This window comes from Aquarana catesbeiana, linkage group LG05 (assembly GCF_042186555.1).
Source record: "Aquarana catesbeiana isolate 2022-GZ linkage group LG05, ASM4218655v1, whole genome shotgun sequence".
NCBI classification, from domain to species: Eukaryota; Metazoa; Chordata; class Amphibia; order Anura; family Ranidae; genus Aquarana; species Aquarana catesbeiana.
In genome coordinates, this window is record NC_133328.1 from 627,179,428 (window position 1) to 628,135,496 (window position 956,069).

The 956,069-nt window shown below is 44.0% G+C and overlaps 3 protein-coding genes and 1 pseudogene across 7 annotated transcripts in view; 3 read left to right on the forward strand and 1 right to left on the reverse strand.

Annotated features, from left to right (window-relative positions):
- Positions 1-20,755: 20,755 nt before the first annotated feature.
- Positions 20,756-835,850, reverse strand: TRAPPC9 (trafficking protein particle complex subunit 9). Its single transcript, XM_073632292.1, has 23 exons — positions 835,781-835,850; positions 831,868-832,471; positions 829,619-829,764; positions 826,526-826,654; positions 812,831-812,857; positions 810,914-811,035; positions 810,255-810,380; positions 800,629-800,845; positions 791,251-791,394; positions 749,011-749,137; positions 725,659-725,804; positions 705,159-705,244; positions 685,374-685,500; positions 661,421-661,553; positions 659,420-659,580; positions 637,852-638,004; positions 612,896-613,020; positions 518,150-518,292; positions 515,934-516,044; positions 437,474-437,627; positions 360,323-360,413; positions 24,230-24,453; positions 20,756-21,703 (listed from the first exon to the last, which is right to left on the reverse strand). Exons 1-23 carry the CDS (start codon positions 835,848-835,850, stop codon positions 21,524-21,526), a joined length of 3,546 nt encoding a protein of 1,181 aa, XP_073488393.1. The 3' UTR covers positions 20,756-21,523.
- LOC141146401 (U2 spliceosomal RNA) lies at positions 474,242-474,330 on the forward strand (annotated as a pseudogene).
- A 21,586-nt stretch (positions 835,851-857,436) lies between the features above and the next one.
- On the forward strand, positions 857,437-863,295 carry CHRAC1 (chromatin accessibility complex subunit 1). Its single transcript, XM_073632293.1, has 3 exons — positions 857,437-857,677; positions 860,691-860,817; positions 862,901-863,295. The coding sequence occupies exons 1-3, from the start codon at positions 857,471-857,473 to the stop codon at positions 863,137-863,139; spliced, it is 573 nt and encodes a 190-aa protein (XP_073488394.1). The 5' UTR covers positions 857,437-857,470; the 3' UTR covers positions 863,140-863,295.
- Positions 863,296-885,039: 21,744 nt separating this feature from the next.
- The window catches only part of AGO2 (argonaute RISC catalytic component 2), a 93,560-nt gene continuing 22,530 nt past the window's right edge, over positions 885,040-956,069 (forward strand). For 2 of the 5 annotated variants that reach the window (XM_073632294.1, XM_073632298.1), the window contains exons 1-10: positions 885,040-885,266; positions 885,895-886,111; positions 925,262-925,442; positions 939,451-939,571; positions 941,498-941,682; positions 941,810-941,946; positions 946,373-946,507; positions 948,964-949,069; positions 952,299-952,446; positions 953,227-953,346. In XM_073632294.1, coding sequence (XP_073488395.1) covers positions 886,066-886,111; positions 925,262-925,442; positions 939,451-939,571; positions 941,498-941,682; positions 941,810-941,946; positions 946,373-946,507; positions 948,964-949,069; positions 952,299-952,446; positions 953,227-953,346 — 1,179 coding nt within the window. In that variant the 5' untranslated portion in view covers positions 885,040-885,266; positions 885,895-886,065. The remainder of the gene's footprint in view (positions 885,267-885,894; positions 886,112-925,261; positions 925,443-939,450; positions 939,572-941,497; positions 941,683-941,809; positions 941,947-946,372; positions 946,508-948,963; positions 949,070-952,298; positions 952,447-953,226; positions 953,347-956,069) is intronic. The other 3 variants (XM_073632296.1, XM_073632299.1, XM_073632297.1) reach the window with 2 other exon arrangements.

The window sequence follows — 956,069 nt, forward strand, 5'->3', positions numbered from 1 at the left end:
AGCTTTTACAGCTGAATTAACCCCTTGCCACTGGGCTACACTTAGGGTTGTGGGCCTGTGCCCACACACACTCACTGTGTGACTCAGTCCAACCTTGTTCCACCAGAGTAGGACCAGAACCATCCTGGACAGACTCTGGCTTCATCACATGGAGACCCCCTGAGACCTCCATGGACAATCCTATGCCTCTGCCTGTCACGTGAGATCTACTCTCATCATTGGTAGTGAACACATTACCAACCTCACTCTCAGATATGACATTACAAGAAATACATGTTTCAATGTCATTACAATCCACATCACTTTTACCCATAGTAACACTTTTGTCAGCACAATCATTAGCATTTTCATTGCATGTAGATACAACTGCCATTTTTGGGGGTTGTCTATGAGCCACCATAACCTCTGAGCGACTCTTCACAGCGCCCGCTCTCGGTAAAGGGGTACTCTTACCTATTTGGCAGCTCCATAGCTGACCTGGGAAACTCTCTGCTCAGTCACTGCGAGCTCCTTGGAAGTTTCCCTGGGCAACCCTGCAGCACCTGTAACTAGGGAACATGGCACCAGCACTGTTTTGGTCACCCCTAGCTCAATTTTCTCAGCCATCTGCTGGATTATAGCAGGCACATGCAGAGTCCCCCATGTCCTTTCAGTCTCTAGCCCTGCAGCTAGTTGGGCTTTACGCTGCGCCTCCCCACTGCTCTGGGTAGCACACTGCAGCAAGTCCATGTCCATTTGTACTGCGGATCTCCCCACTGGACATACTCCCACTTCACTGGGTTCAGCATCATAAACTGAAACAGTCTTACCAGTTCCTGCAGCTGGTGTCATAGCCTTCACTTGAGTGCGATGTCTTTCATCTGTGGTGTCTCCACAGGCTGACGCCCCCATGTGGTCACGGAGCAATACTGCAGCCTTTCTAGACCCACTGATGCCCCCTGTAGGCAACACAAGATCCCTGTTGCTAGGGGTAACAGCAGACTTGCACTCCAAAACCGGTTGGCTATACCTCATGCAGGATGTAGACTGTTGCACCCTCCTTTCTGAGCTCACCACTTTCCCTAAGCGGCCATGACACAAAACTTTGCGTTTCTCTGCATTTCCAAATCTTGGTCTTCCGGTGACACCTCTCCATTCTGGAGCATTGCTGGCGGCCCATGATACGCTGGAACACTCCTCTAAGAAGAATTTCCTCTTTAAACTTGCAGTAGTCATCCTGGTCCCAATCCATCAAATGGTAAACCGACCGGTACTCTATCCGTAACAAGGGTTGCAACAATTTTGGCCACCGATCCCTAGGCCATTTTCTCCTTACAGCAACTTTTTCAAATTTTTTCAGGAAGTCCCCAACCTCCTCTGTAGGTAGCATGGGTTGCACATAGTCAGAGGCCACAATCTCAGCCCCTTGCACTGCGGCCCACTCTTTGCGATTCCGCTTGAACCATTCATTCACTGTATCGCACATCACTTGGCCTTCTGGACTGGCCCTCCTAGGTGGAGACATCTTCTCAGGCCACGCTGAGCTCACTTCCACAGGTAAAACGCCTGTATGCAACACAGTTCATCAATTTAACTTCTGCGCAATGCAGTTTGCCTGGCTGCCACACACCGCTAGCAGCAATTCCTGAAATGACTCACTACTGGCGCAGAGACCCGGACTTCACCGTCTGTTGCCCGCATTCGAACACCACTTGTAATGTTTGGGGTATTTAGCTTAAGCGATAAATGCGTTTTAGTGCAGTGGAGTCCACATCAGAGAGGCATTATAGTTAAGGGCCTGTTGGCCACGTTTATTAAACCGAAAAAAACAAAAGCATAAAGGTCCATTCAGGATTCCCACGCAGGGGTTTAACTTCATTAAGCACTCCAAAAATAAGGAAAACATACCAAGCCACCTGGCTCTCTTGTCAGCAGTTCCTCTGCTTGCTCTCAACAGATTGGCCAATTCTTTACAGCCCCCTGGACTCACTGGCTTCCTCAGTCTCCCCGACTCTCAAGGCTGGCCAGCCTTTCCCAGTCCCTGGGCAAAGAATCCCCTTTACATAGGCTGCAGACTCCCACAGGGCAGACCACTCTCCAGACACAGGTCTGTCTTCACACAGCAGTAGCAACAAGCTGCACACACTCCACCTTCCTCCACACTCTGCTCTCACTAGCCCCTCGTTATATGGGCTGTGTGCACCTGGGCACACAACCTGCTGGCTCTCCATAAGACATGGACACAGGGTTAGAGATCCCATCCCTTTTCCCAGTGAAAGGGACTATTACAATATATACATATATACACACACACAGTATCATATATATATATATATATATATATATATATATATATATATATATATACAGTATCATTATATATATATATATATATATATATATATACACACACACAGTATCATATATTCATATATATATACATATATACAGTATCATATATATATAGATATATATATATTACCAAAAGTATTGGGACACCTGCCTTTACACACACACACACACACATATATATATATATATATATATATAAACTTTAACCACTTCAGCCCTGGGCGATTTGGCTGCTGAATGACCAGGCCTTTTTGCGATTCGGCACTGCGTCGCTTTAACTGACAATTGCGCGGTCGTGCAACGCTGTACCCAAACAAAATTGACATCCTTTTTTTCCCCACAAATAGAGCTTTCTTTTGGTGGTATTTGATCGCCTCTGCGGTTTTTACTTTTTTGCGCTATAAACAAAAAAAGAGCGACAATTTTGAAAAAAAAACACAATGGGGGTTGATTTACTAAAGGCAAATCCACTTTGCACTACAAGTGCAGTTGGAAGTGCAGTCGCTGTAGATCTGAGGGGGGACATGCAAGGAAAATAAAAAACAGCATTTCTGCTTGTACGTGATTGGATGATAAAATCAGCAGAGCTTCCCCTCATTTCAGATCTTCCCCTCAGATCTACAGTGACTTGGATTGCACTTGTAGTGCAAAGTGGATTTGCCTTTATTAAATAACCCCCAATATCTTTTACTTTTTGCTATAATAAATATCCCACATTTAAAAAAAAACAAAAAACGCAATATTTTTTACTAGTTTGCTATAATAAATATACCCCAAAAATATATAAAAAACCCATTTTTTTTCCTCAGTTTAGGCCGATATGTATTCTTCTACATATTTTTGGTAAAAAAAATCGCAATAAGCATATACTGATCGGTTTGCACAAAATAGGGGATAGATTTATGGCATTTTTATTATTATTATTTTTTTTACCAGTAATGGTGGCGATCTGTGATTTTTATCAGGACTGCGATATTACGGTGGACAAATTGGACACTTTTGGGACCAGTGACAATTATACAGAGATCAGTGCTTTAAAAATGCACTGATTACTGTATAAATGTCACTGGCAGGGAAGGGGTTAACACTAGGGGGCGATCAAGGGGTTAACTGTGTTCCCTCTCTGTGTTCTAACTGTAGGGGGGATGGGACTGTCTAGGAGGAGAGAGAGATCGATGTTCATACTTAGTATGAACACACGATCTGTCTCTACTCCTGTGAAAGAACCATGATTTGTGTGTTTACACACACAGATCCCGGTTCTCGCTCTGTCACGAGCGATCGCGGGAGCCCGGCGGTCATCGCGCATCGACTCCAGGCACACGCATGCCCCTAGTGGCCAAAAGGAAAAGCGTCATAAGGTAACGTGGATTTGCCCAGCGGAGCCAACCTGCCACAGTAAAACTGTGTCGGCTGGTCCGGAAGTGGTTAATGACATCCCAGTCTTAGTCCGTAGGGTTCAATATTGAGTTGGCCCCCCCTTTGCAGCTATAACAGCTTCAACTCTTCTGGGAAGGCTGTCCACAAGGTTTAGGAGTGTGTCTATGGGAATGTTTGACCATTCTTCCAGAAGAGCATTTGTGAGGTCAGGCACTGATGTTGGACGAGAAGGCCTGGCTCGCAGTCTCCGCTCAAATTCATCCCAAAGGTGTTCTATCGGGTTGAGGTCAGGACTCTGTGCAGGACAGTCAAGTTCCTCCACCCCAAACTCACTCATCCATGTCTTTATGAACCTTGCTTTGTACACTGGTGCGCAGTCATGTTGGAACAGGAAGGGGCCATCCCCAAACTGTTCCCACAAAGTTGGGAGCATGAAATTGTCCAAAATGTCTTGGTATGCTGACGCCTTAAGAGTTCCCTTCACTGGAACTGAGAGGCCAAACCCAACCCCTGAAAAACAACCCCCCACACCATAATCCCCCCTCTACTAAATGATTTGGACCAGTACACAAAGCAAGGTCCATAAAGACATGGATGAGAGAGTTTGGGGTGAAGAAACTTGACTGGCCTGACCTCAACCTGATAGAACCATATTGATAGAACTCATATTGAACCCTATGGACTAAGACACACATACACACTATTAGATTTTCTGCAGATTTTTGTCTTCAGATTCACCAAAACCATATAATAATATGAGGTCAAACCTTAAGAGTTTCAATGTGTATGCAATCAGGCCGGTCCTTTCACTACATGGTTTTGGTAAATCTGAAGACAAAAATCTGCAGAAAATCTAATAGTGTGTATGGGGTCTTAAGACTGGGATGCCATTAAAGTTCATGTGTGCGTAAAGGCAGGCGTCCCAATACTTTTGGTAATATAGTATATGTATATATAATATATACTGTATAATCCAACCTTTTGCTATTAACACCCCGGTCACACCAATCACAACATTGAAATCGTACTAGTAGCTAAGATGATGTCATCAGTCTTCTGCAAGCAGCAGGAAGCATTTCCTCAGTCTCCTTTTCCTCCAGTGATCAGACTGCAACATTGTAACTTTGTAGCAATTCACAAGGCGAGAGGCTGCTGGAAAGGCTGATCTGTGTCAGACATAGGGATGAGCTGCACAAAATGTGTGCGAATACCGTTAAATTCTATGGGACGCGAATGTGAAAAATCAAAAGTGCTCATTTTAAAGGCTTATATGCACGTTATTGCCATAAAAAGTGTTTGGGGACCCGGGTCCTGCCCCAGGGGACATGTATCAATGCAAAAAAAAGGTTTTACAAACTGCAGTTTTTTCGGGAGCAGTGATTTTAATAATGCTTAAAGTGAAGCAATAAAAATGAAATATTCCTTTAAATATCGTGCCTGGGGGGGGTGTCCTTAGTATACCTGCAAAGTAGCGCATCTTTCCCATCTCAGTACCACAGCAAAATTACATTTCTAAAGGAAAAAAAAAAAGTCATTTAAAACTGATTGCAGCTGTTATGTATTGTTGGCTCCCGGCAATATAAAGATCATTGAAAAAAAACGGCACTGTAAAGAATTGCATGCGGTTTAAACGGGAATGCGGTGCGATTCCTGTCCGAATCGTGGGCAAATTCCCGCACCGCTCTTGTGTGAGCCCAGACTTGTCATACTGATTTCAGCCTAGGTTCACACAGAAGCGGTGGGGAAACTGCATTCCCGTTTAAACTGCATGCGATTCTTTGCAGTGCAAAGGTATCGGTACTCAGTATCGGCAAGTACTTGACTAAAGGAATTGGTATCGTGCTCACCCATTAAAAAAAAAAAAAAAGAAGGTATTGGTGCAACCCTACTTTATTACTAAACCAACACTTTGAGATAAAAACAGCAATGCCAATTTTTCACTGAGGATACATTCGGCTTTCCCTAAAATCTGTAATTTAGTGTTCATATAATTGAACAGCTGCTATTAGGCCATTAAAAATGGACACACCATATATTATATCTCCACAAGATATTCTGTACTGTATTAGATACTGTGTACACCTCCTGAAGTGTATTAGAAAGTATACACCACCGAATTCACAACGTGTATTAGAAACTGTACACACTGTATTAGATACTATATATATATACACACTAGACTACATATATATTTATGTTAATACACCGCCTGAAGTGTATTAGAAACAGTACACCACCGAATGCACTGTAGATATAGGCTACACTGAATGCACAGTATATATATATATATATATATATATTTATAGTAGACAATATATATTTATGTTAATACACCGCCTGAAGTGTATTAGAAACAGTACACCACCGAATGCACTGTAGATATAGGCTACACTGAATGCAGAGTATGTATATATATATATATATATATATATATATTTATAGTAGACTATATATATTTATGTTAATACACCGCCTGAAGTGTATTAGAAACAGTACACCACCGAATGCACTGTAGATATAGGCTACACTGAATGCAGAGTATGTATATATATATATATATATATATATATATATATATATATATATATATATATTTATAGTAGACTATATATATATATATATATTTATGTTAATACACCGCTTGAAATGTATTAGAAACAGTACACCACCGAATGCACTGTAGATATAGGCTACACTGAATGCAGAGTATGTATATATATATATATATATATATATATATATATATATATATATATATATATATATATATATATATATATTTATAGTAGACTATATATATATATTTATGTTAATACACCGCTTGAAGTGTATTAGAAACAGTACACCACCGAATGCACTGTAGATATAGGCTACACTGAATGCAGAGTGTATATATATATATATATATATATATATATATATATATATATATTTATAGTAGACTATATATATATTTATGTTAATACACCGCCTGAAGTGTATTAGAAACAGTACACCACCGAATGCACTGTAGATATAGGCTACAATGAATGCAGAGTATGTGTGTATATATATATATATATATATATATTTACAGTAGACTATATATATATTTATGTTAATACACCGCTTGAAGTGTATTAGAAACAGTACACCACCGAATGCACTGTAGATATAGGCTACACTGAATGCAGAGTATATATATAATTAAATACACTTCCTGCACAGACTGAATATAGAGTAAACACTAAATATATAGTATATGCTAAATGCAGAGTATATATATATATATATATATATATTTATATACTAGACCAGGGATATGCAGTTAGCGGACCTCCAGTTGTTGCAGAACTACAAGTCCCATGAGGCATAGCAAGACTCTGACAGCCACAAGCATGACACCCAGAGGCAGAGGGATGATGGGACTTGTAGTTTTGCAACAGCTGGAGGTCTGCTAACTGCATATCCCTGTACTAGACTGACATATATACATATATAAAATACACATATACATATATATAAAATATACTGCCACTAACTGAATAACCTGCCTGCTTAATCTAACCCAAGCTATCTCTCTGGACTTGGTCCCCCTGAGCCATGATTGGCCAAAGGCACCATGTCTTTGGCCAGTTATGGCTCTCTCAGCAGAGCGCGCTGTGATTGGCTAAACCATGCAGGTCAGGTGCATGCTTTGGCCAATCATCATACAGCAATGCACTGCGATCTCGCAGCGCATTATGGCTCGCAGTGCATTATGTGGCGTTCCGTGGCGCTCAAATTTCCCGCGAACGCCCCATATGTTCGGTTCGTTTTAGAACAAACGAACACCCGACTCGAACTGTGAGCTCATCCCTAGTCAGACATTTGTGAACAGAGCCAAGAACTGCACAGGCACCAAGATTTACATGGCTGTGTCATCTATGAATTGGCCTCTCGGTCCAGAAAGTGGATGGTGACTCTGTACGATGCCTGAACAAGCAGATGAAGCCATTATCAGGGGGGAATGGCTGTACAAATCTCAGGACTGGATGGACAGGAATACACTTTGGCAGGTAAATGCTCCTTTACATGTAATGCATCTGCTTATTTAGCTTTGTAATAGGGTGGTGCCGATACCAAGTATTTTCACGAATACTCATACTTGTAAAAAATGCTCCAATACCTGAAACCGATACCTTTGCGGTATGCTCTGAGCCCATACAAAATGAATGGACTCAAATTGCACTGCAAAGAATCGCATGCGGTTTGAAAGAGAATGCGGTGCGATTCCTGTCCGAATTGCGTGCAGTTTCCCGAACCGCTCTTGGGTGAACCCAGACTGCATGCAATTCTTTGCAGCGCAAAGGTATCGGTACTTGGTATCGGCAAGTACCTGACTGAAAGTATCAGTATCGTGCTCACCCATAAAAAAAAAAAAAAAAAGGTATTGGGGCAACCCTACTTTATACTTAAAACCTGACACTTTGAGATAAAAACAGCAATGCTAATATTTCACTGAGGATACATTCTGCTTTCTCTAAAATCTGTAATTTAGTGCTCATATAATTGAACAGCTGCTATTAGGCCATTAAAAATGGACACACCATATATTATATCTCCACAAGATATTCTGTATCTTTGTTATTAAAAAAAATTCCCCGTTCCATTTCAGACTGCGGCCGGCTATGATTTTCTATAACTGCCAATATATTCATAAATTAAGAAAATACATTGTCCCTCTTCCTTGGCACTATGGGAAGTCTTCATTCTGTAGAAGAGCTTTGTGATCCCTGGGGAGAGGAGGATATAATGTGATCCCTGGGGAGAGGGGGATATAATGTGATCCCTGGGGAGAGGAGGATATAATGTGATCACTGGGGAGAGGAGGATATAATGTGATCCCTGGGGAGAGGGGGATATAATGTGATCCCTGGGGAGAGGAGGATATAATGTGATCCATGGGGAGAGGAGGATATAATGTGATCCCTGGGGATATAATGTGATCCCTGGGGAGAGGAGGATATAATGTGATCTCTGGGGAGAGGAGGATATAATGTGATCCCTGGGGATATAATGTGATCCCTGGGGAGAGGGGGATATAATGTGATCCCTGGGGAGAGGAGGATATAATGTGATCTCTGGGGAGAGGAGGATATAATGTGATCCCTAGGGATATAATGTGATCCCTGGGGAAAGGGGGATATAATGTGATCCCTGGGGAGAGGAGGATATAATGTGATCCCTGGGGAGAGGGGGATATAATGTGATCCCTGGGGAAAGGGGGATATAATGTGATCCCTGGGGAGAGGGGGATATAATGTGATCTCTGGGGAGAGGAGGATATAATGTGATCCCTGGGGAGAGGGGGATATAATGTGATCCCTGGGGAAAGGGGGATATAATGTGATCCCTGGGGAAAGGGGGATATAATGTGATCCCTGGGGAAAGGAGGATATAATGTGATCCCTGGGGAGAGGGGGATACAATGTTATCCCTGGGGAAAGGGGGATATAATGTGATCTCTGGGGAGAGGAGGATATAATGTGATCCCTAGGGAGAGGGGGATATAATGTGATCCCTGGGGAGAGGGGGATATAATGTGATCACTGGGGAGAGGGGGATATAATGTGATAACTGGGGAGAGGGGGATATAATGTGATCTCTGGTGGGAGGGGGATATAAGGTGATCCCTGGGGAAAGGAGGATATAATGTGATCCCTGGGGAGAGGGGGATACAATGTTATCCCTGGGGAAAGGGGGATATAATGTGATCTCTGGGGAGAGGAGGATATAATGTGATCCCTAGGGAGAGGGGGATATAATGTGATCCCTGGGGAGAGGGGGATATAATGTGATCCCTGGGGAGAGGGGGATATAATGTGATAACTGGGGAGAGGGGGATATAATGTGATCTCTGGCGGGAGGGGGATATAAGGTGATCCTTGGGGAGAGGAGGGATATAATGTGATCCCTGGGGAGAGGAGGATATAATGTGATCCCTGGGGAGAGGTGGATATAATGTGATCCTGGGGAGAGGGGGATATAATGTGATCCCTGGGGAGAGGGGGATATAATGTGATCCCTGGGGAGAGGGGGATATAATGTGATCCCTGGGGAGAGGGGGATATAATGTGATCCCTGGGGAAAGGGGGATATAATGTGATCCCTGGGGAGAGGAGGATATAATGTGATCCCTGGGGAGAGGGGGATATAATGTGATCACTGGGGAGAGGGGGATATAATGTGATCCCTGGGGAGAGGGGGATATAATGTGATCCCTGGGGAGAGGGGGATATAATGTGATCCCTGGGAAGAGGAGGATATGTGATCCCTGGGGAGAGGGGGATATGATGTGATCTCTGGGGAGAGGAGGATATGTGATCCCTAGGGAGAGGGGGATATAATGTGATCTCTGGCGGGAGGGGGATATAATGTGATCCCTGGGGAGAGGAGGATATAATGTGATCTCTGGGGAGAGGGGGATATAATGTGATCCCTGGGGAGAGGAGGATATAATGTGATCCCTGGGGAGAGGGGGATATAATGTGATCCCTGGGGAGAGGAGGATATAATGTGATCCCTGGGGAGAGGAGGATATAATGTGATCCCTGGGGAGAGGGGGATATAATGTGATCCCTGGGGAAAGGGGGATATAATGTGATCCCTGGGGAGAGGGGGATATAATGTGATCTCTGGGGAGAGGAGGATATAATGTGATCCCTGGGGAGAGGGGGATATAATGTGATCCCTGGGGAAAGGGAGATATAATGTGATCCCTGGGGAGAGGAGGATATAATGTGATCCCTGGGGAGAGGGGGATATATTGTTATCCCTGGGGAAAGGGGGATATAATGTGATCTCCGGGGAGAGGAGGATATAATGTGATCACTGGGGAGAGGGGGATATAATGTGATCCCTGGGGAGAGGGGGATATAAGGTGATCCTTGGGGAGAGGGGGATATAATGTGATCCCTGGGGAGAGGAGGATATAATGTGATCCCTGGGGAGATGGGGATATAATGTGATCCCTGGGGAGAGGGGGATATAATGTGATCCCTGGGGAGAGGGGGATATAATGTGATCCCTGGGGAGAGGGGGATATAATGTGATCCCTGGGGAAAGGGGGATATAATGTGATCCCTGGGGAGAGGAGGATATAATGTGATCCTTGGGGAGAGGGGGATATAATGTGATCACTGGGGAGAGGGGGATATAATGTGATCCCTGGGGAGAGGGGGATATAATGTGATCCCTGGGGAGAGGGGGATATAATGTGATCCCTGGGGAGAGGAGGATATGTGATCCCTGGGGAGAGGGGGATATGATGTGATCTCTGGCGGGAGGGGGATATAATGTGATCCCTGGGGAGAGGAGGATATGTAATCCCTGGGTAGAGGGGGATATAATGTGATCTCTGGCGGGAGGGGGATATAATGTGATCCCTGGGGAGAGGAGGATAAAATTTGATCTCTGGGGAGAGGGGGATATAATGTGATCCCTGGGGAGAGGGGGATATAATGTGATCCCTGGGGAGAGGAGGATATAATGTGATCCCTGAGGAGAGGGGGATATAATGTGATCCCTGGGGAGAGGAGGATATAATGTGATCCCTGGGGAGAGGGGGGATATAATGTGATCCCTCGGGAGAGGAGGATATAATGTGATCCCTGGGGAGAGGAGGATATAATGTGATCCCTGGGGAGAGGGGGATATAATGTGATCCCTCGGGAGAGGAGGATATAATGTGATCCCTGGGGAGAGGAGGATATAATGTGATCCCTGGGGAGAGGGGGATATAATGTGATCCCTGGGGAGAGGAGGATATAATGTGATCCCTGGGGAGAGGAGGATATAATGTGATCCCTGGGGAGAGGGGGATATAATGTGATCCCTGGGGAAAGGGGGATATAATGTGATCCCTGGGGAGAGGGGGATATAATGTGATCTCTGGGGAGAGGAGGATATAATGTGATCCCTGGGGAGAGGGGGATATAATGTGATCCCTGGGGAAAGGGAGATATAATGTGATCCCTGGGGAGAGGAGGATATAATGTGATCCCTGGGGAGAGGGGGATATATTGTTATCCCTGGGGAAAGGGGGATATAATGTGATCTCCGGGGAGAGGAGGATATAATGTGATCACTGGGGAGAGGGGGATATAATGTGATCCCTGGGGAGAGGGGGATATAATGTGATCACTGGGGAGAGGGGGATATAATGTGATAACTGGGGAGAGAGGGATATAATGTGATCTCTGGCGGGAGGGGGATATAAGGTGATCCTTGGGGAGAGGGGGATATAATGTGATCCCTGGGGAGAGGAGGATATAATGTGATCCCTGGGGAGATGGGGATATAATGTGATCCCTGGGGAGAGGGGGATATAATGTGATCCCTGGGGAGAGGGGGATATAATGTGATCCCTGGGGAGAGGGGGATATAATGTGATCCCTGGGGAAAGGGGGATATAATGTGATCCCTGGGGAGAGGAGGATATAATGTGATCCTTGGGGAGAGGGGGATATAATGTGATCACTGGGGAGAGGGGGATATAATGTGATCCCTGGGGAGAGGGGGATATAATGTGATCCCTGGGGAGAGGGGGATATAATGTGATCCCTGGGGAGAGGAGGATATGTGATCCCTGGGGAGAGGGGGATATGATGTGATCTCTGGCGGGAGGGGGATATAATGTGATCCCTGGGGAGAGGAGGATATGTAATCCCTGGGTAGAGGGGGATATAATGTGATCTCTGGCGGGAGGGGGATATAATGTGATCCCTGGGGAGAGGAGGATAAAATTTGATCTCTGGGGAGAGGGGGATATAATGTGATCCCTGGGGAGAGGGGGATATAATGTGATCCCTGGGGAGAGGAGGATATAATGTGATCCCTGAGGAGAGGGGGATATAATGTGATCCCTGGGGAGAGGAGGATATAATGTGATCCCTGGGGAGAGGGGGATATAATGTGATCCCTCGGGAGAGGAGGATATAATGTGATCCCTGGGGAGAGGAGGATATAATGTGATCCCTGGGGAGAGGGGGAAATAATGTGATCCCTGGGGAGAGGAGGATATCTGATCCCTGGGGAGAGGGAGATATAATGTGATCCCTGGGGAGAGGGGGATATAATGTGATCCCTGGGGAGAGGGGGATATAATGTGATCTCTGGGGAGAGGAGGATATAATATGATCCCTGGGGAGAGGAGGATATAATGTGATCTCTGGGAAAAGGGGGATATAATGTGATCCCTGGGGAGAGGGGGATATAATGTGATCCCTGAGGGGATATAATGTGATCCCTGGGGAGAGGGGGGATATAATGTGATCCCTGGGGAGAGGGGGATATAATGTGATCCCTGGGGAGAAGGGGATATAATGTGATCCCTGGGGAGAGGAGGATATAATGTGATCCCTGGGGAGAAGGGGATATAATGTGATCCCTGGGGAGAGGAGGATATAATGTGATCCCTGGGGAGAAGGGGATATAAAGTGACCCCTGGGGAGAGGGGGATATAATGTGTTCCATGGGGAGAGGAGGATATAATCTAATTCCTGGGGAGAGGGGGATATAAAGTGACCCCTGGGGAGAGGGGGATATAATGTGATCCCTGGGGAGAGGGGGATATAATGTGATCCCTGGGGAGAGGGGGGATATAATGTGATCTCTAGTGAGAGGAGGATATAATGTAATCCCTGGGGAGAGGGGGATATAATGTGATCCCTGGGGAGGGGAGGATATAATGTGATCCCTGGGGAGAGGGGGATATAATGTGATCCCTGGGGAGAGGGGGGATATAATGTGATCCCTGGGGAGAGGGGGGATATAAAGTGATCCATGGGGAGAGGGGGATATAATGTGATCCCTGGGGAGAGGAGGATATAAAGTGATCCCTGGGGAGAGGAGGATAAAATGTGATCCCTGGGGAGAGGGGGGATATAATGTGATCCCTGGGGAAAGGGGGGATATAATGTGATCCCTGGGGAAAGGGGGATATAATGTGATCCCTGGGGAGTGGGGGATATAATGTGATCCCTGGGGAGAGGAGGATATAATGTGATCCCTGGGGAGAGGGGGATATGACCATCCTCATCACTGTATAGGTAGAGGTGTGCTCCAGTATAATTAGGTAGAAGCCCAGTCTATATCACTTGAATACCTTCATGAACGTTGAGCAGTGTATTACATTATATAGACTGGTCACATACATTGGACAGAAGACACAAGGCTGCTTTATTTTGGGGTTCAGGTAGGGGGGGTGGTCACAGTTGAGACATTCATCACAATATCTTCATATAAACCATTGTAGGAAACAAACTACACATCAGATCCTGGCATACTGTCTGTCTCCATTTATTGTCCTCCGCCATTCTTGTGTGTACGGCCCAGTCCATAGAAATATCTCCATTCGCTTGATGCATCTTCTCTGCAGGCAGGACCACGGGGTGCGCCGCCTCCGGTCCGAATGATGAGAATGAGCCGTTAGTGGGTTGAAGGTAAAACGTTCTCACGGCTGGAGGTCAAAGCTTGCCAAAAGGATGACATGCAATGAACATGCTTGGGATAAATAGCGCTGGAACCCTGGGGCTTCTTTATAGGTTAATTTTATATTATTATTATCCAAAAGTATGGCGGTTGATCTAAATATAAATTGGAATATTGGACCCACCAAAGGGTTTCCACAACCACCTTGATTGGGATGGGTAAAATCTATAACTGACGCTCTACACAGTAATATTCCCTATACAGGTTTATTCCAATGACAGGTCTTTTATAAAGCCAACACGTAACACCACCCCCTTCATCAGGGGAAAAACGCATAACACCAAAAGTAGAAAAGAATAAAAAAAAAAAAAAATTTATATACATCATTGTAACACACAAGACTCAGAACGCTAGAGAACAGGATCAATACCAAGAAAGGTGTAATAAAAGTGTGAAGATATTGGGTAATAGTACTAGTAATCTATTTTTAAATAATTTTTTGATCCAGGGAATATCCCATTGTCTTCGGCCAGTGATTGTCAACTTATGAGCTAAAGGGGGCCTCAAATGTAGCCCCTGACATCACCAAATGGCCGCTCAAAGTGTTCAATATACACTATATTACCAAAAGTAAAGTTTACACGCACATGAACTTTAATGGCATCCCAGTCTTAGTCCATAGGTTTCAATATTGAGTTGGCCCACCCTTTGCAGCTATAACAGCTTCTGGGAAGGCCGTCCACAAGGTTTAGGAGTGTCTATGGGAATGTTCGACCATTCTTCCAGAAGTGCATTAGTAAGGTCAGGCACTGATGTTGGAGAAGACCTGGCTCGCAGTCTCCGCTCTAATTCATCCCAAAGGTGTCCTATCTGGATGAGGTGCAGGCCAGTCAAGTTCCTTTACCCCAAACTCGTTCATCCATGTTTTTATGGACCTTGATTTGTGCACTGGTGTACAGTCATGTTGGAACAGGAAGGGGACATCACCAAACTGTTCCCACAAAGTTGGGAGCATGAAATTGTTCAAAATGTCTTGACTCCTTAAGAGTTCCCTTCACTGGAACTAAGGGGCCAAGCCCGACCCCTGAAAAACAACCCCACACCATAATCCACCCTCCACCAAATGATTTGGACCAGTGCACAAAGCAAGGTCCATAAAGACATGGATGAGCGAGTTTGGGGTGGGGGAACTTGACTGGCCTGCACAGAGTCCTGACCTCAACCCGATAGAACACCTTTGGGATGAATTTGAGCGGAGACTGCGAGCCAGGCCTTCTCGTTCAACATCAGTGCCTCACCTCACAAATACGCTTCTGGGAGAATGGTCAAACATTCCCATAGGCACACTCCTAAACCTTGTGGACAGCCTTCCCAGAAGAGTTGAAGCTGTTATCGCTGCAAGGGGTGGGCCAACTCAATATTGAACCCTACGGACTAAGACTGGGAAATATAGTGTATGTAATTCTTCAGAGGACTGTCAGAGACTGCAGACCTAATAGAGAAAATGAGGGTCAGAGAGTGTGGACAGGATAAATTGTTGGGTGGGGATATAATATGAAACTGGGAACATTTTACATGAGACTAGTAGAGATCAATGCTATTACCCTAATCAATGTTCCCACTACAAACTGCTTAAGGTCAGAGGCTGCACACAGTTCCGGGACAAGGTCATCCAGCACCCAGGGAAAAGATGCCAAACTGCACCCCCCTCCCCCATTAATGATGAGCAAGCTTAGAAGATCCTACACCAGTGATGGCAAACCTTGGCACCCAAGATGTTTTGGAACTACATTTCCCATGATCCTCATGCACTCTGCAGAGTAGTTGAGTATCATGGGAAATGTAGTTCCAAAACATCTGGGGTGCCAAGGTTCGTCATCGCTGTCCTACACCCAGCAGTCACTCTGCCAATGTCACTACTACTGTCAGCCTTGTAACAGAAGGAAGGCGCCCCCATCCCTACAGTAAACCATTGCGTCCAGGGCAACTGTCCCTCCCGCTCCACCCCTTGTCCCGGCCCTGCCTGCACATCATATACCATAGGGCCGCAGGTTGGTCACCAGGGGCTTAGTAGGGGATCAGGAAATTTTTTTTCTCCCCTGTTGGAGCAAACTGGACCATAAGGGGCATTTTTTTTTGCCTTCTTCTGGGTCAGGGTTCTGTATCTGGAGGTTTTCTATTATTGGTTGGACTCAATAGACCTGTAACTATGTTCCTATGATGGTGATAAAAATGGGGATCATAGCAGGTTGATAATAATCATACTCAAAATAATATTAATCAAAATAATTTGCCTTGTAATGGGCTTTTTGTGCCTTCCTCTGGATCAGCATTGGGTGTAGGGTTCTGTATCTGGAGGTTTTCCAGTGTTGGTTGAACTCAATGGACCTTTAACAATGTTCCTACGATGGTAATGAAACTGAGGTTCATAGTAGATTGATAATAATCATACCCATAATAATTTTAATCAAACCCATAATAATAATAATAATAGTAATCACAATAAAATGAAACGCGTTGCCTTCATAAACAGTTTGTCATTGAAATCAGCTTGTATTTGGACATGGACATTTCACACCCCAGAAATCCAGGTTCATCATGAATATTGATTGGACCCTGGGCAAACTTATCAGCTATTTGCAGGCAGTGGGGGCTCAAGGGGCAGCTGCTTTGGGCCCCACCACAACGATTGGGCCCAGGGCAGCTGCCCCTTTAGCCCTTGCGTTAAAGACGGCCCTGCAGAAATCAACGGTGTAGAAACGTACACCGCCTCCGCTTACCCAATCTCTCTGTCCTTTTATTTATTTCTATATATAAAAAAAAAAAAAGTCCCAACGCTGAACTTCTCACCAGGGCAGAAGGTAATGAGAAGTCCAACATTTTGTAGTTGTCACTAGAACAGGAATAGAGGGTGTATCATCCAATGGAGACACCTGTTCTGGTGACAACTAAGAACTGAGGCATTAGAAAGGTGAAGGGGCCACACTAGATTTGTACAGCCCGGTTTTATTCAACATAACAAGGCGATGCATTTTGGGGGCTCAAAAACCTCCTTCAATAGGACTAAACATAAAACAAAAAAAAAAGTTTTTTAGCCCTGATGAAGGGGGACTTTTATCCGAAATAACAAAATTTGTGTAAAAAAAAAATTTGAACGAAACAAATTGCACATGTCTAGTTCTCAGTCTTAGAGCCGGTGGGAGATGCAGAGTCCACCTAGGTAAGTATGATTCTTTAAAAAAAAAATGGAAAAAAAAAAACCCCGAAGTTTTCTTTTAAGTCTTGCCATTGCTGCGAATCAGCGCATCTCAGCTAATCAGCTGCTAACCCCTGCCACGCCCCCTTAAAGGAGAATTAACCAAAAAAAGGTTAATTAAATCCACAGGGTTTTTTTTTTTACCACTACTATTCCTTTATATTGGCTTTTAAATTGACAAATGCAGCAATTTAGAAATTGGATGAAAGGTTTAGCTCTGGGGAAACACTTTTTGAAAGATAAAAAGTGCATTTTATATACAGCTATATGGATCAGACCAAAATGAGGGACAAATGAGGAGGAAAGAGGGACAGAGGGACATTGCTCCAAATCAGGGACAGTTGGGAGCTATGCCACCCCCATAAACAAACAGAAGAGAGGGCTGCTCCTCCTCCCCCCACCCCTACCCCTCTGTCTGCCCACCCACACTCCAATCCCCGGTGTTCTGTGCCTCAGGAAAGGGATGTGCACCCCTTACATCAGAGTCCACAGAGCACCCCTTACATCAGAGTCCACAGAGCACCCCTTACATCAGAGTCCACAGAGCACCCCTTACATCAGAGTCCACAGAGCACCCCTTACATCAGAGTCCACAGTGCACCCCTTACATCAGAGTCCACAGAGCACCCCTTACATCAGAGTCCACAGTGCACCCCTTACATCAGAGTCCACAGAGCACCCCTTACATCAGAGTCCACACAGCACCCCTTACATCAGAGTCCACAGAGCACCCCTTACATCAGAGTCCACAGAGCACCCCTTACATCAGAGTCCACAGAGCACCCCTTACATCAGAGTCCACACAGCACCCCTTACATCAGAGTCCACAGAGCACCCTTTACATCAGAGTCCACACAGCACCCCTTACATCAGAGTCCACAGAGCACCCCTTACATCAGAGTCCACACAGCACCCCTTACATCAGAGTCCACAGAGCACCCCTTACATCAGAGTCCACAGAGCACCCCTTACATCAGAGTCCACAGAGCACCCCTTACATCAGAGTCCACAGAGCACCCCTTACATCAGAGTCCACAGAGCACCCCTTACATCAGAGTCCACAGAGCACCCCTTACATCAGAGTCCACACAGCACCCCTTACATCAGAGTCCACAGAGCACCCCTTACATCAGAGTCCACAGAGCACCCCTTACATCAGAGTCCACACAGCACCCCTTACATCAGAGTCCACAGAGCACCCCTTACATCAGAGTCCACAGAGCACCCCTTACATCAGAGTCCACAGAGCACCCCTTACATCAGAGTCCACACAGCACCTCTTACATCAGAGTCCACACAGCACCTCTTACATCAGAGTCCACAGAGCACCCCTTACATCAGAGTCCACACAGCACCCCTTACATCAGAGTCAACAGAGCACCCCTTACATCAGAGTCCACAGAGCACCCCTTACATCAGAGTCCACAGAGCACCCCTTACATCAGAGTCCACAGAGCACCCCTTACATCAGAGTCCACAGAGCACCCCTTACATCAGAGTCCACAGAGCACCCCTTACATCAGAGTCCACAGAGCACCCCTTACATCAGAGTCCACACAGCACCTCTTACATCAGAGTCCACACAGCACCTCTTACATCAGAGTCCACAGAGCACCCCTTACATCAGAGTCCACAGAGCACCCCTTACATCAGAGTCCACACAGCACCCCTTACATCAGAGTCCACAGAGCACCCCTTACATCAGAGTCCACACAGCACCTCTTACATCAGAGTCCACACAGCACCTCTTACATCAGAGTCCACACAGCACCCCTTACATCAGAGTCCACAGAGCACCCCTTACATCAGAGTCCACACAGCACCCCTTACATCAGAGTCCACACAGCACCCCTTACATCAGAGTCCACAGAGCACCCCTTACATCAGAGTCCACAGAGCACCCCTTACATCAGAGTCCACACAGCACCCCTTACATCAGAGTCCACAGAGCACCCCTTACATCAGAGTCCACACAGCACCCCTTACATCAGAGTCCACAGAGCACCCCTTACATCAGAGTCCACAGAGCACCCCTTACATCAGAGTCCACACAGCACCCCTTACATCAGAGTCAACAGAGCACCCCTTACATCAGAGTCCACAGAGCACCCCTTACATCAGAGTCCACAGAGCACCCCTTACATCAGAGTCCACAGAGCACCCCTTACATCAGAGTCCACAGAGCACCCCTTACATCAGAGTCCACAGAGCACCCCTTACATCAGAGTCCACACAGCACCTCTTACATCAGAGTCCACACAGCACCTCTTACATCAGAGTCCACAGAGCACCCCTTACATCAGAGTCCACAGAGCACCCCTTACCCTAGTGCACTCACTCACTCAGAGGCAAGCGAGAGAAGGGAGGAAGGCAGCCTATGCACTTGGCGGTTGTGGTACTTGGTTAGCATACTGTAGGTGTGTGCAACCGAGGTAGCAGAGAAGTCTGCACTACACTGGGTGATTAGGGTGTGCCCTGGCACACCTAATTTGGGGGGCCACAGTTCAGTCTGAATGTGTCCGGGTTTCAGGTAGTCTGAATCCTGGACACATGAATCAAAACCTGGACTGTCTGGGTGAATCCTGGACGGGTGGCAACCCTATTCCTGTTTCTTGTCTGGTTATTAGCCTAGACTTATCACATCATGCACAGCTCTCTCTCTCTCACTCTCGTGAGATTTTGCCAGTAAGGGACGAGGAGGGGATGAGTCATAAGAGGGACAATGAGAGCTGCAGGGCTGGAGGTGTATGGGGTCCTATATAAAAGGTGAGGTTAAAGATAGATTGGGCGTGACCTGAAGGAGGCCAAGCCTCCAAAACATGTAGTCTTGGCAACCGCCCGCCTGTCAGAGGAGACGTTTCACTCACATCATTCCTATTCTCGGCCGCGAGTGACGTCACACAACGCCGGCTAGTCCGTGGGCAGCTTCTTGCACCGCTCAGCGGGACATGGTGGTTAGGCTTGGATCAACTTCCTTCATTGCCCATTGGGTTCTGGGGCCAATCCAGCCACACAGACTGGGAGAGGAGGAAAATCTTTTGATGTACATGCAAAAGTCGTTCCTATGTTTGTGAGTGCAACTTTCTACTTCTGATTTTAAACCATTAAAAACGGTATTACACTCGGGAAGCTGTGCGCTCTCCTTCTCTTTATATATGTTTCAGAGCTGGAGGTGTGCCTCTGTGTATCTGTGTAAATCCAGGAAGTGAACAGGCAGAAGCTTCAGCTGCCCACAGTTAAAATGGCTGCAGCCAGACTCCGTGGAGGGAGATTTCTGCAGCATATTTGGCAAGTACAGAATCGCAGTGTATATAAAATATGCAAAGTGGTCGGAGGGAAGCTTCAGAATGGCAAAGATGTTTTTATTACAAATTATGTGAGCAGACTGCAGTTCCTCTTTAAGTTGTTATGCAAATGTTCCCAGTTAGATGTGGGGGCAAGAGTAGAGAGGGGTGTGTGTGTGTCCATTCTCTCCACTTAGGTCTCAGATTACACTCAGCTCCCTGCTCAATACTGTGCAGCAGGGGCGGCCACTCCATTAGGGGCACAGGGACAGTACCCCCCCTAATCCATGCACCTGGCCCCTAATCTACATGCAGGGCACCGGACGCATGGATTCCAATGGAGTCGTTTTTTTTTTTTAAGCACGTGATTAGAGTCTGAGGCTTTAATTGGCTTAAAAAAGGGTGGGCTCGGGGCGCAGAGCACTGTGCCCCGAGCCCATCCAATTGTGTGACATTAGGGAATTAATATTAGTGAATGTCTTCCTGCTTCGCCTCGTGGCTAATCAGGAAGCGGGTCTTGAGACCCAAATGGCCAGGGAGTCTTAGGACTTCCTGGCCTGTGTGCCCTTAATGGACGGGCCGCCCCTGGACACTTCACTTCAGTCATGTGCTGTAGAGAAATGATGATCCATCGGAGGTCAGAGAGATGGAATATTATCTTATCATGAAAAGTGGATAACATTTATTAGTAGGAGAATGAGCTGCTAAATGACTTCTGACTCTCCAAACTCTGGAATCTCTGAATATATCTGGTCGGGGTGTACATAAAATCTGTGCGGAATAATTTAAACAACGGAGGAGGGGGGAGGGGGGGGTCTGATCAGAGCTGGGCCTCACTGATGGAGTTCACGGCACGTATATGGACACTGGGGAGGCAAAACCAAGACAGCGGCAGTTCCCGGGCGACGTTGTCGTCTTGAAACTTGATATCCAGGAAGAAATCTCCGGTGTAGAGGAAGAGCAGAGAGCCGAAACACACCGAATATTCCGTAGGCTGAACCTGCGAAAAAGAGAGGAAAATTGTCACCGGTGAGGAGGACAAAAAGGAGCCCAGAGATACCCTAAAGGTGAACTCCAGTGATATGTGATAATTACATCCAACCTCTTCTTCAGTTGTACAGGCTCCTCTCCTGGACTGAAATGACTTACTCTGATTTCACCGCACACTGTGAGCTTCTCACCATGTGCATTAGAAGCTGCAGCAAGTCAGAGAGAGCCCACCTCATTTCTGGCTGGAGGACATCCAGCATCATCTAGCCCAGTAGTCTTCCAACTGCAGCCCTCTGCTTACCTTTATGTGGCCCTTGAGGCATTATTACTGCCACTGACACCAACAATGGGGTACTATTCCTTCCACCGACACCAACAATGGGGTACTATTACTGCCACTGACACCAACAATGGGGTACTATTCCTTCCAATGACACCAACAGTAGGGCACTATTCCTCCCACTGACACCAACAATGGGGCACTATTCCTCCCACTGACACCAACAATGGGGCACTATTCCTTCCAATGACACCAACAATAGGGCACTATTCCTCCCACTGACACCAACAATGGGGAACTATTCCTCCCACTGACACCAACAATGGGGCACTATTCCTCCCTGACACCAACAATGGGGCACTATTCCTCCCACTGACACCAACAATGGGGTAGTATTCCTCCAACTGACACCAACAATGGGGCACTATTCCTCCCACTGACACCAACAATGGGGCACTATTCCTCTCACTGACACCAACAATGGGGCACTATTCCTCCCACTGACACCAACAATGGGGCACTATTCCTCCCACTGACACCAACAATGGGGCACTATTCCTCTCACTGACACCAACAATGGGGCACTATTCCTCTCACTGACACCAACAATGGGCACTATTGCTCCCACTGATACACCAATGATGGGGCACTATTCCTTCCACTGAGAAGAAAAATGGGGCACTATTCCTCTCAACGACACTAATTATTTCTTCCCCTAATACCATAGGGCATTGTTTACTCTCACTAGGCACAGTCCGGCCCCCCTGAAGTCTGAAGGACGGTAAACTGGCTTTTTCTTTAGAAAGTTTGGAGACCCCTGCTCTAGCCCTTTCCTCCCCAGCCCACCTGTTCCTGGCCCGCCCCTTTCATTCATTGGATTTCAGTTCGTTCAATCAGCATCACCTAGGGTGGTCTCTATGCAAATGCTGCCTGCCTAGGAACACCCACCCATCAAGGCATTTTGATATTTGCATAACTCCTCCCACCACTTGCATTAGAACTGAGCGCTCTTGAGAGGAGTAGTGAGGCCGGGTGCTGTGATGTTTTCAGGTAGCTATGTACAGCACCCCGTCGGCCCCTCCCACCAGCCACGATCTGCCGGTATTGTATAGAAAAGCACAGAGACCCAGCAATTCAAAAAAAGATTTTTTAATGAAAACGGTCATTAGCATGTTAATGGGCTTGGGGGCCAGTTAAGGCAAAATATAATCAGATTAACTACTTGAAGACCAGGCCATTTCTGGCACTTCAAGTTTAAATCATTATTTTTTGCTATAAAATTACTTTTACTTAACATACATTTTTATTTAGCAGAGACCCTAGGGAATAAAATGGCGATTGTTGCAATATTTTATGTCACACAGTATTAGCGGTTTTTCAAACGCAATTTGTTTGGAAAAAATACATTTTAATGAAATTACTCTTTGATTGCCTATGGGAGCAACCGGCCGCACCCTTGGATCATTTCTTGGGCAAACCGGCGGAAACGGTAAGCCCGCGAAACGCTGATCACAGTGCTGATTTTTTATGATCACGGATCAACCAATTTAATTAAAGCACCATATCCCTAGATTTTATAGATATAGAAGTGAAAATTGGGATTTTTTAGGTGCAAAGTAATTAGCAACAATATCAAATATAATGATAAAAGATTTTTTATTTTGAGAGGCAAAATAAATAAATGTATATATTAAAACATAACAATTTGGCAAATACAAGTTAACACAGTTTTAACAGTACAGCACTGTAAGATGAACTTCCCAACATGTTTCGCCCATATATCTGGCTTCTTCAGGGGATGCTGTCCGATTAAGAATTAGCATCCCCTGAAGAAGCCCGATATATGGGCGAAACATGTTGGGAAGTTCATCTTACAGTGTTGTACCGGTAAAACTGTGTTAAGTTGTATTTGCCAAATTGTTATGTTTTTAATATATACATTTTTTTTATTTTGCCTCTCAAAATAAAAAATCTTTTATCATTATATTTGATGCTGATCACAGTGGTCACATGATCGCTGATCCTTCCCACCCCTCCAAGTGTTCAGAACTTTTTAAAGGGACTCCAGGTCCGGTTAGGAGGGGTTAAAATTTCAAGCAATCATGAAACCGTTACATACAGGAGCCAGCCTGGGTACTACAGGCTTTTGCCCCCCGTATTCATTGACGAGGTGCAGTGTGTGTGTGTGCACACAAGGACGATCAATAAAGTTCTCAGTAATGCAATGAAGTAAATCACAGCGGCTTGTCTACTCACCGAGTTAATATAGAAGGTGTTGGAGCCGACAAAGGTGACAATGTTTTTCAGGTCGTAGTTATGGACGCCATTCTGGTAATCTTGGTACGGGATCACCGTCAGTGCAAACGGACCAACGGTGCTGTTACTGCGATTGGTTATCCTCACCTCCAGGCGTATGGGGTCTCCGACTTTACAGTCCGCGATGATGTCAAAGTCACACGGTTTTCCGTCTACCAGCAAATCTGAAAAACACAATAACGTTCTTGGGTGAATCATTTTGATGGATAATCCAGAAAAGAATCAGCTTATTTATATCACCGACAACTTAATGACATCAAACATTTACTGAACCTTTCAAAAGAAACAAAAAATTGGGAGGGTGGCGGTGGGGCACAATATACAAAAACTGACGATCTCTGCAACAGACCAATATACCCAGTTGAAATTTCTTCATACAATATATTACACTCCACAGGGACTGTGTTGCAATATCCATCCCCCCCCAATTGTAAAAAACATCAGCTTGAAGTTGGCCCCATTTACCATATGGTGGTCTAGTGGTGGCCCCATGTCTTCAACTATTGGGGACAAGTGATAACCAAATTAGCAGCCAATTAGCAGTCTTGTCATTCAAAAACATAGTAAACACTTCCTCTTTTATGCGTCCTGCTATGCTAGAAGGGAGACACTCCTCATATGAAAAGTGACATCTCCCCCTACGTCCTATGGTGGTTGGTGTTCAACTATCCAAAATGTGCTCCCAACGTACTAATCAACATATAGGAGTAGAAGCTGCTATGCTAAATAAGACAACATATGGTCCGCATGGCTACAATCCACCTGATGCCAAAGAATCCCCCCCCCCACCTCTAACTTCATTCCCCCTGCCCCCGTCCTATGTTGATTGGTGCTCAGCTATCCAAAATGTGCTCCCAACGTACCAATTTACATATATGATCAGAGACTACCCTACTACATTAGACAAAATATGATCCACATGGCTATAAGCCACCTGATCCAAACTAAACCTCTGACTGCGACCTTCATTGCCCCCCCGTCCTATGTTGATTGTTGCTCAGCTATCCAAAATGTGCTCCCAACGCAACGATTGACATAAATGAGTAGAGGCTACTCTACTAAATAAGACAAAATATGGTTCTTATGGCTACAAGACACCTGATTCCAAAGAAACCCCCCAACCCGACCTTTATCACCCTTTGTTGACTATTGCTTAGCTATCCAAAATGTGCTTCTAATGTACCAATTATGACGACACGCGTAGGGTAGAGTCAGGTGACACTGTTGCACACAGGAAGAGAGGTGGGAACCTTTGTATCCAGCTGCCCACAGGAGCTGTTTGTTTTATTTTTTTTATTTTAGATTAAAATATTTTTATAACATTTTTAGAAAAAAGACACAAAATTACATAACATGACATTCAAAGATCACTTTATACACGACATTCCTAAAGTATATAAATGACATAATATTCCCAATTCCCCAAAATATACATACAATTCTAGGATCCTCGGGTTCTCCCAGTCTTCTTCCACATTTTTTAGAAAAAGAAGAGATAGACTATTTCCATCCTATGCTGGCTGGAGCTAGGCTATCGAAAATGTGCTCCCAGTGCACCAATTGACATATATGAGTAGAGACTACCCTACTAAATAAGACAAAATATGGTCCACATGGCTACAAGCCATCTGATCGCAAGGAAGAAACCTCCAACCCCAACCTTTATCACCCCCTATTCCTATGTTGACATATATGAGCAGAGGCTGCCCTGCTAAAAAGGACCAAATATGGTCCACGTGGCTACAATCAATCTGATCCCAAAGAACCCCCATCCTGACCTTTAGTAACCCACCCCCCGTCCTATGTTGACTGGTGCTCTGCTATACAAAATGTGCTCCCAACGTACCAAATGACATATATAGGTAGAGGCTATAAGAAAAAGACAAAATATGGTCCTCATGGTTACAACCCATCTGATCCTAAAGAAATCCCCTACCTTTTTCCATTCCTTTCCCCTACCCCCCTCCAAGAACATCCTATTCATCATCTGCAAGACACCTTGAACTTGCATTTACTGGCGATATTCTCTTCCGACCCTTATGACTCCTGTTATTGAAAATTCCTGTTGTAAATCTGTCATCGGCAACAACTACCTCTGTTAATAATTAACCATTAGTGTATTGCACTCTTGAAGGACTCCCTATGCTGATCTCTAAACTACACCATCTAAGCTGTATCTAAGATGCGGTGATGTTTTCTTGTAAAACTTTTTTTTTGGAAACTTTCAATAAAGTTTTACTTTTCAAAAAAAAAAAAAAGAAAGAACAAAGCAATTATTGGAGATTTCCAGTCTCCAAGTACAAGTAATTATAAACACAAATAGCAATGTTCGAAGACAAATTTACTAAGCCATCAGTTAAAGCAGAGCTCAAGGCCCCATTAATTGTATATCTATAGACCAGCAGTTTAAAAAAAATAAAAGTTTTAACTGGATTACCCCTCTCTCCTTTTATTGGTGTCTGTGTCTGGCTTGGGGAGGTTACCCCTTCCATCATGCACTTGAGATAGGTGGACAGGAAGAGAAAGAAAATCTCCCCAATGGGGTCATAGACTGGAGAGAAAACCCAACAAAGGTCTTAACCAGGGATGAGCGGGGTTTGGTGCGAATATGGTCCAAACCCAGTTGGGCAGAACCCATGGGAAGCTGTCACGTAATAGCATCCCCGCCGACCTAATCAGGCTGGGTTTGGTGTGAACTTGGTCTGAACCCAGTTGGGCAAAACCACGTGGGCACATAATGGCATCCCCAGTGGCCCAATCAGCTCCCATCCCTTCAGCTGCACGTACCCAAAGGGGCGGAATGGTCATGACATCATCAACCTAATATGGTCACATGGCCATATTAGGTCAATGGCATTATCCAAATATGGCCATGCAACCCCATTAGATCAATTATATCATTCGTATACCCAACCCTTTGCGTACATGCAACTTAGAGATAGTGAATGCCCCGACCGTAACCCAATAGGCCGGCTAAAATGCGACTACAGGATCTGCCAAAAAGGGTTTGGACTGAACCCAGCTCATCTCCAGTTCTAACAAAAAAGTTTGAGGCTTTTAAGAAGTGGTCACCCCAAGATATGACCTGATCCTCTCCTTCAGCTGCCATATCCATAACAAATATGTAACAGAGTATAAAATTGCACCCAGCCATGTTGCGGAATGGGGCTGTAATAATCTCTAATTGCAGAGATTACATTAATAATAAGGAAACAGAGGCCTTAACAAAGCGTCATTAGTTTTTCTCACTCAATCGTGATGGATCCATCTGCTGATAACTAAAGACAAATTCCTGTTCTTTCACAAATCCAGACATCCTCTCGAAATAATTATTACTTACAGAGATCTTATAACGGCTCTCCAGGGGCAATATGTAAATCATCCGCTCATAATCAGAGAAGCGGCCTCCTGGTTCTATGCACACAGGAGTCACATATCAGCACTTCTCATGTGGACCTCGCTCGGCTGACGCGGCCTGTCCTTCTAGTGGTCTACCATCATCCCGAGATCCACCTTGTGCACCGGCCCAGGTCACCCTATTTGTTAAATATTGCTAAATATATTATAGGTGCTTCAAAAGAAGTGCCAAGTCTTAGGGCTTGAAACCCAATTCTGTGATGTGGTGCGTTCATTTGTTTCAGCGCCGTTCGTTTTGAATGGCACCTAAATGCACCAAAGGCAACGCAGCTCCAAAGTACAATGCAATGCAGAGCACCACAACGCATCGTCTTGCACTCTGGTATGATGTCTCGGGAAAAATGCCGCATGCCCTTTCCTTAGTCTATTCTTACACGTTGGCAGCCCATTCCAACAAAAAAAAAAACGGGCTGCCCTAATGCAACACACCTTAAGGCGTGGCCCAGCATGCACTGACGCACACACAGGAACGTTGAAGTGTAACTAGGTCCTAGGAAACAGCCACCGCCTGAGTATTGTGTTTATATTTAACACGTATTCCACTAGAGCTGGTAAACTGTATATCCATTTTCTAAGGTCCTAGCGGCTTTGTATCAGCTGCTGTGGTCTTTCCTTTTGCACTATTGTTCCATTGGCGCGAGTTTTAGTTTGCATCATTTCAAGTAGAGCTGCACGATTAATCGTTAAAGAATCAAAATTTTACGATTCTACCCCCCCCCCCCCCCCCCACCGATCTTAAAATAGCATTTCCCTGATTCTATGTAAGTTCAGAGTTCTCTGCTCACTTCCGACAGCTGACAAAAAAAAAAATCCAGGCAGCCTGCCAAGTTTATCTAAACATCGGAGATAGCTATAAACAAAGCAACATTTCGTTCTTAGGTCAAAGGAATGAACTTCGGTCTGTAAATGAGGGCAGTATGTTGGCCTGTCCCCTGCCAATATACTGCAAATAAGGACCCTAGTTGTTTTTGCAGAAGCAGTGGTCTATCTGCAGAGGTCTGATACCCCCCCCCCCCACACACACACACTGGTGGGATGAGCTTTGCTGAATGCAGACCTGTAGGGCTGACTCAGCATGTGATGAGTCAGACCTCTACAGAAAGACCACTGCTTCCACACAGACACAACTGTGAAGCATGGTGGCAGGGGACAGGCTTTTGTAAAAAGAGGAGGATTAGGGACTATAGAAAGTCCCAAAAGAGGTCCATACCTCAAAAGAGGAGTGGGAACAGTCAGCGGTATACTTCAAAATGTTTTATTCAAATAAAACATTTTGGAGTATATCGCTGACTGTTCCCACTCCTCTTCTGAGGTATGGACCTCTTTTGGGACCTTCTATTATCCCTAACCCACCTCTTTTTTTTCTGTGATGCCCAGGTCCCGTTGATGAATTCCACCCAAGACTGGGTGAGTCGGTACTCCCTTCCTAGGCCCTGACCCGTGGAATAGTGTCAGTTTGGTCCACATCCATCCATCTCCCCCTTCCCTATTCTAGCGACAGGCTTTTGTAATCTGGAGCTGCCCCTCTAGTACTTCTTTTCTGCCACTAGATGTCACCACTCCTCTAGGCTGAATGACACACAGTTGAATTCAACCCGCTTCCTCTTGTATAGACCCACCCCCCTGGGGGTATGACATCACACAGCCCTAATTCATATGGTTCTAGAAAACAGCCACAGCCTAAGTAGAAAAGCCTGTGCCCTGCCAACATACTGCAGAGAAGGACCCTTGCTGGGTTTTTTTTGGAAGCAGTGGTCTCACTGCAAAAGATCTGATACCACCCTGCTGAGTCAGAGTTAGAGCGCTCCAATTAGCAAGTGGGATGAGCTTTGTTGAATGCAGACCTGTAGGGCTGAGGCAGCATGAGATGTGTCGGACCTCTACAGAGAGACCACTGCTTCCACACAGAGACAGAGAATCCCAACTCTGCAGTGTCGTGGCAGGGGACAGGCTTTTCTAATCTGCAGCTGTCCCCCATAGAACTTCTTTTCTGCCACTAGATGTCACCAGCCCTTTAGGCTGAATGACACACAGTGGAATGTAATCCGTTTCCTAGGTTATAGACCCGCCCCTCTGGGTGTCTGACATCACACAGGCCTAATTCAGACTATTAATGCCACACATCATTGGCTGAGCTTCATTCAGTACAGAAAAAAAAAAAATGGTAACAGGGGAAGGACCAGTGATGGCACATGACCAGCCAGAAGACCCTTGGAAGATAGATAGATAAATAGATAGATCCCCTGAAAATGCCAATAATATGGCTGTCATGCTGATTCTCTGACTTCAGAAGTACAGAGATCAGGAGTTCTGACTTCAGTGACTTAAAATGTAATTGTTGATGCTGGATCAGCAAGAGTGCCAGGCATTTAGCATTTTTCAAAGGAGATTAGCAGCATGCCCTGAAGCCTCCATCCTCTTGTTATGATGTATAAAGCATCCGCGGAAAATTAAACTTTTTTTTCCATTCTGCCAAAAAAAAGAACACTGTGATAAAAATAACTGATATCATGTCAGAGATAAGATGGCGTCTTCATCTTGGCATGTAACGGCATCGGAATCTGCGTCTCCTCTGATATTTTTTCCCGATGAACGTTTGCTGTAAACACTCGTATGAAGTACAATCACGTTTAATTAAGTCGAGATAAACTGTCTGATGCTGAAATCAAAGCAGCTTCCAAAGAGTCCAACGCAGGATTCCATTTTCCAATCCAGTTTTTTTTTTTTTTTTCTTTGTCAAGCGTAAAAAAATTTCTCCATCAAAAGCATCTATGAAATGATAGAGAGCCACGCTAAGGAATCTTATATAACTTCTCTTCCCTGGCCGGACAGAGCAGCGGAGGAATGGAGTATAAGCAGATACGGGGGCCTTCTTTAACTTGAATTTATTTGTTTTGCTGCTTATCACTTTGAGATAAGAAAGATTAAAAACAATTATTGCTTTTGCATGTTGAAACACAATGAAACTTAGACTGTGGTGCACTCCACATAGCACCGAAAAAAAATAAAAAATTAAAAAAAGGAAAAATTACATAAATACATTATATCAATTTTTTTATTATTATAATTATGTTATATACACACACTAAATCTAATCTATCTATATAATTTCATTATATTTTTTTATCATGAATGAATATATATATATATATTTATTTTATATATCTTCTATCTACCTATCTATCTATCTATCTATCTATCTATCTATCTATCTATCTATCTATCTATCTATCTATCTATCTATCTATCTATCTATCCATCTATCATGATACAAAAGAGAGAGGGATATAATAATGCTATGATATTTATCTGTTTATATTATTATTTTTGTATTATTATAATTTTTTTATCATGATTATATATATATATATATATATATATATATATATATATATATATATATATATATATATAAATATTCATGATAAAAAATTATAATGAAATATATATATCTATCTATATCTATATATAGATATATCAATCATAGTACTATGATAGATAGATAGATAGATAGATAGATAGATAGATAGATAGATAGATAGATAGATAGATAGATAGATAGATAGATAGATAGATAGATAGATAGATAGATAGATAGATGGAATATTATATACAGTGGGGAAAACAATTATTTGATCCCCTGCAGGTTGTGTACGTTTGCCCACTTAGAAAGAAATGAAGGGTCTATATTTTTTTTTTTTATCACAGTTGTATTTTAAAAGATAGAAACAGAATATGAACCAAAATTCCAGAAAAAAACAGAAAAAAAAAATTATACAAATGTTATAAATTGAGTTGCAGTTCAGTGAGTAAATCAAGTATTTGACCCCCTACCAACCAACAATAATTCTGGCTCCCACAGACTGGCTACAGTAGGTGCTCATGTGGTACACAGATTAGTCCTGTCAATGTAAGAAGGTTCTCGACAATCCGTTATGTGTATAAAAGACAACTGCCCACTGAATCTCTTTTTTCCATTCAAACCTCAACACCATGGGCAAGAGCAAAGAGCTGTCAAAGGATGTCGGGGACAAGACTGTAGACCTGCACAAGGCTGGAATGGGCTACAAGACCATCAGCAAGAAGCTTGGTGAGGAGGAGACAACTTTTTGCAAATGGAAGAAATACAAAATAACCAACAATCTCCCTCAGTCTGGAACCAAATGCAAGATTTTCCCTCATGGGGTAAGGATGATCATGAGAAAAGTGAGGGATCATCCTAGAACTACACGGGAGGAGCTTGTGAATGATCTCAAGGCAGTTGTGACCACAGTCACCAAACAAACCATTGGTAACACAATACATCGCCATGGACTGAAATTCTGAGGTCCCCGTCCCCAAGAAGGCACATGTACAGGCCCGTCTGAATTTTGCCAATTAATATCTAAATGATTCAGAGAAGGATTGGGAGAAAGTTCTGTGGTCAGATAAGACCAAAATTGAGCTCTTTGGCATTAACTCAACTCGTTGTGTTTGGAGGAAGAAAAATGCTGATTATGACCCTAAGAACACCATCCCTACAGTCAAGCTCGGAGGTGGAAACATTACACTTTGGGGCTGTTTCTCTGCTTAAGGTACAGGTCGACTTTGCCGCATTGAGGAGCTAATGGACGGGGCCATGTATTGTAAAATCTTGGATGAGAACCTTCTTCACTCAGCCAGAACACTGAAGATGGGTCGTGGATGGGTCTTCCAGCATTACAATGACCCAAAACATACCGTCAAGGCAACAAAGGAGTGGCTCAAGAAGAAGCACATTAAGGTCATGGAGAGGCCCAGCCAGTCTCCAGACCTTCCTATAGAAAATTTATGGAGGGAGCTGAAAGTTCGAGTTGCCAAGCGACAGCTAAAAATCCTTAAGGATTTAGAGAAGATCTGTAAAGAAGAGTGGACCAAAATCCCTCCTGAGATGTGTGAAAACCTGATCACCAAATACAATAAACGTCTTACCTCTGTGATTGCCAACAAGGGTTTCCTCCACCAAGTACTAAGTCATGTTTTGCTTGGGGATCAAATACTTATTTTACTCACTGAACTGCAACTCAATTTATAACATTTGTATTGTGTGTTTTCTCTGGATTTGTAGTTGATATTCTGTCTTTATCATTTAAAGTACACCTATGATAAATTATAGACCCTTCATTTCTTTGTAAGTGGGCAAACTTACGAAATCTACAGGGGATCAATTAATTATTTCCCCCCCCCATTGTATATAGAGATATTATGCATAATCAAAATAATACAAACTAAAAAGCACTAACCAATACTGATCAAAACTACAAGGGTAGCCAGTGCCAGGGGTCAAAGTCTTTTGGTGCCAGAGGAGACTATGGAAATTTTTCCTCCTGCCTGTAGCAAACTGATGACATCATCTCAGCCTAAACAGAGTCACCAGACTGTACTCATTCATACTTGTAATGTCCACTTTAAGAATGGACAGCACGTTCTACATTCAAGGAAATTGAAAAATCCCTAAAAATCTATGCTTTGTTTCATAGATTTATATAAAATAAGACTTGAAGGTTATAAAAGTGTCGCGTTGAATAGATGAGCGCAAGAGATGACGTTCAGAACGGGATAGATAGCCTCCAGCCCCGGGTATTCTGTGACGCAGCTAAACGCGGTATCAGACCCTTTCTAGTTTCTCAGCTATTGTTAGACTCTCGCAGCCTTTCAAAGTAATTCACAAATTTCCAGGATTCACACAAATCTCTGTAAGAAAGACAACTTATATTTCTATCTAAAAATCCACCAACAGTTTTGCACAGATCTGTAAATGACGCAAGTACTACGGCTGGCGACGATATTACATCGGATTTGCATTAATTTGAATATTTTACAATATTAGGTCATCGTTACATCTGCTATGGTGAATAAGAGGCTTCCAGGGTTTGAAGAAGAAAGTAAATTTAGCTCAGAGTACGTAGGCTGGTCAGCGGTGTAGAAACGGGGGGGGGATCAAATACTTATCAGGCGCCATCATCCGCTGAACTGATAACTAATATTGATATCAGCTCCGGGAGATCATGGAAAGAAAAACTCTGCTGATAGGACACCTGTACTCACACAGAATATATTATATACGTATACTGTAGGCTTGTGTATATATATATATATATATATATATATATATATATAGACACACACACACACTATATAACCAAGTATTGGTACGCCTGCCTTCACACACACGAACTTTAATGGTATCCCAGTCTTAGTCCGTAGGGTTCAATATTGAGTTGGCCCACCCTTTGCAGCTATAACAGCTTCAACTCTTCTGGGAAGGCTGTCCACAAGGTTTAGGAGTGTGTCTATGGGAACGTTTGACCATTCTTCCAGAAGCGCATTTGTGAGGTCAGGTACTGATGTTAGATGAGAAGGTCTGGCTCGCAGTCTCCACTCTAATTCATCCCAAAGGTCTATCGGGTTAAGGTTAGGACTCTTTGCAGGCCAGTCAAGTTCCTCCACCCTAAGAAGGATTGTCTCGCAGTCTCCGCTCTAATTCATCCCAAAGGTGTTCTATCGAGTTGAGGTCAGAACTCTGAATTCAGTCAAGTTCCTCCACCCCAAACTCGCTCATCCATGTCTTTATGGACCTTGCTTTGTGCACTGGTCCAAATCATTTGGTGGAGGGGGGGGGTTATGGTGTGGGGTTGTTTTTCAGGGGTTGGGCTTGGCCCCTTAGTTCCAGTGAAGGGAAAGCCAGTCAAGTTCCTCCACCCCAAACTCGCTCATCCATGTCTTTATGGACCTTGCTTTGTGCACTGGTCCAAATCATTTGGTGGAGGGGGGGGTTATGGTGTGGGGTTGTTTTTCAGGGGTTGGGCTTGGCCCCTTAGTTCCAGTGAAGGGAAAGCCAGTCAAGTTCCTCCACCCTAAACTCGCTCATCCATGTCTTTATGGAGCTTGCTTTGTGCACTGGTGCGCAGTCATGATGGAACAGGAAGGGGACATCTCCAAACTGTTCCCACAAAGTTGGGAGTATGAAATTGTCCAAAATGTCTTGGTATGCTGATGCCTTAAGAGTTCCCTTCACTGGAACTAAGGGGCCAAGCCCAACCCCTGAAAACCAACCCCACACCATAATCCACACCCCCCCCCTCCACCAAATCATTTGGATTAATGTTTTCATTCAAATTCATTTTTTTCGAATTCGTTATTTATAATTTCTTTCTGACATGTTGAAATTTGTTACGATCGTGATTCGGAAATTCAGAAACATCCCAATCTCTGAATACCAAAAAATGTTAGCTGAATTTCAATTTGGACCGAAATGAATCGCACATGTCTATTCTGAAAATATCGAGCATGTCGGCATAGTTCAAATGTTTGTCGCGGTAAAGAAGCCCAGGGACCACATTTTGGCCCTGAGCCAGCTTCGATTTTACATGCGCTTATTGCTGTGATTCTCCCATGGTTTGTTGTGCAACAAGCGCAGCAAAAAGGCACCCAAATTTTGCACATTTTAACCGCAATATTTTTTTTTCAGCACAAAGCTGAAATCCCTATTATCGGCGGACAAAATTTCGGTGCATTACTACCCTAGGCCCTGTCCGCACTTGGGCAATTGGGAATCGTGGGCAGAATTGTTGCAATTCTGCCCGCGATTCCTAATTGCCCAAGTGCATACAGGGCCTAAGGTAATAATGCACTGAAATGACAGCTACCGAAAATAGGGTTTTCAGCGTTGTGCCGAAAGAAAAATATTGTGAAATTGCGGGCGCCGAAAATAGGGTTTTCAGCATTGTTGCAATTCTGCCTGCAATTGCCAATTGCCCAAGTGGAGACAGGGTCTAAGCCGATGATGCACCAAAATTAGGGCTGCCGAAAATGGGGTTTTATAGCGTTGTGCCGAAAGAAAAATATTGAGAAATTTCAGCCGCCGAAAATAGGGTTTTCAGTGTTGTTTCAATTCTGCCCGCATTTCCTAATTGACCCAAGGGCAGACAGGGCCTAAGGCATGGGTGCTCAACTTGTGGCCCTCCAGCTGTTACCGAACTACAAGTCCTATTAGGCATTGCAACGCAAGCGTTCAGCGTTGTCCCGAAAGAAAAATATTACGAGATTTCGGCCGCCGAAATTCAGGTTTTCAGCGTTGTGCTGAAAGAAAAATATTGCAAAATTTCGACCACCGAAAATCGGGTTTTCAGTGGTGTGCTGAAAGCAAAATATTAAGAAATTTCGGCTGCTGAAAATCGGGTTTTCAGCGTTGTGCCGAAAGAAAAATATTACATTTCAGATGCTGAAAATGGGGTTTTCAGCTGCCAAAAACGCCCATGATTCTGCCACACAAAATGCATCAAAAACCCAACACAGGTGAATTTTTGATGCGTTCTTGCTGTGTTTTCAGTGCATTTCATTGGGGAGGTGCGTTTTTTTTTTTTTAACTGACCAAATATACACCAATAAGGCAGGAAGCACAATTTTTAACACCACTTCAAAAAGTGCCGACAATAGCCGAAATAAATTAGTCTTCATTTAAATTCATGATATTAATTAAAAAGTTGAATATCATACATTTATTTATAAAAATATATATATATATTTTTTAAAACGTAATGTTCGGTTTTAGTTTCAACCAAGTGCATTCTGAATTTTCGTTTTTTGGCACCGTTTTTTTTTTTTTTTTTTCATAAGGAGCTACAGACCTTCTGTTACAAGGCTGTAGGAAGCAAGCAATGGACTACAGGAGCGGTGACATCACTAGCATGCTGCTGTGATCTGTCAGTCCCACCCTGCCCCGGTGGCTGATGGGAATTGTAGTCTTCCCATTGACAGATCCCAATGGATGATATCTCCGTGGTTGATGAACCCAGAAGCGCTCAGCTTTGAGCATTTGGTGGCTGATGAACCCGGAAACGCTCAGCTTTGAGCATTTGGTGGTTGATGAACCCGGAAGTGCTCAGCTTTGAGCATTTGGTGGTTGATGAACCTGGGAGCGCTCAGCTTTGAGCATTTGGCGGTTGATGAACCCGGAAGCGCTCAGCTTTGAGCATTTGGTGGTTGATGAACCCGGAAGCGCTCAGCTTTGAGCATTTGGTGGTTGATGAACCCGGAAGCGCTCAGCTTTGAGCATTTGGTGGTTGATGAACCCGGAAGCGCTCAGCTTTGAGCATTTGGTGGTTGATGAACCCGGAAGCGCTCAGCTTTGAGCATTTGGTGGTTGATGAACCCGGAAGCACACAGCTTTGAGCATTTGGTGGTTGATGAACCCGGAAGCACACAGCTTTGAGCATTTGGTGGTTGATGAACCCGGAAGCGCTCAGCTTTGAGCATTTGGTGGTTGATGAACCCGGAAGCGCTCAGCTTTGAGCATTTGGTGGTTGATGAACCCGGAAGAGCTCAGCTTTGAGCATTTGGTGGTTGATGAACCCGGAAGCACACAGCTTTGAGCATTTGGTGGTTGATGAACCCCGGAAGCGCTCAGCTTTGAGCATTTGGTGGTTGATGAACCCGGAAGCGCTCAGCTTTGAGCGTTTGGTGGTTGGAGAACCCGGAAGCGCACAGCTTTGAGCATTTGGTGGTTGATGAACCCGGAAGCGCTCAGCTTTGAGCGTTTGGTGGTTGGAGAACCCGGAAGCGCACAGCTTTGAGCATTTGGTGGTTGATGAACCCGGAAGCACACAGCTTTGAGCATTTGGTGGTTGATGAACCCCGGAAGCGCTCAGCTTTGAGCATTTGGTGGTTGATGAACCCGGAAGCGCTCAGCTTTGAGCGTTTGGTGGTTGGAGAACCCGGAAGCACACAGCTTTGAGCATTTGGTGGTTGATGAACCCGGACGCTCTCAGCTTTGAGCATTTGGTGGTTGATGAACCCGGAAGCGCTGAGCTTTGAACATTTGGAGGTTCACTGCTGTCAGAATCCGGATAAAAAGGGTGAACAAGTTAAATTCAGAACCGGACAGGAAGTGAGGGCAAATCTCCACAATGGGGCCACCGGTGGCAATAAAAACCTGATTCATGTTAACTAAAAAAGAAGAAAAGTAATTTAATTCCCATAACTGGACACAATAATAACCATTCTGTACAAAGTGTTAATTCTATTTCTTATAAGACCGAACCTCTGTCACCTCGTATAGAAATGACTGATGGAGCCGCTCATTGGCACCTCCAAGAAGTCATTATTATATCGGCCCAAAACTTCAGGGACCACTTCAGCCTATTTAATGTGTCTAAATTGCTCTGCTTTTTAATAGAACTTGTGCCCCTGGAACTCCGTGTAAGAGATAGAACAGATTAGTCAGATTCTGAAATATATTACAGCCGAGAATGTTAAAAATCAGTCTTGCGCAGTTGTACCGGCTCCTCTCCTGGACTGAAATGACTTCCTCTGATTTCACTGCACACTGTGAACTTCTCACCATGTGCATTAGATGCTGCAGCAAGTCAGATAGAGCCCACCTTATATCCTGGCTGGAAGACGCCCAGCATCATCAAACTCTTTGCTTCCCAGACGGACTGTCCCTGGCCTGCCCCTTTCATTCATTGGATTTCAGTTATTTCAATCATGGAGGCTCAGCGTCACCAAGGAGTCTGCCTAGGAACGCCCACTCCTCCAGACTGAGAGCCACCATACAAGGCATTTTGATATTTACATAACTCCTCCCACTGCTTGCATCAGGACTGAGGGATCTTGAGAGGAGTACAGAGGCCGGGTGCTGTGATGTTTTCAGAAAGCCGTGTACAGCACCCTGCCGGCCCCTCCCACCAGCCACGATCTGCTTGCATTGCAGAGAGGAGCACAAAGGCCAAGTGATAACATCACCAGGTAGGAAATAAGGTATACCAGGGATATGCAATTAGCGGACCTCCAGCTGTTGCAAAACTACAAGTGCCATCATGCCTCTGCCTCTGGGTGTCATGCTTGTGGCTGTCAGAGTCTTGCTATGCCTCATGGGAGTTGTAGTTCTGCAACAGCTGGAGGTCCGATAATTGCATTTTCCTGAGGTATGCAATGAAAATTTAGAAATGCATAGCTCCCAACTGTCCCTGATTTCGAGGGACTGTCCCTGATTTGGAGCAATGTCCCTCTGTCCCTCATTCCTCTTCATTTGTCCCTCATTTTGGTCTGATCTATAGAGATGTATATAAAATGCACTTTTTATCTATCAAAAAGTGTTTTCCAGCGCTAAACCTTTCATCTGATTTCTAAATGGCTGCATTTGTAAATTCCAAAAGCCAATATAAAGAAATAGTAGTGGTTAAAAAAAAAAGCACTTGTGGGTTTAACCAATCTTGTTTTTTTTGTGCAATTCTCCTTTAAGGGGGCGTGGCAAGGGGTGTGTCCTATGCCTGCATACTTTTGCTGATAGGTGTCCCTCATTTCCATCTCAAAAAGTTGGGAGGTATGGGAAATGTCATTAGCATGTTGGGGTGGGAAGGAAAAACATAAACTAAAAAGAACTGCTCTTAAGGAAAATCAGGACTTTTTTTTATATAATAAAAGTGGATTAGTCAGTAGCTATAGAGGTCTGCATGAATAGATTCCTAACATCTCACAATATACAGCAACAGTATCATTTATAACAAAATCAGAAACTTTTCCAAATTCCGCCCTTGAGCTCCAGTGCAGTGACTCTGCCTAGGCTGAAATGATGTCATCAGTCTGCTGCAGGCAGGAGGAAGCATTTCCTCAGTCTCCTCTCGCCCAATAATCAGACTGTACATTGCAACTTTGTAGATGGCGGGAGGAAGCATTTCCTCCGTCTCCTCTCCACTCGATGGGAAGAAGAATATACATAATGAATGGGTTTAAATAATATTTTCTGATCCCGAAGTTCACCTTCAAGCTATAGACCGGTGACCCCGCACACCCATCGCTTCCATGCTCCCGGAGATCGCCACCCTTTACAAGCAAGGAGTGCGCCCCTTCCCCTTTAACTGATTAACCCCTTGTGACCCCCCCCCCCCCCGTGATTAGCCCAAACCCAATTAGAATGGAACCAGAGCCTGTAATTGGGAACAGCGCGGTGTCACATAAAAGGGGACAGTTTCCATGCGGCCTCCATTTACGGAGCACTTACCCGGCGAGCGCCACACATGGAAACACAGGAGTCATAATGTCATTATTAGCCATTTTACAGAGACCAGGCGCCTCTATTACCGGAGTGATGTCACCGGCCCTCTGCCGCACAAAGTGCTCCAGGAGCAGCGCGGGCCATCTGGAGGGCCAGGTCCACGCTTGTTTTGTTTCAACAGGCGAACAGGTTCTGGCGACGCACACAGAGGCAGCAAAGCCAAGATTGGACGCCGGACAGGCTGGCGGAGACCCCGAAAAAAGATCTGCGTAGCTGGCAGGACACGATGCGGTGGGGCAGCGATGTGCTGTGACCCCCCTTTACAGTCAGGTCCATAAATATTGGGACATGGACACAATTCTAATCTTTTTAGCTCTATGCACCACCACAATGGATTTGAAATGAAAAGAACAAGATGTGCTTTAACTGCAGACTTTCAGATTTAATTTGAGGGTATTTACATCCAAATCAGGTGAACGGTGTAGGAATTACAACAGTTTGTATATGTGCCTCCCACTTTTTAATGGACCAAAAGTAATGGGACAGATTAACAATCATCCATCAAACTTTCACTTTTTAATACTTGGTTGCAAATCCTTTGCAGTCAATTACAGCCTGAATTCTGGAACACATAGACCTCACCAGACGCTGGGTTTCATCCCTGGTGATGCTCTGCCAGGCCTCTACTGCAACTGTCTTCAGTTCCTGCTTGTTCTTGGGGCATTTTCCCTTCAGTTTTGTCTTCAGCAAGTGAAATGCATGCTCAATCAGATTCAGGTCAGATGACGGACTTGGCCATTGTATAGAATTCAACTTCTTTCCCTTAAAAAACTCTTTGGTTGCTTTCGCAGTATGCTTCGGCTCATTGTCCATCTGCACTGTGAAGCGCCGTCCAATGAGTTCTGAAGCATGTTGCTGAATATGAGCAGATAATATTGCCCGAAACACTTCAGAATTCATCCTGCTGCTTTTGTCAGCAGTCACATCATCAATAAATACAAGAGAACCAGTTCCATTGGCAGCCATACATGCCCACGCCATGACACTACCACCACCATGCTTCACTGATGAGGTGGTATGCTTTGGATCACGAGCAGTTCCTTTCCTTCTCCATACTCTTCTCTTCCCATCACTCTGGTACAAGTTGATCTCGGTCTCATCTGTCCATAGGATGTTGTTCCAGAACTGTGAAGGCGTTTTTATGTTGTTTAGCAAACTCTAATCTGCCCTTCCTGTTTTTGAGGCTCACCAATGGTTTACATCTTGTGGTGAACCCTCTGTATTCACTCTGGTGAAGTCTTCTCTTGATTGTTGACTTTGACACACAAACACCTACCTCCTGGAGAGTGTTCTTGATCTGGCCAACTGTTGTGAAGGGTGTTTTCTTCACCAGGGAAAGAATTCTTCGGTCATCCACCATAGTTGTTTTCCATGGTCTTCCGGCTCTTTTGGTGTTGCTGAGCTTACCAGTGAGTTCTTTCTTTTTAAGGATGTTCCAAACAGTTGATTTGGCCACACCTAATGTTTTTGCTATCTCTCTGATGGGTTTGTTTTGTTTTTTTCAGCCTAATGATGGCTTGCTTCACTGATAGTGACAGCTCTTTGGATCTCATATTGAGAGTTGACAGCAACAGATTCCAAATGCAAATAGCACACTTGAAATGAACGCTGGACCTGTTCTCTGCTCCTTGTAAATGGGATAATGAGGGAATAAAACACACCTGGTCATGGAACAGCTGAGCAATTGTCCCATTACTTTTGGTCCCTTAAAAAGTGGGAGGTACATATACAAACTGTTGTAATTCCTACACCGTTCACCTGATTTGGGTGTAAATACCCTCAAATTAAAGCTGAAAGTCTGCAGTTAAAGCACATCTTGTTAGTTTCATTTCAAATCCATTGTGGTGGTGTATAGAGCCAAAAAGATTAGAATTGTGTCAATGTCCCAATATTTATGGACCTGACTTCCCTATTTTTTTCATGCTGCTATTGCTGAGTAATCTTCAGTGGAAAGTAAATGCCTTTATTACCTATTAACACCCACATGCTGCACGTGAGCGTCCATGGACGGCCGAGGTTTCTGTGCTGGAAGCACGCTCACTGCATGGTGACCGAGCTTGGTGTTGGGCAAGGCTCCTGATCATGTGACTACTGTAACAGCCCTTCACACCCAGCCCCAGTGTCCCTTTAAGCAGGTCCCCTACACCTTGGGGGCAGGACAGACTGCCCAATCATGTAATCACATGACCGGTATCCCGTCCCACTAGCTTCCAACCATTACTATAGACGGCTCAGTCACTGTGCAGGGAGCGCTCTTTCAGCACAGAAACCTCAGCCATTCATGGACTCTTATTTGCGGTGTGTGTGGCGGTTAAAGCGGAGTTCCACCCAAAAATGAAACTTCCTCTTTTCGGAATCCTCCCCCTCTCCCCCGGTGTCACATTTGGCACCTTTCAGGGGGGAGGGGGGGAGAAGATACCTGTCTAATACAGGTATTTTGCTCCCACTTCCGGGCATAGATAGCCGAGCCACCCGCTGCGCCTTCTCCGTCCCCCCCGCTGTCTTCTGGGAGACACACAGGTCCCAGAAGACATCAGGGACCAGTGGGATCGCGCATGCGCAGCAGGGAACCAGGAAGTGAAGCCACAAGGCTTCACTTCCTGATTCCCTTACCGAAGATGGCGGCGCCTCCACCCGAGGGATAGATCGGCTTCGGGTGCCGACATCGCAGGCGCCCTGGACCGGTAAGTGTCCTTATTTTAACAGTCAGCAGCTGCAGTATTTGTAGCTGCTGACTTAAAAAAAAAAAAAAAAATTGGGCAGAACTCCGCTTTAAAGTCCACCCTCTCTGCCGCCTCACATATGTGTTAGGTGAGCAGTAAAAGATTAAAACAAACCTATCAGCCTTTTTCCTTTTTTTTTTAAAAGTCCTGCCCATGAGGAGACACTGAAACCTGTTTGCGGTTATTTTTATTAGTCAGGAAACCCTTCTCTCTCTGTGTGCCTCTCTGAAACTAGTTTCTCTTTGTGACCAATGTTGCCTGTAGTTAAAGAAACATTGTTCTACGGGCATGCAAGATTGTATAAGGCAGGGATATGCAATTAGCGGACCTCCAGCTGTTGCAAAACTACAAGTCCCATCATGCCTCTGCCTCTGGGTGTCATGCTTGTGGCTGTCAGTCTTGCTATGCTTCATGGGACTTGTAGTTCTGCAACAGCTGGAGGTCCGCTAATTGCACATCCCTGGTATAAGGCAACGTGTGTGTGGAGGAAGGGAGGTGGGGGCACAGTGGGCATTGGCTGGCTTGAGGGAAACAATTGGCCAGGAAACGATATCCACGTCCACTGAGGTTCCCCAAAGCAGGCAGGAAATGTCAACTGGGGTCATGGAGGTGACACATACGGTACATACAACCAATGCGCACCCATCTGACTGTGAACGGCAAGTTTGAGACTACATTCAATGTTCATTATTGTAATAATACCTAAAAAATTCTTACTGTGATCAGGATTTTTTAATTTTTATGTATTTTATTTTTATTTACACACTATGATTGCTTATAGCAGTAAAGTTCACTGTTATAAACCAGAATTCTTCCTGAATGAAACAGATTCATTCAGTGTGTATTGTTGAGATTAGCTGTGATTGGCTGCAGCTAATCCCATGGTATAGATTGGGCTGTGATTGGCTCTGTCTGTACCATGTGATCACGGTGACCAATCACAATCATCGCAATAGCACACAATGAATGGCACGAAGGCACTTTCTGGGGAGGACCTCATATAACGTCCGCCCAGAACAACAGAGCTCCCGCTCAGGCATCGTTTTACAATGGCCCGAGCGGGAGGCAGTTAAAGTATTAAAGGGTTACTAAACCCTTGTTTTTTTATTATTTTTTTAAAATAACAAACACGTCATACTTACCTCCTCTGTGCAGTTGATTTTGCACAGAGTGGCCCCGATCCTCCTTGTTTGGGGTCCCTCAGCGGCGCTCCTGGCTCCTCCTCTTCTCGAGTGCCCCGTCAGGGAAGCGCTCTCCTTCGGGACACCCATGCGGGCGCTCTTCCGTGTCCTGCGTCTATTGACACAGACAGCAGGACTTGGCCCCCCCCCCCCCCGTGTCACTGGATTTGATTGACAGCAGCACGAGCAAATGGCTGCACTGCTATCAATCAGGACAGGAGACACCGGCTAGAGCTGGTGTGCTCATCCCTGTTGTGGGAATTACGGGGTTCAAGTGAGTAAAAGGGGGGCTGCTGCATGACAGGAGGTTTTTCACCTTAAATGAGTTGTAAAGGCAGAAGTTTTTTTTTTTTTTAATGCATTCTTTTTTTTTTTCTTTGTTAAATTAGTTTATTGAATTTTAACAATTAGTATACATAAATACATATGGTGGCAGCAAAAGAAAAGATCACATATATGGTAATAATATTGAGCTGTAGTTCCAACATAAACTAAAAATAGTTTAACTAAAACAATTTTAGCATGGATCTAACTACTCAAAAGATTGTGTCATACATTGTATAAGAGAGGATAAAACCAATAAAAAAATAATTTAAAAAAAAAGAAAAAGAAAGGATAAAACCAACTTAGACCAGGTTAATATAAGATGACCTCAGATAAAAAAAAAAAAAAAAAAAAAAAAAGGTCTTAATTATTATCAAGAGTATAGTTTTTAAATAAATATAAAAAAATCTTAATGCATTCTATGCATTAAGATAAAAAACCTAAGTGTAGCAGCCTCCCCCGTAATACTTACCTGAGCCCCTTCCCTCTGCAGTGATGTCCATGAGTGTCTTAGCCGTCCTGGGACACTCCTCCTGATTGGCTGAGACACAGATTCTCCGCCATTGGTTCCTGCGGCTGTCAATCAAAATCAATCAGGGGAGAGAGGGGGCGCGGCCGGAGCTCCATGTCTGCATGGATACACTGAGCTCTGACTCGGCTCAGGTGCCCCCATAAATAGCAGTTGGCTATGGGGGCACTCGATAGGAGGGAGGGGCCAGGAGCAGTGAAGAGGGACCCGAGAAGAGGAGGATCTGGGCTGCTCTGTGCAAATCCAACTGCACAGAGGAGGGAAGTATAACATGATTGTTATTTAAAAAAAAAAACGAGTCTTTACAATCACTTTAATGCATAAAATGCATTAAGGTGAAAAACCTAGAAAGTTTACAACCCCTTTAAAGATCCTTTTAATAAATCATAATGAATTTACTAAAGGCAAAATAGACTGTGCACTCTGCAAGTGCAGTTTCTCCAGAGCTTAGTAAATGCGGAGAAGTGTCACTCTGCAAAGAATACCCAATCACATGCAAGGAAAAATGTAAAAAAACAGAATTTTTGCTTGCACATGATTGGACGATGGAAGTCAGCAGAGCTTCCCCTTATTTACTAAGCTCTGCAGCAACTGCATATGCAAAGTGCTGTCTATTTGCCTTTAGTAAATCCCCCCCCCATGTGTTAAACTGTTCGATATTTTATTTGACAACCAAGTGCTTTGTGTTGCGATCGCTTGTACCTCGATCGACCACGTATCGGTAAGTGCACGGCCACCTCTGGATACACTTTAACTCTGCGATCCCGGGAACGCTATTGTTCATGATCTCTGCCCACCCCCATGCGATTTGTGACACTCCCACGGACTCTAACGGAATCACGCGGCCGCAGCTAACCAGACAAACTGCGGCAATTCCTAGGACTTCGAAAAAAATCTGTCCCATTCTTGCTGTAATAAAATGTCGCCAGGGATCCGGGAGAGACGGAGTTAAAGCGTCAGCGGGCAGATCTGGAAACATATGCTGCGGAGCAGTCAGGCAGAAGTGACTCCATGTCTCCAGGCCGGCAGATGGACGCCGGGTATCTATGGGGCCCCGCTAATGTTTAACACGTTGACAATGTTTTCCGACATTAGTGCGCAGATAAGGGCCGACCGAACCAGAACTCCGCTGGCTTTAAGGAGACGGAAAAAGAAAAGACTGCGGATTATATCTCGTCACACCCTGAACACACAACACGACTAGTAAAATAAAACACGCGACTGTAGACTTCATTTCATCATTTTATGTATTCATTAAATAAATAGTGAATAGATTTTTATTGCAGCTAGTACAGGTACCTCAATCTTTCTTTATATTAGCTTCCTGTAATGCCCTCAACAGAACTGACACTGCAAAAAAAGGAGGAGCAGCTGTCAGAAACTTATAAAAAAAAAAGATTTTATTACATATCTCATTTTTTTACCCAGCGACATCATCACTGGGCTTCTGCGATTCTCTATGAAAATCATGGCTGGAGGGAGGGGCCACCAGGCAGCTCCGGGATAATCTAGAGGTCTTCTAGAGCCCAGGGCAAACATGCCAAACTGCAGCCCCCCGCCCCGAAGATGTATGAGCATTATGTGTCAACCAAAACCCTCCCAAAATTTAACATGTATCTGCATGCTTACCCCCAAGTATAAACTCCCCTCCTCCCAAGATAAATCCATCCCCTGCTGAAATCCTCCCTCCCAGCATAGATTTTTACTCCCCAACCCCACCCCCCCCCCCAAAAAAAAACACCTCTCCTAGCACACATCTTCTACCCCTCAAATTTCCCCTCCGAGTACATATCCGTTCCCCTCCCCCACTCCAAATCCCCCCTCCTAGCACAAATACTCCTCCCCCCAAAAAAATTCCCTTTCTAGCACACTCCTACTCCCCAATCATCCTTACTAGCACTAGGGGGGATGGCAGGGTGCTGTGCATAATTTGGTGGGAGGGGCCAGCAGGGGGCTGTACATACCTTGGTGGGAGGGGTCAGCAGGGGGCTGTACATACCTTGGTGGGAGGGGCCGGCAGGGTGCTGTACATAGCTTGGTGGGAGTGGCCGACAGGGTGCTGTACATAGCTTGGTGGGAGGGGCCAGCGGGGGCTGTACATACCTTGGTGGGAGGGGCCAGCAGGGTGCTGTACATAGCTTGGTGGGAGGGGCCAGCAGGGGGCTGTACATAGCTTGGTGGGAGGGGCCAGCAGGGTGCTGTACATACTTTTGTGGGAGGGGCTAGCAGGGGGCTGTATATAGCTTGGTGGGAAGGGCTGGCAGGGGGCTGTACATAGCTTAGTGGGAGGGGCTGGCAGGGGGCTGTACATAGCTTGGTGGGAGGGGCCAGCGGGGGCTGTACATACTTTGGTGGGAGGGGCAGGCAGGGTGCTGTACATACCTTGGTGGGAGGGAACGGCAGGGGGCTGTACATACCTTGGTGGGAGGGGCGGCAGGGTGCTGTACATACCTTGGTGGGAGGGAACGGCAGGGGGCTGTACATACCTTGGTGGGAGGGGCTGGCAGGGGGCTGTACATACCTTGGTGGGAGGGGCGGCAGGGTGCTGTACATAGCTTGGTGGGAGGGAATGGCAGGGTGCTGTACATACCTTGGTGGGAGGGAATGGCAGGGGGCTGTACATACCTTGGTGGGAGGGAATGGCAGGGTGCTGTACATACCTTGGTGGGAGGGAACGGCAGGGGGCTGTACATACCTTGGTGGGAGGGGCGGCAGGGTGCTGTACATACCTTGGTGGGAGGGAACGGCAGGGGGCTGTACATACCTTGGTGGGAGGGGCTGGCAGGGTGCTGTACATACCTTGGTGGGAGGGAATGGCAGGGGGCTGTACATACCTTGGTGGGAGGGGCGGCAGGGTGCTGTACATAGCTTGGTGGGAGGGGCGGCAGGGTGCTGTACATACCTTGGTGGGAGGGGGCGGCAGGGTGCTGTACATACCTTGGTGGGAGGGAACGGCAGGGGGCTGTACATACCTTGGTGGGAGGGGACGGCGGGGTGCTGTACATAGCTTCCTAAAAACATCACAACGCCCGGCCTCAGTACTCCTCTCAAGGGCCCTCAAAACTATTACAAGCAGTGGGCTGGCTCTTGGAAGGAGTTATGCAAATATCAAAATGCCTTGATGGGTGGGGTCGGTCAGGAGGAGTGGGCGTTCCTAAGCAGGCTCCATTTGCATAGGTTGGGCCAATTCTGAAGCCCTGCAACACCAGCCATGAGCTTGTTTTAACCCCCAGAATACCGGGACATTTATTAACGCTCCTTAGAAAACAAGGAATTAATGAATCAGGTCCAATTTCTGATAAACTGCACAAGATCAATTTTTACAAAGGCTATTCACTGCATAGTAGAAGAACAGCTCATTAGCAATACAAAGTGCGTCATCTTCTGATTTGAAAGTAAAAAAAAAAAAAAAAAGTAATTTTTCTCTTTAATCCTACACATAACTATAGAAAACATATAAACTCTATACCTCCCCTTTAACATGCATTCGCAATACATCATTTCACAGTCAGAGTCACTGAAAGATATTTCCGCGTCCAACTTCATAGATAAGAGAATTCCTGCAATGGACGCCGGGAAAAATATAATCAGCCTGAGCCAAAGTGGTGATCGGATCGTCAGCTAGAGAAGACGGAATAAAGGAGAGCAGGTGCTGCACTGAGCCGTCCGTCAGTCACCGGCCGTAATACAAAGCAGATGATATAACGGGGACATTTGTTCTGCACATTAGATCTATTTCCAAGAAGGCTTTGTGTCTGCCGCCTCCAATTCACCACCTCTGCTAAGCCCATAACATCCCCCTACTAAGTGCCCCTATTAAAGAACATTACCGGGGCTCTTCACTAAGGGAGCCCAAAATGCAGCAAACCCATTGCAACTGCTCCGGTTTAAAGGCAAATTTCACTTGAAAAAAAAACAAACAAATGTGCCTTTATTAAAGGGGACCTTCACCCTTTTTTTTATAATGTTGCTCCCCTAATCCTCCTCCCCGCTCCCTATATCAGAAGTGCAATTTTTATTCTATTTTAAAGTAAATATATTTTTTTCCTAAAATCAACCTGGACGCACCCAGACTCCATGCATGTGTAGCAATGCCAAGGGTCACTCTGGTGTCCATTTCGGCGTTTCTGTATATAAGCAGCAATGTCAAGGGTCACTGTGGGAATACATGTGCAGCAACGCCAAAAGGTAATTTTGGGATCCATCGCGGCGCATCTGCGCATGTGCAGCAACACCAAGGGTCACTATGGGGTCCATTGCAGCGTTTCTGTGCCACACCAAGGTAGGCTCTAGGATCCACTGCGGCGTTTCTGCGCATGTACAGCAACACCACAGGTGACTCTGGGGTCCACTGCTGCATTTCTGCTTAACATCAAGGATCGCGCTGGGATCCATTGCAGCGTTTCCTCGCATGTGCAGCAACACCAAGGGTCACTCTGAGATTCATTGCGGCGTTTCTGTGCAATGCCAAGGGTCACTCTAGGATCCACTGCGGCGTTTCTGCGCATGTGCAGCAACACCAAGGGTCACTCTGAGATCCATTGCGGCGTTTCTGTGCAATGCCAAGGGAGCCTCTAGGATCCACTGCGGCGTTTCTGCGCATGTACAGCAACACCACAGGTGACTCTGGGGTCCACTGCGGCATTTCTGCGTAACACCAAGGGTAGCTCTGGGATCCATTGCGGCGTTTCCTCGCATGTGCAGCAACACCAAGGGTCACTCTAGGATCCACTGCAGCATTTTTGCGCATGTGCAGCAACACCAAGGGTCACTCTGAGATTCATTGCGGCATCTCTGTGCAATGCCAAGGTTGGCTCTAGGATCCACTGCGGCGTTTCTGCGCATGTACAGCAGCACCAAGGGTCACTCTGGGCTCCTTTGTAGCATTTCTGCACAATGTCAAGGATCGCTCTGGGATCCACTGCAGCGTTTTTGCGCATGTGCAGCAACACCAAGGGTCACTCTGAGATCCATTGCGGCGTTTCTGTGCAACGCCAAGGGTCACTCTAGGATCCACTGCGGCGTTTCTGCGCATGTGCAGCAACACCACAGGTCACTCTGGAGTCCACTGCTGCATTTCTGCCTAACACCAAGGGTAGCTCTGGGATCCATTGCGGCGTTTATGCGCATGTGCAACAATGCCAGGTGTCACTCTGGGATCCATTTCTGTGTAACACCAAGGGTCGCTCTGGGATCCGTTGCAGATTTGCTGCGCATGTGCAGTAACGCTAAGGGTCACTCTGGAATCCATTGTGGCGTTTCGGCGCATGTGCAACAATGCCAGGGGTCGCTCTAGGATCCACTGTGGCATTTCTGCACAACGCCAAGGGTCGCTCTGGGATCCGTTGCGGCTTTTCTGTGCATGCGCAGCAATGCTAAGGGTCGCTCTGGAATCCATTGCGGTGTTTCTACGTATTTGCAACAATGGCAGGGGTCACTCTGGGATCTGTTGCGGCGTTTATTCGCATATGCAGCAATGCCAAGGATCACTCTGGGATCCATGGTAGCTAGGGTTGCCACCTTTTCTTCAAGCCAAACCCGAACAATTTGGCCACACACCGCAAAATTTTATTTTTAAGGGGGAACGCTGTGGACTCTGGTGTAAAGGGGAACTCTGACGTAAGGGGGTTTCTGCTCACCAAACTTCCCACTTACATCAGAGTCCACAGGGCACCCCTTACACCCGAGTCCCCCTTACCTTAGTGTACTCACTCGCTTGGAGGCAGGAGAGAGAAGGAGGGAGGAGTAAGACTTCAGGCACAGACATTGGATGGTGAGCTCGCTCACCCGAGGATGGAGGCTCAGGCACCATTCATCAACGATGTATCTGCCGGTTGTCGAGCTTCAAACTTCCAGCCCACACATCCCTTTCTTAAAGCAAAGAATGCCAGGGATTGGAGAGTGTGGGTGGGCAGACAGAGGGGTAGGGGCGAGAGGAGGAGCAGCAGATCAAGCCCTATCTCCTCTCCTGTCCGTGTATGGGGGTGGGGCCCATGGGCACACCTGTGCACTCGAGGACAGTGCGGTTTGCAAGAGGTTAAATACATATTTTAAATACAAGCAGTATGAGTAGCTGAACGTGACCTGGTATCAGCCACCTGCAGCCCATGTAAAGCAAGACTCAGAGTGTAAGAGGAAGAAGCAGCACGAGCAGCCAATCTGCGACAAGAAGCATGCCGATAGGAGGAGAGAGCAGAGCGACAGAGATAAGTTTATCACTGTGCTACTTCTCCTTTTAATGCCAAGGCACAGGCTGGGGGCGGGTCCTAGACAACCTGGACTCAGAAGTAGTGGGCTGAATGATGCTGCCCATCAGATTGAGGACATCTAGTGCATGAAATAAGGTACTGCAGGGAACTCTCTGGATTGAAGGTAGATTTTGCAGCAAAAGCCGGTTTTGTTTTTTTATTCTTGAATGGATGATTCATTTTTAACTTGTAATCTTTGGCTGGAGTTCCGCTTTAAGTTTCATTGGAATAGGTTCTATGGTCCCAACCATGCTGCCAACGCCTTGCGCATTTTTATGAACCTGCAGTACGCCGAAGGGTTAAAGCAAAAAATTCGATAAGCCAGCTGGAGGAGAACACTCGGAGGAATTTGCCTTTTTTTTTTTCTCTCGATAAGTCAAGGTGACCAAAGACCAAAGAAAGGAAATCCTTTTTTATTGCAGCCGAGGACCGTACATTGCTATTTAATTGCCTTTTTATCATTTCTCATCTCTGCTCATGTTCGGAGGTCAAGACGGGGAACACACAATGCAATCCCATCCGAACCCCATGCATAGGATAACGTGGAGGATGGGGGGGGGGCTCTTTGATCGGAGGTTGTGTACGGCGCCCTGGGATCCCGTATCTGCAAAACAGCTAATCTATTGTGAGTGGAGACTGTGCTATATGCGGCTGGTACTGTCTGATCTCACATACACTTTATGCATTGAACAGGAATTGCACAATTTCTCAGGAGTGCTGGAAATTGGATTTAAAGTGGACCTTTCAGTAACTTTGCAAGTCTGCGTGAGTGAATTACTAAAGAAACATATATACAGTATTATTATAAAAGTATTGGGACGCCTGCCTTTACACACATGAACTTTAATGGCATCCCAGTCTTAGTCTGTAGGGTTCAATATTGAGTTGGCCCACCCTTTGCACCTATACCAGCTTCAACTCTTCTGGGAAGGCTGTCCACAAGGTTTAGGAGTGTGTCTATGGGAATGTTTGACCATTCTTCCAGAAGCGCATTTGTGAGGTCAGGCACTGCTGTTGGACAAGGCGGCCCGGCTCGCAGTCTCTGTTTTAATTCATCCCAAAGGTGTCCTATCGGTTTTCGGTTAGGCCAGTCAAGTTCCTCCACCCCAAACTCGCTCATCCATGTCTTTATAGACCTTGCTTTGTGCACTGGTGCGCAGTCATGTTGGAACAGGAAGAGACCATCCCCAAACTGTTCCCAGAAAGTTGGGAGCATGAAATTGTCCAAAATGTCTTGGTATGCTGACGCCATTAGAGTTCCTTCACTGGAACCAAGCCCAACCCTTGAAAAACAACCCCACACCATAATCCCCCCTCCACTGAATGATTTGGACCAGTGCACAAACCTAGGTCCATAAAGACATGGATGCGCAAGTTTGGGGTGGAGGAACTTGACTGTCCTGACCTCAACCCTACGTCTAAGACTGGGATGCTATTAAAGTTCATGTGTGTGTGTGTAAAGGCAGGCGTCCCAATACTTTTGACAATATAGTGTATATATCAACAGCTGCGTATCGACAAAAAGGTTTTCCAGCATGTCCTTTCGTTTGGTAGACTTCTGTCGAACAGGGACTGCCACACACTGCTTGTAGTTTGGCCGGTCCCTGCTGAACTGGATTAATTTCGGACAATACATTGCCAGATTTAAGGTGGTCGCACACTATAAGATTTCTCTTCTTCATCCCCAACAGTGTGGATGGAGGAATCTCTCCCCTCATCTGATTGGACAAATCTGGCAGACAATTTTCTGTCCAGCTCCTTCAATTTTTCAGATTGAAAGGTGTTGAGGGGGAGGGGGCTGACAGAGCCACCCATAGTTTGAATTTTGGTCGGTTCATCAGGAACTAGCTGCAATTTGTTATGCCTATAATCAGCTTTAGTCTCCTAATATTGTACAGCGAGGCATTTCAGGGTATGGGTAGTGGTTAAGCTGATAAGGTGTTCCAAAATAGCAGAAATTAATGTCTCCTGTAATTGTTATGTTTGTAAAACTGTTAAGTGAATGTGTTTAAATGTTTATATTTTGGGAGGTCTTACATGGCAACTTCTCCAAGATTGGAGCTTTAAAGCCTCTGTATCTGCGAAAACGCAAGGTCTTGATACATATAACAATTTTCTATCCAGCTCCTTCAATTTTCAGATCATAGGATGTTGGGCAGAGGAGGGTTCCAACAGAACTACCCATGGCTCGGATTTCGTCCGGTTCATCAGGAACTAGCTGCAATTTGCTCTGTACAGTATATGGCCAGCTTTCGTTTCAGAATATCGTACAGCGAGGCATTTCATAGTATGGGTCACAGTGGAGCTGATGAGGTGCTCCAAAATAGGAGAAATGAATGTCTCTTGTAATTATTATATGTGTAAAACTGTTAAGTGAATGTTCAAATGTTTATATTTTGGGAGGTCTTGCATGGCTACTTCCCAAAATGGGCGCTTAAAAGACACTGGGAAGACACAAGGTCTTGAAACACATGTTTTCCATTCAGCTCCTTCAATTTTCAGATCGATGGATGAGGCAAAAAGGAAATTCTGGACAGCCGCACTCCGGAATATAGCCTTTATTTGTAAAAAAGTCCAACAGATACAAGCCACAGCAAAAAATGGTAAAACGAGCTGACGCGTTTCACACTTAACAGTGCTTAGTCATATTCCGGAGTGCGGCTGTCCAGAACTTCCTTTTTGCCTCATGTTGCTATATGCTTAGCCGCCACCTGGTGTTCCAGTTTCCGAGGAAAGTTCTATATCCACATTTCCACCTGGATCGGTGATCCCCTTTCCTTCCTTCAGATCGATGGATGTTGGAATCAAGGGTTCCCACAGAGCCGCCCATGGCTCGAATTTCAGCAGGTTTATAAGGAACCAGCTGCAATTTGCTCAGTGTATGGCCAGCTTTTCTAATATTGTGTAGCACCATGTAGAAGTGCGCTAGACTTAGTGTAGGTCTATTAAGACAGGCAAAACATAGTTGGCTTGATGCTAAGCCTGAGCTGTGTAATCTGGATCAGGGTTACTTTAGTTCAGGACTGTATGGCCCATCAGGCAGCTCTCTCTGGCACTTCCCTCTAGCCTGGAAGTTGGTAGAGACTTCTAGAGCTGGAGGGTGGGAGTGAGGAGGGGCTTCCTTGAATATTAATGAGGACCTCAGCCAATCCCCAGTAAAAAGGGCTGGCAGGGGGCAGGCCACCTCACAAATAGGCATGAGTCATGCCAGAGGGGCAGTCGGGTGGAAGATGAAGTTCTGAGGAGGCTGCCGGTGGCCCTTCAGGGTGCCCCCTAGTCTAGGGGGGGTGACCTCAGGACAGGGCTTGGGTGCTGGAAGGTCCCTTCTACAACACATAGGAGGAGGCTTTCCTGGAGGCATGGGAGCAAGGATAGAGGACAGCAGGAGCAGGTCAGCACGTCTGGGAGATCTCCTGGGAGTCAGTCAGGTGTGCTGGTGAGTGTCAGTCTGGAGGACTCTGGGGAGAAGATAGCCTGGAGGACTAGTGAAAAAGGGCAGCTGCAGCCAGGTGGGTTGGCAGTGTCTGAAGAGGTGGTGCTGGAAACAGTAGCCAGAGAAGTGATGTAAGGTGGACGCTGAAATTCTACTACACACCTAAGGGGCCTCAGGTTCCTGCCTGTAATGAGCCATTGCTTCATCTGACTGAGCGACTGTCAATTATTCTCAGTATCAAACAAATGGCCCCTGCCCCCACCTATAACTGGCCTTCACAGCAAGGAGCATATGGAAGGGCAAACACATGAAAGACAAAAACAGAACATTCCATAGCTCAACTCACCAACCAGTCTGCCAACTGACCAAATTAACCTGTCCAACAGTCTGCGTTAAAAACAGGGGTTTAGTTAGCACGCATTTGCAAACGCATGTTTATTCTCAGTATCCCAGCTAGTTCTGCAAGCAAGTGTGTGCTGGAGTGAAGAAAAGTTGCTGTATATAGAGAAAAGTTGTCCCTGAAGTTGTTGAAGTCAAATGGGCATCCCATGATCTCCCATCCCTAGCCAAGTACTTATCCCTCAATAAATAACAAAAAACAAATTCATGGACTGTTCTCAGACTCTGGAGTGCCTATGAATATTCAATGTGCCAGGCTGTGCAGGGTGGGGGATCCCAGTTTACTTGTGGCTCTTTGGGGGGTGCTGCACAGGAAGACATTTCAGAGGGTCCTGGTCAAGCTGAGGAGGTGCTCCAAAACAAGAGAAATTAATGTCTCTTGTGATTGTTATACAGTATGTGTAAAACTGTTAACTGAATGTGTTAAAATCTTTATATTTTGGGATGCCCTGTGACAATTGTCCAGAATTGGACTTATCAACCTCTGGTTTTGCAAAGACGCAGGTTCTTGGTACGCTTACTATGGCTGACCTCTCTACTTTGCAATTCTTCTCTTCTAAATAAACTTTCAAAACCGTTCACCATCACCTGAAGATGTTGTTTTCCTAATTCTGCTGGTCGGACATTACAGTCCTGTCTGTTCTTTATTTCTGTTTGTTACAAATTTTGAGGTCTTCTCTGTAGATGGAAGCCTTTCAGCATTGTTCCTCATTACAGTGTTTTTCTGTTGCTCTTAATATTTAAACATCTGTGCAGACCGTCTCTCCCATCAGCCAGTTTAACGTGAACCCACACAAAGCGTGCATGAAGAAAGATCACTTTTGAAAACTTAGTGGAAAGGTAGAAGAGTGGATAATGATAAGCTTTATATAAACCAGCCGCTGGACCTTTCTCTGCTTTGATGGGTGCCGTAAAAAAAAAAAATAACGTTGCTGCTATGCTAAGCAAGAAAATTGTTTAAGTGGGCCTTAAACTTTCTGGCTGTGGCAATGGGTGACATGCAAGGTGTTTATACCTCATTAATTCATCCAGCCTCTGCCAGAAAAAGCATTCCGAAAGCCCTAGATTTTTCAGAACATTTCCCGAACATTTAAAATTGCGTGTCTGCAATGCAGCAACCATTGAAATACTATTGAGAACAAAAGGAGTAAGATACTATAGTCTAAAAATTATATCTAGATCTCACTCCCATAGTTAGTCAATTAGTAAAGAAAAAAGCAAAAACAGACTCCATATGTAGCACTGAGAAACCATAAACAATCTATACAATTTCCAAAATTTTTACCGAAACCACATAAAATTTACCATAGACTAATTTATAAAAATATACAGTGCATCCAGAAAGTATTCACAACGCTTCACTTTTTCCACATTTTGTTATGTTACAGCCTTATTCCAAAATGTATTAAATACATTATTATTTTCTCAAAATTCTACAAACAATACCCCATAATGACAACGTCAAAGAAGTTTGTTTGAAATCTTTGCAAATTTATTAAAAATAAAAAACAAAAAAAATCCCATGTACATAAGTATTCACAACCTTTGCTCAATACTTTGGTGAAGCTCCTTTGTCACCAATTACAGCTTCAAATCTTTTTGAGTATGATGCTACAAGCTTGGCACACCTATTTTTGGCCAGTTTCTCCCATTCTTCTTTGCCGGACCTCTCAAGCTCCATCAGTTTGGATGGGGAGCGTCGGTGCACAGCCATTTTCAGATCTCCCCAGAGATGTTCAATCGTGTTCAAGTCTGGGCTCTGACTGGGCGACTTAAAGTGGAGTTCCACCCACTTTTACAACTCTTCAGCATCCCTCACTAAACTGTGCACTGTAAACAAATTGGATATTTTTAATTTTTTTTTTCTCAGCACCTACTGTATATCTGCTGTATTCATTTTTCACTTCCTCCTCCCTGGCTGCGGCCCATCATATCATTTCCTGTTTGCAATGCCTTCTGGGAAGGGGCGGCAACTTCCTCTGAAACTGCCGTTGCTATGGAAACCTGACCTGAAACCTATTACACTGCTTGTGCTGCACTGAGCATGTGCGAGATCTGCAAGGATGAGATCCAGGAAGAGATACAGTCTGGCTTCAGATGCCCACACTTAAGATGGCCACGGCCTGCTGTAAGTTTATAAAATAACAAACTACTGCTATAAACTAACAAAACAGACCTTAGTTTACAGACTAACTTTACTAGAATACATTAAGCTTGTGTATTATAGGGGTATTTTTATTTAAAAAGTATCATTTCAGCCGGAACACCACTTTAAGGATATTTACAAAGTTGTCCAGAAGCCACTCCTTTGTTACCTTTGCCCCAGTGTGAGGTCCAGAGCGCTCTGGTGAAGGTTTTCATCAAGGATGTCTCTGAACATTGCTGCATTCATCTTTCCCTCGATCCTGACTAGCCTACCAGTTCCTGCCGCTGAAAAATGTCCCCACAGCATGATGCTGCCACCACCATGCTTTACTGTAGGGATGGTATTGGCAAGGTGATGAACGGTGCCTGGTTTCTTCCAGACATGACGCTTGCCACTCATGCCAAAGAGTTCAATCTTTGTTTCATCAGACCAGAGAATTTTGTTTCTCATGGTCTGAGAGTCCTTCAGGTGCCTATTGGTAAACTCCAGGCAGGCTGTCATGCCTTTTACGGAGGAGTGGCTTCCGTCTGGCCACTCTACCATACAGGCCTGATTGGTGGAGTGCTGCAGAGATGGTTGTTCTTCTGGAAGATTCTCCTCTCTCCACAGAGAAACACTGGAGCTCTGTCAGAGTGGCCATCGGGTTCTTGGTGACCTCCCTGACAAAGGCCCTTCTCCCCTGATCACTCAGTTTGGCTGGGCGGCCTGCTCTAGAAAGAGTCCTGGTGGTTCCAAACTTCTTCCATTTATGGATGATGGAGGCCACTGTGCTCATTGGGACCAATGCTGCAGACATTTTTCTGTACCCTTCCCCAGACCTATGTCTCCGAACAATCCTGTCTTGGAGGACAATTCCTTGGACTTCATGGCTTGGTTTGTGCTCTGACATGCACTGTGAACCGTGGGACCTTAAATAGACAGGTGTGTTTCTTTCCAAATCATGTCCAATCAACTGAATTTACCACAGGTGGACTCCAATCAAGTTGTAGAAACGTCTCAAGGATGATCAATGGAAACAGGATGCACCTGAGCTCAATTTTGAGTGTCATGGCAAAGGTTGTTAATACTTATGTGATTTTTTTTGTTGTTTATTTTTAATAAATTTGCAAAGATTTCAAACTAACTTCTTTCACGTTGTCTTAATGGGGTATTGTTTGTAGAATTTTGAGGAAAATAATGAGTTTAATCCATTTTGGAATAAGGCTGTAACATAACAAAATGTGTAAAAAGTGAAGCGCTGTGAATACTTTCCGGATGCACTGTATGCAAAGTCCATAAATATTTTTAACTCCCAACAATTGTGCAAAATGCCACAAAAATATGAAATCTTTAAAGCCAAGTCAATAGCATTTCGCTATGATTTTCACTTCTTCAGGACAGGGTTGGATTATGGCTATAGTTATTCAGATTATAGATAGTTATATGCAAAAAACTTTGCACTTACACATAAATAAACATCTCAGTCGTTATTTCTGCATACACTGATCAGCCATAACTTTATGACCACTCACTATAACCCACTGAGGCATGGACTCCTCTAGACCTCTAAAGGTATGCCAGTGGCGTCGCTATGGGGGTGCAGACTGCACCCGGGTGACACCTGTTGGCAGGGGCACGGCTAACACCGCACCGGAGACACTGATCTGCCAGTCTGGGTTACGATCCCTGTCCCCAGATGTCTCACACAACGGAGCGGAACAAAGCCGCATCCCCCTCCTCTGCTGTTTACATGTGCACATGAGGAGTAACTCTGCTACGCATGTCCCCCACTGACCTGAGGTCTGCACCAAGTTTATTAAGTTGTAGATGGACAGAGGAGGGGGACAGTGACCAGGAAAGGGGGGCAAGTTAAAAAAGATGAAGGAGTGATGGGGAGGTTAAAAGAATATGTGCTGGGGGGGCAATTTGGGGAGGGGAAAGTACCTAGAAGTGGGGGCTGGATTTGAAATCCGACCCCCCACAAGAGCACAAGCTTTTCCCCTCCCCACTTGCCAACTGCCCCCACCCCCCCAGTACATATCCGACACCCCACCTCCCTACTAGCACAAGTGGAGAGGGGGGTCTGTACTGACAGAGGGGGGTCTATACTTAATGGAGAGGGGGGTCTGTACTGAGGGGGGACTACACCATGTTTTACCGCCTTGGATGACACCATGTTTTACCGCCCTGGGTGACACCAACCCTAGTGACGCCACTGAGGTATGCTGTGGTATCTGGCACCAAGCCGTCACTAGCAGATCCTTTAAGTCCTGTAGGTTTTGAGGTGGGGCCTCCATAGATCGGACTTGTTTTTCAAGCACATCCCACAAATGCTCGATTGGATTGAGATCTGGAGAATTTGGATGCCAGGGCAACACCTCACACTTCTTGTTGTGTTATTCAAACCATTCTTGAATTAATCAGACCAGGCCACCTTCTTCTATTGCTCTGTGGTCCAGTTCTGATGCTCACGTGCCCATTGTAGACACTTTTGGATGTGGACACGGGTCAGCATGGGCACCCTGGCCGGTCTGCAGCTACACAACCCCATACACAACAAACTGTGAACCAGCATGAACTTTTTCAGCTCCTTTGAGCTCATGTGAGCTACAGTAGCTCTTCTATTGGATTGGGCTACACTGGCCAGCCTTCACTCCCTACATACATCAATGAGCCTTGGCCACCCTTTTTTCCTTCCTTGGACCACTTTTGGTCGGTCCTGACCACTGCAGACCAGGAACATCCCAAAAAAGCTGCAGTTTTGGAGTTGCTATGAGCCAATCATCTAGCCATTACAATTTGGTCCTTGTCAAAGTCTCTCCAATCCTTACACTTGCCCATTTTTTCTGCTTTTAACACATCAACTTCAGGGACAACATGTTCAAATGCTGCCTAATATATCAGGTGCCACTGTAAGGAGATAATCCTTATTATTCACTTTAACTGCCAGTGGTTGTAATGTTAGAGCTGATCGGTGTGTATAGGATAATTTGTTGAATGTTAATATACTCCCCAGGTTAAAACCAAAAGAAAAAGACCTGTTTACAATCTCTTAGTCGCATGCCACGTGGCAGATCATCTTGCATAGGATTCCTTTCATCCAATGCGCTTCTTGGAACAAAGTCCACTTTTCAAGGATGCATATGCAGTTAAAATAAAAGAGATAATCTTACACAATGGATCATGGATGAGTCATTTGATAATACGTCTATGAACATTGGCAAGGTATCAAAATATTACCACCAACAAAAGACAGACTGGAACAAAGGACCAACATGCTGCATGGGGAGCAAAAGACTCAGAATAGGGTGGGGTCTGCTCAAAGAACTATTCTTCGGTTCAAGCTACCATCTTTCTTGGCATATAGTGGCTTGAACCGAGTAATTAATTCTTTCAGCAGACCCCACACTATCCCCCATCTGCCTTGGCATATGGTGACATGAACAGGGTGGTCAGTCCTTTCAGCATCTGCACCCAATCCATGCAAAGATATGGTTGGAGCCACCTAGTAGGGCCAAGAGCTCATCAAACTAACTAGATAGTCTTGTCCATCACCTGACTAGGTGGCTATACAAATAAAAAAGGACCCGTGCTCCACATGAGGAGGGAAAGCCTCAGGATAGGGTGGAATCCACTAAAATGACCATTCACCATGTTCAAACCACCATCTGCCTTGAAATACAATCAACTGGAGAAACTTAAATGAATAAAGAGCTGGTTGGACTAATTAGACAGCTTTATTTATCACCTGACTAAGGGTGACCATGCAAATATCATGACACCAGTGCCCCACACGAGGAGGGAAAGACTCTTTGTCCAATTAAATTGCTTCAATTGAATCTTTGCATGGATTTTGGTGGGGACAGCTGAAAGGACTTTCTATGGTTTTCAAACCATCATTTGCTACGGCCAATGAGGAAAAGGCTGGGGTCCACTAAAAGGATTATCCACCAGGTTCAAGCCACCATCTGTCTTGGCATACAGTCCTTTCAGCAGTCCCCACCCAATTCTAACAAAGATTCAATTGGAGCAACTTGATTGGATAAAGAGCTGGGTGGACTATTATGATAGCCTTGTTTATCATTCGACTGAGGGTGGCCATACAAATATCAGAACACCGGTGCCCCACATGAGGAGGGAAAGACACTTTGTCCAATTAAACTGCTTTAATTGAATCTTTGCATGGATTGGGTGGGGACAGATGAAAATACTTTCTACCCTATTCAAACCACCATATGGCAAGGCCGATGGGGGATTGGGTGGGGTCCACTGAAAGGACTATCCAGCATATTCAAGCCACCATCTGTCTTGGCAAACACTGGTTTGAACGGGATGGATGATCCTTTCAGTGGACCCCCATGCTATCCTCCATCAGCCTTGGCATATGGTGGTTTGAACAGGGTTGTAGGTCCTTTCAGCTATCCCCACCCAATCCATGCAAAGATTCAATTGAAGCAAATTAAATTGAACAAAGAGCCAATCAGATTAATTCGATAGCTTTGTTTATTGTTCAACTAAAGGGTGGCCATAAATACCACAAAGGACCAGTGCCTCATATGATTACTGAAAGCCTTAGGGTCCCATAAAGGTCTATCCCCCAGCTTCAAGTCACCATCTGCCTTGCATACCATAACTTGAACAGGGTGGATAGACCCTTCAGCGGGAACCTAAGTTATTCCCCATTTTCCTTGGCATACCGTGGTTTGAACAGGTTGGATGGTCCTTTCAGCGAACCCTAACTTATTCCCCATGTTCCTTGGCATACAGTGGCTTGACCCAGGAGAATTGTCCTTCAAGCTGTTCTCACACTCCCTGTGCAAAAAATAGATCAGCGAAAACATAATTGGACAAAAGAGCTAACCAGACTGGATTGGAGAGCCCACAAGTTGAAGGAAAAGTATACATTTCATACCATGTTTCATGTTACACCATCGTTTAGGGTGTATCATGAAACCTGGCTGCATTCCCTAATCCCACCCCCCCAAACCACCACCCCACTCCACCGATACAACTGCATCATCCCTTCACCAGGATCTGTGAACAGGAAGACTATAAGTCCCATCTTCCACCTCGGCAGAGAGTTTTACAGATCGTGCCGGAAGCAGGGCAGTGACATGACTACACTTGTAGTCCATAGACTACTTCCTCCTGAACATGGACCTGGGGTTTGGGGGTAAACAATGCAGGAGCCTGTGTGTTGCACTGATCACAGTTGCAATGCTCTGTAGGCTTGAAGACAAAAAAATGCAATGCCCATTTTTTCTTTTTATTATTGAGGGTGCATCGATTAATCTTTTTGGAAAAGGTGGACTATGCCTTTAATGAACATTTTCTCCCCCCAGGATTAGGCACCTTTAGCTTTGCCTGTCCCGCAGACCGATTGTCTGAGACGTAAATGTTACTTTTTATGGTGCTATAACCGTAGCGCAGTGGATGTATTTAGCCTTTCGTCTCCATCATAAAACTGACGATCCTCGGGATTTAAAATAGGAAGAAGTGAACAAATATACTTACAGAGCCTGCGTCTCTATTATGGTTTCATTGCCCTGGTTTATTGCTGCTCTTTGCTGTTGTGTTACCGTCCTCAGGGGCGACATTTTTAATTTGCTCGCTCTCACCAATGACTAAGACACAAGTCATATCTACTAAAATAAGAATTTTATGTTTACATCGAGCTTTGAAGATACATTTGGCAAAATATTCAGTCTGTTCCTGATTTGTAGTTTATTAAAAGTTTTTTTTTTAACCTGTGCTATGTACATAACGAGGTGTGGGGTGAAATCAAAGTAGCCTGTCATTTTTGCAAACGAAGGGCATTTCAGTTTTTGAAAGAATTCCTGCACTCTGATTGGACAATGTTGGCCAGAGTCAGCTTGTAGCAAGCATGAATAGGCAGTTAAAGTTGTTTTCAGTAAAAAGCCAAAGTGTTTCAAGAGCTCTGCAGGTCCCCTTCATCAGAGGCTGAAATGATCTTAAGGCAGCGGTGGTGAACAAACTTAATTTGGGGGCACCATACTCCCATACTCCCCCCCCCCATAGGGTAACACATAAAAGTAAGTGAATATTCAGTGTCAGAGACAGCAGACACAAAACCGAATATAATCAAAGACTGATGGCATGATACAAGAGATGGTCAGAGACTGCGGACATGATACAAGAGATGGTCAGAGACTGCGGACATGATGCAAGAGATGGTCAGAGTCCGTGGACATGATGCAAGAGATGGTCAAAGACCGTGGACATGATGCAAGAGATGGTCAGAGACCGTAGACATAATGCAAGAGATGGTCAGAGACCGTGGACATGATGCAAGAGATGGTCAAAGACCGTGGACATAATGCAAGAGATGGTCAGAGACTGCAGACATGATACAAGAGATGGTCAGAGACCATGGACATGATGCAAGAGATGGTCAGAGACCGTGGACATGATGCAAGAGATGGTCAAAGACCGTGGACATGATGCAAGAGATGGTCAGAGACCGTAGACATGATGCAAGAGATGGTCAAAGACCGTGGACATGATGCAAGAGATGGTCAAAGACCGTGGACATGATGCAAGAGATGGTCAAAGACCGTAGACATAATGCAAGAGATGGTCAGAGACTGCGGACATGATACAAGAGATGGTCAGAGACCATGGACATGATGCAAGAGATGATCAGAGACCGTGGACATGTTGGCAGGAGATGGTCAGAGACTGTGGACATGATGCAAGAGATGATCAGAGACCGTGGACACGATGCAAGAGATGATCAGAGACTGTGGACATGACACAAGAGATGGTCAGAGACTGCAGCCATGCTGCAGGAAACTTTTAGAGACTGTGCTATGGGAGCTGTTGGAGACTGTGAACATGCTATAGTAATTTTTGGAGACTGATGCATGCTTCAGGAGACAGTCAGACTAGAGATCACTGCTACAACAGGGAAACACAGATTAGTGTCTGCAGGGGCCCTGAGGGCCATACAAAAAGTGTTAAAACACAGCAGGTTGGGTACCAGGGTACTAATGGGTCATTTAGAGTTAACAACTGCCAGTTCCAGTCCCTGGCTCTAGACCCTATAGTACTGGTTTGGCCCTTTCATTCCTGCACATTATGTTGATCTGAGATATGAGACAATCTAGGACCCTTGTCCTCTGGAGAGCCGCTTAAGGGAAATTTCCCCTACATCAGGCCTAATACCGAACCAGGGCACTCACTTAAAGTGTAACTAAAGGCAAAACTTAAGATTTGGATAGAGTGTAGAGGGAATATAATCCCTGTAAGGTTTTTATTGCGGTCTGTTCCCCTATTGGGGTGAATCACCCTCTCTATTTGTCCTGTTTATCATTATCACCGAAAGTGAAAGTAAAAGAAAATCCCAAATTTTTTGTTGTCTCCAGAACAGGAATAGAGGAGAAATTCTCCAGTGGGGACACTAGCTCTTGAGACCACCAAGGATTCCCTCACTTTGGATGGATTTGCATTCATTTCCTGTTTTGGCTCTTGGACAGGAAGTGAAGAGGAATCTCCCTAATGGGACACAGATGGGAAAAATAAACTTTACAACCCTCCCTTACTCTATCCAAAATGAAAAAAAAAGTTTTGTCTTTAGCTTTACTTTAAATGACGTGATCCAGTGCACTGAGCCTTTCCTTTTTTTCCCCTAAATTATGAGAGTGGCTTGTGTATAAAACTTCATGTAGGGCTTTGCAGGAGAAATCAAGAATTTTCATCCACAATGGCAAAATCGTAATATATTGGCGCTCGGCGATACGCTTTGCAGCTTCCTCACTACCCCCGCACAAGAGCCAGGGGGGTATTTTATACACATCACAGGTCATTTGGTCCTCCAGTATATGTATGACTCAGGAGTGTTCAGCACCCGTTACAACATGACGTTTATGGGTATCATAAAGATGTACATTAAGGCTAATAGCAGGAGCAGCCTCTCCGCTCTCTATGAAAGTAATTAGAAGTGTATTAATTCGGAGCAGGGCCAAGAGATAATGTGAAAAGGAATCTCAATGTATAGCAGCTTAAAGGGAAATCACATTCAATCACATTTGCCCTAAAACGAGGGGTCTCCAAGCTTTTCAGTACAACGACCACATCGCATATTTTACAAATACCCGTGGACCGAAAAAAAAAAAAGATCAGAGACCCTATTTACATAAGGTCCACATCAGAATTCCCCATTACATCACGGTCCACCTCAAAGTCCCCTCTTAAATGACGGTCCCCATCAAAGACTGCTCTTACATCAGGGTCCTCATCAAAGTCCCCTCTTTTACATCAGCGTTCCCATCAGAGACCCCTCTTACATCAGGATCCCCATCAGAGCCACCCCTTACATCAGGGCCCTCATCAAGGACCCCTCTTACATCAGGGCCCTCATCAAAGACGCCTCTTACATCAGGGTCCTCATCAAAGACTACTCTTACATCAGGGTCCTCATCAAAGTCCCCTCTTTTACATCAGGGTTCCCATCAGAGACCCCCTTACATCAGGGTTCCCATCAGACACCCCTCTTACATCAGGATCCCCATCAGAGCCACCCCTTACATCAGGGTCCTCATCAAGGACCCCTCTTACATCAGGGCCCTCATCAAAGACCCCTCTTACATCAGGGTCCTCATCAAAGACCGCTCTTACATCAGGGTCCTCATCAAAGACCCTTCTTATATCAGGGTCCTCATCAAGGACCCCTCTTACATCAGGGTCCTCATGAAAAAATGCTCTTACATCAGGGTCCTCATCAAAGACCCCTCCTACATCAGGGTTCTCATCAGAGTCCGCTCTTACATCAGGGCCCCCTTTAGAGTTCCCTCTTACATCAGGGTCCTCATCAAAGACCGCTCTTACATCAGGGTCCTCATCAAAGACCCCACTTACATCAGGATACCCATCAGAGCCATCCCTTACATCAGGGTTCCCATCAGAGACCCCTCTTACATCAGGATCCCCATCAGAGCCACCCCTTAAATCAGGGTCCTCATCAAGGACCCCTCTTACATCAGGGCCCTCATCAAAGTCCCCTCTTTTACATCAGGGTTCCCATCAGAGACCCCCCTTACATCAGGGTTCCCATCAGAGACCCCTCTTACATCAGGATCCCCATCAGAGCCACCCCTTAAATCAGGGTCCTCATCAAGGACCCCTCTTACATCAGGGCCCTCATCAAAGACCTCTCTTACATCAGGGTCCTCATCAAGGACCCCTCTTACATCAGGGTCCTCATCAAAGACCGCTCTTACATCAGGGTCCTCATCAAAGACCCCTCTTACATCAGGGTCCTCATGAGAGTCCCCACTTACATCAGGGTCCTCATCAAGGACCCCTCTTACATCAGGGTCCTCATGAAAAAACGCTCTTACATCAGGGTCCTCGTGAAAAAACGCTCTTACATCAGGGTCCTCATCAAAGACCCCTCTTACATCAGGGTTCTCATCAGAGTCCGCTCTTACATCAGGGTCCCCATCAGAGTCCCCACTTACATCAGGGTCCTCATCAAAGTCCCCTCTTTTACATCAGGGTTCCCATCAGAGACCCCCTTACATCAGGGTTCCCATCAGAGACCCCTCTTACATCAGGATCCCCATCAGAGCCACCCCTTACATCAGGGTCCTCATCAAGGACCCCTCTTACATCAGGGCCCTCATCAAAGACCCCTCTTACATCAGGGTCCTCAAAGACCGCTCTTACATCAGGGTCCTCATCAAAGACCCTTCTTACATCAGGGTCCTCATCAAGGACCCCTCTTACATCAGGGTCCTCTTGAAAAAACGCTCTTATATCAGGGTCCTCATCAAAGACCCCTCCTACATCAGGGTTCTCATCTGAGTCCGCTCTTACATCAGGGTCCCCATCAGAGTCCCCACTTACATCAGGGTCCTCATCAGAGTCCCCTCTTACATCAAGGTCCTCATGAAAGACCGCTCTTACGTCAGGGTCCCCATCAGAGTCCCCTGTTACATCAGGGTCCTCATCAAGGACCCCTCTTACATCAGGATCCTAATGAAAGACCTCTCTTACATCAGGGTCCTCATCAGAGTCCCCTCTTACATCAGGGTCCTCATCAAAAACCGCTCTTACATCAAGGTCCTCATCAAAGACCCCTCTTACATCAGGGTCCCCATCAGAGTCCCCTCTTACATCAGGGTCCTCATCAAAGACCCCACTTACATCAGGATCTCCATCAGAGCCACCCCTTACATCAGGGTCCTCATCAGAATCCCCTCTTACATCAGGGTCCTCATCAAAGACCGCTCTTACATCAGGGTCCTCATCAAAGACCGCTCTTACATCAGGGTCCTCATCAAAGACCGCTCTTACATCAGGGTCCCCATCAGAGTCCCCTCTTACATCAGGGTCTTCATCAAGGACCCCTCTTACATCAGGGTCCTCATCAAAGTCCTCTCTTACATCAGGGTCTTCATCAGAGTCCCCTCTTACATCAGGGTTCTCATCAAGGACCCCTCTTACATCAGGATCCCCATCAGGGTACTCATCAAGGACCCCTCTTACATCAGGGTTCCCATCAGAGACCCCACTTACATCAGGGTCCTCATCAAAGACCCCTCTCTTTCATCAGGGGCCTCATCAAGGACCGCTCTTATATCAAGGTCCTTATCAAAGACCACTCTTTTACATCAGGGTCCCCATCAAAGTCCCCTATTTACATTTGAAGAGGGGGGGAATTTTGGGACTTTGAATGAAGCACACGTTATGTGCCTCCATCTCGGGTTCATGTAATGAAGAAAAAGGGAGTTTGGGACTTTGAATGAGACTAAGGACATTGTGGAGGAGATTAGTAAAAAAACATGTAAAGATGTAAAATTCCTAAAAATGATAAAAATATATGGCAAGTGTATATAACATAAACATCTACATGTACAGATAAATATATGTACATGTAGATTGCTGTCTCATCATTTGGATGTAAACTGACCAGTCTTTTGAACTATATTATTGCAACTTTTAATGCGGGACATATAAATACAAGCCTTGCCTTGGTTGGGCTCCTGATTTTTTGGCTGTCATCCTCTGCACATCCTTCCTCTTCTCAGTGTGGCTGCTCGCCCCTCTCCCTTCTCCCACTATATGGAATAGATATTCCATGATCTCTGTTCCAATCCTGTGCTAGTTAGGAACCCCTGAAGAAGCCGTTGGCGAAACGCATAGTGACCATTGGTGACCACACTATTACCTCGCATGTGGCCCTCATTTATGGATACCCACCATACAGATGCATTCGACTCATGTTTGTACTGTGGGCCATTTTGCTTAGGCTACTCTCTATGAACCACTTATACTATTCCTTATCATATATGGGAGAGCAAATGTTGTGCTAGCACATATTATATGATGTTTACAGTTTCTTATCAATTGTAATGTTTTCTAATAAAATGTGAATGTTTATATTTATATATTGTTGAGCATTTCTTTCAACTTGGGCTACCAGTGGCTACCTTAAAAGTCAATTTTTTTCCTTTTTTTTACTGTTCATCAGTTCTGTATGGAGCTTGGTTCGCTTGCTAGCCAGGTATGACATTCTGACATGTTAGCAGCTCTGGTAAAGATCCAACCATCCAGGGTTGTGTCTTTCATAAAGCCAGTTCCAACAAAGAGCAAAGAGGGTTCAACAGAGGGAAAGTTTTGTGCAATACTGTTTGCCTATTGCTGGCTTACCAAGGCATTGTGGGAAGTAAAATCACCTTTCATGGAGGACGAGTGGCTCTACACACAACACAAACTTTAATTGTGTCTAGGAAAAGGATAACTTGACTTGGAAACCAAGCCAAGTAGGTGTTCTGGTGACCTGGATGTCCCAAAACTTTTCAGAAGGTCTACAGGGGACTTTTGAAGGTCAACAGGGAATTTTTTTTGAAAAATCTTTTTATTGAGGTTTTTGAAAAAGAGTAACATACAAAAACAGAGCCTATTGGGCATACCCAGGCTTGGAACCTTTACACAACATAACCTGACTTAGAACAGTCAAAAACATTAGTGCTCTAACTGGCACTTAGACTAAAATTGCGCTCCCAAATCTACAGTACACCTGCAAAGTGCTTGTATTTAAACCAGTGAGGGTCAATCTTTGGGTTTCGTAACTTTAAAGTAGGGGGTGGAATGTTTAAGGAGAAAGGTCAGTGGAGGGGGCTTCAGTCCAAATGTCCCACACTTTGTGAAACTTTTGTGGGCATCCCCTCGACAGGTAAGTGGCCTTAGTTTAAGGCATCATGGGAAGTATAATCACCTTTCATGGAGGACGAGTGGCTCTACACACAACACAAGCTTTAATTGTGTCTAGGAAAAGGATAACTTGACTTGGAAACCAGGCCAAGTAGGTGTTCTGGTGACCTGGATGTCCCAAAACTTTTCAGAAGGTCAACAGGGAATTTTTTTTTTTTGAAAAATCTTTTTATTGAGGTTTTTGAAAAAGAGTAACATACAAAAACAGAGCCTACTGGGCATACCCAGGCTTGGAACCTTTACACAACATAACATGACTTAGAACAGTCAAAAACATTAGTGCCCTAACTGGCACTTAGACTAAAATTGCGCTCCCAAATCTACAGTACACCTGCAAAGTGCTTGTATTTAAACCAGTCAGGGTCAATCTTTGGGTCTCGTAACTTTAAAGTAGGGGGTGGAATGTTTTAAGGAGAAAGATCAGGGTCTGCGTTAATGGAGGGGGCTTCAGTCCAAATGTCCCACACTTTGTGAAACTTTTGTGGGCATCCCCTCGACAGGTAAGTGGCCTTAGTATAAGGCATCATGGGAAGTATAATCACCTTTCATGGAGGACGAGTGGCTCTACACACAACACAAGCTTTAATTGTGTCTAGAAAAAGGATGAATTGGCTTGGAAACCAAGTGCTGTATATAGTAAGTGTTCTGGTGACCCGGATGTCCCAAAACTTCTCAGAAAGTCAACTTGCTGGATGGCCACGTCAGCGGGGAAAGGGAGCTTTTCCGTAACAATTAGATATAAAAGTAAAATTTGTCTTCCAGATGATTCTGGCTGCGCTCCTATGTATCATCTCCAGAACAGACTGATGATTTGATGCTGTCACTTTCTTGGCAGATGTTCTCCTTCTTCATCCTCAGAGCCTAAGAGATGAGACAGCGCCTGCCACTGACATAAGTGAATCCTGCCGGCTTCAGAGAGCGCTGATAAAATGGAGTCTGAGGGGTTTATAATTAATAGGATGACCGTCAGGGCCTGACACGCCAGGTTCCTCTAACTAAATTAGTGATCTATATTTGTCAGACGGGGCCGTGAAAAGAAACATTCATTCTGGTGTCATTTAGCTGTGATGCCGCTCCAAACCTGTAAAGCGATCGCTTACTCTAGTCAGCAGCCAGCAACATTGAATGTAGATTTATACCTCATCCACCTGAAACACGCAGGTTTATTTAGAGCTGAACCCCATGCAAACCGCTAAATACAGCACATATAAAATACATACACACACCCCAGTCACTTTATTAGGTACACCTTGCTGGTACCGGGTTGGACCCCCTCTATTTCCTCCAGAACTGCCTTCATTCTTCATGGCATAGATTCAACAAGGTGTTGGAAACATTCCTCAGAGATTTTGGTCCATAGTGACATAATGGCATCACCACCACATCCCAAAGGTTCTCTATTGGATGAGATGTGGTGAGTGTGGAGGCCATTGGAGTACAGTGACCTCATTGTCCAGTGGTGAGATGATTGGAGCTTTGTGACATGGTGCATTATCCTGCTGGAAGGAGCCATCAGAAGATGGGGACACTGTAGTCATAAAGGGATGTACATGGTCAGCAACAATACTCAGGTAGGTTGTGGTGTTTAAATGATGCTCAATTGGTACTAAGGGGCCCAAAGTGTGCCAAGAAAATATCCTCCCCATCATTACACCCCCACCACCAGCCTGAACTGTTGATACAAGGCAGGATGGATCCATACTTTCATGTTGTTTGCACCAAATTCTGACCATCTGAATATCGTAGCTGAAATCGAGACTCAGACCAGGCAACATTTCCAAACTTCTATTGTCCAATTTTGATGATCCTGTGTGAATTGTAGCCTCCATTTCCTGTTCTTAGCTGACAAGAGTGGCACTCAGTGTGATCTTCTCCTGCTGTAGTCCATCTGCTTCAAGGTTCTATGTGTTGTGTGTTCAGAGATGGTATTCTGCATACCTTGGATGTAACGAGTGGTTATTTGAGTTACTGTTGCCTTTCTATTATCTCGAATCTGCCCATTCTCCTCTGACATCAACAAGGCATTTTCCTCCACACAACTGCCGCTCACTGGATATTTTCTCTTTTTCGGACCATTCCCTGTAAACCCGAGAGAGATGGTTGTGTGTGAAAATCCCAGTAGATCAGCAGCTTTTGAAATACTCAGACCAGCCCGTCTGGCACAAAGAACCATGTCACATTCAAAGTCACTTAAATCCCCCTTTCTTCCCCATTCTGGTGCTCAGTGTGAACTTTAGCAAGTTGTCTTCACCACGTCTAGATGCCTAAATGCATTAAGTTGCTGCCATGTGATTGGCTGATAAGCAATTTGTATTACAGAGAGATTGAACAGGTGTACCTCATAAAGCGTCCAGTAAGTGTAGCTGTTTGAGCTGCCATAGGGTTTTCACTTCTGCCCATTCAGTCCAAAGATTTAAATAGCTCCGCCCCAAAGCACAGTCCACTTTGTGATCTGACTTTTCTCAGCTACAGTTACGCAACACAGCTGGGTCACCTCTCCACCCCCAGCCTGCGATTGGACAGCAGCAGTAGGCTGATATAATCTCTCTGCTCTCTCCTCCTGTCAGTATGTTCCTTTTTTATTGGTCGTACATACACTAGCTGACTGTCTCAAGAAGACTCCTTAAGCCAAGTTCTCCTTCCCTCTATATAGAAGCGCTTTGTTAAGAGCAGTGGTCTACAAACTATGGCTCAAAGGCCGAATGTGGAACACCGAATGCAGGACTCCTGATTGACCACAAATACTGCCCCTCCCCTTTTCAGTCTAAGGCCAGCCATAGGCGGGGCTATTTTCTTTGCAAAGACCGATTTCCCCCATCAAGTCAGACAGTGTTGATGGGGGAATCGCTCCCACAAAGCCATTGTGTTCTCCCAAGGGGGGCAGGAGAAGTTGTCCCTACCGGGAGAATGCAGTGATTATTGATTGCTGTAGTGGACCATCCAGCAACCCAGCTTGGGTGCCTCCGTCAAGATACAGCTTCCCCTACCTTGTAACCAGTAGCTGAGCATTGCACCCAAGAACTAGACCACACCAGCTTTGTTGCAAACTGAAACTCACTTTGATACATATCACAGAAAATCACATAAGAGCTTCCAGTTCGCTACCAGTTCCCAGTAAGAAGACCCAGGGCTGTCCAAATCTTTAACCACTTACGGACCGCCCGCCATCGTTTTACGTCTCTCTATCCTCTGTATCCTCTTATTTAGCGGGCGGTCCACTTCAAGAAAAAAGTGGTCTCTGCGGCGGATTCGCCGCAAGATCACTTTTATCGGAGACGGGAGAGGCCCCCCTACGGCCGCTCTCCGGTGCCCTCCGCCGCTGACCGGAGCCGTCAGCAGCGGCGGAGGCGATCAGGTCCTCTCCCTGGCTTGGCATGGAGATGAGTGAGGGGAAGATGGCCCCCACCCGTCTCCATACCACTGCAGGGCGGAAGCTGTGTCAAAACGTCATTTCCGCCCATAGCTCTTAAAGGGACATTTTTTTTTTTTTATTGCATTTTAGTGTAAATATGAGATCTGAGGTCTTTTTTGACCCCAGATCTCATATTTAAGAGGACCTGTCATGCTTTTTTTCTATTACAAGGGATGTTTACATCCTTTGTAATAGGAATAAAAGTGACACAATTTTTTTTTTTTTTAAAGAACAGTGTAAAAAAATAAAATAAATGGTAAAATAAATAAGAAAAAAAATAACATTTTTTAAAAGCGCCCCGTCCCGCCGAGCTCGTGTGCAGAAGCGTACGCATACGTGAGCAGTGCCGCATATGAAAACGGTGTTCAAACCACAGGTGAGGCATCGCCGCAATCGGTAGAGCGAGAGCAAAAATTATAGCCCTAGACCTCCTCTGTAACTCAAAACATGCAACCTGTAGAATTTTTTAAACGTCGCATATGGAGATTTTTTAGGGTAAAAGTTTGTCACCATTCCACGAGCGGGCGCAATTTTGAAGCGTGACATGTTGGGTATCAATTTACTCGGCGTAACATTATCTTTCATAATATATAAAAAAAAAAAAATCTGGCTAACTAAACTGTCATCTTATTTTTTAACTCAAAAAAGTGTATTTTTTCCCCAAAAAAAGTGCGCTTGTAAGACCGCTGCGCAAATACGGTGTGACAGAAAGTATTGCAACGACCGCCGTTTTATTCTCTAGGGCGTTAGAAAAAAAATATACAATGTATGGGGGTTCGAAGTAATTTTCTAGCAAAAAAAAAAAAAAGTTTTTAACTTGTAACCACCAAATCTCAGAAAGAGGCTCGGTCCTTAAGTGGTTAAAGGATTAGCAGACAGATAGAAACAATAGGTGACTCAATTAACAACGGGAAGTCACACCTAGAAGGTACACAATGGGGAAATGATACCATGCGAGAAAGATACCTTAGTAAACAGATTATAGCAGGAGACCCCAGCATCAGACCCCCAAAATTATAATGTTTGTGGGTTCTAAGTAATTTCCTAGCAAAAGCTGTTTTTAACTTGTAAACACCAAATCTCAGAAAGAGGCTTGGTCCTTAAGTGGTTAAAGGATTAGCAGACAGATAGAAACAATAGGTGACTCAATTAACAATGGGAAGTCACACCTATAAGCCTCACAATGTGGAGATGATACCATGCGAGAAAGATACCTTAGTTAACAGATTATAGCAAGAGACCCCAGCATCAGACGCCCAAAATTATAATGTTTGGGGGTTCTAAGTAATTTCCTAGCAAAAGCTGTTTTTAACTTGTAAACACCAAATCTCAGAAAGAGGCTCGGTCCTTGAGTGGTTAAAGGTTTAGCAGACAGATAGAAACAATAGGTGACTCAATTAACAATGGGAAGTCACACAATGGGGAAATGATACCATGCGAGAAAGATACCGTAGTAAACAGATTCTAGCAGGAGACCCCAGCATCAGGTTGTTTTTTAACTGATTATATTAACATCTACTCAGAGTCTCACAGTCTAAAGCAGTCATTGCTGGTTTTGGGCACAAAGGCCGCAAATCTGTATCCAGGTCCTAGGTTCCCAGAGTCTGTGTGATTCGGGGAGACATGAACCTGAATCTGAAGCAAGACCACTCTAAGGGTCCCCCAGGCACCCACCTCCCAAGAATGGAGCCCCCTCAAATGCCAGGGCCCATAGTCAGTAGGCAAGAGGCTACCCTGCAAAAGCCCCAGTCCCGGATGGGTCTGTTACGATTGCTAGTGGCTGTAACAGCTTGCTATAATCGCATGAAAAATCCGACAGACTGGTTGTACCCAAGTTAATTGATCGACTTGGATGCATTCAGCCTGCCCATACATGGTTCAAATCTCGTCTTGTTTCTGCTGAGTCAGCTGAGATTCGAACCATCTATGACCGGCTTAAGTACGGTTATCCAGGTAATTATTACAAGAGACTGAAATCAAGGCAAATTCCTTTTATTTTCAGAATAAAATTCCTCATATCGGATTATGGGAGCTTTCTTAGCACTGATACTTTTGATAGAGCCAGCAAGGTGCCTGGTGGGTGTGTCTGTGAACACCTCTCTCACATTAAATACAGGCAGGTAAATGGGGTTCCCAGACAGAAAACTGAATCATGGACTGCAGACAAGCCGAGTTCTGCTTGCAACAGACACAGAGAAGGGGTTACAGAGAAACATAAGAGAAAGGCAAAGATCTTCAATCCTTGGCAGAGACAGAATATTTAATATAAATGCGTCTGCTGCCGCTTTGAATACAAGAAAAAAAAACAAAAACAAAAATTCACGCCTAGAGGACCTGAAGAAACAAAGGCTACAGAGACTTTTTATGTGAACCCTCGAGTACTTCGATCCGCGACATCACCCAACACCCGACCTCCATTCACATCACACAAACCAGAACCACATAACAAAGATCCGCTCTTCGCTTTGTTTGCAAAAGGTACAGGAAGAGGTTCCTTAAAACTATTTTGGAGATGGAAAAGAGGGTCATCTTATAGCACCAACATTTCTACTTAGCAGTTGTATCTCCACAGCTGGCCATTGACAATCGCTGGTTGTACAAACTGTACACTAAATGACTATATCATCCAGTCTCCCGGGACAAGTTCCTCTCCTTCCCCCAGATACAAATGATTGGTTATCAGTAGTGGTCTCCAAACTGAGGCTCGGGAGCCAAATGTGGCCCTTTACTTACCTTTATCAGGCCTTGGGGGCAATGTTCCCACCACTAATATGAGGCACTATTACTCACATTGATACAAGGTACTATTCCTTCTACTGACACCAATGATGGGGCACTATTCCTTCTACTGACACCAATGATGGGGCACTATTCCTTCTACTGACAACAATGATGGGGCACTATTCCTTCTACTGACACCAATGATGGGGCACTATTTTGCCAACTAATACCAATGATTGTGCCTTATGCCTCCCACTGATACCAACTGTAGGGCACTATTCCTCCTATAAATAGCAATGAAGGGGCCCTATTCCCCCCATTATTAGCAATTATGGGGCCCTATTCTTTCTACTAATGATGGGGCACTATTCCTCCTACTAACAGCAATGATATGGCATTATTCCTCCAACTAATAGCAATGGTGGGACACTATTCCTCCCACTGATACCAACAATAAGGCACTATTCCTGTCACACTGACAGCAACGATGGGGCCCTATTCCTCTCAATAATACCAATGATGGGGCACTATTCCTCCAACTAATAGCAATGATGGGGCACTATTCCTCCAACTAATAGCAATGATGGGGCACTATTCCTTCTACTGACACCAATGATGGGGCACTATTCCTTCTACTGACACCAAAGACATGCTGGTAGGTTAATTGGCTTCTGTCCAAAATTTGGCCTAGTATATGGATGCGAGTTGGGGACCTTGGATTGTGGGCTCCTTGAGGGTAGGGACCGATGTGAGTGTACGATGTATGTGTGGAGCGCTGCGTAAATTGACAGCGCTATATGGGTACCTTAAATAAATATTAATATAATAGGTGAGCATCTTAATGAGACACAATGTACAGGGTTAGGGACAATTGTAGACACTCACTCAGGTTGAACTGGATGGACTGGTGTCTTTATTCAACCTTACTATGTAACTATGTAACCAATGATGGGGCACTATTTTGCCAACTAATAGCAATGATGGGACATTATTCCTCCTACTATTAGCAATGATGGGGCACTAATCCTCCAACGAATAGCAATAATGGGGCACTATTTCTCCAACTAATAGCAATGATGGGGGCCCTATTCCTTCTACTAATACTAATGATGGGGCTTTATTCCTCCCACTGATACCAACAATAAGACACTATTCCTCCCACTGACAGCAATGATGGAGCCCTATCCCTCTTAATAATACCAATGATGGAGCACTATTCCTCTTACTAATAGTAATGATAGGGCCACAGACCACAGGTAATTATTTTTACTCCCACTAATCACTAAGTCTGAGACATTGTCTACTCCCACTGATGCTGGGCAAATTTCTACTCTAACTGGACACAGTCCAGCCCAAATTAACTTGGAGGGACAGCAAACTGGCCCTTTGTTTAGCAAGTTTGGGGGCCCCTGGTTTACAGATTCAAGTAGACCTTCACCCCCCCCATCAACTTTCTCTCAACCCAGGCCAACCCACCTCCACTCTCAGAATCTGACTGTTTTTTATCACCTTTTTCGAGGAGCCCTTCCAACACTTTGTGGATTCTCATCTAGGTGAGACAATGGCATGTGTGGTAGCCTGCAGCCTCTTGGGATACCCACAATACTCAGGAGGTCTCAGGGTAGTCTACTGCACATGCACATCATCATAAGGGGACCAGCCGTTTCTATTGTTTCTTGCAGGAAGTCCTTTGGCCGCAATCTTCTTCTCTGGCGTTATCTGGAGCTGGTTGTATCTTCTGGGTCCTTGCAGCCAGCCCACTGGTGACACACATGCACCCTGCTGCAAGAACCCAGAGGATACAGCTGGCTAATAATATCAGGGAAGGCGGCGTGGGACCGGGTGTAAAGCAGTGGAGCGTTAGATCCCTACAGAATAAATGCCACACAATTTCAACACACATCCGAGGAAGCTGCAACATCAACCTTGTAAAATTTGTGAAGGTGTAGAGACAGACCACAAAAGGTGGCAGCCTCACAGACCTGAGATACTGTCTCCTCATCCTGAAAAGCCCCAAGACAAGCTAACTACCCTAGTGGAATGGACCATAAAAAGAAAGAGAGGAGCCTGACACTTTATGGCATAGGCTTGAACAATGGTTTGCTTAATCAATCTCAAAATAGTAGCTGAGGAGGCTCCCAACCCATTGCGTGGGCCCCTGGGAACCACAAAAAGAGAAGAATAAGAAAAAAAGTAATGATCCTGCAACAAAAAAGGACGTCCAGTATGGAATGTAGGTCCTCACTACTAGTAATGAATAAGCACAGTGTCACTGTGTGAAACGCGTCTACCTGTCCCTGCCATTGCCACCATCCTGTGGTGTTACTTTATGTTTTATTGAAACTACAATAAAGGGACTTGCCAGTTACTCCGATGTGCAGCCCTGCATTTCTTCCTCATATCCTCACTACTAGACACTAGGCATAAAAACTGAGCTTCCTTAACAGATGGGGGGGCTTGACCACCAGCAGGGGCTCTCCCTAGGTGGTGTTTTGATTTTTGTGCCTGGTGTCCTCCTCCTGCAGGTGGCACTATAACCTTATGGTCAACAATCAAGTCCTGGGCTTTGGCTGGCTAAGCACTGTAACTTTACACTGCTGTCTACATTGGAAAAAGCTATCAACCTTTCATTGCCACTCCCTGGGATAGTTAACCCCTGTCCCTTAGTCCACCTCAGGCCCGCCCAATGTCCAAGCAAAACCAAGAAGGCTGGGTGGCATTAGCTGCCTGTGTCCTAGCAACCAAGGATGCACCCCCTTCCCATATCCCACCCATTTATAGAGTGACCTGTCCAAACCCCATCTCTAATGCTGATGGGACCACCAACTTGCACCCCCCCCATGACTGTAATGAATGTGTCGACCACGATAAGAACATGGCAGAGATTCTAACACGTTCTCGAACTATCCGAAAATAAAACAAAGCTAAAATTTGGCTTTTAGGGCTGCTTAACCACTTCGGTCCCGGAAGATTTGGCTGCTGAACGACCGGGCGATTTTTTGCGATTCGGCACTGCGTCGCTTTAACTGACAATTGCGCGGTGGTGGTCTCAGCGTGGGGGGGGGCATCGATAGTTTAAAAAAACTATTAGATAAGCACCTGAACAACCGCAACATACAGGGATATACTATATATATATATATATATATATATATATATATATATATATATATATATATATATATATATATATAGGTTGTAGGAGTCGCCAAACAATAAAATATACATTCCACATTTAATCATGAGAAAAGCTTTATAAGAGTGACCCATGGACCCCCCCGGAGTGGACACTCGTCCCTGGCTGCAGCAATACAACAGCCAATCAGTTACAGACCAGAGCATCTGCATCTGGAGTCGTTTTAAGAACTAAAACACAACGGTGCAGAAAGAAAACAAGCAGAACGGGGACCCAGCGGTGATTTATGATAGTGTATTCGCATAAATCCCATCGACTCGTACAAACATATGTCACCGAGGTTTCTGCAATTCTTCTTTATGTCACCAAACCTGCAACCCCTTCTGAAAAATTACTGAAAACATAAAATGAACTTCGGAAAAAAAAAAGAACGGCGAGGTCTGCAGCAAGTCATAAATGGCAACAACCAAGGGACGCCATCACCTAAATAATAAAACCATACAAAATGTGATATACTGCCTAAATAGCACAAAACTTGTACTGCCATGTTTAACATCACATAAGTCTTATCCTATAAGATATAAAAAAAAGGCCTGCTTTCCGTCCTTTTGTTTCCTTGAAGCACGATCTCACCTCAGGGGTGCTGTATATAATAATAAAGTATAAAATAATAAAATACAGTAATAAAGTATAAAAATTGCCCTGTCTACCAAAAGAAGTCTCAATACACATTTTTCGCTCAATGTGTCCCATCTTTCTTGTTTGATAACATGGTCCACAGCGCCCAACCACGCATCTTGCAAGGAGACAAACATTTAATTCACTATGATTGACAGTGTTTGGCTCGAAAACCAGGCACTTCCCAGAGACAATTTCCATCACTAGGTATGCAGGGGAAGGAGGCGTATCGGTTCTCCTGTTTCATCCCTCTGTGATCTTACTGGTTGATAGAACATTGGTGATTCCTGCAGCATGGCCTCCTTTGCTGCTAGGATACAGGCAACATCTGCCACACAGCCTCCTTGGTTGCTAGAATGCAGGCAGCTGCCTGCACCATAAAAACCAATGGCGGCCTGGCCACCTACGTCCAAATCAACCAAGGAGGCTGGATGGCAGAGCTGTCTGCATCATAGCAACCAAGGAGGCTGGATGGCAGAGCTGTCTGCATCATAGCAACCAAGGAGGCTGAATGGCAGAGCTGCCTGCATCATAGCAACCAAGGACACTAGGTGGCAGGAGCTGACTGTATCCAAACAACCAATGTGGCAGGCGCTACCTGTGTCCTAACAACCAAGAACTCTAAGTCGGCACTTAATGAACTATGACTGACAGCACTTCACTTGGTAACCAGGTACTTCCCTGACACAAGTGCCACCACTAGATATGCAGGGGAAGGAGGCCTATCGGTTCTCCTATTTCATCCCTCTGTGATCTTACTGGTTGATAGAACATTGGTGATTCCTGCAGCATGGCCTCCTTCGCTGGTAGGATACAGGCAACATCTGCCACACAGCCTCCTTGGTTGCTAGAATGCAGGCAGCTGCCTGCACCATAAAAACCAATGGCGGCCCGGCCACCAACGTCCAAAGCAACCAAGGAGGCTGGATGGCAGAGCTGCCTGCATCATAGCAACCAAGGACATTGGGTGGCAGGAGCTGACTGTATCCAAACAACCAATGTGGCAGGCGCCACCTGTGTCCTAACAACCAAGAACTCTAAGTCGGCACTTAATGAACTATGACTGACAGCACTTCACTTGGGAACCAGGCACTTCCCTGACACAAGTGCCACCACTAGATATGCAGGGGGTGCGGGAGTCACCATGTAATACGATACAGCAAGGGTGCGGGAGTCACCATGTAATACGATACAGCAGGGGTGCGGGAGTCACCATGTTATACGATACAGCAGGGGTTGGGAGTCACCGTCTAATAAGATACAGCAGGTATGTGGGAGACACCATCTAATACGTTACAGCAGGGGTGCGGGAGTCACCATGTAATACGATACAGCAGGGGTGCGGGAGTCACCATGTAATACGATACAGCAGGGGTGTGGGAGTCACCATGTAATACGATACAGCAGGGGTGTGGGAGTCACCATGTAATACGGTACAGCAGGGGTTGGGAGTCACCATGTAATACGGTACAGCAGGGGTTGGGAGTCACCGTCTAATACGATACAGCAGGTATGTGGGAGACACCATCTAATACGTTACAGCAGGGGTGCGGGAGTCACCATCTAATACAATACAGCAGGGGTGTAGGAGTCACAATCTAATACGATACAGCAGGGGTGCGGGAGTCACCATCTAATGCGATACAGCAGGGGTGCGGGAGTCACCATCAAGTTCTAAGAAGTGTGTGCAAGAAACTCGGACATAAATTTGCTTATATTTTTATTAAACCTCCCTATGAGCCGTGCAGCGCTCGGCGTCTCGCTATCTCCCTGATGTTATTTTACTTTTATGGCGGTTTAATAACTCGCGGTTTGCTCAGTCACACTGAGATTTGAAGGCGTGCAGATAAAAAGGATCTTCCCAGTGGATTTATTACTGCAATATTATATTTTAACTTTAAACATTTTATCAAGCAAAGGAAGCCTCCGCACACACGGCCTTCGCTTATTTAACTAAAACTGGTGGAAGAAATGGATTTGTGTCCAGGATTAGCGCCCCACGCAGCCCTCCACAAAACAGGCGAGGGGGCGATGGCGGATTGCTTATCTGGCTTGGCTCGCCAAGGCTGAGGGCTTAAAGGAAACTGTCACAATGCAAAACGTGAAAGTCACCATCGCTAATGTCTCCTCCTGAAAAAATGAAAGTTGTCTGGCTGCACTGGGAATGGGTGCAAAGCATTCTGGGATTGTGATTGTCTTTAGAGTGTAAGCTATGGGAATTAACGTGAAGTGGCTATTTCAGTCATTTTACGAAGCTCCATCTTTTATCATTAAAAAGAGGTCCTTGAGCTCCGGTCAGGTGACTTTGCTTGGCTGAGATGATGTCATCACTCTGCTGCAGTCAGGAGGGAGAATTTCCTCAGTCTCCTCCCTATTTAATGATCAGACAGCAACATTGTAACTTAATAACAGTTTAGTAACCTCGCATGTGAGCAAGCCCTTAGAGCGGGGTTTCTCAAACTTTTCAACACAGAGGAACCATCTAAATAACTTTCTGGTCTCAGGGAACCTCTGCTAATAATGACTATATCTACAACTCATGATCGATTAGTGTGATGGTCAGTGGGAAGAATGCTCCTCATGCTTGTGGTCATTGGGAAGAACTACCCCCTTACAGATTTGTTAAGAGATCAACGGTGTCACTGGGAACTTATCTGAGAGGCAGAAATTGCTCATTGCTCAAGGAACCTCTAGCCACCCCTGAAGGAACCTCTAGCAACCCCTGAAGGAACCCTGGTTGAGAAACCTTGTCTTGGAGCATTGGCAGGCCGATCATTTCCAATGGGCTGCCTTAATGGAACACATGTTGACGCGCGGCTTAACTGCTATGGTGTGAATGGTCTCTGATAGTATGGACCTACATGAACGTCCAGGACTTTATTTTAAGGTGGATCCCCTTTTGGCTAAGGTGGCTACACAGCTCTGCACGCCCATACACACAAGGCTGCTGTACCTGTGTCAATAATATGTGGTACGGTAACAAGCGTTTTATGTGCACATAAAACTCATTTTAAACACCCCCCCCACCCCCCCAACATCTGTACATGAAGTACACAAACTCACCAAATTTAGTTCACCGAACATCAACCGCTTGAGGACCGCATCACTTAGATGTATGGCGGCAGAACGGCTCTTCTGTGCCAGATCACATACCTAGTACGTGATCTGGCACTTCCGGGTAGGGGGGCCCGCGCCACCGGTGACCCAGGCACTTCTGGGTAGGGGGGCCTTGATCTGGCACTTCCGGGTAGGGGGGCCCGCGCCGCCGGTGACCCAGCTGGGCTGTGATTAGACACAGCACAAGCAAATCAGTGGGTGCCGGCCAATGGATGTCCACTGGCAGCTGTCAATTGACGAGGAGGAAGGCGGCTGCCATACTATCTATCTATTATATATATATATATATATATATATATATATATATATATATATAGTACGTTTGTATGTATTACTTTATCTTATAGTGGAACCTTACTCCTTTTTGAAAGTTATTTATATGCACTCCTCCTACCACCCTTTCTGCAATGAATGACGTCACAGATCCCAGGAGGCTTTGGGGCTATGTAGAGCCCAACCTGTTAGCGACAGCCGGCCTCCTGATGACATCACAAAGAAGATGGCGGCACTGGTCCCGGAGTGTGGTGGCTTTCAGCGGATCACAGTAAGCCGCCACTAGATTCACTGGGCAGGGGAGTATGTTCATCCAGCTCAAGCTGCCATACCAGGTAAAAAAAGGGGGTAAATATTACACAGTATTTCTCAGCTCCAGAAGGCAGGGGGCGGAGATCTGATGTCACACACAGCACAGAGCAGAGCAAAGCAGAGAGCCGAGTGTAATCTGGGATCTGAGTGGAGGGAATGGACACACCCGCTTCTACACAGTGTTACAGGAAAACACGCACAGCTGAGGCTGTCAATCACCTGCTGTGTGCTGGAGGGACAGACCGTCAGAAGTGACTCATGCAGATTTTTTTTTATTATTTATTATTATTATATGTATTATTATTATTGTTTTATTGTCACTCTGATGTACCAATAAACGACACTTCAAGGATTACAGTTTTGCCGGCTCTTCTTATTACTGACTCATGCAGATAGCAGAGGAATGAGAGAGGAGACAGAAATCACATTCAGTGCTTTGGATTGAGACAAGTACACACTATAGTAGGATATGCTTCGTTCATTTTTAATTTCAGAGGTTTACAACCACCTCAATTTCCACCGATTCCTGAGTCCCACTGGTTACCCATCGGGCTCTCTGTGCCATAACACAAATCTTCTCCCGGTAGGATGCCCAGCCAGGGAAAGGCTCCGGCTTTGCAGATAATTTCTATTTCTGATGACAATTGCATTTATGGCTTTCCAGCTGTAATGTCGGGATCCTTGGTATAAAGCACAAATGCTGCAGATTGTTCAATAAAATCAATGTGTGGCCCCAGGGAGACCAATCAGAGCTGTCTATTACGCAAAAACGCTCAGCGTTCCAATATCCATAGCGAGATCATAAGTGAACGCCGCGGTGCGGGGGAGGGGAACGGGCTCATAATCCGCTCACAAGACTTCGGACAAATGATCAAGAGATTTGAAGTCAGTTAATTTCCATTGAAAAATAAGTGACACAGAAGTATGGTAATTGTATACAATGTAATCTCGTATGGATACATCTCTACTGTTGGGAGGTCTTTGCATTCTTTGTATAGAAAGGCCTGGCTCGCAGTCTCCAATCTAATTCATCCCAAAGGTGTTCTATTGGGTTGAGGTCAGGACTCTGTGCAGGCCAGTCAAGTTCCTCCACCCCAAAACTCGCTCATCCATGTCTTTATGGACCTTGCTGTCGCGATCACTGCTGACACACCGAGAACTGGGTTCTGTGTGTGTGAACACACAGGGGTTGATTTACTAAAGGCAAATAGACTGTGCACTTTGCACAGTGCAGTTGCTGCAGAGCTTAGTAAATGAGGTGAGGCTTCACTTTGCAATGAGTAACCAATCACTTGCAAGGAAAATAGAAAAAACAGCATTTTTCCATGCACATGATTGAATGATGGAAGTCAGCAGAGCTTCTGCTCATTTACTAAGTTCTGGAGCAACTGCACATGCAAAGTGCACAGTCTATTTTCCTTTAGTAAATCAACCCCACAGTTTCCGGTTCTCTGAGGGGAGAAGAGACTGATCGTCTGTTCATACTAAGTATGAACAGCGACCTGTCATCTCTCCTACACAGTCCCATCACCCCTTCAGTTAGAACACACTGAGGGAACACAATTAACCCCTTGATCGCCCCCTAGTGTTAACCCCCTTCTCTACCAGTGATATTTTACAGTAATCAGTGCATTTTTATAGCACTGATCGCAGTATAAATGACAATGGTCCCAAAAATGTGTCAAAAGTGTCTGATGTGTCCGCCATAATATCACAGTCCCTCTAAAAATCACAGATCACCGCCATTACTAGCAAAAAAAAAAAAATGAATAATAAAAATCCATAAATCTATCGCCTATTTTGTAGACGCTATAACTTTTGCGCAAACCAATTAAAATACGCTTACTGCGATTTTTTTTTTTTACTAAAAATATGTAGAAGAATACATATCGGCCTAAACTGAGGACATTTTTTTTATATATATATTTTTGGGGGATATTTATTATAGCAAAAAGTAAAAAATAATGCGTTTTTTTTTCAAAACTGTCGCTCTTTATTTGGTTTATAGCGCAAAAAATAAAAACCGCAGAGGTGATCAAATACCACCAAAAGAAATCTCTATTTGTGGGGGAAAAAAAGACGTCAATTTTATTTGCGTGCAACGCCGCACGACCGCGCAATTGTCAGTTAAAGCGATGAAGTGCTGAATCGCAAAAAGTGCTCTGGTCAGGAAGGGGGTAAAATCTTCCGGGGCTGAAGCGGTTAAAGTTCATGTGCGTGTGAAGGCAGGCGTCCCAATACTTTTGGTAATATAGCGTATGTACAGAACAGCGATGATGTCACTGCTACTTTTACAAGGTAAGATCTGGGTTAGAAAAAGCATTTGGTGCCCACAGGGTGGATTTGTATCCTGAGGAATGTACTTTTCATCTCCAGAGTTCAGCTTTAAGGGCGGTGTATGAGGCTACTTTAACACTGGGGCTGCGGCCGCGTTAGCGCTAAAGCGTGGCTCGTTTTAGCGCTGTTTAAGCTGCGCTTTTCGGCCACTAGCGAAGCGCTTTTAAACCCCACTAGCGGCCAAAGAAGGGGTAAAAACCACCCATGTTGCAGCTCTGCAGAAGCACTTTTCAGATGCCTGCCCATTCATTGCAATGGGCAGGGGTGTTTTGGGAGCACTCCCAAACGGCCCCAAAGACGTTGCTTGCGGGATATTTCTAACGTCCCGAAAGAGCACCGCCCCAAATGTGATAGCACTCCGGCTTTCATATTCGGGCGGCATGGGAGGCGTTTTTCAGGCGCTCTACAGGCGCTATTTCTAGCGCTAAAAACGCCTGAAAGCTGCCTTCAGCATGAAAGGGGTCTAAAAGTGAAATACAGAACTGGATTGTCTGGGAAGATAAACAAGTGAGGAGATAGAAATCGATCTCTTGCAGACAACAAAGATGAAATATGGATTTTGACGTTTCATAAAAAAAAAGCCCGCGGGTCATGCTAGCCGTTACCATCTTGGGATTCACTCTGTGCAATTCGCCAATTCCTTGCGATAGCGATAAGAGGAAAAGCGCAAATTAGCCAACAAGTTCCTGGCCCACCGCGGAGCCGGGCACCTATCGGTAGCAGGTACATAGACAACCCTTCAATGTCTGGCATGGCATCTTTCTAATTGGATCGGGTTTCTTGGCTCGGGGATATTACATTTCACAAAAAAATAAAGAAAAAAAATAAATCATCCGGCCGCTTCCAGCCCTAAACTGTCTCAAACCGACGAGGGCCGCGTTTAATGTTTAAAAGGAAGCCTATCTGTCAGGGCTGACTGGTGTCTGTGCGGCCCCAGGCGCTACTCGCGGTCGGAAGAGGAGAATCGAATGTTTGTTCTTTACTACCCCGAAGAACCTCGGCAGCCGGAGCCAGACCTATGAGGGGGATACGATGCGATGCAATGTAAAGACTTGCAGAACACGCAGAGATTCTTCTATTCATACCGACCCGGGGGGGTAATGTGCACCGGAGATGGCACAACCTCACAACCACACGCCCGCCATAGAGATATCATGTGAATATGAAGCTCGGCCTTGCGTTTGTTCTTCCTGAAAGGAATAGTTTTTGCCCCTTTGTTCCTCATGCCGAGAGAATGTTAATTCACGCTGTTCCGTTTTAGAAATAGGAGCATGCACCTGTGTGCGCTTATAGTTCTGAGACCACGTTGTCATTGACAGCCACTGGTCTGCACTAAGGATTGGGAAACAATCAAGAGTAGCTTCCGATCATGCGACCAGTGTGACAGCCAATCATGTCGAGTGGCCCATTTTACTTCAAAATCTTCTTCACGAGCCAATCATGTTGCATCTAAACTGGCGTGCCTCCGATCGCACCCGGATCGCTTTTCAGCGGTGATAGGATGCCTCCTCTCCGTTTTTTTGTTGAACCCGGTAAATACCACACCAGCACCCTTGCAGTGCATCCCCAATCACTTGAAAGGGGCACAATTCAGCGGTGGTAGTGCTTGCCAAATGCAACAGAAGCAATTCTTTTTGCTGCGGGTATGAAGCAAAGCACCTTATCTGCCGCATGTGAACACCCCCCCATCCACTGCAGCTTAGGAAAGGGGATGGGGTGTTGGGTGAGGGGGGGCTAAAAAAGGGATTAACCGCATGTTTTTAACACCCCCACCCAACTGCAAGTCCAAATAAGACCTTACATAGCGTGAACCCTGCTATACTGAGGTGTGTTTACAAACTTCACAGAGCAGGGGTTTGTTTACAAGGCAGAGGTTTGTTTAGAACACTGGGTTTGTCTACAAACCCCACAAAGCAGGGGTTGTTTACAAACCTCACAAAGCAGGGGTTTGTTGACAAGGCAGAGGTTTGTTTATAAACCTAACAATGCATGGGGTTTGTCAACAAATCTCACAAAGCAAGAGTTAGTTTACAAGGCAGGGGTTTGTTTACAGATCTCACAAAACAGGGGTTTGTTTACAAGGCAGGGATTTGTTTACAAACCTCACAAAGCAGGGTCTTGTTTACAAGACAGAGGTTTGTTTACAAACCTCACAAAACAGGGGCTTGTTTAAGACGCAGGGGGTTGTTTTCAAACCTCACAAAGCAGGAGTTTGTTTACAAAGCAGGGGTTTGTTTACAGATCTCACAAAACAGGGGTTTGTTTACCAGGCAGGGATTTGTTTACAAACCTCACAAAGCAGGAGTTTGTTTACAAAGTAGGGATTTGTTTACAAACCTCACAAAGCAGAGTCTTGTTTACAAGACAGAGGTTTGTTTACAAACCTCACAAAACAGGGGCTTGTTTAAGACGCAGGGGGTTGTTTTCAAACCTCACAAAGCAGGAGTTTGTTTACAAGGCAGGGGTTTGTCTACAAACCTCACAAGGCAGGGGTTTGTTTACAAGGCAGGGGTTTGTTTACAAACCTCACAATGCAGGGGCTTGTTTAAGACACAGGGGTTTGTTTACAAACCTCACAAAGCAGGGGTTTGTTTACAAGGCAGGGGTTTGTTTACAAACCTCACAAGGCAGGGGTTTGTTTACAAACCTCACAATGCAGGGGCTTGTTTAAGACACAGGGGTTTGTTTACAAACCTCACAAAGCAGGGGTTTGTTTACAAACCTCACAAGGCAGGGGTTTGTTTACAACCCTCACAATGCAGGGGCTTGTTTAAGACATAGGGGTTTGTCTACAAACCTCACAAGGCAGGGGTTTGTTTACAACCCTCACAATGCAGGGGCTTGTTTAAGACACAGGGGTTTGTTTACAAACCTCATAAAGCAGGGGTTTGTTTACAAGGCAGGGGTTTGTTTACAAACCTCACAAAGCAGGGGTTTGTTTACAAGGCAGGGGTTTGTTGACAAACCTCACAAAGCAGGGGTTTGTTTACAAGGCAGGGGTTTGTTGACAAACCTCACAAAGCAGGGGTTTGTTTACAAGGCAGGGGTTTGTTGACAAACCTCACAAAGCAGGGGCTTGTTTACAAGGCAGGGGTTTGTTTACAAACCTCACAATGCAGGGGCTTGTTTAAGACACAGGGGTTTGTTTACAAACCTCACAAGGCAGGGGTTTGTTTACAAACCTCACAATGCAGGGGCTTGTTTAAGACACAGGGGTTTGTTTACAAACCTCACAAAGCAGGGGTTTGTTTACAAACCTCACAAGGCAGGGGTTTGTTTACAACCCTCACAATGCAGGGGCTTGTTTAAGACATAGGGGTTTGTCTACAAACCTCACAAGGCAGGGGTTTGTTTACAACCCTCACAATGCAGGGGCTTGTTTAAGACACAGGGGTTTGTTTACAAACCTCATAAAGCAGGGGTTTGTTTACAAGGCAGGGGTTTGTTTACAAGGCAGGGGTTTGTTTACAAACCTCACAAAGCAGGGGTTTGTTTACAAGGCAGGGGTTTGTTGACAAACCTCACAAAGCAGGGGTTTGTTTACAAGGCAGGGGTTTGTTGACAAACCTCACAAAGCAGGGGTTTGTTTACAAGGCAGGGGTTTGTTGACAAACCTCACAAAGCAGGGGCTTGTTTACAAGGCAGGGGTTTGTTTACAAACCTCACAATGCAGGGGCTTGTTTAAGACACAGGGGTTTGTTTACAAACCTCACAAAGCAGGGGTTTGTTTACAAACCTCACAAGGCAGGGGTTTGTTTACAACCCTCACAATGCAGGGGTTTGTTTACAACCCTCACAATGCAGGGGCTTGTTTAAGACATAGGGGTTTGTCTACAAACCTCACAAGGCAGGGGTTTGTTTACAACCCTCACAATGCAGGGGCTTGTTTAAGACACAGGGGTTTGTTTACAAACCTCATAAAGCAGGGGTTTGTTTACAAGGCAGGGGTTTGTTTACAAACCTCACAAAGCAGGGGTTTGTTTACAAGGCAGGGTTTTGTTGACAAACCTCACAAAGCAGGGGTTTGTTTACAAGGCAGGGGTTTGTTGACAAACCTCACAAAGCAGGGGTTTGTTTACAAGGCAGGGGTTTGTTTACAAACCTCACAATGCAGCGGTTTGATTACAATACAGACCTCACAAAGAAGGGGTTTGATTACAAGGCTCACAAAGCAGGAGATAGTTTACAAGGCAGGGATTTATTTACAAACCTCACAAAACAGGAGTTGGATTACAAGGCAAGGGGTTGTTTACACACCTCACAAAGCATGGATTTAAAAAAAAAAGGGATGAAGACAGGCGGTGAGGGGGCATCACAGCACCTCCTCACTGCCTGTCAATTGTCTCTGAAAAGTGATCTGAGTGCCAGCTGCTTTTCAGACGAGTGGTGGGTTTACACACACACACCTAAACCTAGTCTTAGGTCTCATTCACACACCTGTGAATTTTTTTTTGAGCGTTTTCATGTGACATGCATCGGGCAGCCCACTCATTTCACTGGACTGCCCTACATGCAACAAACGCGGCACAGTAGATCATGTCGCTTTTTTTTTTTTTTGCTGCGCGTGTTTTTTTTTGCCACGTTTTTGCAACTGGCCTCGCTGTGTTTGAAGCTCCATTAACAATGGAATTGCAGCGCAAACATGACAGACGGTTTTGTAAACGCACGGAAAAAAAATCAAGTTTAGCTGTGCATTTACCAAACACGCAGGCATGAGCGGAACCGCAGAGAATGAAATAAGCCCCGCACAAGGATCAGCGACGCTCGGACGTTATTTCCCCCCCCCCCCGTCTCCTTTATATATCAGCTTTACGGATGTTTCCTGAGCGGCACGCCACCACCACCGCCTCCTCCCTCCTGGGTGTATGTCAGCACAGGTAAAGCAGAAAGAGAATATACAATGTGATGTGTACAGGCTTCCTCTTTATTGCCTCCTACCAGCAGATATCGATATTTTTAGACGGCGAAGCCTCGGAAAGCTGGGTCCTATTTATAATATATATATAATATATACCGGTATATTTATATACAAACAAATCCGGACGACAGCTGCTGCGAATAGATGAGGTCTACGAAATTCTGCATTGCTGCATTCTTCTTTCTTTTTTTTTTTTTTTTAGATAAAGTCACAGCAAGTTCACAAAAAAAAAATAAACAGCAGCACGCAGAAATTACCGCAAATCAGCAAAAGGCCACATAATATGGGCAAAGCTTCTATTTAACGCTAAATTTTAACCTGCTTATATTTTCCCTTACCGGATCTTCAACATACTAATGAAAATTTGAAATAAAGCCTTTTCCGTTTTTATTACATATCTTAGGTTAGATCCAGTGGTTTCATCACTGGGTCTCTGTGCTTTTCTAAGCAATACAGGGACTTTGTGACTGGTGGGAGGAGCTGGCAGGGTGCTGTACATGAGAACATCACAGCACCCCGCCTCTCTACTCCTCTCAATAGCCTTTAGCCCTGATGCAAGCAGTGGGAGGAGTTATGCAAATATCAAAATGCCTTGATGGGTGGAGGTCAGTCTGGAGGAGTGGGCGTTCCTAGGCAGGCAGCATTTGCATGAGGTAACGCCCACAAGTGATGCTGATGAGCCTCCACGATTGAAAGAACTGAAAGCAATGAATGAAAATGGGCAGGGGCGGTCAAGGCTATGAAAGAAAGGGCTAGATGATACTGGGTATCCTGCAGCTAGGAAAAGAGGCGGGCTTAATCTGACTTGCTGCAGCTTCTAATGCACATGGTGAGAAGCTCCCAGTGTGCAGTGACATCAGAGTAAGGCATTTCAGTCCAGGAGAGGAGCCGGTACAACTGTGTAAGACTGAAGGGAAGGCTGGCGGTCAGGTTTAAATAGCAGGGATTTTTTTCTTAGAAAATAGATGCAGGAACTCAACCACAACTGCCTAAACCCCCCACACACACCCACCAGAAGGCATCAAATAGTGGGTGTGGTCAAATGTCACTAACAGTGAGAGGATCCTAAAGTGGCAGAGTGTAGAGTTTGGGGGTGTGCTACACACCGAGTGCAGAGTTCAGGTGTGCACTGCATACAGAGTGCAGGTTTCAGGTGTGCACTGCATACAGAGTGCAGAGTTCAGGTGTGCACTGCATACAGAGTGCAGGTTTCAGGTGTGCACTGCATATAGAGTGCAGGTTTCAGGTGTGCACTGCATACAGAGTGCAGAGTTCAGGTGTGCACTGCATACAGAGTGCAGAGTTCAGGTGTGCACTGCATACAGGGTGCAGAGTTCAGGCATGCATTGCATATGCAGTGCAGAGTTCAGGAGTGCACTGCAGAGTGCAGATTTCAGGTGTGCATTGCATACAGAGTGCAGATTTCAGGAGTGCACTGCATACAGATGGCAGATTTCAAATTTCAGGTGTGCACTGCATACAGAGTGCAAGGTTCAGGTGTGCACTGCATACAGCGTGCAGAGTTCAAGAGTGCACTGCATACAGAGTGCAGATTTCAGGAGTGCATTGCATATAGATTGCAGATTTCAAATTTCAGGTGTGCACTGCATACAGAGTGCAAAGTTCAGGTGTGCACTGCATACAGCATGCAGAGTTCAAGAGTGCACTGCATACAGAGTGCAGAGTTCAGGTGTGCACTGCATACAAGGTGCAGAGTTCAGGCGTGCACTGCATATGCAGTGCAGAGTTCAGGAGTGCACTGCAGAGTGCAGATTTCAGGTGTGCACTGCATACAGAGTGCAGATTTCTGGTGTGCACTGCATACAGAGTTCAGGAGTGCACTCCAGAGTGCAGATTTCAGGTGTGCACAGCATACAGAGTGCAGGTTTCAGGTGTGCACTGCATACAGACTGCAGATTTCTGGTGTGCACTGCATACAGAGTTCAGGTGTGCACTGCAGAGTGCAGGTTTCAGGTGTGCACTGCATACAGAGTGCAGAGTTCAGGGGTGCACTGCATACAGGGTGCAGAGTTCAGGCATGCATTGAGTTCAGTCTTCTTCCACAGCTGCTTACCTCTACATCCCCATCCACATCTCGCTTCCATCCCTTTTAAGGTCTGACCTCTGCATGCATCCCCCTCCACTGCCCCCAATTTACCCCCCCCCACCTTAAAAGCTTCACCATCTTCCACATCTTACTTTTGTTGCTGTATTAATCGGAAGCAGGACTAGCCCAGTGGGCTCTAGTACCTCCCCGCACGCTGTAGGTGGCTCCGCCTCTCTCACTTGCAGGGAGACCATCCAGTGGGGGGGGGGGGGGGGTCAGCATCTACATTGCACCCCGGTCACCTGCACCTCTGTTGTCCCCATCCTGAACTCTGTAGGAGCCGCTCAGCAGATCTGATCTGTGGAAGCTGTTGGGAGATAATCTGTCGCTTGTAAACACAGAAGCCGGACTTCTGTGTTTGCAAGTGATAGTGGTGGGCAGGGAGCAGAGGGCCTGAGCCAGAGGTGGTGGAACTGAGTTCCACCAAGTTCCAGCTGAAAAACAAGCCCTGCCCAAGAGTATTATTCAATATAATAATGAGAATGGGACACTGCTCCTTTATTCATCCTGGCCCCGTTGTTGATGGTCTTAGAACCAGAGTAATCTAGGACCTCACCCTGCACATCCCCTCGGGGGGCCTGGTGCCATCATTTCAGCAAGCCCTAGTCACTCTGAGGTTTGATGATGTCACTTCCAGTCCTCAGCAGTGCATCTCTGTCACATCCACACCTAAAACATGCCTGGACCTCCCGATCCCTTCCCCCAGTGCATGAAACATGATGACTGCACAGATCTTGAACAAATACACAAAGCACACCATGATTCAAGAAGAAGGCACATGATGAATGGATTTAGACAATATTTGCTGATCCCGGAGTTCAGCTTTAAACAGACTAAATATTCAGCTAATGAAACAAAATATTGAATTTCTTTTTAACATCTGCCTGATGTTGTTCAGCGAAAACCCTGCAAAGTATAAACTGGAATGAAATCTGTTGTTAAAGTGACACATTGTTGCCGGAGGTTGCGCTGAATTTTTTTTTTTTTTCTGTGTTCCGATACTTTCTTTCTATGAGGATAAGATTCAACGCGGGATAAAAGAGCTTGGAAAAGATAAATGACGTCAATATTTTATGTTCTCCACATCGGAATGAAGAACGACAGAACAAAAGAGAAAAGTACTGATTATATGTATTCTATACGGCCTCAGAATCTCAATTGCAAATAGAGAAGAATTTAGAAATGGCGAAACTTTGCCTGTCCTGGAACGTCCTTTTCATGTGTCAAAGGGAAACAAAAGAAATTTAAAGTAGAGGTTCAGCAAAAAACCTTAAAAGCTAAACCTATTCTCAGCCACATTCTAAGCCTAACCTATCTAGCCCTGCACAGTCATGTTAGAACAGGAAGGGGCCATCCCCAAACTGTTCCCACAAAGTTGGGAGCAGGAAATTGTCCAAAATGTCTTGGTATGCTGACTCCTTAAGAGTTCCCTTCACTGGAACTAAGGGGCCAAGCTCAACCCCTGAAAACAACCCCACACCATAATCCCCCCTCCACCAAATAATTTGGACCAGTGCACAAAGCAAGGTCCATAAAGACATGGATGAGGGTGTTTGGGGTGGAGGAACTTGACTGGCCTGCTCATAACCTCAACCTGTTAGAACACCTTTGAGATGAATTAGAGCGGAGACTGTGAGCCAGACCATCTTGTCCAACATCAGTGCCTGACCTCACAAATGCGCTTCTGGAAGAATGGTCAAACATTCCCATAGACACACTCCTAAACCTTGTGGACAGCCTTCCCAGAAGAGTTGAAGCTGTTATAGCTGCAAAGGGTGGGCCAACTCAATATTGAACCCTACAGACTAAGACTGGGATGCCATTAAAGTTCATGTGCGTGTAAAGGCAGGCGTCCTAATACCTTCCACAGTTCACCATATCTCCATCTACAGTAAGTTCTGCATCCAACCAAGCATTTCACATGGGTGACAACCCACAGCTCCCTAGAAGAGACAGCCCCTGTTTCCATCCACACAACTGCCATCTACATCAACAGTGCTACCAGTATTTATCAACCTCCACAAATGGTGTGTTGGGACAAGGGGGTGTAAGTGTTCCTTTCCGTTTTTTCCTGGCCATATAATTAATTGGTATTTAATAGCTGGTAGTAGTAAGTCACATTTTACTTGACTTGCTCTATAATGTTGACAATGTTTAATTCCAAGCAGCTTTTAATAAGTATCAGGAATGTACTCCAGTATTGATACCCACATGGGAAAGCCAGTTATCCTAATCCAGTGGTCTCCAAATTGTGGCCCTTTGCTTGCCTTTATCCAGCCCTTGGGGCACTATTCCTCCCACTGATACAACACACTATTCCAACTTTTGACACCAACAATGGTGCATCATTTCTCTCACTGACACCAATAATGGGGCATCATTTCTCTCACTGACACCAATAATGGGGCGTTATTCCTCTCTTTGATACCAACGATGGAGAACTATTCTAACCCCCTAATACCAAATGTGGCAATGTTTACACTTTTTCACTGATGCCAAAAAAAATTTCCACTTCCGCTGGCTACAGTCCAGTCCCCCAAAAGACAAGAAACTGGCCCTTAGTTTAGAAAGTTTGGAGACCCCAATCCAAGCAAAATGCATCAAGGCAGATATCAATTGTCCAAGAACAGGATGGAAAGCTTGTGGAAACCCCCTGTTCTAATAATCCAATCACCATGGAATGTATCATTGCAAATATTGATTGTCCAAGAAGAGAATAGAAGTTGGGAACGTTTTTTGGTAATCTGACCACCAGGGTGCCATAATGTCTGGGATATGTGCTAATCATTTGAGTTACATTGGCTGAATGTGTGAACTGTTGTGAGATCACCTGGGTAGAGATGTTGAAAAGTTATTGTATGAGGGTGATAGATAGTGTCAAAAACTCCTACCCCTGTTTATGGATGGCTGTTCCAGGTTCATGTAGATGGTCTTTTTTTTACTCCTCCTGCAAACCATTTTCAGAAATGTAACCTTATACTTTGAACAATTAAAATCTGTCAGATTGCACGGCACATCATGAGAACTGAAGAAGCTGTTTGGATAACTCGCAAGACGTCCTCGACTTCAGAACAGGTTCATTTGAATGTGACCGATTACTACCCAGTACTATACAATGGCCTGGCTAAAAACTAGGAACCTTTGCAGACTTTTGTATTTAATGAAAATCAGCATTAGCCTAAAGTAGCGGTCACCAACCAGTGGTCAGTGGACCATTGATGGTCCACGAGAAAATTTTTGTGGTCCCTAGGGGTCATGCAGCATAACAGCATTGTGGCGGATGTATCCCGCCCAATGTTGTTTCCAGTATTGTTCTCAATGCGTGCTGACAGTCAATATTGTCAGCGTGCATTAATACCCGATGCCTCCTTTGTAGTTCCAGCTCCTATGAACTCAGAGGGAGGTGCCTGGAGTAGTGCAGAGAGTGGGAGGTGAAGAAGGAGGGGACTTCCAAAGGCAGCGCTGATTACAGATTGTGGGAGGGAGCACGAAGCTCGAGCACATGGCTGAATAAGGAGGTGAGATCCAATTATGATTCTGTGCAAGGCAGCAGTGAGATCCAGGGGGAGGAGGGCAAAGAGCTGAAAAAAAGTGTGTATAAGTCAGCAGTGTGATCCAGGGGGAGAGGGGCAGAGAGCCAGGGCATTGTGTGTATAAGGCAGCAGTGTGATCCAGGGGAATGGGGGGCAGAGAGCCAGGGCATTGTGAGTATAAAGCCTGGTACACACTACAGTTTGTAGTAAGGTTGTAGTAAGGTTGCACTACAATTTGTAGTAAGGTTACATGGAAAAAAAAACTGACAGCTCCTGTCAGGAGCAGCTGTACTAGACGTGCAAGGTTAGTCCAGTGATCTCCCCAGCTGAGCTGTTGTGTTTGGCCATTGGCTGAGAGTGCTGATCGGAAGTCGGTCGGCTGTTAGTTTTCCAGCATGCACGTCCAACAGAAGCCGGTCGAACGACTGGCTTCTGTCGGACATATCGACATTCACACAGGCAGAATGTTGGCTGGTATTTTTTTTACCGGCAAATGTCTCCCCGACATTCTGCCCGTGTGTACGGGGCTTTAGGCAGCAATATGATCCAGGGGGAGGGGGGCAGAGAGCCAGAGAATTGTGTGTATAAAGCAGCAGTGTGATCCAAGGGGAGCGGGGCAGAGAGCCAGAGCATTGTGTGTATAAGGCAGCAGTGTGATCCAGGGGGAGGGGGCAGAGAGCCAGAGCATTGTGTGTATAAGTCAGCAGTGTGATCTAGGGGGAGGGAGCAGAGAGCGGAAGCATTGTGTAAGGCAGCAGTGTGATCCAGGGAGCTGGAGTGTGACAGGAGTCACTGTTGGGTGACCAAGAAAAGAATGAACCCTGAGAATATGATTGGATTACCTAAAAAGGGACAGTAATATTTATCCACAATATCTCCCAGGATATATGTAAAGACTATTCTTGGTTTGTTTAATTGTGAACTCAACATGTTAGTTGAGAGCGCTGATCACATTGGCCTCTAGAACTGGGTAAGAGCCAGACAGTCTACTCATACTATAGTTTGTTGCCCACTAGGCTGAGGAGGGGGGGGGATCACTGTTTGTATTGTTAATTGTAGAGCATTGTGTGTATAAGGCAGCAGTGTGATCCAGGGGGAGGGGGCAGAGAGCTGGAGCATTGTGTGTATGAGGCAGCAGTGTGATCCAGGGGGAGGGGGCAGAGAGCTGGAGCATTGTGTGTAAAGGCAGCAGTGTGATCCAGGGGGAGGGGGCAGAGAGCCGGAGCATTGTGTGTATAAGGCAGCATTGTAATCCAGAGGGAGGGGGCAGAGAGCCGGAGCATTTTGTGTATAAAGCAGCAGTGTGATCCAGGGGGAGGGGGGCAGAGAATCGGAGCACTGCATGTATAAGTGTGTAGAATATGTGAGGGTAGGGGGCGCTGTGATCATCAAATAGTATTTGATCTAAAACAAACAGTGGAGCATGAAGCTTGGTTTAGAACAAATACTATTTGATGATCACAGCGCCCCCTACCCTCACATATTCTACACATTAATAGGAGTATTTACTTCTCTCAGGGGAGCAGCAGTTTTTTTATGCTAATTTTTCATTTTTAATTTATTTAAGGTTGACGCTGAGTTTTTCATATACAGTACATTTACTGCATATATAAGGCATGTAAATATCATGTTAGTGGTCTGTGGGTTGTGAGTTTAGTGGTCTGTGAAGTCCGAAAGGTTGGCGACCACTGGCATAAAGGACACTTTTACCAGCTGGGATGGTGAAATATCAGACAGTTGCTAACCATAAACAGCAGGCTGCCACAAATTCAACAACAAACCGAGAAAACATTCAGTAGGTTTTCAGACTCCTCAGATAAAGAAAGCAGACACATTAACTGAGAACCTTTATTTACTTAAGCAGCCAGGGACATTGGCGAGCCAGCCTGACTTTTTCCAGCACTTTTATCGCTTCAAAAACTCCATTAACCTCTTTAAAAAGTCAGTTAACACTTTCAGTCAGCCTGAAACCAGACAGCGGCATTCAATTCCAACTGCACTGCTGAAGACAGGACCTCTGTCCTGAGCGGTCAGTCATCCATTCACTCAGTGTTCAACTATTCTAGCAAACCACGCGTTCTATTCTTTGTTTCTATTATTTAAGGTGGACTAAGAACAAAACACACATTAACATTTTAAAGAGATTCTCAAAGTAAAATGTATTATTTAAAACTGAACTTCAGACACATTAAAAGTAACATTGCTATGAAGGCCTAATGCCCGCTTAGCAGGAACAGTTAGTCATTTGTTTAGTAAAACTCAGTTGTGAAATAATCAGTCGCATTTTTCTCCAGCAATGGATCAAGACCTAGCAATGTAACGACCCGAATACTGGTGCCTCACTTCAATTTAGGTGAAGCCCGAGATTAGGATCCAGAAAACCCCATTGTAAAAAAGGACTACAAAGGCCGATCAACACTAGTTGGGTTAAATCCCAATTCCAGTATATCAGCCCTATATATCCTTGATCTGGTGAGGTGACATATGAGGTCCTAGTCTTTGCTGGCCATGTGTTGTCCTAAATGCAGTAGAAAATGCCCCTCACAAAATGTCATCAGCATCCTTCTCTGCAGCATTCTGTTGTCAGTCCAGCTACGCTTATTGACGCACCCCCAAGGAATGGGTTTATGACATCCTGGACTTGCAAGTTGTGACAGGTACACTTTAAAGGAATAAAATAATGCTGTTTCAGCTTCTTGAGTTAATTTCAAAACATTTCCCAGCAATGATCCAAGGCCTAGCAAATCAAGGAACTGAAGACTAGCACTTCATCTCAGTTTAGATGAAGCCCCATGATTGGTATCTTAAAAAAACCTTCTAGAATAGGCCTACAATGGCAAATCAACACTAGATTAGAGGAGTTGGGGTAAAGTCTAATTCCAGTGTATCAGCCCTAGATGTCTTTGGTCCAGTGAGAGCCACTTCTTCTCCGGCAGTGTGTGGTCCTGAATGTGGGTGAACATGCTCCTCAGGAAATGAAATGAGCATTGTTCTCTGCAGCATTCATTTGTGAGCCCAGCTTGGTTTAATGACTCACCCCCAGGGAGTAGGTCCATGAGACCCTGGACTCACAAACATTGGATTAAGTGATGCTGGGTATCCGCTTATCCCTGGACTCACGCTTCTTGCATATTCAGCCCTTTAGAAAATTACAGCAACATACAAACACTGGCTAAGTGTTAAAAATTACTTACAGAACCATCACAGTTACACGCTAAAGGATTCAAATAATGTTGTTTTGGCTGCTTGAGTTACAAATCATTTAAAAAAATTCTCCAGCAATGGCCCAAAATATTGCAAATCAAGGAACCGAAGATTGATTTTTTCACCTCAATTTAGGTGAATCCCCAAGATCGGTATCCAGAAGACCCCCATGTAGAATCAAACTACAAGGGCAAGTCAACACTAGATCAGAGGAGTTGGGTAAGTTACAGGTAATTTAAAAAAAATGATGTCTTCCTTAATTTTTGTGTAAGAAGGATGATTCGAGCAGCTGAGGAACATCAATCCATCCTTTAGATGGGACAAAAATCAACCTAGCTGTGCTTAATTCATTAGGCCAATGATCTTGAAGTCAAGTTGTAAAGGAAGCGTGACAACGGCCAACAGAAACAATTTATAAGACAAATTGCCGCCATGTAAATAGTAATGAAGGCCAACAATCACCGCGATAATAAGCAATGGGGTCTCCCACTGAGAAGACATTATGAGATGATGATTACTATCTCAGCTTTGCCTTACTTTGTCTTAAGACAGAAATCTCTTTAATTGTCTATCACTTTTATGGTCAACCTCCATGAAGCTTGGTGGATCTGAGATTGTCCTGGTAGACAGATATTCACAGATCCAGGAAGGATGGCAGTGACAGCACCCGAAAATCAGTATTTTTAAATGGGTAACAAAACGTAATCCCTCCAGTTTCATACCTGCTTCTGTTCCATAGACTGCAAGATGAAACAGCTCAGTGTACTCGCTGAAATCCTTCAAAATGAGCGCAAAGGTTCTGCTTTGACTAGTATGACAATATTGCTCCCACATTACAAAAAGCAGCATTTCATCCCCAACATGATCTTTTGGTATCCAGCGTTGTGAAAGCTAGTGGGAGTGGCAGTTAGCGATCTACAGAGGTAAGCAGGGCTGCTGTTAGAAATCATGCGGCCCTGTACAGCCTTCCTGACTGGGACCCTCAACCCCCCCCGGGGTGCAGCTAAACAGCGACACTGACTTTACCCACCTATACCCCAAAGATGAAAAAAAGTCCCACTTCCTGGGCCCCTCTGTTGAAGTGATGGGGCCCAGGGAATTGTAATTTAAGCCCTGGTAAACAAGTAGGAGCGGGGTTGTGGTCTAGTAAAATCCATTTCTTCATTTAGAAGAAATGAACAATAAAGTTGCCCTGGGCCCCCCTGTTTAGCTGATGAGGTCTAGGCCCAGTACAACAGGACCAGTTGTACTGCCTTATGGAAGTAAGTATATAAGCATTCTGAGAAAACCGGTCTTTAAATTAAATATATAGTCTTGTTTTTGTATATTTTCTTTCCTCATTTATTATGCTTAGGTCTAAAAAAAATATAGCAGTGTACATATACAGTATTTCTCTTTTTCATCAGGTAGAAATATTGCATATAAGTATTTGATATGTACATTTATAGTTAGCAAGTGGAGTTCTAAGTATCATTACACAAGTATACCAGGCTAATCCTCACTGCTTTGTTGAAAAAAAGCTCAATAGCTTAATAAAAAAAAGCTCAATAGCTTACATGCATATTCATATACAACTCTTGCATGAGAGTGCCTGCATAGTTCTACAGAATTACTGACATTACTGGGCAGAAAGAATGGCCTGGGACCAATACAGCCTCTACTCTCATCTCTCAGGTGAGTGACCATTGACACTAATGATCTTTTTATCTATCTGTAAGTGGGCATTCTTAGCACTGAGCACCAGTGTATAGGGACATTCTTCACGTTGACCATCAGTGTCAGGGGAAATTCTTTCTATTGACCACCAATGTTCTCTTGCAGTCTTCCCACTGACCATTAACATAAGAGGCATTCATCTCACTGACTTCCAATGTAAGTGGAATTCTTCCCAATGACCACCAATGGAAAGAGACATTCTTCCGATTGACCACCAGTGTAATGGAGCATTCTTTCCACTGAACCCTAATGTAAAGGGGCACCACATTGATAATCAATCTAAGGAGCACCACATTGACAACCAATATAAGGGGTATTCTTTCCACCAACCATTAATGTAAAATGGCATTCTTCTCATTAACCTCCAATGAAAAAAGGGATATCCTTTCCATTGACCACCAATGTACTTTGGAATTCTTCCCACTGGCCATCAAAATAAAGAGGCATTCTTTTCTTTGGTCATCAATGTAATGGAGTATTCTATCCATTTAGCACCAATGTAAAGGGGCACTACACCGACAATCAATGTAAGAGACATTATTCTCACTGACCATTACCGTAGATGGCATTCTTCTCATTGACCACCAATGTAAAAGGGATACCCTTTCCATTGATCACCAATGTACTTTGGAATTATTTCCAATGATCATCAAAATAAAGGGACATTCTTTTCATTGGCCATCAATGAATGGAGCATTCCATCCATTTAACACCAATGTAAAGGGGCACTACACCAACAATCAATTTAGGAGACATTGTTCCCACTGACCATTAACATAGATGGCATTCTTCTTGTTGACCACCAAAGTAAGGGGCATTCTTCCCACTGCCCAATAATGTAAAGGGTCACTACTCAGACCATCAATGTAAGGGGCATTCTTCCTCCTACTGATTCTTCCCACTGCCCAATAATGTAAAGGGGCTCTACTCAGAACATCAATGTAAGGGGCATTCTTCCCACTGCCCAATAATGTAAAGGGGCACTATGCAGACCATCAATGTAAGGGGCATTCTTCCCCCTACTGACCATTAATATAGAGGGGCACTACGCAGACCATCAATGTAAGGAGCACTCTTCCCACTGACCAGCAAAATATAAAGAACATAATTCCTCATAATGACCATCAATGTATCAGGTCATTCTTCTTCCCACTGACAAAAATAAAATTAAAAAAATGCAAAAACCAAAATTACTTTAATGAATAAAGAATGATAAAAAAAAAAATTGCACTTACAATCAAGTGACTTGATCGGGACATATCATCAAGACAGATCATCCAGAGGAACGCCGGGTCACTCCAACAGATGCTGGAACACTCTTACTAGAGTAAATGATTCTGAAGTAGGGGCATGGCCCTGAAACATGTCAGTTCAATGGAGGAATCTCACCAGCAGGATACAACTTCAGTCCTTCTTTTGTACCAGCTTGGGGCATGGTAGCTTTCTTTTTTTTTGGATTTCCCAGTGTCCACTCCATAGTATCAATTTTGGCTTACATCCTCTCTTTTTTGCTGCCAACCTAGAGTGTTCCAGCATCTGTTTTGCACTAGGAACTGCTGGTAAATGTCGGTAGGGGAGCGACAGCAGGGCAGGATGGCAGGGCGCACTCCCTACATTATGTGTGTTTTGATAATTTTGTTTGGGGTATGTGTATTACAATTTCCACAACGGGTTAATGTCCATAGTGTGGGCACAGGTGCACTTTAAAGCTGGTGGTCAGCTTTCTGGGAGAGACCGTTGCACACGGCAGGGATGAGCGCCAAGCGAAGTGTCCCAGTGCCCATGTGAACAATGCTGAAGTAATAATTCTCTGCTAATAGATGTAAACGCTTATTGCTTTTTTGATGTATGTGGCACAGCAATACATAGCCTGGAGGAATCTGGCTCACTTTCCCTCTCTTAACACTTCTTTAACAGAAAGAAAAAAAGTTTAAGGCTCATTTAACAGCTTCTCTAGATTAACATCTCAAAGCACATATTTCCCAGCACTCGTACAGAGCATTTCTTAGCCACGCAGATATCACCATGCTGAAAGTTGGACAAAGATAGGATGAAACAAAAGATTTCAGTGTATAAAAACTTATTTCAGAAGGAAGCGAAATAGGCCCATTTTCTGTAAGCAAACCAGTATTTCACACAACAAAGGTTTTCTCGATGGTAAAGGTTTCCTTGATGCATCCTCTAATTGCATGACATTTCGTTTTGTATAAAGCCTTGGGTATCAAATTGTTGCCATTTTAAATAAAATACTTGTTTTCCCCTCTATTCATCCATTATAACAGGGATGTCCAACTCAATTTTCATGGGGGGCCACATCAGGAGTATGGTTGCCCTCAAAGGGCTGGTTGTATTTGGAGTGCGTCAGGATTACACTACATACAGAGTGCAGAGATCAGAAGTGTGTTAGGTACAGAGTGCAGGGTTTAGGGGTGCGCTATGTACAGAGTGCAGGGTTTAGGGGTGCGCTATGTACAGAGTGCAGGGTTTAGGGGTGCGCTATGTACAGAGTGCAGGGTTTAGGGGTGCGCTACGTACTGAGTGCAGGGTTTAGGCGTGCGCTACGTACAGAGTGCAGGGTTTAGGGGTGCGCTATGTACAGAGCTCAGTTTCAGCTGTGTCCTATGCACAGAGTGCCGAGTTTAGGGGTGCACTAAGTACAGAGTGCAGGGTTCAGGGGTATGCTGTGTACAGAGTGCAGTTTCAGCTGTGTCCTATGCACAGAGTGCAGAGTCTAGGGGTGCACTATGTACAGAGTGCATGGTTCAGGGGTACACTATGTACAGAGTGCAGTTTCAGTGGTGTCCTATGCACAGAGTGCAGAGTCTAGGGGTGCACTATGTATAGAGTGCATGGTTCAGGGGTACGCTATGTACAGAGGGCAGTTTCAGCGGTGTCCTATGTACAGAGTGCAGAGTTTAGGGGTACACTATGTACAGAGTCCAGGGTTCAGGGGTGCGCTATGTACAGAGTGCAGTTTTAGCAGTGTCCTTTGTACAGAGTGCAGAGTTTTGGGGTGCACTACGTACAGAGTGCAGGGTTCAGAACTGCATTACATACAGAGTGCAGAGTTCAGGGGTGTGCTGTGTACAGAGTGCAGAGTTCAGGGGTGTGCTAAGCACAGTGTGCAACCCCAACTAAACCCCCCCAAAAGCTTCCTTGCATCTCTCTCCTACCTGGCCCATCTCGAATACCTCCCTCTGTAGGCGGCCTTGCCTCGCCTTACAGGGAGATTGTTTTCTCTCTCTAAGATCTGTCCCCACCTTGAGTGCGTGTAGGGATCTGTTCGTTTCAGGAGCTACTGAGAGCATAGCCGTCCCTTGTAAACACAGAAGACTTCTATATTTACAAGTGACAGCAGGGAGCAGGAGTGTGAGAGTCAGAGGTGATGAAATGGAGTTCCGCCATGTTTAGCCTGCAAAACTGGGTACAACGGCCACATAAGGCCTGGCGGGCTGGATTTGCCCCCGGGCCCTGTGTTTGACATATGTGCATTACAACATCTGCAGCCTTCTTGTAAATTCAGTATATATTTGTATTCTATTTTGTATGCTTGTCTATACATTGCACACTGCACTCACTGTGCGCATGTCGCTGACTCGCTAATAATGTTTTCATTACATGATCACATTCTTTCAAGTCCTGATTAGAATTTAGCCTGCCTATGTTACACCCCTTGCTACCATAAAAGTACAATTGTAATATTGATGTGATACCTAGGTAATTGTGTATAAAAAAACTTCAATTGCGTCAAAATTAAGGGAACAATTATTTGGAAAGATGCTGCGTGTATCTTTTGGTGTCTGTTCCCTACTGCAGTAGTTATTATTAATTTGGAACCACTAATTAGAAATGCACCAAAAATTCAGTGGCTGAAGCATATTTTCTGAAAAATTGTGTTATCAGCATTTTGCTAATAAGAAAAAAAAGGCGCCGAAAACTCACACGATTTTGACGTGATTTTACAGTGCTCCTGGTGTGTAATTAATAGGTCATGTGACTCAAAAACCGCATCAAAAACATAACACGTGTGCATTATTGATGCAATCTTGCTGCGTTTTCAATGCATTTTAATTGGGAAGGTGCGATTTTGGTGTGTTTTTTTAATTGACCAAAAATGCAGCAAGGTTTTTAAAGCGTAACTCCACTTTTGTTGAGAAAAAAAACATTCCCCACTGGGTGATCTATTTACATTACAGGGATTTTAACAAACTTTGTTGCAGAATCCTACCTTCTGTTAATCTGAAGAAACCCCTGTGTGTTTGTCTGTATAAATGTGGTAAAGCGAGTCTAATGGGAGTGGTTTCATAATTATCAATCAGCTGCAGCACCTGCAGGGCTCTAATGAGGAAAACTGCTGGGCCTGCATCCCTTTAGAGGTGATTTCCTATTTAAAGTATCTCACCAAAAATGACATTTTTGTTGCAGGGGATGCCTGAAATCTGACTTGTATCTTAATGCAGACTTCTGAGAAAATCATTAAGCCAATCACACAAGCAGGAAATGATGTTTCTGGGGGTGTGGTCAGTACATATTCTATGTACAGAACGCCTCCAGGTGGCCATATTGCATTTAACAGAAAATGACAGCGGCTGCAGATTGAAAAGAAAAGGTAATTTTTAATAACATTCAATTACAATATGACTTGTGTCGCAATTGTATATGCTATATTATTTTTATTTTGCCCCCCCCCACGAACGTGGACCACAATGGAAGCGCAACGGACCAGTGTGAAGACATACATAGAATATAAAGGGATACATGAGCTTTTCTTGCGCTAAATGGTGCTGATAATGACCGACAGTAATATTATATTCATTTAAATTCAAAATATTAATTAAAAAGTTGAAATTCATTTTTTAATTTTCAGTTTCAGTACCGAAATTCCCATTCAGTGCAACTCTACCATTAATCAATATGAGGAATTAAGTTGCCTATCTATAACATTCCCAGAATACTACATACACTCCAGTAACAGCTGCATGAAATTTCTCAGAGCCAGTTTTCTGATGGTGACAACCTTATATCTGTATAAGGTTCGTTGAAACTTGAAAGGGTCCCTTGTAGTCTCAAGCAGATACCCGTGTGATGGGGTTACAACGTAGGGCCACACATAGTGCTGCTGCCTTTTAAATAGTTTCCCTACCCTTGCCAAGTGCAGCCCACCCAGTGACATTCCTATGGGAAAGCAACATTCTGCAGGACTGTTGGCGGCAGGCCTGAGCACAGCCATAGGAATAAATGCGCCATGTGCTGTATGAAGAGGAGTTGGCCATGGGCTTTATTTGTGAAGACTGTACAGCCCTGGGTAGAGTTGCACAGTGAACATCACTGAATCGGGGAGGCAGGTACACTATATTGTCAAGAGTATTGGGACGCCTGCCTTTAGACGCACATGAACTTTAATGGCATCCCGGTCTTAGTCTGTAGGGTTCAGTATTGAGTTGGCCCACCCTTTGCAGCTATAACAGCTTCAACTCTTCTGGGAAGGCCGTCCACAAGGTTTAGGAGTGTGTCTATGGGAATGTTTGACCATTCTTCCAGAAGCGCATTTGTGAGGTCAGGCACTGATGGACGAGAAGGCCTGGCTCGCAGTCTCCGCTCTAATCATCCCAAAGGTGTTCTATCAGGTTGAGGTCAGGACTCTGGGCAGGCCAGTCAAGTTCCTCCACCCCAAACTCGCTCAACCAGGTCTTTATGGACCTTGCTTTGTGTACAGGTCCAAATCATTTGGTTGGGCTTGGCCCTTTAGTTCCAGCGAAGAGCACTCTTAAGGTGTCAGCATACCAAGACATTTTGGACAATTTCATGCTCCCAACTTTGTGGGAACAGCTTGAGGATGGCCCCTTCCTGTTCCAACATGACTGCGCACCAGTGCACAAAGCAAGGTCCATAAAGACATGGATGAGGGAGTTTGGGGTGGAGGAATTTAACTGGCCTGACCTCAACCCTTTGGGATGAATTAGAGCGGAGACAGCAAGCCAGGCCTTCTGATCCACATCAGTGCCTGACCTTACAAATGCGCTTCTGGAAGAATGGTCAAACATTCCCATAGACACACTCCTAAAGATTCAACTCTTCTGGGAAGGCCGTCCACAAGGTTTAGGAGTGTGTCTTTTGGAATTTGTACCATTCTTCCAGAAGCGCATTTGTGAGGTCAGGCACTGATGGACGAGAAGGCCTGGCTCGCAGTCTCCGCTCTAATCATCCCAAAGGTGTTCTATCAGGTTGAGGTCAGAAGAGTTGAAGCTGTTATAGCTGCAAAGGGTGGGCCAACTCAATATTGAACCCTATGGACTAAAGCCTTGGACACACGGTACGATTGTTGGCCAACCGAGCATCTGACTTTTTGTCAAAAGGGAGTTTGCTAGGATCTTGTCTTGCATATTAATGCCGCGTACACACGGTGGGAATTTCCAACAACAAATGTTCGATGGGAGCTTGTTATGTGTAAGCTCTATCGGACATTTTCTATCGGAATTTCCGACAAACAAAATTTGAGATCTGGATCTCAAATTTTCTGACAACAAAATCCGTTGTCGGAAATTCCGATCGTGTGTACACAATTCCGACGCACAAAATTCCACGCATGCTCGGAATCAAGCAGAAGAGCCGCATTGGCTATTGAACTTCATTTTTCTCGGCTCGGCGTACGTTACCGCGTTCTTTACATTCTGAACTTCTGACAACATTTGTGTGACCATGTGTATGCAAGACAAGTTTGAGCCAACATCCTTCGGAAAAAAAAACATGGATTTTGTTATCGGAATGTGCAATCGTGTGTACACGGCATAACGGTACACAATTGTCAAGGCACAAACACGCAATGATGTACTACGAGGAATTTCAGCTCTTGGGCGCCACCCTTCTGCTAATTTTGTGTTTGGTGAGCATTGATTCCGAGCATGCGTGTTTGTACTTTTGACTTTTGTGTGACGGATTTGTGTACTGACCATACGAAAATCTGACATCAAACTGCTGTCCGACGAAAATCTACTAGAAGGTCATCTAACATTTGTTGGCCGAAAGTTGGACAACAATTGTCAAAAAGGAGCGTACTAACGGTAAGATTTTAGGACAACAGTCTGTCAACAATCGAACCGTGTGTACGAGGCTTAAGACTGGGATGCCATTAGAGTCAATAGGCGTGTAAAGGCAGGCGTCCCAATACTTTTGGTAATATAGTGTATGTCCCTGGCTGGGCTGCACTTGGGTGGAGGGGCTTTATTACAGAACAACTTCATCAAAGCACCCAAAAATGACATTCTTCCCACTGACCATCCCACTAATGTATCCTGAGTTGTAGATAAAGTCATTATTAGCAAGGGTTCCCTGAGACCAGAACGTTATTTCAAGGGTTCCCTGAGACCAGAACGTTATTTCAAGGGTTCCCTGAGACCAGAACGTTATTTCAAGGGTTCCCTGAGACCAGAACGTTATTTCAAGGGTTCCCTGAGACAAGAACGTTATTTCAAGGGTTCCCTGAGACAAGAACGTTATTTCAAGGGTTCCCTGAGACAAGAACGTTATTTCAAGGGTTCCCTGAGACAAGAACGTTATTTCAAGGGTTCCCTGAGACAAGAACGTTATTTCAAGGGTTCCCTGAGACCAGAACGTTTTTTCAAGGGTTCCCTGAGACCAGAACGTTATTTCAAGGGTTCCTCTGAGCTAAAAAGTTTGAGAAAGGCTGAATTAGACTGTATTTTGTATACAATCCTCCTATGAAAACCCCCGTCTATTCCTAAAATCACAAATTTGGACTTCTGGGCGTTGCGGCAATATATAGCCAACAACCCACGCTATGAAGGGTAGTAAAACAATGTTACATGGACCAGAATTTCCTATATTCCGGGAGTCTGCTCCAAAATTGCCATTCTTCTGTATAGCTCCGCAGTAGAGGCCCTATGACAAGGATACATTCAGAATGATAATATATTAATCTCTGCAAACGCCATCCACTAACTGAGCTAATCTTCCATACATTTTTAATGGCGTGCGCAATTATCAAAAGAACATTTTTACGGTAGTTTAAATTAATATTACAGTTTCTTCTGAGAGAAGAAAAAAAAAAGCCCTCACATTTTTATAAGGCTTAAAATAATCAATTTAATGAATAAAACTATCTCTAATAACTGTGCTTAATATTTCACTGCTAATAAGAAGGAAGGACTGCCAGTGAGAAGCTTTCCGAATGTGGCCCCGTTACAAAGTCCGCATAAAACTTTTATTCGATGGGTGGATGTTGGTGTTAAAGTGTCAATTGTATTTAAAATAAATTGAAGGGATCAGGTCACCAACTTAATATAATTGTAGATAAAAAGCCCCCTAAAAAAAAAACAAATATAGTGGGTAACGCGGTTAACGAGCATTTCACAATACGAGCGATGTATTTTTAAAAATCGTAACTCGGTTTGCGAGTGTTGTCTCGCAAGACGAGCATGATTCAGGTAAAAGTGCGTGCAGTACCATGCTTGGCCTGAAGTGGGGGGGCGCCGGAGCCAAACGGTGCCAACCGGCACCGTTCAGAAATGCACGGAAAGGCCCAAGGACAGCTCGGCTGACCTCGGCAAACCTCGGGAACGGAGTCTTTCCCAGGTTTGCCGAGGTCAGCCAAGGTGTCCTTGGACCTTTCCGGCTGTTTCCGAGGCTATCCAGCGCCCCCCCACCTCTGGCCACATGCGGTATTGCATGCCAATGAAGTCAATGCGGAACAAATTATTTTCGTTTCTATTGACTTCAATGGGGAAACTTGCTTTGATATGCGAGTACTTTGGATTACGAGCATTCTCCTGGAACGGATTATGCTCGTAATCCGAGGTTCCACTGTATTTAAAATGCTTTCAGGCATGTCCTTAGGAACTTGCTAACTTGATCATTGTAGGAAGAGCCAATTCCCTGGCACAGCTCCCTACTGCCTTGTATGTCATAGCGGGGCTTCACAAATTTGCTTTGAATCTAAGAGCCAGCTAAAAAAAAGTTAGGTGCCAGTTTTTTTTTTAACCACTTGCCAGCTGGGCATTTTTACCCCCCTCCTGCCCAGGCCAATGTTTCAGCTTTCAGCGCTGTCGCACTTTGAAAGACAATTGCATGGTCATGCAACACTGTACCCAAATAAAATTTTTGTAATTTTTCTCACACAAATAGAGCTTTCTTTTGGTGTTATTTAATCACCACTGGGTTTATTTTTTGCTAAATAAACATTAAAAAAGCTAAATATTTTTCTGTTATAAAATTCTGCAAATAAGTAATTTTTCTAATTCGCTGGTGAGGCCACGGATGGACACTGATGAGGCTGCACTGATGCGGCTACTGATGGGCACTGATGAGGCTGCACTGATGAGGCCACTGATGGACACTGATGAGGCTGCACCGATGAAGCCACTGATGAGGCCACTGATGGACACTGATGAGGCTGCATTGATGGGCACTGATGAGGCCACTGATGGACACTGATGAGGCTGCATTGATGGGCACTGATGAGGCCACTGATGGACACTGATGAGGCTGCATTGATGGGCACTGATGAGGCCACTGATGGGCACTGATGAGGCCACTGATGGACACTGATGAGGCTGCATTGATGGGCACTGATGAGGCCACTGATGGACACTGATGAGGCTGCACCGATGAAGCCACTGATGAGGCCACTGATGGACACTGATGAGGCTGCATTGATGGGCACTGATGAGGCCACTGATAGACACTGATGAGGCCACTGATGGACACTAACGAGACAGCGCTAATAAGGCAGCATTGATGGGTATTGATAGGTGGCACAGATGGTCACTGATATGCTGCATTGATCATCAGTGTAAATGTCCCCTGTCATAGAATAGCAGGTTATCAGCTTTCCTTTCCTCGCGCTGTGACAGCTCTAAGGAAAGGTAATGTCGATAACTGACATTTGTTTACATGTGGCCAGCCGTGATTGGACACAACTGATCATGTGGTAAAGGGCTGCTGTGATTGGCCCTTTACCGCAATCTGTGATTAGCTGTGTCCAAACGACACGGCGATCACAGAGCCCCCCGATGCGTGCCTTGGGGGAGCGGGGTTCTGGCTTAACGTCAATGGACGCCCTCTCAAAACTAGACGACCGTGCTATAGCCGTCTATCAGCTATAGCGTGGTCGGCAAGTGGATGTCTACACAAGGGCTTAGGTATAAATAAGTAATTATGGGGACTCGGGGATGGCACAATCTCCAGGAATGGATTGTAAAAATTAAGCACATCCTGGACCAGCGGATGAGCAATAACACGTCATTACCTATTATGTCTAACCCTAAAGGGGGGTAGAGGTCTTCGACCTCACCCAACGCCTGAAGCTCACACAAGTTGCGCACCCTGTTTTGTCGCTCGAATCGGGCAGATTTGGGCGTTTTCGGAGCATATTCACCCAGGAAGCAGATGACAACATAGTAACAAATGATGAAACAGATAATCATTTTTCCTATTGGCTAATAAAAAAAAAAACAGCCAAAGCTCAAAAACGCCGGAAAACGCTGCATGGAAACATGCAAACACGCGCGACAAAACACTCAAAAAATGCTACTCTCAGGTGTGAATGGGGACTAAGTGGTTAAAGTTCCCTCATTTACAGACCGAAGTTCATTCCTTTGATCTAAAGAACAAAACATTACAATGTTTATAGTTAGCTCAGGAATGTTGTGAAACTTAGCAGACTGCCTGTTTGTTTGTTTTTTTGACAGCTGTCGGCTTGAGCAGAGAATTCTGCATAGAATGGGAAAAATGCTTTGTTAAAGCGGAGTTTCGCTAAAAAATTTTTTTTAGATGTCAGCAGCTGCAAATACTGCAGCTGCTGACTTTTAAAATAAAGACACTTACCTGTCCCGGGGTCCAGCGATGTCGGCACCTGAGGCCGAACCGTCCCTCGATCCTCGGGTGCTGCCGCCGCCATTCTCACTGAGGGAATCGGGAAGTGAAGCGTTGCGGCTTCACTGCCCGATTCCCTACTGCGCATGCGCGAGTCGCGCTGCGCGTCTACACTGGTCCCCATTGTGTTGTGGGAACTGTGTATTTCCCACAACACAACGGGGGTGGGCGGGGAGTCTGCGGCTAGCTATACCCGGAAGTGTATAATACAGGTATCTGCACCCCCCTCCCCCCTGAAAGGTGCCAGTTGTGACAACGGAGGGGGGGAGGAATCCGATGAGCGGAAGTTCCACTTTAGGGTGGAACTCCGCTTTAAGATCACGAGGGGGAGAAAAAAAAAAAACGCAATCTCGATTCTTATCGTGCAGCTCTACTTTGTACACTTGAATCTTTAAATCTGGGCTCCTGTTTCAAGGGGCAACGCCATTTTTGTAGAGGGCAGAGCCCACTGTGCCCTACCGCTATCTGATTAATTTGCGGGAAATTTGAATCCAGCGCCTCGTTTCTAGCTGTTCCATATTTTATTACGATGGGCTTCTTTGATCCTACAAGGCCAGCTTTCAGTTCAGTCTCAGATCTGTGGCCTCCTTCTCCCACCAGAATGTAATGCTATGAAGGCTGATTAGACAATATCCTTGTCAATGCTGCATTGTGAGCACAGCAGACCAATGTATTAAAGAGCATATTACAATGCCTGAGGGTGTCACCTGTTCTGCGGCAGGCTGTGATCAGGCTGACAAAAGCATTGCTGCGGGAGGAAAAAAAAAAAATTACAGGTCACAGCCTTTATCCCAGATACATTATATCAATGATTTATAAACGCACGGGATGAATGGACCTCCCACCCAAGCTGCTGATGCAGAGAACGGATCCCCACTAAGCTTCAGAAAGGAGCAGAGAAGGGGAATTAAAGATTCGGCTGACATTAACAAAATCACTAAATCGCTCGGCCTTTTTTCGCGTATGTTTTCAGAATACTTTTTTTTTTTTTTTTTTTTTTTTTTAGGCCCGATCACTCTGCCCTCTTTTTATGGCAGTTATTTTATCAGCTAACAGCAGATCTGATGTTAACATTAAGCTTTGTTAACAAGCCTTGCCGGGATGGATAGAGGAGATATAGAAGGGATGAAACCGGTGGCAATGAAAAGAAAGAGGGGGTTAAGCCCCAAACCCGCGCAAATGGTTAATAGATGGAAGCAAATGCTGGAAATGAGAGCAGCTCGTTAGAAGTGAAAAAAATAATGTGATGAAGGAGTTAATAAATTCATTTAAAGCGCGCTCTCTGTGTAGTGTATCAATTGATATTGATTTCAATATAGTAAACCCTGTAAACACCACTATATCATACAGTAAAGTGCAAGTACATACCGTATTTATCTGCGTTTAACACGCACTTTTTCCCCCTGAAAATAGGGGGGAAATCGCGTGTGCATGTTATACGCCGACAGCGTACCTCGGAAGGGAACGAGTGCCGCCGGAAATCACCGAGCCGTTATCTCCTCTCCGCTCGGCTCGCACGTCACACACACAGTCCCGCCTCCGCCACCGTCATTGGACCAGTGTTCTGTCTATCACAGGATCTGGTCCAATGGCGGAGGCGGGACTGTGTATGTGACTGCCGACTGAGAGCCGAGGAAAACAGATGACGGCTCGGTGATTTCATATGAGAGATGGTGAGCTGCATTAATGGGGGAGATAGGCACAGAACAGGCTGCAGATGGGCACAGAACAGGCTGCACTGAAGCTGCAGATGGGCGCAGATCAGGCTGCAGATGGGCGCAGATCAGGCTGCAGATTGGTGCAGATCAGGCTGCAGATTGGCACAGATCAGGCCGCAGATCAGGCTGCAGATTGGCGCAGATCAGGCCGCAGATGGGCGCAGATCAGGCTGCAGATTGGCGCAGATCAGGCTGCAGATGGGCGCAGATCAGGCTGCAGATTGGCGCAGATCAGGCTGCAGATGGGCACAGAACAGGCTGCACTGAGGCTGCAGAAGGGCAAAGATCAGGCTGCAGATGGGCACAGATTAGGCTGCAGATGGGTGCAGATCAGGCTGCAGATGGGCGCAGATCAGGCTGCACTGAGGCTGCAGATGGGCACAGATCAGGCTGCAGATGGGTGCAGATCAGGCTGCAGATGGGCGCAGATCAGGTTGCAGATGGGCACAGAACAGGCTGCACTGAGGCTGCAGATGGGCACAGATCAGGCTGCACTGATTCTCACTGACCATTATTTTGCTTCAAAGTGGTTTATTTAAAAAATAAACTTCCCTCTTAAATTGGGGGGCGTGTTATACGCCGATAAATACGGTAAAAACATTTAACCAAGTGCATATAAAGTGCCCATAGTAGTGATGGTTAATCAAAAAAAACTGAATTAGAAAATGTCCAAGTAACAATATGGGTATATATATATCTTCTTAATCCTGGAAAACGATTAGGAGTGACTGTGTATCTTCCACCACCAACACCTGCCAAACATGCTACTTACCAGAGCTCCATGACACTCATTATAGGAAGTCAAAGGCGCAGAGGAATCAAACCAATGAAGGGAATATTCCCGATCTCAAACCGTGCCGTCAGACCTCCTCAGTGGGGAAATTAAAGGAAGAGATAGACTCCCATAATGAAGTTTGTCACAATTTATTTAAAATTTAAACTACCAATACATCCATCGCAGCATACAATACAAAATTGTGTTGGGGAATGCCATATGCACTCCAACTGCGTTGCAAGGTGACCCCTGATGACGTCAGAGCGTGCTGACGAAACGCATGGGATGCTTTGAGTGTGCTATGTAACTTCCGCCCCTTGCAACGCAGCTGGAGCACATACAGCGTTCCCCAACACAATTTTGCCACCGATTTGCTCATCAGTGCTGCATATCAGTGCAGCCTACCAGTGCCCATCAGTGCCATCTCATTAGTGCCCATCAGTGTAGCCTATCAGTGCTGTCTCATTAGTGCCCATCAGTGAAGCCTCATCAGTGCACATCAGTGAAGAAGAAAAATTACTTATTTACAAAATTTTCTAACAGAAACTAAGAAAAACTTTTTTTTAAAAAAAAATTTCGGTCTTTTCGATTTTTTAGAAAAAAATTAAAAACCCAGTGTTATTAAATCTTGCCAAAAGAAAGCTCTGTCTGTCTAAAAAAAAAAAATACCATTTTTATTTGGGTACGGCGTTGTATGACCACACAATTGTCAAAGTGTGACAGCGCTGAAAGCTGAAAATTGGCCTGGGCAGGAAGGGGGTGAAAGTGCCTGGTATTGAAGTGGTTAATCATGGCTCAGCCATGATTAAGGCCTGACAGCTGAAACGCGTTGGGAGGTGAAGCCTCCATCAAATCTACATGTAATATCCCGCCCCCCATTGTCTTTACCTGGTTAGTGGGCTTGGAGGAGGAGGAGGGAGGGAGGGAGGGAAGGAGTCGGCTGTGTATACGCCCACATGTGTGACTCTATAGTTACATGGGCTGCTCATGTGTGATAGGGGAGGAAATACTCAGCATAGAAACTCACTGAAAACTGAGCATGTGCAGAGTTGCCACCACAGCTGCAAAATCCCTAGCTGAATTGGGGACATGGACAGAAGGGGGAGATAGAGAGCAGCAGAATCAACCAGGTTTTTTTTTTTTTTTTTTTTGCAGAACAGAGTATGAACAGCATCTAATCCACCATTTATTGATCGTTTTTAGTTTAGTGACACTTTAATACGGCTTTAACTGAAGTTAGGAGCAGTGCATCCTGGGGAGAGACAATCGACTCCATAACTTTCTGCTCTTCTCTACCCTTCATAACTCCCAGTGATATGAAACACTCCACTGGCCTGTATCCATTGTCCAGAATCAATACAGGAAAAAAAAAAAAAAATCGACGTAAATCAAAGTACACACAATTACCTCGTCCTCCGACAGATCGTTAAAGCCTTTTACAAGACCATCCGTCTGTCGGCTAAATGGAACTTCAAATATTTCCCCCTAGAGCGTCAGACAAGTAACTATCAGCGGCGGAGCGAACACGCCCGTCACCGCGGCCATTTGTCGTATGGCAGAAGACGGCTGTAATTTGGAGGTGTATTCGGCGCGCTGCCGCGCTAATCTGCTGATAACAGGCTTCTAAAGGAGGAAGGAGGGGATGATGTAGGAAGCCGGCGCCCGTACAAACATCACAAAGAAATCAGATCGAGAGGGCAAGGTGCAAGAAAGATTGAGAGTTAAAAACAATTTTTTTTTAATACTGTGCAGATACATGGAAAATCGGGCATCCCAAGTCCAATATGGCGATTTTTATATATAGATATATATATATATATATATATCTATATATATAGTATTCATACCCCTTGAAATATTCCACATTTTGTCATGTTACAACCAAAGACATCAATGGATCTTATTGGGATTTTTATGCGATAGACCAGGGATATGCAATTAGCGGACCTCCAGCTGTTGCAGAACTACAAGTCCCATGAGGCATAGACTCTGACAGCCACAATCATGACACCCGGAGGCAGAGGCATGATGGGACTTGTAGTTTTGCAACAGCTGGAGGTCCGCCAATTGCATATCCCTGCGATAGACCAACACAAAGTGGCACATAATTGTGAAGTGGAAGGAAAATGATAAATGGTTTCCAAATTGTTTTACAAATAAATATGTGAAAAGTGTGGAGTACATTTGTATTCAGCCCCCCCCTACTCTGATACCCCTAACTAAAATCTAGTGGAACCAACTGCCTTCAGAAGTCGCCCAATTAGTAAATAGAGTCCACCTGTGTGTCATTTAATCTCAGTATAAATACAGCTGTTCTGTGAAGCCCTCAGAGGTTTGTTAAAGAACCTTAGTGAACAAACAGCATCATGAAGGCCAAGGAACACACCAGACAGGTCAGGGATAAAGTTGTGGAGAAGTCTAAAGCAGGGTTAGGTTATAAAAAAATATCCCAAGCTTTGAACATCTCACGGAGCTCTGTTCAATCCATCATCAGAAAATGGAAAGAGTATGGCACAACTGCAAACCTACCAAGACATGGCCGTCCACCTAAACTGACTGGCCGGGCAAGGAGAACATTCATCAGAGAAGCAGCCAAGAGGTCCATGGTAACTCTGGAGGAACTGCAGAGATCCACAGCTCAGGTGGGAGAATCTGTCCACAGGACAACTATTAGTCGTGTTCTCCACAAATCTGCCCTTTATGGAAGAGTGACAAGAAGGAAGTCAATGTTGAAAGAAAACCATAAGAAGTCACATTTGCAGTTTGTGAGAAGCCATGTGGAGGACACAGCAAACATGTGGAAGAAGGTGCTCTGGTCAGATGAGACCAAAATTTTACTTTTTGGCATAAAATCAAAACGCTATGTGTGGCGGAAAACTAACACTGCACATCACCCTGAACACACCATCCCCACTGTGAAACATGGTGGTGGCAGTATCATGTTGTGGAGATGATTTTCTTCAGCAGGGATAGGGAAGCTGGTCAGAGTTGATGGGAAGATGGATGGAGACAAATACAGGACAATCTTAGAAGAAAACCTGTTAGAGTCTGCAAAAGACCTGAGACTGGGGTGGAGGTTCACCTTCCAGCAGGACAACGACCCTAAACATACAGCCAGAGCTCCAATGGAATGGTTTAGATCAAAGCATATTCATGTGTTAGAATGGCCCAATCAAAGTCCAGACCTAAATCCAATTGAGATTTGTGGGTTATTAATTATTCATTAAACTGTGGGTTTAACAAATAATTTGGTGTTTGTATAATTCTCCTTTAAGGAGGCGTGGCAGGAGGTGTGTCCTATGCCTTGGAGCTGCACGCTAAATCATTAAGAATCGTTATCGCAATTTTTTTCCCGTTGCGATCTTGACAAAAGTATTTCCCGATTCTTTCTTTGCAGAGAATTCTCTCTGCTCTGCTGAAGCCACTGGCCTTCTAAAGAAAGGAAGAAAAAGAAAAGGGCAGTCTGCCAAGAATCACAACATTCTTTAGCAGTGGAACGAAGTCTAAACATTGTAACAATTTGTCAAGGAATAAACTTCGGTGTGTAAATGAGGGAAGTTTAACCACTTAAACACTAAACCTTTTTCTGACATTTGTTGGTTTCAAGTTAAAATCTTTTTTTTTTTTTTTTGCTAGAAAATTAATTGGAACCCCCAAACATTTTATGTATTTTTTTTTTTTTAGTAGACACCCTAGAGAATAAAATGGTGGTTGTTGCAATACTTTTTGTCACACTGTATTTGCATGGCGCTTTTTCAAATGCAATTTTTTTTTGGAAAAAATTACTTTTATGAATTAAAAAAAATAAAAAACTAACCAGTAAAGTTAGCCCAATTTTTTTTGTATAATGTGAAAGATTTTACGCCGTGACAATCGTGATCTTTATTCTATGCAAAAAAATCGTGATTCTCATTTTGGCCAGAATTGTGTGGCTCTACTATGCCTATATACTTTTGTTAATAAGTGTCCCTGATTCCCATCTCAGGAAGTTGGGAGATATGCTTGGTGGGGTGGGGGGGGGGGGGCTCTTGAGGAGGCGGAGGCAGGGTGCTGTGATGTTGTACAGCCCCCTGCTGGCCCCTCCCACACGCCACAATCTGCCTTGCATTGCTTAGAGAAGCACAGAGAACCAATGATGACACTCAAAATAAGATATGTAATAAAAACTGAAAGATTTTATTTAAAAATGTTATTAGCATGTTGATTGGGGAGGAGGAACGAAGGAAGGCAAAATATTAGCAGGTTAAGCGTCAGCTTTAACCAATCACCAGGCAGAATAGGCTTTCACAGGCTAATTGAGGAACTTGAGGCTAAAGGAATAACCCCCCTCCCCTCTCCCTTCTCCCCAAGTCTTACATCAACACCCCCCCCCCCGCATGGCTTTCCCGCTCGCTGTGCCGGGACATGAAATGGCCCCCGGAATTCTGGAGGATTGCAGCCAGATACTCCATTATACATCCCATTGTGTCAAGTCGAGTTTTCTGTGTAATATTTATGTGCCCGCTGGCATGTGAATTTTTACAAGAAAAATGACACTTCTCCAAGCTGCCAAAAGACATTTCAATCACAGGCGGTAAGATAGTGACAGCTATCACAGATTCCATTGTAGGTTCTTGGCTTGGCAATGAAATGGAATTGATAGGGGGGGGCACAATACAATATCCGGAGAACACCGACAGTGAGAGGAGCAGAGATGGAGAGTTTAATACCCCAATTTAAATCGGACCTTCAGTCATTATTTCTTCATCTTTCCATTTATTAAATCTTCTGCCCTTTTTGTTGTTTTAACTTTGGATAGTAAAACATTTTTTTTTCTCCCAGTAAATACTTTATACAGCCCACTTCCTGTCTGGTCATTAGCCTAGGCTTATGACATCACGTACAGCTCTCTGTGAGAGTTTGTCAGGAACGGAGGGGGGATGAGTCATAAGAGGGCCAATCAGAGCTGCAGAGCTGGAGGTGTGCCTCTGTGTATATCCAGGAAGTGAACAGGCAGCAGCTTCAGCTGCCCACAGTTAAAATGGAAGCAGCCAGACTCAGTGGAGGGAGATTTCTGCAGCCTATTTGGCAAGTACAGAATCACAATATATATAAAATAATATGCAAAGTGGTTGGAGGGAAGCTTCAGAATGACAAAGATGTTTTTATTACAAATTATGTGAGCAGACTGCAGTTCATCTTTAACCACCCTTTCCTAACCAGACCAATTTTCAGCTATGGGTGCTCTCACATTTTGAATGACAATTACTCAGTCATGTAACACTGTACCCATTTGAAATGTTTGTCCTTTTTTTCACACAAATAGAGCTTTCTTTTGGTGGTATTTAATCACCGCTGGGTTTTTTATTTTTTTGCGCTATAAATCAGAAAAGACTGAAAATTCGGTCAAAAAAAATTCTTTGTTTCTGTTAAAATTTATTGCAGAGTATTGGCGAGTATTACATAATATTGCAGAGTATTACATAGTATTGCAGAGTATTGCATAGTATTGCATAGTATTGCAGAATATTGCATAGTATTGCATAGTATTGCAGGGTATTACATAGTGTGGCAGAGTATTGCAGAGCATTACATAGTATTGCAGAGCATTGCATAGTATTGCAGAGTATTGCAGGGTATTGCAGAGTATTACATAGTGTGGCAGAGTATTGCATAGTATTACATAGTATTGCAGAGTATTGCAGAGTATTACATAGTATTGCAGAGCATTACATAGTATTGCAGGGTATGGCAGAGTATTACATAGTACTGCAGAGTATTGCACAGTATTGCAGAGTATTACAGAGTATTGCAGAGTATTGCAGATTATTACATAGTATTGCAGAGTATTACATAGTATTGCAGAGTATTGCATAGTATGGCAGAGTATTGCATAGTATTGCAGAGTATTGCATAGTATTGCAGAGTATTGCATAGTATGGCAGAGTATTACATAGTATTGCAGAGTATGGCAGAGTATTGCAGATTATTACATAGTATGGCAGATTATTGCATAGTATTGCAGAGTATTACATAATATTGCAGAGTATTACATAGTATTGCAGAGTATTGCATAGTATGGGCACTGAGCAGCGCTGTGGGCTGGATCTGTAGTGCCCACAGAGCTGCAAACGATCTCTCCCTCTCTCCTCTCACACTGTACCGATCAGTACAGAGAGGGGGGGGGGAGGAACCGGCGTCATGACATTACACCGGTTTGTTTACAAGTGATGCTCCATCACGGATGTTCCCGGGGAGCGCAGGAGCGCGATTCTGTGAGCAAGTCCCACGGACGCCCACCCAGAATAAGCCAACCCCGCTGTAGCCATCTTTTTTGGCTATGGCCTGGTCAGCATGTGGTTAAGGGGGTATTTGTATGTCTACTGATAGGCACTACACAGCGGTCCTGGATTAAAGGGGATCTTCACCCTAGAAAGAAAAAAAATCTACAAATACTGTAGCTACTGACTTTATTTAATAATAGAACACTGAGCCCTGGTTCACATTGATGCTACTTTGTTGTCGTGCTACTTCCCTTGAACTCGCACAATTTCAAAGTAGCATGTCAGTGAGATTTCTGGTGCTACTTTGTTGCATCTCTGAACCTTGATCGTGTCCTGATAAAGCCTAACGGCGAAACGCGTAGACGCACAAGGGCTCATTGTACAAATTGTATCATTTTATATGATTTTTAATCTTTTTGAACACTGTAATTATACCATGTATTTTTCTCAATAAACTTTATTTTTGTTACTTCTCCATTGTTTCTATGCCTTAAAAGTCCGACCTTTGGTTACTTGTTTTGTACCTCCTTTTTCCCCCTTCAATTTGCGGTTGTGGCATTTTGAGTGCTTTCCTTTCTCATTCTCCTTTTCCTCTTATTATCTCATGAGACTGATCTGGCAATATACGGCTGAGATTTTCATGGAATGCACAGCTGACGTAGCCTTCCCAGGCAGCTTTTGTAAGGCCAGGGCTACATCACCAGTGGCTCACTGAATCAGGAAGTGGGATTTGATTTCATGCAAGTCACTAATTATTTGATTTATTTAATTTAGAATACAAATTGGGGATGTTTTGGGAGGTGTGCCAGGGATTTTTAATGTAGGTAAGGATCGGGGGGGGGGGGGTTAAAGGTCAGATTTAATCATTTAGCAGATGTCAGGCCTCTCAGTTCTGCCTCCCAGTTCCGTAGTCATCCTGACACAAAGTATTGCTAAAATAAGGAGGAACATACACTGATCAGCCATAACATTATGTCCACTGACAGGTAAATAGAATAGCATTGATTACATCATTATAATGGCACCTGAAAGTGAGTGGGATATATTAGGCAGCAAGTGAACATGTTGTCCCTGAAGTTGATGTGTTGCAGGCAGAAAAAAAATGGGCATTGCAGTTTGTTGTGTATGGGGCTGCGCAGACCAGTCAAGGTGCCCATGCTGACCCGTGTCCACAGCCAAAAAGAGCCTACAATGGGCATGTGAGCATCAGAACTGGACCACAGAGCAATGGAAGAAGATGGCCTGGTCTGATGAATCATATTTTCTTCATGTGGATGGCTGGGTGTGTGTGTGTGTGCTTCACTTAGGGAAAAGGACGGCACCAGGATGGAGTATGGGAAGAAGGCAAAGCTGGTGAAGGCTGTGTGATGCTTTGGACAATGTTCTGCTGGGAAACCTTGGGTCCTGCCATTCATATGGATGTTTCTTGACATGTACCACCTATCTAAACATTGTTGCTGACCATGTACACCCCCTTCATTGAAACAGAATTTCTAAATGACAGTGGCCTCATTCAGCAGGAAAATGCTGCAAAAATGGTTCAGGAATGGTTTGAGGAACACAAAGAGTCTGAGGTGTTGGCTTGGACTCCAAGTTCTCCAGATCTCAACCTAATCGAGCATCTGTGCGATGTGCTGGAAAAACAAATCCAATCCATGGGGACTTCGCCTCGCAACTTACAGGACTTAAAGGATCTGATACCACAGTATACTGACAGTGGTCTAGTGGAGTCTATGCCGCGGTGGGTCAGGCACGTTTTGGCGGCAAAAGGGGGACCTACCTAATATTAGGTGGGTGGTCAGTATATATCCTTTTATAACAAAGTTTTAGAAATTTACTGTATAATAAAGAATATTAAGATTACCGCCGGTTACTATTAAATGACTTCAGCTCTTCTTGTAGGACCATCACACACCTTCTTGTAGGACCGGATGGGAGACTTTCATGTTACTTAGAGAAACAGACCAACGTAAAACACGGTACACAGACAATTATTATCAGAGGAAGGAATACGCCGGGTAGAAATGGGTCATTGTGTGAGCTGGTAAACATGACACCTAACACCGGTATCCCAAAAAAAAAAGAAATGCAGCTTAGATCTGGTCTGGCAGCACAATGACAGGGCACAATGGAAAAGCAAACAGTACAGAACGGTTTATCTAAAACCAAACACAAAGCAGCCAGCTAATAACCCTCAAAAGAGAATGCGTCTGGATGGGGCCACGCCAGCCGGCAATAACCCTGAGCCATTGTGCTGGAGCGTGGACAAAAAGCACAGTCTGGCCCTGTAGATGAGAAGTGACAAGCCTTATTACCGCTTGGCAATTAATCACTGGGTAAAGGACAATTGGAATATAATCATCTGGGATTGTTTATAGTGTCGGCGACGACGCTCGCTGTTTAAAGGAGACACGAGCCAAGGTGCGAGATCTGAGTAATGTGCCGCGTGAAACATATAAACAGAAGACAAAAAATAAACAGGAAAAAACACCATGTGGTCCACCGAGTTTGAGTCTGCCCCTATTTCATTTTTATCTTGTGTTTTGTTGAGTATAGATCTACGTTTGTCCCAGGCATGTGTCTCGTTGACTGATTCATTGCCTCTGCTGGAAGTCTGTTATAAGCACCGACTACACGATCAGTAAAATAATAGTTTCTAAGATTGGTTTTGATTTAGTTTGAGGTCACGGCCCCATGTTCTTGATCTTAGCTCAATATCGAAAATCAATGGCCTCCTGAAATTTATCTTTCAGCAAGTGGTTATACCAAGATCACAGTTGCAGTTGCAGCCATGATCTTGGCATAGTTTCTTTACAGGCAGAGATCAGTTGTCTAGTAAAAGTGATCCATGTGGCCCTCCAACCGCTCAAACGCTTTTGTAGCACAGAAAAGGGCCACCACCACCCACGGTGGTTCATGGGTTCCCCTGTTCCTCTAGAGGGCCCGGGACCATGGTAAATGGCTGGGATTGCTTCACACAAAAGAGATAGAGGAACATCAGTTCCCCCATCTCCTCTGTGACTAATGGAACTGGAAGCGACAATGATTTAGTCACTTTCGGTTTCAGAGCGGTCATTCCCCGGCTGTCAGTCAAGTTCCTCCACCCCAAACTCGCTCATCCACGTCTTTATGGACCTTGTTTGGTGCACTGGTCCAAATCATTTGGTGGAGGGGGGATTATGGTGTGGGGTTGGGCTTGGCCCATTAGTTCCAGTGAAGAGAACTCTCAAGGCATCAGCATACCAAGACATTTTGGACAATTTCATGCCCCCAGCTTTGTGGGAACAATGTGGGGATGGCTCCTTCCTGTTTCAACATGACTGCGCACCAGTGCACAAAGCAAGGTCCATATAGACATGGATGAGAGAGTTAGGGGTGAAGGAACTTCACTGGCCTTCACAGAGTCCTGACCTCAACCCAATTCGAGTAGAGACTGTGAGCCAAGCCTTCTTGTCCAACATCAGTGCCTGACCTCACAAATGCGCTTCTGAAAGAATGGTCAAACATTCCCATAGACCAGTAGTTCTCAACTCCTGTTCTAAGGACCCACTTACAGGCCAGATTTTAAGGATTACCTTGGGGAGATGCAGACTAGAATACTGCAATCACTGAGCAGCAAATTATATCACCTCTGATGTGTTTCAGTTATCTTGCAAACCTGGCCTGTTAGTGGGTCCTGAGGACGGGAGTTGAGAACCCCTGCCATAGACACACTCCTAAGGCCCCTTTCACACATGCGGACAGTATGTCCGTATTCAATCCATCCATTTTCTGATGAAATACGGACATACATGCATCCCTATGGGATAGCGGGTGTCAGCGGATGTACATCCGCTAACACCCGATGTTGTCCGCCTCCGCTCTCGTCCGATTCTGCGGACGGAAGAAAATCCTATTTTTCTATCCGTCTGCAGAGCGGATCGGAGGAACACGGACAGTCCGTGTTCCTCCGATCCCCCATAGGGGAGAGCGGAGATCTGACAGGGCGGTCCCTGCACAGTGTGCGGGTCCCGCCCTGTCATCTGCCTGCTCAGCTGGGGAAAGCGGAGCGATCCCCGCTGAGCAGCGGATAAACACGGGGCGGATCAACACGGATCCGTCCCGTGTGAAAGGGGCCTTAACCTTGTGGACAGCCTTCCCGGAAGAGTTGAAGCTGTTATAGCTGCAAAGGGTGGGCCAACTCAATATGGAACCCTACGGACTAAGACTGGGATGCCATTAAAGTTAATTTGCATGTAAAAGCAGGTGTCCCAATACTTTTGGTAATATAGTGTATTTAAACCTTTCTGTCCCATAAACTTTGGGCCTGTAGCCAGGTTAATACAACAAAAACATCCTTCTCACCTTTTAATGGGCGGGCTGTTAAAATACAAGAGTGGGGTAACTCTACCTGCAGTCAGGAAAGAATGCTGTCAAAAAAATCATGCAGTCACAAACAATGCACATAGCTTTACCAGTGAAAAAACACGTTCCCCTTCAACAAACTGCTGTTATCACTGCTCACCACCTTTATTTATTCCCCATATAATATCAACATATTATAAAGCTCTCTGCAAAGGAAGCAGAACTGTTCACATCAGTCCCCGCCCCCGAGGAGCTTACAATCAAATGTTCCTGCTATACATGTGAACTCTCCAGGGCCAGTTAGCTCAGATGGGAATTTGTCTTTGCGTTTATGGACTGTGGGAGGAAAATCGCCCAACCACACGACTTATGGTGCCAGTAGGACTTGAACCAGGACTGAGAGCTATGAGACAAAAGTGTTATAAAAGGGAAATTTGCACTTGAACACCACGGGACTTGTATAAATCAATCGCGCACCACAGATATAAAGCAGGTATAGCAGCAGTTGCTATAACTTCTTAGGATAACAATGATGAATAATAGGGCAACCGCACTTAGCTGATTAGACCTTCTTATATAAATCATAAAGTATAAAAATTATAGAATTCCAAAAATATTTCCATAAGGTGCAAACACAATTAAAAAAAAAAAAAATTCAATCATTCAAAATATATGAAACTGCAAGTGCTCGTGCAGGATGACGTCACACATTGCCTCCGCCCTACACGTTTCGACATCTGTCACCGAAGCGGCATTTAGAACTATCGGAGAAAAGAAGATTTTTTTTCAAGTTGCACGTTTATGAACTCTATTCACTGATGAGTTTGGACTAATACACATTTATTCAACTGATGAGTTTGGACTAATACACATTTATTCAAATGTTTGAGCAAATGCACTTTATATTACCAGTTTCATATATTTTAAATGAATTTTTGGGGTTTATTTTTTCGTACCTTATGGAATATTTTTGGACTTCAATAATTATTGTACTTTATGATTTATATAAGAAGGTCTAATCAGTTAAGTCTAAAAATATTTCCATAAGGGTGCTAAAACAAAATCAAAACAAAAAAAACCATAATGAAAAATATTTGAAACTGCTAATATAAAATGCAAGTGCTTGTGCTGGATGAATTCACCCATTGGCTTTTCCCTACGTGTTTCGACATCTGTCATCGGAGCGGCATTTAGAACTATAGGAGAAAAGTAGATTGCACGTTTATGAACTTTTTTCACCGAGGAGTTTGGACTAATATACATATTTATTCAACTGTTTGAGCAAATGCATAATAACAGTTTCATATATTTTAAATACATTTTTAGGAGTTTATTTTATTGTTTTCGCACCTTATGGAAATATTTTTGTACTTAACTGATTAGACCTTCTGATATAAATCATAACGTGTAACAATTAAGTGCAAAAATATTTCCATAAGGTTCGAAAACAATAAAAAAAAATAAAAAAGTAATTAAAAATATATGAAACTGCTAATATAAAAGTGCAAGTGATCGTGCTTGTGCGGGATGACGTCACTCATTGGCTCCGCCCTACATGTTTCAACATCATCAGAACGGCATTTAGAAGTATAGGAGAAAAGATTATTTTTTTCAAGTTGCACATTTATGAACACAATTAAAAATATTTGAAACTGCTAATATAAAATGCAAGTGCTCATGCAGGATGAATTCACTCATTGGCTCTTCTCTACGTGTTTCGACATCTGTCATCAGAGCAGCATTTAAAACTATAGGTGAAAAGAAGATTGCACGTTTATGACATTTTTTCACTGAGAAGTTTGAACTAATACACATATTTATTCAACTGTTTGAGCATTTGCACTTTATATTAGCAGTTTCATATATTTTGAATGAATTCTTTTGCGTTTTCTTTATTGTTTTCGCACCTGTGAATATTTTTGGACTTACAGAATTTTTATACTTTATGATTTATAGAAAAAGGTCGAACCAGATAAGTGCGGTTGCCCTATTGTTCATCATTGTTATCCTAAGACAGGGGTAGCAACCTCGGCCCTCCAGCTGTTTTGAAACCACAAGGGCCCCAAATTCGGTCAACTGTGTCCATCTGCAGTAATGTCATTTAGGGACCCTTTGGGTTCAGAGACCCCAAATTTTGGCTGCAGCTCAGGGGACATCTAGGAACCCTTAACTACAGAGTTTGAAGTTCAGGGGACCTATGGCTGCAAATGGGCACAGTGAGGCTGCAAATGGGCATTGTTGACCCTCTTTTCCACTTACAGTAGCTGTGCATTTCTCACCCTCGTCTTATACTCGGGTCAATAAGTGTTTCCCATTTTTTTTGTGGTAAATTAGGGCCTTGACTTATACTCGGAACGACTTAAACTCGAGTATATACGGTATGTTATTCCGGGTCGTTAACCACCAAGAACCTTGCAGTGAAACTTGGAGCTGCTTTCTCCGGCATAAAATGCCTCGTTGTAAATGGTCAGAAAGAAGGATACATGACCATTTTCTGGAGGACCGCGGTTTTGCTAAATGAGCAAAATTTCCATTGCTTCGAAAAGACACATTATTTTTGATGAAGTATGCGAGTATTTTCATAGAGCGCAGAAGACCATCCATCAGACTGCAGAACTGGCACAAGGGTTATTACCTCTGAATAATATGCAGGGAGAGCACTGGAGAACAAAATCCTGTCTATTTATGCTCATATCAAGGGCCGTGCTTCTGTCACCCCGGGGAAAGCTCAGAGGAAAAATATTGTTTTGTTTAACAGTCGTTCAGAGCGGCCCCCGTGTGACTTAAAAATGATTGCTTGCCGAAATTCAACAACATCTGCTCACTCAGGGCCAAAGTGAACCCGACATGAAAATCACAGGACAATTGTGGCAAGAACAGATGCCTCTTGTCAAAGGAATTGCAAAATGTAAAGGGTTAGTCTATTAAAACTGGCATTATTGTTATTTTTGCGCAGCTACCGGAGAGTTAAAGCCACCTAGCTCCAGTGAATGGGGTGGGGGGAGGAAAAAATGTGCAGGGGCACAAAGTTGTATTGGTAGGCCCTTAAAGTGGTTGTTAAGAGACTCTTACCTGTATACACCCTCAGCACTGCCTCCTATTGTAGTATCCCCCTCTGTGTGTGATTTATAAAAATAAATGCTGCAAATTGAACTTTGTGGCGGAAAACGAACACTGCACGTCGCCCTGAACACACCACCCTTACCGTGAAACATGGTGGTGGCAGCATCATGTTGTGGAGATGCTTTTCTTCAGCAGGGACAGGGAAGCTGGTCAGAGTTGATGGGAAGATGGATGGAGCCAAATACAGGACAATCTTAGAAGAAAACCTGTTAGAGTCTGCAAAAGACTTGAGACTGGGGCGGAGGTTCACCTTCCAGCAGGACAACGACCCTAAACATACAGCCAGAGCTACAATGGAATGGTTTAGATCAAAGCATATTCATATGTTATAATGGCCCAGTCACAGTCCAGACCTAAATCCAAGTGAGAATCTGTGATAAGACTTGAAAATTGCTGTTCACAGACGTTCTCCATCCAATCTGACAGAGCTTGAGATATTTTGCAAAGAAGAATGGGCAAAAATGTCCCTCTCTAGATGTACAAAGCTGGTAGAGACATCCCCAAAAAGACTTGCAGCTGTAATTGCAGTGAAAGGAGGTTCTACAAAGTATTGACTCAGGGGGGTGCCATACAAATGCCCCCCACACTTTTCACATATTTATTTTTTAAAAAATTTGAAAACCATTTATCATTTTCTTTCCACTTCACAATTATGTGTCACTTTGTGTTAATCTATCACATAAAATCCCAATAAAATACATTTATGTTTTTGGTTGTAACATGACAAAATGTGGAAAATTTCAAGGCACCTTTACAATCACTTTAAGTGTAAAACTTGTAGGTATTAAAGTGATTGTAAAGGAAAAAATGTATTAAAATAACAAACATTATACTTACCGCCAGAGTTCTGGGCCCCTCCCTCTTGCCGAGTGCCCCCATATCAAGCCGCTTGCTATGGGGGCCCTCATGCATGCTCGCTCCTGAGCCAGCTCCCTGCGTCCATAAGACATGGCTTGTGCCGGTGTTCTGTCAAGACAGCCAACTCGCCAAAATATCCAACCACATCACTTCCGGTGACTCTCCAGCACCAGTAATTGCAGATTTAGACAACTTGGCTGTTGTCACAGAACACCGGCAGCATATACACTACGGCAGCCCTCAAATTTTCCACTCGCCTACTCGCATTTTGCGAGTGGAAAATGATAGCTGGCAAGTGTGGGGCTGCCCCGGAGAGGGGGGGGGGGTAGGGCAAGCACGGCTGGCAGGTGGGGTTGAATGGGAGCCGTTCTCCCAGCCAGGGGAAGAGAGAGGAGAGGAAGAGGCGAGCCGGCCGGATCATCAGAGAGTGGGGATTTCCGGTGTTCCTGGAGCTCACCGTCACACAGTCCCGCCTCCTGGCCTGGCGCCTTTGAAAAACAGAACACCAGTCCAATGCCGGGACATGAGACGTCATCAAAGGCGCCGGGCCAGGAGGCGGGACTGTGTGACGGTGAGCTCCGGGAACACCGGGCAATTAAAATCAAAGCTGTAACAGCAGGCAGTCCCTGCTCTCTGATGATCCGGCCGGCCCCGCTCTTCCTCTGCACAGATGAGGCTGCATTGATGGGCACTGGTGAGGCTGCATTGATGGGCACAGCTCACGCTGCGTTAATGGGCACAGGTCAGGCTGTGTTGATGGGCACAGGTGAGGCTGCATGGATGGGCACTGGTTATGCTGCATTGATGGGCACTAGTTACGCTGCATTGATGGACACAGGTCAGGCTGCATTGATGGGCACTGGTCAGGCTGCATTGATGGGCACTGCTCAGGCTGTATTGATGGGCACTGGTCAGGCTGCATTGATGGGCACTGGTTACACTGCATTGATAGGCACAGGTCAGGCTGCGTTGATGGGCACTGGTCAGGCTGCATTGATGGGCACTGCTCAGGCTGTATTGATGGGCACTGGTCAGGCGGCATTGATGGGCACTGGTGAGGCTGCATTGATGGGCACTGGTGAGGCTGTGCTGATGGGCACTGGTGAGGTTGCACTATCACACACATATGTTGGACTTGATGGACTTGTGTCTTTTTCAACCTCACCTACTATGTAACTATGTAACTCAGATAAGGATGCACTGATGAGCACAGATAGGCTGCCCTGATGGGCACTGGAGAGACTGCACTGATGAGCATTGATAAAGTTGCTGTTAATATTTATTTTTGTAACTTAAATTCTGCATAAAACATTTAATTGTCATTTCAAGAGATCATTTATGAGGGCATGTTTAGGGGTGGGATTAGGGGCTGGGCATGGTAGGGGTTGGGTAGGGCAACTCGTGGCAAGTAACCCTTAAGGCCTGGCTAGTAGCTCAGGACTTGAAATTTTGAGCCCTGCACTACGGTACACGATATAATGAGTGGACAATGCTAGTAACCAACATGGCTGCCTCCATTTTTTTTTTACGCCTTAGCCGATGTTATGTCAAAACAGCCAACTTGTCGTGTACCGTAGTGTATACGCTGCCGGTGTTCTGTGAAAACAGCCAAGTCATCGAAATCTGTTACTGCTGCTTGGAGAGTCGCCGGAAGTGACGTGGTTGGAGATTTTGACGAGTTGGCTCTTTTGACAGAACACCGGGTCTACGGTCATCTTTATTGGGTGGCAGACCATGACATACCTCCCGAGGTTGTGCACAGGCAAGGTGAGCCGAGAATGCACACAAAGCTGCGTATGTGAAGCTCATTGTACTTTATAAAGAAGACTGCAAACAGGCAGGTATGTTTGTTTTATTGCAGAGGAGACAAAAAGAACCAGACACAAGATACTGCTTCAGGGGATCTTCTGGATCACCAACTGTAGGTGTTACTAAATGGGGTCTATCCTACCCTAGTTTTTATAATACAAAAAGAAAAAGTTGCACATCCACCAAATCTGTTTTTTTTTTTCTCGAAAACATTTTTGTAACATGTCCAACATGTATCAAGTCCAAGCACATTTCCTCCTCCAGACCCTGCTCATTCTTTTGATGCGTTTCACCCCAGCCAGGACTTGTTATAGAGGTATTAGGCAAATCCATAGGTTTTCCAGGTCATGCGACCAAAACCCGACACGATGGGCACCTGACCTAAGGCGGCTCTCTATTAGCACTAACTTCATTCACTTTGACTATAAATACGCTACAAAGAAGACTAAAGGTGTCCTTAAAAAACAATACGTTACTTTTTAATTCGAACTACGTTTCAATTTTTTTTATCAATAAGCTGAAATCTCCCCTGTTGCTTTATACACCAACAAAGCCATTCCCAAAACTGTCAATCGATTGTTTTCCTATACGTTTGCAGTAAAAACTGAAGAGGAATTGTACTAAACAAGTACCTTGGTAATAGCTCACAGAACCCCGCAGATATTTCGCCAGCAGCTCCTTTAGTTTGAAATAGTTGAACAAAACTCCATGCGGCTCCCGTGACAGAACGCGTACAACGCACTCCCAGCACCGATCCTTTGTCGCATTGTGTTTGATGTTAATATTTGTTCCGTACTTCGTTTATTGCAGGTAGTATTTTCACAGCCCACACACTGCTCAAGAAATAAAGTCGTAGAAAGACCCCCAAACGGCTTTTATTCTATGAGGATATCATTAACTGTTATGTATATGTTTTTCAAAGAATTGCACGTATGTGTGGCATGGAATGCAACAGGCTGGAACCCTTTGTTTGCCAAAGTGTGGCACTTAGAAGTGTTTGGGATTTCAGAAAATTGATTGCGGAGTCTTATACAATGTATAACATCCCTAAACTGGAGATTACCAGCTTTTGCTGAGCAGACTTGCAACCTCCACTGGTGGACGAAGGGGATCAGGTGACGGGATCAGAGTGGCCTAAACATAGGTAGTGTGAGAGTGAGAACCCCTGCCCAGGTCAAAATGAGTGTACAATGGACACAGGACTCTCAAAGAGGCAGTTTGAGAAGTTCCAGCAGAAGATCGGTGAGCAGAGAAAGCTATGTTTCAAGTCTTCTCTGGATTTTGTAAGTCTGGATTGGGGCTGGAAACTTGAAGACTTCAAAGAGCATTGGGAGAGACGGAGTCTTCAGTCTTGTGTCCGGGCTTTCCAGAAGTTCTGCAGGTTGCATGTGTGTCCAGGTGCACACACTCATTATAAGGCAGATCTGAGCATAGCTCAGGGCAGTTGGTGTGGGAGCAGTTGCTGCAGCCAGGAGGGAGGTGTGCTATCGTTTAAGAACCCAGGCAATATTCATGAGATGGCACTCCATGTGGGAGAGGTTCCAGGTCAGTGGACTGAGAGAGTTGGGCCAGCTGAGAGAGTCGAGGAGACTATAGCTGAGACAACTGGAAGAGAGTCCTGGGGACCAGAGGGGATTGTGAGTCTTGGAGGAGTGTGAAAGCCTGGAGTGTCAGGAGAGCCCTTCCTAGACGCTAGGAGTGGGCCTGCGCAGCTTGGTACTGCGACCAAGGCTGAGTGAGCCTTGAGAGCCAGGTGGCTTGGTAATTTCGTTTTTTGTTTTTGTTGTAATTTTTGGGGAGAAGAACTCCCGTGTGGGCAACCCGTGCATGTATGAATTTTCATTTTTGTTCAATAAAAGTGGGCTACCATACCCTTAAACTGACATTTCTGTTGGCTGTGAACTCACTGAAAACGCATCTACCACCGAGCTAGACATCCCCCAAATATCACAGTAGGTATACAGATCTTTCTTACACGTTAGTCAGCATAGGTGTTAGGAGAGGGGAGGGGACATTTTTAAGCTTAGTTAGCTTTATCCTGGAATTCCTCTTTAAAGAAACAGCTATTTACTGAAGTTTCAATTACACAAGTGGAGCCTCAAAGCAAGCAGTGCCTGCTTGTGCTCTCACTTTAGAAATTTGAAGTGCTTTGAAAACTATTTGTCGTGTATTTATTGTCATTTGTCAAATAAAGTTTGTTAAAGATATTTAAAAAAAAACAAAAAACGCAGACGTAAAAAAATTCAAATAAACTTGAATATTAAAGCGGAAGTAAACCCATCCATTTACCTGTTTAAAAAAAAAAAGACGGAAATGTAACACTCCCATTGGTTGTGCTCTCAACCAAACTGTCAAACCATCCAATGGCTGGTGTCACAACTGATCACATGTGCATCATCATGGCAGTTGTAGATTAAACATGGCAAAGATGGCAGCTTCCTAGGCTGAAAATGATAGGGGGGTTTACTTACACTTAACTTTTATCTTTGGGTTTTGGTAGGGCTTAGAAACCTGTCAGTAGATTGTCCTTCTCTCTTCATTTGTCCTGGTCAACATTGTTGTCACCAAAACAGGAATAAAGGAGAAATGTCCAATAGCGATGCTTGTTCCAGTGACAACTGTCTAAGAGGAAATTTCCTTTTGCTTCAGAGAGATTTTGTATTACTTTCTGTTGTGTTTACAGGACAGGATGCAAAGGACTCTCTCTTTAATGGGACACTATGGCCCAAGGATCCCATGAGCCCCTTTGGTACCTGTTGAGGAGCCCCCCAATATCTATACTAGGCTCATTTTATTTCCCAATCCCTCACTGTATTCTGCAGCATATCTTTCATCTCCAACCAAACCTGTAACACATCCACAGTCTATGACCAACATTTCCTGGAAGATACACATAGGGTCTATAAAAAACTAGAACAACTAAATGGGACTTTATATGAGAACGCAGGGCAACTATCGCCCAGCGCCTCCATCCCTGGCAATTTGATAAATAAAAAAGAGAGAAGGGTGGGACTTTAAATGAAGTTTGCATCCCTAGAGGTGACACGATGCAAATGAAGGCGGACAGTACTCAGAATATTAAGGCTATGAACATACAAACCATTATAGAATCGGTATTGAGCAATCACTGATTTATTGTACAGAGTTAACGGTAATAATAGTATTCACACAGTAAAATAGTGACAGAATAGATACATAGTTTAAAACATATACAATATATACCAGTGATAATGATAGCATAATATATTGGTATCAAGGTTGGTTCATGCTGTACATATGGTAAAAAGCAATTCACTTTCATTGAAGCGTGTCTCCTTGGTGGGAAAAATAACTGAAGTTATTGATACAGTCCAATTGGTAAAAAGAACAGTTGGTAGTGTTGAAAAGTAGGAATGATAAGGCATCTATTGGCTTTACGCGTTTCGTGGCAACTGCCACTCATCAGGAGCAAAAATGAGAGAAATGTCTAGGTATAGAAACACATAATTAGTTTGTGTAAAGTAAACAACGGATTGAGTTATATAGGGAGAGGAGAAAGAGGGGGGGGGGAGGGGTATTGTCCCCATTTACCACGAACACTTACAATAGTGCCAATGAGACTGGACATGGGTATGGAGGGCCGAAATCCGGCCGGGCAACAAACATCAGTCCCGGGAGCTGAGGTGGATAAACCCAACCAAGGATGGATATCAGGGGGAGACAGAATACCTAAGGGGTGAATAAGCAGAATGTGTGAAAAGTAAAGTGCAGAAATGGTAGATAAATGTAAGAAAATGTTGGGGCAGGGGAGAGAGGTAAAAATAATTATAACATTTATATAATAATAACAATTATATAATACAATAAACTAGTGGGAAAAATAAAATGGTGATGAGGTAAATAAATATTTGGAAAAAAGGTAATAAAAATGAAGTGTGAAGGCTGTGAATGTAATGGAAGGGTATAGGAAAGGTGGGGTCGGGTGAGATACCTAGAGGTAACAAAATGACTTGTTTAATAATAATGGGGTAGTGTAGAAAAATAGGAGGTTAAACAGAGAGCCCCAAGGGTGGGCAAAGGTCATAGCACCAAAGGAAAATGGGAATGGAAAAAGATTATATAGGAACGTGGAAAAATAGTGAGGGAAGTTGGTAGATATACCTGAAAGCTAAATAAAGCTGGTGAGGTGAAATGATTCCTCGTGGTGATGGATTCCAAGCCCTGAGGGAGACTAACTGGCCCCGAGGGAGTATATATACTCCACTTGGATGGTTGGTGTCCACCAACGGCACGCTAAAACAGCCTCAAGGAGAGGGGAAGTTGGCGCCAGAAAGCAACAGGGGCGGGACCCGCCCGACCCCGTCTAGCGCCAATCACCTCATGAGAGGCGTCAGGTGGACAGGTGGCGTCAACACGCCAGCGTCATTGGAAGCGACGCAGCGTGAACGGCGTCACCGGCGTGACGTCGATGCGCAATTGGGCGTCCCCCCGATCCCTGAACAACCCCCTGAGGAGAGAGGGGAAAGGGGCGGGCCCCAGGAGCGCATCGCAGCTCCCGGAACTGGGCACGTCCCGGCTTGGAGACGGCTCAATACACAACCATAGCCCAGCAATCATAAAGCAGCACAAGAGTGAACATAACAATAGTGGTAATTCTAAAATATCTAAACTGCTCTACACCTATAGTAAACATATAACCCAGTGTACATGGTAGACACAAAGGTGTTTGAATAGCCAGACATCTGGTTAAATGTAACAATGGACAGTACCATTATAAGAATGATAGATAAAGATAGGGCGCAAAACTTCCATCCCTATTATGTATACACATAGGGTCTATAAAAAACTAGAACAACTAAATGGGACTTTATATGAGAACGCAGGGCAACTATCGCCTAGCGCCTCCATCCCGTAGATATACCTGAAAGCTAAATAAAGCTGGTGAGGTGAAATGATTCCTCGTGGTGATGGATTCCAAGCCCTGAGGGAGACTAACTGGCCCCGAGGGAGTATATATACTCCACTTGGATGGTTGGTGTCCACCAACGGCACGCTAAAACAGCCTCAAGGAGAGGGGAAGTTGGCGCCAGAAAGCAACAGGGCCGGGACCCGCCCGACCCCGTCTAGCGCCAATCACCTCATGAGAGGCGTCAGGTGGACAGGTGGCGTCAACACGCCAGCGTCATTGGAAGCGACGCAGCGTGAACGGTGTCACCGGCGTGACGTCGATGCGCAATTGGGCGTCCCCCCGATCCCTGAACAACCCCCTGAGGAGAGAGGGGAAAGGGGCGGGCCCCAGGAGCGCATCGCAGCTCCCGGAACTGGGCACGTCCCGGCTTGGAGACGGCTCAATACACAACCATAGCCCAGCAATCATAAAGCAGCACAAGAGTGAACATAACAATAGTGGTAATTCTAAAATATCTAAACTGCTCTACACCTATAGTAAACATATAACCCAGTGTACATGGTAGACACAAAGGTGTTTGAATAGCCAGACATCTGGTTAAATGTAACAATGGACAGTACCATTATAAGAATGATAGATAAAGATAGGGCGCAAAACTTCCATCCCTATTATGTATACACATAGGGTCTATAAAAAACTAGAACAACTAAATGGGACTTTATATGAGAACGCAGGGCAACTATCGCCCAGCGCCTCCATCCCATCATTATCACTGGTATATATTGTATATGTTTTAAACTATGTATCTATTCTGTCACTATTTTACTGTGTGAATACTATTATTACCGTTAACTCTGTACAATAAATCAGTGATTGCTCAATACCGATTCTATAATGGTTTGTATGTTCATAGCCTTAATATTCTGAGTACTGTCCGCCTTCATTTGCATCGTGTCACCTCTAGGGATGCAAACTTCATTTAAAGTCCCACCCTTCTCTCTTTTTTATTTATCAAATTTCCTGGAAGATGTCTGCAGTCTGACAGACCTCCCCAGCTTTATTTAAATTACATAGTCACATCGCTGGTGAGGTCGAATAAAGACACCAGTCCATCTAGTTCAACTTATGTGGTGTGTGTTTGTGTTTATATAAATAATAATTCCCATATCCTTGTGTATTGTGTTCGCTAGGATGCCCATTTAATAGTTTTTTGAAACTTTAGACACTCCCTGCTGACACCATCGATTGTGGAAGGGAGTTCCACATCTTTACTACTATGACAATAAAGAAGCCTCTACGCAGTTTAAGATTAAACCGCTTCTCTTTCAATTTAAATGAGTGGCCGCGTGTCTTCTTATACTCCCTGAAGCTGCTGAGATTTTTCCTCTTTGCTAGAATCACTATTGAGGTACAGTGGAACCTTGGATTACGAGCATAATCCGTTCCAGGAGAATGCTCGCATATCAAAGCGAGTTTCCCCATAGAAGTCAATGGAAGCGAAGATAATTAGTTCCGCATTGACTTCTTTTACATGCAATACCATAGGTGGCCAGAGGTGCGAGAGCGCTGGAGAGCCTCGGAAATACTGAGGGACAGCTGGGCTGAACTCGGAAAGCCTCGGAAAGGCTCAGAAACACTCGGGAATGGAGTATTTCCGAGTCATTCCGAACGGCTCCGAACCATTCCGAGTGTCCCCGGCGCCCCCAAACCTCTGTCCAAATGCGGTACTGCACCGCCCATTAGCTTGAATTCTGCTCATTTTGCGAGACAACACTCGCAAACCGAGTCAGAATGTAAAAAAAAAAAGTTGCTCGTCTTTCAAAAAGCTCGTTAACCATGTTACTCGTAAACCAAGGTTCCACTGTATTTGTATATCGCTATAATTTCCCCACTTATCCATCTCTTCTCCAGGGAGAACATGTTTAATGCTTGTAGTCGTTCCTCGTAACTGAAGTCCTCCACTCCCTTTATTAGCTTTGTCGGCCTTCTCTGGACTCTCACTAGATCCAGCACATCCTTCCTGAGGATTGGTGAACAGAACTGAATGGCATACTCAAGACACGGCCGAACCAGAGTTCTGTAAAGTGGTAGAATTATAGTTTTATCTTTGGAGTAAATCCCTATTTTAATGCATGCTAATATTCTGCTGTTTTTTCTTGCAGCAGCTTAGCATTGCATGCCATTGCTGAGCCTATCTACTAGTACTCCCAGATTTTTTTTCCATCCTGGAATTTCCCCAGAGGTCCTTCCCCTAGCGAGTAACTTGCGTTCATATTTTTAGCCCCCAAATTGCAGATCCAAATCTTAAATTTTTCAACATTAAACCTCATTTGTCACGTAGCTGCCCATTTTATTGAGGCCTTCTTTCTTAGCTTTGTGTCATCAGCAAATGCTGAGATTGAGCTATTTATACCAACCTCTATATCATTTATGAATGAATTGGACAGAATTGGTCCCAGGACAGAGCCTTGGGGTACCCCACCTACCACACCGGACCATTCTGAGTACTCGCTATTTATCACCACCCTTTGAACACGCCCCTGTAACCAGTTTTCTATCCAGGTACATACCCTATGGTCCATGCCAACAGACCTCAAATTTATAAAACAAACGTTTATGGGGAACTGTATTGAATGCTTTTGCAAAATCCAGATACACCACATCTACAGGCCTTCTATCTAGATGTAAGTGACTTCTATCTAGATGACTTCTCACTTCCTCCTAGAATGTTAACATCCTATCACCCCATCCCACAGTTGAGGCCCTCCTATATCTTCTGTATTGAACAACCATCGCCTTACTATCCAAATTGGAAAAAATTGCATCAAGATCTACTCAAAAGAAACAAAAACATTTAAATTGACTCAAAAAACCTTAGTTTCCCTTTAAAAGCAGGTTGACATTTTTTTCTTTGGGAATTCTCATAATAAACCAATTTCTATTACTCACTAACCGTACCTCTTACTAATAATCTATTATATGCAGAGAAGGAGCGAAGGCTTTCAGGACCCACGGGTCTACGGAACGTTTGGATTATATTCAACATATTTCCTGGTTCATCTTGATTTTCGCTAATCAGTCGGTGTTGATCAAACCTTCGTCTCCCGTACAATCAACTCATTCCCCTGCGCTCGTGGCAGATACTCCAAATTACTGACAGGGGGTCAACAATCTCACTGGCCCCTTGACAGACTGCCTGCTTCCAGGCTGCCTGAGAGATTTTGATTGATCATAAGTCCTGATAATAATAAAGATAGATTTTACCCCATATGGCCAAACGCTTGCGGACACCTAACTGTCACACCTGGACTGGTTGGGTATTTCATTCCAAAATTATGGACACTAATATGGAGTTGGCCACCCAGTTGCAGCTATAACAGCTTCCATTCTTCAGTGAGGCCTTTCCGCAAGATTTTGAAGTGTGTCTGTGGGAATTTGCGCCCATGAAGCCAAAAGAGCATTTGTTGGACATTTTTGGAGATTTTGGAGTGTGTCTGTGGGAATTTGCCACCATGAAGCCAAAAGAGCATTTGTTGGACATTTTTGGAGATTTTGGAGTGTGTCTGTGGGAATTTGCCACCATGAAGCCAAAAGAATATTTGTTGGAAATTAAACTGATGGTGGATGAGAAGACCTGGCTCCCGATTGGTGTTCCAATTCCTCCCAAAGCTGCTTAGTAGGGATGAGGTCAAGACCTTCACCTGGTGATCCTACTAGTAATGCACCTCCTGTCCAAGGGCGACAATGCTCACTTACTGTCAATACTGGCACAGGTTTGTGTAGCGCCTTGGGCAAGGATGCGGAACTGCGCCCTCTCCCTCACTCCTAGTGCATGCCGTAGAATGGGTGTACCGCCTTGTGGCCATTCACTACCTCCTTGCACCAGCCGTCCATGGTTGGCATGGAGTGTGCACTGCACATTCGTAGTCATTTTCTTGATCGTCAAAGCAGACATGAAGCTACAGCCTGGCCCTGTTTATGGACCACTGTTCTAGAGCTTGGGTGCAGTAAGTCCCTCCTGCCCTCCCCTTGTCCAGGTCCTGCTCACTCATATTATGAGTGCAGTGTGTCATTCATTACGTTCAATGAAGACCACAGACCACTGTAAAGATTGAGAGAAGTCCCTGCATGCTGCATGAGGGGCCTAAAGACATCTGGAAAAGGAAAGTGTAATAAAAATAAGTCCAGTTGGGCTTTAAATTTGTATTACAGGCAAATACCATAAATGCACCAATGAATGCAGATACAGTATGTATTTATCATAACATACTGCCTTTTTTAATGCATCCAGGGGAAGAAGAGGAATTGTAATTGTTTTCAGCCTCCTATTAGCTTGCAGTAGCATTCAGACTGGAAGAAGAATGGGCAGCACTTGGGACCAATCAGGTGTTCTGCATGCACTAGTGCTAACAAGGAACATGTTGATAGGATCTGAGAAATGACATCAGTTCCTTCCCTGTCCAATCACAGCTTGGGGGCTGGAAGGGGTTAGCTGCAGCAGAGAAAACTTAGTTCTGTGCTGTGTGGCAGAGCTGTGCAAATCTCAGGACTGGATAGAGAGATATGCAAACCTTTTAGTAGGCCAAACAGTTTTCTTGTGTGTATTTCAATTGGGTATACAAAATGTGTGTCACTTATATGAAGTTCAACTCCTGTTAGTCTGGAGCTTAGTCTTAGGCAGAGCATACAAAGCATTTCCCATGTGATCCTCAGGATGAGAGGCAATGGGGTTCTCTGTGAATGAGTCCGCGGATCAGTGGAAGATACCGCTTTATTCAGCTTATGAGCCCAGCCCTTCCCATGGAGTGAGGATTCCCTCACTTTGATTTCAGGCTCTGAGCGGGGAAAGGTGGCACTGCTGGGCTATTTCAGATCTGCAATGTCAAGGAAAACTCGAAGTGAAGCGGCCCTGGAAGTGTGCACACAGATGCTGATAAAAACTTCAGCTGGGAAAAATAGAAGTGAGTCTGCTGGTTTAAAAAATAATGTGATGAGGCGATGAAGAGAGGCCAAAAAATGTTTTTTTTTAAATTTTTCTGTACCTGACAGCAACAAGCATTGCGATAGATAGATAGATAGATAGATAGATAGATAGATAGATAGATAGATAGATAGATAGATAGATAGATAGATAGATAGATAGATAGATAGATAGATAGATAGATAGATAGATAGATAGACAGACAGACAGATAGATAGATAGATAGATAGATAGATAGATAGATAGATAGATAGATAGATAGATAGATAGATAGATAGATAGATAGATAGATAGAGTAAAAGGGTACACCCAGGTAGGGGCAAACCTTTGCCTAAAAACCACTAAAGGGTGAATACCCAGAGATAAATTTAAAAAACATCAGTGCCCTGAAAAGTGGTCTGACAGGTCACTCTTTATATGGCATGGAAAATATGGTCACAATGGTGTTTTAATAAACCGCACCGTAGATGTGGGGTGAAAGGATGTACAGCTCTACCTATTGAGGATAAGTGTGCAATGATACTCCTATGACACCACTATAAACATAATAAAAAAACTGGCATAAATAAAATTAACCAGTGATATTAGTAAATACACCCTCGTTTAAAAAAGAAAAAGATATTATAACAGAAAGTCCAAAGTCTGTATATATCCAGTGACATTAATGTTGTAGATTGTCCAGAGACACCACTACTGGTAGAAAACAAACAGTGCTCCAAGACTGCTATTTTGAGATTGGTGAAAAAAAAAAATTATTGCTGTTTACCAAGAAAATATATATCCCAAAAAATATATCAAAAAAATATATGCATCAAAAGCAAAAAATCGCACCAGTTGAATCAAAAATAAAAATCGCATCAATTTGCAAAAAAACATAAGTGCAACAGTTCCTAATGTGAAAAATTGTTTGTGCTTAAAACAAATAATAGTTGGTGCTTAAAGCAAATAATTGCATGTGACTTTAGTGTTCATGACTCTTGCCAGGTGACTTGCGTGCTCCCCCTCATGGATCCCCACTCACAAGCTCCTATAACCCCTACAGGTGTAGTGCGCATATAAGGAAATAGGAGGTTGGGACTTTGAGTGAGGTGGGCCAATGAGACCAGAGGGACAATCACAATTGCGTAAAACATTTATTAATACATAATAACAATTGGACACAAATAGATTACAAAAAAGATAATAATATCCAATCATGTAACAATCCCATCTTGCCTGTTGAATGGGGAACATAATGGGACTATTATTGCATAATTATGTCATTGTGTTTTTCATATTTATTTTCACCTAATGGTTCATGTTCTTGGATTGTTCCTTTGGCCTCATTTGCCCCCCTCATTCAAAGTCCCTATTTTCCTGTTTGATGCTAGTGTAGGGATGGAGACCTAGAGTCTCATTTAAAGTCCCCACTTCATTTATTTACTCGATATAGCGATGGAGGTCGGGCTTGAGTCCATCTGGAAGTTCTAATACGACGGTACTTACCCTACAAGGCATTTGCCTTGAACCCTTAGGTTTCCCCCCCCCCCCGTATTAGGGGGTTTGCTTAAGATTATTACAATATTTTTGTATTGTTCCCATGTGTGTTTATTTACTTATTCGTTTTTTTTTTTTTTGCAGTTTCTTTATACTTTTTCCACTCTTTCTAGCTTCCTCCCTCCATTTTGGAGCGATCATGTGGTATGTGTCCCCATAGAGCCTGCTTGTGGTTGGCTGCCCTCTGTTCAGTGTCCGGGAGCTGCGTGGCACACCTGGGATCCCTCCCCTTTCCCCCCTCGTCCGCTACGGCGGGTGCGGGTGTCCGGGGCGGGTTTCCCATTGTGCGTCGGCATCACGCCCCCTCGTCATGCGCGTGACCTCTGCGTGAGCGTCCCGGCGCTGACGTTGTGTTTTCCTTCTTGTGCGGACACGTGGTAGGGCGACTTCTCCAGCAGCTGTGAGCGGCGGTGGCCGCTGCGTTGGTAGAAGTTTCCCGCCAGCCTTTGTCTGCACCACGTGATGCTGGGGGGAGTTTCTCTGATTGGGGCGGGGATTGGCTGTATAGATAGGACCCATACATTTGTTTTAGCCTGCTCTTACACGACACGTCCGTCACTGGGTCAGACATGTTTGGCTACTCTACACCACCCTTAGGTAAGGGGGACAGTTCTTAGATTATTATACACCTCTCTGCTATTAGGGGCTCCAGCTTTATATGGGGCTATACTTGACATACATTATTCTTTTTACCCCAGCTATGTATGTGGCCCTCTTCACCTCCCGGCTTCTTTCTCTAAGCTCCTCCCTCAGCTCCCGGACCTGAGTTATTGGGTGGCCAGCTGCTTGTGGACCTCTTGGAGTTCGCATTCCTGTAACATGTGAGTTTCTATGGGGGCTTAGTGGCTGCCAGTCTCCTTTTTATGTTTATTTTGCTCTTAGTGCATTTTCTGCACCTTATCCAGTCTTCTATCATACTGTCCCTCTTTTTCTTCCCCTTTAGATTTTGGTGCTATATTGCCCCTGAAGAGTGTTTGATACACGAAACGCGTCGTCCTACGACAAGCACCATATTAATTATAGACCTTATTAGGTCCATATATCTACAAGCTTTTATGTTTATCGTGCGACCTCATGCTACTGCTATGAATCAATTTTTCTCAGTTGTTTTATCCTGTACCATTTGGGGGCTGCTCATTATGTTCCCCATTCAACAGGCAAGATGGGATTGTTACATGATTGGATATTATTATCTTTTTTGTAATCTATTTGTGTCCAATTGTTATTATGTATTAATAAATGTTTTACGCAATTGTGATTGTCCCTCTGGTCTCATTGGCCCACCTCACTCAAAGTCCCAACCTCCTATTTCCTTATACGCACAGGGATGGAGACTTAGTGTCTCATCCAAAGTCCCAATCTTTATTATTTTTATCTTATTTAGTGCGCATATAGATCCGCAATCTAGGCCGATGTTCCCAGGTTCCAGCGTATGTGCCGTTTGCTTCAGTGAGTGTGCCGTTACCAGCGGCTCCCGCGCGCATGCCAATCACAGCGCCGGAGCCGTGAGACCCGGAAGTAACCCCCGGGAGTGATGTCACCGGCCGGTGCTGTGTACTGGAATAGCAGCGAGGGCTTCAATCTTAGGTGAGTATTACATAATGAGCTAGTATGCATACCATACTAGCTCATTATGCCTTTGTCTTGCAGGTGTTAGTTTTTTTTTTTTTTCAAAGTGGGTTTACAACAACTTTAACTTCTACAAAAGCTGGGATTGTTGAAAGGAGAGGGGAGGAAAGGAGAGGAGAGGGGAGGAAAGGAGAGGAGAAGAAATGAAAGGAAAGGAGAGGAGAGGAGAGAAAGTAAGAAATAAAGAGAATAAAATAAAGAGAGAAGGAAAGGAAAAAAAAAGAGAACAAGAAAAGAAAGAAAGAGAGCAAGAAAAGAAAGAGAGCAAGAAAAGAGAGAGAGCAAGAAAAGAAAGAGAGAAAGAAAAGAAAAGAAAGAGAGAAAGAAAAAAAAGAAATTAAAGGAAAGAGAAAGAAAAGAAATGAAGAGAAAAGAAAGAAAAGAAATGAAAGAAGAGAAGAGAAGAGAAGAGAAGAGAAGAGAAGAGAAAGAGAGGCATAGATAGTTACTAAGAAAGAAAGAAAAAAAAGAAAGAAAGAAAGAAAGAAAGAAAGAAAGAAAGAAAGAAAGAAAGAAAGAAAGAAAGAAAGAAAGAAAGAAAGAAAGAAAGAAAGAAAAGAAAGAGAAAGAAAATGAAAGAGAAAAAAGAGAAGAGAGAAAGAAAATGAAAGAGAAAGAAAGAGAAAAAAAGATGAAATAAATGGTATACATTTTACTGTCATATCTAATTTTGACCAGGATGATTTTTTCACCATTCCATCAAATCATCTAATAATCAGGATGTATGCCATGACTGCAGAGAGTGGAAGAGAGACCAGGCGGATTTCTTAGTCACCCGTGTCTCTGCGGTGTGACTCAGGTTCCTTAGCATTAGCAGTGTGTCCTCATCAGAAGCTGTGCAGAGTGACAGCCCGGGACGGATCCAGCTACAAGAGGAGCGCAGAGGGGGCCGACAAGCTGTGCAACACCCACTCACATCCAGCGAGCGATGCAACTGCCAGCACACTTTGTAGTATAAATATAAGACAGTCATTTTGTACAAACACTGCCATCCTCCCCCAGGGCTTGCATTAATAGAGGCTGTTTAAAATATTGCTTTTATTGAACTTCTGCCTACTGTGCAGAAATGGAGTCCTGTAGCCCAGGGGGGCCTGCGGATTTCAGAGACTGGCACGAGCCATGCAGCCGTGACAGAGCTGTGCCCTCCGGTGTCAGAGCTCTACCCCTGGGATGCCAAATCTTGCAAGATCTGCACTGTATGTCACATTCTATATAGAAATCAAATCTAATCTATTTATATAAGCTGTGTCCAAAGAACAATAAGTAGCCATACATGGGCAAATCTTTTATGAAGGACTGGGGCCACTGACTATTCTAACCTCCCCGTTGAGATTGCCAACCTTGAATTGTTTCACACCAATTTTTATGAACCCATTTAATTGGGAGAGTAGGAAAAATGTCCCATTGGTGGTCAGGGAACAATGGTCTCTTTACAGTCAATATCAGAATGCCACACTTCCAGGTGCCTAGAAAGATCATTGGTGTCATGCCACTGGCTTGGCCAAGTGATGTTGGACCCAGAATGACCCAGGCACCATCACCTGGAAGGTCAATTAGCCACAGCTCAAAGAACCCTTAGTAACCTCTGGAAGAACATTAAGGTTCCAAAGAACCATAGTTAAGAATGACTTTTCTAGATACAGGAAGAGACAATTGTGGCTGTGGGGGGATGCACATAATATTCCAAATATGATCTGGTACAGAGCCTGTGGACAAACTATGTGAGATGGTCAGAGGATAGAGACATGTCACAGAAGGGTTTGAAGATTGGAGACATGCTGCAGGAGATGGTCAGAGACTGTGGATATGTTACAGGAGACCACTTCAAGATCACTACCATTACATGTCCCTAACATATTAGTGGTCTCACTTCTGCTACTGGATGCTGGCCCAATAAGCACCAAAGGGTTATAGGTTGGACACCGAAGATCTAGAGCATCCTTTGACCCCTGAGGAACCCTTGAAATAGTTTTTAGATCTCAGAGAATCCCTGCTAAAATAAATTTATTGTGGGACAGAGGGAAGAACAGTGGTGGCCAGACACCATGCCACCCTTACAGACAACTAGAAAGATCATTGGTGCCATGCTGCTGGTGCTGCACTAAACTTGGAAATATCAAGGGATCATCAGATTACGGAAAACCTAGAAACCCTTGAGATCCACAGAAACACAGCTTGAGAATGGCTGATCTAGAGCAGTGGTCTCCAAACTGCGGCCCGGGGGGCCAGATGCGGCCCTTTGCTTGCTTTTATCAGGCCCTTGGGGCACTATTTCATCCACTGATACCAACAATGGGGCATAAGTCCCTCCCACTGAGACCAGTGAAGGGGCACAACCCCTCCCAATTACACCAACAATGGGGCACAATTCCTACCAATGACATCAATGATAGGGCAAAACTCCTCCCACCTACACCAACGAAGGAGCACAATTCCTCCCAATGACAACAACAATTGGGCTCAATGACATCAATTCCTCCCAATGACACCAATTGGGCCCAATGACACTAATGATGGGACACAATTCCTCCAAATAACACCAATGATAATGCACAATTCCTCCCACAATCCCTCCCACTGATACCAACGATGGGGCACAATTCTTCCCAATGACATCAACAATGGGGCACAATTCCGCCCAATGACACCAACAATTGGCCCCCATGACACCAATGATAGGGCACAATTCCCCACAAAGACACCAACAATCGTGCTTAATGACATCAATGATGGGACACAATTCCTCCCAATGATACCAACGATAAGGCACAATCACTCCCACTGACACCAAAGATGGCGCATTGTTTATTCCCACTGACGTCGGGACCTTTTCTATTCCCAATGGCCACAGTCTGGCCCCCCCCTAAATTCAGAGGGACAGTAAACTGGCCCCCCGTTGAGAAAGTTTGGAGACCCCTGATCTAGAGGATAGAGCTTCATCATTCATACATCAGTTTATAAAAAGGATTATTTTACACCACGTTGTTCACAAAAGAATCACTGCAATGAGCCAAGTCTGAGCAACATTCTACATCTCATAGCATTCACACTGATCCCTCCTAGCGCTAAGCCAACTCACCCCAAAGGTGTTCAGTAGGGTTGAAATCGGGGGTCTGTGCAGGACACTCCAGTCATCCACACTAAACCCACCGAACAATGTCTTTACTGGCTTTGTACACAGGGGCACAGCCAGGCTGTAACAGAAAAGGGTCTTCCCTAACCACAAGGTTGGAATTTCCCAATTATCTTGAATGTCTGTGTATGCCGTAGCATTAACAGTACTCTTCATTGGAAACACCTGAACTCAATCCATCTGCCATATAGTGCATATTCTGCTGGACTGGACTGCAGCAGAGTACAAGAGGCATTAGACGGAGTATTGGTCTGGTGACTGCTCTTCTATAATGCATATGTCTTTATGATTTACAGTAAATATGAACAGCCAGAGAGCAGCATAGATGTCTGAAGCCAATGACAAATAACCTTGTGTCTTAATGATTTTCCTCGCATCTCACTACAGATCTGAGTTGATCCATACAAATACACAATATGGATTGTAAGTTTTGCACATGTTCAATCCTATCTATATTATATTGATGTCTTTTAGACTCTGTATATAAAGGCCAAAGAAAGCAGCGGACTTATAGATCCAATTTTACATTTTCTGCTCATTTTTCATCTGGCCTTTGTTAAAGGACCAACAAAGCTTCATTAAAGCACAACTTAAGGCTCCTGGAGAACAAACTACACAAGTACCAAACCCAGTTACTATGTGATACAGAAGCCTCATAAAGTAACCAAAAAATGTTTTTTAATTTACCCAACTGAGCCAAATGCTCATGAGGAGATCTCCAGCGCGCAAAAACCTCCCCCATGCAACACCCCATGTCCACAGATACAATCATTACTTCCCTCATTCAACCCTGCTACTATTAATGAGGTTGCTAAACTTTTATCTAACACTCATCTAACCACCTGCCCCCTGGATCCTGCTCCCTCGCAAATGCTACGCTCACCCTCTGACTCAATTCTACACTCTCTAACTCACATTTTCAACCTCTCCCTCCCTCTGCCCCCTTGTGGCATCTTCCCAAACTCTCTAAAACATGCGCTAGTCACCCCCATACTTAAAAAGCCCTCACTGGACCCCACCAATCTTAACAACCTACGTCCAATCTCCTTACTCTCCTTCTCCTCCAAACTTCTAGAACGACTGGTCTACAACTGACTGAGAGACCATCTGACCATGAATAAACTTCTTGATCCCCTTCAGTCCGGATTTCGCCCTCAACACTCCACGGAAACTGCTCTCCTTAAACTCTCAAATGACCTACTAATGGCTAAAACCAGCGGACACTATTCTGTACTACTTCTCCTGGATCTCTCTGCTGCCTTTGACACAGTGGACCACCCCCTCCTCCTCAATAAACTCCACTCCTTTGGTCTGCGTGACTGTACTCTTCGCTGGTTCTCATCCTACCTATCACACCGCTCCTTCAGTGTCACAACTCTACTTCCTCCTCTCCTCTTCCTTTCTCCATTGGGGTCCCCCAAGGTTCTGTTCTCGGACCTCTCCTTTTCTCTATCTACACCACCTCCCTGGGTCAGTTGATTGCCTCCCATGGCTTTAAATATCATCTCTACGCTGATGACACCCAAATCTATCTCTCCACCCACCAGCTCTCTCCATCTGTCTCCTCACGCAGAGTTGTCTCTCTCCCCCTCGCAGACAATGCAACTTAGCAGCAGAGGCAGATCGCAGCGGGCGGGACTAGGTGTGACCAGGTGATGACTGATAGGCTAAAGGCTTGTAAATCAGCACTGACAATGACATTTTCCTATCCCACTAATGCGCAAGCAGGCACAGCCAATGTGAGAGTGACAACTCTACTTTGACTTCAGGAGCAATTGTTGCCACACAATCTCAGGAAGCTGCATTAGGTGGGCTAACAGCAATACCTACAGGTATTTGTAGGACTTTGCAGGGGGGGTAACAGAAATATGTAAGTGCAGCTGTACTTATAATTAAGTGCTGCAGCATATCAGCTTTTCAAATTGAAGGCCATGGCTCTACTTTAACCACTTGCCAACTGTATAACGCCGTTATACGCCAGCAAAATTGCTCTCCTGTGCCAGATCACGTACCTAGTATGTGATCCAGCACTTCCAGGTAGGGGGCGCCGGTGTGCTGTGATTAGACACAGAACAAGCCGATCAGCACGTGCCAGCCAATGGATGACTGCCTGCACCCGCTGCTCAGCGAGGAGACAGACAGGGCGGAGCTCTGCTTATCTAAACAATGCAGAGCTCTGTCCTGTGAGCGGGGATGTGCTGGATTTTGTTTCCCTGCAAAGCATGTCAAAACAGCACACAGTACACACACAAAAACACAGGTTAGGTACATTTAGCCCTTTACTCACCCTAGATGTTTAACCCCTTCTCAGCCAGCGTCATTAGTACAGTGACAGTGCATATTTTTAGCACTGATCACTGTATTAGTGTCACTAGTTCCCACAAAGTGTCAGATTCTCCATCGCAATATCACAGTCCCGCTGTAAGTTACTGGTTGCCACCATTACTAGTAAAAGAAAAAAAAAATTCCAGTATATATACCATCGTTTGTAGACGCTACAATGTTCGCATAAACCAATCAATATACAATTATTGGGATTTTCTTTTTACCAAAAAATACACAGCAGAATACATATTGGCCTAAATTTATGAAGAAATTAGATTTCTTTATTGGATATGTTTTATAGCAGAAAGTAAAAAATATTGTTTGCTTTTTTGAAATTTTCGCTCTTTTTTCGTTTATAGCGCAAAAAATACAAAATCCAGAGGTGATCAAAGACCACCAAAAGAAAGATCTATTGGGGGGGGGGGGGGGGCGGCGGGGATTATATCAATTTTGTTTGTGAACAGCATTGCATGACCGCACAATTGTCAGTTGAAGTAATGCAGTGCCAAAAATGCAAAAAAATAACCTGGTCATGGGGGGATAAATCTTCCAGAGGTCAAGTGGTTAAAAAAGAGCAAGCAGGGCTATTTATGGTAATAACAAGTCTAGCTAAAGAGAATCATCTGAAACTGGGCTTAAAGCCGAACTCTAAACAGCTGAATGTACAGATGGAAAACTTATAAAGGAGAATTTGCATTGAATGCACACCCTCTTATATCTGGGGATGTAGCTGTGTTCACAATTAGGCAATCACATTCAAATTCATGTTAAACAGGAGTCAGTACACACTGCCATCATTTAAAGAGCCTCTGATTAACCCCAAATAAAGTTCAGCTGTTCTAGTAGGTCTTTCCTGACATTTTATTAGTCGCATCCTACAGCAAAAGCCATGGTCCGCATGGCTAAAAGGGACCCCCTGACCCCACTATACCTGTGCTCCCTTGTCACTCTTTTCTTTTCCACAGCTGGCACTAAAATGAAAAGTGTCAATGAACCAGAGGAAGTCCCCGGGTCATATGACAAAGCTTGGGCCTCGGAACTGGACGCTAGACACGAGTGCCATCATAGGGGAGCAGGCAACATGCTCTTCTATACGTGTAAGGTATTGTAGATACACCTGCCATGGTGGTATTATGGTGGTTGCAGGGGGGGGGCAAGGGGGTCCTTAACAGAGATTTTCTTATGGAGGGGGCTACCACTCATTGTATCGCCTCCTCACCACCTGCTTTAACCCCTTAAACCCTACACTAGTGTGCTGCAAAGGTGTGCATTGCATCTAATTATGGGGTGCCTTCAGAGGGGCCCCATTCACTTGTTGAGATTTGGGCCAGTGAAAACACAGCTCAACCACAGGGGTTATACAAACCCCCAACTGCTAGTGGGAAGAAGTCCTTACTTTACCCAGAAAGTAAAATATTGAGACTTTTGTATAAGCCTGCTTATGACTGGTTCTCCTTTAAGGGCTCATGTAGACGTGCCTTCTTTTCCTGCACTCGGCCTCTGAGCTGCCATGTGTACTGCTCAATTAAATTCCATAGGGTTTTGATGACCTGGGCATTCCAAACATTTGGAATGCCCAGGTTATCAAAACCCTATGGAATTTAATTGATCAGTACACATGGCAGTGCAGAGGCTGAGTTTGACCTGCTTTGTATTTTTGCATTTCTTTGGACACAGCATGTCCTACTGAGATGCAGGTAAATCAGGTCAAATGCTGCCTTTTCATCTCAAACATGGCGGTTGTCATTTAAAAGCATGCGGTTGAATAGCAAAACGCAGCATTTAATAGAGACGCCCATCGACATGAGCCCTAAGAGACAGATTGAAAGCCGATTGCACCGTGTGTGCCCCCCCCCCCCCCCCGCCTGAGATCACCGCTCTGTTTCATCTCACAAGTGTTCTGAAGAAAAGCAAAGATAAAAGTGGAGCCCTGTTAAGGTGCGTAGAGATAAAGACAGAGAATTGGCCCCCGGTTTTGCAAAAAAAAAAAAAACGGCGCACCGTGATTAGTGATGGCTCCCAGTCCCGCCTTCCCTTTCATTCCATATCAAAGGCTGAGCTTTCAGGACGCATGGTAATTAAAACAAATTAAAGTGCCTCTTGCACATCAACCGAACAATGAAAATGAAAGAAGCATCGGTTTAAACAAACAACATTACCGCTAGACAGCATCATCAAACATTCATAGATGCTAATAATATTTAATCAGAAGGTAAAAGAGGTCATGCATTATTCAGAGTGTTACAAGCACTGCGGAGCGCACACGCTTCAGACGGCCCCTAATCCAAATCCAAAAAAGCCCAGGAATTGTTTGTTCTGGCAGAGTCTTTAAAATTCAGGGAAGGAGAGTGACTTCAGCATTACAAAAAGGGCCCAGACAATGTGTTTTGAAGTTCAGTTCACTAAAGTCAGAGCATGTATGAGATCCAAACGTAAAACGAACCTTACCCCCAAATTTGAAGCGGACCTTCCCCCTGCCAACCCATATTATACTACTCATCTTCCACCCCTCTCCTCTTTTTTTGTCAGACTTCTTCCGGGTTCTTGTCTAGACGAGAATGAGTCCCAGTTGCCCACAGCCTCCTGAGATGAAGATGTCACACATCCCAGTAAGCCCTGGGGTACTCTACAACCCATGTACTCCTGTAAGCCATCAGGGAGTTGGCTGTCTTTTCCTAGTTCTTGCAGTTGGCCTCCTGGGGTTGTGCCTCGGAAGCATGTGTGTCATTAGGGGGCCAGCTGCAAGAGCTGAGAAGAGATAGCCGGCTCCTGAAGACGTAGGTAAAGATGTTGCTGCGGGACCCGGCATGCAATGGTGGATTACAGCAGGACAACACTAGAATCATTGGACGTGTGAGTATGTATTTTGAGAATAACCCAGTGATCAAACGTCACAATCTACATAAAAAAAAACACCTGTACAGAGCAGTTAAAAGCATACCCTGCACCTGGCATTTGCGCAAGAGAGGGTGAGAGATCCTGAGAACGCTGAGAATCCAAAATTTAGCGAGAAGATGCTGCAGCAGATCCATTATTTTTCTACTTCCTGTAACAGGAAAACTGTGGTTACAGGGATTGAGAAACCCCTTCTTAAAGTTTTAAGTGCTTAAACCTTTTTCAAAATAGGAGGTATGAAAGTTTGTGAAAGCACCCTGTTCTGTTAACATAATCCAACCCCCATGATGCCATATAAACCTGCGGTATACTTCTAGTACTCGTTAAAACTGGAGAAGATTCTTGGATGAGTAAGGAGAATTCATTAACATTACAGAACAAGTCCAGTTGAGTGTGATCAACTACTCTTAGCTAGATGGAGAAGAAGTGCAGGTAGACACCATTACTACTAGCTATATCCTGGATAAATGAGAACCTTCACAGGCACATATGTTGTGTTTTTTACTCAAAAAAAATGAATCCATCACCGAGACAGTCAATTGTCTTTTAAGCCTAAGTGGGTTGCTTAACTTATTTCAAGAGACTTTAATATTTGGTTCAAGGATAAAGCTTTCTCACATCCTCCATTAATTCTATTGGCCCATTACTATAATGGGTTGCCTTGCTGGCTAACAGAAATGTGTAGAAGACAGGACTTCCATAGAAAGGACCAATATTGACCTCTCGCACCAAAATTATCCTTAAGGTCCTCACGGGTTCCAGCTCATAGCTTCAGTTTATCATCTGAAGCATTACAGTTGCCTCCAAATGCAGAGTTCTCCATTATGCAAGACCACAGTTGACGCTTGGCCTTACCATTAGTGAAATGGATGGCCTTACCAACCCATTACCATACTAATTTTAAAAAAGCATTTACTGAAAACACAATGAGGGGAATTTATGAAGACTGTAGGAGTTGTGCATGACACTCCAAAGACATGCTGGTAGGTTAATTGGATCCTGTCTAAATTGTCCCTAATATGTATGAATGTGAGTTAGGGACCTTAGATTGTAAGCTCCTTGAGGGTAGGGACCGATGTGAATGTACAATGTAAATTTACAGCGCTATATAGGTACCTGAAATAAATAAATAATAAATAATGACAACAAATCAGCTCAACTGAATAAGCTGAAAATGGAAACTGTTTCCCATGTATAGCTGCTCCAGAGTCTTCTGTGCTAGTTTTGGCAAATTCTTCTCAATATACGGTACTTCCCTTTGTTCGTTTTTTTTTTTTTTTACCCGAATGCAAAACATCAACAAAACTGACATCTCTCTAAAGGTAGATTAGTGCATTCATTCTCAATTGTTCCTGATTCTCCTCTCCTATTGGTAATTGGCTAATTGTTGTTTTGAACAGTATTGTTTTATTTGAACAAGAAAGGGCAAATCCATATAAGCAGGACACACAAAGGACGGCCTGAGGGACAACAGAGTCAAATATTTGTTTCATGCGTAAAAAGCAAACAAAGGGGCATAATAGATATTGTTCTTAAAGAGGAATCCCTGGGAAATTCCTGGGAGATCCTCGAGAAACCCAATCCCGAAGCCATTGTATTGAATGTCATAGGAACAATCTAGTACAGAAAAGATGGAGATTCGAGATACAAGAGAGGTGACGGGTCACACATTATTACAGCTTTTACAATGCTCCATATTCAGCTCCAGCAAGGTTTGCTGGGTAACACAATTTCCATTTGTTTCGGTGGCCTGGGTCTAACCTGATCCAATGCTAATCTCACATAAGCCTGCAAGCATTCGACCTCCAAATACCAGGAGTAATAGCTGCATAGGGGGAAATGATTCAGGGCTGTCCCTTATGTTAACTTCACATCAACAAAAGAATAATAAGATAACGCTCACTCCGCATCTACGGCCAATACCTTTTTATTTTATTATGCCACATATCACACAAGCTGGGAAAATCAATAAAAATAAATTCAATTCTAAGCTGCATTTTAAGGAATTTGCCGTTCTACTATGATCTGTGATAGGCTTATTAATCATTACTAAACGCAGAAAGTCCTCTGCAGGAATTTGCTTATGCCAAGCATGGTCTAGTGCATCTAAGTAACGCAAAATAATTTTTCTTTGGTTAGGCAGGCAAAAGTGTTGTATATTTTGCAATACCATAGAACTAAAAAAAATAAATAAAAATAAGTCAGATACACAAGGGAAAAATCTATATAGCATTGGACAACCGGTCATTTGTAAACCAATACTGGCAATTTGTACATTTTATTGTGTCCTGGTGACATTGTCCTGTCTATAGATGACAACAGAAAAAGGAAAGGGCAAAGGTGAACTATCAATAGACTTTCCCAATCCAAATTAACAGATCACTTAAGTCCCTGGAGGAAGTTCATAGAGAATGGGGGTCACTTATCATTGGATAATTGGAAGCATTTTCATCTGGCTTTTAAAGAAGTCTGGCAGGCCAGCTTAGATTAAGGGGGCTCTCTTACCCCATTTGAAATCTAATGTACTAAGAGGGATGAGCTAAAGAAACCACTCTCCTCTTCTCAGAGATCACTCTCGGAGAAAGAGTGTCAGGCTATCCCTTATTACGGTATATACTCAAGTATAAGCCGACCCGAATATAAGCCGAGGCATCTAATTTTACCACAAAAAACTGTGAAAACTTATTGACTCGAGTATAAGCCTAGGGTGAGAAATACGCAGCTACTGTAAGTGGAAAAGAGGGTCAACAATGCCCATTTGCAGCCTCACTGTGCCCATTTGCAGCCTCACTGTGCCCATTTGCAGCCATAGGTCCCCCGAACTTCAAACTTGGTAGTTAAGGGTTCCTAGATGCCCACAAGCTGCAGCCAAAATTTGGGATCTCTGGACCCAAAGGGTCCCTAAATGACATTGCTGCAGATGGACACAGTTGACCAAATTTGGGGCCCCGTATATCGGGGCCACTTGGTGCTAGGAACCCCAAATGTGGTGTGCAAACCCAGTGGAACTAGCACTACAACATATCCACAGCTGGGGTTCCTAGCACCAAGTGGCCCTGAGATACAGGGCCCCAAAGTCGGTTCAGAAAATGTCAAGCACTTTTCTGCAGCAGAGAATGACATTTTCCGAACCGATTTTGGGGCCCCATATCTCGGGGCCAGTTGGTGCTAGGAACCCCAGCTTTGGATATGTTATAGTGCTAGTTTGGGTTTGCACACCAAATTTGGGGTTCCTAGCACCAAGTGGCCCCGAGATACGGGGCCCCAAAGTCGGTTCGGAAAATGTCATTCTCTACTGCAGAAAAGTGCTTGACATTTTCTGAACTGACTTTGGGGACCAGTATCTCGGGGCCACTTGGTGCTAGGAACCCCAGCTTTGGATATGTTGCAGTGCTAGTTCCACTGGGTTAGCACACCACATTTGGGGTTCCTAAAAATGAAAATGTCATTCTCTGCTGCAGAAAAGTGCTTGACTCGAGTATAAGCCAAGGGGGGCATTTTCAGCACAAAAAAATGTGCTGAAAAACTCGGCTTATACTCGAGTATATACGGTATATTAAAAAATGGGTGAAGGAGCGGGGTCCCAATTTTTTTTTCCAGATCACATTGGCCCATGCCTCTTCTGAAGATGGCAATAGAATAAGGAAAAGGTGAATCTTCAATCGACTTTACCAAACCAAACTTACAGATCACTGGAGTTCCAGGCAGCATTTCATAGATAACGTGTCATTGCATAATTGTAAGCATTCTCATCTCTCCGGCTGTTTAAGGCAATAAAGCAGAATTTTCAAAAAAAAAAAGTTTAGAAGGTCAGCTTGGACCAAGGGGCTTTCATACCCCATTTGAAATCTGGTGTACGCACAGGGACATGCTAATTAAACCATTCCCCTCTTCTCAGAGATCGCTCTTGGAGAAAATGTGGCGGGCTATCCCTTATTATATGGAGAAGGAGCTGGGTGCCAATTTTTTCACGATCACTACACTGGCCCACACCTCTTCTGTAGATGGCACTAGAATAAGGAAAAGACAAAGGTGAACTATTAATAGATTTTCCCTATCTAAATTTACAGACTCCTGAAGTCCCTGGAGGAAGTTCATAGAGAATGAGGTCACTTATCGTTGGATAATTGGAAGCATTCTCATCTCTCTGGGTTTTTAAGATGTCTAGAAGGTCAGCTTGGATCAAGGTGCTCTCTTACCCCATTTTGAAATCCAATGTACTCATGGAGGAAAGCAAAATAAACCATTCTATTCTTCTCATAGATTGCCTTCGGAGTGCCAGGCTATGACTTATTATATTAGAGAATGAGAGAAGGAGCAGATTCTCATTTTTTTTCCAGATCACTACAATGGCCAACACCTCTTCTGTCGAATAAGGAAAGGGCAAAGGTGAATCATCAATCAACTTTCCCAATCCAAACCTATGGATCACTGAAATCCCTGAAGGAATTTCAAAGAGGATGGGTTCAATCGTCATTGGATAATTGGAAGCATGCTCATTCCTTTTTAAGAAGCCAAGAAAGCCAGTTTAGATCAGGGGGTATTCTTACCCCATTTGAAACCCCGAATACTCAGAGGGATGAGCCATTTAAACCACTCCCCTTTTTTCCCATAAAACCCCAGTTCCGAAAAGTTGGGATGCTGTGTAAATAAATACATAAAAACAGGATACAGTGATTTGCAAGTCTCGTAAACCCAAATTTTATTCACAATAGAAAATAGAAAACATCAAATGTTTCAACCGAGAAAATAAACCGTTTTAAGAAAGAAAATAAGAGTACAGTATTTTGAAATTGATGGCAGCAATACGTCTCAAAAAAGCTTTAACAGGGAAACAAAAAGCTGGCAAAATAAATGGCACTAACAAGGAAGAGCTGAAAGAACATTTGACAACAGGTCAGTAACATGATTGGGTAAAAAAATTGCATCTTAGAGGGTCAGAGTGTCTCAGAAGTAAAAATGGTCAGAGGTTCAAAGTTGTGTCTAAAGTTTGTCAAACAATTTCAGAATAATGTTCCTCAACATAAAATTGCAAAGACTTTTAAATATATCAGAATCTACAGTACATAATATCAAAAGAATCTGGAGAAATCTCTGTGTACAAGGGACAAGGTCAAACGCAATATTGGATTCTCGTGAGCTTCGGGTCTTTGGACGGCACTGCATTAAAAACAGACACAATTCTGTGATGGACATCACTGCATGGGCTCAGGAATCACTGTCTGTGAACACAGTTCACCATCCAAAAATGAAATCCTAAGCTCTATCATTCAAAGAAGCCATATCTGAACATGATCCAGAAATGCTGCCGCCTTCTCTGGGCCAAAGTTCATCTAAAATGGTCTGTTGCAAAGTGGAAAACTGTTCTGTAGTCTAAACAATCAAAGTTTGACATTCTTTTTGGCAACCATGGGCACCGCGTCCTCCAGACTAAAGAGGAGAGGGACCTTCCAGCTTGTTCAGCGCTCAGTTCAAAAGCCAGCACCTCTGATGGTATGGGAGGCATTAGTGTGTATGAAATGGGCAGCTTGCACATCTAGAAAGGCACCATCAATGCTAAAAGATATCTCCAGGTTTTAGAGCAGCATTAGCTGCCATCCAGATTATGTCTTTTTCAGGGAAGGCATTGAATATTTAGACAGGACAATGCTAAACCGCATACGGCATCTATGACAACAGCATGGCTTCATAGTAGAAGAGTCCAGGGGCTTAACTGGCCTGCCTACAGTCCAGACCTTTCACCAATTGAAAATATTTGGCACATCTTGAAATGAAAAATATGACAAAGAAGACCCAGGACTGTTGAGCAGTTAGAATCCTAAATCAGGCAAGAATGGGGCAACATTCCTCTCCGAAAACTCCAACAACTGGTCTCCTCAGTTCCCAGACATTTACAGAGTGTTGTTAAAAGAGGAAGGGATGCTACACCGTACTAAACATGGCCCTGTCTCAACTGTTTTGAGACGTGTTGCTGCTTTCAATTTCAAAATGACCTTATTTTTTTCTTAAAATAGCACATTTTCTCAGTTTAAGCATTTCATGTGTTTTCTGTTTTCTATTGTGGATAAAATATGGGTTTATGAGATTTGCAAATCATTGCATTCTAATTTTTTATTTTACACAGAGTCCCTACTTTTTTGAAATTGGGGTTGTAGATGGCTCTTGGAGAAAGAGTGCCAGGATATTTCTTCTTATATTGTGAAATGGTAGAAGGAGCTGGGAGGGTCTATTCCTGGATTCCTAATTCTCAAGATGACTATATTGGCCCACACTTCTTCTATACAGTCACAAATTCAGGAAACATTATAAATTGCTAGTCGATTGGTATTGAGCACCAGCAAAGTTATTTATCCTATACCTAGAGGAATTTGCTGATTATTCGAGAGGATATGGCCAAAAGGGCAATTTTATACACCTATGGTGGCGATGTCCCATCATCAAACCCTTCAGAGTAGAGGTGCAGAAGCTGATAATGTGGATAACAGTTACAGGTCCCACTTGTTGAAAGCTGGAGACGTTTTTGGGTTGCTTGCTGTGGAAGAAGCCTAGGGCACCCACGAAGATGGTATGGGCACTGAGGGGTCAGACAATAAATTGGATTTCAGTTCTTTCAGACAACTTGACAGAAAGAACTGAAATCCAATGAATGAAAGGAGTGGGCCAGGGACAGTCAGGCTGATGATGCTGGACATCCTCCAGCCAGAAAATGAGGCGGGCTCTATCTGACTTGCAGTTTCTGTTGTACATTGTGAGAAGCTTACAGTGTGCATCAAAATCAGACAAAGCCATTTCAATACTTGAGAGGAGCCTGTACAACTGAGCAAGACTGAAGGGAAGGCCAGAGATCAGATCTAAGTCATTAATGTATATTTAGCAGTTTGCCTGTGTTCAGAAAAATCAACATTTCCCTTTAACCTCTTCCCGCCTAGCCTACTGTAAAGTGACAGCCTGGCGGGAGCACTGTTGTTCTGGGAGGACGTCTTATGGGACACGCTCCAGCGCGACCTGTCACCTGCCGTCTCCACCGGACACGGCAGATGAAAAATCACTGTACCGTCCTGCTGCCAGTACCATGTGATCTGCTGTGGCCAATCACAGCGGATCACATGAGAGTCGTACACAATGAAAGGCTTTGTTACATGCCTTTCATTGTGTACTATTGTGATGAGCTCTGTGATTGGTCACAGTCATCACATGGTACAGAGAGGGCAAATCACAGCCCATCTGTACCATGTGATTATCTGTGGCCAATCACAGCTAATCACAATAGTAAACACTTAATAAGTGGTTTTCATAAAAAAAAAAAAATGGTTGCTTATAACTGTAAAATTCACAGTTAATCATAGTGTCACAGCAATCATAGTGTGTAAAAAAAAAAAAATCCTGATTACCTTCCCAGAGTAGTACAGTGTTACTGCGGTAACACTGTAGTGCTATGGTCACTGTATGTAAAAAATGAAAAAAAAAATGAAAAAAATAAAGTGATAAAAATAAAAAAAAGTAAAAGAATTAAAAAAAAAAAAAATATATATATATATATATATATATCTCTTTTTTTCTCAGCGAATAGGTGCTGGAACTCCCACCTACTGAGTCACTTCTTGTCTCTGCCCCCTACCCACCTCCGAGCAACATCTCTTGGTTCCACCCCTTACCCACCTCCCAGCACCGTCTCACTCAGAGAATACAGAGCCAAGTATGATTATGTCATGCTATGCTAAAGTAATTTGTATGGAAATTGGTAATAACAAAAAAAGCAGTACAACAGATCCCAGCAGCAATATACCTCCCCCAGCAACAATAGACCCCCCAGCAACATAGGACCCCTGCAACAAAATATCATCCCAGCAACAATAGACCCCCGGCAGCAAGACCAGATCTCCCAGTGGCCAGCATCAATAGACTCTCCAGCAGCCAGAAACAATAGACCCCTACTTTAACAGTAGATCCCTTCCAGCAGCAGTTGACCCCCCAGCAACATAACCTCCCCCAGCAACAATAGATCCCCCACCAGCAACAATAGACCTCCCCAGCAACAATAGGCCACCACACAAAAACAGATCCCCTCCAGCAACAACAGATCTTCCAGCAGCCAGCATCAGTAGACCCTGCAGCACACCCCAGCACTCCTTGCCATTAGATACATTCAGTGCTGGAGGTGCCGGAACAGCGTTCCCCTGTGTTCCCGCTGAAAAAAAGCCCTGTATATATAAATATATATTTTTTTTTTCATGCTGTCACTAGTGTCCCTGATTACCGCCCCACCAGTTATATGATAACGTCATACTGCACTGGTGACAGTATGTAAAAAATTACGAATGATAAAAAAACCTTTTTTTGGTAATTTCTTAATTTTCCGAAAAATTATGACAAAAAATGACAAGTTCAAAAAACTTGCCATGGCTCTTACTAAATACCTTGGACTGTCTACTTCCAAAAAGGGGTCATTTGGGGGATATATTTTACTGACCTGGCATTTGCGGGCCTCAAGAACTGAAATGGCGTCAGTATATCAGGACTGATTAATTTTCAGATATTGTGTATATACCAGTTTGTGGACTCTTTAACTTTCCTACAGACTAAATAATATACACCGATTTCAGTTGTTTTCACCAAAGAAATGTAGCAGAATACATTTTGGCTTAAATTTATGAAGAGATATCATTCATTTGCAAAATTTTTATAACAGAAACCATAAAAAGTGTTTTTTCAAAATTTTCATATTTTTTCATAAATTTAGCAAAAAATTAAAAACCCAGCGGGGGTTAAATACCACCAAAAGAAAGTTCTAGTTGTGTGAACAAAATGTATTTGGGTACAGTGTTATATAACCGCGTAATTGTCATGCAAAGTGTCACACCGCTGAAAGCTGGAAATTGCCCTGGGCAGGAAGGGGGTAAAAGGTATTGAAGTGGTTAAATTCCCACCAAACAATGGAAGCATCTAAGGGTAACAAATGCTGCTGCTGCCGTCCTCCCAGCCTGGACACATTTGGCTTTCCTCCAAAGCATTAGACCAGAACATGGAACTATTTCTTGAAAATCCGAGGACACGATTATTCTACAGACTCCCAACATCGAGGACTTCTCATTCTGTAGAACCTGAGCGAAGGAAATAGATGAGAAATCACTGGCCCCTCCATCAGCTATGGCGGAAAACCTCAAGTCACCCCTTGCTCGCATTGTAAATGTGACACTAACAAAGTTCCTCGCCGTTCTGCCATTTTTCATGCCGCACACAATGTTCCCAAAACGACCGGACTGACAAACTGCTGACCCTGTAGCAGAGCGATGTGCGGCTTGGGGCGCTGTTAACCAAATCCTGGCTACAGGGGTCCCCTGACCAGTACAAAAGTCTGCATTTCAGGGGAGGTGGCCTTGAAGCTGAAGTTATAATTTGCCTTCCTTGATATTTCCCTCTTCCCCCTCATCAACATGCTATTGAAATTTTTAAATAAAACCTTTCTATCTCCATTACAAACCTTATTTTAGACCCAGTAATGTCATCACTGGGTCTCTGTGATATTTTATGCAAGGCCGGTGTTTCGTCAGATTTGGCGACCCGTCAGATTTTGTAACGGAAGTGACGTTCCGTCGTCGCCATCTTGCTACACCCCGCACTCGTCCATAGTAATTATACCCACTTAAGGACCGAGCCTCTTTCTGAGATTTGATGTTTACAAGTTAAAAACAGGTTTTTTTTGCTAGAAAATTACTTCGAACCCCTAAACAGTATACATTTTTTTTCTAACACCCTAGAGAATAAAATGGCGGTCGTTGCAATACTTTCTGTCACACTGTATTGGCGCAGCGGTCTTACAAGCGCACTTTTTTTGTAGCATGCCCATAGTCTATGACCATCTCTTGCAGCATGCGCATAGTCTATGACCATCTCTGGTACCATGCCCATAGTCTATGACCATCTCTGGTACCATGCCCATAGTCTATGACCATCTCTGGTACCATGCCCATAGTCTATGACCATCTCTGGTACCATGCCCATAGTCTATGACCATCTCTGGTACCATGCCCATAGTCTATGACCATCTCTGGTACCATGCCCATAGTCTATCACCATCTCTTGTACCATGCCTATAATGTCTGACCATCTCTTGCAGCATGCCCATAGTATATGATCATCTCTTGTAGCATGCCCATAGTGTCTGACTATCTCTTGTATCATGCCCATAGTCTATGACCATCTCTTCTAGCATGCCCACAGTGTCTGACCATCTCTTGTAGCATGGCCATAGTCTATGACCAGCTCTTCTAGCATGCCCACAGTCTATGACCATCTCTTGTAGCATGCCTATAGTGTCTGACCATCTCTTGCAGCATGTCCATAGTATATGACCATCTCTTGTAGCATGCCCATAGTGTCTGACCATCTCTTGTAGCATGCCCATAGTATATGACCATCTCTTAAAGCATACCCATAGTATATGACCATCTCTTGTAGCATGCCCATAGTGTCTGACCCTCTCTTGTAGCATGCCCAAAGTGTCTGACCATCTCTTGTAGCATGCCCAAGGTCTATGACCATCTCTTGCAGCATGCCCATAGTATATGACTATCTCTGGTACCATGCCTATAGTCTATGACCATCTCTTCTACCATGCCTATAGTCTATGGCCATCTCTTGTATCATGCCCATAGTCTATCACCATCTCCTGAAGAATGCCTACAGTGTCTGACCATCTCTTGTAGCATGCCCATAGTCTATGACCATCTGGTGTAGCATGCCCATAGCGTCTGACCATCTCTTGTAGCATGTCCATAGCGTCTGACCATCTCTTGTAGCATGTCCATAGCGTCTGATCACTGCCTGTTGCACGTGAGCCTTTCCTGACAGCTTTTTTGTAGCATTACAATCACTGTATGTTATGTTCTTCCCCTTAGTGATATAAGCTGCCACACTTGAGGCCCTTCATATCCAGTAAGTTGACCACAGCTGGTTTAGACACATACTCAAGGCTGATGAGTTCTCCTTTCACGCTCCTTGCCTCTGCAGCCAAGAGGGCTTGTCTATCTCATGATCTTCAAGGCTCGGACTGACTCTCCTGTGAGCTCCCTGTGCGTTTCGTTCCCCGGCTCCCAGCTCACTGTTTTTTAGATCAGTGTCGTACATTTGACTCTCCCCAGTACTATCAAGGATATTCTTCAAGCCGGCAGGCTGATAAAAAAAAAAAGTTTAATGCGTTTACAGCAGCAAGTCATTCGCTCTGACGTCTGCAGGCATTATCTGACAATGCTGAAATTTTCACTGCTCTCGTATTGTTGTCTGCTTGGCTCTTCACAAGACATTAGTGTAAGGACTTTCAGTATAGACCACCTCTTATATTACCTCCTCCAATATTACTTTCTCCAATATTACCTCCTCCTATATTACCTTCTCCAGCAAGGCAATATTGTTCTTGCCCTCTGCATGGTGTTCAACTTTAGGTTGATAAATATACGATTTTTATATTCTTTACTACAATCTGCTGTAATGCATAAAGCATGCTGATAGGAGGCGAAAGCAGAGTGACGGGGAGATCATCTAAGTGATGCTTCTCCTTTCTAGTCAAAAGGTGAGGGTGGGGATCAGAAAGTGAAAGCGAAACTGCAGCTGAGAAAGATCCTCTCCCCTGACAGGTTATGAGTAAACCACCACAGAACTTGATGCACAGAAATGAGTCTTCAGCAGAAATTCAGCTTTAAAGTGGTTCTACAGGCTGAAAGTTAAAAAAAAAAAACCTTCAGTGTGCTGCTCCCTCCACTCCCCCCAATACTTACCTAAGCCCGATCCAGAGATGTGCATGAGAGAGCAAAAGCTCTCCCGGGCCTCTGCCTCCTCATTGGCTGATACACAGTGGCCAATGGCTTCCACTGCTGTCAATCACAACCAGTGAGGAGGAAGCGGGGGGGGGGGGGGGGGGCTGCACTGTGTGTGTCTATGAGACGGCTCAGGAGCGAGCGTGCCTTGCTATTGGGCACGCTGCAGGGGGAAGGGGCCAGCAGCCCTGGCGGGGGGACCCGAGAAGTGAAGGAACGGGGGGCTGCTCTGTGCAAAACTGAATTAAATTGAAGGATTTGCCCCCTTCCTGACCAGAGCGCTTTTTGCGATTCGGTACTGCGCCGCTTTAACTGACAATTGCACGGTCGTGCGAAGTTGCACCCAAACAAAATTGATGTCCTTTTTACCCCACAAATGGAGTTTTCTTTTGGTGGTATTTGATCACCTCTGCGGTTATTATTTTTTGCGCTATAAACAAAAAAAGAGCAACAATTTTGAAAAAAACTCAATATTTTTTACTTTTTGCTATAATAAATATGCCCAAAAAATATATAAAAAAAATTTTTTTTTCCTCAGTTTAGGCCGATACGTATTCTTCTACATACAAAAAAAAAAAATCGCAATAAGCGTATATTGATTGGTTTGCACAAAATTTATAGTGTCTACAAAATAGGGGATAGTTTTATGGCATTTTTATTATTAATTTTTTTTTTTAGTAATTAGTAATGGCGGCGATCTGCGATTTTTATCGTGACTGCGACATTATGGCGGACACATCAGACACTTTTGACACTATTTTGGGACCATTGTCATTTATACAGCGATCAGTGCTATAAAAATGCACTCATTACTGTGTGAATGACACTGGCAGGGAAGGGATTAACCACTAGGGGGGGGGGGGGCGATGAAGGGGTTAAGTGTGTCCTAGGGAGTGATTCTATCTGTGGGGGGGATGGGCTTCAACACACATGACAGTGATCATTGCTCCCGATGACAGGGGGCAGTAGATCCCTGTCATGTCACTAGCAGAACGAAGAAATGCCTTGTTTACATAGGCATCTCCCCGTTCTGCTGCTCTGTGATACGATCGCGGGCACCCGGCGGACATCGAGTCCACAGGACCCGCGGTCACGGAGAATGCGGCGGGCTTAAAGGGGACGTACCTGTACTCCCTTTTGCCCACCCGTGCCATTCTGCCGACGTATATCGTTGTGCAGTGGTCGGGAAGCGGTTAAAGTATAAGTTCACCTTCAGGAAGACTTTGTCCAACAATCTTCCTATGCAAATCTATGTCCTCATTCTAGGACATTTCTGATGCAGCTGTTGAGGGGTCTGCTCTGCCCACCTTTCATGTATTTTTTATGTCTTGTATTGAACTGCTAGAGGTTATCTTTTTTTTTTGTAGTATGTAGTAGTGGCAGTTTTGGGCCACCACAACTTGTTTACTAATGGGATTTTGGTATCTTCCTCCATCCTCTCCTCCTGTTTAGGGCTAGTTTAGTCTTAGCTAGACCTTCCCCGCTTCTTCCATGTTCCCTCAGTCAGTGTTACTTATTCACAGAGATGGGGTGCGGGAAAGTCATTGTCTTCTTACACTTCAAAACTGGAAAAACATCTTCTGTGCTGAAATTAGCTGAACTAAAATTGTGTTGGATTTTACTTCTGTGTATTTTCAAAGAGTTCAAGTGTTACTAAACCCACAGCAGTAAAATCAGTTTGTATATGCAGTAAAGCATGCTTGTATAATCACTGTGGAACCTAAGGGGTTAATCCTCCGCATTGTGTAAAAAGGCCGTTTGATCCTGTCTTCTCTGATCCTCCCCTTCTATTACAGTCCCCAATCCATCTCCTGATAGAACAGAGCCTTGGAGGCACTCTGCACATGCTCAGTTGGGTGTGTATTGCTAGAGAGTTTTTATTTTTTTGGGGGGGGGGGGGTTGGGGTGCATCTGATCAGCACAGGGCCAATCAGCACTGTTCACACAAAGTCAGGTTCCTGCAGCCTCATAGGACAGTCAGAGTAGAATAGAAACTCCTCCTACGAGCTTTAACCAGACACTGATAGAAGTCACAAGACTGCTATTTACTGCTGACGTGAAAAGGAATTTACATTATCTCACAAAAGTGAGTACACCCCTCACATTTTTGTAAATATTTTATTATATATTTTCATGTGACAACACTGAAGACATGACAGTATTGCAGTAGGGCAGTATTCCAACATGATAACGACCCCAAACACGCCTCCAAGATGACCACTGCCTTGCTAAAGAAACTGAAGGTAAAGGTGATGGACTGTAATAATATCGCTACTAAACTGAAAACATCAACATAATGTACCGTCATCCAATCTATTTGAAAATTGAGGCAGAAGGTTTGAGGCAACATGTGGACTCAAAGAGTCCACATGTTGCCTCAAACCTTCTGCCTCAATTTTCAAGGTGATGGACTGGCCAAGCATGTCTCTAGACCTAAACCCTATTGAGCATCTGTGGGACATCCTCAAATGGAAGGTGGAGGAGCGCAAGGTCTCTAACATCCACCAGTCATGGAGGAGGGGAAGAGGACTCCACTGGCAACCTGTGAAGCTCTGGTGAACTCCATGCCCAAGAGGGTTAAGGCAGTGCTGGAAAATAATGGCGGCCTTTGGGCCCAATTTGGACAATTTTCACTTAGGGGTGTACTCACTTTTGTTGCCAGCGGTTTAGACATTAATGGCTGTGTGTTGAGTTATTTTGAGGGGACAGCAAATTTACACTGTTATACAAGCTGTACACTCACTACTTTACATTGTAGCAAAGTGTCATTTCTTCAGTGTTGTCACATGAAAAGATAGAAGAAAATATTTACAAAAATGTGAGGGGTGTACTCACTTTTGTGAGATACTGTAGCCGTTTATATTTACTAAAATAAATGCATTTCCAAGTTCTGTGTACTGTGGTAGACCAGATACAGTGGAACCTTGGTTTACGAGTAACGCGGTTAACGAGCGTTTTGAACTTTTTTAAAATTCTGACTCGGTTTGCGAATGTTGTCTCGCAAAACGAGCAGAATTCAAGCTAAAGGGCGGTGCAGTACTGCATCTGGCCAGAGGTGCAGAGGCACCGGGGACACTCGGAACGGTTCGGAGCCGTTCGGACATACTCGGAAATACTCGGAAATACTCCGTTCCCGAGTGTTTCCGAGCCTTTCCGAGTTCAGCCGAGCTGTCCTCGAGTATTGCCAAGGCTCTCCAGCGTCCTCCCCCCCACCTCTGGCCACATGCGGTATTGCATGTAACAGAAGTCAATGCGGAACAAATTATCTTTGTTTCCATTGACTTCTATGGGGAAACTCGCTTTGATATGCGAGTGCTTTGGATTACAAGCATTCTCCTGGAACAGACTATGCTCGTAATCCAAGGTTCCACTGTATAGTGAATGCAGGGTCCTGGGTTTAGTAACACTTTAGGCTGCCTGGGAACGGTGTCAAGTCAGCAGGTGACCATACTGTCCAGACAGACTGGGTCTAAGGAGGTACATCAATCCCTAAAATGGCATTTGAAACAGAACGGGGCATCTCCACACAAACCGCTGGCCCCTTATGCCGCCGTGTCCTACCATTTACAGGACAAGTCGAACATTACAGTAAAGCATCCCCTAGCGGCCAATCTGAGCTGTTCAAACAGCGGGCATGCGCAACGCATTCTCCCTGCTCCAACTGTGCTTCATTGCATAGAGAAGGATAAAGATCCACTAATGACATCACTGGGTCTAAAATAAAGTAAATAATGAAAGGCTAAGGGTTGGAGAAGCTAGATGATGCTGGACGTCCTCCAAGCCAGGAAATATGACGGGCTCTATCTGACTTTCCGCAACTTCAAATACACATTGTGGGAAGCTCACAGTGTGCAGTGAAATCAGAGTAAGGAATTTTAGTCCAGGAGAAGAGCAGGTACACCTTTGCGAGACTGAAGGGAAGGCCGGAGTTCAGCTTTAACATATATAAATGCCGGTGTCTTCCGGTAAACCTCAGATCCCTCCGGTGCTTCCCACGCCAGGCCCCAGCAAGGGAAAGCCTCAGCTTGGCCGTAGAACAGCTGCAAACAGCAATCATTGTGCAGATCCGCGCAGGCCATCGATCAGCCGTATAATGAGCTGTGATTGCCATTTCATATTGGAAGTGCTGGGAATGATGAAATCTACGCACACCGGCTGATTCATGTCATAAGAGCGTCTCATCTATTCGAATGTCACGAGTCGCACTCGATACAGAATGTATATCCTGAGTTTTATTGGCGGATCAATAACAAAATCAAATCACATTTCCCTGCTGTTATGGGAATATAAAGCAGCCCAGCTGGTCTGTTCTCCGATCATTTTTTTTTAATGTGCAAAAGCGCCATTTAAATGTTTCTTAAGTTAAAGGGTCCGTCCAATATAAAGGAGAAGCCGAGTCAACACCTGGCTTGTAGTTTGTCTAGGACAGCCGTCATAAAATGGCGGACCGAGGTCCGAACCCAGACCGAGCGAAGTTCCTGTCTGGACCGTCAGCCAACCAGCTTAACGTTTTAGATCCCCGCCGCTCAGCTGTCCTTGGTTGCTGGGATCGCTGGCACCCCCGCCTCGCCATCTCTCCCGGTTCCCGGCTCCCACTCCCTGCCTGCCGGCAAGGCATGGTGTGGCATCACATGTGCGCCCGTCCCCTTCAGCAAGGTTCTCGGCGCTGCTCCCGCCCCCATCCTGTAGCTTGCTATTTTTGGCCAGCTCCTTGTCTACCCTCAAGGTATGGTGTAAGTATACTTTTATGGGCACATGTTAAGGGGCACTGTGATGGGCACATTTTATGTTGTGCTTATCAGAGCGTCCCTTAACATAAAATGCGCCCATCAGAGGGACCCTTAGCATAAAACGTGCCCATCAGAGCGTCCCTCTTAACATAAAATGTGCCAATCAGGCAGCGCACCCCTTAACATAAAATGTGCCAAACAGGCAGCAAACCCCTTAACATAAAATGTGCCAAACAGGCAGCAAACCCCTTAACATAAAAACGTGCCAATCAGGCAGCGCAACCCTTAACATAAAATATGCCAAACAGGCAGCAAACTCCTTAACATAAAATGTGCCAAACAGGCAGCAAACCCCTTAACATAAAACGTGCCAATCAGGCAGCGCACCCCTTAACATAAAATGTGCCAATCAGGCAGCGCACCCGTTAACCTTAAATTGTGCAGATCAAAGTGCCCCTTAACGTAAAATGTGCCCATCAGTGTGCACCTTAACATACAATATGGAGAATGTTGAGGGGCACATTTTCTGGTAAGGGGAGCTCTGATTGGCACATATGTTAGGGGCACTCTGATGGGCACACTTGATGTAAAGAAGCACTCTGATGGGGACACCTGATGTGATGGAGATACCTGATATAACGGGGTACTCTGACAGTGGCAACTGATTTATGGGGGCAGTCTGATGGGGAAACCCAATGTAATTAATTACTCTGTTAGGGGCACCTGATGTAAGGGGAACACGAATGGGGACATTTACAGAGTTTACTAGAGTGTGTTTGGAGGAAACAGTAACAAAAGCGTGGCTTGCGCCAAAAAAGGACAGCAGACGCGTACAATCTCTCTGAGTGATAGCCCAGACTTGAGATTCGAACCTCAGCTGGAAGAAAATTTTAGTGACCAGACCTCCCTGAATTTTAATTCAATACCCCTGGTCTAGGAGGATCCAATTCTCTGCCATAATTCCCGATTTTGTTCCCATACTAGTGGCCGCCTTCGTTAATGTCTGACGATATTGCCCCAGGGGAGTAGGTGTGCTACTTCCAGATGCCGGAAATGAAGCACTGGACATTTGAGTGCAGAGCTTTTGCAAATCTAAATTTGACTGTAAGCTCCTGTGCCCCCCCCCCCCCCCCCCAATCTATCTCTATGCCTAACAATTAAAGTGGGATGTACACTTCACTTTTGAACTTGTAGCTACAGGTAAGCCTATAATAATCCTATAATAAGGCTTACCTGTAAGTACACTAAATACCTCCTAAAATTCACAAGGGATGCTGCCAGTAACACCACCGGCTCATGTTCTCTGAAGGAACGACATACCGTGCCGGAGCCGAGGTCTCGCTCAGTCATACAGCTGGAGCCTGCAAACCCAGAAGGAAAGCCGCGTGAAGATGACAGCCATAATTTGTACTTAACCCTGCAGGAGGGCCCACTTTATTTTTATTTTAGCGGCGGTTTACTACCGCTTTAAGGCCCAACTACAGCTAGGAACAAATTGAAAAAAAAAATGAATTGCCATGCAAACGCTTGCTCCTTCTGCAATACTCCCCCTCATGTTGCCCCCTTAGGACTTACCGTTCTTCGATTAAAAGCCGGTCTCTTCTGGGTTGAATGACACTAATGACACCCAGCATTCTTCAGCTTACTTCCTGTGAGCCCAGGGTGTCACGGACACACCCCCTGGCAGGCAGGTCATTAAAGTGGTTGTAAAGCTTCACTTTTTTTTTTTTTAAATAACAAACATGTCATACTTACCTGCACTGTGCAGCTCGTTTTGCACAGAGTGGCCCAGATCCATGTCTTCTGGGGTCCCTCGGCGGCTGTCTGGCTCCTCCCCACATCAGCTAACCCCCTCTGGGAAGCGCTCTCCCGGGGGTTTAGCTTGCAGGCGCGCTCCCGAGTCCTGTATCCGGCGTCCATAAGCCGTCCACTGCAGGACTCGGACTCAGCCGAGAAGACCGGGCCGACATCAAGCGCGTTCTCGACGCGGGACTTTCGAGGGCTCAGGGAAGTAAACAGGGGGGCTTGCAATCGCCGAATGTTTTTTCACCTTAATGCATAGGAGGCATTAAGGTGAAAAAACATGAACCTTTACAACCCCTTTAAGACCAGTCCAGGCTCACAGGAAAATGCTATGGAGAACGGCCTTCACGTTATTATGCGGGAGAAGTTGCCTTCAGCATCTAGGAACCCCCACCACTGGATAAAGAAGACCTGTATTGTCACAGGAGCAGAGACCTTGGCAGAAGTAGTATGCATGAGCAATTAAAGAAAAACTGTGACAGGTTTCAGGGGCTCATCTTGGAGTTGGGCTTTAATCTGTCATGTGCTTACACTGTTTGTATTCATATAAACACACACCGATCAACCATAATATTATGACCACCCACCATAACCCATCAAGCATTGGACTCCAGTAGAACTCTGAAGGTATGCTGTGGTATCAGGCATGAAGCCATCATGAGCAAACCCTTTAAGTCCTGTAAATTGGGAGGTGGGGCCTCCATGGCTGAGACTTCACATCCCACAGATACTCAATTGGATTGACATCTGGGGTATGTGAAGGCCAAGTCTACACCTCAAACTCTTTGTTGTGTTCCTCAATTCATTGTTGAATTCATCAGACCAGGTCACCCTTTCCCATTGCTCTGTGGCCCAGTTGTGATGCTCACGTGCCCATTGTAGGCACTTTTATCTGTGGACATGGGTCAGCATGGGCACCCTGACCGGGTCTAAGGTTACTCAGCCCCATATTCATCAAACTGCAATGCTCTGTATGTTCTGACACCTTTCTATCAGAACCAGCATGAACCTTTTCAGCAATTTGAGCTCCAGGAGCTCTTTTTTGGATCTATATGGGCCAAGCCTTTGCTCCCCACGTGCATCAATCAACCGAGGCTGCCCATGACCCTGTCCTTTGGTTTTCCCTCCCGGGAACACTTTTGGCCGGTCCTGATCACTGCAGACCGGGAACATACCACAAGAGCTGCAGTTTTGCAGTCACTCAGACCCAGTCGCCTGGCCATTACAATTTAGCCCTTATCAAAGTCACTCAGATCCTTACTTGTGCCCATTTTTTCTGCTTTCAACACATCAACTTTAGGAACAACATGTTCACTTGCTGCCTAATATATCCCACACACTTTCAGATGCCATTGTAATGAGATAATCAATGTTATTATTTACTTTACCTGGCAGTGGTCATAATGTTCTGGCTGATCAGTGTACTGTAAATATAGTTATTGATATATTAACCACTTGCCGACCGCTGCACGCCGATATACATCAGCACAATGGCAGTGGTGGGCAAATGGGTGTACCTGTACGTCCCCTTTAATTGGTGGAGCTAGCAGGTGTGCGTGCGCTGTGTACAGCGTGGCCACGGGCCCCGATGTCCGCCGGCCTCCCGGCGATCGTGTCACGGAGCCGCAGAACGGGGAAGTGCCTATGTAAACAAGGCATTTCCCCGTTCTGCCTAGTGTCATGACAGAGATCACTGCTCCCTGTCATCAGGAGCAGTGATCGCTGTCATGTGAGTTTAAGCCCATCCCCCCCACAGTTAGAATCACTCCCTAGGACACACTTAACCCCTTCATCGCCCCCTAGTGGTTAATCCCTTCCCTGCCAGTGTCATTCACACAGTAATGAGTGCATTTTTATAGCAATGATCCCTGTATAAATGACAATGGTCCCAAAATAGTGTCAAAAGTGTCCGATGTGTCCGCCATAATGTTGCAGTCACGATAAAAATCACAGATCGCCGCCATTACTAATAAAAAAAAAAAATTAATGATCAAAATGCCATTAAACTATCCCCTATTTTGTAGACGCTATAACTGTTGCACAAACCAATCAATATACGCTTATTGCGATTTTTTTTTACCAAAAATATGTAGAAGAATACGTATCGGCCTAAACTGAGTTAAAAAAAAAATTTTTTATATATTTTTGGGGGATTTTTATTATAGCAAAATAGTAAAAAATATAGCGTTTTTTTTTTCAAAATTGTCGCTCTTTTTTTTTGTTTATAGCACAAAAAATAAATAATCTTCCAAGGCTGAAATGGTTAATCAATACAGCGCTTCACTTATAGAAAAGGCGAGTGGTTTTCTTCCTTAGTCAAGGTGTGTATTAAATACTGACGCGGCAGATATAAATTTGCTCTCAGTTTAGCATATGGTTTCCCTCTTCAATTAAATCTGGGATCAATAATTACATTATTGGATGCATTAAACTACAGGCTTCAACTGGAAAACTCAACTGCAATGTAACTTCTATTTTATGAATGTCGGTTTTATGAAAGCCGCTAATTCTCTGGCAAATTGGGCTGCCGAATAGAGTTGTCACATTGTATTGAAGTGATGCTGGACATTGGAATGCAGAAGACAATGGGGGGAATGTAATGTACGTAGCGAAGATGAGAGAGTCTGCACTGCTAATAAGAATGTTCTACAGATCACAACGCAGCGGAGGTCAACACTTGACACAACCAAGCTGAGTCTGATTTTCAGCCTTTTCGCACTCAGTTATCAAGCTTTCAGCAAGCTGTTCAACAATCCACCGCATGTGTTCTGAGCTGAAACTGTATCAGAAAGAAGTCTCATTTACAAGCACTGGAGGAAACTAAAGCAACTATGTTGCTCCCAAAAACACCCGGATTCCAGATGATGAGAAGATGAGCAAACACTGTGGCCTGGCATTGATGAAAGCTAACAGAATCGTGGGGTCACCAGCAGAAGGAAGGAGGAGGTCCTGATCCCTCTATAACCAGTGCCTTAAAAAAGTATTCATCCCCCTTGAAATTTTCCACATTTTGTCATGTTACAACCAAAAAATGTAAATGTATTTTATTGGTATTTTATGTGATAGACCAACACAGAGTCAATACTTTGTAGAACTACCTTTCACTGCAATTACAGCTGCAAGTCTTTTTGGGGATGTCTCTACTAGCTTTGCACATCTAGAGAGGGATATTTTTGCCCATTCTTCTTTGCAAAATAGCTCAAGCTCTGTCAGATTGGATGGAGAACGTCTGTGAACAGCAACTTTCATGTCTTGCCACAGATTCTCAATTGGATTTAGGTCTGGACTTTGACTGGGCCATTCTAAGACATGAATATGCTTGGATCTAAACCATTCCATTGTAGCTCTGGCTTTATGTTTAAGGTCGTTGTCCTGCTGAAAGGTGAACCTCCGCCCCAGTCTCAAGTCTTTTGCAGACTCTAATGTCGCGTACACACGACCGGTTTTGCCGTCGGAATAAACTCCGAAGGTTTCTCCGACGGAATTCCATTCAAGCGGTCTTGCCTACACACAGTCAAACCAAAGTCCGACCATCCAGAACGCGGTGACGTATAACATGTACGACGGGACTAGAAAAAGGAAGTTCAATAGCCAGTAGCCAATAGCTTATGTCTCATACTTGCTTCAGAGCATGCGCCGTTTTTTGGTCCGTCAGAACAGCATACAGACGAGCGGTTTTCCCGATAGGAATTGGTTCCGTCAGAAATATTTAGAACATGTTCTATTACTAGGTCCGTCAGAATTAAAAAAAAAAAAGTCAGATGAGGCACACACACGATCGGAATAGACAATGAAAAGCTTCCGTCTGACTTTTTTTGTTGGACATTCCGCTCGTGTGTACGTGGCTTAACAGGTTTTCTTCTAAGATTGCCCTGTATTTGGCTCCATCCATCTTCCCATCAACTCTGACCAACTTCCCTGTCCCTGCTCTAGAAAAGCATCCCCACAACATGATGCTGCCACCACCATGTTTCACGGTGGGGATGGTGTGTTCAGGGTGATGTGCAGTGTTAGTTTTCTGCCACACATAGTGTTTTGCTTTTAGGCCAAAAAGTTAAATTTTGGTCTCATCTGACCAGAGCGCCTTCTTTCACATGTTTGCTGTTTCCCCCACTAGGCTTCTCACAAACTGCAAAAGGGAATTCTTATGGCTTTCTTTCAGCAATGTCTTCCTTCTTGACACTCTTCCATAAAGACCAGATTTGTGGAGAGCACGACTAATAGTTGTCCTGTGGACAGATTCTCCCACCTGAGCTGTGGATCTCTGCAGCTCCTCCAGAGTTACCATGGGCCTCATGGCTGCTTCTCTGATGAATGCTCTTCTTGCCCAGCCTGTCAGTTTAGGTGGACGGCCATGTCTTGGTAGGTTTGCAGTTGTGCCATACTCTTTCCATTTTCTAATGATGGACTTAACAGTGCTCTGTGAGATGTTCAAAGCTTGGGATATTTTTTTTATAACCTAACCCTGCTTTAAACTTCTCCACATCTCCAGACTGACCTGTCTGGTGTGTTCTTTGGCCTCCATGATGCTGTTTGTTCACTAAGGTTCTCTAATAAAACTCTGAGGGCTTCACAGAACAGCCATATTTATACTGAGATTAAATTAAACACAGGTGGACACTATTTACTAAATTAGGTGACTTCTGAAGGCAATTGGTTCCACTAGATTTTAGTTAACATCAGAGTAAACAGGGGCTGAATACAAATGCACGCCACACTTTTCAGATATTTATTTATAAAAAAATGTTGAAAAACATTTATCATTTTCCTTCCACTTCACAATTGTGTGCCACTTTGTGTTGGTCTATCACATAAAATGCATTTATGTTTTTGGTTGTAACATGACAAAATATGGAAAATTTCAAGGGGTATGAAAAAACTTTTTCAAGGCACTGTAGATCTTTATATCACTAGAGGGACCACCAGCAGGAGGAAGGAGGTCCTGATTCCTCTATATAGATCTTTAGTTATCACTAAAGTGAAGTAGGAGGAAGGAAGTCCTGATTCCTCTATATAGATCTTTATATCACTAGAGGGATCACCAGCAGGAGGAAGGAGGTCCTGATTCCTCTATATAGATCTTTAGTTATCACTAGAGTGAAGTAGGAGGAAGGAGGTCCTGATTCCTCTATATAGATCTTTAGTTATCACTAGAGTGAAGTAGGAGGAACGAAGTCCTGATTCCTCTATATAGATCTTTAGTTATCACTAGAGTGAAGTAGGATGAAGGAAGTCCTGATTCCTCTTTATAGATCTTTAGATGTAACAAGAGAGGGATCACTCTTGTTGAAGAGCAGGTGGAAGGAGGTCCAGATTCCTCTTTATACAGTAGATCTTTAGTTATCACTAGATGGATCACCAGCAGGAAGAGGGAGGTCCTGATTCCTCTATATAAATCTTTAATTTGACCACATTTAGAATACGGTGTCCAGTTCTGGAGATCCCAACTACAAAAAGATATTGATAAGAAAGAATGAGTCCAGAGATGGACCACAAAAAATGGTGAAACGTCTGAGGGCTAAAATATATCAGGAGAGACTTCAATAACTTCATATGTACAGTCTGGAGGAAAAAAGGGAAAGGGGAGATATGACTGAAACCTTTAAATCCAAGAAGGGTGTGGATAAGGATCAGGAGGAGCGTATTTCCAATATAAAGCTAAGATCAAGAACACGGGGACATGAACTGAAATTAGCGGGAGGAAAGCTCAAAACTAACCTCAGAAAGTATTGTGTTACTAAAAAAGTAAGTGAATTTAAAAATGCTTGGGACAGACAGATCTATATGCAGACACAAAAGGTCAATAAAAATAAGAAAAGCAAAAAAATAAGTAATAAAAGAAGCAGTCTCAATGGATCTGATCTTTTTCTGCTATCACTTTTCAATGTTTCTATGACAAATGTGACAAACTCGAATTTTTCACATTAGGCACAATGTATACTACTAACCAACTATAGAAGCATGAAAAACATGATAAAAAGCAACCCATGAAACCAACCAGGCAATCTTTGATGTGAGCTGTGCTTAATGCCGCGTACACACGAGCGGACTTTTTCGACCGGACTGGTCCGACGGACTTTTCGACGGACTTTCAACGGACTTTCCGAATGAACGGACTTGCTTACACACAATCACACAAAAGTCCGACGGATTTGTAAGTGATGATGTACGACCGGACTAAAATAAGGAAGTTGATAGCCAGTAGCCAATAGCTGCCCTAGCGTCGGTTTTTGTTCGTCGGACTAGCATACAGACGAGCGGACTTTTCGATAGGAACTGGGTCCGGCGGAGTTCCAACGTAAAGATTTGAAACATGTTCCAAATCTAAAGTCCATCAGACTTTCGACCGAAAAAGTCTGCTGCAGGTCCGATGAAGCCCACACACGGTCGAATTGTCCACCGGATTCGGTCCGTCGGATCAGTCTGGTCGAAAAGCCCGCGCATGTGTACGCGGCATAGATCAGACTGTTCAGTAAACCCTAACTGGGTGAAATCAGTACGGCTGGTCCCCTGCAGCCACTTCCTACCAACATGTACGCCATGATGGCTGCATGGCATTTCTCAGGGAGGGTTTCTTGATGGTGACAATAGTGGACCATACCTGTGTAATGTGTTTTGGCAAGGCCTGCTTGTAGTCCCCATCATAGGCCCATGTGACCATGCAGGAGAACAATTGGGGAACTGGGACAGAGTGTTGACACTCTATAAAAAAAACAAAATCCATGAAAAAGGGACTTCATGGCAGGATAAGAGAAGAGAAATTATGTTTGGTGCTCTACCTACAGGGCTAGGTGGTTCGTTATGGCAGGATCACCAGGTGTGAGTGCCGAGGAGAGGAAGACTGTGCCATCCAGCCTCCCGTCCGCCAATCACTGACAGCCTTGCGTTTAGTGAAATGAATAAAATACTTCATCTGAATGGAGGAGGTGTACAACAATGACCTGTTATGATCAGTATACTGCTGGCAAAACTATATGTCCCACACGTCAGAGGTTTGTGCTCACAGTACTGCAGGAGCCTAATGAAAACAAGGTTCACAAGGTGATAAAAACCCTGAGGTAGAGCCTTGTTTGCACCCCCCCCACTCCAAATCACTCCCCCTTTAGCTGCAAAAGTAGCAGCCAGAGGTGTTCACATAATACCCTCTAATGCTTTCATCAGGCGTAGCGTCTGCCCAGTGCAAGTGAATCATGGGGCCACCCTGCACACGGTTGCGACACGCTAGCGCGTGGTTCAAGACATTAAAGCAGACAGTGAAAAAAAAATATAACACCTCCTCAGGGTCTGTCAAATGCTCCCCGAAGAGAAATCCGAATGTAGATTGTTCTTTAGAGACTAACGCATGGGCGAATGAGCCCTAACAGTTCTACTGAAGAGAACAGCAGCCCACACAAGGGCAACTGGTGATTAGAGGTATTTTACTTTTATACAGCAAATGGACCACGTTTTTTTTTTTTCTTGTTTAGCTTTAAGCTATCGAGAGAGAGAGAGAGAGATAGGTGGGGAAATCCACAGGTAGACCAGAAACCTCCCCAATTAATCAGAGTGACTGCGCAGAACTGGAATAGTTCCGGCTAGAAGCGAGACTCCAGCTCTCCATTCAATCAGACCATTAATATTCCAGATATATTATTAAAGAGCAGAGAAGGGGTCGTGTTCTGCTTCCATCAGCACCATATTAATTGAATCCATACTGTGAAAATCTAAACGCTTATTGATTCCCCAAGCAAGCGTGCACAATTCAGCACACAGTAATTGCATTATTGCTACAGTCTGTTTTATTAATTGCCCAATGCTTTTCAGGGACGGAACTTCGCAGTAAGACGCAGTTCATAAATGAAAAATATACATATATATATATATATATATATATATACACCGTATATAAAAAACAGACTTTCTCAGCCTTTATAACATGGAGGAACCCTTGAAATAACTTTCAGGTCTCATGAAACCCCTGCTAATAATTACTAGATGACTTTATCTTCAGATTACTGTACATTAGCGTGAACGGTGCGCTGACATAAGAACAACTAAAATAATAAGGAATGTGGCATACTTGACAACCACTTCACAGGTCAAAATTATTTCCAGTAGTAACAATGAAATTAAATAGTAATTTGGCCAGAAAAGAAATGCAGGATATTGTTTGTTTCCCTGGTGGTCTATGGAAAAATGCCCCCATATATTAAAAGTCTGTGCAAAAGTACCTACTTATATTGGAGGTTAGTGGAGAAAGGACCCTGCAATTTTGAGGTCAGTGGGTAGAAAGCTCCTTGCATTGGAGGTCAGTGTGAGGAATACTCCTCACATTGGTGGTCAATGGGTAGAATGCCCCTTACACTGATGATCAGTGGGTAGAAAGCTCCTTGCATTGGAGGCCAGTGTGAGAAATACTCCTCACGTTGGTGTAGAATGCCCCTTTCATTAGTGGGCAAAATGCTGCTTACATCGGTAGTCACTGGTTAGAATGTCACTTCCTTACTTTGGTGGTCAGTGAGAAGACTACTCCTCGCAGTTGGAAGTCATTGGGTATAAGGCCCCTTACATTGATGATTAGTGGATAGAATGCTCAGTACATTGGTGGCCAACGAACAGAATGCCCCTTCCATACACTGGTCATCAGTGGAAGGAATACTCCAAGTAATTTGGCCAGAAAAGAAATGCAGCATATTGTATTGTTTCCCTGGTGGTCTGTGGAAAAATGCCCCCTTACATTAAAAGTCTGTGCAAAAGTACCATTTACATTGGTGGTCAGAGGAGAAAGGACCTTGTAATTTGGAGGTCAGTGGGAAGAATGCTCCTTATATTAGTGGTCAGTGGGAAGAATGCTCCTTACATTGGTGGCCAGTGGGAAGAATGTCCCTTACATTGATGATCAGTGGGTAGAATGCTCCTTACATTGGAGGTCAGTGGGTAGAATGCCCCTTACATTGGTGATTAGTGGGTAGAGTGCTCCTTACATTGGTGGTGAGTGAGTAAAATGCCCCTTCCTTACATTGGTGGTTAGAGGGCAGACTGCTCCTTACATTGCAGGTCATTGGGTAGAATACTCCTTACATTGGTGGGCAATAGGTAGATTGCCCCTTCCTTACACCGGTGGTCAGTGGGGGAAACACTCCTCACATTGGCTGTCAGTGGGTAGAATGCTCCCTACATTGGTGGCCAATAGGTTAAATGCTTCTTACATTGGTGACCAATGGGTAGAGTGCCCCTTCCTTACACTGGTGGTCAATTATTATATATGTGCTCCAACTTTGGAAACTCTCAAAATTTACAGCGTTAGGGCTGCAGTACACTGGGGTGCCATGACGTGGCCTCTGCAGCTAACGCATATGTTTGCAAATGTGTGCAAACTAGACCCCTTGTTTTAAGATGACCTGTTAGACAGGGTTAGTTCGGTTTGTTGCAAGCTGACTGTTAAGTGAGCTGGGAATTTTTTGTTTGTTGTTTTTTGACATGCGTCACCCTTCCATGTGTTGCTTGCTGCAAGGGCCAGTTATAGGTTGGGGTGGTTGCCATTTGTTTGTACAGTGGTAGGAATACTCCTCACATTGGTGGGTAGAATGTCCCTTATATTGATGATTGGTGGATAGAATGCTCCTTACATTGGTGGCCAATGGATAGAAGGCCGCTTACATTGGAAGTCAGTGGGTAAAATGCTTCTTACAGTGGTAATCAGTGGGTGCTATGCTACCTACATTGGTGACCAGTGGAAAGAATGTCCCTTACATTGATGTTCAGTAGGTGGAATGCTCTTTACATTGGTGATCAGTAGGTGGAATGCTCTTTACATTGTTGATCAGTGGGTTGTATGCCCTTTACTTACATTGGTGGTCAGTGAGACGAATGTTCTTTACATTATTACTCAGTTGGAATAATGCCACTTACATTGGTGGTCAGTGGGAAGAATGCTCCTTACATTGGTGGTCAGTGGGAAGAATGTTCCTTACATTGGTGGTCAGTGGGAAGAATGTTCCTTACATTGGTGATCAGTGGGAAGAATGTTCCTTACATTGGTGATCAGTGGGAAAAATGTTCCTTACATTGGTGATCAGTGGGAAGAATGTTCCTTACATTGGTGGTCAGTGGGAAGAATGTTCCTTACATTGGTGGTCAGTGGGAAGAATGTTCCTTACATTGGTGATCAGTGAGAAGAATGCTCCTTACATTGGTGATCAGTGGGAAGAATGTTCCTTACATTGGTGATCAGTGGGAAAAATGTTCCTTACATTGGTGATCAGTGGGAAGAATGTTCCTTACATTGGTGATCAGTGGGAAGAATGTTCCTTACATTGGTGGTCAGTGGGAAGAATGTCCCTTACATTGGTGATCAGTGGGAAGAATCCTCCTTACATTGGGGGTCAGTGGGAAGAATGTCCCTTACATCATAAAAGTATAAGGGTTCCACGTATGATGCAATTTTACATAAACATACAAAACCAAAAATCATATTTTGGTAATGGGACCCAAATCGAATCATGACCAAAATGCAAATACACTGACCACCGACCCCTGCAATTTTCCTGGCTGTCATGTTGATCCCATAGTTTCAAAGCAAGTATATAAATCAGGAGTTCTGCCGTCACATGTTACAAACATACCCCAGAGACTTGTAAAGTACTAAAGCCAGAGGAAGCCAGGCAATTTGCATTACTGGCAGAATCACCAGCAAAAAAATAGAAAACGAATGCAGCCATCTATCACGATTAAGGACAGGTGAGATGCATTATGTTATATTTTTGATTTTGCTTTTGGATGGGATTTAAAGTAGATGGCATTGTTCTCCATCCTAAATGGCAAAATAGCACCTCCTAGATTGCTTTTTCAGGGACTGCTGTTATTTGATTAAAAATGCCACAAAAATATATTTTGGGGTATTATGAACACGTTTCTGACCCCTGCACTTTGTGCATTACTTATTCCTGACCCCCTGAACGCTGTGCGTTATATACTCCTGACACCTCCACTTTATGTGTTACTTTCTCCTGATCCCTGTGTACTCTGTGCCTTACTTACCACTGCACTCTGTGTGTTACTTACTCCTGAGCCCCGCATTCTCTGCATTACATACTCCTGACCCCTGCACTCTGTGCATTACGTATCTCTGCATTCTGTGTGTTACTTACTCCTGAGCCCCGCATTCTCTGCATTTCATACTCTTGACCCCTGCACTCTGTGCATTACGTATCTCTGCATTCTGTGTGTTACTTGCTCCTGAGCCCTGCATTCTCTGCATTACACACTCCTGACCCCTGCACTCTGTGCATTACATATATACCTGCATTCTGTGTGTTACTTACTCCTGAGCCCTGCATTCCTGCATTACCTATTTCTGAACCCTGCACTCTCTGCATTACTTACTCCTGAGCCCTGCACTCTCTGCATTACTGACTCCTGAGCCTTGCACTCTCTGCATTTCTTACTCCTGAGCCCTACACTCTCTGCATTACTTACTCCTGAGCCCTACACTCTCTGCATTACTTACTCCTGAGCCCTACACTCTCTGCATTACTTACTCCTGACCCGTGCCTTCTGTGCATTACTTACTGCTGAGCCCTGCACTCTCTGCATTACTTATTCCTGAGCCCTGCACTCTCTGCATTACTTATTCCTGAGCCCTGCACTCTCTGCATTACTTACTCCTGAGCCCTGATCGATAAATAGTTCAACTCACATAAATAAATAGATTTATTAATTCGCTTTGTCACATAAGCTCAGTGCAAACTGTTGGGGCGAGAAACACATTAACCTTTCAATCTATCGTCCGTTCGGTCAAAGTTTTCCAAACTTTTCCTTAGATTTTTCGGCTTAAAATTGTCACAACCGATTTTCAATCTGTGCCCATTAACTAGACGATAAACGAATGAACGATCCAAGCGACAGATTTTCGAATGATATTTCGTCTGGTGTATGGCCAGCATTACTCCTCCACGTGACCACAAAGCCTCCCATTCATCCCTGATCTCTGTGACAACCGGGTGTGGACTATTGGCATACAGTACTTACATTATAGGGCTGTGGGAAGGAGTACAGTTGTAATAGTAGTCAGACTGCTTAGCATTACCTTTCTTTCTTTCAGTGTCCATTACATGTTTTAAACAATTGACACCGCCATTTTTGTTTTTTCCTGGAGAAACACTTTAAATCGTAGAGTAGAGTAGATAAAACCATACTTTTTTTTTTTTTTTTTTTTACATCCAATAAAATTGTTGAACTGTACATGCCACGAGGAAATATAAGAAACACTCGGATTCTCTGAGTATCTCATTCTGGATAGAGACAAAGCACAGAAACTCGGCAAGACCAGTTGATTCGCAACAATGGCGTTTAAATGAGGCTGAAAATCTATTACAGCGAGTACGCAGTAGCTTCAGTTAGTTATGAGGACAAGAAAATACACTGAGCGCTCGGGCTTAATCAAGTTTAGCACGGATGTAAGTAATATGGAGATTATGCTGCTTCTAATGAGACCGCTGTGAGCGGCTCAGAGGCTTGGCAAGCGACAGATAAGATCACGGGCATGGCGTTTTTATGGACGACTCCTGGAGTAACCTTCTGTAATTTGCTCAGCTCTACTAATACTGTAATAGATTCAGTGACTGCGGCTGTGCTCAGGATCAATGCTTTGGTTTCTAGATGCCTTCAAAAACCATCTTAATGTTGCCTATGGAGGTTGAAAGAAACCACAGATTTGCGTAAAAAAAATAAGAGTTCAAAAGGTTTTTTTCAGTCATGGAGGGTTGGGGGTGGATTGGGAGGAATTTGTGCTTGGAGGCACTCTGTGCTTTACTTCATTGCATTACCTACCAGACCCCTGCACACTCTATATTACTTACTCATGATCCATGCATTCTGTTCATTACTTACTCCTGACCCCTGCACTCTATGTGTTACTTTCCCTTGCCCCAGCACTCTGTGCCTTATTTACTTCTGACCCCTCTACACTGTGTATTACTTATTGTGACCCCTACACTCTGCGTGTTACCTATTCCTTACCCTTACACTCAGTTCATTAATTACTCCTACTGTGCATTACACACTCCTGATCCCTGCATTCTGTGCATTTTGCATTCCTGACACTTGTACTCTGTGCATTACACACTCCTAAGCTCTGTATTCTATGCGTTACGTTCCCTAGCCCCAGCACTCTGTGCCTTACTGACTCCTGAATCTTGCACTCTGTATGTCGCTTACTTTAGACCCCTACACTCTTGAGCATTATGCACCCCTGATCCCTGCACTCTGTGCATTATGCACTCTTGACCCCTACACTCTGCATTATGCACTCCTGACCCCTACACTCTGTGCATTATGCACTCTTGACACCTTCACTCTGTGCATTATGTACTCTTGACCCCTACACTCTGTGCCTGACTCCTGAATCATGCACTCTATGTTGCTTTTTTTAGACCCCTACACGCTTGAGCATTAAGCACCCCTGATTTCTGCACTGTGTGCATTATGCACTCTTGACCCCTACACTCTGTGCCTTACTGACTCCTGCACTTTATGTTGCTTACTTTAGACCCCTACACCCTGTGCATTATGCACTCCTGATCCCTACACTCTGTGCATTATGCCCTCTTGACCCCTACACTCTGTGCATTATGTCCTCTACACTCTGTGCATTATGCACTACTGACCCCTGCACACTGTGCATTATGCACTCCTGCTCCCTGCACTCTGTGCATTATGCACTACTGACCCCTATACTCTGTGCATTATGCAATCCTGACCCCTACACTCTATGGAGTAGATTTACTAAAACTGATGCACACTGAATCTGGTACAGCTCTGCATAGTAACCAATCAACTTCTAACTTCAGCTTGTTTAATTAACCTTTGACAACAAAACCTGGAAGCTGATAGGTTACTATGCACAGCTGCACCAGATTCTGTGTGCACCAGTTTTAGTAAATACCCCCCTATGTGTTACTTAACTATGCCCCTTTTTACTTTCAGCACCACTTGCTCTTCTTTACTGGCAACATCTTCAGTTGCACCCTGGCATACAGCAGAAACCATGGACTATAGGATGTGGAAGGAGTGACCTCCAGTACCAGAGCCATGTCAGATGCACAACCCAGTATAATAGGGTGATCCCACACTTAGCCAAGTGTTTACTGTAAAACACACACACACTTGTGGTCATCAATGAGCAGTTGGTTAGATGTTTCTCACCCTGCAGCTTGCATAAAGAGAAAGGCAGGCAGGCTAGAATAATCCGGCCTGCAGCTCATAGGAGAAAAAAAGAGCGCAAGTTCAGAGGGGGTACTAAGATCTCTGTAAGAGGTTTCAAATACATGAAAGTTTGACTCTTACACTAATTGGCATACATGCATTTAAAGCAGACCTTGACTCAAAAGTAAAAGTGCCACTTATTTAACTCTCTACCCCCGTCTCTAACACTTTTGAAATTATTTGGTGGGTACCCTCTCCCACTTTAATTCTCACCTAGGTGAGAACGACAAGCACTTAGGCATGCTCCATACCTACGCACCCCCAGCCTCCTAGGACAAGTCACACATCCCAGGAAAATGCAATACCAGTCCTACAGAGCTGCGCCATCTAGCACATGTGCAGTGGGGAGCCAGCTGTCATTCCTCAGGAAGTCACAGTTGGCTCCTATATCCAAAACGGAGGCACCGGGGACCCGCAGCAGTAAGAAGAACCGGCTGCAGGAAGACAGTGATGAACTCCAGGCACTGGTGAGTAACTTATTTTTTGTGTTGCATACTCCTGACTCCTGCACACTCTGTGCCATACTTACTTCTGAACCCTGCACTTTGTGCAATTATGTACCCCTGCACTGTGTGTTACTTACACCTGACCACAGCACTCTGCCTGTTACCTACTCCAGACCCCTTTTACTTTGTGTTACTTTCTCCTGACCCCTGCACATTCTGTGCCTTACTTACTCCTGACCCTTGCACACCTTGTGCCTTACTTACTTCTGAACCCTGCAGTCTGTACAATTATGTACCCCTGCACTGTGTGTTACTTACTCCCAACCACAGCACTCTGCACGTTACATACTCCTGACCCCTTTTACTTAGGGTTGCCACCTCATTCCTTTAAACCCAAACACATATTAATTACACGGGTTCTGTGGCTGATTAAGGTGGTAATTAAACTCACTTGGTGCCTTATCTGCATTTAATTAGCCTCAGAATCTGTGTAATTCAAAGGTGTTTGGGTTTAAAGGGATGAGGTGGCAACCCTACTTTTACTGTGTGTTACTTTCTCCTGACCCCTGCACACTCTGTGCCTTACTTCTGACCCCTGCACTCTGTGCATTATGTACCCCTACACTCTGTGTGTTACTTACTCTTGACCCCTGCACTCTATGCATTACTTATTCCTGACCCCCCCCCCTCACCCTCTGTGCATTACTTACTCTTCCGCGTTACCATAAAGTCTCCCATTCATCCCTACTGGCACTGGTAAATACTTTATTTAAGCCAGCAACTACAGTATTTGTAGCTGTTGACTTAAATTTTTTGACTGAAGTTCTTCTTTAACAGGAACCAATATCTGATCCTAGTTCCAGTTTAACTCAAAGATGATCTCCCCCCATATTTGTGGGTCTGCGGTGGGGCTTCTTGGTTTGTATCCGCAACTCTAGAATTTGGCCAGAGACTAGTAGGTACTGGGTAAAGCCAGAGAAACATACAGGTTGAGTATGGAGCACAGCAGAAGAGAGACAGCAAAGACAGAGGTCACGGGATCAAACCTTGTCAGATTCCTCACTGAACCGCACTAATGTAAATGAGAAAACGAGAGACAGTCCCCCCCACCTCCCGTTGCTATTCTTCTGCATTACAAAGGCATTCCAAGATCGTTACTTTGTCATACACTTAACTACATCTGACCTGTAAGTCCAGAAGGATAAAAAGAAGTTCAACATAATTATCTCATGTAATCATCCTGTGCAAATAAGTTTTAATTACAATGCCCTAATGATACGTTAAAGCCCAACGCGCAGAAAGAAAAAGTACATTTTTCTTTCCCCCGAGCCCGCCAAAGCCCGCAAACAACCTGCGAGACTGCATCCGTTACACAAAAATCAATATTTTTATTTAAGTAAATTTTCCCGAGATTAGAGACAGCGAGAGAGAAGCTGAGTCATCGCTTTCACCGCCAACAAACCACCGTACAGCCGAGCCTGTTCTGTTCATTTACAGTCCTCGAGATGAGGATAAAAGAAATGGTTAAACTCACTACCGGGATGAATCGGCAATTAGCTCAGTGCTTCGACTCTCTCGGGGAATCTCCAAGAGACTGCGGCAATAGTTTATTATAGAAACTGTCTTTTTTTTTTTTTTTGTTTAAGGGTATCGGAAGAAGTGATTCTATTAATAGGGGAGGAACAATAAATTCCATGGGGCAAGACAATAGTAACATGGATGAAGTTTTATTGGAGTGCGACTAGGGCCAAGTCGAGAAATAGCCAGAAGAGGAGACCACGTAGGGCACTTAGGAAGGAGACAGGCGCAAAGAGGGCAGAACCTGTATCCTATGGAGGGGGACGTATTTTGGCCTTTTTGGAAATGTGCTAAAGGACCTTGTCCCATGACTTGGGTGCTAAAGAATCTTGTCCCATGACTTGGGTGCTAAAGGACCTCGTCCCATGATTTGGGTGTTAAAGAATCTTGTCCCATGACTTGGGTGCTAAAGGACCTCGTCCCATGATTTGGGTGTTAAAGAATCTTGTCCCATGACTTGGGTGCTAAAAGACCTTGTCCCATGACTTGGGTGTTAAAGAATCTTGTCCCATGACTTGGGTGCTAAAAGACCTTGTCCCATGACCTGGGTGTTAAAGAATCTTGTCCCATGACTTGGGTGCTAAAGGACCTTGTCCCATGACTTGGGTGTTAAAGAATCTTGTCCCATGACTTGGGTGCTAAAAGACCTTGTCCCATGACTTGGGTGTTAAAGAATCTTGTTCCATGACTTAGGTGCTAAAGAACCTTGTCCCATGGCTAAGTACAACTAAACTCTATTGCAGTAAACCTTTCGATCATTGCTGACAATCGACAAAGCATGATTGCAACCTTTTAGGCGTGCACCCAAGTTCTTGGTACTGTCAAATCTAGTGTAAACCCCTTAGGGTCTGCAAGTCCCATGATACTTTGCATGCTTGCCTTCCCCTGAAAGGGGCTTGTTGTAGGTGGTCCAAAGGGAGGTGTTTGAGGATCTAACCGGAGAATGATGCTGAATTATCAGCATTTTTTTCGTTGCCACTTTCTGTAGTAGCCTGCTACGGGACTACACATTACAGAAAAAATCCCATGCAAACCAAAAAAATTCCATTGGCCCCATTACATTGCTTGAACGCAATTCAAACCCACTTCGGAGGGTGTGGTACAGCCTGCAAAATACATTGGCTTTGCAATCATTGGAATAGACTTGTATTTTGGCCTACGGTGGTGTTTTTCAATTCTAAACTCAACCCTGCCACAACTCAAGGTGATCACGGAAGCCCTATAGTGTGCAGAAGCTACCAAACTAATATTAAAAATGTTTACAATTTAATTTTTGCTGTACTATGACAATAACAAAGTAGAATCTTCAGGGTTCCATCCTGTTTTATCCACATTCTCCAAGAGAAAAATGGAAGCTGCATGGTTGATGTCCTTATGAAAATGCTAGCCATTTCATTGTCTACAAGGACCTAGCACTCAAGATATTTTAGTACACACCAAAGAAGTAAACACTGAGATACTTACCATTAAGGTCCATGTAACCCGTAGCCCTTAATACAACTCCTAATTCTTATTCTTGATCCATATCTCAAAAAACAAGAAAATTGTCTAGTGCCTGTCTTCCATTGTCTCCTATGCCTTTCTGCTGGCCATCAAACAGAATCTTTGGAAAACAGGAAAGACCAGGAGGAGTCATCAGCTCTGGACGGAGAGGGGTCAATGTTCTAACTCATTCACTTGTGTGTAAAAGGTTCAACTTGAGCTACTGAGCGCCGTAAACAATATTTTTTTCTGCAAAGCAGATAAGTATAACTTGGGTAAAGTAGGACTTGTTTACAACTGGGTTGGTCTTTGAAAAGCAATCTGCAGTGGATCACTTCTCTCAGAGCAATACAGAGGCAGCAGACTGGCATTGAGGGGGTGTTACTGTTGTCTCCTGAATACCTGTTTTTGCCTTTGTTGTAGTAGATGGCCCTGGGCTTCTCTCCCTCGTGTTTTCATTTCCCTTCATTGTCAGGGGCAGCTCTAATAACCAATAGTGTGTTGCAGAAAACAGGAAAGGATGGGAAGGCAGATATCAATGCTTTTGGATGGGTCCCAACCAAAAGCTGTATTGAACCCTAAATATACCCAAGCAGCTTCATCTGCTCTGGTGGCTCTGGAGACACTTTCCTCAGCCATGCAACAAGGTAATCAGCAAAGATTCTGGCACCAGAGATCTGCTAGTGAGAAACCCCTTTAAGGCATTGGATATTGTTTTGCTGGCAAGCATGATATATGATAAACAATAATTCTGTTGGTGCCGCAGTTGCCTAAGTGTCCACGGGAGAAACCTGCTTTACTAATCCTTTAATTGTCTGGCCACTCTCATACTTATCGATTAATAAATGAGATCCACTTCTCATTTAATGAATGAGTGAACGCATCGAGCCGATCTTTATTACGCTTTTGTTGAGCTGTAAGAAAGGCCATATTAATAGGCTGGATGGCCTCCAGGAGCAAATAAATACAAAGGCTGAACACAAAATATGAATCTGCTGAGCCAGGGGAAGCTGGAGAGAGAAAGGATGTTTAACGGGGCTGATAAATAGCAGCTGGAAGGTATGATAGGACACGGATATTGCTCATAACAACCAATCAAATTGCGATAGTCAACGTACACACAAAATGGAAAGGTTATGGCTAAAATTCGACTCTTAAATGTACACCTGTCATAACCCTAGGATTACAGCTGAAGTCTAGGTATGGACTATTTAGCCTAGTTGCATTGGGGTTGATTTACTAAAACTGGAGAGTGCAAAACTTGGTGCAGCCCTGCATGGTAGCCAATCAGCTTCTAACTTAAACTTGTTCAATTAGGCTTTGACCAAAAAAAAATGGAAGCTGGTTTCTATACAGAGCTGCACCAGGTTTTGCACTCTCCAGTTTTAGTAAATCAACCCCAATGTAACTAGGCTAAATAGTAATAGCTGTAATCCTAGGGTTATGACAGGTGTACATTTAAGAGTCGAATTTTAGCCATAACCTTTCCATTTTGTGTGTACGTTGACTATCGCAATTTGATTGGTTGTTATGAGCAATATCCGTGTCCTATCATACCTTCCAGCTGCTATTTAATAAATCAACCCAATTGGTTTAGCTTGGACCAATATAAGAAAATATGTATGGGCCATACCTGTGGGATTCTTGTGGAAGTTGAAATCAGTTTATTAGGCACCGTTACTACAGTGATTGCCCCTAGCTTCCAATTCCCGTGCTAAGTGGCTGCTCTGCGGCTTATTAAACATCAAAAACACACCCAAGCCGCTCAACCATAGAATGGGCTAGCAGTTATATGTAGTAGTAACATGCATCCGATTGACCCAGTCCACTGGAGGACTGGAGATCCAAAACAGAAATGCAAAGGCTATATGCTGTGCACTGGTAAAGTCCAGGTATCCATGGGAAACAAAATTGTAGGATGATAAATAAAACTTGCTTCCATATAAACCATGAAGTAACATTTATTGTGTGGCACACAGTCCAGATAAAAACACAGCCATGTGTGAACGACACAGTCTAATTTAAAAGATAAAAGCCCAAGTCTCACCCAACCTCAAACACTACATGGAGGGCCCAGCACTTGTGATGGAAACAGGCTCAAGGTTCACATACCAACTGGAAGGCCGGATCTCAGCGAGCCTTCCGACTGGTTATTTGATCCGACGACCCTAGCGGCACTAGGGTCGTTGGTTCGAATACCAACCACGAAACTACCTGCTTGGAGTTTACATGTTCTCTCTGGGCCTGTGTGGGTTTCCTCCGGGTACTCTGGTATGTTTGAATGTGAGTTAGGGAGCTTAGATCGTAAGTTCTTTGAGGGCAGGGACATTTATGTAGATGTAATAAAGAAAACAAAAATAAAATCTATATAATTCACTGATCTAGTCTGACTTTAACCCCTCAATGATACAAGCAGGCAAAGCCCACACACATTTAATGGGTCAGTTGGGTTACTTTTAGCACAGTCAGGGAGCTGGGAACAACTGAAAAACTCTTGAGGACAAAGAACCAAATCCTTAAAAAAAAAAATCTAAATCAAAAAAGAAAAAATTCACAAGACTCTAGATCTCTTGGAAAAGTCAAGTTTTCTAAAAATAAGAACAGTGTCACCTCCTATGTAAGGAAAATAGAATACCTGTCACTATCTATACAAGGTAAAGGTTTTCCATTCATTTAAAAACAATAGTGCCTATAATGAAAAGCACCGCCAACAAACTCAGAGCCGACGTACCCGCTAGCAAATTAGCTTTGACCCCGGCGGAAGGTCAACTTCTGTTTCTGCTGACACTGGTCTGGGCAGCAAACATCATGGTGAACATAAATCATTGTACTGGTACGTCTCAGCAAGCAACTGGGTAACCATCATGCACTGTATAGTGTGCATCTTACATTTTATACCAGCAGATGAAAAATTGATTTTTATTTTAATTAAAATCTTGCAAACTGGAGGTCAGCGACCTGTGATCTTCTCACAGCTAGGGACACGGTAGTTGAAAGGAGCTTCTCCAAGCCAATGAAAGACTAATAACAGAAGGCATATTTCAAAGATAATTAAAGAGATTGTGATTAACCAGTAAATATAGCGCTGTGAAGGAGGTTACAAAAGGATCAAGGCTGTGTATCTGGTTCTTCCACAGATGAAGGTACACCGTAAGTGTATTTAGGAAGGGTCATGTTTAAGACCAATTCTACTCTTTTAAGCCTCCCAGGTGTTTGAAACCCAAATGGCCAGACTACATTTTAACGGTGCCAATATGGCTTTCATTTGGCCATATATGACTTATTTGGCCATATTGGGCATATATGGCTTTTATTTGACCATATTGGCCATCTATGGCTTTTATTTGGCCATATTGGTCATTTACTGTAAGGCTTTTATTTGGCCATATACTGCTTTTATTTGGTCATATTGGCCATATATGGCTTTTATTTGGTCATATTGGCCATATATGGCTTTTATTTGGCCATACGGACCATATATGGCTTTTATTTAGCCATAATGGGCACATATGACTTTTATTTGGACATACTAGCCATATATGTTTTTTGTTTGGCCATATTGGGCACATAAGATTTTTATTTGGACATATTGGCCATATATGGCTTTTATTTGGCCATATTGGGCATATATGGCTTTTATTTGACCATATTGGGCATATATGGCTTTTATTTGACCATATTGGCCATCTATGGCTTTTATTTGGCCATATTGGCCATTTATTGCATGGCTTTTATTTGGCCATATACTGCTTTTATTTGGTCATATTGGCCATATATGGCTTTTATTTGGCCATAATGGACCATATATGACTTTTATTTGGCCATATATGGATTTGATTTGGCCATAAAGGGCATATATGGCTTTTATTTGGCCATATACGGCTTTTATTTGGCCATATATGGCTTTTATTTGCAAACACACCCACATAACCAATATGATTGCATGTCTGAGCCTTAAAATGATTGGTAGCCAATCAGAGTGGTTGCCTTTCATCAGTTGAGACCAGGAGATGGTGAAACTTAAATTAAGAGGGTACGGGGGAGAAGTTTAGAGGTTGGACGGTGAGCGGTTCGAAGTGTGCAAAACTTCTCCAACTCCGCACAGCGGTGACAGCGGGAGACCGGAGAGTACGGAGCATCGGAGAGCACTGAGATCGCTCAGGTGTGTCGGTGATAAAGGCAGATCCCCAATTCAAAAGTCGGTGGGGGAAAGGAATCTGAAACGACAGCGCAATTTCTACAAAAAGAAGATACTTCCGTGAAGCTCCCTGGGACCTCTTCTCTTTATTGCCGGTGGGCAATACAAGCTGTTTTGACCCATATGGTGTATGCCGTCCTGGGTTCAAACCCTCCGGTAAGCCTCCAGTCTGTCAGGACCTTGGTAGGAGACCGAGTTGCTGAGAGGGCTCCCCTTGCGGCCGAGTGCAGCACAACCCTGAATATGGTACAGGGATGTGGTGCTCACAGAAGCACGGGTTGCCTGGAAGTAGGAGCCGGTGTTGGTGGCTTGATAGAGAAAGTCCGTAGAGGCAACGTGCTTAGGATCCAAGGATGGGACCAATGGAAGTCCAATAGGAAAATCAGAAGCCAGGCCAGGGGGTCAAACACAGTAAGCAGTCCGAGAATCAAGCAACAAGTCCAGGTACAGGAGACAGAGGAATGCGGAGTCCGTTTAGCCAAGCCGGGGTCAGATGCAGGAAGCAGGCAGGGAGGTTCAGAAGCAAGCCGGTTGAATAAGCCAGGAGGTCCAGAGGAGTCGATAACAAGCCGGGTCGGTGCACAGGAAGTCAGGACAACAGGAAGTCAGGATAACAGGAAACACAATCACAGGAACACAGGAAGAGCTGACGATAATCCAGCAATGTGGCACCATCAGTGGGACGTTTAAATAGACAAGGCGTAGTATCACGTCGTACGCACACCGTTCCGTTCGTAACATCGCGACGTTGCTACGCACGCGCATTCGTCCGAATTTGGTGCCAGGCGTCCGCCTAGTAGAAACATTGCACACCCGTGTGCGTTGATGCGCGTTAGCGCGGCCTTGCCTGTGCTGGTTTGCTAGCCTATTTCCCTGACAGTGCCCCCCCCCAAGGGGCAGCCTCCGGATGCCTAAACGTGCCCATTTTTCAGGGTACCTACTGCGAAATCTCTGAATTAGCCTAGGAGCGTGTACATAACTTGCGGGCTCCCAAGAGTTCTCTTCTGCAGAATACCCCTTCCACTTGACTAGAAATTGAATTGTCCTACCTCTCCGACGACAGTCAAGGATAGATTCAACTTCAAATTCTGCTTCATCTCCAACCTGGACCGGAGGTGGGGGCACTTCTTCTCTCCCTGGAAAAGGACTAGAAACAACATGTTTAAGAAGTGACACATGAAAAACAGGATGGATCTTGAAAGATTCGGGTAAAGTGAGTTCAAAGGCTACAGGGTTGATTTCGCGTTTGATCTCGAAAGGACCCAGGAACTTGGGTCCCAATTTCCGAGATGGGCATGGTAGCTTGAGATTTATAGATGAGAGCCAGACCTTGTCCCCTATCTTAAAGGTAGGGCTCGCTCTTCTCTTCCTATCGTACTGCTTCTTATATTCTTCTTGGGCCTTCTTCATGGTATCCTGGAGTGTCTGATAATTAGTATGGATGAAATCCACTCTGTCCTGAACCGCCGGTACTGAAGATTCTGGAATGACGTTGGGTAGGAATGAGGGGTGGAAGCCGTAATTCGCCCAGAAGGGTGATTGGTTGGTAGAAGTGTGTATTGAGTTATTATAAGCAAATTCTGCACAAGGTAATAGTTGAATCCAGTCGTCTTGAGAAAAGGAACAGAAGCACCGCAGATACTGTTCCAGCGTTTGGTTGGTCCTTTCGGTCTGACCGTTACTCTGTGGGTGGTAAGCTGTGGACAAACACATTTCAATAGAAAGTAATTTGCAGAGGTTTCTCCAAAACCTAGAAGTAAATTGTACCCCTCTATCTGATACGATGTTATTTGGTAATCCGTGTAGTCGAACAATTTCCTTAATAAAGATTTTTGCTGTATCTAAGGCAGAGGGGGTACCTTTCATAGGTAAAAAATGCGCCATTTTGGACAGGCGGTCTACTACCACCAAGATGGTAGTAAATTCTTCTGAGGGGGGTAACTCCACGATAAAGTCCATGGAAATCTTCCTCCATGGTTGTTCTGGGACTGGCAAGGGTCTTAACAAGCCCCAAGACCTGGCGTTGGATCCTTTGTTCCGTTGGCAGATGATGCAGGAGCTGACGTAGGTTTTACAATCAAGTTTCAAAGTGGGCCACCATAGGGACCGCTGAACTAGCTCAGTTGTTTTTCGAACCCCAAAATGACCAGCTAGCTGATGGTCATGAAAGGTCTTCAACACTTGTAATCTGGCTTGCTGGGGAACGAAAATCTTATCTTGGTGCCATAGGAGTCCCTCTTGGCTTCTCAGGGAGGAGACTTCCGCTTCAGTACACTGACTAGAGGCCTGCTCAATAGAGGATCTTAGGTCGGGTTGGATCAGTAGGAAGTTTTGGGGAGACAAAATTGTACTGGGGGCAATTTCTTCAGGCGTGTCCGGAAACATCCGGGATAAGGCGTCCGCCTTTCCATTCTTCGACCCTGGGCGATAGGTTAAGTGAAAATTAAACCGAGAGAAAAATAGTGCCCATCGAGCCTGTCGGGGTCTTAGGCGTTTGGCCGTACGGAGATATTCTAAGTTCTTGTGGTCCGTAAAAATCAGGATGGGATGAGTGGCACCTTCCAGGAGATACCTCCATTCCTCGAGAGCTGTCTTGATTGCCAAAAGTTCCCGATCCCCCACATCGTAATTCCTCTCAGGAGGGCTCATTTTCCGTGAGGAAAAGGCCACGGGATGCAGCAGTGCTTTGGGACCCTGACGCTGAGATAGAATCGCCCCTGTGGCGACTTCTGAGGCATCGACTTCCAGGACGTAGGGTAGAGCAGGGTCAGGGTGTTGCAGAATTGGGGCAGAAGTGAAGAAGGTCTTAAGCTGATCGAAGGCGGACTGTGCCGCTGCTGACCACTTAAACTTGGTATGCTGGCGGGTTGTCTGAGTAATAGGTGCTACAATGGTGGAGAAATTCTTTATAAACCTTCTGTAGAAGTTGGCGAAGCCAATGAATCTCTGTACACCCTTCTTGTCAGAAGGGGCCGGCCAATCAAGGATGGACTTTACTTTTTGAGGATCCATGGCGATTCCACCTGTGGTGATGATAAGACCCAGGAATTGAATTGAAGTTTTTTCGAAATCGCACTTTTCAGATTTGACGAATAACCCATGGGTTCTGAGGATGCTCAGTACCTTCTTCACGTGTATTCTATGGAGTTCCAGAGTGGCAGAAAAAATAAGAATGTCGTCAAGGTAGACAACAACAAAATGATCTAAATGTTCCCGGAAGATGTCATTTATGAAATGCTGAAAGGTCGCCGGGGCATTGCACAACCCAAACGGCATGACTAGGTACTCAAAATGTCCAAATCTTGTTCTGAAAGCCGTTTTCCACTCGTCCCCCTCTCGGATGCGGACGAGATTATAGGCACCACGGAGGTCGAGTTTGGTAAAGATGTGTGCTGTGCGGAACCTTTGAAAAAGCTCAGGGATGAGCGGGAGTGGGTAGCGGTTCTTAAGGGTAATTTTGTTTAACTCCCTGTAGTCCACACATGGTCTCAGTGTCTTGTCCTTCTTCTCAACAAAGAAGATTCCGGCACCTGCAGGGGAAGAAGAAGGACGGATAAAACCTTTTTCAAGATTCTCATCAATATATTGTCTCAAGGTCTCAAGCTCAGTCTCGGAGAGGGGGAATATACGACCAAAAGGAATAGTAGCTCCTGGTAGTAATTCAATGGGGCAGTCGTAAGGACGGTGTGGCGGTAAGGTGTCTGCTTTCTTTTTATCGAAGACATCAAGAAATTCCAGGTAAGCTGCTGGTACATTAGGATCCGGACTCGGTGTGGATTGTACAGTCAGGCAACTGGAAAAGTCCTGGAATTCGGGGGTCAAACAATGTTGTTGGCAATAGGGAGATGTAAGGAGTACCTCCTTCTTGGACCAATCAATCTGAGGATTGTGTGCTTGTAGCCATGGGATTCCCAGGATGACTGGGAACATAGGGGAACTTAAGACATCAAATCTGAGAAACTCCTGATGACCAGAATTGGTAGTGGTAAGAATAGGTATGGTTTCCTGGGTGACATGACCCGAGCTTGGCAAGGAGCCGTCAGCCAGATGAACTGTTAGTCTCTGTTCCTTATAGTTTAACGGAATAGCTAGATCTTTAGCCAAGGCCAAGTCCAAGAAGCAACTACACGCCCCAGAATCCAGTATTGCTTGGAGGTGGATCTCCTTACCTGCCACTAGCAATGTAACAGGAAGTGAGATATGGGCAGAGGAAGACCTGGATACTTGAAGGTGAGTACGGAGGGTCGGTTTTCTTGGTCTTATAGGGCAGTAATCTATGAAATGTCCTGATTCCCCGCAGTAGAAGCAAAGTCTCGCCTGCCGGCGATAAAGTCTCACCCCAGGAGTTAATGCTGGATGGAACATGCCGACTTGATATGCCGCGTACACACGGTCGGACTTTCCGGCATACTTGGTCCGGCGGACCAGAGTGTGCCGGACAATCCGCCCGTGTGTGGGCGGCGGCGGACTTTTCCGGCGGACTTCTTCCCAAAAGCCCGCCGGACCTAGATTTTAAACATGTTTGAAATCTTTCCGTCGGACTCAGTTTCGGGCGGAAAGTCCGCTCGTGTGTGTGCTGGTCCGACGGAAAGCCCGCTCGTGTGTAGGCTGGTCCGACAGACCAAATACGACACGAGGGGATGGTATTGCATCTCGCGCTCGCTGCAATAGGAAAAACAAATCTTCCTATTGCGGCGAGCGCGGGGCATACCAGGCCCTTAGGTCTGGTATGGATTATAAAGGGGAACCCCGCTACGCCGAAAAAACGGCGTGGGGTCCCCCTAAAATCCATACCAGACCCCGATCCGAGCACGCAGCCTGGCCGGTCAGGAAAGGGGGTGGGGACGAGCGAGCGCCCCCCCCCCTCCTGAACCGTACCAGGCCGCATGCCCTCAACATGGGGGGTGGGTGCTTTGGGGGAGGGGGGCGCCCTGCGCCCCCCCCCCCCCCAAAGCACCTTGTCCCCATGTTGATGAGGACAAGGGCCTCTTCCCGACAACCCTGGCCGTTGGTTGTCGGGGTCTGCGGGCGGGGGCTTATCGGAATCTGGGAGCCCCCTTTAATAAGGGGGCCCCCAGATCCCGGCCCCCCACCCTATGTAAATGAGTATGGGGTACATGGTACCCCTACCCATTTACCTAGGAAAAAAGTGTAAGTAATAAAACACACTACACAGGTTTTTAAAATATTTTATTAAACAGCTCCGGGGGGGGGATCTTCCTCCGGCTTCGGGGGTCCCTCCGCTTCATCTTCTCCCGGCGTCCGGTTGGTTCTTCTCCGCTCTCCGGCCTCTTCTCCCGGTGTCGCAGGTCTTCGGCCGGCCCCTCCGCTCTCTTCATGTAGCTCTATTGCGAGCGGAGGTCCGGACTTCTGGGCTTCTTGGCTTCTCTTCTCTTCTCTTCCCCCAGATGTTGACACGACGCTCTCTCCGGCTGGACTGGTCTCTGAGGGCTGCGTTGTGACTTATATAGGCGGAGACCCCGCCCCCATATGATGTCACAGTCCTTGGGCATGCTGGGACTGTGACGTTTTAGGGGGCGTGGTCGACCACGCCCCCTAAAACGTCACAGTCCCAGCATGCCCAAGGACTGTGACATCATATGGGGGCGGGGTCTCCGCCTATATAAGTCACAACGCAGCCCTCAGAGACCAGTCCAGCCGGAGAGAGCGTCGTGTCAACATCTGGGGGAAGAGAAGAGAAGAGAAGCCAAGAAGCCAAGAAGCCCAGAAGTCCGGACCTCCGCTCGCAATAGAGCTACATGAAGAGAGCGGAGGGGCCGGCCGAAGACCTGCGACACCGGGAGAAGAGGCCGGAGAGCGGAGAAGAACCAACCGGACGCCGGGAGAAGATGAAGCGGAGGGACCCCCGAAGCCGGAGGAAGATCCCCCCCCCGGAGCTGTTTAATAAAATATTTTAAAAACCTGTGTAGTGTGTTTTATTACTTACACTTTTTTCCTAGGTAAATGGGTAGGGGTACCATGTACCCCATACTCATTTACATAGGGTGGGGGGCCGGGATCTGGGGGCCCCCTTATTAAAGGGGGCTCCCAGATTCCGATAAGCCCCCGCCCGCAGACCCCGACAACCAACGGCCAGGGTTGTCGGGAAGAGGCCCTTGTCCTCATCAACATGGGGACAAGGTGCTTTGGGGGGGGGGGGGGCGCAGGGCGCCCCCCTCCCCCAAAGCACCCACCCCCCATGTTGAGGGCATGCGGCCTGGTACGGTTCAGGAGGGGGGGGGGCGCTCGCTCGTCCCCACCCCCTTTCCTGACCGGCCAGGCTGCGTGCTCGGATCGGGGTCTGGTATGGATTTTAGGGGGACCCCACGCCGTTTTTTCGGCGTAGCGGGGTTCCCCTTTATAATCCATACCAGACCTAAGGGCCTGGTATGCCCCGCGACGGGGCTAGCAAGGTGTCAATCTCGCCGATAAAAGCGGCAAGATTGACATCCTTCTCTAGTCCCGTCGCACCTGAGTCACGTTCAAAATGAACGGACTTGTCCGTGTGTGGGCAAGTCCGTTCATTCTGAAAGTCCGCCGGAACTCCGGCGAAAGTCCGTCGGAAAGACGGGCGGACTTAGCCCGCCGGAAAGTCCCGGCGTGTGTGGGCAAGTCCGTCCGTTTTAAAGTCCGGCGCACCTGGCGGACAAAGTCCGTCGGAAAGTGTGCCGGACCAAGTAGGATAGAAAGTCCGCTCGTGTGTACGCGGCATAAGGGAGCTGATGCAGACTGAACTTGGGGCAGGTTCCGAGTGGAGCAAGAGGCCTGGTCACGTTCACCCTGACGTTCCCGTAAACGTCTGTCAAGCTGAATAGTTAACTGGATGAGATCTTCAAGTGTGGCCGGACCCTGTAACCTGGCTAACTCATCCTTGAGGGCCTCTGATAACCCCATTCAATATTGGTATTTTAATGCTGCCTCATTCCAACCAGAATCCATGGACCATGTGCGGAACTCCACTGTATAGTCCTCCGCAGGGCGCTGACCCTGACGGAGGGAATGTAGATTTGCTTCGGCAGAGGCTACCCGTAGGGGATCATCATATAACCGAGCCATGACTTCAAAGAACTGATCCATAGTGTTGATGGAGGGACTGCTTCGTTCCAACAGGCCATGGGCCCAGGTCTGTGGTTCACCACGTAATAGGGAGATAGTGAACCCCACCTTGACTGTTTCACTGCAAAAAGTCTGTGGTTGCAAGTCAAAGTATAAGTAGCAGGAGTTTTTAAAAGACCTAAATTTTCTTCGATCGCCACGGAAACATTCTGGCATTGGGACACGTGGTTCTGGAGGGACCATGATCCCAGCAGCTGCCGCTGGAGGTGGACCTTGAACCGAGGAGGAGGATGACTCAGGTAGGTGCTGCAGACGTTCCTCCAACCGGAAGTATTCCTCCTGAAGCTTCTGAATGACTGGGGTAAAGGCCGTGATTTGCTGGAGAATGGCCTTCATCGGGGAGTCACCTCCGTCGGTCTCTGACATGGCTGGATTATACTGTCAGGACCTTGGTAGGAGACCGAGTTGCTGAGAGGGCTCCCCTTGCGGCCGAGTGCAGCACAACCCTGAATATGGTACAGGGATGTGGTGCTCACAGAAGCACGGGTTGCCTGGAAGTAGGAGCCGGTGTTGGTGGCTTGATAGAGAAAGTCCGTAGAGGCAACGTGCTTAGGATCCAAGGATGGGACCAATGGAAGTCCAATAGGAAAATCAGAAGCCAGGCCAGGGGGTCAAACACAGTAAGCAGTCCGAGAATCAAGCAACAAGTCCAGGTACAGGAGACAGAGGAATGCGGAGTCCGTTTAGCCAAGCCGGGGTCAGATGCAGGAAGCAGGCAGGGAGGTTCAGAAGCAAGCCGGTTGAATAAGCCAGGAGGTCCAGAGGAGTCGATAACAAGCCGGGTCGGTGCACAGGAAGTCAGGACAACAGGAAGTCAGGATAACAGGAAACACAATCACAGGAACACAGGAAGAGCTGACGATAATCCAGCAATGTGGCACCATCAGTGGGACGTTTAAATAGACAAGGCGTAGTATCACGTCGTACGCACACCGTTCCGTTCGTGCGTTCGTAACATCGCGACGTTGCTACGCACGCGCATTCGTCCAAATTTGGTGCCAGGCGTCCGCCTAGTAGAAACATTGCACACCCGTGTGCGTTGATGCGCGTTAGCGCGGCCTTGCCTGTGCTGGTTTGCTAGCCTATTTCCCTGACACAGTCACTTTGGTTATGGGATCTTCACATGCTTCATATGCTTTATATAGGACACTTTTGTGAAGGTTTTCCAGACCTCTTCCTTTGCTGGCCTTCAAGACTTCACTTATATGATTGGCGCACTATAAGAGCCAGTTTGATCTATTTGAGCTCATGTTATCTTGGGTCTGAATTTACTGGCAGGCCTCCATTTACTTTGGTGACGGTATTTTCACAATTTTCATTTTTTCACATATGGTGATTATGATGACCCCATTTATATATGGACTGTAAACTATTATCACATTTGATGGACTTTTAATTAGATACCAGAGTATACATTTTTTATTGTTTTTTGTATTCATCACTCATATTTTCATTTTTTGTAGTGCTACACTTTGTTACACTTGTCGTTTTTAGCAAATATTCTATTTGTTGTGTTGGCTGCTTACACCATTGAGTAAGCGCAAATTTATTATTGTTTTTTGAAACTTAAATTAAAACTGGTCACCATCTTGTCAAATAACTTTTGGTTTACTAACTATTTTTTTATATAGTACTGAAACCTCAGGTCATATATTTTTTTTCCTTCAACGTGTATACTTTCCCAGTCCTTTCTACGGAAAAATTAACATTCCATGATGCTGCCCGCTCTCGCTACAGAAGTCCGCAATAGGTAGGGGATGGTACACACAGCACAAGCGACATCACAAAGTCTCTGTGATGTCCATGGCCTCGTCGCCGCAGTGATCAGACAGACTGAGAGCATTTGATACACTTCATGCAACCACTGAAGTCACCTTCTATACATTTACTTGATGTGCCGGAGTAAAGGCTACAAAATAAAAAATAAAAAAATCTCACACCATCAGCGTTCTCACAGACAACAAAAACTTTTCCACTGACTAGAGAAAAGTTTTTCCAGTAAGGACGATGGATATTCGAGACATTCAATACATTCAATACATACTGTGGCTTTAGCAGACATCTTTGGCCTTGCAGCCTAATTTTATATCTTGACCTCCCAAACTTTTTATAGAACCCTCAATGCACCTAAGTAGGTAAGGAGGTGATGTTCCCACTTTCTACTCACAGTTTGTTTCTTTGGCGTTTAACGTTAGCCTGCTTTCTTTGGGCTTCAAAAAACTGTTCTATGAGGTTTATTCAACTTATTGTGGTCTTAAATACTGTACATAACTGAAAAAGTGGTCAGTGGGAAGAATGTTTGTTACATTTCTTCTATCCTATGCTCTCTCACAATCTCACCCTATCTACTGGAACCTTCCCTTCTCCTCTAAAGCATGCACAGATCACTTCCCATACTTAACCCCTTCGTGCCTAAGGGTAACACAAATCTAAATGCCTAAGCACAATTTTGCAACTTTGACGTGTGTTCGTAAAACTGTACACATCACCACAACTACTTTGTGCATACCACATTTTTTTCAGGACAAATTGGGCTTTCATTTGGTGGTAAGTGGTAATGGATAGCTCTTGATTTTTTATTATTATCAAAGAAAAACTGTCCCAAAATACAAAAAAAAAAAATTTTGTTTTTTAATGTAGTTGTATATTTCTTGGTACTACCATAACCTTCCACCAAAGAAGAACCCATATTAAATTCTCCTGCAGCTGACGATCGCAGCGATACCACATGTGTATGTTCGTTGTATGTACCCGTAGTACAGCCTAAAAACAATAGTGCACATTTTGCTTTTTTTACCCATACGTTGGTGGTAAGTAGGAAGAATGACCCTTACCTTGGTGGTCGGTGGGAAGAATACCTCTTACATGGATGATCATTGGGAAGATCAGTGGGATCTGATGGAGCAGCAGGGGAGCTCAGCGAGATTGAGTTTCAGCAAGCAGGGGGTTCTTCTTACAAAATAAACTGTCATTTTGCCCTGGATGGCCCTTTTCTTATTCAAAAGAAGGAGTTCTAACTTAAAAAAAAAAACAGCTGAACTCTGGGGACCAGCATGGTAGCCAGGCAAGTACTACTGTAAAAATTTCTCTTACCACCCTTTACTATGTCTGTCAAAAAATTCTAACCCGGTATCGATCCATAATGAAAAACAATGGTGATAAACTTGCGTAGCGTGGGAGCTTAAATTGGCAGGAAAAAATAATGCAAATAAATAAATAATAAAATAGTAAAATAAAATGAAAAATTCATGACAGATTGCCCATTAAGATTCCTGGTTGAAAAAACCAGCTCGTAGACCTAGTTTACGGTATTATTAGATGAGATGCATAATTCATGCAGGAGGTTAGGATGGAGTTCACTGACTGCATTTGTTTACATAAGATTTGTGTTCTATACGTCCTTCCCCTGTGGGCACCCTGGAGGCTCCTAAAACTGTACAGTAATCACAAAACAACCACAAACATTATTTATCCATCTGTCTGTCATCTATCCACCTCTCTATCAAATATCTATCTGCCTATCATCTATCTACCTACTTATCTATCGATCATATTCTACTTGGCTTCTAACTATTTCACACTGAATGAAAACCGTTTTAGACTAAGTTGGCCTTGAACAATTCTTTAAATATACTACTAGCAAAAGTTTGCCTGTTCACTAACTGTTCTGACTACGGAAGTGTGCATCATTTGTAGTGGCAGCAAGTGCTAGAATGGTGGAAAGTGTTCGAGTTTGCGCCCGGTGCAGTGGCCACAAGGGTAAGAGTGCATATTGGGTGTAGTGGAGACATGTTTAAGAATTCCTGTCTAGTACGATGGGGCTAATGTAACATGTTTGGGGTACATTGGCAGAAAGTATAATAATGGTGGCAAGTGCAGGAATGGGCATTGGGTGCACCAGCAGCAAGTGTAGAAGTGCATGTCTAGTGCAGAGTTGCGAGACATAAGAGTGCACATCTGTTGCTGTGACAGTGAGTGTAAGAGTGCGTGTTAAATACATTGGCAAATGTAATAGCGGTGGCAGGCGCAAGAGTGTGCATAGGTAGCAGTAGTGGCAAGTGTAAGAGTGCACATCAGCTGCAGTGGTGGCAAGTGTAAGAGTGTGCGTCTAGTTCAGTGGCATCAAGTGTGAGTGCACATTGAGTACATTGGTGGCAAGTGTAATGCCCTGTACACACGATCGGACATTGTTCGGACATTCCGACAACAAAATCCATGGATTTTTTCCGACGGATGTTGGCTCAAACCTGTCTTGCATACACACGGTCACACAAAGTTGTCGGAAAATCCGATCGTACTGAACGCGGTGACGTAAAACACGTACGTCAGGACTATAAACGGGGCAGTAGCCAATAGCTTTCGTCTCTTAATTTATTCTGAGCATGCGTGGCACTTTTCGCGTCGGATTTGTGTACACACGATCAGAATTTCCGACAACGGATTTTGTTGTCGGAAAATTTTATAGCAAGCTCTCAAACTTTGTGTGTCGGAAATTCCTATGGAAAATGTGTGATGGAGCCCACACACGGTCAGAATTTCCGACAACAAGGTCCTATCACACATTTTCCATTGGAAAATCCTATTGTGTGTACAGGGCATACGACTGTGAGCTGCTTGCAGTTGCAACAGATATAGGAGTGCAAGTTGGGTGTAGTAGCGGCAAGTGTAAGAGTACATTTTGGCTACGTTGGCAGCAAGTGTAGTAGTGGTGGAAAGAGCAAGTGTGATGGAAAGTTACAGTGGAGGCAAGTGTAAGAGTGTGTGTTGTGTGCAGTAGTGGCTAGTGTAGGGGGTGTGAGTTGGATGCAGTGGCAGCAAGTGTAAAAGTGTATGTTGGTTGCAGTGGCAGCAAGTGTAAAAGTGTATGCTGGGTGCAGTGGCAGCAAGTGTAAGTGTGAGTTGGTAGCAGTCGCATCAAGTATAAGAGTGTGTGTTGGGTGCAGTCGTAGCAAGTGTAAGGGTGTGAGTTGGGTGCAGTGGCAGCAAGTGTAAAAGTGTATGTTGGTTGCAGTTGCATGAAGTGTGAGATGGGAACAGTGGTGGCAAGTGTAAGGGTGTGAGTTGGGTGCAGTGGTGGCAAGTGTAAGGGTGTGAGTTGGGTGCAGTGGTGTCAAGTGTAAGGGTGTGAGTTGGGTGCAGTGGTGTCAAGTGTAAGGGTGTGAGTTGGGTGCAGTGGTGGCAAGTGTAAGGGTGTGAGTTGGGTGCAGTGGTGGAAAGTGTAAGGGTGTGAGTTGGGTGCAGTGGTGGAAAGTGTAAGGGTGTGAGTTGGGTGCAGTGGTGGAAAGTGTAAGGGTGTGAGTTGGGTGCAGTGGTGGAAAGTGTAAGGGTGTGAGTTGGTTGCAGTGGTGGAAAGTGTAAGGGTGTGAGTTGGGTGCAGTGGTGGCAAGTGTAAGGGTGTGAGTTTTGTGCGGTGGTGGAAAGTGTAAGGGTATGAGTTGGGTGTGGTGGTGGAAAGTGTAAGGGTGTGAGTTGGGTGCGGTGGTGGAAAGTTTAAGGGTATGAGTTGGGTGTGGTGGTGGAAAGTGTAAGGGTGTGTGTTGGGTGCGGTGGTGGAAAGTGTAAGGGTATGAGTTGGGTGTGATGGTGGAAAGTGTAAGGGTGTGAGTTGGGTGCAGTGGTGGAAAGTGTAAGGGTGTGAGTTGGGTGCAGTGGTGGCGAGTGTAAGGGTGTGAGTTGGGTGCAGTGGTGTCAAGTGGAAGGGTGTGAGTTGGGTGCAGTGGTGGCAACTGTAAGGGTGTGAGTTGGGAGCAGTGGCAGCAGACGTAAGAGTGCAAGTGGGGTACAGTGGTGGCAATGCACAAGTGGTGGCAAGTGTAGGAGTCCATGTCTGGTGCAGAGAAAGCAAGTATAAGAGTATGTCTTGGCTACATTGGCAGCAAGTATAGGAGTGATGGCAGGTGTGAGTTGGGTGCAGTGGTGGCAGGCAACAGTGGTGGCAAGTGCAAGAGGGCTGCAAGAGGGTACATCTGGTGAAGTGGCAGCAAGTGTAAGAGTGCAATTTGAGGTATAATGGCGACAAGTGTAGGAGTGGTAGCCAATGCAAATGTGACTGTTGGGTGCATGGGTGACAAGTATGCTGTTTTTACTATAGGTACGTGCAAGTGCAATACTTTATATTAAATGCAACCCTTAAGAGGTTTTACACTATCCAGCGTTTATGTTTTATTTAGATCTGACTACACGATCGTCGTTTGGGTGGAGTCCCCTGGAACTGTTCCTGATGTGATTCCTTTGTACATCCCCTGCTGATGATGACCCCCTACCGGGACATATTCATCAAGCCTGCTTGTGCCTTGGTAATAAACGGTCCAGGCTCTCTGGTAAGGGTCCAACCTATTGTGGTGGTGGGCGCGTTCACTTGGTGAAGGGATTGGATAACCTTATCCACAGTTGAATAATGGAGTTTGCCATTTGACCATTATGGTCCATTTGAGAGACTTTTTTTGGAGTTTTTTTTTATCTATCTATATAGATACCGTTTCCCCGAAAATAAGACCTAGCGTGATTGTCGGTGATGGCTGCAATATAAGCCCTACCCTGTTTCCCCTAAAATAAGCCCTACCCTGAAAATAAGACCTACATGGGCTTTAACTAGGGCTTATTTGGGGGGTAGGGCTTATATTGCAGCCATCACCGACAATCACGCTAGGTCTTATTTTCGGGGAAACAGGGTATATATATATATATATATATATATATATATATATATATATATATATATTTTTTTTTTTTTTAATATCAATCATTGTATCATTGTAGCACAAACACACTTTTACTTTGTTTCTTGTTTTTTTTTTTGTGGTAATGGCTCACATATGTGATGCGGATTTTTTTTACACTGACTAATCTTTTCAGATGCACAGTACTATTTTTGTATTTACTTAATTTTTGCTTGTGTGTCATTTATATTGAGTACTGAAAACAGTTTAAAGCAAAAAAATATACAACTGGCATTGTAAGGCAATGCACCGTCATATGGAGTGTAAATAGTGAAATAGCCTATCTGGTGAGCTATAATGTCATCTTCTAAAATGGCTGTAGTGGTACATGGAAATAGTAAACCTATCAGGGTAAGGGGGGGGGGGGGGGAGAAAAAAGGAGGGGAGAAAAAAGGGGGGGAGAAAAAAGAGGGGGAGAAAAAGGGGGGGGGCAATATACTCCTGAAATAAAGAAGCTCACCAGTTGTATGACAATGATGGATGGACATTCACGTTCTGCTCAAGAAAAGATGAAATGCTTGGTGCCATGAAGGAACCTGGCATTCGAGGTGTTAAACCGAAGCAGCCGTGTTCCTGATTACTGGGGCAGCAAATTGCTCTGAGTAAGAAATTAAAAGGAACGCCTTTAATCCCCGATAATGCAAGCCAATCCCCTCTTTGGCACAACTCATTTGCTTAAAAAATTCCATCTGCTGTTTGATTATTAAATAAAAATAATTAATAAATTAGGGGAACAGCGGGAAAAGGTAAGTCGCTCCAGCAGCAGCAAACAAAGAGAGAACGCGGATGAAGATTGCAGTTCCAGCAGCCTAAGACGGCAGCAATCCCGCGGGTGCGTCCAGGTCACGGCATTACATATTAATGCAGCCCGATATTGTTATTATAATTTATAAAGCACAAACATATTCTGCGCACAGACAAAATTGGATTATTAAACAAAATGACAAACCACCACCGGCAGTTTAATTGTTTGAACACAATACTTCTTGGGTTTCACTGAATAAACCCCTCAGAAAAATAAAGTACAAAGCACACAAAAAAAAAAATCATCTACAAATACATTTTACAAAAACATTATAATGTATAGAGCAGTATTTCTCAACCTTTTTACCACAGAGCAGCCCTTGAAATAATTTTCAGGTCTCAAGGTACCACTGCTAAAGTCAGTTCATTGGAGGTCAAGTGGAAGAATGTTCCTTACATTGGTGGTCAGTGGGAAGAATGTCCCTTACATTGGTGGTCAATGGGAAGAATGTTCCTTACATTGGTGGTCAATGGGAAGAATGTTCCTTACACTGGTGGTCAATAGGAAGAATGTCCCTTACATTGGTGATCAGTGGGAAGAATGCTCCTTACATTGGTGGTCAATGGGAAGAATGTTCCTTACATTGGTGGTCAGTGGGAAGAATGTTCCTTACATTGGTGATCAGTGGGAAGAATGTTCCTTACATTGGTGGTCAGTGGGAAGAATGTTCCTTACATTGGTGGTCAGTGGGAAGAATGTTCCTTACATTGGTGGTCAGTGGGAAGAATGTTCCTTACATTGGTGATCAGTGGGAAGGATGTTCCTTACATTGGTGGTCAGTGGGAAGAATGTTCCTTACATTGGTGATCAGTGGGAAGAATGTTCCTTACATTGGTGATCAGTGGGAAGAATGTTCCTTACATTGGTGATCAGTGGGAAGAATGTTCCTTACATTGGTGGTCAGTGGGAAGAATGTTCCTTACATTGGTGGTCAGTGGGAAGAATGTTCCTTACATTGGTGATCAGTGGGAAGGATGTTCCTTACATTGGTGGTCAGTGGGAAGAATGTTCCTTACATTGGTGATCAGTGGGAAGAATGTTCCTTACATTGGTGGTCAGTGGGAAGAATGTTCCTTACATTGGTGATCAGTGGGAAGAATGCTCCTTACATTGGTGATCAGTGGGAAGAATGACCATTACATTGGTGGTCAGTGGAAGAATGCTTCTTACATTGGTGGTCAGTGGGAAGAATGCTCCTTACATTGGTGGTCAGTGGGAAGAATGTCCCTTACATTGGTGGTCAGTGAGAAGAATGTTCCTTACATTGGTGGTCAGTGGGAAGAATGTTCCTTACATTGGTGGTCAGTGGGAAGAATGTTCCTTACATTGGTGGTCAGTGGGAAATATGTTCCTTACATTGGTGGTCAGTGGGAAGAATGCCCGATAAAAAAGTGGCTAGTAGGGAAGAACGCTTCCCTGTGTTTTTTTGCAGATTACAGAAAATAAATCTCATAGTAACTGTGATTGAGTATGAACAGCATGCACCATTTATTGATAGTTTTTACTGATGTGGGTTTAGTGACACTTTAAGCCAAAGAGTCCTCAGCAAATCTACAGAAAGGAGGCTCATTCTGAATATGAGGCATTCGATATCCACAGAACCATCAACACAGTGGTGTAGGGCGACAGGTATGAGTTCTAATTATCACAAGACTGCAAGATCAATTAAAGTAAATGTAAAGGCAGAATGGTTTTTATCTTAATGCATTCTATACATTAAGATAAAAAACCTTTAGTGTACAGCAGCCCCCCCTAATACTTACCTGAGCCCCATCTCAATCCAGCGATGTGCACGAGTGCAAGAACAGGTGTAGTAACAAATGTACTGGGAAGGTTTTGGTGGTTTGGGGGCTTGTAAGGGAGCCCAGACTGGTAACTTTAGACAGCTCAAATGGGGGCCGCCCCATTTCTAAACGTGTGCACAGTGTTAGCAAGAACAGGGATGGTAACCTTAAGTCTAGGAGCTCAGCAGATGGAACCTCCTCAGGCACCAGATCATCCAAAACATATAGGCAGTATTCCTCAAACTTTAGCCGTATGTACAGAAGCAGCTTTGGGCATATAAGAGACAAACAGGAGGAGAAGGTGTAGAAAGATCCCTGCAGCCCCTGCGTTCTGAGTTAGTAATTACACCAGGCATTTTTTGCACAAAATCAAAACACAGTTGTGTAAAATTTCTCCCAGGATAATGCAGAGGAGGGAGACAAACCAGATGAAGCTAGGGAAGACTCCAAGGAACATGTGGACTCAAGCAAGTTAGAATGATCCAGGCTTTAAGTGTCTGGTCCAAAAGAAGTAACACTGGAAGCCACCCTGGAGCTCTTGTTGGATCAAGAGCTGAAAAGGCCTGTATCGGGAGCGAGTAGCGCTCCTGCTCTACCTTAGCTTCTTGTTCCAGCATTTTTGTTTTGGCTATGATGCATTCTCCCTGTCTGTATGTCCACCTGCAAGGTTATTGATGTGGCCAGTCTCCGGGTGGAGACCAAACCCGATTTAAGCCAGCCAAGTCGGCAGCCTCATGCTTGTGATAGTCTGTGTAATACGTGCTCAAGCTCTTTGTCGGTCAGTCCGGCTCTGCTGTTTGGATTCCCGGTTTATGACCTTGGATTGGATATCTAATATTCTCTGAATTCTGCCTGCCTTTTGACTACGGATTGGACCCAGACTATTCTGAACTCTGCCTGCCTTGTGTACCGGGACTGTCATTGAACCACTCTGTCTGTCTGTCTGCCAACCACGTTTGCTTTCTTCTGTTTGTGCCTGCCCCGGCGTTGTGGCCAGGCACTATAGCATTGTGTATAATGCCGCGTACACGAGCGGACTTCTCGTCGGACTGAACTCCGAAGGACTTTTCAACGGAGTTATGACGAAATGGACTTGCCTACACACGATCCCACCAAAGTCCGATCGTTTCTAACGTGATGACGTACGACCGGACTAGAAAAGGAAGTTCAATAGCCAGTAGCGAATAGCTGTCCTTGTGTCGTTTTCGGTCCGTCGGACTAGCATACAGACGAACGTTTTTTCGACAGGAATCGAGTTCGTCGGAAAGATTTGAAACATGTTCTACTTCTAAGGTCTGTCAGATTTTTCGGCAGAAAAGGTCCGATGAAGCCCACACACGATCGGAATATCCGACGGATTCGTTCCGTTGGACCTTTTCCGACGGAAAGTCAGGTCATGGCACGTGGCATAAGTCTTGGGGGCAACCGAGTACCAGTAGGCCTGCTTGGCTTATGGGAAAGGGGGCTGGTATAAATGAATCTCCAATGCAATACTCCCAACGCACACGTTCCTGCACAAACGGCTGTATCTTAAATCTGGTGCTGAAATGACCAACGGCTGGAACCGACTCCAATCATGAGAAGGAAGTGTCACCAGAACACCAGGATCCCCAAAATTGGGTCCAAAATTGTAAGCACATAGTATCAAAAACATAAATAGAAACAACATTTCGGAGCCACGCAGAACCCCTTCATCAGGTCACATGCCTGATGAAGGGGGTCCTGCGTGGCTCCGAAACGTTGCTTCTATTTATTTTTTTGATACTATGTGATTCAAATTTTGGACCCAGTTTTGGAGATCCTGGTGTGCTGGTGACACTTCCTTCTCATGGTATAAGTGAAGAACACAGAAGCCAGCTATAGTGTCTGACCACCTATGTTAGAGGTAAGCGTGACAGCCCGCAGGACAAGTGTTTTTACGTTTATTATCTGTCATGCTATGCCAATAAGGGTACTCCTAAAAAACACAACTGCAGAAGCGAGAGAGGTTAGGTGATCTTCTGTGACCAGCACGCTATTCCCAACGCACGCGTTCCTGTAAAATTGGCTGTGCATATAATATAAGTGGGTGCTGAAGCGACCACCGGCTGGAACCATGTATAGTTAGAGGAAGAGAATGTTACCAGCACACCATGGATCTTCAGTCCAAAGCTTTTTTCAGCGATCACATTGTTACAGCAGGTGGTAACGTTTCGGAGCCTCGCAGGACCCCTTCATCAGGCAGGTGACAAGGTCGCTCAGAATTTCTTCTGACCCCGTGTGCCTTAATAAATAAGAAACACTCTTTTTAAAAAGATATCAGGTTGGCGCACTAAAACGCAGCTGCAAATCCATGTGATGATATGAAGGACAGTAAGTTGGCATCGTGTCACTCGGGGAAAAAAGGAATCAGGTTGCGAATACAAAGTCTTCCGAGTTACACTTGTCAATTTAAGCCGCATCTTCTGTAAGACCACTTAATTCCCAACAGCAGAACACTTCTTGACTTGATGGCGACACCGGCGCGGCAGCAGACAAAAATCTATTTTTACCTCCTTCAATTCTTCAGAGTGGACAGAGGGCATGTGACTGCGACAGAATTCATGTCTGACCCCGGAGAGGCAGGAGAAAGGTGAGCCACCCATTCCGTAATGAGGGAAGATTACCGTCTAGCTATGCCAAGCCTCCCCTTAAAAATGCAACACGACAGATAAAAAAAAAAAAAAAAACCTGACAGTACTTCCTTCGACTATGCATTATCCATAATAGGATTCTATGAATATGAAGTTTGAACATGAATGCAAAAAACAATTGCAAAGTGGACCTAGCGTCAGATATAGCACGATAATTGCATGCATGCTAAGTAATGTGGCAGGGTAACACTTCTAGGTATTTTATTCCCTCTCACAGAGATCACAGTATATCCCCTGACAATTCCTTCATTTGCGTTTCTCCCCAGAAAGACAGAGCCATCTTTGTTCAGGCATCATCTACTTCCTGAACCAAGACACCGGCTTAGAGATGAATATTAATTTAAATCCTCGTGCCTTATCGATCCCTGGCTGTATTCACAAACAGCTGGCACAAATCAACCCCTGCTGCAGCCTCTCACCTTGTTTTGCAATTTTGCAACAATTTTGCAGTCTGATCACTGGAGGAGTGGAGACTAAACAAATGCTTCTTCATATCTGCAGCAGACGGATGGCATCATCTCAGCCTAGGCAAAGTCAATGGACTGAAGCTCAATTGCTAGAAACATAGAAGAGTGACGGCAGATATGTTTTTTTTTTATCATTATTTTTGTGTGTGTGGTTTTTTTATAGATCTATGTTTATCCCAAGCATGTTTCAATCCACTTACTGTTGACTGACATTACCTCTGTAGGAAATCTATTCCAGGCAGCAATTACTTTTTTGGTAAAATATTACTTTCTAAGATTAGTTTTAGATTAGTCCTTGATTTTAGCATCATATTGAAGATACTGCCCTCCTGAACCTTAATTGTCCCCTTAATGTATTTTAAGGTTTGAGTCCTATCTTCCTTCCCCTTCTTTCCTTCAGACTGTACATATTAAGTTGCCGAAGTCTCTCTTGGTAAGTTTTAGCCCTAAAACCTTTCACTACTTTTTGTTGCCTGTTTCCGAATTCATGCGAGGTGAGGTCTCCAGAACTGGACACAGTATTCTAAATTACTGCTACTGGTGACCCCTCTAGTAATATAAAGATCTATATAGAGGAATCAGGACCTTCTTCCTCCTGCTGGTGATCCCTCGAGTGATATAAAGATCTATATAGATGAATCAGGACCTCCTTCCTCCTGCTGGTGATCCCTCTCTAGTGATATAAAGATCTATATGGAGGAATCAGGACATCCTTCCTCCTGCTGGTGATCCATCTAGTGATAACTACAGATCTATATAGAGGAATCAGGTCCTCCTTCCTCCTATTGAAGATCCCTCTAGTGATAACTAAAGATCTATATAGGGGAATCAGGATCTCCTTCCTCCTGCTAGTGATATAAAGATCTATATAGAGGAATCAGGAACTCCTTCCTCCTGCTGGTGACCCCTCTAGTGATAACTAAAGATCTATATAGAGGAATTGGGTCCTCCTTCCTCCTATTGACGATCCTTCTAGTGCTAACTTAAGATCTATATAGAGGAATCAGGACCTCCTTCCTCCTGATGGTGATCCTTGTAGTGATAAAAAGATCTATATAGAGGAATCAGAACCTCCTTCCTCCTGCTGGTGGTCCCTCCAGGGATATAAAGATCTATATAGAGGAATGAGGACCTCCTTCTGCCCGCTGGTGGTGATCCCTCTAGTGATACATGCTGCTTTTTAATGATAAAGGGTGTTTTTTTTCATTTAATTATACTGTTTTTTTATAATATATATTATGAATTTATTCATTCAGACTTGCAAAGTTACTGAAATGTCTATTTTAAAGCGTTACTTTTTTTTCCCCCCTACAATCCTGTATATCAACTTTTTGCCTCATGACTGCTGCTCATTAAAATCCTCAGTGTGATAAATTGTATGTTCAAACAATCCAAGAACATAATTTATGCTTGGACTTGGATGTCACACAAATCACAGACAGGATAGCGAAGACTCTTCTCCTGTGGTTTATGTGTAAAAAAACAAAAAAACAAAAACTGCTAAATAATTTATCGCAGATATAAATACTAAAGGCAAAGTCTGGGAGATGGGGGCCTGTTTATAAATATGATGTCATCCTGCAGTTCAGCACCATGCAGGACCATTGACAGAACACCAAAGTGCTGAATGATACTGCATTCTGTATGGTTACTGTCCATGGTGCTGAAATATAACACAAAACTAAAGGATCAGGGGTCTCCAAATGTTCTAAACAAAAGAGAGAGTTTACTGTTCTGAAGACTTTAGGGGGCTGGACTGTGGCCATGGGGAGTACAAAATGTCCCAGCATTGGTGGGAGCAAACAATGCCTCAGGCTTTGTAGTCAGCGGGAGCGGAAAAAATAAATTACATATCGGCAGTGGTCAGGAGGAGGCAGAATAGTGTGCCATCGTGGCAGGAATAGTGCACCATTATTGGTGTCAGTGGGAGAAATAGTGTCCAATCTTTGGTGTCAGTGTAAGGACTAGTGTTCCATTTTTTATATCAGTGGGAGGAATTATGCCCATTGTTGGTGTCAGTGGAAGGCATAGTGCCCCATAATTCATATCAGTGGGAGCAAAAGTGCCCCACGGTTGATACCAGAGGGAGTAATATTGCCCCATCATTGGTGTCAGTGGGAGGAATAGTGCCTCATCATTGATACCAGTGGAAGGAATAGTGCCCCATCCAGGGGCGGACTGACTATTGAGCCACTCGGGCACTGCCCGAGGGCCCTGGGCCACTAGGGGGCCCCATCAGGGTTGCCAGCCTCAGTAAAACCAGGGACAGTATGTATAAATCTGTGTTTTTTTTACATCTGTCTGTGTATACTGTGTGTACATGTATGTGTATACTGTGTGTGTGTATACTGTGTGGCCCCATAATCTCTGACTGCCTGGAGGCCCCATAAACTCCTATTGCCCGGGGGGCCCCATGAGTTATCAGTCCGCCTCTGGCCCCATCATTGATACCAGTGGAAGGAATAGTGCCCCATAATTGATACCAGTGGAAGAATAGTGCCCCATCGTTGGTGCTTGTGGGAGGAATAGTGCCTCATTGTTGATACCAGAGGGAGTAATAGTGCCCCATGACTAGTGTCAGTAAGAGTAATAGTGCCTCATCATTGGTATCAGTGGAAGGAGTACTGCCCCATCGTTGGTATCAGAGGGAGTAATAATGTACCATCGCTGGTTACATAGTTAATCTGGTTGAAAAAAGACATATGTCCACCCAGTTCATCCAACAGAGTCAGTGGAAGGAATAGTATCCCATCATTGGTGTCAGTGGGAGGAATCATGTTCCATCATTGGTGTCAGTGGGAGGAATAGTGCTTCATCACTGATGTCAGTGGGAGGTATAGTGCCCCGTCTTTGGTGTCAATGGGAGGAATGGTGCCTCATTGTAGGTGTCAGAGGAACAATGTTCAATCTATATCAGTGCGAAGAATAGTGCCCCACTGTTGGTGTCAGTGGAAGGAATAGTGCCTCATAATTGATACCAGTGGAAGAATAGTGCCCCATCGTTGGTGCTTGTGGGAGGAATAGTGCCTCATTGTTGATACCAGAGGGAGTAATAGTGCCCCATGATTAGTGTCAGTAAGAGTAATAGTGCCTCATCATTGGTATCAGTGGAAGGAGTACTGCCCCATCGTTGGTATCAGAGGGAGTAATAATGTACCATCGCTGGTTACATAGTTAATCTGGTTGAAAAAAGACATAAGTCCACCCAGTTCATCCAACAGAGTCAGTGGAAGGAATAGTATCCCATCATTGGTGTCAGTGGGAGGAATAGTGCTTCATCACTGATGTCAGTGGGAGGTATAGTGCCCCGTCTTTGGTGTCAATGGGAGGAATGGTGCCTCATTGTAGGTGTCAGAGGAACAATGTTCAGTCTATATCAGTGCGAAGAATAGTGCCCCACTGTTGGTGTCAGTGGAAGGAATAGTGCCTCATATCCGTAGGAAGAATATTTCTCCAAGGGCCAGATAAAGACAACCAAGGGCCACATCCCTGGAGACCACTGCTAAAGACAAAATACATGTTTGGCTTATGTGGTATAGCTAATCAAAAAGTTGAATTTACTGTGCAGGGTCAACAGATTTTCTAGCATATTTTATGGCCAATTGTTTGTCAGCACCTGACCATCATACCTATATGGGCTTGTTTGACATCCCCTTTCAAGCTCATGGGAAGTAATCAAGTTGCTCTCTCTTTGTGGCCATAACTGCCCACATTCTTCTTGGAAGGCTTTCCACCGGATTTTGAATTGTGTCTTTGGGAATGTGTTTCCATTCTGCAATATATGAGGTCAGGTTGGTCAATTGGTGTTCCAGTTCAACCCAAAGGTGTTCAATAAAGTTAAGGTTCTGACTTTGTGAAAGCCACGCAAGCTCCTCCATGAAACCATCATTTTATAGAGCCAGGGGCACAGTCATGCTGGACCAGAAAAAAGTCCCCAAACTGTTACCACAAGCTCGGAAGTGCACATTTGTATAAAACAAGCTTTCTTAGACCTTTATCTACAATGAAGCTTTCCACAAATGTTCAGGTTTTGAGGGGTGTCAACATACCTTCAGCCTTCTAGTGTATCATTTCTTGAGTTGGTGCAAAGTTTATTGCGTATTTGAAGAAACATTTGAGAATGAAACTCAGCCAACGTGATACTCCACAGGCAGTGCAAGGCAGGGTGCAGTCAATGTATCTAAATCCATGCAGGGGAAAGAATGCTGAAATCAGCAGTAGGCATTCTAATTGTAAAATTCATTGGATGCACATATCACACATCGGGATCAAAGAAGAGAACCACCATGATGTAATCAGGGCTGTAAGCAAGCTCGTAGTCATAATCAATCTAATAAATATTTTGTTACAATAAAAACTTGTTCCAGAACTTATCTCACATTTTGAGTGGAGCAGAAAATCAAAAAAGTAGCAGGGTGGAACATTAAAAGTTGAATTCCAGGTACGGATTGTTTTGGCCATAGTTACATTTGATCCAGCTTGGGCTAATGTAAGTATACACATGCTATCGCTGTGGAAGCAGATAATCACTGTAGTAGTCACTGTTACTACAGTGATCGCTGCTGTCTTCCAGGTGCCATGTTGATCAGCTGCCCTGGTGAATTTTAACCACAGGGGATTTCTCGCTTGGTATGGGCGCCACCATTCACAGAATGTCTTCTAATTTCCTCAATGAAAACATGGCACACTTCTGATTGAACAAGGTGGAGATCGTGTAGTCACAACCCTGCCCATCCACCTCTTCCTGACAGGAAAAACAGCTCCCTTTCATGTGTTTCATTGGTATACTTCAGGGGACTCCAATATTTCTGAACTAAGGGTCACTTTACTGTCCTTCAGACTTTGCAGGGGGCCGGGCTGTGGCCAGTGTGAGTAAAAAGTGCCCATCATCATTGGTGTCATTGAGAGGATAAGTGCCCCATTGTTGGTAAAAGGGGAAGGAACAGTGCTCAATCATTGGTATTAGTGGGAGAAATAGTGCCCCATTATTGGTATAAGAGCAAGGAATAGTGCCCCATCATTGGTGTCAGTGGGAAGAATAGGGCCCTGCAGTTGGTGTCAGGGGAAGGAACAACGCCTTATCGTTGGTGTCAGTGGGAGGAATAGTGCCCCATCACTGGTGTCAGTGGGAAGAATAGGGCCCTGCAGTTGGTGTCAGGGGAAGGAATAATGCCTTATCGTTGGTGTCAGTGGGAGGAATAGTGCCCCATCACTGGTGTCAGTGGGAAGAATAGGGCCCTGCAGTTGGTGTCAGGGGAAGGAATAACACCTTATCGTTGGTGTCAGTGGGAGGAATAGTGCCCCATCACTGGTGTCAGTGGGAAGAATAGGGCCTTGCAGTTGGTGTCAGGGGAAGGAACAACGCCTTATCGTTGGTGTCAGTGGGAGGAATAGTGCTCCATCACTGGTGTCAGTGGGAAGAATAGGGCCCTGCAGTTGGTGTCAGGGGAAGGAACAACGCCTTATCGTTGGTGTCAGTGGGAGGAATACTGCCTCATCATTGCTGTCAGTGGGAAGACAAGTACCATTGTTGGAGTCAGTGCTAAGAATAGTGCCCTATTGTTGGTATCAGTGACAGCAATTATGCCCCATTGTTGGTGCAGAAGTGCCTTTTATCAGTGGGAGGAATAGTGTCCCAAGGGCCTAAAAAAGGCAAGCAAAGGGCCACAGTTTGGAGACCACTGGTGTATTAGAGGTTTGCCTTGAGACTGACTTTAAAAATAAGGGGGCAGAAATATTTCTAAAAAGTCAGAGATCAGTGACTGCCAAACATTACGAGGGATGAAAGAGGGGGCAGTCAGAATGTGACATGAAGGTCCAAGTAAATGGAGTTATTGACACACTGCCTTGAGACAGTCCATGGACTCCAGCACAGGATAGGTTTGGTACCACTTGGCAGCACTTTCAATGTAGACAGGAGATGGGGGTTCCAGAACACTTGGTCACCACCATCTACAGGTAAGCCTTCATGAAAAGTGGAATCCCTAACTTGTCTGTGTTTGTCCTGTGTACTTCCCAAGGCTTTTCACTTCTGACAGGCATGCCCTTTCCGTTTCATGGTGCCCTGGGAACCAAAGAAGACTCAAAAACCAATGGTTTTCTCTAATATCTGGAAAGGCCTAAATTGACAATAGGACCTTATGAGGATGACAGCTGTACCTCTGCCATATGCAGCATCCCTTTACTGTAACATGGAACCAATGTAAGGAAGCGAAAGGGGAAAGGTGAAGCACTACCCCTATGTGTGTTCCTTATCTGCCCTCCTTATATTTTTCCATGCTACAGTATATGCATGCTGCATATGACTTTCCGTCTGTACAAAAATATCTTTATTTACTGTAAATGCTTTAAATTGTTTTCAGCCAATGTATTTAGGATGTCTAAGATAGTATATTTACCACAATAATCATTGGTTTATGTATATGGTTTATGCTTTAGGCATTATAAAAAAAAATGACAAGTGATCAAAATGATGACTTTAAGGCAGCTGGAAATTCATCATCAACTGCAATATGTAGAAATAAGACACCCGCTGTGTCCCCGTCAGGAGATCTCCCCCCTTTCCTGTCTGGGTAACGATTCTCAGATTAAAGAGGAAAAGATGAGAAATCTCCCCTGCAGGGACATAGGCAGCATTTGCAACCCAATGGGATATATCCTCAGTATAATCTCAATCTTATCTACAGGTGGTTATAAGGATTTCATTATATTCAACATCTTATTTTTTTCAGCAATATTGCTTCAACTTATTTCAAAGTGAAATGATATATATATATATATATATATATATATATATATATATATATAGATTTCTCTATTATGGCAATGAAGAGTTATTAATAGACCTTTCTATTTTTGATTATAATTGCTGGCATCCATATGTGTCACACCTGGTCCTATGCTTGATTGCCATGTTTACCCTCGGTATGCAGCCGCCAAAGGGGGCAGTGCCTTAAAGGGCTAGCATCCATATTGCTGAGAGTTCACGCTAGCAGTGAAGCCCCTCTGTGCTTTCTGACTTCTCCAGTGTGTTCCCCACTGACCTTCTGCTCTTCTGTGCTCTGCTCCAGTGTGTCCCCTCTGATCCCCAGGGTCTTCTCCCTCCAGCGAACTGTCCAGCTCCAATGTGCCTCCAGATACACAACCCCCCCAATATCCCGTGTTCCTGAGAACTACAGTCTGTATGCTGCTCCAGTGATCACACACACTCTGGCCTCTATGCTGCTCCAAGATATGTTCCAGACTGTGTTCTTTTGCCTTTGGCAATCCTGCCTGCTATGCACTGTAATATACCACTCCTGTGTTCCCAGCATCACAGTTCTGCAAGAGTCTCAGTTAGTTAGTTAGTCCTGTATACCTCTACTCTGTTTGCTTGGGTGAGTCCAAGGGCCGCAACTTTGGACTTGTCCAGTGTGACCCTGAGCACTCCAGTGTGTACCCTGCTCCAGTGACCATGTACACTCTAGCCTGTATCCTGCTCCAATGACCCTGTGTACTCCAGACTGTGTTATTTTGCCTTTTATAGCCCTGCCTGCTATAGACTGTATTGTACCACTACATAATATAAAGCAATCAGTGCACACACCGCTGACGAAGTCCCGTAGGACATAACGCGTACGGGAGGAGGAGCTATCGCACGGACGTCACCCACAGCTATCTAAAGCCCACTGCTGGCTTTTATATTGCCGTTCGTTTTTTATATTGTCGTTCGTTTGTATCGCTGGTTCAGCGCTTTTATGTCACGGCTGTTCATGCTGTTTATACTGTGGAACTTTAATTAAATGGAACATATGGAGAACACTTATGCTGTGTACACACGGGAGGACTTTTCGACTGGACTGGTCCGACGGAACGAATCCGTCGGACAATCCGACCGTGCGTGGGCTGCATCGGACCTTCAGCGGACCTTTTCTGTCGAAAATCAGACGGACTTTAGATTTGGAACATGTTTCAAATCTTTCCGATGGACTCGAGTCCGATAGAAAAGTCCGTTCGCTTGTATGATAGTCCGACGGACAAAAAACGACGCTAGGGCAGCTAATGTGGCTACTGGCTATGAACTTCCTCATTCTAGTCCAGTTGTACGTCATCATGTTCAAACGACCGGACTTTCGAACGAACTTTAGTCCGATTGTGTGTGTACAAGTCCGGTCGTTCGCAAGTCCGTCGTGACTCCGTCGAAAGTCTGTCGGAAAGACCGCCCGTGTGTACACGGCATTAGAGTGTGTTTGTTTTTCATTTTATATCGAATCCTGGGTCATCTGATATCACCGGTCTCACTCACCAATTGCATCTATCCCATCTGTGTTAGCTCAGAGGTCCATCAGATCTGATAAGAGTTTGGATTGGCTGGTGGAGGATTAGTCACCTTGAACATTGTCAACAGGATTCTTAGTGTATTCCCTCACGAGGTGTTTTCCATTACTGAAGAACTTTAATTACCGTATATACTTGAGTATAAGTCGATCCGAGTATAAGTCGAGGCGCTAATTTACCACAAAAAAATGGGAAAAACTTAGTGACCCGAGTATAAGACGAGGGTGAGAAATGCATAGCTACTGTAAGTGGAAAAGAGGGTCAACAATGCCCATTTGCAACCTCACTGTGCCCATTTGCATGCCTCACTGTGCCCATTTGCAGCCATAGGTCCCCCGAACTTCAAACTTGGTAGTTAAGGGTTCCTAGATGCCCCCTAGCTGCAGCCAAAATTTGGGGTCTCTGAACCCAAAGGGTCCCGAAATGACATTGCTGCAGATGGACATAGTTGACCGAATTTGGGGCCCCGTATCTCGGGGCCACTTAGTGCTAGGAACCCCAAATTTGGTGTGCAAACCCAGTGGAACTAGCACAATAAAATATCCAAGTGGCCCCGAGATACAGGGCCCCAAATATCGGTTCAGAAAATGTCAAGCACTTTTCTGCAGCAGAGAATGACATTTTCCGAACCGGCTTTGGGGCCCCGTATCTCGGGGCCACTTGGTGCTAGGAACCCCAGCTTTGAAAATGTTCCACTGGGTTTGCACACCAAATTTGGGGTTCCTAGCACTAAGTGGCCCTGAGATATGGGGCCCCAAAGTCGGTTCAGAAAATGTCAAGCACTTTTCTGCAGCAGAGAATGACATTTTCCGAACCGATTTTGGGGCCCCGTATCTCGGGGCCACTTGGTGCTAGGAACCCTATGTTGTGGTACCAGTTCCACTGGGTTTGCATACCAAATTTGGGGTTCCTAGCACAAGGTGGCCCTGAGATACGGGGCCCCAAAGTCGGTTCGGAAAATAAAATTTTTTGCTGCAGAAAAGTGCTTGACTCGAGTATAAGTCGAGGGGGGCACTTTCAGCACAAAAAAAGTGCTGAAAAACTCGACTTATACTCGAGTATATATGGTACTTATTATCGCTCCTTCCTTATATGTTTATGGAATTATACAATGCACTGCACTCATTCTTTTTTTCTTTTTTGTACTGTACCACTACCCTGTGCCCAGCACCCCAGTGCTGCAAGAGACTCATTCCTGTATAGCTCTATTCAGTCTTGGTTTAGTCCAAGGGCCACAACCTGGGAGATGTCAGCTGCAAATCCCTTCAGCCCTTGCAGTGTGATCTGGTGAAGATTAAACAGTTCCTTAGACCTTGCACCTCAGCACTGTAAGGGCTTTCACCTTTGCTGAACGAGCGAGCATGCTGCACATTTCCCTTAGTATTAGTGTATTCAGCCTCCGCATTATCCTTTGCCTCTTTGTGGCTCCCTTTGTCCCCTCTGTGGCCTATGCCACTGCCTAACCCGCTGTTGCTATCAAGTCCTGATTAGCCAGTCAGTCCCTAGTGGGAATGGAATCCCCATCTATATCAATACACTGCATCTGGAAAATATTCACAGCGCTTCACTTTTTCCACATTTTTTTGTTACAGCCTTATTCCAGATGGATTAAATTCATTATTTTCCTCAAAATTCTACAAACAATATCCCATATTGGCCTCAGTCATCAGTAAATGGAATTAGTTTGGAACCACCAGGACTCATCACTAAAGCGGGCCGCCCAGCAAAACTGAGCAATCGGGGGAGAAGAGCCTTAGACGTGGAGGTGACCAAGAACCTGATGGTCACTCTGACAGAGCTCCAGCATTTTAGTGTGGAGAGAGGAGAACCTTCCAGAAGAACAACCATCTCTGCAGCACTGCACCAATCAGGCTTGTATGGTAGAGTGGCCAGACGGAAGCCACTCCTTAGTAAAAGGCACATGACAGCCTGCCTGTAGTTTGCCAAATTGCACCTGAAGGACTCTCAGACAATGAGAAACAAATTTCTTTGGTCTGATGAAACAAAGATTGAACTCTTTGGCCTGAGCATCATGTCTGGAGGAAACCAGGCACTGCTCATCACCTGGCCAATACCATCCCTACAGTGAAGCATGGTGGTGGCAGCATCATGCTGGGGGGATAGTTTTCAGCGGCAGGAACTGGGAGACTAGTCAGGATTGAGGGAAAGATGAATGCAGCAATGTGCAGAGATATCTTTGATGAAAACCTGCTCCAGAGCGCTCTGGACCTCAGACTGGGGTGAAGGTTTATCGTTCAACAGGACAACGACCCTAAGCACACAGCCAAAATAACAAAGGAGTGGCTACGGGACAACTCTGTGAACATCCCTTGAGTGGCCCAGCCAGAGCCCAGACTTGAACACAATTGAACATCTCTGGAGAGATCTGAAAATGGTTGTGCACCGACGCTCCCCATCCAACCTGATGGAGCTTGAGAGGTCCTGCAAAGAAGAATGGGAGAAACTGCCCAAAAAGAGGTGTGCCGAGCTTGTAGCATCATACTCAAAAAGACTTGAGGCTGTAATTGGTGCCAAAGGAGCTTCAACAAAGTATTGAGCAAAGGTTGCGAATACTTACTGTATGTACATTTTTTCGTTTTTATATTTTTATATTTTTATATTTTTATATTTTTTTATTATATTTTTTTTATATTTTTAACAAATTTGATTTCAAACAAACTTCTTTCACGTTGTCATAATGGGGTATTGTTTGTAGAATTTTGAGGAAAATAATGAATTTAATCCATAACATAACATCTGTAACATAACAAAATGTGGAAAAAGTGAAGCGCTGTTTATACTTTCTAGATGCACTGTATGTCTTCTTATGAGAACAACTAATAAACTATCACATGTATCCATAAGAGAGTGAAATAAAAAAAAAAGGAAAGGAGGGAAAAAAGGAATGAAGAAAAGAAAGGACGTAACAAAAGAAAGAAAGGAAGAAAAAAAAAAGATGGAAAGAAAGAAAGAAAAGAAAAGAAAGGAAAGGAAAGGAAAGGAAAGAAAAAAAGGAAGAAAAGATAGGATGGAAAAGAAAGAAAGGAAGAGATACGATAGATAGATTGTGTTTTGTTTGTTTTGTATTTTGTTTCTCACTCCTAAGCTGGTATTACAGCTCTCCATCTTTTTATCATTTCCAGGGGCAAAATCAAAATCCACACAGCGCTCAGACGGAAGGCAGCCAACGTCACAAGTAAATGATCATTTCTCTGGGGTGTCGGTGGGATTACATGAGAGTTAATGAGCAATTTAATTGATATCTGAATACGTTTCACATCTACCGGCTACAGGGCGATCGCTTCATTAGGGTGTGATGGGGAATCAATATCCACAGTGAGAGGAAGAAGGGCTGAAGAGATGGAGACTTGTATGCCAGCTGTGATACACCACATAAGGGAGGATTATCTTCTTTGTCAGTAATTTCCTTATAATCAGGCAGCCCAAATGAAAGTGCTTGTTTAATAACCCGGTGCTAATAGCCTGGGATCAACGCTACCCTCAGCAGTTGAGGGGATCTACACTCCCTCATAGTGATCCTTTCTCAGATCTGGTTGGGAATTAAGGCTGGACAACACGATGACTTGTGTTTTCTGAACTTCCTTTTTACTATTTATCACTACTTGGATCCATCAAGCTAAGAAAAAATTTAAAATATTTCATGCTCATACCTGGTGGAAGTGGTCTTGGGCCAGGACCCCAAGAAGCCCAGGCTTACCAACTGAAATCCAAGTGGAGACTGGTAAAAATCGTTATTTAGGTATTATTATCGATATTCAATTACTCATATCGGTAAGAAAAGTTCCAAGAAAAGTCCGTTCAGTTCTTGTGTAAAAACTCAAAAATTGATTTAATAATAAAATAGCAAAATATTACAAGAACAATATCAAAATGTAGAATGTAAAAATAACATCAATAATGAAGTTATATTCTTGAAATGAAGATTGTATATATAAATCAGGTGTCTTTGTATGTGTGTAGCTATGGCAGCTTCCTTGAGTGTCTGAAATCTGCCAAAAGTTCTCTTGTTCCTAGCTTTTACTCCTAAAATTTGACCCCCACTTTATCTTTAAAAGGGCTGGTTTAAAAGTCCTTCTTTGCCTTGCAGTTCAACAGCAACCACCTCCTCCCCTCATGCAAGGGCGGGGGTTGCTCAGTCTCTATGCATTGACATTCCTGAGGAGTGGGCAAGAACAATGTGTGAAAGCATTTAACTTATTTAACATCTAAATCCAATACTACATATACTAATATATATATATATATATATATATATATATATATATATATATATATATATATATATATATATGTATATATGTATATATACACACACACACATTATATTCATTGAAAACCCAATGTTCTTATTAATATCCTAGTCAAGGAATATTGTAGTATAGAGAACTTATACTTTTAACTAACATACTGAAACTTTTACATCTTAAGAAATCTTCCGTCTCCCATACGGGGGAAGGTGAGAGCTAATTAATACCATATGTTTGTTCTCCAAAGAGAAGCACAGATTAGTATTAAAATTTATATTTTCACATAAATATAAAGTTCTATATATTTCACTTTTCCATATCTAGAAGACAAATATATTCAAACTCAATCATTCTATAAACATCAAATCCATTCACTCATTTGTTATCCACTTCAGCCCCGGAAGATTTGGCTGCTCAATGACCAGGCCGTTTTTTGCGATACGGCACTGCGTCGATTTAACTGACAATTGTACCCAAAAAAAAAATTTTTTTCCCGACAAATAGAGCTTTCTTTTGGTGGTATTTGATCGCCTCTGCGGTTTTTATTTTTTGCGCTATAAACAAAGGTAGAGCGAAAATTTTGAAAAAAAATACAATATCTTTTACTTTGTGCTATAATAAATATCCTAATTTTTTTTATCAAAAATAACAAAATTTTTCCTCAGTTTAGGCCGATATGTATTCTTCTACATATTTTTGGAAAAAAAAAAAAAAAATAGCAAAAAGCGTATATTGATTGGTTTGCGCAAAAGTTATAGCCTCTACAAAGGGGATAGATTTATGGCATTTTTATTATTATTTTTTTTTTTACTAGTAATGGTGGCGATCTGCGATTTTTATCGGGACTGCGATATTGCGATGGACAAATTGGATACTTTTGACACATTTTTGTGACCATTATACAGCGTTCAGTGCTATAAAAATGCACTGATTACTGTATAAATGTCACTGGCAGGGAAGGGGTTAACACTAGGGGGTGATCAAGGGGTTAACTGTGTTCCCTATGTGTGTTCTAACTGTAGGGGGGACGGGACTGTCTAGGAGGAGAGAGAGATCGGTGTTCATACATAGTATGAACACACTCCCCTGAAAGAACCGGGATCTGTGTGTTTACACACACAGATACCCGGTTCTCGCTCTGTCACGAGTGATCGCGGGAGCATCGGCCCAGGGCACACGTTGGGGGCGTGCATGCGCCCCATAGTGGCCAAAAGGCGAACCAACGCAAGGTAACGTTGTTTCGCCCAGCTGTGCCATTCTGCCGCAGTAAAACTGTGGCGGCTGGTCCACAAGCGGTTAATATTTGTTAATTGATAAATATTAGATAAAAGAAAACTTCTAACAGAGAGGGACTTGGGGGACATGGTGGATGAGAACTGGGATGAGGTATTGGCGTCCTGTAAACTGGTGTCCCCTAAATGGTCAGATCAACTTACACACCTGTACATTCGCCACAGGTCCTACCTCACACCGATTCGCCTCTCCAAATACAAACCTGGTTACAGCCTGGCCTGATGGCTGCACATCGGGTGGTTCCAAAAGCCTTTTATCGAGTCACCGTGGTGACACCAGGGGACACCAACACACAATCTCATAGACGCGTTTCACATACTACAAATGTGCTTAATCATTTGGTAATAATTAACCACTTCCCGCCCGCCCTATAGCGGATTGACGTCCGGGAAGTGGTTCTGTTATCCTGACTGGACGTCATATGACGGGGGCGCGCATCGCGGCGATCGGTGGAGCGATCGGTGGAGCGGTGTGTCAGTCTGACACACCGCTACACTGATCTTGGTAAAAAGCCGGCGGAGGCTCTTTACCACGTGATCAGCCATGTCCAATCACGGCTGATCACGCTGTCAATAGGAAGAGCCGTTGATCGGCTCTTCCTCACTCACGTCTGACAGACGCAAGTAGAGGAGAGCCGATCGGCGGCTCTCCTGGCAGGGGGGGTCTGCGCTGATTGTTTATCAGCGCAGCCCACCCGCAGATCACCACACTGGACCACCAGGGATCGCCACTAGGACCACCAGGGAAGGGGCAACATGTGGATGGCCAGGTATGTACCCCATGGCCATCCACATGTGCCCAGTGTGCCAAATCTGTGCCAATCAGTGCCCACAAATGGGCACTGATTGGCACAATTATGTTGCAGTGATGCCCAGCAATGCCACCCTTAGGGGCATCACTGCAAACAAGTAATGCCATCAGTGCCACCCATCAGTGTCCATTCATGCCACCTGTCAGTGCCCATCCGTGCCCATCTATCAGTGCCCATCCGTGCCCATCTGTGCCAACTATCAGTGCCACCCATAAGTAACCATTAATGCCACCTACGAGTGCCCATCAATGCCACCTATGAGTGCCCATCAGTGCCGCCTATAAGTGCCCATCCGTGCCACCTATGAGTGCCCATCAGTGCCGCATACCAGTGCCACCTATCAGTGCCCATCAGTGCCACCTATCAGTGCCCATCAGTGCCGCCTATCAGTGCCCATCATCAGTGCCCGTCAGTGCCACCTCATCAGTGCCACCTCATCGGTGCCACCTCATCGGTGCCCATCAGTGCCGCCGTATCAGTGCCCGTCAGTGCAGCCATATCAGTGCCCGTCATTGAAGAAGAAAACGTATTTATTTACAAAAAGTTTTAACAGAAACAAAGAAAAACTTGTTTTTTTTCAAAATTTTCGGTCTTTTTTTATTTGTTGCGCAAAAAATAAAAACCGCAAAGGTGATCAAATACCGCCAAAAGAAAGCTCTATTTGTGTGAACAAAATGATAAAAAATTTGTTTGGGTACAGTGTAGCATGACCGCGCAATTGTCATTCAAATTGCGACAGCGCTGAAAGCTGAAAATTGGGCTGGGCGGGAAGGTGTCTAAGTGCCTGGTATTGAAGTGGTTAATAAACGGCATTTGGAACCACCCGATGTGCAGCCATCTCTTTTTGTTTCGATATTTTCCACGGAGGTGGGCCGGGGCCGGCACTCGTTTGGAGGTTCCATTAGACATACTTACTTCACCTGGAGCAACCAGTTCTTTTTCATTTTGATGGGCAAGGGTGCCATTCAGAGATTGCTTTGCATTTTCTCAATGAATGCAAAGGATTCTCTGATTGCAAGAGATAGAGAGGCTGGGTGGCGACGGTACGCTCTCCACTTAATGCAACCAGAAAATGCTTTGCAATCATTGAGAGAATGCAAAACATTCTCTAAATAGCGCCCATGCCCAGCAGCCGACCTCCTGTGTTCACAATGCACCAAGCACAGGACCCAGGAGCTAGTGGAGAGTACTGGATTAGGGGTGTCTGCTACAGTTATTTCCAGCTTTTAGAGGAATCCTACAGGTAAGGTACAGTATAATATATTGTCAAAAATATTGGGACACCTGCCTTTACATGCATGTGAACTTTAATGGCATCCCAGTCTTAGTCCGTAGGATTCAATATTGAGTTGGCCCACCCTTTGCAGCTTTACCAGCTTCAACTCTTCTGGGAAGGCCGTCCACAAGGTTTAGGAGTGTGTCTATGGGAATGTTTGACCATTCTTCCAGAAGCGCATTTGTGAGGTCAAATCAAGTTCCTCCACCCCAAACTCGCTCATCCATGTCTTTATGGACCTTGCTCTGTGCACTGGTGTGCAGTCATGTTGGAACAGGAAGGGACCACCCCCAAACTGTTCCCACAAAGTTGGGAGCATGAAATGGTCCAAAATGTCTTGGTATGCTGACGCCTTAAGAATTCCCTTCACTGGAACTAAGGGGCCAAGCCGAACCCCTGAAAAACAATCCCACACCAGATTCCCCCCTTCACCAAATGATTTGGAGGGTTGGCCCAATACTTTTGGCACTATAGTGTGGATGAGCAAGTTTGGGGTGGAGAAACTTGACTGGCCTGCACAGAGTCCTGACTCCATAGAACACCTTTGGGATGAATTAGAGCGGAGACTGCGAGCCAGGCCTTCTCGTCCATATATATAGTTACATAGTAGGTGAGGTTGAAAAAAGACACAAGTCCATTAAGTCCAAACTATGTGTGTGATTATATGTCAGTATTACATTGTATATCTCTGTATGTTGCGGTAATTCAGGTGCTTATCTAATAGTTTTTTGAAACTATCCATGCCCTCCGCTGAGACCACCACCTGTGGAAGGGAATTACACATCTTTGCTGCTCTTACAGTAAAGAACCCTCTACGTAGTTTAAGGTTAAACCTCTTTTCTTCCAATTTTAATGAGTGGCCACGTGTCTTGTTAAACTTCCTATTGTTTTATCCCTATTGTGGGGTCACCAGTACGGTCCAACATCAGTATCTGACCTCACAAATGCGCTTCTGGAAGAATAGTCAAACAATCCCATAGACACACTCCTAAACCTTGTGGACGGCCTTCCCAGAAGAGTTGAAGCTGTTATAGCTGCAAAGGGTGGGCCAACTCAATATTGAACCCTACGGACTAAGACTGGGATGCCATTAAAATTCATGTGTGTGTAAAGACAGGTGTCCCAATATGGTATATGTAAAAACATCCATACCTGGAATATCTGTAAGTAAGCCTTCACAGTTATACTGGATGACTACTGAATGAAAAACGTATGCAAAAACTCATCTGGGTCTCTTTAATGAACTTTACAAAGAAAATATCTAAGTTATTTATGATTCTGCTGGATGCCTGCAATGACAGATCCACAAGTGCCAGATCAGCAGCTCTTTTGCGATCGACAAATATTTATCTGTCGTCTCACTCATAGTTTCAGATCCCGCCAAGGCGGAGGCTTTGGAAGAAGGTATAGTCTGAGAACATATCTGGCACTCCAGCAATCCTTGCCACGATCGGCATGTACGACTGTTCATCAACTGCATCCATCTTGGCAATCCATGGGAAGAGGGCGCAGTGACAAACGCAGAGCAAGCTGGCCGCACTGGCCCGTTTTAGAAACTGTGTTATTTTGGGACATGGCATGGAGCTCTGTTGGCGGAACAGATTATGCCTCGGAGAGACAGAGGAAAGATGAAAGAGGCAGGACAGGCTGGCGCAGACGCTCAGGAACCTGCACACTACGGCCGATGGTTGGAAAGGCTCAAGGACTGGGCACAGCTGTATACAAGGAGAAAAAGGGTTAAATTAACACAAAGAGCTGAAATCACTGGCAGATTTCCATCTCTGTGCATGAAAGCAGATCCATTACATGTAAATGTAGATTAGTGTTGTAGACTAGACTGAAACAAGGTAGAAGCACCTTTCCATCCAGGTTGCCTTGCTGAGTAATCAGCAGGATAAAATTTCAGTTTTGACGCATTTTATTCCCGAACCCCGGAATAGAAAGTTGCGTGGAGTTGAGAGCTGTGCTTAAGGCTGCGAATAAACATTCAACATGCGCATGCTTAGAGCACAATTAAAATGGAACTCTGGGCAAAACTAAAATGGCATTAATGATGCAATCTTTCGTCAGTATTAACACAGAAAACATAGGGGGAGATTTACTAAAACTGGTGCAGCTGTGCATAGTAGCAAATCAGCTTCCAGGTTTAAGACTCCAAATACACTCGTGCGACTTCAAAATCGTGCAATTTCCATTACAACTTTACAGTGCAACTTGATGTGACTTTGATGCTATTTTGATGCGACTTTGGATGAGTGACTTTGATGCAACTTTGGCTTTAAACAATGATAACATACATGGTGTGACACAATTCCTTTTCCTGCCGCAGTGATGGCTAGGGTTAGGGCAAGTATTAGGCTAGGGTTAGGGCAACTGTTACGGTAGAATTATGGGTAGGGCAAGTGTTAAGGTTATGGCTTGGGTTATGGCAAGGGTTAGTGTTGGGGTTGGGCCAGGGTTATGGCTAGGGCTAGTGTTGGGGTTATGGCTAGGGTTAGTGTTGGGGTTATGGCTAGGGTTGGTGTTGGGGTTATGGCTAGGGTTGGTGTTGGGGTTATGGCTAGGGTTGGTGTTGGGGTTATGGCTAGGGTTGGTGTTGGGGTTATGGCTAGGGTTAGTGTTGGGTTAGGGCTATGGTTAGTGTTGGGGTCAGGGCTATGGTTAGTGTTGGGGTCATGGCTAGGGTTATTGTTGGGGTCATGGCTAGGGTTAGTGTTGGGGTCATGGCTAGGGTTATTGTTGGGGTCATGGCTAGGGTTAGTGTTGGGGTCATGGCTAGGGTTAGTGTTGGGGTCATGGCTAGGGTTAGTGTTGGGGTTATGGCTAGGGTTAGTGTAGGGGTTGGGTTAGGGTTATGGCTATGGTTAGTGTTGGGGTTATGGCTAGGGTTAGTGCTAGCGTTATGGCTAGGGTTAGTTCTGGGGTTATGGCTAGGGTTAGTGTTGGGGTTGGGTTGGAGTTATGGCTAGGGTTAGTGTTGGGGTTATGGCTAGGGTTAGTGTTGGGTTGGGGTTATGGCTAGGGTTAGTGTAGGGGTTGGGTTAGGGTTATGGCTAGGGTTAGTGTTGTGGTTATGGCTAGGGTTAGTGTTGGGGTTGGGTTAGGGTTATGGTTAGGGTTAGTGTTGTGGTTATGGCTAGGGTTAGTGTAGGGGTTGGGTTAGGGTTATGGCTAGGGTTAGTGTTGTGGTTATGGCTAGGGTTAGTGTTGGGGTTATGGCTAGGGTTAGTGTTGGGTTGGGGTTATGGCTAGGGTTAGTGTAGGGGTTGGGTTAGGGTTATGGCTAGGGTTAGTGTTGGGGTTATGGCTAGGGTTAGTCTAATGTTATGGCTAGGGTTAAGGATAGTGTTATGGCTAGGGTTAGGCTAAGGATAAGGTTTCATTTTAGAGCTCATTTCTCTTACAGAAGGGACACCAAAAACAGAGGGTGGACAATTTGCTCGGAAGGGGCATCTCTGTAGAAGGGATGGGCTGGGATAGGGATCAAAAAGCCGACTATGTGATTGTGCTTTACAAAGTCGCACACAGGTCACATGTATATCATGCAGGTGAGACTTTTATTTTGACTTTTGGGGGTTTAGATTGAAGTCTATGGCCCTCAAGTCGCATGAAAATCAGACCAAAGTAGTGCAGAAACTACTTTAAAGTCACTTTGACTTTAAGTCGCACAGATATGAACAATACTCATTGGGAAACATGGGATGCGACTTGTCGTGCGACTTTGGAGTCGCACAAGTATGAATGGGGCATTATTGTCAAAGCTTAATTGAACAAGCCGAAATTAGAAGCTTATTGGCTACCATGCACTGCTGCACCAGATTTTGTGTGCGCCAGTTTTAGTAACTCTCCCCCATAGTTTTATCACCTGTTCATCCTACCAGTAGGGTTGTTTCTTTTTCTACTTCCTGTAACTGGGTGACAACTGTTCCTGACCTACAGTGAAATCACACAAAAGTGTTGTCACCCTGTGAATGGGGTGGGGTTGTCTCATACGGTCAAATTAAAAGCCCAACTCCACCTCACACTTTTCAAGCAGTTAGGGCCCATTCACACCAGCCTGGTCTACTGAGGTGTAGTAAATGCACAGCCCTAAAGAGATTCTAAAGGCAAACTTTTTCTTTTTTAAATAACAATCATGGGATACTTACCTGCTCTGTGCAATGGTTTTGTTCCTCTTCTTTGGTCCCAGGTGCTCCCGGAGCCCCCCCCCCCCTCCACTGAGTGCCCCCATAGCAAGCCGCTTGCTCTGGGGGTACTCGTGCGTGCTCCCTCCAGAGCTGGCTTTGTGATGAGTCCAAAGGCACACAGAGCATGCTCAGCCCCACCCCCTGCAGAGTATGCAGCATGTTGGTGTGTTGCTGCGCAGTGCACTGTGCTGCAGCCACAGTGTGTTGGGGTGCCATTCAGAAGGAATGCCGACACATCATATCAATGCATGTAAATTGGGTAGCTGCGCATTAATGCAACAGGACGGTGCAATTTGGCCTTTTTAAGCAACATATAGCACCCCACATGTACAGTGTGGTCAGTATACAAGTATTCACAGCCTTTGCCACGACACTCAAAATTGAGCTCAGGTACATCCTGTTTCCACTGATCATCCCCCTGAGATGTTTTTACAACTTGACTGGAATCCACCTGTGGTAAATTCAGTTGATTGGACATGATTTGGAAAGGCACACACCTGTCTATATACACTAAGGTCCCACAGTTAACAGTGCATGTCAGAGCACAAACCAAGCCAGGCAGTCCAAGGAATTGTCTGTAGATCTCCGAGACAGGATTGTATGGAGGCACAGATCTGGAGCATTGAAAGTCTGCAGAAGAAGTTTGGAACCACCAGGACTCTTCCTAGAGAGGGCCGCCCGGCCAAACTGAGCGATCGGGGGAGAAGGGCCTTAGTCAGGGAGGTGACCAAGAACCCAATGGTCACTCTGACAGAGCTTCAGTGTTTCTCTGTGGAGAGAGGAGAACCTTCCAGAAGACCAACCATCTCTGCAGCACTCCACCAATCAGGCCTGTATAGTAGAGTGGCCAGACGGAAGACACTCCTCAGTAAAAGACACATGACGGCCCGCCTGGAGTTTGCCAAAAGACACCTAAAGGACTCTCAGACCATGAGAAACAAAATTCTCTGGTCTGATGAAACAAAGATTGAACTCTTTGGCCTGAATGGCAAGCATCTTGTCTGGAAGAAACCAGGCACCGTTCATCACCTGGCAAAATACCATCCCTAGAGTGAATAATTGTGATGGCAGCATCATGCTGTGGGGATGTTTTTCAGTGGCATGAACTGGGAGACTAGTCAGGATCGAGGGAAAGATGAATGCAGCAATGTACAGAGACCTCCTTGATGAAAACCTTCTCCAGAGCGCTCTGGACCTCAGACGGGGCGAAGGTTCATCGTTCCAACAGGACAACGACCCTAAGCACACAGCCAAGATAACAAAGGAGTGGCTACGGGACAACTCTGTGAATGTCCTTAAGCGGCCCAGCCAGGGCCCAGACTTGAACCCGATATAACATCTCTGGAGAGATCTGAAAATGGCTGTGCAGCGACACTCCCCATCCAACCTGATGGAGCTTGAGAGGTCCGGCAAAGAAGAATGGGAGAAACTGGACAAAAATAGGTGCACCAAGCTTGTAGCATCTTAACCAAAAAGACTTGAGGCTGTAATTGGTGCCAAAGGAGCTTCAACAAAGTATTGAGCAAACGCTGTGAATACTTATTACCCGTATTTATCCGCGTATAACACGCACATTCATTTTAAGAGGGAAGTTTCAGGAAAAAAAACTTACATTTTAAATAAGGAACTTTGAAGCAAAATAAGGGTCAGTGCCCATCTGCAGCCTCACCATTGCCATCAGTGCAGCCTGATCAATGCCCATCTGCAGCCTCACAGGTGCCATCAATGCAGCCTCACCATTGCCATCAATGCAGCAGCCTCACCATTGCCATCAATGCAGCAGCCTCACCATTGCCATCAATGCAGCCTGATCAATGCCCATCTGCAGCCTAAAAGGGACAGGGAGGGGGGCGGGGAGAGTGCCAACAGATTACATACAGTGAGAATCTCCTATGATAGACAGAACAGTGGTCCAATGGTGGCCCAGGAGACGGGACTTCCTATTACAGAGGCCGCCAAGTAAACAGGAGATTCTCACTGTATGTAATCTGACGGCGCTCGTCCCGCCCCCCTCCCTGTCCCCTCAGCGGCAGCTAAAATTGAAGTATCGGCGTATAACACGCACACGCTATTTGCACCCGATTTTCAGGGTGAAAAAGTGCGTGTTATACGCCAATAAATACAGTATTTATTGTTTTTTAAAAAATTTGCAAAGATTTCAAATAAACTTCTTTTACGTTGTCATTATAGGGTGTTGTAGAATTTTGAGGAGAATATTGAATTTAATCCATTTTGGATAAAGGCTGTAACATAACAAAATGTGGAAAAAAGTGAAGTGCTGTGAATACTTTTCGGGTTGCACTGTAAAATGAAGATATGTTACATTTTTCCGTAACATACACCACCACTTATGGCACATGGAGAATAGTTGTGCCTTTGCACGCATTGCAGTGTTCTGCGTAAACATGGAGACATGCTGTATTTTTGCAACATACACCACCGCACATGTACGGTGTGATCGGGGGGCACAAAGAGAACAGTTGTACCCTTGTGCCGATCAATGCACCCTAGTGTGATCAAGCCCTTGCAGTTGGCGTCCATTTGTGCACATGACGCTATCGGTGAGTCAGGGCACCACGCCATTAATCACCATTAACACTGGGAGATTCTGTAAAAAACAAACCGATGCTGCTGCCTGTCTCCCTGAGAAGGAACAATGGTTTTGATGGCCACAGATCGTGATAGTGAGCTCACGTCCCCCATTGTCCCCGGTGTCAGGTGCACAGGCAGTGCAGGGGGGGCATAGCACCCACACCTGGTGCAGACCACCTTGGCATGACTGCGCGGCCCTCTGATGAGCGCACGCAAAGCCCTCGCCCCCCCCCCCCCTCCCGTCACACAGATGCAGAGGATAGAACAGATGAGGGCTCTGCAATCAGATTACTGGCCAGACAAATGTTCCTGTTAGCTGCGTTAACAGAATTAATCAATCGTCGGCGGTAGGATCGCTTGAAGGTGAATTTGGTTACTATTTTGCCCCCTAGCAACCAATTATCTGCAAACAATTGTTTCATCCTGATAATAATTGTTCCAGCAGATCTATATTCCGATGTAACATAAATCTGTGTTAGCGGTCCTGCCGGGATGGACAAATGAAGAGTAATAGGCAACAACAATACCTGTCCAAGGCATCAGGTCATGTGATCTTGTTTAAAGAGACACCGCTCATTTTCCCATGCAGGGATGGTGGCAGCATCTCTGCAAAAAAGCCTGTGCCCCCCCCCCCAACTATGGCAGCCGGTGACATTAACAGGAGCTGCTGGCTATGGGGGAGCATGTGACCCAGGCCCAAGCTTGTGACGTTACCGATTCCCCCAGGTCACTGACACAGCTGATTTTAGCGTTGCAACGGAGGAAGGAATGGCAAGGGAGCGCAGACAAGCAATGTGTGTCAATGGGACCCCTTTGCAGGGCCACGGTCACTTTGCCCCCTGTGTTTTGCTTTAAAAAAGACCCTTAAACCGCCCCATGCAGATATACTGCTGCAGGGCAGCCGCTGTGCGCTGGATCACGTATCCGGTGCATGATCAGGGCATCCAGGTAGGGGGCGCCCTCGCCGCCCCGGCTGTGCTGTGGTTTGTTACAGCACAAGCCGATCAGGAGGTCTCGGCCAATGACTGATCGTCGGGACCCATTGATGAGCTCCATCACTCATGGAAGGGAGCTCTGTGTTGTAAACAACACATAGCTCTGTACGGCCGACAGGTGAACTTGCTGTTTTTTTTGTTTTTGTTTTTATCATTCTTTATTCCAACTCTTTTTTTATTAATTTTTTTTTTAAAAATTGAATAAACAACAAACTACATAACATTAAAAAAAAAACGCAACATATAAAACTACAACCATATACATTAGATATTTACATAACACCTAACACATTTCTGAAGTATAAAAAATTCATACCTTATTAGGTCTATAATTCTTATTCCCCATTCCCAACATCCCACTTTTACAATATTTACAATTTTTAGATTGGAGAGAGAGGAAGAGGCGAGAAGAAAGAAAAAAAAAAGGGACTGATAACACGTCCCAACTATAAATTCCCAATCTTATCATCCCAGTGCTCCTAAAATAGATTTAAAATTAATTAAATATTAAGGGGAGGGTCTCTGGAGGATTGCTGTTTTTTCTTTGATTCCCTGCAAAGCAGGGGGAAAAAACAGCAGAATCTCTTATTAAAAGTAGCAAATTTACACACATTACACATTGTTAGGCACACATTTAACCCCTTGATCAACCTTAAATGTTAACCCCGTTCCCAGCCAGTGTAATTAGTACAGAGACACTGGGGGAGATTTACTAAGACCCCTTTCACACTGAAGCGCTGCTAAAACAGCCGCTAAAGCGCCAGTCGTTTTTGCGGTGCTTTAGCTGTGCTTTTTTTTAAGGTCACGTGACAACGTGACTTTAAAAAACAAACAAAAAAGACCTGTTTTGTGGGGCTTTCGAAGCGCTTTTAAGGCGCTTTGGAAGCGCTGCCCATTCATTTCAATGGGCAGGGGGCGTTTTTGGAGCGCTTTTTTTTTTTTGACAACGCTCCAAACACGCCCCAAAGATGCTGCTTGCAGGACTTTTTTCTACCGCCCCAGTGTGAAAGCACTCATTCAAAATGAATGGGAGGCAGTTTTCAGATGCTATATTTAGCGCTAAAACACCTAAAAACTGCCTTAGTGTGAAAAGGGTCTAAAACAGGTGCACTCCGAATCTGGTGCAGCTGTGCATGGTAGCCGATCAGCTTTCAACTTCAGCTTGTTCAATTGAGCTTTGACAATAAAACCTGGAAGCTGATTGGTTTCTATGCAGAGCTGCACCAAATTTTGCATGCTGAAATCTTAGTAAATCTCCACCACTGAACAGTATTATTATCATTGATCACTGTATTAGCATAGCTCCCAACTGTCCCTGATTTGGAGGGACTGTCCCTGATTTGGAGCAATGTCGCTCTGTCCCTCATTCCTCCTAATTTGTCCCTCATTTTGGTCTGATCTATATAGATATATAGAAATTTTACTTTTTATCTATCAAAAAGTGTTTTCCAGCACTAAACCTTTCATCTGGTTTCTAAATTACTGCATTTGTAAATTCCAAAAGCCAATATAAAGGAATAGTAGTGGTAAAAAAGCACTTGTGGGTTTAACCAATCTTGATTTTTTGTACAATTCTCCTTTAAGGGGGCGTGGCAAGGGGTGTGTCCTATGCCTGCATGCTTTTGCTGATAGGTGTCCCTCATTCCCATCTCAAAAAGTTGGGAGGTATGTATTAGTGTCACTATTAATGTCAGTGTCAGTTAGTATAACCCCCCCCGCCAGCATCAAGTCGCTGATCACTGCCATTGCTAGTATACAGTGGATATAAAAAGTCTACACACCCCTGTTAAAATGTCCGGTTTCTGTGATGTAAAAAAATGAGACAAAGATAAATCATTTCAGAACTTTCTCCACCTTTAATGTGACCTATAAACTGTATAACTCGACTGAAAAACAAACACTTAGATCTTTTGGGGGGGGGGGTAAAAATAAAATAATGTGGTTGCATGTATGTGCACATCCTCTTATAACTGGGGATGTAGCTGTGTTCAGAATTAAGTAATCGCATTCAAACACATGTTAAATAGGAGTCAGTACACATCTGCCATCATTTAAAGTGCCTCTGATTAACCCCAAATGACGTTAAGCTGTTCTAGTAGGTCTTTCCTGACATTTTCTTAGTCGCATATTACAGCGAAAGCCATGGTCTGCAGAGAGCTTCCAAAGCATCAGAGGGATCTCATTGTTAAAAGGTATCAGTCAGGAGAAGGGTACAAAAGAATTTTCAAGGCATTAGATATACCATGGAACACAGTGAAGACAGTCATCATCAAGTGGAGAAAATATGACACAACAGTGACATTACCAAGAACTGGACGTCCCTCCAAAATTGATGAAAAGACGAGAAAAAAACTGGTCAGGGAGGCTGCCAAGAGGCTTACAGCAACATTAAAGGAGCTGCAGGAATATCTGACAAGTACTGGCTGTGTGGTACATGTGACAACAATCTCCCGTATTCCTCATATGTCTGGGATATGGGGTAGAGTGGCAAGATGGAAGCCTTTTCTTACCAAGAAAAACATCCAAGCCTGCATAAATTTTGCAAAAACACATCTGAAGTCTCCCAGAAGCATGTGGGGAAAATGTGCTCTGGTCTGATGAAACCAAGGTTGAACTTTTGGGTCATAATTCCAAAAGATATGTTTGGTGCAAAAACAACACTGCACGTCACCAAAAGAACCCCATACCCACTGTGAAGCATGGAGGTGGCAGCATCATGCTTTGGGGCTGTTTTTCTTCAGCTGGAACAGGGGCCTTTAGTCAAGATAGAGGGAATATGAACCGTTCCAAATACCAGTCAATATTGGCACAAAACCTTCAGGCTTCTGCTAAAAAGCTGAACATGAAGAGGAACTTCATCTTTCAGCATGACAACGACCCAAAGCATACATCCAAATCAACAAAGGAATGGCTTCACCAGAAGAAAATTTTAAGTTTTGGAATGGCCCAGCCAGAGCCCAGACCTGAATCTGATTGAAAACCTGTGGGGTGATCTGAAGAGGGCTGTGCACAGGAGATGTCCTCGCAATCTGATAGATTTGGAGAGTTTTGGAAAGAAGAGTGGGCAAATATTGTCAAGTCAAGATGTGCCATGCTGATAGACTCATACCAAAAAAAGACTGAGTGCTGTAATAAAATCAAAAGGTGCTTCCACAAAGTATTAGTGTAAGGGTGTGCACACTTATGCAACCATATTTTATTTTTTTAATTTTTACTTCCCTCCACCTAAAAGATTTCAGTTTGTTGTTCAACTGAGTTGTACAGTTTATAGGTCACATTAAAGGTGGAAAAAGTTCTGAAATTATTTATCTTTGTATTATTTGTTTACGTCACAGAAACCGGACATTTTAACAGGGGTGTGTAGACTTTTTATATCCTCTGTAAAATAAATAAAAATTCCACTATCTATACCAGACACTATAACTTTCATGCAAATCAAATAATATACATTCATTGGGAATTTTTTTTTTTTTTTTTTACCAAAGACATGTAGCAGAATGCATTTTGGCCAGAATTTATGAAGAAATTAGAATTTTTACATTTTTTATTGGATATGTTTTATAGCAGAAAGCAAAATAACATTTTTTTTATTTTATTTTATTGATTTATATTGCAAAAAAAAAAAAAAAAACAGTGGTGATCAAATATAACCAAAAGAAAGCTCTATTCGTGTGGGAAAAAAATGATAAAAATTTAATTTGGGTACAGTCTTGCATGTCCGCGCAATTACCAGTTAAAGTAGCACAGTGTCGAATAGCAAAAAAAAATGGCCTGGTCATGAAGGGGGTAAAACCTTCCAGAGATCAAGTGGTTAGGAAAGGGGGTTGGGGGTCTCTTTGGCTAATCAATCCTTTCAGCAGAGGTCATTGCACCAAACATCAAAGCTATTGGTCATGTGAGCAGCACTGATAATAATGTGGAGCAGCATTTTCTCCAGGAAAGGCGTTTCAGCCCCGTTACCCCTGGCTGATCGTAATTTGTAATGGCCACCATGGGCTCTCCTCTCCACCTCCACCCTAAAGTCAATATCCTTCATCTGTGGTGCAGCTAATAAGATAAATACATTGGCTGAATGCAGAAATTATTTGATGGCTACTGAAGAAATATGGAAGTGGAAAGAGTGCTGACATCACTTTGACTTGAGCCAAATGCAGATAAACACATTATCTACTTTACCCGATCAGTCCGTAAATCCAACCTTCCTTCCAAATGAGGGCTGTCATCACAGGTCCAAGCAGACCACACTTGTTTACATCATTATGAAGCTGTGACCAGGCGATGGAGATTCAAGTATTAAAGCAAGATCACCCTGACCTGTTCTACCCCTTTCCAAAAGCTCCCCCTCCCAGCAGAGACACAGCAGCTAAGCTTCCCCTCCCAGCAGTGATACAGCAGCTCAGCTCCTCCTGCCACCACTTCCCAGCAGTAACTGGTTAGCTCTCATTGCTTCCCCTCCCAGCAGTGACTCAGCAGTTAAGCTTTCCCTGCTCCTCTTTCCCAGCAGCGACTCAGCTGCTCAGGTCACCCAGCTTACTGCTCCCCCCTCCCAGCAATGGCCCAGCAACACAGCTCCACCTGCTCCCCCTCCCAGCAATGGCCCAGCAGCATGGCACCTTCTTCTCCCCCTCCCAGCAATGGCCCAGCAAAATACAGCTCCTCCTGCTCCCTCTCCCAGCAATAGTCCAGAAACACAGCTCCTCCTGCTCCCCCTCCCAGCAATGGCCCAGCAACACAGCCCCCCCAACTCCCCCTCCCAGCAATGGCCCAGCAACACAGCTCCTCCTGCTCCCCTCCCAGCAATGGCCCAGCAACACAGCTCCTCCTGCTCCCCCTCCCAGCAATGGCCCAGCAACACAGCCCCTCCTACTCCCCCTCCCAGCAATGGCCCAGCAACACAGCCCCTCCAACTCCCCCTCCCAGCAATGGCCCAGCAACACAGCCCCTCCTGCTCCCCCTCCCAGCAAAAAAGGAAAAAAAAAAGGCGCCTCTAAGTGCAGTATGTCAAATTTAATAGAGTGCACAAAGGGTTAAAAGCACTCACAACCTGACGAAGGAGCCGCACATGCTCCGAAACGCGTTACCACCCCCTTCTGTACACTGAAACCATCAGCCTTGTGTGTCCCGCAGTGAATACAGGCTTCCCTGCTGCCTCCTCTTTCCAACACGCATGAGAACGCTCTACAGCTGCTGGACGGCTCTACACTGCTCTCTACCACCGTGCTGAGGATGGACACATGCCACAGATGAGGACTCCTGATTTTATCATGTCTTTTAACACTCAACAATCTTGTAAGTGCTTTTAACCCTTTGTGCACTCTATTAAATTTGACATACTGCACTTAGAGGCGCCTTTCTTTTCCTTTTTTATATCTTCAGAGTTGCTTCTCCTCTAACCAAAGTGCTGCCAGAAGTGCCATCTCATCACTATCATCCCTCTGACCAGCTACCCACCTCCACCAGAGCGCCCTTATCACCTGTTTTTTCCCCCTCCCAGCAACACAGCTCCTCCTGCTCCCCCTCCCAGCAATGGCCAGCAACACAGCCCCTCCTACTCCCCCTCCTAGCAACACAGCTCCTCCCACTCCCCCTTCCAGCAATGGCCCAGCAACACAGCCCCTCCTACTTCCCCTCCCAGCAATGGCCCAGCAACACAGGTCCTCCTGCTCCCCCTCCCAGCAATGGCCCAGCAACACAGCCCCTCCAACTCCCCCTCCCAGCAATGGCCCAGCAACACAGCCCCTCCTACTCCCCCTCCCAGCAACACAGCCCCTCCAACTCCCCTTCCCAGCAACACAGCTCCTCCTACTCCCCCTCCCAGCAATGGCCCAGCAACACAGCTCCTCCTGCTCCCTCTCCCAGCAATAGTCCAGAAACACAGCTCCTCCTGCTCCCCCTCCCAGCAATGGCACAGCAACACAGCCCCCCCAACTGCCCCTCCCAGCAATGGCCCAGCAACACAGCTCCTCCTGCTCCCCTCCCAGCAATGGCCCAGCAACACAGCTCCTCCTGCTCCCCCTCCCAGCAATGGCCCAGCAACACAGCCCCTCCTACTCCCCCTCCCAGCAATGCCCAGCAACACAGCCCCTCCAACTCCCCCTCCCAGCAATGGCCCAGCAACACAGCCCCTCCTGCTCCCCCTCCCAGCAACACAGCCCCTCCAACTCCCCCTCCCAGCAAAAAAGGAAAAGAAAGGCGCCTCTAAGTGCAGTATGTCAAATTTAATAGAGTACAAAGGGTTAAAAGCACTTACAACCTGACGAAGGAGCCGCACATGCTCCGAAACGCGTTACCACCCCCTTTTCTACACTGACACCATCAGCCTTGTGTGTCCCGCAGTGAATACAGGCTTCCCTGCTGCCTCCTCTTTCCAACACGCATGAGAACGCTCTACAGCTGCTGGACGGCTCTACACTGCTCTCTACCACCGCGCTGAGGATGGACACATGCCACAGATGAGGACTCCTGATTTTATCATGTCTTTTAACACTCAACAATCTTGTAAGTGCTTTTAACCCTTTGTGCACTCTATTAAATTTGACATACTGCACTTAGAGGCGCCTTTCTTTTCCTTTTTTATATCTTCAGAGTTGCTTCTCCTCTAACCAAAGTGCTGCCAGAAGTGCCATCTCATCACTATCATCCCTCTGACCAGCTACCCACCTCCACCAGAGCGCCCTTATCACCTGTTTTTTCCCCCTCCCAGCAACACAGCTCCTCCTGCTCCCCCTCCCAGCAATGGCCCAGAAACACAGCCCCTCCTACTCCCCCTCCTAGCAACACAGCCCCTCCTACTCCCCCTCCTAGCAACACAGCCCCTCCAACTCCCCCTCCCAGCAACACAGCTCCTCCCACTCCCACTCCCAGCAATGGCCCAGCAACACAGCCCCTCCTACTTCCCCTCCCAGCAATGGCCCAGCAACACAGGTCCTCCTGCTCCCCCTCCCAGCAATGGCCCTGCAACACAGCTCCTCCTACTCCCCCTCCCAGCAATGGCCCAGCAACACAGCCCCTCCAACTCCCCCTCCCAGCAATGGCCCAGTAACACAGCCCCTCCTACTCCCCCTCCCAGCAACACAGTCCCTCCAACTCCCCTTCCCAGCAACACAGCTCCTCCTACTCCCCCTCCCAGCAATAGCCCAGCAACACAGCCCCTCCTACTTCCCCTCCCAGCAATAGCCCAGCAACACAGCCCCTCCTGCTCCCCCTCCCAGCAATGGCCCAGCAACACAGCTCCTCCTGCTCCCCCTCCCAGCAATGGCCCAGCAACACAGCCCCTACTGCTCCCCCTCCCAGCAATGGCCCAGCAACACAGGTCCTCCTGCTCCCCTCGCAGCAATGGCCCAGCAACACAGCTCCTCCTGCTCCTCCTGCTCCCCCTCCCAGCAATGGCCCAGCAACACAGCTCCTCCTACTCCCCCTCCCAGCAGTGACTTAGCAGGGCTCCTTCTGCTTCCCCTTCCAGCAGCTCAGCTCCCCATTCCCAGCATGACTGAGCAGCCTTCCAGCCTCCCATCTGTATAATGTATACACACAATCAGAGTTCTGGGCGAGGGAAGCGGGACCAGCTGACAGAATGACACGGCCATCTTTAGTGCTTCTGCTGTAATCTTTGGGGACAAATCGCTCCACACTACTTGCAGCTGGAGAGGTCAGTGAAGGTACATTTTAAAGCACCTATACTGCCTATTGAGAGCATACAAATACTCCATTCTCTGCAGCCTTTAGTGCATCCCTAATTCATCCCAAAGGTGTTCTATCGGGTTGAGGTCGGGACTCTGTGCAGGTCAGTCCAAGTTCCTCCACCCCAAACTCGCTCATCCATGTCTTTATGGCCACAAATCCAACCTAAATGCAAGCTGGAGCTGGGGGTGTGTGAGGACCAATACCAATGAAGGTATTTCTGTATTAGGATTCCAATGCTGGCTCCCAGTTGGGTGGGAAAGGTCTCGTTCTGAGGGGGCCAGCCTTTTCCAGCTTCTCTCCTTGCTTTTGTTCTTCTATGGACATGCTTTTCCTGCCACTGCACTAAAGGCACGTGCTGTACAGGAATGATCATTTGTGGGACCTGACATTGAAGATAGAAGGACTTCTGATCACAAATCTACACTTTCCCTTTAACAGAAGAAAGTCACATAGAATAGAAATGAATAGCTCCGGATCATAGATTTCATGTAAGCGGTTGGCGTTGGCCAGCGTTGACTTGAGGGACAGATCACCACCCCGGACCTCTCTGATGTCAGCAGTGCCTGACATGGAACAAGTGTGACAGGGCCGGCTATTTTGGGAAACCTTTTTTTTTTTTGCCCCTCTTTACCCCCCGGCTGGAAAGCGAGAGGCCACTTGTCTTTAAAAATTAATCCAACTGGAAGAGGAGAATGACTTCCTGAAGAGAGAGCCAGCAGGAATTATGTCGTAGCGAGCGGCTACTAATTATAGTTTTTTCCTGTCGTGTCATTAGATCGCGAGATTTGGATACTGCGGACAATGACAATTATTACCCTCCGAAGGGAGCAGAGATGTAAAAATAGATCTTTACAGTCCACTAGCTTCGGAGATCTTCCGGCAATTTCAGAAGAAGGTAGATAAAAAAAATTTCGTTCCAGAAACAAAGACGCGAAATGGCAAAATTAGCCCTTCAATGGGACAGAAATAGCTGCCTGCACACGTCATGAATGGAGATTATATATATGAGGCAATACATGATGCTCTCTGTGATGCCCATAGATTACGAAAATTTTTTTATATATTTATATATATATATATATATATATATATATATATATATATATACACATACTGTATACACACTATGTTACCAGAAGTATTGGGACGCCTGCCTTTACAGGCACATGAACTTTAATGGCATCCCAGTCTTAGTCCGTAGGGTTCAATATTTAGTTGGTCCACCCTTGGCAGCTATAACAGCTTCAACTCTTCTGGGAGGGCCGTCCACAAGGTTTAGGAGTGTGTCTATGGGAATGTTTGATCATTCTTCCAGAAGCATATTTGTGAGGTCAGGCACTGAAGTGGATGAGAAGGCCTGGTTCGCAGTCTCTGATCTAATTCATCCCAAAGGTGTTCTATCAGGTTGAGGTCAGGACTGTGCAGGCCAGTCAAGTTCCTCCACCCCAAACTCGCTCATCCGTGTCTTTATGGACCTTGCTTTGTGCACTGGTGCGCAGTCATGTTGGAACAGCAAAGGACCATCCCCAAACTCTTCCCACAAAGTTGGGAGCATGAAATTGTCCAAAATATCTTGGTATGCTGACGCCTTAGGGTTGAAGTCAGGACTCAAGTTCCTCCAGACTCGCTCATCCATGTCTTTATGGACCTTGCTTTGTGCACTGATCCAAATCATATGGTGGAGGGGGGGATTATTGTTTGGGGTTGTTTTTCAGGGGTTGGGCTTGGCCCCTTAGTTCCAGTGAAGGGAACTCTTAAGGCGTCAGCATACCAGGACATTTTGGACCATTTCATGCTCCCAACTTTGTGGGAACAGTTTGGGGACGGCCCGTTCCTGTTCCAAAATGACTGCACACCAGTGCACAAAGCAAGGTCCATAAGGACATTGATGAGCGAGTTTGGGGTGGAGGAACATGACTGGCCTGACCTCAACCTACAGGTAGCCTCAGGAGAAATATAGGCAGCTCTGGAAAAAGACGATGTAGTTGTTTCAAGGAACGAAATACGACAATACTTGCACAAAAATGAGCTGCATGGTCGAGTTGCCAGAAAGAAGCCTTTACTTCACCAATGTCACAAAAAAGCCCAGTTACAATATGCCTGACAACACCTTGACATGCCTCACGGCTTCTGGCATACTGTAATCCAGAGACAAAAATAGAGCTAGGGTGTCACAGAGAGCCCCGTACTAACGTTTGGGACCCGGAACTCCTGATTTTGGGTCACCTGATCGCTGTGGTAGCCTTTGATTGGCTACCACAGTGATCAGTCACTGTGAAGCCTGCCCCTGTCTTTCTCTCTCTGTGAATGGAGAGGAAAGATGCAATGTATCTTTCTCTTTCCTTGCAGAGAGGAAAAAAAAAAAAAGTGTGTGTAAAAAATGATTACTAATATTATTATTGTACACGATTTATATAGCGCCAACAGTTTGCACAGCGCTTTACAATGTAGAGGGGGGACAGTACAATTACAGTACAGTTCAATACAGAAGGGACAGGAGGGCCCTTCTCGTAGAGCTTACATTCTAAAAGGGAGGGGGAGGGGTGGTAGTAAAAAAGGTAATAGCTGCGGGGGATGGTCTGATGGGGGTGGCTCGGGTACAGTTCTTAGTTGGGTGTGGGATAGGCTTCCCCGAATAAATGGGTTTTCAGGGATCTCCTAAAGGCGGACAGGGTATGGGGCTGATCGGACATACTGGGGCAGGGAGTTCCAGAGGATGGGCGAGGCTCTGGAGAAGTCCTGGAGGTGAGACTGGGAGGAGGTAACAAGGGAGCAAGAGAGCAGGAGGTCCTGGGAGGAGCGGAGGGGACGATTTGGGCGATATCTGCAGATCAAGGTTGGTGATGTAGCTGGGGGCGATGTTGTGGATGGCCTTGTATATTGTGGTTAGTATTTTGAATTTTATACGGTGGCGTAGGGGAAGCCAGTGAAGGGATTGGCGAGAGGAACAGCAGTCACTGATTGGTTAGTAAGGTGTATTAGTCTAAATAAATAATAAAAAAAAGGCTTAATCTAGGTTAGCGCCAGGGTCAAGTAAGGGTCAAAGGTCAGGGTCAGTATATTTTGGGCAGAATTTTGTTTTTTAATTAGCATCAGTGTCAGTGTGTTTTAGGTAGGACAATAAAAAAGCAAAAATGTGCACTATTGCTTCTGGGGTGTACTACAGGTACAAACAACACCTAACATACACATATGTGGTATCGCTGCGATCATCAGGAAAATGTATTTTGGGTTGTTTTTTTGGTAGGTTATGGTAGTAACAAGAAATATACAGCTAAATAAAAAGGATTTTATTTTTTACTATTTAACCACTTGCCAACCAGTGCACGACGATGTACGTCGGCACAATGGCACGGCTGGGCAAATGGGCGCACCTGTACTGTCCCCTTTAAGATGCGGCTCAGTGGGCATGCGCGCCAGCCACATACTCTGAGCCTGCCCACGGACTAGATGTCCGCCGGTGGCCCGCGATCATGACACGAAGCAGTAGAATGGGGAGATGTCTATGTAAACAAGGCATTTCCCCGTTTTGCCTCGTGACATGACAGAGATCACTGCTCCCTGTCATCGGGAGCAGTGATCTCTGTCATGTTGTATAACTTTTGTATAACTTTTGCGCAAACCAATCAATATACGCTTATTGACATTTTTTTACCGAAAATATGTAGAAGAATACATATCGGCCTAAACTGAAAAAGAAATTTTTTTTTATATATTTTTTGGGGATATTTATTATAGCAAAAAGTAAAAAATAAATGACTGGAAAGTCCAGTCATGTGTACGCGGCATTAGGTGTGAAGGGGTTAAGTAATGACAAAGTTATCGCCAATATATAGATCCACAGCAGAAATGTAAAAATGGCTCTGGCCCATAGGGGGGGTATGCAGGCGTGAGAGCTTACCGTATATACTCGCGTATAAGTCGACCCGAATATAAGCCGAGGCACCTCATTTTACCACAAAAAAACTGGGAAAACTTATTGACTCAAGTATAAGCCTCGGGTGGGAAATGCGCAGCTACTGTAAGTGGAAAAGAGGGTCAACAATGCCCATTTGCAGCCATAGGTCCCTCAAACTTCAAACTCAGTAGTTAAGGTTTCCTAGATGCCCCCTAGCTGCAGCCAAAATTTGGGGTCTCTGGACCCAAAGGGTCCTGAAATGACATTGCTGCAGATAGACACAGTTGACTGACTTTGGGGCCCGTATTTTGGGGCCACTTGGTACTAGGAACCCCAAAAACACTACAACATATCCAAGGCTGTGGTTCCTAGAACCAAGTGGCTCTGAGATACAGGACCCCAAAGTCGGTTCAGAAAATGTCAAGCACTTTTCTGCAGGAGAGAATGACATTTTCTGAACCGAATTTGGGGCCCTGTATCTTGGGGCCACTTGGAGCTAGGAACCCCAGCTTTGGATATGTTGTAGTGCTAGTTCTACTGGGTTTGCACACCAGATTTGGGGTTCCTAGCATCAAGTGCCCCTGAGATACGGGGCCCCAAATTCGGATTGGAAAATGTCAAGCACTTTTCTGCAGGAGAGAATGACATTTTCCAAACCAAATTTGGGGCCCCTTGATGCTAGGAACCCCAGCTTTGGATATGTTGTAGTGCTAGTTCCACTGGGTTTGCACACCAAATTTGGGGTTCCTAGCACCAAGTGGCCCTGAGATAAGGGGTCCCAAAGTTGGTTCAGAAAATGTCATTTTCTGCTGCAGAAAAGTGCCGAGGGGGGCACTTTCAGCACAAAAAAATGTGCTGAAAAACTTGGCTTATACTCGAGTATATACGGTAAGTGGTAAAAGCAGTTATTCTTGATTGGCCACCTTTAACGGATCTGGCCAATCAGCAGCTCTGGGGAGCTGGCCCCATGATTTGGCAATAGGAAGGTGCGGTATACCACGTTTACTGGCTTTTATGCCATTTCCTTACATTCCTTAATACAACGCCGGCCAAGTTTTTCATGAACCCGGCTTCTTTTTATTTCTCAATATAGAACGACTTGAAACGCGGCGATACTTTTTTTTTTTTTGTTTCACTTTACACATTCACAAGCCCTCAAATTCACTTCAACCTGGCGCCGCAAATTAGACTCTTTATACGGAAGCGCCCCGTTGCCAGGAACTTGTGAAGAACGACCGCGGACTGGCAGGATTATGTAAAAACACAAGAGGGGGTTTGATATGAAAATCAGAGCCATTTTCTATTTTATCCTTCAAGGCGAGTAGCTTTCAGCAGCACTTCCCAGCCGCCCTCATTGCACTCGGAACTGAGCGTTCTAAGTGCCTGTGAAGTGCAGATAGGCTCACATCAATGTGCGTTCATCAATGAGTGTCACGCTGCGTCTGATCTGGGATCTTTATCGGTCCGCACGTTCGTCCTTTTGTGAGAACAAGAGCGAACGCGCTGAGCTTAAAGAGGGAGCGAACACACAAAGCCTGCCCCCCCCCCCAAAGGCTCTGCTGTGATCAAATAGACTAGAGCAATGCCGCCAAAGTCACCTGGGAGGGTGGAATACATGCAGAGTGCAGCTCGTAGCAACCTCAGGGAGGGGGGCAAGGCATCCAGGAAAGTCTAATGACCTGGCCCATGTCTGCAAAGCAATGCAGTTAAAGGGAAACTCTACACTTTGCTTATCCAGGTATCTGGCAGGCATATCAACCAGAGCATATCTGTGAATTGAACTTCTTGGTCTCCCCCTCTGCAGTGTATTTCCAATGTATTCCTTTTCTAGCATCCACTAGGGGGCCTCGGACAACAGTTTATGCTGCCAGTCAATAGGGTATCTCTGGCAACAGTTTATGCTGCCATCCATTGGGGGGGTGGGGGTGGGGGGCTATTGCCCCGTATACAGGAGCGGGTTTTCCGTCGGAAAAATCTTGGATGGTTTTTCCGACGGAATTCCGCTCAAGCTTGCCTTGCATACACACGGTCACACAAAAGTTCGCTGAACTTACGACCGTCAAGAATGCGGTGACGTACAACACTACGACGAGCCGAGAAAATGAAGTTCAATGCTACCGAGCATGCGTCGAATTGTTGCGTAGGAACTTTTGCGCATCCGAACGTGTACAGACGATCAGAACTTCCGATCGTAACTTTTTCCGACCGAAAAATTGAGAACCTGCTCTCAGTCTTTTGCTGGCTGGAATTCGGCCAGCAAAAGTCCGACGGAGCATACACACGGTCGCATTTTCCGACCAAAAGCTCTCATCGGTCTTTTGCTGGCCGAATTTCCGATCGTGTGTACGGGGCATTAGAGAACAGTTTATGCTGTCATCCATTACGGAGCCACTGACAGCAGTTTTAGCTGCCATCCACTAGGGGGCCTCTGACAACATCCTGGAGGATGGGGTAAAGAGCTCAATCTCTGTATTTGCGGTCGATACTAAGCTAAGCAGGGCAATAACTTCTCCGCAGGATGTGGAAACCTTGCAAAAAGACCTGAACAAATTAATGGGGTGGGCGACGACATGGCAAATGAGGTTCAATGTAGAAAAAATTTAAAATAATACATTTGGGTGGCAAAAATATGAATGCAATCTATACACTGGGGGGAGAACCTCTGGGGGAATCTAGGATGGAAAAAGACCTGGGGGTCCTAGTAGATGATAGGCTCAGCAATGACATGCAATGCCAAGCTGCTGCTAACAAAGCAAACAGAATATTGGCATTAAAAAGGGGATCAACTCCAGAGATAAACAATAATTCTCCCGCTCTACAAGACTCTGGTCCGGCCGCACCTAGAGTATGCTGTCCTGTTTTGGGCACCAGTCCTCAGGAAGGATGTACTGGAAATGGAGCGAGTACAAAGAAGGGCAACAAAGCTAATAAAGGGTCTGGAGGATCTTAGTTATGAGGAAAGGTTGTGAGCACTGAACTTATTCTCTCTGGAGAAGAGACGCTTGAGAGGAGATATGATTTCAATATACAAATACTGTACTGGTGACCCCACAATAGGGATAAAACTTTTTTGCAGTAGGGAGTTTAATAAGACACGTGGCCACTCATTAAGAGGTTTAACCTTAAACTACGTAGAGGGTTCTTTACTGTAAGAGCGGCAAGGATGTGGAATTCCCTTCCACAGGCGGTGGTCTCAGCGGGGAGTATCGATAGTTTCAAAAAAACTATTAGATAATCACCTGAATGACCGCAACATACAGGGATATACAATGTAATACTGACATATAATCACACACATAGGTTGGACTTGATGGACTTTTGTCTTTTTTCAACCTCACCTACTATGTAACAGTTTATGCTGCCATCAACTAGGGGGCCTCTGACAACAGTTTATGCTGCCATCCACTGGGGGGGGGGGGGTCTAGGACAAGAGTATATGCTGCCATATGCTAGGGGGCCTCTGAAAACAGTTTATGCAACTCATCCACTAGGGGGCCTCTGGCAACAGTTCATGCTCAACCCTGTCCTATGATAACCACATGACCCACCACATGGCCGTGAAGGACTGGTTGTCATAGGACAGGGGTTCTTAACCAGTCAATTGTGGCATATGTGTTGCAGCACATTGGGCTCTACTGTGCAATAGGTTGGGGTGTCATTTACCACTAAGAAACAGGGACAAAGCGTTGCCACCCTATAACAGGAAGTACCTGAACAAAGACCTTTCAAGGTAGGACGATCAGGAATTATTTTAATGAAAGCTACAGATATAAAAAAAAAAAAAAATTACTTTTGAATTGACATTAACATATAAAAGCCTAAAGTGATTGGAAAGAATTAAAAAAACAAAAACAAATAAACATGTTATACTTACCTGCTCTGTGTACTGGTTTTGCACAGAGCAGCCCCGATCCTCTTTTTTTTGGGTTCCCCCATCAGCGGTACTGGCTCTACACTCTGCTCAGTGCCACCAATAGCAAACCTTGTGCTATTGAGGCACTCGAGCAGGCTCACTCTTGAGCCGTGCCCCGTGTCTATTCACACACAGAATGGACACGGCCCCGCTCCTGCTCTCACCTCATTGGCTCACTAGCTGTGATTGACAGCAGCAGGAGCCAATGGCTCCTGTTGCTGTGTGAGACAATGAGGGGAGAGAGACCCGGGCGAGCCGCTGCTCTTATGCACATCGCTGGATCGAGGTCAGGCTCAGGTATGTATAAGGGGGGGCTGAGGGGGGGCTGCTGCACTCAGAAGGTTTTTTTACCTTAATGCATAGAATGCATTAAGGTAAAAAAAAACTTTGAGCCTTTAGAACCACTTTAAATGAGATTTTACTGATTGGGTTAAGATATACTTTAAGGGTTGATTTATAAAGAATTTGCACAGTCATTTGCCCAGTGAAAGTGCATGTACATACATTGCAAGCGAATGGGACAAAGAGATTGAATGTAAATAATATATGTCCTGTGCTGTGCAAATGTAAATCATTTTTTTATTACCCGAAAAATTGTGTATTTGGCCACTAGATGGCGATAAGTACGATCAGGAAATTCCTATGATACTTAGCTCCATCTATTGGTCAAGTGCAGTATTTTTAAATCCATGATTTTACATTTGAACAGCAGGAGATACATAGTCCATTTACATTTGTTTGTGCCCCATTCGCACAGAACAAAGGTACATGCTTTTTGGCTGAGCAAGTTGTTGTGCAAAATACTTATAAATCAACCACTAAGTGTTTGCCAGTAGAGAATCCTGAATTCATATCTGGTTAGAGGAGGGGGTCTCAAACTGGTGGCCCTCCAGCTGTTGTGTAACTACAAGTCCCATCATGCCTCCACCTGTGGGAGTCATGCTTGTAACTGTCAGCCTTGCAATGCCTCATGGGACTTGTAGTTCTTCAACAGCAGGAGGGCAGCCAGTTTGAGACCCCTGGGTTAGAGGCAGCAAGACCAGTGGTACATGTGACCAAAGCTAGATGGAAAGTAAAAAAGATAAAACTAACTAAAAACATTTTGGGAAATTATGGGGGATGGTTTAGAGAAAATAGGTTGAAAAGGGTGGCGCACCTTTTGTTGCCCATATGTTTGAAGGCGGAGATCACAGGCAGTAAAATGTCTTCACGGGAAGTGGAAAAAAAAAAAAATTACGAAAGGGAGAGCCGAGTCCCTCCGCCACAGTCAGCTGATGCCACCCGTCACTTCCACTTAGTGGCATCAGCCAATGGGATTAGAGCTTATTTCCTGATAATCGCCCTGAAAAAAAAGTGCTGCGCTGCTTTCTAGCAATGGGCTGGGAAGGTGATGGACGGAGTGGGCCGAAATGAGAACAAATCAGCCCAAACTGTAAAAAAAAAAACAAAATAAAAAACAGAACAAGGAAATTATTCAAGGGCAATGGCAAGGAATTGCTTCCATAATACGATTGGAATCTGGAATAAAAGACTTAAACTTTAGTGATACGCAATGCCACCAACTGGGGTTCTAGAAGGAAGGTTCCACCTAACAGAGCACTAGAAATAAATCTGATACATATTGATACAATCCATTAGGATAGATAAGATTAGATGTATGCAATACAGAAGAATTCCAGGTATGGGAATGTTTCCATAGTTACATTGTTCCAGCTTGGACCAATGAAACTATTTATATACCATACCTGTGGGATCCCTCTAGAAATTCAAAATCAATGTATTAGACACACCGCTACTCCAGTGATCTCCACTAGGTTCCGGGTCCTGTGCCCAGCGGCTATCCTGCTGAATTTTGAACAAAGGAGGTTGGCTGCTGCGCAGTGGTGCCATTTAGAGAATTCTTTGCATCTATTCAATGAATGCAAAGTGTTCTCTGATCGGACAAGGTGGGCTTTTTGATTTTTTTAGGCCCCATTCAAACTTTGCATTTCTTGAATGCATGACAGGAAACATGCATTTTGGAAACACGTGAAAAATGCTCTGCAAACATATGTAATTGCTAGCAAAAGAAGTTTGATCAGCAATATCTGGAGCGTAACTCCAAGGGTGCACTTACTTACCAGAATGTTTAATGGGTGTGTTCAATAAAGACACAAGAAATTAGAATTGTTTGTGCGTTATTAGCTTAAGCACGTTACATTTGATTATTGTTGTGAGGATTAGATCATAATTTAGGGCAAATTACTGCAGAATACCATTTTTTCCCTCCAATGACCACTGGTCACTCCAAGGACATCTCAGATACTTCCCTTTCTCCAGAGACGAGCTTGAGTTTGGTTTGGAATTTGGGTTTCTATCAAGATGGCCAAGAATCCCCGCCCCTGTGAGTACATGTAATTACGGAGCAGGGAATGCCCTGCTTGCAGTTGACTTTGCAGCAGTGGGAGGGAGTGACAGCTTCCTTCCGGATTTGCTCTGTAACCCAAGTTTGGGCCAATCCTGAGCTCACACCTACCCTTCTCCTTTAGTGCCAATGGTGATCCTACCTCCTACATTGTGCTCATGCAACGACATGCGAGTGCCATGTGGTCCAGTAAGCCCAGGCTGCGTGATTTACCAAGGGGTGGGCCCTCGACAGTCTGGACCCTGAGGAAGCGATCTGAATAATATTTCTAACACACGTCATGGGCATACTTAGAATTACATCTCAAAATACATTCTGTTATTCCTCCAGAGTATGGCGATACCACATGTGTCAGGCTTCTTCACAGTCTAGCCACACAAAGGGGGCCCAAAATCCAAGGAGCAACTTCATGCATTCTAGGGGGATAAATTATACATTTAATTGTCTGACTACCTATCACATTTTTGGGGGCCCAGGAGCACCGGGACAGTGGAAGCACCCACAAAATGACCACATTTTGGAAAGCAAACACCCCAAGGTATCTTCATTTGGGGCATGGTGAATCTCTTGAAGACTTCTTTTTTTTATCCTATTGCCTGACTTATAGAGGATGTACTTGAACAGTCAATGCATGGTAAATTTGTGTCATGACATATAGCATATGAGGATCAAATTATCACCTTGGTGGTATACAGTAAGGATGAATCAATATTTGTACCACTATTCAACCCAGAAGACTGAGGACACCGAGAAGAGAAGTACTGTGGCGGACAGCTCTGAATTAGAGGTGAGTATTGCAACAGTTGTGATGACAACAGAGGAGCACAAATGGGAATCAGTGACACAGTATTGCCATCATATAACAGGAAGTGACCTTCATTGCAGAATCACCAGATTTTATGAAAATTAAAAACAATATTTAAAATTCAATAAATATGTTAAAGCATCTATGAGATTTTAGTGAATGGGTTTTCATCTACTTGAGATCCATCGGCCAAAGCAATGATGCACACGCTCCATCCTCTTTAATGTCCGGATTCCCCTGCCCCCCTCCGCTTTTCATGTGTCACTTTCCTCGCTCTGGGGTGACATGGCTTGGGGTGACCAGGACCTCGCCAGCTTTCAAAGGCAAACGTGACGTAAGTAGTTCCAGCGAGTGTATCTGCGGGCCGGTTCACGTGAGGTGGAGATCACTTCACCGACTTTCCACTCTGTTAATATTGTTTCCTCTGCGTGGTGTCATTTACAGAGAGATCCCAGAACACAGAGATGTGGACGGAGGTTTCCATGCAGCTAATCCGCTGCGACAAGCACCCCTGCCGGGGGCCATATCAAACACAGATGCATATCTTTTGAAGAACTTTGGGCAAAACAGCTAGATTCACAGTTTCAGTAGACACGTTTCTCTATTTCCTGTGGAAAGATTTTGTAATTCTGTTCAGCCAGTTCTGTGTTCCTGGTACTCCATCAGAGGGCATAGCCAAGCTGCTCCCGTTACTTTGCATTAATGAAAAAACAAACAACTGGTCCATTGACCTGTAGTAACTAAAGAAGGAGCATCAGCGCACCACCGAGGTCATTTCGTCCTTTCATAAGCCTTGTGCATTGCGTTCAGCCTAAGTTTGTTCATGGTGCTGCCCTGCCCTCTAAGTGCTGCTATACAAGGGATTATGGGAAGATAGTATGAAGACAGATTTGGGCACTTATACTATATAGACTAAGGGCTAGTTTACATTTGCTTCAAAACAAGGATTCCGACAGACTTTGTTAAAGCTCTCTGAATGCCAGTCAAAGCCCCTGTCACTAAATAAAATGGTTAGCTTAGTCTTGCTTACACCTTGCTTTTGCTTGGTGCTTCGATGAGCCTTTGGTGGGGCTTCGATGAGGCTTTGGTGGGGCTTCAAAGAGCCTTTGGTGGGGCTTCAAAGAGCCTTTGGTGGGGCTTCAAAGAGCCTTTGGTGGGGCTTCGATGAGGCTTTGGTGGGGCTTCGATGAGGCTTTGGTGGGGCTTCAAAGAGCCTTTGGTGGGGCTTCGATAAAGCTTCGGTGGGACTTCAAGCGAGCATTGCCATAGACGTCTATGGAGGCTTTGAAGACGCTTTGAAGCACCACTAAATCAACATGGGGTATCATTTTTGAAGCAAAGCCGAAGCAAAGCAAAAGCAAGGTATAGACAGGACTGTAAGCTAACTATTTTATTTAGTGACAGGAGCTTTGACTGGTGTTCAGAGAGCTTTAACAAATCGTGTCTGAAGCCTTGTTTTGAAGCAAGTGTAAACTAGCCCTTAATGTGTGTTAAAGCAAGTGTAAATGAGACCTTAGGATGAATAAGGCCTCATTTACACTTGTGGTTTGAAGGCGGTTGGGGGCAGGTGAAAACATGCAGTGGAGCCATGTTTTTACTCCCCCTCTAACTGCTCCATCTTAAGCCACAAAGGGGGTGGGCACATGTCATGGTCTCGATAGTTTGCTTCATGGCCACAGTAACAATTAAACCCCACACCTTGTTTGGCAGGCTGCACGTGACCTATTCAAGTGAATTGGCTATGCCGCAACCGGTCCGCAACCATATGGGTGGATCCAGACATTGTCAGGAAACTCTCAGAGACTGGACCGGCTCTGTGACATCAGGCGACAGTGGGCTTTAGCCCATTGTCGGCTGAATCTGGGTCATAGGAGTGCAGAACTAAGTGCACTCCTGTGTCCCACAGGAGAAGTATGGCCAATAGAGCTTTGGCCATAATTCTCAGAATAAAGCAAAACAGCTGAACTCTTCTAGGACTTTATAAACTCACAAGTTGGACACCACAAAAATAGGGCTCAGCAGGATAAAGGCTTCACGTGTTTCGCACTGTATCAGCGCTTAGTCATAACCTGCAGGTTATAACTAAGTGCTGATACAGCGTGACATGCATCAAGCTTTTATCCTGCTGTACCCCATTTTTGTGATGTCCGAGAAGAGTGCAGCTTCTTTGCTTCATTCCGGTTTGCCTATGTACGGCTGCGGGAGCTGAGCGTGCACCTTTACAGAGGACTAACAACCAAGCAGCCTTTCTCACGATTACCTGGAGCGGCTTTCACACATGGCCATACTTCTCCTTTAATGGACTAAAAAATTCTCTTTCAGCAGACTAATCTGTATTGAGATAGAAATAAAAAGAATTCAGGGTGGCTGGGTAATGCATGTACCAGTGTCAATGACAATTTGGGCATTTGGGTGCTCCTATTGGTCTATCTACATATGGATACCCAATCTAGTCATCCCCTTTTCCAAGGGCACCCCGGTTTTGTGTCAAGCTGACAAACCAGAGCCACTGGGCCCAAGTGATGACTCTACTAACCTACTGAAAGTTAATTTCCAGCACCTTACATCAACCTTTTCTTACAATAAGGCAGAGAGCAGAGGTGATTGACTTGACCTGTCCTCTCCTGAGTGTGCATAACAGTGTAAGCGTAAGCTGGATGAGTTCATGCAGTTTGCATTTATACAGGGCTCGTTCACACATAAGGTTGGGGAGGGCAGTAAAACTCAGCAGTAGAGTCCCCCCCCCTCACCAAACCATTACCCTCTTTAGTTATTGAGGCAGCAGGCCATGAGTGTACACAGGCTACGGTTGGGAAGCTTTGTTGAAACTAGGCCAGGTTTACGCTGATGCTTATCGGGAACGCACGCAAAACCGCATGCTGCCCTTTAGCGGACATGTGGTCATGCCATTAATTGTTAATGGCACCCCCATGCATCTGCTAACATGTGCCAAAGTGCATGGCGCCATAGCCTCATGTGGTTCAGTGCAGAGTGTTTTTGGAAAAGGGTCAGGGTTCTTTTTGGCATTTTTTTTGCACATAAGGCAGCTCAATAAAACAAGCTGTCCTACATGCAGCGCACATGCCCAGTTGCACCTGTAGGTGTGAACCTAGTCTTATACCCCCTGTTGCGACACATTCAAGTGAGCACACACATGGTTGTGGCATGCTAGTGCTGCCATCAAGGGGCTAATTGCATGTGGTGAGGAGGCAATACGACGCCTCCCCACTGCCTGTGAAACACTCTCTAAATGCAGACCACAGCTCATGTGAATGAGCCCTTAAGCGTCATCCAAGCCAAGTGAAGGTAAATAAAAGTTTTAATCTAAAAATGTTTCAGGTCACTCAGCAAAGTAATTATTTAAGACTGCATGCTGGAACTCTTGAGATGAACTGTGACTGGTTCTCTTTAAAGGCTCAGTACATTCAAATATTAATTATAGATGGAGTATGGTAATCTGGATTCATTTCCCGGCTTCTTATTCCGCAGAAGTCTCACCACTGGAGCCTCTTTGACGTAAACTATCCTGTTAGCGTAGACTGACCCTTTAACCGAATTAGCCGGCCTTTCTCCTCCTGTACCAGCTCGGGAGATCCTGCAGACTTTTCAGTTTTCAGTGGTAAAATGTAATCTCATGACAAAGTTAATGGCGGCTCAGCAGTATTGGCTTTCGTGTAAATATTCATACGGTGAAATGCAGTTATTGTTCTGTGCTGCTGAGAAGGACAAAATGGTGACACAAAGGTCAATATGGATTTCCATTATCCTAGCCTACGTGGCCAGCCTATGGAACGAACACCATGTGTGAACGGAGACTATGGGACAGATTCGCCCTGGTCTACATTGGCCTACAATACTCAGCTTTCACTAATAATCACGTAGAACATTTGGGAATAATACAATTACCTGGTGGCAAATTGACAGCGTGAAGGCCAATGAAAATGTTTAAAGTGAACCTGTGCTTTAATAACAATTACAGGAGAGAGAAGAAATACTGATGAACCATTAAAATTTTGATCCTATTTAACTGATCTTGGCTTAGAGGTACCTGATTTGGACTGGTTCTTGTAGACCACTAGAATACATCAAGGGATACTTAAATTGGTTCTTGGGCTATTTCTTCTGATTCTTCTGCCAGGTTAATCATACCCTGGACAACCAAACTATAACTGTTTTTTAACAAAAGTTTTGTCTTTTCCTTTTTTTTTAATTAAACTATATGTATGTGTAGAATAAAGATTTGTTTACTTTTATAATTCACTAGTTTTGGCATTTATTAGACCTCACAAGGTACATGTAAAGTCCCACCAACTTTGTCGTAATACAGTATGTTTCTATCGGGATGGTACCTTGGTAGGGTCATAATTATCCCACGCTCATCCGCCATATCTCCTTATCTTAAATTGGTTCTAAAGCATTAAACATTTTTTATCATAAAGCGGAGTTTTTAAGTTTATTAAAAGTCAGCAGCTACAAAAAGCATAGACTTTTAATTAACCGACACTTACCTGCCCCACGGTCCAGCAATGTGGCCGCCCGGAGGCTAGCTCCTCTCCCCCTCCTCTCCTCGGCGCCGGCATGGTAACTGTGGGCACCCGGCCGTGACAGCTTACTGCTTCATGGCCCGGCGCGCACTGTGCATGTGCGAGTCGCGCTGGGCTCTCCTATTGGCCAGCCGATCTTCTGGGACCTGAGTTGTGTCCCAGAAGATTGCTGGCAGGGAGGGGCCACCTAGGGCGAGAGGAGGAGTCGCCTAGGTGGCCGAAGATAGGAAGCAGGAAATGGGACAGGAAGTCCCACAAAAAAAAGGGTACACACTCACTCCCCCCCCCCCCCAAAAAAAATGACATGCCAAATGTGGCATGTCAGGGGGCGAGGAGTGCTTAAAGCGGAAGTTCCACTTTTGGGTGGAACTCTGCTTTAATGCATTTCTTGCATTAAGGTAAAAATTGTTTAGGCATTGATTTTGACCCCTAACCTCCCCTTTGACTTACCTGAACCCTCATTCGATCCAGCAGCTCGTCTGCAGCTCTTCTCTCTCCTCACTTCCAGGTCCAACTGGTTTTGCTGGGGCACCAGGAGCCATTGGCTCCCAGAGCCGTCAATCAAAGCCAGTAACAAGGGAGCAGGGGGCAGGATTGTGTCTCGTTGTCTGTGTCAATGGACGCAGCAGCTGGGCTTGGGTCTGAGCATGCAGGAGTGCCCCCACGGGAAGCGGCTTTCCGTAGGGACCTTGGTCAGAGAGGAGGAGCCAAGAGTGGCGGCGGGGGACCCTAGAACAGGAGGTTGGGGGCCTTTCTGTGCAATTCTATTGCACAGAACAGGCAAGTATAGAGATGTTTATTTAATTAAAAAAAATCCTTTACAACCACTTTAATACGACCCAATTAGGGACAAACTACAAGGTCCTGTCTCGTTGGTATCTGGTACTGGCCACAATTGCCAAGATATACTCTTATGATGCTTCTTTTTGATTTAGAGGTTGTGGACCAGAAGGAACAATGCATCATATCTGGTGGGTTTGTCCTAAAGTAAAAAATTTTGGACTAGGGTGCATACTCAGATTCACTCGGTTACTGTATCCAGAAACACTAACACAGCGCTCTTGAATGGGCCGATTGTGGCTATTCCTAGACACACTCAGACTCTCATTATATATATATATATATATATATTGTAAGCTCCTTGAGGGTAGGGGCTGATGTGAATGTACAATGACTATGTAAAGTGCTGCGTAAATTGACAGCGCTATATAAGTACCTGAAATAATAATAATAATATATATATATATATATATATATATATATTTTTTTTTTTTTTTTTTTCTTTTGGCAGCAAAAATGTCTGATGTAAAAGCATGGAAGTCTTCCTCTGTCAACTTATCGGTGACTTAAAATAAAATTTCTTGGATAATGTTCTTCATGAACAGTTGAAAAGCATTCTTCTAGACAGGCAACCCTGATCTGAAAAATCTGGAAACCTTGGGTACGATATATACTATCACCCTCGTAGGGTCGGAGCTGGAGCAGGGTGGCAGCAGGCCCGGTACCAGGCCAAAGGGGGCAACTTTTTTCTTTACCTTTTTCTCTCTCGTGCTCCCTTTTTTCTCTTTACTTGCTTTCTTCTTTAACAAGTTCTTTGTAATAGGGATCGTTGGTTTTATCCCTATGTTCTGGCTCATATATATATATATACGTTGCTCAATGGCCATTGGTTGGTGGTTATTTTGGCCTTTTGGCCTAGGACCTCAAACTCTAGTGGATTGCGATGGGGCTTCCCATCACCATTTTGCTCCAGATGTCTGAGCAGCAGGTGATACCATAAGTCTGGAGCCCTACTACAAGTCCTCTATTGGATTCTCTCTGTACATTCAGTACGTATATTGGTTACGTTTCATGACCCACTGTTCACAGACATTCATTATCTGATCACTTAACCAATGTTTGTACTACTGTCTCTCAAAAAATATTGCAAAAGATTGAGATCCCTAAAAATATTACATCACCGTCCATCACAAAGCAACTCATCACCGATTAAAATGTATCCCCACATTCAAACATCACATGGTGAGGCATAAATCCTAAACTCATCAAGGCCTAAATCACATATAGTGCAGGCTGTAGGAAATTACAATGATAGTCGTCTATCGATAGTGACCTCAAGATAAAACTCTTCCAGATGGCTCCAAATGTTGATATATTGGTATAATTCTAAGTCCAGCATGATGTGTGATGTGAGAAGATGAATAATCCAACAAAATACGGTAGACCCCTCCTGTGGGGTTTATTCTGGGCTTTAGATATATTTTCTTTATAATGATGGGTCAATGCTTCCCTCCAATCGTTGTGTCAGGCCCACTGGAGTAATGATTCATGGAGACTCCGTGATTGCCCACATATACAGCTGTTATGACACCACATGTGGCGTTATTATAGTAAGATAACCTGCACTTTCAAACAGGCTAACACACCCAAATTTGTTGACCCCTTGTCTTATAATCCATGCTAGCGGCACTGCAAAGTTAACATATAAGCACGAATTTGCTTCTAAAGACATACATTTCCAAAAGTCATCAAACCAGTGTACTTATCTAAATGTTTCTAGCATACAACACAATGGTGCCAATGCTAACAGTACAATTTGCCCACCCACATAGATGAAGAAATACAGACCGTTTTGTAGTACTTACTGGAAGAACAGACTAGGGTGACCTCCACAGACCCTCCATAGATACAGAGGAGGAGTGACGTAGCCACCCAGGGCAGGAAGTGAGTTTTATTTTTGCAAATCTTGGAAAAGAAAAGAAGACTAATTCAGCCACCACATCAAGGACTGGTAAGCTGCAATCCATTACATTTTTGGTTTTGGGTTTAGATACACTTTAAAGATGAGGTCCAGCACTTTACACTTTCAATTTTGAAGTGAAATACATATATTGGAAAAGGGGCAGCCTGTCCATTAAGGATGTAAGGGTGCACGGCCCGCCCCCGTCCATCGACACCTCCCCTATCCATGCGTCTGGTCCCTTTCAGGACATCGGCGCATGGATTCCAATGCGGAGGGGCTGTTTTTTTGAAGCATCGATTAGAGCCAGAGGCTTCAATATAGAATGGGCTAGAAACGCAGAGAGTGCGCTCCAATCCCACCCAGGTGTGTGCCAACAGCGAATTAACATTTGCTGTTGTAACACTGATCCTCCTCCCGGCCAACCAGGAAGCGGGTTTTGACACCGATCACCAGATTTGCTGAAAGGACAGGCGATCCTATTGCACGTCGAGGAGGGGAGGAGCTGGAAGTCGCCATGGAGGAGAGGATACAGGAGCCAAGCCGCTGCACCACGCTGCCTGACACCAGTCAGGATGGGGTAAGTGCCGGACTGACCGGCAAACAGCGGGGGGGGGGGGGGGGTTGGATTGTGGGTGCCGCTCAGGGGAGGGGTGTTTGTGTGCCCCCCCCCCAAAAAAAAAAAAAAAAACACCAGCCGCCACTGTATGGGAAATGTATAGCCGGCCAAAAGACTTGCATTTCTGTGCATCCAGTCCCAAGACACATGCAGCTCTGCCACACAGCACTGTCTGCAAGGAGACCTGAATTTTCTTTGCTGCATTTAAACAAGACTTAGAGGTGCTGACCCCTCCCCAGTTTGTGATTGGACAGCGAAAGGAGAAGCAGCTGACTGATCTATCAGTCACTCCCCTCTCTCCCCCTTGCTCCTTGATAGCGTATAAACACTGCAGTACAATAGACTATTTGCTTGTGCTGCTTCTCTCTTAGTCTGAGCTCTGCTGTATAGGGGCTGCAAGAGGCTGACATTCAGGTGCTTACATAAGGAGCTTATATAAAAAAAACAATACATGCAATGTTGAATTCATGAGATTGAGACAATGGGGTAGATTTACTAAAACAGGAAAGTGAAAAATCTGGTGCAGCTGTGTATGGTAGCCAATCAGCTTCTAACTTCAGCTTGTTCAAATAAGCTTTGGCAATAAAACCAGGATGCTGATTGGTTTCTATTCAGAGCTGCACCAACTTTTGCACTCTTCAGTCTTAGTAAATCCCCCCAAATGTGTTAATAAATACAGAGCTGCCTTAAGGCTGGGTTCACAATAGTGCGGGTTGGAAACGTGTACAATCATGTGCTTTGCCAACGCACAGAAATGCCCTACCCTGTAGAAGACAATGCTATTTTTGGAAAGGGCCATGGACTTCTTTTTGTTTTTATTAGGGATAACAACTTGGATGGGGTATAGGGGTTATGGGACACTCAACCTGACTGAAACAGTACAGAGAAAAGATCCTAGACTGTTCTCCTGGACATAATCAGTCTTTAAGGATCAGTGGCAAAAGTCCTTTGCGGACTAGGAGCTCCTAGTCCCCTTTGGAGATCAGCACAAAATGTTGCAAAACTGCATGCAGGAGTATCTCCTCTCCTCTGTAGAACTGCTCCCAGCTCCACTGCCTGCAGGTACTACCAGACCTCCTGGCTGCTTGTCTACCTGCCCTGAAGATCTCCCAGGACAAGAGATAAATGGGTTTAAGCACAGAGCTCTCCTTTGAAAGCTTGCAACATGTTGCAGACTCTTTACTTGTGAATCCCCTGGGTGTGCTGATGTACTCACTCTGTCCTCCTTGCTCCCTGCTGCCCTAATGCGGCGTACACATAATCGGAAATGCCGCCAGCAAAACTCAGATGAGAGGGTTTTGGTTGGAAAACGTGACCGTGTGTATGTTCCTATCCGAAAATGCGACCGTCTGTATGCAATTCGGATGCGCAAAAAATCACGCATGCTCGGAAGCATTGAACATCATTTTCTCGGCTCGTCGTAGTGTTGTACGTCACCACGTTCTTGACGGTCGAAAGTTCAGAGAACTTTTGTATGACCGTGTGTATGCAAGGCAAGCTTGAGCGGAATTCCGTTGGAAAAACCATCCAAGTTTTTTCTGACGGAATTTATGATCGTGTGTATGGGGCATTAGACAAGATACCTTCTCACACCGGACGCTGAAAGGATTCTTCCCAGCCAGCTCGAGCCCAACCTGGAAGCAAAGCCCTCCTAGACCTAGAGGACCACCGACAGCCTCCTCAGCACTCCATCTTCCATCCGACTCCCTAGCTGGCACGGCTCCACCTTATTTAAAGTGGAGATCCACCCAAAAGTGGAACTTCCGCTTTAAGCACTCCTTGCCCCCTTACATGCCACATTTGGCATGTATTTTTTTTTTGGGGGGGGGGGGGGCGGCTACCTAGTTTTGACAGGTAACCAGCTCCCACTTCCGCTCTCGCCGCCTAGGCGACTCCTCCTCTCCCCCTCCCTGCAATCTTCTGGGACACGTCACAGGTCCCAGAAGATTGCCCGGCCACTAAGAAGACGCAGCGCGACTCGCGCATGCGCAGTGCACACCCGGTTGTGAAGCCACAAGCTGTCACACCTGTGTGTCCACACTTGCAATGCCGGTGCCGCAGAGAGGAGAAGGAGAGAAGCGAGGCCTCAGGCGGCTGCATCGCTGGACCGTGGGATCTGTGGGCCCAATTTGAATATTTTCACTTAGGGGTGTACTCACTTTTGTTGCCAGCGGTTTAGACATTAATGGCTGTGTGTTGAGTTATTTGGAGGGGACAGCAAATTTACACTGTTATACAAGCTGTACACTCACTACTTTACATTGTAGCAAAGTGTCATTTCTTCAGTGTTGTCACATGAAAAGATAGAATAAAATATTTACAAAAATGTGAGGGGTGTACTCACTTTTGTGAGATACTGTACATCCACATATATACACATCATTCGTTAAAATCCATAATGGTCATACATTACCTGGTATTGTCTAAAATTCTGAAGATTTAAAGCACCATAGTCCCACAACATAACCAATCATTCTAATGCAGGTAAAAGGCAGCTGTTTAGCTTAAAAGCTATAAGGCTCAGATCCCATTCCAAAAGCCTTATAGTGACTCTGTAAGTCATCCAAATGCTATGTATAGATATCTATCTGCATTTTGATGTTTTACATGCTTAGGGATCATGCATTCCCTTGTAAAGTCTGATTAGTGTAAAAAATTACTATGCATTTCAAACAGGGTCTTTCAAGTATGGGGTTGAAACGCGTAGTCTTTTTTTCCCCAAGGACTTATATTAGTCAGCAGCTGACAAGGGAATACATGATCCCCAGGCATGCGAAACATCAAAATGAGGAGAAGAATCTGTACATATCATTTGGATGACATACAGAGTTACAGAGCATAGGATTTTTGGAACAGGATCTGAGCCTTGTAGCTATTGAACTAAGCAGCTGCCCTTTACCTGCATCGGTATGATTGGTTATGTGGCAAGACTATGGAATTTTGGATGATACAAGCTAATGTCAGACTGTTATGAATTTTAACTAATGATATATTATAAAATATGGACTTATTGTTTGTGAGGTGCTTAATTGGCACTGTAAAGTGTAACTGAAGCCAAAACCTCTTTTTTCTTTCTTTAATTTGGATATCAATTTTAAAGTGTAGAGGGGCTACACCCTCTTGCATTTTTTTTTTTTCCTATTTCTCCCACTGGGAAGATTTATTCCTCTATCTGTCCAGGTGAGCATTGTCACTGCAAAGAAAGAGTCCGAAAAGAGTCGCCAAGAGTGAAAGAAAAGCACAAATTTTGTGTTCTCCCCGTGAATACGAATAGAGGGGAAACCTTCCAATGGGGACATTAGTTCTGGTGACAACTCACTTTGGAGGGATTTCCTCTTACTTCCTGTTGGCCATCGGGACAGGAAGCGAAGAGAAATCTCACAAATGGGACAGAGATGGTAAATCTTAAAGTGATACTAAAGCTCTATTTCTTTTTTTTTAAATAACAAACATGTTATACTTGCCTGCTCTGTGCGGTGGTTTTGCACAGAGCAGCCATGATCCTCTTCTTTTCTGGTCCCCCGCTGGCACTCCTGGCTCCTCCCCCTCGAGCAGTGCCCCCAGAGGAAGCTGCTTGCCCTGGGGGCACGTATGCTCGCTACCAAGCTACTGCTCAATGCGTCCATTGGACACATAGAGCCAGGTCTCGCCCCCCCCCCACTCTCTCATTGGCTGTGATTGACAGCAGCGGGAGCCAATGGGCTCCCGCTGCTGTCTCAGCCAGTGAGGAGGGAGAGTCCCCATACAGCCGAGGCTATCATGAACATCGATGGATCTGAGGGGGCTCAGGTGAGGATTGGAGGCGCTGGGGGAGACGCTGCACACAGAAGGTTTTTTTTTACCTTCATGCATAGAATGCATGAAGGTAAAAAACCTTTAGCCTTGGGAACCACTTAAAGGGGGGCACCCATTTTGGAGGAGGAAATTCCCTCACTTTGTAGAAATTTCCTCTCACTTCTTGTTGGCCTTTGGAATAGGAAGTGAAGGGAAATCTCCCCAATAAGGCAAAAAAAGGGGGGGCTTAACCCTTCCCTACTACTAGGGGTGTTGAAATTAATCGTAGAATCGATGCATCGTGATTCGACCACACATGATGCGGCATCGATGTTACGACTTGCACAATCGATTTTCTGATGACGTCACCCATGCGCTGCTATATGCCCTGCCTCTGAGTCTGAACTGAACCGAAAGCAGCCGAAGGAGCCGTGGGCGTTAGCCGCGCCTCTTTTCCCGCCCCCCGCTGACGCCATCCCCAGCCGCACGGCGTCGCCGTGTTGAGCTGGCTGCTGCGAGCCACGTGGGGTGAGTGTCCCCCAACTCCCGATGAGTCATGACCCGGTCCCCAGAGCCTTCCTCCTTGGCTCACCTCACACTATGCACAGGCTGCCTCCGTCCTCTTTACAACATGCTGCTGTGGGATACGCCAGACCGCAGCGGGCATCATCATAATCAGGTACTTTGGGAACGAACCACCATCTTATTGTAGTATAAAGAATGGGCTGTCTCCTGTGGACAGCACAGCACCATCTTATCTCTTGTGGCTTAAAGAGTGGACTGGGCATGTAAAGGAAAGCACCAAAGTCTTATCATTTGTGACCATGAAAAGTGGGATAAAGGGTTGGCTGTGTGGTGCTGGGAACCTACCTAGCAATGTATAGTATACTACATACATAGTCAGATGAACAGTAGTCTTTGTGCAAGGATCCAAATGTTGTGAGCTGTTATAGATCTCCTACACCACTTTAAGTAAACAGCTGCCAGCAGTGGTAGTCTTTGTGCAAGGATTTGTGAGAGGAACCCATAGGAGGGTAGGTGCAGTGTCTTGCGTAGCTACAAAAGTCTCTGTCCATCTCTTGTATCATGACCGCAGTCTCTGACCCTCTCTTGTATCATGTCCGCAGTCTCTGACCCTCTCTTGTATCATGTCTGCAGTCTCCGACCCTCTCTTGTATCATTTCCGCAGTCTCTGACCCTCTCTTGTATTATGTCCGCAGTCTCTGACCCTCTCTTGTATCATGTCCGCAGTCTCTGACCCTCTCTTGTATCATGTCCGCAGTCTCTGACCCTCTCTTGTATCATGTCTGCAGTCTCCGACCCTCTTTTGTATCATTTCCGCAGTCTCTGACCCTCTCTTGTATCATGTCCGCAGTCTCTGACCCTCTCTTGTATCATGTCCGCAGTCTCTGACCCTCTCTTGTATCATGTCTGCAGTCTCCGACCCTCTCTTGTATCATGTCCGCAGTCTTTGACCCTCTCTTGTATCATGTCCGCAGTCTCTGACCCTCTCTTGTATCATGTCCGCAGTCTCCGACCCTCTCTTGTATCATGTCCGCAGTCTCTGACCCTCCTTTGTATCATGTCCGCAGTCTCTGACCCTCCTTTGTATCATGTCCGCAGTCTCTGACCCTCCTTTGTATCATGTCCGCAGTCCCTGACCCTCTCTTGTAGTATTTTGGGGTCAATCAGTCTGGAGCTTCTCTTTAAGTTGTCTGCTGTGTTTACACTTTGCTACATGGAGGGAGTGTTGTCTTTTTTTTTTTTTTTTAAGAACAGATAAAATAAAAACAACATGGAGTTCTTCTGACTGCTTGAATTTTTTGGATGAAAACTGTGTGCAGTAATCGTGATACATCGCGGAATCGAATCATGGACAGGATAATCGTAATAGAATCGAATCGTGAGGCTAGTGAAGATGCACACCCCTACCTACTACTATGGAAAATTTACAAAAATTCTGGCTATACTCAAACACTTCTCTATATCCTTTCTAATAAAGTATTTAATACAGTTCACTTCCTGACACCAAAATTACAAGAGCAGGGTGATGAGAGCTTTCCAAAATAAATAATATTGCAGTTGTTGCAAAAAAAAAATTGTTAATTTTTGGTGGTTATGGAAAAGCATGGCCATCTACAAACCAAATAAAAAAAAAAACATTTAAACGATAAAAAGCATTCTGTTCCAATCACATAAGTTAGACCAGTAAATAAGGAAATTGGAGGTTTCCTTTTGAAAGTCCTTGACATAGGTTTGTTGACTCTGTTTTGTGCTGAAGAGCCCTTGTCCCAAAAGTGTTTCCAAATTCTAATTTGCAGCACGATGGAAGGAAGCCACAAAGTGAAAGCATTTACACGTGAAAGGGAAATCTGCTCAGTTGACGTTCAGCAACAAAAACGTGCCGCTTTGTGTATTCCGGCCCTTTTCATAAGCGGCATTTTTTACACTCTTTCATCGGCTTTGGAAATCAACAAAGCATTTTATACAATCAGCTCTTTCACGCTTCGTGGCCTCCTCGTGTTAGACCTGACTCGACGTTCACTCGCTAAATAACTGAACATTTATTTTCCCTTTCACTTAACAAGACGGGGGTTTTGTCATTTTAGAGGCACCTGTTTAGACTTAATTACAGTCCGGGGATCGAGCATCAATGGACTTGTGCGGGGGGGGGGGGGAGATCTCTTTTGCTTAAAATTAAAGACTATTCATTTTTTAAATGCATGTTTTAAAGAGGACCTGTACTCAAATGAATACACATCAGTCGTGCAGATGTTTTTTCCCCTATGGCTTTACAGACAATAAAGGAGCGAAGCCCAAGGGTCCTTTTTACATGGGTGCTCCGTTCAACAGAGGATCTGTGAGTTGATCCCCCTGCTGAATTGGAGTTGAATGGAACAGATGCCACTTTTGTGGCATTCGTGCCCGTTCAGTAACTTTTTCCACATTTTGACAGTGGACTGTGGAGGACCCATGTTGGATCTATGGGCCACCATATGTAAACGGATTTGCACTCATTACCATTAGGCTACCTCCAAGCCATCACATTTATGTCCGGAAAAGGTATTTTTTCCCCAAGCCTACATGGACTCAGAAGAAGACTTGAATGGAGCCCATTGACCTGCCCATGGACCTTCAAAGAGCTCTTGACCAGATCCACCTGATAAATAGCCAGGCAAACTTGATCAGAAAGCTCATGTGAAAGGAGCCTTATGGTGTCTACATGCACTTCAATCCTTCTAGCTAGAAGTAGTTTGTCACATTCTACTGGACTTGTTCTATAACGTTGAAGACGTTTCGTAGCTTCCCCAAGCCAACTCTTGAGTTCTAATGAGTGTCAGGAAGATACTCCAACATTTATATCCATACAGGAAGAACGGACATCTTAATTCAATCACAATGAAATGTGTTAAGACTGTGTACAAGACTGTCCAAATGTGTACAAGACTGTCCAAAAACAGGATGCGAAATGTCTCCTTGACATCCTTGGTGGCAAGCCTCCTCACTGCTTGTCGAAAGCAAGTGTCAACAAGCTCTAGGGCGGCCATAAATGGTTTGAATCTCAGCCAGTTCAGCAGGAACCGGTCGAGATTTGAACCGTTAATGGGCAGGCTGAATGTACCAGGTTGATTGATCAATCAACTTGGGTACAAACAACCTGTCGGATTCCCTTGCAATTAGCGTAGGAGGCTGCTATAGCCGCTAGCGATAATCACTGTCTGCTCCCTGCAGGGGCGGCTTACCCCACCCGCCCCCCGCCGGGAGAACACAATGGCTTTGCGGGAGGGATAGCACTGTCTGTGTTGATAGGGAAATTGTGTGAATTTGCAGGAAATGTTGCAGGAAAGAAATTTGCACCGTCAATAGCCCGCCTAAAGCTACATGTCGGATACATTTTTGGCACGACCACGTGAACAATACTGTCAGCGGCAAGGCACATACCTGACACTTAGCATTGAGAGGCATTCCTGAGTCTTCAAAAAAACGTAACGCCTCTTTTCGGCGCTATGTTAGACGTATGATATGTGGATAGGACAGTATAAGACTTCCATAATACAATGAGATTGGAAGGATCATTTCACATGCTGGGTGCCCACCATTATGTTTAGTGTAGCGCCCGGCTGCCTCGTTACCAGTCCATCCATCATACATGGATTTCAGCTCCTTGTATCGCAGCGCTCGGACAACAGTCAGAGTGAATCTATATTAAATGCCGCTGTTGCCACAAGTCACACGCTGTCAGTATGCCGCGCACCGTCCTCGGGGAGAAGCTTGTTCTAGCTACAATAACGGAGCTAAAAATAGCTCACTGCTACAAAACACCGAGATTAACACGGGCCCCACGTCTGCCCCTCCCGCCATGCGGCGAGCAATTAACTTCTAATAATAAAACCTATTCTGTGGCAATGTAATCCTTTTTTTTTCTTTTTATCGACTCGCAGGTTCGCATCTGTACGCGTAGACGATTGTGGATTACTTGTGACAGGTTGTCAAAAGGCATAGCTACGTGGAGGGCCTGGGTCCACTGAGGGTGGGGGGGTGGGGGGCTACATGTTCCAGCAGGCCAATGAGCGGCAAAGCAAGAGTTATAGGTACTCAAGAGATGTCAAACATGAAAAAATGGATCCAAAAAATTTTAATTGGCAGTTAACTCCATCTTATTGACCATGCTTATTGTTACACCCACATTTGGGTGGTACCATGAATCAAAGTCTGCAGCCCCCCCCCCCCCACCCCTTCTAAACCCGCTCTGCCCCCTACACGAGTCAGGGGTTATTCCCTCCATTTTGAAATTGGGGCAGCTGTGTTGGCTCTGGACAGGAAATTGTGAAAAAAAAAAAAAAAAACTACAAGTCCCATCTGCCACTGAAGCAGCAAGATTCATGGTTTTCAATGGAACACAAGCGCAGTGTTCTCACTTCCTGCAGACCTGTAGCTGAAGGTCCTTGGTACGGACTAGAATCTGCAGGAGTCTGTTCATTGTACCCACAATCCACTGATTGCAGACGCAATTCTTTCGAGCCTTCTATTTATAAAAAAAAAAAAAAAAAAAGGAAATTACACTAATTTATTTATTTCTAAAGAATATAGGTGCATTTATTTATTTATTTTTTCCTCCAAAAGACGGACTTAGCCTTTTAATCAGTTTTCATAAACTACTTGGGTACGAGTCAATCCAACCCTCTGTCATATGGAGGCAGACCAATGGAACTCAAATCACTGCACTTTTAAATTAATCCCCCCCCCCCTCCCCCCCAGCCATGGCACTGAGAAAACAAAATATACTGCTAGCGATTAAACAAATCTCCCTAGTATATCCCTAGTAATATTTGTATTGCTTATTATAAAAATATATTACATCCCTTCAGTTATTTTTCATATAATACTGAAGGGATGTAAAATATTAATAATAATATATTACATCCCTTCAGGATTATTAACAATAATAATAATAATGCTAATAATATTTAAAAAAATAATAATAATATATTGCATCCCTTATGGACTGTACAAACTAGTGTGCCGCTCCTATTCTTTCAATTTTTTTTATTAATCTCCTCCGAGGGTCCAGCAGGACATTATGATTATTAATATTATTTTAAATCCCTTCAGTGTTTTTAATTGTAAAAATAATACTAATACAATGAAAAAACTGGTGTGTATTATATTATTATTATTGCTGTTGTTAATATTATTAGTAGTAGTTGTAGTAGTGTTAATAATAACAACTACTACTAATAATAATATTAACAACAGCAATAATAATATAATACACACCTCCAGTTTTTTCGTTGTATTAGTATTATCTTTACAATGAAAAACACAGAAGGGATTTAAAATAATAATATTAATAATCATTCATAATGGTGTCCTGCTGGACCCTCGGAGGAGATTACTAAAAAAAAAAAAAAAATGAAAGAATGGGAGCAGGACACTAGTTTGTACAGTCCTTAAGGAATGCAATATATTATTATTATTTTTTTATTATTATTAGCATTATTATTATTGTTAATAATACTGAAGGGATGTAATATATTATTATTATTATAAATAACACTACTATAACTACTACTAATAATAACATTAACAGTAACAATAATAATATATTACACACCTTCAGTTTTTTCATTGTATTATTATTATTATCTTTACAATGAAAAACACTAAAGAGATTTAGGATGATAATAATAATAATAATAATAATGGTGTCCTGCTGGACCATCGGAGGAGATTTCTAAAAAAAATTTAAAGAATGGGAGCGGCACACTAGTTTGTACAGTCCATGAGGGATGCAATATATTATTATTATTTTTTTATTATTATTATTATTATTGTTATTAATAATACTGAAGGGATGTAATATATTATTATTAATAACAACACTTTAAGGGTGCATAGCAACAAAATATTGAAACAACAATATATAAAAAAAATATATACAAATTTTATTAAATGAACAATGTCATAAAAACAATATAATCATAGCCATAGGTGTCTGCAAAGCATCCTATTAATGACAATGATTTACTGTGGTCACGTTCATATTTTCTACATGTTTCGCCATATGGCTTTTTCAGGAAAGAACGCGTTTTGTTTGGTTTGTTTGTTTAAATATAAGAACCTATATTCCAACAACTATAGTTGTGCAATAAAAACAGAAAAAAATACTAAATACTGTAATATTTCCTCTTACTTTAATTTTAAAGATAATCGCCTATAATAAAAAAAAAAAAAATGGGGTTATGACAGCTAGCTGCTGCCATTACCATGGTATTTAACATCAAGAAAATGATGTATTTATACTATAGGCCGGTTGGCAAGTGGTTATCTCATGAGAACAGTAGTCAGCGGCGCCTTAGATCTTACACTCCACCCTTTGCAGCTATAACAGCTTCAACTCTTCTGGGAAGGCTGTCCACAAGATTTAGGAGTGTGTCTATGGGAATGTTTGATCATTCTTCCAGAAGCACATTTGTGAGGTCAGGCACTCATGTTGGACGAGAAGGCCTGGCTCGCAGTCTTGGCTCTAATTCATCCCAAAAGCATTCTATCGGGTTGAGATCAGGACTCTGTGCAGGCCAGTCAAGTTCCTCCACTCCAAACTCTCTCATCTATGTCTTTATGGAGCTTGCTTTGTGCACTGGTCCAAATCATGTGGTGGAAGGGGGATTATGGTGTGGGGGTTGTTTTTCAGGGGTTGTTCTTGACCCCTTAGTTCCAGTGAAGGGAACTCTTAAGGCGTCAGCATACCAAGACATTTTGAACAATTTCATGCTCTCAACTTTGTGGGAACAGTTTGGGGAAGGTCCCTTTCTGTTCCAACATGACTGCACAACAGTGCACAAAGCAAGGTCCATAAAGACATGGATGAGCGAGTTTGGGATGGAGGAACTTGACTGGCCTGCGCAGAATCCTGACCCCAACCCAAATTTCAATCTTTGGGGTGAATTAGAGCGGAGACTGCAAGCCAGGCCTTCTCGTCCAACATCAGTGCCTGACCTCACAAATGCGCTTCTGAAAGAATGGTCAAACATTCCCATAGACACACTCCTAAACCTTGTGGACGGCCTTCCCAGAAGAGGTGAAGCTGTTATAGCTGCAAAGGGTGGGCCAACTCAATATAGAACCCTACGGACTAAGACTGGGATGCCATTAAAGTTGGTGTGCGTGTAAAGGCAGGTGTCCCAATACTTTTGGTAATATAGTGTATGTAGCTAGGAGGCAGTAGACGCAGGGTTGCCTAGGCACACTCACATACCAGGAAGAGCTCTGCTATTTTCAAGAGGAACTCAAGACAAAAAGGCACATTTTTAGCACAATTAATATTTCCGAGGTTCCCTATAACAGAGCAAGTCTTCTCTTTTTTTGGTGCAGTTTCACTTTAATTTAGGAAGTATGCCAGCCTTTTAGAAGAACTTATGTAAATATCAAAATGCCTAGGCAGGCTGTATGCAGAGCGCCCAACGTAGCAGCCATGGGATGCTGCGTCTTTACGATAAAAAAAAAGGAAATCCAATGAATGAAAGAGACAGGCCAGGGACAGTCAGGCTGAGGAGGACAGGGCTAGATGGGCAATCCGGACTTCCTCCAGCCAGGAAATGAGGTGGGCTCCATTAGACTTGCTGCAGCCTCTAATGCACATGGTGAGAAGCTCACAGTGTGCAGTGAAATCAGAGTTAAGTCATTTCAGTTCAGGAGAAGAGCCGGTACAACTGTACAAGAAAAGATGGGAGTTCAGCTTTAAATTCCAGGCGGTAAATATTAGATAAAATGTCATCTCCCCGAGACGTCGTTGAGAAGATATTTTACTGCTGTACAACCCAAAATGGATTTTTGTTTCAGCTCTCATCATTTAAACTGTAAAAGTGTCGCCTGCGGGGACTGCTGAGTCCGCACCTTGACAGAGTGCTCGGGAAGCAGTCCGCTATCCGCCGCGCGCTTTGATGTCTCCGATCAGACCGCTCGTCCCTTCGATCACCAGTAATGGGGGATGAACTGTGCTGATGTTTATTCACAGTGACCTACGGCCCGGTGTCACTTACCCGGGGAGAAATAGATCCACCAGGAAAGGCTGAGGCTGCAGAACCGCTAAGAATTCTGCTAAGCAACACTTTTACCTAAAAAAAAAAAAAAAAAAAATCGAATATATTTTTTAGTTTTAGAAAAATGAGTGTGGAAGGGTTAGAAGACCAGTCATGTTTTTATTGCTGTTTGCGTCCCATCTGACGCCCGTCACCAGGACAGGAAGTGAGGGGCAATTGCTCTCATGGGAACACTGACATTGGAAACTTTCCTGGCTCTACTAGAAACTCTGTTTTTGATAGTTGTATAAGTTTCATTGCTTGAAAGCAGTCTATGGATTTAAAGTATGTGCAGTACTGTCAGAAGCCTGGAGCAGCATTTTCACCTGGAAAGGTAAGTATCCCAGCAAGACTGTACACATAGGGGTTTACCTTTGACAGGAAGTGAGGAGAATTCTCCGACTCCGGACAGGTGTCCTAATTCTTCCCTACTCTACCCAAAAAACAATTTAAAGTTTTTTAAACTATATATATATATATATATATATATATATATACACACACTATCTCACAAAAGTGAGTACACCCCTCACATTTTTGTAAATATTTTAATATATCTTTTCATGTGACAACACTGAAGAAATGACACTTTGCTACAATGTAAAGTAGTGAGTGTACAGCTTGTATAACAGTGTAAATTTGCTGTCCCCTCAAAATAACTCAACACACAGCCATTAATGTCTAAACTGCTGGCAACAAAAGTGAATACACTCCTAAGTGAAAATGTCCAAATTGGGCCCAAAGTGTCAATATTTAGTGTGGCCATCATTATTTTCCAGCACTGCCTTAACCCTCTTGGGCATAGAGTTCATCAGAGCTTCACAGGTTGTCACTGAAGTCCTCTTCTACTCCTCCATGACGACATTACGGAGCTGGTGGATGTTAGAGACCTTGCGCTCCTCCACCTTCTGTTTGAGGATGCCCCACAGATGCTCAATAGGGTTTAGGTCTGGAGACATGCTTGGCCAGTCCATCACCTTTACCCTCAGCTTCTTTAGCAAGGCAGTGGTTGTCTTGGAGGTGTGTTTGGGGTCGTTATCATGTTGGAATACTGCCCTGCGGCCCAGTCTCTGAAGGAAGGGGATCATGCTCTGCTTCAGTATGTCACAGTACATGTTGGCATTCATGGTTCCCTCAATGATCTGTAGCTCCCCAGTGCCGGCAGCACTCATGTAGCCCCAGACCATGACACTCCCACCACCATGCTTGACTGTAGACAAGACACACTTGTCTTTGTACTCCTCACCTGGTTGCTGCCACACACGCTTGACACCATCTGAACCAAATAAGTTTATCTTGGTCTCATCAGACCACAGGACATGGTTCCAGTAATCCATGTCCTTAATCTGCATGTCTTCAGCAAACTGTTTGCGGGCTTTCTTGTGCATCATCTTTAGAAGAGGCTTCCTTCTAGGACGACAGCCATGCAGACTAATTTGATGCAGTGTGTGGCGTATGGTCTGAGCACTGACAGGCTGACCCCCCACCCCTTCAACCTCTGCAGCAATGCTGGCAGCACTCATATATCTATTTACCAAAGACAACCTCTGGATATGACGCTGAGCACGTGCACTCAACTTCTTTGGTGGACCATGGCGAGGCCTGTTCTGAGTGGAACCTGTCCTGTTATACCGCTGTATGGTCTTGGCCACCGTGCTGCAGCTCAGTTTCAAGGTTTTGGCAATCTTCTTATAGCCTAGGCCATCTTTATGTAGAGCAACAATTCTTTTTTTCAGATCCTTTACACATGACACCAGGGAGGGAAAATGGCAAATTGGGCACAATTTGGACATTTTCACTTAGGGGTGTACTCACTTTTGTTGCCAGTGGTTTAGACATTAATGGCTGTGTGTTGAGTTATTTTGAGGGGACAGCAAATTTACACTGTTATACAAGCTGTACACTCACTACTTTACATTGTAGCAAAGTGTAATTTCTTCAGTGTTGTCACATGAAAAGATAGAAGAAAATATTTACAAAAATGTGAGGGGTGTACTCACTTTTGTGAGATACTGTATATTATATATATATATATATATATATATATATATAGACACATATACACACACACACACACACATATTCTATATATATATATTATTTTTTTTTAACTAAAGTTTTATTTTACTCCCTCCTCTTCTCCCTATAGCTATTGTTTTGCTTCTGGTGCTTTGTTTTTACCATTAATATTTAATCTTACTATATTCATTTTGTTCTATATACTATCTATTTTGTTTTTTTTTTGCCTCATTTAAGAAAATGTACAAAATTGAGAAAAAAGCGCTTTTTATTTTATTTATAGATAACCATCATGCTCTGCAATAAAGATGTATTCTTAGTGTTAAAAATAGGACAAAAAAAATGAATTTTTTTTATATATAGTAAGACAAAATGTTTTATTACCAATACCGGTCAAGCTAGAAAAAAACAAAACAAAAAAAAACAGTTTTTGTTGTTCCATTTTTTTGTCTATATAGCAAATATTTTTTTTTTTGCAAGATAATATTATCATTAGAAAGCTTTGTTTGTATCTAAAAGAAAACATTTTTGCAAGACAATATTATAAGAGTGCTTTGTGCATAGCATAAAATATATACACACACACACTGTATATAAAATCAATAAACCCACAACAACTGGAATGTAAACAATGATCTGGACCATAGGAGGAGAATTAATGTGGTTGCATAAAAAAAAAAAAAAAAAAAACCTGAAAAAAATAAAAAAAAACTATTTCTTTTTTGGAAGGCAATATTAACAATAAAAGCCTTGTGTGTAGCCAAAAAAAAAAAAAAATCTGTGTATATATATATATATACTACTACCCATATAGATAGATACTGTGTGTATGTGTGTATATATATATATATATATATATATATATATATACACGTTTTTTTTTCCATATCTCACGCTGTTCTTTTATTTTTTTTCGAACAAATACATTGAAAAAAGATTTTACTTGTTTGTCATATTAGTCTTCAGTGTTCACTAAAAAATTTTATCCCAGCTTGTCTTTGTCAGATTTTAGAATATAGTATCATTTTAATAATAATTAATGACCACTTATTTAAAAAAAGAAATAATAAAAAAACACTATATATATATATATATATATATATATATATATATGCACACTACACATATAGATAGATATACTACACATATAGATAGACACTGTATGTATATATATATATAGATATATATATATATATATATATATATATATCTATATATATATAGTGTTTTTTTATTATTTCTTTTTTTACATAAGTGGTCATTAATTATTATTAAAATGATACTATATTCTAAAATCTGACAAAAACAAGCTGGGATAAATTTTTTTAGTGAACACTGAAGACTAATATGACAAACAATTAAAATCTTTTTTCAATGTATCTGTTCGAAAAAAATAAAAGAACAGCGTGAGATATGAGAACGGTTTATTAAAAAGGTGATGAAGAGGACGGTTTTAATGACACAGTTTAATTTACATCCGCAGCCAGAGCTGTCTAGCTAAATATAACTCTATTTAATTCTCTGTTACAAGATAATTGATGGAACTTATCCTCAGACAGAGTAACTTGGCACGCACACACCTTAAACTGCATGTTGCTCTATCTGCATATGTTTCTGTATTTTCATTAATTCAAATTTCCCTTTACTTCCAATTTAATCAGCATCAATTCCTCCCTCTCTTTCATTTCTCCCAAATTCTATTACAAGGAACATCTGTTCCTAGCAGAGCTGGTCCTGACCCTCAGGCAAGCCCGCCGGTGCAGAGTTAGGACTGGGGTACGGGGCGATGCTCCTACCCTGCGCCCACCTATTGATCAGCAGATTGCCAGTTTTGTAGAGGCGACGTTCTAGGCGCCGTGTCATTTGGGCGGGGGACAGAGAAATGTCTGCAGCCAATACTTTAGGTGCTAGATAAGTTAAATATGCTGACAAAGGGTTTAAAGCAGCCCCTCTTAACTTTTTTTTTTTACCCCAGAGGAATTATTAAAATAATTTTTTTTAAGTCTCAAGGAATCCCTGCTAAAACCAATTTAGTGGGGGCGAGTGGGAAGAATGTCCCTTACATTAGTGATCAGTGGGAAGAATGTCCCTTACATTGTTGGTCAGTGGGAAGAATGTTCCTTACATTGGTGATCAGTGGGAAGAATGTCCCTTACATTGTTGGTCAGTGGGAAGAATGTTCCTTACATTGGTGATCAGTGGGAAGAATGCTCCTTACATTGGTGATCAGTGAGAAGAATGTTCCTTACATTGGTGATCAGTGGGAAGAATGTTCCTTACATTGGTGATCAGTGGGAAGAATGTTCCTTACATTGGTGATCAGTGGGAAGAATGTTCCTTACATTGGTGATCAGTGGGAAGAATGTTCCTTACATTGGAGATCAGTGGGAAGAATGTTCCTTACATTGGTGATCAGTGGGAAGAATGTTCCTTACATTGGTGATCAGTGGGAAGAATGTTCCTTACATTGGTGGTCAGTGGGAAGAATGTCCATACATTGCTGATCAGTGGGAAGAATGTTCCTTACATTGGTGATCAGTGGGAAGAATGTTCCTTACATTGGTGATCAGTGGGAAGAATGTTCCTTACATTGGTGGTCATTGGGAAGAATGTTCCTTACATTGGTGGTCAGTGGGAAGAATGTCCCTTACATTGGAGGTCAGTGGGAAGAATGTTCCTTACATTGGTGGTCAGTGGGAAGAATGTTCCTTACATTGGTGGTCAGTGGGAAGAATGTTCCTTACATTGGTGGTCATTGGGAAGAATGTTCCTTACATTGGTGGTCAGTGGGAAGAATGTTCCTTACATTGGTGATCAGTGAGAAGAATGTTCCTTACATTGGAGGTCATTGGGAAGAATGCCCCTTACATTGGTGGTCATTGGGAAGAATGCCCCTTACATTGGTGATCAGTGGGAAGAATGTTCCTTACATTGGTGGTCATTGGGAAGAATGTTCCTTACATTGGTGGTCAGTGGGAAGAATGCCCCTAACATTGGTGGTCAGTGGGAAGAATGTCCCTTACATTGGTGGTCAGTGGGAAGAATGTCCTTTGCATTGGTGATCAGTGGGAAGAATGTTCCTTACATTGGTGATCAGTAGGAAGAATGTTCCTTACATTGGTGATCAGTGAGAAGAATGTTCCTTACATTGGTGATCAGTGAGAAGAATGTTCCTTACATTGGTGGTCAGTGGGAAGAATGTTCCTTACATTGGTGGTCAGTGGGAAGAATGTTCCTTACATTGGTGGTCAGTGGGAAGAATGTTCCTTACGTTGGTGGTCAGTGGGAAGACAAGGCAACTGAAAGAGTGCATACAACAGGGTGACAATGCTGCTCATCACTGAGGTGAAGTAGCTTAAGCCGGTCATAGATAGTTGGAATCTCGGACGGTTTAGCGGGGACCAGCCAAGATTTGATCCATGTATGGGCAGGCTGATTGTGCCCAAATTGAACCAGCACGTTGGATCTCTAACATGTGATTATTGCTAGTAGCTACAGCCGCTAGCAATAACCATTGTGTTCTCCCGGCAAGGATGGCTCCTCACGTCCTCCCAACAAGAATAGCTCCGTGGGAGGGAATCAAGCAAATTTCTTTCCTGCATCCTGTGGTTGCAGGAAAGAAAATTGCATCATCTATGGCCTGCCTTGGTGTTGTCAGACTGCAACAGGAAGTACTGTTCCTGGCAGGAACTCCAGATTATCTCCTGCAAGAAATTAACAAAAAATATTTGCGTAAGAAAAGTGATACAGTGCATACAGTGAGGAATGCGGACAAAAATACTGAGAAATAGATTTAGGGTTTACGCTGTAAATCAGAATTATGGATGAGTTTAGAGGTAATAACCCCAAGCTACAATCTTAACCACTTGCCTACCGGGCACTTTAATCGTATTCCTGCCCAGACCAATTTTCAGCCTTCAGCACCGTCGTACTTTGAATGACAATTGCACGGTCATACTACACTGTACCCAAATGAGATCTTTATCATTTTTTTGAGACAGATAGAGCCTTCTATTGGTGGTATTTAATCACCACTGGTTTTTTTTATTTTTGTTAAACTAACGTAAAAAGAACAATAAAAAAAAGTTTCTGTTATAAAATTTAGTAAATAAGTCATTTTTCTCCTTCACTGATGTGCGCTGATAGGCTGCACTGATAGGCAGACATGATGGGCACTGATAGGCTGCACTGATAGGCAGCAATGGTGGGCACTGATGGGCACTATTGGGGCTGAACTGATATTAAAGGGGTTGTAAACCGTTGTGTTTTTTCACCTTAATGCATCCTATGCATTAAGGTGAAAAAACACCTGTCAGGGACCGGCCCCCCAGCCCCCCCGTTTTACTTACCTGAACCCTCGAACTTGACCTGGCGGGGACGCGCAGTCTATCTGCCCTTGATTGCATGGATTTTTAGCAGCGCAGCCATTGGCTCACGCTGCTGTCAATCAAATCCAATGACGCGAGCGCCGGGGGGCGGGGCCAAATCCGCCATTCGGCCTCTATGGACGCCGAATTCTGGACTTGGGAGCACGCCCGCAAGGTAGCCCCCTTAGGGAAGCACTTCTCCGAGGGGGTTATCGGATGTGGGGAGGAGCCGCGAGAGCCGCCGGGGGGTCCCCAGAAGATGAGGTTCGGGGCCACTCTGTACAAAACGAGCTGCACAGTGGAGGTAAGTATGATATGTTTGTTATTTTTTTTTTTTTCTACCTTTACAATCACTTTAAGGAAACTGATGATCAGTGCCCTAATTATCAGTGTAGATGTGGGTTGCCGCTTACCAGCTATCCTTTCCTCACGCTCTGTCAGAGTGAGAAGAGGACTGCCGATAACTGTCAAATCCTGTTTACACTGTGATCAGCTGTGATTGGCTCTTTACCTCCGATCCGTAATCAGTTCCCTGCCAATCAGGGCCGCAGGGGACGCGTGGGAAGTGCGATCAAGGGGGGACGTCAAAAGATGTGGTCCTGAAAATGTTGTGCAACCGCACTGTAGCCACCGGGAAGAGATTAAAGTGTATGCATAGCCATTTTCGTTTTTTCAGTTGTCGGCAGGCCTTCCCTGCTAGCAGAACACAATGAATAGTGCTGCTGGCTATAGCCGGCAGCACTAATCATTCTGGAAAAACCAGACAGACGGGTTGTACAGTCAATCCATAGATCGACTTGTGTACAACCAGGGTGCCCATACATGGACTGAAAATTCAGCCTGTTCCTGCTGAACTGGATGAATTTTGATCTATGTATGGCCGGCTCTAGAAATAGCAGGGAAATGTCAAAACCCAGTTTCCTTTTTCGCTGCTTACAACTCTTTGTGGAGATTTTCCTTCACTTTCTGTTCGGCAGACGCGACACAATGCAAAAAACAGGGAAACTCTACAAAATTAAGGGAGTTTCCTTTTCTTTGAAACTTTTACTGAACAGGTGTCCTCACTGGGGGATTTACTCTCTATTCTTGTTCCAATGACAACTGTAAAAGGCTAGATTTTCCTATCACTTTGTATCTCAATAACAACGGTCAATTCGAGGGAGTGAAATTAGCCAGCAAGGACACAGACAGCAATAAAAATGTGAAAACAGTTCTAAGACTTTTCTACTCTATCCAAAACTATACAAATTAAGTTGTTATAATAGAGTAGCCTTACCTCTCAGGGATAGGTGTGCTTGCTGTTATTCACTTGTATTTTCTCCATTCAGAGCAGACATGTCAGCCCAAAGTCAGGTTGTAAGACCCCCCAAAAAGGCTGGCTTGTCTCCTACCTGAGCTCCGGGATGATGACACACTGTCTAAACCGCTTTTTTTTTATATTCGTGGTGGTGCTGAAAACGAAAAGCTTAAAAACCATAACATACACAAAACAGTGCACTTAAGGGTGTGCTTTGTTCACCCCTGAAGGGATAGGACCTCTCCCTGATCCCTCGGGGTGCAAGGCTCCTGAAAAGGGACATAGGGTACGACTTGGTCCACCTAGCCAAAAGGCCTGGCAGATCCCTCGCCTCGTGGCCAGCTGGATTACTAAGTACTAGGTCGAGGACCTCTCCCGAAGAGAGACCCTCAGGTTCGGGGGAAGAAGGAACCTAAGGGCCACACATCCTCCCCCTGGACTTTGGGCAAGCCCGAGGACTCACACCCTTCATCCAGTGAGAAAAAAAAACACACACTAAAGTGAAAAGGTGACAAAGTGGAGAAAAAAAATAAATAAGTGACCGTGCAATGTGCACTGGCTAGGCCCCGAGGCCTGGACAACAAAAATTGCCCCGGATTTAGCCAAAAGTCCTAGCCTTAAAAGGCACAGTTCAGAAAAAGCTTTTGGTGCTGTGACCATGTGTCTGTTCACACCGTGGGGTCCCACACTCAAGTGTTACTAAGAGCAGCCCTAGGGTGACCACTTCCAGGGGGCAGAGACACCACAGACTCTCTGTCTTCCCAGCCCATGGCCGGACAAGGTAGATCAATTCAAACCAGGAGGAACTAGGCCCATTCAGTTTTCCCAGGGGAATTACCCCCATGCCCCAACTGCATGTGGGCGCCCCAGTTTCTGTTCCAGCTGGTACTAGCCTTCAGAGTCCCCCATCATACCAGCAGGTATACTATACAGCCAGCCAACCCAGCTCCTGGTAGGCCAGAATGAAGGCACAGCACTCCTACTGGACACCGACAAGAACAGATACTACACTTGATCTTAGCCAAAAGGCCATCTAGACTGCTGTAGAAGTGTCTATTAACAAAATCTTCAGTTTAGTACGGTCCTGACCATACCATATGGCAGGTTTCTGAGGATCTCTAACCAGCCGTGAGCTCAGGGAGAGATGTGATGGCCTCTATGCGAACATAAACCCAACACTCAGCTCATCACCTGCTCAGACAGGGAGAGAATACAAGTAAATAATCAATTACTGTATATAGCTCTGTAAGTCAGTTAACAAATTAGTAGGGAATAAATATTCAGCCACTGACTGCAATGACCTATGTGGAATTAAGCTCAGCAAACCAGTGGCCATAGATTAAAGAATAACCAAACCCCAAGAAAATGACCAGGTGACCTAGGTGACTTATGGCTCTGTATATCTCTTTCTACCAGCTCTGCCTATCCACCACATCTATTGCGAACAGGGCCTCACTCTTCATGCGGTGTTCCCTTTAATGTGAACTAAAAGGAATAAGGTAGAATTAAGTTGCGAAGGAAGACAAGTCGTAACGGTCACAGCAGGGTGTCGAAGCACGGATCTTCACAACGGATTCCCCGTAAACTTAGCTCCACCGCGGCTATTTTCTTGCTTGGCAGAAACATAAAAGGAAATATGAGCACAGAAGTGAAATTTTCTATATGCTTTGCTCTTTCCATTCGTGAAATGGGATTTCATAATGAGATGCTTACTAAGCAGTATAAAGTCAATACTCATATTTTCTAAAGCAGAAAATTATTTCCGTTCGATTAAGGACAGCGCTGGAACGTGCTTCAGGAAAGGAACGGACAATGCAGTCGGTGAAGATATACATATTTAAAGCTTTCTTGTCCAGGTGATGTACAGCGCTCATAAATGCAATCATGTCTTTTTTTTTTTTTGCAGTAAAAAGAGTGATAACTTTTACCTCCCTCGCTAATGGATCTTCAGAAAAGCCCCGTACCTCTGGTGAGGAACATTCGTGTTCACTCCCGTCTGTTTCTCACACTTCTCTGCTCTTTGCTGGTGTGGCCACTGCCAGGCAGGAGTAATGCCACATGGAGACAAACCTAGGTCAATGCTGCAAGGGGGGGGGGGGGGGGGGCGGCAATGGCAAATCGGGGTGGTGGCGTGAAAGTAAAAACTGGCTCCTCATGTTGGCTTTTGGCTCTAGTGAGCAGCTTCTAAAAGGAGCAGTCTGGGTTCTGGGCAATCTTCCTGTGTCGTACACTGTACTAAAGGTAGGTAAGTACTGCTCAGTGCACTGTCCAGCCTCTCCATAGAGTACGAAAGCCTTTTGGGCAATGGCACTGTATGGTGCGCATGTACCCGCCACCTATGTCCCAAATGTCAGAGCCTCATGTAATGGGGCTAAACAACCAGTGTGCATGAGGCCATAAAGACACCTTTGAACCTTTAGGCAAGCCATAGATCAGTGGTCTCCAAACTACAGCCCGGGGGGGGGGGGGGGGGGGCAGATGCGGTCCTTTGCTTCCTTTATTCTGGCCCCTGGGGCATTATCCCCCCCTCAGTATCAATAACAGTGGAGCATAATTCCTGCCACTGACACCAATGATGGGGCACCCACTGACACCAATGATGGAGCACTATTTATCCTACTGACACCAATGACGGGGCACTATTCCTCCCACTGATACCAACGATAGGGTACTATTCCTCCCACCTACACCAACGATGGGGCACTATTCCTACCACCGACACCAACGATGGGGCACTATTCCTACCACTGACACCAACGACAGGGTACTATTTCTCCCACCTACACCAACGATGGGGCACTATTCCTACCACTGACACCAACGATGGGGCACTATTCCTCCCACCTACACCAACGATGGCACACTATTCCTACCACTAACACTAACGATGGGGCACTACATCTCCCACCAACACCAATGATGGAGCTGTATTGCTTCCACTGACGCCTATGATGGGGCACTATTCCTCCCACTGACACCAATGATGGGGCTCGATTGATCCCAATTACGCTAATGCTGGGGCATTATTCCTCTCACTGACACTAGTGATGGGGCGCTATTTCTCCCACTGACCCCAATGATGGGACAATATATCTACCACTGATATCGGCAATGGGGCACTATTACTCCTCCTCGTAATACCAACGATGGGACATTTTCTTCTCCCACTGGCCACAGTCCGGCCCCCCGAAAGTTTGAAGGACAGTAAATTGTCCCTTTGTTTATAATGTTTGGAAACCCCTGCAGCAGATGGTTCACGTTTTCTTTCCTTCCATAGGTGGAAGATGCTTTAAAGATTTTGGACTCTCGACCATTTTTTGGTTGGAGAAATCCAAGTCTGACGGGTCACAGAGAGTGCCAACCTAGACCTTGAGACTGTTAAGTTGTGCTAGAACATCTGACCCGTGGTCTGGTGTTTGACGTTTCGTACAGAGAGGGAACTTTTATATCGGTGTGGATGAAATGAGCATCATTCATATAACATCGAAAATTGTTCTGGAGATACATTGGTGCCTTCACATGTCTTGTTTTAGCGGGCTGACATTCCATTATCTCGGATTATCGACCGATATTGTGTTGGAATTCACCAGCAAAGCATTTTGTGGGTGAAGAAGAAGTGTGAAGTGAAGAAAATGCTGAGCGGGGCTGAATATAGAGTGTGTCATTAAGGTCAGGATCTTTATTGCTCCCTCCAATGTCTATACCATAAGGGAACTATTTCTTCTCCCTGCCTCCCTTATTCTATGCAGATACAAGTCATCACCTATTTCCAATGCTTCATTTTTCCTAAAATATGAATGTAATTCGAGCTACTATTTTCTATTTTAATTATTATAGCTTAATATGGTCTTCCTGACCAGGCCATTTTTTGCGATAGGGCACTATCCCTCTTCAAATATCGGCGTGAAAACAAGAACGTTGAATCTTAAAATAAATAAGTGGATCTAATGTACATAAGCCGAGCAGTAGGCTTTAAGACGACGAAGGGATAATGTGTTCACTGATAATTTTGAATAATTTAGAGAACATTTCTTTAATGACACTAAATTTCATTATCCTAAGTGCATTTTAATGTACATGAATAAAAAAACCTTTGGATTTTTAATATGTTCTTATGAAAGTAACGCACCTTTAACGCCCCCACCCCTTTTTTTTTTTTTTTTTTTTATGTGTTAATAGATTTTAATATTTAATTAACACTAGTGACCACAAAAAAAAGGAGGGATAGTTCATGAATGACCAACTGATCAAAAAAAAAAACATCCAGCACAACGATCAAAAAAACAAACAAAAATAAATTGCAAAATACACTAAACTTTATAAAATAGAAAATCAAATAACTAGTATATTCTAACAAATAAAAAAAAAAAAACTACAAACACGGGTCATAAATTTCTTAAAACATTTCCAAATAATAAATAAAAATATAAAAGTATGCAATTTAGAATGTATATGCCCAAGCACCAAAAAAAAGACACAATTCATGGATGACCGATAGACAGCTGATCTAAAAACTATTGCTCACAATGATCATAAACGCCCAAAACAACAAAATATATTAAACTTTATTAAAAGGAAAAATAAATAGAATATTCTAAAGAAAAAAAAAATCTAAAACTATTGCTCACAATGATCATAAAACCCCAAAATATATTAAACTTTATTAAAAGGAAAAATAATTAGAATATTCTAAAGAAAAAAAAAATCTAAAACTATTTATTGCTCACACTGATCATAAAACCCCAAAACAACAAAATATATTAAACTTTATTAAAAGGAAAAATAAATAGAATATGCTAAAGAAAAAAAATCTAAAACTATTGCTCACAATGATCATAAAACCCCAAAATATATTAAACTTTATTAAAAGGAAAAATAATTAGAATATTCTAAAGAAAAAAAAAATCTAAAACTATTTATTGCTCACAATGATCATAAAACCCCAAAACAACAAAATATATCAAACTTTATTAAAAGGAAAAATAAATAGAATATTCTAAAGAAAAAAAAATCTAAAACTATTGCTCACAATGATCATAAAATGCCCAAAACAAAATGTATTAAACTTTATTAAAAGGAAAGATAAAAAGAATATTCCAAAGAAAAAAAAATCTAAAACTATTGCTCACAATGATCATAAAACCCCAAAACAACAAAATATATCAAACTTTAATAAAAGGAAAAATAGTGTATTCTAAAGTAAAAAAATATCTAAAACTATTGCTCACGATGATCATAAACGTCCAAAACAACAAAATATATTAAAATCTAAAACTATTGCTCACAATGATCATAAAACCCCAAAACAATAAAATATATTAAACTCTATTAAAAGGAAAAATAAATAGAATATGCTAAAGAAAAAACATCTAAAATCTACTATAAAAAACAGACATAACATTTTTAAAAGCAATTACAAAAAAATATATATATATATTAAGGAACTTATCATTCTAAATATATGCAAATTTTGGATGTATATGCCCCAGCACCAAAACAAGGATAATTTATGGATGAACAATAATTAATTGATCTAAAAAAATTAAAAAAAACATTCCACACAACAACCAAAAAACCCAAAAATAACAAAATATACAAAATTTTATTAAAGTACAAAATCTAAGCTTATGCTTTACCTTTTACGAATACTATGAGCTAGTTATGTCACCAGAAATAGGGAGCTCAGACATTATAAAGCTGATTTAATAAAGTCAAATAGACTGTTCTAAAGTATTTGCAAGGGAACTGTCCCCTAAAGCAACTATGTACAAAAAATAAAAAATAAAAACATTGAAAAATCTATTTTTTTTTTTTGCACAAATGCATGTTGAAAGTCAGCAGAGCTTCACCTCATTCACACTAAGCTAAGGGAAAATTCACTTGGAAAGTCTTGCCTTATAGTAAACCAATCTCAATTAGCTTCAGTGGAGGGCAGGTAAGATATCAAGGGTTTAATATACCCTCGATGCCTCCATAAAGAGAACTCGCCACAACAAAATTGTAACACATGAGAGGTTTTTGGTCTCCTATGTGGTATAAAGTTTTAGTGAAAAAAAAAAAAAACTGTAAAAAATAAAGTAAGGCGAAAACCCTCTCCCCAAAAATTTGGAGCCTTCCCCACCCTTACACATGTGTGCCAACATATGTGGCAGAGGAGAATCAATAATTCTAGGCCTATTATTCAGTTAACTCTAAATTGATGACCTACATGGGCTTTTAAAATGTCGGGTATTTAGGGTACCAAAATGTGTTGCCGTTTCATAGGGACATGCAATTTTAAGGCTTGACATGTTTGGTATCTATTTACTAGGTGTAAACTCATCCTTTATATAGTCTATACTGAGTAATATATTTCGTTTGTGTGCCCCACAGTTGACTTACAGCGCCTTGCAAAAGTATTCACCCCCCTTGGCATTTTTCGTGTTTTTTTGCCTCACAACCTGGAATTAACATGGATTGTTTGAGGATTTGCATCATTTAATTTACAGAACACGCCCACAACTTTAAAGATGTTTTTTTTTTTATTATTGTGAAGCTAGCAACAAATAGGACAAAATAACAGAAAAAGTCAATGTGCATAACTATTCACCCCCCTAAAGTCAATACTTTGTAGAGCCACCTTTTGCGGCTATCACAGCTACAAGTCGATTTGGATAAATCTCTATGAGCTTGTCCCATCTTACCACTGGGATTTTTGCCCATTCCTCCTTGCAAAACTGCTCCAGCTCCTTCAAGTTGGATGGTTTGCACTTGTGAACAGCAATCTTTAAGTCTGATCACAGATTTTCTATTGGATTGCGGTCTGGGCTTTGACTAGGCCATTCCAACACATTTACATGTTTCCCCTTAAACCAATCAAGTGTTGCTTTAGTAGTGTGTTTGGGGTCATTGTCCTGCTGGAAGGTGAACCTCCGCCCTAGCCTCAAATCACACACAGAGTGGTACAGGTTTTGCACAAGAATATCCATGTATTTAGCACCATCTATCTTTCCCTCAACTCTGACCAGTTTCCCAGTCCCGACTGTTGAAAAACACCCCCACAGCATGAGATGCTGTCACCACCATGTTTCACAGTGGGGATGGTGTTCTTTGGGTGATGTGATGTGTTGGGTTTGCACCAGACATAGCGTTTTCTTTGATGGCCAAAAAGTTAAATTTTAGTCTCATAAGACCAGAGCACCTTCCTCCATACATTTTGGGAGTCTCCCACATGCCTTTTCGCAAACTCAAAACGTGCCATTTTGTTTTTTGCTGAAAGTAATGGCTTTCTTCTGGCCACTCTGCCATAAAGCCCAACTCTATGGAGCGTACGGCTTATTGTCGTCCTATGTACAGATACTCCAGTCTCTGCTGTGGAACTCTGCAGCTCCTCCAGGGTTACCTTAGGTCTCTGTGCTGCCTCTCTGATTAATGCCCTCCTTGCCCGGTCCGTGAGTTTTGGTGTGCGGCCGTCTCTTGGCAGGTTTGCTGTTGTGCCATGTTCTTTCCATTTGGTTATGATAGATTTGATGGTACTCCTAGGAATCATCAAAGATTTGGATATTTTTTTTATAACCTAACCCCTGACTTGTACTTCTCAACAACATTGTCCCTTACTTGTTTGGAGAGTTCCTTGGTCTTCATGGCAGTGTTGGGTTAGTGGTGCCTCTTGCTTAGGTGTTGCAGCCTCTGGGGCCTTTCAAAAAGATGTGTATATGTAATGACAGATCATGTGACACTTAGATTGCACACAGGTGGACATCATTTCACTAATTATGTGACTTCTGAAGGTAACTGGTTGCACCAAAGCTTTTTATAGGCTTCATAACAAAGGGGGTGAATACATACGCACATGCCAATTATCAGTTTTTTATTTCTGAAAAATAGTTTTATGCATATGCTTTTCCAATTTTACTTCACCAACTTAGACTATTGTGTTCTGATCCATCGCATATAATTCAGATTAAAAAACATTGAACTAAAGGCAGTAATGTAACAAAATAGGCAAAAAGCCAAGGAGGGTGAATATTCTGGCAAAGCACTGTAAGTGCGTTTTTTTTTTTACTGAAAATTTGTGCAAATATTGTTTGACAAAAAAAAATGGCACTACCGTTATTTTATTCTCCAGTGTTTTTGACTTCCAGAAAACAGGTTTTTGGTGGTTTTAACTAATCTTTCGGGCCTAAAATGAAAAGGTTAAAGGTTTCAGTCACATCCCCCATTTTCTTTCTTTCCTTGCTTCCTCCGTTTTATCCCTCAGACCTTTCACCACTTTTGTTGCCCGTCTATGGACTTGTTTTACCTTACAGATTTTGTATTGAGGTCTCCAGGACTGGACACTGAACTGATGATTTTTTGGATGAGTTCTGTGGCAAATCCAAATTTCCTGTTTGGACATTTTGCTTCATTTTGGGCAATTTGTCCCTCGTCATTTGCTTCGGAAGAAGCTTCTCCTTGTTTTCGTTATTTTATATAAATTAAAAATGATCTCTCTCCTTGGATGATTAGTCATGACAGAAACAATTACTGGAATCCCCAGCCGGCCAAGACTTTGCATATTTAGTCACTTACACAAGTCGCTCTGTTGATGCATATTGTCATCCCGATTCCGAAATTACCTTTTCATTGTTGCCTCCAATAAATGCCGAGGGTGGAGACAAATTCAGTGTGAATTAAAAATAGGCAAATGTATGTTAAAATGTGAAGATTTGTAAAATTGTTTTTGGACTGTTCATGCATTTGTTTCCTGAAAAGTATTGTTGTTTTATATTTAAATGCATACATTTAGTTGTTGGCTTCACCGTAGTCAATGGAGCAGTGATCTATTGATTTTGTCCGGTCAGGGCTTTCTAAGCTGGGAATTTGATTTCTCCTACCTATTTCTGAGAGAGGCTTCCAAAATATAGAGCGGGGAGAGTCAAATGGCCAGTATGAATACTTATCAGGCTCCATCCAATCCCTGGAAGGTGGTGTCCAGAAGGTGGCTGGGACGGTGATAAAGGTTTGCTCCTGGGTGTTCTGTCCTCTACTAGGAGGGTTCCAGTACTCCTGGGGCAGCTGCCCCTGGGAGGCAGCTAGTTAGAGAAAATTTGCAATCAGGGCCTCAGTAGTTGCTGGGCTGAGGAGCAGTCTGCTCCTGGAACATTCTGAGTAAGATTTGATTTTGGGATTTTTATGTGTGTCTACAACTATAGGGATCTCAAAGACGTTTGTCCTGTTGATTGTAGATATCGTTTTGGAGTATCCTGAACCCCTAGACTCCTACCTGTTAAAAGTTTCTCTGCAATGAAATTCACACAAGAAGACATCCCTAATGCCGCGTACATTACGACGGGAAATGTTGGATGTGAGCTTGTTGGCTGAAAGTCCGACCGTGTGTATTGCTCCATCGAACATTTGTTGTCGGACTTTCCACCAACAAATGTTGGCTAGCGTGTTCTCAAATTTTCCGCCAACAAAACTTTGTTGTCGGACTTTCTGATCGTGTGTACACAAGTCTGTCGCACAAAAGTTCACGCATGCTAGGAATCAAGTACGAGCCAGAAGCGCTTGGTCTTGTAAAACTGGCGCTCGTAATGGAGATATCACATGACTATTGAACTTCCTTTTTATCGGCTCGCCGTACGTCTTGCACGTCCCCACATTCGTAATTGTTGGCCAACATTTGGGTGACCGTGTGTATGCAAGACAAGTTTGAGCCAACAACCTTCGAACAAAATTCCACGGTTTTGTTGTCGGAAAGTCCTATCGTGTGTACGGGGCATTGGATTGTGCCTGAATTTTTTCTCATAAAATACTGCTTTCATCTCTCTTCAGTCTTTTTGTCTATATCTGCGGTTCCCAACCAGGGGTACTTGAAAATATTTCTATAATGGAGGATAAAAGTTGTTGCAGTGGGGAATCGGGTACCTAATTCTGTTTGGTCTGCAGAGTAATAGGCTGTGTCAGGGGGAGGCGGAAAGATCCACAATGAAATCACACAGCCACGATTTCTGATACTTATTCTATAGTTCTGGCTCCCGGAACCTCACTCAGGCCGTGTTGGAGAGAGTTGCCCTTCACCTCTCTTAAGATTGGACATTGCCTTCTGCAATCAGGTGCAAAGAGGACAAATATTGTGAGTGCTGAGACCCAAGTCCCGAGCCTCACCTGAATTGGCCCAACCCATTACTACTCAGGGTTGCACTAGTTGCCCGCCCAGTAAACTGGTTCCATCAGTTTAGACTGGCTCCAATTGGCAGTAGCCTCTCCACTATACTCACCACGGAGCACCGAAAGCACTGCTGTAACGCTTCCTGATCTGCAACACACAGGTGATGCACCAGCCTGGACCCTTGCTCCATCCCCATCTCTCATCAAGGAGGGCTGCCTAGCCCTCCAACCCACTGCGGGCCTAAAACCTTAGTGGAGCCCCAGATCTTGGCATCCGGGTGGCATTTTACCTTCACAATTTAAGCCCATCCCACTCTGCTCAGCAATATGCCCCCACTCCCAAATGGTCCCTATATCACCCTCATTGAGGGGTGCAATTTAATTAGATGGGCTGCCAATGGATACCCAAGTGAAAAAATGATGGAAACCACAGGGCTATATGCACTCCAGTGATAGATGCATGGCAATCTTCAATATAGGCAATCTTATATATATAAATTTGTGTTGCACTATAGGAATAAATGTAAATTGTGACAAAATTAGTCATTAATACAAAGACAAATGTTATAAAAGTCCAAGCAAGTGATCAAAAAGTCTATATAATTGAATTCAGTGAATCCGAGTCAAAGTGCTTTGAAGAGAAGTTAAAACACCAGACCAATGTCACCAACAGCCACCAACACCCAAAGTGTAATGAAGTATCCGTTCACCAGAGAGTCATGACCCTCTTTCTCATGAGAAGTCATGAATCCCATGTAAAAAACACTCCAGAACGGTCACTCTGTGTCCCAAATGCTCTCTGATCACTTATGCCCTGTACACACGATAGGATTTTCCGACAACAAATGTTGGATGCGAGCTTGTTGTCGGAAAGTCCGACCGTGTGTAAGCTCCATAGGACATTTGTTGTCGGAATTTCCACCAACGAATGTTTGAGAGCAGGTTCTCAAATTTTCCGACAAATTCCGAGCGTGTGTACACAATTCCGACGCACAAAAGTCCACGCATGCTGGGAATCAAGCAGAAGAGCCGCACTGGCTATTGAACTTCATTTTTCTCGGCTCATCGTACGTGTTGTACGTCACCGTTCTTGACGTTCGGAATTTCCGACAACATTTGTGTAACCGTGTGTGTGCAAGACAAGTTTGAGCCAACATCCTTCGGAAAAAAGTCCACGGTTTTATTGTTGGAAAATCCTATCGTGTGTACAGGGCATTAGAGTCAACCAATGAATATGCCTGCCGAAACCTTAAAATGAGGGTAATCGTGCAAAAAGGGAAGAGAAGAGCCTCTTTATAGTGTGATGAAAGATTGGTAACATGTTTATTAAACCAATAAAAACACTCACAATGTTAATAAGATAAATGCGCGTATAAGATATAACCAAGCCGGCAGCGTTCCCTTGTTCCTGGGATGCGGGGACATCGGCACAGGCTCCACCCCACGCGTTTCGTCATCAAAAAGACATCTTCCAAGGGCCAAAGGATCTGGAAGGAAGATTGGGAAAAGATGGAATTGCCTGTGATGGGCGTACACCGTAGTGCTAGAAAGGGTCACTTGCCATTTAGTCTGACACAATACTGTACATATTGGCACATTAGGGTAAAAGCTCCTGGGGGCCAATTACATTTTTTTTTGCTGTTCAATTCCAATTTAAGATGCCTGTAAAAACAAAGCGTGTGTTTCTTCTGCAGCTCTGTACAATGAAAAGAAGGGGGGAAAAAAAACACATTAGATGCAGTGATGAGACCGCGATGCGCTTCCTCCATTAAATTACTATGTGCCATCGGAAAGCAGCGATGGGCTCTTGCGTCCCTCTTGGTACAGAAGCCGCACAAATATACGCAAGTACAAGCTCCATGATAAAATTACTGTGCGCCATCGGAAAGCAGCGATGGGCTCTTGTGTCCCTCTTGGTACAGAAGCCGCACAAATATACGCAAGTACAGGCTCCAGGATAACTGCTTCTGTACATCAACACATCAGTACAGGATACTGACAGTGTCCAGGGCCGAGTCTGTTTACCTCTATACGCCGTCTCTCCTGAATTATCATCGTGTGAAAACGTCAGAAACACCAATAGAGATTTTTATTGAGAAGTTTTGAGAAAGTAGAAAACTACAGCAGTTCAATTTCCCACGAGGGGAAGAGAGGAAATAAAAAAAAAAAGAGACAAAAGTATCAGGCAAAGCAGATTATCATCCAACCCTTTCAGCTCTCACCCCTGTTCACCCCCCTATAGAGCAGTGCACTCTGTATATTACTGCTGGGCAAGCGATAACTTAAAACTTCACTCTGTCAATCAACATTGACTATTTTTAATCCATATGCTGCTAGCATTAGTAAATAGATAGGAAGGTATATCATATTTACGGTATATAAACATTTTTTTTTTCATTTTTTTAGCTACTTATTGGTTTCTGGCCTATGCAAATTATGTCATGGATCCCAGGAGTCCTCATGGGTGGAGGGGAGGAGGGGTTTACTCAGCTAAGCACACCCTCCTGCCTGCATGCTTGAGCTAAGGGCATATGGATACCAAGTAAATGCTACATGAATCTTTTGCCCTTACTCAAGATGACCACAGCCAGGAACGCTGGGGGGGGGGGGTTCTAAGTGATTTCTTATCAAAATAAAGCATGGAGACATAGATGGATGGGGGAACATTAAAAACAAATTAAATTGTGGTTTTGGTTTGTGGTGCTCAGATACAGATATAGTGTAGTTCCACTTTAAAATAACGGAGTTATACATGTGCATACAAGGTAGAGATGTACTCTTACATCATAAGCTGCTCAATTGCAAATATGACAGAAAGGCTTTAGCTCTGTCCCCTCCTGAATTACGTTCTCTAACGCGCTTCACCCATGATTGGCTTAATGGTACATCCATCCCCTCCCAAACCAAGCCCTCTAATGTGCTTCACCCATGATGGGCTTAATTGTAGATCCATCCCCTCCTGAACCACACCCTCTGACATGCTTCGCTCATCGTGGGCTTAATGGTAGATCCATCCCCTCCCAAACTAAGCCCTCTAATGTGCTTCACCCACCATGGGCTTAATGGTAGCTCCATCACCTCCTGAACCACACCCCCTACTGTGCTTCACCCATCATGGGCTTAATGGTAGATCTATCCCCTCCTGAACCACACCCTCTAGTGTGCTTCACCCACCATGGGCTTAATGGTAGATCTATCCCCTCCTGAACCACACCCTCTAGTGTGCTTCACCCACCATGGGCTTAATGGTAGCTCCATCCCCTCCTGAACCACACCCCCTATCGTGGTTCACCCACCATGGGCTTAATGGTAGATCTATCCCCTCCTGAACCACACCCTCTAGTGTGCTTCACCCACCATGGGCTTAATGGTAGATCAATCCCCTCCTGAACCACACCCTCTAATGTGCTTCACCCACCATGGGCTTAATGGTAGATCAATCCCCTCCTGAACCACACCCTCTAATGTGCTTCACCCACCATGGGCTTAATGGTAGATCAATCCCCTCCTGAACCACACCCTCTAACTTGCTTTACCCATCATGGGCTTAATGGTAGATTCATCCATTCCCGAACCACGCCCTCTAATGTGCTTCCCCACCATGGGCTTAATGGTAGATCCATCCCCTCCTGTACCACACCCCCTACCGTGCTTCACCCACCATGGGCTTAATGGTAGATCCATCCCCTTCTGAACCACACCCTCTAACTTGCTTCACCCACCATGGGCTTAATGGTAGATCCATGGTGACACTGAACTACCCTGATGACAGGATGTAAAAAAAGTAGTAAAAAACAAAAGTTAAAAAAAAAGTAAAAATGTTTAAAAAAAAGTAATAAATAATTATTATTCATGTTTGTAGGTTTTATTTTACATACTGTCACCTGTGAGTAAGTATCCCTGATCACTGCACTGGAGACAAAAAAAAATTGTGGAAAAAAACCCCAATTATTGAATTTCTTTCTTTCAAAAACTCACCATGCCTCTTACTAAATACTTTACCTTGGACTGTTTGCTTTCCGAAAAAGGGGTCATATGGGGGATCTTTGTACTCTTCTGCCATTTTAGTGTGTCAAGAAATCAGATCAATTTTCAAATTATAAATAGGGATAAAACTTTTTCGCAGAAGGGAGTTTAATAAGACTCGTGGCCACTCATTACAATTAGAAGAAAAGAGGTTTAACCTTAAACTATGTAGAGGGTTCTTTACTGTAAGAGCGGTAAGGATGTGGAATTCCCTTCCACAGGCGGTGGTCTCAGCGGGGAGCATTGATAGCTTCAAGAAACTATTAGATAATCACCTGAATGACCGCAACATACAGGGATATACAATGTAATACTGACACATAATCACACACATAGGTTGGACTTGATGGACGTGTGTCTTTTTTCAACCTCACCTACTATGTAACTATATATATATATATATATTATTTTTTACCAAAAAAAATGTAGCAGAGTACATTTTGGCCTAAATTTATGAACAAATATTTTTTTTTTTGCTAAATTTTATAAGGGAAACTAAGAAAAACATTTTTTTCTCACAATTGGTTTATATTGCAAAAACTAGAAACCCCAGTGGTGATCAAATACCACCAAAAGAAAGCTCTATTTGTATGAAAAAAAAATGATATAAATTGTATTTGGCTACAGTGTTGCATGTCCGCGCAACTACCAGTTAAAGTAGCTGGTCATGAAGGGGGCAAAACAGTTCGGTGGTCAAGCAGTTAAGTTAACTGTTTGTAATAAACATTGTCTTTTTATGCTCTTATATGCCTAGCAGTCATCCTTGAACTCTCGTTTTTTCTTTTCTCTGTTATATATTTTGATAGACATTTGTGAACCCTGGCAAGAACTGCACAGGCACCAGGCATTACCTGTCTGCACAGCAACCTAATGATCGCTTCCACCAGTTATAATCTGCCTGCATTGCCGAGAGAAGCACATAGACCCAGTGATGACACCCTTGGGTCTAAGGCGTGTAATGAAACTAGAAAGGTTTTTTTTTTTTATAAAAAGTTCATTAGCATGTTGCTGAAGGATAAAGGAATAGCCAGGAAATACTAGTTAAGTGTTTTATAGATCTAATACCCCCCCTGAGATGCACAGAAGGCGAAATGATCGGGGCACACTCACATTGTGCACGGCGCAGAGGCCGTAAAGAACATAAATATTATAATCAAACAAATAAATTCAGCGAGTGTTATAGACAGCCCCGATCACATCAAATTAAGGTTAACTGATCATTTTGTCTGCAGATTTCCACAGCAACTGTGCCTCGGCTCACAGGCAGTATGAGCAAATAAATACAGCTTGTCAAGCCGAATAATTTCACGTTCTTTCCTGGTGGAGAATGCACAGAGGACGAAGCAACGTTCGGGGGGGAGAGGAGGAGGCAAAGGAAAAGCACCAAATTCCCTCTTTTCAAATGGCAACAGCTTTTTTCTGGTGCAACAATGTACAATGTTATTACAATAAAATGTTATGTAGCACCCTCTACTTAGGTAGGTGTTAGAGTTAAGATTTTTGTCAGTGCGGGTAAATTTAGGCAGGCCTAGCTGAAAGCTAGGCCTGTTTGTTGTGATCTGTGGCTGGGAGTGGCCCAGAGTAGGCTGGTGACTCACAGCTAGTTTCATCTTTCGGTCACCTCCCTTCTGCTAATAGAGGCTTCTAGAAGGAAGGTGGGGAAGAAAAGTGGAGCTGTCTGGGGTGTTCTGAGGAGCCCTGACCAATCCCCAATCTGGATTGGCGGGGGAAGGCCTCCCTGAATACCCAGGGTCAGCCCAGCTGGGGGGGGGTTGTCTGGGTGGAAGAAATGGAGATGGAGTATTAGGCTATGGGGGGGGGGGTAGACCTTGGGCCAGGGGTTTGGAGCTGTGAAGGAACCCCACACAACTCAAGGGGTGTCCTGAATAGGAGCAGGAGAGGACAGCGGGGAATACTGCCGGGCAGGTCTCCAGGAGGGATCCATCAGGTGTCGGTGAGTGACAGGCACAGTCGGGAGAGCTGGGAGAGGCATGCCGGAGAGGACTGGGAGGCAGTCAGAGATGGATGTAGAGCCAGCGGGAGAGACTGTGATGTTACTGGCAAAGTCGGGCTGCTGCAGCTGGGAGAGCTGTCAGGGTCTGCAAAGGGTCTGCAAAGGGCTGACTGGGATCAGTAGTCCACTAAAAAGGTCAGTCAGCACAAGACATTTCCTATTTTTGTTGCTACACTAGAGGGGTCCCCAGTCCCTGCCTGTAATAAGGAAATTTGCTAAGGCTTGGCTGAAACCAGAGTTAGGCCAAACCATGTCCTAGCTGAGCTTGGAGAATTGTGCTGGAGGGAAAAGGAGAGAAAGTCTGCAGCAAGTGTTGTGCAGAAGGAGAATATCCAAACTGTCCCATATCATGCAAGAATAATTTTCTGGGCATCCCATTAATTTTTTTACCCCATCCAAGTTCTAATTCCTCAATAGAACACAAAAACAAAGCTGATGGACTGTTCATTGTCTGGAGAGTGACTGGAAGTGAATGCCAGGCTGGGCAGGGTAACAGGTGGAACTACTACATTCTGCAGCCCCTACGGGGGTACAGCTACAGTTACAAAAAACTTTTTTTGATCTTTGTAATTATAGAGGCACAAGGAGGCAGCCATATTTGTCCATGACATATGCAGGTTCGGCTTCCTGCTTTGCAGCCTTATGCAGTGATTGCATTTTACTAATTCTTCTCACAATGCCAGTCTGTCTGCTATTCAACCAGTCCTCCTAGGAACCAGGGAATGCAAGATAAAAGATTAAACATCCGTTTCACTACAGGTCTACATTAAAGTGAACCTGTAGTCTGTTTTACAATGTTAATGAATAAGTCCTGCCTAAGAGAAGACACCAGAAGGTTTCTGTTATTGCTAAAATTCGAAAAGCCTCTTTTTGTGTCCCTCTTTGATTGTTTCACCTTACAATCAGGGCATTACTTTATGGGCATACATGCAGAGAGGTTTTGCATACAGATTTTTTGCCAAGACATATGATTATATATAGGATGATTTTATATAGGATCATACGTAAAAGCATGTCTGTACACATGTAACACCTGTGGCTACATTACATGTGTACAGCGCAAATATACCCAATTTGCTAAGGCACCTAAGGCTACTGCCACCTTGCGTCCTCGGTTGCTGGGACTCAGGCAGCTGCTGGTGCCTAGTGTAACAGGTTGCTGGAATGCAGAGGACTTGTGTCACCTAGTGTCCTTGGTTGCTAGGACTTTGAAAGCTCCTGACATCTAGTGTCCTAGGTTGCTAGGACGCAGGTGGCTCCTGCTGTCCAGCATCCTTGGTTGCTAGGTCACAGATGGATCCTGCTGCCTAGTGTCCCAAGTTGGCACGCAGGGTGGCTCTTGCCAGATAGTGTCCATGGTCGCTAGAATTTTAACCATTCCTGCCACCTAGCATCCTTGTTTGTTGGAATGCAGGAAGTTCCTACCACCTAGTGTCCTAGGTTGCTAGAACCCAGATGGCTCTTGATGCCTAGCATACTTGGTTACTAGTACACAGGTGACTCCTGCTGCCTAGCATGCTTGGTAGCTTGGACACAGGAGGCTCTTGCTGCCTAGAATCTTGGTTGCTAGGACACAGGTTGCTCCTGTTGCCTAGCATGCTTGGTTGCTAGGACACAGCTAGAATGCAGGCTGCTCTCCTGTCACCATTAATGGCCAAAAGCTTAGATTTAAGCTTTACATACTGTATTTATTGGCGTATAACACTCACTTTTTTACCATGAAAATCGGGTGCAAATAGCGTGTGTGTATTATACGCCAATACTTCAATTTTAGCTGCCTCGGAGGGGACGGAGGGGGGCGGGACAAGCGCTGTCAGATTACATCCAGTGAGAATCTCCTGTTTACTTGGCGGCCTCTGTAATAGGAAGTCCTCTCTCCTGGGCCGCCATTGGATCACTGTTCTGTCTATCATAGGATATTCTCACTGTATGTAATCTGTCGGCGCTTGTCCCACCCCCTCCCCGTCCCCTCTAGGCTGCAGATGGGCATCGATCAGGCTGCATTGAAGGAACTGGTGAGGCTGCTGCATTGAGGGCAATGGTGAGGCTGCTGCATTGAGGGCAATGGTGAGGCTGCTGCATTGAGGGCAATGGTGAGGCTGCTGCATTGATGGCAATGGTGAGGCTGCTGCATTGAAGGCAATGGTGAGGCTGCTGCAATGATGGCAATGGTGAGGCTGCTTTTATGTGGACTGATGAGGCTGCATTGCTGGCACTTGTGAGGCTGCAGATGGGCATTGATCAGGCTGCATTGATGGCAATGATGAAGCTGCAGATGGGCACTGAACCTTATTTTGCTTCAAAGTCCCTTATTTAAAATGTAAAACTTCCCTCTTAAAATGAATGTGCGTGTTATACGCCGATAAATACGGTCAAAATATAGTCTATACATAGGACTATTAGATGCAGGCCCGAAGCATAAAAGAGCTTTGTTCAGATTTGTAAAAAAAATGTACGCATTACAGATCTGCACGCAGCATATTTTGCGTCTGCGCGCACAGGCCCTAAATACCTATTTAATATCCAGTTCCCTAGTGCATGCTACATACAACTCAGTGGCTGCCGCCACTGCGGGACAATTGTTCTGCTGACTTTACCTAAAACAACTTCGAAGGAGGCAGCTTCTTCGGAAAGTGCCGAGTGGACATATTTTATCTGTTAGATTTATGTAAATCGTAGAAACAAAATAGCGCACTGACCTTTATTAAAATGCAGATTTGCAGATTTTCTCAGTTGCAAAAAAAAAAATGTTATTTGTTGATAGCCGGTGAGAACATAAGTACGATGTTTACAAGTCTAGAATCTGCCAGCACCTTCGTCAGCCCATGTCTAGAATACCGTGCAGAGTTTTGGATCTTAATCAACAACCTGAATATAAGGCGGTCAATGTGGAAGATGGCGTTTTAAATAAATACTTTGTTACGAAGATTATATTTGTCTTTGGGGTCTCTTTTCCCCAATACAGTATAGTCCCCCAATATGGTGACCAATGGGCACCTCTGCATCACCCACAACTTTAGGGCTTTTTCGTCATTAATCAAGTTCATTCCACTATCCTGATTTCCTCCAGGTGGACCCTCCCCCTCCCTCAGCATTGAGAGCATCCATACCACCATCTGCGTGAAGAAATATTCTTCACAACCTATATTTTGAGGTTGTCACCACCATCCCCACATGGTCACTTGCAACCTCACCAATGTAAGTTACTCTTTTCCAATCTTTACTACACCAGCTTGATTTTTAATTTTTTTTCTTAGAGCTGAAGTTTAGGCATGGCAATTTTTACATTGTTTGAGCTTGGACCAATGTAAAGCATAACTGTGGGATCCCCAAGGAAGTCAGAAATCACTGTAGTAGGAATTGCTACTCCTGGGTCTCGTGCCGAGTGTCTGCCCTGCTGCATTCCGAACACAGAAGGTCTATCGTTCAGCATGGGCATGATTCAGGGAACACTTTGCATTCTCTCAGTGATTAGCAAAGCATTCTCAGATTGGATGAGGTGGAAAAGTGGGGCCGTGGCATCAAGATTTTCACCTCCTCCAATCAGAGAGAACTTTGTATTCATTGAGAAAATGCAAAGTGTTCTCTGAATGGCGCTCATGCCGAGTGAGCAACTTCCTATGTCCAGTAAGCAGCAGGACATCTGCTTGGCATGGAACCCGGAAGCTAGTCAAGATCACTGAAGTAATGGTGGTTACTCCAATGATTTCCAGCTTTTAAAGGTATCCCACAGTTATGGCACATACATACTTACCTTGGTCAAAGTTGCCATACCTGTCCTGTTCATGTCAATTGGGACACAGCCGGTGGTCTCAATCTGGCACTCATTCAGGCTTAACGCGGATACTCAAAATACCTGTGCATCCCGTGTGGGCAAACACAACAGATGTATGCTATAGTACGCCTGAACGAAGGCTAATACTACAGCATAAGGGCTCTACTGATTTCCCTACTTTCTACTTTTTGTAGATGTTCTTAAGTGTCCCATTGTATTCTACTGGGAACATCACTGATGAAGATCTAGATGTGCCAAAAACAGTGCCTGAAAGGTTAAAATGAACCTGTACTGGAAAAGCATATAACTATGAAGCACAGTGCTGGTAAGCAGTGCCAATGCTTACCTTTGTTGTTGCATAGCTCACTACCCATGATAAAACACAAACATGTGTGCATGGTGCTTGGTCACTCAGATGCCAAGTGATGCCACGGTGTGTCTGGTGATGGGTCACTCAGATGCCAAATGATGAGTGATTTCAAATTAGGGGGGTCATGTTTGCCTTCCCCATAGGCAAAAGTCAAGGCATTCTAAAAGGTTTCCGTGGCACAATTAAGAAGACTGCTGAAGCAACTGAGGTATGTTTTAGCACCCTACCCATGTCTTAGCTTCAAGGAGCAAAGGTAAAGGAAGAACAAATCCAAAGAATGAAGCAGAAGCAGGGAGATTCTGGCACTGCATGTAGGCAGGTTGCAGTGTATATGTGTAGCAGCCGACCGGTGGGGGTGGGGGGGTGGGGGTAAGGGATTAAACAGTTTAGGCTCAGTTCCTGGGCTTTTGGTTTTGTGAGCCCACCTGCCATATAAAGAGGGCGACAGCCAAGATCAGGGCTTTGGCAGTGGCTAGAGAACGGAGTGAAGACCCCTGTGAGGGCAAAGGTGGCGCTAAAGTTATTGATAGTCAGTAACGGAGTGCTTCCATGGACAATGCCTATATGGACTCACGGAGGTATGCCTAGGCCACTACGCTATTTTTTTTTTTTTGTAAAGTGAATTTATTAGGGGAAACTCCTTGAAAAGTCAGCAAAGAGACCATCATATATTATAAATTCAACACTTATTTAAAATTATATACAAGTAAAAACCAAAGTAACAGTTTACCATCTGAGGCAAGTCATGTGTGATATCATTAAAGGTTGCCAGGAAAGGCAGCGTGCTTGAAATATCTGAGTCCCAGCTAAAGACTGGAATATCCATTGGAGCAGGCTCCTGGGTCAATGCATAAAACTTTGCAGCTTCCCTTTCACGCACAAACAGGGGAACTCCAGCGAGGTAGAGATGGTTCAGTTGGTGCTCTTCTGTGACATCAAAGGTTAAATGAGAGTGCGCATGGGACCCCATTCTGTTACTGGGAGTGAGGTAACAGATGTACGCTGGACTGGTGGCGTGGACACAGGCTCCTAATGCAAACATACAAGTACAGTACAGTAATATGGGACAAGTCATTTTCAAAAGGAACTCTGTACTTGTAGATTCTTCACAAGACCGCAGTTTCCACCTAGTCCCGGGCATTGATGAGCGTGCTCCGCGTGAGTGTTTCCCACTCACGGTCCCAGATGACCCTGACCACATGCAGGTCCCTCAGGTATGGCTTCCTCTCCAGCAAGAACAGTGAGCAGCACAGTGGTGACTTTACTAAATTTTAATCCAAATCTCCTGGGAATAGCAGTCAGACGAAGCAGAACCTTAGGTGGTCCAGCACTGCAGATATGCAGCTATGAGGGTCCAGCACTGCAGATATGCAGCTATGAGGGTCCAGTACTGCAGATATACAGCTATGAGGGTCCAGTACTGCAGATATACAGCTATGAGGGTCCAGCACTGCAGATATACAGCTATGAGGGTCCAGCACTGCAGATATACAGCTATGAGGGTCCAGTACTGCAGATATACAGCTATGAGGGTCCAGTACTGCAGATATACAGCTATGAAGGTCCAGTACTGCAGATATACAGCTATGAGGGTCCAGCACGGCAGATATACAGCTATGAGGGTCCAGCACTGCAGATATACAGCTATGAGGGTCAAGGCACAGGAAGTGCACTGCTAGTTTTCGAGAGGGATTCAAGAAAAATTTTTAATCTTTCAGGGTACTGCTTCGGCACAAATTTACATTTTTTCGATGTTCCCGATAAAGCAGCAGATCTTTAATTTGGAGTTCAGCCCGACATCAAATATATGTTTAAAGCCCATTTTCAGGCATACCCCAATCATAACCCTGAGCATTCCCCCCAGTCATCTAGAGGCAGGCTCGGTTGACTTGCTGCAGCTAAAAGTGCACGCTGTGAGAAGCTCAACAATGAAGATTAACCAGGAACTGAAAAGACTGCACACTTTACAGAAGATAAAAATAATCGCCAATTTGCAGCAAATTCCATATTCTGCAAATCTATTATGAAAACAAATTCTGATGTTCTCCCTTTTAATCACTGTCATTAAAAAGCATCCGCAAGAGTGCAGTGACGGCCATCGCTCCCTCCCACTGCTTCACAGCCATTTTTAATTTCATGTGACAGAGGGTAATCGCTGCCACCTGCACCTACAAACTGGGACGACCAATAGGAAGAGCGTCTTGGCTGATCGCATACTGAGAGGAAATGCAAATGACAGAGGAGTCAAGCAGCTAGAATCACTGAAATAAATATTATCTATTTGCTTTATTAACTGCCTGTGTTAAGAGAGGTTTAAAGCTGAACTCCAGCCTTCCCTTCAGTCTTGCACAGCTTTACTCTTCTGGCTCCTTTCCTGTACTGAAAGTGCTTACTTGCTGCAGCAATGGAGCCCACCTCATTTTCTGGCTGGTGGACATCTAGCATCAGCCTGATTGTCCCTGGTCCGTATCTTTTATTCAATAAATTTCAGATATTTCCATTATGGAGGCTCATCGTCGCATGTGGGCCTTACCTAGGATGGTCTGCATAGAAATAAAGTCTGCCTAGGAGCATGAATTTCGGTCAAACTAAGCACTGAAACAAAGTTCATAAAACACAGAGGGCCCATTTACATTTGTGCATTGTAGCAAAGCACGCTAAAATGCAATATGCATGGCAACACACTGTCAGAAACCATGAAATCAGGCCGAGACAGAAGTACAGTTAAATCACACTTCTTTAATAATAAAAGTAAAAAGAACAAACGTAGTCAAAACATAGCCAGAGTTCAGGAACCGGAACGGATAGTCAGCCAAGCCAGAAGTCAGGGATCAATGTAGTGGAACAGCAAGCAGGATCTGGAGCCAGAAGAGATGTCAGCAATGCAAGTCTTGAACAGAATCGCAGGAGATCGCTTCTGTGATGTTTACCAAGGTGAAGGCAGAGATCCACTGGGCTGAACGGCTTAAGTAGGCAGGACTGACGAGCAGGATATCATCAACAGTTGGAGAGATAGGAGCTGGCAATTAGCCAACAGCTGAGCGGCTAGCTCTGAGAAGGAAGGGCTGAGCCCAGCCCTGACACATCTACTCTATGTGCAGCACATCACAGTGTCATTCATTGTAAATGACCCCCTGATGCATAGTACAGCAGTGCCCAACGTACCATAGCAAACCACAACATATATAGCATGTGTTGTGGTGTGCTGCATTTCCAAAATAGGGCCATGGACATTTTTTCATTCGTGATGGTGTGTTGGTAGCCAATTTATCTGTTGTGGTATGTTGGCAGCCCATTCATTTGATCTGGTATGTTGGCAGCCCATTCATTTGATCTGGTGTGTGGGCAGCCCATTCAACAATTGTGGCGTGTTGACATCCCATTCATAACAAATGGGCTGCCATAACGCAATGCACATTAATGAGTGCCTTAAGGCACATTAACGCATGTGTACTGACCACTTGATATGCACAGGTCATATATACACATCCCAGAAAGCAAGCTCACAGCTCATGCTACCATTTGATTCCATTACTATGAAGTAAAAGTGCTCCAGGCAGCTATAGAGCCACCTGATCACTTTTACAGTACTGTGAAGCACAGCCTCCCAGCCCCCATAACCCCCCTCGGGTTCTACCACTTCTCTAGTAAGTTCAAGACCATTTAAATTGAGTGGAGGGCCAGGGAGAAATCAGGGGTCTAATAGACCCCCCCCCATGCCTCCATATAGGGGATCCGTCATCTGCTAAAATACTATTACATATGGGGACTGTTAGCCTCTTGCAATGAATAAAGCAAAATGAAAAAAAAAATGTTTAAATAACAAAAAAAAAAAAACTTTTTATAAAGCACCCCTATCGCCCTGGCAGCAAGTGCATGCATAGTTTGCACATGAGTGAGAGCAAAAAATCTAGTGCCATCATTTGGTGTTAGACACGGAATGGTTGGCAAGGTGGATAAATCTGGCAGCATCATTGATGATGGACTGAAGGGGGGGTAGCCCATGTAAAGGTATTCCAGTGATGAGGGAGTTGCAGTGGTCCAGACAGGAGACGACCAGAGTGAATTAGAAGCTTTGTGGTGTTATCGGTTAGAAAGGGATTCCTTTTGTAGATGTTACGAAGGGTGAGGCGGCAAGCTTTGGGTATTGTTTGAATGTGGGGCTGAAAGGTGAGTTCAGACTCAAGGACTACATCTAGCACCCTTGCATGCAGGGACGGGTTGATAGTTGTGCCATCGATCATCAGCTCTAAGTTGATAACCTGCGAAGGCTTTTTAAAGCGTGGACAATATCGGGTACTGCATTTTTTTTGCCGTTTCACAGTGGCGTGGAAATTTTAAGGCTTGACCTGTTGGGTATCTATTTGTGGTGGATCGTTTTTCAGACTGCGGTTGACTAGGGTTTTACAGATGTTCAAGAGGCGATGCCGCCGTCTCTTGCACACCAGTTTTTTTTTTTTTATCCTTATGAGGAATTTTTAGTATCGCAATGAGGATTTTACATTGAACTACCAAGTCCAAACCACCATAGATGTGTTTGGCATGTGGTTGTGGTGTACTCCCAATGACAATAAGTAATCTGGACAGGGGGTGCCACATTCAAAGTTAAAATTGCCACGGCAATATATACTCTCATCCAGTAGTGTATTCAGGTTTTGTGCTGCCCTAGGCCTGACTAAACTCGCGCACCCCCTAATTTAAATATGGCCCACCCCTTCCTGCCAAGGCCACACCCCTTGCTGTTTAAGACCCGCCCTGAAATTTTCGAGTGGGGACAGTAGTTCTGAGGGCCTGGGGGGGGGGGGGGCGGGGCAATGGATTCCCTTAATTTGCATAGATTTCCTCTCACTTCCTGTTTGGCTATGGGGCAGGAAGTGAGGGGAAATCTCTGCAATGGGACAGGGATAGTAAAAAAATTAACTGACAGGGGCTATAACTCTCCCTTACTCTTTCAAAAATGAAAAAAATAAACGTATTGGCCATAGTTCTACTTTAAGTACAAATTTCTGATAATTTAATGGCGAGGACTAAGAAGATATAACCAGGCCAATGGTGCAGCAGAAAATATATAGCACAGTGAGGAAGGTTTGTGGTCCAGGATGATAGGACAGTCAAAATTAGAAGTGGCGCCACACACACACACACACACACACACACACACACACACGCGCGCACGCGGTTGCGGATTGACGGCCGCCCGCATACCGAAAGCAGTGCGGGCGCTTTATGGGGGCGCTAGACTAATTTGCCTCTCAGCCCAGCCCGTCCCATAAGACTGGTGCTACACTAACAGCGCAAGCCGGCGGGGACTCTTTCCATGCTGACCCCCCTGCAAAGTGCTGCCCTAGGCCTGGGCCTTGTCGGCCTAGGCCAGGATACAGTGTTGCTCTCATCTCATCCCTGGCCTAGGCCAAAATGAAGGACGAGGGTGGGAAACATGGAAAATAATAAAAAGGTAAGTAAAGAACAAAAATAAAACGGAGGGGCAAGATTGTTGGGAAGAGGGGTGGAGAGGGGGTTGTTGGAGAGGAGAAAAGCGGACGTTCCACTTTAAGTGTACATGGGTCCTTACGCATATTGCTACAACTATTCTTATTATTTTAATTATCATATACATAAAGCTCATCTATGTTCGGTATCTTATTAGATATATATATAAAAAAAATAAATAAAAAAAAAAAACACCAAACATACTTTTCATTCCTCTAGTGGAGCAGCCACCTGCAGAAGACAAGGGCGGGGATAAAATTAAGAGCCACTTAGCAAGCCAGTTAAGTGTGGAGTCATTCCGAGTATGAAATTTTCACGTCTGACTGCATCCAGCTTTTAGCAATGAGCGTAGCAACAGCCTTAGACTTCGTTTAAAAAGAGTTGGTATGAAAGTTGACAGACCAGTGGTGGCCCTACATAATTTATAAAGGCACCACTCTGCAATAAATATCATAGTGAGATTTAAAAATAGAAAAAAAGCACATAAAAAAGCACAAAGTACAATAAAAACACAACAGCTAAGCAAGAGATATGCAATGCGGAATTTTGTATAATAAAAAAAAAAAAAAGTGCAACAATGTATCCAATGCCCCGTGAAAAGCCGCCACCACTGATCGCTCTAATTACAACTTGTTTGTGCTGTGTTCCCACAGATTTAACACTGCTTTTTGTTAATTAAGATCCTTAATTGCTAATTCTTTTTGGCAGCCTAAGGAGTTTCTTTCCAACAAAAGGCCAAGTGTTTCTCCCCGGTTTCTGAATAATGACGAGGCCGCGGGGGCTCTACCGGGGCCATTCACGTAATACAACAGGCGATGTCTGTCCTGCGCGTTCGTTCAATGCACCGCGCAGAGTCACGGCCCCGCTGTGCGACCGCCTCCCCCCCCCCAACATTTACCACCACAATCATCTGCTATGAACCGCTTGCTGCTTCTCCGACCCGGAGCAAAAAGGAAAAAAAAAAAGTACACAATAGAAGGATTTCATAAAACCGGTGGGGGGGTAAGAGGAAGCAGTACAGAGTCTGCGATTGTGCGATTTGTTTTGTACACTGAACAATTAAAAGAAAAAAATAAATTGTATGTATTAAAAAGGAGGCGGAAAAAAAGGTTGAGAAACAAAAAAAAAAAAAAAGGTATGAAAAGGAACAAGTCTTATGCCAGCCCATTAAATGGCATGCTTAGCTCTTAAAAGGCTTTCATCTGCAAAGTGCGCTTTGTATGCTTTTATTTTTAATGGCGTGCTTTAAAAAGAACCCGGCTCGAAGATTAATCAGATAGTCCAAGCAACAAGCTAAACAAGCAAACACTACAAGTGCGGTACATTTAAAAAGTTTACTCTGAATACATTAAAGGCCCATTCACACCTGTTCTTTGTGACAACACACATCAAAATGCACACATTTACACACTGTGTCACAATGCACTTACTCTATACTTCTGGAAGAATGGTCAAACATTCCCATACACACACTCCTAAACCTTGTGGACAGCCTTCCCAGAAGAGTTGAAGCTGTTATAGCTGCAAAAGGTGGGCCAACTCAATATTGAACCCTACGGACTAAGACTGGGATGCCATTAAAGTCCATGAGCGTGTGAAGGCAGGCGTTCCAATACTTTTGACAATATAGTGTATTATGCATGACCATTAACGTACAATAACAGACAACTTTAGTGTGAATCAGCCCATAACCCCTTGCCACCGGCTCTTTAAGGGGTTGTTAATATTAAGATCCAAATGCAGGCTTCCCAATCATGTGTTCACTGTGAATTGCTCTTACAGAGGGTTTGTGATATCCTGGGAGCCTGTCCTGGTCAGGAAACAGTGTGTCAGGACCTGGATCACCTGCTTGTGGCACTGTGGTTCCCAGAGCAGAAGGTCGTAGTTCCAGGGTCCACCAGCAGATGTTTCCCAGCAGATCCCAGTAATCAGTTTCCACCTGATGCTGGCTGCTGGGAGGGTATTTAGTCCCTCCTCTACTATTACCCTTTGCTTCAGTGTTTTGCCCTGCTAGCCAGATACTGCCTGCCACTGATCCTGAGCCTGCTCTGGGTTTGTACCTGTATCCTGTACCATCCTGCTTTGTACCAGCTCCCATTGTTCCTGTTCCCATTCCTGGTTCCCCCATTCTTGCAGCTCTGGTACTACCCTATTTTTTGTGTTCTCCATTTTGTAAACTGTATATAGTTAGGCTGTTACTTAGGTTGCTTCTTAGGTATTTTGTCATTTGGTTATGATTTAGGGGAGAGGAAGGAGTGCTCACAACAGATGGGCAATAAGAGCCTATGGGTGACATCCTCACTCTGCCCTGGCTGGCACAGAACATCAGGTGAGCGGACCGGCGCGGGCTGATAATAGGTAAGAGTGTACATCTTTTTTTTATACAGGTTAGCTAGCATAGGTGTAAGGATGGGGGAGGGGGAGCGTTTTTAAGACTAGCCAAGCTTTAGCTAGAATTCTATTTAACCACCTCAGCCCCGGAAGATTTTACCACCTTCCTGACCAGAGCACTTTTAGTGATACGGCACTGCGTTGCTTTAACTGACAATTGCGCGGTCATGCGACGTTGTACCCAAACAAAATTGACGTCCTTTTTTACCCACAAATAGAGCTTTCTTTTGGTGGTATTTGATCACCTCTGTGATTTTTATTTTTTGCGCTATAAACAAAAAAAGAGCGACAATTTTGAAAAAAACGCATTATTTTTTACTTTTTGCTATAATAACTATCCCCCCAAAATTATATAAATTTTTTTTTCCCTCAGTTTAGGCCGATATGTATTCTTCTACATATGTTTGGTAAAAAAAAACGCAATAAGCGTATATTGATTGGTTTGCGCAAAAGTCATAGCGTCTACAAAATAGGGGATAGTTGTATGGCATTTTTATTTTGAATTTGTTTTTATTAGTAATGGCAGCAATCTGCAATTTTTATCGGGACTGCAACATTATGGCGGACATATCGGACACTTTTGGGACCATTGTCATTTATACAGCGATCAGTGCTATAAAAATGCACTGATTACTGTGTAAATGACACTGGCAGGGAAGAAGTTAACACTAGGGGGCGATCAAGGGGTTAAGTGTGTCCTAGGGAGTGATTCTAACTGGGGGAGGGGATGGGCTTCAAAACTGTTATACAAGCTGTACACTCACTACTTTACATTGTAGCAAAGTGTCATTTCTTCAGTGTTGTCACATGAAAAGATATAATAAAATATTTACAAAAATGTGAGGGGTGTACTTACTTTTGTGAGATACTGTATATTTTTTATATTGGAGGTCCAACAGACTGGATTTTAGATGGAGGTTGGAGTCCCTCATGCTGCTACTAAATGTTTCCATATTAACAAAGAAGCCCCTTTCTTCAAGCACAACGTAGTGGAATAAAACCTTAACAATACATACAACAATACAGGATTACGATGTAAAACAGAATGTAAATTGGGTGATTAGAATAGAATTCCAGTAAAGCGAGAATACATATGTAGCTTTCATATTCCATGAAAGGCAATTTTCTCCCGCAATAAGCATATATTGATTGGTTTGCGAAAAAGTTATAGCGTCCAAAAATAGGGGATAGTTTTTATGGCATTTTTATTTTTTATTAGTAATAGCGTCGATTTGCAATTTTTATCGGGACTGCGACATTATGGCGGACACATCGGACACTTTTGACACGATTTTGGGACCATTGTCATTTATACAGCGATCAGTGCTATAAAAATGCACTGATCACTGTGTAAATGACACTGGCAGTGAAGGGGTTAGCCACTAGGGGGCGATGAAGAGGTTAAGTGTGTCCTAGGGAGTGATTCTAACTGTGGAGGGATGGGCTTCAAGTCACATGACAGCAATCACTGCTCCCGATGACAGGGAGCGGTGATCTCTGTCATGACACTAGGCAGAACGGGGAAATGCCTTGTTTACATAGGCACTTCCCCATTCTGAGGCTCCGTGATAAGATCACCAGGAGACCGACGGACATCGAGTCCGCCAGTCACACGTGCGCCTTTTATCCCCGCCTCTTAAAGGGGACGTACAGGTATGCCCGTTTGCCCACCACTGCCATTGTGCTGACGTATATCGGCGTGCAGCGGTCGGCAAGTGGTTAAGGAGCTGAATCAAGGGTTGGGACTTTGAATGAAGTATGTACAATAAAAAAAAATAATTATTCGTATCAAATTTATTCCATATAAAAAAAATAAACAAGACACACAACACTATGAGTCTTATGATGCATTTCATATAAACATATAAAGTCAATACATCTATATACACACATATACATGCAAGGCACAATATACCATGATGGTTCAATGTAAGTGACTTAAAAAACATGAAATATCAAGATAAAAAGTAGGTATCTAGCCTGGCCATGGATAGGCACAATGTTGCACATATCTGGATGTTACTGTGAATAAAAGATGCATGGATATAGAATTCGTAGCTCGACGCGTTTCGTGGTTGGTAACCACTCATCAGGAGCAATTGTGGCCAAAGCCTAAAAAATAATGAGTAATAACATCCACCCATACTTACAGAACCACCCATGGGACTCGGGTGTGGCAGGATCACCAATGGTGGGCCAGGGTCAAACAGCAGTATTAGATTCTCCACCCTGGGACCAGAATTTGCTTTTGGTTTACACGGCCAATACAAGCACGTCAGTCTCTCACACATTCGGATTTCAGGTAAACCCCCCCGGTAGGTGGCAATGTCTTTTGCCCCCTCCATTTTTTCCTTTTTCTTAATTTTTTTTTCATTGTTTTTCATTTTTAATCTTTTCCTTTTTTTCTCATCATTCATTTTTTATTTTATGCTATTTAGATTTTTGGGACCATCTATCCTTTAACATCCTGGATGGTTTGGTCATGTTCCAACCCCATTGCATCAGCATTCCATCTTTTCTGTTCCCGGATGCCATGCCTTCATATGCCGCCTCAGCTCCCGTGCTGTTTGTTTGACCCTGGCCCACCATTGGTGATCCTGCCACACCCGAGTCCCATGGGTGGTTCTGTAAGTATGGGTGGATGTTCTACTACTTCCCCTCAACTTAACTCATATGCTCATCTGTACACTCAGTCTGACCCAATACTCATTATCTTTTAGGCTTTGGCCACAATTGCTCCTGATGAGTGGTTACCAACCACGAAACGCGTCGAGCTACGGATGCTATATCCATGCATCTTTTATTCACAGTAACAACCAGATATGTGCAACATTGTGCCTATCCATGGCCAGACTAGATACCTACATTTAATCTTGATATTTCATGTTTTTTAAGTCACTTACATTGAACCATCATGGTATATTGTGCCTTTCATGTATATGTGTGTATATATATGTATTGACTTTATATGTTTATATGAAATGCATCATAAGACTCATAGTGTTGTGTGTCTTGTTTATATTTTTATATGGAATAAATTTAATATGAATAATTATTTATTTTATTGTACATGCTTCATTCAAAGTCCCAACCCTTGATTCAGTTTTTTCATTTGAAGCAGGGATGGAGATACCTTGACCCCATGGTCATGGACCTCATTTAAAGTCCCACCGTTTCTTTGGTATAGTGGTTAAGGAGCTTTGCTCTTACTTCCTGTAACAGAGACAAAGAGAAGAGAAACATTGGAATACTAGTCGGTACCAGTGTGCAAAAGTATATTTGCTTTGGAAGAATAAATCACCTCTAATGTTGGGTCTCCTACGTGTGGATGTTGCTGCATTGTGTAAAGCTATTAGAATAGTTTTTTTTATTATAGATTTTAAAATGGGGTGCCTCAAGATTGTCCATAATTTTAAAGGGTCCCTTGACTGAAAAAAGCGATTTATACAGTATATACTATATATATATTTATGCAAAGTTCACATTTAAGCGTGCTTCAAAGTTTTGAGTGGTAAATTAAAACAACAACAACACAACAAGATAAGGACCTGCAGCTACGGCACCATTTTTCTTACTTATGTTTCATTCTGAGCTAAACGAAACAATCGGTTCATTTAGCGGTTGAGCGCTCTCCATCTAGAGATCCGCACAGAAGGAAGATGTACCCTGGCACCTTACGCTCTCTTTACAAGAAGGAGAATTCAATTTGAACGGTCTCTGTAGGACGATAGCCTAGGGGAGACCCCCCCCACGACGGGTCCCTTATATCACAAACTCTACTTACACTTCAGTTATGCGGCCGGGAGGAAAGAGTTTTTAATTGCTTTCTGCGGTGTTATCTTTACTGCGCGCCTTCTAGATGGAATCGGAAAAAATTGGGCCTGGCTTCATCTTGAATGACCCTTTAAAAGCCCACGAGAAACCCAAAGCCGCAATGTGGACATTACAAGGCCTGTAAATCGCACAAACAGGCTAATCAAAGGAAACCTTCTGACCCTAATCAAGTGATGAGACTAAAATGAACAAGATAATTAATTCACTCTACTTGTTAAAACGCTCCAACATTGCCTGGTCCTTAAAGGAAAACTCCATATTTTTATATAATAAACTGATTTGACAAACAATTGCTGCACAGTCGAAGTGGAGGCAGTGCATATGTATTGATAAGGAATAGGCCTAAAGAAGGCGAGAGGAAAGGGATGACCTCTTCAGTCTTCTGCTGCCATTTCACTGTCCATTAACAGGAATGGGAGGACAGCAAACTGTATAGAAAGAAAAGTCAGGTCACCGACTTATGCCGCGTACACACGAGCGGACTTTACGGCAGACTTTGCCCGGCGGATGGGATTTCGTCGGACAATTCGATCGTGTGTGGGCTCCAGCGGACTTTGTTTTCTCAGAAGTTGGACGGACTTGGATTTGAAACATGTTTTAAATCTATCCGACGGACTCGAGTCCAGTCGAAAAGTCCGCTCGTCTGTATGCTAGTTCGACGGACAAAAAGCCACGCTAGGGCAGCTATTGGCTACTGGCTATGAACTTCCTTGTTTTAGTCCGGTCGTACGTCATCACGTACGAATTCGAAGGACTTTGGTTGATCGTGTGTAGGCAAGTCCGTTCATTCAGAAAGTCCGTCGAAAAGTCCACCGGGCAAAAATCTGCCGTGAAGGCCGACCGTGTGTATGCGGCATTAGTTGTGCTGTCTTAGAAGGTCTGGTAAACCTCTTGGCGCCTTTACAAGGTTCTGAAAGATGGTCAGCGGTCACAGCAGTCACATGTTCGGGAGCTGCTCCCCTCAGTGACTCGGAGCCGTTGGTGACAGCTCGGTCACTGTGCTACGAGCACACTCTTAGCACAGAACAGTGGAGCCAGGTGATGATATATGCGTTAAAGTGGTTGTAAACCCACTTCGGACAAAAAAAAACTAACACCTGCAAGACAAAGGCATAAGGAGCTAATATGCATAGCATACTAGCTCGTTATGGAATACTCACCTGAGATCGAAGCCCTCGATGCAGTGCCTGTACACCGCACCGGCCGGCGACATCACTCCCGGGGGTTACTTCCAGGTATCGCGGCTCCGGCCGGCTGTGATTGGCCGGAGCCGCAATCACGTCACTCCCGCGCATGCGCGCGATAGCTGCCGCTAACTGCACACTCGGCACAACTGTACGTGCCGTTTGCTTCAGTGCGCATGTGCCAATGACGTCTGCACATGCAAATACATGGGATATCTCCTAAACTATGCAGGTTCAGGAGATATCCTGGGTAGCTACAGGTAAGCCTTATTTTAGGCTTACCTGTAGCAAAAATGGTCTGTAAGGGTTTACAACAACTTTACGATAACAACCCGCTTTGCTGACGCAATTGTGTATTATATCGGTGGGGAGAGTTTAAACAGAATAGAAACATTTTGGAAGGTAAACAGCTCTCCTGTATCTATTTGCCTTTGATCTGTACAATAGGCATCTGCCTGACGTTGAGTTTAAGCTTTCCAGCTTAAGCTCCTCCATTATAGCAGCCATTCTCAACCAGGGTTCCATGGAACTCTAAAGTTCTTCCAGAGGTTGCCAGGGGTTCCTTGAGCTGTGGCTGATTGATCTCCCATTTGATGGTGCCCACATAGTTCCAACGTCACTTGGCAAACCCTATGGTATGACATCAATCATCTTTTTAGCTGACTGTAGAGGTGACATTCTGGTAACCATTGTTAGGGAGGGAATTCTTCCCACTGATCACCAAGTGAGAGGCATTATCCCAATGCCCCCTGATGGACTAATCTTAGCAGGAATTCCCTGAGATCTGAAAATTATTTCAAGGGTTCCTCTGGGGAAAGGCTGCATTAAACCCTAACCAAACCATGTTCGTTCATTTTTTTTTATTTTTGGATAGAGTGGCAAAGGGATAGGACTTTTTCACATTTGTATTGTTGTCTATGTCCTCATTGGGGAGATTCATCCCTCTTTATTGGGCCTGGAGACAATTTTTACTGATGATGGGAAGTCCAAAATACTACAAATACTGTGTATATACATATATATACATATATATACATATATATATATATATATATATATACACATATATATATATACATATATATATATATATACACATATACACACACACACACACATACACACAAACTATATTACTAAAAGTATTGGGACGCCTGCCTTTACACGCACATGCCCCTGTTGAAGACCCCCTTGGTCGAAACGCGTCGGACGATCTCCCCTTCCTTACGCTGCTTAGATTTTAATTCAATTGTGATCACTTTTATCCATTTTTTGTATGGTATTTTTAGAATTAAAAACCCTGGTTTACCTGCACTATGCAGAAGCTTTTTATTTTTTATTTGCATATTACCCCGATGCAAGAAACTGCCTTCCAGTAGCCCTACTTCCATCACGGGGTCTGGATCAAATCTGTCCCCGGCTTCTCCTTGGAACACATCCTTGAGGTCTATTGGCTGATATCCAGTTGGCGGCCCTTCCTGATGTTTCTTCACCCCACCAGAGAAGTCGAGAAGTGCGACAGAGGTTCCACCGTTCCGGATATCGTTTTCCAGCCTAGGTTTGGCTCCATGCACCATTGACTGCATGTCATATGACAGTGGAGTCCACGTCATCTGGTAAGAGTACCCATCTTATCTTACTTCCTGATGTTTTCATTCTGATGCCCCATATCGAGATGTTGGTTTACAGCTACGGAAGTTCTGTACCCCGTTGTTGACTCACAGTCACAGATCCACCCCATGCACCATTGACTTTATTTTCTAGTTTCACATCATTTTTTGGTCCATACCAGTTCCTCTTAATAATTTGAGTTTGGAATCATCCATTTACCATATGTGGACACTTTATACTGTGTTTGTTCATTTCATTTCACTTATGGTTTTTGCACATATGCTTTACTGTTCAGTACAGCATCTCTTACTTAATTGTTTCACTACACCCTAACTTCTTAATACTACTTAGCGCTGCATTTTTTTCCCAGTTACCAGTTATTGTTTGTCACAATGTATGCAGCTGCTGGCTCACATATATTTTATTTTTGCTATTAGAGCGCAGTGTTTTCATATTCTCTTGTGTATATATATGTATATATATATATATATATATATATATATATATATATATATATATATACATACATACATATATATACACACACACATACACACAAACTATATTACTAAAAGTATTGGGACGCCTGCCTTTACACGCACATGAACTTTGATGATCCCAGTCTTAGTCTGTAGGTTCAATATTGAGTTGGCCCACCCTATGCAGCTATAACAGCTTCAACTCTTCTGGGAAGGTTTAGTAGTGTGTCTATAGGAATGTTTGACCATTCTTCCAGAAGCACATTTGTGAGGTCAGGTACTGATGTTGGACAATAAGGCCTGGCTTGTAGTCTCCACCCTAATTCATCCCTTGTTCTATCAGTTGAGGTCAGGACTCTGTGCAGGCCAGTCAAATTCCTCCACCACAAACTCGCTCATCCATGTCTTTATGGACCTTGCTTTGTGCACTGGAGCTCAGTCATATTGGAACAGGAAGAGGCCATGCCAAAAATGTTCCCACAAAGTTGGGAGCATGAAATTGTCCAAAATGTCTTGGTATGCTGACGCCTTAAGAGTTCCCTTCACTGGAATTAAGGGGCCAAGCCCAACCCCTGAAAAACAACCCCCTACACCATAATCCCCCCTCCACCGCTACCAAATGATTTGGACCAGTGCACAAAGCAAGGTCCATAAAGACATGGATGGGCGAGTTTGGGGTGAAGGAACTTGACTGGCCTGCACAAAGTCTGGACCTCAGCCCGATAGGACACCTCTGGGATGAATTAGAGCGGAGACTGCGAGCCAGGCCTTCTCATCCAACATCAGTGCCTGACCTCACAAATGCGCTTTTGAAAGAATGGTCAAACATTCCCATAGACACACTCCTAAACCTTGTGGACGGCCTTCCCAGAAGAGTGGAAGCTGTTATAGCTGCAAAGGGTGGGCCAACTCAATATTGAACCCTATGGACTAAGACTGGGATGCCTTTAAAATTCATATGCATGTAAAGGCAGGCGTCCCAATACTGTTAGTAATATTGTAGTATATAAATTATCTCACAAAAGTGAGTACACCCCTCACATTTTTGTAAACATTTTATTCTATCTTTTCATGTGACAACACTGAAGAAATTACACTTTGCTACAATGTAAAGTAGTGAGTGTACAGCTTGTATAACAGTGTAAATTTGCTGTCCCCTCAAAATAACTCAACACACAGCCATTAATGTCTAAACCGCTGGCAACAAAAGTGAGTACACCCCTAAGTGAAAATGTCCAAATTGGGCCCAATTAGCCATTTTCCCTCCCAGGTGTCATGTGACTCGTTAGTGTTACAAGGTCTCAAGTGTGAATGGGGAGCAGGTGTGTTACATTTGGTGTTATCGCTCTCACACTCTCATACTGGACGCTGGAAGTTCAACATGGCACCTCATGGCAAAGAACTTCTGAGGATCTGAAAAAAAGAATTGCTGCTCTACATAAAGATGGCCTAGGCTATAAGATTGCCAAGACCCTGAAACTGAGATGCAGCACAATGGCCAAGATCATACAGCCGTTTAACTGGACAGGTTCCACTCAGAACAGGCCTCGCCATGGTCGACCAAAGAAATTTGAGTGCACGTACTCAGCGTCATATCCAGAGGTTGTCTTTGGGAAATAGACGTATGAGTGCTGCCAGCATTGCTGTAGAGGTTGAAAGGGTGGGGGGTCAGCCTGTCAGTGCTCAGACCATACGCCGCACACTGCATCAAATTGGTCTGCATGGCTGTCGTCCTAGAAGGAAGCCTCTTCTAAAGATGACGCACAAGAAAGCCCGCAAACAGTTTGCTGAAGACAAGCAGACTAAGGACATGGATTACTGGAACCATGTCTTGTGGTCTGATGAGACCAAGATAAACTTATTTGGTTCAGATGGTGTCAAGCGTGTGTGGCGGCAACCAGGTGAGGAGTACAAAGACAAGTGTGTCTTGCCTACAGTCAAGCATGGTGGTGGGATTGTCATGGTCTGGGGCTGCATGAGTGCTTCCGGCACTGGGGAGCTACAGTTCATTGAGGGAACCATGAATGCCAACATGTACTGTGACATACTGAAGCAGAGCATGATCCCCTCCCTTCGGAGACTGGGCCGCAGGGCAGTATTCCAAAATCATAACGTCCCCAAACAGCTGAGGGTAAAGATGATGGACTGGCCAAACATGTTTCCAAACCTAAACCCTTTTGAGCATCTGTGGGACATCCTCAAATGGAAGGTGGAGGAGTGCAAGGTCTCTAACATCCACCAGCTCCGTGATGTCGTCATGGAGGAGTGGAAGAGGACTCCAGTGGCCACCTGTGAAGCTCTGGTGACCTCCATGCCCAAGAGGGTTAAGGCAGTGCTGGAAAATAATGGTGGCCACACAAAATATTGACACTTTGGGCCCAATTTGGACATTTTCACTTAGGGGTGTACTCGCTTTTGTTGCCAGCGGTTTAGACATTAATGGCTGTGTGTTGAGTTATTTTGAGGGGACAGCAAATTTATACAATCTGTACACTCACTACTTTACATTGTAGCAAAGTGTCATTTCTTCAGTGTTGTCACATGAAAAGATATAATAAAATATTCACAAAAATGTGAGAGGTGTACTCACTTTTGTTAGATACTGTATATTTTTTATATTGGAGGTCCAACAGACTTGTGGATTTTAGATGGGGATTGGAGTCCCTCATGCTGCCACTAAATGTTTCCATATTAACAAAGAAGCACATATCTTCAAGCGCAACGTAGCAGAATAAAACCTTGCCAATACATACAATAATACAGGATTACGATGTAAAACAGAATGTAAATTGGATGACTAGAACTCCAGTATAGCGAGAATACATATGTAGCTTTCATACTTCATGAAAGGCAATTTTCTCCATTCTGCACTCCCCCCCCCCCCGATTCATATGCATTGCACCGTAGAGGTGCCCAGTGACTCTAATGCGGTCCTATCAATAATTAAGAGCAGTGCTGAACTCAGCTGCAGAATAGCATGGGAGAAGACACATAGGTAAGGCTCCTCTTCTCCTTATAGACAGGCTGAACATTTCCTGCCACCAAACTGCTGAGACGGTTCACGGTGTGATCGATACTGCCAGGACATGCACATCATACAGGCTCTACGGTAGATGGCTAATGTCCTTAGCACTCCTCTCCTCTACTCATAGAAAGATATAATATAAGCTATACACAAAGATGGCAACCACCCCAACCTATAACTGGCCTTTGCGGCAAGGGGTACATGGAAGGACAATGCATATCGCAAACAAAAAGTTTCTTAGCACACTTACCAGCTAGCCTGCAAAAAAAACAAATTGACACTAACAATAGACCTTAGAGGGTTTAGTTGCACACATTCGTATATGTGACACGGTGATACACTGGACACCCAACAAGCCCTCAGATGTCATTGTGCTCCTTCTGGGTGTCCAATTGGGCTACTATAACTAGAGAGTGTAATATCGGGTGCTGCTCTGCAAAGAAACCAATCAACTCCCACATTGTTTTTGTCAAGAATTTCCAAATTATATAATCCTTGAGTGAAACAAAATTGAACAGGTTATTATTTATGGTAAAACGATATGCTCTGGATGGTCTGAGGGGGCCTGTAATGCACACAGTGCTCTGGACGGTGGTCTGGGGAGGCCTGTAATGCGCACAATGCTCTGGACGGTCTAAGGAGGCCTGTAAATGCTGCCCAGTGCTCTGGAGAGGCCTGTAAATGCTGCCCAGTGCTCTGGATGGTCTGAGGAGGCATGTAAATACTGCACAGTGCTCTGGACATTCTGAGGAGGCCTGTAATGTGCACAGTGCTCTAGACGGTCTGAGGAGGCCTGTAATGTGCACAGGGCTCTGGATGGTCTGAGGAGGCCTGTAATGCACACAGTGCTCTGGACGGTGGTCTGGGGAGGCCTGTAATGTGCACAATGCTCTGGACGGTCTAAGGAGGCCTGTAAATGCTGCACAGTGCTCTGGATGGTCTGAGGAGGCCTTTAAATACTGCACAGTGCTCTGGACATTCTGAGGAGGCCTGTAATGTGCACAGTGCTCTGGATGGTCTGAGGAGGCCTGTAATGTGCACAGGGCTCTGGACGGTCTGAGGAGGCCTGTAATGCACACAGTGCTCTGGACGGTGGTCTGGGGAGGCCTGTAATGCTGCACAGTGCTCTGAGGAGGCCTGTAATGAGCACAGTGCTCTGGACGGTCTGAGGAGGCCTGTAAATGCTGCAGAGTGCTCTGGAGAGTCTGAGGAGAGGAGGTCTGTAATGCACACAGTGCTCTGGACGGTGGTCTGGTGAGGCTTGTAATGCACACAGTGTTCTGGACAGTCTGAGGAGGCCTGTAATGCATACAGTGCTCTGGACGGTGGTTTGGGAGGCCTGTAATGCTGCACAGTGCTCTGGATGGTGGTCTGAGGAGGCCTGTAAATGCTGCAGAGTGCTCTGGAGAGTCTGAGGAGAGGAGGTCTGTAATGCACACAGTGCTCTGGACGGTGGTCTGGCGAGGCTTGTAATGCACACAGTGCTCTGGACAGTCTGAGGAGGCCTGTAATGCATACAGTGCTCTGGACGGTGGTCTGGGAGGCCTGTAATGCTGCACAGTGCTCTGGATGGTGGACTGAGGAGGCCTGTAATTAGCATAGCGCTATGGACAGTCTGAGGAGGCCTGTAAATGCTACAGAGTGCCCTGAATGGTCTGGGGAGGCCTGTAATGCGCACAGTGCTCTGGACGGTCTGAGGAGGCCTGTAACACGTACAGTGTTCTGGACGGTCTTAGGAGGCCTGTAACGCGCACAGTGTTCTGGACGGTCTGAGGAGGCCTGTAATGCTCACAGTGCTCTGGGCAGTGGTCTGAGGAGGCCTGTCATGCTGCACAGTGCTAAGCACACCACACCACTAAGCACGCTATGGTCACTACCTTGCTTGCTGCAAGGGCAAAAACTCATGGGCTTTACAGACACAGCTCCTAGGAAACTGGAAGTTCATGTGGGTAAGCCTCCCTCCCTCACATTTTCGCTCGTTGATGAAAATGGGAATTCATTTTCATCAACTGACGAAAATTTGGGGTAATTTTTGTTAAGTTTTCGTCTCCGACTAAAATTATGACGAAAATGTGAGAACACGTGGAGTTGGTTAGGCAGGACTGACAACGCTGCTTAGGATTTCCTGCAGCAGAGGCAATGTTGTCAGACCAAACAGGAAGTTAGGAACTCACCAGATTTCTTGCTGGTTTTTCTATACTTGCAAGCTTTTTTTTCTTTTTTCACAAGGGTAAAATACCGGGAAATGTGCAAGCACTGCAGAGATGTACTGAATATGTATTTTTTATTTATTATTTACAAAGTATAGCCTTGGAAAAAAAAATAATATAGTGATCTATAGCGAATGATAAATTATGCGGATTCATCGTATGGGAGGATCAGATTACATCGGATTTGTGGATTTCACGCTCTCTGTATCATTAGGTCAATATATTTCTTTATGAATACAATAAAATATTTATTTGACATGATAAGTAACAAACCCTGTAAGAGAAATTCTAATAAAACGACTTCTATGTTATGCCATCTCAGTGCGGTGAATAGAATAATGTAATATTAATAAGATGACCTAATGATTGTTTGCACGTGTTAGATCCAGCGCTAAAATAAAATAAAAAAAGGAGAATAGAAGTAATATTCGCCTGTGAGCCCCCGCAGCTGAAATACTGCTATTGTGTTCAAGCTGAACTCAGAGATGATAGAACGCTACCATTTAATCCAGTTATGAGTTTAATACAATCAAATGTATTTTTACTTACAGCAAGAAAAGGATGTTCAGCACAGCAGTATGCGCACTGGAGGAGGGATCGACGCTGTGCGCCGGTACGCATTGTGCAGTGTTGCCCAATTCAAACAGGATAACATTTTGTTAACTGGCTAGCAGTATTTTAAAATTTAAAAATGACATTTTTGCTGCAATACTCGCCTTCAATCCTGCACTGTCCCTGCAGAGAGTCCTCTTTGCCACTAGATGGTGCCCTTCTGGCGCAATGACAGATAGGGCAGCGACTCCTTAGCATCCCACACAATGCTGGAATGGTCAGTTGCCTGGTCCCCCTCTACATTTGCAGCTGTCCGCTGCTACATTCACATCTACTATACTATCAACTATATTGTCAAAAGTATTGGGACGCCTGCCTTTACACACACATGGACTTTAATGGCATCCCAGTCTTAGTCCGTAGTGTTCAATATTGAGTTGGCTCACCCTTTGTAGCTATAACAGCTTCAACTCTTCTGGGAAGGTTGTCCACAAGGTTTAGGAGTGTGTCTATGGGAATGTTTGACCATTCTTCCAGAAGCGCATTTGTGAGGTCAGGCACTGATGTTGGACGAGAAGGCCTGGCTCGCAGTCTCCACTCTAATTCATCCCAAAGGTGTTCTGTCGTGTAGAGGTCAGGACTCTGTGCAGGCTAGTCAAGTTCCTCCACCCCAAACTCGCTCATCCATGTCTTTATGGAGCTTGCTTTGTGTACTGGCCCACATCATTTGGTGGAGGGGGGATTATGGTGTGGGGTTGTTTTTCAGGGGTTGGGCTTGGCCCCTTAGTTCCAGTGAAGGGAACTCTTAAGGCGTCAGCATATCAAGACATTTTGGACAATTTCATGCTCCCAACTTTGTGGGAACATTTTTGGGATGGCCCCTTCCTGTTCCAACATGACTGCGCACATTCCCATCACTGGAACTAAGGGGCCAAGCCCAACCTCTGAAGAACAACCCCCACACCATAATCCCCCCTCCACCAAATGATTTGGACCAGTGCACAAAGCAAGGTCCATAAAGACATGGATGAGTGAGTTTGGGGTGGAGGAACTTGATTGGCCTGCACCTCAACCCAATAGAACACCTTTGGGATGAATTAGAGGGGAAACTGTGCGCCAGGCCTTCTCGTCCAACATCAGTGCCTGACCTCACAAATGCGCTTATGGAAGAATGGTCAAACATTCCCATAGACACACTCCTAAACCTTGTGGACGGCCTTCCCAGAAGAGTCGAAGCTGTTATAGCTGCAAAGGTTGGGCCAACTCAATATTGAACCTCCAAAGACTAAGACTGTTAGACTAGGAAAGATCATGTGCGTGTAAAGGCAGGTGTCCCAATACTTTTGACAATATAGTGTAAATACATGTATTGGGGGGTGCCTACGCACAAAAACATTGACTGAGATACACGCATCACACATATCACTGTGCACACTGGAGCGAGAGCAATAATTCTAGGCCCATTACTATTAACTCTAAATTGTTGACCCGAAGGAGCTTTTAAAGCATTCCTGATGGAAAATATACAGTAGGGTACTGACGTTTGTTGCCGTTTCCCGAGCTCACACAATTTGAAGGCTTGACATGTTAGGCATCTATTTATTTGGCAAAACTTCATCTTTTATACTTTACCAAAAAATTGGGTAATTTATTGGATTTGCGTGCCTTAAAAATAACTTTAGTGTATTTGTTATAAAATGTTGTGTTTCATAAACCGTGTGACATCAAAATACTGGAAATACCACTTTTTTATTCTAAAGAGTGTCCACTTTCAGAACATATGAGATTTGATGTGATCTTCAGCTCTAAAGTATTAACTACTTCCGTACCGCACACTGCACATATACTGCGGCAGGGTGGCCTGGATACGCGAACAGACGTACCTGTACGTCGGTCCGTGCATGAGATACAGCGGGCGCGCGCTGCGGGAGCTCGCCCGTGGGTCCGGCGGACATCGAGTCACCCGCAATCGCGGAAAAGAGAAGCAGAACGGAGATCTGCCTATGTAAACAAGGCGGATCCCCGTTCTGATGGGACAACATTGAGATCTGCTGTTCCTAGTGCTCAGAAACAGCGATCTCTGTGTTGTCCCAGTGAGCCCAGCCCCCACACAGTTAGAACACACCCAGGGAACACAGCCTTGATCGCCCCCTAGTGTTAACCCCTTCCTTGCAAGTGCCATTTATACATTGATCAGTGCATTTTTTTTTTGCACTGATCACTGTAATAACGTCACTGGTCCCCAAAATGTGTCACTCAGTGTCAGATTTGTCTGCCGCAATGTCGCAGTCCTGTTAAAAAAAAAAATCGAAGATCGCCGCCATCACTAGTAAAAACAATAAAAATAAATAAAAGTCGATAAATCTATCCCCTATTTTGTAGATGCTATAACTTTTGCGCAAACAAATCGTTATACTACACTTATTGTGATTTTTATTACCAAAAATATGTAGCAGAATACATATTGGCCTAAACTGGTGAATAAATGTTATTTTTAATATTTTTTTTTGGATATGTATTATAGCAGAAAGTAAAAAAAAAAAAAATATATATATATATATATATATATATATTTTTTTTTTTTTTTTTTTCCAAAATTGTCGGTCTTTTTTTGTTTATTGCTCAAAAAATGAAAACCGCAGAGGTGATCAAATACCACCAAAAGAAAGCTCTATTTGTGGGGGGAAAAAAAAAGGACATCAATTTTGTTTGGGTACAACGTCGCACGACCGCAAAATTGTCAGTTAAATCAATGGCCTGGTCATTAAGGGGGTAAATCCTTCTGGGGGCTGGAGTGGTTAATATGCTATTAATTTATATCCTGTTATTTTTGTCTGGACTTCTGCTTTAACAATCAGTCCGCTATTAAATAAAGAACATCATAGTTCATGCTTTTACTTCAGTGCAACAGAACGGAATCAGTATGGTGATCTAAAGGGAGAACATGCCAATCAATTTTACAGAAAGATGACAACAAAGTAAAACAATCTCTGAATTACATATTTATAGAACTGCACTCACATAGCTCCGAAGCAGATTTAATAAATGTTTGTGTTGAAAGATTTATCAAATGGATCTGAACACGTAACAGCTGACAGGCTTAGGTCTCCAGCCACACTTTCCTTTTCTGAACTGTCTAGCCTCGAGGCTGCTGTAAAAAAAATGAGAACACCCTATTTTCCAACATTACCCTCCCAACCCTTCCACAGGAACAGCGAGATCTACTTGAAGGCTCCACCTCAGATCTGGAGGTCAAAGAAGCCATAAAAGCGATGAAACCCCATAAAAGGCCGGGTCCCGATGGGTTTTCGGCAACATATTACAAACAGTTTGCACTCAAACTGATGCCCTTACTAACTAAAGCCTTCAATTCTCTGCTAACAGGGCACTCATTTAGAACTGAAACGCTGACCTCCATAATTTCTATGCTACCCAAACCCAAGTCGCATTCCTCCCCGTGGACCAACTACCGCCCCATCTCTCTTCTGAACCTTGACATTAAACTACTAGCCAAGATCCAACGACCCGACTGAATACCATCATAGGCCGACTGATACATCGCGACCAAACAGGATTCATGCCAACCCGTCAGGCCGGTGACAATATTAGGCGTGCTCTCCTAATCCCCCATGCAGCTAAGACCCAAACGCATCCCAACTTGCCTCCTATCCCTCGACATTAGGAAAGCATTTGACTCTGTCACCTGGCCTTAACTACAATACATTCTCCAACGATGGTGGTGTAGTGGGTAGCACTCCAGTGGTGTAGTGGGTAGCACTCTCGCCTAGCAGTAAAAAGGGTCGCTGGTTCAAATCCCACCTACGACACTACCTGCCTGGAGTTTGCATGTTCTCCCTGTGCCTGCGTGGGTTTCCTCCGGGTACTCCAGTTTCCTCCCACACTCCAAAGACATGCTGGTAGGTTAATTGGCTTCTGTCCAAAAATTGGCCCTAGTATATGAATGTGAGTTGGGGACCTTGGATTGTGGGCTCCTTGAGGGTAGGGACCGATGTGAGTGTGTACTCAGGTTGAACTGGATGGACTGGTGTCTTTATTCAACCTTACTAACTATGTAGCTATGATGGGGTTTTGGGAACCACTTTCTGACCTGGATCTTCTCCCTATACAATAACCCAAAGGCATACATTAAGTATGCTGGCTACAAGTCAGCGATGATAGATATTAGGAGAGGCACGAGGCAAGAGTGCCCCCTGTCCCCCCGTTGCTTTTCGCCTTACTCATAGAGCTCTTGGCACAATTGATTGGGTCAGACCCTGATGTCAAAGGGATAGAACTAGGTGGCATCCACCATAAAGTATGCCTCTTCGCAGATGATATTCTAGTCTTCTTAGCTCATCCTCACATTTCTGCCCCGAATCTGCTCACTATACTAGACACCTTTGCCCAAGTCTCTGGGCTCCATGTTAATCCCAAAAAATCCAATGCGCTATACATTACCCTATCACAGTCTGAACTACAACAAGCCCGGGCCTCCCTGCCTTTCACATGGGTGACACATCATCTCCCATATCTGGGAGTACATCTCACAGCCTCGTCATCTGATCTATTTGCGGCTAATTACTTACCACTATGGAGACAAGTCACCACTCTCATGAAACATTGGTCCTCTCCTCACCTATCCTGGCTCGGTCGGATCAACGCCACAAAAATGTTGATTTTGCCTAAACTCTTGTACCTATTCAGGGTACTTCCTATCTCAGTACCATCATATTTTCTACGGCTTACGCAGCACAGAGTAATGTCCTACATCTGGGGAACCACTAAGCCCCACGTACCTAAATCAACGCTTTATCTCTCTAAATTATGCAGTGGGTTGGGTATATCAAATTTCTCATCTTACGTCTATGCAGAGCAACTCGTGCAACTGCCCAAGTACCACACATCAGTGGAAACACCACTGTGGGTTGCCATCGAATCAGTTGACTGTGACCCTATTTCTGTGACTAATATGCTGTGGCTCCAACTGAAAGACAGAATTCACCTCTCAAACCCCATTACTAAACACTCCCTGAACATCTGGGACAAATTTAGGGGCACACGCAATCTCCAATCCCCGCACAACTCCCTACTCTCCTTCCTCAGAAATCCTGCCTTTTACCCAGCTTGGGAATCACCTACGGCATTTACGGCCCGGTCTAACGCGAACCTATTCAGACTCCATATACTAGTGTCTTACAATGCTATCCATACGTTCCCTACCTTATGTGAAACTTTTGAACTCCCTAGAACTGAGCTGTTTCGATACCTGCAAGTAAAAAATCTCTATATGCCCTTCCTCCAGACGGGATTGCGCCTAAACCAAATAACACAATTTGAACGCATCTGTAAGAGCGACCCACATATCTGTGGACTGAATTCACTCCTATATCAACATCTTAATGCAACCCCAGACACCACACTACCATCTTACACCACCAAATGGATGCTAGACATGGAGCGCACATTCAAGATCGCAGACTGGTTCAGCATATGGCTAGCCACCAAATCTTCCTCCCCCGATAGCTCAGCACTTGAAACCAATTATAAAGTTCTAGCACGATGGTACCTGGTACCAGTGAGAATTGCAAAATTTGTCCCATCATACCCAGGGACTTGCTTTCGGGGCTGATCTGACCCAGGCACCCACATTCACATATGGTGGCAATGTCCAGTAGCCCAAGAATTCGGGAAAAAAATCTTTGCTATGGCGTTCAAAGCCTTGGAAACCGATATCCCCGCCAACCCAGCCACGGCCCTAATGAACCTTAAACCATCAGCTGAACTCACTCATACTCAATACCGATTACTCATCAACCTTACTACTGTAGCCAAAACAAACAATAGCCAAGGCATGGAAATCCCAGACCTTGGTTGTGGCTGAAATCAAACACAGGATGAATAGAGCCCTTGTCTTCTCCAAAATGACAGCTATAGAAAACGATAAGATAAAGAAATTTGACAAAATATGGCAACCATGGGTCAAGCACTGCTTGCCTCCTGACTTTGACAAGTCTTTGCTATTGCCTTTTTAATAGATTTGCCCTAGCACATGTTAGAAGCATTTCCTGACCACGAGCTGCACTACCGCTGGGGGTGACTTTATCCCCCTCTTTCTCTTCCCCTCTGCCTCTCTCTTTTTCACTCTTACCGACCGACTAGGAGCGGGCATGGCGGAATGCCTTTTATCATGCACAAACTCTTGAGGAACTGTGACCCACAGCATGCCCACACCAGGGCCTTTCACCCCCTTAATTTCCTAAATTAACCCTCAACTATATGGCCCATATATGTGGGATACCCTTTCACCCTTCAATCTATGCTTGATATCGAAGTTGAACCTTTACCAATCTACCATGGGTGTCCACAGAACTTTTTTCGGGGGGGGGGGGGGGGCATCATTTTAAGGTCACCCATGCTCCCCCCCTTTTCAACAATGTCATGAAAATCTTTCCGTTGGAACGATGTGTGTGTGTTATATAAGAGACAATTCATCTTCACTTTGTATTGGAAGTTACTCAGGCCAGGCGTACCATGCCCATATAAATAAAATAGCCTAGAGAATGTACATCTTTTTACATTGCAATAAATCTGTTGTGGCTATATTTTGATCTTGATACTGTCATTGTTTAGGCTGTTTTCATCAAGATCAAAATATGGCCACAACAGACACTTGAGTAGGCGGGACCTGTGCCTCGCCGGCTGGATCTACACAACACAAGCTGGCAGCCAATGACTGGAGTAAAGCGGCTGAGGCGAGCATCGCCTCTGATTATCGGGCTGGGGTGACGGGGGGACGTCAGATGATAGATGTCAGAGTCTCAGAGACACAGAGAACAGCCAGCAGACTCAGAAAAAGCCTGCAGCGCGGCGGCGGACCCTGCTGGCTGCTGCAACACCTTGACAATTCCGGGGGGGGGGGGGGGCACTTGACCCCCCCCTTGCCCCCTCCTGCGGACGCCCATGCAATCTACCCCAAGTTAAGTTCGTTAAAACTTTATCAGGCTAAATTTCTACGTGAATGTAGGTAGAGGCATTAAGTACACGCTACTTACAAACTCCCTATACCACACCTCTAGCTACAGTCGAAGACGAAATGTTACCTAGCAGACCTGCCCCCACCCGTTCACAGTTTGATCCCTTTAGGGGTGAGCGGGTGGTCTGGAGGCATACCCCACATTGTACAAAGGCCAATAGAGGCCCTAGGTTTTGGTCCTCTGTATCAACCTGTTTTACCGGTTCTGAATTTATTATACTGTACATGTTCAACCTCCGGCACATAAGCTTATGTATGCTTTTGTTCAAAGAAACTCTCATGTAACTGCTTATCAACTTTTCTGTCTTTCTTATGTACACCTTAATAAAAATATTGAACAGAAAAACAATTAGAACATCCTGCTCTTTATCTAAGCCAAGAGAGCTTCACCTTTTCTATCATGATTTTGGAATCCTTGTCATTTATTTAAAAAAAATGTCATGTCATACTGTCCACATCAGCGCATTCTGTGCACAATCGTGGTGACCACTCTGTTCTATATGTCATGCCTTTCTCAAAATAGAAAAATACATATAATTTTTTTTTTTATAGACCAAAGTAGCAAAGTCTTCTGTGCAGTATAAGAAGGGTAACAGAATGAAATAAAATAATATAACCCATATGTACATTATATCCTACCTTCCACCTTTGTATGGGGCTAGGGATTGCCCTTTCTCGACCAGGGTTCTAATGAACCCAAACATTCCTCTAGAGCAGGTGTCTTCTAACTTTAAAATTTGAGGGCCACATTGTATATTTTACAACTGCGGGCTAATTTTCCATCAAAGTCCCCCCCCCCCCTTACATTAGGGTTCCAATCAAAGTCCCCCCTAACTTCAGAAGAGGAGACGATAAGCAGCCTCTGCTGACCTTAATGCTTAATCAGTGCACATTGAGTATACATTACTGACCCTAGCTTCAGGCCAGATAAAATCCTGTAGCGAGCCAGATGTGGCCCATTGACCATAGTTTGGAAACTCCTTCTCTAGAGAAGCTCTTCTCAACCTTTTTTCCCTAGAGTCCCTGGGTCCCGGGAAACCCCTGCTAAAACCAATTAATTTGGGGTCAGTGGGAAAATTGCCCATGAAATTGGTGATCATTGGGAATGTCCCTTCAGTGGTGGTTAGAATGACATTCCTACAGGCAGATAAAACAATCATTGGTAAAATGCCACTAGCTCTGCCAAGTGACATTGGACCTGGAACTATGCAGGAACCATCAGATGGGAGGTTAATCAGCCACAGCTCAAGGAGTCAATAGACACCTTTGGAGAAAGGGTTCCATGGAACGCTGTCTGAGAATAGCTGCTTTATGGGTTGCTAGAGGCTCCTTGAGCTGTGACTAATTGGCCCCATCTGATAGTGCCTAGTTAGGTCCAGGGCCAACACCATTTGGCAAAAGCAGCTGCATTACACCAAAGATCTTGGAAATAAAGGTCTTTTTTGCGGTCTATAAGCAGGGTAGCCTTCCCACTGGCCACCAATGTAAAGTGGGAATTTTTTTCTAGTGACTAACATTGCATTGTTTTTTAACAAGATTTCCCAGAGAACTAAAATTATCTCAAGGGTTCTTCTGGGATAGAAAGGCTGCGAAGGGTGAAACATTTTCAGAAACATAAGGGAGAGGATGCAGGGTACATTTTTGACAACCTCTCTGGGACCAAGTACCCAGGCTTTCTAAACCTTTTAACCCAAGAGGAACCCCAAAAATAATTTTCATGTCTCGAGGAACCCTTACTACAACCAAATCATCAGGGCTCAATAGGAACAATGCTTCTTATATTAGTGGTCAATAGGAAGAATGTCCCCCCTAAAGTGGTGTTTAGAATGCCACCCTGAAACGTCAGAAACGTCGGTATCTGAACACATTTTTTTGCCTTTAAAGAAAAGCCTATAAACGCAACTGCCTAAAATTAAACAAACCTGTGTGTACACATAAGATAACATTGAATGAGTTCAAGGGCAGTTGAAGAAAGCATCCAACCGCCTCTGAACGTCCATTTACCAGCAGCAGTGTACACGAGGCCTAAAAGACAGCTAAAAAGATATTTGGTGTCATGCTGCTGGCTAAGTGGTGCTGAACCTTGAACTCTGTAGGCATCATCAAATAGGTGGTTCATCAGCCACAGCTCAGGGAACCCCTAGCAACCCCTGGAGGAACCCCAGGGTTCCACGGAACCCTGGTTGAGAATGGCTGATCTAGAGTACAATTTATATCCCACCTAAACCAAGGCTACATTCTTAAAGCCTCTGTGAAAACATAGGGTCCAAGCCCTCCAGGACTCCTTGTCTATTTCCTCTCCTTAATCCCTTTACCACGCCAGTTGGTGGGACAATGTGGATAGTGTCCCAAGGAATACCTTATACAGCAATGAGATGCCCCTTCTATATTCTCTATTATGAATAAATCATGTGTTTGAGATTTTCAAACCAATGCATTCTGTTTTTATAAAGATCTCACCAAGCGTTCCAACTTGTTTTTGGAATTGCGGTTGTATTCCTCAATTGGGAATCATCCAGAGGATGGCACTCAAAAATGAAAAGTAAAAGCACATAATTATTAATTTATAAAAATAAATAAAAATGTTATAATAATAAAAAAAAAAAAGTATAAATATTGAACTGCGTTTAAAAATATCAGTAAGGTAGGACATATTTTAATAAATACATCCCACAAAGGATAATCCAAAGGTTGACACCAAAATCTGAAAACGCAAATAAATAATCATTTACAAAAATAAATTTTATTACAAAAATATTATTTTGTTTTCAATACATTTTATTGAACTTTTACAGCTTTGAAACTGGGGGTCCGTTTTCATCCGATCTTCCCATAGAGGACAGCGGGGCTCTGCCAGGTCCGTATCAGCACAGTGAGCGGAGATGGATCTGTCATCCGCCTGCTCAGCGGGGATCAACAGAGCGATCCCCTGCTGAGAAAAGCTGAGTCCGTCGGGTGGACCGCCCTTGTGATAGGACCCTAAGACTGGGATGCCATTAAAGTTCATGTGCATGTAAAGGCAGGTGTTCCAATACTTTTGGCAATATAGTGTATGTCCTATTATATTCATATCTGCAAGTATCCTCTAAATGCCCAATGCTCAATTTCTCAACCATGGTAACTGTATTAATCCAACTGATGGGTGACCTTCCCCTAGGCTCTATGGACAGGACAATTATAAAGCAGCATATACTCATGAGGTCATTCCTGTGCCCTACCCTCTTGCCTGCTCATGTTTATTGTGTCAGACTGACAGAACAAAATGCAAAGCTTTAAATCCGTGATGGGGTCACAACTGAGTCCCTCCCCTGTTAGGGTTTGAATTCTGCTCTGAAGGGGACCACAGGTGGCTACAAAAAGACCGATTTGGGAATTTGTACTAACAGTATTTCTTGAATTTTTTGGAGACTTTCTCATGAATTATTACCTGAATTTAATGCATTTTTAAATACACAACATTCTTTAAAAAATTTATAAGCAGCTGGAAAGTGCAAAAAAACAGATAAAGCAAACAATTCCCTCATCAAGAACTTGATGTTGGAACATTCCTCCTCTGCTCCACAACACGCGGTGGATGACTATGGAGAGGAGGGCAGTCTTTCCTGCATACAGTGCTCATTATAGCTGTAATTATTTTTATATACAGTCTGCAGCCAGGAAAACAAACCCCAGAGACCCGTATGTGCATTCTGTTGAGTTATGAAACTCAACACTGCCACACAGCCGTCCCTCGAGACACAACACACGCCATATGTTACACCGCCAGATACAGATTCATACATTACACCATGTGGCTTCTGTAGGGGAGAGTTCGTATTTTTTTTTTTTTTAAGAGATGCTCGTTACAACACTGTACTAATGTAAAGCTTAAATTCATACATAAGAGCTGTCTTGCTTGGCATGAAAATTGTGATTCTGTTCAGCCAGTTTTGTGATTCACCCACCCTGGAAGGCAGCTGAGCCCATGGAGCAAGGCTAATGGAGTAAGGCCAACAGAGCAAGGCCAACAGAGCAAGGCCAACAGAGCAAGGCCAACGGAGTAAGGCCAACGGAGCAAGGCCAACGGAGCAAGGCCAACGGAGCAAGGCCAACGGAGCAAGGCCAAAAGAGTAAGGCCAACGGAGTAGAGTGTTTTTTAGGGGTTTTTTTTCTGGGTCCAGCGGGCGTCGCCACTTGGCTCTCCACTTGGGTTTTTGGCAGGAGAATATGGCAGTGGGTGAAAGCAGGGATGGCAAGTATCAGTAGAAGAGTAAGTGGGCTGAAAAAAAGTTATTTTCTTTTTTTTTTCGTCATTTAAGCCATACAGCTTGGTCACTGGCACACCCCTAGACATGTGCAATTTCATTTCGGTCCGAAAAATTTAAATTCGGACTCATTTTTGGTTATTCTGAGACTCAGATGTACCTGAATCTCCAAATTAAATAGTAACAAATTTAGTTGAAATGCGTTTAATTTAGTTCTGTATATTCATTTTTCTAACAAATTCCAAATTCGTAAATGTAAACAAAAGAATGGTGACAATGAAAAATTCAGAGAGAAATAAATCAAACTGTGTGGGCTCCCCTCCTCCCCCCAAATCCGCACCAGGCCCTTCAGGTCAGGTATGGATTTTAAAGGGAACCCAATGCCAAAATATTCATTAAAAAAAAAACAAAACAAATGGTATGCTCCCCCCCCCCCCCCCGAAAAAGCATACCAGACCCTTATCCAAGCATGCAGCCCGGCAGACCAGGAAAGGGGATGGGGGGCGAGTGTGCTGTGACATCATCGACAGAGGCATGCTGAGAATGTCACAAGGGGGCGGGTCACCCGATGACATCATTGGTGTCATCAATTTATTTTCGTATATTCGTTTTCTAACGGATTCCAAATTCGTAAACAAAAGAATGGCGGCAATGAAGAATTCAGAGAGAAAAAAAACAAACTGCGTGGGCTCCCCCCTGCCTCCCAAATCCACGGGCCCTTCAGGTCAAGTATGGATTTTAAAGCGAAACCCCATGCCAAAATAATGATAATTAAAAAAAAAAAACGGTATGACCCCCCCCCCCAACAAAAATGCATACCAGACCCTTATATGAGCATGCAAACCGGCAGACCAGGACAGGAAAGGGCAGGGGGGGCAAGCGTGCTGCATCATCGACTGAGGCATTCTGAGGATGTCACAAGGTGGCAGGTCACCCGTTGATGTCATTGGGTGACCCTGCCCCTTAGATAGGAAATGTCAGACAGCGGCACAGGCAGACGACGGGAGCCTTCGACGAGACCAGAGTTTTTTTTTCCCGGGTCCGGTGGACGTCGCCACTTGGCTCTCCACTTGGGGCTCTGGCAGGAGAACATGGCAGCGGGTGAAGACAGGGATGGTAAGTATCAGTAGAAGAGTAAGAGGGCTGAAAAAAAAAAAGACCTTTGCAAAGTTACAATGTTGCAGTGTGATTACTGAGGGAGAAGAGACTTGGTAAATACCTCTTTTTGCCTGCAGCAGACTGATGACATTATCTCAGCCTAGACAAAGTCACTGGAGATTAGGATTACTTGCGGGTTGAATACTGGCCTTCATTGCTATAGTGAAAATCGCCCGTGTGCACCCAGCCTAAAGTTATACGCATTTCACATATCCCACATTCACACACTCCGCTGCCCTCTGCTCGGCAGTTCAAACCTTTGCCACACCGGTAAAGTCCTCTGAATGACTTAACACAGAGGAAGGAATGGCAAAGCACACCTGCTGGGCAGCATTACTAGGCAAGAAGTAAACCCTATAAACCAGCATATAGGACTAGTGTTTTCCTTTAAAACTGAACCCCCCCCCCCCACTGCAAGGGTTAAATGCCCATTGGGTCTAGGGGTAGTGGAATAGGGTGTAATAACTTATTCCTCAGTCCAGCAGGATTCCTCCATGCTGTGCAGCCTGTCCTCAGAGGCCTCTTCTCTAAGATGCTCTGGCTGGTGGCCCCATGCTGACATCATTAAGTACAATGCATGGCCAATAGTCCTGCAATCTATGTAAGGACAGCAAGGGCCTGTTCACAACCCAAAGCATCGTTGAGAAAAAAAGAGAACGCTGAAACCTTCCTGCACCCCCTAGACCACGTGTCAAAAACACTGAATGCGGCCCGCCAGACCATTTCATGTGGCCCTCGCTACTCTCCTGCAGCTGCGGCACTCCCCTCTTCTTCGCCCCCACCTTGTTTTGGCAGTCGGCAGCAGAGAGGACGACAGAACTCTTCTGCCAGATCCTACAGTTCTTCGTGCAGCCGCTTACAGGCTGGTCTCTAACCCCCCCTCCATCCCCCCACCACAGCAGTTGGCAGAAGAGAGGACAGAATTCCTCCTACATATCCTGCACCTCTCTGTGCAGCCGCAGCACCCCCCATCGTCTCCACCTTCCCCTGGTCTCAGCATTCAGCAGACTCCAGTCCTCCTCCAGACCCTGCACTTTCTGCTTTCCAACTCCCCCAGATTTTTCCCTGAGGCAGCACAAGGTAAGAAGGGTGCACTGTGATGTAAGGGAGGATGGGGGACTCTTGACTTCTAATGGTGAGGGGGGGCTCTTGACATCTGATGTAAGGGGGGCTGGGGTACTCTGGACACCTAGACTTACAGATACAACCAGCCCAACCATAACGCTGATGCGGCCCACAATTAGATTGAGTTTGATGCCCCTGCTCTAGACTTAATGAGCATTTAACCCTTGCAGAGAATTGGGGGGGGGGGGTTCAGCTTTAAAGCTGAGTCTGTACTACAAATCACACAACAATTAAAGCAGATTTTCTAATTTGTCAGGGCCGACTTTCAATTTGATACGGTAAATGTTTAATTCACGCATAATGAGTGTTCCCGCGTTCACGTACTTCAATTATATCATTGAGGGGGGGTAATAAATGAAGCGCGGTCGCGATATGCTGGGAATATTTTCCGTAATGTAATCTGCCGGCGTAAGCGAGGGCCTGTCAGGATTTGGGGCGTGGAAACGTTTCTTTGGAGATTAGACAATTTTTTTTTTTTTTTCATTTCCAAAAATAGATCTCAATCTGTTTGTCTTTCCAGAGTAAGTAAATTCGACTTTTTTTTTCACCTCAGTTTCCATGGAGATGTGAGAATATCAATGACAGACATGGGAGCTGGAAATGGGATTGGGCTATTTATAAACTGTCGGGGCAGAGGATGGAGGCGATTTGCCGTGAGCCCCGGCAGATACGCAGTCGGGCAGCAAAAAGGGTTAAAATGAATCGCTGACAAAGTAACACACGGCAGAAGTTTGAAGGCGTACCGTGTACATCCTCATCTATAAGTTTGCAGCGCTGGGGCCATGTGTTCAGATTCTATTCGGGGGACTATCTGCAATGTTGGATCCCTTTCAAATGCTAAGGCTTCTTCTAACAACCCCAACTGGGTAATTGGCTTCTTGAGTCAGTGGCAGAAACATTAGACTGTAAGCTCACATAGATCAGAGATGAATTAGAATTGTATATTCTGATAGGTGTGGTGTGAGATGACCAATGTGAGTAGAGATTTTTTTTTTTTCCTCAAAACGATAAAGTGTTTCCTCGCTGGAGTTCAGTTTGTGGTCAAGGCAGGCACCTTGTTCTGGGTCTAAGAACATCAGATAAATCCAACACGTTTCCGGGAGATAAGATCACCCCATTCGTCAGGGCTTGTACAAGGATTTAACTAGGGATGTGCAGAATGGGAAAATTAGCTTTGTTTCGGATAAATTCGTCATGTTACTGTAATGGATCTGATTAAGAAATGTGATCATGGTGAAATGTCTATTCCAATACATGCTTTATATACCCAACATATATATATATATATATATATATATATATATATATATATATATATATATATATATATATATATATATATATATATATATATATATATATCAGCTTCTACGCTTAATAAGCCTTAAGACATATTCAGATATTTTGCAAAACGTATGCCTCCCTTGCTGCTGTGGAAATGAACAGAAGGACAGTTAACAGAAGAATCACACCTCTTCTAAGAACACACTCAAAGTTAACACCAACATTTCAGAAGCAGCAAGAAAACGCTGCAAGAACAAAGCTACTTCCTCAAATGGGCACCCAGCTAAAGCCAATATTCTGTCACTATATGTATTTATATATTTGTGGCTGTTTTGTGGTTTGCATGTGCTAGTCTTATTGACGTATCTTAATCTTTAACGAAATTGTATAAAAGTCTGCAAAAGAGGAAATTAAAACAGAAAGTAACTTGACTCTGAACTAAGTCTCAGTGTGGGATGCTTGAAGCATGCATGCTTTTATATTCAATCTGATCAGGGGTAGATATAATAATATCGGACTTTTGTTCTGATCCAAAACATTACTAAATTTTGTTTTGGAATTTGTTTAATTTTAATTCATTTAATTTTGCCTTGTTTATAAATTTTCTGATGAATTCCAAGTTTTTGGAAACGATTCGAATTGGTCGAAAAACGATTGACCGATTCGAATTGTGTGTGAAGAATAGCTGGTTGTTACGGAGCAGGCTGAAAGAATTCTCAGCACGCCAAGAAAGCGCTAGAATCTGAAGACAATGTAACCCCCTCCTAGAGTTACATCGGTGGCTGCCCAATGGCCGAAGAGGATTAATGCAGGACCCAGAGGAAGCGGCAACGGAGATGGAGGAAGTGGGGAGGATGTTGCAGAGACAGGATCCTGGACCAGGAGGTAGGTGTGTGCTGGGCATACCTGCAGATTATGGCTCAACAGTCTACTTCTACTGTAGGTTGAACTTCAAGTTGAACTGGTCAAAAGCAAAAAATTCCTCATACGACTTTTTGTTTGTTTGTCTGAGTCCCCCCATAGCATAGTTTTAGTATCTGTTGATCCTACCATCAGACCTGCTATTTTCCACTTCTAGCAATATTATTATACACGATTTATAGTAATAGGGTAGGATAGTAATAGGGTATCAACACTGTTTGTTCGGCAGGGAAATCACACAGCAGCGCTGTTACCCCATAGATGGAGTAGTAAAAAATGGGTTTAAAAAATTAAAGTTCAGCTCCAGCTAATACTTTTTTTAAAGTGGCTCTAAAGCCTTAAGGATTTTCACCTTAATGCATTCTATCCATCAAGGTGAAAAACTTTCTGTGCTGCAGCTCCAAATCCCCCCCCCCCCCCCTTTTCTTACCTGAGCCCAATCCGATCCAGCGATGTGCACGACAGCAGTGGCTCCAGTCGCGGTCTCCCTCCTCATTGGTCCGCTTGATAGCTTGGCTCCTGCTGCTGTCAATCAAATGCTGTGACACGGGGGGGGGGGGGGGCAACTGAGTCCTGCTGTCTGTGTCAATGGATGCAGCAGCTGGACTCCCGAGCGAGTACGCACAGGTGCCCCCATGGAAAGCAGCTTTCCATGGTGGCACCCGCAGAAGAGGAGGGGCCTGGAGCACCGGCGGGGGACCCCAGAAGAAGAGGATCGGGGGTGCTCTGTACAAAAGCATTGCACTGAACAGGTCAGTGTAACATGTTTGTTATTTTAATTAAAAAAACAAACAAAACAAAAACAAAGGTTTAGAACAACTTAAAGCAAAGCAGCAGTTTTTTGTGTATATAAAAAGGCATAAAAAATAATTTAAAAAATCATCATATGCTGAATATAATGTTTTCCGCTATAGTGGGTCCTCAAGTATTTCTGTATGTTTTTAAAAAATCATTGTTTTAGCCTCTGCATGAGTTTGGTTTTAAGAACAGGCAAATATTTAAAAAAAAAAATGATAATAATGATAAAGACAGGAAGGGGTTAAACACAACGCCGGCGGTGACCCACGAGGAAGGAGCAACTCTCAGCAGCAGGGAAATTAATTTTGTAAGCCAGGGGGACCTGCGATATGATCGCCAAGCAAACTTTAAATAAACCTCGTTGTCACTTATAAATAATTAACTCTGTGTTTCCAATTAATTGTGTGATTATTAAACCATTAGCTCTTCTCTTCCCCGGAGAATTCTGTAGATGAATCCATATGAGCAGGAAGGGAACATCTCACTCTGGAATATTATTATGAATTTAAAGGGAGATGCAAAACCATTTTAAAACTTTTTTTTAATTATTTTTTTTTGCGGTCTACTCCGCACAAAGCGCAAGTTCAGTGCAGAAAGCAGATAAGGCGAATGTAAGCAAAGCAGTGATTACATTGGCCTGGACCTGTGACAGACGAGCAGGTTGGTTGTGCTGAAGGGCTCGCGTAGGGAGCCATAGATGGATTGAAATTTGCCGGGTTCGGCAGGGACCAGCCAGTTTTTGATCCATGTGTGCCCACTGCAGTTGAACAGAAGTCGATCTATCAATCAATTCTGTTCAACCGTTCTGTTGGATAAAAGCTGCACGATCAGCAGCTGCAGCCACGGCCGTGGATAAGGGGGTACCACCGGTCCTCCTCTTTGGGGCCCAGGCCAGCAGGGGGGCCCAGGCAACTGAGTGAATCAGATGTGGGCAAGGAGGGTGACCGGCGTGGTGGAGAGGGGGGGGTCAATTACTGGAACCGATCCTCTGTACAACTCTCTCTGCAGCAGCTGAAAGCTGGCTTCTTCTCCTCTCCCTCTCATTGGCTTTTAGCTGCTTCGGAGAGAGCCATACAGGGGATCACTTCAAGCAGTTACCCCCTGCCAAACCCATCACCCTCCCTATGCACAATACGTTTCCACCTGCTGCCCAGGACCCCCCTGTGGGCTACCGGCTTCCCTCCTGTCCTTTCTACTGGCAGCTGCAAGGGCACAATAGGATCCTTCAGGATGGAGAGTGGGGGAAGGATTCCGTACATACAGTATCTCACAAAAGTGAGTACACCCCTCACATTTTTTTGAATATTTTATTATATCTTTTCATGTGACAACACTGAAGAAATGACACTTTGCTACAATGTAAAGTAGGGAGAGTACAGCTTGTATAACAGTGTAAAGTAGCAAATGTACAGTTCTTTGCCATGAGGTGTCATGTTGAACTTCCAGTGACCAGTATAGGAGAGTGAGAGCGATAACACCAAATTTAACACACCTGCTCTCCATTCACACCTCAGACCTTCTAACACTAACGAGTCACATGACACCGGGGGAGGTAAAATGGCTAATTGGGCCCAATTTGGACATTTTCACTTCGGGGTGTACTCACTTTTGTTGCCAGCGGTTTAGACATTAATGGCTGTGTGTTGAGTTATTTTGAGGGGACAGCAAATTTACACTGTTATACAAACTGTACACTCACTACTTTACATTGTAGCAAAGTGTAATTTCTTCAGTGTTGTCATATGAAAAGATATAATAAAATATTTACAAAAATGGGAGGGGTGTACTCAGTTTTGTGAGATACCGTATGTCACATTTACCGGCCCCTTTCTTTGCTGAATGAACACAATGAGTGATCGGTACCAATTACTCACTGTGTTCATTCATAACTGAAGCATAGTAGAGTGTGTTGTTTTTTTTTTTTGGGGGGGGGGGGCTGCCCTGGCTGCAACGCTGATATGTGCATTCTGACAACGGGGAAGCTTTCCACAGCAAGGATGATTTCCCCATCCACCTTGAATGTATGCATGGGGGGAATCGGTTCAGTTTTTTTTCATTCAGCCTGCTAGCTAAACAAAGAATAAAAATGGAACCATGTATGGCCAACTTTGGGCGTAACCGTCCCGTAGTTGCGTGCATTCATGGGGTTAAAAGAGGCGGGGAGGAAGCATCATATTGTCAGTTTAGCCACATGTCTAAACCAAGTCTTACTCTCCCCTTGCTCTTAGTGCAAATGTGAGTCAACTGTGACTGAATGAAAACTATGCACTCCCTAGGTGGCTTATTAAATGATAAAACACTTTCCTCTAACAGCGCAGCTACAGAAAAGGGGGCCTCATTGCCAAATTTTGAAGGAGCTTCCCCTCTGTGAACCCCTACTGGTATTGATCCTAATATAAAGTATTTCTAGATCAAGGACATTTAGCAGGAGAGCTGTCTGTATAGTCTATATAGTACTAGGGGCCAGAGCTGTGGTCAGGGATGAGGGGCATCGGTGCTGGGAGCTAAAGTTTAACCTTCACTTTCTAGTAGAGCTGCACGATTCTGGCTAAAATGAGAATCACGATTTTTGTGCTTAGAATAAAGATCACGATTCTCACGTCAAAACATGAATTCCTCAGATTGGGACTTTAAACCGGGCTACAAACAGTTTCATGGTAAAAAAAACATGAACATGGGGACATACGCAACAAACACAAATATTGGGAGCAGAAATGGAAACCAGCTGCAAGAAAAAACCCCGAGCTTTGCCAGACAGACAGGACGCCCAACGCGTTTCGAAAAACAAAATGCAGAGGGGCAGAGGGCTTGCGGGGTTCCAGATCTGTAGCTTATATCCCAAATGTTGATGCTCCACCCATAAAGACAAAGAACATAAATCAAAAATTAAAAGAAAGCTATGCCCGTCAGAGCAGCGCACAAGCATCAGAGAACGTGAATGACATCAGCCAGGGGTCCGTATATTGTGGGATGGTCTTATTATATAACTTAGTGGTATAACTCTATATAGACCATAGCTATAGAGGAGAGGTAGAATAGTACTTTCCCCTTGATGCAGGTCCGGTTGATAGAGAGTGTCTATTAAAAGTTATTAAACCATCCAGAACATCAAGGTTTAACCACTTGCCGACCGCTGCACGCCGATATACGTCGGCACAATGGCAGCAGTGGGCAAATGGGCGTACTTGTACATCCCCTTTAAGAGACGGGGATAGCAGGCGCGCGCCTGCTGCGTACAGCGTGACCGTGCCCGTGGGACTGGCAGACTCGATGTCCACCGGTCTCCCGGCGATCGTGTCACGGAGCCTCAGAACGGGGAAGTGCCTATGTAAACAAGGCATTTCCCCGTTCTGCCTTGTGTCATGACAGAGATCACCGCTACCATGTCATCGGGAGTGGTGATCGCTGTCATGTGAGTTGAAGCTCCTCCCCCCACAGTTAGAATCACTCCCTAGGACACACTTAACCCCTTAATCGCCACCTAGTGGTTAACCCTTTCCCTGCCAGTGTCATTTACAAAGTAATCAGTGAATTTTTATAGCACTGATCGCTGTATAAATTACAATGGTCCCAAAATAGTGTTAAAAATGTCCGATGTGTCCGCCATAATGTTGCAGTCCCGATAAAAATCGCAGGTCGCCGCCATTAATGATAAAAAAAAATTAAAAATAAAAATGCCATAAAACTATCCCCTATTTTATAGATGCTATACACTTATTGCGATTTTTGTTTACCAAAAATATACCCTGTTTCCCTGAAAATAAGACCTAGCGTGATTGTCGGTGATGGCTGCAATATAAGCCCTACCCCCCAAATAAGCCCTACCCTCTTTCCCCGAAAATAAGCCCTACCCTGAAAACAAGACCTACAAGGACTTTAACTAGGGCTTATTTGGGGGGTAGGGTTTATATTGCAGCCATCACCGACAATCACACTAGGTCTTATTTTCGGGGAAACAGGGTAGGAGAATACATATCGGCCTAAATTGAGGGGAAAAAATAAATGTATATATTTTTAGGGGATATTTATTATAGAAAAAGGTAAAAAAATAATGTTTTTTTCAAAATTGTCGCTCTTTTTTTGTTTATAGCGCAAAAAATAAAAACTGCGGAGGTGATCAAATACCACCAAAAGAAAGCTCTATTTGTGGGTAAAAAAGGACGTCAATTTTGTTTAGGTGCAACATCACACAGCCACGCAATTGTCAGTTAAAGCAACGCAGTGCCGAGTCGCAAAAAGTGCTCTGGTCAGGAAGGGGGTAAAATCTTCCGGAGCTGAAGCGGTTAAAGATGGTTGCATCCATCAGCCAGATATCTGGATGTGCCTTATGGATCTTAAAGTTTGGAGTCAAAATGATGTGGCTGGAGATGTGGCTGGTGGTGTCTGGCAAGGGAGAGCAGAGGGTGTAACATCATCTTTCACATTATACAAAAAAATTGGGCTAACGTTACTGTTTTTTTTTTTTTTAATTCATTAAAGTATATATTTTTTTTAAAATTGCGTTTGAAAGACCGCTGCGCAAATACGGTGTGACATAAAATATTGCAACAACCACCATTTTATTCTATAGGGTCTCTGATAAAAAAAAAAAGAATATATCATGTTTGGGTGTTCCAAGTAATTTTCTAGCAGAAAATAATGATTTTTACTTGTAAGCAACAAATGTCAGAAAAGGTTTGGTCATAACGGTTAAACTTCCTTCATTTACACACCAGAGTTCATTCCTTTGATAAAAGAACGAAAAGATACTTTGTTTCTACTTATTCTGTTGTGATAAAACTTGGCAGGCTGCCTGTATTTTTACTTTTTTTTTTCCCACCTGTGAGAACTCTCTGCACTTGTTAGAAAGAATCGTGGCATGCTGTTTTGAAGATCGGGAAGGGAAAAAGATTGAAAATTTGATTTTTAACGATTAATCGCACAGCTCTACTTTCTAGCTGTGGAATATACAATGTACAGCACAGCTCATAAAAAGGGGTGGTGCAGAATATTAAAATGCACAGCACAATGTACAGAATGGGTCAGCATGGGATATTAAATGCACATAATTTGGAAGTTTGAAATGGGGGACATATTGCGTAGCATACAGCGCGAGTCGGTGCAGAATAAGGATTGTACAGCAAAGCATACCAAATGAGATGTTGGGGAATAGAACATGCAACAAGGCATACAGAATGAGCCAGTGCAGAATAGGAAATGTACAGCATGAGATAGGAAATGAGGCAGCACAAAATAGGTAAGGCATAGTGTGGTCTACGCGATGAGGCAGTGAGCGATAGGAAACGTACAGCATGGCCCATGGATTAAGTCAGTGTGGAATAAGAAATGTTCAGCATGGCATGCACAATGAGGTGGTTCTAAATAAGGAATGTACAGCATGGCACATGGGGTAACGAATGCATTATAGGGAATGTACAGCATGGCATACGGAATGTGGGGGTGAAAAATAGGGAAGTTACAACATGGCAAACGGAGTAAGGTGCTGCAGAATAGGAAATGTACAGCATGGCTTACAGGATGAGGCAGTGTGGAATAGAGAATGTAGAATGTGGCATACAGAATAAGGGTTTGTTGAATAGGGAACTTACATCAAGGCATATAGAATGAGGAAGTGCAGTATAGGGAATTTCCAGCATGGCACACGGAATGAAAAGGTGTGAAATAGGGAACAGACAGCATGGCATACAGAATGATGCGGAGCGGAATAGGGAATGTACAGCATGGCATACAGAATAAGGCTTTGTAGAAAAGGGAACACACAGCATGGCATACCGAATGAGGTGGTGCAGAATAGGTAACAGACAGCATGGCATACCAAACGAGGTGGTGCGGAATAGGGAATGTACAGCATGGCATACAGCATAAGGCTATGTAGAAAAGGGAACAGACAGCATGGCATACTGAATGAGGTGGTGCGGAATAGGTAACAGACAGCATGGCATACCAAATGAGGTGGTGCGGAATAGGCAACAGACAGCATGGCATACCGAATGAGGTGGTGCGGAATAGGGAATGTACAGCATGGCATACAGCATAAGACTATGTAGAAAAGGGAACAGACAGCATGGCATACTGAATGAGGTGGTGCGGAATAGGGAATGTACAGCATGGCATACAGAAGAGGGCTTTGTAGAATAGGGAACAGACAACATGGCATACTGAATGAGGCAATGTGGAATGGGGAATGTACAGCATGGCATACAGCATAAGGCTTTGTAGAATAGGGAACAGACAGCATGGCATACAGAATGAGGTGGTGCGGAATAGGGAATGTACAGCATGACATACAGAAGAAGGCATTGTAGAATAGGGAATTTACAGCATGGTATACGGAATGTACAGCATGGCATACAGCAACCCTCAAATTTACCACTCCCCTACTTGCATTTTGCGAGTGGAAAATGATGGCTGGCGAGCGTGGGCTGCCAGGGAGTGGGGGGGGCAACCACCGCTGGCAGGCAGGGTTGAATGGGAGCCGTTCGTCCAGGGAAGAGAGCGGCCGGGTCATCCCAGGGGAAGAGAGCGTGGAGGAAGAGGAGAGCTGGCCAGATCACAGAGCGGGGATAGCCTGCTGTAACAGCTTACATTTGAATTGCCTCCGTTCGCAGTCACACACAGTCCCGACTCCTTACCCAGTGCCTGTGACAGACAGAAGGCTGGTCCAATGCCGGTGTGGACGTGTTCTGTCTTTCACAGGCGCTGGGTCATTAGGCGGGACTGTGTGTGACTGCGAGCAGAGGCAATTGAAATGTAAGCTGTTACAGCGGGCTATCCCCGCTCTGTGATGCAGCCAGCTCTCCTGTTCCTCCACGCTCTCTTTCTCTGTGATGATCCAGCCACCCTCTCTCTTCCTCTGCACAGGTCAGGCTGCAATGATGGGCACAGGTGAGGCTGCAATGATGGGCACAGGTGAGGCTGCAATGATGGGCACAGGTGAGGCTGCAATGATGGGCACAGGTGAGGCTGCAATGATGGGCACAGGTGAGGCTGCAATGATGGGCATTGGTCATGCTGCAATGATGGACACAGGTGAGGCTGCAATGATGGACACAGGTGAGACTACAATGATGGGCACTGGTGAGGTTGCAACGATGGACACAGGTGAGGCTGCAATGATGGACACAGGTGAGGCTGCAATGATGGGCATTGGTCATGCTGCAATGATGGACACAGGTCACGCTGCAATGATGGGCATTGGTCACGCTGCAATAATGGGCACAGGTGAGGCTGCAATAATGGGCACAGGTGAGGCTGCATTGGTGGGCACTGCTCACGTTGCAATGATGGGCACAGGTGAGGCTTCATTGATGGGCACTGGTCACGTCGCAATGAGGGGCACAGGTGAGGCTGCGTTGAGGGGCAAGTTGTTAATATTTATTTTTGTAACTTAATTCTGCACAAAACATTTAAGTGACATTTCATGAGATAATTTATGAGGGCGTGTTTAGGGGCAGAATTAGGGGCGGGGTAGGGGTTGGGTGGGGCAACTGGTGGTTAGTAACCCTTAAGGCCTGGCTAGTAGCTCCGGACTTAAAATTTTGAGCCCTGGCATACAGAATAATGCAGTGTGGAACAGGAAATGTACAGCATGGCACATACGGAATGTGGGAGTAAGGTGATATGGAGTAAAGAAATTATGACATGGTATTTGGAATGAAGGGGCGCAGAACAGGGAATTTACAGCATGGCGTACTGTATGTAATGAAGCCATGTGGAATAAGAAATTACAGCATAGCACCTGGAATGTACTGTATTTTACACGGGCTGTAGTTTTGTGATTCTATGCAGATCTGCAATGGGAAAGTGTAAGCCGAGTGTTTAGACAATTGGTGGTCAACTTTCTAAATTACAAGAGGCCTCAAGTATGGCCCATGACATCACCAAAGTACTGCATGTTCTGGGAATGTAATGCTTGGTAAAGGGTTGGAAATTCTGTTTAACCTGTCTTGTGACCCAGGAACCAGGCAACATCTTAGTATCACTTGGCTCAATCTTCTCCTAATAGCAAGACCCCAGTGTTTCACCAACTGCACTTGGCAACTCCACATGCCATTAAAGGGGCAGAGTTTACTATTTCAAGTCTTACTGTGCAAAGGATTACAAGAAGGTAATACAAAGACAAATTTGGATGCTTATGCTAGCTGTATTTTCATGAACATTTACACTTTTTAATGAAGACAAAGAAATCGGGCACCGGAACCTCAGGCTGGACAGCGGGCACCAGAACGTCAGGCTGGACAGCGGGCACCAGAACGTCAGGCTGGACAGCGGCCCCCGGAACATCAGACAGGACAGCAGGCACTAGAACATCAGGTTGGGCAACAAGAACCGGATCATCAGGAACTGGATCATCAAGCTGGGCATTGGGCACCAGAACAGCAGGCAGGGCAGCGGATACCGGAACAGGCTGGACAGCAGGCCCCGGAACATCAGGCTGGACAGCGGGCACCAGAACATAAGGCTGGGCAGTGGGAACCGGAACATCAGACTGGGCAGTGGGAACCGGAACAGCAGGCTGGGCAGTGGGAACCGGAACAGCAGGCTGGGTAGCGGGCACCGGAACAGCAGGTTGGGCAGCGTGTTCAGGTCTGTCAGACGAAGGCCAAACCCTACTGGCCATCGTGGAGGTAGACTGAAACAGGTTGGCTGGTGTGGAGGCAGATTGGAACAGATCGGCTGGTGTGGAGGCAGGGTTAGAAAGTGGCAAGATTGTACGAGTTGGAAAAAACTTCTGTTTCCTCTTAGTTTTAACTACTGAAGATCTGTAAGCAACTGCAGGGCAGTAAGCAGGAGGTGCAGCTAATGGAAGAGAAGAGTGGAAGGATGGTAAACAAGAGGGAGTAGTAGCTATGGAGGATTTTTGTGGGATGGTTGCAGATAGTGGAGAAGAGGTAACTGGGTTGAAGGGAGCGTAGGTTCAGCAGGTGGAAACGGGGTACTAATACTTAGTTTGTAGCAGGGTATTTGGGGCTGCAACTGTGGTTGCTATGGGTGATGGAGAAAGAGACCACTGAGCAGGAAAGTCTCTGGCAGCAGGAATGGGCTATTGCAATAGATCTGACAGTGCCTGTAATAAAGGTTGAACAAAATTTGGCTTACACGCTGCCTGTCTGACCAGAGACTGCACTGCATTAATACACTCTACTAACACCTGCTGAGAACATGAGGAATAGTGCTCAAAGAAATAAACTGAGTCATCCTCCTATAACCACACCAGAGATTCAACCTGATCTATACTGAGGGGGAGGGGGAATCATCACTGCCTTTCAGAGTACTGGACAAAGCTAACTCTGCACAAACCTGAATCAAAAGCTGAAAATCTCCAAACAATATACTGCCCTGATCAACTAGGGAATGAGCAAGTCGGATGCATTCTAGTAGTTGGTTACTGGTCCACTCCTTCAATATCTGGCGGCAGTATTTACTATCCTCTGTCACCAGCAAAGAAAAATAAATAACTTCCTCCGGATGCATTTTCCCTCAAAACGACAGAACCAGGATGGCTTTCATGTGCAGCCACTTCTGGTCAGGACTGGCCTTGGTATTATGTCAGGGACCGATGTGACCAGAAATATGTGGACTGTCACAGAAAATGGCAAGCACGGGTTCAGTATATATAATGTAGTTCATTAAAAAGGTAAGTGAATACATAAAAGTCAACGCACCTCCAATATGGCAACAGTGTAACAAACCAGCAACCAAAACCACAGTGATCCACAACAACTGACTACCTAACCCAAATGTACATATAGGTGTGGGATACAATCGTGATCGTAACAAGCCAGGGTCATACACAGGAGGTCAAGCAGTGTGCAAGACAGGACAGGGAGAGGGTAACAGGAGACAGAGAGCAGGCGCGAAGGGATCCACGAACGGATGCTGGGTTCAGGATACAGGCTACAGGATACAGGAACAAAGGATTCAGGAACACAGGTCAGGGCACATGGATAAAATACCAAGGCGAGGTGTGCTAGTAATCACCAGGTTTAAATATACTTCCTGCAATCAGTATAAGGTGATGCCTAATTGCAGGAGATATCAGCTCCTGACTGCCGAGATCCACCCACTGGTGGACACCAGAACTCCAGTCCATAGGTCTGGGAGCCACAGTGCCACCAGCAGGCAAAACTTTTCCTGACACCTTGGTAGCGGGCGGGGGCCAGAGGTTTGGTCTAGAACAGGAGTCTCCAAACTTTTTAAACAAAGAGCCAGTTTACAGTGCTTCAGAAATTAGAGGGGACGGATTGTGGCCATTGGGGGACAGAAAATGTCCCAGCATCATTGGAAGTAAACGAGGTTTGGTAGTCGTGGTAGTAAAAAATTGCATTGTGCCTGTGGTCAGTAGGAAAAGGAAGAGTGGCTCATCACTGGTATCAGTGGGAGGAATAGTGCCCCATTTTTGGTGTCAGTGGCAGAAATGAAGCCTCACTTTTGGTGTCAGTGGAAGGAATAGTTCCCCACGTGCCAAATAAAGGCTAGCAAAGAGCCACTTTCAGCCCACGGGTTGCAGTTTAGTGACCAATGGTGGCATTTTATCTCCCAACTAGTTACCCATAGGGGGCAAAAATTAGTCTGGACCAACCAGTAGAGCCTGTATGCTTCCCCACAGGGATAGATGGCCTAAAAATGATGATGACATTTACTCAGAAGGCAAATGCTACTATACAACATATGGCCAACAGTTTGTGGACACCTTACTATCACACAGTATATGAGCTTGTTTCCAAAACTATGGACATAAATAGAGAGTTGCCCTCCCTGGCGGGTATAATAGCCTTCACTCTTCTGGAAAACCATTCTGTAGGACTTTGAAGTGTCTATAGGAATTTGTGCCCACTTTGCCAGAAGAGCATTTGTGAGGTCAGGTACTAATGATGGATGAGATGATGTGTCTACCAGATGGCATTCTAATTCATCCCATAATGTGTTCAGTAGAGTTAAGGTCAGGGCTCTATGCAGGATACTCGATTTGAGTACTCCACAACAAACTGTTCAAACTGGCTTTGTGAACAGGGGCACAGTCATGCTGGAACAGAAAAGGGCCTTCACCAAACTGATACTGCAAGGCTGGAGGCTCACAATTGTCTAAAATGTATTTGTATGCTGTAGCATTAACAAAAACACTTCACTGGAAATTTCTGAATTCAATAATTTGGAGGGATGTCCTCTTACTTTTGGCCCTCTAGTAGGCTTGATGGTCAGGTGTTTACATACATTTGGTCATCTAATGTCACGTATACCATTTTTTTTTTTAATCAAAAAGCCAGGATATGGCTAGAAAGCAGAACTGATAATCCATAAAAAAATATAAAGGATTGCAAGAGAGCAGAACACAGACAATGGAGATATGAGGAGTTAAAGGCAGCAAGTGTGTGTGTTTAAAGAGCATGCAGAAAACACACCGATGCCCGCCAAGCCAACTAGTTATCCGTTCGGGGAATTCAGACAGAACATAAATATGTGCTTCATCGGGCATGACTTGTCTTTAGGGCCAGATCCAAAGTCTGATTAGATTACTGAGGAGTAACCTACCCATTCATTATAGCGCAAATCGACACACTCCGAATGGTAAGGAGTAAATGGAGTTCCAATCAAAAACAGTCGCTCAGACATAAAACGCCTTCAACGCCAAATTTTCTTCAAGCTGAGAAGACTTTGATCTTTAAAGCCAGATCTATGTTTACAACAAATCTCAAAGAACTACTGCCAGTCTTAGAACTTCAGAAAAGAAAAAGAAAATATGTCATGCCTGTAGTTAAAAGAACAGATCTAAAAGTTGATAATCAACGCTACGATAGTCTCAGGATGCTTATAGTGACACCCCCAAAAAACAATTTTTCCAGTACAGAAGGAGTACAGTGGTTGGGGTCACTTGCTGGCCTCTTAGGTCTTTTTCAAACATATGTATTAGCCACATTATGTAGAGACACTAAATCCTTTGGCAGGTAAGACAGCCTAAGTGTATGTAATTGATCTGTGTGTTTAACAGTTTGCCTGGAGTTTGGCTTTTAAAACCCAAAACTCCCCATAAAGCTCAAACTTTTAGTAAAATGATTTTGTCCCCAAACACGGATGTTGCTTCCTTTTTTCTGATGCCAACTTGGTAGGATTGAAGCATGGAAATCATATAGATTAGGGATAGGCACCATCAGTATAATAATATTTATCAGTAGTAGCGACAGTAGACATGGCAGGAACTCTGAGTCGGCAGAACTAGTGTGCATTTGGTTTACCTATCTATGGCAGGTCCAGCAGCTCCAGTCTACATACAGTATGTGTGCTTAGCCTCTTGGTTGGAACTGTCCTTTTATTTCCATACGGACTCTATTTCCCGCTGTAAAAATTTGCTTTCTGAATTCAAAGATCATTTATTCACGGTATACTTAATTATTCATAATAGCTTCATAATAGAGTTCAGGATTATGAAGCGCTGCTAATGCTTTGTAAAAATATAATCGCCCAGGCAACAATTAGGATGTTATTAGCTGAGGATTCTGGGACGCTGGCCGGATAAAGCAAGATCAGCAAAACAGAATATTCTTCTCCTCCGCCCAACAGCAAACCTCACACACTTAGCTTCAACCTGGACTATGCATAAGGCGTAGTTCATTTGTAAGGTATCCAATTCAGCTCCTTGTTATCTCTCAACTTGACTACTGCAATTCCCTCGTCATCGGCCTAACTCTACACAGGCTATATGCCTTCAGTCTATCATGAATGCTGCTGCCAGACTCATCCACCTTACCAATCCCTTAGTGTCCAATATCCATCTCTGCCAATCCCTCCAATAGCCCTCTTTTGGCCAATGCATTCAATTCAAATTAGTGCCAAAACCATCCACTTCACTCCTCCCAAGACCTTCTGATTTCTATCTCCCTCATTAACTCCTCCTAAGTTCAACTCCAGAACTTCTCCAGAGTCTCTACCATCCTCTGAAACTTCCAACCCCAATCTGTCCAGCTATTTCCAACTCTGTCCACCTTCCGGCAATCCCTGAAAACGTATCTCTTAAGGGAAGCTATCCTGACTTCACCTAACAACCGAATTTCTACTTTCTCCATGAACTTATTCCCACACAGTTAATACCAAGGGCGTCTACTTTGGAAAAAGAGGAATTGTCTTGGGCCACACATAAAATCTACTTATGCCGCATACACACGAGTGCAATGTCCGACAGAAAAAGGGCGAAGGAAGATTTTCATCGTCTATTCCGATCGTGTGTGCCTCGTCTGACTTTTTTTTTCGAGAATTCTGACGGACCTAGATATAGAACATGCTCTAAATATTTCCGATGGAACCAATTCCTATCAAGAAAACCGATCGTCTGTTTGCTGTTCTGATGGAGCAAAAACGACGCTTGCTCTGAAGCAAGTATGAGACGGAAGCTATTGGCTACTGGCTATTGAACTTCCTTTTTCTAGTCCCGTCGTACGTGCTGTACGTCACCGCGTTCTGGACGGTCGGACTTTGGATTGACCGTGTGTAGGCAAGACCGCTTGAATGGAATTCCATCTGAGGTCCATCACAGAAACCTTCGGAGTTTATTCAAATGGCTAAACCGGTCGTGTGTACACGGCATAACAATAAGGATAGCTGAGGAACGGAAAAAGTTGAGTAGATCACAAGTTAGCGATCACTGACATAGAATATCTGGTTGGATGGATGTAGTAGCAATTCTCAATGAATTCTCAAGGTTCTCATCAGAAATTATGGTTCTAAATACCCCTTTGTGTACTTCATTCTTGAAAATAGTTACCACAAATATAGGTGCTGCCCAAAACTGATGACATGAATATGTGGAGTTAAACTTACAAAAAGGTTGCACCAAAATTGTATGGTGAGAAAAGCAGGAATAACTCATCATAAATTCTCTAAGGTTGGTCTGACTTGGTGGATAAATTGATTTTAAAGACTTGTAACCCTTACCACTCCATTTGGTGGTGAGTGCTCACTTTGCAGCTTCAAGAACCACAGCTTCCAGAAGAATCTTCAGCATCCAATGCTTCCAGGTTGTGTCAGATGCCTGGTCCTCCCCACTGTTCTTTGGTGCCATCTGCCAGCGCCTATATCACAGTAGTGATGTCAGGGCCAGAGCAAGAACAACAGTGCACAGCAGAGGGAGAAAGGCATCCAATACACCCTGTTTCTGAAAATTCACCTGGAGGCCACATCTCCTGAAGACAGCAAAGTGAGGATAGAATCAATTTCAAGTAGATCTAAACACTAATTGGATGAAAGTTGCTTAAGCATTGTGTACCAAACAATGGCAAGTTTTTAATGTTCTAGAAATGTTTTCAATGTTTTCTAATCCTTTTATTTCAGCATCTCATTGCTGCGGATCTCGGATATTTTTTTAGTCACTTCTTGTCAACATCCTGGCGCCTCAATACTGGCTGCTTGCCATTGCTCTCCATGGACTTACTGATGGTGGCAAAGGAGGAAAACGCCTACACAAAGTCCCATACAGTTTTTACTGAAGGTGTAAAGAGGTGTAAGCTTGCTTTGCAGAGCAGTCCTACCCAGTGGTTGCTAAGGGGTCCTTTCTGTCTGCCAGTATTTCACCTTGGGGGAAACGTGTGGACAACCCTTAAAAGGAAAAATTAGTGCCAAAATATGGACTAGAGACACCTCCCCCTGTAGAAGTCAGAATATGTAGAAAAAGTTTTTTGTTTTTTTTTATTTGCAGTCTGATAATAAACAGTATTTTTTTAGTAATATTCAATCAAAAACATACAAGTACTATAACAAGATAATAGAACTTGTTCTTAGTAAGAGATTCAGCAGACAGCGAGGACGTATCCCATCTCCAAAATTTTAAAATGGCCTTACAAATCCAATACAGATCTACATATTTATGAGTTGAATTACAAGATTGTTGGACTTTTTCCTCCGTGCAAATTATACTAAGCTCCTTTTCCAAGTCCACAAAGTAGGAGGGTTTAGTAGGAGAGACCTCTGTTAAACGATGATTATATAGACACAGTATGTGTAATGGGAATATGTTTCTTACACAAAGATTCAAAGGTAGTATAAGGACGATGAAGATTGCCTCGTATTTTCAAGGAAATACCAAATTTAAAAATAAAATAACCACCTACCCGGGGGGGCTGGGGTAGGAGATAAATCAGTTGTGTCAGTGGTTTCAAATCAGTTGGACCTAAGACTCAGCTATGGAGAGACGAGGTGTAGGAGTAGAGGAGAAGACAGTTACGTTTAGCCCCGGGAGGAACTCTGGGTTGCCGGTAAGTAGTGTTAAAGTGCTCAGGCAAGAAGACAGACAGAGTTTGGAGCAAATGGTCCCACACTTTAGGTGGGGACCTAAAGTGTGGGACCAAAGTTCTGTTTTATTACGAGGAAATGGTTGCGCTCACACTGCTTAAATGTTATAGCATATACCTGGAGGTGTATCTGCTATACTAAGGGTTCTTCTCTACAAACAAGTGCGCTGGAATCGTCTCCTGGTTTTTCTAGGAGGATAATGGTATACTAGGTTAAGAAAATGTTATAGGCTCTTTGGGGCAGGGGTAGTTGGGCTATATGAGAGGAACATGGGATGCACATAAGTGCCAGGTCTCCCTTTGACTTAACAGGCTGGCTGCTCAAGGCTGTAGCGAGCTGCTAACTGGGTGTGGTGTCGGCCCCTTATACAATACAGTGGAGTTACCCGGATTAGAGAGGTTTTTCAAGACAAGGTGTTTTCCTGACAGTATACTACAGGCAGTCCCCTGGGTTACAAACAAGAAACAAGTTTCTGTAGGCTTGTTCTTAAGTTGAATTTGTATGTACGTTGGAACGTGTACATTTTTTAAGTGTAACTCGAGACAAAAAAAAAAATGTTTACGTTTTCTGGATAGCATAGGGAAGGGTTAACACCCCATGTAATGTTTGTTTTGCGGTCTGTGCCCCTGTTCAGAAGATTTCACCTCACTTTCTGTCCCTGTGACAATTGGATTTTGAAAATTTTGGGTTGCTGTTGACACCTTTTTTCCATGATAACTACAGGAGTGAGTTTCCCTTCCCAGGGGTAGATTTCTTCTCACTTCCTGCTGTCTCCCTCTGTGTAAGTATGAGTCGTATGTAAGTCGGATGTTTGTAACTTGGGGGGCACCTGTACTGTGTAATGTGAGCCATCAAACATAGGTTCTAGATCCCTGACCCTCACTGTGTTTGGAATTTTTTAGAGAAGTCCCTACATGATTCTAAACCTTAGAATCACCGCCTGTACTGTGGAAAGTAAGCCATCAAACATAGATTCTAGATCTCTGACCCTCACTGTGTTTGGAATTTTCTAGAGAAGTCCCTACATGATTGTAAACCTTAGACGAACCTGCTGGAAGAGCGAACAACACAGGAAACAGGCCGTAACGTTGTCACCTCAGAACAGGAATTGCTTGAATAAGGATCAACCAGTTATTAGTTTAATAAAAGCTGGAGATTCAAGAAGGATTGAAAGAACTTTTTAAAGTGTTAAAAATTATATCAGAATTTAGTGACTTATTTTACTATCTACTTTAACTAGGTGTGTAAGGCTTGGTTTGATGTCCCAGGGCTTTAGTACCTTTACATTTTTAAACTACCTTGATAAACACGGGCTGTCCTATTCCAGTCCCACTTGGAGGCCAAGCCAAGCAGTAAACATGACAAAAACTCTATAAATTCTGGACAGTCCTGAACTTTGTAATTAGATCATGGGGAGATTTCAATTACTCCTGAGTTATGAGAGGCTGCGAGAGCTCCACTCGGGAACACGCAGGAGGTCACACTACAGTTGTGAAGGGAATCTTAAAAGATTGAGGCGTCATGATGGATCCGAGAGATGAGGTGCATCATGTTTTCAGGACAGTATCACCGTAATAAACAACTTAAATCTTTGCCCATGGGTTGAAACCATTGAGATTGTTCCTGAAGCCAAAACTATACTCTGATTTATTATAGGCAGAAACCACACGAGTGGCAGCGAAAAGCATAATGTATAGTGTTCATCTGGATTTTTAAGACATTTTATTTTTTTTACTAATCATCATTAATAATACAATACTAAATGTAAACTTCAAATGTAAAAGCCTGAATATGACATTTACATTCTGATGCAATTAAATAACACATATTCCAAATAAGCACTGACCAAACGCAAAGCTATTTTAAACATTCACATTAATGAACAAGGCACATGAGGATATATCATTTTATGCTTGGCAAAGTTACAAATTTGTTGGCACAATGATGCCACTTTTTGCGGCAATGCAAGGACCGCTTGTATACTATTCAGAACTAAAGTACCTTTACCTTAAATGAACTATACAAAACACTCAGTTCAATTCAGTGCAATGAATCATTGGTTAAAAAAAAAAATTGAAAGATAAAAATGAATTAACTATTTGCTAAAATAAAAGTAGTAAAAGTACACATGATGCTAGATCTGCAGAGAACACCATGTTTTTTCCATCAAATAATAAGCCTATTTAAATGACCTAACATTTCAACATAGACCTCATGGACATGAAAGTATGACCAATTGTCTCTTTCCCAAACTTTCAAATTGATACAACTGTGACATCTCATGCATAGCATGGAGACAATAGGCTATACGCCAAGATGACCAGACTCTGCAATTAATCATAATATAAATTGATTATCGTCTAAACATTGAAGGAACACGACATCTCTACCATGACCTGATCTCAACATATATTACACATTCATACATATATTATTATAATATAATTCTATTACACTCTATACATAGAACACTACACCCCCAACATGACCCACCACTGGACATGATCATAATATAAAATTCCATTACACTCTATACATAGAACACTACACCTCCAACATGACCATAATACAGTTTTAATACACTCTATACATAGACCACTACACCCCCAACATGACCCACCACTGGAAATGACCATAATACAATTTTATTACACTCTATACATAGAACACTACATCTCCAACATGACTGACCACTGGACATGATCATCATACAATTCTATTACACTCTATACATAGAACACTACTCCCCCAACATAACCGACCACTGGACATAACCATAATACAATTTTATTACACTCTATACATAGAACACTACACCTCCAACATGACTGACCACTGGACATGACATGATCATAATATAAATATATTACACTCTATACATAGAACACTATATCTTCATCATGACCATAATATAATTCTACTACACTCTACATAGAACAATACACCTCCGCCATGACTGACCACTGAGCATGACCATAATACAATTCTATTACACTCTATACATAGAACACTACACCTCCAACACGACTGACCACTGGACATGATCATAATACAATTCTATTACACTCTATACATAGAACACTACACCTCCAACATGACCGTAATACAATTCTATTACACTCTATACATAGAACACTATATCTTCATCATGACCATAATATAATTCTATTACACTCTACATAGAACACTACACCTCAAACATGTCTGACCACTGCACATGATCATAATACAATTCACCTCACTTTATACATAGAACACTACACCTCCAACATGACCCATTACTGGACACCATCATAATATAAATCTATTACACTCTATAATAGAACACTACTTCTCCAACATGGCCAACCACTGGACATGATCATAATATAAAATTCTATTACACGCTATACATAGAACACTACACCTCCACCATTATTGACCACTGGACATGATCATCATACAATTCTATTACACTCCATACATAGAATACTACACCTCCAACATGACTGACCACTGGACATGATCATAATACAATTTTATTACACTCTATACATAGAACACTACACCTCCAACATGACCGACTACTGGACATGATCATAATACAATTCTATTACACTCTATACATAGAACACTACACCTCCAACATGGCCGACTACTGGACATGATCATAATACAATTCTATTACACTCTATACCTTCATAATGACCATAATATAATTCTATTACACTCTACATGGAACAATACACCTCCAACATGTCCGACCACTGGACATGATCATAATATAATTCTATTACACTCTATACATAGAAAACTACACCTCCAACGTAAGCCAACTATTTTACATAATCATAATACAGTTCTCTTATAATATGTACATACTACACTGTCAACATGACCAAACTCTGGACATGACCATAATTCTTTTTTTACATTATATAAAAATATAATGACTACACATAACATTACATAACACTTTTTTTTCATTTTAATCATCTTTTATCTCAACACAAGCAACTTTATAATGCTATTAATGCGCAACAAAAGGATGTAGGATGTGTAAGGATTTAAAATGATGGAGGAGGTGTGATGATATAAGATGACGGAGGAGGTGTGATGGTATAAGATGATGGATGGGGTGTGATGATATAAGATGATGGAGGAGGTGTGATGCTATAAGATGATGGAGGAGGTGTGATGGTATAAGATGATGGAGGAGGCGTGATGATGTAAGATGATGGAGGAGGTGTGATGATATAAGATGATGGAGGAGGTGTGATGATATAAGATGATGGATGGGGTGTGATGATATAAGATGATGGAGGAGGTGTGATGCTATAAGATGATGGAGGAGGTGTGATGGTATAAGATGATGGAGGAGGCGTGATGATGTAAGATGATGGAGGAGGTGTGATGGTATAAGATGATGGAGGAGGCGTGATGATGTAAGATGATGGAGGATGTGTGATGGTATAAGATGATGGAGGAGGTGTGATGCTATAAGATGATGGAGGAGGTGTGATGCTATAAGATGATGGAGGAGGTGTGATGGTATAAGATGATGTAGGAGGTGTGATGCTATAAGATGATGGAGGAGGCGTGATGATGTAAGATGATGGAGGAGGTGTGATGGTATAAGATGATGGAGGAGGTGTGATGCTATAAGATGATGGAGGAGGTGTGATGCTATAAGATGATGGAGGAGGTGTGATGGTATAAGATGATGGAGGAGGTGTGATGGTATAAGATGATGGAGAAGGTGTGATGGTATAAGATGATGGAGGTGGTGTGATGGTATAAGATGATGGAGGAGGTGTGATGATATAAGATGGTGGAGGAGGTGTGATGGTATAAGATGATGGAGGAGGTGTGATGGTATAAGATGATGGAGGAGGTGTGATGCTATAAGATGATGGATGGGGTGTGATGATATAAGATGATGGAGGAGGTGTGATGGTATAAGCTGATGGAGGAGGAGTGATGGTATAAGATGATGGAGGTGGTGTGATGGTATAAGATGATGGAGGAGGTGTGATGACATAAGATGGTGGAGGAGGTGTGATGGTATAAGATGATGGAGGAGGTGTGATGGTATAAGATGATGGAGGAGGAGTGATGGTATAAGATGATGGAGGAGGTGTGATGGTATAAGATGACGGAGGAGGTGTGATGGTATAAGATGATGAAGGAGCTGTGATTATATAAGATGATGGAGGAGGTGTGATGGTATAAGATGATGGAGGAGCTGTGATGATATAAGATGATGGAGGAGCTGTGATGATATTAGATGATGGAGGAGGTGTGATGGTAAAAGTTGATGGAGGAGATGTGATTATAGTAGAGGATGTAGGACTTGTGATAATAGAAGGTGATGGAGGAGGTGTGATAATATAAAACGATGGAGGAGTTGGGATGATAGAAATGATAAAAGAGGAAGGAGGATAGGTGTGTGTGATAATGAGTACTGCTTTAAATATTGGTGGCATGGCAATAATGGGCACATACTGTATATGACCATCTTACATCCTCCTTTCCAAGCTTTCTGAACTTTACTTACCCCACTGGAGAGGTGCCAGCTGCAGGTGCTCCAGAACGAGCTGATTTAATATCCCTTCCACGCTCGCCTCTCCTTCCCGCTTCAAGGACGGGTAAGAATTAGTTAAGGAACATGGACAATCAGCCAAACACATAAAAAAGTTTACACAAGATTTCTACATAAAATACTAAAGAAAAGGATATTTGCTATTAATATACAGGGGGTCCCCTAGTTACAAACATCCGACTTACAAACGACTCCTACTTACAAACGGAGGGAGAAAACAGGAAGTGAGAGGAAATCTACCTCTAGGAAGGGAAATTCACTCCTGTAAGAGCTATTATGGGGAAAAGGTACCTCCACTGATGCATTATCACCAAGGCTTGTTTCCACAACAACCCAAAATTTTCAAAATCCAATTGTCATTGGGACAGAAAGTGAGGTGAAATCTTCTGAACAGGGGCACAGACAGCAAAACAAATGTTACAGGGGTGTTAACCCTTCTCTATGCTATCCAAAAAGCTTAAAAATAGTTTTTTTGGCTGGAGCTACACTTAAAAAATGTACCTGTTTCAACTTACAAACAGATTCAACTTAAGAACAAACCTACAGTCCCTAGCTTGTTTGTAACCCGGGGACCCCCTGTATATAAATATATATATATCTATATATATATATCTATATATATTGGTGTTGGGGTGATTATGCTCATGTGGTACAGTGAGGGAAAAAGGTATTTGATCCCCTGCTGATTTTGTACGTTTGCCCACTGACAAAAATTTTTTACCAGTGAGAGACAGAATAACAAAAATATCCAGAAAAACACGTTTCAAAAAAGTTATAAATTGATTTGCATTTTAATGAGTGAAATAAGTATTTGATCCCCTATCAATCAGCAAGATTTCTGGCTCCCAAGTGTCTTCTACACAGGGAACGAGCTGAGATTAGGAGCACGCTCTTAAAAGGGAGTGCTCCTAATCTCAGCTGGTTACCTGTATAAGACACCTGTCCACAGAAGCAATCAATCAAGCAGATTCCAATCTCCGTGGCCAAAACCAAAGTGCTGTCCAAGGATGTCACGGACAATATTGTAGACCTACACAAGGCTAGAATGGGCTACAAGACCTCCAATCTCCCTCGGTCTGGGGCTCCATGCAAGATCTCACTCCGTAGTGTTTCAATGATCAAGAGAACGGTGAGGAATCAGCCCAGAACTACACAGAAGAATCTCGTCAATGATCTCAAGGCAGCTGGGACCATATATTGTAAATGGTAGAAACCACCAATCCATGCAAATGGAAGCTGGTAATTTTAAATTGATTTAGGAGCAGCACGTTATAAGGGTAAATGAAAAGAGAATTAACAAATTAAATTACAAACCGCGCTCTAACTGCACCTCTATCTGGGACCATAGTCAAACCGCGCTCTAGCTGGGACCATAGTCACCAAGAAAACAATTGGTAACACATTACGCTGTAAAGGACTTAAATCCTGCAGTGCCCACACGGTCCCCCTGCTCAAGAAAGCCGATGTACAGGCCCGTGTGAAGTTTGCTAATGAACCTCTGAATGATTCAGAGGAGAACTGGGTGAAAGTGTTGTGGTCAGATGAGACCAAAATCGAGCTCTTTGGCATCAACTCAACTTGTTGCATTTAGAGGAGGAAAAAAATGAGACTTTGCAATCACTTTAATGACTTGGAGAGGATCTGCAAAGAGGAGTGGGACAAAATCCCTCGTGAGATGTGTGCAAACCTGGTGGCCAACTACAAGAAACATCTGACCTCTGTGATTGCCAGCAAGGGTTTCTCCACCAAGTACTAAGTCATGTTTTGCGAAAGGGTCAAATACTTATTTCACTCATTAAAATGCAAATCAATTTATAACTGTTTTGAAATACTTTTTTCTGGATTTTTTTGCTGTTATTTTGTCTCTCACTGTTAAAATAAACCAACCATTAAAATTATAGACTGATCATTTGTTAGTGGGCAAATGTACAAAACCAGCAGGGGATCAAATCCATATACAGAACACGAGACCACTAGAAAAGGATGATGAAAAAGAGCTGGACTGTGAATATTATGGCAATGTTTGAATTTAATAAAGCCTTATAGCAAACTGTGAACCAGATGCATTTATTTTTGGGAAAACAGATGACTTTATCATGCTAAATAAACTCAGACTGAATATTTGAATTTAAACACTTTTTAAGTCTAGGACTACACGGGCAATTACATTTCTTAACTACATAGAGATTTAACCATTAGCTGACCATTGGCTCTCGCTAGAAGTACACTGATTTCAGCAATCAGTTACATTTCTATACATACTGTTGTATAATTACACTACTGGCGTATAATACTCTTTTTCACAACGAAAATCGGGTGCAAACAGCGTGTGTGTGTTATACGCCAATACTTCAATTTTATCTGCCTCGGAGGAGACAGGGAGGGGGGCGGGACGAGCGCCGTCACATTAGATACAGTGAGAATCTCCTGTTTACTTGGTGGCCTCTGTAAAAGGAAGTTCCGTCTCCTGGGCTGCCATTGGACCATTGTTCTATCATAGGAGATTCTCACTGTATGTAATCTGTCGGCGCTCGTCCCACCCCCCTTCCTGTCCCCTTTAGGCTGCAGATGGGCATCGATCAGGCTGCACTGATGGAAAAGGTGAAGCTGCTGCATTAAAGGCAATGGTGAGGCTGCTGCATTGAAGGCAATGGTGAGGCTACTGCATTGATGGCAATGGTGAGGCTACTGCATTGATGGCAATAGTGAGGCTACTGCATTGATGGCAATGGTGAGGCTGTTGCATTGATGGCAATGGTGAGGCTGCTGCATTGATGGCAATGGAGAGGCTGCATTGACGTGGACTGATGAGGCTGCATTGATGGCACTTGAGGCTGCAGATGGGCATTGATCAGGCTGCATTGATGGCAATGGTGAGGCTGCAGATGGGCACTGACCCTTATTTTGTTTCAAAGTTCCTTATTTAAAATTTAGTTTTTTTCCCTGAAACTTCCCTCTTAAAATGAATGTGCGTGTTATACGCCGATAAATACGGTAGTTTATTGAGTAAAGGCTAATTTAAATTTGTGGTAGGTGGGCTTTATAAACACACTGTTGAGATGCATTTTAGTGCCCCCAACTGCCCCTCCCTTTAGCTGCTTTCCTTTCCGTCCGCAGCAAAAATGATCACTTCTGTCGAATTGGGTGGGCAGCTGGTGCAGCAATTCTATGGGCAGTTGGTGCGGCAAATAACAGCTAAGAGGTAGTGAAGAAAAAGTCCCACAAGCTGCACATTGCTGCAAATCCTAATGGAAAAGTGTGTGGCAGTCTCAGCCTGGGCTTTGGCCAGGCCACGCCCCCAACTTGTTTCGGTCTGCCCCCATGGAGCTTAACGCGTTGAGGTGTGACTCAGCTGGAACCCAGGCTGAGACTGCCACATACTTTTCCATTAGGATTTGCAGCAATGTGAGGCTTGCGGGACTTCTCCTTTACTACATGCTGATGTTTGGAGCCGAGACGAGCTCCGTTTTCGTTTTGCAATCTTCTAGGAACCTCAGCAGCACCCACATTTGTACATAGGCAGTGAAGTGGTGTCACATTGCCTCCCCACTGCCTGTAAGCCAAGTCCAATAAAATTTGAAAATTACAGTCACATGACTAAATTTAGGCAGCCTATTCTGTTACCACAACACATGCTAGCAGAATGTAAACATACATGGCAGGTGCCCTTTAAACTGAACCATGTGATCAGACTATGCACATTTAAGAGTTCACTATTTCTGGACATGCAGTAAACACTTTAAAGCAAGTCTTTATATATCTCTGTAGCTATAGGCATTGTAGAACAATTAATCTTTAAATTTTCCCAGGAGAAGAGAAAAAGAGGAGGGGAGAAACTTGGCAACGAGCGTCCCATTACATAGGTGTCAGTGGTGAAATGTCCCCTTAAGCTTGTGGTCAGCAGTGAAGTGTCAATCTAAATTGTTATGAGTGGAGAAGGGTACCTTTACATTGGGGTGTCGGTGCATAAGGCCTTCCCTTACATAGACGGTAAGCGGTGAAGTACTCCCTTATGTTGGTGCCAGTGGAGAAGGGCCCCTTTACATTGGTGATCAGTAATGAGTAGTGGTCAATGCATAAGGGTCCACTGACATTGGTGGTCAATAGTGAATTGCACCTTACATTGGTGTCAGAGGAGAAGGCCCTCTTCACATTGATGTTCAGTGGTGAAATATCCCCTACATTAGTGTCAGTGGAGAAGGTCCCCCTTAGGTTGGTAAAGTGTCCCCTTACTGTTATCAGTGGAGAAGGGTCACCATACATTGATGGTCAATGGTGAAGTGCACACTTACATTGGTGTTAATGGAGACGAGCCCCCTTACATTGACGGTAAGTTGTGAAGTGTCCACTTACGTTTATGGTCCATGAAGAAATGCCCTCTTATGTTGGTGTCAGTGGTGAAGGATCTCTTTACATTGGCGGTCAGCAGAGAAGGGCCCTCTTACTGTAGTGTCAGTAAGTCAGGTTCTCCTTACATTGGTGTCAGTGGTGGAATGTCCATTTAAATTTGTGGTCAGGATTAAATAGGCCACTGGTGTCAATATGTTACATGCCCTCGAGAAAAGAAGCTCTGTGTCTTGCATCAATGGCCATGTGTGGCATCACCACCAGAAATCATAAAGCCATTGTTGAGCAGGAGATCAACCTGCACGATGTTGCATGCAAGACACCCCTTGTTTGGTGGTAAGGACACCCTTTACCCTGTCTGTCACCCCTTGTTAGTAGTGAGCACACCCATCGCCCTAGGCTTCACCCTTGATTGGTGGCAAGTACACCTGTCACCCTGTCCTTCACCCCTTGTTTGGTGGCGAGCACACCCATCGCCCTATGCTTCACCCCTTGTTTGGTGGCAAGCACACTTGTCACACTGCCCTTCATCCCATGTTTGGTGGTGAGCACACCTGTCACCCTGTCCTTCAACCTGTTTGGGAGCCAGCAAACCCATTGGTCTGTCATTCATTCCTTCCATTCTTCATTCCTTGATTGGTGGCTAGCACATCTGCCTCCCTGTCCTTCATTCATTGTTGGGTGTCGAGCACACCCCTTGCCCTGTTCTACGCCCTTTTTTTTGGGGTGAGCACACCCATCGCCCTGTCTTTCATTACTTGTGCGGTGGCTAAAACACCCGTCACCCTGTCCTTTACCCCTTGTTTGGTGTCGAGCACATCCTTCACCCTGTCCGTCCCTCCATATTTGGTGGCAAGCACACCTGTCACCCTGTCCTTCACTCCCTGTTTGAGGGCTAGTCAACCCATTATCCTGTCCTTCATTTCTTGTTTGGTGGCTAGCACACCCGACACCATAGGCATGCGCAGGGGGTGTGCCTGGGAACACCATAATCACCCCGTGCGGTGCAGATTACCCTTGCTGAAATTTCATCTAAGCCCTCAACAGGGTTCCTAAAAAAATTGTAAAAAATAAATTAATAAAAATAAAAAACTACTGACACCGTCCACTGTCCTACTAACACCAAACTCTGCCCTACTGTCAAGTCCACTGCTCTACTGACACCATCCACTGCCCTACTAACACCCATCCATATTTTAATACATTTGGGGTGCACAACCTAATGTCATAGGCTGCGCACACCTATGCACGTCACCCTGTCCCTTGTTTGGTGGACAGCACACCCGTCACCCTGTCCTTCAACCTTTGTTTTGTGGACAGCACACCCGTCACCCTGTCTTTCACCCCTTGTTTGGTGAACAGCACACCCGTCATCCTGTCTTTCGCCCCTTGTTTGGTGGACAGCACACCCATCACCCTGTCCTTCACCCCTTGTTTGGTGGACAGCACACCTGTCACCCTGTCTTTCACCCCTTGCTTGGTGGACAGCAGAAAAACAAGTTTGGTGGACTCCGCAGCAAAAATACAAACAATAAACACCTTGGAACTCACTCACTGCCCATAGCCACAAAATGCCAGTATATTTGTAGATTATGTTAATATTAGAAAATACTTGATAAGCTGATATGGGAAACCAATTCCTACTCAGACTCTGAACAACATACATAGTTCTAGAAGGTAGGTGGCACATTCATTTAAAGAGGTCTATACATTAGGGAATATGGATGACGGGACAGAGGAATTTGAGTCAAAAACAAAATATGTCCTTCAAAAAAAAAAAAAAAAAAAGGACAGGACAACTGGGTGGCCCTATGTGCAAGAGGCTCTCCTCTCCCTCGAGAGCAATATGAAAAACCAGCTCAATAAATTGGTTTCTATAAAGCTCTAAATAAAGGAAGAATTGTGTTAGCTTTCAGATTTTTTTTCAGTGTTGAGGCATTTTCCTGGATAGAGTTAGCAGTCCCCTGGTTAAACGCGCCCGTTGCCTGGAACTGTTTTATTACCCGACTCGATCTGCATGAAGAATGTTAACTCTAGCTGTAAGATTACCCACAATGCACCGGCCTAAACAGCTGCTTATTTTGGATCAGCGGTCTCGGCAGCTGTTGAGGGGAGAAAGCATTTAGTTCCAGTCCGTAAACTAAGCATAAAGATATGGCGAGGAGACGCTGATGATCCCCCGATGTTGATCTCCATGCGTGCCCGGCCTCTACACGGCGCAGCAGAGGGTATCCATGGCAACATATGATCCGGGCCCCGCGTGGGGGACCTTCTCGCGGCTGGAAGCTGCGCACCCCCCCTGGCAGGCTGCTAAATATATTCTATTACACCCTGTAACTGTGCTTAAACATGACAGCGGACTTAACCCTTGCTTGCCTGGTGCCGTGCAAAAGGAACGCTTCGCCGCCTTGTGCTGGTCAGCGATGGTGACCTTCGTTCGCTCAAATATAATACCATTTTATTCAGGCAGAACTTAAATACATATGACAGTCGCAGGTTGATGATTCGCTATTTAAACAGAAACTGTCCCTTTTAAGCGGTTATATTCATGACTCGGTTATGATGAATGCGATGGTGGCTTTTTTTTTAATGTGTCATATTTATTTTATGTCTTCGTTTTCATGGCTGCATCTTTTCCTCGAAAATAGCCTGCTCAACTGAGCACCCGGGTTCCTTGGTGTGGTCCTTCCTCTGCCATCCGTCGTCTTCCTCCTACAATGAGCCTTTACCACTGGTCTACTGTGACAAATTTTTAAAATGTTGTGCTACAAATTAAGTTATTAAGTTAAAAAAAAAAAAAAAAAATTATATATATATATATATATATATATATATATATATATATATATATACACACATATATATATATATATATATATATATATATACACACACACAGTGGGGACGGAAAGTATTTAGACCCCCTTAAATTTTTCACTCTTTGTTATATTGAAGCCATTTGCTAAACTCATTTAAGTTCATTGTTTTCCCTCATTAATGTACACACAGCACCCCATATTGACAGAAAAACACAGAATTGTTGACATTTTTGCAGATTTATTAAAAAAAGAAAAACTGAAATATCACATGGTCCTAAGTATTCAGACCCTTTGCTCAGTATTTAGTAGAAGCCCCTTTTGATCTAATACAGCCATGAGTCTTTTTGGGAAAGATGCAACAAGTTTTTCACACCTGGATTTGGGGATCCTCTGCCATTCCTCCTTGCAGATCCTCTCCAGTTCTGTCAGGTTGGATGGTAAACGTTGCTGGACAGCCATTTTTAAGTCTCTCCAGAGATGCTCAATTGGGTTTAAGTCAGGGCTCTGGCTGGGCCATTCAAGAACAGTCACGGAGTTGTTGTGAAGCCACTCCTTCGTTGTTTTAGCTGTGTGCTTAGGGTCATTGTCTTGTTGGAAGGTAAACCTTTGGCCCAGTCTGAGGTCCTGAGCACTCTGGAGAAGGTTTTCGTCCAGGATATCCCTGTACTTGGCCGCATTCATCTTTCCCTTGATTGCAACCAGTCGTCCTGTCCCTGCAGCTGAAAAACACCCCCACGGCATGATGCTGCCACCATCATGCTTCACTGTTGGGACTGTATTGGACAGGTGATGAGCAGTGCCTGGTTTTCTCCACACATACCGCTTAGAATTAAGGCCAAAAAGTTCTATCTTGGTCTCATCAGACCAGAGAATCTTATTTCTCACCATCTTGGAGTCCTTCAGGTGTTTTTTTAGCAAACTCCATGCGACCTTTCATGTATCTTTCACTGAGGAGAGGCTTCCGTCGGGCCGCTCTGCCATAAAGCCCTGACTGGTGGAGGGCTGCAGTGATGGTTGACTTTCTACAACTTTCTCTCATCTCCTGACTGCATCTCTGGAGCTCAGCCACAGTGATCTTTGGGTTCTTCTTTACCTCTCTCACCAAGGCTCTTCTCCCCCGATAGCTCAGTTTGGCCAGACTGCCAGCTCTAGGAAGGGTTCTGGTCATCCCAAACGTCTTCCTCTTCCATTTAAGGATTATGGAGGCCACTGTGCTCTTAGGAACCTTAAGTGCAGCAGCATTTTTTTGTAACCTTGGCCAGATCTGTGCCTTGCCACAATTCTGTCTCTGAGCTCTTCAGGCAGTTCCTTTGACCTCATGATTCTCATTTGCTCTGACATGCACTGTGAGCTGTAAGGTCTTATATAGACAGGTGTGTGGCTTTCCTAATCAAGTCCAATCAGTATAATCAAACACAGCTGGACTCAAATGAAGGTGTAGAACCATCTCAAGGATGATCAGAAGAAATGGACAGCACCTGAGTTAAATATATGAGTATCACAGCAAAGGGTCTGAATACTTAGGACCATGTGATATTTCAGTTTTTCTTTTTAAATAAATCTGCAAAAATGTCAACAATTCTGTGTTTTTCTGTCAATATGGGGTGCTGTGTGTACATTAATGAGGAAAAAATAAACTTAAATGATTTTAGCAAATGGCTGCAATATAACAAAGAGTGAAATTTTTTTTTTGTTTACAAACTTTTTTATTGAAAGAGTATAGTCAGGTACATGGAAGAAGACATTACAAATACAATGATCAACAATGAGAGTGTTATATAAATCAAGAATTTGTGTCAGTCTTAACAGTCATCTACATATAGTGCTGAGAAAACAATGTTGTTTAGGTATCACTCACATTGTATAAGTTTTTTATCGTGTTATGCAATCACTTCTTTACCAAACTTAGGAACTAACAACTAACAGATAGAAAATAGAAAAATGTAATACTGCTTCTAGAGCTTCTGGTTTTATACTTAAACTCACTGCATATCTATGTCTAATGTGTCTATCTGTGTCTAATTTATTTGCATAGGTTCATTTATAGTCAAGGAACAATTCATGTTGAATTTTAAAGGAAAAACAAAAAGTAGGTCCCTCAGCCCTTCCCGCTATCAACTACAGGGGTACTGTCTGGTGCCCACGAGGCAAAACCGTCTCTCATGCCAACTGTGATGTGGTCCAGGAGTTCCATTTTCCAGAGGTGGGGGACTCGAGTCACATGTTTGAGGACTTGCTTGACAAAATTAAATAAATGACTCGACTTGACTTTGACTTGTCACTAATGACTTGCGACTTGACTTTGACTTGGGCTATTTGACTTGCAATGACTTGGCACCACCAGTGCTGTGTCTTGGCCTAGGCAAAAGCCGCCCCCCCCCCCCCCACAAAAGAAAGCTCCCCCCAAGTCCTGGCTTCGGGGTAGATCAGTATTTTGACTTAATTTGTGACTTGACCAAAATAAATGACTTGATTTGACTTGCTTGACTTCTAGCAGGGACTCGACTTGACTTGCTTGCTTTTCACCACAGTAACTTGGGACTTGCTTGTGACTTGAAGGTTAAGACTTGAGACTTGCTTGTGACTTGCACATGTGTGACTTACTCCCATCACTGCCATTTTCGTTCAAAGATTCGCATAGGAACCATAAGCATGTGGTGGATGCGTTCCATCAGTTTTATTGACTCCACGCGATGTAGCACCTGGGACCATGGGACTGGGGGTTTACGCCAGTTTAGAGCTATTGCCCATTGTATAGCACTAAATAGCGTGTGGACCAACTTTTGCTCAGGGAGTACGACCTCTGGGAGGTCTGCAAAAAAAATACATATTTGGTATGTCAGTGTGATGTTCAATCCTGTTATTTGTAGTACCTTCGTAGCTGTCTGCTGCCAGAGGGGACCTAACGCACTACAACTCCAGAAAGTATGGAGGAGAGTACCCCTTTCCCCACAGTCCCTGAAACATCTATCTGAGATGGTAGGAAACATTCTGTGAATCCTAACTGGTATATAGTACCATCTAGTATGCAGTTTCACTATCGTTTCCTTGATGGCTACTGAGCAGGTACATTTATGCATATTAGTGATCATATCTCGCCAGTCTTCTGCTGAAAACTCTAGATCCAGCTCTGCTTCTCATCCCAACATTGCTTGGTATTTAGCTTCTGTGTGGTGTTCATTCAGGTGCATGTATAATGTGGATATTGTCCCCCTATCCCTGGACCCTCCGTGATATAGGTTTTCAAATGGTGTTCTAGCGTCATCACTAATTTGGAAGATAGCCTTTATGAAGAAGTGGCGTATCTGTAGATATTTATAGAAATCTGAGTTAGGTATGGCATAGTTTTGGTTTAAATGTTCAAAAGAACAGAGAGTGGTACCCTGTAGCAACGTCACCAGTCCCTGTGAGGACCAGTATGCAAAGTCTGTTTCTGCACTGAATGCCCCAGGGAAGTGCGAGTCGCCCAAAAAGAAAGTCAAAAGGGTGGGTTTAGAAATTAGCCCAAACTTCTCTTTGTACAAGGTCCAGAGATACAGGGACTGCCCAACTATTCCATTGAGCTGGGAGATATTTCTATGATTTACTGCATTAGTCCACATTATGCCTGGGAGATAATATGGTTTAATGGAAGCTCTCTCAAACTGCAGCCATGGAATGCGAGTCGGGGGTGCATGTCATTGGGCTAACTGTACCAATCTAGCTGCCAGATAGTACTTCCATAAGTTCGGGCAACCCAGTCCCCCCCTGTCTCGGGCCCTAAACATCAGTGGCCTGCCCATGCGTGGTTGTTTACCCTGCCAGATAAATTTTTGTAGATCTGATTGAATGGCATGTAAGGTAGATCTTGACATATACAATGGGAGGGCCCTAAAGTAAAACAATAATTTTGGAAGGACAGACATTTTGACTATCTGTATACGGCCTAAAAAGGAGATGTGATATGAGGACCACTGAGCTAGCAACCTTTTAATATTGGAGAAGGCCTGGGGATAATTGTTGGTGTATAATGATTTAAGAGTTGGAGCTAGTTTTATACCCAGGTACTGCAATGTTTCCGTGTTCCAGGAGAACTCGAAGCTGCTCTTTAGGGATGAGACCAAGGATTGCGGCAAGTTTATAGGCATAGCTACACATTTAGAGGGGGTGAACTCCCAAACCAGACAAACTGTGGAAGGTGTCTAATGCTGTGAAAAGATTGGGTAACGAGATTAAGGGGTCAGCTAGAAACAGAAGGACGTCGTCTGCATACAGACTTAATTTATATTCTTGATTATTACTGCAGTATCCTTTAATGTTGGGGTTGCTACTGATATACCTAGACAGGGGTCCAATTGCGAGGGCAAATAATAAAGGGAATAAAGGACAGCCCTGTCTGGTTCCTCTCCCCAGGGAAAAGTATTCTGATGAACATCCAGGAAGTTTAATTCTAGTTTGAGGTTGGCGATACAAAGCACGGAACCCACTTACAAACCCTCCTTGGATCCCAAATTTAGATAAGATAGTGTCTAAATACGGCCAAAGGACACTATCAAAGGCCTTGTTATTATCTAGACTCAGCATCAAAATTTTGCGTGAGTGCAAGTCAGCGTCCTGTATGATATTTGATGCAAGGCGAATGTTATCTGTAATTTGTCTAGCAGGGATAAATCCCGTTTGATCAGGGGATATTAAGGTTGTGGTTACAGCTGCTAGGCGATCTGCTAACATACGGCTAAATATTTTTAAGTCATTATTTATGACGGATAAAGGTCTAAAGTTCTGGGGAAGGGAATGATCTTTTCCTGGCTTCGGGATCAGTGACATGTTAGCCATAAGCAAGTCTGTAGGGAATGAGCCTCCAGCTAAAACTTTATTAAAAAGTTTTGTTAACCTTGGGGTCAATAGTCCAGAAAACTTTTTATAATAAAGGGCTGTAACGCCATCTGGTCCAGGGGCCTTCGAGGCTTTCAGTGTGGAAATGATTGTGGCCACCTCCTCTTCTGTGCAGGGGGCATTCAGGGACTGTAGTTGTTCCTCAGTAAGCTTAGGTAGTGAAATGGCATCCAGCCACAATGAGGATGCTGGAGCAATGGGGGCCTGGGGGGCAGTCAATAGTGTTTGATAGTATGTGGAAAACAAGTGTAAAACCTCCTTTGGATGTGAGGTAAGGTTCCCTAACTTATCCCTTAACTTGTATGTGTGTGTGGGTTGTAGGGATTGTTTTAGTTTACTCGCGAACATGGTCGAAGACGAATTGCTGTACAGCAGGAAACGGGCCCTGGACCACCGAAGTGATTTTTCAGTTTGCTCAGATAGGATAATATTCAATGATTTTCTTTACTGATTAATCTGGTTAAGCAATTCTTGTGTAGGGGTTCGTCCATGTTGGTGATATAATTTTTCTAGATCAGCTGTGAGGGAGGTATTATCCAGAAGCTTTTGGCGTTTGCGATCCGAGGCTAGCTGCATGAGCCTTCCCCTCAGAACCGCCTTGTGTGCTCCCCACAACGAAGCAGGGGAAATCTCCCCAACGTCATTGTGTGTAAAGTATTCAGAGATGTATTCTGTTATCTGAGACAATGCTATTGGATCTGTGAGCATGGAGTCATTGAGTCTCCAAGCTCCCATATCCCTGGAGAGGCCAATGTGAGAAAAGACGCAAGACACTATATGATGGTCAGACCAGGGGCAAGTATGAATTCTGGCTGAGGTGGAGTTAGCCGTCAAAACTGCTGTGGAGAATATGTAGTCAAACCTAGAGTAGCTGTTGTGGGGGTGGGAGTAAAATGTATACTCCCTGACCTCCACATTATGAGCTCTTCAGGTGTCTATTAGTTGGTGGGTTCTTATTTGATATTGAAGCGATTTTGGGAAAGCATTAGTGGTCTGGCCCTTGTGGCTCTTGTCTAAGTCTGAATGTGTCACCAGGTTAAAGTCCCCACCTATGAGCATATGAGGGGAGTGGAATGTATCTAGTGTTAGAAAAAAGCTTTTAAAAAATGAAGCCTGAGAGTCATTTGGTGCATATACAGATGCCATGGTGATGCTCTTCCTCTGGATACATCCCTTAACAATCACAACGCGACTATCTGGGTCTTTATAGGTGTGTTGTACATCAAACATAACCGTATTCCTTATAAAAATTGCAGCACCACGTGTTTTGGACTCATATGTCGTGTAGTATCCTTGTTGAAAGGCCCTATCAAAGTAATGTGGGTGGCTTTGGGAGAAGAAATGCGTCTCCTGGAGAAGCAAGACATCAGCCCCCAATCTTTTGTAAGCTCGAAAGGCTTTTCTCCTTTTATTTGGGGAATTAAAACCCTTCAGATTGTGGAAGATTATTTTAATACCCATAATTTGGTGGAACTGGGAGGCGCATGGTTAAAGACAAGTCCAGAACACGCTGATGTCTGTGGATTAAACCTATCAAACCGTTTTGTGGTGACTATATGCGTTAATATGTTGATAATATAGGAAACCTTTCTAATTCTGACCAAAAGGTCCAGGACTCCAATCAAGTGGTAAAAACAGTCTATGCAATCTGATGACCGCATGAATTTCCGGGCCTAACAAGACCAGGAGGAGACAAAAGCTCAAACCGACTTGATTGAAGTGGGGGGTAAAGCAAACGGGCGTGAAAGGACTTCCGCCCAGGGTAGAGACTGAACTTCTGTTAATGTACATGTGGGTAACATTGTGGTCAAATCCGCCATTGTAGGATCCATGGGGCCTTGCGTTGGTTGCGGCGCTCCCTCCTGGGAGATGGTGTAGCCCAAATTGCCGATGGACGAGGAGTGGATGGCAATCTAGGGTGATCCGCTGCATCCATGAGTCCCAGCTTCACCAGCAGATCTTTTCCCTCTGGGATCGTGGTGACTGTGTAGGTGGTACCGTTATGTGGGACTTGTAGCTTGAAGGGGAAGCCCCAACGGTATCTAATTCTAGCAGCCTGAAGCACTGTTGTTATTTCTTTCATTCTCCTGCGCTTGTCCAGGGTGGTGGGTGAAATATCTGGGAATATATGTATCGTGATATCCTCCAGCTGGATATTTGGTGTGTTGCGAGAGGCTCTGAGAATCTCCTCTTTAATTAAGAAATCTTTCAGACACAACACAATGTCCCTGGGAGGTCTGTCTGGGGGAGGCTTTGGTCGCAGGGCTCTGTGAAGTCTATCACATGTAAAGGACACTGCTGGAGTTTCAGGGAGAAGACACTGGAAAAATTTTTTGCATTGCTTGGGGGAGGTCTGTCACTGTTTCTGGGACCCCTCGCACCCTCAAGTTATTCCTGCTATTTCTGTTGTCAAGGTCTTCAAGGTGGGCTTGCAGAAGCTGAACCGTTTCATTAAGGGATTCATGATCCTTCCTGAGGTCTGAGTGAGAGAGGCAAAGCTCATCATGCTTCGTTTCCAGCAGGTCTGTTCTAGTGCCCAGGGCCGCTATTTCCATGGACAAGGTGTTTGTGGACTTGTGCAGCTCAGATTGAAATTTCCTGGCTAGCTCAGCATACATACAGGTGAGGCTGTCCTCCAGATCAGTTTTTGTTAGCTGTGTATTGTACTCACAGTCCCCTGTGGAGCGCTCCGGAGATGAGGCTGCAGTCTGTGTGCACGCTGGAGCTGTGTCCGACTGGGCGCCATCTTAAGACATCCTGTTCTGCTCCCTCACATGGAGTAAATAGTTGGTTAGAGATCTTTGGGCTGGTTTTCCGCGGCGGTTCTTTGGGCCCGGCATGCGCTGTGTGTCCCGCCAGGGGTGCGGGGTCTTTAAGTGCTTGTTCAGTTGTTTTATAGCCCGGGGAGTCTACTTTAGTCTCCGGTCCTCGCGGAGCTCTTATCCCCTGCTCCCGTCCAGCTTTGCGCCGCGCAAGAGTGAAAAATTTAAGGGGGTCTGAATACTTTCCGTCCCCACTGTATATGTGTGTATATATATATATATATATATATATATATATATATATATATATATATATATTAAATGCACATAATTTTGCAGGTAAAAAAAAAATTTGCATTTATTTAATTATTTTTACTAGAAGCCTGCAAAGCATTGCACCCGCAATGAGCAGGTGCCATGCAGGACTCCTGCAGACCTGTCAGTGTATGACTGCTCGTACCGCATACAGGCAGATACACACTGACAGGAAGAGACAATGAACTACCTACAGCGCTCAGCAGCACTGTGGTAATTCATTGAGAACTACAAGCTGACTGTTGGTACTTGTAATTTCCCATTCAGAGAACCCTGTGAAGTTTTTTTTTTTTTAAATAGTGACAGCGAGATCGAGGAGAAGATCCCTGGCTCGCACTAGACACAGCAGATCTGGGAGACGCTGCAGGAGTGGGAACATGTGACATGTTCTACCCTAAAAACGGGTGGAACATGTAACAGGTTCCCAAAGGTGAACTTATTCTTTAACCCCCCCCCCCCTAGACAATTATACAATATCTATTTTGAAAGCAGAGACTCTGGAGAATAAAACGACGGCAGTTGCAAATTTTGATATTGTACAATATTTCTGCAGCTATTTATTTATCAAATGTATTTGCCAGTTAACTGTCCTTCAAAATTTAAGGGGGGGGGGGGTAGACTGTGGCCAGTGAGAGTAGAAAAGGTCCCAACATCAGTGGGGAAAAAATAATGCCCCATTGTTTCAGTGAGAGTAATTGCACCCCATTATTTGTGTAACTGGGGGGAATTGTGCACCATTGTTGGTGTCATTGAGAGGAATTGTGCCCCATCACTGATGTTATTTGGCCCCATTGTTGGTGTCAGTGGAAGAGATTTTGCCCCATCATTGGTGTCATTGGGAGGAAATGTTCCCCCTTTATTGCTGTCAGTGTGGGGGGGGGGGGGGATTATGCCCCATTGTTGGTATTAGTGGATGAAATAGTGCCAAGGGCTAGATAAAAGCAAGCAATGGGCCGCAGTTTGGAAACCAATGATATAGGCTACCCCCCCCCCCCCCGCTTCAGTCCATCATGAATGCTGCTGCCAGACTCATCTACCTTACATTGCCAACCATTTGGTGTCCACCACCTCTCTCTGCCAAACCCTTTCATTGGCTTTTGCTTGCCCAACGAATACAATCCAAACAACAACATACAAAGCCATCCGCAACATTGCCCCCAGCTACATCACCAACCTAATCTCAAAATATCAACCAAACTGTCCTCTTCACTCCTTCCAAGATGTCCTGATCTCTAGATCCCTCATCACCTCCTCTCTTGCCCACCTTCAGGACTTCTCCGGAGCCTCTTCCATCCTCTGGAACTTCTACCCAGTCTATCCCAAGCCTCTACCCATCCTCTGGATCTCCCTACCCTGACCTGTGCAGAGCATCTCCCATTATCTGGAACTTTCTACCCCAATGGGTCCAGCTATCTTCTACTCTTTGCTTTGGGTGATCCATAAAAATCCCATCTTTTCAGAAAGGTCTATCCCCAGGGCCGTCTTTAATAATGACTGGACCTGGGGCAAACGTTTTCTTGGGCCCCCCTCTTCCTTGCAATTTCGCTCTCCGCATGCTTTGAGACATACAATAAATAGCAGCTAGGCTCAAAATCAGTTTACTGAATCAGATCAGTCAGCGATTGGGATTGGTTGCCAGAGGTTACAGTGTATGATTACTGCTTACTGACTGACTGCTATAGGTTACAGCACACAATATGGCTCACTGTTATTTTCTAGAGGTTACAGCACATGACTTCTGCTTGTTGATTGGTTGCTAGAGATTACTGTACATCAATACTGCTCACTGATTGAATGCTAGAGGTTACTGAACATCTATACCACTCACTAATTGGTTGTTAGAGGTTACTGTACATTATTACTGCTCACTAATTGGTTGCAAGAGGTTAGTGCACAGCAGCAGAAGTTTACACTGAGATATCGGGACACAGCATGGGACTAAAACTTCAAGGGACAAGGGAATTTAAACTGGAATAGCTGGCAAGCATGAGGCAGCTGCTTGGGGCCCCACTACAATGATGGGTCCAGGGCAGTTGCCCCTTTTGCCCTGCCTTAAAAATGGTCCTGTCTATCCCCCCTCTAACTAATAGACTTCATTTTGCTTTCTCTATCAGCTCATCCCCCACAGTTATTACCTTTTGTAACTTTTATTTTAGATTGTAATCTCTCACGAGCAAGTCCCTCTGATCCCTCTTGTATTAAACTGCATGTAACTATACTGTTTCCCTCTAGTTTGTAAAGTGCTGCACAAACTGTTGGTGCTATAGGAGTCCTGTATTATAATATTAATAATAATTTCAGAAAAAAAAAAACACACAATAATATACCCAATGTTTTTGGTAATGGAATTGAGTTGAGTAAATAGATACCAAACATGTCCAACAAGCCTTAACATCGAGTGTACCTGTGAAATCTATGTTATGCAAAATTGTCCTTTACAGGTTATCAGTTTAGATTTGACCAAAATTATGGCAGTAGAATTATTACTCTCACGCTGACATTTGTGGCAATACCTTATGCGTGGTGCAATTTATGTTTACACTATGTTGGGGTGTGTTTTAACTTTTTTTTATTCTTATTTATTTTATTCATTTTATAATCTTTTTTTTTCCTTCATTTAACTTTGATGCTATCATAAGGGGATACTTTATGGAGACATCCCATCTATTGGTCCCGCTATGTCTCCCCTGCCCACAACTGCAGCTAAGCAAGCAGAGCAGGTGTACAGACCCAGGAATACAGCACAGGGATGGTGGGAACCCATTATAATGGGCACAGCAGGTGTACAGACCCACAAACTCTGTGCAAGGATGGTAGGAACCCTTCATAATGGGAACAGCAGGTGTGCAGGGCTGAGAACTCAGCACAGGGATGGTGGGAACCCCTCATAATGGGCACAGCAGGTGTGCAGGGCTAGGGACTTAGTGCAGAGATGGTGAGAGCCAGTGTGCAGATCCCAGAACGCAAAGCAGGGGTAGAGGAAGCTCCTCATAAGAGGCACAGGGATGGTGGGAATCCCTCATAATGGGCACAGCAGGTGTACAGACCCAGAAATCCAGCACAGGGGTGGTGGGAGCCATCATAATGGGCATAGCAGGTGTACAGACCCAGGAACATTGTGCAGGGATGGTGGGAGCCCCTCATAATGGGAGAACCAGTTGTACAGACTCAGAAGCTCAGCACAGGGATGTGGGACCCCCTCATAATGGTGCAGTAGGTGTCAGGAATGGTGGGAATTCCTCATAATGGGAAAAACAGGTGTACAGACCCAGGAACTCAGCACAGGGATGGTGGGGAACCCCTCATAATGGGCCCAGATTTTCAATGGTTTTAATCGCTTGCCGACCACCCGCCGTCATACTGCGGCAAGTCGGCGCAATCCTGTGAGCCTTCGTAGCTATACGTCAGCTCCTTTAAGCAGGATAGGAGATGCGCGATGCACTGCGGGGGGTGCCGATGCTCGAGGCCGACGGTTGCGATGATGCCGGCCTCGAGTGATCGCGGGCACGAGAGGCAAAACAGGGACGTGTGTGTGTGCAAACACACAAATCCCTGTTCTGTGAGGAGAGACACATCGTAAATTCCTATTAGCTAGGAACCACGATCTGTCATTTCCTCTAGTCAGTCCCCTCCCCCTACAGTTAGAAACACACACAGGGAACACAGTTAACCCCTTGATCGCCCCATAGTGTTAACCCCTTCCCTGCCAGTGACATTTTTACAGTATGCATTTTTATAGCACTGATCGCTGTATAAATGACAATGGTCCCAAAAATGTGTCAAAAGTGTCGGATGTGTCCACCATAATGTCGTAGTCCCGATAAAAATGGCAGATCGCCGCCATTCCTAATAAAGAAATAAATAAATAATAAAAATGCTATAAGTCTATCCCCTATTTTGTAGACGCTATAACTTTTGCGCAAACCAATCAATTTACGCTTATTGCGATTTTTTTTACCAAAACTATGTAGAAGAATACATATCGGCCTAAACTGAGGAAAAAATTAGCTTTTTTAAAAAAAAAAGGGGATATTATAGCAAAAAGTACAAAATATTGTGTTTTGTTCACAATTGTCGCTCTTTTTTAGTTTATATCGCAAAAAATAAAAGCCGCAGAAATGATACAATACCACCAAAAGAAAGCTATATTTGTGGGAAAAAAAGGACGAAATTTTGTTTGGGTACAACGTCGCACGACCGCGCAATTGTCAGTTAAAACAACGCAGTGCCGAATCGCCAAAAATGGCCTGGTCATTGAGCAGCCAAATCTTCCGGGGCTGAAGTGGTTAATCTCCATTATCCAACCCACTCACAACTTCATGTTAGAAAACAAACAGGTCACAACGCAACACAAGACACGTCTCACATGTGGCTGTGCACGTCTATTACATGCATTTTCCTCCTTTTCATTTTCCTCATTTCCTGCATCAATTGTGTGGGTTGTGTTTACGATTGCTAGAAACATGGACATGCGAGTTGGAAAACGCACCATATAAGAACACATGTTTTAAATGTATTTTCCATGCATTGCCATTGACTTTAATGTATTGTGCGTTATTACCAAACTGTAGAAAAAATGCAGCAAGCAGTATTTAAACAGAAAAAAAAAGAAAAATGAACGTACTGCTGTTTATAGAGAATAATGGTATCTAGTTCTCAAGTGCTTTTAGCAGGTTGACGATCCTGCATTGCAACGCACATAAAACGCGCTGGTGTGAACAGACCAAAAAGCGATTAATGCTTTCCAATAAATGTACAGTGAGGGGAAAAAAGTATTTGATCCCCTGCTGATTTTGTACGCTTGCCCCACTGACAAAGAAATGATCAGTCTATAATTTTAGTGGTAGGTTTATTTTAACAGTGATAGACAGAGTTACAACAAAAAAAATCCAAAAAAACGCATTTCAAAAAAGTTATAAATTGATTTGCATTTTAACCAGCCCCCGGAAGATTTTACCCCCTTTCTGACCAAAGCACTTTTTACAATTTGGCACTGCATCGCTTTAACTGACAGTTGCGCGGTCGTGCGACGTCGTACCCAAACGAAATTTACGTTCTTTTTTCCCACAAATAGAGCTTTCTTTTGGTGGTATTTGATCACCTCTGCGGTTTTTATTTTTGCGCTATAAACAAAAAAAGAGCGACAATTTAAAAAAACAAAAAAAAAAAAACAATATTTTTTACTTTTTGCTATAATAAATATCCCCCACATTTCTTTGAAAAAACAAATTTCTTAATCAGTTTAGGCCAATATATATTCTTCTCCATATTTTTGGTCACAAAAAAAATCACAATAAGCGTATATTGATTGGTTTATGCAAAAGTTATAGTGTCTACAAACTAAGGGAAAGGTTGATGGCATTTTTATTATGTATTATTTTTTTTACTAATAATGGCGGTGATCAGCGATTTTTAACGGTACTGCGACATTGCGACGGACTGAGCGGAGACTTTTGACACTTTTTTTGGGACCATTGGCATTTATACAGCGATCAGTGCTATAAAAATGCACTGATTACTGTGTAAATGTCACTGGCAGGGAAGGGGTTAACACTGGGAGGCGATCAAGGGGTTAAGCGTGTTCCCTCGTTTGTGTTCTAAAGCCTTGTACACACGGTACGATTGTTGGCAGGGGATTGTCTGTTGACAGACTGTTGTCCTAAAATCTTACGGTTAGTACGCTCCTTTTGACAATCGTTGTCCAACTTTCGACCAAAAAATGTTGGACGGCAGTCTAGTAAATTTTCGGCGGACAACGGTTTGACGTCAGATTTTCGTAGGGTAAGTACACAATCCGTCAAACAAAAGTCGAAAATACAAACACGCTCGGAATCAATGCAAACCAAACACGAAATGAGCAGAAGGGGCCCAAAGGGTGGCACTCAAGAGCTGAAATTCGTCGTAGTACGTCACTACGTTCGTGGTTGTTGCACGACAATTGTGTACCGTTAGTATGCAAGACAAGGTCCTGGCACACGCCCTTTTGACAAAAATCAGATGCTCGGTGGGCCAACAATCGTACTGTGTGTATGAAGCTTAACTGTAGGGGGATAGGACTTCCTACTTAGTAGGAACAAACGCTATGGCTCCTCTTCCCTGACAGCACAGGGATTTATATGTTTACACACATAAATCCCCGTGCTGGCGCTCGTGCACGCGATCACACGTGGCTGGTGGCGATCGTGGCCGCCGGCTACACGCATCAGGTCCCCCACGGTGCGGCCAGCGCACGAGTGCGCCCTCTGGTGGCCGCTAAAGGAATGGACGTACCCATACGGGATTTCGCCCAGGGGAGAAATTCTGCCGCAGTATATCTGTGCGAGAAAGTATTTGAGCCCTTTGCAAAACATGATTTAGTACTTGGTGGCAAAACCCTTGTTGACAATCACAGAGGTCAGATATTTCTTGTGGATGGCCACCAGGTTTGCACACATCTCAGGAGGGATTTTGTCCCACTCCTCTTTGCAGATCCTCTCCGAGTCATTAAGGTTTCGAGGCTGTGTGTTTTGGGTCATTGCCATGCTGGAATACCCATCCAGAACCATTTTTAATGCCCTGGCTGAGGGAAGTAGGTTCTCACCCAAGATTTGACGGTTTATGGCCCAGTCCATCGTCCCTTTGATGCAGTGAAGTTGTCCTGTCCCCTTAGCAGAAAAACACCCTCAAAGCATAAATGTTTCCACCTCCATGTTTGATGGTCGGGATGGTGTTCTTGGGGGTCATAGGCAGCATTCCTCCTCCTCCTCCAAACACGGCGAGTTGAGGCGAAAGAGCTTGATTTTGGGCTCAACTGACCACAACACTTTCACCCAGCTCTCCTCTGAATCATTCAGATGTTCATTGGCAAACTTCAGACGGGCCTGTACATGTGCTTTCTTGAGCAGGGGGACCTTGCGGGCGCTGCAGGATGAGATCTTGCATGGAGCCCCAGACCGAGGGAGATTGACAGTTATCTTGTGTTTCTTCCATTTCCGATTGTTGTCACTCTCACCAAGCTGCTTGGCGATGGTCTTGTAGGCCATTCCAACCTTGTGTAGGTCTACAATCTTGTCCCTGACATCCTTGGCCAGCTCTTTGGTCTTGGCCATGGTGGAGAGATTGGAATCTGATTGATTGATTGCTTCTGTGGACAGGTGTCTTTTATACAAGTAACAAACCGAGATTAGGAGCACTCCCTTTACAAAATCAGCAGGGGATCAAATACTTTTTTCCCTCACTGTATGGTACAATGTATTGCACATGGCCCCGTAAAACCGCTGTCTCTCCTCTATAATATCAGGGGGACACAGGCCAAAATTAATAACGGTGTACTGTTACGGTACGCTGTCTTTTCCTGGAATAATAAAGCTTTACGAGCTGGAGGAGCAGGCTGAGAAAAATCACGTCTCCCAGACCGGCAACTGACACATGAAGGAACTGACATTTATAGCCTGCCATTTTCAGCTTCCAAACCTAAAGGACGAGAAAAACGTGCAAAGCGCTGGATTACTCACACCGATGACAGCCGGCCAACCAGATACAATATTGCAATTTAGAAGACGTGACCTTAGCTTGAGTGCCAAATACCGGGAGACAGAGGTTTGAAGAGACAGACAGGAGATGCTGTATAATAAACCCGATACCACCGAGTGTCTACAACACGTATCACATGAATGAACAGTGTGCTGTCATACAAGCAGAATTATATCATACGCACCACCCATTATTTTTAACCTGTTATCAGCATGAATCACTTCGGACAAATGTTCCTGACACCAAGAGCAAAATGGTGACAGGGGAGGGGCCTCTAGCAGATTGAAAAGCCTCATTTCTGTTCCTATATGAAGGGGGGGGGTGTCCCTTCCCTCCAATCAGCTCTTAGAGCTCTCCTCATTGATGTAACTTCATCCCTACCCCCTGATTTTCAGAGCTGAGAGAGCCTGTGAAAGTTCTGCACTTTGAATGGATGTAGAGGAAAGACGGCTGTAGACAAACAAGTACAACTTATATAGTATAATTTGTTTAATCTTTGTGTATCACCTGAGGCCAATCACTTCACTGGGTGTATGTGAGGATTTACAATCACTTTAACCACTTGCTGACCGTAGGACGTCCGTGGACATCCTCGGTTTGCACTGGTTATGCACCTGCAAGCATCATCCGGTATAAAAAAATTTCAGGCAACAATTCCCTGTACTGCAGAAGTGATTAGAGTGGCTGGACAGCCACTCAATCACCTCTGCGGGTGGGGGAAGGGGGGGGGGCTCTGTCCGGGCTCCGACGTCCGATCGCACAGCCCAGGAGTGATGTGGTGATGGCTGCATAGCATAGAGAGAGGGGAACTGATGTTGTCCTCTCTCCCCGAAGACAGCAAGCAACGATAAAATGTCCTCACTTTTGGTTCCACCTCTCTGTTTACCTGGCCGGAAAGCAGATCGATCAGAACGATCTGTGTCTGATCGGCTGCATTCGAGGCCAGAGGAGAGATTCGAATACAATGAGAAACGTACAAAATTGTTGCGCTAAGGTTTTTAAACCATACGAAGTTGTGTCATCCGTGGGATGGGGGAGGGGTAGGAATAGTCTGAACATGTAGTCCAAAAATCCAGAAAAGTGGGAAATCAGAAAGTCAATAGTAAATTAAAACTGGTATAGGGAGGACTTCTGGGATATATTTGGTGGGGGTCCGTAGCCTGGGTAGTTTACCACAGGGGGTTGTGGCTGGCACTGAGGAGGCTGCGTGCTGAAGGGTAGAAGAACCTCTGGAAAAAAACATAAGAAGGACAAGCAGCGCCAGATGTAAGTGCAGCAATGAGTTAACATATTTTAATGAGAAGTAATGCAATTACTGAAAACAGTGTAAAAGCAGGCACATCTTAGATAAGTCTAATTCAGCAACAGGGTCCAAATGGAGCTGCAGGATCCTTCTCGGCGCCGGTGGTCTCTGGTGTCCCGGGCTTGAAGCTGCAGAGCACACGAGGAGGACGTCAGTTGGAGAGTTCCAGGTCGCGGTATGATGATGCTGTGACGTGCACGCGTTCTGAGCATGCGTGCTCCTTCATCAGGCATATCGTTCAGCCATCTTGGAAGTGGTAAAAACGACTGGCAAGGTGGGATGGGCCAATCAAATGACAGGGACCTCCCATTTTTTCTCTTTAATCATATGTAGGCGAGCCGGGAGGCAGGAACGTGAATTGGTTATAGAGACAGGGGGAAAGAGAGGACACAGGAGAAACGAACAAAGCGCCAGGGAGCAGAGAGACACAATAGACATACTAGACATACTGTGATTAAATGAATACTATTCATTTAATCACAGTATGTCTAGTATGTCTGGAACTCTCCAACTCTCATACTGGTCACTGGAAGTTCAACATGGTACCTCATGGCAAAGAACTCTCTGAGGATCTGAAAATAAAGAATTGTTGCTCTACATAAAGACGGCCTAGGCTATAAGAAGATTGCCAAAACTGAAACTGAGCTGCAGCACGGTGGCCAAGACCATACAGCTGTTTACCAGGACAGGTTCCACTCAGAACAGGCCTTGCCATGGTCGACCAAAGTGGAGTGGGGTGAAGAGGAGATGAAGAGGACCCCAGTGGCAACCTGTGAAGCTCTGGTGAACTCCATGCCCAAGAGGGTTAAGGCAGTGCTGGAAAATAATGGTGGCCACACAAAACATTGACACTTTGGGCCCAATTTGGACATTTTCACTTAGGGGTGTACTCACTTTTGTTGCCAGCGGTTTAGACATTAATGGCTGTGTGTTGAGTTATTTTGAGGGGACAGCAAATTTACACTGTTATACAAGCTGTACACTCACTACTTTATATTGTAGCAAAGTGTCATTTCTTCAGTGTTGTCACATGAAAAGATATAAAATAATATTTACAAAAATGTGAGAGGTGTACTCACTTTTGTGAGACACTGTATGAGCTGATCTTCTTAAGAAAAAAAAAGATGAAGCTTCTAAGTACAGCAGGCTTAAAGCAAGCTCAGTTCTCATTTTGTTTGTGTTTCTATTGCCAATAATGGATGACCCTGGTACAAATAGTGAGAATCCTACTGGCCCTTCCCAAAAGATTTACAGATGCTAACCATCAAAGTGGAATGTGAGGGGTGTACTCACTTTTGTGAGATAATGTGTGTATATATATATATATATATATATATATATATATATATATATATATATATATATATAATATTTGGGGGTTCTAAGTAATTTTCTAGCAAACAAAAGTAGATTTTTACATGTAGGAGAGAAGTGTCAGAATTGGAAAGTGGTTAAAGAGGAGTTACAGTCACCATACAGTAATTGCATGAAATGCACCCGTAGAATGCCTAGTGCTCTTTTGTCAGAATAGGCTATTGATTTTGGTTAAAATCAAGTGTTTGCGTGTTAAATTTGTTTTAAGATACTGCAGATCCGCACTGTTTCGGGCGGCCATTCTATGTAGGGGCACCCAAAGCCAGCGCCCACTTTCTTCTGGGATTTGGTGCAGTTGGCTACCCGGCATGCACCTCTAGCTCCGGCGCATGTGCAGTAATCACACTGAACGGCACACACACTATGCTGAGGATACCTGAAGACCCCTGGGATTGATAATGCAAATATCCCAGGGGTCAGCAAGCAAACAATGTGATGTTAATCGCTGTTCTATTGGACAATGTTTTCCCCCTTCCTCATTATTTTTGCATACCCATTGGTTCATTTTCCTTACAAAGGCCAATGAGATTGTTTTTCACAGCTGTTGGCTTTGTGAGAGAGAGAGCCCAGTATTGGGTGATGTTTCTTTATCTAGTTCCTTGGAAAACTCGACAAACTTGGTGATTTATATTTTGTATCATATATGTATAATTTTGTTGTCATTTTTTTTTGTTTTCCAATAAACACAAAGTGAAAGAAACAGAAGATCTACTTTAGACTTCAAAAGACTGGAAAAACCTCCTCTGCACAGAAATTAGAAGTGATGGAGCCAACTTCTATATAGAGTTGTCTGTGGATGGTACCAAGTCACCAGGTGACCATCCTGTCCAGACAGAGACCGAGTCTAAGGAGGTATGTCAATGCATAAAGCGACATTTGAAACAGAACAGTCTGTAATATAGGACATAATCATGGAGGACTCGTATACCTATTATATGATTATAAAACTGATTATCTAATGTATTGTGTTTTTTCTTTGATGAAGATTATCTCTGATCTGTACTGTATATGCATCCTTGAAAAAGTGGACATTGCTCTAAGAAACCTATCGGATGAAAAAAGAACCTACGCGGGATTATCTGCCACTTTTGATAGATTATATGCTGGGTGGAAATTACTGTGAACAGGTTACTCTTTTGCCGTTGATAACTAATTATACAGTGGAACCTTGGATTACGAGCATAATCCGTTCCAGGAGAATGCTTGTAATCCAAAGCACTCGCATATCAAAGCGAGTTTCCTCATAGAAGTCAATGGAAACAAAGATACTTTGTTCCGCATTGACTTCTATTGCATGCAATACTGCATGTGACCAGAGGGGGGAGGGGTCATCTGAGAGCCTCGGAAATACTCGGGACAGATCAGCTGAACTCGGAAACCCTCGGGAACTGAGTATTTCCTAGAGTTTCTGAGTATTTCCGAATGGCTCTGAACCATTCCGAGTGTCACCAGCGCCCCCTGCCCCTCTGGCCAAATGCGGTACTGCACACCCCATTGGCTTGAATTCTGCTCATTTTGCAAGACAACACTCGCAAACCGAGTCAGGACTTTTTTAAAAAAGTTGTTCGTCTTCCAAGACGCTCGTTAACCGTGTTACTCGTAAACCAAGGTTCCACTGTATGTCTATTAACAGGTTAAAGTGATACTAAAGTATTGTTTTCTTTTAAATAGAAATAAATGTATACTTACCTGCTCTTTGCAACAATATTGCACAGCGTGGTCCCTCGCTGGCACTGTCCTCTCTTTTTTTTTATCCTCCAGGTGCCCTCTTAGCACCCTACTTGCTATGTGCATGCTCCTGATCCGGGCTTTGTGTGTCCATAGACACAAATAGTGCTAGTAAGCCATGCCCTTGCTCCCCCCTCAAAGGAGTTTTACTCAAAACAGCAGGAGCTTATGTAAGAACAGGAAGCAAGAAGAGCAGTGCTGCAGTGGGGACAGAAGTCAGGTAAGCGGTAGGGGGGTAGAGCAGGTAGTGGGGCATTTTTTACTTTAATGCAGAGAATGCATTTAATGTTAAAGGCTACTTTCACACTGAAGGCGTTTTTCAAGTGTTTTAGCGCTAAAAATAGCGCCTGTAAAGCTCCCATGCCACCCAGTGTGAAAGCCCGAGTGCTTTCACACTGGGGCGGTGCGCTTGAGGGACAGGAAAATTGGAATGCATGGGCAGCGTTTCAAAAGAGCCAAAACATGGGCGTTTTAACCCTTTCTTCGGCCGCTAGCGGGGGTTGAAAGAATCGCACTGGCGGCCGAAAAGTGCCGCTAAAATGACAGTAAAGCACCGCTAAAACGAGCGGCGTGGCCCCAGTGTGAAAGTAGCCTAATTTAGAACCACTTTAAATATACATGTTTAACATGTGGGAATATTGATAAGTCTTATGCCGCGTACACACGGTCGGACTTTTCGTCTACAAAAGTCCTACAGCCTGTCCGACGGACTTTCGACGGACTTTTGGCGGACTTGCGGCGGACTTGCGGCAGACTTTCTTACGAATGGACTTGCCTACATACGATCACACAAAAGTCCGACAGATTCGTACGTGATGACGTACACCGGACTAAAATAAGGAAGTTGATAGCCAGTAGCCAATAGCTGCCCTGGCGTGGGTTTTTGTCCGTCGGACTAGCACACAGACGAGCGGATTTCTGGGTCCGGCGTAGTTACGACGTAAAGATTTGAAGCATGTTTCAAATCTAAAGTCCGTCGGATTTGAGGCTGGAAAAGTCCGCTGAAAGTCCGCTGAAAGTCCGGGGAAGCCCACACACGATCGGATTGTCAGCCAGCTTTAGTCCGCCGGCGTCCGTCGGAATTTTGTAGACGAAAAGTCCGACCGTGTGTACGCGGCATTAGATAAAACATAAATTCCATAAATAAATATAATAAATAAAAAATATCCAGCTTCTGCTTTTTTAAATACGGTATATGTCCCCGCCCACTCTGGTAAAACTACGCCCACTTGGAGACGTTTGCGGGTGGTGTGCCTATAACTAGGCGTGGCTTGATGCATCATAGTATAAAGCCTGTCTATTATGATGAATGAATGCCTGGGCCGATGTCAGATATTTAATACACCTCACAGTATCCCCCTCACAATGCCTTCATCTGCTTTGTTCTCCAGAATGACAGATCCATCTTTGTTCAGGCAGCATTGAGGGTCACCATATGCTCCCTGGACTGAGATGCTGGCCTAAAGATGGCATAAACATATAAATCCAGGCGTTTCACTGTATTAATATTGATGGTATTTGGTTGAACATTTAGCAGACTGGAAAAAGCATGGCATGGTGGGCTTTTTAGCTGGACTGTACTGGGAGTAAACATACTCATATTTAAAGTAACAGTTAAGCCTACCCTCTCCATTATCCCGCCGCACTGGATGGGCCTTGTAAAACCCCTTCGAACATTTCCAAAAGAGCAGATGGGTTAGCTTATCCAGGCATGAACGAGGACGGCCAGGGAAAACAAACAGATGTTGTGTACAAGTGTTCCTACCTTCACTAACGACCTTCCAGCACAGAAGGTAAAGTTGAGGGGCTCGCTGGGGAAGGAGAGTGAAATACAAAATGTGTAATTTACAAAAGGAGGGGGCCGCTACGTGTAACACAGTGCAACCAACGTCATTCACTGTCTTGTTAAGGAATACATAAATAGTCCTTACTGACCTCAATTATTTGAGGAAGTTCTCATAGCTAGACAGACTTTATGACTAGAGGTTGGTGGACATCTGACCATCACACCTATGTGAGCTCACTGGACATTCCAATCTCAAACCACGGGTATTATTATGGAGTTGCCCCTCTTCCCTTCCTTTTTGACGATAACATCCTCCTACTCCTCTGTAAAGGTTTTCCACAAGACCTTAAAGCGGGGGTCCACCTATCTATCGTTTTTTTTTTTTTAGTTCATTCACAAACTTTTCTTCTCAGCATTACATACTCACATATTGTGTGTAATATGTCTGCCTGTGTCAGATTTCGTCGGAAAGAATAACTTATATTATTCACTGCAGGCGGTTTCCATCTTCATTGTGGGCATTTGAAGCCCACAAGCATTTATTTCCTGGATGTGGTGAATGCTGTGCTCCCAGCATTCACCGCTCGTTCCCACACATGCTCAGTGGCATCCTGGGAAGCCTGAGACTAGCTCCCAGGAGTCTAGGAGAGGCTAGAAACACGCCTCCTCCCACGGGAGGAGAACCAGGAAGTGCAAAGAAGAATAGAAAAATAAAAGGTAATTACGGCGATTTAAATTTTTTTAAACAGCATGTCAGCATCTAGGCAAGGAAGAGAATACATACAGATATTGTTCAAAATTTGGGTGGAACCCCGCTTTAAAAGTGATTGTAAAGGTTCAATAATAAAAATAAAAAGAACAAACATGTTATACTTATCTGTTCTGTGCAAGGGTTTTGCATAGAGCAGCCCAGATCCTCCTTATCGAGGATGCCCCAGCGGTGCTCCTCCCCTTCATCGGGTGCCCCCGCGGAGAGCTGCTTTCAATGGGGTGTGCTCCCGAGTCCTGCTGCTGCATCCATTGACACAGACAGCGAGACACACCCCCCCTCCCCCCCATGTCACTGGATTTGATTGACAGCAGCGGGAGCCAATGGCTCGATCAATCTATCCAATAAGGACAGAGACAGTAGCTGGAGCTTCTGCACATTGCTGGAACGGATGGTAAGAGAAAGGGGGGCTCTGGGGGCAGCTGCAGCACAGAAGGTTTTTCACCCTAATGCATAGAATGCACTAAGGTGAAAAACCTTGAGGCTGGGTTCACACTGTGTGCAGCGTGGGGCACAGCAGGGGGTCCGGTGCGTCCCCGTTCAGCGTTTCAGGTCTGAATTTTTGGCTGAATTCAGACCTGAAACAGAGCCAAAGACCCACAGGACCCTTCTGCTGTGCGCTCCACGGCCTCCCCAGAGATGTGTGAACCAGCTCCATTGAGAGCCACGCACACTCCCCTGTCATGCGAATTGGATGCGATGAAACCCACATCCAATTCGCAATAGTGTGGGCCCAGCCTGGGACTTTACGATCCTATTAAGGCTACATTCACACCTGAGCGTTGCAATTTTTTTCGGGCCTTTTTTCAGGCATGTATATGGCATTTTTGAGCCTTGGTGTTTATTATTAGCCAATAGAGAAAAGTCTCATCTGTTTCATCACGTATTGCTAGGTTTTTAAGCTTTTCATCCACTTTTATTAATTATTTTTTTTATCTTTTTTTTTTTTTTTTTTACTTTTTAGGATTTAGGTATTAAAAGTTATGGCTAGGGTTTAATGTATTTATTATTTATTTTATTACTTATTATTATTATTTATTTTGTTAGGTTGGATGTTAGGGTTAGGATTAGGGGTTAATATTAGGGTTGGGAGTTCGGGGTATTGTTAGGGATTAATATAAGGGTTGTTTTATTTATTTATGATTGTTATTTATTTATTAATAATTATTAATTTTTATTTAATTATTGCATTTGAGCAAAAAAAAAAAACGCACAGAAAGGCTCTAAAACACGAAGAACACGCAAGAATTAAGCGTTACCATGCATATCCATGGAACAAAAAACTCTTCAAAAACACACCGATCTGCCCGATTTAAGCTCCAGAACTTTTATGAGTTTCAGGTGACTTGTAGTGGAGATGTGAACCATCTCCATAGAGAATAATTGATCTTTTTTCTCTTCCAGCGTTTTTGAGCTTCAAGCTACAAACCGCTGAGGTGTGAATAGGGCCGTATAGTGTGTGTGTATGTATGAATTTGTGCCAAAATAGCATAAGGTTAAGTACCAATGTTGGACGAGAAGAATTGGCGTACATTCTGTGATTCCAATTGATACCAGAGGGCTGAGGTCAGATAGATCCACATACTAGGCAGCTGTTGAGTCCATTTTGCTGATCTCACAAATGATGTCTGAAACAATCCTACAGGACCAACCGTTTGTAGGCATTTGGACTTTATACGAATATGAGCTTGTTGGACTTCCTATTCTGCAACCATGAGCATTAATAAAGAGTTGAGCCCCTCCTTTGCTGATCTAACATCCTCCACTCTTCCTCAAAGGCTTTACACAAGATTTGGAGGTTGTCTGTGGGAATTAATGCCCATTTAGCCAAAAAGAGCATTGTGAGGTCAGGTACATACAGTATGTAGGAGGAGAAGACCTGGCTCACAAATGATGTACGCTGATCCCCACTGAGCAAGCGATTGGCTTGTCCGTATCCACACCACATAGATACAGAATGAGCCTGTTGTCCTCTATGGGCAGTCAGATGTAAACAGACCGTCTATCTGTTTACACCCGGCGGCCATCCAATACGCTAGACCAGTGGTCTCCAAACTGTAGCCCTTTGCTTGCCTTTGTTCAGCCCTTAAGACATTATTCCTGCCACTGAAACCAACAAAGGGGCTTAATTCCTGCCACTGACACCAATGATAGGGCATAATTCCATCCACTGACAACAAAAATGGGGCACCGTTTTTGTTGTCAGTTTGCCACATGTCCGTTGACATTCACAGCTCCATAGAGGGCAATGGATGGTCCGATCGGGTCCGCCTGTCAGTTTTTCAGGTGGACCTGAATGGTCAATCTTTCTATGGACCGGTCCGCCCGTGTGAAACACATTTCACCCGATACTCATAGCTACTTGTCAAATCATCTAAATTCACAATACCTATAACCCTAAACACAAGGTGGAGGTGCTACAAATATACACCTTCATCTTATTAAAATCATCAAGGAAAACACATAGACATTCCCCAGATATAAATCTGTACTAATTGAATTAGACTGGAGGTAGGTTTGAGAACTCTCATTCTTTATCTAGTCCCTTCACTGGAAGGCCCAAAACTCAAATATTAGGAGGGCTTTTCTTGACTATACACTGATCAGCCATAACTTTATGACCACCCACCTAATATTGAGTAGGTCCCCCTTTTGCCACCAAACAGCCCAGAACTGTCGAGGCATGGACTCCCCTAGACCTCTGAAGGTATGCTGTGGTATCTGGCACCAAACCATCAGTAACAGATCCTTAAAGTTCTGAAAACTGTGGGGCCTCCATGGATTAGACTTGTTTATCCAGCGCATCTTACAGATGCTAGACTGGATTGAGATCTGAAGAATATGTAAGCCAAGAATGGTCTGAGGAACACAACAAGAAGTTCAAGGTGTTGAGCCTTGAACTCCTTGTTGTGTTCCTCACACCATTCTTAAATCATGTTTGCAGTGTGGCAGGGCGCATTATTTTGCTGAAAGAGGTCACTGTCATCAGGGAATACCATTTCCATGAAGGGGTATACTTGGTCAGCAACAAAGGTAGGTGGTACGTGTAAAAGTAACATCCATATGAATGGCAGAACCCAAGCAGAACATTGTCCAAAGCATAACACTGCTTCCGCTGGTTTGCCTTTTCCCATACTGCATCCTGTTGCCATCTATTCCCTAAGTAAGCAACACCCAAGCACCCGGCCTCAAACCAACAGAGCCCGATAGTCACAGTAATGAGAGCAGCCTCAGCGCAGCTCTGTCCACGCCACTCCCCCAACACGTTTCACCCCACCCACTGGGCTTAGTCATGGAGGTCCACAAACTATTACAACAGGTGAGCATAGATGTGAACCAGGCACGCAGGAAAAAAATGGAACTTCTGCTTTTTAAAGCCAACATGAAACACAGTATAATGTTTTTAGGAAAACTGAGGTTTATGGGACACCTGGAGTGTGCCTCCATCATTCCTTGCAGTGTTTGACTTTGTAAGTTTTTTTCTTTTTTTTTGTGCGGGGATGGGGGTGGTGATGTATGACTGAACAACGTTCAAACCTAATCCATAAATAGGTGCACTCCATGGGACTTCGCAACAGGAATATTATTCAAAAAGTGTATTTATTTATTTCAGTCAACATTTCTACGCTTTTCTCAAGACTGGCTGAACAATGTCATTATTTACCTATAACATTTCTCAGCTCAGCCTTACATGAAAAATATGGAACTAACTTTCACCTCATGAGAACGGCAATAAAGGTAATAGTTTGTGGATCTCCGCATCTCTGTAATGATCAACACACTTGAAACACCTCTACAGAGTCCACAGGAAGGAGTTCCAAAGGGTCCTTCAAAGCTCTTGAAAATAATGATGAAAAACAAATATATGAGATATATGAGATAGATTTTTCCATCAGCTCTCAGCAAACAGCTCACAGTATATAAACAGGAGACAGCAATAAAAAGGGACGAAGTCAGGACTTAAGCTGGGAATGATTGTAACACAGAACCATGGCATGAGCTGCACTCCAACAGTGTATAGATGGTGCACCGATCAATGACAATTTATGTGACCAGCAATCAGTAGTCCCAGATATCATGTAAAAGAATATATAGAACAAATAGAAATTTCTGGTCATTCCAAGCAGATACTACTGCATCCAACATGAAAACCTCTTTTTTTGGGGGGTCGATCTTTTAGCAAAGAAGAACCTTTTTAACTTCCAGGTTTTAGGAAAACCCTGTTAATTATCATACCTACACTTCATGGTACCATGATTATCTCATTACAATGGCATCTAAAAATGTGTGGGTTATATTAGGCAGCAAGTTGAAGGCTGAAAAAAATGATGGGTAAGAATTTGAAGGACTTTGACAAAAGCCAAATTGTAAACAACTGGGTCAGAGCAACTCCAAAACTGCACCTCTTGTGGGATGTTCTTGGTCTGCAGTGGTCAGTATCTAACAAAAGTGGTTCAAGGAAGGAAAACCGGTGACAGGGTCATAGGCGGCCAAGGCTCCTTGATGCACTTGGTGAGCGAAGGCTGGACCATGTAGTGCAATACAATAGAAGAGCTACTAGAGCTGGTTCCAATAGAAAGGCCTCAGAACACACAGATCATTGCAGTTTGCTGTGTATGGGGCTGTGTAACCGCAGACCCGTGAGGGTGCCCATGCTGACCCGTGTCCACAGTCAAAAGTGCCTACAATACTTGAGCATTATAACTGGACCCCAGAGCAATGGAAAAAGGCATCTTTGAAGTGTTTACTTGACCTCAAAATTGTTCATGTCTCAGTTCCATTGAGCATCTGTGGGATATCCTGGAAAAACCTGGCCGATCCATGGAGGCCCCACCTTGCAACTTACAAGGCTTAAAAGAGCTACTAATGACAATTTGGTGCTAAATACCACAGTATACCTTCAGAGTTCTAGTGGAGTCCATGTTTTTGGGTCAGTGCTTTTTTGGGGGCAAAAGGGGGACCTGCTCAATATTAGGTGGGTGATCATGTTACGGTGGGTGGTCATAATGTTAGGACTGATTAGTGTAAATGAATACAACATTTTGCATACATCTTTATTTTACACCCACAGCTGTTCTATACAACAGAAGTATTTTAGTGGTAAAATCACATTTAATGTAGAATAATGGTCAGAAAAGAAACAGATATTAAAATGGTGGTCAGTGGATTAATGCCAGCTAACATTCATGGTCAGTGTAAAAATGCCCTCTTACACTGGTGGTCAGTGGATAGGGGCCCATTCGACTGGCAGTCAGTTGGAGAGGTGCCCCCTTATATTGGTGGTCAGTACAGGACTCTCTTATGTTGATGGTGAGTGGAGGGGGAACCCCTTACATTGGTGATCAGAGGGAGAGATGCTCCCTTAGACTAGTGGTCAGTAGAGAAGGGACCTATACATTGGTGGTCAATGGAGAAGGACCCCCTTATGCAGATGATCAGTAGGAAAGGTGCTCTCTTGAACTGGCGGTCAGTAGAAAAAGAACCCTTCCTTGGTGGTCTGTGGAGAAAGACCCCTTTAGATTACTGAACAGTGGGAGAGCTGAGCTCTTAGAATGGTGGTCAGTAGAGAAGGAACCCTTACACTAGTGGTCAATGAAGAAGCTCCCCATTATGCTGATGATCAGTAGGAAAGGTGCTCCCTTGAACTAACGGTCAGTAGAAAAAGACCCCTTCCTTGGTGATCTGTGGAGAAGGGTACAATTACATTGGTGATTAGTGAGAGAAGTGAGCTCTTAGATTGGAGGTTAATAGAGAAGGAACCCTTCCCTTGGTGGTCAATGGAAAAGGATCCCCTTAAATTGAGAAGAATTGTCCTTACATTGGCGGTCAGTGGGAAATGTCTTCCTTACAGATGGCTCAAAAGTTTATCAGTGACAGCAGCTACTTATTTGAAAGGCAGAAACTGCCCAAGGGGCCACCAGCAACCTTTGGAGGAACCCTAGGGTTCAATGAGGAAGGCTGCTATATGAATATATGTATTTCTGTGTCCTCATTTGAGGAGATTCTTCTTCACTTCCTGCTCTGGTGACTACACAAGCTGGAAATAGATATCTCCACAAAGTGATACAGGCAGCAATGAAATCTTGACAGAGATTCTAGCCTTTGCAAGCTCGATGGGGTAGGGTTATATAGGAGGAACGCACAAGAGGTGTGTCCTTTAAAGCTTTGCCAGTGTCCAATCGCCTGAAGGTACAAGCATATAATCCAGGGTCTATGAATACCAAGCCTGTGTTCTACACTGTATGATTAAGATAAAAAAAAAAAAAAATGTGGCCTTAGATTCCATGTTCAAGGATCCCAGTCATAAGTAATATGGAGGCTTTTATTGCTGACCTCTCTAGAAGTTTTACGCCTCCAGCATCTATCTGTTTTTGGGCATGGTGTGATCAGATTGAAAGAGAAAACGAGGAAAACTGGCAGGATCACCAAGTATCTTATAGCAAATAAATAAAAATGAAAATAGAAGGCGAGCTTTACAAGAAACCATGGTAAGAACCACGCATGCAAATATTTAATATCAACTTTTGAGTCCACATCCCAGCTCCCTGTCTTAGTACTCCTTTTTAAGAGCCCTCAGTCTGATGCAAGCAGTGGGCTGGCTCTTGGGAGGAGTTATACAAATATCAAAACGCCGTGATGGGTGGGTGTCAGTCTGGAGGCTTGGCCGCTCCAAGGCAGACAGCATTTGAATGCAGTGTGCCCACATGTGATACTGAGCCTCCATGACTGAGAGAACTGAAATCCAGTGCATAAAAGGGGTGGAAAGGAATAGATAATGCTGGGTGTCCTCTGGCCAGGAAATGAGGGGGGCTCTATCTGACTTGCTGCGGCTTCTAATGCACATTGTGAGAAGCTCAGAGTGTGCAGTAAAATCAGAGCAAGCAATCTCAGGATAGGAGAGGAGCCTGTACAACTGTGCAAGACTAGTGGGAAGCTTTTATACAGCTGCAATAAATTTAGATCTGCCTGGAGCTTTATATTACCCCCCCCCCCCCCAAATCTTACCAAAAACCTTTGCGCTCTTACACAACAAACGCTCGGCGTTCTAACGATCACAGATGTTCTACAAAGGTGAGCGCGTTACAGTTCTTTTTCTCTTTCTCCATAATAGCCGCGGTCCTTCGGAAATTACAGAGGGGTTATGTAATGCGTTCTTTGTTTGGCTATAAACAGTAATTACTGGTGTTCTTTACATCCGAGCGTGGGTTGCGGCTGCGTCCTCCACAGCGGTGATAAGTCTTTCTAGGAAATGCCAATGTCAATACGTACTGACACTCCTCTAAGTGCTGATCACACCTTGGATCTTACTTCCAGCCCCGGCACTGCTTTTAGCTCTCAGGAAAGTGTCAGTGACACCGGCTGTACTAAGAGAGGCCTATTAGATCAGAGGACGTGTGGGACATTGCACTCAACCAATGCATTAGAATAATGGATCATTTATGGCGCCATCATATACTGTAGTGCTCTCCATTATAGCATGTAGAAGGGGTCTCTTTTCGGTACAAGGGCCACATAAGATATTCTATAAATATTTGCAGGACGAAAATAAAAATCTGTTTCATAAATAAATGATCTCCCCCCTTTACATCAGGATGCTCATCAGAGTAGCCCCTTAAATCAGGGTCCCTATCAGAGTACCCCTTTACACAAGGATCCCCATGAGAATCCCCCCTTTACATCAGTGTCCCCTTAAAAATCCCCCCTTTACATCAGGGTCCCCATGAGAATCCCCCCTTTACATCAGGGTCCCCATGAGAATCCCCCCCTTTACATCGGGGTCCCCATCAGAATCTCCCTTTACATCAGAGTGCCCCTTGCATTAGGGTCCCCTTCAAAGTACCCCCTTACATCAGGGTCCCTATCAGAGTACCCCCTTACACAAGGGTCCCCATGAGAATCCCCCCTTTACATCAGGGTCCCCATGAGAATCCCCCCCTTTACATCAGGGTCCCCATGAGAATCCCCCCCTTTACATCAGGGTTGCCATGAGAATCCCCCCCTTTACATCAGGGTCCCCATGAGAATCCCCCCCTTTACATCGGGGTCCCCATCAGAATCTCCCTTTACATCAGAGTGCCCCTTGCATTAGGGTCCCCTTCAAAGTACCCCCTTACATCAGGGTCCCTATCAGAGTACCCCCTTACACCAGGGTCCCCATGAGAATTCCCCCTTTACATCAGGGTCCCCATGAGAATCCCCCCCTTTACATCAGGGTCCCCATGAGAATCCCCCCCTTTACATCAGGGTCCCCATGAGAATCCCCCCCTTTACATCAGGGTCCCCATGAGAATCCCCCCCTTTACATCAGGGTCCCCATGAGAATCCCCCCTTTCACATCGGGGTCCCCATCAGAATCTCCCTTTACATCAGAGTGCCCCTTGTATTAGGGTCCCCTTCAGAGTACCCACTTACATTAGGGTCTCCATCAGAGTCCCCTTTACATCAGGGGACCCAGCAGAATCCCCCCTTATATTAGGGTCCCATCATAGCCCCCCTTACATCAGGGTCCCTATCAGAGTACCCCCTTACACCAGGGTCCCCATGAGAATCCCCCCTTTACATCAGGGTCCCTTTGAAAAGCCCCCCTTTACATCAGGTCCCCATGAGAATCCCCCCCTTTACATCAGGGTCCCCATGAGAATCCCCCCCTTTACATAGGGGTCCCCATCAGAATCCCCCTTTACATCAGAGTGCCCCTTGTATTAGGGTCCCCTTCAGAGTACCCACTTACATTAGGGTCTCCATCAGAGTCCCCTTTACATCAGGGGACCCAGCAGAATCCCCCCTTATATTAGGGTCCCATCATAGCCCCCTTTACATCAGGGTCCCCATCAGAGTACCCCCTTACATCAGGGTCCCCATGAGAATCCCCTCTTTATATTAGGGGCCTCGTCAGAATCCCCCTCACATTAGGGTCAACATCAGAGCCCTCTTTACATTAGGAGGCCCATCAGAATCCCCCCTTTTATCAGGGTCCCCATCGGAGTACCCCCTTACATCAGGGTCCCCATGAGAATCCCCTCTTTACATTGGGGTCCCCATCCGAGTACCCTTTACATCAGGGTCCGCATCAGCGTACCCCCTTGCATTAGGGTCCCCATCAAAGTACCCCCTTGTATCAAGGTCCCCATCAGAGTCCCCATACACCAGGGTCCCCATCAAAGTCCCCCCTTACATCAGGGTCCTCATCAGAGTCCCTCCTTTTATCAGGGTCCCATGAATGCCTCTGACCCTATTCACAGGTCAGATAAGGCCCTCAGGCTGTAGTTTGGAGACCCCTGGTATATAGTAAACACACATAGACACACATTTTGCACCCCTCCACCTTTTTTTATTCTTTGGTAGTAGAAGTTAAAGCAAAACTTCAGCAAAAAAATAACGCAAAAAAAATGAATAGTTTCTTAAAAGATAAAATAACAAAACCAGCTTTTGCTGAAATATTTTGAAGATTTCTATCCCCCCCCCCCCCCCGCAGTACTCATTTTCTGCCACTAGATAGACCAGCATCATTCCCCTGAGCCCTATTCATCCTGGGCCCGCCCCCAATCAGTGACTGGACAGTAACAAAAGCATCACATTGATGAGCGCATCTCTCTGTCACAGCGCTCTCTCCTCCAATCAGCGTCAGCATATAAATGGACTGGCTCCTTGTACTGCTTCCTCTTCTCACACCTCAGCCCTGCTGTACCGAGACGGCAATAGGCTGATGCTAAGTCACATTGAGGTACTGAAACGCGGCTTGCATTAAAAAATGTAATTTAATGATGTATTAATGATTAGAGAGCCCCTCTAGCCCCAATTTAAAACATATTATAATAGATGCTGCTGTCATGCATTGTCATGAAAATGATGAAGACTGATGTTGTGGTACAATAGAGAGTTAAGAATGAAGATATGGAAGGGCCCAGTCATCACGTTGCGATAGTACAGTATACTGACTTTGAACGGCACCCTTTTTTTTTTTGTAGTGTTTTGGGAAGCCCAATCAAATTAACAGGCTACCTTAACCACTTCAGCCCCGGACCATTTGGCTGGCCAAAGACCAGAGTCGCACTTTTTGCGATTCGGCACTGCGTCGCTTTAACTGACAATTGCACGGTCGTGCGACGTGGCTCTCAAACAAAATTGTCATCCTTTTTTCCCCACAAATAGAGCTTTCTTTTGGTGGTATTTGATCACCTCTGCGGTTTTTATTTTTTGCACTTTAAACAAAAAAATAGCGACAATTTTGAAAAAAACGCATTATTTTTTTACTTTTTGCTATAATAAATATCCCCAAAAAATATATAAAATTTTTGTTTTTCCTCAGTCTAGGCCGATACGTATTCCACATATTTTTGGTAAAAAAAAAAAAAAAAATCACAATAAGCGTTTATTGATTGGTTTTCGCAAAAGTTATACGTTTACAAAATAGGGATTTTTATCGTGACTGCGACATTATGGCGGACAGATCGGACACTTTTGGGACCATTCACATTTATACAGCGATCAGTGCAGTTAAAAATGCATTCATTACTGTGTAAATGTGACTGGCAGTGAAGGGGTTAACCACTAGGGGGCGCTGTAGGGGTTAAGTGTGTCCTAGGGAGTGATTCTAACTGTTGGGGGGAGGGGCTGTGTGTGACATGACACTGATCACCGCTCCCGATTACAGGGAGCTGTGATCAGTGTCGGTGTCACTAGGCAGAACGGGGAGATGCTTGTTTACATCAGCATTTCCCCGTTCTTCCTCTCCGTGAGACCATCGCGGGTATACCCGCGGACATTGAGTCCGCGGGACCCACGATCACACTCAAGCAGATCCTGGCGGGCGCAGGCGCACGCAAGCCACCTCTTAAAGGGCAACGTACAGGTACGTGCCCATCTGCCGCAGTATATCTGCGTGAGGCGGTTGGGAAGCAGTTAAAACACGCTTAATGTGGCACAGCGGACCAGGCTGGTGTGAATAGGCCTTTAAAAACACAAATTGCAGCTCTGAATTTATGAACCCATTTGCTTCCAGAGCAGTTTTTGCGATTTTTTGCAAACATAGGTAAAAAATAATTTTAGGTCTCAAGATTACATACACTGGTACCAAAAGTATTGGGACACTTGCCTTTACACGCACATGAACTTTAATGACATCCCAGTCTTAGTCCGTAGGGTTCAATATTGAGTTGGCCCACCCTTTGCAGCTATAACAGCTTCAACTCTTCTGGGAAGGCTGTCCACAAGGTTTAGGAGTGTGTCTATGGGAACGTTTGACCATTCTTCCAGAAGTACATTTGTGAGGTCAGACACTGATTTGGACGAAAAGGCCTGGCTTGCATTCTCCACTCTAATTCATATCAAATGCAGTCTGTCGGGTTGAGGTCAGGACTCTGTGCAGGCCAGTCAAGTTTCTCCACAACAAACTCACTCATCCATGTCTTTTTGGACCTTGCTTTGTGCACTGGTCTAAATCATTTGGTGGAGGGGGGATTATGGTGTGGGGTTGTTTTTCAGGGGTTGGGCTTGGCCCCTTAGTTCCAGTGAAGACAACTCTTAAGGTGTCAGCATACCAAGGCATTTTGGACAATTTCAAGCTCCCAACTTTGTGGGAACAGTTTGGGGATGGCCCCTTCCTGTTCCACCATGGCTGCGCACCAGTGCACATACAAGGTCCATAAAGACATGGATGAGCGAGTTTGGAGTGGAGGAACTTGACTGGCCTGCACAGAGTCCTGACCTCAACCTGATAGAACACCTTTGGGATGAATTAGAGCGGAGACTGTGAGTCAGGCCTTCTCATCCAACATCAGTGCCTGACCTCACAAACGCACTTCTGGAAGAATGATCAAACCTTCCCATAGACACACTCCTAAACCTTGTGGACGGCCTTCCCAGAAGAGTTGAAGCTGTTATAGCTGCAAAGAGTGGGCCAACTAAATATTGAACCCTACGGACTAAGACTGCGATGACATTAAATTTCATGTGCGTGTAGAGGCAGGCATCCCAATACTTTTGGAAATATAGTGTGTGTAGCCCTCTTGTCGTAAACAGGGGCTACTAGTAAATTTAGCTGTGCTAGGTGGTAACTAAAAGAAACCACAAAATACCAGCGCTCGTTAAAAGGACTATTAAATAAATCACTTATATAAGCAGCTAGCACAGTTTCCCGGGAAAACAATAACATAAATAAAGATAAAATGCAGCGCTTATTCTAGTAAAAACAGGTGAGTAAAAGGCAAAATAGATTGGATATTTAAATGTAAATAAGTCCATAATTTCATGAGTCATAAAGTTCATTAAGAGTCCAGTGAAGATATTCCAAACAACGGGTGTCACAATGAAGAACCACCACCGATAGGAAGGACACACACTGACCCTTACCCCAAGCATTAGACTACCCAAAAAAAGTAGTCAAAAAAGCAATTAATTACAATGGTAGACTTCAAGCCGTCAAGCTCCGGAGATTTCTTGGTAGCTATAACCGTCAGGCTATATCCCCTTCCAAGATGTTGAATCGAGTCTCGTGTATTGTAAAGGTAAACAGAAAACACTTCATGGCACAGTATTACAATATATGTGTTTTAATAAAAAAATGCCAAGGTACTCACAAACATCATAGGTAAAATCGTGTGTGTCCCCAATTGACAACCGAAGAAAATAAAAGCGACTGCTTCCAACCAGCAAGATGCCCGACTGTAAGACGTGGCGACGTCACGTAGCTCAGCCCCTCCCGACGTGTTTTCATCATCATAGACATCATCAGGGGCACCCTGAAGTTGTGGTGACGTCACATAGCTCAGCTCCCATCGACGCATTTCGTCAGACGCCAGGAGCGCCAATGTCTATGATGACAAAACGCGTTGGAAGGAGCTGAGTTACGTGACGTTTTACAGTCGGACATCTTGCTGGTTGGAAACAGTCTCTTTCATTTTCTTCTGTTGTCAATTGGACAAAGACACGGTTTTACCTATGATGTTTGTGAGTATACTGTAATACTGTGCAATGAGGTGTTTTCCGTTTACCTTTACAATACGCGAGACTCGATTCAACAACTTGGAAGGAGATAAAGCCTGACAGATATAGCTACTAAGAAATCTCATGAGTTTGACGGCTTGAAGCCTACCATTGTAATTAATGCTTTTTTGACTACTTTTATTTGGGTAGTCCAACCCTTGGGTTAAGGATCCGTGTGTGCCCTTCCTATCAGTGGTGGTTCTTCATTGTTTGCAATATCATCACTGGACTCTTGATGAACTTTATGGCTCATTAAATTATGAACTGTATTTACATTTAAATATCCAATTTATTTCACCTTTTACTTACCTGGTGGATTCTGTTTCTACTGAATTTTATCGTTATCTAGGTGGTAACTAACCTGGCTAATTTGTAGTCTTTGTGATCATTTGACTTTTCTCCTGGTTTTGCTGTGGTTCCTCCCTTCTGTCAATAGGTTGCACTGTTGCCTTTGGCATTAGTATAATGAGCTGCAGTGAAGCAGAGTTGTGAATATGCATATTTCTCTCAGCCAATCAGTAGAAGTTCCGTGGCCACTGAGCATGCTGGGAAAGAGTATATATTTTGGGTTATCAGGGTCCCCCCACCCAGACCTTAGTGTGGATGTGTGAGGAATAGTTGTGTTGGATGAGGCCTGGAGTCTAAGGCCTGGCCATGTGCTTGAGGCTTTGCCTGGGAAAGAGCCGGTTTATTGCCTGGAGGCAAGAGGGAGTCTATGCCAGAGATCAAGAGCCTGTTGCTGCTTGGAGGCATGAGGAAAGGGATGGAGTTTTGAGATGAAGTTCTAGAGGTTACTCTTCCATAAGCCGGAGACTGTGAAGAGCCTGGGAAAGCGTAAAGAGGAACTCATCCAAGGAAACCCGGCACGGTGCTGTGAGTTTTTGGTTGATATTGGAGACAGCGGTTGCTATGTAGATACAGGACATTGGGTGCAGGCCTAAAGCCCTTGTTCTGTATTGCTGTCTAACTGGCTGGTTTTGTGTTTTTGGAGTCTGCTAATCTGCCTACTGCCCTAACCCTCTCTCTGCCATTTTAAGTGACTGGTGCCCATCTTTTCTGCAACCATCCACACCCACCATGCCTAAGAACCAACACCCTAAGGTGAAATGTCAGCCCTCCCCGATGGCGGCGGTCAGGGGGCGCTAAACATAAAACCACCAAAACATTATAGATCTTTGGAAACAGACAACCTAGAGATGAAGATTTTGGCAGTTCCAATTTTTTTCTTGAATAATTAATTTTATTGAACAATTTTTCAGTTATACAACACTTTGCACAACAGCCTGCGCCATTCAATGACAATTGGATGGTAGTTTCAATTTTTTTTATGGTACACGATATTAGTGCAACAGTTTAGGAAATGCAAAACGACAGTAAAAAATAAAATTAAGTTAAATTTAGGTTGCACAAATGTAATAAAATACTCAATTTTTGGTAAAATATAAAAGATGGGGTTGAGCCGAGTAAATAGATACCCAACATGTCAAACCTTAAAGTTGTGTCCGCCCGTTAAACAGTGACTAACATTAGTACCCTATATTTTGCATTGCGAATGCTTTAAAAGCCCATACAGGTCATCAGTTTAGTGTTACCCAGGAGCTCTGGTTCTAAAATTATTGCTGTCACCTCGGCATGCATGGTGATAACATGTGTAGCGCCAGGGCTTTTTTTCTCAGAGAATAGGTGCAGGAACTCCCCCTTTCTGAGCCACCCCTTTTCTCCACCTCTACCCACCTCCGAGCACCGTTCCTTGGTTCCATCCCCTACCCACTTCCCAGTACTGCCCTTTTAGACGATACAGAACCAAGTATCAATTTGTGGTGCTAAGTAATACGTAAGGAATTTGGTAATTATAACAAGAAAAGCAGTACAATAGAACCCCTGCAGACAGTAACAATAGAGCCCCCGCCAGCAATAATATAGCCCCCCGCCAGCAACAATAGACCACCCCACCACAAAAAATCCCCCCCAGCAACAATAGACTCCCAGCAGCAACAGCAGATCTCCCCATAGCCAGAATCAATAGATTTTCCGGCAGCCAGCAACAATAGACCCCTCCCCCAAGAGTAGATCTCTCCCAGCAACAACTGACCCCCCAGCAATATAAGACCCACCTCCAGCAACAGTAGGTCTTCCACCAGCAACAATAGACTTCCTCAGAAACAATAGACCCCCATGCAAAAATAGTTACCCTCCAGCTAGAATAGATCCCCTAGCAGTGAGTATCAATAGACCCTGCAGCACACCCGAGCTCCACTTGCTGTCAGTGGTGAAGGTGCCGGAACTGCGTTCCCCGCGTTGAAAAAAAGCCCTATGTAGCGCAATCAATGTTTTCATGTGTAGGCACCCCAGCTGCCTGTGGGGGTGGGAGGGTCTCAACACCCTACGGTGGTTTCATACTACGATCCAAACACACCTGAGCTCATCCCTTGTAGCTATAACAGACTCCATTCTTCTGGGAAGGTTTTCCACAAGAATGGGTCTGTGGGAATTGGTGCCCATTGGGCCAAAAGAACAAAGGTGTTCAGTTGATTTGAGATCAGGGCTTCTTTGCACCAAGCATCTCCAAACCAAACTTGTGAAACCATGTTCCATAATTAAAACTTTGACCCTAAACGATTAGTTCCAAAAAAGCTTGCAGAAATCTGTGCACCAAAAAAAGTATTGCTTCAGGTTTGCCCACTGCTGAAAATGCTGAGTACAGGTCATGCTGTAGCAATGCTAAGGTTTCAGGGAAAAAAAAAAAGATGGAAATGAGCAAGGTACAAACAGTACAGCGTATCACCCAACAATTATGTTCACACGTATGTCAACGCTTACATAATTACAGCAGATCTTTATAACACAAAAGTAGCGGCTTAAGTGAAAAAAAGGAAAGAAAATCTTCAAGCTTCTTCGTCAGCGGCAATATTTTAGCAGGTGAAGATTACAATGAGATCCTTTAATGGATGAAAATTTACTTAGCGCAGACAATTCCAGCTAAAAATAAACCTTTGGAAATATGATAATTATAATTGCGCTGATTTCTCCCTGCTTCTTTTATTAGTTTAATTTTCCGAACGTGCATAATTGTGCTCAGATCTGCAAGCCTGCCTACCCAGCTGTTCCACGTCCTGCGCAAGGCGCTTTCCGAGAGTAATAAACAGGCGGCGCACAGATAAAAATAAAACAATCATACATCTGCATGTACAGGAGGAGTCAGTCTAGAACGCAATATTCTACATCATGGACGATTGACGTCCTCAGCTATCCGGGAACTGCAAGTCCCAACATGAGCTCCAATCTGCTGGGTGGCATGATCAGTTTCTCAAGAGCTGAATGGTCAAGACCATGCTGGAGTCCATTCAACTATTTTATATGTGGTGTAAACACACCAATGAACTTTAAATAGGAAAAGATAAAGGAATTGATGTATTTCATTCAGAAACAGACTAAGGGCCAAAGAGTGTGTCGAAACCCAAAACTTTTTTGTTTTTTCTTAGTTTTGGATAGAGTCAAGTTGTCATTGATAGCCTCCCATGGCTTCCAATACCACCTCTATGCTGACGACACCCAAATCTATTTCTCTACCCCTCAGCCCACTCCCTCTGTCTCCTCACGTATTACTAATTTACTATCAAATATATCAGTCTGGATGTCACACCAATTCCTCAAACTAAATCTATCCAAAACCAAACTTATAATTTTTGCTCCCCCATATGGCCCTTCCCCTTGATCTCTCTGTCAAAATCGATGGCACAACTATAAGCCCATCCCCACATGCCAAGGTTCTAGGTGTAGTCCTGGACTCTGAACTCTCCTTGAAGCAACACATCCAATCACTGTCCAAATCCTGCCGCCTCAACCTCCGCAACATCTCCAAAATACGCCCCTTTCTAACCAATGACATAACAAAGCTCTTAATTCACTCGCTGGTCATCTCTCGCCTCGACTACTGCAACTCCCTTCTCATTGGCTTACCTCTACATAGTCTATTACCTCTTCAATCCATCATGAATGCTGCTGCCAGATTCATCCACCTTACCAATCGCTCTGTGTCTGCCACTCCTCTCTGTCAATCCCTCCACTGGCTTCCGCTTGGCCAAAGAATTAAATTTAAAATACTAACAACTACGTACAAAGCCATCCACAATTTCGCCCCCAGCTACATCACTAGCTTAGTCTCTAAATACCAACCTACTCGTTCTCTTCGTTCCTCTCAAGACCTCCTGCTCTCTAGCTCCCTCGTCACCTCCTCCCATGCTCGCCTCCCGGACTTTTCCAAAGCCTCTCCAATCCTATGGAATGCCCTACCCCAATCTGTCCATCTATCTCCTACTTTATTAGCTTTTAGACGATCCCTGAAAACCTTTCTCTTCAGAGAAGCCTACCCTACCCACACCTAACAACTGTATTTTCATTTTCTCCATCAGCTCATCCCCCACTGTTATTACCTATTGTTTCCACTTGACCCTCCCTTCTAGATTGTAAGCTCTAACAAGCAGGGCCCTCTGATTCCTCCTGTTTTGATTTGTATTGTAAGTGTACTGTCTGCCCTCATGTTGTAAAGCACTGTGCAAACTGTTGGCGCTATATAAATCCTGTATAATAATAATAATAATCTGTGTCCCCGTTAGGAAGATTCACCATCTCCATTCGTCCTGGTCACCATTTTGGAAATATAGGGAAACATCTCCCAGTGGATACTACCATTCAAGTGACAACTGTCTATGCAAAATCTCCAGGATGGGATGGGAGTTTTATTTAGATACACTTTAACCGCTTCAATACCAGGCACTTATACACCTTCCTGCCCAGACCAATTTTCAGCTTTCAGCGCTGTCGCAGTTTGAATGACAATTGCGCGGTCATCCAACACTGTACCCAAACTAAATTTTTATCATTTTGTTCCCACAAATAGAGCTTTCTTTTGGTGGTATTTGATCACCTCTGCGGTTTTTATTTTTTGCTAAACAAATAAAAAAAGACCAAAAATTTTGAAAAAAATAAAAGTTTTGCTTTTGTTTCTGTTAAAAATGTTTGTAAATAAGTAAGTTTTCTCTTTTACTGATGGGCACTGATAAGGCGGCACTGACAGGCACGGATAAGGCGGCACCAATGAGTGGGCACTGACATGCGGCACTGATGGGCACTGGTAGGCGGCACTGATGGGTGGCACTGATGGGCATTGATAGGCGGCACTGATGGGCACTCATGGGTGGCACTGGTGGGCACTGATAGGCGACACTGATGGGCACTGAAAGGCTGCAAAGATGGGTTCTTATGGGTGGCACTGATAGGCGGCACTGCTGGGCACTGATACGCATCCCTGGTGGCAGTGGTAGGCATTGTGAGTGGGCATTGAGTGGCAGCTGCCTGGGCACAGATTAGTATTTCCCTGGGGGTCTAGGGGGCATACCTGGTGGACCAGTGTGGATGGCTTCCCTGGCGGTCCTGGGCGGCTTCCCTGTTGGTCCTGGGTGGGATCCGAGGGGGGGCTGTGCTGATGAACAATCAGCACAGACCCCCCTGTCAGGAGAGCAGCCGATCGGCTCTCCTCTACTCACGTCTGTCAGACGCGAGTGAGGAAAAGCCGATCACCGGCTCATCCTATTTACATCGTGATCAGCCGTGATTGGACACGGCTGATCACATGGTAAAGAGTCTCCGTCAGAGACTCTTTACCTAGATCGGTGTTGCGGGGTGTCAGACTGACACCCCGCAACAACGATCGCCGCGATGTGCGCCCCCGGGGGTGTGCAGCGGCTCAATATCCTGCGGACGTCATATGACGCCCAGTCAGGTTATTGAAACCACTTTGCCGCTGTCATTCTGCTATATGGTGGGCAGCAGGAGGTTAAAGCAGACCAAGCATGAAAATGCAATGTCCTCTTATTTTGCAGCCCTCCTTAAAAAAAATACGAGGGGTGTTCAAGTCAAACCGGGAATTTTGAGTTTACATAATAAAAGAACAAATTTCAAGGAGTGGAAACTGCATTTATTTTGAGGACGGGCTGTAAGGGGGATGTTGCCAAATTTGGAAATGATGTGCCAAGGCTTTCCTCACATGTAATGATGCGATCCAGAAAATCCTGGCCTTCCCTGTCAAAACGCTCCTTAAACGCAGTGCAGACATCAACTCCTCTGTGCTGGTCAAAAGCGGAAAGCTGTCTTGGTAACCAGCGTGCGCTAACTTTTCGAAAATGCAAATTTTCAAGAATGATTTTGTTCACCGTTCCCATGGAAAGATGTCAATTTCATGACAGGTTATGCAACGATTAATCAGGATCAGGCATTCCATGCGCTAAATGTTCACTGCAATGACTGCTGTGGGCTGGGAACCACCATGGCCGGGATCATCGGTGACGAACGTACGGCCATCTTTGAAATGTTTTCACCATTCAAATGCTTTACTACAGCTGAGCGTCTCATCACCATACTGTGCTTGAAGTATTCTGTAACTATCCAAAGGTTTTACGCCTTTATTCACAAGAAACTTCATCACCACTCGCTGTTCCATGCAGGGGCTAACACTATTGTTTGCCATCTTGATTACTAGTCTCTGGACTGGCCCGCGACATGTGCGTCGCCTATCTGTACTAGGACACACTTGCCATTTTATACCCCCATGCTAGCATCCCTTTTTATACTTGTAAAATTAAATGTCCCAGTTTGACTTTAATGCCCCTCAGTTCAACCATAAAAATAAATAAAAAATAATATCATACAATCCCATATACACAATCCTATATCCACAGTTGATCCAGAGGAAGGCGAAAAACCCCACCAAAGCATGATCCAATTTGCTATAGCAGGGGAAAAATTTCCTTCCTGATCCCAGAGAGGCAATTTGATTTTCCCTGGATCAACTTTATCTATAAATGTTAGTACCCAGTTATATTATGTACATTTAGGAAAGAATCCAGGCCTTTCTTAAAGCAATCTACTGAGCTGGCCAGAACCACCTCTGGAGGGAGTCTATTCCACATTTTCACAGCTCCTATGCCCCGTACACACGGTCGGACTTTGTTCGGACATTCCGACAACAAAATCCTAGGATTTTTTTCGACGGATGTTGGCTCAAACTTGTCTTGCATACACATGGTCACACAAAGTTGTCGGAAAATCCGATCGTTCTGAACGCGGTGACGTAAAACACGTACGTCGGGACTATAAACGGGGCAGTGGCCAATAGCTTTCATCTCTTTATTTATTCTGAGCATGCGTGGCACTTTGTCGGATTTGTGTACACACAATCAGAATTTCCGACAATGGATTTTGTTGTCGGAAAATTTTATATCCTGCTCTCAAACTTTGTGTGTCGGAAAATCCGATGGAAAATGTGTGATGGAGCCTACACACGGTCGGAATTTCCGACAACAAGGTCCTATCACACATTTTCCGTCGGAAAATCCGACCGTGTGTACGGGACATTACTGTGAAGAAACCTTTCCATGTTTGGAGACGAAATCTCTTTTCCTCTAGGCGTAGAGAGTGCCCCCTTGTCCTCTGTGTTGACCGTAAAGTGAATAATTCAACACCAAGTTCACTATATGGACCCCTTACATATTTGTACATGTTGATCATTTCCCCCCTTAATCTTCTCTTCTCAAGAGAGAATAAATTCAGTTCCTCTAATCTTTCCTCATAGCCAAGCTCCTCCATGCCTCTTATTAGTTTGCCCTTCTCTGCACTTTCTCCAGTTCCTCGATATCCTTGAGAACTGGTGCCCAAAACTGAACTGCATATTCCGGATGAGGTCTTAATAATGATTTGTACAGGTGTAAAATGATATCTCTCTCTCTGAAAGAAAGGACTTTGCTCGCTTTAGAAACCGCAGCTTGGCATTGCATGTTATTATTGAGATTATGATTTACCAAAACCCCTAGATCCTTCTCCACTATGGATTCCCCCCAGTTGTACTCCCCCTAGTATGCATGATACATGCATATTTTTAGCCCCCAAGTGCATAACTTTACATTTATCAACATTAAACCTCATCTGCCACATAGACGCCCAATCAGACAGTGCATTGAGGTCGGCTTGTAAATTGGAGACCTCCTGCATAGCTTGGTGCCATCTGCAAAGACTGAAATGGTACTTTTAATCCCAGACCCAATATCATTCATAAATGTATTAAAAAGGAAGGGTCCCAGCACTGAACCTTGGGGTACACCACTGATAACCTTAGAACATTCACAGTAAGAATCATTACCCACTACACTCTGAATTCGGTCTTTTAGCCAGTTTTCTATTCATTTACAAACTGATATTTCCAAGCCTAGTATAGGCACCACATTGGCCCCATGTCAGTCCAGTGGTACTATTCTAGTCATTAATGAGTCCCTAAAAATTAGATACAATGGCTTTGAAATGACAGAACTCAATTCTTTTAGGATCCGTGGGTGGATGCCATCTGGTCCAGGTGCTTTATCCACCTTTATTCTGTCTAAATATTTCTGGATCATATCACATTTGAGCCATTGTGACTCATTTGGGGCTGTGTCACTACCACCCTCATTATGGACATGAGCTCCCCCATGCTCCTTTGTATACATAGAGCTAAAGAATGTATTTAATAAATTTGCCTTCTCTTTGTCCTCAGTCACCCACTCTAAATTATTTTGTAAAGGGCCTACATGCTCAGACCTGACCTTTTTACTATTAATATATTTGAAGACTTTTTTGGGGTTTGTCCTACCATCTTTTGCAATCTGTTGTTCGTGTTGAATTTTTGCATCCTTGATTTCCTTTTTACATATTGTTATGTTATATTCTTTGTAACATTTAACCACTTCCCATCCAGGCCAATTCTGACATTACTCTCCTACATGTAAAATTCATAATTTCTTTGCTATAAAATTACATAGAAACTCCAAACATTATATATGTTTTTTTAAAAAAGACCCTAGAGAATACAATGGCGGTTGTTGCAGCTTTTTATCTTGCACGGTATTTGCGCAGCAATTTAAAAAAAAAAAACAAAACATTACAGTTAGCCCAATTATTTAGCATAATGTGAAAGATGAAGTTACACCAAGTAAATAGATACCTAACATGTCAAGCTTCAAAATTGCACACGCTCGTGGAATGGCGCCAAACTTAGGTACTTAAAAAACGCCACAGGCGACACTTTAACATTTTTTACAGGTTACATGTTTTGAGTTGCAGAGGGAGTCTAGGGCTAGAATTATTGTTCTCGCTCTAATGTTTGCGGCAATACCTCACATGTGTGGTTTGAACACTGTTTTGATATGTGGGCGGGACTTACGTATGCGTTCGCTTCTTCACGGGAACAGGGGCGCTTTAATTTTTTTTTTATTGTTAATTTTAATTTTATTTTTTCAGTTTGACACTTTAAAAAAAAATAATAATTTGATAACTTTTATTCCTATTACAAGAAATGTAAACATCCCTTGTAATAGGAATATGGCATGATTGGTCCTCTTTACAGTGAAATATGGGGTCAATAAGACCCCACATCTCACCTCTAGGCTGGGAAGCCTGAAATAAAAAAAAGAAAAACAATCTCGGCTTCCTAAGATTTTATCCCAATTTATGCCTTCTAGCTTTGTAGTTTAGGGAAGTTGGCTCTTTTGAAATTCAGTGTCTTTGTATTCCCCTTATGTTTCCTTATGTTTCCCCTTATGTGACCTGTGATCGCCGTTACCTAAATTGCCCCGTATGTCCACATCCGTGATCAGGTCTGTATTGTTGGTAATCAGTAGATCCAGTAACACTTTATTTATAGTTGGTGCGTCTACCATCTGACCCATGAAATTGTCCTGCAAGACATTAAGGAACTGGCGAGCCTTAGATGAATGTGCGGTTCCCTCCACCCAGTCTATGTCTGGATAATTAAAATCCCCCATTACAGTATGATAACACTTCCCATCCTTGCTGCTAATCCAAATTGTGATAGGAGATCTGTCTCCACTTCCTCCCTCAGGTTAGGGGGCCTATAGCATACTCCCAGTATTATTTTCCCTTTAGCTTAATCCCTTTGGAGCTCTACCCATAAGGATTCCACCTCCTCCCTAGCTCCCTTAGTGATGTCATCTCTCACATTCACTTGTACATTATTCTTGATATATAGGCATACCCCTCCCCCTTTTTTACCCTCTCTATCCTTGCGATAAAGGGTATACCCTTGAATGGTTCCCAGCCAATCATGAAAGCTGTTGAACCAGGTCTCTGAAATTCCCACAAAATCCAAATCCTCCTCGTACAACAGTATCTCTAGTTCACCCATCTTGTCCGCCAGACTCCTGGCATTGGTGAACATGCCATGTAGTTTAGACCGGTCGCATATTATCCTCTTATTGGGTGTTCTGAGATTGCAACTAGGACGTGCTACTATACTTACCTTGGGTTTATGTGTTTTTTGCTTACAGCTAACATCAAATGAAATCATGTTATGGTCACTGCTACCCAGATGTTCCTTTATATGAACATTAGTAATAAGCTCTGCGTGGTTTGAGATTGCCAGGTTCAACAGAGCATCATTCCTAGTTGGGGCCTCAATAAACTGGACCATAAAATTGTCCTATAATAGGTTTATAAATTTTTGCTCTTTAACTGTTCCAGCAGTGCCATTACTCCAGTCAATTTCCGGGTAGTTAAAATCCCCCATTATTATCACCGTCCCAGCCCTTGCAGCCCTTTCCATCTGTGCTAGGAGCTGAGTCTCCAACTCATCATTAACATTGGGTGGTCTATAACAAACTCCAATGTTTGACTTTGAACTACGCACATCTATATGCAGTTCCACCCATAATGCTTCAGCCACATCACACTCTCCATCAATTAGGTCCTCATTCACACTCGCTTTGAGATCCCTTCTCACATAGAGACAGACCCCACCACCTTTCCCTTTTACCCTGTCTCTCTGAAAGAGTGCATAACCAGGAATATTAATAGCCCAGTCATGTGAGGAATGAAGCCAAGTTTCAGCAATATTGATTACATCATAGCTCTCCTCGTGCACGAGAGCTTCCAACTCACCTATTTTGCTTGCCAGACTTCTGGCATTGGTGAACAAACACTTTAATGCATTATTACATTTTGCTCTGGTGTTTTGCATATCTTTTATAGTAGTACAAATGGCACTATCATTTCCAATGGTTGTTTGCAACATGGGAACTTTCTTGTCACCTGCCATAACCCTCCCACCATCTATCCCTATTCCACCCTCCATTAATGTCTCACCCCTAACTGACCTGTCTGCCCGACGGAATTCTAGTTCACCCTCCCCCCCAAACCTAGTTTAAATACTTCTCCAGCCTTCCCATACTAAGGGCTCATTTACATTGGTGCATTGACTCGCGCGGTGTCATGTGTTACCATGCTTAGCATTAAGGGGGCCCATTGAAAATTATCCTATACTATGGTGCTTTGTAGTGCACTGCAACTCATATGCATTGAGTTGTCATTATAAACAATTAGCAGTGAAATGCGTCAACATGTGTAACACGCATTATGGTAATGCCCACACTAATGCAACACAATATATATATTGTCCCTTGGTGACAGGCAGCAATAAATAACACATAAGTAAAAAAAAAAATAAAAAATACTCAACCTAGTCTCCAGATTCTCGCAGGTGCCAGTAACCATGCTGGGCCTCATTACGGGACCCTGGGAAGGCTGGGGATCCCAAACTTTTTGAGAGACACTCCAACTCTGTGCATGTCATCTTCAGGTCCTGTTCTCTCCTCCCTGTGTTGGGAGCCTAGGCCAGCATGATGACCTCTCCTAAGGTGGTATCCATGAAAGCCTGGGCTCACGGGAAGTGGGTTGAATGATGCCTTCACAATCTAACTTCCTGACACCAGCCATGGCAGCAAGCTTGAACAAAACTGGAGAAGCCGAATGGAACCACATGGATCTCAATTGGTATTAGGGTATGGTATGATCAGTCTTCTAAAATACACAGAAACCTACATAACTGAAAAATATGCCTTCAGTAATCTCTTCCTATCGTGGGACAATATGGTGCCTTCTGCAATCTCTTCCTATCAGCATATCTTTGTATTCAGTTTAATAATATTTTCTTTAAAAGCAGTCATTTTCAAACAGGGTTCTATGGAACCCTAAGCTTCCTTTAGAACAGTGGTCTCCAAACCATAGTTTGGTCTCAAAACCATAGCCCTCTGCTTGCTTTTATCTGGCCCTTGGGGTAATATTTCATCCACGGACCACAATGAAGGGGCAAAATTCCTCCTAATGACACCAACAATTGGGCCCAATGACACCAATGATTAGGGCACAATTCATCTCACTGATACCAAAGATGATGCATTGTTTTTTTTCTACTCCCAATTGCCACAGTCTGGCCCCCAAAAGTCTGCAGGACAGTAAACTAGCCCTATGTTTGGAAAGTTTGGAGACCCTTGCTCTAGATGTAGCAAGAGGTTCCTGGAGCTGTGGCCGATTGACCTCCCATCTAATGGTGCTTGCATAGGTCTGGCAGAGCCAGCTGCATGACAATAATCAAGCTGACTGTAAGCCTGGCATTCTGACCACAATTGTAAGGGACATTCTTACCACTGATCACCAATGTAAGGGGAATTTTTACCACTGCCCCCCAAAAAAATGGTTTTAGCAGGGGTTGTCTAAGACCTGAAAATTATTTCAAAGGTCCCTCTTCTATTCAACCTTTTAGTGATCCCCCATCACAGCCGCCACCAAAATATTGGGCGTCAGCTGATGTCAAAGTTCAAAGAGAGCAGTGAGGTCACCCCCTCCACAAAATGACAGTTCTCTCTCTTAGTGATTGGCTACTAGGCTTGAGTCATTCATCATGATAGAAGGTCATATGCTCCCTCATACCCAGATGCACTGGAATTTTCACTAGTGGCCACAGAAAAAAAAGATGCACTGGAGGGGAGTACAAAGTGGTCAAAAGAAGGGCATTCTGCAGGCATGGTCACTTTGCCTTGAATTGGGCACCACCGACCAGTCCAAAACACCTTCTAGAGCCCACAACCCCCTTTATCATCACTCAGATTCCCTTTGCTCCCCCTAAGTCACTGACAATCGCCAACAAAACCTAGTACAGTAACCAACTGCAGTGAAAAGCATGCTATTGTGCCACCATCAGATGGTTTTGGGCTTGGCTATTGGCCAAATGGACCATAAAAGCTGAGGAGCAAAGGACAAAGGTAAGTACTGGCACCAAAGGGTGCCTATATCAGGTGAGAAGTGCGTTGGAGGCACATGTAAGGGAATTTGTTTGTATTTTGACAGGGTTGCTTGAATAAATATTCCTTAAATAACTGGGCAGCACGTGCAACAGCATTTGTAACAGACATTTTACAGTCATTAACAAACATTTAAAAGTTTTTGTAGCTGGCCATAGCCAGTTCAGTGTAACACTGAATCAGAATCAAAGCAATGGTCCAAGCAGCTAAAGTCTTTTAATAGCAGCCACTGGCGTTAAGTCCTGTCACCTACATGAAGTCACTTCCATCAGGATGGCTAAATTTAGACAGCGTAAGTGCTTTGGCGCCACAAGTTCCTCTTTCTGCCATGAAAAGGAGCGACGGTAACAATGCTGCCAAACTGCGAACACGGGGTCAATGCATTATTAATGTAATCAGATTATGCCGAGCACAGCAATTTAAGCAGGAGAGGTCATTATGGCAGAGTTATCGCTGCAAACCAGCTAACGTCCAAGGCTCGGCTCTCTCCTGGTGCCTGTATGGGAGTTAATAATGTAATCATACAGATTGATAATTGGAATGATTACTGTATGAAAACACATTAAAAATAAGCAAAAACTCAAAACCATATTGCAAGAATTTGAAAGGGCTGCATGTCTAAGAATCCTTGTCTTGATCATGTTCAGGTAGCTTGTTACAAAGGAACTAGAGACTTTTTAATGCTTTTTCTAGACTGACATGTAACGGGTCTGACGGCTCCGATGTATATTAACTTATCTAGCCGTGGTGATGTCCTAATGAAGAACTGAACCCTCAAAGAGGTTCCAAAAAATAAAAATAAAAAAAGGCAGGCAGAGGGCACAGTGTTGCCTGTGGTTTCCTTGTGGTTGATTTTTTTTCTCCCATTTGTGTCCCTGTTTAGGTGGTCATCTTGGTAAAGGCAGAGCTTTACTTCCCCCAAGTCATAGCCTCCAGCAATGAGAACATTGAGAAGCACCGTACTGACATCATCAGATCTCATGAGACTACCAATAAGGGACAGCAGTGTCTTAGATTAGTGCTTCTCAACATGGGTGCTGTCTGGGTTGCCAGGAGCATGGGATCCAGTTTGCCCTGGACCAGCTTCATGAGTTGCTGGCTGCCAGCATCATAACCACCAATGATGCTCTAGGGCCAGGACAGCATAATTCGTTCCTGTGGTGATGGCAAAGCATGACTCTGATCCAGGGCAGGTGGCATGCAGGGCTACCCCTAGCAGTCAGGAGAAGAAGGATGTCCGTCTCTTCCAGACTTGCTCCACTTCCTGCCTTCCACCACACTGCTGGAACCAAAAGGTAGGGCTCTGATGCTTAGAGAGGACTATGTGAATTGGGGGGTCTATGTGATGTAGGAACTCTGTGGTGATGGGGGGGACTTTGTGGCAATGAGAGGATTTGTGTATAGGTGGCCTCTGATGTAGAGAGGTAACTCTGGTGTGATGGGGAGCGCTCCTGAGTTGGGCCAAACACCCCCAGTTTGGTTCGCACCAGAACTCTCGAACATCGCCGAACTCCGAACCCTATTGAAGTCTATGGGACCCGAACTTGAAAAATCAAAAGTGCCCATTTTGAAGGCTTATGTGCAAGTTATTGGTCATAAAAAAGGTATGGGGACCTGGGTACTGCCCTGGGGGACATGTATCAATGCAAACATAAAAAAAAAAAAAAAAAAAAACATTGTTTTTAAAGGAGCAGTGATTTTAATGATGCTTAAAGTGAAACAATAAAAATGAAAAATTCCTTTAAATATAGTGCCTGGGAGTCTGCCTGTAAAGTGGTGCATCTGTACCATGTATAGAACCTGCTGCAGCAAAAATTACATTTATAACGAAAAAAAAAAGGACGACATTTAAATAGATTTTCCCTGCAAGCTTTCTGTATTTTGTAAACAACGGCTTGGGGAGCCAGTCTATATGATGAGGCCACAATTCAGTGCACTTGGAACAAGATTTTTTTGGATACATTCTGGTGTCTTTTTTGGCAGACTTTGGATGACAATAACACATTTTTGCACAGTGAGCAAGCCTTATGTGAAGAAGCCAAATTATAGTACACTCAAGCCAAGATTAACAATTTTTTTTAGATAACGTCAGTGATCTCATTATCATCATCCCCTCCATCCTCATAATCACTGGAACTAACTTGGCAATACGCTGCGGCTGGGGGAACACGACTGAAAATTTCTTGTTAGTGTTCTCCCCTCTCTGTAGGCTTATGTTACTTCCTTCCTCAACCTCAGAACCAACATCTGAATCAAGTAATGGCTGTACATCTTCAAGAAGCAAGTGGCTGACGCTGTGTTCAAATAACTCAGCTGACTCCTCCGTGCATGATGCTGGGGCTATGGCAGGAGTAGCTGTGGACAAGGAGACAGAATAAGTCGCTCTGGCAGCTGTGGTGGACTATGCACTAGTCTCAGCTTGGGTGATCTAAGATAAGGAGGATGAGCATAGTTTAGTAAGCCAGTTTACCACCTCCTCTGCATGCTGTGGCTGGATAGCACAGGCAACATCACTAAACAGAGAGAAATGTGCCCTGCCTGAGGACGGACCACGTCCACCATTGCCTGTGGACACCGACGCTGCTGGCCCCCTCATACTGGCATGAGAATGTCTGCCTCTCTTTGTTGGCCTCCCAGACATGATGATGGGGGGGCTTATTACCCAAATATTATAGAAACTGGGAAATGTGTGATTGGATGCACTTTATTGAATAAAAAGGTGTTTGGTGCACTTTACATTGAGGACTGAAGCTAACAGAAATGTAAAATCTATAAAAAAATTGAATATAAAAAAGGGGGCAGCTATGGGGTAAAGCAGGAGTCTCTGATGTGATGGGGAACGCTCCTGTATTGGCAAGCCATGGGGTAAAGGGGGAGGCTCTGATGTAATGGGGATCGCTCCTGTATTGGCAAGCCATGGTGTAAAGGGGCAGACTCTGGTGTGATGGGGAACGCTCCTGTATAAGCAAATAATGGGGTAAAGGGGGAGGCTCTGATGTGATGGGGAGCATTCCTGTACTGGCAAGCCATGGGGTAAAGAGGGAGGCTCTGATGTGATGGTGAACGCTCCTGTGTTGGCAAGCCATTAGGTTGCAGCGATAAATGGAAAATTTGGGATGTCTCATTAGTGATTACCAGGACAAATAGAGAGAGTGAATCCTCAGCAGAGACACAGACAGCATAAAAACCTGAAAAAAAAAATTCATCAGTTCCGCACTGGACCAATCACTACTTACACTTCTTCAAAGATACAATGGACTATCATCAAGCAAGCACCAGGTCTCCATGCAGCTCTCTTCTCATTAGCACAGGTTATGCATACCTTAAATGTGCAATATCGGAAGAGAGCGCACAGATTTGGCACTATATCAAAAAGACTCTTTTATACTAATAAAGAGTCTGTTTGATTCTGCGCCAGATCCGTACGCTCCCTTTCATTCTTCTACATTTTGAAGCATTAAGAAAACGACAGGGGTTCCAACTGTTCCCTTCAAAACTGAAGTAAAAATTTTTACTTATAGTTAAAGTTTACAGCAGAACTTACACTATAAACTATATGTAGACCCAATCACTAAAACCTCAAAAACCTTAAAGCAAAACTTTACCCATAACAACTTGTTAAAAAAAAATAATGTTCTTTAGCAAGAAACGGTTTCTTCTCGATTGAGGCTGCCATTTTGCTGAAGCCCAGAGCCTCTGAGTAGAAATAAATCATAAAGTGGAACTAAACCCATCGATTTAATGGTTTCAAAGAACAGTTACATTCCTGGAATGCTGCGATTGCCAACTGTCACATTTGCTTGTTTCCTCGTCCAAACTGTCAAACCATCAAACGGCTGGTGTCCTAACTGATCACCATGGCAGTTACAGATTAACCACTTGCCTATTGGGCACTTTCACCCCTTTCCTGCCCAGGCCAATTTTTGAGCTTTCAAGCGCTATCGTATTTTTTGAGACAGAGTTTCTTCTGGTGGTATTTAGACCCCTTTCACACTGGGGCGCTTTGCAGGCGCTATAACGCTAAAAATAGTGCCTGCAAAGAGCCTTGAAAGAGCCGCTGCTGTCTCTCCAATGTGAACACTTGAGGGCTTTCACACTGGAGCGGTGCGTTGGCAGTATGCTAAAAAAAAGTCCTGCTAGCAGCATCTTTGGAGCGGTGAAGGAGCGGTGCATACACCACTCCTTCACCGCTCCTGCCCATTGAAATCAATGGGGCAGTGCGATTATACCACTGGCAAAGCGCTGCTGCAGCAGCGCTTTGCTGTGGTTTTAACCCTTTCTCGGTCGCTAGCAGGGGGGTAAAAGCCCCCCCCCCCCTAGCGGCCGAATAGGGCAGTGAAATTGACGTTAAATCGCCGATAAAAATAGTGCCGTATTACCGCCGACGCACCCACCGCCCCAGTGTGAAAGGGGTCTTAATCACTGCTAGTTTTTGAAAAAAAAAAAGTTTTAGTTATAACATTTTGCAAATAAGTCATTTTTCTCCTTCACTGATGTGTGCTGATGAGGCTGCTCTGATGAAGAGGCACTGATATGCAGCAATGATGGGCATTGACAGGCACTGACAGGCATCACTGATGGGCACTGATGGGGCTGCCCTGGTAAAGGCACTGATGACCAGTGCCCTGATTATTAGTGTAGATGTCCCCTGTGTGGATTGTCGCTTACCGGCTCTCCTCTACTCATGCACTGTCAGCACAAGGAGAGGAATGTTGATTACCGGCAAATACGGTTTACACTGTAATCATCTGCAATTGGACACAGCTGATCATGTGGTAAAGGGATGCTATGATTGGACACAGCTGATCATGTGGTAAAGGGCCACTATGATTGGACACAGCGGATCATGTGGTAAAGGGCCACTATGATTGGACACAGCGGATCATGTGGTAAAGGGCCACTATGATTGGACACAGCTTATTATGTGGTAAAGGGCCGCTATGATTGGACACAGCGGATCATGTGGTAAAGGGCCACTATGATTGGACACAGCTTATTATGTGGTAAAGGGCCGCTATGATTGGAGACAGCGGATCATGTGGTAAAGGGCCACTATGATTGGACACAGCTTATTATGTGGTAAAGGGCAGCTGTGATTGGCCCTTTACCCCGATCTATGATCAGCTGATCACAGAGCGCTCCTGATGCGCTCCCCGGGAACGCATGGGGAGGTATGGTTCTGGGTGGACATCAATAGACGCCCTCCCGGAAATGTGCAGCCATGCTGTAGCTGTCATTCGGCTATAGCGCGGTTAGGAAGAAGTTAAACAGAAGCAGCTTCCATGGCTGTAAATAATAGGAGAGGGCTTAATTCAGCTTTAAGGCTGGCATCTTTATTATAAATCCAGATTTGAAGCTGTTATAGCTGCAAAGGGTGGGCCAACTCAATATTGAACCCTACGGACTAAGACACCATTAAAGTTCATGTGCGTGTAAAGGCAGGCGTCCCAATACGTATGACAATATAGTGTAGCTTTAGAAAACAAAATGACATCCAGTTGGGTTTTACATCTAGCTCAACAAAGTTATCCCATTAACAATAAAAGATACTAATCCCCCCTCCCCAACAAAATACATTTTTTTCTAAATAGTTTAGGCATCCCGTGTGGGATACAGCAAAGAGAATGTGGCCTTTCAGTCTTATGCCGATGGACTGCACAATCCAGGAGAAGATAAAAAGCCTATTTTAAAGAGGACTTTAATGAGTTCCCTGTGACGGTAAAAAATCAATGTACTCCCCCAGGGGACCCCTTTTGATAAAATCCAATTTTAACGGGCTCGCGATTTGCGAAGGTGTGCGCCACAAGAGGTCAAGAAAGAACGACACAATTTTTACATCGAGCTCCATACAGAAAAAAATAAAAATCGCTGGCTTTGGCATCATCTTGTTATTTCCAGTCTGCCCCCATGCTCGGTCTAGAATAAATACAGTAAGCCAGGGTATAAGGGAACGCCATTAACCCTTCACCCGGCCTGACAAATCTCCCGCATCTGGACTCGCCCGTTGCGACGGATCACAAAATCAGTTCAATCTAAATGCAAATATCTCAAGTTTTTTATAGGCAGTTGTTGAAGCCGAGTTGTTGTGCCAAATTTGTGTGGCGATATTCCTGCGTGGGGACGTTGTCTTTGCATGTGTTTTTCAGAAAGGGACGCAAGTGGAAGGTCTCGGCGACTGGATTACGCAGAACTGTCCTCGCCGATTTATCTCGGTATTTCGAGGGCCATCAGAGTCAAAATCATAATGGGTCTGTTTTAACCCTTTTTGGCTGCTATTTTTATTTTTGCAAATGTTTAGAAAATCATTTTAGGCCTGAAGATTACTTAAAGCCCCCAAAACAGAGCCTAAAACAGTGGTAGTTCCAATTTTTTTTTTTTTTTTTACATTATGTGATATTAGCAGTTTATCAAGCGCAAAATTTCAGTAAGAAATACAATAAAGTTAATTTAACTACTTGACTGCTGGAAGATTTACCCCCCTTCATAACCAGGCCATTTCTTTGCGATACGGCACTGTGTAAAGCAGGCCATACACGGTCGAATTTCGAACCAATTTTCTATCCAAAATCAGAAAGTTCTTTTTTTTTGTGATCCGATGATGCCACCATTGATTTTCGAAATTCGGCCGACCAAGCCTTCAAGTTCACTTCACGTTGCTACAGAAAAGAATTTTCGTGGCCGGGAATCTTCTTTTCTCTCCGTAAATTTTCTTTTCTTATGACATTTCGCGCACGATTCTCCCATCATTGATTAGAAAATCGTTTGTTTTTCTAAAAATTTCCAACATGTCCGATTCTTTAAGTTTGATGGCCGCACGAAAATCGGCAGTTGTTGCAGCCCACTAATGGTGCGAAATTCGTACAAAAATTCTTAGATACGATTTTCGAAAAGAAAATTCTTTAGAAATTCGAACTGTGTATGGCCGGCATTATTTTAACTGATAATTGCGAAGTCATGGAACGCTGTACATAAATTTAAAGTTATGTCATTTCTCCCACAAATAGAGCTTTCTTTTGGTGGTATTTGATCACCTCTATGCATTTTATTTTTTTACACTATAAACAAAAAACAAAAAAACTGACAATTATGAAAAAACAAAACGGTATTTACTTTCTGCTATTAAAAAAAAAAAAAAAAATCAAAATAAAAAAATTAAAAATAAATAAAATGTATTTATAAATTTAGGCCAATATGTATTCAGCAACATATTTTTGGTAAAATAAAAAAAAAAATCCCAATAAGCGTTTGATTGGTTTGTGCAAAAGTTATAGTGTCTACAAACTATGTGAATTTGGTATTGATTTTTTTTTTTTTTATACTGGTGATTGCGGCAATCAGCGACTTATAGCAGGACTGCATAATTGTGGCAGACAATCTGACACTTTGTGGGAACCAGTGACACGAATACAGTGATTAGTGCTAAAAATATGTACTGTCACTGTATTATTGACACTGGCAGGGAAGAGGTTAAACATCTAGGGTGATCAAAGGGTTAAATGTGTGCCTAGCCAGTGCTTTTGTGTACTGAGTGTGCTGCTTTCACTAAGGGATATGGTTTGCAGGGAAACAAACCCCATCATTTCCTCCGTCAGGATGGAGCTCTGCTTTGGTTACATAGGCAGAGCTCCGTCCTTTGTCTCTCCTTGGCGACTGGTGGGTGCTGGCGGACATCACCTGGCTGGCACCCACTGATCAGCTTCTGCTGTGACTAACCACAGCAGAAGCAGCATGCCCCTTACCAGGAAGAGCATAGTCACGTACAGTATCTCACAAAAGTGAGTATACCCCTCACATTTTTGTAAATATTCTGTTATATCTTTTCATGTGACAACACTGAAGAAATGACACTTTGCTACAATGTAAAGTAGTGAGTGTACAGCTTGTATAACAGTGTAAATTTTCTGTCCCCTCAAAATAACTCAACACACAGCCATTAATGTCTAAACCGCTGGCAACAAAAGTGAGTACACCCCTAAGTGAAAATGTCCAAATTGGGCCCTAATGCCGCATACACACGGTCGGACTTTTCGGCTGCAAAAGTCCGACAGCCCGTCCGACGGACTTTCGATGGACTTTTGTCGGACTTGCGGCGGACCTTCTAACGAACAGACCTGCCTACATACGATCACACAAAAGTAGGACGGATTTGTACATGATAACGTACACCGGACTAAAATAAGGAAGTTGATAGCTAGTAGCCAATAGCTGCCCTAGCGTGGGTTTTTGTCCGTCGGACTAGCATACAGATGAGTGGATTTCTGGGTCCGGCGTAGTTACGACGTAAAGATTTGAAGCATGCTTCAAATCTAAAGTCCGTCAGATTTGCGGCTGGAAAAGTCCGCTGAAAGTCCGGGGAAGCCCACACACGATCGGATTGGCAGCCGGCTTTGGTCCGTCGGCGCCCGTCGGACTTTTGTAGACGAAAAGTCCGACCGTGTGTACGCGGCATTAGTGTCAATATTTTGTGTGGCCACCATTATTTTTTTTTGAATAATCTTTATTTTAGTCAGCATTGTGAGGGAACAAATCAAAAGTAAAGGACCAGAAAAAAATTAAAAAACAAGGAAAACAAACAAGACAGTAAAAAAAATAGGTATACAGTATACCGAAGTGCCAGGAGTCGGCACTTACAACATAGGTAACAGACACCATAGAGAGGCCGACAGCTAACTTGACATCAATATAAGAAGACTCTCCTGTGTCAAGGACTTTCGGTCTCAGACGACACAACTCCTCTCTAAACTAACAGAGGAGCGGAGAGAACCACTCTTGGGAAAATAAAGAAAATGTGTCTAAAGCTCACATAAAATTATTCTCCATTATCCTGAGCTATCATGCGACTGAACTCCTGTACACACTCCAAAAATATAGTCCTGGCCTTCACACCAAGTTCAAAGCTACTGAGATGTGAGCCTGGTTGACCGATAGTGGACGGGGTATGGTCAGCTAAGGCCAATGTTTTAAATGTGGGGTCTACCAATGCCAAAATGGCTTATATCTAGGCTGGACGAGATTGAGATTGGTTGGGCAATATGTTCCTTTCAGTTTGCTCAAATGAAATCAAACCTCTTGCGTCTGTCTTTACATGTGGCAAGCCACTCCTCCGCCTCCATAATCTCCCTCACCTTCCGCAGCCACTCCATTTCACTCGGGATTCGAGAGCTTTTGCAGTGAACAGGTATGAGGCACTTAGCAGCACTGAGAAGGTGGGGGAGAGCACTAAGTTTATAGTGAGAGAGAGGCATATGGGGAACTGGAAGGAGAAAGCATTTCAGAGAATTAGGGAGGTCTAAGCCGAGACCCTCCAGCACATGTTTACATATCATTTCCCAGAAAGGTAGGACAAGAGGGCATTCCCACCATATATGGAGGAAAGTACCTCTCTCCCCGCAGCCTCTCCAGCACAAATCAGAATGTGAAGGGTACATTTTTGAGTTGTGGGAACACGATACCACCTGGTCAACAGCTTGTAATTATTTTCCTGTGCTTTGGACTCTACTGAACTAGAGTGGGTCAATAATACAACTGCTGCATTTGTTCTTTAGTAAACTCACATTGGAGGTCGTGCTCCCAGTCTCTAATGAAATATGGTTTAGGAAGAGACTTGGCTGCATCTAATAGTTAGTATAGGACAGAGATCATGTGAGGCTGAGGGTCCTGAGCTGCCTATAAATGTTTAAACTCGGTAAAAGTGGATCTAATCTGCATCTCACGATGTGTAGAGGCAACAAAATCTGCCAACTTGCGGTACCTCCAGAAATCGAAGGGGAAGCTCCCATACCTCTCTCTGAGTACAACAAGAGGGATCAAGGTGTGGTCCTCTACAAAACGTGCCAAGCTAACTATGCTGTCTCTTGCCCAGGATCCGAGGGAAGACAGCCGCTCCCCAGGGGTGAACCAGGGGGACCCCCCCCCACTGGAGCCAGCGGAGATGCTGGGGGAGCTAGATCCAAGGATCTATTCAGTCTATCCCATACGGTTGATGAATGGGAGGTCAGTGGGGACACCCACTCCGAGAGACATCTGTCTCCCGTCGGAACCCAGGGAGCGTATGACAAGTTGTGACCAGTAATAATCTTTTCCAGTGAGACCCATAGTTTAAAGGATGTGTGAAATTTCCAATCGACTAAATGCTGCAAAGCTATCGCCTGATAATATTGGAGGATATTAGGCAGACAAAGACCTCCATGTCTCTTGGACCACTGCAGTAAGGCAATAGCTACTCGTGGCTTCTGGTTTCTCCACACAAACTTGATAAAAAGACTACGGAGCATCTTGGTAGGTGGATAGGTACCATCTGCAGGAGAAATAATATGCGGGGGAGGATTGTCATTTTTATGATATTCCTGCGACCAACCCAAGTGAAAGTCATCTTATCCCAAGATTGTAAATCTAGGCGAAGCTTCTTTAGTAATGGGGGTGTAGTTATGAGTAAATAGAGCTTCCAAGCTACTAGTAAGCTGGATTTCCAGATACCGTATTGAAGAGGATGCCCAAGCAAAAGGGAAAGCTCCCTTCGGGGCGGTAGTCATGACTGGAGGAATCGTAATCGGCAAGATCTCCAATTTGGTATAGTTGATCTTAAAGTTAGAAACCTGGTTATAAGCTGCTAGTTCCTCCATCAGGTTTGGCAGTGAGACTATAGGGTCTGCAACGTGAAAAAAGACATCATCTGCGTATGCAGAAAGTTTATGTTCTGAAGAACCTACAGTAATCCCTCTGATGTTTTGATTTGCTAATATTTTCCTGAGCAGAGGTTCCAAGACCAGAGCAAACAATAGGGGGGAAAGTGCACACCCCTGCCTCGTGCCGTTCCGGATAAGAAATTCTGAAGATAAACAGCCATTCACCTTGACCTGAGCAGAAGGAGACGCATAGAGTGCTGATATCCAGCACAACATCTGAGGCCCCAACCCCAACCTAGCCAGTACCACATTGAGAAAGCCCCAGTCCACGCGATCGAACGCCTTCTCGGCAACTGTGGAGAGAATCAAATATGGGGGCAGATGGTCGCGTGTCCGGACCCAATGAATGAGCCGTATAGCCCGAATCGAGTTATCTCAGGCCTCCCGGCCCACTATAAAGCCTGTCTGGTCTGGGTGGACTATTTCGGGGAGGAGATTTTTAAGGTGATTGGCAAAGAGTTTGGCAAATAGTTTTAAATCTTTATTTAATAATGAGATCGGGCAGTAGCTCTGTGGGAGTGTAAGATCCTTACCTTCTTTCGGGAGGACAGTGATGTGAGCAAGTGAATCCCCCTGAGGGAGATGTTGTGCGGAAGCCAAGGAATAGAAGAAGGAGCACATAGGTGCCTGTATTCTCTCGATAAATTTCAAATAGTAGGCCTTTGTGAAGCCATCCGGCCCAGGGCTCTTCAGGGAGTGACTTCACTGTAGCCAACAACTCCATCTGGGATATGGGAACCTCTATAGCTGCCTGCTGCTCAAGAGTTAGATTTGGAAGACCAGAGGAGGAGAGATAGGCCTCTATCCTTGCTTGTTTCTGTGCTATGTCTGCTGGGGAGACATTAGGGTCCAAATTATATAGGGCCGCGTAATAGTCCCGGAACATTGACGCAATTTTCGGGTTATGCTGTACCAGTGCAACCATGGGGGAATGGAGTTTATGAACATGTGATGATACTCACTTCTTCTAGAGAGCCCTGGCCAACATTCTGCCACACTTATTACCATGCTCATAGTAATTATGAGCTACATAGCGTAACCGTCTGCAGATTCGCCAGTCTAAGAGATTGGAAAAGAGCTTGTGTAGATCTGTCAGACGGTGAAGTGCATCTGGATCAGCCGTTTGCTTGTGCAGCATCTCAGCTTGTTGTAGTGCCCCAAAAACATGTTGAAAACCTGCTTGTCATTCCTTTTTCAACTTAGTGCATACTACAGCCTTATTGCCCTCCCAAAGTATACCATAACTGACCTCCCCAGTATCATTTTCCATAAAGTAGTGAGACAATGTCTCTTCTATACCTGATACTACTCTAGGGTCATCTAAGAGATTCTCGTTCAGTCTCCATGCCCAGGATCTAGATGCCATATGGGGTAAGTTGAGCGTTATGGTCACAGGGGCATGGTCAGAGATGGTAATCTGGTCAATAGTGGAGTCAGCCAACAACTCTAAGCTACTCTGATCCACTAACAGCAGATCAATTCTAGTGTATACCCTGTGAACTGTAGAATAATAGCTATAGCCTTTCTCTGAGGCATGCATTACCCTCCAGGAGTCAACTAAGGTGTGATTCTGCAGTTACTTGTGGGGAAAAAGGGTGGCAAAGGTGTAGGCCTGTCCGAAAATGGTGCACTTCAAGAAGACATATCGAACTTGGGCATCAAAGCAATGGGCCGTGGGTTGGAACGGACAATTCCTGTGAATGGCAATAGCTGTCCCTCTAGATTTTGGTTTTGGGGAGTTGCTCAGATACCATTGGGAAAAAATGTGATTAGGGAGTTTCGGAGTAGAAGCATTGGTAAAAATAGTCTCCTGCAAGAAAAGGACCTGTGCCCCCAGGCGCTTGAGCTCTAGCCATATCCTGTCGCATTTGTTGGGAGAGCATAAGCCACATGTATTGTATGACATTCCCTAATCGTCGCTATGAAGGATTAGGTATGGGGTGTCCAGGCGAAACCCATCAGAGTGTTGAACCAGTGTGGACACCATTATTTTCCAGCACTGCCTTAACCCTCTTGGGCATGGAGTTCACCAGAGCCTGCATGCTCTCTATGTCAGAATATGGATATCATGTCTATGACAAAAAAATAAACATTACATAACATATCACAAAGTGTTACATATAACCATCCTACATAAATAATTCCATTGTGGAAAAGTATCAAGCCAAAAAAAAAAAGAGGGGGGAATGGAATTATTTATGTAGGACCCTGAAGAAGCATTGGATCTTTGCGAAACGCATCAGTCCATCAGACTCTTTACTTGTATTTTATTTATCTCCATCATGTGGATATTGAAACAGAATTTAAATATATTTGCTATTTGTACTAATAAAATATTCTTGTCATTTTAAAACAATTATTATTTAATTGGTGTTTTGACATACTTACATCCCCCTACTCCATTTGGAGATTTGGGGTTCCCTCTCTGTTTTACTATGTTCCTTACAATGAAATCAGGGATGGTGTCAGTTTTCTTAGGAATAAGACACAGTCTCTCCTCCTGCCTATATATCTACATGGTTTTGGGGTTTTGCATTGTTTATTAATTTTCCTTAATGCTATTCACATTTTTTGGTTCAATTTTATCATTGTCTTGTATGGTGATTCTATATATTTTTAAAATTTTAATTATTTTTACTAATTTTACAAATTTTTCTATCAAATTTTTGTCGGAGGCTATAAAGACAAAGTTAAAACAGAAGTTGGAATTGCGAAAAAAAACAAACAAAAAAAAATACACACCCAGAATCTACATATTATATATTAGACTTTGGCTGTGGTCAGCAAAACATTGGCGCCAACTGGGAGTGCCAGGATTTGGCTGGGTGAGTCTAAATTTTTAAAAATGCTTTAAATCATTTTTATTTCGACAAATTTTCCTATCAAATTTTTGTCGGAGGTTATGAAAGACAAGGTTAAAAAAAAAGTTGGAAAAGCGAAAAAAAAAAAAAAAGAAGAGCGCACACACCCAGAATCTACATCTTCCACATTAGACGTTGGCTGTGGTCAGCAAAACATTGGCGTCAACTGGGAGTGCCGGGACACGGCTGGGTGAGCACTTCACGTCTCACAATGAATTGTTTATCTTCAAGGTAGCAGTCCGCGGATATTCGCGGGGAATGAAAGGACAATATTGGACTCGGCTTCTCTGTTCTGCTAATGTCGCTTCTAACCGACGTTCGCTTTCCGCGTAACAAACAGACACTTTCAAACTCCAAACCAATTATTTGCACAAAAAAAGCCACCAAGCTTTATACATAATCTCTGGCTCGCACAGCCGAGCGGCAAAGACGACATTAATGGACTTAAATGAGGATTTACACACTCCCAACTTAAATTTTTTTTTTTCTCCTTGCAGAGGATAACTCAGTATCTTGTCTCCGTGTGAATAGTGGGGAATATAGAAGAAATTTAATTGGCTCATAGACTCTGTTTTCTTTTTTTTTTTTAATGCCTCCAATATTTTAGGAATAAATGCAACACTAATAAACCCTCTGCCTTAACAAAACGCTTAAAAAGATGGGTTGACGGAGGGATTTTGCAACTAAGAAATATCCTATATGAGAGCTGTAGAATTTTATACAGTGGAACTTTACAGGTCTATTTATTTTTTTGTGTGCGTTTTTCTTCCTTTCCTCAATGTAAAAGATGTTATAAAGAAAGTAAAAAATAAATAGATAAAATAAACCCTCCATCTCCCCTTGCTAAAATTAAAGCCCAATTGAACTTTCAGTTTAAATTGACTAAATACATTATGGATGCAACAAAACAAAAGGTTTGCAAAGTCTTACAGTTTGTTTTATTTAGAAAGCAGCTACATCTTGAGTAGAAAGGTCTGTCCCTTGCCAGCATGCTGTAGGAAGGAACCCTTGTGAAATCAGTGGTCTGTCTGCAGAGGACACCTGTTCTCTTGGTGGAAGCAGCGGTCTCTTCACCATGCCCCCTGCCAGTCAGAGCCAGAGATGTCCATTAAGAGGTGGGGGCATGAGCTTTTCTGATTGCAGAGCTATAGGTCTGACTCAGTAGGGGATGTGCTGGACCTCTTCAGAGAGACCACTGGCTCCACACAGAGAATAAGGGTACTTTTCTATAGCATGCTGGCAAGGAATTTAGTTTAGAATGTGTAGGAGCTCTGCAATGAGGCCACTGCTTCCACACAGAAAAAAGTGTCCTCTGCAGATAGACTACTGCTTCCACACAGAGAGCAACGTTCCTTCTCTGCAGCGTACTGGAAGAGAGTCAGTAGAGGGCATGTCATGCCTCTTCAAAAAGACTACTGCTTCCACAACAGAGCAAGGGTCTTTCTCTGCAGCATGCTAGCAGGGGACAGGTTTTTTTATTTAGGAGGTGGTGACTATAGTGTTATAGGTATTACTCAGCAGGAGGGGGGGGGGGGGGGGGGGCTCATTTAGATACACTGTATTGTCAAAAGTATTGGGATACCTTTACACGCACATGAACTTTAATGGCATCCCAGTCTTCGTCCGTAGGGTCCAATATTGAGTTGGCCCACCCTTTGCAGCTATAACAGCTTCAACTCTTCTGGGAAGGCTGTCCACAAGGTTTAGGAGTGTGTCTATGGGAATGTTTGACCATTCTTCCAGAAGCGCATTTGACCTCTTACAGTCATGTTCCTCCATCCCAAACTTGCTCAACCATGTCTTTATGGACCTTGCTTTGTGCACCTATCCAAATCATTTGGTGGAAGGGGGATTATGGTGTGGGTTAGTTTTTCAGGGGTTGGGCTTGGCCCCTTAGTTCCAGTGAAGGGAACTCCTAAGGTGTCAGCATACCAAGGAATTTTGGACAATTTCATGCTCCCAACCTTGTCGGAACAGCTTGGGGATGGCCTCTTCCTCTTCCAACATGACTGCGCACCAGTGCACAAAGCAAGGTCCATAAAGACATGGATGAGCGAGTTTGGGGTGGAGGAACTTGACTGGCCTGCACAAAGACACGCTCCTAAACCTTGTGGACGGCCTTCTCAGAAGAGTTGTAGCTGTTATAGCTGCAAAGGTTGGGCCAATTCAAATCGGAACCCTACGGACTAAGACTGGTATACCATTAAATTTCATGTGCGTGTAAAGGTATGCGCCCCAATACTTTTGACAATATAGTGTATGTATCATTCATCCAACTTCCTGTGAACCCAGGGCATCATGACTCTGTCCCCTGACTTTGACTCATAGAAGAAGAAGGTTAAAAGCACCTATGACGTCACCTTACCAAAAACACCTAGAAAAAGGTAAGTATAAAGATTTTTATGGGTGCAGCAGTGCTCCAATATGGGGAGTGGGGGAAGTGGGGGGATGGGGGCTTATAAGCCCGGAGTAGGTATAGGTATTCTTCTCATGTCTTATTGCACAGCTTAAAGTGGTTGTTAACCCAAAGTTCACAAGTCACACTATCCTCTCTGTTTAATAATGTAATCTGCCCTGTGTGTGTGATTTATAAAAATGCAGCTATATACCTCATTTCAGAGCGCCGCTCGCCACTCACGTGACCCGCCGCCTCTCTTCTCCCCATCTGACAGCATCAGCGGGCGGAGCCTAGGATCTCCCGCTGACGTCAGGCAGGAGGGGAGGAGAAGAGAGGCGGCCGGTTACGTGAGAGCCTAGCGGTGCTCTGAAATGAGGCATATAGGCTTATAAAACACAGACACAGGGCAGATTACATTAATAAATAGAGAGGATAGTGTGACTTGTTTACTGTAATTTTACCAGCAGGAGCGGAGGGGGAGGGCACAAACACAGAGCTGATAGGGAGGGAGGGGGGAGAGAAGACAGAGGAGGACAGGAGACACAGCGGATAACAGAGGCATGTAAACGGACCATGATGTCAGGGCTCAGCAGCCATGATACACTGTGGTCAGTTTACAAAGGAGAGGGCAGAATCAGAAAGGATAAGCAAGGTATTTGAGGTATATAGGGGGGCAAATTACACAGCACAAGCAATGTGCTGTATAAAATGCTTTAAAGGAACAGGATCCATTTTATTAATTTTTTTAGGGTAATGCACACCTTAACCGCTTCCAGAACAGCCGCCGCAGTTGTACTGCAGCAGGTTAGCTCCCCTGCGCGAAACCACAAAGCTATACGTGGTCTCGCGGGGTCCAGATAGCAGTTGCGCGCGTGTGTGCCCGCTGCATAGTGGGGGTGCCGATGCTCGTGGCCGACGGTCGCGATGACCGCCGGCCACGAGCGATCGTGACCAGGAGACAAAGAACAGGGACAAGTGTGTGTAAACACACACTTCCTTGTTCTGTTCTGACAGGAGTGACAGATCGTGTGTTCCTATTAGCTAGGAACCACGATCCGTCACTTCCTCTAGTTAGTCCCCTCCCCCTTCAGTAAGAATCACCTCCCAGGGAACACAGTTAACCCCTTCACCGCCCCCTAGTGTTAACCCCTTCACTGCCAGTGACATTTTTACAGTAATCAATGCATTTTTGATCGCGCTGATCGCTGTATTAATGCCAATGATTCCAAAAATGTGTCAAAATTGTACGATGTGTCTGCCATAATGTCGCGGTCCCGATAAAAATCGCAGATCGCCATTACTAGTAAAAGAAAAATAATAATAAAAATACTATAAATCTATCCCCTATTTTGTAGACACTATAACTTTTGCGCAAACCAATCAATATAAGTTTATTGCAATTTTTTTTTTTACCAAAAATATGTAAAAGAATACATATCGGCCTAAACTGAGGAAAAATTAGCTTTTTTTTAAAAAAAAAAAATGGGGATATTTATTATAGCAAAAAGTACAAAATATTGTGTTTTTTTTTTTTCAAAATTGTTGCTCTTTATTTGTTTATAGCGCAAAAAATATAAACCGCAGAGGCGACCAAATACCACCAAAAGAAAGTTCTATTGTTTTGTTTGGGTACAGCGTCACACGACCGCGCATTTGTCAGTTAAAGCGACACAGTGCCGAATCGCAAAAAACGCTCTGGTCAGGAAGGGGGCAAAATCTTCTGGGGCTGAAGTGGTTAAAGGAACAGGATCCATTTTTTTTTTTTTAGGGTAACAAACGTTTTAAGCGATATAGAATAGTCCTTAAATTCAAAGCGTGCCAATAGTAAAAAAAAAAAAAAAATCTTCTGACTCCACTACAACTAAAAAAAAAAAAGTTCCACTTTGTCTAAAACTTTTTCTCATCATCGCAGTTTAAACAGGTTATCCAAACTCCGGAGTGTCAAACAGATGGAAATTTATTTCAATGAAAATGTCCTCTCCGTACGCAGAAACGGCCCATCAGACCGCTGCGGGAATAGAACAACGCGCTTCCTGTATCTGATTAGTACAAACCAAAAAGGGATTTTTTTTTTCCTTGCTGCTTTAAAATGCTCAAAGGAAGCGCCTAGGGAGAGCAGTGGAGACGTTGGAAACCCCGCGAGGACCAGCCGAGCAAACTAAATTGATTACAATGTGAATAGAGCACTCGATAGAGAAGATGGCCTTTCAACACTTGGTTGTCCCAATGCAATTCAGAGTCTGTTGTTTTGTAATAAAGGCACTTGATGCGGCAGATATGTATTTTTCAAAGCCTGCGCTGTGCAGGGGGGGGGAGTTGCAAGCTTAAGTTGTTCTGATAGACATGAGATGAAAAATACTTAGAAACGGGTATTTAAAGGACATCCAAACCCAATCACTAAAATGTCACACAAAATTTAACATGTGAATGCAATTTCAAAATATTTTTTTAATTTTGTGTTTGTTTTTAACCCCTTCAATACCGGGTACTTCCACCCCCTTCCTGCCCAGGCCAATTTTTAAGCGCTGTTGCACTTTGAATGACAATTGTCGCGGTCATGCCAACGCTGTACCCAAACAAAGTTTTTATCTTTTTTTTTTTTTTGAGACAGATAGAGCTTTCTTTTGGTGGTATTTAGTCACCAGTAGGTTTTTTTATTTTTTGCTAAACAAAAAATGGCAGAAAATTTTGAAAATAAGTGTTTTTCTTAGCTTCTGTTATAAAATTTTGTGAATAAGTAATTTTTCTCTTTGCTGAATGGGCACTGATGAGACTGCACTGATGAGGAGGCACTAATATTCAGCACTGATGGGCACTGAAGAGGCTTCACTGATGAGGCGGCACTAATATGCAGCACCAATGGGCACTGATGAGGCTGCATGAATGAGGAGGCACTGATATGCAGCACTGATGAGGCTGCACTGATGGGCACTGATAGGTGGCAATGATAGATGGCAATGATTGGCATCGCTGATGGGCACTGGTGGGCATCACTGATGAGGCTGCACTGATAATCAGGGCACTGATTATCAGTGCAGATGTCCCCACTGAGAAAAGCCGCTTATCAGCTCTTCTCTCCCCACACGCTGTTAGCGTGAGGAGAGGAATGCCGATAATGTGCATTTCCTATTTACACTGTGATCAGCTGTGATTGGACACAGCTGATCACATGGTAAAGAGCCTACGTCATAGGCTCCCTACAGTGATCGGAGATGCAGATCGCCACGCTGGGCTTCCCTGGGGGTGAGCATGAGCGGCCCGTTTTGAAAGCTGTCATATGATGTCCAGTTAAAAGGTATAGCCACTGCCCGGTCATCAATCCGCTATAGACCGGGTGGGAAGATTTAAATAAATTATTCCCTGGTGATCCTGCTATAAAGGTCCTTGTTCAGGTACTTCCTGTTACTGGGTGACAACGGTCTCACAATTAAATCCTCTGTTTTGTCAACCCTGTCACATGAGCCCCTAGTGGAGATTGGAAGTGGCCATTCCATTACACTTTGTGCAATCATGGTCCACCGTTGTCAATGTGGAGAAGCCAGTCCAGAGTAATGATCTGTGGCTGACGCAAGTGCATGGAGACAGGAAGTGGCTGAAAGAGGCCAACAGCAAAAAAAAAAAAAAAAAAAAATTGAAAACCTTAATTAAAAACATGGCAATTATTTATATAAAGAGAGTAATAAATAAGTTACCTTCCAGTTAGGGATGTGATTTATAGTAAAGACAAACTCCCATAACAAACATTTCTTTAAATTAAAAAAAAAAAAAATAAAAAAAAATATATATATATATATATATATATATATATATATATATATATATATATATATATTTTTTTTTTTTTTTTTTAATTGTTTATTAATCTAATTTTTTTAAGATATATTGTAAGAAAAAATATATATATTATGGTTACAGTATATATCATTTTTGTATGTAAATGTGTGCTTTCTACTTTTTATTTTTAGCAGCACATTGATTTTGTTAGTATCTCCTTTAGGGCTACATTTAGTGCAATAAACTAGATAAGGCAAGTCAGCAAATATATCTGTCTACACTTTTCCTTGCCATTGCTGTCCCCTGAGAGCGTTACTGCATTCTCAAGTTTTCAGATTTCATAGCTGGTTTGTCACATACGCTGGCTGCAGGGACCTTGTCTGTCCACATTCACCCTCTTTGTTATATGTGCCTTTTTGTTAGATTTTTGAAGGACTGCTTCCTTCTATTTGCCCTAAAGACTATTCCTGGTTTGTTTTATTTGAAACTATACATGTTCGTTGAAAAAACTGGTCACATTGGTCTCTGTTACATGTACTCCTATGTAGGTGCCAGAATGTCTGGAGTGGGCTCCTCCATCAATCAAAGCTTGTCTGGGTCCCTGGCTGTTGATTACGGTTAATTAGATCACTGTTTAATTAGGTTACTGTTAGCTGCTAGCTGTTCATTAGATGTACTGGTGATATTACTGTTTAAAGTTAATATTGTTTAGGAAAATGTGCTCTTTTCTGATTTTGTGTGGTATAAATTCTGTGTGAGTTTTCAATAAAGAGTTCCTGTTTGCACCTAAGCTAGTGTCGGCTAGTTCTTGGGTGCAATATTTAGCTATAATGACATGTTCCTGGTTCCAGAGTGGAGGAAACTGTATCTTGGCAGAGGCACCCAGGCGTGGCGCAAAGTGGTCCATCATTTAATATAATAAGTCAGACTAAGCAAGTCTGCAAATACAGGCTCAGTTTAAAGTATAAAAGTTAAGGTGAGCTTCTTATCTGGTGTCATTGCAGTTTTCTCTCCACTCTTTCTACATTCCAATCAGATTGGTGAAACATGTTATCCAATAACTTAGTGCACGGGCTGGTTGACTGATGACATTTTTCAGCAATTCGACAGACTCTCTCATTTTGCCCAGACAGCGCAAGATCATAGAGTCTCTTTAAGGTCTTTCCCTGAAAACCTCAACCCCCTCCCTTAGGTTACAATGTTCAGGCCTAACGGGAGGGGGGGGGAGTGCAGTAAGACCATCCTGAGAGGTGGTCACAAGCAAGGTTGAGGCACAAAGAAGGTTGAGAGGCTTTAAGGAGGTTGAGGGAACTTGAAGCATTTGTAAACATGAGTGTGATTTCAAAACTGGGACTTCCTAGAAGCCACAAATTATTTTAGAAAAATCCCTTTCTATAAGTCTAAAGATGTCTTTGTAGAGCTATGTGAATGCATACGAAAAAACAGCAAAACTCTTACAAAATTTAGATATTACCTTACAAGCAACAGTTCTAATGAAAAAAATACTCATATGGAGAATACTTAAACGTTACCAAATTCTTCCAGGAGTAGGTTCAGCTATAACATGGCCTGAGGATATTATGGGCCGACCTGTTACAACATGGTTTAGATGAGGGGCATAAAAAAAGGATATAATTTTCCAACGGATGTCCAGCTTGCTGTTGATTTCTTGACCTTTTGCGAATTGTCTTTCCTCTTCTAGTTCCTTTGGATTGGGGAACTGCTGGCTATCTCCCACCATCTCTGAAATGTTTTCGAAGTTAAATTTATCCACCTGGATGGCCATTCTGAGAAGGCAAAAACAGAGGAGTTTAACAACATCTGACTCCTGAAATGGTCTTATCAAAACTAAGGAAGTTGTATACAGTGCATCCGGAAAGTATTCACAGCGCTTCAGTTTTTCCACATTATGTTATGTTACAGCCTTATTGCAAAATGGAGTAAATTCATTATTTTCCTCAAAATTCTACAAACATCACCCTATAATGACAACGTGAAAGAAGTTTATTTGAAGTCTTTGCAAATTTATTAAAAATAAAAAAATGAAAAAAATCACATGCACATAAGTATTTACAGCCTTTGCTATGATACTTAAAATTGAGCTCAGGTGCATTCTTATTCCACTGATCATCCTTGAGATGTTTCTACAACTGGACTGGAGTCCACCTGTGGTAAATTCACTTGATTGGACATGATTTGGAAAGGCACACACCTGTTAATATAAAGGTCCCATAGATAACAGTGCATGTGTGCATGTCAGAGGACAAACCAAGCCATGAAGTCCAAGGAATTGTCTGTAGACCTCCGAGACAGGATTGTATGGAGGCACAGATTTGGGGAAGGGTACAGAAAAATGTCTGCAGCAATGAAGGTCCCAATGAGCACAGTGACCGCCATCATCCGTAAATGAAAGTTTGGAACCACCAGGACTCTTCCTAAAGTGGGCTGCTTGGCTAAACTGAGCTATCGGGGGAGAAGGGCCTTAGTCAAAGAGGTGACCAAGAACCCGATGGTCTCTTTGACAGAACTCCAGCATTTTTTTTTTTTGTGGAGAGAGGAGAACCTCCCAGAAGAACAACCATCTCTGCAGTACTCCACAAATCAGGCCTGTATGATAGAGTGGCCAGATAGAAGCCACCCCCTCAGTAAAAGGAACATGACAGCCTGCCTGGAGTTTGCCAAAAGGCACCTGAAGGATTCTCAGACCGTGAGAAACAAAAATTCTCTGGTCTGATGAAACAAAGATTGAACATAGTGTCTTCCGTGAAGATTGTTATACACGGAAGACACTATGTTAAAGCGCTTTAATTTGACTGTTTGGGGACTCCTTTTTTAACACTATTGGTGTTAATATTGATATTAATTATTTATGTTTGTAGTCTGCTGAAGCTGAAGAAGATCCCCTGCATGGGAAACTTTATATTGGACTGTTGTTTTGCTTTTTGCCATTTTAATAAAATTGGGATACCAGACCCTCAAATATTGTTCCTGTCTGCCATGGATTCAATGTATAAACACATCTACCACGAGAGCGAACTACCCCATGTCACAATCAGTGGAGACAGATGCGAGCAAACTTATGGTGGAATCCAGGTCTTCACTCCAATTAACCAGTGGATCTTGCTGTGACACCTGCTGCCCTGTTAAGGAGACCTGTGGTTTATCTATCCATGCCTGATATTTTCAACCCTTTGGTGAGTTTGAACCCCGAAGGGGAGTGTGACACACAGACTGCAGTGTTGGGTGTTTAAAGAGATACAACATAGCAAAATTTTCCACCTGAGGTTTCTGGGACTTCCCTTACATCACTTGCTCATTACTATTTCTCGTGTGCACCTTATTCACCTGAAAGCTGATCATGTACTTTAGGACAGTAGCGCTGCTTTAATAATAATTTTAGGCACTAGATCTAGACTTATACTATAAAAACAATACAAAATCCTGATCATAAACCAGAATTAGATTTTCACCTCCAGCCCTCCCAGAGAAGAATTATATAGCTTGACTGCCACAGGCAAAAATGATTTCCTGTGTCATTCTGTGGTGCATCGTGGGTGCAACAATCTGTCACTGATGGTACCCCGTAGAATGACCAGCGAATTGTGGAGTGGGAGGGAGGAGTTGTCCAAGATTGTAACTTGACGTAAAGTAACTTGAACAACATTCTCCTGTCCAACACTGTTGTAAAGGACTCCAATTTCAATCCAACAACATCACTGGCCTTGCGAATCAGTTTTTTGAGTCTGTTGGTGTCAGACACCCTAAGGCCCCTTTCACACATGCGGACCGTTCAGGTCCACCTGTCAGTTTTTTAGGTGGACCTGAACGGACGCTCCATACAGTTCTATGCAGCGACGGATGTCAGCAGTGACATGTCCGCTGACATCAGCTTCGCTAAGATCTGCTAAATTCAGACAGATGGAAACCCTATTTTCCATCCGTCTGATGGATCGGATCGAATGAAAACGGACAAGCGCATCGGTTTTCATCTGATCCCCCATAGCGGAGAGCGGAGATCTGACAGGTCCGTCTCTACACAGTGAGCAGAGACGGACCTGTCATCCGCCGGAGTCTGTCAAAAACGGACATTATGTGTGAAAGGCCCCTAAGCCTGCTTCCCCAGCATGCCACTGCATACAGGAGAGCGCTGGCCACCACAGACTCATAAAATATCTTTAGCATCGTCCGGCAGATGTTAAAGGACCTCAGACTCCTCAAAAAGTAAAGACGGCTCTGGCCCTTCTTATAGAGCACCTCAGTGTTCTTGCTCCAGTCCAGCTTATTATCTATGTGTTTCCCCATATACTTGTAACTCTCTACTACTGCCACGTCCACTCCTCAGATGGACATTGGGGTCACTGGTTGCTTCCTCTTTCTGAAATCCACAACCAGCTCCTTTTCCTTTGTCACATTTAGATACAGATGATTAACCTCACACAATGTTACAAAGTTCTCCACCACAGTCCTATACTTAGTCTCTTCCCCATCCCTGATACATCCCACTACCGCAAAGTCATCAGAAAACTTCTGAAGATGGCAAGACTCTGGTAGCTAAAATCAGTGGTGTAGACAGTAAAAAGAAAGGGAGAGAGAACTGTCCCCTGTGGAGCCCCAATATTGCTGGTCACCCTATCCAACACACAGTCTTGCAACCGCACATACTGCGGTCTTCGTGTCAGGTAGTCTACAATCCAGGAACACTGTTTGGCTCAAATGGAATACCATATACCTGACCTCACAAACACTCTTTTAGCTAAATAGACACATATTTCTGCAGACGCGCCAAACTCTACCGGAAAGCCTTCTCAGAAGAAAGGAGAGTATTAGATCTACAAAGGGGGGGGGGGGTTCATATTTATGACTATGTTTGGAAATGAGATAGGGGTCAAACAATTATTGGTGCGGCCGATATTCAATTTTTTTGAAGCATCAGTATCGGTCACAAAGTTACTGATGTTACCGATATTGCTTCAAAGGGTTGTAACCGGGGTGATGCCTGCAACCGCAGGCATCACCCTAGTACCGTTCTTTAGAGCGGACAGTCATCTTTCTTGTAATCACAACCGATGTGGCTCAGCAGCCAATTGACTGTTATTACAAGCAGCGGGAGGGGACGCCCCCCCTCCCGTCGCCTTCCGCCAGACTGCCTAGACTTTCCCACCCCACCGGAAGGTCCAAGCGACCAGCCCGAACACCTGCCGGCTGGCCAAAGACCCGAACAAAGGCAGATCGGCTTTGTTGGGATTCCCGGAACTAGTAACCCGTAAGCGATGTCATGACATCACTTCGGGATTACTGCCATTCTAAAGGCGCGGGTTTTAAAAAATAGAAAGTATTCAAAAACGCTGATCTTGACGTTTTGAATACTTTGAAGTGCAGAGGAGGGGTTTGTGGTCTTGTAGACCCCCGATCCCTTCATAAAAAGTAGCTGTCACTGCCTATTACTCTCACAGGGGATGTTTATATTCCTTGTGACAGCAATAAAAGTGATACATTTTTTATAAAAAGACAGTGTAAAAACAAAAAACTTTACATGTAAAGAATATTGGCACCTGATATCGGCCTGAAAGGCAGCTGAAAAATCAGTATCGGCCCTGAAAAAACTATTGGTCGATCCCTAAAATGGGATGTCTAATAAGTTCACCATCTCCTACATACATAAAAAAAAAATATGACCCAAAGAAGAAGGTTGTACTTATACCAAATCAGATTTAACCACATTGCACAAGCAATAACATGCTAAACTCATAGGTGTGATGTCTGGTGTCCAGAAATGTTTGGTCATATAGTGCAGAAGGTTAAAGCTCGCCATACATTATTCTATTTTCTTAATCAATTTCCTTTAGATTTACTTTCAACTATGTAGTGCTAGAACCTGACTGATTGCATACAAATTGAAAGTGTTCAGGTATGACCACATATTATTATTATTATTATTATACAGGATTTATATAGAGCCGACAGTTTGCGCAGCGCTTTACAACATTAGGGCAGACAGTTGAAAAAACAATTCAATTCAATACAGGAGGATTCAGAGAGCCCTACCCGTTAGAGCTTACAATCTAGAAGGGAGGGTCAAGTGATACAAAAGGGTAATAGCTGTGGGGGATGAGCTAATGGAGAAAATAGTGCAGTTGTTAGCTGGGGGGAGGATAGGCTTCTGAAGAGAAACATTTTCAGGGATTGCCTAAAAGTGGATAGATTTGGAGACAGTCTGACAGATTGGGGTAGCGAATTCCAGAGGATGGGCGAGGCTCGGGAGAAGTCCTGGAGGAGAATATGGGAGGAGGTGATGAGGGAGCTAGAGAGCAGGAGGTCTTGGGAGGAACGAAGAGAACGAGTAGGTTGGTATTTTGAGACTAGGCTAGTAATGTAGCTGGGGGCAGAGTTGTGGATGGCTTTGTAACTTATTCTTAGCACTTTGAATTTAATTAATTGGGCGAGTGGCAGCCAATGGAGGGATTGGCAGAGAGGGGTAGCAGACACTGAGCGGTTTGTAAGGTGGATGAGTCTGGCAGCAGCATTTATGATGGACTGAAGGGGGCATAGTCGATTTAAAGATAAGCCAATGAGGAGGAAGTTGCAGTAGTCAAGGCGAGAGATAACCAGGGAGTGAATCAGGAGCTTTGTGGTTTCATTGGGTAGAAAGGGACTTCGTTTAGACATGTTGTGGAGGTTGAGGTGGCAAGTTTTGGAGAGTGATTGGATGTGGGGCCAAAAGGAGAGTTCAGAGTCCAGGATAACACCTAGCACCCTGACATGTGGGGACAGGTGGATGGTTGTGCCATTGCTCTTGACAGAGAAGTCAGGGAAAGAGGCAAGTGGAGGAGGAAATATTATGAGCTCTGTTTGGGACAAGTTGAGTTTGGGGAAGTGGTGTGACATCCAGACAGATATGTCTGTTAGTAAGTTAGTGATGCGTGAGGAGATCGATGGAGTGAGTTGAGGAGTGAAGAGATGGATTTGGGTGTCGCCAGCGTAGAAATGATATTGAAATCCGTAGGAGGCAATCAACTGACCCAGGGAAGATGTGTATATTGAAAATAGGAGAGGTCCAAGAACGGAACCTTTGGGGACCCCGACAGAGAAGGGAAGAGGAGAGGAGGAAGTAGAATTGTTAGTGACACTGAAGATGCGTTGGGATAGGTATGATGAGAGCCACTGAAGAGCGCAGTCACGAAGACCGAGGCAGTAAAGTTTTTTGAAGAGGAAGGGCGGTCAACTCTATCAAAGGCAGCTGAAAGGTCCAGAAGTAGGAGTACAGAATAGTGTCCATTGGTTTTTGCGGTTAGTAGGTCATTTGTGAGTTTTAAAAGAGCAGTTTCTGTGGAGTGTTGAGGGCGAAATCCAGATTGAAGGGGATCAACAAAGTTATTCTTAGTGAAGTGGTTACTCAGTTGGTTGTAAACCAGGTGTTCAAGGAGGTTAGAGGAAAAGGTTAGCAGGGAGATAGGGCATAGATTGTTAAGATTGGTAGAGTCCAAGGATGGCTTTTTAAGTATGGGGTTGACCAACGCGTGTTTTAGAGCATTGGGGAAGATGCCAGAAGTGAGAGAGAGATTGAAGATGTGGGTTAGAGAGTATAGGATAGAGTCAGAGGGTGACCGTAGTATATGAGAGGGAATAGGATCCAGGGGACAGGTGGTTAGGTAGGCATTAGAAAGGAGTTTAGCTACTTTGTTTATAGTAGCAGTTTTGAATAAGGGGACTGTCAATTGTATCTGTTGACATGGCGTCTTAACTGGGGGTGATACCTGTAGAGTGAAGAATTCATCACAAATTGTATCAATCTTGTTTTTGAAGTGATTATGTCAGAGAAGGACTTTTTCTACCCTTGCTCGCCATGCTCCTGCACGCATACGCAGCGGATTGGCACTCTGGCGCACACACGTGCGCTGCCGATGGTGCGGCGCGTGCATGTGCACAACAGCTCGCGAGTGTGCACGGTAGCGCACACATTGTGCCTAATAGTGCACGCTATGACGGGGCTATTTCAGATGGCTCTGTCGCCCAGACGGGTTGCTAGTTTCTCATCAGCTTCCTGTTTGTGCCTGTTTCCAGTTTGCTATACCTGACTACCTGCTGTGACCCAGACTGTTCCTGACTACGCTGCTGCTCTTCTTGATCTGACCCTCGGCTTTCTTAATGGACTTTGCTTGATCTGCCTACCAGTGTTTGACCCTCAGCCTGCCTAACGGACTTTGCTTGAACTGCCTACTAGTGTTTGACCCTCGGCCTGCCTAACGGAGTTGCTTACCTGCCTTACCCGGATTTGACCTCTGGCCTGTTTCACGGACTTGTTTACTTCCTCTGGTACCCGATTCCTCTGTCCTGCACCAGACCCTCAGCCAGTTCCTGAACCTCAGCTAATCCTCCATACTGTTCTTCAGTCTTTCCAAGGAACTCATCGCTGCTGGTGGCCTGTGCCCCCGCGTGCCACCTGTTCCCTGTATCACCTTCGGGGGACGGGGTACGCGTGGTCGCAAGGGCGAGCCACTCTCGGTATCTCGGCCTCGGTAAGTACTACCCGTGACAGCTTAGCAATCTCCTGGGAAGTGAGTCAGTGGATGGAGGTGGTACAGGACAAAGTAGAGAGTTGAAGGTAGAGAAGAGTTGATGGGGACTGGATGAGAAGGTGTTAATAAGAGTGGTAAAATAGGTTTGCTTGGCAGTGTGGAGGAAAGAATAGTATTTCTGGAGGGCAGATTTGTATTGGTTGAAGTCTTTGAGAGACTGCGCCTTGTGCCACAGACGCTCAAGAGCACGACTACGTTTTTTGAGAATTCTGGTGTCATCTGTTTGCCAGGGTTGTAGGGGTCGAGGCCTGATTCTGTGTGTAGTGAGGGAAGCGAGCTTGTCCAGGGTGGAGGACATGGAGGTATTGTAGATGGAAGTGGCTTGGTTGGGGCAAGGCAGGGGTGAGATTTTGTCATAGAGGTGGTCAGTAGCAGAATATAGGAGAGATGGGTTGAAGCGGCGAAGGTTTATACGGGTGATGGGTAGGCGATTGGAGGGAGGGGTGGTGGAAGACAGGGAGAAAGAGAAACAAATAAGGTGGTGGTCAGTGAGAGGAAAAGGATTGTTGGAGAAGTTGCATGGAGTGCATGGGTAGGAGAATACAACGTCAAGGTTGCCATCAGAGTGAGTAGAAGCCTCTACCCATTGCTTCAGGTCAAATGAGGAGGTTAAACTAAGAAGTTTAGATGTAGCAGGAGTGCTTGTATTAGCGGGGATGTTGAAATCACAGAAAAGGATTGTGTGAATTTCAGAAGAGAGAAAAGTAGGGGAGCCAGGCAGAAAACTCAGCAAGGAAAGTTGATAATGATCCAGGCGGGGTTGGTAGATCACAGCAATTCTTAGGGGAGTTGGAGAGAATAGAAATATGCAGTGAGCTTCAAATGATGAGAGGGAAAGAGAGGGAGAAGAGTGAAGAACCTGGAAGGTCTTCTGTGGGGATAGGAGCAATCCCACTCCACCTCCCTTGCATCCATTAGGCCTAGAGTAGTGAGTCCAGAGAAGGCCACCCTGGGAGAGGGAAGCAGGAGAAGGAGTGTTGGATTCATGGAGCCAGGTTTCGGTGACGGCAAGCAGATTAAAGGAATTAGTGACAAAGAGGTCATGAACAGCGGTGAGTTTGTTGCAGACAGAGTGAGCGTTCCAAAGAGCACAGGAGAAGGGGAGGCTGGTTTTGGGAAGAGGAATGGAGACTAAATTGCGTAGATTGCGCCTACTGCCAGAGGGTGTGGGGTGATGGGTGTGTTGGGTATAGTTAAATAAGGGAGGCCCAGGGTTTGGGGAAATATCTCCAGAGGCTAGGAGAAGCAGAAGAGTAAGGGAGGTAGTATGAGACTACAATTTGTATGAGAGGACATGCTTCAGCATGGTTTTGGTAAAGATCGGAGCCACTGTACTATCAATCCGACGTTAGTACAGTGATCTCCCGACTGTGCTGTTGTGTTCTGACAGGGGAACGATAACCACCCCCCCCCCCACCCCCCCACCAGAACACACAGGCTATTGGCTGTGAGTGCTGATAGGCTGCTGGTTTTCCAGCATGCTTCTGTTGGACCGGCTGCCATACACACGGGCCAAATGTCGGACGGTTTTTATAGAACCCGCCGATGTTGCCCGATATTTGGCCCGTGTGTACTAGGCTTTAGGGTGTCAACAGAATGAAGATTGAAAACCACTTTTAAAAATCACATTATCATGCTAATCCGTATATGAGATTTTATTGGTCGGGTTCCCTTCTACTTGAAGTTGATGACATTTATATGTTAATGCCCTTTATATAAAAGTCCCATACAAAATAGCTATAAAGGGCATGCTTTGATTTCTGGTTCCCCCGTACCAAACAGGTCGAAGCAGTTACCCAACTATGACATTAACAGGGATAGCTGGTGCCCACAATCATGAACAGCACAAGGGGCTTATGTACTCCGTTCACCATTCCCCATTGCTGAGCGGCTCTTATCATTGGCAAAGTTGCAAAAGGCACAAAGCAAAAATCAATGAGCCAGAGAAGAATAAATTAACTATATTAAATATAATAAAAGTCTATTTGTACTACAATTACGGGAGGAGAGGCAGAGATAGTGAACTACAGGTTTAAAGTAATACGTTCCAGCACTGCAAATGTTTAACAAGCAATTAAAAGCTAATTAAACAACATAAAGTGCGGCTTGTTTTTGGACTGACTTCAATGCAGAAAACAAAGCTTAATAGAAAAAACAAAGGGAGGAAAATAATTAAAGAATTCATTTCATTTAAACCAAATTAATTCCCATCGAGTTTCCTTGCTGTACAATACATCATCATTTTTAAGAAGGTCAGTATTAGAATGTATATATTTTATAAAGGAACTGAAAAATAGAGAATACAGTAAATTGGGCCGTTTAACCCTTTTTACTGCTGGATCTGTGTCTTCTATTTTTCACACTCATTAACATGAGCATTTTTTAACCTGAAAATGTATTTTAATCCACTGCAAAAAAAAAATAAGGTTTTCCGAAAGCAGGAAACCTATAGAATTAAATAATTGTTGATGCAAATTGTTATGTTAAACAACATTTATGGAAATGGTCATGGAACTGATAGTTTTCATTAAAGACCATACTATTACTATTTATATTTATTTTTATATATATATATATATATATATATATATATATATATATATACACACACACACACACATATATATACAGTATCTCACGAAAGTGAGTACACCCCTCACATTTTTATATTTCATATTTTATTCTATCTTTTGATGTGACAACACTGAAGAAATGACACTTTGCTACAATGTAAAGTAGTGAGTGTACAGCTTGTATAACAGTGTAAATTTGCTGTCCCCTCAAAATAACTCAACACACAGCCATTTAATGTCTAAACCGCTGGCACCAAAAGTGAGTACACCCCTAAGTGAAAAATGTCCAAATTGGGCCCAAAGTGTCATTCTGGGACGACAGCCATGCAGACCAATTTGATGCAGTGTGCGGCGTATTGTCTGAGTACTGACAGGCCGACCCCCCACCCCTTCAACCTCTGCAGCAATGCTGGCAGCACTCATATGTCTATTTACCAAAGACAACCTCTGGATATGACGCTGAGCATGTGCACTCAACTTCTTTGGTGGACCATGGCGAGGCCTGTTCTGAGTGGAATCTGTCCTGGTAAACTGCTGTATGGTCTTGGTCACTGTGCTGCAGCTCAGTTTCAGGGTCTTGGCAATCTTCTTATAGCCTAGGCCGTCTTTATGTAGAGCAACAATTCTTTTTTTCAGATCCCCAGAGTTCTTTGCCATGAAGTGCCATGTTGAACTTCCAGTGACCAGTATGAGAGCGTGAGAGCGATAACACCAAATTTAACACACCTGCTCCCCATTCACACCTGAGACCTTGTAACACTAATGAGTCACATGACACCAGGGAGGGGAAATAGTTAATTGGTCCCAATTTGGACATTTTCACTTAGGGGTGTACTCACTTTTGTTGCCAGCAGTTTAGACATTAATGGCTGTGTGTTGAGTTATTTTGAGGGGACAGCAAATTTACACTGTTATACAAGCTGTACACTCACTACTTTACATTGTAGCAAAGTGTCATTTCTTCAGTGTTGTCACATGAAAAGATAGAAGAAAATATTTACAAAAATGTGAAGGGTGTACTCACTTTTGTGAGATACTGTATATATATATATATATATATATATATATATATATACATATGCACACACATTTTTGCCTTCATTCTTCGTGGCATAGATTCAACAAGGTGTTCCTCAAAGATTTTGGTCCATAGTGACACAATAGCATCACGCAGTTGCTGCAGATTTGTCGGCTGCACATCTATGATGCAAATCTCTTGTTCTGCCACATCCCAAAGGTTCTCTATTGGATGAGATGTGGTGAATGTGGAGGCCATTGGAGTACAGGGACCTCATTGTCCAGTGGTGAGATGATTGGAGCTTTGTGATATGGTGCATTATCCTGCTGGAAGGAGCCATCAGAAGATGGGGACACTGTAGTCATAAAGGGATAACAATGGTCAGCAACAATACTCAGGTAGGCCGTGGTGTTTAAACAATGCTCAATTGGTACTAAGGGGTACAAAGTGTGCAAAAGAAAATATCTCCCACACCATTACACCCCCACCACCAGCCTGAACCGGTGATACAAGGCAGGATGGATCCATGCTTTCATGATGTTTACACCAAATTCTGACCATCTGAATGTCACAGCTGAAATCGAGACTCATCAGACCAGGAAACGTTTTTCCAATCTTCTATTGTCCAATTTTGGTGATCCTGCGTGAATTGTAGCCTCAGATTCCTGTTCTTAGCTGACAGGAGTGGCACCCGGTGTGGTCTTCTGCTGCTGTAGCCCATCTGCTTCAAGGTCCGATGTGTTGTGCATTCAGAGATGGTATTCTGCATACCTTGGTTGTAACAAGTAGTTATTTGAGTTTCTGTTGCCTTTTTATCATCTCAAACCAGTCTATCCATTCTCCTCTGACATCAACAAGGCATTTTCCTCCATGCAATCCCGAATGTCTGCACAAGTCACAGATCCAGGAGTGCTGGATCATTGGACTGCATGTTGCAATGCAGGGCCCTGCTGCCCTGCCTTTGTCAACGCGTTTTGCATACGCCCACGTATGCTACATCAAGACGTCCTGATGAAGCATACAAACACGGCTACTACCAGAAAAGGTGTGCCACATCCCAAGTGAACATAGAGATGGAGGAACCTCCTAGGGGTGGGACTTTGAAGGCACTACCATAGCACAAATAAGGTAAAAAATGTATAAAGTTTATTATGTCTATTCTGCCAAACGTTAGTACATCATAATGCATCCATTTGTACTTGTCTATTCTTTATTTATTATGTGCCCTTTTGTCTTTATATAATAAAGTTTATACATTTTTTACCTTATTTGTGCTGTGGTAGTGCCTTCAAAGTCCCCACCCCTAGGGGGTTCCTCCATCTCTATGACGAATCATACATTGGCGCACGTGAAACGCGTTGACGTAGGCAGCGCAGCAGGACCCTGCTTTCCAATGATCCGGCACCCCTGGATCTGTGACTTGTGCAGACATACGGGACTGCATGCTGGGTGTGTTGAGAGGGCATCTGCACAGCACACCGTGCGCCACAGGAAAACCATGTGATCAGAGCACCACCTTGTGGACAAACCATTACGGCTCATGGCAGTTACATCTCACCCCTATACAACCAGAGAAAAGGACGGTGGAAATATCTGAACGCTGAGGAGTGGTGAGAGCCTCCGGGCAGCCCCTGACTCTTGCAAGTCCTTGCAACTGTAATTTAAATTGCCTGAATCATCTGGCTAGTTCGGGGGTGATGTTGTTTGCGGACTATGGCTGCCAGCCATTGTTGTTTACTGCTCCGGGGCTTATTCTGCCACAATGGTAAGAGTGGCTTTAAATTGACTGTCCATGTTAGCCAATCATTGCTCACATATACCACTTATGATATAACTATCTGGAAGCCACACCAGGATGACTTGAAAATCAGTCAGGAGGATTCAATCAAGGCATTACACAGTACCCTAATGGGTTTGAGGCCAATCTGATTGTCAACCCTGGTTGCTATGCTCCATGTTCTGACTGTGGGCTGATTCAATTACAGCGTTTATACCATAAATCCCACCGGCAGATGTCCATATGGTGTATTACTAGAGGTGCTATGACACTGCCTTACTTAGGAGGCTTTAAGACTGTTGATTCTGTACATACCGTGCTGTAGCTCCAATTGGATGAGAAGTCCCAACAGGGACCATTCTAACCCAGTGCAGCCCTCTTTTCTCCCTTTTGGTTTCTCCTTATCCCCCGGTCCTGGTAATGGGACTGTGGAGTCCAAGGTATCCTCACGGTGCATTTATTTATGTGAGGCTTGCACAGTGTTGGGCCCTAGACCCCCAGGCTTGGCATTGGGGGTTTACCACTAGATAAAATTTGCACAACGTGTGTGTGTGTGTGTGTGTGTGATAGTATGGGCCCGGGTGTGCTGTATGTGTGTGACAACATTGTCCACTGTTTTTAATTATTGGTGCTTGGATGTATGGGCCAGTTGGCCCAATTTTTTGCTAAATGGTGACATTTTTCAATAAAGGTAATTTTACATATCCCGTGGTTGTTGGTTATCTATTTACTCGCCGCAACCTCATTTTCGATTTTCAAAAGAATCAGGTAATATAATTGTGTTTATGTGCCCTAAAATTTACTTTAGTGTATTTTTTACTGAAATGTTGCGTTTTTTTAAACTGATGCACTAATATTGAGTGACATAAAAGATTGGGACTGCCACAATTTTTTTTTTCTTTGGGGTGTCCGCTTCCAGAAACATTGAATGTTTTTGAGGTTTTAACAAATCTTTTTTAAACACGTGCGCAAAGAAATGCAAAATTGGCTCTGGCAGCGAAAGCGTTAAAGCATCTATACTTTTCTATATAAATAGTAGTGGTGCGGGTCACTTAACCGGTCATTTTTTCTGTAGTGCTTGCTTGACATGCTCTCCTTTCCTGCATACTCAGCAGTGTGCGCTCTCTTATTTTATCAGCAGAGACCCATCCATAAGGGCTGCAGGGGCGCCACCCCCTTAATCTCTATCCGCCCATCCCCTAATCTCCATGCAGGGTTCCAGACGCATAGAGTTCTACAGGGTTTTTTCTTTTTTTAACAAAGCACATGATTAGAGCCGGAGGCTCTAATTGGCTTCAAAAGAGGTGGGCTCGGGGCGCAGAGCACTGCGCCCTGAGCCCACACACTTGTGACATTACCAAATCAACATTTGCTATTGTCTTCCTGCTTCTCCTTCCAGCCAATCATGACAGGAAGCGAGTCTTGAGACAAGTTCGGCCTGGAAGCAACCGGATTGGCCAGGAGGAGAAGCCAGGGAGGTCCGGCGACATTGTTGGCCTCCTGTGGACTTCTATACCCCGGTCAACAGTCAATCTGTGTAAGTTACCCTTTCTTGTTGAGTGCTGGGTTGCACTACACATCTATCTATCTATCTATTTATAGATATATATGTATATATAGATATATATATATATATATATCTATATATAGATAGATAGATATCTATAGATAGATAGATAGATAGATAGATAGATAGATAGATAGATAGATAGATAGATAGATAGATAGATAGATAGATAGATAGCTATATATAACCTACAATGGCTTTTTTGTATATTGTAGAGTCTAGTCCTTGTCTGCCTCCTGTGGCCACCCCTGTTTCTTGCAGTGGAAACTGACCTGATTACTTATTGAATACACACTTGATAATACTCAGTAATGAGTTTATGAAAATTCAGGGTAAGCACTGGGAATGGCATACATATAGCACACATGTATATAAATAATGTAAAAAAATATCTGTTAAATAATACTCATATGCAAAAAATTGTGTAAAAATGATATGCTATAGTTGTATTATCTATACCCATTAGAAAGTGGATAACCTTATAGCAGATAGTATCCCCTGAGGAAGCCTTATTAAAAGGTGAAACATGTCAGGATGTCCATCTATATCCATTAGAAAGTGGATAACCTTATAGCAGATTGTATCCCCTGAGGAAGCCTTATTAAAAGGTGAAACATGTCCATCTATACCGCTCTATGCAGACTAAGGACCATTACCTCTATGGGTTATAAACACATTCTTAATGGTGACATTGTTTTAAAATTTTATTAACAAATACTGATATTTTAACAGCAAATTTTGGTTTGAGTCATTTTTGCACCGTTATAATCCCCCCTAACTTCTTGATTTGTGAATACCAATAACGGGATGATGTGCTGCAAATCATAGTAAAATATCCATACAAAACCTATATTCACTGTATTTTTATGGTTATCTATGGAGCGGACGCAGATTTTTGGATCAATACGTAAAAGCTCACTCGCCGGACGCAGCATCGTTCGCAACATCTGTTACACAACGCTATAAAACAAGCTGTAATGACAACGATATTAACCGGTCTGCAGGCTCACAATGTAAACAAATACGTTCCGGCATGCTAATTATAGCCAGCAAGATTAATCAACCTCCCCGGGGAGGCAATTTAGGATTCTAAACAATAAGACGCACGTCGGCTTCAACCGGGTAAACAAATATGAACAGAGGAGCCATTATCGGGTCCAGGGAAGGGAGCGGGCAGCCCTGAGGATAGAAGGCGAGGTTCACACGGTTGCGTTTCGATTTTTTAGGCTTCTGATCACATCTGAGCATCAGAGGAAAATTGCGCAAGTTCCCAAAGTGCACAAAAACGTGTCCTTATTGTATTTGTGCTGCGGTGCCATGCAATGCGAATGACACCCCAATGAACCTAAAGGTACATGGAGGTTTATTAAAACTAGAGACACAAAAAATCTGGTGCAGCTCTGTATGGTAGCCAATCAGCTTTGAGGTTTTATTGTCAAAGCTTAACTGAACAAGCTGAAGTTAGAAGCTGACTGGCCACCAAGCACATTTGCAGCAGATTTTGCACTCCCCAGTTTTAGTAAATCAACCCCATGGTAACAAAGTAATTTTTTTCTGATGCAGTGCATTAAAAAAAAAAAAAAAAAAAGGTGTAAGCACTTCTTTTGCGCAGTTTTATTGCATTGAGTGGTTTATTTAAATAAAATGGCTACCCTAATGCAGCGCACATGTATTAAATCGGAGCTTCATTCAAAAACTGACGTCCCTCTGGTTCGTTCCCTCCCACTAGCCAGTAACTAAGTTTTTTGGAGGTAGGTGGGCGTGTACTGATTTTTATAAAAGAAAGAGGGCCAAGCAGCGCAGATCTATAACCCCACAATATTGTGATTTAACCCACGACCTCAAAATTTAGTCTGACACTGCACGTACCTCCAGCGATACACTTAAGGCCCGTACACACGATCCGAATATCGTACGACAGATCATACGACTTTTTTTGCTTAAAAGTCGCAATTAGAAATTGAACAGGTTACTGAAGTCACGAAAATCAGAAGTGATGTCACGTGTTGTAATGTATTTGTATTGTATTTTCTGACGACAACTGTACTGACTAAACTAAAATCGTACGACCTGTGTCAGAAACCATGAAATCAGACCGAGACAGAAGTACAGTTAAATCACACTTGTTTAATAATAAAAGTTATAAAAGTAAAAAGAACAAACGTAGTCAAAACATAGCCAAAGTTCAGTAACCGTAATAGATAGTCAGCCAAGCCAGAAGTCAGGGATCAAAGTAGTGGAATAGCAAGTAGGATCTGGAGCCAGAAGGGATGTCAGCAAAGCCAGTCTTTAAACAGGAATGCAGGAGATGGAAGGACTGAGCCCAGCCCTGACAATCTGTTATCGTACGAGGAAAATTTTTGTGCTTGTCCGATCTAATAATATCGGCTGAACTATTGTGATCGGCTCTCGAAAGCTCTGTACTAACGATCCGATTATCGTACGATCGCGCCGAAAGCAGTATTTTTCGTTCGATTTTCGGATCGTGTGTACGGGCCATAACTTTTGAGGTAGTGGGTTAAATCACAATATTGTGGGATTATAGATCTGCACTCCTTGTCCCTCTTTCTTTTATAGCATTTTTGGTGATTCACCAGAATTCAGACGGCAGCGAACCTGTTTAATCCCTTAATCCTCCATCAATATCTCTGGCACGAGATTTCTCCTTTTTTCGCTTTATGTACATGTACATGTTGTTTATTGGGACCCGCTTCCACTTCTGCAATCCTCACCTAGGGGAGGATGACGCACCCCCCCCCCCCCCACTCCCTTCCCTCCCACATCTTTCCGGAACACATCACATGTCCTAGAGGGGAGCAGGACCATTCCCAAAGCATGCTGCAAGCTTGTGCATACGCAGTGGGGTGCCAGCTGTGGCTTCTCAGAAAGCCTTCTCCCGCATCCCAGATGGTGGTGCCGAGAACCCCCAGCGGTAAGAAGAAATAACTGCAGAAAGACAGCACCAGACCCCAATTTTTTTAAAATAAAAACATACACTGGGGCACATTTAATAGAACACATTGGATTATAGGAAGAAAACAAGAATTTGTGCAACAGAAGGGAAGGGGCAGGCACTGACAGAGCTGACAGGCAGGGAGGAGGGGGAGAGGACAGAGGAAAGCTGCGAGTGATGGAGGCAAGTGACGGAGTGACTGCTTGTGACAGCCAATCACAGCAATTATATGACCTGAATGCCTGTCTCCGCCTCCCCGGCTTTAGAACTCTTAAATGGCCAGGGATGAAGTCGGCGTGAAGGGGTAAAAGGAGGCAATACAACCCCTCCTCCCCGCCTGTCAAATGCTCTCTGACGAGCGATCCAAACAGATCTCTTCAGAGATCACCGCACGTGTGCTACCCCTTACAGAGCTCAAACTAGCAGCCCTTCAGCTGTTGTGAAACTAGAAGTCCCATCATGCCTCTGCCTGTGGGAGTCATGCTTGTTACTGCCTAGCAATGCCTCATGGGACTTGTAGTTACGCAACAGCTGGAGGGTCGCCAGTTTGATTCCCCCTGGTCTAAAGCATATAGACAGTTGGGGAGATTGGCCTTCACTTCCTGCCTCAGAGGTCACAACAGCTGTTCCCCAAGGGAAGTTTCTTCCCCAACTTCCTGTTCTGGTGACAACTCTCTCTCACATCACTTTCTGTCTTGGAGACTATCGTCACTAGGATAAGTAAAAAGAAAGGGACTTTACCTAGCGGGACTCTACCTCCCACCAAGCTATGTACAGCACCCTGCCAGCCCCTCCCATCAAGCTATGTACAGCACCCTGCTGGCCCCTCCCACCAAGCTATGTACAGCACCCTGCTGGCCCCTCCCACCAAGCTATGTACAGCACCCTGCTGGCCCCTCCCACCAAGCTATGTACAGCACCCTGCCGGCCCCTCCCACCAAGCTATGTACAGCACCCTGCCGGCCCCTCCAATCAAGCTATGTACAGCACCCTGCTGGCCCCTCCCACCAAGCTATGTACAGCACCCTGCTGGCCCCTCCCACCAAGCTATGTACAGCACCCTGCCGGCCCCTCCCACCAAGCTATGTACAGCACCCTGCCGGCCCCTCCAATCAAGCTATGTACAGCACCCTGCTGGCCCCTCCCACCAAGCTATGTACAGCACCCTGCTGGCCCCTCCCACCAAGCTATGTACAGCACCCTGCCGGCCCCTCCAATCAAGCTATGTACAGCACCCTGCCGGCCCCTCCCACCAAGCTATGTACAAGACCCTGCCAGCCCCTCCGACCAAGCTATGTACAGCACCCTGCTGGTCCCTCCCACCAAGCTATGTACAGCCCCCTGCCGGCCCCTCCCACCAAGCTATATACAGCACCCCGCTGGTCCCTCCCACCAAGCTATGTACAGCACTCCGCTGGTCCCTCCCACCAAGCTATGTACAGCACCCTGCCAGCCCCTCCCACCAAGCTATGTACAGCACCCTGCCAGCCCCTCCCACCAGCCATGATCTCCCTGCAAGACCCATTGCACAGTGTTTTCACAAATGTTTTCCTAAAAAAATATTTTGCATGTTAAAGTGATAGTAAAACATCACCTTGTAAAACAACCTATTCAGTTTACAATAGAATTGAAACGTGTATAGGTATAAAAAAAAAAAAAAAAAAAAGAAAACATTATAAAATACTTTTTTTCCCCTTTTTTATATGTGATCACATTCCCCTCTGTTCTCAGATGAATAAGAGCTGAGGAAAGACAAGCAGCAGTGCACTGGTCTTCCCAGTGGATGGCTGTGCAGGACAAGTCTGATCACTGAAGCAGAGCATAGATAACTGACCACACTGTGTTCTCCTGCTTAGTGTGGTCAGTTTTTAAAGCAGAGGGACTGGCGGTAACACCAGGGGTGTCACATAAAGGAAGCAATACAAAGAGAACAGGATACTTCTTCATACAAGTGTATAATACAGCACCCACATTTGAGGAATAGAAAATGTTGGGCTTACATATTCTTGAAAGAACAGGAAAGAAGGAGCCAGAGAAGGCAAAATATAAGCAGATCAAAACATTCCCCTCTGGGTGATCTCTGTACATTGCGGGGATTTTACCAAACTTTGTTACAGATTTCTACCTTTTGATATACTGAAGAAATAGCTGTTTGTGTCCATGTGGAAAGTGAATCTAATGGGAGTGACCTTATAATTATCAATCAGCTGCTGCACTTGTAGGGATCTAATGAGGTAAGTGGCCGGGTCTGCATCCCTTTAGATGGTATATCCCTTTGGGAGTATCTCACCAAGAATGACATTTTTGTTGCAGGGGATGCCTGAAATCTGACTTGTATCTTAGTGCAGACTTCTAGGAAAATCATATTCACACAATCAGGAAATTACATTTCTGGGGGGGGGGGAGGCAAATTCCAACTGCTGCAGACTGAAGATGAAAGGTAATTTTTAATAACATTCAATTACAATATGACTTGTGTTGCCATTTTAATATTTTATATATATATATATATATATATATATATATATATATATACATACATATATATATATATACACACACACACACACAGTAAAACCTTGGTTTGAGAGCGTTTTGCAAAATTTGTAATACATTTTTTCTTGATATACAAGTAGCATTGTGTCACAACTGAATATAAAAGAGAAGAGAGGCGCCTCTAAGTGTAGCAATATGGTTACATTTAATGAAGGTCAAACATTTAGCAACTCACATGGTTGATGATTAACCCTTTCATGACTAAGCCTATTTTTGAAATTTGGTGTTTACAAGTTAAAATCCGTATTTTTTACTAGAAAATTAGTTAGAACCCCCAAACATTATATATATATTTTTAGCAGAGAATCTAGAGCATAAAATGTTGCAATATTTTATATCACACAGTATTTGTGCAGCGGTGTTTTAAATGCAAATTTTTGGGAAAAAGGACACTTTCATGAATTTGAAAAAATCCAAACAGTAAAGTTACCCCAATTTTTTTGTATAATGTGAAAGATAATGTTACGCCGAGTAAATGGACACCAAACATGTCACGCTTTATAATTGCACGCACTCGTGGAATGGCGACAAACTACAGTACTTAAGAATTTCCATAGGCGACGCTTTAAATTTTTTTTTTACGGTTACCAGGTTAGAGTTACAGAGGAGGTCTAGTGCTAGAATTATTGCTCTCGCTCTGACGATCGCGGCGATACCTCACATGTGTGATTTGAACACCGTTTACATATGCGGGCACGACTTCCATATGCGTTTTCTTTGCTGCGCGAGCTCGCGGGAACGGGGGCGCTTTAAAAATTTTTTTTTTCTTATTTATTTGTATTTTTATAAAATGTGTTTAAAAAAAATTTTTTTTGATCACTTTTATTGCTGTCACAAGGAATGTAAACATCCCTTGTGACAGTAATAGGTGGTGACAGGTACTCTTTATGGAGGGATCGGGGGTCTAAAAGACCCCCGATCCCTCCTTTGCACTTCACAGTATTCAGATCTCCGAAAACGGCGATTCTGAATACTGTGTATTTTTTTAAAACCGGCGCCACTGGCAGCCGAGTAAACAGGAAGTGACGTCATGACGTCGCTTCCGCGTTTACAATGAGAGGGCTGGAACGAAGCCGCCCACTGCTTTGTTCCAGCCCGCCCCCAGCGGCACCCGATTGGTCACCGGGCCTCCCGATGGCACGGGAGGCCTGGTAAGAGCGGCGGGAGGTGGTGGAAGGGGGGGATGCCCCCTCCCGCTGCTCCGGTATAACAGCCAAGTGGCTTTTAGCCGCATCGGTTGTTATATCTGGATAGCCGATCGCCGGCTCTAAACAACGGTAGCGGGATGATGCCTGTAGCTGCGGGCATCATCCCGGTATAACCCCCGAAAGCCGAGTACGCACATCTGCGTACGCTCGGCGGGAAGGGGTTAAAACAGGCGCCTCTAAGTATGGATGCAGGGATCCAGGGTAAAGCTGAACACATAGATCGTCCTCCGAAATCGCCATCTACGTCGTCCCTTCCACGAGCGGTTCAAGCCTCACTTTCAGATCTCTCTACTGCAGGATGGTCTTCCCAGTCACAATTGCAGACTGACAGCGGTGAGAGCCGGCGGTGAGGACGGTCTATGTGGACCGCTCTACCCCGGGTGCCTCCATACTTATATATGCCTCTTTTAATCACCAACCATTTGAGTTGCTAAACGTTGGACCTTCATTAAATGTAACCATATTACTACACTTAGAGGCGCCTCTCTTCTCTTTTATATTCTGGAGCTCCTGCTGGATTTTGCTTCTAATCCCCTTGTGGAGTCTTCTATTTATGGATGGACATTTTATGTTTACACAACCTATCACATTGCTATAATCTTTTTATATGGGCTTTAAATGGAAGGACCTACGAATAAATAGTTGTGGAACGAATCATTTGAGTTTCCATTATTTCTTATGGGGAAATTCGCTTTGATATACAAGTGCTTTGGATTACAAGCATTTCCATTTCTGGAACAAATTATGCTTGTAATCTAAGGTTTTACTGTATATTTTTATTTTATTTTGTTTAACAAATTTTTTCTTTTGCTATTTTTTTCCCCCCACAAAAGTGGAGTTACCCTTTAAATAGAGTTCAGGTTGACATTATGGATGCAAACCGGGATACTGACTGGAGTCCGCTCCCCAGACTGAACATCAGTTTAATTTACCGACCTGTGAAAACACCAACTATTCTACTTTCAAGTAACTTCGATGAAGATTTTAGAATCGTATAAACAGCTAAAAAACTCAAAACTGAAAACCCGGGGGGGGGGGGGTTGGGGAGATAAGCCCGCTGTCACCAAACCTTTATAAATAGCTCCTTTATTATCTCTTTTCTTCATAAAAATGCTCCCTTTAGGCAAACAGAACTCTGCAGAGTAATGAGGTTTGGAGTGTAGAGAAGAGTATGTGGATTACCGATGACTCAGCAGTCAGGGCCCCTCGTATTAAAGTTAGATTTCTGTGATTCATTTTATATTGATTTACATTAGAGAAGGTCGGCGGTGCCAAACCCTTTCCATCTTCTGAATACAGTTCTAAGATCGGCCTCACCAGTATGATGATACGCAGAGCTTGGCTACAGCTAGAGTTCTCCTCTATACAGCCACCATACAGATTGGGGTCATTCTGTCCATGCCCTTTGCTATCTGACAATTAGGGGTGAGCTTAATGTTCAGTTTGAATGCCCAACCATTACCCATTACACCATTTACCCATTGTCATGGCTCTGCAGTAATACTTTCATGCCCTGTCTGTCTCTTACCTGGTCTGTGTATCAGCCTTAGGGCTTGCACTCTCACACCTGCATGGTTAAGTAATCTTCCCTTAGTGTGACTCCACCCTAGCCTCAACAGGAACCACTATTTAACACCGTGTTCTCCAAGCCTGCCTTGCCGAGCAACATTGTGTGTTTGGTTTCCTGCTGCCATGTGCTCTACGTCTATCTGTTACCGATCTTGGCTTGTTCTTGACTATATCCCTGCCTGCTTGTGACCCTGACCTTTTGGCGTGTTCTCTGTTTATCCTTGTCTGCTAGTCGCCCCGACCTTTGGCTTATCACCTTACTATCCCTTGTTGTCCTAGGCTGCTGCTTCCTCTCTATCCTCCTGTAGCCTACCATGAGTGTAAGCTGGGAGACCATGGGGACCACGACCTGGAGTCAGTTGCAGCGCAGTCCATCCTCACCACTAGAGGCTCTGGTGAACACCTGCTGGCTCTTAGACGCCGCACCCTGGGAAATCTCATGCTCTAGCTCCCAGTGGGATCCGTGTTGGTGCTCCAGTGGACCTGCCTTCCTGAACCGCCCAGAGTTCCATCCACAGCAGTCAGCCGTAGGGTCCACTACCTTAGCGGTGCACTACTGACTCCAACGGTGTGCATTTTGGACTCGGGTGACCTGACACCCATTCATCGGGAACCACCTCTGGGTTTCTGCTTGTTGACGGCCGACCCGTGGTTCATCCTCAGTTGTTTCCTTCCCGACGTGAAAGCGCTTGTCGTAAACCCATTTTCTGCTCACGGCTTCTGTCCTGTACACTTGCAGCAACATTCCATATGTCTCTGTCGCCCGTTTTCCCAAATTTGTAACTTGATGTTCACTTGCTGCTCCATTGCACTGTGACCCTACCTCCCACAATGGCCACGTTTGACTGCCCGCAGAAGGTATGCCCTGACGGTCAAGGGTATTCTACGCTAGGTGGCGCTTCTTGACGTGTCTCTTGATAGCCATGTGAATGCGTGGGCACCTGGCCCATGTTGCCGTTGAGATATCGGACCATTCACCAAACTTTTTAGACGCACCTCGTATAATAGCGGTATTACTATCAGCTTCACGCACTCAATGGTTGTTAACCCCTTCCCACCGAGCGTACGCCCATATGCAGCCTCACGGAAGTTGGTCTTTATCTGTAGGGCTATATATATATGCAATACACAGCAAACTCCCAGCACAGAGACCAAGCTGTCTCATACTAACAATTGGGAACCGGAAGGACCAGTTCTCGATCACCTGATCACTGTAATAGCCTGTGATGAAACGGATTCTAAAGGTTGTAATTTTAAAAATTTAAAAAAATAAACATGTTATGTTTACCTGCTCTGTCTAATGGTTTTGCACAGAGCAGCCATGATCCTCTCCACTTTGGGTCTCCCCCGCTGGCGGTCCTGGATCCTCCCCCCTGCTGAGTGCCCCAATAGCAAGCCTCTTGCTACCTACGAGGGCACTCAAGCAGGCTCCCTCCGGAGCCGCGCTCCTGTGAATAGACAGTGTCCGTTTACACACAGAGTACATCTCTGCCCCACCCCCACTCTCTCCTCATTGGCTCACTGGCTGTGATTGACAGCAGCAGGAGCCAACGGCTTCTGTGTGAGCCAATGAGGAGAGAGAGAGACCTGGAGGCCGCTGCTCTCATGCACACTGCTGGATCAAGATGGGGCTCAGGTGAGTATAGGAGGGAGCAGCACCCAAAATGTTTTTTACCTTAATGCATAGAAAGCATTAAGTTAAAAAAAAACAGGGACTTATAATAACTATAAAAGGGACTTAAAGCGGTTGTAAAGGCTTATTTTTTTTTTTTTTCCTAAAATAAAAAACATGGTATATTTATCTGCCCTGAGCAATGGTATTGCACAAAATGGTCCCGAAACCTCCTCTTCTGGGGTTCCCCATCAAACTCTCAGCTCCTTCCCTTCTGTGTGTGCCAGGGACGTGCAGTCAGAGGAGGGAGGTGAGGCAGAGCCTCACCTGCTATGAACATAAGAAAAAAAAAAAATTGAGCTTCGAGGGTCGTAGTTCGGCAACCTGAGGTCACAGAGACCCTAAATTTGGGGGGGTAGGTAGCCTAAGTCCTACCCCATCACTGGTACAAATGTGGCTATGACCTATGGTTCCAGAGATACAGGGCTCCTTGCGCAGCCTGTCAGAAGCTACATACAGAGCGGCCAGTTTAAATACAAGCTGGCACACTCTGTTTGCAGCAGACAGAGGATGAGCTCACAGTGCCTCTCCTCACTTCTTTTCAGAGGCAGTGAGCTCAATGGACAGCTTGGAGTCTTGGACCAATAGTAAAGTACCATTAGCCCCAGCTGTCCAATAAAAATGCTGCAGTGCAGGCACGCCTCTCACTGCAGTGTCATAGAAGGGGGCATGTGTCTAAAAGACAAATACTCTCTTCCAGCCCAGCCCTCTTATCTACAAGGAAGAAACGTGTATGTGTATAAGATTTACCCACAATCCCATGTTTTTCTCACACAGAGGGTAAATGTTATAAATAAGCTAAATCATATATTTATATGCTATATGTTATAAGATAATAAATTATTATTTATCTATTTACTGTGAAATTACTGGTTGGAAGTTATAACTTCAAGCTTCAGTAATTTGTCCGTTAAGCCACCTGCTTGAGTACAGTTTTTGAAAATAGTATAGTAAATTACCTTAAAAATAATATCTAATAATTATTTGTATATTACTTATGGTAATTAACCCCTTGCCACCCAGGCCAATTCTGACACTTCTCTCCTACAAGTAAAAATCATCATTTTTTTGCTAGAAAATTACTCCCAAACACTATATATTAGCAGACACCCTGGGAATAAAATGGTGGTCATTGCAACTTACACGGTATTTGCGCAGTCATTTTTCAATTTTTTCGTGTTTTTTTTTTTTTTAAATCTTTCATGAATATAAAAAAAAAAAAAAAACACTAAAGATACCCCGTTTTTTTTTTGTATAATGTGAAAGATGATGTTATGCCGAGTAAATAGATACCCAACATGTCCACAAAATTGTGCACAAACTTCAGTACTTAAAAATCTCCATAGGCGACGCTTTAAAATTTTTTACAGGTTACATGTTTAGAGTTACAGAGGAAGTCTAGTATCTAGTATCTATTATTGCTCTCGCTCTAACGATCGCGGCGTATGCAACCTGTGTGTATCTGGCTCTGATACTAGCCAGTGCCTCACCAGCCACTGACCTCACCGCACGTCCCTGGTATGTGCAGAGGAGGCACGCGCACTCCCGAGCCAGGCTGCGTGCATCTATGGACCCACACAACACGGCTCGGCCCCAGCCTCCTCACATGATTTGATTGACAGCAACAGGAGCCAATGGCTTCTGTGAGGAGAGGAACAGAGACCGAAGCAGCTGCAGAGGGGTACAGCACTGGATCAAGGTAAGACCCAGGTAAGTATATAGGTAGGTGGGGTGAGGGGGGGGGGGCAACAGCTACTAGGGCATTTTCTACTTTAAGTGGAACTAAGAGGGTTAATACTTTGCCAATGGTCCCTCGCCAGTATCTTATTCTGTGTGACAGCCTTTGCCCATCTTCGTTGGCTGGTGCAGGATAACGTCACTCTTGCACATACACAAGAATGACCCATCCCAGCATGCAGGGAGCAGATGGCACTGCAAGCTGAGCATGCTCAGCTTCGTTTACAGTGCCGGAGAAGACAGTAAACAGGCCATAGGGGCATTTTATTTCTAGCTCTTTGTTACAGTGGAACTTTGGGGGGGGGGGGGGAGAATAAAAGTGTCAGAAACCATAAAATCAGGCCAAGACAGAAGTACAGTTAAATCACGCTTGTTTAATAATAAAAGTAAAAAGAACAAATGTAGCCAAAGTTCAGTAACCGGAAGGGATAGTCAGACAAGCCAAATGTCAGGGATCAATGTAATGGAACAGTAAGCAGGATCTGGAGCCAGAAGGGATGTCAGCAAAACAAGTCAACAACAGGATCGCAGGAGATGGTCTCTATGATGTTGACCAAGGCGAAGGCAGAGCTCCTCTGGACTGGACGGCTTAAGTAGGCAGGACTGACGAGCAGGATATCATCAACAGCTGAGTAGACGACAGCTAAGCGGCCAGCTCAGAGAAGGAAGGGCTGAGCCCAGCCCTGACAAAAAGAAAGAGAAAAGTCTCTCTCATCAGCCCAGTTTAGGTCCCCCTGCCCCAGGCCCATTCCAATGCGGGTGACTGTATGTATGGCACCAAGGGATTCCAGATCTTTTCAGAGAATGCTTGTCAACATTTCATGGACCATTATCCAAGAGATCTTGTTCTTAGTCCCTGCTATATTGACAGTAGATGACTTCCATGCTTTAGCCCAGTGGTCGCCAAACTGCTGCCCTGGGGCCAGATGTGGCCCTTTGCTTGCCTCTATCCGGCCCTTGGGGCACTATTTCATCCACAACTGACACCAATGATGGGCACAATTTTAACCACAACTGACACCAATGATGGGGCACCATTCCTCCCACTGACACCAGTAGTGGGTCACTATTCCTCCCACTGATATCAACAATGGGGTACTATTACTCCCACTGATATCAACAACGGGGCACTATTACTCCCACTAAAACTAATGATGGGATGTGGTTTACTCCCACTGATGGGGCATTTTTTATTCCCACTGGCCACAGTCCAGCCCCTCTAAAGCCTGAAATACAGTAAACTGGCCCTTTGTTTAGAAAGCTTGGAGACCCCTGCTTTAGCCAAAACAGAGCATTCACTATAAATAATAAAAAAAAAAATCGAAAACAGTTATAAAGTTGTATAAAGTTGTAAACTAAAAAGATAAAAAAATGACCAAAAAGAACCAAAACAGTTTTTAGAAGGTAAAAAAAAAAAAAAAAAAAAAGTCTTGCCTGTACAGGCAGATCCATACAATTTTGAAAGATGACATAATAACTGCTTTTAAATAAATAACATAAAAATACACTCCAGCAGCCCAAACTAAGCAGCAACAAATTTATCAGCAGAAAGAGGACTGGGGAGAGGAGCGTTTTTAAAAACTATTACAGAAAATGACAAGCACTGGCGGTGGCGGCGGAGCAGAGAAGAGGCACTGGTTTCAGATCAAAGATCTCTTTGTTGTTATTTTGGGAGATGAAATCAGCACTGTGTACGGCTAAAAAGGAAGGTGCAGATTGAATATGTAGATGGGATTTATGAGGATCATGTCGAGTTCAGGACTTTGATGTAAATCACAAAAGCACTTGTAATGAAAAATGCACTATAGCACTACTAAAAATAGATTAAAAAAAAAAAAAAAATTATAGAAGAGTCAGCAGACGTAATTCAGGTTATGGAAATCAGACTCAGACCGGGAACATAAATATAATATAAGCAAAGGCTAAATAAAGAAAATTTAAAAAAAAAAACACAACCCCCCCCCCCCCAGTTTGTGAAGGAACTCAGCAGGTAGGTTGTTCCAAACATCTTCGAGAACTAAGCACAGATCTTCTGTGGATGTCGGCTTCCTCAAACCATTCGGTCTCTTCATGTCATCCCAGACAGACTCAATGATGTTGAGATCAGGGCTCTGCGAGGGCCAAACCATCACTTCCAGGACTTCTTTGTTCTTCTTTACACTGAAGATAGTTCTTAAAGTGGTTGTAAACCCTGTTACACCACTTTTACCTACAGGTAAGCCTATAACAAGGTTTACCTGTAGGTACCGTAAATATCTCCTAAACTTGCACAGTTTAGGAGATATTCAGTATATGTGTTGCTGTTGACGTCATCGGCGAATGCGCACTGGTGCTGTTTCTTCAGTAGCTGTGCCGTGACCGGCGGCTCCCACGCGCGGTAATGACATTATCGCAGCTTTAATGCACCGGAGCCACAAACCCAGAAGTAACCCTGGTGGAAGATGTCGGCCATGTACTCGGAGTGCCGATGCCGATTCAGGGCAATGCTCTGAAGTATTTCATAATGAGCTAGTATGAGATGCATACTAGCTCATTATGCCTTTGTCTTCCAGGGTTTATTTTTCTTTTTGTTTTGTTTTTTAGGTTTACAACCTCTTTAACCACAGCCCTGGAAGATTTTACCCCCTTCCTGACCAGAGCATTTTTGCGATTCAGCACTGCGTTGCTTTAGCTGACAATTGCGCGTTCGTGCGACGTTGTACATACACAAAATTGACGTTCTTTTTTTCCCCACAAATAGAGCTTTCTTTTGGTGGTATTTGATCACCTCTGCGGTTTTTATTTTTTGCGCTATAAACAAAAAAAGAGCGACAATTTTGAAAAAAAAGCAATATTTTTTACTTTTTGCTAAAATATCCCCCAAAAATATATAAAAAAAAAATTCCTCAGTTTAGGCCGATATGTATTCTTCTACATATTTTTGGTAAAAAAAAAAAAAAATTGCAATAAGCGTATATTGATTGGTTTGAGCAAAAGTTATAGCGTCTATAAAATAGGGGATAGTAATGGCGGCGATCTGCGATTTTTTATTGTGACTGCGACATTATGGTGGACGCATCGGACACTTTTGACACTATTTTGGGATCATTGTCATTTATACAGCGATCAGTGCTATAAAAATGAACTGATTACTGTGTAAATGACACTGGCAGGGAAGGGGTTAAACACTAGGGGGGCGATCAAGGGGTTAAGTGTGTCCTAGGGGGTGATTCTAACTGTGGGGAGGAGGGGCTACCTAGGACATGACATCGATCACTGCTCCCGATGACAGGGAGCAGTAGATCTCTGTCATGTCACTAGGCAGAACGGGGAAATGCCTTGTTTACAAAGGCATCTCCCCGTACTACCTCTCCACACCGCAATCGCGGGCTGCCGGTGAACATTGAGTTCCCGGGACCCGCGGGCGCGCATGCCCGATAGGCGGCAAATTTAAAGGGACGTACCTGTACACCCATTTGCCTGCCTGTGCCATTCTGCTGAGGTATAAGTGTGTGCGGCGGTCGGCAAGCGGTTAATGACACTGGCTGCAAGTTTGGGGTTGTTGCCCTACTGCAGAATAAATTTGGGGCCAATCACACGCCTCCCTGGATGGTATGGCACCTGGGGTACAGAAGGCAGTTTGTTGGCGAAGGGCTGGAGAGCGGTACAATAATTTATGTCTGCAGGCAACTGTGAAGCATGGTGGAAATTCCTTGCAAGTTTGGGGCTGCATTTCTGCAAATGGAGTTGGAGATTTGGTCAGGATCAATGGTGTCCTCAATGCTTAGAAATACAGGCAGATGCTTATCCATCATGTCATACCATCAGGGAGTGAGTGGCGTCAACAATTTCTGCCCACCTGCTCTTCAGGGCTGTTTACACCTTCAACAGTCACCAGTCAAACTACGGGTACAATATATAACAGATATATAATGCAGCTTACCAATATCATTAAAACAACAGTTTTTCTGAGTCCCCCATTACATAGTTTTATGACCTGTAGATCCTGCCACTAGATCTATTATTTTTATACTTCCTTTTAAGGGGGACAACTAGCATTGTACCGATACTGGTATCGGTGCCGATACTAAGCATTTGCATAAGTACTTGTACACGTGCAAATGCTCCGATACTAAAACCGATACCTTTTTTGTGATTCCACTGTGACTTGCATTGACTTCTGTTAACCGCTTGCCAATCGGCTGCCGTCATTATACTGCGGCGGGTCGGCTCGTTCCCGCAAATTGCCGTACCGGTACGGCTGTCCCTTTAACAGCTATAGCAGGCATGCACATGTGCCCGCTCTACGGCGGGGAAGCTGATGTGCGTGGCCGACGGCCGCAATGTCCGCCGGCCACTTGCGATCGATTCACAGAGAGCCAGCACGGGGGATCTGTCAATATAAACAAACAGATCCCTGTTCTGGCAGGGGAGTACAGTGTGATCGTCTGTTCCTAGTGATCAGGAACAGTGATCTCTCTCTACTCCCAGTCAGCCCCCTCCCCCCCACAGTTAGAAACACCTCCCAGGGAACACATTTAACCCCTTGATCGCTCCCTAGTGTTAACCCCTTCCCTGCCAGTGACATTTATACAGTAATCAGTGCATTTTTATAGCACCGATCGCTGTATAAATTTCACTGGTCTCAAAAAAGTGTCCGATCTGTCCACCGCAATGTCGCAGTCCCGCTAAACTGTACGGTACATCGTCGCACGACCGTGCAATTGTCAGTTAAAGCGACGCAGTGCCGTATAGCAAAAAATGACCCGGTCATTAAGGGGGAAACTCTTCCGGGGCTGAAGTGGTTAAATGAAGTTGCAACCTGCAGTGAAATCAGAGGTCCAAATCACACTGACCTGCGGCTTTGAAGTAGAGCGATTTCAACGTCGCACAGGTGTGAAACAGGGCTTACAGTTCTTCTGCAGCTCTGAAATCACGCTGAAGTAGTGCGTTTTTAAAGCTGCACTGGTCAGAATAAAGGCCCTGGGTTCCAACCAGTGCGGCTTTTGAAATCACGCTACTTCATTGCGATTTCAAAGCCGCAGAAGAACTGTTCTTCATATTTATAAAGAAACAGTAAATATTTTTCATTATTCTAAAAAAAATCTGTCACATGACACTAAAAATAAAGTATCGGTATCGACGAGTACTTGAGAAAAAGTATCGGTACCCGCACTCGATCTTAAAAAACTGGTAATGGTGCAATCCTAGTGACAACGATGTTTGTTCTGCAGTGGAATCGCACAAAGCTGTGACCACCTGTGGATAGTGTAGTCTTAGATGGACATGTTGTTTAAAATGGATTTTAACCACTTGCCGAATGCTTCACGCCGATATACGTCGGCACAATGGCAGCGGTGGGCAAATGGGCGTACCTGTACGTCCCCTTTATTTGGCGGGGCTAGCGGGCGCGCACGGCCGCCGCGTACAACTTGACTGTGACCGCGGGTCCCGCAGACTCGATGTCCGCTGTGGGCCCGAGATCATGTCACGGAGCCGCAGAACGGGGAGATGCCTATGTAAAGAAGGCATTTCCCCGTTCTGCCTTGTGACATGACAGAGATCAATGCTCCCTGTCATCGGGAGTGGTGATCGCTGTCATGTGAGTGGTAGCCCCTCCCCCCCACAGTTAAAATCACTCCCTAGGACACACTTAACCCCTTGATCACCCCCTAGTGTTTAACCCCTTCCCTGCCAGTGTCATTTACACAGTAATCAGTGCATTTTTATAGCACTGATTGCTGTATAAATGACAATGGTCCCAAAATAGTGTCAAAAGTGTCGGATGTGTCCGCCATAATGTCGCAGTCATGATAAAAATTGAAGATCACCGCCATTACTAATAAAAAAATAATAATAATAAAAATGCCACAAAACTAGCCCCTATTTTGTAGACGCTATAACTTTTGCTCAAACCAATCAATATACGCTTATTGGGATTTTTTTTTACCAAAAATATGTAGAAGAATACATATCGGCCTAAACTGAGGAAAAAAATTGTTTTTTTTTATATATTTTTGGGGGATATTTATTATAGCAAAAAGTAAAAAATATTGCTTTTTTTTCAAAATTGTCGCTCTTTTTTATAGCTCAAAAAATAAAAACAGCAAATGTGATAAAATATCACCAAAAGAAAGCGCTATTTGTGGGGAAAAAAAGTACGTCAATTTTGTTTGGGTGTAGTGTCGCACAACCGCGCAATTGTCAGTTAAAGCGACACAGTGCCAAATCGCAAAAAGTGCTCTGGTCAAGAAGGGGGTAAAATCCTCCGGGGCTGAAGAAGTTAAAGATGAAGTCTCATTTCTTTTTTTATTACAGTGTTCTCTCCCCAGGGGGAAAAGCACATGTATGCTGTTGTCCCCTCTTCCTACGTGCTGTAGAAGGCTAGCCCCGTGGTGGGACAGGATATACTCCTCTTTCCATAGCCATTCAACAACGCATTTACCAAGGAGGCGACTGCATCGATAGCTGGTGCTCATCTTCGGCTGCAAGCACTTGCCTGAGACAAGCGACGGCAAAAGGAATGCAGAAGGAGGGGGTCAAAGGAAGAGGCAGCCTTCCATCCATTTGCATTCCTCTTGCCATCGCTTGTCTCGAGAAAGTGCTTGAAGCCGGAGATGAGCACCGCTCATCAATGCAGCCATCTCCTTGCTAACTGCATTGTGGGATGGCCATGGGGTAAAAGGGGGACATCCTATCCATATAGTTAGCCTTCCACAGCATGTAGGAAGATGGGACAAAGTAATACACGTACTTTGTCCCCTGGGGGAGAACACTGTAATGACAAAAAAGGAGAACGCTTTCGGCCCCATAGGGGGAAATGGCCAAAAAAGAGGGGCCTGGAGTGATGGCGGGGGACCCTAGAAGTAGAAGATCGGGGCTGATCTGTGCAAAACCCATGCACAGAGCAGGTAAGTATAACATGTTTATTATTTTAATAAAATACAAAATAAGTGCAGTGCTTAAAAATACATAAGTGAAAAAGGATTAAAAAGGAAAACGAATGCAGAGTCCCAAATGCACAATCCATAGGAACAGGAAAAAAACAAAACCAAAATCCATGCTTCTTATACATGGAAAAGCTGTGGATAAGGGGAAAAAAAGTCATAGTCCTCCACATTAGGTAGATCCTGCTCCACACCCAGGTGAGAGTAATTAATCCTGCTTACCAGCTTTCCATGACCACTATACAGTGGTCTCCCCAAGCACAGGGAAATAGGTCTCTCCAGGAACCTCAATAATGACTGGGATCCCCGTTTTACAGATGGAGCTTGGAAATGTAAGATAGTATTAGAATTCTTGGCCTTATTATGACCCGAATTGTCATTAGAGAACTTGGAAGTTGTTGCCTTATGAATCTATGTATAATTCAACGAAGCAGATTCTTCACAATCCAATCTGGACACTGCCCATAAAAGGTTTATCCAGAAGATATTGAGAGGTCAATAGGATGGTCCTTTCTAGACTGTCACATTATCGGGGACCTGAACATTGGTGTCAACCATCACTGTCGTGAAAGTCCATCTGTGATCAGATCTGAGGTCCACCTGGTAAATTGAACTTGACAGCTGGAAGATATCCAAAGACGTAAAACATAAAGACAGGATTTCCTGATCTCAACAACTCCCTGATCTCCTTCTTCAAGTTAAGAGAATAGCTATTTACTTAGGTCCATCTTCCTTAGAGACATTGACAGCCAAGAGTAATCTAGCCTTAAAGACAAGCAGCCTTAGGCTTCATGTGCACGGGTCGTTTCTCAACCTCTCCTGAACGCTGGAACATCACAGCTAGTAATCAACGTTTAAAAAAGTGTGTTTAGCAGCGTTTACAAGCTGTAGAAAATTGCGTTAGAGGACCAGAGTTGGTCGCTACTGGACACATCTATTTATGGCTCAACGCATGTCCACAGGATACTTTCTAATATCTATGTTCAGCTGCGTAATTACCCAGAGAATTTTTTTTAAATTTTACACGCATGTCTATTGCCACCTTTGACATTCTCTTGGAAAAGGTTAGAGCTCGTCTAGTTCGCATGGACACCAACATGAGGAAAAGCGTGCCACCAGAGGAACGTCTGTTGGTGACTCTCAACGTCAGCGTCAAGTAATGCAAGTCGTGTATTGTACAGCATAATTGGCTGATGAGGGGAAAATCACAAGGTATATCAAGCTTGCAGGCAGTGATAATTGAGTTTTTTGGTGTGTTTTTAGCATTTTCCAGGCTCAAAAGTAATAAATAAAATGTTTCCCTTTAAAAACGCTTCTAGACGAAAACGCGCCTAAACGCGGATAGCCGCGTTTAGCCACATTTGACGCTTGAAATCTAAACTCAGCTTCTGAATGCATATTTTTGGTTTCCAAAAAAAGCCTCTAAACTTAACTGCCTAGAAAGGACCCTGTGTACATGTACTGATAAGATAACATAGAGGAGAGTTCAGGAGCAGTTGAAAAAAATGCCCAACTGCTCCTAAGCGTCCGTTTACCAGCAGCAGTGTAAATGAGGCCTTTTAGGCCATCCACTGATTACCAGAGATGAAGGAATCTTGTGCTATCTGTGCTGTCCACTTAACACCTCCACAAAGCAGAAGCATCTGGTCTCATCCGCATGGAGCTCCTGTAATGTCTTCAGACCCAGACTGCTCCCCTCACACACACTAGTTTAATAATAAAACAAAATTAAAATCTTTAAAGTGATACTAAAGGTTCGTTTAAAAAAAAATAATAAATAAATAACAAACATATCATACTTACCTCCACTGTGCAGCTCGTTTTGCACAGAGTGGCCCCCGAACCTCATCTTCTGGGGTCCCCCGGCGGCTCTTGCGGCTCCTCCCCACATCTAATAACCCCCTGGGGGAAGCTCTCTCCCGGAGGGTTACCTTGCAGGTGTGCTCCTGAGTCCAGCATTTGCGTCCATAGAGGCCGAATGTAGGGCTCGGCCCCGCCCCTCACGTCATTGGAGCCAATGGCTGCGCTGCTATCAATCTATCCAATCAAGAGCCGAGTACCCAGGGCAGAGAGAGCGCGTCCCTGTGGGACAAGTTTGAGGGTTCAGGTAAGTAAAATAGGAGGGGCTGGGGGGCCGCTCACTGACAGGTGTTTTTTCACCTTAATGCATAGGATGAAAAAACATTAAGGCAAGGCTCCGTTACAAGGACAATTGAAAAATCAGCTGCTGTGCCGACATCACGGGATCCCTGGACAGGTAAAGTGTCCTAATATTAAAAGTCAGCAGATAGTGTTTGTAGCCGCTGACTTTTAATTTTTTTGGTGTGGGGCGGGAGCTGTATCTCCGCTTTAAGTCTCCGCTTTTTTTTGGGCCGGCATGTAAAAAAAAAAAAAAAAATTCATATACTGATTAAAATCATTACCGGTATTGATCACACACAGAATAAAATACTTTTTACTACAGAGAGTCTTTAACTGCAGATGTAGAAAATGTGGTTATGGTTCTCAAGGTAAAAAGCAGTAAAAAAAAAAAAAAAAGAGAAAAAAATATTTTACAGGTTGTCGAAATGATAAATACACAAGAAATGGTCAATCACCACTAATCTTATGACAAGTAATAGATGCTAGAACTTGTAGCTCTTTGACGGCTGGCAGTTTGCGGGGTCAGCTACGCATTGCTGGTAAACAAGCCCCTGTATGTAGCTTCACAGCAGCAAGCAGAAGTAACAGAGGGAGGTGAGAAGGACGGCAGCGCTCCACAATAATATATATTTTACTGCTCTCAGCGGGGGCTGTTTTTCTGTTCTTATTTTCCGACTCTGTCCTGAATGTTTCATGCCGGCTGCTTACACAAAGCGGTGAAGAAACGAATGCAGACTTCTCCGAGCGTAGATACGGTTTGAACATTTATGGGCAGGGAAGGCACACTGAAGGGGGGGTTTGGTTGAAAATAGTGGGGGTACGGTGCTCCAAAGCTCCCCCCCCGTGTGAAGAAAACAACATCAGATAGGAAGAAAACAACAGGAGTCAAGAGGAAGAAACTCTACCTGTACAAGTAGGTAAATAAAAATAATATGTGAGAAAAAGGACTGTAATTCTTCAACAATTTCAAAATGAGTGCAGAAAACGGAGAAGCACTGAAGCATCTGCATTGTCTTGAAGGGCCAGTCCACTTGCTCAGTACCTAAAATCTTGGATCAACTCAAGTTCAAGAAGGAAAGACGCATTTTGGAACTCTGAAACATGCTGGATTTAACTGGATTTAAGGTAGAATTCAAGGTATAACATTTTTATTTTTTTTTTGGACCAATGTAAGTATGTAAGTACAATACCTGTGGGATCCCACTAGAACAGTGGTCTCCAAACTGTGGCCCTTTGCTAGCCTTTATCCGGCCCTTGGGGCACTATCCCATCCACTGACACCAATAGGGCATAGGGCATAATTCCTTGCACTGACAATAAAGAGAGGGCTCAATTCCTCCCACTGACACCAATGATGGGGCACAATTCCTTTCGTTGGCACCAACGGGGCACTAGTCCGCCCACTGACGCCAAGGATGGGGCACAATTCCGCCCACTGATGCCAACGATGGGGCAGAATTCCTTTTATTGACACCAACGATGGGGCACTAGTCCGCCCGTTGACACCAAATATAGGGCACTGTTTACTCCAGCTGGACATCAGGACATTTTCTACTCCCACTGGCCCTACTCCTGCCCTCCTAAAGTCTAAAGGACAGTAAACCGGCCATTTTTTTTAGAAAGTTTAGAGACCCCTGCACTAGAAGATGGAAATCACTGCAGTAGACACCAGTACCCCAGTGACCTCCACTAGCTTTGCGGGTCACATGCTGAACAGCTGCTCTGCTGCATTCTGAACACAGGAGGTCCATCACTGGGCACAGGCACCAAATCAGAAAATGCTTTGGATTTTCCTAATGAATGCAAAGCATTCTCGGGTTGAACGAGGTGGAGAGTATGATGTCACTGCCCTCCCTCTCCACCTGGTCCAATCAGAGAACACTTTCATTTCCCAATCACTGAGAAAGTATGATGGTCGACTTCTTGTGTTCACAATCCAGCAGGGCAGCTGCTCGACAAAGGATTCAGAAGATAGTGGAGATAACTGGAGAAGCAGTGTCTACTAAAGGAATTTCTAGAGCAGTGGTTGTCAACTTATGAGCTAAAGGGGGCCTCAAATGCGGCCCCTGATGCTACCGCACATAATGTTCAGTATATGTAATGCTTGAAAGGACTGTCATAAACTGTATTTCTTCTTGGCCTTTTGGCTAAGATCAAGTGTAGTATCTGTTCTTATCAGTGTCTGTAAGCGGTGCTACGCCACCATTCTAGCCTTTATGGTAGAAATGGATGGCTGTATAGTAACCGGGGCGCCCACAGGAAGTTGGGGGGCACAGGAGTAATTCCCCCAAAAAACTGGAGGGGCCCAGTTCCTCCTGGATTTATTTGATCTACCTTGTCTGGCCATGGACTGGGAAGGCAGAGTCTGCAATGTCTGGGCCCCCTGGGAGTGGTCGCCCTAGGGGTGCTCTCAGTAACACTTGGGTGTGGGACCCCACGGTGTGAAAAGGCACAAAGTCACAGCAACAAAAATTTTTTTTCAGCACTGTGCTTTTTAGGGCTAGGCCTTTTGGCCGGGGCAATTTTTGTTACCAGGCCTCAGGGCCTAGCCAGTGCACATTGCACGGCACTTATTTATTTTGTTTATATTGTTTTGTCACCTTTCACTTTTGTGTGTTTTTTTCTCACTAGGATAGAGGGTGAGAGTCCTCGGGCTTGCCCTGATGTCTTGGGGGGTGTGGCCCATAGGTTCCTTCCTCCCCTGACCCGGGGGGGCTCTCTTCGGGAGAGCCCCTCAACCTAGTACTTGGTGGTGGGCTTTGGCTGATCACGAGGAAAGGGGTCTGGCTAGGTCGACCATGTGGTGCCCTATGTCCCGTCAGGAGTCTTGCGCCCTGGGGGATCAGGGAGAAGTCCTACCCCTTCGGGGATGCACAAAGCACACCCTTGAATGCACTTTTTAATGCGAGTTTCACATGTATGTTTTTTGTACACTCAAAGCTTTTTGTATTTTTCGTCTTTAGCACCACCGCACATTAAGAAGGTTATTCTTAATGAGGTGGTCACTCAGTCGGTTGTAGACTAAACGTTGAAGGAGTTTGGAGGCAAAAGGAAATAAGGAGATGGGTCTTAGGTTACTAAGATTGGTGGGGTCCAGTGAGGCCTTTTTTGGTATGGGAGTGGCTAGTGCATGTTTTAGAGGGTTGGGGAAGATGCCAATAGATGGGAAGAGTTTGAAGATATGAGTTAAAAAGTGTAGGATAGAGTCAGAGGGTGACCGTAGTATTTGAGAAGGAATTGGGTCCAGCGGGCAGAGGGTGGGCGTTAGAAAAAAGTTTAGTGACTCCCTCTATAGTAGCTGGGTTAAGAGTATTGATTGTGTAGGAGGACAAAGAGTGTAAAGTGAGGGAGATATCTGTAGAGTGGAGATTTCAAGACGAATTGTATCCATCTTATTTTTGAAGTGATTAGCAATCTCCTGGGCAGTAAGTGAGTGGAGGTAAGGCGGACGAAGTAGAGCGTTAAGTAGAGCGTTAAAAGGTAGAAAAGAGTTGATGGGGACTGCATGAGAGGGTGTAATTGAGAGTGATAAAGTAGGTCTGTTTGGCAGTGTAGAGGCAGGAATGGTATTTTTGGAGGGCAGATTTAAATTAGCGGAAATCTTGCTGTGACTAATGCTGGCCATACACTATACGAAAAATCGGCCGAACACATTTTTCGAAAAATGAACGTTCGACCGTGACCGCAAATGATCGTGCCATCATGTAATGACCGATAAATCGTTCAGTGGACATAAATAAATAATTTTTTGTTCGTTTTTTTACATATACCTAGTGCGGACAGTTCGGACGGGAAACACATTAACCTTGCAATTTATCGTACGTTCGGCAGAAATTTTCCAAACTTGCCGTTGGTTTTTTTTCCACAAAAACGTCACAAACGATTATCGATTTGTGCCCATTAACTTGCCGAAAAATGAACAAAGTGTCTATATGAACGATTTTTCGGACGATTTTTCGTATAGTGTATGGCCAGCATTAGTCTTACTCCGCAGACTCTCAAGAGCATGGCTCTGTTTTTTGAGGCTTCTGGTATAGTCTGTCTGCCAGGGTTGTAGTGGTTGGGGCCTGATTCTGTGTGTAGTGAGGGGGGCCAAGCTATCCAGGGTGGATGACAGTGAACTGTTGTAGACAGAAGGGGCCAGGTTGGAGCAGGACAAGGATAAGATTTTGTCGTAGAGACAATCTGTAGCAGAAAAAAAAAAGAGAAGGGTTAAGATGGCGAAGGTTTCTACGGGTAATTGTTTGGTAGTTGGAAGGCAAGGAGAGAGTGAAACTAATAAGGTGGTGATCAGAGAGAGGAAAAGGAATGTTGGAGAGGTTGCGCAGAGTGTATATGTAGGAGAATATGAGGCAGTTGCCAACAGAGTGAGTAGAAGTGTGTACATTGTTTCAGGTCAAAAGAGGAGGTTAGGCTCAGAAATTTAGAAGAAGGGGGAGTGTTAAAATTAACAGGAATGTTGAAGTCACCAAGAATGATTGTTGGACATTCAGAAGAGAGGAAGTAAGGTAGCTAGGCAGAAAAGTCGTCAAGGAAGCTTGATAACGGTCCAGAGAGGGGGGTGGATGAAGAACCTGAAAAGGGCTTTGAGGGGATAGGAGGATTCCAACACCACCTCCTTTCTGTCCACTAGGCCTGGGAGCGCGAGTCCACAGGAGGCTGCCATGGGAGAGGGCAGCAGGAGAAGGAAATATATATAGTCTCCTTCCAGAGCCTCCAGCACACACTTGCTTGCTTCAGCTGAGTCACTGAAGAATAATCTGATAGGTTCCCAGTCAGATTTTAGCAATGGCCCTTTACAGGCAGAAACTCGTAGCCCTGGCCTAAGGCAGGACACACACACCCCCCCCCCCCAGACTAGGGGGTATCCCTGAGGGCCACCGACAGCCTCATCAGCATTGTATCTCCATTTGCCACTCGACTGCCCTCCTGGCATGGCCTATGTCTATTTATGGAGTGGTCTCAGCTTCCTGCCAGCCTACCTCTGAGAATTGGCTGAGGCTCCAAATATATTCAAGGCATCTCTTCCTAACCTCCACCCACTAGATCTATAAGATTCTCCAGGAGGAGGCACCAGAGAGCTGTTAGAATGAGTCACCCAGCCCTGAACTTCACTGAACCCTGAACCAGATACCATTGCTCAGGCTTAGCTCTGAGCCAAACTATATTTTACCTACTCTAAATTCACACCCTCTACTAACTTCCAGCACACACTAAAGGGTGCTACACAAGTGACTAATGACCCTAAAGTCCCAATCATGTGGCACCAAGTATAGCAGAAGTGGATGGAATTGGGTGTGGAGATACAGAGCAGTCCCAGCAACTACCCACCTCTCTTGTCCACCTCCTACAGACAACAACGATGTGATGATGTTGGCATCACCTGTGAATAGTGCCAAAGGGGGCAGTGAGGCAATCGGTCACGTGGCATATGCCAATCAAGAGAGCGACAACACCCTATGCACTAAAGACACTTCCATTAAGACATGCAGAGGGAATATCTTAACAAAACAGCAAGATTACAACTACCATGATCCTTCTAGCTGCCCACAAAGTATGGGCAAAGGGGATGATGTTGGGTGTGGAGATGCAGAGCAGTCTCAACAACCGCTCAATTCTGGTGTTCCCCACCTACAGATAGAGCTGACATGATGACGTAAAAGCACTGCCTGTGGATAGTCTCGTAGAGGGCCAATAGGCGATTGGTCACCCAGGTAACAAAAAGAAGCCAGCGGTCACCAGTTTTCATAAGGGAAGCAGGGGGGGCTTCATGGTGAAATTGGGCAACCTTTTATGCAGATTTCTCAGCAATGCAATGGAGTAAAAAGGTTTTCCACCATAAAAGTCAGGAAGGTGAACACCATTCTGTATAAGTATTGATTATCAGTTGTGCCTGGAGTTCAGCTTTGAGCTGATCTCATTCAAATGTATAAAGAAAACTACATTATAAAGATAATACATATCAATGTTCTGAGCACTGTAAGGAAATGAAGCTTGGTTTTATCATTATCTGGCTACAAAGCAAAAGGCTTAGGAAAAAAAAAAAAAAAAAAAATTGATAACAGTGCCTTAGTCATTAAAGTCTGCCGAAAGACATCCTGCAATCTTGCCGGTATTATTTTGGTTCTGAAACAGCGAGTACATCATCATACTTATCGGCCTTAAAGAGCATCTGCTATAAGAGGGCCGGGATTAATGAACACGGTTTAGAAGGTGTGGAGACGGGGGGGCAGTAATATCAGCTGTCAGCGTGCCCTGGAAGGAGTGTTGTATGAAAAGCTGGGGTCTGTCTGGACTCTTATACTGTGTCAGATGAAAGACAAGGAGCTCTCCGGAAAATGTCACATAATCTCTAGTCTTATGTGTAGAAAAATAGAGCCTTTAATCAAATGGCATTGAGGAAGGGGGAGGGGAGACGAACATAATGAAATAAATTCAAAATGGGGACAAAAATAAAAAAAGGAGCAGTTGAATTGAATAGAACTATCACTATAGAAATATATTTTCTATTCTGGTGCAGGTCATTCGCCACGACAATGGCGGTAAATTGGCACAAAACTTGTTTTGAGCATGTCACCAAGCTAATAATTCAGCAGCCATGGTAGATGTTTTTGTTGTGTTAATTTTTACCCTTCCCTCCCTTCCACCACCAGCCTGGAGAGGTTACTTTGTCATGCAACACTGTACCCAAATTAATTTTATATAATTATTTTTTTTTTAATTTTTTTTTTTTAGATACGCATTTCTTTGGTGGTATTTAATAAACAATGTTTTTTATCACCTATTATTAAAATTTTTGGAAAAAGAAAAACAAATATTTGGGAAGAAAAAAAAACAAAAAAGTATACTGCTGCCTACCCTTGCATTGATAAAAATCCTCCTTCCTACATTGTGAGAGGAAGGGCTTCCCAATGTAAACAATTTAGGTGCTTACATTTGTGTTTAAAATGATTATGATTGACCATCACAGTGATCACAAGGCACAGAAATACTCTGATTGGCTACTCTTTTTTTTTTTTTGCCTGTGATCTGCGTTATCCAACAACAGCACAATCACAGGCATTGTACACACACCTGGCATGCGCACAAGTAGTAAACAGAGCACCTCAGACATACACATCCACCTCTCTGATATTATTTTACAATATGGCAGTATTGCTGTGGTTAAATTTCAGCTGAGGTTCCAGTATCAATTCCAGGCAACAAGTTAAACCAAAACAAAGCTGCTAATGTTGCCCAAAAAACTCTAATGCCGCGTACACACGGTCGGACTTTTCGTCTACAAAAGTCCAACGGACGCCGACGGACTAAAGCTGGCTGGTAATCCGATCGTGTGTGGGCTTCTCCGGACTTTCAGCAGACTTTTTCAGCCTCAAATCCGACGGACTTTAGATTTGAAACATGCTTCAAATCTTTACGTCGTAACTACGACGGACCCCGAAATCCGCTCGTCTGTGTGCTAGTCCGACGGACAAAAACCCATGCTAGGGCAGCTATTGGCTACTGGCTATGAACTTCCTTATTTTAGTCCGGTGTACGTCATCACGTACGAATCCGTCGGACTTTTGTGTGGTCGTGTGTAGGCAAGTCCGTTCGTTAGAAAGTCTGCTGCAAGTCCGCCGAAAGTCCGCCGGAAGTCTGTCGGACAGGCTGTCGGACTTTTGTAGATGAAAAGTCCGACCGTGTGTACGCGGCATAAAATAATGTAATCCAGTGGTCTCCAAACTGCGGCCCTTTGCTTGCCTTTATCTGGCCCTTGAATCATTATTCCAGCCACTGACACCAACAATGGGGCACTATTCATTTCACTGACACCAATGATGGGGCATATTTCTTCCCACTAACAATAAAAATGGGGCACTATTCCTCCCACTGACATCAACTACTTCTCCCCCTAAGACCAAAGATCGGGCATTGTCTACTCCCGCTGGGCACAGTCCCCTAAAGTCTGAAGGACTGTAAATTGGCCCTTTCTTTAGAAAGTTTGGAGACCCCTGATGAAATCCATCAGAATACAGAGAGTTCATTAGTAGGGAAATTCCTGTGACCTTTGATATGTGATTATCTCCTTTTTTGCTTCCTGTATCGTGAATCAGATTCAATTATTTAAAGTGAATCTGATTGGTGGATATGGCACATGGTTACATCACGTCTTTAGTATGGGTGCGAGTAGCCTGCATAGAGCCCAGACCTCAACACTTGGGGCAAACTGGAACGCTGGCTTTAAGCCAGGTCTTCTCATTCAACATCACTACCTGACCTTGAAAATGCTCTTTTGGCTGATTAGACACGAATTCCCACAGGCACACTCCAAAATCTTTTTGGAAAGTCTCCTGAGAGGAGTGGAGGCCTTTATAGTTTCAAGATGGGGGGGTCACAAGTCAATATTAATGTCCATGGTTTTTGAATAAAATGTCATACAAGCTCATATAGATGTAATGGTCAGGTGTCCACAAATTTTGTACTTCATCTCAACCTACTGGGAGAGCTTCTTGGTCTTTTCTACATCTTGACCACCTACCTGCAACATCAGCTGTTGCAAAAACAAGAGACACTTTCTTGAGGCATCACAGCTAAACTGATAAAAGCAGTTGAGTTTCTTTGTGAAGACTGTGCAATGCTCAGACTTTTCTACTCATCGGAATCCACATGTGCCATGGACGGTCAACTTATTTCAGTGCAGCCAATTTTGAGATGTAACCTTGTCAAAAAACGGTTTCAAAAGGAAACCCTTTTGCAATCAACAGCCCCATGATGCCTGCCACAACCACAATTATAAAAAAAAGACCATTGTGTACCAGATTCAGTACTGTCTACGCAAAGGATCTATCGGGGAATAGATACGTAGAGCTGGAACACATAGATTTTCCAAATAGTATTACTATCTAATAGTATGGAGGAGGTATTTGTATAGGGTGTCTGGACACTGGGCTGCAAGCTTCTACACACCAAAAGATTCCTACAGTCACTCTGATTTGTGATAGTAACAAGTTCATCTGCGATCGAAGGGCCACAATGTGAAGTTATAGTCTAGATATAAGTATATTTCACTTGTATAAAAAATGTGCAGCGCTTAAAATAAGCAACATCATAATAGATATTAACAGTCCAAAAGTGGAGTCCACAGAAATGTGTCCAAAACATCTAAAAAGTGCCAAGAAGACATGATGTGATGTAAAGCAAGCACATAAAGCCTCTTGCCAACATGTGTTGACCCTCATAACTTTGAGGGGTCAAAAAGCACTTAAAAAGAATATCTTTCAACCCACATCCAACTTGACAGACTGAGCATTGGATGGCTTGGACAGCCCCACCGATCTATAACAGTGTAGAAATTGATCTGAATAACAAAGAAGATTTTTGTAGGCACTTTAGGGGATCATCTGATCTCTTCTGCTTTGTCCATTGATTGATCCAATCCTCTTCAGGTTATTTAAAATGTCAGCCAACTAATAGTTAATATTTCGACTTGTGGTAGATGTTGGAGAGATAAATCACTACATATTTCTTATAGATCTCTAGCAAGTTCTAGACGCTTGAGTGTTACAGGCTACACATCTACCATGGCCAATAGGAGGTGGTTTCTCTGTCCAGTAGTATTTTTTATTTAGTTTATGGCCTGGTTCAAACCTATGTAGTTTGCTTTTGGTCTGTTTCTGCAGTGCTTTTTGCACACAATGCATTTTGACACTTTTTTTATGTGCTTTGCGTTTTGCATTTTTTAATGCTTTTAGGGTTTTTTTGGCCAATTTGTTGCAAAAATCGTTTCAAAATCGCAGCAAAAACTAATGCCTTTCTGTAGCTTCTCCAATAAGGTCTACTGAACCAAAAAAGCACAGTTTTGCGTTTAAAAAAGTCCCTGACCCTTTCCAAAAACACAGCGGCTGAAAAAAGCACAGATGTGAACGTGTTCCATAGGAATCCATATTAAATGGACTGTGGTGTTTTCCTGCAAAAAGAACTAAAAAAATGCATAGGTGTGAACCAGGCCTAAGCTCACCTGTGCAAATGTTTTAAACTTTAGAGCAGGGGTCTCAAACTGGTGGCCCTCCAGCTGTTGTGGAACTTCAATTCCCATCATGCCTCTGCCTGTGGGAGTCATGCTTGTAACTGTCAGCCTTGCAATGCCTCATGGGACTTGTAGTTTCACAACAGCTGGAGGGCCGCCAGTTTGAGACCACTGCTTTAGAGTATGTGCAAGAAGAAGTGGAACACCCAAAGGTGTTTCCAAACACCCAGTAACCCAACATTTACAATAACAGAGCAACAGAATACAACAAGACGATCTCATCACCAGTATCTTCCAGAATTATAAAGAGTAGGAGCGGCTCATACCAATTGACTTCATCTATAATTAAAATCATACTTACAGTATCTCACAAAAGTGAGTACACCTCTCACATTTTTGTAAATATTTCATTATATCTTTTCATGTGAGAACACTGAAGAAATGACACTTTGCTAGATTGTAAAGTAGTGAGTGTACAGCTTGTATAACAGTGTAAATTTGCTGTCCCCTCAAAATAACTCAACAGCCATTAATGTCTAAATTGCTGGGCCCAATTAGCCATTTTCCCTCCCCGGTGTCATGTGACTCGTTAGTGTTACAAGGTCTCAGGTGTGAATGAGGAGCAGGTGTGTTAAATTTGGTGTTATCGCTCTCACTCTCTCATACTGGTCACTGAAAGTTCAACATGGCACCTCATGGCAAAGAACTTTCTGAGGATCTGAAAAAAAAGAATTGTTGCTGTACATAAAGATGGCCTAGGCTATAAGAAGATTGCCAAGACCCTGAAACTGAACTGCAGCACGGTGGCCAAGACCATACAGCGGTTTAACAGGACAGGTTCCACTCAAAACAGGCCTCTCCGTGGTCAACCAAAGAAGCTGTGTGCACATGCTCAGTGTCATATCCAGAGATTGTATTTTGGAAATAGATGTATGAGTGCTGCCAGCATTGCTGCAGAGGTTGAAGGGGTAGGGGGTCAGCCTGTCAGTGCTCAGACCATGCGCCGCACACTGCATCAAACTGGTCTGCATGGCTGTCGTCCCAGATAGAAGCCTCTTCTAAAGACGATGCACAAAAAAAAGTCCGCAATTAGTTTGCTGAAGACAACCAGACTAAAAACATGGATTACTGGAACCATGTCTTGTGGTCTGACGAGACCAAGATAAACTTATTTAGTTAAGATAGTGTCAAGCGTGTGTGGCGACCAGGTGAGGTGTACAAAGACAAGTGGTGTCTTGCCTACAGTCAAGCATGGTGGTGGGAGTGTCATGGTCTGGGGCTGCATGAGTGTTGCTGGCACTGGGGAGCTACAGCTCATTGAGGGAACCATGAATGTCAACATGTACTGTGACATACTGAAGCAGAGCATGATCCCCTCCCTTCAGAGACTAGGCCACAGGGCAGTATTCCAACATAACAACCCCAAACACACTTCCAAGACAACCACTACCTTGCTAAAGAAGCTGAGGGTAAGCTTCTTGCCAAGCATGTCTTCAGACCTAAACCCTATTGAGCATCTGTAGGGCATCCTCAAATGGAAGGTGGAGGAGGACAAGGTCTCTAACATCTACCAGCTCTGTGATGTCGTCATGGAGGAGTGGAAGAGGACTCCAGTGGCAACCCGTGAAGCTCTGGTGAACTCCATGCCCAAGAGGGTTAAAGCGGTGCTGGAAAATAATGGTGGCCACACAAAATATTGACACTTTGGGACAAATTTGGACATTTTCACTTAGGGGTGTACTCACTTTTGTTGCCAGCGGTTTAGACATTAATGGCTGTGTGTTGAGTTATTTTGAGGGGACAGCAAATTTACACTGTTATACAAGCTGTACACTCACTACTTTACATTGTAGCAAAGTGTCATTTCTTAAGTGTTGTCACGTGAAAAGATATAACAAAATATTTACAAAAATGTGAGAGGTGTACTCACTTTTGTGAGAAACCATATGAGCTGACCTTAAGAAAAAAAAAAAAGATGAAGCTTCTAAATCCAGCAGGCTTAAAGCAAGCTCAGTCCTCATTTTGTTTGTGTTTCTATTGCCAATGATGGATGACCTTGGTACATCATAGCTTATAAATAGTGAGAATCCTACTGGCCCTTCCCAAAAGATTTTACAAATGCTAACCACCAAAGTGGGAAAAAAAACAATATCTAAAAGCCTGTGAACACTTACAGACCTGTAATTAAACAATGGCAGCCAAATACCATTTCATATGGCTTAGTGTTTGTACTGATAGCAAACTTTAAGGCCTGAATTTGAACTTTCCTTTAATGGGGCCTGAATTGCGTATATTTGCTTCAATCTATGCATACAGATATATAATATGTTGCCATATAAGTTCCAGGATGGTCTTTGGAATCCATGACAGCAGAGAAGAAAAGCTTCTTCGTCACCACCACTGTCAAGCTGAGCTATAAATATTACATTTACAGATGTATTGGAGAAGATACTAATTAGATTTCTGGATAATTAACATGACATTTTCTGGAGAACCAGTGTAATTAAAGGTTATGAGAGTTACAGCTTCAGTTGATATTACTTGCTCTTTACACTGCAAGGCGATCTTCCCGCACAGCTTCCAAAATTCAACCGCCTTGTCTGGGAGCCATGCAGCTACATTTTTTTATCGCAAATAAAAAGTCACAAAATATAAAGAAGAATAAAAAAAAAAAAAAATACAAACAAACACAAAGAAAAAATAAACGCATACCAAAATACTGTTTAAAAAGTGTATCAAAAGTAATGACCAAAGGAAAGAGTGCAGTATACTTTAAAGTGGTTATAAGGGGGGGTTTGGGACTTTAACCACTTGCCTACTTACACCCCCTTCCTGCCCAGGCCATTTTTCATCTTTCAGCGCTGTCGCACTTTGAATGACAATTGCGCGGTTGTGCTACACTGTACCCAAACAAATTTTTAATTTTTTATCATTTTCTTCACACAAATAGAGCTTTCTTTTGGTGGTATTTATTCACTGTTGGGTTTTTTATTTTTTACAAAAAAAAAAAACAAAAATTTTGAAAAAAAAATGTTTTTTTACTTTTTTTCTGTCAGTAAATTTTGTAACTAAGTAATTTTTCGCCTTCACTGATGTGCGCTGATGAGGCGGCACTGATTGGCACTGATAGGCTGAACTGGTGGGCATTGATGAGGTGGCACTTATGGGCACTGATGAGGAGGCACTAATATACCGCACTTATGGGCACTGATGAGCACTGATAGGTGGGACTGATGGGCACTAATAGGTGGCACTGGTGGGCACTGATAGGCGGTACTGATAGGTGGACTGATGGGCGCAACTGATTACCAGCACTGACTGGCATCGCTAATGGGCACTGATTGGTGGCAATTGTGGGCACTGACTGCTGCCACTGGTGGGCACCGATGGGCACTAATTGCTGGCACCGATTGGTGACATGGTGGCGCTATATTGTAAATCAGGGCACTGATGATCAATGCCCTGATTATATTCCTAGAAGCCCCCCTGTGTGCAGATGCCGCTGATCGTCTCTCCTCGCCACACACACTGTCAGTGTGAGGTGAGGAGAGCCGATTACCGGCATCTCCGTGTTTACATGTGACCAGCTGTGATTGGACACAGCCGATCACATGGTTAAAGAGCCCCGGATGTTATCTCAATGCATTCTATGCATTAGGATAAAAAGCCTTCTGTTTGCAGCAACCCCCCCCTCAGCCCCCTTAATACTTACCCGAGCCCCATCTCTGTCCAGTGATGTCCACGAGTGTCTCGGCCATTCGAGACTCTCCCTCCTGATTGACTGCAGCGGGTGCCAATGGCGCCGCTGCTGTGCCTCAGCCAAAGTCAGTCAACCAATCAGGAGATAAAGGGGGAGGGGCCAGGCCACAACTCCATATCTGAATGGACACAGGGAGCTGAGACTCGGCTCGGGTGCCCCCCATAGCAAGCTGCTTGCTGTGGGGGCACTCAACAGGAGGGAGGGGCCAGGAGCACCGAAGAGGAACCCAAGAAGAGGAGGATCCGGGTTGCTCTGTGCAAATCCACTGCAACACAGCAGGTAAGTATACTTTTTTTTTTTTGCAATAAAAATAACAAACAAGACTTTACAATCACTTTAAAGTGGTTGCACAAAATGAATGATAGCCTTCGATAGGGTGTACTTGATTCTATCCAAACCACCTACTGTGATTTCTGTCTCCTCTGTCATTCCTCCCGTTGCTTCCAACAGTCTATGCCAACACCAACCAAAACCTGGAGACAGCCCCGCACCTCTGCTGGAGGGGGTTTAAAAGCTGTAGCTTTGTATTTATTAGCTGCCTTTTAACCAGCTGAGGACCACCCACCATAGATTTACTGCGGCAGGGCGGCTGCTCTGCGCCAGATCACGAACCCGTCCAGTCACAGTGGGAGCCAATCAGCCGGGACCCGCCAATCATTCGGAAGGAAGGCAGAACGGCTGTCTGTATGTAAACAAGGCAGACCTCTGTTCTGTTAGAGGGGGATTTGGTAAACTCCTCTGTTCCAGTACAGTAACAGTATATATTTTTTAGCACTGATCACTGTATTAGCGTCACTGGTCCCCAAAAAAGTGTCAGTTAGGTGTCCGATTTGTCTGCCACAATATCGCATTCCTGCTATTAGTCGCTGATTGCTGCCATTACTAGCAAAAATAAATATAACTATACCATAGTTTGTAGATGCAATAACTTTTGCGCAAACCAATCAATAGACACGTATTGGGATTTTTTTTTTTTCCAAAAACATGTAACAGCCTGTGCCATTAGTGGCTGTGCCATCTAGCCAGCCTCATAGGGAAAAATGAACAGCTGAGGCTGTCAATCACCTGATGTGTACTGGAGGGGGGATTAAAAGCAGAGAGTGCTCAATCACTTTCTCTTCATCCACAGCTGCTCTGCAGAAAAATGAACAGGAAGTGCTATGCACAGGGGCTTCCTGTTTATTCACAAACTGAAGCATAGTAAACACTGTTCACTATACTTACTTCCGTTATGAATAAACATAGTAGCAATCAGTATTGCTCACTGTGTTAATTCAGGATAGGAAGGGGCCATTATCAACCACCAGTTCTCCATCTTGACACCAATCCTCCTGTTCCCTACAGTAGCTGAGGCCAGTGGGAGGTAGAGGAGTAGAATAATCTGGCAGCACAAAGAAAGGGGGATACAGGAGGATTGGAGCTGCAAGGGGGGGGGGGGGGTCAGATTTTGAAGGTAGGGGCCAATCACTGGAACCAATCCCCCTGTGGTTCCCCCTGGAGCAGTTGACACGTTGAAAGCTGACCAGAGGGAGAGGAGGAGAAGTCGGCTGCATTGCAGGGGGAGCCACAGAGGGATCAGTTTCAAGAATTGCCCCTGATGCTCGGATCACCCCCCACCACCACTAGTCAGGTGCCCGGACCCCACTGTTGAACTAATTTAGCCCAGGACCTGAAAAAGAGGGCTGGTTGTACTGCCTTATTAGCAGCCAGGGTACAGGGCCTAGGTTTTAATAATTCTATATAGCAACTTTCTAGCACGTTTTTAAGGCGTGTGAAATTTTTTGAAAATCTCTGAATGTCACATTGTTAAACTTCAGCTTGAACAATTATTTCTAATTAATTTGTTAAAACAATCAAATGGTGGACTGCATGGCAGATCAACAACTATGTGGCCAGCATCAGACTTCTGATTGGTGGACTGTACAATGTGGGCAGCTTGAGAATAAAAACAAACAAAAAGTTTCTCGATCATAAAGACCCAAAGCAGCATTTCAACACTTGTTTCTGCTCTCCTCCTCTTGACAGACCCTGTGCTGAGTAGCGGGGTGTGTAAACGATTATCATCCAACGCATAATCACAATGGCAGTTGGCAAAAATTATGTTGTATCTGGATGCGATCAAAAAACATAACGTCATATTGCTTCAATCTGACCTCCAGCCATACCTTCAGTCTTGCACAGTTGTACCGGACCCTCTCCTGGACTGAAATGGCTTCCTCTGATTTCACTGCACACTGTCAGCTTCTCATAATGTACATTACAAGCTGCAGCAAGTCAGATTGAGCCTCACTTCATGTAGGGTCACTAGAACAGGAAGTATGCAAAATATCTCTTCAAATATGCTAGACAGTGAAAAAGACATTTTTTTTTTTTGTTTTGGACAGGATTCCCCAGTGGTCACCAAGATCAGAAGCAAGAGTGAATGTCCCCATTAAGGATGAGGGAATAAAAAAACATGGCAAACATTACTACTGCATCAAAAACTTAAAAAAAAAAAAAATGGGCTGGGGTTCTACTTTAGATCAGTGGTCTCCAAAATTCGGCCTGGGGACCAGATGCATCCCTTTGCTTGGTTTTAGTTTTTTGGGGAACTATTCCATCCAGTGACACCAACAATGGAGCACGATTCCTCCCAGTGATACCAGCAATGGGGCACAATTATTCCAAGGGACACCAGCGATGGGGCACAATTATTCCAACTGACATCAACGATGGATGGGGCACTATTATTCCAACTGACACCAACAATGGGGCAAAATTATTCCAACTGACACCAACAATGGGGCACAATTATTCCAACTGACATCAAAAATGGGGCACAATTATTCCAACTGACACCAATGATGGGGCACAATTTTTCCAACTGACACCAATGATGGGGCACAATTATTCCAACAGACACCAAAAATGGGGCACAATTATTCCAACTGAGGCCAACGATAGGGCACATTAATTCCAACTGACGCCAACGATAGGGCATTATTCCTTCCACTGACACCAATGAAGGGGCACTATTTCATACCTCCCAACTGATTTAGAGGGACTGTCCCTGTTTTTGAAGTCCCTCTGTCCTCTCCACCCCCATTTCATCCCTCATTTTTGTCTGACCTATATAGTTGTATATAAAATGCACTTTTTATCTTTCAAAATAGTGTTTCCCAGTGCTAAACCTTTCATCCAAATTCTAAATTGCTGCATTTGTAAATATCAAAAGCCAATATAAAGAAGTAGTAGTGATTAAAAAAGCACTTGTGGGTTTAACTAATCATTTTTTTGTATAAACCTCTTTTTAGGGGGGATTGGCGGGTGGTGTGTCCTATGTCTACATACTCGTTCCCATCTCAAAAAGTTGGGAAGTATGCTATTCCACCCACTGACACCAATGACGGGCCAGAATTCCTCCCACTGACACCAATGACGGTGACCTATTCCTCCTCCTCCTGACCACAGGTGCTATTTTAAAGTGATATTAAAGGCAACAGATAAAAAAAAAAAATAATAACAAACATGCTATACTTACCTGCTCTGTGCAACGGTTTTGCACAGAGCAGCCCCATTCTTCTTCTTCTTGGGTCCCCCGTGATCCTGGCCCATCCCTCCTGTCAAGTGCCCCCAGAGCAAGCAGCTTTCTCTGGAGGCACCCCAGCAGGCACACTCCCAAACCACCGCTCTATGTGTCCATTGAGACACAAAGCCACTGCTCGGCCCTGCCCCCTCTCTCTCCTCATTGGCTGGTTTTCTAGGGCCAATTGCTTCTACTGCTGTCTCAGCCAATGAGGAGGGAGAGACCCCAGAGCTGAGGGTCTAGTGCATATCGCTGGATCGAGAGGGAGCTCAGGTGAGTATTAGGGTGGGCTGGGGGGACTGCTGCACACAGAAGTTTTTTTACCTTAATGCATACAGTGCATGAAGGTATAAAAACTTCAGGCTTTAAAGCACATTAAAGTGTAACTAAAGGCTAAACTTTTTTTTAACTAGTTTTGGTGACACCCTGGGTTTCCCTCACTTTGAAGGGATTTCTTCTCACTTCCTGTTTTGGCTACAGGACAGGAAGTGAAGAGGAACCTCCACTATGATACACAGATGGCAAAAAAAAAAACTGACATGGGTTATAAATCTCCTTTGTTATAATCTATCCAAAATTTAAAAAATATAAGTTTTGCCTTCATTTACACTTTCATTTTTTTTTTGTTCCCGCTGACCACCAATTTTAAAGCATTGGTTACTCCAACTGACACCAGGCCGTTTTTGACTCCTACTTGCTAAGACAGGTTCGGTTGCATAAAACAGGTTCGATAGAATAAAATACGGTAATTCTTTAGTGAGGGAAAAAAGTATTTGATCCCCTGATGATTTTGCCCACTGACAAAGAAATTATCAGTCTATAATTTTAATGGTTGGTTAAGACAGAATAACAAACAAAAATGTCCAGAAAAACGCATTTCAAAAAAGTTGCATTTCAATGAGTGAAATAAGTATTTGATCCTCTATCAATCAGCAAGATTTCTGGCTCCCAAGTGACTTCTATACAGGCATTGAGCTGAGATTAGGAGCACTCTCTTAAAAGGAGTGCTCCTAATCTCAGCTTGTTACCTTTATAGAAGACACTTGTCCGCAGAAGCAATCAGACACCAATCTCTCCATCATGGTCAAGACCAAGGAGCTGTCCAAGGATGTCAGGGACAAGATTGTAGACCTACACAAGGCTGGAATGGCCTATAAGACCATCGCCAAGCAGCTTGGTGAGAGGTTGACAACAGTTGCTGCGATTATTCGCAAATAGAAGAAGCACAAAATAACTGTCAATCTCCCTCGGTCTGGGGCTCCATTCAAGATCTCACCTCATGGAGTTTCAACGATCATGGGAACAGTGAGGAATCAGCCCAGAACTACACAGGAGAATCTTGTCAATGATCTCAAGGCAGCTGGGACCATAGTCACCAAGAAAACAATTGGAAACACACTACGTCGTGAAGGACTGAAATCCTGCAGTGCCCGCAAGGTCCCCCTATTCAAGAAAGCACATGTACAGGCCCATATGAAGTTTGCTAATGAACATCTGAATAATTCAGAGGAGAACTGGGTGAAAGTGTTGTGGTCAGATGAGACTAAAATTGAGCTCTTTTGGCATCAACTCAACTCGTGTTTGGAGGAGGAAGAATGCTGCCTTTGACCCCAAGAACACCATCCTCACCGTCAAACATGGAGGTGGAAACATTATGTATTGGGGGTGTTTTTCTGTTAAGGGGACAGGACAACTTCACCACAACAAAGGGACGATGAATGGAGCCATGTACTGTCAAATCTTCGGTGAGAACATCCTTACCTTAGCCGGGGCATTAAAAACCAGCTGTGGATGGGTATTCCAGCATAACAATGACCCAAAACACACGGCCAAGACAACAAAGGAGTGGCTCAAGAAGAAGCACATAAAAGTCCTGCAGTGGCCTAGCCAGTCTCCAGACCTTAATCCCATAGAAAATATGTGGAGGGAGCTGAAGGTTACCATACCTCAGCCTCAAAATCTTAATGACTTGGAGAGGATCAGCAGAGTGGGACAAAATCCCCCCTGAGATGTGTGCAAACCTGGTGGCCAACTACAAGAAACGTTTTGTCATCAAGTACTAAGTCATGTTTTGCAAAGGGGTCAAATACTTTTTTCACTCATTAAAATGCAAATCAATTAATAACTTTTTTGAAATGCGTTTTTCTAGATTTTTTTGTTGTTATTCTGCCTCTCACTGTTAAAATAAAATAGAATAGAATTTGGACTCTGGTGCTGGGATTTATAGTTCCCCAGAACTTTCCTAACTGCCTTCTGCACAACTCAGCAGATAAAGAAGTAGGCTTGCGGGGCTTTGGACTTGTTCAGTAAGAGCCATTGAAGCAGAACGTGAAGGTGAATAATCTGCAGAGAGGATTTACAGAGCTGTAATAAAACATTCCAAAACTAAAATACGTCTCAGAGCCAAGGGTTCTATTAAAGAGGCAGCAGAGGTCCTGGCTGGTTCCTGGGGCCTCCAGAGAAAATAAATACAAAAAAGTTTGAATACTATAGAAGTAAGTATCTGACATAAATCTGAGACTTCTAGATTATTACTTATAAACCTTAGTTTAGAAATACAGGTCTGTCCCGTTCTAATTTATTCTGTAGATCATAACTATTACTACCATTATTATTATCTTGTTTATATTATGTTGTGCCCTAGGTAATTTACTGGAAAGTTTGGCATAGTAGAATTCCTTTTATAGCAAAATAAATAAAAATGCATTATCAATATTTTTTTAATTTTTATTAATATTATTATTATAATCTTTAGCCTGGGATAACTAAGACATTCTGTTCTTCATTTTCTGAATTGATTTAATATGTTATTTTTTGTATTTATTTTTTTATATTATATTAAAGCCCTAGATACCCTTTGGAGGCACAGTAATATAATAAATAGATTGTGAACTCTGATTCCTCTTGTATTGAAATCGTATTGTAAGTTTACCATCTGCTTTAATTTTGTAAAACTGGCACTATATAAATCCAGTATAATAATAATATTATTATTAGTACTATTAGTACTATTGTTGTAAGTATTATTATTACTCCTTTAGCTTTGGTTTGCTGTCCTGTCCCATTTTAATATATTGCTATAATATTATTATTATTTTATTTTTGTTTATGCTAACTTAAAGTCCAAAGTATCCAGAACATACTGTTTTTATCCATTATTTATTTTTATTATTATTATCAATAATGAATACAAATACTATCTTCCAGCTAATTACTTTGGGCTTTGAGTGAACATAAACCATAAAGAAAAAGAAAAAGAAAAAAAACAACAACAGCACTTGTAATAACTTTAATTACTATTATTATATAATCTGATCTGTAGTCTGGGGTACCCAAGAAAAACATTTTTTACTGTGTTTGTGTATATATATATATATATATATATATATATATATATATATACACACACACACACACACGTATACATTTATATTTTATATATATATATATTTATATTTTATATATATATATATATATATATATATATATATATATATATATATATATATATATATATTTTTTTTTTTTTTTTTATATGAATAACATTTTTGTCCTAGGTACCTTGTTGGGAAATTGGAAGACAATAATATAAAAAAATAATATTAATGATAATTACAGAACATGGTCTTTAAAGAAATAATAATACATTTCAAATGGACCGGACAGCAGTTTAATATTAATAATAATAGTAATACAAATTTTAAAAACCTTAAGATTAAATGTATTACAAAAATAATAAACAAAATGTGAGCCAGCAGAACATCAGCAGTAAAGAACCTGAACTCAGTACCGTCTCAAACGCACAATTCATCTCTCAACCCTGATAAACAAACTCCACCATAAATCATCCCTTCCGGACTGTCACTTCCAGCGGCTTGCATGCAGCGCAGCACTGCCAAACCTGTACAGGACGCCAATGTGCCTTCGGCGGCCAAAACCTTTGTCCAGATGATAAGCAGCTTAAGGTCTGTGGAGGGGGGCTGTTACATATTCTCCTTTACATTTTTCATCAGCATTTTGGAAACGCATTTGGGGAGCTGACAAAAAATAATGATTTTAAACTGTAAAGTGTTTAAATAATAAAATTTTTAAGATTAATATAAATTACAAAAAAAAAAAAATAGCCTTAATCTAAAAATATATACTGTATATAAATATTTTTTTGATTGACATGTTTGTACACTGACTTTTTTTTATATTTTAGGAAAATGTTTCCAGTTTTTTTTTTCGTTTTTTGGGATCTTTTTGACCCCACTCCATATTTAAACATTTTTCTAAATATTTTTCTTGGGTGATACGAATGGCTCACGGAATCACCCTAACCTAAATGTACAGTGCCTGACTACACTTTTGGACTTTTAATATCTATTACAGTGCCTTAAAAAAGTATTCATACCCCTTGAAATTTTCCACATTTTGTCATGTTACAACCAAAAACATAAATGTATTTTATTGGTATTTTATGTGATAGACCAACACAAAGTGGCACATAGTTGTGAAAAGTGAAAGAAAAATGAAAAATGGTTTTCAAATTTTTTTTACAAATAAATAAATATATATATATATATATATATATATATATATATATATATATATATATGTAAATATAGCTCCTTGCTATTAGATATTAAATGGCATAAAATCCTAGGAACAAGGAACACAGAGGGAAAAATGGATGTGCCTTAAGAGCATATTAAATAAGGGTATTAGTCAGTGCATCCCAATGGGAAATAAATTTAAAAGAGCTAGTAAAAGTCCTGGGTGGGCTAACTCCATCGTAAAAATGCATATAAAAGCAAAGTAGAAGGCCTTCTAAAAGTACAAGGCTGAGGGATCATCGTCAGCATTCCAACTTTACAAAGAATGCAACAAGAAATGTAAGGGTGTGATCAAGGCGACTAAGATAGAACACGAAAGGCATATAGCAGAGGAGAGCAAAATAAAATCCCAAGAAATTCTTTAAGTATATAAATAGTAAAAGAGGGAAGTCGGATCGAATTGGCCCCAAAAAGAATGATTAAGGGGATCTGGTTACAAAAGACGGAGAGATGGTAAAGGTATTGAATTTATTCTTCTCCTCAGTCTTCATGAGGGAAACAGGCCAATTAGCCAAGACTGCAATGTTTATCCTCATGACAAGTCACAGGAAGCACCCTCATGGCTAACAGAGGACAGAATTAGGAATAGATTTGTAAAACTTAACATTAATAAGTCACCAAGACCAGATCACTTGCACCAGAGGGTCCTTAAGAAACTCAGTCAACTAATTGCCAGACCATTCTTCCTTATTTTTAATAACAGTCTACTGACTGGAATGGTACCAGAAGATTGGAGAAAAGCCAATGTAGCAGCAATATTTAAAAAAGGACCAGGATATATCCCTGGGAATTACAGACCAGTTAGCCTAACATCAATAGTATGCAAGCTCTTGGAGGGGATGATAGGGCACTATATACAAGATTTTTGTAATGAGAACGATATCATTAGCAGTAATCAGCATGGATTCATGAAGAATCGTTCTTGCCAAACCAATCTATTAACCTTCTATGAGGAGGTGAGCTGCCATCTAGATAAAGGAAGGCCCGTAGACGTGGTGTATCTGGATTTTGCAAAGTTATTTAATACAGTTCCCCATAAACGTTTACTGTACAAATTAAGGTCTGTCGGCATGGACCACAGGGTGAGTACATGGATTGAAAGCTGGCTACTGGAGCAAGTTCAGAGAGTAGTGATAAATGGGGAGTACTCAGATCCAGAGTGGAAAGTGGGGTCCCCCAGGTTGGAGGATGGGATAAACAGCTCAATCTCTGTATTTATGGATGATACTAAGCTAAGCAGGGCAATAACTTCTCTGCAGGATGTGGAAACTTTGCAAGATCTGAACAAATTATTGGGGTGGGCAACTACATGGTAAATGAGGTTCAATGTAGAAAAATTTAAAATAATGCATATGGGTGGCAAAAACATGAATGCAATCTATACATTGGGGGGTGAACCTCTAGGAGAATCTAGAATGGAAAAGGACTTGGGGGTCTTAGTAGATGATAGGCTCAGCAATTGCATGCAATGCCAGGCTTCTGCAAGCAAAGCCAACAGAATTTTAACATGCATTAAAAAGGGAATTAACTCCAGATAAAACGATAATTCTTCTGCTATACAAGACTCTGGTCCAGCCGCACCTGGAGTATGCTGTCCAGTTCTGGGCACCAGTCCTCAGGAAGGATGTACTGGAACTGGAGAGAGCCCAGAGAAGGGCAACAAAGCTAATTAAGGGACTGGAGGATCTCAGCTATGGGGAAAGACTGCAAGCACTGAACTTGCTTGAGAGGGGATATGATTTCAATGTACAAATACCGTACTGGTGACCCCACAATAGGGAGAAAACTCTTCCACGAAAGGGAATTAAAAAAGACACGCGGCTATTCAATAAAATTAGAAGAGAAGCAGTTTAACCTTAAACTGCGTAGAGGGTTCTTTACTGTAAGTGTGGTAAGGATGTGGAATTATCTTCCACAGGCAGTGGTTTCAGCAGGGAGCATAGATAATTTAAAAAAAACTTTTTTTTTTAGGCACTTGAGCGACAATAACATACAGGGATACACAATGTAATATTGACATAAAAATACACACACAGGTGGGACTTGATGGACTTGTGTCCTTTTTCAACCTCACCAATTATGTAACTATGTAATACTTTTGTAGAACCACATTTCTCTGCAATTCCAGCTGCAAGTCTTTTTGGGGATGTCTCTACCAGCTTTGTACATCTAGTTAGTGAAATTTTTGCCTATTCTGCTTTGCAAAATTGCTCAAGCTCTGTCAGATTGGATGGAGAGCGTCTGTGAACAGCAATTTTCAAGTCTTGCCACAGATTCTCAATTGGATTTAGGTCTGGACTTTGGGCCATTCTAACACAAGAATATGCTTTGATCTAAACCATTCTATTGTAGCTCTGGCTGTATGTTTAGGGTCGTTGTCCTGTTGAAAGATGAACCTCCGCCCCAGTCTTAAGTCTTTAGCAGACTAACATATTTTCTTCTAAGATTGCCCTGTATTTGACTACATCCATCTTCCCATCAATTCTGACCAGCTTCCCTGTCCCTGCTGAAGAAAAGCATCCCCACAACATAATGCTGCCACCAACATGTTTCACAGTGGGTATGGTGTGTTCAGGGTGATCTGCAGTGTTAGTATTCTGCCACACATAGCATTTTGCTTTTAGGCCAAAAACTTTAATTTTGGTTTCATCTGACCAGAGCACCTTCTGCCACATGCTTGCTGTGTCCCCCACATGGCTTCTCGCAAACTGAAAAAAGGACTTCTTATGGCTTTCTTTAAACAATGGCTTTCTTCTTGCCACTCTTCCATAAAGGCCAGATTTGTGGAGAGCACAACTAATAGTTGTCCTGTGGACAGATTCTCCCACCTGAGCTGTGGATCTCTGCAGCTCCTCCAGAGTTACCATGGGCCTCTTGGCTGCTTCTCTGATGAATGTTCTCCTTGCCCAGCCTGTCAGTTTAGGTGGACGGCCATGTCTTGGTAGGTTTGCAGTTGTGCCATAATTTTTCCATTTTCAGATGATGGATTGAACAGAGCTCTGTGAGATGTTCAAAGCTTGAGATATTTTTTTATAACCTAACCCTGCTTTAAACTTCTCCACAACTTTATTCCTGACCTGTCTGGCCTTTGCCTTCATGATGCTGTTTGTTCACTAAGGCTCTCTAACAAACCTCTGAGGGCTCCACAGAACAGCTGTATTTATACTGAGATTAAATTACACACAAGCGCACTCTATTTACTAATTAGGTGACTTCTGAAGGCAATTGGTTCCACTGGATTTTAGTTAGGGGTATCAGAACAAAGGGGGCTAAATACAAATCCACACTTTTCAGAAATGTATTTGTAAAATAATTTGAAAACCATTTATCATTTTCCTTCCACTTCACAACTATGTGCCACCGTGTTGATATATCACATACAATCCCAATAAAATACATCTATGTTTTTGGTTCTAACATAACAAAATTTGGAAAATTTCAAGGGGTATGAATACTTTTCAAGGCACTGTAAATGCAAGTCCACCCCAGTGCAGTCCAAATAAACCTCTGAAGAGAAGCATTTCATGCAGATCAAAACCCATGAACTATGAGCTCAACGCCTTTTATCTACATTTGAACCTCGGATTACGAGCATAATCCATTCCAGGAGAATGCTCGTAATCCAAAGTACTCGCATATCAAAGCAAGTTTTCCCATTGAAGTCAATGGAAACAAAAATAATTAGTTCCGCATTGATTTCAATGGGATGCAATACCGCATGCGGCCAGAGGCGGGGGGGCGCCGGAGAACCTCGGAAACGGCCGAAAAGGCCCAAAGACACATCAGCTGACCTCGGCAAACCTCGGAAAGACTTCCTACCCAAGATTTGCTGAGGTCAGTTGTGCTGTCCTCGGGCCTTTCCATGCATTTCCGAACGGCTGCGATCGGAAATGTTCGGCTCTGCTTGGCTCTGGCGCCCCCCTCACCTCAGGCCAAAAGCGGTACTGTACACTGCTTTGGCCTGAATCGTGCTCGTTTTGCGAGACAACACTCGCAAACCGAGTTACGATTTTTAAAAATACACTGCTTGTATTGCGAAACGCTCGTTAACCGCATTACTCGCAATCCCAGGTTCCACTGCATTTGTATTTGACTTTATATTTTAGTGTACAATGTCAATTAAAAATATAAAAGCTGATACATTGGAAAATACCCATATCTTCTAAATGAATTAGCCAGGATGCATTTCCTTATAATCAGGAACGGTGTAAACTTGCAAAAATAAACAATTTAACACTTTATTCTATATCAAAGAACAGCAAGAGGCATTATCTTTCAAAAAGAAAATAAATTGTGAAGTGAATGAGGGGCGGACCATTAGAGGCATCAAAAGGTGGAGGGTTACAAGGAGTTAATGAGCTTGGCTTGCTGCTTCATTAAAAAAGTTTATTTAAAGCAGAGCCTTTCCTGCCTGAGCCCTTTATTTGTATTCGTTTTTCACAAACCTTAAAATGCACATTTTAGAACTGAAGATTGCTTTAAACCCCTAATTGTGCACAAGCTACTCCCCCGTTTCTTCTGCAAGCCCTATTATTATTTATTTAATAGAGTGCCAACTGTTAGGCTTCTCATGGAGACAGATTTCAGGGATTACCTAAAGGCGGACATAGTAGGAGATATACCTAGACATACTGGGGTAGGGCTTTCCACAGGATGGGAGAAGCTCTGGAGAAGTCTTAGATTTGAGATTGGGAGGAGGGAGCTAGAGAACAGAAGGTCTTGGGAGAAGCAGAGTGGATGGTTAGGGTGATATCTTGAGAGGAGTTTGGTGATGTAGCACAGGTTATGGATGGCTTTGTATGTTAGTATTTTGAATTTTATCCGTTAGGCAGTGGAGGGATTGGCAGAGAGGGTTGTCAGACACCAAACAGTTGGTAAGGTGGATGAGCCTGGCAGTAGCATTCATGATCGACTGTAGGGGGATAGTCTGTGTAGAGGTATGCCAACAAGGAGAGAATTGCAACAGTCTAGGCGAGAATTAACAAGGGAGTGAATTAGTACCTTAGTGCTGTCACTGGTTAAGAAAGGGCGTATTTTGGAAATGTTACGGATGTGAAGATAGCAAATTTTAGCCAGTGATTAAATGTGGGGCTGAAAAGTGAGGTCAGAGTCCATGATTACACATAGCACTGTGGCATGAGTGCAGGACACTACATTTCTGCCAATAATCTTGATTTAAAAGTTGGGGGAGGGGACATGGAGGGACGAGTAACTTATGAGCTTACTTTTGAAACACTTTGGGAAGTGGTGTGACATCCACACCAATGTCTCAGATACTATATTAACGATGTGTTAGAAGACTATAGGAGTGAGCTCTACTGTCTCCGAAGATTCTCCCAAGCCAGTGCTGTATATACTGTACTAAAAGAGTCAATGAAGGCCAATAGGCCAATGATGTGACAGTGCACGCTCCCTAACTGGAAGTTCAGGGAAGCACCACAAGTAGGGAACATGCAGTAGGAAATTGTTAATGCAAAAGTAAGTCTATGGAGAAAATGCTTCTAAAAAGCTAGCCCTGATGATGTTACCTATGACGAAACGCATAGGGTGGAGCCAGAATACACACCACTGCGCATGCGCCAACTAGCCACGCCCATCTTACTTGTGAAATAGAGTCAAATTGGACCGATCTGCATGACTGTTTACACCACACATGTTTTAAGTGCAATCTTTTTAAAAAATCTTGCTGTTTTTAATGGATTCAAACTATGGAGAGTGCTCTTTTCATGATCATATCGGCACATGGAGTCTCTATGTCTAATATAGGTTGCGATACATTGTGATCTACACTGCCATGCCACAACTACAGTGAATGAATCTGAGGTTTTGTTGAGCCTATAGATATTTACAAACGCCCTTTTGACTTCTCTTTATTGAGAATCATTACAATCTGGTAAGCCCCTATCTTGCCTTCACTGTGGTGAATCGCTGGATTTTGAAGTTTGTTTCTTCTGGGATACACCTTTACATTTTGTCAACAAGATCATTGTTTCTTTGCCTTTTTTTTTTGCATAAGACTTTAAATATAATTTTATGTATACCTATGGTATCACTTATTTATACTTTAAGCACAGAGTTTTTTTCTACATTGTACAATATTTGCATCTTATGCAACCTATTAAGCACTGTACTTCTATGGTTTATCCAATAATAAATAAGGATAAGGAGCAAAAATATTTTTAACATGAGGCTATACTACTACTAAGGCTGTGAAAGTTGGACCAAAAGGAAGGCTGAACGCCGAAGAATTAATGCTTTTAAACTATGCTGTTGGAGAAGACTCGTAAAAGTCCCTTGGACGGCAAGAAGGTCAATCCAGTCAATCTTGCAGGAAATCAACCCTGAATATTCACTAGAAGGACAGATCCTGAAGCTGAAACTTGAATACTTTGGCCACCTAATGCGACTCATCGGAAAAGACCTTGATGCTGGGAAACATTGAAGGAAAAAGGAGAAGAGGATGAACGAAAACAAGATAGATAGATAACATCATCAAAACAATGAACATGAAGTTAAGCAAGCTCTGGGAAGCAGTGGAGGACAGAAAAGCCATGAGGTCACGAAGAGTCGGACAAGACTAAACAACAATACTACTACTTTAAATCATTCACATATCAATATTCCATCTGGGTTCTTAGCGATTTGCCCAGAGGTCAGCTTCAAGATCACTGAAGACTCCCTTGAAAAGCCTGTTTCCATTCTGCATGGATTCACTGCTACCTGTGATTCTCAGTACTAGGATTAAGGTCTGCGAAGGGTCATTCATACACATGTTCCAGTTGTAAAAAACAACCCTCTCCTGGTTCTCGCAGAGGAAAAAGGAACGTCTGTCAAGGACCGTACTGTCACTGGTCTGTCAGCAGAAGATGAGAGATCCCCACTGCAGCGATGAATTATGGAACATGTCAAAACTTCACTTGGCCTTCTACAAAGACACGTCTTACTCTTTTTATGGACCCACTCCCAGGAGACGGGCTACAGCTACAATACCCAGCCTTAGGACCACTGAGCTGAGATCAACGACACAGCTGTGGACTGCACTGAGCAATCCGAGCATGTGTTATACTCAAGAGTCTAATTATTATACATTCCTGCATCACTCCATCCGTCAGGGAGACAGGGCGGCTTATGCTGAACGTCTACCTCCCACGATTTCTGCTAACCTTACAGACATTGTTTTTTTAAAAGGTATCCTCTTTTGCACAGCAAAATCAGTTTTAGAGGAACTTTTTTCGCCAAGCTCTCTCTAGGTTAGCGGTCTCCAAATTTTTAAGTCCCGAGGCTGCATTTGTTACAAATTTTGAGGGTGAAAACTATGGGCTTTAATACAGTCCAGGGTGCAAAAGAGGCAACTGACCTGGGTCCTCCCCCCATACCAAAAAAATAATATTGAAAAAAGGTTTTCTTTTATTAAAATTTATCTCGGAAATCAACATTTTGCATGCAGTCATTCTGTAAAAATGTTTCCTCTGGTATACTGTGTCTGTTTTAAATAAATTTTGGCAGCTCAAGCGAACCAAGCATACAGCGATTAAAGTGATTGTAAGGGTTCCCTTTTTTTTTTTTTTTTTAAATAACAAACATGTCATACTTACTTCCACTGTGCAGCTCGTTTTGCACAGAGTGGCCCTGAACCTCGTCTTCTGGGGTCCCCCGGCGGCTCTCGCAGCTCCTCCCCACATCAGTTAACCCCCTAGGAGAAGCGCTCTCCCGAGGGGGTTACCTTGGGGGCGCTCTCCCGAGTCCAGCATTCGGCGTCCATAGCCACCGAATGTATGACTCGGCCCTGCCCCCTGGTGCCCGCGTCATTGGATTTAATTGACTGCAACGGGAGCCAATGGCTGCGTTGCTATCAATCTATCCAATCAGGACAAGAGACACCAGCCGGAAGCTACATAGTTACATATAGTTACATAGTAGGTGAGGTTGAAAAAAGACACAAGTCCATCAAGTCCAACCTATGTGTGTGATTATGTGTCAGTATTACATTGTATATCCCTGTATGTTGTGGTCATTCAGGTGCTTATCTAATAGTTTCTTGAAGCTATCAATGCTCCCCGCTGAGACCACCGCCTGTGGAAGGGAATTCCACATCCTTGCCGCTCTTACAGTAAAGAACCCTCTACGTAGTTTAAGGTTAAACCTCTTCTCTTCTAATTTTAATGAGTGGACACGAGTCTTGTTAAACTCACTTCTGTGAAAAAGTTTTATCCCTATTGTGGGGTCACCAGTACGGTATTTGTAAATTGAAATCATATCCCCTCTCAAGCGTCTCTTCTCCAGAGAGAATAAGTTCAGCACTCGCAACCTTTCCTCATAACTAAGATCCTCCAGACCCTTTATTAGCTTTGTTGCCCTTCTTTGTACTCGCTCCATTTCCAGTACATCCTTCCTGAGGACTGGTGCCCAAAACTGGACCGCATACTCTAGGTGCGGCTGGTATGCTCGTTCCCGTTGCGCAAATTTCAGAGCTCACATGAGTATAAGGTGGGCTCGGGGGCGTTGCTGCATTAAAAAATGTTTTTCACCTTAATGCATAGAATGCATTAAGGTGAAAAACAGTGAGAATTTTCAACCCCTTTAAGCCGTAGCCTGCGTTCACACCGATGCGGCTTTAAAATCGCACTAGTTCAGCACGATTTCAAAGCCACACATCAGTGCTATTTGTACATCTGATTTCAATGTGGCTTGCGACTTCATTTAACAGAAGTCAATGCAAGTCACAGTGAAATCAGAAAAAAAAATGTTTCCATTGCCAGCAATGAGGTACAACCTGTCATGTGATTTGGAAATGTCAAATCACGTGACAAATCGCACCAGGGTGAACGGGGGCTCAAAGAAGATCTATTATAGTTTTTATTTTATTTTTCCTCCTATGGTACAAATTATACGGAATAATTTGTCCTACATTTCTAAGTGCTTTCTAACCCTAGTTCTGAGGTCCAAACTAGAACACAAAAAATATAAATAAACGTGCCTGCGCTGAAAAAACAGATATATCCCAATAGTTGGAAGGTGCATATATGTGTAGAACTATACTACAAAATTTCAATATAAAAAAAAAAAAAAAAAATGCTAGTAATATATAAATTATAGAATGAATACAATCCTTATATAAAAGTATCCTATAAAGTGCAACATGCAAAAAAACAATATATATATGTGGTTATAAATCTAAGATCAAAGTGCAAAATCAAGTGTCCACATTTAAAAAGTTCAATTCATTGATATCAACACATAAAGTGCAAGTAAGTGGTGTCCACAAAAAACAGTGTTCCTCATGCTCCTCCTTAATGGTGTTCACAATCCAGAATGCTTCAGTGCTCTCCTGTGACCCCCCCACTTGTGCTTGCGCTCACCTCTGAGCGTGTGACACGGTAATTAAACGGTGTCTAAACACGCATTGGAGCCACCCCTTGGGCTCATACAGGGTATGCTGGTATAAACTCCACCACTCTCAGATGTCATCAGATAGTTTCACATACAAGAAAGAAAAAGCTCCATAGTGTGATACAGTAGGGATTTATTTAAAATATATTAAAACTTCCCTCCAGAAGGGTACTCATAATATGTAGGTGCGTGAGTGCACCAATCTTTTCAGAGAGTGTTTGTATAAAACAAGCGGAAGGCACGTGATCCCTGTGCCGAATACGCATCAGGGAGGGGTAGGACGGAGCTGTCAGTAACAGAGGTAGATGAGGAACGACACACCGCACGCCATACAAACGCTTGTTTTATACAAACACTCTCTGGAAAGATTGGTGCACTCACGCACCTACATATTATGAGTACCCTTCTGAAGAAGTTTTAATATATTTTAAATAAGTCCCTACTGTATCACACTATGGAGCTTTTTCTTTCTTGTATGTGAAACTATCTGATGACATCTGAGAGTGGTGGAGTTTATACCAGCATACCCTGTATGAGCCCAAGGGGTGGCTCCAATGCGTGTTTAGACACCGTTTAATTACCGTGTCACACGCTCAGAGGTGAGCGCAAGCACAAGTGGGGGGGTCATAGGAGAGCACTGAAGCATGCTGGATTGTGAACACCATTAAGGAGGAGCATGAGGAACACTGTTTTTTGTGGACACCACTTACTTGCACTTTATGTGTTGATATCAACGAATTGAACTTTTTAAATGTGGACACTTGATTTTGCACTTTGATCTTATATTTATAACCACATATATATATTGTTTTTTTGCATGTTGCACTTTATGGGATACTTTTATATAAGGATTGTATTCATTCTATAATTTATATATTACTAGCATTTTTTTTTTTTTTTTTTTATTTTGAAATTTTGTAGTATAGTTTTACACTATATATGCACCTTCCAACTATTGGGATATATCTGTTTTTTCAGCGCAGGCACGTTTATTTATATTTTTTGGTTTATGCACGCAATGAAACGTGGTTAGTGTTTGCAGCTTATCTATATTTGTTTCACCTCACAAAGGCATCAGTCCATCTTTGGCTCACAAGACCCCCACATAATTAGAACTAGAACACGGGGGCAGCTGGTAGGGTTGTTTTTTTTTTGGGGGGGGGGTCGGCAAACGACCACTCCCCGGGCCACAGGTGGAGCAGCACTACCCCCACCACCACCACCACCCACTGTCCTTATCCCTGGATGCGGGTGGTGAGAGTGTGGCGAGCTCTGGAAAATCTGCTCCGGTGTCCTCTCCTGGAGCAGCTTCCGCGGTGTCTCCTCTCTCCTCCTGACGCTAGGCGTCCAATAGAATCACCTGACTTTTTGGCCAGGTTTCATACCTGCTTCCCGATTGGCTGGGAGGAGGATCAGTGTTGCAACAGTGAATTTGCAACACACCTGGGTGGGCTCCAGAAGCAATGCTCTGCGTCCAGAGTCCCATTAGAGTATTAGAGCCAGGTTAAAAAAAAAAAAAAAAAACCTGGCTGCTCTATTTCATAAGCCCGTGACCTGAAAAGGGCCAGACACATGAATAGGGAGCAGCCATGGATAGATTCATGTTATGCATAAATGTATCCACTGCATAAAGGGGGTGGTGAGGATAGGGGGGAGGCAGCGCCCAGGCACCCCTAGTGGACAGGTCGCCCCTGCTAGAACAGCTTCCATGCTTCGTGGAAGATTTTGGAGTGTTCTTCTGCCCATTCAGCCAACACAGCATGGGTGAGGTCGGGTACTGAAGTCGACCACTTGAGCTCCGGAAGAGTTACCCCCCTTCATGACCGGGCTATTGTTTGCGATACGGCACTGCGTTATTTTAACTGACAATTGCGCGGTCATGCAATGCTGTGTACAAATAAAATTTATGTCATTTTTTTCCCACAAATAGAGCTTTCTTTTGGTGGTATTTGAACTTTTTAAATGTTTGCGCTATAAACAAAAAAGACAATTTTGAAAAAAAAAACAATATTTTTTACTTTCTGCTATAAAACATATCCAATAAAATTTTTTTTAAAAAATCTAATTTTTTCATAAATGTAGACCAATAAGTATTCTGCTACATATGTTTGTTAAAAAAACCCCCCAATGAGCGTATATTTATTGGTTTGAGCAAAAGTTATTGCATCCTCAAACTATGGGATATATACTAGAATTTTTATTTTTTTATTTTTATACTAGTAATGTCTGTGATCAGCGACTTATAGCAGGACTGAGATATTGCAGCAGACATTCTGACATTTTTGACACTTTGTGGGAACCAATGACTAAAAACATGCACTGTCAGTGTACTAATGACACTGGCTAGGAAGGGGTTAAACATCTAGGGTGATCGAAGGGTTAAATGTGTGACAAGCCAGTGTTTTTGTGTACTTTGTGTGCTGCTTTTACAGAGGAAAGTAATGGATTTTATTGCCTGCTTTGCAGGGACACAAAATCAATTGCTACCCCCGTCAGGACAGAGCACTGCCTTGTTTACATAGGCAGAGCTCCGTCCAGTGGGTGCTGGTGGACATCTATTGGCCGGCAACCGCTGATCAGCTTGTGCTGTATCTAATCACAGCGCAAGCCACAGCGGCACACACGTACCCAACCCAGAAATGCCGGAGCATGTACTAGGTAAGTGATATGGCGCTGTGTCATGTTATGTTAACTATGTTATGTGGTCAGCAAGTGGTTAAAGATTTTCAGGTATGGTTATTTTTACATAGTTGCATTTGGAGATCCCACAGGCATGGTATATGCATCGGCTTGGACCAATGTAACTATGCATATAACATATCTGTGGGTTCCCTCTAGGGTTGCCACCTGTCCGGGATTCACCTGGACTGTCCGGGTTTGGAATAATGTGTCCGGGTTTCAGTTTCTCTGAAATCCGGACACATTATTCAGACTGGGCTGTGGCTCCCCAAGTAACTGAGATGGTCACACAAAAATCTGTTGCCATCCGGGAGCTGCAGGCTGCTGTATGGGGGCAGGTTTGGCATCAATGGGGCACTAAGGGGGGGGGGGGGGGTTGGGATGATGTCAGCAAGAGCAGTTTGGACACATCCAATGTTTGCCGCAGCATGCCGCATTACCACTATCCTTGGGGCTACCAAAGGTGTATCAGGTCTTTTATAATCCTATAGTGTATACTATGAAAAAAATGTGCCCTGTGCCACTAAAGTGTTCGGGTTTGTCGTGAAGAAAAGGTGGCAACCCTAGTTCCCTCTGGAACCTAGAAATCACTGTAGCAGACACCACTATTCCAGTGATCTCCACCAGCTTCCAGGCCCTGTGCCGAGTGGTTGCCATGCTGCATTGTGAAGACATGAGGTCAGACACTCAGCACATAAGAGTATTTGTTCTCATGTTGGACAAGAAGACCTTGACTCACGGTGTTCCAATTCAGTAGGGTTGAGGTCAAGGCTCTGTGCAAGTCATCTGAGGTCCTCAACTGCCAAACTCATCAAACTATGTCTTTATGGAGCTGGCTTGGTACACAGGGGAAAGTCACGCCGGAACAGGAAAGTGCCTTAACCCCTTCCCGCCGACCGTACGCACATCTGCGTACTCGGCTTTCCGGGGTTATACCGGGATTATGCCCGCAGCTGCAGGCATCATCCCAGTACCGTTGTTTAGAGCGGGCAATCAACTAACCGAGTATAACAACCGATGCAGCTGAAAGCCGCTCGGCTGTTATACCGGAGGAGTGGGAGGGGACATCCCCCCTCCCGCCGCTCTTACCGGGCCTCCCGTGCGATCGGGAAGCCCGGTGTCCAATCGGCCGCCTTCAGCGGCTGGGGGTGGGCTGGAACTAAGCTGTGGGCGGCTTCGTTCTAGCCTTCTCAATGTAAACGCAGAAGCGACGTCATGACGTCACTTCCCGTTTACTCGGCTGCCAATGGCGCCGGTTTTAAAAAAATATACAGTGTTCAGAATCGCCGTTTTCGACGATCTGAATACTGTGAAGTGCAAAGAGGTAAAGTGCAGGTAAAGAATACCTGTCACCACCTATTACTGTCACAAGGGATGTTTACATTCCTTGTGACAGCAATAACATTTTTTAAAAAAATGTTTTTTTTAAACACAATTTACAAGTATAAAAAAAAATTAAAAAAATTTTTTTTTTTAAAGCGCCCCATTCCCCGCGAGCTCGCGCAGCAAAGAAAACGCATACTGGAGTCGCGCCCGCATATGTAAACGGTGTTCAAATCACACATGTGAGGTATCGCTGCGATCGTCAGAGCGAGAGCAATAATTCCAGCCCTAGACCTCCTCTGTAACTCAAACCTGGTAACCGTAAAAAAAATTTAAAGTGTCGCCTATGGAAATTCATAGGTACCGTAGTTTGTCACCATTCCACGAGTGCGTGCAATTATAAAGGTGACATGTTTGGTATCTATTTACTTGGCGTAACATCATCTTTCACATTATACAAAAAAATTGGGGTAACTTTACTGTTTGGATTTTTTAAAATTCATGAAAGTGTCCCTTTTCCAAAAATTTGCGTTTAAAACACCGCTACACAAATACCGTGTGATATAAAATATTGCAACAATCTCCATTTTATTCTCTGGATTCTCTGCTAAAAAATATATATATAATGTTTGGGAACTCTAAGTAATTTTCTAGCAAAAAATACGGATTTTAACTTGTAAACACCACATTTCAAAAATAGGCTTAGTCATGAAAGGGTTAAACTGTTACCACAAGGTTGGAAGAGCACAAATGTCTACAATGTCTTTGTATGATGTAACATTAGCAGTACCCTTCACTGGAGACACCTGAACGCATGTTGGCACGGTGGCATTTCCAGATATGCGTGGCCATATAGTTGGTGTGATTGGTTTGGCGTCGACAAATTTCTGGCCACATAGTTTGCAAATGCAATCATGGTCAGTGAATCCTTGGTTGCTTTTTATGAGGTATCGCTAGCTTGCAGCTCTTCAGCACTTGTCATCAGGACAAAAAATTAACTAGGAGCCAACATCGAAGTGACAAATAGACATATCCGATTTTACATGCTGAAATGGCTCTTTCAAGTCACTCGAGCTAGAAATGGCTGGTTACGCAGCTTGACCTTTGTGGTTCCTGACATAATGAAATGTTGTCTTTTTTAATAACCTCTCTGCTGACACTTTGGTTCATCCTTTTCAGACCACGCCAATTTATTTTTAGCCTTGGCAGGATGCGAGAAACTGCTTTTAATAGATTAATAGATTGCCGTTTAATGTATGGAGTAAAAAAGGAAATAAAAAGGAGATAAAATTAGTACTTGCGTGCACTGTAGACTTTGGATATACAGCAAGAGTACCCAAAGGCCACAGTTATTATGTTTTATGGGATGAGGTCCATAAAGGCAATTACATTAATTAGATAAATGTATTAGGATTTCTGGACGGGGTTCAATGTCTCCCGTGTTCCAATTATCCTTTGATGGTCAAGATGTAAGGAAGGTGGAGAAAGCCAAGAGCAGCTTGCATAATAGATACATTACTGCTTGGTCGCTTAGAGAGAACCTGTCACTTGTCAGCCACTTTGAAAGCAAAAAGTCCAAATGCAGACTAAAAAATATATATATATATACACAGTATTATGCAAAAGGTTTAGGCAGGTGTGAAAAAATGCTGTAATTTAAGAACGCTTTCAGAAATAGAATTGTTAATAGTTTTTTTTTTTATCAATTAACAAGATGGAAAGTAAATGAACAGAAGAGAAATCCAAATCAAATCAATGTTTGATGTGACCACACTTTGCCTTCAAAACAGCATCAATTCTTCTAGGTACACTACCATACAGTTTTTGAAGGAAATCTGGAGGTAGGTTGCTTCACACATCGGAGAGAACTAAGCAAAGATCTTCTGTGGATGTCGGATGCCTCAAATTCTTCTCTTCATTTCATCCCAGACAGACTCCATGATGTCTTGAGATCAGGGCTCTGTGGGAGCTCAACCATCACTTCCAGGACTCCTTGTTCTTCTTTACACTGAAGATAGATCCTAATGACACTGGCTGTATGTTTGAGGTCATTGTCCTGCTGCAAACTGACTCCTGCTACAGCCAAATATTTCACATTTCGACTCATCCGTCCAGAGCACCTGCTGCCATTTTTTCTGCACTCCAGTTCCTATGTTTTTGTGCATAGTTGAGTTGCTTAGCCTTGTTTCCATGTTCTATGCAGGAAAACATAGGACGTGGGGTGCAGAAAAACGGCAGCAGGTGTTCTGGCCTGATGAGTCAAAATGTGAAATGTTTGGCTGTAGCAGGAGGCAGTTTGTTGGGGAAGGGCTGGATAGTGGTACAATGATGAGTGTCTACAGGCAACAGTGAAGCATGGTGGAGGTTCCTTGAATGTTTGGGGCTGCGTTCCAGCAAAGGGAGTTGGAGATTTGGTCAGGATCAATGGTGTCCTCAATGTTGATAAATACAGGCAGATACTTCCCCATTATGTCATACCACCAGGGAGGTGTGTAGATGGACCCAAATTTATTCTACAGCAGGACAATGACCCCAAACGTACAGCCAAATTCATTAAGAACTATCTTTAGTGTCAAGAAGAAAAAAAGGAGTCCTGGAAGTGTTGGTTTGGCCCCCACATGTCAACATCATGAAGTCTGTCTGGGATTACATGAAGAGACAGAAGGATTTAAGGCAGCCGACATCCACAAAGGATCTGTGCTTAGTTCTCCAAGATGTCTGGAACAACCTACCTGCTGAGTTCCTTCAAAAATTGTGTGTGCAAGTGTACCTAGAAGAACTGGAGAATTTATGCTGTTTGAAGGCAAAGGGTGGTCACTCCAAATATTGATTTGATTTGGATCTCTCTTCTGTTCATTTACTTTCCATTTTGTTAATTGATTTTAAAAAAAAAACTATTAACATTTTAACATTTCTATTTCTGAAAGCATTCTTCATTTACAGCATTTTTTCACAGACTTTTGCAAAGTACTGTGTATATATATATATATATATATATATTATATATATATATATATATATATATATATATATATATATATATATATATATATATATATATATATATATATATATATATATATATATATACAGCATGCGCTACCACCCAGCCTCGCTACACAGCAGTAGTGACTCAGAAGCTCATCTCTCCCTGCGCCCCCCAGCCAAATAAGACTCTGCAGCTGAGCTCACTCTGCTCTTCCCTCCCAGCAACATCCTTTTAATCTAGTCCTCTAGTGCTTCTGCTGTAAACTTTAATGATGAATTTCTCCACAGTGCCTTGTGCTACAGTGAGGTCTAACCTTAAAGTGGAGTTCCACCCACTTTTACAACTCTTCAGCATCCCTCACTAAACTGTGCACTGTAAACAAATTGGATATTTTTTTTTTTTTTTTTCTCAGCACCTACTGTATATCTGCTGTATCCATTTTTCACTTCTTCCTCCCTGGCCGCGGCCCATCGCATCATTTCCTGTTTGCAATGCCTTCTGGGAAGGGGCTGCAACTTCCTCTGAAACTGCCGTTGCTATGGAAACCTGACCTGAAACTTAATACACTGCTTGTGCTGCACTGAGCATGTGCGAGATCTGCAAGGATGAGATCCAGGAAGAAATACAGTCTGGCTTCAGATGCCCACACTTAAGATGGCCACGGCCTGCTGTAAGTTTATAAAATAACAAACTACTGCTATAAACTAACAAAACAGACCTTATTTTACAGACTAACTTTACTAGAATACATTAAGCTTGTGTATTATAGCGGTATTTTTATTTAAAAAGTATAATTTCGGCCAGAACACCACTTTAAGGTCAGGGAAGCCAAATTCTTTATCATCAAAGTGAAAGCAGATTTAGGGAGGCTGTCTCCGTAATGCAGTTCACAAAAGGATCTAAAGTTGTCTGTTCTTTCAAAAGACTTTTACACCTAAAAGTTTAAAATTACAGATTAACAATAAAAAGGACCTGTTCCGTTGTAGTTTTGGTAGACTCAAGCTTTCCTTGCTTCCACAGAGATATTGTAGTGAATTTGGAACAAAGCTTTAACAAACAAGCATATGGAGAACATTGCTCAAGTCACATGGAAACCACTAAACAGAAGGGTACAGAGCGTGGAAGAATTGAGCTGGAGGACATCTACCCCCTAGACCAGTGCTAAAGAGTAACAAGAGCTGGTAGCCCTGAGTGAAAATATACAATACAGATACCTGGTCCCTGTTCAGACCTGCAATTACAGTGACTGCCAAGGTACTTCCTTTGCAGCTCTGAGATGTCATGTGACTGAATGCCAAGGGTGTCAAAGGAAGCTGATGTTGGAAGGCGTCCTTCAGGTCATATTCAAACTGCTTTGATGCAGTAACGTGGATTGCACACATTGGTGCACTGTGGTGCCATTCACTCTGGAAAGCACCCCAAAGCACCTTTCTTGCAGCATTGCTATGTGTTATGATACACTGTGTTGCACCTTTTTTGTTTTTCATTTTGATGCATTAGGCAGCCTGTTTAAATGAATAAGCTGCCTTAATTCAGTACACAGTAATTCAATATATAGCATGTGTTAAAGGCAATGCACAGGTGTGTATGGGCCCTTGGGAATAGTCACCTTTTACCATTGCCCCCAATCAATTAGGTAACACAGCACAATAGCACTGAATTGTGTTCCTACCATCAAAGTGCTTGCTGGTTGTGTTTGCCACCAAGGCCAAAGGTTCCCACAGCCTTCCCTTGATACAGAGGTACAATTATCAGGGTATACCACAGCACATCAATCACAGAACGTCCTGAGTTTCAATTCAATCATTTTACAAAGTATGTCCAAGTAACTCGGGCCAGAGCATAATATCATTATTGACCTTATTTTATAAAGGCAATAGAAGTCCCCAAGAAGAGTCAGCAATCATGAATGCTTAGGAATACTGTACTAACACTTGGCAACAAAACACAGACATCTAGATCTAAGGCAAGCAGTGCTAAAATAAACTTCTATTAAACTATCAAAAAGTATAATTGTTAAGGGGCCTGTATTACAATATATATATATATATATATACACACACACACACACACACACACACACACACACACACACACACACAGTTAGGTCCATCTATATTTGGACACAGGCACACTTTTCATACTTTTGGCTCTGTATGCCACCAGAATAAAATTTAAACGAAACAATCCAAATGAATTTCAAGTGCAGACTTTCAGCTTTAATTCAAGGGGTTGAACATAAATATAGTACAAATTTTAGGAACTGCAACCATCTTTATACACAATCCCCCCATTTTCAGGGACTCAAATGTAATTGGACAAATAAATATATTCATAAATAAAATGTGTATTTTTAAAGTTTTGTTGAGAATTCTTTACTAGCAATGACTGCCTGAAGTCTTGAACCCATGGATATTACCAATGACTGGGTTTCCTTCTTTCTGATACTTTGCCAGGCTCTAGCTGCAGCTGTCTTCAGTTGTTCTTTGTTTGTGGGTCTTTCTGCCTTTAGTTTTGCCTTCAGCAAGTGAAATGCTCAGTTGGGTTGAGATCAAGTGATTGACTCGGCCATTGCAGAATATTCCACTTCTTTTACTTCAAATGCTCCAGGGTTGCTTTTGCAGTGTGTTTCGGATCATTGTCCATCTGTACTGTCCAATCAACTTTGCTGCATTTAGCTGAATCTGTGCTGACAGTATATCTCTAAACACTGCAGAATTTATCTGGCTGCTTCTGTCACATCATCGATGGACACCAATGACCCAGTATTACCAGAAACCATGCATGCCCATGCCATCACACTGCAAGCTCCACCATGTTTTACAGATGACGTTGTGTGGTTTGGATCATGAGCTGTTCCAAGCCCTCACACTTTTTTCTTGCCGTCATTCTGGTACAGATTAATCTTAGTTTCATCCATCCAAAGAATGCTTTTGCAGAACTAGTCTGGCTTTTTTAGATTTTTTTGGCAAAGTCTAATCTGGCTTTTCTATTCTTCAGGCTTATGAATGGTTTGCACCTTGTGGTGAACCCTCTGTATTTGCTCTCGTAATCTCTTGATTGTAGACTTTGACAATGATATGCCCACCTCCTGGAGAGTGTCCTTCACTTGTCTGGATGTTGTGAATGGGTTTTTCTTTACCATAGAGAGGATCCTGCGATCAACCACCACTGTCTTTTGTGGACGTCCGGGCCTTATGTTGTTGAGCTCACCAGTGTGTTCTTCTTTCCTCAGAATGTACCAAACTGTTGATTTGGCCACTCCTAATGTTGCTGCTATTTCTCTGATGGATTTGTTTAGTTTTTGAAGCCTTACAATTGCCTGTTTCACTTCTATGGACAGCTCCTTTGAACGCATGTTGTAGGTTCACAGCAATAGATTCCAAATGAAAATACCACACTTATGCCCCGTACACACGGTCGGACATTGATCGGACATTCCGACAACAAAATCCTAGGATTTTTTCAGACGGATGTTGGCTCAAACTTGTCTTGCATACACACGGTCACACAAAGTTGTCGGAAAATCCGATCATTCTAAACGCCGTGACGTAAAACATGTACGTCGGGACTATAAACGGGGCAGTAGCCAATAGCTTTCATCTCTTTATTTATTCTGAGCATGCATGGCACTTTGTGCGTCGGATTTGTGTAGACACGATCGGAAATTCAGACAACGGATTTTGTTGTCGGAAAATTTTATAGCCTGCTCTCAAACTTTGTGTGTCAGAAAATCCGTGCAAAATGTGTGATGGAGCCTACACACGGTCAGAATTTCCAACAAGGTCCTATCACACATTTTCCGTCGGAAAATCCGACCGTGTGTACGGGGCATTAGAATCAACTCCAGAACTTTTACCTGCTTAAAGCGGTGTTCCAGCTGGAATTTTTTTCACTGTAGCTGCTGACATTTAAAAGAACACTTACCTGTCAAGGGAGCCTGCGGTGTCGGCCCCCGTGACCGATTTGTCCATCGGATCAGGTGCTGGCGCCGCCATTCTAAGGAAAACCGACAGTGGAGCCTTCAGGCTTCACCGCCAGTTTCCTACTGCGCATGCTTGAGTCGCGTGGCACTTTCTGGACACACACAGGTCCCAGAAGGCAGCGGGGGAGCAGCAGGATATGACGCCCTTGTCCACGGCAAGGCTGGGACGGAAGTACGCAAGGTACTTCATTTAAAGCAAGAGAGGAAAAAAAAATTGTTATCCAAAAAGGAGTGGTGGAGGGATGGTCATTCCTTTAAGAACAAGTAGTAAAAGTGGGTAGAACTTGGCTTTAACTGATGAAGAAATAACGAAGGAGTAGCCCACACCTGACCATGAAACAGCTTTTGATTACATTTTCCAATTATTTTTGGTCCCTTGAAAAAGGGGGTGGCTATTCTTAAGAGCTATTCTTAAAGTGGGGTTCCACCCAAAAAAAAACTACATGAAAAATCCTAAAAAAAAATACAAAAAAACATTTGGATATTTTTTTTTTTAACTCACTTCTAAATGCCTGTTGCTAGGGGGTCCCTCGTAGTCTGCCTCTTTCAGTGCCTGGGCTGGTGACATCACTTCCCCCTTGGCACAGGAAGGGCTCAGCTCTGCTCCCTCCCTCCTGTCAATCATCTGGGACCCATTACAGGTCCCAGGTGACCGAGCGGCCAATCATGGCGAGCGGCGCCGCTCGCACATGCGCAGTGGGTGCCAGGCTGTGAAGCCACAGCCCGGCGCCCACAGTTGCAATGCCGGCGCCGCTGAACGGAGGGGGAGACGAACGGGGCTTCGATCCCCCGCATCGTTTGACCCTGGGACAGGTAAGTGTCCAATTAAAGGTCAGCAGCTGCAGTATTTGTAGCTGCTGACTTTTAATTTTTTTTTTTTTTAATGGCCCTCCTCTTTAAGAGCTGTAATTCCTAAACCCTTCCTCTGATTTGGATGTACATACCCTCAAATTAAACCCGAGAGTGTGCACTTTCAGCCCATACCCATTATATAACTATAGCTCGAATATGTTTTGGTTAATACCTGAAAAAAAATAAAAAATTGTGCCTGTATCCAAATATATATGGACCTAACTGTATATGATGTATATACACAGTATACCCTTCTCAAGACCATCAGTATGATAGCTCTCATCAAGGGCTCAGACTTAACATCAGTGCAGCTGCAGAAGGGCCAATTTTTACTGGTTGTTGTAGAACCCTGGGCAGATGGGTTCTAGGACCTCTCCCACTGGACACTGCTTACTTTAATCTAGATGTCAATTGCTGCACAGTAAATGAATGTTTTTACATGGCTGTTAGTTGAATAGGAGGAATGGAAGGGGAGGATGTCTTCCACAACGGCCTCTTGGTGACCGTTCACCAATGCCCTGGTTTACATGCTTTACTGGTGCACAAAAAAATAATTCAGCTTCAGTTCATCTTCCTTTCTTCCAATCAGATTCTAAGAAGATCAGCACCTCCAGTTAGATGTGACCTCAGTGCAACATATAAAAATGGGAGAAAATCATCAGGACTTACCGCTGACATTCTCCAGCATGCAGGATCAGATCCTCGTTATCTTTGGCGCTGATGGCCAGCTCATGTTCGGTAGAATTATACACATCAAGAAGGAGATGGCACTGCCTTGTGCTAAAGAACAGGGAAAATAGTAAAAAGAACTTGTTACTCAGGAACTCAATTACAAGAAATTTGATGTAAATGCTTAAAAGGTATCTATGCTACATTTTTTAATGAAACCCATATGGTTGTAGTTCTTGGCGATACACAAGGAAAAGGGGAAGTACACTATAAGGCCAAATGTTTGTGCACATATGACCATCACAACTATATGAGATTGTTGTGCATTACATTTCAAAATCATGGCCAATTAATATGGAATTGCTCCCCTCACTTGCAGCTATGACAACCTCCACTGTTCTGGGAAGGCTTTCCACCAAGTTTTAGCCTGTGCCTGTGGTGATTTTTGTCCATTCAGCCAATAAACCATTTGTGAGATCAGGAACTGAAGTTAAACAAGAAGACCTGGCTCAAATCTGGAATTTTAATTTATCCCAAAGGTGTTTAGTAGTGTTGAGGTCAGGGCTCTGTGAAGGCCACTTGAGTTTCTCCACATCAAACTCATCCAACCAAGTCTTCAAGGAGTTGGCTTTGTACACAAGGGTACAGTCATGCTGGGAAGAGAAAAAGGGCCTTCCCCGAACTGTTGGCACAAGGTGGGAAGTTCCCAAGTGTCTAAAAGGTCTTTGCATGCTATAGTATTACCAGTACCCAGGGAACACCTGAACTCAACAATCTGAAGGAGGGGGGCTGCAAGTGAAGGTTCAGGTGTCCACATACCTTTGGTTATATGGTGTATAGTGCTATTGTTGTATAATGCTATTATTGTACCTTTCACGTAAATTCATGGCAGCAATATGTGACAATCAATTCTCTAGGAACTGGTAACATCTATTCCCATTTATCAAGAATTCCTCGTCTAAGCTAAATGCAAGATTGCTGCTACAAAGGTAACGGTTCCTATAATTGAAGGTCATGGGTCAAGTGAATTGTAATTTAACAATACAGCATGTGGGATTTAGCCTTCTGGGTGTGGGATTATGACAGCAGAAAACTCAATTATCCCATAAACAATGTGTTCAACGAAACATAGCATCACATCGTGGAGAAATCACGGCACGCTGCTTAATCCACTACGGCTGCCTATGAGATGTAACAGGACAAATAAAAAAAAAAATGCTTGTGAAGACATAAAATGCGGTGCAGGCATCAACATAATTACACAGGCACACAAATCTACAGGGCACATTTGCCAAGACCAGCCACATTGTCACATATGTCCAGTTTGAGGAGACCATGTGAAGGGTAAACTTTGTCAGTGGATGCACATCATTCGGATGAGTAACCTACCTGTTTCCTTTATCTTATGGAGATGCTAGTATTGGGATTAACCTTTTTTAGGATAATCATAGACATAATGGACACCCAACTCCATATCTGACAAATCTTGTTGGATAACATATTAATGTAGACCTGTACATAAAAAGTAAAGATTTGCTTACTTATAAGGAACATCTAGAAAGATTAAGGCCAGCCATAGACAGTTCGAACCTTGGCTGGTTTAGCAGGAACCGGCCAAGATTCTAACCGTGTGTGGGCAGGCTGAATGTACCAAGCAGCTGCTATAGCTGCTAGCAATCATCACTGTCATCTCCTGGCGAGGACAGGATTGTCAGTGGAGCAGACAGGAGTACGACCACGGCCAAGAGCTCCTTAAAGAGGGGGTCCAGCCCCCCCCCCGCGAAAAATTTTAAGTCAGCAGTTACAAATACTGCAGCTGGCGACATTTAATATAAGGACACTTAATTGTCCAAGGAGCCCGCGATGTCAGCACCGCAGCCGACCTTCGGATCGGCTGTCGGGTGCAGCCGCCGCCATTCCTGGTAAGGGAACCCGGCAGTGAAGCCTTTGGGAATGAAGCCTTCGGGAGACAGATAAGCGGCAGTTCCACTTTTGAGTGGAACTCCGCTTTGAAAACAAGGCTTTTCTGTACCAGTCAAACAGCTGCAGGGGCCCTGCTGGAGTGAGTAACACATGTAAGTAATACACCTTATTCCTCTACCCCTAGGCAAAAACAAGCATTTAACCCTTTCAAGTATGGGGGACCCATTTCAAGGGTATTTTTATTTTTCGTGCCTAGAGTTGGACTTTAAAGGGAAAAGGGGGAGGAATCTCACCTTGTAGCAGGGAGTGTGCTGACCCGGGTGAAGAAAACAGAGGGTTCTACATCCACATGCAGTCCAAGGGACAGGTTCCGGTAATAACCTTCAACATGACCAGGCCCTCCAGAGTACTTAAAGTTCAAAATCCCTTCCAGAGTCTGCAAAAAAAGGAAGGAACAAGGTAATAAAATAAATTGGTAATCGTATGGTAAAACTTGTAAACCTTTACAATTATAAGATTTTTCAGTAAACTCATCACAGATAAATAAGTGGATTCAGGTTTTCTGTGGACTGGGACTACAGGTCTTGTGTAGGTAAAGCATTCCACTGACACCGTTAGGGCACTATTCCTTCCACCAACACTAAATGACGAGGCACTATTTCTCCCACTGGCACCAACGATGGGGCACTATTCCTTCCACTGACACCAATGACGACGCACTATTCCTCCCACTGGCACCAACGATGGGGCACTATTCCTTCCACTGACACTAATGACGACGCACTATTCCTCCCACTGGCACCAACGATGGGGCACTATTCCTTCCACTGACACCAATGACGACGCACTATTCCTCCCACTGGCACCAACGATGGGACACTATTCCTTCCACTGACACTAGTGATGAGGCACTATTCCTTTTACTAACACCAACAATGGGGCCCTATTCCTCTTACAAACACCAACAACGGGGCACCATTTCTCTTACTAACACCAACGATGACACACTATTCTTTCTACTGACGCCAACCACGGGGCACTATTCCTTTTACTAAACCCAACAATGGGGAACTATTCCTCTTACTAACACCAACGATGGGGCACTATTCCTCCCACTCACACCAACGGGGAACTATTCCGTCTGCTGACACCAAGGATATGGCACTATTCCTCCCACTGAAACCATCAACATGGCACTATCCCTTTTACTGACACCAACGATGGGGCACTATCCCTTCTACTGACATAAAAAATGGGGCATTAATCCTTACAACTGACACCAAGGATGGAGCACTATTCCTCCCACTCACACCAACAAAAGGGCACTATCCCTCCCACTGACACAATTATGGGGCACTATTTCTGCCACGGACATCAATGATGGGGCACTATTTCTCCTCCTAATGACCACAAAAGATTTTAAATTTATTTTTTTCCCACTGACCAAGAAACCTGGGACATTATTTATTCCTACTGACACTGGGGAATTTTCTACTCCCACTGGCCACAGTTTGCCGCCCCCTAAAGTTTGAAGTCTTCAGAAAGTTTGGAGATCCCTGCTATAAAGAAGCTTTAATTGCAAAGTGCTGCTTTACACTAAGCAGGTGTGTTTGAGTCAATGATACTTTTTTTTATTTGAATTAACATACAATTTTTCAAGACAAGCTTTCTGGGTTGTGTCCCCCTTTTTTTTTTTGTTTTGAAGAAAACAAAGAAGCGTTACAACTACTGTAAGAGAACCATTCAAGGCATATACAGAAATCATTTTACCACCCCTTTAAGCTTTATGTTTTCCAAACACGGTGAAAATTTAATTTTGGGAGAAACTCATCTTGCTTAGTTTTGCTCTTCAACCGCACAGAGCCTCCAGAGAATGCCAGCAAACAAGAAAACAACATATGTTGCAAAATTCCAGGTGTCACTTAAAAAGATAAGAGCGTCTACTAAGAATTTGGAACGTTGAACCGTATTTTTTATGTGTTGTGTCAGTTTTCCTGTAAATTTATGACAAGGGCTTGTCTGAGACATTAATTTAAAAAGGAAATCTGAAGAGATAAAGAACACTGTGAATGGAAGAATGGTGAAATGAAGCTGGAAGGCAAAAAAGTCTTCTTTCTTTGAGATTTAAAGGGCTTCTCCACTCTACCTATACATTCTGCAGTCTCTTCTGCAGTCCGTGCAGAACTTTGTTTTAAAATAGTTTTTATTAAATTTTTAGAAAAAGACACATTATATAACATAGCATTCAAAGATCACTATATACATGACATTCCTAGAGTATGTATATTACAGAATATTCCAACTCCCCCAAATTATACATATAATTCTTAGATTCTCCCAGCCTTCCTCCACATGTTTAAGAAAAATAGAAACCACTCCCTCCACCAGATTCCCCCCAGGGAAGAAGAAAAAAAATTATATATATATATATATATATATATATATATATATATATATATATATATATATATATATATATATCTCCTCCCCTCTATTCTACCCTTCCCTACCCCCTAACCTCTAACCAACCAAACACAAAAAACATATCCACACCCCCTTATTAACCGTGCAAACCTAGATTGTGAAATCTTTATTTAATTAATGGGTGGGTCTAGAGATGGCTGCAAAAAGCTGCCACCCCAGTTCACTACTTTGATGTTGGAGAGGGAGGACGACAACCTCCTCTCCCCTTCTCTCCCTGGACCCTGATCTGCTGCTGGGGAGTGGCTGTTTCCTCTGCTCAGGCCGACTGTTGGGGAAGGAGGACAACAACCTCCTCTCCCTTCTTCCCCTAGACCGCCACCTTCATACCCTAGGCCCCTGGAACTGCCACAGGTGTGGGGCAGGGGTCTTGGACCCTCATTCCAGTTGTCAGTGCTTCAGCTGGAGAGGTTTCTTGTGACTCCATAGATGATGCTGGCAGGAAATCCCATGTCCCCGTCAGTGGTGTAGGAGAAAGGCCGGCTGCCTCTTCTCTTAGGGAGCCTGAAGCTGCTCTTGGTGCTGAGCAGACCTTAATGATGTTCTGATGCCAGCTATTCTGCTGGAGGCTCACCAGGTTGTTCCTACTCTACATAACAGTCTATTAAATCCCCAGCCTCTGGAATTGCTGAAAGCCCAGGGCACAGGCTGGTGGCCCTTTGGTCTAGTGCCAACACTTTGGCAGGTGAATCATCATCCATAACATCCTCTGATGAAAAGTCAATTTAATCCATGCTTTCTGTGATCCGTGCCTGAGGAATGAGGAGGACTTCCTCTTCTCCTGAGCCCTTGAACTGCCGTTGGACAGATGCAATCCGCCATCCAAGCTCGTCCTGTGCAGAAACAGGATCGTCAAGGTGAGTCAACACTTGCTGCATCCGCCATAAGACCTCCGCTTCCATAGCTGTGGGCGGTGATGGGTGAAGCACACTGTTACTCTGCTCCATTGCTGACACTTCAGCCGAGATTTCAGGACTGTCGGCTGGATATTCCCAGGCAAAGGGAGCACAGTCCAGCTGCTGAGCAGAGTCTAGAAGCCCTCTGTAGACGATCTCCAGCTCCCATTCCTGAACGGCCATAAACTCCATAACTTCCAGTGCCCAGAGCACTTCCAAGATGTTCAGCATCTCTTCTCTGTAATTCACGATTTCTTCCAACCGCCACTCCAGATCATTCCCAAAGTCAGGGTCCCTTACAGCTTCCCATACAATAGTCCCAGGCTGCAGTAGCCAAAGCCTTCCATTGGTCTGTCATTCGCTATCCAATGGCATGCTTGGGATACATGCCACTGGAGGGCTCTGTAGCTCTGGTCCAACCGCATCTCTGCCAAGACCAGCCTGCTTAACTCAGCTGTCTGCTCCTTGTGCGTTTTTTTCTCCCAAAAACAGCCCCTGCAATCCATAGTGCGACCAGTACCTTTTCCTGAATGGAGGGGAGAATTTTTCCCTGGTGGCACTGCTTACAGGCTAGCATTTCCTTCAAGATTTCCCAGCAGACAGAGTCATACCCCATCCCAGCAGGACCTGCATTGACACTGGTCCTCTGTGCTGTATCTGCATTTCTCGCAAGTCTCCTTTCCAATTCCTCTTCCATGGCAGCTGGTATCTGCACCTCTCCTCATCTGTGTCAGGGCTGGGCTCAGCCCTTCCTTCTCTGAGCTGGCCGCCCAGCTATCGGCTAATTGCCAGCTTCTATCTCTCCACAGTTACTCAGCTGTTGATGATATCCTGCTCGTTAGTCCTGCCTACTTAAGCCAGTCCATAGGATCTCTGCCTTCGCCTTAGTCAACATCACAGAGACACTCTTCTTCATTCCTGTTAAAAGACTTGCCTGGCTGACATCCCTTTGGGCTCCAGATCCTGCTTGCTGTTTTACTACGCTCATCTCCGGCTCCCTGACGTTTGGCTTGTCTGACTATCCGTTCCGGATCCTGAACTCTGGCTATGTTCTGACTATGTTTGTTCTATTTACTTTTATTATTAAACAAGTGTGCTTCCGTCAGCATACAGCTTCCTCCAGTCTGAACATCAATATCAGATATTATAGCCGATCGTACAAGACTAGCTGGCAATAGCTTGTATGAACGTGGAATACTTTTATTGAAACTCAAACAGAATATATATCCCCATAGTAGGACATTCCCCCCCAAATCATATTACCCTAAGAATACAAAATGTAACCAAGGGCATAATTAACATAAGCTAACTAGTCACTTAAGCCAGCCTAGGTGACTCAATGCCCACCCAGACAATGTTGTGATTAATCAGATATCCCCACTTAAGGTCAGACTTGCCTACATCAAACTCCCAAAGTAAAATACATATTGTTACAAGTATAAACATACCTCCCAAGGGTTTGCTAGCATAGACAATTGGTGCTACATTTAACCATGGAATCCACTTCTAATGCTTTGATTAATCAGGACTTGCAGACGGCATGGCAACGGTCTACAACAGGCTATGAGGCAAAGCTCATACATTGTCCCATTTGAAGTAATCCAAACCACATGACCAGTGTCCATTAGTAGCTGTCCATCATTTTCTCTGTCACCTTGTGCCCCTAATAGACATAGGGTGACTTACACATAAGAGGGGCATGGGGAGCTGAAGCCAGGGTTATCCAACCTCTCCAAAGGAAGCTGGGTTCCATGGTCCCCCCCACCCAAAGTGACTCCCGTCACAGGTGTCATAAGCATCCCCGCCCCTTTGTGTATAGTTGCGGTGTGGGGAATTCCATAGCCGCAGTTGATTGGGTGGCAATATACCCAAGTTTAGGCAAAACCCAAGCTCATCCCTTGCAAGCAGCAGCAGTTCCCCTCCCTGTCTGGTAAAACTTTCTCAGAAGGATAGGAAGTAAGGTGAAATCTCGCTAATGGAGTTCGAGATAACAGCAAAAACCGGACAGGGTTTCTAAACCTTCCCAATGCTGCAAAGAAAAGAATCTGGAACATAGACTTTAACAAAGATCTCACTTGGCCAAGGGTGCTCAAAATTTTGTATACATCTACAGAGCTCCAAAAAAATTAATTACAAGGGGAGTTTGCCGGGATGTAAATCTGTCGGATGTACAGGTCCCACTGGGATCAATTTATTGTTATTTGTTTTGAAATCCCCACTCCCAGACCATGGAGTGTCAGAGAATATGTCATATATCACAGAAAAATCAATGCGGTCACTTGCCTTTGCTCGAGAAAAAAACAAACTTTACTTTATAGCAGACAGATCATCGCCCGAGATGAATCACATCACAGGAGCAGCGTCCTCCCAGGGCCGCTCTCCGGAGTACAGACCCCGCGTGCCGTCACCCCCCCCCCCCCCCCCCCCCCGCCCTCACTTCTCTTCTTCACACATCGCAAGACTACTGAGCACAAAACCAGAGCTGAACAGGAAGCTACTGGCTTCTTAAAGCTGATTAGATTTTGATTTTCCCTGGTTCCTCTAAAGAGGAACTAAAGAAGCATGATATCTCTGCTTGTCTATGCAATGCAGGCAGATCATAGCTGGTGAGAGGGGCCGGCAAGATGCTGTATATATCATCCTAAAAACATCACAGCACCCCGTCTCTACTGCACTCAAGTTCCCCCGATGCAAGCAGATGATTGACATACATATTCCATTTTCATTTTTGTTTGGTGAATGGAGGAATCCTCCCATGCCAAGGCAGATGAGACTCGCCGCTGTCAAAGTACATGAATCTGTTGATCAACAAACATTTTCTAACTTTCCCACCCAACAGAAGTCCATCAATTGATTGTCTACCGTTGAGCAAGGGGCGGCCACATGCTAACTGAGATTCGTCTGGTCCCTTCCAAACTGGGCGAATTTTGATCGATCAATGGCGAGCTTTAGGTTAAAGATCGCCACACACTGGCAGGTTTTCGATGCAAACTTTTATTTGAAAATTTGGCATGAATATTTGTTCAAAAATTTTCCATACATTTGATGACTTGACGATTATCATTTGAAAGAACATCCTCTGCATTCAAATTAGCAATGAATGTAATTTCCCGAACAAAAACCACATACACCGTTACATAGACATGTGCAGTTTGTTTAGTTCCAAATTCGTTTAATGAATTTCGACAAATTCGCTAATTCAGAAACATCCGATTTAACGAAAACCCGTTTAACAAATCTTTACGAATAATCGTAAATTCAAAAGTTGTAAATTCGAAAACCCGAAAAACTGAAATAACAACTATTAAATTATAGGTAGAGGGAAGGAGATGCCGCTCACAGCGCTTCCAGACCTGAGGTTGTTACCGCCCTAATGTGAACTCGTTCCAGGTGCTGGCTTTGCGTGGACTGAGATGAAGTAAGGAAATTCCTGGATAGCCGCACACAGAAGAAAAAACATCTTTATTGAAGTATAAAATATCCAAAACGCAGTCACATGAAAGGAAGACACAGGGTCAAAAATAAGCTAACGCGTTTCACATCATAGGATGCTTACTCATAGCTAAAACTCTTATTTTTGACCCTGTATCTTCCTTTCATGTGACTGCATTTTGGATATTTTATACTTCAATAAAGATGTTTTTTCTTCAGTGTGCGGCTATCCAGGAATTTCCTTACCTCATCTCATATTAAATTATAGGTATTGGAATTTCCTTTCAAATTTGGCTGTTAGTGAACATAACATATACGAATTTATCCGAAGTTACGAATTATTCGAAATAACGAATGCCGCATTTAAACGAATGGAACATAACGAATTAATAATAATAAATAACTATAATAATAATAATAATAATATTATTATTAATAATAAAATCTTTTTATTATTATTATTCATTTGTTCCGTTCCATTTGCTTAGATGTGGCATTCGTTATTTCGGATAATTCGTAACTTCGGATAAATTCGTATTTGTTACGTTCTCTAACAGCCAAATTTGAAAGGAAATTCCAATACCTATAATTTAGGGTTGAAAATGTTTTTATTGGTAAAAAGTAACAGAGGTAATAAGCGCAGTTGACAAATTGTTTACAGTACAGTGATAACCAGTGTGCCAAATGGCTATCGCCCACAGCCACGCTGGTGTCTGGTAATACAGGTATAGTCATACAATTAGTTTTTTATCTGGTAATACAGGTATAGTCATACAATTAGTTTAATTTATTAGTTATTAGTTAGTTATTATTTAGAATTTTTTAAATTTTCTTTCTTATTTTAGGATTTTCAAATTTACGAATTTCCGAAATTACGAATTGAGATCATAACGAATGACCCGAAAAACGAAAAAAAAACAAAACGAATTAAACAAAAATGAACACATTTTTCGGCAGTGCGCATGTCTACTGATACATTCGTTTGTTCGAGAATTTTTTTTTTGCATCCGTCTCCTTTGAATTTTCCCTGCAGTCGAAAATGAATGTTGGTTTAACACCATCAACGAACAGAAAATCGAAACAAATGTCTTAACCAGTTAAGGAGCAATCTATAGCAGATATACTGCTACAAGGCAGCCCTCCTGTGCAGAATCACATATACGTGATTCTGCACTCCCTCCTAAGGGGCGCGCTCGCGTGCAGCCGGTGGGCCGCTTCTACTATGATTAGTCACAGCAGAAGCCGATCTGCAGGTGCTGGGCAACAGATGTCCTCCGGCACAAGCCAATCGTCAAGCAGAGACACAGAACGAGCCTCTGCCTATGTAAACAAGGCAGAGCTCAGTTGACACTGACAGTGGGGAAGTGATGAATTTTGTTTCCTTGCAAAGCAGGGAATAAAATCCAGCATATCATTTAGTAAAAGCACCACACACAGTTCAAAAAACACTGGCTAGGCACACAGTAAACCCTTTTTTCCCCCCTGATGTTTAACCCTTTCCCAGCCAGTGTCATTAGTACAGTGACAGTGCATATTTTTAGCACTGATCACTATTAGTGTCACTGGTTCCCACAAAGTGTCAGTTAGTGTCCAATTGTCTGCCGCTATAAGTCTCTAAAGGCCATCATTACTAGTATAACATTTTTTTTTTTAATTTCATAAATATATACCATAGTTTGTAGATGCTATAACCTTTGCGCAAACCAATCAATATACGCTTAATGGGGTTTTTTTAACCAAAAATATGCAGCAGAATAACTATTGGCCTAAATTTATAAAGAAATTAGATTTTTTTTTTTTTATTGGGTATGTTTTATAGCAGAAAGTGAAAACTATAGTTTTTTTTTAAATTTAAATTGTCACAAATTTTTTTGTTTATAGCGTAAAAAGGCTATCAATTAACACCAAAAGAAAGCTCTATTTATGGGAAAAAAAGGACATACATTTTATTTGGGTACAGCTTCGCACGACAATTCTCAGTTAAAATACAGCAGTGCCGTATCACAAAAAAAGGCCTGGTAATGAAGGGGGGTAAATCTTCCAGAGGTCAAGTGGTTATAATGAAAACGTTCTAATGAAATTTACTGGTGTATGGCCAGCTATGGCCATAGACTAATCCGTTTTTTTTTTTTTTTTTCCGTTCAACCAGCCGGTTTCAGAAACCATGAAATCAGACCGAGACAGAAGTGCAGTTAAATCACACTTGTTTAATAATAAAAGTAAAAAGAACAAACGTAGTCAAAACATAGCCAGAGCTCAGGAACCGGAACGGATAGTCAGACAAGCCAAACGTCAGGGAGCCGGAGATGAGCGTGGTAAAACAGCAAGCAGGATCTGGAGCCAGAAGGGATGTCAGCCAAGCAAGTCTTTTAACAGGAATGCAGGAGAGCGTCTCTGTGATGTTGACCAAGGCGAAGACAGAGATCCTCTGGGCTGGACGGCTTAAGTAGGCGGGACTGACGAGCAGGATATCATCAACAGCTACAGAGTACCTGTAGGGAGATAGGAGCTGGCAATTAGCCGACAGCTGAGCAGCCAGCTCAGAGAAGGAAAAGCTGAGCCCAGCCCTGACAGTGGGTTGAATGTAAAAAAAAAAAAAAAAAAAAAAATATTCCCCCACCCACTTATTCAAGGTGGATGGGGGAATCCTCCCCACTGCGTCATTGTATTGTGACAGTGGGGAAACTTCCCCAACGTCAGAATGCACAGATCAGTGCCTAATAACCAATAGAGTGGTTGAACAAAACTCAATCAGTCGATTGACTTCTGTTCGATCACAGTGCCCATATACAGATCGAAATGTGTCCGGTTCCTGCTGAACCAGCTGAATATTAAACCATGTGTGGGCAGTTGTAGTTTAGAGGTGCGGATAGGTTACAGGCGTATGACAGGCGGTAAATAAGCATGATGATCCCTCCCCATCGCCTGTTATAACTCTGTAAATGCTGCAAGTGCACGCAGCGGCAGCACATTTACAGCATGTCCCTATTCGATGATTGCATCACAGGTGAACATTTTTGGGAACTAAGCAAATCATTGTGGCATGTGAACACCCCTGCTCTGCTGCTTTTGGGGGGTAAAAACGCCGCTCATCCTGGTGTTTTTAATGCCCCCCCCCCCAACCACAAGTCTGAGCGAGCCCTTATATCTCTCTGGAGCTCAGCTTTAAAGCAGTAGTAAACCGCTGGACTTTTTTTTTTTGTACCCTGCAAGGTAATGTCACAAAGTGCTAGTATGCATCACATACTAGCACATTATGTTAAACTTGCCTTAAAACGAAGCCCTTCCAGCGCCGAGATGTCAAGAGCCGCAGGTGCTCCCATCTTCACCCGTCTTCCTTCCGGGTTTACTTACTCTGGCTCTGTGATTGGCCGGAGCCGTGATGACGTCACACCCGTGCGTTGCACGTGAGAGCCCGCAGTTTACGGTACAGGGATCAGAAGAACCGGCCATGGTGGCCATTCCTTCAGAGCGCATGCGCCAGTGATGTCACTGGCTGCATCTACAGTAAATATCTCCTAAACGGTGCATTTTTAGAAGATCTTTACAATATCTATAGGTAAGCTTACCTGTAAGTCATGGGTGACCAACCTGCGGCCCTCCAGCTGTTACGGAACTACAAGTCCCATGAGGCATTGCAAGGCTGACAGTTACAAGCATGACTCCCAAAGTCAGAGGCATGATGGGACTTTTGTAGTTCCACAACAGCTGGAGGGCCACGGATTCAGCACCCATGCTGTAGGTAAAGGTCAGAGATGGGACTTTCCTCCCACTTTAACCACTTCAGGTACGGAAAGTTTTACCCCCTTAATGACAAGGCCATTGTTTTCGATACGGCACTGTGTTGCTTTAACTGACAATTGTGCGGTCGTGCGACGCTGTACACAAATAAAATTGATATAGTTTTTTTCAAACAAATAGAGCTTTCTTTTGGTGTATTTGATCACCTCTGCGATTTTTATTTTTTGCGCTATAAACAAAAAAAAAGAGCGACAATTTTGAATAAAAAGACAATTATTATTTATTCTCTGCAATAAAACATTCCCAATAACATGTTTTTTTTTTTAATCTAATTTCTTAATGAGTTTAGGCCAATTTGTATTCTGCTACATATTTTTGGTGAAAAAAAATCCCAATAAGCGTTTATTGATTGGTTTGCACAAAAGTGATCGTGTCTACAAAACTATGGGTTAGATTTATGGCATTTTTATAATTTTTTTTTTTTTTTTTACTAGTAATGGAAGCGATCAATGATTTGTAGAGGGACTGCAACATTGCGGTGGACAAATCTGACCCCAAGTGACACTTTTTTGGGGACCAGTGACACTAACACAGTGATCAGAGCTAAAAAAAAGAAAATCCACTGATCCCTGTATAAATGCCACTGGCAGGGAAGGGGTTAACACTAGGGGGATCAAGGGGTTAAGTGTCCTAGGGAGGGGCTTTCTAACTGTGGGGGGGGGGGGGGGGGAGTATTACACTGGAGGAAAACAGAGATAATGTTTCAGCTTAGCTGAAACAGAAGATCTCTCTTTTCCTTACTGACAGATCAGCTGTGTCTTGTTTACATGGGCACAACGCTGCTCCGTGTCTCCTGTGAACGATAGGCGGGTCGCGGCAGCCATCTCGGTCACCAGACCTGCTGATTGGCTCCCGCTGTGTCCAATCACAGCAGGAGTGGCGCTCCGGCGGCGCGTGCCCCCTACAATGCGTGCACAAAATCACGTACAGGTACGTGATTTTGCGCGGCCGGGCCGTCCTGCCGCAGTATATGTACAGTGGGCAGTCCGGAAGCAGTTACGCAAGAGACAAGAAAATTAAATTCTAATGGGCCTAAAGGGGTCATTAAGCCTTGATTCACACCTACAGGTGCAACCGCGCACGGGCGCGTTACCACGCATTGCGTGTAGAGAAGTAATAGGCTCTATGTGCAAGAACCATAGATAACATGTTTGCAGATGAGTGGGGTTACTATTAAAAATGAATGGCATCACGGTGAATCTGCTAATGGCAAGGCGTTTTTTTAGCGTGCACGCATTCCCAAAACGCATTGATGTGAACCTAACCTTAATAAGGATACAGACGAGGAAATGTTATGCTATGAACTACTTCAGATCTGTGCTCACTTTCTTGCTGCAAGGTTCTGTTTAAAGTATTCCTAGAAATGGCAGCAGGGAGCAAGACGGCATCCATGTTGCCAAGTGCGGGGGAAGACCTCTCGAAACGCACGTGATGCTCGGCTACTACATCGCCGCTTCTTATTAAATGAACACCTAATTAAACAGCTCCATGCAATCCTATTTCACAAGGCTTCGGGGGATTGTTAAGGTTGTTATCAAATCTGTAACATTGTAATCACAAAATGACTAATTACAACCTGCAGACAAGTGGTTAATCATTTCTGTACATGGCGAATAATTATCGCTAAACTGATCGACTGCAGCAAGAAAAACATTTAGTTATATATAAATAATATATTTAATATTTTTAAATATATATATATATATATATATATATATATATATAAATATATATATATATATATATATATATATATATATATATATATATATATATATATATATATATATATATATATATATATATATATATATATATATATATATATATATATTGCATGGCTTGCTACTGACATGTGGTGAAAATTTTGTGCCAACACCACAGAAATAGATTTACCTAGAAAAATGGTGACATGTTTAAAAAAAAAAAAATAATTACACTTTATATATATATATATATATATATATATATACACACACCATATTACCAAAAGTATTGTGACATCTGCCTTTACACGCACATGACCTTTAACGGCATCCCAGTCTTAGTCCGTAGGATTCAATATTGAGTTGGCCCACCCTTTACAGCTATAACAGCTTCAACTCTTCTGAAAAGGCCGTCCACAAGGTTTAGGAGTGTGTCTATGGGAATGTTTGACCTTTCTTTCAGAAGCACATTGGTAAAGTCAGGCACTGATGTTGGACGAGAAAGCCTGGCATGCAGTTTCCGCTCTAATTCATCCCAAAGGTGTTCTATCAGGTTGAGGTCAGGGCTCTGTGAAGGCCAGTCAGGTTCCTCCACCCCAAACTCGCTCATCCATGTCTTTATGGACCTTGCTTTGTGGACTGGTCCAAATTATTTGGTGGAGGGGGGATTATGGTGTGGGGTTGTTTTTCAGGGGTTCGGCTTGGCCCCTTAGTTCCAGTGAAGGGAACTCTTAAGGCGTCAGCATACCAAGACATTTTGGACAATTTCACGTCCCCAACTTTGTGGGACTAGTTTGGGGATGGCCCCTTCCTGTTCCAACATGACTGCTCACCAGTGCACAAAGCAAGGTCCATAAAGACATGGATGAGCGAGTTTGGGGTGGAGGACTGCTGGAGATAATTTTGTAGGGCTCTGGCCATGGTCATCCTCTTGCACAAAGGAGCAGATACCGGTCCTACTGATGGGTAAAGGACCTTCTACGGCCCTGTCCAGCTCTTCTAGAGCAACTGCCTGTCTCCTGGAATCTCCTCCATGCTCTTGAGACTGTACTGGGAGACACAGCAAACCTTCTGGCAATGGAACATATTGATGTGCCATCCTGAAGGAGTTGGACGGCCTGTGCAACCTCTATAGCAGGGATATGCAATTAGCGGACCTCCAGCTGTTGCAGAACTACAAGTCCCATGAGACATAGCAAGAATCTGACCGTCACAAACATGACACCCAGAGGAAGAGGCATGATGGGACTTGTAGTTTTGCAACAGCTGGAGGTCCGCTAATTGCATATCCTTGCTCTATAGGGTCCAGGTATGGCCTCATGCTACCAGTAGTGACACTGACCCTAGCCAAATGCAAAACTAGTGAAAAAGTCAGAAAAGATGAGTAGGGGAAAAAATGTCAGTGACCTCCACCTGTAAAACCATTCCTGTTTTGGAGGTCGTCTCATTGTTGCCCATCTAGTGCACCTGTTGTTAATTACATTAACACCAAAGCAGCTGAAACTGATTAACAACCCCCTCTGCTACTTAACTGACCAGATCAATATCCCAGGAGTTTATTTGACTTGATGCTATACTCTGAATAAAAGGTGTTCCTATGTTCGTAAAGACATGACCCCTCCCAGTGTGGGATCTCCTGAATAGTATAGACCAGGGATATGCAATTAGCGGACCTCCAGCTGTTGCAGAACTACAAGTCCCATGAGGCATAGCAAGACACCCAGAGGCAGAGCATGATGGGACTTGTAGTTTTGCAACAGCTGGAGGTCCGCTAATTGCATATCCCTGGTATAGACAGAATGTCTTCCATCCAATTGATCGTCCATTGTGTCCATTGTTCAATCTGTATAAATTCCTGTCATGTTGTGTTTATATGTACATAAGCCACATATCTTTCTGATATGCATTTCTCCAGTATTGCCTTATAACCTCCAGAAATATGTTTAAAATGTAAATTGTTCAATAAAAACTTTTTTTTCAAAAAAAAAAAAAAAAGTGTTCCTTTAATATTTTTTGAGCAGAATTATATATTTATTATTTTTTATTTTTTTCCCCCTCTTATTACCCTGTTTAAAACAAAATGGTTATATATTTCAGCTTACCCGTCTTCAGATGTGGTGGCTGCATTAGTTTTATTTTCTCCTGCTTCGTTTTTATCTGATAAACCTGGTTGTAACACATTTCCTGTCCAATGGTAACAACGCTCGCTCATTACACTGTATCTACCCTGTTTCCCCGATAATAAGACCTAGCATGATTGTCGGTGATGGCTGCAATATAAGACCTACCCCCTAAATAAGCCCTTCCCTGTTTCCCCGAAAATAAGCCCTACCATGAAAAGAAGACCTACAAGGACTTTAACTAGGGTTTATTTGGGGGGTAGGTCTTATATTGCAGCCATCACTGACAATCACACTAGGTCTTATTTTCGGGGAAACAGGGTATGAAGGAACAACAGCATTGTCGCACTAGGCTTCATTTCTTATTGGAATTACAAGCGCCTCACCTTTTTCCCATTTCCATTACGTATTGAGACGGGGTTGTATAATTCACAGAAGATAGCTGGGAAGGCTCTGATCATATTGTTTGAGACGTCAGCTCAGTCCCCGAGACGTTACATGGAACTCTGGTTTTCCCATGAGGATCAACAGTTATTTTTTCAGTGCTTGCTGAAAATGTATTTAGCCTTAAAAGAGAAAACGAATGCAGCCATCACATCTAAGGACTGGGTAAGCTGCAATATATCACATGAAAGTGATACTAAAAACACACACTGTTCAATTTGCATTGTCCCTTCTATTTCTGTATATGGATAATGGCACTGTAATTATTTTGATTATTAAAAAAATCTACAAAAGTATATTTTTTCCCAATCGATCTAGAGCTGTCACATGACCCAGCTCTCTCCCAGCCTGTCTGCAGGGAAACAGTGGCAGGAGGAGCTTCTAGTCCTCTGCTGCTGGTCACATGTTCAAAAAAAAAAAGTGGCCTTTGGAATACAGAGTAAAAATAAATAATTAATGTCAATAAACGGTATAAAATTGTAATACAAGTATGAAATCTTTATTATTTTTTTGGCATTAACATGGTGTGGGTGGATTTCTGCTAGTCACAGTCTGTGTCACGCCCCTCCAGCCTGGTTCTTAGAATAAGAGGGAGGTGAAGCCTCCATCAATCAAGATGTAATATCCCACCCGCATTGTGTTTAGCTGGTTAGTGGGCATGGAGGGAGGGAGGGAAGGAGTGGGCTGTCACTTACCACTGTGTATACACCCACGTGTGTGACTCTATAGTCACATGGGCTGCTCAGATGTAATACGGAGGAAATGCTCAGGGTAGAAAATACACTAGAAACTGAGCATGTGCAGAGCTGCCTACACTGCTCTGCAAAATCACCAACTGCAGTGGGGACATGGACAGGAGGGGGAGATATAGAACAGCAGGATCAACCTGTTTTTTTTTTTTTTGTTTTTTTTTGAAGAATACTGAAAACGAATCTCATAGTGACTGAGTATGAACAGCATGTAATGCACCTTTATTGAGAGTTTTTTCTTTTTTTTCATTTTAACTTTTTCGTTTTACAATTTACAAATTAAAAAAAAAAAAACATTATTCACATCATTAATCCTTTTATCCTCCCCCCCTTCAAAAATCTATTATTCCATAATGTTCTCCATGTATTTATTTGTTCTTTTGAAGTCCATCCACTTTTCCCAGATTACCAGGAACCTTTCGGTCTGATCTTCTTCTCTACTATTTAAATCTTCCATATTAAATATATAGTCAATTCTTTGAAATCATTCCCTTTACTGCAGGTCTTTCTGGGTCCAGCCACTTTTTGGGATTACTCCCTTGGCTGCGTTTAATAGATATGGTACTCATGTATTTTTATGCTGTTTTATTCTTCTATTTGTATTATGGAACAAACAACTCCAGGGGTCATCTATTACCTCCTCTTCAGTAATCCCCTTTATCTATTGTCGCACCTCCAGCCAACACTCTTTAACCTTTGGGCATTCCCACCAAATGTGTGTCATAGTGCCCTGGAGGTGTCAGCCCCTCCCACACATCGGAGACTTTTCTGCCTGATATTTATGTGCTTTGGCCGGGGTTATAATCCACATAGCAAGGCATTTATCATTTATTTCTATGGTATTGATATCTACTGAATAACTGTTTACCGCTTTTAATATTTTATTTAGTTGTATTCTGGTATTCCCTTTCCCATTTTTCAATGAATGGAGGTAATCTCTGCACCATTATACCTGTAATTATTGTATAAATCTGCGCAATACAATGTTTAACCGGTATCCCTGAATTACATAAATTGTTCCATTGCATTTACCGTATTTATCGGCGTACATCACGCACATTCATTTTAAGAGGGAAGTTTCTGGGAAAAAAATTAAATTTTAAATAAGGAACTTTGAGGCAAAATAAAGGTCAGTGCCCATCTGCAGCCTCACAATTGCCATCAATACAGCAGCCTCTCCATTGCCATAAATTCAGCAGCCTCACCATTGCCATCAATGCAGCAGCCTCACCAGTGCCATCAATGCAGCAGCCTCACCAGTGCCATCAATGCAGCAGCCTCACCAGTGCCATCAATGCAGCAGCCTCACCATTGCCATCAATGCAGCAGCCTCACCATTGCCATCAATGCAGCAGCCTCACCATTGCCATCAATGCAGCAGCCTCACCAGTGCCATCAATGCAGCAGCCTCACCAGTGCCATCAATGCAGCAGCCTCACCAGTGCCATCAATGCAGCAGCCTCACCAGTGCCATCAATGCAGCAGCCTCACCAGTGCCATCAATGCAGCAGCCTCACCAGTGCCATCAATGCAGCATCCTCACCATTGCCATCAATGCAGCAGCCTCACCATTGCCATTGATGCAGCAGCCTCACCATTGCCATCAGTGCAGCAGCCTCGCCAGTGTCATCAATGCAGCAGCCTCACCATTGCCATCAATGCAGCAGCCTTACCATTGCCATCAGTGCAGCAGCCTGGCCAGTGTCATCAATGCAGCAGCCTCACCATTGCCATCAATGCAGCAGCCTCACCATTGCCATCAATGCAGCAGCCTCACCATTGCCATCAGTGCAGCAGCCTTACCACTGCCATCAATGCAGCAGCCTCACCATTGCCATCAATGCAGCAGCCTCACCATTGCCATCAGTGCAGCCTGACCGATGCCCATCTGCAGCCTAGAGGGGACAGGGAGGGGGGCGGGACGAGCGCTGACAGATTACATACAGTGAGAATCTCCTATGATAGACAGAACAATGGTCCAATGGCGGCCCAGGAGACGGGACTTCCTATTGCAGAGGCCGCCTAGTAAACAGGAGATTCTCACTGTATGTAATCTGACGGCGCTGGTCCCACCCCCTTCCCCTCAGCAGCAGCTAAAATTTAAGTATCTGCGTATAAAACGCACGGGCTATTTGCACCCGATTTTCAGGGTGAAAAAGTGCGTGTTATACGCCAATAAATACAGTAATTTTTCCTCTGAAATGACTGGCTGTGGGAGGCCCCCCACAAACTATTTTAGCTGTAAATACCCCTCCATTCATTCAATTTTATCAAACCTCCCCTGTGTTTCAAATCTTGAAGTGAACATATTTTTCCATTTTTTGTAATATCTTTTAACTGTGTGTTTTTTACCCAATCCCCAAATTGTAAATTTATTCCCTGAAATAAAAATATTTGTGCCCAATAGTGATATTAAGGGTGAATTACATTCCCATTTTGCCAACCGATACATTTTATCCCAAATTCGAAAAACATTTTTAGTTAATATTTCTTTTCTTTTTGCTATAATAAATATCCCAAATTAAAACTGAAAAAAAAAAAAAAATTCTTCCTCAGTTTAGGACGATATGTATTCTTCCACATATTTTTGGTAAACAATTAAATCGCAATAAGCGTATATTGATTGGTTTGCGCAAAAGTTATAGCTTCTACAAAATAGGGGATAGATTTATAGCATTTTTATTATTTATTTATTGTTTTACTTGTTATGGCGGCGATCTGCGATTTTTATCAGGACTGCGACATTGCAGCGGAAAGATCAGACGCTTTTGACACTTTTTTGGGACCAGAGCTATAAATAGCCACTGATTACTGTATAAAAGTCACTGGCAGAGAGGGGGTTAACACTAGGGGGCGATCAAGGGGTTAAATGTTTTCCCTGTATGTGTTCTAACTGTGGGGGGGATGGGACTGCCTGGGGGAGGAGACCGATCGTTGTTCCTATATACAAGAAACACACTATCTGTCTCCTCTCCCCTGCCAGAATGGGGATGTGTGTGTGTTTACACACACACATCCCCATTCTGGCTCTGTCAGGAGCGATCGAGGGTGTCCGGCGGACATTGCGGGCGTGCGCATTAGCTCCTCAGTAATGCGGTGGGCGGCGCGTGTCCCCTATACCCCTTAAAGTGGCCGCCATACAGCTACGGCGATTCGCACAGAGGAGCCATTCTGCCGCCATCAAACGACGGCGGGGGCGGTCGGCAAGAGGTGAATATTCTGTCTTTATGTGATACCCAAATATTTATATCTAATTGTGTTTCCAATTGTGTTTTACTCAATATGATTTCTAATTTTACCCATCTTTTATCATTTTTTTATCTTACTCCATTCAACCATTCGTGATAGTACCACTGCTTCCTAATATCTTCTGATATCTGGTGCAGCTAATCCCCCATGTGCTTTATCCTTACTCAATAGTGCGTATTGTATTCTCGGTTCCTTTCCCTGCCAAATACATTTCAATATCATTCCCCTAAGTATCTTAAATTTATATATCTGGGGTAGAGCTATTGGCAGCATCTGAAATGTGTACAGAATTTTCGGAAGTATTACCATCTTTATTATGTTTATTCTTCCTATCCATATATTTTAATCTCATTTAATAGAGGGGATATCATTTGCTTGGTATACTTTCCCCACAGATGGAGTGAGTTATTATTAGTTGCCAATAGGGGTTCTATTGACAGAACGAACAAGAGGTACGAAAGCGGACACCCCTTGTCTTGTACCTTTCATCATTTCAAAAGTTGGTGACAGACTCCCATTAATTTTCGCTGGGGTTGTAGGACAGTTGTATAGTACTCTGATCCACCCGACCATCCTAGGGCCTCTATTCCTATGTTCTCTAATGTTGTTATCATAAACCTCCAATCTACTCTGTCAAATGCTTTTTCGGCGTCTATTGACAGAAGTAGCGCAGGGACCTTTTTACTTTTAGCTTTATGCAACAGCAGTAAAGTTCTTATTCCGTTATCTTTCCCTTTATTGAGAGATTTTTGTGATTTGGGTTTAACACTTCAATGTTCTTGGGTTTACATACACTTTTAGATGCTTCTTTTTCAAAGTTACATATATAGTTACATAGTAGGTGAGGTTGAAAAAAGACACAAGTCCATCAAGTCCAACCTATGTGTGTGATTATGTGTCAGTATTACATTGTATATCCCTGTATGTTGCGGTCGTTCAGGTTCTTATCTAATAGTTTCTTGAAGCTATTGATGCTCCCGCTGAGACCACCGCCTGTGGAAGAGAATTCCACAGCCTTGCCGCTCTTACAGTAAAGAATCCTCTACGTAGTTTAAGTTGAAGTGGAAAGTAAAGCCAAACTATTTTTTTTACCTTTTTTTTTTTAAGAGGGGAAAACCCCCAATCAATCATAAAATATTAGTAGTATGGGCGAGGGAGGCACATATTACAGTTTAATTATTTATTTATTTGGCTAACTGGAAGTTTCCATTTCTACACTTAAAAAAAAAAATGCTTGGATAAGGTTTAACTGCTTGCCGACCAGCCGCCGTCATACTGCGGCAGGTCGGCATGATCCCACGAACCGTCGTAGCTGTACGTCGGTCCCTTTAAGTAGGATAGCAGGCGCGCGCACGCCCGCTGCACTGTGGGGGTGCCGATGCAGGTGGTCGGCGGTCGCGATGATCGCCGGCCGGGCACGAGAGCCAGAACAGGGACATGTGTGTGTAAACAAACAAATCCCTGTTCTGTGAGGAGAGGAGTGACAGATCGTGAGTCCCTACTAGCTAGGAACAACGATCTGTCATTTCCTCCAGTCACTCCCATCCCCCTACAGTTAGAACACACACAGAGTGTCATAAGTGTCCGATGTGTCCGTCATAATGTCGCAGTCCCGATAAAAATCGCAGATTACCGCCATTACTAGTAAAAAATAATAACAAAAATGCCATAAATCTATCCCCTCTTTTGTAGACGCTATAACTTTTGGGCAAACCAATCAATATACGTTTATTGCGATTTTTATTACCAAAAATATGTAGAAGAATACATATCGGCCTAAACTGAAAAAAAATGTGCTTTTTAAAAAAAAAAAAAAAAAAAATTAGGGATACTTATTATAGCAAAAAGTACAAAATAGTGTTTTTTTTTCAAAATTGACGCTTTTTTTTGTTTATAGCGCAAAAAATAAAAAATGCAGAGATGATCAAATACCACCAAAAGAAAGCTCTGTTTGTGGGAAAAAAAAGATGGCAATTTTGTTTGGGTACAAAGTCGCACAACCGCGCAATTGTCAGTTAAAGCAACACAGTGCCGTATCGCAAAAAACGGCCTGGTCATTGAGCAGCCAAATCTTCTGGGGGTGAAATGGTTAAAGGATCATTTGATCTACGGGAGGTTTAAAGTAGAGGAATAATTACCTAATTCCTCGGATCCCTGTTTAGTGGTGCCCTCTTCTGCTCCCACAGTCAATGTTGTTTTTACATCAAATTTAGATTAAGTTTTAGTCATAGTCTATTGACTAAAATCCCATTTTAGTTTTAGTTGTATTTTATCCATCCGGGTTGTTTTAGTCGCACTTTAGTTGACTAAAGTCTAATAGGTTTAGTTAAATTGTAAAGAATTATTTTAAGCATTTCTCTAGAATTTCAAAACTCATTATATACTCCAGGAGTAAAAAATCTAACACCGTGTAAATATTTCTGATATTGAGGTTTGAACATGAACTACAGAAACAGATTTAGCCGTTGTGATATACACTCACCGGCCACTTTATTAGGTACACCTGTTCAACTGCTTGGCAACACAAATTGCTAATCAGCCAATCACATGGCAGTAGCAACTCAATGAATTTAGGCATCTAGACGTGGTGAAGGCGACTTGCTGAAGTTCAAACCGAGCATCAGAATGGAGAAGAAAGGGGATTTAAGTGACTTTGAAAGTGGCATGGTTGTTGGTGGCAGACGGGCTGGTCTGAGTATTTCTAGGATTTTCACACACAAATATCTCTCGGGTTTACAGGGAATGGTCCGAAAAAGAGAAAACATCCAGTGAGCGGCAGTTGTGTAAAGGGAAAATGACTTGTTGATGTCAGAGGAGAATGGGTTCAAGATGATAGAAAGGCAACATTGCCTCAAATAACCTCTCGTTACAACCAAGGTATGCAGAATACCATCTCTGAATGCACAACCCATCGAACCTTGAAGATGGGCTACAGCAGCAGAAGACCACACCGGGTGCCACTTCTGTCAGCTAAGAACAGGACATAGAGGCTACAATTCACACAGGATCACCAAAATTGGACAATAGAAGATTGGAAAAATGTTGCCTGGTCTGATGAGTCTCGATTTCAGCTACGACATTCAGATGGTCAGAATTTGGTGTAAACAACATGAAAGCATGGATCCATCCTGCCTTGTATCACCGGTTCAGGCTGCTGGTGGTGGTGTAATGGAGGGGGGGAGATTTTCTTGGCACACTTTGGGCCCCTTAGTACCAATTGAGCATCATTTAAACACCACGGCCTACCTGAGTATTGTTGGTGATCATGTCCATCCCTTTATGACTACAGTGTCCCCATCTTCTGATGGCTCCTTCCAGCAGGATAATGTACCATGTCACAAAGCTCCAATCATCTCACCACTGGACAATGAGGTCCCTGTACTCCAATGTCCTTCACACTCACTAGATCTTATCCAATAGAGCACCTTTGGGATGCGGTGGAACGGGAGATTCACATCATGGATGTACAGCCAACAAATCTGCAGGAACTGTGTGATTTTATCATGTCACTATGGACCAAAATCTCTGAGGAATGTTTCCAACACCTTGTTGAATCTATGCCATGAAGAATGAAGGCAAAAGGGGGTCCAACCCGGTACTAGCAAGGTGTACCGAATAAAGTGGCCGGTGAGTGTATAGTGTTAATTTTGACGTCAAATTTATTTGGATTTAGTTTTAGTCGCAATCATTTGATTAAAATGCCATTTTATAGTTTTATTCTCATTTTAGTCACTACAAGAAAAACAGAAATGGAAGGCGCGCACACCTAGTGCATTACCAAAGATAATTTAATAATAAAAATGTTTTATAGAAAAGTGGGTACTCACAAAATGCAACTGACAAAAGGCCATAAAAAAACAAAAGCATGGACATGCACAGAACACGGGGTACAGCTAACGAGTTTCGGGGGGCGCACCCCCCTCCTCAGAGCTCCATATTTTAGTTATCTGAATTGTTTTTAAGTTTTAGTCGACTATAATAGTGTTAATTTTCGTCGACTAAAATCTTTTCAATGTGGGCGGGCACACTCAACCTCCTCATATACTACGCAGGACCAGCAAGGACGGCCATTCGCCTGCCAAGGAGGAGCAACTTTGTGTGAAATAATTTAAATAGTCCTCCTAATCTCCCTGAAAGCAAACCAAAAATTGTAATTCTTGCAATCCAGGGAATACAAATTACTATGTTTTTGATGAAGGCCTAAGGCCGAAACGCGTCAGGTTTGGGTGATGTTATTGCTGCAATGCTTAAACAAACATTTTCTATGGAGAAGCTGTTGAGTTGCCGGCCTGTACTTTCTATAGTACAAATTACTATTTTTTTTGGGTTGATTGCAGTTCAGCATTAGAACAATAGAACAATGAATCCGAGGGGGGAGGGGGACTTAAATGACCAGAGTTGCGCTTTAAACTAAAAATCCAACTTTTTACCATAAAAATAGCAGCACAAGACTTGGGATCACCCGACGTTCCTCTACGGAAATTAATTGCGTCAAACACAAAAAAAAAAAAAACCTTGGGGATCCAACTACTCTACCGAACCATCAAGCAGGGAAATCGCAGCTCTCTCCATTCTATGGGAATAAAAGACGTATTCTGTAATTGTCACAGCTGAAGGCATCATCTAATGACACGGATATACATCTACACGTAATTTAATTCTGTCCCGGAGTATTTTCTCACACGCCTGTGTCAATTAGGACTCTGACACAGAAACATGATAGATATCTGCACACTTTTCATCTGCGAAAAAGGTAATTACAACACCCTCCGGTCAGGCTTTTCATCTCGGAACGTAGGCGCCGTGATGTCATCAGCGAGGAGGCTTTCCCCTGCTGGGCCCGGGAATTAGGCAAAATTATCAGCTAGTAGAATATTACAAAGAGCCGGATGAATGATATAAACAGATAAAAGCAGCGCCCGCCTTTCGGAATAAGACGCCGCGCCAAATGTGTACTGATTTAAAGGGAACCTCTCATAAATTGTATACGGTATATATACAGTGGGGACAGAAAGTATTCAGACCCCCTTACATTTTTCACTCTTTGTTATATTGCAGCCATTTGCTAAAATCATTTAAGTTCATTTTTTTCCTCATTAATGTACACACAGCACCCCATATTGACAGAAAAACACAGAATTGTTGACATTTTTGCAGATTTATTAAAAAAGAAAAACTGAAATATCACATGGTCCTAAGTATTCAGACCCTTTGCTGTGACACTCATATATTTAAGGTGCTGTCCATTTCTTCTGATCATCCTTGAGATTGTTCTACACCTTCATTTGAGTCCAGCTGTGTTTGATTATACTGATTGGACTTGATTAGGAAAGCCACACACCTGTCTATATAAGACCTTACAGCTCACAGTGCATGTCAGAGCAAATGAGAATCATGAGGTCAAAGGAACTGCCTGAAGAGCTCAGAGACAGAATTGAACAGAAAAAGGGGTGACCAACTAGTTTAGGAAAAGGAGCCGTGCCACGTCCAATAATCTATAGACACAAAACAAAGAGTTCCCCTAGGTGGACTTTTCCGGCACTTGCAAAGGCAAAAAATGGGGTATATGAAAACAGAGGGCGTTTGTACATAATAAAAAACATATAATTTTATTTGTATTGAATAGTACAATTGATATCAATTTTATCAATTGTACTGTTCAATACGAATAAAATTATATGTTTTTTATTATGTACAAACGCCCTCGGTGCCCAGGCGCTATTTTTAACGCTATAGCGCCTGCAAAACACCCTAGGTGTGAAAGGGGTCTTAAGGTTCCTAAGAGCACAGTGGCCTCCATAATCCTTAAATGGAAGACATTTGGGATGACCAGAACTCTTCCTAAAGCTGGCCGTCCGGCCAAACTGAGCTATCGGGGGAGAAGAGCCTTGGTGAGAGAGGTAAAGATGAACCCAAAGATCACTGTGGCTGAGCTCCAGAGATGCAGTCGGGAGATGGGAGAAAGTTGTAGAAAGTCAACCATCACTGCAGCCCTCCACCAGTCGGGGCTTTATGGCAGAGTGGCCCAACGGAAGCCTCTCCTCAGTGCAAGAACAATGAAAGCCCGCATGGCGTTTGCTAAAAAAACACCTGAAGGACTCCAAGATGGTGAGAAATAAGATTCTCTGGTCTGATGAGACCAAGATAGAACTTTTTGGCCTTCATTCTAAGCGGTATGTGTGGAGAAAACCAGGCACTGCTCATCACCTGTCCAATACAGTCCCAACAGTGAAGCATGGTGGTGGCAGCATCATGCTGTGGGGGTGTTTTTCAGCTGCAGGGACAGTACGACTGGTTGCAATCGAGGGAAAGATGAATGCTGCCAAGTACAGGGATATCCTGGACAAAAATCTTCTCCAGAGTGCCCAGGACCTCAGACTGGGCCGAAGGTTTACCTTCCAACAAGACAATGACCCTAAGCACACAGCTAAAATAAGGAAGGAGTGGCTTCACAACAACTCCGTGACTGTTCTTGAATGGCCCCCAAAAAGACTCATGGCTGTATTAGATCAAAAGGTGCTTCTACTAAATACTGAGCAAAGGGTCTGAATACTTAGGACCATGTGATATTTCAGTTTTTCTTTATTAATAAATCTGCAAAAATGTCAACAATTCTGTGTTTTTCTGTCAATATGGGGTGCTGTGTGTACATTAATGAGGAAAAAAAAATGAACTTAAATGATTTTAGCAAATGGCTGCAATACAACAAAGAATAATACTTTCCGTCCCCACTGTATATATACAGTATCTCACAAAAGTAAGTACACCCCTCACATTTTTGTAAATATTTTATTCTATCTTTTCATGTGACAACACTGAAGAAATGACACTTTGCTACAATGTAAAGTAGTGAGTGTACAGCTTGTATAACAGTGTAAATTTGCTGTCCCCTCAAAATAACTCAACACACAGCCATTAATGTCTAAACCGCTGGCAACAAAAGTGAGTACACCCCTAAGTGAAAATGTCCAAATTGGGCCCAAAGTGTCAATATTTTGTGTGGCCACCATTATTTTCCAGCACTGCCTTAACCCTCTTGGGCATGGAGTTCACCAGAGCTTCACAGGTTATCACTGGAGTCCTCTTCCACTCCTCCATGAAGGGAAGCATACGTAAGTCCCGCCCACATATGAAAACAGTGTTCAAACCACACGTGAGGTATCGCCGCGAACGTTAGAGCGAGAGCAATAATTCTAGCCCTAGACCTCCTGTAACTCAAAACATGTAACCAGTAAAAAAATTTAAAGCGTCGCCTATGGGGATTTTTAAGTACCGAAGTTTGGCGCCATTCCATGAGCGTGTGCAATTTTGAAGCGTGACATGTTAGGTATCTATTTACTCGGCGTAACGTCATCTTTTTCACATTATGCAAACAAAATTGGGCTAACTGTTTTTTTTTTTTTTTAAAGCATGAAACTGTTTTTTTTTTTCAAAAAAAAAAAAGTGTTCGAAAAATTGCTGCGCAAATACCGTGCGAGATAAAAAGTTGCAACGACCACCATTGTATTCTCTAGGGTCTTTGCTAAAAAGAATAAAAAAATATATATAATGTTTGGGGGTTCTATGTAATTTTCTAGCAAAAAAATGATGAATTTTACATGTAGGAGAGAAATGTCAGAATTGGACTGGATGGCAAGGGGCTATAATAAGTCAAGCGGAGGCAGAGGCGTAACACGGGAAGCTGTAAAGAAATTAGGGGTGTCGCATGCCTGGACTTTACCTTGTAGTAAAGGTAAATCAATCACAAAACTGGCTGACCAGTTTTCTCCATCCTTTGGCAGATAGAACAGTTTATACAAGCGTTTCATCTTTTTTTTTTTTAATTTAGCGGAGTTCTCCTTTAAGAGCCCTTTAATTAACTCTTATAATTTACAATGTAATAAGCTATTCTAAGATAAGTCACCTTTAATAGCATGATTAAGAACATATTAAACCCGCTAATTCTTTTCTCCGCTCAAATATGAAGAGGCCTGCGGCAAACTGTGCATTTTAATAAAGACGTGTAGCGGGATATCTGCACAGAGCATAGAATTAGACATGCAATTTTACATTAAAACAGCAGAGGATGGTAGAGAACGCCCTTCCCCCCTCCCGGCCATCTCTGCCTCCATCTTTCTATAAATTACAGTTCATATTAGACGGAGAAAGATATCTGATTACATACAGCTCAACTTGAAAAAGCAGAGAGGATTTTTAACATGATTGTGGCATTAATCTCACACAAGGAGGCAGACAAAATACAAAGACGACTCGGCTAATTTTTAACCTGTTGATTTTTAACTTACCGCGCGTGAGCACGGCGGGACAGGGCGCTTTAATTTATTTATTTATTTTTTTAATTAATTTTTTATTATTTATTTAACTTTTTTATGTTTTTTTACTTTTTTTTTTTATTTTAATTTGACTATTTTTATTAATTTTTTTTAAATTTATTTAACCACTTCAATACCGGGCATTTTCACCCCCTTCCTGCCCAGGCCGATTTTCAGCTTTCAACACTGTCACACTTTGAATGACAATTGAACGGTCATGCGATGTTGTACCCAAATTACATTTTTATCATTTTTTCCCCCACAAATAGAGCTTTCTTTTGGTGGTATTTGATCACCAATGCGTTTTTTTTATTTTTTGCACTATAAACAAAAAAAAGATTGACAATTTTGAAAAAAAAAAAAAACACAATACTTATTACTTTTTGCTAAAATAAATATCCCATTTTTAAAAAAATTTTAAAAAAACATTTTTTTTTCCCTTAGTTTAGGCTGATATGTATTCTTCTACATATTTTTGGTAAAGAAAAAAAAAATTGCAATAAGCGTATATTGATTGGTTTGCGCAAAAGTTATAGCGTCTACAAAATAGGGGATAGCGTTATGTCATTTTTATTTATTTTTTTTAGTACTAATGGCGGCAGTCTGTGATTTTTATCATGACTGTGACATTGCAGCGGACATGTCGGACACTTTTGACACTATTTTGGAACCATTCACATTTATAAAGCGATCAGTGCTATAAAAATTCACTGATTTACTGTATAAATGTCACTGGCAGGGAAGAGGTTAAATGTGTGTCCTAGGGAGTGATTCTAACTGTGGGGAGAGGGGACTGATGAGGAGAGGAGACCGATCGGTGTTCCTATATACAAGGAACATAGATCAGTTCACCTCTCCCCTGACAGGACGTGGATCTGTGTGTTTACATGCACAGATCCACGTCCCTGCTCTGTGATAAGCAATCGCGGGTCCCCAGTGATGCGGCGCACGCTCTCCACAATGCCAGGAAGCCGAGGACGTCATATGACGTCCACCCAGAGGGAGGAAGGGTTCCTGCGGCCGTCATTTTACTACGGCCCTGTATGGAAGTGGTTAACTTTATTTATTTATTTATTTCGTTTACATTGTCCCTTTAAAAAAAAAAAATGGGATCACTTTGTAAGGCCATGTAAGGCATATAGTGCTGTGAAAAAGTATTTGCCCGTTTCCTGACTTTTACATTTTTTTTTGCATATTTGTCACACTTAACCACTTAAGGACCAAGCCTAATTTTTCAAACTTGTTTACAAGTTAAAATCTTTTTTTTTTTTTTGCTAGAAAATTACTTAGAAGCCCCAAACATTATATATATACATTTCAGACACCTTAGAGAATAAAATGGCGGACATTGCAATACTTTATGTCACACCGTATTTGCGCAGCGGTCTTACAAATGCAATTTTTTGTGGGAAAGAAAAACACACTTTTTTGAATAAAAAAAAAAAACAGTATAGTCAACCCAACTTTTTTTTATATTGTGAAAGATAATGTTTCGCCGATTAAACTGACACCCAGCATGTCACGCTTTAAAATTCCTACAGGTTACATGTTTAGAGTTACAGAAGAGGTCTAGTGCTAGAATTATTGCTCTCGCTCTAGCGATCGCGGTGATACCTCACATGTGTGGTTTGAACACCGTTTACATATGCGGGCGCGACTTACGTATGTGTTCGCTTCTGCGCACGAGCTCGGCGGGACGGGGCAATTTAAATTATTTTATTTATTTTTATCTACTTTATTTTCTATTATTTGTATTTTCTATTTTACTTTTTATTTTTACATTGTCCCTTTAAAAAAAAAAAATTGGATCACTTTTATTCCTATTACAGGGATTGTAAACATCCTTTTTAGAAAAAAGCAGGTCAGGACCTCTTTAAAGCGGAGGTCCACCCATCGCTGCAAAAATTAGAAGCCAGCAGCCATTGCTAGGACATGGCGCAACCCCGATCTCTGTAAAGAGCTGCGGCCGTGTCCAATGTCACATGTGAACACGGAACTGCCAGTAATCGGCTCTCATCGCCTCACACTGACAGAGTGTGTGGCGAGGAGAGCCGATCAGTGGCATCTGCTCACAGGGGACATCGAGACATGTAATCAGGGCACTGATTACAATAAAGTGCCACCAGTGCCAGCAATCAGTGCCCACCAGTGCCAGCAATCAATGCCCCTTAGTGATGCCAGTCAGTGCTGGCCATCAGTGCCGCCTGTCATTGCTGCCCATCAATGCCCATCATTGCTGCCCATCAGTGCCACCCATCAATGCCCATCACTGCTGCCCATCAGTGCCACCGATCAATGCCCATCATTGCTGCCCATCAATGCCCATCATTGCTGCCCATCAGTGCCACCCATCAATGCCCATCATTGCTGCCCATCAATGCCCATCATTGCTGCCCATCACTGCCACCCATCAATGCCCATCATTGCTGCCCATCAATGCCCATCATTGCTGCCCATCACTGCCACCCATCAATGCCCATCATTGCCGCCCATCAATGCCCATCATTGCTGCCCATCAGTGCCACCCATCAATGCCCATCATTGCTGCCCATCAGTGCCACCCATCAATGCCCATCAGTGCTGCCTATGCGTGTAACTTATCAGTTACAGTACCTCCTAACAGTGGCGCCTATCAGTGCTCATCAGTGAAGGAGAAAAATTACTTATTTACAAAATTCACTGACAGAAACTAAGAAAAAAAATGTCTTCTTTTTTTTTATTTAATGTTTGGTTTTTATTTAATTTTTTTTTTGTAAAAAAATACAAAACCCAGCAGTGATTAAATACCAACAAAAGAAAGCTCTATTTGAGAAAATGGTAAAAAATTTCACATGGTTACAGTGTAACATGACCGCGCAATTTTCATTCAAAGTGTGACAGAGCTGAAAGCTGAAAAATGGCCTGGGCAGGAAGGGGGTGAAAGTGTCCAGTATTGAGGTGGTTGAGCAAAACTTTATTGTTTTTTTTTTTTTGTTTTTATTTTTTAAAAATTGTATTGCAAATTGTTACGAAAGGTGTTGGGTGCATTTTAGTCATAAGGGAATTAGACGCTGTACCTTTTGTGTTTAACCACTTGATGATCTCTGAAAGATTTACCCCCCTTCAAGACCAGTTTATTTTTTGCGATATACGGCACTGCGACACTGACAATTACACAGTCGTGCGACGTTGCACCCAAATAAAATTGATGTCCTTTTTTTCCCCACAAATAGAGATTTCTTTTGGTGGTATTTGATCACCTCTGCGGTTTTTACTTTTTGCGCTATAAACAAAAAAAAAGGCGACAGTTTTGAAAAAATATATATATTTTTTTTTCTGCTATAAATAATATCCAATAAAACAATTTTTAAAAAAATCAAATTTCTTCATAAATCTAGGCCAATATGTTTTCTGCTACATATTTTTGGTAAAAAAATCCCAATAAGCGTATAATGATTGGTTTTCGCAAAAGTTTTAGCGTCTACAAACTATGGGATATATACTGGAATGTTTACTTATTTGATTTTTTTAATGCTAGTAATTGTGGGGATCAGCAGCTTATAGCGGGACTGTGATACTATGGTGGGCCATATGACACTTCGTGGGAACCAGTGACACTAATACAGTGATCAGTGCTAAAAATATACACTGCCACTGTACTAATGATACTGGCTGAGAAGGGGTTAAACATCTAGGGCGATTAACTGTGTGCCTAGCCAGTGTTTGTGTGTGTACTGTGTGCTGCTTTTACTAAGAGAAGTGATACATTTATTCCCTGCTTTTCAGGGACACAAAATCCATCCCTTCCCAAATGTCAGAACGGAGCTCTGCCTTGTTTACATAGGCAGAGCTCCGTTCTGCGTCTCTGGCCGACGATCACCAGGTACCAGCGGACATTCAGTGCCCGGCACCCACAGATTCGGCTAATTGCTCACAGCAGAAGTGGCCCACTGGCGGCACGCTCGCGCCCCCTAGGCGGAAGTGCAGAATCTCACATATATCTGCTATAGGGGCGGTCCGTAAACTGATTTGAGTCACACTCAAGTGTGGTTTAAAGACGGTTTCAAATAACTATATGCCAAACTTATTTTTTTCTTCTTTTGGATAGAGTTAGGGAGAGTTATAACCCATCAGTTTATTTTTTTGACAACTGTATCCCATTGCAGAGATTTCCCTTCACTTCCTGTCCAATAGCCAAACAGGAAGTGAGAGGAAATCCCTGAAAATTAAGGAAATCCCTTAGGGACCCCCCAGGTCTCCAGAACTAGTGTCCCTATTGGAAGATTTCCCCCTCTATTACTTTTTCTGGGGACAACCTAAAATTTGGGCTTTTCACTTACAATGATAATGGTAAGCAGGACAACTAGAGAGGACCAATCTCCCTAATGGGGGTACAGACAGCAATAAAAACTGACAGGGGTTCTAATCCCTCTCCACTCTATCCAAACCTAAAGAACCAGTTTTGCCTTTAGGTATACAGTAAAACCTTGGATTGTGCGCATAATTCATTCCAGAAACATGCTTGTAATCCAAAGCACTTGTATAGCAAAGAACATTTTCCCATAAGAAATAATGGAAACTCAGATTTGTTCCACAAACATTTATTCATAAGTCCTTCAGTTTATAGTCCATATAAAAAGATTATAGCAATGTGATAGGTTGTGTAACCAAACAAATGTCCATCCATAAATAGAAGACTCCACAAGGGGATTAGAAGCAAAATCCAGCAGGAGCTCCAGAGTATAAAAGAGAAGAGAGGCTCCTCTAAGTGTAGCAATATGGTTACATTTCATGAAGGTCCAACATTTAGCAACTCACATGGTTGATGATTAAAAGAGGCATATATAAGTATGGAGGCATCCGGGGTAAATCTGTCCACATAGACCGTCCTCCGCACCGCCGGCTCTCACCGCTGTCGGTTTGCAATCGTGCCCGGGAAGACTACCCTGCAGTAGAGCGATCTGAAAGTGAGGCTTTAACAGCTCGTGGAGCACAGCGTGGAAGGGACGATGTCGATGGCGGTGAGGAGGACGGTCTATGTGGACAGCTTTACCCCGGATGCCTGCATACTTAGATGTGCCTCTTTTAATCACCAACCATGTGAGTTGCTAAATGTTGTACCTTCATTAAATGTAACCGCTACACTTAGAGGCGCCTCTCTTCTCTTTTATACTCTGTTATGACATCACACTACTTGTATATCAAGACATCGCTTGTATATCAAGTCAAGTTTTATAAAAAAAAATCAGCAAAACGCTCTCAAACCAAGATACTCTCAATCTAAGGTTTTACTGTACTTTAATCCTTTGTGTTTCTATATACTATTGCAATAAAAGTAGCAAAAATAAAATAAATAAATAAATTTAAAAAAAAAAAAAAAAAAAAAGGTAAAAAGATGTTTTTGTCCTTTAAATGTATCTTTTAATAAAAATAAAGAGAATGTGGGGAAGAGAGAATCACCAAGTTATTGTTTGATTTAGACTCTCGGAATTCTTTGTGTCCCTACCTGCACCCGAAAACGAACAGTTGAGTTATCTCCTATGAGATCTGCAGCAGACGGAGGTTGGGACACCAGCCAGGTGACCTAGATGAAAAACACTGCAGCGTCTGCTCTGCACTTCACATCTAATTACAGAATTCTACACACTTCTGATATCTGGAGGCTCGGTCATATTGACACAACCAAGACAAAGCCTTACTGCGAAGATCCAGACAAAGACAAGCGACTTTCAAGCTAGTTCTTTAGTCGGCGTGTCAAAAAACGCCAGTCTCTAGTCTATTTAACCACCGCAATACTGCTGTAAAGTAAAAGAGCGACAGAGAAGTGGATGCTTATTTATGGAGCGCCATTTATAAATCTCCTGGGTGGCCAGTGCACCCACTGAATGCCTGTCATTGAGCTGTCATTGGACAGAAACGCACAGAGCCGATCAGAACAGCTCTGTGCTTTGTGATCTTCGTGATGGCCAACCACAGCTACCAAAAATGTAAACACTTTTTGTGTTTATAGTTGAGCCCCCAACCTTCCTCCTTTGCTGCTGATTCTCCACCAATACCATGACTTCTTCTACATACATAGTTACATAGTAGGCGAGGTTGAAAAAAGACAAGTCCAACCTATGTGTGTGATTATATGTCAGTATTACATTGTATATCCCTGTATGTTGTGATCGTTCAGGTGCTTATCTAATAGTTTTTTTTTAAACTATCGATGCTCTCCGCTGAGACCACCGCCTGTGGAAGGGAATTCCACATCCTTGCCGCTCTTACAGTAAAGAACCCTCTACGTAGTTTAAGGTTAAACCTCTTTTCTTCTAATTTTAGTGAATGGCCGCGAGTCTTATTAAATTCCCTTTCGCTGAAAAGTTTTCTCCCTATTGTGGGGTCACCAGTACGGTATTTGTAAATTGAAATCATATCCCCTCTCAAGCTTCTCTTCTCCAGAGAGAATAAGTTCAGTGCTCGCAACCTTTCCTCATAACTAAGATCCTCCAGACCCTTTATTAGCTTTGTTGCCCTTCTTTGTACTCGCTCCATTTCCAGTACATCCTTCCTGAGGACTGGTACCCAGAACTGGAACGCATACTCCAGGTGCAGCCGGACCAGAGTCTTGTAGAGTGGGAGAATTATTGCTTTATCTCTGGAGTTAATCCCCTTCTTAATGCATGCCATGGCACTATTAATGTAAGTAATACTGCTCCCACTGACCACCAATGAAAGGGGGGCAACCTGAGCAGCAAAGGGGTACACATGGGATATTAGAAATAAAGGGGGACAATGACACTCAATGTTCTAGGGGGAAAAACACCACCAACCACAATAGTTATGAGGCACTCAATGCTGATCACCAACAGTTAGCTGTCTGTGTTAAGGGCATGTGATTCCCTCCCATGTGGCCCAGCTTGGGGGACCCAACAATCTTTCGACCCAACCACTGATAAATAGCAGAGAAAGGACATCACCTTAGTGTCGGGCACCGGCTGACACTGGGGAATCTGGTGCTGGCTGTGACAGGAGGGGGGCAAAATGTCAGTGTCGCCTACCGAAATGACTAGCCTCAAGTGATACAGAGATGAAACAAATCCTCTAACATGAGTTTTACCTGTTTAACTGCAGCACGCTCTCCTCTACAGCCCCCTAAAGCACAAGCTTTACACAGCATTCAGATATCACACACTGTACAGCAAAGAGCAGAGAATGGAGTGTGATCTAAAAACCTGAGTGGAGGGCATGGACACATTCCCCTTCTCCACAGTCTCATGGGGAAACATGCACTGCTACGGCCATCAATCACCTGCTGTGTGATTGGGGGGGAGGAAGGGGGCAACATCTAGGACTGTTTGGTGTCCATATAGATCAGGGGTCTCCAAACAACGGGCCAGTTCATTGTCCTTCAGGCTTTGGGGGCCGAACTGTGGTAAGCGAGAGTAGACAATGCTCCAGCATCAGTGCCCTACCATTGGTTTTAATGGGAGGAATAGTGCCCCATTTATGGTGTCAATAGGAGGAATGCTGCCCTATCATTGGTGTCAGTTGGTGGAATAGTGCCCCATTTATGGTGTCAATAGGGGGAATGCTGCCCTATCATTGGTGTCAGTTGGTGGAATAGTGCCCCATTTACGGTGTTAGTAGGGGGAATGCTGACCTATCATTGGTAACAGTTGGTGGAATAGTGCCCCATTTATGGTGTCAGTAGGGGCAATGCTGCCCTATCATTGGTTTCAGTTGGTGGAATAGTGCCCCATTTATGGTCTCAGTAGGGGGAATGGTGCCCTATCATTGGTGTCAGTTGGTGGAATAGTGCCCCATTTATGGTGTCAGTAGGGTGAATGGTGCCCTATCATTGGTGTCAGTTGGTGGAATAGTGCCCCATTTATGGTGTCAGTAGGGTGAATGGTGCCCTATCATTGGTGTCAGTTGGTGGAATAGTGCCCCATTTATGGTGTTAGTAGGGTGAATGGTGCCCTATCATTGGTGTCAGTTGGTGGAATAGTGCCCATTTATGGTGTCAGTAGGGTGAATGGTGCCCTATCATTGGTGTCAGTTGGTGGAATAGTGCCCCATTTATGGTGTCAGTTGGTGGAATAGTGCCTCAAGGGCCAGATAAAGGCAAGCAAAGGCCACATCCTGCCCCAGACCGCAGTTTGGAGACCACTGGTATAGATGGTCAGAAGCGACTCATGCAAATAGCAGAGGAATGAGAAAGGAGACACAAATCGCACAAGGTGCTTTAGATAGAGGCAAGGTAGGATGTGCTTTGTTCATTTTTAATTGCAGAGGTTTACAACTACATTAAGAAAAAAAACAAATGTAAAGCCAGTGCAGTGGCTCAGTGGTTAGAACTTCTGCCTTGCAGCACTGATGTGTATCCCAACCAAAACACTATCTGCATGGCGTTTGCATGTTTCTCCTGTGCTTGCATTGGTTTCCTCCGGGTACTCTGGTTTCCACCCACACTCCAAAGACTCGCTGGTATGTTAACTGGCTCCTGTTTAAATTGGGGCTTGTATGTGTGTACATGTACGATAGGGAGCTTAGATTGTAAGCTCCTTGAGGACAGGGACTGATGTGAATGTACAGCACAATATTGTAATTATATTAATTATAAAGCCCCTTTCACACGGGGCAGATACGCTCAGTGGAGTCCGCCAGCTCAGCGGGAGATTGATCAGTTGATCTCCGCTGAGCCAGCGGATGACAGGTTCGTCTCTGTCCACTGAACGGGGAGGGGCCTGTCAGAGCCCCGCTCATCCGATCCGCCAAGACAGATGGCAGATGTATCGCCATACGTCGGTTTTGAGCGGATCGGATGGCAGACGGATGTCAGCGGACACATCTCCGCTGACATCCGCCTGCCCATAGGAGTCAATGGATGGCCAGCTCGGAGCTGCCTGAAAAAACAGGCAGAATAGAGCGGGCTTATCCGATCAGTGCTAAATAAATACCTAAAACAAATAATGTCTAATTGAACTCACAGCTAAAAACAGCTACATGTACTCCTGGTGCATCAAAACAAAAGATTTTGAGTGTTTTACAGTTCATTTTCTCTCTAAAACAGCCACAGCCTGAATAGAAAAGCCTGCTTCCAGCCTGGAGCTGCAGGGTGGGAGCCTGGCTCTCTGCAAAAGCAGTGGTCTCTCTGCAGATGTCTGATGTGCTCCCTTGCTGAGTCAGATCTATAGCGCTGCAATTGGCAAATCTCAATACTCTTTGCCGATTGGCAATCTCTAGCTCGGCTTGAACTTTACCCTTAAAGCCAAACTACTGCAAGCTTGAACCTGGTTTGATGGCTCGTTTAACCTTTCTAAACCTTTTTACCTTTGCAGAACCCTTGAAATCGTTTTTAGGTCTTGAGGAACCCCTGCTAAAACGAAGTCATCGTGGTCAGTGGGAAAAATGCTCCTTACATTATTGCTTAGTGGGAAGAATGCCCCTTATATTGGTGGTCAGTGGCGATCATTGACAGCACCCTTAATGAATGAATTACTATTCAGGCTCCCAGTCTTTTTTCTTTTTGTTATATGCGTGGTAAGAATGCCCCTTACATTGGTGGTCAGTGGGAAGAATGCCACTTACATTGGTGGTCAGTGGGAAGAATGCCCCTTACATTGGTGGTCAGTGGGAAGAATGCTCCTTACATTGGTGATCAGTGGGAAGAATGCTCCTTACATTGGTGATCAGTGGGAAGAATGTCCCTTTTATTGGTGATCAGTGAGAAGAATGTTCCTTACATTGGTGATCAGTGAGAAGAATGCCCCTTACATTGGTGATCAGTGGGAAAAATGCCCTTTACATTGGTGGTCAATGGGAGAAATGCTTCCTACATTTGTGGTCAGTGGGAAGATTGCCCCTTACATTGGTGGTCAGTGGGAAGAATGCTCCTTACATTGGTGATCAGGGGGAAGAATGCTCCTTACATTGGTGGTCAGTGGGAAGAATGTCCCTTTTATTGGTGATCAGTGAGAAGAATGCCCCTTACATTGGTGATCAGTGGGAAAAATGCCCTTTACATTGGTGGTCAATGGGAGAAATGCTTCCTACATTTGTGGTCAGTGGGAAGATTGCCCCTTACATTGGTGGTCAGTGGGAAGAATGCTCCTTACATTGGTGATCAGTGGGAAGATTGCCCCTTACATTGGTGGTCAGTGGGAAGAATGCCCCTTACATTGTTGATCAGTCGGAAGAATGTCCCTTTTATTGGTGATCAGTGAGAAGAATGCCCCTTACATTGGTGATCAGTGGGAAAAATGCCCCTTACATTGGTGGTCAATGGAAGAAATGCTTCCTACATTGGTGGTCAGTGGGAAGAATGCTCCTTACATTGAAGGTCGGTAGAAATAATGTCCCTTACATTGATGGTGAGTGGGAAGAATACCCCTTACATTGGTGATCAGTGGGAGGAATGCCCCTTACATTGGTGGTTACTGGGAATAATGACCCTTACATTGGTGGTCAGAGGGAAGAATGCCCCCCTTATAGTAGTGGTCAGGATGCTAAAAAGATTTTTGTCGTTTAGTCTCTGACTCTGACCTGGAACAATGCAGGCATCATTAAATGGGAGGTCAATCAGCCACAGCTTGAGGAATCCCTAGCAATCTGTGGAGGGACCCTGGCTTAGGATAGCTGGTGTAGATTATGGTAAAAACAACTTTATTTATCCAATCCTCCACTCCCCCTGCAGAGGATACTCCCCCATGATGCAGTGAACGGTCTCTTGGCATCCTGACATCTAATGCAGGCTCTGCATCACTACATCAGGTCCTTAGATAGCCAGATCATGGGAGAGAAGACCCTGCAGAGGAGCCTGCAGAAGCAGAGGTCCTTTTCGCCCTGCCAGCACAAAGACTAAGCTGTCAAAAACAGTTCTCATTCCGAGCTAAAGATCAGTAGCCGGTGGGACTGGATTCTGATCACGTGACCACTGTTCTTCCTAATCCCAGGTGTTCCAAACTGTTTAAAGGGATGCCAGGATGGGCTGCAAGGGGTTAATCCTTGCAGTGCGGGTGCAACCCTACTGCAAGGCAGGCTTTTCAAGTTTCCTTGAATGAATCTCTTTTCCAAGAGTTCTCTTTTAACATCAATCCCACTGGCTCCCAATCACCCAGCGAATTAAATTCAAAATATTAACCACAACATACAAAGCCATTCACAACTCTGCCCCGAGCTACATCACCAATCTTATCTCCAAATATCACCCAAATAGTCCTCTCCGCTCTTCTCAAGACCTCCTACTCTCAAGCTCTTGTCTCCTCCTCCCATGCTCGTCTCCAGGATTTCTCCAGAGCCTCTCCCATCCTCGGGAACTCGTTACCTCCACTGGTCCGGCTATCTCCTACTCTTGCTACGTTCAGGCGATCCCTGGAAACTCATCTCTTCAGGAAAGCCTATCACGTCTCCAACTAATCTCCTACCACTTCCATAAACTCATTCCCCACAGTTACAACCTTTTGTACCACCTGCCCCACCCTATTAGATTGTAAACTCTTCTGAGCAGGGCCCTCTTGATCCTCTAGTATTTTATTGTATTGTAACTGTATTGTCTCCCTTTTTATATTGTAAAGCGCTGCGTAAACTGTTGGCACTATATAAATTATGTATAATAATAATAATTTTAACACCATCCAAAAAACACAAAAGAAGCCAACCATAGTAACGTTTCAATTACCCTACAGTATCTGTTCCGGCAAACTTCGGCATAAACCCCTATCGATGCAGCCGGCGACTTTACCAGCATACCGGTACTTGCAGGTTCCACAACTGTAGGAAGGCTGCAGATTGCATTTAGGCCAAGATAATTATCATGTCCATTTGTATGTCTCGCCAAGTCACTGAGCAGTGAAATTGCAGCCCCCCCCCCCCTACACAACGGAGCGCTTACGGTGACATCCAGCAGCACCAAAAATAGACTGCGCTGAGCCGTGTAGGGACATAAATAATGCAGTACTTATTTGATTTTCTGACTCCGTCCACTCAGCGGAGCTGTCCCTCCTGAAAGGAAACGCTGTTCGATAAATTCAGGAGAGATTAGAAGGCATATTTTAAACCTGCAGCGGCTAAAAATAGCCTGCCGTGTAATGGAAGATTGGACGCGATCTGAATGCGTAAAGGCTGCAGGCGGGCCCGCTAAACGTGCCCATTAACAGACAGTTGAATGCAGGGTCAGCGAGCAGCTATGAAGACTCCGTACAAGCAATGATACCGAGATGAAAGTGTGTTTTCCTTTATTGTTATCACATTTTTATTTAATTTTTGGAACGCAAAATGTTTCAACCAGACATAGCTTGTTATATTTTCCATGATAAGACATGGAATTGATGTCATTGTCAGCCCAAGGACACATTTCATACAGAAGGATCCCCATTAGGCTCACTACATATGTGACTTAATCCATTGTACATTGGATGGCAAAGAAAAAAAAGAGGCTTTGTTGCTAAAGTAGAACTATTGCATCCCATAATACCTAATAAATATAAGAGCATCTGCACTTAGTTTTCATTTAGGCCCCATTCACACCTCAGCGTTTTGGATCTTGAAGCTCCAAAACGCTGGAGGAGAAAAAAAAAAAAAATCAATTATTCTCTAGGGAATTGGTTCACATCTCCACTCCAAGTCACCTGAAGCTCAAAAAAGTTCTGGAGCTTTATTTTTGTAGCTCGAATCGGGCAGACCGGTGCATTTTTTAAGCGTCTTTTGTTCCATGGAAATGCTCAATTTGGGCGTTTTAGCGCGTTTTGTCACATGCTTTTCCACTCAAATGCAATATTTAAATAAGAATAAATAATAACGAAAAACATGTAAGTAATAAATAAAAAAAAAATATTCACATAATACATTAATAAATGAATGTAATGAAGTAATAAATAAAATACATACATAAATAATACATTAAATGAAAAAAAAATTAGAGAGAGAGAGAGAGAGAGAGAGAGAGAGAGAGAGAGAGAGAGAGAGAGAGAGAGATCTATATATGAATTTAAAAAAAACCCTAACCCTAATTTTAACCCCGAACCCTAATCCTTCCCCTTAATCCTAACAGATAACCCTAATATTAACTCCCAACCCAAAAACCTATAATCCTAACATTTACTTCTAACCCTAATCCTAATATTGACCCCCTAACCCTATTACCTTTACCCTAATCCCTAACCTAACAACAAAATAAATACATAAAATTAAGTAAATAAAAAAAATTACATAAATAAATTCAACCCTAACCATAACTTTTAACCCCATAACCCTGACCCTTAACCCCTTAAAAAAGGGGTAAAAACAAAAAAAAAAAAAAAAAAAACAAAGTTAAAAAAACAAAAAATAATAATAATAAATAAATAAAAGTGGATGAAAAAGCTGAAAAACATAACAACAAATGATGAATCAGATCATTCACACCTCAGTGTTTTGTATCTTGAAGCTCCAAAACGCTGGAGGAGAAAAAAAATCAATTATTCTAACCCCTAATTCTAACCCTAATATTGACCCCTTACCCTATTACCTAACCCTAATCTAACTACAAAATACATACATAAAATTAAGTAAATAAAAAAATTAACATAAATTCAACCCTAACCATAACTATTAACCCCAAAGGAAAAACAAACAATAAATAATAATAATAAATAAATAAATAAAAGTGGATGAAAAAGCTGAAAAACATAGCAACAAATGATGAATCAGATCATTCACACCTCAGTGTTTTGTATCTTGAAGCTCCAAAATGCTGGAGGAGAAAAAAAATCAATTATTCTCTATGGAATTGGTTCACATCTCCAAGTCACCTGAAGCTCAAAAAAGTTCTGGAGCTTTTATTGTAGCTCGAATTGGGCAGATTGGTGCATTTTTTTTAAGCAATTTTTGTTCCATGGAAATGCTCGATTTGGGGGTTTTAACGTGTTTTGGCACATGTTTTTCTGCTCAAATGCAATATATAAATAAAAATAAATAATAACTAAAAACATGTTAGTAATAAATAAAAAAAAATATTCACATAATACATTAATAAATGAAAATAAAACCCTAACCCCAATTTTAACCCCATATCCTAATCCTACCCCTTAATCCTAACAGGTAACCCTAATATTAACTTCTAACCCAACAACCCCTAATCCTAAACCTAATTTTTACCTCTAACCCTAATCCTACTATTGACCCCTAACCCTATCACCTAACCTAACAACAAAATAAATACATAAAATGAAGGGAAAAAAAACATTTAAATAAATAAATTCAACCCTAACCATAACTTTTAACCCCTAACCCTGACCCCTAAAAACGCTGACCTCACAAATGTGCTATTGGAAGAATGGTCAAACATTCCCATAGACACACTCCTAAACCTTGTGGACGGCCTTCCCAGAAGGGTTGAAGCTGTTATAGCTGCAAAGGGCGGGCCAACTCAATATTGAGCCCTACAGACTTATGCCCCGTACACACGGTCGGATTTTCCGACGGAAAATGTGTGATAGGACCTTGTTGTCGGAAACTCCGACCGTGTGTGGGCTCCATCACACATTTTCCATTGGATTTTCCGACACAGGAGAGCAGGTTATAAAATTTTCTGACAACAAAATCAGTTGTCGGAAATTCCGATCGCGTGTACACAAATCCGACGCTCAAAGTGCCATGCATGCTCAGAATAAATAAAGAGATGAAAGCTATTGGCCACTGCCCCGTTTATAGTCCCGACGTACGTGTTTTACGTCACCGCGTTCATAACGATCGGATTTTCCGACAACTTTGTGTGACCGTGTGTATGCAAGACAAGTTTGAGCCAACATCCGTAGGAAGAAATCCTAGGATTTTGTTGTCGGAATGTCCGAACAAAGTCCGACCGTGTGTACGGGGCATAAGACTGGGATGCCATTATTAGTTCATGTGTATGTAAAGGCAGGAGTCCCAATACTTTTGGTAATACAGTATGTAGCCAATAAAGGATTTTCTTTGCAAGAGCATTGCCGGGTTTCATCTAATTTATAGCAGAGTGATGCCGGAAACTCTGCCTATTTATAAATCAACCGCCAATGGCCACTGCCCACTGCCCAGCCTCCCCATCACTGCTGCTACTATCGTTAAGACCAGCGTCCTGCCTCCATGTTGGTTTTATTACCATCCTTTATTTTAGGATGTCGAGCAGGGAGATCGGTGAACATGTTGTTGAACCTGGAAGTGTTCAGTCATGAGCACTTCCAGGTTCAGAGTGCGGAGGTGTTGGGGACAATGTGTACTCGATCGCTTTCTGAAGCTCAAAGGAGGAACCATCAGGGTTTGTTTAGGCCCCTTATATTTCACTAAAGAGGACCTGTCATAATTCATATATAATGTTACCAGGGCGGTTGCTGGAATAAAGGTTTTTAACGAGTTAAAAATAAAACAATAAAATAATTGAAAAAAAAAAAAACAAACAAGAAAGCCTCATACACCTCACCCTTACATTTGTGAGATGCAGTAAAGCACAATTACCGTGCTGTTCTATTAAGCAAGAAGCACAAGCTGCATAATTAATAAGTAAATCTGGCTGCTCTGTGTGTATGAATAATTGAAAACCGAACACGGATTTCTTTATTTTTATTTTTTAATCTGTAACACAGATTGGTACAACTATATGAATTAAAGTGGAATTGCAGCCACCCTTTCCTCAGCTATGAATAGAGCTGGACAAGTATTAACAACTCTGGCCACAACTTCCATTAATTTCCGTTAGAGGCATAGTCAACCCTTAGAAAAAAAATGAATATACGCTAAACAAAAAAAAATCTGCATTTATTATTTTTTTGCACATTCAGTGCAATGCACAGGGTTGTGCGAGTGCAATACACAGGTTCCTGCAGACTTGAATGGAGGTATGGACCCCCCAACATAGGGCTGGAGGAAGTCATCAATGGACCACAAGAATGGTGATGTCACCGCCCTTGTACTCTACTTAAAGCTTGGAGTGTGGAAGATGGGACTTGTACTCTTACATTCAGAATTCCCTGTGAATGGATGACGAGGACGGAGCCACACACAGCTATGGCGAATTCAAAAGAAAACAACTTGCTATAGAGAGAAGAACCTCACTATTCAGTTTAGTGGGGGAAGATAGAGGGTGGCGAAATGTGACCAGGTTTCATGTTAAGGCAAAACGTCCACAGCCCACAGTGGATCTCCAATGTGGTTCCAAAGCTGTATTCAGAGATCACATTGTTATAGCAAAAGCAACGTTTCGGAGCCTCGCAGGACCCCTTCATCAGGCTTTGGACCCACATTGGAGATACATGGTGTGCTGGTGACCTTCTTCTGCCTTGGCTATCTTCGGTTCCAGCTACAACACTTGTTTATATACACAGCCATTATCCAGGAACATGCGAGTTGGGATTATGCACAGGTTTCATATTAAACCCTAAATTTGGGTAAAACCTGAAAAATGGTCAAAAATGGTGAACTAGGCCTGCAACTTTCTTTCCCGTTATGAAATCACTAGTGGAAATTTAGTGGTTAAAGCCAAATTCTAGCCATTTAATCAAAAGACAAAGGATAACCACAGCACCATGGGTTAAAGAGACCACATTAGCAGACCAAGCTTGCTTTCAAGTGCTATTTGTCTGACTGAAATATAACATTAACCAAGTGTAGATGCCTGCTGACATCTATGGAGCTTGTGTACTCAAAATACTTTGCTTCTCGAGTCAACATGATTGCAAAACCAACTTGAAGCGCTTGAAGAAACTCCTTGAGAAAATGAAAGACAAAGCAAGACAACTCATAGTATAGTTAGAGCTTTAGTCATATTCTAGTTGACTAAAACCTCCAGTATATTTTAGTTGACTAAAATCGAATGGATTTAGTTAAATTGCAATGCATTATTTAACCATTTGCCGAGTGCATAACGCCATTAGGCAGAGTGGCTCCCTTGTGCCGGATTATGTACCTAGTACATGATCCGGCACTTCCGGGTACGTTGCGTGCTGCCGGCACTGTGATTAGACACAGCACAAGCTGATCAGCGGGTGCCGGCCAATGGATGACTGCCGACACCCACTGATCTAAATGTCCACAAATAGCAGGAAAAAGCACAGTCAAAAACAAAATGAAAAAAAGAGGAAGAGCTGCGCTAGAATATGCACCTACAGTAACTGTGAAAAACATATGAAACAAACCATGACCTATTGAAGTCCGTAGTAAACAAACACCACAAATGTGGAAAAAAAGTGAGAACTTGTGTATCGCTTTTCAAAGTCCTCTCATGATGCTAATGATACGACACAACATAAAAAACGCCTCCACCACATAGAATAAACGCTTACCAGATAGCAAGCGTAAAAAACGCTTGTGGCTTAATACCCAACCTGGGCCTTGATCCTCACGGGGAAATCAGATGGCAGCTCTTACCTGGAAAGCTTCTCTTAGGTGGAGCAGGGCAGATGGTCCGGGTCTTTAAAACAGATCCAAGGGAGCCAATCCCTTTCAATGAGCTAGCTCATATGAATAACCCAGAAAAAGAAAAACTCGCCATAGTGTAAAAAAACCAACTAACATTTATTAAGAAAAAGTAATGCACTTACATGTAAAAATGCCAGCCTGCTAGTACAAACGCCCGTCCTTCCGGGATAGCAACAGTGCGGTCAGGGGCAGACTGACAACACTCAGGGCCCCAAGACCAAATAAAGCAAAAGCCCCCTGTCAGGCCCCGCCCATGTCCCCTGTCAGGCCCCGCCCATGCCCCACCCCTGTCCACGCATCTACATTTTGCACAAAGTACAACAGGCAGTCTGTTGGAAATCATCCCCTCCAGGTACCATTAGAGACTACAAAGGTGCATAATGGGGCCCTTCTAACAGAGTGTACAGTGAACACCTTCATTCACTCTGGTCCTCAAGGGACCCCCTCCTTGTGCTATGACTCTGACCCCCGCCCCAACCCCTCACAAAGTATAAATAAAATTTGCACTGAGTAGCGCTCCTCTTACCTTTACTATGGGTACTGCAGCTGTGGCTGGCTCCCACGTGCATTGTGCTTGGCTCCTGTGGGTGGCTGGCTGGCACCCTGGCCCTGCTGTGGGTTACTGTGGCTGGCTGGCACCCCTGACCCTGCGATGGGTCACTGTAGCTGGCACCCCTGACCCTGGTGTGGGTCATTGTGGGAGGCTGGCTGGCACCCCTGACCCTGCTGTGGGTCATTGAAGCTGACACCCCTGACCCTGCTGTGGGTCACTGTGGGTGGCAGGCTGGCAACCCTTAACCTGTTGTGAGTCACTGTGGGTGGCTGTCTGGCACCCCTGATCCTGCTGTGGGTCACTGTAGCTGGCACCCCTGGCCCTTCTGTGGGTCACTGTGGGTGGTTGTCTGGCACCCCTGACCCTGGTGTGGGCCACTGTAGATGGCACCCCTGACCCTGCTGTGGCTGGCTGGAGTGGTGGTGTGTCCTCCTGCTCTTCTCTTTCGCCATTCCGGGCAGTTTGTCGAGCTGAGGGACTTAGAGGGAGGCGGCGGCTTATCCGATTACAACTACTAGAGGGTTTGCAATAGGTGAGTGGGCCCAGTGTGCGGAGCAACACATAATGATGTGGTGTGGGCGTGCCGTGCGCCTCAGCACACTGAGCTTGCTGCAAAGCCTCCTGGTGTAGTTTCTTCTATCCGGGCAGCCCCTTCCTATGATCTTCCTACGCACAAGGGCCCGGTCGAGCCCGAAATAGATGGTGGCCGTGGGCCAGTGAGTTCCGTCAGGCGGTCATGTTCTCTGAAAATGGCCGAACTGCCCGACCGGTCAGTCCGCCCCTGAGTGCGGTGATGTCAGCACGTCCCTCCTACCAACACGTTTCATCACAATCTGGCCTCATCTTGGGCACGGTGGCGTGCTCACTCACCGCTTATATATAAATACAGAGCCGATCCGGGCACCAGGTGTAATCAGCATGTGCATGTCGGAAGGTCCTAAAGACGTGAAGTCCGCGTCTCTCCTAAGGCCAAGCCTAGATAGGATGTGGGATCAGAAACTGGAATGGTGGCTCCTCTGCTCCGACATATGTTTCGCCGTATTGGCATCTTCAGGGATTGATGTTACACCACTCTTAGCTTGCTTAAAACTGATTAGGAAGGGTGCTGCTGGTGGGACTCCTCCAAAATGGAGGCAAAGACAAAAATGTAATGCAAAATCTCCCTCTAGGGGATGCCGACTTACACACACTGTTACCACCATACAGCATAAACCAACCGGATATCAACATGTAAAAACTCGAAAGACACATCAAAAACATCGCAAATTGATAAAATATCATAGCTAAATCACATAAAGAAAATAGTGACATGATAAAAAAATATAATAAAGGAGAAGGGATTGGGCAGTTTAGTGGTGATGGATTGGCCAGGTGGTGCTGCCCTTAATGGCAGGCCTCTCCGGGGCCCGGCCCTGTTAGCACTAACCTTTTGAAATTTTGCAAGCGCAGGCAGACCCAGGCAGTCATTTAGCAGCCATCGATTTCCTGCTCAGAAATTTTCAGGTCTTATTTGTGTTTATTCATCATTGCTTAAGCTGGAAGAATGTTCCGCTGCTGCAGAGACACAGAAGATCTATTCGGGTCAATGCCGCAGAGAGCGCCACAAACAATGAGATAATCAGATCGCTGCTGTGGGGTCACTGCCATTGAATGGCTATTGGATTGCCCACTGTAAATGCTTTATAAATTTGGTGGAGGGGGTGGGGGTGGGGGTAAAATAATAAAAAAGCTATAAACACAGATTAACCACTTTAGGACCGAGCCTCTTTTTGACACTTGTTGTTTACAAGTTAAAATCTTTTTTTTTTTTTTGCTAGAAAAATACATAGAACACCCAAACATTATATTTTTTTTTCAAACACCCTAGAGAATAAAATGGCAATCATTGCAATACTTTCTGTCACACCGTATTTGCGCAGCATCCTTACAAGCGCAATTTTTTCTGAAAAAATACACTTTTTTTACTTAAAAAATAAGACCACAGTAAAGTTAGCCCAATTTTTTTTTATATTGTGAAAGATGATGTTACACCGAGTAAATTGATACCCAACATGTTATGCTTTAAAATTGCACCTGCTCATGAAATGGTGACAAACTTTGACCCTTAAAAATCTCCTTAGGCGACGTCTAAAAATTTCTACAGGTTGCCAGTTTTGAGTCACAGAGGAAGTCTTTTGCTAGAATTATTGCTCTCGCTCTAACGATCGCAGCGATACCACACAAGTGTGGTTTGAACACCATTGTCATATGTGGGCGTGACTTATGTATACATTCGTTTCTGCAGGCAAGCTCGGCGGGACGGGGCGCTTAAAAAAAAAAAATTCTTATTTATTTCACTTTTTATTGTTAAATGTCATTTTTTTTGCAAAGAACTTTTCCTCTTTAAGACCATTTGGTGGAAGTGATGTTTGACGTCGCTTCCGCCATCTAATGTTAATGAGCCGAGCGGGGGCCATCTTTCCCTCACTCTGTTCCAGGCCTGTCAGAGGAGAGGACACGATCGGCTCCGCCGCTACCGACGGCTCCGGTAAGCAGCGGAGATGACCGAAGCAAGGCGGGGGGGGGGGCTAATCTGCCGCAGGGACCACCGCAGGGACCACTTTTATCTTAAAAAGAACCACCCAACATTGCTGAAAATACCGGGTGGATGATTAGGCTGCATTCTCAGTGATGTCACCGGTCTCTAGTGAATGAATAGGCTGCATTCTCAGTGATGTCACCAGTCTCTAGTGAACGGATAGGCTGCATTCTCAGTGATGTCACCAGTCTCTAGTGAATGAATAGGCTGCATTCTCAGTGATGTCACCGGTCTCTAGTGAATGGATAGGCTGCATTCTCAGTGATGTCACCGGTCTCTAGTGAATGGATAGGATACATTCTCAGTGATGTCACCTGTCTCTAGTGAACGGATAGGCTGCATTCTCAGTGATGTCACCAGTCTCTAGTGAATGAATAGGCTGCATTCTCAGTGATGTCACCGGTCTCTAGTGAATGGATAGGCTGCATTCTCAGTGATGTCACCGGTCTCTAGTGAATGGATAGGATACATTCTCAGTGATGTCACCGTTCTCTAGTGAATGGATAGGCTGCATTCTCAGTGATGTCACCGGTCTAGTGAATGGATAGGATACATTCTCAGTGATGTCACCAGTCTTTAGTGAATGGATAGGCTGCATTCTCAGTGATGTCACCGGTCTCTAGTGAATGGATAGGCTGCATTCTCAGTGATGTCACCGGTCTCTAGTGAATGGATAGGATACATTCTCAGTGATGTCACCAGTCTCTAGTGAATGGATAGGCTGCATTCTCAGTGAAGTCACCGGTCTCTAGTGAATGGATAGGCTGCATTCTCAGTGATGTCAACTATCTCTAGTGAATGGATAGGCTGCATTCTCAGTGATGTCACCGGTCTCTAGTGAATGGATAGGCTGCATTCTCAGTGATGTCACCAGTCTCTAGTGAATGGATAGGATACATTCTCAGTGATGTCACCAGTCTCTAGTGAATGGATAGGCTGCATTCTCAGTGATGTCACCGGTCTCTAGTGAATGGATAGGCTGCATTCTCAGTGATGTCACCGGTCTCTAGTGAATGGATAGGATACATTCTCAGTGATGTCACCAGTTTCTAGTGAATAGATAGGCTGCATTCTCAGTGATGTCACCGGTCTCTAGTGAATGGATAGGATGCATTCTCAGTGATGTCACCGGTCTCTAGTGAATGGAAAGGATGCATTCTCAGTGACGTCACCGGTCTCTAGTGAATGGATAGGCTGTATTCTCAGTGTTGTCACCGATCTCTATTCATTATGTCTTTAATATCTGCCTAAAGCTATAACTCTGTTCAGCCAGGCTTTTGATGGTGGTATTTCTGCCAGACAGCACAATCAGAGTCTTGAAGGCTACACTTCAAATAAGTAGTGCTGCCTGATTCAGGACCCACCACAGCTTATGATCTCAATTATAAATAAAACCATATAAAAACATAAAAGGGAAAAAAAAACAGATCCCATGCCCAGCTACAAGGAGCCCCCTATGTGCCTGTGTGGAGAACAGAAATAAACCGCACAGTGTCATGGGACAGGGAGATTAATGACTTCATTAAATCATGTCCAAGGGAATATTTATTGCAACTACTTAATAATGCAAACCATTCAAATTGATTCTGGCTTTGTTACTGTCAACAAAAATAAAACATAAAAAAAAAGAAAAACGTTTTTTCTTACTCAAATACACAGAATAAAATACACATTTAAAGTAGAAAATTTTTTTATCCTATGACTAAAATTTACTATTCTTGTTTAAAGTGATTCTAAAGTAAAGAATACCAAAAAAAAAAAAAACACAACAAACATATTATACTTACCTGCTCTGTGGAATGGTTTTGCATAGAGCAGCCCCTATCCTCTTCTTTGTGGGTCCCGTGCCAGCGGTCACCCCCCCTTCTCTCCTAATTGGCTGTGACTGACAGCAGTGGGAGCCAATGGCTGTGTAAGCCAATGAGGGAGACCTGGTAGGGCCGCTGCTCTCATGCATATCGCTGGACTGAGATGGGGTTCAGGTAATTATGGGGGGGGGCTGGGGGAGGAGCTGCACCCAGAATGGTTTTTACCCATGAATACAATGCATGAAGGTAAAAAACCTTGAGCCTTTACAACCACTGTAAGTGCAGCCCCTTTTGTCTACCGAGGCAATTTTTTGCATTTTTTGAACACGTTAAAAACTTGCACATCATCAGGGGGCTGGTTCATAAAACCCTGAAAAGACAACCGGTCTCCTAATGACATCAGAAGTGACGATGGCAAGAATGATAAACCCCCAAAGTCTCCTGGGATACTGATGTCACGCATCCAATCTCTGCTGCACTGCGCATGTGCCACCATTTGTCATCAGGGGGCCGGCTCAAAGAACCCGGAAAAGACAACTAGACTCCTAAGGACATCAAAAGAGAAGATGGCGGTACGGGACCCTACGTACTGAGACGGAGCGGCAGCTGACACTAAACAGCACTGGATTCACTGGGCTGGTCAGTACATTTTTTAAAGACAACTCAAATGTCAAAGAAAGAGGGGCAAAAAAAATTCAAAGGTAAGCAGCCATGCTATGGAGGCCACTGAAGCCCCAGCTTGCTTTGCCTGGGCTCGCTGTAACTTGTGGTCCTTCAGTAACTGTGAGGCAGCCGTTCTGGATTGCAATAAAAAGATCAGTCTATTAAAAGGTCATTCTACTACAAACACAGCCAACCTCAATACATTAATAATGGCAGAGTCAAGTGTGCTTTGATTTATAAAGCCCCCCCCCCCATCTATTTGAATTGTCACTAATAAAAGGTTATAGAGCATCAATGTCTGATCTCCACTGCTCTCTCCTATGGAGCTGACCTCAGCATTGTGTTACAGAGCTATTAACAAGCGCATCATCCATTACCCTTTGTCAGTCCTTTATGATGTGCCAATGTATTCCCATACAAAGCGTGAATTGCTAATCTCAGGGTCACACGTTCTGACATTGGAACTTCGAAGAGTAGAATGTGGGGAAGTAAAAATATAGCATATGGCGATCATCAGGAAACACAGAGATAGCATAATGGAAATATGCAGCTTTATAATACAATGGAAATATGCAGCTTTATAATATGATGGAAATATGCAGCTTTATCAAGGCATCCCTTTTATAGAGATAATAGGGAATGTCATTATTACAATAATCATCGAAGCAGCAAAGGTTATTTAAAGCAAACCGGTTATCAATGTAATTGTTGTAAAAATTGCCAAGAGTGACTGGAGGGCCTAGTATCCAATAGGGAAAGCCAACTTTTTTTAATGTGCAAGTTAAAGTCTACAGCAGCCCTTTGACCATGAAGGAAACATTGAAATAAATTTCATGGCATAGGGAACCCCTGCTAATGATCACTATATCAAAAGTTCACAGTATATTAGTGTTATAGTCAATTAGAAGAATGCTCCACACATCTGCGGTCATTGGGAAGATTACCCCCTTACAGATAGCTAAAATGATCATTGTTCATAGTTACTCATCTGAGAGGCAGAAGTTGGTCTTTGCTTAAGGAACTCCGGCAAACTCTGGAGGAACCCCGGTAGAGGAAGGTTGGTCTACAAGCTTAGAAAATTCAGTCTGTAATGGGATAGAAAACTGTCTAGAAGACCATATTCAGAGCATAATGGTTAATAATTCATACTCTGAATGGTCAAAGGCGGTGATGGCGAACCTTGGCACCCCAGATGTTTTGGAACTACATTTCCCATGATGCTCATGCGCTTTGCAGTGTAGCTGAGCATCATGGGAAATGTAGTTCCAAAACATCTGGTGCCAAGGTTCGCCATCACTGGTCTAAGGTTATTAGTGGTGTACCCCAAGGTTGAGTGTTGAGACCCTTACTTTTTAACTTATTTATAAATGATATAGAGATTGGGTTAAAAAGTAACATTTTAGAGTTTGCAGATGACACCAAGCTATGCAGTAAAATAACATACATTGGATGTGTCCAATTTACCAGCCAACATCAATGCATTGTTCAACTGGGCAGCTATGTGGCAGATGAGGTTTAGTGTTAATAAATGTAAAATTATGCACTTAGGGGCTAAAAACGTGCATGCATCATACATACTAGGAGTAGAAGTGGAAGAGTCAATTGTGGAGAAGGATCTGGGGGTTTTGGTAGATCATAGACTTAATAATAGCATGCAATGCCAACTGCGATTTCTAAAGCAAGTAAAATCCTTTCTTGTATTGAGAGGTATAGACTCCAGAGTGCGATATAATTTTGCCCTTGTACAAATAATTAGTAAGACCTCATCTGGAATATGCAATTATCACGTACCTGGTAGCAGAGCCAGATATGATGAGGAAGGCCTCTCTTACACCTGACTCAGGCCCCTGATAGTGTAGACAGGAGGCGCAGGAGTGCAGAGTGGCACGAGTGCCTGTAAGTCTTGCTAGCAGCAGGGCAGGAGAAGCCATCAGGTGGCTTTAGCAAGCAGGCAGCTGGTGCTGGCGACAGCAGGCAGAGTAGCAAGGTCAGGCAGGCTGGGTCATAGACAGATGGCATAGATCGGGTATAGGGCACAGACAGGAACGTGGTCAGGAGACCGGTCTGGAAGCCGGGTCTCAAACCAGTCCTGCCGAAACTGGGGGTTCCCAGTGAAACTCACTGACGTTACTACCTTCAATGTTGGGCGCCACCTCAAGCATCACCCATCACCACCTTGCTGTTATCCAGCCCGTGGTGTTGGCTGTGTCCCAGGCATATTAGACATTGGGAGCTGTTTTCTTAGTACAGCAGCTAGCCAGTCTTCCCAGTGGCACTCCTCGGCTCCTAACCCTCTGTGAGCGGCCTTCTTCGGAGCCGGTATTTGGCTTTAAAGCTATGAAGAGATCCCACGGAAGTTCATGGAAGCTCTGATTAGCAGTTCCCAGCTGTGCTGCACAGTGCTGCTTCTACAAGTTCTATAGACAGTGAGTAATGGATCCACTTGTGTCATTAAGCTCTGCTATCTGAACTATTGTCAATTTCTCACCTTGAACTAATTATTGTCCGGGAACGGACCATCATTCATTATTTTGTTCCAGTGAAAGTTTGGCAAGTAATAGCAGCTTTTGATCACTCATTAATGAGTTATAGCATATTGGATCACATCAAATCTGTGGACACACAGCTCTGATGACTCTTCATAGCCTAGTGGATTATACATGATCTGTGGACCCGCAGATGGCTTTTCTGTCCCTGCCTCCTTTTCTCTCCCACCCCCTGGACTGATCCTGTCACAGAGCCCCTCCATTTAGCCACAAACCAGTATATATCCTTTTGCATTTTTTTGAATATTGCAACGGCCGTTGCTCTCAACTCAATTTGATATAGGCTTGGTTGGTGATGCGGTTACCTCAATCTGTATACACAGTACAATATTGGTGACAATACTTTATTTGGTGGTGTCTATCATTTGTTTTTTGTGTGTTTGTTGTTTGTCCTTGTCCCCAGACCTTATTTTTAACAATTGGTCTTTTTCAATAAAATTATATTCAATTCACCATTATGCTATTCTGGTAATTATTTCACAGGGCTCACCTATGTGGCATTTGGTACTATGTCTTCTTTCTGCCCATTTTTTCATATGCTTTTTTGGTCACGCTCATACTGAGTGTGTGGATAAATACCGGTCGGTACTACTGTGTCACTTCCAACCTCATGTGAAGTGCAGGGAAGGTCCTTCTTTGTTCCACCACAACTGTACCCCAGTGCACAAAGCCAGCTCCCCAAAGACCTGGTTTGAGCAGTTTGGTGCTCTACAGAATGTCTCTGGGATGACCTGAACACCAATTGCAAGCCACATCTTCTCATGCAACATCAATACCTAACCTCAGAAATGGGCTTCCCCATAAAAATGGGGACATCTCTATTATAATGGCCATGGGAGAAAAGGGGGCAACTCCATATTAATGCCCATGGATTTGGAACAGGACGTTCAACAAGCTCATATGGGTTTGAGGGGGCCATGTTAATGGCCATGGGGGAAGAGAGGGTCAACTCCATATTAATGGCCATGGGGGAAGAGAGGGTCAACTCCATATTACAGGTCATGGGTGTGAGGGGGCCAGCTCCATATTATTGACCATGGGGGGAAGAGAGGGTCCACTCCATATTAATGGCCAAGGGGGAGGAGGGTCAACTCCATATTAACAGCCATAGGTGTGAGGGGCTAACTCCTTATTAATGGCCATGGGGAAAGAGAGGCTCACTCCATAATAATGGCCATGGGGAAAAGAGAGGGAAAACTCCATATTAATGGCCATGGAGGAACTGAAAGTCAACTTCATATTAATGGCCAGGGGGGAAGAGAGGGCCAACTCCATAGTAATGGCTACAGGGAAAGAGAGGGTCAGCTCCATATTAATGGCCATGGGAGATAAGAGGATCAACCCAACATTAATGGCCACAGGGGAAGAGAGGGTCAACTCCAAATTAATGGCCACGGGGGAAGAGAGGGTCAACTCCAAATTAATGGCCATTGGGGAAGAGAGGGTCAACTCCAAATTAATGGCCATTGGGGAAGAGAGGGTCAACTCCAAATTAATACAAAGGTAAACTCCATATTAATGGCCATAGGGACAGTGCAGGTTCAGGCAAGCAGAGCATATATGTTTATGGGAAAGTTGGCCAACTGACTTGCCTTTAGGAAAATAAATCTTACCAATGTTACATTACTAACTCCGAATGTGTACTTACTAAAAATACACTATAGTTTGCTTTTAAGTGTAACAGCTTCGGAGGTAATGAAGCCACACAATATATTGCAACAATACAGCAGGCCATTTATTCCACACAGTTAACCTATAATGTACACGTTCTAGAGCAGAACGTATTATAGCGATCTGTAGGCAGCTCACACTGCTAAGCTCAGCATTAAACATATAAAGTCATTTCCTTGCAAGAATGAGGTGATATATCTCTGAAAAGATGTCACACTGTAGGCAGAGGAGAAAAATCTTATTCTGGTAAGTAGGAGAGCCATGAATTCCCTCTCGTTAACCAAGGAACGCTAAGTGCTATAGGGCTTCATGCTTTAAATAAAGAAAGATAAGTTGATTAATGCTGCTGTAAGACAAAAAGAAACACCATACGGAGCAATAATGCTGAAGATGTGAGCGAAATGCATTTAGCATCGAACTGCTGACAAGTTGCTGATCGTGCCTAAGATTTAGGAGCTTAAAATTTTATAACATTCTTTTTATTGCACAAAAATGCTTACGGAAATGCCAAGTGTCATAATATGAATTTATGTACTTTTTTTTTTGTATTACAAAAAGACAACTGCACCTTTGATAAGGCATGTCCCCCACCCCACTGTGTGTAGCCCACAAGGTCCAATACCTAACTGCCCCCACTCCAGTGATAGTCACTGTGCAGCATTGCCAGGAGGCTGCACAGCAATTCTTCCAAAAGCACCTTTCTATCCATGCATTCTAAGGCTTCATGCACATAAAAACCTCTCTACAGCATTGTGCAGGCTGGAAGAAGGAGAAGCAGCACAAGCAGCCAATCAGTTGCGCTCATGTGCGAAAATGGGACATTCTGATAGGAGGAGAGAGAGCAGAGCGTCAGAGTAATTATTAGACTGATGCTTCTCTTTGACACTGTTGAGTTATGGACTGGGGTGGGAAAAGACATGTACGTCGTATGTGTTAACTAAAGCTAAAACCTCCCTATATATTTATTACAATCTCTGTATTTATCCATTTGCCTTGAGCTCAGCTTCTCTGCTTTACTGAACAACTATAGGTTTGGTACAAGATGTGCTTTATGGCTTTTCCCCCTCCTCGTGTGCAGCCCACAAGGTCCAATACTTACCCCTGCCCAGGAAATGCACGGTCTTTCCTTCGAAAGTGTTCCCTCCAGTCCTCTTCCTCCTGCCCCATGCATGCTATGGTTCCATTTATTCCTATAAGGAGCAGATCTTAGCCTGGCCTCCAGCAGTTTTTGTTTCATTCGTTTTTTTGCTTTTTCTGGAGAAAATTCGGATTTTCAAATTTCCAAAAATTCAAAAATCCAAAAATCTGAAAAAATTAAGAAAGTCAGTAAAATTTGAAATAACTATTAAATTATAGGTATTGGAATTTCCTTTCAAATTTGGCTGTTAGTGAACGTAACGAATACAAATTTATCTGAAGTTACGAACTATCTGAAATAACGAATGCCGCATCTAAACAAATACAATGGAACAAATTAATAATAAATAATAATAATAACAAGGTTTTATTATTATTATTGTTATTTATTATTATTAGATCGTTACGTTCTATTCGTTTAGATGTGGCATTCGTTATTTCAGATAATTCGTAACTTCGGATAAATTCGTATTTGTTACGTTCACTAACAGTCAAATTTGAAAGGAAATTACAATACCTATAATCTAATATCTGTTATTAGTTGGTTATTTTTTCAGATTTTCGGGTTTTCGAATTTTCTGATTTTCATTCTTATTCTTGGATTTTCAAATTTCCAAATGTTAGAATTTAAAATTTTATGAAATTTCGAATATTCGAATTTCCTAATTTAGAATTTTCGAAATGTTCCAATTTCCGAAAATTCTAAAATTTCGGAAATTCAAAAATACGAAATTTCGGAAATTCGAAATTTTGGAAGTTCGAAATTTCAGAAATTCGGACATTAAGAAATTTGGAAATTTCGGAAATTCGGATTTAACGAATTTGTCAAAATTCGTTAGAAAACAAATTTGGAACTAAACTAATTGCACATGTCTAATAATCACTACAAATTGAAAACAACATATTAGAGAAATAAATAACTAATACAAAAAGCACAACATATCACAAAAACATAACAAATCGGCAAATATCTCAAGAATGCACAGGCTGAGAGATCTCTCTTAGATAAATATCCTCCTGACATCTGAACCGTATTTTCTGATTTTATAAGATATTCATCATTATACAGATATGGGAATACCTGGGTTAATTCTCAGCCTGTGCATTCTTGAGATATTTGCTAATTTGTTATGTTTGTGTAATATGTTGTGCTTTTTGTATTAGTTATTTATTTCTCTAATATGTTGTTTTCAATTTGTAGTGATTATACATGCCGTACTCATCAAGGGGCTCCTGAAGAAGCCATCACATGTCGAAACATGTAGAGCAAGGAGTTACTGCTGTTCCTTTAAATCACATGGATCTTGTATGATGATACTATGATGATTTTAACTATGTCTAAATACATTTTGATTTTTTTTATATACCTATGTTGTACTTTTTTGGCACCTTAAAAGTCCCATCCTTTCTTTCTACTAAATTCTTGTTCTTTAAAGGTCAACTCTGAGCACAAAAAAAAAAGCCCTTGCAGTGATGACCTACACATTTGAATGGTAAAATGCTCCAGACAGCTCCCTCGATCCATGCGACCAGTCCACCCCTCTGTAAGCTGTTCCCAGCCATGATTGCACTCCTGCCTTCACCATGTACAATACAGGGTTATTAGCCCTATATTTTTAATGAATGTGGCTGGAGTTTTTTTGCATATTTAGTCACGTAATTGGAATAATTGGTCTTCCTTTATAGTGGCCTAAATTGCACTGTTCATCCAGTCTGGGGACCCCTTGTCCTAACCTTTTTTGAATGCAGTTAAGCAATACTCACTGACCCACCTAAAGTAGCATCATCCCACTGAAGTCATCACTTTGTTCTCACCTCCGGCCAACAAGCTCCCAGACTGAAAGCACTGCACAATGTTGTAGGCCCTGTTGAGCTTAGAATCCTGCCCCACTTTCCCAGACTGAGCCCACCGCTGCAGGGCCGTCTTTAACACAGGGCAAAATGGACAGCTGCCCCGGGCCCAGTCATTGTTGTGGGGCCCAAAGCAGCTGCCCTTTGAGCCCGCACTGTCCAGTAAATAGTTGATAGGTGGGTTCGGGAGGGCTCAAGAAAATGTTTGCCCAGGGTCCAATAAATATTAACGATGGCCCTGCCCCGCTGTGATAATAAAAATCAGATTCAGGTCCTTCTACTATATGCATTTAAATGACAGTTAATGTTTTGTTTTTTTATTGACTAAAAAATTGGATTAATGAGTCATGCTTTTTCACCCGCTAGGAAGGAAAGATCTGATTGTTTTTTCACAAGTAACTATTCAAGTGATTGTAAGGGTTATTTTTTTATTTTTTTTTAAATAACAAACATATCATACTTGCCTCCACTGTGCAGCTAGTTTTGCACAGAGTGGCCCCAAACCTGCTCTTCTGGGGTCCCCCAGCGGCTCTCGCGGCTCCTCCCCACATCAGATAACCCCCTAGGAGAAGCGCTCCCGAGTCCAGCATCCATAGCCGCAGAATGTATGATTCGGCCCCGCCCCCCCCGGTGCTCGCATGATGGATTCGATTGACAGCAGCGGGAGCCAATGGCTGCGCTGCTATCAATCTATCCAATCAACAGCCGAGAACCCCGGGCAGAGAGACAGCGCATCCCCGTCGGGTCAAGTTCCAGGGCTCAGGTAGGTAAAACAGTGCGGGGGGGGGCTGGGGGGCCAGTTACTGCCAGGTGTTTTTTCACCTTAATGCATAGGATGCATTAAGGTGAAAAAACACGAAGGTTTACAACCCCTTTCAGTGGTGCTGAGTAACAGTGAGCCTTGCTTTATTCCAGGCTGCTTGTAAGGAGGCGAAGAAGGCGGTAAAAATCATCAACAGTTTCATTTTGCCGTCACTGCCGCTTCGCCCGGCCATCAATTAACCAGGTGTCAGACGTATCGAGCGATCCCGGCCAGTAAGCCACGCACCTTTCGATTGAGTGGCAAGGAATACAAATGATGAATGAGGAAGTGGGTGGCTCGCCTATCGCTGGAGCTGCGGACAAACGGAGGGGTAGACCCCAAAGTGTGAGTCAGAGCGCGGAGTCCTAAGGAAAGCCAATTCATCAAGCAGTCATCATCCCTGCCTGGTCACACACAATTACATTCCTAGCAAACTCATTGCCTCCTCCCGGGGGCTCCGCGCTGTCATTAATTCCAATAATCAGATCACCGGGGGCAGAGGATGGAGGGGGAAACTCCAGCTTTTTTTTCCCAGATATCATCTCTGAAGGATGCACAACAACGGAGTGGGCGATAATCAAATGATCCTTCATCTTAATGTTGGAATATCCATCAGCGGCTGTGCCTATTCCTTGTAGAACAGAATGTGTCACACTGCTTTAAAGGCGATAAAGAAAAGTAATTATTATAGGTTTTACTGTGCGCTTATATGCTAATGTTAAAGTGGTTGCAAACCGCAGGTGCTTAAAAAAAAAAAAAAAAAACCTGCAAGGCAATGTCATGATGTGCTAGTATGCATTGCATACTACAGTAGCACATTATGAGAAACTTCCCTTAGAACAAAGCTCTCCCGTGCCGCAATATCACCGCTGAGATGGCCGACATCTTCCCCGGGTCTTTCTTCTGGGTTTGCGGCCTCTGGCTACATGAGTGCCCGGGGGCACGATGACGTCATTCCCGCGTGTGCGCGCGGGTGCCGTCGTTTCTGTCACGGGCTCTGAAAGTCCAGCAATGTAAGCCGGACCTTCAGAGCGCATGTGCCGATGTCATCGGCTGCATTCACTCTGAATATCTCCTAAATTGTGCAAGTTTAGGAGATGTTCACAGTACTTACAGGTAAGACTTATTATAGGCTTACCTGTAGGTGCAAGTGGTAGTACAGAGTTTACTGCCACTTTAAGTTCTTTGCACAATGACAGGTTTGCTTGCTAGAAAAATATTGCAAGAACAGATAGGGTTCTTGGAACGTCTTATTGTGGAATATAGAGACAGTTGGTCTCCTTTTTCTACAATGAGGTATCCAGGAGTATGGAGGTCGGTAGAGCTGAAAAAGTGTTCCATGATAACAGAAATGAACATCTCTTGTAATCAATGAATGAGATCCACCCTCTCTATTTGTCCTGCCTACCACTATCATCAAAAGTGAAAGTAAAAGAAAATGCCAAATTTTGGGCTGTCTCCAGAACCAGAATAGTGGGGAAATATTCCAATGGGGACACTAGTTCTGGTGACAACCAGGGCTTCCCTCACTTTAGAGGGATTTTTTTCTCACTTCCTGTTTTGGCTATGGGACAGAAAGTGAAGGGAAATCGCCCCAATAGGATACAGAAGGCAAAAATTAATCTTATAGGGTAGTGGTCTCCAAATCGCGGCCCTTTGTTTGCCTTTATACAGCCCATGGGACACTGGGGGTGGAATCTGGGGGTGTGATCAGAGTGGGGGTGGTATCTATGGGTGTGATCAGAGTGGGGGTGGTATCTGGGGGTGTGATCAAAGGGTGTGATCAGGGTGGGGGTGGTATCTGGGGGTGTGACCAGGGTGGGGATGTGATGAGGGTGGAGGTGGTATCTGGGGGTGTGATCAGCATAGGGGTGGTATCTGGGGGTGTGATCAGGGTGGAGATGGTATCTGGGGGTGTGATCAGGGTGGAGGTGGTAACTGGGGGTGTGATCAGGGTAGGGGTGGTATCTGGGTAGTGTGATCCACTAATACCAACAATGCGTCACCAATGAAGGGGCAAAATTCCTCCCAATGACACCAATGATAGGGCACAATTCCTCCCAGTGACACCAACAATGGGGTCCCATGACACCAACAATGGGGCACCATTTCTCCCAATGACAACAACCATGAGGCACTACTCTTCCCACTGACACCTAATATGAGGCATTGGTTTATTCCCTCTGACGTGGGGACCTTTTCTGCTCCCTATGCCCACAGTCCGGCCGCCCTTAGGCTTCATGTACACTACAGTTCCTAAACTTGAATTTAGGAGCTTTTGGCGTTTTTTTTTTGCCAAAGCTCCTAAACCCAACTCCATAAAAGCCAATGTGCTCATGTACACATAGGCTTTTACCAGAGTTTAAAGAGAAGAGAGAAAGACAGGTGCCTGTGAGTGTAGACTAAGATGATTTAATAAAGGTTTAAAAGTATAAAACTCACAGTAAATGTGAATTCAGGGGACGTCAGTGGGTGTAGGGGCTTCACAAGCCCGCGCTGTAGCAGTTCGCCACTTGCAGAGGCTGTTCCGGTCGGCTGGATGGTGGTAAGGAGGAACACCTCAAGGCGTGGGCTGGAACGCAGCGTCGACCCAGACGATGTCACTAAGCGGCAACGCATTTCGGAGCATGCGCACTAGGTAGAACACCAGGGCGACGCGTGCAGTCTCCCTGGTGTTCTACCTACTGTGCATGCTCCAAAAAGATTGTGGCTTTCACCCTTCCAGTGACATGCCCATTTTAAACTTTATTCATGTGAGTTTTATACTTTTAAACCTTTATTAAATCATCTTACAGTCTACACTCAGAGGCGCCTGTGTTTCTCTCTTCTCTTTGCATGTATTGGAGGCAGCTTCCACCCCCCCCCCCCCCTTCAAGGTTAGCCCTGAATCTGTGGACCTGTTTTGGCTGTCCTATAAGGAGCCATACTACAGGACAATATTTTGCATTATTTTTGAACTTATTATTTTATACGTGATTTGGTCCTTTTACCAGTGCCAGGATATCTTTGTTTTGTTTTTTTTTTTGTTTACCAGAGTTTAGGAGCTGCTGCGGTTAGCTGGGGTTCAACCTCCCTCGATCTCCTTCTCCTGAACGCGAAGAAGCACGTTCCACATAGGAACGTTTTGACCACTGGCCGCAAAACGCGGCAAAATCGTGGTGCAATTTTGCAGCGTTTTCCGTTTTCCCACGCCCGGCAGTCATATTAGGCTATGTGTACATATAGCCCAAAGTCTGAAAGACAGTAAACTGGCCCTTTGTTTAGAAAGTTTGGAGTCCCCCGTTACAGGGGTTATAACCCTCCCTTACTCTGTCCAAAATGAAAAATGCCATTAGCGCTACTTTTAGGCTGCATTCACACCTGGGCATTTTGAATCGCAGCAGAAGTGCCGTGATTTCAAAAACACTCTGATAAAATGACAAAATCGCACAACAAGCATTTCTGATGCCATTCATTTTAGGCCCGCTTCACACCTATGCAATTTGCTTTTGATCGATTTCTGCAGTGCTTTTTTGCACAAACGTTTTTCTCTTGTTTTTATAATGCGTTTTTTACACTTTCTGTGGCCAATTTTGTTTATGAGCAGATTAAAAAAAAAAATGCGAATCGTGCTAAAATTGCACTACATGCTTTTCTGCAGCTTCTCCATTGAAGTCTACTTAACCAAAAACGTACCGATTTGCGTTTAAAAAAGTCCCTGACCCTTTCCAAAAAAACAAGGCGGCTAAAAAAAGCATAGATGTGAACATGTCCTGTAGGAAACCATGATAAATGGACTGTAGTGCGTATCTGCTAAAAGCAATAAAAAACAAAAACAAAAGACGCGTAGGTGTGAATCAAGCCTTCATGGCACCTAAAAACAGCGGTTCTGCCATGATTGTCGTGCTGTAATTGCAGCAAAAAGCATTGCGTGAAGCTTGTCGCCCCAAAAGAAGCTCCTGAACTTTATGTTTTGGGTGACAAGCTTCAGTTTGCTGCAATTGCAGCGCATTAAGGTGCCATTAAAATGAATGGCATCTGAAATGCGCAGTGTGATTTGTCATTTTACCAGAATGTTTTGGAATCGCGGGCAGAAACGGAAAAAAGGGAAAGGCACAGACCGCCAGCAAGGTGTGGAAGAGAGATTTTTTTTTTTTTTTTTGAACATGTGACCAGCAGCAGAGGACTAGAAGCTCCTCCTGCCACTGTTTCCCTGCAGACAGGCTGAGAAAGAGCTGGGTCATGTGACAGCTGTATATGGAAAAAGGTACTTCGTTTTTCTTTTTTTTAATTAAAATAATTACAGCGCCATCATCCATATACATAAATAGAAGTGGCAATGTAAATTAAACCAGGGGTTTAAGGTGGGTTCACGATCATTGCAGGAGCTTTAGAGGGTTATATTGTGGAGAAAAAAGTTTGCAGGAAAATCAACAGTATTTCGGTTTCAACACAGGGGTGTGTGTGGGGGGAAAAAAAAAAGGCAAGCTGCTAAATACACAGATGTAACACCTATATGGGAGTTTTTTTATCTACCAAATGATTTTTATTTCTGCATATCCAGTCCTGAGACATACACAGCTCTGCCATGCAACACTTCTCTGATGTGGTAGGAAACCTGATTTTTCTCTGCTCCAATTAGGTAATACTTACAAGGTCTTGTCCCTCCCCCCCCGTCCGTGGCTGCATACAGAAAAAAGAAGTAGACTGATAAGCTCATCCTTCTGTTGCTCTGCTCTCTCCTCCTATAAGCATGTTGCTTGTAAGCGCATAAGCATTGCAGCACAGCCGATTGACATCTTCTGCTGCGCCATCCTTCCCCCAGCCTAAGCTCTGCTGTACAGGGACTGCATGATGCTGAAACCAACTTACGTTCAGGTGCTTATGCGGTTTGCATTAAAAACAACTGACTACAGTCAAGTGGCGTAGTGTGGAGGGGGTAGCCAGTGCGGTTGCAGACAAGGCTGGCACTACCCTAAGGCAGCCGCCTTAGGGTGGAAGCATGGGAAGGGTGGTAGAATTCAAATCAGGGTGACGGTATCTGGAGGGTGTGATCAGAGTGGGGGGTATCTGGAGGGTGTGATCAGAGTGGGGGTATCTGGAGGGTGTGATCAGAGTGGGGGTATCTGGAGGGTGTGATCAGAGTGGGGGTATCTGGAGGGTGTGATCAGAGTGGGCGTATCTGGAGGGTGTGATCAGAGTGGGGGTATCTGGAGGGTGTGATCAGAGTGGGCGTATCTTGGGGTTGTGAACAGAGTTGAAGGATATCTGGGGGTGTGATCAGGGTGGAGGTGGTATCTGCGGGTGAGAATAGGATAGGGGTGGTATGTGGGGTGTGAATAGGATAGGGGTGATATCAGGGAGTGTGATCAGAGTGGGGGGTGGTATCTAGGGGTTTGATCAGAGTGGGGGTGGTATCTGGGGGTGTGATCAGGGCGGGGGGATATCTGGGGGTGTGATCAGGGTGGGGGGGTGATATCTGGGGGTGTGATCAGAGTGGGGGGTGGTATCTAGGGGTGTGATCAGGGTGGGGGTGGTATCTGCGGGTGAGAATAGGATAGGGGTGGTATGTGGGGTGTGAATAGGATAGGGGTGATATCAGGGAGTGTGATCAGAGTGGGGGGTGGTATCTAGGGGTGTGATCAGAGTGGGGGTGGTATCTGGGGGTGTGATCAGGGCGGGGGGATATCTGGGGGTGTGATCAGGGTGGGGGGTGATATCTGGGGGTGTGATCAGGGTGGGGGGTGGTATCTAGGGGTGTGATCAGGGTGGGGGTGGTATCTAAGGGTGTGATCAGGGTGGGTGTGGTATCTGGGGGTGTGATCAGGGCGGGGGGATATCTGGGGGTGTGATCAGGGTGGGGGGTGATATCTGGGGGTGTGATCAGGGTGGGGGGTGGTATCTAGGGGTGTGATCAGGGTGGGGGTGGTATCTAAGGGTGTGATCAGGGTGGGGGTGGTATCTGGGGGTGTGATCAGGGTAGGGGTGGTATCTAAGGGTGTGATCAGGGTAGGGGTGGTATCTGGGTGTGTGATCAGGGTAGGGGTGGTATCTGGGGGTGTGATCAGGGTGGGGGAGTATCTGGGGGTGTGATCAGGGTGGGGGGGTATCTGGGGGTGTGACCAGGGTGGGGGGTAATCTGGGGGTGTGACCAGGGTGGGGGGGTATCTGGGGGTGTGACCAGGGTGGGGGGTAATCTGGGGGTGTGACCAGGGTGGAGGGAGTATCTGGGGGTGTGACCAAGGTGGGGGGGGTATCTGGGGGTGTGACCAGGGTGGGGGTGGTATCTGGGGGTGTGATCAGAGTGGAGGTGGTGTCTGGGGGTGTGATCAGGTTGGGGGTGGTATCTGGGGGTGTGACCAGGGTGGGGGTGGTATCTGGGGGTGTGACCAGGGTGGGGGTGGTATCTGGGGGTGTGACCAGGGTGGGGGTGGTATCTTGGGGTGTGGTATCAGGGGGTGTGATCAGGGTAGGGGTGGTATCTGGGGGTGTGATCAGGGTGGGGGTGGTATCTGGGGGTGTGATCAGGGTGGGGGGTGGTATCTGGGGGTGTGACCAGGGTAGGGGTGGTATCTGGGGGTGTGATCAGGGTGGGGGTGGTATCTGGGGGTGTGATCAGGGTGGGGGGTGGTATCTGGGGGTGTGACCAGGGTAGGGGTGGTATCTGGGGGTGTGATCAGGGTGGGGGTGGTGTCTGGGGGTGAGATCAGGGTGGGGGTGGTATCTAGGGGTGTGATCAGGGCAGGGTGGTATCTGGGGGTGTGATCAGGGTAGGGTTAGTATCTGAGGGTGTTATCAAGGTGGGGGTATCTAAAAATCTACAGGTTGGGGGGGGGGGTGCGCAAATGACTTGCCTTGCCCCGGGCGCTGACACCCCACAGCACGCCATGGACAACTGGGCTGCATTCTTATCTTTTATATCTGCCTGGAGCTCAGTTTTTTTTTTTTTAAAATGATTTTTAGGTAAACATTACAGCAACCACTCAAAATAAATATGTTCATTAAAATACTGGATCGCCTATAAATATTCTATTTGCTGCAAAATACTCCAAATGCAACGGTTATGACAGGCTACGGCTCTGGATGGAGGAAAGCAAGAGAGAATTTAGCGGCGGATTAAATTTCACAGTAATCACGCGCGCCGCGCCTCGCACCAGGATGCCGAGCGTTTTTATATCATTTTATATTAGCAGCGCTGAGCCGGGAGATGAATAATTGAACAGGACGTCATAAAGAAAAATAAAATTTTGCTCTGCGGATCCAGCGCAGTAAACGGCGGCGGCTCTCGGGGCTCCCATGAAGAAAGTTAATGAAAACGCCTTAATAAAATAAGGGCGGCTTCGGAGGGATAATTAACCGCCGTGCACACAACGTGCCGCGTGACACCCAAAACTAAATAGTAATTAAAGCTGCGATCAACAGGTGCCGCTTCATTGCTAACGATCTGTTTGTTACGTTTGCCAGTAAAAATTTTATTATTTGTTTTATTATTAAACAAAATAAAGTGATGTTGCTACATCCAATCTGTTCTCAGTTCAGGAATAGTCATGTCTATCCCAAAGGAGGATATTGATAAACAAAAGGGAATTATGGGTATTTTGCCATCACAGATACAGTTGAACTTTGAGCAATCAGCTAAATACAAAGACAATGTGTGTATATTATATACTGTATATATACACACACATACACACACCCCCCGATCATCCATAACCTTATGATCACCCAACATAACCGTTGAGACATGGACTTCACTAGACCTCAGAAGGTATGCTGTGTATCTGGCACCATCCTGTCAGTTGAAGATCCTTTAAATCCAGTAAGTTGTGGTCGTGAGGCCTCCATGGATCGGACTTGCTTTTTTCAGCACATCCCACAAATGTTCGATTGGATTTAGATCTGGAGAGTTTGGAGGGCAAGTCAACACCGCAAACTTGCTGTTGTGTTCCTCAAAATATTCTTGAACTCATCAGACCAGGCCACCTGCTTCCATTGCTCCATGGTCCAGTCATAATTCTCATGTGTCCACTGTAGGCACTTTTGGCTGTGGACACAGGTCAGGATGGGAACCCTGACCGGTTTGCGGCTACGAGGCCTCAGACACAACAAACGGCGATGTTCTGTGAGTTCAGACGCCTTTCTAAAAGGAACCAGCATTCACCTTTTCAGCAATTTGAGCTACAGTAGCTTTTCTACTGGATTGGACTACATAGACCAGCCTTCCCTTCCCACCTCCATCAATGAGCCTTGGCCCCCCATGACCCTGTTGCCAGTTCACCGGTTTTCCTTCCTTTGACCACACTCCTAATCGGTCCTGACCACTGCAGACCTAGAACATCTCACACAAGAGCGGCAGAGTGTGTCAGACCAAGTCATCAGTGTGTGGTGCAATCAGTGTTTACATGTGTGTGCTGGATCTACGGGTGCGCTTGCATTTGAGCATATGCATGCGTTTTTTTTAATTTAACTACTTAGTGACCACCCTATAGCAGTTTTATTGTTACAGGGCAGTAGCTATGCACCGGATCACGTATATATACGCAATTCCAGACTTCCACCTGCAGGGGGCGCAGGCACACTGCGGGCAGGCCACTATGAAAACACATCCAATAAAAAAAAATGTAAAAAAAAAATCTATATTCTTCATCAGTGTAGGCCAATATGTATTCTGCTACATATTTTTAGTAAATAAAATCCCAATAAGCGTATATTGATCGGTTTGCGAAAAAGTCCTAGGGTCTACAAACTATGGGATATTTTTATAGAATTTTTATTTTTAAATTTTTTTACTAGTAATGGCGGCGACATCGGGACTGTGACATTGCGGCGGACAAATCGGACACCAAGTGACACTTTTTGGGGCCCAGTGAAACTAATACAGTGATCAGTGCTAAAAAAATATGTGCTGTCACTGTACTAAACAAAAGAAGAGACCTAGTGCTCAAGGCACGGTATGACCCCTCTGGATATTTAGAAGACCAGGTAGACCAGGTATTGGGTGAAAAATATTTGTTTATTGATCACATCTGATAAAATTACAATATCAAGAAATTAGCATATAAAAATACAATGTCAATAACAAGTAGGCTCAGTACAAAAACATAAGCATTAAACTTAGCTGCCCTAGAACTGTAGGCTAGCGAGAATACATGCTGGAAAATGACACCTAACATGTTTCGGATGATGTCGTCCTTCCTCAGAGGCTTAATGTCATTTAGGGCAATTGTGTAATGTTCTATAAATATAAATATAGTAAACATTAGTATAAATGGGAGTAACAATTTAGTTCAGTATAAATTTCTCATTAGAATCATACTTTCAGTAGAAATTTGCAGCGTTCCGACACATTGTTCTCTGATGGAAGGGGCGGAGCAGCGTATCGCATCACCGGCGCGCAGGCTTTCTTATATTGATTGAGCTTTCTACTTATGTATACTTCTCTGCTATTATAAGGACCAGCCATTACAGGCTGGTCCTTTGCTGACACAACATGAGATTGTCATCCAGTACCCTCTCTGTTGCTTTTTGTCTCTTTTTCATCCCCAGAGACATTTATTTCAACCGACTTCACTACACACTACTTTTCATTACTTAGTGGCTGGCTAGCTGCGGTGGGAGATCCCACCCTCTTCAGCTGGGTGTTCTTGCAGTGGTTTCAGCTGCCCTGTCTCCCACGCTGATGGTTATCCTGTTACCTGGCTGTTGTCATTTGGATCTGGCCTTGGCTGTTTTTGCTGAGCCAGGAGAGTCTAGTCAATTTCCACTCCCCCCGGTTGCTCATCAACGATCGGCTAGCTTGTGTAAGTACTGATCCCCAATGCTATACAATCATCATATGTGTTTGCAAATTTCTGCTGAAAGTATGATTCTAATGACAAATTTATACTGAACTACATTGTTACTCTCATTTATACTAATGTTTACTATATTTATATTTATAGAACATTATACGATTGCCCTAAATGACATTAAGCCTCTGAGGAAGGACGACATCGTCCGAAACATGTTAGGCGTCATTTTCCAGTATGTATTCTCGCTAGCCTACCTACAGTTCTAGGGCAGCTAAGTTTCATGCTTATGTTTTTGTACTAAGCCTACTTGTTATTGACATTGTATTTTTATATGCTAATTTCTTGATATTGCAATTTTATCAGATGTGATCAATAAACAAATATTTTTTACCCAATATCTGGTCTGCCTTCTAAAAATCCAGAGGGGTCATACCGTGCCCTGAGCACTTGGTCTCTTTTTTTGATACATTGGATTAGACGGACCAGATTTATTGCACACACTGCCAATTCCTGCTTTATCAATTGTCACTGTACTAATGACACTGGCAGGGAAGGGGTTAACATCAGGGGGATCAAAGGGTTAAATGTGTCCCTAGGAAGTGCTTAATAACTGTGTGGGGGTTGCTTTAACTGTGGGAAAACAGAGATTCGTGTTCCTGCTTAGCAGAAACATAGGATCTCTGTCTCCCCTACTAGCAGAACATCGACCAGCCTTGTTTACATAGGCAGACAGCCGTTCTGCCTCTCTCGTGAACGATCGGTGGGTCCCAGTGGACATTGGGTCCATTGGCCCGCTGATTGGCTCCTGCTGTGTCCAATCCTAACCCAGAAGAGGAGATCGCGTACAGGTAGGTAATATCGCCTGTAAGAGCCTCCGCCCCGCAGTATGTGTAAATGGGGCGGTCGGCAAGCGGTTAATGTAATAGCAAAAATAACAGTTCATGAATGTAGTCAAAAACAAAAGCCAGGGTTTGGAAGCCAGAGCGGGGTAATCAGATGAGTCGGGGTCAGGAAACCAGAAGTCAGTTGTCAGGTGCCAAAATTCAGGAGCAGGAATCAGAAGCCAGCCAGGTCAAGTCATACACAGGAACACACTGGAGATGTTGATCACGCAAGGGCACAGAGGGAATGAGAAAAGCTGTTTAAATAGCCAAAAGGGGCTGGCTGTAGGCTGGCCTAATGAGGCAGGTAACGGTAACCAGGTGAGCCACTGATGAAACAATGAATGACTGATAATTAACTGACAGCTGAGCAGCCTCTGTGCACTAAAAGAAAAGAGCTGCTAGTAAATAGCAGGAGCCCAGGGGGATTGGGGTCAGGGGGGGGGGGGGGCAGAGAAGACAAAATATAAGCAGATTAAACTTAAGCTTTAAAAATGGGATTTCCAGGTAGGCTGCAGCATTAAACCGTCCCTGCGCTAACATTTACCATACATTAATAAAACATCCAGAGACGATACTTTATCTATCTTCCCAGGACGAAGGTGTCCTGGCAGAATCATTAATGGGTGAACGGCAAACGAAGCTTTTATTACAGCGACTTTGATCCGGCGGAGAGACTAGCGCGAAGCGAGGTGTGTCCCAGGGCGACGGCTGACTTATGAAATATGTATACTAGTCAAAGAACATTTGAAACATTCTTAAATTCGTGACATTTTGTAATATTTCTCCCTGGGAAACGATATATTCCGCTGCCCTTTTACGGACGGTTTGCAACTCAAAGTTTAATGAAGGACGGGACTAATTTTACCTCTACAAGAGAAAAGCTTGGAAGACAAAAACAATTCAACCGAGAGAGAAAACAATAGACACATCTGCCGTATAAATAAAATTAAAGGGGCTGTGTCATCGAGAAAAGTTATGGTAGCAGCTCAAATATAGACAAAACAAAAGTGTTTTTTCATTTATGCTTTCAGTGTCTACATTAATCCTCTCGCTTCCGAGGACATATGCGCAACGCCCCAGCATGTCTCCCAGGCTCCGATGCCCCTGTTGGTTGACCATGACAGCCATTGTGGGTGTTGGCAAAAAGAGCAGAGGACGATCTGTGCTTTAACGGCTTCGCTTAATACAAGAGATAACATCAGGAGTCTATTAGACCCCTAATATCTCCTTAAAAGGGCCAATTAGGTACATTATGCTGTCATATAGAGGAGCTTGTCAGCCTCCATTTGTGATCTGCCACACCTATAAAATTAAAGGGGCTGTGTCATCAAGAAATGTTTATATGGTAGCTCAAATATAGACAAAATAAAGCGTTTGAGGCTTTTGGTGTCTACATTAATCTTTTCACTGCAATGGACATGAGTACTATGCCTTGGTATGCCTCACAGGCTCTGCATCTACTTCTGAGTGCTCGGGACAGCCATGGCGGGTGCAGAAAGAGCAAACAATCTGTGCTTGATTTGCTTCAATGGGGTCAAGTGCTATAATTGACCCCTAAAAAAAAGATCTGTCAAAGAGGCTAAACGCCTTGATGGATCTGATGACATAAACATAGCTTTACCTCTGTGGCATAACCCCATGTTTCCTCATATGTTGAAATTTGCTTAAATTACATCTAAACTGGGGATGTGCCGGTCTCTTTTGCCGACTTACAAAGAAAGCATGACCTCCCTCAGGCAGTATTCTACTTGTACCTGCAGCTTCATCACGCCTTGCAAGCCCAATTTGGTCTTACTGCTCCACGGGTTCTCAGACTTACCCCTAGATAGGTGTATTGAGGTCTCAGGGCCCTAAGGGCTTAATCTCGGATGTTTACTCCCACCTTCTACATAAATCAGTCATTAGTACCACTCTGGCAGCGCAAGCTAAGTGGCAGATACTCATACCTGATTTGTTGGAGGAAGACTGGGAGGAGGCGCGCTCTTCCCATCTAACTGCCTCACCGGCCGTAAATAATAAATTAACTCAACTGTATATGCTGCATCAGTCTTATCTGTCACCGGTAAGGCTACATGCTATGCACCACATTCCTACACCTGGATGCACTAGGTGCACCCATCAAAGGGCTATCATGTGGTTGTGTCCCATTATAGCTGGCTACTGGAAAAGGGTACTTGCAATATTATCCCAAATTCTTTCTGTTCCGGTACCATGTACTCCACAGATATCACAGATAACTCCCCTGTGGACAGGAGCTGTTTGTTTGAGTGCATGCCGGCATCGCTGTATTCCTTTGCCTTTGTTGTAAGTGTAATTCTTTTAATAAACTTCTAGTTTTTATGGTATCACACTATTGGCTGTTCCTTTTACCTATATGCACTTGAGTCCGGGATGGGATCGCCAGGACGTACCTATGCCATTTTTCCATCAGGATTTCGGCTTGTGTTTCTTTATTGGCCATCTGGTAAGCAGGAACCCAAGAGGTTTACCTTAGATAGATCTTCTGTTATGCTTATGAGGTGAAGCCTCTGAACTGTGTGGAGATTGCGCACACCGGTTTGCCATCTGGTAAGCTGCTATATGTATCTGTGCACTTGGTGGAAGTTTTTCCTCTATTCCTCCTTTTGGGTGATAGGTATATGCTTGCCTATCCTTGCTGTCTGAAGAGCTGACTCATCTGGAGGTTTACTTATTTATTTAAGAGCACTAGTTATTGCATGTCACTCACCTCACCTTCCTGTGTATGTTGCAGACACAGGATGCTTTATGATTTTATATGATTTGGGCTGTTGAGTGTTGCACCTCTTTTTTTTTTTTTTTTATGTTTATTATCGTAGCAGTATTACGCTATGTTTTTTGCCATCTATTTTCTGGGTAACCCTATGCGGACTTGAATTTGCCACACGAATACAAGTGATCCTGCCATATTGGAATCGCCCTATAAAGGCCCAGTCTGGGTTTAAGCCATCTGTCTTATTTTGGCTTACGTTCTGGTAAGCATTTCACCACATAGATGTATCCCAATTGAATTATCACTTTTTTATCACACTGAGGATTTTGCATCACCTACTATTATCATTGGACTCTTTGTGGACTTTACACTTCAAACATTGTTTAATACTTTCTAGCGCGTTTTTTTTGCTTTATACTCCACAGATATGTTTGTTGGGTATTCTTGATGAGGAATTGCCAAAATTCACTTGAATTTTGATGAAATACTCTGCTTAGCTCGCAAGGCCATAGCTATTAAATGGAATCAATCTGTTCCTCCATCTACCCGACAGTGGATCCAGATCCTCCCATTTGAAAAAATTATCTTTGAGCATAGGGGTTGCCCCACTAAATACAATAAGGTGTGGGACCCATGGTGTTCATCCACTCGCACTATCACAACTATCCGAAGGGCTTAGGGCCCATGCTTGGTTTACAGCTCTGGCCGTGCTCATACATTCATGCCTGATCGAGAGATATCTGATGCCTGACCCACCAATACTCGGTTACTAAGTGAATGGATGTGACCCGTTTTTATATAAATTTTATCACTGGCCTCTGTATGTACAGCTGCAAATATGATACGTAATTGTGTACTGAACTGTATTTTCATTGGGCTCATGTTGAGCACTTTGGTCATTGTACCAACATGTCTTTCTTTTTTGTATATCGTATCAATAAAAAGAGTTTAAAAAAAAAAAAAAAAAATCTGTCATGTACATTCTGCTTTTATATAGGGGGGACTTGTCCGTCCCCTATGTGATCTTCCATACAAATAAAATTATAGGGACTGACAAAGAAAAGTGTAATGGCCCAAATAAAATGCATGTGTGAAGTTTTCAGTGTCTACATTATTCCTCTTTGGCTGCCAAGGATGTATGTTCTACGCCCCAGCATGTCTTCCAGGCTCTGCTGCCCCTTTTAGTCACCCAGGACAATCACTGCAGGTGTTGGCAGAGAGAGCAGAGGATGATCTTTGCTTGATCAGCTTCAATGAAGTCAAGAGGTGACATCAGGGGTCTGATAGACCCCTGATATCTCCTTAAAATGGCCCATTATGTACATTATGCTGTCAGAGGAGCTCGTCAGCCCCCATATGTGATCTACTATACCAATAAAATTAAAGGGGCTGTGCCATCAAGAAAAGTTTATGTAGCAGCTCAAAAATAGACAAAATAAAACGGCCGATTGAGACTTTCAGTGTCCATATTACAGGAGAAGTCCAGCCTGAGCTCGTTTGGCTAGGCTTCTACTATGGATCACAGGAGTACAATTCGTTTTGAAGTCCACTCTCTGCTGACGTCACTGGAATCAGTCCAGGCACCACCTGTCAGGGCTGGTCTCAGCCCTACCTACTCTAAACTGGCCGCTCAGCTGTTGGCTAATTGCCAGCTCCTGTTTCTCCACAGGTACTCAGCTATTGATGATATCCTGCTCGTCAGTCCTGCCTACTTAAGCCGTCCAGCCCAGAGGAGCTCTGCCTTCACCTTGGTCAACATCACAGAGACGCTCTCCTGCATTCCTGTTAGAAGACTTGCTTGGCTGACATCCCTTCTAGCTCTAGATCCCGCCTGTTTTACTATGCTCATCTCTGGCTCCCTGACGTTTGGCTTGTCTGACTATCCATTCCGGTTCCTGAACTCTGGCTGTTTTGACTACGTTTGTTCTATTTATTTTTATTATTTATTTTATTTATTTATTTCAGGTACTTATATAGCGCGGTCAACTTACGCAGCGCTTTAGATATACATTGTACATTCACATCAGTCCCTACCCTCAAGGAGCTTACAATCTAAGTTCCCTAACTCACATTCATACATACTAGGGACAATTTAGACAGGATCCAATTAACCTACCAGCATGTCTTTGGAGTGTTGGGGGAAACCGGAGTACCCGGAGGAAACCCACACAGACACAGGGAGAACATGCAAACTCCAGGCAGGTAGTGTCGTGGTTGGGATTCGAACCAGCGACCCTTTTCACTGCTAGGCGAAAGTGTTATCCACTACACCATTGTGCCACCCAATTATTATTATTATTAAGCAAGTGTGATTTAACTGTACTTCTGTCTCGGTCTGATTTCTGACACCACCTCATCACGACAATGGAAGGCGGGATCGGCCAGGTGCCTGGGCTGATAGCCATCTCAGCCTCTCAGCGAGCCGCTGAAATGGGCGTTCCCACCCCTCCACAGCTCAGCGCTCCAATGAGCGTGGAGGAGCAAAGCAGGAGAGCTGCTGATTGACAGGCAGCATCTCTCCGCTCAAGCAGCCGAGAGAACCAAGCCATCGGCGATGTTTGATGGCTTGGTTCTCAGAGGAGAGACGCCGGGGGAAAGATGCTGCATCGGACCGATAATGCATCCACCACATATTTTTCGTTCAACCACCGGGTTGAAGAAAAAAAAAAAGTGCCAATTCCTCTATCCACACACTCCATGTGGATGGGGGAATCACTCCCGCTGTGCTATTATGTTCTGCCGGTGGGGAACCTTCCCTGCCAGCAGAATACAATGATCAGTGTTGCCAGCTATAGCCAGCGGCACCGATTGTTGAGAGGAAAACAAAAAACAACAGGGTGGTTGTATAGAAGTTGATGGATAGATCGACCTCTGCACAACCAGGGTGCTTATACGTGGATGGAAATTCATCTAGTCCTTGCTGAATTGGCCGAATTTCGATCCATGTATGGCCGGTTTTTAGTGTAAAATTCTTTCCCTTGCTCCTGCTTTCGGGGGTACTTTTAACAAAAAAAAAAATAAAAGCAACGCACCTGCTTTAAGAACAAAGAGATATTAGAATTGATTTTACTGGCACAGACCTGGCGCTGCAATAAGACAAACCCCAGACTCAGCACAATGGGTACGACTTAATTCTGTTTGCTTTTCCGTCCCGTAAAGTGAATAATGGGCTAATCTGGTTGTATAAGCAGAGAGGGATCCATGAAATATTTAAAAAGTTGAGGGAGGGTTGTGGCGCTGGGAGCTCGTTCCCGAACAACTTTGCGAGGCACTAGATCAACCATGACAAGGTCGTATCACTGTGCGGGCCACGAGGAGACAATACAAGCCTTCAGGTGATCTGGCTGCTTTACATCTTATCAAATATTCACTGGAAGCCTCTTCGGAGAAAAGAGAAATGAAATACAATATAGAAATCAGTTTTTTTTGTAGCTAACAGATTGGATTAAATGTTATTGCCTTGTCTTGATTCGGGGCTACAAGGCCATCTCCATGGGCAAGATAATACTTTTGCTGTATAATACATGTGCATTTTTAAAGCAGTTTTAAACGCAAAAGCAAACATTTCTTATATTGTAGCTTACCAATTCTCAGAGGTGACGGATGCATTTGTTTTTTTTTTAGGCTTTCTTACGTCTATTTTCATCTGGTGATCCAGCCAGTAAGGGCCAATTCACAGTGACCCTCAGTCAAGATTCAGCGCACTGACCGCTTTACATTGCTGGGAAAAGTACTATATGATCATGAGCAGATCAACTTGATATTAGCACCACATCCCTTAATTGATTAGATATAAGAGGAGGGATCGGGATTTTTAACCACTTGCTTAATGGGCACTTAAACCCCCCCTCCTATCCAGACCAATTTTCAGCTTTCAGCGCCGACGCACTTTGAATGACAATTGCGCGGTCATACAACACTGTACCCATATGAAATTTTTATCATTTTTTCCCCACAAATAGAGCTTTCTTTTGGTGGTATTTGATCACCTCTGCCGTTTTTAGATTTTGTTAAAAAAAAAAAAAGACCGAATTTAAAAAAAAAAAAAAAAAAAATTTTTATATTTTTGTTATAAAATTTTAAAAAAGGGAATTTTTTCTCCTTCATTGATGTACACTGATGAGGCGGCACTGATGGGCACCGATAGGTGGCAGTGATGGGCACTGATGGGTGGCAATAATGGGCACTGATCTGTTACACTGATAGGCAGCACTGGTGGGCATTGATAGGTGACACTTGTAGGCATTGATAGGTGGCACTCATGGGCACTGTCAGGTGGCAATGGCAGGTGGCACTGGCAGGGGGTACTGGTGACACATATGAGGCAGAATTGCCTCTTCCTCTTCGGGACCGATGTCCCTTGCTGATGAGCCAGTGATTGGCTTTTTTTTCTCCTCGCGTTGTCAGCGTGAGGAGAAAAAAAGGATCACAGAGCTTTTGTATTGATCATGTGATCAGCTATCATTGGCTGACAGCTGATCACATGGTAAGGGGTTTGGGACACGGATTGGTGATCACCCGAGTCTCAGTGACTCGGTGACCACAGGGCGCGCGCAGGGCACGTGCACAGGAGAGGCCGTCATATGACGGCCTCCCAGAAATTCAGGTCCGCGCTGTAGCCATCATTCGGCTGTCAAGTGGTTAAAGTGCAAAATAAATTGAAATAGTATCAACTATAATGTATAAGAATTTTTTTATTTTAAAAGAGCAATATAAAAAAATGTTAAAACATAACAATTGGCAAGTACAGATCAACAAGATTTTATGGATACAGCACTATAAAATGGAGTTCCCAACATGTTTCACCCATATGTCCCTGGGTTCAAGCCGCCCTTACAATGCTGGCTGGCTAGGGGTCAGTGTGGTGCAACATTCAGCGCACGCCCCCCCCCCCCCCCCCTTTTTTTTGTATAAGCTTTATTTGAAGTGTACAAAGCGTACACTTTATTCACTGCAATGTGGGGTGGCTGCCCGACATTGTGGTACAATTCAGGCTGGTGCTCTGCAATAAAATGCAGCATGTTTGCATTCTAGCTCAGCTCTAGGCTGCGTTGCAATGTGAATGGGACACATAGGAAACAATTTTTGTCCTGAGTGTCCCTGTGGTGACAGACATTTTACCATGCACAGAGACGTCTGTCATGGCATATAGTTTGAATTGGCCCAAAGTCTGTTGTTTTACAAAAGAACAAGCTCTCCAGCAGAATTTAGAAGTTTACAGAGATAAGACAAACCATTTACCACTGACACGGATGCTTACAATGATCAGCTTTTATTTGTTCATGCAAATCCTTTATCCCAAAAGGAAAAAAATAAACTGTTTGCTGTAACTGATTATAAACTGTGAGCCGGGGTTTGGCTTCAATTTCTTAGTGTCATTAACCACTTAGGGACAGAGCCTCTTTTTGAGATTTGTTGTTTACGAGTTAAAAACATTTTTTTTTGCTAGAAAATTACTTAAAACCCCCAAACATTATACATTTTTTTTTTCTAACGCTGTAGAGAATAAAATGGCGGGTTACAGGTATTGAGTTACAGAGGAGGTCTAGGGCTAGAATTTTTGCTCTCACTCTACCGATCGCGGCGATACCTCACATGGGTGGTTATCAACACAGTTTTCATAAGCGGGCGCTACTCGCGTATGCGTTGGCTTCGGCACGCGAGCTCGTAGGGATGGGGCGCGTTTAAATTTTTTTTTTTCTTATTTATTTTACCTTTTATTTTTATTTTTACACTGTTCTTTAAAAAAAAAAAAATTGTGTCACTTTTATTCCTATTACAAGGAATGTAAACATCCCTTGTAATAGAAAAGAGCATGACAGGACCTCTTCAATATGAGATCTGGGGTCAAAAAGACTTCAGATCTCATATTTACACTAAAATGCAATAACAAAAAAAAAAAAATGTCATAAAAATAAATAAATAAAAGCTTTAAGAGCTATGGGCGGAAGTGACGTTTTGACGTTGCTTCCGCCCTGCAATGTCATGGAGACGGGTGGGGGCCATCTTCCCCTCACTCATCTCCATACCACAGAGGAGAAAGGATCTGATCGCCTCCTCTGCTGCCGACGGCTCTGGTAAGCATCGGAGGTCACCCGAGCGTGGTGGGGGCCCCCCGCAGCCGATAAAATTGATCTTGCGGCGGATCCGCCGCAGAGACCTCTATTGTCAGGAAACGGACCGCTGGCCGAACAAGAGGACACCGGGGTTATGGCCACTAGCTGCTGCCATAACAACGATACTCCTCTTCAAAGTTAGGATGTAGATCGGCGTGTGGCGCTCCGGAAGTGGATAACCGGAAGATTTTCCCCCTTAATGATTTGGCCATTTTTTGCGATTCGGCACTGCGTCGCTTTAACTGACAATTGCGCAGTCGTGCGATGTTGTACCCAAACAAAATTGACGTCCTTTTCTTCCCACAAATAGAGCTTTCTTTTGGCGGTATTTGATCACCTCTGCGGTTTTTATTTTTTGCGCTATAAACAAGAAAAGACAGACAATTTTGAAAGAAAACAACAATATTTTTTACTTTTTGCTATAATAAATATCCCCCCAAAAAAAACATGTAAAAAGACGAATTTTTTCATCAGTTTTAGGCCAATATGTATTCTTCATATTTTTGGTTAAAAAAAAAAAAAAATAGCAATAAGCGTATATTGATTGGTTTGCGCAAAAGTTATAGCGTCTACAAAATAGGGGATAGATTTATGGCATTTTTATTATTCTTTTTTTTTTTTTTTTTTTTTTACTCTTAATGACGGTGATCAGCGATTTTTAGCGGGACTGCGACATTGCGGCGTACAGATCAGACACTTTTGACGCTTTTTTGGGACCACTGACATTTATACAGCAATCAGTGCAATAAAAATGCACTGATTACTGTATAAATGACACTGGCAGGGAATGGGGTTAACACTAGCGGTGATTAAGGGGTTAACTGTGTTCCCTGGGAGGTGTTTCTAACTGTGGGGGGAGGAGGAGACAGATCATTGTTCCTGATCGCTAGGAACAGCAGATCTCTCTCTCTACTCACCTGTCAGAACGGGAATCTGTTTGTTTACATTAATTCCCCATACTGGGTCTCTGTGGAGCGATCGCGGTTGGCCTTCGGACACCGCGGTCGCCGGCTACATGCATCGGCTCCCACCCGCCGCACAGCGGGCTTGCGTGCCTGCTATAGCTCTTAAAAGAGCCGACGTACAGCTACGGCAAATCGCGGGAATGAGCCGACCTGCCGCACTATAATGACGGCGGCTGGTCAGCAGGTGGTTAAATGTAATACATCTTAACATTGTTAATCAATTGTTCCCACTCGGTCAACTTTTAACAATCCCATGCATGAGGGGGAATCTAACTTAGACCCCCACACTGCATGATATTCAATTGCCTTATATGGCAATTGCTGACAAACATTATTTTTATTCTACCTATTTTCATACTGACATTCGATGCAGGAACGTAGGGACCTGGAACCAACACACAGCCCATGTAAAAAATGTAAAAAATGTTAAAAATGCAAAATAAACAAAAAACATACCAGACCATCAACATTTGCTGTGTGCTTTGTTGGTGATCCCATGAAGTCAGTCATTCATGTCCTACTGACACCATCCCCAGTATTTTTGTTTTTGTTTTGAGGGCCATTTTTTGGACTGGTGGGTGTTGGTGGTGCCTCCTCTCCCTTCTTGGGGTGAGTCTGGCCCCTCGCGGCTTCCCGGCAGGAAAAGGGGGGGGGGCATGCAAATTCTTTTGCGTGCCCCCTTTTTTGCTCACCGCTGCAGTTAAGGTGAGCTCTATCCTGCCGGCGGCGTCCCGTGTTCATCTCCGGACGTTTGACGGAGTGCGCATGCCTGTAAGGGCCCAGCTTGCGCACAACGTCATGACGTCGGAGATGACGACAGTGGTCGGGGCCTGAAGGCCTTCCGGGACGCCGAGGGAGCCACACAGGGGCCGCTCCATCAGCGGTTCCAGCGCCAATCCCTCCGGGTTTTTTTTTTTTTTTCTTGGGGGCGGTGTGGGTGGGGGGTTTGCACCTGCATATGATTATCCCATTTGCCTGAATTTGGATATAAAGGGAGACTGGAGGCCTGATAATCAGACATGATCTCCTACAGGCCAGGATGAATGCTACTGCTGCCAGGTTCTTTCTACACTAGAGCCCTTATTTTTGCATGATCGCCACCAAGCTTATCACATTGAACCTATCAACAAGTCCAACATTACCTCCAGCCTACACGATTTATACAACTGATAAGGTAAACTTTTTGTTATTTCACCTTCATTCCACACAGCACTCTCCACCATCCTACATACACACTTTCACATTTTGATTGGCTTTTTACTTATTTTTAGATTTTTTCTAGTTTACTTTTCATTTTTGTTTTCACACAGTAGGCACCAAGCAAGCACCATGTCATGTTACCACACCATGCACCACCTCATTCACACCATTCTCCACCACACAATGCACTCCTCTCCATTTAGGCCATCGTTGTTGCTGTGTTTTTTTTTTTCACACACACATCTTTTTCCCTCTTTTTCACCCATTCTATCCTTCTTATTTACCTATCCATTACAATAGTATAATAGACCTACCATACCACTGCATTGTTGGATCACACGATCATTAAATCTTATCGATTACATTTATGGAATGGAATTAACATTTCAATATATTTACATAGTAAAAATCCTATCCAACGCCAGTCTCCACATAGACAAATTGGAAACACTCAGTACATTACCAAGTTAATTATCAAACTTCCTCTAACTAATACATGGCTATTCTTGGGTTTCTGTTGCAGGTGTGGGCTCCTCCCCCTCATCTCCCCTTCCCCCCCCCCTCCCGGGGGGCGCGCTAAGTGTGGCTCCTTGTAAGCCCCTTGAGGCTGGCTCTCCTGGGAGAGTGAGGGTGGCCCCCCGAGCCCTCCGGTGTTTCCATTGGCCCTCAGCACATATCCTGGACTAGAGAACACCCATTCCACCATTTAGCGGTAAAGACTCATTATCTTGGTTTAATCCAAGTGATGCACAATAATATATATATTTATCTATTTGAATTTAATTTATGTAATTCTTTTTTAGATCCAACTGTCCCCCTGAAGAGACCATATACAGGTCGAAACGCGTCGGGGCTTGCTATTTATGTAACATTATGTAACCTAATTATGTGTATTAATATGTGTTTGTTACTGCACTGGGGAATAAGATGTGTGTTACTGTACCAGATGATTCTCTATACTGTACTTCAAACCATGATATTGGATAAAACTTTTTATACATCTATTAAGAACTTCCTTTTATTATTATGTGCATTGCTGTTTTAAAGCCCCATGGGGAAAATTATTTTTCTTACATCCTAACACCTTTCCCTCAAAATGACAATGCTGAAGTTTACAGTGGCCCCCCCCCCCCCATTCTCCTTCATCCAGAGTAGGGGCGGTCTGATACAGGAGGCGTGTTACTGGCCAGATCACCAGGTGAAAACAGAGGGGCGGAAAAAAGCCTAAAAAAAGAAAACTAATGCAGCCACCACATCTAATGATTGGTAAGCTGCACAATTTTACATTTTTGGTTTTAGGTTTAATACCACTTTAAATGTGACCTCAGGCCTTCCTTTCAGGCTTGCACAGGTGTACAAGCTATGTACAGCACCCTGCTGGCCCCTCCCACCAGCCATGATCTGCCCTCATTGCATAGAGGAGCACAGAGACTCTGTGATGATGTCACTGGGACTAAAATAAAGGTATATAAAGAGCCTACTATTGCCTATAACATCTACGTAAGCTGTATAGTTAACAGTATTCTTCAATGGGAACCCTTCATCTCAATACTTGTTCAGCTACCTTTAGCCGTATAGGGAGGTGTGACGTTCAGGTGTCTGCAACTTTTATCCACATAGCGTAATACAGCCAGGGGTGTACGGGGGAAGGATACGTATTACTACCAATCTTCAGGCAGATAAACAGTCCTTATATATGCACACGATCAGCGTATTTAGTCATCGGACCAGAGATACCCTTTAAGGCAGCCTTTCTCAACCTTTTTACCCAAGAGGAATCCCTGAAACAATTATCAGGTCTTGGGGATCCCCTGCTAAATCCAATCCACTGGTGGTCAGAGAGAAAAATGTCCCTAACAATGGTAGTCAATGGAACTCGTTACATTGGTGAACAGTGGGTAGAATGTCCCTTACATTGGTGGTCAGAAGGAAGAAAGCTCCAAACATTTGTGGTCGGTGGAAAGAATGGTCCTTACATTGGTGGTCAGTGGGAAGAATGCTCCTTACATTGGTGATCAGTGAGAAGAATGTTCCTTACATTGGTGATCAGTGGGAAGAATGTTCCTTACATTGGTGGTCAGTGGGAAGAATCTTCCTTACATTGGTGATCAGTGGGAAGAATGTTCCTTACATTGGTGATCAGTGGGAAGAATGTCCCTTACATTGGTGATCAGTGGGAAGAATGTTCCTTACATTGGTGATCAGTGGGAAGAATGCTCCTTACATTGGTGATCAGTGGGAAGAATGTTCCTTACATTGGAGGTATGTGGGAAGAATGCTCCTTGTATTGGTGGTCAATGGGAAGAATGTTCCTTACACTGGAGATTATTGGGGAGAAAGTCCCTCACATTGGTGGTCAATGGGAAGAATGCTCCTAACATTGGTGGTCAGTGGGAATATTGCTCCTTACATTGGTGATCAGTGGGAAGAATAGGCAATGTTATAGTAGTGATCAGAATTGCACCTTTCCGGACAGCTAAAGAGATCATTGGTGTGATGCCACTGGTTCTGCCAAATAGTGTTGACCCCAGAACTATGTAGGCACAGTCAAATGGGAAGTCAATAGGCCACAGCTCAAGGAACCCCAAGCAACCTCTGGAGGAAGGACTCCCCATGACAAAGCTCTGGGGGGCAGAGTGAAACGCGTTGGCTGCATGGCCTGGTGGGAGCCCAGACGGAGGTCGCCTCTTTTATACCACCATAGGACTCTGTGGATATGTGGCACCAGGGATATTTCCTCTCTTCTTCCAACCCCTGGAGGAACCCTGGCTGAGAATGGCTGAGAAAGGGAAAGAGTAAGATGTGAAAACCTACAGTGCAATCTTCGTTGTTCAGTCTGATGCAGATCACATGTTGCTGCAGAGGTGTGTATAGTCTTATTTGTTGGGCACTGCTGCATGGCATTGGAGTATAAAACAAAAAAACAAAAACAAACAAAAAAAAGATAAGGGGTGAATCTGCTGCAACCAACTTTTGGAAAAGAACATCTGTGAGAAAACCGCGGTGCCGAAATGAAAATTACAGTCTGAAGCTGAGCTCCATCTTTCCTCTAAGAATGGTTCTGTGACGTTCTGAAGGAGCACAGAGTCTACTCCTCACAATGGACACAGTCCATCATGCCGCTGCAGGCATTAGCCGCAGTCAGGCGGGCTTTTATTTTAATGTTACTTTTGTAGACTGGAAGCGATAATTCAATCACCTCTCCAGCTTTGTTTCGTCCATGATATACAAGCAGCCATGAGGAGACAGTAACGTATGACCGCTGCTTAATGATACTCCATCTATCCTCGTAAGGATCCGATTCTATGTTTAGCTGCTCAACTTGCCTAAATTTCCAGGGATTAATAATGCTTGGAAAGTGGAGTCCAGGCCCAGGAGCCCTAAAGAGAACCTGTCACCTATATTTATGGGCGTATTATGCATCTTATTAACTGCATGTACATTTGCTCTGGATAAATGAGGGCAAAATAGAACGCCAATAGGCTATTTCCATTCCAGGTCGAATGTTTTTCATTCAATAAAGTGGCTGTAAACCACTAAAATGATAAATGAATAAAGCATATCCCTCTGTAGTATGTACTTGTATGCCTCAATCCAAAGCACCAAGTGTGATTACTGTCTGCTCTCCCATTCCTCTGCTGTTATCAAGAGTCATTTCTAAAGAAAGGGCCAGTTTACTGTCTTTCAGACTTTAGGGGGGCTGGACTGGGCCCAGTGGGAGTAAACAATGCCTAATCTTTGTTATTAGGGGGAGAAGCAGTTGGTTTCAGTGGGAGGAATAGTGCCCCCAACATTGGTGTCACTGGGAGGAATTGTGCCCCATCGTTGGTACCAGTGGGAGGGAAAAGTGCCCCATTGTTGGTGCTAGTGGAAAGAATAGTGCCCCATCATTAGTGTCAGTGGAAGGAATAGTGCCCTATCATTTGTGTCAGTGGGAGGAATAGTGCCCCATCATTGATGTCAATGGGAGGAATAGTGCCCCATCATTGGTGTCAATGGGAGGAATAGTGCCCCATCATTGGTGTCAGTGGAAGGAATAGTTCCTCATCATTGGTGTCAGTGGCAGGAATAGTGCCCCATCATTGGTGTCAGTGGAAGGAATAGTTCCTCATCATTGGTGTCAGTGGAAGGAATAGTGCCCCATCATTGGTGTCAGTGGGAGGAATAGTGCCTCATCGTTGGTGTCAGGATCTGGGATCTATACAACCCCAAATCCCTCCTCTGCACTTAAAAATATTCACAAAGATCTGTGTTTTTAAATGTTTTTCGATTTTTAAAAAATGGCGCCGACTGTTCCTCAGTAAACTGGAAGTGATGTTGTGTCATCGCTTCTGGTTTACTATTATGAAGAGCTTTGCTTGGCTGTCCGGCCAGACAGCGGACTCGCCGGTTGGTTGCTCGGGTCTCCTGGTGGGACGGGAAAGCCGGATAGAGCCACGGTAGGCAGCCGGCTCTAAAAAAATCACCCTGGTATAACCACTGTAATTCCAGCGACATACAGGCACGTCGTTGGAAGGGAAGTGGTCAAGAAACAGACACTTACTGGCCTGTGGAGTCCAGAGCTGTCTTGTTCAGAGCCAATTCTTTACTGGGCTTCCACTCTCTGTCACAGCCATCATGTATGTGGAAGCTGGCTGTGACTTCCACAGCCGCCTCCCCACTGAGCATGCGCAGTAACAATTTAGGACGGGTCCTATAGCCTCATACGACGTGCCCCAGGAGGTTGCGGTTGGGGGAGGAAGGAGGGACAAGCTGATGTAAATCTCAAATTAGGTGAATATTGCAGAAGTGGGAGCGAGTACCTATCAAAAAAAAAAAGGTACCCACTTGTAGAGAAAAAAAAATCTTAGGGGAAGGAGGGAGAGTTTTAAGTGAAAGTCGGCTTCACACTTTCATAAAAAAACGAATAAGTGAACTAACACACTACACCCTAATGACCCCTCACCCCCTTTCCTTAGGAACGACAGGACGGATCAGAGCAATTCCAATTGGTTAAGGCAGTCATGTGACAGAACCGACCAATTAGAATCGCTCTGATCGGTCCCAGCACCCATAAGGAAAGAAGGGGAAGAAGACTGCAGCTATCAAACTCCCAAGCTGTTGCCCTGGCTGTGTGGGTAGTGAGAGCTAATCACTCACTGAGGTTAGTGCAGTGGGGACCGGGAGGGTGTAGCGCAGGGGCCGCTTAAGTGCAGCTAACCCACAGGAAACCCACAGGAGCGCTGTGCTGGATCAGCGGATCAGTGTACTGTATATAAGCAGCCTAATAACCCCTTCTTTTCTTTTATAAGCGCTAATCGCGACCCACCGTTTACTACACTGCTGTTGACGCCTCCATGGACTCTGATGCTCTGAGATGGCGGGTCGGCAACAGGGACGTGCGGGGAGGTCCGTGGCTGGTGAGGCACTGGCTAGCATCAGAGCCAGATATACAAAGGTTACATACGATCGGTAGGGCGAGAGCAATAATTCTAGCACTAGACCTCCTCTGTAACTCTAAACAGGTAACCTCTAAAAAATAAAATTTCAAGCGTTGTCTATGGAGATTATTAAGTACTGAAGTTTGGTGCCATTCCACAAGTGTGAGCAAATTTTAAAGCGTGACACGTTTGGTATCTATTTACTCGGCGTAACATCACCTTTCACATTATACAAACAAATCGGGCTAACTTTAGTGTTTTGTTTTGTTTTTTTTATTCATGAAAGAGTTTCTTTCCAAAAAAAAAAATAAATGCGTTTGAAAAATTGCTGCGCAAATACTGTGTAACATAAAAAGTTGCAACGACCACCATTTTATTCCCTAAGGTGTCTGCTAAAATAATATATAAAATGTTTGGTGGTTCTAAGTTACTTTCTAGCAAAAAAAATGATGATTTTTACTTGTAGGAGAGAAGTGTCAGAATTGGCCTCGGTGGCAAGGGGTTAATTACCATAAGTAATATACAAATAATTATTATATATTGTTTTTAAGTTAATTTACTATATTTTCAAAAACTGTACTCAAGCGGGTGGTTTAATTGACAAATTGCTGAAGTTATAACTTCCAACCTGTAATTTCAAAATAAATAGATAAATAATAAATTATTATCTTATAACATATAGCAAATAAATATATGATTTAGCTTGTACCTTTTCAGCAGCAGCAGATTCTCATTCTCCCTCTTAACAGTGTGGGAAAAACATGGGATTGTGGGTAAATCTTATACACATAAACACATGTTTTTTCCTTGTAGATAAGAGGGCTGGGAGAGAGTATTTGTCCTTTAGACACATGCCCCCTTCTATGACACTGCAGTGAGAGGCGTGCCTCCACTGCAGCATTTTTATTGGACAGCTTGGGCCAATGGTGCTTCACCATTGGTCCAAGGCTCCAAGCTATCCATTGAGCTCAGTGCCTCTGACAAGAAGTGAGGAGAGGCACTGTGAGCTCATCCTCTCAGTCTGCTGCAAACAGAAGGGGGGTTATTTACTAAAGGAAAATCCACTTTGCACTGCAAGTGCACTTGAAAGTAAAGTCGCTGTAGATCCGAGGGGGACATGCAAGGAAAGTAAAAAACAGCATTTTAGCTTGCACATGATTGGATGATAAAATCAGCAGAGCTTCCACTCATTTCAGATCTACCCCTTAGATTTAGAGTGACTTCACTTCCAAGTGCACTTGCAGTGCAAAGTGGATTTGCCTTTCGTAAATAACCCCCAGAGTGTGCCAGCTTGTATTTAAACTGGCCGTTCTGTATGTAGCTTCTGACACGCTGTGCAAGGAGCCCCGTATCTCCGAAACCATAGGTCCTAGGAGCCCCAGTAGTGGGGGGTAGGACTTCAGCTACCTACCCCCCAAATTTGGAGTCTCTGTGACCCCCAGGTTGTCGAGCTACCACCCTCGAAGTCAATTGTTTTTATTTTTTATGTTTAATTTTTTTATGTTTATTTGTTTATGTTTATTTTATTTTTTTTATTTTTTATGTTTATTTTTTATGTTCGTAGCAGGTGAGGCTCTGCCTCACCTGCCTCCCCTGACTGCACATCCCTGATCGGCAACCTGTTGATTGCGACCTGGGCTTGCTGACCCCCCCCATCCCAGAGCATTGGCATGTGCTTCTCTGGTTTGAGGTCATAGGCCACATCAGAGGGCTCCGAGGGCCACTGTTTGAGCACCCCTGGTGTAGTGTGTTAGTTCACCTTTCATTTTTTGGGAAAAGGTGAAATTACACTTTACATATTAAAAAAAAAAAAAAAACCTTTAACAGAGTTTACTACAGAGTGTTTACATGATTCTGTGCTTGCAAAGCTTGCTTGGAACTCGAATAAAGTCCAGCAGCGTCTTCCTCTAGTCTCTGGCTCACTCGGGTCAGCAGCTGCTCTCTGAGTGCCAAATATGAAACATTCATACCCAATATTTGATATTTATCTGATTGCAAAGAAGGTTTTATGGGTACAGTACTGAGCGTAATAAGAAAAGAAAAAATAAATAAATAAAAGTCTTTATAAAGTTTCTATGTGGCTGCGGTGGAAGTGTTAAGAAATGTGTTGCTTGCATTGCTTGAAGCATTTTTTTTTTTTTTACTGTCTGGCACATATACAGGGAAGATGTACAGATCTTCACCCATCTCTGAGGACACGGCTCTGTATTTGAGTGCCAGGTAGACCAAGTACTTCCCACATGCCAGCCTAACGCGTCCAGGAACCTGCCAGGTTTGGGTGGCGGGAAGGGTTAACGGCTGCCATGGCAGCGGTCTCCAAGAACAGAATTACCATTTATCACAGCGCTCCAGCTCTGGCAGTTGGCAGCGTGGTTATAAATAGACCCATTAACAGCCTGCAATGAATCTTTAAACAGCACAACATGGGACAAGCGGAGGCTAAAAATAGCTCTGCGCCAAGAGGGGAGCGGCTGTCCTCAGGAGCACCTTTCGCCTTTCACACGGATCCAGAATCCTCCTTCTATGTTATGTAAATCCTCTATGTTATGTAAATTACCAGAGCTTTATCTATAGCACAAATGTGATGTACAAGGGTTTGATTTTTAACCACTTGGCCCTCCAGGCCCTTTGTCTCCTTAAATCCTCTGGAGTCCCAGAGCACTTTTCTTTATTTTTTTTTCATTTCGGCGTTGCCCTGGTTCCGCACATTACAATCTCTTTTAGGTTTTGAAGTCTACCTTAACGTATCATACATGTTTTATTTATTATTATTATACAGGATTTATATAGCGCCAACAATTTGCTCAGCACTTTACAACATGAGGGCCGACATTACAGTTCCAATACAATTCAATACAGGAGGAATCAGGGGGACCTGCTCCTTAGAGCTTACAATCTAAAAGGGAGGGTCAAATGATACAAAAAGCAATAACTGTGGGGGATGAACTGATGGAGATAGTATAAATACAGTTATTAGGTGGAGGCAGGCCTGTACTGGCCATCGGGACTACCGGGAGTTTCCCGGTGGGCCGATGGCTCAGTGGGCCTGTTTCAGTGACAGACAGCCTGTCAAAATAATGGATGTGCGGCCCGTGCAGCCATTATTTTGAGCACTGCTGTACTGCCGGCCCTACCATGGGACCGAGGTGGCAATTTAGGGGTGGACTTGGCCGGGATGGTGGGAGTTGGCTGGGTGCTTTAGTGTTTCACTGCCGGCCCGCCCACCACCTGTAGCACAGAGCACTTCCTTTTGCCGCTGCTACTGTAAGGTCACGCAGGCTGGTGGGCGGGGAAATCCTCTGACGGCCGCTGCCGCTCCATCCCTGATCATCCCTGATGTCAGCGTGTGGGCAGTGGGTGACAGCCGGCTCGGTGCAGCTGCCCTAGAGGAGAGGATTCGCACACTGCTCCTCAGCCAGCTTGTGACAAACGCTGCTTCTCCCGCCCCTCTCTCCCTGCCTATGCGTTGCATCTATGAAGAGCAAGAGGGAGCAGGAAGATTAAACAAGCAGCCGACAGCCACATTAAAGCCCCCCCCCACCATGCAAGTGAGTTAGGTGAGCACTGACCAGACCCGGAACCGTCTCTCCCTCCTCTCTCTCTGCCTCTCTGCCCCTTCTCTCTCTCTCTTCCCCTCTCTCCCCCCTCTCTCTCTCTCTTCCCCTCTCTGCCCCCTTTTCTCTCTCTCTCTCTCTCTCTTCCCCTCTCTGCCCCTTCTCTCTCTCTCTGCCCCCTTCTCTCTCTGCTTCTCTGCCCCATTCTCTCTCTCTCTCCCCCCTTCTCTCTCTCTCTGCCTCTCTGCCCTCTTCTCTCTCTCTCTCCCTCTCTGCCCCTTCTCTCTCTCTCTGTGCCCCCTTCTCTCTCTCTGCCTCTGTGCCCCATTCTCTCTCTCTCTGCCCCCTTCTCTCTGCCTCTCTGCCCCCTTCTCTCTCTCTGCCCCCTTCTCTCTCTCTCTGCCCCCTTCTCTCTCTCTCTCTCTCTGCCCCCTTCTCTCTCTCTGCCCCCTTCTCTCTCTCTCTCTCTCTGCCCCCTTCTCTCTCTCTCTGCCTCTCTGCCCCCTTCTCTCTCTGCCTCTGTGCCCCATTCTCTCTCTCTCTCTGCCTCTCTGCCCCCTTCTCTCTCTCTCTGCCCCCTTCTCTCTCTGCTTCCTGCCCCATTCTCTCTCTCTCTCTGCCCCCTTCTCTCTCTGCTTCTCTGCCCCCTTCTTTCTCTCTCTGCCTCTCTGCCCCCTTCTTTCTCTCTCTGCCTCTCTGCCCTCTTCTCTCTCTCTCTCTCTCTCTCTCTCTCTGCCTCTCTGCCCCCTTCTCTCTCTCTGCCTCTGTGCCCCATTCTCTCTCTCTCTGCCTCTGTGCCCCATTCTCTCTCTCTCTGCCTCTCTGCCCCCTTCTCTCTCTCTCTCTGCCCCTTCTCTCTCTCTGCCCCTTCTCTCTCTGCCCCCTTCTCTCTCTCTCTGCCTCTCTGCCCCCTTCTCTCTCTCTGCCTCTCTGCCCCCTTCTCTCTCTCTCTGCCCCTCTCTGCCCCCTTCTCTCTCTCTGCCCCTCTCTGCCCTCTTCTCTCTCTCTGCTTCTCTGTCCCCTTCTCTCTCTCTTGCTTTCTCTCTCTGCCCCTTCTCTTTCTCTGCCTCTCTGTCCCCTTCTCTCTCTCTCTGCCTATCTGCCCCCTTCTCTCTCTCTGCCCCCTTCTCTCTCTCTCTCTCTCTGCCTCTCTGCCCCCTTCTCTCTCTCTCTCTCTGCCTCCCTGCCCCTTCTCTCTCTCTGCCTTTCTACCCCCTTCTCTCTCTCTGCCTCTCTGCCCCCTTCTCTCTCTCTGCCTTTCTGCCCCCTTCTCTCTCTCTCTGCCTCCTTGCCCCCTTCTCTCTCTCTGCCTCTCTGCCCCCTTCTCTCTCTCTGCCTCTCTGCCCCCTTCTCTCTCTCTGCCTCTCTGCCCCCTTCTCTCTCTCTCTCTCTGCCTCTCTGCCCCCTTCTCTCTCTCTCTCTCTCTCTCTCTATCTCTCTCTCCCTGCCCTTTCTCTGGCAGCAGGTAACGGTGACAAGTGACACACTGCATTTGGTGGTAGGTGACGGTGGCATGTGACACATTGCATCTGGTGGCAGGCGACGGGGGGCATGTGACATGCTGCATCTGGTGGCAAGCGACGGTGGCAAGTGACACGCTGCATCTGGTGGCAAGCGACGGTGGCAAGTGACACACTGCATCTGGTGGCAAGCGACGGTGGCAAGTGACACGCTGCATCTGGTGGCAGGCAATGGTGAGACGCTGCATCTGGTGGCAGGCAATGGTGAGACGCTGCATCTGGTGGCAGGCGGCGGTGGCAAATGACATTCTGCATCTAGTCGCAGGCAATGGTGACACACTGCATCTGGTGGCAGGTGACAAGCTCAGGGTTCCCACTGATTCTGCATTCTGGTGAGTTGAACTATTTCATTATATATTACAATGTAGTAATAGAAATAATGTGATTTGATAATCCTGACACCATATTAAGCATGGTATCGGGATGTTTTCAGTGCTAGCACCAGCCATTCACTCGACAAATCACCCCCACCGCTGAATTCCCTGTCAAGCCTGAGACTACATCCCCCCTGGTCCTTGGCAAAATTGTCCCTGAATGGCAGTCTGGAAATGTGGTCACCCTACCAGGGGGCAAGGTGGCAATTCCCCGCCCCCGGCTGCTCTGATGCCCCATACAAAGGCCGCACCGCTTCCCTTTAGATCCATCCCAAACTCAATAAGTATCCATATTGCGCATTTGCGTATAGTTTTATATACTGTTTCGGTGCATGTTTGCAAAAATAAAGTGGGCCGGTCTGGGTGAAGTCCAGGGCCAAATTTTTGTCCCAGTCCAGCCCTGGGTGGAGGCAGGATAGAGAAGGGTTTTCAGGGATCGCCTAAAGGTCGCCAGAGTAGGAGATACCAAGACAGATTGGGGTAGGGAGTTCCATAGGATGGGAGAGGCTCAGGAAAAGTCCTGGAGATGAGCATGGGAGGAGGTGACGAGGGAGCTAGACAGCAGGAGGTCTTGGGAGGAACAAAGAATGATTTGCTTGGTGTGTTTTATTGTCTACCCCAATGCATCATACATATTTTATAGTCTACCCCAACATATCATACATATTTTACAGTCTACCCCAACGTATCATACATGTTTTATAGTCTACCACTAACGTATCATACATATTTTATAGTCTACCCCAAAGTTTTATACATGTTTTATAGTCAACCCCAAAGTTTTATACATGTTTTATAGTCAACCCCAACGTATTGTACATATTTTATAGTCTACCCCAACGTATCATACGTGTTTTATAATCTACCCCAACGTATCATACATATTTTAAAGTCTGCCCCAACGTATCATACATATTTTATAGTCTACCCCAACATATCATACATGTTTTACAGTCAACCCCAGGGTATTGTACATATTTTATAGTCTACCCCAAGGTATCATACGTGTTTTATAGTCTACCCCAACGTATCATACAATCCCAACTTCAAAAAAATTGGGGCGCTGTGTAAAATCCACATACATATTTTATAGTCTTTCCAAATGAATCATACATGTTTTATAGTCTATCCCAATGTATCATACATGTTTTATAGTCTATCCCAACATATCATACATATTTTATAGTCTACCACCAATGTATCGTACATATTTTATAGTCTACCACCAATGTATCGTACATATTTTATAGTCTACCACCAATGTATCGTACATATTTTATAGTCTACCCCAACGCATCTAACATTTTATAGTCTACCCCAACGTATCATACATATTGTATAGTCTACCCCAATGTATCATACATATTTTATAGTCTACCCCAAAGTTTTATACATGTTTTATAGTCTACCCTAACGTATCACACGTGTTTTATAGTCTACCCCAACATATCATACATGTTTTACAGTCAACCCCAGGGTATCGTACATATTTTATAGTCTACCCCAAGGTATCATACGTGTTTTATAGTCTACCCCAACGTATCATACAATCCCAACTTCAAAAAAATTGGGGCGCTGTGTAAAATCTACATAAAACAGAATGCAATGATTTTATTATACATGTTTTTATACATGTTTTATAGTCTTTCCAAATGAATCACACATGTTTTATATTCTACCCCAACGTATCATACATGTTTTATAGTCTACACCCCAATGTATCATACACGTTTCATAGTCTATCCCAACGTATCATACATGTTTTATAGTCTACCCCAACGTATCGTACATATTTTATAGTCTACCCCAACGTATCATACATATTTTATAGTCTACCCCAACGTATCGTACATATTTTATAGTCTACCCCAAAGTTTTATACATGTTTTATAGTCTATCCCAACGTATCATACATCTTTTATAGTCTACCCCAATGTATCGTACATATTTTATAGTCTACCCCAATGTATCATACATATTTTATAGTCTACTCCAATGTATCATACATGTTTTATAGTCTACCCCAACATATCATACATATTTTATAGTCTACCCCAACATATCATACATATTGTATAGTCTACCTCAACGTATCATACAATCCCAACTTCAAAAAAATTGGGGCGCTGTGTAAAATCTACATAAAACAGAATGCAATGATTTTCAACTCTCATAAACCCATATTTTATTCGCAAAAGAAAATATAAAAAATTTCAAATGCTTAAATTGGGAAAATGTGCTATTTTAAGAAATAGAATAAGGTCATTTTGAAATTGATGGCAGCAACACATCTCAAAAAAGTTGGGACAGGGTAACAAAAAGCTGGCAAATTAAGTGGTACTAACAAGGAAGAGCTGGAAGAACATTTTGCAACTCATTAAGTTAATTGGCAACAGGTCAGTAACATGATTGGGTATGAAAAGAGAGCATCTTAGAGAGTTCAAAGTGTCTCAGAAGTAAAGGCGAGCAGAGCGGTGTCTAAAAACTGTCCAATAATTTCAGAATAAATGTTCCTCATTGTAAAATTTCAAAGACTTTCAGTACATCATCAACTGCAGTACATACTGTAATATCAAAAGATTCAGAGAATCTGGAGAAATCTCTGTGCGCAAAGGACAAGGCTGAAACGCAATATTGGATGCCCATGATCTTTGGGCCCTCAGACGGCACTGCATTAAAAACAGGCATGATTGTGTAATGGACTTCACTGCATGGGCTCAGGAATATTTCCTGAAATCACTCGCCGTGTCATCCAAAAATACAAGATAAAGCTCTATCATAAAAAGAAGAAGCCATATCTGAACATGATGCAGAAACGCCGCCATCTTCTCTGGGCCAAAGCTCATTGTAAATGGTCTGTTGCAAAGTGGAAAACTGTTCTGTGGTCAGACAAATTGAAATTTGACATTCTTTTTTGACTACTATGGGCGCCACATCCTCTGGACTAAAGTGGAGAGGGACCTTCCGGCTTGTTATCAGCATTCAAAAGCCAGCATCTCTGATGGTAAGAGGGTGCATTCGTGTATATGGAATTAAGCAGCGTGCACATCTGGAAAAGCACCATGAATGCTGAAAGATATATTCAGGTTTTAGAGCAGCATATGCTCCCATCCAGACGATGTCTTTTTCAGGGAAGACCTTGCATATTTCAGCAGGACAATGCTAAACCGCATACTACATCTATGGCAACAGCATGACTTCCTAGTAGAAGAGTCCAGGGGTTTAACTGGCCTGTCTGCAGTCCAGACCTTTTGAAAATATTTGGCACATCTTCAAAAACATGGCACCACGCCAACCTTTTTGAGACGTGTTGCCACCATCAATTTCAAAATTGCTTTTTTTTTTCTTAAAATGGAACATTGTCTCACTTTAAACATTTGATATGTTTTCTACGTTCTATTGTGAATAAGATATGGGTTTATGAGATTACAAATCATTGCATTCTATTTGTATAGGCGGTCTGCTCCCAAGCTGACATCACTTCTGCCCTACCAGTGAATAAACGTGATCATAATTGATAAAACCAACTCAGTGACAATCAAGCATAAACAGAAAAAATAAAAAGAATTGAATATCTGAAAAATTTAAATCACATTGATAGAATAATAAATGATGGTGAAAAAAGGGATTCAATGATCGAAAACAATTAGAATGAGTCCATATAATCAGAGAATAAAGTCCTTATGGATACAAAAACATTATGGATAGAAGGAGAAAGACACCCTTTCTTCAAGTGATGTAAGGCATGCAAGAAAAACTGTCTCCCTAAGGAGCGTGATGTTGCAGGGAGTTTCTCCACCTCAAGTATGTAGGCCCCTTACCAGATCCAAAGATCTCCTGTCACAGAGATCTTACACGCAAGTGGCTGTATCCCCCAGCCACTGGGTCTCTGTTAAGGTATATGTCACGGGCCACCGCTCCAGGAAATCAACCTAGTAAAGATGTTTCCTCTCCAACACTCGGATCTCATCGGTCCCGATCCCAACCTGCACCGTCCGGATCGTACTCTGTATCGGCACCAATACCGGTATTGGTGCAACCCTAGATATTACCTCCTTAGACAGTTGTCACTCTAACGGGTGTCCCTACTGGCAGATATCCCCTCGTCTCCTGTTCTTATGACAACTCATGTTGGGCTTCCCATCATCTACATTTCTTTGACAAGGTCACCAGGAGAAATAGAGAGGATAAAGATACCCAATGGATAGACATACAGCACTAAAAACACGAAAGGGGTGCTAGCGCTTCCCCTCTTTATCCAAAGTAAAAAAAAAAAAATACCATAAAGCAATTATCTCAACCAACTTCTTACCTTGACGTGGCTGAAATCACTGGACTTGTTACTGTCCGGTAGGTTAATAGGTTTGGTTTCGGCCCTGGGTTTGACAATATGTCGGAAAGGACTGGAGACTGGTAGTCCGCTGACGCTGATGCCATCTGAGAAAATAGATACATAAATTACTTTACTTAACTGAATCAACAAGACTTTGGGTCTCAAAGCTATGTCCAGCATCATTCAACCTGGAACACCGAGGACATACAGTGAGTGCAAGGCATCATAGACCTAGTCTCTTAGGGGAAGTCACCATGGTGCCATGTAATCACAGTGTAATGAAGCAGAGAGTGGTGCATTGTTGAAGACTGAAGGACTGCTTACAATCAAGAAAAGATCCAAGAAGAACCTTGCTCATCATGTGACTGTTCTGAAGTAAATGGAAGTGATTATTTAAAAAAAAAAAAAGCAAGGGGGGTAATCTTAACTCAGAGCATACTCCCTGATACACTGAAGACATACTGCAAGTGTAGGTCATCATGGACCTAGTCCCCGAGGTGGAGGCCACATGGTGTCTTGTACTCTAAGTGGTCAACGCCACTCTCTAATGAGGAGCACCTACAGCTGGAGAAGATCCAAAACAGGGCATTGCTCATCACTTAACTGGTTTGAAGTCATCTGAAAGAGGTTAGTATGTAAAAATAAAGAAGAACCAAAAAATACACACTTGGTGGGGGGGGGTTGTGGAGCCCAGAGCCTGGCTCTTAGCTTCGTGCATGTTTCCTGGATAGCCATCATTCTCTATGGATGGTCCAGACACCTAAACATCATGAGGCTGAGAGGGAACAGCACAGGCTGCAAACATTGCATGGTCCTTGGCAATGTCTAAAAACTAGGATGGCTTCAACTGTGATCTGATATTCCATTATTTGATAAAGAGAGGGAAGGGTGTTGCAATATGGCTTCCTTTAAGAATTTTGAAAATGATATGATTCATTACAGTGAGGGGAAAAAATATTTGATCTCCTACTGATTTTGTACGTTTGTCCACTGACATAGAAATGATCAGTCTATAAATTTTAATGGTAGGTTTATTTTAACAGTGAGAGACAAAATAACAACAAAAATATCCAGAAAAACGCATTTCCAAAAAAGTTATAAATTGATTTGCATTTTAACGAGTGAAAGAAGTATTTGATCCCCTATCAATCAGCAAGATTTCTGACTCACAGGTGTCTTCTATACAGGTAACTGAGATTAGGAGCACTCCCTTAGCCCCCGTACAATACATTGCATGCCAAATCACAGCCTATTGCCGGCAACGGCATTGTCCCAATTGGTGCAACGCCGACTTTGCGGCGCCGCACCGATTTCCAAAAGTAGTTCCTGCATTACTTTTGGTGACTTTGGGGGGCAATTTTAATAGACATCTGTGTATGAACCCTCATAGAATCTCCCCCTAACTCGCACTGATATGCGGGTTTGAAATCCTGCGAGTTCAGCTGAAACTGTTGGCACTATATATAAATCCTGTATAATAATAATTCTAAATTAGTGGCATCACAACACACTGCACTTTTTTATATACGCTGTACCCAACATGTTTCATCCTAGTGGACATCATCTACCCCAGATGATGTCCAATAGGACGAAACATGTCAGGTGATGGTCTTGGAATCGTTGCCTATACTCCATTTTAATTACAAACTCGTTTTATCGGATTTGCTGTAAGTGTAAATCCCCTTTTTTATCATTAAGTGTCAAACAGTATCACGCTATGTGTGGAAAATTTGTTTTTCATGCACACCATTTGATGTGATTCATCGCATGTTTTGGAGTACATCATGGATATCTGACAGTCCTCATTGAATTTTGGGTGGAACCCTTCTTACCGTTTTTCCAGTGGTAGGCGCTCCTGTTTGAGGTCATTCCCTCAAGAGTGCCTGTTTGACCCATGTGCTATACGGTACGTGTGTCCATCAAATCTGGTAAGCGTGAACACTTTACCATTTTGACTGTGTTTTCAAGATTCACCCCGGATTATCCAAGAAAGACCTTTCACTTTATTCTGAACTCTAATGGACCTTCCAAAGATGTTTATTATTCACTTTGGACTTTTATGTTTTGGTTTTGTACACATTCAGTTTTGCATTGTCTATTTTACCCTTCCAGGTTCACGCGCTATTTACTTGCTCACTTAGAGCCACACTTTTGTTTTTTAATAGAGGAGTATAGGCAGAACTCCCTGAATGTGGGAGTTGCAAGCGCTCTTGTGATGCAGTGTCTAACCTGTGATTCATACAATGTTTGGAGTGAAAGCATTTTGTGTTCAAACCCAATGGAGAATCGCATGCTGAAACCTCTTCCCATTGCTGTCTGATTGATTTCAATTTTTGTGTGTCATCTCGTACAATGCAAGACCGACATTAGTGCATTGTACGTGAAGAAGCTGAAGGCCCGTGCACAAAGCAGGTGAATTGGACAGTGCAGAAGAGCACCAGTAACCAGAGGAGAGAGAAAATTCTTCATCATCACCTAGGCAAGTGGTCTCCAAACTATGGCCCATGGCAGCCGCCCCTCCTGTCCACCCTTTGTCCTGGCCCTGCTGGTCACAGTCTTTCTCCCTCTAAAGTCTGAAGGGAGGAAGGTCCCTGCAAGGATAAAGGATTTTTTTTTTTTCACCGGAATTCAGCTTTAGAGACTTTTAATGGCCATGACAGGTTCACTTAAAAGGGTTTGACCAACAACAAATCTGTCCCAAGCCTCACCTATACAGGAAAAAAAAAAGGGGGAAGGTGGATTCGTCCACATTGAAGATGTAGGCATGGCCCCTTTGTTCTATACACACAGGAACTGCATGTTTGCACAATTTGTAGCAATGGGCAAGAAAGCCAATTTAGACCTTAATGACGAATGCCAATAAGAACTGAGCGAGTACAGAACACGACAAATGTACTACAGAAAATATAAAGGTGATCTTGGGCGTCAAATAACCAGATTACACCATCCATCTATCCTGGCAGCATGTTCATTTTCACTGTAAATAAATGAAGTCTGTGCGAACAAGAACACTGGCTTATGCGCAGAAATAAAAATAGGCCATTGTATCTCCTCGGTTTAATTACACATTATGTATTCACTGCTGGTAAATGGAGGAGCAATAAAAATTATCATAATGAAAAAAAAAAAGTAGCGTGAAACAAAGACGGTAACCTACACAAATAAAACGCATTGATTTACATAAATGTCTATTTGCATTTGTAGCGGAGATACATTTAAAAAAACAAAAAACATAAGATGTTAAATAACTTAGGTCTTGTTTACACATGGGGCCGGGGGGGGGGGGGGGGGGGGGGACACAAAAATAGGTATTTGCTCTGTGATTTTACCACCCCAATACACCCCTCTTAAACCAACACAGCAGCCACAACACCCATTCCCGCAAACTAACACCCACCCATCAAAATATTTTGATATTTGCATAACTCCTCCTAAGAGCCAGTTTTCAGGAAGCCATTTACAGCACCCTGCAAAACCTCCCAACCAGCCGTGATCTGCCTGCATTGCATAGAGAAGCACAGGCACACAGTGAAGACATCACGGGATCTAAAAAAAGGTATGTAATGAAAAAAAAAAGGATTTATTTTAAAACGTCATTAGGATTTTGATAAGGGGGAGACTAGAAATCAGGGAAGGCAAAATATAACCAGATTAAACACTTAAAGACCACCCACCGCAGATATACTGCGGCTCTATTGCGCAAAACGTTCTTTTACGTTGTTTCATGCAATAGATACTGTGGGCGCGCTTCCGCTGCACAGAGGGGGGGAGCCAATGCGCAGGTCCGGTGGACCCGATGTCCGCCGGCCACCCGCGATCGCTTCACAGAGAGGCAGAACAGGGATCTGTCTATGTAAACAATGCTCTATTGGTACTAAAGGGCCCAAAGTGTGCCAAGAAAATATCCCCCACACCATCACACCACCAACACCAGCCTGAACCGGTGATGCAAGGCAGGATGGATCCATGCTTTCATGTTGTCTACACCAAATTCTGACCCCACCATCTAAATGTCGCAGCTGAAATTGAGACTCACACCAGGCAACGTTTTTCCAATCTTCTATTGTCCAATTTTGGTGATCCGGTGCCAATTGTAGCTTCAGTTTCCTGTTCTTAGCTGACAGGAGTGGCACCCGGTGTGGTTTTCTGCTGCTGCAGCCCCTCTGCTTCAAGGTTCGATGGGTTGTGCATTTAGAGATGGTATTCTGCATACCTTGGGTGTAACAAGTGGTTATTTGAGGTACTGTTGCCTTTCTAACGTCTGCCCATTCTCCACTGACATCAACAAGGCATTTTCCTCCACACAACTGCAGCTCACTGGATATTTTCTCTTTTTCGGACCATTCTCTGTAAACCCGAGAGATGGTTTTACGTGAAAATCCCAGTAGATCAGCAGGTTTTAAAATATTCAGACCAGCCCATCTGGCACCAACAACCATGCTACGTTCAAAGTCACTTAAATCCCTTTTCTTCCCCATTCCAATGCTCAGTTTGAACTTCAGGCAAGTTATCTTCACCACATCCAAGATGCCTAAATGCATTGTTTCTGCCATGTGATTGGCAATTCGTGTTATCAAGCAACTGGACAGGTGTATCTAATAAAATGGCTGGTGAGCATATATCTCCAGAACTAGTGTCCCAATTGTAAGATTTCCCCTCTATTCTTGTTCTATTGGCAACATAAATCTTGGTAAATCCACCTCACCTCCATTCACGACCACATTGGTGGACAATTAGAAAGAGTGAATATTCTTAATGGAGGCACAAACAGAAATAAAAAACCTGACAGTGGTACTAAAGCCTCGCCACTGTAGATCTGAAATTAAAAAAAAAGTTTAGTCTTTGGGTATACTTTAAAGAGGAACTTCAACTCTCTTACAGTTGACCCAGTCTCCCCCCCATCTTTAATGGTCTGGCACATGTACAGATGTGGCGAAGGGCTCTGCCTGACCTTCGGAGAACTAGCGGAGACCCGCGTCAGATCTGCGCATGCGCAGGCACACGTAGCTTGGAAAGTATAAGACTGAGTTTGAAGAATCGTCCCGCATGCACATCAAACAGAAAGTCCATTACCTTTCTAATTGCACCGCGTTGGTGAACAATTGCATCCAAGCAGATCTGCCGAAGGTCTCTACCAGGTTCCAAAGGCCGGACAGGGCCCTTTGGCACATCTGCGCGTGCTTCAAACCAGCAAAGACGGCACACATGTTTCAGGCTCAACTTAATTTTCACCTTGAAAGTGCAGCCCTGCAGCACAAAAAAGTAAATAGAAAAAAAAAATATGAAGTTGTGGGATAGGGAGGGGGCTGGGGCCACATACAACCAAGGTGTTTTTTGGGATGAAGGTCAGCCTAAAGGATTTCTCCTAGGTCTTGTGCTAGTAGTTATCATGCAGCAAACATGCACTGACATTACAATGTACAGTATGTAACCAATTAAAGTCCAACTTTAGGAAAATGAAAAAACACACCTTTGAGGTGGGGGTCCCCTTTACTGTAAGGGTTAGATGAGGTTGAACCCAGGGGCAGAGAGTTAATACTTACCATACTCCTCGTCAGGCTTGATGCAACCAGTCCCGCAGAGCTGCTCTGAAAGCTGCAACCAGGTCCGGTCGCACTCAGCGTACCATACAGGGTTATGGTACCTGTACTGTATGTGAAGATGCCGAGGCTCCACCCACAGACTGGCACTTTGGGGTGGAGGAGGAGGGTGCAACAGCTGGCTGGAGCAGGAAGTAAAATAATTGATACGGCCACTTCATCTCTTCCCTAGACAGAAGGAGAATTTAATCCTTGAAATGCAGGTGAGGTGGAGGGGTTTGGGGTGGGATCACTGCAAGGGTGTTTTCTTTTCATTTTCCAAGACTTGGCCTTCGAATGTGTATTATATATGAGCTAGGTTTAGTACAACCTACTGAAAAGGGTTTTTTTTTTTTTTTTGTTAAGGGCCACATGTTCTTTTTTTTTTCTCTAAGAATTGTATTCAAGTTTAAAGGAGAAACAAGCAAACAAGGACATTACGGTAAAAGAGTTTGATGACCAGGGTCAAACACTGCTGAGCTTGAATACAAAGATTGAACTACATACTGTATAGAGAATACAAATACAGTAGTACAAAACATGTAACCAAGTAAGAGGGTCAAAGTCCACAACAAAAACTTTAATTTTATAAATAACATTGTGCATTGCAAGGGATAATGACCATTAAAGGATAATTTTACCTTTTGACAAAAATAAATAAATAAATGCACATTATGAGATGGTGGATGAAAGATTCAGTTTAGGAAAAAGGAGTAACTGAAAGGAAGAGGAGAAAAGAAAAATCCTCATCCTCCTCCACCGGTGGGACAAGAGGTTACCATGTGCTGGGGCAGGTCATTACATCTGGATAAAATCTGCCGATTCCACAAATTTGCCAACAAGCAAATTTCCAGGGTGTCTCCCAAGCTTGATGGACCACGTTTTTTTTTAAAGGGGCCACATCCTGCTTTGTTATCCCCGGTTAGGAAAAATACTGACCTTCAGATGATTCTTCTATTCAGAAGGGCAAGTGCCTCAACATTTATTTAGATTTTATGTAGCTGGGTATATTCAATAAAACATTTTTTCCTTTGATATTAATCTATGATCCTGTTTATTCCAGTCACATTGACCATGACTTTTTTGCAAAGAGATACATTACAAAGAAAAAAAAGTTTTATAGGGAGTTGGGCTACAAACAGACCGTGGGGAATTTTTTTGACTTGGTTGATCCCTCTAGTTCTTCAGAGTTGGAAATCACTGATGCCTTGGTGAAAAGAAAACTTTATAAAAGATTGACTCCATCATATCGACACATATTGAGCTCAAATTTTTAGTCCATGTAAAGGTATCTAGGTTGTTTTGTATTACATTTATTTCCTTTCATATTTTCTTCTCCCAGAAGACATGACACATTGTTTTCCTCTTCTCGGAATCACGTTCCACGGTCACAGAACCCCTGATGGCTCGTCAAAGGAGAAATATCGCTTCATATGGACATTAACAGCTCTATTTATCCTTATGTTCCACATTTACAAACGTTTTGAGACCACACAACAGCATTATTTGGTCATGTCAGGGACTGTATGAGGACATTTATCACTTTGATGGGACCCTCTTGTAACTGGCTTTCTCGCACACGTCCCTTGAGCCCGAGAAACCACAATCCATAATGCATGACAATTCCAGGAACTTCAATAGAGCCCGTTTGAAATGTATCGTTTTTAAACTTGCATGACCTTCTCCAGAGCCTTGGCTAGTCACTGCACAAATACGAGGGTGGTACTGAAAGGAATGCAAAAGCTGCATTATGGTCTGCCATTGGTGCCATTGCCTTGAGAGGTATTTAAGGAGAGACTAAGGAGGCTGTTATCCAGAGTACCTCCTTGTGGTTTAGAGGTGTACCACAGAATCCAGACCGGGCTAGCTGATTTATCCCACCAGGTTTCATTCCCTGTGAGGCACATGGCAGACAGGCACACAGCAGTTCATAGTCTCTCAAGTCAGAAACCAGGGAGTGCATGTCTTTTTGTAGTTCATTTTCTAGTTTAACTTGGGAAGGGTACAGGTGAGCCTTTGACTATTCCAAACTAGCAGAAAAAAAAATGGTGGACACCTCTAACTATACTGTCTCTTCAGGGTGTAGCCACCCTCTTGTATTCAGTTTTTAGCGAACTACAACTCAGGGGACCTCATTGCAAGGCTGAAGTCTGAGTCAGCAAACTGAAGTGAGCTCTCCCAAAAGGTGGGAAGGACAGTCTCTGGGATCTTGTAGGCTTGTACTCACTGTGCCCTGGGTACTTCAATGTTTTCTTGCAGGACCAGCCAGCCTCTGTACTGGACGTCACAAGGTTAGAACCTCTGCAGACTTCTTGCACTGCTCATCAGGAACCCTGGACGTGGGTCCCCTAGCTCAAGCTGGAGCTAGGATCCAGATAGATTTCTTCTACGCTGCATTTATAAGCCCAATGGGCCTCAGTCCTCAGGCTGGGTCTTCTCCCATAGGAACAAGGACCCTGCTGTTCCAGGTGCAGACTATTTATACACACTTCAGCCCCCTACTGCCCATTTGTCCTGCCAGGGAGGTTGCATGAATATGCAGGTGAGGTTCTGCCTCCTCCACCCACTAACTTCTGGAACCTACCAGAATCCAGGGGAAAGCAGCAGCAGAGCCTGCAACCAGCAGAACCCAGAACAGCCAAAAGCAATCAAACTTCGCTCCAGAGGATACAGGGGAGCCAAAAAAAAAAAATCTTGCCTCAAACTAGCTAGGAGGGTGCTACACATGCATCTATTTTCTAGTCTAATAATAGTAAGATCAAGGTAATATATCAAGGTTTTGTATTCTTTTTGGCCTTCAGACTTTTTCTGGAGACACCAAAGCCCCTACACCATTTGTATACCATTATATATATTTGTTTACAGAACCGCTGAACTCTCTAATTACAGTCTGTTCTGATGCATGAACTGTGGACCTTGCAAAGATTTTGGAATGGGTGTAGGAGGGAAATTAAGACAGCAATTGGTTTTACAGTATTACAAGTGCGTATGTCAGGACCGGATCTGAACCCACCTCTGCTGCATCATGCAGCACGGAGCCACCGGAGATGCTCCCCTTTCTAATCCTTTGGACTTTCTTTCCTTGTCTCTTGTTTCAGGCGAACCTTGAACTCTTTGCTCCGCAAAACATGGAGAGTCAGGACATTTTGCCCATATATTGCCCGTCTTCATGTTTTTTACCTTTTTTACAAACATTGGATCTCTCAAGTGATTTTAAATATTATATTCTATAAAATATGATTTATTTTTATTTTCTTGTGGCTGGTTATACTTTCCTAGGTAGCATATTTAGTCTCTAGATTTTCTAAAAATATTCAAACTAGTTGCATAATTGGGATGATGCTCCCAGGAAATTATTGTATATACTATATGTCTAAGATTCCACTACCTTTTAGATTTCACTATACCAAAAGTTGGCATAATTTTTTTATTTACTTACGTACTGCAGGTCATTCAGATTTCACATCTTTGAAGAGTAATTCTTCCTCTATAGTAACTTTTCTTCTGCTTTTTCATTGCAGGTAATTATTGGATTCCAAGCAAAAGCAATGTGTTGTCATTGAGTTCTTGACGATAGAGGGGTGAAAACTGTCTGACATCTACACAAGGCTATGAAATGAAATGTTTACAGAGATGACACCAGTGACAAGAGCATTGTCTTCTCATTGGTGACTCGTGTCAATGGTGTCCTCTCTGTAAACATTCTGTAGCCTTCTGTAGATGTCCCACAGCCTACACCCCTTCTTTATCAAGAACTTAATGAAAGGACCTTGCATCTGCTTGGAATCCATTATTTAACTGCAATGATAAAGAAGTAGTAGAAGAAGAGTTACTATGGAGGAACAGTTACTCTAACAACATGTGAAATTTGATTGATTTATGCAAGTTAAGAAAAAGAAATTCCACTTTTGCATTACTTTTAGTACAGCATACCTTATACCTGAATCATTCTAGGCCATCAACTGCTGTAGAATTCAATGCCCAAGTCCAATCGGATATTACTGTTTCAATGGATTCCCATGGATTAAAACAGATATTACTCTAAAGAAAAAAACTTTTACCTGCTCATTCAGGGCTGGGTGACATTGTTAGCTAATAGGCCATCCAAGGAGCAAGGTATTCTAACCCATCCACGCTCCCTCATTGTGTCTCCACTGCAGGTGTCTACTGGGCAAGCTGCAGTGTTGGATGAAGTCCAAGCTTATCCCAGTGGATATCACTACTAGCCTCTCACATGACAAAGTTTGTGGCTGGCGATTGGCCAATTAAGCTCAGCCACCATCATATTGTTAAGGTCACCTGCGCCTAAATACCGTGAAGCCCTGCTTAATTAAAGCAAAAAAGTGGGAGCTCCGAAGAAATGTGCGTGGTCTAGTATACCGTGCCTTGCAGTGGAGGATGATCCACACGTCAAGGGTAAATGCTTGTTTTTGATAAGGGTACCACAAAAAAAAAGCAAGTTTTACTTACCTTATCCCTCACTTCCCCAGGAGACAGAGTTCTGTCCCCCCCCCCCCCCCCATTCCCCAAATACACCAACACACAGCAACCCCCACCCCCACTTACACCCCAGGCTGTGGGCGAGCCCTTGGTATCCTCACTTAAAATACAGTACTGCACTACGTGATGACGTTGGAGTGCATGTGACAGAGCATAGAAGAGGAGCAGCTTCAGCAGACTGGTTGCATTGAGATGAGGAAGCCTGGGGGAGGTGTTTTACATGCCCAAAGATTTCCATCTCTGTTCATCCATTTCTAAGGTTTATACAACTTTGCCACATAGTGTAGTCTGGCAGGCCAACAGATCTGTTTTATCTCTCCTGCAGCTCAGTAACATGTATAGGTTTTTCCCTCCCCCAGGCAGCAACTGGACAGGGACTAATGAGCACATCTTTCTGTCACTTTGGTCTCTCCCGTTATTAATATGTTCCTTGTTAATACATGAGCACTGCAGCACAACCAATTGGCTCCTTGTACTGCTTCTCCCACTCCAAGTTTCTGCTACAGGAGTAGATTAGAAAAGGCTAATACCTAGTCAAATTCAGGTATTTACAAAAATAAATTGAATGATATATTAACACATAATATTTAGTTACTTTTATGTGTTTGCAAATCTGTTCATCCGTTTCATTTTTTTGTCATTTTAACAAGGGTAGCACTTTTAAAATCATCCAGCTATGGTTTATATTTGTAAGGGATCGGGCCTGCATCCTGTTCTACAAAATGTGTGATGATCATATAGCTACACTTTAAGCAGCCTCCTTTCCCTTAGGGCTAGTATGTCTACCTGTACTCAGATGCTCCCAGGACTTGGGCACTATATACGCAAAACAGGAACACCTGCTGGGACCCCCAGAGGAAGAGTTCAAGTTCCATGATAGATGATGCAGGAGGTAAGCAATTTGTGATCCAAAAGGTGGGTTTGGGGCAAGTGGCAAGCCAAGGCTAGCAGCATTTGGAAAGATACTCCATATCTAAAGCAAAGATATAATCTAAAGCAAAGGCAGAATCCATATCCAAAATAGAGCTTAAGGCAAGCAGCGTTCAGAGAAAAAATCTGTATCCAAAGCAAGGATCAAGGCAAGCAATGTTCAAGGACAGAATTCGTATCCAAAAGCAAGGGTCAAGGTAGGTAGCATTCAGAGATAGTGTCTGTATCCAATGCAAGGGTCAAGGCAATCAGCGTTCAAAGATACAATCCATATCCGAAGCAAGGGCCAAGGCAGGCAGCATTCAGAGAGAGTCTATTATCCAAAACAAAGGTCAGTAACAGTAGAGGCAATTCAAGACAAGGCAACACAAGTAAAAGTGACAGGAGTTCTGGGCCTGTCATGTACAAATACAACACCACAGCCAATCAGGCAAGAAGAGTTAGGCAGCTCTAGCAAACCGCTGTTTTGAAACCAGGTCAATGCCACTGAAAGGGCTCCGCCGCCAGTCAATCATTGGAGTATAAAGGGAGAGTAGCTGCTGGCTATAACGGAGCATGACTCGTGCACCTAGTGGTAGTTGCAGCAGAAAAAGAAGGAAGCTCACTGCTGTACCCTATACAAGTCATGTCAAGGCCTACATACAAGGATGGAAAAAATGGTACAGCAAGCTTTAAAAATATGTCAAAAATTGACTCTAACTGCAGCTGGAAAAAAATGCTTGTTTCCCTTCAGTTCACAAGCAAATACAAAGAGATAAAAATATATATACTTCGGCAGGATAACCCACACACATGAATTTGAAGAAAAAAAAAATTTATATATATATATATATATATATATATAAACCTTGGAGTAAAAAAGACCGCAGCTGTCACAGAGGTACTAAACCTCACAATGTATATAATGGTATATAAAGAGGGCTTATAGTATAATTAGAAAAACAAGTGACAAATAGAGAGGTAAAACATTGTAACCCTGCCGTGATACTTTCAACAAAATGGTGAATATATAAACGTATTCAATAATCAAAGTGATAAGTGCTCCAAAAAAAGTGCATATGTGCTCCAAGAAGATAGCTGGTGCCGTGTGCCACACTCCCCTCTTGTGACCCCACTCACCAAAAGTCATGGACCCTCAGATTTGCAGTCTGGGGTCAAAAATGCTGTGATCAATAAGATCTGGTATATGACGAATTGATATGTCAAGAAACTTCTTCAACAGTTCTGGGATATTCAGGATCCACGACCATGCTCAAAAAATGGGGAGAGAGAGGACTAATAGTGAAGTACTGTAGGTAATGTGAAGAATCGCGCAATCATCCAAGGCGCCACTTACACAATATCTAGTTTAAACAGGTATCAGTACAAGGTATCAGTACAAACATCCAAGAACGCCGCTGCTCGCTATTCCTATTTTCATTTTCATTTTATTTTTATAATCATTTTTATTTTATTGTTTATTTTTATATTTTTTTATTTTATTTTATTATTTTTTATTATTATTTACATTTTTTTTCATTTTTATATATTTTTTACATTTATATTTTTATTTTTTATTAAATTTTTATTTTATTTTGATATTTATTATTATTTTTATTTGTATTTTTATATATTTTTTCTTATTTTCTTTTTTTCTTGGGATTGACGTTTCACGTGTACCTATATATTTTTTATCTTTCCCAATCCAATATTATTCATGTATCTGAGATATGATGTATCAACCATCTAACATGTATTAAGTGTATTAAAGTACTCTTTTAATCATGAGCATTTAATATGCGAACAGGATACGATGTCACATCAAGGAAGTTGGTGTTTGACACCTAAAGTAATTGGTCGCTTTAAATTGGCTGTTGCGAGAGGAGTTATGTAGCTCCTCGCATATAAATTAGATCTTCCGAAACCTGATATGATGTCCTTGATGACGCTCTGGAGGGGCGAAACGCATTGATGCACTTCCGGTTGCGTCTAACCACTGACGCTACTTCCGCCCACTGTTGAACGCACGCCAATCAGCGGCGTTCTTGGGCGTTTGGACTGATGCCTGTTTAAAATGGATATTGTATAAGTGGAGCCTTGGATTGCGCAATTTTTAACATCACCTACAGTACTTCACTATTAGTCCTTTCTCTCTCTCCCTGTTTTTCGAGCATGGTCGTGAATCCTGAATATCTCAGAACAACTGTTGAAGAGGTTTCTTGACATATCCATTCATCATATACCAGATCTTATTGAACACAGCATTTTTGACCCCAGACCGCAAAGATGAGGGTCCATGATTTTTGGTGAGTGGGGTCAATAGAGGGGAGTGTGGCACACGGTACTAGTTATCTACTTGGAGCACATATGCACTTTATTTGGAGCACTTATCACTTTGATTATTTAATATGTTTATATATTCACCATTGTATTAAAAGTATCACGGCAGGGTTACAATGTTCTCCTCTATTTTTGTCACTTGTTTTTCTAATTATCCTATAAGCGCTGTTTATATACCATTAAATACGAGGAGAAACCCAGCCCCGCAGAATAAAATAGTGCACAAAGGGTGCACACACATCAACATTTATCGGGTTAAAAAACATTTACTGATCATTAACAGTCAAAACAATCCCGAGTTTGCAAAAAGCTTTCATCTCTAGCTTAACCCGGCACAGCCAAAACACTTGCTTGTCATCTAGGTGGCAAACAGCTGATTGGCCTGTCGTTCATGGCACAGCTTAATGATCCTGGTTCTCCATTAAGCCTGGCACAGCATGTACAAATTGGCCTTTACAAGATGATCAAACGCTGCCTCGCATGTTCGCAAGATCAAAGGCGCCATCCCACCTGTTGTCTGCAACACAAATTATATTCTGACAAAACTAACACTAGAAAGGGAATATCATCGCTGGTGATGAGCCTTTGTTGTTGTGCCTGACCGTGGGGTAGAGATGGAAGAGCAACAATTGGATCTAATTACCGTGTCTCTCATACTCTGCCAACGAAGGGAAGAAATAGAAGAGGAACTGTAAAAGAAAATTTCTCAGGTGTCATTTTACCACAGCATCCTCACCTAGGCACCTAAAGGCCTGGAAGTGCCAGATGGAGGTACTTCAAACACGCCAGGTCAAAGTACAGCTTTCAGGAAGGTCTGACATCACCGGCACCTATAGCACAGTTGGGGTGAGGGAAGGGTAAAACAGAGCAACTAGCAGCACGTATTCACATTTTTTTTTCTCTCCTCCTCCACTATGTTCAGCTGTCAGCAGCAGGAGAAGCGGCCCTCTGTAAGCTATGATTTGCTGAAGTCATGGCCAACACAGTTCTATGGACTATCCGCATGTAACAACGTTGGGAGCCATTAGACTAGGGCTGTCACATGGACTGAACCACATTGCTCCTTCATACCTGGAAGTAGAAGGTATTCTATTTGCAGTAGTTGATTGAAATACTGCAGCAGACTAAACCACCACCCCCCATGGATATGTTAAACTATGCCCTACCTTTGACAGTTACCAGCAAACACTTTGCGATGCTGCCAGCTGTCATTCCCAGATGGCATTGACACCTCCGGTACTCTAACAATTAAAAACCAGAGCGTTTTCCAATCATGTGACCACTATGTCAGCTATGACACTGCGATCATATGCAAACTGAAGGCTTTGCAGTTTATAGGCAGTATGCTTCTTTTTAATACTGTAATTGTCCAATACAATATAAATATTAAAAAAAATCCACTTCAAATATTCAAAAATATTTATACTGTATATATTTCCCAACAAACTTACTTTAAACCCCCTTTCCCAATCTCAAGTTGAGCATTTATTTTCCCAGTTTGGGTTTTCTTCTCCCCATTTTTGACATGCATATTTTTTTTAAGGCCATTGATGAAAGCAAGGATTAGGAGGACTGGTACAAAATTAGCACCTACACAGGATGGTACATTTCTATCTTGTTCCCTATCTGGAAAAACTCCAGTCAGGAAGTTTCTTATATAGTAAATGGCCTTCTGGGAAGCTTTTCCACAATTTTGGAGTGTCTCTGTGGAAATGTGTACCCAGTTCTGCCAAAAGAGCATTAGCGGGGTCGGGTGGTGAAATCTGATGAGAATACCTGGCTCACAATCAGCATTCCAGTTTTTCCCGCCAAGGTCTTCAGTAGGGTTAAGGTTAAGTTCTTCTTACCATTACTACTCAAACTATGCCTACACAACGCTGGATTTGTTCACAGGGGTACAACCATACTGGTATTCCATAAACTGTTACCACAAACTTGAAAGAGCCCAATTGCCTAAATTGTATTTGTATGCTGTAGCATTAACAGTACACTTCACTGGAAACAACTACACTCAATAATTTGGAATGGCGTCACATAATTTTGGTCCAGTATATACATTTTTTGACTTACAGTGTTAAAATACTTAATAAATAAGATCTCCCCGTCATAATTCCTAAATCTGTTCGTGTCCACCTAGGGGTTTTTGGGGATTTTTGCCTACCTTTGTGTGTGTTCAGCTCCTTCTAGTAGGTTAAACCCTTCCAGCCCAGCCCGGCATCCAACTAACAGGGTTTGTAAGCCCAGGGACAGGAAGAATCGGTTGATCATGTAACCACTGTTATTGGATGTCACTATGGCCATGTGATCTAGAGCCGGTCCCGCTTCTGATTATTAGTACAGACCAAGGGCTATCTTTGACAGTTCAGTCAACGCGCTGGAAGTACACTCAGCACAGAAAGCTCTACAGCCCATGGAATGTGCCCATATGTGCAGTGCGTGGGCGTTAAAGCCCACCCTCTTTGCCATTACATATGTGTTGGCAATGTGTAACTTGGTTGGCAAGAGGATAATCATAATATAAAATAAATAAAAGTTCAACAGAGACAGTAAGAAGGCCCACAAATTGGGTAAGTGTAAAGCTCAGGGAACTGTCAGGTGGTAACACTACACCAATTTCTAAAAAATAAAGTCTCAGTTTTGGACCAACCCTTCAAGTGGCATTAAAATACTGATAGAAAAAAACAATTCTCAGCCTTATTATAAAAAGCAAAGAAGGTCTCAAGACACTTCAATTGCTCATCTCCACCTAATTGCATGCAATGAGCAAACCGATCCTGTTTGTAACAAGTTTTCTCACTCTTCCTTTTTGCCCCCATAACAATACAAATCACATTTCTGTTCAAAAAGTAAAAAAACCGTATATATATATATATTTATATATATATATATATATATATATATATATATTTTATATATATTTTATATATATATATATATATATATATATATATATATATATATATATATATATATATATATATATGTTTGAAGAGATGAGTTAGACTATAACAGAATTTCTTTTCTATGGGATTCAGCAAATACAAAAGCTCATTCCGTGGAAGAAAATTACAAGATTTGACAACTCCACTACGGACAGCAACAATAGATCAGACAAAAGCAGAAGTGAAAACCTTTGCCAGTGACTGCCGCCGCACTCAATATATAACAGAGGCGCTAAGGAGCGAAAAATGGAAGCGTGCCGTTTTATCATCCTGGAGTCAGATTCCTACAATGGGCACATTAAAGCTCTTTAACTAGCCGAGTTTATAATAGCTGCTCGAGTGATAAATTAATGCGGATACAGCGAGACGTGGAAAAGAGGAAAAAATAAAGAAAATAGGAAGAAAATAATGCATTACTGCACAAAAAGATCTTTGGCGGTGTCATAAATATCACGTATACGCTTTCTAATGAATTCAATTTAAACTTGGGCCAAAGACCTGGGAATCTCATGGTGGCACACTGCAATGAACGAGAGTATTGTGACAGTGAGGATTAAAGTAATACTCCGCTTGTGTTGAGAAAATCCGCAGTCCTCTGCAGGCCAATTATAAGCATTCCAAGAAATGTAGGCAACTACAGATTTTTACCTGCTTCTGTTCTGCAGCTACTGAGAATGGGCAGCAAAGAAATTTCCTTTAAGTTAACTTTTGCTTTGGCCATGCTCAGATAAACTAGAACAATCCAAGAGGTGATTACAGTGGTCAACTGTTTTTCTAGACAGCTTGGCCTGCTTGTAAAATGTGAGGAAAATAAAAATGTAAAAGGCATGTAAAGTAAAATTTTTAATTATACAACAATCAGCCATACCTTTATGACAACTGACAGGTAAAGTGCACATTATCGTTATAATGGCACCTGAAAGTGGGTGGTCTAAAATTTCCCGGTGTGTCAAGCTACCTTTCACTGCATGTCTGATGAACCTAGACATATCTCATCCTATGCCTTTGTCAAGTTAGCATTAGATTGGGCCAGTATGCAATTCAATAATGGACCCTGGTGGCTGAACTGACCTTGAACAATGAGGCACCAACATCCACATTTTAGCAAACAATTGCTAGATCCTGTTAAGGATGAGCTGGAAGGCAGAGAATCCACTTCCGCCCTCGAAAATATAATTTCCATCTTTATTCAAATCGATGTCCAGTTTCATGAAGGCTTCTGTCGCCGCCAGCGGGGATTTTATTCTGTTCACTATCCAAATGCATCTAAAGAGGTGGATGCTTCCCTTCCCTGCTTCTAACAAAGCTTACCACTTCTATCGTACTAGGCCTGCAGCAGCACTTGTGGACCATATGCTGGTCCACCATCAAAGTTCCGGTTTGAAGCCTCTGTGCCATTCTCAGCCTTTTCCACAAAACTAATTATGAAGTAGTTCCACTGGCCCAAGCTCAGACCACCCTGCAGGTTCCTGCTGCCTTTGTTGATTTATTTGATGCCTTCCCTAAGCACACTACTGACACCTTGCCTCCTCAAAATTCCTTTGACTTTAATGTTGATCTGCTCTCTGAATCAACAAATCCTTGCGGCAGAATCTACTCATTTTCCAAGATTCAAGCCTTCTACAAATACATTTTGGAAACATGTTAAAAGGGGGCTCATCATAGAATCCACCTCACTGGCTAGAGTCAGCTTTTTTGTCGCCTATTCTTCTATCCTGCACAAATATGGTATTATGCATTACAATGCCTGTGAGAAAACAGGCTCTAGCCAAGGTAAGAGTTGTGCCTTTTCAAGTAGGAACAATTACTATTCATCAGATGCTACATTGTCCCAAAGGATAGACTCCAAGTGAATGTTTGCTTCCTGCCAGCCTAAAAGCAACACACTACTGGGGTCACAAACTACTATCATCAGTTTATCGCAGAATATGCCTCTCTGGTGGCTCCTATCATTATCCTGACACGTAAGGACACTGAAGCCAAAACTAGCTTCTTGAGGCCATGGAACCTTCTGACATTGTAAAAAAGCCTTCCTAAACAGACTAGCTGTTGGCCAGGCACAACTAAACCCTTCTACTTGAAATTTGACCTCCCCATCGTGGGTGCTTGTACACCTGTCCTAGACTGTCCACTGCAAAAGACATCTCTGTGTTTTCTTTTCGAAGAAAAAATGTTCACTTCTAGAAAATAATTACGGCATCAGAGATGAAGAGTTGTTAGCTTTTAAGCTGGTCCTGTAAGAATGGCAGTATCTTCTTGAGGGTTCTTCATAACTTCTGACCATTTGTTTACAGATTGCAAAAATCTACAATATCTCCATTCTACTTTAATTTTGTCATTACATACAAACTTGACTCCTTCAACCTGATACCTCTTTTGAACCAGAGCCTATTCTTCCTGCTCAGATTCTAGCAGTGACCTCAATCACAAAAACGCCCATTCCTCCAGGCAAAATCCTGATACTTTCACACCTTAGAAGCAAAATCCTGCAATGAGCCAATAGTTCCAAACAGCATGTCATCTGGGGGACGTTCTCATTTCCAAACCATCGCTTATGGTGGCCAGGAATAAAAAAGCAAGGCTAAAGACTTTGTGGCTGCTTATATCATCTGCGCCCTCTGCTTGTGCACCTGTGGGTCTAATGCCTCCTCCAGTTTCCAAGGAATCCTAGGAACATCTGTCCATGGATTTGCCACCCTCCAAAAGCTGAATGGTCACTTGGGTTGTGGCTGGCAGATTATCTAAGATGGCACACTTCTTTTCACTCTCCACTCTTCCTTCTGTCGCAGTCTTTGCACCAGTCTTAAACTGAGAAATTTTTAGACTGCATGGCCTGCCATCTCATATCGTCTCAGACAGGGCAGTCCAGCTCACTTCCCAGCTTTGGAGAGTGCTCTGTAAACTCATGGACATCTCTGCAATTTTCATGCGCTTAGTAATTTAACCACTTCAATACCAAGCACTTACACCCCCTTCCTGCCCAGGCCAATTTTCAGCTTTCAGCGCTGTCGCTGTTTAAATGACAATTGCGCGGTCATGCTACACTGTACCCAAACAGAATTTTTATGATTTTGTTCCCACAAATAGAGCTTTTCTTTTGGTGGTATTTGATCACCTCTGCGTCTTTTATTTTTTGCTAAACAAATAAAAAAATTCTGAAAATTTTGAAAAAAATAAAATTTTTTCTTTTGTTTCTGTTATAAAATTTTGTAAATAAGTACATTTTCTCCTTCACTGATGGGCACTGGTAAGGCGCACTGACGGGCACTGATAAGGTGGCACCAATGAGGTGGCACTGACGGGCACTGGCGATGGGCACTGATAGACGGCACTAATGGGTGGCACTGATATGCAGCACTGATGACCATTAATAGGCGGCACTGATGGGCACTCATGGGTGGCACTGGTGGGCACTTTTGGGCACTGATAGGCGACACTGATGGGCACTGAAAGGCTGCACTGATGGGTACTTATGGGTGGCACTGATATGTGGCACTGATGAGATTCACTGATGGCACTGGCAGGCATTGGGGATGGGCACTGATTGGCAGCTGCCTGGGCACTGATTGGCATTTCCCTGGTGGTCTACGGTAACATACCTGGTGGTCCAGTGTGGTGGCAATCCCTGGTTGCCCTGGCAGCATCCTGGTGGTCCTGGGCGGGCATCCGAGGGGGGCTGCGCTGATAAACAATCAGCACTGACCCCCCCCCATCAGGAGAGCAGCCGATCGGCTCTCCTCTACTCGCGTCTGTCAGACGCGAGTGAGGAAAAGCCAATCAACGGCTCTTCCTGTTTACATCATGATCAGCCGTGATTGGACATGGCTGATCATGTGGTAAAGAGCCTCCATCAGAGGCTCTTTACCGAGATTGGTGTAGCGGTGTGTCAGACTGAACCCCTCACCACAGATTGCCGCGATACGCGTCCCCACGGCAGCTGTAATCCTGCTGGACGTCATACGACGCCCAGTCAAGGTAACTGAACAACCGCCTGGCCATCATTCTGCTATAGGCCGGGCGGGAAGTGGTTAAAAAAAATGGCCAGAGAGAATAATGCAGACACTGAAGTAGTATCTCTGTTCTCTTGTCTCTGTCCACCATAATAACTGGGTCTCTCCTGCCCTAGGCCAAGTTAGGGGGTGGAGGAACTTGACTGGCCTGACCCCAACCCGATAGAACACCTTTGAGATTAATGTGCCTGACCTCACAAATGCGCTTCTGGAAGAATGGTCAAACATTCCCATAGACACACTCCTAAACCTTGTGGACAGCCTTCCCAGAAGAGTTGATGCTGTTATAGCTGTATATGGTGGGCCAACTCAATATTGAACCCTACGGACTAAGACTGGGATTGCCATTAAAGTTCATGTGTGTGTGTAAAGGTGGTCATCTCAATACTTTTGGTAATATAGTGTATGTGTTACACTGGTGTCAATGGGTTAAAGGCCAAATAAATTAAAGCCCAACTCCAGATAACACTTTTAGGCAGTTAAAACAACAGGTCTTTCTTCTTTTGGGGGAAAAAAGGTTTAAACCATAATAATAAAAAAAGATGCGTTATAAGCACCCTCAGCAGTCTCATATAGCTTGTCCCAATCCATGTCACTGTCACTTTTGCAGGACAGCTTGATCTGTGTGTAAATGTGAAGAAAATAGAAATAAAAGCATGTGATATATATATATATATATATATATATATATATATAAAAAATAGTAATTCATATAGTGATTCATTGCTAGTATTACCCCATATAGTTATCAGAATACAAGATTTTTACCATTAGGGTCTTTTTAAAGCAATAAAGCTGAGAATGCCATCAGCATGTGCTGCCAGTATGAATATGATGTGCGACTGTACATAACGTGACATCTCCGCATACCACAGGAAATTGATGCATCCGCTGTCTCAGGTTAACAGTACACAGGAGAGCCCTACGGAGGCATGATGTATACTAACGCGTTTTACATCTGCTGGGATAACCTGTCTTCCAAGTACTACGAATTATACACAACGGTATATACATTTCTCACATTCAGGTTTTTAAAGCAAGCTTATCCTGAACATAAAAGCTCTTCAGTGTAACATTTACTCTGCATGGTATCACAGGAATAAAAAGGCTTAAACTTTTCTAGTAACAATGATCCTTCCAGAGGAAGTGTTTAGCAAGAGATGTGATGGTATGAAAACCTTTCAGTCCACATAGTTTGGCATCCTTACTTTTTAATTAGCAAGAAGTTTACAGTGGAATTGGAGAGTAAAGGCTACGACTGTTGACCCTATGAAAATGCTAGTTATCTGGCTTTACTGATGACCCAACTACCTCCATGCTTTCTAGAACAGGCATGCAGATGAAGGACTTCAAATTCACTGGGAACATGCCTGTTCCTGACAGTAACAGAGAGCACTGATGCAAGAATGGCAACCAGTATGTCAGGTACTTATTTATCCAAGGTCATGGTATACAGTATGTACGAAAAAAAGAAGGAAGGCGTGTGGCCTGATACACGAATCAAGATAAAAAAGTTTATTCTAAACAGATTAGTATATACAAAGAAAAATACTGTGTATTCATGAATAAAAAAAAAAACAGTGTTCTTAATTGATAAAAATAGTAGAAATTGATGCCCATACAAGGGATAAAATAAATAAATGGCTAACACGTTTCGAGGTGTTTCCTCTTCATCAGAGCCTTGAACAGCCAGAACTGGTCTGTATGTTGTAATATGTCTATATATAAAGAGAGACAACTGGATGGGAGGTATATCACACGATTGCAGCCAGTCCTTTGATGGCTGCAACCCAGCACGGCACACCATACAGCATCACGACAGGTGGACCGCAGGGATAACCAAGTAACGACTTGGGCATCCAGCCACGGACCACAGGCTGCAACATCTAAATCAGCCATTGGGCCTTGAAGACCAACACCAACTATCAATAGACGACAACATCCGTATATACAGTATGTTCCTCTACGGTGCTGAGAGCACTGCGATGTGAAAGGAAATACCACTACAGTAAAGGAGAATCCGCCTATAAGAATATACTATCCATCGTGTGATGTACCTTCTATCAAGTCGTCTCTCTCTATATAGACATATTACAATATACAGACCAGTTCCGGCTGTTCAAGGCTCTGATGAAGAGGAAACCACTCGAAACGCGTTAGCCATTTATTCATTTTATTCCTTGTATGTGCATCAATTTCTACTATTTTATCAATTGAGAACACTGTTATTTATTTATTCATGAATACACAGTATTTTTCTTTGTATACACTAATTTGTTTAGAATAAACTTTTTTATTTTGATTCATGCATCAGGTCACGCACCTTCCTTCTTTTTACATACATAGCCCCTTGGACTTCCCCTAATCAGCCTAGGCAGCGGGGCATGCATGATCACTCCATATTTATATCATCAGGAAATACTAGCTTCGGAATAGCAAAGATGTTTTTATTACAAATTATGTGAGCAGACTGCAGTTCCTCTTTAATTGCCAATTACTTAGACCCCCAAACATTATATATAGATAGATAGATAGATAGATAGATAGATAGATAGATAGATAGATAGATAGATAGATAGATAGATAGATAGATAGATAGATATACATACACACATATTATATATATATATATATATATATATATATATATATATATACACATACATACATACATACATACACATACAGTATCTCACAAAAGGGAGTAAATCCCTTACGTTTTTGTAAATATTTTATTCTATCTTTTCATGTGACAACACTGAAGAAATGACACTCTGCTACAATGTAAAGTAGTGAGTGTACAGCTTGTATAACAGTGTAAATTTGATGTCCCCTCAAATTAACTCAACACACAGCCATTAATGTCTACACCGCTGGCAACAAAAGTGAGTACACCCCTAAGTGAAAATGTCCATTTTGTGTCCATTGTGTGTCGTTCATCATGTTGGAATACTGCCCTGCGGTCCAGTCTCTGAAGGGAGGGGATCATGCTCAGCTTCAGTATGTCACAGTACATGTTGGCATTCATGGTTCCCTCAATGAACTGTAGCTCCCCAGTGCCGGCAGCACTCAAGCAGCCCCAGACCATGACAATTCCACCACCATGCTTGGCTGTAGAAGAGACACACTTGTCTTTGTACTCCTCACCTGGTTGCCGCTACACACGCTTGACACTATCTGAACCAAATAAGTTTATCTTGTTATTTTTGTTGGTCCTCCTCCCAGGGGGAGGCTAGGTGTGGATGGTGGTCCCCAGGCTTCTGATCCCAACCTTGGATAATTATTGAACCTGAGGAAGTGGGGTTGGAGACCCACAAAATGCGTTGTGAATTATCATTTCACTCCCCCCAACCAGAGCCTAGTCTACATCGAGGAGGTATGTATTTTAAACGCAGGGGAATGACTAATGATATGCTGTGAATCCTATGTGTATTTTTTTCATGTATTGTATGTTTCCATATACAAAACTCAAGTGCTATTATGGATAATGTGCTACACGTTTTATTCATTTTGTAACAAAAATTAGAATTTTAACAGTGCATTACTTGTGCTGCATTATCGGGCACCTTAAAAGTCCCACACTGTAGCAAATTGTATCTAGTAGACCCCTTTTACACTGGAGTGGTGTGGGCGTTAGCGGTAAAGTGCCGCTAGTTTCAGTGCTGCTTTACCGCTGTTATAACGGCAATTTTCAGCCACTAGTGGGGCGCTTTTAACCCCCGCTAGTGGCCGAAGAAATGGTTAATAGCGCCTGTGTTGCAGCGCTGCGTAAGCACTTTGCAGGCGCTTCGGCAGAGCTATCCATTTATTTCAATGAGCAGGGCGTTTTGGGAGCGGTGTATACACCGCTCCCACACCGCCCCAAAGATGCTGCTTGCAGAACTTTTTTTTCCCCTCCTGCAAGCGCACCGCCCCAGTGTAAAAGCACTCAGGCTTTCACACTGGGGTGGCTTGAGAGGTGCTTTTCAGGCGCTATTTTTTAGCGCTAAAACGGCTGAAAAGCGCACCAGTTTGAAAGGGGTCTTAAAGTTAAAGACATTTTTCAACTTCTCCAAGGCACTTCTTGAGTTCTAATAGACCACCAGAGAATGCGTAGATGTTCATTGTCCAGGAAACAGGATGGTTGATGTAAAAGTGGTGGAGCCCGCCCCCTCCATAATCCCATTCTATGGTGCCTGGAGGTCTGCAACAGCTGCTAATCCTTGGATTTACAGGGCTAATGGTATGAATTGTCAAATCGTGGGGGTAGAGATGTTAAAATATTATATATGGAAGACAAGATGGTGCTGAATGCCCCCACCACCATACACGGATGGCTAGATTAAGGTGGCGGTGCCATCTGTATGGATATATATATATATATATATATATATATATGCTGGGGTATGTTTCCTGACACTCATTAGAACTGAAGAAGTGGTTTGGAGAAACACTACAAAAGATCTTCAACATTACAGAACAAGCCCAGTTAAATGTGACCAACTACTACCCACTAATAGCAACCAAGTAATTAGCATTTTCAGGAGAGGTTAGCAGGGGAAGCATTTGTATTTCTCTCAGTACAAGTTTCCATCAATAATGCATGCCTCTATAAATGAGAGCGATGTGGAGGAAAAGAACAGAATTAAACAGACAGCGACACACAGACACCTTACCATCATTGAGATCCTGCAAAAGATTTTCCTGGCATGAGAAGTCCAGTTTCACTTTGATGTAGACAGTAAAAGTTGCCGTTTTCCCCGGCTTCAGTGGCAGTTGTGACAGCGCCTGCTCCAGGTCCCATGTCAGAAAGTCGCCATACAATTTATCTGCATAGACAAGGAAGATATTGAATGAACCTCTTAAAATCAATACAGGTGGGGTGGATAAAAAACAAAACAAAAAAAAAAACATACAAGAAAATAAAAAGTTTTACAGCTTCTAATTAAAGAATTGTAAAAGCGGACCTGCACTGTGAATGTTACGCCCCGAAATTAAGTCAAGTAGAGGGCAAAGGACTAGACCCCAGCATTGCCCGTGGTCTCTCTGCAGCTGATCTTCTCACCATTACTGACCTACAATGTTCTTTGTTCTGCCCTGTGTCTCTGTATGGGGTGACCATCTTGGTAGAGTCAGGCTTTTGCTCCCTAATGACTGGTAGAGATATTCAAAAAGCAGCAAGAGAGGTGGAGGAAGCCCAGATTTATAACATACAGTGGGGAAAATTGTTATTTGGTCCCCTGCAGATTTTTTAGGTTTGCCCACTTACAAAGAAATGAAGGGTCTATCATTTTTATCGTAGGTGTATTTTAAATGATATATAGAAATACTTATGCTCTACTATATGATCAATTTCCCTTATTATTAAAATGAACAGCCGCAATCATTAACGGGTGAACTCAACCACTGCAAACAAATGATATAATTATAAGTGAATGGTGCGCTTGTTCCACAGTTTGAGTATTGTGTATCAAATGTGTACCAAAAACTTCTCAATATCACCAAGATATAATTTTGAATAGTGCACCTATCTTAAAACACAAACAAAAAGGAGACAATAAGCCCTACTCCAATCCTCCTATCTCAGCGCTAAAGGATATTCGGTATATACAGATGGAAGATAATAATGGTAATAAACCGCAGTGATTTAACCTGATGTCACCATATTCTGAGTGAGATATCTCTCAGCAGCCACTTATTCCAAAAAGAAATAGAAATAGAAATATGGATGAATGAATGTACTATATGAAACAGCAATTAACCCATCAAAGCAGCGCTATTTTCAGTCCTCAATGCTGACTGTTAAAACAAAGTCTTTGTAAATGCAAGCAAAACACATGCAGGCAGGTAAATTCCAACAAAGACACAGCGGTTGGAGCTCGGTCTGGATTACCTTATATGAATAGTAGATCTGATGGGTGCACCTTTCACCATCTATTGGGACACCTTGTGCTGCACACACCCCGTAGGGGTTCAAACTCACCGGCGCCAAGAGGTTAACAAGCCTTGGATCAAATCCTCTCTCTGTTTACTCCCGAAGTCCTCCAGGGTTGATGATCAGATAACAGCAACAATGTCCACATGTAAAAAAGAGACCCCGAATAGTCCAGTACCATTTTGATAATTTATTGTAAGTCACAAATAAGAGAAAAAAAAAAAAAAAAGGAATAAAGTAAATACACTGTAAAAATTAGTGGGCGCAGTTCCTTACAAAGGATAGCCTTCTAGCTTTCAGTTGGTTGGTAATAGTGGATAACTCAAACTGCTTCTCTCAAAGCACAAGGGTACTGGTTGCAGACTGGATGGATGATACACACTCACAGCTGATCAGTCCTTCATTCCACTAGTATACAACTACAAGCTTGGAGCGCACTGCGTGTCAACCAGGCGCAGCTGATCCGCACTTCCTCCCTCTCATGTCTGAAGCTTCAGGCTAGAAGCACACTGCGTCCTCACGTGATAAGGGTTGCCGTGGTATCGTGCTCTGACTAGTTTCGTCAGGAAGACTTTTTCAAAGAGTCTTGCTCTTTGAAAAAGTCTTCCTGACGAAACTAGTCAGAGCACGATACCACGGCAACCCTTATCACGTGAGGACGCAGTGTGCTTCTAGCCTGAAGCTTCAGACACGAGAGGGAGGAAGTGCGGATCAGCTGCGCCTGGTTGACACGCAGTGCGCTCCAAGCTTGTAGTTGTATACTAGTGGAATGAAGGACTGATCAGCTGTGAGTGTGTATCATCCATTCAGTCTGCAACCAGTACCCTTGTGCTTTGAGAGAAGCAGTTTGAGTTATCCACTATTACCAACCAACTGAAAGCTAGAAGGCTATCCTTTGTAAGGAACTGCGCCCACTAATTTTTACAGTGTATTTACTTTATTCGTTTTTTTTTTTTTTCTCTTATTTGTGACTTACAATAAATTATCAAAACGGTACTGGACTATTCAGGGTCTCTTTTTTACATGTGGACATTGTTGCTGTTATCTGATCATCAACTCTGGAGGACTTCGGGAGTAAACAGAGAGAGGATTTAATCCAAGGCTTGTTAACCTCTTGGCGCCGGTGAGTTTGAACCCCTACGGGGTGTGTGCAGCACAAGGTGTCCCAATAGATGGTGAAAGGTGCACTCATCAGATCTACTATTCATATAAGGGAATCCAGACCGAGCTCCAACCGCTGTGTCTTTGTTGGAATTTACCTGCCTGCATGTGTTTTGCTTGCATTTACAAAGACTTTGTTTTATCAGTCAGCATTGAGGACTGAAAATAGCGCTGCTTTGAAGGGTTAATTGCTGTTTCATATAGTACATTCATTCATCCATATTTATATCTTAAAACACAATAACCACATTCAGTGAAAACCTGCAAAAAAAATATACAATAAACAATAAATTAAAAAAAAATCCTTATAATGCACAGATATATGTTGTCTACATCCAGTGTAGCATCCAAAAAAATAATATAGTAATTGGAAAAAAACAAAGTGCCAAAAATTGTCCAAAAAAACGTATTAAGTGATCCCGCAATGGAGTGAAGATGCTCTATCAGTAGACTCTTTTCCTCTATTTATTATTGTGCCAGAATAATCCTCTAAAGTGAAACGAATATCCACCACCAGCCACCAGTCAGTGAAATGGCCGCTTACCTTAAAATATGACCATAAGGTCAAAAAACGTCCTTTCATCTCAATACAGTCTCCAGGTCCTGTATACTTCCACCTGCTACGCTCCATTTCGCCAGAGATCCCCTTGCTGGGACTAGCTGGATCCACTCCTCGTGCCTCCATCAAATATAGACAGAAGCTCATCAATGATCAAAGGGCGTTTTGTTGACCTTATGGTCATATCTTAAGGTGTTGCCTCCTGGGAGTAAAGACAGCTAAAGCTGGTTTGAAGAAGGAGAGACTGGGCATGCTCTGAAACATGTCCAGCCCACTATGATGTCACTTCCGGTTGCCTGTGTTCCATGCTGGCCCTGACAGCACGGTTCTCCATCTTGGATCAGTTTCCCACCAAGGGTCGGCTGGAATTTCCACCTGCAGCTGTCTATACTCCCCGGAGGCATCCCGCTGGATGTTATGGATTCATTGATATGTCATTGATATGTCTCTTTATAACTTCCATCTTGTAAGTGTTTTTAACCCTTCCTGGTCATTAAAGTGTTTTATTACTGCACTTAGAAGCACCTTCTTCTCTGCTTTGCTTTTCCAATTGAGTGTGCTTCTCTCTTCTGAAGTGCTGCTGTGGTGTATTAACAGTTTAAGGACCAGCCGCTGCAATCTACTGCTCAATGTGGCTCGATCCCGCAAATAGCCATAGGTGTACGTCCGCTCGTACACGGCGATTTGTGGGCACGTGCGCACTCCCATTGGCCAGCGGAGGAGCCAATCAGTGCTTCTGAAGGACTCGATGTCCGCCAGTGACCTGCAATCCTTCCCCACAGTGACAGAACAGGAACCTGCCTGTGTAAACAAGGCAAATCTCCGTTCTGTCAGGGACATGACCGTTGCAGAACTGGCTATGTCGCCCAGAGCCAACATGGATGCCCACTAAGAGTTCTGAGATGCGCAGGTGCGCCGCACACCGGCGCGCACGCACACACAATACGACGCGTGTGCAAGTGCCGTGACAGACACTGGCGCCAACGGCCCAATTTAAGCCAGCCATTAGCAAAAGGACATTGCTGGATTATCTCAGCTTCCCTGTGTGCCTTGTGATTCTGTTTCCTAAACTGTGGACTTCCCGTTACTGACCTGGCTTGCCTTGACCTCGATTCCTGATCTCCCGGTTTGACCTTTGGCTTGCATCTGGACTTTGTTCCTGTTCCTGTCTCCCGTGTATGACCTTGGCTTGCCCCTGTTTATGCTCCGGACTGACTTATCATGTATGACATCTGGCCTGGCTCCTGGTTTCTCCACTTACCAAACACAGCCATTGCTATCAGCCTGCTACAGTCATCCCACAGTGGCCAGCTCATCAAACTACAAGCAAGCACCTGGCAAGCCATGCTTCTTTGAGCACCTCGCTCCCTGTCCCCAACTCCACGGGCGCGCTGCACTAAGCCACAAGGAAAGCCCTCTTAGCATCTCGATCTCCATAACCACATCTGACAGGAGATCACACAGATCCTGTCTTTCTGCTGTGCAGGAAGACGGATCTGTGTGTTGACCCAGGCCACCCATCCCTCATACAGTTAGAACACACCTGCAGGGAACACATTTAACACTTTGATCGCCCCTGATGTTAACACCTTCCCTGCCAGTGTCATTAGTACAATGTCAGTGCATATTTTTAGCACTGATTACTGTAATAATGTCACTGGTTCGCCAAAAAAATGTCAGTTATGTGTCAGATCTGTCAGCCGCAATGTCGCAGTCCTGCTAAAAATCACTGATCGCCGCCATTACTCGTAAAAAAAAAAAAAATAATAATAAAAATGCCATAAATGTATCCCCTATTTTGTAGTCGCTATAACTTTTGCGCAAACCAATCAATATATGCAATTTTTATTAACCAAAAATATGTAGAAGAATACATATTGACCTAAACTGATGAAGAAATAATTTTTTTTACATTTTTTGGGGGGTTATTTTTTACAACAAAAAGTAAAAAAATATTGTCTTGGTTTTTTTCAAAATTGTCGCTCTTTTTTTGTTTATAGCGCAAGAAATAAAAACCGCAGAGGTGATCAAATACCACCAAAAGAAAACTCTATTTGTGGGGGGGGGGAAAAAGGATGTCAATTTTGTTTGGGTATAACATCGCACGACCGCGCAATTGTCAGTTAAAGCGACACAGTGCTGTATCGCAAAAAAATGGCCTGGTCATTAAGGGGTAAAATCTTCCAGGGCGAAAGGGGTTAATCACATTTCAAAAGCCAGTCATGTACTGTTTGTTAAAGTCTCCTGGTTATCCAGAGCGCCTGATTCTCCACACTCCTAGAACTCCCTCTCCTCCTCCTTCTACTTACTGTATTTCATCTGCACATGATTGGACAATTAAAGTCTACATTCATACAACTTATTGTGTGAAAATTCTCAACTGCTTTAGTAAATGAGCCTATTTGTCTCTCTCTGTTGTATAGATGTGTGCAGATTGTATTGCGTGCAGTTATTCATTACAACAATAAACAGGCACAATAACAAATGTAACGAATTGAGTTTAAGTACCATTGGCTAAACTGGTGACACAATTTGCAGTGGGTACTAATAATACTGACATCGGAAGGAAAAGACCTGTTGGCCTTTTTGACAAATACACATGTATATGTATACCATCAGACCCCAATTGGATACGACACAACAGAGATTATAAAATGTGGTGGCACAATAAGAAAAAGTTTGTTCTTATACTAATCAAGAATCTGGAAGTTCACCCCACTCCCAAAAACAGTCTTCCCCAACTGTTTTACCCCAGAGGAACCCTTGAAAACATTTCAAGGTCTTGGGAACCCAGGTAAAGCCGAATAATTGTTGGTCAGTGGATAAACTTCCCCTCACATTGGTGGTCAGTGAGAAGAATGTTCCTTACATTGGTGATCAGTGGGAAGAATGTTCCTTACATTTGTGGTCAGTGAGAAGAATGTTCCTTACATTGGTGATCAGTGAGAAGAATGCCCCTTACATTTGTGGTCAGTGGGAAGAATGTTCCTTACATTGGTGATCAGTGAGAAGAATGTTCCTTACATTGGTGATCAGTGGGAAGAATGTTCCTTACATTGGTGATCAGTGAGAAGAATGTTCCTTACATTGGTGATCAGCGGGAAGAATGCTCCTTACATTGGTGATCAGTGAGAAGAATGCCCCTTACATTTGTGATCAGTGAGAAGAATGTTCCTTACATTGGTGATCAGCGGGAAGAATGCCCCTTACATTTGTGATCAGTGAGAAGAATGCCCCTTACATTTGTGATCAGTGAGAAGAATGCTCCTTACATTGGTGGTCAGTGGGAAGAATGTTTCTTACATTGGTGGTCAGTGGGAAGAATATTCCTTACATTGGTGGTCAGTGGGAAGAATGCTTCTTACATGGGTGATCAGTGAGAAGAATGATCCTTACATTGGTGATCAGTGGGAAGAATGCTCCTTACATTGGTGATCAGTGGGAAGAATGTTCCTTACATTGGTGGTCAATGGGAAGAATGTCCCTTACATTGGTGATCAGTGGGAAGAAGGATCCTTACATTGGTGATCAATATGAAGAATGTTCCTTACATTGGAGATCAGTGGGAAGAAGGATCCTTACATTGGTGATCAGTGGGAAGAATGTTCCTTACACTGGTGGTCAGTGGGAAGAATGCTCCTTACATTGGTGGTCAGTGGGAAGAATGCCCCTTACATTGGTGATCAGTAGGAAGAATGTTTCTTACATTGGTGGTCAGTGGGAAGAATATTCCTTACATTGGTGGTCAGTGGGAAGAATGCTTCTTACATGGGTGATCAGTGAGAAGAATGATCCTTACATTGGTGATCAGTGGGAAGAATGCTCCTTACATTGGTGATCAGTGGGAAGAATGTTCCTTACATTGGTGGTCAATGGGAAGAATGTCCCTTACATTGGTGATCAGTGGGAAGAAGGATCCTTACATTGGTGATCAATATGAAGAATGTTCCTTACATTGGAAATCAGTGGGAAGAAGGATCCTTACATTGGTGATCAGTGGGAAGAATGTTCCTTACACTGGTGGTCAGTGGGAAGAATGCTCCTTACATTGGTGGTCAGTGGGAAGAATGTTTCTTACATTGGTGGTCAGTGGGAAGAATGTCCCTTACATTGGTGATCAGTGGGAAGAATGATCCTTACATTGGTGATCAATATGAAGAATGTTCCTTACATTGGAGATCAGTGGGAAGAAGGATCCTTACATTGGTGATCAGTGGGAAGAATGTTCCTTACACTGGTGGTCAGTGGGAAGAATGCTCCTTACATTGGTGGTCAGTGGGAAGAATGTTTCTTACATTGGTGATCAGTGGGAAGAATGTTCCTTACACTGGTGATCAGTGGGAAGAATGCTCCTTACATTGGTGGTCAGTGGGAAGAATGCTCCCTACATTGGTGGTCAAAAAAGCGATCCTTACAAATAGCTAAAAAGGTCATTAGCCCCGGAACTCTGCAGGCACCATCAAATGAAAGGCCAATAAGCCACAGCCCAACGTACCCCTAGTAACCTCCGGAGGAACCCTGGTTAAGAATGGCTGCTCTGAAGGTTTGGATCTATTACTCGTAATGCTCACATCACTAGGGAAATGCAAATCTTGTATACCTCACCTAACACAGAGAGAACCCTGGAGGACTCTGGCACAATTCAGATGAGAAACACATTTCTCACAGCGTGATCTGTATGAATACCTGTCATTTTAGCAGATTTACTGCACCTGATTCTTCCAAACTAGGTCTAACAGCATGAATAATATCAGGTAATGGGGTAATAGAAGAGAACTCTGATACAATAATATCTCCCTTTTCAAAGAACAATCATTCCTGACTCCACAAATGATTCACTGCTGTGCCGGGGATGGCGGCGTACATTCAAATCAGACACCTATACAGCAAAAGACGATGATAATACCATAAAAAGAGGGCATTATATTCCATACATCTCAGATTAAATCAAAATGTAGGATGGATCAAAAAATCTACCAGTGAATTCATAAAAAAAAAAATCATTAAAGTGCATCTAAAGTCAGCATTTTTATTTAAAAAAAAGTTATAATCCACCCCAGCTTATTCACTCAAAAATGTAAACTGCTTATATTTTGCTTTTGCTGGTTCCTTTATCCCCTCATCAACATGCTGAAGACATTTTCAAATACATTCTTTCCATTTTCATTACCTTTTTTTTTTTTTAACACCCATTGGTGTTATCATTGGGTATCCATGTTTCTCTATGTAACGCAGGCAGATCATGGCTAGTGGGAGGGGTCGGAAGGGATCTTTACATAGACCTCTTGTACAGATTGGGACTCAGACATCACCTTGCCACAGGGGTATCACTTCCTGAAAACATCACAGCACCGTGCTTCAGTACTCCTTCTCAAGAGACCTCAGCCCTGATGCAAGCAGTAGGCTGCCTCCTAGGGGTAGGTATGTAAAAGTCAAAATTCCTTGATGGGCAGATGTCAGTCTGGAGGAGTAGGCATTCTTAGGCGGACTGCTTTTGCATGCAGACCGTCCTAGGTAACGCCCAATATGTGTCACTGAGCCTCCATGGTTGAAAGAACTTTATTCCAATGAATGAAAAGGGCAGACCAGGGACATTCAGGCTGGAGGGCAAAGAGCCAGATGATGCTGGACATCCTCCAGGGAATTAAGCTGACTCAAAATTGTTGCAGGTTCTAACTCACAGTGGGAGAAGTGCAATGGTTTGTGGAGCCAGGGCTCTCGGATAAAGTTGAGTTCAAATTGTGACTTTAGCCCTGAAGAAGGGGGTTTAACCCTGAAATGTGTTGGCTACATTTTGTATGTACATATTCTTCTCAACAAGATTAATAATAACTAGAAGTTTTCGAGATTCTTTATTTACAGTGCTCCCACTACTACTATATTTTGAAGAGAACAATAGATCCAAGATGCCTCCAGTAGAACAGCCACAAAGAATGCCCTCACAAGAAAGCCCATGTCATGTACCTGAAGGGAGACTGAAATGACGAGGTCAGCCTCTCTTGTATCTCCAGCCCTGGTCCCGCTAAGGGTGAAACAGAAGGAGCCGAGGGACAGGAGGAACACGAGTGCCTGCAGATGAAGACCCGGAAGCCTGTAGCAGGAAGTCACAGCTGGTCGCAGGACTGTAGTTGCAGACACTCGGATGGTAGTGCTGAGCCAAGCAGGACACAGGAGCAAGGTCACAGGGATAGCCGGGTTTGTTAACAGACGGGCAGCAGGGTACCGGAACATCAGGCAGAGACAAGTCAGGTGGGAAGCCGGGATCAGGAGCCAGGTATAGAAGAGTCCAGTAGCAGAGTCAAATGGAGAGCCGGGGTCAAAAGCCAGGGATCAGGTATAACAGAGTCCAGTAGCAGAGTCAAACAGGAGCCAAGGTCAGCAACGGGTATCAGACAGGATAATCACAGGGTTCAGGATATCAGGAGCACAGCTGAAAACCAGTCAACACTGATCAGTGGTCAGGGCCCCCTTTAATTAGGCCGTCTGGCGCCAATTGGCACTAGGGACGTGCTCCTGGTCACACACGCGCATAAGTGCGCACGGGCATTTGCAGTCGCGCGTAAGTGCGTGCATGTGCGCGAGCACGCCAGGCGATTTCCACTGGTTTCCTTACAGCCCAGCACTACCTCCCACATTCACGCTGACACTGCATGTTTGTCTCTGCATGTGTGCATTTTCTAGGACTGATGTAACCAAACTCAGCTGTATCGTACTTGAAATACTGAATTGCGCCGGATGGCTCTTACCCATGGGTCGGTCAAGGTTGGAAACAATACAGGGAAAGAGCATGGTCAGGTCATTATTTCAGACAAAATATTTCCATCTGCAACTAAACTTTTAAGAGTAACCATCAATCAATACATAATAAGCATTTCTTCCTGGAAAAAATAAACCCCTGAAGGACAGTAAACAGCGGCAGCGTCACCCCCGCCCCCCAATCACACACCAGACATATATACACTCGAGAGGGAAAAAAAAATAGAAGAAGAAAATAAGCTGCCGAAAATTGATATTCGGCTGCTCTGCTAACAAGCGTTATCAGCGCCCAGCAGGATGTCACCTACTCCGAGAGATTTGTTTTCGGGAAGGGGGGGGATCTTGGCTCAGTGAAGCGGCACCCTTTGACAGTGCTCCATTGTTATCAGCACTTTACACCACACCTTCCCTCCCTGTAATCAGCTAATTACAAGTGTGAGAGAGTGTTGTACCTGCACACAGCAACAAATACACAGACTATTACCAACAGTCACGGTAAGCCACGACAGGCGGCCAAATAATCAAGAATTTATTTTACTGATGTGGGGCTTATTCTTAAAAAAAATGGAGCAGGGCCAACTTGCTGGTAGTCTTATTGGATGCCCTGAGTTAATTGTGACATTTATTGTACACCCATCAGCCATAGCATTATGACCACATACCTCCCAACTTTCTGAGATGGGAACAAGGGACCCCTATTATCAAAAGTATGTAGACATAGGACAAGCCCCCTGTCACACCCCCCTTAAAGGAGAATTATCCAAAAAATGATTAGTTAAACCCACAAGTTCTTTTCTTTACCACTACTATTCCTTTATACTGGCTTTTGAGATTTACAAATGCAGCAATTTAGAAATTGGATGAAAGGTTTAGCACTGGGAAACACTTTTTGAAAGATAAAAAGTGCATTTATTATACAACTTTATAGATCAGACCAAAATGAGGGACAAATGAAGAGAAAAAAGGGACAGAGGGGCTTTGTTCCAAATCAGGGACAGTCCCTCGAAATCAGGGACAGTCTCTCGAAATCAGGGACAGTTGGGAGTTATGTGACCACCTACCATAACCCGCCAAGGCATGAACCTCTGAAGGTATGCTGTGGTATGTGGCCCTGAGCTGTCAGTAGTAGATCCTTTAAGTTCTGTAAAGGTGGGGCCTCCATGGATCTGACTTTGTTTTCCAGCACATCCCACAGATACTCAATTGGACTGAGATCTGGAGAATTTGGAGGTTAATTCAAACCATTCTTGAATTCATCAGACATCCCACATGATGTAAAAAAAAAAAAAAAAAAAAGATTAATCAGACCAGGCCACCTTGTTCCATTGCTTCGTGGTCCAGTTCTGGTGCTCATGTGCCCATTGTAGGCACTTTTGGCTGTGGGCATGGGTCAGCATGAGCACCCTGACAGGTCTGCGGCTACACGGCCCCATACACAACAAACTGTAATGCACTGAGCGCTCCGACACCTACTGGAACCAACATTAACTTTTTCAGCAATTTGAGTGACAGTAGCTATTCTATTAAAACAGACTACACAAGCCAGCCTTCCCTCCTCACATGCATCAATGAGCCTTGGCCACCCATGACCCTGTCACTGGTTTTCCTTCCTTAGAACACTTTTGGTCAGTCCTGACCACTGCAGACCAAAAACATCCCACAAGAGTTGCAGTATTGGAGTTGTTCTGACCCCAGCCGACTAGCCATTACAATCTGGCCATTGTCAAAGTTGCCCAAATCCTTCCGCGCGCCCATTTTGTCTGCTTTCAACAGATCAACATCAGGGACAACATGTTAAAGAGGAAGTAAACCCTTAATCTAGGCTTACCTGTAGGTAAAAGAGGTCTGTAAGGGTTTACAACCACTTTAACTTTCTGCCTAACATCCAATCCATACTTAGATGCCACTGTAACAAGATAATCAATGTTATTCATTTTACTCGTCAGTAGCCATAGGGTTGGGAGGTGTTGGTTTACAAATTAAATTAAAGTTACATATATCATATGCAGTACTGGATCGTAAAGACGTCTAATTGCTCTAATAGTCTTTCCTATTTAGTAGGCTCTACGGGTGCAGACAAGGACATAAACTACTACCTTAATATGACATCTAACGTGGTCCCTGCACCTGAGGAGACTTCCAGTGGAAAGACATAAAACAGGTCCCTCAATCATGAAAGGAGAGTCATTGAACATTCCACATCAGGAAACACGGGTACCTGTCTTTGTACAGTTAATGGAGGTACATTCCCTCCTTTAGGAAAAAACGCTGTGCACCAGGGTGTCACCCAAAGAGTGTGCCTTCCGAAATATACATTTGAGATAGTTAGTCTGGTTGAAAAAAAAGACGCAAGTCCATTTAGTTCAAGCAATAAAAAAGGAAGAGGGGGGGGGAAACCAAAACGAAATTTTTTTTATACAATCCTATACCCACAATTGACCCAGAGGAAACTAAAAAAAAGCCCAACAAAGCATGATCCAATTTTCTACAGCAGGGGGAAAAATTCCTTCCTGATCCCCCAATAGGCAAATCAGATATTCCCTGGATCAACTTTACCTATAAATCTTAGTATCCAGTTATAATATGTACATTCAGGAAAGAATCCAGGAATTTCTTTAAGCAATCAACTGAGCTGGACAGAACCAGCTCTTGAGGGAGTCTATTCCACATTTTCACAGCTCTTACTGTGAAGAAACCTTTCCATATTTGGAGATTAAATCTCCATTACCTCCAACTGTAAAGCGTGCCCCCTTGTCTTCTGTAATGACCTTAAAGTGAATAACTCTACGCCAAGTTGACTATGTGGACCACGTATGTAATTATACATGTTGATCATATCCCCCCTTAATCTCTTCTCAAGAGAGAATAAATTCAGTTCCTCTAATCTTTCCTCATAGCTGAGCTCCTCCATGCCTCTTATCAGTTTGGTTGCCCTTCTCTGCACTTTCTCCAGTTCCCCGATATCCTTTTTGTGAACTGGTGCCCAAAACTGAACTGCAAATTTCAGATGAGGTCTTACTAATGATTTGTACAGGGGTACAATGATATCTCTCTCTCTGGAGTCCATACCTCTCTTAATACAAGAAAAAATTTTGCTTGCTTTTGAAACCGCAGCTTGGCATTGCATGCTATTATTATGCTTATGATCTACCAGAACACCCAGAGCCTTCTCCCCATTGATTTCCCAAGTTGTACCCCCCCTAGTATGTATGATGCATGCATATTCTTAGCCCCCAAGTGCATAACTTTACATTTATCAATATTAAACCTCATCTGCCACATAGTTGCCCGATTAAACAGTGCATTGAGGTTGGCTTGTAAGTTGGAGACACCCTGTGAGGACATTATTTCACTGCATAACTTAGTGTCATTAGCAAAGACTGAAATTGTACTTTTAATCACAGACCCTATATAATTTATAAAGATATTAAAAAGTAAGGGTCCCAACACTGAACCTTGGGGTACACCACTGATAACCTTAGACCATTCAGAGTATGAATCATTAACCACTACTCTAAATATGTATTTTTTTTAACCAGTTTCCATGTGGGGAACTGTGTCAAATGCTTTTGCAAAATCCAAGTATACTACGTCCACAGCCACCCCTCCGTCCAAGGTTTTACTTATCTCCTCATAAAAAGAAATCAGATTTGTCTGACAACTTCCGTCTTTCATGAATCCATGCTGTCTGTTGCTTAAAATATTTTTTTTCCAGCAAAAACTTGTTTATGTGATCTTTTATTAAACTCTCCAGTATCTTCCCAACTAAAGAAGTTAAACAGGTCTATAGTTACTTGGTAAGGACTTTGATCCCTTTTTAAATATAGGCACCACATTGACCTTACGCCAATCCAGTGGTACTATTCTAGTTATTAAAGAGTCCCTAAAAATAGTATTAATGGCTTTGAAATGACAGGGCTCAATTCTTTTAGGATCCATGGGTGGATGTCATTTGGTCAAGGTTCTCTATTCACCCTTATTCTATCTAAATATTTCTGGGCCAAATCAATTTTGAGCCATTGTGGATTATTTGGGGTTGTGTCACTACCACCCCTATTATGGACATTAGCTCCCCCATGATCCTTTGTATACACAGAGCTGAAGAAGGTATTTAATAAAGAGGCACCAAAGTTTAGTACAAATATCCCGAATTCTATGGGAGATATCGGTATACCTCAAACTCAACTTGGTGATGCTGGTTGGTTTATCTAATTTTCACTGACGTAAAAGGTCATCTCTATTCTAATCTCTTGCCATATGATAAGCCTGACTCAACAACTTCCTTTAGAGTAGCACCTGGTAAACATATTCCTCAGGGTATTTACCTCTACCTCAAAATCTTTGAAATTGTGAACAATTTCTGTGGGCCTGCAGGTACTGACCCACTGGGATACTTTTAATAACTGCCATGGATAAAAGCTATCTGCACGTAGGAGGCTCTTGGATAAGGCAGGTTTTATGTTGAGATGGGTTAATAGTCATCCGTGTCTCTCCAATTCAATCATCAAATTAAGGAAGGTAAATTAGGCTCAAGACTTCTCACACAATCAAGGGCCTCTGCATTCATAGCTGTCCAAAGGACCAAGACATCGTCGATGTACCTGTACCAAGTCAGAATCCTGGGCAGGTACACCAAAGTATCATCAAGGACCTTGCTCTTCCATTCTCCTAGATATAAATGTCCATAGGCTGAGGCATATTTAGTGCCCATAGCAGTGCCTTGGGCCTTTGGTCTATAATGTGTTAAATTAGGAAACTCTGTGACAGATATTTCAATTTTGTGGTGATCTCCTTGGAGGGGCTTATTTTAGATCTACACCTCACATTGCCTGCATTATATATCGATTCAGGTTTAGAACACATACCATTTTTTCTTTGGAAAGGCTTCAGCTGCTTTGTGCTGAGCTATTGATGCCTATGTTTGCAGCTATTTATCCTGTGATATACTTTTATTTCTGAGGTCAATGTTTAAAGCATATATTTTTTCCTTATAACTGTGTGTCATCATTGCGTGGCACTGTACTATAATGGGAGTGATACATGTCTGTAATGCGGGATATTTTAATCTTCACCATGGTTTTTAAGATGTCTCTATTACATAAGCTAGATCATTAAACATGTGATACATTGTTGATATAAGATTCATGGTCTGTGGATTTTCTATACATTTAGTGGTTATTTGTGTACCTCGTCTAGGCTTCAGGACAAAGTCTTTTCTACCTACCTGTGAATGATCTTGGTGCTACTTCTTTAAAGATACTCTTTATTAAGTATTTTGAACTTAAGGTACAAAACAAAGCCTATTGGGCATACCCAGGCTTATAAAGTAAACAGAAGACAAAAGAGAAAAAAAAAAAAAAAACAACTACTCACCTATTCACTTGGCAACCAAGATGTTCTATTTGGATTAGGCTCATTGGCATAGACATAACCAAAAATGGCACCACCTAATCTGCCTCTACCCTACAGATGTTCTCATTAGGTCAGTAGAATGAAATCAGGGAAGGGGGAATGGATCCCGGGAAGGGTGTCAATGGAGGTAACCCAGATATCCCACGTTTTGGTGAATTTCCGAGGACAACTCCTGGACTCATAAGTGAACTTATACAGCGGTATTGCTGAGCTGACCAGAGTTTTCCAAAAATCAAGTGTAGGTTCCATCGGAGCATTTGAGCAGTATGGCCTTGCGGGCTTAAAATAATAACAACCCTATTGGCGTTCTCATCGCTCTGGACAAGTGTACTAGACCAAGTATACAAACATCCATCGTCAATGGTCGGTGCTACTTCTTGACAGATCCCCTCCTCAAGGGCCCTGCCCTTCATCTTCTTACCACAGACTTACAAATTACTAGCTAAGATTACTCCCTCACATCGTTGAGACTCCAGGCTGCTGCCTGAAAACCATCCTTGCAGACTATTTACAAAGGCAACTATCAACCACCTGGATGCCCGGCACACGTTACTTTGTGCCCTGCGCACCCATCTCCACATCCTGGGGTGTTTGGACCTGAGCTGCAAGGGAACCCCTTTTGTCACTTTGGCCTCCAACCATGTAAGTGACCATGCAGTAGAGAAAACATACAAAATTAAATACATGTACAGTGGGAAGTATTTAGACCCCTTTAAATTTTTCACTCTTTGTTATATTGCAGACATTTGCTAAAATCATTTAAGTTCATTTTTTTTCCTCATTAATGTACACACAGCCCCACATATTGACAAAAAAACACAGAATTGTTGACATTTCTGCAGATTTATTAAAAAAGAAAAACTGAAATATCACATGGTCCTAAGTATTCAGACCCTTTGCTCAGTATTTAGTAGAAGCACCCTTTTGATCTAATACAGCCATGAGTCTTTTTGGGAAAGCTGTAACAAGTTTTATACACCTGGATTTGGGGATCCTCTGCCATTCCTGCTTGCAGATCCTCTCCAGTTCTGTCAGGTTGGATGGTAAACGTTGGTGGACAGCCATTTTTAGGTCTCTCCAGAGATGCTCAATTCGGGTTTAAGTCAGGGCTCTGGCTGGGCCATTCAAGAACAGTCACTGAGTTGTTGTGAAGCCACTCCTTCATTATTTTAGCTGTGTGCTTAGGGTTATTGTCTTGTTGGAAGGTAAACCTTCGGCCCAGTCTGAGGTCCTGAGCACTCTGGAGAAGGTTTTCGTCCAGGATATCCCTTGTACTTGGCCGCATTAATCTTTCCCTCAATTGCAACCAGTCGTCCTGTCCCTGCAGCTGAAAAACACCCCCACAGCATGATGCTGCCACCACCATGCTTCACTGTTGGGACTGTATTGGACAGGTGATGAGCAGTGCCTGGTTTTCTCCACACATACCACTTAGAATTAAGGCCAAAAAGTTCTATCTTGGTCTCATCAGACCAGAGAATCTTATTTCTCACCATCTTGGAGTCCTTCAGGTGTTTTTTTAGCAAACTCCATGCGGGCTTTCATGTGTCTTGCACTGAGGAGAGGCTTCCGTCAGGACACTGCCATAAAGCCCCGACTGGTGGAGGGCTGCAGTGATGGTTGACTTTTTACAACTTTCTCCCATCTCCCGACTGCATCTCTAGAGCGCAGCCACAGTGATCTTTGGGTTCATCTTTACCTCTCTCACCAAGGCTCTTCTCCCCCGATAGCTCAGTTTGGCTGGACGGCCAGCTCTAGGAAGGGTTCTGGTCATCCCAAACGTCTTCCATTTAAGGATTATGGAGGCCACTGTGCTCTTAGGAACCCTAAGTGCAGAAGAAATTTTTTTGTAACCTTGGCCAGATCTGTACCTTGCCACAATTCTGTCTCTGAGCTCTTCAGGCAGTTCCTTTGACCTCATGATTCTCATTTGCTCTGACATGCACTGTGAGCTGTAAGGTCTTATATAGACAGGTGTGTGGCTTTCCTAATCAAGTCCAATCAGTATCATCAAACACAGCTGGACTCAAATGAAGGTGTAGAACCATCTCAAGGATGATCAGAAGAAATGGACAGCACCTAAGTTAAATATATGAGTGTCACAGCAAAGGGTCTGAATACTTAGGACCATGTGATATTTCAGTTTTTCTTTTTTAATAAATCTGCAAAAATGTCAACAATTCTGTGTTTTTCTGCCAATATGGGGTGCTGTGTGTACATTAATGAGGAAAAAAAATAACTTAAATGATTTTAGCAAATGGCTGCAATATAACAAAGAGTGAAAAATTTAAGGGGGTCTGAATACTTTCCGTCCCCACTGTATATACAGGGTTGAACATTTCTTTGACAACCTAAAAGTACCAACAAGTTAATACCAGGTTGGTTGTTACATACTAACTCCTTCAGAGACAAAGATGCTGTCTTCCTTCCAAGTTTTTCCCCCATTCAATCTTGGCTAATGCAAGCTGAACTATTAGGCTGAAAAGATAAATTACCGGCGCCCATCAATCTCGGCAAACGCAAATCCTTTGGGACTCAGCTAATGCGGTTTTCCGATCAGGTAAGTCCGACAACCCGCGGGGATTAATTTCACTTTTAAAAGCCCGAGTTACACGCGGTGGCAGAAGACCACACCGGCATTAGCAAGAGAAGCGATGTTCACCCAAATGGGGGAGATTTATAAGAATAAAAAAAGAAGACACAGGAGAGAATTAAGCGTCCTCTCCACTGTGAAATCTATGGCGCAGCTCACAGTCTCCATGACACGCCGAGCTGGGCAATTAGTAAAGAAAAGAACAGGGAACATTAAAATTCAACCTAATACCTTCTTGAAAATGCGCAATTGCAGATGAGACACAATCCTCGCTGCATATCAATCTATAAACATTTATGGAAAAGGAGGGGGAAGGTGCGCGGCCTGGATTGGAAGACTGAGCGCAGGCTGAACGGTGAATGTGACAGTTATTGCCTAAAGAAAAGATTGCAAATATTACCAGAAATAATGTGTTTATTGATCACTTATATTGTGTTTTATTGATCCTGCTTTCTTTCAATTAAAAGAAGAAAACAAAATATCAGTCTCCGCAGAAGCCATTTACACATATTGTTCTTCCAAGCGTATGACTCACCCAGTTATCCTGAAGCTGAACTCCGGCCTGGGATCCCCCGCCTAATCTAATTGCTACAATAGATTAACCTATTTTATACCAAAGTATGTTTATAAATTGCAGATTAGTGGACTGTCATTTTTAAAAAAATCTGAGAAAACATCCTTAGGCTCCCATAGTGCCTTCTAACCAGTATGTACAGAGACATCGTTAGACATTACACAGACACAGTGTACTGAGCCATCTGAGTGGCTCTGTACCTTATAGTATAACAAGGCAAAAAACTTTTTTTTTTTTTTTTTATACATTTTTGATAGAGTGGAGAGGGATTCAAAAGCTTGTCAGTTTTTATTACTGTCTGTGTCCCCATTAGGAAGATTTACCTTCTCTATTTGTCCTGTTTACCATTATCATTCAATGAAAATCCCAAATTTAGGGTTGTTCCCAGAAAAGTAATAGAGGGAAAATCTTCCAATGGGGACATTAGTTCTGGTGACCTGGGGGTCCCCAAGGAATTCCCTTAATTTGCAGGGATTTCCTCTCAATTCCTGTTTGGCTGTGGGACAGGAAGTGAAGGGAAAACTTGGCAATGGGACACAGATGGCGTAAAAAAAAAAAATCTGACAGGGGTTATAACCCTTTCTTACTCTATCCAAAATGGAAAAAAAAAAAAAACTTTTCCCTATAGTACTACTTTAACCAAACACAGCAATCACACGATACTTCCAATGACATAGAAAGTTATGGCTAGGAAATGAATGGATCAGCAGTAGCAACCCTTTAACAACCCCCCCAACCCCTTTCTTCCTACACATCTGACCTCCAGCCTGTCTCTGTATTTAAACTGTATATTAACCCTTCATCTCCCTTAACCACTTGCCAACCGGCGCTATAGAAAGACGGCTACAGTTCGGTTTTCTAGTTCTGGGAGGGCATCTATTGACATCCTCCCAGATCCCCGCCCCCTCCACGCCCCTGAGGCGCGCATCGGGGGCACTCTGTGATCGCTGTGACCTTCAGATACAGCTGATCAAGGTAAAGAGCCAATCACAGTGGGCTTTTATCTTGTGATTAGCTGTGTCCAATCACAGCTTGTTCCATGTAAACAAATGCCGGTTATCGGAATTTCCTTTCCTCAGCGCTGTCACTGTATGGGGAATGTTAAGCCGATAACCTGCAATCCTATGCCAGCACATATTTGCACAGATAATCAGGACAACAATCATCAGTGCATTGATAATAACTGCAGCCCCATCAGTGATAATCAGTGCCCATCAGTGCTGCCTAACAGTGCCCATAAGTGGTGCCTCATCAGTGCACCCTGATCAGAGCCTCCTTTATCAGTGCCCATCAGTACAGCCTCATCAATGTTCATCTGTGCAGCCTCATCAATGTTTATCAGTGCAGCCTCATCAATGTTTATCAGTGCAGCCTCATCAGTGCCCATCAGTGCAGCCTCATCAGTGCCCATCAGTGCAGCCTCATCAGTGCCCATCAGTGCAGCCTCATTAGCGCACATAAATGAAGAAGAAAAATTACTTATTTGCATCATTTTGGAATAAATACAAAGAAAAAAAAACTTTTCAAAAAATAAAAAACCCAGTGGTGATTAAATACCACCAAAAGAAAGCTCTATCTATCTAAAAGAAAAATTGATAAAAATGTCATATGGGTACAGTGCTGAAAGCTGAAAATTGGCCTGGGCAGGAAGTGGGTGAAAGTGCCGGTATTGAAGTTGTTAATCTGCACATTTGTCTCCTGTATCTCCATCCTCTCACTGTACTCCTCACTGATTTTCCCAGACATATGCACTAAGATACAAACCAAATTTTTGTCATCCTCTGCAACAGGACTTTCAATTTGGTGAGATACTCCCCAAGGGCTAATTACTTCAAAGGGTTGCAGACACTAAAAGCTTTTTTCATCTGAACACTGAGGGATTAATGTACAGATCACATTGACTCATCCTCCCTCTGTATATATGACCTTTACAATAATGTATCTAGTGTACTGTCACCAGGCTCCACGTCCTAAATACTAGCAGCACAGTGGCTTAGTAGTTAGCACTTCTGCCTTGCAGCACTTACAGTAAGCGCGCGCTCAGCACAGAAACATTAGCCGCCCAGCAAAAAATATGTGTGGTATGTGGGCATTAAAGCCCACCTTATTGCCCCTTTTTAACATATGTGCTAAACAGATGGCAATAGATTATTAAACTTTGTAGCAGTATCCTACCTTTTGTTGCTTTGAAGAAATAGCTTTTTTGTTTTACTAGACTGATTCTGAATGGGGGGATCTGGTTCATTATAATCATTTGGTGCACTCTCAGTGTTCTGATAAGAAAAGCTGCAGTGTCTGCAACCCTTTGAAGTAATTAACCCTTGGGGAGTATCTCACCAAACTGGAATTCTTATTGCAGAGGATGCCTAAAATTTGACTTGTATCTTAGTGCAGACTTCTGGGGAAAATAAGTGAGTCAATCACACAAGCAGGAAAAGACATTTCTAGGGGCCTTCCGTACACTAATGTTCTACAGAACACCTCCAGACTGTTGGAATGGCCTAGTCAAAGCCCAGACCTCAATCCAATAAAAAATCTGTGGTCAGACTTAAAGATTGCTGTTCACAAGCGCAAACCATCCAACTTGAAGGATCTGGAGCAGTTTTGCAAAGAGGAATGGGCAAAAATCCCAGTGGTAAGATGTGACAAGCTCATAGAGATTTATCCAAAGCGACTTGGAGCTATGATAGCTGCAAAAGGTGGCTCTACAAAGTATTGACTTTAGGGGGGTGAATAGTTATGCACATTGACTTTTTCTGTTATTTTGTCCTATTTGTTGTTTGCTTCACTGTAAAAAAAAAAAAACACCTTCAAAGTTGTGGGCATGTTAAGTAAATTACATGATGCAAAGCCTCAAACAAATCCATGTTAATTCCAGGTTGTGAGGCAACAAAACAAGAAAAATGCCAAGGGGGTGAATACTTTTGCAAGGCACTGTATATTATTGCTTCCTATTTGCCATTTATTTTTTTTTACACAAAAGTGGTGCTACCCTTTAAGTGAATCAAAGCAAGCACTAAACAGTAGATGCAACAAGATGCCCAGCATTCTTTTTACAAGCCAGAAAGACATCTTCTATACCCCTCATTCATTTAGTTTTTAATTCCTGGGTACCCACTTTTCCTGACTTCATAGCCACCTGCCTTTTCATTGTCCAATGAGAACACCTCAGTGCCCTGTAAGAGCACTTTCATTGGACGATGGAATGGCAAATAGAAGACCGTTGTCTTTATCAAACACTCTTTCAAACCTACCTTTATTATTGATGATCTTCGAGGAGACCTCCAATGTCTCCAGTGGCTCGGTGCCAATGTTCTCTAGTTTTATAAGGACCTTCTGTGTCTCCCCGTTGTAGAGCTGGACAGATACGTGGGCGGACACATCATCACCGGAGGGCTGCAAAGCATGAGCTGACCTAGGGCGACAATGTATAGGTCAGTACATACAGTGCCAAATCACATTTCTAATTGCTTTACATCAGAGCTATTTATTCAAACTGAAGCTTAATCCTAAGGTCTGCTTATATTTTGCCTTCCCTGGTCCCCCTCTCAAGTACTAAAGCAATATGTTGCCTCATCACCTCCTGTTTTAGGCCGGGTTTGCACTGGTAGGACAAACGCTCCGACATTGGGAGCTCCTGTCGCATGAAGTGTATAAATCAATGATTCCCTATGAGAGCCGTCTTAACTGGTCCGACACAAGTCAGTCCAACTTTGAAAAAGGTACCTGCACTACTTTGGTCTGACTTTAATGATATTCAATGGGCTGAAGTAGGATCAAAGTCGGATCATCTTCCTAGGCCCCTTTCACACTTGTGCTACTCCAAAGTCGCGCGATTTTGCCGCGATTTCACGGCCGCGATTTTGACAAGACAGTCATACGACTGTGGATCTGACTTTACCCCAGGACCTTTTACTTTACCACATGTTGATGAGGACAAGGGCCCCTTCCCAACAACCCTGGCCGTTGGTTGTCGGGATCTGCGGGCGGGGGGGGCTTATCGGAATCTGGGAGCCCCCTTTAATAAGGGGGCTCCCAGATCCCGGCCTCCCACCCTATGTGAATAAGTATGGGGTACATTGTACCCCTACCCATTCACCTGGGGGGAAAAAGTGTCAATAAAAAACACACACTAGACAGGTTTTTAAAGTAATTTATTAGGCAGCTCCAGGGGTCTTCTTTTGACTTCTCCACGCTCTTCTCCCGCTCTCCGATGTCTTCTTCCAGCTCTTTTACTAGCGTTGGCCCGGTCTTCTCCGTCGTCTTCCTCCCTCTTCTCTTCTTCCGATGTTGACGCGACGCTCTCTCCTGCTGTAATGCCGCGTGTGCGGTGCGCAACGATTTATATAGGCAAGGGGCGTGGTCACCGAGGGATGTCACCCGAAGAAGACGACGGAGAAGACCGGGCCAACGCTAGTAAAAGAGCTAGAAGAAGATAGCGGAGGAGCCCGACAGAAGGCACCGGAGAGCGGGAGAAGAATCGGAGCCCATCAGTGCAGCATATCAGTGCCCATCAGTGCAGCATATCAGTGCCCATCAGTGCAGCATATCAGTGCCCATCAGTGCAGCACATCAGTGCCCATCAGTGCCACATATCAGTGCCCATCAGTGCAGCTTCATCACAGAAGAAGAAAAATGACTTATTTGCAGCATTTTATAACAGAAACACATAAAAGGGTAGTTTGTTTGTTTAGCAAAAAATAAAAAACTCAGATGTGACTGAATACCACCAAAAGAAATTTGTCTCCAAAAAATAACAATTTAATTTGGGTACAGTATAGCATGACCGTGCAATTGTCATTCAAAGTGCGACAGCGCTGAAAGCTGAAAAATGGCCTGAGCAGGAAGCAGGTCAATATGCCCGGTAGGCAAGTGGTTAAGGGGGAGTGGTTGGGGGGATAAAAACCAACTGTGTGTTTATATGTCGCCCCCCCCCCAACCGTAAGTGTAAAAAAGCCCCAATTCTGGTGTAGATATTTGCCAACACACCACGAATCTTCAGATCAAGTCCTGCATGGCTCCGAAACATTGCACTTTCCAGTTCCTGATGTGATTATTCTTCAATAAAAAAAAAATGTTTGGACTTGATCAGAAGATCCGTGGTGTGTTGGCAAATATCTACATCTGACTCTGCATGTTCCAGTTCCCAGCTGGAGGCTGCTGCAGCACCCGTCATCTTAGAGCCCATTCCAGGAACGTGTGCGCTGGGAATATGGGAGATTGTTAATCTATCACATGGAGCATGCAGGGCTCACCTGGGGAGGGAGGTGCTGATTTGTAGCCGGGGCAGAGCCGGGATCACGTCCACTGTACATCCATTATTCTTCAGACCCGGGAGGTTGTCAAGAAGACAGTCGCTGTACACTCCAAATACAGATGTGTGATAACCTGTAACAACAGTCCACCATTAATACAACCACAAAATTAATGTCGGGAGCCAGATCCCTGCTGCGTATAACAGAGAGCAAGTACCTCATTTCAATTACAGTCAGGCTGAGGAGGATAGACTAGATGATGCTGGACGTCCTCCAGCCAGGCAATGAGGCGGGGCTCTATCTAACTGGTTACAGCTTCTAATGCACATTGTGTGAAGCTCACAGTGTGCAGTGAAATCAGAGGACGATATTTCAGTTCAGGAGAGGAGCCGCTACAACTGAGCAAGACTGGAGGGGCTGGAGTTCAGATCAGAACATACACAGCATTAAAAAAGTTTGTTTAACTTGCAAAACTCGGGAACATTAGTCTAAATGAGCATCTCCGACTGACAAACTTTAAAGGACATTAACTCAGAGGGAGTAATGGAAAATTCAGCTCCCCCATTAAAAGCAGCATTACAGACGTCAGACATCTTGATATATTTGAGTGTAAATGTATATTTGGGGGTTTTAATTAAAGCCGCTGTCACCGTGACAAATCGGCTCTCTTTTTAGAGGCTTGCCGTAAACAGGAAATCTGAAATGGCTTTATTAAAAAAAAAAAAGCAAACTGGGGTAGGGGGAGGCCAGGGTGTAGATCAGTCTTCCAAGTCCCAAAATACAGGAAAGGTTGATGTAATCGGCAATTATAGAAGTGCGGTGCGTACAGAGCAGAGCGCCGCTCCGTAGATATTAATAACGCTGACAGAATTCACAGGTCCACGGGGACCGCACTATATTTTTTTTTTATTTAAAAGGGAAATTTTAATAAGATCCCAGAACACCTTAAAAAAAAACATTTTAGCAAGTTCTTAAAACAGAAGGTGTTGGCAGGTCTCGCTTCCATCAAAGATCCAAAAATAAAAGTTTTGGCTTACCTGTAAAATCCATTTCATGGAGACCAGTGCAGGACACAGGCATAGTTTTACTGTAGGTGACTGGGTGATATGTTACTGCCTGATCCTCTGAGACTATGTCTCTGTCCTGTACTGTATGATCAAGAACCAAAAGGGGCATCATTTTAGGATAATGGGCCATGCAAACCAATTCTTTGACTGGGGACTCCAAACTTTTCAGTATAAGGGACAAATAGTATATTTTCAAATTATTAGCGGCCAAAAAAGGTCTAAAACCCCAGAGCCCCAATAGTTCATGGTCCCCATAAGAGACCCCCATCAGGGTCTCCCTTACATCATGGCCCCCATAAGAGCACTCCTTAGATCATTGTATGAAGAGCGTTGGCTCAAACTTTTCTTGTATACACACGGTCACACAAATATTGGCCAACAATTACAAACGTAGTGACGTACTAGACGTACTACATGGTTTTTCAGCTCTTTAGCGCCACACTTTGGGCTCTTTCTGCTAATTTCATGTTAATAGAAGTTTGGCGAGTGTTGATTCAAGCTTTTAAGTATGTTTCTTAATGGCCGTTTGTCAACCAGCCATGTTGCGGAATCGGAGGAGATAACGTGTTATTTATTATTGGCCTTGAAGTTAATGCTTTGACATTATTTTTTTGGTTGAATAATGATTTGATTTGGTATATTTTCTATATTTTTGGATGCATAGAATGCACTTTTTGGTCAAGTTCTATTGGCAGATAGCATGTCTAATTTTATTTGTTTTCTATTTTTAATGCACAATAAAAAAAATAGTGTAGAATAATACTTGGCTATGTGTTTTACTTCAAATGAGAGTTTGGGAGTAGGCAGTTACATTTTTTAAAAATGGATTTTTAAAACAGCTTACCTGTAAAATCCTTTTCTTGGAGTACATCACGGGACACAGAGCACCATAATAATGACTATCTGGGTTATATGCTACCTTTAGGTGATTGGACACTGGCAACCAATAGTAAGAAGGTTCCTCCCACATAACCCCTCCCATACAGGAAGTAGCTTTAGTTTTGTAGCAAGCAATGAAGATCCCAGAAAAGAAGGGAGGGACCTCTGTGTCCCGTGATGTACTCCAAGAAAAGGATTTTACAAGTAAGCTGTTTTAAAAATCCATTTTTCTTTATCGTACATCACGGGACACATAGCACCATAATAATGACTATCTGGGATGTCCTAAAGCAATGCATTTGAGGGGAGGGAACATAGTATTCCTAGATCCCCTTCAGGCCCAGGACTTATAAAGCCACTTGCAGCATGCTGTGGCCAAAAATAGTCTCCTTTTGAGATCTAACGTCCAACTGGTAAAACCTGGTGAACATATAAACTGAAGACTAAGCGGCCGCTTTACAAACCTGAGCCATAGACACTTGTTGGTGCACTGCCCATGATGTACTAACTCCTCTAGTAGAGTGAGCTTTGAAATATCGAGGTGGAACCCTGCATTTCAACTCATAAGCCTGGATAATGAGTTGGCGAATCCAACTAGAGATAGTTGAGCTAGTTGCTGCCTGTCCCCTCTTAGGACCCTCTGGCAGGACAAAAAAGGGAGTCAGTCTTGCGAAAAGGAGCTGACATGCTTAAGTAAACCTTGACTACTCTCACCATATCCAGTGAGTGAAGCGACTTTTCCTCTTTAGACTTAGGATTGGGAAAAAAGGAAGGTAAAATGATATCCTGATTCAAATGAAAATTGGAAATCACCTTAGGTAAAAAATCTGGACGGGGGCACATCACCACCTTGTCCTGATGTAAAAATAGAAAAGGTTTTTTACAAGAAAGGGCGGCCAATTCAGACACCCTTCTAGCCGAAGTTATGGCCACCAAAAAAAAACAATTTCCTAGTCAATAGAATTAAAGGAATATGCCTATTCGGTTCAAAGGGTTGAACCTGTAGAGCTGATAGCACCAAGTTCAAGTCCCAGGGGCATAAGGGTGGCTTAACCGGCGGCCTTAAGTGCAGTACCCCCTTGACGAAGGTTTGCACTAAAGAATGAGATGCAATTGGCCTCTGGAAAAAAACTGATAAGTCTGAAATTTGTCCTTTAATGGTTCCTAAAGAGAAGTTTAAATCAATTCCTGTTTGAAGAAAGGCAAGGACCCTCCCAATCGCATACTTGCGAGGGTGCCATCTTCTCTTCTCGCACCAGGAAATGTATGATTTCCAGACCCTATGGTAAATACTTCTAGAAACTGGCTTTATAGCATTTATCAGAGTAGATAAGACTGAACATCTGATACCACGGTCTTTCAGTACCCTGGTCTCAATAGCCATGCCATCAAATTCAGCGACCGTAAAGAAGGATGGTATATGGGACCTTGAGACAATATGTCTGGACGGTATGGGAGGCACAACGGGTCCTCCACCGCCATCCTCACAATCTCTGAGTACCAGGACCTCCTGGGCCACCCCGGGGCCACCAGAATCACTGTTTTCTGCTCCTCCTGTATCCTGCGTAACAGGTGCGGCAGCATTTGGATCGGAGGAAAAGCATAAATTAGGGAATACCGATCCCAGGGAATCACCAATGCATCCGTTCCAATGGCGAGTGGATCCCTGGTCCTGGATACAAACCTGTCCACTTTGGCTTTGAATCTGGATGCCAGAAGATCCACATCTGGCATCCCCCAGTGCTGGCAGATTTGAAGGAAAACTTCAGAGTGAAGAGACCACTACCCCGGTAACAGTTGCTGATGACTTAAGTAGTCTGCTCGCCAATTGTCCACCCCTGGAATAAAGACTGCTGACAGAAACGGAACATGTCTCTCTGCCCAAGTTAATATGTGATTTACTTCTCTTTGGGCCGCCCGGCTCCGGGTCCCCCCTTGGTGGTTGATGTATGCCACCACCGTGGAGTTGTCGGACTGGATTCTGACAGGAAAACCCCGCAGTCTGGACGTCCAAAATAGGAGAGCCGAGCGAGCTGCCCGAATTTCCAGCAGATTGATGGGCAAGGTCTTCTCTACTTGGGACCATAATCCCTGGACAGAAGCCTCTTCCAGGACTGCTCCCCAGCCTAGATGACTGGCGTCCGTAGTTACTACCTTCCAGGTTACAGGTGGAAAGGATTTTCCACCCTTCAAATTGCTGGTCTCTGACCACCAAGAGAGGTCCCGTTTTACCTGTAGGGATAGAGACATGGGATGATCCAAGGTTTGAACCAACTTGTCCCAAGCCTCCAGGATAGTTTTCCGGAACATCCTGGAGTGAAACTGCGCATAGGGAACTGCGCTGAAAGATGACACCATCTTGCCCAACAGCCTTATACACAGTCGAATCAAAGGGCTTTTTACCCCTTTGACCTCTCGAACCAGCTCCACTATGGAAACCGAAATAAAAAGAAGACAAAAGCGCACCAGCCTAGTGCATTAACTTTTAAAACATTTATTTGATAAAAAATAATAAAGGAAATAACTCGCAGGCGATTGGTGGAGGAGGCACAACATAAAATCGCACCGGTATACAGTCTGCGATTTGGAATGAGCGGAACCTTCCAGGGGTCGTGGAGGAACGCACAGACGCTGAAATCCGCTAACGCGTTTCGAGGGGAATGTCCCCTCTTCCTCAGAGCTATGCAGTGCAACCTCACTCAGCGAACCTCCATGGGATGATCCAAGGTTTGAACCAACTTGTCCCAAGCCTCCAGGATAGTTTTCTGGAACATCCTGGAGTGAAACTGCGCATAGGGAACTGCGCTGAAAGATGACACCATCTTGCCCAACAGCCTTATACACAGTCGAATCAAAGGGCTTTTTACCCCTTTGACCGCTCGAACCAACTCCACTATGGAGCTGACCTTTAAGGGAGGTAAAATTACCCTTTCTTGGGTTGTGTCCAAGATCAGGCCCAGATATGTCAAGACCTGAGCTGGATGAAGCTGTAATCTCAAACCATGCAGAGCTTATTACTAATGTGCAGATAAAGGAACACCTGGGTAGCAGTGACCATAACTTGATTTCATTTGATGTTAGCTGTAAACAAGAAATACATAAGGGAAAGATAAAAACACTTAACTTCAAGAGAGCAAATTTTCCAAGGATGAGGGCTGCTCTCAAGGACTTAGACTGGGAGGGAATATTGGCAGCGATAAACACAGAACAGAAATGGGAATTCTTCAAAAAGACTGTTTGGGACCTCACTGCAAAGTATATTCCCATGGGCAATAAGTTTAAAAGGCTAAAAAGAAAACCTATGTGGCTCACGGTCATAGAAAAGCTATAAACAATAAGAAAAGAGCTTTTAAAAAATATAAAAATGAAGGAACACTAGAGTTGTTTAAATGCTACAAAGAATTTAACAGAATATGTAAAAAGGAAATCAAGGTTGCAAAAATTCAAAATGAACGACAGATCGCAAAAAATAGTAGGACAAACCCCAAAAAATTCTTCAAATATATTAGTAGTAAAAAGGTCATGTCTGAGCATGTAGGCCCTTTACAAAATAATCTAGAGTGGGTGACTGGGGACAAGGAGAAGGCTAATTTATTAAATACTTTCTTCAGCTCTGTGTATACAAAAGAGCATGGGGAAGCTCATGTCCATAATGGGGGTGGTATTGACACAGCCCCCAATGATCCACAATGGCTCAAAAGGGATATGGTCCAGAAATATTTAGACAGAATAAAAGTGGATAAAGCACCTGGACCTGATGGCATCCACCCACGGATCCTAAAAGAATTGAGCTCTGTAATTTCAAAGCCATTGTATCTAATTTTTAGGGACTCATTAATGACAGGAATGGTACCACTGGATTGGCGCAGGGCGAACGTGGTGCCTATATTTAAAAAGGGATCAAAGTCTTTACCAAGTAACTATAGACCTGTTAGTTTAACTTCTATAGTCGGGAAGATACTGGAGCGTTTAATAAAAGACCACATAGACGAGTTCTTGCTGGAAAAAAACATTTTAAGCAACAGACAGCATGGATTCATGAAAGACAGAAGTTGTCAGACAAACCTGATTTCTTTTTATGAAGAGGTAAGTAAAACCTTGGACAGAGGGGTGGCTGTGGACGTGGTTTACTTGGATTTTGCAAAAGCGTTTGATACAGTTCCGCACACACGGCTCATGTGTAAGCTAAAGTCTACAGGGTTGGAAATATCAGTTTGTAAATGGATAGAAAACTGGCTAAAAGACAGAATTCAGAGAGTAGTGGTTAATGATTCTTACTCTGAATGGTCTAAGGTTATCAGTGGTGTACCCCAAGGTTCAGTGCTGGGACCTTTACTCTTTAATATCTTTATAAATGATATTGGGTCTGGGATCAAAAGTAACATTTCTGTCTTTGCAGATGACACCAAGCTATGCAGTGGAATAACGTCCTTACAGGATGTCTCCAATTTACAAGCCGACCTCAATGCACTGTCTAATTGGGCGACAAAGTGGCAGATGAGGTTTAATGTTGAGAAATGTAAAGTTATGCACTTGGGGGCTAAGAATATGCATGCATCATACATTCTAGGGGGAGTACAACTGGGGGAATCCATAGTGGAGAAGGATCTGGGGGTTTTGGTAGATCATAAGCTCAATAATAGCATGCAATGCCAAGCTGCGGTTTCCAAAGCGAGCAAAGTTCTTTCTTGTATTAAGAGAGGTATGGACTCCAGAGAGAGAGATATCATTTTGCCCCTGTTCAAATCATTAGTAAGACCTCATCTGGAATATGCCGTTCAGTTTTGGGCACCAGTTCTCAAAAAGGATATCGGGGAACTGGAGAAAGTGCAGAGAAGGGCAACCAAACTGATAAGAGGCATGGGGGAGCTCAGCTATGAGGAAAGATTAGAGGAACTGAATTTGTTCACTCTTGAGAAGAGGAGAATAAGGGGGGATATGATCAACATGTTTAAATATATAAGGGGTCCATATAGTGAACTTGGTGTTGAGTTATTCACTTTACGGTCAACACAGAGGACAAGGGGGCACTCTTTACGACTGGAGGAAAAGAGATTTCATCTCCAAATACGGAAAGGTTTCTTCACAGTAAGAGCTGTGAAAATGTGGAATAGACTCCCTCCAGAGGTGGTTCTGGCCAGCTCAGTAGATTGCTTTAAGAAAGGCCTGGATACTTTCCTAAATGTACATAATATAACTGGGTACTGACATTTATAGGTAAAGTTGATCCAGGGATAATCCGATTGCCTCTCTGGGATCAGGAAGGAATTTTTTCCCTTGCTGTAGCAAATTGGAGCATGCTCTGCTGGGGTTTTTTGCCTTCCTCTGGATCAACTGTGGGTATAGTATTGGGTATATTGTTTTTTTTTTGTTTTTTTTGTTTTTTTATGGTTGGACTGGATGGACTTGTGTCTTTTTTCAACCTGACTAACTATGTAACTATGTAACTATGAAGGGCCGATTTGTCCATATTTAGAATCCAGCCTAAGAAACTCAGGAAACGAACCGTAGTTGTAACGTTTTCTACTAAGGTGGAGTAAGCTTAGTCCCTTAACAGAAGGTTGTCCAGAGATCCTACCACCGAGATCTTTTGGAAACTTAGGAATGCCAACACTGGAGCCAGAACCTTTGTGAAGACCCGAGGGGCCGTGGCTAGACCAAATGGAAGTGCCACAAACTGGAAATGATACCCTTCTACTGCGAAGCGCAGGAATCTTTGATGTGGACCGGAAAACGGTACATGCAGGTATGCGTCTTTGATGTCTATGGACGCTAAAAAAACTCCTTTTCTCAAGGATGTGATTACTGAATGAACCGACTCCATACGGAAGGTTCGGACGTTTAGAAAAGAATTGAGGGATTTGAGGTCCAGGATGGGCCTTACTTCTCAGTTCGGCTTTGGCACTGTAAACAGGTTCGAGTAGAACCCCTTGAATCTTTTTGTGCGGAACCTCGATAATTACCTTCTGCCTTTCCAGCTGTTCTAAAGCCAGGAACAGTCCCTTCTTTTTCCCCGGGTCTCATGGGACTCTGGATAAAAAAACAAAAACCGAGTTGGGGGAAAATCCCAGAACTCTATTTTGTAACCTTGAGTTATAGTGGAAATGACCCACCTGTCCTGAACCAATTTCCCCCAAGCATCTGCAAACCGCCGCAGTCTGCCCCCCACCCGCAAGAGTGGGGGCACCCCTTCACAAGGAAGACTTGGAATTGGTTTTGGCTAGTTTCGGGGTCCAGGGTCTTTTTTGACCCTGAGGTTTCTTAAAAGTAGGTGGCTGAGGCCGTCGATACCGCTTGGGACAAGAGGCACTTGGCCCAGGAGCGTTGGGAATCTTAAAGGAAGGCTGCTTATTCCTTCTTTTAACCGGAAGCAAGGAACTTTTTCTTCCTGAGATCTTTTGGATATATTTAACCAGATCTTCCCCAAATAGACGCTCACCGTGAAAAGGAAAAACCGTGAGTAGCCTCTTGCATGGCGTCTCGGCTGACCAGTTCTTTAACCACAGTTAAAGAAAGCGCATATGGATTGAGAGTAGTGCAAAACGAGACATCTGCTGGATCGAGTCCTTTAATGCGTCTACCGCAAAACATAAAGCGCGAGGAAGTTCTGACAGTTCGTCAGAAAATTCCTCTTGAACAGGCAGGTTCCTGACCAACTTCTTAAAACGGTCCTTCAACGCCTGACAAATACCGATAGCCACAACTGCCGGTTGTACTGCTGACCCAGCCACCGCAAAGGAAGCTTTTAGTAAGGATTCCAGTTTTTTATCTGCCGGATCCTTAAACCCCTGGGCATTATCCACTGGACAGGTTAGGCTCTTATTCGCTGAAGAAATGGCAGCATCAACCAAAGGTGTATCCCACTTCTTCCTGAATTTTTCCTCCATATGATATAAAAAGGAAAACCTTTTTGGAGGCAAGTATGTCCTGTCCGGGTGGTCCCAGTCAGCGTAAATCACCTGCTCCAATAAAGGATGCAAAGGGAACGCCTGGGAACCTGGCTGAGGATGCAAGGATCCCAACGTAGAACAGGAGAGTCCTGGTCCCTGTACCGGGGGTAATTTAAACCCAGCTCTCACTATTTCAGCCAAGGACTGGATAAACAATTTCTGGGATTGGGATTGGTCTGCCGAGGACTCTTCAGCCTCTCCTTCCTCTTTGTCTTTAATGGCCTCCTCCTCCAAATCCTCTGCCCATTCTGGATCCAGATCACAAGGACCCATGTGGCTAAAAGAGTTCTGGTGCTCAAGTGACTCTCCACTGGGACCGGGCTCAGGAGAGGGAGCTCTATGACATTTCTTCCCTCCCTGTGTTACTGTGGCAACCATACCAGCTATCTTGCCTTCAAGGCCACCTAGGGCTGATGCTAAGTCATTCTTAGTAACATAAGCCGATGCAGGGATATTGGTAGTGGCCACTACGCCTGACAACTGCAATGGCTCAGCCAGGCCAAATGCCGCAGGTCTTTCAGGGGAGACTGATGCTGCAGTAATCTGAGGTTGATCTCCTGTTTTTGAAGGAGTCCCTTTAACCCCTGGAGTTTTGAGGAAAAAAAAGCAATCCCTCTGAGTTATATGGCTGGATCCAGCATATAGCCGCTACCACAGCCTTTACCAGCCTTCAACCTGTTGCAACTGTCTAACTCACATGCCCAGACCTCTGTGTCCCACCGCGCACTAGGCTCCTGTGAGCCTGACTGACAAGCAGCATTGTACATGCAGGCGCGTGACCTCCCTCTATACTAGCGCGCCGCCACGTGACCAACGCACGTATGCCCGTGCCCTACAGCGCATGCGCACGCCCACGCGGCACGCACACACAGGCATGCCGCGATGCACGCGGCGACCGCCACCCGCGCAGGTGGATAGGTACAGTGCACGGGCACAGGGCGCACGCCCCCAACGCACGCGCACGCTCCCTGCGCACACGTGCGCCCGGCACACAATGCCCACTTGCGGGAGAGACCCGCATAAGTGCATCTGCCGGCTTTCATCTGTAACCTCTGTACATTGGGGACACAAGGCACGCATTTAAAACATATCATGTTAACAACAATAGTAGTATTTTTGGCCTCCCAGAGGGAGTACTCACCGGTCCGCACTGCAGGGCCTGATACAGGCCCAATCTTCCCCCATCATGGCGGGTAGCGCCACTGAGGACCTTCAAGGACCGGGTTCCCCTTTGTACGGGTCCACAACCTTAGACCTCTAAAGCACCCTTCTGGTTCCCTTGGGTAAGTGAAGACCAGGAATACCATATAACAAAGGTCCATCGCCATAAAGGACACATTACAGGCAAAACCTTGTTCTTGAACCGTGGCTCGGGTACCATCCACTTTAGCTTTTCATGCCATCCGAATGGATCCGATTATAACATCCTCACTGGGACATTACTGAAGAAATTTGAAGAGCTTCCACAGCCATGACCATCACCTTCAAGACACTGGCAAAAAACTAAAGGTACTTCCTGTATGGGAGGGGTTATATGGGAGGAACCTTCTTACTATTGGTTGCCTGTGTCCAATCACCTAAAGGTAGCATATAACCCAGATAGTCATTATTATGGTGCTCTGTGTCCCGTGATGCACGATAAAGAAAATACAATGTAAAATTGACAAGGGACACCAACATAGTTGTATCTTTGATCTTAAAAACTACGGGATGGTGTTGTGGTAACTTGCCCAAATAAAAAAAAAAAAGCATAATAATATTATTCTTGATATCACTAGAAAAAAACGCCTTTGAAAATTTGTTTGCAATAACTCCATCAGTATCAGCAGGAAAGCAAGAATGTGCGCTGTATTTGGAGATTTCAGAATTTTCCGCATCACGAATGTTAATTCTCCATTACAAACGCTAGTTTACAAGACCGACCACTTCTGCTTCCGAGCATGCGTGTTTGTACTTTGGACTTTTGTCTGACGGACTTGTGTACACACGATGTGAAAGTCAGACAACGCACATTTGTTGGCGGAAAATTTGAGAGCATCCTAGCCAACATTTGTTGGCGGAAAGTCCGACAACAAAAGCACGATGGAGCATACACACGGTCGGACTTACCGCCAATAGCCTGTCATCACACATTTCCCCGTCTGAAAATCCGATGGTGTGTACGGGGCATTACTCTACCAACTTGTGACAATTGAACGACCTATGTAAGTCAGTAAAAAAAAAAAAATGTTATGCCCACTTTTGCATGACTTTTAGTACAGCCCTCATATTTCGAGGGGAGGGCGGGGCCTTCAATGGATGTCACTTTTTCAAAACACGTCTGCTTCGATATTAATCATGTAAAATGAAAAACAGTTTCAGATGGAATAAAAATGACGGCATAGAATTGAATAGTGCATAGTGACCTGTCACTTACTATTTTTTGCTATTGAGTAACATAAATGGGATAGGAATTGATGGAAGGTATGTTTCGGTTGGCACTGTGGTGTTTTCAAAGCTTCCAAAATTGACATGTGTATGGGCAGCAATTTTATATGTAGTAATTTTGGTTAAAAACATGATTGCGAAAAGCTAAAAAGGGCGACAGAAAACTGCCTTGTGTTGCTTCAATCGTTTTTCCCGGTTTTGAGAGCTCGAGTGCTTAAAATGTAGACAGAAAGTAATCATTAACCCCTTACCACCCAAAATCTGTTTATTGACATCTCCCAGCACAATGCCACTTTGCCAGGCACACATTCATAAACTGAAAGTTGGAAATTAATAAGATAGAACAATGAAAGTCAGCGGTTGACATTTTAAGTTGCTGGTCGCTCTCCATGCCGGTTGTCATTAACAGTTTGGGTCCCCACTGATAACCAGGAGCCAATCGCAGAGGTTTCTGATCATGTGATCACTATCACCTATGACGTTGACATCACATGCAGGCTAGAGACTTTACTGACAAAATCAACCTTCAGTCTCTAAATGAACACAATCACCTTCAGGCTGCAGTGGGACCTGCAGTGCCATATATTTAATAATGTGATGGGGGCGTGGCCTGACCTGGCATGGAGAAGGAAGCCTAATCCCCGAGCTCCTGCCACCACAGGGATACCCTGACTAATTTTGGAGGATTGCTAACTCCGTTCCTTTCACAAACGATGGGGACTGCCTCCCAAAACTCCTCTGCCTCCAGATCCCGCTCTCCCCGGGAACTAAACGGGGGGTTAAACCGCAATATTCCGGAGATGTCCCGCTCCCAGAGAGGGAACATGGCGGCTTCCCGCCACGGACCGACCCACACACAGCCTCTGCCTTTATCGCCTACGGAGCAAACGAGGTCCCCTCAGTCACAGCCCCGCACAACCGGAGCAGACATCGAGCTCACCCCACACCCTCCTATCAATATGCAAGATCTACGGGCAATTGCAGACGACATAAAGGACACCCTTTCTGCCGCCATCTCAGAACTCAGACTGGACATACGCGCTCTGAATGACCGAGTGCACATCACTGAAAAAACAGTAGATCGCCACGAGGCAACACTATGCAAAGCTGCCACTCGGATTGACTCTCATACCCTTCAGATGAGGGACATGCAGCGTCATTTAGAGGACCTCGATAACAGAGGCCGAAGACACAATCTTCGAATACGGAGTCTGCCAGAATCGTTCGAGGGAGACAACATGCCCGCTGCAGTGACCAGCCTCTTTAACAATCTACTAGGCAGACCGCCGCAAACAACGGTCGCTATGGAGAGAATCCATAGGGCCTTGAGACCCAAGGGGAGAGATACAGACCCGCCGCGCGATATCGTATGCTGCATTGTCAACTATGCAATTAAGGAAGAGATTCTCCGACAGGCAAGGGGTAGAACGCAGATTCTTCATGAAGGGCATACATTGCAGATATTTCAAGATCTTTCAGGTATCACCCTGCGACACCGTCGAGACCTGAAACCTCTCCTGGATACCCTCCGATCTAAAGGCATCCCATACAAATGGAAATATCCATTCTGCCTATCAGCCACCACGATGGGCCGCACAGCCCTCTTGAAAGTGCCTGAAGATCTGCCGCACTTCTGCGGTGCCATGGGAATACCGCTCATAGACGTACCGAACTGGTACGCCGAATTCCGCCACAAGGTCGCGACAAAGGCTGCCCCTTTGGAGGAACCGATGGAAGCACAAGGAACGAGGTATCGCAGGAGGCGATCCCCTTCCGCCACCAGGCATCCTACCGGCCCTCGTTCGGGGTACCCTGCTAACAGTCCAACTGAGTCACCGCGGTCTAGGAGGGCTCGCAGGGACCGTTAATCAGCTCCAGGGCCTTTCAGAACTTGTTATACCGGTTTTCGTTGACGTTTTCTGACATTGATCAGTCCTTTTACCTCCCAGTTACCGGATTTTTGTTTCTAAAACTGTTTTTACTTTATTTTCATTGTTTTGGCCGTCTAGCCTGTGTTATTTCTGACACAAGTCATATCCACCGTTTATGGCAGCCCGCCTTACCGCCCACTTCCTCCTCTGCCCAGCAACATCTATCTACTTCAGATACTACAACTCCCACAACGCACCTCGACAAGATGACCACCTCCTTCGGGACGCACTACCAGCTCCTTCCTGTTACACCCCATACCACGGATACACTCCAGTGCGACTCGCACACCGCGGACTTCCGGGTGTCTCAGCCTACAAGTGACACGGACTTCCGCTCGCAGATCGCTTTCCCCGCTCCCACCGCCAGATGAGATGGAACCATCAAGAGTCTTGAATCAGGACTGACACCGACAGGCCTCCCGATTGCAGCACATCTCCGCCGTTTTGCTTTGATCCCCGTATCTGACTCCAGGCAAGACCATCACTCATCTGTCACTGATCGCTGAACGGACACAACCATCCATCCTCAATGTGATCAGAAGGTCGCCACTTCCTCTCTCCTCTTACCGCAGATCAGCAGAGAAGAATCCTGGACTCTTCACTCTTAAGCCTACAACCTTCACAAGCCGCAAGTATTGTTGTAATGTAATTCTTACCCTAGGGGGCTGCATCCTATGATACAACATCATCTCTAACTAAAGTCTGTTTTTTTTTTTTTTTGTTTTTTTTTTGTGGGTTACGCACCCTTTTGACCTGGGACTCACACTCTGCTGTCCGGCCGCCTCTTCATACATAGTTGGGACCGGTTAAGCTGGCCGTCATCATATTGACCTAGCTAGAGGATGAAGTGTCAGTCCCAGCCCCATAATTTAATATACTAGCACGAGGGCATTGTTGCACCTATGTTTTATGTACTCTAAACATTTATATACGAATTAATTGTTTATCTCAAGTGTTCATTGTTTCTTCTTGATTGCCAATCTCTTATTGCTTAGTCCGAGTAGTTAGACTTGTTTTGTTAAAACAATTGTTTACACACCTCCTAGACATGATAGCGTACCCTGCTATATGTTTCGAGTACAACAGGTCTCTACCTCCTCCCATGACCTTACTCCCATGACCTTAGGCCTCCACATGCCCCGCCCTAATCCTAACTCATTGCTCCAATAAGATATTCCCCTGTTAGGACAGTTTTTGGTCCCCTCCGGACAATACATAACTAACACCTCCTACTTAACCTTGACGCGCCTCCCTGTGGTCGCGGCTCACTTCCCGTCCACTGCTTATCACCCCTAGTTTTTTCCCTCTCAGCCAGGGCTTTTGGTTAACCCCCACGCGGGTTCGAGCAGTGGCGTAGTCACCCCTGTTGGGACTCCCTCACTGCTCGCGTCCCATCCCACGCCGACTAAAGACACCAGAGGTCGTCGGACACATAGTCCCACATCTCGTCGGCCTTTCCCCCAGATACAAACACCCTTACACCTCATCCTTCTCCGGCTTACCGGACTCCACCTCCCCTCTGCCCCGTGTCCCCCTTTGGCCTTTCCCCCCAAATGCCAATGACAGGCCCGCAGAATTCCAGTGTCCCCATGGATTTACCCCAGACACAGCTACACTCTCTCAAACTACTTGCAATAAACATACGAGGACTCAACGTGCCCGAAAAAAGGTCCCAACTCCTTTATTCTCTACAACGAGCTAAAACACATATCGCTCTTATACAGGAGACCCATTTCAGGACAGATTCTATCCCCAAACTGAAAAACCACTTCTTCCCTACAGCCTTCCACTCCTCCAACCCAGAGGCAAAATCAAAAGGCGTTTCCATACTAATTTCTAAACATTGTCCAATCCAAATTTCTGACGTACAAACTGACCCGCTAGGTCGATTTCTCTTCATTAAGGGCACCTTGAACCAATTACATATCACAATTGCCAACATCTATGCTCCCAACACCGGCCAAGTCACCTTTTTCCGAAACACCCTCCAACAACTTTCTAGCTTCCAATCGGGGACCCTCATTCTGGGCGGCGACTTCAACATACCCTTAACCCCCTCCTTAGACACGTCCAACGGGGCCTCCTCTCTGTCCTACCGGGCACTAAAGTCGATCAAGCAACAGTTACATAATCTACTTCTTCATGACACCTGGCGTACATTACATCCCAAAGAAAAAGACTTTACCTTCTTCTCCATTCCACACAATAAGTACTCTAGACTTGACCACTTCTTTCTCTCACAAACTGACCTCTCATGCCTCTCTACAGCCACCATAGACCCGGCCATACTCTCAGACCACAACCCCATCTCCATGACCTTACGTTGGGGCTCACCCAACATAAAGACACGCATTTGGCGTCTAGACAGCTCTTTACTAACGGACGAGATGTACATTCAAAGACTGACCACTTGCCTCTCCAACTTCTTTCAAGAAAATGCTACTCCTGCCATAACACCTACAATCACATGGGCGGCTCACAAATGTGTCATCCGCGGAGAACTAATGGCCATAGCTGCACACCGAAAAAAACTTACAAACACCCGCATTGAGGAGCTAACGGCCCGTATCCGCGCCCTAGAACAGACACATAAGGCCTCCCTCTCTATCGCGTCAATAGATGACCTCTCCCAGGCTAGAGAAGAACTCTTAGAAACACTGACGGCAATGGTTAAAGGCAAGTTCGCACTGTCTCAAAAACTTTATTACGAATTCGGCAATAAAGCCGGTAAACTTCTGGCGAGGGCTCTTCAAACCAAGAAAGCCTCTCGTACAGTTCACAAGCTTATCAACCCCAATGGAGAGGCAGTGGTCACCAATGAAGGTATTTCGGCGCAATTCGTCCAATATTTCACGAACTTGTATAACCTTTCACCTACTCAGACGACAGGCACAGCGGAAGATCGCACGAAAACACTTACTGACTTCTTAACACAATTTGGCCCTACCCCGCTCTCCCCTGAGGACTCACATACACTGGACCTCCCAATATCTACTAACGAAATCCTCGAGGCCTTAAAACAAATGAAGACAGGCAAAAGCCCAGGACCGGATGGCCTCACGACAGCCTACTACAAAACATTCCCGACTATTCTTGTACCACACTTAACAAAAGCACTTAATGACCTTACAACACCTTCCACCGCTCACAAAGATTTACTGGAAGCCCATATCACACTTATTCCAAAACAGGGCAAAGACCCCACATTAGTCCCCAGTTACCGCCCCATATCCCTTCTCAACGTGGATTTAAAGCTATACGCTAAAGTTCTTGCCAACCGCATTCTCCCCTTTATTCCATCCCTTATCTCTCTTGACAAAGTAGGTTTTGTCCCTGGCCGAGAGGCCAGAGACAACACCACAAAGGCACTCAACATTCACCACTGGCTTACTACAACCACTACAAAAGGATTCTTTCTCTCCCTGGACGCAGAGAAGGCGTTCGACCGGGTCGCGTGGGACTACATGGAAGCCACCCTGCGGGCAGCTGGCCTTCCCCCACGTATGCTACAAATGATCCTAGCACTATACGCCTCGCCGACCGCTAGAATACGGATTAATGGCGGCTTGTCGAGCGCCTTCTCTGTGTCCAATGGGACCCGCCAGGGATGCCCCCTATCACCCCTAATTTTCATCATGACGATAGAACCCTTACTCCGCAAACTGAGAAATAACCCTGCTATCAGAGGAATTGACATACGACAAAAGCAATATAAACTAGCGGCCTACGCCGACGATATCTTACTCTTTCTGATGGGCCCTATAACGACTATCCCTAACCTCCTGGCGGACTTTGCTCTTTTCAAAAACTTATCCAATCTTCAAATAAATTTTGAAAAATCCAAAGCCTTAAATATCACCTTACCGAAGGAAACGGTAGACCTGTGCCGGAATAACTTTCCTTTCATCTGGGAAAGATCTGAAATCACATACCTGGGAATAAAGATTACCACCCATCTAACAGACCTGTACACCAGAAACTTCCCCCCGCTGCTTAGATCCATCCAGGATGACCTAAAGAAATGGAATCTAGGCTCATTTTCTTGGATGGGCAGAATCGCAATATTAAAGATGAATATTCTTCCAAGACTTCTATACCTCCTCCAAGCCATCCCGATTGCACTACCACCTTCCCTCTTTGCCTCCTACAGACTTCTCTGCAGGACCTTTGTGTGGGCCTCCAAACATCCACGCCTTAGCTGGGATAGGTTAATTCTTCCCAAACAAAGGGGGGGTCTGGGTCTCCCAGATCTCCAAAAATACTATTGGGCCTGCCACCTGACCAGACTGGTGGATTGGCATGTCCACCGTCCCTCAAAGGATTGGATCACCCTGGAAGCTTCATTCGCAGACCTCCCCACTTGCAACGCACCTTGGATAACCCACGCAAATGTTCCCAGAGAACTCACCTCACACCCTCTCATTGGTACCACACTCTCTCTTTTCAAAAGAACTTGCAAATTACTTGCCCTTTCGACCTCGCCAGGCCCCATGACCCCTTTGGACAATAACCCAGACTTCCCCCCTGGACTCACCTTAAAAGACCCAACATTGGATTCTCTCACCTCGCAAGCTAGGGCGCAGAATTTCTATCACAATGGGATTCTCCTCCCTTTCCACACCCTCTCTGTCAAAATGCCCAACCATGACATACCCTTTTACAAATATTTACAAGTGAGACATTTCCTTCAATCATCCAGACAATCATCCCTCTGGCACAGAGATCTCACCCAATTTGAATCTCTCTGCACTTCTACAGAACCTCAGGGTCACCTAATTTCTGTAAACTACTCCCTTCTATTCTCAGGTCATAGGGTCAAAGAAGACAAAATTATACAACAGTGGGAAAAAGACCTGACACTAGACCTCACCCCCACGGAATGGGAGCACATATTCACCCTCATGCATAAGGGCTCCATCAACGTCACGACACAGGAGAATAGATACAAATTATTTTCAAAATGGTATCGGACCCCCGACAAGATACACCACTTCCACCCTTCAGTCCCTCCGACATGCTGGAGGTGTAATGCCTCTCGTGGTACCCTGCTCCACATATGGTGGGAATGCCCCCTCATACAACCATTCTGGTCAGAAATCCATCAGCTAATCTCTCAAATCACCACTTACACCCCAGACTTCTCCCCTGCCCGCTACTTATTGCACCACACCCCAGGATCCCCCGGCTCCTACAAAAAATCTCTAACTTTACATCTGATCAATGCAGCCAACCTGTGTATTCCCGCACATTGGAGACGTCCCGCCCCTCCCACGTTAGAGGAATGGATCCACAGGGTCGACAGGATAGCGAATATGGAACAACTCATTGCCCAAGCCAAAGACACACCCACTAACTTCCAGATCACCTGGGCATGCTGGCTCCACTACAGACAGCCCCAAACACGCTCGACCTCTTCATCTTCACCCCCTCCTCACCCCTGAGAGCTCTCTGTGGCCTGTCCCCTACCGACCCCCCCCTAACACCCACTCTATCCCCTATTACCCCGTTCTCCCCACCTCAAACGACATTGACCTGACATACTCAGGCGCACAAGATCTGATCATAACATTTTCTTACACACTCACTACCCTTCCTTTTTCGCCACTAATAGATCTCCCCCACACGACCGACACTCCTTAGGCTTGGCCTGAGCTTCGGATGTATTTAACCTCTTTTGACACATCCACCCGTCACTCACCAGACCGTTATAATTAAGCATATCTCATGTCTCTCCCTGTTCCTCCCTTTTCGTTCACAGCGAAGGTCCCATTTAGGGGTGAACGTAATCGGAGGTGCTCACAAAACGTTCTGAACCTCCCCCTGCACACTACATCCAATCTCATCGAGCCAACACCCATAGTTTGTACATATATCAATATTTACTTCATTACCTACCAGGGCCATACGCCCGTATTCACTCTCTATCAACTGCTCTTGTATTCCCTGTTTTTACCTATCAAAGCCTATTGAAAAAATGTGACCTGCTTCACTGAACTGTATGTCAAACTCTACCTGTTATTCTGTGAAAATTTTCAATAAAATCTTTTGAAAAAAAAAAAAAAATAATGTGATTGTCAGAAACAATTACTTAAATAAAAATATTTGAATTAACTCCAAAAAAAAAAAAAAAAAAACATTTTTTGTAATATTTTTTGTTTTTGTCAGCCTATAATAAACAAAGGAGCAGAGTTGAGGAGAGGCATGATAATGACGTCGCACTCTTCGACTCAGTTAATCAGAGGAAGCTTTGTATTAATTCACAGAGTACAAAGCTGCCTATGAATGGATGAGTGCCGCTCAGACCGACTCTGTATTGTTCTGGGTATGAGATGGGAAGCCTTACAGCCAGAATCCAGTGCTGTGTACTGTATGTAGCTGAAGCTACATATAGTTCATACAGGGCTTTGAGACACTGCAGCAGTTAGTGAAGGAAATCATTTGTTTGGACCATCTTGGTCCACACAAACTATCTAAAGTGACAGGAAACATGGAAATCAGCTTCAAAGTTAGCAGAAAGCTTACCAAAATTCCCACGTGGAAATTTCACTATTGCATACCAATCAAATTATCCCCTTCTTATATTACTGCTCTCCTACACTTCTAGAGCCGATATCAAATCCTCTGGATTGGTAAATTAACTGTCATTAAAAAATAGAATTTTTCCAAAAGCTACTTCATTTCTTTTTATTGCTTCCCATTCCTATACCTAATCTCATTCTGTGAATACTCCAAAATAAATTATTAAAGTTTATATGGGGCTTGACCCATCTCAAGGGTATTAAAGCTACCCAACATAAAACTAGTGGTGTAACCCCCTACCCCAGGAATCTTATACATCCCTATCTTTAGACAAGTTCTCGATTTCTACAGATAGATGAGGTTATTTCCAGTTCCAGTGATGTCTTAGCTTTATTATACCCTGCTATCTCAGTTCCTGAGGTGTTGTCATTATTTGATGTATCCCCCCTATAACTCTGAGAAAAGCTAAATAAGGAATTAAAAAAATAAAACTAGTGGTGGCCTGAGAGTGTCAATTTTAATTATTATAGAGCTGATCACATAGTACCATCGGCCCTTTTAGATTTCGGAAATCCGAATCCATGCCCCAGATGACATCAGTTGTGACGTAATGCATGGGAAGGGCCAGACATTCGCAACATCATCAAGCTGATAATGTTTGTGAGTATCATTACTTTGTTTTAATAAACCACTGGCTTTTACGGATTTATGGTTACCTGGCTTTCTCTCCATGATTATGGTCAAGCTCGTAGTCTTGGAATGATGGGAGTGTCAGGGCTGGGCTCAGCCCTTCGTTCCCTGAGCTGGGAGCTCAGCTGCCGGCTAATTGCCAGCTCCTATCTCTCCACAGGTACTCAGCTGCTGATATCCTGCTCGTCAGTCCTGCCTACTTAAGCTGTTCAGCCCAGTGGATCTCTGCCTTTGCCTTGGTCAACATCACAGAAACATTCTCCTGCGATCCTGTCCAAGACTTGCTTTGCTGACATCCCTTCTGGCTCCAGATCCTGCTTGCTGTTCCACTACATTGATCCCTTGCTCCTGGCTTGGCTGACTATCCGTTCTGGTTACTGAACTTTAGCTATGTTTTGACTACGTTTGTTCTTTTTACTTTTATTATTAAACAAGTGTAATTTAACTGTACTTCTGTCTCCGCCTGATTTCATGGTTTCTGACAGGTAGTTATTGCTTAAAGATGCCACCTATCTGTGGAATAGCACGTTTTTCTGTGATACAAGTGCATTTTGACTTATCATTACTTAAGAGGTCAAATCCAGTAAGCGTATTTTGGATTGGATGGTGAAGGTGCACTGAAGTGGTGTCCTTATTTACTTTAGATAGGTCCGAAACCCCTACCATAAGCATAGATAATTAGATGCTTATGGTAGGGGTTCAAACCTTTTAGGTCGCAGCTTTTGTTTATCTATATATTTTCATTTATTTATTTATGTGTTTGATTTCTCCATTTCAATAGTCACACTTCCCTTCACCAGCAGAGTAATAAGGATAAGCGTAGGATTTTAACCATTTTTTTTACATCCTTATTTATCTTATCTCTCTGGCACGGGCTCTCATTACTGCGTCTTTGTTGTCCCTGGAGGGGCCTGATTCCCACAACCATTCACTTGGCACTTTATTTAGGATTATTATATTTGGACTTCACTAATTTAGCACTGTATAGTGGACTATCTATCATCGACCGTTTGTTAATGTATGATTTTGTTTTTCAAATTTTTGGAGCATTTTTGTATAATGGTAGGTGGGTAGGAGCAATCAGTGTTCTCCCTCTATGATAAATATGTCCCCCTTAGACTCCTCCACTCTCCTCCATTTACAACTCACAGTTTCACCTCAAGTAAAGACCCCAGCGGTCTAATGGCGCTTCAGGTAGATAAAAATCATGAGGATACTATGCAATTCCCAATCTTCTCCTTGGAGCGTCAGACACGGTAGAGGTCATGCAGTAATGGTGGTGGATAGGAACAAGCAGTGTTAAATATGTCCTACATAGACTCTCTCCTCCATAGAAGATAAAGGAAATCCCCATAGTGTAGTATTTCAATAAAATCTAATTTATTTCACAGCAATTTACATCTAAAATTGGAATTATCAGCATCTATTATCTATCACTATCTATCCAAAAACTTCCGGTCTCAGCCACAACCGGAAGAACATCATCACCTGACGTTCTACTTCGGGTCGCGGAAGTTTTTGAACAGATCAATGCTGATAATTCCAATTTTATATGTAAGTTGCTGCTGTCAAATAAATTTGATTTGATTGAAATACTACACTATTAAGATTTCCTTTAATTTCTATGAGTTGTAAATGGAGGTGAGTGGAGGAGTCTAAGTAGGGCATATTTAACATAGAGGGAGAACACTGCTTGTTCCTATCCACCGCCATTACTGCATACCTCAACCGTGTCTGACACTCCAAGGAGAAGATTGGGAATCGCATAGTGCCCTCATGATTTTTATCTACCTGAAGTGCCATTAGACCGTTGGGGTCTTTACTTGAGGTGAGAGGCTTGGGCACACTTGTGGTGGATTACGGATGATGGTGGAGGAGATTGTGACTACACATTTATAATGGAAGCTTATTTGCAATTTTGATAATTGCACTTTGTAATGCACGTCTCGCTGACATTGAATGTGCAAATGTGTTCCTAAAAAGGTCTATAGTACTGTATGGGACTTTAATTGTGCCTCTAAGAAGTATAAATAGATGAAAAACAATTAATGATGAAATACATCATTTTGTATGTCGCTGACATTGAAGATTCTGTGTGCACATGTACTTTTCTGCACTTTTATGAATTTTGGATTTTTATTTCTGGACTTGAAGTTTTACATATTTAATCAATTGCACCTGCCTTTTATTACACTGAATACTGACTTGACGTGGAATTCACTATATTGATTTCTTTGATTTGTTTATGCATTGTTCTATTCACATTTATTGAGTTAGCGCCACATATATCTTAATATAATAACCAATGAGGAACTTTTCTCAATGGAAAGGGAGGAGGAGGAGGAAGCGTGTCCCCATCGGATCATCTGTACTGCTGTTCTGCCTGAGGACCCAAATCTGTTAACCAATGATGTGCCAAAAGACAGGAAGAGGATGGGGCATCCCTATAGTGAAGATTTCTCCAGGATCCAGCAGCCGGAACAATGTAGGACATCCATTACAGGTAAGTGATGTGACTAGCTGCAGAATATTTTTTTTTAGATAACTTCAGCTTTTTTGTTTTTTGAAAAGTTTTATTTATTGCTTTTTAACATAACAAGTATACACAAGACCCACACACAAAAAGAACTATTTACATTTGTTCAGCACTGACTCTCTCCTCCTTCCAGACCCTCACTCAGTGATAGGATCAAAATAACGATAATAAGGCCACATTTTCCTAATGACAGTTAATAGTAAGTTTCAATATGTCAAATAGTTACATACATGTTAAATGTCACAACCGGTGCCTTCTATTAGGTGCCACTCAATCCGCCACCGTAGTTTCACTATGCATCCAACTGCCCCACACGTAATCAAATTTCTGTGGTATGCCCCTGCTAATGTATGTAGCCTTGTATAAAGGTGCAGCCCTTTTAATCACCCCCTTCCACGCTGATACAAATGGAGGATTGGGCTTTTTCCATGATAACACTATAATTTTTCTAGCGTAATTAATTATGATTGTCAGCAAAGAACGAGTTACTCTCTTTGGGGCTAGATTGTCTACCAGACCCAAAAGGCACACCTCTATCATGGGCTGTATATTCCTGGCGGTTACTTCTGCTATACATTCTGTGACCCCCTTTGCAAAAAGCTTGGATGTTTGAGCAATTCCAAAAGATATGCATGAAATCGACAGTGAGGGAACTGCACCACAAGCAACTAGGTGACTGGGTAGGGAAAATCTTAGCCAATCCAGCTGGAGTAAGATATATACGATGCAGGAATTTAAATTGAATAAGTTGGTCCCTAGCAGAGACTAATCTAGTAAATAACTTCAGCTTTTAAAATAATTTTTTTTTTTTTATAGTAAGTAGCAAAGGGCAACATATACAATTTTTTGTCCAATGATTTCCAATAAATTGACCACTAGCCGGTAGTTGATTTCTTACTTTCAGTCTTTTTGAAGCCATGTGACTTTCTTAATGTAGTGTAAATGAATACTCACCATTGACAGTTATCTGGCCAGTGGTTCTAGGCACGCCCACTAGTGTTACTGGATAGAGGCCGGACTCTGCAGGGAGCGAAAGCGCAGCCGGGAGGGACTCAAACTCCACGCCGCTGGTTAGAAGCCCCTGAAATATAACCAGAAAGAAGTCTGAAGGACCGCCAGCAAGAAAGAGCGTTAAGTATACATAGTTACATAGTTAGGTTGAAAAAAGACACAAGTCCATGTAGTTCAACCAATAAAAAATAACTAAAGAAAGATATATATATATTTATGTTTAAGTTCATTTTTTTTCCCTCAATGTACACACAGTACCCCATATTGACAGAAGAACACAGAATTGTTGACATTTTTGCAGATTTATTAAAAAGGAAAATCTGAAATATCACATGGTCCTAAGTATTCAGACCCTTTGCTCAGTATTTAGTAGAAGCCCCTTTTGATCTAATACAGCCATGAGTCTTTTTGGGAAAGATGCAACAAGTTTTTCACACTTGGATTTGGGGATCCTCTGCCATTCCTCCTTGTTGGTGGACAGCCATTTTTAGGTCTCTCCAGAGACGCTCAATTGGGTTTAAGTCAGGGCTCTGGCTAGGCCATTCAAGAACAGTCACGGAGTTGTTGTGAAGCCACTACTTCGTTATTTTAGCTGTGTGCTCAGGGTCATTGTCTTGTTGGAAGGTAAACCTTCGGGCCCAGTCTGAGGTCCTGAGCACTCTGGAGAAGGTTTTCGTCCAGGATATCCTTGTAATTTGGCCGCATTCATCTTTCCTGTAAACTTCCTTCTGTAGAGCTGAAGCACAAGTCCTTGCAGAAGCAAACTGTGGACTTGGCTTTGAGGTAGAACCAGTTGAAAGCACACAAGCTTCTGGTTTTAATGTGAATTGTTAGACAGGACAAACAGCTTGCCGGTCATCACCCTTTCATTTGCTTCTTGCTGCAAAGGCCAGTTATAGGTTGGGGTGGTTGCCATTTGCTTGTACCGTTGGTTATTTGGTGAGGGGGCACACTGGACACCTTTGCTCTCCTTGTGCTATTGCTGAGTGTTCAGGGCGCCCCTATACATTTAAGGAGGGGTGGGCTCCCTTCAGTCATCCCTTCCCTTATTCTATCAATTATTTTATATGATGTGCTCCAACTTTGGAGGCTCTCAATCTTTATAGAATTAGGACTACAGTACACTTGGGTGCTGTGAAGTGGCCCTGCAGCTTAAAGCGGAGTTCCAGCTTTTTTTTTTTTTTAAAGTCAGCAGCTACAAGTAATGTAGCTCCTGACTTTTAATAAGGACACTTACCTGACCAGGGAGCCCACGATGTCTCCCCCCCCCCCCCCCCCCCCCCGGCTGATTTGTCCACCAGCTCGGGTGCAGGCGCTGCCATTCCAAATAAGGGAAACCGGCAGTGGAGCCTTCAAGCTTCACAGCCGCTTTCCTGCTGTGCATGCGCAAGACACGCGGCGCTTTGTGAATGGCTAGCTCGTCTTCTGGAACACACACAGGTCCCAGAAGGCAGCAGGGGAGAAGGAGGAGGGCAGAAGAGGACGTGACGTACTGCGCCGCGGCTGGGCTAGGACTTAAGCAAATTTATTCTTTCTAAAAAGGTAGGAAAGAAAAAAAAATAGATATCCAAAAATGAGGGGTGGTCTTTAGTTTAAGACCACCTTGCAAACGTGGGTGGAACTCAGCTTTAAGCATATATTTGCAAATGTGTGCAAACCAAACAATACAAGGTCAATTTGCTTTATTGCAGGCTGGTTGGTAAGTCAGCTGGGAATTTTTCTTTGTTGTTTTTTGATACACACTTTTTTCTTTGAGCAATAAGAGCAGAGTCCCTTCACCAAGAAAGGATAGACTGAGCTCTTCAGGACACCAGCCGATGTCCCCTTTACACACACACACACACAGTTGACTCTCTATAGCACCAGAGCAGTGGCAGCAGCCCAAAAGTCTCTAAGATCTCTCACAGCAACCTTTACTCACAAAATGCCCAGGGACAGTTGGTTGCCTCCTTCCTACATCCATGTGACACCTTTCTCTAGTGATACCAGACTGGATCTACAGCAGACAGTCCCTCAGTCAGCTCTCTGTAGCCGTTCCCGTGAGCCGTCGTAGATGTACGTCGGCCCTTTAAGCGGCGATAGCAAGCGCACGTGCGCCCGCTGCACTGCGGAGGAACCGATGCGCATGGCCGGCGGTCACGTGCAATCGCGGGCATGAGAGCCAGAACAGGGACGTGTGCGTCTGTAAACACACAAATCCCTGTTCTGTGAGGAGAGGAGAGACAGATCGTGTGTTCCTACTAGCTAGGTACAACGATCTGTCATCTCTGATCACTCCCATCCCCCTGCAGATAGAACACACATGAGGGAACACAGTTAACCCCTTGATCGCCCCCTAGTGTTAACCCCTTCCCTGCCAGTGACATTTACACAGTAATCAGTGCATTTTTATAGCACTGATTGCTGTATAAATGTCAATGGTCCCAAAAATGTGTCAAAAATGTCCAATCTGTCCGCCATAATGTCGCAGCCCCGATAAAAATCGCAGATCACCGCCTTTACTAGTAAAAAAAAAATAAAATAATAATAATGAAAATGCCATAAATCTTTCCGATAGTTTGTAGACGCTATAACTTTTGTGCAAACCAATCAATACACGCTTATTGCGATTTTTATTACCAAAAATGTGTAGAAGAATATATATCAGCCTAAACTGAGGAAAAAATGTGCTTTTTAAAAAAAATTGGGTATATTTATTATAGCAAAAAGTACAAAATATTGTGTTTTGTTTTTTTCAAAATTGACGCTCTTTTTTTGTTTATAGCGCAAAAAATAAAAACCGCAGAAGTGATCAAATACCACCAAAAGAAAGCTCTATATGTGTGAAAAAAAGGACATCACTTTTGTTTGGGTAAAACGTTGCATGACCGCGCAACTGTCAGTTAAAGCGACGCAGTGCCGTATCGCAAAATATGGCCCAGTCATTAAGCAGGCAAACCTTCCGGGGCTGAAGTGGTTAAACAGACACACAGCAGCCTTCAGGGCCACCCTCCCTGGGACTGGTCAGAGCTGTATAAATATTCATGCTGCTATTTGCATTGCTTCACACCTATGTTCCAGAGAATTCTACTGTTTTCTGGAAAGCAAAAGAAACAAACCAGCAGCAGCTGAAACACCAAACAAGCCTAACTAATCACATGCAGCTACACTGATTACAGTGAGCACAACTAAATTTACATAACACAGCAATTGCAGGCACACTGATTACAGTGACGCAAGCTAAATTTACCTAACGGCAAAAATACAGCTTCACCGAACACAGTGAGCCAAAACGAAATCTACCTAATCCTAGCAACTATCTAGGAGGGTGCTACATAAGTTCAAATGTAAAAAGCCCCTTGCTGTGAGAATATGAATTAACTTTGCAGCAAAGAGAGTTATTGCCACATACCAATGCTGATAAACTAGGTCTGAACTTGCAAGCTTTAAAAAAAATGGGTTAAATGGATCGTAATAGGGTTAAAGTAGATTCAAATGCAATCATTAAAATCTTACATAAACTTTAACCACTTAAGGACCGAGCCTCTTTTTTTAGATGTGTTGTTTACAAGTTAAAGTTAAAAACAGTTTTTTTGCTAGAAAACTGCTTAGAACCCTCAAACAGTATACAATTTTTTTACTAACACCCTAGAGTCGTTGCAATACTTTCTGTCACATCGTATTTGCACAGCCGTTTTACAAGCGCACTTTTTTTGGAAAAAATACACTTTTTTGAATAAAAAAATAAGAGAACAGTAAAGTTAGCCCAATTTTTTTATATTGTGAAAGATAATGTTACGCCGAGTAAATTGATACCAAACATGTCACACTTCAAAATTGCGCCCGCACGAGGAATGGCGACAAACTTTTACCCTTAAAAATCTCCATAGGCGACGTTTAAAAAAAATTCTACAGGTTGCATGTTTTGAGTTAAAGAGGAGGTCTAGGGCTAAAATGATTGCTTTCGCTCTAACAATCGCAGCGATACCTCACATGTGTGGTTTGAACACAGTTTTCATATGCGGGCTACTCACGTATGCGCTCGCTTCTGCGTGCGAGCTTGGCGGGACGGGGCGCGTTTAAAATTTTTTTTTTTTTTCTTATTTATTTTACATTTTATTTTTACATTGTTTTTTTTTTTTTTTTAAATTGTGTCACTTTTATTCCTATTACAAGGAATGTAAACATACCTAGTAATAGAAAAAAAAGCATGACAGGACCTCTTAAATATGAAATCTGGGGTCAAAAAGACCTCAGATCTCATATTTAGATTAAAATGCTATAAAAAAAAAAAAAAGTCATAAAAAAAGATTTTAAAAAATGGCCCTGTAAGAGCTTTGGGCAGAAGTGACATTTTTACGTCGCTTCCGCCCTGCAATGTCATGGAGACAGGTGGGGGCCATCTTCCCGTCACTCGTCTCCATGCCCAGCCACAGAGAGGACCCTATTGTCGCACTCCGGTGCCCTCCGCCGCTTACCGGAGGCGTCGGCAGCGGCGGGCGGCGTCTGGAGGTTTTATATTCCACAATTACACATGAAGTTGTTCACCAATCAAATATCCACCTGTGGGACATTTAATATTATTATGGACTTTTTTTGCACTTCCTTACATGGATTTTTAATCGTGCACTTTATATGTTGTTTTTGTTTCACATAATTTTTTAGGTTTATGCAAGTATTTCATGACTCAGCACTGCACTTTCTATATCAATTATCATTTCAAATGTTGCCTTCAAAAGTTTGTAATCTGCAGCTTTCATGGAATAATACCTGATCCTGCCTTGAAGGTTCCAGTTCAGATACTTCCTGTTATAGGGTAATAACGCTCATTCCCTGTCACCCAGTTGTGATCCTGCATTGTCACCTTGTCGCATGGGCCGCTAATGAAGACTAATGCCCCGTACACACAGTCGGACATTGATCGGACATTCCGACAACAAAATCCTAGGATTTTTTCCGACGGATGTTTGCTCAAACTTGTCTTGCATACACACGGTCACACAAAGTTGTCGGAAAATCCGATCGTTCAGAACGCGGTGATGTAAAACACGTACGTCGGGACTATAAACAGGGCAGTAGCCAATAGCTTTCATCTCTTTATTTATCCTGAGCATGCGTGGCACTTTGTGCGTCGGATTTGTGTACACATGATCGGAAATTCCGACAACGGATTTTGTTGTCGGAAAATTTTATAGCCTGCTCTCAAACTTCTTGTGTTGGAAAATCCAATGGAAAATGTGGGATGGAGCCTACACACGGTCGGAATTTCCGACAACAAGGTCCTATCACACATTTTTCGTCGGAAAATCCGACCGTGTGTACGGGGCATAAAAGTGGAAGTTTCCGCACACATGGTCCACTGTTGGCACCATCCAAAAACTCGCACAAATAAAACGCAATGTAGCCATCGGAGTGCACGTAGACAGGAAGTGTCTGCAAAGAGGCTGTAGCACAGTGGTTCTCAACTCCTGTCCTCGGGACCCACCAACAGGCCAGATTTTAAGTATTACCTTGGGGGAGTTGCAGACTAGAATACTGCAATCACTGAGCAGCAAGTGATATCACCTGTGATGTATTTCAGCTATCTTGCAAACCTGGCCTGTTGGTGGGTCCTGAGGACTGGAGTTGAGAACCACTGCTGTAGCAGATGAGCAACACTGAGATGCAACAAAGGATTGAAAAAAGAGGTAAAAGCAACTAATTTGTTAGAAAATATTACATTTTATAAAATTTTATTAAAAAAAAAAAAAAAAAAGCCGACTGTATATGACACACTGCTTTTGAAAATGAAATGTCATTCAGTTGGGATTTATTTATATTTTAGTGTGACACAATAGTTTCCTTTACAACTTTTGATAAAACATTGACGGCGGCCCTGTGCGTATCATATGCCACCAACTCGGAGAGCCTTGACAAAAGCAGCGAGCGTCTCATGCTGGGTTTACTGACAAAAAGGAATACATCTGACACTCCATCATCCACCTGTTTAAACTCCGACAGTCCCTCTAGAACTGGTTAACAGAAAAAGTGTAACGTCTCATCTTGCCGGAGCGCCAGGAAGACGATTTGCTCTAATTAAACAGCAAAACATCCACTTGTGCTTGACAAGCCGTGAGAGTAAAAGGGGTGAAATGAGGAGTTGGGTGAATGAGACTTGGCAATCGTTCAAAAGATCGTCAGGATGCCGCTGTATGGTGCGAGGGCTCCAGGACTTGCAGATGGAGAGGTGGAAACAATCGAAAAGTAATGATGCAGTTGAATCACTGATGTTAAAGTGGTCCTGACACCAACTTAAAAAATGCAGGTAAAATAAGGTTACCAGATATTCAAATTTAAATCTGGTGACACCCTACTGACCACAGCAACAAAATCGCACCCTTATTTGTAGCCAAACCCATAAAACCACCATTTTTTTTTAACATGCCCTGAAAAGAAATAGACACATGGGGAATGATGCTGTCCGTTTAGTGCATCGTAGCAAACCATGGGTGTGGCCAAACTGGAGGTACAGTGGGAGGGGCTTAAAAGGGTATAGTTATATAAAACCTGAACCTATGCTGCTATGGGTAAGGGGGTATAAAACAAAGCGCAGGGGTCAAGATTAAGTAAAGCAGAGAGCCCAAGGGGCAGGATTAAGTAGAGCAGAGAGTGCAGGATTTATGCCGTGTACACATGGTCGGACTTTTCGTCTACAAAAGTCCGACGGACGCCGATGGACCAAAGACGGCTGACAATCCGATCGTGTTTGGGCTTCCCCGGACTTTCAGCGGACTTTTCCAGCCGCAAATCTGACGGACTTTAGATTTGAAACATGCTTCAAAACTTTACGTCGTAACTACGCCGGACCCAGAAATCCGCTCGCCTGTATGCTAGTCCGACGGACATAAAACCCACGCTAGGGAAGCTATTGGCTATCAACTTCCTTATTTTAGTCCGGTGCACGTCATCACGTACGAATCCGTCAGACTTTTGTGTGATCGTATGTAGGCAAGTCCGTTTGTTAGAAAGTCTGCCGCAAGTCCGCCAAAAGTCCGTCGAAAGTCTGTCGGACGGGCTGTCGGACTTTTGTAGCCGAAAAGTCCGACCGTGTGTACGCAGCATAAGAATTAGGGATCAGGTCAGTAGACAACAGAGACCAGTCTGCCTTCAAAAAATGGCAAACGCGAAGGGATCCAAAAAGCTATAGGAAAGTTTACTAAAAAAAATAAAGGAATAAAAATAAACATAAAGCCCTCAACTTTGTTAAAAATTAGCACAAAACTTTATTGGTATAGTTTGTGACCTTTTTTGCAGTACCACAATGCAAGGTTCTAAAAGTTAAATGAAATTTGAAAACCGAGTGCACTAAAACACTTCTAAACCACAACCCCACTATCCATAAACTCCCTTCCATCCCCATATCCCCAGTTACTCCTAAAATATTTCAAATTTAGGATGAGTATGTGTTCGGTAGAAATTGGCTAGCATCAGGACAATACGTGAGCGCCTAAATAGGGAGCAAATCGAACGAGACAAGACAGGCAACAGAAGCCACAAATATTGTTCTGTGTCTGGACAATATGTAAAAAGCTTGGTTAGGTAGCAGAAAAAGAGGGAAAGATTAGACAAGTTTTCAAGTTTTAACTTGCAATAAAAATTAGTGTGTATGATCTGAGATAAAATTTCCACAAGTATTGTTCAATGGCTGGACAGTATATAAGCAGCTTGGTTAGGCTTGATTAGACAAATTTTATATTGCAATTAAAAAAAAAAAAAAGAGTATCATCTGAGAGAGAATAGCCACAAATATTATTCAGTGACTGAGCAACATGTAAGCAGCTTGGTTAAACAATGCCATTGCAGGAATCAGTACATGTAGACAAAAAAGTAGTTGCAGGAGATCATTGTCAGAAACCATGAATCAGACCGAGACAGAAGTACAGTTAAATCACACTTGTTTAATAATAATAAAAAAAAGTGAACAGAGTAAACGTAGTGAAAGCATAGCCAGAGTTCAGGAACCGGAAAGGATAATCAGACAAGCCAAAACGTCAGGGAGTCAGAGAGGAGCGTAGTAGAACAGCAAGCAGGATCTGGAGCCAGAAGGAATGTCAGCCAAGCAAGTCCTTAACAGGAACACAGGAGAGCGTCTCTAGAGATGTGACCAGGGCGAAGGCAGAGATCATCTGGACTGGACGGCTTAAGTAGGCAGGACTGATGAGCAGGATATCATAAACAGGTGAGTGACTGTGGAGAGAAAGGAGCTGGCAATTAGCCGACAGCTGAGCAGCCAGCTTTGAGAAGTTAGGTCTGAGCCCAGCCCTGACAGTACCCACTCCTCAATGACCCCTCTCCCTCGGAGGACCACCAGGCTTGAGGGGAAAACGCCTTTGGAAATCACGGAGGAGGACAAGGGCATGTATGTCCGAGGATGAGACCCAAGAGCATTTCTCCGGACCCTTTCCAATGCACCAGGTACTGTATGCGCCCACGGAACCTATGGGAGTCAATAATGGACTGTACTTCATACTCCTCATGGTTCTCAACCTGTACAGGGTGAGGACGAGGCAAAGAGGTGGTAAAGCGGTTGCAGACCAAAGATTTTAATAAGGAAACATGAAATACATTTGAGATACGCATATTAGAAGGAAGGTCTAATGCATAAGCCACTGGGTTAATCCTGCGAAGAATAGGCCCAATAAAGGCCCAATAAACCGAGGTGCGAACTTCAGAGAAGGAAACGTGGTTGGAGGTTGCGAGATGACAGCCAGACCCTATCCCCAACCTGGTAGGATAGCGCAGGCAGGCGTCTGCGGTCAGCAAGGAGTCTGTACCCATCATAAGCATGTTGCAAAGCCTCCTGGACTTGTGCCAAAGTGGAACAAAGACCACGGTGATGCTCCTCTAATGCAGGAATACTCTGCAGAACAAATGACTCAGGCAACATAGAAGGTTAAAAAGCATAGTTCGCCATAAACGGGGACAATCGGGAAGCAGAATTCAAGGTACTATTGTGAGCAAACTCCTCCCATGGTAAGAGGTCTGACCAGTTGTTATGATGGTCAGAAATATAGCAACATAGGAATTGCTCCAAGGACTGATTGGCTCGTTCTACGGCCCCATTAGACTGCGGGTGATATGCAGAGGAGAAAGCAAGCTGAATTCCCAACTGTGCACAAAAGGCTCGCCAAGACCGGAACACAAACTGACGACCCCTGTCTGAGACAATCACCTTGGGTAACCCATGTAAGCAAAAGTACAAAAATGGAAGCCAGTTTCTTAGAAGTGGGCAACTTCTTAAGTGGAATACAATGACACATCTTTGAGAACCAGTCAACCACCATAAGGATAACTGTGTTGCCCTGGGTAACTGCACAATGAAATCCATAGACAGGTGGGTCCAGGGCCTCTCTCCATTGGGTATGGGTTGTAGGAGGCCCACTGGAAGGTGTCATGGAGTCTTATTCTGAACACACACGGAACAGGCAGCTACGAAGGCGGTTACATCAGCACGTAGACTAAGCCACCAGAATTGTTGGGAAATGGCCCAAAAGAGTTGATTCTTTCCAGGGTGGCCAGCAGCCTTGGGAGAATGATAAGTCTGGAGCAATGTAATTGAAACTAGACAAGAAAAGAGCCCATTGTGCCCTTCTGGGAGAAAGGCATTTAGCCTCAGACAAGAATGTGAGAGTCTGATGGTCAGTAAGTATGAGAACCGGCACAGTGGTACCTTCGAGGAGATGTCTCCATTCTGTCAGGGCTAAAATGATCGCTAATATCTCTCTGTCACCAATCTCATAATTGCACTCCGTAGGTGACAATTTCTTGGAAAAGTAGCCACAAGGATGCATAGCGCTCTCAGAGGTAGGATGTTGAGACAGAAGGGCGCCAACTCCAGTCTCGAAGCATCAACCTCAAGTATAAAAGGTAATGTAGGATCAGGATGTGCCAACACAGGAGCAGAAACAAAGGTAGCCTTGAGACCCTCAAAGGCCTTAATTGACTCCAGAGGCCAACTCCGTGGGTTACCGTCCTTTCTGGTCATATCAGTCAGGGACTTGACCAGAGACGAGAGTTACGAATAAAATTCCGATAATAGTTGGCAAAGCCAAGAAAACGCTGCAGAGGACGTAAACCCGCAGGTCGCAACCACTGTAGGACTGCTGAAAGTTTCTCTGGGTCCATAGAAAAACCAGCAGTGGAAATTACATAACCCAGGAATTTAACCTGTTCACGATGGAATTCGCACTTCTCCAATTTACAATAGAGATTGTTCTCTCTTAGTTTCTGAAGCACATAACAGACATCTGTGTGGTGGCTCTCCAGGGACTTGGAAAATATGAGGATATCGTCGAGATAAACCCCAACACAACTGCAACAAATCTCAGAGGACATGGTTAATAAATTCCTGGAAAACTGCCAGGATGTTACAAAGGCCAAAAGGCATTATGAGGTACACATAATGGCCTGTTCTGGTATTAAACACAGTTTTCCACTCATCACTCTCCTTAAAGCGGAGTTCCATTTCTTTTTAAAAGTCAGCAGCTAGAAATATCGCAGCTGCTGATTTCTAAAATACGGACACTTACCTGTCCAGGGCACGCGAAATGTCGGCACCCGAAGCCGACCCGTCCCTCAGCTCTCGGGTGGAGGCGCCGCCATCTTCGGTAAGGGAATCAGGAAGTGAAGCCTTGAGGCTTCACTTCCTGGTTCCCTATTGCGCATGCGCAAGTCGCGCTGTGCAATCCCATTGGTCCCTGCTGTCTTCTGGGACCTGTGTGTCTCCCAGAAGACAGCAGGGGGGACGGAGAAGGCACCAGAAGTGGCGTAGATACCCACGGGTGGCTTGGCTGTCTATGCCCAGGAGTGGGAGCAAAATACCTGTATTAAACAGGTATCTGCTCCCCCCTGAAAGGTGCCAAATGTGACACCGAAGGGGGGGAGGTTTCCGAAAAGCGAAAGTTCCACTTTTGGGTGAAACTCCGCTTTAATCCTCACGGGATTGTATGCCCCTCTCAAATCAAGCTTTGTGAAAACCGTTGCTCCCTTGTGGCGGTCAAATAACTCCGTAATCAAAAAAATCGGATAGGCATTCTTAAAATGATTGAGACCCTTATAATCAAAACAAGGTCTCAGTTCACCACTCTTCTTCACAAAGAAGAAGCCAGCACCAGCAGGAGATGAGAATTTGCGGATGAAACCTCAAGAAAGTGCATCTGCAAAATACTCATCCATGGCCTTATCCTCCAAGAATGACAGGGGGTAAACCCGGCCACAAGGGGGGTATGGCACCAGGTTGAAGGTCAATTGCACAATCATAAGGCCGGTGTGGAGGCAAACTACCGGCTTGACCTTTGTCAAAGACATTGCTAAAATCGCGGTACTCCTCCGGCAGAGAGGAGAGTGAAGAGGTGCACAGGACCTTGGCTACCTTCTGGAAGCATGTCTTACTGCATTGTGGCGACCAGGAGAGAACCTCAGCACGGAGCCAATCAAAAGGGGGTTGTGCCTCTGTAACCAAGGATAACCAATAACCAGCGGAAACTTAGTTGAGGAAATGAACAGGCCTGCAGCCCCAGAGGCGATTAGAGCCTGTATCTCGACGGACGACTCAGCCCAAAAAGGGGTAAGCGAAACCAGGGGCTTATCAAGATAGAAAACAAAAAAGTTAGTGCTGCTACCCATACATCACATAGAAAGCAGAGCTCCTGGGTGCTCATTCCACAGTCGCTGGCTGAGTAGAGAAATGAGGAAAAGATGATCCGCACTCCGGTGATTGCTCTTAAAAAATGTTGTATTTATTAACAAGCCACAGTGACCAAACGCAAATGAGAACAGTTGACGTGTTTCAGCCTACAAGGCCTTAGTCATAACTACCAGGATAACTGGGGAGCAGTTGCTTATGATATATAGTGCTTTAACAAACTAAATGCCGCCAGGTTAGGAGTTTAACCTATTACAAAAATCTCTACGAAGTAGAGAGGAAGGGGGGTGAATAAGGGGATCAAGCACCCCATCCTAAGCTGGCCATACACAGCTCAGATTTTAGCCAATTCCTGTGAATCCGACAAAATTCAAGTCGTGGGTGACCACCCCAACACCACCCAGCTTGACAAACTTTGATTGAAAAACTGAAGGAGCCGGTTGGAAAAAAGTTGGCCAAACAGTGACTGCAGCCAATCATCTGCAGTAACAGTTTGGGTATTCTTACAGCCGTGAGTAACGGCTGTTGGAATAATATAGCCATCAGTGGGGATCGGGGATCCGGGATCCGTTCATTCTCACTACAACAGTCAGCAATAAGAGATTTCTCCATTCACACTGATTGGGGAATCTATGGATTTTTCTTGTTCAGATTGACTTTACTTTTTCAGCTGTTTGTGTAGCCTGAGCCGACAGCTGCCTGTGCATCCTGAGCCGACAGCTGCCTGTGCAGCCTGAGCCGACAGCTGCCTGTGCAGCCTGAGCCGACAGCTGCCTGAGCAGACAGCTGCCTGTGCAGCCTGAGCCGACAGCTGCGTGTGAAGCCTGAGCCGACAGCTGCGTGTGAAGCCTGAGCCGACAGCTGCGTGTGAAGCCTGAGCCGACAGCTGCGTGTGCAGCCTGAGCCGACAGCTGCGTGTGCAGCCTGAGCCGACAGCTGCGTGTGAAGCCTGAGCCGACAGCTGCGTGTGAAGCCTGAGCCGACAGCTGTCTGTGCAGCCTGAGCCGACAGCTGCGTGTGCAGCCTGAGCCGACAGCTGCGTGTGCAGCCTGAGCCGACAGCTGCGTGTGCAGCCTGAGCCGACAGCTGCGTGTGCAGCCTGAGCCGACAGCTGCGTGTGTAACCTAATCTGACAGCTGCGTATGAAATCTAAGCGGTCAGCTATGTGTGTAATCTGACCTATCCGGCAAGGAATGTATAAGATGTGAGTTACTGAGCTCTGCAAACAACAATTTTTATATCAATATATTTAATATATTTTTAATATCAAAGATGCAAAAGAGATGGAGGAAATGTGTAAAAAGGAGCTTAAAAACATTATATGCAAAGTTTCATATTTATCAAACTAAAAGATTTTTTTTTTTCCTTCACCATTATCAGTAAAAAAGGAAAAACATACAAGACCACCATACATTTCTCTTAAGCCCCCCAGTCCATCAAAACTGCGCTGAAATGTATTTTACCTCCAGGACTTTCATCTGCCAATGTAGAATCCTTCCCAGCTGTGAGAGAGCAACCGGTTAAATGGCAAAAAGCGAGATGGGAAAACAGACCTCCCCGCCAGCGATTCATAAGGAAAATGACAAAAAAAATAACTGAAATAGCTACAGAGGACTCTGGTGACAATGTCAGCGAAGCCATCTCCCTGGTCACTGTGACCCCGTGTGATATTTCCATCCTTGTCACAAACACAGGCAAGGAAAGTGCTTATATAAGCTATAACAAGGAATGACATCTATTACCAGGCCATTAGGACTGGTGACGTTCGCGTTCTAAGGGTTCGCGCTGAGCCCCTACGGGGGAATGAGGGTATGACTGCGGGCTATATACAGCCTCTGCTGGAGATAATCTGCTTTATTGGGCATTATTTTAACTTGGTTAGAAGTTCTGAGAATAGGAGGTCACCAAGGGATTCTGAAGACAATACAGGACAATAAAAAAGTGTCACAATGATGACCGCTACATTAACCGCTCCCTTGTTCACCGTATACAGAGATGCACCAGAATAGGTATCTCCGGTGAAAGCTTGGTCCCGCACTTATCATTAAACACCATAAAACCTGACAAGCAGCTTTATCAGGAGGCCCCAGAGCTTGAAATTACCCTGCCTGATATAGACCCCGGGAGAAGCGATTATTTATTATTAGCCTAACAGTTCTCCGTCGTATTCCATCATGCTGTTCAAACGTGGAGTCGCTAAGTAAGGGCGTTGGTAAGAAGTAAGATATAAAAGGATGTGTTTGTGATACAGCAGCCGGAGACGTGCAAGGACAATCAATTATACAGGCAAGGCTCAACTGCCTGCAGACATGTCCATTTCCTGGTGGTCTGCTATACCGGTATGCCTGGGCCCACATAAAAGAATCTGTTTAATGCAAAACTAGAATGGTTTTGAGTCCATTTTATTTTATTTTTTTAGATTTTAAATGATTGTTATTTATACACATATACAATATTTGCTTCAGAAATAAAAATCTGAAGTGCAACTGAGTTACAATAATATGGTAAACCACCCTCAGACCCCGTGCACACCGGGTTGTCAAAAAACTTCCTGGCCAGTGGACCCATATGCATTTGTACTCTCATTCATTCTTAGATTAAGACGGGAACATGAGATTGTACTCAGAAGTGCATAGGAATGAATAAGTATGCATGTGCAAGCTTGGCCAGGAGGATTTTGACAAGCAGCCCTGTGGTCTCATGAGTGATATCTTGCTGGATTGGGGACAGTTGAAAAAACAACTGTCAGGGAGGGCTAGGAGCAAGGGGACTACAATAAAACTGAGAAACTGAACCAATGGTATAACTTAATGCATCATGAAGGAATACCAGAGCACTATGGGTTATCAATAGTATAGAACAGTTGACCCATTTTGTTTTAATGCTTTTTAAGCTAAATTTAACATCCTAAAACTTGTTTTAAGATGTTTGATTGAGGACATTTTGTCCTTAGTTTTCACCATTACATTTTGCCTTATGTATTTCTTTATATATTGCAGTGAATACGCTGTACACAGACAATTACGAATCTCCTGAAGAAGCTATATATTCTAGCGAAACATGACGAGAATCACATTTTTGTATAGTAGTTATACTTCATTCTTTAATGTTTTGGTCTGATTATGCTATTTTAAAATAAATATCTTTTTTAACAAATGTATTAAATTGTCAGGGCTGGGCTCAGCTCTTGCTTCTCTGAGCTGGCTGCTCAGCTGTTGGCTAATTGCCAGCTCCCATCTCTCTCCACAGTTATTATTATTATTATAATAAAGAATTTATATAGCGCCAACAGTTTGCGCAGCGCTTTACAACATGAGGGCAGACAGTACACTTACAATACAAATCAATACAGGAGGGATCAGAGGGCCCTGTTGTTACAATCTAGAAGGGAGGGTCAAGTAGAAACAAAAGGTAATAACTGTGGGGGATGAGCTGATAAAAAAATGAAAATACAGTTGTTAGGTGTGGGTAGGGTAGGCTTCTCTGAAGAGAAGGGTTTTCAGGGATCGTCTAAAAGCTAATAAAGTAGGAGATAAGGGGACAGATTGGGGTAAGGAGTTCCATAGGATTGGAGAGGCTTTGGAAAAGTCCTGGAGGCGAGCATGGGAGGAGGTGACGAGGGAGCTAGAGAGCAGGAGGTCTTGAGAGGAGCGAAGAGTTCGAGTAGGTTGGTATTTTCGAGACTAAGCTAGTGATGTAGCTGGGGGCGAAATTGTGGATGGCTTTGTATGTAGTTAGTATTTTGAATTTAATTCTTTGGCCGAGCGGAAGCCAGTGGAGGGATTGACAGAGAAGAGTGGCAGACACAGAGCGATTAGTAAGGTGGATGAGTCTGGCAGCAGCATTCATGATGGATTGAAGAGGTGATAGTCTATGTAGAGGTAAGCCAATGGAGAAGGGAGTTGCAGTAGTCGAGGCGAGAGATGACCAGCGAGTGAATTAAGAGCTTTGTTGTGTCATTGGTTAGAAAGGGGCATATTTTGGAGATGATGCGGAGGTTAAAGCGGCAGGATTTGAACAGTGATTGGATGTGTTGCAGTTACCCAGCAATTGTTGATTCTGCTCGTCAGTCCTGCCTACTTAAAGCCGTCCAGCTCACTTGATCTCTGCCTGCGCCTTTGTAAACATCACAGAGATTTTCTCCTGCGTTCCCATTGAAGACTTGCTCGGCTGACGTTCCTTCTGGCTCCTGATCCTGCTTGCTGTACTACTACGTTTATCTCTGGCTCTCTGATATTTGCTTGGCTGACTACCCGATTCGGTTACTGAACTCTGGCTTGTTTTGACTACGCTTACTCTGTTTACATTATTTATTATTATTATTATTATTAAACAAATGTGATTTAACTTTACTTCTGTCTCGGTCTGATTCATGATTTCTGATAGTAGGCGATAGCCATGAATTCAGAAGATACAGTCAATCCACTTGTTGGAAATATTTTTTACAGATTGGATGAACAAGATCACTGCATGGATCAGTTTGCCATAGTGTTACAAACGCTCCTGAAGTCACACGGCTCACCTGGAAAATCCCACTGTGGCTGCTCCGGTTCAAGCTGAGTTGCAGGCCGTCCCTGCTGCTGTGCCAGTCTCTGTGCAGGCACCCGACTCGAGTATTACCTCTATAAGAGGTATGTCTGGTTCCGCTTCGCTTCCCCAGCGATTTGGGGGCAATCCAGTTCAATGCAGAGGGTTTCTCAACCAGGTTGAGATTTACTTTGAGATGCTGCCCCAGGCGTTTCCCACGGACAGAAGCAAAGTAGGTTTTGTGATATCTTTGCTTTCTGAGAGAGCCTTGGCCTGGGCAAACCCTCTATGGGAGACGCAAAAACCCAGCTGTTGTTGATTCTGCTCGTCAGTCCTGCCTGCTTAAAGTCGTCCTTCTCACTTGATCTCTGCCTTCGCCTTTGTCAACATCACAGAGACTTTCTCCTGCGTTCCTGTTGAAGACTTGCTCGGCTAACGTTCCTTCTGGCTCCTGATCCTGCTTGCTGTACTACTATGTTTATCTCTGGTTCTCTGATATTTGCTTGGCTGACTACCCAATCCGGTTACTGAACTCTGGCTTGTTTTGACTACGCTTACTCTGTTTACCTTATTATTATTATTATTATTATTAAACAAGTGTGATTTAACTTTACTTCTGTCTTGGTCTGATTCATGGTTGCTGATATAAATAAAAATGTCTTAGAGCCCTTTCACACTGGGGCGGTTTGCAGGCGTTATTGCGCTAAAAATACCACCTGCAAACTGACCTAAAACTGCCGCTACTGTTTGTTCAGTGTGAAAGCCCGAGGGCTTTCACACTGAAGCGGTGCGCTGGCAGGAGAAAAAAAAACTCCTGCAAACCGCATCTTTGGAGCGGTGTATTCACCGCTCCTGCCCATTGAAATCAATGGGGCAGCGCGGCAATACCGCGGCTATAGCCGCGCTATGCGAGCGGTTTTAGCCCTTTTTCGGCCGCCAGAGGGGGTTAAAACCGCACCGCTAGCGGCCGAATACCGCCGCAAAAACGACGGTAAAGCAGCGCTAAAAATAGCGCTGTTTTACCACTGACTCCCCCACCGCCCCAGTGTGAAAGGGGCCTTACTTTTACTATACGTTATAGTTTTTCATTGTTTTAGGCACCTTAAAAGTCCCTTTATTCCAATTTCTTTTTTTTTTTATTTAATTTGGGATGTGGTGGGATGTGGTGCCTTGCTCCACCTATCCTTGGCTGATTCACTTAACTACTCAATATACTTTAAAGTGGAACTTTATCCACAACAGTTTGATAACAATTATTGTTCTTTAACAAAAGAACATATATTCCACATTAATATTTAAGTTAACAAAATTTGTGTCTGCTGTAAATTGCCATTTGTCCAGTATTGTTCCTCTTTCTTCTTGCTGGAGGCTGTCATTTTGTTGAAATTCAGAGCAGTCATTTTCTTGAAAATGCCCCTACCCTCTTTGGTCTCAAAAATGTCACTTTCTGTAATTAAAATGTGTGTATTTTCAGCCTTGATTGTGAGTCTTGGCTCAGTTAGAAGGTAAGGCCCCATTCACACATGCGTACCTTTCAGGTCCGACTGTCAGTTTTTTTAGGCGGACCTGAACGGACGCTGCGTACAGTTCTATGGAGCGACAGATGTCAGCGGTGACATGTCCGCTGACATCCGATCCGCCCCGCTCCACTAAATTCAGACGGATGGAAACCCTATTTTCCATCCGCCTGGCGGATCGGATGAAAACGGACAGGCGGATCCATCTTTAAACGATCACCCATAGCAGAGAGCAGAGATCAGACAGGTCTGTCTCTCCACAGTGAGCAGAGATGGACCTGTCATCCACCGACTCAGCGGGGATCAATGGAGAGATCCCTGCTGAGCAAACGGAGTCCATGAAAATGGACAACAATGTGTGAAAGGGGCCTAATGCCGCGTAAACACGAGCGGACTTTACGGCAGACTTTGCTCGGCGGACGGGATTTCATCGGACAATTCGATCGTGTGTGGGCTCCAGCGGACTTTGTTTTCTCAAAAGTTGGACGGACTTAGATTTGAAAAATGTTTCAAATCTATCCGACGGACTCGAGTCCGGTCGAAAAGTCCGCTCGTCTGTATGCTAGTTCGACGGACAAAAAGCCACGCTAGGGCAGCTATTGGCTACTGGCTATGAACTTCCTTGTTTTAGTCCGGTCGTACGTCATCACGTACGAATTCGACGGACTTTGGTTGATTGTGTGTAGGCAAGTCTGTTCATTCAGAAAGTCCGTCGTAAAGTCCGTCGAAAAGTCCGCCGGGCAAAGTCTGCCGTAAAGCCCGCTCGTGTGTACGCGGCATTAGGCTGCAGAAGCTTTACAGTGCTGAAATTCATAGGCTGGTTGCCAAGGGAGGAAGGACAGAATATCGGGGAGATAAGATAAGATGCTATTCTTTTACGTTACCTCTTTTGTGTCTTCCCAGCAGCAGAGTTTGCCCTGTCTCTCCCTAAAGCCAGGTACACGCGGGCCAGGAGACATCGGCTTGTTTAAAAAAAAATAAATAAATAACGTCCGACATTCGGCCCGTGTGTATGTTGGATATGTGAACATGCATGCTGGAAAACCAGCAGCGCCTCCGACCGGAGCAGACAGCATTTTTTGGTTGTACAAAAAAAAAAAAAAAACTTGTAGTGTGTACCTGGCTTAATCTGTGTTCCCTCGGCACAGTCTGTCATTCCTGTTGTTTCCTCACCCCTCAGCAGCAGTAAATCTTGAGGCTATCAGATCAGCCGCTAGTGACTCACTGGTCTATGGGCACTCAGAGCAGGGCTCGAAAGCAAGCGTGCATGAGTGTCCCCAGAGCAAGCGGCTTGCTCTGGGGGCACTGCTCAAGGAGAAAGAGCCAGAAGCACTAGCGGGGACCCGAGCAGAAGAGGATCGGGGCTACTCTGTGCAAAACCACTGCGCAGAACAGGTAAGCATAACATGTTTTTTATATTTATTTATTTTTTGAATCCTGCCTTTAATATCACATTTATTTGCAGATTAAAGTACCACTTTAAATATTTGCTGAACCCCAAATAATACATTGAGAAAAGTTGACATTGTCTACTAATATCCATTTTCACACGGTTGAAACATCCCAAAGTACCTGGAAATTTGACATTTGTTGGCAATTAAATGAAAATCTCATAAAATGCTAATTTTACGTGACCAGGGTTTATTTTTTTTTTTAACTGGTATTTTATGTCCTGACCACAATCAAAAAATTTAGGAAAAAACAAAGCCAAATTTAACTTTAAAATAAAACTAATGATGTCCTTCACTTTTATTATTTTTTAACAAGATTATAAACTGTTATTTTGTGTTTTAATTGGCATAAAATTGTTAAAAAATAAACATTTGCTACCAGGTGCATCCATGATACTGCAAAAGCATGACGGTAACTCTAACAAGCCCTACACTTCCTGCATGCTTTTTGGCAGCCTGTAAAAAATGGAGACAGCCCTGCTTTTTGTCAACAGATTGATTGAATTGTTTAAAAAGTATTTTTTTTTTGTACTGCATTAAATAAATAGTAATTGCAGACGCAGAAACTCACCATGGTCTCTACTCGTAGTTCAAAGGGCATAGGATTGTAAACCATCAGCTGAACTTCACACACATCTCCCTGTACCCACTGGAATTCTGAAAAAAGAGAAAACACACGTTTAAGGCAATAAAAACTCTGGACACATGCAAAAGCAGCCTTTCCTTAAAGTGTCCCTGTCATTAGTACATAGGAATTGCAAAAAAAATCTGCATAGTTAAAATTGTCACAACTGCCAAGCACAGAATTGCAGCCATGGCATGGACTTTGTGCTCTCCCCTACGTTCCTGAGGAAGTGGGTAATACCTCATGAAACGTGTAGAGCAGGGATATTCAATTAGCGGACCTCCAGCTGTTGCAGAACTACAAGTCCCATGAGGCATAGCAAGACTCTGACAGCCACAACCATGACACCCAGAGGCAGAGGCATGATGGGGCTTGTAGTTTTACAACAGCTGGAGGTCCGCTAATTGCTTATCCCTGGTGTAGAGGAAATAGGATCCTTGTCACAACTCTAAGGGTCCTTTCGCACTGGGGCGGGGGCGTCGTCGGCGGTAAAGCGCTTTACCGTCAGTATGCGCCCGCTAGCGGGGCGGTTTTACCCCCCTGTTAGCGCCCGAGAAACCACCGCAAAGCGCCTCTGCAGAGGCGCTTTGCCGGCGGTATAGCTGCGCCGTCCCATTGATTTCAATGGGCAGGAGCGGTAACACTCCGCTCCTTCACCGCTCCGAAGATGCTGCTGGCAGGACTTTTTTTACCGTCCTGCCAGCGCATCGCTCCAGTGTGAAAGCCCTCGGGGCTTTCACACTGGAATGAAAGCAGCGGCACTTTTGGGTCGGTTTGCAGGCGCCTTTATTAGCGCAATAGTGCCTGCAAACCGCCCCAGTGTGAAAGGACTCTAACAAGACCAAGTTTGATACATATACAATGGGGGAAATAATTATTTGATCCCCTGCAAATTTTGTAAGTTTGCCCACTTACAAAGAAATGAAGGGTCTATCATTTTTATCATAGGTGTTTTTTAAATGATAGAGGCAGAATATCAACCAAAAAAACAGAGAAAACATGTTACAAAAGTTATAAATTGAGTTGCAGTTCAGTGAGTAAAATAAGTATTTGACCCCCTACCAACCAACAATAATTCTGGCTCCCACAGACTGGCTACAGTATGTGCTCATGTGGTACACGGATTAGCCCTGTCAATTTAACAAGGTGCTCCTAACAACAATCTGTTATGTGTATAAAAGACACCTGTCCACAGAATCTTTTTCTTTCATTCAAACCTCACCATCATGGGCAAGACCAAAGAGCTGTCAAAGGACGTCGGGGACAAGATTGTAGACCTGCACAAGGCTGGGATGGGCTACAAGACCATCGGCAAGAAGCTTGGTGATGAGGACACAACTGTTGGAGAGATTTTTCACAAATGCAAGAAATACAAAATAACCATCAATTGCTCTCAGTCTGGAGCTCCGTGCAATTTTTCGCCTCATGGGGTGAGGGTGATCATGAGAAAAGTGAGGGATCAGCCCAGAACTACACAGGAGGAGCTTGTGAATGATCTCAAGGCAGTTGGGACCACAGTCACCAAACAAACCATTGGTAACATAATATGCTGCCATGGACTGAAATCCTGCAGCACATGCAAGGTCCCCCACCTCAAGAAGGTACGTGTACAGGCCCATCTGAAGCTTGCCAGGGAACATCTAAATGATTCACAGAATGATTGGGAGAAAGTGCTGTGGTCAGGTGAGACCAAAATTGATCTCTTTGGCATTAACGCGACTCGCTGTGTTTGGAGGGAAAAAAATGCAGACTAAGACCCTAAGAACACCATCCCTACAGTCAAGCACGTAGGTGGAAACATTATCTTTGGGGCTGCTTCTCTAACAGCTTTGGGGCCGTTTATCTACTTTAGGTACAGGCCGACTATGCTGCATTGAGGGGCCAATGGACGGGCCCATGTATTGTAAAATCTTGGATGAGAACCTTCTTCCCTCAGCCAGAACACTGAAGATGGGTCATGGATGGGTCTTCCAGCATAACAATGACCCAAAACATACTGCCAAGGCAACAAAGGAGTGGCTCAAGAAGAAACACATTAAGGTCATGGAGTGGCCTAGTCAGTCTCCAGACCTTAATCCTATAGAAAATTTATGGAGGGAGCTGAAACTTCGAGTTGCCAAGCGACAGCCAAGAAACCTTATGGATTTAGAGATGCCACTTTTACATTTTGGCCCAATGAATGCTCCTAAATCAAAATAAAATATAAGCAGTTTTTATCTTACGAAAGTGGAGCTACTATAATTATAACCAACTCTCTTTTGCTGTACAGAGAGAAACTAGTACAGACAGATTTTGAGAAAGTGTCTCACATGAATTCTAAAAGTAGCGCAGCATGATCCAAAATCAAGTGCAAGTTCTAGACAGGTACATGAATTTGACGCATGCTGCACCACTTTTCGAAAGCACGAGAGACGAATTTGCTAAATTTGTCTGTACCAGTCTTTATGAATTCTAGGGACTATGTCTAGGGATTTCCTGATTAGGAGTGAATTACATTAACCATTAAAATGAAGTAAAAACCTTTTTAAATGTTGTTAATAAAATTGTATATATTGTTTTAACAAGTGAGTAGTCCTTTGGCACATCCATTTTGTTTCATATTGTCTGCAGTCCTTATATAACTAGGATGTGGTGCCCTTTTATTTAGCCCACCACAACAACTATCTTATACTACGATTAAGCATCAGTAGTGGGCAAAACAAGTCAGTAAGGGGTGGCAGTGTGGAGTGTTTTCTGACTTGCTGGAACAATAAAGTTAATTATATCTTAACAGAACAGAAGTATACGGCTTAAAGAAGAAGTAGGGTCAAAGCTCTTTTGGTGTTACTTCTCCTGTAGGTCACAGGAGTGCATTTAGTTCTGCACTTCTGTGACCCAGATTCAGCAGACAGGTGCTAAAGCCCACTGTCGGCTGACATCACACAGCCGGTCCAGGCTTTTCAGGGATGCGGACAATAATGGTCGGGATCTTCCAAGATGCCTGACTGGTAGCTGGTTTAACATCTCAGCATTCTCCTAAGATCCTGAGCCCGTTGCTCCCCTTTCCTCCACAGCCCAGCAATCCAGTGAGTGCCGGAAGGGCAGATCAGAAATCATTGACTAATAGTCACCAGCTCTCTGCTCACTGAAGACCAAGAACTGAGCAATCAGCAGCTTTTGATCACTTAGATCTCTGTCTTAGAGGCGGCGGGGGGGGGGGGCAGATGCAACATTAGATCAATGTAGCATCCACCTAGGCGAGTATGACTGTTTATTTTTTTTAAATACCACACTTCTCCTTTAATTCATACACTGACTTGTGTGGGAGGAAAGGGTTCCCGGAGAAAGCGAGCACACCGGAGAAAGCGAGCACACACAGTTGGCATGCATGCAAGAGCATGACCTTAGAGCGGTACTGAAGGGTTACATCTACTATCATTACCATGGAGTATCAGAGCACGGATAAATGCAGCAGAGAGGCAAGGACCTCCTAATCATGAGAGTGACGTGAACCACTCTAACTGACTTCATGCCTGAACTTCTGATTCCCTGTGGTGAGGCGGTGCGGTTTAACTGCAGAGAAAGGCCAAACTGCAACGGGCTCAAAAAGGCGTTTCCAAAGCCGGAGCTTTAGAAACAAAGATGCAGCAGGCCGACATAGCCTGATATAAGTACTGGCGATTTCTGTCAGAGCTGAAAATCTTCTTCCATTACCACTCTAGATATGAACCCCTCCCCAATGCCAATTTAACAAGCCATAGAATTTCACGGTGCCTCACAACGTTGTTTAATGACAAAATCTACCAGTGCCTCGGCACAAATGCACTACAAATGGCGAACAACAAATCACGTTGCTCCAGTCAGCTCATCTTTCCGCGTCATTACACCGCGTTCTGTTCAAACAATCCCTTCGGTAACAAAGTTGTTTCCCTTAACCAATCCATAAATGTATTTTGCTTCATCATGCTTTGCTTTAACTGCTCCATTTAATAGATCATTGAGTGATGTTAAAAAGAAAACCAGTTTTAGCAGATACAAATAAACAAACATGTCATAAAAGTAATAAACGTGTCCCAAATAGGGCTATGGGCTCAAGATGGAAAACTGTAATTAGGCCTGTGTATCAAAAATTGGAACAACTTTCCATGTCATTAAACAAGACATAAAAAGATGTGCAACCTGCTCAAATCGTTTGAAAACGGAGGTCTTTGCTGCAAATTTTTTTTATCTGTTGCGTGCTATGCATTACATCATTGTACATTCATACCATTGGGTACCTCTCATTGGCCAAACAAACCTTGCAGAACAATGCTCGTTAGGGAGGGAGCTGTGATGGAGTAATGTATCGCTGGGTCTCTTAAAGAACAAGTCTGATTTATTTTTTTGTTACACTGTTCTATCCCTCAGAGGACAAAGTACATGCGGTAGTTTGCCCCATCTTCCTACGGGTTGTGAAAGGTTAGCTACATGATTGGACTGGGTCTAGATGTCCCAACAGCCATCCAACAATACAGCTAACAAGAAGACACTGATGCATTGATAGCTGGTGCTCATCTCAGGCTCCACGAACCTGTCTGAGACCAGAGTCGGCAAGAGGAATGCAGAGGGACAGGGGACTGACACAACCCCACCCCCCTCTACATTAATCTTGTCTGTGCTCGTCTTGGGGCAGTGCTTGGAGCCAAAGATAGGCACTGGCTATCAATGCAGCCATCCCCTAGCTAGCTGTGTTGTAGGACGGCCATAGAGGGAGGAAGGGGGTAGGGTTGGATGGGGTTTTCCCGTGCAACCGTGTAGCTAGCCTTTGACACCACATGTACTTTGTTCCCTGGGGTAATAAGAAATGAGACTTCTTAATTAATGGAGGACCTAAAGAATGCCACATAATATAATCTCCTTTATATTTACCAACAATGTACAGCAAAGACATATATGTTTGGCTATAAAATTATTATATGGTTTCGGTAGGTCTGCGCAATACACAAGGGTTGTCAAAGGGCTCATCCAAATTATTGTGGTAATGTGCTTTTTATAGCAACAATCAAGGCAAATGTTGTAGTGACCTTTGTGCTGAATGGCAACCCAACATACCTAAGCAATGCATTAGCATTTTAGCACACAGATGTAAACCTTGTGAGCATTGTATTTGTAGTTTGGATCTCCAATGGTCCGACACACACCCCCACCTCCCAAACAGCGCTCCTTCTCCCTATTGTGACTGAGCACTGTGCAGGGTGTGCGTCAGACCGCTGACTTCTGTGTTGTGCAGCAGTCAGGATATCCATCATGTTGCCAAAACAGAGCATTTTAACCATTGTTGCAGCTCAATGGTGCAGAAAAAAAAAAATTAACAACGCCCTTGGGTTCCTGGAGGACTGGGCCGACTTCTCAGTTGGTCACCAGTACTATAGAAGGGACGGACTGCACCTAAATGAGGAGGGTGCAGATCAGCTGGGAGTAAAGATGGCCAAAAAAGTTATAGGGGTTTTTAAACTAGGTGACCGGGGGAGGGCCCAAAGGTAGAGATAGTCAGCGGGGAGCATATTCCAGAGGGTAGTATTGGGGGCATTAGTGGTAGGTTGACTAAAGCACATAAACCCAAGGTAAGTATAGTAACAAGGCCTAGTTGCAATCTCGGAATACCCAATAAGAGGATAGTATGCGACCGGTCTAAACTGCACGGCATGCTCACCAATGCCAGGAGCCTGGCAGACAAGAGGGGTGAACTAGAGATACTGTTGTACGAGGAGGATTTGGATTTTGTGGGAATTTCAGAGACCTGGTTCAACAGCTCTCATGATTGGCTAGCAACCATTCAAAGGTATACCCTTTATCGCAGGGATAGAGAGGGTAAAAAGGGGGGAGGGGTATGCCTATATATCAAGAATAATGTAAAAGGGGAATGTGAGAGATGACATCACTAAGGGAGCTAGGGAGGAGGTGGAATCCCTATGGGTAGAGCTCCAAAGGGATGAAGCTAAGGGGAAAATAATACTGGGAGTATGCTATAGGCCCCCTAACCTGAGGGAGGAGAGGGAGATGGATCTCCTATCACAATTTGGATTAGCAACAAGGATGGGACGTGTCATCATAATGGGGAATTTTAATTATCCAGACATAGACTGGGCAGAGGGAACCACGCTTTCGTCTAAGGCTCGCCAGTTCCTAAATGTCTTGCAGGACAATTTCATGGTTCAGAGGTAGACGCACCAACTAGAAATGTGAAAAAGAAGAACCCCTGGAGTGGGATTTTGAAGGCACTACCAAAAGAATAGTATACAAATATGATATAAATGTATTTTAGAAAAGAGACATGGAATATAAAACATGATGATGGATACAAAAATCAAATATATGCAAACTGAGTATACAGATTCCTATGCTGGTTACAATATTTTGTAATGATTCTCAAGGGATTATCCTGATCTGGGGGTTTGTGAGAATACAAAAGATCCTGCCTAGTACGTGAAGTGGCGCCTCTATAGGCTTTCTTGAGCGAAGTACCTGAATAGCCCCTCTGCAGCAGTCTGTCACGCAATTTGATGACGTACTATCATTGGTACAGTGCCATCTTACTCTCAGGTACTGACTGTAGGGTATATATCTTATTAGGGTCTGTGAATGGAAACTTGAGGCATGCAATATAGTATTGCAAGATGTGGCCTTGCGGTACAGACTGCTGCAGAGGGTGCCATCGTCACATCTGGATATATCCACATTGAGTAAGGAGATTCTACTCGCACTAGAAGACATAGTAAATGTCAGATTAAAGTCATTTCTATTCATTCTATCCGGACACAAAGACAACAGCTCCAGAGGGCCATCCCACATGGCGAAAACGTCATCGATACACCTGAACCAAATCAAAAAGTGGTCCGTATATATCGACAAGGCTTCGTCGGTGAGGAACATATTCTCCCACTCCCCCAGCATGTCCCCATCGCTACCCCACCTAAATGTAATCCAGAAGAGACAGGATAAACTTGTTGTATCCCCAAGCGTTACTGGATCTACTGATTACCAACAATACAGACCTGATCACGGATGTGGAAATACGGGGCAATTTAGGAAACAGCGATCACAGGTCAATTGGCTTCAGTATCAATCACACAAATAGGAAACATAAGGGGAATACAAAGACACTGAATTTCAAAAGAGCCAACTTCCCTAAACTACGAACCTTATTAAAAGGCATTGGGATAAAATCTTAGGAACAAAGAACACAGAAGAGAGATAGGTTTGCTTTAAGAGCATATTAAATAAAGGCATTAGCCAATGCATCCCATTGGCTAAAAAATGTAAAAATGCATATAAAAGCAAAGGAGAAGGCCTTCAAAAAATACAAGAGGGATCATCATCAGCATTCAGACTTTATAAAGAATGCAACAAGAAATGTAAGGGTGCAATTAGGCACCCTTATAAAATAAAACACGAAAGACACATAGCGGAGGAAAGCAAAAAAAATACCAAGAAATTGTTTAAGTATGTAAAACAGTAAAAAAGGGGGGACAGACCATATGAGGAAGGACATCTGGTTACAAAGGATGGGAAGATGGCAAAGGTATTGAATCTATTCTTCTCTATAGTCTTAACGAGGGAATAGGGGGCTTCTGTAACCTAAACTGCAGTGTTTATCCACATGACACATCACAGGAAGCACCTCCATGGTTAACAGAGGACAGAATAAAAATTAGACTTGGGAAACTTAACATTATTATATCACCGGGACCAGATGGCTTGCACCCAAGGGTACTTAGGGAACTCAGTCAAGTAATTGCAAGACCATTGTTCCTAATTTTTACTGACAGTCTACTGACTGGAATGGTACCAGCTGATTGGAGAAAAGCCAATGCAGCACCAATATTTAAAAAGGGCCCAAAGTACATCCCTGGGAATTACAGACCAGTTAGCCTAACATCAATAGTATGCAGGCTCTTGGAGAGGATGATAAGGGAATATATACAAGATTTTAGTAATGAGAATGGTATAATTAGCAGTAATCAGCATGGATTCATGAAGAATTGTTCTTGCCAAACCAATCTATTAACCTTCTATGAGGAGGTGAGTCGCCATCTAGATAAAGTAAGGCCCTTAGATGTGGTGTATTTGGATTTTGCATGGACCATAGGGTGAGTACATGGATTGAAAACTGGCTACAAGGGCGAGTTCAGATGGTGGTGATAAATGGGGAGTACTTGGAGTGGTCAGGGGTGGGTAGTGGGGTCCCCCAGGGTTCTGTGCTGGTACCAATCCTATTTAATATTTTCATAAACGACCTAGAGGATGGGGTAAACAGTTCAATCTCTGTATTTGCGGATTATACTAAGCTACGCAGGGCAATAACTTCTCCGCAGGATGTAGAAACCTTGCAAAAAGATCTGAACAAATTAACGGGGTGGGCAACTACATGGCAAATGAGGTTTAATGTAAAAAAATGTAAAATAATGCATTTGGGTAGCAAAAATATGAATGCAATCTATACAATGGGGGGGGGAACCTCTGGGGGAATCTAGGATGGAAAAGGACCTGGGGGTCCTAGTAGATGATAGGCTCAGCAATGGCATGCAATGCCAAACTGCTGCTAACAGAATATTGGCATGCATTGAAAAGGGGATCAACTCCAGAGATAAAACGATAATTCTCTCGCTCTACAAGACTCTGGTCCGGCCACATCTAGAGTATGCTGTCCAGTTCTGGGCACCAGTCCTCAGGAAGGATGTACTGAAAATGGAGTACAAAGAAGGGCAACAAAGCTAATAAAGGATCTGGAGGATGTTAGTTATGAGGAAAGGTTGCGAGCACTGAACGTATTCTCTCTGGAGAAGAGACGCTTGAGAGGGGATATGATTTTAATTTACAAATACCGTACTGGTGACTCCACAATAGGGATAAAACTTTTTCACGGGAAGGGATTTTAACAAGACACGTGGCCACTCATTAAAATGAGAAGAAAAGAGGTTTAACCTTAAACTACGTAGAGGGTTCTTTACTGTAAGAGTCGCAAGGATGTGGAATTCCCTTCCACAGGCGGTGGTCTCAGTGGGGAGCATCGATTGTTTCAAAAAACTATTTGATTTGCACCTGAACGACCGCAACATACAGGGATATACAGTGCAACACTGACATATAATCACACACATAGGTTGGACTTGATGTACTTGTGTCTTTTTTCAACCTCACCTACTATGTACCTATGTAACTAATTTACCCAACCTGACTAAATTACAGTAACAAGAAAACAAAGCATCAACTGGGCTTTGGGATATGCATTGGGACGCACAGGAAGCCTAATCAAAATTAACGGGCTGCCTAAATGCAACAAATTCACACTCAAAATTTGGTACATTACCCACCAGCCAGGATGGATACCCCTGGCAGGTAACATGAGCAAATGAAAGATGCAAGGTCTAATGGATAACTCTGTGTTCACCAGAGCACCCCAACCCTAGTGGCCTCCAGGCCACTTACCTGCAAGCTATTACCAGGTCGAGGCCATCAGGATGACCCCACCATGGGGTCGCAAAAACAGGACTATGATGCAGAGATAGGGTACAAAATAGCAGAAGGTCAGAGCATGAGTAATAGTCGATGCAGGTGGCAGGCAAGAGCACAGTCAGTGTTCAGGCAAAGGTCAAGGCAGGCAGAAGACTAGTCTGTAGAGGTTGAGGTAGGCAGCAGAGATGACATTGGTCAGTATCCTGGCTGTGGTCAAGGCAGACAGTAGGGCAAGAGCGTAACAGAACAGGCAGAGTTCACAATGGGGGCAGGAGATATGAGCAAGGTCAGACAGCCCAGCTTAGCAACAGGTGACTCAAGAACAACAGGTATCTAGTGTACAAGGTAGCTAGCAGGAAAACACAACACTGGCCACCATAAACAAAGGCGTTTAAATACTTTTCAAGGCGTGTGAGTACACCCAGTCTCAGCTATGCACATCACTGCATGCTAAGGCATGGCACTAACACGTGCAACCAGCCAGAATGTTGCACTTGCCATAATCTGGCAAGTGCAACATACTGCAAACAGACACGACATGCCAGGTCCTGGTTCAGAATAGGGAATGGTAACGGAGGATTATGGTAGTACATATGGATTTACGCTAACCTCAATCGCCACCTGAGTTTAGAGCAGGTGTGCATGTCACATACCTGGTAGTGGAGCGCGATGCTATTAGGAAGCCCTCTCTTACACCTTCAGCTTGAGGCCTCCTGGTAATGTAACAGGAGGCACAAGGGCAAGGAGCGGCACGAGTGCCTTTGTTTTCTTCCAGCAGCTGGTGCAGGTAGGTGACCAGTATGTGCATGGAGTCAAGCCAGACGACAGAAAGAGCTGATGGTGGCCGGTACTCGACAGGCGAGATCGTCAGAAGGAGCTTGGTGGCCACTGGCTGGGAGCAGGTGGACGACAGCATGTACTAGGCTGAAAATTGGGTGGTCAGCAGGCACTTGACCAGCGAATGGATGGTCTGCAGGTACAAAGCTGGCAGGCGTGTACCAGGCTGGAAGATGGCCAATCAGTAAGCACTGGGTAGGTAAGTAATAGCAGGTAAGCAAGATCAGGCTAGCTGCGTCAGTAACTTATGGATGGATCAGGTACAAGAAGGAAACAGAAGAGTAGTCAGGTTTAGGCCGGAGTCAAAAGCAGTAGGACAAGTCAAGAACAAGCGGAAGGTAGAGACGGATTCCAGAGACAAGCCGGGTATGTGCAGGTGGAGTTCAGAAGTGGTCAGAAGCAGGCCAGGTCAGCAACAAATGGTCAAGCACAAGAACGGGTCATTAGGTACCAAGAAAATGTTGAAGACCAAACAGCAAGAACCTGGCTTAGCAGATCTATTTAAATAGTCCGTTTGGCGCCAGCATTAGTGACAGGCACCTCAGCGCGCATAATCCTGCATAGTCATGCTCGGCCATTTGCTGTCCTACGCACCCATATGTGCTCTGATGCACCATTTTGTGCATGGGCAAGCCTTTCCTGACCGCACTTATCCTATAACACTAGTCTATATATAAAAAAAAAGTATTCTCAACAGCCAGCCACAAGTAGTTTTCTATTTCCATCTCAAACACGTGCTTTTGGCCTCTGCTTCTATCACCGCAGCGGGTACGATAATTTAAAACAAGCTGTAAACCCAGACATGTCTGTGAGCCGCTGTTTGATGTCAACTCTGCTAAATAATTTTGGCTGCCACCGCTAATTATTAATTAATACAGACGAGGAACGACAGAAGCATGACAGACTGATGACTAAAGGCTGAAGAAACAAATTCAATTATTGATCTCCGGGTTTGACGCTGGAAGAGGGGACAGGGAAATATACGAGTGCGCTGCCCGAGTACGAGGCCAAATTTGGCTTCTGGGGTTTGAACGCCATTGTGAGATCTCCAAGGCCCCTTAAGGCTCAATTCCTCATGTTGTTTGGACAAGAAATAAAACAAAAAGTTGGACAAGAGAACAGCTGATCGTGTTCTCTGCCAGGCACAAATCTATTTGCAAGAAGGGAGTTTGGGCTCGTGACCTCGACGGGTAATGAAGTAAACACTAAAGTAATTTCATTACAGGATGACCATCGGAGTGGTTGGCCCAGAGTGGTCAGGCTCGTGAGTGAACTTTATTACCAAAATAAAATACCTGTTCCTAGCATCATGTTTCTCCCTGTCCTAAAGGCAGTCCAGAGGGCTGTAAAATATATATTGTATGTAATGCGTTTGGAAACACGTTTAATGGGCAATTTACTCCGCAGCTGAAAAGTGAAGAAACTGGAAGACAACGGCAGAGGAACACAAAGATGGACATCATTGTAGATGTACAATTATATGCAATTAAAGCTCATTTATTAGCAGTAAAGAAGTTACAGTTATGCCAGGCAATTAGTTAAAGTGTTTTTAAACCAAAAACTATTTTAGTAGTGTCGGATAAAGTATTTAAGGATTTGAGCCCCATTTAAGTTTTAACTGATGTCCATGTCTCCGCTAGATAAATTCACTATCCCCAAAAAAGAAAAGTGATGGGAAATCTAAAAGGTAACAGTTGTCACCAGAACAAGAGGCGGGGGAAGCCATCCATTGGGAACACTTGTTCTAAGAAAGGGATTTCCCTCATTTCAGAGACATTTCTTCTCACTTCCTGTTGCACGACCAGAACAAGAAGTTAAAGCCTGTCTTTAAATTGTCTGTTGTGGGGCTGCCCCCCTACTGCAAGGGTTAAATGCTCAATTAGGTCTAGGGGACCAGAAAAAGAACTTGTAATTATCGATTTCTCTTCTCCCCCACAGCCGGTGCTGTCCTCTTCTCCTCTACCCTCTGGTGGTGGACTGTCCCTTGGCGTCCTAGGCTATGGGACCTACGTTGCAGTTGGTGATGTCAGAAGGCCTGCGACTGCTGAAACATAGGGGAGAAGAGGCTGTGGGAACCTATCTAACAGCACTGATGGAGCCTGCAGAAGTGGAGGACCGAGTAAGTAGAAGTGCTTTTTCCAGTCCCCTAGACCTAACTGAGCATTTACCCCTTGCAGTGTGGGGGCAGTCCCATTGCAAGGGAGCATTTTTGTTTTCCTCTAAGTTCTGATTTAAAGCCGCACTACACCCTCCGGACCTTTACAGCCAAATAAGCTGCCATCTTAGCACCTCTGTTTCGTCTGCAGTTGTCATGGTGCTTCACATGTGACTAGTTATGACACCAGCCATTTGATGGCTTGACAGTTCAGTTGAGAGCAGAAGCAACCGTAGCAGTTATTGTTTATGGCATGCCTTGAATGTAACAGTTTTGGGAAACCGTTAAATAAATGGAATCATAGTATCATAGTAAGGTCAAAAAAAGAAAATAGTCCATCCATTTCAACCTGTGTAGGTGTCAGTGTCTTTATTTCCCATATCCTTGTATGTCGTGTTCCTTAAGATGCACATCTAATGCCCTGTACACACGACCGGTTTTCCTGTTGGAATAAGCTCTGAAGGTTTTTCCGACGGAATTCCGCTCAAGCTGTCTTGCATACACACAGTCACACCAAATTCTGACCGTCCAGAACGCGGTGATGTACAACACATATGACGGGACTAGAAAACGGAAGTTCAATAGCCAGTAGCCAATAGCTTCCGTCTCGTACTTGCTTCAGAGCATGCGTCGTTTTTGGTACGTTGGAACAGCATACAGATGATCGGTTTTCCCAATAGGAATTGGTTGCGTTGAAAAAATTTTAGAACATGTTCTCTTTCTAGGTCCGTCAGAATTTTCTACGTAAAAAGGCCGATGGGGGATACACACGATCGGAATATACGATGAAAATCTCCAGTCAGACTTTTTCTGTCGGACATTCCGCTCGTGTGTACACGGCATAAGAGTTTCATAAAACTATCAATACTCCCCGCAGTCACCACCAATTGTGAAAGAGTTCCACATCCTTATTGCCCTGACAGTGAAAACCCCCTGCACAGTTTAAGGTTAAACTGCTTCTCCTCTAATCTCATGGTGTGGCCCCCTGGTTTTTTCCCTATGCTGGGATCGCCATTGAGGTATTTGTAAATCGTTATATCTCCTCTCAAGCGTCTTTTCTCCAGCGAGAATAAATTTAGTGTTTGCAGTCTTTCCTTGTAATTGAGGTCCTCCAGTCCCTTAATTAGTTTTGTTACCCTTCTTTGGACTCTCTCCAGGTCCAGCACATCCCTTCTGAGGGCTGGTGACCAGAACTGGACAGAAAACTCCAGATGTTGTCTAACCAATGTTTTATAAAGTAGTAGGATTATCATTTTATCTCTGGAGTATATCCCTTTTTTATGCTAATATTCCTCTGGCTTTGGTAGTTGCAGTTTGACATTGCATGTTATTGCACAATCTGTCATCTACTAGGACCCCCAGATCTTTCTCCATCCTTGATTCCCCCATTGGTTCTCCCCCTCGTGAGTAGTTTGCAATTATGTTTTTTGCCCCCAAGTGCATTACTTTACATTACTCCACATTAAAATTCATTTTTCATGTACTTGCCCACTCCATTATTTTGTTCAGGTCTTGCTGTAAAATTTCTACATCTTGAAGTTATTGCCCTGCTTAATTTTGTGTCGTCTGCAAAAACTGAGCTATTTATCCCTTCTTCTATATAATTTATGAATAAATTGAAAAGAATTGATCCCAAGACAGAACCCTGGGGCACCCCACTTACCACTCCGGACCATTCTGAGTACACATTATTTATTACTACCCTTTGGACATGCCCCTGTAACCAGTTTTTAACCCAAGAACACATCTTATGGTCCACGCCTGCAGACCTCAGCTTGTAGCGCTTATGGAGGACTGTATCGAATGCCTTTTGGGATTAGTTCTGTTTTAAAAGTATTGGCCAACCTTTCATATCTGTTGTAAGTAGATGATGGTTAGGGACTCTCTGGGACCCAACACATGGCCTGCTTCTGCAAGTCATTCACCCTGCAATCTCTATTCTAAAAATCTCCAGGCCCAGCTGCAGATTCCGCTTTAGGGGTAATCTCTCCAACAGGACAAAGACAGAAAGAAAATGGGCATTAACCCCTCTTTTCTCTATCTGAATCTGAAAAAAAAATGTTGGTTTTGCATAAACTTTTGGGGCTCTTTTCACACCATGTAGTTGTGATTAGGCGCATGCGCATTTTCTGTGTGTTCCCATGCATCGCGTATAGGGTAGCCCAATCATTTCAAAGGGCTCCCCTACACACAAAACATGTGCAAAAGAATTCCCTGACCCTTTTGCAAAATCTCACGACACTATGCATTTCGACACGACTGAACACCAGCATGTGAGCAGATGTATGAGGGTACTAGTTAGAATTAATAGCACGCCGTGCATCTGCCTAAAGGGCGGCTCCCTTTCTGTACCTTTTGGGAAAGCGTAAGATTTTGCACATGTTCTCGACATGCACAGAGTGTGATCATAGCCTTACTTTTAGGTGGAGGAGCCCTTACAGTAATAAATTTAACAAAACTTGTTTCACTCTGCAACGTCAAAGGCTATAACATCATACAGCCAACTGTATATTGTTCCCTAACCTTCCTGCTTCTCCCCGACCTCTGGACAGCCCATCCATCACTGGAGCCATACATATATATATATATTATTTTATAGTGTCCTCTTAGTCTATTAATTATTCCATCTCTAGTTATATATCACACAGCCTAGCATCCATCAAAAGGAATAGAAATGTCAAGGCACAGAAGAGAGAGAGGCATGTGGGCTACAAATCAAGAGATATCTGGAGTAGATACAAATGAAAAGACTTCAATGGAGGGAATTTCAGTCATGCTACAGCTGGCCTAAACACCACACGTATGATAAAAAATTGATTAAGAGAATTTTGCAAACCATGCTGAGCATAGGAGGAGTCATAAATGTATAAAGCAACTCGGACAAAAAAAATTAAAAAAAATCCCACAAAAGCCTTTTCAAATGGCCTCCAAAAAAAATGTGCTGCAGCACTTATGCCGCGTACACACGGTCGGACTTTACGGCGGACTTTGCCCGGCGGATTTTTCGACGTACTTTCCGACGGACTTTGTGAATGAACGGACTTGCCTACACACAATCCACCAAAGTCCGTCGAATTCGTACGTGATGACGTACGACCGGACTAAAACAAGGAAGTTCATAGCCAGTAGCCAATAGCTGCCCTAGCGTGCCTTTTTGTCCGTCGAACTAGCATACAGACGAGCGGACTTTTCGACCGGACTCGATTTCAACGGATAAATTTTAAACAAGTTTAAAATCTAAGTCCGTCCAACTTTTGAGAAAACAAAGTCCGCTGGAGCCCACACACATCGAATTGTCCGACGAAATCCAGTCCGCCGGGCAAAGTCCGCCGTAAAGTCCGCTCGTGTGTACGCGGCATTACAGTCTTTTCTTAGTCCCCCTACAATGTCCTACCAATGTTTGGTTATCCTGCCACCTAATGTAGCTTCCTGTGGTGGAGTGACAACGTTGCTGCACTGCTCCTTAAAACAAAGCAGTATTGTCACCCACATGCAGGCTGGGCTTGCTTGTAGTAAGATGAGAAGATAATGCGGGGGGGTGTATGTCTTGGATTAGCCTGCAGTTTTTGGTCTGTGACATTCACGATGTGCTACTGGCTTCACCTAAGGGCGTTGCCTGCCATATTGTGGATTTATATTCTGTTCCCTTCTATCACTTTCTGGACCGCCTCCAGTTTCCTTTCTTATACAAGACATGCTCAGTGCAGCCCATGTTGCCTGAGTGACTTCCCAGTTTCTCTGTGCTCCTGGTTTGCCCTGCATTACTTGTGTTCTGTGTCTGAATTCCCATGTACCAACTCGCCTTGTTTACTGTTTTTGCTTGCCTGCGCCCACCCTGACCTTGGCTCATTTCCTGAATCCTCTTCCGTCTCTGGCCATCTGTACTCTGCATATAGGAGAAGTCTTTGTATCATCAGTTGGGTGTAACTAGGGGCTGTCACCTGGTTCCAGCTTGCTGCATGTCCATCCCCACCATCAGGGGCCCTGGTAAAGAAGCAGGCTGGGGCTTAGACTCCGCATCCTGGGGAACCAAAAGTTGGTGTTCTACAAGGGCTCACTATCACAGAAACCTGACAGTGTAGCCATCGACATTGTCACTACTGATTCACAAACCTGTAGCTTGTCAATTAGCACCTGGCCACACCTATTCCTGCCCACTGCTTTCTGGATTGACAACACTGCTTCTGTTGCTGAATCCCTCACACTGTGAGCTGCAGCGTCTGGGAGGGGGAGCATGTGAGACCCAACTAAGGAGTATTTGGCTCAGTCATGGAGGACAAAGGAAGTTTTTTTTTTTTAACTTTATAAGGTTTGTACATCCCATAGTAACTAGATTAGACAGATTGTTACATATAGGCATTTACATGCATTTTAACTCTTACTTCTATCCGCCTCATACGAATAATGGGTAACTTAGTCCGCAGCTGAAAACTAATGCAGCAGCAAGAAACTAGAACACAGCAGCAGGAGAGCACAAAAACGGACTTCATTGGAGCAATCATATACAATTAAAATAATTTAATGGCAGGAGAAAAGTTACAGTCATACCAGGCATTCGGTTTAAGTGTTTCCAAACCAAAAACTATGGATAGAGTGGGTTAGGATTTGAACCCCATTTATGTTTTTACTGCTGTCTGGGTCTCCTCTAGATATATTCGCCATCTCAAAGATAGAAAGTGATAGGAAATCTAACATTTAGGAGTTGTTACCAAAACAAGAGGTGGGGGAAAACCATCCAATGGAACTATCTGTTCTGATATCTACTGTCTAAGAGGGTAGCTCCTCTCATTTTCAGAGAGCTTTCCTCTCACTTCCTGTTGCGACTCTAGGACAGGAAGTTAAAGCCTATCTCCCGGATTGCAAGGGTTAAAGCGGAACTAAACTCCCCAATGTACTCACCTCTACCTTCTACCTTACATCCCTCACTGGCCTCTGACATCTTCTGCCCGAACGCCGAGTTTTCAGCATCTTGGTTGGCTGGCAGGAGATGATGTTATTATGCGAATGCGCACAGGAGACAATCATTCTGGCACAGTGGGAGTGTGCCAGGAATCCAGCGGAGTTGAACATGCGCAACTCAGTGTAAATTTAGAAGAAAACTGCAAGCAGGCAGGTGTGTATTATTGCAGAAGAGACATGGCATAAAGTCTCTTCTGCAATAAAGAGCTGCCTGCGTGCAGTTTTCTAAAACTTGGATTTAGTTCTGCTTTAAATGTTCATTTAGGTCTAAGAAAAAAAGGACTCCCCGCACCCTTAGCAGCCAGCACTGTCCGCTTCTCCCTTAGGTTCTGGCGGCGGACTGTCCCTCGTTGTCTACACATCCAATAGCCTCTGGTGGTGGACTGTCCCTCGCCACCCAAGGCTATGGGCTCCTTGTATTTGATGAAGTCAGAGGACCTGCAACATAATGTAGTGGAGAAGAATCTGCAGAGACCAGTCTGGAAGTGCAGAGGAAGGATCAGGTAAGCAAATGTGCTAGACCCAAACAAGCATGTAACCCTTGCACTTCAGGACAGCCCAACCACAAGGAAGAATTTTTTATTTTCCTCGGAGTTCATTTTTAAAGAGGAACTAAACTCTACTATCTTTTACAGCCAAGCAATCTGCCATGCTGGTGCACATGAGATCAGTTATGACACCAGCCATTTGATGACTTGACTGTTTGTGAGTCCTTACTATGTTGACCACAAGAGCTATGACCTCCAGAGAAATCTTCACATCAGACAAACCTACGTGTTTTCAATGTCTGCCACCCCTCCCCTTGCGAGCAATTACATACGCCTAGAGTTCTACTTTAATGTGCAACTAACTCTTAACCAGCGTGCATTAAAATAAATTTATCTGACAGTAAACCAGCCACTTGGCAGAATCCAACTTTTCAGAGATTACAGCCGCATCCTGCAGAACCCATTTCCTTTTAATGGCTCCTGTATTATTAATTCCCTGCTACGTTCACCTCCTGGAAATCACTATCTATTCCGATCAATCAGGCATGATCAATCGATCCTTGCTCTCCCAGGCCGCCTTATTGATCCCATGTTCCTGCACTTAATGAAGCCAGCGGCGCTGCGGCACTGTCTCGCTTTTATTGTGCAACTTTGCTTGGCTCTAATTGTTACTTTCTCGTTAAAATGAAATGAGAGAAAGTTGGGCAGTTTAATTAGAGCTCCTGATTGGGTTTTGCTTGGTCTTGGTCTTAGAAGTTTCAGAACTACTGAATGTGGCTAATGAAAGGAAATATGAGAGGGCCATGACTTCTTCATAAAGGAACGGAGAATGAGAAGATAAGGAGAGTGAGAATCAGACCAGAGACAGAGAAAAAAAACCAGAGGGACCAAGCACACAGTTACAGTGAAGAGTAAGAGAAGCGAGAAAAAAGCAACAGTGAAGAAAAAGAGAGAGGATGACAGAGAAGAGAGGAGATGAGGAAAAGAAGGAAGTAACGAGAGGGGTAAAGAGAATGGGAAAGAGGAAAGGAGGGGAGAGGGGCAAGAAAAAAAAAAAGGAGGAAGGAGAGGAATAAGAAGGGAACAAAGGAAGGTGAAAACCGATGGAAGAGAGAGGCAAGAAAAAAAGGAGGGAAGAGAGGAAAAAACGAACAGAGTACAAAGAAAAGTAGAGGAGGAGTGGAGGGAGAAGAGTAGAGAAGAGAGAAGATAGAAAGAAGGAAGAGAGAGAGGAGAGGAAAAAAGACAGAAAAAGGTCAAAAGAGAGGGGAAGAGCATAGAAAAAGTGGAAAGAGGAGACGAAAGAAGGTGGAAGGAATACAGAAACAAGGAGGGTAGAGAGGAGAAAAGGCTAGAGAGGAGAAACGAGGAGGGAAGAGAAGAGAAACGAGGAGGGAAGAGAAGAGAGACAAGGAGGGAAGAGAAGAGAAACGAGGAGGGAAGAGAAGAGAAACGAGGAGGGAAGAGAAGAGAAACGAGGAGGGAAGAGAAGAGAAACGAGGAGGGAAGAGAAGAGAAACGAGGAGGGAAGAGAAGAGAAACGAGGAGGGAAGAGAAGAGAAACGAGGAGGGAAGAGAAGAGAAACGAGGAGGGAAGAGAAGAGAAACGAGGAGGGAAGAGAAGAGAAACGAGGAGGGAAGAGAAGAGAAACGAGGAGGGAAAGAGGAGAAACGAGGAGGGAAAGAGGAGAAACGAGGAGGGAAAGAGGAGAAACGAGGGGGAAAGAGAAGAAACGAGGGGGAAAGAGAGAAGAAACGAGGGGGAAAAAGAGAAGAAACGAGGGGGAAAGAGAGAAGAAAGGAGGGGGAAAGAGAGAAGAAAGGAGGGGGAAAGAGAGAAGAAAGGAGGTGGAAAGAGAGTAGAAACGAGGGGGAAAGAGAGTAGAAACGAGGGGGAAAGAGAGTAGAAATGAGGGGGAAAGAGAGTAGAAATGAGGGGGAAAGAGTAGAAATGAGGGGGAAAGAGAGTAGAAACGAGGGGGAAAGAGGAGAAACGAGGAAGAAAGAGGAGAAACGAGGAAGAAAGAGGAGAGGATAAGAAAAAAAGGAGAGGGGAGAGAGGAGAATAAATGATATGAAAGAAGGAAGAGTAAAGGAGAGAAGATGAGAGAAAATGGGCGTAGAAATAGAGAGGTAAAAAGAGGAGAGAAGAGAAGAATGTATGCGCAAGAATAGAGGAGAGAGGGTGGATAAAGAAAGTGAGGAAGGAAGGAAAAGAGGTGAGAGAAAGGATGGAAGAGAGGACAGAAAATAAGCTAGGAGCAAAAAAAAAAAAAAAGAGGTGGGGGGGGGGGGTATGAAAGGAGGGTCAGGGAAAGAGAGAAACGAGGAAGAAGAGCAAATGGAATAGACAGACACACAGTAGTTACCCAAGTATCACTATCAGAATTCTTCAGACTCCATACACTGCGATAAGGTGGCAAAACAATACAGAATTTTGATACTGCAGAAACCTCTCCCCCTGTAAAGCCCCCAGAACAGTCACCTTTTCTCAGGCTAGAAAAACAGTGAGACACAGAGAGTTGGTCCTTACCAATCTTTTTGCTGTTCTCCTCAGTGCGGTTATGGGCAATGATGGGCGAGTATATGAATGGACTTTTTGTAGACAGTTTCTGGCCCAGCAGGTTCTTTACTTTTTGTGGTCGCAGGATGACCGGTAGGTTGAGTAGTTTCACGGACCTGAAAGTAAAGACATTCTGTCATTAGTGTGTATATATAGAGGACTAAAGCGGTATTCTGGATTATGCCATGTATTAAATGTAAAGACTTGCAGATTAGCCACGGAAGCAGTAGTGGTAAGCTTTCAGGGTATACGGGGACCTCAAACTGTGGCCCCTGACATCACCAAAGGGGTTGCACAAAATATTTTGTATATTATTATTATTATTCTACAGACGACTGTCAGAGAGTACAGGCTTAACCACAAGATGGTCAGAGACAGGGTGGTATAACTACAAGAGATGGTCAGAGACTGAGGGCCCAACTACAGGAGATGGTCAAAGACTGAGGGCCTAACTAGAGAAGATGGTTGGAGACTGCAACCAAATCTACAGGAGATGGTCAGAGACTGAGGGTCTAACTACAGGAGATGGTCAGAGACTGAGGGCTTACCTACAGGAGATGGTCAGAGACTGAGGGCTTACCTACAGGAGATGGTCAGAGACAGAGGGTCTAACTACAGGAGATGGTCAGAGACTGCAAACATACTACAGGAGATAGTCAGAGACAGCAAACATAATTACACAAAATGGACATGAAGGCATGCTAAAGATGTGGTCGGAAACAGAGGACACAGGAGACTGTGAGAAACCACTGCTATTACATCCCCTTCACAAAGCTCCCATTCACACTGGTTGCTGCTGGAGTCCAAGGTAAATTAGCTATCTCAATGACCTTGCCTAATGGCCCGTACACACGATGGAAAATGTCCGATCAGAGCGTGTTGTCGGAAATTCCGACCGTGTGTAGGCTCCATCGGACATTTTCCATCGGATTTTCCGACACACAAAGTTTGAGAGCAGGAGATAAAATTTTCCGACAACAAAATCCGTTGTCGGAAATTCCGATCGTGTGTACACAAATCCGACGGACAAAGTGCCACGCATGCTCAGAATAAATAAAGAGATGAAAGCTATTGGCCACTGCCCCGTTTATAGTCCCGACGTACGTGTTTTACGTCACCGCGTTTACAACGATCGGATTTTCCGACAACTTTGTGTGACCGTGTGTATGCACGACAAGTTTGAGCCAACATCCGTCGGAAAAAATCCTAGGATTTTGTTGTCGGAATGTCCGAACAAAGTCCGACCGTGTGTACGCCCTATAACAGTTAACGAGATAAGTTATCAGTCACACCGGGAGGGCATAGTTTTCATTAAGTTGGTTGAATTCCAATGAAAGGGGTGGGCAAGGGACAGTCAGACTGGGGAGGAAAGGGCTTCTATTGGCAAACAGTGTGCATCAAAATCAAAATAAGCAATTTCAGTACAAGAGAGCAGCCTGTACAACTGAGCAAGTCTGAAGGGCAGACAGGAGGTTAGCTTTATGGCCTTGTTCACACTTATGCATTTTTTTTGTGCTTTTTCAGTTTTGCAGAAACACACTACAGTCCATTTAGTATGATTTCCTATGTCCACATCTATGCATTTTATGGAAAGGGCCAGGGACTTTTTTCTGTTTTTTGATTCCATAGACTTGGGTCAAAGACGTGTATTGAAAAACGCAAAATGCACCTGCAATATGCAAACTGCATAGGTGTGAACCAGGCCTAAGTAAATGTTAATGCTAACCAATTCACACTTTGTTTCCTAAAGTATTCTTTTTTATATTTTATTTTTTTTTGTCATTTATTTGGGCTGCAAAGCAGCACTTCCAAGTCTCTCGCCTATTATGTTCTTTACTCCCCGCCACCCCTGCATGTGCACAGATGTTCCAAAGGGCTCTTGCGAGCCCCAAAGCACTGCGGCACATCTTTGCACATGCAGGGGGGGCAGGGAGTAAAAAACATAATTCTTGTCTTGGTTAAGCCTTGTACACACGATTGGATTGTCAGCAGACAAAGCACAGACTTTTGTCCGAAGGGCTAGTGCCTGGGGTTTGTCTTGCATACTAACGGCACACAATTGTTGGGCAACAAACACGATCGTGGTGACGTACTACGTGGAATTTCAGCTCTCTAGCGCCACCCTTTGGGCACCTTCTGCTAATGTCGTGTTTGGTGAGCATTGATTCCGAGCATGCGTGTTTGTACATTGGACTTTTGTGTGACGGACTTGTGTGCAGATGATACGAAAATCTGACAACAGACCGTTGTCCGCCGAAAATTTACTAGCCTGCTAACCAACATTTGTTGGCCGAAAATTGGACAACAATCGTCTGAAGGAGTGTACTAACGGTCGGATTTTAGGCAAACAGTCTGTCATCACACAATTCCCTGCCGAAAATCCGATCATGTGTACAAGGCTTTAGAAACACGGAAATGCTGCTTTGTGCTGGTTTCTCTGACCATCTGCTCATATATGGGGTTTCTTGCACATGCGCAAAGCTTTAAACTTTCCCCATTTTTACACATGCACCGAAAAAAAAATGCATGCACAGAGGTGTGCCGACAGGCCGTGCCAGGACCTTAATGCACTGGAGGAGGGGGCTGAGCCGCCTGAGAGGCAGACTGAAAATCTGCTTTAAGATGGGTTTATTGATGGTGACAACAATGGACCATATGTGAGGCGTGGATATTGAAACAGTTCATGTGACAATGCAGGAGGGCTTATGGGAGACAGGGACAGAGCGTTGTCATCCTAGAACAGTAAATAGCTAAACAAAGACCTACATAGCAGGATCAGCAGGTATTTTAATGAAAGCTGACGATTTAAGTCCTCATTCACACAGGGCATACTACAGCAAGGGCTGTATTTACCTGCACGGGGATGCACAGGTGTTCCGTATATATCTCCATGCAGATGTTCTGTCAGATTAACAAACCCAGAAGTTCCATCAGCTGCACATGCGTTCCACCGCTACCAGGTTTGCTAATCTGACAGAGCACCGACACTCAGAAGGTGGCAGCGGACATCTTACTACACCCAGCTACGTCCTGAATTTCAGAGTAATTTTAGCAATAAAGTGAGCTAAGGGAAGCGAGGGAAAAATATCTTGATCCCCTGCTGCTTGTGTACGTTTGCCCACTGACAAAGAAATGACCAGTCTATAGTTTTATTGGTAGGTTTTTTTTTTTTTAACAGTGAGAGACAGAATAATAACAAAAATATCCAGAAAAACACATTTCAAAAAACGTATAAATTGATTTGCATTTTAATGAGTGAAATAAGTATTTGACCCCTTCGCAAAACATGACTTAGTACTTGGTGGTAAAACCCTTGTTGGCAATCACAGAGGTCAGACGTTTCTTGTAGTTGGTCACCAGGTTTGCACACATTAAGGAGAGATTTTGTCCCACTCCTGTTTGCAGATCCTCTCCAAGCCATTAGGGTTTCGAGGCTGACGTTTGGTACTCGAACCTTCAGCTCCCTCCACATACTTTCTATGGGCTTAAGTTCTGGGGACTGGCTAGGCCACTCCAGGAACTTAATGTGCTTCTTCTTGAGCCACTCCTCTGTTGGCTTGGCCATGAGTTTTGGGTCATTGTCATGCTGGAATACCCATCCACGACCCATTTTCAATGCCCTGACTGAAGGAAGGAGGTCCTCACCCAAGATTTGATGGTACATGGCCCCGTCCTTTGTCCCTTTGATGTGGTGAAGTTGGCCTGTCCCTTAGCAGAAAAACAAAAGCATAATGTTTCCACCTCCATGTTTGACAGTGGGGAATGGTGTTCTTGGGGTCATAGGCAGCGTTCCTCTTCCTCCAAACACGGCAAGTTGAGTTGATGCCAAAGAGCTCGATTTTGGGCTCATCTGACCACAACACTTTCACCCAGTTCTCCTCTGATTTATTCAGATGTTCGTTAGCAAACTTCAGATGGGCCTGTACATGTGTTTTCTTGAGCAGGAGGACTTTGCGGACACTGCAGGATTATAGTCCTTCATGGCGTAGTGTGTTACCAATTGTTTTCTTGGTGACTATGGTCCCATCTGCCCTGAGATCATTGACAAGATTCTACCGTGTATTTCTGGGCTAATTTCTCATTGTTCTCATGATCATTGAAACTCCACGAGGTGATATCTTGCATGGAGCCCCAGTCCGAGGGAGATTGACAATTATTTTGTGTTTCTTCCATTTGTAAATAATCGCATCAACTGTTGTCACCCTCTCAACAAGCTGCTTGGCGATGGTCTTGTAGCTTCTTGTGTAGGTCTACAATCTTGTCCCTGACATCCTTGGACAGCTCTTTGGTCTTGGCTATGGGGGAGAGATTGGGATTTGATTGATTGCTTCTGTGGACAGGTGTCTTTTATACAGGTAACAAGCTGAGATTAGGGGCACTCCCTTTATGCTCCTAATCTCAGCTCCTTACCTATATAGAAAATACCTGGGAGCCAGAAATCATGCTGATTAATAGGGGATCAAATAATTATTTCACTCATTAAAATTCAAATCAATTTATAACTTTTTTGAAATGCGTTTTTCTGGATATTTTTGTTGTTTTTCTGTCCCTCACTGTTAAAATAAACCTACCACTAAAATTACAGACTAATCATTTCTTTGTCAGTGGGGCAAACGTAGAAAATCAGCAAGGGATCAAATACTTCTTTTCCCCTTACTGTAAATAAATATAGTATATTGACATCTGTGATGCTGTTTGGATGTTTAATTTTGAAAGCCTAAAGGTTTAGCACTGAGCAGTGCAGGGTGTACCAACATGGCCTCTGCCATCTTCCTACTGCTGGCGTTCATCTTCTTTAAAAATGTAACCTCAAAACAGCATCACAGATGTCAATATACTATATTTATTTATAAACGCTCACTTTATTGCCAAAATTACTCTGCCATTCAGGACGTAGCTGAGTGTAGTAAGATGTCCGCTGCCGCCTTCTGACTGTAGTTGTTGGGAGCAGCCGCTTTGTATGTGCAGCTGCTATTTCCCAATTGATATCAATGGGACTGCCCACAAGAGATGCACGCAACACCTGTGCATCCCCGTGCAGGTGAACACAGTCCCCACATGGACATAAGCTGTAGTACACCCCATGTGAACAAGGCCTTAAAATGTACTGGAAATAACTTTACAAGTTGTTTACAAGTTAAAATCAGGGTTTTTTGCTAGAAAATTCCTTAGAAACCCCAAACATAAATATATTTTTTAGACACCCTAGAGAATAAAATGGCGGTCTTTTCAATACCTTCTGTCACACCGTATTTGCGCAGCGGTCTTACAAGCGCACTTTATTTTTGGAAAAAATACACTTTTTGAATTAAAAAATAAGACAACAGTAAAGTTAGCCCAATTTTTTTTTATATTGTGAAAGATAATGTTACACCGAGTAAATTGATACCCAACATGTCATGCTTCAAAATTGTGCCCGCTCGTGGAATGGCGTCAAAATTTTACCCATAAAAATCTCCATAGGCGACATTTAAAAATGTCTACAGGTTACCGGTTTTGGGTTACAGAGGAAGGTCTAGGGCTAGAAATATTGCTCTCGCTCTAACGATCGCGGTGATACCTACATGTGTGGTTTGAACACTGTTTTGATATGCGGATGCGATCTCTTCTCCCACCCACGATAAAAATGATCTCACAGCGAATCCGCCACAGAGACCACTTTTATCTGAAAGCAGACCGCTCGCTGAAGAAGAGGATACCAGGGTTATAGCAGCTAGCTGCTTCCATAACAACGATATTCCTCTTCAAACTGCCGACGTATAACGACGGCGGGTGGTCCATAAAGTGGTTAATTACATTATTATACATGTTATGCTTATAGTATATGTCATTTTAGTGATTGGGTTTACTTTCAGGCTGTGAATAGTGATGTCACCCTCCTGTCTATGCAATGTGGTGGGGGTGTATCAATTACAAGAGTGAGTGAAGAAAATTACAAATATTTTGGTGGGTAAATCAGTTCACCTACCTAAATATTTAGCCGTGTGTTATTGGTGTCCCAGTTAAGACTTGTACAGAAGTCTCCTACCCCAGATAACAGCACCCTTTAAAAACACACACAATAAGCCCTACCAAAGTTTATCAAGTTGTTCGGAAAGTGGAACACGCTGAGTGAATCAGGCATCTCCTGCTCCCTTCATCTTTCTACTTTGTTGATGAGATGAGAGGGCGAGAAGGGTGACAATATCACCGCGGCTGACGCTGCAGGCGGTGACCCTATTACCGTCATTTTTCTGCAGGGAGAGATGAAAGTTCTGCCATCAAGGACAGAAAGAAAACCCAAACATTTAGGATATAATTCGCTGAAAGGCGTGGGGAAGGTAGGAGCAGCGTTAACCCCAAAGTGCACAAATCACGAGTGTAAGCCAATGTGTGCAGGAGGTCTGTAAAAGGATGCAGATCCCCAAGACACCCGCAGGATGTGAAGGATTGATATACGTTACATCAAAGCGCGAGGAAAGAGATTAAAGAATATAATGTCACCTGTGAACAGGACGGTGTTCATTTAAAAAAAGTTTGCTTTTATTTCGTCTTTAGAGAAACAGAAAGAGTGATAGATGACAGACAGATAGATTCTAAACCAACAGAATAATAGAGAAATAAGATAATAGAAGAATTTATACAAGGACTCATAGATAGATATACTCAACACTGATATATTAGAGATAGATAGTGTAAAGGAAATATGCAAGTTCTGTATATAATTGTATTCTATTTTGTATGTATTGCACACTGCCCTCACTGTGCACATGGCACCAATAATGTTTTCATTACATGTTTGCATTCTTTCGAGTCCTGATTAGAATTAGTCTGCCTATGTTACGCCCCTTGTTACCTCAAATGTACAATTGTAATATTAATATGATAATCATGTGTATAAAAAAACTTCTATTGCGTCATAATAAACCAGAACAGGTATTTGGAAAGATGCAGAGTGTATCTTTTGTGTCTGTTCCCTACTGCAGTACTTATTATTAATTTGGAACCATTAATCAATATGAGGATAGAGATAGATACATACATACATACATACATACATACATACAGGTAACACTAGGAATGTTCAGTTTTGGTAACAGATTTAGACAATGGGTCAAAATATTATATGCATAGCCACAATGTAAGTTATTGATTAATGGAACATTGACCTCGTCAATAAATCTACTTCGGGGTATGAGGCAGGGATGCCCATTATCCCCCCTTTTATTTGCTATTGCAATAGAGGTGTTGGCCTTACAGTGTCAGCAAACTGAAGAATATCAGGGGATTGAGCTGGGTCATAATACAGAACACATATTGGATCTTATGCCGATTATATCATTGTCATGAATCTGCAGTAATGTTTCATGCCCTGTCTGTTTGCTTACCTCTCTGGTCTGTGCATCAGCTTAGGGACCGTGTCCTCACACCTGTGTGTTTAGGTAATCCTCCCTCAGCATGGCTCCACCCCAGCCTCTAACAGGAAACACTATTTAACTCCGTGCACAGCAAGCCAGCTTTGCCCGAGCAACAGTTGAGTTTAGGCTTCTGGTGTGGCGGCCTGCTGTATGTTATCTCTGACTTCCGTGTACCGACCTTGGCGTGCCTTCCTGACCATCCCTGTCTGCTAGCTGCCCCGACCTTGGCTTGTTCTCCTGACTGTACTGTGCTTAACCCTGAACTGCTGCTTCCGCTCTGTCCACCAGGGCCAGTCCGTGAACATGAGCTGAGAGGGCCCAGCCTGGAGTCAGCTGCAGCCAAATCCATCCTCACCACTAGAGGCTCTGGTAAATGCCTGCTAGCTCTTAGACTCTGGGGAATCTTACTCTCTAGCTTTCTGCTTGGTCCATACCAGTGTTTAGGTGGAGGCGCTTTCCTGAACCACCCAGCGCTCCATCCGCAGCAACCAGCCGAAGGGTCCACAACCTTAGTGGTGTGCTCCTAATCCCAGAGGTGTGCATCTGTCACCTGGCCTCAGGTGACCTGACAATCATATTGTATATGCGGGATACACAGAGTACACTGGAAAAGGCTATGAGTATAATAGAGAATAGAATAACACATCTAAGAGAGTCGGTAAAGCTGCACACCCCAAAAATATACAAATTGGGAATGTTACCCCAAGGGGTTTTTTAGCAGCAGAATAATCAAATCTGTAGAGTATTGGTTGTTACTTTTAAAATCTTTTATTGTATCGTTTATTGTACTTTTTGATACAATAAAAGATTTTATAATAACAACCAATACTATACAGATTTGACTATTCTGCTGCTAAAAAACCCCTTGGGGGAACTTTCCCATTTTATGAGCATAATAGATACCTTTGGGCAGTTTTCAGGGCTTAAGATCTACTGGCAGGTGTCGTTTCTTATGCCATTGCAGCAAGAATCAGAAATGGAGGGAAGGATAGATGTCCCACTCAAAATAGTGGACACTCTTAAATACTTAGGGATACACATAACAAGACAACCCTCGGGATGCACTGAGGGCCAATGTAAATCCATTGATGGAACATATTAAGTGTAAGCTGAGGGTTTGAAGTAAGTTGCCATCGTCAGTGGTGGGCAGAATAAACTTAATAAAAATTATTCTGCTTCCAAAGTGTTTATATATCTTTTAACACTCCCCGGTGGTTGTGCCTAAAAAGACTTTTAAAAGCTGGAACTCTCAATTGACTAAATTAATGTGGGACAACGGTAGATGCAAAGTGCAGCTTACAAGTTACAACATTACAGTGGCCAAAAACTGAGGCAGGACTGGCCTTGCCAGATATGTGTCTGTATTACCTCGCGGAGCAATTAAGACATCTGTGTACCTGGCTGATACAGGGACAGAGCTCGGGAGTGGAGAGGTATCTCTTAAGGATTGTCCAGGTTGAGAATCTATGGATAGGGCTTGAGGCACGACATTCACAATTACCGAGGGTAAAGATTCCTATATTCTCGTTGGCGGGATCAGTACGGAGGGAGGTAAAAAAATAACAGGATTTAGAGACACTCCATCAGAGTTGCTCATGTGGAATAATCCCTTATTTGAGCAATTAAGTAAACTACAAGATAATATATTTTGGAAGCAGAGAGGAATAGTAGTACTGGAACAGGTTTACGAAAGCGAGACTATGTGGTTCTTGGATTCCTTAAAGACACAATATAATCTATCTTATAGAAATGTTTATAAACTCCTACAATTAAGACATGCATTACAGGATCAATTTGGTAGCCAGAATGTTAGTATATCCAAGTTCCCTCCTATTGGAGTATAAAGAACTCAGGAGCCAAAGGGGTTAGTAAATTATATATAGCATTTTTATCGGCGTATTACATGCACTTTTTCCCCCTTAAAATAGGGGGAAAATCATGCGTGCGCGTTATACGCCAATATAGGCGTCCACCAAGGGGAAGGAGGGGACGAGCGCTGCCAAACTAGAGCTAGATCTCCTGTGTACACGGCTTGGCTCACAGTCCCACCCCCTGGACGGCTTCTAGCATGGACATCCCAGCATTGGACCCATTGTTATGTCCATCATAGGATCCGGGCCAAGGGGCAGGACTGGTAACAAACAATTGGGCCCCCTGCCCCCACCTATAACTGGCCTTCGCAGCAAGGAGCACATGGTAGGGCTATCACATGAAAGACAAAAACAGAACATTCCATAGCTCAACTCACCAAGCAGTCTGCCAACTGACCAAATTAACCTGTCCAACAGTCTGCGTTAAAAACAAGGGTTTAGTTAGCACGCATTTGCAAACGCATGCATAAGCTGCAAGGCCTCTTCACGGCACCCTGTGTATCCTTGCAGTCTTAACGCTACTGAATTTATAAGCTTCTCCACAATGGAAGCACATGCATTAAATGGATAGATGAGGGGTAGGTGGGCCTGGAGGCAGCCCAATCCCCCTTAAATGAACAGGAGTACACTGGAATGTTCTGTTTTTGTCTTTCATGTGTTTGCCCTTCCATGTGCTCCTTGCTGTGAAGGCCAGTTACAGGTGGGGGCAGGGGCCATTTGTTTGTTACTGGTGTAAATATGGTCGGGGGACACACTGTACACCTTTGCTGCCATTGTGCTCTTGCTGGGTGTCCAGTGTGCTCCTGTTCCTTTAAGGGGGATTGGGCTGCCTCCAGGCCCACCTGCCCCTCATCTATCCATTTAATGCATGTGCTTCCATTGTGGAGACGCTTATAAATTCAGTAGCGTTAGGACTGCAAGCATACACAGGGTGCCGTGAAGCTTATGCATGCGTTTGAAAATGCGTGCTAACTAAACCCGTTTTTATCGCAGACTGTTGGACAGGTTAATTTGGTCAGTTGGCAGACTGGTTGGCGAGTTGAGCTATGGAATGTTCTGTTTTTGTCTTCCAAGGGGCAGGACTGGGCGTGACGCCGAGCCGAGTACACAGGAGATCCGGCTCTATTTCAGCAGCGCCCATCCCCACCTATCCCTCGATGGCAGCATAAATAATGGTAAGGCTGCAGATGGACACTGATCAATGCTGTAGGTGGGCACTGATTAGACTGCAGGTGGGCACTGATTAGGCTGCAGATGGGCACTGATTAAGCTGCAGATGGGCACAGATCAGACAGCATTGATGCTCGCTGACCATTATTTTGCTTCAAAGTGGTTTATTTTAAAAAAAAAGTATTTTTCCTGAAACAAGGGTATTTCATTTTTTTTTTTATTTTTTTTAGTGTTTGGGGAATATAATGTGTATTTGTTATTTTTGGTTTGCATTGGCTTTTACGAGGAAACAAATGAGTTAGGAAATGATGAAATGTGATATCACTATTTTTGTTAAACTTATACAATAAAAAGTATTGAAAAAAAAAGAGAGAGCGAGAAAGATACAGAGGATAGATAGAAAAAGGGGGAGAGACAAACAGAGAGAAAGAAAGGGAGAGTGTGATACAGACAGCTAGACAGAGATAGACATAGATAGAGAAAGTGATGGATAAAGAGAGATGATAGCGAGAGAGAAAGAGGGAGCGATAAAGAGAAATGGTGATAGAGAGAGAAAGATCACAAGAGAAAGAGAGAGAAAGATACAGAGAGAGAGTGCAAGTGATACAGAAAAAGATAGCAATAGATTAAAAGGGTTGGGCGCTGTATTTTCTGTGCTGCCCGCTCCTTTCAACATGATATCACTGTTGCATAGCGATTGGCCAATGAAACATTTAGAGCTGTCACTTGGAGAAAAACTTAGTCTTAATCTAAAAAAAAAAAAAAAAAAAAAAACACTTTTAGCTATTGGTAAGGAGCATTCTCCTCACTGACCACCAAAAAAAAAAAAAAGCATACTTCTCACTGACCACCAATGTAAGGATCATTCTTCCCACCAGGGCACGATTAAGAGCATCATGGGCCTGGTAATGAGGATTTTGGTGGGCCTTTGTTGGGAATAAAATGAAAACCGTAAAAGACAGTGGGGGAAAGAGAGGGTGCCTCTGGGTAGCTTAAGTAGAGTAGTAATGTGGCATGTGTAGTGCGCCACGGCGAACTGTGGGTGGGTTCACAAAGGGGTAAGAGTGGAGGGGGCTTAAAGGGGCATGGTTAAACAAAACAAAAGCCTTCTTGTATTCATAAAATATGCTGAAATTACTGTCGTGCAAGCCAGAGTCGTGCAAACCTCAGCACAATCATTATTTTAAAAATGAAACACTGCCATTGCTTATGATTTTGTCTACACTGAAAATAGACAGATAGCTAACACTTTGTCTAAGCCGACCTTAAAGAAGTACTTCATTAAAATAGTCAGGGACTCCTTAGCAACCAGCAACTGTTGAGATAATTAATACTTGGTGAGAACTTGATAATGTACAATATAGTGTATATAGTGCAGGAGTATGTAATGTACAATATAGTGTATATAGTGCAGGAGTAGCGGACCTCCAGCTGTTGCAAAACTACAAGTCCCATCATGCCTCTGCCTATGGGTGTCATGCTTGTGGCTGTCAGAGTCTTGCAATGCCTCATGGGACTTGTAGTTCTGTAACAGCTGGAGGTCCGCTAATTGCATATCCCTGATATAGTGTATATAATGCAGGTGTGTGTGATGTACAATACAATGTATATAGCGCAGGAGTGTGTAATGTACAATATAGTGTATATAGTGCAGGAATGTGTAATGTACAATACAGTGTATATAATGCAGGACTATGTAATGTACAATATAGTGCAGGAGTGTGTAATGTACAATATAGTGTATATAGTGCAGGAGTATGTAATGTACAATATAGTGTAAATATTGCAGGAGTATGTAATGTACAATATAGTGTAAATATCGCAGGAGTATGTAATGTACAATATAGTGTAAATATCGCAGGAGTATGTCATGTACAATATAGTGTATATAGTGCAGGACTATGTAATGTACAATATAGTGTATATAGTGCAGGAGTGTGTAGTGTATATAGTGGAGTATGTAATGTACAATATAGCGTATATAGTGCAGGAGTGTGTAATGTACAATATAGTGTATATAGTGCAGGAGTATGTGAATGTACAATATAGTGTATATAGTGCAGGAGTTAGTAATGTACAATATAGTGTATATAGTGCAGGAGTGTGTAATGTACAATATAGTGTATATAGTACAGGACTATGTAATGTACAATATAGTGTATATAGTGCAGGACTATGTGAATGTACAATATAGTGTATATAGTGCAGGAGTTAGTAATGTACAATATAGTGTATATAGTGCAGGAGTGCGTAATGTACAACATAGTGTATATAGTGCAGGAGTATGTAATGTACAATATAGTGTATATAGTGCAGGAGTGTGTAATGTACAATATAGTGTATATAGTGCAGGAGTGTGTAATGTACAATATAGTGTATATAGTGCAGGAGTATGCCATGTACAATATAGTGTATATAGTGCAGGACTATGTAATGTACAATATAGTGTATATAGTGCAGGACTATGTAATGTACAATATAGTGTATATAGTGCAGGAGTGTGTAGTGTATATAGTGCAGGAGTATGTAATGTACAATATAGCGTATATAGTGCAGGAGTGTGTAATGTACAATATAGTGTATAAAGTACAGGACTATGTAATGTACAATATAGTGTATATAGTGCAGGACTATGTGAATGTACAATATAGTGTATATAGTGCAGGAGTTAGTAATGTACAATATAGTGTATATAGTGCAGGAGTGCGTAATGTACAACATAGTGTATATAGTGCAGGAGTATGTAATGTACAATATAGTGTATATAGTGCAGGAGTGTGTAATGTACAATATAGCATATTTTTTAATAAATGTAATATTGTTTAAAAACGATATAAGCACTGTTTGAATCTCTTTTTCTCTCTTAGAGATCGAGTCATAAAGGAGGCACATCAATGGAGCAACGAGGAACTAAAGCATGATCTATTAGTCTGGGGTGACTAAAAAGCTTTATTTGACCAAACTTAAGTGTGAGGTCAATAAAAAATAAAAGAGGAAACCACCGCGCTATATACTATACACAATTAACACAATCAAGTAAGTAAATAAGGAACAATTGAAAAAAGAGCAGCCGCTTAAAGGTGAGATACACACACTACAAATTAAATAAACAAAGGAAGCAGCGCTATAAATCAAATATGTGATACTAGACCACAATTAGTGATTAATGGTATATAAAGTTCATGTACAATCAAGTGACACAGTAAAGTTCAATCAGTGAATGAAAGTCTTCAAAGGTGCAATGGATAAGAAACCAGACAACTGGGTCCCTTGTTAGGCAAACGCAGATGGGACTGGATATACCTTCACCACACCACAGTGTTATGAATAAAATGGACGCTTACCAAATGGCAAGCTTAAGAAAGCTTGTGACCTTAACCCGGTCGGGGCCTTTTCTGAGATGGGAACACCTTTAGACCACTCTTCAGACCGTGGATGGCTCACTATCCTCCACATAAGGAAACCAGGATACAGGGAATACTATACTCCTATCTTGGAGTTGTTCTCACAAACAATGCCCCAAAAAAAAGGAAGAGCACATAGCGTAATCCTGGATGGATATTTATTAAAGAACAATAAAATTACACTTACAGTGTGTCGAATAAAAACAGCATGGAAAGCCGGCCGGCTAGCACGAACACCCGTCCTACAGACGGTAGATACGGCACGTCAGCACGTCAGCACGCCCGACGTACGTTTCGTCACACTTCTGTGTGCCCCAGACGACGTCAGAAGTGTGACGAAACGTACGTCGGGCGTGCTGACGTGCTGACGTGCCGTATCTACCGTCTGTAGGACGGGTGTTCGTGCTAGCCGGCCGGCTTTCCATGCTGTTTTTATTCGACACACTGTAAGTGTAATTTTATTGTTCTTTAATAAATATCCATCCAGGATTACGCTATGTGCTCTTCCTTTTTTTTGGGGCATTGTTTGTGAGAACAACTCCAAGATAGGAGTATAGTATTCCCTGTATCCTGGTTTCCTTATGTGGAGGATAGTGAGCCATCCACGGTCTGAAGAATGGTCTAAAGGTGTTCCCATCTCAGAAAAGGCCCCGACCGGGTTAAGGTCACAAGCTTTCTTAAGCTTGCCATTTGGTAAGCGTCCATTTTATTCATAACACTGTGGTGTGGTGAAGGTATATCCAGTCCCATCTGCGTTTGCCTAACAAGGGACCCAGTTGTCTGGTTTCTTATCCATTGCACCTTTGAAGACTTTCATTCACTGATTGAACTTTACTGTGTCACTTGATTGTACATGAACTTTATATACCATTAATCACTAATTGTGGTCTAGTATCACATATTTGATTTATAGCGCTGCTTCCTTTGTTTATTTAAGTGTGAGGTCACACTCTGTGAGGTGAGAGCATTTCTTATGAGGGAGCACTGAGGTGAATAAATACAAAGCACGGGATTTTGAGAATTTGGGAAGACTCAACATGTTTTTTCTGTGTTTTTCATTAATTAAATATTTGACTGCACTCAAGCACAGGACTTATATTATTACAAGAAGAAATACACATGAATTTATCATATTGTATATTCACATGTTATTATGTTGGCACTCATATTTGCACAGGATAATTGATACACTAAGTGGTTGGACACATTTATTATCACTAGAGCAGCACTATTTGTTTCGAGTTTTCTTCAAAACTGCCTTATTTTTCAATGGCCTTGCTAGGTTAGCTCCCAAAAATAGTACGTTGAGCCCATTGATCTTTGATTTTGTGTATATAGTGCAGGAGTGTGTAATGTACAATATAAAATTTTAATTTGCCTTTTGCTGTCACTTTTTAAATAGCTTTTTTATTTTTTTTTATTTTCTCTCTGGTTTCATCAGTCTATCAATTAAGGGGTGTGGTTAATTGCTCACAGGTGCCTATTTAACTGGTTGTAGGACTCAGTCTGAGCGTGCTCAATCTGAAGCTGTGGAGCTTGGTGTAAGTGGGAGTTAAAAACCAGAGTTTAAAACAGGAGGTTATAACAGGGGTCATAGTACCTGTGTAGTGTGAGTATCTGAGTGTTGTCTGAGTAGTGTGTGTGGATCGTTAGTACTTGTGTATTGTGTACTGTGTACTTGTGTATTGCGAGTGCACGTAGGTCTGTGAGTACCTGTGTATTGTCTTGTTGTGTACCTGTGTATTGTCTTGAGTATTAGTGCCAGGAAGCTAGCTTTTAGGTAATTTGGACAGGGTAAAATCCCCAAATCCTCACTAAATTTAATAGGTACGATGCCCGGCGGGTGTGGAGAGGCGACTCTTTGTACATCTTGCTGCATGTATGCGTTCCTTGATCATCCGATCAAGGGCGAATACTGCTGTGCAAAATGTAAGCACATTGTTTCCCTGGAAGCCCAGGTTCTGAATCTGGGGAAGCAACTGTCAGCACTGAGAAGTCCCTCCATACTAAAGGTGAGCCAGGAACGTACACGGCAGGTGCTGGCAGGGGCCAGCACAGAGGCGGGTGGAGACAAAGAGGTGCAGGCACTAGCAAAGAGTAGATGGGTGACAGTCAGGAGGGGTAGAGGGGGAAGTGCCAGAGAGGCCGATCCAGGACTGGAGCATCCCAATAAGTATGCTCCATTGAGTGACATTGGTGAAACCAGTCAGGGACCAGCACTGCTGGAGATGAGGGACTCTCCTAGCTGCCAGGGGAAGAACTCCTCCAGTGAGAGTGGGGGGGGCAGCAAAGGGAAAGGAAAGACAGATTCTGGTGGTAGGGGACTCAATTCTTAGAAGGACAGAGAGGGCAACCTGTAACCAAGATCTGAAGCGCCGAACAGTATGTTGTCTACCGGGCGCTCGGGTTCGGCACATCACGGATCTTGTGGACAGATTACTGGAAGGGGCTGGGGAAGACCCGGCTGTCATGGTGCACGTTGGCACCAATGACAAAGTCAGAGGCAGATGGAGTGTCCTAAAGAATGATTTTAGGGACTTAGGAGCTAAATTGAGGAAAAGGACCTCCAAGGTAGTGTTCTCAGGAATACTACCGGTACATCGAGCCACACCAGAAAGGCAGAGGGAGATTAGGGAAGTAAACAAGTGGCTGAAGAGCTGGTGTAGTAAGGAGGGGTTTGGGTTCCTGGAGGACTGAGCCGACTTCTCAGTCGGTAACCGGTACTATAGAAGGGACGGACTGCACCTAAATGAGGAGGGTGCAGATCTGCTGGGAATGAAGATGGACAAAAAGTTAGAGGGGTTTTTAAACTAGGCGATGGGGGGGAGGGTCCAGAGACAGTGATAGCCAGCGCGGAAGATATTCCAGAGGGTAGTATTGGGGGCATTAGTGGTAGGTTAACCAAAGCACAAAAACACAAGGTGAGTATAGTAGCAAGTCCTAGTTGCAATCTTGAAACACCCAATACGAGGACAATATGCGACCGGTCTAAACTATGTGGCATGTTCACCAATGCCAGGAGCATGGCGGACAAGATGGGTGAACTAGAGATACTGTTGTACAAGGAGGATTTGGATTTTGTGGGAATTTCAGAGACCTGGTTCAACAGCTCTCATGATTGGCTGGCAAACATTCAAGGGTATACCCTATACCGCAAGGATAGAGAGGGTAAAAAAGGGGGAGGGGTATGCCTATATATCAAGAATAATGTACAAGTGAATGTGAGAGATGACATCACTGAGGGGGCTAGGGAGGAGGTGGAAACTTTATGGGTAGAGCTCCAAAGGGATGAAGCTAAGGGGAAAATAATACTGGGAGTATGCTATAGGCCCCCTAACCTGAGGGAGGAAGTGGAGACGGATCTCCTATCACAAATTGGATTAGCAGCAAGGATGGGAAGTGTTATCATAATGGGGGATTTTAATTATCCAGACATAGACTGGGCGGAGGGAACCGCGCATTCATTTAAGGCTCGCCAGTTCCTTAGTGTCTTGCAGGACAATTTTATGGGTCAGATGGTAGACGCACCAACTAGAAATAAAACATTACTAGATCTACTGATTACCAACAATACAGACCTGATAACAGATGTGGAAATACGGGGCAATTTAGGTAACAGCGATCACAGGTCAATTAGTTTCAGTATAAATCACACAAATAGGAAACATGAAGGGAACACAAAGACACTGAATTTCAAAAGAGCCAACTTCCCTAAACTACAAACCTTGCTAAAAGGCATAAATTGGGATAAAATATTAGGAACAAAGAATACGGAGGAGAGATGGGTTTGCTTTAAGAGCATATTAAATAAGGGCATTAGCCAATGTATCCCATTGGGTAATAAATTTAAAAGAGCGAACAAACATCCTGGATGGCTTAACTCCAATGTAAAAATGCATATAAAAGCAAAGGAGAAGGCCTTCAAAAAATACAAGGTTGAGGGATCATCCTCAGCATTCAGAATTTATAAAGAATGCAATAAGAAATGTAAGGGTGCAATTAGGATGGCTAAGATAGAACATGAAAGACACATAGCGGAGGAGAGCAAAAAAAATCCCAAGAAATTCTTTAAGTATGTAAACAGTAAAAAAGGGAGGACAGACCATATTGGCCCCATAAAGAATGAGGAAGGACATCTGGTTACAAAGGATGGGGAGATGGCAAAGGTATTGAATTTATTCTTCTCCTCAGTCTTCACGAGTGAATCGGGGGGCTTCAGTAACCAAAACTGCAGTGTTTATCCTCATGACACAACACAGGAAGCACCTACATGGTTAACAGAGGACGGAATTAAAATTAGACTTGAGAAACTTAACATTAATAAATCACCGGGACCAGATAGCTTGCATCCGAGGGTACTTAGGGAACTCAGTCAGGTGATTGCCAGACCGTTGTTCCTAATTTTTACAGACAGTCTATTGACTGGAATGGTACCAGCTGATTGGAGAAAAGCCAATGTAGCACCAATATTTAAAAAGGGCCCAAAAAACATCCCTGGGAATTACAGACCAGTTAGCCTAACATCAATAGTATGTAAACTCTTGGAGGGGATGATAAGGGACTATATACAAGATTTTAGTAATAAGAATGATATCATTAGCAGTAATCAGCATGGATTCATGAAGAATCGTTCTTGCCAAACCAATCTATTAACCTTCTATGAGGAGGTGAGTTGCCATCTAGATAAAGGAAGGCCCGTAGACGTGGTGTATCTGGATTTTGCAAAAGCATTTGACACAGTTCCCCATAAACGTTTACTGTACAAAATAAGGTGCTTTGGCATGGACCATAGGGTGAGTACATGGATTGAAAACTGGCTTCAAGGGCGTGTTCAGAGGGTGGTGATAAATGGGGAGTACTCAGAATGGTCAGGGGTGGGTAGTGGGGTTCCCCAGGGTTCTGTGCTGGGACCAATCCTATTTAATTTGTTCATAAACGACCTGGAGGATGGGATAAACAGTTCAATCTCTGTATTTGCAGACGATACTAAGCTAAGCAGGGCAATAACTTCTCCGCAGGATGTGGAAATTTTGCAAAAAGACCTGAACAAATTAATGGGGTGCGCGACTACATGGCAAATGAGGTTCAATGTAGAAAAATGTAAAATAATGCATTTGGGTGGCAAAAATATGAATGCATTCTATACACTGGGGGGAGAACCTCTGGGGGAATCTAGGATGGAAAAGGACCTGGGGGTCCTAGTAGATGATAGGCTCAGCAATGGCATGCAATGCCAAGCTGCTGCTAACAAAGCAAACAGAACATTCGCATTAAAAGGGGGATCAACTCCAGAGATAAAACAATAATTCTCCCGCTCTACAAGACTCTGGTCCGGCCGCACCTGGAGTATGCTGTCCAGTTCTGGGCACCAGTCCTCAGGAGGGACGTACTGGAAATGGAGCGAGTACAAAGAAGGGCAACAAAGCTAATAAAGGGTCTGGAGGATCTTAGTTATGAGGAGAGGTTGCGAGCACTAAACTTATTCTCTCTGGAGAAGAGACGCTTGAGAGGGGATATGATTTCAATTTACAAATACTGTACTGGTGACCCCACAATAGGGATAAAACTTTTTTGCAGAAGAGAGTTTATTAAGACTCGTGGCCACTCATTACAAATAGAAGAAAAGAGGTTTAACCTTAAACTACGTAGAGGGTTCTTTACTGTAAGAGCGGCAAGGATGTGGAATTCCCTTCCACAGGCGGTGGTCTCAGCGGGGAGCATTGATAGCTTCAAGAAACTATTAGATAATCACCTGAATGACCACAACATACAGGGATATGTAATGTAATACTGACACATAATCACACACATAGGTTGGACTTGATGGACTTGTGTCTTTTTTCAACCTCACCTACTATATAGCATATATAGTGCAGGAATGTGTAATGTACTATATAGTGTAAATAGTGCAGGAGTATATAATGTATAATGTAGTGTGTATAGTGCAGGAGTATGTGAATGTGCAATATAGTGTACATAGTGCAGGAGTGTGTAACATAGAATATAGTGTATATAGTACAGGAGTATGTAATGTACAATATAGTGTATCTAGTGCAGGAGTATGTAATGTACAATATAGTGTATATAGTGCAGGAATGTGTCATCTACAATATAGTGCAGGAGTGTGTACAATATAGTGTACATACTGTGGATCACATAGAACAGGGGTCTTCAAACTGCGGCCTTCCAGAAACTTAAATTCCCATCATGTCTAGTCATGTCTGTGAACGTCAGAGATTTACAATGCCTCATGGGAAGTGTAGTTCTGCAACAGCTGGAGGGCCGTAGTTTGAGGATCCCTGACATAGAACATAGTTGCCAACATTTCAAAAAAGTTCCAGGAACACCTTTTTTGCTGTGCAGTCAACAAGTCATTGAAGTATGCACTTTGTGTGTGGGACATTCACTTCACTACAGAGGGTATGATTGTATTTGTAGGAAAGGAGTACAAAGTGTATGACAGGGGGTCGTATGTATAGAAGAGGAGTGATTAGGGTGCAATGGTGGCCAGTATATGCAGGAGTGGAGTGTGCAGGGTATGGTGGCGGTTAGTATGTACAGGAAAGTATAAATACATAGTATATGAAGATGGTTATTATGTGCAGGAGAGGAGTGTGGAGTGTATGGTGGTGGGTAGAAAAAGATCATTAAAATTAATTAAATTAGAACCACACTTTATAGAAAATTTATTACTCAAAAATATATTAAAGTGCAAATGATCTAGAGCAGTGATGGCGAACCTTGGCACCCCAGATGTTTTGGAACTACATTTCCCATGATGCTCATGAACTCTACAGTGTAGTTGAGCATCATGGGAAATGTAGTTCCAAAACATCTGGAGTGCCAAGGTTCGCCATCACTGCTCTGGTGGCATGAACCAAAACCAGCCAACATGGTGATCATATAATGTGAATGATGTAAATTGTGTATGACAACCACAACAAACAGAATAAAGTGATAAAATATGCGATTCAAAAAGTTCATTCAATTCTTGTAAATCTTCCAAATACTGGTATAAAACAAGGAATAGATCTTTCCACCACCATCACCTGCCACACATCCTACTCACCAAAATCCCATGACGCCCATTACAGGTAGTCATATGCGCCTATAGATAATCCAAATGGAATTTCTTCACGGCCAACAGCACTGGTCCAAACGGATGATCAATCGGGAATCAATGGGCAGATGACAACGGACGTTTGTGGGAAATCTCAAGATAAAAGATTTTTTGTAACCACAGCAGGTATCCAAAGGTTAGTGGAAAACTAAAAAGAAAGAGGGTTTCCATGGTGAAGTATGTCACGATTTATTCCAAAAAATTCCAAGTTAAAATTATCTGATAAATGGTTTTAAAATAGAATGTTCGTAGAAGCTAACACATCTACGTGTTGGAGACGCCGTTAGAGTTCCAGGCTGCGTTGCCAACGGCCACAGGGTGGCTTGAACGTGACACGTCACTTCCGCCGTTTGCAACGCAGCCTGGAACTCTAACGGCGTCTCCAACATGTGGATGTGTTAGCTGCTACCAACATTCTATTTTAAAACCATTTATAACCCAATTTTAACTTGGAAATTTTTGGAATAAAATCGTGACATACTTCACCATGGAAACCCTCTTTCTTTTTAGTTTTCCACTAACCTTTGGATACCTGCTGTGGTTACGAAAAATCTTTTATCTTGAGATTTCCCACAAACGTCCGTTGTCATCTGCCCATTGATTCCCGACTGATCATCCGTTTGGACCAGTGCTGTTGGCCGTGAGGAAATTCCATTTGGATTATCTATAGGCGCATATGACTACCTGTAATGGGTGTCATGGGATTTCGGTGAGCAGGATGTGTGGCAGGTGATGGTGGTGGAAAGATCTATTCCTTGTTTTATACCAGGATTTGGAAAATTAATGCCGCGTACACACGAGCGGAATTTCTGACAGAAAGAGTCAAATGGGAGCTTTTCATCGTATATTCCGATCGTGTGTATGCGCCATCGGAATTTTTCCGTCGAAAATTTAGACGGGCTTAGATAGAGAACATGTTCTATATTTTTCCGACGGAACCAATTCCTATCGGGAAAACCGCTCGTCTGTATGCTGTTCCGATGCACCAAAAACTACGCATGCTCTGAAGCAAGTACGAGATGGAAGCTATTGGCTACTGGCTATTGAACTTCCGTTTTCTAGCCCCGTCGTACATGTTGTACGTCACCACGTTCTGGACAGTCGGAATTTGGTGTGACCGTGTGTAGGCAAGACAGCTTGAGCGTAATTCCGTCAGAACTCCGTCGGAAAAACCTTCAGAGTTTATTCCGACGGCAAAACCGGTGGTGTGTACAGGGCATTACAAGAATTGAATGAACTTTTTGAATCGCATATTTGATCACTTTATTCTGTTTATTGTGGTTGTCATACACAATTTACATAATTCACATAATATGATCACCATGTTTGTTGGTTTTGGTTCATGCCACTAGAGCATTTGCACTTTAATATATTTTTGAGTAATATATTTTCTAGAGAGCGCGGTTCTAATTAATTAATTTTAATTATCTTTTTCATATCACATTTGCTTACAAGGAGCTGCTCTCAATAATATTATAATTATTATCATTTTTTTATGATTGTATATTCACTATTTGCGCAGGTTTAGTGGTACTTTCACTTATATATATTTTTTTATGGTGGTAGATAGTTTGCACAGGAGAGGAGTGTGGAGTGTATAGCAGTGGGTAGTATGTGCAGGAGAGGAGTTTATCAATGCACATCTTTATAAATAGCAACATGCATAAACCAATCTAGATTGCCACTTTAACTACTAAGTAGTCATAAAAACTATAGGTAGGTAGCATGACTGTAGGTAGCGTGACCAATCTTGGTTAAGAAAATCCAGAGACAACTTCTATGTCTTTTTGAAGAGTTAACCTTCCTGTGGATAGTTCCAAGTCAGCAGGTGACCATACTGTCCAGACAGACTGGGTCTATAGATGTAAATGCATAAAGGGGCATTTGAAACAAAACAGCTGTTACTAAATCCCCTTTACAGATCAATGCTTTTAAAAAAAAAAACGACTTTTCCCACTTCATTCAATATAAAAGATCAGAGGAAAAAAAAAAGGAAAAACACACAAAAAAAATAGTATTTAAATGGTTGATTTTATTTCTTTCACACCATTTTATTTCTAGATTTCACCTTCACTGCCTTTAGTAAGCAACTATGTGGAGAAAACAACCCAGGGGACCACACGATAAACGCCATAGGGTCATAGGTTGGGCACCGGGGCTCTACAAGGCTTCTACAGTTGTAGGAAAAGCCGTGGTGCCGGAGGATGGGTTAAGCCTCAGCAAGAGTCAAAATTGTTACTGGAAGGGGGTTGAAGTTGAAAAGCTATCGCCAGTGGCAAAGCTCTGCATACTATTCTGAGACAAACATATTGTGGCAACTTTTTTAATTTTCACCTCAGTGTCCAAAAAAAAATTCATACCTCACAATGGGCAGCTTGGTGAAGGGCACAGGGGGCAGCGTTAATCCCTCTGGTAGATGAATGGGCTCCATGGTGCCGGCACATTTTGAGGTGTAGCTCTCCAGGCTCTGAGCAACATCTTTCTTCTCTGAAAAAAAAAAAAAAAAAAAAAGTGCAACAAAATTACAAATCAATGGAGCACAAAGACCCAATTCTTCAATCTCCAGTAAATGTGTCCATGTTGCATGAACTTAAAGAGGAGCTCCACCTTTGCGGTCAAATTTGAGAAACCCTCATTCGCATGTTTACTTGTTATGTATACCCATTCATGCAGAATTCCTAAAAATATATAAAAAACTATATTATATATATATATATATATATATATATATATATATATATATATATATATATATATATATAAAGAATATATGGAAAAAATATATGAAAAACCTTAAAAACCTTTTAAGTTGTTTGTTGTTTCTTTGGAGCCATTTTTTTTGTTCTCATTTCTTTTTTTTTTTCACACAGACGCATGTTTAGTAAGGTGATCTGGGCAGCTCTTCAGCCACCTGATCATATTTACAATACTGAGAAGGGCTGTTCCTCCCAAGGTGGTTCTCCTGGTCTTTCCTGTTCTCCTGGGGAGCCTGGGACCTAGGTAAAGGGTTGAGATTGCTACACATAGAGGAAATCGAGGAATATCGGCTCCCTGATCTGCTCTGTGACTAATGAAGCTGGAAGAGACCACATGACCATCCCAGCCTGTGCTTCATTAGATGTTTTTAAGGGCAAGCAGGGGCGTCCCCCTAATCCATGCGCCCGGCCCCTAATCTACATGCAGGGCACTGGAGGCATGGATTTTTATTTTTTTTTCGAAGCATGTGATTAGAGCTTGAGGCTCTAATTGACTTCAAAAAAAGGATGGGCTCGGGGAGCAGAACACTGCGGCCTGAGCCCACCCAGTTGTGTGACAATAGCAAATTATTATAAGCTATTTTCTTCCTGATTCTCCTCCCGGCCAATCAAGGAGTCTTAGGACTCCCGGGCAATCGGGTCTCAGGACCCACTTCCTGTTTGGTTGGGAAGAAAAGAAACGGCCCCGGAGTGAGGTCTCCTCACCTTGGAAGACTGAAGCCATCAGGGTGAGTGTCTGGGAGCAGCTCAGCCAGCGGCACAGTCCTCTCCAGAAGGGAGTCCTAATCCTGATCAGCATCAGATCCTCCTAGGGAGAAAAAGAGCGACCAACTTATCCAGACTTGGCTCCCTCTTCCAGGGACGGCTCACCCACATCCAGCACTCCATCCTGGAGCTCCACTGTATACTGTCCATCCCGGAGCTCCACCGTATACTGTCCATCCCGGAGCTCCACCGTATACTGTCCATCCCGGAGCTCCACCGTATAGTGTCCATCCCGGAGCTCCACCGTATACTGTCCATCCCGGAGCTCCACCGTATACTGTCCATCCCGGAGCTCCAGAGTATACTGTCCATCCCGGAGCTCCACCGTATAGTGTCCATACTGGAGAGCAGCAGCCCTACCCCGGATCCTTGTCATCTGCCTCCTAAGGTAAAGAGGCCTCTGATCGCCACCTTCCCGTCCATCTCCCGCCGGGGGGGATAATCGCAACCTTCCTGTCTCTCCCCCACCGGGGGGGATAATCGCAGCTTTCCTGTCCCTCTGCCGTGAGCGGGGGGGGTTGGATCGCCACCTTCCCATCCCTCTCCCATGAGGGGGCGGGTCGCCACCTTCCCATCCAGTGTTGGTTTGCCCCCTCCCAAAACATTGAGCATCAACTGCGACTGAGGGCAACGGAGGCATTGGGGATCTAAAAGACCCATGGTGTCTCCATAAAGAGTACCTGTCACCTGCCCAAAGCCATCGCATAGGGGGGCTTATTAGCCCCTTTGTGATAGCAATAACCTTGTCTTTAAAGGGTCAGCCTATCCAAAACTCAGACCTAAAGTGAAACAGTTTTGGTTAAAGTGGTTGTAAACCCTTCCATATACCCAGTGAAGTGATTGGCCTCAGGTGACACACAGATATGAAACAAATCCTCCTACATAAGTTTTACCTGTTTATCTGCGGTCTTCTCTTCTCTACATCCGTTCAAAGTCCAGAATTTATAAAGCTTGTCAGAGCTGTCAGAAAACAGAGGGCAGGGAGCTGAAATGACACACTGCAGAGCTCAATGAGGAGAGCTCTGACAGCTGAATGGAGGGAAGGAACAACCCCCCCCCCCCCCATCAAAAAGCACACAGGAACAGAGCTGAGGCTGTCAATCATAGGCTGTGTGCCGGAGGTTCTTCCCCTGTCACCATTTTTCTCTTGGTGTCAGGAAAACTTGTTAGAAGTGACTCATGCTGATAGCAGAGGAACGAAACAGCAGACAGGAATGACAATTCGTGCTCTGGATTGAGACAAGTACACACTATAGAGGGATATGCTTTGTTCATATTTCATGTCTGAGGTTTACAACTACTTACAACGCACCTTAGACCCCTTTCACACTGGGGCACTATGCGCTGGCAGGCAGGACGCTAAAAAAAGTCCTGCTAGCAGCATCTTTGGAGCGGTGTGTATACTGCTCCTCCACCGCTCATGCCCATTGAAATTAATGGGCAGCGTGGCTATACCACCGGCAAAACGCTGCGGCAGCACCACTTTGCGGCTGGTTTTAACCCTTTCTCGGCCGCTAGCGGGGGTAAAAGCGCTCCGCTAGCGCCCCAATAGTGCCGTGGAACTGATGGTAAAGCGCCGCTAAAAATAGCGGTGCTTTACCGCCGACGCACCCACCGCCCCAGTGTGAAAGGGGCCTTAATATGTTAAAAATATATTTGCCTGGCATCCCTCTCAAGTAGCAGCTGCACACTTGACACGCAATGATTTTCCGCCCGCCACGTTCACCTTTTTGTGTTGGGCTCAGCTGAATTTAATCACCCTCTTGGTATGTATTTAAGGGAACAAAAGGTTAAACGGAGAGTGGACTCAGCGGAGACCGCGGCTGGGCACCGTGCGGCCTGCGGGTTTCCAGTTCACTCTTCTGGCTGGAAGGATTTTTACCAAATTTAGCTGTTTAATTAGAGTAACGAAGTCTCATTTATCTAGAACGTCTCACGTAGACAAGCCCGGCACACAGAGGACCGCGCCGAGGCCCGCCAGAGAAAAAGGCGTCACTTCTCAGGTGTTGTGGAGAAAATCATTTTAATCACAGCAAATCAGTTGGAATGGATTTCATGCTGTTAGGAGGTTGTTGTTACCTTTGTTATTATTAACGTAATAATTATTATTTGCATAAAAGGGTACGCAAGACGAGGCTAAAGTTTAATCTGCTTATAGTCAGCCTTCCCTGGTTCCCCCCCCCCCTCAAAATGCTAACATTTTTAAATAAAAACTTATTGTTTTCTTACATACAGAGAGGGAAAAAAAGTATTTGATCCCCTGCTGATTTTGTACGTTTGCCCACTGACAAAGAAATGATCAGTCTATAATTTTAATGGTAGGTTTATTGTAACAGTGAGAGACAGAATAAAATAATATAATAATAATAAAATATAATAATAATAAAATAATATAATTATAAAATTAATTTGCATTTTAATATTTCCACTTCTAGCCAGACAAAAAAAATCTCTAATCAATCAACACAGTCTGCTAGAAGGGCAATGCTTTCTAAACACACGGCCATGCATAGGCCATGTGATAAAAAAATCATAAAATTTAATAGAAAATAATTCAAATGAAAAAATATTATCTGTTTAAAAGCTGGATGACCTTTAACCATTTCAGGCCCGGAAAATTTGGCTGTTCAATGACCAGGCCATTTTTTGAGATACGGCACTGCGTCGCTTTAACTGACAATTGCACAGTCATGCAACGCTGTACCCAAACAAAATTAACGTCCTTTTTTTCCCACAAATATTACTTTCTTTTGGTGGTATTTAATCATCTCTGCGATTTTTATTTTTTGCGCTATAAACAAAAAAAAGAGCGACAATTTTGAAAAAAACGCAATATTTTGTACTTTTTGCTGTAATAAATAGCTCCAATTTTTTTTTTTAAAAAAAGCATATTTTTTCCTCAGTTTAGGCCGATATGTATTCTTCTACATATTTTTGGTAATAAAAATCTCAAAAAAACATATATTAATTGGTTTGCGCAAAAGTTATAGCGTCTACAAAATAGGGGACAGATTTATGGCATTTTTATTATTTTATTTTTTTTATTAGTAATGGTGGCAATCTGCAATTTTTATTGGACTGAGGCATTATGGCGGACACATCGGACACCGTTGACACATTTTTGGGACCATTGACATTTATACAGCGATCAGTGCTATAAAAATGCACTGATTACGGTGCAAATGTCACTGGCAGGGAAGGGGTTAACACTGGGGGGGCGATCAAGGGGTTAACCGTGTTCCCTGTGTGTGTGTTCTAACTGTGGGGGATGGTACTGATTATAGGAGATGAGAGATCGTGGTTCCCAGCTCGCAGGAACTCACGATCTTTCTCTCCCCTCACAGAACTGGGATGTGTGTGTTTACACACATACGTCCCTGTTCTGCCGGCGGTCTCGAGCATCGGCACCCCCGCTGTGCAGCGGGCGTGCGTGCCTGCTATCCCGCTTAAAGGGACCAACGTACAGCTACGACAGTTCGCGGGATCGTGACAACCTGCCGCTGTATAATGACGGCGGCTGGTCGGCAAATGGTTAAAGCAGAACTAAACTCCCTCAATCAACATTACTGATTTTTAATCCTAATGCTGCTAGTATTACTAAATAGATAGAAAGGTATATTATATTTACTTATAGATGAAAGAAAAGTGAGCCAATGAGGAGAAAGGGGGGCGGGGCCAAGCCAGGGCTGCTTGTCTGAATGTTAACATGGAGCTGCGGCCCGGCCGCCCCCGTAGCAAGCTGCTTGCTGTGGGGGCTTTTGTCAGGAGGGAGGGGCCAGGGGAGCTGAAGAGGGACCCGAGAAGAGGAGGATCTGTATAGTATGTCAGTATAACATTTTTTTTTGGTAAAAAATAACAAATTACGCTTTAGTATCACTTAAATCAATGGTTATGATTAAAGTGGATGTAAACCCACTGTCATCGTTTCTAATTTACTAACATAGGGCATATCTAGAAGGATATACATGCGTCCTGCATGTATCCTTACCTGTCATAATTCACCCCTTTAGCTGTGTGGAGCCCTGCAATATTGCCGAATCTGTGGGCGGATCTGCTGTCCGACGCTCGGTGGGTGGAGTCGTGACATCAGAGGACTTCTCCGCCCACCACTACACTCCCCTAGCCAGCCAGCAGTGCGAGGACGAGCCTTGTGCCAGGGAAGAAGTGCAAGCACAGGAGTGGCAGAGCGCGTTCTGTGAAGAAGCAGAGCGCGCTCGTGGCCCCATGTCTCTCCTGCGCATGTGCACAGAGGACGATTGTACAGAGCTGTGTGTGTGAGCTGGAGAAGAAAGGAGGAGGAATGGGAATTACACAGAATGCCTCTCTAAGGCTGGAGCATGAGATATGTAAATCACCTGTCACTCACAGCACAGGGGAAGAACTGACTGGTATTTCTCTCTCTGTCAGTTTTTATCTCACTGAAAAAAGATAAGAGGATTGCTCAGAGCTGGATTAACTCTTCGTGGCAAGACTAGGCACAGATGACATGAAATCCTATACTGTACAAGTTACAAGCCTTTTTTTTTTTTTTTAAATTCAGGTTTACATCCACTTTAAGGCTACATGCCGAAACGCGTAAGCTTTGTATTATTTTGTACCACACCTGGATTAATAAACTCATTCAATGCAGAAGACCGAGCTGCCAGCTTTCTTTCATCTACATGTTTGCTCAGGTGCTAGGAGGACACCACAAGCCAGTGCACCATCCGCTCACCAGCTCTGGGAATTTCTACAGGTGTTTTCTACTAGATTATACTTTATACTTTTATTAAACTTTTTTTTTTCTTTTTTTACATTTCTTCAGTTACTTCTGGTTTCCAGGCCTATGCCAAAATGATGTCATACATCCCAGGAATCTTCAGAAGAGGAGGCAGGGCATTCTCAGCTAAGCACACCCTCCTGCCTGCATGCCTGAGCTAAGAGCAGATAGATTACAGGAAGTAAATTCTACATGAATCATCTGCCCTTACTCAAGATGGCCGTGGCTAGATATGCTAGGGAGGCGTTTTCTCAGCAGAATAAAACATGGAGACATGGGTGGATGGGGGAGTTTGCTTTGAATTTTTATAAATAAATTAAATAGCGTTTTCGTGTTTATGGTGCTCAAATGCAGTTTAGTTGCATTTTAGTTTTTTTAGTCATAAAATCCTGTTTTAATGTTTGCACTTGCACTTTAATATATCCCAAAATACTCTTATACTGTTGCGTCTTATTATAGATATTTATAAAAGGTATCTAGGCATTTATACTTTGATACCCCTCTAAGTATAGCCCTTCCATGATATGATATTATGAGAAGGGGGACATCAACATCATGAACTTTTGGTGTATACGTACCTGATTTTACTACATAATCGCACTTTGTAGAGTCCAAACCATCTTTGACTACAGGGCTTGAGGAGGATTCTTCTCTGGGACCTCCGTCAGGGCGGCTAGGGCCTGTTGGCGGGGACACACCACTGATCTTCCCATTTGGCAAAACTATGTTCTTTTAGGTAATGTACGGCTACATGTCTTTCTAATCATCTCATATAATAGGTGATTTCTCTACAGATTGACGCAAATGGGAGTCTTTGCTTATTATGTATGTACTATTATTAAAACACTGTATTTTCTATTTATAGAAATCAAGATTATATATCCCCCCCAGTATACCCCTGAAGAAAGGATTGACCTGAAACGCGTCGGGTTGGAGTGGAGACAATATGATTTTGGGTTGGAGTGGAGACAATGATTTCATATGTGTAACATTGTAAGATGCATGTAATCTGAGCCGTTACTCAATTACTCAGTCATACAACACTGTACCTATATGAAATGTTTGTACTTTTTTTCACACAAATAGAGCTTTCTTTTGGTGGTATTTAATCCCCGCTGGGTTTTTTATTTTATTGGAAGAGTATTAATTAGTATTGGCAGAGTATCGATTAGAATTGGCAGAATATGGGCACTGAGCGCTGGATCTGTAGTGCCCACAGCGCTGCAAATGATCTCTCCCCCTCTCCCTCTCACCTCTCACACTGCACCGATCGGTACAGAGAGGGGAGGGAGGAACTGGCGTCAGAGGGGAGGGAAGGAAGTGGCATCATGACATGACGCCGGTTTGTTTACAAGTGATGCTCCGTCATTTGACAGAGCGATCACGTGGTAAACGGCCGCTATCAGCGGCTGTTTACTGTGATCCGTGATGCGCGGGATCCCCTGGACCCGGCGGTCACAGATGTTCCCGGGTGCGCGCCATTCTGTGAGGACGTCCCACGAACGTGCACCCAGAACAAGCCGACCGCGCTGTAGCCGTCTTTCGGCTATGGCCGGTCGGCATGTGGTTAAAGAATAAGTTCACCTTTTTTTTTTTAATCCAGCTCCCCTATGTACCAATATACCATTAATGTACCTCGGGTGCAGAAAAATAAAAGCGTTCTTTGATTTTTAGAACAAGGCCTTACCTTAGCACTTGCTGCATTTCTTAGAAAGTTTCAGGGACTTCCTGGTATGTAGATTTAGGATGGAGAACCCACACAGCTGACCTCATTAGCATACACCCTTCACCCATCAACTAGGTTTGCACAGCATCCCTCCACACATACATTTGTCTGGCTGGTCAATGTACAGTGCCTTGAAAAAGTATTCATAATTTTCCACAGTTTGTCATGTTACAACCAAAAACGTAAATGTATTTTATTGGGATTTTATGTGATAGACCAACACAAAGTGGCACAAAATTGTGAAATGGAAGGAAAATGATAAATGGTTTTCAATTTTTTTTACAAATATCTGTAAAGTGTGGTGTGAATTTATATTCAGCCCCCTGAGTCAATACTTTTGGTTGTAACATGACAAAATGTGGAAAATTTCAAGAGGTATGAATACTTTTTAAAGGCACCATAAGCTGCCACAGCTGCTATATTTGCTATGTCCACATGCTAAACCCTCTGGAGCCACAGGTTGGACAACCCTGATGTAGTGCGAGGGCTGACCTGATTAGATACAGAGTGATTGAATAGATGGTGTCTCCTCCTATTATATAGTTTTGGTAAATCTAAAAAGGAGATTGTACAGAGATTGTACAATCAGATTGTATAGTGTATGGCCACATTTATATAAAATTAAACTAGTTGCGCTTTCAGTGCAATTGTTAATGGCACAGAAAACACACATTTTGCCACCTCATCAGTGCTGCCTATTAGTGCCTACAGTATCAGTGCAGCCTCATCAACGCACATCAGTGAAGAAGAAAAATTACCTGTTTGCAAAATTTTATAACAGAAACTACCACCAAAAGAAAGCTCTATTTGTGTAAAGAAAATGATTAAAAAAATTCATATGGGTACAGTGCTGCATGACCGCGGCACTAATGGGCACTGATGTGACAATCGCAGCAAAAAACGCAAATAAAAACTGTGAAACTCGCACCACACTAAAATGTCCCATGAGCCACTTCGTCATGTGTAGCGCAGCCTATTGAAATCAACGGGCTTGCCCTATGTGTGTCATGGGAAAAAAGGACTCAAAAAAACTTGCACTCCCACTACGTTAGGTGTGAATGGGGCTTGAAAGTGAAATTTTTGCGTTTACACAAGAACAACGAGGCTCCATTAACATCTTTATGTTCACAAATGCATGGCAAACCACACAGATAATAGACGCATTGGCGTGCGTTTTCAGAAATACGCTGCAAACGCACCAAAAAGCACGGTAAAAAGCACCACGCTCTACCCTAAAAAAAAATGTTCTGGAGCTTCCTTGGGGCGATTGTTGAGCATAAGGATTCTATTTATTACGAAAAGAAAAATTCTGCCCGAAAAGGTGAACTTCACTTTTAAGGTCAGAAGCAACCAGAGAAACATTTCCACATGTATTATAAAATAAATAAATAAAAAATCACACACATAGTGGACTTACTCCTTCCACAAGGAAGCCCTGATTAATTTATCAAGTGTCCCAGGCGAGGATTAAGAACACCTAAAAATAAAACTCACACTTGGATGACAGTCAAAGGACGAGGTTGAAGGAGAGTGCTGAAAACCCGATAACTGGCGGCGCGGACTTAAGACAGGAAACCAGGACGGATGGTGTCACGTGTCTCCGCGGTGAAGATCCACTCTAATTGCCGATGATTGAGCCAGGCTGTCTGCCGGAGGAGCGCGCCCAGTTAATTGACAGTTTTCTGCCTCTTCAGTCATATTTATAAAAACTGAAGTTTTGAGATGGTAGAAAAGGAGCTGTTTCCACTGTCACTTCACAGAGACATGATTGGCACCGCCAAGGTCTTCTAATTTGTGCCATAGGAACCTATTTAGGGAGTTAACTCCTTCTATAGAAATAGCTGGACTTTCTTTGGCCAAGAGCCAGTTCTAGGGGGTCAATTGTAAGGTGGGACTCCGGCTCAAACCATTTTCTTTGGATAGGGAAGAGAAGGTTTAGAATTAGAGATGCAGCAAAATTTCGGCCACAGAAACCTTTCGGTCGAAAATGGTGTTATTGGCATTCAGCCGATAAGAGAAAAAGATGGCAATAATGGCTCCCGAAAACGCACTTGATTTTGCCCCAAATTTGCAACAATCTTGCCGCGATTTTACCGCGAATTTGCTGTGATTTTTACTGTGCTTATGGTGTGTTTTTTTTATAGGTCACCTGACTCAAAAACCGCATCAAAAACGTAATACGGGTGCGTTAATGCTGCATTTTCAATGCATTTCAACTGGGAGGTGTGTTTTTTTTTTTTTTTAACTGACCAAAAATGCAGCAAGCAAGATTTTTTAATACCACAAGAGAAGCGCAAGAGACCAGTGTGAAGACATACGTAGAATTTTAACAGATACATTTTTTTTGGAGCTTTTCTTGCGCTAAAAGGCGCCAATAATGGCCGACGATAAATTCATATTCATTTCGATTAATTTAAAAAGTCAAATATAATACAATTATATATAAAAATATTAATATTTTTTAAAAACTGTCATTTTCAATTTAGGTTTCTGGCCAAGTGCATCCTGCATTTTCAGTTTCGGTACCAACATTTCCATTCGGTGCACCTTTTAGAAACCCTTTTTAAAGTTTTATATATAAATATAAAAAAGGATCGAGTGGAATTTGTGAGCACATAATGAGAGGAGAAATCATTAAAAATATATAAAATGTATTACAACATGATTCAAAAAATATATAAAAAACATACAAACACCACCCTCTGTATAGACACAGTTACCAGTTACCCAATAGTGCAGTTACAGAAGGCTGAATCGAAAGTAGATTGTGACTAGCACCTTTTTGGAGGCGTTACTGGATCAATTCTCTTTACTAGACATATTACAAATTAAAGTTCTCTCCCTCCATCATCAACAATTAAACCTTTTTTCATTACTACCATATTGAGGGTCTTATCACCGGGTCTCTGTGCTTCTCTACACAATCCAAGTAAATAACGGCTGGTGGGAGTGGCTGACAGGGTGCTGTACACAGCTTGCTGGGAGGGAACGGTGGGGGGGGCTGTACATAGCTTGGTGGGATGGAACCATGGGGTTCTGTACATAGCTTGGTGGGAGGGGACAGCAGGGTGCTGTATATAGCTTGGTGGGAGGGGACAGCAGGGTGCTTTACATAGCTTTGTGGGAGGGGACAGCAGGGTGCTGTACATAGCTTTGTGGGAGGGCCCGGCTGTGTGCTGTACATAGCTTGTTGGGAGGGGACGGTAGGGGGCTGTACATAGATTGGTGGGAGGGGACGGTAGGGGGCTCTACATAGCTTTGTGGGAGGGGCCGGCTGTGTGCTGTACATAGCTTGGTGGGAGGGGCCGGCTGTGTGCTGTACATAACTTTGTGGGAGGGGACGGTAGGGGGCTGTACATAGTTTGGTGGGAGGGGACGGCTGTGTGCTGTACATAGCTTGGTGGGAGGGGCCGGCTGTGTGCTGTACATAGCTTGGTGGGAAGGGCCGGCTGTGTGCTGTACATAGCTTGGTGGGAAGGGCCGGCTGTGTGCTGTACATAGCTTGGTGGAAGGGGACAGTAGGGGGCTGTACATAGCTTTGTGGGAGGGGACGGTAGGGGGCTGTACATAGCTTTGTGGGAGGGGCCAGCTGTGTGCTCTACATAGCTTGGTGGGAGGGCGCGGCTGTGTGCTGTACATAGCTTGTTGGGAGGGCCCAGCTGTGTGCTGTATATAGCTTGGTGGGAAGGGACGGCGGAGGGCTGTACATAGCTTGGTGGGAGGGGCCGGCTGTGTGCTGTACATAGCTTGGTGGGAGGGGACGGTGGGGGGCTGTACATAGTTTGGTGGGAGGGGACGGCTGTGTGCTGTACATAGCTTGTTGGGAGGGCCCAGCTGTGTGCTGTAACATAGCTTGGTGGGAGGGCCCGGCTGTGTGCTGTACATAGCTTGGTGGGAGGGCCCGGCTGTGTGCTGTACAAAGCTTGGTGGGAGGGGACAGTAGGGGGCTGTACATAGCTTTGTGGGAGGGGACGGTAGGGGGCTGTACACAGCTTTGTGGAAAGGGCCGGCTGTGTGCTGTACATAGCTTGATGGGAGGGCGCGGCTGTGCTGTACATATCTTGTTGGGAGGGCCCAATTGTGTGCTGTACATGGCTTGGTGGGAAGGGACGGTGGGGGGGCTGTACATAGCTTGGTGGGAGGGGCCGGCTGTGTGCTGTACATAGCTTGTTGGGAGGGCCCAGCTGTGTGCTGTACAAAGCTTGGTGGGAGGGGATGGCTGTGTGCTGTGCAAGGTTGGTGGGCGGGGACGGCAGGGGGCTGTACATAGCTTGGTGGGAGGGGACGGCAGGGAGCTGTACATAGCTTGGTGGGAAGGGACGGCGGGGGGCTGTACATAGCTTGGTGGGAGGGCCCAGCTGTGTGCTGTACATAGCTTTGTGGGAGGGCCCGGCTGTGTGCTGTACATAGCTTGGTGGGAGGGCCCGGCTGTGTGCTGTACATAGCTTGGTGGGAGGGCCCAGCTGTGTGCTGTACATAGCTTGGTGGGAGGGGACGGCTGTGTGCTGTACAAGGTTGGTGGGCGGGGACGGTAGTGGGCTGTACATAGCTTGGTGGGAGGGGACGGCAGGGAGCTGTACATAGCTTGGTGGGAGGGGACGGTTGTGTGCTGTACAAGGTTGGTGGGCGGGGACGGCAGGGGGCTGTACATAGCTTGGTGGGAGGGGACGGCAGGGAGCTGTACATAGCTTGGTGGGAAGGGACGGCGGGGGGCTCTACATAGCTTGGTGGGAGGGGCCGGCTGTGTGCTGTACATAGCCTGGTGGGAGGGGGCGGCGGGGCTGTACATAGCTTGGTGGGAGGGGCCGGCTGTGTGCTGTACATAGCTTGGTGGGAGGGGGTGGCGGGGCTGTACATAGCTTGGTGGGAGGGGACGGCTGTGTGCTGTACATAGCTTGGTGGGAGGGGGCGGCGGGGGCTGTACATAGCTTCCTGAAAACATCACAGCACCCGACCTCAGTATGCCGCTCAAGAGCCTTTAGCCCTTGATTGGTAGGAGGAGAAGTGGGTGTTCCTATTGTTGTCAGAGAGTTCCCTTGGGCAGATGCGCTGTTGGTGGGCATCGCGGCGCGTCGGTGGGCGCGCGCGCCCGGTGTTTGGCGCCAACCTGCCTATTTAGGCCATCTGCACAGGGGGCTCGGAGCTGTCCGATCTTCAGCTTCCTGTGTTCCTGCTTCCTGCTTCCTGTTGTTTCCGATCTGACTACCGGCCTGTCTCTGTTCCTCCTTGTTTACTGCCTGCCACTGATCCCGGACCGTCCTGACTACGAATCTGCCTGCTCCTCTGTACTGCGTTGCCCGCCTGCTGCCGACCTCTGCCTGTGACCCGACCAACCCGCTCCACTCCTGCTCTGCACCCACTGCCTGTGCTCCAGTTGACTGGTGTTCTCCATAACCATCTTAACCGGGATCTTCCTGCAGCTACCCGCCAGGCTCTCATACCACTCTGTGCTCCCGTGCCTCCTGTCCATACTACCAGGGGCCGGTAACCAGATACGTAAGGGAGGCCTCCCCCTGCTACATCGGGCTCACCTGTCTGCTACGTACAAGTCTGACAATTGTATTTGCATGTACACCAGCCTAGCTAACGGTCACATGTGATGCTGAGCCTCCATGATTGAAGGAACTGAAATCCAATGAATAAAAGGGGTGGGCCAGGGACAGTCAGGGTGGGGAGAAAAATGCTAGATGATGCTGGGTGTCCTCCAGCCAGGAAACGAGGCGGCTCTATCTGGCTTGTTGCAGTTTCTAATGAACATTGTGAGAAGGTCACAGTATGCAGTGAAATCAGATTAAGTAATTTCAGTAATTCTAGGAGAGGAGCCGGTACAACTGAAAAAATTTGAAAGGAAAGCCGGAGGTCAGATTTAAATGCCATTCTAGTCCTTATTTGGCATCATCTTTGTTCAGCCTTCCTGCAGAGTCACCATATACTTCCTGGACTGAGATAATGGCACAGTGATCACACAACCAAATTAATCCTGCTGCCTGTGCAGTTCTCTGCTGTGTTCATAAATGTCTGCCACAGATCAGCCCCTGCTCCAGCCTCTCACCTTGTGACAAAGTCACCCTACTTAAAAATTAACTACAAAGCTTCCCCACCTAAATAAAGCTATAAAGTTACCTTACCTCTAAAGTTACCCTAATTAAAAAAGCCACAGATTTAGCCTTGGTTCACATTATAACCTTGCATGTGAATCACACAGGAACCGCACTGCATCCTGTAGAATTCACATGCAATTCAGTGCAATTTCAGCCCATTCATTTTAAAATGGGCTGAAATTGCACTGCATCGCCCCCAAAAAAATATTAAAAAAAAAAAATGCAGTCACCTTTTCTGGAGCCGCACCGCAGCCAAATCTCACGGTTCTTTTGTACCAAGTGATCTGGTGCGGGAAAACCGAACTGCATTTGCGATCCGTTTGGGGTGTCGGTAAGTTTGTATTGATACCCGCTGTGAATTGGAAGCACAGCACGATTGCAATGCGGTGCGGTAAACGCGCAGGGATTTCTGCATTTCCTGCACTGCATGTGTGTGAACCTAGGCTTACCCTAACTGAAAATTAAGCTACAAAAGTTACCTAAAAAGAAAAACAACAAAAAGCTACAAAGTTACCCTATGGAAAATAAGCTACAAGTTACCCTACCTTGAAATAGGCTACAATGTTCCCCTACCTAAAAATAGGCTACAATATTCCCCCTACCTAAAAATAGGCTACAAAGTTAGGGCCCTTCCACACATGAATGTCCGCTTTGAGGGATTCCGCTTGCTCAGCAGGGAACGCTCCACTGATCCCCGCTGAGCCGGCGGCTATAATAGGCTACAATGTTACCCTACCTAAAAATAGGCTACAATGTTAATCTACCTAAAAATAGGCTACAAAGTTAGGGCCCTTTCACACATGAATGTCTGATCTGACGGACACCGCTTGCTCAGCAGGGAACACTCCATTGATCCGGGCAGATGACAGGTCCATCTCTGTAACTTTGTAGCTTTTTTTTTTCTTCTTTTTAGGTAACTTTGTAGCTTATTTTTCAGTTAGAAAAAAAGACAGACCTGTCAGAGCCCCGCTCTTCTCTATGGGGGATGGGATGAAAACAGACCGCCTGTCCGTTTTCATCCGATCTGATCCGCCAGACGGATGGAATATACAGTGGGGACGGAAAGTATTCAGACCCCCTTAAATTTTTCACTCTTTGTTATATTGCAGCCATTTGCTAAAATCATTTAAGTTCATTTTTTGTCCTCATTAATGTACACACAGCACCCCATATTGACAGAAAAACACAGAATTGTTGACATTTTTGCAGATTTATTAAAAAAAAAAAAACTGAAATATCACATGGTCCTAAGTATTCAGACCCTTTGCTGTGACACTCATATATTTAACTCAGATGCTGTCCATTTCTTCTGATCATCCTTGAGATGGTTCTACACCTTCATTTGAGTCCAGCTGTGTTTGATTATACTATATACTATATTGATTATACTATATATTATAATGAGAATCATGGGGTCAAAGGAACTGCCTGAAGAGCTCAGAGACAGAATTGTGGCAAGGCACAGATCTGGCCAAGGTTACAAAAAAATTCTGTTGCACTTAAGGTTCCTAAGAGCACAGTGGCCTCCATAATCCTTAAATGGAAGACATTTGGGACGACCAGAACCCTTCCTAGAGCTGACTGTCTGGCCACACAAAGCTACCAGGGGAGAAGAGCCTTGGTGAGAGAGGTAAAGAAGAACCCAAAGATCACTGTGGCTGAGCTCCAGAGATGCAGTCGGGAGATGGGAGAAAGTTGTAGAAAGTCAACCATCACTGCAGCCCTCCACCAGTCGGGGCTTTATGGCAGAGTGGCCCGACAGAAGCCTCTCCTCAGTGCAAGACACATGAAAGCCCGCATGGAGTTTGCTGAAAAAACACCTGAAGGACTCCAAGATGTTGAGAAATAAGATTCTCTGGTCTGATGAGACCAAGATAGAACTTTTTGGCCTTCATTCTAAGCGGTATGTGTGGAGAAAACCAGGCAGTGCTCATCACCTGTCCAATACAGTCCCAACAGTGAAACATGGTGGTGGCAGCATCATGCTGTGGGGGTGTTTTTCAGCTTCAGGGACAGGACGACTGGTTGCAATCGAGGGAAAGATGAATGCGGCCAAGTACAGGGATATCTTGGAAGAAAACCTTTTCCAGAGTGCTCAGGACCTCAGACTGGGCCCAAGGTTTACCTTCCAACAAGACAATGACCCTAAGCACACAGCTAAAATAACGAAGGAGTGGCTTTACAACAACTCCGTGACTGTTCTTGAATGGCCCAGCCAGAGCCCTGACTTAAACCCAATTGAGCATCTCTGGAGAGACCTAAAAATGGCCGTCCACCAACGTTTACCATCCAACCTGACAGAACTGGAGAGGATCTGCAAGGAGGAATGGCAGAGGATCCCCAAATCCAGGTGTGAAAAACTTGTTGCATCTTTCCCAAAAAGACTCATGGCTGTATTAGATCAAAAGGAGCTTCTACTAAATACTGAGCAAAGGGTCTGAATACCTAGGACCATGTGATATTTCAGTTTTTCTTTTTTAATAAATCTGCAAAAATGTCAACAATTCTGTGTTTTTCTGTCAATATGGGGTGCTGTGTGTACATTAATGAGGAAAAAAAATCAACTTAAATAATTTCAGCAAATGGCTGCAATATAACAAAGAGTGAAAAATTTAAGGGGGGTCTGAATACTTTCTGTCCCCACTGTAGCGTTTCCATCCGTCTGGATTCAGCGGATCGGAGCCGAACATGTCAACGCTGACATCCATCGCTCCGTAGACCTGCATGGAGCATCCGTTCAGGTCCTCCTAAAATACTGACAGGCAGACCTGAACGGTCCACATGTGTGAAAGGGGCCTTACCCCATCTAAAAATAGGCTATAATAATACCCTACCTAAAAAGAAGCTACGTTGCCCTACGTAAAAAAAGGCTACAATGTTATCCTACCTAAAATATAAGCTAAAAATTTACCCTCTCTAAAAAATAAATAAATAAATAAATAAAATCCAAAAACTACAAAAGATACCTTACCTAAAAAAGCTACAAAGTTAACCTAACTGAAAAGAAGTTATAATGTTACCCTACCTAAAAATAGGCTACAAAAAGTTGCCCCGCTAATAATAAGCTTTGTTGACGGCATCAATTGAAAAGATCCCCACCCCCCTCATTATATCAGAAACACAGATCTGACAATAAAGTTTTGATCTTAACGCTATCCTGCTAAATGAGAGTTCTTTACCAACCATCATTTCTTTTTGTTTGTTTTTTTTCATTTATTTCACCCACTAAAAGAATTTAAAGGATAAATAAATCCGCACACAGGAAGGAGAGTGTTGTACAGACAAGAGTAATGATTGAGCTCCTCCTCGTTTCTCTTCCAGAACATTCCGCCATGCACATCAATGTCTCGGCTCCGACAATAGATTATATACTTTCCACACATCATATACACTCCAAAGTTGCTGTAAAGTTACTTCAAAAGCCAAATAGTTTCCAAACGTTCATTGGCAATGTTCCTGGTACATTTCCTGGAGCAAAGTCCATTTCTTCAGAGGGAATGAGAAATGAGGAGATTCATCTCCATTATTAGCGGTGATGCTCCCCTCCAAAACAGCATTTGGGCAGATAGAAAAAGACAAAAAAAAAATGTATGCCACTATGTAATTATTAATAGATTATTTTTTAATACAAACATTGTAAAAGCCTAAATGTGGTATCAGCCTCTTGAAGTCCCTATACAGCAGGGCTGGAGTGTGAGCAGAAGAAGCAGCACAAGAAGCCAATGCCGTGTGTTATAAAGAAGCATGATGATAAGAGGAGAGGCCAGAGTGAGAAAGATGAGCTCATCACTGTTCTGCGTCTCCTTTCACTGTCCCGTCACTGGCGGGGGGAGGCAAATTCAGGATGACCTGGGCTCAGAGGAAGTGGGTTGAATGACCCCGGCCATTAGACTGAGGACATTCAGCAGCAGAAAGTATAACACAGCAAATGGGGCTGCACTGCAACAGCTCAAGGTTGTGGGGTGGTGCTTTGGGCTTTTCAGGGTCTAAACAGGAGGTGAGGACTGCAGGACACCTTGGGCAGGCAGCATCGCCACTAAACACAAACAGGGCTGGATTGGGACAAAAATTTGGCCCTGGACTTCCTCATGACCGGCCCACTTTAATTTTGAGTGTCCCCAACAGCAACCCCCTTACATCAGAGTGTCCCCAACAGCGCCCCCTTACATCAGAGTGTCCCCAACAGCGCCCCCCATACATCAGAGTGTCCCCAACAGCATCCCCCTTACATCAGAGTGTCCCCAACAGCACCCGCTTACATCAGTGTCCCCAACAGCGCCCCCCTTACATCAGAGTGTCCCCAACAGCGCCCCCCTTACATCAGAGTGTCCCCAACAGCACCCCCCTTACATCAGAGTGTCCCCAACAGCGCCCCCTTACATCAGAGTGTCCCCAACAGCGTCCCCCTTACATCAGAGTGTCCCCAACAGCAACCCCCTTACATCAGAGTGTCCCCAACAGCAACCCCCTTACATCAGAGTGTCCCCAACAGCGCCCCCTTACATCAGAGTGTCCTCAACAGCGCCCCCTTACATCAGAGTGTCCCCAACAGCAACCCCCTTACATCAGAGTGTCCCCAACAGCGCCCCCTTACATCAGAGTGTCCTCAACAGCGCCCCCATACATCAGAGTGTCCCCAACAGCATCCCCCTTACATCAGAGTGTCCCCAACAGTACCCGCTTACATCAGAGTGTCCCCAACAGCGCCCCCCTTACATCAGAGTGTCCCCAACAGCGCCCCCCTTACATCAGAGTGTCCCCAACAGTGCCCCCCTTACATCAGAGTGTACCCCTTACATCAGAGTGTCCCCAACAGCACCCCCTTACATCAGAGTGTTCCCAACAGCACCCACCTTACATCAGAGTGTCCCCAACAGCACCCCCCTTACATCAGAGTGTCCCCAACAGCACCCCCCTTACATCAGAGTGTCCCCAACAGCACCCCCTTACATCAAAGTGTCCCCAGCAGCATCCCCCTTACATCAAAGTGTCCCCAACAGCGTTCCCCTCACATCAGAGTCCCCAACAGCGTCCCTCTTACATCAGAGTGTCCCCAACAGCGTTCCCCTCACATCAGAGTGTCCCCAACAGCGCCCCCCTTACATCAGAGTCCCCAACAGCGTCCCTCTTACATCAGAGTGTCCCCAACAGCGTCCCTCTTACATCAGAGTGTCCCCAACAGCGTCCCTCTCACATCAGAGTGTCCCCAACAGCGCCCCCCTTACATCAGAGTGTCCCCAACAGAATTCCCCTTACATTAGGGAGTCCCCACCAGCAGCTCCCTTCACATCAGTGTGTCCCCATCAGAAGCCCTTCACATCAGAGTCCCCACCAGCAGCCCACTTCACATCTGAGTCCCCACCAGCAGCCCACTTCACATCAGAGTCCCCATCAGAGAGTCCCCACCAGCAACTCCCTTCACATCAGTGTGTCCTCCCTCTCCTCCCCCTCCCACATGTACTAACAGTTTTGAAGGCAGCTTCTCGTTCCTCTCTCCAGTCATGTGATAACAAGTGATAGGGGAGAGAGGAAGGAAAGTCTGCCATTGGTCTATATCCCCCTGCAGGCTGGAGGGAGCATAACGCCTAATGCTCCCCCCAGCATATGACGGAAGCTGCTCCTCCTGACAGGAGTGAAATTGCGATCACTCACTGTCTGAGAGGAGCGGCTCCAGGACTGCACCTGATTGGCCCACTGAGCCATTGGCCCACCGGGAATCTCCCGGTAGTCCCGATGGCCAGTACATGCCTGAACACAAACCATTCAAGTGTAGGGGCCACGCTGCGACCATGTGCAATGCACTCCACTGTGTGGGTGCTTCAGGCTTTCAAGGGTTAAAAAAAAAAATGGCAATGGGGAGGCAACTGCTCGCCACTCAACTGCCTGTCAAATGCTCTCTGAAAAGCTATCATCTGCAGATTGCTTTTTAGAAGGGCTGGAATGACAGCCGCATGGGTAAATGAGCCTTAAATGCCCATCATCCTGAAAGGCAACCCAATGCACCTTGGCAACATGCATCGCAGCACAGTGCAACGTGTGTTACCAAAAGATAGTGCATGCACGTTCACTGCAAGGAGCGCAGGGGTGTCATTCAGAACTTACCTACTTCAGATCTCTGGGCGTACATAGTGCGTCCAGGGAAGGATTAAGCACATGTGTTTGTGCTCCTTTCATTCAGCCAGCTTAGTTCTGAGCATTTCTGCTTTCAGAGCTGTCATTTCCTGGTTCATACAGCCAGGGAAGCAGCTAATCAAGCACAATCTGTGCTTGAATAGCTGCTTTGGAGGGAAGGGGGAACAGTGGAAGTCTAACAGATGCTGATGTCTCCATAAAGAGGACCTGTCACTTGTCCAATGCTATCACACGGGGACTTGTTCGCTCCCTTGTGTGATAGCAATAAAGTTTAAAATATATATATATATATATATATATATATATATATATATATAGATAGATAGATAGATAGGATAGATTTTATATATATATATATATATATATATATATATATATATATATATATAAAATTTGTTGCAAACATCGATAACTAAAACTGAGCTTATTAAAAAAAAAAAAAAAGCAGAAAAAGTAGTTTCTTTATCGTACATCACGGGACACAGAGCCACAGTAATTACTGTAAGGGTTATATAGGCACCTTTAGGTGATGGACACTGGCACGCCCTAGACAGGAAGTTTAGTTCCCTATATAACCCCTCCATTTACTGGGAGTACCTCCATTTTTTCGCCAGTGTCTTAGGCGCTAGATTTTCGGATATACTTGTCGCCAAAAGTGCGCCAGAGCCTCAGTTGGTGGTTGATACCCGAGAATCTGCAGAAGGGGAAATCTTTCTTACCAGTTACCTGGAAGGTGGTAACAAGGGATGCCAGCCTTTCGGGTTGGGGAGCAGTCCTGGAAGAGACAACTGTCCAAGGGAAATGGTCCAGAACCGAAAGGACCCTGCCCATCAACATTCTAGAAATTCGGGCAGCATACCTAGCCCTAAAGGCCTGGACATTCAGATTGCAGAATAGTCCTGTTAGGATCCAATCCGACAATGCCATAGCAGTGGCTTATATCCATCACCAAGGGGGCACAAAAAGTCATGCAGCCCAGGGAGAGGTAAACCATATCCTAACCTGGCAGAAAAGCATGTGCTGTGCATATCGGCAATCTTCATTTCAGGGGTAGAGAATTGGCAGGCGGACTTCTTAAGTCGCCAGCAGTTGTTTCCAGGGGAATGGCCTCTTCACCCCAACATTTTCCTGGCTATATGCCAAAGATGAGGGATCCCGGACGTAGATCTGTTTGCGTCCAGGTTCAACAACAAGATTGACAACTTTGTGTCAAGAACAAGGGATCCACTCGCATATGGAACAGATGCGTTGGTGACTCCGTGGGATCAGTTCTCACTGATTTATGCATTCCCTCCTATTCTTCTGCTACCGCAACTTCTTCGCAGGATCAAGCAGGAAAGGAAGTCAGTAGTTCTTGTGGCCCCAGGGTGGCCCAGAAGATCTTGGTATGCAGAGATCGTAAAAAATGGCGGTAGGGGTGCCATGGACCCTACCACCACGTCCAGACCTGCTATCGCAGGGACCAATGTTCCATCCTACCTTACAAACGCTAAATTTAACGGTTTGGGTATTGAAACACACATTCTGAAAAATCGTGGGCTTTCAGGCGCAGTGATATCTACCTTGATTAATGCAAGGAACCCAGCTACCAGAGTCATTTATTATAGAGTCTGGAAGGCATATGTTTCCTGGTGTGAATCCAGGGGTTGGCATCCCAGAAAGTATGTCATAGGTAGAATCCCTGCCTTTCTGCAAATGGGGTTAGAAATGAAGCTGGCCTTGAGTACCATCAAAGGCCAGTTCTCTGCCTTATCGATTTTGTTTCAACGACCACTTGCTTCACATTCTTTGGTCCGAAGCTTTGTACAGGGGGTAATGCGGCTTAATCCACCGGTTAGAGCACCCCTGAACCCTTGGGACTTGAATTTAGTTCTGTCGGCGTTACAGAAACAGTCTTTTAAGCCGATGCCACATGTTCCCTTGGTCCTGTTGACAAGGAAACTAGTTTTTCTGGTAGCCATATCTTCTGCAAGAAGGATATCAGAATTGGCTGCTCTTTCTTGTAAAGAGCCATATTTAATCAGTCACAAGGATAGAGTAGTATTGCGTCCTCATCCTAGCTTTTTGCCGAAGGTGGTTTCAGGTTTTCAACTAAACCAGGATATTGTTCTACCTTCATTTTTTCCAGAACCCTGTTCTACTGAAGAAAAGTCACTACATTCTCTGGATCTAGTGAGAGCGGTCAAAATCTATTTGGAAGCGACTGCTCAGATTCGGAAAACTGATGCTTTCTTTGTGTTGCCTGAAGGTCCTAGGAAAGGACAGGCAGCGTCGAAATCTACTATTGCTAAGTGGACTCGGCAAGTAACTATTCAAGCTAATGGTTTGAAGAGGAAAGTTCCACCTTTTCAAATCAAAGCGCACTCCTTCAGGCTGCTTCGTGGGCAGTGCATCACCAAACCCCCATGGCTCAAATCTGCAAGGCCGCAACTTGGTCTTCAGTCCATACATTCACCAGATTCTATCAGGTGGATGTAAGAAAACATGAGGATATCGCCTTTGTGCATAGTGTGCTGCAGGCAGCAGTATAGGTCCTCAGGTCTGATTGCACCCTACTTTTGTTTGGGTCTCCCTCCCCTCAGATAGCATTGCTCTGGGACATCCCATACAGTAATTACTGTGGCTCTGTGTCCCATGATGTACGATAAAGAAAATAGGATTTTTATAACAGCTTACCTGTAAAATCCTTTTCTTGGAGTACATCACGGGACACAGAGGTCCCGCCCCTCTTTCTGGTTACAGGTGTATTGCTTTGCTACAAAACTGAGGTACTCCCAGTAGGGGAGGGGTTATATAGGGAGACAAAATTTCTGTCTAGGGTGTGCCAGTGTCCATCACCTAAAGGTGCCTATATAACCCATACAGTAATTACTGTGGCTCTGTGTCCCGTGATGTACTCCAAGAAAAGGATTTTACAGGTAAGCTGTTATAAAAATCCTATTTTTCCCAGCCCGTCCCCTGGGTGACTGCATTCCCACAGAGCATCATAAAGATGTCAGCCAACTAAGTGGCAGAGAGCGGCGAGGGAAGAGCCCTTCATCATCAGACGTGACACATCAGAATTCGGGGGATGAGATTTCCTGAGCAGGTTTGTTCCAAAAATAAAAGAAACAGAAGAAGGAAAATAAATCAGGAAAGCGTTGGATGGTGTTCGCTACTTGCTGGAGGTGAAATAGATTTACGGCTAATTAAACCCGTATGACTAATCAGCTCAAGTGAAGCGCTACGTCAGGAACGGGCGCCGAGATTCATCCGCACGCCTCCAGATGGAGAGACTCCCCCCCAACGTTTGACTCCTTGTGTGCTTCCCATCCGAGGGAACTTTTAAATCATGGAACATTTTTGTTCATTTTGTTACTATGTTTCATTTAAAATTCATTTCTTATTTTGTGATTTTACTTTTCTTTATTTAACCACTTCAGGCCCGGAAAAGATTTACCCCCTTCCTGACCAGAGCAATTTTTGCAATTCGGCACTGCGTCGATTTAACTGACAATTGCGCGGTAGTGCGACGTTGCACCAAAACAAAATTGACGTCCTTTTTTCCCCATAAATAGAGCTTTCTTTTTAGTGGTATTTGATCACCTCTGCGGTTTTTATTTTTTGCACTATAAAAACAAAAAAAGACTGACAATTTTGAAAAAAAAGCAATATTTTTAAAATTTTGCTATAATAAATATCCCCTAAAAATATATAAAAACTATTTTTTTTCCTCAGTTTAGGCCGATATGTATTCTTCTACATATTTTTGGTTAAAAAAAAAAAAAAAAAAAATCGCAATAATCGTATATTGATCAGTTTGCGCAAAAGTTATAGCGTCTACAAAATAGGGGATAGTTTTATGGCATTTTTATTACTAATTTTTTTTTTCAGTAGTAATGGCAGAGATCTGTGATTTTTATCGTGACTGCAACATTATGGCGGACAGATCGGACACTTTTGACACTATTTTGGGACCATTGTCATTTACAGCGATCAGTGCTATAAAAATGCACTGATTACTGTGTAAATGACACTGGCAGGGAAGGGGTTAACCACTAGGGGCGATCAAGGGGTTAAGTGTGTCCTAGGGAGTGAGTCTAACTGTTGGGGGGGATGGGCTACTACTCGCATGACAGCGATCACTGCTCCCAGTGACAGGGAGCAGTGATCTCTGTCATGTCACTAGGCAGAACGGGGAAATGCCTTGTTTACATAGGCATCTCCCCGTTCTTCCGCTCTGTGACACGATCGCGGGCACCCGGCAGACATCGAGTCCGTGGGACCCGCGGTCACAGAGCAGGCAGGTGCGTGTGCCCACAATGCCGCGTCTTAAAGGGGACTTACCTGTACGCCCATTTGCCCAGCCGTGCCATTGTGCCGACGTATATCGTCATGCCCTGGTCGGCAAGGGGTTAAAATATTATTTAACCACTTTTCCATACTGGGCCTTTTCTGGCATTCCTCTCCTACATGTAAAAATATTTTTTTTGCTAGAAAATTACTCGGAACCCCCAAACATTACCCCAAACATGTTTTTTTTTAGCAGAGACCCTAGGGAATAAAATGGCGGCCTTTGCAACTTTTTTATGTCACACGGTATCTGGGCAACAATTTTTCAAACGCTTTTTTTTTTTTGGAGAAAAATAAAAAGTTCAACGAATTAAAAAAAATAACAATAAAAAATAATAAAACAATTAAAGTAAGCCCAATTTTTTTGTATAATGTGAAAGATGATGTTACACCGAGTAAATAGATACCTAACATGTCACGCTTTAAAATTGCGCACACTTGTAGAATGGCACAAAAACTTTGGTACTTAAAAATCTCCATAGGCGACGGTTTAAATTTTTTTTACAGGTTACATGTTTAGAGTTACAGAGGAGATCTAGTGCTAGAATTGATGCTCTCGCTCTAACTCACGCGGTGATACTTTACATGTGTGATTTGAACGCTGTTTACATATGCGGGCGCGACTTACATATGTGTTTGCTTCAGTGTGCGAGCACACGGGGACGGGGGGGCTTTAAATTTATTTTTATTTTTTTTTGTTTGGGGGGGGGGCACTTATATGAGCACACAGCACTTTAGTTTGTGTTCACTGAAACACTTGGATGGATTTTGGAATGTTTATGGACTGTTAATTTGATCATAGCACTAAGCTACACAGCACCGAATCGCACAGATGCAACACTGAATTACATGGATGCAGCACTGAATCGCATGGATGATATTTCTTTGGAATTTTTTTATCTAATATTGTTTGAACATTGCACTATCACTGAATTACAGAGATACAGCACTGCATTGCATGGATGTAACACTGAATCGAATGGATGATTTTTTCCTTGAAATATTTATTTATTATTTGTTTGAATATTGCACAAATATTTTGGAATATTTATATATATTTTTCACAGGCTTATTGAAGCACTCTTATTAATTCATTTATTTTTTTGAAGTTTATTGCACATTATTGTATAGTATTTTGGACATTTTATACAGGTCACGAGAGAGCTCAATACCACTTTATTAATTATATATTTATATTTATCATTTTGTTTTATAACTTGATAAGATTCACGCCATGTTCATACTTTAAGGAGCCATAATAACCATATAGTGGATACTCAATCAATAGCCGCTGAATTTCATCGCTTTTTTGGAGCACTGTACAATACAGGCCCGATGCCCATGGGGAGTGCTGGGGAAGGACAGGTGGGTAGGATTAGGGAATATTTAAAAGCCTTTGGTCTTCCTGCAAAGGCCCTGGAAGAAATGGAGCGGCCGATTACTGAGGAGTTGAATGCTGTGGTGGCAATTCTGTCAAAGGGTAAAAGTCCAGGGCCTGATGTCTGCACAAACCCCTATTATAGAAAAAATTCTGGCCAATGTTGTCATCCCCCCTTTGTAAGTACTTTAACTCAATTACGGCCTGTAACCCCTTGCCCCCAGAAGCATTTTTGGCATATGTGATGGTCCACCTGAAAGCCGGGAAGGATCCCCAACATTGTGCTAATTATAGACACATTTCCCTCCTTAAAGTGGTGTTCCAGCCAAAATTATACTTTTTTAGTAAAAATACCCCTATAATACAAGCTTAATGTAGTCTAGTAAAATTAGTCTGTAAACTAAGGTAAGTTTTGTTAGTTTATAGCAGTATTTTGTTATTTGATAAACTTACAGCAGGCCGTGGCCATCTTAAGTGTGGGCATCTGAAGCCAGACTGTATTTCTTCCTGGATCTCATCCTTGCAGATCTCGCACATGCTCAGTGCAGCACAAGCAGTGTAATAGGTTTTCGGGTCAGGTTTCCATAGCAACGGCAGTGTCAGAGGAAGTTGCCGCCCCTTCCCAGAAGGCATTTCAAACAGGAAATGATGTGATGGGCTGCGGCCAGGGAGGAGGAAGTGAAAAATGAATACAGCAGATATACAGTAGGTGCTGAGAAATTTTTTTTTTTAAATATCCAATTCGTTTACAGTGCACAGTTTAGTGAGGGATGCTGAAGAGTTGTAAAAAATGTTACCAAAGATCCTATTCCTTCCACTGCCAGATCATATAGTAAGGTTGGTCAATCCGGACCAGACGACGGGTTTCATGAAGGGCCGAGAAGCCAGGAGACAATACTGTCTGAGCCCCTCATGTATTACACTGGGTACAAAATGGACCGGACCAGACTCCCAAGTGTGATATGATCAATGGATGCTGAAACAGCGTTCGATAAGGTGAACTAGATCTTTATGACTGAAGTTTTGAGGGAAATGGGTCTAGGAGAAAAGATGATGGGATGGGTATTGGTGTTGTATGCAGACCCAAGGGCAAGGGTCAAGGTAAATGGCAGACTATCAGATTATTTTAATATACGGAATGAGACGAGGCAGGGGTGTCCTTTGTTTCCATTACTGTTCGCCATGGTGCTGGAACCATTTCTGTGCACGATTAGGAAAAACAGGAAGATAGTGAGGATTCAGATTGGAGCAATGGAACATAAGATTTCAGCATATGCGGATGATCTAATTATGATACGGGGCTTTGTTAGAGAGATTTGACCTCACTTCCTGTCCTGCTGACCCCAGTTTAACCAGACAGGAAGTTAGAGAAAATCTGCAGCTTGACATCTGACAGGCGCTCTAGCCTTTCCCTTACTTTACTAAACAAAGGCGTTTTTTCTCTGTGGCAGTTGGAAGTTTCCCTCACTTCCCGTCTATGAGACATTGTCCCCAGGACAGGAAGTACGGGTAAATTTCTCTGTAGAGGGGGTCATGGAGGATCATGTGCCACCACACTCAGGTCGGTAAATAAAAGATTTAGGGATGGTCGAGGATGGGTATAGGTGAGTGGTGTGTATAGGATGGGGGGGGGGGGGGGGGGTTGTCCAGAAATGGGCTTAAACTGATACATTGGGGTGTATTTATAATGTAAAACTGCATATACATTCATTTGTGCAAATGGGAGCAAAAACAAATGCTATTAGGCTATTTTCTCTCCAGGTCAAATGTTATTTTGCATATAGAATAGAGTGAATCGGGAAAATACTGCATTATGGCCACTAGATGGAGCTGATGATCACTAAAAATACTTATTTACCATGATTGTCAGCTCCATTTAGTGTCCATCATGCTGCTGATTCACTCTATTCTGCATGCAAAATAACGTTCGTCCTAGAGAGAAAAAAAGCCTAAAAACACAGTATTGGCCCATATTCGTATAGAACAAATGTACGTGCAGTTTCACAGGACGAACAGCAAATTTTTTTCTATAAATGCACCCCATTGATTCTTCTGTATTCCACCTTCATCACAATACAGTGGAAATTTGTAGAAATTGCTCAGAGAGGCTGAAAGGTATATCCGATTGGAAAAAAAAAAGCAAAATGGCAATAATGACCTTTCATAAATGGGCACAATTGTACATTCCAGACACCAAATGTCTTCATTTTCTCAGCGCCGGGTAACAGCATCTCGTTGAAAAAGACACGCTCTACCAAGTCCGGAGATTAAACAAGGCGACGGCATTCACCGCAACACTTTTATCGCAGCGAGAGGCTTGGCAGACGGGCAGAGCGAGTGACACAAAAGGGACATGATGAGGGCTGTGCACAGACAGGAGAGAAACCTTAGAGCAGTGCAAACTGTGTCCTGGCAGCAGTACAAAGATCCCAAGACCGACCGCAGCACACCGGAAGAGTACAAAGGAAATACAATACAGGAGTGCGGGATGGCGAGAAAATTAGGAGTGGATTAAGGTTGATTTTATTTTTTTTATGTTAATTTTAAATATTTCAATATATCTTAGCAAAAAAAAAAAAAAAGAAAAAAAAAAAAGTATATATATATATATATATATACACACACACACACACACACACACACACACACACACACACACACACACACACACACACAGTGCATCTGGAAAGTATTCACAGCACTTCACTTTTTCCACATTTTGTTATGTTGCAGCCTTATTCCGAAATTGGTTAAATTCATTAATTTCCTCAAAATTCTACAAGCAATACCCCATAATGACAATGTGAAAGACATTTGAAATCTTTGCAAATTTATAAAAAAATGAAAAAAAATCTCATGTACATAAGTATTCACAGCCTTTGCTCAATACTTTGGTGAAGCACCTTTGGCACCAATTACAGCCTCAAAGTCTTTTTGAGTATGATGCTACAAGCTTGGCACACCTATTTTTGGCCAGTTTCTCCCATTCTTCTTTGCAGGACCTCCCAAGCTACATCAGGTTGGATGGGGAGCGTCGGTGCACAGCCATTTTCAGATCTCTCCAGAGATGTTCAATCGGGTTCAAGTCTGGGCTCTGGCTGGGCCACTCAAGGACATTCACAGAGTTGTCCCATAGCCACTCCTTTGTTATTTTGGCTGTCTGCTTAGGGCCATTGTCCTGCTGGAAGATGAGCCTTTGCCCCAGTCTGAGGTCCAGAGCACTCTGGAGAAGGTTTTTATCAAGGATGTCTCTGTACATTGCTGCATTCATCTTTCCCTCGATCCTGACTAGTCTCCCCGTTCCTGCCACTGAAATACATCCCCACAGCATGATGCTGCTACCACCAGGCTTCACTGTAGGGATGGTATTGGCCAGGGGATGAGCAGTGTCTGGTTTCCTCCCGACATGATGCTTGCCATTCAGGCCAAAGAGTTAAGTCTTTGTTTCATCAGACCAGAGAATTTTGTTTCTCATGGTCTGAGAGTCCTTCAGGTGCCTTTTGTCAAACTCCAGGCAGGATCTCATATGTCTTTTACTGAGGAGTGGCTTCTGTCTGGCCACTCTACCATACAGGCCTGATTGGTGGAGTGCTGCAGAGATGCTTGTTCTTCTGGAAGATTCTCCTCTCTCCACAGAGAAACGCTGGAGCTCTGTCAGAGTGACCATCGGGTTCTTGGTCACCTCCCTGACTAAGGCCCTTCTCCCCCGATCGCTTAGTTTGGCCGGGCGGCCCGCTCTAGGAAGAGCCCTGGTGGTTCCAAACTTCTTCCATTTACAGATGATGGAGGCCACTGTGCTCATTGGGGCCTTCATTGCTGCAAAAATTTTGCTGTACCCTTCTCCAGATCTGTGCCTCCATACAATTCTGTCTCTGAGGTCTGCAGACAATTCCTTGGACTTCATGGCTTGGTTTGTGCTCTGACATGCACTGTCACCTGTGTGGGACCTTATATAGACAGGTGTGTGCCTTTCCAAATCATGTCCAATCAACTGAACTTACCACAGGTGGACTCCAAATCAAGTTGTAGAAACATCACAAGGATGATCAGTGGAAACAGAATGTACCTGAGCTCAATTTTGAGTGTCATGGCAAAGGCTGTGAATACTTACAATATAGAGTACACCCCTCACATTTTTGTAAATATTTTATTCTATCTTTTCATATGACAACACTGAAGAAATGACACTTTACTACAATGTAAAGTAGTGAGTGTACAGCTTGTATAACAGTGTAGGTTTTCTGTCCCTCAAAATAACTCAACACACAGCCATTAATGTCTAAACCACTGGCAACAAAAGTGAGTACACCCCTAAGTGAAAATGTCCAAATTGGGCCCAATTATCCATTTTCCCTCCTCTGTGTCATGTGACTCGTTAGTGTTGCAAGGTCTCAGGTGTGAATGGGGAGCAGGTGTTTTAAATTTGGTGTTATAACTCTCACATACTGGTCACTAGAAGTTCAACATGGCACCTCATGGCAAAGAACTCTGAGGATCTGAAAAAAAGAATTGTTGCTCTACATAAAGATGGCCTAGGCTATAAGAAGATTGCCAAGACCCTGAAACTGAGCTGCAGCACGGTGGCCAAGACCGTACAGCGGTTTAACAAGACAGGTTTGCCATGGTCGACCAAAGAAGTTGATTGCACGTGCTCAGCGTCATATCCAGAGATTGTCTTTGGGAAATAGACGTATGAGTGCTGCCAGCATTGCTGCAGAGGTTGAAGGGGTGGGGGGTCAGCCTGTCAGTGCTCAGACCATACGCCGCACACTGCATCAAATTGGTCTGCATGGCTGTCGTCCCAGAAGGAAGCCTCTTCTAAAGATGATGCACAAGAAAGCCTGCAAACAGTTTGCTGAAGACAAGCAGACTAAGGACATGGATTACTGGAACCATGTCCTGTGGTCTGATGAGACCAAGATAAACTTATTTGGTTCAGATGGTTTCAAGCTTGTGTGGCGGCAACCAGGTGAGGAGTACAAAGACAAGTGTGTCTTGCCTACAGTCAAGCTGCTGCACACAGAAGTCAGAAAACTTTCTGACTTTACAATCCCTTTAAAGTTCATGTGCGTGTAAAGGCAGGCATCCCAATACTTTTGACAATATAGTGTGTATACATTATATATATATATATATTTTTTTTTTTTAATCTATTATGAATATATTTAGATTAATTTATTATATCATGAAACTGTACAGTCAGGTGGATGAGTGACTGCTATGACTTATAGGGGTTGATTTACTGAAACTGGAGAGTGCAAAATCTGGTGCAGCTCTGCACAGTGGCCAATCAGCTTCTAACTTCAGCTTGTTCATTTAATCTTTGACAAAAAAAAAAAACTGGAAGCTGATTTGTTTTTATGCAGAGCTGCACCAAATTTTGCACTCTCCAGTTTTAGTAAATCAACCCTATAATGTACACTTGCATGAAAACATTTAAAAAGAAGCCAACAGCTCCACCTGCTGGATGGATAGATTACAAGATGATAATATGCAATATGTCATAATTACGTGTAGCGCTGGCAGATTTGCAATCTACTGCACGTTAGGTAAATTTAGTAACTTGTTCGTTAGGAAGGTTACGTTTGCCTCTGTTCCAGCTTGGCTGACGTTGTGTGTGTTTCCGTGCTGACCGGTGGGTGTCGCTGTTATCACTGGTTAGTGTTGGAAAGGCAACGCGTTGAAGCGTATGGGTGCTCTTCTGTCCCGGAGACAACTCGGTGGAGGTGGTCCTCCGAGCTGCATTCTGGGCGAGGGCATTTATGGGACAAACGCCATATTTTGGGGTTCGTTTTTCAGCCACCTGCTGGCCCTCCTGGCCGACAGGTATGCGTTAAGGAGCTACCTCGTGGTCCTCCGTTCTGGAGGCCCACGATACTACTGGGCAGGGGTGGGTCCAGAGGCTTGTCTGGGGCCTACCACCGCGGCCGAGGAATGGTCCTGAGCTGTCGGTCCTGTGTGACGAAGCTGGACAACCGAGGAGATCCCAGGGGAGGACCCATCATGGAAGGATCATGCAGAGTGCTGGTCTATAGAGGGGCCTGGTGACTCAGTTGGAGGATGTATCCTAAAGTAACTATACAGCATAGTGTTGCCGCGTTGGCTTAAAGGTTCAGGCACTGTGACTGACATTCATTACAGAAAATCTGATACATCCTGTGGCAGAGGATCGTACGGATTTTGTTCCCAAGCAAGTCTGTGGCAGAGACTTTGATTCGTGCTGTGTACTGACTGCTAGGCTGTTGAGAGAGGCCTATCCAGACGAGCAAGGAGTGTGTCCCACGAGGGGAGCGCATTCCATACAATATCTGAATTCTACCCGAACATTTGTTAAAAGAACCCTACAAGAAGATGTTTGAGTTTCTTCTGCAGTTTCCCTTTCGTCTCTTTCCTGCTATTTCCTAAGTCAAGTGTTTAATAAAGCATTGAAAACGTACTCCAGTGTTGGTGCTTATATTGTCCAGAGGTAAACTCAACGGAACCCTAGACCCGGTGCCGGTGGAACAGAGGGAAGCAGAGTGAAGGTAACAAGCCCGCTTAAACCAGCAGCTCCACCGAGAGTTATTGCTACATACGTGACAAAAAATATTTTTAATTCTAACCATACTAATTAAATAAAATATTTGCCAATACTAGAGAGCAAGGGGATCTTGAGGATGTTTAACAGGGGGGGTTGTTTTAGGTAAGAAACCTTCCCCCGCTATCTCAGGCTCAATCAAAAAGGAGATCTCAATTGTTCTTGGAAGCTCCTGTTGTCATAAAAGAAACAATGACCTTAAAAAAAAGGAGTTAAGGGAATACCGCCTTGTGTAAAACAACACGTATCCTCCCCCCAGACAATGAACAGGTTAACAGGCCAGAAGCCCAACCTTGCAGATAATGGTTGTCAGTTCTGCAGCAAGTCTCATGGTGGCCTGCCTCTTCTAGCGAGGTACGGTGTGGTGGACCAGGCTCGTGCCGTCACAGCGAGTGTGAGATTGATGATTCTGTCTCTTTGGCGTTTCGCACCATAAAGTACAAGGCGCGACATCATGAACCAGCATCGATGGGGAAATTACTGTTTGGATACTCTGAGAATTTATTCCGCCAGTCTAGCCCATCTTACCTGAATGCTTAAAGAGGACCTGTGGCTAGGATGAGGACATTGAGGAATTTACATATCCTCATCAAGCAGCAAAAAGCTTTAAAAGAGCAATTTATACTTCGTCTTAACAGAAGTCAAAGTCGTTAACTCAGCAGTTAAGCTCCCCACCTTCAGTTGTGGTTCAGCAGCTGATCTTCCCCTGATCCCCTCTCTCAGCAGTGACCCAGCAGCCTATGTCCAAACGCTTCCCCATCACTGCAGTGACACAGCAACTCCGCTCCCCTGTCTCCGCAGTGACTCAACAGGGTTGATTTACTAAAACTGGAGAGTTCAAACTGGTGCAGCTCTGCCTAAATGCCAATCAACTCACAGTTTTTATATTTCAAAGCTTAATTGAATGAGCTGAAGACTGCAGCTGCCCCTGCTCCCCCCTCTCAGCAGTAACTCAGCAGCTCAGCTCTACTGTCTCTTCCTCCTAGCAACTTCTCAGCAGCTCTGCTCCCCACTCCCAGAAAAAAAGGGGGAGGCTGAAACTGCGCATAGGTGAAAAAAAGAAGAAGAATAAAAAAAAGATTATACAAAGCTGCAAATTCCTGTATGCAACACAAACACAAGGTAAACAATTTAGAAAAAATGGAACTGCGCTAGTGAGAGAACTAGTGTCCATACAAATAACATCTGTCCATCATTTGAGTGAAAAAACAGGTAAGGTGTATATAGAACAAATATATTGTACAAATCACCAAATTTATAAATTATGATACTAAGTGAACAAACAAAAGTGCATATTCCAAGTGCAACCGTGAAAAAAATGCAAATTATAATTAAAGATATAAGTCCATGTAGATATAATAGGATGAATCACCCAGGTGTTAATTGGAATGTGATTAAAGTCCTGCTGGGTATGGATAAAGTGTTTGATCCACCACCACAAGTGAAGATACTGGCCGCTTACCAGAGACTCATGACCCCCCACTACAGAGGGTCTGAGTAAGCTGTTAAAACGGATTGCTCCGGACCACCATCAAAGGACCAAATAGTAGCACTGCGATGGAACATCAGGGGCCTCGGTATAGGATGGATTGATTTCACAGTGGCGGGACGTCAAACTCTCAGCCAAGTGGTTAACCGTAAACGGAAAGAGAGCTCAGATAGTGTAAAATCGTAGGGTTTAATTGAGCAATAAAATAGTAAACACTCACATGTAAATTCAAAATGTTGAACGACTGAAACGACGCGTCACCTCCCATCGCTGTTGTGTACCAGCAGGACGGGCTGTCTGCGGGCATCCGGCCGGTGCTCCAGACTTCTTTCCAGTCGTTCAACATTTTGAATTTACATGTGAGTGTTTACAATTTTATTGCTCAATAAACCCTACGATTTTACACTATCTGAGCTCTCTTTCCGTTTATGGTTAACCACTTTGCTGAGAGTTTGACGTCCCGCCACTGTGAAATCAATCCATCCTATACCGAGGCCCCTGATGTTCCATCGCAGTGCTACTATTTGGTCCTTTGATGGTGGTCCGGAGCAATCAGTTTTAACAGTTTACTCAGACCCTCTGTAGTGGGGGGTCATGAGTCTCTGGTAAGCGGCCAGTATCTTCACTTGTGGTGGTGGATCAAACACTTTATCCATACCCAGCAGGACTTTAATCACATTCCAATTAACACCTGGGTGATTCATCCTATTATATCTACATGGACTTATATCCCCACTCCCAGGCCATTACTCAGCTGCTTCACTGCCCCTGCTCCCCTCTTCCTCCAGTAACTAAGCAACCCAGCTCCCACTGCTCCACTTTCTCAGCAGCTCAGTTCCCCCTGCTCCCCACTCTCAGCAGTGGTTCAATGGGGTTGATTTACTAAACTGGAGTGTGCAAAAACTGGTGCAGCACTGCCCAAATGCCAATCCACGTCCAGTTTTTTTGCCGAAGCTTAATTAAACAAGAAGCCGATTGGCTACCTTACACAGCTGCCCCTGCTCCCCTCTCACAGCACTGACTCAGCAGCTCAGCTCCCCTACTCCCCCTTCTTCCCCCTCCCAGCAGCTCTGCTTCCCACTCCCAGCAGTGACTCAGCAGCTTTGCTCTTCCTGCTCCCTTCTAACCAGTAGCGACTCAGCAGATCAGCTCCCCTTGCTCCCCCCTCCCCGAAGTGACTAAGCAGCTCAGCTCCCCCTGCTCCTTTTTTAACCAGTAGTGACTCAGCAGATCAGCTCCCCCTGCTACCCCTACTAGAAGTGACTCAGCAGCTCAGCATCCCCTTATCCCCTCTCCCAGCAGCGTCTCAGCAGCTCTGCTCTACGCTCCCAGCAGTGTCTCAGCAGCTCAGCTCCGCCTGCTCACCTTCTAACAGGTAGTGACTCAGCAGCTCAGCTCCCCCTGCTCCCCTTCTAACAAGCAGTGACTCAGCGGCTCAAGTCCCCCTTCTCCCCCCTCCCAGCAGCATCTCAGCAGCTCTGCTCCCCACTCCCAGCAGTGACTCAGCAGCTTTGCTCTTCCTGGTCCCTTTTAACCAGTAGCAACTCAGCAGACCAGCTCCCCTTGCTCCTCCCTCCCTGAAGTTACTAAGCAGTTCAGCTCCCCCTGCTCCCCTTTATCTGCTCCTTTTTAACCAGTAGTGACTCAGCAGATCAGCTCCCCCTGCTACCCCTCCCAGAAATTACTCAGCAGCTCAGCATCCCCTTATCCCCTCTCCCAGCCATGACTCAACAGCTCAGCTCCCCCTGCTCCCTTCTAACAAGTAGTGACTCAGCAGCTCAAGTTCCCCACTGTTCCCCCTCCCAGCAGTAACTCAGTTCCCCCCTCTCAGTAGTGACACAGCAACTCAGCTCACCTTGCTCCTCTCTTACCAGTAGGGACTCTGCAACTCAGATCTTTCTGCTGCTCTCTTACTAGCAGTGATGCAGCACCTCAAGACACCTTGCTCCCCCTACCATCAGTGACACATTTCCAGTGTTGGGCTGCCTATTGAACTGTCTGTGCATGTTATAAACCTTAGTAAATATGATCGAACGGAATGATTGCACATCCAAGGTCTGGATAAAGATTTGGCAAATTGACCTCTTTGAAGAAAGCTGATTCTTCCTAAAACCAAAGGGTTATATAGTATATATATTTTTCCCTTGGAGTTCCCCTTTAACATGAGCACTGTGGTACCTTTCTTCCAGACATTGTCATCTTGCAGAAAATGGATTGGGGAATAATTGGAGACATATGTCAGCAATCAGTAAATCTGAACACGGCCCGGCGCCGAGTACCAAGCACAGCCCTCGCTGCTGCGTAAGGGGAAGTAAGGTCTCGACCTCGAGATTTCCTCTTGCGATATCGCAAATGAAGCGGCGAGAAAAGGTTGCGATCGTCCCTTTGTGATTTTTTTTCCCTCCGTTTTAATTTAGCGTGAGGAATTGGCGATTTGATTAAGCCTGGCACAGTGGTGCCTCGGCCCTCGGAATAAGAGAGGCATGCGTTACTAATGAATCGAGGCCTTCGCCTGCCAGAGCGGTTTAATTTCACGCACCATCCGCTCACAGCGTCTTAATTTGTCTATGAAACAAAACCAAGTGGAGAGATAGATTATCTGGATGAGGACGCCGCCAAGTATATTCCGAATTCTGACGCCCCGGAGCGAGTGACACTCTGCGAAGCAAAAGACAGGCGGCTCTGGACAAAAGCGTAACGGAGGAGCGGCAAAGTTGGAGCAGATGTTGAGGGACTACCAGTCCCAGCATGCCCTGGAAGCCACAGCTGGTTATTCTGCAACAAGTGAAGAGGCACAGGTGGCACCTGCCGCAAACCGAACTAAACCTGCACCAATATGCAAGGCCAGAAACACAAAAGGTGCTTTCCTGTGAAGGTAAAGTGTATGTAAACCCTGACAATGAACTTCTCTGATTTGCTCCTCTTTGGTCTGTTAAATATACCATTGAAATAGTTTTGTTATATCTGTTCGATAAATACAAAAAATGGTTGATCCTGCCAGAAATCTGTTGGTCATTTCCTGTGCTCCCTGCTCCCAGTTAGCACGGTTCTCAGCTAGCTCTGAGCACTACAGAACACCTCCCACCAAAGTTATGAAAATAAGGAGAGAGAGAGAGATAGGTGTTCTGCAGTTTCAACACACTTCCTATTGAGTAGAATTATAGGGGTCTGATAATGTTGAGTGTATGTATATATATATATATATATATATATATATATATATATATATATATATATATATATATATACACTCAACATTATCAGACCCCTATAATTCTACTCAATAGGAAGTGTGTTGAAACTGCAGAACACCTATCTCTCTCTCTCTCCTTATTTTCATAACTTTGGTGGGAGGTGTTCTGTAGTGCTCAGAGCTAGCTGAGAACCGTGCTAACTGGGAGCAGGGAGCACAGGAAATGACCAACAGATTTCTGGCAGGATCAACCATTTTTTGTATTTATCGAACAGATATAACAAAACTATTTCAATGGTATATTTAACAGACCAAAGAGGAGCAAATCAGAGAAGTTCATTGTCAGGGTTTACATACACTTTACCTTCACAGGAAAGCACCTTTTGTGTTTCTGGCCTTGCATATTGGTGCAGGTATATATATATATATATATATACACACATACATACACACACACCTCCCAACATTTAGAGATGGTAATGAGGGACGCCTACCAGAAAACGTATGTAGGCATGGGACACGCCCCCTGCCACACCCCCTTAAAGGTGAATTAACCCCCAACAAAAAGTTTATTTAAATCCACAAGGTTTTTTTTTTTTACCACTACTATTCCTTTATAACAGCTTTTAACCCCTTCCCGCCGACCGTACGCACATATGCGTACTCGGCTTTCCGGGGTTATACCGGGATGATGCCCACAGCTGCAGGCATCATCCCGGTACTGTTGTTTTCAGCGGGCGATCGGCTACCCGAGTATAACAACCGATGCGGCTAAAAGCCGCTCGGCTGTTATACCGGAGGAGCGGGAGGGGACATCCCCCCCCTCCCGCCGCTGTTACCGCTGTGCGATCAGGAGGCCCGGTGTCCAATCGGGAATCTTCGGCGGCTGGGGGCGGGCTGGAACGAAGCTGTGAGCGGCTTTGTTCCAGCCTTCTAATTGTAAACGCGGAAGCGACGTCATGACGTCACTTCCAGTTTACTCGGCTGCCAATGGCGCCGAATTTAAAAAAGTACACAGTATTCAGAATCGCCGTTTTCGGCGATCTGAATACTTTGAAGTGTAAAGGAGGGATGGGGGGTCTTTTAGACCCCCCATCCCTCCATAAAGAGTACCTGTCACCACCTATTACTGTCACAAGGGATGTTTACATTGCTTGTGACAGCAATAAAAGTTAAAAAAAAAAAAAAAAATTTTAAACACAATTTATAAAAGTACAAAAATAAATTAAATAAATAAATAAATAAAACAAATTTTTAAAGTGCCCCTGTCCCCGCGAGCTCACGCAGCGAAGAAAACGCATACGGAAGTCGCGCCCGCATATGTAAACGGTGTTCAAACCACACATGTGAGGTATCGCCGTGATCGTCAGAGCGAGAGCAATAATTCTAGCCCTAGACCTCCTCTGTAGCTCAAACCTGGTAACCGTAAAAAATTTTTAAAGCGTCGCCTATGGAAATTCATAGGTACCGTAGTTCGTCGCCATTCCACGAGTGCGTGCAATTATAAAGGGTGACATGTTTGGTATCTATTTACTCGGCGTAACATCATCTTTCACATTATACAAAAAAATTGGGGTAACTTTACTGTTTGGATTTTTTAAAATTCATGAAAGTGTCAATTTCCAAAATTTTGCGTTTAAAACACCGCTGCACAAATACCGTGTGATAAAAAATATTGCAACAATTGCCATTTTATTCTCTAGATTCTCTTCTAAAAAATATATATATAATGTTTGGGGGTTCTAAGTCATTTTCTAGCAAAAAATACAGATTTTAACTTGTAAACACCAAATTTCAAAAATAGGCTTAGTCATGAAAGGGTTAAAATTTACAAATGCCGCAATTTAGAATTTGGATGAAAGGTTTGGCACTGGGAAACACTTTTTGAAAGATAAAAAGTGCATTTTATATACAGATATTTGGATCAGACCAAAATGAGGGACAAATTAGGAGGAAAGAGGGACAGAGGGACATTGCTCCAAATCAGGAACATTCCTTCGAAATCAGGGACAGTTGGGAGCTATATAATATAAATATATATATATATATACACATACATACATACATACACACACATACATACACATGTACACATATATATATATTCTATCACTTTAAGAATTTGTAATGCACTTGCTTGTTTCTTTTTAGACACAAAGTTTTCAGTCTATGATGACCTTCACCGCCAGATAAGGAGCAACAGTTTACTCCCTTTTTGCTCTGAGAATAGACTGTCTTATCTAACTAGTCTGACCAGTACTGTCATGGCAGTGCCCATGTCTAGTTTCACTTTCTATCGGTCACATGATGGTACCACCTACTTAACTGTTAACTTACTACTAAGAAGATATGGACCCTGATTGGATTAAGTTTACGATCACACCTAGATTACAGCCTGAAACACGCCTAGATCTTGTGCATATTCATAAGTATATATTGTTTAACTTGATGTTTGTAAGTCAATTCCTTCTTCATTCGGCACAGCAGAGCTGGATATCTGTCTCTCCACTGCAGTGTATGGAATAAACAGCACCTGTTTCCTTTTTATCGAATTGGACCTACTATCTCATCTAAATAGTCTTTTTTGGAGACTCCCTAACCTGATTTAAACACTATCCTTGGGTGACCAGGCTACTTGCTAGAATGTCACGCCAACTTCCCTCAACCCCAGCTGTCCTAAACCAGTGGTGATCAACTTGAAAACCAGGCCTCAAGTGCGTCTCCCGACACTTACAGGGGGGCGCACAATAGCAGCTCATTTGGGGTGACAGTGACCACAAGAACAACCCCCAGCACTGGTTTCAATAAACACAGTAATAACCCCCAACACTGGTGTCAGTGGATGAATATTAACTCCCAACATTGGTGTCTGTGACTGCAACAATAACCCACAACTTCGGTGTCAGTAGACACAATAATAACCCCTAGCATTTTTGTCAGTGGTTGCAATAATCATCCCTAGCACTGGTGTCACTGGGCACAATAATAACTCCCAACATTGGTGTCAGTGGACATAGTTATAACCCCCAGCACTGGATTAAGTAACCGCAAAAATAACCAACATTGGTGTAAATATATGTAATTATAACCCCTAGCATTAGTGTCACTGGGCGCAATAACATTGGTGTCATTGGACATAGTTATAACCCACGATCACTGGTGTTAGTGTTCTGGATATTTTATAGATGGGCAACTCCTATCCTCATATTGATTAGTGATTTCAAATTAATAACAACTACTGCAGTAGGGAACAGACACAAAAGATACACTCAGCATCTTTCCAAATAACTGTTCTGATTTATTTTGATTGAAGGTTTTTATACACATGATTACATAGGTATCACATTAATATTACAATTGTACTTTTATGGTGACAAGGGGCGCAACATAGGCAGGCTAATTCTAATCAGGACTTGAAAGAATGAAAATATATAATGAAAACATTATTAGCGCCGTGTGCACAGTGCAATACATACAAAATATAATACAATAATATACAGAACTTACAAATTTCCTTTACAGTAAGTAACCACAAAAAAGTAACAACCAGCATTGGTGTCAGTGGACATAATTATAACCCCAGCATTGGTGTCAGTGGACGCAAATATAGCCTCCAACATTGGTGTCAATGGATGCAGTAATAACCCCCAGCATTGGTGAGAGTGACTGCAGAAATAGCCCCCAGCACTGGAGTCAGTGGATGCAATAATAACCCCCAGCATTGGGGTCAGTGAATTAAATAATAACCCCCAGCATTGGGGTCAGTGGATGCAATAATAACCCCCAGCATTGGTGTCAGTGGATACAGTAATAAACCCCAGCATTGGTGTCAGTGGATGCAATAATAACCCCCAGCATTGGTGTCAGTGGATGCAATTATAGCCCCAACATTGGTGTTAATGGATGCAGTAATAACCCCCAGCATTGGTGTTAGTGACTGCAATAATAACCCCCAGCATCAGTCTCAGTGGACGCAATAATAACCTCCAGCATTGGTGTCAGTGGGCATAATAATAGCCCCCAGCACTAGTGTCAGTACTATTCCCACCCCCAAATTGGTGGTCACTGACAGTGAAATTTACCCCGCCCCCCTCATTGGTGATCATTGGCAATGAAAGTTAATACCCCCCCCCCCGTCAACCATGATGATTACTTACCTATCACACGCTTCTACCAGACTCTCGCCAGGCCAGGACTTTACTATAGGCAGAGAGAAATTCATCCACAGTACAGTCTTTTTTTCAGTGCTAGGTGCTGGTACACAGTGTTCCTGTGCCCGGCACCCCGCTGACACTCTGCTTCGTTAATGGCGCTCAACAGCCCATAGGCCACATGTTGGGCCCCAGGGTCCTAAACACTTAATAATTGGGTGCAGGATCAGGCTGGTTTAAGGGAAGGGAGATCAGAATGGAAGTTCCCTCAGGGACAAGGTCTGACCTGACCTGTGCAATGTTCTCTGTAAAATGCCGGGAATTTCTCAGCAGAACACGAACAAATAAAATGAATAAATAATAAATAATTGATTTTCCTTCTATAAACAACATCTGCTATTTAGTGCAGTGCCAGTCTACCTCTGCGGAGTCAGCACAAAAATTACCGCAGCGCAGCGTAATTCATCCAACCCAGAGAGCCTCGCCAATTCCATTTCACTTCTTCCCAACAAAACCGTTTTCTTTTCATTTGTTTGTTACATTTAAAAAATGTGACTGTTTGTTATGAAATGAAGATCAAGATACAAACTTACGGGGGGGGGGGGGGGGGGGGACGACTTTGCGAGACGAGATCCTGCCTATTACCTAGCACCCTTAATCCCCAAATAGAAGACAAACGCTAAAAAAAAAAAAAAAAAAAGAAAAATCAGAGCTGTTTGTCCTGGAAACTGCATATACATTCCTTCTGTGCAAATGGGGTAACATTGAATGTTACTAGGCTATTGTCTCTCCAGGTCCAACTTTATTCATTCATACAGACTAAAATCAATCAGGAAAATACTTCATTATGGCCACTAGATGGAGCTGATGATATTTATTTCCTATGATCATTGCAGACACAAACTATCCATTGTACATGATGTTATTTCAACTCACAGTGAACTCTGCCGATTCAACAACTGGCGCTGTGGAGAAGCTCACCTATAAAGTTAGCATAGATCAGGGGTAGGTAATGTAGGCACTCCATCTGTGGTGAATCTACAAGTCCCATCATGCCTCTGAGAGACATGCCTGGCTTTTAGTCTTGCAATGCCTCGTGGGACTTGTAGTCCCACACCAGCTGGATAGCCAAGGTCGCCTATACCTGATATAGAGGTTACAAACAAACAAAAAAATGAAAGGGTTGCACACAAAAGACTGAAAATGTTGCATGTATGTATGTATACAGATGAGTGTCCTACCTTGGTCAGACAGGAAGTCCAGCATGGTCTGCAGGAGGAAGGAGAGATGGCGAACACACAAGGTTGGGTTCCCCATCCTTCGGGAAGCGTATACGAGCTCGTGGAGTAAACGCATCTGTACAGCGGCCCATCCTCTGTGTGCACCTGGAATGAGAGTAACAGACATTGAAATACTTTGTACTTCTGAGAGACTCTGCTCTTTCCTCTATAGAACTCTCCTCTCCTGAAATACTCTGCACTGCTGGAGGACTCTGCTCCTTCTATCTAACTCTCCTCTTCTGAGATATTAGGCTCTGCTGGTGGACTCTGCTCCTTCCTCTACCTAACTCTCCTCTCCTGAGAAACTCTGCTCTGCTGAAGGACTCTGCTCATTTCTCTATCTAACTCTCCTTTCCTGAAATACTCTGCTCTGCTGGAGGACCCTGTTCCTTCCTCTAACTCTCCTCTCCTGAAATACGCTGCTTTGCTGGAAGGACTCTGCTCCTTCCTCTATAACTCTCCTCTCCTGAGAAACTCTGCTCTGCTGGAGGACTCTACTCCTTGCTCTAATTCTCCTCTCCTTCGAAATTCTGCTCTGCTAGAGGACTCTGCTCCTTCCTCTATCTAACTCTCCTCTCCTGAGATACTCTGCTCTTCTGAAGGACTCTGCTCCTTCCTCTAACTCTCCTCTCCTGAAATACTCTGCTCTGCTGGAGGACTCTGCTCCTTCCTCTAACTCTCCTGAAATACGCTGCTCTGCTCCTTTCTCTAACTCTAGACAGGGAGGTGTACAGGGAGGCTCTCTGGGGGCCTTAGAGTCTTCCTGTGAGTAGTCAGAGATGAGGCCATCTAGGTGCACAATGTTTTAACATCCCACTTAAAGTCACGTTTTAAGCCGGGTACACACGGGCAGAATGTTGGGAAACATCAGCCGGTTCAAAAAAACAAAAAACAAAAAAAAAAGAAACAGCCAACATTCTGCCCATGTATGTGCCGGTCTCTCCAACAGAAGCCGGCTGTTTGGCTGGCTTCTGTTGGACGAGCATGCAGGAAAACCTGCAGCCGACCAACTCCAGATCAGCGCTCTCAGTCAATGGCAGAGAGTACTGATCGAAGAGTTCTGGTGTGGAGGGGGGGGCGCCCCCCTGTAAGACCGCAACAGCTCAGCGTAGGGGAGAGCACTGCACTAACTTTGCATAATTAGTACAGCGGCTCCGACCAGAGATGACAGTTTTTTTCCGTTCAACCCAATAAACTCATTGTATGTACCCAGGCTGAAGTCACATGATGGTTGTGTTGATCTAAGTAGTGGAATAGTACCCTAAGCGAGACCAAATTTCTAATCTTGCAGATATCTGGTTAAGTCTTCCATGTCAGAGATAGTGGTTAGTTCCCTGCACCAATCTTGTCTGATAGAGGTCTCTAAGAACTGCTTTTCTGACCACAATGATCATTCCCCAAGAGTGAAAGTTTGTAGAATTCACCTCCATAACATCTCTAAAATTTGCCCGTTTTTAACAAATGAAACCACCAAACTCCTCATTCACTCCCTCGTTATCTCTCGCCTTGACTATTGCAACTCCCTTCTCATTGGCCTGCCTCTCCATAGGCTCCTCACCTCTTCAGTCTATCATGAATGCTGCTTCCGGACTCCTCTACCTTACCAACCACTCAGTGTCTGCCAACCCTCTCCTCCAATCCCTACACTGGCTCCCAATCACCCAGCGAATTAAATTCAAAATACTAACCACAACATACAAAGCCATTCACAACTCTGCCCTGAGCTACATCACCAATCTTGTCTCCAGATATCACCCAAATCATCCTCTTCGCTCTTCTCAAGACCTCCTGCTCTCACGCTCTCTCGTCTCCACCTCCCATGCTCGTCTTCCAGATTTCTCCAGAGCCTCTCCCATCCTCTGGAACTCGCTACCTCCACCTATCCGGCTATCCCCCACTCTTGCTACCTTCAGGCGATCCCTGAAAACGAATTTCTTCGGGAAAGCCTATCATGTCTCCAACTAATCTCCTACAACTTCCATCAGCTCATTCCCCACAGTTACAACCTTTTGTACCACCTGCCCCACCCTATTAGATTGTAAGCTCTTCTGAGCAGGGACCTCTTAATCCTCTTGTATTATAACTGTATTGTCTCCCTTGTATATTGTAAAGCTCTGTGTAAACTGTCGGCGCTATATAAATCCTGTATAATAATAATAATAATAGTGGTCATCCCACCAGCTCTTGATGGTCCTATAGGACGTGAGATTTTAGCTCGATCCAGCAGAACGGAGATGTATTCACTTATAGAAGAAGAATTAAAAATGAATATTCGTTTCAATTACCGTTATTCTACATTCTAATTCTTCAAAATGTTTCTTCTTCCCCAGATGGATCCAAAAAAAAAAATAACCCACGCACGCTCTGGCTCAGTTCCACCAGGCAGAACATCTTAATAAGTTTTATCATCATCCAGCACCGTTACCCCAATAATCCGGAATTATTTTTCTCCGGTGGCTCGCTCCGCCGTTCCGCGCTCGTATTAGGAATAGTCACAGAAGAGGAAGCTTTGCATCCTCCGTTTTGTTTTGGTTCTTAAACAGATTATGGCTGTGCAGCCATCGCCGAGAGCTCTGCTACCGGCGGGCACAAAGGAAATTAATAAACAGCGCTTTCCAAAAAGATTTTATACTTCAGCAACTTATGAGCGTAAAAAAAAAAAAACAAAGTCTGCAAATAAAGACTACAAAAATGAATGAAAAGAGAGGAACTAAACCCTCCGAAGTCAGATCAGAAGTGCCAGAAATATTTATGTTAAAGAGTAACTCCACTTTTATTTAAAAGAAAAAAAAAAAAAAAAAAAACAACAACAATCCCCACTGGGTGATCTATGTACATCACAAGGACTTTGTAGCAGATAGGACTTTTGTTGCTCTGAAGCAATAGTCATTTGTTTCACCATGTCCTTTGCAGGCGGATTATGAATGGGAAGGTCTGGTTCATTATAAAATCACCTGGTGCGCACTCAAGTGTTTTGATTAGAAAAGCTGCAGAGCCTACATCCCTTTAGGAGTACAGAACTCTTGAGGAGTAAGGCAGGCCATACATGGGTCGAATTTCAAAAGAATTTTCTTTCAAAAATCTTATTTAAAGTGGGGTTCCAACCCCAAAAAAAAAAAAAAAATACATGAGAAATCCTAAAAAAAAAATACAAAAAAAACATTTGGATATTTTTTTTTCTTTTTTTACTTACCTCTAAATGCCTGTTGCTAGGTGGTCCCTCGTAGTCTGCCTCTTCCAGTGCCTGGGCTGGTGACATCACTTCCCCCTCGGCACAGGAAGGGCTCAGCTCTGCTCCCTCCCTCCTGTCAATCATCTGGGACCTATTACAGGTCCCAGGTGACTGAGTGGCCAATCACGGCGCGCGGCGCCGCTCGCGCATGCGCAGTGGGTGCCAGGCTGTGAAGCCACAGCCTGACGCCCACAGTTGCAATGCTGGCGCCGCTGAACGGAGGGGGAGACGAGCGGGGCTTCGATCCCCCACATCGCTGGACCCTGGGACAGGTAAGTGTCCAATTAAAAGTCAGCAGCTACAGTATTTGTAGCTGGTGACTTTTAATTTTTTTTTTTTTTGACTGGGCCTCAGGTGGAACTCCTCTTTAAGAATTTTCGTTCGTATTTCGCACCATTAGTGGGGCTGCAGCAACAGCCGATTTTCGTGCGGCCATCGAATTTGCGTAATCAGACATGTTGGGAATTTTTTTCGAAAAACAAACGATTTTCTAATCAATAATAGGAGAATCGTGCGAGAAATGTAATCAAAAAAAAGAAATACGCATGCGCAAGAAAAGAAAATTCCCAGAAAGAAAAGAAGATTCCCAGACACGGAAATTCTTTTCTGCAGCAACAGGAGGTGAAATTGAAGGCTTGGTTGGTCGAATTTCAAAATCAATGGTGGCGCCATCGCAAAACGCACAAATTTTCGGATTTTCAAAAGAAAATTCTTTCAAAATTCTACCATGTATGGCCAGCCTAACTCACCAAAAATAAAATTCCTATTACAAGAGATGCCTAAAAATCTGACTTGTAGATTAGTGCAGACCTCTGGGAAAACCAGTGAGCCAATCACAGAAGCGGAAAATTACATTTCTGCGGGGGGGTGGGTGGGGGGGGGTCTTCCGTACAAGTATCTGTGTGTAAAACTCCAAACTGGGCAGCTGTGGTCAAAAATTTGTTCTACAAAAAGGGGCAGTTTGAGACATCAGGCTCTGAAATCTGTTTTTGGGGTGGGGTGTGGCAGATCTTTATCACCTCTTGGCTCTTCCAGCCTTTCATGGCAATGCTAGACTTTTCCATCCTGGCAACTCAGAGCAGGGGAGTCCCATAGCACAAAAGGAGAAGCACTGGGTCCTTTGGTAAAAGGTTTGGGGAGGGTGTGTCCTAGTACATGTCTCCATCCATACGGGGGTCTTATGGGTCTTACAGGTTGTCCTTGTAGAAACCTTCAAAGATAAGAAATGATGGAAACGCCTACCTATTAGTAAAGCCTGGTACGCGCTAATAGCTCTGGTCAGAGCTGCTGTACTAACCTTCCAACATTAGTACTGTGATCTCTGCCGCTGAGCTGTTGTGTTCTGACAGGGGGACACCACCCGGTCAGTGCTCTCAGCCATTGGCTGAGAGGGCTAATCGGGAGCCGGTCGGCCGCTGGTTTTCCAGCATGCTTGTCTGGCGTTAGTACAGTGATCTTCCACGCTGAGCTGATGTGTTCTGACAGGGGGACGGCCCCCCACCAGAACATTCCGGTCAGCGCTGTCAGCCATTGGCTGACAGCACTGATCGGGAGCCGGTCCGCCGCTGGTTTTTCAACATTCTCGTTCGACAGAAGTCGGTCAAAGTGGCAGGCTTCTGTTGGACTGGCTGACATGCACACAGGCCGAATGCCAGCCTTTTTTTTTTTTAACCAGCCGATGTCTCCCGACATTTGGCCCGTGTGTAGGGGGTTTAAAGTGATTGTAAACGATCACCTTTGTAAAACTTAAAACAGGAAGGCTGGCAACTCCGATGCTCTTGAATAAAAGTACTTTATTGGTTACATGGGTACACGGGTACAGGCTATAGGCTGACGCGTTTCGTCTAAGAAGCCTTCAGCCTCCTTAGCTGAAATGCATCAGCTTATAGCCTGTACCCGTGTACCCATGTAACCAATAAAGTACATTTATTCAAGAGCATCTAAGTTGCCAGCCTTCCTGTTTTAAGTATCGTATCTGTGGAGGCCTGAACGTCCTGGCTAGAGCACCGGATCACAGTTCATGGACTTCTATACTGGCAATGGAGCTGGGGTAACAATTTGTTTCTCTCACCTTGTAAAACAACCCATTCAGTTTAAAAAAATAAATGAAAGGCTAAATATTTGTGTCTGGATCAAAAAACATTATAAATACCTTTTTTTTTTCTTTTTTTTTTTAAGTGATCACATTCCCTATGTTCTTAGCTGCATAAGAGCTGGGGGGAGGAGAAGCAGCAGCACACTGTGCTTCCCAGTGAATGGCTGTGCAGGGGAGTATCAGGACAACAAGTCTGATCAGTGGAAGAGAGCAGACTGAGTTCCCAGGGCAGCTAGAGAACTGACCACGCTGTGCTCTCCTGCTTAGCGTGGTCAGTTTTTAAAAGGAAAGCAAGGGGACTGGCAGGATCACCAGGGATTTCCCATAAAGGAAGCAATACAAAGAGAACAGGAGAGTTTCTCATACAAGTACATGGCACAGCAGGCACATACTGTATCAGGAATATGAAATGTTGGGGTAACAAACACTTTAAGTCTCTAAAATGTCCCTCATTAGACGTAACAGTAAAAAAAAAAAAGTGTACACCTGTCAGGGCTGGGCTCAGCCCTTCCTTCTCTGAGCTGGCCACTCAGCTGTCAGATAATTGTCAGCTCCTATCTCTCCACAGGTACTCAGCTGTTGAAGATATCCTGCTCGTCAGTCCTGCCTACTTAAGCCGTCCAGTCCAGAGGATCTCTGCCTTCACCTTGGTCAACATCACAAGAAACATCTCCTGCATTCCTGTTTAAAGACTGGCTTTGCTGACATCCCTTCTGGCTCCAGATCCTGCTTGCTGTTCCTCTACATTGATCCCTGACTTCTGGCTTGGCTGACTATCCGTTCCTGTTACTGAACTTTGGCTATGTTTTGACTACGTTTGTTCTTTTTACTTTAATATTAAACAAGTGTAATTTAACTGTACTTTTGTCTCGGTCTGATTTCATGGTTTCTGACAACACCAAGTCATTCAATACATAGTGTACAGTCTTGGCACGATTATGTGGCGGAACGAAGTAACTGTGTGTGAGAGTTATGCCATCTCTGCCTGGCCAATGAAGATGGCATAAGACTTAATAACCAGGTGAAGATGGAAGTGCTGGGGATGGAGAGGAGCATGGACATCACAGCGCCAGCGGAAATTGGTTGGCGTAGAAAATCTGCCACAATGAGCACATATGCTGTACATGCTTGCACATTATGTCAAAAAGCTCCTTGGGGCCCAAAATTTTGTTTGGTGGTTTCAGCTTCAAAGGCCCGTTCACACCAGAACGCGAGGCAGGAAACCTCACGTTCTGTTCACACTTCCTGCACCACGTTCAAGACACACTGGGTGTGCGATCTGCTGAGGGTGTCAATATATTCCTAGCGATACCCCAAAACGCAGATGTAATAGTACTGCACCACCAAGCAATCCAGTTAAAGTGGGTCTAATTTTTGTAAGATCCAGTGCGATTTTAAATCGGCTGAAAAATCGCACCACACCTGTGTTTTTCTGGTGTGAACCGCCTCCCCCCCCCCCTCCAAGGGTTTTTGCCCACGGTACGGATACATGAACATCAGATATTCCTGGAAGAGAATTCCCGTATAAAAATGCAATGGGCTGTATAGTACATGCGTATAGGTGGGCAAATGAGCATTCATTCTTAAATGGCAACCCCAAGAACTGGAGACCGCGGCGTGCTTTCCCGTGCTGGGAACTGCATAGCACTATGAGGTTTCCCTGCTGCTGCGATTTTGGAAAAGGTGCAGGGACCATTTCATAGGTACAGCAGCCCCATTTAAATAACTTGCTTGCTGTGCCTGCACAAACGCGGCCCCTGGGAAACTGTAATGCCACGTACACACGATCGGACATCTCGTCGGAAAAAGATACAACAGCTTTTCCGACGGGATTCCGCTCAAGTTTGCCTTGCCTACACACGGTCACACAAGTTCGCTGAACTTACGACCGTCAAGAACGCGGTGACGTGCAACACTACGACGAGCCGAGAAAAGGAAGTTTCCCAGCATGCGTCGAATTGTTTCCGAGCATGCGTAGGAATTTTGCACGTCGGAATTGCCACAGACGATCGCGATTTCGGATAGGAACTTTTCCCGACGGAAAAATTGAGAGCATGCTCTCAATCGTTTGCTGGCTGGAATTCTACCAGCAAAAGACCGATGGAGCATACACACGGTCGCATTTTCCGATGAAAAACTCTCATCTGTCTTTTGCGGGCCGAAATTCTGATCGTGTGTACGCAGCATTATAGTGTGAACCTAGCCTAAGTATCATAAGTTTCCACTGAGCTATTCGTTATTAAATTGGTTGTAAAAGCTGAACGTTTTTTACCTTCATGCATTTTATGCGGGGAAGGTAAAAAACCTTAAGTATGCAGCTTCCCCCGCAGCCCCTCCCAAGTACTTACCTGAGCCTGATCCAGCGATAAGCTGCTGCTGTCCCGGCTCTCTGCCTCCTCATTGGCTGAGACACAGAACCGCGAGCTATTGGCCAATGTCAATCACAGCCAGTTAGGCAGTTAGGATGGAGCGGGGGGGGGGGGGGGGGTGAGGCTGAGCCATGTCCTGTGTATTTTTTGGACACACGGAGCAGTGGCTCAAGGGCGAGCATGCACAAGTGCCCCCATAGCAAGCGGCTTTCTTTGGGGGCGCTCAACGGGGGGGGGGGGGGGACCTGGAGGGGGACTCGAGAAGAGGAGGATCAGGGCTGCTCTGTGCTAAACCATTACACAGAGCAGGTAAGTATACCGTGGTTGTTTTTTTTTGTTATCTAACCGCTTCCTGACCAGCCGCCGTCATTATACTGTGGCAGGTCGGCTCGTTCCTACGAATCACCGTAGCTGTAGGTCGGCTCCTTTAACAGCTATAGGAGGCGCGGGCCCGCTGCACAGCGCGGGAGTCGATGCACGTGATGTCCAGTCCACCTGTCACTCGCGATCGCTCTACAGAGAGCCAGAACTGGGATCTGTCAATGTAAACAAACAGATCCCCGTGTTGTTAGGGGAGTACTGAGATATTATCTGTTCCTAGTGATCAGGAACAGCAATCTCTCTCTCCTCCTGCAGTCAGTCCCCTCCCCCCACAGTTAGAAACACAGTTAACCCCTTGATCGCCCCTTAGTGTTAACCCCTTCCCTGCCAGTGTCATTTATACAGTAATCAGTGCATTTTTACAGCACTAATCGCTGTATAAATGTCACTGGTCCCAAAAATGTGTCAAAAGTGTCCGATCCGTCTGCCGCAATCCCGCTAAAAATCGCAGATTTCCGCCATTACTAGTTAAATAATAAATAAAAATGCCATAAATATATCTATTTTGTAGATGCGATAACTTTTGCACAAACCAATCAATATACGCTTATTGCTATTTTTTTACCAAAAATATGTAGAAGAATACATATCGGCCTAAACTGATGAAGAAAAAAACATTTTTTGGGAGGGATATTTATCATAGCAAAAAGTAAAAAAAAAAAAATTTTTTTTTTTTTTTCAAAATTGTCGCTCTTTTTTTGTTTATAGCGCAACAAATAAAACCCACAGAGGTGATCAAATACCACAAAAAGAAAGCTCTTTTTGTGGGAAAAAAAAGGACGTCAATTTTCTTTTTTTTACAGCGTCGCACGACCGCGCAAATGTCAGTTAAAGCGACGCAGTGCCGTATCGCACAAAATGGCCTGATCATTAAGGGGGGGAAATCTGCCGGGGCTAAAGTGGTTAAATTGGAGCCTTTAGTATTATTTTTACCCCTTTCTGCACTGGCATCTTTTTAATTGCACCGGCGGGATGGACTGCACAGTCACATGACCACTGTGATTGGCTGACAAGGCGGGACGAGCTCCCCGATCTGTACTTGAGACTGGAAGCTGCCTATGACAGCACGGTCACTGTGCTGGGAGCGTGCAGCGGCCGCGCTCTCATCACAGAAACCTTGAATGTTAAAGCCCACACATATGCATTACGTGGCCGGCACAAGGTTACCAGGTAAAAGACTTGAGTAGGGTTGGTGTACATTCCAGATCCTTCCACGTCATGAACCTCATTGTCTTATTCTGCTTATAGAAGACTCTTCTTACCTTTGCTGAAGTCTTTGGGGTCCAGGGACAAGCTGTATCCAGGCAAAGTCTCTAGTAGGAGTTTGTAACAAGCTTTCCAGCCGGGCTCCGGGATGGTCGGGGCCACGCACTGCATGGCGGCCACCCTCTTGAAGAAAGCTGACTTGCGGTGAAAGCCGATGAGCTCGTACAACTCGGACAGAACGCTGTACCTCTGAATCTTCTCCTCTTCAGACAGCTGAGAAAAGAGAGAAAAGGACAGTTTTATACATCCGCGCCATCAGGGAAGACGAACTGAAACAAATCGGACCCGTCAGCTTGTACTGTGCATTCATTTTACACATTCTACAGAAGCCAGCCCCCCCCCCCCTCCCGCAGCCAATACGCTCTGCTCTTTTGCAGACATGCGGGGGTATCTTATTTCTTAATGGCACCTCCCTGCATTGGAAAATGCAGCGCATTTTTGGGTGCTGAAATCGCATTTTCTGTATTTTATTTTATTTATTTTTTGCATTTTTTATTTAAAGCGACATATTATAATAAAATAATACCGTATATACTCGAGTATAAGCCGAGTTTTTCAACACATTTTTTTGTGCTGAAAATGCCCCCCTCGGCTTATACTCGAGTCAAGCACTTTTCTGCAACAGAGATTGACATTTTCTGAACGGACTTTGGGGCCCCGCATCTCGGGGCCACTCGGTGCTAGGAACCCCAATTTAGTGTGCAAACCCAGTGGAACTAGCACTACAACATTTCCAAAGCTGGGGTTCCTAGCACCAATGGCCCTGAGATACGGGGCCCCAAAAATCGGTTTGGAAAATGTCCTTCTCTGCTGCAGAAAAGTGCTTGACATGATGCTTGGAACCCCGGGTTTGAATATGTTGTAGTGCTAGTTCCACCGTGTTTGCACACCAAATTTGGGGTTCCTAGAACCAAGTGGCGCCGAGATACGGGGCCCCAAAGTTGGTCAACTGTGTCCATCTGCAGCAATGTCATTTCGGGACCCTTTGGATCCATAGACCCCAAAATTTTGGCTGCAGCTAGGGGGCATCTAGGAAACCATAACTACCGAGTTTGAAGTTCGGGGGACCTATGGCTGCAAATGGGCACAGTGAGGCTGCAAATGGGCATTGTTGACCCTCTTTTCCACTTACAGTAGCTGCGCATTTCCCACCCTAGGCTTATACTCGAGTCAATAGGTTTTCCCAGTTTTTTGTGGTAAAATTATATAAACACGTGTGTGGTTTTTCAAATGATGTCCAATCAACTGAATTTACCACAGGTGGACTCCAATCAAGTTGTAGAAACATCTCAAGGATAATCAGTGGAAACAGGATGCACCTGAACTCGATTTTGAGTGTCGTGGCAAAGGCTGTGAATACTTATGTACATGGGATTTTTTCGTTTTTTTATTTTTAATAAATTTGCAAAGATTTCAAGCAAACATTTTTCACGGTGTCTTTATGGGGTATTGTTTATAGAAATTTGAGGAAAAATAGGATTTTTTATAACAGCTTACCTGTAAAATCCTTTTCTTTCAATGTACATCACGGGACACAGAGCCTCAGTAATTACTGATGGGTTATATAGTTATCACTAGGTGATTGGACACTGGTCACATCCTAACCAGGAAGTTCAACCCCCTATATAATCCCTCCCCTTCCAGGGATACCTCAGTTTTGTAGCAAAGCAATATAAGTGTATTAGAAGAGGGGCGGGACCTCTGTGTCCCGTGATGTACATCGAAAGAAAAGGATTTTACAGGTAAGATGTTAAAAAAAATCCTATTTTCTTTCTCATACATCACGGGACACAGAGCCACAGTAATTACTGATGGGATGTCCCAGAGCAATGCTATCTGAGGGGAGGGGAACCACAACCAAGTAGGGTGCAATCAGACCTGAGAACACTGTACTGCTGCCTGCAGCACACTACGCCCAAAGGCGATATCCTCATGTCTTCTCACATCCACCTGATAAAATCTGGTGAATGTATGGACTGAAGACCAGGTTGCGGCCTTGCAGATTTGAGCCATAGAGGCCCGGTGATGCACCGCCCAAGAAGCACCAATAGCCCTTGTGGAATGTGCCTTGATCTGAAAACGGAGGAATCTTCTGTTTCAAACCGTAAACTTGAATTATCAATTGTCGAATCCATTTGGAAATGGTAGCTTTTGACGCTGCCTGTCCTCAATTGGGACCCTCTGGCAGCATGAATAAAACATCCGTTTTGCGAATTTGAGCAGTTGCTTCCAGATAGAGCAGTCAAAACCTTACTACATCCAAAGAATGTAGTGACCTTCCTTCCGAAGAACAGGGATCTGGAAAAAAGGAAGGCAGAACAATGTCTTGGTTTAGATGAAAATCAGAAACCACCCTCGGTAAAAAACTAGGATGAGGGCGCAGTACCACTCTATCCTTGTGTACAATCAAATAAGGCTCTTTACAGGAAAGAGCTGCTAATTCTAATACTCTTCTAGCAGAAGAGATGGCTACCAGAAAAATCAACTTTCTTGTCAACAAGACCAAAGGAATTTGACGTATCGGTTCAAAAGACAGAACCAAGTTCAAGTCCCAGGGGTTTAGGGGCGCCTTAACCGGAGTATTAAGACGCGTCACCCCCTGCATGAAGTTTCGGACCAAAGAATGCAAAGCAAGTGGTCGTTGAAACAATACTGATAAGGCCGAGACCTGGCCCTTGATGGTACTCAAGGCCAACTTCATCTCTAATCCCAATTGTAGAAAATCAAGGATTCTACCTATCACATATTTTCTGGGATGCCAACCCCTGGATTCACACCAGTATACATAAGCTTTCCAGACTCTATGATAAATTACTCTGGAAGCCGGCTTCCTTGCATTGATCAAGGTAGATATCACAGGACCTGAAAGCCCACGATTTTTCAAAATGTGGGTTTCAATAGCCAAACCGTCAAATTTAGCGTTTGTAAGGCAGGATGGAACACTGGACCTTGAGATAACAGGTCTGGGCTTAACAGTAGGGTCCACGGGGAACCCACCGTCATCCTTACTATTTCTGCATACCAGGTCCTCCTGGGCCAAGCGGGGGCTACCAGAAGTACCGACTTCCTTTCCTGCCTGATCCTGCGAAGGAGTCATGGCAGTAGCAGAATAGGCGGGAATGCATAAATCAGTGAGAACCGATGCCACGGAATCAATAACGCATCCGTCCCGTATGCAAGAGGATACTTAGTCCTTGCCACAAGTCTGTCTATCTTTTTGTTGAATCGGGATGCAAAGAGGTCTACATCTGGAACCCCCCATCTTTGGCATATGGCCCAAAAGACGTCGGGATGCAGAGACCATTCCCCTGGGAGTAACTGCTGGCAACTTAAATAGTCCGCCTGCCAGTTCTCTATCCCTGGAATGAAGACTGCCGATATACATGGCACCTGCTTCTCTGCCCAGACTAAGATCTGGTTCACCTCTCTTTGAGCAGCTCGGCTCCTGGTGCCTCCCTGATGATCGATATAAGCCACTGATGTGGCATTGTCGGACTGGATCCTGACCGGGCAACCCTGTAGCCTGAGAGTCCAGGCCTTTAGGCCTAGATATACCGCACGGATCTCCAGAATATTGATGGGTAAGGCTCTCTCCTTTTTGGACCCAACCCGACACACTGGCATCTGTTGTTACCACCGTCCAGGTCACCGGTAGAAAGGATTTCTCCTTCTGTAGGTTTTCGGGTATTAACCACCAATTGAGGCTCTGACGCACCGCATGAGACAGGTGCATCGGAAAGTCTAATGCCTGAACCTTTTTGTTCCAGGCCGACAGGATACTGTGCTGCAACAGTCTTGAATGAAACTGAGCATAGGGAACTGCTTCGAATGAAGACACCATCTTTCCTAGCAGCCTCATACAAAGGCGGACAGAAGGACCCTTCTTGGTCCTGACTACCAGAATCAGCTCCTTTAAAGCAATGATCTTTGCCTGAGATATAAATACTTTCTCCTGGCTTGTATCTATGATCAAACCCAAATACTCCAGTCTTCTCACTGGTTTTAGGAAAGATTTTTCTAGGTTGAGAATCCAACCTAGGTGTTCCAGATACTTGACTGTGGTCCTCAAGTTCCCGTTCAAAGAGGCTACCGACCGGTCTATCAAGAGCAGGTCGTCTAGGTATGCTATGACAGTTATACCTTGAGCCCTTAATCTGGCCAGAGGAGGAGCCAAAATCTTTGTAAACACTCGAGGTGCAGTGGCTATCCCGAAAGGCAGAGCCACAAACTGGAAATGACGCCCTCCTGTCTCGAAGCGCAGAAACTTCTGATGAGATGGAAAAATGGGCACATGCAGATATGCATCTCTGATGTCTATCTATGCCAGAAATTCTCCTCCCTGCAGGATGGAGACTACTGTCTGAATTGATTCCATGCGGAAGGACCGAATCCTTAGGAAACGATTCAGATCCCTTAGATCCGGAATGGGTCCGACATCCCCATTTGGCTTTTGGACTGTAAAAAGGTTGGAATAAAAGCCCAATCCTTGATCCTTCGTGGGAACCACCATGATGACCTCTTGCGACAAAAGTCGTCACGTCCAACACCTAAGACACTGGCGTAAAAACTGAGGTATCCCTGTAAGGGAAGAGATTATATAGGGGGTTGAACTTCATGGTTAGGGTGTGCCAGTGTCCAATCACCTAGTGATACCTATATAACCCATCAGTAATTACTGAGGCTCTGTGTCCCGTGATGTATGAGAAAGAAATATTGAGTTTAATCCATTTTGGAATAAGGCTGTAACATAACAAAATGTGGAAAAAGTGAAGTGCTGTGAATACTTTCCGGATGCACTGTACAATCAGTGTGTCTGCTCAGTTCAATACCTTAGAATCTTTTACAGATTCGAACTGCCATATTTGATTATAATCTGTAGTGAGAAGCTCACAGTGTGCAGTGAAATCAGAGTAAAGCCATCTCAGTCCAGAAGAGAAGCCGGTGCAACTGTGCAAGACTGAAAGGAAGGGTGGAGTTCTGCTTTAGGAGGTGTAAAACTGCATAGAGAAAGAGAAACCCTAACAATGAAGCAACACAACGGCAACTGTACTTCAAATTTTCACAGCTCTCCAAGTCCTCTTAGCATTATGCTATCATAAGCTGGCTTATAGATTATGCAAAGATAATGAAAGTTTTACCTGGCATAAAACTTTCATAACCAAACGGAAAAAAAAGAATGAGTAAAAAAAAAAAAAGGAAAAAAGGACAAACAGTGCACTGCATAAAATGTACAGTGACTGCGATTTCATATTCCCTGACACAGAAATCACAGCTTGCAAATAATAACCAAGGAGCACTGGTGACACCTAGTGCCCACATGCAAGTACTGCAGATGCTCTCAGGCAATCTCAGTTTCAGGTTATGCAGCAATGATATATTTCTGATAAGGTTCTCAGGTCTTGGTACAGATAGCAGTAGTTACATAGGCCCCCATTCACATATTGCATAGTGGGAACTAGCACCCCCCCCTGTGATTTTTGTTGTGCAATTTTCACGTGACGCAAATAGGGCAGCCCATTCACGTTAATGGGATGCCCTTTGAGCGTTTGTTGCACAAGGGAAGTTTCGACTCCTTTGTACACATATACATGGGATATTTCATTCATTCCAGTAGAAGTCTGGTGTTATTGGGACTTGGAAAGTATACCCTACACTTATTAGGGAATTTAAAGCGGTATTAAAAAAAAAAAAAAAAGTAATATATTGCAGATGTGGTGGCTGCATTAGTTTTCTTTTTTGTTACGCTTTTTTCCCCTCCATTTTCACCTGATCTGGCCTGTAACATACCTCCAGTATTAGGGAGCCCCGACTCTGGATGAAGGAGCACAGGATGAAAATGGACAGGTGGATCCGTTTTCATCCGATCTCCCCATAGAGGAGAGCGGGGCTCTGACAAGTCCGTGTCTGCACAGTAAGCGGAGACGGACCTGTCATCCGCCTGCCCAGTGGGGATCAGCGGATCAATACCCCGCTGAGCGAAGCAAAGTCCGCCGGGCGGAAGGGCCGTGTCAAAGGACCCTCAGAATAACAGTCTGGAAGCTTTAAAACGAGGGTGGTGCTTGAAATCATTGTTCTTCTGTTAACCAGAGTTACCTGCAAGTAAAGACGTGTAGTCATCATTGCTTTGCACAAAAAGGGATTCACAGGCAAGGATATTGCCGCTACTACGATTGCATTTGGACAGCAGCATTGCTATTCTGAGGAGAGGGACGTGTTAGATGTACTAGCAGATTTAAATACACTAACAAATTGAAGCAAAACTACAGCTCTGGCCAAAAGTTTTGAGAATGACAAAAATATAAATTTTTTTCAAAGTCTGCAGCCTCAGTTTTTATGATGGCAAGTTGCATATACTACAGAATGTTATGAAGAGTGATCAGATGAATTGCAATTAATTGCAAAGTACCTCTTTGCCATGAAAATGAACTTAACCCCCAAAAAAACATTTCCACTGCATTTCAGCCCTGCCATAAAAGGACCAGCTGACATGTCAGTGATTCTCTCATTAACACAGGTGTTAGTGTTGACGAGGACAAGGCTGGAAATCACTCTGTAATGCTGATTGAGTTAGGCCCCTTTCACACGGGCTTTCCGATCAGGTCCGCCTGTCAGTTTTTCAGGCATACCTGATCGGAGCCTCCATTCACGCTTATGGGGCAGTGGATGTTCACTGACACCCGCCAATATCCAATCCGATCCTGTCCGTGAAATCCAGATGGATGGAGACCCTATTTTCCATTCGTCCAGCAGGTCGGATGGGATCGGATGAAAACAGACAGGCGGTCCGTTTTTATCCGATATTCCCATAGAGGAGAGCGGGGCACTGACAGGTCCGTCTCTACACAGTGAGCAGAGACAGACCTGTCATCCACTGGCTGGATCAGTGGATCGATAGCCCGCTGAGCAAAGCAGAGTCCGCCGGGAGGGACGCCCGTGTGAAAGGACATTCAGAATAACAGACTGGAAGCTTTAAAAAGGAGGGCGGTGCTTGAAATCATTGTTTTTCTGTAAACCAGGGTTACCTGCAAGGAAACACATGTAGTCATCATTGCTTTGCACAAAAAGGGATTCACAGGCAAGGATATTGCTGCTACTAAGATTGCACCTAAAATCAACCATTTATCGGATCATCAAGAACTTCAAGGAGAGAGGTTCAATTATTGTGAAGGAGGCTTCAGGGCGCCCAACAAAGTCCAGCAAGTGCCAGACCCATCTCCTACAGCTGATTCAGCTGCGGGATCGGGGCACCGCCAGTGCAGAGCTTGCTCAGGAATGGCAGCAGGCAGGTGTGAGGACATCGGCACACACAGTGAGGAGAAGACTTTTGGAGGATGACCTGGTGTCAAGAAGGGCAGCAAAGAAGCCACTTCTCTCCAGGAAAAACATCCGGGACAGACTGATATTCTGCAAAAGGTACAGGGATTGGACTGCTGAGGACTGGGGTAAAGTCATTTTCTCTGATGAATCCCCTTTCCGATTGTTTGGGGCATCTGGAAAAAACCTTGTCCAGAGAAGAAAAGGTGAGCGCTACCATCACTCCTTTGTCATGCTAACAGTAAAGCATCCTGAGACCATTCATGTGTGGGGTCGCCTCTCAGCCAAGAGAGTTGGCTCACTCACAATTTTGCCTAAGAACACAGCCATGAATAAAGAATGGTACAAAACCATCCTCCGAGAGCAACTTCTCCCAACCATCCAAGAAGAGTTTGGTGAGGAACAATGCCTTTTCCAGCATGATGGAGCCCCTTGCCATAAGGCAAAAGTGATAACCAAGTAGCTTGGGGAACAAAACATCAAAATTTTGGGTCCATGGCCAGGAAACTCCCCAGACCCGAATCCCATTCAGAACTTGTGGTCAGTCCTCAAGAGGCGGGTGAACAAAAAAACCCACAAATTCTGACAAACGGCAAGCGTTGAATTTGCAAGAATGAGCCGCCATCAGTCAGGATGTGGCCAAGAAGTTGATGGACAGCACGCCAGGGTGAATTGCAGAGGTCTTGAAAAAGAAGGGTCAACACTGCAAATATTGACTCTCTGCATAAACTGAATGTAATTGTCAATAAAAGCCTTTGACACTTATGAAATACTTGTAATTATACTTCAGTATACCATAGTAACATCTGACAAAAAAGATCTAAAAACGCTGAAGCCGCAGACTTTGTGAAAATTATTATTTGTGTCATTCTCAAAACTTTTGGCTACGGCTGTACAGCTAACACTTTATAAATAGTTACAGCAAAAAAGTTTTTTTTTTCCTTTAGTGATAAAGGTTTTACATAAATAAATAAAATTTGATCATTGTAAGCACTCCTGTCAGTGTTAAATGATTTGGCTCAACTTTGTAACTGATAGTATCTGCAAAAGTGCTTCTTCTTTTGAAAAACAACAGACTTCTTGGCAGGATTTGCAAGGTCAAAATAAAGTAAGAAAACCTAAAAAAGAAAAACAAATGCAGCCATCACATCTAAGAATTGTGAAGCTGCAATATAATAAATGTATGGTTTGGGGTTTAATACAGCTTTAATTGCCCACCCCTGTCCTAAAAGGAAGTTGGAGTACAGTAGAAAAACAAAAAATGGAGATTTGGGGGAGGCTGAGAGCAATAGAAGGGACTTTTCTGTGTTAAGAATTTAAGAATATATACATTACTAAGATTTTTTTTTAACCAGAGATTAGTGTCACTTTCATTTTCCTCTTGTGCTTCACAGAGCTGCTGTCCATCATCCTGACCTGATTGAAGGCCCTCGTAGACAGTTTGAATATCATCCAATGCTTGTTGAAATTTAAGTCATAGGTGGCCCCTGCAAGCATCAACTGGCTCAACAAAAAGTCAGATGCAGTCACTGTACCACAGTGCCAATGCACCCAAGCAGCCACAGCCATCCAAATACAATAGCCACGGGTGGCATAGCCTCCTGAATACACCAGCCGGCAGTGGACACTCCTCCATCCATGCCATTTGGTGTGAATGTGATTGGATTTCTTTAATTCGGGCCATATGGTTCTTACAAGCCGCATATGGAGCTCAATACAGAGAGAATGGCATACACTAAATATGTCAGGGTGTCAGGAGGGAGGGGACTGCTCATTGCCAGGGTGTCAGGAAAGAGGAGACTGCTCATTGCCAGGGTGTCAGGAAAGAGATTACTGCTCATTGCCAGGGTGTCAGGAAACAGAAGACTGCTCATTGCCAGGGTGTCAGGAAAGAGGGGACTGCTCATTGTCAGGAAAGAGGAGACTGCTCATTGTCAGGGTGTCAGGAAAGAGGAGACGGCTCATTGTCAGGGTGTCAGGAAAGAGGAGACTGCTCATTGTCAGGGTGTCAGGAAAGAGGGGACTTCTCATTGTCAGGGTGTCAGGAAAGAGGGGACTTCTCATTGTCAGGGTGTCAGGAAAGAGGGGACTGCTCATTGTCAGGGTGTCAGGAAAGAGGGGCCTGTTCATTTGCTTATTATCAGATCCACTCCGCCAGAGACAGGCAGTCAAAAAGAGCGGCGGAACAAGACCATCCTGAGATTTGTAGCTTTTCCCTTTCAAACACAATTCACCTCTTTGATCTTTGACATCTTTGATGTCTGGATCCACCAGAGTCTCCAGTAGCTTTCAAGGGTTTATGACTAACCTGGCGCAGGTTGATGTAGACCACATTCTGCAGAAACTCTGAGGCCTCCATGCTTTTCTTCTGTATGGCCAACACACGGACCGCCTTCACACAGGTTTCCAGCTCGATGACTCCCGCTGCCTTAGACTGAGGACAATATAAAAGAGGGTTTACAGACTCATCCATAGAGATAACCTGTGTCTCCAAAAACAGCATTCACTAGAGACTGGTGACATCACAGAGAATGTATCCTATCCATTCACTAGAGACCAGTGACATCACAGAGAATGCAGCCTATCAATTCATTAGAGAGCTTTGACACCACTGAGAATGCAGCCTATCCATTCACTAGAGAGCTATGACATCACTGAGAATGCAGCCTATCCATTCACTAGAGACCGGTAACATCACTGAGAATGCAGCCTATCCATTCACTAGAGACTGGTGACATCACTGGGAATGCAGCCTATCCATTCACTAGAGACTGGTGACATCACTGGGAATGCAGCCTATCCATTCACTAGAGACCGGTAACATCACTGAGAATATAGCCCCAGAGACTGGTGACATTGTTAAGAAGAAAGCTAGCAGGCAGGACAGTGACATTATTAATTATACAGCCAAAGCTGGGTTTTTTTATGATCTCAGATGAGATATTTATCACTCAGTTTCTCTCCTACCTTCCCATAGTAAGAAATGGCTTCTTTGTACTTTTCTATGATGTCATCAGGACTCAGACAGTTTTTGGCTCGTCCAATCTCCATACTGGCATCCATATTGATCCCATTGGTGGACAGGGCACCTTATGAGAGAACCAAAATGTACAAAATGAATTATTATTGGCATCCCTATTATTACTATTAAAATAAAACACTGCACAAAAAAAAGCACAAAAAAATCCAGTATTTTAAAATACTTAATTTCAGGGTTTTATACACTTTCAATGAGCCATTCAACTTGACAGAAGATTTGATTACACCAGAAAGAGTCAATTCTCATTCATAGCCCCCTCCCTCCGTACACATTTTAGACCTCCCCTCTTCTGGCAGTGTCTATATACTGTCTGTGCTGACCCAAGCTCCCGTCGTCCTCACCCTCACCATCCTACATAACCTTTTAAAGGTAGCTGCCGGGGGAGGAGTGAAGTGGAATACTATAAAAGCAGACTTTCTCAACCTTTTTTTAAGCTCAAACAACGTTTAGAAAGTATGCAAAATCTCAAGGCACCCCAGCTTAAAAAAAAACATAAAATGTTACTTGTTATCAATGGGAAACAGCCTGGGACAGTGCACACAGAAGGCTTGATGAAATTAGTTTCATATCAGCCCCCTCCCAGGATCACATCAGAGGTCCCTCAATGACATCAATGGTCCTCCCATCCCATTAGAGGTCCCCCTATTCTAACAGAGGTCACTCCATCACATCATATGTCCTCCAATCCCCATTAAGTTAGCAGACCTCCCATCCCCATCACATCAGAGGACCCCTTATTCCATCAGAGGTACCTCCAACAAATCAGAGGTCCTCCCATCCCTATCACATCAGAAGTTCATCCATTACATCAGAGGACTCCTCGTTCCATTAGAGGACCCCTCATTCCATCAGAGGTACCGCCAACACATCAGAGGTCCTCCCATCCCTATCACATCAGAAGTTCATCCATCACATCAGAGGACTCCTCGTTCCATCAGAGGACCCCTCGTTCCATCAGAGGTACCTCCAACACATATGTCCTCCCATCCCTATCACATCCAAGGACCCCTCATGACATCAGAAGACCCCTCATCACATCGAAGGACACTTCATCACATCAGAGGTCCTCCCATCCCTATCACATCAGAGGTCTATCCATCACTTTAGAAGCCCCCTCATCACATCAGAGCCCCCCCTATGCATCAGAGTCAACCTTCACAGAGCCCCCCACCCATACAGCTTTGGCAGCATGGCAGAAGGTGGTAGGTGGAGCAAGTTTGGAGGAAGATGGACTTCCAAACTCTCCTGAATGCCACCTGCCATGGATCAACATCATGAGACGCTATGGTGCAGGTGGGCCTGCCGCCAGCCAGCCCCATGGCAACAAATTACGCCATGCATCAATGGTTGTTACAGTGCTTACAGCCGGCCTACATACATACACACACACACACACACCATAGCAATGCATGATGCTATAAAAAAAAAAAAAAAAACTGCTTCCCATATTTGCAACATCCCTGACAAATCCAGACGGCACCCCAGTTGAGAAAGGCTGCTATAGAGTGTCACTTGAGTGACAACTGAGTCTGCTGGGGCTGCTGGCATCACATCCAAGATGGCGGCACCCTGCGGCAGTCTCAGGGCTTTTGGATATCTACACAAGGGAGGATTTTACAGGCAAATAACATGCATACAATACGTTAAATGCACATATCATCCTATGGGAAGATTTTTGATGAAAGGGTCCGGTGACAGGGTCTGGGCTTTTTGTTTTTAGTGTTTGAGTCATATATTAAGCCTTTATTTTCAGTGCTTACTAACAAGGGTGACTAATATTACTCTTGAAATGAGAACATACTAGAGATATCAATACAGCATATATAATGCAACCATCTACTTACCGGGGTCAATCAGCACTTCCTGCGCTCCTGTCAGATGAAGAAAGAAAGAAAAATCGGTCAGATTTTTGGAAAGGGTGGACTTGGAAGGATTGTATGATCTTCATAAACTGGTTTATATAACAGAGGATTTAAAGGTCAGCCATCACACTTTAAAGTGTATGTCTAAACAAAATAAAACACTAAATTGGTCCTGCCAAAAACCCAATGTGCTCTTAAAGCCCAATTCTGGGCAAATATTAAGCCTCCCCCACAAACCCATTTTTTAAATTTTTTTTTCTCATCTTGTGAAGCACAGTATATGCACCCAAGTCCACCATGTCTCAGCAGCCCCATTTCTGTGTGCGGAGGACCACTAATCCAGCCCTGCAGATACGCCTGCTCCAGGCAGACCTCAAGCCCTCGCAGACTTCACTCCTCTTCTAGATCTTAAAAAGACCCTGCCACTGGACAGTTATAGGAATTGTCTAAGTCACGCAGGGAGTCATCTAATACAATAATTCGGGGGCTGGAGTCCAAGGGGAGGGGCCGGATGTGGATGTCGGGCTGACCTCACCGATCGCTCTGGGATGCCGGGTCTCTCCTCCCTCCTCGTGGTCAGCGGCGGGGCAGGGACGCTGACAACGGCTCCCGTATCTCTGATGCGGGCGGCCGCCTCCTAGCCCTTTACCTCCGGGATACGCCGCGGGACTTAGGTCCCAGTACGATCGCGGCCGCAGCTCCCCTTCCTCCCCCCTTTCCTCCCCGTGTCCCCCCCCCCCGCCGCGTCTTCGTTATATCCCCTCTCCTCGGTGCCCAGGCTGAGCAGTAACCGAGGAGGTGGGAGTGGAAACAACAATCAAGGGGAGCCTTGAGGCAGCGCCGGGTAATACCGGCATAAGTTTATGGAGTGAAGAAGCTCTGGGAGAGGGATCCGAAGGTGCGGACACAGACGGAGCAGCTGACAGCTCCCAAGGGACACAGAAGCAGCTGGAGATAGTGGAGACAGGCAACCCTCAGATAAGTGACAAGTTACCTTGAATAGACGGAAGGGAGAGGGTAAGTGCCTTACACATATCAACTCGGTGGGAGTATTAACATGAAATCTGAAATGTCACTGGAGAGATAAAGGTAAAACTCAGGCAGAATATGCATGGACAATGATGTGTATAACATATTCAGATCTCTCCCAAAAAGGATACTTTAAAGTGCACAAAACTGTCGATAGTGGTTTGAATTTTCTTTCCCAAGGTTGTTTGTAAGGCCTCTTTCACACGAGGCGGGCTCCGTTTCTACGGAGCCCGCCTCGGTCCGCCGGCTCAGCGGGAGATCAGTCCGTTGATCTCCGCTGAGCCGGCGGATGACAGGTCCCTCTCTGCTCACTGAGCGGGGAGGGGCTTGTCAGGCGCCGCTGCCGCCTATGGAGGCATCGGACGAAAACGTGTCCGTTTTCGTCAGATCTCACCCGATCCGATCCGCCAGCGACGGATCTGGACGTAGAGCCATACGTCTGCTTTTAGCGGATCGGACGGGGTCGGATGTCAGCGGACATGTCTCCGCTGACATCCGACGCTCCATAGGCTAACATGGATCGCCCGTTCAGGTCCGCCGTCAAAACTGACAGGCGGACCTGAACGGTCCGATCGTGTGAAAGGGGCCTTAGGCTTTATACTAAAGTATCATCCAGTTAAAGGAGAAGACGTGTGGGACTGTTTTCAGGATCAGGTCTCCCCTCTCTTATCTGTGTGCTTCTTGAGTAGCGGATGTTTCTATGGGGACCTGGCATATACAGTGAGTGTACTACTATAGATGGGTTCAGCTTGAACTGTTTGTGAAGGTTATGTTGGGTCCGAGTTTCCTGAATCTAATGGCTATAGTAATATATGGAACAATCTAATCCTCATCCGGATAACTTGTGAAAACGTTTTTCCTGTCTATATAATCTAATTGCAAAAATCCAAAAACCCGCTGTCCCAGGATTCTAGGATCAGTTCTATGTTAAGGGCTACATAACAGCATATTGAGGGACGTAGTACCGCCAGTAAGAATAATACCGCCCCTTCCTTGTTGAACTGCGGATATCTATCTTGGGACTTGAGAAATATCTTTAAAACACACAAAGGATGGGACTAGCCTAAAAAGGCAAATGAAGACACTATTGGTGGCATAACCCCTGATCTCTTCTCTTTTTTTTTTTTTTTTTTTTTTTTCGAGAAGAGACTGTAACTTTACCAAAGGGAGAGACAGAGAGAGGTTCAAACTTCAGCCTCCCCCCCCCCCCCCCTCACATTAGTAAGATCAACTCTAAGATAAGTGGAGTAAGCTTTGTGGATTTCCACTAAGCTGAGGGGTGATATATAGGCAGCTCAACCTCAGTTTCTAATAGAGTAAAATAAAGTCAAGGAGGTAAAAGATAATAAGAATGAGAGGAAAGACAAGCAGGGGGGGAACAACTGCAACAACTAATCCAACAGGGACATCCGCCAGATTAAGCACTAGTCCAGGAACAATAAGGAGGTACATGGTACAGGATAACACAAATATAAGCCCAGGGAAGGTTCCGTGATCCAAAAGTAAAACCTCTGACGGTCCACCCAAAGTTAATACAAGGAGGCAGGCGGCAGAAGCAGATTCCCTAGGATTAAACTCAGCGACTTTGGCAACTTTAGAAGAAGCCCCTATGGAGAGCCAAAGGGAAGGAGTTATGCCAACGAAGAATGAAATAGCGGAGATGTTTGCCAGGCTAGAAACTTTTATTAGAGCTGAAACTGAAGCTATACGGGGGGATATGGGTCACATTCTGAGAAGAGTGGAAGAGGCTGAGATGGTAGCCGAAAGCCAGAGGACGGAGATGGGAAACCTGAGATCTCAGATAGAGGAGATGCAACGTGAACAAAGAGACTTAAGGTATAAATTAGAAGATCAGGAAAACCGAAGCAGAAGAAAAAATCTGAGAATCAGAGGTCTCCCAGAGCCACAAGGGGAGGGTGAAAATCTGCAGGAAAAGATAGATCAAATTTTTGGAGGCCTTATCAAACCTGATGACAAGTCAATCAAACTGGATAGAGTGCATAGACTTAGGAAACCAGCTGAGATTAGCAGGGAAACTCCTCGTGATGTGATAGTGAGGTTCCATAACTATCAAGACAAAGAAAAAATCAGGGCGAGTCTGAGAAACAATCAATCAGTGAAATACTGTGAATCCAACCTACAAATTTACCCAGACTTGGCGAAAGAGACACGGGCAAGAAAAAGAGTCCTCAAACCTCTACTGGAACAACTCAAAGCGCGAGAGGTGCACTATTCCTGGGGTATCCCAGCATGTCTGATTGGGAGAAAAGATGGGCGCTCAGCGATATTAAGGTTCCCAGAGGAGACCCAAAACTTTGCCGCAAGCTGGACATTCCACCTGTAGAAATCCCGGGATGGTGGGAGAGAGGGAGAGGACAGAATATTGCTGAGGATGTACAAATTTGGAAACCAGTATATAAAAGGAGAGGAGTATAGATGAGAAATAATAGGTAGCTAAACCTTGACCAGCAGGTCAGAGATCTGTGCGGCTGGGGGCGGGGGTGGGGGGGAGTGGGTGACAAGGGGCCTAGAGCCCGGAGTCTTGGGGGGGGGGGGTGTGCTCCGGGGGGCGGGGGGGATGGGGGGGTGATGGGGGAATGGGGGGGAGGGGGAGGTCTGATAGCTCCTGGGGCGGGATGGGCGAAGCAAGGTTCCCGCACTGAGCTCAACCCTCGAGGGGCCAACCGTAGGGCCGGGTGGAGAAGGTGTGGCCACTGTTAATAGGGCCATGGGGTGGCCTGATGCCTCCAAGAGTAGGGGGGAGGGAGAGTGGGGGGGAGTAGGGGAGGGGGGGGGGGAGTAGGGGAGGGGGGGGAGGGGGGGTAAGGGAGGGGCGAGACCAGTACAAACCTCATTGTCTCCTGTTGTGGTTGCGGTTGGGTCTTGAAAAGAAGAATAAATGGTTGGAATTAACTTGGTAACATATAATGTGAGGGGGCTCAACTCGCCCATAAAGTGTGCGAACGTGATGGGCGAGCTGAGATCCAATAAAGCCGAGGTGGTCTTCCTCCAGGAGACACATCTATACCTGGGGAGAAATCAGAGGATTTTGTCAAGGGACTACCCGTTTTGTTTTTTTAGCGACTCCCCGATAAGGGGAGCAAAAGGGGTGGCGATTGGTTTTGCCAGGGAAACTCGTTTCCAGATAGAGGAGAGAATGACTGACCCTGAGGGCCGATTTTTGTTCCTGAGGGGAAAACTAAACGGTGAGGAATACACATTAGCCAACATCTACTGCCCTAATAACAATCCAAGTAAATATCTAATTGGAGTTCTATTAAAGTTAGAGGGTTTCAGGAGAGGGAGGATTATTGTGGCAGGAGACCTGAATCTATGCCTAGAGCCAGGCAGAGATAATGCGTCGCGTGCTCGGGGGACCGGAGGGGTATGGTTGAATAAACTTAAAAAAAAATTGCACCAGTTTCAACTAGTCGATGTTTGGAGGATGCAACATCAAAAAATAATGGATTACACTTACTACTCCCCCGTGCACGCGACGTATTCAAGACTTGACTATTTTTTTGTAGATCATAGGCTTTTAGAAGAGGTTGAAAATACAAATATAGGATCTATAACATTCTCGGACCATGCCCTGGTGACATTACGAATAAAACAAAACAATCAAACACCCCCGTTTTATAATTGGAGACTAAATGAAGATCTCCTTCATGATAAGGAAATTGACAAATTAATAAATGAAGAACTGGAATTCTATTTTAGAACCAATTCCTCTGAAGAAATATCAGAAGCAATAGTTTGGGAGGCCCACAAGGCTTATATCAGGGGGATAATAATAAAGGCGGGAGCGGAGAAAGAAAGAAGGCAGAATAAAGTCTTGTGTACACTTCAGGAGGAAGTTAAAAAATTAGAAAGGCAGCATAAGGAAACGGGGAAAGAGGGATTTTGGGAAAACTATATGGGGCTAGAGAGGCCTTGAGACAGCAGATAGAGGCAGAAAATCGTAAAAAATATAACTTAGTCAAAAAAGAAAGATATATTTCTGGCAATAAACCGGGTCGACTCCTGGCTAGGGCACTAAGCAAAAAGAAAAGTAATAATTACATCGACAAGATAAAGACGAAATCAGGAGAATTTAAATATAAGGATAAGGACATAGCAAAAACCTTTCAGGAATTCTATAGGGAACTCTACTCAATAAATACAAAGGATAAGGACAAAGTGAGGGAGCAAAAACGAGAAAAAATTAAAAACTATCTAAAAGATACTGGGATGATTAAGATATCAAAAGAGGAGAGTCTTGTGTTAGAAGTCCCCATTACAGAGGCCGAGGTAAGGAAAGCTATTAAGGAGATCCAGACAGGAAAGAGCCCGGGTCCAGATGGACTGACGGTACTATACTATAAGAAATACCAAGAGCGTTTAGTGCCAAAATTATGTACCTACATGAATGAGATAGGAGAGAGAGGGGAAATGAGTAGAGACGCATTGGCAGCTACTATAGCAATCATTCACAAGGAGGGAAAGGACAACACACTGTGGTCTAGTTTTAGGCCCATTTCCCTCTTAAATAATGACACAAAAATCTTCGCAAAAGTCATTGCGGGTAGAGTAAAGCAAACGATTAAAAATATCATCCACCCCGACCAAGTGGGGTAGACAAGGAAGGGACAACAGTATTAAAACGCTATTGATAACCCAGGAAATTAAAAAGAGTGGGGTCCCAGGACTACTGCTATCAATAGATGCTGAAAAAGCATTTGATAGAGTAGACTGGGACTTCATGATAGAAACACTCAAAGAAGTGGGCTATGGGGAGAGGATTTGCAGTTGGATAAGGGCGCTCTATACAAAACCATCAGCGAGAGTTAAAATAAACGGGACTTTGTCCGAGCCTTTCAATATGTATAACGGAACAAGACAGGGGTGCCCAATCTCCCCAATGCTCTTCCTGATAGTATTGGAACCCCTCCTTATTAGGATAAGACAGAATCCAGACATCGGAGGAGTTAAAATAGGGGGAATTGAGTACAAGCTCGCCGCTTTTGCGGATGATATTCTCCTCTACATAACAAATCCAAGAATTTCCCTTCCGAATGTCCTGGCTACACTAGAAGAGTACGGGAAACTGTCTAATTTTAAAGTAAACACTACCAAGTCAGAAGTACTAGATATCAACCCAAATAAGACAAGAGATTTCGCTTACCAAAAACATTTTCCTTTTAGGTGGGAGAAGGAAGCTCTAAACTATCTAGGAATTAAAATTACAACGTCTGTAGAAGATCTATACCAGGCGAATTTCATCCCACTTATAAACGAGGTTAAATTAGAACTAAATAGAATACAGCAGGGGCAACTGTCGTGGTCGGGAAGAATTAATATATTTAAAATGGTTTTATTACCAAAAATAACATATAAATTGCAAATGCTCCCAGTTACTCTTCCACCTGGTTATCTCAAAAGGCTGCATTCAATGATATTAAAGTTTATATGGAAAGGGAAAACACCACGGATAAAATATAATCAATTAATAAACACTAAAAGTAAAGGGGGATGGGGAGCACCTGACATCAGCAAATATTATGAAGCCATCGCCCTGGGGAGGGTAGAAGATTGGGTTAAAAACAAAGGTAAACACTGGGTAGAAATTGAAAACAATGTTAGTAAGTTAAAACTTCACAAAATAATATGGTGCCCACCAAAATTAAGAAAACAAGGTATAAAAATGCACGAAATCACTAGTCACGCACTTAGAATATGGGATTGGATCCATAAAAGGGAACATTGGGAATACAATTCACCGCTAATGTCATTGAAGGAAGTAGAATATTTTCCACCGGGGAAGGAAGAGTGGTTCGGGAAATGGCTCCTAGACGAGAATTTGCAATTAAAGGACGTAACAGACAGGGGGAAAATATGTTCAATCCAGGAGCTTAAGAAAAGAGGAGACAAGATAAATATCAATCCATGGCGCTACGCTCAATTAAAACATTTTGTAGAATCTTTGCCGCAACCAATTAGAACAACGAAAAATCTACTCCCACTAGAAAAAATATGTATAGAATCAGACGAAAAAAGTGGTTTTTCTAGAATATATAAAATACTGGTAGAGCTGAAGAGGGTAGATACCTTGGCTTTTATAAGTAAATGGGAGAAGGAGTTAGGTTTAACACTGGCAGAAGTAGATCTGATATTAAAGCGTCTTTCGACCACGTCAGTTAATTATAAACTGCTAGAGTTAAACTATAAGTGTTTAACAAGAATGTACATGACCCCGGATAAGATGCATAAAATCGATAAGGACAAATCTCGGTTATGTTGGAGGGGATGTGGTGAAATCGGGACGATGGCCCATGTGTGGTGGTCGTGTCCTGAGATAGGGATCTTCTGGGACGAGATCAGAAAATATATTAAAGAGATTACAAGCTATGATGTGCCAAGGGATCCCAGGGCTCTTCTGTTTCATTTGAGCGAGATGCCCACCAGGGCCTACCTCAGAACACTCCTGCCCCACCTTATAGATGCAGCTAAGAGCCTAATCCCCAAAAACTGGAATAGAAAAGAAAGGCCAACCATGAGGGATTGGATTAATAAAATAAATGAGATACAGGACTTGGAGTATCTAAGGTTCAGTGAAGGGATGAAAATGGAGGCATATAGGATAAAGTGGGGAGAGTGGGAGAAATTTAAAAAATCCATAAGAGCAGCTGAGATATGGTCAACTTGAGCAGCGAAGGGGGCAGACCCTGAGTTAGGGGGAGCAAGGGGAAATCAACAAAAAAAAAAAAAAAAAAAAAAAAAAAGGAAGAAAAAAAAAAAAAGAAACAGGAGACGGGAGGGAGTACGGTCTCGGGTAGGGTGGGAATAGGGGGGTGGAGGCGGAGGGTAGGGAGTAAGTAATTAATGGTTTATTTTGGAAATAGTGGGGGGGGGGTGTTACTCGCGTATCTTTGTGTTAAGAAATATCCCAATCAATGAAATAGATCAAAAGCCATAATGATGTGACGAAAAAAAAAAAAGGGAAGTATTTTTTGAATTTTAATTTGAAAAAGCTACTCCCATGGTTTACCTTCTCGCTGATGTGGCAAAAAAAAAAAAAAAAAAAGAAGTCACGCAGGGAGTGACGTGGACAATCAAAAGGAGGACCCTACCTCCTGTAAAACAGAAGAGGAGAGGAGACTTGGGACTCGAATGTCACATGACTGTGGCTTTAGGCAAATGAAAAGGGCATCTAATGGCAGCAATCACTTCTAAAGGGATGGGGGCGGGAAGTGGGGAGCCTGGCCATTGGCTTTAACTTGCTGTAGTTGCCTCTGTTGCACAGAAATCCCAAGAAATGTTGTCACCCCTGCCCAGTTCTCACCTGCTGGGCTACAGATCAGTATTCATTTTGGCGTCAAATTTAGATTTAGTTTTAGTTATAGTTTTTTTCCTAAAATGCCATTTTAGCTTTAGTCACATTTTAGTCATCTGAAATCTTTTTTAAGTTTTAGTCTTATTAAGTCGACTAAAACCTGCAGTACATTTTAGTTTGGAAATTCTAGTGAAATGCTCAAATGCATTACAATTTAACTAAACCCATTCGATTTTAGTCGACTAAAATGTAATGGAGATTTTAGTCGACTCAAATGTAATGCCTTATTTGAGCATTTCTCCAGAATTTTCAAACTCATTATATACTCCTGTTGTAAAAAAAAAAATCTAATATTATGTTAATATTTAACATCTACACGCTCTGGATGGTCTGAGGAGGCCTGTAATGCACACAGTGCTCTGGACGGCGGTCTGAGGAGGCCTGTAAATGCTGCACAGTGCTCTGAAAGGTGGTCTGTGGAGGCCTTCAATGCATACAGTGCTCTGGACGATGGTCTGAGGCACCCTGCAATAAATACAGTGCTCTGGACGGTGGTCTGAGGAGGCCTGTAATGCACACAGTGGTCTGAACGGTGGTCTGAGGAGGTCTGTAAATGCTGCACAGTGCTCTGGAAGGTGGTCTGAGGAGGCCTGTAATGCACACAGTGCTCTGGAAGGTGGTCTGAGGAGGGCTGTAATGCATACAGTGCTCTGAACGGTGGTCTGAGGAGGCCTGTAAATGCTGCACAGTGCTCTGGAAGGTGGTCTGAGGAGGCCTGTAATCAGGGGCGTAACTAGAAATAGCAGGGCCCCATAGCAAAATGTTGTATGGGGCCCCCCTGCAAACAGCCCCCCCCCCCCCCCCCCCACAGCTGCCCTAGTGTCAATGCAGCGTGACCTGTGCCACATACAGCATGACCTGTGCCCAATGCAGCGTGACCTGTGACCTGTGCCCAATACAGCGTGACCTGTGCCCCATACAGCGTGACCTGTGCCCCATACAGCGTGACCTGTGCCCCATACAGCGTGACCTGCCTGTGCCCCATACAGCGTGACCTGCCTGTGCCCCATACAGCCCCACCTATGCAGAGGAAGAGGCAAGCCACCCGGATCAGCAGAGAGCGGGATTGCCTGCTGTAATAAATTTCATTTGAATTTCCTGTCTTCCCGGGGCTCATTGTCACATAGCCCCACCTCTTGGCCCGACGCCTTTGATGACGTCACATGTCCCGCATTGGATCGGCGTTCTGTCTATCAAAGGCACTGGGCCAAAAGGTGGAGCTATGTGACGTGAGCCCCGGGAACACTGGAAGTTCTAATGAAAGCTCTTACATCGGGCAATGCAGCTCTCTGCTGATACGGACAGCTCGCCTCTTCCTTTCCTCTCTCTTCCCCTGGCTGGGAGACTGTGCCGGCGGTGCTCTTATCCTCACTGGGCCCCACTCAGCTGCAGGCCCCATAGAGCCCGCATGGGTCGCTATGGTGGTAGTTACGCCCCTGCCTGTAATGCATACAGTGCCCTGGATGGTCGGGAGGCCTATAAATGCTGCAGTTTTCTGGATGATCAGGAGGCCTGTAAATGCTGCACAGTTCTCTGGACGGTCAGGAGGCCTGTAAATGCTGCACAGACGATCGTCTGCCTGAGGAGGCCTGTAAATGCTGCACATTGCTCTGGACAGTCATTTGAGGAGGCCTGTAATGCAGCACAGTGCTAAGCACGCCACACCACTAAGCACGCTACGGTCGCTACCTTGCTTGCTGGGAGGGGAAACACTCGCCGCTTTACAGGTGGAGCTCTGTGGAAACCAGAAGTTCATGTGGGTAAACATCCCTCCCTCACATTTTCGTTCGTTGTTGAAAATTGGATTTTATTTTCATCATAGTTATGCCCATTGATGAAAATGGGGGGTAATTTCCATTTAGTTTCCTCACTGGAAATATGCAGCTGACAAAAATTGATGAAGACGCTCTCGGTGATGAAATGAAAGTGGTTTTAGAACGTTCTATGTTACAGTGTACGTTCTTTGTAAAGATTGTGCCAATTTCTACCTTATTTAATAGCGCTGCTCACGTGACTGCTCGCTGCTCCCTCTTCCGATCTGACAGCTACAGCGGGAGGGGCTGGGAATCCCCCGCTGACGGCAGTCGGGAGGAGGGGATCAGAGGAGGAGAGCAGCGAGCAGTCACATGAGCGCTGAGAGTGGCTCTGAAATAAGGTAGAAATGGGCCTATTTTTTACAAAAAACTGGAGAATAGAGCATTATCCAGAGGGGATTGCATGTATTTTACACAGTTATTTTAGCTGCAGGAGTGGAGGGGCGGGCACCGTCACTAGCTGACAGGCGGGGGGGGGACAGAGGAGAGCTGTGGATGACGGAGGCACGTAAACTGACCACGGTGTCAGGGCTCAGCAGCCATGATAAACTGTGGTCAGTTTACAGGGGAGAGGGCAGAATGAAATGCTGTTTGCAACATTTTTATAGAGACAAAACTGGGGAAATTTGCCTGTACACAGAGATGTATTTCATAGGTTTTTTTTATGGTGAACAACGGTATTAGTTCACCTTTTCATTTTATTCTAAACAAAATTTTAAACTCATTGCTCTATCTACGCTACACAGCGGATGGACAAATCTCCCATTGTGGCCACCAGCTGTCAGAGTACCCAAACACAGTCTGCATCTGATTGGCTGCGGTCAGTGTTCGTCCAAGAATTTTCCACCCAGCTCCTTCAATTCTTCCAAGAATGCCAGCCGGAGTGGTTCTGACAGAGTGTCAGGGCTGGGCTCAGCCCTTCCTTCTCTGAGCTGGCTATCAGCTGCCGGATAATTGCCAGCTCCTATCTCTCCACAGTTACTCAGCTGTTGATGATATCCTGCTCGTCAGTCCTGCCTACTTAAGCCGCCCAGTCCAGAGGATCTCTGCCTTCGCCTTGGTCAACATAACAAGAAACATCTCCTGCGTTCCTGTATAAAGGATTGGCTTTGCTGACATCCCTTCTGGCTCCGGATCCTGCTTGCTGTTCCACTACTTGGATCCCTGACTTCTGGCTTGGCTGACTATCCTTTCCGGTTACTGAACTTTGGCTAAGTTTTGACTACGTTTGTTCTTTTTACTTTTATTATTAAACAAGTGTGATTTAACTGTACTTCTGTCATGGCCTGATTTCATGGTTTCTGACACAGAGTCACCAGAGTGAATTTCTTCCGGTTCAGGAACGGGCTGAAATTCGCTCAGGGTATGGCCAGCTTTAGACTACATGGTTGCTGGTGAATCTGGCTGGTAACAGGTAAACAAAACATGCAGTTAAAGGAGTTGTAAAGGCAAAAGGTTTTTTACTTTAATGCATAGAATGCACTGAGATAAAAAACCTTCTGTGTGTATCATTCTCCCCAGCACCGCCTAAAACTTACCTGAGCGCCATCTGTCTCCAGCGATGTCCACGAGTGTCTAAGCCTTCTGGGACACTCCTCCTGAATGGCTGAGACACAGCAGCGGCGCCACTGGCTCCCGTGGCCGTCAGTCAAAGTCACTCAGCAAATCAGGGGAGAGAGGGAGGGGGCGGGGCCAGGTTGGGGCTCCACCTCTGAATGGATACACGGAGCTCTGACTCGGCTCGGGTGCCCCCCATAAGAAGCTGCTGATTGTGGGAGTACTCGATATAAGGGGGGGCCCAAGAGCAGCAAAGAGGGACCCGAGAAGAGGAGGATGAGGTTGCTCTGTGCAAAGACAAATGCACAGAGGAGGGAAGTATAACATGTTTGTTATTTAAAAAAAAAAAAAAAACGAGCCTTTACAATCACTTTATAATCAGCACTTCAAATAAACATAACCACCTTACTAGCCCTTTATTGGAAAAAAAGCGGAGGGTGTGTGGACATTTGTTTCTGGAGCACGGTTAATAGAAAGGGATCTTTTTACTGCATCTGATGCCTGTGATCACACTGTCATTAGACAGCAGAAATAACAGGCAAAATGCACAGTGCCGATCCAAGTGGCTCTGTTCCTTGTGACTGCAGTGATGGCCAAACACAGTGATGAAAAACGTAAACACTAAAAATCGTAAACAATTTTCTGTTAAAAAAAAAAAAAAAAAGTCCACTGGTACCCCAGTTGATGTCTTTTCAGACGAAACGCGTCGGATGTAGGACGCTACTTTAAACCATCTGTCTACTGCGCTAAATATAACTTTTTACGTTTTTATGAATTTTGTTTTTATCGGGAAGTTTTCGTTGGAATTTTTTATACAATAAATCCCCTGATAAATTGGAATTTACACTATGTGGAGCCTTCTTTCTCCTATTCCCCTGCTTCAAACTGTCTGAGATCCAATTGAGTGTTGGAGGACGAATTGGGAGACTGTTTGTGACTGGAGTTCTTCTCAGGATCCTCCGATTGCGGACCAGGAACAGCTATAACCCTACCGTGTCTCACGGTTTAAGCTCGTATGACTCACCGCCGTATGGCCTGTGAGTCCACCGCGTCCGGTAAGGGCATTTTATATTATTTTCATACCTGGCTGATCATTGGAAGAGTCCATCAATAATAAGAATAGATGATATTATGAGCCATATGTTTATACTCCAAGATGTCTCCGTTTGATTAAACGAACTGTCCTCACCTCAGAGACTTATCATTTATCCCTACCCCTATATGCTGGAGTTTTGTTCTGAGGGTTTGGGCTTAAGTCGTGTGATGCACATTCAATTCACATTGTCTTATCACAGAGGACATGATAATAGTGGTTTCCTTTGAATAGTGGATTTCCCACTGGTTCATTGTCCTTTATATGAGGTCTAGCATGACCCAACTTTTTGATTTACACTGTTTGTTACTCAACACATTCTAGTGTTGCCGATTGACACATCATAGCGCTACACTTTTTGTTTATATATTTATTGTCACAATTAGTCTAATTGGTGGTGTTGGCTGCTTATTGTTTCATTATTTTTATTTTTATTTTATTTGTTTGATTGGCGCAGCATTTTTCTTCTTTATTTTTACTTAATGTCAGTGTAATGTGTGATGAAACAGCTACTTGTAGCCTCTGTCAGAAGCCTGACTTATATAATATTGCATTAACACAGCTATTACAAACTTGAGAAGTTGTGGCGAACAATAGCAGATGGAGTGGAGAGCCACATGAGGCTCACAAGCTATTCGTTGGGGATCAGTGGGCTACAAATCCCACAATCTTCTGATTCTGATTTACATAGTCAAATAGTCAGTCTGGTTGAAAAATAACACAAGTCCATCTAGTTCAACCAATAAAAAGGTATAAAAAAAAAAATACAATCCTATGCCCACAGTTGATCCAGAGGAAGTCATTGGTTGTACCTGGTCTGTGCCGCTTATTGGCCTCTGCAGAGAGGGAAATACTCTGCGTGCGTCGTGTTCCCGACTTGCCTGCCGTACCTCCCGGATAATGGTGTATGACCGATGCAGAGCACAGACCCTCCAGCGCAGCTGCAACAATTAATGAAAAGTTCAGTGTTAAAGAACAAGGTCAGAATTCAAAAGCATACACAGTTAGGTCCAAATATTTACGGACACAGGCACAATTTTCATACTTTTGGCTCTTTATGCCACCAGAATAAAATTAAAACGAAACAATCCAAATGAATTTGAATTGCAGACTTTCAGCTTTAATTCAAGGGGCTGAACATAAATATCAAGTACAAATTTTAGGAACTGCAACCATCTTTATACACAATCCCCTCATTTTCAGGGGCTCGAATCTAATTGGACAAATGAATATAATCATAAAATGTTCATTTTTAATATTTTGTTTAGAATCCTTTACTGGCAATGACTGCCTGAAGTCTGGAACCCATGGACATTTCCTGGATTTCCTCCTTTCCGTAGCAGTCTTCAGTTGTTCTTTGTTTTTGGGTCTTTCTGCCTTTAGTTTTGCCTTCAGCAAGTGAAATCCATGCTCAATTGGGTTGCGATCAGGTGACTCGGCCATTGCAGAATATTCCACTTCTTTTCCTTCAAAAACTCCAGGGATACTTTTGCAGTGTGTTTTGGATCATTGTCCATCTGTACTGTTGAGCGCCGTCCAATCAACTTTGCTGCATTTGGCTGAATCTGGGCTGCCAGTATATCTCTAAACACTGCAGAATTCATCCGGCTGCTTCTGTCTTCTCTCACACCATCGATAAACACCAATGACCCAGTGCTACCGGAAGCCATGCATGCCCATGCCATCACACTGCAAGCTCCACCATGTGGACCACAGATGACGTTGTGTGCTTTGGATCATGAGTTCTTCCAAGCCTTCCCCACACTTTTTTCTTCCCGTCATTCTGGTACAGATTTAGTTTCATCTGTCCAAAGAATGCTTAGCCAGAACTGGTCTGGCTTTTTTAGATGTTTTTTGGCCTCTGGCCAAAATGAGCCAGTGCCACCGGAAACGATGCATGCCCATGCCATCACACTGCAAGCTCCACCATGTTTTACAGATGACGTTGTGTGCTTTGGATCCGGAGCTGTTCCCAGCCTTCTCTACACTTTTTTCTTCCAGCCATTCTGGTACAGATTAATCTTAGTTTCATCCGTCCAAAGAATGCTTTTCCAGAACTGGTCTGGATTTTCGAAATGTTTTTTGGCAAAGTCTAATCTGGCTTTTATATTCTTCAGGCTTATGAATGGTTTTCGCCTTGTGGTGAACCCTCTGTATTTGTCCTTGTGAAGTCTTCTCTTGATTGTAGACTTTGACAATGATACGCCCACCTCCTAGAGAGTGTCCTTCACTTGTCTGGATGTTGTGAATGGGTTTTTCTTTACCATAGAGAGGATCCTGCAATCATCCACCACTGTTGTCTTCCGTGGACGTCCAGGCCTTTTTATGTTGCTGAGCTCACCAGTGCGTTCTTCTTTCCTCAGAATGTACCAAATTGTTGATTTGGCCACTCCTAATGTTGCTGCTATCTCTCTGATGGATTTGTTTTGTTTTGTTTTTGAAGCTTTTTTGAACGCAGGATGTAGGTTCACAGCAATAGATTCCAAATGCAAATTACTACACCTAGAATCAACTCCAGACCATTTACTTGCTTAATTGATGAAGAAATATCAAAGGAGTAGCCCACACCTGGCCATGAAACAGTCAATTGTTCAATTACTTTTGATCCCTTGAAAAAGGGGGGGTGGCTATTAAGAGCTGTAATTCCTAAACCCTTCCTCCGATTTGGATGTGCATACCCTCAAATTAAACCTGAGAGGGTGAACTTTCAGCCCATTATATAACTATAGCTTGAATATGTTTTGGTAAATACCTGAAAAAATCTAAAATTGTGCTTGTGCCCAGATATATATGGACCTATGTCTTCCTTCTACATCAGTGTGGTGTAAATGCTGAATAGATAATAGTGAACATCACAGCATGCCAACCAGACACAGAGAGCCCCCTCACCACCATAAGATAGAATACTACTGAACACTCAGGAATTATTAAGGTGGTTCACACTGGTGCGGCTTTGAAATCGTGCTACTTCAGCGTCATTTCAAAGCCGCAGACCAGTGCGATTTGCACCTCCGATTTCATTGCGGCTTGCGACTTCGTTTAACAGAAGTCTATGCAAGTCGCAATAAAATCGGAAAAAGTAGTGCAGGACCCTTTTCCAAAGTCGCTGACTCATGAGTCGCAGCAATTTGAGCGGTTCCATTGCCGACTTGCCGACTTGTCATGCGATTTAAAAATGACAAATCGCAACGGTGTGAACGAGGACTAAATGTGATGAAAATCTCAGCTTATCCTAACACTCTCTTCTAAGGCTCCGTTCACAACTGAGCGATTTTAATTGCGGGATGCTTGTGCGATGCCATTATTTCTTGATGGCACCCCAATTGCGGTACGATTTTGCTGCGATTGTCAAGTGACAAAATGCACTACAACCGCGGCAAAAATCGCTGAACGCAAAATTTGGTACATGAGCTTCTCTGGAGCGTTTTTGGAATGGAGGGAGGCCCATTCAAATTAATGGTGCCACTCCAAAAACGCTCCACTAAAAAAGCTTAAAAAAAAAAAAAAAAAAAACACAAGCTGCAGCACCTGTCGCTGCGCTACACTCAGGTGTGAATGGAGCCTAAGATCCCATACTCACTATTAGATTTTCTGCAGATTTTTGTCTTCAGGCTTCAGGTTTACCCAAACCATATAATATGAGGTCAAACCTTAAGAGTTTCAATTTGTATGCAATCAGGCAGGCCCTTGCACTACATGGTTTTGGTAAATCTGAAGACAAAAATTTGCAGAAAATCTAATAGTGTGTATGGGGTCTTAGACTCAGGAGTGCTTTTTATCACTTAGGTGTGAATGCCTATATGGCCTAATCTGTTGGAGTCCCTTGCAAATACCTCGCTGTGCATGGTAATATAAAGACCAATAATCAATATATTATACCTCAGAATCTCTCTTTAATATCTTACCTCCGAGCCACACAAAGTCATTGACAGCCCGTAACAGCTCAACAGCCATGTGATAATGGACCAGAGCGTCCTGGAGCATCCCGGCCTGTAGACTGAGGTCACCCACATGCTTGCGCATGCGTCCCTGGCACCGCTTTTTGTAATGCCTGCAGAGACAACAATCACCAAGCAGATTAGCAAAAAGATCACTAAACATCAAAAAATTACATATACTTGAATGTTCACTCAATGGATATGTAGAGTTTACACACAAAATACAGTATATATGTGCATGTGTGTATTGTCTTTACTAAGTAGTGTACTAAATTAAAAAAAATGTATTTACACACACATTATATTGCTAAAAGTATTGGGACGCCTGCCTTTATACGCACGTGAACTTTAATGGCATTCCAGTCTTAGTCCGTAGGATTCAATATTGAGTTGGCCCACCCTTTGCAGCTATAACAGCTTCAACTCTTCTGGGAAGGCTGTCCACAAGGTTTAGGAGTGTGTCTATGGGAATTTTTGACCAGTCTTCCAGAAGCGCATTTGTGGGGTCAGACACTGATGTTGGACGAGAAGGCCTGGCTTGCAATCTCTGCTGTAATTTATCCCAAAAGTGTTCTATTGGGTTTGAGGTCAGGACTCTGTGCAGGCCAGTCAAGTTCCTTCACCCCAAACTCGCTCATCCATGTCTCTATGGACCTTGCTTTCCTGACATTTCCTGACAACAATGATGATTAGACTCAAAATTTATTTATTTAGGTGTGATAACTAATATCCCCTGAAGAAGCTGAACTTTTTGGTGAAACATGTTGGAATTATCACCCCAGCTCCCGCTGCTGTCAATCTATCCAATGAGGACCCAAGACAGCGGCTGGAGCTACTGGGCTCGTTCTCGTCGCTGGAATGATCGGGTTCAGATAAGAAAAAGGGGGGCTCTGGGGGGCAGCTGCAGTACAGGAGGTTTTTCACCTTAAAAGTAGAGTTCCACCCAAAAGTGGAACTTACGCTTTAAGCACATCTCGCCCCCTTACATGCCACATTTGACACGTGCCTTCTTTTTAGTGGGACTTCCTGTCCCACTTTCTCCTTCCTTTTCACGCCCGCCTAGGTGACTCCTCCTCTCGCCCTAGGCGGCCCCTCCCTGCCAGCAATCTTCTGGGACACGTCACAGGTCCCGGAAGATAGCCTGGCCAATAGCAAAGCACAGCGCAACTCATGCATGCGCAGTGCACGCCCAGCCGTGAAGCCGTAAGCTGTCACGGCCGGGTACCCACAGTTGCTATGACGGCGCTGCAGAGAGGAGGGGGAGAGGAGCGAGGCTCCGGGCGCTGGCATCGCTGGACCGTGGGACAGGTAAGTGTCTGTTTTTTTAAAAGTCAGCAGCTACAGTTTTTGTAGCTGCTGACTTTTAATAAACTAAAAAATGGGTGGCACTCCGCTTTAATGCATAGAATGAAAAACATGGGTGAAAAACCTAAAGACTTTACAACTCCTTTACCTCTTCAATAAGACAGAAGTTGAATCTTACACAATTTTACTTCAGCTAATTGCAATGCAAAGGATGTTTATTTGTCTTTTGAAGCATAAGAAGATAATAGGGTTGATTTACTAAAACTGGAGAGTGCAAAATTTGGTGCAGCTGTGCATAGAAACCAATCAGCTTCTAACTTCATCTTGTTCAATTAAAGGGGTTGTAATGGTTTGTGTTGTTTCACCTTAATGCATCCTATGCATTAAGGTGAAAAAACACCTGGCAGCGACCGCCCCCCCCCCCCCCCCCCCCGCTTTACTTACCTGAACCCTCGAACTAACACCAGGAAGCTTATTGGTTTCTATGCAGAGTTGCACCAGATTTTGCACTCTTTTAGTAAAACAACCCTAACGACTTTCCTGCAAAGTACTAACCCTGACTAAAGGAAAATAGAAGAAATGGGGAGGGTCTAGCTAGGACTGAACTAACTATCACTAAACAGGGGGGGGAGCACATAGGGATAAACCAAAACCGCCGACTACTACAGCAATTTCTAGCTCCCACCGCGGTCCATCAGGGATGAGTAATGTATATTTCCAATGTGCCAAGCTGAACCAATGCAAGTATGTAAAACAAATAATTCAGCTATAATGTTTTTTTCAGAGCCAGGACCCAAAAATAGAATATACATTTTTTGTTTTGTTTTGTTTTTTTTAGCAGCTCCTTCACTGTATTCCCGGTGGTATGAAATAAAACACAACACATCGATATAACCATTTGAGGCACCTACCTGCTGTCTGGATCGAGCCCTACAAAGTCTTTCTTCTCATACGGAACATAGAGCAGCGGGATCTTCTCCCCGGACTTCTCGCTGGTCCTGTCCAACCGCTTACACTCCAGGACAATGAAGAGAGACTCAATGATATCCTCCACGTGTTTCTCTACAGCGTCGCAGTCTTCATAGCTGGGGTAAAATGCCACGTCGATCCGCTGCTGATCCGCCACCTCCTCCTGCAGCCCAAAGACGAAGAGGCGAGAGTCGTAGAGTGTGGAGCTGTAGGCCTCCTTGTGCTGGTCGAACTTCAGGAAGGTGTGGGTGAGCTCCTTGGGCGAGCTGCACTCCGCGATACAAATGAGCCCCACCACTTTGCGGTGCGTCTGAAAGTCCCCCCAATCGTTGTTCTCTAGGGGATACTGGTGGCGGTAGCGGATGTAGAGGGCCCGCTGGGAGTTGTTGACGTTGACTTGAGACACGGAAGAGATACGCTTGTAAATCTTAAAGAAGTTGTCATTCTTCACCACCCCGACAAACTGAACCACAACCAGGAGGCTCTGATGGTCTTCTGCACACTGCATGTAATCCGGGACACTCATTCCGATATTAGGATTTGGTCCTAAGAGATGGTAATAAAATACAGAATCAAATCAAATGCTTCTATAACAGTGGCCTCCAAACTTTTCAAACAGAGGGCCAGTTTACTATCCTTTCAGACTTTAGGGGCCGGAATAGGGCAAGTGGGGGTAGAAAATGGCACAGCATCAGTGGCAGTAAACAATGCCCAATCTTTGGTGTCAGTGAGGGGAATTGTACCACCATCATTGGTGTCAGTGAGGGGAATTGTACCACCATTATTGGTGTCAGTGAGGGGAATTGTACCACCATCATTGGTGTCAGTGAGGGGAATTGTACCCCCATCGTTGGTGTCAGTAAGTAAAATAGTGCCCCAAGGGCCAGATAAGAGGAAGCAAAGGGCTGCAGTCGGCCCCTGGGCCACAGTTTGGAGATCGTGCTCTATACGGTTTTAACACACTCTATGGGTAAAATGTTGTGACCATCACACCTAGAGGAACTTGTTGGACATCTCATTCCGAATCCATGGACATAAATATGGAGTTCTCCCCTTTGCAGCTATTAAAGTGGTTGTAAACCTAGTTACAACACTTTTACCTACAGGTAAGCCTATAATAAGGCCTACCTGTACTGGAATTATCTCCTAAAACCTGCACGGTTTAGGAGATATTTACCATATACTCTTGCACCGACGTCATCGGTGCATGCACACTGAAGAAAGGGCATGATCGTGCCATTTCTAAAGGGCCCGTGCCGTGACCGGCGGCTCCCGCCGATGTCCACGGCCCCCGGAAGGAAGAGGGGGTGAAGATGGATTCGGCCACCAGCGGGGACAACGTGGGCTTCGTTTTACAGGTAAGTACAACATAATGGGCTAGTATGCGATGTATACTACCCCATTATGCTTTTACTTTGCAGGGTAAAAAAGAGGAAGTAAAAACCATCAGGGTTTACTTCCTCTTTAAGGCCACAACTCTTCTGCAAAGCCTCTCAAGATTTCAGAGTGTGTCTCCGGGAATTGCTACCCATGTAGGCAAAGACCCCTGGAGGTACGCCCCTGGCTGCGGCTGTCAATCAGCTGGAGGTCCCTACCCTGTCACCATTTTTCTCGTGGTGTCAGGAAAACTTGTCAGCAGTGATTCATGCTGATAGCAGAGGGACAAAGAAGCAGACAGAAATGACACATAGGGCTCATGTACACTTGTTTATCAGCTTCAACACACATTAAAGCGCCTACCTCTTCATCATGCTTTTTTGATGTGTTTTCGATGCTTTGGATGGGCTTCAAGCCATAGACTTCTATGGAGGCTTTGAATCACTGCTAAAGTGACATGGGGTTTGAAGCAAAGCCAAAGCAAAGCAAAATCAATGTTTAAACAGGACTGTAAGCTAACCGTTTTATTTAGTGACAGGAGCTTTGACTGGTGTTCAGAGAGCTTTAACCACTTGGCACCCGCGCTATAGCCGAAAGACAGCTACAGCGCAGGCTTAAAATGCTGGGAGGGCGTCGATGGACGTCCTTCGGTTCTCGCTCTGCACGCGCGCCCCCCTGGGGACTCAGCTGATCACAGATCGCGGTAAAAGGGACAATCAAAGCCGGCCTTTTACTAAGTGATTAGCTGTCAGCCAATGACAGCTGAATACGTAAGTAAACAGAGGATGGTTATCGGCTTTATTTTTTCCTCACTCTGTCAATGTGAAGAAAATAAAGAAAGCCGTAACCGGCTTCTGTTAGAGGCACATCGGTCACCTTAGTGCCAACTAGTGCCGCTAAATCAGTGCCCCTCAGTGCTGCTAATCAGTGCCCACCAGTGCCACCTATCAGTGCCGCCAATCAGTGCTGCCTCATCAACAGTGTCACTTATCAGTGCTGCCTATCGGTGCCGGCTATCAGTGCCTCATATCAGTGCTGCCTATTGGTCCCGCCTACCAGTGCCGCCTCATCAGTGCACATCAGTGAAGGAGAATAATTACCTGTTTGCAAAATTTTATAACAAAATATGAAAAACTTTTTTTCTTTTTTTTTTGCACCAGGGTCAGGGGACAGCGATTGTCCACACCAAGCCCAGCGGACAGGGACCGTCCACGCCAGGCCCAGCGGGCAGGGACCGTCCACGCCAAGCCCAGCGGACAGGGACCGTCTACGCCAAGCCCAGCGGACAGGGACCGTCCACGCCAAGCCCAGCGGACAGGGACCGTCCACGCCAAGCCCAGCGGGCAGGGACCGTCTACGCCAAGCCCAGCGGGCAGGGACCGTCTACGCCAAGCCCAGCGGGCAGGGACCGTCTACGCCAGGCCCAGCGGGCAGGGACCGTCTACGCCAGGCCCAGCGGGCAGGGACCGTCCACGCCAGGCCCAGCGGGCAGGGACCGTCCACGCCAGGCCCAGCGGGCAGGGACCGTCCACGCCAGGCCCAGCGGGCAGGGACCGTCCACGCCAGGCCCAGCGGGCAGGGACCGTCCACGCCAAGCCCAGCGGGCAGGGACCGTCCACGCCAGGCCCAGCGGGCAGGGACCGTCCACGCCAGGCCCAGCGGGCAGGGACCGTCCACGCCAGGCCCAGCGGGCAGGGACCGTCCACGCCAGGCCCAGCGGGCAGGGACCGTCCACGCCAAGCCCAGCGGACAGGGACCGTCTACGCCAAGCCCAGCGGGCAGGGACCGTCCACGCCAAGCCCAGCGGGCAGGGACCGTCTACGCCAAGCCCAGCGGGCAGGGACCGTCTACGCCAAGCCCAGCGGGCAGGGACCGTCTACGCCAAGCCCAGCGGGCAGGGACCGTCCACGCCAGGTCCAGCGGGCAGGGACCGTCCACGCCAGGCCCAGCGGGCAGGGACCGTCCACGCCAGGCCCAGCGGGCAGGGACCGTCCACGCCAAGCCCAGCGGGCAGGGACCATCCACGCCAAGCCCAGCGGGCAGGGACCATCCACATAAGGGTCAGGGGACCACATAAGGGACAGGGACCCAGCAGACAAGGGCCATTCTTAGGTGGTTCAGCAGATATTTTATATATACATATTAAACATAATAGAACACAGTGACTGTAGAGAGAGATAATACAATGAAGATGGTGGGGGAGGGTGTGATGAGCTAACCCCCCAATCTATGGAGGAAACCTTCTATCATTATATACAGAGAGAGCTCAGCACAGGGACAGGGGATGTGATCAGCCATGTAATGACAGCTCTACACAACCAGCTCAATGAGAATAACACAGAGGATACATTCTGCTTAGAAAATCACTGGGGCCCCTGAGGGCCAACAAATGGGCCCTCCAACTGCAGCATCCAGAGATCTGCCATCTCCAGCAGGGGGCAGCACTCACTCACCCAGCCCCTCTATCCAATCACTCACCTTTCTCCCAGCTATCTCTTGCCAGTTCTGCCCTCACTTCCTGCTTCCTAAAAGGGGAGGAGCCACTCATACCCAGACGCAACCACCACACAAGGGGTGAGGGCTGTTCCTGTCAAATCTCTCTTTAATGAAACGGCATGAAAATAAACAATCTGTGATAATTGCTGAGAGAGATAAATAGGTGTATGCCAAAGAAATTTTATGACAGAGCGATGCCTGTTTTCTTTTAGTTGTATAATGCTAAATGTGACGAGGCATCTCCCCGAGTGAGCGGCCTATTTGGTATCGCCCGTAGGGCTTAAAGCATTCTTAACCATGCGGTGATTGGCGGAAAGTGGCTCGCGCCGGGAGTCATTGTTTTGGTGAGGGGCCAATAGGAGGAAGTCGGCGGCCGCGTCATCAGTTGCTGCTGAAATGAACGGGGCGGGGAATTGTCTGTCTGGGAGGATGCAGAGCAGGTTGCATATTGGCCGCTAGGGGTCACTGTTGATCAGCTACCATAAATACTGTATATAAATGTGCAATCCCAGCCTACAAGACAAATAGTAGTAATAATAACAATGCATTATTGTAACTATATAAAATTCCAAAGTATCTAACTGGGTTATTATTACTAAGATTATTATTATGCTTTGTACCCTGGGGTTCCCTCCTAAGAAATGCCGTTCTTTCACAATTTAATATCTGTAAATGTTTTATTTCTGTTTAAATCTTATGTGCTTTACTTAATTAAAATCAAAATAACAAAGGTAAATTAAAGAAAAGAAAAAAAAAAAAAAAATATATATATATATATATATATATATATATATATATATATATATATATATATATATATACTATATTGCCAAAAGTATTGGGACACCTGCCTTTACACGCACACGAACTTTAATGGCATCCCAGTCTTAAGCCTCGTACACACGATCAGATTTTCCGCAGACAAAACCTAAGACTTTTGTCCGGAGGGCGTTGGCCAGGAACTTGTCTTGCATACAAACGGCAAGGAATTGTCGGCCAACAAACACGAACGTAGTGACGTACTACGTGGTTTTTCAGCTCTTTAGCGCCACCCTTTGGGCTCCTTCTGCTAATTTCATGTTAGTTGAAGTTTGGTGAGTGTTGATTTGCGCTTTTTATTTCGTGTTTTTCATTTTGCGCTTTTCAGTTCGTTTCTGAACGGCCGTTCATTAACCAGACGTTGCGGAATCAGAGGAGATAACGTGTTATTTATTATTGGCCTTAGAGTTATTGCTTTGACCCAAGTCCAGTCCAGGAACAAGAGGAGGAGGATTTCTTGGACCAAAAATTGGTTGCTTTATTAAACGTGACCAATTATGTCATATGCCTTTGCTGCGGGAACTCCAGGAGAATAATCCGGATGATTTTCAGAATTATCTCCGGATGACGGACCCCTGCTTTCACCAACTCTTGGCATTGCTGACCCCCTATATTAAGAAGCAGGACACATGCATGAGGCTTTTATTTTATTTTTTGGTTGAATAATAATGATTTGATTTGGTATATTTTCTATATTTTTGGATGTATAGAATGCACTTTTTGGTTAAGTTCTATTGGCAGATATCATGTCTAATTTTATTTGTTTTCTTTTTTTAATGCACAATAAAAAATTTGTGTAGAATAATACTTGGCTGTGTGTTTTACTTCAAATGACAACTTGGGAGTCGGCAGTTACATTTAAAAAAATACAATGTAATATTGACACCAACATAGTTGTATCTTTGATCTTAAAAACTACGGGATAATGGTGTTGTGGTAACTTTCCCAAAAAAAAAAAAAAAAGCACAATAATATTATTCTTGATATCACTAGAAAAAAAAAAAGCCTTTGAAAATTTGTTTGCAATAACTCCATCAGTATCACCAGCAAAGCAGCTTCATTATTATCCCATTAAAGAAGAAGAGAATTGTGCGCTGCGTTTCCAGATTTCATAATTTGCCGCGTCACGAATGATAATTCTCCATTACGAACGCTAGTTTACAAGACCAACCACTTCCGGCTCGTCCTTGCTTCCGAGCATGCGTGTTTGTACTTTGGACTTTTGTCTGACGGACTTGTGTACACACGCTCGGAAAATCCGACAACAGACATTTGTCCGCGGAAAATTTTAAAACCTGCCATCCATCATTTTGTTGGCGGAAAATCCAACAACAATTGTCCAATGGAGCGTAAAAACGGTTGGATTTTCCGCCAACAGCCTGTCATCACACATTTCCCGTCGGAAAATCCGATCGTGTGTACGAGGCTTTAGTCTGTAGGGTTCAATATTGAGTTGGCCCACCCTTTGCAGCTATAACAGCTTCAACTCTTCTGGGAAGGCCGTCCACAAGGTTTAGGAGTGTGTCTATGGGAATGTTTGACCATTCTTCAAGTAGCACATTAGTGAGGTCAGGCACTGATGTTGGTAGAGAAGGCCTGGCTCGCAGTCTCCGCTCTAATTCATCCCAAAGGTGTTCTATCGGGTTGAGGTCAGGAGTCTGTGCAGGCCAGTCAAGTTCCTCCACCCCAAACTCACTCATCCATGTCTTTATGGACCTTGCTTTGTACACTGGTGCGCAGTCATGTTGGAACAGGAAGGGGACATCCCCAAACTGTTCCCACAAAGTTGGGAGCATGAAATTATCCAAAATGTCTTGGTATGCTGACACCTTAAGAGTTCCCTTCACTGGAACTAAGGGGCCAAGCCCAATCCCTGAAAGACAACCCCCCACACCATAATCCCCCCTCCACCAAATGATTTGGACCAGTGCACAAAGCAAGGTCCATAAAGACACGGATGAGCGAGTTTTAGGGTGGAGGAACTTAACTGGCCTGCACAGAATCCTGACCTCAACCCGATAGAACACCTGAATTAGAGTGGAGACTGCGAGCCAGGCCTTCTCATCCAACATCAGTGCCTGACCTCACAAATGGGCTTCTAGAAGAATGGTCAAACATTCCCATAGACACACTCCTAAACCTTGTGGACAGTCTTCCCAGAAGAGTTGAAGCTGTTATAGCTGCAAAGGGTGGGCCAACTCAATATTGAACCCTACTGATTAAGACTGGGGTGTCATTAAAGTTCATGTGTGTGTAAAGGCAGGCGTCCCAATACTTTTGGTAATTGGATTTAAGTGACTTTAAGTGACTTTGAACATGGCATGGTTGTTGGTGCCAGACGGGCCGGTCTGACTGACTATTTAAAAACTGCTGATCTACTGGGATTTTCACACACAACCATCTCTAGTTCGAAAAAGATAAAATAACCAGTTAATGGCCCACAAGAAGAACTTATCAGAGGAAAGCTCACAGACACCGCGTCCCATCAATTGGTAATAGGACACAAGAAAATATGCTCCCATCAGGAGCTGGGATTTTTTAGGTGCCAATAACTAAATTTCATAAACACATACTAAAATTCAAAATCTTTTATTCTATTTGTTTAAAAAATATATAAATGTAGCAAAAACACACACACATACATATATATATATAAATGAACATCAGGTGGGTTACCCTCTTATCTTGATATCCTTGTTCAATCAAGGCACCGTCAGGGTGGACTCCCAAAACTCCACCATAAAGGATAGAAAAAACACATGGAACGATGCTTGATGCCAAAAAGTGTCCTTTTACTGAAAAGTTAATCCATTGAATATTTCAAAATACAAGCAAGCTTGCTTGTATTTTGAAATATTCAATGGATTAACTTTTCAGTAAAAGGACACTTTTTGGCATCAAGCATCGTTCCATGTGTTTTTTCTATATATATATATATATATATATGGAAAAAATTGGATGACTCGCGCTATATAGATTCGCAAAAAAAGCGTCTTCCAGGGGCACGAGAAGACGCATTTTTTTGCGAAACGCAGCATAGGGCTGAGCGGTATCATCGCGCCACCTCCCACTGTTGCTGTATATCTAACAGGACGAGCTATCTGTGGTCATCCGGCCGGTGCCACAGTTTGTTCTTCCATTTGATGATGCTGATTGTCTTACTTACATGTGAGTGTTTACGTTTTTTTCTACAATAAATTGCCATCTGATTTTACACTATGGGAGCCCTCCCTTTCTTTTCTTCTATGATGACACCACTATGCTGAGGGCTGAGCCCCCTTCCTGTGGATCCATCCATCTACATCCCAGCACCTGACGCCCTTTTCCAGTTTCCATTCCCATCTCTGCTCCATCCCTGCTCCTGGGAAGTCCGGACTACTAGGATCTTAAAAGCCCTTTTAGACCCTCTGTAATGGGGGGTCATGGGGTTCTGGTAAGCGGCCAGGCTCTTATTGTTGGTGGTGGTCCTGCACATTTGAGGTTCCATGCGGTTGAAGGACCCGTGATTGCTAATTCACTTTTTCTCGGGTTTCTTTATTTGGACATTTTTTTACTCTTTATAATGGTTTCTTCAATATATTTATTTCGTTTGGACTTTATTTTTGTGATTTGTGTGCACTGATTGCGATATATTATTGCACAGATGATTTATGTATTCACTGATACTTTTTGTCATTTGTTTGCACTGATTGTGATATATTACCACACAGATGGTTTATGCATTCACTGATACTGGTTGTATTTAGTGCTTTTTGTGTGGTGAATCTGGACACACATTCGCCAATCTATATAGCACGAGTCATCCAATTTTTTCCTTGTTCATGGTATGTGTTTGTGTCACATTTAGACATCGCTGCTTTCTTTATCATAATTTAGACACTTTGAAGCGCAATTATTTTTTATATATATATATATATATATATATATATATATATATATACATACATACATACATATACACACACACACACACACACACACACACACACACACACACACACACACACACACATATATACACAGTATATATTCATTCATTTCAACTAGTGATCATACGTCAAAACTGGGGTGATAATTCCAACATGTTTCACCAAAAATTTCAGTTTCTTCAGGGGATATTCATTATCACACCTAAATAAATACATTTAGAGTCTAATCATCATTGCTGTCAGGAAATGTCTTACAGAAGGAATCTTGCTGCTGGTGCATGTCTGCGAGCGCCGGAAGCGTGTGTGCGTGGGTCTTGGCCCCAGATCTCCTATTTAAACTGGGCTTGTAAACAGAGTTAGTGCTGTCTGATCTGCAGCTTCCTGTGACCCCTGCTACCTGTAACCTGCTTTGAGATCCTGTTCCTGTGTTCTGATCCGGCTTGCCCTTGACTATCCCTGCCTGCTGCTCGTACACGACCCTGGCTTGTCCCTGACTTTGATCCTGCCTGCTCCTCTTATTACCTCGCTGTCCGCCTGTTGCCAGCCAAGCCTGTACCCGACCTGCCTCTGCCGCTGCACCTGTCTGGTTTCTCTAACCTGTATGCGCCTGTGCCTATCTGTGCTCCAAATCTCTCAGGACTGATCAACTGTGTACTGCTGCTGTGCTGACCCAGCTCCTCTACTGCTTCTGTGCTGGCACAGCTCCTCTACTGCTGCTGTGCTGACCCAGTTCCTCTACTGCTGGTGTGCTGACCCAGCTCCTCTACTGCTCGCTGTGTCGACATCTCTTCCCACCAGCATCAGGAACTCCGGAGCAACTCTCCTGACTATCTACCTGCCTGGCACTCACACCATTCTGTACTCTCAGGTGCCCTGTCTACTCTACCAGGGGCCGGGAGTCAGATACTTAAGGGAGGCTTTCCTCTGAATCTGGCTCATCTATAAGGTACGTGGAAACGTGACAATTGTAAACAAAATATATTCATTCATTTCAACTAGTGACAAGTATGCAAAATACAGCATATAAACAATCCAAAAGGACCACGTGCCAGATAAATGCAAATAGTACAATTTAACAATACGACAACTTCTATGGAAAGATTGACGACAGGCATCTTACCACTGTACACCATTGCTAAGTATAGTTGTCAAAATCCAAAGATCCATATGTACAGTTGCAATATAAAGTATGTGAACCCTTTAGGAATTATATGGATTTCAGCACAAATTGGTCATAAAATGTGATCTGATCTTCATCTAAGTCACAACAATAGACAATCACAGTCTGCTTAAACTAATAACACACAAAGAATTAAATGTTACCATGTTTTTTATTGAACACACCATGTAAACATTCACAGTGTAGGTGGAAAAAGTATGTGAACCCTTCGATTTAATAACTGGTTGAACCTCCTTTGGCAGCAATAACTTCAACCAAACGTTTCCTGTAGTTGCAGATCAGACGTGCACAACGGTCAGGAGTAATTCTTGAGCATTCCTCTTTACAGAAGTGTTTCAGTTCAGCAATATTCTTGGGATGTCCGGTGTGAATCGCTTTCTTGAGGTCATGCCACAGCATCTCAATCGGGTTGAGGTCAGGACTGGGCCACTCCGGAAGGCATATTTTCTTCTGTTTAAGCCATTCTGTTCTTGATTTACTTCTATGCTTTGAGTTGTTGTCCTGTTGCAACACCCATCTTCTGTTGAGCTTCAGCTGGTGGACAGATGGCTTTAAGTTCTCCTGCAAAATGTCTTGATAAACTTGGGAATTCATTTTTCCTTCGATGATAGCAATCCATCCAGGCCCTGACGCAGCAAAGCAGCCCCAAACCATGATGCCCCCACCACCATACTTCACAGTTGGGATGAGGTTTTGATGTTGGTGTGCTGTGCCTCTTTTTCTCCACACATAATGTTGTGTGTTTCTTCCAAACAACTCAACTTTGGTTTCATCTGTCCACAGAATATTTTGCCAGTACTGCTGTGGAACATCCAGGTGCTCTTGTGCAAACTGTAAACATGCAGCAATGGTTTTTTTTGGACAGCAGTGGCTTCCTCTGTGGTATCCTCCCATGAATTCCATTCTTGTTTAGTGTTTTACATATCGTAGATTCGCTAACAGGGATGTTAACATATGCCAGAGACTTTTGTAAGTCTTTAGCTGGCACTCTCGGATTCTTCTTCACCTCACTGAGCAGTCTGCGCTGTGCTCTTGCAGTCATCTTTACAGGACGCCCACTCCTAGGGAGAGTAGCAGCAGTGCTGAACTTTCTCCATTTATAGACAATTTGTCTTACCGTGGACTGATGAACAGCAAGGCTTTTGGAGATACTTTTACAACCTTTTCCAGCTTTATTCTTAATCGTAGGTCTTCTGAGAGATCTTTTGTGCGAGGCATAATTCACATCAGGCAATGCTTCTTGTGAAAAGCAAACCCAGAACTGGTGTGTGTTTTTTATAGGGCAGGGCAGCTGCAACCAACACCTCTAATCTCATCTCATTGATTGGACTCCAGTTGGCTGACACCTCACTCCAATTAGCTCTTGGAGATCTCATTAGTCTAGGGGTTCACATACTTTTTCCACCTACACTGTGAATGTTTACATGGTGTGTTCAATAAAAACATGGTATCATTTAATTCTTTGTGTGTTATTAGTTTAAGCAGACTGTGATTGTCTATTGTTGTGACTTAGATGAAGGTCAGATCACATTTTATGACCAATTCGTGTATAAATCCATATCATTCCAAAAGGGTTCACATAATTTTTATTGCAACTGTATGTATGCTGAATGTTTACATATGGATCTTTGGATTTTGACAACTATACTTATTAATGGTGTACAGTGATAAGATGCATGTCGTATTTTGCATACTTGTCACAAGTTGAAATGAATGAATATATATATTTATTTGTTTGGTTTACAATGATGATTAGACTCTAACGTTATTTATTTAGGTGTGATAACTAATTTACCCTGAAGAAGCTGAACTTATTGGCGAAACATGTCGGGATTATCACCCCAGTTTTGACCACTAAACTTATGATCATATTGTCAATATCTAAAACAACCTGATCCAGTAATTTTATCATGTGTCCTTGTATATATATATATATATATATATATATATATATATATATATATGTTTTTTTTTTTTTTTGCTACATTTATATGTATTTTTTAAACAAATAGAGTAAAAGATTATGAATTTTATTATGTGTTTTTGAAATTGAGTTATTGGCACCTAAAAAATCCCAGCTCCTGACTGGAGCATATTATCCAGTGAGCTGCAGTTGTGTGGAGGAAAATGACTTGTTGATGTCAGAGATCAGAGGAGAATGTGCAGACTGGTTCCAGATGATAGAAAGGCAACAGTAACTCCAATTAGACATGTGCAATTCGTTTCGGTCTGAATACAAATTCAGACTAATTTTTGGTTATTCGGATGTATCCGAATCTCCAAATGAAACAGTAACAAATAGTAACGAATTTCACTGAAATCCATTAAAATTTGTTTTGTTTATTCATTTTCTAATGAATTTCAACTTTTCAGAAGGATTATGCCGTGTACACACAGTCCGACTTTCCAACGGGAAATGTTGGATGGGAGCTTGTTGTTAGAAAGTCCGACCATGTGTATGCTCCATCGAACATTTGCTGTCGGAATTTCTGGCCACAAATGAGAGCAGAAGGAGCAGCACTGGTTATTGAACTTCCTTTTTATCGGCTCGTCGCACGTCTTGTACGTTACCGCGTTCTCACGTTCGGAATTTCCGACAACATTTGTGTGACCGTGTGTATGCAAGACAAGTTTGAGCCAACATCATTCGGAAAAAAATCCATGGTTTTGTTGTCGGAAATTCCGATTGTGTGTACGCAGCATTAGAATTTGGATCGGTCAAAGAACAATCAACCAATCCGAATTCTGTGTGAAGAAATAGATGGTTGTTAAGCAGCGCCCCGGGAAGCCGGCCGCCCGCGTCCTTAACAACGGTGAGTCATCATCTGTAAGTCGGCTTCCCCACTGACAGATGAATGTAAAGATAAAGAATGCTGGCAATTGCCCGGCAATAGAAAAATGTTCCAAAAAAAGGCATAAGGCCCTTCGGGTCTGGTATGGATTTTAAGGGGAACTCCATGCCAAAATTTAAAAAAAAAAAAAACCGGCGTGGGGTCCTCCCCCAAAATCCATAACAGACCCTTATCCGAGAATGCAGCCCGGCAGGTCAGAAATGAGGGGACGAGTGAGCGCCGCCCCCCCCCCCCCCCCGAACCATACCAGGCTACATGCCCTCAACATGGGGGGGGGCGATGCTTTGGGGCTCTGCGCCCCCCCACCCCAAAGCACCTTGTTGATGGGGACAAGGGCCTCTTCCCGACAACCCTAGGCTGTGTTTGTCAGGGTCAGGGGGTTATCGGAATCTGGAATCCCCCTTTAACAAGTGGGGCTCCAGATCCCAACTCCCCCTCTATGTGAATGGGTATGGGGTACATCGTACTGTTGTGGAAATTTTATTATGATGTATTCAATATGTATTGTCACAGTGTCTCCCAGTGTTAGTTCTGCTGCAGTCCGGGCTAAACAGAGAACTGGAGCGAAGCAACACAGGTTAGGGATCATTGGTAGTGAAAAGCTTCCTGTAAGATGCGGAGAAGTTTTTGCAGTGTGGGGCCCCTGTGCAATGCACAGACGATCGTCTGTGGGGGATGTGATCACTCTGCGAAGACATTATTGGTTATGGGGGGGATGAACGCTCCTGTCGCTCTGTGTGTCTGATCAGCACATGGAGGGGCTGTGCCGTGTCCCTGCAAATAATCTCCCATCCTCAGGAATGGTAGAATAATCCGGGTATACGTTGTTCTCTGAACAATGCAGAATAAGGATTCACGCCAACGGCAAAACCGGGAGTCTTTGTGTGAGTTTTGGTCGGGGACAGCGTCCATGAATTCCAAGGCCAGCCATGTGGCTTTCTTTGTCTTGCTAAAGATGGTGGCTTACAGAGACAGGGGGCGGGAAATCATACACACTGCCCCTGCCCAGACACTCCCCTAGTCATTGTTCATTGGTTGAGATTTGTATAACTCCTCCTGTTTGAAGGAATGCCCGTGTTTGATTGGCAGATTCTGAAACCATCAAGCTCTATTGTCATCGTTATTATAAATAAACAACACAGGCTCTCCAGGAGGAAGTCTGCCTATGGAGCTAAGGATGTGAGGACGGTGGCTATGTCTGTTTACTTGGGAAGATACGGGTGTACAAAGACACATTATACCAAAAGGCTGGAAAGAGCGCTTATTAGCGCAGGAGACATGGATTACGCATAGTGTATGGAAAAATCTCCACGATAGTACCCCTACCCATTCACCAAAAAAGTGTCAAAAAGTAAAAACCACAGGAAACAGTTTTTGACAAGTCCATTATTAAAAAAAAAAAAAAAAGTGTCCCTCGATGTAGATCCATCGTCAATCATGACGCCTGCCGACCGACAAATAGAAAAACTGAAAAAAAAACGCTTAGCTTGTTGTCTGCCCTCCGTCTGCCCTCCCCCGCTTCGCCCACCATCTGCCCTCTCTTTACTTTGACAGTTCTTATATAGGCAAGGGGCGGAGCCACTCGGGTATGTCACTCGGTGGCACCACCCCCTTTAGACATCACATGAGGTTACATGATGTCAGAAGGGGGCGGTGTCACTGGTGTCATAATGTGAGCGTATTACATTACCCCTAAACTCCTCCCCCTAGTGCTTTCTATTGGCTAAAACAGTGGTCTCCAATCTGCCTCCCGGGGGACCGGATGTGGCCCTTTGCTTGCCTTTAATTGGTCTTTGCGGCACTTTTCCTCCTACTAATATGAAAGATGGGGCCCCACTGACCTGAGGGTCTGAAGGACAGTAAATTAGCCCTTTGTTTAGAAAGTTTGGAGACTCCTGGACTAAAAAAAACCCACCTGATTCTTTAATGCACATGTAAACCTTCTTCAAAGGTGCCTTGGCAAATTACCTAAAAAAAACATTATTTAGGTTTTTTTTGGGGGGGAGGAGGGGGTTGCATTATTTTATTTAAGAATTTTAAAGTATTACATTGCAAAGAAAACATATGAAAAGCAATCACTACAAACATGAGTAATATATAAACAAATATTTGAATAATAAAAAATGTAAATAAATAATAATAAAATAACTAAAATAATAATAGAAAATAATGAATAAATAAATAAATAAAATGTTTACTTTTTCGTCTCTATGTCAAAATATGGACAAAAAATACGAGTAAACGCAGTGTTAAAAATATATATTACATGACATGAGATTACAAAATGAATGATGGGTTAATAGACTGTATAATCGAGGAGAATAATAAAAAACAAATAAGTAAAATTCATATAATAAAACATCAAGTAGGATAGTGATGAGGTGGAGGGTGGAGAGGGGGAAGTGTTAGGTAGATTATTACCCCTGATCCAATAGGGAAGAATATTTATGGCATTGGTTTTAATCAATAGTAAAGATATTTTATAGGCGATGAATGATACAAACCAAATCTACCTTACTGGCTCCCAAGTAGAGAAGGGGGAAGAGCTAGACAGGATATGGATGTACTCTTCAGAACGGGAGAAGTCCTTCCAGGGGGGACCATATATTGCTAAATTTAATGGTTGTTCCTTTAAGAAAACTGGTAAGGTTTTCCATATGCATAGCTCCCAATTGTCCCTGATTTCGAGGGACTGTCCCTCATTTCTCCTCATTTGTCCCTCATTTTGGTCCGATCTATATAGTTGTATATAAAATGCACTATTTATCTTTCAAAAAGTGTTTTCTGCTGCTAAACCTTTCATGCATATGCATATGTACTATAATATCATACCTCACAACTTTTTGAGATGGGAATGAGGGACACCTACCAGCAAAAGTATGCAGGCATAGGACACACCCCTTGCCACGCCCCCTTAAAGGAGAATTGTACAAAAAAACAAGAGATTGGTTAAACCCACAAGTGCTTTTTTTAACCACTACTTTTCCTTTATATTGGCTTTTGGAATTTACAAATGCAGCAATTTAGAAATCAGATGAAAGGTTTAGCGCTGGAAAACACTTTTTGATAGATAAAAAGTGCATTTTATATACATCTATATAGATCAGACCCAAAATGAGGGACAAATGAGGAGGAATGAGGGACAGAGGGACATTGCTCCAAATCAGGGACAGTCCCTCGAAATCAGGGACAGTTGGGAGCTATGTAATATGATGTCTACAGGACCATGAAAATACCTAAAAATTGATCAAAAATTGTATATAATGAAGCCTACCTTAGTTACACAAAGCCACAGGTTTTCATTACGCACCATTACGACTTTCTAGACACTGGCATCCTAACAACCAATGAAGTCATCAGTTGATAAGGAGGATGTCTGTTGCCTCCATGGCATCCTTGTTTGACCCTTCCGTGCCCCTCTCCCTCAGCATTGGCGTCACAAAAGCTGACTAATGGAGAGACATTGAGGGAGAAGAGAAACATTAGAATACTAGAGCAGGACCCTCTGATTCCTATTGTATTAAACTGTATTGTAATTGTACGGTCTAGAGGAATAGAGATCTGAAATATCCTGTTGATAGTGTCTGCCTCTCCCTTCCAATAGGAATGTAATTTCGGGCACCTCCACAGTAGATGAATCAGGTCTCCATGGTTTGGTTTAAATCTAGTGCACGAAGGGTGCCTTGTCTTAAAAAAGGTTGAGAAACACTGGGTTAGTGTATCTCTCCCCTAGAAAACAAAACAAAAACAAAAAACAAGGTGTTAAAGCAGAGCTTCACCCAAAAAGGGAAGCTACACTCGTTTGCTTCCTCCCCCCCTACGGTGCCACATTTGGCACCTTTTAAGGGGGAGGAAATAGCGGGGACCTGTTTTTTGACAGGTACCCATCCCTACTTCCAGGTGATCTCACCGCAACGAGGTCCTCCAAAAGTTTGGCCCCCTTCCTCCGCCACAAGCCATTCACAAAGGGCAGTGCGCTTCGCACACTGCGGGAGCCTGCCCACGGGTCGGGAGTACTCAATGTCCTCCGCTGGCCCGCGATTGCCTTGTACACAGGCAGAACGGGGAAATGCCACAAGGCATTTCCTGATTCTGACAGGTGACATGACAGGGATCTACTGTTCTCAGTGGTCGGGAACCATGATCTCTGTCATGTCCCAGTAAGCCCATCCCCCTCACAGTTAGAAACACTCATAGGGAACACAGTTAACCCCTTGATCGCCCCCTAGTGTTAACCCCTTCCCTACCTGTGACACTTACACAGTAATTAGTGGCTATTTTTAGCTCTGATCGCTGTATAAATGTCAATGGTCCCAAAAAAGTGTCAAAAGTGTCCGATCTGTCCGCCACAATGTCGCAGCCCCGATGAAAATCGCAGATCGCCGCCATTACTAATAAAAAATAAATGCCATAAAACTATCCCCTATTTTGTAGATGCTATAACTGTTGCACAAACCAATCAATATAAGCTTATTGCGATTTTTTTTTACCAAAAATACGTAGAAGAATACATATCGGCCTAAACTGAGGAAAAAAATGTAGTTTTTTTTAAATATATTTTTGGGGGATATTTATTCTAGCAAAAAGTTAAAAATATTGCTTTTTTTTTCAAAATTGTCGCTCTTTTTTTGTTTATAGCGCAAAAAAATTAAAAACGCAGAGAGGATCAAATACCACCAAAAGAAGGCTCTATTTGTGGGATAAAAAGGACGTTGTTTTTGTTTGGGTACATTGTTGCACGACCGCGCAATTGTCAGTTAAAGCGACTCAGTGCCGAATCGCAAAAAGTGCTCTGGTCAGGAAGGGGGTAAAATCTTCTGGGGCTGAAGCGGGTAATATCTGCTGTTTTTTTTTTATTTTATTCCATCGGAATGAACGGCCTTCTCCTGAAAAACTAACCATTGGCATATCAGGGTTTTCGACATTTGGCCAATTTGGTCACAAACATCAAATTTAAAAGGGCTTCCTGAGGTTTTTAGTTTACCCATTCATACTAAAGAGAGACAATAGAAAAAGGGTCGCTAATATGTACTGTATGTGTGGAATAGTTAAATTTTTCATAAATTGTCCATATTCCCCTTGCACACATTCCTGGGAACAAGGTGATATCCCTGACGAAGGGGTCCTGCAAGGCTCTAAAACGTTGCACTTACTCTTGTGATGTGACATTTGAGGATCCTTGGTGTGCTGGCGGATACAGTGCCTTAAAGTATTCATACCCCTTGAAATTTTCTACATTTTGTCATGTTACAACCAAAAACATAATTGGGATTTTATGTGATAGACCAACACAAAGTGGCACATAATTGTGAAGTGGAAGGAAAATTATAAATGGTTTTTAATGTTTTTCTTCAAAGATTGTCCTGTATTTGGCTCCATCCATCTTCCCATCAACTCTGACCAGCTTCCCTGTCCCTCCTGAAGAAAAGCATCCCCACAACATGATGCTGCCACCACCATGTTTCACGGTGGGGATGCTGTGTTCAGGGTGATGTGCAGTGTTAGTTTTCCGCCACACATAGCGTTTTACTGCAGCCCAGTGCGGGGTGTACCAAGATGGCCGTCGTGGTGTAGTGATGCAATGTCACTTCCGTTGCCTATTCTGATGGATCGCTGTTCTATCAGAATACTGCTACCCAGTAGACATGTGCACACTGAAATATTTTGTTTCGGAATTTTGTTTTCGTCCGAAAAATACATTTATTTAGTTACTCCCGAAATTCGTTTTTATTTATTTCGTTTTGTTAAAAAATGCATTCGTCCAAAATCCGAAATAATTAAGGTCAAATCTGTCATTGAAGGCTTATGGTGTCTGTCGAACGTTCTAAGAAGATTCAATGGAGCAGCTAAACTGTACGATGCCACAATCGTACATTTCCAGGTCGAATGTTCCGCCTACAAGCTATAGTAGAATTCTAATGTTGTATGCTTCGTTGAATCTTCATGTCGAATCTTTTCTCTCTAATGTCGAATAATCTTGGACTAATAGAGTTAGGTTAAGCACATTCAACCTTTTTTGCTATTGTCTCTATAATGTTGAATCTTTTCTCTCTATGTCGAATCTTTTCTCTCTATGTAGAATAATCTTGGACTAATAGAGTTAAGGTTAGGCACATTCGACCACAGGTTCAATGGACACAGATCGCTATTGTCAGCCTCATGTCGAATCTCCTATCTATATCGAACTGTTGTCGCAACGAAAACGAAAATAAAGCATTTATTTATGTCGGATCTTTCGGTTTTGGGATTCTGCACATTTGTTATCGTTTGTTAAAACGATAACGAACAGGGCCGATCCTAGGCGGGTGCACGGGGTGCAGTTCACCCAGGCGCCACAGAGGTGGGGGCGCTCAAGCGCCAGAGAGCTCCCCTCCCTCCTCCTCCTCTCCTTGTTGGTGTCCACAGGCCGCTCTCTCCGCAGCCGCTGTGTTTCCTGCCAAGTCCGTCCCCGCCCGCTCCATCCTCCTGTCAGAGGAGATCGGAGCGGCTGTCTCTGTTCGGAGAGCGACCCGCACAGTGACGTCGTTGGGGGGCGGGGCGGTCCGTGCCACGCGGCGTACAGTGCCTGTCATTCTCGGTCACGATCTTCTCCACCCGGGTGGCACGCTGCACACTGTCCTCTCCAGCTGCCGCCCGGGTGGGGTTTGTCCTGAGGGGGGGGGACTCGGGGAGTCTGTACTAATAAAGGAGGGGGATTTGTGGGGGGGGGGAGTCTGTACTAATGGAGTGGGGGGTTTGTGGGGGGGATTCTGTACTAATGGTGGGGTTAGTTTATCGGGGGTCTGTACTAATGGAGGGGGGGGGTTGTCCTGAGGGGGGGTCTGTACTTATGGAGGGGGGGGTTGTGGGGGGGGTCTGTACTAATGGAGGGGGGTGGTTTGTCCTGAGAGGGGTCTATACTAATGGGGGGGTGGTTTATGGGGGGTCTGTACTAATGGAAGGGGGGGTAGTTTGTCCTGAGGGGGGTCTGTACTAATGGGGGGGTAGTTTGTCGGGAGGTCTGTACTAATGGAGGGGGGAGGTTTGTCCTGAGGGGGGTCTGCACTAATGGGGGGGGTTTGTCGGGAGGTCTGTACTAATGGAGGGGGGAGGTTTGTCGGGAGGTCTGTACTAATGGAGGGGGAGGTTTGTCCTGAGGGGGGGTCTGTACTAATGGAGGGGGGTTGTTTGTCCTTAGGGGGGTCTTTACTAATGGGGGGGTGGTCTGTACTAAGGAGGGGTGGTTTATGGGGGGAGTCTCTACTAATGTAGGGGTGTGGTTTGTGTGGGGGGTCTGTACTAATGGAGGGGGGTCTGTACTAATTGAGGAGGGGTAGTTTGCCCTGAGGGGGGTCTGTACTAATGAAGGGGGGTCTGTACTGAGGGAGGGGTTTATACTTAGTGGGGCTCTATACTTAATGGAGGGAGTCTGTACTGAGGGGCGACTATAGTTGGTGGAGAGGGGGGGTGACACCATGTTTTTCTGCACTGGATGACACCATCACTGCAGCCGTGGGCTCTTCTTTCCCCCCTCCCTCTCCCTCCCCTCCCCTCCCCTCCCTTTCCTCGCGCTGCTGTACTAGTGAGTAGCGCTTGCCAGCACAGCTGCCCCACTATGTTTCTTCCCCCACCTTCATATTGACCAGGGAAGAAATAGAATAAAAATATAATCAGAGAAGAGGATTGTGGGACATGTAGTCCTGAGGACTGGCAGCCCCACTGTAACACGGAAACTGCAGCCCACACAGCATGCCCAGCTGAATGGGATAGAGAGAGAGCCAGGAGCCCGGGAAAGCTTTCAGGGAAGTACACCCAGGACTCCAGAGGGAGAGGACAGTGCTGAGGGAACACCATCAGAGAGAGAACCCTGCTGACCTGCAGAGAAAGGAATGGAGTCATTGCCTGAATGTAGATCTAGGCTCTACCCAGTGGAGTTGCCACAGGCAATTCAGAGTGAGCAGACTCCTGATCAGAGGAACCGTTGTTGCTGGGTCAGGTGAGAGGGCCGATCGGCCATTATCTCCTGTAGTATGTCTGCAGTCTTTTGACCATCTCCTGTATTATATCTGCACTCTCTGACCGCCTCCTGTACTATGTCTGCAGTCTCTGATCATCTCCTGTACTATGTCTGCAGTCTCTGATCATCTCCTGTACTATGTCTGCAGTCTCTGATCATCTCCTGTACTATGTCTGCAGTCTCTGATCATCTCCTGTACTATGTATGCAGTCTCTGATCATCTCCTGTACTATGTCTGCAGTCTCTGATCATCTCCTGTACTATGTCTGCAGTCTCTGATCATCTCCTGTACTATGTCTGCAGTCTCTGATCATCTCCTGTACTATGTATGCAGTCTCTGATCATCTCCTGTACTATGTATGCAGTCTCTGATCATCTCCTGTACTATGTCTGCAGTCTCTGACCGCCTCCTGTGCTATGTCTGCAGTCTCTGACCGCCTCCTGTGCTATGTCTGCAGTCTCTGACCGCCTCCTGTGCTATGTCTGCAGTCTCTGATCATCTCCTGTACTATGTCTGCAGTCTCTGATCATCTCCTGTACTATGTCTGCAGTCTCTGATCATCTCCTGTACTATGTCTGCAGTCTCTGATCATCTCCTGTACTATGTCTGCAGTCTCTGATCATCTCCTGTACTATGTCTGCAGTCTCTGATCATCTCCTGTACTATGTCTGCAGTCTCTGATCATCTCCTGTATCATGTCTGCAGTCTCTGACCATCTCAGGTAATATGTCTGCAGTCTCTGACCATCTCAGGTAATATGTCTGCAGTCTCTGACCATCTCAGGTAATATGTCTGCAGTCTCTGACCATCTCAGGTAATATGTCTGCAGTCTCTGACCATCTCAGGTAATATGTCTGCAGTCTCTGACCGTCTCAGGTAATACGTCTGCAGTCTCTGACCGTCTCCTGTACTATGTCTGGGGGCTCTTTCTAACACAAGCCCTCTCTGTGTGCATCAGAGAAACTCATTAGTGTAAGCTCGTCCTGTATTTTTTTTTTTTATTGTTAGAAGATCATGGGAGGATCCTAGAAGACTTCTTAGGGGAGCATCTCTGTGTTTGAGTCGTTGCCATAGAAACATGTGTAAAGGGGAGAAGTGTGTAACATGACCACGCCCATGTGGGGGCGCCAGAAATATTTCTGCACCCAGGCGTCTGTGACCCTAGGATCGGCCCTGATAACTAAAATACCCGAAATTCAGACAAAAAATGCATTCGGATGAAAACGAATGCACATGTCTACTATGTGACATTGGGGATTGTTCAACTCAAGTGGATAGATGCGTTTTGGTGCAGTGAGTCCACATCAGAGACGCATTTATAGTTAAGGGCCTGGCAGCCCACGTTTATTAAAGGGAAAAACAGAACAAAAGTCCATCCAGGAATCCCACACAGGGGTCCAAGCTTCAATTAAATACACAAAATCCAAATGAAAATGCTAGCCCACCTGGCTACTCTTCAGCAGTACTGCTGCTATAGGTACAGGCCCCTCAAACGAGCTGCTTGGATGCACACAGTCTTAGGCTCCTTGGCTGCACACAGCTTCAAGCCCTTCAACGCTCACAGCTTTGGGCTCCTTGGACGCACACAGCTTTGAAGCCCTTCAATGCACACAGCTTCTGGCTCCCTGGACGCACACAGCTTCAAGCCCTTCAATGCACACAGCATCTATTCGCACACAGCGACACTTACTAGCAGCCACTGCTCCAACTTCACCTTCCTCCACTCTTTCTGCTCTCACCAGCCCCTTCTTATATGGGCTGTGTGCACCTGGGCACACAACCTGCTGGCTGTCCACAAGACCTGGACACAGGGTTGGAGATCCCATCCCACCCAAGACTCTGAAGGATCTCCAAATTACAGAGCCCCATAAGGAATTAGCAAAACCTGGAGAAAACTGCCAGAGCAGTTTTCTCTGTTTCAAATTTACGCTCTGTAGCTCTGCACTCAGCCGATATGCAGACTCTGTGTCAACTTTAACCGCATTTTCATTGAGACCAGAGCCTTGCTCTGCCACAACTACCCAGCAGGAAATTCAAAGGAAATTACATTGCGACCAAAATTGCTTATTGCGCATGCGCTATGCGTCCCAGCATGCCCACTATGTGTTTCAATAGGTTTCCTAATGTGACAGAACACAAAGGCGGCAGAACATCTTCTTACACTGATAGGGAAATCCCAGAACTTAGGGGTTTCCAATAACATTTTGACTGCTGAACCACATTCAAAACGATGTGTTTAATATACAAGCATGTGGCTTTAACCACAAGCAGGGAGAACAATACAGTACAGGTTTACATTTCAATATAATTGTTCTGCGTAGCTAGGGAGAGCAATACAATTTATATGTTTTACTAAAAGGGTGGGAACTAGCTAGCTAAAGTGTCTTTGGATTCAAATCTTGATTGAAATGCAAAATACTTGTTTTACATAGTGGTCAATTCCAAGGCTCGTTGACTAACCAGGCCTTCAAAAGCCGAGTTAGTATTCTTTGCAAATTAAGGTGTAAACATAGCCTTTCAACACAATCAAGACAATTGTTACACAATATTGCCCCGTACACACGGTCGGATTTTCCGATGGAAAATGTCCGATCGGAGCGTGTTGTCGGAAATTCCGACTGTGTGTAGGCTCCATCGGACATTTTCCATCGGATTTTCCGACACACAAAGTTTGAGAACAGGATATAAAATTTTCCGACAACAAAATCGGTTGTCGGAAATTCCGATCGTGTGTACACAAATCCGACCGACAAAGTGCCATGCATGCTCAGAATAAATAAAGAGATGAAAGCTATTGGCTACTGCCCCATTTATAGTCCCGACGTACGTGTTTTACGTCACCGCGTTCAGAATGATCGGGTTTTCCGACAACTTTGTGTGACCGTGTGTATGCAAGACAAGTTTGAGCCAACATCTGTCGGAAAAAATCCTAGGATTTTGTTGTCAGAATGTCCAAACAAAGTCCGACCATGTGTACGGGGCATTAGACTTCTAACAGAATATGCAACCAATATATGTATATGTATATATATATATATATATATATATATATATATATATATATATACCAAATCAGAAACTCATGTTTTGATAATCATGACTAAATGTTTGATAAATAAATGGCTATTCCATTTACCCGATTACACCCAGGCAAGTGTTCAATTTCACACTTATTTTATTTATTACACTTACACTTATTTTAGCAGTTAACTCACCTTATATACTGAAATAGATTATTTCACAGTGACAGAGTGAAATAGTCTATTTCAGTATATAATTAGTTTGCTGCTGAGCAGCGCGGGGTGTACCAAGATGGCCGTCGCCACCTTCTGCCCCGCTTGTCTGGGTGTAAGAAGATGTCCGCTACTGGCTTTGTGTTCTGTCAGATTAGGAAACCTATTGGAACGCATGGCTCAGTAAGCATTTTTTGCTCAGAGCGTCACTTCCGTTACATTTTCTGATGGGTAGCGGTATTCTGACAGGACAGTGGCCAATCAGAATACCGCTACCCATCAAAATAGGTAACAGAAGTGACATTCCGTCACGGCCATCTTGGTACACCCCGCACTCGGCCGCAGTAGGCCTGCAGTCAGAAGGCGGCAGCGGAAATCTTTTTACACCCACCGGAGTCTTGCCTTTTACACTTATTTTTACCAGTAAACTGCGCTTATATAGTGAAATACAATATTTTGAAATCTGTCAGACTCTTAGGACCCTTTTGATGTTGAACTTTAAAAGCAGCGGTGTTCTGTCAGATTAGTAAACCTGTGAGATCAGCACGCTTGTCACTGCTTTTAATATTTAACATCAGAACAGTGTCACGGATTTCAAAATACTGTATTTCACTATATAAGCGCAGTTTACTGGTAAAAATAAGTGTGAAAAGCAAGACTCCAGTGGGTGTAAAAAGATATCTACTGCCGCATTCTGACTGCAGGCTGTGTGCGGGGTGTACCAAGATGGCAGTGACAGAACGTCACATCCGCTACCTTTTCTGATGGGTAGCGGTGTTCCGTCAGATTCGGTGACCCATCAGATTTTGTAACGGAAGTGACATTCTGCGATGGCTATCTTGGTACACCCCGCACTTCGACTTGTCTGCCGTAAGCATGCAGTCAGAAGGCGGCAGCGGACATCTTTTTACACCTACACAATTCTTGCATTTCATACTTATTTTTACCACTAAACTGAGCTTATATAGTGAAATACAGAATTTTGAAATCAATTCGACTGTTTTGATGTTGAATTTTAAAAGCACCGCTGTTCTGTCACATTAGCAACCATGTGAGATGAGCACGCTTGCCAATGCTTTGAAAATTCAACATCAAAACAGTTTTACGGATTTCAAAATTCTGTATTTCACTATATAAGGTCAGTTTACTGGTAAAAATAAGTGTGAAATGCAAGACTTGGGTGGGTGTAAAAAGATGTCCGCTTCCGCCCTCTTACTGCATGCCTACTGCAGCCGAGTGGGGGGTGTACCAAGATGGTTGTCGCAGAACGTCACTTCAGTTACAAAATCTGATGGGTCAGAAGATGGCCGTCGCGAAATGTCTCATCCGTTATGAAATTTGACACCTGTGAGATAACCAGGCTTGCCGCTGCTTTTAAAATTCAACATCTGAACAGTCAGACGGAGTTATAAGTACTGTATTTCACTATATATCCTCAGTGTAATGTTATAAATAAGTGTACAATGCCAAACTCTGGTGGGTGTAACAATATGGCCGCTTGCCCCCTTCTCTCTGTATCCTTACTGTGGAGAAGTGCGGGGTGTAGAAAGATGGCGGTGACGAAACGTCACTTCCGTTACATATTCTGACGGGTCGATTAATCTGACGGAACATCTATCTCTGATTCCTGCCCTGGGGGATGCCGGGAGATGTAGTCCTCGCATGGAGCACGCTGCTCTGTGTTGTTTTGAACCCGGGGAGCTTTATTGTACGCGGACAGTGGAGGAGAGGAGGATGGCGGAGGAGAGGAGGGTGGCAGAGAGTCGGCTGGTGGTTCTGCCTCAGTCCCGGATCCGGGTCATCATGAAGAGCTCGCCCGATGTGTCCAGCATCAACCCGGATGCCCTCCTCCTCACCACCAAGGCCACGGTACCCCCCCGGGGGAGGGGCTGACTTCTTGGGGTGTGCAGTGTCTGGGGGGGGTCCTGGGAATGAGAAATATAAGACATCTTAGGTGACCCCCCCATAAAGGAACCCTGGGGGGGGGGGGGGTATGGAGCATCTTAGGTGACCCCCCATATAAGAAAACCGTGGGGGGGGGGGGGTATTGAACATCTTAGGTGCCCCCCCCATACAGGAACTTGGGGCGGGGGTGTATGAAACATTTTAGGTGACCCCCCCCCCGCCCCCATACAGGAACCTGGGGGTAGGGGTTTTTGGAACCCGGGGGGGGGGGAGAGAGTATGAAACATCTTAGGTGACCCCCATACAAGAACCCTGGAGGGGGGAGGGGATATGGGACATCTTAGGTGACCCCCCCATACAGGAACCTGGGGGGGGGGGTTGGTATGGAACTTAGGTGAGCCCCCATTTAAGAACGCTGGAGGGGGCGGGGTTGTATGAAACATCTTAGGTGACCCCCCCCCGCCCCCATACAGGAACCTGGGGGTAGGGGTTTTTGGAACCCGGGGGGGGGGGGGGGAGAGTATGAAACATCTTAGGTGACCCCCATACAAGAACCCTGGAGGGGGGAGGGGATATGGGACATCTTAGGTGACCCCCCCCATACAGGAACTTGGGGCGGGGGTGTATGAAACATTTTAGGTGACCGCCCCCATACAGGAACCTGGGGGTAGGGGTTTTTGGAACCCGGGGGGGGGGGGGGGGGAGAGAGTATGAAACATCTTAGGTGACCCCCATACAAGAACCCTGGAGGGGGGAGGGGATATGGGACATCTTAGGTGACCCCCCCATACAGGAACCTGGGGGGGGGGTTGGTATGGAACTTAGGTGAGCCCTCATTTAAGAACGCTGGAGGGGGCGGGGTTGTATGAAACATCTTAGGTGACCCCCCCCGCCCCCATACAGGAACCTGGGGGTAGGGGTTTTTGGAACCCGGGGGGGGGGGGGGGGAGAGTATGAAACATCTTAGGTGACCCCCATACAAGAACCCTGGAGGGGGGAGGGGATATGGGACATCTTAGGTGACCCCCCCCATACAGGAACCTGGGGGGGGGGGTTGGTACCCGGGGGGGGGGGGGGGGGAGTATGGAACATCTTGGGTGAACCCCCCAATACAAGAACCCCAGGAGAGGGAAAATATGGGCCATCTTAGGTGACACCCCCCCCCCATACAAGAACCGTGGGGGTGATATAGAACATCTTAAGTGACCCCATACAAGAACTCTGGGGGAATATGGGACATCGTAGGTGACACCCCCCCCCCCCAATACAAGAACCCTGGGGGTGATATGGAACATCTTAGGTGACCCCCATACAAGAACTCTGGGAGGGGGGCTAGGGAATATGGGACATCTTAGGTGACCCCCTATACAAGAACTCTGGGGGGGTGTGGGACATCTTAGGTGACCCCCCTATACAAGAACTCTGGGGGGCTGGGACATTTTAGGTGAGCCTTGTACAAGAATACAGGGGGAATATGGGACATCTTAGGTGACCCTAGTACAAGAATACAGGGGGGATATGGAACATCTTAGGTGACACCCCCCCCCCCCCCCATACAAGAACCCTGGAGGTGGGGATATGGCACCTCTTAGGGGACCCTCGTACAAGACTATGGGGGGGGGGATATGGAACATCTTAGTTGTTGCCCCCCCTATACAAGAACCCTGGGGGGGGGGATATTGGACATCTTAGGTGACCCCCCCTCCAGGAACCTTGGGGAAGGGGGGGTATGGAACCCAGGGGGGAGTATGAAACCCAGGAAGGGGAAGGGGGGAGAGTATGGAACATCTTGGGTGACTGCTCCATACAAGAATTTGGGGAGGGGGGTGTATGGAACATCTTGGGTGAACCCCCCCAATACAAGAACCCCAGGGGAGGGAAAATATGGACCATCTTAGGTGACCCCCCCCCAATACAAGAACCCTGGGGGTGATATGGAACATCTTAGGTGACCCCCATACAAGAACTCTGGGAGGGGGGGCTAGGGAATATGGGACATCTTAGGTGACCCCCTATACAAGAACTCTGGGGGGGGGACATCTTAGGTGACCCCCTATACAGAACTCTGGGGGGGGGACATCTTAGGTGACCCCCCTATACAAGAACTCTGGGGGGGTGGGACATTTTAGGTGATCCTCGTACAAGAATACAGGGGGAATATGGGACATCTTAGGTGACCCTAGTACAAGAATACAGGGGGGATATGGAACATCTAAGGTGCCCCCCCCCCCCCCCAATACAAGAACCCTGGAGGGGGGGATATGGGAAATCTTTGAGAAACCTCGTACAAGAATACAGAGGGATATGGAACATCTTAGTTGTTCCCCCTACACAAGAACCCGGGGGGGGGGGGGGGCGGATATGGGACATCTTAGATGACACCATACAAGAATCATGGGAAGAGGAGGTGGGGGGATGTGGGACATCTTAGGTGACCCCCGTACAAGAATCGGGGGGGGGGGGGGATATGGAACACCTCGGGTGACCCCCCCCCCATACAAGAACCCTGGGGCGATATGGAACATCTTGAGTGACCCCCCATACAAGAAATATGGGACATCTTGGGTGACCCCCTAAGTAGTAGTGTGGGGTAAATGTATGATGTCATTGATTTGAATGTATGATGTCATTGATTTGAATGTATGATGTCATTGATTTGAATGTATGATGTCATTGATTTGGGAGGAGTGACTCGCCGGGCTGAGCTCCTTGAAGGTGATAATATGACGGTCCACATGGGGCAATTTATTAGAATACAGCAATCGGTGAGGTCCGATCACCAGGTATGTGTGTGAGATCCACCAATAGGAACTCTCTAGACAAGGATGAAACTATTTGGTTATTTTTTTTGAGCAGAATAAAAAAAAATGACGTAGTGGGTCGGTGACAGATTGGAGAGTCAGCCTTCTGATATATTTCTGACAATGAATTGTAGAGCTGTGATTGGAATAATTATCATGGTGTCTTCCCCTGGCAGGAGCTGTTTGTGAAATACTTGGCGTCCTATTCCTATAAACATGGCACGGGGATAAAAGACAACACGCTGTCCTATGACGACTTGTCCGATACGGCTGAGAACAGCGAGACCTTCGGATTCCTCTCTGGTAGGTGGAGCCCATTAACGTTCCTCTATAGTCTAACCAGTTATTTTATTTACTTTTGGATCATGTGGGGAAGGTCAGGGTTTTATTGTTGCCTGTGTCCCCATTATAAAGATTCTCCCTCACTTCCTGTCCCTCTGACACCTGTACAGTGTTGTTACTTGCCCAGCAGATCCAGTATTGTCCTGCTACAATCTGCTGATCTCATGCAGCAGCCCCAGTCCTGCGCTGCCATCTTGGTCCTCTTCGGAAGCCGCCTGCCTCTCCTGGGTTCAGGCAGCCGGCCTCCAATGATGTCCTCGGCTCCACCCACCGGTCGCTGCGAGTCCCTTCTCTTGCAGGAGGCTGAGACAGCAGGGACACATCCTTCTTGCCTAGCATAGAATGCTGGCGATGGAGGGGGCCTAAAGTTAAAAAAAGAGTGCCTGTTTTTTACCACCTCTGGCCAGGGCCGCCATCAGGGGAGGGGGGGACAGCCAAGACAGGTGTAGTGGGCCCCTTGAGACTCTCCCGGTACCTCCAGGAGACATTGCACTTCAAAAGCTGCTCTGATGATCTGAGGTCTGTCACTGTGTATAGTTTATGGATGGATACAGAGGAGGGGGACCCAGTAACCTGGAAGGGGGGAGGGGAGGTAACCGAGACGCACAGCACACATGGAGGAGTGATGGGAGAGGAGGTGGTAAGGGGATGTGTCCTCCTCCATGGGGCCCCTCTCTGTCCTCGTCCATGGGGCCCCTCTCTGTCCTCGTCCATGGGGCCCCTCTCTGTCCTCGTCCATGGGGCCCCTCTCTGTCCTCGTCCATGGGGCCCCCTCTCTGTCCTCGTCCATGGGGCCCCCTCTCTGTCCTCGTCCATGGGGCCCTCTCTCTGTCCTCGTCCATGGGGCCCCCTCTCTGTCCTCGTCCATGGGGCCCCCTCTCTGTCCTCGTCCATGGGGCCCCCTCTCTGTCCTCGTCCATGGGGCCCCCTCTCTGTCCTCGTCCATGGGGCCCCCTCTCTGTCCTCGTCCATGGGGCCCCCTCTCTGTCCTCGTCCATGGGGCCCCCTCTCTGTCCTCGTCCATGGGGCCCCCTCTCTGTCCTCGTCCATGGGGCCCCCTCTCTGTCCTCGTCCATGGGGCCCCCTCTCTGTCCTCGTCCATGGGGCCCCCTCTCTGTCCTCGTCCATGGGGCCCCCTCTCTGTCCTCGTCCATGGGGCCCCCTCTCTGTCCTCGTCCATGGGGCCCCCTCTCTGTCCTCGTCCATGGGGCCCCCTCTCTGTCCTCGTCCATGGGGCCCCCTCTCTGTCCTCGTCCATGGGGCCCCCTCTCTGTCCTCGTCCATGGGGCCCCCTCTCTGTCCTCGTCCATGGGGCCCCCTCTCTGTCCTCGTCCATGGGGCCCCCTCTCTGTCCTCGTCCATGGGGCCCCCTCTCTGTCCTCGTCCATGGGGCCCCCTCTCTGTCCTCGTCCATGGGGCCCCCTCTCTGTCCTCGGCCATGGGGCCCCCTCTCTGTCCTCGGCCATGGGGCCCCCTCTCTGTCCTCGGCCATGGGGCCCCCTCTCTGTCCTCGGCCAAGGGGCCCCCCTCTCTGTCCTCGGCCAAGGGGCCCCCCTCTCTGTCCTCGGCCAAGGGGCCCCCTCTCTGTCCTCGGCCAAGGGGCCCCCTCTCTGTCCTCGGCCAAGGGGCCCCCTCTCTGTCCTCGGCCATGGGGCCCCCTCTCTGTCCTCGTCCAAGGGGCCCCCTAAAAGGCAACTATGATAAGGGGCTTTGCAGGCGCAACACCTCTCAAGTGTGACAGGGTGTATCATTCCTACTGCGGCATGTGTACATCCTTGGCCAGTGGGCGGATTTTGTGGGATGGCCAATTGGTGGGCGGGCCCTGGGGGAATGTTGGTTGGGGGGGGGGGGGTCCAGGCCTAAAGCTCTGTAAGGGTCCCCAAAATTTCTGATGGCTGCCCTGCCCCTGGACCCCATGTGTACAAGGCCCAACAGTCCAGCAGAGAGCAGATAAGAGAGTTTGATTGTTATGAATTACATACACTTCAATGTCACGAGGAGAAACCCCCCCCCCAATATAAAGTATTTTCTCCTTCATTTCCAGACATTCTGCCAAAGAAAATCCTGGCCAGTGAGTATTTGAAAATGGTGGCGAAAGAAGACAAGGATGGTACCCTGGATGAAGCGGAGGAAGAAGAGGAGGAGGAAGAGGGAGAAGATGAAGAAGAAGACAAGGAAGAGGATGAGGAGGGTGAGGATGAAGATAGTGTTGACTCTGATGACGATGCGGATATAGACTATGAGCAGGATAATGAAGACGACGAGGACGAAGAAGATGATTAATGGGACACCTCTCTTTATTATGGACACATTCTTCATCCTAGATTTATTTTTCTACAGTTCTTCAATTTTTTTTTTTTTTTTTATTTTCAGACAAATTGGTGAATTTCTGCTGTTCCTGTGCATAATAAAGTTTCTTAATAAACATCCATAAAATTATTTTTTGCCATTTTTAAAGAAGAACTTCAAAGACGGCTAACTTGAGGATGTGACATAAGCCCAGTGCAATTTTACTGATGATAATCCTAAAAAATACAATATACACTATATTACCAAAAGTATTGGGACACCTGCCTTTACACACACATGAACTTTAATGGCATCCCAGTCTTAGTCCGTAGGGTTCAATATTGAGTTGGCCCACCGTTTGCAGCTATAACAGCTTCAACTCTTCTGGGAAGGCCGTCCACAAGGTTTAGGAGTGTGTCTATGGGAATGTTTGACCATTCTTCCAGAAGCGCATTTGTGAGGTCAGGCACTAATGTGGATGAGAAGGCCTGGCTCGCAGTCTCCGCTCTAATTCATCTGAAAGATGTTCTATGGGGTTGAGGTCAGGACTCTGTGCAGGCCAGTCAGGTTCCTCCACCCCAAACTCGCTCATCCATGTCTTTATGGACCTTGCTTTGTGCACTGGTGCGCAGTCATGTTGGAACAGGAAGGGGCCATCCTCAAGCTGTTCTCACAAAGTTGGGAGCATGAAATTGTCCAAAATGTCTTGGTGTGCTGACTCCTCATCAATGTCTTTATGGACCTTGCTTTAAAATCATTTGGTGGAGGGGGGATTATGGTGTGGGGGTTGTTTTTCAGGGGTTGGTCTTGGCCCCTTAGTTCCAGTGAAGGGAACTCTTAAGGCGTCAGCATACCAGGACATTTTAGACAATTTTTTTTTTTTTTTTTTTTTTGGGGACGGTACTGTACCAAAAAAATGTGCATATATTATTTTTTGTTATACAGCGCACAACAGCACATAGTGGTGTTTCATTGTGCTTTGTTGTGTGCTGCAGAGCATGTTCATGTGCAGTGCAGTCATGTAAACCAAGCCAAACTGTTTTCATCCCCCTGGCTGTGTTGTGTGCACCCCAAGCCCACCCTTTTTGAAGCCAATTAGAGCCTCAGGCTCTAATTATGTACTACAAAAAAAAAAAAAAAAAAACCCTTGAAATCCATGCGTCCGGCACGCTGCATGTAGATTAGGGGAGCCGCGCCCCTAATGGAGCACCCGCCACTGTAAACTGGTCAAGTGATTAAATCAGCTGCAGATGAAACTAAAAATGTAATATCACTTTAAAGGGGTTGTAAAGGTAAAAGTTTTTCACCTTAATGCATTCTATGCATTAAGGTGAAAAAACATCTGACAATACCAGCCCCCCCCCCTTTTACTTACCTGACCCCTCGAAAGTCCCGAGCTCGCCCCCGACATCCTCTTCGCCGCTCAGCCTGGCCGTTGATTGGTTACAGTGGATGGATTGAAAGCAGCGCAGCCATTGGCTCGTGCTGCTGTCAATCGCATCCAATGTCGGAGGGCAGGGCCGAGTGATTCAGTGAGCGGCTATGGCTGCCGGCTGTATCACGGGAGCGCACCCGCCAGCACTCAACACCATGCGAGGGAGCTTGCATGAAGGTGTTGAGTCCTTGCAGGGGGGAGCCGAGGCAGCCGCCGAGGGACCCCAGAAGACCAGGTTCGGGGCCACTCTGTGCAAAATGAGCTGCACAGTGGAGGTAAGTATAACATGTCTGTTATTTAAAAAAAAAAAAAAATTATCTTTAATGATCCTTTAAGTCGGGATAAGGACGGAGGACAAATTGTTTTTGCTTCCTGGTTAAGCAGATGGGCTATTTGCATATTAGCAGCCGTTCATGGCACAAGGAGCTGACACGAATATTAATGGATTATATTTAGAGGTCTGCCCAAGGAGTGTAGACACATTTTTGGACATTTCGGTCAGATAGTCTGACTGCCATCTGATGTTCGTTCGGTATCTTCTCATAAAAGATCTGCTTGTTTGTATTAAACTCAATGGGTGGGATGCAATACTGATCAAGATTGTTGGCACTCACTCCATAGATGTGAGATTATGGAGAGGATTTACTAAAGGCAAATAGGCTGTGCATTTTGCAAGTGCAGTTGCACTCATTTTCCCCAGAGCTTAGTAAATTTGGTGAAGCTCTGCTGATTTCCATTATGTTCGTGCAAAAACGCTTTTTTTTTGTTTTTTTTCCTTGTGCCTGATTGGGTAGTCTTTACAAAGTGAAGCTTTACCACGTTACATTTACAGTCTGAAGGAAAATGGGTGCAACTGTGCTTGCAAAACGCACAGTCTATTTGCCATTAGAAAATCAACCCCAGTTTATAGATGGTTTTTGATCATCCCCACACAATTATCTGAGTGATATGCGAAGGCTGGTTCACACTATAGCATATGCTATACTTAAAGTGGAGGTCCACCCTAAAAAGAAAAAAAAAAAAATACATAAAAATGCTCCTAAAAATCCGAAGAAAAAAAAATTTTTTTTTACCTACCAGAAATGGCTGTTGCTAGGCAGGTCGTCCTAATCTGCCACTTCCTACTCCGCGGTGATCTTCATTCTTCTCCTCCTCCTAATGGGAACTGTGTGTGTCCCAGAACACAGCTGGCCATTCACAAAGCGTTGCGCGACTCGCGCATGCGCAATAGGAAATGGGCAGTGAAGCCGCAAGGCTCCACTGCCTCTTTTCCTTAGTTTAAATGGCGGCGCCGGGACCCGATCCGATGGACCAATCGGCCTCGGGCGGCCGACATCGCGGGCACCCTGGACAGGTAAGTGTGCTTATTAAAAGTCAGCAGCTACAATGTTAGTAGCTGCTGACTTTAAAAAAAAAAATTTTTTTCAGCTGGACCTCCTCTTTAACATGCATGTGCCAGTATGCATTTTTAAGTTGTGCTGTGCTTCAATGTGTTTGGTATACGTGTTCTTTTTTTTTTGTCTTGTATTTAGTATGCACATGTGTTAAAATGCGCTGTGCAAAATTGCAGCATGTCCACAACCCCAGCTCCTTGGCATAGGCGCACACGCCGGGTGTGCCTGGGCACACCCAAATCCCCCTGTGCGGTGCTGATTCCCCCTGCTTCCTGGCATCCCTTGTCTCCCCTGCAGTGTTGCCAGCTTCCTCTCCTCTCCTGCTGGCTGCTGCAGGGATAATTCAGGAAAGATGAATGAATGAACACAGTGAGTAATCTCTACTGATTGCTCCTGTGTTCATTCTTAACCGAAGCATAGTAAACTATGCTTCAGTCTGTGAAAGAACAAGAAGCCACTCAGCAAAGAGCACTTCCCATTTGTTCACTGTCCAGTTCAGCTGAGACTTTAGACCCTTGATATTTCACCAAAGCCCTCCAATGGAGCTCCTTTAAAAAAATTTTAAAAAATATATAAAATTGTAAAAAAATAAAAACTACTGACTGTCCTGCTGACACCAATCTCTGCTCTACTGACACCGTCCACTGCTCTGGTGATATACACGCACGTGTGTTTGTGCTTTCAGGATCACACCTTAATGCAACGGGCTGCGCATACCAATGTTCCTTGGTGTAAACTGAAACTATATAGGTCATAAGGCAAATCGCATTATGGCTGCAGAGGGCAATGGTGCGCTTCTGGTGTTAACAAGTGCAACTGAAAAAGTGCACAAAATGTCAGCTACCATGAAATTTTTGTATGAGAGTATTTACTTACTGTATGTATGCAGGAACATGTGAATGGCACCGCTATACCTGGGCTCAGCAGTGTGAGTACCACCCTTTAATGTTCTTTTATTACCAGGCCATTGTTTAGTTTTTAGTGCTGCGATTGTTTGACAATTACTTGGTCTTGCAATATTGTATCCTAATAACCTGTTGTTTACAAGTTGTAAAACGTTTGTGATTGTATGTAAAGTACAAAACCTCATGTATTTTTAATATGTTTCAAAACATTAACAAAAATGTATTGTATGCAAAAAAAAGTCCCCTTTCCATTACGTATGCTTTTCTGCACACTAAAAGGTATTATTATTTTATCTGAGTATACCCTAACAAAGAACTTAATTAAAACCAGAGACTGTTGACAAAATTACCACTTTGGTCAACTCTATGCAGCATACAACATAGTGTATAGCAGGGATTAGAAGGAACATAGACAGAGAGAGAAATGGGGGGCAGAAGGAAGGGGGAAAGAGAAGAGGGGGGTTACAGAGAAAAGGGGGGGGAGATAGGGAGGAGAGAGGGAGAGGAGTATAGAAAGAGAGAAGTGGGGGGGGAGAGAGAATAGGGGGGAGAGAGAGAGGAAAGAAGAAAAGAAGAGAGAAAGTCAGAGAGAAAGGAGAGAGAGGGAGGGAGGAAAGAGAAGGGTTAGAGAGAGAAGAAGGGGGCATCAGAGACGAAAAAACTGCAATTAAAAAAGTAGTAGGTAGTGCCATAACTTACCATGTTATACCTTATGTTACCCACGACAACTAATCAGATTGCAGTCCTCATTTCAAATGAGTCAGAACAAACACAGATGAGTGTTGTGCTGTTGCTATGGGTCACTGCATGTTCTCCTCCTAATCACTATTCCATTTTCAGGCCGCCATGCCTCCGTGTACACTGTAATATTTTTCCTGCCTAAAAAGACCCTATACTGTACATTATATAGGCTAATAGATTTGTAATTTGTAATGTCAGGTTTCTATGTAAAAGAAATGAGACAAAGATAAAAAAAATTCAAAACTTTTTCCACCTTTAATGTGACCTATAAACTGTATAACTCAATTGAAAAACAAACTGAAATCTTTTAGAGGGAAGTTAAAAATAAAAAACTAAAATAATGTGGTTGCATGTATGTGCACACCCTCTTATAACTGGGGATGTAGCTGTGTTCAGAATTAAGCAATCACATTCAAACTCATGTTAAATAGGAGTCAGTACACACCTGTCATCATTTACAGTGCCTCTGATTATCCCCAAATAAAGTTCAGCTGTTCTAGTAGGTCTTTCCTGACATTTACTTAGTCGCATCCTACAGCAAAAGCCATGGTCCACATAGAGCTTCCAAAGCATCAGAGGGATCACATTGTTAAAAGGTATCAGTCAGGAGAAGGGTATAAAAGAATTTCCAAGGCATTAGATATACCATGGAACACAGTGAAGACAGTCCTCATCAAGTGGAGAAAATATGACACAACAGTGACATTACCAAGAACTGGACGTCCCTCCAAAATTGATGAAAAGACGAGAAGAAAACTGGGGAATATGAATAGTTCCAAATATCAATCAATATTGGCACAAAACCTTCAGGTTTCTGCTAGAAAGCTGAACATGAAGAGGAACTTCATCTTTCAGCATGACAACGACCCAAAGCATACATCCAAATCAACAAAGAAATGGCTTCACCAGAAGTTTTGGAATGGCCCAGTTTTAACCCAGACCTGAATCCAATTGTAAATCTGTGGGGTGATCTGAAGAGGGCTGTGCACAGGAGATGTCCTCGCAATCTGACGGATTTGGAGTTTTTGCAAAGAAGAGTGGGCAAATATTGCCAAGTCAAGATGTGCCATGCTGATAGACTCATACCAAAAAAGACTGAGTGCTGTAAAAAACTCAAAAGGTGCTTCAACAAAGTATTAGTGTAAGGGTGTGTACACTTATGCAACCATATTTTATTTTTTTATTTTTACTTCCCTCTACCTAAAAGATTTCAGTTTGTTCTTCAACTGAGTTGTACAGTTTATAGGTCACATTAAAGGTGGAAAAAGTTCTGAAATGATTTATCTTTGTCTCATTTTTTTACATCACAGAAACCTGACATTTTAACAGGGGTGTGCAGACTTTTTATATCCACTGTACAACCATCTCTCCGGTTTACAGAGAATGGTCCAAAAAAGAGAAAATATCCAGTTAGTGGCAGTTGCGTGTAGGAAAATGCCTTGTTGATGCCAGAAGTCAGAGGAAAATGGACAGACTGAAAGGCAACCGTAACACAAATAACCGCTCGTTACAACCAGTGGTGGCCCGTTCATTAGGGACGCAGGGGCCACGGCCCCTAATCTACATGCAGGGCGCTAGACGCATGGATTCCAATAGGGTTTTTTTTAAGCACATTATTATTATTATTATTATTATATGCGATTTATATAGTGCCAACAGTTTACGCAGCGCTTTACAATGTATAGGGGGGACAACACAATTACAGTACAGTTCAATACAAAAGGTACAGGAGGGCCCTGCTCGTAGAGCTTACATTCTAAAGGGAGGGGGTGGTGGTACAAAAGGTAATAGCTGCAGAGAATGATTTGATATGATTAGAACCCGAGGCTCTAATTAGCTTCAAAAAAGGGTGGGCTTGGGGCGCAGAGCCCACCCAGTTGTGTGACAATAGCGAATTAATATTCGCTATTGTCTTTCTGCTTCTCCTCCCGGCCAATCAGGAAGCGGGTCCTGAGACCCAATTGGCCAGGGAGTCTTAGGACTCCCAGCCCAATCGGGTCTCAGAACCCACTTTATGTTTGGCCGGGAGGAGAAGCAACGGCCCCGGCTCTTCCTTCACAAGCTGAAGCAAGGAGCAGCATCAGCCTCCTAAAGTAAGGACACTGATCGCCCCCGTCTGTCTCCCGCCGGCGGTGGGTGGGATGATCGCCGCCATCCGTTTCCCGCAGGGGGGGCACTGATTGCTGCTGTCTGTCTCCCGCAGGGGGGGGGTGTTTACTGATCGCTGCCACCTGTCTATCATATATTGATATTGAGCACCAGCCGCCACTGGTTACAACCAAGGTATGCAGAATAACATCTCTGAACGCACAACATATCGAACCTTGAAGCAGATGGGCTACAGCAAGCAGGAGAAGACCACACCGGGTGCCACTTCTGTCAGCTAAGAACAGGAAAACGGAGACTACAATTCACACTGGTTCACCAAAATTGGACAATAGAGGATTGGAAGAACTTTACCTGGTCTGATGAGTCTCAATTTCAGCTGCGACATTTAGATGGTAGGGTCAGAATTTGGCATAAACAACATGAAAGCATGGACCCAGCCTGCCTTGTATCAATGGTTCAGGCTGGTGGTGGTGTAATGGTGGGGGGGGGTATTTTCTTGGCACACTTTGGGCCCCTTAGTACCAATTGGGCATCATTTAAACACCCACGGCCTACCTGAGTATTGTTGCTGACCATGTCCATCCCTTTATGACTACAGTGTCCCCATCTTCTGATGGCTCCTTCCAGCAGGATAATGCACCATGTCACAAAGCTCCAATCATCTCACCACTGGACAATGAGGTCCCTGTACTCCAATGGCCTCCACAGTCACCAGATGTGCAGCTGTCAAATCTGCAGTAACTGTGTGATGCTATCATGTCACTACGGAGCAAAATCTCTGAGGAAGGTTTCCAACACCTTGTTGAATCTATGCCATGAAAAATGAAGGCAGTTCTGAAGGCAAAAGGGGGTCCATCCCGGTACCATCAAGGTGTAACTAATAAAGTGTCCGTTGAGTGTATATTCTATGTGGATGATGGTGTGTGCAATAAAGCAATTATCCATCACCTTGACTGACTGTCCCTCTTAAGAATACACAACCCCTGATAGGCCCCCCTTCTGATTATAAGTAACTTAGTCACATAGTTAGTCAGGTTGGAAAAAGACACTAGTCCATCTGGTTCAACCAATAGAAAAAAAAAAACACACAAAAATAGAAAACCTCCATATACACAACTGTGTACCCACAGTTGATCCAGAGGAAAGCAAAAAAACAACAACAATAAAACATGGTTCAATTTGCTCTACTGGGGGGGGGGGTACCTTTCTGTTCCCCCGGGAGGCCTTGGGATCAACTATCTCTGGCAGTATTACCTCTAAAAATTAGTGTCCAGTTATATCACGTTTAGGAATGTATCCAGCTCTTTTTTAAAACTATCTACTGAGATGGCCAGAACTAGTTCTTAAGAAAGCATTTTCCACATTTTCACAGCTCTTACTGTGAAGAAGCCTTTTGGTATGTGTAGGTTAAATCTGTTTTTCTCCAGTCGTAAAGAATGCCCCCTTGTCCTCTGTGATGACCTAAAAGTGAATAACTCAACACCAAGTTCACTATATGGACCCCTTTTTATATTTGTACATGCTGATCATATCCCCCCCTTAATCTCCTCTTCTCAAGAGAGAATAAATTCAGTTCCTCTAATCTTTCCTCATAGCTGGGCTCCTCCATGCCTCTTATCAGTTTGGTTGCCCTTCTCTGCACTTTCTCCAGTTCCCAGATATCCTTTTTGAGAACTTGTGCCCAAAACTGAACTGCATATTCCAGATGAGGTCTTACTAATGATGTATGGGGGGGGGGGGCAAAATGATATCTCTCTCTGTAGTCCATTCCTCTCTTAACCACTTGCTGACCAGCCGCCGTCATTATAAGGCGGCAGGCCGGCTCTCCTGCGCGAATCGCCGTAGCTGTACGGCGGATTGCGCAGCTGCAGGCGGGCGCGCGCCCTCGCACCCGCTGTGTCTGACAGACGCGAGTGAGGAAAAGCGGATCAATGGCTCTTCCTGTTTACACTGTGATCAGCCGTGATTGGACACGGCTGATCATGTGGTAAAGAGTTTCCGCCAGAGACTCTTTACCTAGATCGGAGTTGCGGTGTGTCAGCCGGGGGCGCGCAGCGGCTTGTTATACTGAAATACGTCATATGACATGCGGTCAGGATAACACAACCACTTTGCCGACGTCATTTTGCTATATGGCGGGCGGCAAGTGGTTAGATACCACAAAAAGAAATCTCCATCTGTGTGAAAAAAAATTATAAAAATTTCACATGGGGACAGTGTTGCACGACCGCGCAGTTGTCATTCAAAGTGTGTGACAGCGCTGAAAGCTGAAAATTGGCCTGGGCAGGAAGGGGGTGAAAGTGCCCAGTAGGCAAGTGGTTAATATAATCGATTCATTTTTTGGGGGGGTTGTCCTACTCTCTATTGAAACCTACAGTATTAGTTTGCAGTTTTCGCAGCCTTAATCACCAGTGTACACATATCTTGATCCATGGCTCCATCATTCATTCCCCAGATGCTGCACCGACTCTACACTACACTTGAATAGGCTGCAAAATGCACTGGAATGTGGCGAAAAGTAGCACAAGCACTACTTTTCAGATCGCAATGCATCAAATCGCATGGTATTACAATACCTTTGATTTTGGTGGCCGCAAATGCTCTTCGTTTGCGAGATGCGTTTGGGGTGCCATTAACAATTAACCGGCACCCGTGCTTGTCTCGCAAGGGCAGCACATTCACTTGTGGTGCAGGAAAAGTGCACTGAACACGCCTTTCCCGCACAGTGTTTTGTTGTGATCGGGGTTTCAGTGTGGATGGGATTCTGTGGCTCACACAGGGGAAATTTTGGGGATCAAATGATGGGGGGGGGGGGCAGTGCAGACTGCCTGTGCCCCTCTATCAGCAGCCCTGCAAAGGGACACTTTTCATCCCAAAACAAGGGATGTCCCTAGAAACCATGGAAGTCTGGTCACCCCAGTGTACAGCCGCACAAAAAAAAAAAATGGCTGTACGAGGGTATACGCATATGCGCCTGACCATACGAAACCACATGCAGACTGTTTGCATCTGGGGGCGTTCAGCCTAACGCATGCATGTGTTTACCCAAGTTCTGACGTATACACGCATGCAATGATTTTCATGGGCAGCTGTACACAGCACCTGGGGCTCCCAGGCGGGAAATTAGGACTGAATTAGACCTCATCCCGCCCCCCAGGCGTCTGTGTGCACAGGGCCTGAATCTTAAACACACAGCTTCAGGTTCTCTGAGGGGAGAACAGACAGGTCGTCTGTTCATACAGAGTATGAACAGCGATCTGTCATCTTCCCTGCACAGTCCCCTCCCCCCTTCAGTTAGAACACACACTAGGAAACACATTAACCCCTTCACTGCCCCCCTAGTGGTTAATCCCTTCCCTGCCAGTGGCATTTTTACAGTAATCAGTGCAATTTTACAGCACTGTAAAAATGCCAATTGTCGCCAAAATTGTGTCAAAATTGTCCGATCTGTCCGCCATAATGTCGCAGTCCCGATAAAAATCGCAGATCGCCGCTATTACTAGTAAAAAAAAAAAAAGAATAATAAAAAAGACATAAAACTATCCCCTATTTTGTAGACGCTATAACTTTTGCGCAAACCAATCAATATACGCTTGTTGCGATTTTTTTTACTAAACATATGTAGAAGAATACATATCGGCCTAAACTGGGGAAAAAATTTGATTTTTTTATATATTTTTGGGGGATATTTATTATAGCAAAAAGTAAAAAAATATTGCTTTTTTTTCAAAATTGACGCTCCTTTTTTGTTTATAGCGCAAAAAATAAAAACCGCAGAGGTGATCAAATACCAGTAAAAGAAAGCTCTATTTGTGGGAAAAAAAGGACGTCCATTTTGTTTGGGAGCAACTTCGCACGACCGCGCAATTGTCAGTTAAAGCGACGCAGTGCCGAATCGCAAAAAGTTCTCTGGTCTTTGGCCAGCCAAACGATCTGGGGCTGAAGTGGTTAAAATCATTTTTTTTGCTAGAAAATTACTTAGAACGCCTAAACATTATTATTTTTTTTTTTTCAGAATAAAATGGCGGTAGTTGCAATACCTTATGTCACACCGTATTTGCACAGCGTTCTTACAATCACAATTTCTTTGGAAAAAATACACTTTTTTGAATTACAAAATTAAACAGCAGTAAAGTTAGCCCAAATTTTTTTTTTATATTGTGAAAGATAATGTTACGCCGAGTAAATTGATACCCAACATGTCATGACAAAACTTTGACCCTTAAAAATCTCCATAGGCGACGTTTAAAAATTTCTACAGGTTACCAGTTTTGAGTTACAGAGGAGGTCTAGAATTATTGCTCTCGCTCTACCGATCGCGGCGATACCTCACATGTGTGGTTTGAACACCGTTTTCATATGCGGGCGCAACTTACGTATGCGTTCGCTTCTGCTCGCGAGCTCGTCGGGACGGGGCACTTTAAAAAAAAAAATCATTTTTCTTATTTATTTTACTTTTTTTTTTTACACTGTCCTTCTATAAAAAAAAAAAAGGGTCCCTTTTATTCCTATTACAAGGAATGTAAACATCCCTTGTAATAGAAAATAAGCATGACAGGTCCTCTTAAATGAGAGATCTGGGGACAAAAAGACCCTTACACTTAAATGCAATTCTTTTTTTTTGTTTTGCCCAAAAAAAAAAAATTCTCCTTTAAGACTATTGGGCGGAAGTGACGTTTGACGTTGCTTCCGTCATCCAATGGAATGGAGCCGAGCAGGGGCACATCTTTCCCTCACTCGGCATCCAGTATCACAGGGGCAAGGACGCGATTGTCTCCGGCACTAACGACAGCTCCGGTAAGCAGCGGGGGGCCCTCTTCCGCCCCCTGATAAAAGTGATCTTGTGGCGAATCCGCCACGGAGACCATTTTAACTGTAAGAGGACCGTCCGCTGTTGAAGAGGCTAGCGGGGGTTATGGTAGCTATCTGCTGCCATAAGAACGGTATTCCACTTCAAACAGCCAACGTACAATGACGGCGGGCGGTCCGCAAGTGGTTAAAGCCGAACTGAAAACATTTTTGCAAATAAACTGGAGGTGGCCAAGCTATTTATCGCCAAAGAGACATGCAATGTATTGTTTGCAATAAAATACACCTACCTGCCACTGCCAGCTTGCAGCCTTCTGCGGAATGTAAATTGAGCTGCGCATGCTCAGCTCATCTTACATCTCCGGTACGGTCCCTGTGTGCCGGGATGACTGACTCCAGTGCGGGAGTTACGTTATCCCGCACCAACAAATGAAGATGCCTGAAGAACGACAACTGGGGACCCCTCGCAGGCTTCAGACCGTTATTAGAGAAGAGGTAAGTATAGCACCATTTGGACCTGTTCACACTGGCTTTAACCACTTCAATACCGGGCACTTTTTTTCACAATAGTTTTTTTTTTCACAATAGAATACCGGGCACTTTACCCCCTTCCTTCCCAGGCCAATTTTCAGCTTTCAGCGCTCTCGCACTTTCAATGACGCGGTCACGCTACACTGTACCCAAATGGAATTTTTAGCATTTTGTTCACACAAATAGCGCTTTATTTTGGTGGTATTTATTCACGACTCAGTTTTTTTTTTTTTTTTGCGATATAAGCTAAAAAGGAGTGGAAAATTTGAAAAAAAAACCCGCAATATTTTCTACTTTCTATTTTAGAAGAAATCCAATAAAATCTAATTTTGTCATAAATTTAAGCCAAAATGTATTTTGTTACATGTCTTTGGTGAAAAAAAAATCCTGTTAAGTGAATAATAATTGGTTTGTGTGATCATGTACAGATGTGCGCAGATAATCACAGACATATGTGTGCAGATGATCATGGAGACATAAGATTTTACTGGGACATATGTGGGGGACAGGTGTGGTGACACTATTATGGGGACACTATTTTGGGGACATTGTGTGGTGACACTGTCTGGAGACATGTGTGTGGGGACACTATTGTGGGGACACTATTTTGGGGACATTGTGTGGTGACACTGTGTGGAGACATGTGTGTGGGGACACTATTGTGGGGACATTGTGTGGTGACACTGTCTGGAGACATGTGTGTGGTGACACTATTGTGGGGACACTATTTTGGGGACATTGTGTGGTGACACTGTGTGGAGACATGTGTGTGGGGACACTATTGTGGGGACATTGTGTGGTGACACTATTGTGGGGACACTATTTTGGGGACTTTGTGTGGTGACACTGTGTGGAGACATGTGTGTGGTGACACTATTTTGGGGACATTGTGTGGTGACACTGTGTGGGGACATGTGTGTGGTGACACTATTGTGGAGACACTATTTTGGGGACATTGTGCGGTGACACTGTGTGGGGACATGTGTGTGGTAACACTATTGTGGGGGACACTTTTTTGGGGACTTTGTGTGGTGACACTGTGTGGGGACATGTGTGTGGTGACACTATTGTGGAGACACTATTTTGGGGACATTGTGCGGTGACACTGTGTGGGGACATGTGTGTGGTGACACTATTGTGGGGACACTTTTTTGGGGACATGTGTGTGGTGACACTATTTTGGGGACATGTGTGTGGTGACACTATTGTGGGGACACTATTTTGGGGACACTGTGTGATGACACTGTGAGGGGACATGTGTGTGGTGACACTAGTGTGGGGACACACTATTTTGGGGATATGTGTGTGGTGACACAGTGTGGGGACATGTGTGTGGTGACACTATTGTGGGGACATTGTGTGGTGACACTGTGTGGGGACATGTCTGTGGTGACACTATTGTGGGGACACTATTTTGGGGACATTGTGTGGTGACACTGTGTGGGGACATTTGTGTAATGACACTATTGTGGGAAAACATTTTGGGGACATTGTGTGGTGACATGTGTGTGGTGACACTATTGTGATGACACTATGTGGGGACATGTGTGTGGTGACACTGTGTGGGGACATGTGTGTGGTGACACTGTGTGGGGGACATGTGTGTGGTGACACTATTTTGGGGACATTGTGTGGTGACACTGTGTGGGGATATGTGTGTGGTGACACTATTGTGGGAACACTGGAGGGGGGGGGGTGCTGCGCTAACCAAAACACCGGGCTGCTGGGTATAATCTCCGTGTAAACTGCTATAAATGTGGTAAAAGCCACTAATGGGAAATCAATTAAGCTGTATGCTGATACCCTATTGTGAATAAAATTGCATAAATTTGTGTAAACACTGAAAACCTTGTGCAATATTAAAGAATGCTGAAATCTTGTGCGGGTGGATATAAATGTGCAAAACTAGCTTCATGTAAACAATAAATAGTAAGTATTGCAAAAACATTCAATTCATATAAACAAAAATAAATATATGCATCCTTAATAAATTATATTTGTGTCACCACACACATGTCCCCATACAGTGTCACCACACACATGTCCCCACATAGTGTCACCACAATAGTGTCCCCTGATGAAGTCACGTGATCGGTGACGTCACGCGTAGGGACGGAATGGGCATTTTCATATTGACTGAGGCATAACGAGCTCGCCGCTCATAGGAGAGAGGATTCGTTCTAATACTCTGTAATGTGAGTACACTTCTATATGGTTATGAATAAAGCGCCACTCTGTTGAAACCTACCTCACTATCCAGTACCTTTTTGTCCTTCATTATCGGTTTTAACATACACTTGAGACATGGAGGCAGAGATAGGACCCGCGCTGGTCCAGGACCCCAGCTAAGATCATAGCTACCTGAACTCAGCTGCCATAAGGTTTACTCAACACCGCCAAGCGTGGAGACAGAAATAGGATTTACGCTGGCTCAGGACCCTAAAGTAAAGGATCATAGCTACCTATAGCTACCTCTTTGTGATTTACCTAGCACCGCTAGGTAAGGGGCCATTACTTACACTAGTGTGTTTCATGCACGAAGAGGACACAGAGTGAATTGTACTTCAGACACCTCACCTCTGTTTATTTGAGCACATAGGACTTTTTTGTCATTGCACCATAGTGGACATCAGCACATTGCACTTTAAGTTGTTGCACCTATGCACCCAGTTGCATGCTACTTGTGGTTTTTTCTGCTCTTGATCAGCAGACTATTTAGGACTATTATCGCTGGGACACTTTATTTTTTGATTGATTATAGATGTTCAGGTCACCTTAGCACTTTTTTTTTTTGCACACAAATATAATTTAAGGATGCATATATTTATTTTTGTTTATATGAATTGAATGTTTTTGCAATACTTACTATTTATTGTTTACATGAAGCTGTTTTTGCACATTTATATCCACCCGCACAAGATTTCAGCATTCTTTAATATTGCACAAGGTTTTCAGTGTTTACACAAATTTATGCAATTGTATTCACAATGGGGTATCAGCATACAGCTTATTTGATTTTCCCCATTAGTGGCTTTTACCACATTTATAGCAGTTTACACGGAGATTATACCCAGCAGCCCGGTGTTTTGGTTAGCGCAGCACCCCCCCCCCTCCACTTTCTGCTTATTTTGGGTTTTTTGCTTGGCCCATTTTCGGTGCGTGCAGCTGTACAGTCGCATACGGTTTTCTTTTTCCAATAGGGTAGCACAGGAATATCTATATTGCATTGTGGGGACACTATTTTGGGGACTTTGTGTGGTGACACTGTGTGGGGACATATGTGTGGTGACACTATTGTGGGGACACTATTTTGGGGACTTTGTGTGGTGACACTGTGTGGGGACATGTGTGTGGTGACACTATTGTGGTGACACTATGTGGGGACATGTGTGTGGTGACACTGTGTGGGGACATGTGTGTGGTGACACTGTGTGGGGACATGTGTGTGGTGACACTGTGTGGGGACATGTGTGTGGTGACACTGTGTGGGGACATGTGTGTGGTGACACTATTGTGGTGACACTATGTGGGGACATGTGTGTGGTGACACTGTGTGGGGACATGTGTGTGGTGACACTGTGTGGGGACATGTGTGTGGTGACACTATTGTGGTGACACTATGTGGGGACATGTGTGTGGTGACACTGTGTGGGGACATGTGTGTGGTGACACTGTGTGGGGACATGTGTGTGGTGACACTATTTTGGGGACATTGTGTGGTGACACTGTGTGGGACATGTGTGTGGTGACACTATTGTGGTGACACTATGTGGGGACATGTGTGTGGTGACACTGTGTGGGGACATGTGTGTGGTGACACTGTGTGGGGACATGTGTGTGGTGACACTATTTTGGGGACTTTGTGTGGTGACACTGTGTGGGGACATGTGTATGGTGACACTATTGTGGGGACACTATTTTGGGGACTTTGTGTGGTGACACTGTGTGGGGACATATGTGTGGTGACACTATTGTGGGGACACTATGTGGGGACATGTGTGTGGTGACACTGTGTGGGGACATGTGTGTGGTGACACTGTGTGGGGACATGTGTGTGGTGACACTATTTTGGGGACATTGTGTGGTGACACTGTGTGGGACATGTGTGTGGTAACACTATTGTGGGGACATTGTGTGGTGACACTATTGTGGGGACACTATTTTGGGGACTTTGTGTGGTGACTGTGTGGGGACATGTGTGGTGACATGTGTGTGGTGACACTATTGTGGGGACATTGTGTGGTGACACTATTGTGGGAACACTATTTGGGGGACTTTGTGTGGTGACTGTGTGGGGACATGTGTGTGGTGACACTATTGTGGGGACACTATTTTGGGGAGTTTGTGTGGTGACACTGTGTGGGGACATGTGTGTGGTGACACTATTGTGGGGACATGTGTGTGGTGACACTATTGTGGGGACATTGTGTGGTGACACTATTGTGGGGACACTATTTTGGGGACTTTGTGTGGTAGCACTGTGTGGGGACATGTGTGGTGACACTATTGTGGGGACACTATTTTGGGGACATTGTGTGGTGGCACTGTGTGGGGACATGTGTGGTGACACTGGGATGGTGATCAATGTGTCAAAAGATGTTAAAAAACTGCTTATACTCACTGATCACCGGCCGGCTGCAGCGATCCGCTCTCTCTCTCCTCACTGACAACTTCCGTGTGAGGAGAAGAAAGCTGATCGCCTAGCAACCAGCTCTCTATTTATGTCACATGATGGCTGTGATTGGACACAGCCATCATGTTATCAGGAGGGCCAATCACAGAGCCCTCCTGCCGATCTGGGATTCACCATGTCTGCGTGACACGAGCGCATCGGGATCGAGCCACTGCGTGGGCACGCGCGATCCCTCTCCTTTGAAGGACGTTCCTGAACGTCCACTCAGAAGGAGGAAGCGCCCACCCGGCCGTATATGTGCAGTGGCCGGGTGGGAGGTGGTTAATAGGAAAGTTCACCTTTACCACAAAACTGCCTATGTAGAGAAGGGGGCATCTGTAGATAAAAAAAAATATGTGCAGCTCTGACTAAAGTTGAATAAAGATGTTGCTATAGATGTAGGCCATTTTCATACCTTATGAAGCCTGACTGGAATACTCCCAGGACCCTGCTAAGTACTCCCAGTATGTTGCTAAGTGAGGCCTGGTCGTCACTGCTCACCTCCACCATCACAGGAGTGAGCTCTAAAATGCTGAGCTCAGAGCTACTTCATCAGGAGAAAGAAAGAGCATGTGAGGAGGTCTGAACCAGAGAATGAGTTCACTCCTGTGATGGTGGAGGGGGGCAGTGATGACTAGGCCTCGCTTAGCAACGTCCTGGGAGTGCTTAGCAACGTCCTGTATTCCAATCAGGATTCATAAGATATGTACATCTATAGCAAGTGTAATATTCATCTTTAGTCAGAGCTGCACAGGTTTGTTTTAACCACTGTTTGAAGTGGAATACTGTTCTTATGGCAGCAGATAGCTGCCATAACCCCCGGTATCCTCTTCAACGGCGGACGGTCCTCTTTCAGATAAAAGTGGTCTCTGCGGCAGATTCGCTGCAAGATCACTTTTATCAGGGGCGGGAGAGGCCCCCCCGCCACGCTCCGGTCGTCTCCGCCGCTTACAGGAGCCGGCGATAGTGGCGGAGACGATCAGGTCTTTTCTCCTGTGAGGCTTTTTGACCCCAGATCTCACATTAAAGAGGTCCTGTCATGCTTTTTTTCTATTACAAGGGATGTTTACATTCCTTGTAATAGGAATAAAAGTGACACAATTTTTTTTTTTAAAAAGAACATTGTAAAAATAATAAATAAAAATAAATAAGGAGAAAAAAAGTTGAAAGCGTCCCGTCCCGCTGAGCTTGCATGCAGAAGCAAACGCATATGTGAGTAGCGCCCGCATATGAAAACGGTGTTCAAACCACACATGTGAGGTATCACCGCGATCGTTAGAGCGAGAGCAATAATTCTAGCCCTAGACCTCCTCTGTAACTCAAAACTGTTAACCTATAGAAGTTTTTAAACATGGAGATTTTTAGGGGTCAAAGTTTGGCGCCATTTCACGAGCGGGCGTAATTTTGAAGCGTGACATGTTGGGTATCAATTTACTCAGCGTGACATTATCTTTCACAATATAAAAAAGTTGGGCTAACTTTACTGTTGTCTTATTTTTTTAATTCAAAAAAGTGTATTTTTTCCCCAAAAATTGCGTTTGTAAGACCGCTGCGCAAATATGGTGTGACATAAAGTATTGCAACGACCATTTTATTCTCTAGGGTGTCTGAAAAAAAAAAAAAAAAAAAAAAAAAAAATATATATATATATATATATATATATATATATATATATATATATATATATATATATATATAATGTTTGGGGGTTCTGAGTACTTTTCTAGCGAAAAAGTGGCAGTAGAATGGCACAGCTGGGCGAAACGACGTTACCTTACGTCGCTTCGCCTTCTGGCCACTAGGGGCGTGCACGTCCGCAGTGTGCCCGACCCCGATGCAAGTGCCCGGCTGGCACGATGACCGCCGGGCTCCCGCGATCGCTCGTGACAGAGCGAGAACCCGGGATCTGTGTGTGTAAACACACAGATCCCGGTTCTTTCAGGGGAGAGGAGAGAGATCGTGTGTTCATACTATGTATGAACACTGATCTCTCTCCCCTCCTAGACAATCCCATCCCCCCTACAGTGAAAAACACACCTAGGGAACACCCTTGATCGCCCCCTAGTGTTAACCCCTTCCCTGCCAGTGACATTTACACAGTAATCAGTGCATTTTTATAGAACTGATTGCTGTATAATTGTCAATGGTTTCAAAAATGTGTCAAGTGTCCGATGTGTCCGCCATAATGTTGCAATTATGATAAAAATCGCAGATCACTGCCATTACTAGTGAAAAAAAAAATATAATAATAAAAATGCTGTAAATCTATCCCCTATTTTGTAGACGCTATAACTTTTGCGCAAACCAATCAATATACGCTTATTGCGATTTTGCGAAGAATACATATTGGCCTAAACTGAGGACATTTTTTTTTTTTTTCTAAAAAATGTGGGATATTTATTATAGCAAAAAGTAAAGGATATTGTGTTTTTTTTTTCAAAATTGTCGCTCTTATTTTGTTTATAGAGCAAAAAATAAAAACTGCAGAGGCGATCAAATACCACCAAAAGAAAGCTCTATTTGTATGAAAGAAAGGACGTGAGTTTTGTTTGGGTACAGCGCGCATGACCGGGCAGTTGTTAGATAAATTGACGCAGTGCCGAATGGCCTGGTCATTGAGCAGCTAAATCTTCTGGGGCGGAAGCGGTTAACTAGTTTTTATTCTACTAACATCACTTACCTGCATAGACAGGTTTTTTTGTAAAGGTGAACCATGCTTTTATTTGTTCACACCTGGGTGTGTGATTTTGCCGTGATAACAAATGGCTCTGCAAAACCGACCAATCGCACCACGCTTGTTCGGGTGCCATTCATTTTCAATGGCATCTAAACGCAGGTGCGGTTCCGCCGTGATTGTCGAGCGATGAATCGCACTGCGATCGCGGCACAACCGCATCAAGCTAAGCTTGTCCCCCAAAAGAAGATCCTGCTCCTTTTTGAGCGAAAAGCTTCTCGGCCGAACCGCGTCCAGGTGCCATTGAAAATGAATGGCACCTGAACGAGTGTGGTGCGACTTGTCAGTTTTGCAGAGTATTTTGGGAGCACGAATGCTCAGGTGTGAACTGCGCCTCAAAGCAGGAGTTTAACCACTTCAGGTACGCCCCATAGCAGAAAAAAAAGGACCTCAATTTTGTTTGGGAAGAACGTCGCACGAACGCGCAATTGTGAGTTAAAGCAATGCAGTGCTGTATCGCAAAAATTGGCCTGGTCATTAACTACTTCAATACAGGGCACTTTTACACCCCCTTCCTGCCCAGGCCATTTTTCAGCTTTCAGTGCTGTCACACTTTGAATGACAATTGCGCGGTCATGTTACACTTTAACCATGTGAAATTTTTATCATTTACTTCACACAAATAGAGCTTTCTTTTGGTGGTATTTAGACCCCTTTCACACTGGGGCAGTTTGCAAGCGCTATTGCGCTAAAAATAGCGCCTGCAAACCGACCCGAAACAGCCACTGCTTTGTCTCCAGTGTGCGCTGGCAGGATAGGAAAAAAAAGTCCTGCTAGCAGCATCTTCGGAGCGGTGTATACACTGCTCCTGCCCATTGAAATCAATGGGGCTGCTCGGCAATACCGCTGGCAAAGCGCCTCTGCAGAGGAGCTTTGCCGTGGTTCTTAACCCTTTCTCGGCCGCTAGCGGGGGTAAAACTGCTCCGCTAGCGGCCGAATACTGCCACTAAAACGACGGTAAAGCGCCGCTAATAATAGCGGCGCTTTACCACTGACGCACCTCCCGCCCCAGTGTGAAAGGGGCCTTAATCACTTCAGGGTTTTTTATTTTTTCTTTAAAAAAAAGTCTGAACATTTTGAAAAAAAATAAAGGTTTTTCTTAGTTTCTGTCAGTAAATTTTGTAAATAAGTAATTTTTTTCCTTCACTGATGTGCGCTGATGAGGCTGCACTGATGAGGTGGCACTTATGAGGAGGCACGAATGTGGCGCACTTATGGGTACTGATAGGCAGCACTGGTGGGCACTGATAGGTGAGACACATAGGCAGGACTGGTGGGCACAGATAGCTGAGACAGATAGTTGGCACTGGTGGGCACAGATAGGCGACATGGATAGGCGGCACTGGTGGGCACAGATAGGCGACACAGATGGGTAGCATTGATGGGCATCAGTGATAGCCAGCACTGACTGGCATCACTAATGGGTACTGATTGCTTACACTTGTGGGCACTTTTTGTTGGCACTGGTGGGCACACTGCTGGCACTTTATTGTAATCAGCGCCCTGATTACATGCCTAGATGTCCTCTGTGAGGAGATGCCGCTGATTGTCTCTCCTCTCCTCACACTCTGTCAGTGTGAGGCGAGAAGAGCCGATTACCGGCATCTCCCTGTTTACATGTGACCGGCTGTGATTGGACACAGCCGATCACATCGTTAAGGAGCCATAGCTCTTTACAGATATTGTGGTCGCGCCTGGGGGCTCACGAGAGCTGCCGTTCTGCGTGCCGTCATATGACGCCCAACCAGAACGGAGTCACCCCGCCGTCATTTGACGGCGAGGCGGGCGGCAAGTGGTTAAGGGGGAAAATCTTCTGCTCCTTAAGTGGTTAGAAAAGTCATTTGCAAGCCTTGCTGAAGTCGCGCTTCAGAGTCAGGCGACTTCGAAGGTGCCCCAGTGTGAACTGAGACTACGGGAGGGTTATAACCCCTTTCAGATTTTATTTCAGGCATCTGTGTCCCATTGCAGAGATTTCCCTTCACTTCCTGTCCCATAGCCAAAACAGGAAGTGAGAGGAAATCCCTTGGGGACTCCCCAGGTCACCAGAACTAGCAGAAGATTTCCCCTCTATTACTTTTCTGGGGACAGCCGAATATTTGGGGGTTTTTGAATCACATCACACACATAATGTATTGTTTTTGGTATATTCTTTATTTAGACAACCTTTTTTCTGTGGTATACTACTATTGCCTATCCAATTCCTGACAGGCACTCTAATAAAAAACTTTAAACAATAAAAAGCTGACTGCGTGCCGTTTCCATGACATTTTCATCACTTTGCAGCAGTCACCGTAAAGAAAGTTGTGAATGTAGGCAACCCTGCCCTCAGTTTCCACACATTTTCCCTCATCCAACATGGCGGCCAGGGGAGTGTGGGGGACTGGTTGACGAACCAGCAGATTGTTTGTTGCCGTTGTTGACCCAGTAACCATAACCGCCGCGCTGGACCCGCCCCCTCTATTTACCCGCCCTTTTCACCTCAGGTGACATCAGTGGGGCCCGCGCCTACGCCCCGCCCACCCGGCGAAGGAAGCGACGAATGGGGGGAAAAAGACGCGCCCCCTCTGACGTCACCGCTCCGCCCACCCCCTCCTCTGCTCAGTCCATGTCGCGCACAGTGCGGAGGGAACGGCGGCGGCTGTGGAGAGTTCTATGGAGACTTGAACGAGCCTGAGCCACGGCCGCCATTGTCGCCTCTCTCGCGGGGATATAAGCGTCGCCTCTGCGTGTGTCTTCCGGTTCTGCCAGTCACCTGCCGAAACCAGCATCATGTACGCCGCAGCCAGCCCGGGTGAGTGCCTCTCCTCTCTCCCCCCCGTGTGTCCGTCCGGCCTGGCTGGGGAGGGGATCACCTTCCCGCCGGCTCCTCTTTTTCCCCTTCAGGCCGCCGCGCGCCACATCCCGCGCCAGCAAGCCTGGTCACGTGCCAGCCTGGGCTGAGAGGGGGGCGCGCAGGGCATGCCGGGAGACCCCCGCTTCTTAAAGGGCCAGGCGACCCCCCCTTTTATGTAAGCCGAGGGGGGGAGGAGTTCTGCTGGACTACAGATACCAGCATGCCATGTGTTATTGATCTCCTCTCTAAGACGTGTTTGTTATTGTATGTTAATGGGAATGTAAGCAGAGCTCAGGCTCCATTGTACCTGCAGAGGAGGTTACAGATTGTTTTCTATGGAGAAGAGGTTCTGATCATCATTCTTCTTACAATGTGATTGTACAACTAAGTATTCAAAACCCAAAACCCGGCCTGTATTGTATTCCATTGTAGATTACCGGCCCTTAGATGTGATGGCTGCATTCGTTTTACCTATTTAGTAGTTCTTTCCTTTTTTTTTTTTTATTTTTATTTTTTTGTATTCACCTGATGATCCTGCCAGTAAGTCTGTTATATATGTTTTATTTTTTTTTCCCATTCTTAACAGAACATGCTGTCCTGCAGATGTAGCAGTTAGAACAGCGGCGGTCGGCTTTCTTTGAACTGGGGGCCTCAAGTGCGATTTTTATCGACGTCACCGGAGGGCGGCACGTTAACATTCAGTGAAATATTTTACTGTCAGAGACACACAAAAGGATATAGTAAACCGTTACCGAAAATGATGCAAGAGACGGCCAGAGAATGCGACCCTATCACAGGAGAGGGTAAGAGACTGCAAGGGGTGCGGGAGGCTGGCGAGGGGTGGGAACCCTGCGGGAGGGGTGGGAACCCTGCGGACGGGGTGGGAACCCTGCGGGAGGGGTGGGAACCCTGCGGGAGGGGTGGGAACCCTGCGGGAGGGGTGGGAACCCTGCGGACGGGGTGGGAACCCTGCGGACGGGGTGGGAACCCTGCGGACGGGGTGGGAACCCTGCGGATGGGATACGGGGGGGTGGGGGGACCCTGCGGAGGGGGGGGGCCCTGCAGACGGGATGCGGAGGGGAACCCTGCGGAGGGGGGCTCCTGCGGGCGAGGGGTGGGAACCCAGCGGAGGGGTGGGAACCCTGCAGACGGGATGGGGGGGGCTGCGGACGGGATGCGGGGGAGGGGTGGGAACCCTGCGGACGGGATGCGGGGGATGGGGTGGGAACCCTGCGGACGGGATGGGGTGGGAACCCTGCGGACGGGATGGGGTGGGAACCCTGCGGATGGGGTGCGGGGGGAGGGGTGGGAACCCTGCGGACGGGGTGGGGTGGGAACCCTGCGGACGGGGTGGGGTGGGAACCCTGCGGAGGGGGGCTCCTGCGGGCGAGGGGTGGGAACCCAGCGGAGGGGTGGGAACCCTGCAGACGGGATGGGGGGGGCTGCGGACGGGATGCGGGGGATGGGGTGGGAACCCTGCGGACGGGATGGGGTGGGAACTCTGCGGACGGGATGGGGTGGGAACCCTGCGGACGGGGTGCGGGGGAGGGGTGGGAACCCTGCGGACGGGGTGCGGGGGAGGGGTGGGAACCCTGCGGACGGGGTGCGGGGGAGGGGTGGGAACCCTGCGGACGGGGTGCGGGGGAGGGGTGGGAACCCTGCGGACGGGGTGCGGGGGAGGGGTGGGAACCCTGCGGACGGGGTGCGGGGGAGGGGTGGGAACCCTGCGGACAGGATGCGGAGGGGTGGGAACCCAGCGGAGGGGTGGGAACCCTGCAGACGGGATGCGGAGGGGGGACCCTGAGGGGGGGCGGCCCCTGTGGACAAGAGGCTAACAGGCCAGCTACTGGGCCCTACAAATGGGGCACGTGAGTCTTCTAGCAATTGCTACAAAACAGGGCAATAGGGAGACCTAGACTAGTGTCTGTAGGGCCCTCCGGGGGCTGCACAGAAAGTGCCAAAGGGATGCAGGTTGGCCACCAGGGAATTAGATGGATGAGACAAATCCATTTAGGCTGTGTTCACACTTAATTTGGATGCGTCTGACTGTGTAAGACAATTTCGCCCGCACACCAGGATCTCCAAAAATGGGTCTAAAACTTTAATCAATGATCGCATAGTTTAAAAAAACAAAACGCAATGTTAACTATGTGATCATTGATTAAAGTTTTGGACCCGTTCTTGGACATCCTGGTGTGCTGTTGACGTTTTTCTCTCTGAGACTGTATACGGTTGCAGCCGATGGTCGCTTCAGCACCCAGTTGAAAATACAGCCATCCTTTCAGGAACGTGTGTGTTGGGAATATTGCATTAACAGGGGTAAGGTGCGTCTCTGTTCTGAGTTTCAGGGACGAGTTGGTCCCAAATGTTTTACCTGAATTGGAGCCAAAGACGCACAGGACCATTCTGCAGTGCGCTCTGCAGCCGTCCCGGAGATGTGTGAACCGGCTCCATTGAGCGGCTCCATCCTGTCATGAGAATTGCATGTGGGGAAACCTGCATCCTATTCTCATAAGTGTGAACCCAGCCTTGGGCTCCATTATTCTCACCTGAGTGTAGCTCAGCGACAGCTGCTGCAGTGTTTGTGTGGTTGTTTTTTAGCTTTTTCTTGTTTGGGGGAGGGGGTTTAAAGCTGAATCGCACATGAATGTGCTGTGCATTTCCTATGCAAATCAATGCAGTGTTTTGTTTTTTTTTGTTTTTTTTTTGCCCATTTATGTGAATGGGCGGCATTCGTACCAAAAGTAGTGCATGCAGTACTTTAAACAAAAAAACAAAAAAAAACCACACTGCTGGCAATCCAGTGCAGGCATAGGCACTGCCTTTACAATCTGTGTTTGTGTTGCTGTTAGGGTTATATTGGCACCCACAGCACGTGGTACACCCAGTGCGTTTTGAACGTGGTGTGAGAGGTGCACAGATGCGAGTTTCCCCTACCACGTTCTCGTGTGAGCAAGCCATAAAAGAAAAGCAAACAAATGCAGCTTGGCAGTCATTTAGATGTGGTGGCTGTACTGTATTATATTTTTGGTTTTGGGATATCTCTTTTTCAGTTAGTTGTGTAGTGTGTAAGCACAGTGTTGTATGTTAATTGCTGACCAAAGATGTTACAATGTAGTTGTGTAATCTACTTTATACCTACCCTGATCTATGTAATACAAGGGGCTTTCTGATGATACAATTTGAATACATTGTTTTAGTGGATCTTATTACAATGTTTTGGGAAAGCTAAGGGTGGTTGTGCCGGTAGGCCAATATCCACTTGCTGGCCGATAGTAAAAATCCGACACTTGTGTGAGTTGAGAGATATATATGTATATGGAGAAGGGTGAGTCCAAGATGACCACCACTTGTCTCTATGGCCTTGGAGGACCAGAGCGACATGTGACGTCCTTTTCTAGTTCTTGGCAATAGTAAATAAAGAAAATTAAAAAAAGTTTTATCTTTTCCTTTTAAAGGTAAAAGAGCTATTTGGTGTCTTTGAATCCATAGAGGGCCTCTCATCCTTCTTTCTATTACAAGGGATGTTTATATTGCTTGTAATTGGAATATAAGCGATTTAAAAAAAAAAAAAAGACAGTGCAAAAAAGTAAAATTCTGGCACGCAGAAGTAAACGCGTGCGCATATGTAAACAGTGTTCAAACCATACGTGAGGTATCGCTGCAAACGTTATTGCGAGAGCAATAATTGTAGCACTAGGCCTCCCCTGTAACTAAACGGGCAACCTGGGGGGAAAAAAAAAAAAAAAAAAAAAAAGTCGTCTAAGGAGATTAAGTACCGTAGATTGTCGCCATTCCATGAGCGTGTACAATATTAAAGTTTGACATGTTCGGTATCTACAGTATTTACTCTGTGTAACCTCTTTCACATTATCCAAAAAATTGGGGTACGTTTTTTTTTTTTTTTTTTTTTTTTTTTTTTTTTTTTTTTTGGAAGACTGCTGCGCAAATACACTGACATAAAATATTGCAATGATTGCCATTTTATTCTCTAGGGTCTCTGCTAATTATATACGTACGTACGTGTTTGGGGGTACCAAGTCATTTTCTAGCAAAAAATTGTGATTTATACTTGTAAACAAAGTTCCAGAAAATGCCCGGTCTTCAAGTGGTTAAAGAGGAACTCTTGTTGTCCCACACTGAAAAATAGTTGTGTAGGACCTAAGTGTTTTTTTTTTTTTTTTTTTTTTTTTTTTTTTGTGTGCTTTGAGAGGCCATTCATTCTCAGTGTAGGAACATTAAATTAGTTGCAGCATGCTGGATGGTGGTGCGAACAGGTCCTTGTTTTAGTGGTGTAGTGCGGCTCACTGTTGAGGCTGTGATTGACCTTTGGGCACAGCTGGTCCTATAGAGATCTGTTCATATTACAAGCTAAGCAGATCAAATGCAGCCATAGCAGTCTTTTGTTTTGAAATATATTTGCTTTAGTAGTGCAAAGTAAAGGCCTAGTTCATCAACACCCGTTTACATGAGCAAAAGTAGCTAACTGTGTTTCTAGTCTTCATTACCTGTCTACATTCACTTTGCTTGCAAATGCACCTTGCCACACTAGGGTTGAAGTTTTCTTCGTTGCCATCAGTGAGCTTTAAAATGGACCTTCACCCTCCCCACCCACTTTTCATAATATTACACTTTTTAAGCCTGGTACACATTAATACCCGCTGGGTTGAATGAAAAAAAAAAAAACCTGTCAGCTCCAATTGGAAGTGCTGGGTTCACATATATGTGGCTGCGGTATACAGTCCGGTGCGTTTCTGTTCAAACGGTTCAGGTGCAAATTTTTTCCCTGAATTTGCACCTAAACCAGATCCAGAAATGCATAGGAGACTCTTCAAAAACCGCACCGTGGCCGCCCCGCACATGTGTGAACGGCTCCATTGAAAGCCAGCCACACTCAGATGTTATGTGAATTGGATGTGTTTAAAAACGCGTCTAATTCGCGCATATGTCAACCCAGCCTGAATCTAATGCGGTAACCTGTAAAGGCATTTAATGCCTCACCTATATGTGTGTAAAAAAAAAAAAAAAAAAAAAAAATTTCCCATATATTGTTTTCGCTTAGATGCCCGTCCAAGAGTCTTTTAAAACTATCCATACTTCCTGCTGATACCACCGATTGTGGAAGAGCGTTCCACATACTTCCCACCCCTGACAGTGAAAATCCCCATACGCAGCTTAAGGTTAAACCGCTTCTCCTCCCATCTCATCGTGTGGCCCCCGTGTCCTCTTTCACTCCTTGGGAATGAAAAGTTTCATACTTGCGTTGGGATCACCGTTGAGATATTTGTATATCGCTACCATATCTCCTCTCGTGTCTCTTCTCCAGGGAGAATAAATTTAGCACTTGTAGTCGTTCCTCATAATTGAAGTCCTAAATGAGGTCCTCCAGTCCCGTATTAATTTAGTTGCCCTCCTCTGGACTTTCTCCCAGTTCCAGCACATCCCTTCTGAGGATTGGTGACCTGAACTGGATGGAATACTCCAGATGCGGCCCGAACCAGAGTTTTATAAAGTGGCAGAATAATCGTTTTATCTCCTGGAGTAAATTTCCTTTTTAATGCATGCTAATATTCTGCTGGCTTTGGTAGCCGCAGCTTGACATTGCATACTATTACTCAGTCTGTCTTCTACTAGAACCCCTAGATCAGTGGTTCTCAACTCCAGTCCTCAGGACCCACCAACAGGCCAGGTTTGCAAGATAACTGAAATACATCACAGGTGATATCACTTGCTGCTCAGTGATTGCAGTATTCTAGTCTGCATCTCCCCAAGGTAATACATAAACCTGGCCTGTTGGTGGGTCCCGAGGACTGGAGTTGAGAACCACTGCCCTAGATCCTTCTCCATCCTGGAAGCCCCTAGGGCAGTGATGGTGAACCTTGGCACTCCAGATGTTTTAGAAATACATTTCCCATGATGCTCAACTACACTGCATAGTGCATGAGCATCATGGGAAATGTAGTTCTAAAACATCTGGGGTGCCAAGGTTCACCATCGCTGCCCTAGGGGTTCTCCTCCCTAATGAGTAACTTGCGTTTTTTTTATATTTTTTTTTTTTTTTTTTTACCCCCCAATTGTATTACCTTACATTTTTTAATGTTAAACTTAATTTGCCATGTAGTAGCCCACCCCATTAATTTATTCAGGCCCTCTTGTAAAGTTTTTAGATCCTGCTGTGTTATTACCCTGTATATTTTTATGTCGGCAAACACAGATTGAACTATTTATCCCACCCTCTATATCCATTTTATAAATAACTTAAACAGAATTGGTCCCAGGACAGAGCCTTTTGGGGTACCCCACTGTGACAGACTCACCCGGGACAGAGGCTTTTGGAGGGGACTGAATGCTAGCCTCTTGCCTACCGACTATGGGCCCTGGCATTTTAGGAAGCTACAAGCATTTAGGAAGCTATTCTGTTATGTAAAAGGACATTATTAAGGAGGCCATGGTGGTCTCTGCATGCTTGGGACTCATATAGCAGATGTATGTGAAAGGAATGCTGATTAATGAGATCTGGAAAGCCCTGGGTCTCCTTCTATAAGTATTTCACCCATTGTTTGTGCTAATTAACCTTGCTATTGTATGAAGGATTTCTGTGTTGATTTACGATAATGTTGATTGTGTCTTCTGAGCTAAGACGGCAAGTCTGTCCAAAAGTTCATGTCTCTTAGTCAACTAGGCTGTCTAAAGAATTAGATAATTAGCTCATGTTAATTGGGTTAGGTTTTAGTCATCCTGCTGTATATATTTGTGCGAGAACTCAAATAAAAGGCTATTCCTGATGTACTCCAAGATTAGTGTGGTCTGATGTTTTACCCTACACTGAGCTACGACTAGTGAATGGGAAAGCTAAGGGGTCTTGGATTGTGTGGTACCGGACAGAGGAAGCATTTACGGCGGACATCTTGAGTTCGGGGGTCCGTTACACCCATTAACCACTCTAGACCATTCTAAGTATACGTTATGTAGCGCTTACCCCCAAAGGCTGACTTTATTTGGGTCTTTGCCGTCGCCCCCTTACCTGTTTTTCCACCAGACACGGGACTTAGTCTATATTAGGCCTTCCGCCCACCAATGTATGCACCAGTCACTTTGTTATATTTTCAATTCTTTATTGCAAAACTTTTGAAGTAGTAGCAGTAAAGAGGTAGAAAGGGATTTGCAAGAGGGTTCAGGTACCTTTTTTATGCAGATCACTGAGGAATTTGAGATCCTGAAGACAAATGCACCTTCAGTCAACAGATCTTTGCCCACCCGGATAGGCCTCTCTCACTGACCTAGCAGCCAGAATGGTGCACGGACGAAAAGTCTCTGCCACAGACTTGAGAAGAGCAAAATTGTTGTACGATCCTCTGCCACAGGATTTAGTAGTAGATGAACAGCAAAACGCAGTACCAGAACCTTTTAAGCCGACCTGGCAGTACTGTAGGTTAGTTAAATATAGGTTTGTCCTCCAAGTAAGTTACCAGGCCCTCCCGAGAGACCAGCCTTCATCCTGGCTCTCTCCAGCAAGGGTCCTCCCCTGGATCTCTTCAGCTTGGCTCGGCTTCTTCCTAACAGTCAAGACCACCTCTGCGGTAGTAGGCCCCAGACTGGCTTCTGGGCCTACTTGTAGTCACATAGCCTCAGGCCAGCGTGGCCCCGAGGCTGGAGAAAAGTCACCACATACCTTAGGCCAGGAGGTAAGAGAGGAAAAAAATGGCGTCTGCCCTTAAGTACCCTCTCCCAGAATGCACAGCGGTGGACCACCCCTACTGGGTTACTTCTGAGAAAGAAGAGCACTCAATACACGTCAGCCTGTTGCTCTTCCAACACTGGCCTGTGGTGACAACGACACCTACAGATAACGGTGTGGAACTACACGCAACACAGCCAATGCTGGAACAGAAGATAATTTAGCCACAGATTAAATCTGAACTATATACAGAACAGATAACCCCCTAAATTTACATGCAAGCGCCTGATCAACAGGAGCAGGGTGCTACAGTTATTTATCACCACCCTTTGGACATGTCCCCGTAGCCAGGTTTCTATCCAAGAACAAACCTTTATGGTCCATACCTACAGACTTCAGCTTGTAGAATAAGCGTTTGAGGAACTGTATCAAACGGTTTTACAAAATCCAGATACACCACATCCACCGGCCTTCCTTTATCTAGATGGCAGCTCATGTCCTTGTAGAATGTTAATAGGTTGGTTTAGCAAGAGCAACCTTTTGTAAACAAGGCTGTCCATCATAGTGTGTGGCCAATGGCACTGTGTGAGGGTGGAGCCTAACAACTGCTAGTATTAGGACTTTGCCTGCCAGAACATTCAGGGGTTTATCTGTGACATGAGGGTTTCAGGGGAACCTTCCTTAACGGTCTCCTAATCTTGAACCTTCAGAGGATTTTGTTGGAATAAGAATGAGGGAAGCTGTTGCTGAGAAAATCAGAGGTCACATGAAGTCTATAATTTTTCCTTGTGTTGCCTGACCTTGCAGGCTCCTGTCTTTTTTGTGAGGATGTGAAGCCAGGCAGCTGACTGGCGGCAATCTGTCAGGATTAAGTTAACCCCCCCCCCCCCCTGCACTTCAACTTCATTGTCAGGGATTGTCCACAATGGATGTGGAGTTCAAAGTTTTTTTTTTTTTTTTTCTGCAATAGCCTGTGAGGGGAAAAAGAAAAGCAGAAAAATCGTTTTCTGTAGGATTTCAAAAATTCCTTCATGCTGCGTTTTTAAGTTTGCTCATGTGAGGTTTGTTCTGTGTTGCAATGCTAAAACCTAAATTTACAGTTATGCAGAAATAACATTTATTTTTTATTATTCCAAAATGGCTTAAAGCAACCCTGTAACTGTACTAAAGCTTCCCAGGAATACTATACCTGTGTAAAAAAAGAAATACAATAAAACAAAATAAATGCATAGCTCGCTCGGCTCTCTTCTACCCAATGCCTCTGTTGTCCCAATAGCCCATGTTGGTTCCTCCTGCTGACCTCCACAGTACCACAGAATGGACATGAGCATGGGTCCTCAAACAACTCTTCACTAGTCTTTTATTTCTGTTAATTTCTTCTTCTTCCTTCATACACAGATGGCTCTCTCCCCCCTTTCCAAAACCAGTTTAAATAATTGAGTGCATCTAATGTCTTAAAGGCTAAGTTCACCTGAGGGTTTTTTTTTTTTTTTTTTTTTTTTTCTTCCACTAAATTCCAGCTCCCCTATGTACCAATATGGCATTAATGTACTTCTTTTGAAAAAATTAAAATGGCTTTCCTTTTTATTCTACACACGCTTACCTCACTCTCTTCATGGATGTTTAAAAAACACTGGTGCATTACTTTTGCCTTACTTCCTTTGTCATCACCTAAAGCCTGACACAGGAAGGAGTTGACCAGCTGAGGGTAGATGATGATGCAGGGTGTTTGCGAAGGAGATCAGCTGGTCAACTCCTTCCTGTGTCATGACCTAAAGTCTGTCCAGGAAGTAAGGCAGAAGTAATCGAGCAGTGTTTTTAAACGGCTACGAAGACAGTGAGGTCAGCATGTGTAGAATAAATGGAAAGCTGTTTTAATTAAGTACATTAATGCTATATTTGTACATGGGGGAGCTGGAATTTAGAAAAAAGGTGGGGGGTGAACTTGGCAAATAAGCTCCCCCTGTTATCATCCCTAAAGGTAGCCCTAAGCAGACTGAGCATCACATTGGGCAAGGACGAGACCCGTTTTATTGTCACCCTTATATGGCCAGCTTGGAGTGTAAAGCCTGGTACACTTTATTTTTAATTTTGTTTTTTTAACTTTAAAAAAAAAAATATATAAACGGTCAGCCCCGGGGGGGGGGGGGGGGGGGGGGGGAGCCACTGTACTAACTATGCAAACTTAGTATAGTGATCTTCCCTGCAGAGCTGTTGTGTTTTAACGGGGATGTGCGGGGCTTATGTTTTTTTTTCTATATATCAGACAGTATCCATGCATTATATGACATAGGCATGTTGTCTTGAAGGATATGCTGAGGCAGATGGTGGGTGTCCCTTCAGGAACCTATAGATAGGCAGCATAATGAATGGTGGGAGATAAGGATTTATTGTTGTAACCTTCTCTTCATTTGGGGTAGTGTTTTGAAATCCAGTTATAATCCTTATTTCTTGGAGAACCTCTACAATTAGTATTGAACACTTCTGATGGTTTGGTTTTTAAATGTTCCTTGCAAACGTGGTTGACTTTTTTTTTTTTTTTTTTTTTTTTTTTTTGTGCTTTTGGGGTACATTGCTTTGCTATCTTTGTTTTTGAAGTTTCCTGGTTGCATACCAGACTGTTTCTTGTGCTGATTTTTATGTTTTTAATTTATGCTAGAATGTGGCCTTGATTGCTTCAAATGCTTTATCGCTGTTTCAAATAGATTTTTGACTTCCTGTAGTAAGGTACAAGCAAGGTTAGATGTCTTGTCTAACTCTTGGTGTGTGTTTCTTCTACTGTGTGAGGAGCAGGAGATTTTGGCAGCATCATCACCCGTTCTGTCCAAGGAGTATTGCCCTCACATGAGGTTAGATTGTTTTGCTTTTTGTGCTTTGTGAGTGGCTGGGATTCCGGAGTTACGAGAATAGATGCCAAATATGGCTGTAGAATTTTTTTTTTTTTTTTTTCCCACAAGCCTGTTTAGTTTGTAGGCCTGTTTTCACACAGGTTTTAGCCTGTATAAGAGCAGTGGGAATTGTAAGCTTTGACAAAGCATTTGCAGCGCTTTTGGTAAGCTTTGAAGCTTTTTCACTACGGTTCTGCTTCAGTTTGTAAATGGTCAACACAGATCCTAAAGTGAGTGTTTGATTAAAGTGGTTCTAAAGCCTTTACGGTTTTTCACCTTAATGCATTCTATCTATTAAGGTGAAATACCTTCTGTTTTGCAAAATCCCTCAGTTCCCTTTCACACATACGGGACCTCTGTTCAGTTTTATAGGCAGACCTGAACAGATGCTCCATGCAGGTCTATAAAGTGACGGATGTCAGCGGTCCTATCTGCTGAATCTAGACAAATAGAAACCCTATTTTCCACCCGTATGGTGGATCGGATAAAAATAAACAGGTGGATCCGTTTTTATCCGATCTCCCCATAGAGGAGAGCAGAGCTCTGACAGGTCTGTCTCTGCACAGTGAACGGTGACGGACCTGTCATCCCCCGGCTCAGCGGGGATGAATTGAGCCGATCCCTGCTACGCAGGTGGAGTCCGTGAAAACGTGTGTGTGGCCTTAAACTTGCCTGAGCCGGATCTGATCCAGTGATGTGCACAAGAACAGCTGCTCTTGCCGCTTTCTCCCTTCTCCTGGGCAGATTGATAGCCAATGGTTCCTGCTGCCGTCAATCAAATGCTGTGGCGAGGCCGAGCTAGCCGCTCTGTCAATAAACACACACAGAGGGCAGCTCTAGAACGAGTATGCATGGTGCCCCTATGGAAAGCTGCTTTCCATGGGGGGCACTGGGCAGGGGAGGAGGAGGAGCCTGGATCGCTGGCAGAGGACCCCAGACTGTCTATCTCCTGGACTGAGTCTCTATCATCTCTCTTGCAGTTTTAATTCATTCTCACTGTGGAACAATGTTTAATTCCTGACAAATTAAAAAAAAAAAAAAAAAAAAGTGATTTATAAATGGATTGGACTGGTGAATGTCAATATTACCAAAGAAAAGGAGTGAGAAATGACAAGCGTTTGAGGTTTTTTTTTTTTTTTTAATTCTGTAAGGTTTATCCTGACCTGTTAGAATAGGGGAATGAACAATCTTATACGATTTGTAGATGTACAAAGCTTTATGCTTCTGGAAGTAGACAAGTTGTCAAATGGTTGCCTTACAGCAGTTAACACTGACTGGATATTCGCAACATGGTGAGGAGGACTGACTTGTGGTTTGTGTGGGTTCTCCAGTGTCAGATAAGGTACAGATAAATGTAATTTAGATGCATGGGTTATGTCTGCTGGTTACAGGATATTTAAACCCAAGAACAAAAATGTTACGCTTTTCAGATAACCAGCTCATATGTGGTGGCTGTTTTGTGTTTGTTCAGCTACAGACTTAAAGCGGAGTTCCACCCGGGGGGGCGACATCGGGGGCTCCCTGGACAGATAAGCGTCCTTATTGAAAGTCAGCAGCTACAGTGTTTGTAGCTGCTGACTTAAAAAAAATAAATAAAGATTTGCGGGTGGAACACCGCTTTTAATTCACAAAGTTTTAAGTGTGTGTTGTCACAAAAAAAACAAGGCTTGTTTGGCCGAATTGCGTATGCATACATATGGTTTTTACTGGATGTATAAATAGTAAAATGTCCCCTAACACAATGTATACATAATTTGTGCGAGCTCATATTTACTGTAAAATAGTATGTTTGCTGATTTATAATATCCCATTAGGATGACTTTTATGTATGAGCCGAATAGAAAGTACACTCGCCTTTATTGGGGTACACCTTGCTAGTACCGAGTTTGACCCTCTTTTGCCTTCGTTCTTCATGGCAGAGATTTAACAAGGTGTTAACATTCCTCAGATTTTGGTCCATAGTGACATGACAGTATCACGCAGCTGCTGCAGATTTGTTGGCTGCACATCCATGATGCCGATCTCCCAAAAGGGCTCTATTGGATGAGATCTGGTGACCGTGGAGGCCATTGGAGTACAGGGACCTCATTGTCCAGTGGTGAGATGATTGGAGCTTTGTGACATGGTACATTATCCTGCTGGAAGGAGCCATCAGAAGATGGGGACACTGTAGTCATAAAGGGATGGGACATGGTTAGCAACAATACTCAAGTAGGCAGTGGTGTTTAAACGATGCTCAATGGGTACTAAAGGGCCCAAAGTGTCCCAATAAAATATCCTCCAACATAGATGTTTTTCCCTACGTTGTTGAGCACTGCAGTAATCCTTGACCGCCTCAGTATTGGGACTAGTGAGGTCACCAGTCCAAGTGATAGAATAGTGAGGCATATGATGTAGAAGGGGTGACTTCAATTTTCTATGGAACTGATATCGTTCTCTCCTTGTTTGGAATATAGATAGATATAGATATATATCTATATCCTTGGATAACAAGCATAATTTTGTTCCCGAAACATGCTTGTAATCCAAAGCACTTTTATATCAAAAGCAAATTTCCCCATCAGAAATAATGGAAACTCCAAATGATTCGTTCCACAACCATTTTATTCATAAGTCCTTTAGTTTAAAGACCATATAAAAAGATTATAGCAATGTGGTGTAACCATAAACTGGGGATTAGAAGCAAAATCCAGCAGGAGCTACAGAATAAAAAAAGAGGAGAGGCGCCTCTAAGATCCCCTTTCACACTGGGTCGCTTTGCAGGCTCTACAGCGCTAAAAATAAAGCCTGCATAGCGCCTCCTCACACCTGAGGGCTTTCACACTGGAACGGTGCGCTGCCAGGATGCTAAAGAAAGTCCTGCTAGCAGAATCTTTGGAGCAGTGAAGGAGTGGTGTGTGTGTGTGTGTGTGTGTGTGTGTGTACTGCTCCTGCCCATTGAAATGAATGGGACTGCATGGTAGGGCTGGGGAAAAAATCGATTTGAATCGAGCTGAGGGGTCCAATTGATTCAAATTTTCAGCAGATCGATTTTTTTTTTTTTTTTAAGTTATTATTATTAATAATAATAATAATAATTTTTTCCACTGGATGCTGCCTCACCTAAAAACTCCTGCCTGTAGCTCCTCAGGACTGGCGCGCTGTCCATCCAAAAAAAAAACAAAAAACCTCAATTCAAATCGAGTTTTTTTTTTTTTTTTTTTTTTTTGGAGAAAATCGCCCAGCTCTACTGCGCAGCTATACCGCTGGCATACGCTTCTGCAGCAGCGCTTTGCGGTGGTTTTAACCCTTCCTCGGCTGCTAGCAGGGGGGGGTAAATCCGCCCCGCTAGCGGCCGACTACCGCCGCTACAACAGCGATAAAAATAAAAATTTTACCGCTGGCTGTAAATGTTGTACCTTCATTAAATGTAACCATATTGCTACACTTAGAGGCTCCTCTCTTCTCTTTTATACTCAGTTGTGACATGACGCTACTCTTATATCAAGACATCGCTTGTATATCAAGTCAAAGTTTATTAAAAAATGTTGCCTGTCTTGCAAAACGCTCTCAAACCAAGTTACTTTCAAACCAAGGTTTTACTGTATTGCCTTATTCCCTTTGACTAATGTGGCTTCGGCTCCATTGATACTTGTGTGATGCAAGTCGTGCGATTTCAACTTTGGATTGATGTGACTTGGATGCATCTTTGACGGTTGTTGATAACGTTAAGATGCGATTTATTTATTTTATTTTCATGCAGCTTTTAAGAGTTTACATTGCAGTCTATGGCACTTAAGTTGCCTCAATGTAGTGCAGGAACCTACAGGTGACTTTAAATTGCATACATTTAAATGGCTTCCATTGTAATACATGGTTTGCAACTTGTTAAGTTGCACCAAGTGTGAATGCAGCCTGATGAACTCTGCCTCCATCAGAGGCGTAGCTTGTACTTATGTCAGGTTCCCTTAAGTCCCTCTTTTTGACTCCATCTTTGCTGTCATGTTGTAGTAGTTGGATTTGTCTGGAGATGCAGGCTGTGTGCATTTGTAAGTACAGTCTACAGCTGATGTCAAGTAGCAGGTGCTGTCCTATGGAGGTTATCTGACCCGTTCAGATCCTGCAGCAGCGAAGATCAGAGCCAAGACCCGCAGCCTATTTTGTTTCCTTATCTGTCTTTGTAACAAGCTGCCTTATGAGGTGCTTCAGGGAAATCTTTGTAGTTAAAAGCGAAATGCAATTTTATTTTTTATTTTTAACAGCCATGTGAATTAAGCCTAAGGCCCCTTTCACACGGCTTTGTGATCAGGTTCGCCTGTCCGTTTTTCAGGCGGACCTGATCGGACACTCGCCTCTGTGGGGCGGTGGATGTCAGCGGTGACCTGTCCGTCGATATCCGATCTGATCCTCTCAGTGAAATCCAAATGGAGGGAGACCCTGTTTTCCATCTGTCTTGCGGATTGGATGAAAACGGACAGACGGAACATTTTCATCCCATCTCTGACAGGTCCGTCTCAGCACGGTGAGCGGAGATGGACCGGTCATCCGCCTGCTCAGCAGAGATCAGCTGATCGATCCCCTGCTCAGCGAAGGAAAGAGCCCTAATGCTGGCCATACAGGGCTTAAATGATTGCTGGGGAATCTGATTTCAAGCCATCGTTGGCCCTGTCGGCACCGCCTGGCTCCACATATTTCATATGAAAAATCTGAAGGAGCTGGGACAAATGCTGGCTTTAATAGTGATTGCATCCAATGTCCCCTGTCAACAGTTGTATTCAGACCTACACATGCGGCTGTCTGAGTACAATAGCTGGGAAAGGAAATTGCTCCATGCGCACAGTTGTGCACGGTACACACTATGAGAAAATCGGGTAAACGTTTTTGTCCGAGGTTCAATCATATATGGTTTTCTGATGGCGTTTGCACAACTTTTGACAGCCGATTCCGAGCAAAAATTTCCGAAGGGACAAAGTCCAAAATTTTTCTCATGGGAACAGAACGGACGATTTTCGTTTTAATGTGTGAAATATCAGATACGAAAGACTGCGCATGATCAGAAGCAAATAAGGAAAAAGCCTTTGTTGTACATTATTTCTATCCTCGGGTCTAACTTGCTGTGAAGCATTGAGGAAAACTGGCCGATCAACCGTCTGATTTTTCTCATCGTATTTACGGGGCATTAAGGGCTGAGTGATGGAAGTCTGAACTTGTATGGCTAGCTTAAAGCTATAGTAAGTCACATTAAAAAAAAAAAAAAAAATTGGGCTGGGCCGTTTTGGTCATAATGTACTAGCACGTTATGACAGACTTGCCTGAGAACTAAGCTCTCCAGCAGCGCGTTGTCACTGCTGAATGCTCTTCCATCTTCACCCGGTCTTCTTTCCGGGTTCGCGGATGGGAGTCTGTTTACAGCATGGGTATGCCATTCCTTCAGAGCGCATGTGCCAGTGATGTCACCGGCTGCACCTAAAGTAAATATCTCCTAAACGGTGCACGTGCAAGATGAAGAGAAACATTGTAACACGTAGTTCTTTTAGATCAAAGGAATGAACTTCTGTCTGTAAATGAGGTCAGTTTAAATACTATACTTTTTTTTTTTTTCTGACACTTGTAAGCAACAAGGTAAAATCAGTATTTTGTGCTAGAAAATTACTTGTAACCCCCAAACATAAAAACTAGCAGAGATCCTAGAGGATAAAAAGGCGGTTGTTGCAATTTTTATGTCACACTGTATTTGTGCAGCGGTCTTCCAAACACAAATTTAATTTTTTTTTTTTTTTTAAATACTTTAATGAGTTAATGAAAAACTAAACAGTAAAGTTAGCCCCAATTTTGATGTTGCGCCGCGAGAATCGTGATCATTATTCTAAGCAAAAAAAATTGTGATTCTCATTTTGGCCAGAATCGTGCAGCTCTAGTAAATGCCATACATGGGAGTTTACTTCCACTTTAAGACCAGAAATTAGACTTGTGTAAACCCCTTCCTGTGAGAACTGAAAGCTTTGCATTTTCTTTCACTTTCATCGTTGATGACAGCTGTCACTTACATAGTTACATAGTTAGGTTGAAAAAAGACATAAGTCCATCCAGTTCAACCATAAAAAAAACAAAATAAAAAAATCGTACAATCCCATATACCCAATACTATACCCACAGTTGATCCAGAGGAAGGCAAAAAACCCCAGCAGAGCATGCTCCAATTTGCTACAGCAGGGGAAAAAATTCCTTCCTGACCCCCCCCCCCCCCCCCCAGAGGCAATCGGATGTTCCCTGGATCAACTTTACCTATAGATGTTAGTACCCAGTTATATTATGTACATTTAGGAAAGTATCCAGGCCTTTCTTAAAGCAATCGACTGAGCTGGCCAGAACCACCTCTGGAGGGAGTCATTTTCACAGCTCTTACTGTGAAAAAACCTTTCCGTATTTGGAGATGAAATCTCTTTTCCTCCAGTCGTAAAGAGTGCCCCCTTGTCCTCTGTGTTGACCGTAAACTCAACACCAAGTTCACTATATGGACCCCTTATGTATTTGAACATGTTGATCATATCCCCCCCTTATTCTCCTCTTCTCAAGAGAGAATAAATTCAGTTCCTCTAATCTTTCTTCATAGCTGAGCTCCTCCATGCCTCTTATCAGTTTGGTTGCCCTTCTCTGCACTTTCTCCAGTTCCCCGATTATCCTTTTTGAGAACTGGTGCCCAAAACTGAACTGCATATTCCAGATGAGGTCTTACTAATGATTTGTAGATGGGCAAAATGATATCTCTCTCTCTCTCTGGAGTCCATACCTCTCTTAATACAAGAAAGGACTTTGCTCGTTTTGGAAACCGCAACTTGGCATTGCATGCTATTATTGAGCTCATGATCTACCAAAACCCTCAGATCCTTCTCCGCTATGGATTCCCCCAGTTGTACTCCTCCTAGTATGTATGATACATGCATATTCTTAGCCCCCAAGTGCATAACTTTACATTTCTCAACATTAAACCTCATCTGCCACATAGACGCCCAATTAGACAGAGCATTGAGGTCCGCTTGTAAGTTGGAGACACCCTGTAAGGAGGTTATTCCACTGCATAGTTTGGTGTCATCTGCAAAGACAGAAATGTTACTTTTGATCCCAGACCCAATATCATTTATAAAGATATTAAAGAGTAAGGGTCCCAGCACTGAACCTTGGGGTACACCACTGATAACCTTAGACCATTCAGAGTAAGAATCATTAACCACTACTCTCTGAATTCTGTCTTTTAGCCAGTTTTCTATCCATTTACAAACTGATATTTCCAAGCCTGTAGACTTTAACTTACACATTAGCCGTGTGTGCGGAACTGTATCGAACGCTTTTGCAAAATCCAAGTATACCACGTCCACAGCCACCCCTCTGTCCAAGGTTTTACTTACCTCTTCATAAAAAGAAATCAGGTTTGTCTGACAACTTCTGTCTTTCATGAATCCATGCTGTCTGTTGCTTAAAATGTTTTTTTCCAGCAAGAACTCGTCTATTTGGTCTTTTATTAAATGCTCCAGTATCTTCCCGACTATAGAAGTTAAACTAACAGGTCTATAGTTACTTGGTAAAGACTTTTATCCCTTTTTAAATATAGGCACCACGTTCGCCCTGCGCCAATCCAGTGGTACTATTCCCGTCATTAATGAGTCCCTAAAAATTAGATACAATGGCTTTGAAATTACAGAGCTCAATTCTTTTAGGATCTGTGGGTGGATGCCATCAGGTCCAGGTTCTTTATCCACCTTTATTCTGTCTAAATATTTCTGGACCATATCCCTTTTGAGCCATTGTGGATCACTGGGGGCTGTGTCAATACCACCCCCATTATGGACATGAGCTTCCCCATGCTCTTTTGTATACACTTAGACTAGTGTGGGTTTCCAAACTGCGGCCCATTGCTTTATCTGCTCGTTGGGGCACTATTCCTCCCGCTGATACAGGGCAATTTTTTTTTTTTTTTTTTTTTATCACTGGCACCAATGATGGGGCACTATGTACCGTATATACTCGAGTATAAGTCGAGTTTTTCAGCACATTTTTTTGTGCTGAAAGTGCCCCCCTCGACTTATACTCACTTTTCTGCAGCAAAAAATTTCATTTTCCGAACTGATTTTGGGGCCCCGTATCTCAGGGCCACTTGGTGCTAGGAACCCCAAATTTGGTGTGCAAACCCAGTGGAACTGGTACCACAACATATCCAAAGATGGAGTTCCTAGCACTAAGTGGCCCCGAGATATGGGGCCCCAAAATCGGTTCGGAAAATGTCATTCTCTGCTACAGAAAAGTGCTTGACGTTTTCTGAACCGATTTTTGGGGCCCTATATCTCGGGGCCACTTGGTGCTAGAAACCCCAGCTTTAGATATTTTATGGTGCTAGTTCCACTGGGTTTGCACACCAAATTTGGGGTTTTTAGCACTAAGTGGCCCCAAAATACAGGGCCCCAAATTCGGTCAACTGTGTCCATCTGCAGCAACGTCATTTTGGGACCCTTTGGGTTAAGAGACCCCAAATTTTGGCTGCAGCTCAGGGGACATATAGGAACCCTTAACTATGGAGTTTGAAGTTCGGGGGACCTATGGCTGCAAATGGGCACAGTGAGGCTGCAAATGGGCATTGTTGACCCTCTTTTCCACTTACAGTAGCTGTGCATTTCTCACCCTCGTCTTATACTCGGGTCACTAAGTTTTTCCCTTTTTTTTTTTTTTTGTGGTAAATTAGGGCCTCGACTTATACTCGGAACGACTTATACTCGAGTATATACGGTAATAGTCTTCCTCCCACTAAAAAGCAAGCCTGCAGCATTTTTTGCTCCCACTGGCAACAGTCTGGCTCCCCTAAAGTCTGAAGGAAAGTAATCTGGCCCTTTTGTTTGTAGACCCCCTGACCTAGAAAAATGGCGCAACTCTACTTATTGGGAACACAGACAACAACCTACAAAACCATCCCACAGTAATCTAAACCCAGTATTTTCAATAACAGCTCTCACTGCTGCTGGCTTCTGCTTTCTCAGTGATGCTTCCCTGCTGTTCTTCACAGGATAGAAAGTGTGAAAACGTGTTTTTTTTTTTTTTTTTCTGTGGAACTAAATTGTTTTTGCACATTTTAGTACTATTTTTGCTTGCAATGTCAATTTTTTATTCTTGTGAGTTAACGTCAAATTTTTAAGGCAAACCTCATTTTAAGCTCCATCTCGATTGGACAGGAGGATGTAAACGGACTTGAGTCCATCCTGAACCAAAAAAGGCAAAAGTCTATGCCCATTTTTCATATATTTTTTTTTTTTTTGATGGAGGTAGCCCTAATGTAAATGAATGCAAGTCTGTTTATGGGCCTGGCTGCCCATATAATATGGGTCAGGAAAACTTCTGCAGCAATAAACAAAAGGGCATGAATGTCCCAAAAGTGACATCCATTCCGTTCTGCTCCATTTCTGCAGGGGTTCTGTTCATGGTTTTCCTCCTGCTTATCCGGATCAGACACGGCTGGTGTGAAAAAATGTGCATACTTGCCTATGTGTCCACTCCGGTCCTGTCACGTGACCCCCTGTCAGCCAGCAGTGGCTACAGGGGAGAGGAGAGGGCGCTCTGCCAAAAGTTTACTGTCCTTAAAGGGACTGTAAAGTCAGAAGGGTGTTTGTTTTTTTTTTTTTTTTTTTTTTTTTTATCTTAATGCATTCTATACATTAAGATAAAGCCTTCTGTGTGCAGAAGCTCCCCTAACACTTACCTGATGTTTCTCTCTATGTCCATAAGTGTCTCAGCCGTCCGAGATTTTTCCTCCCGATTGGCTGAGACACAGCAGCAGCGCCATTGGCTGCCACTGCTGTCAATCAAAGTCGGCTAGCCAATCAGGACAGAGGGGGCAGGGCCGAGACTCAGTGCCTGAATGGACACGGAGCTGTGACTCGGCGCCCCCATAGCAAGCTGCTAGTGGTGGGGACACTGAACAGGAGGGAGGGGCCAGGAGTGCTGAAGAGGGACCTGAGAAGAGGAGGATCTGCACTGCTCTGTGCAAATCCACTGCAACAGAGCAGGTAAGTATAACGTGTTTGTAAAGTCTTTTTTTCCTACAAAAATAACAATCACTTTAAGGCTCGGTTCACACAGGGGCAACACGACTTCAACGCGACTTTGCAACGCGACTTCAACGCGACTTGTGGATCCGACTTTGCCCTGCGACATGTGTCTGACTTTCAATGAACGGGGATCCGACTTGGATCCCCGCCACTGTGTTTGATATGAATCTTTAGGGGGAACTCTGCGCCAAATTTTAAATAAAAAACCGGCATGGGTTCCCCCTCCAGGAGCATACCAGGCCCTTGGGTCTGGTATGGACCTTGAGGGGAACCCCCTACGCCGAAAAAACGGTGTGGGGAGTCCCCCCCAATCCATACCAGACCCTTATCCGAGCACGCAGCCCGGCCGGACAGGAATGGGAGTGGGGACGAGTGAGTGATTCCCCCCCCCCCCCCCCCCCTGAACCGTACCAGGCCGCTTGCCCTCAACATGGAGGGTTGGTGCCTTGGGGGAGGGGGGCGCGTTGCGGTCCCCCACCCCAAAGCACCTTGTCCCCATGTTGATGAGGACAAGGGCCTCTTCCCGACAACCCTGGCCGTTGGTTGTCGGGGTCTGCGGGCGGAGGGCTTATCAGAATCCGGGAGCCTCCTTTAATAAGGGGGCCCCCAGATCCTGGCCCCCCACCCTATGTGAATGAGTATGGGGTACATCGTACCCCTACCCATTCACCTAGGGAAAAAGTGTCAATTTAAAAAAAACACTACATAGATTTTTAAAGTATTTTATTAGACAGCTCCGGGGGTCTTCTTCCGACTTCGGGGGTCTCTCCGGTTCTTCTCCACGCTCTCCGGATCTTCCTCCGGGCTCCTCCGCTCTCTTCTGCCGCTCTTTTGCTAAAGCGGAGGAGCCCGGTCTTCCGTCTTCTGCCCTCTTCTCTTCTTCTGATGTTGACACGACGCTCTCTCCGGCTAGAATGCTCTCTGTGCGCTCTGCTCTGACTTATATAAGCGGTGACCCCGCCCCCTTATGCCGTCACAGTCCCTGGGCATGCTGGGACTATGACTGCATAAGGGGGCGTGGTCATTGGGTGATGACCACGCCCCCTAAAACGTCAGTCCCAGCATGCCCAGGGACTGTGACGGCATAAGGGGGCGTGGTCACCACCTATATAAGTCAGAGCGGAGCGCTCAGAGTGCATTCCAGCCCCAGAGAGCGTCGTGTCAACATCAGGAGAAGAGGGCAGAAGACTGAAGACTGGGCTCCTTCGCTATAGCAAAAGAGCGGCAAAAGAGCAGAAAATAGCGGAGGAGCCCGGCAGAAGATCCGGAGAGCGCGGAGAAGAACCGGAGAGACCCCCGAAGAGAAGAAGGCAGCAGACCGGGCTCCTCCGCTATAGCGGAGGAGCCCGGCAGAAGACCCGGAGAGCGCGGAGAAGAACCGGAGAGACCCCGAAGTCGGAAGAAGACCCCCGGAGCTGTCTAATAAATTACTTTAAAAATCTGTGTAGTGTTTTTTTTTAAATTGACACTTTCCCTAGGTGAATGGGTAGGGGTTCAATGTACCCAATACTCATTCACATAGGGTGGGGGGCCGGGATCTGGGGGCCCTCTTATTAAAGGGGGCTCCCGGATTCCGATAAGCCCACAGACCCCGACAACCAACGGCCAGGGTTGTCGGGAAGAGGCCCTTGTCCTCATCAACATGGGGACAAGGTGCTTTGGGGTGGGGGGGGGGCCGCAGCGCGCCCCCCTTCCCCAAGGCACCGACCCCCCCCCCCCCCATGTTGAGGGCATGCGGCCTGGTACGGTTCAGGATGGGGGGGGCGCTGGCTCGTCCCCCACCCCCATTCCTGTCCGGCCGGGCTGCGTGCTCGGATAAGGGTCTGGTATGGATTGGGGGACCCCCCACGCCGCTTTTTCGGCGTAGGGGGTTCCCCTCAAGGTCCATACCGGACCCAAGGGCCTGGTATGCTCTTGGAGGGGGAACCCATGCCGGATTTTTATTTAAAATTTGGCGCGGAGTTCCCCCTCAAGATCATCTGAGCACAAGTCGCATGCCGAAGTCGGATCATGCGAGACGGCGATCCGACTTTGATCCGACTTCAATGATAGTCAATAGGCTGAAGTCGGATCAAAGTAGTACAGGGAGTACGCTCTGAAGTCGGAGCGACTTCAGTAGTGTCTATTAAGACGCTCCCATTCACTTAAATGTGAATCTCTTTCTGGGGCGACTTGGGGCGACTTGAGGGCGTACAAGTCGGATCCCAAGTCGTCCCAGTGTGAACCGACCCTAAGGCTTTAGGAGGGGGTAGACTATTATTGGTGGGAGTAGACAATGCCCCAACGCAGGTGGCAGTAGACAAAGCCTTGGGCTTTTGATGGTCATCGGAAGTAAAATTACATAGCTCTTGCAACCAGTAGGAAGGGAATTGGTGCCCCATCATTGATATTGGTGGAAGGAACAGTGCCCAATCGTTGGTGTGATTTCAGGGTAGTAGGGTGTAAAATAAAGCACACTTCTTGCTTGTTTCCTTTATTTAGTTATTGGACAAGATGTCTGAAAATCACAGAATACTTGCAAGTTTGCCCAGTGGCTTGTTTACCCATCTTTCTCACTGAGCTGCTGTCACGGTTTTGTGTTGCTTCATCTAGTGCTTTTCACAGCTTTGTTTCAGCTGTTTAGAAATTGCAGACCTGAGGTGTAACCAATTATACTGTTATCCATGAATGGAAAATTGCTGTTTTGTATTTGTATTTAAAGGGTTGTATTTTTCAGAAACTCGTCTAATTCTCTGGATTGTAAATATGAATGAGAACGTTCTCTTGAATTAACCATGCTTTGCATTGCTCAGCCTATAAAGGCTTGGTGTGGCATTCTTATCTTTTCATGTTCTGAGGGGTAGGGAGGGGTTGTATGTCAGAACACATACTTTTTTTTTTTTTTTTTTTTTTTTTAAACTGCTTCTAGTGCTTTGAGATTGTAAATTTTTAGCCCTGCATGGACCAGCTTGTGCAAACAAATTTTCTTCCAGCCATGCTGATCTCTCCAGTGTCTAGTTCTTTAAACGCCGGTTCACGCTAGTGCAATATCAGGTGTGACTTTAAGTCGCACAGAATTGCATGACAAGGGAAATATTATTTTCAAGGGTGCCCATTCACATCAGTGTGGTGCGGTGTTTTTTTTTTTTTTTTTTTGACAAGGCTCTACTTTGGTGCAAACCGCAACCAAAGTTGCACTGCGCATCAAAATCATGTCACAGTAGTGTGCAGTGCTTAACTCCTGTACTCGGGACCCACTAACAGGCCAGATTTTAAGTATTACCTTTGGGTTGGGTGGTGCAGACTAGAATACTGCAATCACTGAGCAGCAAACTATATCACCTGTGATGTATTTCTGTTATCTTGCAAACCTGGCCTGTTGGTGGGTCCTGAGGACAGGCGTTGAGAACCACTGCTATAGCGGGAAACTCCACTTTTGTGGGAAAAAAATTTGCAAACAAAGAAAAAAAAAATGTATGTATGTATGTATGTATGTATGTATGTATGTATGTATGTATGTATGTATGTATGTATGTTTAAAGGATTTTTTTTTTTTTTTTTAAATAACAATCATGTCATACTTACCTCCCACTGTGCAGCTTGTTTTTGCCCCAAACATCCTCTTCTGGGGTCCCCCGGCGGCTCTCGCGGCTCCTCCCCACATCAGATAACCCCCTAGAAGACGCGCTCTCCCAAGGGGGTTACCTTGTGGGCGCGCTCCCGAGTCCAGCATTTGCGTCCACAGACACGAATGCTGGACTCTGCCCCGGCGCCCGCGTCATTAGGTTTGGTTGACAGCAGTGGGAGCCAATGGCTGTGCTGCTATCAATCTATCCAATCAAGAACCCAGACCCCATGGGGAGAGGGATAGCACGTCCCCGCTGAGGAGATGAAGGGGCTCAGGTACCGTAAGTAAAACGGGGGGGGGGGATGGGGGCCGGTGACTGCCAGGTGTTTTTTCACCTTAATGTTTAGGATGCATTAAGGTGAAAAAACACAAGAGTTTATAACCCCTTTTTAAGGTTAGATTCCTAAGGTCGTACGACGTCCTCTTCTCCTAGGTGAGCATTCAAAAAGATCTTTACAAATGTGTTTTTCCTATTTTACTTTTAGAAAAAATAAATGTGCAGTTGAGTGAGGAAGGTAGCAGCGGAATATGTGAGGAGGCTGTTTTCAGGAGGTCTGCTTTTACTCAAATCAAACCTTGTCTGTCTCCACCACCTCAACTTACTGCTTTCTAACCTAAACCAATTTGAACACTACTTGAATGTTTACCTTTTTACAAGCTTTGGGCACCAGTGGCTTATATGTTTCCTTAACCACTTCCGGACCGGCTCACGCTGATATACGTCGGCACTTTGAAGAGGGATATCTTTGTTGTGGCAGAAGCTAGCTACCATGACCCTGGTATCCTTTTCAGTGAGCGGTCCGGTTTCAGATAAAAGTGGTCTCTGCAGTGGATTCGCCGCAAAATCACTTTTATCAGCGGGACAGGCCCCCCCCCCCCCCCCCGCCGCGCTCCAGTGCCCTTCACCGCTTACTGCCGGCGGAGGCCATCGGATCCTTCCTGCTTGACATGGAGCTGAGTGAAGGGAAGATGGCCCCCACCCAGCTCCATACCATTGCAGGGCAGAAGCGACGTCAAAGGGCATAGCTCTTAAAGGGACTTTTTTTATTTTTAAATTTTAATTCTTGCATTTTAGTGTAAATATGAGATCTGAGGTCTTTTTGACCCCAGATCTCATATTTAAGAGGTCCTGCTTTTTTTTTTCTATACAAAGGATGTTTACATTCCTTGTAATAGTTATAAAAGTTACTTTTTTTTTTTTTTTTCCCCCTAGTAACAGTAGTAAAGTAGTAAAAATAAAAACCTAGAGTTAAAGGAGAAAAAAATTTTTTCTATGCGTCCCACCGAGCTCGGGTGCAGAAGCAAATACATACGTGAGTAGCACCCATATATAAAAACGGTGTTCAAATATACACATGTGAGGTATCGCTGCGATCATTGGAGCGAGAGCAATAATTTTAGCACTAGCACCTCCTCTGTAACTCACAACATGCAACCTGTAGATTGATTATGGAGATTTTTAAGGGTAAAAGTTTGTCACCATTCCATGAGCGGGCGCATTTTTTGAAGCGTGACATGTTGGGTATCAATTTACTCAGCGTAACCTCTTTCACAAAAAAGTTGGGCTAACTTTACTGGTTTTTTTTTTTTTTATTAAAAAAAAGTGTACTTTTTCCAAAAAGTGCGCTTGTAAGACTGCTGCGCAATTACGGTGTGGCAAAGTATTGCAATGACCACCATTATTCTATAGAACCCCCCAAACATGATATATTTTTTTTTCTAAGTAATTTTCTAGCAAAAAATGATTTTTAACTTGTAAACACCAAATCTCAGAAAGAGTCTCAGTCCTTAAGTGGTTAAAGGGTTAAGTTCGCCTTTGTAAAAACATAAATTAAATGCACCCCTTTTTTGCAGGTAAAAAATCTGCTGGAAAAAAATAGCACATTGTGGCAATCGTAGCAATGTGGGCAGTAGACAGTCTCTGTAGCTGTCTTCTCGTATGGGCAGGCAGTTACACAATGACAGGAAGCTCAATGAACTGCCTAGAGAGTGCTCATGAACTACGAGCCGACCGCTGCAGAGGCTGTCAGTACTTGTAGTTCTCAAATTGACATAAATCTGTGAATGATGGGAGTGGGTAGACTGAGGCCTGAATGGCTGTGTCGTGTTTTTTTTTTTTTTTTTTTTTTTGAGAGAGAGAGATCCCCCTCTTCTGTGATCCTGGCCCCTCTTTGACACAGATGGTGTCTTCTCCTATTTTATGTGGAGCAAAATTCCACCCCTGAGAATATTTTTAAGTTGATTAACACTTTTTCATAAAGTTAACATAAGGTAAAATTAAGTGTTTTTTAAAATTACTCATCCATCTTAGTGAAATGATCGTTGTTTGAATTATTATAGAGACTGTAGTGCATATTGACTTGCTGGGTTTATCTGCACAGTTAGTGCTGCTGGTTAGGTGTGGTTTGAAGGCTGTTTTTAACAGATAACGGCACTAATTCTCCTTATGCTGATAACTTGGTGCCACTAAAGCCAATCTTCCGTCTGTGTGGTGTGTGGTTTTCTCCTTTTTTTTTTTTTTTTTTTTTTTTTTTTTTTTTTTTTTTTTTTTTGCATGCTAATCTCACATCAAAAACCAAGATGTTACTATTATTTTCATAATCAATTAGTTGACCGATTTTATTGTTTCAATTAATCGGATAATAACCTTAATTGTGGTGTGGTGTATAATTTAGTTAAAGCGGGAGTCCCGCAAAATTTTATTTATTTTTTTTTTTAAGTCTGCTGCTACAAATACTGCAGCTGCTTTTTTAAATTAAGGACACTTACCTGTCCAGGGTCCAGCGATGTCGGAAGCCGAACCGTCCCTCGGTCCTCGGATGCTGCCATCGCCAAGGGAATCAGGAAAGAAAGCCTTGCGGCTTCACTTCCCGGTTCCATACTGCGCATGTGCGAGTCGCGCTGCGCAATCCGAATGTTCCCTGCTATCTCTGGGACCCTCGTGTGTCCCAGCAGACAGTGCGGAGGGACCGGGAAGTGGCGTAGACTCACGTGGGAGTCTATGCCCGGAAGTGGGTGCAAATACCTGTCCCCGAAAGGTGCCAAATGTGACACCGGAGGTGGGGGGGTTCCGAAAAGGCGGAGGTTCAATTTTTGTGTGAAACTCCGCTTTTTAATATGTAAAGTTTTTAAAATAAACAGTAATTTCTTCTTAAATATTTATATGCAGTATTAAATATAGATGACAGAAGAGAGATACTGTATATACTATCAGACTCGGAGAGCAAATTTTTTTTTTTTTTTTTTGACAGAAGTGTAATATATACTATGTATGACAGACTCCCTTGTCTTAGGCATTTGGCTTGATAAAAGCTACCTGCGCCTGCTGTCACTTATGCTGGCCATACAAAAACAAGGTCTTCTTTCAAAATAAAATTTTAAGAACGTTTTTCACAGAGCAGCCCTAATTCTCCTTTTTCTGTGGTCCTCCTCCTGCCTTCAGAGTGCCCCAATAGCAAGCTGCAAATTATAATTTAGAGTGGCCCTACAGCAAGGTAAAAAAAACTTCTGCCTTTAGAACCATTCACTTCCTGCCCAGGACTACATGTCCCATGAGGCATTGCTCCTCCACACAGTCACAAGTTCTCAGGCGCTTGCTGACATGTATGGACGGTGTACTGAGCTGTATGTGTGCTGCACTGTATTTCCTGATATGTAAACAAATAATGCATTCTTTTATGCAAGCCAACTAATCGGCTGGCTGATTAATCGATTATGAAAATAGTTAACTATTTTCATAATTGATTCGTTATCAATTAATCGATTAGTTGTTTCGGCCCTAAAAGATTTTATTTTTTGACGAATACTGTACTGAATAAACAAAAAAAACATTATGGAGGACTAAATGGAAAGCAGGTTTGCCTGACTTAGATAGAGAAGCCTGGGAGGAATGTTTTGAGGATAGCTCTAAATTAGTGATTTCATCTAGAGACAAGTTGATCCAAACAAAATTCTTACATAGGATATACTACACGCCCCAGAGACTGCACAGGATATATCTGCTACGCTCCCCAAACTGCCCACGGTGTCATTCACCAGACAGTACCTTTTTTCACATGTTTTGGACCTGTCCTCGACTATCGAGGTACTGGGCAGAGGTGGGGGAAGCTATTAATATTCGCATTCAGTTGATTATTGCAGTGACACCAGAGTTGGCCCTATTGGTTATTCAGGATGATGAGCAGAGGCCAAGATATGCTAAGATGCTGATTTCATTACTGGTTTTTTAGGCCAAAAAAGAAATTTTGCTGAAATGGACTTCTCATTTGCCCCCCACGATGAGATCATGGGAGGACTCTGTTAATGCAATATTACCATTGTATAAGTTAAGCTACATGAGTAGAGGGTGCCCTTTGAAGTATGAGCGGATTTGGAGGCCGTGGATAGATCCCACATATAGCATTTGCCCCAGCTGATGAGGCTTGCAATTTTATTAGCTATTCTCAGAAAATATTTGGGTGTCTTCCTCCCCTCCTCTTCCCCTACCGGCCCCCTATCCTTATATTTACTAGGCACTATGTGAATCTTTGAGTGGCTACTCTGCTATCCATGATGTCTAACGCTCTGTACAAATACCCTTGAATTGCTATATTCTTGTATGACTGTATTTATTTACTGTCCAAACAAATGTATCGCACCAATTTCATGTATATTTTTTCTTCCAATAAAGACCAACCTTGTTAAAGAAAACAAAAAAACATTAGTTCTGCTATTGTACAGGAAAAAATTTTCGTGTTGGTCCGTTCGGATAATTTCACATTATTGGCTAGCGAAAGCTGTGTACTAACGATCAGATTATCATACGATCACTTTGAAAGCAGTACTTTTTGTCCGATTAGCTGATCGTGTGTAATCGGCATAAATCTAAGGCCCCGTGCAGACTGGGCGGACTCTGCCAAGTGGATCCATCTGCTCAGCAGGGAATCTCTCTGATCTCCTTTGAGCAGGCGGATGACAGGTCTGTGTCTGCTCCGCTGTGCAGTGTGAACATCGATACTGCCTACTGATCTCTATGGGGCAATCAAATGGAAACAGACTACTTGTCCGTTTTTTCCATGTGACCATCATCCGATCCGTTAGACGGATGGGGAACGGACCCCTCATCCATCTGTTTTAAGTGGATTGGATGCCGGCGGATGACAGCGAACACATGTCCGCTGACATCTGCCACTCCATCGAGAGCTATGGATGGTCCGATCAGGTCCGCGTGGAAAAACTGTCGGACGGCCCTGATCGGCCTGTCGGTGTGAAAGGGGCCTAAACGGACATGTGTCTGACACCTGGTGAAATCTGGTCCTGTTTGCTAAAAACAGACGGATGGGGGATCTGTTCCCGGTGCGTCTGGCGGATTGCATGACAGTCGGATGTAAACGGTTCGGTGGTCCATTTACATCTGACTGCCTATTGAGGAAAGCTGGCTGTGTCTGTACACTCTGCATTAATGGAACAGACATGGACAAGCTGTACAGCTTGCTTAGCGGGGATCAGTGGACCGATTCCCTGCTGAGCAGGTGTAGTCTGCCCTGTGTGAAAGGGGCATAAGGCTATATAAATTTTATCCACAGCCTTTTTTTTTCCTAAGCAGACAGGATACTGTTTTGTAACAGCCTTGAATGGAACTGGGCATAGGGAACTGCTTCGAATGAAGCCACCATATTTCCTAACAGGCTCATACTAAGGCGAATGGAGGGATCTCCCTTTGACCTGACCACTTGTACTAGCTCTCGTATGCCCCTGATCTTTGCATAACACCTTTTTCTGGTCTGTGTCTATAATCGGACCTAAATACTCCAGCCTTTTCAGTGGTTTTAAAGAAGACTTTTCTGGGTTGAGAACCCAACCCAGGCTTTCCAGGTACCTGGTCGTATCCAGCACGTTCTGCTCCAGGCGGGAAACTGACCGATCTACCAGCAACAGATCGTCTAGGTGTGCCAGGACCATAATCCCCTGCGCCCTTAGTCTGGCTAGAGGTGGAGCCAGAACCTTTGTAAATACCCGGGGTGCTGTAGCCAGCCTGAAGGGTAGGGCCACAAACTGAAAATGGTCCTGTTCTACCTCGAACCGCAGAAATCTTTGGTATGCGGAAAAAATAGGTACATGCAGATATGCAACCCTGATGTCGATAGATGCCAGAAGTTCCCCTCCCTGTAGGACAGAAACCACTGACCTGATCGACTGCATGCGAAACGAGCGGACCTTCAGGTATTCAGATCTTTTAGATCTAGAATGGGCCTGACATCTCCAATTGGAGAATTGGTTTCGGCACCGCTAAGAGGTTTGAATTGAACCACAAACCTTGCTCTTCCATGGGGATTTTCATGATCACCCCTTGAAACCGTAATCTGTTTAATGCCTGAAACAGAGATGGCCTTTTCCTTGGATCTTTAGGAACATTTGACCTCCAAAAAACAAGGCGATGGGAACGCTAGTAACTCCAGTTTGTACCCTAGTTATCATGGAGACAACCCATCTGTCCTGAGTCTCCCACCGCCAGTCAAATTACAGAAGTCTTCCCCCCCACCCTGGAGAGCGGGGGTGCCCCATCATGATGAAGCCTTGGAATTCTGTTTTGCAGGCATCCGTCCCGAGGACTTTTTTTGTCCTTGGACCTGACCCTGACTGCAGAGGCCCCTGGCCCCAGAGAAGGCGCTCGTTTAAATGAAGGACGTTTTTTTTCCTTCCTTTAACTGGTAAAAGCGTACTTTTCCCACCAGAAATTTTTGGATTCATTTGTCCAAATTGTCCCCAAATAGCCGATCTCCATGAAAAGCAAACCCAGTCAGGAGCCTCTTGCATGGTATCTCAGCTGACCAATTTTTCAACCATAGGATCCTACGCATGTGCACTAGTACAAGCGCAAGGCGAGACGTCTGGTGAATAGAATCCTTAATGACGTCAATGGCAAAACATGATGCCCTTCGGCAGTTCAGCCAATTCCCTGGCCTGTTGCACAGGGATCTCCTTAAAGTGGGTTTCCACCAAAATTTTGAACATGATCTCTATGCATTCTCTTCCTTGCCTAGATGCTGACATGCTGTGTAAAAAAAAATTAAATCGCCGTAATTACCTTTTTTTTTTTTTTTTTTTTTTTTTTCTAATCTTCTTAGCACTTCCTGGTTTTCCTCCCATGGGAGTAGGCGTGTTTCTAGCCTCTCCCAGACCTCCCACAGTCCCCTGGGAGCTAGTCTCAGGCTTCCCAGCATGCATTGTGCAACAGCATCATCACAACATCTCGGTGAATGCTGGGAGCACAGCATTCACCGCATCCAGGAAATACATGCTTGTGGGCTTCAAATGCCCACAATGAAGATGGAAACCGCCTTCAGTGAATTTTATAAGTTATTCTTTACAACGAAATCGGACACAGGCGGACTTATTGCACAGAACATGTGAGTAGATAATCATGAGAAGAAAAGTTTGTGAATGAACTCCAAAAAAAAAAAGATAGGTGGACCCCCGCTTTAAGAGCCTGTCTACACCAATCCTTTAGGAATTGACAAGCTCCTATTGCAGCAACAGCAGGCTGAGTCACTGCAACTGCCAAAGATAAAGATGACTTCAATAGGAATTCCAATCTCTTATCTGTTGGATCCTTGAGCATTGTCCAGAGGATAAGTTAGACTTTTATTCACACTGGCAACAGTGGCATCAACCACAGGAACAGCCCACCTCTTAGTGAATTTTTCCTCCCTAGGATGAAGAACAGAATCTTTTTGGAGGAAGAAAGTGCTTATCTGGGAGATCCCATTCAGCATATATAAGTTGCTCCAATAATGCATGGACAGGAAATGCGTGCAAAGTCTGAGGGGGTTTGAGAGAACCCAATGTGGAAACTGTATTTTCGACCTGACTCTGTTAAGGGCTGTTTGAAAGTGGACCGGACCATCTCTGTAAGATTGTATCGGCAATTTCTCAGATTGCGAGGCTGAAAATGGTTCTTCCATAGTTGATTCCTCAGAAGAGGAATAATTAAACTGCCTTTCCCCTTGATCCCCTAAGGGTAACTCGTCTTCCCCTGTCCACTGCTGCCCTGCCAGAGAGTCTAAGGCGGGAAGGGGGGCCTACCACACTATCTTTTCCTTTGAATGGAAGAAGCGATTAAGGCCGCCAATCTTTCCTCCAGCCCCAGCAAGGTGGAAGAAAAAACATCTTCAGTCTCATAGACAGGGGTTGAGATGCTAGAATCGTTTGAGACGCCTACAAGGCCCAATGGCTCACCCTGGCTAGCCCCTTCTGGTACTTCAGGGGAAAAAGACAATGTGGAGGCATGACTAGAATCCCCGGCGCCTGAGAGTTGTGTCTTGGGTAGCTTTTTTACAACCTTATCCTTTTTGGGAGCCATAGGGGGTTATTTACGAAAGGCAAATCCACTTTGCACTACAAGTGCACTTGGAAGTGCAGTCGCTGTAGATCTGAAATGATGGGAAGCTCTTCTGATTTTATCATCCAATCATGTGCAAGCTAAAATGCTGTTTTTTATTTTCCTTGCATCTCCCCCTTGGATTTACAGCGAATGCACTTGTAATGAAAAGTGGATTTGCCTTTAGTAAATAACCCCCATAGTCTTAAACCCAAAAACAGAGGTACTAAAATAAATGCACTATTTGCTGAGATATAGTCCAGCAATAAAAATGCTGCTAGTAAGCTCAGCCTGGTGCTAGCTAAATTGTATTCCTCCCTGTATTGGGAATGCATGTATGCAAGCCTCACGTGCCCCCACCACTCCTGTGTCCTGTGGATCCGACAGCCGCACTCTGCAGCCTTAGACTGGGAAGAGTTTGTTTTTATTAGATTCAGGCGTCCCTGAGGGGCGTGGCATAGTGCAGGCCCAAAGGTCCAAGCTCTAGATTTGCCAATGCGGTTGTCCCCAAAGGTGTCCCAGAGACTCAGTTGGTGGTCAGTAACTCTGAATCTGCTGAAAGGAAAACTTTCATACCAGTTATCTGGAAGGTGGTAATCTCGGATGCCAGCCTTTCAGGTTGGGCAGCAGTGCTAGAAGGGTCAACTATCCAGAGACAGTGGTCCGAGACCAAAAGAGCCATGCCCATCAACATCCTAGAGATTCGGGTAGCTCGTCTGGCTCTGAAGACCTGGGCATTCAAGTTACGGGGTTGTCCTGTCAGAATCCAATCCGACAATGCCACAGCTGTAGCATATATCAATCACCAAGGGGGCACCAAGAGTCAAGCAGCTCAGAGAAGCGAATCCTATTATACTTTGGGGAGAAAGGCATGTTCCTTGCCTATCGGCAGTCTTCATTCCGGGAGTGCAGAATTGGCAGGTGGACTAATTGAGTCGCCAACGGTTATTCCCGGATGGAATGGTCTCTGCACCCCGACATTTTTCGGGCTGTTTGCCAAAGATGGGGGATCCCGGATGTAGATCTTTAGGTTTAACATGAAGTTGGTCAACTTTGTGTCCAGGACAAGGGATCCACTCGCATGCGGGACAGATGCGTTGGTAACCCCATGGGAACAGTTCTCGCTGATTTATGCATTTCCCCCTATTCAGTTACTACCACAACTTCTTTGCAGGAACAAGCTGGAAAGGAAAGGGGTAATTCTTGTAGCCCCAGCATGGCCCACAAGGGTCTGGTATGCAGAGATTGTAAAGATGGTGGTGTGGGATCCGTGGACCCTGCCACTACATCCAGACCTACTTTCGCAGGGTCCGATATTCCATCCTTCCTTACAAACTCCGAATTTACTGGCTTGGCTATTGAAACCCACATTCTAAAGAAACGTGAGCTATCCGGGTCAGTTAATTCTACCTTTATAAATGCAAGGAAGCCAGCTTCCAGAGTTGTATATTATAGAGTCTGGAAAGCTTATGTTTCCTTGTGTGAGTCCAAGGCTTGGCACCCTCGAAAGTATAACCTAGGCAGAATTCTTGCCTTTCTACAGTTAGGGGTAGACATGAAGCTGGCCTTAAGTACTATTAAGGGCCAAGTCTCAGCTTTGTTGGTCTTATTTCAAAGACCGCTTGCTTCACATTCTTTGGTCTGAGTTTTTATGCAGGGAGTAATGCTGATTAATCCGCCAGTTACATCTCCCTTGAACCCTTGGGACTTGAACTTGGTTTTGTCAGTGTTGCAAAAACAGCCTTTTGAACCGATTCAACTTACTCCCCTGGTCCTTCTGACAAGGAAGTTATTGTTTCTAGTTGCTATATGCTCAGCAAGGAGGGTTTCGGAGTTGGCGGCTCTTTCCTGTAAAGAGCCATATTTGATTATTCATGAGGACATGGTTGTGTTGCGTCCTCATCCAGCTTTTCTGCCCAAGGTGGTTTCAGGTTTTCATCTAAACCAAGATATTGTTCTTCCTTTGTTTTTTTCAAAACCATGTTCTAAGGGAGAAAAGTCGCCACATTGTCTTCTTGTGATGAGAGTGGTTAAAGTCTATTTAAAGACGACCGGTCAGATTCGAAAGACTGATGTTTTGTTTGTACTGCCAGAAGGTCCTAGGATAGGACAGGCAGCATCTAAAGCCACTTTTTCTAGATGGATTAGGCAAGTTATAATTCAGGCCTATGGTTTAAAGGGTAGAATTCCCCCCTTTTCAAGTCAAGGCACACTCTACCAGAGCGGTTAGTGCTTCTTGGGCAGTGCACCACCAGGCCTCCATGGCTCAGATCTGTAAGGCCACAACCTGGTCTTCAGTTAATACGTTCACCAGATTTTATCAAGTGGATGTAAAAAGGCATGAGGATTTTGCCTTTGGGGCGCAGTGTGCTGCGGGCAGCAATATAGGTCCTCGAGTCTGTTGGCACCCTACAGGTTGTGTCTCCAGCCCCAACCCCCCCCCCCCCAAATAGCATTGCTATAGGACGTCCCATGTAGTAATTACTGTGGCTCTGTGTCCCGTGATGTACGATAAAGAGAATAGGATTTTTATAACAGCTTACTTGTAAAAATCCTTTTCTTGGAGTACATCACGGGACACAGAGGTCCCTCCCCTCTTTAGGTGCTACAAAAACTGAGGTACTCCTGGTAAGGGGAGGGGTTATATAGGGTTTGAACTTCCTGTATCTCATGTAGTAATTACTATGGTTATGTGTCCCGTGATGTACTCCAAGAAAAGGATTTCACAGGTAAGCTGTTGTAAAAATCCTATTTTTATCTTTTCGTTAGCACCCTTTTTGGAGATAAAATGCTAGCTGGTGGCTCTTGGTATGCAGAACAGAAGAGTGAAATCATTCTTCACAAGCATCTCATTGGTACATATGCATAACAAAGAAAATGCAAACGTATTCAACTTTTTTCATTGTGTCCTGTTTCAGCTGATTACAAAAGAGGTTTTTGTTTTTTTTTTAAAGGTTTTGTGTTGTTTAAGTATTTGCATTGCTTATCACGATGTTTAAGCAGACTCATTGTGATTATGAGGGGGTTTGGTGAAGAGTAAATTTTAGGTGTGTGTGTGTGTGTGTGTGTGTGTGTGTGTGTGTGTGTGTGTGTGTGTGTGTTCATAAGGAAGCCATTTTGTGCAAAATAAGTAATGTGTCTTCAGAGGTGATCCTAGAAATCTAATTGCTTTTGGATGTTAGTCTGGTCACACACAGCCAAATTCATCTATGCAACTGACGTGAGCACGGCTTGCTTTAGTTGGACTATGCTGTGGTGAAGTCGACCTTTACAAGTATACAAGTAAGACTCCCGAGTTGTGTGTGGGTTTTTTTTTTTTTTCTCTAACGTGTTGGCAAATCTATTTGTTAGATTACAGATTTCTCTATAGAAAAAGGGGAAGAAAACTTTTAATAATGCAAATGCTGTATGCGTCTTTATGAATCATTTAAAAAAAAAAAAAGGCAATGGGTTCAGTTTTGGGGTTGCTTCTTTAAGGCTATAGAAGTTTTTTTGCTTTTAGGCTGCCTGTACAGGAGACGTGTACTGAAGGCATTCTGAGAACAAAGGGCTAGTTAGGGGTTTCACCTAATAGGTTACCTGCAACTGATCTTTTCCCTTTACGAACTTGTTATGCCTTGTTCTGTACAGTATGTGTGGAGGTACATTTCTTGGTAAATGAGCAGGACTTGGCCTCATGTTAGTGCTGAACTCCTGATGACTGGTGACCCAATAATTGATGGGGGTAATGATGAAACGGCAGAAGAGGTGCCGCAATTAGATCAGGTTGAATGAAGCAAGGAGATGCTTGCACTGCAGGTCCCCAAGTACAGCTTCCCCTCCAGCAGGGAGAAGAACGGGCAGAACACTAGTGACATTCCTAAACCTCACTTAAAATCCACTGAGGCACGCAGTGCCTTAGGTGATCTCAACAGGGAGCTCAAGGCACAGGGAGTGTACTGCTACGCAAATCTTTCGGGGGGATGTTTGGAACAATTAGTATTTCTAAATGTTCCACATAAGTATTTATCTTTTTGCATTTAGGTCCACCTAAAAGGCTCAAACTGTCTTTCATCTATCAACCAGATGTGATCCTAGCGTAAAAATCAGTATTTCTCAGGACACCCTTAATGAGGCAATACCAGGTGATCAGTGGCTTTTCAGATTGCAGGGGAAATCTGTGACCTAGCTGATTGTTGCCTTTTCAAAGACGCCCTAACCTATAGTGTGTGTGTCACTTCTGTTTACTGAGTTTCAGTGGTAACCACAATGGGCAGATATTTGCCTTCCTTTTTTTTTTTTTTGCCAGTCTATGTCTAGCCTTAAGCTAGTCATGCATGTCAGTTTCTTCTTGTTCATCCCACAGGGGTGGCATAATCATACACATAGATATATATATCTCTCTCTATCTCTCTATCTATCTATCTATATCATATACTTTTTTTTTGTTTTTTTCTTCTTCTTCTTCTTCCCCTAAAATTACTTTTGTCGAGCTGGGTGGTACTTGCAGGGCCACAATATCAATTATGGCCAATTTTTAACTACCTTTATCTGTACAGTGCCACCATGATGAGCTCATACTAAAGGCCCTCATTGATGATCACCACTGAACTCGTTAAGTCTGTAAAAAAAAAAAAATGAACCGGGCCAGATGGAAATTTTATCTACTGAAAAGTAAGGCAGAGCCCATACACAGAGCAAATTTGGGACAGGGGGATTCCTCCCGCCTAGTCATTGTGTTCTGGTGGGGACGAGTGATTATACTAGCCGCTAGTAATAATCATATGTTTAATCAGGTAGGCTTGTTGTACCCAGGTCGATCGATTTTAAATTTGATACAGTCATCCTGCCCATACATGGTCTGAATCTCGGCTGGTTCCTGCTGAACCTGCCAAGACTTGAACTGTCTGTGGCACGTTTGACTGCATCCTATCGTATGTTATCACTGTTTGACTGCACCATTGGATTTAGGCAGCCACGGATGCTTTGGCTACCCGAACGCTAGCTAAAAATGGATATCCTCCATGGTGTTGGTGTGGCTGGATGGGAACTATTAATAATATTATACAGGCTTTATATAGTGCCAACACAGTTACAATGCAATAACATACAAGAGGATTAAGAGAGCCCTGCTCAGAAGAGCTTACAATCAAATTGAGTGGTACAAAAGGTTGTAACTGTGGGGAATGAGCTGGTGGAAGTGGCAAAGGATTAGTTGGAGTGATAGGCTTCCCTGAAGGCAGCAAGAGTAGGAGATGGCTAGACAGGTTGAGGTAGAGCGTTCCAGAGGATGGGAGAGGCTCTGGAGACGAGCATGTGGGAGGAGAACAGGGAGCTTGAGAGGAGCGGAAAGGACGGCTTGGGTGGTGATTGGAGACCTAGTTTGTTTGGTTTGATTTTCCTCTTGACCACTGAACCATTTATGACTGCCCTGAGAATGGTCTTTGCAGTGGTGCTGTTAGTTCCACTACTGCTTTGATTCCTGGAGGTCCGCCCCCCCCCCCCCCCCCCCCCCAATCCAAAAGCATTCCAGGGAATAACTTGGCTTCTGAGAAAACTTAAGTGGTTTGTGATTAGTGGGGTATTTATAAATATGCCTCATTGGAACCAGGTCTAGTGTGAATGCGTGGTCTTTGTAAAGCATATTGGAATGTTTGGTTAATGTGCTGTTTACACTTATATTTTAACTTCTGTGGGCAGAAGTGCTAGAATGTCTGCCTTGGGGGGGGGCATAGGGGAGAGCGGAGATCTGACAGCTCTGTCCCTGCACAGTGTGGTGTTATCCGGCGGCTCAGCGGGAATCAACGGAGCGATCCCTGCTGAGCGTTCGGGTGGCTGAATATGGATCCGCACATGTGAATGGGGCCTTACTGTGGTGGCTATTGCCTTATGTGCCAGAACTCTCACTGTTGCTTGTAGTCCAACTTAGCAGCACACAGGAAGGGGTAAGAATGCCACAGCTGAATTGAGTAATTGTTCTCACCCTGTCAAAGTCCCAGTGGTTATCCTTTTTTCTGGTAGGCCCAATGTTCTTTGCTGTGGTGTGGCATGTCTGCACATGCAAAAGATGCCATGCAACGAGTTCTGGCCAGGTCTATCCTTTATCTTCTCAGCCTATGAAAAGTGGTGCAGGCATAAATCCTGCACTGTTCTAATTTTTAGAAATTGTTAATGCTCTTTCCGCATAGATCTTGTTTGTTGTGCAACATCCCCATCTTTACTTGTACATCTTCTTCTTTTCTATCTTGTATAGTCTGGCTTTGTGTATTAGTCATTGTGCATATTGACTATATTGAGAAGGATCCTCTGAACACACACAGGCGCTGGCATCTTAACTGTGGGCAGATGGCTATGACTCCTTGCAGCTTCACAGCCAGCTGCTCGTGTGAGCCTCACTGCGCTTTGTGAATGGACCCGCAGCCTTCTGGGACTTTTAATGTGTCCCAGTAGGCTGGCTGGTGGCAGGGAGGGGAGGAGACCTGAGTTAACACATCCCACAAAAAAAAAATCCTAATGTGGTCGACGGGGGGGGGGGGGATTTCTGCTTTAATCATATGACAGGAAAGTGGCATAATGCAAAGTACAGCACAAGTCCGGTCCCACTGGTGGTGTACTGATGAAATGAAAATCGTACCATCTGGTATCGTACAAGAAATTTTCATGTTTGTCCCTTTTTGGATAATTTCAGTTGAACTGTCCTGATTGGCTCTCGAAACCTGTGTACTAACAATCAGATGATCCTCCAGTCGCTTTGAAAACCTTTTTTTTTTTTTTTTTTTTTTTGTCAGATTTTCTGATCGTGTGTACTAGGCTTTACACTCTTAAGCCTGCGGAAACAAGTGTTTGGTGTGTGAACAGAAGCCATTGGGACAACGTTTCCTCCAATGATCCTTAGGTGGTGGCATCTATGCAAGAAGCTCATATAAATTGGGTATCTGGACATTTTTGTCTGTGGGCATGTTAGTGGTTGTAAACCCAAGGGGGAAAAAAAAACCTTGCAAGACAAAGGCATAATGAGCTAGTATGCATAACATATTAGCTCATTATGAATTACTTACCTTAGATGGAAGCCCCACAGTAGTCCCTGTACACCGCTGTGGTTGGCGACATGTCTCCCGGAGTTATTTCTGGGTTTGCGGGCTACGGTGCTCTGATTGGCCGGAGCCGCGATTCAACATCAGTTTCAAGAGGAATCCTATTCCCTGCAAAAAATGGTTGCTAGGAGTCTCTTTAGGTGCCATAGATCAGAAGACCCTCATCTTTAGGCTATGACTATTTTTGCGTAAGAGATGCTTCTTTAATCTCCCGTGTTAGGGGGGAAATAAATACATAAAAAATTCCTGAAGTAACAGTTTTTTTCTTTTGTTTGCAGTGCTTGGACCGCCCCCTCAGCCGGTGTATACGTTCAAGCCTCCGCTGAGACCGGATTTTGGCACCTCAGGGAGGACCATCAAGCTCCAGGCCAACTTCTTTGAGATGGACATTCCCAAAATAGAAATTTATCATTATGATGTAGATATCAAGCCAGAAAAATGTCCCAGGAGAGTGAACAGGTAAGTTTGTTTGTTTTGTGTGGTTTTTTTTTTTTTTTTTTTTTTGAGAAATCCAGAGCAAAGAGATCATAGCGCTATATGTAACAATTTTTTAATTAAAGATGTATGAATACAGTGCCAAAAAATGTTGGAAAGAGAATGTAATGTGCTCTACTTTTTTTATTGGTTATTCTGTTCTCATCCTGAATGACAGAAGCGGACAGGATGCCAGTTTTCTGATCATGGCTACTGTCTTGCTTGGGAATTTAATCGCCCCGTTTGAGTTGCATGATTCATTTTCTTTTATAGCTAGTCATGTGCTTTTCAAATAGTTGTAGATCTGTTATTGACCAGTTTTTACTACTTTCACCTGCTTTTGAGAAATTTTTCACACCAAGCCATTTATCTTTGTGAGAGCGGTTTGATGGAAGCAATTATCCCATGAAATAGGTTTGCCTTCACGGTCTACAACAGTGGTTCCCAACCTTCTAGTGCCGTGACCCCTTGATAAAATTTCCCAAGTTGTGGGGACCCCAACAGTAAAATTATTTTCACAGCGTGAGTTGTCGGCACCCAAGGCAAGACACGTAATTTGCACCCCTAATCCACGGACATTTGGGACTCCCTGAGTTCCTTCCACCCATACAGTATTAAAACCCCTTATAGTATATTTTAGGATGTACCACTCTTTGTTCTCCTTTCTTTCCCTTTTTATCTCTCTCTATCCTAATTTCTTGTTTTTTCTTTTCCCCATCCCTCTATCTAGCCGTCCTGTCCTTTCTTTCTTTCTTTCTTTCTTTCTTTCTTTCTTTCTTTCTTTCTTTCTTTTCTTTCTTTTCTTTCTTTTCTTTCTTTTCTTTCTTTTCTTTCTTTTCTTTCTTTTCTTTCTTTTCTTTCTTTTCTTTCTTTTCTTTCTTTTTTTCTTTTTTTTCCCTCACCCTTCCATGTATTCTCTATTTTTATTCCTTCTCTCTCTCCTTTTGTAGAGAGAATGGGATGAGTGGCAATGCTGGGGGGAGTTCTAATCGGCCAACTTAGGTGCTCTTGATCAAGGTCATCTGCTGATCTGAGAACTATAGTGGGGTCTTTTATTGGCAACTATAATCACAGGTAGTGTTGCTGCACTGTGTCTCGCCGGCCTTTGTGGTGTCTCGTAGCAGTGACACCTATGCTGAAATCGGCAGATAAGGTCTCCTCCGGCCCCTCCCACTTCACATTCCTCACCAATCAGCTGACCTCTAGTCTCTGCCCCTAGCCATGCCGTGAACTGAATGGGTGGCTGCGGGCTCCAGGAACAGCCCATCTGGGCGGCCACAGGCTCCAGGGACAGTCCTGCTGGGCAGCCGCATAAAAAGGCTGAGAGAGCGGTGCGGGCTTCAGGAACAGCCCAGGATTCGGTGACCCCTGGCAAATTATCATTCGACCCCCAGGTTGAGAACCACTGGTCTACAACTATATACCCAGCATACAGCTGATATGACACAGATCAAGAAATGGCTGCTTCCATCAGACCCCAATCCAGCATGTGTTTTGGGGAGATTTTTTATTTGATCACTTCAATACTGGGCACTTTTATCCCCTTCCTGCCCAGGCCACACCTTGAGTGACCAATTACTCATGCAACACTGTACCCAAATTACATTTTTATATATTATTTTTATTCATTTTTTGTTTTTTTTTTTTGTGAGACAAATAGAGCTTTCTTTTGCTGGTACTTTAAAAAAAGGTGATTATTTCGCTATATAAGGCTGAATTTTGAAGATTCTTTTTTTTTTTTCTTAAAGCAAAACCTTACCCATAACTTTATAAAAAAATGTTCTTTAGCAGAGAACATACATTTCACATTAATCTGCTACCAAAATGAGTGTGCTGTAAATTGCTCCTGTTTCTCCTTGCTGGAGGCTGCCATTTTGCTGGCAGCCTCCAGAAGTAAAGCCTAAATGGAACTAAAACCATTGATTTAAGTTTCAAAAAAGTTACATTCCTGGAATTGCTGTCCCATTTGCTTGGGTCCTTAACCAAACTGTCAAACCATCAAATGGCTGGTGTCATAACTGATCACCATGGCAGTTGCAGATCAAACAGAAGCAGCTTCCCTGGCTGTAAAGGATATAAAGGAGCAGGAATGGGTTGAGGACGGGGAAGAGCTGAAAGCTCAGGATTCAGGCGAGTGCCCGACAGATGAGTCTGCTTCTGAGCAATCTGGACAAAAAGATATCCAGTCACAGAGGCTTTTGATCCTGACTCTGACCGAAATGGTTCGCTCTGCCTTTAAATTTCCTCTTGCAGAGGTGACTGAGCCCCCTGGTCCTCTTTGTGATCTGAGACCTTTTCAGGTCGCACAGACTTTCCCGCTACACCCACTGTTGGAACAGGCGGTGTATGCTGATTTGGAACATCCTGACAGAACCGATATTCCTTGAGCGCTGTGTTTTGCTGTTGATGCTTTAAAGGATTCAATACAGCAGGTTTTTCATCTGGCTATCATGTCTGTACATATTTGCAGACTTTTATGGCTTAAGAGCTGGTCAGCCGAGCTTCCTTGTAAAAAGTTATTGGCAGATTTCCCGCTTCATGGGGAACATTTATTCGGTCATCACTTGGACAAATATATCCAAAAGATTTCCGGAGAGATGAGCCCTCTACTTCCTGTGAAGAAAAGCACCAAACGTCCGTCGTTTAAAAACCCAGGGACTGCTTCCTCAAATGTCTGTCAGGGCCAGCAGCGCGATAGGGCCAGAAAAAGCCCTGGATCCAAAATTCTTCTAAACCCAGCAGCAAGCCCACCTTTTTTGAGGGAACGCCCCCACTCTATCGGGGGGGGGCGGGGCTGCTGCACTTTGCAAACACTTTGGAAAACAACAATTCGGGACAAGTGGGTCACCTCAATTTATATCTTGCAGTTACAAGCTGGAGTTACGGGGGGTGCCTTCTCAGGTTTCTAAGATCCAGCGTTCCCTTGGATCCTCCAAAAAAAACTTATTGCTTCAGGCACTACTTCATCTAGTGCATCAAGGAGTGATTGTAGAAGTTCTGGTACCCGAAAGGGGCACAGGGTTTTACTCAAACCTGTTTACGGTTCAAAAACCAAATGGGGACACGACGCCCATTTTGGACCTAAGGTCTCTGAACAAGTATCTATTGATACAATCCTTCCGGATGGAGTCTGTCCACTCAGTAGTAACCTCACTCCAGAGGGGAGACTTTTTAGCCTCCGTCGATATAAAGGACACGTACTTACACTTGCCTATCGGCCTCAACGGAGGTTCCTACGTTTTGCAGTAGAGGAATGTGTTTTTTTTTCATTTTGTGGCTCTACCCTTCGGGCTTGCCACAGCTCCCCGGGTGTTCACAAAGGTCCTAGCACCAGTACTGGGTATTTTAAGGGCCCAAGGGATCCTGGTGCTCGGGTATCTGGATGACCTCCTGCTCAGAGATCACTCAGTACAGGCTCTAGAACAGAGCATAATATACACAGGTATTTGAGGTATTTGAAAAGCTTAGGCTGGATCATAAATACCGAAAGGTCAGCCTTGAGACCAGCTCAAAGTCTAAAATATATTTAGGTCTTATTCTAAAAACGGTCCAAGCAAAAGTATTCTTGCCACCCGTAAGGATCTGTGCCCTGAAGGATCAGGATAAGGGGCACTAGACAACCCTCCATTCGGCTCTGTATGAGTCATTAGTTCCATTCCATGCCTTTACAACAAGACATCTTGTTGGCTTGGAACAGAGGAAAAAAAAGCCCTGGATTATCCAGTGTGCTTATCTCCTCAGACATGCTTAAGCCTTAACTTTTAGAGTACTGACTACAGATGCCAGTCTCTCAGGCTGGGGAGCAACCCAAACAGGCTCACAGCCCAGGGCAATGGTCAGGGACAGAGCAGACCCTTCCCATCAACGTCCTAGATTTGCAGGCAGTACGTCTAGCCCTACGATCCTGGACGGTGGAACTTCAGGACTGCTCAATCAGGGTTCAGTCCTAAAATGCCACGGCAGTGGCCTATATAAACCACCAAGGCAGTACCAGGAGTCATTCAGCTCTGAAAGAGGTGAACTACATACTAGCCTGGGCAGAGGGACATGTGTCAATAATATTGGCAGTCCGTATCCCGGGAGTAGAGAACTGGAAGGCAGGTTATTTCAGCCACCAGCAGATCTGCCTGGGGGGAATTATCCCTACACCCAGAGGTGTTCCAGGAAATTTGCCAGCATTGGATGGCCAGAGGTCGACCTACTGGCATCCAGGCTCAACAACAAGCTACAGCAGTTTGTGTCTCGAACAAGAGATCCTCTGGCAATTGGACTTTTATATTGCTTGGTGTGAAGCCAGAAAATTGCATCCTTGGAAATAGGCAACTGGGAGAATTCTCTTTTCTACAGTCAGCTGTGAAAATCAAATTGGCTTTGAGTACAATCAGAGGTCAAGTTTCGGCACTATCTGTATTCTTCCAAAGGCCTTTAGCATCCCATTCACTGTTCTAAACCTTTATGCAAGGGGCAATTCGCTTGCTCTCCCCCCCCGCCCTTAGGTCACCTATGTGTCCTTGGGACTTGAACTTGGTGCTGTCTGTGTTAGACACAACCTTTTGAACCTGTTAAGGAAATTCCCTTAGACTTGCTGTCACGCAAGCTAGCCTTCCTGATGGCTATCACCTCGGTTAATAGGGTGTCGAGTTGACGGCCCTTTCATGCAGGGAACTGTACTTGATCCTTCACCATGACAGAGTTTTTCTCTCAGCCTCGTTTACGGAAGAGAGGCGACTGCATTCTTTGGACTTTGTCCGGGCAGTCGAGGAGAGCACTCCTCCTCCCTCCTCCCCCTCGCCAAACGGGTCTGTCAATTGATCACTCAGGCCTACGGTCTGAAACATAAAGCTCCTCCCTTTCCGGTGAGGGCTCATTCTACCCAGGGGTGTAGGAAAATTGGGATTTTTGCATCTTGCCTGTAAAATCCTTTTCTTTGAGTACATCATGGGACACAGAGATCCCTCCCCTATTTTTTTGAGGATTCAGTGGTTGCTACAAAACTGAAATGCTTCCTGTATGGATGGGTTATATAGGGGATCACTTCCTGTCTGAAGACCTTTGGGCTACCAGTGTTCATTCACCTAATGAAGTATAACCCAGCATGTACTGAATATTAGCCCAACTGTGTCCCATGATGTACTCAAAAAAAAAAAAAAAAAAAAAAAAAAAAGGGATTTTACAGGTAAGTATGATGGTAGTAGTGTTGTGTTTTTTTTTTTTTTTTTTTTTTTTTTTTTTCCTTCTCTTACTGTGACCAAAGCAGTACAGTGTTACCATAGTGACACTGCTGTATATATTTGCTTATAACCGTGATTTTCATGAATGGCATCCAATCCATTTATTGTGTACTATTGTGAAACTGTGATTGGCCACAGCTATGACGTGCTACAGATGCACTGATTGGCCTGGTACGTACCATGTGATCGCTGACCTTTTCAATGATCAACACAACTGTACGCAATGAATGGCTATAAAAGCCTTTTTGCATACAATTATCATGCGATCACATGGTGCCATCATTGGGACCCATACAATGAACTGTTGTCTGGTGGACACACTAGGTGACAGGTCGTGCTACAGTGCGGCCCCGGGAGGATGTCATGACGTCCACCCAAAGATGGGAGAGCTCCAGCTTGGCCGTCGTTTGACAATATGTCGGGCGAGAAGCCGTTAATATTGAGGTGTGAGGTTGGGTTTTTGTTTTTGTGCTGGATGGCAGCGATTTTTAGTCTCTTCTGAGCTAGTTGAAAATGACATTGCACCTGATCCATGTGTGTGCAAAGACTGCACAGTTATGGGGTTACAGGACCTCTGTGAATGCACCAATGTACAGCAGGGATCTGCCAGGCAGTGTTCATTTTGACATCAAATTTCGCTTTAGTTTGTCCTTTGACTAAAATGCCATTTCTAAAGGGTGTGTGTGTGTGTGTATGTATATGTGTATGTGTGTATGAGGTCGACCGATATATCGGCCGATATTTGGCTTTTTTTACTTAATCGGCATCGGCAGATTGTGCTGATTAAAAAAAGCCGATTATACCTTCAGCGGGACTTGCAAATGACTTCTGTAATAGAAGTCCATGCAAGTTTTCTGAAGTTATCTTCTCTCCTCCTCTGGGCAACCTACCAAGTCTGATAAGAAGATACATTGTATCTCTTTCAGGTTCTTTTATCAATAGACTGAACTCCGTGGAGAAGTTCTCAGTTTAACCATTTAAAGACTAAATCTTTTCTGACACTTATTGCTTACAAGTAAAAATCCTGTATTTTCTGCTAGAAAATCACTTAGAACCCCCAAACATTATATGTATTTTTTCTAGCAGAGACCCTAGGGAATAAAATAGCAGTTGTTGCAATATTTTATGTCACACGGTATTTGCGCAGCGGTCTTTCAAACGCAATTTTTTTTGAAAAAATACACTAATGAAATTAAAAAAAAAAAAAAGCAGTAAAGTTAGCCCATTTTTTTTTCGTCCAAAAGTTTTGATTACCTGTTTTTGTGTATTTAATATTTAAGATAGTTATTTTTTTTTTTTAATCTAAATTATACATACAAGTGAACTGATTGGAGGTTTGTTTTGCTTAATAAATGTTTAAATATAAAAAATTTTCTGTATCACTTATTACTTAAGGTTGCTTTCACACTGGAGCGGGCATGCGTTGATGGTAAAACGCTGTTAGTTTTAGCGGCGCTTTACCGTCATTTTAGCGGCGCTATTCGGCTGCTAGCGGGGCGCTTATAACCCAGCTAGCGGCCGAAGAAGGGGTTAAATGCGCCCCTGAAGCGCTGCTGCCGAAACGCTTTGCAGGCGCTTCGGCAGCGGTGCGCATTCATTTCAATGGGCAGGAGTGGTGGAGGAGCGGTATACACCGCTCCAAAGATGCCGCTTGCAGGACTTTTTTTTTAACATCCTGCCAGCGCATCGTCTCAGTGTGAAAGCACTCGAGCTTTCACATAGACTGCAGGGGAGCCGTTTTACAGGCGCTATTTTTAGCCCAAAAGCGCCTGAAAAACGCCCCAGTGTGAAATGGGTCTAACTGTTAGATTTTATGCGATGAAGGGAAAAAAAAAAAGAAATCGGCCTAATATATCGGCCACCGCGATTTCTAAATATCGGCTTTGTCATCGACCAGAGAAAAACCCATATCGGTCGACCTCTAATAATAAATATATATATATATATATAGTTAAAGATATGTTTGAGCATTTCCCATAAACGACAAAGGTTGCAATTGTAACCACAAAGGAACTCAAATAACCAAACTGCCTCCTAGGTCCCACATTACATGTATACAGTAGTGAAATGCATCATTTAGCATTTTGAATTTTACATATAGCAAAGACAGAGCAAAATGTCAGGTCAATGGTACATGCGGCAAAGAACGTGAGTATTATAGACTAGTCTCCTGACCCTAGAGAAGCTAGGGTAAGAGGGCTGGATATCCAACTACCCCACACCTTATCAAAAAGTAGAGTTCTCTTTTGTAGTTCGAAAGTGAGCGTATACAAATGTAAGCTATTCAATTGTAGCCAAGTAGATGTAGATGGTTTGGAAGTTCCCTTTCAGCTGGGGATGATAGTCTTCTTGGCGAAAGTATCAAATGCGTAGTTAACGTTTAGTGTGTGTAATGAAATCTTTCCTCAAAAATACCTAATAGACAATTTTTAGGATGTAAAATATTGGACACCTAGAACGGTAGATAAGAATGAGCCAATTTCTGACCGGAATGAAGAAACTAATGGGCAGGACCAAAAACAATGAATGAAGTCGGCTTCTGCCTCCTAAAGCATTCTGGTGTGGAGCGTAAAACCATCTTATACATTCGATAAGGGGTGTGATGGCTCTGATTAAATATACTGGTATCTTTATTTGGTTAACTCTATCGCTAGAGGCAATGATTGAGCTTTTATAAGTATCCACAAATTCAGTGAATTGAGTATCTAAGTTAACCCAGTGGGTCTCAGCAGTCGCAAACCTAGAATTTGAATCGGCCATTTATGCAGAGTAGTGTTGAGAGATCAATTTGGTACTGTCCAAGCTTCTGAGAAGCTTCTCTAAAGGGGCCATCTGCAGAGGAAGTAAAAGTGAACCAAGCTGTGCTCTCAGGACATGGTGAATCTGAAAATAAAAAAAAAAGGAGGTAAGGGAAAGTCTAAAGTCCTCCCTTAATTGGGTAAAGGATTGGCCTTGGTATTTAACCGCTCGGGCAATCTAATACTGTGGGTGGGGAAGCGTGAGTAATTCATTTAGTACAGGGTTATGCCAAAGGGGGTTGTTAGGTGAAGTGACCCAAGTCTCCCTAGAAAAATGTCTCGCTATAGTAGTGGTAAAAAGACAGCCTTGTTTGTAATGTTGCTTTTCCCGGGCAGGCTGCACAATATCCTATACCGCAGAGAAATGCCAGAGTCTCAAGGGAAGATCCTATAGCTGCTTTGGTGGTGGTGCAGGCGTTACGTGGGGAGGGATAAAGCCGATCATGTGCCACAACTAGTTGGGATGCTAAATAAAGGTATATATTTTGGGAAAGCCAGACCGGCTAAATGGGAGGGTAATTTCAGAATTTCTTGAGCCATCTTGGGAGCACGCTGGTTCCAAAGGAAACCTGTACAAAGAGAGTCAATGCGTTTTTATAAAGAGATTTGGGAAGTTTACAGGGAGCATTAGCTATCGCGTATAAAATTTTGGGAAGAAATATCATCTTTTAATTGACTGCCCATGAGGTCTAATGGGTGATTCATCCCCTGATCCGTGCACTGCTGTAGCTGGGCAATAATAGGGCAGATATTAGTCACATAGGAGTGTAAAGGAAGCTGTACCACCACACCCAAATAGCGGAAGGAATGGACCATTTGAAGTTGGGAACACGGATGAATCACCTGCTCCGCCCTGGTGTCTAAGGGAGACTGGACTTGGCTTTGGACCAGTTGATCTGGAAACCTGAGAATCTACCAACTCTCTCAATCTCCTGTAGGAGAGGGTATACAGACACATAAGGGTCAGCCAGATATGAGAAGAGGGCATCATCAGCGTATAATGAGATTCGTTCCTCTATAGTGCCAATAATAAGTCCCTGAATAGTAGATGAATGAATCCGGACAGATAATGGTTCAATGGCCAATGTGAAAAGTAGTGGCGTCAGAGATCAGCCCTGTCGTGTTCCCCTGGAGATGGAGAATGTCTGAGAGACTGGGGTATTGACTAGAGCTGCACGATTCTGGCTAAAATGAGAATCGCAATTTTTTTTTTTTTTTTTTTTTTTGCTTAGAAGATAGATCACGATTCTCGCAGCGTAACATTAAAACTAAAAAAAAAATGGGCTAACTTTATTGTTTCTTTTCTTTTTTTTCTTTTTTTTTAATTCATTGAAGTGTATTTTTTTCTCAAAAAATTGCGTTTGAAAGACCGCTGGGCAAATACAGTGTGACATAAAATATTGCAGCAATTGCCCTTTTTGTTCCCTAGGGTTTCTGGTAAAATGTTTGGGGGTTCCAAGTAATTTTCTAGCAAAAAATATTGATTTTAACTTAAACAAGTGTCAGAAAAAGATTTAGACTTTAATGCCGGCCATACACTGTTCGAATTTCGAAAGAATTTTCTTTCGAAAATCGTATCAAAGAATTTTCGTATGAATTTCGCACCATTAGTGGGCTGCAACAACGGACGATTTTCGTGCGGCAATCAAATTTAAGGAATCGGACATGTTGGAAATTTTTTGAAAAACTAACAATTTTCTAATCAATGATGGGAGAATCGTGCGAGAAATGTAATAAGAAAAGTAAATTTACAGAGAGAAAAGAAGATTCCCGGACACAAATTCTTTTCTGTAGCAACATGAGGTGAAATTGAAGGCTTGGTCGGCTGAATTTCGAAAATCAATGGTGGCATCATCGGATCACAAACACAAACTTTCTGATTTTTGAAAAGAAAATTTGTTCAAAATTCGACCCATGTATGGCCTGCTTAAGTGGTTAAACTTCCTGCATTTACACGATGTTAACTTGGCAGACTGCCCGGATGTTTTCTTTTGACAGCTGAGTGAGCAGATAAGTCTCTCCACTTGTTATATGAAAGAATCGGCAAACTCTGCAATAGAGATGGTCAGGGGGGTTGAATCGAGATCACGATTTTTTTTTTTAAGGATTACTTGTGCAGCTCTAGTATTGACTCAAATTTTAGCCACCAGATCAGAGTATAGGTGCCGCATCCAGGCAATCATCCGAGAACCCAACCCATAAATCCTGTAACACCTCAAATAAGTAGGGCCCTTCTACACTATCGAAGACAAAAAGGAAAAGGTCTGGTGTCACCCGCAAATCACCTCCATCCCAATATATGCAACAAAAAACAGGAAATCGCCCCGGGACTTTAAATGAGGTGAATGCTGTTTGCTAACAATTGACAAGGTAAGTGCAGTCCTTAAATTTATTAAAATAGTCATGCAAACATAAACATGAATCATAGCAAAGCCAATGAAATGATACATACAGTAGAAAAAGTCATTGCAATTTACATTTTATATTTGATATTTTATATATGATATGTATAATGACATTTTCTACTGTATATCATTTCAATGGCTTGGCTATGATTCATGTTTGTTTGCATGACTATTTTAATCAATTTTGACACTGCATTTACTTGGTCAATTGTTGGCTAACTGCATTCACCTCATTTAAAGTCCCGGGGCGATTTCCTGTTTTTTATTCTACGCTATCAAATGCCTTACAGGTTTCTAATGATAGAATAACTCGAGTAGAAGAGTGGCCATTGGGGATACTGTATATTCTGGAAAAGTCTACGAATGTTCATTCTTGTCGAACAGCCTGAAATGAAGCCTCCCTGGTCATTTTGTACCAAAGAGGGAACTATTTTGTTTAATATATTAGCAAGGACTTTTGCCAGAATTTTGGTGTCCATATTGATGAAATAGGCCTGTAAAAGTCGCAATCCAGTGGGTGCTTGCACGGTTTGAGGAGGACAAGCAAAGCCTCTCGCATGGAGGGAGGTAGGATGCCCGTGTCCAGGGCCGCAATAAATTGCCCACCCCACCCTAGCGCTATATGATAACAATGTTGCTGTTAAGAATCAGTATGATTCATAACTGCTTTGCTTCCTTTACTAGTGAGCTGTGATTGGCAATCACAGGACCCTATACCATGTGATTAGCTGTAGCCAGTCACACATCAGTAGTATTCACAGCTGACATGAACTTAACCCATTCATGACAGTTCAAAGCATTGCTGGTACAATGATCTTCTTTGTACCAGCAATCAAAGTGTACAAAACAAAAAACCCTGCTTCTCCCCACCCCATTCAAATTACTTATAACCTAGTATTTGTTACTATGGTAGTATAGTAAGTAAAATAAATTATTGAATTTTTATTATAACTTGCTGTCACCAGTCAGTGTCCCTGATTACCACCACTCTAGTCATATCACGATGCTGTACTGCGCTGGTCAAGGTTTAATAAAAATTTATGGAAAAAACTTTTACATTTCCAAAAATTTGCCCAAGAATTACAACTGCAAAAAACTTAAGTTTTACTAAGTGCGGATTCAAACTGCTGCAACTTGTCATGTGATTTGAGAGTTCAAATTCTCATTACAAGATGTAACCGAATAAACAGCGATGGGCTTCGAAAAAGGTTCCTGCACTACCTTTGAGCGACTTGCATAGACTTGTGTTAATGAAGTCGCAAGCATGCTGCAATGAAGTCACGCAGATGTGAACTAGCACTAAGTACATCAGACTATCTACTTTCCATAAAGGGAGTCATTTGGGGGGTGGAGGGGGTTATTTTGTACTGTCCTGACATTTTAAGGGCCTCAAGAAATGATAGAACGTCAGTACATCACGATTGATCAATTTAAAAAAAATCTATATCTCATAATTTGTGGACGCTATAACTTTCCTACAGACTAAACAGTTATTGGGATTTTTTTTTTTTTTTTAACCAAAGACGTGTAAGTTTTGGCCAAAATTTATGCCATTTGATTTTATTGGATATGTTTTATGACCGAAAGTAGAAAATATTGTGGTGTGGTCTTAGTTTTTTCTTGGGGTGTGTTGTGTTTTTTTTTTTTCCATTTTATATCGCAAAAAATAAACCCAGTGGTGATCAAATACTACCAAAAGAAAGCTCTATTTTTGTGCAAAAAAAAGTCACTTGTTTATAATATTGCATGACTGCGCAATTGCAAATGAAAGTAGCGCCGTGCTAAATGGCAAAAAATGCTCTGGTCATGAAGGGGTTAAAACTTTCTGGAGCTTAAGTGGTTAAGCAGTCACATGGAGGTGCCTGGACCATCAAAGGAGGTGAGGCCATTGGTTCACCTGAACAAACTCTTTCACACAAAATAGACTGTTGCATTTTTACTGCTTCCTGACCGCCTATCAACGCCACTCAAAATTGTTAAAAAGGAAAGAAAGTGTTCGCACTGCAGCGTTGGCGTTGCCTCACTTCGAGGCAAAATTAATTCTGCCTGCTGAGATTGTTGGGCATTAATGCTTTGCAACCGCATCCATTAACTTCCATGGAAACGCTCTGTAAACGCACCTATGACTTTTAAGGTGCAGTTGCAAAGCATCAAAAGTGAGTTTCCCACAAAATAAAAAAAATATCTCCGGGCATTTGAGGAGCGTTGCCCGATTTGACTTCAGCTCAAGGGGGAGAATGCTAATCCTACCTGTTGGTAAATATTACGTGACCAGATACCTAGGATTAGGATCTTGTAATTAGGGCTGAAACAACTAATCGTTTATGGAATCTATTACTATTACTATTTTCATAATCGATTAATCGGCCAGTAACATAATGGGGTTAAAAAAATTAAAATGAGCCCTTTTATAGAAGAGCAAATAATCACTACTGCAAATATTACTTTCACAGTTCTAGAAAAAATGAACCCCTTACAGTAGTGATTATCTGCTTTTTTTTTTTTTGTACTATAAAGGGCTAATTTTAGTTTTTTTTAACCCCATTATTTTACTAAACGTCTTAGACCTGGTTCACATCTATGTGTGTTTTTGTGCTTTTTGCAGAAACGCACTACAGTCCATTTACATGTTTTCCTATGGGACACGTTCACGCAAAACAGTGCTTTTTTGGTTTAATATACCTCAATTGAAAAGCTGCAGAAAAGCATGTAATGCGTTTTTGCAGCAATTTGTGTTTTTTAATCTGCTCAACAACAAATTGGCCAAAAAAATGCAAAAATGCAAATCGCAGCAAAATCACGTGCGCAAAAAATCAAAACACACAGCAAAAAGCACTGCAGAAAAAGATCAAAAGCAAACTGCACAGGTGTGTACCGAGCCTTATGCTGGCCACACCGATCAATTTTCAGACGAGAATATTCAGACAAAAAATCTTTGTACATTCGCTGAATGAAAGAACGAACGTTCTTAAAATGACGTTATTTTTAAAGGAAGACATTGTTTTTGTTTTTAATAAAAAAATTTGATCACCGAGTCTGATGATATTTACCAGATTCACCCTTTAATAGTATATACGGTATATCTCCTCTAATAGTATGTACAGTATATCTCTTCTGTCTGTTATGCTCAGAGTGGAGTCGATATTTTGCTCCCTAACCATATAGCTGGTTATTTATATTCACCACTGCATAGAGATATTTAAGAATAAATTACTTTTTTTTTTTTTTAATTTCTACATTAACTAAATTATACACCACACTTTTTTTTTTAAGGTTATTACCTGAATAATCGATCGAAACAATCGGCAAACTAATTGATTATGAAAATAATCGTTAGTTGCAGCCCTACTTGTAATCAACCCTTGGGGGGGGGGAACTCAAAGCAACTTTCTCGCTTCTGTAATTCCCTAGTGATCTCAGTGAGGTTAAATTTAAAATGCTAGGTATAGGTAGGTCCACTCTGTGTCTGCATCTCTTAAGCCATGCAAAAACAAACCCCTAATGTAAGTTTGTTTTTTTTTTTTTTTTTTTTTTTTTTTTTTTTTTTTTTACTTTTCAGAGAAATAGTTGAACATATGGTCCTGCATTTCAAGGCTCAGATCTTTGGAGATCGTAAACCAGTATTCGATGGCAGAAAGAACCTGTACACTGCAATGCCTCTTCCAATCGCCAGGGACAAAGTAAGCACCTAAACCTTGAAGCAGCCGTGTGTTTTGCCAATATAAGTTTGTCTGCCTTTGCTGTGGGTGTAAGGCCCCTTTCACACGGGGCGGTATCGGTCCAAGCGGATCTGCCTGCTCAGCGGGGGATTTCTCCGCTGAGCAGGCGGATGACAGGTCTGTGTCCAGTCCGCTATGCAGAGCTGACAGGGAAACCGCCCGCTGTTCTCTATTGGGCGTTCGGATTGAAAACGGATTGCATGTCCATCCGATTGTCATCTGATCTGCTGGACAGATGGCGAATGTATCCCCATCCGTCCAATATACTTTTTACTTAAATTTTTTTTGTGGGCCAGATCAGATGCCGGCGGGTGAAATTGGGTGGTCTAATCCGGTATGCCTGAAAAAACTGTCGGACCCGATTGGATCCGCTGGTGTGAAAGGGGCCTACTACAGGGCACATCTAGTCTGCCAATGGCTTTGTATTTCTATTCAGAGTTCTTCATTAAAAAAAAAAAAATAAATAAACCTTTTTATTGCATTCATCATTTTTGTTACTAAAAAATAAAAAATGTAAAAATTTAATTGTAAAATATATAAAATTGTAAAAATAAAACTTAAAGTGTAAGGTGAACATACACTGGACCCAGTCCCCCTGACCTGGAGAACAACAACCGTCCATTCTGACAGATCGTATCGCCACTTTACCAGTCAGGGGATTTGAAATCCCTGTGGCTCTCTCCCCTTCGCCCGCGGTGACAGGACGGGCTATGCGGATTCTTATTGCTTTAGAATGCTCCTAAACTTAACTCCTGGTGAGGTACATTTTTGGTGATTAAGCCGAGGGGATTGCTAAGCCCTGGACCGGTGAGATTATACGAGGTGTCAGAGCGGGTGATTACCGCGGTCCAGGTCAGTGGGACTGGGGGGGAGGAGGAGGAGGAGGAGGAGGAGGAGGAGGAAGGGGGGGGGGGGGGTGTCCTGTGTAAGTTCACCTTACAGATTTTTCTGTAAAGGTGAACTTACCCTTTAAGGACTCGTTTGCCTGTTGCCCTTTCAGCAAGAAAATTAACCATTGATTTATGCAGCTCAAACTGCATGCAGGCAGCCTGTCACTCTATTAGGACCATGGCTGTATGGGCTGCAGTCTTAATTTGACAGGGGGGCAATGGGCCCGAGGCTGCATGCCTGTCAATTAGGAACTGTTACTGTAGCTGTACAGCTGCTGCATCCTCATGGAGTAACATAGACTGCCTGGGCACAGCTCCTAGATGGCGGCAGCAGCATAAAAAAAAGGCTTATTCATGCTATATGGGCCACAGCATCGTGTGAATGAGCACCAAGCTCATCCACACACAGCATATTTCTACTGACCACCAATAATTATTGGATTTATTTATTTTATTAATTTGGAACTGTCATTCCTTCCTACTGTAAAATCATACAAACTTTTCCTAAAAGTCACAGCTTTACCAGCTTTGACCCAACTGTGGCGTTCTTTGGCAACATTGGTAGGGCTTTTTATGAACAGCCCCCCCATGTATTTTTTTGCAGTCTCGGCTTCCATTGGTTGATGTAGTGGAGGTGTAGAATGGTGCTGATGTAGAAGTACCCATAGCAGCAAGGGTCCATTATAGGTTGGCGTGTGTAGTTGAACTCCTGTACTGTGCTTATGTGTCCCAAAGGCTAAATGGTAAAGTTCCCATAGAATAATGTGGTCTATTAGAGTTTTGCAAGAGATGAACCTTAGCTGTCTTTGACCCAATTCTAAGGAACATCATTGACCTCCGTTTATCTAAACCGGTTTTTCACATGTTTGTAAGGAATTGCAACACAAAGTCAAAAACCTAAGGAATGCAGTTCTGTAATTTTTTATGGAGGGATATAGAGTGAATAGTTTGGGTGCTTTGACCATTTAATTTTTTTTTTTATTCTTGCACATTACAGCAGGTGGAATTGGAGGTCACGCTACCCGGGGAAGGAAAGGATCGAATCTTTAAAGTTGCCATTAAGTGGATGGCGTGCGTCAGCTTGCAGGCTCTACATGACGCATTATCTGGACGGCTTCCCACTGTCCCTTTTGAGACTATACAGGCATTAGATGTTGTGATGAGACATTTGCCCTCTATGAGGTATGGAAGACTTCAACTTCTGTTTAAGTCTAGTCAAACTAGCTGACACTTTAACTTGATAAATGAATAATTCCTGCAGTTGTACGTTTTTTTGTATACCGAATAATTTTATCTTTTTCATTCCCAGGTATACTCCTGTAGGTCGATCTTTTTTTACTGCATCCGAAGGATGTTCTAATCCTCTTGGTGGAGGTAGAGAAGTTTGGTTCGGCTTCCACCAATCTGTCAGACCTTCACTCTGGAAAATGATGCTCAACATAGATGGTAAGCACAGAGTCAAATGTTTTGGTATGTCTTCACTGACTTGATCGATGTTTTAAGGGGAACAAAACTGCATCTGAGCACCACAAATCAGAAACTGTTTAATTCATTTTTGATATTCAAAGTAAACTTTTCATACGTCTGTGTCTCCATGTGGCACAGTGGTGTAGTGGGTAGCACTTTCACCTAGCAGTAAGAAGGGTCGCTGGTTTGAATCCCAACCACGATGTTACCTGCCTGGAGTTTGCATGTTCTCCCAGTACCTGCGTGGGTTTCCTCCGGGTACTCCGGTTTCCTCCCACACTCCAAAGACATGCTGGTAGGTTAATTGGACCCTGTCTAAATTGTCCCTAGTATGTATGAATGTGAGTTAGGGACCTTAGAGTGTAAGCATCTTGAGGGTAGGGACTGATGTGAATGTACAATGTATATGTAAAGCACTGCGTAAATTGATGGCTCTATATAAGTACCTGAAATAAATAAAAAATGCTTTGATTTCTTGGGAAATCGTTTTGACACGCCCCCTTAGCATTTCTAGCTGTGGTTGTCTCACGTAAGGGCGGTTGATTCATGTAACTTTAACTTCCTGGTATCTATCTGCCCTTCGCTTAGGCATGCAGACAGGAGGGTGTGATTCATTGCGGAAGGAATCCCCTCCAGGTTAAAGTGGGGGGGGGGGAAAAATTCCCATGAAGACTACTGGGATGTGTGACATTTCCAAGGCCTAGGCCTGGAAACCAGGAAGTAACTGAAGAAATTGTAAAAAAAAAAATAAAGTTTTAAACAAGTAACCATGATATACCTTCCTATCTTTGTACTAATGGTGGAACCATTAATGCAATATTAAAGCCCCCGTTGCACATTATGGCGTTGTCTTACGGGTGTGGGTTTTTTTTTGTCTGCAGCAGTTTACTACCACTTTATAGATCGAAAATTCTTAATATTGTTTGAGAGTTCAGTTCCGCTTTAAATTGGTCCTTGAAGCTGTACTCAAAGGCAAAGGTCAAATGACTAGTCACTGTTGTTGCCTGTAGGCCTCGTTCTGCACAGTGTGGAGGGGGACATCATTGTAAAGGCAGGGCTTTCCTTAATGTTAGAATGGTAGTGACCTCACATGGACCCATTTCACACTGGGACGCGCTTCGACAGTGCCGCAACACGGAGACTATTAACGCTTTCGGCTGCTAGCAGGGGTTAAAAACGATCCGCTAGAGGCAGAAAAACGCCGCCATAACGGCTGTAAAGTGCTGCTAAAACTGGCGGTGCTTTACTGCTAACTCCCGCACTGCCCCAGTGTAAAAGGGGTCTAAGTCTCCCAGGACTAGCAGTCACATGCAACAGTGACTTCGATGAATGTACACCGCAGACATACAGCAGGAGGGCTCAAGGCATTGGCGTGCACTGACAAATTTCTGCAGGCATTCAAGGCTAAATGTAAATCTGTCAGAGTACTGGTTAGGCACAAACCGGCTCCCTTGTGCCGAGACATTTTGATCTCCGTTACATCCTATACAGATGCCGTGGCTTTTGTCCTATTTAGGAGCTAAACCATGCTCCCATTCTCTACCAGACCAGTGTGAACATTTTCTTAGCCAAGTGTTTCTCTCAAATTTTACTATTTAGTATTAGCTGTGGGAAATTAAGCTGAATATGGTAATTCTTTACTCCAACCAAAGTTTTTGTAGCTTACCAAGGTCTTTTGTTCAGCGTGCATTTGTGAAAATGGGCATCCTTGATAATCAACAAACTATTTCATCTTCAGTCAGAATGTATACATTTATAGGTTAATTTGAAAGTCATTTTTTTTCATAAGCTTTGGCTAGTGTACTCTCGTTTACAGTATGTTGCTGTGTCCTGGTTGGGGAGTTTTTTTGCTTTGCTTGCCAATGGGAATGGGGGGCAAATCTTCCCCCAAGAGGACATATACAGTGATAGGAAACATGTGATAGGTTCTGTACTTGCCAAATATGCTGCAGAAATCTCCCTTCGCTGAGGGTCTCTGCAATCATTTTAACTGTGGGCAGTTGCAGCTGTTGCCTGTTCACTTCTTGGATTTACACAGAGGCACACCTGCAGCTCTCATTGGCCCTCTTATGTCTCATCCCCCCTCTCTTCCTGGTAAACTTCCACAAGAGTGAGAGCACTGTGCATGATGTCATAAGCCTAGGCTTTTTACCAGACAAACTAAAAGTAGGCTGTATAATATAATGTTTTACTATTCAAAGATAAAACAAGGGCAGAAGATTTAATAGATGGAAAGTTGAAAAAATTACTGAAGGTCTGCTTTTAAAGGGGTTGTGTGCATCCATAAAATTGCTAGTTTGATATGCCTGGTCTAAATAAATACCTGCTGCGCAGGATGCTTATTGGGAAAAAATGAGAATCACAATTTTTTTGCTTAGAATTAAGATTAATGATTGTCTCACGATTCTCGGTATAACATTTTCTTTCACATTATATAAAAAATTTGGTTTAACTTTGCTTTTTTAGTTTTTTTTGAGTACAGTTGAGCTCATAATTTTACATAACCAGGCAGAATTTGATTTCTTGGCCATTTTTCAGAGAATATGAATAACGCAAACTTTTCTTTCGCTCATGGTTAGTGTTTGGCTGAAGCCATTTATTATCAATCAACTGTGTTTACTCTTTTTAAATCCTAATGGCAGCAGAAACTACCCAAATGACCCTGATCCAAAAGTTTACACACCCCAGTTCTTAATACCGTGTATTGCTCCCTCGAACATCAATGACAGCATGAAGTCTCTTGTGGTTTTTGTGGATGAGGCTCTTTATCTTCTCAGATAAGTCCTCCAGTTCCTGTAAATTCTTGGGCAGTCTTGCATGAACTGCACGTTTTGAGATCTCCCCAGAGTGGCTCAATGATATTGAGGTCAGGAGACTGAGATGGCCACTCCAGAACCTTCACTTTTTGTTCTGCTGTAGCCAATGACAGGTCGACTTGGCCTTGTGTTTTGGATCATTGTCATGTTGGAATGTTTAAGTACGTCCCATGAGCAGCTTCCTGGCTGATGAATGCAAATTTTCCTCCAGTATATTTTGACAACATACTGCATTCATCTTGCGATCAAGTTTGACCAAATTTCCTGTGCCTTTGTAGTGCACCCCCCCCCCCCCCCCAAAACATCAGCGATCCACCTCCGTGTTTCACAGTAGGAATGGTGTACCTTGTATCATAGGCCTTGTTGACTCCTCTCCAAATGTAGTGTTTATGGTTGTGGCCAAAAAGCTCAATTTTGGTCTCCTCACTCCACTTTGTGCCAGAAGGTTTGAGGCTTGTCTCTGTGCTGTTTGGAGTATTGTAAGCGGGATACTTTGTGGCATTTGTGTAGTAATCGCTTTCTTCTGGCAACTCGACCATGCAGCCCATCTTTTTTCAAGTGCCTCCTTATTGTGCATCTTGCTACATGTTATCAGAGAGTCCTGTATTTCACCTGAAGTTATTTTTAGGGTTTTCTTTGCATCCCAAAAATTTTTCCTGGCAGTTGTGGCTGAAATTTTAGTTGGTCTACCTGACCGTGGTTTGGTTTCATTTTCCACTTCTTGATTAGAGTTTGAACACTGCTGATTGGCATTTTCAATTCCTTGGATGACTCTTTTTATATCCCTTTCCTGTTTTATGCAGTTCAACTATCTTTTCCCAAAGATCCTTTGACAATTCTTTTGCTTTCCCCATGACTCAGAATCCAGAAGTGTCAGTGCAGCACTGAATGAAAGATGCAAGGGTCTGTCAGGAGTCCAGAAACTCATTGACTTTTTACACACACACACACACACACACACACACACACACACACACACTACAAGCAAACAGATCACAGGCTAGGATGGTTACCTTTTAATAGCCATTCAAACCCCTTTGTGTCAACTTGTGTGCATGTTATGAGGCCAAAATCACCAGGGTATGTAAACTTTTTTATCAGGGTCATTTGGGTAGTTTCTGTTGCCATTATGATTTAAAAAAAGAGTAAACACAGTTGATAATAAATGGCTTCAGCCAAACACTAACCATGAGTGAAAAATGTTTGTGTTATCATTCATATTCTCTGAAAAATGGCCAAGAAATCATAAATTCTGGCAGGGTGTGTAAACTTATGAGCACAACTGTCTCTACGCACTGAGAAATGTTGAATAAACGTTTGGAGGCTTTTTTTTTTTTTTTTTTTCCCCCTAACAGCTGTGAGCAGAGAACTGCTCTGCACTTGTTACATGAATCATGGAAATGCCGGATTAAGATTGTGAGGGGTGTTGAATCGGGATCGCAATTTTTTTAACGATTAATCATGCAGCTCTACTATGTAGTTTGTAATTCTAAGGGCCAAAACAAATGGGAAGTGGGGATTTCTCTCCAAATTGAGGAGCGGATACGTCAGTGGAAAGTTTAATTTTTTGTTTCATTTCTTGTTTTCAGTATCTGCTACAGCGTTTTATAAAGCACAACCGGTCATAGAGTTTATGTGTGAAGTTCTGGATTTTAAAAGCATAGAAGAGCAACAAAAACCTCTTACAGATTCCCAAAGGGTTAAGTTTACCAAAGAAATAAAAGGTAAGTACCTTGGCAGTGCTTTATTCTGTTCAGCTGACTGCCCCATTTTAGGTATTAAGGTCCCAGTGGATCAGGTTTGTGTGAGCTAATGGCTGAAGACTGTGTTCCTCCTTCACACTTTAAAGCATTCATATATTATCTGTGAAGAGAACTTTAGACTGGAGTTCGAGCTTTGAAATTCCAAAGAGAACTTACAGCTTGATTTCCATAATGGAATACATAATGGGTCATCTGCCAGATTCTTGAAAACCTGGCTAACAATGATCAACTCATACAGTGTTTTTAAAACCAGCAATAAATGGTTGTAACTGAAATTTATTTTATTTGCCCTCCGTAATGCCTGTCTGAGCCTAAAATTGGTCAGTCACCACTTGCCTACTGGTCACCTTTACCCCCTTCCTGCCTAGGCCGATTTTCAGATTTCTTCGATGTCACCATTTGAATGACAACTGCGCAGTCATGCAGCACTGTACCCATATGAAAATTTTATATTTTTGTCACACAAAAAGCTTTCTTTTGGTGGTATTCATTGCTTTTTTTTTTTTTTTTTTTTTTGTAAAGACTGAATTTTGAACAAAAAAACAAAACATTTTCATAGTTTATTATAAATCTTGCAAACAGGTTTTTTTCACCTTTACTGATGTGTGTTGATGAGGCTGCACTGGTGGGCACTCATTTGCAGCACTGGAGGGACTGCACTAATAATCAGAACACCGATAATCAGTTATGATGTCCCTTAGCATAACATAAACCTAAGCTGGTTATCGGCTTTCTTCTCTCCTCGTGCTGTCAACGGGAGGAAAGAAAAGTCGATAAACCGTCTTGTGTTTACATCCCGCGATCACCTGTCATTGGCTGACAGCTGATCACGTGGTAAAGGGCCGTTGTGATTTTCCCCTTTACTTGGATTTGTAAAAAACTGAGTCCGAAGGACTTTGCGATCACATGGGGGCTGTAGCCATCTTTCGGCTACAGCGCAGATGGGAAGTAGTTAAAGGGCAATTCTGCTTTCATGGAAAATGTAGTAAATAAAAATCTATAGCATATGATATTGGCATCACAAGCCATGTTGTAATTTATTGTTAGAAATGACATCTCCTTTTCAATCTGCAGCCGCTGTCATTTTTCTGTAAAATTCAGTGCAATATGCAACCTGGAGGTGATTCTGTACACCAGTGGTCATTAACCCTGTCTCTCGGGGCCCACTAACAGGCCAGGTTTTATGTATTACCTTGGGGAGATGCAGACTAGAATACTGCAATCACTGAGCAGCAAATTATATCACCTGTCATGTATTTCAGTTATTTTGCAAACCTGGCCTGTTGGTGGGCCCTGAGGACAGGGTTGATGACCCACTGCTGTACACAGTTTGTGTACAGAACGTCCCCGGAAATGTGATTTACAACATGTTTGGCTCTCTGATTTTCCTAGAAGTCTGCACAGAGATGCAAGTAAAATTTTAGACGTCCCCTGCAGTAGGCATATTTTTAATGAGATGCTCTGTTCACACTGCCACGACTTGGGATCTGACTTGTGAGACTCCAAGTCATGTGACATGTGATATACAGTTTAAGTCAATGAGAGCTGTCTTAATTGGCACTACTGACGCGCTCTGACTTTAGAAAAGGTTCCTGTACTACTTCAAGGCGACTTCTATCCGACTTGTGCCCATACACTTTAATGGAAGTCGCCTCCAAATCGGGTTCTCTATCTTAATTGATGTGATTTGGATCGAACATTATAGGAAGTCTATCCAGGCATTCCTTGAAGTTGCTTCAAAGCTGCGTGACTCAGGTCCCGGCAATGTGAACCGAGCATAAGGTTAATTGTGGAGGCATGCAGACATTACAACTTTCTCCATTAGTACCCTGCCAGGGCATTGGCTGATTAGATTGAACACAGACACACCTATTCAGGAACCAGACTTCCAAAGACCTAGAACCTAAAGCTATTTTTCTCCAAGAAGGTGGACTGCCTTTTTTTTTTTTTTTTTTTTTTTTTTTTTCATATTTGCAATGAGGGAAAGTAATACAAGCATACCCAGTATGAATTGTTAGGGTTATCTTCAACAAGAAATGTTCATAATCACAATCTAGATGAGAAATTTACACCAATAATCTTTAACAGAAAAATAGAAGATGTAGGTGGTACTAGAAGTAAGACTGTCTCTCCTTTTTTTTTTTTTTTTTTTTTTTTTTTAATGGCTTGTGTGACCATCAACCTGGACAATTTTTTTTTTTTTTTTTTTTTCCTTTTCTTCTCTGTCTGAATTTTAGCCAGACACTTCTAAAACTCTATGCGCTTGCAAAACTCTCAAACGCCTGAAAATTGCAGTTCTCTCGGGTGTGAATGCAGACTTATTTATGTTGAAATGCGAAGTGACTCTGTGACGACGGGGTCCACTTGATTGGAAACGTGGTATGGTGCGTGAGCTCCAGATCTTAGCGTGAAACTAGTCTGCTTTGGTTTTCCAGGCTTAAAAGTAGAAATCACACACTGTGGACAAATGAAGAGAAAATACAGAGTCTGCAATGTAACAAGGCGACCAGCAAGTCATCAAACGTAAGTGTCTTTAATTCTTTGTTTAGATTTCCAATTTCACACCTGCCTGTCCCAATGTGGTAACACGTGCAAGTTCACATACTGCATTTTCTCTATAAATGTGCATTATGCTCACTTGACATAAGTTTATCCAAACCTAAAGCAGTTTAAGACTATATTGGGCTTTCTTTTTCCTTTTTTTTTTTTTTTTTTTTTTTTTTTTTTTATTAACAGTTTTTGTTAGGTTTGTTTTTTTTTTTTTTCAAAAAACAAACAAAACCAAGAAAGAACAAAATTAATGAAGGTACAATAAAGGGTCTGTAGCATACACACCCACTGCCATTTGACCATGAGCAGCATACACCTAGATAATGCATATATTGTGCATGTACATACACTTCAAAGAAAAAAATTACATATGTCATAAATGGCTAGCAATCGTGTATCATTTTGCTATCGTGAATTAAGCCTGTTGTGTTGAAGTAGTTCTCCAGTTTTTAGTGAAGTTTAAATAGTTTGGACCATTACCATCACAAACCGATGCAGTGAGTGTCAGCGCTTTAATTTCAGCCGCCTACAGTATATACAGTGCTATGTTCCGGCAGTGGGGTAGGAACTTCCCATCCTCCTCCCAGAACAAAATTGAGTTGGGTTGAGCACTTCTCAGCCATTCACAAAGCTTTGTTTTTTATGAATAGGTAACAAACTTTCCTCTGGTTGGCTGAGGTGGGTGGATATCATGATTATGTCTGCGATTTTTGGAACCCCCAGGGTTCTGTACTGGGACCAATCCTGTTTAATTTGTTCATAAACTACCTGGAGGATGGGATAAACAGTTCAATCTCTGTATTTGCGGACAAGACTAAGCTAAGCAGGGCAATAACTTCTCCGCAGGATGTGGAAACCTTGCAAAAAGATCTGAACAAAGTAATGGGATGGGCAACTACATGGCAAATGAGGCTCAGTGTAGAAAAATGTAAAATAATGCATTTGGGTGGTAAAAATATGAATGCAATCTATACACTGGGGGGGAGAACCTCTGGGGGTCCTAGTAGATGATAGGCTCAGCAATGACATGCAATGCCAAGCTGCTGCTAACAAAGCAAACAGAATATTGGCATTAAAAAGGGAATCAACTCCAGAGATAAAACAATAATTCTCCCGCTCTACAAGACTCTGGTCTGGCCGCACCTGAGTATGCCGTCCAGTTCCGGGCACCAGTCCTCAGGAAGGATGTACTGGAAATGGAGCGAGTACAAAGAAGGGCAACAAAGCTAATAAAGGGTCATATTGGTTATGAGGAAAGGTTGCGAGCACTGAACTTATTCTCTGGAGAAGAGACGCTTGAGAGGGGATATGATTTCAATATACAAATACTGTACTGGTGACCCCACAATAGGGATAAATATTTTTCACGGAAGGGAGTTTAACAAGATTCGTGGCCACTCATTAAATTAGAAGAAAAAGAGGTTTAACCTTAAACTACGTAGAGGGTTCTTTGCTGTAAGAGCGGCAAGGATGTGGAATTCCTTCCACAGACGGTGGTATCAGTGGGGGGCATCGATGTTTCCAGAAACTATTAGATAAGCACCGCAACATACAGGGATATACAATGTAATACTGACACATAATCACACATAGGTTGGACTTGATGGACTTGTGTCTTTTTGACCTCACCTACTATGTAACTATATATGATCTCTGCCTCCAGCCAATTAGAGGAAGCTTTGTATTCATTCATAGAATGCAAAGCTCCCTGTGAAAGGTGGAGCAGTGCTAAGTCTGAGTTGATTTATTTATTTATTTTTTTTTCCTGGAGCAGGACAGGAAATTCTAGCTAACACCGCACTGTATATGGTATGTTGCTGAGGTGTATATATAGTTTATGCGGCCCATTGCTGCTGCATCTGTTAGTGATGGTAAGGCCCCATTCCCGTGTCTGCAACTTTGGAGCCCAAAGTCACATGACAAGTCACACCCCATGTTTCCCAATGAGTACTGTTTTATATATGTGCGACTTAAAGTTACCACTTTGCAGTACAGTTCCTGCACTACTTTGGTCCGACTTTCATGCTACTTGAGGGCCATAGACTTCAATGTAAACCCCAAATTTGCATGAAATTCACATCAAGTCGCATTGAAAAGCGCAACATTTTGAAGTGTTAATGGACTCTAATAGTTTGTTTGGACCAACTTTGTACTAATGAACTATTTAAACTTCTCTAAGAGCTGGAGGTCTACTTTTAAAGCATGTTTCATTTCCTTCTTTTAACTTCCCTAGGTATGAAAATACATGGGCGATGCATCTAAAATATGTGCAGCAACTAGGGTTGTCACCTCATCCCTTTAAACCCGAACACACATTAATTACATAGGTTCTGTGGCTGATTAAGTTGGTAATTAAACTCGGTGCTTTATCTGCATTTAATTTAGCCTCAGAGACCTGTGTAGTTCATATGTGTTCGGGGTTTAAAGGGCTGAGGTGGCGACCCTAGCCGCAACATGTAAATGCATTGCTCCCTATTTGTTTGTGTGCGTTTTTTTTTTTTTTTCTCTTCTACTCTGCTGCATTTTCTCATTTGTACTGTTTGGTCACAATGGGGTTAGTTAAAAATGAATATATTTGTTTCTATAATTGTTTGCTTTTTTTTTTTTTTTTCTAAATTTAACTTTATCTACTTTTGATTAATGAAACGAAAAAAAAAAAAAATGCAAATGCAGACCGCATGAATGAAATGTTGGTGTTTCATCTATTAAGTCTGACCCCGTTTTCAAAAACTGAGCTATGTATAGTTATACTCATAGCTACTGTATATAAATGTTTTTCTAGATCCCCCGCCCCACATTCCCATCCCCCCTTCTTTTGTCTTCCCGCTCTGTTCTCTTTTCCAAATTCTCCATCTTTCCTTTTCCCCCTGACTCCTCCATTATTCCACCTCCCTCTTCTTCCTCCACCCTATGTTGGTTTCTCTTCAGCAACCGTAATTCTCCTGAGGTGACAGAAACCCCATGTGGGTCTCCAGCTTTTAATGCATACGTTTTAAAATGACATTTTATTGCCTGAACAATCTTTACCTGTCCATGAATGGCTTCTATGCATTTCGTATGTAAAACATTTGTATTTTACTTGTAAAACGCCCCTATAAAATAAAAACTTTAATAAAAATTATTGTAAGAGAAAAATGTTCTGCTACCGATCTATATTTAAGTTTTATATATAGTGTTGTGTGTTTAATCTTTCTTCTTATAGATTCCCTCTCCAGCAAGAGAGTGGGCAAACTGTGGAATGCACTGTTGCACAGTACTTCAAGGATAGACACAAACTAGTACTTCGCTACCCTCATCTTCCATGTTTACAGGTCGGGCAAGAGCAGAAACACACATACCTCCCTCTCGAGGCAAGCATCTCGTAATTCATGTCTGTCTTCTTGTTTGTACAGATATAAAGTCCTGCAACAAATTGAAATGGCCAACATTGGTAATAACAGAAGGGCAATATGTGGATATGTTTAGTAAGCATGGTACTCGCGGGGGGAAAAACTAATTTACCCATTGCGATTATTGTGGAAGGTGATGTTGGTTATTTGACCTGGTGGCCACCTTCTTGGATTCTTGGGTTAATTTTGTGTTGGTGTGTTTTTTTTGAGTCGACCCACTTATAGTACTTTTACTGTGAGGTGATTGCAGATACAGGCTCAGCGGCGTACTTGCGTGTCCAGTGGACACAACGTATCACAACGCACTGTATCTGGCTGCTTTGAGCGCCTGGGGGATTTGTGGGATTTGCTATCACCAATCAAAGCGATCGCTTGATTACAATGTAAGCAAAACGGTCATGAATGGCTTCCATTCATAACTGTTATTACTATTATGCTGTGATTGGTCCAAAGCTATCACATGGTACTTGGACCAATCGCAGCACCCTGTACCATGTGAATAGCTGTAGCCAATCACAATAGTATGCACACTGCCATGAATGAAAGCCATTCCTGACAGCTAAAACTATTATAACCGTGATTATCTCAGCTATAAGCAATAATCATGTTAAACAGGAAAACAAATCCTTGATCACCCCCGACCCCCCCCCCCCACCCCGCCTGTCTGTTTAAAATGCTGTGATTTTTTTTTTTTTTTTTTTGGATATTCTTATGCAGTCATTTTTCTTGTCCCCTCATTAGGTGTGCAATATAGTGGCAGGACAAAGGTGTATAAAGAAACTGACAGACAATCAAACTTCCACTATGATCCGAGCAACTGCCCGCTCAGCTCCAGACCGCCAGGAGGAAATTAGTAAATTGGTAAGGTTTATAATCTCTTTGCCAGAGCTACTTTATCTCTTGAGGGTGTAACCATAGGCACATAAGCTTAGTGTAAATCTCAGGGAAGATGCATAAATCCTTTTGTTACTGAACATTACTGTAGTGATTACTGAGGAAGCAGAAACCCCTTAAATAAGCCTTCCCAGCCTAGAGGTGAGATATGGGGTCTTATTCACCCCCATATTTCACTGCAATAAGACTGATCGTGCCATATTCCTATTACAAGGGATGTTTACATTCCTTGTAATAGGAATAAAAGTGATCAAAATTTTATTTTTTAAAAGTGTCAAACTAAAAAAATTTCAAATTGACAATAAAAAAATTAATATTTTATTTTTTTTTCAAGCACCCCTGTCCCAGTGAGCTTGCACGCAGACGCCAACGCATAAGTATGTCCCGCCCACATATGAGAACGACGTTCAAACCACACGTGAGTTATCGCCTCGAGCGTGCGCGAGCGAGAGAAATAATTCTAGCCCTAGACCTCCTCTAACTCAAAACATGTAACCAGTAGAAAAAATTTAAAGCGTCGCCTATGGTGATTTTTAAGTACCAAAGTTTGGCGCCATTCACGAGCGTGTGCAGTTTTGAAGCACAACATGTTGGGTATCTATTTACGCGGCGTAACTTCATCTTTCACATTATGCCAAAAAATTGGGCTAACTTTAATGTTTTGTTTTTGTTTTGTTTTTTTAAGCGTGAAACTTTCCAAAAAAAAGTGTTCGGAAGATTGCTACGCAGATACCGTGCGAGATAAAGTTGCAACGACCGCCATTGTATTCTCTAGTTTGCTAAAAAAAAAAAAACATATATAATGTTTGGGGGTTCTATGCAATTTTCTAGCAAAAGATGAATTTTACATGTAGTAGAAAAATTGTCAGAATTGGCCTGGGTGCGAAGTGGTTAAGCTTGACCTGGACAAAAAATATGTACTGCAACTCTTCATTATAAGTGCATCTGCAGTTGGGTTTTTAACCCTCCAAAGTTTCACAAATGCGTGACACTCTCCTGTAGGCTGTGCCTGCTTGCACAATAGTGGGGTGAAACCCTTCCACTGTGAGCTGCAGCAACTGGAAAGGGGGTGCTTGGGGAAAATGAATAAGATAAGTATGTCAGGGAGGGTGAAGAAAGGTTGGTACTTGTTCAGATTGTAGGGCTAAAAAAAAAATTTTTTTTTTTTGCTTACCTGTTTGGGTTTTGTATATTTGTGCATTTGAATAAATTCTTTAAAATGCCCAATCTGTACAGAATCTATTGTTGACCCCGTTTTTTTTTTTTTTTTTTAAGGATGCTGGGCTTTAAAAGTTCCAACATTCAATGCCCAACACACTGCCTGCTTGCTTTTTAGTAGCCTCTTTTTTTTTTAGCTTTTTAGTGACCATCATGATTGCTCTCAGGCATCCCCTTCCTGTGATTTTTTTTTTTTTTTTTTTTTTTTTTATTATTTTATTTTAGCACAAGCTTCAGACGAATCCTACTTTATAGCAATCCTCCTGAATGCAAATAGTAAATGTTTACTAATAATAGTAAAGTTAGAATGTTTTAAATGGGTCTAGGGTTTCAGTTGGGCATGCAGGGTATGCAATGCAAGAACAATTGTGTATTAAATACCCACAACCAATCAGTCATATTGGATTTTGCACAGGACTAGCTGTATAACCAAACCCCCCCCCCCCCCGTGTGACGCGCCTCTGTCCCACACTTCTATGCAGGCAGGGAACGAGCATTTATTTTCACCCGAGGCTGAGAATTGAATTTTCTTCATTGGCTTAGCACAGCACAGGGGTCTCAAACTGGTGGCCCCCCAGCAGTTGCAAAACTACAAGTCCCATGAGGCATTGCAAGGCTGAAGTTACAAGCATGACTCCCACAGGCAGAGGCATGATGGGACTTGTAGTTTTGCAACAGCTGGAGGGCCACCAGTTTGAGACCCCTGGCTTAGCAGATTAGCAGGCAGGGCAGGCTTTGTGAAAGGTACTGTGCAGCACCAGAGCATGCCTGCTGGCCATTTGCACAATTACAGGTTTATAATACTAAAATTTGTCATTGAAGTTATGGCTTAGAGGGGCAGACAGAATTAAGTCGTAATCACAATCCTTAGCTTTATTTATATTTCAAAGTAAATTTCTTGCAGCCTTGCAGCTCCCTAGACTTTCCTGCGGACTACATGGTGAGGTGTTCAGTGGTGTGTTCTTACAGTGCTAGACTTCATTTCCCACAAAACCTTTTTTCAGCAAGTAGTTCCTCTTTGCGATGTTTGTGTGTTTTTTTTTTTTTTTTTTTTGTTTTTATTTTTTCCCCCGAGGTGTTCTGCTTCTACTACAATCTAAATATAGTAGATTATCCTATTATCCTATAGACTGTCAGTGGCATATATGTGGCTGCGGGAGGCATAGTGTATCAACAGCTATTTTAGGGAAGGAGCTGATGTTTACATCATATACACCGTGTACAGGACGTGTTTATGTTAAGTAACTGGCAGCACAGTGATGTAGTGGTTAGCACTTTCGTCTAGCAGCTAGTGTCGTCCAATCCCAACCATGACACTACCTGCCTGGAGTTTGCAGGTTCTTCCTGTGCTTGCGTGGGTTTTCTCCAGGTACTCTGGTTTCCCCACACTCCAAAGGCATGCTGTCAAGTTAATTGGTTTCTGTCTAAATATATTTATGAATAAGAGTTGGGGACCTTAGATTGTTAGCCTC

Excerpts from the sequence above, each read along its gene's own strand:
- CHRAC1 (XM_073632293.1), top strand. The coding sequence starts at position 857,471 with ATGGAGCACGCTGCTCTGTGTTGTTTTGAACCCGGGGAGCTTTATTGT. Across the intron at positions 857,678-860,690 it reads TCCTCACCACCAAGGCCACG|GAGCTGTTTGTGAAATACTT; the intron begins GTACCCCCCCGG and ends TTCCCCTGGCAG. Across the intron at positions 860,818-862,900 it reads GACCTTCGGATTCCTCTCTG|ACATTCTGCCAAAGAAAATC; the intron begins GTAGGTGGAGCC and ends CTTCATTTCCAG.
- TRAPPC9 (XM_073632292.1), bottom strand. The coding sequence starts at position 835,850 with ATGAGTGGCTCCTCCCCTTTTAGGAAGCAGGAAGTGAGGGCAGAACTG. Across the intron at positions 659,581-661,420 it reads ATCAGCACCTCCCTCCCCAG|GTCAGCTCATGCTTTGCAGC; the intron begins GTGAGCCCTGCA and ends TTGTCGCCCTAG. Across the intron at positions 21,704-24,229 it reads ACACCTTCTATATTAACTCG|GTTCAGCCTACGGAATATTC; the intron begins GTGAGTAGACAA and ends TCTTTTTCGCAG.